The 1,153,433-nt window shown below is 34.9% G+C and overlaps 19 protein-coding genes, 3 long non-coding RNA genes and 1 pseudogene across 78 annotated transcripts; 10 read left to right on the top strand and 13 right to left on the bottom strand.

Annotated features, from left to right (window-relative positions):
• Positions 1-6,726: 6,726 nt before the first annotated feature.
• LOC123535792 (eukaryotic translation initiation factor 4 gamma 2-like) lies at positions 6,727-28,089 on the top strand. Its single transcript, XM_053527791.1, has 20 exons — positions 6,727-6,795; positions 9,788-9,822; positions 11,226-11,345; positions 11,839-11,941; positions 12,859-12,969; positions 13,311-13,377; positions 14,430-14,519; positions 14,979-15,148; positions 16,666-16,776; positions 17,128-17,196; positions 17,667-17,829; positions 18,225-18,497; positions 22,079-22,422; positions 23,361-23,456; positions 24,623-24,705; positions 25,324-25,376; positions 25,824-25,903; positions 26,458-26,716; positions 27,039-27,243; positions 27,927-28,089. Exons 1-20 carry the CDS (start codon positions 6,727-6,729, stop codon positions 28,072-28,074), a joined length of 2,649 nt encoding a protein of 882 aa, XP_053383766.1. The 3' UTR covers positions 28,075-28,089.
• A 22,323-nt stretch (positions 28,090-50,412) lies between these two features.
• On the bottom strand, positions 50,413-117,675 carry LOC123536249 (dynamin-binding protein-like). 3 transcript variants are annotated; one of them, XM_045319246.2, is made up of 20 exons: positions 117,543-117,675; positions 96,200-96,485; positions 85,790-88,189; positions 80,888-80,967; positions 72,178-72,316; positions 71,592-71,833; positions 69,088-69,211; positions 67,773-67,864; positions 67,309-67,458; positions 66,456-66,561; positions 64,647-64,882; positions 64,151-64,282; positions 62,460-62,600; positions 61,425-61,610; positions 60,332-60,508; positions 59,605-59,803; positions 59,054-59,221; positions 57,966-58,162; positions 57,048-57,065; positions 50,413-53,145 (listed from the first exon to the last, which is right to left on the bottom strand). In XM_045319246.2, exons 2-20 carry the CDS (start codon positions 96,483-96,485, stop codon positions 52,948-52,950), a joined length of 5,271 nt encoding a protein of 1,756 aa, XP_045175181.2. In that variant the 5' UTR covers positions 117,543-117,675; the 3' UTR covers positions 50,413-52,947. The 3 variants fall into 3 exon arrangements, with proteins under 3 accessions (XP_045175181.2, XP_053383940.1, XP_045175182.2); XM_053527965.1 differs by lacking the exon at positions 117,543-117,675 and adding an exon at positions 97,861-98,020; XM_045319247.2 differs by lacking the exons at positions 57,048-57,065; positions 117,543-117,675 and adding an exon at positions 97,861-98,020.
• On the top strand, positions 107,673-111,574 carry LOC123536252 (uncharacterized). The gene is made up of 3 exons (XR_006683290.2): positions 107,673-108,032; positions 108,338-108,460; positions 111,390-111,574. It is a non-coding gene; the product is annotated as an uncharacterized LOC123536252 (long non-coding RNA).
• A 107-nt stretch (positions 117,676-117,782) lies between the features above and the next one.
• Positions 117,783-168,829, top strand: LOC123536248 (bridge-like lipid transfer protein family member 3B). Of its 2 annotated transcripts, XM_053527963.1 has the most exons (20): positions 117,783-117,910; positions 122,233-122,395; positions 134,433-134,471; positions 135,836-135,918; positions 136,971-137,079; positions 137,946-138,053; positions 138,587-138,716; positions 139,627-139,790; positions 140,878-141,055; positions 142,029-142,124; positions 143,826-143,849; positions 150,493-150,963; positions 156,513-156,619; positions 158,878-158,949; positions 162,583-163,756; positions 164,478-164,597; positions 165,324-165,591; positions 166,473-166,650; positions 167,317-167,473; positions 168,048-168,829. In XM_053527963.1, exons 1-20 carry the CDS (start codon positions 117,867-117,869, stop codon positions 168,392-168,394), a joined length of 4,032 nt encoding a protein of 1,343 aa, XP_053383938.1. In that variant the 5' UTR covers positions 117,783-117,866; the 3' UTR covers positions 168,395-168,829. The 2 variants fall into 2 exon arrangements, with proteins under 2 accessions (XP_053383938.1, XP_053383939.1); XM_053527964.1 differs by lacking the exon at positions 143,826-143,849 and having other exon boundaries at positions 168,048-168,828.
• A 22,436-nt stretch (positions 168,830-191,265) lies between these two features.
• On the bottom strand, positions 191,266-209,165 carry LOC123537509 (probable splicing factor, arginine/serine-rich 5). Its single transcript, XM_045321248.2, has 7 exons — positions 208,993-209,165; positions 202,322-202,333; positions 200,305-200,345; positions 198,704-198,826; positions 197,836-197,957; positions 196,657-196,800; positions 191,266-194,096 (listed from the first exon to the last, which is right to left on the bottom strand). Exons 1-7 carry the CDS (start codon positions 209,114-209,116, stop codon positions 194,000-194,002), a joined length of 663 nt encoding a protein of 220 aa, XP_045177183.1. The 5' UTR covers positions 209,117-209,165; the 3' UTR covers positions 191,266-193,999.
• A 126-nt stretch (positions 209,166-209,291) lies between these two features.
• On the top strand, positions 209,292-218,330 carry LOC123537510 (ADP-ribosylation factor-like protein 1). 2 transcript variants are annotated; one of them, XM_053527962.1, is made up of 7 exons: positions 209,348-209,417; positions 209,929-210,068; positions 211,708-211,842; positions 212,998-213,079; positions 214,008-214,119; positions 215,131-215,309; positions 216,165-218,330. In XM_053527962.1, exons 2-7 carry the CDS (start codon positions 210,008-210,010, stop codon positions 216,193-216,195), a joined length of 600 nt encoding a protein of 199 aa, XP_053383937.1. In that variant the 5' UTR covers positions 209,348-209,417; positions 209,929-210,007; the 3' UTR covers positions 216,196-218,330. The 2 variants fall into 2 exon arrangements, with proteins under 2 accessions (XP_045177184.1, XP_053383937.1); XM_045321249.2 differs by lacking the exon at positions 209,929-210,068 and having other exon boundaries at positions 209,292-209,417.
• Positions 218,331-262,280: 43,950 nt separating this feature from the next.
• LOC123535794 (uncharacterized) lies at positions 262,281-262,873 on the bottom strand. Its single transcript, XM_053527790.1, has 2 exons — positions 262,390-262,873; positions 262,281-262,345 (listed from the first exon to the last, which is right to left on the bottom strand). Exons 1-2 carry the CDS (start codon positions 262,766-262,768, stop codon positions 262,281-262,283), a joined length of 444 nt encoding a protein of 147 aa, XP_053383765.1. The 5' UTR covers positions 262,769-262,873.
• A 6,552-nt stretch (positions 262,874-269,425) lies between these two features.
• On the bottom strand, positions 269,426-272,009 carry LOC123535795 (uncharacterized; annotated as a pseudogene).
• On the bottom strand, positions 271,784-274,084 carry LOC123537432 (uncharacterized). Its single transcript, XM_045321147.2, has 3 exons — positions 273,769-274,084; positions 272,990-273,080; positions 271,784-272,235 (listed from the first exon to the last, which is right to left on the bottom strand). The coding sequence occupies exons 1-3, from the start codon at positions 273,859-273,861 to the stop codon at positions 272,012-272,014; spliced, it is 408 nt and encodes a 135-aa protein (XP_045177082.2). The 5' UTR covers positions 273,862-274,084; the 3' UTR covers positions 271,784-272,011.
• A 15,254-nt stretch (positions 274,085-289,338) lies between these two features.
• On the top strand, positions 289,339-309,676 carry LOC123536761 (A disintegrin and metalloproteinase with thrombospondin motifs 18-like). The gene is made up of 18 exons (XM_053527961.1): positions 289,339-289,508; positions 290,459-290,688; positions 292,031-292,120; positions 292,706-292,892; positions 293,349-293,396; positions 294,750-294,829; positions 295,226-295,320; positions 295,468-295,561; positions 297,434-297,511; positions 298,275-298,432; positions 298,666-298,818; positions 299,534-299,701; positions 300,137-300,275; positions 301,207-301,320; positions 302,232-302,271; positions 305,086-305,331; positions 307,802-307,990; positions 309,484-309,676. The coding sequence occupies exons 1-18, from the start codon at positions 289,457-289,459 to the stop codon at positions 309,495-309,497; spliced, it is 2,175 nt and encodes a 724-aa protein (XP_053383936.1). The 5' UTR covers positions 289,339-289,456; the 3' UTR covers positions 309,498-309,676.
• A 6,224-nt stretch (positions 309,677-315,900) lies between these two features.
• On the top strand, positions 315,901-374,918 carry LOC123536674 (uncharacterized). Of its 10 annotated transcripts, none has more exons than XM_053527952.1 (33): positions 315,901-316,020; positions 317,602-317,831; positions 320,134-320,223; positions 320,680-320,881; positions 321,683-321,759; positions 322,701-322,761; positions 323,981-324,028; positions 324,745-324,810; positions 325,349-325,396; positions 326,120-326,185; positions 326,728-326,775; positions 327,490-327,555; positions 329,814-329,861; positions 330,575-330,640; positions 331,193-331,240; positions 332,412-332,504; positions 332,898-332,945; positions 333,258-333,332; positions 337,045-337,092; positions 339,276-339,368; positions 340,544-340,572; positions 340,960-341,054; positions 341,977-342,070; positions 361,978-362,055; positions 364,495-364,652; positions 365,500-365,649; positions 366,231-366,398; positions 367,321-367,462; positions 368,401-368,511; positions 370,721-370,754; positions 372,585-372,809; positions 373,485-373,682; positions 374,521-374,918. In XM_053527952.1, exons 1-33 carry the CDS (start codon positions 315,909-315,911, stop codon positions 374,532-374,534), a joined length of 3,129 nt encoding a protein of 1,042 aa, XP_053383927.1. In that variant the 5' UTR covers positions 315,901-315,908; the 3' UTR covers positions 374,535-374,918. The 10 variants fall into 10 exon arrangements, with proteins under 10 accessions (XP_053383927.1, XP_053383926.1, XP_053383928.1 ...); XM_053527951.1 differs by lacking the exon at positions 337,045-337,092 and adding an exon at positions 336,866-336,910 and having other exon boundaries at positions 339,273-339,368; XM_053527953.1 differs by lacking the exons at positions 323,981-324,028; positions 337,045-337,092 and adding an exon at positions 336,866-336,910 and having other exon boundaries at positions 339,273-339,368.
• A 54,999-nt stretch (positions 374,919-429,917) lies between these two features.
• Positions 429,918-783,604, bottom strand: LOC123536539 (cell surface glycoprotein 1-like). Of its 36 annotated transcripts, XM_053527913.1 has the most exons (32): positions 783,469-783,604; positions 777,621-777,850; positions 775,633-775,693; positions 774,185-774,232; positions 773,406-773,471; positions 772,818-772,865; positions 772,055-772,120; positions 771,461-771,508; positions 770,679-770,744; positions 770,086-770,133; positions 769,313-769,378; positions 768,725-768,772; positions 767,948-768,013; positions 767,360-767,407; positions 766,589-766,654; positions 765,996-766,043; positions 765,220-765,285; positions 764,628-764,675; positions 763,852-763,917; positions 761,897-761,944; positions 440,444-440,509; positions 439,852-439,899; positions 439,331-439,396; positions 438,738-438,785; positions 437,530-437,622; positions 436,599-436,673; positions 436,300-436,347; positions 435,753-435,827; positions 435,464-435,511; positions 435,073-435,147; positions 430,818-430,865; positions 429,918-430,316 (listed from the first exon to the last, which is right to left on the bottom strand). In XM_053527913.1, the coding sequence occupies exons 1-32, from the start codon at positions 783,518-783,520 to the stop codon at positions 430,303-430,305; spliced, it is 2,007 nt and encodes a 668-aa protein (XP_053383888.1). In that variant the 5' UTR covers positions 783,521-783,604; the 3' UTR covers positions 429,918-430,302. The 36 variants fall into 36 exon arrangements, with proteins under 36 accessions (XP_053383888.1, XP_053383891.1, XP_053383889.1 ...); XM_053527916.1 differs by lacking the exon at positions 437,530-437,622; XM_053527914.1 differs by lacking the exon at positions 764,628-764,675.
• LOC123535799 (uncharacterized) lies at positions 498,824-900,746 on the top strand. Of its 4 annotated transcripts, XM_053527909.1 has the most exons (25): positions 498,824-498,914; positions 502,422-502,840; positions 503,685-503,774; positions 504,230-504,422; positions 505,976-506,023; positions 507,920-508,140; positions 508,718-508,807; positions 510,227-510,431; positions 511,046-511,093; positions 513,011-513,097; positions 514,826-514,888; positions 519,663-519,709; positions 868,490-868,584; positions 871,119-871,212; positions 872,727-872,804; positions 875,095-875,252; positions 883,351-883,503; positions 885,797-885,961; positions 892,650-892,791; positions 894,191-894,301; positions 895,134-895,167; positions 895,507-895,573; positions 895,679-895,941; positions 896,424-896,618; positions 899,905-900,746. In XM_053527909.1, exons 1-25 carry the CDS (start codon positions 498,857-498,859, stop codon positions 899,916-899,918), a joined length of 3,138 nt encoding a protein of 1,045 aa, XP_053383884.1. In that variant the 5' UTR covers positions 498,824-498,856; the 3' UTR covers positions 899,919-900,746. The 4 variants fall into 4 exon arrangements, with proteins under 4 accessions (XP_053383884.1, XP_053383883.1, XP_053383882.1 ...); XM_053527908.1 differs by lacking the exons at positions 498,824-498,914; positions 502,422-502,840; positions 503,685-503,774; ... (7 more) ...; positions 514,826-514,888; positions 519,663-519,709 and adding exons at positions 837,378-837,474; positions 848,721-849,520; positions 850,065-850,154; ... (6 more) ...; positions 859,793-859,879; positions 868,183-868,229 and having other exon boundaries at positions 895,510-895,573; XM_053527907.1 differs by lacking the exons at positions 498,824-498,914; positions 502,422-502,840; positions 503,685-503,774; ... (7 more) ...; positions 514,826-514,888; positions 519,663-519,709 and adding exons at positions 837,378-837,474; positions 848,721-849,520; positions 850,065-850,154; ... (6 more) ...; positions 859,793-859,879; positions 868,183-868,229.
• On the top strand, positions 578,592-620,798 carry LOC128550043 (uncharacterized). The gene is made up of 5 exons (XM_053527912.1): positions 578,592-578,749; positions 600,715-600,984; positions 601,823-602,080; positions 602,416-602,499; positions 617,782-620,798. The coding sequence occupies exons 2-5, from the start codon at positions 600,738-600,740 to the stop codon at positions 620,451-620,453; spliced, it is 3,261 nt and encodes a 1,086-aa protein (XP_053383887.1). The 5' UTR covers positions 578,592-578,749; positions 600,715-600,737; the 3' UTR covers positions 620,454-620,798.
• Positions 605,403-608,240, bottom strand: LOC128550045 (uncharacterized). Its single transcript, XR_008368003.1, has 2 exons — positions 608,175-608,240; positions 605,403-606,984 (listed from the first exon to the last, which is right to left on the bottom strand). It is a non-coding gene; the product is annotated as an uncharacterized LOC128550045 (long non-coding RNA).
• Positions 744,589-750,781, bottom strand: LOC123537614 (uncharacterized). Its single transcript, XR_008368002.1, has 4 exons — positions 750,536-750,781; positions 747,886-748,009; positions 745,203-745,289; positions 744,589-744,743 (listed from the first exon to the last, which is right to left on the bottom strand). It is a non-coding gene; the product is annotated as an uncharacterized LOC123537614 (long non-coding RNA).
• Positions 900,747-902,084: 1,338 nt separating the features above from the next.
• LOC123536046 (A disintegrin and metalloproteinase with thrombospondin motifs 16-like) lies at positions 902,085-938,913 on the bottom strand. Its single transcript, XM_045318829.2, has 19 exons — positions 938,800-938,913; positions 936,920-937,152; positions 934,771-934,860; positions 933,959-934,106; positions 927,931-927,978; positions 926,508-926,558; positions 926,178-926,257; positions 925,006-925,100; positions 923,429-923,507; positions 921,612-921,689; positions 920,140-920,297; positions 919,365-919,520; positions 917,909-918,073; positions 913,937-914,057; positions 913,358-913,459; positions 911,002-911,041; positions 907,541-907,684; positions 905,822-905,962; positions 902,085-903,021 (listed from the first exon to the last, which is right to left on the bottom strand). The coding sequence occupies exons 1-19, from the start codon at positions 938,852-938,854 to the stop codon at positions 903,008-903,010; spliced, it is 1,998 nt and encodes a 665-aa protein (XP_045174764.1). The 5' UTR covers positions 938,855-938,913; the 3' UTR covers positions 902,085-903,007.
• Positions 938,914-982,896: 43,983 nt separating this feature from the next.
• Positions 982,897-988,719, top strand: LOC123536844 (uncharacterized). The gene is made up of 4 exons (XM_045320321.2): positions 982,897-983,258; positions 986,396-986,540; positions 987,127-987,270; positions 988,015-988,719. Exons 1-4 carry the CDS (start codon positions 983,138-983,140, stop codon positions 988,184-988,186), a joined length of 582 nt encoding a protein of 193 aa, XP_045176256.1. The 5' UTR covers positions 982,897-983,137; the 3' UTR covers positions 988,187-988,719.
• Positions 988,720-995,027: 6,308 nt separating this feature from the next.
• Positions 995,028-1,008,277, top strand: LOC123536158 (DNA damage-regulated autophagy modulator protein 2-like). Of its 3 annotated transcripts, none has more exons than XM_045319060.2 (7): positions 995,028-995,177; positions 995,756-995,908; positions 996,504-996,571; positions 997,574-997,719; positions 999,656-999,833; positions 1,000,454-1,000,530; positions 1,003,987-1,008,277. In XM_045319060.2, the coding sequence occupies exons 2-7, from the start codon at positions 995,784-995,786 to the stop codon at positions 1,004,170-1,004,172; spliced, it is 780 nt and encodes a 259-aa protein (XP_045174995.1). In that variant the 5' UTR covers positions 995,028-995,177; positions 995,756-995,783; the 3' UTR covers positions 1,004,173-1,008,277. The 3 variants fall into 3 exon arrangements, with proteins under 3 accessions (XP_045174995.1, XP_045174998.1, XP_045174996.1); XM_045319063.2 differs by having other exon boundaries at positions 995,063-995,099; XM_045319061.2 differs by lacking the exon at positions 995,028-995,177 and adding an exon at positions 995,370-995,556.
• A 1,932-nt stretch (positions 1,008,278-1,010,209) lies between these two features.
• On the bottom strand, positions 1,010,210-1,035,918 carry LOC123535625 (mucin-19-like). 4 transcript variants are annotated; one of them, XM_053527882.1, is made up of 13 exons: positions 1,032,992-1,035,918; positions 1,031,217-1,031,270; positions 1,030,669-1,030,761; positions 1,029,026-1,029,133; positions 1,028,613-1,028,696; positions 1,028,056-1,028,346; positions 1,027,421-1,027,672; positions 1,026,458-1,026,664; positions 1,025,702-1,025,892; positions 1,025,198-1,025,309; positions 1,024,113-1,024,208; positions 1,022,660-1,023,799; positions 1,010,210-1,013,269 (listed from the first exon to the last, which is right to left on the bottom strand). In XM_053527882.1, exons 3-13 carry the CDS (start codon positions 1,030,739-1,030,741, stop codon positions 1,011,075-1,011,077), a joined length of 4,749 nt encoding a protein of 1,582 aa, XP_053383857.1. In that variant the 5' UTR covers positions 1,030,742-1,030,761; positions 1,031,217-1,031,270; positions 1,032,992-1,035,918; the 3' UTR covers positions 1,010,210-1,011,074. The 4 variants fall into 4 exon arrangements, with proteins under 4 accessions (XP_053383857.1, XP_053383856.1, XP_053383858.1 ...); XM_053527881.1 differs by having other exon boundaries at positions 1,030,669-1,030,758; XM_053527883.1 differs by lacking the exon at positions 1,030,669-1,030,761 and adding an exon at positions 1,030,529-1,030,600.
• A 24,691-nt stretch (positions 1,035,919-1,060,609) lies between these two features.
• LOC123537059 (zinc finger CCHC domain-containing protein 17-like) lies at positions 1,060,610-1,089,673 on the bottom strand. The gene is made up of 10 exons (XM_045320608.2): positions 1,089,543-1,089,673; positions 1,083,074-1,083,181; positions 1,082,876-1,082,933; positions 1,081,351-1,081,451; positions 1,076,046-1,076,131; positions 1,074,537-1,074,640; positions 1,073,065-1,073,189; positions 1,070,491-1,070,601; positions 1,066,964-1,067,050; positions 1,060,610-1,060,790 (listed from the first exon to the last, which is right to left on the bottom strand). Exons 2-10 carry the CDS (start codon positions 1,083,170-1,083,172, stop codon positions 1,060,758-1,060,760), a joined length of 804 nt encoding a protein of 267 aa, XP_045176543.1. The 5' UTR covers positions 1,083,173-1,083,181; positions 1,089,543-1,089,673; the 3' UTR covers positions 1,060,610-1,060,757.
• Positions 1,089,674-1,107,835: 18,162 nt separating this feature from the next.
• On the bottom strand, positions 1,107,836-1,110,484 carry LOC123536851 (uncharacterized). The gene has a single exon (XM_045320329.2). It carries the CDS (start codon positions 1,110,461-1,110,463, stop codon positions 1,107,839-1,107,841), a length of 2,625 nt encoding a protein of 874 aa, XP_045176264.2. The 5' UTR covers positions 1,110,464-1,110,484; the 3' UTR covers positions 1,107,836-1,107,838.
• Positions 1,110,485-1,144,538: 34,054 nt separating this feature from the next.
• Positions 1,144,539-1,149,458, bottom strand: LOC123537609 (amiloride-sensitive amine oxidase [copper-containing]-like). The gene is made up of 3 exons (XM_045321433.2): positions 1,148,320-1,149,458; positions 1,145,567-1,146,807; positions 1,144,539-1,145,233 (listed from the first exon to the last, which is right to left on the bottom strand). The coding sequence occupies exons 1-3, from the start codon at positions 1,149,174-1,149,176 to the stop codon at positions 1,144,818-1,144,820; spliced, it is 2,514 nt and encodes an 837-aa protein (XP_045177368.2). The 5' UTR covers positions 1,149,177-1,149,458; the 3' UTR covers positions 1,144,539-1,144,817.
• Between the last annotated feature and the right edge of the window lie 3,975 nt (positions 1,149,459-1,153,433).

Genomic DNA, 1,153,433 nt, shown 5'->3' with positions numbered 1-1,153,433 from the left:
AGATCATAGGCAGAAATGCAGAAGGGCATGACCGCGAGTGTTTATTTTGAATACACGTGTCTATCGTGGAAATAGTTTTACTGCTGGAAATTAATGATAAGAGAAAGGATTATCAAAGGAAAATGCCCCGGGTCCCGAAGGACGCACAGGCAAGTATTCTGCCGGGTCCTTTGAACGTCTTTTGAAAATCTCCCGGGTCCGGACCCGGGGTCCCGGGTCAAATGGAACCCCTGCAGTTCTTTCCAAAAACCGTTATATCATGATTCAACCAAATAGTTTCCTTTGTCTACCAGAAAGGAACAATTTTTATATCTTAATATTGAGATTTGGTACCTTTATAACAGACAATAAACTAAAACAATAGACATTCATATGTCATTATGTGACGTCGGTGAGCTCAACAAAGCAATTTCAAGCACAAATATTAAAGTGGAATGTAAAGTATGTTACACATTACAATATCCGTCTAAGATACCTTCAAAAACAATGCATTTGCAGAATAGAGAGATAAAAATAATTTTGACAGCTCGTGAAAACTAATGACAAATTTTGACAGGTATATGATGACTCATGACCTAATTAATTTTTTTCTGTTATTTCTAACTTCCAGTTTGATTTTCATAAAATAGGTATTCTTTATTGTAGCTTACAACTCACACATTAAAACAATAAAAGAATATATTGTAACCTCACTGTTGTTTTGTCTATCCATCTCTCATACGAATTCCTATTGTTTCAGTCATTTGTCAGTAATTAGAGCAGCTCACAGTGTTGCAATCATACAAAACACATCCCTTATTTTCACATAGATATTGAGGATTTATCTAATGAGCACATGTATTGGAAACACAATTTCAATACCGGCTGTGTATTGTAATAATGCTAAACTATCTGTAAAGTACTAACAATTTTCATATTTTTGTATTCAAATATCTTTTTAAAATGAATAATCGTTTTGAAAAACATCACTGTTTACAAAAATCACGTACGTTAGGCATCTGCCCACTCGATCCCAGTCTCATCAGTTCTAAAAATAGAAAATACAATGGGTTTGTATACAAACACGATCTCTCCTATAGCTGAAAAGCGTGACAAATGTGTTTCTAGTTTCATCGTAAAAAGTAGTAAAAACAGCAAATTCTCATGTGTTTCCGTAGCATAAAGTTTGTCAGTAATTAAGTTTTAAAGCCTTCTTAAGAAATATAGCATTTATTTCAAGATATCTAAAAACATTATTTTTGTTGTTGTCAAACGATCCAGAGGCCAGTTGCTTTAAGTGATAAGATTTTATCTGAAATTACATATTTTACTGCCACCAGAGTAAATAATTTTGTTAACTTCTATGATCACAAAGCCCAGCAGTCTGGTTACAGGACCTGTAAACAACCAGTATAGGGCTGTGTAGAGGTTTGGTAATAAATATATATGAATATTGAAAATAGTATTTAAAGAGAGGAGACTAGAGATCTTAATTTATCTAAAGATCAAAAGCTGGAGATGATGATGTTGTTGTTTTTTTTACTGTACCGTAGAAGTGGGCAGATATACGTTTGATCTATAGATTCAATCCGTAAAGACTGTAGGAGTGGGCAGATATACTCGTAAGTGGGCAGACTGACGGTACAAGAATAGAAAAGAATCTGCACAGATTTACGGAAGGGTGAAAATATATTAGATAATATTCCATCATTTTTGCTGATCAATCGCCAGCACATCAGGGTGACACATTAAACCGGAATCCACCTAAAAACCGGAATACACCGGAATACACTTTGCATAACCGGAATACACATGTATTTTTTAATTTAAAGGTATTTTTGAAGTGTTTTTGATATAATTCAATCATATTTATCATATATAATTAACATACGAAAGGAAAATAAAATACGTTCACGCAAAATGTTTTTATACGAGATTGAAATTCGGCGACCGCGCCGGAAATTTCCATAACCGAAATACACCCGTATTTTATTAATAAATGGTATTTTGTAGTGGGTTTTTTTTTCAGAAATCATTCATGTTTAATAGTGATGGGCCGATTAGCGGATATAATCGATTGACGGCTAGAAAAGTCCAACCGATTCCGATAATCGATTATGTTTTCTCAGAGTCGATAGCGGGTACGAATCTACACGGGTATGAACGAAGGTTTCCGAAGGGAAATATGGTGCATGAGAATTTATGTTTACCTAGAAATATCCGAAATATGGACTACCTGCATACATAACGGATAAAACAGAAGTATGCCGACAATCAAACGTTAGTATTTCGTTTCAGTTATCCAATGAAAATGGATTTAACATCTTACAGTTAGGCACAGCTGTTAACATGGCGGCGTCCATAGCGTCAATAAAAGTGAGGCAAAATAAATTAGAGAAACTTTGATAAATTTTCGTATTTTACAACGGTATGCCCGAGGGAATTTATCTGTTGAAACTGGACACTAATGCCGTCAAATTTCCGTGTCCATGCAGGGGTCCTGAAATAAGCTGTCCGAGTTGTCCGATTCGTGGATTCCTCGGTCCGGACAAGCAGTTTTTAGAAGCTGGCTTGTCCGGGGACAAGTAAAATTTCCGTGGAAAACATTTTATAGAAACGAAACTAATAGGCGTCATCTGTGATTTCCGCATGCCTAAAGGCAATATCTAATCTGTTTGTGATCATTTATGACCCTTAAATTATCAAAACAAAAATGTATGCAGCCATTTATAGACATGTGGACTGGTTTACTACATTTAATGATCATTATTGGAAAATTGAAGTTGAAAATGAGTGCCAGTCTGGGGATTCGCGTTATCTACTTTCATTTTTGATTTTCAGAAAATCCATTAGCTAGGTTACGCTATGTAAAAAAGTTTAGTAGCCAAAATTTGTGGCTTAATTTTTCAAGTCGATTGTTTTGACATTTAACAACTCGGACAGCTTATTTCAGAACCCCTGAAAGACCAGTGCAGTATTCAGTGAGGGTAGAAGTTCTAGGCATACTGAGATTATTTTTGTCAATGCATGTGTTCAAGTGTTCTTAATTATTCTCTACTCACTAAACTTGCTAGTCATAACATATTTTCAAGTGGATGTTCTAGTCACTAAGCTTGCTAGTTATAACATATTTTCAAAAGGATGGTTCTAGTCATAACATAAAAACTTTATATAAGTTAAAATAGAAGTCAACAGAAGTGTATGTTTGTATTATTTGTTTATTCAGTAATGGTGATGCTGATCCTTACCTTTTTAAACTAAAAAGTACGGACAAGTTCTTCTTTGGTACGGACAAGTGGATTTGTGGGCCCAACTTGTCCGTGGACAAGTAGACTCTGAAAATATTTCAGGACCCCTGTCCATGATGTAATTTCAATGGAAAGAACTTCGGTGTTTTATGCAGTTGCAGTTGTCATCGAGTTGTCATGATTTTTTTCTGCCGAAATTCCGTTTACCCAGTACCGCTGACCAGTGTACATAAAAATAATAATGGAAACAGATTAAACTCTGATTTTTATCTGATCATTTTTTTACCAAGTTTCATGACATTGTTATATGCCATAGCAACAAGTAGCTGGAACATGGTGCTACACAGTAGTGTCAGGCTATGGTAACCATTGTATGAAAATATTTATATTACCGAAAAATAACTGAATTCATTTAATGATTTTCTACAATCACTATTTTTGTCAGCCAGAGAAAGACTGAAATATCTGTACTTCCTTCCTGTATGCTAGATATTTTACAGGTACAGGTATACCAGTCAAAAATGACAGCTATGAGTCTATGATACATGTACACCAGATTGCAATTTATTGTTGTTTCCCTGTCTGCAACTAATTAGTCATTACTAAACAAGTTTCTATTTACCAGGAATCAGCTTTAAAACATCTGATTAATGGTAGTTCTTAATTTTTTAAAAAGAGCATATGAATTTTAAGTAAAACAGTCACTTTAAAGACATGACTATCTGAATAAACAAGTATGAAAATAAATAACATTCAACCGATTATTTTTCCGATACATCGCATCGGTTTGCCAACCGATAATCGGTTGGAGTTTTCCAACCGATGTCCCATCATTAGTGTTCAATATAAATAATATGTTTACAAAAGGAAAATAAAATACTTAACACAAAACGATTTATACGAGATTGAAATTTGGCGACCGCTCGGGAAATTACCATAACCGAAATACACCCGTATTTCTTCAACAAATGGTATTTTTGAAGTGGTTTACGACTGAATTCAAACATATTTATCATAAATAATTAATTTTCGAAAGGATATTAAAATACTTCTGCGCATTACGTCTTGTACACGATTGAAAATCGGCGTGCTCACTGAAAATTTGCGCATTCGTGAATGAATTTCCATGTCCTAAAATTCTGTAATATACACCCGTATTTCTTAAATCAATCGTATTTTTAGGGTTTATGACAGAATTAAATCATATCTAAAATTAATAATTAATTTACAAAAGCAAATTAAAACGCGCAAAACGTTTTTATACGAGGTTGAAAATTTGTTGAGCGCACGGGAAATTTGCGCACTCTTGGATGAACCACAATCGCCATAATTTTGTTAGCTTTCAACTTAGGTAGGTAAATTTCTTTAAAGTTTCAATTTTTTAGTTCAAATTATTTCAAAATATCTTTTTATGCTAAAATGATATTCTTCTGCTCTTTATTTACTGAACTTTAATAATAACCAATATGAAATATACTTTTAAATCTTATTGCTTATCATTCTGTTAAAAGTACCTTATAATTGTTAATAACGAACATGCATGTTATTCGAGTGTCACCTATCAATCAACAAGTTGAGCATGTTGAGTGGACACTGATTGCTATATAGTATCAATCAAAATATTTAAAGAAAGTTAAAGATGTTTTTACGGCTTTTCGTTGTCAAAATAATCTGCCGTCGAGGAAATATGCTTCATTCAATAATATATTAACCATAGACAAAAATATTTGGTGACAGTTACGTTACACGCCTGGAAAATCATACCAAGGGCAATATGCATTAACATATAAATGCGCCTTCTATGGTGTATCTGGAATGTCAACTCGTAAAAAATTAGGCCAATGTATGATTTAATCTGCAATTCATCGCTGTTTTAGTAAAACATTGAATAAGTGTTGGTACGTTTAAGTATATATGTATATGGCTGTATAAGCTTTTCGTGTGCAAAAATAAAAATTATACTGAATGTACCTGTTTTTCTTCAATTTTTCAATTTGCAATAATATCGTCAATTAAATGAAATTAAATAAAAGCTTATCATATTTAACTGCACTTCCCTCGTTAGACATTATTTGTCACATGTCACTTGTGTGTGCTTTCAAATATACTGATTAATTGATTATCAATAGGTGTGATAATCCAATCAAACTCTATCGGGACTAATCAGAGACACATGTTTGTTACGCCGCATATATTTAAAGGATATTAATTGTGCTATGGCAATGAACGCAGTAAACGTTTGTATATTTATATATTAAACATGATATAGTTCTTTTGAAAACTGATTTTTCAAAATATATTTTCTTCTTAAACATGTTAAATTATCAGATTAATTCTAAGGAAATAATTCAATTAGTTCCAATAATAAACATATGGCCGGTCCATTCCAATCAGCGCGGCTTATGCGCTGACATGTGTTTTGTGTATAACCCTTTACTCCATATACATTTAGCCTAATTAGGCTTATCATATCCATACAGCTTTACTGATAATCAGTACACTATCTCCATACAGGATATTGGGGAAAAAATGCAGAATTTATACCTGTGTTATTCAATTCAATATTACTATATTTAATATTGTTTTAAACACTTAGTAACCAACATAAAGTTTTTTCACAATTAAATTTTCTTTCTAATGGTAAATTTTACATAAAAGTGTGATAAATATTTCTTGACATACAAAGCTTTAAACCTGTTAGTTTACTTTTCTATAACAATTTTAGCTACTTTTCTATTGATGGTACTTATTTATTTCTGCATTTTTTCCCTGGTATATTAGTTACATAATGTTTCTATAAGAATAATTGATCAAAAGCAATTTTATCAGCTTATAAAAACACTTATCAGTAAAATTTCTTAATTGGATTAACATCAAAGTTGCCTACAGTTATCCATAGCACACGCCAATTATCCAAAGATCACCCCAATCAACCATACCCCACACTGATAGGTAATATACAGACATATGTCATAAAATTCCTTAGTGCAGCAGGTAATTAGCTGTTAATTTGTCTTCAGGGTAAATCAGACCTATATGTATTTGCAGCAGTTACTTTTTTAATCCATCATAAAGTGTATATTTTTTATATAAATCCATTGAAAAAAAAAGTTCCGCTTTCTAAATCACCTGGGAAATGCAGAAACCTAAAAAAAATTTACAGTACTATTTTTAGCTTGCACAAATTCACAATTTGTACAAATAAGTACTACACAAATTCATAATTTGTAAAGATAAACTTGGGGGTATAATTAGCCTTGATAGGCTAATTTTAGCTCAAGATGAAACTTTCCTCAGAGTAATTTTCCATAAATACACTACCTCATTTCAGGTTTAAATTACCATTAAAAATCAAATATAAACCATATATTTTTTGACAGATATCATTTGTACATGGTTTAAACTTTATATAAATGCTTTTATGGGATTCCTTGATGTTGTACTTTATTCATAATTTGCTTTTAAACTTGAAGGCGTCAAAAAGAGTATCTATCAGGGAATGGATAGAGGTGGTAAAAAGGGTATTTATCAGGGAATGGATAGAGGTGGTAAAAAGCGTATCTATGGAGTAAAGGGATAATTCATATAAAAATCGAATATTGATATTGTTTTCTCAATTTATTTTCTTTTTTATTTGTTGTACAAAGTCTGAAGAAATAATTAAATAATTTCCAATAATAAACACGTGACATGCCCCTTCCGATCATGTTATGTCCTTTCCGATCAGCGCGGTTTATGCCACTCGTATTTTGTATATTATTCATTTTAAAATCGAAAATTGCTATTTTATAATTCCTAATTTATTTTCTCTTTTATTTGTTAAATGAAATATGAAGAAACAATTAATAATTTCAAATGATAAACATATGACAAGCCCTTTCCGATCATGTTAAGCCCTTTCCGATCAGTGCGGTTATGTCATGACCCGTATTTTGTCTATAATTCATTTATAAATTGAATATCGATATTTTTTTATCATAAATTATTTTCTTTGTTTTTTCATTTTTTAAATGAAATGTGAAGAAACTATTAAATAATTTCCAATAATCAACATTCCGGTATCTAGTCAGAGCGACGTAAGCGGCAACATTTCTGTAAGCTCGCCGAATTTCAGTCTCGTATAAAATCGTTTTGCGTTAAAGTATTTCATGTTCCTTTTGTAAACTAATTATTTTATATTATACTTGAATGTTTTCTGCAATAGCCCCTACAAAAATATCATTTATTATTGAAATACGGGTGTATTTCGGTTATGGAAATTTCCGGCGCAGACGCCGAACTTCAATCTCATATAAAATTATTTTGCATGCATATTTTATTTTCCTTTTTGTATATTAATTATTTATGATAAATATGATTGAATTATATCAAAAACACTTCAAAAATACCGTTAAATTAAAAAATACAGGTGTATTCCGGTTATGCAAAGTGTATTCCGGTTTTTAGGTGGATTCCGGTTTAATGTGTGACCGGCACATCAGGGGTGACTTCTGCTGCAATTAACTATTTTGGGCGTTATAAAATATTTGGAAGCCGCAGTCCTTCCGTTTTGATTAACAGTATATATGGCCATGAAGTCTATTGTATAGTATGTATACAAAAATTGTTGTTCATGGGAAACCTGCATAAATCACGTGTGACCTTCATGAACGTACATATTTAAAGATATTTGGGAGTTTATTACTGTTTAATGGTTGTTATTTTTAGAACGAGTAAAGTCCAGCACAATAGAAGTTGTAGTAGTTTTCCTAGTAATTTTCCATGACGTAGCGTTGTGCATAGTTAGGGAAAGAAATGGTGTCTTTGGTTGCAAATTATATGATAAATTTTAATAGTAACCACATGGTGTTTTAGGCAAATACTGATGACGAAATCCCATACTTTGCATTAGTGAACATCAGGAATTCGTTTCTTTAGGACAAGAAAAAAATAAAGCGATTGATTATGAGATACGTGAATATCCGTTTTTGTTCAAATGGCCGATAATCGAGAATATACATGTCGATCTGGTAATCGGTAGACACGGGGCAATAAGTATCTGTTTGGTAATCGATAGTTACGGGGATAAACATGTCGGTGTGGTAAAGGGTTAACAGAAATTAGCAGGGGTGTACCCGTTGTAACATTGAGTTGTCCGCAGTCAAAACTCTCTCTTCCAGATTTTCAACATGAAAATCTGCATGGAACTGCCAATAATTATTTATTTCGGTAGAAACAAAACAAACATAATACAGTGAATTGACGAACTGTGACAAAAAATAAGCTATGAAAAATTTAACACTTTTACCTCTATACAAAGCTGAAGTCGCATCTGTGAGGCTAAAAACATGCAACAGATACAGTATAACAAAATGCTATGCCCATGTGAAGCCAGCTGAATTCAGAAAATCAGGACTACTCTTGACATGTTCTGACTTGTTTTGAATCATACTTTCGACCTCTTTGTGCTTTTGATTTTCATTTTGCCTGACTAATGACTCTAGTTTTTCTTGGTGGCTGAAGTTCTAACAACGAATTTGTCTACGATTTTGCAAGAGTTATTTACTACTGGTTTCTATTTGTTGAGTTACCATGTGCAAAATCACACGAGACCAAGATCAAGAGCCAAACAGAATCCAGAAAAAGAAGCTAAATTTAGATCTATGCATTTGTACGTTTTTTTTTTCCAAAATTGCAGCAATCTAGAAGCCCTGGGCGGGGAAAGCTTTGATTTAGTAACGTAACATTAAATTATTTTATAACCTCTAAAAGCTTGAGGCTGTAGTGTTACTAAATTTTTCTTCCTTTTTCTCAAATTTTACAGGTCTGCAATGTGTTATGAAAAAATGCACTTATCTGTCGGCAAAAAGTTCCGAGTCTGACAAGTCGGACATGTAAAGGAATTCCACACCCCTGATTAGCAATTTGTTTTCTGTAATAGAAGCTTTTATCAAAAATTTTCTTTTTCCCAGGATTGAAATGATAAACTTATGCTTTTCTTTACTATTTTAGACTTGGATTGTGTTCATAAATTGTAAAATTCGTTTTACTGATAGAGTAAACAATGGTGACTTAGGGAAATATTTGATATGTTCCGACCTGGGTGTGAGCTATATGTAAAAAAAAACACAAAAAAATGTTAAGCACAAGATCAGAGATTATGTCACAAATTGAGCTTTGACAGAGTTATATATTTGTTGTCTGGAGTGTAGCTTTAAAACCATTCAAGTTATTGCTTTAAAATTTGGCAGGTACGAAGTTACTGATCAGAAGGTGTGCAGAGTGCATGAACCAGATAGATCTGCAGAGTGCATGAACCAGATAGATATGCAGAGTGCAACAACCAAGGTTACTCTGCTCAGTCAGAGGTACATGTAGTTTATAAATGTCTTTTTTTGTAAATCATTATTGAACAAGTGTATGAATTGTAACATTGCTGCTGTTAATATATTTCAGGTTGTGGCATGAAGTCAGATTGATGTAATCAAACCTGAACCACGGTTTTTGTTGTTTGTTTTTTATTGTACCACAAGTATCCACAGAAGATATAACATACCGGCAACATACTGGACGGAAAGCAGAACCTGGGTGGTACTTCTCCACACGCAGGGGGACGGTACGTGAAATAATCAATATATGATCATGTACTCATAGACTTACTGGGGGTCAAATGTTTTTTCCTTTTTGTAGTGATATAGAAGAAATAATTAAATTTACCTGTCAGCAGAGCAGGAGCACTTGCATGAACTTATCATAAATTTGGTTTTAGGCGTTCAGAATGGTTTATTATAAGATTCTTTCACTGGTTGTAGGTGCAGATGGGAATATCCGGCCTCGAGGGTAACTGTTTAGGCGGTAACGAGGCTCCTTGCCGAGTTACCGCCTAAACAGTTACCTGAGAGCCGGATATTCCCAGCTGCACCTATAACCAGTGACAGAATCTTTTTCTTGCATACCGATTTCAAGAAATAAAAATAAAATCAATCGAACGGCTTTCTTTTAAGGACTATTTCATATGGCAGTGTATTTAAACAAACCGCGGGAAACCAACGTCCGTAAACAGGAAAGACATCATGACGTTTCAAAATAAATAACAATGTTTAGTTCAGGTTTTGTTTTATCAGTTGCAGCGTAACGTTATGAATTTTTGATCAAATAATGTGATTTGAATCGAGAAATATACTATCAGGAACCAATAGGAACTGTCAAGGTATTGACTTTTTATTCCGTTTTTTAAATAGCATATATATTACTACTTAAATCTTCTACATATATGTAGTTCGTAATACGTCATTTACAGCACGAGAGTCATCTTACACCCCGGGGTGTAAGATGGATTTTTCCAGCACCGGTAAAGATACCGGAAATCCCCGTCTGGTATGCAAGAAATTGTATTCTGCGGTGTGACAGAATCTTAAAACTAGCTTATGCTTTGGTCTGGTTTTGGTTTGGTGAAATGTCTTCAATGTTTATAACATATTGTCAATGCGGTGCTTAAAATGAATAACTGCATTGGTATGAAGAAGTTACTCACTTTTTGCACTGGTATGTGACTGTGTCCAGAGCATCATTTATGCTGAAAGATTCAGTAAAGTCATGTAGGCAGTCTTTAAATTTATCCAGCACAATTCACTCTCAAAATTTTATCAGAATGTTGCTGTTATAAACTGCATAAAAAAGGTCTGCCCAAGTAACTCAACAGGTAGAACACTAGGAGTGTAGGTTGTAGGTCGTGGACTTTGAATCACTTGTCCCTGACCTCTGTGGGTTTGAAGCCTTACTTCCGTTGTAAACTTCTTACATTAGAGGAAGCCTTCCAAGTGGCTTATGGAAGGTTAGTGGTTTTACCAACATGCGTGTGCAAGCAAAAAGATGTGTTCTCCCACATAACAAAAGATCAAATATCCATCAAGAATATTCCTCCTTGATTGCTGATACATGTTTGGAAGTTGTCAGTAGGTCTCGGAAAAAAAAACACCAACAACAGAAGTAACGTATAATAATTTTATCATTATACAGGGATGAGAGATCTGTCTCCAGCCCAGCAACAGCACGACGATGGATTCCTCCTAGTAGCGTGAAACGAGATGTTCTCACCCATGATGAAAAACATGATACTGTTTTTAGAAAGGTCAGAGGGTAAGTGTATAGCTGTGTTGTAGTTTAGTCTGCATTAGGTACATTTCTGATTAATCATTTATCACTGCAGTGCCAAAAGCAGATTAGTGCATTGATGTACAGAAGTGCTTTTTGTGTGGCGGCAATATGTTACTGAATTTCGTTGTTTGTTTTTATACTGGAATTATAGAAAATTATGAAATTGTTGAACTAATTCTATAACTCTGGAAAAAAGTGTTACCTGAAATAGATATAAAGTTTTAGGTCAAGTTCATTTATATAATATCACAGTGAGTGCAGAAGTCCCACTTTTTCAACTGTAAGGAAAGTACATGCAGCCTCAGTTGAAAAATGTGCACCACTTCCAACATGATAATTGATATTATCACAAATAGACATAATGGTAGTATAAGCTGTAGTAGCGTCAATTCAAAATATTTAGGGTCTTGAAAGAAATTTTGTTTATTTCATTTTACTGTTGGCGGTGTTTAACACTTCTTTCTTAATATTTCAGAATCCTCAATAAATTGTCACCTGAAAAATTTGATAAGTTAAGCCTAGAACTTCTAAATGTAGGAATTGAATCACAAGTCATTCTTAAAGGGATAATCCTCCTGGTAAGTGTTTGCTTTATAACATGGAATTATTGTATGAAATTCTGACAAATTAGGTAGGTTCATATTCTAAAAAGAGTGCAGTAGAGGACATTGGGGTCATAGTATTGACAGAATGGGTAAGATTACTTGTTTTAAAAATAGATCACTGAGATCAGTGATCAAATGAGGTAATTTAACCCTTATCATGCTGGACACGATTAATTCTGCCTTTGCGACCAGTGTAGATCATGATCAGCCTGCACATCCATGCAGTCTGATCATGATCTACACTGTTTGCCATTCAGTCAGTATCTTTTTGGTAAGCATCCCTTTTAACAGTTAATGGTACTGTCCAGATTGAATGATGGACAAGTTCATTATAGAAATTTAGCAGGATAAGGATTAAATTTGTTGAGTGTAATATGCATAGTAAGCAGGCCCTTTACCAGCTGTGAAATGCAAAATTATAATGCTGAGCTCAGTTAATAATTAGGAAATTCATTGTTATAAGCAATTACATCTCACCACAGGATCTGTGGTATGCAATAAATAATGACGTTAAGTAACAACTTCCCATTGTAGTTAAATGTTGTAAAATGTTAATTGTGTGGTTTTACGTCTGCTTCAGAAAGCATGATTACCAAGATACGATGAAATGAGTAATTTGAATACTACATAAAGTTTTGTGTTTAACCTTTAGCCTGCTAAATTTTTAAAATGGACTGGTCCATTATTCAATGTGGGCAGTACCACTTATTATTCAGAGGGGTGTTCACTGAAAATTTACCGACTGAATAGCAAACAGTGCAGACCATGATCTTGTCTGCACTGGTTGCAAAGGGAGAATCACTTGACGCCAGCAGGCTGAAGGTTAACCTTTAATATTGAGGAAGTGTTTTGTGCATCTTGACATTATGTTTTTTTGTGTTTTTTTTCAGATCTTTGAAAAGGCTCTTGATGAGCCAAAATATAGTTCTGTGTATGCAAAATTATGTCATCAATTATGTGAAGACGCACCAAACTTTGAACCCCCGGACTCGACTATATCGGTAAGAATTCAAAATAAATATGAAATTGTTTATAGTCTGCTGTTAAGGGATTTATTAAAATGTCTTTTTCGAAATGTGGAAGTGATTACATATCTGTAATATCAGACAGTTGTTCCAACAGTATTTTTACACATCATACAAACATTTAAATGTTAATTCTATAAATTGAAAATTTATTGTAGCGTGGAATTTCATTTAGGATATTCAGGCCTTGAGAACTTCTGTATACCGGTACTGGAATTTTTCAGTGTTCTCTGTTAAATTCTGTTGTCTTGTTTCTAAGTCTTGGCATAAGAATGTGATTGTCAGATCATATACATATCAGTATGTTTTATTTTCAGACCTTTCGTAGACTGCTTTTAAACAAGTGCCAGGATGAATTTGAGAACAGGTCAAAGGCCAGTAATGGTAAGAACATCTATATTGTTTGAAATACTAAAAACTACTGGTTAATTTACATGTAGGGCGTACTTTAGTTGTTCTACCATAACTGCTGTCGTTGCATATTGGTACTTGCATATACCTAAGTCAACAATGCAAGTCTTGGTTCCTGAACTTCCTGTTCTTGTTTATGCACAGGTTAAGACCGGGAACAAGCAAATACTGACTTGGTCAACACAGGCACATTGATTTCTACAGTTGTCAAGCATTAACAAGTCACAGCACATCAAAAGTTCACCAGATCATTGTTTTCTACAGTTACACTAGATTTTTGTCAGTTTTCAAAATACAGACATTTTAGCTAATAATTGAAAATAAAGGATATGGGCAGTGATTCAGTGAGTTCTAGGCAATATTGAGTTACACTTGCATAGTAAAAATGTATGTAAAACTTGTAGAAAAAGCTTTCTGAAGTATTTAAGCATGGGAAACTAAAATAGCTGTGAAATAGGAGTTTAGCCACTATGCTAAAAAATATCGACTTCATTGGTCAGTCATGTTGTTATTCAATATGAAATAAATGTTACTGGTTAAATTTTTGTTGAAATATTGATTTTCATCTTGAGGACTGAACCTCAAAAAAGCAGGTTTGTTCTTTGATTATGGCATAATGAATATAATAATTTTTTGTGTAGCTTGTATGGATTTTTTGTATTTTTTGCAGAGTTTCCTATGTGAGTACTAGTTACTCTAATTTGCCATTACAAGTTTCATAGTTTGTGTTTTACTGGATGTAACATAGTTTTTTTTGTACTGGATGTATGTACATGTTGTCAGGGTCCATATCTGATCAATGTATCCTGTATCCAGGCAACAGTAGATTATATAACTATTTTTTTTCTTTCCCAATACGATGTATTGCAGTGTTCGCGGAAACATATAGACCAAATCCATGTCAGAGGATTATTTAAATGATATTTAATTACTTACCAATATGGAATGAATCTGGTTAATAGCATGTTTTGCCTAAACTAGTAGAAATATGGGAAATTAAGATTTATATGTGATGTATATTTCAGCCTTTGACAAAGATGGACAGTTGTCGGAGGAGGAGCTGGAACAATATCACATTGCCAAGAGAAAGATGCTTGGAAATATCAAGTTCATTGGTCAGTATCATTCAAAACATTGTTACTACGTTTGTTCTGTGTGATATGCCATCAGTATTGATTACATTTGAATGAGATGAAATGTTTTTGTTTAAAGGGCAATCTGTCATGGTGATTTTGAAAGAAGTAAGCAAAACTAATTAATGAGATGTTTAAACAAGTTGTGATACTTGTCTTTTTCTCACGATAAATAGTCTTTTACCAGAAGTAGACAAAAGGACATTTTATGGCCTCTGATTTTGAAAAAAAAAAGATTTTGCTGCACCAGACACTTCATTTTCAGAATTTGTAATTTTGTCAGTAACTGAAATTTTTACAAAATAATTCTGTTCATAATAATAATTATCTTGTTCAGCAATAATGGGAATAAAAGTTGAGACATCAGCAACGTAAGGAAACTAGACAAATTGTTTTTGCTATAAAATTCACCATCTAGATTTTTTACTGAACTGATTGTAGGTGAACTTGGTAAGCTGGAAATGCTTCACGAGGGCATCTTGCACCGCTGCATCAAACAGCTACTTGAGAAGAAAAAGAATCTGCCCATCCAGGAGTCGGCGGAAGACTTGGAGTGTCTCTGTCAGATAATGACAACTGTTGGTCGACGCCTTGACACGCCCAAAGCCAAGGTATTCTAATCTAGTGAAATGAATTTTAAGCCTGTACAATTCTTGTTGAAGATGTAGATCATTTATAATTGACATGAATATTTGTGTTTTTTCTTATGTTTTGTATGCTTTCATTATTTTGCTACATTTGTTAATATCGTAATTTCACATTTATTATTTGGAATAAAAAACAGATAAAAAAAAATGTTTGTGTAACTGAAAAGAAGATTTTGCCATTCATAATTATGTCTCCCACCACACAGTGGTGTGGGAGACATATTGATTTACTCCAGTCTGTCTTGTGTGTCCGTGTGTCTGTCTGTCACAAAGCTTGTCCGCACTCTAAGTCGAACATTTCTCATCCGATTTTCACCAAACTTGAACAAAATGTGTTTGACCATAAGACTTCGGCCAAGTTCGATAACTAGCCAAATCGGTCCAGGCGTCTTGGAGTTATGGCCCTTGAATTACCAAAAATCGGTCTTTTTTACTCTTGTCCGCACTCTAATTCGAATATTTCTCATCCAATCTTCACCAAACTTAAACAAAATGTGTTTGACCATGAGATCATGGCCAAATTCCATAACTAGCCAAATCGGTCCAGGCATTTTGGAGTTACGGTCCTTGAATTACCGAAAAATTGGCCTTTTTACTCAAGTCCGCGCTCTTAATCAAACATTTCTCATCCGATCTTCATCAAACTTGAACAAAATGTGTTTGACCATGAAACCTCGGCCAAGTTCGATAACTAGCCAAAGCGGTCTAGGCATTTTGGAGTTACGGCCCTTGAATTATAGAAAACTTGGCCTTTTTACTCATGTCCGCACTCTTAATCAAACATTTCTCATCTGATCTTCACCAAACTTGAACAAAATGTGTTTGACCATGAGACCTCGGCCAAGTTCGATAACTAGTCAAATCGGTCCAGGCATTTTGGAGTTACGGCCCTTGAATTATCGAAAAATCGGCCTTTTTACTCTTGTCCGCACTCTAAGTCGAACATTTCTCATCCAATCTTCACCAGACTTGAACAAAATATGTTTGACCATGAGACCTCGGCCAGGTTTGATAACTAGCCAAATCGGTCCAGGCATTTTAGAGTTACGGCCCTTGAATTACCGAAAAAAATCCGTCTGTTTACTCTTGTCCGCTCTCTAAGTCGAACATTTCTCATCCGATCTTCACCAAACTTGAACAAAATGTGTTTGGCCATAAGACCTTACTCAAGTTCGATAACTAGCCAAATCCGCCCAGGCACTTTTGATTTATGGCCCTTGAATTACAGATTGGATCCACTCATCCAGACCATCTAATTGGATCCACTCGTCTAAAACATCTAGAGAAACTAACATTTTTCATAGAGGCAGTTGTGGGAGACATGCGCTTTTCTCAAAAGCATCTCTAGTTGTTTAAATGAGAGAGAAAAAAACCCAGAAAGACTTAGAGAAGAAAAATGTGCAATACCTGATTTAGAATTTTTGTTTTTAAAGTGATTATGTTTACACACACTGCTATGTTTATGTCGACTCATATTACAGGCATGGATGGATCAATATTTTAGTAGAATAAAACAGTTTTCTGGTATACAAGAGTTGCCGTCAAGAATTAGATTTATGCTTCAGGATGTAATAGAGCTTAGAGATAATAAAGTAAGTGTTCTTTACTTCTGATAGTGATGCAGTCCTAGAATATTTTTACAGTATAGAAGGACTGTTGTTTTTAAAGTTTCTGACACCTATCTTCTATGTATAAGGCTTGAGAGCTGTTTGTCACTCTGGAACAGGATGGTAGTGTGAAATTATATTTTTTGGGAACACATTTTTGTGATTTTTATATTCTTCAAGTCCAGGAAGTATTAAATCCTCATTAAACAAGTGAAATTCCCATGTAGTTGCTTTCTGATTCTACAGCATTTCATTTGTATTTAGGAGATGCGTTATATTGCTGACTTGCAGTAATTACTTTCTGATTCTACAGCATTTGATTTGTATTTATTACAGTGGAAGGCTAGACATATTGGTTGGGAAGGTCCAAAAACAATTACACAGATTAGGCAAGAGGCTGCTGATGTAAGTTAAAACTACAAAAATAAGCTGGCATAGATACTGTTGATGGATATTTCAGCACAGATTTATAAATACACTTCTTTGTGATAAGAATTTGCAAGGTTGTTCTCATTACTTTAAAAGTTTACGCTGGTAAATTGTCATAACTGGTCACGTTAAAATGCCATTTTACTTTAGGGGTAATGAGGCAAGGGCCACCGAATGAAACAATTTTTGAGGCATTTTAAGGACAATGGAAAATTTTGTGTAATGGTCAAGGAAAAGAAAATAATACTAAATATGTTAATGCATTTTGTCTCAAATCAAGGTTTTATGATTTAAAAAAAGAAGAATTTTTTACAAAATCAAGGTGTTATGGGGAGTGTACTCCCTGATGTAGGAATGCCTCAGACTTTAATCGAACCAGGAACAAGTATAAGATGATGCTGTTGATATCATACCCTCTTCATTCATTTTGTGATAAAACATTTCAGGAGACAGGTGTATATATTCCGCAACAGAACAGAATGGGAGGTCCAAGACCCCCTGTGCAGATGAATGGCAGTTTGGGGGCACCCTGGAAGCCTGGTGCAGCTCCAACAGGGCCTCCTGGATCTTTTGGCGACTTTTTTGGCATGCCTCCAACAGGGATGATGGGTAAGATAATTGTTTTAGAGAAACCTTCTGTATTTGATACATTCTTTGGTGTCCTTAGCTGTTATTGATAATAATTGCAAGTTTGATTTCATGTGTGGCTAAAGTTCTCTGTGATGATTTGACAGAAGATTCTGTGTCTGAAATCATTTGTCTTTCAACTCCTTAAGTTTTGAAGAGAAGTTGTTAACTACTTTAATATAGAAAAGAAATCAGTATTGTTACAGAATATAGAAACAATGGTAAGATAAACAGTCTGCTGTTACATACCAGAAATATTGTTGGAAATGCTTTTAAAACCTATCAGTAGAATAAACAGAAGCCACATCATGTGTGCTTTAAATTTGATTTCGTTCTTAACAAGCTATTGTTACTTATAATTGTTATATATATTACAGGGGGATTAGGAACTGGTCCTGGGGTTATACAGATGGATGGGTACATACCCAACTATAGCAATAAACCCAGAGGTAACCAGCACAATCAGGGTTATAACAGTTACCAGAAACGACCGCCACCCACTGATGGTGGTGGCGGGGGCTCTCCTAGAGCCCAGAGACACAACTTTCAGAATCAGCAGCAGCAGGGTGGTCGCCTGTCACCCCAGCAACAAGGTCAATCGCCACAGGGATCTCCAGTGGGACAACAACAGTTTCAGCAGAAAAAACCTAGTAAGCTGCTTGATCATTTGTTGAAAAACCAGAGAAATATTTAAATATACATGTACAGTTCTGTCTTCCTTTTCTTGATGTGTAGAATTGATATATGGAACAACTGAAGATCAAAAATTTCATCTTATTTCCTACATGTAGAAAAGTGATTGTTAGCTCACCTGTCACATAGTGACAAGGTGAGCTTTTGTGATCACGCAGCGTCCGTCGTCCGTGCGTCCGTCCGTCCGTAAACTTTTGCTTGTGACCACTCTAGAGGTCACATTTTTTGTGGGATCTTTATGAAAGTTGGTCAGAATGTTCATCTTGATGATATCTAGGTCAGGTTTGAAACTGGGTCACGTGCCATGAAAAACTAGGTCAGTAGGTCTAAAAATAGAAAAACCTTGTGACCTCTCTAGAGGCCATATATTTCACAAGATCTTCATGAAAATTGGTCAGAATGTTCACCTAGATGATATCTAAATCAAGTTCAAAACTGGGTCACGTGCCTTCAAAAACTAGGTCAGTAGGTCTAAAAATAGAAAAACCTTGTGACCTCTCTAGAGGCCATATATTTCACAAGATCTTCATGAAAGTTGGTCAGAACGTTCAGCTTGATGATATCTAGGTCAAGTTTGAAACTGGGTCACGTGCGATCAAAAACTAGGTCAGTAGGTCAAATAATAGAAAAACCTTGTGACATCTCTAAAGGCCATATTTTTCATGGGATCTGTATGAAAGTTGGTCTGAATGCTCATCTTGATGATATCTAGTTCCAGTTCGAAACTGGGTCACGTGCAGTCAAAAACTAGGTCAGTAGGTCTAAAAAAAGAAAAACCTTGTGACCTCTCTAGAGGCCATATATTTCATGAGATCTTCATGAAAATTGGTCAGAATGTTCACCTTGATGATATCTAGGTCAAGTTCGAAAATGGGTCACATGCCCTTAAAAACTAGGTCAGTAGGTCAAATAATAGAAAAACCTTGTGACCTCTCTAGAGGCCTATTTTTTTCATGGGATCTGTATGAAAGTTGATCTGAATGTTCATCTGGATGATATCTAGGTACAGTTCGAAAGTGGGTCACGTGCCATCAAAAACTAGGTCAGTAGGTCAAATAATAGAAAAACCTTGTGACCTCTCTAAAGGCCATATTTTTCATGGGATCTGTATGAAAATTGGTCTGAATGTTCATCTTGATGATATCTAGGTCAAGTTCGAAACAGGGTCATGTGCGGTCAAAAACTAGGTCAGTAGTTCTAAAAATAGAAAAACCTTGTGACCTCTCTAGAGGCCATACTTGTGAATGGATCTCCATAAAAATTGGTCAGAATGTTCATCTTGATGATATCTAGGTCAAGTTCGAAAGTGGGTCACATGCCAGCAAAAAATAGGTCAGTAGATCAAATAATGAAAAAATGTTCTGACCTCTCTAGAGGCCATATTTTTCATGAGATCTATAGGAAAGTTGGGCTTGTTTATCTTGATGATATATAGGTCAAGTTTGAAACTGGGTAAACTGCGATCAAAATCTAGGTCAGTAGGTCTTGAAATAGAAAAACCTTGTGACCTCTCTAGAGGCCATACCCTTGAATGGATCTTCATGAAAATTGGTCAGAATGTTCTCCTTGATGATATCTAGGTCAAGTTCGAAACTGGGTCACGTGCCTTAAAAAACTAGGTCAGTAGGTCAAATAATAAAAAAAACCTTGTGACCTCTCTAGAGGCCATACTTTTCATGGGATCTGTATGAAAGTTGGTCTGAGTGTTCATCTTGATGATATCTAGGTCAGGTTTGAAACTGGGTAAACTGCGGTCAAAAACTAGGTCAGTAGGTCTAAATTATTAAAATCTTTTGACCCTGTAGAGGCCATATTTTTCAATGGATCTTCATGAAAATTGATCTGAATGTTCACCTTGATGATATCTAGGTCTGTTTTGAAACTGGGTCAGGTGCAGTCAAAAACTAGGCCAGTAGGTATAAAAATAGAAAAACCTTGTGACCTTTCTAGAGGCCATATTTTTCACGAGATCTTCATGAAAATTAGTGAGAATGTTCACCTTGATGATATCTAGGTAAAGTTCGAAACTGGGTCACATACCTTCGAAAACTTGGTCAGTAGGTCAAATAATAGAAAAACCTTGTGACCTCTGTAGAGACCATATTTTTCAATGGATCTTCATGAAAATTAGTCAGAATTTTTATCTTGATAATATCTAGGTCAAGTTCAAAACTGGGTCACATGAGCTGAAAAACTAGGTCACTATGTCAAATAATAGAAAAAACGACGTCATACTCAAAACTGGGTCATGTGGGAAGAGGTGAGCGATTCAGGACCATCATGGTCCTCTTGTTTTTTTTGTTGGTTTTTTTGTTTCAATCTGTTAGAAATTTATAGACATATTTTTGGTAACCTCACTGTTGATTCATAGCTTGAATAATTTTTAGAAGAATTAGTACAAGATTCAGATATAGTTTTCTTGCATACCAGACGGGGATTTCCGGCATTTTTACCAGTGCTGGAAAAATCCATCTTACACCCCGGGGTGTAAGATGACTCTCGTGCTGTAAATGACGTATTACGAACTACAAATATGTAGAAGATTTATGTAGTAATTTATATTTTATTTAAAATACGGAATAAAATTTCAGTACCTTGACAGTTCCTATTGGTTCCTGATAGTATATTTCTCGATTCAAATCACGTTACTTTATCAAAAATTCATAACGTTACGCTGCAACTGATAAAACAAAACCGGAACTAAACATTGTTATTTGTTTTGAAACGTCATGACGTCTTGTTTACGGACGTTGGTTTCCCGCGCTTTGTTTAAATACACTGCTATAAGAAATAGTTCTAAAAAGAAAGCCCTTCAAATGATTTTATTTTTATTATTATTTCTTGAAATGGGTATGCAAGAAAAAGATTCTGTCACTGGTTATAGGTGCAGATGGAAATATCCGTCTCTCGGGTAACTGTTTAGGCTGTAACTCGGCAGGGAGCCTCGTTACCGCCTAAACAGTTACCCTCGAGGCCGGATATTCCCATCTGCACCTACAGCCAGTGAAAGAATCTTATAGTCTGTAATGAGGCAGTGATATGAGTGTTTGGTTGACAAGTACCTGTAGTCTTTGTCCTTAAAATTGCACTGCGTCAAAACTTTATTGAGCCACTTCCAGTGCAAGAGCTACATAAGATTTTACTCAGCATTAGTTATAAAATAGCTTCATTTAAGAGCAGCATGAAAAAAGATGAAACCATGTTCATGAAACTGTAGCCATCGGCTCAAGTGGCCCCTTCATTTAAACAGTTTATATTGCATAACATTGCTATTGATTGTTAATTGATGAACATACTTATGTAGTTTAAGTAAACTTCTGAACATTTGATGATATTTTTGAGGGTTTTATTAAGGCTGATATTCGTGTTGAGAACACCATGCATCTTGAATTGTTTAAAGCATTATCTCCAATAGTATAAATAACTACATGGTGTGAACTCTGTAGTCTATCAAATCGCAAAATAAAAGTGACAGGAATGTTGGTTAATCTACAGTATATATATATTAATATATTATTTTAATGTTTTCTGTGTTTAGGTAATCTACCTCCTCGACTAGCCAAATTACAACAACAGCAATTACAACAACAACAGCAAGCCCCACCTCCACCCTCACAACAACAAGCTATGATGATGATGCAGGACGGACAGATGCCCATACCTCTACCCAACACAGCTGTCCCGCCCCCACCCCTACCTAAACAAGAGGAGATAAGCCTGAGACCCAACAGAAACTTTACAACTGCCCTGCGACCAAGTGTCCCTACAATGTTGCCCAAATCAGCACAGGCTGCCCCTAGCACAGGTTCCCCATTGATGACTGGGAACCCATCTATGATGGATCAGAGAGTTAACAGTCTGAATCCACTGTTGGCTAAACAAGTAAGTGTGACATTATATAGTCAGTGGTCCTTGTAGTCTAGTAATACATTTCAAAGGCTCCTTAGTACAGTAAGGAAGATGATCCCAAATTTTTCTAGCAATATATCATTTCTGGTTTGAGGATGAAATGAGCCGTGCCATGGGAAAACCAACATAGTGGGTGTGTGACCAGCATGGATCCAGACCAGCCTGCGCATCCGCGCAGTCTGGTCAGGCTCCATGCTGTTCGCTTTTAAAGCCTATTGGAATTGGAGAAACTGTTAGCGAACAGCATGGATCCTGACCAGACTGCGCGGATGCGCAGGCTGGTCTGGATCCATGCTGGTCGCACACCCACTATGTTGGTTTTCCCATGGCACGGCTCAAATGAATTTGATGTATGAGGAAACAATTGGGCACCATCCTGTGCCCGATAGAAATACAAGAAAGGAACTATTTTCATATCCTTATCAGTAGATATCAAGGGGACATCCATAGCACAGTAGTTAAGGTCGCTGACTTCAAATCACTTGCTTCTCACAGATGTAAGTTCTAGCCTCACTCGGGGCATTGGAATTCTTCATGTGAGGAAGCTATCCAGCTTGCTTACGGAAGGTCGGTGGTTCTACCCAGGTGCCTGCTCGTGATGAAATAATGCACGGATAGGCACCTGGGGTCTTCCGCCACCATTAAAGCTAGAAAGTAGCCATATGATCTATGTTTGTGTAGGTGTGAGGTTAAACCCAACAGAACAAAAAATAGATTTCAAAAGTTGCCAATTTGTTTGACTTAAACTGAGCAAAATAAACATACTCTATGTTATCTCTAATACTTAACCATTTTGTTGAAAATTGAGACATAGTTTCTTAAAAAGAAAAATACAACAACAAACATGAAATCAGGTCGACACTTAATACCATGTGTTCTTGTACAACTGAGCAGCATGTTGTCTTCTATAGGCTGCTGTGACAATCAAGGAGGTACCAAAGGAGAAATTGAATCCCCCCAAGAAGAAGTCTCAGCAGCCAAATAAGGATGAAATTCAGAAAACAGTGGTAAGAATTTTGAACTGTTTTCATTTTAAAGTTTTGTATCCGTTCATGTGTTAGACTGGTAGAAGACCCATCTCGTCAGCTCAGTAGACAGCCTACTGATGAAGAGGTTTTGTGTTGGATCCGAGGACAAGTGGCATGGGAGAGTCAGTAGCAATTTGACAGATGACAGTTTGTTGGAAGTCTTTTCTTATATGAAACTAAAACTGATTAATTTAATTAAATGCCTATTTCTATACAATGACATATTCAGTGGTGTTGTACATTTAATTTAACAAGCCTTAAAAATATAAATGGTGAAATGTAAAAATTCAACAAAAATTCAAAAACTAACACCTGCAGTTATCGCATTTCAAACAATTATCAAAAATTTAAAAACAGTGCCATAAAGTCTCTAAAATACAGTGTATAAGATTTTGTTTGTATGCATCAAGTGATACACTTTTGGGTAATGCTAATGACAGTTCATACCACAGTTTTGGACCAATAGTACAGAAACTTCTGTCATTGAATGTTTTGCACTAAGTGCAACAAGTCTTGTTGTATGGAACAACAACGACATTCAGAATTTTCTGACAATCTCAAACCTTGTCTACTAGGAACATAGTCATACGATAGATAAGTTAAGGGCAGTATACCCCTGCTGAGAAATTTGCCTGATATTCCACAGAGCTAAAATTATTTCTAAATAAAGTTGATAAACCTTTTCAGGGCTTTTTCAGTGTGTCCCACGGGGCCGAAATTCGGCCCCATTCCCAATGGCAAATTTTTTTTAAGACCTATTTTGTTGCAAATTATAGTGGTGCAACCATTGTATTGTAGATTATATTGAATTTGCAGCTTGAATTTGAATATAAAGCAGTTTCCTTTTATGAATATTAGCAGTAGAAGTCACAGAAATATACATAAGAAAAAAAAAAGACTGATTTTCATGGAAATACTTTCCTAATTTGGATGTTTAACCGATACATATATTTCCCAATATGGCAGTATTCGCGAATCGAAATTCTCAAAAAGCATAGGGGCCTTTTTCCCAAAATGGCCAGAAAAAGCCCTGCTTTTAAAACTTAATCTGCATTATCAAATCATAGAATTGGAGGAAATGCATGTATGGAATCTGGATTGTCATTATACTTTAAATTATTTTTATTTTTCGTCCTCTTTTTCAGAAAAGTACATTGATTGAATATTTGGAAGGTGGTTCAATGCAAGATGCTCTCACAACCATAAAGGACTTGAACCCTCCAAAGAAGTAAGTGCATTTTATCAGGAACACTAGTACATTGGTATTTTTTAAAGTAAATGTGCAGGCCTTACTTGAGATAATGTTCTAATGTAAGAAAAGATGTTACTGTAATAAAACATTTGTAAATGAATGTAGCAAAAAGGCGGTATCTAGGTAAACAGTCAAATAGAAGAAATATAACACATACATTGTTTTACGCTTTCTTTTACCATTACTCTGCACTTGAAAGATAGTTCATAGGTGTTGCCTTTAGCATCCTAAGTGGAGTGGTGAATGTCAGATTTGAAATCATCGCCACTCACCTCTGGGTTCAGCCCCTACATGGGTCAAGGTATGAGAAAGCCATTCAGCTGACTTGCAGAATGTTGGTTATACCAAGGGGGCTGCCTGTACAAAAAATAATGCTAAGAGGAAATCTTCCTTCACCATTAAAAGCTTATAAGTAATAATTTCACAAAATTCGTGTCAATGTGACTGGAAATCCAACAAATAGATGTCATATTTTATTTAATTCTTCAGATGTTGGAAATTTTAAGGTATTTATATAGAGAGAAGCTGAATTGATGTTAATTGCCCAAAGAAGGATAATGGGAATTTATAGTTGATATATGCATGTGTTTTCAGGTATATGCCAGAAATGCTGACTGATATGATGACAAGTACTGTAGATAAATCTGGTATGTTTGAATACTTATCATGATTTTACCAGAAAATACCAAACAATTTCATTCAGTCATAATTTAAGCAACTTAGAGAGATAGTTGAACAAAGCTGTTTATAACTGATAGTAATTTTAGTCTTGTTTATAATATGTTGGATGATTTTGTTTACTCCAGAGATACTGTTTTATAACTGACAATAGTAGAATTGTTAAGTAAGGAACCTAACCGTTACAAGCCCCATTTATTGTGGCTTTTTGTCTGCAAATTTTATTAAGAACCAATGGTAGCTTCTGTAATTGGAGCATCTTCTGTATTTTTCGCTAGCCGCGGAAACTTCAGATGTCAGATATTTTTCTGAAGAAACTGTCATATGGACAATTGCTGGCAACAGTGAATAAACTTGAGATTGCACCAATACAGTCAGACATGTGTAATGTTATGTTAAATAATTTTGTTTTGTAGATACAGACAGGGAGAATGTGATGAAGCTTGTGATGGCATTGAAGTCAGAGAACCTCACCACTTCCTCACATTTTATGGATGTAAGTATACTCCAAAATATTGGTATTGAAATCTGTACATGTATGTAGTAAAATTGTCACATTGCAACATTGTTGACAGCTGTAAGCATCATTTTAAAAGCATTATTGATTTCCAGCCAAACAAAGTACTATTCCAGGCCCACTTCTGGAAGTTTTAAGAAATGCATTGACAGTTGCAAGTTTGTGTAAAATTAATGAAAGATGGTAGCTCTATATGTTGTTTGTTACAAGTCTGTTTGGTGTTACTTTGCCTTGTATTATTAACCCTTACCATGCTCGACATGATGGATTCTGCCTTTCCGACCAGTGTAGATCATGATCAGCCTGCACATCTGTGCAGTCTGATCATGATCTGCACTGTTCGCCATTCAGTCAGTATCTTTTTGTTAAGCACCCCTTTTAACAGTTAATGGTACTGTCCAAATTGAAAGATGGACAATTTCATTATAGAAATTTAGCAGGGTAAGGGTTAAAGATAATCACAATTTGTGATATTAGAATATGTTACTTATATGATTTGCTTTTAGTTAGTTTTTGGATCAAAATGTTTGCAGGGTTACAAGTCGGTACTAGAACAGATGGCAGGTATGGAGACTGATGTTCCGCTGATAAAGACGTATGTGGCAAGGTTTGGAGCATTTGCCGTTACAGAGTGTATAGTCACACTACAAGAGCTTGCTGAACCTATGGAACAGGGGACATACTACCCTCTGTTTCTACTATGTCTTCAACAAATGCTGAAACGGAAAGACAAAGACTGGGTTGTGAATGTATTTAATGAGAGCAAAATGGACCTTCAAAATATGCTTCCTGGTATGTACATCCTTACTTAATTGACACATTGTCAATTTTGCAGGTCTAGACTGCAGGGGGAATCTATTGGTCCTGTGTGTGGTCTGTCAGTTACTTTCAAAAGGATTCCTTTGAGACTTCATACAAATGATTCCCAAAAAATGTTTATTATGTGCATGACACTTTTCAAGGTTGCTCCAAGCATTGCAGAGATAAGGACCTGGACAATTTATGACTTTAATATTTAACATATGGAGTGTTAGATGTTTAAATTTTTATGTTCAGCTGTAGGCACGTCGCCGTAATTCACAGCTTTCACATTTGGTAAAATTTTGTATTGCAGAAGTAGATCGAAGCAAGGAGAGAATGATGGAAATTTTAGAGGAGAGAGGTTTAAGCTTTATGTTCCCGTTGTTACGTGTACAGTCAGAGCTGTGGAAGCAAATACAGGCTGAACCATCGGCCACGGCTGTGTTTAGGTGGATCAAGGAAACAGTGAACACAGACCTTCATCAAACACCAGCTTTCATCAATGTCCTTTCTACCAGGTGAGTAACTGAAACACTTAAACAGTCTTTCATATTCAGGTTTTGTTTTGATGTTGGAAGTAAAATTTAAAAAAATGAATGAAGTTCAGTATTGTGAGGAATAAAATTTGGATGTGTTGCATAATTTACCAAGAATGTGGTTTAGACTTGGAATGGAAAATTATTATATACTTTGTTCTGGTCTCTGTGGCCAAGTGGGTTTCCAGTATGTTGCTGAATTGGAATCACTTAGAAGAATCTTGTGTGGTTTTTATATGAGGAATGCATTTTGTCGGCTTTGAAGTTGTGTGTCCACTCATGTCTGAAATAATGTCTGGATGGGGCATTTTTGGTTTTACTACACCGTAGACAGGGGGCCTAGTGGTTAAGGTAGCAGACAAATTGGGGTGTAGAGTTCTTTTGAGAGAACCATGCTGCTGGTTTAAGGAAGGTCAGTGTTTTGCTTCGCTCATGCCTAGAGGGGCACCATGGGTCATCCTCCAACAAAAGCTGGAAAATTCACCATATGACGTAAATTTTGTAGGAATGACTGTAGAAAGTAAGTTGTCATATGACCTGAACGATGTAGGTTTGAGCAAGCAACAGACATCTTGAAATTTACATTAAATGTTCTATAATGTGAAAATGACAATGTTCTCCACAGTTTTGCAACAGTGGTGGTTAATTATAGTATCATTTTACAGTGTGTTGCGTTATGTGACATCAGAAAGCACTCTAGGTGAAGGATGTGACCCTAAAAGCAACCCTAGCAAGGCATTGCAGGAGAAAGAAAAACAGTTACTCGATAAAATGAAGGTACAGGGTTCATATACATTGATTAGACATGAATGAGATCACTTAAGGCAGGGTTATTTCGTCACCTCAACGCAACAAAGTCGTATCTTATTATAAATTTATAAGAAGATACGACTTTGTTGCGTTAAGGTGACAATTTGTCCTCTTTCATGTGGCAACATTATCTTTCAGTTATAGAGAACATAATGTTCTCTCTGGTTACGTTAACTGACCATAGCATATTATAATTACTATTGAAAAAAGGGTTTTCAGCCCAACTAAACAAACCAACTCAATACAAGTTTCGGTATGTAGATATCCATTCAGTGGAATTGTAAGCACAAAATTTTTATTTAAAAAAAACCTAAATAATGTAAATTTTTGGGATTTGACGAAAGAAATTTTGGGAAAGTTGAATGTAGAATTTTTTTGTCCTTTGTTTTGGATGTTGCGAAGTTTGTAAAAGAAAAACTGGTTTTACAGCATTTTTATACTGCTCAAGTGTTCTGCTCCCAATAATAATTTTCCCAAAAAAAGGTTTTAATTGTGAACATTCAGATTTGACTAAAGAATGTTTAGTCCAGAGTGCTTTTTAGCTGACTATTCGAAGAATAAGTGAGAATCCACTCACCAGGGCGTGGGGCGTCCCCCCTTAAATTTTTCGTACCTCCAAATTTTGACAAATCTTTTGAGATAAAGCTTTGAAATTTTCAACACTTTTTTACCACCATGGCCATTTATAGGCAAGAGACTAACTCCATAAAGGTTTTGGGCTGAAAGGGGCCCCTTTTGACTTAAAATTTTTGGTTAATTTTTTCGTACCGTTCTTTTTTGAAAAAAGTTTTTTGAAAAAAAGCTTTGAAACTTCAAAACTTTTTCCCATCACCTTTCCCATTATGGGAAAGGAAAAACCCCATAAAAGGTTTTTGGCTTTGGGCCCTTTTTGACTTGTTGGGGTTTTTTACCTTATTTTTGAAAAAGCGAGTGCTTTCTTTCCTCTGTTTTCAATGCCCATTTAAGGAAAAGGTAAAAACCCACAGGATTTGCGAAAGGGGGCCCTTTTTTTGAGAAATCTTGGTTTTTTTTTCCCCATTTCTTTTAGCTCACTTAAAAAGGACGGGGAGCTTTTTACCCCCGTTCCCCCGCCCCCGAAAAACCCCTTTTGTTGGAACCCAAAAAGGGCCCCATTTTCCATGGGATCATGAAATTTTCAAAGCACTAATACTAGGCAATTTTCGAAACGGGTCGTGCCCAAAAAACGGGAAAAGTCAAAAAGAAAACCGGACCCCGGGGCTTTTTCACAATTTTCATGAAAAGGGTCAAATTTTTCACCTTAGATATCTGGTAAAGTTCAAACTGGTCCTCCCATCAAAACTGGGTCGTGGGTCTAAAATAGAAAAACCTTGTGACCTCTCTAACCCCTATATTTCACAAGATTTTCATGAAAATTTTTTTTTTTTTTTTTTTTTTTTTTTTTTTTTTTTTTTTTTTTTTTTTTTTTTTTTGGAACCCAAAGTTTAAGGCCTTTATTATCAAAAAATTTAAAATTTATATTTCAATTTTAAACATTAAAACCCAAAAATATTCCATTTTAATAAAAACATAAAAGATTTTCCCCTCTTTTAACATATTAAAACTTAAAAATTTAACATTACATTTTTTTTTTCTAAAAAACGAGTTCAACTTTCTTAAAAAGGAAAAAAGAAACTCTTTAAAAATACTATCGGTTATTAAAACAACAAAGAATCTAAAAAAAAATTTAACTTATTGTTTTCTAAATAATTGAAAAAAAATTTACTAACAAAAGGGCAACTTTAAAATATTAAATGTTAAAAATTATGTGGACGACAAAAAAAAGCTGTACAACTCCCAGTTTCTCTTTCTATTTTTTTTTTTTTTGGTGCTTCTGTATACTTGCCGGCCTTCAAATAACTTTAAAAACCCCCAAAAAAAATTTGGGTAAAATCTCTTTTCTTTTCAAGCGAAAATATATTTTTTTATTTGAAAAAAAAAACTAAATTTTTTAAATTTTTTTTTTTATTTTTCCTATAAAAAAGTCTTCTGCCTTATTTGAATAGTTATTCCATTATTCAATAAAACTTTTTTCACTTCTTGCAATAAATTTTAATACAAGTCGACCAAAACAGATTTTAATTGTTTTTTCCTCTTCTTTACAAAATGCCTACAAAACAGGTCAGTAGGCAAAAAAAAAAACCCCTTGTGACCTCTCTAGGGCCCTATTTTTCAGGGGATCTGTATGAAATTGGTCTGAATTTTCACTTGATGATATCTAGGTCAAGTTAAAAAGGGGGTTTCACGTGCCTCAAAAACTAGTCATATTAAATAAAAAAAAAAACCTTTTGGACCTCTCTAAAACCATATTTTTCATGGGACGTATAAAAAATTGGTCTAAATGTTCATTTGATGATTTCTAGGTCAAGTTCGAAAACAGGTCATTGGGGTCAAAAACTAGGTCGTGGGTCTAAAATAGAAAAACCTTTTTTTGACCTCTCAAAGGGCCAAATTTGAAGGTTCCCCAAAAAAAGGGGTCAAAAGTTCCCCTTTGGGATATCGGGTAAAGTTTGAAACTGGGTGTGTGCCATAAAAAAACTGGGTCAGTAGGCAAATAATAAAAAAAAAAAATGTGACCCCAGGGCCCATACTTTTCAGGGGACTGTTAAAGTTGGTTGAATGTTATCTTGTGAATCTGGGTTTAAAAATTTGAAACGGGTAAAATGCGGTCAAAACTGGTCGTAGGTCAAAAATTTATTAAAATTTTTTTGACTTCTAGAGGCCTTTTTTTAAGGCTCTTCAGAAAATTGATCTGAATGTTCACCTTGATGTTCTAGGTCAGTTTCAAAACGGGGGTCACTGCGGTCAAAAACTGGGCCAGTGTATAAAAATAGAAAAACCTTTGCCTCTCTAAGGATTTTTTTTCAGAGTCTTCAGAAATTAGTGAAATGTTCACCTTGATGTTTTCTAGGTCAGTTCAAAAGGGGTCCGTACCTTCAAAAATTAGGTCAAGGTCAAAAAATAGAAAAAACCTTGTGACCTCTCAGAGACCATTTTTTTTAAATGGATTTTCTAAAAATTTGGTCAAAATTTTTTCTTGATAAATCTGTCAATTTAAAAAACTGGGCCATGGCTCAAACTAGGTCACTAGCAAAAAATAGAAAAAACACGCATACTCAAAACTGGGTCATGGGGGAAGAGGGGCGTTTCAGGCCCATCAGGGCCCCCTTTTTTTTTGTAAAGTTTTGCTATTGGCTTTAAAAACTTTTATCACTTGTTTATTTAAAAATGTCTCTATCTGTGGGAAAGAAAACATAACCTGTCATCTTTTTTGGGGCTGAATTAGGCCCCTTTTTTGGATTTTAAAATTGGTTCTGCTTCCATACAAGTCCATGTTTGTCAAAACTTTGAAATTGGCTTTTAAAACTTGAACCTTTTTTATCATTTGTTTTATCTTTGGAAGAGACATAACATTTTGACTGAATTTTGCCCTTTTTGGACTTGAAAATTGGCTATAATTGCCATTTAGTGAAGATTTATCGAAACAAAGTAATACGGAACATTGTTTGTCTAAATTTTTAATTTCTTTTGTCGAAATCCGTGAAATATTTTGGGCACCATTCTTTAATCAATTCTTCGAAAGTCGACGGCTGTCATCAAAGCTCTTTTTTTCCAAATTAAGCCCTTTCTGGTTTTTATGTATTTAAAACTGGGACCTCTTTTTCCCCTAGGAAGTGGGTTTAAATTTACACACTTGTTCACGTGATAAACGGGCATGCAGGGGTTAAGTTTAAATTTTTGACTTCGTTTTTACAAAATTATGCCTATGTTCATTCAATTGCTGGGTGTTGCTGCCCCGACAGTCTTGTTTTTAAAATTTGCCAACGAAAATTTTTCAGGAAAAAAATTTATGCTTACCGGACAGTGGGTTTGGGCAGTTTGATAGATTGGCATTTAAGGTGTAATATTTTTCTGGGAAGAAAAAACATATATTTTTCAATGCAAAGTTTAAAATCTTATAAACCCCATAAAATTTTCATGTAATAATTGGGGATAAAAGTTGAATTTAAGGCTATGTTAAACTGTAATATCTGCTTTTTGACTTATTATCCAATATTGATTTTTCCCTTTTAAAACAAAAATATGAAAAAAATGAAAAGCGAATGAGATTTTACAGAGATTAGTATGTTTTATATGTTTGATGGGGAAAAAAATGCCCTTGCTTAGTGTGAAGCTTGATTGTTTGTATTTTTTACTGTAGGGATGATGGTTTCGACTGTTTTTTGGGTGTAATTATGGAGGTAGTAGATGAAAAGGTTTCCGAAGTGGAAGGAAAAAGTCAAAGACGGGACCCGGCAAAAGGGGAAAAGAATCTTTCCCGTTTTTTTGTTTTCTTTATCAGTAGTTAAATGAAATTGTCTCTTATGCCAAAAAAAGAACAGTGTGATTATGTCTCTGTTAAAGTTAGAAGTTGGAGAAATAAAGAAAATATATTAAAGTGAATTTTAATAATTTTCACAACTGCTAATAGCACTTTATAAAAAATTACAGAAATTTTCCATGGCTAAAAGTTTCCCAACAGTATGTAAAAAAAAAAATACCTTTATATTAGGGTTTTTACTTTACTTTGGTTTTTTCCTTAAAATAAGGGCCCCGAGGGGGATATGGTAGGCCAGAAGTCCCTGGATGCATTAAAGTTTTGGAGACTTTGAACCCCGCAAAAAAATCAGTTGGAATTTACATAGTGCTTTTACGATGGTTACTGTTGTTGAAAGGTTTTAAAAGGGGTTAATTATTATAATATAATATAATATATATTTTAACTACACCTTAATTCAAACTTTTTTCCTTTTTTAATTTGGTTAAACACTGGCTACCCCTTTGGAACACAGAATCGGTCTGACGAGGAAGCTAAAAACGATTTCCCCCAAAGGGGGATTACGCGTTGCAGAGAATTTGTACTAATTGAAAAATTTTATGTGAAACCTATTGGGTAAAAATTCTGAAATTGCATGCTACGTTTTAAGTTTTAGTTGAAAAAACAAATAACAAAAAATATTTTATGTGACTTTTAGACATAGATCTGTGAAATAATGCTATATATTGACAGTTTTTATATTGAAATTTGCATGTTGTGAACTTATATATACTTTAAACATTGTATTATTTTACATAAACACCAAAAAAAAACAAAAATGGAAAAAAAACAAAACCCATTGAAAAAAACTGTTATTGTAATTTTGAACATTTTAGTTACAAATTTATATTTAAGTGTTAAATTTTTGTTTACATATGGAAAAGGGAAAAAATTGCAAAATGATGGTTTTTAAATGAGATTTTAAAAATCATTCGTATTTTGATGCTCAAAAGGCTCTGAGAAACAAAGGAAAAAAGGAAGAGAAACAAGAGAAAGTGTGAAATGGATTTTTTTGAAACCAAATCTTTAAAATTTGAAGTTTGTTTGGAAAACCCGAAAAAGATCTGATAAAATATTTAAAAAAGAGAGTCTTCAAGACTTCAAAAACGATTAATATATCGTGAAAATAGTACAGTTCAGCAACTTGTTGTTCTGTGAATTTTTAGTTTTTATTATGTTTTCTATTTTGATATTGTAAAACCATCATTTTTATATCGTGTGTAAGTGATTTCATGCTTTTAATACGTCTTACCATTCTCCAATGCTTTAATGGACCTGTAATGGCAATATGGAATTTCCATATGATTATATCTTCTTGTAAATCATATCTATGTATTTTCGAAGTTAATGTGGGTCATAGGAACACTACATCCTCTGCCTGCCAGCATTTAGCAAAACTATACAGAGAAAAATTATCAGAAGGAAATTTCTGGTTGCAATTACACTTCCACTACATAAAAACGGATAAAATATACATGTCATGCTATAAAGTTGTCACTTTAACATTTTTATAACCAGTAGTAAACAACAGTGATTTACGGAAATTATTTGAAATGAGTAACATAATCATGCTTCATCATTTGAGTTGTGCCATGAGAAAACCAACATAGTGGCTTTGCGACCAGCATGGATCCAGACCAGCCTGCGCATCCGCTGGTCGCAAATGAACTATGTTGGTTTTCTCATGGAGCGGCTCATTTACATTCTATAGTGATACTAAGTATTTCATGTTTTGCAAGCTTTACTTCATTTTGATTTCATTTGTAATTATTTTCATGAAATGATTCATCAGATATATTGTTTTACATACTGAGATGATTAGGTTTTATTATCTTGCAAGAATGTGACATTACTCATTATGATGATTCCTGAAGATCAGATATATAAATATATGTTAGTTTGCTGTAAAATATTCCTGGCTTCTAGATGCTTTTATGTTTGTGATGAAATTTTGCTTGAAGTCAGTCGGATTTCAGAAATTTTACTCGGAATTTGGTTCTAGTTTGTTTAATGTATCCTGTCTGACAAATTCTTTTAATAGATTTAAGCATATCTTTGCCATATATGAGACTTTTTAGGGAATTTTACGAGAAACTATGTTTTCAATATACACCAAGCTGCTACTAGGCAATATTGGTTGTTGTTCCTGCCATGCAATCGAGAGGTCAGACTCAGAGATGGAACTTGCTTCTGAAGACTGATAGTCTGATGGCTAGTACTGTGGATCTTTCCAATGTAGCCAGTCAACTGGATGCTAATTCATATTATAAAGTGCTGAGATGCCTGCCAATATTACTTAAGCAAAAACGTTCATAAATGTTAGTTCAGCAAATTCTTTAATTCTTAGATGCTTGTACGTCTTCATTCAATTCAAAGCATATATATATATATTTGTAGTCACCTTGAAAAAAGGTAAGGCTTATTGTGTAGGAATCGTAGTTGTTACATTATTAAATTTAATTACAGGCTCATTTTAGATATTCGTTCAAGGGAGTATTTTGTTGTTTTTAAATTTAGAAATTCATTATCAGCATTGTTGCATATTAAGCAGAAAATAAAACCCAGTAGTTCATATCTAAAACTGCCATTTCATTGGGTATTATGTTTGAGATTTTATTTATTACTTTTGTTTTTCTGTACTTGATTTAACAATGAAATTTATTTGATAAATTGTAGGTGCTTGATTGACTATTGATGTTATATTGAAGTTATTTATTGTTACTTTTTGCAGAATTTGCCAGTAGTTCTTGGAATCAACACTGAAAATTGTTTCTGATTTTGAAAAAAAAATGCATTTAGAAATTGGATATAATTGTTAATAATTTTTTTGATTTCATCAAGTTTGGGGGGAAAATGTAGAAAATACATACAATGTAGCAGTGTTTTCCTGTAAAAGATGGTGAAATAAACACAGAACCCCTGGTGTCAGTTTGTAATGTTTTTATGTAGCAAATTGACAGATTGGTCTCTTTTTGAAGCAGGACAATAGTTTAACAAATTTTGTCTGCCATGGAAAATAGAAATATTACATTATGTCATGGAGGTAGTTGGCTAGTTTCAAGTCTACACATTGAACAACATTTACAAAACACTTGGGGTGATTAAAGCAGAATTTGCCCTCAAATTGTATATTCCAACATCTTTCTTGCTGTTTTACCAGATTTATATAAAAATATTATTCAACTTCATTACAGTAAAACAATAACTGCTTTGTGATATATTATTATATTACCTTGGCTATGTTGTATTTTGTACGAATTGTTTGGTTCGCAGATTGTTTTATATCTTAAAGGGTGATTGGGACATAAATAGTTTCAGCTAAGGCTACACTTTTTGGTAGGAAAGCAGTTCACCGTATGGTATTGCAAATTATAGAAAATGAACTCATTATAACAAATTTATTTCAGGAAAAAATGTGTATGTACAGTGATATAATTATGTTATAGGGAGTCAGGGATAGAGGCTTCTCTCTGGTTAGATCTCATTTGTGAAAGTTTGTCTTGGAATAATTGATATGCATTTCCTATAAAATGATACAATTAATACAATAATTGTTTTTCAAATACAGCCTATTTTGTGTCCATAAAGAAACAAAGAACTATAAATTTCAAAATCCAGTTACTGAATTTTTCTGCTATTAGAATTAAGCACTTTCCATCAATGAAAGTTTTTGTATAAGATTTTAGCTTTACATAAACTAATTCCAAGAACTGTTTAAATAATTTGACATTGTATTCTTACTTATTTCTTGTTCAGTGATTTTTTTTGTGTAGCCGCTCTGTCATGTTGTATGGTTATGGTATATTTTACTTAAGAGAGTTACTTTATTTAAGAGAATCATGACATAAAAATTGTCCAGTTTTTCAAATGTCTGTTTTAGAAGGGGAAACTTACAAACTATTGTAACTACACAATGGTAATGAATCAGTGTAACATTCAAGTTAACCCTTAGCCTGCTGGTGGTGGGTTATTCTGCCTTTGCGACCAGTGCAGACCAAGATTAGCCTGCACATCCGTGCAGGCTAATCATGGTCTGCACTGTTCGCTATTTAGTCAGTAAGTTTTCAGTGAACACCCCTTTGAATCATAAATGGTACTGTCCATATTGAATTATGGACAAGTCCATTTAAGAAACATAGCAGGGTAAGGGTTAAACCATCTTACATACAGTGAATTAGTGATCCAAAGGCTTAAAGCCTTCCCTTATTTAAGATAAGTCTATCTCAGTTTTGCTATGTTTGTGTAAGGAAAAGCTAGTTAGTAACTAAGTTTTTGAGAATACTGAAAGCTAGGGTTGTAGCAAAGTTTCCAAGAATACTGTGTTTTTGTGATCAAGGTAGTAAAGTGTTGTTTGAGAATTGTGTATCTATAGAGCTTCTGGTAAGCATGTTTGTGTATAAATGTCTGCGTGTTGTTTTATATATAAAAATACAGGAGTGTTTGTGACAATAAATATGTAAATATTTTATGTTGTTTTACCTTTTAGTTCTGCTGCCTGAGTTAGACAGGGTTTTACCATCCTTAGGGACAACATATTTTGCCCTGAGGGTTGGGAAAATGCCTGTTATTTATAGGCATACATGTAAGGTCATTTTTCTTGCCCGTCACATTAAAAATAAATCACAATGACATGCAAAGTCTGGTAATTCCAGGATTATATATTACAGTTTATGGCATTGTAATATGCCTAGTACTAAAATGACATCAATGAAAGTGCCATTATTTTGGACATGTTTTTAGCTCACCTGTCACGAAGTGACAAGGTGAGCTTTTGTGATCGCGCGGTGTCCGTCGTCCGTGCGTGCGTCCGTCCATCCGTCCGTCCGTAAACTTTTGCTTGTGACCACTCTAGAGGTCACATTTTTCATGGGATCTTTATGAAAGTTGGTCAGAATGTTCATCTTGATGATATCTAGGTCAAGTTCGAAACTGGGTCACGTGCCGTCAAAAACTAGGTCAGTAGGTCTAAAAATAGAAAAACCTTGTGACCTCTCTAGAGGCCATATATTTCACAAGATCTTCATGAAAGTTGGTCAGAATGTTCATCTTGATGATATCTAGGTCAAGTTCGAAACTGGGTCACGTGCTGTCAAAAACTAGGTCAGTAGGTCTAAAAATAGAAAAAAACCTTGTGACCTTTCTAGAGGCCATATATTTCACAAGATCTTCATGAAAGTTGGTCAGAACATTCATCTTGATGATATCTAGGTCAAGTTCGAAACTGGGTCACATGCCGTCAAAAACTAGGTCAGTAGGTCAAATAATAGAAAAACCTTGTGACCTCTCTAAAGGCCATATTTTTCATGGGATCTGTATGAAAGTTGGTCTGAATGTTCATCTTGATGATATCTAGGTCAAGTTTGAAACTGGGTCACGTGCAGTCAAAAACTAGGTCAGTAGATCTAAAAATAGAAAAACTTTGTGACCTCTCTAGAGGCCATATATTTCATGAGATCTTAATGAAAATTGGTCAGAATGTTCACCTTGATGATATCTAGGTCAAGTTCGAAAGTGGGTCACGTGCCATCAAAAACTAGGTCAGTAGGTCAAATAATAGAAAAACCTTGTGACCTCTCTAGAGGCCATATTTTTCATGGGATCTGTATGAAAGTTGGTCTGAATGTTCATCTTGATGATATCTAGGTCAAGTTAGAAAGTGGGTCACGTGCCATGAAAAACTAGGTCAGTAGGTCAAATAATAGAAAAACCTTGTGACCTCTCTAAAGGCCATATTTTTCATTCAATCTGTATGAAAGTTGGTCTGAATGTTCATCTTGATGATATCTAGGTCAAGTTCGAAACACGGTCATGTGCGGTCTAAAACTAGGTCAGTAGGTCTAAAAATAGAAAAACCTTGTGACCTCTCTAGAGGCCATACTTGTGAATGGATCTCCATAAAAATTGGTCAGAATGTTCACCTTGATGATATCTAGGTCTAAGTTTGAAACTGGGTCACTTGCCTTAAAAAAACTAGGTCAGTAGGTCAAATAATAAAAAACCTTGTGACCTCTCTAGAGGCCATAGTTATCATGGGATCTGTATGAAAGTTGGTCTGAATGTTCAGCTTGATGATATCTAGGTCAAGTTTGAAACTGGGTCAGCTGCGGTCAAAAACTAGGTCAGTAGGTCTAAAATTGTTGAAATCTTTTGACCTCTGTAGAGGCCATATTTTTCAATGGATCTTCATGAAAATTGATCTGAATGTTCACCTTGATGATATCTAGGTCATTTTCGAAACTGGGTCACATGCGGTCAAAAACTAGGCCAGTAGGTATAAAAATAGAAAAACCTTGTGACCTCTCTAGAGGCCATATTTTTCATGAGATCTTCATGAAAATTAGTGAGAATGCTCACCTTGATGATATCTAGGTAAAGTTCAAAATAGGGTCACGTACCTTCGAAAACTAGGTCAATAGGTCAGATAATAGAAAAACCTTGTGACCTCTCTAGAGATCATTTTTTTCAATGGAATTCATAAAAAAGGTCAGAATTTTATCTTGATAATATCTAGGTCAATTTCAAAAACGGGGTCCAAGTAAAAACTAGGTCACTATTCAAAAATAAAAAAACGCGTCATACTCAAAAACTGGGTCATGGGGGAAAGAGGTGAGGATTCAGGCCTCAGGGCCTTTTTTTTGTGATGGAATATGGAATACTTGGCTTTAAGGGGTAAAACGTATACCCACAAAAAAGGACTGAAAAGAATGAACAGGGTCTCATTTTTAAATTAAATAACAGAGAAAATTTCTTTGTTTTTTCCAATTTGGGTTAAATATTTTAAGCAAAAAATCATGTGGATGTTTAGATATGTGAAAAAGGGAACTTGTAAGGTAGTTTGAGGTACTGCCTTTGTTCATTGAATAAAAGTAGTTAGAAAAAAGTTCCTTCCTTTTACCTCTGTCAGAGCACCATGCGACAGCCGAGTACTTCACGAAACTAATGCCTTTTAGCTAACCTGTCCAAGTGACAAGGGAGTTTTTGTGACGCGCGGGTCCGCCCCGGGTCGTTCCGTGCTCCGTAAACTTTTGCTTGTAAACCACTCTAGAGGTCACTTTTTTTAGGGTCTTTTATAAAATTTTGGTCAAAATGTTCATCTTGATGATATCTGGGTCAAGTTCAAAACTGGGTCACGTCCCAAAAAAAAATAGGCAGGGGTCTAAAAATAAAAAAAACCTTTGCCCTCTTAGGGGCCATATATTTCACAAGATTTCATAAAAATTGGTCAGACGTTCACCTTGATGATATTAGGTCAAGTTCGAAACTGGGTCACGTCCCGCAAAAACTAGGTCAGTAGGCTAAAAATAAAAAAACCCTTGTGACCTCTCTAAGGTCTATATTTCACAAGTCTTCATGAAAATTGGTCAAATGTTCACCGAGATATTAGGTCAAGTTCGAAATGGGTCACGTCCCATCAAAAACTAGGTCAGTGGGTCTAAAATAAAAAACCTTGGCCCCTTTCTAGACCCCTAATTTCAAAAAATTTTCATGAAAGGTCAGAACTTTTCCTTGTGATATCTAGGTCAAGTTCAAAACGGGATCCGTCCCTTCAAAAACGGGTCGTAGGTTTAAAAATAGAAAAACTTGTGACCTCTCTAGGGGCCTAATTTCACAAGTCTTCATGAAAATTGGTCGAACTTTCCCCTTGATGTTTTTAGGTAATTTCGAAACGGGGGTCACGGCCTTAAAAAATAGGTCAGTAGGCAAATAATGAAAAACCTGTGCCTCTCTAAAGGCCATTTTTTCAGGGGATCTGTAGAAAGTTGGTCTGAATTTCGTTTGTGAATCTAGGTCAAGTTAAAACGGGTACGTGCGGTCAAAAATGGTCGTGGTTAAAAAATAAAAAACCTTGTGACTCTCTAGAGGCCATATATTTCAGGAATCTTCATAAAAAAAGGTCAAAATGTTCCCCTTGAATATCGGGTCATGTTTAAAGTGGGTCACATCCTTCAAAAACTAGGTCATAGGTCAAATAACAAAAAACCTTTGACTCTCTAAGGCCAATTTTTCATGGGTTCTGTAAAAAGTTGGTCTAATTTATCTTGAGATATCTGGTCAAGTTAAAGGGGGGAGTGCCATCAAAACTGGGTCAGTGGGAAAAATAATAGAAAACCTTGTGACCTCCTAAACCCTATTTTCAGGGTTTTGTTGAAAGTTGGTTGAATGTTATTTGAGATATCTAGGTCAAGTTTGAAACGGGCTGTGGGGTTTAAAAACAGGTCAGTGGGTTTAAAAAATAAAAAAACCTTTGACCCCTAAGGCCTACTTTTGAATGGTCCCCAAAAAAAAAAATTTTGGTCAGATGTTCCCCTTGAGATTTGTCAATTTTTAAACGGGTCACATCCATAAAAAACAGGTCAGTAGGGTCAAAAATAAAAAAACCTTGTGACCTCTTAGGGGCCCCTATTTTTCAGGGGATCTGTATAAAAATTTGGTTGAATTTCATCTTGAGTTTTTAGGTCAGATTTGAACTGGGTCAACTGCGGTAAAAAACTAGGCAGTAGGTCTAAAATTATTAAAATCTTTTGACCCTTAGGGCCATTTTTTTCAAGGGATCTTCATAAAAAATTGATCGAATGTTCCACTTATGATATCTAGGTCAATTTCGAAACGGGGTACGTCGATCAAAAGCTAGGCCAGTGGTAAAAAAATAAAAAAAACCTTGTGCCCTCTCTAGGGGCCCAAATTTTTTTTCATGAGTTTTTCAAAAAAAATTAGTGAGAATGTTCACCTTGAATTCAAAACAGGGTCACGTCCCTTTCAAAAATAGATAAATGGGTCAAATATAGAAAAACCTTGGACCTCTCTAGAGACCAATTTTTAAATGGATTTATAAAAATTTGGTCAGAATTTTTTTCTTGAAATATCTAGGTAAATTTTCAAAACGGGTCCTGGCTCAAAAACTGGCCACATTCGATAATAAAAAAAAACGACGTCATACTAAAAACGGGTCATGGGGGGAAGAGGTGAGCGATTCGGGGCCCATCATGGTCCTTTTGTTCCAAAAATTTCACATTGAGGATTTAAATGTAAGTTTAAAAAAACCAACTAAATTTCCCCTGGGACATTCAAAATATACCCCCTTTGAAATTGGACTTAATTGATTACCTGTGGGGCCAGCAGGTGGCTTTCACAAAAAAAAATAGCTCTTACTTGACAGTAAAACCCCACATTCATTAACTTGTCCACAATTTTTATGGGCATAAAAAGTAAATTTATAACCAGCTGGATCCCCCGGTCTCGCTGGATTATGGCCTAAAATTTAAAAATTGCGAAATTGAGTGTCGCTATGCCCCTACTTTATGTGGGGGCATATACGTTGCGCTTTTTGTACGTCATAAGTCCGTCCCCCGAAATTTTGTGGGGCCCAACTCCTCCCACACCTTTTAGTGCGATAAATTTTCGTTACAGAAAATCCCAAAAATACTTCAAAAATGGAAAAAAGCACCAAAATTTGGACAGATTTATTAAAGCATTAAAAAAAACATTTTTTTATGGGACCCATTTGATATCTGTCGAATGGCCGCCAAAATCAATTTTTCCCTTAGAAGATTCTAAGAAAGGTCTTATATTTCATTCCCCCCAAAATGCACTAAAATAAAGTATATTAAAATAAACCCTAAATTTGCATCAAATGAAAAAAAATAACATTCAAATGATGTTAGTTTCTTTTGTTTCCATGGTAACGGCAAAAATTAAACCCTTTAAAACTTAGTTAAAAATCATTTTTTTTTTCATATTTAAAAAATATTTTTTTTTTATATATGAATTTTAAAATTTTATTTCATTTAATTCCTCCACGCAGCATATTGAAACATTGTTGTTATTCCCTTACCGATTTAGCAGATGGGGCTTAGGGGTTGCCTCTGTATGCATGCAAACGTCGCCTGCAGATGGGATACAAAAATTGAAAAATACAAAAAATTTTTATGATACGTGGTCAGGTAGAGGAATCAGAGAATGCCAAAGTCATTTAAATTTTTTTTATGGAACAAAATTTTTTTGAAAGGAACAAAAAGTGATGAATATGACACAAAGTTCAACCCCAAACCCCCCAAAAAAGGGGAGATTTTTCTTAGGGAAACCCAAGAAAGGGAAAATTAAATTTTTTTTCTTTTTTTTCCTCTTTTAAATTTTTTTTTTTTTTTTGCGGTTCATTTCAAATGGCCAAAATTTTAAAACCAAAATTAAATTAAAAAGAAAAGTTTAAATTGTGAAAATTAAATGGAAATTTTGAAAAGTTTAAAAATTTTTTGTTTTTTCAAGAGAAAACCCCCTTTTTTTGGGACCGAAACAAATTTTAAAAAGCACCTTTAAAAATTGGAAAAATGCCCCATTTCAGATAAAGCTGGAATAAATTGCTCTGGAAACAAAAATAACGAAAAAAAAAATTTTTCATGGAAAAAAAAATAAAATTTTTTTAAAAAAAAAACCAAAAAAAGGGGTGAAACAAATAATTTTAGAAAACCTTTTTGTAAAAAAGACGTTTTCCAAAAGAAATTTATAAAGGGGCAAAGGGTTTAGAGTTTGACAATTCGTTTTTTGACAAAAATTTTTGGGGGTTAAATATAGGGGCTTTTGGGCGGGTTAATTTTAAAAAAAAAATTTTAAAAGGGGGCCCAAACAAAGATTTCCGGGCACCTTTTTTTTTTGTAGGAAATTAGGAAAGGGGGAACACCCAATATTTTTGGCAAAAGGGGAACCTTTTTTGTGTAAAAAGGTACAAAGTTTAAAACCTAATTTTAATCATATTGAAAGAGGATAAAAATTTTCTTTTTGCTTAAAAAACGAAAACCCCATTTTACCCCGTTTTAAAAAAAAAGTTTCTTGGGAAATGAAAAAAATTTTAAAAAGATTCCCAAAAATTTTAAAAGGTTATTTTTTAAAGACGTTTTAAATTTTTTTACCTAATGGGGGGTACAAAGGTTTAAAAATAAAGCTCCCCCCTGATTTAATGGTTTTAAAAATTTTTTTTTAATTCCCCCTTTTTCCTTAAAAACCCAAGAAAAATTAAATTTTTTTTTTTATTAAAACCAGAAAAGATAAAGGCAACTTTTAGAAATGTGATTAGTCTTTAAAATCCCCCGTAATAAAAACCCCCCTTTAAAAAAAAGGGGGGTTTGAATGATTTTTTGGTTTTTTTTTTAAAACCCCGGGATAGCATGAAAAAAATGAGTTAGAACGGGTCTTGGGGGGGAAAAAAAGTTTAAAAAAACCCTTTCATTGGGGGGGGGAAAGGTCATGGGTTGCGCTTCATTTGGGGAAACCCCCCCAAGGGTTCCAAAAATTAAAAAATTTTTTCTTCCATCTCTGATCCCCGTAGTTCCCTTTTAATTTTTTTTCTTTTTGGGCCAAAATTTTTAGTATTACATTTTAAAAAAATTTTTAATTTAAAATTATAAATACTATCCCCCTTCCCAATATTTTTTAAAAAAAGGGGATCAAAACAGCTAGAATAATCATGGGCTGATAAGCATGTGGTTTTTTTTCCCAAAAATTTTAATTTTTTTCTTTTCCAAGATTTCATAGCCCTTTTTTTCATTGGGGGTTAGGGGGGGGGGGTTTTTTGTTTTTGAAATTTTTTTTTAGAGGAAAAAGGGTTTTTTTCATTTTTTTTTTTTTTTTTTGGGGGGGGGGGGGGAAAAAAAATTTTTTTTTTTTTTTTTTAAAAAAAAAAGGGGGGTTTTTTTAAGTTTCTGGAAAAAAAAATAAGCATAGGGGAAAGTTTTAACAAATGAATTGGGGGTTTTTTTGGGGAAAAAAATGGACGGGAAAAAGGGGGGTTTAAAAAATTGTGGAACGGTTTTTAGGGTTGAACCTGGGGGGGTTTTTTTAAAGGGGGTATAAATTTAAAATGCACATTTTTCGATTTATCCCAGTCCCCCCCCTAAATTTTTTAAAAAAATATTTTTTCCCTTTTGAGGTGGTAGGGATTTTTACGAAATTTTGCTTTGGTTAAAAATAAAAATTTTTTGGCAAATTTCCCCAAAAAAAAAAATTTCGGGACTAAAAATAATTTATGTTTTAACCGGGGTGGGTTTTTTCCCCCAAGAAAATTGTGAACGGGAGGGGGGTTTTTTGTGGTTTACAAAAAAATTTTTGATTTTCGTTTTATTTGTTGTTTCTTTGTGTTAAATTTAAATGAATCCAAATTTTTTAAAAAAATTTATCCAAAAAAAAAAAAAAATAAAATTTTATTTATTACTTCCTTGCTAAAACTTTTGTTTTTAAAACTTTTTCGAAAAATCTTAAAACTACCCCCAAAAAATTTTTAAATTTTTTTTCGTTTATCCCTTTTCCGATTAATTTGAAAAAAATTTGCGGTCCCGGGGGGGATTAAAGGGGTTTGAATTTTTAAAAAAAAATTAATTTTAAATTTTTTTAAAGTTTCAAGGGTTTCCAAAAAAATTTTTTAGCCTTCCATTTAACTTAAATTTTATTCAAAACTATTATACTTTACGTTAAAACAATTTTTCCAAAAAAATTTTTTCATTTTTTTTGGGAAAATTTTTTTTAAAAAAAAATTTTGGGTTTATTCAAGGGGTTTTTTTCATTAATGATACAAGTTTGAAATTTTAATTAAAATTTTAAATTTTTTAAAATATACGTTGGGGCCCCTTTTTATTTTTGGCCCTATGGTTTTTCATGGGGAAAGCCCTTTTTATATTTTGCCCAATTTTTGTAAAGTTTTTTTTTAAAGAAGTTTTTAAAAAAATTTTTTTGTACAATTACCGTTTGAAATTTTTAATGAAAATTTGTATGCAGTTTAAAAAAAAGGACAGCAAAATGGGCCCTTTTTTGAGGGCAAAACCCCGGGAAATTAAGCAAAAAGTTTCCGTCCCCAAAGAAAAGGTCCTTTAAAAAAAAAAAAAACTTATTTTTCTTTTTATTTCATTTTAAACTTGGGAAAACTTTGTAATTAAATCTGGATTTTCAAAATACCCCCCCCTAAATTTTTGGTTTAAATCGGGATATTTAAATAAAAAAGGTTTTTTTTTACCGGAAAATTTTTGGCCCAATTCCCTTTTTGGGAGTTCTTTTCTAAATTTTTTAGTTTTTTTAAAAAGGGGTCGTTTTTTTGGGACGGGAATGGGTTTTAATATTAAAATTGGGGGAAAAAAACCCATGGCCACAAATTTCCCCGATGATTGCCGGTAGTCGGTAAATCCCCCCTGTTTTTTTTTATGCAATTACGTAAAGGTTTTTCATAAAAATTACTCCCAAGTCCCAACAGGTAATCATGGGAGGTTGTGTTTTACAAAAGCTCTGTTTTTAATTAAAAAATTTTATTTTACTAACCCAGAAATACTTGGGGGATTATGCTTTTTTTTTTTATGTTCCCGATTAAGGTTGACAGCCTAAATTTTGGGGACTTTGGACAAACATATTCCAAAATTTTCTACTAATTTTTAAGTTGTTCTCCCATCAAGGGCCCCAATTCTTCTAAAAAAAGATTTTTTCCCCAAATTTTTAGTTAAAGCCTCCGGGGGGATCTGTACGGTAAAAAGACCGTACTGCCTTTTTTGTGTAAAAAGGGTTTTTTCTCCCCGAGGGACATTAGAAACATTAATGCTCAGTTTCTTATCTATGCTTTCTTTGAGTGTTGGAAAAAAAAAAGCTGTCTTTCACTATTATTCGTTGAAAACCTGAGTTATTAGATTGGGGTAGATGTTGGTCGGTCGGGCGGGCGGCGGCGTCAAACTGGTGTTTCCGATCAATAACTTTTGTTTCGGTAAAGATATTTGAATAAAACTTGGTATGTATGTAGCTTATATCAAGACAAAGGCTGGGATTGATTTTGGGGTTTCTGGGGTCAAGGTCAAGGTCACTGTTAATTTAAATAGAAAAAGGGTTTCCGGTCAATAACTTTTGTTTGGGTAAAGATAATTTGAATAAAACTTGGTATGTATGTAGCTTATATCAGACAAAGGCTGAGATTGATTTTGGTGGTTCTGGGTCAAGGTCAAGGTCACTGTTACTTAAAATAGAAAAAGGGTTTCCGGTCAATAACTTAACTTAGGATGAGCTATCATAGAAACTTGGTGTATAAAAAAACTTATATAAAGTTGTAGCTTGGGATGTTTTGGGGTTTCTGGGATCAAGGTCAAGGTCATTTTACTAAAAAAGAGTTAGAGTTGGGTTAGGGTTAGGGTTAGCTTTATCTTCTACATGCATGGAGGGATTTTGATGAAAGTTGGCACAATTTTCACCATCATGAGACGGAGTGCCCATGCCCCAAGAACCAGGGTCCTAGGTCTAAGGTCAAGGTCACACTTAGAGGTCAAAGGATACAAGAATGAAAACTTTGCCGGAGCATATCTTCTTCATGCATAGAGGGAATTTGATGTAACTTGGCACAATTATACACCATCATGAGACGAAGTGTCTTGCGCAGTTCTTTTTCTTTTGAATTATTCCCTTTGTTGTTACTATAAATAGCTTATATGTAACTTTTTCATTACTAGACGTAGGGAAAATCGAGACCACTTTTCGTAGTACAACATGCAGTTACATCCAATTTGAGATGTTTTTTTTACCAATCTCTACCTGGTAAGGATTCTGTGTGGACTTAAAAAAATTTTTTCCCCTTAGTTGTTACTATAAATAACTTATATTGTAACTTTTTTTATAATTGACCGTAGGGAAAAACCAAGACCACTTTTCTTTTGGAAACAACATAGTTGTTATTTTCTTTTTTTGGTGTTTTAAAAAGGGAAACTCAACCTGGAAAGGAGTTTTTTTGGACTTAAAAAACAGAAAATTAAAATGATTACAAAACCCCAAAAAATTAAAATAACATCTGCAAATACGGGTTTCTAGGTAAAAAAATTTTGCTGTGAGGGGCCCGTATATTGTGACATTCGGGCACCCCTTGTTTTTTTCTTAAAAAAAAGGTTTGAAAACCTGGTTTCGTGGCTTTGCCCGCGTTTCTTTTTTCTTCTTGAACAGTTTAACCAATGCCCAAGTGGATTTGGGTTTTTTCCGGGATTAATTTTTATAGTTATATGACCTATTAATACCCCTTTTAAAGGTGAACTCTATCTAAAGACAAAGTAGGAATATCTATCCTGGCGCAAAAATTTGGGACCCCTGTATACTTTGGGAAAAATTTTCCCCTAACAAATTTTTTTCCCCCTTGCCCCCATAGAAAAAATAGGACTAACAAATTAAATACAACAGAAATAAAATAAATGATGGGGTTTTTTACCAAATTTAAATGCAAAATATTCAAATACATTTAACATGCAGTCATAAATAAAAATTTTTTTTAATATGGGGAAATATCAATTAATCCCCACTTTAAAGATAAACAGAAAAACAAAAGGGGAGACCAAGAAAAAACCTTTTTTTTTAGTGTAACAAAAAAAAGAAAAGAACCTGGGCAATTTTCCCCTTGCTTTTAATGATAGAGGAAGCCCAAGGTCCCCCCGCCAGAAAATTTTTGGGGGCGGGGGTGGGCCCCTTGGGTAGAATCACTTGTTTTAAAAAGGGAAACCCCTTTTTCACCCAAAATTGAGCTCTTATTTCCCGGCTAGTTTTAAAACCCTTTGAGTGTTGAGGCGTAAGTGATTTGAAGTTAACACACTTTAACCATTTACCTACATAGGCCCCTAGAATAAATAGATGACATTAAGAGGAGACCAAAGTACATGTAAGTGAATATTTAAAGGGAAAAATTTATCATGATCAAAATGACATGAAAACATACAAAAAGGAAAAAAAAAAAGACTTTTTGAAAAATCTCCCTTGACATAAAAGCCGCAAAAAGGTTAAACAAAGCGACTGGGGTTAAAAAAAAACGGGGGGTTTTGGAGCCCAGCCCACGAAAACAGCAACTTTGATTGGTTGTTTTTCAATCAAATTTAAAATAAAACCAATGCCAAAATTTCCCTTCTAAGACGGGTTTTCCAAATTTAGATTTGTAACCTTGGATACACATGTACTAAGAATGAAGAGATGCGTACCCAGTAACAAATACTTATTCATAGACATAAATAGTATTGAAACCCAAAAAATCTAAAATCTAATAAATACTAAAATAAATTTTAAAAAAAAAAAATTTTTTTATAGGGGGGCATAGGTAACAACAAAAAAATCCCCGGGGAAATTCCCAAATGAAATTTTTAAAATTTTTTTTTTCCTGCAACAGAATTTATAGTAAAGGGAGAATGGGGTTTTTTGATAAACCCATTTCTCAATGTTTTTATTTTTTTTGATTTTAAAAAATTCCCTTTTTCAAACTTTGTATGTTTAAAGTTTTATACGCATAAAATTCCAGTTAAGATTACTACTCAATTATACCACAGCTCAATGGCAGCACCTATGGAAATATTCTAAATATTCTGGTGTCAATAAATAACAATATACAATACTAACTAATGGGTTTTAAGGGCAAAACCCAAAGAATAAAGTAAATTTTTCATTTAGTAATTTTTTACAGGCCAAGAGAATTTGCAAATTTACAAAACAAACTAAAGGTTTAAAAAAGGGTTTTTTAATTTAAAAGTGTGTCCCCGGATGAAAGTTTCCACTTGGAAAAACCAGAACAACTTATTCCAGCCAAGCCTACTGCAAAAAACAGTTGCCATCTTTTTCTTCCCCCCGCATGCAACTAGGGCCCATACTGCTGGTAGAAGAAACCCTTTAAAGTCACCCCCCTGCACTGAACACTAATCCCGGATACCAGCAGAACCCGGGAAAACAAAAACTGCTAACCCCGTTGGGCTGAACTTCACTCTGTCAAAAGTAAATATACCTGTAAATTTCACTTAGCACTCTTAGCATTTGGGTAAAACTTTGCATAACTGTATTTCCCTTTAAACCCTTTCCCTGCAAAAATTTTTATAAAAAAAAGCCATCTTTCAAATTTTTAAAAGTACCCATTTACAGTTAAAAGGGTGCTTACCCCCAAAGAAACTGACTGAAAGGGCCCAAAAAGTGCAGACCCCCTGATCAGACTGCACGGGTGTACAGGCGATCTTGGGCTGCACTGGTTCCCAAAAAGGGAGAATCACTTGCCGCCAGCAGGTTTTTTAAACCCTTCCCGTTAGCAAAGAACAAAGTTTAAAGTTTCCACAACAAAAATTTAAAAAAATACGTAATTTACAATTTCAAGAAAAAAAAGGTAGATAGATAGTAGAAAAAAACCCTTTTATTTAAAATTTAAAATTCTGAAAAAAATTTTTACAACCTTTTTGAATCTCACGTTTTTTTTATATATATTTCTTATAAAAAAAAAACCCCTTTTAAAAAAAATAACCAACACGCCCAAAGTGCAAGATTGTAAATTAAAAAGGGACCCCTGGGATTAAATTTTATAACAGGGAAAAAAATGACAATTTTTTTAACATGGGCCCCCTTTTCTTGTTACTGAGCATTATTTCAAAAATAATTTGGGACCCTCCCTCCATTTTGACCAATTTTTAAAAACTTTTAAAAAAATCCCTATCTTTAGATTTTTGGAATATGCATTGCAAAACCAAATTTTTTCAATAAATTTATCTACTGAAATTTTTTCAGGGTATAAAAGCCCTTTGCCATGAGAAAACTAACATAGTGCGTTTGCGACCAGCACAGATCCAGACCAGCCTGCACATCTGCGTAGTCTGGTCAGGATCCATGCTGTTCCTTTCAAAACCAAATTCAATAAGAAAACCTTATGAAAAGCATGGTTTCCCGAAACCCAAAACGGGTTTCGCAGGGGTGGTCGGGTCCATGCGGGTTTCAAAAAACCCTAAAGTTGGTTTTCCTCAAAGGCGTGGGTCATATCATTTTTATTTATTGGTAATTTCCAAATGGGTCGCATGGGCAACATGCAGGAACCCTAGGTTTAAATGAAGTCAGTACCCTGTGTTCTATACAAATCTACTTCCTAAAATATGTTATCCCATTATTTGGGTATGGGATTTTGTTATTTTTCTATTCAATGGTATTAAAACCATTATCATGGGATTTTGTAAATTTTCTCCTCTGTACAATCTGATCTAGCCATAAACAAAATCCCATTTTTCTACCAAAAGGCTTGATATTAAACAGTGATTATTTCTAAGTCCATCAATGGACCATTCCAAACAATGATTTTAAAAGATTAAATTTGTTTAGAAAATGTTCTTTCCCAAACAACCTGTAAGATATACAATATATTAAACCTTTTGATTGATCTATCTTTTCTGATCTCTGATTTCTCTTTAGAAATGTAACAATATCATTGATACTATATATTATTCATTCTTGAGAACTTTGAGTGTGGTTATAGGAACTTTTTAAATTTCCAAAATACAGCTGAAACCTGGTATCTCGAATTACAAAGGACCGAGCATTTTACTTTGAGATAACCAAAATTTGACATAAAATGTTATTTCATGCACATGTTTTGGGGACTTAAAAATGTCTCCATATGCTTTCTTATAGTCAAGCTAATAATTCTGAAGTTGCATTTTTTTAGAACAGGTTTGCTCTTTTATTTCTTCTTTTTTTTTGCCAATCCTGGTTCAATATTTTACTTAATGACCTAATTAAGATTTTCTGATTATATTAGTTAATAAAAAAATCAATTCAAATCCAATGTTTAATAATGCAAAATGTTTCAAACTACCAAAAATGTAGGTTTAGCATTTTGAACAGCTACCATAGTTATGTTGTAACAGATATCACAGTTTAATCATTACAATCTCTTTTTTTTGTAACATATATTGACCTGCTTTACATAACAATGGAATGTACATGTAACAAAAATCATTTACATCATTCTTCACCATTTAGAAAACAATCTTTAAGCTATTCAATCCATTTACAGATACAACATTAATAGATATCTGCCAATGACAAATAGAGGTTTATTAAAATATCAACCAAAAAACAAATTTACACCATTTAATATACTGTTTATGTTTTTATACATTTAAAACAACAAAGAAAAGATCAATCTGAAGCAAAACTGCACAGCCTTTCATTCTATGTTAAATATGGCAAAACATTCACACATCAAAGCTTACTGAATAAGAACTGCAATAACTTCAACTGCTTGATTTTTTTGTGTAAAAAAAAGAAAAAAAAAGAAACAAATATACAAGAAAATCCTCTAAATCAGGAGCATCTCCAAAGAAAAAGTTACATTACTTACAATGCAAGAACATCTTTCTATGTGCAGCAAATACATGATTTTCAGGTATGATTTTTTGTTTATTTTGGGCTTTGCACAGTTTTTCAACAGTATTTCAGTTATGTAACAATGGGCAGTTAACTTAACCGGTGTTCCTGGATTCTTTACCAGTACTGACCTGTTCATCATAAGTAACTTCCAACTTCCCCACATGAATCAGAGGTGGAGGACGAATGATTTCAGACACATCATCTATCAAATCGTCACGGAAAAGATACGCCTCGCCTGGGGATCAAATCCACAACCCTGCAATCTGTAGATCTGCGCTCTCCCTACGGAGGGAAGGGTATTGTAGGGGAAGTCTCCCTTTGTGTGGGGACTTCTGCCAGATTATTTTTTATAACTAAGTTCAATCTATAAGCTTCATAGAGCTAGAGCACCATGCAGTTAAAGCCGTAAATCTGTTGCCAAAGTAACAGACATATGTTGTAAGAGCTGTTTTTAGAACACATATGCACCCCAACATGGCCTGTCTGAGGTAAATGGGTATACAATTTCATATGCTGTGATCTTGGCCTTTGACTAAATGACCTAAAAAAAACCCGGGTAATATACCGATTACAGGTACCCTACGAAGGTTGACAGCCAAAGTATTCTTTAATCATTGAGTGGAAACCGTTTTCAGCCTAGATGTCACTGTGTCTTTGATCTTTGACCTGTTGATGCCAAAATATGCTAAGGTATCATCTACTCACCACAGGTAATCACCTTGTGATGTTTGTCCATTCTGAGACCAAAAATTCTCTACTTATCAATCAGAAACTAAATGGTCAACTAACCAACTGCCAAAGAGCAAAACAATACACCTCCCTACACTTGTCGGGGGAGACATAATAAGCATAAACAAACATAATTATCACAAATATAGATATCATGTAAATGAAAACAAACATTGCACATTGCCTTACTGCTAAACAATACAGTAAAATATTTTACAAAATACACATAAAAACAATAAACCCATATGATACGCTAACTAAAATCATCATAAATACAACTGTTTCAATGACCATAATTAGAATTCATAATTATCAACTAAAGAGAAAAACTGAACAATGAATTTCATAATTTCTTTGTATATGCAATGTAATGAAACACGATTTTGCAACATGAGACAAACTGAAATGTCCAAATCTGCGTAAGTAATGCAAGTGAGTATGTTCTTGTGGTCTTCACTTTTTTCCATTCACTGTATCAATCGAAACCTAGATGCATTTGGAACTTCCACAAAAGACCATTAACATGTCTAGCAGATGGGAAAAGTATTTGATTCTATCGGAAGTATTATTGCTCTGCTGTTGGTAGTCAGAATGACTGATAAAAGGTCAAACCAAGTCAATTCTCAAGTAGGATCACCATGAGCGTCCATTTTACGTAGGTAAGATGAGGGTGCATATCCGTAATGACCGTCTGCTTCTACATACCACCATTCTGGATTTCCCTCCTGATCTTGCATAGCAATCACCGTGACAACCTGATGCTCAAATAACGAAACTTCATTCTCATTGCGTGAACTGAATGCATACTCTGCATAAAACAACTGAAATAAAAAAAGTAAACGGAATAACTCAATTTTTAGAAAATGATAGCCACCTGTCATCTTTAAAAGAACATTTTTATCAAAACTGTAAAGCAGTATTTTAAGAAATTTGGCCAGACTGAGAAATGCAATAATGAAAACAAATTTTCAGTAACTGAAATTCTACATTTATAGAGAGAAAGACAACATAAACACATGCTTGAATATTCATGTTTATTCTAACACGACCCGATGTGTTTTCCTATTAAACAAAGAAGGCTGAAAACTGTGTGTTATTATTCAACAATTTATTTTTCTACGTCACAGCGTTAGACGCCATAGCGGCACACTGAAAAAGAAATCAGCAGAAATCAGACACATATTTGATGGATATCGTCATGGACGTACAAAATAATCCTTGATAACGTGTTAGAATCGAAATAATATATCTCAAAACAGTGATTTGCTCATGAATAAAATCATTGTTTGTCGTTTAGATGCGTATTATTATATCACTTGGGCTGCGCCCTCGTGACATAATTCCTTCGCATCTAAACTCCAAACAATGATTCTATTCAACGACAAATCACTGTTTGGGATATACTATTTTTTAAATATATATTTAGTTAAAAAATAAACAGTCCATGACAAATACAATACACTGACATGCATTAGCCTTCTACAAAAGCTTTGTTATACAAAGTAATACCAGTATCTAGCTGTTCATAACTAAATAAGAGTCCCATTTCAGTAGCTACATTATCAATAACTGATATACTGAGGATGACATGTATCACCTCTAACAATACTAATTATGTCTTGATATACACATATTTCATTTGGCACACCAAGCACAGTACAATGTATTTCAGTTACTTCCTATGATTTCTGACCTAGTTTCTTGATAGTCAAACATTATTTGTTGGGTTTAACAAAACAAAACACATACATCATACACAACTTTCAAACTTTTGATAGTGGAGGAATACCTCAGGTGCCCCTCTGGGCTTTATATCATCAAGGGCAGGCCCCTAGGCAGAACCAGCAACCTCCCTTAAGCCAGTTGGATAGCTTCCTAACATGGAAGAATTCTACACCCTAAGTATTGTTTTGAACCCATAGAGGTAACAAGCAATTGCTTCAAGTCAGTGACCTTAACCACTGAGCCAAAGAGGCCCCTTAGTCATACCAGTAACAGACAAATTTCTCAATTTCTGGCCAGGAGGCATAGTCTAAGCCTTTCTCATATTAAGAGTTGAAGCACCAGTTCAGTGGTAGGACATTAGACTGCAAAACCAGGGATCATGATATCAATTTCCCTCTCCTCAAACTAAAATTATTTTTAAACATTGCTTTGGATAAAGAGTCCTGTGCATGGCTGTTTCATACCTTGCATAGTTAACCTTTAGCCTGTTGGCAGCAATTGGTTTTGCTTTTGTGACCAGTGCAGACCAAGATCAGCCTGCACATCCGTGCAGTCTGATCATGGTCTGCACTGTTCGCTATTCAGTCAGTAAGTTTTCAGTGAACACCCCTTTGAATAACAAGAGCTGTCCGTAAGACAGCCAAGCTCGACTATTGGAAATATTGTCACAGAAGCAGGAAATTATTACCCAAAATGTTAAATATCAAAAGAGTTTTAAGTTCGAAAGGGGACATAATTTGACCAAAATACATATCAGAGTTATGGGACTTGGTGCTATCAACTAGTTTTATAACCCCGAAGAAACATATTAAGTTTCAATTCAATATCTGCATTAGTTTTGGGGATAGTAACTTGCATGTAAAACTTTAACCAGAATTTTCTAAGTCCAAAAGGGGGCATAATTTGCTCAAAATACATGTTAAGAGTTATGGAACTTGACCCAGTGAGGTTGGTAATTGACCTAGAAAAAGAATAAATAAGTTTCAAAGCTATATGCCTTTTGGTAATAGCTGTATGTACTTGCACGCAAAACTTTAACCAGGATTTTCTAAGTCCAAAAGGGGGCATAATTTGCCCAAAATACATGTCAGAGTTATAGGACTTGGTGCTATCAACTAGTTTTATAACCCCGAAGACACATGTGAAGTTTCAATTTAATATCTGTAGTAGTTTTGGAGATAGTAACTTGCATGTAAAACTTTAACCAGGATTTTCTAAGTCCAAAAGGGGGCATAATTTGGCCAAAATACATGTCAGAGTTATGGGACTTGACCCAGTGAGGTAGGTAATTGATCTAGAAAAAGAAAAAATAAGTTTCAAATCTATATGCCTTTTAGTAATAGCTGTATGTACTTGCACGCAAAACTTTAACCAGAATTTTCTAAGTCCAAAAGGAGGCATAATTTGGCCAAAATGAAGGTCAGAGTTATGGGACTTGGTGCTATCAACTAGTTTTATAACCCCGAAGACACAAGTGAAGTTTCAATTCAATATCTGCATTAGTTTTGGAGATAGTAACTTGCATGTAAAACTTTAACCAGAATTTTCTAAGTCCAAAAGGGGGCATAATTTGGCCAAAATACATGTCAGAGTTATGGGACTTGACCCAGTGAGGTAGGTAATTGATCTAGAAAAAGAAAAAATAAGTTTTAAATCTATATGCCTTTTGATAATAGCTGTATGTACTTGCACGCAAAACTTTAACCAGAATTTTCTAAGTCCAAAAGGGGGCATAATTTGGCCAAAATGAAGGTCAGAGTTATGGGACTTGGTGCTATCAACTAGTTTTATAACCCCAAAGACACATGTGAAGTTTCAATTCAATATCTGCATTAGTTTTGGAGATAGTAACTTGCATGTAAAACTTTAACCAGAATTTTCTAAGTCCAAAAAGGGGCATAATTTGCTCAAAATACATGTTAGAGTTATGGAACTTGACCCAGTGAGGTTGGTAATTGACCTAGAAAAAGAATAAATAAGTTTCAAAGCTATATGCCTTTAAATGATAGCTGTATGTACTTGCATGCAAAAACTTAACCAAGGTGTGACGCCGACGCCGACGCCAGGGTGAGTAGAATAGCTAGACTATTCTTCGAATAGTCGAGCTAATAAATGGTACTGCCAAAATTGAATGATGGACCAGTCCATTTTAGAAATTTATCAGGCTAAAGGTTAAAAACCACGGAAGCTTTTACAACTGCAGTTTTGGGTTTTGCACTGTTTTTCAACAGTATTTCAGTTATGCAATAGTGGGCAGATAATGTAAACAGTGTTCCTGGATTCTGTATCAGTACTTAACTGTACTACACAAGTAACACATGAATCAGAGGCGAAGGATGAAATGACTTCAGACATGTCCTTTATGAAATCATCACCAAGAACATACACCTCATGATCCTCAGATCTGGGCCCTCCCTACTGAGCGAAGCAGGCAAGGACAGTATTCTGTATCTTGTACTAGGTATCCTTCCACATTAAATCACTACCATTCTTCCAATACAGTTGATCATATGGGTAACCACTGGTGACCATAAATAAACTTACATACCATACTTTTTTTAATGAGAACCGAGCGTCATCAGCAACCAGATTTTCTTGCTTAAGACACTGTGTTGGATGGAAGAATGGAATATGGGTATGATATAGGAAATGTTCAATAGGAATAAGAGGCAGGAAGCTGAAGCTGTAAATGAGCCCGGACAGCTAAAATAAACTGGCCATCTCTGCTTGGATGTGACAATGTATCTTTGCTTGGATAGGAGTATATCTCTGTTAGGGTATGAGTATACATTTTTGCTTGGATACATCTCTGCTCAGATATCAGTATATCTCTGCTCAGATGTGAGGTTAAATCTCTACTCGGATATAAGCATATCTCTGCTCAGTCATGAGTATGTTTCAACTTGGATGTGAAAGTCATAAGGGTGAAGAGAGACTGGAATACTATAAATACATGGCTGTCACAGTACATATATACATGTATACACTATATACTTACAGCTGGTAACTTCAGCCGCTTTGTAAAATAAAAATCCAATGATGAATTTTTACTTGAAACTGATACAAATATACAAATTGCAGGTAATGTTAAGGCAAAATGCATATACAAAGCATTCATAGTTAAAGAAGTGTTAGACATATTTAATTATGCAGTTTTAGCAGTATTTACTTGAAGTTAATTTATCATCGTGAATTTAGTATGTCTTAGTCACAACTCTGATATATATAGATGAGCAAGCACAAAAGTTAGTAAACATACAAATTACAAACTCATTTTTAAACTCTGTTAAGTTAAAAGTGGAACTCCAAATGTCAATATATATTGATAAGCAAGCACAAAAGTTAGTAAATATTTTTTTTTCATTTTTTAAATTCTGTTAAGATTCAGAAGAACTCCAAATATCAATGTTTTTTCTAATGATGTGCAAATTTATCCAGGTGAGCGATGTCACTTGAGGGTATTATCATATTAAAAACTCGCACTTACATTTCTCTAAGGCTAAAGAGCTCATGTATATACTTTATAAGTATAAATGAGTATCTAACTGAAATATTATTAACTCTGCATTGAGGAATATGTACTTTTTCTCTTACATAGTAATATTGTGCTCCTATGGTTGCTTAATACCTTCATTCCAGGACATGTGCATACTACTCAAAACAAATTTAATAACCAATAAATATCATGAATCACAATCATAAAATTTAGCAATCCGAAACAGTTTGAGTTCCATGCCAACAATACCAGGATTATTCAGTACTGTCATTTAAAATGTACTTTATCTTCACTCATGATGCAACAAAGGCATTTCCTTTTAAACAGTTATCAATCAGTACGCATTCACAAAAAAAAACTGCTAAATTTGTTAGTGAAAAGTGTATAAAAAACCCAATAATCTCAAATAATTCTATTCACCTCAGGTTCCTCATTTATTGGCTGTGAAGCAGTATTCCAGGCTACCACAGGCGGGGAGTTAGCTGTTACATTATCATCTACATATCCCTCATTTACATCACCTATATCTGGAACCATTTCTTCCTCTAGGGCAAAGTCAATGTCGTCTGCTTCCTGTAGACTGTGCAACACTGATCCATTTCCTGTAGACTGGATGCCTGAATAAAGTATAGGAATGTAGTACAGGAATATAATATGAAAATAGACATTGCCTTCCTGATAGGAAAGTCTGGTCATGAGGGCTGCTTCTGGTTCTATCTGAGTAAAAGTCAATACTTCCCACAGTAACGAAGAAGGGAGGTAATCATAGGTAAATCAGGAAATTATTGACAGAGACATCAAATACCTGTCTCCATTTAGAAAAGTGTCAAAAGTGAAACACACAGGTAAAATTACATTCAATGATTCTGAGACATAAGTATGCATTATCTTTAATCCGAACACTTTTCTAATTGAATGCTTTTGGGTTATCCCTTAGTAGTTAGAATTTTTCTTTGCTAATTTCAGGTTTCTGCAAACTTACTGAGCCTACCCAGAATTTGTGTTTATTTATTTACATTGACTATGGCCATTAAATAAAGGCATAATATTTCAGTAAATGAATAGCTTATGCTAGACCTGCTTCTGTAAAATAAGATATTAAATTCTGCCATCTTGAAAATCAGGTGCCCAATGTTATTTTTTTTGTTACATGTATGTATGGTCAATTTTGAATTATTGAGGTGTGTTTATAATTATAATAGCACTTCTACTTCACTTTATTTTCATGTATGTAGAATATGAGCAAATATTGTGCAAATAAGTTCCTAGCGTGGGAAATCATTTAATTTCATTGGCACAAATGATTGTGGTTCCCGCAAAAACAGCTTTTTCATGTGTCCTTCCCTGATTTTGACTTTTAGAGGTAATATGAATGCAAGCTATTTTTTTCTACAGCTGCAGTATAATTTACTTTATGTGCAAAACCATGAAATCTACAAAAATTTGCCCCTTGCCAATGTTTATGTCTTCCCAGTCTACTAGTAAAATTGACATAAATGTATATTTACCTGGGCTATGACCAGCCTGCCATGAATGACTAGCTCCTGGTGACACTGGAGATCGACTACCATCTGATGGTGACGGCTGCAACAACAGGTTACCACCTACTGACTGAGGTCTCGATGGTGAGGACTGGTGTGGTACCAGTAACTTCTTTGATACAAAACCTTTGGAAGCTGAAACGGTAAAACAAGTTAAAATAAAAACAATTTCTTTTCATGTCTTTTCAGTTTTTTTTCATTGAAATATACCAGTTTTAACAACACATCATCTTGCACAATGACCAAAGTCACAAGCAAAATCATGACATCACAGTATTAGTATCAGAAAAAAGTTCACTCTTCAGGATTTTTCAATATCTTTTACATTTTGATATAGTAGAGCACAAAACTTTTTGTTTTTGTACATATTTGTATACTTCTGTATCTTTATTGGTGTGTATTTTGGAAATAATTTCCGATTATTTATAATATGTATTCTTTATAAAATGAACATTAAATTTTGTAAATATAATCTCTCATCACTTGACAATAAACAAAGAAACATAAGGATATCTCACCTCCATTGTCTACAAACCACCTATCTTTGTTTCCCATGGGATCTTTTTCTACAATCACTCCCACCACATCTCCCTCACACAGTGAAATATCTAAAGAATCTATGGCAACATGCGTCTCTGTGACCCGGAACAGTTTGTTGGCAGCATACTGCTGAGTGACATAGATCCTCTGACTATCAATCTGAGGTACAGCATCCGTCTGTAGAACATGGAAAAATATTCTGACTAACTAATACATTTGATTATACAATAAAACCTCAATGTCTAAAACTTTGTGTTTAATATTCATAAAATCAATCAGAAATATAAGGTAGTTCTACGTGTTCTGATAAATTCATTTTTGTAATTTCAATTGTAGAGTTTAAGTTTACCCAGATAATTGTTTGCTGCCATTAATTTGACAACTTCCCATGTAAATCAGAGATGGAGGACATTTATTTCAAACGTTACTTCAAATCATCTTGGAGAACACTGCCTCACCTGGGAATCAAACTTGCGTCCTCCTGATTGTCAAAAGCCATCACTGGGTCGGAAGGTTTTAAAATTGAGATTGGAGACAGGTCTTAAAACTCTAGCATCTGATTGGTTGATTAAACACTCTGTCTTGTAATTGACCAATGACAAAGCTGAATTCTGAAACAGTTCTCTAAATTCAGTTTTATAATTTCAGAGCCAGTGTTTTCATTAAATTTATATTTAACTTATTCTAATTCCAAAATCAACTCACTGATCTTAACATGGTTGGATCTAGTGACATTCTTTTATTTTTCTTGTCCTGTTTTTGATCAGCAACTCTAGGGGAGAAGGTTTTCGGCATGAAACTCAGCATGGCCAGTTTGTCAACTACTGTGGTATGTCTGATATTAAATTCCTCTATTATATTGTCATCATTCAACATTCCCAACTGAAATACAGAAAAAAAGTTTATCATATTTCAGATAATAATGCCAGACTGAGAGCAAATGTTAACCTTGATTTCTGGGAATTTCAACCATCCCTAATGATATCCTGCAATATGTCCAGTTAACTTATGAAGTCCATGAGAGATGGCAGAAATCTTTCAAAAAATTGAATTAAACTTTTGTTCTAAGTCGGCAATTATTAGCTAAGCTTTTAAATATGAATCTAGCTCGAAGAATAAACACAGTTAAATAATTTAGTTGAAGTTTATCAAATATATGAAAATAGACATCTGTGCATAAGGGAGTCTTGTCCAATGCACAAATAGCAAAATGGCTGAATTTTTGGTTTCTGATTTACAAATACACTCTTGTTGTGTAATATATGTGAATGTCTTTAGTCAACAAATATCACAGCTTCGTTTATATGAGCCGCGCCATGAGAAAACCAACATAGTGGGTATGCGACCAGCAAAGATCCAGACCAGCCTGCGTATCCGCGCAGTCTGCTCAGGATCCATGCTGTTCGCTAATGGTTTCTCTAATTGTAATAGGCTTTGAAAGCGAACAGCATGGATCCTGACCAGACTGCGCGGATGCGCAGGCTGGTCTGGATCCTTGCTGGTCGCATACCCACTATGTTGGTTTTCTCATGGCACGGCTCATATATTCTTCAGTCTTCTCAGATGTTTTGACATTTTGTTTCCAAGAATACAAGGCCTGAGTTCATCAAAGTTTTCAGTCTGAAATTTAGACTAATACACTTTAACATGCTTAATATCCTTATTCCTCTGTCATTTGAAACTCAGGCCCTGTATTCCTTGAAACTAAACTTAGAATTTCAAACTGAAAAATTACAAGCAATTGTGAAAACTTTCAAGCTTAAACTTGTCCATGGTTATTTACACTGGTTATACTTACATCTAGCAGTGCATACATCTGCTGCAGCATTTTATCATGGAACTCTCTCTGAGCTCTGACAAAGGACCCGACACAGTCTCGGAACAGCTGGCATGCCAGAGTATACATCCTCGGCAGTTCATCCAGTAACTGAGCATTCAGTGCTTCATAATTCTGTTTTGCTAACTGCATGGGCTTCTCAAACACCTAGAGTTCAAAGGGAACAGGAATATAAAACATGTTAATGACATAAAATACAGACTTCATGTCTATACATCAACATCAGAAGCAGCTCAAACATATGAAACTAACATGGTTAATCCTTACCCTGCTAAATTTCTACAATTGACTGGTCCATCATTCAATTAGGGCAATACCATTTATTATTCAAAGGGGTGTTTACTGAAAATTTACTGACTGAATAATGAACACTGCAGACCATGATGCTCTGCATTGACTGCAAAGGCAGAATCACTTGCCATCAGCAGGCTGAAGGTTAAACATAGCACAACAGCTGGTATCAAAATTTTTCAAGTTTTCTCATAAATAAACAGCCACAAAAAATACTGACAGCTAAATAATGCATAAATGTAATTACACATTTCTATGTATCAGGTCTCAACACTCAATCCCCGTCCTTTAGAAAATTATATATTTTCATATTTGTTGAGATTTAATTTATTTCATAGTCTGCTGCATTCCAGCTTTAACGGAGGAGAAAGGCCAAGTTGCAACTACGGGTATTATTTCAGTCATGGACAGGTACCTGGGTAGAACCACTAACCTAGTACAAATGCCTGCACATGTCTTTATTAACCCTTATTATGCTGAGCACAACTGATTCTGTCTTTGCAACCCGTGTAGATCATAATCAGCATGCAGTCTGATCAAGATCTGCACTGTTCTCCATTCAGTCAGTATCTTTTTGGTAAGCACCCCTTTTAACTGTTAAAGGTACTGTCCTAACTGAAAGATGGAGAAGTTCATTATAGAAATTTAGTAGGGTAAGGGTTAAAATCATTGTGTAACTGACATATCAAAATTGTAATATCAAACCTTGTCACTTTGACATTTCCTCTTTAAGTTATCGTAGTCGAGGAGTTTATCATAGCGTTTCTGTATGACCTTGTTAGGACCTTCAAACATCTGGGTCATCTGACCAAGAGGTAATACCACCAGCTCATCTACCTCAACTTTCTGCAAATAGAAGATTTAATGATAACACACACTTCATACCTACTGTAATTAGAATTTCACATAATGTGAAGAGACTGTCTTTGGTCTCAACTTTTTAGTTTGTTTGCTTTGGGTTTTGCATACCATTTGATATGTAACAGTGACAGTTAATTTACCGGTATACAGCATTCGTGGATCCAGTGTTTCCTTGCCAGGGAATGAACTCACGACCCTAAAATCTGTAGATCTGCCCTCTTTTTTAATGAGCTAAGCTGCCAGACTTCTCACAAATTGTTTTGATAATATTTCACCAATAAAGAAAACAACAGTTTCAAGATTTTAGCCCTGTAACTACAGGTTCTTTTCAAGAAAATGACTGCTTTCAATTTAAAGTTGAAGTGGAGGAGGACTGTCTTTGTCTTTACGAAATTTGTCACAGGAAACTTAAAACGTCTGTCCCGAAGGTGTATAAAATATATTATCAATAGACTGGTAAAGCATACTGTAAAATCATTCAATTTCGTGAGCATGAAATTTCGTGGGGATATGAATTCGTGGATTTCAACTTTGAACATAAAATGAATGGGAATTTTACTTGTTCATTGGGATTAAATTTCGTGGATTGGCCCAACCACGAACTCCACGAAAATAAGCCCCCAAGAATATTAATGATTTCACAGTAACTGGGCTAGACCAACAAGAATATCATTTCTGTGGGCACTTACAACAAGAACAATGAGAAAATTACTATAACCAACTTTTTACATAAAATCTTTGTCTATTTGACTTTATGAGAATTTTTTCTACAAATATTGCAAGAAAACTTTACACCTTATTCATCATCAAGATCATTTTAGTTACAAAAATACTGTGATTAGAAGACTGTAATTTACAAAGATACAGTCAAATGAGCCGCACCATGAGAAAACCAACATAGTGCGTTTGCGACCAGCATGGATCCAGACCAGCCTGCGTATCCGCGCAGTCTAGTCAGGATCCATGCTGTTCGCTTTCAAAGTTTATTGCAATTAGAGAAACCATTAGCGAACAGCATGGATCCTGACCAGACTGCGCTGATGCGCAGCTGGTCTGGACCCATGCTGGACACAAACGCATTATGTTGGTTTTCTCATGGTGTGACTTAAATACATTACAATTAACAAGCTGTAAGTGCTTGCCATTAGAAAATAAGCAAGAAAATAGCTCTGGTTCTGAACCTTTTTTTTTCACCTATGAATCTACAGAAATGTTCAATTTCAAAGCTACAGCTGTTATAGTAGTCTCAAGAAAAGTTGACCTAAAGAAAATATTTAACCAAAGAATACCAATGGTTTAAGTACAAAAAGGGCCATAATTCAGTCAAAATGCCAGAAAAAGTTCTGATTCTCAGTCAAATTACTAATCTAATGATAATAAACAAGTGTACAAACCTACATGTCTTACAATATTCAGGAAAGGTTGACCTAAACAAAAAAAAACATAAGCAGAGCATATGCCAATCATCAAGTGATGACAACACTTTATAGATCTTTTAACAATAACAGACAAACTAGAAAGATACCAGAACTTACAAAGTTTGGTAGAAATGTCATATGTATGTGTTCATAGAAGCTCTGGTATTTCTCTACTTCTGGAAGATCTCTTTTTTCTGCATAGAAATCTTCAATATCTGTTGTAATACTTTCCTGGCAGGTCACAACACTCTGTAATATACAAATATGTTACATCACAACAATATCCTATACAAGCTTCAATCCATTCTCATTAGTAGGTACTAAGTTACCAGCTTACATACAAAAACTTAACCAAAAAATACTTATGTCAAAATAGGTGGATACTTTTGTAAAAAAAGAAGAAAAACAAGAGCTGTCTGTCAATGGCACTCTCAACTATTCGAAGAACTGATAGAAGTATAGGGTCAAAATACTATGTGGGGAGTAGGATAGCTCTACTTATTCTTCGAACAGTCGAGCTAAAGAAAGTTATAGAACTTATCAGCAATTTTTCAAATTTTGTCCTCTATATTTTTATAGGTGATAACTGACCTACTGAGAATGAAAAACTGACCTCAACTTCCTCTAAATATGACTGGACATCCCTAATAAACACTCGGACAGTTTTCTCCAGGTGTCTGTACCTAGTCTCCTCTTTGTCGAAGTTTGGGTCTCGAGTTTGTTCAATGAATCCAAGGTTGGCAGAAAATCGTTCCTTTATCCTTGACGACTTTTTCTTGATTGAATGAAGACTAAGTTTGGATAATTTATCACCTAAAGATGCATCTGTGTCTTTCTTATACTTGTATACTGAAATTCATATTTTAATACTGTAAGAATAGAAAATTTGTGAGGGATATATATTACAAAAACAAATATTCATCAGCTTCTAATTATATATTTGGCCAAATAATCAAGTTCCACTTGATGGCCATGTATTGCCGAATATTCTATTTTGTGAACCAATTCTAATATCAAATGTAACAAACATTTAGCCTTGAGAAAATATAACAAATAAAGTATAACAAATCTTGATATATTTGATAATACAAACTGAGGATGACATCATGGTAATGTACTTGTAGCCACCAAGAAATAGTGTCTACTATTTTACATTTTAGACATATTAGAATCAAAACAATACTAGAGTTGCTTTTGAGAAAAGTGCATGTCTCCAACAACTGACCAATCATCTAAATAGCTAGTCAGTCTTTATATACTGTTTACTCACTACAAATATACCTTTAAGAGCAAAAAGGCCGATTTTGGGTAATTCAAGGGCCATAATTCTGGAGTGCCTCGGGCGATTTGGCTAGTTAATGAACCTGGTCAAGGAGTTATGGTAAAAACATTTGGTTTAGGTTTGGTGAAGATCGGGTGAGAAATGTTGGACTTATAGCGCGGACGAGAATAAAAAAGGACGATTTTCGGTAATTCAAGGGCCATAATTCCAAAGTACCTGGGTCGATTTGGCTATTAATCATACTTGGCCGCGGACCTATGGTCAAACACATTTTGTTAAAGTTTGGTGATGATCGGATGAGAAATGTTCGACTTAGAGCATGGACAAGAGTAAAAAGGCCGATTTTCGGTAATTCAAGGGCCATAACTCCAAAGTGCCGGGACCGATTTGGCTCATTATCGAATTTGCCCTACTAGAGCGCATGCACATTCATCAAGTCAAAAGGACTCCTTTTGACTGCATGCACATTCCTGGAGCCAAAAGGACCCCTGTACTACTCATGCCAGAAGGACCCCTATACTACTCATGAGTAGTATAGGGGTCGTTTTGGCTCCAGGAATGCGCCTAAAATCTGAGCATTTTTCGGTAATTCAAGAGCCATAATTCCAAAGTGCCTAGGCCGATTTGGCTAGTTATTGAACTTGGCTGAGCACTTATTGGCAGACACATTTTATTGAAGTTTGGTGAAGATCGGATGAGAAATGTTCGACTTAGAGTGCGGGCAAGCTTTGTGACAGACACACACAGAGACAGACACACACACACACACAGACTGGAGTAAATCAATATGTCTCCCACACCACTGTGTGGTTGGAGACATAATAATGCAGCTCCATGTAAGCAAGTTTAAATTAATAATTTATTTTTAAACATCAAACGCTATGAACTTACTGTACATTTGTATTCCACAGAATTCAGAATTACTTCACTGTGCGTAAATGTATTGCACTACACTTCTGCTATATATTATTTCTCAAAAATAGTTTTCTGACAAGAAAGTAATACACAGAAATACCTATATAAATTAACGCAGAAAACGTGTTCATTTTAACTCAGAAAACAGTGCTTTTGTACATTAAATGCAATGAAATCTGGCATGGTTTTTACTTAGAAGGAAGTCTAATGTACCACCAGGCTTACCTAGATCTTTCCTACGTTTGTACTCATTGATGGCTGCAGCAACATCTGTCATAGATTTTATAGCTACCATCACTTCCTTCTTGTCTGGGTGATCATCTTCTGTTGTCTGTAATAACATATTCTTCATTCAAATCGCATATTCTTCATTTAACTCAAATATTTTTCATTCAACTCGCAAATTATTCTCAACACAATATTCTTCATTCAACTCAATTATTTTGTATCCAACTTGAATACTCTTCATCACACTCAAACTTTTCTCATTCAACTAACATATTCCAAAATAAACTAACAAAGTCTTCACTGAACACATATATTTGGTAAATTCGAATATCCTCTATTCAAATGACATATCCGTCTCACTGAACTGACATATTCTTCACTCAACTCACTAATTTCACATTACAACTAAAGCTAACACATAAGAAAGACTGTTTCTAATATTTTTATGTCATTTTTGATAAGTTTCCAGTCATATTTTTCAGATATATAAAACTGCCAGCATTTTTTTGATATTTTTGTACATAAAACTTTCCAGGTGACATCCTAAAGAGTATTTAAGCAATGTACATTGTCAATCCATCCCCTTTAGATACATGTATATAAACCAGCTATGCCCGATTCATTCAGCAAATTCTTAACTGTTAAGATATACATTGTAGGAACAGGATATTATCAAACAGAAGAAATAACTGAACCCTACTAAACACAAAATTTTGCGACCAAAGGAAATGTTCAGTATGGTTTTCTGGAATTAGAAAGGTTTCACAGGTTTATGTTAGGTTAATAATTCTATTTGGAAGGGTTTTGAGTATTAAATGACTACACTGTAAGAACTATTGTAACATTTTACCTTAAAGAGTTCATTGAGCAGCAGTGGATACTTGAGAATTCGTTGTACAGGTTTTATCAGCAGGGCTTCCAGGTCAAATACTACATGATTCTCCCGCAGTTTATCCAACAATCTGTCCAGGTATGCCTTGATGTCAGCATTCTGATTATACTGTAACATAACACACAAGATTTGTGAAAAACAAACATATAATTTCTAATGCTGTGTATTTATTCTTTAGCAATGCATGATTATTTCATTAATATGTATTTGAAGAATTAATTCAAAAGTGATATTATGTAATACAATTGTCACAATGACCCATTAACCGATCCTCCATCTTTCGTACCAGCCCTCAGACTGTGGCTCAGTCAATACAATAAACCTAACAGGGCCATTCTGAAGACATATATTAACTTCAGATGCAAACAAGATCAGAGAAGTGAACACTTGCAAGATCTTTGATTTCTTTATAAAGCTCTAACCTTTTCAATGAGTGTAATGACATCATCATGATTTCTGCAATATGGGGCATAAACATTCTTCATATCCTCTGCCAGACTCACAAAACACGTTCCTGTAAGATAATCAACAACATTTTCAATCGATAACGTCATCAGTGATTTAATTATGAAGATAGTGATCCTAGTGGCTCTGCAATCAAAACACAAAGGGCTGCAGAAAGCCGAAATAGCGTATTGTCTCATACCGTTATATTCAATTAAAAAAACAAGAGGAACATGATGGTCCTGAATCACTCACCTGTCTCCACATTACCCAATTCTCATGAAGATCCATTGAAAAATATAGCTTCTAGAGAGGTCACAAGGTTTTTCTATTATTTGACCTAATGACCTAGTTTTTGAAGGCACATGACCCAGTTTTAAACTTGACCTAGATATTATCAAGGTGAACATTCTCACCAATTTTCATGAAGATCTCATGAAGAGTATGGCCTCTAGAGAGGTCACAAGGTTTTTCTATTTTTATACCTACTGACCTAGTTTTGACCACATGTGACCCAGTTTCAAACTTTATCTAGATATCATCCAGGTGAACATTCAGACAAATTTTCATGAAGATCCATTGAAAAATATGGCCTCTAGAGTGGTCAAAAGGTTTTTCTATTTTTAGACCTACTGACCTAGTTTTTGACTGCAGTTGACCCAGTTTCAAACTTGACCTAGATATCATCAAGATGAACATTCAGACCAACTTTCATACAGATCCCATGAAAAATATGGCCTCTAGAGAGGTCACAAGGTTTTTCTATTATTTGACCTACTGATCTAGTTTTTGAAGGCACGTGACCCAGTTTCAAACTTGACCTAGATATCATCAAGGTGAACATTCTGACCAATTTTCATGAAGATCCATTGAAAGGTATGGCCTCTAGAGAGGTCACAAGGTTTTTCTATTATTTGACCTACTGATCTAGTTTTTGAAGGCACGTGACCCAGTTTCGAACTTGACCTAGATATCATCAAGATGAACATTCTGACCAACTTTCATAAGGATCCCATGAAAACTATGACCTCTAGAGTGGTCACAAGCAAAAGTTTACGGACGGACGGACGCAAGGATGGACACACGGACGCCACGTGATCACAAAAGCTCACCTTGTCACTCTGTGACAGGTGAGCTAAAAAAACTGCTGATGAATATCTGAAGAAAAAACAAGTATTTTTTTAGTATAAAGCTAGACTTTTGTAACATTTGGCATATTTTTCATCATACCAGAATTACAACAATAAGTATTATGTTTCAAATGTACAAATATGCAAGAAACATAAGAAGTACCTATAACTTGCTGTGGGAAGTCCTTGCCATTTGTAGCATCTTCTAGTTTTGTCAGCAGTTTCTGAGCCACTTCAGCAACTTCCTCAATGTTACCAAACATCAACACTACATCAACTTCTTTATGCTGAAATATGTCAACAGCTAGTTTGTATGTCGGTGACAAATTTTACATTTGGGAGTATCAACACTGATATGGCTGTTGTATCTGATGTTAGACAAGATGTCTGCCCAACCCTACTGCCACTGTAAGGTCATAATATGTTACTTGTTGACAAAGCAAGTAAACTTTCATATTATCCTGGGTTTGCAATGTGGTTCCTGGGTTGGGGGATGGGAATATGAATACTTGTAAACACAGCACATCCCATCATCACAGGGGAAACAGCTGGGTAAAACCCAAATAATACCCCAGGTGCACAACTCAACCTGCTTCACAACATCCCTCCACAGTTTCATGACTCTAGGTCAAATACTTTTTGGGACACAAATTCAGATGAATAGACAGATATATGGATGGACAGATGGTGTTTCTACAAACTGGTATCTATGTGGCCATTGTTCCTTAAGTCACTTTGGTATGGGCTGCATTTACCTACAGCAATTAACATTTTTACCATGTTTTATTGAAATACGCCTAACAGTCTTTGATATGGCCATAAGTGGAAGGCTGCCTGGTTAGACAAACGGATGGGGGGACAACTACAAAAATATAGCCCTCTGCCTTTGGCGGGGTTGGCTGTAAAAATACATAAATTGTAGTTCTTGCAACTAACTGTCTTCCTAATAATTTTCCCAATACAAGAGGACCATGATGGTCCTGAATCGCTCACCTCTTCCAACATGACCCAGTTTTGAGTATGACGTCGTTTTTTTTATTGACAAGTGACTAGTTTGAACTTGACTAGGTATATAAGATAAAAATTCTACCTAGTTTTCAAGATCCTTGAAAATAGGTCCTAGAGGGAACAACTATTATTCTATTTACCAGTATTTAAAACTGACCTGTTTAACTTACCAATTTCATCAGGGAACATTCCATTAGAAAAATATGGTCTCTAGAGAGGTAACAAGGTTTTTCTATTATCTACCTACTGCCTAGTTTTTGAAACGCACGTGACCCGGGTTTTGAACTTTACCTAGATATCATCAATGAACATTCCACTAAATTTCATACAGATCTCATGAAAAGTATGGCCTCAAGAGAGGTCACAAGGTTTTTTTATTTTTGACCTACTGCCTAGTTTTTTAAGGCACGTGACCCGGTTTCAAATTGACCTAGATATCATCAAGATGAACATTCAGACCAACTTCATAGAAGATCCATTGACAACTATGGCCTCAAGAGAGGTCACAAAGTTTTTTCTTATTTTTAGACCTACTGACCTAGTTTTTTGACGCAGTGACCCAGTTTCGAACCTGACCTAGATATCATCAAGATGAACATTCTGACCAATATTCATACAGATCCCATTGTAAAATATGGCCTTAGAGAGGTCACAAGGTTTTTCTATATTTGACCTACTGACCTAGTTTTTGAAGCCACGTGACCCACTTTCGAACCTGACCTAGATATCATCAAGATGAACATCAGACCAATTTTCATACAGATCCCATGAAAAATATGGCCTTAGAGAGGTCACAAGGTTTTTCTATTATTTGACCTACTGACCTAGTTTTTGAAGGCACGTGACCCACTTTCGAACTTGACCTAGATATCATCAAGATGAACAGTCAGACCAACTTTCATGAAGATCTCATGAAAAATATGGCCTCTAGAGAGGTCACAAGGTTTTTCTATTTTTAGACATACTGACCTAGTTTTTGACCACACGTGACCCAGTTTCAAACTTGACCTAGATATCATCAAGATGAATACTCAGACCAACTTTCATACAGATCCCATGAAAAATATGGCCTTTAGAGAGGTCACAAGGTTTTTCTATTATTTGACCTACTGACCTAGTTTTTGATGGCATGTGACCCAGTTTCGAACTTGACCTAGATATCATCAAGGTGAACGTTCTGACCAATTTTCATGAAGATCTTGTGAAATATATGGCCTCTAGAGAGGTCACAAGGTTTTTCTATTTTTAGACCTACTGACCTAGTTTTGGATGGCATGTGACCCAGTTTCGAACTTGACCTAGATATCATCAAGGTGAACATTCTGACCAATTTTCATGAAGATCTTGTGATATATATGGCCTCTAGAGAGGTCACAAGGTTTTTCTATTTTTAGACCTACTGACCTAGTTTTTGAAGGCACATGACCCAGTTTCGAACTTGACCTAGATATCATCAAGATGAACATTCTGACCAACTTTCATAAAGATCCCATGAAAAATGTGACCTCTAGAGTGGTCACAAGCAAAAGTTTACGGACGCACGCACGCACTGACGGACGACGGACGACGGACACCGCGCGATCACAAAAGCTCACCTTGTCACTTTGTGACAGGTGAGCTAAAAAATAAACCTACTAGCTCTAGTACTCTGAAATTTACCTTCTCTGCCTTTGGCCCCAGGAAAGTCTCCATGATGAGGTTCAAGGATGTAAGAAAATCTTTTTCTGTCTGTATCAGTTCATTTATCACTTTAATTCTCTTCTCTTTCCTTTCTTCTTTCTGTTCTTCTCTCTTCCTTTTCATTTCTTCTTTCATTCTTTCTTCCTGAATTTTCCTTTCAGCAATCCTCTTTTCTTCATCCATTTTGTCTCTTTCTCCTGGACTCTCAATGGCTAATTGTTCTATAATAAAAGTACAAGAATATAGCCATTAAAATACGTTTGTTAAAATTCAACTGAACAAAAAAATTATATTATGGTACATACCAATCTCTGAGCAATTTCAATCAAGACATGGAATCAGTATACTGATAGGATACTTCATCGCAAGTATAAACAATATGAAAATGGTTACCAAGGCTACTTTCTGACATTGTAATCACTTTGAAACCTGTCCTAGTGTTTTGACATATAGTTCTCCAATTATATGGTGTTTAAGCAGTTCAGTGCAATCACTTGAATGACAGCATTCATTAAAACACTAACCTTTCTGAAGATTTTGTTTTATCATATATATTGTTATTTACCTTTTAAAGTTTTCAGCTCCTCTTTAAGACCTTTTATGTTATCTTCATAGAACTCAATGTTATCATGAATTTCTTTGTCTTCGTTGTCTCCAATATTTACTTGCATCTGCAGTAATTCTGCTTTTGACTTTTCAAAATCCTGAAAAAAAATGCAGTATGTTGTATGGCAAAATCCTGATAAAAATGCAATATGCTCCAAATTAAATCCCTAAAAATACAAAATAGGCCAGGTCAGTATCCTTAAGCTGTACTTTGCAGTTTGGAAAACACTATGTACTACAGAACAGGCAATATGCTCAACATTGAAATCCTGAAACAAATGCAATATGCTCCAAGTTGAAATCCTGAAAAAACAAGAGCTGTCACTATTAGTGACAAATGCCCCCAAAGTGTGCCCAAGAATGCTACAGTTATCTGCGCAAAATATGCCAAAATAGTTTAGGTATGAATCATTTTGTGACATTGACCTTGACATGAGAGAGCCGGGTCATAAGCGCAACACACCTTCTCAATATGGTTAACATTTGTGTCAAAATATTTTCAAATCCCTTGACAAATGGCAGAGTTATGGACCGCACAAGAAACAGACCATGTTAACCTTTGACTTCTAAGTGTGACTTTGATCTTGGAGCTAGGGGTCTGGGTCTTGGGCATGAATGTCATCTCATTATAGGGGACATTTAAATTTAAAATCCCTTCGATGGCAGAGTTATGGACCGGACAAGAAACAGACCCTGTTAACTTTTGACCTCTAAGTGTGACCTTGACCTTGGAGCTAGGGGTCTGGATCTTGCGCATGACACATCGTCTCATTATGGTAAACATTTATGCCAAGTTATTTTAAAATCCCTTTATGAATGGCAGAGTTACAGCCAGACAAGAACTTACACGGACGCACACACACACATGGACGAACAATGCGATTTTAATATGCCCACCTTTGGGGGCACAAAAAATCAATATGCTGAAAGTTAATATTCTGAAAAAATGCAATATGCTCAAAGTAAACACAAATGCAGTAAGGTCCAGTCAAAAGTTCTGTAAACTGCACTATGCTTAATGTCAAAATCTTGAAAATTTCCATTTTGCTCAGAAAAGATTCCAAATCATAACCTGAAAATGCAATATGCTCCAAGTAAAAATCCTAAAAATACACTGTCCTGGTGGACAAAATTCTGAATAAGTACAGTCATGCTAAATGTCAAAATCCTGAAAACGGTACGAGTCGAACAGTTATCACTGATCATGTTTTGCCTTTTCTATAAAATTCTTGCACAGCAGCATTTGTCAATGTCATTTCTTTCACACCAACAGTGAGTAATTTTGGTCCAATACATTAATGTTCCTATCTGCCAGCTCAAGAAAAATTCTGTAGTATTGATTAAGACCCTCCATGGTAATTATGCTTTAAATGACAATGAAATTATCACATCTCAGTTCTTGGTTCACAAAGTGAATAACCATAGTTTGAAACAATATCTTTCATTGGTAATATTTAATTAATATTGAACCTTTTTTCAAATGTAAAGTAAATAAATCCCACTCAGGAAAACTTGTACCATTTCCATTATAAGGAAAGAACCACTTTCATAGTATCATGATAAGTTTGTTTGTTTTGTTGTGTATTACTGGTTTGAGTCATAAATTCGGCCACTTTTTGCGGTTTTTCATAAATATTTCTTTCTTCATACAACTGATTTGAACAAAATTTCTACCATTTGTGCTTTAATACAAGCAACATTGGTTGTTATCACTAACGGCTGTTTACAGTATGGCAAACATTAAAATAGCGCTTTAAATAACGGACGGGTTTAGCCTCTATATTTTACCTTCTAGAGGTCGTAAATATTCGGCCACTTTTTAAACATAAAGTTGGTTATATTTTCAACATTGTCTTGGAAAAAAATCATTGCTACAGCCAAAATCGTTCTTTTTCAACAAACTGCAAACAATTTTCAATAGCATTCCTCGTGGGAAATATTTGCCATCAGAAATTAAACAAGAGGACCATGATGGTCCTGAATCGCTCACCTGTCCCCAAAGGACCCGGTTCTGAACTGAGTATGATGTCGTTTTTTCTATTATTTGACATAGTGACCTAGTTTTTGAGCTCATGTGACCCAGTTTTGAACTTGCCCTAGATATCATCAAGATAAAAATTCTGACCAATTTTCATGAAGATCCATTGAAAAATATGGCCTCTAGAGAGGTCACAAGGTTTTTCTATTATTTGACCTAATGACCTAGTTTTTGAAGGCATGTGACCCAGTTTTGAACTTGACCTAGATATCATCAAGGTGAACATTCTCACCAATTTTCATGAAGATCTCATGAAAAATATGGCCTCTAGAGAGGTTGCAAGGTTTTTCTATTTTTATACCTACTGACCTTGTTTTTGACCGCATGTGACCCACTTTAGAATTTTATCTAGTTATCATCAAGGTGAACATTCAGACCAATAATTTTCATGAAGATCCATTGAAAAATATGGCCTCTAGAGAGGTCAAAAGTTTTTTTTATTTTTAGACCTACTGACCTAGTTTTTAACTGCAGCTGACCCAGTTTTGAACTTGACCTAGATATCATCAAGATGAACATTCAGACCAATTTTCATACAGATCCCATGAAAAATATGGCCTCTAGAGAGGTCACAAGGTTTTTTTATTATTTGACCTACTGACCTAGTTTTTATCGGCAGTTGACCCAGTTTCAAACTTGACCTAGATATCATCAAGATGAACATTCAGACCAATTTTCATGAAGATCCATTGAAAAATATGGCCTCTAGAGAGGTCACAAGGTTTTTCTATTATTTGACCTACTGACCCAGTTTTTGTCGGCATGTGACCCAGTTTCGAACTTGACCTAGATATCATCAAGATGAACATTCTGACTAACTTTCATGAAGATCCATTGAAAAATATGGCCTCTAGAGAGGTCACAAGGTTTTTCTATTTTTAGAACTACTGACCTAGTTTTGGACCGGACGTGACCCAGTTTCGAACTTAACCTAGATATCATCAAAATGAACATTCTGACCAACTTTCATAAAGATCCCATGAAAAATGTGACCTCTAGAGTGGTCACAAGCAAAAGTTTAAGGACGCACGGACAAATGACGCCACGTGATCACAAAAGCTCACCTTGTCACTTTGTGACAGGTGAGCTTAAAAGTTCCTGTCATCCTTCTTACAGCAGCAAGGCGTAGTTCAATTTTTATGTCACTTTTTGTCACACATTTTAGCATAAAACTGCTATTCTTGTCACTTTTTGGGGGTGTTTTAACAGGAGAGTAAAGAGATTCTCGCGCTCATGTGCTGTTATAACACCTTTTTATATATCGTGTTCCGTGGCAAAGCATAAACGTATTACGGCCCTGAAATGGATAATTCAAAAGGAAATGATGTCAACGTGAACAAGAGCTGTCCGTAAGACAGCCAAGCTCGACTATTCGAAATATTGTCACAGAAGCAGGAAATTATTACCCAAAATGTTAAATATCAAAAGAGTTTAAGTTCGAAAGGGGACATAATTTGACCAAAATACATATCAGAGTTATGGGACTTGATGCTATCAACTAGTTTTATAACCCCGAAGAAACATGTTAGGTTTAAATTCAATATCTGCATTAGTTTTGGAGATAGTAACTTGCATGTAAACTTTAACCAGAATTTTCTAAGTCCAAAAGGGGGCATATTTGTTCAAAATACATGTTAAGAGTTATGGAACTTGACCTAGTGAGGCTGGTAATTGACCTAGAAAAGGAATAAATAAGATTCAAAGCTATTTATTTATTATGCCTTTTGGTAATAGCTGCACGCAAAACTTTAACCAGAATTTTCTAAGTCCAAAAGGGGGCATAATTTGCCCAAAATACATGTCAGAGTTATGGGACTTGATTGTATCAACTAGTTTTATAACCCCGAAGACACATGTGAAGTTTCAATTTAATATCTATATTAGTTTTGGAGATAGTAACTTGCATGTAAAACTTTAACCAGGATTTTCTAAGTCCAAAAGGGGGCATAATTTGCCCAAAATACATGTCAGAGTTATGGGACTTGTCCCAGTGAGGTAGGTAATTGATCTAGAAAAAGAAAAAATAAGTTTCAAATCTATATGCCTTTTAGTAATAGCTGTATGTACTTGCACGCAAAACTTTAACCAGGATTTTCTAAGTCCAAAAGGGGGCATAATTTGCCCAAAATACATGTCAGAGTTATGGGACTTGTCCCAGTGAGGTAGGTAATTGATCTAGAAAAAGAAAAAATAAGTTTCAAATCTATATGCCTTTTAGTAATAGCTGTATGTACTTGCACGCAAAACTTTAACCAGAATTTTCTAAGTCCAAAAGGGGGCATAATTTGCCCAAAATACATGTCAGAGTTATGGGACTTGTCCCAGTGAGGTAGGTAATTGATCTAGAAAAAGAAAAAATAAGTTTCAAATCTATATGCCTTTTAGTAATAGCTGTATGTACTTGCACGCAAAACTTTAACCAGAATTTTCTAAGTCCAAAAGGGGGCATAATTTGGCAAAAATGAAGGTCAGAGTTATGGGACTTGGTGCTATCAACTAGTTTTATAACCCCGAAGACACATGTGAAGTTTCAATTCAATATCTGCATTAGTTTTGGAGATAGTAACTTGCATGCAAAACTTTAACCAGGATTTTCTACGTCCAAAAGGGGGCATAATTTGCCCAAAATACATGTCAGAGTTATGGGACTTGTCCAAGTGAGGTAGGTAATTGATCTAGAAAAAGAAAAAATAAGTTTCAAATCTATATGCCTTTTAGTAATAGCTGTATGTACTTGCATGCAAAACTTTAACCAGAATTTTCTAAGTCCAAAAGGGGGCATAATTTGGCAAAAATGAAGGTCAGAGTTATGGGACTTGGTGCTATCAACTAGTTTTATAACCCCGAAGACACATGTGAAGTTTCAATTCAATATCTGCATTAGTTTTGGAGATAGTAACTTGCATGTAAAACTTTAACCAGGATTTTCTAAGTCCAAAAGGGGGCATAATTTGCTCAAAATACATGTCAGAGTTATGGGACTTGACCCAGTGAGGTAGGTAATTGATCTAGAAAAAGAAAAAATAAGTTGCATTCTTGAGCATCTGGCTCGAAAAAAAAGCTTTAAAGTGGGTGGCCGAATATTTACGACCTGGCCGAATTTACGACTCGAACCAGTACATAAATTCAACATAAGTTAGGTCATAGAACTACTCTCAAGCTATTATTTGCAGAAGACCCCTGGTGTCACTCTGGGCATAACTTCAGTGACTGCTGGTCATTGAGCTCTCCTAAGCCTGCAAATTCAGTTATACTGGTTGGCGACCCAGAATTTCGGACGACCCAGGAAATCGGACAGTCGCGTAAACGCTTATTTTTGTGTTATTTTGATCATTTGTTGACAAGTACAAAGACGCTTGCATTATGTGCAACATCATCTGCAATAATTGCAAATCGGTAAGTAAAACTTACAAAATTTGAATATTTACGTTTGTTCACGAAATGTTGTGACAGCTCTCGCTGGCGGAAGCTGCATGTGCTTTCAGTGCGCATGCACATACTTGTTTTGAGGCCCGAACATTATTCAAGGGGTACTCATCTACAATCTGCTAAATGCAGACGAGAAAATTGCGTGTTTTAAAACAAGTGTCAGGGATTTCCCGATAATAACACAAGTTCAATGCATTAAAACCAAATTGTTTTACCTTAAATTTTGTGTTGTATATAGGCCAGCTGGATTTTTTTAACTTTTGACAGCCTTATATCAAACATTAATAGTTGAATGTAATCAAGGTAAAAACATGTCTTTTTATCATTAACACCGACCTAAACGTGATTCTGCGAGACAAAATGATGATAATTAGCGTTTTCCTACTGTCCGATTTCTGGGTCCTGCAACACGCTAAAAGAGTTAGATTTAAGTACCCTCTTTCGGGCCTCAGTGATGTGTTCAGTTTATTCTTATATAGAAACAAATTGGCGTTTTGTGTCACCGAAGAACTGAACTTGATTAAGGTAACATTTCATGGATCTTGCATTAAAACTGAAAATATGACAGCTGAAAAGGTTGTAAAATTGTCCGAATCTGGGTCGCCAACCAGTAGATATTTGAAGATGTTTCAAGAGCTGCAGTATAAATAGGTTACTGGCATGAGTATCACACATGGACTATCTATTTGTACAGCATGCATAAAAACATATTCCAAACTAGAAAATGCTTTTGTAAAAAAGCGCATGTCTCCCCCAATGCAAAGTCCTATAGGCAAGAAGTAAATAGGGGTCAGGAGCGAAAGTCAAAGAGACACTGATGGTTGGCTGCAATAGGGATCATCTACTTGGCATGTCCAGTCATCCCGCTAAATTTCAACACTCTTGGCCTAGTGGTTCTCAAGTCACTGTTCAGGCTCCTGTGACCTTGACCTTTGATCAAGTGACCTCAAAATAAATAGGGGTCATCTACTCTGCATGTCCAATCATCCTAGTAAGTTTCAACATTCTGGGTCAAGTGGTTCTCAAGTTATTTCCAAAAAATAATTTTACATGAACAGGCCACTGTGACCTTGACCTTTAATAGACTGACCCCAAAATCAATAGGGGTCATCTACTCTGCATGTTCAATCATCCTATGAAGTTTCAACATTCTGGGTCAAGTGGTTCTCAAGTTATTGATCGGAACTGGTTATCAATGTTCAGGCCTCTGTGACCTTGACCTTTAACGGAGTGACCCCAAAAACAATAGGGGTCATTTACTCTGCATGACCAATCATCCTATGAAGTTTCAACATTCTGGGTCAAGTGGTTCTCAAGTTACTGATTGGAAATGGTTTTCAATGTTCAGGCCCCTGTGACCTTGACCTTTAATGGAGTGACCCCAAAATCAATAGGGGTCATCTACTCTTCATGACCAATCATCCTATGAAGTTTCAACATTCTGGGTCAAGTGGTTCTCTAGTTAGTGATCGAAAATGGTTTTCAATGTTCAGGCCCCTGTGACCTTGACCTTTGACGGAGTGACCCTAAAATCAATAGGGGTCATCTACTCTTCATGGCCAATCATCCTATGAAGTTTCAACATTCTGGGTCAAGTGGTTCTCTAGTTATTGATCGGAAATGGTTTTCAATGTTCAGGCCCCTGTGACCTTGACCTTTGACGGAGTGACCCCAAAATCAATAGTGGTCATCTACTCTTCATGGCCAATCATCCTATGAAGTTTCAACATTCTGGGTCAAGTGGTTCTCTAGTTATTGACCGGAAATGGTTTTCAATGTTCAGGCCCCTGTGACCTTGACTTTTGACGGAGTGACCCCAAAATCAACAGGGGTCATCTACTCTTCATGGCCAATCATCCTATGAAGTTTCAACATTCTGGGTCAAGTGGTTCTCTAGTTATTGATCGAAATGCTTTTCAATGTTCAGGCCCCTTTGACCTTGACCTTTGACGGAGTGACCCCAAAATCAATAGGGGTCATCTACTCTTCATGGCCAATCATCCTATGAAGTTTCAACATTCGGGTCAAGTGGTTCTCTAGTTATTGATCGGAAATGGTTTTCAATGTTCAGGCCCCTGTGACCTTGACCTTTGATGGAGTGACCCCAAAAACAATTGGGGTCGTCTACTCCAGCAACCTACAACCCTATGAAGTTTGAAGGTTCTAGGTCAAATGGTTCTCCAGTTATTGCTCGGAAATGAAGTGTGACGTACGGACGGACGGACGGACGGAAGGACGGACAGGGCAAAAACAATATGTCTCCTGGAGGAGACATAATTAGGAGGCTATGCTATTTTTTAACACTGAATACTATTTCCACAAGTTTAAGGTTTCGATGGAGGCCTTGCGAAACAAAAATCAAACAACACCAAATCATAGAAAGAAAGAGTTGTTTGACATGAAAATTGAACAGCATGTAAAACATGTATATTACTTTACGAAACAAGTGTCAGTATACTGATATAAACATTGAATTCCGGAAAAGGGCTGCCTAAAGGGGCTCCACTTCCGGACAGTTAAACGCCTTTAAAAACTCACCATTTTCAAAGAACAGTTACACATGTTTGTTTTGATGCATTTGCAGTAGCGTGCGAGTGGTGAAATTTCGCATAACAAGGTGGAACACAGTTTTCAGCAATTGTTTATCTTTATTTCTTTACAAATGGCATTCATTTACAAAGGGAGACAACTGTTCCCGATTATTTTAAATACAAATGGCATTCATTTTCAAAGGGAAACAACTTTTTCGGATTATTTTAAGTAATCTTTGAGAAAAAGTTGTCTCCCTTTGAAAATGAACGCCATTTGTAAAGAAAAAATGATAAACAATTGCTGAAAACTATGTTCCACCTTGTTACGTGAAATTTCACCACTCGCACGCTATTGCAAATGCATCAAAACAAACATGTGTAACTGTTCTTTGAAAATGGTGAGTTTTTAAAGGCGTTTAACTGTCCGGAAGTGTAGCCCCTTTAGACAGCCCTTTTCCGGAATTCAATGTTTATATCAGTATACTGACACTTGTTTCGTAAAGTAATATACATGTTTTACATGCTGTTCAATTTTCATGTCAAACAACTCTTTCTTTCTATGATTTGGTGTTGTTTGATTTTTGTTTCTCAAGGCCTCCATCGAAACCTTAAATCAAAGTAAACCTTCCAAACTATGAAAGGATATCATAATTGAAATTCAGACTACGTACTTGTATATCTGTCTCTAGATGTTTGATCCGCGTCCTCAATTCTTGTACAGCCTCGGTGTCCTCCTCCACTTCCCCAACATCTATAAATAAAACAGAGACATCTATGTAAAGAATATATATATCTATGTATCTAAATAAAGAAAATATCTACATGTATGTACAAATAAAAAATAAATACAGCTATATCGAGAACAGATATATGTACATACAGAACACAGAAAAGTAATACATGTATCGATATACAGAACTGTTACATTTATATACAGAACAACTTAGTAAAATAACAGCTTAAAACACATAATATAAACCATTTTAACTTCTAGAAATGAAGCAGAATGGTATTCCCTGTGGAATATTTGTCAAACCAGCTTGGTTAGAATGTAAGAAAAATACACTCCATAACTTAACCTTTAGCCTGCTGGCGGCAAGTGATCCTGCCTTTGCGACCAGTGCAGACCAAGATCAGCCTGCATATCTGTCCGCTTGGCACTGATCACTCCTTTGGTGAAAATCTGCCAAGTAATAAAAGAGAAGTTGCCAAACCATCACAAAATTTAACAAAGCATGAGCCATATTAATTCCACTGAAAATCATTGAGCTGGAACATGCCTGCGAATGATTATGCTGTTATGGGTTTGGCAATGATGATTTTGGTGGTAAATTCTTCTGGTAGTGTCACAGGAATTGCAAACTTTGTGTCAAAATGACAAACAGAATGACAGATAGACAGCATTTAATCAATATGTCTATACCCCCCGCCCCCCACCCCCCACACACACCCCTGCCACACGTGGCAGACATAATTAAAAGAAAAGAAAAAAAGTTTAACTGACCTGATACTCTTCCTAAATTATACCCTTTCTAAACTTCAAGTGCCTAGCTATTTAAACAGATAAAATTCCAACACATGTAATTAGCCTAACCTTGTTTGTTTACAATACCTGCATGCTATCAACATAATTACACTTAGATAATGAAATAAAGTATACATTCCTGCAATTTTATGTAATATATCCTGTTTTGATTTCTTTACCTACCATTGAATATTTTGATAAATAAATGTAAAATGATCAATCAATATATACATTCAATAGACTGTAAACAGGGTAAGTTTTGCATCAGTTTTAAGACTTAGCCTTACATTTTGAGGAAAAAAAAATAACAACACCAAATCATAGAAAGAAAATGTTGTTTCACATGAAAACTGAACAGCATATAAAACATGTATATTATTCTACACAACAACTGTCCGTTTACTAATATATACATTGAATTCCAGAAAAGGGCTGCATAAAGAGGCAACATTTTCGGACAGTTCAGAGCCTTTAAAAACTCACCATTTTCAAAGAACTGTTACATATCTTCTTTTTGATGCATTTGCAATAATTCCAGAGTTGAAATTTCACATAACTAGGTAGTTTTCAGCAATTGTTTATTTTTATTTCATTACAAAATTTAATGGTAGTCATTTTTAAAGGGGGGCAACTTTTTGAGAATATTTTAAGTATCCGTCATATGGGAGAGTACAGCAGAACATGTAATGGTCAGGTAGACTGATGGTAAAGATGTTGTCCATTTATCAAATATTTCTGTGTTTTGAAGATATACTCCTAAACCTTAAAATTTCTCGAATGAATAGACAACAGACTGTGTCAATAAGAATTTAAGCTTTGTAGTTATCATACTTTGGAAATATTATATCTTTACTATTCTGGTGGACTATATTTCATGCTAAAGTCAATCCACAAAAATTCAATCCAAACAAGTAAACTTCCCTCATTTTATGTTCGAAACTTGACATCCAGGAATTCATAGCCACATAAAGTTGCTATTATGACAAAAACCATGGAAGTTGTGGCCCATGGAATTAAATGATTTCACAGTAATGTCACTTAATAACCTCTGGTGTTTTCAATTCTTTTGTCGCTTTGTTAGCAAATGCTAGTGAAAATAAAACTATTGCTAATTACCTACACTACATTGAGGTAAATAACTCTACCCTGTATATAGTAGATCATACCTATTACTTGTATATACCTATCTGTAAATATTATAAATATTATTCTATCTCATTACATTAGGGTAGGAGATTATCAATATATAAATATAATTATACTTCAGTTAAAAAAAGATATCATTTTGCCATACTTGGTATAAATAGATCGTTTATAGGGTTGAAAAAAGAGACTTATAATGATCATCAAGTCAGATACAGGTCAAAAGTTTTGAAAGGTCCGTATTCCCTAAGTCAGGTACAGATCAAAAGTCCTACTTTAAAGATCAGGTCAATATTCCCTGAGTATAGTACAGGTTAATATTCCCTAATACACGACAGAGTAATAATCCCTGATTTGATTAGTATGGGTCAGTATTCCCTGAGTATTGCACAGGTTAATACTCCCTGAGTATAGTACAGTCAACAGTCCCTGGGCATAGTGCAGGTAAATATTTGCCAAGTACTGTAAAATCATTTAATTTCATGGGCATGAAATTATGTGGTTTTGGTCAAAACGGCAATTTCGTGGGGATAGAAATTCGTGGATTTCAACTTCTGAATATAAAATGAATGGGAATTTTACTTGTTTATTGAGATTAAATTTCGTGGATTGACTCAACCATGTAATCCACAAAAATTATGTGTCAGTATTCCTAGAATATCATATGGGTCAATATTCCTAGAATACAGTATAGTCAATATTCCTTTAGTACAGTAAGGGTCAATAATCCTTGAGTATAGTATAGGTCAATATTCCTTTAGGACAGGTCAATATTACTTAAACATATTAGGAGTACATATTTCTTGAGTATACTGCTGGTCAATATGTCTTGAGTAAAGTACAGGTCAATATTCTTCTAGTATAGGTCAATATTCTTCTAATATAGGTCAATGTATCTTGAGTATATTAGGGGTCAATTTTTTATGAATAGTAATGTTCAGTTAATATTCCGTAAGTAGTTTTGGGTCAATACTCCTGGAGTATAGATGAGTCAATATTTCTCGAGTACAGGTCAATATTTCTCCAGTATAGTCAGTCAGGGGTGTAACCATTTCAAGTTATCGCAGTTCATAACCCATTTGAGTTATTGCTTATACTTTCATAACTTGTTTCAGTTATCACAAAATATTACAAAGCAAGAAGACTTTTTTTGAATAACTTACCTGAGTTAACTATATTTTATAACTAATACAGGTTATAAAATGCTTGAAAAAGTAACTGAAATAAGTTATATAACTTAAAACAGTTACACCCATGACTGATAGTTACCTGGTCAAAATATTCCCTAATATAGCAGCAGTCAATATTCCTGTAGTACAGTATTGCTCAATATTCCTTGAATATAGATTTGGACAGGTTGTAAAGGTGATATATTGTGGGCCTGCATTTATTTTTGACTCTGCTCACAGAGCAATCTTTTCTTCTGATTTATACTTTTGTTTTTACATCAATTTTATATAATATACAGTATCATATATATTCTAATTCACTGTAGCTAGCGAGAGTTTTTCCCACATGAGTAACACTGCTGGAAGTGCAGACTTACATAATCCTTGAGTTAATTATTTGAGTTATGCATATTTTTCAGTGACAAAGCAACTTATTTTCTTCAGAAAGTTACACCAGTCACCAGTAATTAGTTTATATCCTTGCATAGATATACATGTATCTTTATTGAATGACTGCATTTATGCATACAAAATGAATCAACTAAATTGGTTGCAAAAAGATCACAAGTTTAACAGCAAGGGTATATCTTAACATAATAATTTTAGCAGTAAAAGTATATGACTTGTTTTGTATACATAAAATACCTTTGAAACACATAGCTATCACAAAAACATGTGATAAAGTCAAGACTGATAAAATATATCTATATTAAAAATGTGATGGTATGAACTTTATGACATGATAATATTACAAGGTTCAATGACAGGAAAACCTAAGGAATGTACTGAAAATATTTGTTTCATTTGATATTGTATAATGTGAAAAAAATAATATAATTAGTTTTCTTAAAAAAGCATAAAGCAGAGAAAAACTGACTGTAAAATTTGGCTATACAAATATTTGAAACTGATAGTCCCGTTATATAGCTAACTAGTTGTTTTAAAGCATATAACAGATACAGTAACAAATGGGGGATGGGGTGGAGGAGAAGGGTGAAATGAGGGAAGGTGGGGTGGACAAGATGGAGACAGGGGGTTTATGGGGAAATCTTAGACAAGATACAGCATGTAATCAAGGTAGGAGAAATAATTTATTTTTGGAGGTGCATGGTGGGTCCTGGCTGCAAGCGGGGACAAAAAGGGGAGCAGAGGTAAGTGGAGGTGAGATTTAAGCTAGTGGGAGTAGAAGATGTGGGGTCAGGTATAAGTGGGATATGAGGGGTAATAGTATTGAGAAACATTTTGAGATATTTACCTTTAGCCTGCTGGCAGCAATTGATTAAGCCTTTGCAACCAGTGCAGAACAAGATCAGCCTGCACAGATGTGCAGGCTGATCATGGTCTGCACTGTTCGCTATTCAGTCAGTAAATGTTCAGTGAACACCCTCTGAATAATTAGTAGTACTGCTAAAATTGAATGATTGACCAGTCCATTCAAGAAATTTAGCAGGGTAAAGGTTAATGGGATGCTAACACAATCAGCGAGTACAACAGCCCTCCCTGTTCTTGGACTAGTTGAGCTTAAATTATAATTTTAGATTTAGTTAAGGTCTTATTGTGGTGAATTTGGTTATTATACAATTAGATTTGTATATTACATGGATGTATGCTATTAGGATGGTCAATTAGACTTGCAACCCAGGTGATTCCTTTATTTACATCTGAATACATGTCTAATTTGTCTAATTTTTGGAAATAACTGCTAAAGACTAATAATATAAATAGGATATACTTACAGAGAGATGAATTTGTAGGACTGAACCCCATCAAGTCTTCACCAGGAGGTTTTGCTGGGGTAGCCCCTGGTCTCGGTGGAGCTGGTCTCCCATGTTTTCTTGGGGCTCCTTGAGGTCTTGCAGGTACTGCACCCATCTGTGCAGGGACTGGACGACTTGGCAGTGTCTTTGCAGGGACTGTTCTGGTTGGCACTATTGGAACCTTTGAGGGAGCAGGCGCAATTCTGGGACCAACAGGTCTAGGTGGGGCTGGTTTCTTCAATGAAGGTTTACGTGCAAAATTACTTTCCTTGATAACACTACTTCTTCCCGGTGGGGGCGGAGGTTTTCTAAGATGTCGGCCTCGTTTTTGTTCATTTGTATCTTCAGATAAAAAAAATGTTGAATTTCCAACAGACAGCCCACCTTCAAAATTATCCCTTGAATAATTCCCTTTCACAGAACTATGGAAAGAGAAAGCCCGATCTGGTTCATCAACAGCTTTCACGTCTGTCTCATGTATACTTTTATGAGAATGCCCAGATGACCCAGAACTACGCAGAGAACTACTTCTTGACTTAATATCTGCTTCATATTTAGCTTTTGTAAATTCATTATGCAATAAAGTATCTAAAGGTTTTGATAAGTCCCAGTCTTCAAAAGTTTTCTTTGACTGTGAGTCTGACTCTGTGGAGTTTCTTCTTTCTGTAGTTGCTGTAGTAAGGGAACCTAAACTTCCTTGATTACTTCCTTCTGATTCTATTAGACTGGTATCTTGGATCAATTTAGAATCTGACTGGTTATTAATTTCAAACATGGACTGAGCTTTAGTCATCGAGCTAGTCTGGGAATCTGCTTCACTATTTTCTACACATTTTGACAGAGATTGCGAAGATGTTGATTTTGGAATACTGAAAGTTGGTTCAAATGCTACAGGTTTATGACTGGAACTAGTAGCCCATGGTTTAGGACTTAAAGACGGTTTTGGTTTAAGAGCAGGTTTTGGTGCTAATACAGGTTTTGGTTTCAACACAGGTTTTATGCTCATATTGGATTTCTTTGAAGAAATACTTTGTGCAATACTAGTGTCTGCCTTCAAAGGCTTTTTCATTAGGCTGGCCTCATTTTCTTCTTCTTTTGAGGAGTTTATTACAGAAGACTTGTCATGGACTTCAAATGAATGTTTTCTAAAATCTCTGTTACCATTTTTCATTTTATCTGGTGAATGTTCCTCCTTAGCAGCTTCACCAGAGGCTGTTTTAATCACATTGTAATTATCATCATGTGACGAAGATGGTAATTCAGGTGGTGCTCCAATTATATCTATAAAAGCACCTGGACACATACCTGTTGTGCCTTCTTCGTTCCTTACCAACAACCAATTATCATCAATTTGTTTTATCACAGTGACTGTTTCACCTTCATTAACTGTTATGTCTTGAGCTGTTTCAGCAACAAAATCATATAATACCAAGCCATAATGCTCTTCTGTTGAACTAGTTTCTTCATTAATCTCCTTTGGTTTATAAGATTCAGCATTAACATTTTCACCTGAACTAACCCCTGTCTTGTTTCCATTATGATTTACATCAATGGGTGCACTTGCAATATTTGATTCATCATTAACACATATATCTTCACTTTTGTATGCATATGGACAATCTACAACAATTTCTACATAGTTAGCAGGAAGCAGTCCAATTTTACCATCAATTTCACCCTCAATCCATTGTTCATCAACATGCTGAATAAGTGTAACAATATCATTAGCATCGAAACTTAACTCATCTGCAAGTTCTCCAACAAATGGATAAAGTGTTCTAGCATATGGGGTTACACCTGTATCAGAATCATTATGAGCTTTGGTATTTTCACTTGTGTAGGATACACCTGTATCTACAGGTTTGTCATGGCAAGTTTGATTAGTACCACTAGTGGCATAATGGTCTGGAACTATTTTATTTGATTCTACATGTACATTTGACTGAGAATTATGACTGGAATAATCACTTTTGATTTGGACTGTGTCACTAATTGCTATATTTTGAGCACCAGAATGATTACCCTCAGCTGGAGGACTAGCGCTACATTCATCCTCGTTAATTAACTGAACACATGTGGCAAGAAACATTCCAGATTTACCACGACACTCTCCCTGATACCAGTCCTCATCTATCACCTCCGTTACAGTAATAATGTCCCCTGCCTGGAAGCTAAGTTCCTCATCCAACTGACCAACCGAATCTACTTGAGCTCGAGCAAACAGAGGTTCTGAAGAATGCACACTTTTTGACCTGCTTTTCAAAAGTTTGGAGACCTCAAGCTCTGTGACATGTGTCAATGGAAATATACCTTTTCTACCCCTGCACTGTCCATTCCACCAAAAGTCATCAATAGGTGCCAACCCTAATATGACATCACCTGCAAGTAATAAATGTCAATTAAATTTAAGAAATAATATACTAGTATCACATGGACTGTTAATATTACATTACTGCTTCCGCTTAGCTCAATAGGGAGAGCGCCGATCTACGGATCGCAGGGTCACAAGTTCGAACCTCGGGCGGATCATATGTTCTCCGTGACGATTTGATAAAAGACATTGTGTCTGAAATCATTCGTCCTCCACCTCTGATTCATGACGTGGGGAAGTTGGCAATTACTTGCGGAGAACAAGTATTACAGTACTGGTACAGAATATAGGAACACCGGTTAGGTTAACTGCCCGCCGTTATACAACTGAATACTGTTGAAAAACAGCGTTAAACCAAAAACAAACAAACAACAAGAGGGCCCTAGATTGCTCACCTGAGAAACACACCATAACACACCATAACAGTGTAAACATGTTTGACCTAATGATTTCATGGAAAAAATATTCTGACCAATTATCATTAAAATTGGAGCAAAAAATCTTGAGTATAAACAAGTATTTTCTTTGATCTGACCTAGTGACCTAGTTTTTGACCCCAGATGACCCATATTCAAACTTAACCTAGAGTTCAACAAGGCTATCATTCTGACCAAATTTCAAGAAGATAAATTGAAAAATACAGCCTCTATCGCATACAGAAGGTTTTTCTTTGATTTGACCTAGTGACCTAGTTTTTGACCCCAGACTACCCATATTCAAACTTGACCTAGATTTCATCAAGGCAACCATTCTGAACAAATATTATGAAATCCAGTGTAAAATGCAGCCCCTATTGCATACACAAGGTTTTTCCATTATTTAACCTAGTGACCTAGTTTTTAAACCCAGCTTGTCCATATTCAAACTTGACCCAAATTTTATCAAGGCTATCATTCTGGCAAAATTTCATGAAGATCAGTTGAAAAATACAGCCTCTATCACATACACAAGGTGTTTCTTTGATTTGACCTAGTGACCTACTTTCTGACCCCAGATGACCCATAATCAAACTCAACGTAGATTTTATCAAGGCAATCATTTTGACCAAATTTCATGAAGATCAGTTGAAAAATACAGCCTCTATAGCGTACACAAGTTTTTTCTTTGATTTAACCTAGTGACCTACTTTTTGATCCAAGATGACCCATATTCAAACTTGACCTAGATTTTATCAAGGCTATTATTCAGACATAATTTCATGAAGATTTATTGAACAAAAGGACCATGATGGTCCTGAATCGCTCACCTCTTCCCACATGACCCAGTTTTTGACATTGTTTTTTCTATTACTTGACATAGTGACCTAGTTTTTGAGCTCATGTGACCCAGTTTTGAACTTGACCCAGATATTATCAAGATAAAAATTCTGACCAATTTTCATGAAGATCCATTGAAAAATATGGTCTCTAGAGAGGTCACAAGGTTTTTCTATTATTTGACCTATTGACCTAGTTTTCGAAGGTATATGACCCTGTTTTGAACTTTACCTAGATATCATCAAGGTGAACATTCTCACTAATTTTCATGAAGATCTCATGAAAAATATGGCCTCTAGAGAGGTCACAAGGTTTTTCTATTTTTATACCTACTGGCCTAGTTTTTGACCGCATGTGACCCAGTTTTAAAACTGACCTAGATATTATCAAGGTGAACATTCAGGTCAATTTTCATGAAGATCCATTGAAAAATATGGCCTCTAGAGAGGTCAAAAGATTTTGATAATTTTAGACCTACTGACCTAGTTTTTGACCGCAGTTGACCCAGTTTCAAAATTGACCTAGATATCATCAAGATGAACATTCAGACCATATTTCATACAGATCCCATGAAAAGTATGGCCTCTAGAGAGGTCACAAGGTTTTTTTATTATTTGACCTACTGACCTAGTTTTTTATGGCATGTGACCCAGTTTCAAACTTGACCTAGATATCATCAAGGTGTACATTCTGACCAATTTTTATGGAGATCCATTCACAAGGATGGCCTCTAGAGAGGTCACAAGGTTTTTCTATTTTTAGACCTACTGACCTAGTTTTTGACCGCACATGACCCTGTTTCAAACTTGACCTAGATATCATCAAGATGAACATTCAGACCAATTTTCATACAGATCCCATGAAAAATATGGCCTTTAGAGAGGTCACAAGGTTTTTCTATTATTTGACCTACTGACCTAGTTTTTGAAGGCACGTGGCCCACTTTCGAACTTGACCTAGATATCATGAAGATGAACATTCAGACCAACTTTCATACAGATCCCATGAAAAATATGGCCTCTAGAGAGGTCACAAGGTTTTTCTATTATTTGACCTACTGACCTAGTTTTTGATGGCAGGTGACCCACTTTCTAACTTGACCTAGATATCATCAAGGTGAACATTCTGACCAATTTTCATGAAGATCTCATGAAACATATGGCCTACAGAGAGGTCACAAGGTTTTTCTATTTTTAGACCTACTGACCTAGTTTTTGACCGCACGTGACCCAGTTTTGAACTTGACCTAGATATCATCAAAATGAACATTCAGACCATCTTTCATACAGATCCCATGAAAAATATGGCCTTTAGAGAGGTCACAAGGTTTTTCTATTATTTGACCTACTGACCTAGTTTTTGATGGCACGTGACCCAGTTTCGAACCTGACCTAGATATCATCAAGGTGAACGTTCTGACCAATTTTCATGAAGATCTTGTGAAATATATGGCCTCTAGAGAGGTCACAAGGTTTTTCTATTTTAAGACCTACTGACCTAGTTTTTGAAGGCACGTGACCCAGTTTCGAACTTGACCTAGATATCATCAAGGTGAACATTCTGACTAATTTTCATGAAGATCTTGTGAAATATATGGCCTCTAGAGAGGTCACAAAGTTTTTCTATTTTTAGACCTACTGACCTAGTTTTTGACAGCACGTGACCCAGTTTCGAACTTGACCTAGATATCATCAAGATGAACATTCTGAACAACTTTCATAAAGATCCCATGAAAAATGTGACCTCTAGAGTGGTCACAAGCAAAAGTTTACGGACGGACGCATGCACGCACGGACGCACGCACGGACGACGGACACCACGCGATCACAGCTTCTATTGCATACACAAAGTTTTTCTTTGATTTGATCTAGTGACCTAATTTTTGACCCCAGATGACCCATATTCAAACTTGACTAATATTTTATCAATGCAATAATTCTGACCAAATTTCATGAAGATCAATTGAAAAATACAGCATCTATCGCATACACAAGGTTTTTCTTTGATTTGACCTGGTGACCTACTTTTTGATCCAAAATGACCCATTTTCAATCTCTGCCTAGATTTCATTAAGGTTACTATTTTGACTTAATTTAGGGAAGATCAATCGAAAAATACAGCCTCTATCGCATATACAAGCATTTTCTTTGATTTGACCTAGTGACCTAGTTTTTGATCCCAGATAACCCATTTTCGAACTCGACCTAGATTTTATCAAGGTTATCATTCTGACCAAAATTCATGAAAATTAATTGAACAAGAGGACCATGATGGTCCTGAATCGCTCACCTGTCCCCAAAGGACCCAGTTTTGAGTATGACGTCGTTTTTTCTATTATTTGACATAGTGACCTAGTTTTTCAGCTCATGTGACCCAGTTTTGAACTTGACCTAGATATTATCAAGATAAAAATTCTGACCAATTTTCATGAAGATCCATTGAAAAATATGGTCTCTAGAGAGGTCACAAGGTTTTTCTATTATTTGACCTATTGACCTAGTTTTCGAAGGTACGTGACCCTGTTTTGACCTTTACCTAGATATCATCAAGGTGAACATTCTCAATAATTTTCATGAAGATCTCATGAAAAACATGGCCTCTAGAGAGGTCACAAGGTTTTTCTATTTTTATACCTACTGGCCTAGTTTTTGACCGCACGTGACCCAGTTTCGAAACCGACCTAGATATCATCAAGGTGAACATTCAGATCAATTTTCATGAAGATCCATTGAAAAATATGGCCTCTAGAGAGGTCAAAAGATTTTAATAATTTTAGACCTACTGACCTAGTTTTTGACCGCAGTTGACCCAGTTTCAAACTTGACCTAGATATCATTGAGATGAACATTCAGACCAACTTTCATACAGATCCCATGAAAAGTATGGCCTCTAGAGAGGTCACAAGGTTTTTTTATTATTTGACCTACTGACCTAGTTTTTTAATGCACGTGACCCAGTTTCAAACTTTATCTAGATATCATCAAGGTGAACATTCTGACCAATTTTTTTGGAGATCCATTCACAAGTATGGCCTCTAGAGGGGTCACAAGGTTTTTCTATTTTTAGACCTACTGACCTAGTTTTTGACCACACATGACCCTGTTTCGAACTTGACCTAGATATCATCAAGATGAACATTCAGACCAATTTTCATACAGATCCCATGAAAAATATGGCCTTTAGAGAGGTCACAAAGTATTTCCATTATCTGACCTACTGACCTAGTTTTTGACGGCACGTGACCCACTTTCGAACTTGACCTAGATATCAACAAGACGAACATTCAGACCAACTTTCATACAGATCCCATGAAAAATATGGCCTCTAGAGAGGTCACAAGGTTTTTCTATTATTTGACCTACTGACCTAGTTTTTGAAGGCACGTGACCCACTTTCGAACTTGACCTAGATATCATCAAGGTGAACATTCTGACCAACTTTCATGAAGATCTCATGAAATATATGGCCTCTAGAGAGGTCACAAAGTTTTTCTATTTTTAGACCTACTGACCTAGTTTTTGACGGGACGTGACCCAGTTTCAAACTTGACCTAGATATCATCAAGATGAACATTCAGACCAACTTTCATACAGATTCCATGAAAAATATGGCCTTTCGAGAGGTCACAATGTTTTTCTGTTATTTGACCTATTGACCTAGTTTTTGACGGCACGTGACCCAGTTTCTAACTTGACCTAGATATCATCAAGGTGAATGTTCTGACCAATTTTCATGAAGATCCCATGAAAAATATGGCCTCTAGAGAGGTCACAAGGTTTTTCTTTTTTTAGACCTACTGACCTAGTTTTTGATGGCACGTGACCCAGTTTCGAACTTGACCTAGATATCATCAAGGTGAATGTTCTGACCAGTTTTCATGAAGATCTTGTGAAATATATGGCCTCTAGAGAGGTCACAAGGTTTTTCTATTTTTAGACCTACTGACCTAGTTTTTTAAGGCACGTGACCCAGTTTCAAACTTGTCCTAGATATCATCAAGGTGAACATTCTGACCAATTTTCATGAAGATCTTGTGAAATATATGGCCTCTAGAGAGGTCACAAGGTTTTTCTATTTTTAGACCTACTGACCTAGTTTTTGATGGCACATGACCCAGTTTCGAACTTGACCTAGATATCATCAAGATGAACATTCTGACCAATTTTCATAAAGATCCCATGAAAAATGTGACCTCTAGAGTGGTCACAAGCAAAAGTTTACGGACGGACGGACGACGGACACCGCGCGATCACAAAAGCTCACCTTGTCACTTTGTGACAGGTGAGCTTAAAATACAGCCTCTATCGCATACACAAGGTTTTTCTTTCATTTGACCTTGTGACCTAGTTTTTGATCCCAGATGACCCATTTTCAAACTCGGCCTAGATTTCATCAAGGTTATCATTCTGACCAAAATCCATGAAGATTAATTGAAAAATACAGCCTCTATTGCATACACAAGGTTTTTCTTTGATTTGACCTAGTGACCTAGTTTTTGACCCCAGATGACCCATTTTCGAACTCAGCCTAGATTTCATCAAGGTAATCATTCTGACCAAATATCATGAAGATCAGTTGAAAAATACAGCCTCTATCGCATACACAAGCCAAATGTTTGACGACAGACAGACAGACGACAGACGCCGGACATCGAGCGATCAGAAAAACTCACCTGAGCATTGCTCAGGTGAGCTAAAAACAAAAAAATACATAACTGTTTTATACATATCACTTTGATTGTAAAACCACATCCGCCAAAAAACTTTCCTTTTTAATGTTCATATCTGTTGAATTCACATTATTTTGAATTTCATTCATAAATTGCCAATAATGATGCAAGGTCAATTCAAAGAAGACTATTTACTTGAAGTAAAATAATCTTATCACATAATAATGTCACAATTCCAGCATTCTTTGCTTCACAGGAAAATGAATCAGGATGTGTTTAAATACCTGTTGTTCTCATGTAAGGACATCACAGAAATTTATAATATATACAGGCAGTTACAAAGTTATAATCATTCTTTAAGCCATTCCGTGGCATCAACTTTGACTGTGACATGTAAACTGAGCAAGTAAGAAATAATTTGAAGAGAAATATTTGTGGTGAATACAAAACATCAACGACAAAATATGATAACGGATGGACAAATATTGCAGTTTCTCATTCATAAAGGGGCAATAACTAAATGTAAAGACTGACCAGATTTTCAATAATGACAATTTTAAAACCTCAATGCTAAACAATCTGCCATTTCAATATTGAAATATTAACAGACTCAACACATTCAATACATAGGTATCTGAGACTTGTTACACAAATAACTGTTTAACTGGATAAATATATAATTTGTAGATGCCCCCTTTATGGGGGCAGATGGTCTGTTGTAAGTTTCATCAGCGAGATCTCGCCTAAGCATGGACTTTTTTAATTCAGTTCCTTATCTTATAAGCATAAAATGGCCTTTGGCTATAGTATAAACCACTGAAAGTTTTGATAAAACTTTTATATTTTTGTTCAACTCAGGTTCCTGGAATAGCGTATTTCAAAGTATTTTCTGAAGTTAAACTTTAGTTAAGGATTACTACCCATAATAGGCCTTAATCTCGCCAAAAGCATACATGTAAGCTTTGAAAATGTCAAACGATAGAAATAAGATGCATACTGACAAGTAATATATTGACAGAAGTTCTCAAAAATTTCCTTTCAATTACCTTCCCTGATAATTTTGGGTTTTCATGAGTTATCTCCTAGACTAGAAATACTAATTTTCTCCTTTTCCCTATGGGGAATCTTAAATTGCTTTTTGATATTTGTATCACAATCATATAATGCAGCTTTCTACCACAAAATTTTCTCGAAACTCAAGTTCAGATTCTCAATTTAATCAAAGAAATTATATATTTCCCATAGGCATCAATCTTAACTTCAATACAGATTATCTTCCCCAAAACTGATAAAATTTGAAAAATCTCTCGGTGTAACGTTTGTAATTTTGAATGTCTTTAAAGTGACAAAATTTCGTTTAAATATTACCATCCAGTTACAAGATATAATATATGGCTATTACACCATGTTATCCTTAAGAGGGCTTTGAGAATGGGCCTCTGTTTTCAAACTAAGCAGTCCCTAAAGGTCATTTTCAAAGACACCGTGATCATATTTTCAATGTTTGTATGGAAAAGACCATTAAATGAAATAAAATTTTGATTAAGCCATCTGTTTTCTAGAGGTATATTACTGTTGGGTGTCAACTGCAAGATCAGAACTATAGATATAGTTTGGTAAGGTATGTCGTAGTTTCTTTTAAAAGAAGGTTGTTTGTAAAATACACAATCATGCCCAAATGGTGCCATTCAAGCGGTATCTGGGTATGTACTTTTTAGCTTGTATAGTATTATAACTTTGACCTTGACCCGCAGACCCCTCTGCCCCTATCCACTCAAATCTCATTCAAAGTTTAAAGCATTTAGGTCCAAATTTTCTGCAGCTATTGAGTGCAAACCCTTGTCAGTCACAAAGTCACTTTGACCATAAAATTTCGCCTAGTAACCTCCAAAATAGTATATCATTACTAAGTACATGTACTTACAACAGGAAATGATCTATTAGAGTCTGAAGGCCATAGTTCCAAGCATTCTTAAGTTATTTATAAACCAACATGTGCAAATATACCCCTCTGCTTTGATGAGGGAGGAGTGGGAAGAGGATGAGTGGGAAAAGTGGACAACAATAAAATTTGGAAAAGAGAGAAATGTCACCTTTAGTGAACTCCAGATCTCCATCTTGTTGAGCAGGAAAATTTTCAGTAGCAGCAAACACTTTCTGGCCTCTCTCGGTAAGTGGCAAGCATAATTTTTCAACAAAGTCTGTCGGAAAATTGCCTTCCTTTTCTTTGTTAATGCCCCGCAGCCAGTTTTTGTCTACAACCTCTGTGACCTTGAAAACATCTCCTTTACGTAGGCTGACCTCGCCCGCAAGGTCAGTATGGAAGTCATGTATGGCCCTCACATAGTTACCTACGAAGCCCTCCACTTTAGGCCTCATCTGTAAAACATTAAAAACAATTAAGTAAATAAAGTATAATAAGTGTACAAATGTAAATGAAGTGAAAAACCTTTTAATACATCACATTCACTAGCTGAAGGACTTCTGATTTTTCTTTTATGGTAGGTGGATAGATTCTGACGATGTGGGCAAAGAACTAATGCCTAAAGGTGGTCTATATATGAGACAGAAATGCCCACATCATTATGGAGACATATTGCCAATTATCCATAATTTAACAACAACAACATAAAATTATCTGACAGACAGAAGTTATTTTACAATGATTTTCTTTTTCAATGACTTTTTTTTTATCAATTTTGCTGTATAATTTGCAGTGATTTTTTTTTTTACTAAATTATTCTGTTGGATAAAATTGACAATTTTTTGTCTCAAATCCTGGGGGGGGGGGGGGGGGGGGCAAAAAATAGTCCTAAACTTACTGACATGCAAATTAATGTATTGCGAAAAAAAAGCTGTGATTAATTTCTTTTTCAGATACATGCAGCATATTGTTTTTTCTTCCTGCTTCACATTCTATGAGAATAAACTTATTATGACCTGAGTAAACAACTGCAGGAAACTCTGTTGTGTCAGACACTTGAAAATCTTTTTGAACATTAAACAATGGCTGGTTTAGTTGTTAAGTATGAGAAAAAAACCTTAACCCTTTATATCATGCTGGACATAATTGATTCCACCTTTGCGATCAGTGTAGATCATGATCAGCCTGCACATCCCTGCAGTCTGATCAAGATCTGCACTTTTCACCATTCATTCAGTATCTTTTTGGTAAGCACTCCTTTTAACAGTTAATGGTACTATCTAAACTGAAGGATGGACAAGTTCATTACAGAAATTTAGCAGAGTAAGGGTTAAAGAATATTAACTAGAGACTGCTTTTGGTAAAAGCTGCACATCTGCCCAATATCCCATCCTTTAAATGCAGAACTGACTGGTACTTAGTATCTGGTTATAGCACAGAGATACATGCTGAGTGAAAAATGGATCTGCTATTGGTAATAAGCAGAAGTATAAAGCAATTCCAGTCAAACTTGATCCAGAACTGATCTTTAAGGGGCCACAACTCCATAAAAATCATTTGACTAGAAAATTTAAGGAAGAAAGCAGTAATAGCAATAATACAAGTCAAGTTATACAGTTACATTCATCATCTTCTGAATAATTAAAGATCTTTGCCATGTTGACTTCATTTTACGTATTTTGACTACAAATTATCTTCATTTAAAAATAAAATTCTGAAGCAACATATACTGACTTGACCAAACTCTCAATACTTCATTATTGCAATAAATGATGAAGACAGACAATTAAGACAAAATTAAAATTAATCTCAATAAAGAATGGTACTTGCCTCATGTAGCATGATTTTACTCATTTTAAAGTCTGTATTTAATATTTTTATATATATTAAGTAAAATAACTATTCCAATCATATGTGAGAATATTTAACCTCCACTATTTTCACTTTATATGTATCTACAGTAGAGTCTAACAATACAATGACCAGTTTACCAGAGATAATGACTCTAATCATCTTGTTAATCAATCAGGTCATGTGATAACTGAATTTTACATACAATCTACTTTCACTGAAAATTAAATAAATCTTTCATTTAACTGTGCAGCTAAAATGTCAAAATACTTCCAGTGATGTTCTTACAAACTGTAAAGAACAGGCAATTTATGAGTTTATGCTTGTAAGAATTTTTTATTTATCTTAAATGCATCAACTGCACAATGTTTTTGTTTTTGTTAGGTTACACAGTACAGGTCACGTGACAATTTTGCAGCTATACATTGTAAAGCAAAGCTGCAGATCCCACTCCGAACATTATATCAGGCAAGGACATGTACCCAGTACAGAGCCAGAACCACCAACTTCAGCATGGCTCTAAAGCACAGAAACGAGGAGCAAGTGATTGGAAGTCAGTGGTCATAATCAATCAGCTATAATTTGCTTTAACTTTTACTTGCTAAATTTCTACAAGAGATCACAGAGTGATCTTGGCGCCCACCAATGTGCCATTTTTGAGTGTTCCAAATTTCAAGACTTACTGACTAGCTCAAGGTCAAATTTCATTTCCGTACACAACACTTTGCATGTGGTCCAAATTCGAAAGTTGTAGCTTGAGAAATGTGAAAGTAGGACACTAGATCAATTTCAAGGACGAAATGTGAAAGTAGGTCACTAGGTCAAAATCAAGGTCAAATTACACTTCAGAACACAAATTTATGCATGTGGTCCAAATTTAAAGCCTGTACCTTCAAAAATGTGAAAGTAGGTCACTAGGTCAATGTCAAGGTCAAAGTTTGTTTCGGTACACAATCCTATGCATGTGGTCTAAATTTGAAGCCTGTAGCTACAGAAATGTGAAAGTAGGTCACTAGGTCAATCTTAAGGTCAAAGTTCATTTCGGTACACAAAACTATGCATGTGGTCCAAATTTGAAGACTGTAGCTCGAGAAATGTGAAAGTAGGTCACTAGGTCAAAATCAAGGTCAAATTTTATTTCGGAACACAGAACTATGCATGTGTTCCAAATTTGAAGCCTGTACCTTCAAAAATGTGAAAGTAGGTCACTAGGTCAATGTAAAGGTCAAAGTCTGTTTCGGTACACAAAACTATGCATGTGGTCCAAATTTGAAGGCTGTAGTTTGAGAAATGTGAAAGTAGGTCAGTAGGTCAAAATCAAGGTCAAATTCCAATTCGGAACACAAAACTATGCATGTGGTCCAAATTTGAAGCCTGTACCTTCAAAAATGTGAAAGTAGGTCACTAGGTCAAAGTCAAGGTCAAAGTTTTTTTCAGTGCACAAAACTATGCAAGTGGTCCAAATTTGAAGGTTGTAGCTACAGAAATGTGAAAGTAGGTCACTAGGTCAAAATCAAGGTCAACTCATGTCAAGGTTCATCTTGCCACTCAAAACCATACATGTGGTCCAAATTTGAATGTTGTAGGTTATTGACAAGAAGATTTTAAAATCTTTTCCCTATATAAGTCTATATGAACCATGTGACCCCCCAGGGCGGGGCCATATTTGACTCTAGGGGGATAATTTGAACAAACTTGGTAGAGAACCACTAGATGATGCTACATTAATAATGCCAAAGCCCTAGGCTTTGTGGTTTGGACAAGAAAATTTTCAACGTTTTTTACCTATGTAAGTCTATGTAAACCATGTGACCCCCGGGCGGAGCCATATTTGACCCTAGGGGGATAATTTGAACAATCTTAGTAGAAGACCACTAGATGATGTCATATACAAAATATCAAAGCCCTAGGCCCTGTGGTTTTGAACAAGAGGTTTTTCAAAGTTTTTCCCTATATAAGTCTATATAAACCATGTGACCCCCGGGGCGGGGCCATATTAGACTCCAAGGAAATATTTTGAATCATCTTGGTAGAGGACCACTAGATGATGCTTCATACCAAATATCAAAGCCCTAGGCTCTGTGGTTTTGGACAAGAAGATTTTCAAAGTTTTTCCCTATAAATATATGTAAATTATAGAAATAAACAAAGGGCCATAACTTACTAAAAAATTGTTGAACCAGTCTGATTTTCAGGGGGACACAACTAGGGTACCAATACATCATTCTGACAAAGTTTGGTCAAAATCCCCCAGGTAGTTTCTGAGGAGATGCGATAACGAGAAATTGTTAACGGACGGAAGGACGGACGGACTGACGGACGGACGGACGGACGGAAGGACGACGGACCACGGACGCAGAGTGATTTGAATAGCCCACCATCTGATGATGGTGGGCTAAAAATGGACTGGTCCATCTTTCAATTTGGGCAGTACCATTTATTATTTGAAAGGATGTTTACTGAAAATTTACTGACTGAATAGCGAACAGTGCAGACCATGATCAGCCTGCACAGATGTGCAGGCTGATCTTGGTCTGCACTGGTCGCAAAAGCAGTTTTACTTGCTGGCAGCAGGGTAAAGGTAAAGGTTTAGGGGTATGTCAACTAAACACAGATATATTTGATAAGCGAACATCTTTACCAACAATCTACCTGACCATTATATGTCCCATACAATGGATACTCATCATACTTAAAATATTATGTAAAAGTTGAAGAGAGAAACACTACATGCAGCCACAGGAAAACACTGCAGCAATTACAAGGCAGAGACTGAAGCACTCATGAAGGCCGTCTCAATGGTTGAAGACTCGGCAGAAGAAAGCTCCTCAGTCGTTTTTCTCACAGATGCACTGTCTGTTATGGAAGCTCTGATCAACAATAAAGCTCCGCAGCTAGCCAGGAGAATGCAGAGCCTGAGTATAACCTGCAAAGTAGCACTTCAGTGGATTCCATCCCATTGTGGACTTGCAGGCAATGAAGAGGCAGACAAACTGGCTAAGCTAGGAGCTCAGTCACAACAACCAACAGAACCTGTGAGTTACAAGGAGAAAGTCACCATCATCAAGGCACTAATGAGACCAAGGATGGAGGAAGATGCTTTTCATCTCCTTGATCAGTCTGAACAAGTGATGATGGTCAGGCTCCGCTCAGGGCACAACAAGCTCAATGCTCACATGTACAAGAAATACAGACTGACATCATCACCAACTTGTCCATGTGGTGAAGAAGATCAGACTGCATGGCATATACTTCAGAGATGTAAAAGGCATGACCAGGAGCGAGTGATAGATACCTCAATTCACCAGAAACTGTATGGAGGCATTGAGGATCTTTGGCAAACCACACGTTTCATCGAGGCTACTGGTCTGACAGTGTAGATGCGAACGACAAGAGAAGAAGATGTAAAAGTTGTCCCCCTTTAAAAATAAATGCCGTTTGTAAAGAAATAAAAATAAACAATTGCTGATACTACCTAGTTAATATGCGAAATTTCAACACTGGGACATTACTGCAAATGCATCAAAATGAACGTAACAGTCCTTTGAAAATCGTGTTTTTAAAGGTGTTTAACTGTCTAGAAGGGTGGCCCCTTTATGCAGTCCTTTTCCGGAATATGCATATATCAGTATACTGACACTTGTTTTGTAGAGTAATATACATGTTTTACATACTGTTAAATTTTCATGTGAAACAACCGTTCCTTTCTATGATTTGGCGTTGTTTGAATTTTTTTCTCAAAATGTAAGGCTAGACATTAATAATTATCAGGTTTTGCTAAATTTCATAAACTGTGTCAAGGTGGAAGCTCTTTTTTTGACAACTTTACAAACACTGAAAGTTAAAAATTATTTTTTTCTCAAAATGTAAGGCTAGGTGTTAATAATTATCAGGTTTTGCTAAATTTCATAAACTGTGTCAAGGTGGAAGCTCTCTTTTTTACAACTTTACAAGCACTGAAAGTTAAAAATTAATTTTTTTCTCAAAATGTAAGGCTAGGCATTAATAATTATCAGGTTTTGCTAAATTTCATAAACTGTGTAAAGGTGGAAGCTGTTATTTTGACAGGGGGCCTCCAATGCCGAGTGGTATATGTCGCTGACTTAAAATCACTTGCCCCTCACCGATGTGGGTTCGAGCCTCACTTGGGGCATTGAATTCTTCATGTGAGGAAGCCATCCAGCTGGCTTACAGAAGGTCGGTGGTTCTACCCAGGTGCCCGCTCGTGATGAAATAATACACGAAGGGGCACCTCGGGTCTTCCTCCACCATCAAAGCTGGAAAGTCGTCATATGACCTATAATTGTGTCGGTGCGACGTTAAACCCAACAAGGTATCTTTTTTTGACAACTTTACAAACACTGAAAGTTAAAAATTATTTTTTTCTCAAAGTGTAAGGCTAGGCATTAATAATTATCAGGTTTTGCTAAATTTCATGAACTGAGTCAATGTGGAAGCTCTTTTTTTTTGACAACTTTACAAACACTGTAAAAATTAATTAGATTGCTTTTGGTAAAAGCACCCCATACGGTTTCACTTTCATTCAAATGGAATGGAAGGGTGGATAGATCTGCCATATTTTGCAATGCTACAAAGATTAATGGTCTTATTATGGTAATTATTTGTGCAAAGTTAGTCTTAGTCCAATCATGCATGACAAAATAATATGCTCTGTGCATGACAATGGTGAAATTATATTGAAATCAAAAGAAATAGTCACATATTTTTTTATATCAAAGGGAGGTTACCATGTTCATGCCTTGTTCTTGAATCAGCTGGTATTAATGAATTCATTTCTAGATACAGCTACTACATGATGGACAACCTTAAAGAACATTATTAGACAAGCTCTAGTTTTTCTTATCTCTAATGATGGCTTATTTAAATTTGTTAATATATCAGAAACTGAGCTTGTATTATGATAGCGATTAGTGACAAATCCAGCAGCCCTTCTCTGAACTTTTTCAATTTGATCGAATATATGATTATAATAATTATGCGGATCCCAAATAGTACATAAATATTCTAACTTTGGTCTAACTATAGCTTCATATGCATGTTCTTTCACCGTAGAAAAGTTAATTTTTAAATTTCTATGCGGAAAACCAAGAGACTGATTTACATTGTTAGTTAATGAGTTTATGTGCTCATTCCATTTCAAGTTGTTTTAAAGTGTTACACCCGATACTTTTATGACTGAACTTATAATAGAGTACGATGATGTATTTTATAATTAAACTGGTTGGAGTTCTTTTTCTGTGTTATGGTAATACTAAGGATGTTACATTTATCAGGATGGAAATGCATCAACCAATCCTGTTCCCATTTAGTCAGACTGAAGAAGTTTAGAGTCATTAAAAGTTTTAATTTCTCTATAAATTATGCTATCATCTGCAAAGAGTCTTTAAGTACTGTGTTTTATATAGTTGGCAAAATCATTGATGTAGATTAAGAAGAGGATAGGACCCAGAACTGTGCCCTGGGGTACACCAGAGCTTGGTTACAGACACCTTCTTCATATGATATTTTGCCTTCCAGGACTACCATCTTGGTTCTGTCTTATAGAATAGTAATCCAGTTTAGAGCATTAAAAGTTATTCTACAGTCATGATAGTATTTTAAGTTTTACAGTATACATTTGTTTTGACTACATTTCTGACAATGAACTTATAATATTATCATAGCATTAAATTGCCCGCTGACCTTTTTTGAATGAATATATTGTGTTTTATTTCTGCATCTTAGTGTCCACTTGTGTACTGAAACTGGTGTCAGGGTAGATATCCCCTCGTACCTGTTCACAAATTTAAGTCTTTTATTTAAAATTACGTGTTTAATTTAACTCATTTAAAGTTTCTAGAAGAATATTAAGGTTTAATTTATTGGAGCAAGTAAGTCTGACCAGCATTTTATGACTTTTTTCCGTTTTTGAGTTTCCTAACAGTAAAATGCACAGACAGGCAAGGCAGCAGCATGCCTCCAGATCGTTCGACAACAAAAAATTTTTCAATTTTTTATAAATCTTGAAATAAACGCTATATTTCTTAAGAAGGCTTTAAAACTTAATTACTGACAAACTTTATGTTATGTAAACACATGAGAATTTGCTCTTTTTACTACTTTTTACGATGAAAATTGAAAAGCGTTTGTCACGCTTTTACTCCAGGTAAACTGTCTCGATTATAAACATCTATATTTTGAAGTCATTATTCACTACTTCAGCTATAGCGCTATTGGTTATGAAACAGAAAAATGTCTTTATTGCCGCAGCGGTCTGGCGTTCGATTCCCGGCGCGGTCATATTTTTTTCTTGATTTGGAACTTTTAAAATATTTTAGAAACAAAAATTCATATTCTAATGTTCATAATATGACCAAACTTCAATTTGAAAGAAAGATTATTTTTTAGCCAAATCTGGAGGCATGCTGCTTTAAAGGGATGGCAACCGTAAAATATCAGATCATAAAATAAGTAATAAGGAAGTGGCTAGGGGTCCCTTAACCAGACCTCTAGACAACCCGTACAGGGCAGGCTAGAGGTCCGGTAATTGAATGAATACTGAGAATTAAAAAGAGCAAACTATATTTTATCCATAAAAATGGGAGATGATTTCAAAAGTTTGTTCTCGTATTTTTTCTCATTGTTTCAAGTTTTAGATATATGAAACAAGGGAAGCTTTTATGTTTTTCTTGTATTTTCTCGGGACTGATGAATAAAAATAATAAACATACTGTTTTCTTCAGTATTTAAGACACGGATTTCGTTTTACTACTTGAGTAAATAAAATAATGGTGACTGACCAGAAATCGCTGCTAAAATTTCATATTCAATATGTATCGAACCCAAGTGAGAGCAGCATTCAGGGATCACTTTTGGCAGATACTTTATGAGATTAATTCCCATTTGCCTTTTAAAAATCAATGAGATTTTGACAAAGTGTTCAATGGGATTTTTCCTTTTTATAATGAGATATTACATCAGACTTTATTACACTGAAAAAAAATTACCTTTGTAAATACACTAAACAGTTCCTTTCAGAGACACTTTTAAAATAACTCAAAATTCTGTGCCTGAATAGGTTGATGAAAGTTGTAACTGAGTGAAAGGTCGTCCACATGCATTTTAGTGCTGTAACGAGTATCAGAGTACTCAGATATACGAATTCGACCAAAAGTTTGAGCACGGATATTCGTCATTGTCGAGATCGTTGGATCGCGATCTTTTCCATTATTACATGCAATATGTAAAATTCTATCAATAAAACTAAATTAAAGCCACATTAAACGTATTCAATACATTTTTTTGCACATCTAAGACGATTACGCGTTGTCAGATTCTAAACCAGATGTAAACAAATGTCTTAGGTAGAGTTAGCATCGGTCTTATTTTCGAACTAAAATTAATACGAAATCTGTCAAAACAGTGAATAAACATTTATCATTTAAAAAGCTAAATACTAAACTCCTTCCAACAAATAAAGTTTCCTTATAAAAAAAAAGCGAAATTAATACCAGATATTGTGATATTAATGCCCGACGTCATATCGTTCATCTGCATGAATGGCCGAACATTACAGTAGTCAACCTGCGAAACCTGACTTTAATTAATGAGCAAAACATTAAACATAAGTCAAAACTGTTAAATTGAGCACTATGAGAACTGAAAAGTTTAGATTCCATAAAGAAAATGGTACTTAATAACAGTCTTGCATTTTTGTATCATAATAAGTTGTGGCTGGTGATCCGTGGTTTGATCTGTGAATCGTCAGCCCCAACTCGCGGATCGGATCGCCACTTGTCTGACGATCCACACCCCTAATGCATTTTTCCTTTCAGTAAGGAATTAAATTTGAGCTTTTACTTCAAAGCTGCTCTGTCCAAGTCAGGGTTCTAGCCAGGATTTTCTGAAGGCATGTTGCAGAAGGATATTTTCTGACGAGCAAAGGGGTGGGTGCAGGGGGTATGGGGATCACCCCAGAAAATTTTGTGTTACTACAACTCTTTTTGGTGCATTCTGGTGCATTTCAGAGTGAAAAACATAGTGGTATTTTCATTGATTAATAAGCATCATTTACATGTACAACAAGAAAAGATATTAGGTCATAAAAATCCTATGGAGTTATTTGCTGAATGACAATTAAAAGTTCATCAATTTTAAGTTGCTAAAAATGTTCATTTACTATTTATTGTACATAAAACAACACAATTTTAGCACTGCACACAGATCTATTTGTATTTTAAAGTTTATGTCTTCTATTTCTGCGGAGTTTATTTGCTGAAAACTTATCCATTTTAAGTTTTTGAAAATGTCAACTGTTTGTTGTACATACCCCGTCCCTAGATTTGCCACCTAATGCCACTTATTTCCATGAAAAAGGGTGGCAGTTGGTGTAAATAGGTGGCATTAGTTGGCGTTTGGTGTAATTCAGCTCTTTTTTCCACCTAAGTGGTAAATTTGCCACCAAAAGCCACTTTATTTTAGTGGCATTTAGGTGGCATTAGGTGTAAATTTGAACATAGTTTTTCTTTATGGTGGCAGAAAGGTGTAAATTGGTGGAAAGTAGAACATAGCTTTTTTTTATGGTGGAAATTGAGTGGCGTTTAGTGGAAAATAGGGACTTAGCAAATTTTCTTGGTGGCGAATAGGTGGAAAAAAAACTTAGAAATTTTTGTGATGTTTGATTTAAAAGAGAACTGTAAGACATTGGATTACCCTGTACATAAATCTTCACATGGACTCAGGTCGGAATCAAGGTATAATGCTAAACTTCAAACTTCAGGCCTAATTGACACAGAACCTGACTTTGCTAAAACTCCACATTGACAACAGCTCATAGAACACAAAATGCTCCCTGCCCCTTGATGCATTCAGTAACTGTACAAGAAACAGAAATCACTTGGTCACTGTGCACTGGACATTTGATGTACTACCTTTAAACCAATAATTATGGGTCATTTACCAGTCATAAGTGACTTCTGTATCAAATGTGATCTTAGACAAAAGCATTCTCTAGTTATTGGGCAAAAAAAGTTCTAGTGTTCTGGGTCAATGTAACCTAGACCTTTGACCATTGTCTGACCTCAAAATCAGTAGGGGTCGTCTGCCGTTCATGATCAACCTCCCTATTTAGTTTCATGATCCTAGGTCAAAGAGTTCTCAAATTAACATCTGGAAACAGCTTAACTGTTCCAGCTCACTGTGACCTTGACCTTTGACCTACTGAACTAAAAATCTTTAGGAGTTATCTGCTAGCTATGTTCAACCTTCCCATTTACTTTCATGATCCTAGGCTCAAGAGTACTAGAGTTATCGTCTGGAAACTGTTTAACTGTTCCAGGTCACTGTGATTTTGACCTTTGACCTACTGGCCTCCAAGTCAATATGGTAACTGCTGGTCATGACCAACCTACATATAAAGTTTCATGATCTTAGGCCCAAGCGTTCTTGAGTCATCATCTGGAAACTGATTGGTCTACATACCAAATGACCGACAGACTGACCAACATCTGCAAAACAGTATACCCAGGCTCCTTCTTCAAAGGGTTTCATTAAAATGAGAATAAGTCTATGCTGACTATAGCTGGACAAAAATAATATTCAGAGTGGTATACAGAAAATTTGAATTTTTGTTATTTTGTGAGACAGAATATTTATTACTTATTATATCTTTGCATTATATTCAATGAAAGACAGAAAAAGGTGGAAAATAGGTGGCAACTAGTGGAAATTGGCTGTACTAGCTGAATCTGAAAAGATCATTTTTAAATGTGTCTGCAGTGTATTATTTCCGCATGAGTGAAAGTTGGTTAAAGATAAGATTAATGATATATCAAGTTACAAGCTCCCACACAAGTGTATAGAAACAATCCCAGGTGGAATTTGGGTCAGTTAAGATTTATATATGCAGGCAAACATCAGGTCAGATGCAAAGAAATAGTTCTTGCCTTTTCTCTTCATTAATTGAAAAAAAAGAAGTGTTTATAAAAAGGATGTTTTTACAATAGCTTTTCAACTAAAGGACTTGACACCTTCTTTAACTGACCAAGAAAGTGTATGTGTGGAATCAATTTATCTGTGTATAGTAATACCAAATTTTGAAATCTGGCATTTGATGAGTCAGCCAGGGAGAAAATGGAAACACATTGTGAGAGGTAACAATATTATACTGTTTATTTTTTTAATTATTACTGTCTTTAACATTGTCTTAATTACTTACTCTTAACAAATACTTGAATTTGAAACATTTACCAAACTGCTTTAAATTAAAATCAACAAATCTCCTTTTATGCCTTAGGAAGTTTGGCAGATGGATAAATCCCAGATATATTTTCTGGAATATAGCTCAATCATGTTTATAACACTGCTTGTAAAATTGTATCATTTTGTAATTACATTTGTATTTACATTATTGATTAGCACTTAGGATACAATATGTACTTTAAACTGTTCATACCAGGTTCCTTCTGTGAAAAAAGTGCAACTTTGTGACATGATATGCCTTCCTGACTGTACTATATACCTGAGCAGCATACAGCTTATTACTGCATAAAAGAAACATATCAAAATAATTTTGAATCAGGTAAATATTATATGTTTTTATAAAAGCTAATGTTTAAATAACCCTTAATTTTTAAAGAAATACACTAATTAATAGAATTTCCTGGCATTTATATGATAAATATTAATTATAAATGTGATGAAAAACCCAAGTGCTACTATTATCTTTTGCCAAAGGCGGAGGGATATTATTTTTGGCATTGTCCGTCAGATTAACTGAAAATGCTTGTAATTGGAAAAATATTTTTATAGCTTTGTCTACAGAATCACTAAACCTCATGTAATTATTATAAGCTCATTAACTGAGGCTGCTTAACACTGCTCAATTATTTACCTAGTAAAAGAAGTATTTCCCCTTGATTTGGTAAACAAGAGGGCCAAGATGGCCCTAGGTCGCTCACCTAAGAAACACTCCATAACAGTGTAAAACATGTTTGACCTAGTGATTTCATGGAAACAAATATTCTGACCAATTTTCATTAAGATTGGACCAAAAAATTGGTCTCTTGCGATAAAACAAGCATTTTCTTAGATATGACCAAGTTTTTGACCCTAGATGACCCATGTTCAAACTCGACCTAGATTTTATCAAAGCAATCATTCTGACCAAAATTCATGAAGATCAACTGAAAAATACAGCCTCTATCACATACAGAAGTTTTTTCTTTGATTTGACCAAGTGACCTAGTTTTTGACCTCAGATGACCCATATTCAAATTTGACCTAGATTTCATTAAGGCAATCAACCTGACCAAATTTCATAAATATCAACTGAAAAAAACAGTCTCTATCGCATACACAAGATTTTTCTTTAATTTGACCTAGTGACCTAGTTTTTGACCTCAGATAACCCATATTCAAAACTGACCTAGTTTTCATCAAGGCAATCACTCTGACCAAATTTCATGAAGATCAATTGAAAAATACATCCTCTATTGCATACACAATGTTTTTCTTCGATTTGACCTAGTGACCTAGTTTTTGACCCCAGATGACCCATTTTCGAAATCAGCCTAGATTTAATCAAGGTAATCATTCTGGCTAAATTTCATGAAGATCAGTTGAAAAATACAGCCTCTATTGCATACACAAGGTTTTTCTTTGATTTGACCTAGTGACCTAGTTTTTGACCCCAGATGACCCATTTTCGAACTTGGTCTAAATTTCATCAAGGCAATCATTCTGACCAAAATTCATGAAGATCAATTGAAAAATACAGCCTCTATCGCATACACAAGGTTTTTACGTGATATGACCTAGTGACCTAGTTTTTGACCCCAGATGACCCATTTTCGAACTCGGCCTAGATTTCATCAAGGTAATCATTCTGACCAAAATTCATGAAGAACAATTGAAAAATACAGCCTCTATCGCATACACAAGGTTTTTCTTTGATTTGACCTAGTGACCTAGTTTTTGACCCGAGATGACCCATTTTCGAGCTCAGCCTAGATTTCATCAAGGCAATCATTCTGACCAAAATTCATGAAGATCAATTGAAAAATACAGCCTCTATCGAATACACAAGGTTTTTCTTTGATTTGACCTAGTGACCTAGTTTTTGACCCGAGATGACCCATTTTCGAACTCGGCCTAAATTTCATCAAGGTTATCATTCTGACCAATATTCATGAAGAAGAATTGAAAAATACAGCCTCTATTGCATACACAAGGTTTTTCTTTGATTTGACCTATTGACCTAGTTTTTGACCCGAGATGACCCATTTTCGAACTCGGCTTAGATTTTATCAAGGTTATCATTCTGACCAATATTCATGAAGATTAATTAAAAAATACCACCTCTATCGCATACACAAGATTTTTCTTTGATTTGACCTAGTGACCTAGTTTTTGACCCGAGATGACCCATTTTCGAACTCAGCCTAGATTTCATCAAAGTTATCATTCTGACCAATATTCATGAAGATTAAATGAAAAATACAGTCTCTATCGCATACAAAAGGTTTTTCTTTGATTTGACCTAGTGACCTAGTTTTTGACCCGAGATGACCCATTTTCGAACTCGGCCTTGATTTCATCAAGGTTATCATTCTGACCAATATTCATGAAGATTAATTGAAAAATACAGCCTCTATCGCATACACAAACTAAATGTTGACAGACGACAGACGACAGACCACGGACGACGGACGCCGGACATCGAGCGATCAGAAAAACTCACCTGAGCATTGCTCAGGTGAGCTAAAAATGGGGATTTTTCCTTTATCTATTGATGGAACTTCATGAAACTTTACAAAAATGTAGATCACTATAGGACAGCATTGCATGTGCAATTTCCATCAGGATCACTTCAGTAACTAGAGTTATTGCCCTTTAATTGTTTTTCAATCCATAAATTCTTACATAAAAAGTAATCCATTGATAAATATTCATGAAATTTGACACAAGTGTAAATCACCTTAGAGCAATGGTGCTTCCACATCTTTCATCAATTCTCAAGTTCTTGTTATTGATTCAAGATGCATATATTTCCACAAAACAATGTAACTGTTTGAGTGAATAGAATTTTTTCTACAATGTAGGTTTTGATGAAACTTCTCACAGTTATAATAAAGATGTTGCATATTACTGTGAAATCATTTTTATTCGTGTAGGACAAATTTTCGCGTATTTCGCGCTAGAACGGATGCGTGAATTTAAGACTGCGCTGTTATTATTTTTCAATTGATTTTTTCATTTATAAATTGAAAATGCGCGAATTAAAGCCCGCATTTTACGTTTGCGTGAAATTTCATGCCAGCGAATTTAAATGATTTCACATATTTTACATAGATTAAGTTTGACAATGTAGAGTTTTTTGTTATGTCAGTGAGTTAGTTTAGTCTTTCGATTTCATATATTTCCTAGAGGAAATTTACAAATTTTCTGCAAAATTATTCAGAATGTTAGAAAAATATATCTATTAATAGATGTATGGTTTGCTGTTACAGATTGTGTGCTGGAAAAATGGCCTTACATCCAAAGGAGTAAAATTTGGAGAGTCATTTGCCATCTACTTAAGCCATCCTGGAATATGAAGAAATAAGACTGCATTGACAACATCCTGATCCTCGTGTTCAGATCTTTTGTGATTTCTTGTGAAGGATCTTTGATTTTTCATAAAAATAAAAAATATATTAATATAATATGATTTTGCTTATTACTGATTTTTTTTCCATTTCAGCAGGTGCAGCCAATTTCCACTAGTTGCCACGTATTTTCCTACTATTGCCAGCTATTTGGTGGCATTTAGTGGAAAATAGGACTGCCACCATAGTGGCGTTTTGGTGAAATTTTGTTCGCTTACTGCCACCTGTTAGGTGGCAATTGGTGGAAGTAAGTGGCGTTTAGTGGAAAATAGATTTTACACCATAATGGTGGCATTTTTGTGGTAATTTGTCTAAATACTCCACTTACTACCACCATGAAAGTGGCTATTGGTGTAATTAAGTGGCAAACAAATTTTCCACCATAATGGTGGCATAATGGTGTAAAACTGTCTAAATACTCCACTTATTGCCACCTAAAGGTGTACACAAGTGGAAAGAGGTGGAATTTAGTGGAAAACGGGTTTACCACTGTCCTGTTCATTTTTTCACCATTTTGGTGGCATTTTAGCTGGCATTTTGGTGGAAAATTGTCTAAATACTCCACCATTGAAAAGGGTGGCATTATAGTGGCAATTCTAGGGACGGGACATGTAAAACAACACAATCTGAGACAGTCATCCAGGGAAACGCTGGTTTCCATTTGGATCAATGGCCATTTGGCGTGACCGGTGCCTCCGTGGCCAAGTGGTTAAGGTCGCTGGCTTCAAATCACTTGCCCCTCATCGATGTGGGTTCGAGCCTCACTCGGGGCGTTGAATTCTTCATGTGAGGTTCTTCATGTGAGGAAGCCATCCAGCTGGCTTACGGAAGGTCGGTGGTTCTACCAAAGTGTCCGTTCGTGTTGAAATAATGCACGAAGGGTATTTCAAACTTTTCTCTACAATGTACAAGTTCTATTTTGAAAGTGACGACAGAAAACATTAATTCTTGCATTGTCTTTTCAATATTCCGCCCGAGAAAACACATTTCATACATGTGAAAAACATTAATATTACGGCGATAATTGTTCAAAAGCATTTAACCGTGTTGCACAATTTTTGACTTAATTCCTTACATTGTCTTTCCTTGATTGCGAAAAACATTCGGACGATAATTGTTGAATCATCATTATATCTAATAACATGTATAATCTTAAAACTTGCAAAAACAGTCACTTTCATGTACACATCACAAGATGCCGCCTGTCAAAGGATTTAAAGGTGGAGCTACGATGAAATTTACGTCACACGTTCCACATATAGGAAGCTGTCATTGGTTTATCGGTTATCTTAACTCGCATCGCTTAACCTAAACTATCGGGTAGCACGTGGAAGCTTTTCGAATACACTATCGAATTAAGCGGGGTGTTTATTGGGATGATTTTATGACATGTCGCTTCGGCAATTAAGGGGTGACGGGGGAAATAAGGGATGTCGAATATACAACTCAAAGTCCGAAGGCATGTTGCACGCGACAGGCGATAATAGCCTGGCGAGAACCCTGCAAGTGGAAGTTCAGTTATATCTTAATCCTTCTGGATCTGATACACTTCCATTTGGCCAGACCAGCTTTGAAGTCAATGACCCTACCCTCACCCTCAATTACAAATATTTCATTTGGAATTTCGGGCGTTCAGCCAGCGTTTCTTTTTTTTCAAGGAGGGACTTCACCAGGGGTTTCTCCACCTTGTTATTCTCAACGCTACTCGTACACGAGAATGGAAGCAAAGTTTGGCCCTCAATTTCTTCTACGGTGGCATTTGGCACTTCGCGAAAACGGGTGATTTTTGCCTGGTAATCATTATCACTGGACGCTCTATGGAGATAAAAGTGAAATTCAAGCGCCTAATAAACGTCATACTATCAGCAAGTAACGGCAAGACCACATTGCAGCGAAAAGTCGCAATTTCGGCAAAAGATACACGGCCGAGCGGATGTGATTTTTAATCGCATTTGAGCAAAATTTATGCAATTTTTGCCAAAAAAAACGTGGGAATAACGCGAAATCGCGGCCAAAAGTGATCCCTGAGGAGCTAATTATACATGAAATATTTACAAAAATAAACGCAATAAAGGCAACTTTATGACAACTAATCATCAACAAATCATGAGCACAATCCATGTCTTAAATACTAAAGAAAAAAATAAGTTTTTAGCTCACCTGAGCACGAAGTGCTCAAAGGTGAGCTTTAGTGATCACCCTGTGTCCGGCGTCCGTCGTCGTCCGTCCGTCCGTCGTCAACAATTTGACTGTTAACACTCTAGAGGTCACATTTTTGGCCCAATCTTAATGAAACTTGGTCAGAATGTTACCCTCCATAAAATCTTGGACGAGTTCGATATTGGGTCATCTGGGTTCAAAAACTAGGTCACCAGGTCAAATCAAAGGAAAAGCTTGTTAACACTCTAGAGGTCACAATTTTGACCCAATCTTAATGAAACTTGGCCAGAATGTTACCCTCCATAAAGTCTTGGACGAGTTCGATATTCGGTCATCTGGGGTCAAAAACTAGGTCACCAGGTCAAATCAAAGGAAAAGCTTTTTAACACTCTAGAGGTCACATTTTTGGCCCATTCTTAATGAAACTTGGTCAGAATGTTACCCTCTATAAAATCTTGGATGAGTTCGATATTGGGTCATCTGGGGTCAAAAACTAGGTCACCAGGTCAAATCAAAGGAAAAGCTTGTTAACACTGTAGAGGCCGCATTTATGACTATATCTTCATGAAACTTGGTCAGAATGTTAATATTGATGATCTTAAGGTCCAGTTTGAATCTGGGTCATGTAGGATTAAAAACTAGGTCACCTGGTCAAATCAAAGGAAAAGCTAGTTAACACTGTAGAGGCCACATTTATGACCATATCTTAAAGAAACTTGGTCAGAATGTTTATCTTGATGCTCTTTAGGTCAAATTTAAACCTGGGTCAGCTTCGGTCAAAAACTAGGTCACTAGGTTAAATCAAAGGAAAAGCTTGTTAACACTGTAGAGGCCACATTTATGACTATATCTTCATGAAACTTAGTCAGAATATTAAACTTGATGATCTTTAGGTCAGGTTTGAATCTGGGTCATGTTGGGTCAAGAATTAGTTCATGGGGGCAAATCAAAGGAAAAGCTTGTTAACACTCTAGAGGCCACATTTATGACTGTAACTTCATGAAACTTAGAATGTTAAACTTGATGATCTTTAGGTCAAGTTCAAATCTGGGTCATGTTGGGTCAAAAACTAGGTCACGGGGTCAAATCAAAAGAAAAGCTAGTTAACACTTTAGAGGCCACATTTATGAACATATCTTGATGAAACTTGGTCAGAATGTTAATCTTGATGATCTTTAGGTCAATAGGTCAGGTGAGCGATACAGGGCCTTCATGGCCCTCTTGTTTATTTTAATTCATCACTTCCGAGAAAAACAATAAAAGCTTCCGATCATAGCGTACAAATTGCCATTAATTATTTGTCGAATTTGCGATCGCATTTTTCCCGGGATCAAAGAATTATAAATACTTCTGTTTCCTGTGACTTGCCATGGATTTAAAACAACGAGAAAAATAAAAAAAAACAGATTTTTGAAATCATCTCCCATTTTTAAAGATAAAATATAGTCTCCTAGCTCTTCGTAAATACCATTTTCAGTATTCATATTGATTACTGGACCTTTAGCCTGCCCTGTACGGGTTGTCTAGAAGTCTGGTAACCGGACCTCCAGACTCCGATTAAGGCTACAGCTTTGCCTATCTCGAGTATTTCTTAAGGTGTTGCATATGAAAATATGGCAGACAGAAATGGTCAGTGCTAAATGAATGTCCTGGTATATCTGCAAAACAGTGTACACCACAAAATGATATAAGCTAAATGTCACAATATTTTATCCAATCAAAGAACTAAAAATACACAGAATGGCAACTTGGGATAATCCTGTGTCATCTCGTTTTAGAGCGTTATCTTATTTCAAAGCGTTTGCCGACTTGATCAATCGTAATCAAATCAACAGACGCTTACTGAAGTATAAAATTGGCGGTACGCCCGGCGCGTAATAAACCAAATAGAGTCCTTTTTTCAAACGAAAACTGTTGATTTCTTAGACTTCCAATCATAAATTCATCCCTTCCCTGTGTAGAAAATACTAATAACATTAAAAAAGCACCATTATCAGGGTTAGACACTAACTTTTTTGAACAAGGTTCCCAAAGGAATCTCTACTTTTTAAATCTGGGGGTCCTCCTCAGGCTTTGGGATCCCTCATAATATGATATATAAAAACAATCACAACAGGTGTCTTATGAGAAGTTACGGTCGTACCCTAGTGGGATTCGAACCCGCAACCTCTGTATTGAGTGGCTGACACCTTAACTACTACAGAAGAATGTATCCAAACTGATATCAATTTACATGTTTGCCTATGTCAAGACAAGGTCTCGACTTTGGAGACACTTGTATCTTATAGATATAATCATTGTCAAGTCTATTGTGACAACCACTAAAAATTATAATATCAAAAAAAAAAATTCTTGAAATTCTTGACTTCTCTTCATATATTTTAAAATATAAAATCTTAATATTACCTGGCATTTATATTTCCGATGATGCAAAATTTATTGTAGTTTCTCTTTGAGGTTTGAAGATATAAAGTGTTAAAGTAAGGGAATTATATCTTTAGGCATAAAATTCTGTTTTGGATTACTTTCACATTGAAATTCATAGACAATTTCATTTTGATGTTTGAAAGCTTGATTTATAGTTAATAGACTTCTCTTCCGAATCGGAATCGGTAAGTATTTATATAAAAAAACAACCATCAAACTGAATAACACTACACTACAAAAATAACGGATCGTAAAATTTCTGAAAGTGCAAAAAGATCGCCGAGATCGAGACTCGTAAACAGTATTCTTGTGCTAAAAATTAAAATATTTTTAGATAATATTACGTAATATTTTGATGATCAAACGTCGGTACATCACGGGTGACTTCCGCTGCAATTAACTCTTAGGGTGTCATAAAATATTTGGAAGCCACGGTCCTTCTGTTTTGATTAACACTTCCCATTATGTAAGGCCATAAATTCCAAGCCATCGTGAACACAAATTGTTGTTCAGGGAAAATCTGCATGTTTCACGCGTGACCTTCATGACCTAACACTTTTAAAAATACTTAGGTTGTTATTTTTTGAACGAGGAAAGTCCCGCGGCGCGAACCGGCCAGCTCAGTAATTTTCCATGACGTACTGGTAGCGTCGTGCACTTGTAGGAAAAAACCCCGGTGACGGTGTCTTTCTTTGCAAAGTACTCGATATATTTAAATAGTAACCACATGATCTTGTACGTAAATAATGATTACGAAATCCCATATTTTGAGTTAGTAAACATCCGGACTTTGTTTCTTTAGGAAAAGAACGATAAAGCGATTGATTATGAGACACGGGATAAAACGATTCTATTCAAATGGCCGATAATCGGTATTATACGTTTCTATCGGGTTGATAGATACGGTGATAAACGTATCGATGTGGGAAAGGGTTAAAATATTTTTCAAACAGGTATTTATCTTTTACTTTTTAGATATCATTGACAAAAAAATAGGTATCCAGCCAGAATCCCAGCTTTTAGAAGTTGGTGTTCCTCCTCAAAATTTGGGATCCTTGGGCCCCCGGGACACCGTTAGTGTCGAACCCTGATTATCATTGTAAACAGTCGATCCGAAATTAACCTTATTTAAAAGCGTTTGCCACTTGATCAATCGTGATCAACAGACGTTTACAACGAGATCTCATTTAGTTGTCACAGGATGTTGGCGAAATTTGCTCAATATGCCTTTCAAGTTGCCGATCTATTTATTTTTATAGCTCTTTGATACAATAACAATGTTTTTGACACCTTTTTTACCTCGTTCAGTTTACACCCCTAAAGCTTCTTTGGTAAAGAGCTTCAGTGTTTTTGTCAAATATATTCTATGAGATAATTTAGTTCTCTATTAATATGAACAAATGTTATTGGTTAGAATTTGCAGGCTACCTCAAAATTTGGAGAAATCCTTTGGGTTGCGAACGTCAACTCTCATCTCCGGAAATGGTTATCACTTACCGTATATATCAATGAAAAAAAGAATATTTACTCTATCTTTTACAACAGGAAGGAAGGAAAAAAGGAATACTTTGGTTGCATCAAATTACGTTTATCGAAATATATTTGTATAAAAACTATCAAAATTAATTATGTTTCTATGTTCATTTTAATAATTTGTCTGCCGCCTAAGCGACTTGAATTAATGAACACCGAAAATGTTGTTACAGAAACTACGGTGTTATATTATTTTTGTCGGTTAATTAAGAAATCAACATGGGGTCTATAATAAAAAATCAAATATTAAAGCATCTATCCAAGTAAGTATATGTGATATTATACAATCAGTAAACGTTAAACTTTTATAAGCGATTGATTTTGGATGCGAATGAGTCAATAAAATTTGACACTGGCAGTTCAACTTCAAGTCTTGCAACTAAACTCCTGTCATATATCTAAACAGTTTCAGTGTCAAAAGGATTAAAAACTGTTGTGTATCACTGCATTTAAATTGAAACAAACTAACAAAGAATTGTGCCAGAAATCTATCACAGTTCAAATTCTACAGACTCCCTTTTCTTTGCAATTTTTAATTCCATAAAATTTTTCTTTTAATCTTATATAAAATAAACCATATGACACAATTCGTAGATGGGTTATCTACAGAAATTTCAAATGGGTATCATGTCTATAATTTTTTATCCCCAAAGCAGTTGTCACAATGATCTAGGTAGAGTTGTCTGAGTTGATTAGTCAGTTTCGGATCATGGGTTTTGGGTCACAGCACTGTTTACATTTATATGATGAAGATAATCATTTAGTTCTTAGCATGAATATTTGCTTCAATGAGGGAAATGACATACAAAAATATAACTTGCAGATCGCTGGAATGTGAAGAAAATTTGCATTTTGTCAATTTATGTGATCTGGAACTCACACAACAGGGACACAACACAATCGAGAAATTATTTTTTAAACAAAAAAATATTTCTATTTTTCAAAGTTGCCAGTTTGTAATGATATGGTGGGATGAGAAATTATTATTTCACAGGACTGGTGTCGTAGTGCATTTTAGTTTTATTCTAAAATGATCAGGGATAGACAACAATGGTCCGTAACTGACCTTTGCAGAGCCATTGAGTCAGATACCTGAAAATGAGTTTCGCGATATCCTGTTCACTTCAGTTTCCCTAGTAGCCAAAGCAATGAAAAGGACTGTGGAAAAACAATTAGTTGACTTTCTCCCTGGCGGTTCATTCCATAAAGCTCCTACTGTCGAGGAAATGAAACGCACTAGTTATGCCCATGTGACCAACCTAGGTTGTGAGCACCATTTCGGTGACTTGGATAGCAGCCAGAAGCGGAGACCTAATGCTTCATTTCACCACCACTCCTCTGTGCAATTACTAAAACGAAATAGGGAGCCTATGATGAATTGGCTCGAGAAAATGCCAGAGGAAAAACTGAAACTGCTAATGAAATCTTCTAGAAAGGGAGGAAAGGAACTGCGTGTGAAACATAGAGAACATGATAACAGTGTTCTTCGAGAAATCCATGATGAAATGACAAAGGAACCTGTCCCCAAAAATAAGAAACGCAAAGTTGCCAGTGAAAATTCCCGTAGTAAGAAACCCAAAATTAATCCCCCAAAACGAAGACAGTGACTTACAAGATATATCCCCTCCTGAAAATATCAAAGAAAATGACTATGTGGCAGTTGCCTACCAGGATGCTTGGTATCCCGGTATTGTGACTGGTGTTAAGTCGGAACAAATGCTAGTTGTTAAATTCATGACTCCAACAAGGAAGACTGGTCATTTCATGTGGCCTTCAAGAGAGAACATACAAACTGTTGATCTGGCTTTTGTTTTAAAGACTGGTTTTATCCCTGACTGTATGAACTCTGGTAGACAATGGAATATTTCAGAAACATCTGAGATTGCAAATTTGTATGATGAATTCAAAAATTTACACTTTTAGAAAGCAGAAACTGCTCGGAATGACTAAATGTGTGTCATAATTAAGAGAAAAATAAGTTTTGTTTGTTTGAGAAAAGCATTGCTCTTCATTCATGTAAATGATTATATTTGTAAATATGTTTCCCTGAAGTCTTAATCTCAAGCAATGTAAAATGAATTGATCAGCTTTCAAAAAAAATAAAATTTCAGAAGTATTTTTTCTGACAGCCTGTACATATTTCTACAACAAATGCCACCAGGCAGAATCAGTTGTTATTTATTGTAAGTTAAACTTAAAACTGTGATGAAATGTATGAAGTTGTATCTTCAAATTAATTTATTGCATGTGTTAGTTCCTTGTATATATGCTGTGTAATGCGATGAAATGATATTCGAAAAAAAAAAGATATTAAATTCAACTGAACATGCATTTTGTGATTATTTCTTTGTTCTTCATTACAGAACTATTTGAATGTTAAATACTTATTAAAATGCAGCACTTCAAGATCTGTGTGTGTTCCAATTTTCATTAAGATATCTCAAATAACAAAAAAGATATGGCATTTTTTCTTAACACTCTGATTCAGTTATTCGGTGCCATCGTCGCGGCGCGAAAGACAGTAATTATATAGTGAAAAAATTCTTAATATTTGCGTAAAATTAGGGTAAACAAATTGCCATAACTTTTTTATTTTTTGAGATATCTAAAAAAGAAAAACAGTTCTGAAAAGCTCTCCAAGAGATCTTTACAATAGAATGATTTCCAACAAAGTTAAAGGAATTTTAAAAATTAAGGTGTGGTTGCTAAACTGACCAAAGTGGTGACACCACTGTTGCTCCTACAGTATAATTATTTTCCTTGCATAAATTTTCAAACCAAATGAGGTGATTTAAAAAGCAAAAGGATTTTCCTTTCTCCCTGTGCAAAAATGTGTTTTAGAAATATATTTTCGAAGCTCAGTAACAAATATAGCCCTTAGTGATCCGGAACTGACTCATCGACTGTACTATATATTAAAAATAAATGGGCGGTGTACTTCTCCTTGGGTGAGTCAGAGTGGTTAAGGTCACTGTCTTCGAATCACTTGCCTCTAATAGATGTGGGTTTGAGTGTCATTCGGGGTGTTGAATTCCTCGTGTGGAGAAGACATCCAGCTGGTTTACGGAGGGTCGGTGGTTCTACCCAGGTGCTTCTCATGATCAAATAAAGCACGATGCAACGTTAACCTGTAAACAAATAGGGTTAAATCATAACTTAAAAGATGGGATCATCAGAAAATAAAAATAGCTTAAGTTATAATAGCTAGAACTAGTCAATTTCAGTTGCAGGTATCAAGTCAACTCGTCCCCTAGTCAACACTTCCCCCAGTCAACTTAATTAATTGTCCCCGATTTGGTCATTTTGTCCCCCAAAGTTGGTCATTTCGTCCCCCTCATGATAAAATTTGGTCAACTCGTCCCCATTTTGGTCATTTCGTCCACCTTTTGGTAATTTTGTCCCTCTAAATATATGAGGCTTTTTTTTCTTTTTTATGGTATATTTGACTTTGAGTTTTGATGGAGTCATATTGGAAATGTTTAACTTTAAAGAATCAACTTCTGGCGAACTGGACAGAAAATGAGACATATCTAGGGGTTTCTAAAAGAAAGTAGAATGAGTATACACCTATATATATAGGAAATGTGTTAAAGGTTTTTAATCACATTAAAAGTCATTGATTGGGCTGATTGGAAGGTGTTAATGGTATTTAATTGCATGAGAAGGTGTTGATTGACTGAATGAAATGTGTTAATAGTTGACTGGATTAGACTGGATTGAGGAAATTATTTGTTATTAAAAAGTTTAATTTTAATTCAAGAGTTTGAAAATAAGCAACAACAAATACGATCAAAAGCAATCATGTTGTAGCAGACTTACAAAAAAAGAAAATCCTCTTTGTTAATTAAATCGATCATTTTTGAAGCAAAAAAAAAGTTCTTAAAACAAACGAAAACTTACGTATATTTTAGCATTAAATATACTTATTTGAAACAATATGACTTAACCTTTAGCCTGCTGGTGGCAATTGATTCTGCCTTTGTGACCAGTGCAGACCAAGATCAGTCTGCACATCCGTGCAGTCTGATTATGGTCTGCACTTTTCGCTATTCAGTCAGTACATTTTCAGTAAACACCCCTTCAAATGATGAATGGTTCTGCCCAAATTGAATGATGGACCAGTCCATTATAGAAATTTAGCAGGGTAAAGGTTAAATTATCATATTTTGAAAATTCTTAAAAAATACATTTAAAAAAGGGTGGCCGAAAAAGGGGGACGAAAAGACCAACCTGAAATCGCCGAGGGGGGACGAAATGACCAAATTGGGGGACGAGTAGGGGACGAGTTGACTAGGGGACGAGTTGATTGTAAATTCAATTGCATCACTGTTAAATTTTTGCTTAGTTAAGAACATTGTTTTCTAAATAAACAAGCTACAGGTAAATGCGAAGTGGGTAAATGTTTGGGGTTCTCCATTAGAAATGTAGCAAACTGCTACCTTAGTAGAAAAATTAATCTTTAAATAAATAGAGATTTTGATATAGTACAATTCAGCTGAGCTGAAACAGAGCAATTTGGACATGAGAGGTAAATTTCTGTCTTACATTTTCACATAATGTAAACTATAATTTCTCTACATTTCAGGTTTACAAAGAATCTTTCCCCGGATAAGATTAACATCAGTACATTGAAGGGGGAAGGAGAGATGACAAACTTGGAGTTAGATGAGCTTGTGCTGATGGATGTGATGGACCTTCCAACATGGATGAAACTGACAAAAGCAGTGTGTAATAAAGTCTCAGCAAAGGTAAACTGCCTTAAATATTTATACCTACAAAGGCATACTGTTTTACTCACTTTAACTCTTGAGTAAATCAATTATTCACTTATCCCTTGTTACTATAACTACAAATACAACAAAATACAGAATAGGATACAGGCAGTTGTATTTGACACCATTTCGATTTACAAAACAATTGAATAGTTTATTTCAATGTACTCTGTATCTTTTCCAGGAGCCAGGGAATCTTTGATTTACCTGAAAAATACTAAAACAGTGTAAAGCAACAGCAAGAAAAAGACACCATAAGGTGCCTATGTTAACAGAGTAGGGAATAAATTTTGCATTCATAATTTTAACATGTCCGAAGCATTGCGGAATGATACTAATATCACTAGGGTAAAGATTACATTTTACTTGGACTTTATCATATACTCCCTGTGTAAAATCTCAAGCTTTAAACTAAAATCAAAATATTTGTAATCCATAAAATATTTCAATAAAACTTCAAAAAGTTGTAGTTCGTAGCATCGTCTGTAGAATGTCCATCCAAAAATCTAATTTAATTTTTGAAATAATGTGATATTTATTTCTAAAGTCACTATATGTTCATTGACAAAATGCTTCATTTTACCCAAGTGGAAACTGGCAGGTAATTGAAAATGCAGCTCTCTGATTGGTCAGTTAGAACTCCTGATGTCATGATAAAGTTGTGAATACCATTGTACAATATTAAAACGGGGGTAACTATAACACTTGTAACGCAAGTTTTAAATACTATACACTGACGCTTAATCACGAAAAAACCGTGCAAAGCAAGATTAAAAATGCATAAACAAAATTATGGTTAAGACTTTGAGGCATGAAAGAAAGCATGAACTGGAATATAGTAACGATGGTAATCGTGAATAATTTATTTATATTGGAGTCATCTAGAGGTTGGTTGTGTAATCGGTCATGATACAAACTATTTCCAAACTTCTAAAAGGATTCCATCATGTCTATTGACCCTTTAAGGGGCCTCTTTGGCTGAGTGGATAAAGTTACTGACTTTGAATCACTTGCTTCTATGGGTTTGAAACAACCAGGTGTTTCGGGTGTAGATTTCAATGAAGAGTTATGCACCTTTGAACTTAGACAAAGTCTTTTCCTTTGAAAAAGTGACATTTTTGGAGTATTTATCACTTTCGGTGATAGGTCTAGTTGGTTTAGAGATATTTTACAACTGTAATACTTTATAATGTAGTCTCTTTAACTCAGTACTTTATAAATTAACTGTAGTCTCTTTAACTGTAATACTTTATGATGTAGTCTCTTTAACTGAATACTTTATAAATTAACTGTAGTCTCTTTAACTGTAATACTTTATAATGTAGTCTCTTTAACTGTAATACTTTTATAATGTAGTCTCTTTAACTGTAATACTTTTATAATGTAGTCTCTTTAACTGTAATACTTTTATAATGTAGTCTCTTTAACTGTAATACTTTATAATGTAGTCTCTTTAACTGTAATACTTAACTGTAATACTTTATCATGTAGTCTCTTTAACTGTAATATTTTATGATGTAGTCTCTTTAACTGTAATCATGTAGTCTCTTTAACTGTAATATTTTAATATTTTATAATGTAGTCTCTTTAACTGTAATATTTTATCAAGACATGTAGTCTCTTTAACTGTAATATTTTATGATGTAGTCTCTTTAACTGTAATACTTAATGATGTAGTCTCTTTAACTGTTATACCATATGATGTAGTCTCTTTAACTGTAATACTTCATGATGTGGTCTCTTTAACTGTAATACTTTATGATGTAATCTCTTTAACTGTAATACTTTATAATGTAGTCTCTTTAACTGTAATACTTTATGATGTAGTCTCTTTAACTGTAATATTTTATGATGTGGTCTCTTTAACTGAAATACTTTATAATGTGGTCTCTTTAACTGTATTACTTTATGATGTGGTCTCTTTAACTGTAATACTTTAAAATGTAGTCTCTTTAACTGTATTGCTTTATAATGTAGTCTCTTTAACTGTATTACTTTATGATGTGGTCTCTTTAACTGAAATACTTTATAATGTAGTTTCTTTAACTGTATTACTTTATGATGTGGTCTCTTTAACGTAATACTTTATAATGTAGTCTCTTTAACTGTAATTAGTTATAATGTAGTCTCTTTAACTGAAATACTTTATGATGTAGTTCTTTAACTATAATACTTTATAATGTAATCTCTTTAACTGTAATATTTTATAATGTAGTCTCTTTAACTGTAATACTTTATAATGTAGTCTCTTTAACTGTATTGCTTTATAATGTAGTCTCTTTAACTGTATTACTTTATGATGTGGTCTCTTTAACTGAAATACTTTATAATGTAGTTTCTTTAACTGTATTACTTTATGATGTGGTCTCTTTAACTGTAATACTTTATAATGTAGTCTCTTTAACTGTAATAGTTTATAATGTAGTCTCTTTAACTGAAATACTTTATGATGTAGTCTCTTTAACTATAATACTTTATAATGTAGTCTCTTTAACTGTAATATTTTAATAATGTAGTCTCTTTAACTGTAATACTTTATAATGTAGTCTCTTTAACTGAAATATTTTATAATGTAGTCTCTTTAACTGTAATACTTTATAATGTGGTCTCTTTAACTGAAATACTTTATGATGTGGTCTCTTTAACTGAAATACTTTATAATGTAGTCTCTTTAAACTGTATTACTTTTGATGTGGTCCCTTAACTGTAATACTTTATAATGTAGTCTCTTTAACTGTAATATTTTATGATGTAGTCTCTTTAACTGAAATACTTCATGATGTAGTCTCTTTAACTGTAATACTTCATGATGTAGTCTCTTTAACTGTGATATTTTATAATGTAGTCTCTTTAACTGAAATATTTTATAATGTAGTCTCTTTTACTGTAATACTTTATAATGTAGTCTCTTTAACTGAAATACTTTATGATGTAGTCTCTTTAACTGAAATACTTTATAATGTAGTCTCTTTAACTGAAATACTTTATGATGTGGTCTCTTTAGCTGTAATACTTTATAATGTAGTCTCTTTAACTGTAATATTTTATGATGTAGTCTCTTTAACTGAAATACTTTATGATGTAGTCTCTTTAACTGTAATATTTGATGATGTAGTCTCTTTAACTGTAATACTTTATGATGTAGTCTCTTTGACTGTATTACTTTATGATGTAGTCTCTTTAACTGTAATACTTTATAATGTAGTCTCTTTAACTGTATTACTTTATGATGTAGTCTCTTTTACTGAAATACTTAATGATGTAGTCTCTTTAACTGTATTACTTTATGATGTAGTCTCTTTTACTGAAATACTTAATGATGTAGTCTCTTTAACTGTAATATTTTATGATGTAGTCTCTTTAACTGTAATACTTAATGATGTAGTCTCTTTAACTGTAATATTTTATGATGTAGTCCCTTTAACTGAAATACTTCATGATGTAGTCTCTTTAACTGTAATACTTCATGATGTAGTCTCTTTAACTGAAATACTTCATGATGTAGTCTCTTTAACTGTAATACTTCATGATATAGTCTCTTTAACTGTAATACTTCATGATGTAGTCTCTTTAACTGTAATACTTCATGATGTAGTCTCTTTAACTGAAATACTTCATGATGTAGTCTCTTTAACTGTAATACTTCATGATGTAGTCTCTTTAACTGAAATACTTCATGATGTAGTCTCTTTAACTGTAATACTTCATGATGTAGTCTCTTTAACTGTAATACTTCATGATGTATTCTCTTTAACTGTAATACTTCATGATGTAGTCTCTTTAACTGTGATATTTGATAATGTAGTCTCTTTAACTGTAATACTTTATAATGTAGTCTCTTTAACTGAAATATTTTATAATGTAATCTCTTTAACTGTAATACTTTATAATGTAGTCTCTTTAACTGAAATACTTTATGATGTAGTCTCTTTAACTGAAATACTTTATAATGTAGTCTCTTTAACTGTATTACTTTATGATGTAGTCTCTTTAACTGTAATACTTTATGATATAGTCTCTTTAACTGTATTACTTTATGATGTAGTCTCTTTAACTGTAATACTTAATGATGTAGTCTCTTTAACTGTAATATTTTATGATGTAGTCTCTTTAACTGTAATACTTCATGATGTAGTCTCTTTAACTGTAATACTTCATGATGTAGTCTCTTTAACTGTAATACTTCATGATGTAGTCTCTTTAACTGTAATACTTCATGATGTAGTCTCTTTAACTGTAATATTTTATGATGTGGTCTCTTTAACTGAAATAATTTATAATGTGGTCTCTTTAACTGTATTACTTTATGATGTGGTCTCTTTAACTGTAATACTTTAAAATGTAGTCTCTTTAACTGTATTGCTTTATAATGTAGTCTCTTTAACTGTATTACTTTATGATGTGGTCTCTTTAACTGAAATACTTTATAATGTAGTTTCTTTAACTGTATTACTTTATGATGTGGTCTCTTTAACTGTAATACTTTATAATGTAGTCTCTTTAACTGTAATAGTTTATAATGTAGTCTCTTTAACTGAAATACTTTATGATGTAGTCTCTTTAACTATAATACTTTATAATGTAATCTCTTTAACTGTAATATTTTATAATGTAGTCTCTTTAACTGTAATACTTTATAATGTAGTCTCTTTAACTGTATTGCTTTATAATGTAGTCTCTTTAACTGTATTACTTTATGATGTGGTCTCTTTAACTGAAATACTTTATAATGTAGTTTCTTTAACTGTATTACTTTATGATGTGGTCTCTTTAACTGAAATACTTTATAATGTAGTCTCTTTAACTGTAATAGTTTATAATGTAGTCTCTTTAACTGAAATACTTTATGATGTAGTCTCTTTAACTATAATACTTTATAATGTAGTCTCTTTAACTGTAATATTTTATAATGTAGTCTCTTTAACTGTAATACTTTATAATGTAGTCTCTTTAACTGAAATATTTTATAATGTAGTCTCTTTAACTGTAATACTTTATAATGTGGTCTCTTTAACTGAAATACTTTATGATGTGGTCTCTTTAACTGAAATACTTTATAATGTAGTCTCTTTAACTGTATTACTTTATGATGTGGTCCCTTAACTGTAATACTTTATAATGTAGTCTCTTTAACTGTAATATTTTATGATGTAGTCTCTTTAACTGAAATACTTCATGATGTAGTCTCTTTAACTGTAATACTTCATGATGTAGTCTCTTTAACTGTGATATTTTATAATGTAGTCTCTTTAACTGAAATATTTTATAATGTAGTCTCTTTTACTGTAATACTTTATAATGTAGTCTCTTTAACTGAAATACTTTATGATGTGGTCTCTTTAACTGAAATACTTTATAATGTAGTCTCTTTAACTGAAATACTTTATGATGTGGTCTCTTTAGCTGTAATACTTTATAATGTGGTCTCTTTAACTGTAATATTTTATGATGTAGTCTCTTTAACTGAAATACTTTATGATGTAGTCTCTTTTACTGTAATATTTGATGATGTAGTCTCTTTAACTGTAATACTTTATGATGTAGTCTCTTTAACTGTATTACTTTATGATGTAGTCTCTTTAACTGTAATACTTTATAATGTAGTCTCTTTAACTGTATTACTTTATGATGTAGTCTCTTTTACTGAAATACTTAATGATGTAGTCTCTTTAACTGTATTACTTTATGATGTAGTCTCTTTTACTGAAATACTTAATGATGTAGTCTCTTTAACTGTAATATTTTATGATGTAGTCTCTTTAACTGTAATACTTAATGATGTAGTCTCTTTAACTGTAATATTTTATGATGTAGTCTCTTTAACTGAAATACTTAATGATGTAGTCTCTTTAACTGTAATACTTCATGATGTAGTCTCTTTAACTGAAATACTTCATGATGTAGTCTCTTTAACTGTAATACTTCACGATGTAGTCTCTTTAACTGTAATACTTCATGATGTAGTCTCTTTAACTGAAATACTTCACGATGTAGTCTCTTTAACTGTAATACTTCATGATGTAGTCTCTTTAACTGAAATACTTCACGATGTAGTCTCTTTAACTGTAATACTTCATGATGTAGTCTCTTTAACTGTAATACTTCATGATGTATTCTCTTTAACTGTAATACTTCATGATGTAGTCTCTTTAACTGTGATATTTGATAATGTATTCTCTTTAACTGTAATACTTCATGATGTAGTCTCTTTAACTGTGATATTTGATAATGTAGTCCCTTTAACTGTAATACTTTATAATGTAGTCTCTTTAACTGAAATATTTTATAATGTAGTCTCTTTAACTGTAATACTTTATAATGTAGTCTCTTTAACTGAAATACTTTATGATGTAGTCTCTTTAACTGAAATACTTTATAATGTAGTCTCTTTAACTGTATTACTTTATGATGTAGTCTCTTTAACTGTAATACTTTATGATATAGTCTCTTTAACTGTATTACTTTATGATGTAGTCTCTTTAACTGTAATACTTAATGATGTAGTCTCTTTAACTGTAATATTTTATGATGTAGTCTCTTTAACTGTAATACTTAATGATGTAGTCTCTTTAACTGTAATACTTCATGATGTAGTCTCTTTAACTGTAATACTTCATGATGTAGTCTCTTTAACTGTAATACTTCATGATGTAGTCTCTTTAACTGTAATACTTCATGATGTAGTCTCTTTAACTGAAATGCTTCATGATATAGTCTCTTTAACTGTAATATTTGATGATGTAGTCTCTTTAACTGAAATACTTCATAATGTAGTCTCTTTAACTGTAATACTTCATGATGTAGTCTCTTTAACTGTAATACTTCATGATGTAGTCTCTTTAACTGTAATACTTGATGATGTAGTCTCTTTAACTGTAATACTTGATGATGTAGTCTCTTTAACTGAAAAACTTCATGATGTAGTCTCTTTAACTGTAATATTTTATGATGTAGTCTCTTTAACTGAAATATTTTATAATGTAGTCTCTTTTACTGTAATACTTTATGATGTAGGCTCTTTTACTGTAATATTTTATGATGTAGTCTCTTTAACAGTATTACTTCATGATGTAGTCTCTTTAACTGTAATATTTTATGATGTAGTCTCTTTAACAGTATTACTTCATGATGTAGTCTCTTTAACTGTAATACTTTATAATGTAGTCTCTTTAACTGTGATATTTTATAATGTAGTCTCTTTAACTGTAATACTTTATAATGTAGTCTCTTTAACTGAAATATTTTATAATGTAGTCTCTTTAACTGTAATACTTTATAATGTAGTCTCTTTAACTGTATTACTTTATGATGTAGTCTCTTTTACTGAAATACTTAATGATGTAGTCTCTTTAACTGTAATATTTTATGATGTAGTCTCTTTAACTGTAATACTTAATGATGTAGGCTCTTTAACTGTAATATTTTATGATGTAGTCTCTTTAACTGAAATACTTCATGATGTAGTCTCTTTAACTGTAATACTTCATGATGTAGTCTCTTTAACTGTAACACTTCATGATGTAGTCTCTTTAACTGTAATACTTCATGATGTAGTCTCTTTAACTGTAACACTTCATGATGTAGTCTCTTTAACTGTAATACTTCATGATGTAGTCTCTTTAACTGAAATACTTCATGATATAGTCTCTTTAACTGTAATATTTTATTATGTAGTCTCTTTAACTGTAATACTTCATGATGTAGTCTCTTTAACTGTAATACTTCATGATGTAGTCTCTTTAACTGTAATACTTCATGATGTAGCCTCTTTAACTGTAATACTTGATGATGTAGTCTCTTTAACTGAAATACTTCATGATGTAGTCTCTTTAACTGAAATATTTTATGATGTAGTCTCTTTTACTGTAATATTTTATGATGTAGTCTCTTTAACAGTATTACTTCATGGTGTAGTCTCTTTAACTGTAATATTTGATGATGTAGTCTCTTTAACAGTATAACTTCATGATGTAGTCTCTTTAACTGTAATACTTTATAATGTAGTCTCTTTAACTGTGATATTTTATAATGTAGTCTCTTTAACTGTAATACTTTATAATGTAGTCTCTTTAACTGTAATACTTTATAATGTAGTCTCTTTAACTGAAATACTTTATGATGTAGTCTCTTTTACTGTAATACTTTATAATGTAGTCTCTTTAACTGAAATACTTTATGATGTAGTCTCTTTTACTGTAATACTTTATGATGTAGTCTCTTTAACTGTATTACTTTATGATGTAGTCTCTTTTACTGAAATACTTTATGATGTAGTCTCTTTAACTGTAATAGTTTATGATGTAGTCTCTTTAACTGTAATACTTCATGATGTAGTCTCTTTAACTGTAATATTTTATGATGTAGTCTCTTTAACTGAAATACTTCATGATGTAGTCTCTTTAACTGTAATACTTCATGATGTAGTCTCTTTAACTGTAATACTTCATGATGTAGTCTCTTTAACTGTAATACTTCATGATGTAGTCTCTTTAACTGTAATACTTCATGATGTAGTCTCTTTAACTGAAATACTTCATGATATAGTCTCTTTAACTGTAATACTTCATGATGTAGTCTCTTTAACTGAAATACTTCATGATGTAGTCTCTTTAACTGTAATACTTCATGATGTAGTTTCTTTAACTGTAATACTTGATGATGTAGTCTCTTTAACTGAAATACTTCATGATGTAGTCTCTTTAACTGAAATACTTGATGATGTAGTCTCTTTAACTGAAATACTTCATCAAGTAGTCTCTTTAACTGTAATACTTCATGATGTAGTCTCTTTAACTGAAATACTTCATGATGTAGTCTCTTTAACTGTAATACTTCATGATGTAGTCTCTTTAACTGTAATACTTTATAATGTGGTCTCTTTAACTGAAATACTTCATGATGTAGTCTCTTTAACTGTAATACTTTATAATGTGGTCTCTTTAACTGTAATATTTTATAATGTGGTCTCTTTAACTGTAATATTTTATGATGTGGTCTCTTTAACTGAATTATTTTATAAAGTGGTCTCTTTAACTGTATTACTTTATGATGTGGTCTCTTTAACTGAAATACTTTACCATGTAGTCTCTTTAACTGTATTACTTTATGATGTGGTCTCTTTAGCTGTAATACTTTATGATGTAGTCTCTTTAACTGTAATATTTTATAATATAGTCTCTTTAACTGAAATATTTTATGATGTAGTCTCTTTAACTGTAATACTTTATAATGTAGTCTCTTTAACTGTAATACTTTATGATGTAGTCTCTTTAACTGAAATACTTCATCATGTAGTCTCTTTAACTGAAATACTTCATGATGTAGTCTCTTTAACTGTAATACTTCATGATGTAGTCTCTTTAACTGTAATATTTTATGATGTAGTCTCTTTAACTGAAATACTTCATGATGTAGTCTCTTTAACTGTAATACTTTATAATGTAGTCTCTTTAACTGAAATACTTTATGATGTGGTCTCTTTTACTGAAATACTTCATGATGTAGTCTCTTTAACTGTATTACTTTATAATGTAGTCTCTTTAACTGTAATACTTTATGATGTGGTCTCTTTAACTGTAATATTTTATGATGAAGTCTCTTTTAACTGTGTTACTTCATGATGTAGTCTCTTTAACTGTAATACTTTATGATGTAGTCTCTTTAACTGTAATATTTTATGATGTAGTCTCTTTAACTGAAATACTTCATGATGTAGTCTCTTTAACTGGAATACTTTATAATGTAGTCTCTTTAACTGTAATATTTTATAATGTAGTCTCTTTAACTGAAATACTTCATGATGTAGTTTCTTTAACTGAAATACTTCATGATGTAGTGTCTTTAACTGTAATACTCCATAATGTGGTCTCTTTAACTGTAATACTTTATAATGTAGTGTCTTTAACTGTAATATTTTATAATGTACATGTAGTCTCTTTAACTGAAATACTTCATGATGTAGTTTTTTTAACTGTAATACTTTATGATGTCTCTTTAACTGTAATACTTTATAATGTAGTCTCTTTAACTGTAATATTTTATAATGTGGTCTCTTTAACTGAAATACTTTATAATGTGGTCTCTTTAACTGTAATATTTTATAATGTAGTCTCTTTAGCTGAAATGCTTCATGATGTAGTCTCTTTAACTGTAATACTTTATGATGTCATGCAGTCTGGTCAGGATCCATGCTGATCGCTTTCAAAGCCTATTGCAATTGGAGAAACCATTAGCGAACAGCATGGATCCTGTCCAGACTGCACAGATTCATGCTGGTGATGGTTTTCTCATAATGAATTTCTTCTGAACAGTTCAGCTTGTTAAGTTGAAAAGTGGGTCATGAGCTTACAATATTGCTAACAAGAAAAATGTGTTTGGTAATCTCTAAGGAGTAGCCATTAACACCTTTGGATGCTAAAGGGCTGTGAAATTGGTTTTATTTTTTTGGTTCATATTTATTGATTGAACTCCAGTATATTCTCCTAGAATGATATTTAGGATTGCTTGTAGTTAACCTCCTGTTACCCTACTGTTTGATCCACATTTTCAGTATTGATAATTTTCTTTGATTTGTCTTAGAGGAGCCTCTCTGGCAAAGTGGAAAAGGTTGCTGCCTTCGTACCACTTGCCCTTTACTCCTGTGGTTTCAAAATCTCACTTAGGTGTAGATCTCTGTCATGTGAAGAAGCCATACAGCTGGCTTATGAAAGATTGATGGTTCCACCGACCAAGGTGCCTGCCCAAGCCTGAAATAATTCCTGGGTTCTTACTCCACCATGAGAATCTGGACAATTGCCATAATACCTGTAATTGTGTTGGTAGGGCTTTAGACCCAACAAAATTAAATCTCTTTCTCTTTGAAAAAGCGGCTATACCATAGATTTATTTTGTATCTTTTTATGACCCCCACCCCCCATTTATACGGAGGGCATATAGTGTTTCTGCTGTCCGTAGGTCCTACCAGAACACCCTACTTCCACTCCTGGAGATCTTTAAAATGATGCATAACTTACATCTAGGTCTTGCCTAATGACTTACAAAAACAAAGTTATAGATTTTATAGATCAAACTATTGTGCAGCAATTTTCTGCATGTGTTTCAAAGTTTTAATTGGTTATTGTCAGCTATTAGTTGGTATATTGATTCTAGTTCTCTTATTGTATTGCCACTGTTTATTCTTTAATATCTTATGAGCAGAAGAAATCTGAGCTATTTTGTTGATAAATAGAACAATAAAATTTGCATGCACTAACCATAAACCATGTTTTATTTAAGTAACTGAGATGGTGGGTGGAAAAGGCAGAGAACTTAAAAAATACAGTTTGTTTATTCAGTTTTCTGGGAATTTGTTTTTTGTCATATGACACTCACAGATTTCAGGCCATTTTCAAATTTATAAAAGAGATTATTTTCCCCCAATTATGAAAGAGTACTTTTCCAGAATTAACAAAAATAATTATGATTTGGGAATTACGTCACAAATGAGAAAACAATGAGTCAATTTTAGATTTGAGAACCACCAGATATGAGCATCTGTTATTGAAAAGGGCCCTGTTTTAGTAAAATGCCTCTTTCCACATCAGGGCATCATTTTCTCAATATGAGAGGCAAAGGCCGTCTTCCCAGCTGCTGGAACCCGCCCGCTTAGCTCAGTAGGGAAAGCGCAGATCTATGGATCCCGGGGTCGCGAGTTCTATCCCTGGGCTGTCAGTGTATTCTCCGTGACGATTTGATAAAAGACATTGTGTCTGAAATCATTCGTCCTCCACCTCTGATTCATGTGGGGAAGTTGGCAGTTACTTGTGGAGAACAGGTTTGTACTGGTACAGAATCCAGGAACACTGATTAGGTTAACTGCCTGGCCTTACATAACTGAAATACTGTTGAAAAATGGTGTTAAACCAAAAAACAAACAAACATATCTTCCCAGCTGCTGGAGGAAAAGCCTTGTATATTGCAGACTTATTGCTTTCCATTAGAGTATTATTAAACTCATTATGATTTCTGTTTTTAGGTACAATGGACAAAACTGAAGTCACAGCCGATTTGTTTGGTATGTATTAAAGTTATGTCAACAAAGAAATCAGTTTTGCAATATGTATGACAAGATTGAGGCCATTTTATCTTTAAGTAGTCCTATCAACTTTATGATAGTGATGAACTATGGTTCCTGCTTGATTTTTGCACACTTATCATGGCTTTATTAGGTTAAATTGTCTAAAATAGCGCACCATTCACAATAAATTTAAAATATTGATAATGCACCAAAATGTACATTGTCAAACACTAAGGTTTCATTGAATACTGCTGGCAGCAACTGATTCTGCCTTTGCGGCCAGTGCAGACCAAGATCAGCCTGCACTGTTTGCTTTTCAGGCAGTAAATTTTCAGTGGACACCCCTTTGATACATAAATGGTACTGACCAAATTGAATGATGGATCAGTCCATTTTAGAAATTAGCAGGGTAAAGGTTAAACCCAGGGCCAGTTGGCTAGCTTTCTATCATTCAACAGAACATAAGTACTAAGGCTCCCACTACTACAATTCATTTATACTACCGATATGTCATTGAAAAATCATATGTACAGTCAAATGTGTTTTTTCAACTGAAGATGACCCCTCAGATATTTGAGGCCTGCATAGAGAAAAATGTTTGTTGCTGTAAATATTTGTATTTTAGAGAAATGTGTTCTACATTTAATGTGAAATAGGCATTTTCCAGCTTAGGCAAAATGTAGTTCAATATTGTCCATTTCCTTAAAACTCTCTCAAGACTGGTGCAGATTTATCCGGCAATGCGATTTATTCAAACTTATACAAAGATAGAGATTTCTTGGGCCTTGATCATTAAAATGAAAGGACCAGTGGAAATTTAATAAGATAAGCAATACAGTTACAGTAACTGTACTTTAATAAGAGAAATAAAAGCTCAAGTAAAGGATCATGCTTATCATGAAATTTCTGATTAAGTAAAGCTTATTATGCAGAAATGATAGGCAAACAATTCTTTTTCTCTATCTTATTTTAACAACATGCTGTTTTCTAGCAAGTTTAACCCTTATCCTGCTAAATTTCTATAATTAATGAACTTGTCCATCTTTCAATTTGGACAGTACCATTAACTGTAAAAAGGGGTGCATATAAAAAAGATACTGACTGAATAGTGTACAGTGTAGATCATGATCAGACTGCACGGATGTGCAGGCTGATCATGATCTACAGTGGTCGCAAAAGCAGAATCAGTCGTGTCCAGCGTGGTAAGGCTGTTAACAACATGCTGTTTTTTAGCAAGTTTAACAAGTAAAATGTGTTCGTTCCAGTCACAGTGGTGAAGAAATAGTGAAAAGTGGGTTAACTAATTTGATCAGTACATTTTGTATATTTGAAGGTTTCAAACTGCAATGATATGCTTTCAGTTCTTGGATGAGGTAGTCCTAGAGGTTGAGACCTGCTCAGAGCCGCGCCCTCCAAACAAACCTAGTCACCAGTCAAGTACCAGGTAAATACTTGAAAAATAATTATTTGAGCCACACCATGAGAAAACCAACATAGTGCATTTGCGACCAGCATGGATCCAGACCAGCCTGTGCATCCATGCAGTCTGGTCAGGATCCATGCTGTTCGCTTTCAAAGCCTATTGCAATTAGAGAAACCGTTAGCGAACAGCATGGATTCTGACCAGACTGCGCAGATGCGCAGGCTGGTCTGGATCCATGCTGGCATCAAATGCACTGTGTTGGTTTTCTCATGGTGCGGCTCATTTGTACATCAACACCACAACAGCTGTAGAGTGTACACCACTGTTAAGACTAATGTGTCTTTAGCGTTCAGAGGTTGTTGTTCTAATGAGGTTGATTTTCTAAGAACATTATGCAGTAGGAAAGAAAAGATCTGTCTTTACTGAAAGAGATGTTTACCGACCAGGGGAATCTTTAAATGTAGGTTAAATTGTATTTGTGGATTTCTGATATTGTCTGTAGGATAGAAAAGTCTGTCCATGTTACATCAGTCAGAAAAAAATTCTTCGAAGTTACAGTGTAAGAGAAAATGTTAAATGTATTATATAACTTTAAATTTTTTAACATTTAAGATAAACCTTAAAGATTACTAAAACCAGTCTTTTTAAATTACACTGAAATATACTTTCTGGAAAATCAGAACTGGTATCACATTTAAAGGCTTGTCCAGAGCCGTAGATTCAAACCACAGACTTGTAATGGGTGGTAGATGCCTTTTCTGCCAGACTACTGTTCCATTCATAGTTATCTTACAGGTTTTATGCCACTCTAGGAATGTTGATTCATTGCATAAGTAGAGGATATTAATTTTGTATGTTTCAGTGTAGAACCAAAATACATTTCACTTGTGAAAATTTAAAATCTGGTGTTCACAAGTTAAAGATATTTCGATCTTTAAGTGTAGTTCTGTTATAGTGAAATTATAAAATGAAAAACCCACTCTTTGAAAAGTGGAAATTATAAATATAATTCATAGTTACATTTCAATGAACTACTTAAAAAATGATACTAATTAATGATTACTTCTTGTCAGGTCTGAGGGTAAATACGGATTTGTGGACAAAGTGATGGATGGGATATATATTCATATCAACTCGGTGTCAGTACAGTTTGTCTCGGATAAATTCCATGCAAGCCTTCAGGTAACTCAAACCTTTACAGGATATTTCATTCCAATTACATCAATAAAAGTTTTGTATGATGTCTGGAAAGGGTAGCACTGCTACTAGGTTTGCAGATGTATAGTATAGTCTTTGATGGATAATACATGCAATTGGCTTTGGAATGGATAGTGGATGATAGATCATGTGTTAATCTTTCAATACTATCTTGGCATGATTGACACTGGCGATGGAGTGTCTGGATTGTGTCACAAGCCCTCTCTGGGATTAACTTCATATGTATGTAGATCACCTTGTTTTTATTTTGCTCTGGTAAATCTAGGACACAAGCAAAGCTCTGTTTCATAGGTAGAACCTGTCCTGGCCTCTTACCTGGTGAAAGAAACTCCAGAAAGTTCCATTGCCTAGAATGGGATTTGAAGTCTGACCCTCAGGATTGGCAGCCAGGTGTGTTACCACTTAACCACTCATAACATGCATGCTATTGTATTAGTTTTCACTAGATATGTTGTTTCATTACATTTGAGTTTACATTTCAAGACAGATGCGCTGAGTCGTTTCCGAACATAATTCAGTTAGTAAAACTTTAAAGCGTTGACCCGAGAATTTCGAAATATAACTGGTCCATCATTGGATGTATGGTCTAATACCGTGGTAATTATTCAAATGGGGGTTAGTTCACTGAAATTTAACTGACTGAATTAGGGCAACATGTTCAAAGCATGATCATGCCATGCACATGTGCAAAGGCAGCCGCATTTGCAACATATTGCCGCCAGCAGGCTAAAGGTTAGGTAATGATATTGAGTTTGTCAGCTGCCATGAAATGAATGTTTTGATATTTAAAAAAACAATGACCAGATATTTTAAAAACTCATTTTTAACAGCTTTCAAGAGTGAAGGTGCAGAGTTTAACACCAACATGGAGTAATCCGACAGACATGCGACAGTCGAGGATACGAAGCGAAGCTACTGATGAGATCATACTTTTCAAGGTTATGTTTCATTCTCTTATATCAGGGTATACTGTAAAATGATTTAATTTTGTGGGCATGAAATTTCGTGGTTTTGGTCAAAACAGCAACTTCGTGGGAATATGAATTCGTGGATTTCAACTTTTGAACATAAAATGAATGGGAATTTTACTTGTTCGTTGGGATTAAATTTCGTGGATTGACTCAACTACGAAATCCACGAAAATTACCCCCCCACGAATATTAATGATTTCACAGTATCAAAGGCTGGGAACGTCAGTCTTTCTGTTGATTATTTGTTCACATAGGCACATTTATAAAACTGAGAACAGGTCAGTACTGTTATCGAATCCAAGAACATTGATTAGTTCACCTGTCTGCCATTACATAACTGAAATTCAGTTTGAAAATGGCTCAAAACCTAAAACAGACAAACCTAATTGGTTTGAGCATCAAGGTATGAGATAGACTGGTTGTTTTTTTTGGGGGGGGACACATAACTTGATAAGATAGCAGCAAAAGCAGATTGGATACTGAAAATTAATATTTTACAGGAAATAGACTGGTCCACAACACGTATTGAAGCTAATGCTCGTGAAGGGGACACAAATATGCCAACTACACCACTTCGATTGATTGCGAACCAGTCTAAAATCAGGATTGTAATGAAGAAAAAACTAAGTGGTATTGTTTTTGTTTACAATCGGTATTCAATTTCTTTTTATATGCCCGTTATAATTCGTGTCTGAAGCATTACTTTATAACTGTTAAAGGAATTGACTTTAAACTTGGCATGTAGGTAGGTGGAGATGAGACAATGCGCAGAGCACATGAACTGGGTCTGTATATCAAAGGTCAAGGTCCTAACTTGATCTTAAAGGTCAAATCTGTCCGTCATATAATAACTCATATTTCGTATCTGGAGCATTTATTATTATTAATTAAATGTATTTACTTCAAACTTGGGATGTAGGCAGGTAGTGATGAGACGATGTGTAGACTTCATGAACTTGGTCTGTACGTTAAAGGTCAAGGTCACAAATGGAGCTCAAAGGTCAAATCTGTCTGTCATATTTAGTGTCCAAGAATAACTTATCAATCATTCAAGGTATTGACTTCAAACTTGGAATGTAGGTAGATGGTGATGAGAGCTTGTGCAGTGCATGATCAAGAGTGATAGGTCAAAGATCAAGGTCACAGCAAGGTAAAATATTCGTATCCAGAGCATAACCTAAAAAAAACATCAAAGCTATTGTTTTGAAACTTGGAATATAGGCAGGTGATGATGAGACAATCTGCAGACTGCAACAGTATACATTCCCCCCCCCCCCCACACACACACCTAAATAAAAAGAAAAGAAAAAAATAGTTTCTTGTCTTTTAATGTATAATAATATTTCTTTAAAATGACTTGCAGTCAAATTCCAGGTTTTCGTGGAATTTCCATGTTTTCATACCTATATTATAGTAGTAAGTAAGTTTCTGGTATTTCTTCTTTCCCTGCAGATTTTAAATATAAAAGGAGATACAAATAAACCAGAAGTATTTCAGGTAGGTATAGTTTGATGTGACTCATGTTTGGTGTATATTTCAGACTGTAGTGTTATAGCTACAAGGATCATATTCTTGCTGGATGATCTACTGTGGGTACTGACAGACACCCAGCTTAAGTCAGCCATGTTGTATGCTAACTCTCTAAGTACCATGATTGAGAAATCTTCAAAACAGAGTAAACAGCTAGCAGCTGAAAAACTTAAGGTAAACATGCAGGCAACTGCTGGACTTTATACTTTATATGTACTAGTATGAATATTAATTGATGTATTGCTGATGATGCTGCCTCTGTGGCTGCATTGTGGTGTTGGCTGATTTTGAAACAGTTTGCTCTGAACCTCACTCAGGCTGTTATTGCCTAGCTTCAGTAGATTTAAGCCCTGCATGGGTAGTTATACCTTGAAGCTACACAGCTGGCCGATCTACACTAACTGCTCATCAATGCTTGAAATGTTGATATGACTTGAAGCTAAAACAGATAAATCAAAGTGAAATCATAAATGTAAATGTGAGGCTTATGTGATTATGCTAATAAAATCTGGTAAAAGACCCTTTTGAAGCAAAGAATTCAACAAGGAAGAATAATAGCAGACTCAGTTTGATTGAGTCTGTTCATGAGAGGTAAAGAAAAGTGCAACACCTCTCACGCCCCCTAGCACCGGCTTAAGCGGAACTCCATTACACATATGTTGAATGCACTCTATGATCCCAAAGGACCAAAAAAATATAACAACACTAAATCTAAGCCTTGAAATGATATCCCAATGAAGAAAGAAAATTTCCATTAATATAATAATCTAGGAGGTTCTGTCCCTACAAAATGACTATATACTCGGAAATATAATTACAGCAAAATTACATTATTTCTGAGCCCGCCCACTTAGCTCAATAGGGAGAGCACAGCTCTAAGGATCATGGGGTCACAAGTTCGATCCAGGGCAGGGCGTATGTTCTCCGTGACAATTTTATAAAAGACATTATGTCTGACATCATTTGTCCTCCACCTATGCTTTATGCGGGGAAGTTGGCAGTTACTTGGGGAGAACAGGTTTGTACTGGTACAAAATCCAGCAACACCGGTTAGGTTATCTGCCAGCCTTTACATAACTGAAATACTGTTGAAAAACAGCGTTAAGCCCAAAATAAACACAAAACATTATTTCTGTCAGTGAGTAGATGCTAAAATTCTTGTTGTATTTCATTTAAATTTGTATGAAAACCATAAGATGTGCAAAAATGTTGCTTAATTTGCTATTTCCATTTCTAGAAGTTTTGATTATATTGTTAACAGAAGCAGGTTAAAAGTGGAGCAGACCAGTTATATATGCAGCAGCAGCAACAATCACGAGCCAGAAGTCAGACAAACGAGGCAAAATACTTTCAGAGATATGATGTACAGACAACCTCCTACCATCTCATAACTAGCAGGGTAGATCTACACCTCTGTGATGACACGCCCACTGAGAAAGGTAAGTAAAGTAACATAGGACCCTTATTCATCAACATATATAAAAGTCTGAGCAGACACTGCCTGTTGATTATACTTACAGATTTTATTTCATTAAGTTTCTTATGAAAAACTTAATGTGCAAGGATTATTCTGTACTAAGCCATGTCAGTTTCTGTATTGTATTTGAAAGAGATATGATACCTTTTAAATGTGGTCTGGTTAAATTTTGGTAAAATAATAGATTTCTTCAGAACTTCCGCATCTGATTATTGTGTTTTCCACACCACTGCGGTGGGAGACATATTGATTTACTCCTGTCTGTGTGTGTGTCAGTCTGTCACAAATCCTGTCCGCACTCTAAGTCGAACATTTATCATCCGATCTTCACCAAACTTGAACAAAATATGTTTGCCAGTAAGTCCTTGGCCAAGTTTAATAACTAGCCAAATCGACCCAGGCACTTTTGAATTATGGCCCTTGAAATACCGAAAATACTGATGGCAGTGTTACAGGTCTTGGTGCATGGTTGACTCAGATACATAATGGAGAAGAAATGCCAATCTAGATGATTAGGCAGTTGTGGGAGACATGCGCTTTTTTCAAAAGCAGCTCTAGTTTGTAGTATAAATTGAAGAAAATGACATGAATATAAGAACAATTTAAGGTTTGCGTTAACAGTTATATGTTTTAAAACTTACCATATTGGTTCATTTTGTTGAACTATCCACATATCTGTCAAATGAAAATGTAAAAAGGAATTATATTGAAATCAAAAGAAGTACTTAGCTTTTTAAGAATTTTCATATGAAAGGGAGATAGCAACAAAATTTTATTAAAGACAGTCACAGGTAAATTTCTTTGGGATATCTTACTCTTGTTATGGACTTTTTCGACCTTAAATGAATGTTGTTATAAAGGAAAAGTGGAAAATTTTGTGTAATGATGTTCGAGATAAATCATCTTTATGTCAGTTTTACTTTGTGCACTTACAGAGTCCAGCCCGAAGCATAATAAGAAGATAAATGGAGGTGCTATGCAGATAACCATACAGAGATTGTCCCTGGATTATTATCCTTTCCACTATGCAGGTAAAATTGTTTATACTAGCCATTGGAATACATTTTTAACACTACCATAAAATCCCATGTATAGTGCGCCCCTTGGACAACCCTCAGATCAGGCATTCATGTTATACAAAGGTTTAAACAATATCTCAGTCTCAGAGAAGTGTATTTGTCTTTTTTGGCTAGGTCTGCTACTACTCTTACTAAATCCATGATAAAAGTGTCCATTTTCAGGTGCTTACTTTTCCAGAAAATTTACTAGACTTCCCCCCCCCCCCCACACACACACACACACACCGAAATATGAGGCAAAATCAGGGGTACGTATTTTACCTGGGGGTGCAATATACACAGATTTTTTACGTTATGCCTTATCGGAATGTGTATAATCAGATTATTAAACCTGATTTGTTTGTATTTAGAGTCCGTCCTTACAACAGTGCAAATGAAATTGTAAAGAACAAAGAAATTTAAACAGTACCTACAATCACTTTAGGACAATTTTTAGCAAGATAATTTTATGTCTTGACTTACTAAACTTGGATCTGCTGAAAAGTTTCTGTTGAGGTATAATTATACAACATGCACACTGAAATACTAAAGTATTTATTGACATAAAAAAAGGGAATATGCCCCTCTATACTAAAGATGCTTGGAGCCCTACTTGCATGGAGCCTTATACATACATGGAGCTGTATATGCATGGTGCCCTGCAGAACCCTACCTGCATGGAGCACTGCATACATGGAGCCATACATGCATTTAGTCCTACCTGCATGGGACATTACATATTAATTTGATTTACTAATCAGAATTGCAAGAATAAAAGAGTGATGAATGACTGTATGGAAAGTTATTTAATAACAACTGTTTTGCATCATGTACTTAATGTTTAAGACTTTGGTTCTGTGAAATCAGTTTTGTTTTGAGGGCAAAAGATTTCATGTTTTCAGCAAAAATTGATATTTCATTGGGACATGAATTTGTTGATATACATGTGTTGGGAATTTTGTTTGTTCACAAGGATTGATGCAACCATGTAAATCCATGTAAGTTAGTCTGCCATGAACTTTTATGTACACGAGACCAGGGGAGGGGGGGGGGGGGGGAGGAGTAAGAGTTGGGGTAGTATTATATAACTTGGGTATGTCAGTTCTTTTCAGCCAAAATAGAACACATGGCATGAAGCTAGTAATACTACTTAGTACAAGTTTGCTACTAGCATCAGAAATGGAGTAAAACGTCAGATCTCCCAGTAAATGAAAGCAATAAATGCAATTTTTTTGTGAAATCATTTAACTTTGTGAGCTTGAACATTTGTGGTTTGGTCAGAAATGGCAGTTTCCTGTGGAATCAATTTGTTGATTTCAAATTTAAAGATAAAATAGAAGGGATTTTTTGTTTGTTTTGGGATTGAGCTCATAGATTGACTAAAACCGTGAAATCCATGATAGTTAATCCACCATGAAAGATAATGATTTTAAAGTAGTTGAAAATACGCATAAATGGCTAGTCAGGGGATTCTTGACAGGTTCTGAAAATAACCTGAAAATTTTAGAATTAAAATGGACATAACATACCTATATAGGGAGGCATACCTCTGAAATTTTTTACCTAGTACTTGAAATGATTGTCATAAAATAAGAAATTACTATATTGAACTCAGTTGTATGAGCATGACTGTTAATGTTATAATTGTGGTACTTTGGTTTATCATTTTATTAGATATGGATTTGATTTTGACCAGTGGTAAGTTCAGTGTGAATATAAACGTCATATGGTATATTATACATAGGAACATAGTATTTGTCTTCATTTTAACATTGTTCATAAAATTGCTTGAACTATGTTGAGCTGTCTTTGGGCTTGAGAGTTGCTTGGTGAGCCCATAGAGCAGAGCTTTAACTTTCTGTTGGTGAGTTCACAGAGCAAAAATTTAACACTTACTTGGTGAGCTCAGAGAATGAAGCTTTAATAATCTCTGGGTCAGTTCATAGTGTACAGTTTTAACATTCTCTTGATGAGCTTACAGAGCAAAGCTTTAGCACTTACTGGGTGAGCTCAGAGGAGAGTTTTATCAGTCTCAGGGGGACCTCAGAATGTAGAGCTTTACCACTCATTGGGTGAGCTCAGCAGAGCTCAGATAAAGCTTCTTTTGTTTCATTATGTTTGTGTTTCTGCATGCATTTTAGAATTGTCCATTCGGGCTAAAATTTGTTCTGTTCCAAGGATGAAAATCCACTTTTTAGGTGATTGACTTCAATATCATTCTAAAAATTATGATAGATAATATCATTGTATATTTTAATAATTCCTGACACATTTATGCACCTTACACCTTACTAGCATAACATCAGAACATCTAACTATTGTTTGATATTTTGTAGCGTTTATATAATATAGGATCAGAATTAATTTTCAGATCTCTGTTCATCACACACTGTGGTCTTCCCATCTTCCATAATATCTTATCCAAAAGTTTTAAAAATACGTTTGGAGACCAGTCTTTAGGGACAGATCCAGGAATTAGGTTAAAGGGAGGTAAGAGTGCAGATTTCCCTAGGGGGACCATGGGCATGCCCACTTGGAATGTATGACATATGGTGCAGTCTAACATATATTTGACATAGTGCCATCTTTTAAATTTGTAAATGTCAGTTTGACCAAGTTGATAGCTTTTTACCTGTTGTCCATTCCAAGCACTTCAGGATTTGTAAGTACTACTATAATATTATGAGATAAAATGGTTTTTGAGCAAAACAAGCCAAACATTTTGACTAACTTGACTGATAGCGCCAGTTTATGCAAAAGTGTATGCTTACCAGATTTTGTGTTATTATGTCTCTCCCCTCCTCCTTTTACTGGTGTGGGGGGTGCATATTGTTTTTGCCCTGTCTTTCCTTCCGTCCATCACACTTTATTTCTGATCAATAACTGGAGAACCATTTGACCTAGGAAAATCTCATATGGAGATATGGCTTACAGAGAAGATGACCCATATTGTTTTTTCGGGTCACTTTGTCAAATCAAATTCACAGGGCCTGAATATGGAAAACAGTTTCTGATCAATTATTTGAGAAACACTTGACCCGGAAGGTTGAAACTTCTTAGGATGATTGGACATATGGAGTAGATGGCCTCTTTAGTTTTTGGGGTCACTCTTTCAAAGGCCAAGGTCACAGGGGCCAGAACATGGAAAACTGTTTCAGATCAATAACTTGAGAACCACTTGACCAAGAATGTTGAAACTTCATAGAATGATTGGACATGCAGATTAGATGACCCCTACTGATTTTGGGATCACTTGATCAAAGGTCAAGGTCACAGAAACCTGAACCTGGAAAAACCGTTTCCTGTCTATATAATTTGAGAACCACTTGACCTAAAATGTTGATACTTCATAGGATGATTGGACATGCAGAGTAGATTAACCCTATTGAGTTTGGAATCACTCGATCAAAGGTCACAGGAGCGATCTGTCTGACCGTCCATCTGTCACACTTCATTTCAGATCAATAACTGAAGAACCATTTGACCTAGAGCCTTCAAACTTTATAAGGTGATAGGGCTTACAGAGTAGAATACACCACTCTATAAAAGGTCAAGGTCACGGTTGCCTAAATATGGAAAACAGTTCCTGATCAATAACTTGAGAACCACTTGACCCAAAATGTTAGAACTTCATAGGGTGATTGAACATGCAGAATATATAACCCCTATTGATTTTGGGGTCACTCAATCAAAGGTCAAGGTCACAGGGGCAAGAACATGGAAAACTATTTCCGAACAATAATTTGGGAACCACTTGACCCAGAAGGTTGAAACTTCATAGGATGATTGGAAAATCCCTATTGCATTTCAGCCACTAAGCCAACCATCAGTGTCTCTTTGACTTTCGCTGCTGTCACTGTTGACTTCTTGCCTATTACTACTATGCTTTGTTGGAGACATGGCCTTTTCTACAAAAGCATCTTCTAGTTCTAATTTGGATCTTCCTTTTGTTTCAGAATGCAACCTTGCCATTGGCCGATTTCAAAAGCAATCTTTGAATTGATTAATTAGATGCTGTAATTTTTGGACTGGTCTCCAAATTCAGTTTGAAAATTATATTCATAGAGACAGGAGCAAAATGATGTTGCACCTCCTAAGGGAAATAATAGTAAAGCAGAGTTTTCAAAACAGGGAGTTGAGGCAATTAGCAGGGACAGAAACCTCACTGAACATCCCGTAACAAAAATCCAGAAAAAAAAACAACAAAAAATCTTCTTCTGGAAGTAACCATCGATTGGTCATAATTATGTCTCCCACCACACAGTGGTGTGGGAGACATAGTGTTTACTCCTGTTTGTCTGTCTGTGTGTCTCTGTCACAAATCTTGTCCGCACTCTAAGTCCAACATTTCTCATCCGATCTTCACCAAACTTGAACAAAATGTGTTTGCCAATAAGTGTTCGGCCAAGTTCAATAACTGTCCAAATCGGCCCAGGCACTTCGGAATTATGGCCCTTGAATTACCAAAAAACGCTCAGATTTCTTGCGCAATGTTGACAGCAAAAGGACCCTTATACTACTTTTATTAGAAGTAGTATAGGGATCATTTTGCTGTCAACAATGCACATGCGCTCTAGTAGTATAGGAGTCCTTTTGGGGTCCATTATGTGCATGTGCTCTAAGTAAACAGTATATAAAGACTGACTTATTATTTAGATGATTAGGCAGTTGTGGGAGACATGCGCTTTTCTCAAAAGCAGCTCTAGTTTGAAATAAATTACTAATCATTGGGTATGGGGTTGTTAATTATATATCATTATAAGACATCCCAACTTCTCAAAGTTACATGGTTGGGACCAGCACAATCATAAAGATCCTCTTATAGGAAAAAATATCACATGTCGAACACATGAATATTTCTTCTTTCTGAATTTAGGAAGTTAATTATTATGCGTAGTTATATAGTGCTAAGTCACTAAATAAGCACCAACTATAACCTTAGTACTTTAAAGCTGATGAATGTAGTGAAACATAATTGAGCCGCACCATGAGAAAACCAACATAGTGCGTTTGCGACCAGCATGGATCCAGACCAGCCTGCACATCTGCGCAGTCTGGTCAGGATCCATGCTGTTTGCAATAGGCTTTGAAAGTGAATAGCATGGATCCTGACCAGACTGCGTGGATGCGTAGGCTGGTCTGGATCCATGCTGGTTGCAAATGCACTATGTTGGTTTTCTCATGTTGTGGCTCAGTTTTTGCTTTATAGTTCAAATAGGCTGTGATCTGCTTAATTAATACAAGAAGAAATAAGTAAAATAATCAAACTTTCAGAATACGCATTGGTAAATTATCTTTCTGTAAATGAATAAGCTTAAAAATTGTAAATGGAGACATGACAGATGTATCTAATAGCACAGCTAACTTTTGCCTGGTTCAGAAATCAGAAATAAATCTGAAGCAGACCTAATCTTGACTTGGTGGCAATAACACTTGATACATACAGAAGCAGTTATGACATTTCTCTCAAGCTGAGCAGTTGAGTTGATTGGAATACAGATGAAAGTATTTGTAATAATAATAATAATAAAAGGTGTTAGCATTTCTGACACTGCTACAGTTTGCCAATAAATGAATACACAGGGACTTGGTGTCATGATGTTGAAGCTTAACCAGACAAGGGTCATTTTATAAAAGGACCAGCGAGCCCGGGTGTTCAAGCAAGCTTTGATTCACTGTACTTCTATTTTTTACAGTTTAACATAGATAATTGAAAAATGAAAATGTTTTGTTTTGGTTTTAATTGGACTGTGTTTATATATTTTTATGTTTTGATTTTCTCAGTGCGTTGATTGTATAAAATTAGCATGTGCGGTTTTCTATAGTGTTGTTAATATTGTTTTCGGTTGATTGTAACTATATTTTGTACAGTTTTGTTTAGATGACAAATTATCCTTAGCACTGTACAAATACTTATATGAATCGTTAAGCTGACATCAAGTGCATGCACCTTACCGCTATGAGTTTGAGCCTTGCTTGTGTGATCATTTTTGAAAGTCATGCAGCTGACTTACTGAAGGTCCTTGATCCTTAACCAAGGTGCCAACTTGTGCCTGAAATAGTGTATAGAGAGCCACCTTGGGTCTTACCCTGCCATCATAGTCGTCATATGACCAGCATTGTGTTGGTGTGACTTTAAAACCTAACAATACAAAACAATAAATTAAACATAGTTTTAGCTTTATGAATACTGAAACAATTTTTTTTTTTAATGTGTTTTGCGGTACCATTGCTTTGATATCATCAATTATCCCAAACAGCATTTTATTGTCCATTAATTGTTCATTAATTTAGTATTTTGTTGTACTAAATGATATGTACAACTTGGTATTATGTTACTATTGAGAGCTTAGCTGTAAAATGCTATATTTACACTGCCTCATCTAGCAGTTTGAATGTACGGATAATGCATGTTTTTTCGTGTTATAACATCAGCAGAATCCAGAGGGATTGATTGGTGCCCAAGCCCGGTATTCCGAGGGATTCTGAAGATGTTATAACACAAAAAACATGCGCTAACACTATTCTAGCATAAAACTTGTAAAAAAACTAATAAATGAATATGTTACACATTTCCCTCGACGACATTTAATTTAAAATTTCCATGAAATGCGCGGGAATGTCTGCGTTGTTTTTTGACGTTGACCTCATTTCCTTTTGAATAATTCTTTTTGGGGCCGTTACACATTTAAGCTTTGACCCAGACCGTGCATAATATTAAAAGGTGTTTTAACAGCACGTGAGTGGGAGAATTTCTCTGTTAACACACGTTTTCTCTCCTGTTAAAACACCCTGAAAAGTGACATGAACAGCAGTTTTATGCTAGAATTAAGGTTAAATGTTACTTTGGCTTGCCACATACCATTATACCCACCATTACATACATTTCCTGGGTCAGAAGTCATAAAACTAAGTTTAGAGACCAGTCTTACATCTTTGTTTTATAACTGTGGACCCGGATAACTGACTGTTTAAAGACAGCTTGTTTTCAACTAGATATATGTTTTTTCTGGGATGGTTTGTTTGTCCTTTTTTCTTTCTTACTGTAAACTGTTTAAGGGTACATCTAGTACTTTGTCTGTCATACATTTGGGTGATTGCATGTTTTGGCTACTAATGTTTGCTATTTGATGATGCCTGTACACTTCTTTCAGGATAACAGGTTGTCATAGCATTTGAACTTTACTGTAATTTTCAAAGATCTTGCTATATCAGGGTGCCCAAATATCTATGAGGGCGAGTAAGTATTCAGAAAATATTGAACATTGGAAGAAATTCAGAAAGAAAAGCTGTCAAACTCAGTACAAACAGTGATTAAAGAAAATAAGAAGTTGCAGATATGAAAGATCATGACAAGAAATGCATATCTTAAATACATATGATGCCATGCATGTTATTTGTGTGTAATAGGCATAGGGAATTCTGAATGGAATGTCTGGTGTATAATTGGAGTGATGGTGTTGTATGATACTCATTTTCTGTTTAATTGACAGTAAAACATGGGTGTTTATTTAAGATGACAGTTAAACATTGTTTTTTAAATGACAGTTTAATATGGGTGTTTAAATGGCAGTAAAACATTGATGTTTAAATAACAGTTAAACATTGATGTTTAAATGACGTCATGAATGATCAATAGAATTACTTGAATGAGCCTGGGTAATCGAGATATCAGTGCCCAAGCAAACAATGTTTCACTGTAGTTAAAGTATAAAGGAGACTTTATGTAGGTTTTTTGTTTTGGAAAAAAATATATAAAAGAGACCTTATTTGAGATGTGTAGGAACATATTGTAATATGGAGACTTTGTAAAAAATTATACTACTTTCGCTTGTTTTATAAATCCATGGTTAATAAATAGCATAATCCAACTGAAAGGCAAATATTTAACATATCAAAATTAGATTACTGTAAAATATACTTGATGATGAATATCACACAAGCGGGATGAGACCATTTAAATTTTTGGTAAAAAAGTCAAAACTGGAATCCAAAGAACTGTATTATTTATTTCTATGCAAATTTGTGTTTTAATATGTCTGATATTGTAACAAAAATGAACTGAAATTGTTTGGATGTAAATTAAATTTAAATGTTTTTTTTTTATCAAATTTTCTATTTTCGAAATAGACACTGTTCATTTTAAAAAAAACCCAAACAAAACAAGGGTGTTAAAAGGGCTTGTCAGTTCTCATTAGATCATTAATGCATTTTAGTTATACCAGTTTCAATAATGTATGTTTCTGTGTCTTTTTATATGTTATTCTGAAAACTAGGTCTTGAAACTTAAGTAATCCTTTAAAATTCTGAAAAAAAAAACATTGATTTGATATAATTGCAGGTGGTGAGAGGAAGAACTGGTACCGTTACACTGACAATCAAGGGTCAAGGAACACCTGGGTTCAGGAACTGTTTAAAGCCTTTCGTGCAGAAGCAACTAAAGCTAGGGAAGTGTGTAAAGTTCTCTCCCCTACACAGTCACCTGCTCACAAAACAGCCAATCAGAAATCCCCGGCCAAATCAGCTCAGCAAATGCAAAATCCTCAAGGGGTCAAAGGTCAGGGTCATGCTAATGGACAATCTCAAGGTCAAGGTCAGACTGGGCAGAGAGTAACTAAATTACTAGAGAGCTGTATGGTTTTGAAGATAGAAGAGTTTATTATCTACAGAGTTTCGACAGCAGATAATAAGAGAAATACTCCGAAAAAGTTCTTCAGTTCTGACAAGAAGGCCCTACATTTACCGTCTGATATGTCAGTTGTACATGTTGAATATACGGACTACTTCTTCACTGATGGAATAGATTATCCAGGTAATCTTTACTCATGATTAAGCTGCCTTAGTTTTCAAGTTGTCTTCAGACCGCTATTCTAGCGCTATCATAAGTTCCTGCGGAAAGTACAACCCAGAAATTATCTAGAAATACCACCTGCAGGTTGTTAATTTGTGGGGGTATACTGCAAATGGTATACGAGTATTGTTTTGTTCTTGTCTTTCAGTCCGCCAGTCTGTAGACAAGTTTGATTTCCGATCAGTAGCTAGAGAAAGCCTTGGTATTACAGTGGTTAAACTTCATAGGATGATTACATGTGGACATTATACTTGCTCTTACCTTTCTTGCAGAGGATGGTGTCACAGTGACCTTGTGACTGAAAACAGTTGTTTGATCAAAACATTTCGAATGAATTGGCATGCAGTGGTCAAACTGCATAGAGTGGTTGTCTTTGGTCAGTTGATGTATTGTTGGTCAAAGGTCAAGGTTACATTGTCTGAAATGGTTTCAGATGAGTTAGTGAAGAATGCTTTGGACTGTCAGACTTAATCCTTTCCATGCTGGACACGATTGGTTTTGCCTTTGCAACCAGTGTAGATCATGATCAGCCTGCACATCCATGCAGTCTGATCATGATCTGCACTGTTCGCTATTCAGCCAGAATCTTTTTGATAAGCACCCATTCTAACAGTTAACGGTACTGTCCAAATTGGAAGATGGACAAGTTCATTATAGAAATATAGCATGGTAAGGGTTATTACTGTTCAGATCATTGCCTTTGGTTAGTATTGTCTATGACTCCTATTGTTTTATAGGTCAGTAGGTCAAATATTAAGGTTAAAATGACTGTGAGACTGAAAATTGTTTCTGACAGTAATTGGAGAACACTTGGGCCTACAGTTGACAAACTTCATACCTGTTGTAACTAGATGACCCCTACTGTTTCAGTGGTCAGCAGTTCAGAAACACAGCAGTAATGAATACTTACAAACTTTGGTATTTGCTGAGGAGCATAATTGCAGTGTCTGTCAGCTGGATATCAAATACAGCTGTAGCTATATTGATCATATGATATAACTCATTAAATTTATATTTATTTCCTCTCATTGGTCTAAAGACTAGTCACATAATATTTGATAAAAAATTGGAGCCAGAAACTCAAATTGCATGACCTCCAACAGTAACATCATAACATTGTGATGTCTTAAGAATGTGATGTTGTACACTATGACAAAAACACTGGAAAAAAACTGCTGCAAAAGTGTTTTGGGTGGGATACTCTTTTCTCAAATAGCTTTCAAGTTGTTTGATTTTATAGTGATGCAGTTGTTGCTATTCAGGTTTGGGAGATATGAGGATTTATTGACCTTGGAATAGCGATATCCACCTTGCACTACTCCCTTGGCTGAAACTTTGATGAATCTTCAAAAGACAATCAATGTATATTATATTTATTTAATAACTCTTGTTTAATTGGACACAGCTGAAAGAGATAATTTGAACTTAATCATTTTATTGCCGCAGGCAGACTATAGTGACTGGAGAGTGTTTTAGTAGGCAGGTACTTTTTGTTTTTAATCATAACCTTTATTACAACTCTGATAATCATGCCCACCAGAAAAAGTTCAGCAAAAACCAACATGATTATGTTTGTTTCATTTTCACAGTAGTTCATATATCCTTAAGCTTTCTCGGCCACCTACAATGAGTTTGTTTGTGTTGATGCAGGTAATACTTCCACCAAATATGTTTTTAAAAACTTGCAGTTTGGTGCAGTCTGCACGCAGCTGATGAATGCAGTGTTTCTCAGTGCTGCACACATATATTTTGCCTTCATTGTCTGTAGTTACACCCCAAGGACCTTTTAGGTCAGTGTCTGTGTAGATGCTTTTAACATGTCCTTCTTTGGTCAAACTAATGATATTGTTCTTTATATAATCAGATATGTAGATAATTTGGTTGTCTGCACTGATTGCTAAACCGTAGGAAGCTCTTAACAGCCTTTCATGCTCAGAATTAGTTTTAAATGTTTCCAGGATGCTGCCTTGCATGTCAATAACTTTTACATGCAAATCTTGAGCTACAATTAGATTTTCATCATTATATACTACATCGAAACATGTTTGCTCAGTGTCAATGTCAGATTCTTTAATGAGTGCAGCTTTTGACACCAATAGAATTTGTAGTTTGGATTCTAGTGCTACTGCAATTTTATCATCTTTGATACTTGTCACATTCCGAACTGCTTCTTCCATGATCATTTCCGATACCACTTTCTTATTCCTTACATCTATCACCTTTACTGATTTATTGTTGTTATCGGCAATAACAATGTAATGTTCATGCATCACTGCAGTGCCTCTTACATAAGGGGTTGTTGTATCATTGCTGGTCCTCACATTTATCTCTGTGTTCAGTCTCAGTGTTTTCAGATTTAAAGCATCAGGTCTTTTAGTTGTCTGTTTTGTGGTGTCTTGTGCTTTTGAGGGTGATGTTGTAATAGGTATTTGTTGTTTACCAGCAGCTTGTGTTGCACTTTTATCAAGCAGCACAGTTTCAGTTTCCAATCTACACAACCCAGTTATGTTTTTCTTCATGTCTTTAATTTTGGATGAAGGAAGAAGTTTGTATTTCAATATTTTACTTTCAGTTTGCATGTTTTGGAATTGTTTCTCAATAGCATCAGCATCTGCAGCTGAACGTTTCATAGCTATAAATGCTTCACAGAGTTGCCCGGCTTTTTGGTTTGTACTGACTCTAGTTTTGAAATCTTCAAGTTCTTTATCCATGGTATCATTATGTTTTTGAAGCTGCTGATACAATGGCTATATTACCAGATTGGATGTGCATTGCATCAATCTAACTATCCATTTCTTTTTCAAGGTCACAGGGCACTAGACAACTTTTGGGGACAGGTACCCATACCCTCAGAAGGGGAATTTTTCGACATTTTAAGAAAAAAGGGGAAGTTTAAGCCATGTATATGTAACTACTTTTCACACTTATTAATACTGTTTTCAGTCATTTCTAACTGATGTGACTATATTGCAACAGTAATCTTCCTTAGAGGCACTATATAATATTAAAAAAGAGTTAATATCTATTTGTGGCAAACAACCTATCATCATGGGGAATTTTCTTCTGAGAAAGAGGAAAAAAACATATTATTTTAGGAGGGGAATGGTACCCATATTCGGCCCCAAAAATGGCCAAACGGGTGCCCTGGGTCATCAGAGAATTTGTTAACTTTAACTCGTTGATTCTTCAGCTCTGTTTTTGCCATCTTTCTCATATTGTCTGTTGTACCAGACATAGATTTTAATCTATTTTTACTTTCTTTCACCTGTGTAGAAATCAGTTTAACATGCTTGATAAATGCTTGAAGTTCTTGATTTACATTTTCTGCTTTAACAATTTTTGGAATATGCTCAACTTTCTTACATTGTCTATGATCCAGTGTGATACATGTGGTGCATCCAAGCGTGTCACATGACCTACAGAAATATTCAATGACCTTGTCTGGATGTAGGTCACATTTTTTAAGGCATGAATCTTTTATCCCAACTCCAGTGACAGTTTGAGGCATGTTTTCCTTGTCCTGAAGTACATGGTTACTAAAAGCTTTAAATAGTTTATGGTCCTCGTAACATTGTCCGCATAAGTATTCAGAACAGTCCACACAGAATCCTTCAGCTTCTGTCTGTCGCTCATCCTGTTCACAAGGTTCACACAAAATATCCTTCACTTTGTCAGAAGCCCCAATAATTGACCTGCTATAATCCTTAGATGTTGCCATTTCATTTAATAAAAGTAGCAAATTTTTCAAATTTTATTGATGTGTGTGTAGCAGTGTGTATATAATGTATATAATAGGTCTATGATATCGATTGTCCGATTAGCTCAGTTGGTAAAGCATCTGACTTGCAAGCAGAAGGTCGCAGGTTCGAGTCCTGTATCGAGCTGCACATTTTTCCGCTCCTGTTACATTGGTGCCATGAGTGTGGTGACTAGCCTTGGAATCCTAGAGCTATGGAGAAGCAATGGCTGGGTTAGTCAAAAGAATCTGAGTTTGTCCTTGAAAAAAGGAGGGAGGAATGTAGCAGTGTGTATATAATGTATATAATTATGTCTCCCACCACACAGTGGTGTGGGAGACATATTGATTTACTCCAGTCTGTGTGTGTGTCTGTCTGTCTGTGTGTGTGTCTGTCTGTCTGTCACAAAGCTTGTCCGCACTCTAAGTCGAACATTTCTCATCGGATCTTCACCAAACTTGAACAAAATGTGTTTGACCATAAGACCTCGGCCAAGTTCGATAACTAGCCAAATCCGCTTAGGCAGTTTTGAATTATGGCCCTTGAATTACTGATTGGATCCATTCATCTAGACCATCCAGAGAAACTAGTCATTTTTCATTGGGCAGCAGTCTGTCACAAAGCTTGTCTGCACTCTTAAGTCGAACATTTCTCATCAGATTTTCACCAAACTTGAACAAAATGTGTTTGACCATAAGACCTCGGCCAAGTTTGATAACTAGCCAAATCCGTTTAGGCACTTTTGAATTATGGCCCTTGAATTACTGATTGGATCCATTCGTCTAGACCATCCAGAGAAACTAGTCATTTTTCATTGGGCAGTTGTGGGAGACATGTGCTTTTCTCAAAAGCATCTCTAGTTAGTCTATAATTTCGATTGTCCGATTAGCTCAGTTGGTAGAGCATCTGACTTGCAAGCAGAAGGTCGCAGGTTCGAGTCCTGTATCGGGCTGCACGTTTTCCTGCTCCTATTACATTGGTGCCGTGAGTGTGGTGACTAGCCTTGGAATCCTAGAGCTAGGGTGAAGCTATGGCTGGGTTAGTTAAAAGAATCTGAGTTTGTCTTTGAAAAAAAGGAGGGAGGAATATAGCAGTGTGTATATAATGTATATAATAGGTCTATGATATCGATTGTCCTATTAGCTCAGTTGGTAGAGCAGCTTCGAGTCCTGTATCGGGCTGCACATTTTTCCGCTCCTATTACATGTGTTAAATTTCTAGTACATATACCTGAGGTAAGGCCATACAGCAGTACAATGTTGATTTAATTAGTTTATAGATAGTACTGGGTGTACTATTAACTGAACCATGTAATTTTTACTGATAATTTGACACTACTATTGATTTTTCAATAGGCCTCCATTGTGCGACATGGGCTTATTCTGCATTCTCTATTATGACAGACCGACAATTAAAAAAACAATCCTGAATCTACATTGATAGAAAATATTTAACAAGATACAATGAGTTACATTTTTTACCATTATATAACCTTTTTAAACAAGGCTTTTAATAGGGGTATGAATAATCTTAGTGACATCTCTAGTTTAAATTTGCTTGTTCATATATGTTAGATATCAAACTGTAGATCTGAGTCAGGCTAAAAATAAGAGTTACCAGTTATTTGTAGTAATGTGACCTTCAGCATGTTCAGGGTGATCCAGCTTTTGATTAAACTGTCAGAATTGTTAAACTCAGGTGACAATCAAGGACCCTCTTGTTATTTACTGTTACAGTAGTGAACACTAATTGATGTTGTCATGTATTTTTCAGTTCCCCATGCGAACATGTATGTGTTAATCAACCCAGTGAGACTGCACATCGACTACCTGACAATGCTCTGGTCCAATTATTTCTCTCTCAATCTTGCTCAGGTGGTGGTATGTATGTTTGTTTTATCCTATATTGATGACATTTTTCATAAATATGGTATATGTGTTCTCTTTTTCAATTCACATGCTTTTAAAGTTGATGATTTTAAATCACTTTCCCCTCACCTCTTTGTGTTGGGTCCTGCTCATGTCATTTCAGGAAGCCATCCAGTTTTTATGGGGGGGATGGGGGGTGCAGAGAGGGGAGGTCAGTGGTTCTGCCTTGGTGCACATCCATTTCTAAAAAAGTGCCTTGAGGGACAAGGTGCCCATCCATGTTTGAAATAATGCCTTGAGGGACAAGGTGCCCATCCATGTTTGAAATAATGCCTTGCGGGACAAGGTGCCTATCCATGTTTGAAATAATGCCTTGAGGGACAAGGTGCCCATCCATGTTTGAATAATGCTTGAGGGGCAAGGGGCCTCCATTTGAAAGCCGTCGGAAGGTGACAGTTTGCCTTGGTGCCATCCATTTAAAATGCTTGAGGACAAGTGCCCATCCATGTTGAAATAATGCCTGAGGACAAGTGCCATCCTTTTGAAATAATGCCTTGGGACAAGGCCTCCAGTTGAAATAATGCTTAGGACAAGGGCATCATGTTAAATAATCTTGGACAGTGCCCATCCATGTTGAAATGCTTGGGCAAGAGATCTTCAATATTAAGCTAATTCGCCATATGACTGATTGTCAGTGTGACTTTTAGAGAAAGAAAAAACAACAAGAACAAAAATAAGGAATCAGTATTAGTCATGGTGCATAGTAAATGGAATTATGACATTGCTTGTCTGATGCAAAAGGTTCAGATATGGCCCAACCTTTCAGTTCCCATGATTAAACTTTACACAAGTAAGACCCACAAAAAGAACAACAGGAAAATGTGATTTTCAATGGAAAGAAATTTGAAAAAAAGATGTTGAATGGCATTAAATGAGATATTAAACCAGGTCTAACGTATGCTTGAACCAATTGAAGTCCTAGTGTGACCCTCTACCAAGAATGTTCAAATTATTGCATTTCAATAAAAAAAAAACATGGCCCCCAGAGGGCGTGGTCTCTTTTCCCCTTTATGTATATATTTGAAACATTAAAAATCTCCAGGTCAGGAACAGCTGGCCCGATTTAAAAATAATTTGATATCTCCTGATTTTAGAATAATTTGATATCTCCTGATTTTAGAATAATTTAATATCTCCTGGTCAAGAACTGCTGGTCTGATTTTAAAATAGTTTCACACATTTAGATGGTCCTTGTGTGACCATCTACCAAGATTGTTCAAATTATTTTGATTTGTCATAAGACATGGCTGTCAGGGGGAGTTGTCACTTTTTTCCCTTGTATGTATATATTGGAAACTTTAAAGATGTTCTTGTCAGAAACAGCAGGCCAAATTTTAAAACAATTTTACACACGTGTCTCTTGGATATTTGTTGTTTGATAACAGGGTTTGACTGTATACCATAATTTTTAAAATTATTGTCCTAGGTTCAAAAATGGCCATGCTTATGTGTGTGAAATTATAATACAGTCAACATCGTACTTGCGACCACCTCTATTTAGCGATTTTTGTATTAAACGACCAGTCAAAATCCCTCCCGAACGTTTTCAGTACATAAATTCATTCTATTAAACAACTTTTTTATTAAACGAATAGCGACCACATTAATGTAGTCCCGACAGGTAAAATATTCAAAAAAAGTATCTATTAAGCGACCAGGTACCAAAATTCTACTGGGCATTTCTTCATCTGTGTAATTAGTAAGTACGTTTTACACGTGACTGAATGCAATTAACCTTTGTATCAGTCGAACTTACAAACAATCTAGCCATAATTTTCACGGTTTGTGTACTTGGAAAAGTGTTCACGATGTAAAAACAGATTTTTGAACCATACATATATGTTCATAGTTAATACTATTACATTAACAGTTAAAAATAACTTTTCTTTTCATCTGACTGAAATTCATTAACAGACCATTCCATTAAGAGACCACTTCTTAGCTGTCCCTTGGGTGGTCTCTTAATACAATGTTGACTGTATAGGCTAATATAAAAGAAACTTTGAATATCTTCTCTGGATCCATAATAGCTAGAGCCTTAATATTTATATAAACCTAACTCTGTACTTGTACCAATACATGATACAAACACACTTGAAGCCTTTTACACAGTTGAGCACTTTAGGGTCAATGACCCTCTTGTTTCAATTTTTTCCTCTGTCTTTGATAATTGATAGAATATCTAGTGAGATGATTATAATTTTTTACAGGAAACCCATGAGAATGAGTTCCAGAAAAAGTTGGAACATGTAGATATCAAGATAGAATCCTTGATGCCAAGGGTAAGTGAAATTAGATATTTCTGAACAAAGTGCAAATACTGAAATATAAATAACATATAATTGTGAATATTGACATCCATGATCAATTTTTATTTGTCTCTGTTTGTCTCCTGATATTATGGAAAACAAGGCAGTCTGAAAGACAGCTAAATCCCCCGCCACTGCTATGGATAGTGAAAGGGTAAAACCTTTGATTTTAGCTGTGACCTTGACCTTGAACTGACACGGCTGACTCATGAATTCTGCACAACGTCTTGATGAGGTGATCATTTGACCAAAGTTTCATGAAAATCCTTCAAGGGGTTTAGGAGATACAGAGCTGAAACCTTCGACCTTCAGTTGTGACCTTGACCTTGAGTTGACATGGCTTACTCATGAGTTCTTGATGAGGTGATCATTTGACCAAAGTTTGATGAAAATCCTTCAAGGGGTTAAGGAGATACAGAGTGGACACCAAATGGAAGGCTCAAACCTTCGACCCTTAGTTGTGACCTTGACCTTGAGCTGGCATGGTTGACTCATAATTTCTGCACATCGTCTTGATGAGGTAATAATTTGACCCAGGTTTTATAAAATTCCTTCAAGGGGTTTAGGAGATAATAGAGTGGACACGAAATGGAAGGCTCAAACCTTTGACCTTCAGTTGTGACCTTGACCTTGAGCTGACATGGCTGACTCATAAGTTCTGCACATCGTCTTGATGAGGTGATCGTTTGACCCAAGTTTGATGAAAATCCTTCAAGGGGTTTAGGAGATATAGAGCGGACACAAAATGGAAGGTTCAAACCTTTGACCCTAAGTTGTGACCTTGACCTTGAGCCGGCATGACTGACTCATGGGTTCTGCACATCGTCTTGATGAGGTGATCATTTGACCCAAGTTTTATAAAATTCCTTCAAGGGGTTTAAGAGATATAGAGCGGACACAAAATAGAAGGCTCAAACCTTTGACCTTGAGTTGTGACCTTGACCTTGAGCCGGCATGGCTGACTCATGGGTTCTGCACATCGTCTTGATGAGGTGATCATTTGACCCAAGTTTTATAAAATTCCTTCAAGGGGTTTAGGAGATATAGAGCGGACACAAAATGGCAGGCTCAAACCTTTGACCTTGAGTTGTGACCTTGACCTTGAACCGACAAGGCTGACTCATGGGTTCTGCACATCGTCTTGATGAGGTGATCATTTGACCCAAGTTTATGAAAATCCTTCAAGGGGTTTAGGAGATATGGACCGGACACGAATTTGTTACGGACGGAAGGACAGACGGAAGGACGGACGCAGACCATTCCTATAATCCCTCCGCCACGGCGGGGGATTAATTAAATGAGCTGTACCATGAGAAAACCAACATAGTGCGTTTGCGACCAGCATGGATCCAGACCAGCCTGCGCATCTGCGCAGTCTGGTTAGGATCCATGCTGTTCGCTTTCAAAGCCTGTTGCAATTAGAGAAACCGTTAGCGAACAGCATGCTTGTCGCAAATGTACTATGTTGGTTTTCTCATGGTGTGACTCAAATGGGCAGCAACTGGTTTCCCTGCCTTTGCAAAGTAGTTTGATATAACATACAAACTTTCAGATCATGCTTTTGGGTCGTTTATTTCTTACATTTGTGAAATTGTCTGCAGTTTTGAATGAGAAATGTTTTGTGTTTATTTCTAGTATTAGTTCGCTTACCATTTTTATATGCCCGTTTGAAAAACGGGACGTATTATGGGAACACCCCTGGCGGGCGGATGGGCGGGCGAGGGCGTCAACAGACTTTGTCCAGAGCATATCTTCTACATGCATGGAGGGATTTTGATGAAACTTGGCACAGATGTTCACCATCATGAGACGGAGTATCATGCGCAAGAACCAGGTCCCTAGGTCTAAGGTCAAGGTCACAGAGGTCAAAGGTCAAATTCAAGAATGACTTTGTCCGGAGCATATCTTCTTCATGCATGGAGGGATTTTGATGAAAGTTGGCGCAATTGTTCATCATCGTGAGACGGAATGTCCTGCGCAAGAACCAGGTCCCTAGGTCTAAGGTCAAGGTCACACTTAGAGGTCAAAGGATACAAGAAAGAAAACTTTGTCCGAAGCATATCTTCTTCATGCATGGAGGGATTTTGATATAGCTTGGCACAAATGTTCACCACCACGAGATGGAGTGTCATGCGCAAGAACCAGGTCCCTAGGTCTAAGGTCAAGGTCACACTTAGAGGTCAAAGGATACAAGAATGAAAACCTTGTCCGAAGCATTTCTTCTTCATGCATAGAGGGATTTTGATATAACTTGGCACAAATGTTCACCACCACAAGACGGAGTGTCATGCGCAAGAACCAGGTCCCTAGGTCTAAGGTCAAGGTCACACTTAGAGGCCAAAGGTCAGATACAAGAATGACTGTCCGAAGCATTTCTTCTTCATGCATGGAGGGATTTTGATGTAACTTGGCACAATTATACACCATCATGAGACGAAGTGTCATGCGCCGTTCCCTTCTTTAGAATTACTTCCCTTTGTTGTTACTATAAATAGCTTATATTGTAACTTTTTCATTACTAGTCGTAGGGAAAAATCGAGACCACTTTTCTGTAGTACAACATGCATGCTACATCCAATTTTGAGGTGTATTTTGACTAATCTCTACCTGGTAAAGATTTTTGTGTGGACTTACAATTTTTTTTTTTTTTTTTTTTTTTTTTTTTTAAAGGTCCAATACTAAGGAAAGTGAACATTTTAATTTCTTTTAAAAAGCACAGAAACTGTTTCATTTTATTGAAAAATGAAAGTTGGTATGTAGAAATTCGAAATAAATCGCAGTATATGTACAATTATTTTTCTATGAAGTATGAAGAAAGTTAAAAAGACCTGGGGGGTCATTCTGTCGATTCATTGGAATTTCAACATAATACACATACATTTCTTTGAGTTCCAAAGACCTTCTGTAAATTTTGACCTGCCAATCTTCATTATTTAGTGTCTTGCAGAAGTCTATGCACTGGCTATGAAAACAATTGCCAACTCACTTTCCCTTAGTAATGGACCATTAAGATTAACTTCCCTTAGTTGTTACTATAAATAACTTATATTGTAACTTTTTTATAATTGACCGTAGGGAAAAAACAAGACCACTTTTCTGTGGTACAACATAGATGTTACTTTCCAATTTTAGGTGTATTTTAAGGTATCTCTACCTGGTAAGGAGTTTTTTTGTAGACTTAGAAAAACAAAAGACTTACAATGATTACTAAACAACCACAAAATTAAAATTCCATTTGCAAATACAGGTGCTAGAGTAAAGAAATTTGCTGTGATGGGCGTATATTGTGACATTTTGGCACTCTTGTTTGATACTAGAATATAATTGCTAAAGTTGTAAATGATTTTTTAAACAAAAATGTAAGAATTTTTGGTGAAAATATAACAAAGAAAAAATAATTTTCTCTTCAATTTATATGATATGTTTGATTAACCCTTATCATGCTGGATATACTGATCTGAACTGTTCGCAATTCAGTCAGTATCTTTTTTGTATGCATCCCTTTTAACAGTTAATGGTACTGTCAGAATTGAAAGATGGACAAGTTCATGATAGAAATTTAGCAGGGTAAGGATTAAAACTATAGCCTGTTTTTAACCATTGCAGTTAGTGATCTCAGCAGAGGAAAATGTTGAAAACCAGCCGGACCGTCCGGATTCGTTACAGATCCAGTTCTCAAAGATAACAGCGTCCAACACGCATATCGAAAACCAATTTACATTCAGTGACCTTCAAGGGCTGCTTAGTCAGTATGTTGACTGTGATATGTTTAAGTGTGCAGCTTTTCCAAATGACACCTGTAAATTGACTTCCATTCCAAAGATCTTCCAGGCATTTGCAGATTCTCGCGTAAATCCTTACCTCTGTGATTATATTTTAGAACTGCTAAATGGAAAGTTGCCAAATGGATTCAGTGAGGCAGACATTGGCACTGATGCTATCAAATCCTTATTGAGAACAAATACCCTTAAACGTGACATGCGCTGTGATATGTGGGGACTCTGTATCGATCAAGTTTGGTTGGAATTCCTTGGAGTGCCAACAAGTCGGACTCGGCCTGTGCCGTTTGTAGAATCTTTTCCATTAACATTATGGATCTGTCGGCCATCATCAATTCCAGATGATGTTATATTACCTAGAAACAGTAGTTCAACTTTGAATGGAAATTTTGCCGAGAATAGTGAAAGTGCAGAAAACCCAGAGGAAAAGCAAAACAGACGAAAAACAAGACAGCTGCTTAAACAGTACTATTCCGAAGATAGTGAAGAAAGTCCTTCAGATCCAAAAACTGATAATAATTTCCAAAGTAATGGTCTCAAAGATTCCAATAACTGTGATACAGATGAGGGAAATGTGCAATATACAGCTCTGAAGGTCGCCGATTTTAACCTCGTTGCCAAAATTGGTGGGAAAATCCGAGCTCAGCTGAACAATCCGCAGTTTTTATTTTTGATGCGTCTTACTGAATCACTTTCAAATTTTCAAGCTCAGCTAAATGCAGATGTTGAGGATTTCCTGAAAGGAAATAATTCTCCATCTCAAACTTTTTCTATGCCTATTGTGATACCAGATTTAGAATTTGCAATGGTTTGTCCTTACATTGCTGAATTACTTCCCTTGAGTAATCCGGCAGACATTTTGTGCTCTCCAAATTCAGAGAGTATTGATGAGAGGGATGGTGATACAGACAGCGATGTTGTAGGAGGTACAGAAGGGGTAAATGGTGTGGAAGTTGTTGAACAACCAGAGCAGATACTTACAGTCATAGAGTCAGATGGAGGTAACTTAATATGATTTATATATTATATAATCCATTCGCATTTTAAAACAGGCTTCTAACACTTCAGAGTGGTCTTCTGAAATTGTTGTCAGTGAAGTAAAACAGAAAACTGTTCTACTATGGTATCCAGCACTGTTGTGAGCATCTTTACTGCATAGAAGCCATAACATGACTTTCTATGATTGTTACCATCATTTTAACTTGTGACTTTTCCGTCTTCATCATTTTGTATTTAAGAACTGTCTGCGACCATTGCAAAGATTTCAGATTACTTTTCTGTTTGAATTCATTGACAACAAAGTGTGCATAGTTCACAGAATTCTCAGTGTAATATGTAGTTGGTTGTTGTGTGATTATGAGTTGACAGTAATTGTGTAGTACTTCAAACAGTATGAAGAAAATCTTGCTCAAGTTGTGTTGCCACAGTATGAACTTCGAAATGTCATGCATGAATGGTAAGTTTTGATCTATTTAGTTGCCATCTCTGTGTAACCATTTATCAAAGATAGCCTTCAAATCTTTAAAAAGTTGTTTAACACACATCAAAATGTGTAAGATATGTGTGTGCAATTCAAAAGTTGAATAGGACATTCAACACATGTAGAGAAGTAGGTTATTAGGAAACTTAGAATTACAGCTGTAGCACAGATTGCTATTTGTAACTGATATTGAATAGTGGCTTTTGACCTTGAGCTGTCAGTTGCAGTGTTTCTATTTTTAGGACCTCGTATAGAACAGACAGAAAATTTGCATGTAGAAAGCCACATGTCTCACTCCCAGAGTGACTCAACCATAGGACGTTATACACATAGTGCTGACGGACTACTTATATCACAGCAAGGTAAACTAGAGAGTATTCACCAACCAGCTAGCTTTGGATGTTACACAAGCTATTGTTTGAGACTTAAGGATCAATTGTATGAACTTGATTTGAAGTAAAGATTGAAGTTTCCAGTAATTTTACATCTACATAATTATTTAATCTGTTTGTTTCACTTTTTTTGACCATTTTATTGAAATGAATAGCGAAACATTGCTTCAGTTATGAAAAAAACCCACTGTAAACGTATGATATATTGAGAGACAAATTTCTATAAAAATTAGCATTTTTTTCCACATATTAAATGTGTCTGTTTTACAAGCGTGACAGAAACAATACCTGCTGACAGCTGATTGCAGAAGATAGGCGATTGCAGTTTCGCAAATTTCAAGTAATTTTTAGAATGAAATTGGTCAGAGGTAATTCAAGTCTGCTTCTTATGACTGGTGGCTGTTTATCAAAGGTGATCGTTTGGGCAGGTGGGTCACTTTGTTGTCATACAATCAGCTGAGTTTTCTCAGGACATCATGCTGCTCTGAAATCCATGGCTATTCATGGAAAAGAAAACTTTGACATGGATATGCAGAACTAAAAAAACCTTTGACACAGATGTGCAGAATTACCTTAATACTTGCATTTTGCACACATTGATGTAAAGCTGAGGTAAAACTTATGGGTTTATAAATTATGTCATGAAGTCTTAATCTTCAGGGTTATTTGTAGTGTTAAGATGATTTTTATTGACAGGTATAAGGTTAGACTCGCACTCCAGTGAAGATGTCTCACAAGCAGAGATACCTGGCTTAAATATCAGCGGCCAAAGTATCCAGTACACGGCCAGTGACTCAGGACTCTCCTCTTTGGGAAGTACATCTGGTCAAAGGTCAAGGTCAGGAAGTAAATTGACCCCGACCTCTATGAAGAAGTCCTTGACAACTGGAGTTTCCAACATATCAAATTTTATGGGTAAAATCAAGAACAAACTGGATCCAGATGATATTGATGATAGTGACAGGTATGTTTTAAGTATACAACATGCTATTAAATTTAAGGAGGTCATCTAGCTGGCATGCAAATGGTAGTTCTACCCAGTTGTCTGCATGTGTGGTTATATTGGGTCCTTGCCTGTAATGCATGAAAGGTTACCGTATGACTTCAGCAAAACATACTGCAAAATCATTTAATTTGATGGTTTTTTCATGGGGATGTAAATTTGTGAACTGCAAGTTTTGAAAATAAAATAAACGGGATTTTATTTAAGTTTTTCTTTTGTTGGGATTCAATATCTTTGATCGACACAACTATGAAATGCAAAAAAAGCTAGTAGCCCAAGGATGTTGTTGATTTCACTGTACTTCATTTATCCAGTTCTGTCTTGTATTGCTGGGTATGTAAGATAGGCTTTGATTTATCAACTCTATGACAATGTGTTTAATGACCTATTTAAAAATTATTATTAGTCTAAGAGATAGTTTTATGTTGTTCTTATGTAATAAATAGTTTGAAATTTTTTCCTAGTTGTGACCAAACACAGCTAAAATTCCCAAAGTCAAGGGTATATTTCATTTTCCCAAAATACTGAAAATACTGTGGTTCCACTTGACTTTGAATAGGGGATGACAGAGCTGAAGAATTTGTAAACAACTTCTTCTCATGAACTTTTCCCCCATACTTAATCTTTTGCACTCTTGGTTTGGCCCGTCTCAAATTTGCTCTAATGGTTATGCATTTTGGGGCCATCAAATAATAGAAAAAGTTCCATGTAGTTATTAATAATCTGATTCTTCACCAAACTGTGTCAGAAGCAAAATGAAAAAGCTCTCCTCAGGTGAGTGACTTGGGTCCTTTTGGGCTTCTTGTTATGGACAAATTTTAAATCACAATCTTTGTTTTTAGCATTTCGATAAGAACGGACATCTCCGATGATGACGATTTTGAATTTTTGGCACTTGATGAAAATGAGGCTCCAGCTTTTGTCCATAGTCACGTCTCGGAGACGTCCTCCACAGCAGATACTGACGATCTGTCAAGTGTGTTTGCTGAGAGCACATCAGCCTCACGTGCTAAAGAAGTGGTATGAATTTCTTGTTTTTTAAGCTTTTTCTGTTCACCTACATGATATGTCACAAGGGTCATATCTCTTCCACCAACTCTATGAATTATGTCCTCTTTTTACTTAGAATTTCAGGTAGAAGTTTTTATGCACTTTCTGTCTATCGCTGATATTAAGAAATGGATTTATGTCAAACTTAAAACAATTTTTCTTCATCATTACTGGCATCATATATGCCAAGGTCAAGAGTATAGATGTGCAAGACATTTTTTTTCTGGGATATAGGAAGATGAATGGCACCCATGCTCCTCAATTCTTAACTATTTGAATTTTTCTTGACATTTCTGAAACTTAAGTTATAAATGTTTTGTTTTCTCTATAGGGGTTATTAATCACTCCAGGATAGCTCAAGTTTCCTAAGGTATTCCCTATTTCACCATCCAAGATTAGAGCACCCTGTGTCCTCTGACAGCTCTTGTTTCAGTATCGAGTAATATGAATTGTTTTAGCCAGAGTCAAGAAAACTGAACTGTCATTGATGCTGTGAAAGTTCTGAGCAATGACAAATCTGAGCATTCTACTAAGTGTGTTACTGCCACAATCTAAACAGTTACTGAGTACATCTATATCTTTATAAGGAATAAAAGAAGGATTTGTATTCTAATATTTGTATAAACATTTGTGCAGGTGTCAGCAGTGGTATTTCGGCTGTCAGGAACGGAGTTGTTGATACAGAGTGTTGGGGAAGACATATTCTTCTGTCTACAGACAAAGGCTGTTGATTGTGAAGAAACTGGAAATATAACCTACGAAGATTTCTATGCAAAACTGTCAGCACAAAATGGTTTGTTCTTCTCAGATATTCCTATAAACCTTTAACAAAGATAACTATGATTCTAATATTTGTTTGTTCCTTTGTTCATTCATTTGTTTGTGTGTTCATTCATTCGTTCATTTGTTTGTTTGTTACCATTTTACCTGAATTGTGTGGGCGTAACTATAATCCATACAGACTATCAAACAAATTATGGGGTTAACACCATGTTTTCATCAGTGTTTCAGTTTTGAATCAGCAGTGTTTGATCTTAACCAGTGTATCTGGGCTGACTGTAAGTAAATTACTACTGCCCCACATGAAACAGAGGTAGCATATTGTCAACCCATCAGGGAGAACAGTTCACTTGATTCATAGTCCTGTATCTTACCTGCTGAGTTAACAGGGTGGGAAAATACTAGTAGTAGAGACTGTTAACCTAAAATATGGCAAAGTCTGGGATAAGTTTATATCAAGAAGGTTTAAAATCTGTGTCTGTTGTTTGTACAATGATAGATTTGATGATCATTTGTAATATCAGGTATGATAAATTTGTACAAGGTAACAAAGAGAAAAACTGTGACTAATAAAGTGATTATTACAGGTGTGGTAAGAACTTCAGCAGACGTAAAGGATGGAACATATCCAATCAAATTTAAGATGACTATGGGACCAAGTGCTGAACTAATGGCCCCTAAGGGGTCAGAATTAGGGGTTATGGATGCAAGGATCAGGGACTATAAGTTTACATTCCGAATGACCAGCATTTTAAATATGACGAGTTTTATCGAAGACGAGAAAGTCGCTGTTCCTACGCCGATGCATGTTTCTGTAGATAATTTCACTCTTACACTTCTGGTTTGTATCAGTCTGTTTTATTGTTATGTCTCTATTGAGACATTTATTATTTGGGAAATAAATTTTAGTTTTGCATGCTTTGTCGGCAAATAAAACACGGTTTTGAGTTCAGCTGCGTAGTAATCTAATCATGAAGACCGAAGGCCTAAGTGATTAATAATGACGCATATGAACGAAAAAAACATGTTTTATTTGCCAACAAAGCATGCAAAACTAAAATCTATTTCCATTCTAACACATTCGAATTACACCAGGAATTCCTGGGATACTAATCTTGAATAAAATGCGGTTTTGAAAACGAGGGAGTAAACTGAAATAGCCAAAAGTAGGCCATTTTGCGAAACATGTTCTAATCGACAAGACAGTACACGGTAAAATCCTTCTTTCTTTATATAAAAGAAAATCTCTTTATATAAAAGAAAAACTTAAAAGTGTTAGAATCAAATTTTAAATATCTTGTGTCTTTGATATTTTCACTCAGAATGAGGAATTTTAGTTTACCTTCATAGACAAAGACAAGTGGTGCTTATGCTCAGTTAAGGTATGTCTGACAGAATTGTGTGACTGTAAAATGAAGATTAAAGATCAAAATTGTTTTTTAAGCCAAAACTGGGACAACAGTTCTTTACAAATACAAAGAGTTACCATTTCACTTATATCTGTGACTGAACATTTCTTGTAGACCTGTCCCCTTCTAACCATAAATCTTAGTCATGCCCCTGAGTGCATGTTCTATGATAGAAGCTTGAGTTTCCGAAAAGTTTTTAGCTCACCTGAGCACAAAATGCTCAAGGTGAGCTTTTGTGATCGCCCTGTGTCCGTTGTCCGTCGTCGTCATCAACAATTTGACTGTTAACACTCTAGAGGTCACAATTTAGGCGTAATCTTAATGAAACTTGGTCAGAATGTTACCCTCAATAAAATCTTGGACGAGTTCGATATTGGGTCATCTGGGAGCAAAAACTAGGTCACCAGGTCAAATCAAAGGAAAAGCTTGTTAACACTCTAGAGGTCACATTTTTGGCTCAATCTTAATGAAACTTGGTCAGAATGTTACCCTTAATAAAATCTTGAACGAGTTTGATATTGGGTCATCTGGGGTCAAAAACTAGGTCACCAGGTCAAATCAAAGGAAAAGCTTGTTAACACTCTAGAGGTCACAATTTTGGCCCAATCTTAATGAAACTTAGTCAGAATGTTACTCTCAATAAAATCTGGGACAAATTCGATATTGGGTCATCTGGGGTCAAAAACTAGGTCACCAGGTCAAATCAAAGGAAAAGCTTGTTAACACCCTAGAGGTCACAATTTTGGCCCAATCTTAATGAAACTTGGTCAGAGTGTTACCCTTAATAAAATCTTGGACAAGTTCGATATTGGGTCATCTGGGGTCAGAAACTAGATCATCAGGTCAAATCAAAGGAAAAGCTTGTTAACACTGTAGAGGCCACATTTATGACTGTATCTTCATGAAACTTGGTCAGAATGTTAATCTTGATGATTTTAAGGTCCAGTTTGAATCTGGGTCATGTAGGATAAAAAACTAGGTCACCAGGTGAAATCAAAGGAAAAGCTAGTTTACACTGTAGAGGCCACATTTATGACCATATCTTAATGAAACTTGGTCAGAATGTTAATCTTGATGATCTATAGGTCAAGTTCAAATCTGGGTCAGGTGGAGTCAAAAACTAGGTCACTAGGTCAAATCAAAGGAAAAGCTTGTTGACACTCTAGAGGCCACATTTATGACTGTGTCTTCATGAAACTTAGTCAGAATGTTAATCTTGATGATCTTTAGGTCAAGTTCGAATCTGGGTCATGTCGGGTCAGAAACTAGGTCACTGGGTCAAATCAAAGGAAAAGCTAGTTAACACTTTAGAGGCCACATTTATGACCATATCTTAAAACTTGGTCAGAATGTTACTCTTGATGATCTTTAAGTCAATAGGTCAGGTGAGCGATACAGGGCCTTCATGTTCCTCTTGTTTTTACATGCATCCAGTTTCTTTATCATTCTACATTTTCTCGTTTTCTGATTTGCTCTGTGCAAAAATTTGATAAAAGATTAAGTAGATATTGAATGAACAGATCATATCAGCAGATAACAGAGCAAGCTAGTACTTTAAGTTGTCACAGATGTATTTGTGTAAATAGGACACTGTTTTAATAATATGTTTTTACAGAGATCGACCCGCCAAAATGCGCCACGCAGGAAGAGGACAATCAACATGAAGATCCTAAGATGTTATTCTAGATGATGATGGCATCTTCATATACCACAGGTACTGAAATGACTGTTGTAGAAACAGATTACTCAATTACGAATTAAACATGTATCAGATGTGCATTCAAAAGTTTCCTTTTTATTAATTTCCATCAGAGTTTTCCAGCAGCTGTCTTATACTGAATATGGATCGCTCAGAATGAATTCCTTTAAAAATATCAAGTAGTATTTTCAGTATTTATATATCTTAGAAGTATTTAGCCATCATGAAACCAAGGGATGTATGTTTTACTGTTGGGTGTCTGATGGCCTCTGTCTGTGTTAGTAACATTTTTTTCTGATAATCTAATAAGTTTGCCACCTGTCAAATTTAATGTGTTTACTGTCAGTAGATATGTCCTATCTTTGTCTAGGCAAACACTGTGACCTGAACTGAATGTTGATTTTTCTGTCAAGCACTGTCAACTTCATATCAAATACTATCTCAGTAGATGACCCAAAGTTTTGGTTATGACTTCAAATTTGCCATGGTGACTTGGAGCTGAAAACCGGTTTCGTTTAATGAGTGACAGATCCTTAAAATAACAAATTATAGGATTTCCTTGATACCATGACCCCATTGTTTTGGGTCATTAGTCATGCTTGTATGAACTTAACTAAATGCATGCTTATTGATTGCAGGAAAACTGTACCCTAACTGTCAATTCATCTCAGCCTCCCTATTTATGTTTTTCTTCAATGCAGTACATGTAATTCATAACAATTTTGTCAATCTAATTATAATTAATAATGATAATCCATAACACTGATTTTGTCACGGATCAAAAAAGTTGCAAAGTCTCTGCACCAGACCCTCTACTCCAGAACAACAGCAGCTGTGGATGACAACATAGATCTCTCTAATTTTCCAGTTGATGTCAAGAACAAATTTCTCACAATGAAAAGCCAAAACGAACAACTGAAAATGCTTTGTGAAAAGTTCGATAACCATTCTCAGAAACAGGAATATGAGTTAGAAAAGTTGAAAGAAGCTAACGAAAAGTTTAAGGACATCCAATAGAAACCAAATTTGCGTAAAGTTAAATCATTTCTCTCAACGAGCGGTATCTTGGATGCTATGGAGAATCAGAGGGTAACTCTGATTTAGAAATGGAAAATAATACATATGGAGAGATCTCCCTTGAAGAAGATGTTTGATGTCAAACAGGAAAAGAATCTTCATTGCAACACACAGCTATCAGAAAGCTGATGCATCAGACAATACAGACACGAAACATTCAGCAATAGTTCAAAATAGAAATAGGAATGATTTCGTATTTTAGCTATGCTGTTTTTTTTATTAAAAGGCCAGTTTTAATGTCACAACTTTAATTTTTAAATGCCCAACCCATTTTTCAGAAGAGAGGTATATTTTTTTGCTCATGTGTGAATTTGGTGCATATTCAATAGACCATTGTGGCCTCTTTATACAATAAATAAGAAACTTGCTTACAGTTTTCAAGCTTTCTTAGAATTATTACCCATTGATTAGTTAATGACCTTTTGTTTTAAGGTCAGTCAAGGTGAGGTCATTGATTTTCTTCGCTGTAAACATTTTCCAGTCAATCTTGAAATTACATAGGGTAATTTGGCATATGGTCAAATTTTTGACCATATGTATTCAGGTCAAGTGAAAGTCACATTTATCTGTAGACTTAAACATTTCTGATCTTACTAAGAAAATGTTAAGTCTCAGCTTTTTTTAGACTGCTGTTGTCAAGATGTGACTCTTAATTTAATGAGGTCTATGGCCATAAGATCATGGTCAAGTGACCTCAAGACTGGAAACAGTTTTCATAATAACTTGAACAATCTGACTTGTACTGAAATGGCCGCACCATGGAGGAAACCAAAACGTTTGCGACAGCATGATCCAGCTCAGCTTCGGCAGTGGTCAGATCCTATAGAATGTTCCTTTAAAGCCCATTGCATAGGAAACCTTGGGGAACAGCATGACTCCTCCGATTGCGCGTTGTGCAGGCGGTCTAGGATCATGCTGGTCACAAGCACTATGATGTTTCAGCACGTTAAATGTCTGTCATTTTAAAGAATGTTAGCTGAAATCATGAGCTCATAGAGATGATTCTAACTTTATAGATGCTTAATATTATGGTTAGTATTTCAAAGGTCTAGGTCATTGTGACCTTCAGACTTGATACCATTTCTGATCAGTAACTGAAAAAAAATTATGACATTCAACTGTAGAACTTCTACACTGTGATGGCCTTTGGTCGACAGATGGTTACTATAGGTCAGGAGGTCAGTAGGTCAAAAGTCAAGGTCAAAGTACATTCAGGAGAATTATCAAATTACCTTTAACAAGTCATCATGGGGAGCATGTGTTTTTTAGATACCTCTTTTTTATTATAGCTTAGTTTTTGTTTTAAGGATAGCAAAGCATAATATAGTCAGGGAATTTTTTTTTTGTCTGTTGAACTGAAATAAACCATTCTGAGTTGATTATTGTGGAGGATTGTTGATATTTCAAAGATATAATAAATGACAGATACGTGTATATGCAAGTATCACTGAAGATGACTCTCGTTGTCGTGTCATGTTGGACCTTAAGCATCATTCATCATAACAGTATTCATTATTTGAGGGTTGATCCAGAAGTAATGTTACTTGAGCTATATAAAAGGAAACTTATTTTATCTATAAATAATAAATAAACTGTTCATTGGTGAAAACAGCTACCTTTCACACTAAACATATATCAAAATCAATGTTTTTAGGTTTTGCCAGTTGTATATAATATAATCGTTGTTTCCTTCATTGAACACTGTAAGAAATACTCATTTTAGTCAAAAGAGAAGACAAACTCTTATTCACAACTTGTTTCTACTTCATTTAATCTTCATCAGATGAGGGTAGTTTATGAGAATTAAAGTAAAAATGTTTAGTTTAATGGTTTCATAAACATGACATTACATTATAGAGAACTATTCATGTTTTGACTTACTGATTATAAATGATAAATATGGAGTTCATTCCTTCTATTTAGTCTTGAAATGCTACGGTCATGTAATAAAACAGTGGTTGACTGTCGGGCCATTAGATATGATGTGATATTCAGTAGAAAAAGAAAATATTGACCTCAGCAAACACCTCTGCCAATATAGCCTTTTTCTGGTAAATGTCACATTATATATCAAAAAAACAAAATTCATATATTTTACATTGCAAAGTACTTTCATCTATATGCAGTATGGTTTGAAAATATAAGAAAATATATTGAATAGTTGTAAAGATATTGACATATAAGGAAAGCATGGTAATGGAGGACACAGCATGTCACTGACATCATTTACTTCAGAAATTAAAATTTTGTTCTCTCGGAAGTAACCAGTGCAGCATCATGTAACAAACTCAACCTGTTTTAGTGTCACTAGGTTTCAGAAAGATGCTACATCATGTCATTATGATTTGCTGACATGGCATCTGTGATATACTTTGAATTTCTGGGAATTTAAAACAAAACAAAAAAAAAAAAAAGAAAATATCATTTATGCTGTTAATCAGCATTGTCTATATGTTAAGGTAAATGGGCCATTGAGATAGTTACATTATTTCTGGATCAACCCTGGTACATTGCCTGTTGGTGTATACATTTTATATGGCAAGGATAAATTTTATGATGCACAGATTAAGTGTTTTGTGTAATTTTGTTATGGTGGAGCTTTTGATTAGAAAAAAAGAGTCTTCCTGTCAAAACATGCAATACAAGATTCAGATTCCTTGAAATCTTTATAACTAGATGTAAAAGTTATTTATATATTACTAGATACCATGATGGGTTTGATATTTACCTCAGATTTTACAGGTTATTATACCGCCACAAACAAATTTTGAGGGGGTATATAGGAGTGAGCATGTTGGTCGGTCGGTTGGTCCGTTGGTTTTAATGGTCTCGGGACAATAACTCATAAAAGGCTTGACAGATTTAAATAATTTTTGGTACACAGATGTAACATCATAAAATACAGGTCAAGTTCGACTTTGAGGTCAGTAGGTCAAAGGTCAAGGTCACAATGACCTGGAACAGTTAAACTGTTTACGGATGATAACTTGAAAACGCTCGGACCAAGGATCATAAATTTTGGTACACAGGTGTAACATCATAAAATACAGGTAAATTTGGCTTTGAGGGTCATTAGGTCAAAGGTCAAGATCACAATGACCCAGAACAGTTAAATGGTTTACGGATGATAACTTGAGAATGCTTGGACCTAGGATCATAAATAATGGTACACAGGTGTAACATCATAAAATACAGGTCAAGATCGACTTTTGAGGTCAGTAGGTCAAGGTCACAATGACCCGGAACAGTTAAACGGTTTCCGGATGATAACTTGAGAACGCTTGGGCCTAGGATCATTAAAGTTGATACGGAGGTAGGTCATTACCAGCAGATGACCCCTATTGATTTTGAGGTCAGTAGGTCAAAGGTCAAGGTCACTGTGACCCGGAACAGTTAAACCATTTCCGGACGATAACTTGAGAACTCTTGGGCCTAGGATCATGAAAGTTGATAGGAAGGTTGATCATGACTAGTAGATGACACCTAATGATTTTGAGGTCGGTAGGTCAAAGGTCATGGTCACAGTGACTCAGAACAGTTATACCATTTCCGGGAGATAACTTGAGAATGCTTGGGCCTATGATCACGAAATTTAATAGGGAGGTTGATCATGACCAACAGATGACCCCTATTGATTTTGAGGTTCGACTTTGACATTGGCTTACTTATGTGACAAGGCCGTATTATGGGGGTATAATTTGTCACTCCTGTGACAGCTCTAGTTAGCTTTGTTTCAAGAAGTATTCACTGGTTCTGCAGTGAAAATATGGAGTATAGTGATTTCAGAAATCTGTAAGAGAAGAAGAAACAAGTGCATATTTCTTGATGCATAGCTAATAATCTTCTTATTACATACTCCTTTACACTTCAGTATCCAGTTGTTCTGTAGATTGAGTCTAGTTGAAAATATAGATGTAAATTAACTTTTTAGGGTGATGTCCTATATGACGTTGCTCACTCAGTATGAAATATACATGTCAAAATGGAAAACGATTGACACTAAATGTTCTAATGTTCCTTAACAGAGTTTAAAGATGAGTATGAAATAAAGTGTTTTATGACATCTTATCTGTGATGCCACTCGTCTTCACTTAGTCATTGACGAGGTCAATTATTTATGGGTGTATATGTCTGTCTGCCTGTCTGTTGTATATTTTGGTCCACTTGTATGATGATAAACATTACCTTGTGGAAGACTGAAATTGTGTCATAAGTGACCTATAGATTTGTAATTGTAACTCAGTTCTGTTAAATATTTCTCTGTTTTCTTTGTGATAGTATTGGTACTAATTTAAGGGCCACAGTACATTTGTACTGATCATCCTGACTTAATAACTACAGTTTTTTTCCTGAGCTTTAATTATAAAACATACAGATTTTTAACACTTCATGATATATTCTGAGAAAATTAAGAGAATCAACACAGTAGTGAAGGGTGCTGGACTTTTTTATGTTTCTTCAGGAGATATGAATGTTTTTCATAATAATAGCCTACAGGAAAAATAAAAATTTTCATGTCTAAAACACGGTTTTAGTTTGCATATTTGAGTTCTTACTTTTACCAGATAATATATCTTTACAGTTTCCCTCATAAATGATTATTTTGATACAGTCCTTTTTGTAAAGAGTTGATTGCGCTCCGTTGGGGAAAAACTGCTTTGTTTGTGCTTATAGTTTGGTACGAGAGGTTTTTCTGCTATTTATTATCTTGCTATACAGTTTGCTTATCCAATACATAGGCTTGCTTTATATCATCTCAGTTTTATAGTTTATGTATGTCTGTCTTTCATACTTATTAATCATATACCCCCATCTTAAGTATTCCTTGAGTTTAATTGTATACCTCACTCTTGACTTCTCCTTCAAGTAAATCATATGAGCCGCGCCATGAGAAAACCAACATAGTGGGTTTGCGACCAGCATGGATCCAGACCAGCCTGCGCATCCGCGCAGTCTGGTCAGGCTCCATGCTGTTCGCTTTTAAAGCCTATTGGAATTGGAGAAACTGTTAGCGAACAGCATGGAGCCTGACCAGACTGCGCGGATGCGCAGGCTGGTCTGGATCCATGCTGGTCGCAAACCCACTATGTTGGTTTTCTCATGGCGCGGCTCATATATCAGACTGAGTATCTTTACTTTAGTATTCCTAGCTTAAACAGCTCCAGGGATGTTTTAATACTGTTTTTGGATCTGAAACAAAACCAGTATTGAAACCTAACCAGGAAACATGCCTGAATTCCTTTGTGCTATAATTTTAGTTCATGTGCTCTGGATTAGCATTTTACTTTAACAAGTTTTTGATCCATTTTTCATTGACCTGATATAAAATAAACCATGCAAAAAACTTTAAAGAAAAGTTCTGCTTTGAAATTTCGGATAAGTACTGCCGTCTGTAATATTTTGCTACCATTCACATAATCAGAACTTTCTACAGAATGTTTTATGAACTTTGTTTACAGTAGTAATAGTTGAACTTAAATGAAATTCATGAATAAATGATATTGACATTCAAAATTAACCATGTGCTATGAACTTATCATTAAATCCTCAGTTTCTCAAAAGATTTTAGATATAGTGGTTGGACCCAGGTTAGATAAATAAACATGGTTAAACCGTAACTTAATAGACAGAGTCATCAAAAAATAAAAATAGCACGAGTTAAGTTATGGTAGCTGGAGCTATGGACGGATCCAAACTGTCAACCATTAAAATAAATGTTTACATAAAACAGACTGTCCAATTGGGACTATCAGATACGATTGACCTAGTTTACACAATAGACCATGTGCATTTTGTTTGTGATACTGCTTGTGAGCACTTGACTTTGGTATGAATAGAATAACAATAGAGGGAGGAGTTAGATGAAATTTATCGACAAGAACTGGAACTGTCCATTCTATGGTGTCTATAATTTACATATATCTTCAGTTATTTTGCGTATTCTTTGAGGTAAACAGTATAATTATATCTTTAGGATTCATTTTTTATGAAAATGGTATATCCTTGCCTTTAGTATTCCTTGAGGATCTGTTGGATTCCTTGAGGTAAATTGCATATCCATATCTTTAGTATACCTTGAGATAAGTAGTATATAATAAGTATTCTTGAGGTATATACTATACCTACTTCTTTAGCAGGCAATATGCTTTCTATGCCTGTTTTCAAATTTCTTTGATTATTTGGGCAATCTGGGTTTTTATTTTATTTGTAGTACATAATGTATGATAATCCTGTTTTCAGTGGAAGTTTCTATGCCCCCGAAGGGAGGCATATTAGTTTTCAACTGTCCGTCCGTTCGTTCGTCACAACGTTAACTTTTTGCATGAAGGCACTTTACTTGTGAACCACTGCACCCAGGACCTTCAAACTACAACTACACATGCTGATAGTACTTACTGAGTACACGACCCCTACTGACATTGGGGTCACCAGGTCAAAGGTCAAGGTCACCAGGTCAAAGGTCAAGGCGCTGCAGGGGCATTTGTCACCATTAGTGACAGCTCTTGTTTTGTAACTGTTATATCTGTATAACTATGTAACCCACTGTACGCAATGCAGATGAAGGTGTAATCCTCTATTTAAAATATGTATTGTGTAAGCAGTATATGTAAAACTTGTGTAAAACACTAATCTCTTTGACCTGTTATTGAGTCTTCCCAAATGTGGGGAGTTATATTAATTTGTTTTATCTGTCGGTCTGGATTGATCAGTGGCAAGCCTAGTTATGCATAATATTCTCTTTTTTTGTCTAATGATTTTTGGTGGTTACACCTATGGGCCTTTGAAATATCATGTATAGTTGAATCTTTGGTTGAATTGCAACTTCTGAAACTATAGGTTGGATCTCCGCCAGACTTTGCAGTGAGGTTCAGTTCTAAGGCCAAACTTCAAGGAAGGCTTAATTATGAGGGATGGTATCACACTACTTAAGCCCTTTCTAGTTGAATTATTTTTATGGAGTTGTAGTCCCTTAATGTCACTATGAGATCAAATTTATCTAGATTCTTTTTCTGCTTATGTTATTTGAATCTTCACAAAATTTGTCAATCCCAAGCCAAGTTGCTACATATGTAAAACTCTCTGAATTATCTCTACCACTTCTCTAAAACTATGTACTAGTTAGTTTTCAATCAAACTTTGCAGGAATGATGTTAAAGCCTACTAATCCTCAGTTATGGATAAAAATTCCACACTAACCCTCTGAAATTGTAGATTGGATTTCAGTAATATTTTGTATAAAGTGTTTAAGTTATCTAGTCTTGTTTTGCATCTTTTCTTGCAGCTGTAGCTGGAGAGATATACTTTCATTGCCCCTATGCAGAAGACTTAAGTCCTGCTCTGTGACTGTATCTGATGTGGTATAATATGGGTACCTATTTCTGTTACTGGTATACTGCTGTCCTTCAGAACGTCAAGCTGTACAACTACCTGGCTGGACAAGGGAGACCGTTGCTTTTGCCAAAAGCAATATCTAGTCTGAAGAAAAATTTATGTTTATCTGTACTGAATGCAAACAAATCAGAAAATCCGGTGAATCTCTATGATAGAATATAGTCCCATTGAGGAGAAGTATTAACTAAATTTTATAAGTTATTAAGTTATATTCATTCAATAGAACATTTATAGGTCATTAGCTTTGTATCTAAACTTTTTATTGCCGTAACAACACAGTGTTGTGTACTTGTGGAGGTAAAATATTGTAATTTTCTGTTGTATCCATCGTTTATCCAGAATACTGTGGTTTATGTTGTTTGCCGTGTAGAAGACAGAAATGCTTCCCATCATAATGCAGCATTTCATAATATGAGCTGTGCCATGGGAAAACCAACATAGTGGCTTTGCGACCAGCATGGATCCAGACCAGCCTGCGCATCCGCGCAGTCTGGTCAGGATCCATGCTGTTCGCTAACAGTTTCTCTAATAGCAATAGGCTTTGAAAGCAAACAGCATGGATCCTGACCAGACTGCGCGGATCCATGCTGGTCGCAAAGCCACTATGTTGGTTTTTCCATGGCATGGCTCATTATGTCTCCAAAGTTTTGTGTTTTAATACATATATATGTATATATAGATTATTGAAAAGGATCATTTCGTACTTGTTATTTATTGGTTATTGAAGACAACTGTTGACTACTAGTATATGAATTCAGGAGGATATAGTGTTAACAGTTCACTTTGTTATTCTTGTTTAAACTGAAGATATGCTGTTGTTTCCAGCAGTTTTATTTTGATAATAGAAGTTCTAAATCTGTGCCATAAATCTTGTTTTGTGTCCTATACATAAAATTGTGGTTTAAATTGTGATATCTGTTTCAGATGAGATATGTTAAAATCTCAAGATGCTGTGACTTGTTTGAATTTTTCAGAAGGATTTGGTCTCAAATTATGCCAGTCTGGTTTGTTGTTCAAGCTGGCTTTTTTTAGTTACTTTCATAGGCGCAAGATTTCAGAAAACTATTTGTATTCAAGTATTCGTCACCAGAGAGTAAACAAGCATGAATTTATTTTAGGCCTTGTCAATGTTTTATCCTGGGGAAATAAAAAATATTCAAAAAAAATTACCATACATTGTATGATTTAAGTCCTGCAGATATCTTTTCTGCCTGTATAAAAATGCAGCTGGCTAATTTTCCAACCTGGCTAAGTTTGTGATACTTTTTTTACTACAAGAATTGGATGGCTAATATTTGAGACCAGCTTACTTTCAAACTCAACTTTTTACTGGGATTTTAGGATAGGTCATAAAGACAGTATCTTACCAGAGATTGAGTTAAGCTTATGTTTGTTGAAACCTGAAAATATTGATACCATAACAGAAGAAAAGTAATTTGTGACCTTTTTCTTGTTTTTTAGCTCGACTTTTTGAAGAAAAAGTAGAGCTATTTTACTCGCCCCAGCATCGCCGTCGCCGTTGGTTAAAGTTTTTGATAAAGTCAAATATCTCTGTTACTATCAAAGCTATTGACTTGAAACTTAAAACAGTTATTTACTGTCAAAGTCTACACCAGGAGAAACAATCCACATAACTCTGATTTGAATTTTGACAGAATTATGCCCCTTTTTAACTTTTTTTGTTAAAGTTTTTGATAAAGTCAAATATCTCTGTTACTATCAAAGCTTTTGACTTGAAACTTAAAATACTTGTTTACCGTCAAAATCTACACCAGGGGAAACAATCCCCATAACTCTGATTTGAATTTTGACAAAATTATGACCCTTTTTGACTTAGAATTTTTTGTTAAAATTTTTGATAAAGTCAAATATCTCTGTTACTATTAAAAGTTTTTGACTTGAAACTCAAAATAGTTATTAACTATCAAAGTCTACACCAGGAGACACAATTCCCATAACTCTGATTTGAATTTTGACAAGAATTATGTCCATTTTTAACTTGGATATGTTTTACTGGCAAAGCTCTAATTCAGAGTCAAGCACTGAGAAAAGTCGAGCGCGCTGTCTTACGGACAGCTCTTGTTATATTAGATAATATAGTGCTATTGAAAGTTATAGTACTATTGAAAGAAAGTTACAAGCGCGAAATCATAATTTTGAGTTGAATTAATTATGGAGAACTCAGACTGATAAGGATCGAGGTGACATGCTTTGGCTAATAAGTAATACAGTAGTGTACAGTTATTTCACAAGTACTAGTGGAAAAGTCAACATTCTTTTCCAGAGGTAGGGGGACAATTGAAGAACTGTTGCTAGATGCCAATAGACTGAGGGCAACATTTTATTTGTTGTCGCCAATACTGAGTGACAGTAGTTTTGACTGTTCCCAAAACACCCGTGAAATAATTGTTTCATTACCTACTCAGTTTCTGAAAAATGCCCATGATGTTGCATTTAGATTCTAAACAGTCTAATTTGTCACAGTTTTTGAGAAAACAGTGTATTAAAAAGCTTTATGCAACAGCAGTTTGTAAAATGCTTGATAAGAGGTGCCGGTAGGGAGAATTTTTACCGGTAGTGCACCTTTGCTGAACATGAAACAGTTCATCATACAGTACTGTGTACACTTAGCAAATCTTCTATAAAAACACCTCTCTACCGAATGACAGCATCTGTGCAAGTATATTTTAGCATTACATGGTGTTTGCTCTTGACAGGTTACACTGTATTTTATTAAAGCTGTCTTTGGTTAATATCTTACATTTTAGAATTATAGTAACTGTTATTCTTACTTTACAGAATGAAATGAGCCGCACCATGAGAAAACCAACATTTGCGACCAGCATAGATCCAGACCAGCCTGGGCATCCGCGCAGTCTGGTCAGGATCCATGCTGTTCGCTTCCGAAGTCTATTGCAATTAGAGAAACCATTAGTGAACAGCATGGATCCTGACCAGACTGCGCAGTCTGGATCTGCAGTAAACCTCACTTATAAGGAACTCGGATATAAGGAACAGTTTTTAGTTCCCCGATCTAATTCCTTCTTTATTCAATGTAAAAATCCTCGGTTATAGGGAACTCGGTTATAAGGAACACTTTTTCCAGTCCCAATGTATGAAAATCAATGGAAAATCCCTCGGTTTTAGTAAACAAACATAAAGAATAAAATTGTTAAAAATCGGAAATAAACAGGAAAATCGCTGATGACTAAAATTAACGTCGGCACTTTTACGCGCATAAACACAAATTATTTCATTTCTATGATCTTTAGTTTGTTAATTCACGGATACGATAAAAAAAAATATATGAAATCATCATTAACATTTACCAACTACTAGACAATTGTGTATTACGCTTCAGTCTTTGAAATATACTCTTGTGTTGTTTAGTTTATATCCCAACATTTATATAGACCCACAAAAAGTATTATAATCAACGTTACCAAATAATATAACACGCTTAATTCTGCGTATTTGGACGCATACTTTTAAAAAAAAAAAGACTGGAAAATCCAAAACGCGATTCCCCGGGACGCATATTTTTGCCATACGCGCGCTAATTAATTGCAATAACGGAAACCAGTTGCACCTGTCAGTCAAAAGGCGGAGTTTACGATGACTCTTTGTGCTCCTGGCCAATCAGAGATGCACGTTTTCCAATAGGTGCATGGTCGATTAAGGTAGTATTGTGTGTTTACGTAATCTAATCAACACGCGACAAACACGTTTGATTTATTGTTCTTGTTTATGTCACAAATAATTTGTTTTTTAACATGTGGCGTACTTAGGAGTTTTGAATTTGCTGTTAGTCGTGATAATTGGATTAAATGATAATTGAAATTAGAATGTTTGCAAGACAGTCACAGGACTCGATTGTGTTGTTTCCAGATCAATTAAACAATAATTTGCTCACATTGTTTTCAGAAATGGGTGCAGTATGAAATATATTCCCTTGGCTGGTATCATTTGGTCATTTTAAGTATAGAATTTTCTTGCGCAAGATAAATATAAACAAGAGCACCGCCTTGCGGGTGCTGACGCTCATCTGATTTTTTTTGTGTAATAGAAATATTGTCCTACCCATGATTTTCTAAGTCTAAAAAGGGCCATCATTCTTGCAAAAAGCAGGATAGAGTTATGTTTCTTCTTGTACAGTGTCCACTTATGATGGTGAAAAACTGTTGCAAGTTTTAAAGCAATAGCTTTGATAGTTTATGAGAAAAGTTGACTTAAACATAATACTCAACCAAGAAAATGATTTTCTAAGTCGAAAAGGGGCAATAATTATTGCAAAAAGCAGGATGGAGTTATGTTGCTTGCTGTACAGGGTCAGCTTATGATGGTGAACAAGTGTTGCAAGTTTCAAAGCAATAGCTTTGATAGTTTAAGAGAAATAGTTGACCTAAACATAAAACTTAACCAAGAAATCTGATATTTTCTAAGTCCAAAAGGGGCCATAAATCTTGCAAAAAGCAGGACGGAGTTATGTTTCTTGCTATACAGGGTCAACTTATGATGGTGAACAAGTGTTGCAAGTTTTAAAGCAATAGCTTTGATAGTTTAGGATAAAAGATGACCTAAACATAAAACTTAACCAAGAAAACTGATTTTCTAAGTCCAAAAGGGGCAATAAATCTTGCAAAAAGCAAGATGGAGTTATGTTTCTTGATGTACAGGGTCTGCTTATGATGGTGAACAAGTATTCCAAGTTTCAAAGCAATAGCTTTGATAGTTTAGGAGAAAAGTTGACCTAAACATAAAACTTAACCAAGAAATCTGATATTTTCTAAGTACAAAAGGGGCCATAAATCTTGCAAAAAGCAAGGTGGAGTTATGTTTCTTGCTATACAGGGTCAGCTTATGATGGTGAACAAGTATTCCAAGTTTCAAAGCAATAGCTTTGATAGTTTAGGAGAAAAGCTGACCTAAACATAAAACTTAACCAGGCAACGCCGACGCCGACGCCGACGCCGACAACCGCTCAAGTGATGACAATAACTCATCATTTTTTTTCAAAAAATCAGATGAGCTAAAAATGAACAGACATACGCAACTTGCTCACATAAAGATTCATGGTCGACCAGGAGTGTGAACACGTATAGCCCTTTTCAAACGGCAGTCAAATAGTGTTCGCTATACAAACCTCGGTTACAAGGAACTAGTTCGCTATACGGATATAACAAACCATGGTTATAAGGAACAATTTTTTGAGGTCCCAAGCTGTTCCTTATAAGCGAGGTTTACTGTATGCTGGTCACAAATGCACTATGTCGGTTTTCTCATGGTGTGGCTCATTAATAAGTTAATTTGTATTTTGATTTGTTTTTTATGTTACATTCATAGTGTCATTTATTTATCTATGCATCACAAGTCATTAGTTATGTTTGCTCAATGAGTTTTAATCTTTATGTAGTGTATTGTAACAAGTTGTTCAATTAACCTTTACCCTGCTAAATTTGTAAAATGAACTGGTCCATCATTCAATAAATGGGCAGTACCATTTATTATTCGAAGGGATGTTTAATGAAAATTTATTCAGTGCAGCACTTGCAGAATCACTTGCCGACAGCAGGCTAAAGCAGATGTTATCAGTTGAATGCTCTACAATAACATCTTGGCAACAAAGAATGATTTTGTTTTTTTGGTGAATGATATCAGATTTTTTTGTGACTAAAATTTTGTGAAATCAAGATACAGTCTATTTTTAAGTGAAGTTTATTCTTTGTAGGACCTCTGGTAGAGTGTTTAAGGTTTTTGACTTTGAATCACTTGCTCCTCACTGATGTTGGTTCAAAACCTCAATTGGGGATAGAATTATTCATGTGGTAATTTATTCTTCACCTCTGCCTTATGAAGAAAAATTGACATTACCAGTATATACTTTTAGGGAAAATCAAGACATACAATTGGCTGAGATTTATTTTTTCAAGTGCTCATTAAGAATTTGCAGGGCTAAAATATCTTCTATCACATCACAAGTTTACCTCAGCTTTAAGGCCAACTGCAAAATATACTTTAATCTGACTAGTCTTTGTTTGAATAAAATTTTTAGTCAGTGATTGATTTTCTATGTATCAATGTCTGTTAGATATTTTCAGGATTTCAATTTTGAACAGACTCTTAATAGAGTAAAGAGAGAGAGCTCTGTATAATCATGCTGAGCAGTTGTTGTTCGATGGTTACAAACATCTGCAGCTCTTACTCTGTAATGGTGTGTATCAGTTGTGGGATCGTAATGTTTGAACATTGTAGAGGGATATATTGCTATATATTAATGTATTGTTGTTAATGTATAATTAAATTGTGATACTTAAACTTGTTTCTTCTTTATCTACAAACTGACTGACATGTAAAGGACCCTTCTGCCCCATAACGAATTGCTGATAAACATAGCAGTGGTAATCTGCTATTAATCCCACTCACATACACACTCCAGGGATGTGTCTTAATAATTGTTGGCAAGGCAAGAGTGACCTCCCTTTAATCAATGAAAAATGCATCACCAAACAGAGGTAACTTTTAATTAAGAAATGATATATAGCAGAACCATGTTGTAACATATGGAAACACTATGATGAGGTTAAACACCTGTGGAATAGTTTCAGGAGGGCATAGCAAGGGTGAACTAGAAGATGCTTTTGTAAAAAAGCGCATGTCTCCCCCAATGCAAAGTCGTATAGCAAGAAGTCAATAGGGGCCAGGAGCGAAAGTCAAAGAGACACTGATGGTTGGCTGCAATAGGGATCATCTACTTGGCATGTCCAGTCATCCCGCTAAGTTTCAACACTCTTGGCCTAGTGGTTCTCAAGTCACTGTTCAGGCTCCTGTGACCTTGACCTTTGATCAAGTGACCCAAAATATATAGGGGTCATCTACTCTGCATGTCCAATCATCCTATTAAGTTTCAACATTCTAGGTCAAGTGGTTCTCAAGTTGTTTCCCGGAAATGATTTTACATGACAAGGCCCCTGTGACCTTGACCTTTAATAAACTGACCAAAAAATCAATAGGGGTCATCTACTCTGCATGTTCAATCATCCTATGAAGTTTCAACATTCTGGGTCAAGTTGTTCTCAAGTTACTGACCGGAAACGGTTTTCCATGTTCAGGCCCCTGTGACCTTGACCTTTAATAGAGTGACCCCAAAATTAATTGGGGTCATTTACTCTGCATGTCCAATTATCCTATGAAGTTTTAACATTCTGGGTCAAGAGGTTTTCAAATTATTGATCGGAAACGGTTTTCCATGTTCATGCCCCTGTGACCTTGATCTTTAAAAGAGTGACCCCAAAATCGATAGGGGTCATCTACTCTGCATGACCAATCATCCTATTAAGTTTCAACATTCTGGGTCAAGTGGTTCTCGAGTTACTGACCTGAAATGGTTTTCAATGTTCAGGCCCCTGTGACCTTGACCTTTAACAGAGTGACCCCAAAATCAATAGGGTTCATCTACTTTGCATGTACAATCATCCTATGAAGTTTCAACATTCTGGGTCAAGTGGTACTCAAGTTATTGATTGGCAATGGTTTTCAATATTCAGGCCCCTGTGACCTTGACTTTAACTGAGTGACCCCAAAAACAATAGGGGTCATCTACTCTACATGACCAATCATCCTATGAAGTTTCAACATTCTGGGTCAAGTGGTTCTCTAGTTATTGATTGGAAATGGTTTTCAATGTTCAGGCCCCTGTGACCTTGACCTTTGATGGAGTGACCCCAAAAACAATAGGGGTTGTCTACTCCAGCAGCCCTACAACCTTATGAAGTTTGAAGGTTCTAGATCAAATGGTTCTCCAGTTATTGATTGGAAATGAAGTGTGATGTACGGACGGACGGACAGGGCAAAAACAATATGTCTCCCCCAGAGGGTGGGGGAGACATAATTATACATGCTGCATATAAGCAATTCATATTGTTGAGATGTGTTAAAACAAGGTTCTGCTATATATTATTTCCCTTCTAATACAGTGTGTCTTTTTTGTGAACAAGTAGATGAAATAGGGAGGCAATATTTTTTGACACATGCATGACGCCAAGTATAGCAGGTCAAAGAGAGCTCAAAGTGTAACTTTTTTAAGTGTTAAAATACGGGAAAATGCGGAATAACTGGATTGCTTAGATGTATAATGAGTCATTTTTCGCACCTAATAACCTATACAGTGTAACTGAATTAAAAGTGTAACACCATTCCATTATATCATTTCAATTCTGAAACATCTTTTATATGGAATAGTAGATGAGATATAGTAGCTCTGTCTCACCACCTGTATAGTAGTGCCAAATAAGGTTAACTTGATGTCAGATTTCCATGTTGTAACTGAAATGTGCATGGATTTTCATATATTAAGCATTAAGAACAACCCTCCTTAAAACTGAAAGTAGCATTTCCTGTACAAATATTGTGTGATAATTGCAAATAAAACCATGCCATCAAAGCAATTAGTTGTAAAACAAGGAAGCAAGTGTGATCTCCATGAATATTGCAAATGGCATCTTGTCACCAAATCAAAATAATTTTCATCAATAATTGTGATATTATGCCAGTAAATTAAGAATATATGGTAAGAAAATTGCAAATGGTGTCCAGCCACTGAAGGGAAATTACCGGTATGCTTAGTGAAAAATGTTCGGTTGTAACATGGTAATATTGGCTTCTCTAGCAATAGTGTACCAGATATTTATTCATTGCTATTGCAACAAATAGTCCGAAGTATGACAAACAAGAGTGCCAGACTATCACAAAATTCGCCCGTCTAAATATTCAGTTACGTAAATTCAAGGGCCAAAATCCAAGAGTGCCTGGAGCGATTTGGGTGGTTATCGAACTTGGCTGAGATATTATGCCCATAAACATTGTCAGCAAGTTTGGTGAAAACTGTTCAACTTAAAACAGCAGACATGCTTTTAGACGCTGACCGAACGCCCGCCCACCCGTCACGGGTGTTCACATAATACGCCCTGCTCTCGGAGACGGGCGTATAAAAAGTTGATTCCGTAATAACTTTAAAAGCACAAGGGAAATTTTCATGATACTTTATGCTAGGACAGATGGCAATATGGAAAACAAGCAAATTCGATGAATTGGAATCCCCCGCCGAAAGGGTCAGAGTTGAGGAACGGCAAAAAATATATCCAGCAAAAAGATAAGAATGTTACCAAGAAGCAAATAATTTCATTAGTCAAAATCAAATTAAAAGAAAATGAATGGTTTGTTTGGGTGGGGGTGGGGTGAGGATACAACAGTTTACATGTTGATTATAAATATTGATAGAAAAAGAAAAATGAAAAAAAAAAAAAATTGGGGGGGGGGGGGGGGGGGTGAGGGGGAGGGGGGGTGACCAAGGTAAAGTGGTGACCAGGTGTAGGTACACAACATCACATGTTTATAATAAATGTTCATGGAAAAGAATGAAAGAAGTTTAATGAAATTCTTCCAATTGGTTGGTTTGTTATGTACAGATCTGTGGATTTTTAAACAATTAAAGGGCAATAACTATATGGAAAATTGACCAATCGAAAAAAACTTGAAGGGCATCGTCGCAGTATCTTGGTTCATGTCTATTTCAAGTTTGATGAAATTCTACCTGCTAGTTACTGAGAAATGGCTGCAGACCGACATTTTTCATTAAATCAAGGGCAATAACTCTGAGGGAAATTGACCTATCAAAAAAAAAACTTGACGGGCATCAGCGCAGTATCTTGGTTCATGTCTATTTCAAATTTGATGAAATTCTACCTGTTAGTTACTGAGAAATGGCTGCAGACGGACATTTTTTATTAAATCAAGGGCAATAATTCTGAGGGAAATTGACCAATCAAAAAAAAAACTTGACGGGCATCATCGCAGTATGTTGGTTCATGTTTATTTCAAGTTTCATGAAATTCTACCAACTAGTTACTGAGAAATGGCTGCGGACGGACGGACTGACAGACTGACGGACGGACAACGCCATTTCAATACCCCCCTCCCGATTTCATCGGCGGGGGATAAAAAATGAAAATAGCTGATTCTGCGCTAACTTTAAAAAGTACATTAGATTCTTTTATGAAATAAGTAGATGACAATGTGGAGAACAAGCTCAATGCTGATAAAACAGAGGTAATGCTTTTTTGAGCATGTACATGTGCATGAAAAGAGTGCTATATAAATGTGGTGTAATAATAATAATATAATAATTATTTTATATTGAAATTCTCTGTCAATTTATCTTTCTTTCTGTTAGTCACAAATTCTGAAGTAGATACTTTCAAGAAACCTGGGATGTATGTAAGAAGCAGTATGTAGAATACAGATGATTTTATTTTGTCCCTTTAAAAGTCTATTCATCTGTCTGTCCATCTGTCAGTGGCAAAAAAATTAGTTGTTTTTTAACCTTCAGATTACAAGAACAAATCCTGACTTACGAATGGTAGGTATTTTGGAGAATATGCAGATGCTCAAGCTAAGTTTTAATATAACAAGAGCTGTCAGTGGACAGCGCGCTCGACTATTCTCAGTGCTTGATAGTATAATATAAGCTTTGAGTAAAACTTTAACATTACAATAAGCATATTCTAAGTGGAAAAGGGGCCATAATTCAGTCAAAATGCTTGATAAGAGTTGCCTCCTCCTTTTTACAGACTGTGGTCATGATGGTAAACAAGTATGGAAAATATGAAAGCAATATCTCAATGGACTTTGAAAATATTTGGGGTGGTACGCAAACTTTAACATTTATTCTAAGTCGAAAAGGGGCCATAATTCAGTCAAAATGCTTGATAGAGTTGTCTGCTCCTGTTTACAGACTGGGGTCATGATGGTAAACAAGTATGCAAAATACGAAAGCAATATCTCAATGGACTTTGAAAATATTTGGGGTGGTACGCAAACTTTAACATTTGTGTGATGCTTACGCTAACGCTCACGCCTACACGAGTAGGATAGCTCCCCTATTCTTCGAATTGTCGAGCTAAAAATGAAATAAAACCTTGGGTCTTTGTGCAAGTTACCAATCTAACAAGTTTGGTATATATCTCAATTACATGAAGTTATTAAGCAAAAATCAATGGTTTTAATTTTGGTGAAAGCAACTTATACCTTGCAACTCTGAAACCATTTTTCTGTTTCAGTAAAAACCTTAACCTAGAAATGAAAACCCTAGTCTAAACAATGGTTAACTGTGTACAAATACTGGTCATAATATCTTATTCTTACTAAAATTAAATAGCAAAATGGACCCATGTCATTTCAAAGAATACCCTACATAGTAAACATATTTTAAAGTACCATAACCCATGAACATGTTCCTCAGTCTCACAGAAACTTGTTTGGCCTAAATAACCTATAGCAGTTCAAATTTCTGTATTTCATTTATTCAACAAGAGTGCCATACTGTCACAAATACGCCTGTCATCGAACTTGGCCTAATTCAAGGGCCATAATCAAACAGTGCCTGGGACGATATGGCAGGTTATAGAACTTGGCCGAGAGATTATCCCCACATACAATGTCAGCAAGTTTGGTGAAGATCGCATGAAAACTGTTTGACTTAAAGAGAGCAGACAAGGATAAATTTGCAGTTTTTCGAGTAATGCAAGAGTGCTTCGAGCAATTTGGGTTGTTATTGAACTAGATCAAGATATTATGCCCATATGCTTTACAAGTTTTAAATGTTTCTGTACAGATGAGATAATAGCACTTCAAAAGTACAACATATATTACTTGGGTACCAAGGACCACAAATATTGTCTTCCCTAGGCAATCTGATGAACTTGCGGAGTTGCATTTCCCTAAAGCCCACATATTGAAATATTCTAAACCAGGTCTTTGATAAGGCTCCAGATAGAGGGAAGTGCATAGTAGTATCTTTTACAGCAATGGCTACTTTTCATTTAACACTACACATAAAACAAGTTTATATCCCAATCGAGGTTTTGCACCCAAAACTGTGAAAGCATTTTGGACAAACATGCAAAGTAATACTCTAAAAATATAGTAAATATTAGGGGCCATTACTCTTGTATTCCACTTGTTAACTGAATGAAACTTGCACATCTGCATTTCCCTATACCTACAGCAATTATCAATATTTCTTCCATGTTTTACTGAAACCCTCCAAAACACGTCTCAGATATGGCTCCGTACAGGACGTCAAAGTATATACCTCCATATTAGCAGGGAATTGTAGTACAGCATTTCAGCTAGTGCTGCTAGGAAGAAACTAATGCCAATGAAAAAAGTAACTTGTATGAAGTAAGATTTTATTTGCCCTAACATATTTCATTTATGGTGGTAACACATTTTCTAAGTGTCCTATGTCAATGACTCATGGAAAACACAAATGGAAAACAAACAAATTACACAGTGAGCAACATAAAACATGAAATTCTTGTCTCAACATTTACCAGTACCTAGGAAATGAAGATTCCGACATTGTCAATATGTCTGAAAAAGTGATGATCTATTTACAATGATAAAAATGAGAAATGTAATAAAATATGATACTTATATGACAAAATGAGAGACATTTTTCTTTCAATTAAGTACCGGGTACTACGTACTTCCATTTGGTGAAATGACACTACTTGCTGAGGAAGCTGTATTTTTTAACAAGAGCACCGCCTTGCGGGTGCTGACGCTCATCTGATTTTTTTTGTGTAATAGAAATATTGTCCTACCCATGATTTTCTAAGTCTAAAAAGGGCCATCATTCTTGCCAAAAGCAGGTTAGAGTTATGTTTCTTGATGTTCAGTGTCCACTTATGATGGTGAAAAACTGTTGCAAGTTTTAAAGCAATAGCTTTGATAGTTTATGAGAAAAGTTGACTTAAACATAATACTCAACCAAGAAAATTATTTTCTAAGTCCAAAAAGGGCAATAATTATTGCAAAAAGCAGGATGGAGTTATGTTGCTTGCTGTACAGGGTCAGCTTATGATGGTCAACAAGTGTTGCAAGTTTCAAAGCAATAGCTTTGATAGTTTAAGAGAAAAAGTTGACATAAACATAAAACTTAACCAAGAAATCTGATATTTTCTAAGTCCAAAAGGGGCCATAAATCTTGCAAAAAGCAGGATGGAGTTATGTTTCTTGCTGTACAGGGTCAACTTATGATGGTGAACAAGTGTTGCAAGTTTTAAAGCAATAGCTTTGATAGTTTAGGATAAAAGCTGACCTAAACATAAAACTTAACCAAGAAAACTGATTTTCTAAGTCCAAAAGGGGCCATAAATCTTGCAAAAAGCAAGATGGAGTTATGTTTCTTGATGTACAGGGTCTGCTTATGATGGTGAACAAGTATTCCAAGTTTCAAAGCAATAGCTTTGATAGTTTAGGAGAAAAGTTGACCTAAACATAAAACTTAACCAAGAAATCTGATATTTTCTAAGTACAAAAGGGGCCATAAATCTTGCAAAAAGCAAGATGGAGTTATGTTTCTTGCTATACAGGGTCAGCTTATGATGGTGAACAACTATTCCAAGTTTCAAAGCAATAGCTTTGATAGTTTAGGAGAAAAGGTGACCTAAACATAAAACTTAACCAGGCAACGCCGACGCCGACGCCGACAACCGCTCAAGTGATGACAATAACTCATCATTTTTTTTCAAAAAATCAGATGAGCTAAAAATGAACTATTTATTTCTCAGTAATTGATATTTGTAGCTGTTTTTTCTATGTAATGAGCACTGATTTATATAGCTATTGCTAAACGTATGATTATGTAAATGGCACCTTTCTTTAATTTGCAATTTTAGATTGGTTAAACAACCAAGAAGAGAAAAATAATGTTATGTGCTTAGTTTTCTAGAAGTTAAAAAACAAATTTCTAAAATTTAAATGACACTATCATATGACCAATAATCTTAATGAACATTCTAAAAATAGCACAGCTTATATTTGGACATAGAGAAAAGCATGTTTTGACTACTTGAAGCTCTTCTACTTAATTCTAGCTCACGTAGGAAAGCTTCAGCAACATTTTCCTAGTTGAAGAGGGGTAAGATTTTACCACAATGTAAGCCAGAGATATAAAACTTGCAATGTAAGGTCATTTTATGATGCCAAAGATAGGGGCAGATAATCTGAAAACATTTTAGTCAAAAGGTTCCTGAGAAACATACACTTACTTACATGCAAAACTACCAATATTACAAATTTCTAATATTAACACACTCAAAGCTAGATTTGTGAAATCCATCCATTGGGGTCATCTTACAATACCTAAAACTGGTGTGAAGTCTGAAAGCATTTAGCCAAGCATCTTTTCAGAAACCTCCGTACATGCAAAACTTAAATCAAAATTTTTAAAGTAAAATAGGGCATATTTTTGACAAAAGCATGTGTAAAGCATTTTGGTAAAGTGGATTTAGATAAATCCGTGTAGATACAAAACTGTTGTGATACAGACATCAACAAAAGGGTGACAACAAAAACTGTACTACTTTAAAAATTCTGAACATTCTAGCAGTCTAAGCAAAACTTACTCTGTCAAAAATGTTTTCAGCCGTAAAGAATAAAAATTTCTAGTGATACCTGAAAACCACTTTTAAAAAAAAGATCATGATGCATTTGTGTTAAGTGCTTTAACCAACTGTCTTTATTTCTTGGCCATTTTAGGATTATAAATTAATGATCCTTACACACTTCCTCAATACCCTAATGACAACAAAAAATTGTGTACAAATTGCTTCATTTCACTATAATTTTTCAATACAATAAAATGATGAACAAGAGCATAAAACTTAACACAGCAGGGACTGGAACTTTAAAATTGTTCGCCATTTTTCCTTGTCACACATAATGTTATTACAAGGGAAACTAAATTTTTGTCTAATTGTTGTCCTAGCTACATTTCGAGCCAATCTCTACTTCGCACAGTAAACACAAATAGGAATAAAAAGTTCAGCAGAAAAATAACACAAAACATTTGGTTAACAGCATCTTTTGTTTTATGAAGGATGAATGTTCAGTGTACGGTTCAAGGAGAGGCCGACTTTTCTTTGTCTATTGATGGACTCCGTGATCTACTTCCCGATTTGTTGTCATCACCATTTACCCCCTGACCATCAACTGACCTGAAAGATATTAATAACGTACATGCTACTATGTTAACATATTTACTTAAGAAAAGATCTTGAGTTTTTACTTTACATTTGAATATGAAATACAAGGCATGGTTAAAAGGTCTGGATTCCAAAGGCATCCGAACATACTTTAAACGAAATAGCATTTCTCATAACTTTATGGAAATTATTAAAAGGCAAATTACATCTCATATTTACAGTGTTATTTTCCACATTTTTCATATCAGTTTTGAATACTTTAAGTTTGGGTATGGTGATGGTTTGGTGCCCAAGTGGATGGGAGGGACAAGGCAGGTTGAAGGTAAGTGAAAAGAGGGGGCGTATAGGGACACTAAGACACAACAAGACACATGAGAAACTCAGACGGAGGATATAAAGAAACTCAGACAAGATATGACAGATTTTTTCAATTTTTGTTTTGTTGAGTTCGACTCACACCAACACAAAAGTCCTATGGACATTTTCCAAGCTGAAGGTCCAAGGTGAAACACTGACCTTTCATAAGCCAGAAACACTGACCTTTCATAAGCCAAATCGATAGCTTCCAAACACAAAGATTTCTACACTGGGTAATTTGAAGTCAGCATCCTTAACCTCTTAACCCCATAATATGACAGAGTTTCAAGTGATAAGGGTAATAATGAAATAAAAAACCTTTTTTAGGGTTAGATGGGGCAGTTATTGCTAGAGACCTTCAGCCTGGCTGGCCCTTTAAAATCTGTTATCCTTCTTACTAAGACCAGTCTCTATGTAAAATTTAAAATTAACAGATGTAGTAATTTTTTGAAACTGAGAACTTTACCACAAAACTTTAACCAACACTGCCATGTTACATAACTTCAAAAACTGTGACCTTTGGGGCATCTTACCCTAGACCAAAATGTGTCTGCAATCCTTTAACTTGTGATTATACAAGCAGAAGTTAAAAAGATATAGTTAAATTGAGAAACATATAGTAAAACTTTAAACTCAAAGTGACAGTGATGCTGAAGCTATGGCGAGTACAATAGTCCTCCATCTCCTCCTTCTTCCAGTAGGTAAGCTTTCAACAGCTATCTGTGAACAGCAATACTCAACTATTCAAAAATCTTGTAACAGGAGGTTTAAATGAATGAATACAAGCACATTAATTTTACTAGTACAAAAATGGCAAAATTTTTCATGTACTGTTAGAAACAGTTTTCAGATTATGAGATACCAACTAACAAACAAAAACTTAACCAAAACAATGTGTAGTCAAAGAACGGGCATAAATTGTAGCAGGCTCGACTATTCTCAGTTCTTGATAGTATAAAATAAGCTATGAGTAAAACTTTAACATTACAATAAGCATACTCTAAGTCGAAAAGGGGCCATATATCAGTCAAAATGCTTGATAGAGTTGCCTCCTCCTTTTTACAGACCGGGGTCATGATGGTAAACAAGTATGCAAAATATCAAAGCAATAACTCAATGGACTTTGAAAATATTTTGGGTGGTACACAAACTTTAACATTTGTGTGACGCTCATGCTAACGCTCAAGCCGATGCCGGGGCGAGTAGAATAGCTCCCCTATTCTTCGAATAGTCAAGCTAAAAACAATCAGAGAATAGATGTGAATCTGTGCACTGCACGTCACAGTGAACAAGCATGTGAAATTTCAATCCATTCTCACAAGTGGTTACTGAGATACCAGCCTACATACAGAAACGACAAAAGGACGAGCTCAAAGTCTCTACCTATTCTTTTAACAGACGAGCTAAAAAATATAATTTTAATGTACTTCTGCATGTCTGATAAACCAGAAGTCATGGGGCGATGTCAATTCTCCTGATTAGATAGAATAAATCCTGAACAGCAAGGGAAAATCATCTTGCATTTAAAGTCATCCCATGCTGGGTTTTCATTATTGTAGGTGGGCCACTGGTCTAGTGGTAACATGCTTGACTGTCAATCCAGAGGTCCGGGGTTCAAATCCCGATCCAGGCACTAGAAATTTCTGAGATGCTCTTGAGTGTCTCCCATCTAACTTAGAGGCCTGTACTGGTTCTTCCCAGGAAAGACGGCTTCGCTTGTATCGGTGCTATACACCTGGCATGTTAAAGAACCAGACTGTCTATTCGCAAAGAGCTAGGCTAACTCAGCCGGACAAGTCTGTATCTAAAAAGGATTTCTCTCTATCTGTTCTGGGGGCTTTATCTCACACTGTCCCTCTGGTCAGATCGCTCTGTGTCTGTACTAGTAGAGGATGAATTTTGCACCCTGTATGGCTGCGTCTGCTATATGTAAAGCACCTTTAAACGTGTTTATCATGAAAAGGGCGCTCTATAAATCTGGTATAATAATAATGATAGAATTGGAGGTAAAAGTTGTGGCCTGGAGGTCCTCTATTTCAAAACTTTATTTGTGGCGGGAAAAATCACAGGGACTTGAAGTTCTCGGATATCTTATCCCCCATAAACCCAGGTACACAACCTTATTTTTTTTTATCTGCCTAATTTCTAAGAATGGTCTAAGTTATGAAAAATCATGGTACATTTATATATAATTTTTCCTGAAAAAAAAACTCACCTTGACCTGCTGCGAGACCTTGACCCTGAAGCTGACTTTTTCTCTTCACTTTTGCTTCTGCTACGAGACCTTGACCTGCGACTGCTCCTCCTCCTATCTCGGCTTCGACTACGTGATCTGCGGTCCTTAGATCGTGACCTTGACCTAAATTGAAGAGAATTTTACTACCTTTGAATAAAACTATTCATATGTTAAGAAGGCATTTGAACAAGAGCTGTCCATAAGACAGCCAAGCTCGACTATTCGAAATATTGTTTTGAAGCTGGAAATTATTACCCAAAATGTTAAATATCAAAAGAGTTTTAAGTTCAAAAGGGGACATATCAGAGTTATGGGACTTGATGCTATCAACTAGTTTTATAACCCCGAAGAAACATGTTAAGTTTCAATTCAATATCTGCATTAGTTTTGGGGATAGTAACTTGCATGTAAAACTTTAACCAGAATTTTCTAAGTCCAAAAGGGGGCATAATTTGCTCAAAATACATGTTAAGAGTTATGGAACTTGACCCGGTGAGGTAGGTAATTGATCTAGAAAAAGAATAAATAAGTTCCAAATCTATATGCCTTTTAGTAATAGCTGTATGTACTTGCACGCAAAACTTTAACCAGAATTTTCTAAGTCCAAAAGGGGGCATAATTTGGCCAAAATACATGCCAGAGTTATGGGACTTGACCCAGTGAGGTAGGTAATTGATCTAGAAAAAGAAAAAATAAGTTTCAAATCTATATGCCTTTTAGTAATAGCTGTATGTACTTGCACGCAAAACTTTAACCAGAATTTTCTAAGTCCAAAAGGGGGCATAATTTGCTCAAAATACATGTTAGAGTTATGGAACTTGACCCAGTGAGGTTGGTAATTGACCTAGAAAAAGAATAAATAAGTTTCAAAGCTATATGCCTTTAAATGATAGCTGTATGTACTTGCATGCAAAAACTTAACCAAGGTGTGACGCCGACGCCGACGCCGACGCCAGGGTGAGTAGAATAGCTAGACTATTCTTCGAATAGTCGAGCTAAAAACATACATCTGCACCAACATGTACATAAATGAATAAAGACATCTGATTAATACATTATCTAAGAGCAAGCACAAACAGAAGTCATAGTTAAATTTATAGCAAGACTAACATGGATTTGCAAAACAAGTTTAATCTTTGAATTTGTAAATGTTTATACCTTCTCCTCCTTGGTGACCTTGATGACCTACGATTGGGCCGTCTAAAACCGTAATGTCTGTCATCTGGACAGTCCCTAGCCCAGTGTCCCGATCTATGACATCTGTAACATTCATCCGCTCCCTACAATATAAATATAGTCCTAAGGTTAGCTCATTCATAAACTCGGCAGAAAAACAGCTTTTCTGTTTATTTTGTTTTATTAGTCATTAGTTCCAAAATCTGCGTTGTTTTACCTGTTAGACATGTATACATTTCTTTACTTTCAAATATAATTATAGAAAAATCTTTGAACATTTTGGTGACTCAAATTTCATATGTTTGACACATGCCAGCTTAACTCACACCGACACAATACAAGTCTGACAGTAACACTCCAGCTTATTTTCCCTGGCTCTTCTACAGCAGTATTTCAGCCATCAACAGGTATCTGTTAGAATCACACACCTTCTACTTGGCAGATGAATGGCTCTCATGAAAAGTCTCTGTCAAACCCAGTCTGTTATTATTTGTTTGGTTTCAATCTATGCTTCCAATAGATCTTCTAATAGATAATAATGAGCCGCGCCATGAGAAAACCAACATAGTGGGTTTTTCGACCAGCATGGATTGGATCCAGACCAGCCTGGGCATCCGCGCAGTCTGGTCAGGATCCATGCTGTTCGCTTTTAAAGCCTATTGGAATTGGAGAAACTGTTAGCGAACAGCATGGATCCTGACCAGACTGCATGGATGCACAGGCTGGTCTGGATCCATGCTGGTCGCAAACCCACTATGTTGATTTTCTCATGGCACGGCTCAATTATTATTTCTCTATAAAATGGAGGACAAGGCAATTCTGCCATGATTGTTCCTAAAGTACTAATTACCCTGCTTCTATTGTCTCTCATATCCCTGCTGTCTCTGCCAGTCCGGCGTGGTGCACCTTTCGCCCACTCCACTATGATGGCAGAACCTGCTACCTCACGACCATTCTCATATCTGATTGCATCCTGTAATTCAAAATCTAGATTAACAATGCAATCCTGGTCATGAAAAATAAAAGTAATAAAAAACAAGGAAGTTTTGCTTTGTGCATTTTACTCATAATATAAAAAGAAAAAGTGTATGTTCTATTGTGCATGCAGATGACATCAAAAGAATTAAACTGCAGATGAAAATGTCAACATGCACAGGATTTTAATTTTGTAAACTAAATTTCCAGATATTCAAAGAACATTTGATAAAACATCACACTTTAAATTAATGTCAATGTTGTCAATTTGATTTTTTTAACTATGTATCTTTTATAAATCATACTTTCACTAAAAATGAATAAACTTTCTACTAAAAAAAAATGTCTACAAAAACTTTTTACTTCAATATTCTTCTTTCTATTTTTAACACTCCTTAATCAATTGTGCCTCTCAAAAAAGAAAAACTTTTTATTAAAAACTTTCAGCGCTTAGTAATATTCTAGATATATCATAAACATAATCTACACTTGACTAAACTTTTCCTTAATCATGTGTTTCTGTGATAAAAAGTGTAAAAGCTTTTATCTACTTTAAAAACTAAATTCATTCCATCTACAAATATCAAAATTTAATACTGTCTCAACATACTTATTTTGGAACTACAAGTCGGCGACACAGGGCTCTACGGTAAAACAAATGGCATAAATGGCACTGGTATTTGGTCTATGGCTACAGGATTGGACTACACTTTTTGGCTAGCTCTCTTCTTCGTGCTGAATGCGTATCAACTCAAGTCAAACTTTGGTATGGTAACTTTAGTTCAAATAGGGAATGTGCTGACTAAACCAAGGGCGTTATTTCGTGACATGGCAACATTCTTGGTACTCAGTGAGAGCTAAGCCGCCTGGTATGCAGGCTGACAGTCCGGTGGAATACTGTCTGAAGCTCGGGCTTGTAGCATTCGGGCTTAGTGGTCTTCACTCATATGGCTCCACAATATGTTAGTCTATGGCATGAAGTAAAGTTTGGCCTGAAGCAAAGTATGGCCCGCTCTAGGGTCAATGGCAAGGGATCGAATTGGTACAACAGGCGTGAGGACTGGTATTGGAGAACCCACTGCAGTTATGATATAAAACATCATTAATATATGCATAAAAACTTTCTTCAGAATGCAGCAAAAGTCAAACTTCACTTTCTTAGTATTTAAAACTTTGAAAATAATTGATCGCTGAAAAGTTGTTCACAATTTACTTTTTTAAACGAGTTTATTATTCCAATCTAAATAGATATATTAAATATTTTATACAAAAACTCTAAAAGCTGATTTTGTAGTTTGACTTTTTGTGCATAATAAAATAAACAATCACTTAAATTACAAATCTACAGCAGAATAATTTTCCTCGCAAAGTATCAAATCAAAAATTTATAATTTCATGCTATGCAAATGTTCAACTTTGTAAGTTAACAGACAATTTTTAGTCTATATATAGATTCTGATGAAGCAATAAATTTACCTCAGCATCTCTTCTGTCTTCATAGTCCACAAAGGCATATGCTGTTTATAGAAGGAAAAACTATTACTTTGCATATTAACACAATAACGAGATCGCTGAGAAATCATTTAATAATTGACAATATAATTTCTTAACTACATAACACTTATAACATAAGTGCAGTCAAACAAGAATAAATGACCAAAAAACTCCGATCATGTAAAGTATTAACAGCTACTTATATATATATAAAGTGTATTGCAATGGTGTTGCAGATGCAGCCAACAATTTGCATTCATAATTAGGACTGGGACGATTACTTGGTTAATCGGATCCGATTCGATTACTAGGTGAAACCGGTTTCAATTTTGCAAAACCGCTAATCGCTCTCAAACAATAAACATCACAATTTGTACATCGTCATTATCTTTATACATTTCTTTGACTAGCACATAGCCCCGCGGTATATTTCCACTAAACCCATTGAACATAGTCAATAGTCGCAGATTTGCCTGTCGTGATATGTGTAAAATAAAAGACAACAAAATAAGACTTATTAATTATCACATTGTTTGCAAAAGATAAAGTTTTTAAGTTCCAAATGTTATCAGCTGCTGGAAGTACCTTGATACCGTCGTCTGGAAAGAAAATAGCATTTTCAATATGGCGGCCGATTAACCAGTTCGATTCGATTTCATACAAAAGATTAACCGGTTTCAAATTTTGAAATCGTCCCAGCCCTATTCATAATTAAATAAATCAAGTTCTTCTTTCCTTCATTTAACCTTACCATGCTGGACACTATTGATTCTGCCTTTGCGACCAGTGTAGATCATGATCAGCCTGCACATCCATGCAGTCTGATCATGATCTGCACTGTTCGCTATTCAGTCAGTATCTTTTTTGGTTAGCACCCCTTTTAACAGTTAATGGTACTGTCCAAATTAGGATAAGCTCATTATAGAAATTTAGCAGGGTAAGGGTTAAAGACATCTATCCAGTCTCTTCAGATTATGTGTATCCCTAGTAATGATAAATGCTTTTCTCATGATTCTAGCAATTTTGCTGATGAACATGGGATAAAACTACTGCACAATTTTGAGACACTGTATTACAATCTTGTTTGTTTGTTTGTTTGTTTTGGGTTTAACGCCGTTTTTCAACAGTATTTCAGTCATGTAACAGCGGGCAGTTAACCTAACCAGTGTTCCTGGATTCTGTACCAGTACAAACCTGTTCTCCGCAAGTAACTGCCAACTTCCCCACATGAATTATCAGAGGTGGAGGACAAACTGTCTTTTATCAAATTGTCAGTGGGCGGGCTATTACAATCTTGACATCCAAAGTATTTTCGTTTATAATTTAATGTTAACGCATTATTTTGTATGAAAAACAGTGATGGCCACAATAAGGAACTGGGTATTTAACTTCTGTTATTATAACTATCATGTCATATCATCCTAAATTAGTTTAGTTTATACTAATTTGAGCCATGCCATGAGAAAACCAACAAAGTGGTCAGGATCCATGCTGGTCGCAAAGCCACTATGTTGGGTTTTCTCATGGCATGGCTTATTTGCTTGATTGTGATGAAGGCTTAAAGCTTATCTGAACCACTCTTGAGACCGCTTCCTAGAAAAACCAGAACTGGTGTCATATGAGAAGTCAAGGTTGTGACCCCAGTAGAGCTCGAACCCAAGACCCAGGGGTTGAGCCGCCTACACCTAAACCACCGCTCCCTTTCAAAATTTTCTTAAACTGATGGTGGAACAAATTCTTTTAACTTATAAATATTTATGGCAAGAAACATTCACCTCTGTGCAGGCCTGAAAAACAGTGTCATTGCAATCAAAAACTGTTTCATTGTATTTAAGTTGAATTGGCATGATTTTCTAGTTGCCTTACATGATAAATGAAGCATGACAGACAGTTTTAATTCATGTATACACTTTTTATGCTAAGTCTGAGCCTTTGCCAGGCTTTTCTGTTTATAACTTTTTATACTTTAATAAAACCAACTATATTTAAAGTGACTTACCCATTTCTGCTCCTGAAAATAAATATGTATATATCTTTTTAATTTTTGTGTTACTAATAAAGAACAATATTTTGGTAAGTAAACTGTTTTAATTATAAGTAAATACCAATTGTACCAAAACGATTTTTATTTTTTCGATACTTACCATTTTCAATATACTGTTTTATAAATACCACATAGCAGGCATTCAAGTTATATATGGGCAACTAGAATTTAGTGTTAAATTTTAACCCTTATGCTGGGTCTGACTGAGTCTGCCTTTGCGACCGGTGTAGATCATGATCAGTCTGCACATCCATGCAGTCTGATCATGATCTACACTTTTTGCCATTCAGTCAGTATCTTTCTGATAAGCACCCCATTTGAAAGTGAATGGCACTGTCCAAATTGAAAGATGGACCAGTTCATTATACAAATTTAGCATGGCAAGGGTTAATTTCAACAAATTTCATACATCCAATCTGTAAATTTATCAACCAAAATGTTCCAAATATCTTTAAATTTGTCTGTATTATAATAAATATTTTTCTAACACTTATATTTCGCTTTTTTTTAAACTCTGGAAAATTTTGAAGATAGAGTTGAATGAAAATGGACACATTGTTTAGGGATTAGGTAAGTTAAATAAAAGGTAACAACAATATTGGGAGTAAATTCATTGAGCATTGACAGTTACAAAAAGGTATCCAAAAACTTAACAAGAGTTGTCGGAGGACAGCAATGCATAACTATTCAACAGCCTTGTTAACTGAATGAATATAAGTAAAAAAAAAAGGGGCATAATTTTGTAAAATTGCAAAACAGGGTTATAGAACCTGTACAATGTATACAAATGTATCAGCTCATGACAATGGACAAATGTGTGAAGTTTCAATCCTTCCTCATTAGTAGGTACTGAGATATCAGCTTACATACAAACACTTTACCAAAACAGCTAAGTCAAAAAAAAGGGGCATAATTCTGTAAAAATGCAAAGTACAGTTATGGAACCTATGCACTGCATGTCAGACCATGACAATTAAACAGTAAGCATAGTTTGAATCCATTCCCATTAGTGGGTACTGAGACACCAATTTACATACAAAAACATAACCAAAAACTGCCAAGTCGAAACAGGGGCACTATTTTGTAAAAATGCAAAGCAGTGTAATATGAAACCTGTGCACTGCATGTCAGATCATCACAGTGAACAAGTGTGTGAAGTTTCAATCCATTCCTATTAGTGGGTACTGAGATACCAGTTTACATATACAACAGCTGTCACAGGAGATGGCGTGCCCGACTATTTCGATGCTGGATAAAGAAACTGGCACATCTGAGGAAACTCCAATGGTGGATGAAGATATTGCCACAAACAATAGCTTAAGTCTGTGTCAAAAATATTAAGTAATAAGAGAGATAAAGATAAAGTGTATCAAAACACTAAATAAGTATAATTCTAAGCAGAAAGGGGACACAATTCATAGAATATAATTATTGGTGCAAGAGTTATGCACCTTGTGTAATAAGATGTGGGTGATGATGTGGAACAACTAAATGTACTTCAAGTATGAATCAAATCCATTTAGTAATAACTGAGATAGAGTGTAAAAGTGCATCAAAACTTTAACCTGAAAATCCAAGTAACAAGAACTCATTGAACACGAAATGTCCCTCTTGATGCATTCAGTAACTGCACAAGGAACAGAAATTATACGCTCACTGAAAACAAAAGTTCTACTGTTCTGGTTCAACCTGATCTTGACCTTTATACTATTGACCTTAAAATCAACAAGGGTCATCTGCTGGTCAGGATCAACCTCCCTATTAAGTTTCTTGATCCTAGGCCCAAGTGTTCTCAAGGTATCATCCGGAAAGGGTTTAACTGTTCCGGATTAATGTGACCTTCACCTTTGGCCCACTGACCTCAAAATATACAGGAGTCATCTACTGATCATGACTAACCTCCCTATCAAGTTTCATGATCCCAGACCCAAGCATGCTCAAGTTATTGTCTGGAAAAGATTTAAATGTTCCGAGTCACTGTAACCTTGACCTCTGACCTACTGACCTCAAAATCTGTACTAGTGTAGGGGTGACGGTCATCTGCTGGTCATGATAAACCTCTCTATCATCTTTCATGACCCTTGGTCTAAGCGTTCTTAAGTTACCATCCAGAAGCCATTTAGCTGTTTCTGGCCAATGTGACCTTGAACTTTGACCTAATGACCTCAAAATCAATAGGGGTCATCTTCTGGTCATGACCAATCTCCCTATCATCTTTCCTGATCCTAGGCCCAAGTGTTCTTGAGTTATCACCTGGAAACCATTTTACTGTTTCTGGTCACTGTGACCTTGACCTTTGACCTACTGATCTCAAAATCAACAGGGGTTATTTGCTGGTGATGACCAATCTCCCTATCAACTTTCACGATCATAGGCCCAAGCAACCTTGAGTTATCATCCGGAAACCATTTAACTGTTCAGGGTCACTGTGACCTTGACCTTTGACATACTGGCCTCAAAATCAATAAGGCTCATCTGCTGGTCATGACCAACCTCCCTATTTACTTTCATGATCCTAGGCCCAAATGTTCTCCAGTTATTATCCGGAAACCATTGAACTAATCAGGGTCACTGTGACCTTAACCTTTGACATACAGATCTCAAAATCAATAGGGGTCATCTGCTGGTTATGACCAACCTCCCTATCAACTTTCATGATCCTTGGCCCAAGCATTCTTGAGTTATCATCCGGAATTGGATTGGTCTACATACCGACCGACAGACATCTGTGTGTGTATGTTACGCGCATATAGCCAATCTGCGCATTTGGTAAATCGCGCAGCGCAAATAACCAATTTGTTATCTGCGCAACGATTTGTAAATCGGGCAACCTTATATATTTCTTATATGCGCAGGGCAACTGTCTTGCGCGTTTGGAAAATGAGTCTGCGCTTTTAACATATGGATGATATCTCCCGATAAAATTGAATATCATTTGAGTGTTAGACTTGTAGGCCTACCTGACGGTGATCAGGCACGCGTAAAGGTGTGAATTTGTAAAGAAAAAGAAAACCATTTTTTAAAGTAAATGAGCGTATTTATGCGGTAATTTCTCACGTCCCTGGTAGTTTATGGCCTATAAATTTCTGTTGACGACAGTATTAAGAGTCATTTGTCATAGGTGTTAAAAAACGTTAAAATGATACAAAATATCCCAAGTATATTTAATAACACAAGTATTTTTTTATTAATTTTTATACTTTTTTTTTAACTTTTAAACGCCGTAGCCTGTGCGGGATGTCGATCCTGCGCTAATAGAAAATCTGGAAATTACTCTGATAATATGCATATCTGCCATAAACCATGCTAACTTTTACACTGTTTAACAATTACAGACTGGTATTGCAAATCTTGGTTTTAAAAATGTGTCATAAATTTATTTCAATATCATTAAATTCATGGGAGTCGGTCACCTGGTTTCAATACCTGCAATATGATACAATATGCAATAAAACTCAAACATGCGTGAAGGTGTGATTTCCTTCGGATAGCCACATCGTCCTCTCTATTCTTTTTATAACTAAAGTATTTTACTTCATTCGATCACACGCAGTCATTTTATACCGAATATAGAAAATAAAGGAGACTTACATAACAGACTGAATTGCCACACACTTACCACATTTCACCATATCGCTTTTCTTTTCATCATATTGAAAAAGCGCAATTCTTTTTACCGACGTGAGCATATCTCTTGACATGACCAAGATTAAAAATAAAACAAAAATAAGCAGAATTAAAAGACGAACTTACAGATCTTTTATACTTATATAATTGTTTAATGTTTTATAGTGAGATAAATAGAATGAATAACTAATAAAATTCCTCAAAATGTGAACGAAATTTTACATTTTGTAGGTGTGCAAGATGTGTGTCCTGCGCTAATAGAAGTCTGAAAATTACTCCAATAACTTGAATATCTTTTATAAACCATTTTAACTTTTACTTCGTTTTTCGATTACAACTAAAAATGTAGCTTTTGAAAATCTGAATATAATGTTTCATCCGTAGCCTGCGCGGGATATTGTTCCTGTGCTAATAGCAATTTCTGAACTGACGTTGATATTTGCAACATATTTCAATTCTAAAAGATACTATTTATGTAACTTCATGAAAATGTTTTCGGAGTAGAAAAAAAATAGAAAGAAGTGTGATTTCCGTCAAAACGAGAACGAAATATTACATTTGTTATCTGTGCAAAATGTGTTTGCCCTGCGCTAATAAAAAATCTGGAAATAATCCTGATAACTATGATATCTTTCATAAACCATGCTAACTTTATCATTGTTTTATGATTACAGGCTGAAATTGTAGCTTTTGCCAAATGAATATTTTGTTACATATGTATCCTGCGCGGGATGTCGGTCCTGCGCTAATAGCAAATCCTGAAATGACGTCGATATTTCAAACATATTTCAATTCTAAAAGATACCATTTATGTAACTTCTTAAAAAATGTTTTCAGAGTAGAAAATAATTAGAAAGAAAAGGGGTTTTCGTCATAACGAGAACGAAATATTACATTTGTTATCTGCGCAAGAGTTTAAGTTAACATAGTTTATGAGAAACATTCAAGTTATCAGAGTAATTTCCAGATTTATTATAAGCGCAGACACACACATCTTGCGCGGATAAAAAATGTAATATTTCGTTCTCGTTATGACAGAAATCACTCTTTTTCTATTCATTTTTCTACAGTATTCATTTGAAAGTTACATAAATGGTATGTTTTATGAATGAAATATATCTGAAATACAGTGTAATTTCAAACTTTGCTATTAGCGCAAGACCGACCTGCCACGCAAGTTACAGGTGTAACATTATAGATCCATTTTGATTTGTAAAAAAACCCTATAGTTTTAGTCTGTAATCGTAAATCAAAGTAAAAGTTAATATGATTTATAAAAGAAATTCAAGTTATCAGAGTAATTTCCAGATTTATTATTAGCGCAGACACACATCTTGCGCGGATAAAAAATTAATATTTCGTTCTCGTTATGACAGAAATCACTCTTTTTCTATTCATTTTTCTACAGTATTCATTTGAAAGTTACATAAATAGTATGTTTTATGAATGAAATATATTTGAAATACAGTGTAATTTCAAACTTTGCTATTAGCGCAGGACCGACCTGCCAAGCAAGTTACAGGGGTAACATTATAGATCCATTTTGATTTGTAAAAAAAACCGTATAGTTTTAGTCTGTAATCGTTAATTAAAGTAAAAGTTAATATGATTTATAAAAGATATTCAAGTTATCAGAGTAATTTCCAGATTTATTATTAGCGCAGACACACATCTTGCGCGGATAAAAAATGTAATATTTCGTTCTCGTTATGACAGAAATCACTCTTTTTCTATTCATTTTCCTACAGTATTCATTTGAAAGTTACATAAATAGTATGTTTTATGAATGAAATATATCTGAAATACAGTGTAATTTCAAACTTTGCTATTAGCGCAGGACCGACCTCCCACTTAAGTTACAGGTGTAACATTATAGATCCATTTAGATTTGTAAAAAAAACTCTATAGTTTTAGTCTGTAATCAAAGGCCTACTCTTTATTCAATCGATTTTGTACTATAAAATAATAATAATAATAATAATAATAATAATATAGATAAGATCTGTAAGAATTTTCTCTTAATTCTGTGACTTTTTTATTTCATCTTTTATCTTAGACATGTTGAGAGATATGCTCCCGTTGGTAGAAAGAATATTATTGGGAAATTTCAAGATATTTCAATATAATAAAAACGATATTTTGCTAAGTGTGTGCTTGGGTGAAGTAGAAAATTATAAAAATAGCCTAAAACATACCAGGGGACGACGTGTGCAAGCTGAAGGAAATCACACCTTCACGCATGTTTGGGTTTTATTGCATCTTGTATAAGATTGGAGGTATTGAAACCTGGTGACCGACTGCCGTGAATTTACTGATGTAGAAACAAATTTATGACACCTAATTTAAGTACCGAGATATTCAGCATTTGACATCTATATTTATTAATAAATTGACCAACTGCATGATTTATCAAACACGAAATGCAAATTTCTGATATATAAAGTTACATTTGTTATTTGCGCTGCGCATTTGGTAAATCGGGCAGGTTAAATTTATCCTGCGCAACGATTGGTAAATCGTTGCGCATATAACCAACGTACAAAAATTTGTTATATGCGCTGTGCGTTTGGTAAATAGCGCAGATTGGTTATTTGCGCTCAACATGTATATAAACCGAAACTGGAAAACATCGAAAAAATTGCCTCAGTATACGCAAACAACAAAGACTAATAACTATATACGGACGTTACCGTCTCTGTGATCTTCATCACCTATTATATACCTCCGGAACTCGAAGACGAGTTTCCAACTTGTGCCAAGTTGTGGGGGTGTATGTCACGGTACGGATTTGGTCATGTTAAGGGAGAAGATGTGTCAGGCAGCTGGCTAGCTCAGTCGGTAGAGCACTCGCCCTGTAAGCGAGGGGTCCTGGGTTCGAGCCCCGGACTGACTGCACATTTTTCTCACCCTGTGACAATAATAAAGTCCCGTCTAATAAATTCATCCGTACCCCACCCACTTGAAAGACGCGAAATAATCTGCACTGCAGCTGAACCTACCATATTTAATTTCACAACGCGACATTCGTCCATACGGTTCAAAAACATCTTCTAGATCTCTAGCTCTGCAGTTTTTACTCAGTCTTCCGATAAAAAGACAGCCCTCTGAGTGTCGTCGTGACATCGTTTTTTTTTTGTTGGGAGATCGAGAATAATATTCTAAGCCGTCGTTTCGAAATCATAAGTTTTGGGATTTATTACATGTATGAGGCATAGCTAGATTTTATAAGTTCAAAATACAGTTAATCGGTGATACAGATATTGTACTGACTATCAAAATGATGTCAAAAACCTTTAATATTTAGTTCGAAACTACTTTCCAAATGTATGCGCAGGCGCATTGCTACAGTACACGTTGGTAATATTTGTCATCACAACAAATAGAATTTCTTCATTCTTTTCTTTGGTGTATCCATTTAATATGGGTAAGTTTGTCTAAATTTTAATGATTTTATGTTTGACAGTCAGATATTTCCTTAAACGAATGAAATCCTCCGCGAAAAATTTGAACAAGATAGAAAAATGGGCTATTCCAGATAATATCTGAACCCTATATGAGAAATTAAGCCACTTCGACCCCTAGTCTGGTGCAAACAGGCCATCTCTCTGACCTGATCTTGGAAAGGGACACCAAAATATTCCAACCGCAATTCCCAGGGAATGTGGTGGAATGCGTAAAAAAGTTGTAGGACGCGTAGCTTACCACAGACACTTGGGGTCTAGAGCAATTCCCTATCCGCTCCAGCCCCAGCTACTACGCACCTGTATATATTTTCATAATCATTATTGTATATCCAGATCCAGACACTAAAAATATTTGTACATATATTCAGGTCAGAGAGATGGCCTTTTTGAACCAGGCTAGTTCAGTTGACCCTTAATAAGACATGTATACATAGGCCATAAATCATGAGGTGCACGGTTTTTTGGTTTTAGAAGAGGACTAACAATCATTGTGTGGATATTCGCATCGAGGATAGGACATTTTATGGTTTACTGAACTTTTACTTATGCAATGCGACTACATTTCAATAAATTTGACACTTACAACAACCTGCGAATCACTTTGCAAACAGGTACGTTATTTTGTACACTTTTGTCACCATAGATTTTACAAAATTCTTGAAATAAAATAATGTAACTGTTGGAAAATCTTTATTTTGTTCATTTGTAAAATCCGAGAGATAAAGGAGGAAAAAAAACATACTGACTTCCATTGATTTGAAATGCAACTTCATAGTCATATCCCTTTGCATCCGTAACTAAAATATGGCAACATTTATCTCCCTTTATACTATTTTAGTAATCTCCCTTCTTCCGCCAGCATCAAATGGCTACTTTCAGTCACATGATCATGATACAGCTAGGAAAATTGCAAAATGGCAGCAAACTGATGAAACGTAGCAAAATAATGTATAAAAGTTGAAAATTACTGTAAATACAATGCAAATATAACTCCTGCTTTACTGACAGTTCCGAATCTGTTCCATATTCTATTTGTTCTGCGGCAAAAATCTAGTCAAGGCAGCTTATATAGTTTGTCTGAGCACGAAGTGCATGCTCAGAAGTAAGCGTTCATGCCAAAACAAGATTACGAATGTGTTTCTAAGCGCATATTTTGATATTTATGACAAATATAGTTCATTAGACCTATGTGTACATGTCTTGCTATGGGTCAGTTGGACCAGCCTGGTTCAAATGAAACAGCCTGGTGCAAACAGGCCATCTCTCTGACCTGATCTTGGAAAAGGACACCAAAATATTCCAACCGCGATTCCCAGGGAATGTGGTGGAATGCGTAAAAAAGTTGTAGGACGCGTAGCTTACCAACAACACATAAGAACTAGCCTGTCAGAAGCTATTTCACCTGATAATCAAAGGCGGAGTTTGCAGTGGCTGCTTTGTGCTCTGGACCAGGCAGAGATCATTGTAATTACTGCATGGACGATTAAATTAGTATTGAGGGGTGGGGGGGGGGGGGCGGATTCCACACCTCAAGTGTCTGTGCCAAGTCCAACCAAAGAGCTATTATGTTATCAGTGTGTGTTTGTGTATTCAACACTCATTTTGACACTGTGCCAATTGTCAACAGTCTGGATAGCAGTAATTAGCAGGAGGGTATCAAAGAAAATCTGGTGACTTGCATTTCGCTTCGAGGTTAGATCTGAGCGAATTGTCTGCCTTGCAGTGGAAAAATTGAGACTATTTGACCACAAGACACTTCGACCCCAAAATTTGGATTTCCTCCAAAAACATTTCAGCCCCAAAACATATCGACCCCTCAGAAATATATTCATGTTTTGATCCAGTATTACTTTGACTTTGTCTCTCAGCCAGAGGACAATTATGACTTTAAAAACACAATTTAGCGAATATTTTGATCAGGTTTGATTACGAGCTTGTTTGTGATTCTTTTGCAATATACTGAGTTAGGCCATTCAGTATTAAAATACCTGTATGTTTATAAAAAATGTGGGTAGTTGAAATAGAACCATTAATTTTGATAAATAGGCACAACTACACAAACAGACACGTATAACATGCAGAAAAGTGTCATATTTATAGGGGAAAGGGCAAAATTACATAAAAAGTCAAGACATTTATTTGTAAACATTGCACCCGGGCGTAAAACCTTGCATAAAAATTGTCTTTTACGTACAGAACTGCCTTGAAGTAAGGTATTACAGTGGTTTTGTACTTTTCCTATTTTTTCAGGAGGACTTTTAAGTTACTTTTCTGGATTGTTTGGCAGCAAAGAAAGGAGAATTTTGATTCTTGGTTTGGATGGGGCCGGCAAAACAACAATTCTGTATAGGCTGCAAGTAGGAGAAGTTGTAACAACCATTCCAAGTAAGTTATTTCAGGGACAAAGATTAATAAAACTAAATTTTGAAACCAGTCTCAGAATTCAGGCTTGCCATTGGTCAATTTCAATTTTGTGTTCAGAAACACCAATCAGATGTTGGAATTTTGAGATGTCCTACACATGTACCTTTGGTTTAAGGATGATCATTTATATACATGAAGTTGAATTATGTCTAACTGAATCTTCATAGTGCTAATAATTAGAGGTAGACTGTTTATGCATAGGTTTATCTCATATTAATCAGCTGAGTGATCCAGGGTCATCATCACCCTCTTGTTATAGTTTATGATGTCATAATAGTGCCAGTACATGTACTATGTGATGTCACTTAAGTGCAGACAAGGTTTTTCCCAAGGGAAAGACAGGAAATTTATCCCTAGCATATGCTCGAACAAATGTATGCTTTTTTTCCCTGCTAGGGAGGCAAGAATACTTAGTCTTGCATGTATTGTCAACAAGACAGTATGATTGTACTGACAGTTAGCAGTTGCACCAGTGTCCTAGTTTTTAACTGTACATAATAGACTTTTATATGTGGACAACAATCATTCGTTAAAAGTGTTTGATTTGGTGCAGTCCTCGGAGTACTGATGTTCTAGTTGTCATTGTGTTCAAAACTATTTTGGTTAATTACTGAATTTGTGGAGGTCATATACTTACATATAAGTTGTCTTTGAAAACTAATAAAGTAGGATTGGTCATATACTTACATATCAGTTGTCATTGAAAACGAATAAAGTAGGATTGGTCATATACTTACATATGTTGTCTTTGAAAACGAATAAAGTAGGATTGGTCATATACTTACATATCAATTGTCTTTGAAAACAAATAAAGTAGGATTGGTCGTATACTTACATATCAGTTGTCTTTGAAAACGAATAAAGTAGGATTGGTCATATACTTACATATCAGTTGTCTTTGAAAACGAATAAAGTAGGATTGGTCATATAATTACATATCAGTTGTCTTTGAAAACGAATAAAGTAGGATTGGTCATATACTTACATATCAGTTGTCATTGAAAACGAATAAAGTAGGATTGGTCATATACTTACATATCAGTTGTCTTTGAAAATGAATAAAGTAGAATTTTCATGATTGGATATACAACAAACTTTTATATTTCATTTTTTCAGCTATTGGATTCAATGTTGAAACAGTGCAGTATAAAAATCTGAAGTTTCAAGTTTGGGATTTGGGTGGTCAGACAAGCATCAGGTAAATATAAATTGCAGTGAAACACTGCTTGATAAAACAACAAAGGTTTACAGCACACAAGCTCACTGTAGCATTTCATGTGTTCCAGGCAGTTCCTTTATATTTTATATCTTCTGAGTGCTGGAATCTCGGCATTCTCAAGCATTTTTCATCCTTCCGCATCCTAGAGTGATCAGTGTTTAACTGTGTTTTATAACTCCCAATCCTAGTTCCTTTGTTTTAACATCTTATTCCTTAGTACTAACATGTTGGATATATGCTATATTGTAGTATAGTCCCATATATAAAAATAAGAAATAGGATTTCTATTGTTGTTGCTTTTGTTATGGGACAGTGCTTCCTTTTTACAACATTGAAAATGTTCTTGTTTCAACAGTTCAGTTTAACCATTGCGAAGTTGAATATATGCATTTATGAATACAGGCTTAAACCTATATATATTTGTTCACTGTGGGGAATCACATGATCAAAATAATCTCTAAACCAAAGTTATATTTTGAAGAACATGAATAGATTTCCTGTCTTGATAAGATATTAAATTTAAACATAGCCTATCATATGACTGATGAAGATTGTTAAATTATCATGGAGTTGACAATAATGATAGATATCCTGTAATTACAAACACTAAGGAAAATAAGAAGTATCAGTTTCTTGAAGTGTTCCAGATAACCAGAAGGTGATTGTGATTGAAATCTATGTAGTTTTAGGATACATGTATGTTGGTGTATGATAGGCTGTATCTTAGATTTACAGCAAAAGTTTCTTCAATATTATCCGACATTTAATATTCATAAATTTATTTTGGTTTAGAGATTATTTTGATCATGTGATTCCCCGCAGTGTTGTTGTTACTGGTTACTATCAGTGTTTCTTACACAAGAAACTGATTTTCAATTTCTCTATGAATAAATGTGTTGTATTACAGACCATACTGGAGATGTTACTACTCCAATACAGATGCTATCATCTATGTAGTTGACAGTATGGACAGAGATAGAATTGGAATTTCTAAACAGGAACTTTTCTCAATGTTGGAGGTAATGTGCTTTATGCTATAATGACTAAACTTACTTACTCTTACTCGTCCCTTGATGAAGTCTTCATCGTAGGTGGGAGTCTGTCGCCGAAGAAGCTGACATTCTTCTCCAAGCTGGTCTGCTTCATGTGTAAGGAGGTCAGGCATCTTCAGTGATGTCCACTCCTTGATGTTGTCTGACCAGCTTTTCCGTTGCCTTCCGCGTCTGCGCCCTCCTTCCACCGTTGCTTGGAGGATTTTTTTGCTGAGGCCATCGTGTCTTGTGATGACTAAACACTTGTTATTAAATATCATATCTCACAGATCGCATGATTCTGCCCTGCACAAATTTTGTTTTGTCAGTAGTTGATCCCTCTTGTTTGGGGAATCCGCAGGTCAAAGGTTGATAGAACAGAGACCTCTAGACTGAAAATGGTTTCCACTTTTTGTCACAAAAGAATGTGTTCACCTTCTGTTGTCAGATTTCATGGTTTCATTAGGATGATTGTCTATGGCAGCTTAGCTCAATAGGGAGATCGCAGATTTACGGATCTCGGGGTTGTGAGTTTTAGCCCTGTGCGAGGCATATGTTCTACCTGACAATTTGATTCTGAAATCAGTCGTCCTCCACCTATGATTCATGTGGGGAAGTTGGCAGTTACTTGCGGGGAACAGGTTTGTATTGATACAGAATCCAGGAACACTGGTTAGGTTAACTCCCTGTCATTACATAACTGAAATTCTGTTGAAAAACTGCAATAAACCCAAAACAAACGAACAGTAGATGAGCTGTATTGCTTTCAGGATAAGGTCAAAGGTCATGGTCATGGTGATAATCAAACTGAAAGACTTCGGCTCAGTAAATTAAAAACACTTTGATTTAGTATATAACCTTATTTTTTCTCTGCTGTTTTGAAGTGGTGCAGTCAAAAAAGGCGTCATTACTTCAGTACTAGGCACATAATTTATATAAACTTTTTGCTAGCACTGAAGTCAGAATAATACGATTCAGTACATTTGACTTCTATTTTAGGAGGATGAATTGAAGAAAGCTGTTTTGTGTGTGTTTGCCAACAAGCAGGATATTGAAGGTGCAATGACAGTGTCTGAGGTTGCTAATGCATTAGGTCTTACCCAAATTAAATCACATCAATATCAAATACACAAGACGTCTGCAATTAAAGGAACTGGATTAGATGAAGCTATGGAATGGTAAGTATTTGTGAAATCATTAATATTTTTTTGGAACAAATTTTCCTGGCTTTCATGGTTAAATCATCGTGAATTAATCTACAGATAATAAATTCCTATCATTTATGTCAACCCTTATCTGCTAGACATGATGATTCTGCCTTGCGACCATATAGATCATGAATTTACAGTTCGCCATTCAGTCAGTATCTTTTTGGTAAGCAACTTTTAAAGTTAATGGACTCACCGATTGAAGGTGACATCAATCGAAATTAAGCAGGGTGAAGTTTAAATCCACAAAATTCGTACAAAAATATCAGTTGTCAAATTTAATCCACTATGTTTGTTGCCCTGAAAACTAATTGATTATAGAGTAATATTGTTTTCCTGTCCAGCTAACTTCTCTATGATGGAAACAAAAATTAAACTGTAGATGGAAGTACATAACATTTTTTTTTTCACAGACAGAGTCATTGAGAATAGTTTAGAATAGCCAAATTCACATGTTCTTTACTTTTGAGTTGGAAACCCTTGTTGACAGTTTGCATTATGAGAAGACAATATTTGCCTGTGTTGATAAACTGTGATCTTCTGGTGTTCTTGATTAATTCCTCATTTCTCTACATTTACATAAAATTCTATTAGACATTTGTTGATATATTGTCTGAAATCGAATACATTTTGTCCATGTTTAATATTTATTGTTAAGCCTATTTGGTTTAGAAAATGGTTAAAATTATTGACTACTTTGTCAGCTACACAAGAATTTGAAGGCACTGAAATCTTCTCCACCATTAAAAGCTGGACAGTTATCATGTGTTAATGTGATCTTAAAGCTCAAGAAACATTCAAAGATTTTTCAATACTTATTTTCAGGTTGTCAAATGCATTGACACAAACAAAGTGAAACTGTGATAATGACTGAGTACAGACTGGATAGAATTATGAGGGACAATCTATAGAGCTGAGTCTCCTGAGGGTTACATGCTGTACCAAACGGCTGGAGCATGTGCATTTACTTTTATGATAAATTTTACAGTTCGGGCCAGAACTTTCAACACAAACCTTGTCTCTGACTTTAATGTTTTGTGGTTTTGATTAAAACCATAAATTTTTGCCATATTTTTCAAGCATCATTTCATTGCCAAACGTACATTCAGCCAGTGATACTGCATGCCTGCATCGGAGTTATTCCACTTGCCAGAGAAAAGTATTATTACATGATTAAATAGGCTCTGTTACAAGCATTCCAGTTCATGTATTGTTATGCCAGCATGCACTTTATTTGACTGGTCAGTCATAACTGGGCATTAGGTTGTTTTCTCGCATTGCTCACAGTACAGCATTATATTTCTCTTGATTTCGCAATGGCCCAGTTACAGATCTTTTATCTATGGTATTGGCCTGAGGCCTTCGGCCAATATGACTGACTATGGATCTGTTGCAGACCTGTTATGAAAACACATGTTTATTGATGCTGTAGTACTGAATATAAAGATTTTTTTGAAGGCTGTTGCTGTTTGGACCAGGAACAAATTTTTCACATAAACATACCTGATGCATAACACAAGTGTGCTAAAATTGAAAATTCCATGTGACCTTGATTGTTTAGTTTATCCCAAAGTATGATTGTGTTTTTATACTGTTAAGAAACTTAACTTCCTTACGTTTTCAGTTTGTTTAGTTGGGATTTGAACTTCATACTTAGTAATATTTTATGTAAGTTTTTTTCTGTCATTACAGTGTGTGAGAACTGAATGTTCTGTTAAATTTGATGTTTTTATGTTTATGCATAGGACCATATGATGCTTTATATGTCCATTTTACTGATAGGATCACAAAATTTGGATAAAAGAAACTTCTTACGGAAGTTTTTCTTAAAAAACAACATTGAAAACCCTTTTAACTTTTTCTTGCAACACAGGGTGGACTAATCATGGACATAAAAATGTACTTGATGTAGAATTTTCACTACTAATGGCTCAAATACCATGCAAAAATATAATAAATATTTCTATCTTTGGGCAGAAAAATGATGAATTTATGTTTTTGATATGATTTTAGTTGCTAGTAAGTTCTTTCGTTTAAAAAATGAGATAAATAAATACCTACTTTTTTTTTTTACTTTTCAAAAATGGGCAGAAATGAAATGATTAGATTTTGTGTGATTTGGGTTCTGATATTTAAAACAATTACCAACATTTATTTCTAAACATATGCCAAATTAAAAAAATTATATTGTCTCTAGCTGTAAAGATATTTGCATTATATCAATTCTTGCGTTAAAGAACATCTGTTAAGTGTATTTTTTGTTGCAAGCAAATTCAGTTGCAACAGACCTCAGTCATCTGTATCGCCATAATAAAAATGTTAAAAAAATTTGATAAAGGTTAAGGTAAATTTTATTTACTGCCACTTTGTGAAACAATTAACATAGCTCTGTAGAGCTTTTGAGCGACCCAGTTTTAAGAACAGTTAAAACCAATTATACCTTACCTCCAGCAATTTGCTGTTACCCATTTACAGCTAGGTCGACTGAGGCAATCATGATAAAGTGCCTTGCCCAAGGACACACTGCAATGGGAGTAGCCAGGATTCGAACCAGGGGCCTTGAACCTCAGTAGGAAAGGGTCTTAGCCCTCTCGACCACTGCGTCCACACTGTATTTACACTGATACACTGTATTTAGTTTTGGTTAGAAATCTGCACACATACTGTTTAATATCTATACAGACTGAGGTACTGAAGAAAAAGGTATTGAATGTTTTCTGTTTCTGTAATCTTTATGGTCAAGTTTTTGATGCGTTAGTGACAGTTCTTGATTTTTTTTGTGAAGTGTGCGCCTAAATGGCATCTGTCTACATGTGAACACTTTTCATCTCATTTTCATGCTCCATTTAATGTTTGCACATGTATTTCATGTTTTTTATATGTTCATTTTACTGGGAAATGTGCAGGTACTGTGCATGTTATTTATTTTCTTGTATTTTAGTGTATTAATGAATGTATTTATTGAATAGAAATATAAATATTTAATGAAAATTGTGTTGTTTTTTAGCTCTACTATACGAAGTATGGAGAGCTATCCTACTTGACCCGGCGTCTGCGTCTTTCCGCTTCCGCACTTTGGTTAAACTTTAACACGAATTATCCCCCTTTTTACTCAGAATTTCAGGTTAAAGTTTTGTGTTCTTTCACTTTATCTCAGTTATTACTAAATCGGATTTGATTCAGAGTTAAAATAGTTGTTCAACATCATCACCTACATCATATGACATAAGGGCCGTTACTCTTGCACCAGTATTTCATGAATTATCCCCCCTTTTTACTTAGAATTTCAGGTTAAAGTTTTGGTGCACTTTCACTTTATCTCAGTTATTATTAAATGTATTTGATTCAAACTTAAAATAGTTGTTCAACATCATCACTCACATCATATGACACAAGGGCCATAACTCTTGCACCATTATTTCATGAATTATCCCCCTTCTTACTTATAATTTCAGGTTAAAGTCTTGATGTACTTTCACTCTTAACTCAGTTATTACTGAATGGATTTGATTCAAACTTAAAATAGTTGTTCCACCTTATCACCCACATCATATGACACAAGGTCCATAACTCTGGCACCAATATTTCATGAAGTATGCCCTTTTACTTGGAATTAAAGGTTAATTTTGATGCATTTTCACTATATCTCAGTTATTACTAAATGGATTTGATTCAACATGACACAAGGTGCATCACTCTTGCACCAATATTTCATGAATTATGCCCCCTTTTTGCTAAGAATTATACATAATATTTAATGTTTTGATACACTTGATCCTTATCTCTCTTATTACTTAATACTTTTGACTCAATCTATAATCCAATATTTCATCCACTTTGGAGTCATTGAATATTCCAGTGACAGCTCCACCTTCTTCAAATGTGCCCAGTTTCACTATCCAGCATCGAAATAGTCCAGCGTGCTGTCTCCTATGACAGCTCTTGTTTTAACAGTCAAGTCAAACTTTTTTATAAAAACCATATTTAGGAAAATCAAAACAGGTTTTTCATGTGCAGGTGATATATATTGAGGTGTTAACTGAATATATGAAACTAGTGGTCGTTACAGACAGGTGACGTCTGTTCACAGTTGGTCTCTGTTTACAGATGGCCTCTGTTTACATGTGGTCATTGTTCACAGGGGGCATCTGTTCACATGTGGTCATTGTTCACAGGTGGTCTTGTTCACATACGGCCTCTGTTTACATGTGGTCATTGTTCACAGATGGCATCTGTTCACAGGCAGTCATAGTTCACAGGTTGCATCTGTTCACAGGTGGTCATTGTTCACAGATGGTCGTTAGCACAGGTTTGACTGTGATTACACTATTAATGATGTATTCCTTTATTTTCCAGGAAATGCAGATCTGTATAATTGCACCCTTACTAATTCTACTTGTCAGGTTTTACATACTAAATATATATATTTGAACAATTGAATACGTGTAAATTAAAAAAAAATCCCAATAACAAATTGCAGAAAAAATGTAAATGAACTTTACAAACAGCTTTTGGTTTTATTAAACCTTTGAACAGCAAGGCAGGTTGGTTATTGTTAAGCTTTACATCGATAATTAGCGATGTCGATACACCGGTGCTTGCCTGTCACTGTGTCTTGCATAGGTAATGTATATGTTATACCTACTACCAAAATAAAAGAAACGAACAAGCAACAAAATCCATTTGCACTGGGTTTTTTTAAGCAAATAAGGAAACTCTTTGCCCTACAATACTGATTAAATTCTGTAAGTCGCAGAACCCACTAACTATTATTTCTGTACGCGGAAAACAATTCTGAGGGGAAACACTAACATCAAACACACTTGAAAGAAATTATATAATCTAGGCATAGGAAATAGAGATCAATATAATTGCATCTTTGCTAATCCTACCAGGTGTTCTGTATTACAAAAAGTGGATCTATTGTGACATTTTGATACAAGCAAAACTGTATTATCTGCTCTAATATTTACCTACTGGTACTTCGTTTTATTATTGGCTTGTTAAAAGTTAATTTTTTACCATATGTAAGTTGACAGAATCATAGGAACCATGTCTTGAGGGGTAAATCAAACACAAATGAATAAATCCTTAATGATTTTGTTGTGCAAAAATGTATGATATTGTGTAGAAAACAGTTTTCATTTTCCACTCAATTGTGTAATTGCAAGGGAAGTAAACTTATAGATCTCAACTTATAAGTACTAGCCTAAGGCAAGAGTTGTCATTCTTTGTGGATCACAACTTTAAATTAAAAATTAAAACTTCTGTTATTGATATTAACAAAACTATCATAAACTCCACATTTGTGAAATCATTTTTGGTTATTTCAAGGACTTGGAAATTATTTTCTAGACTTTATTTAATGTAATATTATCATTGAAAATTTTAGCACCTATCTCTATATAATCTAGTTTAACTGACCGCCATATAAATAAAATCTAGGTATCCTCACCGAAACGATAAAGTTTTGTCGTGGCCATGCCGCGAATAACAAGGTTTAACTTATCGCGAGATTTTCGTTTGGTGTTCACTTTTCACATGTTTATTTATTTTGCTGCTAGCAAAGGTGTGAACTTCCCGCAAACAAATTTGCACAGAATTCCTGCGAGCAAGTTACTGAGAGTTCTCCCAAACATCCCGCACAAAAGTTGTTGCACTCTTCCCGCGGAAAAGTTGCTGCAGCCATTCCGCGGAAAAGGTGCTGCACTCTTCGCGCGAAAAAGTTGCCGCAACCATACTGCGGAAAAGGTGCTGCACTCTTCCCGCGAAATAGTTACTGCAACCATCCCGTGGAAAAGGTGCTGCACTCTTCCTCGCGAAAAAGTTGCTGCAACCATCCCGCGGAATAGTTGCTGCAACCATCCCGCGGAAAAGTTGCTGCACTCGTCCCGCAAAATAGCTGCTGCAACCATCCCGCGGAAAGGGTACTGCACTTTGCTCACGGAAAACTTGCTTTGAACAGTCATCCCGCTAACAAGCTGATGCGAATATCCCGCGAACAAGCCAAGCACAATGATTATCCGACGAAACGCACACAAGCTGATATAAATATGTTAAAAGATGCAGAAAAAATGGATTTAAAGGATTTACGAACATAAATAATATCTCGAAAGCAACATATTCAAATGATTTATGTCACAATTTTTTCATATCACGGTACTTGGTACTTACTGATAGATAAACATGCTCATTTACGCACAAAAACTATCGTTCTTCGACCTAGCTGTCCGTGGTTTACAGACGAACTTCATGAGGCTAAACACTTAAAACGCAAGCGTGAGCGCAAATGGCGTAAATCTAAACTAACAATCGACCATCAACTTTATAGAGACCAACATATTACCGTGAATAAACTCCTAATTCAGACCCGAACCGACTACTTCTCAGATAAGGTGAAGTCGTGTGGCACTGACCACAAAAGTTTGGCCAAGATAACCAAACATCGACTAGGAGACAGCCGTGATGCTTCCCGTCCCTCTAACTCATTATCAAAGGAACATGCGCAGAAGTTTAGTGACTTTTTCATCGAGAAAATTGAAAACATTAGGAATGACATTATTTCGCATAGCCAAACTGATTATGATTCAGTAGACTTGCATTGTTTAGAACACCAGGAAGTAGCAAACTGTCTTATTGAGTTGGCTCCTGCAACGACAGAAGAGGTAAAACAAATCATTTAAAAATCTCCAAACAAATCGTGTGAACTTGACCCTTTACCAACATGGCTTTTGAAGAAATGTCTCGATGAACTCTTGCCATTGATAACAAATATCATAAATACATCAATGGAATTAGGTTAAAAGAGTTTAAAGGTGCTAGGATAAGACCACTGCTTAAGAAACCAGGTCTTGAACCAAACATTCTCAAAAACTACAGGCCTGTGTCTAAACTCCCTTTCATTTAAAAAATCTTAGAAAAAGTAGTAGATGTGCGTCTTAAGCGGCACTTGAGTGAAAATAAGCTACTTGAGGGACTGCAGTCTGCTTACAGAAAGTTTCATTCAACATGGAATGGCATCCTCTCATTTCTCGACCAAAATTCTGTAACAGTCCTCGTGCTACTCGATCTGTCTGCAGCTTTCGACACGATTGACCACCAAACACTGTTACACCGACTCGAACATCATTTTAGAGTCACAGACAAAGCACTTGCATTGATGTCATCATATCTTAGTGACCACTATCAAACTGTGTGCGTTGATGGTGAGTTGTCGACACCTATGTTGATGAAATACAATGTGCCCCAGGGATCAGTGCTTGGTCCAAAGAACTATATCATGTACACTAAACCCGTGGCTGCCATATGCAGACGTCATGGACTTCTTCATCATTTCTTCGCCGATGACTCTTAATTATACCTATCCTTTAAGGCGATAGAGGCTGTGGCTTTAAGTGAGGCCTTGCGCCGCATTGAGAGCTGTCTGGCTGAAATTGTCTCGTGGATGCATTGCAACATGCTGAAGTTCAATGCTGATAAAACGGAGGTAATGCTATTCACATCAAAGCGTAACTCCAAGTACATTGATGACGTCTCTGTGAAGGTCGATGACTCTGTGATAGAGTCCACAAAATGTGTTAGGAATCTTGGCTCAATATTTGTCAACAGTATGGATATGGAACAACAAGTCAACTCTGTGTGCCGGGCTGGATATGCACCACAACTACGCAGAATAGGTCACATCAGACAGTATCTTACCAGTGATACCACAAAGACCCTTATCAACAGCCTGGTAACTTCACGGTTAGACTACTGTAATGCCTTGTTAAGTGGTATCCCAAACAGCACACTTAACAAGTTGCAACATGTCCAGAACACGGCAGCTCGGGTCATCACTAAGACGCCCCGACGCAATCATATAACACCGGTTCTGAAGAAGCCCCATTGGTTGCCAGTGAAATACAGGGTGCAGTACAAGATTCTGACCCACACCTTTAAGGCTTTAAACAATCAGTCCCCTGCCTATATTAGGGATATGATAGAAGTGTATAAACCGGTCAGAAACCTAAGATCACAAGACACGCTGTCACTGGTTATGCCAAAAACTAAAACCATGACGTATGGCAATCGCAGCTTTTCGTGCACTGCTCCAAAGCTTTGGAACTCCCTTCCCGTAAAGATCAGGGAAGCTAGCTGCTTTCAAAAGCCAGCTAAAAACCAACTTCTTTGTTAACTGACCGATACACTGGTGCTTTTTTTTTCTTCATCATAAAACAGCGTAGAACAGTATTTTATCCTAGGGTCACTTAGATACTTTTAAATATGTATGTATGTTTGTCTTGTTTAATCTATACGTTTTACATTCATGATTTTTGTTAATGTGGAATGCATTATTTTTTGTATGCGTATTTGTTAGTATTTTTGCAATTTATTCTGTAAAGCACTTTTGAACGTGTACATGTGCATGAAAAGAGTGCTATGTAAATGTGGTATAATAATAATAATATGCTGTAATGCAACAAGATATATGCTTATGCCAACTAAACATATGCATACAATTAAGTGTGGCAAATCTTCATAAATCAACATTTTGCAGCTTATCAAACGTATATAGCTAAGATTGTCATTTTGCATCTAGTTTTTATCTGGATTTTTAAAGAACTCTTAATTATTCTAAGTCAGCATTTCGAAGTTTGGTAATAAAGCAACTGTTTTGTAAAATGCATAATGTTTATTAAGATATAATTTAGAAATTAGTACAATATGGAATCATTTATTCCTCTACCTCCAAAATAACACCATGTACATAAATGTTTGTAATAAGAAGTTTTGCCTCTAGATAAACACGATAGTTAACTGATTCAAGTGAGGACAATCTTGTAAATTCTTTTAGTGAATATACCACGATCATTGGTTGACAGGAAAAATCTCGTGAAGTAGTATCAAATCCATCGGAGCGTGTTCGCGGCGGCCATCCCGCGAATACTTCCCGGGAATGGGTATCTTTGCGGAATGGAGATAGTTGTTGGGAATATGTGCAACAAATGAAAATACTTGGTCATCATGGACCACTGTGAAACCGGTTGCAAGCAATCACTCTCGGTCCGAAATTTTATTTTAAAAAATACGACCCCACTTGATTTTCATGTATGTTTTCGGTGAAAAAACACAAAAACAACACAACTATACAACCATACGCATATTTAGCGTTTCCGCCCCCCCCCCCCCACACCACCCCCGCCTTAAACGCAACCTTTTCCTTATTTATTGTGACAGGATGATTTAAGAACTTTCAAACTTGAACTTTTTATAAAAAATTGACTGCAAGCATGCATTAATTTTACAATTAAATGTTGTCAGTGTAATTTAGTATGTACCTGTTTTCGGTAAAGAGTTTCTAAAAATTACTCGATCCCTTTCTTTTGTATTATATATTGTAATCAATGCTATTTGTTGAATAAAATATTGTTTAAACCAAGGGTCATTACAACAGTAGCTAGATCTGGGATTTTGTATTCTGCTCTCGTGGATTTTGCAAGTCGGATCACACTTGTGCGCCTCGTAAGATCCAATCTGGCAAAAATCCACTCGAACAGAATCCCAGATCGGGCTCCTGTTATAACAACCCTATTATATATTTAGTAAAGATGAGAATTACAACCACACCTCACCCCAACACACACAAATACACATGGGCCGTTCTATAAGAAAACCTGTATTAGTGACATGATATAAATATTGAACAGTTAGTAGCTTAAAATACTGGAAATCCATCGTTTTTCTTATGTTCATGCAGAAACTAGAAACAAGTATATTACAATACAGTTATATAAGGCAAAACAAATCATACCATATTTTACAAATAAATGAAATTTGTGTTGTCATGGCAATGGAAATTCCAAAGCACCCATGCATCATGAAAATATAGAGGTGTATAGTTGTATAGGTAAATGCTCCTTGATGAAACCAAAAATATATAAATATGTTAATTTTCTTAAAAGTATTGTAACTTTTAAAATAGTGAAGATAATTACATCACATTTTCACATTTGAAAGGTAAAGAATGTTGTTTTTTTATTTGTTTTTGTCACTATTACAGGTTTTCTCATGGAACGGCTCATATACATTTCCCGCACTAACTATATTTTCACCTAAAAATGTGGATACGAGATTTGTGGATACTGTTCCCACTTCATAATATTACATCAGGTGAAACACAGTTTTTTGTTTCCAAACAAGACATGTCTACAGATAGACCCAACAAAATGTTTCACAAGTTCTACATTCATAGGTCTTCTAGAATTCCTACTGAACAAGTGTATTCCATAAATTCCATTCCAGTTACAATTTGTACGAAAAATAGTATGACCAACTTGTGTCCATGGTCGGGAAAGTTTTCCCAATTCCACATGTATAAGGTCCTTATTTTCTCTAGCAATGTGTTTTGGATACACCATAACATTGTATACATAACTTTTACCATTGTACTGATATTTATATCCATCCAACCATTTCTGTAAAAAGGTAGCATTTTGTTCCGCCATTATAAAAGCAGACGATATATATCCGGAAGACTGTAACGACATTGTACAAGGGTACTTCCGGAGTGGTTCTAACGATTTCACAACAACGGTATCGGTGTCCAAGTAAATTTCTCCATAAAGAAGTAAGGCTTCAATTCGCATAAAATCACCTGCATGTTCTTTAAATAAAGTCTCTTGCCCGAATATTTCACTTGGAGGATCTCGTCTGACATGAACAATATTCGGAGAAAGCGTTAATATATAGTTCCAATAGTCTCCTGCAGGCAACTTGTCGCCATGGATCAAAATGGCGCAGGGTCTAACAAACCGAAGAACACTAATAAAACTAACAAATTCATAAAAAGAAAGAATATCTTTCCTATATATAACGTAATGTATAACATTGGGAACACGATTATCTCTGCAACATTTATTAATGTATCTTTGTAAACATTTGTCACCAAACTCTAAACGAATTATATCGTCATTTGTCAATTCTTTGCGTGATATAGCTTTTTCCCCCAATGTAACATTCTTGCCTTCACATGTAATTGAAAATGCAAATTTCGGTTGAATGTTCAAAAGTTGCTCTGAACGAAACCTTGAACAATTCTGGTTTTCTTCGAAGATCCATGACGTCAAGTTGGATTTTACAGGCATTGAAAAATACCGACCGTTCCAGTCACTTCGAACAGTGCAAAATAACACTGCGTTTGATGTATTTAGCTTCGTACTGTCTGTTATTTTCTGAATTGATGCCACTGTTCCAAATTTTATTTTTCCCAAATCATTTTTGTTCTTTGAAATGCCTTTGAAAATGGAACTGTTGTCTCCTGCTGTAGCTCTTTGTTTATCGTAAATACCTGAAAATATTGAAGATAAAAATAGCATTTTCTTCTGAAATTTATACCAAAGTTAATGAAGTCTTATGTGTCTCATTTTCAAAGAGATAGAAATTCTATATAAGGAATCCTTTTACGATAATAATTTTATCGTCATGTAGTCCTTTTGTACTGTCACACATCGCATCGTACCTGTCGCATGTCGTATACCGTTTTAAAATTCTGATAAATGTGTGGTAGCAGAAACGTTGAAAACACAAACGTATCTTTTGTACATCCACTTGTATAACAATTGCAAATGCATGCTTCAGCTTACGGTCCACTTGTCTTCTTTTAGCTTTTAAACTTGTAGTCCGGATGTGATATCATAACAGTTTTAGAACAACAAATTCAGTCAAAGAAATGATTTCAATTAATAAATGTTGTCAAAAATGGGTGAAATTTACACATGTATCAAAATGGATTTTTATATAATAGTAACCAATACGAGTGCATATGGAATCTTCCTTAAGAACGCAGTGGGTATCATTTTGAGTAATTTAGATTGTGTGTAACCATGGTAACATTAATATTTCCATCAATTTTTAAAAAAGAACTTAACGAAAAACCTTTTTTACTGCACTGGTGAATGAAATTTTCATTCCTGAAATCAAAATGGATGAATATCTTAAAGAATAAGTGCTATTCTGTTATTTATTACAATAAGAATTCGTTATTTTAATTAAATTGACATTTATTTTGTTCATTTCATATCATTTATTGGCCATTCGTCAATACAATTGCCTTTGACCATTTACAATGTGCTTTTTTCTTCAATATGGTCAAGACATACATGCACATAATCATCTTGGTGAACACTATTTCTATTTCACCATCTTCCAAGAAGCTGTATTTAGAGGATAATGTACGAGTGTCTTTTCATATTGAATTCATTAAACGAGTTGAATAGGAATAATAAAATGCGAGGTTCTGTCGAGCATTTTATCAGTTTTATTCAACGTTTTTATCAATTTAATGTGGAAAGACACAAGTGTACTGTTTTTATCACTTATATTAGCTTTTTCTACCTCTTCTGTTCTTGCCATTCTGACCAGAGTAACATGTATGGCAAGTAAACGGGGGTAAGTTAAAAAAAATGACGAGTAGTGCTGCCATACCTTCACTGAATTTCATAGAACCGAACCATTTGTTTGAAAAGCATCAAATTAGTACAAATGTTAATGGGTTTTATCCTAGAAAACGAGAGGAAGTTACTGTTGTATCTAAGAGGACCAACTTGTCGGTCAGTTTGAAAATAGCTGCTAAGATCGAAATATCACTTGTCACGACAAAATTCTAAAATTTTAAACTCTGAACCGTGATAAATTAGCCGGCAAACCACTCGAAAGCCTTGATTATTTGTTAAGAAACGAGAGCTATTTCATGCTGCTGCAGAAAAAAAACCCTACTATTTTACGTCTTCTGTAAATAAAATTGAACATTGTGTTAAAAGAGTTGAATACATGTTTGTATAAGTACCTTGCAAATACAAAGAATTATCCAAGACGTCAGTGCATCAAGTTTATCAACCTTTGTCACAATTACCACAACACTGGCAAAGGGCTATACATAGCAGAGACAGCCTTTGCTTTTTTAAAGCATTTGCCAGAATGTAGTTCTCATATAAGTCATACAAGTCACCAACTGACTGAAAATATAAAGGTCATTAACTTCACACAACATCGACCATATACAGAGAAAGCTGTTATCAGGCTTGAAGATATCATTACTTTGAATAAGGCTTTTCAAATAAGATAACGTATACCCTTAGTCATCATAGGTCATAGGATTAACGTACATCAGAGGGATTCATTATAAATGCGTTCCTTAATGCTTAAAAACTAAAGATACTTTTGCTGAAATTATGATACTTAAAAAGTCATTTTTAAATCGTTAATAGAAACAACACGAATATGTGCAAACTACAGCAGCATGTCAAATAAACGCAAAGAGTTGGAGATAGAAAGTTATCTGTATATTTACAATTTTATGCTATTTTGAACGCTTTCATGCTGTCCATTATTATTAAAAGATTGTTAGTTATTGGTGACCTTTGATCTGTCGGAGAAATTAATCGGCTTAAAAACAGCTGCTACGTGATGGAAGTATTCATGGATTTATCAAAAGCACCGTCTAAGATACTATAGTATTGAAAACTTCCCATATGTGACCTTGAATTTTTACGTTCTTCTAGGCCCCTTGGTGGCCATTTTTTGAACATCTTATTAGTGACCACGTACATTATTATTCTGTATAATAATAAGAAATAATATATCGTAAACAGTGATTCTATCTTTTGAATAAAGGAATTATTTCAAAGTTAAGTAAAAAAACACAATCTACAGCTATATGCTACAATAAAGTAATTCGCTTGATTTTGCTTTTTCACTTTACCACTTTTTGTTGAATATGCAAGAAAAAGATTCTATCACTGGTTGTTTGTGCAGATGGGAATATCTGGCTCTTAGATAACTGTTTACGAGGTGACTTAAGTGCACCTACAACCTGTGAAGGAATCCTATAATTTCATTCAAACTTCTTTTATTTATGACAATAATGTTGCGTTATTTTAACTTTATTTGACATGTATATTGACAGGGAGCACAACTTACATAATCATTTCCCAAAAAACGTTGTTTACAAAGAAAATTTAAGCGTTACCTTTACAAGTTTTTATCTTGACTTGCTGCAGATGTACAACTTTCAACGTAAATATGAAAATCCAAACTGTCATAAAAATGAGCATTATTTTATGATAAAATGTTCTCATTATATATTTTCATCCAAATTATTAATCAGCAATGCTACCTCTTCTGCTATCCCATCGTTGTGAAAAGCGAAATATCTGTTGCAAACAATGTAAGCGGAAATAATAAGGGGCTTAGTAACACATTGGGTAAGTCAGGGTCAATACTTGAGGGACTGACGCCTCAAATAACAGAATGGTGGAAACAAGCTGTAGTGGAAGTTTTCTTGTCTTTTCTGATACGATAAACGCATACACAAACCTGTTACAGCATAACATTTTGAATTTAAATATTCAAACACGATGTTGTGCAACCAGAACTTATGTAATCATTATGCCTTACGCTGGATTATGTCTAAACAATTTATGTCGAACTCGAATTGTACTGCAGTAGTGCCAGTTGCCAGAAAGTAACACGACTGCAGTAGGTCTCTTTTGCATTTCCTTTTTCATTATAGCCATTCAGATCAGTCCACTACCTAAAAGATTCCAGACGTAACGAAAAAGAACAGTAACAACTAAGACAAAATTGCAAGATAAAAATATGGCTACCTTAGTCAATATTATGTCGAAAATCTTTTCTTTATTAGTACGAACTAGGATGAATAAATGGTGCAAATCCGATAATGTGTTCATTGAACTGAAGCTCAGTATGGTTTCCGTGATGGTCGTTCTACGTCTGATTCCATATTCTTACTTACTCTATTATTCAAAAAATATTATATAATAATACCAAATTGTGGTGCATACTTATCGACTACGAAAAAGCATTCGATACCATCATCAGAGATGCATTAAGGCTTAAATTAGTGGAATCTGATTAAAGCAATATATAGTAACGTAATAAGGTTCTACCATGACCATGTCACAATTCTTTGACGTAACTCTTGGTGTAAAGCAAGGAGAGCCATTATCTCCCCTGCTATTTATTCTCTTTATTAATGATATTGTTAAAAATATCGACCCAAACTCATTGACTGACAATGACTTACATATGCTTTATATGTATCTAATTTTGTTTGCAGATGATATTTTATTATTCACGCTAGATCCTGTTAGTTTACAGGCACAAATAGATAATCTTTATCAATATTCTTGTAAATGGGGCTTGAAAATTAATATCAATAAGACAAATTTTGTGTATTTGAAAAACGAAAGCAAATTCACAATGTCAATATACTTACCAACGGTCACAAAATTGAAGAAGTTAATTCATGTACATACCAAGGGATTAAATTTCAGTACACCGGCAACATGTCCGGTGCTGTTACGGCCTTATCAGATCAGGCCTTAAAGCGTAGCATAATCTTTTATTGCTACTTGACAGAGTTCCACACGATATCAAAACCAAACTGTACCTTTTAGATTGTATGGTTGTACCCATTTTATTATATGGATCGGAAGTATGGGGAGCGTATACTTTTAAAGAAATTGATAAATTACATATTAGGTTCTGCAAAAGAATCCTAGGCGTGCGTCAACAGACACCAAACCAAGCAGTATATATGGGGAACTAAGAAGATTGCTTTATCTATTTCACGCAAAGAAAGAGCGATTAAGTTTTCGTTAAAAGTAAGAATAAATGTCGGGCCACCTGAAAATATATTATTCAATATAGAATCAGTTAGTCTGAATAGAAAAAACTAGGCCAATTCCGTGAGAACTGAGAACTTTAATTGAAAACATAGGATTTCTTCATTTATTAACTGATTTTGATGTTAGTGTTGACTACTTCTGTATACTAAAAAGAAGTTTACGAGATCAGTATATACAATATTGGACTTCATGTATAATTGAAATGTCTAAATTAGAATATTATGTAAAATATAAAATTCCATTTTGTTATGAGCCTTATTTAGACCTTGTTACGAATGATAGTTTGCGTAAGCAACTTACATATTTTAGGTTAAGTTCACACCATCTTGAAATTGAACTAGGTAGATACAATGGAATTAATAGAGAAAATCGCATTTACAAATTATGTAATCAAAATAATGTTGAATCTGAGTACCACTTCCTGTTATGTTCCCACATTATTCTGAAATTCACCGAAAGTATCTTGGGCCAGTATCATCGCCAAATATGAATAAATTTATATATGTCATGTCAACAAATAGTAAGCGTATGTTGTACACATTATCAAATTATGTGAAAGCTGCTTTTGTAAAAAGATCTTTTAACTTAGACAGCATGACTGTTTTTAAAGGATGCATGTTTGTTTTTCATTTTATTATTGTACTGTCATTTTATTGTATGTCTTGGCCATATTCTCTTTACACTTATTTAGATGGCCAAAGGCAATATTTTTGCCGATTTGCCCAATAAACTGAACTGAACTGTTAAAGTTTCAAACACATCCGTCGCTTGACCAGATATGCAAAAAACGGACATATAAGCTGTTTGCGATGACTTTTCTTTTAACTAAAATCGCGCATAAAAATAATAAAACTGCTTGTATAAATGATATAAAATAGAAAAAATGGAAACTCAACAGCTCGCCCAGCACGACGAAATTGTTGCAGGGTCGGTTTGATTGAACACAAACACTATTGACAGAATGCTGGTTGTCTAAATCGAAACGAAGGGATCTAGACAAACTATATGACAATGCGAGTGTTACTACAGTGCATACAACTGTTACAGTATTAAATTAATACAGTTTTGAGAATATTTGCCTTATAGTGAACAAATCTCAGAGTGTTTTCTCACAGAAATTGAAATATGTGTACCCTGAATTGTTCAATTACGTTTAATTGTATGAACATATTGTAGTCTCTTTTACCCATAATTGCGTGCAGTGTCTTCCATAGTATCATTCTAATTGTCTCATTTGAATCAAAGAACAGTACTAGATAGAGGGATATGTCTTCAACATGGCATTTGCATTTCGGACAAATAATTACATATTTTCTTGAAACATATCTGCTTATGACAGCTGACAAAGTTAAGCAAGATTTCAAGTTATCTCTATAGATTCTTCTGAACACCCACAAATTACTTAGTTTGTATTCATTACGAATCAGTGTAAACAGTTGGAGGCTATAATCTTTGTTAACCTTGGTTAAGGTTTCATGCTTAACTAATTCATGTATGCTGCGCTTAACTAGCGCTTTCCATTGCGATAACTCCGGAAGTTCAGACTTATATACAAACATATGGAAGAACGAGATAGTCCGTATTTCATACAAAAATATGAAATAAACCATGAACAACGCCGTGGGCATCTCTTACAGAGTTCAGTCTATTTTCAAATATGATCTTAATACTCTTCGTATTATCAACTATGCTTAGTTGTCCAAAGAATAATAGTATCTTTTTGTCTTTGTAGGTTTCAGTTGAATACATTCCAATAGATTTTAAGGCAATTAAAGTTCTTGCATGTTTTGGCATACATTGCATATTTTTTATGCACGTTCTATGTGTCTTTTCGAGTTGAAAAATTTGATTGTCAGTCACTGGATTCCATAACAACTCACATTCGAAAAGTACTTTTGGTAGGACAATGGATTCGTATATCCGTTTAATCGAAAGTGGCTGTAAACTGTCTCGATTAAATTCTACATCAATTAAACTGTAAAATGTACGCTTTAGTTTTGTACAACTTTCGTTAATAACAGGATCTTAGTTCATTGACTTGTCACAAAGAATACAAAGATGGACGAAACAATTAGTTTCTTCAGTCTCACGCTGACCCATTTTCCATTTATGTTTTCTTTGTGTGTTATTGTTTTGTTCTTTATAAACAACAAGATTACATTTGTCGGCATTATAACTGTACCGTTCTTTCAATGCATTAGAGTTGCACATGTCCATCATTGACTTTTAACCTTTCGGAGAAAATGATAGCAATACCATGTCATCTGCAGCCGTGTTGTTTATCTTTAAGCTGCACATATTACTACAGAAAGTATTGATCAAATCATTTATTGTAGATTGAGTAGAATAAAGAACTTAAAGCTTGTCCTTATTTTGCACTTTTTTGTATTTGGAAGTACTCTGAGATCTTTTCATTTGAACGGACACAACTCTGTATATTAGAGAGAGAAGATTTTCAATCACCCGTATAAACTCAATACTGATCTTAAGAGAATACAGTTTGTACAGAAATATACTGTATGTAATATTGTCAAAAGCTTTCTGAGTGTCCTGTAACACCCATATAAAACCGATATATTATCTTTTGCATAGTGTATGCATTCTTTGGTCAAATATGAGGTCATTAGACCAAAGAATGCATACAAAAAGGGGATTTGAAGTAACGGAGCCTGCATATCTCAGAAACTGCTAAATGACAAAATTAAAAAGCAGACACAATATCCAAGGGGTGATTATACAATATCCAAAGCTATTGAAATCACCCAAGCCGAAATGTTCAAACTGTAAAACTAAACAATACCAATAAAAACTGTAAAACTAAACAATACCAATAACACAACATAAAGTTCTGAACAATCTGAAAAGATCGAAATATAACGGATCTGATTGAATGTACGGAGAGACTTTTTACAGCCGCCACACAGCACAAAAAATGCTGAAGTGGAAATTCTACAGGTCGCCCAACACAACAAAAATAAAAATATTGCAGGCTCGGTTTGATTGAAAGTCGTACAATTTACCAAATTGACTGTATATAAATATGGGTCCGTCTCAAAATTTAACAGCATAGCGACTTGTCTCATTTTTTCGCATATCCCTATGTTTGCTAAATTATAATCATATTTAAGGGCATATCTTATCTTATTTTTGCAAAAGAAACATGATTAAGCTTTATGGGTTCCTTCAAATGAGTTAAAGTGGTCAATCATTTAAAGACGTCCAATATTTGATATAATGTTTCGATCCTCAGTTCTAACTTAGAATCATAAAGCATTTTAAACAGCAGCAAGCATTATATAACTCGTGTTGCCTGCAACTGATGCAGTCATAATATAAACCAAGTGCATTGATAAAAGGATAAGATCATATTATGTAGGTAAAACATATTTTGATCATTATCAAAAACGATTTACATTTTCCATCAATATTTAAAGTTCCATATGGCATTAAATTTTATGTTAAAATCAGATAAAATAGATGTTCAAGTGGAAAATATGTAAGAAAATTACTACTTTCAATATTACACGTGAAAATATACAGTTTGAACCATAAGGGGTGGGGGTAGGTGGCTTAGGTAATCAAAATAATGGAATCAGTATTAATGGCAATGTTAATAAATTATTCAAATTTATGACAAATATATGAGAAAACATTTGTTAAAAGTAGGATTTACAAAGAATATAATAATTAAATAAAGACATTGTGAGCCTTTAATGTTTGATCAGAAGATTGAATTTGCGCAAAAGACGGGAAACCAGGTTAAAAACTTCTGATGAACTTAAATTCTCAAAACGTTTTCACGTATTTTTAGTATATCTTTTCTATCTAGCATGATATCTATACCAAATTTTGGATTTGAACTATTTCACAATAAATACCGACAATATGGTCATCCTCGATATTTACTGGAAGTACACAGTTCCCATATTTTCTATGGTACATAACAATACCGCCTTTACCAATTCATAATCACAGGCTGCGTGATAACTATAATCACTGATAATACTTTCAAAATTTGTAAAGGTAAAATGGGGAAGCCAATGTTCAGGTAGTACACAATTATCAATATTTCTCTTTCTAATCGAGGTACGTAGCATCAGACATCAGGCAAGATACATTAAATGTCAATACATGCATTGGTAAACGTATGTTTTTAATGAAAATATCGTATTTTTGTCATGTAATTTCTCAAAATGATTCTAAGAAATTCCACGAAAGTAATGAAAGACTATGTGGTACGCGGAGGATGACCTCGTTTCGATTATTCCTTTGAATAAAAACAGAATGTGAATTTTCTGCTAGAGTTGATCTAAATATCGCCCTTCAAGTATTTTTTTTCTACTAGACTTTTAAGGTTATTCCCTCTTAATAACATTTTATCAGTTGAAACAAAGTTCTTTGTTCCCAAACAATACATGTCGACAAATAGATCCAACAGTTGAATTAAAATGTTTCACAAGTTCTACATTCATATATTTTGTAGAACTCCTTCTGAACAAGTGTATTCTGTAGATATCTGCCCAGTTGCAATTTGTACTATAGACCGTGTCACCAATTTGTGATTGCGGTCGCGAGAGCGTTCCATATTCAACATGTATAATATCTTTATATTCTCTAGCAAGCCGTTCTGAGTATATCATAGCATTATATACATAATTACTACCGTTATAATGATATTTATATCCGTCCAGCCATTTCTGTAAAAATGCAGCATTTTGTTCCGCCATTATAAAAGCAGACGACATAAAACCAGAAGACTGTAACGACATTGTACAAGGATACTTCCGGAGTGGTTCTAACGATTTCACAACAACGGTATCGGTGTCCAAGTAAATCCCTCCATACAGACGCAAGGCTTCAATTCGCATGAAATCACTTGCATGTTGTTTAAAGGAGGTCTTCTGCCCGAATATTTCACTTGGAGGATCTCGTCTAACATGAACAATATTTGGAGAAAGTATTGATATATAGTTCCAATAGTCTCCTGCAGGCAACTTGTCGCCATGGATCAAAATGGCACAGGGTCTTACAAACTGAATAACACTGATAAAACTAACAAATTCATAAAAAGTCATTCGGTCCTTTCTGTATATGACGTAATGTATGACATTAGGAACAGGTAGAGCATCTTTGCAACAATTATTAATGTATGCTTGTAAGCAAATGTCGCCAAAATTAACTTGAAATATATCACTATTTGCCAAATTTTTGTTCGCAATAGTTTTTTCTTGGACAGAAACGTTTTTACCTTCACATTTTAATGAAAATGTAAATTTCGGCTGAATATTCAAAATTTGTTTCAAACGAAAACTTGAACAATTTTGTTTTTCTTTGAAAGTCCATAGCCTGAAGTCTGATTTTGCACTTATTGAGGAATAACGAGAGTTCCATTCACTTTGAACAGTGCAAAATAAACCTGCGTTTGATGTATATAGTTTTGAATTTTCAGTTGTTTTATTCCGAATCGACGCTGCTGCTCCAGATTTTATCTTTGCATCGTCTACTCTTTCTTCTTTAGAAATACCTGAAAGTATAAAAGTTAAAAATAACACATTCTTTTAAATTTGTTAAGCATATGTAAATCAGTATTAACATATAAGCCAGCTTCCACCTTGCATGTGGGAGGTAAGGTTTCGATCCTCAGACGGGTCATACTGAAGAATTAATAAAATGGTACTAGTAGCTTCCTAACTTGTCGCTCAGTACTTAAGTGCAAACTCTTGGACTTGTCAGTCCGGTCGCAGTATAATCAAATGTTAACCATAGGACGTCTTATCCCGGTAGCAGTATAATCAAATGCTAGCCATAGGACTTGTCAGCCCGGTAGCGGTATAATTAAACGATAACTATAGCATTTGTCAGTTCGAAAGCGGCATAATTAAATGGTAACCATATCATTTGTCAGTTCAGAAGCGGCTTAAGGTATTAGGTCACTAATAGTAATGTTTACAAAATGGCCTTTGCTTGGTATATTCTGAAAGGTAACCGTGTTTTGCACTATTTTGCAAATTTAAAACAACTTTTACCGTGCCGTTTTTTATAAATTTTGAATAACTTATGGTATCTCCTCAAACTCAAGTAGAGACAAATTTCAAAGTAATAGCCACTATCCAAAACGTTTGCAGAGAACTCATTTTACCATTAATTTCAATAGAAGAAACATCAAACTGTTGGTAAACAATTATAAAACACAAAATAAAAATGTCAAAATCATTTTTTCTATGGTGCCTCAAGTAAACGGATTTAATGAGACAGAATTCATACTTCAACATTGAAAAAATAAGGTCGAATGATGTGTTTCTGTTTTGAATTTTGCTTACTCCATTTAAAAATAACCTTAGATAAGACATAAAACCTACCTAAATTTCTTCCACAATATATAATCTAAGAGTGAACGCAAAAAAGATGAACTTTCACCGTGCGTAACTCAATATTTTTAAAGATGTGTAACTCTACCCCTTCTGTTTAAGTAGTAAATTCTCTTTGAACACCAAAAAATCGCTTATAAGATTCATCTTTTTCCATTTTTGTACAAAACATCAATAATAAGTCTTGAAAGAAGTAAAAACTTACAAGTAAAAAAGGAAAATAAAGAAAAAAAATTTTGATCCCAGTAGGGCTTGAACCTACGCCCCCATAAGAATTGCAGTAAAAATAGGTTTATAGTAGAAATTAAATACTCTTCAAAAAGGAGGTTCTCTATTAGTGACCTAATACCTTAATTAAATGCTAACCATAGCACCTGTCAGTTCGGAAGCGGCATAATAAAATGCTTACCATAGGACTTATCAGTTCGGAAGCGGCATAATAAAATCCTTACCATAGGACTTGTCAGCCAGGTAGCAGTATAATTAAAAGCTAACCAAAGGACTTGTCAGCCTGGTAGCGGTATAATAAAGTGCTAACCTTTGCACGCACCACATGTGGAAATAACGTACTAGGATACAGTATAGGCCTATGGGCCTTAATTTTTTTATGCACTTAAATTTGTTAAATTGATATTGTTTTCTGAGAAGAAAATTGACATTTTCACCACCTTTAACTGTACAATACAATTGTCATTTACCACCTTTAACTGCACAATACATTTTTTCAATCAAGCTGACATGTGTGGGTAAGACAACGAGCTTTCCGGATGCTGAAGCTTAACATTGTCTCGTATCCAACCAGTAACACAAACACGATATGCATACCTTAACTTACCTTTACATTAAGTACTGCTGTATGAATACTATTATGATCACATTCATTGCGTTGATAGACAGAGCAAAACCAAATAAGTGACTCGTGTTCCAGTGCCTGTGGTTTGAAAATTGGATTGGATTCATATAACCTTTTTTGCTATCTGAAATCTTGATACAACTCAGACTTTTTACTGTTTTTACTCATCAAACTGAGCTCAAAATATGTAAAATCATCCGACCAAGTTTACTGCCAAGCCTTATCTCCCTAAAAACGGCTGCGTAAAAGGATGAAAGAACTTCAAAATCATGTGAAGAATTCATGCACATGATACGCTTGAGTAAAGCTATTCTTCAATTTCTTTCTACTGGTTTAATTGATGGGTCGGAAATAATCTATAGAAAAAGCTCTAACTTGTGAAAGGAAACATGCTAATTTGGAATGAGGATATTTGTGTTTGTACTTTATCTCACGATTTCATGGTGCTACCAGATCTTTTACAAGAACGGCTGTGTTTGTTGTGTTTCTTAAGACCAGATGTTGGCACCTCAGAAGCATGAACATCATGAGATTTTTGAGTTTTCGTCATTAGAACTTACAGAATCAGAACCGCTGTCCAAACCTGAGCTGTCCCAGCTGGAATCGCGTGACGGAACTTGTAGTCCAAACACTTTGATTTGCTTTGCAGCCTTTCCCCCTAAAGACTTGGATTTTTATTTTAAAATTTGCTGCAGATAAAGAATCAAACTCACTTTTCTTAAGAGTTATATGTTCTCAATATTACCTGAATCATTGTTTTGATCAGAATTCATGTTTTTCAACAAAATGTTACACACGTTCAAACCTTTTATCGCTTTCACTTCATTTCATTTCCTCACCTCTTTCTAATGCAATTATTTCGGCTTGACTATACGCAGTTTTGTTTTGTCTTTTTCAACAGCTCCAGCTCTTGTTTTGTCGCCTCATTCTTAATCATTAGAATCAACCTCCTCGGAAGATAGTGCGTTTGGTTATGACTCCGTTTCTTATCTCACTGGTGGAAAAACCGAGTGTTTATCGTTAGTTTTCTCGAGCTGCATCATCTTTCAATGAAATCTCTTGCTCGTTCATGGCTTTTGCAGTTGATTTTTAGACGTTTTCGCAAATGTGTAGCCATTTCGAACGCTTGGGCATCAGAGGTCATAAACGGGCTATCAAACTTCAATACTTATTTAGAAGTCATTCCATAAAGTTATTTGTTCTTTCAAATTAAAAATAAATATCCATATTCTAATGTTTAAGATATTGTTATATAAAACTAGGTGGCGCTAAATGAACGGTCCCTAATAACAGATGAGAAAAATACCCAATAAAATACATGTAACAAACAAAAACAAGCACGAGTAAAATATCGGGAAATAAAATGTGGTAACTTGCTAAGAACAAGGAAACAAAGAGCTGGCCAGAAAATGAACATCGTATTAACACGACTGTTGTGTAGAAATGCGTATGATATAATATTACAGTGTTATCACATAGGAGAAAGATCTTGACAAAAACGCTTGAGACGGAACCAGTTTCGATGAAAACGTATTTTCTAAAATTTTTAAAGGTTTGCACCATTCAAAGTTCTAATTACTATAAAAGCGATAATGTTCACTAAAAGAAATCAGCTATTTCTGAACAAACCTTATAGCTGAAGGCAACACTTTACTCCAGACAAGCTTTACTGTATTTTGTACACTTTCAAAAATGTGTAAATATTCATACATTGTAGACATAGTAAAAATATACAAACCCTTTTATATCTGAAGATGTTTGCGAAACAAAAAACATCGAACGTATTACATATTCCATTGTTCATCACAATCTGCCCAAAAGCTATATATATTAGGTAATAAAAGAAAGTCCTAACCTTCCCAGGCCTTCATCTTGACTTTTTGGGGGCGTATATATGTCCAAATAACTACGTAAATACAAACAGTCAGGAAAATAAATATCATTTTAAAATAAAATGTTTTCATGATGATCTCTACTATGCAACTTCTTCTGCATTATGTCGTGCGCAAGAAATACATCTGTTACTAATACCGGTTATATGAACGGAAAATAAGGGAATTAGTAACATAAGGCAAGGAATTTAAAGAATAATAATGTGTATAATCAAAGCCCTGATAGGACTGATAGCCAGTGCTTACTGAGTGATATTTCAACCGATACACCTGAAGAATCATCTTTACAGGTAGAAAACAATAATATTTAAAACAACATCACAGAGAAGATATTAACAAGCTGAAGTTAAAACATTGTCAAGAAAATTCTAGAAGCAAATTTGTATATGTGTTATATACAGAAGCTTAAACATTTCTGAAACGATTGTAAATGCTGCACAAACATGACTTCAGTTTTCACAGACTGCCATGTATTTTACGGAGGAACGATACTTCATGGATAAAGGGTTTCACGATCAATCAATTTGAATGGGTATATAGTGAAGATGTATGAATGTCACAATAACAACAACAACAACGAAAGTAGAAAGTAACTTCTAAATATGAAAGATAAATTAGATATAGTCATACTCTTTTATTCTATGGTTGTGTCCATTTGTGTTAAATAGCAAGACAAGAGATCACCAGAAAGGAAAGAGTTTACTCATTCAGAAAGATACGTGAAATAGTCTAATGTAGGACTACATGTATATTACTATATATTAATGTGTTTTTGGTTTTAAGTTTTTCTGATCTATTATTATTGTATTAAATTATGTAAGATTATTATTATTAGATAATTATCGACTGGTTTCTATACTAACATTTAATTACGATGTAGCATAGAAATTACTTCACCAAAGCTTTTGTTTATTTCACGTCTCTCTAAAGATGTACTGTGCTCACCTTTTACATTAATATTTCATCATTGCATATTGATCTTAATTTAGAAAAATCCTCATTATATATTTGTATTTTGGCCAAAGATATAAACTAACTGTGTATACTGCAATTACGATTTAATGTAACAACATTTGTTTCAAACAAACGTCCAGATGTTTAATGGTGTAATATATTCATACTGTGTTTACTTACACATTAATAAGTATGTAATGTTAAAATCTTTCGCACTACCGTTCATACTCACAAACATGTTTATTTTATCATTCCATAAATACTATGCGATAATTGTTCATATATTCAAATATGAAATTTGGGCATAAACATATCTTTGATATTGTACAAATGATGTCCTTCAATTCAAATTTTTCATCAGGTGAAACAAAGTTCTTTGTTTCCAAACAAGACATGTCTACAGATAGACCCAACAGTTGAATTAAAATGTTTCACAAGTTCTACATTCATAGGTCTTCTAAAACTCCTACTAAACAAGTGTATTCCATAAATTCCATTCCAGTTACAATTTGTACGAAAGATAGTAAAACCAATTTGTTTCCATGGTCGGGAAAGTTTTCCCAATTCTACATGTATAAGGTCCTTGTTTTCTTTAGCAATGTGTTTTGGATACGCCATAGCATTGTATACATAATTTTGACCATTGTAATGATATTTATATCCATCCAACCATTTCTGTAAAAAGGTAGCATTTTGTTCCGCCATTATAAAAGCAGACGATATGTATCCGGAAGACTGTAACGACATTGTACAAGGGTGCTTTCGGAGTGGTTCTAACGATTTCACAACAACGGTATCGGTGTCTAAGTAAATCCCTCCATACAGAAGTAACGCTTCAATTCGCATGAGATCACCTGCATGCTCTTTAAAGGAAGTCTCTTGCCCGAATATTTCACTTGGAGGATCTCGTCTGACATGAACAATATTTGGAGAAAGCGTTAATATATAGTTCCAATAGTCTCCTGCAGGCAACTTGTCGCCATGAATCAAAATGACACAAGGTCTTACAAACCGAATAACACTGATAAAACTAACAAACTCAAAAAAGGAAAGAATATCTTTCCTATATATAACGTAATGTATGACATTGGGAACACGTTGATTATCTTTGCAACATTTATCAATGTATCTTTGTAAACATTTGTCACCAAACTCAAAACGAATTATATCGTCATTTGTCAATTTGTTGTGTGATATTGCTCTTTCATGCACTGTAACTTTTTTGCCTTTGCATGTAATTGAAAATGCAAATTTCGGTTGAATGTTCAAAAATTGCTCTGAATGAAACCTTGAACAGTTCTGGTTTTCTTTGAAGGTCCATGACTTTAAGTTGGATTTTACAGGCATTGAAAAATACCGACCGTTCCAGTCACTTCTAACAGTGCAAAATAACACTGCGTTTGATGTATTTAGCTTCGTATTGTCTGTTATTTTCTGAATTGATGTCACTGTTCCAAATTTTATTTTTCCCAAATCATTTTCGTTCTTTAAAATGCCTGTGAAAATGGAACTGTCGTCTTCTGCTGTAACTCTTTGTTTATCAGAAATACCTGAAAATATTGAAGATAAAAACAGCTCTTTCTCCTGAAATTTATACCAAAATTAACTCATTCTCAAAGAGATAGAGATTTTATATAAAGAATCCTTTTAAGGTAATAATTGTAGCGTCATGTAGTCCTTTTGTACTGTCACACATGACATTGTACTTTTCGCATGTCGTACACTGTTTTGTTTAAAATTCTGACAAATGTGTGGTAGCAGAAACGTTGTAAACACAAACGTATCTTTTGTCCTTCCACTTGAATAACAATTGAAAATACATTCTTCAGCTTCCGGTCCATAAAAATCAAAACGTGTCTCCTTTTAGCTTTTAAACTTGTAGTCCGGGTGTGATATAATAACAGTTCTATATCAACAAATTCAGTCAAAGAAAGTTTAGTTAATGAATGTGGTCAAAAATGGGTGAAATTATACATGTATCAAAATGGACTTTTCATAATAGTAATAACCAATACGAGCGTAGCTGCACTCTGCATTAAGAAAGCGGTGGATATCATTTTATTTATATTTCCATCAAGTTTTAAAAAGAATTTAACGAAAAAGCCTTTTTACTGCACTGGTGAATGAACGTTTACTTCCTGAAACCAAAATGGATAAATATCTTACAGAATAAGTTCAATTCTGTTATTTATTACAATAAAAATTCGTTATTTTAATTAAATTGGCATTTATCTTGCTAATTTCATATCATTTATTGGCAATTCATCATTACAATTGCCTTTGACAATTTACAATGTGTTTTTTTCTTCAATGTGGTCAAGACATACTTGCACATAATCATCTTAGTGAACACGACTTCTATTTCACCATCTTCCAAGAAGCTGTATTTAGAGGATAATACACGAGTGTCTTTTCATATTGAATTCATTACACGAGTTGAATAAAGTAATAAAATGCGAGGTTCTGTCGAACATTTTATCAGTTTTATTCAACATTTTTATTAATTTAATGTGGAAAGACACAAATATACTTCTGTTTTTATCACTTATTATCATACCTATTATGTTCTTGCCAGTCTGAACAAAGTAACATGTGTCGCAATTAAACAGGCATAGTAACATATCTTGTAAGTTTACAAATATGACAAGTAGTGCTGCCATACCTTCACTCTATTTCATAAAACCGAACCATTTATGGGGAAAGCTTCAAATTAGTACAAATGTTTATATGGGTTTAATCATAAGAAAACGAAAGGAAATTACTGTAGTATCTAAGATGACCAACTTCTAGGCTATTTTGAAAATAGCTGCCAAGATCCAAATATTACTTATACTTTGTATAAGTACCTTGCAAATATAAATAATTATCCAGGTAGTCAGCGGATCAAGTTAATCAAGCTTTGTCGCAATTACCACAACACTGGCAAAAAGAGGCAGCCTTTGCTTTTTGAATCTGTAGCCTGCTGGCGGCAAGTGATTCTGCCTTTGCGACCAGTGCAGATCCGTGCAGGCTGATCATGGTCTGCACTGTTTACTATTCAGTCAGTAAATTGTCAGTGGACACCCATTTGAATGATAATGGTACTTCCGAAATCGAATGATAGATCAGTTATTTTTAGGAATTTACCAAGTTAAGGTTAAAGCATTTGTCAAACTGCAGTTCTCATATAAGTCATTTAAGTGACCAATAGACTGAAAATATAAAGGCCATGAACTTCGCACAAACATCTTGAGATTATCGTCACGAGCGTCTAGCCAAACCAATTGTATTCACTATGCAAGCACATTCCGTTACTATAAGCCATGTTAAAACAGGCACTGATATCATGTACTATCAATGCAAATTCATTTAAACAGCACTTTCCTTTCTGCATCTCAGGTACATGTCCAATGCACACTCGGAACTGGAAAAGCTAGTGAGTATATATTTAAAATAACCATGTTCACTAATTAACTCATTCAGGCCTATACCATTATATAACCCATTCCACTACATAATTAATTCAAAATCTTTGAAAAACAAATCATAAAAAGCTCCAAATACCACACATTAGTTTTCACATTTTCTTGTCAAATATTTTGCATTTAAAGCAATTTAAAATTATACATGCATTTCAATTACTGTGCCAAATACAGCAGTATACATATTAAGACATTACTATTTCATTAAAAAGTAAAACCTGTCGGAATCAATATACACCATCCACTTACTTTTCCTTATTTTTTCTAACGCTACTTGGCTCAGAGGAATGTTATTGTGAGAAAAATCGTATAAGTCCTAAACATAAATGTCCCAAAAGTTGTTTCATTGTCATTTAAATCCAATTAATTCCATTCATTGTCATTTAAATCCAATTAATTCCATATCGCCGCTAAATTGCCTAAAACATTCTACATTTACACAAAATTTTGTAACTGCAAGAGGTGCGCTTTCTTGGCAAGGTATAATAAGCAAATCCGCATTATTTTCATTGGTTTATTGTCATATTTATTGCCAAAAATGTATTTTATTTTTATTAACTTGTCAGTGTCATCCGTGCAATCCTAAAATTTAAACAAAGGGGCTACACGCAAGCTTGAGCGCAACCAAAGTCACAATCAATCTTCAAATATACAGAAAAAGCTCTTATCAGGCTCGAATTGATCATTACTTTGAACAGGGCTTTTCAAATAAGATAAATTATACAAACCCCTTAGTCATCGGAGGTTATAGGATAAGCATAAATCAAAAGAATTCATGATAACTATTTTCCTTCATGATTAAAAACTAAAGATACTTTTGCAGAAATCATGATTTTGAAAAGTCAATTTTTTTTAATCGTAATAGAAACAACACGGATCTGTGCCAAATACAGCAGCATGTCAAATAAACGCAAAGGGTTGGAAATCGAAAGTTACCTGTATACTAGTATTTACAATTTAATCCTATTTTGAACGATTTATTGCTGCCCAAAGATTGTTAATTAATGTCTACCTTTGATCTGTCAGAGAAATTAATCAAGCGCACTAAGAAAGCTTACATGTAGGGTTAAAAGCAGCTGCTACGTGATAAAAGTATTCATGGATTTAACAAAAGCACCCGCCAAGTTAGTATCATTAGAAAGTAATATTTACCACTTCCCATATTTGACCTTGAAAGTTTACGTTTTACGCCCCTTGGTGGACTGATTTTGAACATTATTATTCAGTATAAAATTAAGAAGTAATATATCATAAACAGTGATTCTGTTTTTTGAATAAAGTAATTATTTCAAATTTAAGAAAGAAAAACACAATATTTCACTACAGCTATATGCTATTATAAAGTAATTCGCTTTATTTTGCTTTTTCTCTTTACCACTCTTTGTTGAATATGCAAGAAAAAGATTCTATCACTGGTTGTTTGTGCAGATGAGAATATCTGGCTATTAGGTAACTGTTTACGAAGTGACTCGAGTGCACATACAACCGTTGAAGGAATCCTGTAATTGCATTCAAACTTCTTTTATCTATGGCAATAAAGTTTCGATATTTTAACTTTAGGTGACATGTATGTTGACAACTTAACATAATCATCTCCCAAAAAACGTTGTTTACAAAGAAAATTAAGTGTTACCTTTCCAAGTTTTTATCTTGACTTGCTGCAGATGTGTTATTTTCAACGTAAATGTGAAAATCCAAACTGACAGAAAAATGAGCATTATTTTATAATAAAATGTTCTCATAATTTCATCCAAGTTATTAATCGGCAATGCTACCTCTTCTGCGTTACCATCGTTCTGAAAGGAAAAACATGTGTTGCAAACAATTGAAGCGGAGATGACAAGGGGCTTAGTAACATACTGGATAAGTGAGGGTCAATATTTGAGGTACTGAGGTACTGACACCTCAAGGAAACGAGTTGAATCGAATGTTTTCTTGTCTTTTCTATAGTGGCATATTTCTGCCACGAGATAGCTAGGTAGCTATCACGATAATTTGTAAACCTTCCAGAAAATGTGTGCTTTTTTCTGAAATCACTTCAGCAATACATGATATTTTCTAGATATTTTTATTTATATTCTGAAAATGTTTAAGCGTAAAATTTCGCGTTAATGCTTGGAACTGCCACGAGATGCTCGGTAGTTTTTTAAACTTTCCAGCAGAGATGTGGATTTTGCTGAAAATATTATCGCAATAAATTAGTTTTTTCTCGATATGCTTTTTATTTCCAGGATAATTTCGGCTATTGCGATGAACTTTTTAGAAAAGTTCGAAATATCAAGATAATTTCTAAAAGTATCGAGAAAGCTTATCTAGCTAATAAATGGCAGTTGTGGGCACTAACACAAAAGGTATCGAGAAAATGATGTAAATTATTGCAATAATATTTCCAGGAAACCTTCCACTATTGAGAAAATCTTTTCAGAAAACTTTGCTTTATCAAGATAATTGTTTGAAGTATCGCGATAGCTACCTAGCTATCTCGTGGCAGAAATATGCCATCATACTTTTCTGATCACAAATCTGTTACAGCATAACATTTTGAATTTAAATATTCAAACGCGGTGTTGTGCAATCAGAACGTATATAATCATTATGTCTAACGCTGGATTATGGCTAAATCAATCTATGTCGAATTCGAATTGTACTGCAGTAGTGCGTATAGCCAGAAAGTAACACGTTTGCAGTAGGTCTCTTTTGCATTCCCTTTTTCATTATAGCCATTCAGGTGTATGGAATTTCTGTCAGTCCAAGTGCTACCTAAAAGACTCCACACGTAACCTGAAAAAACAAAATTGCAAGATAAAATATGGCTCTAGCAGTCCCGTCCTCACAGGAAGTAACAAGTCAATGTTGCTCTGTTTTTAAAGATTTCCTGCTATTCATAATTATAAAAAAAACGACTGTTCTTTATCTGATCAGGGAAATTAATCGAGCGCACTTAGTATTGTTTCATTTTGGTTGATTAGATCAGTGGGATGTATATACTACATAGTGTAGTGCGCCCAGACATTGAAATTCTATGTAGGATATTATAAAAGCTAAGAGATTGGATGCAGTGCATGAAATTGGAACTCCAAAACAAGGACGATTTCATATAAGGATCATGCCATACCTGCATGTTACACGTGTGACTTTCTATGCATTTTACTTTGATAAAATACTTCTAAAACAATTTCTCTGATCCATGGTCTTGAAATCGGCGGGATAATATCAATGCCTGGAAATAAAAATCATACATTTTTTTATTATTTTGTTTAAATGCTGGATCAGACTGCACATGAATTTGCCGATCCTATTCTGTCGTTCATTTTGCATGAACTCTGAGAAAATACCACATTATTTTCATGACACTATAGATTAGCGTGTTAAAATCGTCACTTTTGTTATCATATTAATTATTATTTAACCCATTCATCAAGAGATATAAGTCAGCTTTTGCATTCTGGTAAAACTGGTAGTTTATTATATTTTCTCCCTTATCTCCTCTATGCATATGAAACCAATTATAATTTTAATTTTCCCTGATCAAACGATTGTGCAACAAGCATATGTGCTCACTGTGGATCCAGGAAAAAGGAAAAAGAGACACATTTTCGCAATACAATATTGATCATGTTTAAATGTCCCAATGAAAATAGATCACTTCAAGTTGGTCAGTCCTATTTAAGCAATATCCTCCCACCCCCACATACAAACATTACAATATGAAATATATTTAGAAAGCTAAATATTTCTTTTTTTTATTAAATACATTTTCTAGTTTTTCATTTGCATTTGATAAATATCGGGATATTTTAACATTATATAAATTGTATAAATGATATAAAATAGCAGAAAAAAAGGAAACTGTACAGGCCGCCCAGCACGACAAAAATGAAAATGTTGCAGGCTCGGTTTGATTGAGCCTGTTCATAAACGGTAGTGGAAATGCATGCTACCGCCCGCGTCCTCTAGCCCCGTGTTGAGCAGAACTCAACATTTACACATATTACAGGTACCCAAAACAATTTAGAGACATCCGCATATGTTTTCTTACGGTGGTGCTCATGGAACCGACTAGTGTGTAATTCCATGAGAAACGGCATATTGTCTTCTTTTGCCCTAAACACTGGAAATTAAAAAAAGGTGGGTGATCTTGCATATCTCAGAAACTGCTGAAAGAAAAAATCAAAATACAGACACCATATTCAAGGGATGATTATACAATACCAACAGCTATTGTAATTACCTAAGTCGAAATGTTCAAACTGAAAAACTAATTAGAACCAATAGCACAACATAAAGTTCTGAATGATCTGAAAAGATATAACAGCTCTGATTGAATGTACGGGGAGACATTTTACAGCAGCCACACGGCACAAATAACGCTGAAGTGGAAATTCTACTTCCATAAGGTATTAAATTTTATGTTAAAATCAGATAAAATAGCTGTCCAAATGAAAATCAAAGCCTTGAGATGTCTGATGGTTGCGGGTTTTGCTAGAGTTATTTTCATTTTAAATGCCAATTTATAAATATATATGTATAAGAAACAAATACTAATGTGCCTCATATCTAAGATAAACTCTGCCTGACCTTACATGAACAGCTGGAAGTCAGTGATGTAACCATGGACTGGAATACCTAATCATTGACAGATCTTATATAATCTAAATGGCCAGTGTGAATGGATAGAGGATGAATAAGAACTGCTTGATCATTGATAATTCATCCGCATTGTTCATGAATGGGACTACTTTGTGTAGCACATGAACAAATTCCTTTTGATGTGATTTGGAATCAAATAAAGATGCTACATGATTGTCAGAAATACACTTAACTTTGGTAGCGGGATAAACCCGCAACCAAAAATGTAAGAAAAACACTACTTTCAATATTACACGCGAAATTATACAATTTGAACCATAAGGGTGGGGTGGAAATCAAAAGAATGGATTCAATAATAATTTTGTCATTGTTAATGAATTATTCAAATTCATGACAAATATATGAGAAAACATCTATTGAAATAGGCTTTACAAAGAATATAATCTAACGTGTGCTGAAAACAAATTATGTGGTAGCCACATTTTAAATAAAGGCAGCATAAGCCTCTAATTTTGGATCAGAAGATTGAATTTGCGCAAAGAATGGGAAACCAGGTTTTGGGACTTCTTATGGACTTAAATTCTCAAAACATTTTCACGCATTTTTGGTATATTTTTTCTATCTAGCACAATACCTATACCAAGTTTTGGATTTAAACTATTTTACCCTAAATACCAACAATATGGTCATCCACAATATTTGTTGGAGGTACACAGTTCTCATATTTTCTATGGTACAAAACTACCGCCTTTACCAATTTTCCTATCATTATATATGTATTACCAAGTCATAATCAGAGTCTGCATGATAGTTATAGTCAATGATAATACTTTCAAATTGTAGAGGTTATGTGGGAAAAGCCAATGTTAAGGTAGTACACAAATATCAATATTTCTCTTTCTCATCGAGGTACGTAGCATCAGATATCAGTCAAGACACATTCCATGTCAATACATTATGTGGAATTATGCACATTTTTCTAGTAAAACTCTAGCTGAAATAGATGTGTGTGTAAAAAGAGTGGAGGAAATAATAGCTTTTAACCTAGTATACCAAACTCTTTCTGTTACCAGTACGAAATAATAACTTTCCAAGTTTTGACTGGGGAAGTCTTTTTTAAGAAAAGTCAAACATCACGCAAGAGTTGCATCCCTTCCACTTCATAAATCTCTACCTGTAGGTAAGGGGGATCACTGCGTAGGAGATTGAAGAAAATAATTATTATTTTATTAATCTGATTTCTTTATTTCAAAAGCATCAAGTTCAAATACGTTATCGTTAATTTCACAACTTTAAATACACAGCAACCGAAAATTGCTTTTATAAAACAGTCAACAAAACTCACTATGTGCAGTAAAATGCGCATAATGCCACTTTTAAAGGGACATACATGCATTGAAAAACGTATGTATGTTATGAAAATATCGTATTTTTGTCATGTAATTTCTCAAAATGAATAAAAACAGAATGTGAATTTTCTGCTAGAGTTGATCTGCATATCGCCCTTCAAACACTTTTTCACTAGATTAGTAATGTTATTCGCACATAATAACATTTTATCACCTGAAACAAAGGTCTTTGTTTCCAAACAATACATGCCGACAAATGGATCCAACAGTTGGATTAAAATATTTCACAAGTTCTATATCTATATATTTTATAGAACTCCTTCTGAACAAGAGTATTCCGTAGATATCTGCACAGTTGCAATTTGTACTATTGACCGTCTCACTAATTCGTGATTGCGGTCGCGAGAGCGTTCCATATTCAACATGATATTATCTACCGTGGTAATGATATCTATATCCGTCCAACCATTTCTGTAAAAATGTAGCAATTTGTTACGCTAGTATAAAAGCAGACGACATAAAACCATATGACTGTAACGATATTGTACAAGAATACTTCCGGAGTGGTTCTAAAGAACTGACAACAACGGTATCGGTGTCCAAGTAAATCCCTCCATACAGAAGTAAGGCTTCAATTCGCATGAAATCGCTTGCATGTTGTTTAAAGGAAGTCTTCTGTCCGAATATTTCACTTGGAGGATCTTGACTGACATGAACAATATTTGGAGAAAACATTAAAATATAGTTCCAGTTGTCTTCTGCAAGTAACTGTCGCCATGAATCAAAATGGCACAGGTCTTACAAATCCAATAACATAGATAAAACTAACAAATTCATAAAAAGTCAGTCGGTCCTTTCTGTGCATCTTTGCAACAATTATTAATGTGTGTTTGTAAGCAAATAAAGCCAAAAGTAACTTAAATATATCGCTATTTGCCAAATTTTTGTTCGCAATAGATTTTTCTTGGACAGAAACGATCTTGTCTTCACATTTTCATAAAAAAAGTAAATTTCGGTTGAATATTCAAAATTTATTTCAAACGAACAATTTTGTTTCTCTTTGAAAGTCCATAGCTTGAAGTCTGATTTTGCATTTATTGAGGAATAACGAAATTTCCATTCACTTTGAACAGTGCAAAGTAAACCTGCGTTTGATGTATTTAGTTCTGAAATATTAGTTGTTATATTCCGAATCAACGCTGCTGCTCCAGATGGTATCTTCTTATCGTCTGTTCTTTCTTCTTTGGAAATACCTGAAAGTATAAAAGTTAAAAATAGCACATTGCATTGAAATTGTTATAATTGTATAATCAAATGCTAACCATTGGACCTGTCAGCCCGGTAGCGGTATAATTAAATGATAACCATAACACCTGTCAGTTAGGAAGCGAAATAGTTAAATGCTAACCATAGGACTTGTCACCCCGGTAGCGGTATAATTAGTGATGACCATAGCACTTGCCAGTTCGGAAGCGGCATAATAAAATGCTAACCATAGCACTTGTCAGTTCGGAAGCGGCATTATAAAATGTTTACCATAAGACTTTTCAGCCCGGTTGCAGCATAATAAAATGCTTACAATAGCACTTGCCAGTTCGAAAAAGGCACATGATACGTTTGAGCAAAGCTATTCTTCAGTTTCATTCTATTGATTTAATTGATGGATCGGAAATAATCTACAAAAAGAGCTCTAAATTGTGAATGGAAACATGCTAATTTGCAAATTTGTATCTCAGCTGGGAATGAGGTTATTTGTGTTTGTACTTTATCTGACGATTTCATGATACTACCAGATCTTTTACAAGAATGGTTGTGTTTGTTGTGTTTCTTAAGACCAAATGTTGACACCTCAGAAGCATGATCATCATGAGATTTTTCAGTTTTCATCATTAGAACTTACAGAGTCATTGTCTGAAGTCCAAACACTTTGATTTGCTTTGCAGCCTTTCCCCCTAAAGATTTGGATTTTTTTTAAAACTTGCTGTAGATAAATAATAAAACTCACTTTTCTTAAGATTTATATGTTCTCAATATTACCTGAATCATTGTTTTGAGCAGAATCCATGTATTTCAACAAAATGTTTCACACGTTCAAACCTTTTACCGCTTTCACTTCATTTCATTTCTTCACCACTTTCTGCCGCAATTATTTCGGCTTGATTATACGCAGTTTTTACACCTCCAACTCTTGTTTTGTCCCTCATTCTTGGTCTTTAGAATCAACATCCTCGGAAGATGGTGCGTTTGGTTATGATTCCGTTTCTTATCTCACTGGTGGAAAAAAGAACGAGTGTTTATCGTTAGACTCACATATTTCTCCAGCTGCATCATCCTTCAATGAAAGCTCTTGCTTGTTCATGGCTTTTGAAGTTGATTTCAGAACTTTTCTTAAAGCTGTAGCCATTTCGAACGCTGCATCATCAGAAGTCATAAATGGCCTATCAAACTTCAATACTTTATATAGAAGTCATTCCATAAAGTTATTGGTTCTTTTAAATTTATATATATATATATATATATATATATATTTTAAATTTATATATATATATATATATATTCTGTTGTTTTAGATCTAGTTATAAAGAACGAGATGACGCTAAATTAATAGTTCCTAATAACAGATGAGAAAAATACCCAATAAAATACATGTAACAAACAAAAACAAGCACCAGTGAAATATCGGGAAATAAAAAGTGGTTACTGGCTAAGAACAAGGAAACAAAGAGCTGGCCAGAAAATGAACATTGTATTAACACGACTGTTGTGTAGAAATGCGTATGATATACTATATCATAATAATATTACAGTGTTATCACATAGGAGAAAGATCTTGACAAAAACACTTAATACGGAACCAGTTTCGATGAAAACTTATTTTCTTAAATTTTAAAGGTTTGCATCATTCAAAGTTCTAATTACTATAAAAACGATACCAGTTCACTGGACATATATCTATGGAATACACTTGTTTAGTAGGAGTTCTGAAGAATATATGAATGTAGAACTTGTGAAACATTTTAATTCAACTGCTGGATCTATTTGCCCGCATGTCTTGTTTGGGAACAAAGAACTTTGTTTCGCCTGATGAAAAATTTTAAAATGGGAATGATGATTGAGGTCTCATGAAAAGAAACTTGAAAGATGAATATTATGCATTATTATATTTTGATAGTTATTGGTGACACATTAAAACTGGTGATAAAATTTAAAGATTGGATTGAAAAGAAAAAATATGACCATCTGAAAATTATTGGAGACTGTGGGCATCACGAAACAGTGCATTTAACTTATATCTAGTTTATAAAACTTTCTGTTTATTAGTTTTATATGGTAAATTATGCACGAGTTCTGCAATCTTCCGGTAAAGAGTGAGTGCATATTTCCCGATGCAAAGATAATAACCTTTTTATTTCATACGTATCTACATGTATGTTGGGTTTCTCATTTTCATTTTGAATATTTTGAAAATCATGCGGCAATACTAGTAAACGATACATAACTTATGGTTAATTTCTTATCGATGATAATAATCATGCCATTTTTGGTTCTATAAAGAAACCTTTTTATTATATACCTACATAAATTCTGTCAAGAAAACAGCTCGTATGTCACAAGTAAATACGAACAGGCAGAAATAAATCCGTATTGTACCTTTTGTATTGTATGTTTCCGGACTCCTTTCATTTAATATGTATGACCTGACGCAGTTCTATAAATAGTGCACCAAAAACTACACTCGTTTACAAACTATAAACACTGAATATTTCATTTGATAAAAAAAAACAACATCCTAAAAGATGGTGATATTTAATAAAAGAATCATTACAACAGTAACTAGATTCGGCTCTCGTGGATTGTGTTGTGCAAGGGCGGATCACAGCCTCATGAAATGAGATCTTGCAAAATCCACTTGAGCCGAATACTGGTACTATTATAATAATCTTATTTTCTATTACATCTTCCTTCGATTCACAATAATGTGTACTAAGTAAATGATTATTTATCTTTTAACTTAATATCATTATCATCATCATCACTATCATCACTATCATCACCATTGTCATCCTGATCAATATTATTATTAATATTATTACGTCAAAGAACAAAAAGGGAGTATTGGCATTGCATTTGACGTTGCATATTTTCATGTTTTTTATCTGACACTGCCGTCGATTGGTTATTTTTTGTTAATTTTGTTTCGATTTTGTAGCCCAGAAATTGGATACAGTTAAAGCCCGGTAATCGCTTTCAATGAATTGTCGACATTTAGATTAATTATTATTATCATTAATATTATTATTATACCAGATTTATATAGCGTTCTTTCCATGATAAACACGTTATAGGGCGCTTTACATATAGCAAAGGTCGCGAAGTTCATCCTCTACTAGTACAGACACAGAGCCATGTGACCGGAGTAGATTAACCTACTGCTTGAAGCCTCTTTCTTTGAAACAACTGACGTTTACATATGTAATCTTACAAGGCTGTTTCAATACCGGCTTTCAAATATTAACTTTTTGACTATTTGCTGTCACAATTTATTCCGAATTTTGACGTTTTTACCTAAATTTAGTGCTTAAATACCACAGCCATGTTACATTTTTGGCAGTTTTAATAACCAACACAATTATAGGATAAATTGACTTGTTTTGTAATAAGATATTATTAAATAATTTTGCTAAGTAAAGAAGATTAATAATGTGATACGCTTTCATGAGATCGTCGTAGTTGTTTGAAGTAGACCACGTGATATAAATGTAACACATATCAACTTCATGCTGATACTTTTTAAAATGGAAGAAGAAATGAAAAAGAAAAACAACAACCCCAACAAAAAATACGGGCGAGTTAATGTTCCAAACAATAAGTCCTTATCAGAAAGGTTTGATGTAACGGTATTTTTCTTTTTTTCTACCAAATATAGTAAGCTAATTTGCATACTTTTTACTTTTAGTGCGTAAAGGTACTATACGTTACTGTCATATATTTCTATCAGCTTGGAGAGGAGACTTAAAAAGATTCGAAATACGCCACCTTGTTTAATATCTCATATATTAATCGTCTTAGATAATATGTAAACCATGCACATCGGCATTACAAAGCACCAAGTGTGTCATTTCCTTCAACATTGCAAAGTTGAAACGAAGGATACATTTCGGAACATACGTTACCAGTTGTTCATAGAAAGTTAAATAACACTAAAATAATGATAGTATATGGTTACATTGTGCGGTGGCGACTCCAAGGCAGTGGCTGTTTATTTTATTTAAGGCCCCAAAGGAAGGTAACCCCGTTTATTTTCAGAAAAATTACATGTGCATATTGATGACATCAATTTTTTGTTATCATATGTAACATATAGCATATTAAGGATAACACATCAATAGTATTGAATCTATTCATCTATTGTCAACAAATAATATATGGGAAATAACGCAGTTTGCTAATAACAATAATACATTAATACCATAGACATGTAGCTGTTTTTAGTTTTCGAATTATGAACAGTATAGATATCACATATATCCTATTCAATGTATTAAAATTATGTAAGAATTTTTTGTTAGAATAAAACAAGTCTTACGAAAACCGAAGGGCCAAAACAAACACAAATAAAAAACAACAACAACAAAATTCGAAATGCAAGACAAAGATGATACTATAGGGTATATAGTTTTTTATTCAATAAAGGTAGAAAACTCTTACATATTCTTACTTATTTTCAAATTCTGGGTATCATTCCTACAGTGAATAATCATTATTTATGATATAAGATACTTTGTATTATAAAAAAGGAATAAAAAGGGATAAAAAATTAAACAAAAGCCTAAATGTCAATATGCAACATCATGCAATATGGAGTTATGTTAATTATAAGTCTTCAAGGTAATATAACAACTAATTTAAATCATCGGCGTGAAGTTGGCAGTACAGCAGTAGCAGCAGTAGTAGCAGTTAACTGCTACTACTGCCAGCAGTTACAGCAGTTAACTGCTGCTACTGCCATTGTTTGAGCAGTCGTTAAAAGAAAGCAAATTGCTATCATTGTTCAAAAAGTCATTCACTAGAATTACTTTTACAAATCTTTAGTAGCAAAAACTAGGGCCACCTATTCTAAACATAGAGTTACTAGTATGCCAAACAGGCAGAGTTCAAAATTCATTCCATGTCTTTGGATGTTGCTTAGTTAGAAATATTATTCCTTGAAAAACATCTTTCCAAAACTGATTTTTAACTGTTTGGATTCTAAAGATTAATAGAAAAGGAAATATCTCCTTTATAACATTGAAGAACTTGGTATTATATGCCATTAATCTCCTTATCCATGCCATTTTAGGGATGTCATAAACAATTATATATTTACTAGTCTAAGACCTCCATAGCCATAACTTTCAGTTACAATTCCTCTCTTTATCTTATCTGGTCCATCAAAAAAAAAATATATATATATATAAAAAGTATTGATTTCAAAATATCTGACTTTGGATTTGGTAAACTCAAAATAAGGTGATTAATTTTTGATAAAGCTAATGTTTTAATTACAACAGTCTTTTTCCAATTAGTGAGATTATTCTTTTTGACCATTGGGTAAATAATCTTCTAATTTATTCCATTTTGGTAAAATAGTTAGCATTAATAATTTTATGTAAATTTATTGTAAAATTAACACCAATCACTTTAAAACATTCCAACTCCCAATGTAGATCAAGTTCTGGACAAATTCTAAGATTACTGCCTTCCATTGAACCTATCCATAATACCTTTGTCCTCTATGTTGAGTTTTAAATCTGAAATTTTCGCATAACCTGCTAAAGTTTGCATGGTTTAGTTTAGATACTACTCAGATCCATTTAGCATTATGGTTGTATCATCAGCATACTGAGACAACAGATATTCTATATTATTAAGCTTTAATCCTTTTATATTGGGATTATTTTTTAAATGTATTCCAAGAACTTATGCACACAGTATAAAGATATAGGGGTATAAGGGATTGCCCTGACGACAACCGCGTTGAACATTGAACTAGTCAGAAAGATGTTCATTTATTGTAACACAAGACTGTATATTTTTATAAAACGATTTTACCCATTTTGTAAAACGTTCCCCAAAATTAACGAAATGTAACACTTTATACATAAAAGACTAAGATAGGGAATCAAAAGCCGTTGCAAAGTCAATCAACAATAGCATTCCTTGGACCTGATGCTCTTCTGTATAATGCATAATATCATAAATTGATCTTGTGTTATCACCTATGTATCTTCCAGATAAGAAGCCGGTTTGATCTACACATATAGGCTTATGTAGAACTGTTTTTCGGCGCTGAGCAATACTAGCTGACTACTAGCTACTTTTAGTAAGAGATATTTAACAAAGAAATAGGCCGTCAATTTTTTATTTACTATCTATCTTTATCTCTTTTTTGGGATGCTTAAGAGTAACTGATGATTCCTCTGTGTCAAAAGCATTATTAATTGACCTGACCAGAAAATGACCAATATTATTCCAAAAGAATTTAAAGAATGCTGCTGTAAAACCACTACTTCATGGAGAAGAATCATTTGACTTTTTTTTTCAAGCTTGTCCGCATTTCATTATAATTCAATAATTGAAATGTCCTTCTAGACTTTGTTTTTCTTCTTCATTCAGTTTGGGTATAACTGTATTATAAAGCCGATTGTTGAGCTCAATATTTTCAGTCTCCATAAAAGAATAAATTTTTTTAATGACTTTCTACTTCTTTCAAAATTTTTTGTTTGACTTATTAATAATAACCAAGCAGAAGAGTATAAAGAGTGCAAAAAAGGCTTTCAAATGCAGTTTCTAGGCCTCTTTTCCGGATTTAAAGGCAGACTATCGGTTGAAAAACGCGGGAAAAAGACGTGACGTTTTAACTGTTCTTAAACGTCCCAATTTTCATAGCACCACAGCGTGAAAAAAAAAATAAAAAAAAACTCTGTTGTCAAGGAATTTTATAATCTTATTTTACTCGAAAATATTTCAGGATCATTTTTTTTTAGAAAATTTTTAAAAGAAATCTACGAAGGAGAGAACGAGCAGTAAAAAGTTTAATAAGAAGTATCATTTTTTTTCATTACGTTTTTGTGTGTGTAACATGCTTTCAGGTGTACAAGTGTGGCAATAAAACGGAAAAGAAATCGGAAATTGCCTTACAAACTTAGAATACGCTTAAGGTATTAGATCACTAATAGAGAATCTCCTTTTTGAAGAGTATTTAGTTCCTACCAAAAACCTACTTTTACTGCAATTCTTAGGGGGGCGTAGGTTCAAACCCTACTGGAACCAATTTTTTTTCCTTTATTTTCCTTTTTTACTAGTAAGTTTTTATTTCTTTCAAGACTTATTATTGATGTTTTGTACAAAAATGGAAAAAGATGAATCTTATAAGCAATTTTTTGGTGTTCAAAGGGAATTTACTTCTTAAACAGAAGGGGTAGAGTTACACATCTTTAAAAATATTGAGTTACGCGCGGTGAAAGTTCTCTATTTTGCTTTCACTCTTAGATTATATATTGTGGAAGAAATTTAGGTAGGTTTTATGTCTTCCCTAAGGTTATTTTAAATGGAGTAAGCAAAATTCAAAACAGAAACACATCATTCGACCTTATTTTTTCAATGTTGAAGTATGAATTCTGTCTCATTAAATCTGTTTACTTGAGACACCATAGAAAAAAACGATATTAACATTTTTGTTTTGTGTTTCATAATTGGTTACCAATAGTTTGATGTTTCTTCTATTGAAATTAATGGTAAAATGAGTTCTCTGCAAAGGTTTTGAATAGTGGCTATCACTTTGAAATCTGTCTCTGCCTGAGCTTGAGGAGATACCGTAAGTTATTCAAAATTTATAAAAAACGGCGCGGTAAAAGTTGTTTAAAATTTGCAAAATAGTGCAAAACACGGTTACCTTTCAGAATATACCAAGCAAAGGCCATTTTGTAAACATTACTATTAGTGACCTAATACCTTAATATGAAATTTAATGTTGTAAACATTTTTGTAATTTACTTATTTTTCCTTAAAATACAAACAGTTCTTTTTCTGAAAATTTGATGCACAAAATCTGCGCGTGAAAAGGGGGATGGGGGGGGGGGGGCGGTGGGGGGGGGGGAACATTTAAGATAATACAGCAAAAACGAAGTCGGAGACCTCCATATTTTTTTTCGCTCATTTTATAGTAAAATAAATTTACATGATAATTTTAATTTAAAAAAAATCTATGGGACAGTTTTTACACACTACTTAGTCATTCCGCTGGAAAACAATAATTTCGTAGAAAGATTTTGGCATAATTTTTGCATAAAGTAAGCATTCCTTCGGCGAATAGCCGGAGTACATATTTGAAAATTAAAATTACATCACCGCATAGCTTTCAACGGGCCTCATATATTAAAATATATTAAATGAAAAATAATTACTTATTGAACTGAATGGACGACCTAACACTATATCAACTAAAAATCAATCGCTGTATGTAAAAACGGCAGCGTCACAACTATTTAGAGCAAGGCTAAAACGTAATTTTCGACGCCATTTGCGTAAAAATGTGCAGCTGACCTTGTTCATAATTGCACATCGGATGAAGATCAACTTTTGCTTTTATTTAAACATGCTATCCTGGATGCAACTTGTTTTTTTTTTTAAATTCCCGCTCATTGCACTTTCTTTACCTAATTCTTGCATAAAAACTACCTTTTCACTGGATCCATCCATGTATTAACGGGAGAAAAATCGTGCGCAAACAAGGCAGTTCACGTACTGTTAATAAATGATTTTTATTTTTAAAATGCTTTCCCAGGGATGTATGTATTTCTCCACAGACTGACATCTGGTATCTGCGTCTTGTTTCTTCCATAATAACCTCCTTTCGTAGCATAAAAGATACAATCTAAACCATATAATGTTTTGTTGTATAATTTACCAACGCCAATTGCACTGTCCCCAACAATGTTCGTACTTCTTCCCTTGTTTACTGCCCTTTTAGAGCTCAGCGTCGTTTCAGTTTTTGTAGATAACCGTGAATGTTTAAGAATCGCATGTAACTTGTGCGATTGCTCGTTTTTATACGCCCGTTTGAAAAACGGGACGTATTATGGGAACGCCCCTGGCGGGCGGGCGGATGAGCGGACGGGCGTCGTCCACAGACTTTGTCCGGAGCATATTTTCTACATGCATGAAGGGATTTTGATGAAACTTGGCACAGTTGTTCACCATCATGAGACGGAGTGTCAAGCGCAAGAATCAGGCCCCTAGGTCTAAGGTCAAGGTCACACTTAGTGGTCAAAGGTCAAATTCAAGAATGACTTTGTCCGGAGCATATCTTCTTCATGCATGGAGGGATTTTGATGAAAGTTAGCACAATTGTTCATCATCATGAGAAGGAGTGTCAGGCGTAAGAACCAGGTCCCTAGGTATAAGGTCAAGGTCACACTTAGAGGTCAAAGGATACAAGAATGAAAACTTTGTCCGGAGCATTTCTTCTTCATGCATAGAGGGATTTTGATATAACTTGGCAAAAAATGTTCACAACTATGAGGCGGAGTGTCATGCGCAAGAACCAGGTCTCTAGGTCTAAGGTCAAGGTCACACTTAGAGGTCAAAGGATACAAGAATGAAAACCTTGTCCGGAGCATTTCTTCTTCATGCATAGAGGGATTTTGATATAACTTGGTACAAACGTTCACCACTACGAGATGTAGTGTCATGCGCAAGAACCAGGTCCCTAGATCTAAGGTCAAGGTCACACTTAGAGGTCAAAGCTCAGATACAAGAATGACTTTGTCCGAAGCGTTTCTTCTGCATGCATGGAGGGATTTTGATGTAACTTGACACAATTATACACCATCATGAGACGAAGTGCCATGCGCAGTTCCCATCTTTAGAATTACTTCCCTTTGTTGTTACTATAAATAGCTTATATTGTAACTTTTTCATTACTTGTCGTAGGAAAAAATCGAGACCACTTTTCTGTAGTACAACATGCATGCTACATCTAATTTTGAGGTGTATTTTGACCAGTCTCTACCTGGTAAAGATTTTTGTGTGGACTTACAATTTTTTTTTTATTATTTTTTTTTTTTTGGGGGGGGGGGGGGGGGGGGGGGGGGGATCGTATTTATGATTTTGGTAAGTATAAGTCGGTATGTTTTTATCTAATTCCTCTAAGAATTTATATAAACAGCTTGAAAGCTTGATAATACGTTCGTACTCATCCGTACTCCACATGTATCCGTACTGAACTGAAGATAACTCGAATGTAAAGTTATTATTCTTGAAATTGTGCTCCGTAGTGTTGTTGATTTCTGAGCCCTGGTTATGAATATTTAAAACATGTTTACCGTGTCCAAGACAGCAGAATGGAAATTAAAAACTGTACTGGAATAGTCAAGTCATAACATATGTTAACAATACATTTAATCGTCGTGCAATTTTATGCAAGAATATTGACCTTCGGTCTCGCTCACAAACAATCCCGCGAGTTTCTGCAGACGTTAATACACAGAAACGTGTATTATCCCTACAACGTCTCGTCTCAAAATGCCTTCGGTGACTTACTTAAAAGCATTGTAACTTTTGAAATAGTGAAGATAATTACTTCAAATTTTTAAATTTAAAGGTAAAAGAATGTTCTTTGATTTCTTGTCACTAATATAGGTTTTCTCATGGAACGGCTCATATACATATACCACACTAACTATATTTTCGCTTAAAGATGTAGTCGCGAGATTTATGGAGACTGTTTCCACTTCATAATGTTTCATCAGGTGAAACAAAGTTCTTTGTTTCCAAACAAGACATGTCTACAGATAGACCCAACAGTTGAATTAAAATGTATCACAAGTTCTTCATTCGTAGGTCTTCCAGAATACCTAGTAAATAAGTGTATTCCATAAATTCCACTCCAGTTACAATTTTTACGAAAGATAGTATGACCAATTTGTGTCCATGGTCGGGACAGTTTTCCCAGTTCCACATGTATAAGGTCCTTGTTTTCTTTGCAATGTGTTTTGGATACACCATAGCATTGTATACATAATTTTTACCATTGTAATGATATCTGTATCCATCTAACCATTTCTGTAAAAAGGTAGCATTTTGTTCCGCCATTATAAAAGCAGACGACACAGTACCGGATGACTGTGACGACATTGTACAAGGGTGCGTCCGGAGTGGTTCTAACGATTTCACAACAACGATATCGGTGTCCAAGTAAATTCCTCCATACAGAAGTAAGGCTTCAATTCGCATAAGATCACCTACATGTTCTTTAAAGAAAGTCTCTTGCCCGAATATTTCACTTGGAGGATCTCGTCTGACATGAACAATATTCGGAGAAAGCGTTAATATATAGTTCCAATAGTCCCCTGCAGGCAACTTATCGCCATGAATCAAAATGGCACAGGGTCTAACAAACCGAATAACACTGATAAAACTAACAAATTCATAAAAAGAAAGAGTATCTTTCCTATATATAACGTAATGTATGACATTGGGAACACGAAGATTATCTTTGCAACAGTTATTAATGTATCTTTGTAAACATTTGTCGACAAACTCTAAACGAATGATATCGTCATTTGTCAATATTTTGTGTGATATAGGTCTTTCATGCAATGTAATTTTCTTGCCTTCACATGAAATTGAAAATGCAAATTTCGGTTGAATGTTCAAAAGTTGCTCTGAACGAAACCTTGAACAATTTTGGTTTTCTTCGAAGGTCCATAACTTTAAGTTGGATTTTATAGGCATTGAAAAATACCGACCGTTCCAGTCACTTCGAACAGTGCAAAATAACCCTGCGTTAACTGTATTTAGCTTCGTATTTTCTGTTATTTTCTGAAATGATGCCACTGTTCCAAATTTTATTTTTCTCAAATCATTTTCGTTCCTTGAAATGCCTTTAAAAATGGAACCGTCGTCTTCTGCTGTAACTCTTTGTTTGTTAGAAATGCCTGAAAATATTGAAGATAGAAATAGCGCTTTCTTCTGAAATTTATACCAAAGTTAACGAAGTCTTGTGTCTCATTCTCAAGGAGATAGAGATTTTATATAAGGAATCCTTTTACGGTAATAATTGTAGCTTCATGTAGTCCTTTTGTACTGCACACATCGCACCGTACCTGTCGCATGTCGTATACTTTTTTGTTTAAAATTCTGACAAATGTTTGGTAGCAGAAACGTTGAAAACGAAAACGTTTCTTTTGTACATCCACTTGAATAACAATTGCAAATACATGTTTCAGCTTCCGGACCATAATTTTTGTTCAAAACTTGTCTTCTTTTTGACAGTTGTACCAGCTTTAAAACTTGTAGGCCGTATGTGATGTCATAACAGTTTTATAACAACAATTCAGCAAAGAAATTATTTCAGCTAATAAATCTTGTCAAAAAAAACGGGTGAAATTACACATGTATGAAAATGGATATTTATATAATTGTAATCAATACGAGGGTATCTGCAATCTTCGGGTATCACTTTGAGTAATTTAGCTTGTGTGTAACCAGAGTAACATTAATATGTCCATCAAGTTTTTAAAAAGAACTTAACGAAAAGCCTTTTTACTGCATTGGTGAATGAACATCTAATTCCTGAAACCAAAATGGATGAATATCTTAAAGAATAAGTTCTATATCGTTTTTTACTACAATAAACATTCGTTATAGTAATCTTATTGTCATTTATCTTGTTCATTTGATATCATTTATTGGCAATATCGGCATTACAAATTTATTTGATCATTTACAGTGTAAATTTTATTTTTCAATATAATCAAGACATACATGCACATAATCATCTTGGTGAACACTATTTCTATTTCACCATCTTCCAAGAAGCTGTATCTAGAGGATTAATACACGAGTGTCTTTTCATATTGAATTTATTAAAAGAGTTGAATAGATAATAAAATGAGAGTTTCTGTCGAGCATTTTATCAATTTTATTCAACGAGTTTTACAAATTTAATGTGGAAAGACACAAATGTACTTCTATTTTGATCACTCATTATCTTTTTCCTACCTAGTGGGTTCTTGCCAGCCTGAGTAACATGTGTCGCAAATAAACGGGCTTGCATACCGGGTAAGTTTACAAATATGTATTGCTGCCATATCTTCACTCAATTTCGTAAAACCGAACCATCTATGGGAAAAGTATCATATTGGACCAACTTGCCAGCCATTTCGAAAATAGCTACCAAGATCCAAATATCACTTCCAATAATCTTCAGTCACGACAAAAATACTCTGAACCGTGATAAATTAGACGACAAACCACTCGAAAGTCTAGATTTTTTGTTAAGCTACAAGAGATATGTCAGGCTGCAGCAGACAAAACATATTATTTTTACGTCTTTTGTAAATAAAAATGAACATTGTGTTAAATGGGTTGAATACATGTTTGTATAATTAACAAAGAATTATCCAAGGCATCAGTGCATCAAGTTAATAAACCTTTGTCACAATTACCACAGCACTGGTAAATGGCTATACATAGCAGAGGCAGCCTTTGTCTTTTTAACCATTTGTCAAACTGCAGTTCTCATATGTCATTTAAGTCACCAATAGACTAAAAATCTTCGCACAACATCTAGATGTATTGTTTTCACTAGGCATGCATATTCCGTTGCTGTTCGCAGTGTTTAAACTTTAAATAGTCACTAATATCAACTATCAGCACTACGCACTATAAACGCAAATAAAGCTGGAAAAGCTAGTGAGTGCATATTTAAATGTACCATGTTCATTAATTAACTCACTCAGGCCTGTACCATTATATAACCCATTCCAATACATAATTTATTCAAGATCTTTGAAAAGCAAATCACAAAAAAGCTCCAAATACCATACATTAGTTTCCACTTTTTCTTGTCAAATATTTTGCATTTAAAGCAATATAAAACTATACATGCATTTCAATTACTGTGCCAAATACAGCAGCATACATATTAAGACATTACTATTTCATTAAAAAGTAAAACCTGTCGGAATCAATATACACCATCCACTTATTTTTCCTTATTTTTTCTAACGCTTCTTTGCTCAGAGGAATGTTATTGTGAGGAAAACATATAAGTCGTAAACATAAATGTCCCAAACATTGTTTCATTGTCATTTAAAACCACTTAATTCCATATCGTAGCTAAAATTGCCTAAAACATTCTACATTTTCATACAATTTTGTAACTGCAGGAAGTGCGCTTTCTTGGCAAGGAATGGTAAGCATTATTTTCATTGATTTATTGACATATTTATTGCCAAAAATGTATTTCATTTTTATCAACTGAAATACATTTCATAGTGTCTCATTAGAAAGGTCTCCAGCCAAACATTCTGTTCATCCAACGTGTCCTCCGTGAAATCCTAAAATTTAGACAAGGGGGCTACACGCAAGCTTGAGCACAACAAGAGTCACAATCAATCTTCAAATACACAGAGAAAGCTCTTATCAGGTTCGAATTGATCATTACTTTAAAGAGGGCTTTTCAAATAAGATAAATTATACCAACCCCTGAGTCATCGGAGGTTATAGGATAAGCATGCATCAAAATTATTCGTTATAACTATTTTCCTTAAAGACACTGATTCTGGTATGCGAGATAAGTCTGACAACAACCCATCCATAGATAATGTTGTCTATTCAGGGCTGAAGTTGTGGGCAAAACATATTCGAAATGTGTCATTTGTAGGGCTAAAGTAGAAGCAGGTCGCTGCATAAAAATTCCACCTGAAACTCGGCTGGACCGTTTAGTTCGTTTTCGCGTCTAGCCGTATTTGTATATGCCATCTGCATGGAAAGCGACTTGACACATCACTTTCGTGGCATCACATTGAATGTGAAACCGTCACTGATATGACCTGCCAAGAAGCTACAGGTCTTGAGCTATGCATCACAGGCATATCAATGCCAAGCATTGTTTCTATTGGATAGACTATAGTCAGGATCAGATTAACTACTGTACACATATTGCCTCTTTTTTCTTATTTAGGCCTAGTCCGCCGCAAAGAACAATCTTCAATTCAGTTTTCACAGAAGAATGAATTCGTGTGACATTTAGTATGTGTCTAAAAGAAATAAATATAAATGCACAGAAGAAGATGAAGAAATAAAGAAATGAAAAATATGTAAAAAAAAAAAAAAATACAAAAAATAATAAAAACAAAATGGAAAACAAATTACATCCTCATCGCTAGTGGCGTGCGCGTCAAGAGGAGGACATGCAGAAGATTACCTGGTGTGTTGCTAGTCTTGTACAGCAAACATTTGCCAATCTACTGCAGCAAACAATCAGGATAAGCCAATGAAAATTGTATTTCAAACATTTGTATAGTATTTGAGTTACAAACAGATGTAATAATATGTGACTATCAAATTATTAAAAATGAATATAAAAAGTATTGCTTACTTTACAATTGGGAACACCCTGTAGTTATATTTTTTGTTAAAAAGTACTGCTCCACCCCTTGCATCAACACAATAGTCACAGAAAATGTGTATAATTAATATCTACATATGCCGGCCAAATATGTTTTTTGATGCACGGGGGGGGGGGGGGGGGGAACAATGTTGTTTAAAGCAAAATAGCTTTTATATGTATATAACAGGGTACGTACTTCTATTTAGAGCAAAAATTACCATTTTATGAAACAAATATTGAAAAATTTGACTTTAAGATGTAATCTCAAAAATGTAGTCAGATGGTATATGTATTTAAATACTTATTTCTTAGTGGTTTATTTTTCACACTTGGAGTAGGCAAATTCATATAGAAAGTGTCCGAAGTCCTTTAAGCAATATCCCCACATGCAAACAAAATAATATAAAAGTATTTAGAAAGCTGAGTATATTTTGTTTTTATTCAATACATTTTCTCGTTTTTCATTTGGATTTGATAGATATCGGAATATTTTAACATTATGAGGTAAAGTGCAACATTTCCAATCAATCTTGGTAGACAAATAGAGGTAATACTATCTTCTCAAACTTGAATTTCTAATGAATTCCATCTAAATATAAAATGGTTAGTGCAAAAATTGTATTAATATAATACAATAGTTCGTATATCTTTCTTTTGAATAGGCAAAGTATGTATTTCAAATTTATACTTTTGGTAAAATAACTCTATCTTGTTGTGATATTGGGCAACCAGGATAGGAAAAATGTTTGCACATATTTTTGTCAAATTTATAAAGATCGTTCGAGTGAAAATGTAACTTTTATCAAGCGCAAAGTGAAGACAAATGAGCCGTGCCAAGGGAAAACCAACATAGTGCGTTTGCGACCAGCATGGGTCCAGACCAGCCTGCGCATCCGCGCAGTCTGGTCAGGATCCATGCTGTTCGCTTTTAAAGCCTATTGGAATTGGAGAAACTGTTAGCGAACAGCATGGATCCTGACTAGACTGCGCGGATGAGCAGGCTGGTCTGGATCCATGCTGGTCGCAAAGCCACTATGTTGGTTTTCTCATGGCGCGGCTCAAATAAGTGTAAATGATCAGATGTTAAAGTTTCAAACACTTCCGTCGCTTGACCAGATATGCAAATAATAGGCTGTTTACGATGACTTTTTTTTACTAAAATCGCGCGTAAAAATAATATGCTTGTATAAATGATGTAAAATAGCAAAAAAAAAAAAAAAAAAAGGAAACTCTACAGGCCGCCCAACACGACAAAAATGAAAATGCTGCAGGTTCGGTTTGATTGAGCCTATTCAGGGACGGTAGTGGGAAATGCATGCTACCGTTCACGTTCTCTAGCCCGGAGGACTCAACATTTACACAAAGTAAAAGTACACCAGTACCCAAAACAATTTAGAGACATCCGCATATGTGTTCATACGGCCATGCACATGGAACCTTCAATGATACACTAGCGTGTATTTCAATGAAAAGCGGCATGCTGCCTCCAATTAAAATAACTGACTTGCCATAAACACTGGAAAAGTGATCTTGCATATCTCAGAAACTGCTGAAAGAATAAATCAAAATGCAGGCACCATATTCAATGGGTGATTATACAATACCCAAAGCTATTGAAACCACCCAAGTCGAAATGTTCAAATTGAAAAACTAAACAGTACCAATAACACAACATAAAATTCTGAACGATCTGAAAAGAGCTCGGATTGAATGTACGCTGAGACATTTTACAAATAACGCTAAAGGTCGCGGTTTGATTGAAAGTCTGACAGTTCACTAAATTGACTGTATCTAAATATAGGTCCGTCACAAGCGACTTGTCTCAATTTTTTGCATATCCCTATGTCAGCTTAATTATAATCACATTTAAGGGCATATCTTATCTTTGCGAAAGAAACATGATTAAGCTTTATGAGCTCCTTCAAATGAGTTAAAGTGGTAAATCATTTAAAGACGTCACAATATCTAATATAATTTTTTGATCCTCAGTTCTAACTTAGTTAGAATCATGAAGCATTTTAAACAGCAGCAAGCATTATATAACTCGTGTTGCTTGTGACAGATGCAGTCTTAATATAAACCAAGTGCACTGATCAAACTTAAGCCGGATAAGAACATATTAAGTAAGCAAATTTAAACATGTTTTGATCTTTAAGAATAATGATCTGCGTTTTCCAACAATATTTAAAGTTCCATATGGCCTACAATTGTATGTTTATATTGGATAAAGTAGTTGTTCAAATGAAAAATATGTAAGAAAATGACTACTTTCAATATTACACATGAAATTATACAGTTTGAAAAATAAGAAGGGGCGGGGACGGGTGGATGGAAATCAAAATAATGGAATCAGTAATAATTGCAATGTTATTAAATTATTCAAATTTATGACAAATATATGAGAAAAAATTTATCAAAAGTAGGATTTACAAAGAATATAATCTTTCATATGCTAAAAACAAATAATATGGCAGCCACATTTTAAACAAAGGCATTATGAGCCTTTAATTATTTTATCAGAAAATTGAATTTGCGCAAAGAACGGGAAACCAGGTTTTGGAACTTCTGCAGGACTTAAATTCTCAAAACGTTTGCATTTTTAGTATATTTTTCCTATCTAGCATAATATCTATACCAAATTATTTTGGATTTAAACCATTTCACACTAAATAGCAATAATATGTTCATCCTCAATATTTATTGGAAGTACACTGTTCTCATATTTCTATGGTACATGATAATACCACCTTTATCAATTTTCCTATCAATATATATGTATTGCCAAGTCATAATCACAGGCTGCATGATAATTATAGTCACTGATAATACTTTCCAAATTGTAAAGGTGATGTGGGAAAAGCCAATGTTCAGGTAGTACACAAATATCAATATTTCTCTTTCTTATCGAGGAACGTAGCATCAGACATCAGTCAAGATATATTCCATGTCAATACATTATGTGGAATTATGCTCATTTTTCTAGTAAAAATCTAGCTGAAATAGATCAGTGTGTAAAAAGGGTGGAGGAAATCGTAGCTTTTAACCCAATATATCAAACTCTTCCTGTTACAAGTACGAACTAATAGCAGAAAGATGTGCATAATGCCACTTTTAAAAGGACATACATGCATTGGAAAACGTAAGTTTAATGAAAATATCGTACTTTTGTCATGTAATTTATCGAAATGATTCTAAGAAATTCCACGAAAGTAATGAAAGATTATGTAGTACGCGGAGGAGGACCTCGTTTCGATTATTTCTTCGAATACAAACAGAATGTGAATTTTCTGCTAGAGTTAATCTACATATTGCCCTTCAAATATTTTTTTCACTAGACTTGTAATGTTATTCCCACTTAATAACATTTTATCACTTGAAACAAAGGTCTTTATTTCCAAACAATACATGTCGACAAACAGATCCAACAGTTGAATTAAAATGTTTCACAAGTCATACATTCCTATATTTTAAAGAACTCCTTCTGAACAAGTGTATTCCGTAGATATCTGCCCAGTTGCAATTTGTACTATAGACCGTCTCACCAATTTGTGATTGCGGTCGCGAGAGCGTTCCATATTCAACATGTATAATGTCGTTACATTCTCTAGCAAGCCGTTATGAGTATACCATAGCATTATATACATAAACTCTACTGTTATAATAGTATTTATATTTGTCCAACCATTTCTGTAAAAATGTAGCATTTTGTTCCGCCATTATAAAATAAAATCTGAAAAGTAGATACCTCGGAAGCACCGAGAACAAGGTAAACAGTGAAAATTGCAGACTCGGTTTGATTGAGACTGTTCATGAGCAGTAATGGAAAATGCAACATTGCCCAGGCCCCCCCCCCCCCCCCTCCTAGCACCTGCTTAAGCAGTATTCAATCTTCAAATCTAAATGAGTTGAAATCAATGATCCCAAAGGACCAGAAAATATAACAACACTGAGATGAAGCAGACGACATAAAACCAGAAGACTGTAACGACATTGTACAAGGATACTTCCGGAGTGGTTCTAACGATTTGACAACAACGGTATCGGTGTCCAAGTAAATCCATCCATACAGACGTAAGGCTTCAATTCGCATGAAATCACTTGCATGTTGTTTGAAGGCACATATGTCAGTTTCCTACATAGGCAAAAATTTTACTACGGTCTAAAATTTCTTTAAACTTTGTGTACTGACTGAGAATCAAGTGTAAAACGAAAATATGTATTAAAAATCATAAGTACCGCAGCTTGTTTTTGAATTATCTGCCCTTGAAAATCAGAAAATACTAAACAATCCAATTTTCAAAGACAGATAATTCAAGATTAAGACAAGGCAACTGTGCATTTTAATTTATATTTCTGTTTTAGTCATCATTTGCATTCCGTATACACAGTTTAAAGAAATTCGGTCCATGGGAAAGACCAGGACTTTGAGGTATCATTTTGTCATGTTCAGTGTCAAGGACAATTGCCACAGTGTCTATATTGACACGTGGCAAAATTTTCTTACGGACAGAAATTATTCATTAAACTCTGGTTTCTGACGGAGAATCAAATCAAAAACAGAAATATGAAATAAAGCAAATCATAGGTACCCAGCTTTGGTCATGAATTGTCTGCCCTTGAATGTAGGAAAATACTGAAAAATCTACTTTCAAAGGCAGATGTGTCTTTAAAGGAAGTCTTCTTCCCGAATATTTCACTTGGAGGATCTCGTCTGACATGTACAATATTTGGAGAAAGCATTAAAATATAGTTCCAATAGTCTCCTGCAGGCAACTTGTCGCCATGAATCAAAATGGCACAGGGTCTTACAAATCAAATAACACTGATAAAACTAACAAATTCATAAAAAGTCAGTCGGTCCTTTCTGTATATAACATAATGTATGACATTAGGAACAGGTAGAGCATCTTTGCAACAATTATTAATGTATGCTTGTAAGCAAATGTCGCCAAAAGTAACTTGAAATATATTGCTATTTGCCAAATTTTTGTTCGCAATAGTTTTTTCTTGGGCAGAAACGTTTTTGCCTTCACATTTTAATGAAAATGTAAATTTCGGTTCAATATTCAAAATTTGTTTCAAACGAAATCTTTAACAATTTTGTTTTTCTTTGAAAGTCCATGCTTTAAGTGTGATTTTGCTCTTATTGAGGAATAACGAGCGTTCCATTCACTTTGAACAGTGTAAAATAAACCTGCGTTTGATGTATATAGTTTTGAATTTTCAGTTGTTATATTCCGAATCGACGCTGCTGCTCCAGATCTTATCTTTGCATCGTCTACTCTTTCTTCTTTAGAAATGCCTAAAAGTATAAAAGTTAAAAATAGCACATTCTTTTGAAATTGGTTGTCATATGTAAATCAGTATTAACATAAGCCGGCTTCCGCCTTGCATGTGGGAGGTAAGGTTAAGATCCCCAAATGGGTCATACTGAAGAATTAATAAAATGGTACTAGCAGCTTTCGACCTTGTCGCTCAGTACTTAAGTGCGAACTCTTAGATTGTCATCCCGGTAGCAGTATAATCAAATGCTAACCATAGGACTTGCAAGCCCGGTAGCAGTATAATCAAATGCTAACCATAGGACTTGTCAGCAGTAACGGTAGCGGTAAAATTAAATGGTAACCATAACACCTATCAGTTCGGAAGCGGTATAATCAAATGCTAACCATAGCACTTGTCAGTTCGGAAGCGGTATAATAAAATGCTTACCATGGCACTTGTCAGTTCGGAAGTGGCATAATTAAATACTAACCATAGGACTTGACACCCCGGTAGCGGAATTATAAAATGCTAACCTTAGCACCACAGGCGGAAGTAACGTACCTAGGATACAGTATAGGTCTATTAGCCATATACACTTAATTTTATTGCATTGATATTGTTTTCTGAGAAGAAAAATGCCAAAATCATTACCCACCATTAACTGTACAATGCAATGTTTTTCAATCAAGCTGACAAGTGTGGGCAAGACAACGCGCCTTCCGGATGCTGAAGCTTAACATTGTCTTGAATCCAACCAGTAACACAAACACGATATGCATACTTTAATTTACCTTTAAGTGCTGCTGTATGACTACTTTTATGATCACATTCATTGCGTTGATAGACAGAGCAAAACCAAACAAGTGACTCATCTACCGGTACCTGTGGTTTGAAAATTGGGATGGATTAATATAACCTTTATTGCTGTCTCTGAAACCTTGATACAACTCAGACTGTTACTGTTTTTATATATCAAACTGAGCTCTAAATATGTAAAATCATCCGACCAATTTTTGTACCAAGTATGAAGAATTTATGCACATGCTACGTTTGAGTAAAGCTATTCGTTAATTTCATTCTATTGATTTAATTGATGGATCGGAAATAATCTATAAAAAAAGCTCTAACTTGTAAATGGAAACATGCTAATTTGGAATGGGGATATTTGTGTTTATACTTTATCTGACGATTTCATGATGCTACCAGATCTTTTACAAGAATGGCTGTGTTTGTTATGTTTCTTAAGACCAAATGTTGACACCCCAGAAGAAGCATGATCATCATGAGAGTTTTGAGTTTGCATCATCAGAACTTACAGTATCAGAGCCACTGTCCAAACTTGAGCTGTCCCACGACTTGAAATCCAAACACTTTGATTTGCTTTGCAGCCTTTACCCCTAAAGATTTAGATCTTTTTTAAAACATGCTGTAGATAAAGAATCAAACTCACTTTTCTTAAGAGTTATATGTTCTCAATATTACCTGAATCATTGTTTTGATCAGAATCCATTATTTCAACAAAATGTTACACACGTTCAAACCTTTTAGCGCTTTCACTTCATTTCATTACCTCATCACTTTCTGACGAAATTATTTCGGCTTGACTATACGCAGTTTTGTTTCGTCTTTTCCGACACCTCCAACTATTGCTGGATTGTCTCATTCTTGGTCATTAGAATCAACCTCCTCGGAAGATGGTGCGTTTGATTATGACTCGTTTCTTATCTCATTGGCGGAAAAACCGAGTGTTTATCGTTAGGCTCACGGATTTGCCCAGCTGCATCATCTTTCAATGAAAGCCCTTGCTCGTTCATGCGTTTTGCAGTTGATTTTCAGCCCTTTTCTCAGAAAACACCTTTTTATATATGCGCGTTCTTTGGCAAAGCGTAAACGTATTACGGCCCCAAAACGGATAACTCAAAAGGAAATGACGCCAACGTGAGAAAAACAACGGAGACGTTCCCGCGCGTTTCATGAAAATTTAATGACGTTGAGGGACAACATAAACATTTATTTGTTTTTTTTTTATGCATTTTTTGCTAGAATAGCGTTGGCGCATGTTCTTTTCGTGTTATAACATATTCAGAATCCCTCAGGAATCGTTGGTACCCGAGACCTACCGGCTGTAAAAACGATAAAGGTCACTAAAAGAAATCAGCTATTTCTGAACAAGGCTTATGGCTGAGGGCAACACTTTACACCAAACAAGCTTTACTACATTTTGTACACTTTTAAAAAATATGTAAATTTTCATATTTTGTAGACATAGTAAAAATATACAAAACCTCTGAAAATTATTGCGAATAAAATTTCATCGAAGGTATTACATTGTTTATCACAATCTGCCCAAAAGATATATATTAGGTAATAAAAGAAAGTCCTTACCTCTCCAAACTTTCAATTTGACTTTTGGGTGGCGTATATATGTCCAAATAACTTCATAAATGCAAACAGACAGAAAAATAAACATCATTTTAAAATAAAACGTTTTCATGATGTTCTCTATAATGCAATTTTTTCTGCATTAATTCGTGTGCAAGAAACGCATCTGTTACTAATAATATGAATAAGGGGATTAGTAACATAAGGCAAGAACATTTAAAGAATAATAATGTGTATAATAATAAAGAGGCAGACGTTTAATTACATAAAGTATCTTATCTATACATGTAAAAGAGCAAACAAGATTCGGTTATTCTTTATTTACCTGTACCTTACCTGTACCTTACCTGAAATTAATCCAAAACTATAATACAGAAGTATTTACAGTTCATTTGTAGTTGAAAATCTTCCCTACTAAAACTGCAATCCAGTTTTTAAACCCATGGTCCTCTTGTGTAGTTTTATGGGTGGCTCACTTCTAAAGTCCGTAATTCTTTATCATTCAATATTACGAGGGGGTTTCAGAAAATGTTGATACTGTCCACACAGAATGTAGAAAAAGTTTTTACACTTGAAAATAACGTGTTTTTCCATTCGGGATATCCATGATCTGAAAGCGCCCGGTAGTCTGTCTTTGGTGCACTATGCAGACACTGACACACTACCAAAGGCGCTTCTGATGTTGTAGCGACGCTCATGCAGCATTTTGGCAAAAAAAAAAAAAAAAAATCATAGGGACTTAGTTCGGGCGGATATGGAGGGCTTAGAAATTGCTTGATCTGTAAATACTGCTGTCAAATATTGCTCTTGTGAGCAGATGCATTGTCATGAATAATGCAGATGCCCTGTAAACTGCAAACCAGTTTGTTTGCGACGTTTAATACAATGTTTTCTTACTGATTTTAGAACCTTGTAATAAATATTCAGAATTTAAAAATTGTTATTATGCAAAACCAATAATGTCAAGATTCAAAGATAACAATATTTCTTCTTTTAAGGATAAAATTTTCACGTGAGCTATTTCTACTCCAGCCGTTACATCGCAAAAGCCTGTTCTTATCTAACGTCCCTTCGATCCCCGAGCACTGCCCCTCCTCTGACTTCCTTGCGGTTGCCATCCCTGATTATTAGCTTCTCTACCACGTCTGCTAATACTTCCTAAGAATGGGTATATTCGTGGCACATTTACAGCATGTTTGCGGCAGGTTCACGTCTTTTTGACCATCTTTTGGCATGCTGATTTCCCTACCAGACAGGCGCCTCTATACATTGAACATCAAAACACAACAATTAAACATACGTTAAATGAACAACTGCGGCTGGTTTATGAAGTTAATACACATAGTTTAAAATAAATAAAAAGTAGAAATTAAAAAGTGACCACAGTTTAAAACACTGGAGAAAACAGGTATTACAAATTCATGTAATGGACGCTTACTCAGTGACCTCCGATGATGCTCTTCTTCTTAAATGCTTTATTTAATCTTACAATTGTGTTAATTGACAAGAAAATGGCTTTTTAAGTATTCATTAGCCCCAAATCACCGCATCGATTATTTCCCCTAGAGTTTGTTTCTATTGTAAGTGGAGTGACCATGGCTAGTCTAGTAAACATATGTTACTAAGCTTCTTGTTAACGCTATTGAAAACACTTGTTATCCTCGGAATCAATATTTGTGTGCAACATATACGTAATTCAGAACAGCGAGAACACAGGAGCGGCTGTTCTGCAATTTGATATCTTGGATGAAATCATGAGAACATTCTTTCGTAAAATAATATTTCTTTTTCTGATGATTTGGATGTACACAGTCATGTGGATATTTACAAATTTCCAACAACTCAAGTTTATAGCCTGGAAAGGTTTCATTTTTCATTCTTTGATTTTCATAGTATACATCATTTGACAGACGATAAAAATATGTTTTAAGCGATCAGACATCATGTTCACAAGCCATTTTCAGTTTCAACTGAGTTTGAAACTGAAACATTAGTTGTCATTTATATCTTAATTGCATGATTAAATCTAATGTTACATTTTTGACTATTCTTAAGTGACCATCAAGTATTGATGGTTAGTCCATCGAGTATTGATTGTCAGTTTAAGTTGGAATTTAGTCTTGAAGTTCTAGCAAATGTATCTTTTTACTAAAGTTTCATTCTCAAACTCAGTCTTGACAGAAATCTGCTGTCGTAGCGTTGTTTGGTCAGAACGATGCGACGCTACTTCCAACGGCACATCGGCAGATTCAACACTCAATATTTTGCATGCGAAAACTCGACGCTGCCATGGCCAAAACAGGATTCCGTAAATATTACTTTGATTTTGAATTCGAAAGTACCTTTAATATTTTCAGGCATTTCTGACAAAAGAAGATCTACAATAGATGATAACAGTCACAATTTCAGAGGCATTTTTGAAAAAGAAGACAACTTCGCAAAAATCAAGATTGATGCAGAAGCAGCAGCAGCAGCAGCAGAAGCATCGGTTCAGAAAATTACCGCTGAAACTATAAAGGTTAATGCATCAAATGACGGATTATTTTGCACTGTTCAAAGTGATTGGAACTCGCGCTATATTTCAAAAACTGTAGAATCAAATTTAAAGCTATGGACCTTTAAGGAAACCCAGAATTGTTCAAGTTTTCGTTTAGGGCCACTTTTGAATATTGAACCGAAATTTACATTTTCATTAAATTGTGAAGGCAAAAACGTCTCTGTCCGAGAAAGAACTATTGCGAACAAAAATTTTGGAAATAGTGATATATTTCAAGTTACTTTTGGCGACATTTGCTTACGAGCATACATTAATAATTGTTGCAAAGGTGCTCTACCTGTTCCCAATGTCATACATTACGTCATATACAGAAAGGACCGACTGACTTTTTATGAATTTGTTAGTTTTATCAGTGTTATTCGGTTTGTAAGACCCTGCGTCATTTTGATCCATGGCGACAAGTTGCCTGCAGGAGACTATTGGAACTATATATTAACGCTTTCTCCAAATATTGTACATGTCAGACGAGACCCTCCTAGAGTAATATCCGGGCAGAAGATTATCTATAAAGAGCATGCAAGTGATGTCATGAGAATTGAAGCCTTAATTCTGTACGGAGGGATTTACTTGGACACCGACACCGTTGTTGTGAAATCGTTAGAACCACTCCGGAAGTACCCTTGTACAATGTCGTTACAGTCGTCCGGTACTTTGTCGTCTGCTTTTATAATGGCGGAACAAAATGCTACCTTTTTACAGAAATGGTTGGATGGATATAAATATCATTACAACGGTAAAAGTTATATACATAATGCTATGGTATACCCAAAACGGATTGCTAGAGAATATAAAGACCTGATACATATGGAATATGGAACGCTCTCCCGACCATGGACGAAACTGAGTAACATGATCTATAGTACAAACCGGAACTGGACATATATCTATGGAATACACTTGTTTAGTAGGAGCTCTGAAGAACATATGAATGTAGAACTTGTGAAACATTTTAATTCAACTGCTGGATCTATTTGCCGGCATGTCTTGTTTGGAAACAAAGAACTTTGTTTCGCCTGATGGAAAATTATAAAGTGGGAATGACGATTCAGGTCTCAAGAAAAGAAACTTGAAAGATGAATATTATGCATTATTATATTTTGATAGTTATTAAATATATCACATTAAAACTGGTGATAAAATTTAAAGATTGGATTACAAACAAAAAACATGGCCATTTGAAAAGTATTGGAGGCTGTGGGCATCACGAAACAGTGCATTTAATTTATATCTAGTTTATAGAACTTTCTGTATATAGCTTTATATGGTGAAATATGCACGAGTTTTGCAGCGATAAAGTCGCGCAACACTCTTCCGCTAAAGAACGAGTGCATATTTCCCGATGCAAAGATAATAACCTTTTTATTTCATACGTATCTACATGTATGTTGGGTTTCTCCCTTTCATGTTGAATATTTTGAAAATCATGCAGCAATACTAGTAAACGACATATTTATGGTTAATTTTTTATCGATGATAATAATCATGCCATCTTTGGTTCTGTAAAGAAACCTTTTTATTATATACCTACATAAATTCTGTCAAAAAAAAAAAAACAGCTCGTACGTCAAAAGTAAATACGAACAGGCAAAAAAATCCGTATTATACCGTTTGTATTGTATGTTGCCGGACTACTTTCGTTTAATATGCATGACCTGACGCAGTTCTATAAATAGTGCACACAAAAACTACTCTCACTTACAAACAATAAACATAGAATATTTCATTCGATAACAAAACAACAACCAAAAAGGTGGAGGTATATAACAAAAGGATCATTACAACAGTAGCTAGATTTTGGATTTTGTATTCGGCTCTCGTGGATTTTGCAAGGACTGATCACAGCCTTGTGAAATCCGATCTGGCAAAATCCATTCGAGTCGAATACTGCTTCCTTTGATTCACAATAGTGTGTACTTAGTAAATGATTATTTATCTCTAAACTTAATATCATCTTCATCTTCATAGTCATCCTGATAATTTTTATTATTGCTATTATTACTTCATAGCGAGTACTGGTATTTGGCGTTGCATATTTCCTGCTTTTTTCCGAACAAGAGGTTATTAAACCGTTAAGTGATAGGTACTCGTTTCCGAACAAGATGTTATTAATAACTAAAATATAATAGATCAATATTTAAAATAAAATATAAGATTATTACACACGTAAAAGGTAACCCCCTTTCTGGCGCATTCATCAAACTGAAAACGAAAGGAATTTTCCACGTGATGTCCGACACAAACTGCTTTCTTTTTTGCTCTTTGATTTCTTTCCTGCTTCTTTTTTTCTAGTCAAACTTATTTTTCTCGTTTGTATTGTTAAGGCTGATGCCATTATTATGGGCCAGATCAGACAATAAAAATAAAAATTTGAAATTTTGCAAATCGAAAGGGATAAAACGGTCATTTACGACAGACACTGCACTGCACTCACAAAAAGCGACCACAAATACTCCGCGCCTGTGGACGCGGAAAATTAGTTCTATTCTAACACGTTACTTAGGATTTTAAAGTACATCACTGACGACATCTATTAAATATTTGCCTGTTTTCTGTTGTTAGAATGTTATATATTTGTTGTACTCTGAAGAATTTATTTAATCATGTTGTTGCATGTACGTAACCTGATTGCAAGTAAAAGTATTTGTTGTTAATCATCAGTCTACGGCCTTGAAAAAATACCCAATGCTTGCTCATATAGAAGTGCGCAACTTTTGTCTGTTACTTTACAAGTTAGTACACTTTGATATCACTGGATACATGACATATAGAAGTGCAATAAAAATATTTGTTTTCAGTCGTAAAATGTAAGTTAAGTTGATGAGTATTTTGCTTTTAGAATTTCACTAGATGGACGTTTGTAATTTTTGCTCGGGATTCGAAGTATGTTTTATTTGATGATAACAGATAAAAATTGTCGTGCTTTGACTCTAGTCCAGCACACATATTGAATAGCTTGCTTGCCAGATAGTAGTCAAAACTATTGCTCGAATTCTGAAATAGATTGCAGATATAATAACAATATTACTTTCTTTAAGCTTTTTTAAATAACATTATTTTCTGATATTGCCTAGATTTTAAACTCTTTTTCATTGTACTGAATGAGCCGCACCATGAGAAAACCAACATAGTGCATTTGCGACCAGCATGGATCCAGACCAGCCTGCGCATCCGCGCAGTCTGGTCAGAATCCATGCTGTTCGCTAACGGTTTCTCTAATTGCAATAGGCTTTGAAAGCGAACAGCATGGATCCTGACCAGACTGCGCGGATGTGCAGGCTGGTCTGGATCCATGCCGGTCGCAAATGCACTATGTTGGTTTTCTCATGGCGCGGCTCAAATACTTCTTATGCCTCTAAGGATTGATTTGTTTACAATACGTTATTTTAATTCATGTCTTTCGCTTCACTGTCTATACTTAGGGTGATTTTTTTACGTTATTAAGTTAGAGGATCATATGTTAGACTGGCTATAGCCAAATATGTTATCCTGTTATTATTACAAGTATTGTTGTTGTTTACGTTAACAAAAGAGTAGAAGAAAAGATGTGAAAAAGACTGAAACAATATCTATCTATCCAAAGTGCCATTTTTAGCTCATCTGATTTTTTGAAAAAAAATGATGAGTTATTGTCATCACTTGAGCGGTTGTCGGCGTCGGCGTCGGCGTCGGCGTCGGCGTCGGCGTCTGCGTCGGCGTTGCCTGGTTAAGTTTTATGTTTAGGTCAGCTTTTCTCCTAAACTATCAAAGCTATTGCTTTGAAACTTGGAATACTTGTTCACCATCATAAGCTGACCCTGTATAGCAAGAAACATAACTCCATCTTGCTTTTTGCAAGATTTATGGCCCCTTTTGTACTTAGAAAATATCAGATTTCTTGGTTAAGTTTTATGTTTAGGTCAACTTTTCTCCTAAACTATCAAAGCTATTGCTTTGAAACTTGGAATACTTGTTCACCATTATAAGCTGACCCTGTACATCAAGAAACATAACTCCATCTTGCTTTTTGCAGGATTTATTCCCCCTTTTGGACTTAGAAAATCAGTTTTCTTGGTTAAGTTTTATGTTTAGGTCAGCTTTTATCCTAAACTATCAAAGCTATTGCTTTAAAACTTGCAACACTTGTTCACCATCATAAGTTGACCCTGTACAGCAAGAAACATAACTCCGTCCTGCTTTTTGCAAGATTTATGGCCCCTTTTGGACATAGAAAATATCAGATTTCTTGGTTAAGTTTTATGTTTAGGTCAACTTTTTCTCTTAAACTATCAAAGCTATTGCTTTGAAACTTGCATCACTTGTTCACCATCATAAGCTGACCCTGTACAGCAAGCAACATAACTCCATCTTGCTTTTTGCAATAATTATTGCCCCTTTTGGACTTAGAAAATCATTTTCTTGGTTGAGTATTATGTTTAAGTCAACTTTTCTCATAAACTATCAAAGCTATTGCTTTAAAACTTGCAACAGTTTTTCACCATCATAAGTGGACACTGTACATCAAGAAACATAACTCTATCCTGCTTTTTGCAAGAATGATGGCCCTTTTTAGACTTAGAAAATCATGGGTAGGACAATATTTCTATTACACAAAAAAAAATCAGATGAGCGTCAGCACCCGCAAGGCGGTGCTCTTGTTTCATGTGGCTATCGGTTATTTCCGAACAGTTAAGTGAAAGCATGTACATTCCGGAGATGCTAATCTAGTATCATACAAAATCAGCACATAAACTTCAAAATTAATGGAAAAATATTAGTCAGTAGAAAAGGCCATGTTCATTATTTACCTAAATTGACACAAATGTATCCGTGTTTCGTCCGCTATAAAATATGGCCTGAGGCTTTTGCGGTTTAATAAATTATTGTTCCCTTTCCCATATCTTACTATCAAACTATTTATCAGTTTATTGATACATTTGTGTTATCAAAACATTTCAAACGTACAAGATTAATGCAGCCTTTGGACAAATTCTGGTTAAAGTGACTGATTTTGGCATTGTTTTCAGTATTAACATCATAAGTTACCGCATTTTGCCATTGGTCAAATTACTATTAATTCAAACGAAGACCATCACCAACCATGGTTGTAAATAAATTGAACTTAATGGTAAGTGTATAGATTAAAGATAAACAGACCATTTGGTCACGGTCACCATGATAAACAAAAACAATTTTCGCACGCAGTATCTATATGTCATGCCATGCCTATGTACTACTTTGCCCTTGTGTTGTATGGTGTAACATTAAAAGAAGGAATTGAATTATTTTCCCGTTCAAGTCATTAGCATTGGCGCAGTTATATGTATGATATGATGGGAAGATTTATTATACTCCAGCCCATGTTAAAGTGGAATTATGCGCATTTTCAAGTAAAAATCCAGCTGAAATAGATGTGTGTGTAAAAAGGGAGGAAATTATAGCTTTTAACCCAATATACCAAACTCTTCCTTTTAAAGCAAAAAATAATAAGTTTCCAAATATGACCCTTTCGTATTTTGACCGGGGGCAGGCTTTTTTAGGAAAAGTCAAACTGCACGCAGGAGTTGCTTCCCTTCCATTTCAGAAATCTCTACCTATAGGTAAGGGAGATCACTCCTAGAAGATTGAAAAGATCTATTATTTTATTAGTCCGACTTCTTTATTTCTAAAATCAACTTCAAATACTTATGCGGCATTATCGTTAATTTAACACATTTAAATGCCCAGTAACCGAAAACTGCTTTTATAAAACATTCACCAAAAGCACACTATGTGCAGTAACATGCGCATATTAAAATTGTCTGTCAATCGATCGGCTTGGAACCCCGCCAATTTCACGATTGTTACATTTTTCTATAACATAAGTATTGTTTCCATGTTAAGAAGACTAAATGTACAAGTTAGATTTCATTAGATCGAGTAAAAGTGTTTAATATATAGTATCGGGAATTCAATTCCTCTCTATCACCAACTTCTACAATTACGATGGGTGGATAGGTACGTGGGTTCTGAATTGGGTAGCTGTATAGAAAAGAAGATAGCTCGCTCTGTCGGTCGATAGAAATGTGGCTGATAACTGGAAAGTTAAAGCTATGATAGATTATGTACTCTACGTCACTTCTCTCGTTTTACTGTCATTTTCTTCCCTCTTTTTTTCTCTTCTCTTCAATATTATAAAAGTTTGCCTCACTGTATGATAAATATACTCTTGTATTTGATTATTGTTAAGGGGAGGGTCTTTAATAATTTTGTGAGAACTTTTTACTCGACCCTTTTGCATATATTATTGTTTGTACTGTATTTATGGTGTAAATTAGTAATGCAGTTATATACATATATACATATATATATGCAAGTAAATTATAAATGGTATGTGTTATTAAATTGTATGCTTGACAATACTTCTTGTATGAACTTGGAAGAGACTGAATTGAAGAAAAATAATCAAAATTCCTTTGGCTTTCGAGCTTAATAGAAAATTTTGCATTGCGAACGATTATGTTTGCTTGTTGGGTTGTTATTACGCAACATTTACCCAATCATAGGTCATGTGACGACTTTCCAACTTTTGATGGTCGAGGAAGACCCAAGGTGTCTCTCAAGGGTGGGTACTTGGGTAGTATCATCTACCTTCCGTAAGCCAGCAGGATGGCTTCCACACATAAAAAAATCATACAACCGAAGCAGAGATTCGAACCCATATCTGTGATGGGCAAGCGATTCGAATTCAGCGACGATATCTTTATTTAAAGAGGATACCATATTTGGCTATAGCCAGTCTAACATACCGTCCTCAAACATAATAACGTAAAAAAATCCTTAGTATGTAACATAGACAGTGAAGTGAAAGACATGTATCAAAATAACGTATTACAAGATTTAGCTTACCAAAAGGTTCCTTCTAGCACATATAAAATATTCTTTTTTAAGGGATATTGTTTTAGCATAATGTTACGAATGTTTAATAATGCAATGAGAAAAATATGTTTTGTCATTTTGGTGCAAACTTAATTAGATCTATTTAAGAACTAATCCAAGTATTAACAGTTTTATCATAGCCCAAAGCTGTTTTTAATATAAGCAAGCGCAGTACATATTATGCTATTGGAAGCATTTGTCTTGCAGTCTGTAGCTTTCTATTTCACTTCCGGATATTTTGATCACGCGACTACACCAGCGAGTACCCGCACACTTAACACAAAGAAATTTCGTACATGATTCGAAAAACAAATCAGGAAGTAAAAAAGTATGCAAAAGAAATGACTTGCAAATTTGAAACGTTAGAAGCTAAATGAATCACGTGACCAGGGATAATTTTATTACGTTTTTTTTGGCGGGAGTCTATTTTTAGATGATGCATATTCATTTAATTAATCTCGATTCTTTACTATGATATATTCAATCGAGGAGTTACATGATTTAAGCTTTATTATTGTGTCTTCTTAATTGTTCAGTTATTTTACGTAGTTGGATTGCACTATTTAAAGACTGGAATAAAGATTGTTTATGCGTAAACACATAATTGGGCTAGAGGCTATCTGTAATGAATATGCATGAGTCCAAGATGGCGGCGCCCTACGGGAAATCTGATTCCTTTGACGATACCCTTGTATCCATTACATGCTCAGTCAAGTGTGACATGTTCACCATAAGTGTTCCTTCTCTTGAGAAGGAACAATGAATAAGATAATCCTTACTGGCATGAACTATATTATGAACAAATTAATCCTTACTGGCATGAACTATATTATGAACAAATTAATCCTAACTGACATGAACTATGTTATGAACAAATTAATCCTAACTGGCATGAACTATGTTATGAACAAATTAATCTTTATGGACATGAACTATATTATGAACAAATTAATCCTTACTTGCATGAACTATATTAAGAACAAATTAAACCTAACTGGCATGAACTATATTAAGAACAAATTAATCCTTACGGACATGAACTTTATTATGAACAAATCAATCCTTACTGGCATGAACTATATTATGAACAAATTAATCCTTACTGGCATGAACTATATTATGAACAAATTAATCCTTACTGGCATGAACTACATTATGAACAAATTAATCCTTACTGGCATGAACTATATTCATGAACAAATTAATCCTTACTGGCATGAACTATATTCATGAACAAATTAACCCTTAGTTTTATGAACTGTGTGTTCTATGAAAAAATATTCTAGGCAATATCAGAAGGTAACATTATGTACAAGTTGTTAAAGAATAACTGTTATGTGTAATCCGCGCACAAAACCCTAAAAATCATTATGCGAGAAAAGTGCGGGAAAGCATTGGATTACATTTAAGCAATGATATTGTTAATATATATTCTAACATGACTAGGTTTGATTTCCAGTTAAACAAAGAAGGAAATCAAGCTCTGTATATTTAACAAATAATCAAGGCCTTCGAGTTGTTTATCGTCTAATTTACCACGGTTCAGAGTTCAGAGGAGTAATGTATCAGACGTCATGCGGTAATTTGACGTCATAATGGACGTCATAATGCTCTCTTATCGGTCCGCGCGCCAACCGTTGTTTATTGCAGAATATACAGAGCTTGATTTCCTTCTTTGTTTAACTGGAAATAAAACCGAGTCATGTTAGAATTAGCAAATAATCAAGGCTTTCGAGTTGTTTATCGTCTGATTTACCACGGTTCAGAGTTCAGATGCGTAGGAATTGAACCACGAGGGCGTTAGCCCGAGTGGTTGAATACTGAAGCATCTGAACGATGAACCGTGGTAAATCAGACGATAAATAACAAGAAAGCCTTGATTGTTTTCATTCTGACATGCTCATTGATATATTTTAATAGATATTATACTGGACTTCCTTTACGCGAGGAGTAATGTATCGAACGTCATGCGGCAATATGACGTCAATTATGACGTCATAATGCTCTCTTACCGGTCCGCGCGTCAACCGTTGTTTATCGCAGAATATATCGAGCTTGATTTTCTTCTTTGTTTCACTGGAAATCAAATCGAGCCATGTTAGAATCTGCGATAAACAACGGTTGACGCGCGAGAGCATTATGACGTCAATTATGACGTCATATTGCCGCATGACGTCTGATACATTACTCCTCGCGTAAATGAAGTCCAGCATAATATTTATAAAAATATATCAATGAGCATGTCAGAATGAAAACAATCTAGGCCTTTTTGTGATTATTCGTCTAATTTACCACGGTTCATCGTTCCTACGCATCTGAACTCTGAACCGTGGTAAATCAGACGATAAACAACTCGAAGGCCTAGATTATTTGTTAAACAACTCATCGTATAAAATGTTAACACAGCAAGACTATTACACTTTATGATAATACATAAAGAGAGAAAAAATATATAAGGAAGAAAAAGTTAAAAAAGAACAAAATAAAAATAATGTAAATAAAATAATTTAAATAAATAATAAGAAAATAACGGATAAAAAAATAAAAATGTTGTGACAGAATCATCATACGAATTATAATATAAACAACTAAATGGATAAGAAGAAAATAAAATGAAAGCAATGTCACTAAGTACAATTCAGTGAGGAGAAAAAATGGAAATAAAACGTGTCCAAAATAATATATTTGATAAAAGATATTTGTTTATAAATGTAGATAAGAATGAAAACATTTCATGCAATAGGAAGAATGAATAGTATGCACCTATGAATGATATTGAAAATGATGGTGGTCAGACAAATGGAATGCACAAAAGTAGGCGGCGTAAAAGTACGCAACAACAATTGAATAACTTCTTTCAAATCACCTTCACCTTGCTGTCCAACAATGCTATTCTTATTCATGTACTATGAAACTGCCTTTAAATTTCGAAAAGGACTTCGGACACTATCATGTGCTTCTAGCCTACATTTTGAAGGCAAAATTCCCATTAAGTATTTAAACAATACCCAAATCGTTTCGAGTCAATGATAAACCAGTGTGTTAGTTAATTTATTATAGCAGAAAGAGGTTTGTATCTGTTCCTATCAAGATGTTTTTCTTATTTTATCTAGGCAGGGTATATTTCTTGAAGAAAAAAACAAAATGTTTAATTTCCGTAAAACTATAATGTCATCACTTTACGCAAGTTTTAAATATATGAATTCCAGTCGAATAAAGTGACAAAATCATTTTATTTAAGGAAAAAATAACATTTTAATATTAAAATCCTATAAATAAATAAAAAATAGAACGATATTTTTGCAAACAACCTGTACTTGATTTATCTATACACTGTTCATAATGTAAAGTTATTGATGCATTTCATGTGTGAATAGGTATACATGTATAAGTGACCGGTCAGTTTTATTACAGTGGTTCAGGAAGTTATTTAAGTACATGTACATGTCTGTATAGTTCTGTTATAAGTGATGGCAGATAGTTGTGTGCTGCATAACATTAATACTAAGAAAAGGCAGTCATCTTATCAAGGCCGTAGGGTTGGTTCTTGTTTGGGATAAGTACCAGTGGCACAGATAACATTTGAGCCGCGCCATGAGAAAACCAACAGATGACATATATAAATACGGCTAGACGCGAAAACGAAATAAAAGGTCCAGCCGAGTTTCAGGTGGATTTATGCAGCGACCTGGATACATTTTATTACATGTTTAAGCCAAATGAGCCGTGCCATAAGAAACCAACATAGTGCAATTGCAACCAGCATGGATCCAGACCAGCCTGCGCAACTGCGCAGACCAATCAGGATCCATGCTGTTCGCTAACGGTTGATCTTATTCCGACAGTCTTGGAAAGCGAACAGCATGGATCCTGACAAGACTGCGCAGATGCGCAGGCTAGTCTGGAACCATGCTGGTCGCAAAGCCACTATGTTGGTTTTCTCATGGCACTGCTCATTTGGCTTAAACATGTAATAAAAATATATTCAGGTCGTTGCATAAAAAATCCACCTGAAACTCGGCTGGACCTTTTATTTCGTTTTCGCGTCTAGCCGTATTTATATATGCCATCTGCATGGAAAGCGACTTGACACATCACTTTCGTGGCATCACACTGAATGTGAAACCGTCACTGATATGACCTGCCATGAAGCTACTGTTCTTGACCTATGCATCACAGGCATATCAATGCCAAGCGTTATTTCTGTTGCATAGACTACAGTCAGGATCAGATTAACTGCTGTGCACAGATTGCCTCTTTTTTGTGGTGATTAGGCCTAGTCTGCCGCAAAGAAAGTCTTCAATTCAGTTTTCACAGAAGGAAGAACATGGAAGTAATGAATGCGTGTGACATTAAGTGTGTCTAAAAAAAATAAACATAAACGCACAGAAGAAGATGAAAAAATAAAGAAATGAAAAATGTATAAGAAGTACAAAAAAATAATAAAAACAAAATGGTAACAAATTACATCCACATCGCTAGTGGCGTGCGCGTCGCGAGGGTTGGTGGGGGTTGGGGGGGGGGGGGGTGCATGCAGAAGATTATCTTGTGTGTTGCAATTATGTTAAAGCACATATTTGTCAATCTACTGCAACAAACAGCCAATGAAAATTTAACTCAACGAATAATAATGAATTCACAGTTTTTGCTTCTTTCACTACTTTACATGTATAACATGCCTATGTGTACCCTTTCAAACATTTGTATAGTATCTGAGTTACAAACAGATGTAAGAATATGTAACTATTAATTTATTAAAAATGAATATAAAAAGTATTGGTTGCATTACATTTGGGAACACCCTGTAGTTATATTTTATGTTTAAAAGTACTGTTCCACCCCTTGCATCAACACAATAGTCACAGAAAATGTGTATAATTAATATCTACATATGCTGGCCAAATATGGTTTTGATGCACGGGTGGGAACAATGTTGTATAAAGCAAAACACTTTTTATATCTATATAACAGGGTACGTAATTCTATTTAGAACAAAAATCACTGTTCTATGAAACAAATATTGAAAATTTGACTTTAAGAAATAATCTCAAATATGTATTTTGATGGAATATCTAATTAAATACTTATTTCTTAGTAGTTTATTTTTCACTCTTGGAGTAGGCAAATTCATATAGAAAGTGTCCGAAGTCCTTAACAACGACCCACAATATCACATTACGTAATGTAAATGATTAAACGGGCCAACCCTTCCCTTTTATAGTAATTCGATAGTTCACCGTAAAAAGCGAAAATCACGATTATATCATGAACAAATCCTGTCATACAGGATATTTTTATAAGTTTCACGAATTAATCGCTACCGGAGCGTATAGTTTTTATGTCCATAACAACTGTATATATATATTAAGTATTTCTATCAAACGGACATTACAATTTTCGAGAACGCTGCACGCAGACGTAAATCATGCTAATTTTGAATCATCTACTTCTGCTGCTGTGTACAGGCTGGATTCAAGGTAACATTTATTTTACATATTTTTATTGAACGAAAATAGAAACGCAATATGCTTTATTGTTCTTTATCAGGTCTAGGATTGCGTAATTTTACAGATATTCTGTAAATATACAGACAATCCATAAATATATATACTGATATACATGTAATAAGTGAAACTTTTCATTTTAACCTGCGGTATTGATTTAAATTGTAATTTTAACAAATTTCATATAACCAGTCGACTGAAAACTTCTTCAATTTATGGATTGTCCATATATTTACAGAATATCTGTAGTATAAAACGACGAATTCCTAGACCTCATAATATAACAGTAGTGCATCCTGAATTTCTTGATGCGATGAAGTGTCTGGTTTTTAAGTTCTGTAACGTGTCTGTTGAAATTAATTCAAATGTTCAAGACGCCTGAAATGAATAATTTTATTATGCTTATATAGTCCAAACTTTTGTCACAGGATTTGTAGTTTACAATTTACTGAATAATCTAACACTTGATCTTATTCCGTTATCCCAGAATAAGATGTCACTTTGAAATCAACATAAGAGAGAAGACATTATGCATGAACGTCCAAAAATAAAAATAAACTGAAACGGACATTTTTGTATTTCTAGTGAGGACATTTGGAAGACTATTATGAGATATTTTTATAACCTAAAATTGTTTAAATTGCATTTTAAGAAATATTTGTAAACAATACCAATATCATACCGTCATTTCATACCTTCTATAAAGGGAGAAAGAGTTCCGAGTCCAAAAAATACACCTACTAGCGCAAAAGCATATTTCAAAATAATCTGGAAAGTTAACGTTTCTGGCCTAATGCTTCTTTATTAAATGCGGAAGCAGAAGCAGAAATACGGAGAGTCTTAAACTGAGTTCTCTTGTCCAAACTTCAAAGATTCGCTAAGTTTAAGGTCATTGTTATTTGAATTGTTATTGTCTTTTGCAGCCATCGAGGAGCTTGTCTGGTTGGAGGATCTTAACACCAACCACGACCTTCGAAATTTAGAAATCGGGTTGCCTGAACACCTTTATTTCAACATTAAACGACAGGGCGGAAACTCTGCGAAATTACATCTTCGAGAGAACAAACGTCTAAATGCTAACGCACCTGTTTATGTAGCAGGGGCGGAGAATGGAATACCCACGGCCACGGAAGCAGACGTCCCACCTATCATTGTAAGTGATATTATAATAATTCAAGGTAATGCACGAATAATAAAGTATTCTCCAGTGTAATTCCGACATTCTGTGATCTTTACTACTTTGTTTTTGAACAATCGGAGGATAACGTGATTCCCGCGCAAACGCGAGGACACTGTGTCATACAGAAAAAAAAGGAATCTAAATTGTTTTTGCAACATTAAAAGAACACGAACTGTCGTCGCTGAGTTTTGAACCCATACGTCAAAAGATCTGTTTAGCACAAACAGTACGCTTTGTAGACTGAACTAGTTTGTAATTGGTACGAAAACTGGAAATATTTAGATTTTTGACAAGTTACAAAAATGTGGAGTTCCCTATACCTTATTTAAATCTATTTATAATTATGTTTGTAAACATCACGTTTATCGTTGGGGCATAGTATTTATTTATTTATTCATTTATTTATTGTCTCATCAATGTACATATTCAGCAAAATATAACAAGGTTAAAATACATTATATACATTACATTGTCATTCAGTTATTGAATTACAAGATACTTTTCAAACATGTATGAACCTTACCATACAAATGGTGTCAGTTACAGTAAAACTCTTCTTAAGATGTCATTTGATGACAGTATTAAACTTTTAAGATTTTTTGTTTTTGTTTAAATTGGGTTTAACGTCGGAGGGGCACAATAACAGGTCATATGGCATATTTCCAGCTTTGTTGGTGGAGGAAAACCGCAGGTGTCCCTGCGTGCTTTATTTCATCACGGGCGGCACCTGGATAGAGCCACCGACCTTCCTTAAGCCAGCAGGTTTACACATGCATGGACACCAGTAAAATAATCTAATCCATATAATTCAAGTAACCATGTTTCCACACAGATTATCTAAAAAATATTTTAATGATTTTACTTTCCGCATCAAAAATTGGAAAATATTTCTTTTTATCAAATTCTGAATCGAACTCAAGGTCCTCAGGTAGGGAATGATTGTCGCTCGAAAATTGAAATAATATTATCGTCATTTTCTTTTTAAAATTTAGCTGAAATATACGCAGAAATACAAAAATGGATGATGTGTGGACGTCTCGGCTAAACCTACCAGCAATGCTTGAAATAATAGATGCTTGAATAATACATTAATATGACTAACGCACGTAGACTAATTAGACTTCAGGTTTTCCGGTTTCTACAGTTCATCAGGGGCAGAGGTCATAACCTTTAGTCGTGTCGTCAGGGAAAAGCTTTCGCTTTGCCATGGGAGGAAACAGTTCCTAACTTAACAAGCAAATTAAGTTAGAGGGAACACCCCATCACCCTGCTACATTCATTATTGAATACCGTAAATAACAAGTTTGTTTTTCAGGGAACCAAGTTTTACCATGACAGGAGTGCCGGGGCAGCTGTAAAATGTACGTGCGCAGACCACCCACATGGTGCTTGTCAGAGGGTTCTAGTAAGACTTTCTTTTACAGAGTTAACGTATACATAATTGAGCCGTGCCATGAGAAAACCAACATAGTGGGTTTGCGACCAGCATGGATCCAGACCAGCCTGCGCATCCGCGTAGTCTGGTCAGGATCCATGCTGTTCGCTTTTAAAGCCTATTGGAATTAGAGAAACTGTTAGCGAACAGCATGGATCCTGACCAGACTGCGCGGATGCGCAGGCTGGTCTGGATCCATGCTGGTCGCAAACCCACTATGTTGGTTTTCTCATGGCGTGGCTCATATAGATACCCTGATGGAAATCAAAACGTCTCTTGCAGCTGAGACTTTTGAGAAACAGTTCAGCTAAACTGATTTTTAAAAGAAGTTTTCAAAAAAGCTTTCATACATTACATTCTTATCTCCTGGTTCCATTTTCGTTAGCATTTATGGCCGACACTCTGAAATTTAAATATATAGTAAGAAAACTTAAAATTTTAAATTGCCGTTACTTTACTTTCAGTTAATTTTGTTTGCATTTTGTTATGAATCCGATATTGAAAAAATATAGATATATCAATACATAACATACTGATATTGAAAATTCTCTTTAGGAAGGAAGTTTGAATATAGACGGGGACAGCTATGAGATCAAACCTTCACCAACTTTACTTTCCGCCCGAGGTATGGGTAACCAGAAGAACTTGCCACATATCATAGTAAAGGTTGCTCCACCGCCAGAACCGCAGCCTGGAGATCGTGTAAGAGGATTATTTGGTGCCGGCTACAAACGCATACCAGGTATACTGTATTAGTTGGTTTAGTCCGGTTGAACGCAGATTAACCCTAAATTTCTATAATGAACTCGTCCATCTTTCAATTTGGACAGAACTATTAACTGTTAAAAGGCGTGCTTACCAAAAAAGTATACGTACTGACTGAATGGCGAACAGTACAGATCATGATCAGACTGCACGGATGTGCAGGCTGATCATAATCTACACTGGTCGCAAAAGCAGAATCAGTCGTGTTCAGCATGATAAGGGTTAAAACAGGATTAAAGTAATTTAAAGGAGTTTATGTAAAGGAATTTATGTAAAGCTGACTGTAACACTAAATCATTCGAAACTAATTCTTAAATAATGTTAGCACAATACCCATTCCGTTTACAGTATAGTTATCATTTAACACCAAAGAGAAGATTCATACACCTGTGGAAAAAAAGCGTGACAAATATTGATATGTTTCTTTTTTCAGATGAGAACAGAGAGGGTGCCTCCGAACATGACCATAAGAAAGTGCCAGGTACCTTGTACAATATTCATGTATATACATTTGAACTCTAATGCACCTTTACAAAATAATGAACTGTATAAATATAGAAACGAAATCACGCAAGTGGTAGTATTTGGATTGAACGCTAAATGCATACAACTTTTCGATAAAGTATTCTTTTTCTAAACGATTAGAAATTTGAGGGTCTTTATCTAGGTTTGATGGTCTGGCAAACAAAGTTAAAGAAGACAAGAAGAAAAAAAGGCGTGTTCTTGCATTCGTTTTGGATCTCACCCCGCCTTATATAAATGGCTTGTGGTCAATAGAAACGAATCTCGGTCTTGCATTGGGATATATGGGGTCTCCCTCCGCCGCTTAATGATTGACGTGATTGCACGGAGGAGCACATGGAATCTCCCTCCGCCGCTTAATGGTTGAAGTATTGCACGGAGATGCACATGGGGTCTCCTTCCGCAATACGGAGTCACGTACAGAGGTGCAAATGGGGTCTCCCTCTGCAGTACGGAGGTGCACAATGGGTCTCACTCCGCTGCTTAAAGTTTGAAGTAACGCACAGCGGTGCACATAGGTCTCCCTCTTCCGCTTAATGGTTGAAGTAATGGACGGAGTTGTACATGGGGTATCCCTCCGCCACTTAATGGTTGAAGTAATGCATTGGGGTGCACGTAGGGTTTCCCTCTACAGCACGTAGGTGCACAAGGGACTCACTCCGCCGCTTAAAGGTCGAAAGTCGCACTCTTACATTGACAAGCCTACAGTAAAATTGACAGCTGTGACAACAAATAAGATTAAGGCTTACTGTGACCGTCAGGGGTTATTTGTGACCGAGTTGTTGCGGTCGCTTACTTTGAATCATCGCTGTGGGTTCGCAGCTGGATAACGGAAGGTCGCTGGTTCTACTCAGGTGATCGCATGTGCCTGAAATAATTCACAGAGTGTTACCTGGTGACTTCCTCCACAATCATAGGCTGGAAAGTCGCCATATGACATATAATAGTATCGAACGATGTTAAACTCAACAAACAACAGTTTCTGCTACTGTCAAATGCTCAATTTCAGGTGAGCAAGATCCTGAACATGATAATACGCCCATCCCAGGTATGTTAATTTTTCTTCATGATGTACCACATAAATACGTCTTCTGAATTTTAAACTTGAGGATGTAAATGGGTATTATTGCATTCTGTTTACGACATTACAGTTATCTTTTCATGTTTTAAAATTTATTTGAAAGTTTAGTTCAAATTTCATGGAAACCTTCGACGTAAACAGTTGTATATTGAACGTCATAGCAAAATTATACGCGTTAAAAAAGTTCCGTTTTAACGTTACGCTTAACAAATATGTTATGACGTTATTCAGATGAGCAAAACGTGCGTGAAGAACTTGTGAATGAACTGCGAGCTTTACTTCGGGAAGAGCAAGTTGAAGACAAGATCCAGGTTTGTCCGTCTGTCTTTTCCTTAAAAATATGTGACCGGTTACCATTTAGTTTTGGCGTTTTATTAAAAAGAAACAACAATAAAGCTCCATTTGATAAATATGTTTTTGATTAACATCAGTTTTGTAGTTTTCTCATTCTGAAAAGTGAAAACGTCAAAATCAAGTAGAATTTCACTCGGAATTGCTGTAGGTACGTTTAAAAAAGTACTGATGTTCGGAATTTAGTAAAAATCTGAAAATCCACGTATTATTCTATGAAATTTTTACCATTGTTAACGGATATCGAATAAAACACAAACTGTGAGTAAATTCTTTGCACTAAATGAGTACCTTGTTTATCAAATGTTTCTAGCGTAGATTTATCCAGGAACTACCTTTTTGTTTATTTTTGACAGGAACTTTTTGTAAAGGAGAACCGTCAGAAACGAGCTGTCGGGGATTTGTACGCTGTTGAGGTGGTTATGGTGGTGGATTCAAGTCTATGGGACAAGTAGGTAGACTCTAGTAAAATAACATATAGTCTAGCTGAACTTAATATTTCGGTAAACAGCTAAAATAGACATTAATTGGGGTAATGTAGACAAATTCTGCGAACGGTCCTTTTAGAGTAGTCATATATTTCTTTCATTCATTTCAGATACTATAGCATAACTGAAGGTAACAGTGAAATGGACAAAGATGATGCTACAATGTATTTTCTGCGAGAGCGTCTGGCCCACATCATGAATGGTGTATGTAAAAATAAACATAAATGTTATATTGTTTGATAACCATATTCCGTTATTTGTTTGATAACCATATTCCGTAATTTGTTTGATAACCATATTCCGTAATTTGTTTTCTATTTAAAGTACTAGTATTTATCACCGGTACCAATATAATAGATATTATATATTATTTTAAAAATCAAAATTGTAAGAAACTACGGAAACTTATGAATTTAGCGTAACAGGTAGGTAGCTGTTTCAAAACGGTGTTCAACCCAGATTAAACAAATTTAACAAATTTGATATGTTCAATCTTTTTTCACTGCTCCAGGTATAATTCAGATTTGATCCTTTTCAAAATTCCTTAAAACTCAGCGAATTTGTAAAAGAGTAAAATGATATCAATGTTTTCGGGTATATGTACATAAGATGATTTCACATTCGACTGAAATTCTCGAACCATTCAATTTGTGCAAAGTGTTATAATACTGGAAAGTTGCTGAGCTGTCTGTGGCTGTAGAAGTTCTTTTCTTACTTAGTTTCATCACAATATTTGCTAATCTATCAATGATGAAAGTTAAAAAGAAGACATTGACGAATACCGATTCAAACCTCGTGATCACGCCTCTTACCTCGGACAGGCACGTCCGCTTAGCTCAGAAGGGAGCGTGCTTATCTCCGGAAGATGCATTTGTCATCGGTAACGATTTGTGTCTGCAGTCGTTTCGTCCTCCACCTCTGATTCATGTGGGGAAGTTGACAGTTACTTGCGGAGAACGTGTAAGTACAGGAACGTCGTCAGATTAATTGTTCGCAGTTACATGACAGAAAAAAAACTTTTTGAAAACTGCACTAAACCAGAACTCTTACTCCAACATCAATACTGTATCTCAGACTTAAAAAAAATAGAAAAATAATATTAAGTGCAAATATTTCTGTCTTACATCTGTATAATCCTGCTTGTTTTTTTCTCTCTCAAATCAGATATTACAAAATGAAACTACAGTAAAGCAGGAATTACAGAGCTTTACATACTATAACGTTTTTTTTCAGTATTCTAAACGTACCAACATTTAGCAGCTTTAAAAAAATATATGAGACGCACCAGGAGAAAACCAACATAGTGCATTTGCGACCAGCATGGATCCAGACCAGCCTGCGCATCCGCAAGGGTCCAACTGATGTCTTCTAGTCGTAAAATATGATTTAATGGTTTAACTTAAATTTCAGCCGCATCATGAGAAAACCAACATACTGCATTTGCGACCAGTATGGATCCAGACCAGCCTGCGCATCCGCGCAGTCTGGTCAGGAACCATGCTGTTCGCTTTCAGTGCCTATTGCCTATCCGTTAGCGAACATCTTGGATCCTGACCAGACTGCGCGGATGCGCAGGCTGGCCTGGATCCATACTGGTCGCAAATGCAGTATGTTGGTTTTCTCATGATGCGGCTGAAATTTAAGTTAAACCATTAAATCATATTTTACGACAAGAGGACATCAGTTGGACCCTTGAACTTCTTTATCAACCGAAGCTTGATGCGATAAACCTTGCTTAAAGTCGCGTGCACGCTCTGCTACGTTGCTCCTCAGGATGTCTCTATTCCACCAGCCCAACTTGCGTTTTTGTAAGACAGTTTTGAGCTAGACTGCAATTCGAAGATGCGAATAAAAACATACGAAGGCGCAATATTGATACGTATTAGATCGGAGTGCGAGAGGGTCCAAACGAAACACTAAAGTTTGCTGCAATTCAGTGTCGACATAACTGGAATATGTTAGGATAAAGTTTCTGCTTTTGTTGTGATAAAGACAAAATGGAACTACTAGTACTGTATGATAAGTCACACATTCTAAGCAGTCACCTGATGAGTATGTTATTGTTTCCTTTTATAGGTTAGTTTAAGGTACGAGGCCATCGAGGACCCTGCCATGGACGTCTATGTGACAATTTCAGAATTTCTCTTTTACAAGGTAAGTTACATTTCTTGCTGTTTTCAGATACGATGTTTGTTTGGTTAAACGTCAATAGTTTCAATATCAGATTGACCAGTGAAGAAAACTTGTATTTATGTAAACCATATTCTAGTAGTGTATGTAATAAATAAATAATTCATAAAACATTTAACGAAATAATAAATGAGCCGTGCCATGAGAAAGCCAACATAGCGGTTTTGCGACCAGCATGGATGCAGATCAGCCTGCGCATCAGCGCAGTCTGGTCAGGATCCATGCTGTTCGCTTTCAAAGTCTACTGGAATTAGAGAAACAGTTAGTGAACAGCATGGATCCTGACCAGACTGCGCGGATGCGCAGGATGGTCTGGATCCATGCTGGTCGCAAAGCCACTATGTTGGTTTTCTCATGGCGCGGCTCAGATGGGTTGCACAGACAGCTTATCAGTCTTGTATCACACAATATGCACTCCTCCTCGAAAGGATATTGCGTTCCTGAAGTCGTGCCCCTTGAAGAACGGAAGAAATATTTCTCGCTGCAAATCTGATAACCTATACATGTGCAGATGAATACCATAATCCCTCGGGAGATATAACAAACTATTTAGTACTAACAAATATTTCTCCTTAACCGCCAGAGGGGATTAAACCAAACGTTTCTAGAATCATCCTTAGTAGATATAAAATGATGTTTACGGCTACATTGCGGTCGAGTTTGGACGTTTTAGTTGCAATAAGTCTTTTTTTAGTTTTTTTTCTGATTATTTATTATATATTTGTAGAATAGAAATACATCTAGCCCACTCCCTTCAAATGTTAAAACACCAAGGAGAAATGATATAGAATATGCCGACAGTGATGTATATATTGACGGGCTAGTTAGCTGGGTACGAACTGCACCGATAACGAAACACAATGATCACGTGATGGTTATAACAGGGTAATGGCGTAAAATAAACATTTTTAGTGCACAGATGCCATGCAGCATTTCTTTCAACAGTTGTTGTCTTTAATTATACAGAAACGTTGTCAAATAAATCTTTATCACTATAATAATATTTTAAACACATTTAAAGTATGTTCAAAATGGAGCAGAATCGTCCGATTTAGTTTTGCCTTTAGTCCCGGATGAACTTTATAATTACTAACGGTAGAAATTATGTATTTTCTTAGATATGAGTTATATTATGGTGGTAACATAAAAAATGATGGCGTTGCTGGTGTTGCCTATGTAGGAGGTGCTTGCGGCAACTATAGAGTGTCGGTACAAGAAGATGGAGATTATTTTGTTCTGACCAGTGTCGCAGCTCATGAACTTGGACATAAGTAAGTATAGGTCGAATTCTTTTACACTTTGTTCATTCTGGAGGTGCAAAATTCAAGAAACAAAAAATCAGGGATCCTTTAATAACTACAGAAGAGTTTTTATTGCTGTAATGGACACTGAATGGAAGCCGGTGAGAAAACCGAGAACATATGAGCCGTGCCATGAGAAAACCAACATAGTGGCTTTGCGACCAGCATGGATCCAGACCAGCCTGCGCATTCGCGCAGTCTGGTCAGGATCCATGCTGTTCGCTTTCAAAGCCTATTGCAATCAGAGAAACTGTAAGCGAACATGTTGGTGTTCCCATGGCACGGCTCATATTTAGTTTCATCATGAGGTTAACGAGTTACGCTTGATATGTTTTTAACGTACTTATTATGTTACATGTTTTCAGAAGTAACACCATGTGATGAAATGTAAAGCTATACTGAATTAGTAGATGTCTGGCTGATTCAAAGTTTGGAATTGAGACTTGTATTCATGTGAAAGATAATTCGAACCATTCGTTTGAATAACGCACGTACCATCAAGCGTTTCAGCAATTTTTGAAAATCATAAAAAATGACAAAATTATTTATTTGTGTGTAAGTTTTGAATATATATATATTGTGTCAATAACCATTTACTGTTTTTCGGTAAGTAGTAAGTCTACGTCAAAAGGTGCAAATTAGGAACAAGTTCTAGAAAAAAAAATACTGTATATACATATTATAGTCTTGGTGCGGACCACGATGGTGATGAATCTTCATCAGCTTGTAAACCAGACGATAAAAATATTATGGCACCATACATAACGAGCTTTAGCAGTGGAGAGACTTACTCTGTCAATCCATGGCGATTCTCTACATGTTCAGTCAAAGCGTTCAAGGACTTCTTTGGCAGGTACGTATTGCGGATGAAGAAAAGAACTTCGGCCTTGATAAATTAAGGGCACGTACATACATTAAGTTAACTCTTAAGTAAGATTGATATGATTTACCTCACCTTCAGCACTTTGTTAACAAATTCTTTACGCCCCATTAAAATCTGTCGAGCATACCTTTTTTGACAGCATAAAATTGAGATATCATTCAAGTTAAAAAAGCTTGGCTTAGTTATTTTGTAAAACGTTATATAGGTAATAGTTATAACTGCTACCTTAGAGGGACCGGCTCTTGTTTGGGTGAAACTGATTTTTTTTAAAATGAAAAGATTTAAATGATGACAATATTCATTTCCAATATATGCCAATTATACATCAGATTACACCATATGAGATATTTACGACAAAGCCTTGCCTAATACACTGAGATTCACTTTTCATGTTAATATTTCCAGGGGTCGTTGTTTCAAGGACCACGGTAATTATTATGACAAAGACGAGTGGAATAAGCACAATGAAAAATTACCCGGAGAACGCTTTACACCGGAACAGCAGTGCAAACTTATCAGTGGAGATAACTCATATGTGTGCTCAGTTAGTGATCATTTTCATTATTTCACCAAGTTTATACGCTTATCTTAAACCAAAGCCTGATGCCTGGTTCAAAAACATTTTCAAAATTCGATGTTGTTTTAAAGAGGAATCCATGTTCACAAATATAAGGGGAAAACATGTATAGAGTTTTGTGTCTCAATTCAGAATGCAACCTTGCCATTGGTCAGTTTCAAATTATAATCAGCTAAGTTTTCATAGTAAGAGTCTATGGGAAAATCACAATTTGATGACTTTTTTCCCGCGAATAGAAATTGTACGTATTAAAGTAACTCATGTTTATGAATAGACATATGGTTTTAAATACGGCGAAGTTATAAGTCTGTCTGTTTATTTTTAAGATATTTGTCCATAGCTAAAGAGATCTACGCATCAAGTATAGGTAAATACATGGGAGAGCGGTGATTTCTGATAAAAAACGGTTATTACGGTCGCCATTGACAGATCCATAATGGCGCGTAATCATAATGGTCCCGAGGTACCGGAAACTCAGCGCGTTCTGATGTTGACGTCATGTGGCAATGTCATTATGGCAGGCGAAAAGGGGCTGAATCGATTTCAAAACGACTGTCAAGTAATGAGGACATTGATTAAAAAAAATCCAATACATATGATGCTTTTATATAACATAATTATGTAAAATGAAAATTCAAAGACACATATGAAGTAAAGGTATATAATTAGAAGATCAAAAGACGGCTGATTGTGCCTTCTAGCCATAATGGCACACCTAGGTTCATAATGGCCATCGGGCTAAAGTCCTCGTGCAATTATGACACTAGTTTAGCCATTATGGCAAAAAGGCACAACGGCGTACTATATTAACCTCTTATTATTATAGACCTTATTATAAATAGTAACAAAAAAGGCCATTAAAAGCGGTCGTAACGTTGAATTCAATTTTTGTATACAGAATGCGAATAATGAGGAGATATGCCGTGTGATGGGGTGCTTTGACAGCCGACGGGGGTGTCTTGAATACGCCGCTGCCAGGGGAACGCCGTGTGGCCGGTCCGGCCGTAATAAGGTAAAATAATACATTTTCACAATTATTTATCATGTCATAAAACTGGCTGAAAGGGTTTGAGAGTCGGACAAAGAAAACAACAACAACAGAACACGTAAAGTCAATATCTTTTAGCATTTCCATTATGTGCGTAGCTCCCACACCTAATTTCGTGGGAGATACGGAGCTGGTATCTACTTTCTAGTCAGAAAATGTTATTTCTTTCGATTTCTCACCATAGCCCGAGTGACATTTTTCAAGACCGTTATCACTTGGAAAAAAGAGACAAATATCCATTGGGATCTAATAGGTAGATGCATTAAAACAATGTGTTATAAAATAAGATACATTTGATACTTTCTCACAAGAGTATAGAGTGAAAGTGTGTTAAATTTCAGAGAAAACGGACAGTTATGTAACACCTTGGTTTGTTTACATTTCAAAAACTGCCATCTTAAGTAAATTATGCTCAAAAATTGTTTTTGTTTACTTCATATGTTTTTGCCATGGGGAGACATACTCCTGACCCAGAACAGCGCACACATTATGAACGTGTATCCATTAAAATGTACACTTTTATTTCGAAAATGGTAAGCTGACATCTTTATGTACAATACAAGACACTTCCACAGACAGGAGAGTTCGGAACGGGTTGATTGATACATGTAGTTTTTTTGATTCTTTAATTTTTAACGTATACTCTACCTGATAGTACCCAAGAATGACTGAATTTCTATAAGCTTAAGCTTTCAATTCATCCACTTGTCTATACTATGTGTAAAACTGTATAATTGTTATGCGATACTATATAGATGGATAAATATGTTTAAACCAAGAATGACTGTACGAATTGTATCATTAATTACGTAATGTGATACAAGATACATATATTAATATATTACCCGATTACATACGCTTCTTTTCTATTTCAGTGGTGTATTGATGGCAAGTGTGTACAGAGAACCAGCGTTGGTAAGTTTGTTGATTTTGTGAAAATATAACTTAGATCTAAAACATGTATAGATGACTCGGTCCATATTGATAAACGATCTGTGTCTTTCTCAAAATCCAAATATTGGTGTAGATCTACCTTAAATGCAGACGTACGACAATGACGCTAATTTCAATATAATTATTTACATCGACTAAAAATGTTAAAACTAAGGAAGACCCTACTTCCTACATTTTTCTTATGTCGTAGCGGAATTTTACTTAAAACACTTATTGTTTACATGACATTTATTTTTACTTATATTTACGAGTTACATCACTCGCAAATTTATAATATTTCGCGAAAAAAAAAAAACAACAAAAAACAATCAGTACCGGTCCGGCCGCGTCTTACCAAAGACGTAAAAAATGGTACTAGCAGCTTCCTCGCTGGATAGTGCTAGGACTGGTCAGCCCGGTGTCAGGATAATGTGACTGGGTGGGGTATCATGCCACGTGTCTACGGCGTGATATTCCAGTGAGGCAGCACTATAAAGTTGGGCATTGTGCTCACAGCTACAAGTAGACACCGTCGTTTATATGACTGAAAAAGTGTTGAAAAAGACATTTAACCCGAATACACACACACAAACAGTACTGGTTCATATCAGTTTATACGCATTTCAATGAAACTTGTGTTCCAATTGGCACAACGTCGCGAAATCAATACTTTGTGAATAAATAGATTATGACAAATCAGGACAGACTCACGAAATAAAGTTTGCTCGAATTTTAAAGGCAAAGAAAATCTATATAAGTGACCCCCCCCACCCTAAAAGCCAGACATTTTAATCCCCAATAAACAGGATCCTGTCTGGTCCAGTCTGATAAGGGCCCATAAAACCCCTGTAGACTTGACATGTAGTCCATGTCAGAGGATCATAAATTTATGATATTATAAAGATAATTGGTTATTTCCAGTGCTTTGCATTTCATTGATTGAAATGCAGCTTTTTTTTCAGAATATACCCGTCATTTATTCATGTATTCATGAAATAAAAGGTTGTTGATTTACACACATTTTTTTGTTGTTGTTGTTGATAATATACTATAAAATTGTAATTGCTCAGTCATGTTGAGTAATATATCCTGAACAATTAAATTATAACTCTTACATTATGACAATTCTCACCCTTTTGGAAAACTCTGATGAAAAACAAAATAATTATTTAAAATTCAATAAGAGAAAGGACAAGTATTTTCTATTCAATTATTATGATCTTTCTATCTAAGTAACAAATAAAAGCAGAAAATTGAACATTAATTAGAAATAAAGAATTGTTCAGTTGCATTTTAATAGATAAAAAAATATGGACATTTAGAATAAAAACCAGCAAAAACAGATATCATTGTTCAAAATACACATGATTTGGTTATACATAAATTATCCATTAAAATAGGTGCCTGAATGCGTTTTCTTTATATAGAAATGAGCAAAAATGAGATATAAATGTTACTGATATTGTTGTATCTTATCACTTTGTTTGTTTAGTCCTAATTTAATCAGGCTTTTAAACTAGTTATAAAGGTGAGAACTGGTTGGCTTCAAAGGTGAAAAATATCAGTTGCAATCTATGTACTGCACAGTAGCTATACAGTAGCTTATTATGATAAACAGAAGCAAGTCTATCAATCGTCCAGTCTTGCATATTGGCTCTTTCCACCAATACGCAGACCATAGGCCACATACCTTGCATACCAGAATCAGTGTCTTTAAGTGTGTTTTGCGGTTATCATGGTGAAATTTCAGTATGTGTTGACAATGAATTGAAACTTCACTGTGATGACTTGGCATACACTACACATGTTTCATAAGAAAAATATGCCTCTTCCAATTTTTAGCTCGACTTAGAAGTTTTTGTATGTAAGCTGGTATATCAGTGACCACAGGTGGATTTAAACTTTACATATTTAGTTACGTCACCATTTTCGACTTGGCATGTTTCGTTTGTATGGATTTCCGATCTTTTTTTTTTGTGATCCATTTTTCTATTGAGCATCATACGTGCTGAAGGCTAATTTTGTACTTGTTTATGGATATTTTAACTTTTTCAAGTGACAAGACTTCTAAATAGTCGAGCGTTGTTGTCTTCTGATAGCTCGTGGTATATTTACTGTTGGAAAGGTTTTCATTCAACGATGTAAATGACAGTGGCCAGTCAAGCAGAAATAAAAAAAGGTTAACCAAGAATGTTCAATTTAATATACAGTATTTTGGTCAAATATACTGAAATCGAAAGAAAAAAATCAAACAGTTCTTATTTAAAAGCCGCATATCGTTTACTTTTAATAATGATACATTGAACTGTTGTTTTATATAAAAAATATACAATGAACAACAGCTTGCCAGACACGGTTCATTTATAACAATGTGACCGCCTTAGTACGTAAACGGAAGCTGTAATGCTGCAAACTATGTATCATGCGTTTCTTTTGTGTAATGATCAATTTCTAATTCAAGTTCTTCGCTTAAAGCTTCAATCCGTGTAAAATTTTGCAGGAATTCATTGCAAATATAAAGCAAATGTCGTTTCTTACAATAAGGAAACTAGTGATAAAAACTTTACTTAACATATTTCAGCTTAGCCTCAGTCTGTGATTCTAGTTTCTTCCTTGAGACTTTTTGACTTGTGCCAGTCTGTGATTCTAGCTTCCTCCCGGACTTCCGCTATAGACACAGTCTGTGATTCTAGTTTCTTACCCAGACTGTCCGGGATCTTAGTGAAATGAAATCAGTTGATATTTATAATTCTGCCATGGGTCGACTCTATGCCGCCTTTTACGTTTAAATTACAGCAACAACAACACAAGCCCCTGCCACAACAACGACAGCAGTAAGAACAACAACAACAACCCAGGGACCACAGTCAACAACAACCACAGAATCACCGCAGACGACATCTGGGTCCTGTATTGATATTGGATGGTATGACTGGAGTTGTCAGAAGGTTTCCGATTATTTCTATACAGAGTCCGGTTATGAACCCAGTTACTGGTGCCCAGATCCCTACTGGGCCGATGCCTGCTGCGCTTTCTGTGAAGGTAACCAGTTCTTGTAGTTTATTCTGGAAGTTCTATATACTTAAATCATCATTGGAAATGGAAATCACTTAAAATGGTATCTTTCATTGACACTTTTTTGTAAATATGGAAGGGAGTGAGAAAAATCTTTTGGAAGCATAGAACGCAACCAAGCAATAAAAATCAGACTGGTTGTTTGAGTCTGTTCATGATAGGTTATGAAATGTGCGAGAGGAATTACATGCCTCTCGCTATATGTATAAGACCGGGTTTTCCCTCCCCGAGAGACGGTTTGGAATGAAAGTCAGAATCTCTGGGTAAAAAAGTGTAGCAGCTTAGCATAAAAAATAAACCTTTCTGAAAATACCCAAACATGGGTGGCAATGACATCTTTAAAGTTTTGCATTGATATTAATGATACAGAAGCGCAGAAGTCGCCTCCAGAGAATGAAATAGGTACATACGATTCATAAACGCAGAGACGAATTTGGAGAATACAACAAACTTCTCCAGGGATTGCCTGAAGATCCTTGATTATTTTCATTAATGAAGAAAAATAAAGACAAACTTGTGAAAAATTGAGACTTTTTACCTTTTCTGATCGACAAGGATTTCAATTCATGCATGCATATTTTCGGTTTACCGTTTTATTCGGTTTCGGGGTATATGTGACATTGCCTATTGATCAAGCATTCTGATTTGTGTCGTTTCACTTTTGCTTCCGGTTCGGTGAATATATGAAATGGCCTTATAATCCTGTCTGCAACTACAACCAGTGATATATTATTTTATCCTACCTTCATGCAAAATAAAGGCAAAAATCAAGGGGTATGATAAATTTTGCTTTATCCCGTCAGTGACTGATAAAGCTTGGCGGACTACTTTTTATTTTTTTTTAAACTACAACATCTTGTTTTTGAGAATAACTGCTAAAAGACATATTTATGCAATTATTTTTATAAACGCGCTTTTATTAGGTACCTGAGACCATGTCACTAATGCATAGCGTATGCATACCGTATTTGCAACTACCACAAAAAGTTTTTATAACGGAAACGCACGGAGAAACGGAAAATGACTCATGTATAGCGTTTGTTCAGAATTTTAGCTTTCTGCACTTAAATCAAGGAATATATTGCATCTGGAATGGAATGGTATTGATTAAATCTTCAAGGAAACGGTTTGCCTATTCTTTCTGTCAAGAGGCGTTATGGTGTGTGTATAAGTCACGTCTAACGTTTGCTTGGTGAGAATGGGTATCCGACTTGCAATTGAACTTCGGATAAAACTTCACTCTGCAGCAAATTAAAATTATTCATTCATGTTCAGCAGAACAGAGAGGTCGGGTACTAAACAAAACAAGGTTAGCCTTTATTTTTATGCCCCCGGCATCTACTGATGCGGGAGGCATATAGTGATTGTCCTGTCCGTTCGTCTATTCGTTCGTTCGTTCGTCCGTCCGTCCATACGAGGTTAACCAAAGGGACCGTTTCGTCTAGCATCAATACCCCTTACTAGAATGACTTGATACTAATGCAGATGTAACCTGTGACCATTCCTCATCTTCAGACATCACCTGACCTCAGTTTGACCTTGACCTTGAACTTGACCTCGTTTTGGACTTAGGTTGCTTTGTATCGACAAGGATGCCACCGGGGGCATCAAGCGTTTATTAAACGCAGCTCCTTGTTCAGCTTTTATTCTATAATATTTAGGATTTTAAAGACCTATTTGTGTAATTTGGAGGGCGTATTAATTTTTAAATTTCTGTGCAAGGCAGACTCAGATCTAGTTGGTGGTAAATTTTTGATTTTAATTAAAAATGATTTTAAATCAGAAGGTAGGATAAATAGAACTTTAGATTACTGTCTTATAAATTTAAATTTATTAAGTTCGTTTACGAAAAAATAGAAGTCTCGGCAAGAGCCTTGACTTTCATTTTTTTTTCGACTCACTTAATAAATCTAAATTTATAAGACAGTAACCTGATATTCTCTATATATGCCAGAGGGAGTGGGGTGGGGGTGACGGTGATCCCATATATGTCCGTGGAGAATCATAGACAAACCTAATAACTGCGATTTGTTTTATCTACAACTTATCTTTAGCCTAACCCGACATAAACATCTACTGACCTTCCAAAGAAATATAGGGTGTCACCACGTGACCACTTTTTAACCAACGAAGATGCGAGAATCTTGCGGGAGGTAAAACAATTTTTATAGGTAACCATTAGCAATCCCAGTATCTGCCAACTTAATGGCACTGCATAACTTGGCATGATATTTTAAAACTAAAAAGTGGGTAAGAAATGAACACTAGAGGGTTGACGGTTACAAGCGATAATGACAAGGGGTCGTTCAACGCTGTAAAACTGAAAATGAAGACCTATCTGTGAATGCTGCTTAGCTACAGTTCAGTTAAAATATATTCAGAAACAGCCAGGTGCTTTGATTTGGTCTCCAAACTTTTTATTTAACGTTTTTTTCAGCGGCTACGAACACACCCACCGCCACTACTGCGGTCCCCGAGACAACAACAGAGAATTGTGTGGATATAGGTTACTATAACTGGAGCTGTAAGCGTATATCACGCTACTTCAAAAAGACATACGGTCTCAAACCAAAGGAATGGTGCAAGGACCCAGAATGGAAATACAACTGCTGTGCTTACTGTCAGAGTAAGTATATTTACCAAAATAATCAGTGCTGCCGGAGTTATTACAGGTTATTGTCTTTGTATCAAGAAATGCACGAGTTCTGAAGTGAAATTTTGCGCGACTTTAGAATCGTATTTTTTCCGTTACAGAATGAGTCTGTTTTTCGATGCTAAGATAACATTTGAGCCGCGCCATGAGAAAACCAACATAGTGCATTTGCGACCAGCATGGATCCAGACCAGCCAGCGCATCCGCGCAGTCTGGTCAGGATCCATGCTGTTCGCTTTCAAAGCCTATTTCAGTTAGAGAAACCGTTAGCGAACAGCATGGATCCTGATCCATGCTGGTCGCAAATGCACTTTGTTGGTTTTCTCATGGCGCGGCTCATTTTTATTACATATGTATCGTTTAGCGGCGCCACAAAGTATGTCTGTGGTTAACTGGAACTGGCCTTGTCTTCTTCACCATCCCACAGGATATAGTGTGCATTTCAATGTTTTGTGCAGGTTTTGTAGCCTACAAGGCTTTGGTCTTCTATCTTCACCACCCCACAGGGTATGGTGTGGATTTCAAAGTTTTGTTCAGGCTTTGTCTTCACCAGCCCATAGGGTATGGTGTGCATTTCAAAGTTTTGTTCAGGCTTTGTATTCTGTCTTCACCACCCCACAGGGTATGGTGTGCATTTCAAAGTTTTGTTCAGCACTGATTGCACCTTCTTTATTTAAATCATATGATTCTTTTAACGACAAAAGTCGCGCAATTTTTCCGCTACAGAACTTGTGCATATTTCTCGATACAGTGTTAATAATATTTTTATTACTCACATGTCCACTCATACTAAAGGGTGGTTACTGTTTGTCTAAATGTTTGACACTAAACGATTTAGCGATAAGATTTGGGAAGTAAATGTGTGCAGGGCAACGTTCTGAAACGGGGAGCTGGGGAGGTTGGTGCGTGCGCAACTATGGTCTAGAGCAAATAAAGTGTGACTATAGATATTTTACAAGCACTTTTAAGCTATCTTGCCTAACAAAATTATTATTATGAAATAGCTATGACAAAATTCGAACAGAGATCAAAGTCTTTGAACACCTATTGGAAGGGTAATGCCTTTCAAACCGTATGAAAATAATATTTTGAATTAAAGGCCCATAATGCTTTAAAATTTTATCTTAAAAACAGACGCTTTCCAAATTGATGTTGTGCGTACTTAACATGGTTAGAAAAGCACTGCTTTTAATATTGCACATACACTTTTATAGTTAGAGCATTAAAGGGAGGTAATAAAAAATAGATTCAATAACATATTCTACAATGTAGTATATTAAGTAATATTTAAACCTCTGACAAATGTTAAAGAAAGTCATTATCAGAAATAGGATTTAACAAGAAATTAATTATAGTATCTTAAGTTCATAACGGAAAATATGGCAGCCACATTTTAAACAAAGGCATTATGAGCTTTTATTTAAAAAAAAAAATAAATGTTTTATTTTAATTTATTTAAATTTCAGAACGTGGTGTGTAATTCCAGTTATGATGAAGGCTTATCTCAAAAGTGACAATCAGCTAAATTTAAGAAAGAGATTGATACATTGTTGTATTTTACATGTTAGAAATATTGTTTTGATCATTTTTGTATTACAATTATTTATGAATTTTTATACAACTTTCACTAATTTGTCTTTTTTTTTTGTCACATGTAACTATCCCACATATTAAAGTTTATCTAGACAATGCGTTGATTTTTAAATACAATAGCTAAAAGTTTTATGTTAGCCAAGTTATTGAGAAAGATAGAAATTTCAGAATTCTGCAATTATCTACACATACTGCTACCTGCTTGAAATATTGTCCAATGATGCACCTTCAACATTTTTATAAGCTGGAAAGTCGCAATATGACCTAAATTGTGTCTGTACAAGTTAAACGAACACATAGGTTTAAACAGTCCTTGAAATGTTCAGCGAAAAACGGGACCAACAAATATTCAATTTCATTTTAAATCTACGAGTTTCCTGTCAAGCAAATATAAAATCCGAATACAAAAAATTGATAATGCTGGGACTGCGAATTTCAGTTTTAACGTCAACTGTGGCGTTTGAAATAGTGCTATGATGGCGTCTTAACGTTCCATGCGTATAAATTACCGTTTCAGGTCATGCTTAACCAATCTCTTTTCAATATGACTACATTGTTAAGTGGATTAAACAGTCATTGAAATGTTCAGTTGATGGCAGAAATATGCCACCATACAATGGATTTAATTACATGGTACATAATTTATCTACTTTCTATGGGGGCATATTTGTTCCAACCACATATCCACTTATCTCGAAATTTTTCGTAAAAATGTCACTTATTCAGTTATTATCTGGCAAGTGACAAAACTGCGTGTTATCCACTTAAATATCTTAACAGGCCAAAACTGCCTGTTAGTGCCCACTACTGCCATCCACATTTTCACTTGCGTTAACTAAGCATCCTGATTTTTGTCAGATTACGATATTTAAAAATAAACCTCCTCGGACCTCCTCGACATCAAAACCATGAAAGCACTGATGGTGGCTGCAATTGCTGCTAATTATTTTGAAAAAATACTAGGAAAAACCTGATATGTTAGGAATTCTTACTTAAAATCAGAATAACAAATACTTTTATTTTGCTAAACATTCAGTGTCTGAAATTTCTTTCAAAATTAATACACTTTCACTGCCTGTCATTGCTTATATAGATACACACTGATTTAGTCTTTAACGTATTATTTGGTCTTTATTTGATTATTTGTGATGAAAACTGCAACAAAACTTACACCCAATGGTATTTTACTATACATAAGAAGGACAAAAAATACGTGTTTTCCAAGTCATCCAGCTTTTGTGACTTCTTTCAAATGCTTTTGAACACTGCCTGCCGTTGACATTATACACAGATTTAGTCCTCACTAGGTAGCTTTGGTTTTCATGAGTTTATTGTGAAAGGAAACACCCGGCACAAACATGCATCACAAATGTACCTCGCAGTCAGTATATGTCAGTAAGATATACAATAAAACAAGTGGAGATGCAAAAATGCAATAAAATTCACCCTATCTGTTACACCCTAAAGTCCGCTATATATAAAAGGAAGCATCATGAAAGTGCTGGACAGACTGTCTTACAACTTTTGTCTGACTGAGAAAAAACTCAGAACAAGAGCACTGCAATGCGGAGAAATTTACGCCCGAAGGTTTGACCTTTGACCCCTCAGTGTGACCTTGACCTCGAAGCAAGTCATCCGAAACATGCGCTCTGCACGTCGTCTAGATGTGGTGAACATTTGTGCCGTGTTTCTCTAAAAGCTTTCAAACAGTTCAAGAGTCTCAGAGCGGACACGAAACAAAGTCACATGATCTTTGACTCCTAAGTGTGACCTTGACCTTGAAGCGAGCCATCCAAAACATGGCTCTGCACGTCGTAACGTAGTCCATGTTCAGACCCCTTGTTTTGTTTACAGGAGATAACTCCTGAGGCTATTCAAATTTTGTATAATTATGTCCCTTTTCTTCTCAAAACACAGGTAATCAGAGCCGATACTGATGAAGTCAGAATATATAACAGAATTATTTTTTTAAAAAAAAAAAAGATCATCTAGTCGGTAGCCAGACTAAAGATGTTGTTGCATATTCGCTGCAGTATCTACCTATTATTTGGCTAGCGCATTTTCTGAAAAAAGTATATTTTGTAAAAGGCTATAAATAAAGCACATACATAATTCCATTATAATGTCAATTCTTAGGTGGCGATCTTTGTGATCGTTTGCTCTGTTTGCATGTTGCGTGCTCAGTGCTTCCAGGAATTCTATAAATATATATATTACGTATACATATTCTATTGAATTCATTTAACAACTAAATATTAAGATAATTCAATTCAAATTTAAACTGATAATTTAAAGCACCGTTTAGCATTCCAAGAATAGTTCACATCGCTGTTTTGTTGGATCAAGATAAACATAATAATTGTGCTGACACTCGAATAACATTTTATGTATCAATGCAAGAGGTAGAAATTATCGTTAAAGAATTTAATGTCGTGTCCAAATTACAAATAGAATCATAATCATTAGCATGACTGAAACTAAAAAAAAAAACATTTAAAGCATAAAAGCAAATTTGAGCCGCACCATGAGAAAACCAACATGGTGCGTTTGCGACCAGCATGGATCCAGACCAGCCTGTGCATCGCTAACGGTTTCTCCAATTGCAATAGGCTTTGGAAGCTAACAGCATGGATCCTGGCCAGACTGCGCGGATGCGCAGGCTGGTCTGGATCCATGCTGGTCGCAAACGCACTATGTTGGTTTTCTCATGGTGCGGCTCAATTGTTTAGTACAAAGTGAACAAAAACATTTTCCTTACCCACAGGGACTTGAAAGTACAATTAAAAAAATCCTTCTGTTCATATAGACTTTGGGTTGTAAGTGACATTTTATTATAATTGTTCTTTGTTATTATTTGGAACAATATACGAAAAATATAATTATAAACACATTTACACATTTATAGGGTCACCCGCCAAAACATCATCACTCAAACTTTTAATAGATGCTTTAAACTGGTTTATCTTTATATGTTTATGCAATGATAAAAAGAAACATATCTTTTTTTTTTCATTTAAAAAATTATAATGAACATCATTATTTATTTTGATATTCAAAGAGATGTAAATGAAAATAACGAAAATATTTGTGCAAATAATAGTTTACCTTCACTCGTTCGTCTATAAAGTTGATATAGTTTTTATATAATTAATGCCAGTTTAAATGCGAGTAAAATGGAAAGTGTACATGGGCTTTAACCTTTAGCCTGCTGGCGGCAAGTGGTTTTGCCTTTGCGACCAGTGCTGACCAAGTGCAGATTATGGTCTGCACTGTTCGCTATTCAGTCTGTAAATTTTCAGTGAATACCCCTGTGAATAATAAATGGTACTGCCCCAATCGAATGACGGACTAGGCCGTTTTTTTTAAAATTTAGCGGGCTAAAGGTCAACAACATTATATATACATCAACCAGGAAAAGAGGATGTGTAAGCAGTATACGTAAAGCTTTCACAGCAGGTCTGCATGACTTTTCCCCATAACTTTCATTTATTACTTTTGTATTGATTTTTAACTTATTTCTTTGGTATAACTTATCATTTGTTACTTGTTATACATGACTTATAATTTTCCAGTTATGGACTGTAACGCCATATGGCGGGAGATGTTTGAGTATAGAGTGTATACATAGAAAATATTCTATTTATTTTCTTGACTATCAACTTTTAACTGGCTATCTTTGATAAGTCTTGTTTAGTCGATGATATGCCGTGTTAACGAACATATGAGTAAACACGGCATATTATCGAGTATCACTGATAGCCAATTAACAGTTGATAGTCAAGAAAATAAATAGAATATTTTTTATATAACATTCTATGTACTCAAACAACTCCCGCCATACAGAATGCATGTAATGGCGCTATAGGCTATAAGGAGAAAATTTTGTTATAAATAGCAAATAATAAATTGTAAGTTATAAATGATAAGTAATAACCATTCTAATATGCTTTTCTCTGTTAAAACACTCTTACGCTAGAATGACGTCACGTTAACGTGCGATGACGTCGATGTTTTTGTTGCGACCACGAAAAAGCGCTACTATATTTTATCTACTGTTTTACTGCATATTAGAATCGAAATAGTTTATACCCAAACCGTATTTTAACACTATTTAACATTCGAGTGGTAATACGTACAAATAATTTCACGAGGGCTGTGCCCTCGTGAAATTATTACGCCCGACGTATAACTGCCCATCGTTCATAAATAAGTGTTAAAACACTCTTTTGCTATAAATTATTTTTTAAGTAAACTATAACTAATAAATCAAAAGTTAAAATTAATAAATAAAAAAAATAAATGCCCCTCCATGGTTTCCGTGTAAGTTCAATTTCCACATTCCTGTTAAAATTATTACTACGCCTAGGTCCAAGTGCTCATTTAGAGCAAGAAATAAAATCAACAACAAACAAACAAAAATGTATTAATGCATTAAGTATCAATATGTCCATTTAAAAGTTGTTTCAGATGACGAAACGGTGCAATTAATGTTTAGACTTGACTTGCAAATTCCGCACATTCACGTAATTATTGCTTAATGCGAATGGAGGCATGAACTTAAACATGAACTGGATGGTTTTTATCTTTGCTTGTCTGTCTGATGAAGACTTTGCAGTATTTTAGTCAGTTAGCAGCAGTGCAGTCTTCCGGTGAAGGGACATGTTTTCACCTGCAATTATAAACCACAGCGTAAACCTAGAATCCGTGGATCGAACTTTAAGCAGCAAATCACATAAAACAGATTTCACGGGAGAGAGGTTTTGTCGGCTTGTTTACGAGAACGACTGATCAGTCTCACATGACCGTCGTTTATATGACTGAAAAAATATTGAAAAAGACGTTAAACCCGAACACACACACACACGCACGCACGCACGCACGAGCACGCACGCACACACAGAGTCTCACATGTAACCTACTTAAGTTATATACAAATGTATTTTGTTTTTATATTGAATATATTGTATATTTTTTAAATATTTTGTTACATATTGTAAATACGCGTGTTCGTAATTGCTACAAGTAAAAGTTTTCACAATGTCCGACTGCCTTTGTCCATTTCACAGCCGCCTGTACTCGAAAACTGAATTTTAGTTTATACTAATTTATTTTAGCTCGATTGTGATGAAAGCTTTAAGCTTATTTTAACCATTCTCAGTCCGCTTCCTGGAAAACCCGGTACTGGTGTCATATGAAAGATATGGTCGTGACCCCAGTGGAGCTCGAACCCTGGATTGAGCGGCCGACACCATAACCACTAGACCACCGCTACCCTGAAACTGAACTTTCATTTAAATAACCGGGTATCTCCACATCTTAAGAAAGACTTGAAGAAAAATGTTATTTCAACATTAAATGTTACAAATCGAGTTGTAAAAGCTGTTCAGACTGCTCATGATCAATCAGAGTTACTAGTTTTTTATCTGGATATCTTTAATTCATAATTTGAATGTTTTCAATTAAAATTCAAATCACATATATAACTGTTGAAAATGAATTTTTAGCGTTTTGTATAATAAAACTGTATAATTAACATGTCAGTAATAACATTGTTACTGTTATTTTTCATGAGGTTGATTATTTATTGTGTTCATATAGTTGATGTGATCATGAAAATATTTTATCCATTAAAATTCTTGCATCCCATTTCGCCCTTCCTATTCTTTTTATAGATGGTAATGACAACTGCTTACTTTATTGAGGATAAGATACATTAAATTACCTAACGGGGTAGATAAGGGGAGAAACTCGCATATCTAATTTGTCTTATCAGCGGTAGATATATGGTACCGGCCCTTGATGAAAGAAGTGGCTTACTGATCAGTCTCATAAGGGAAGTTATATACAAATGTATTTTGTTAAATAAAGGAAATTATATTTTAGAGAAGTTGGCATTTCGTACATGCAGAGGTACAAAAGAAAACTAAGTATTACAGAGCTTTGACTTTCATTCTTGTTGAGGTAAAAAAGGAAATTAGATACTAAAGAGGTTAGAATTTCATACCTGTAGAGTTACACATACATGTAAGATTTCCTTTTATATTACAGTATTAGCGTTTAAGGGGTAATAATAAGGACATTACATACTTTATATTAATAACCTTGTTCGTTTAAAAAAACCTCTTGTTTAACCTTGATCTGATATTTTAAACCTGTAGACTCGCGTGCAGCTGGCAACTCGATTTCATTTTGAATAAGTGTCAGCTTGTTGTAAAGTGTAGGGTTTTATTACACATTTGTCTACGAGGCACAACCATTCCAACTTTCAGACTATGCTTATCGCTACCGGGAGGGAAATATGGATATAATGGTACATGGAGTGCAATGCAAGTATTGCGACACATCTGGCAGATTACAAACCATAGTGATGCTTATTTTGATTCTGTTATATGCCATTCCGTGGATTCAAGGTAAGTTCTAAAGCCTAATTACCTCTTTTTTTTGGAGAATAATTGTTTGCAAACTCAAATATTTTGCCGGTTACATAAATAAATATTTTTCGGCTATAATAAAATTTATTAAATATCCTATGGAAGTAAGGTTTGCGATAATGATTTTGATAGTGTTTAGAAATAGCTTTTGCATTTAAAAAGGCATTTGTCTGAAACTTTACATCTTTTCATTCCCTCAGATAACTTATTTACAAACTAAAAACATCGTTTTAGGTTTATAAATATTTAGCTGTTTACCTAACCTGGCATACTTAATGTAAGGTTAGTGGAATATTGAAAATTGTGCACATGTTTTCGTCAATAGTCTTAGAATTAATATGTCTGTTTTCATTAAGCATGCCAGTAAAATATAAGAAGCATCGCTTCTGCAGTAATTAAATGACCCACTATTACACATCTGTATCCCTTTAATGGTTTAAATTTACCTAAGATATGGACATTATCGAGGCAGCAGTCAATTTCTTTTATCTTGAAAACTTTTTATTCTTGTAAAATTCAGTAGCAATCCCTTTTAGCGTATACTATATGTATACGTTAATGACTGGTGATTTTGAAGTGAATAGAAGTCTATTTTGATTTCTTAGCAGAATTTGACTATTAATTAAGAATTATTTTACACGTCTTTTAAGTTTAAATGCAAAATCGTCTGTAAAGAAGTTTGCAAATTATTATCAGTTTATATAATGATATTTAACCTAAAAAGACAGAAAACTTTGAATGCTTTATTATACCATAAATACTCAACCTCTTTTTTTTTATAAAATGTTGTCGTGCTAAATCACCACTTTGTCTTTATAAAGTTTTAAACTAAACCTAAACAGTGTGATTTAAAGTTTAATATACATGTACTTGAATTGACAAACCAGTCTGCTTATAAATTTTTAACATTTAAATGGTTAAGCAAACTATCTCATGTGAATTATAAAGTTAATATTGTGTAAAATAAAGTATAAAATAATTAATTAGAGAACAATATTTCCAAAAAATATGCGTCGAACACGCTTTACTAGTCGTTAGTATTAAAAATCGAAATAGTAATGTATGACTATTAGTTAGCTTCAGACTTGTATATGATCACCAAGTCAGTGCAAACCTATCACAGCAACTGCTACATTTAATTTAGACTTATTTACATTTCTTTCCCGCTGTAACTACTGGACAAATAACAGCCAATACTCGCGTGACGAGCGTAATGTTCTTTTAATATTTCAAACAAAAAAGATCTTTATTCCTTATTTCAAATGCAAGACAATGTCATTCAGACGTGGAAAAGGTTCTTCTAAAATAATTTCAATACGGTATTAACAATGGTTAAATTTGATTTCATGATTTTTCAAAATCCTATTCAAAATGTCTGTATTGGGGTTTTTGATGCAGCTAATACACATTACGTTCCACAAAGATACTTTTTTCCGATTTTGGACAGAAATAATGCATCATTTATTTATTACAATTTTTAAACTTATCGGTGTAAATTCACTTAAAGAGACTTGCCTTGTAAGGTCATTTTAGCCTGGTTTATTACTTTTTACTTTGTAGCTGACATAGAAATTGTCTCACTGGAGGACATAAATGACGACCATGAGAAGCGTAATTTGTATAGGGGGTTGCCGGCGACCTTGGAATTCAATTTAAAGCGAGACAGCGGTAATAACTTGAAACTACGGCTGGAAGAGAATAAACGTCTAAATAAAAATGCACCGGTTTACAGAACAGTGATAGAGGAGGGGGAACATCGGGTCGTCAAACTTGAAACAAAGCGTATAGTGGTAAGATACTCAGTCAATGTGTATGTGTTATCTAAACGTGTATGTCATTATGCGTTGAATATATTTTTAGGAGGGACCACTCTACACATATGCGATGTTTAATGTTTAATGTATTTTAGAAATAGTACATTCTATACACAAATGCACAATTAATTTTAATTTCCTTTATTGCGACAGACGCCAATGTTGATATTTTGTATAATTTGTGGAAGAGGATACACTCTTGTGAAAACAAACTGACATTATCCATAAACCAATATGATATCTCACAGAAAGGTGTTTTATTTTTCCAGCCTATCCTGTAGTGTAAAGATTTGCAACGGTGGGTATTGTATATAAGGTATATTTACATTGCAATGTAAGTTTAAAACCTTGATGGAAATATGGATATTTAAACGATATCATATCTCTTTTTTTTTGCTTCCCTTTGGTATAAAAAAGACTTATGTATAGAATGCCCAAGAAATTTTGAAAATAACTAGCGTTGTCTTCTTACATAATCTTGAAAATAGGTAAACTTGAAGCAGTAATATATATAGTTTTGACTGTATTATTTCACGGCAAACATAGCATTGCTCTCTCTTTATACATTAATAAAGTGACTCTATGACGCCATTGAGTGAGCCAGAGTTTAGATCTTGTCCAGAGACCAGGTTCTGCCGAGTCTTTGGACATATCTCAAACGGAGGATGGGGTTTCCTTTTAACCATAACTTAACTGACGGGTAGATTTCCTCAGGATACGTATCCCATTATAAGAACATATTACCTGGGAAAATGAAAACCTTCTTCCTTGATATCATGTTCATGAATAGACAATGTCAGTTTTTCAAAGGTCGATTTCTTCTATAATGTAATGTAATGTAATTCAACAGGTGTAGTCCATCTGACTGTTATATTTAGAATATTTTATGCTAGTATGTAAGCATTTCTAATCTTGTTGTTATAACATGGACCTCTCTTCTGTACTAAACTAGTAAAAAACTGTAAATTTGTCATACCTACATGTATAACGTTGTGGTAACTCATTCATTTGAAAGGTATATCACTGTCAAAAGTATTTTTATCTAGTCACATTGTCTTATCACATTGTCTTGTTACCTACACTTGTTACTTTTATCACATTGTATTGTTACCTACTCTTGTTAATTTGTCACATTGCCTGTTACCTTGTCTTGTCAATTTTTCATGTAACCTTTTAATTATTAGCTTGTCTTGTCAGGTTGCCTCGTTACCCTTGTTTTGTAATATTGTCTTATTATCTTGTCTAGTTAACTTTTTTTACGTTGACAGACATAACACGATTAACAATGTAGACCAGCCAGCTTCAAGAATACAATTATTTAGAATGGGACCACATTATGACTACTTCGATAACATTTTAATTAAGAAATAATTTATAGCAAAAGAGTGCTTTAACACTATTTATGCACGATGGGCGGTTATACGTCGGGCGTAATAATTGCACGAGGGCGCAGTCCGAGGGAAATTATTTGTACGACGTATTACCGCCCGAGTGTATAAATAGTGTTAAAACACTCTTTTGCTATCAATTATTTCGATAATAATATGCCCTTAATCTAAAACAGTAGATAAGATATAGAAGCACTCTTTCATGGTCGCAACAAAAGTTTTGACGTCACCGCATGTTAACGTGACGCCATTCTAGCGTAAGAGTGTTTAAACAGAGACAAGCATATTAGAATCTTTGTTAAACATAAAAATGAGTATTTTTACCGTAGTTTGATCTCTGTTGTAGCTGTTTTATTCTCGATAACATTTAACATTTTGTGAAATACATTTTTTTGTCATGTAAAAACTTATTTTTGGAAATAAAATTATATATTTACCAAAGCCTTGAGGTTAAATAAGGCATAAAAAATTCTTTGTTTCTGGTAACATGCTCAAAACATTAGGGTAGGTAGGTCGGATTTTTTTTTTTTTTTTTTAGTTTTTTTTTTATTAAGTGAGACTTTTCGGAAAATATTTTTGTGTCAAAGAATGAATACAAATAAGGGGCTTATGCCTTTAGAGCATCAGTAAGTTGATTTCTAACATCACTGACCATGTTTAAAGCATAAAAAGTGCAGTTTTGCAGCTTTTTGTTAAAAAGTTGAAACAAAATCTTCTCCAAGGTCATAAAAACATTTTGGGTCGGGCCAAAAATTTAGGGTAGGTCGGGATACCGGAAATGAACAATTTTTTACGCCTTACTTGAAGCCAACACCTCCAAATGGTACAAACCATCAGACCATCGTCATACTACGACTTAAAAGAAAGAAAAGCTTTTGATTTTGTTACAGGGTTCCAAGTATTACATAGATAAGAAAACAGGCGTTGCTGTTCAAGTGTCATGCAAAATACAACCCGTAGGACCTTGTCGCAGAATCATGGTGAGTTGTAATGTATATAAAGCGTTAAGAAAAATCAGACACAGTAACGTCATAAAATCACGCTGATGTCACCTATGGCGTAAAAAGTACAAAAAGAACACATATTTTGTCATACTGGGTTGAATTTACACTAAAGGGAAAAGGTTGCATAGAAGCGCACTATACACGCCACAAACAGCTTCAAAATCCAAAAAACAAGTACATTTTACCTCTATAACAAATGGGGATGGGGTAGACAAAGGGGTGATGGATAAAAACTGTAAATCCCTTGGGCTTTTTATTTAGTTTTTGTCACTATTTATATTGAAATAATTTTTGCAGTAGATCTATAAACACAAAGAAGAGAGTGGGATATCACAGGCATGTTATAGGCTGTACACAGAACTTTTACTCGGTGCCAAACTTAAGATCTATCTGACAACCGCAATCAGGTTACAAATTTGTTTGCATTTCTAGGAAGGTATTTTAGAAATTGATGGATATGGTTATGAAATCAGACCGTCATCAGAAATGCTCAAAACTCGCAGTTTGAATTCAAGCACCCATGTTCCTCATGAAATTGAAAGACATGTCCCATCAAAAAAACAACACGATTCGAGACCAGAAGATTCTGACAACGTAAATGATGAACTTGGAACATCATTTTTGCGAAAACCTGGTAATTATCGATTTGATAAATTTTACAGAGCAATTTTGGCTCAGACTAGTGCATGACTGACAGGGAGATAAAAATAAAGGATTTATTTTACAATCTATTTAACATTTGTTCGGCTCTCTATATCAAGCAATAAATCGTATATATAAATTATAATATAATCTACTGTCCGTTCAAGTAACTACCTGTCTGTTTTTTTTTAGTGTAATCATGTATAAATAATCTAAAATAAAAATAAGTTAGTTTATAAATTGTAAATTCAAAAAGAAATCTCGGGCTTTTTTGTTTGGGAACAAGATAAATAAATTTCTCTTGCTCGAGAAAATGCTTTCTTTTCCGTTTTGTTTTTATTCTTTATATAAAAACAAATTTTAGGTAGAAAATATAAATGTTACAGTTTTCTTATCGTGATTAAAATCATGTACATGTACCGTTCGTCGCATGTTTTGTCGGATATCTGACAATGCTATCGATTCTTAAGAAACCCGTGCACTTTTTTATTTCATTTTTTATACCGTGAGCTTTCTTCAAAAGTTTAAGATCTGTAGAATCGTTTATGAAACATCAGATATGAATTTGTAATGAAATGTTTCTTATAAACTCTAGTGTAACTTAGGCACGCTTGCTTTGCTGGGTAATTTAAAATTCATTTTGACAGTAGGAAAGCGAGAGGTAAGAAAAGATGTTTACAATATTGTAATGGCGGGTTTGCAATTCGTACTATTACTTTTTTAGTCGTTTTTTTGTTTTTGACACGTGCTTACGAAAATGTAAGAACATTATCAAATAGTATAATTATTTCAGAGATGCCGAGTATGTTTGAAGAAATTGCAGCCAAAGTTAAGTCTCTTGTCGCTACAGATATGGACAAATCAGATCAGGTATTACAGTATTGCATATTCCATAAAGTTATCCTGATGTGGCAGGTGGGTCAATGTACTTTTTATATACATAACTTAAAATATAGGTATGACGCTTTTAGTCACATGCTTTATTGGCTTAACTTTATTTGCAAACTGAATATTTTTCAACCACCTGTATGTTTGCTTGTATCATGGTATAGTCTTGTGTGTTTTAGTCTTTATTTTATTTCTTTGTTTCCTTTCATATGTGTTTTAATAATGTATAGTTTCGGTTTCTCTTTCATAATGTTTTAATAATGTATGTTTGCAATGGGCCTTTTTCATATGTTTTGCGTAATGTTTGTTCGCGATGGTCTCTCACACAATATGTTTAATAATGTATGTTGTCAATGGTCTCTCACACAATGTGTTTAATGATGTATGTTGTCAATGGTCTCTCACACAATGTGTTTAATGATGTATGTTGTCAATGGTCTCTCACACAATGTGTTTAATAATGTTTGTTGGCGATGGTCTCTCACACAATGTGTTTAATAATGTTTGTTGGAGATGGTCACTTTCATACTGTGTTTTAATAAAGAAAGTTTCCGGTGCTCCCTTTCATGATATGTGTTATTACTGTATGTTTGCGATGGTCCAATTCACAATGCCTTTTTAATAATGTTGTTTTAATTGAACCTTGCTGACAGATGTTTCTAGTACATTTCTTTTTGAGAAAAAGAATGAAAATATCTTATTGCCATCTCGGAAACATTTGAAATAATGAATAACGTTTCTCTAAATCTTGCATAAAAAATTGCAATTTACGAAACATCCTGTATCAGATTTGACGGATCAAACAAAAGGTGATTCTCTACATTGCGATTGTTTATCTTTTATTCGGGGACGAGGGATTATAATGAGGCAATTTTCAATATTCAGAACATAAAATTAGATGTTAATTTGCTGCTTATTTGTAGGGAGTTGGTAATATTGAAGAAACAGCATCACACAACACTAGAAATCTCCAGAATGCACAAGGTAACCATTTATCTTAATACCAGTATAGTATGGTGTCCTTTATAGCGACCCCATATTTATATTATAACTCACCATATTAATTCACATTACAAAATATTAACATGGGGTTATAAATCAAATTATGTCATTCTTCCAAGTGAGGATATTATTTGATATCAATCGCCTCGCTGCTATTTGTATCAAAATACAAACTAATGACAGCACCTCTGTCTTGCGTTGGCTTTTATCCCTTACACATTTTTACACATAGTTTAATGGAGTTTTTCCAAAGTTTTAATACATGTTTATAAATGTGAAGAAGAATGTTTTCAATCGATATCTGATGATATGGATGAACAAAATGAAAGAGTTTATTTTCTACCGCAACCAAAGGTATCACCAGTGCAGGATTTTCTTAAATGGCTTCTTAGTGTTTTCAGCCCATCTAGAAGGGTCGTTGGTACGATAGGAATTTGTTGAAAAAACAATGAAATAGACCTATCCCATGGAGATTGCACACCAGCTATTGCAATATATAATAGAAAAAGTGGAAGCTCCATAGGCCACTCAACACGACAAAAATGAAAGTGTTGTAGGCTCGATTTGATTGAGGCTGTTCATGGACGGCAGTGGAAATGCATGCTACCGTTCACGCCTTCTAGTCCCGGGTTGAGCAGAACTCAACATTTATACATGTTACAAGTAAAAAAAACAAACAATTAAGAGACGTCCGCAAGTGCGTTTATACGGCAGTGCACATGGAACCTTTAATGATAAACTAGTGTTTAATTCCATGAAAAGCGGCTTATGGTCCAAAGTTAGAATAATTAGTTTGCCCTAAGCGAGAAAACAACGGGTAGAGCTAAACAAACTGGAATTTAGAAAGATAATCTGAGTTTGCGGAGCCTGCATGTCGCAGAAACTGCAAAATAAAAAAAAAACAGGCCCCATGTCAAACGAGTATTTATACAATACCCAAAGCTATGAAAGCGTGACTATTAGAATCACTCAAGCCGAAATGTTCAAGCTGGAATACTAAACGGTACCAATAACACAACATAAAACTCGTTGCTGAACAATCTGAAAAGATCGAAACTGAATCTACGAGGAGACTTCTTACGAAACACAAAGAGACTCGCAAAATTAATTCAAAGTTCTTTTTGAAAACAATCTGTTGTTTAAATTATTTTTTGTGAACATAATTGCTAACAAACTTCATTTTTGTGCTTCCTCTTTGCAGGGGCAGGCGACGACGATCCATATCTCAATGACTATTTACTTCCTCCAGGTACAACATAGTTTTCTATTTGTTTGCAGTTTTATAGTTTTTGGTTAGATAATGGGAGACAGCAAACCAGTGTGATGATTGCTGGAGCTGAAGAACACATTCAGCGTTTTACTCCTATCAAAATTATGTTTTTAATATTAATAGCGTTTATTTCTCATTTATAGCCATGATCTAGATTGGAATCCGTACAATAATATTACCTATTCATTCAAAATGATAGTATCTGGAATAAGTAAAATCCCATGTATATATATTAAATTGCTTGTTTAACTTCTAGGAAGGTTATTATTTGCATATACCTTAGCATTGAAAGTATAGCGCATAAACTTTTGAAAATGACATTCCGGTGAACTTCTACCCAGGCATATAAATTTTCATAAGACTGTAATTAAGTTAAGGGGCTTTCAAAGTTCAGCATTTTGATGTAGGAAATTGTTTAGGTCTTACAGCGTACATGTTGAATCCAGAGCAACGCATGTTTCATTTCCGTTATCTCACATTATTTAAAAACGATCAAAATGAGGAAAATACAGTAAATTCTCTTTTCCTATTATCTTCAGATAAATCCAAATTGTCAAAAAGTCATACGGTCCTAATTCTCGACTAAATGGAACTATATCATAATTAAACTGCATGGGGTTTGACTGAAGTAAATGGAGCTACATCATAATAAGATTATACCTTGATTTGAGAAACTTCGAACTGAAATGTTTCAGATAAGCCTCCGTGGGAAAATCAACGATCAGTAGGAACAGGAAAGACCCATCTTAAACGGAATTCAGGTAAGTTGTCAAAAGAATGATGTTAAATAAGAAAGAACTAATATTAGTATCTTCAAGTTTCGTCTTTTTTCGCATTACGTGTTTCACTGAAATTTAAGTCTCTGCATTATATGTGTTACCGATGATTACGCTTTATATTATGATATCGACCGAGTACGAGGTCGTTCTGTTTAAGAAATGCATGCCCATGGGCTACATGTGCGTTTGCATAAGGTGTTACATAAAGCTTGGTTGCAGGTCATTCCAACACAGAAAGGGCGGTGTAGCTGTTCGATGTATTGAACATTTCACAATTTTAAATCATTTGTAAAGAGCACTGGTCTTCTATGATTTACAGAGGCATTATAGTCGTGCTGAACAATCTGAAAAGATCGAAATATAACGGCTCTGACTGAATCTACGAGGAGACTTCTTACGAAACCCGAAGAGACTCGCAAACTTAATTCAAAGCTCTTTTTGAAAACAATTTGCTGTTTAAATTATTTTTTGTGAACATAATTGCTAGCAAACTTGTTTTTTTGCTTCTTCCTCTTTGCAGAGACAGGCGACGACGATCCCTATCTCAATGACTATTTACTTCCTCCAGGTACAACATAGTTTTCTTTTTGTTTGCAGTTTTATAGTTTTTGGTTAGATAATGGGAGACAGCAAACCAGTGTGATGATTTCTGGTGCTGAAGAACACATCCAACGTTTTACTCCTATCAAAATTATGTTTTCACTGTTAATAGAGTTTATTTCTCATTTATTTCTTTAGGTTCTTTGTTTTACGATAATTAAGCCATGATCTAGACTGGAATCCCTAAAATAATATTACCTATTCATTCAAAAAGATAGTATCTAGAATGAATAAAAGCCCATTTAAATATATAAAATTGCTTGTTTAACTTCCACGAAGGTTATTATTTGCATATACCTTAGCACCGAAAGTATAGCGCATAAACTTTTGAAAATGACATTCCGGTGAACTTCTACCCAAGCATATAAACTTTCATAAGACTTTAATAATTTAAAAAAGTTAAGGGACTTTCAAAGTTCAGGATTTTGATATAGGAATTTGTTTAGGTCATTCAGTGTACATGTTGAATCCAGAGCAATGCATATTTCATTTCCGTTAACTCACATTATCTAAACACGATCAAAAATGAGAAAAACACAGTAAATTCTCTTTTCATACGGTCCTATTTCTCGATTAATTGGAACTATATGATACATTGCATAGGATTTGATTGAAGTAAATGGTGCTATATTATAATTAGATTAAAAGAATAATACCTTGATTTGAGACTCTTTGAACTGAAATGTTTCAGACACGACTCCATGGGAAAATCAACGAACAGTAGGAACAGGAAAGACCCATCTTAAACGGAATTTAGGTAAGTTGTCAAATGAATGATGTTAAATCAGAAAGAACTAATATCAATATTATATCAGTATCTTCAAGTTTCTTCTTTTTTCGCATTACGTGTTTCACTGAAATTTAAGTCTCCGCATTATATGTGTTACCAATGATTAGGCTTTATATTATGATATCGACCGAGTACTAGGTCTTTCTGTCTAAGAAAGGCATGTCCACGGGCTACACGTGCGTTTGCACAAGGTGTTACGTAAAGCTCGGTGGCAGGTCATTCCAACACAGAAAGGGCGGTGTAGCTATTCGATGTATTGAACATTTTAAATCATTTGTAAAGAGCACTGGTCTTCTATGTTTGACAGAGGCATAAAAGTCGTGCTAAACAATCAGAAAAGATCCAAGTATAACGGCTCTGACTGAATCTACGAGGATTCTTCTTAAGAAACCTAAAGAGGCTCGCAAAATTAATTCAAAGTTTTCTTCTGAAAACGATCTGTTCTTAAATTATTTTTTGTTAACATAATTGCTAGCAAACTTCACTTTTTTGCTTCTTCCTCTTTGCAGAGACAGGCGACGACGATCCCTACCTCAATGACTATTTACTCCCTCCAGGTACAACATAGTTTTCTTTTTGTTTGCAGTTTTATAGTTTTTTGTTAGATAATGGGAGACAGGAAACCAGTGTGATGATTGCTGGTGCTGAAGAATACAACCAACGTTTTACTCCTATCAAAATTATGTTTTCACTTTTAATAGAGTTTATTTTTTTATTTATTTCTTTAAGTTCTTTGTTTCATCATAATTAAGCCATGATCTAGACTGGAATCCCTAAAATAATTTTACCTATTCATTCCAAAAGAGAGTATCTAGAATGACTAAAATTCCATATAAATATATAAAATTGCTTGTTTAACTTTTACTAACGTTTTTTTAGCATACCTCAGCACCGAAAGTATAGCGCATAAACTTTTGTAAATGGCATTTCGGTGAATTTCTAATCAGTCCGTTAAACTTTGATAATAAGACTTTAATAAAGTTAATTAGGGGCTTTCAAAGTTCAGCATTTGGATGTAGGACTTTATTTAGGTCTTACAGTGTACATGTTGAATCCAGAGCAACACATATTTCATTTCCGTTTTCTCACATTATCTAAACACGATCAAAAATGAGAAAAACACAGTAAATTCTCTTTTCATACGGTCCTCTTTCTCGATTAATTGGAATTTTATCATAATTACATTGCATAGGATTTGACTGAAGTAAATGGTGCTATATTATAATTAGATTATACCTTGATTTGAGAATATTTGAACTGAAATGTTTCAGACACACCTCCATGGGAAAATCAACGAACAGTAGGAACAGGAAAGACCCATCTTAAACGGAATTTAGGTAAGTTGTCAAATGAATGATGTTAAATAAAAAAGAACTAATATCAATATGATATCAGTATCTTCAAGTTTCGTCTTTTTTCGCGCATTACGTGTTTCATTGAAATTTAAGTCTCTGCATTACAGATCAGCTCACGCGGAAAACCCACTTTCCGTTTTTCCTCGAAGGAAAAATCTTGCATAGCGAGGAATTCCTCCGAGTACTGCCTAATTCTGACTCGGAGTACCGACTGTTATAGTTTTATTACTTTAGCGGAATTTCGTCGAGTCACTCCGAGAAATTACTTGACGGAACTCCGAGTCGAAATTATACAGGTAACACTATAATGATTTCCGGTATTTTATGGCCACTCCGCGCGACTCCGAGTCTGTAATAAACAATAAATCGGTCATTTCGAGTGCCGCGAGATGATTTGACGAAACTTCGAGTCAGTATTTACATGGACGGATTGTTTTTTTTATAATTAGCTTGTTCTTTTAATTGCATGTATGAAACTATTGTGAATTTTGATACTGAAATAGTTTCCGACCATGCGAATTAGATTAAGACGTATATTAATGTATAATAAACTAAATTATAAATCATACAAAATTAAACATACTTTCAAATCACCGCCGTTAAAGGCAAGTGATTTGTTAAATTTTTATATTTAAATAATTCCTGACTTTGCGAATTAAATTTAGGAAAACAGTCGTGTAGTAATTTATGCACTTAATTAAGAATACTTTATAAATAGATAGACTTTAAAATAACACCCGCTAAAAGTAATTGTTTAGTATGATATTGAAATACATGCGAATTAGATTTAGAAGTAAATTTATGTAGAACGGACTAAATTATTAATCATATAAATTAAACGAATTTCCAAATGAGAGCCGTTTAAGGAAACTGCTTTGTTAAATTTTGATATAGAAATAATTTCTGACTTTGCGAATTTAATTTAGCAATCAAGTCATGAAAATGCACTAAATTATGAATAATTCATAACTAGATAAATTTTAAAAATACGCCCGCTAGAAATGTAAATTGTTAAGTATTAAGAATAACATAAAACTAAACAAAATTTCAAATAACTGCCGTTCAAAAATAGTGATTTGTTAAATATTATATTGAAATAGTTTCTGACAGTGCAAATTAGATTTAGAAATAAATTGATGTAAAATGGACTAAATTAGAAACTATGTAAGACTAGATAAACGTTAAGATAATGGCTGTGAAAGAAAAGTGACCTTTATTAATTAATGAAAATTATAGGAGAAATGATTAATTTTCATCATGAAAATGGTCTTTCTTTAATTAATTCATTTGGAAGGAATTATCAATACGATAAAAAAATACTACAGCCGTATCCACTCAAAAAGTGATAAAATATCATAAGTAAACAGAAAAAAAATGGTTTATTTTAAAGTAGGAAAAATACTACAGTATTATTTTTATCTAGAAATACTGTGTTATTTCGCCTATCACTATGTAAAATATAATCACCCTACTCCGATTAATCTGAAATCTGTCCTCGAAGTTACTCTAAGGCCCATTTAAATTTGTATAGGTAATTAATTATTCGTCTCGGAGTCACTTGAAGGAATTCCGTCAAGTGACTCGAAACAAAAGAAAGCAATATAGGTGTGTATTCCGCTAATTGGATTTCATCTCGAGTCACTTCGAGGATTTCCTTCGAGTGACTTCGCATAAATCCTCGGAGTCAGATAGCGAAATTCCTTGACGGAAAATGGCTGACTCGAAGAAACTTCGAGTCGGAGCCTTGGTACTCGTTTTGGCCATCCTCCGAGGATCGAGTAGAATGGGTTTTCCGCGTGAGCTGATCTGTATATGTGTTACCGATGATTAGGCTTTATATTATGATATCGACCGAGTACTAGCTCTTTCTATTTAAGAAAGGCATGACCATGGGCTACATGTGCGTTTGCACAAGGTGTTACATAAAAGCTTGGTGGCAGGTCATTCCAACACAGAAAGGGCGGTGTAGCTGTTCGATGTATTAAACAATCACAATTTTAAATCATTTGTAAAGAGCACTGGTCATGTATGTTTGACAGAGGCATAAAAGTCGTGCTAAACTATCTGAAAAGATCGAAATATAACGGCTCTGACTGAATCTACGAGGATTCTTCTTAAGAAACCTAAAGAGGCTCGCAAAACTAATTCAAAGTTTTTTCTGGAAACGATCTGTTGTTTAAATTATATTTTGTGAACATAATTGCTAGCAATTTTGTTTTTTTGCTTCTTCCTCTTTGCAGAGACAGGCGACGACGATCCCTATCTCACTGACTATTTACTTCCTCCAGGTACAACATAGTTTTCTTTTTGTTTGCAGTTTTATAGTTTTTGGTTAGATAATGGGAGACAGCAAACCAGTGTGATGATTTCTGGTGCTGAAGAACACATTCAACGTTTTACTCCTATCAAAATTATTTTTTCACTGTAAATAGAGTTTATTTCTCATTTATTTCTTTAGGTTCTTTGTTTCACCATCATTAAGCCATGATCTAGACTGTAATCCCTAAAATAATATTACCTATTCATTCAAAAAGATAGTATCTAGAATGACTAAAATTCCATGTAAATATATAAAATTGCTTTTTTAACTTTTAGGAACGTTTTTTTTGAGCATACCTTAGCACCGAAAGTATAGCGCATAAACTTTTGTAAATGGCATTTCGGTGAACTTCTAATCACTCATATAAATTTTGATAAGACTTTAATAAAGTTAATAAGGGGCTTTCAAAGTACAGCATTTAGATGTAGAAATTTGTTTAGGTCTTACAGTGTACATGTTGAATCCAGAGCAACACATATTTCATTTCTGTTATCTCACATTATTTAAACACGATCAAAAATGAGAAAAACACAGTAAATTCTCTTTTAATACAGTCCTATTTATCGATTAATTTGGAACTATATCATAATTACATTGCATAGGATTTGACTGAAGTATATGGTGCTATATTATAATTAGATTATACCTTGATTTGAGAATCTTTGAAATGAAATGTTTCAGACACGCCTCCATGGGAAAATCAACGAACAGTAGGAACAGGAAAGACCCATCTTAAACGGAATTTAGGTAAGTTGTCAAATGAATGATGTCAAATAAGAAAGAACTAATATCAATATTTTATCAGTATCTTCAAGTTTCGTCTTTTTTCGCGCATTACGTGTTTCACTGAAATGTAAGTCTCTGCATTATATGTGTTACCGATGATTAGGCTTTATATTATGATAACGACCGAGTACTAGGTCTTTCTGTTTAAGAAAGGCATGCCCACGGGCTACATGTGCGTTTGCACAAGGTGTATATAAAGCTCGGTGGCAGGTCATTCCAACACAGAAAGGGCGGTGTAGCTGTTCGATGTATTGAACATTTCACAATTTTAAATCATTTGTAAAGAGCACTGGTCTTCTATGTTTTACAGAGGCATAAAAGTCGTGCTAAACTATCTGAAAAGATCGAAATATAACGTCTCTGACTGAATGTACGAGGATACTTCTGAAGAAACATACAGGGCCGCAAAACTAATTCAAAGTTTTTTTTTCTGAAAACGATCTGTTGTTTAACTTATTTTTTGTGAACATAATTGCTAGCAAACTTCACTTTTTTGCTTTTTCCTCTTTGCAGAGACAGGCGACGACGATCCCTATCTCACTGACTATTTACTTCCTCCAGGTACAACATAGTTTTCTTTTTGTTTGCAGTTTTATAGTTTTTGGTTAGATAATGGGAGACAGCAAACCAGTGTGATGATTGCTGGAGCTGAAGAACACATCCAACGTTTTACTCCTATCAAAATTATGTTTTCACTATTAATAGACTTTATGTCTCATTTATTTCTTTAAGTTCTTTGTTTCATCATAATTAAGCCATGATCTAGACTGGAATCCCTAAAATAATATTACCTATTCATTCAAAAAGATAGTATCTAGAATGACTAAAATCCCATGTAAATATATAAAATTGCTTGTTTAACTTCTAGGAACGTTTTTTTTGCGCATACCTCAGCATCGAAAGTATAGCGCATAAACTTTTGTAAATGGCATTCCGGTGAACTTCTAATCAGGCATTTGAACTTTGATAAGACTTTAAAAAAGTTAATAAGGGACTTTCAAAGTTCAGCATTTTTGATGTATGAATTCGTTTAGGTCTTACAGTGTACATGTTGAATCCAGAGCAACACATATTTCATTTCCGTTATCTCACATTATCTAAACACGATCAAAAATGAGAAAAATACAGTAAATTATCTTTTCCTATTATCTTATCTGTAGATAAGTCGAAATTGTCAAAAAGTCAAACGGTCCTAATTCTCAACTAAATGGAACTATATCATATTATTAATTACATTGCATCGGGTTTGACTGAAGTAAATGTATCTATATTATATAATTACATTGTATGGGGTTTGACTGAAGTAAATGTAACTATTTCTATAATCATATTGCACGGGGTTTGTTTGAAGTAAATGGAGCTATATTATAATTACATTGCACGGTGTTTGACTGAAGTAAATGGAGCTATATATTAATTACATTGCACGGGGTTTGACTGAAGTAAATGGAGCTATATTATAATAACATTGCACGGGATTTCGAGCTACATTATTATTACATAGCACAGAGCTTGACTGAAGTAAATGGAGTTATATTATAATAGCATTGCACAGGGTTTGACTGAAATAAATGGAGCTATATTATAATTACATTGCACGGGGTTTGACTGAAGTAAATGGAGCTACATGTATATTATAATTACATTGCACGGGGTTTGACTGAAGTAAACGGAGCTATATTATAATTACATTTTACCTTGATTTGAGAAACTTTGAACTGAAATGTTTCAGACACGCCACCGTGGGAAAATCAACGATCTTTTGGAATTTTTCTACCGCAGCTAAAGGTAGGAACAGGAAAGACCCATCTTAAACGGAATTTAGGTAAGTTGTCAAATAACAAAGGACTAATGATCACTTTCGACACTATTCTATTTCGATGAGAAAATTTTCAGACACGGCTCCTTGGGAAAATGAACCACCACTACCACACACAGGGACAGGACGACCGAATATGAAGCGGGATTTGGGTCAGTTATTTAAATTATTATGTTAAGTAATACATGTATAACAATATACCGATTAATTTTACTGCTGTTACTTTTGCTCTAATAATAACATCTATCTGCTGAACTACCTTCAAGCAGAATTACGTGTATTAATGTAGTTATTTTTATCAAAAATAGAGGAAATTGAATATTTCGCATTTCAAGTATCATATTTAATTCAGTTGTAAAGTGCTGATATATACGGGCTCTGACCTTCTATATTTTACAGAAACAGACGAAAAAGATCCTTATCTCTATGACTACTTGCTTCCTCCAGGTGCGAAACTCTTCCCTATCGCTGAATTAATAAGGCAAAGCGATTGTAAATTAAATTCTTGCAAACTTACTTTTTCATTTTGATGTAGGGTTTAAGTCTTATCAATTACTTGTTCAAGTTGTTGTACTCAAGTCAACACAAATTTGCGATAAATTTCGCTTTAAATGTTTGAACTAAAACTTGAGTAAAACACGCCAAAAGATTCGTACCATCTACCCATTATCAGTAGATAATTACAGAATCCAGTTTCCATATTAAATGTTCTATATAATAATCAAACTAGACACTATCTTTTTATTTGAAATGTTTCAGACACTGCTCCTTTGGAAAATGAACCACCAGTACCACAAGTAGGAACAGTACAAACGCATCTGAAACGGAATTTAGGTTAATTATTTAAATTTTCATGTTTAGTAATATAACTGATATATGTTCGTATACGTTGAAATGCACACTTCACATTTTAAAGATATACAGACCTAAATCTACGGTGTACTGCACAACACTCAAATTATGACTTGGAGGCGCTTTTCTGGAACGTATTGTTAAAAGATCAGCAAGCTGCTAAGGTGCAAAATTAAACTTCAGTTACTAATATTGAAAACATTGCTGTAGATAAATGAGCCGCGCAATGAGAAAACCAACATAGTGCGTTTGCGACCAGCATGGATCCAGACCAGCCTGCGCACGCACGCAGGCTGGTCAGGATCCATGCTGTTCGCTTTCAAAGCCTATTGGAATTAGAGAAACTTTTAGCGAACAGCATGGATCCTGACCAGACTGCGCGGATGCGCATGCTGGTCTGGATCCATGCTGGTCGCAAACGCACTATGTTGGTTTTCTCATGGCGCGGCTCAAATATGTTGCAGTTGCTAGCTTCTCAATGAATAGAATCTAACTGTGTTGGACTGTATGTACATGGGGAGACCATTCCATTTGGACTGTATTACAAGGGGAGACCATTCTAGTTGGACTATTTGTACAAGGGGAGACCATTCCAGGAACGTTTTGGTCGTGGAAAATAGGAAGAAGAATGGAATTGTGGCGTAATAGATTATGGGATCAAGCAGTGGTGGTATAAGATAGTTACGACTTCATTTAATTTCAAAACAAGATTTAAGGAAGTACGGCGTTGTCCAGTTGACTCCTTTTAGCATTTTTGTGACACTGCTTGTTCAACCATAATTGTTGAGGACATATCGAGCTGCTGATCATTGTACCCATTTAATTTTGTTTGTGAGGGAATTTTGCCAATGTTACATTAAAAAAGAGCAGAACTTAAGCTATGGACGGACATAAGTTTAATACTAGTATGCTGTTTACTTTCCTTTTTATGATGTTTGTTTTGATATTTCTTAAGATAAATCTTAGTGAGTTATTTGCTTTTGATATTTTGCCATCAATATGTTTTGACCAACTGAGATATAAATTTTGACACTCAGGTATTTTGCAGTTTAATTCTTTTGAGGAATTCTAAATAACTCACAACAATCTAGGTTGTACTCCATTGACCAGTCCTTTAGTCAGGTTTTTAGGGAATGGATATCATTTTTAAGGGTTTGAAAATATGGCGAGGATTTAATCGTCAGATAGAAAGTGGTGTCAACGAGTTACTTTTGATGGACTCTGGGAGAACATTTATTAAAGGGGCCAATGATTAATCTTGTGGAACCCCAAAGATAACATGAGGTTTATCTGAGGTGAAGCCATACACTGCTAATCTTTTGGATAGGTCCTTCTCCACTGGGATGCCAACGGGTGGACTCCCAGGGTATTGAGCTTGTTAATCAAAAAATGGTCAACATTGTCAACAGTTTTACTAACAACCATTACGGTGGCGTGAATTTATTGATTGTTGAATATCTCTTGTGTGAAACTTATGAGTTGTGCATCATTACTATGCTTTGACCTGAAGTCATGTTAGTACAGGTTAAGATTATTTTTGTCAACATGAGCCATGCTGTTTTAGACAAGAATATACTCCATCAATAAGAGGCAATACATGATAGGTATATGAGTCTATAGTTAGTAGCCTCGGATTTGTAACCTTTCTTGCAAACTGGTGCAAGAACTGCTCTTTTCCAGTATTTTAGGACTTGTCCTGTTAGACTATGTTTGCCGTGGTTGGAGCGATGTTTTGATTATGCTATTGTAGCACTCTTTGGAAATTTTCATCAGGATCAGAGGCTTTATTTGGAATTAGCACCATAAGTTACTTGTCCACACCCTAAAATGTTACGAGGATCGTTCATCGCATCTCGGGTGGTGATTCGGGATTTGTTGCTTTCTTATTGAGTTGTTTCAGGCTTAGGGGCTTGGACTTTTAAAAGCTTATTGAGGATGTTTTACCTTTAATACCATGTAAGCATGAATAAGACCCTCATACTTCAATAGAACCACACCACAACGTTTGCTTTGTTGTGTTAATTAAATGAACAAGTAGAACGTTTTTGGAGTCACCAAGTAAGATTACAGATTCCAAAGAAGACAAATAGGCAGTTGAATCTTAGATTTAAAGGGCCTTAGATATTTGTACGATTGTTGATTGATTACCTTTTTCATGTTTAAATACATTTTTGTCCCGTTTACTTATAAATCTTACGATTTTGGGGTAGATTAACCAAGGGATGTCCACACATGACATACTCACTTTTGTTTGTATATGTTTAGCATTCAGCTTGAATATTTCTTTTTTAAAATGGCCTTTCTGAGTTGATAGTCAATTCATGAAAAGCAATGTCATGTTCCGAGGTTACAAGACTTGCTGGGTGGGGGAGGGGGAGGCGAATGTGTTCAATTGGGCAGGGTATTTGGTTAGAAAAGATTTAGTATAATATTCATTCCTAGATGGGATTGTAACAATTTGTTAGAGGTTAAAGTGTCTAAGGTTGTCAAGGAAAGTGTCATATAGATCTCTATGTTTGTTTTTAAATCAGGCTGTTTTCGACTTATCAAGTTTTGGAATACTGTAATAGGTACGCGCCCATCACCACCCGACCTGAGACTCTGCCATTTTTGAAGACCTTGTTATTTAGGCTATATGAGAAAATTTCTGTTGTACTGACCTGTTTAAACCAGTTTTTCCAATGCAGCAGATGTCTGGTGACCTGGTGTAGGTCTTGGATTTTAATTTTCACTGATCTGTAAGTAATGTAGAGGAAAGTAAACCATTACTTTTAATTTCGGCATTTTCATTTTAGTTACATTGATCTTTTGTGTTAAGGAGGGAAACCCCTTCTTGGGGCTTACAGTTTTGAGGAATTGAGAAGCAACCCCATCGATCTATCTTATTGTTCACTTGATTTTGTTGCATTGTCGCTTGATTTCAAGGAAGTCATTTAGAAAATCAAACTATTCGAGTAGTAAAGATTAGTTGTGTTTTTTTTTTTGCCGAGATATTGAAAATGCCAAGCAAACCTTGAATCTGAGAAGGGCTGTAAGTTTTGTCCTTATGTATTGACAATTTGCGTGAAACCACTGATCACTGCCAAATAGTACTCTCTTCTGGTCTCAGATGACCTCTTCATTGCATTTGTCACAGGAAGTAAATATATACAATGTAGTTGCTTAGCGAGATTTTTATATATTGCTTCTTCTAAAGTATGTTCTTTGGAACTATTTTGTAAAGTCTGTACTTGTAAAACATTTGATTTGAACAGTTAAAATTTAGTCTACTGAACCCAGATGTATGTCTGAAGTTAAGGTTTACTATTTAGATATTTGAAATTCGATTTGCTATATCTTCATTTTGTAATTCTTTCTACTTCTGAAAATTTTCTGACCTTTTCGTATTTTTCAGCGCACTTGTGTAAAACTGTAGTTTTTATCTAGAGAGAGTACCTTTAACGTATGTGTCTGAATTTCTGAAGTTATGTTATACGGTTACTGGCCTTTTATATTTCTTAATTTTATCTTTGCAGAGACAGACGACGATGATCCCTATCTCCATGATTATTTACTTCCTCAAGTATTTTTCAGCGCACTTATGTAAAACTGTAGTTTTTATCTAGAGAGAGTACCTTTAACGTATGTGTCTGAATTTCTGAAGTTATGTTATACGGTTACTGGCCTTTTATATTTCTTAATTTTATCTTTGCAGAGACAGACGACGATGATCCCTATCTCCATGATTATTTACTTCCTCAAGGTACAACACAGCTTTTTTTGTTTAGATCAAATATAGTTAAGTTGGTGTTTTTTGGTTAGAGAAATTGTGATGAGTGTTCGTGCCGGAGCATAAACTTGCTTCGTATTGTTACGTCTGCAATTTAATATCTTTATTAATCCCTCACCAAAAGTGGTGGGGGTTATAGGAATGGTCTCCGTTCGTCCGCCAGTAACAATTTTGTCCGCTCCAAATAACTTAAGCCCCTTGAAGGATTTTCATGAAACTTGGGTCAAATGATTGCCAAGACTATGTGAAAAACTTATGCAGTCAAAGGTCACAACTCAAAGTCAAATATTTGAGCCTTCCATTTGGTGTCCGCTCTATATCTCCGAAACCCCTTTAAGGATTTTTATGAAACTTGGGTCAAATGGTCACCTCATCAAGACAATGTGCAGAACTTATGAGTCAACAATGTTGGCTCAAGGTCAAAGTCACAACCCAAGGTCAAAGGTTTGAGCCTTCCATTTTGTGTCCGCTCTGTATCTGCTAAACCCCTTGAAGGATTTAAATATGACTTGGCTGTAATATTCCCATATCAAGATGATGTGCAGAACTCAAAATTCACACATGCCTGCTCAAGATCAAGATCAGTTTCCTGTCCCCTCTTTTTCTGCTTAACCACTTGAAGGATATCTTGAACCTTTGGTCAAGTGTTCACCTTTTTGAGATGGTTTGCAAAACCCACGAGTCAGCAATGCAGGCTCAGGGTCAAGGTCACTATAAAATATACTTAACAAAGTCACCCCTCTTCAATGTGGGTTCGAGCCTCACTCAGGCCGTTGAATTCTTCACGTGAGGAAGCCATTCAGCTGGCTTACGGAAGGTCGGTTGTACTACCAAGGTGCCCGCTCGTGATGAAATAATGCACGGATGGGGCACCTGGGGTCTACCTTCACCATAAAAGCTGAAAAGTCGCCATATGACTTATAATTGCGTCGGTGCGACGTTTAACCCAACACACACACAAAAACAACAACAACCAAAAAAAAAAAAAGTCAGTGCCTCCACCCAGTACCATCAACCATTTCACTATATATAACAGTGATGGGGGATATAGCTGTCTTTCAGACTGCCTAGTTTTGTCATTAATTATGTCTCCCTCATTGGTGGGGGGGGGGCGGTGGGGGTGGGAGACACATTGTTTTTTGCCTTCGCCGTCTGTCCGTCCGTCCGTCCGCATTAAGCTTTTCCGGCTTTCACAGGTCAAACTGCTGGCTGGATTTCGACGAAACTTCATAGGAGTGATCAGTACCAAGCTTAATTGTGTATATCGCCGGCACGTTCCGCTTCACTGCACAAAATGGCCGCCAGAGCTAAAAATAGAAAAATATTGTCCGGCTTTCACAGGTCAAACTGCCGGCCGGATTTCAACGAAACTTCATAGGAGTGATCAGTACTAACCCTAGTTATGCATATCGCTGGAACGTTCCGTTTCGCTGCACAAAATGGCCACCAGAGCTAAAAATAGAAAAATATTGTCCAGGTTTCACAGGTCAAACTGCTGGACAGATATCGACGGAACACCACAGGAGCGATCAGTACCAAGCCAAGTTGTGCATATCGCCGACACGTTCCGCTTCGCTGCACAAAATGGCCGCCACAACTAAAGGTATACATAGTGGGAGACATAATTCTATGTTTATGTGACGAAAACACCTTCAAGTTTTAATGACTAAAATCCTATACAAATGTAAACATTATACAGCCATCCTTTTATTTCTTGTAACTTGCATATTTTCTAGCACCGAAATAATCGTGCATACACTTTTACAGATTTTTTAAAATCAAATAATGTTAATTTTCAGCTTTTGGTATATTGATATAGGAGTCTGTTCAGGAAAGTACAGTTATTTCGCCTCTTTTGAAATGGTTTAACCCTTATCATGCTGGACACGATTGATTCTGCATTTGTGACCAGTGTAGATCATGATCAACCTGCACATCCGTGCAGTCTAATCATGATCTGCACTGTTCGCCATTCAGTCAGTACCTTTTTGGTAAGCACCCCTTTTAACAGTTAAAGATACCGTCCGAATTGGAAGATGGACAAGTTCATTATAAAAATTTAGCAGGGTAAGGGTTAAAGTTCATGTTATTACCAAATGGAACTGGTCCCTAATCACTTTTGACAGGAGTTTTTTGTTAATTTTAAAATATTGCAGACACGCTTCCTTGGCAAAATGAAAGATCACTCGGAAGTTTTCCACCGCCACCAAATGTTAAAACTGGAAATGATAATCTGAAAAGGGATTCAGGTAAGTCATGATAGTAATTATGTTAGGTAACGTAATAAATCACGTTCCTTTCCTCATTAAAATTAAAGGTATAAATGTGATCATACTATTTGAGTCGCACCATGCGAAAACCAACATAGTGGCTTTGCGACCAGCATGGATCCAGACCAGCCTGCGCATCCGCGCAGGCTGGTCAGGATCCATGCTGTTCGCTAACGGTTTCTCTAATTGCAATAGACGTTGAAGCGAACAGCATGGATCTTAACCAGACTGCGCGGATGCGCAGGCTGGTCTGGATCCATGCTGGTCGCAAAGCCACTATGTTGGTTTTTTCATGGCGCGGCTCATTTATTGGTAAATGCCTTTCAATGGTGGATATGTTGCTTATCAAGTCTTCCATCCATTGCTGTACTTTAGAGCAGTTTCTCCAAACAATCAACTGCATGTTTACTTGGATCTCATTCAAATTGCAAGACGAAAATGTCAATCTCTGTGAAATTCCCTCATCCACAACTCAAGGAAGTGCTAGAGTTACTTTCTGTAATAATATTTTGTTCTTACATAAAGCATTGCACGGCATTATACGTCTATCATTGTATAATTTTGTACAATGATGGACCCAGACTCCGATTCAGTGCTACTTTCTCTTACAGTAAACCTTGCCACAACGTATAAATTGTGTAAATGGAATCATTTGAAAGTAACGCGAATACGGTAATATAATTTACCAAATCAATTACATAAAAAGATTAACAGAACGAGTGCTTTCAGTATTTTCTTAAATGTAGTGAAATAACTTTCTTTTCGTCAAACGATAATGACAAGAATTTACTCAGTGTGTCGCAACTTTATGATCACGTGACATTATTTGCTTGGAAGAAAGGATGATTGTTTTACTATGGTATGACTGAACTTTAACCCTCACCCTGCTGAATTTCTAATTTGGGCAGTACCATTATTATTCTAAGGGGTGTTCACTGAAAATTTACAGACTGAATGGCGGACAGTGCAGACCATGATCAGCCTGCATGGGCGTGCAGGCTGATCTAGGTCTGCACTGGTCGCAAAGGCAATATCACTTGCCGCCAGCAGGCTAAAGGTTAAGAAAACACACACAAAAAAAAACAACAAGTATAGTTAACAGTATAGAATTAAACTTACATGTGAACTTACATGTGTATTAATTCATTGAACAGACCGAGGATTGCATCACCAAGGCAACGAGGTATTATATTTGCATGATATCCTACCTGTACATGATTGAAATTTGTAGCGATTTTGAATGTTAGCATGACTGCATGCAGTTTTATACGTTTTTTTATTCAGCTTACAAAAAAATGCAATATCCAAACGAATAGACTTCTTTCCGTTTAAGATACACTTTCTCTCTCATTTGTTACTACCGTATTACACAGAATTATTTCTTTATGTAATGAGATAGATTTATTTTTCAGTTTTATTTGACAGAAAATACATTCATCATATATCAACATTGTTTTCTTTTTTATAAGAAGGATTTTCTCAGTTTTATTTGACAGAGTGTTTTCTCCTTTATATTGAACATTTTATTTCCCTTTATATGCTTACATATTTTTTCTCTTTATTGTACCAGACAGAAGTAAGGGGAAACAACATACAAAAGAGACAGACTCTGAATGAGTATACTGTTGAAACACTTGTAGTAATTGATCCATTTCTTTGGAAAAAGTAAGTTCAATACTTGTAATGCTCAGCGCCATGAGAAAACCAACATAGTGTATTTGCGACCAGCATGGATCCGCGCAGTCTGGTCAGGATCCATACTGTTCGCTAAAGGTTTCTCTAATTGCAATAGGGTTTGAAAGCGAACAGTATGGATCTTGACCAGACGGCGCGGATGCGCAGGCTGGTCTGGATCCATGCTGGTCGCAAATGCACTATGTTGGTTTTCTCATGGTGCGGCTGAATATAATTTTTTTATGTGTAATGTATCAATTTCAGTAGGATGCTTAATACTAAACCTTTGTTCGTTCAGACAAAAAATTAAATCATTAGACATAATTTTCAGTATAGTTGAACTTTTCAACGATATGAAAGCCAGGTATAGCCAGTTGTCATACCGAATATCAAAAGATAGTAAGCTGATAGTAGCTGATTAGACATAATTTTCAGTATAGTAGAACATTTTATTGATACGAAAGCCACGTATACATAGCCAGCTGTCATACCGAATATCAAAAGATAGTGAGCTGATAAGTATGAATATATCTTTGTGTTCATTGGCTCTCTTTGTACTAAAATATCTTCGTGTTCATTGGCTCTCTTTGTACTAAAATATCTTTGTGTTCATTGGCTCTCTTTGTTCTAAAATATCTTTGTGTCATTGGTTTGCTTTGTACTAAAATATCTTCGTGTTCATCATCTCTCTTTGTACTAAAATACCTTCGTGCTCATTAGCTCTCTTTATACTAAAATATTTCGTGTTCACTGGCTTTCTTTGTACTAATGTATCTTCGTGATCATTGGCTCTCTTTTGTACTAAAATATCTGCGTGTTCATTGGCTATCTTTTGTACTAAAATATCTTTGTGTTCATCATCTCTCTTTGTGCTAAAATATCTTTGTGTTCATTGGTTCTCTTTGTACTTCAGATACTTTGATGCTACTATTGAAAACAATGGAATGACTCAGGACGAGGCTACAATGTATCGACTGCGGCAACGTATGGCTATGCTCATTAATTGTGTAAGTAGGCAAGATTCTGAAACATGATACACCAGTGTGCTCAGAAAAACTAATCCAAGCCAATATACTCTAAAGAAAACGCAATATTCAGATACAATAACTCTAGGCCCAGGTGTTTTCGTTTTGTTTTTATAATCAGTTTATTGTTTGCATTATTTTCCTTTTAATTTGCAAATGATATTGACTTAGAATCTCTGTTAACCCACATTTACAATGTGCAATATTGTTAATGCTTTAGCAGCTTTAGCATATTGACAAAATACTTGTTTGAATATAATTATAAATATTTTATGGCCAAATTTGACATAACTGATTGACCTATGAAAGCATGAACAATACAGCATTGGTCAAGGTCCTATGTATCATTTGAATTTCAAAAGAAAGGCTAAACAGGCGTTGTCAGTTGCGTTATTAATTACATTAATACCTCTCTTTTGTATACAATGATAAAATCCCATTAGCCGAGAAAGAGATATTTTGACTATCAAAAACATTTTCAACCTATTTGACACGTGACAAAGCGGAAGTGACTGTCAGGTCATGTGACCGCGCTGATATTTTGAATGTCATATAAGGGCAATTAACTGCTTTAATTGTTTAGCCATATGATTGTCTCCCTTGTACACATATAGCAGTGACGTCACTATTCAATGTGTACCCAGGCGATTACCGCGCTAAAGATGAAACTGTTAAATTAAATGAATTAAAAACATTTTATGTACAAAATTTTGTTCGGTATAATAAAATAAATATCATATGGCAGCGTGTGTGACATTGATATTGTCAGCCCTCGAAACAGAATGCTTTCGCCTCGGGTGACATTCTGCCCTCGGGTTGACAATATCAATGTCACACACGCTGCCATATGTTATTTATCTAGTAACATATGATTTACAGACTACATAGAGAAATACTGAAGAAGCTATTGAACTTTTAAGGTACCGCTTTAGAAATATTTTACTCTAATAAGTTTTGCATTTATTGCGTCCCTTTTTCTGTCAACAGGTTAGTGATAATTTTGCTATTTTACCTATCTGTTCTCTTCCCTCGTTTTTTGAAAATTGCAATTTATTAAAACGTACGAAAGTACTAAAATCTCATATAGTTTTGCAATTGTTCTTACTTCTTATGAACAAATTTTGTTTAGTTGCGTTAGTCATGCTTTCCATGGAACTTTTTATGTATTAACTGTTGATGCATCGGAAACAGAACTTGTATTAATTTTACACAAAAGTTGAAGGTGCATTTTTACGGATGTTTTATACAATTCCTTGCGTAAGTATTTGTTATTTCGTAAACGATTATGTGACCAAGTGGTTAAGGTCGCTGAATTCGAATCACTTGCCCTTTTGCGCCATGTGCTCGAACCCTCGTTTTCGGTGTACGATTCTTTCATGTGAGGAAGCCAAACAGATTGCGTGCATAAGGTCGTACATGAAATAATGTTCAGAGGTGCATCTGGGGCCTTTCTTTACCATCCGCGCATCCGCGCATTTTAGTCAGGAACCTTGCTGTCTGCTTTCAAAGCCTGTTGCAATCAGAGAAACCGTTAGCGAACAGTACGGATGCGCAGGCTGGTCTGGGTCCATGCTGGTCGCAAATGCAACTATGTTGGATTTCTCATTGGTGCGGCTTATTATTAATACTATAAGTGGTATTTCTGATATGAGCAAAATCATGTGGGAAACGTGTAATAGAAAAATGGGATCAATATATAAACAGTTTAAATACTATTTCACACTTTGAACAGAAATCGAGTTTAAGTATCATTCCTTTTTCATCACATTTAGACCTATTTGTTTTTTTTTTAACTCAAATATAAATATTATGTTTAGCAGCAAAAAGGCAAACATTTATGCTATAGAATACCAGTAGATCTAGTAGAACAAGACAGCATAGGTCCACAGTAACAGCCACAATACGTATAAGACAGAAAATGTGCCATGATATTTTTTAGGTTTTTTATGTGCTTCGTTTCCTTACTAACGACTATCTCTGTAGGATAGTCTCTGTTATTTGGGCTACAACTTATCCGCCACCCTGTACATGTGACGTCACTCGTACCCATATACGTCACTTTCTTTCATTGAGAGACGCTAAAGGACAAGCGAAATCCTCTTGACAAAATATCCCAGCGCTAACGGAAACATCTTATGCTGGTTAAGTTATTTCTTGGAAAGCGGCCGGCGAATCGTTTTAACCTGATGCCGGTGATAATGCCCCTGTTTCACAGAGCCTTATCGCATAAAGTATCAGTGTGATTGGAGTTTGCCACAATTTGTGATGAATGACATTTGTTGTCTAGTTGCTTAACACTATTGGTGGATTTTATAATACATTTGTGTTTGTTTATGGGATGTTTTAAATGACATTTTCTTGCTATTTGCTAAACACTATTAATGATTTTATATATATTTGTTTTGCTTAAGGGATGCCCAAACGGGATTTTGAAGTATTGCCCGGTATCCCGATTTAAAATATTAATTGGAGCCGTGCCCATTATAAGCAATTAGTTAATACTTTAATTTAAATGAACAAGACTTTCATAGATATATAAAAAAAAACTGTCATTGTTTTTATTGGTTGTGGTATATTATGTTTTTATTGGTTGTGGTATATTGTGTTTTTATTGGTCTTGGTATATTGAACTTGAAAGTAAAATGGATATAATGTATATTTTGTTTTGTGATTGTAGTCCCAAATATATCATACTTATTCCACGTCAAAAAGTTTACGTTGGAATTAGTTCAGCACCAGAAGTTAAAATGACCTGCCAAAAACAATTCTGATTGACAGCAATCTGGAAGTGCCGTGTGGTGGCTGTAAAAAGTCTCCCCGTACTTGGATTTTTTCTTACTTACTTATTCCTCTTCGCCCATGGGTGGGCATAGGGCCTTCACCACTGTCCTCCAGTCGTCTCTGTTTTCTGCCTTTTTCTTTGCCTCGCCCCATGAAATCCTGACTGTCCAAAGCTCAGCGTCCAGGGTTCTTCTCTAGGTCAGTGCTGGTCGACCTCGTTTTCGTTTGCCCTGTGGGTTCCAGTCAAGAGCTTGGCGGGTGATGTTTGCCTGTTCTCTTTGCAGAATGTGACCCAGCCATCTCCACTTTCTTTCTTTGATGGAATGTATTACTGACTTCTGCTTGGTCTTCCTCCAGAGCTCTTCATTTGAAATCCTCTCGGGCTACCTTATTTTCAGGATTCTGCGGAATCAGTTGTTGATAAAGACTTGGAGATTATGTTCAGTACTCTTGGAGTGCTTCCATGTCTCGGAACCGTACAGCAAAACTGACTTTACATTGGAGTTGAAAACTTTTATCTTCGTTTTCAGCCGAATAACTGTGCTGTTCCAGATCTTGTATAGGGAGTTGAAGGCACCTCTTGCTTTTCCAATCCAGGTCTTAACATCTTCATCAGAGCTCCCTGTCTTGCTCACAGCACTGCCAAGGTAAGTGAAACTCCCCACTTCATCAATCAGCTGATTATCCAGTGTAACCTGAGATTCATTCCTGTTGTTGATTCTCATGCTGTTTGTTTTCCTGATGTTGATGTGGAGCCCTGTCTGCTTGGCTATTAGGTCCAGACTCTGTGTCTTTTCCTGGATGTGTTGGCGAGTGTGGGACAAGAGAGCTATGTCGTCTGCGAAGTCGAGATCTTCCAACTGCTTCGTGAAGGTCCACTGTAACCCCCTAGGCTCTCTGGTCACAGCTTATGATCCAGTCGACCACCAGTGAGAAGATCAGTAGAGACAACAAACAACTCTGACGCACACCTGTTGAGACAGTGAAGGGAGGGGACAGGTCCAAATTGTGTATCACATGGCAGATCGTGCCCAGGTACAGGCTTCGGACTATGTTGATGACCTTTTCTGGAACGCCTAAGTGCTTCATTATCTTCCAAATTGTGGCCCTATCTATCGTATCTAAGGCTTTGCGGAAGTCTATGAAGTTGATGTACAATGGTGATTGCCTTCCAGTGACTGTTCAACAATGATCCTCAGCGTTGCAATTTGATCGGTGCACGATATTCCTTGGCGGAACCCTGCCTATTCGTCCCTCATGATCCTGTCTATTGCTGTTTTGATGCGCCTTAGGATTATTCGTCAGAACTTTGCTTGGCAACGACAACAGCTGGATGCCCCTCCAGTTCTGACAGTCCCCAAGATCTCCTGTCTTTGGAAGTTTGACAATCAGACCTGTCTTCCATTCTGATGGAACCTCTTCTTTATCCCATATATCCTGTAGTAGTCCTATCAGTAGATCTGCAGTTGTTCGCGATCAGCTTTTAGGGCTTCTGGTGGGATCCCGTCGAGGCCTGGGGCTTTACCATTCTTCAGGATCCCAACTGCATCCATGATCTCGTCCTTGGTGATAGGTCCCGTGTCTATGCCTAACTCCTCGCCTTTAGGTATGCCAGGGGGAGTATCAGCTGGTGTGCCGCTGAGGAGTTCACTGAAATGTTCCCTCCACCTTTCCAGTTGCTCGTCTGGCTTCGTCAGTGTCCTACCATCCTTGGATTTGACAGGCTTATCTGCAGCGCCTCTCTTTCCTGCTAGTGTCCGACTGATATTGTACAAGGTCTTCATGCCCCCTCTATCTGCTGCTTACTGGGCCTCTGTGGCCAGCTGGTCTACCCGGTTCCTCTTGTCCATTCTGGTGCTTCTCTTGACCTCCTTCTGCTTAGTTGTATATTCTGCCTGGACGGTTTGCTTCTGTATCCTGGTTTTGGCCTAAAGAAGTCTGTGCCTGATTGCTCTCTTCTCCTCAGTCAGCCTTGTCGAGTCTTCTGACAACCAGTCCTTGTATTGTCTGGTCTTGGAACCAAGAGTTTCCTCAAAGGTGGTCTTCAATGTGTCCTTGACTATGTCCCATTTCTCCTCAACTGAGTCCTGCTCTAGTTTGGCAAGGGCCTGGAATCTGTTTGACACAGTGACTGCAAAATCTTGGCACGTCTCTCCTGATTTGAGCTTCGAGGTGTCAAACCGTGGGTGTCTCTTGAGGTCTGATTTCTTCATTCGGGATATCTTCACTCTGAGTTTGGCCACAATCAGATGGTGATCAGACCCAACGTCGGCTCCTCTACAGGCTCTCACGTCTAACAATGATCTTCTCCATCTGCATGATATAGCAACATGATCTATCTGGTTCTCTGTTACCATGTCAGGAGAAATCCTTGTGGTCTTGTGAATATGTTTGTGCTGGAAGATGGTTCCACCTATCAAAAGATCATTGTTTCCACAAAAGCCCGCATATAGTTCTCCGTTCTCATTCATGGTGCTAAAACCTTCCTTGCCCATAACACTGTCTCTCCCTACGTTATCATGACCTACTTTCGCATTCGTATCACCTATCACTAACACTATGTCCCTCTTTGCCACATTGTCAATTACACCCTGAAGTTGTTGGTAATAATCATCTTTTACTTGCTTATCCGCCTGGTTAGTTGGAGCGTAGCATTGAACTAAAGTCACTTTTTGAAACTTTGACCAGAAACGTGCTGTGATAATCCTATCATTAACTGGTTTCCATTCCATAAGGCATTTACTTGTCCTCTTGCTGATGAGAAGAAAACCAACCCCTTGCTCATGGGCATTTCCCTCTGCTGGACCAGAATATAAAAGGGTCTGACCGGATGCAATGCAAAGTCTCCCTGAACCTGTCCACCGCACTTCACTCATCCCGAGAATATCCAGTTGGTATCTTTCCATTTCCCTAGCCACCTGTGCAGTCCGTCCAGTAACACAGAGCGTTCTCACATTCCAAGTCGCAATCCGTGTAGCATTCTTCGGCGAGAGTAGATTGGTCTGCAGATTACTCCGCGTCATGAGCTCTCGCCAGAGTCGATTCCGTAGATCCGTCCTTTGTTCCTTTGGATTCATTGTTGTTATATTTTCTAGTCCTTTGGGATCAAGGAGTCCATTTAACATTATATGTAATGGTGTTCCGCTTAAACTGGTGTTAGGGGGCGTGTGAGGTATTGCACATTTCATTACCTCCCATGAACAGACTCAATTAAACCGATTCTGCTATTATTCTTCTGTTTCCAAAGAATCTTTTTACAGGTTTTATTATGCATAATACATCCTTCAACAGTGTGCATATGGCGTCACATACAGTACGACACCGTCATCTTCAATTTTCCTAAGTTTCAAACTACCGTTTAAATTTTAGGCCAGCATGTTTTTATTTCCTGTTTTACGGGAGATTTTTCAAAACATTCGGGGTAGGCGGTGGGTGTGTGTGTGTGTGTGTGTGGGGGGGGGGGGGGGGGGGGGGGGGAGGGGGCAAATAAAAATAAAAACAACAATTTTGAGCAGCCGACCAAATAAATATAAAATAAAACGTCGAAAAGGATACAATTTTTATATATGTTTGTACACCATAGAAAACAAAAGCTTGCAACACACTCACAAATGAACTTTTCTGAATTGGTTTATATCTCATCATCTCAGTATATTGTTGTGTAACTTGTATGTATGAAGCCATTTTTAATCCCCCGCCGTGGCGGAGGGATTATAGGAATGGTCTGCGTCCGTCCTTCCGTCCGTCCGTCCGTCCGTCCTTCCGTCTTTCCGTGCCCGCGAAATGATGGTTAAGTGACTGCATAACGGTACTTTCTCTTTGATGTCATTCATTCCGTTCTGTTTATGTGACCTTTTTCTTTTTATGTGACTGTTAGAACAATAGAGAGAACAATGGGGGTGTCACATAAATACCGTTTCGTTAGAACGTCCGTCCTTCCGTCCGTAACAAAATCGTGTCCGGTCCATATCTCCTAAACCCCTTGAAGGATTTTCATGAAGCTTGGGTCAAATGATCACCTCATCAAGACGATGTGCAGAACCCATGAGTCAGCCTTGTTGGTTCAAGGTCAAGGTCACAACTCAAGGTCAAATGTTTGAGCCTGCCATTTTGTGTCCGCTCTATATCTCCTAAACCCCTTGAAGGAATTTTATAAAACTTGGGTCAAATGATCACCTCATCAAGACGATGTGCAGAACCCATGAGTCAGCCATGCCGGCTCAAGGTCAAGGTCACAACTCAAGGTCAAAGGTTTGAGCCTTCCATTTTGTGTCCGCTCTATATCTCTTAAACCCCTCGAAGGAATTTTATAAAACTTGGGTCAAATGATCACCTCATCAAGACGATGTACAGAACCCATGAGTCAGTCATGCCGGCTCAAGGTCAAGGTCACAACTTAGGGTCAAAGATTTGAACCTTCCATTTTGTGTCCGCTCTATATCTCCTAAACCCCTTGAAGGATTTTCATCAAACTTGGGTCAAACGATCACCTCATCAAGGCGATGTGCAGAACTTATGAGTCAGCCATGTCGGCTCAAAGTCAAGGTAACAACTGAAGGTCAAATATTTGAGCCTTCCATTTCGTGTCCGCTCTATATCTCCTAAACCCCTTGAAGGAATTTTATAAAACTTGGGTCAAATGATTACCTCATCAGAACGATGTGTAGAAATTATGAGTCAACCATGCCAGCTCAAGGTCAAGGTCACAACTAAGGGTCGAAGGTTTGAGCCTTCTATTTTGTGGCCACTCTGTATCTCCTTAACCCCTTGAAGGATTTTCATCAAACTTGGGTCAAATGATCACCTCATCAAGAACTCATGAGTCAGCCATGTCAACTCAAGGTCAAGGTCACAACTGAAGGTCAAAGGTTTCAGCTCTGTATCTCCTATACCCCTTGAAGGATTTTCATGAAACTTTGGTCAAATGATCACCTCATCAAGACGTTGTGAAGAATTCATGAGTCAGCCATGTCAGTTCAAGGTCAAGATCACAGCTAAAATCAAAGATTTTACCCTTTCACTATCCATAGCAGTGGCGGGGGATTTAGCTGTCTTTCAGACTGCCTTGTCATTTAATAAAAGAGACTCAACATGTCAGGTATAGATTTACAAAGTCAACAAGGATATGCATTTTTTGAGTTTTTGTATCTATCTATTGTGTAGTAAAAGTAGACTTGTGGAAACATTTTTCAAGATAAACTATACAGATACCACACTTGACATATCATAATAATATTGCACAATGTTTCTAATATAAACATGAATAAAACCGGAGACGCAAAGTATTAAAAGACAGGCATTGTCATACTAGAAAGCAAAAATTACGAATTGATAAATATTATGCACACTGGCTTTTGGAATCTGATTCGCCATATGCAGTAATTGAACCAACAACATCAATATTGTTGTAGCTTAGGTTATGTTTCAGTTGCTTTAATATTGTTTTATATTTTGCCGACTGTCAGTGTCATCTAAAATGTTTAAAAAGTACGACAATCCGAAACAGTCTGAATTTTGGTTCAGTTAACATGTGTACAAAATATCAACATTGTCGGCTGATGTTCATACAATAGTTTCTCAGAAAACTCTTCAATGAGATGGGACTTATAATATTTCTCTTGGACTTAGTAAGTTATGAGTCAAAATAAAAAGTAGTTTCCTGTCACTTACAATGTATTTAAAACGATGAGAAAAATACGAGAGCAAGCATTTGAAATGATCTCCCGGTTATAAAGATAAGATATAGTCTTCTCTTTGTAAATACTGTTCTCGATATTCATATAGATTACCGGACCTCTAGCCAGCCCTGTAGGGGTTGTCTAGAGGTTCGATAACTGGACCTCTATACTCCGGGTCTAGAGGTCCGGTTACCGGACCCCTAGCCACTGCCTATTCTGACATACGGGAAAACCGAAGGTTCTTTTTTCGTCTATAGATAATGTGTACGTGTATATGTCAAAGTAAACCTATATACCGTTCAACTTGGGAATATGTTCTATACCTTCACCGTTTATTGCTGTTGTTGTTTCTACCCATAATTCCCGGAAGTTCGCGCAGTAAATAATTTTCAGGACGACATTTGATAAAATAAAATTGCTTATGAACGACTCGGCCCCGCATTACCGTTATAGATATGTGAAAAAGAAAACAGTTTATTCTTATTCTTACGAGTTGAAAATTCGCGGTATTAATGGAATCGGTGTTATTCGGGTTTCTCCATGCAACGAGTTTTTGGATGATTCAAGCGGCCCGCTTTTTGTTTCCAATATTGAATAATAATGTACATTACAGCAGTGTTTGAATAACAAAATCATTGCCAATTTATTTTTTTTATATAGAAAAGCCAACAATTTTAAAAAATGTCAAAGTAAAACGAATTTAAACACGTTGCCGTAATAAAATTTATTTATATACATAATTTTATCAGCAAACAATGTCACAGTTCCCCGTGATCCAATGGTTTGCGTACTTGCTTCACAAGCGCGAGGTCCGGAGTTCGAACTTCGTCAGATGCTTCTAATTTTTATTTTATTTTTTTTTGCTTTAGGCCCAACTTTATTTTGTTTTATTGATATTTATCACAATTATTGCAAATATTGGAACAGAAATCAATAATGTATATAGTTAACCAATGTTCTGCCTGTAAATTTTGAACAAAATTCAAAGGCATGAAAAATCATATGTTGCTTATCTCCCCTCCTTTCTACAGTCTTTCTTATACATTGCACCTACTTTTTCAAAACATGAATTCATTGACTAGAGTTTTACACTTGGAAAAATGTTGGCTATATAAAACTTGAGAGGCCCCAACTACGATCCCTATCGAGCTAAGAAATAAACCTTAATCATATTCAAAAAAAGGCCACAGACTGTTAGGAGTTAGGTAAATTAAATTGTACTTCTTGAATTTCGACCAAGAGTGTTTGTGTTATGGATACAATTCTGGTCAAGAACTTTTTAGAATGAATTTGAAAAAAGAATTTTACATGTAAATGGTTGTTTGTCATTCTCACATACAAGAGGTTTACAATAGCTGTATTAGTGGGTCAAAATTTGTCCTAAAGGAGTGTCATTTGACATTAATGGTATTTAAAAGAATTGCAATAGTCAGTGTTTAGGATAACAGGATTATGTAAGTTCAAGTATCTATACTACAAAATAATATTAGAAGAAGATGAGGTTGAGCGTGATGTTACGCAGGCTTAATGTGTAAATTGTTGTTTTTTTCTGTCCTTTTTAAAAACTATTTGTAACAAATGAACTGAAAAGAAACTGTGTATTCCCGGATTCAGAAATTTATATTAGAGAAACAAATTGACAGCAAAGGCATGATCGTTAGAGTCAGAGTGTAGGTATGTACCGAAGGGTATACTGAACAGTTTTAAATATTAGTACATATGTAATTGGTGGCCTATGGGTGCATTTTGAGACTAGATTCTGAGCTCCAAAATATAACTATTATCTTTAACTCGTGAAGAAAGAATCCGTATGACTAGGTTTTCCCGTCAGATACGCAGCGCCTATGTTCATATTAATGTTGAGCTTTAGCTACTCTGATTTCTACTCAGATCCAATACTTGTTATCTCTGCCAACTTATTCCAAGGATTATTGTCTGTTAACTTGTATATTTTCCAATTTAATTTCACACATAATTACATTCATACAGGCCGCCATTTTTCATGCGTCTGCTAATCTTGCTCAAACAAAATCCCTCTATATATATACAGTAAAACTTTTATTTTTGGCAGTAGCAATTATGGACAGTCGGCGGGTAAAATGAAAATAAAAGTGCTGAAATTGACTTTTATTTAACAAATAATCAAGGCCTTCGAGTGGTTTATCGTCTAACATACCACGGTTCAGAGTTCAGATGTGAAGGAATTGAACCACGAGAGCGTTAGCCCGAGTGGTTAAATACTGAAGCATCTGAACGATAAACCGTGGTAAATTAGACAATAAATCACAAGAAGGCCTTGATTGTTTTCATTCTGACATGCTCATTGACATATTTTAATAAATATTATAATAGTCTTCATTCATCCGAGGAGTAATTGGACGTCATGAGGCAATTTGACGTCATAATTGACGCCATGATGCTCTCTTACCGGTCCGCGCGTCAACCGTTGTTTATCGCAGAATATACAGAGCTTGATTTCCTTCTTTGAAATCAAATCGAGCCATATTAGAATTTTATTTTGTTTTGTCAAAAAATAGGGGCGGCGATTCCGTAAAACAGAAAATAAAAAAAATCTGGCCTTAGTTAGATTTTGAAAATTTTGTAGGTTATAAATTGTTGAATGAAGACTTTTTATGTGAAGTCTAATTATATTAACGTTTTCATTCTCCTTTGATATAAACACAGGTCAGCAAGTTTAACCATATAATATCAATATATTCATGTTAAAACAAAAGAACTCTCCAATTAATAACATGTCGTATGTTCGTATAACACTTGTATCTTATTAGTATTGTATAAAATAACCTAATGGGCCGTAAAATGCACCATATAATATGAAAATTCCCCCATATAGTACGTCTCGTTTATATACTATTTTCACAGTGTCATCAGCTTTCAGGTATTTGACCAGTTTTTTTTTAAACATGCAGTTGCCGGTGTAACGTTGTAACTGACCCCCATAGAATATTGACCCCCGGTCATTATTTTATATAGAGTAGTGACTCTCCGGTCATAATATTATGACCGAGGGGGGGGGGGGGGGGGGTCATAATATTATGGCTTCCCCACACGTAGAAAAATGACCCTCAGATAGAATAGTTATCCCTATAGAATAACGACCCCTAACCTAAACCCTAACCCTAACCCATCTAAGGTACACTTGCAACATAATTATCCCCCACCGATAGGCATCGGAGGAGAATATGGTAATGGCACCCGTCCGTTCGTGCGTCCGTGCATGCGTCCGTGCAACAGCTTTGTGACCGCAACTCCTCATTCATGATTGGACAGAATTGATTCAAACTTTCAGGGATTACTACTACTGATGCTTAGTTTTGCAGGAAGAAATAATTTTGGATTTGTTCCACCTGTTCGGGAGTTATGGCCCTTTGTTATTTTTTCTTTTATATATATATATAGTGCAAATTGTTGTGACCGCAACTCCTCATTCATTATTCATTCATTACAGGATCGAATCGATTCATATTTTCAGGGATTACTACTATTAATGCTTAGTTGTGGAGGAAGAAACAAATCTTGCATTTCCTTAACCCGTTCTGGAGTTATGGCCCTTTTTTCAAATGACATCGGCGGGATATATGCCTGTCATCGACTGCAGCCCTTGCTTTTTTTCTAAGAAGTGGTCCTGGCTTCCCTGGTTTCTTAAAAACTGTTATAAAGGGGTATAATAATTGCACAATACGTTTTACTTAAAAGCTCTTGAAAAGTGACAAAAATCACCCAAACCTCCAGGGGAATGAATGACTATATTTCAATATTATACTCATACTGAAATTTGAACAACATTTTATTGTCATGCATGGGCGTCACAGGTCATAGAAAATGGGACTTCCCAATAATTGATTTGCATATTCTATGCCTTATATTGATATAATTGTTGTAAAAGAAAATACCTTGTAAGCACAGAAAACAAAACAATAGCAGAGTAGCTCTAATAGTCTGTTCACGAAAGTTATAATGAAATGTTTAAAACACACAAGGATTATAACTGAACATTAAACAAAGGCTATGAAAGCCATGTGCACATCATACAAAGGTCTAAAAATTACAATATGATACAGAAATATGTCATGTTTTAGACTTGTAATTGGGGTCCATTCTATCATTTTATAACCGTTGCATATTTATGCTGAATTTCATCGGCTCCAATTCGTAATCATTCTTCATACATGGAAAGTTTATTAATAAGTATGATATAAAAATCTAGACAATGTTTGAAAACAAAATAACAGCTTAATCTTCCTAATCTTTTTCTACTTAAAAACGCCAGAAAAATAACAAAAATACCCAAACTGCAAAGAAGGATGTTTCTTTAACAATATACTGAAATTTGAATAATTTCTAACGACGAGGAACGTCATAGGTAATAAAACCACTGGGCTACCTCATGCCAGTTTTGCCTATTTTTGGAGATATATATGAGTGATATATAGGTGACATAATGAAGGTTAAGGGTATTTGACATCACTTTCAGGGGTAGCATAGAACATTGTGCTTTTCCACGTATAAAGTGCCTTTTTACAATCTTGCACTAAGGAAAATGAACTAACAGCATATTTTCGTAATGAGCTCGCGTGCCCATGCTATTACGAAATAAATGCAACATGTAGGATGCAATAACAAAATGATGTTTCCTCTAAAATTTCGGACAAAATCACCATTATTGTAGGTGCTGAATGCTTACACTAAATTGTACAGAAGGTAAATTAATACATAATTTATTTTAGGTCGATTGTGAAGGAAGTTGTACAACTTATATTAATCACTCTCGACACCTCATTCCTGATGGAATCGATCGCCATGAGGGTATGAGAGAAGTGGCCAGTTTCCCTTTTTTAATGCTGAGCGCCAAGCAAGGGAGCTACTGGTACCATTTTTCACGTCTTTGGTATGACGCGGCCGGGGATCGAACCCACGACCTCCCGCACTCGAAGCGGACACTCTACCACTAGGCTATCGAGGCGGTAATAACACAATTATACGTTATACCTTACATATAATGCGATGTCACAAAGTTACGAGGCTGTAAAAGGTAATTGATTAAAGGTACTGTTAAAGAATCTTGGAAAAATCTTGGAAAAATAAAACTTAGCCTATTGAAATACTTGAAGCATGCAACTTTTATAGGTAACAAAAAGATTTATATCTAAAACATGTTCTAAACAAAAAGTCGTGCACCTTTTAAAGCAGGAGTTTCGCGATCTATGTTCTAAGTATGTTCTACCGTGTACCTTGAAAGTTGCAGGGGTTCAAAGTTGCAAAAGGATTCCTTTATGTATCCACCTTCCATTAGGTCATCTGTTTCTATTGGCAAAAGGCTTGATACGGCAAAAAATTATCCCTTTGGGGACACCTATCCGCTTTAATAAGCAAGCGCGCTACCATTGCGCCACCGAGGCTCACAGAAGTGGTACCGTATTTTCCGGACAATAGGCCGCTGCACCGTATTGGCCGCAGCTGTACTTCTTTTCTATTTCAGAAATAAAATTTAACGTATAGGCCGCTCCGACATATTGGCCGCGGCCTATACACCAAAATGCGACGAACATGGCCATGTCGTATAAAGAATGTCCTCAATAAATAGTCATTAAAATCGAATGTATTTACAGGTAATCACCCTTGTTAATCCGTCGAATGCAGTGAACTGTTAATGTAATATTTTTGTAAGCTGTTTTGAAAAGCCCTTTCGGCAAAATTGTCCATTCTGTACTTTACGAGAACTTTTGCAAATGGCAGCGACGGCAGTGACATGTTCCCTTAAGTCGGCTTGTAGAAAAAACATCATCCTCACTGTTAGACGATGAAGAACTGCACTTGTTATCCCCCGACGAAAGTCGGAGGGATATAGTTTTGGCGCTGTCCGTCCGTCCGTCCGTCTTCCCGTCCGTCCGGAGCCATATCTAGGAAATGGTTGGGAATATTTATTTAAAACTTCATATACATGTTCACCACTATGAGTTCTTGCGGCCCGTCAGGTTTCAGTCAGATTGCCCAAGTAACAACAGAGTTATGGCCCTTAGAAATTTCTAGTGTCAACTATATAGGGTACTATAAATATGGCTATTTCTGCATCATAATTTTTGATATACTTGACCTAGAACTATGAAACTTAAACAGAATTTAGATCACCGTAATGTGGTTGTGTACACACAATTTCGTTCGGATTTGTATGTAAATTAAGAGGTATTGCCCTTTAATTGTATAAAATCATTCATTCTTTGCCATGAAAATTTATTGTAAACATGTGAAGTTGTGTAACCACACCTGTCACCCCCTTACCTTGATAACATCCCTCCCTATCCCCCACACCCCCCCCCCCCCCCCCCCCCCAAAATAAATTCCTTATTTAAATTTTTTTAAACAAACTTCATATACATGTTCACCACTATGAGGTTATGGGGCCCATCACGTTTCAGACAGATTGCCCAAGTAACGCCAGAGTTACGGCCCTTAGAAGTTTCCAGTGTTAACTATATAGGGTACTATAGATCTATAGATATGGCAATTTCTGCATCATAACTTTTGATATATTTGACCTTGAACTATCAAACTTTAACAGAATTTAGAGCACTATAATGTGGTTGTGCACACACAATTTTGAACGGGTTTCTTTTGTAACTTTAGAGTTATTGCCCTTTAATTTTCTAAAAATCCACATATTTGTACATAAAAAATTTACCATTTGGCAGAATTTTATTAAATTTCTTTCATTCTTTTCTGTGAACATTTATTATAAACATGTGAAGTTGCGCACCCACACCTGGTCACCCCCTTACCTTGATAACATCCCTCCCTATCCCCCGACCCCCCCCCCCCCCCCCCCAAAAAAAAAAAATAAATTCCTTATTTAAATCTTTTTAAACAAACTTCATATACATGTTCACCACTATGAGGTTATGGGGCCCATCACGTTTCAGACAGATTGCCCAAGTAACGCCAGTGTTACGGCCCTTAGAAGTTTACAGTGTTAACTATATAGGGTACTATAGATCTATAGATATGGCAATTTCTGCATCATAACTTTTGATATATTTGACCTTGAACTATCAAACTTTAACAGAATTTAGAGCACTATAATGTGGTTGTGCACACACAATTTTGAACGGGTTTCTTTTGTAACTTTAGAGTTATTGCCCTTTAATTTTCTAAAAATCCACATATTTGTACATAACAAATTTACCATTTGGCAGAATTTTATTAAATTTCTTTCATTCTTTTCTGTGAACATTTATTATAAACATGTGAAGTTGCGCACCCACACCTGGTCACCCACTTGCCTTGGTCACACCCCTCCCCTCCCAACCCCACACCAAAAAATAAAAATTTTCTTTTTCATTTCGTATTTTAGATTTTTTTCAAACCTTCCATGATTATTTATCAACATGCAAGTTGTACCATTCCCCCACCTCACTCCTCCACCCAGTCATGCCCACCACTGATCATGCATCCTCTGCCTCCCCCACCCTCAACTTCACCCTTTTACCCTTTTTTTTACATTTTTAATTTTCCATCAATATTTATAATCAACATGTGAAATGTTGTTTCCTCTCCCGTTCCCCAGCACCCCCACCCCCTAAAAAAATAAATATATTAAGTTGTGACTTCACAAACCTGTATTTAAAAGAGGATGCGTAATTCGGCCTCAGCCGGGACAGCTGGTTTTTAAGATGCGTTGTTATGCCACCGCAATTCGAAGAATAGAGTGAATTAAGGTGGCTTGTCAGTCTTCTTTGACGTCGGTCGACGTAATAATGGTCGAAAAGTAAAGATATCGTATTGCCCTGATATTTGGTATTCATATACAAGGACACCTCTTCTTCATTTTGTACGATTCAGATCTTTTATATTCCTTTTTCTGTTTAGCAAAGGGCTGTTTCGTACAATTAATGAAAAATTGAAGTATCTGGAGTAAAAATGGTTGGTTTTTTTCCGCTGGATTAATTTCAAAATCAATATTCGGATGGTCTTGACAAGGGAAACAGAATGATATAAGTCAGTGGTGTCAATCGAAAATTTCATAAAATGTCACTATGATGGGAATTAAATGTTCTAAAAAATGCGCGATTCTTTTGATGTTAGACTCTAAGAATAGCACCATACGAGCTTCGGTGGACGATTTGGTCGACGGAAAACGATTCAGTTTACTAACGACTTACGCAGTCTTTTTGCTATGAAAATTCCGAACTAGTTTATGAAATAAAAAAGGGTCTTCTTCCGTGAAATATTTCACAAAATGCGGAAGAAGCATATATTTGCATCGCGTGCATCACTGAAGTAGCCTAAACGTCATCCGACGAAACACAAGTTTCAACGTTACAAAATCTTAATGTATTTGCTGTTTGTGAAAAAATTAACGGTAAGACCCCTATTTTCTATTTCATAAATTTGTTCATATCCATATTATTCATATTCAGTTTAACGCCCTCTTTTAGATAGCCAGAATTGGCTAGTTTTCAGGGGGCGAGGATGCCTGGGTTTCAATCCAGTAACGCTGGGTTGCTTACCAGAACTCCTCTAGTTGAGTGGGAAACATGTGTTTCATAATTTACAGCTTCCCCGCACGGGAATCGAACCCGGGCCGCTGGATTAGGAGTCAACGACCTTAACCACTCGGCAACTCCAACCAAATACTTAAGCAAATTCACTGTAAGTGACAAGTGGTTTGAATCATTTTCCGTAGGCCAAATCTCTCAACAAAGTTTGTATGGTGAGGCTTTTGCTTTATTTCTAAAGGATGATCTCAATTGCTATCAATAAAACATGACCAGAATCATTTCAGATGACTAATAAAAGATGATAATAACACTGTTTGTAAACAAAACAAAATTATCCTCCAGCCTAAATATCGGTTCTCTCTATTTCTATAGTAACCTTAAAACGACTTAGGTATATCTTCTATTATTGTAATACTTCTCTTTATGTACAACAATGATAATTCAAATGAAAACCCTTTTAAATTTCATTTTTCATGTAGGTTTATTTCTTAGCGGGGCCTCTAAGATATACTGCTGTTGTGTCAGCTGTAGACTAAGCAGCAGCAACAGAAACAACAAAAACAACAACAAATATAAGCAATAGAATTACGACAGTGACTTGAATTGACAAAGAGTATGTAATAGGTGAGGTGGGGGTCAATATTTTATAGATAAAATCGGGGGGCCATTTTTCATAAGGGGTGTAAGTATTATATAGAAAAGGGGTCATTATTTTATTGGGGTCAGTTTACAACGTTACACCGGCATCATAATTTAGAAAAATAAGACCAAGAACTCCGTTTTTTATGGTTTGTTTGATTTATTTTATCAGTATGACATGAATATAAGAAGCGACAGACTCGCCCGCACTCTGAAAGACATGTTGTTTTAACCATGAAGAGAACTGACCTAGATTTCAACCATATATCAGTAAGAGCGGCCTGTCGCTTCTGACTATTGACAATAAATAACAAATGCTGATTGAATGGGATAAGGCCGTGACTTTTATTATTATAATATCATTACAGAAAATTAATGAAATATTGTATGAGATAGAAGTATCATGAAACGAAGCATGAAATGATAGATTTCTAGCCAAAATGCATAGAAACAAAATAGACAACGCTATGATGCTGAAGCTCTATTTATGATAAGCACACATGTACTAGACAATGCAAGGAGAATGCGTTGTGCTAGCAAATCTAGCTACCGAAAATCGGAGGCCAAGATGCTCAACGAATTCTCAAAATGATGATAATGTATTTAAAGGAAACAAAAATATGAATCCAACGCAAGTGCAAGATAATACATTATTATAACACTGAAGTTGTGTCTGCAAAATTAACATTTGTATTTGATTCATTAATACATTTTTTATCCATCATGGTATAGCATATGTACTGACCTACAAGTACAATGCATTTTTATCAACTTTCGACGGATCTATGATCAATTGGCCGAAGAGTTGTAAACCCTGTTCCAAATAAGTTACAGTCACTTTGAGGAACACTATTGAACGGCCGACCATTTATGTCAAGGCCCCCTCTAACGGTTAAGAATGTACGCCCTTAACACCAATGATAACTGAAGGCCAGTCGAACGTCAAACATTAAATGCTGATCTAGTGGCCAACCTAGGATCTGAGCTTAGATTTTTGCGATACATCCGCTGTATCAAAAGCCATGTAAAGGCAAGCCAATTTTGCGGATCATAAGTTTTATTTATAAGCTCACATGTAACGGGCGGACATCAGTTACAGTTTAAGTTAGAATAAAACTGCCAAGTAGATAAAACTACTCCTGCACTTGTTTACTGGACCATATTTTTTGTCATGTTTATGCAATAATATATCAGCCACGATGGGTACAAAAGTCACGACTATCAATTAAAACTAAAGTCTTTAAAATGATATTTTTAGCTCTTAAGATGATAAGATTTTGCAACAAAATAAACAAGTCCACTGCTGTCCGCGTGTTTATTGTAGAACACATGAAAAGAGGTTGTATTTAATACATACTGGATGTTTCTGATATTCTGTAAATATCAAGTGTCTATTTAACTGTTCAAAATCAACAGAATCCATAATGAAGCCATACTTGGTTGCGAGCTTTTGACTTCTTGCCAGGAATAATTGTCTTTATCCATAAAAGGCACTGTGTGTCGGCGTGGCAGTATGTGGCATAATCTGGTGTACTGGCGCTGAAAATATATAACACGGCAGCAGAAATTCTTTCAAAAAATTGTACACGAAGTGTCGACTTGCCTGCTTAGTTATTTGTGAAGGAATGAACCGGTTTGAATTATAAAATGACCAAAATGACCACACCCGTGAACTGCTCGTGCGTGAAATTGATTAATCAAGGCACGTTATATTAATTAGACTGGATTAGAATAACAGAAGCAGAAATTATAGCTCTTGCATGCCTACTGAAAAATAACATAAATTTATTTCTCAAAAGAACATAAATTCCTTTATTTTAGAAATAGATTTTTTTTCGGTGCGATTCATGTTTAATTTGCCGATCCTATTCTGTCGTTCATTTCGCATGAACACTGAAAAAAATGTTTCATTTCTTATATTTACATTATATTTCCTTTCTATTTGTAAACAAGATTATATTATAAATTGCATACATTTTGCTGCATTTAACATTAAAATCAGCCTCCCGGCCATTCTGTTCATAAGACGGAACAACTGCGACGTAATCTAATATATATATATAAGGAACGTTTTCTCTGACTATACGCGGACGTCGTCAAAACACCGACCCGTTATCACTTACCAGCGTTGACGTATCTTTCGCGCCTTTCTTTTTGCTGTTTATACGGAATAAACGTCATGATTTTCAATGGAAAAGAATAGGGCGAATGTAAATATTCTGACATAATCAACTAAATACCCACGTCATTAATGCGTTTTTTTTTTAAATTTCAGGTAAATTTAAGATACGCCACAATAGACGACCCCGAAATAGCTATTTACTTTACCATATCTGGTTTCGTGTTTTGTAAGGTAAGGAACCAGTATTTTTGCAATGAAGAAATAAGTGTAAAATTATTGGAGCCGCACCATGAGAAAACCAGCATAGTGCATCTGCGACCAGTATGGATCCAGACCAGACTACACATCGCAGTCTGGTCAGGATCCATGGTGTTCGCTTTCAAAACCTATTGCAATTGGAGAAACCGTTAGCGAACATCATGAACCCTGACCAGACTGCGCGTATACGCAGGCTGGTCTGGATCCATGCTGGTCCAAATGCACTATGTTGGTTTTCTCATGGTGCGGCTCAAATTTGAATTTATTGAAACACAGCTGTACATACATACACTGTTGCATAGTTACGGTTAGATAGGGCTTTTTCTTTCAATGTGACTTCTTTTATCCTAGTCCTTGTTTTTAACCAGAATAAAGGACCACTTACTCGTGTAATATGCAGTATAAAAGTATCAGTGATTTGTTCTAGTTAGATGGCATAGCAATGTTTAATTTAGTAACGTTTTTTGAAATAGCTAATTATCCCCAGCCGAAGGCGGAGAGATATAGTTTTGGCGTTGTCCGTCCGTCCGGCCCTCCGAAGCCATATCTAGGAAACGGTTAGGAATATTTAAATAAAACTTCATATACATATTTAACACTATAAAGAAATGCGGCCCGTCAAGTTTCAGTCGTATTGCCCAAGTAACATCAGAGTTATGGTCCTTAGAAGTTACTAGTGTTAACTCTTAGGGTACTATAAATATGGCAATTTCTGCTTCATAACTTGTAACATATTTGACTTAGAACTATGACACTTAGAACAATTCAGATCACCATAATGTGGTAGTGCACACACAATTTCGTCAGGATCTTTGTAGTAACTTCAGAGTCATTGCCCTTTAATTGTTTAAAAATCCACATATTTGTACATAACAAACTAACCAGTTGGTAGAATTATTAAACTTCTTTATTTTTTTTCCATGATCATTTATTATCAACATGTGAAGTTGTGTACCCACACCCGGTAACCCCCACCGCCCTGGCCACACCCCCTGCCCCCTTTTATTTTCCATCAGTATTTATTACCAACATGTGAAGTTTTGTACCCTCACCCGGTCACATCCCTACCCATCCCCACCCCCAAAACAATATTTTTTTTTCGTTCCTTTTTTTTTATTTTGCAAACTTTCCATGAATATTTATCAACATGTGAAGTTGAAACCCCTTCCCTCCCCCATTTTGTTCTAGTTACATTTCAAGGTCACACTTCAAATAACTCCATATAGTTCTAAAAGCTAATCCTATTACAGTAAACATATTCCACTCAAAATAATTTCATTAGTCAGGATCAACTTAACATACATTTATTATGTACACTTCAAAATTTGTTTTCTGATAAATTGATCCTGGCTAATGAAATTATTTGCTTCTTAGTAACATCCTTAACTTTTTGCAGATATATTTCTTTGCCATTCCTCACCACAAACACATTCGGCGGGGGATACCAATTAATCGAATTTGCTTGTTTACATCTATTACCTGCTTCATTTAAATATAAGAGCTTTCAAGTAATCGCGAGTTTCTATACATATTGCTTTTCGGCACCCAATTGTAGAAAAAGACAACCAAAGCCTGGCGTTTATCTAAATGTTATTTACATACGTCGTATATGGCGATGCACATTATTTTTATGCTCCCCGAAGGGCGAGCATATAGTTGCCGCTTTGTCCGTCCTTCCGTCCGTCCGTCTGGACGTCTGTCACACTATTGTCCGGAGTATAACTTGAAAAGTACTAAAGGCATTTGATTAAAACTTCACATAATCATAGAGGCCATTGAGACAAAATGCATTGTCAAAGAATTAGAAGTTACTAGTGGTAACTCTTAGAAGTTACTAGTGTTAACTCTTAGGGTACTATAAATATGGCAATTTCTGCTTCATAACTTGTAACATATTTGACTTAGAACTATGAAACTTAGAACAATTACTGTACCTTACCTAGTTTTTGAATTATCTCCCTTTATTATACAAAATAAGGCTTGTACTGAGCATTACTTTAAAGTATTAATGGCGTTTCATTGAAACTTTACAAAATGATAGAGACCATTGACGGGAAGTGCAGTGTAAAAGAACCATAACTCTACTTTACCGAGTTTTTGAATTATCTCCCTTTATTATAAAAAAATAAGGCTTGTCCAGAGCAATACTTGAAAAGTATTAATGGCATTTCATTGCAACTTCACAAAATGATAGAGGCAAAAATTACACTTAAGGATATTTTCCTTGCTTTTATTATCTCCCTTTATTCAATTTTCTTCTTTTTATTATCTCCATTTTTTTTTTGGTTTCTAATACGTTATTCTCTATATTGGGACAAGCACAAGCATCGGGGAGCACCATTCGGTTTTACCGATTCCTTGTTGTTCATGCCAATAAATCTTTGACTTGTAACTTTCATTTTAATTTTAAAGGAAAACGATGGAAGCGCTCCTCTCCCGTTGACGGTCGATATACCTGTCGCAAATGGAAAACAGTATGTTGAAGGTCCGTCATATATGTATGACATTCCTAAGTGGTTGTGGAAGCAACAAGGTTTACCAAGCAATGATCTGGTCATGGTTATGACCAGGTGAGGCGTATGATTAGCCTAAATATTGAAATTATTGGTTGATAAATGAAATTTACAAACTTGTATTATTCGTGTTCGTATTTTTCCTAAGACACAAGTTTATTTTGGAAGCACAGTTTAATCGACCGAGACTATTATCAAAGCTTTATAAATATATGTGATGCCATTTTGAAATAAGTAATAACATATTGTATGAAAATTCTAACACAGGTGACATTGATTTATGATGCGCATTTTCTGTACTTTGTATTCTTCACGGTAAAACTTTAGAATATAAAAAAGTAATTATCGTATTATAACCTTTGCCCTTTGATCGTTACTCGACAGAAATTATATGTTACATCATAAAATTGACTTTCACATTTGCACAGAATACCTGACAATAAATGTTATTATCTATATATAGCCTTGCATAACGCTTATCGGGCCGCTATTGAAAAAAAATGTTATAGTTCGAAATTTAAGAAAATGGTAGCCATTTGGAGTGTTTATGACGTCATTTACTTACGGCTGGCTTCTGTATTACGCACATAACCATTTAAATAGATCTATACTTCTTTGCTTAAGAAGTAAAACATGGTTATTCTTTCGTTATAGTTGGAACACTTATTAACAAGTATAGGCAAATATAGTTCTAATGGATATCTGGAAATCTAATACATCCGCCTTTTTATTTAATGTTACCATGGAAATAAAATTGCTGCAACTTTATCCCATATATGTTAATAACTTCCTCATTTTAAGCAGAATTTGAAACTTTTTTCTATTCTAAATGGTTACAGAGGTCCTAGCAGTCAAAAGTAACATTAGAACAATGTTCATTTTCCTGATGTTTTTCTTACCACAGCCTTGACCTGTACAAGAATAACATCTCTAGAAATAGCGTTGCTGGAGTGGCATTTACTGGAGTTGTTTGTGACTGGTACCGGGTTTCGTTGCATGAAGACGCTATGTTTTACGACATGATGTCCGTTGTTGCTCACGAACTCGCCCACAAGTAAATGTTTATTTATATATCGGGGAATTGCAACGGGGTAAATGATATGAAACTAATCCTCGCTAGTTTAAACAGAATATCAGCAAGAATCATATTTGAACAACATACAGTTTTTTTTGTTTACTAAAATGTATTCAGTGTCATAAATGAACAATTCAGTTACAACAATTGGATGGTTTCCTAACATGAAAAAAATATTCATTTCGAACACACAGATGTTGAGGGCGAAGGGATTAAAAGTGTGCGAAAACATGCTAACAGAATATTTGTTATTTTACACTTTCCAGCCCTATATATCAGGGTTTATTAATCTTTTGTTAATGTGGATGGTGGTCCAACTTTATTTCAAAATTACTTCGAAGAGAACTCATTGAAACGGTCCCCATGCTATAAAATATGAGGGAGTCTTCGTCTTCCTTAAACTTTCTCTATGATATGTAATAAAACATATTTTTTTTCTCTATATTTGCCCTCGCAATAAAAGTATTTCTGTAGTTATTGTTATTGTTTCCTATACTGATTTGCCATTTTGCATTGCCAAGTTTCAGTATTCTCAGTGCTTTGATTATATCACTGTACAGCTTAGGTTCACCTCATGATGGAAAGAATGAGGCTGCTGATTGTCCACCTTCTGACCATTTCATGATGGATCCATACCTCAAAACGTTCTACGAAAACACCCCGTACACGAGAAACCCGTGGAGATTTTCAGACTGCACTGTAAACATATTTAAGTCAAAGTTGCCATCGTAAGTATATAACAGAGAGTTCATTATTAAATGAGGGAGCTTAAAGGGAGAGTGGTTATTCATTTTACCAGGATCACAGCTGTGACAGATATACGTGCGGCCTTTTAAGCGGTAATCACTTTACTTCACAGGTACTGACATTCGCACTATACCAGAAACATGCTCTAACCATAAATATATAGTAAAGACCATGGCCACATCTAGAGATGTTGGTCACACGAAATAAGTGAGTTCTGAAAGTGGTCCGTAATTGATTTCTGATAAAAGTGACACGAACGAATTTTGTGTTTTTTGCCGTCATTGATGACGAAATTAGGTCGGCTTTTCACAGAACGGAAGCTGTTTAATAATGAAACTTATTGTTGATAATGTAGCGTTCCTTCGCTTCTATTAAGGTACTGTTACTTAACAAATTAGGTGAATAGCAAAATGAACTCAGTTTCCTTTTGTCGAGCCCGCTTGCGAAGAGCGCAAATGGCTGTGTATGTTCGTAAGTGCGTGCGTCCGTCCGGGTTTTTTTGTCGAATGAAAAAAAAGATCGCTCTATGCGTGGCAAAGTTACAGCCCGGAAAGCTCTAAAATGACCTCTGACCTCTAAGTGTGACCTTGACATTTAAGATAGAAACCTTGGGTTTGTGCATGACACTCTGTCTCACTGAGTGCACTATGCATGTCAAAGTCATTGTCCGGACAAAAAACCCCGGACTGTTTTGGGAACGTCAATGTTATCTATTTTTATTGTTTTGCGAAAGACAATGCTATATACTGGTATTTTAGGGCAAGTTGTTTCCATTTTAGAATTATCTGTGTTGGGAACGTTCTTTTATTAAATCTGTATAACATATAACAATGTTATTGAGCTAATTGTTTGGAGAATGACAATTTTACCTTGTTTAAGAAATTTCATTGTTCCTTATTTAAGAGTTACCTGTTTGGGAAGTGACAATGTTGTCTTCTACGACAAAGCGGAATATGATGCTTTCAACGAATTAGCACCAGGGGAAGTGTTTACACCTGATGATCAATGTAAGATGGCTAAAGGAGAAACGTCTTACAGCTGTAAGGTAAGTGAGCCGCGCCATGAGAAATCCAACATAGTGAGTTTGCGACCAGCATGGATCCAGACCAGCCGCGCAGTCTGGTCAGGATCCATGCTGTTCGCTTTCAAAGCCTATTGCAATTAGAGAAACCTTTAGCAAACAGCATGGATCCTGACTAGACTGCGCGAATGTGCAGGCTGGTCTGGATCCATGCTGGTCCCAAAGCCACTATGTTAGTTTTCTCATGGTGTGGCTCAAGTTATGACTGAAGCCCACATGTTTACACAATAATTTCCCGCAAAGTTAGGAAATACTTTACAGGATGACTGTTTATATTAGCAGACTGTTAAAACACGTACATATTCTTACATTTGATATGAATGAAACATTCTGACAATGATCTATAAGTAAAATTTTCTCGATACAATGTAACTGATTGATTGATTCACTTATAGTAAGTGCGTTTAGATTATACTATTTTATCTTAGCTCGACTGGGAGAAAAGCTTCAAGATTATTTGAACCACTTTAGAGTCCTCTCCCTGGAAAACCAGTACTAATGTCATATGAGAAGGCGTGGTTTTGACACCAATGGGGCTCGAACTCACGACCCCCTGGATTGAGCAGCCAACACATTAACCACTAGACCACTGATCACCTGAAATTGATATTCCAAATATTTCATGGGTATTTTTATGCAATAAGATTTTATACAATTTTTGTAATATGTAAATTTAATATCGGACATATGACGTTACTTGTGACGTCATTTAAATGGTTGATGTGGTATGAAATATACTCAGAAATATGGTAAATATCAATTATGATTAGATCTATAAAAATTACGTGATGCATATTGTTGTGTTATATTCCTACTACAGACCCGCACTATTTCCGCTGCGGAAGTGCATATTTCTGTATACTTTCTAGAACATATAATCATCATTTAATGATTTATTGCAGTCAGATGAAGATGAGAGTATATGCCTTAAATTGACCTGTCACTATAACGGCGGCTGCTATTATTATCCAGCTGCCTATGGAACACCTTGCGGTGTGAAGAGCCTTAATAAAGTAAGATACTTTTAAATCTGTTATGTAACATTTGTCACATGACTTGGTTATTAAAACAAAACGAAAAGAAGTTTTGTATATTTAAGAAATAATTTCTAGCAAAAGAGTGCTTTAACACTATTTATGCACGATGGGCGGTTATACGTCGGGCGTAATACCCGAGTGTATAAATAGTGTTTAAACGCAATTTTGCTATAAATTATTTCGATTCTAACATACCCTTAATCTAAAACAGTAGACAAAATATAGACGCGCTCTTTCTTGGTCGCAGCAAAAACTTTGACGCCATAGCACGTAAACGTGACGTCATTCTAACATAAGTGTTTTAACAGAGACAAGCATATTAGAATCTATGATAAACAACTTACGTACGGATCGGTGAAAAAAAAAACCGATATGGTGTCAGTATTGATGTTCGGTTTATCACTACTTGGGTGAAATCATTGTGTTTTAATAAATAAATTGAAACGAAACAAAAGCGAAGTATGCTTGTTGTTATCGTCTGCTTTACCATGGCTCATCGTTTAGACGTCTGAATACTCTTGCACCCTTTTGGTTCAACTCTGCTCATCTGAACCATTGTGAATCAGACGGTCAGTATTGCGAAAGTATGTTTTATTTAATAAACAACAAAAATAAATACGAGAAGTAAAAGATAAAAAAACCCCACAATATACGAATTATTATTAAACATATATTTATAGTCCTTTCCATTGGTCTAGATGTAATCACATGATCAATGATAAAAAGGCGTATTGACTCAAAGGCGCACCCAAAAGCACGTATTGTCCACCAGCTGCGACTTCATCACGGTTTGACGTCAAAACAATGCGACGTCGTACACAATTTGCTACGAAAAATGACCAAAGGCTGCAGATATTTGTATTTAATTTTAATACTTATAAGTAGGCTGGATTTAATAATAAAACAATTGTTGGCTTTTAAGTTAGGTCAATATGTGGATTTATCGCCATCTACCTCGGGCTGCGCCCTTTGTCGATATCGCTTTTATCAGGTCGATAAATCCACATATCGACCTCACCAAAAGGCAATAATTTATAAAATTTGGTATTCTAACACGATCCGATTCATTTTCCTATAAAAAAGAAGGCTGAAAACAGTGAATTATTATACAACAATTAACTGTTCTGACGTCACAATTATTACGTCATAGCGTCAAACGACATAGCGGCGCGCTGGAAAAGAAACCGATTGAAAACGGGCAAATATTTAATGAATGCCGTCAAGGATGTAACTAAAAGTCCTTGGTAACGTGTTAGAATCGAAATAATATATCTCATTTAGTGATTTGCTCTTGAATAAAATCATTTTTTGTCGTTGAGATGCAACTCCATATTAAACTCCAAACAATGATTTATTCAGCGACAAATCACTAAATGAGATATATTATTTCTTAATTCTAACGCGATCGGATTCATCTTCCTATTAAACAAAGAAGGCTGAAAACAGTGAATTATTTTTAACAATTCACTGTTCTGACGTCACAATTATTACGTCATAGCGTCCTCGTGATATAATTCCTTCGCATCTGAACTCCAAACAATGATCTATTCAGCGACAAATCACTAAATGAGATATATTATTTCTTAATTCTAATATGCTTGTTTCTGTTAAAACACGCTTACGCTAAAATGACGTCACGTTAACGTGCGATGACGTCAATTTTTTGTTCGAATCGAAATAATGTGTAGCAAAATCGTGTTTTACATTTGTGAATACACTCAAAATCGGAATAATTCTCTCGGGCCACGCCCTCGTGAACTTATTCCATGAACCTATAACCTCTTTCCGTGTGTTAATAACGTTAAAACACGGGTTTTCTATTCATACTTTCTTTAATACAGTTTGACAATTCCGAAGCCTAATTCAAAAGCGTTGTTGTATTTGTAATAAAGTAGATTAAGAATATCTGTTGCATTACCAATGCTGAAAATCGCCATTAAATAATACGTGAACATTTTTTTTTCTATTTGTAAAATCCTGTTTTTTTCTATAGTCACATATAAGAAACAGGAATAAAATTTATAGGAAACAGGGTAAAATATAAGATTGATAGGAAACTGGATAAAACTTAAAAATTAACAGGAAAGAGAACATGAGAAAACGCTGATTTATAGGAAACTGGACACAAGATATCATTTATTTTAAAGGATAATAAGAAATGATTACAAACGAATGATTTTTTCAGTGGTGTGTTGAAGGCCAATGCGTTCCACGCTCAGGTATTTAACATATTTTCTTCTGTCTGTGTATTCATTGATGCACGACCATGTACCAGGTATTTAACATATTTTCTTCCCTCTGTGTATTCGTTGATGCACGACCAGGTATTTAACATATTTTCTTTTCTCTGTGTATTCGTTGATGCACGACCAGGTATTTAACATATTTTGTTCTCTCTGTGTATTCGTTGATGCACGACCAGGTATTTAACATATTTTGTTCTCTCTGTGTATTCGTTGATGCACGACCAGGTATTTAACATATTTGTTCTCTCTGTGTATTCCTTGATGCACGACCAGGTATTTAACATATTTTGTTCTCTGTGTGTATTCGTTGATGCAGGACTAGGTATTTAACATATTTGTTCTCTCTGTGTATTCATTGATGCACGACCAGGTATGTAACATATGTTGTTCTCTCTGTGTATTCGTTGATGCACGGCTAGGTATTTAACATATTTTGTTCTCTCTGTGTATTCGTTGATGCAGGACTAGGTATTTAACATATTTGTTCTGTCTGTGTATTCATTGATGCACGACCAGGTATGTAACATATGTTGTTCTCTCTCTGTATTCGTTGATGCACGACCAGGTATTTAACATATTTTGTTCTCTCTGTGTATTCGTTGATGCATAACTAGGTATTTAACATATTTTGTTCTCTGTGTATTCGTTGATGCATAACTAGGTATTTAACATATTTTGTTCTCTCTGTGTATTCGTTGATGCATAACCAGGTATTTAACATATGTTGTTCTCTCTCTGTATTCATTGATGCACGACCAGATATTTAACATATTTTGTTCTCTCTGTGTAATTCGTTGATGCATAACTAGGTATTTAACATATTTTGTTCTCTCTGTGTATTCGTTGATGCACGACAATGTATTTAACATATTTTGTTCTCTCTGTGTATTCGTTGATGTTTTCTTCAGGGTGTAAAAAAATTTCGGTCCTTCTGACAAGTAAAATATGGATAGAAAGACATGAACTGTGTTGTGTTTTCAGTAATTAAAATATCGATATGTTGACATATTATGTTGACATATACAGATAGGTACTAGTAGTATACCTTGTTACCAGGGTAAATTCAAATTAGTTGAACCGTAAAAATATTGTAATTCGTGTAATTTAGTGTTTTAGATGCTTTAATCTCGAGCTCGTTTATATCTGTCCCTTCAAGTACAATTACTATCCTGGTTTGAAGTGCATTATCCTCAAAGGTATTTTATATTGAAAGAAGAAGGGATATATGGATATATAACACTTTTCAGTGTAATCCGGTTCACTGTTATCCATAGAAGTCTGCGTAGTTGATTATTGTATTAGTATGCGCCTTAGCTTTCTAATATAAACTTAAAATGTATATGTCACAGACACTTTGGGGTTTGACAAACTTATCTTAGTATTGGTCATTAATTTTCTGCATATTACCATCACACAGACATATCTGACGAACATGAACAAGTTTCCTATGCATCTGGTAGCATTATATACTATCAGGCCTAAATATACTCAAGATTCCAAATTTCTCCTCATTGTTTACATACAGTGACATTGGTCCGGACAATTTTATTTAACTTAATCCGACACAAACACACATGCTATTAGTGTCCGTCGATTCAGACCACGGCGCAAAATCACTGGAATGAGATGAAAATAACGAAGAAATTTGCTGGTATTAGGCAATGACAGGTAATGATATACAAGGGATGGAAAGATTTTTAAGGGCTGAATCGAAATGTGGCTTAATATTTGATACAACTGTAGTAGTTATCAAAGTGACGAATTTCTATGTCATTTGAAAGTGTCTAATTCTCTCAATTTAAGGTATTATAACAACAGCAAAGGCACCCACAACAACAACAACAACAACAACAAAGGGACCCACATCAACAACCCAGAAACAATTATCAAAATCCTGTGTTGATATTGGTTGGAAGTACTGGTCATGTAGAAAAATCTCTAAATACTTCAAGGCTACCTTTGGCTTCTTACCGAGTTACTGGTGTCGGGATCCATACTGGGATCATACGTGCTGTGCTTTATGTGCGGGTAAGCTGAGTCATTATTTTGATGTTTATGCAAAATATCATATTTGTAAATAAGACCGTCAGTCTTAGTGCCTGGCCATGTTTAACAAGATATTCGCCAAACCATGTACATATGGCCAGCATTTTGGCTGTAAACCGTATTACATTAGACACGTTTATGAGTAATTTGTACGCCAAATTTTACTTTGTAAATTATTCTATATTAAGGTAGTTCTGCACGTTCGGGTCACTTTTTTTTCAAAACTTCAGAATGTACATAGAAAATTCGGCAAGGGTCGTGTGCTTGATTTTTCGCTGGACTGATTGAAAAGTTTGAACCTCATAGAAGTTTTTATTATGTGCGTCTATGGGAAAGTCACAATTTTGATGTAAAGAGATCCACACATTTCAAGTTGATTTTAAGATATAATTTTGATTTATTCAACGCATCAAACTTTTTGATATCATGTTTTATCTAGAAGTTTTATTTACAAGAAAGTTTGAAGAACGTTTGAAAGCCGGTTTGATAAATTTACTAACAGATTTCCATTAATTCATTAAATAATTTTCATTTCCGTATGCCGAGTCCAGGCTTTATTCTACGTTATCCGGATAAATGACGTGAAGCCATTACTTCTAGTATATCAAACGTGAAGAACTACCTTAATTTCGACTAACTCTCATATTTCTATCATAGCTCACACTAAATTTCTTGAGGGTGGCACCACAACAACTGAACCTCCGACGACGACGACGACGGAATGTGTAGACAAAGGGTACAAAACTTGGAAATGCAGCACTGTATCTGCGTATTTCAAGAAACGCTATGGCCTTTTGCCACAGAGATGGTGTTCGGATCCGGACTGGAATGAGAATTGTTGTGAATTTTGCGCAAGTAGGTGTTCTTATGTTCTTTAGGTAAAACTTCCTTACTTGTTTTATTAGACATTTTTGAAACATATGCTGACCAAAAACTCAAATATTTACAGTATTTTACTTATCTTTTCATTCTGCTGAATGTACTACACTCAATGCCAACTTATCTATATTATTTCGTTAGCACACAGTTATAATTGGTAACAGACTGACTGACACTTCAGATGTATGGTATATATACTTGCTCGTGAATATATACTATTCGCCCATAGTTTGGGTGAAAATTGTCAATTCCACCAAGCTTGAGGATTTATATATGAAACTGAACCATGATATTAAAAGTGGGTGAAAATAAACGTTAGATATTGGTAAAAAGGCAGGTTCTGCATTATTTCACTAGCGTGATAACGATTTACTTTAATTTTAGAGAATTCCTTTGTATGGGTTTTTGAGAGAATTATATTTTTCGCCTAAAATGTGTGTTGTTAGTCCCGTTAAGCTTTTATCTATCATATCATATTACCTTTTTATTCAGAGGTCAATAACTTTTGACATTCGCATTCAAATAGAATCATAACCACAGCTATCTATTTAACTGTATGTGTGTAAAAGTAGAAAGAACATACGTATGAACTCCTGTTTTATTTCTATATACCGAGACAAACAGAGCAAGAATTCACTTACTTGTCACTACGTTACAGTATCGTAACAAAGTTTAACATTTAACATCCACGCAGTCTGGTCAGGATCCATACTTTTCGATTTCAAACCCTATTGCAATTAGAGAAACCGTTAGCGAACAGTATGGATGCGCAAATCGTCCACCTCATTTTGTGTTGATTTCTATTTTGTTTCAGACAATGGTGGATAAAACAACTTCAGACAGTCAGATTCATTTTACTGAAAAAGACGACTGAACGTGGTCTAGAATACATTGCTGAATACAAAATGTAGAAACAAAATATAATGTGATTGACATAAACAAGTGTATTATCAAAATGGTGATTAAATCATAATGTCGGCGTGGAAGCAACCCAAACCATGTGAGGCGTATCTTATTATAAGCAGTGTATACACGTACTTTTAATGAACATTTATATAAAATGATAGCATTGAGTTGTCCTATCATAAGCTTCTTAAGTAGTGACTGACAGTTTGCGAACATTTGTCATTCTGCATTATGTTTTGTTTAGATATGACATGCACTTAAATAGAAGTACATTGATTTACTGCGATTAAAATATTTGTTCAAAGTGTTTGTATGTTCTTATTTTCATGAATGATAACAGCGTATGTAAGCTAAATTGATGTTTTGCACTACTAAATAAAGTACTAGTATTTAATCAGTCGCAAAGTTTACTGGTTAGTATACATGTCCACTGGCACTAAGACCAGAAAGTAAAAGCCACTGCAAATGCTATACACTACCCCTAGTAAATGGGTACTATGCATATTGGATAAGTGGCGATTTATCTTCCATCGTGTACCGGTCACATTGTCTCAACTTTAATACAGAGACACCCCGGAAAATAAATTGCCACTCGTTCAGTATGCATAGTAGCCGTTTACCGAACTGGGCGTTTTAGGTGAGAAATGGGCGGTACATTTTCCCGTTCTTGACCATGTATAACATGTAAAGTGACATTTTCTTTCTGGTCTTGTGCCAGTGTACATGCAAGTAATTCTTTTACTAAGATAATCAGATATATCTTAATTAATAGTAGAAAGATTGGATTGTAACAAGCAAAAACGTGATGCATATATGGGATTGCTATATGTCTTGCAAAGGCCAGTCTGATAACACGTAGATTAAGCTACACGGATTTAGGATAAAAACAGCGTCTATATCAAGTTTCATAATTATAAGGCTGTGTTTTCATAGGGCTGTCGAAAGTGAAAGAGATTTGAACGAATAACGCTATCTGAACTGCAGAACACTCAAACGACCACACAATATATGGCTTTACTCGTGCATGATCCAGTGAATCACACTGCTAGTTAATATTGTCAGAATAATTTGGGGCCTCCGTTGTCAATTGGTTCAGGTCACTCTTCACTGATACGGGCTTCGAAACCTTGCTCGGACTAGAGAATTATTCATGTCAGAAACAATTCAGCTGGCTTACGCAAAGCTCAGTTGTTGTGTGTGCCAGCCTATGCCTGAAACAAATGTTCGGAGGGTTACCTGGATTAAAAGCTGGAAAAGCTATGTTGATATACCAGCTTTGATGGTGGAGGAAGACCCCAGGTGCACCTCCGTACATTAGAAATGGAAACATATCAAGTATGAACAGTTTGATTGTTTATGAAACCATAAATAGAAATGGAATACCTATGCCACGGTTAACATACACGAAAGAAAGTCGAAAAGTCGATGTTTCTAATATTTCTACGGTAAACCTAACAGTAACTAACAGTATGTCTGCACATGCTAATACAGTTATATATATAATTCTATGTTATTTTACATGGTGAAAATGAGGGTGATCATCAGATAATTTGAGAACTTCTCAAGGGTGGTGTGATCAGAATATTATGACTATATAAACAGTCAAAGGCTGCATATGTCAGACTAAAGTCAGCGACACGTTCCCCATAAAAATTAAAGTCGAATCTGACAAGATTTAACCAATAAATTACCAAATATATTTAGGTCTTCTGCTTACAGAACTTTTGAGATTATAAGAAAATTAATAAAAATGTCGCAAGATTAGCTGACGATTCACTTGAACATTCAAATTCAAAACATAAAAGCTTTGGTTGCCTGCTATTCTATACCGGTATTTTCTCAAAACTGCGAGATTCTATCATTTGGAGCACTATCAGATGGGGTAACTGTCAATGTTCACGTATGACAGCAATGCAGGTTAGAGAGGTGAGACATTTTATAGCAGTTTGGCGTAGCAGTGAATAAAGAAATGTACTGTTAGACCCTGATGAGCAGTCGTGGACGATTGGTATAGGCTCGAAAGAATTCAAAGTTCTTAAGTGGTCTATCTTTAAGTAAAAGAGGGTGTAAGAATTGGAATTGAAGACTTGAGAAGCTGTTTATAGAAGCTTGAATCCCACATGTGTACAGAATTACAAATATAGATTATTTATTTGGGTTTTACGGCGCACCAACACAGTATAGGTTATATGGCGCCAAACAGGACTACAAATTTTGGTTTCGCATCTCATTTACACCGAAATAAAAACATGAGGTATGGAATCAAAATTTGCATACCTGCTGGAATCACAGAGTTACAGCAAAACCAAGTGTTAAGACCCTATTAGTCGCCTCTTACGATCATACAAGGGTAAGGCAGTGGTTCCAATTCTTGTCATACACAGATCGTCCCAGAACCACATGGGGCTACAAATATAGAAAAATCAGGTGAAAATTTAAGTAAAAGCATAAAGATCAGATGAAATTTTAATTAAAAGCAACATGCTAGGTAAAATCAATGGCAATGTTATTTTTGGAAGGTGTTAGGAATTGAAAACAAGCTAAGGAAATGTAGAATGTGTAAGCAAATTTATGAAACAAAAGCTAATGTGAGACAAAAGCTTATGTTAAATATCGCTGCCCAGGATGACGTCACAGTGCACTGGTAAATTTTGTAGCTGATGTAGCCCCTATACGGCTCAAAACCGACCGTTTTCACAACATTCCTCCAGAGCAAATACCTGTTCAAATTGTACTCAATCATTGAAAATGAGAAACATTTTATTACCCTTACTTGTGTATAACGATATATGATATGAAATGTTTCAACTTATTACAATGCACAACAATGCATGGGTGATATGATAATTATCATGTTGAAAAATTGTCTTGTTATGTTAAAGTCAAACAATTTTATGGTGATATAAATATGTGCAAGAATCTGCCATGAAATTCTATCAGAGGAGATTTGTGTACTTCTAAGTTTTAAAAGTAAACAGTTTAACATTCAATACTAAATATGTTACACGTCTTACTATGTTGATATGAAAACTTGTGTTTTAAACTAAAAGAATATGAATAAGTTCCTCATACTTCTTTTATAAGAAAGTAAATATATAATACGTCCAACTATTTTAATGTATTGTGTTTAAACAAAAAAAGGAAATAACAATCTCTCATATTTCCGTAATAAGATAGGATTATTTGATGATATTGATAATTCATGGAAGGCGATACTTTTTTTACAAAAATACTGACAACTATTAAAATTGTTAACGGGTTTGAGAAAAATAGGATTGATAAAACGCTTTCAAAACTGTTAGAATGTATATTCTAGAAAGTCACATACGCTTATCTGAGGCGTATTGTTCATTGTTTACTACGCCAATGGCATTTTTGTGTATATGATTTCCATTAGTAGCGGTGTCCGTCGACAGTTGCGAAGTCGGTAGTGCGTTATAACTTCTCCTGCAGCGTTATGAGTTTGTACAGTATGTGGTGCGTTAGAGTTGTATCTGTTGATGTTTGGTCTATCTGTATTCCTGCATAGCCGATAGACATTGCCGGTTCATGACTGATAGCGAGGTTATTTCATATTTACCTTTAACTGTGCTAGACTTATATTATTGTACTTTGTCAGCCTCAATTTGTAAACAAAACTGTAATAAATAAATGTTATTTCATTTTTAGTAAATAGTGAATAAATGAGTTAAACTGTATCTTTGTTTTAAAATAAAAAAAGTTATTTGATTGTTTATTTATATTTAAAATGCTTTGGTAATTAAATATTCAAAAGATGCCTTTTGAAACTTGAATTCAATCTTATTAAAATAAGCCTGTTAGTTTTATTCAAAATTAGTACTGAATAAAACAGACGGTGAAATAAGGCGCGTTAGATCCAGTCTTCATGTTGATATAACAGGCTCATAAGATATAATTTTCCTCTAAATATCAACGACTGGCCCTCTTTTATGGCAGAAGAAAACCTGAGGTGCAATCTCACGACATGAATAGAATTTTCATGGAAGCTCACAATATGTTTTAGTCATAAAGAAAAATGGCTACGAAGTATATCTTAAAAGGTGGTTGTTTATTTTATGTTTTGTATATTTCACATTCCTTCAGAGCGAACAATTTCAAAATTCAGTTGATAATCTTCTTTCTATTCTTAATTATCTAAGTACATGTGTACTACCTAGGTTATTGTGATGAAAAACAAGATTGTATTAAGACTAAAACGAAAGAACTGCAGTTCATACGTACGTTGCAAAAGTCCTGTATTTGAAATATTTTCTACCTATTATTTTTCCTGCAGGTTAAAAGTATTTTTTTCAATTTCAGTCAGCACGAGTTCTATTGCTCAAAATCGATAACTTATCTTACTGATTATATTCTTTAAACAAAATATTGTACTTTTCGTGCAGTATAGATATGAATTTATACAAACTAATTACAATATACCAGACCAGTTGTGGCAAAGTGCCTAGCAGTAAAAATGAGCGTGCGCATTCCATAACAAGTCCACTAACCAAATAAGATTACTTTCGAGTCTGCTTGATATACACATACAGCAGCTTCATGGAATGCCCTTCCATCTGGCATAAGAGAGTGCAAGACCTTGAAAATTAAAAAAAACCCGCTTAAGGCGCATTATTTCATACAACTCTTGCGAAACTAATTTTACTTATTATCTGGTGAAGTAATTCAGGCACTTGGCTGCCCAATCAAGAACTCTAGTAAGACAGTATATTATAAATTGTGATTCAATATTTTATAATTTGTGTATATTTCACTATTTTGTTGTTGTTGTTGTAATTGGGAGTTTAATCTGTTTACCTTTGATTTATTCTATTTCTATACTATAATGTAATTTTAAATTCACTTTGTAACAGTTCAATTACCATTACCATTTTTGTATGTACATTATATAGATGTTTTATGTACAGCACACTTGAACGTGTTTTATAAGAAAAGTGCTGTATAAAATGTGGTATGTAATGATAATAATGATACACACCCTGAATTGTATATAAGTGCAGGGAAAGAAAGAAAGTGAAGGCGAATCCTAGATTACATATTCGGTTTATTCAGGTTCTGTCCAGTAACAAATATAGAAAAAGTGAACCGGTTTCACTTCTTGTGCAAATCTTCAGGATTGATAGTAGACAATGTGAATGTATAAGCGTGTACTATATTTACGAATGAATTCAGACATCCAAACATTTTAGAAAAGATACTGGACTATCTGCTACCTATTTCATAATCAATATTTATAAACAGTACTACAAAGACACACACAAAATAAAAGTTTAATTAATGTCAATACATCATGTCTGATACTTGATCAAAGAGTTTTCAGTAGTGATGTTCATTGGATGATATACTTCAGGCTGCCATGAAAAGGTACTGCATCATTTTGTCATTATTTTCTATTTAGAAGCAAGTATCTTTTGATCTTTTGCAAGTCATTGTATTTTAAAGCTCTGTCATTTATACTCAAGTTTAGATCTTTATTAGTACATATGTCATGCATAAGATCTACACATTCTTTGGTCAGAAATGATGTATTGATATTTATCGACCTTTGATTTTTTCCGAGTCTTTATAATACTGTTTGTTTACAAATTGTCTCTGTCAGAACAAAAACAACAACATCCGAACAATTCTATTAAAAGTGGTCATTATTGAAATTCAGAAAAATGCACTGCATATTTGCTAAAGTGAAACCAAAATATACTAGTTAGGACTGCTTATCCAAAGAGAGGAAACAAAGAGCGGATGGTTTTGAAGACATGTTAGGATATACAGTTGACGGATACGTTAATGAAATTACTTGTAAATCAAGACGAAGATGTTATCCAAGGTCACGTTATCTCTGAACATGTTTTACAACAATACAGCCATCCACTGAATTTGTTACAGGTAAATTACCAAATTTAGGGATGGACCAAAATATGATATTGACTACAAAAGAACTTGAACTGCAGTTTCTACATCACACACATGTGCACATACTAATAGTTATCAATTCCTTATTATGCTTACCTCCAACTTTAAAGGCTCGGACTCCAAGTGTATCAACAAATATATGAGCCGCGCCATGAGAAAACCAACATTGTGGCTTTGCGACCAGCATGCATCCAGACCAGCCTGCACATCTGCGCAGTCTGGTCAGGATCCATACTTTTCGCTTTCAAAGTCTATTGCAATTAGAGAAACAGTTTGCGAACAGCATGGATCCTGACCAGACTGCGCGGATGCGCAGGCTGGTCTGGATCCATGCTGGTCGCAAAGCCACTATGTTGGTTTTCTCATGGCGAGGCTCATGTGATTGAAAATAAATGCATTTTTAAACACGTGATGTCAAGCCCATATTTGTAAACAAAGTTTTGGGATAATATACGCAACTACATGAATCGAAATTTGTAAATCTCATACAACTGTGTAACATGTTCAAACATCATGAACATTATTAAGTTAATATGCGGTCACAGGGCAAAATTGGTAAAGTAACCTTCAAACAATTTCTATGACGAATGCATAAAGTTAAAAAAGAAAATTATTGTAATAATGGAATACGTGTACAAGCATTTGTTGTCAGACATTTTCTTGTTATATTTTTGTTTGAAAAATTACTAATGCAGTTGTGACCCCCACCCCCTCCCAAAACATAAAAAAAAAAACAGTTTTTGCGAAGTTTACGCTTATTCAATACAGAAATTTGTATATATGTAAAAGATTTATAGACTGAAAAGCTACTTGGATGGTCATTCTGTGTGTAAGTAGGACTGATGATAAATTAATTTTGTTTTCACAAAAACATAAATATTAACTGCGACATTATTGGTTTGCACGAATAATTTAAATACCCAGGTTGCTGCTTAAATTTTCTTTAATGCATAGTGTCTCTGTTTTGTCAAGTGATAATTACTTGCCTTTCTGTGTATTTGATAATTTGAGACAGAAGTTCGGTAAATTTACCTTGATATTCAACAAACAAACATAAATTAAACAGTAACAACACATGCTACAATCTACGAGCATAACATGAATATATCATATATGTAATATCGTGGTATAAGCGAGACTGTAATAAATAGAATGATTTAGTATTTAACCCGCGCAAATACCTAAGCAAATTTCATGAGTAATTCTAATAAATTTACATGTAAGTTCCATAATTTTGCGGAGATATGATTTATTGCTACTCAGTTGAAGTCAATTTCAAAATACTCTTAATTTTATGGCATTATGGCGGCCTCTGTACTCTTTTCTCAGACAAATCATGTTGTTTGCGAAAAAAGTTCCTTAAAAAGTTTTTGAAGCATAAAACGCAACGAAGTAAAAGGGTCTGAGGCTATGACTTTAGATCGTACTTTATAAAAGAAGCGGAAAAATCGACATTCGCGGCATGTTTGTGATAGCAAACCTTACCTATACAGGTTATATTGCCACTATTGAAAATCTAATAATCTTGAGAAAACTGTGAGGAAATTGAACGTGGATAAACATTTTGGTTTTGTACAGGGTAAGAATTTGCATATTGTTATATATTAATAACAACGATGACATCATGATCAATCGAAATAATTAGAAAATCAGGGAAAAAGTAAATCACTTGGGTCTTTAAATCAATCAATTATGTAAGACGATGATTTCGTCTTCAGAAATTCCCTGATAGGCGGGTGCACTTCTATTTTGTACATAACGTGCTTCACAGAGCCTGGTAGATGGATTTTAACTTCAAGCCCAAATCACTTTAATTTGTAGAGCCTCTAATGTCTCATAATGTAGAGCGGTGTCCAAGATGTAATACGGAACTAACAATGGATGATCATTGAAAATACATCAATCACCTTTGTAGCTTCATTAGGGTAGACAGTATATAAATATTGCATTCCTGAGAGGGTGATATGAAAAGTGTTCACCGCGAGATATATCAATATAGACCGAAGCGCCAGCCAAGGTCTATATTCATATTTCGAGGGGTGAACATTTTTCATATCACCCTCTCAGGAATGCAATATTTATTCTATTATACCGAAAATCTATAAAGGTCAAAATTAACATAATTATTCAAATGATTTATTTAAGGTATTGGACCCCTAACAGTAATGTTTAAAGAATTGCATTTGCTTGGTATATTCTTTAAGTTGACCATGTTTCGCACTGTGTTGCATTTTTTGAACAACTTTTACCGTGCCGTTTTTTTGTAGATTTTGTATAATTCACGAAATTTCCTCATGCTCAAGTAGAGACACATTTCAAAGTGATGGCCACTACCCAAAACATCCGCAGAGAATTCATTTTATCATTAATTTTGATAAAAGAAACATCAAACTATTGGTAAACAATTATATAATACAAAATAAAACTGTCAATATAATTCTTTCTAGGGTGCCTAAGTAAACGGATTTAATGAGACAGAATTTTAACTCCAACATTGAAAAATTAAGGTCAAATCCTGCGGGCCTGTTTTGAACATTGCTCATTTCATTCAAAAGTTACCTTGGGGCAGAAGTAAAATTTAACTACATTTCTTTCACAATATGTAATCTAAAGAGTGAATGCAAAATAGAGAACTTTTACCGCATGTAACTCATTATTTTTAAAGATGTCTAACTGTACCCCTTCTGTTCCAGTTTCAGTTTTAGTTTATTTTTGATAGAAGGCCCATAAGGGCATCTGCATGGCATAATACCATAACAATTTCCACAAAACAGTCCCAAGACAGTTCAAACATAATTCAAAATGATAATTCTATCTAAGCGTGACTATACATGTGTAAATATAACTGAATGTAAAGTTACATTTAATGGAAGGTGGTAATATCACCTTACCTTTTGCATAACATTTTTAACAAATATTGCAAGTTTTAATAATACAGTCCTATCCGAGCTTTGAAACAGGTTTAGAAAAGATACAATATTGCGTATTTTTAGTTCTCTTGGAATGTATTTTTTCCTTTCTGAAATAAAGTGTACACAATCAAAAATATAATGGAATTCATCCCCTATAGTGTTATTATTACACAAGTGACAAGTTCTCTGACTAAGATCAATATTATATCTTACACCCTTTTCTACTGGTAATTTATTGTTACGACATCTAAAATGACAAAATGACAAAAAAAAAAAACAAAAACAAAGACAAATATCAAACAGGGAATGCCACGTACCAAAATTGCAGCCATCCCAAAACGAAACCTACAGCACGCAGACGTGAACACCACACACACACACACACACACACACACACACACACAAAGCCAACACACGAGGACAAAACGAACAAACAAATGAACACAGTGGGGCACCGTCTTGGAACGGTCAGTGGCCAAAACACCACTGGGGAGCTTAAACCGGTTTATGGTGCGCACCCAACCTGACTTTTACCCCCACCATGTTCCAAAGACACGGGACAGTGTAAATAAAAGTAATCCCCTCCAGGTGAATCTCTAACACACGTAATGGAAACAAAAAGGCATGGCATGTAAAACACAAAAAATGCTCGTGTATAAATATATAAAAAGCAAACCTTTAGAACCAAAAACGTATGTACTCAATGCCTTTTCAGAAGACAGAGCAACAAGAGAAACACCCTTAAGGGCCCGACGAAACAGGCCAGAAGACAGATATCAAAACAGTTCAGTCCTGGTAGGATTTAAAAACTGCTTATCATAGAGTCCTTCCCCTCTTCCGTCAGACACAATCAAAGAGGGTAGCGTAGTGTCCAACTGTAAACTGGTTGAACACTGAACATGTGGTATGTCTCAAAACAGTTGGATCGTAACTTCTTTTAATAAAACGTTTTATAATTTTACCAAATACATTTGGAAAATTACCATGACCAAAGATCTTACGAAGTTTGTAAACCACATCCCAAGCCAAGTCTCTTGGAAGTAAATCAAAATAATTCTCAAAAGTGAAATCTGTTTTACATATTCTGTAGTTAATACATTTGCTAGATGACTGTAACTGCTCATTCCATTTCTGCATAAACTGATCTTTGATTCTTTGCTTAATAATATTACTAAAATATCTTGGGCTAAGAGCCGACTGATTAATCCAAAAATCTGCAAAACCTAATCGTTCTAATGACGTTTTCACAAACTTTATCCAAGGACATGAATATACATTTTCAAAATCTAGTCTGTATAATAACCTATACATAATAACATTGTTTTTTTCTGTTCTATTGTTCACAATTCTACTCCAGTAATTCAAAACCATACTCTTAACAACTGCATCTAATGGTAAAACACCAAGCTCACCAAGTACCATATTATTAGGCGTAGATTTCTTAACATTTAGTAATAATTTTAGAAATTTCATCTGAAAAGTGCATATAACACTAAGGTCTTCACAGCCCCACACTTCATTTCCGTACAACAAGATGGGACTGACCATTGTTTCAAATAAATGCAAAATCAAATCAATTCCTAACTGCAATTTACGACATTTCTTGAGTAAACTAAACATTGCTTTTCTAGCTTGCTCACATTAATGCTTCTTAGTTTTATGAAAACTACCATTATAATTGAATTTTACTCCTAAGTAACTAAAGTCATCTTCAATTTCCAGCTCATTGTTATTGTAAGTAAAAGATGGCTTATTTCTAATTTTCCCTTGAGAGAATACGACCACTTTAGTTTTATTTGTGTTCACTTTTAGCTTCCACACGTCACAATAATCTGACATTGAATCTAAAGCTAACTGTAGATCAGTTTGTGACTCAGCAAATATAACAGTATCATCTGCATATAGCAACAGATACAGTTTAAAATAAACCTCGATTGTAATATCACTAAGAACAGTCTTTACTGAGTTTGAAAGTAATTCAAGACCCTTGTAGCTGTGTGATATGAATGACACTAAATCATTTAGAAAAACAAAAAACAAAATTGGCGACAAATTTTCACCTTGGCGGACTCCGGTGGAGCTAGTAAAAGAGCTAGAGAGACCTTGATTACTTTTAACGCAGGACTTAGCCTTTTCATAAATAGCATATATGACTTTAAAACTTTTACCATCTATATTATGTTGTAACAATTTGTTCCATAGACAAATACGGTTCACAGAATCAAATGCTTTTCTATAATCAATAAAAGCACAATAAAGTCTAGTTTCTTTACTTATTATAAATAAAACTCTACCAGTAGTTTAAGTGAAAATATGTGATCAACGGTCCCATAATTCTTCCGTAAACCTGCTTGTTCTTCACACAACAGACCAGAGGATTCTAAAAAAGTATTGATTCATGTGTTAAGTATACTAGTAAATAACTTGCCTAGACAACTCAATATTGTTATCCCTCTATAATTATCAGGGTCATTGGTATCACCCTTTCTTTTGTAAATTGGAATAATTATACCCTTACACCAACACTCTGGAATGTATGAAGTATCTAAAACAAGATTGAACAATTTACATAATACAGGCAAATTGAATTCCTTGGAGTGTTTCAAATATTCATTCAAGATATTATCATACACAGAATATGCTTTATTGTTGTGTAGAGAATTTATGGCAGCTAAAATTTTTGCACCAGTAATATTAACATTTAAGCCGATATTGTAAAATCAATAGTATCTAAATTGAAATGTAAGTCTTCATCCTCGGAACTTTCATTCAACTTACTCAAATGCTTATAAAAAGTTTCAGCTGAAATATTAGATATAACATCTGACTTTTCATTACAATGCTTATGCAGAAGTGACCAGTAAGACTTAGGATCCGAATGTTTCAAACTTCTTAATTTTTTGTTCAACTCTTTATGATACTTGTGAAATTTGGAGTTTAATTCATTTTTGTAAGCCTTACTCATCACCTTAAGATTCTTAAGATACTCTTGAATTACAACGTCTATACCTTTTTCTAGCAGTAAAATATTCATCTCTTTTAAATTTACAATCCGAGTCAAACCATGGCTTTTTCAGTTTCTTTTTCTGGTTAACAGTGCTAGTCTTAGCTGAAGGTTTTACATATTTAATTAAGTCGTTACAGTCTGCAGCTTTTAAAAATATATCTGAAACATCAGACACAATAGTATCAATAGAGTTAGGAACATCATTTGGGTTTTGTTCCAAATGTTCTAATTTCTCAAGTACATCTTCAATAGCTGACTGATCAAAGGAGCGAATAAAACCTTCTTTCTTACTGGAATCCCAAATCGTTTAGTTACAACATGGAAAACTTCATTGTCAACATTCTGGCGATGTAGTGTGTTTACATTCATAGGCTGACACACAATATTGAAAGAAATAGACTTGTGGACATCTGACAAAAATGCGTCAAAGTCATTAATTTCAAAAGAATGAACATTTGGAAATAATAATGGTGACATGATAACATAATCTATTAAACTATCGTGTATTGTAGTACAATTACCAATAAGTTTGTCTTTTCCACAATGGCCATTCACAATATGAATGTCTAAAGATTTGCATAGCTCCAATAACCTATAACCAGAATTATTACAATGACTGTCACATTAATATCTATCAACTGGTATACCAAGTAAACCTAGATTTTGTTGGTTAATAGCACACTTTGTATCGAAGTCAAACATGTTATCAATAATAACATCATCATAAACAGTAAAGTCAGACAGTAAGCCACATCTAGCATTGAAGTCACCTAACAAACAAACAGAATAGTCATCTGCTGAATGATCTAAAATAACCTCTTCCAGCTGATCAAACAAATTAATAGAACTGTAAGTAGAACCCTCGAGGGGTATGTAAACTACACCAAATAGTACTTTACGTTTCAAGATGGCTTCATCAATTGTAACCACAAAAAATTCTCACAACTTGATTCCAGTATTTTGACATGTTTAACTAGAAAATCTTTAATCAAAATACCAACACCCCCAGATTTTCTTTTACATTTTTTCCTATTAGATCCAAAATATGTGTAACCTGTGACATATTCATCCAGTTTTGTTTCAACTAACCCTATTACATCAAAGTTATCTACAAAAAGTAGCATATTTTAACAATGAAACATTATTTAGACAGTAATTATGGTCTGTTGTGACTTCAACAGATGATGTTTTCTTTTGACTCTGATGTCTTCCAGCTTGAAAGATCTATTCATTATGTGATACATCTGGCTTTGAAGTATTTACTAAAACAGAAAAGTGTTTAGTTTCTTTGTGTAAATTCATGTCACTGACATTAGCAGTAATGCTGTTTCACTGTATTTCACTACACGATATATAATCATTTTGCGTTACTGCATTTGCTGAAAAAGAAGAATGTTCAGTTTTTTGAGGATTTTTATCTCTATTAACACTAGTTTCGTTGTGAAAATTCAACTCACTGACATTAGCAGCAAAGCTGCTACACTGTATTTCACTTCGCGATATATAATCATTTCGCTTTACTGAATTTGCTGAAAAAGAAAAATGTTCAGTTTTTTTTCAGAAGTTTTAACTTTACTGACACACGGTATGTCAGAATTATTTTTACATTGTGACGCGTCTTGCAATATTTTATTTGCTGAAACAAAAAATGTTCAGTTTCTTCATTCCTTGAAGAATTTTCAGAAACAACACAATTTAAAAAACACGAACTAGTAGCACTTTTAGACGAAACAACACTTCCATCATATCTGGCTGCACCACCACCTTCCGACTTCTCCTATTCGTAGGGTGATAAGCCTAGTGCCTCCATATCTGGAAATATCTCCATCTGAAATAGGTCATCAGGGCTGGAAACTACGTAGCGCTTCCCATTCTTGATGCACACAACATTACCATCACGAGTTTATACATTACTAACATCATTACGATCTTTTAGAAAGTCCTTGAGTTTGACATGCAAGTTAGTCAGATCCTCTGTAATAAATACAGCTTTTCTATCTAGAGTACGATTTGCCTTGTATTAGGCCATGTCTTTCAGATTCTTCTTGTACTTAAAAACAATCCCCACACATTTGCGTGAAACAAATCTAACAATGATTGGTCGCAAGTCATGAAGACCGTTCTCAGGGGGTTTCCCTACCCTGTGACACACACTAATATCTTCTTCACTAAATGTAAACACGTTTCAGAGGTAAATTCACTTTGAACAGCAACAAATTGCGTATAAACTAAACATTTTCAGCTTTTGTATAATAAATCAATAGTTAGTCTTGAAAGAAGTAAAAACGTACTACAAAACATGAAAATAAGGAAAAAAAATGATCCCAGTGGGCTTGAACCTAGAGGTTTAGAGGTTTATCGCAATACGCACATAATTCATTTCAGTAAACGAAGCCGATGAATGATTTATTTGCAGTGGCTGAGGGATAGGTCACCGGACCTCTAGACCCGGAATCTAGAGGGTAACCGTATGTGGCTGTCTAGAGGTCAGGTAATCAACGTGAATACTGAAAATGGTATTGGTATTTGCATACAGGAAACTATGATTTATCTATCAAAAGCAAATTATTATGAAAATTGCCTTTATACTGCGTGTGACAGTTCTATATATAGCGCACACAAATTTTTCACTTAGTTCCATTTTAATATCGATAAACATTGACGGTTTCGTTCAATAACAAAACAACAAACATAAAGGTAGAGGTATATAATAACAATTTTATGACAACTAATCATACCTTTTTCTCAGCAATTACCAAATACACCGGACATTCTGTGCATAATATACGTCATATTTATTGATAACTGGAACTCAAGATTCCAGGTCTAGAGGTGAGGTCTGGTTACCAAAACCCTAGTCACTACCTTATTTATAAGACTGAAAGAACTTGTGAAAATGTAAAAGAAATCTAATCAAAGTAAATATAACAATAAGAAATCAATGCAGTAAACATTTTTTTAATATTTTACACTTGACTTTCTACTCCATGTGTTCATAATGAAAATCTGTTTGATTTATTTTCCAACAAGTCGTCTGATTAAAGGAGGTAAATGCAAGTGGTAAAGCTGTCGGAGGTTTTGGGTTCGAGCCCAGATGAAAGTCATAAACTCGTGTTTTACATGACTAGCTCTAGATGAGGCCGATCAACTGCCATACGTCTTATTACATGGATGCATAACTAAAGTATGTGCAAGGAAAAGCTCTACATATTTTCTTTATTATTTTATTTTAATGCTTGGCATGAAAGTTTCCATCATGACTGGTAATTGATGAAGATATAATATTAAATATTAAATTTGATTTGCTTTGACGTCGGTCGCAAACGTTCAACGTTATGTTAAATTTTGCCAAAAAGGTTCCCGAAAGATGAGAGAACCTTCTGCCAAGCGGTTCAACATAACGGATGACAACCCAGTCATGATATGGACATGTGCAAATTGTATTGATGCCAAAAACGCTAAACTGTAGAACAGTATTTAATCAGTCAATCAATAAATAAGTTAATTTGTCAATTAGCAATTTTGACAGTACGTAAGAATTCAAGTCTTTTTATAGACAGCTTCATTCCTGACGAAACGAATTAATTAGTCACTGCAAAGGAAATACAGGCTGTTTTGTCGTGTGGCAAAAATAAATCGCTCCTGTTATTGTGTTCAGCATGATGTCATAGCCCATTGGTGAAAAATGAGTGTCGTCATTATCTAACATTTGTGGATTATATGTAATGTCTGGATATTTTATGGAATGGCCACCATGATTGATAACATAAGTACTAATAATATTGTTAACTCGTTTCCGTGCTCATTCATCTTGTTTAACCGCAACGTACCTCCAAGTACGTCGAGGGAGGATCTGGGACCATGTGTTTGTTGTTGACATCTTAAAATGCAGTTTGTCCAAAATACACCTTAGCTGGCCAATTATCACGACTGATGTTATATTGCCAATGTCATTGCCTCCGCAATGTGCTATCAAATAGTCAGGTGCTCATTAAACTCTAAAAAGTAGGCTACTGACCGCTCTAGAGGGGGAACTCTCATACCTACCATGAAATCCCACAATAACTTTGCCCGTATAGATTTGTAGAGTCCAAGATTAATACCGCCAGGCCTATAACATAACCTCTGATATGCCCCACGTACAAAAGATGAGCCCAATATCCATACACTAAAGGGACCTGAAAATTAAGAGTTATATGGCCTCCAATGTATATGTAGCATATGGGAAACATGGAGTTCACTTAATTAAGTACATGTATTACGAATTTCCATCAAAAAGTTAAATGTTAAGAAGTCAAATCAATATTTTCTAGACAAGAAAAAATCAACAAATTGGAAACTGCATAGATCATAATGTATTGAAATCCGGGGTCAGTCTCCCTACCCTGAGTTATTATTTACAACTAAATGGATTACCGGTCTAAAACACACGTATATAACATGTAATATGTATATCAGTGTATATTTATCTTATGACTCCATCACGAAAATATATTTATCAAGTTATTATCAGTATATATATGTGTTATTTATATTTACTGGACACTCTCATCTTACACTTCATTACTATATGCATTACAAATCTTCTATGATCACATATCTATGATCACCCAATTCAAATTGTATAGGAATCCGGCGGCGGTCTCCATATATAGGGTAGCAAGTTTACATTATATACGGCATTTGGCAGATCCTTAACATTTTTTATGATTTTGAAATGGGGTAAATGCTACCAATTTGTTTCAAATTATGACACCGCATCCGACATCTTAGATCGATAATTTTTAAACAAGCAACTCAACTCAAACAATATTGTCGCAACGAAATATTAAACGAAATATGAATTATTTACTTTTATAACATTAAAAGTGAAAAAGTAAAACTATTAAACAACAATTAACGAGAATTCAATGACAATGAACAACGGTACATTTTGTAAAGGTTAAATAACACTATAAACTAACTTTGCTAATGAGTGAATGCAGATATCTAAGGTAGTAGACGACAAGTTCTTTAACTCTCGAAACTAATGATAGGGACCTGTCGGCGGAGTTGGAATATGACCCGGCTTCGGATTCCTGGGGTATCAATGGCGAATATATGATTTGTATGCGTTTGACATCCATCTAGCTGCACTTTTTATAGTATCTACAAGACATCATTCCCGATACATCCCAGAAGCACCATCAATCCTAAATGAATGTGATTTTATGTTCTTGTTGTTCAACCCAATAAACTTGAGGGCTTTTTTAAGAACAGCATTAAACTGAAAGGACGTCAAGGGAGTATCGTCAAAAATGACAAAATAATGGACTAGCTTCATCGCGCGAAGATTGATATGTGAAGATAAGATGCAATAACCAATTCCCCATTCTCAATTTGTATTATTTGTTTAGAATCGGTCTCAAATTTATTTTTAGGAAGAAGGCGATGTAATTCTATGTACTTGTTTGCCCATATTTTTTTCTCTCTAATAGCCAAAGGAACATGTGCGGGAAAGAATGTTTGAACCATAACTATAACATATAGGATTTACAGCACCAGATTCTCTTTGTGCTGGCGGTGGTGGATTTACAATACCCGATTCTCCTTGTTCTGGCGGTGGTGGTGACGGCATTTTATGATTTGGGCCTACAGCACCTGATCCCCCTCCCCCTAGTGGTCTGACGGTGGAGATGTTTGCGTGTTGGTTCTGGGCCTCTTTGTTCTGCCCATGTCTGACAATTCCTGCGTCTTTGCACGATTTTGTGGCATCTCGTTATATGGCAGTAACATGTAAATGAAATTTTCGTGAGGTAACTTCAAAACTAATAGACATAATTTATGCAAAGGGTTTTTAAAAAAGGAGCCACGAGTTTCGAAAATAAATTTTATTGATTTATTGATTTATTGATTTATTGATTTATTATTATTATTATTATTGTTGTTGTTATTATTATTATCTATGTAATGTCTTCTATGGCTTTGATTCATCATAAAATTAGTTTAAATTTTGTAGACCGCGAGGATAGATCTATCACGTGGCGGACGAATGGAAATATTTGAACTTGTACTAAAGCTGATTTGAATAAAATTAAAACCTTCCAGGTTAAATTCGCAGTGATAGTTAGATGTCTTATATTTAATCAAATTGAAATATTTTTTAAAAATTATTATTTTATTAAGGAAAAATAATTTTTAAGGATAAGCGTGAAATAATATGTCCTCAACATTTCTCTCTGAGTTCCTAACGTAAAAGGCCCAAGAATTTGTTCTTCTTATTTTGTTGGGTTTAACGTCGCACGGACACAATTATAGGTCATATGGCGACTTTCCAGCTTTGATGGTGGAAGAAGACCCAAGGTGCCTCTCCGTGCATTATTTCATCACGAGCGGGCACCTGGGTAGAACCACCAATCTTCCGTAAGCCAGCTGGATGGCTTCCTCACATAAAGAATTCAAAGCCCCGAGTGAGGCTCGAACAAGAGGCTCGAACAAAGGCCCAAGAATGGAAGAGTGCCTGCTTATATGTATAGTGAGCTAAAAATAGCTCGCAGACTCGAAGACAACTGACTTGATAGTGGTACTAAAATTATACGGTATTATACATTATATCTACTAGTGGCAGAGTATGTGGAAAATAAAGGCTCTTAGTTTCTCTAACGGTTAAACTATTTAATATACTCGTACAGGTATTAACCCTTCCCCTCAAAATAAAGAGATTTTTGCAAAATAATTGTTGTGCTCGACAACGAAAGTAAACTTTGACAGTTGGCGCTTGCCGATACTATACATATTCAATTTCTCGAGTAGAAATTTGCCTTCGGACATGATAGAACAGGTAATTATCTTATCTTTAGTTTAATAATATTTTATTGCTTTCTGTATCAAAGATACACACAATAGTACATACATTTTTAACATTTTTAACAAAAAACAAAAGGGTCGGGCAACGAGTTATTTCAACATCAGCATACAGTCCTTCCTATAGAAAGAATGTCATACTCTGCTAAACAGATTTAATGTGAGCAAGTTACTTTAGAGAGAGAGAAAAAAACAAAACAAATAAAAAAACAAAAACAAAAACAAAAACAACAACAACAAACAAACAAACAAACAAACAAACAAAAAATTACAATAACACCAATAACACGAAAGAAAAAAAGCATATCAAAGAATACATTCTGTAATGGAGCTTCTACAATATTGTTTCTTGAAGCTGCCTCTTCATCCCGATCGTTCCAAAAGAAACCCATACTTGATGTGAATTGATACTTATAAGAACTTATATAAACTTTATAAAGTCATACTTTGTTCAAGTAAACAAGAACATACGTAGACAGTTTAAAATTTATAGGTGCTTACCATAAATTGCGGTCCTTTCTGTTTCGTTCGATCGTACCCGCAGCGATCTGCGGAAAAAATGAAATAGAATTGAGGATTTTCACTTTATTTATTCCAATATTTGAGAATTTAAGATGAAAGATAAAAAAATATCGCCTTATTCATTAAAGTCATTCACTTTGTCTAGTTGTGATGCGCTTATAAAATTGGCTTGGTATACAACTTATTTCGAAATATAACCAGTGTATATTAGTACGTTAACGAAGCCTTATACGTAAAACTCAGAACAGAAAAAAAATGCGTGTCAGCTTCTATCTCAATATAACCAATTCGTCATTAGTAGCGTGACGGTAACTTCTTCAAAGGTGTGTCATCCTTCCATATAGTTGTCTACTTTAGGTTTAAACCTTTTGAGGGAACTCAAAATCATTTTTTTTGCTAAGTGGATATTACTTTAATGGAATCAAAGTATACGTTTACGATAGCAATACTTATTGTGACGATAATGATTACTAAATTATGATGACATTGTTATTTTTTTCTTGTTAATGTTGATGCTGGTTCTGATGAGTATCTATTTGTATTATTGCCATATTGCTGATATCCTTTCGACGACCAGCACATTTTTATACAATCTCGCCAGGCCATACGTATGCGTTTTAAAAAAGCCCGCCCGCTTAGCTGAGTAGGTAGAGCGTCTGTCTACGGATCGCGGGGTCGTGCGTTCGATCCTCGGGCGGGGCGTATATTCTCCGTGACTATTTGGTAAACGACATTGTGTCTGAAATAATTAGTCCTCCGCCTCTGATTCATGTGGGGAAGTTGGCAATTACTTGCGGAGAACAGGTTTGTACTGGTACAGAATCCAGGAACACTGGTTAGGTTAACTGCCCGCCGTTACATGACTGAAATACTGTTGAAAAACGGCGTTAAACCCAAAAGAAACAAAAAAATACAGAAAATGACGTCAGATGACCTTCAGCTTTCCCGGAAGAAAAGAAAATGAAAGTACACAGGCTAAACTTGAATACGAAAGTCGCATTTCCAGGGTTCACGCGCAGGGGTCACTCTGTCAAAATGTATGCGCGTGGACTTTTTTGTTGCTAATGAGGAGTCACTTTTCAGCACTTTCAAAGGTAGGCTTTAGCACGTCATGTCAGCTTTTTATCTTTGAAAAGATATTTGCACTATTAATAAACATAAATCCGACAGGGATTCGTAACGGTATATGGAGATTTTGGAATTTCGTCAAATCGTTCGAAAGATCCTTTTAAATGTTGTCTATAAGTGTCAGTATATGCCTCGGATGTAAAATATTTCCGTATTTGAGAGCTGCAGACCTATATATTTCAGAAATATTTTCAAAATGAATTTCGTGTAATAAATGTTGATTCTACAGAAGTATGAAAGGGCAATCATACGCTAATACGTTTTATTACGTTACGACCGCGGTAAGGATATCTGTTAATGACAATGATAGAAATAATGTTCCAGATGATAATGATGATAATATTTACTGTAAGTCAGAATGCGTAAATATTGATGTTGCTAATATCAACTAACATTTTGCAGATCTGAAATTAAGTGAAAATGCAGCTATTTTGCAATTTCTGATCATGATGGCGATTATGATAAGCAATGTAATGATAAGTACTGGTCGAATACAACATGTATCTTATTTACAGAATGTGAACAAGTGTTGTATAAGGAGATATTAAGGCGTTGAAAATCTTCGTTAAATTTGTTGCCGTCGTTTTGATATAATGATAAATAATGCACATAATAATAAGGTCTGGGTATGACGAATTTTTGAAAAACTCGGGTTTAATGTTGACAATAGCTTTAAAGATAAATTTGCTAGTCTCTGATTTCTGAGCGCAAATGTGTGAAATCTGGATGCCATAAATTTTAGGATAAGCAGCAGCAGCAGCAGCGGCGGCATTAGCAACAGAACAGGCCCGTGTTTAAGCACTGAACAATAATAAGCCTTCAACAGATCTACCTAGTTTAAAAGGTATTCCGGTTCCTATCATTAACGTATGAGTTTTCCACCACGGTGACCACAAAAGGAGTAGCAGACATGACATTGATGAATATTTGATTGCCTGATATTCCGGAATTCCGTGAGGGCCATTGCATTTGAATGTACGATGATGAAAACGCAAAATCCCGAAACTACGATAACAAAAACGCGATACTACGATGATGATAACACAATACTACGATAACGAAAACGCGATAATGCGATATACTTTCATGTTTTCACCATCGTACTTTCGCGTTTTTACCATCGTAATATCATGATATCGCGTTTTCCTTATCGTAGTATCGTGATTTCGTAATGTCATAATCGTACTATCGCGTTATCATCACCGAACTATCGCGTTATCATCATCGTACTGTCACGTTATCACTACGGTATTGTCGCGTTATCACTGTCGTACTATCGCGTTATCACAATCGTACTTTCGCCTTAGCACTTCTGTACTGTCGCGTTATTATCATCGTACTATTTGGTAGCGGATATTGATGAAGATCGACAGACTTTTTCAAAGCGCTCCAGGTAAAAATATGACTAAATACTCGAAATGATAAATGAGGCCAAAATTTTGAAAACCTAAAAAATGTTTTATAAATGAATAAATCTGTAATATAAAATGCATAGATGCGCCAAAAAATACTAGTAGTACCTTTAAAGGCCCAAACTGGCAGATTGAACAAAAAAGGTGATCTGTTATTTGTGAAAAGTATAGGGTGATATGATGATTGGTTAACTTTCAAAGTATAAATACTAACATTATATGAAAATGTTGTGGTGTTTTCAATATATAATCATATGATGATTGGTTAACTTTCAAAGTATAAATACTAACATTATATGAAAATGTTGTGGTGTTTTCAATATAAAATGGTTCAGATTTGCTAATCTTGTAGTTATTATTATTATTATTATTATAACATGGTTAGTAACTGATTACATTTTGGGGTGGAAAAAGTACGAAAACTACAAAATGTCGTTTTATAGGAAACATCTTAATTTTTATCAGCTTAAGGTCAACAGTCAAGGTCAGGATCGAGCCCTTGATTTTATGTCTGCTCCATCATCGTACTATCGTATTATCGCGTTTCGTTATCGTAGTATCGCGTTATCATCATCATGTTGTTGCGTTTTCGGTATCGTAGTTTCTTGATTTTGCGTTTTTGTCATCGCACTATTGAGTATCGCGCTTCAGATCAGATGGCCCTGACGGAATTCCGTATGATATAGTTCAAAACATTAATATGTGATATACTGTTTGTCATAAATATCTTAACTGCGTTGAATAGCAAGAAACAGTTTATTTCAAAGTTGTTATATCAGTATTTTACGCACTCTAGTAACAATAATCCTAGTAAACGTAAATCCTGTATTGACGACTTCCGATGTATTTAATACTAATATCTTTACTTTTGTATCTAACAGCACATAATATTTGCTAAGGTGGTTTATGGCAGATCGGTCGATATTTGTCAAGCATGTCACTTATACAAAATGGGGTGGGGTGGGGGGGGGGGGCGCGAATGGCCTATAAGGCCTTCTATTAATGACATAGTATTATATTTGATACAATAGAAAGGGTCAGATGATACATGATTTTATATAAGTTTCATTATGACACTAAATGCAGGCCCCAAAAATGTATAGTTCGGGGTTGGTCGTACCATACCTGCCGATTATCTGTACGCGTAATATACTCCGGAATTGCAGAAATATTTTGTCATATGAGAATAGGTATTTTGTTAAGAATATTTAGTTTCTGATATTTTTCTTTCCTTTGTAAAATGACTTATTTTATATTTAATCTTCCCATCGAATACATTCCCGTCGGAAACATTTCCCATGGGGAATAACTCCTATAGGAAATACTTCCCATGGGATTAATTTATGTCTTCCCGTCGGAAATATTTTCCATGGGAAATAATTCCCATAGGAAATACCTCCAATGGCCAAAATATGGGAACGTTTTCCCATGGGAAAATCTTTAAAAAATTTAAATGATTACTAACTTTTTCCAAAGTCATGTTATGATGTGCCTGGTGTAGAATAAGGTTAAAAGATAATGATTTATCACTTTTAGAAATATATGTATTTCCATGGGAAATTCACTTTCCCACGGGAAAATTTACAACATTTCCTTCCCATGGGAAAACCAGTGAATTTCCCATGGAAAAGACCGCATTCCTATGGTTAAATAGCCTTTCCAATGGGAAAGTTAAGTTTTCAATGTTGACTGCTGCTTTGTTTGTGGCATCAAATCAAATTGAAAAGTATGGCTTGCATAAGGATTTAAAGTACTTTACTTTCGTGAAAGAATTTTTACGATAGCGTGCACAGAAGTACTTGCTGTTTAGCACAAGGAAAACCGTCCCCTACTGAACATGACCGTGTTTAGGGCATTCTTTCGATGTAGGCTGATATTCATGGTAGTAGGATAAAATTGCAACTTCAGGTTATATGACAAGTACTCCAGTCCCTGGGGACCTCCCGTGTGCAAAAAAGTCTACCAGCTAATTTTTATATCAATGTTTAGATAAATTTCTGAAGTGTCAGAAAATTTTGGGTGAAGTTGCCGCATCATGGTACGTTTTTAGAAATCCAAGATGACGTCCAAGATGGCCGCCAAAATTATGAAAAAGCACTATCTATCATATTTTAGTCATAATTTTATGAAAATTCGAATAGTTTTTAATTTTGATGTTCACAAAATCAAGCAAACACATTTTGCCACCCATGCATGTCAATTTCTCTCAATTATTTGAACATTTATTAAAAAAATTGAAAAATGTTCTTCAAAATAAAGCGAAAAAATGACTTAAAAAGTTAAAAAACTGATGCTGCTGTGTATTTTCACTTCTCGTATTTATAGTTTCGGTGATATTTACACTTTTTTAGTTTAAGGTGTAAATACCATTAGTTTTATGTACATTGATATCATTTTTATAGTATATGGATGCCTGACTCTTGCTCTTTTATCATTTTAGTGGGTGGGGTAAATGGAAGGTAATTCCAGATTTGCTTTAATTACTGATAGTTTTATGATATTTTCCCAATGTTTCTTCAAAATATATGGTACTTATATGATGTTTGCCTTGATCTGATGCAGGGATGCAGGTATAATCTTAACATTTACATCTTTGCTTTGAAATTCGACCATGTATCATCGTTGCCATGGTAACGTCTTGAAGAAAATAAGAGAAAAGTTTCAATATATGTTGTTTTGCTGTTTTTATTTGTTTTGTTTTTTCACAAAATAACCAACCAGTAATCTATATTTTTATCCAATGCCAGTACCTAAATCTTCAAGCTAAGAGAAGTAGAAATTTATATTTAAAAAAATGTGTATTAGTACTCGGGTATTTGAAATTTTAGATAATAGGCCGGGGTTATTGTTATTGTTGTTATTCTGATGAGCTTTGTATTTTGAAAAAAGTTATGTTAAGTCAGTTCTTTATCTTATCAAATTATATTTCAGAACAAAATCTTATAGAATTAGAAAAAAAATCTTCCTCTTCAATAGTGTACAAGTACTCGGATGATCTAAAAGTTTAGATAACATTTAAACATAAAATTACCTCATATTTATTGACTCGAAGTTGATATAAAAACACTTAAATAACAAGGACGTTATTTAGATTTGGGATACCGTAGATTAAAGCGTAAAATGTATTGATAGCTCATGCCAAAAAAGGGAAGGAGTATAATTAAATTGTAAAATATTAATTGTATTTAAAATTCCATTTCTTGAAAATTCTGCTTCACAATAACATAGAATGCAGAATTGCCACAAACTATAAAATATAGAAAATCCTTTTTATAGTACTTTAATGCAATTTGTAATTGCTCGAGAATTTTTAATAATTCACAAAATAAAAATAAAATATTCTATGTGACAATTGTTTGTAACAGTAATACAGAAAAAGTAGAAACGACAGGTCACCCAACGTACACGACTTAAACGAAAATGCTGCAGGCTCAGTTTGATTCAAAAACCATAAATACTTTTTACTTTTAACAATTATTTAATTTCTCTAGAAGGTTCCTATTATGGTCCTTAATAGTCCCTTACTGGTTGAAAACCAGTTTCGGGAACTACAGGAATGTGCTTTTCCGTCCGGCATTCTGTCATTCCGTCCGTCCGTCCGCAATTTCGTGTCATAACTCTGCCATTCATTAAGAGATTTTAATATTACTTGGCACAAACGTTCCCCATGATAAGACGACTTGCCATGTACAAAACCCGCTTGTCCTTAGCTGAAAGGTCAAGATCACACTTGAAAGTCAAAGACCAAAAGGGCTTTTTGTCCTGTCGAGTCTGTAATTCAAGAATCATTGAAGGGATTTTAACCACGAGTGTCATGCGCAAGAGCCAGGTCGCAAGTCTAAGGTCAATGTCACACTTAGAGGCCAATTATTTGTGAGGAAGCCATCCAGCTGGCTTACGGAAGGTCGGTAAATAATGCACGGAGGGGCACCTGGGGTCTTCCTCCACCATTAAAGATGGAAAGTCGCCATATGACCTATCATGTGTCGGTGCGACGTTAAATCAGAAAAAAAAGATGTTCACTACCATGAGGCACCCTTGTTTAAAGAATTACTTCCCTTTGTTTTACTATGAATAGCTTATATTGTAACTTTTTTAATACTGGCCGAAGAGAAAAATCGAGACCACTTTTGTGATAGAGCATGCATGTTATATCCAATTTAAGGTGTTTGTACCTATCTCTACCTGATAAAGTGTGGACCTATATCATATAGATTTTAAGCTCAACTATTCGGAGAATTTCGGGGCTATTCTACTCGCCACAGCGTCGACGTTGGCCGCGGCGTGACCTTTCTTGGTTAAAAATTTTCGGCAACCTTTGTTTTTCTGTCATATCTTAGTTACTTTTGCTTATATCTTACTGTAACATCACATAAACATTGTCAAGTATACAAACAAAGTATTTATAGGGACTGAGCCTATTATACCAAAGGTCAAGGTAACCAAGGAGTTATACTTAGGTTACTTTTAAGGTTAAAGATTTTCGGCAGCCTTTGTTTTTCTGTCATATCTTTGTTACTTATGCTTATATCTTACTGTAACTTCATATAAATATTGTCCAGTATAACAACAAAGTATGTGTAGGGGCTGAGTCCATTATATCCAAGGTCAAGGTCACAAAGTTGTTTTACTGGGAATTATTTTCAATGTTTCCGAAAGCTTCGTTTATATACATTCTTTGGTACTCTAAAAGATAATGACTTGAAATTAAAAATATTTCTTTATGATCATCATCTGCATGTGTGGTTACAAACCCCATAACTCTAACTGTATTTTTGACAGAATTATGTCCCTTTTGTACTTAAAGTTTTTTTTCGCAATCTTCGCTTTCTGGATATAACTTTTATGCATTATAAGATAAAGACTTGAAACTTTATATGTATCTTTATCATCATCATCTGCATATGTGGTAACAATCCCAATAACTCTGATTTGTATTTTTGACCAAATTATGCTTATATCTTACTGTAACTTCATATAAATATTGTCCAGACTGAGTATAAAAACAAAGTATGTGTAGGGGCTGAGCCCATTATATCCAAGGCCAAGGTCACAAAGTTGTTTTACTGGGAATTATTTTCAGGTTAAATGTTTCCGAAAGCTTCGTTTATATACATATTTTTGGTAATCCAAAAGATAATGACTTGAAATTAAATTTTTTTCTTTATGATCATCATCTGCATGTGTGGTTACAAACCCCATAACTCTAACTGTATTTTTGACAGAATTATGCCCCTTTTGTACTTAAAGTTTTTTTTCGCAATCTTCGATTTCTGGATATAACGTTTATGCATTATAAGATAAAGACTTGAAACTTTATATGTATCTTTATCGTCATCATCTGTACATGTGGTAACAATCCCAATAACTCTGGTTTGTATTTTTGACCAAATTATGCCCCTTTCATACATAGATTTTTTAACAAACTTCGTTTTCTGGTCATAACTTTGGTATTATATAAGATAATGACTAAAACTCAAAATATATCTTTACCATCATCATCTGCATGTGTGGTAACAATCCCAATAACTCTAATTTGAGTTCTTGACAGAATTATGCCCCTTGGTGTATCTTTCTTTTAAAGTAGAGGTCTCTTATTGAGACAAATATTCATCTTACTGTTAAATCCCCGAATAGTGGAGCTCTTGTTTTAGGATTTACTTCCATTTGTGTGACCCTACGACAACTTCTTAATGAACAATCGAAATAGATTTACCGTCATCGTTTACATTTTAAAATGATGTATATTTTTTGACTCACAAGTTCCCATTTGATCGTCTAGATTTTTGCACAGAAAGCATGACATACAAAGGAAAACGACTTTCCTACGAAATGTGTTACACTCAGCCAGTATAAAATATGAAATTGAATTTGACCATTGACCTCTAAGTGTGACATTGGCCTTAGACTATGGACCTGGTTCTTGCGCATGACACTCTTGGTGGTTAATATTTGTGCCAAGTAATATCAAAATCCCTTTAAGGATTGTTGAGTTATAAACTGGACAGGAAAAATACCCTTTTGGTCTTTGCCTTTCAAGTGTGATCTTGACATTTCAGCCAAGGGTCCAAGGGTTTTGCACATGAGACGTCGTCTCATAATGGGGAACATTTGTGCCAAGTAGTATTAAAATCCCTTCATGAATGGCAGAGTTATGGACCGGACACGAAATTGCGGACGGACGGACAGATGACAGAATGCCGGAATGACGGATGGAAAAGCACATTTTTGTAGTCCCCGAAACTGGTTTTCAATCAGTAAATGGCTTATAAGGACTAGAATAAATATAACAACACTGAAATGTCTACAATGAAGAACCTTCTACAGAAATTGAATAAATGTTAAAAGGAAAATGTATTTATGGTTTTTTAATCAAATTGAGCCTGCAGCATTTTCGTCTATGTCGTGTCGTGCGACCTGTCGTTTTCTACTTTTTCTGTATTACTGTTACACACAATTCTCACATAAAATATTTTATTTACATATACATGTATTTTGGCATCATTAAAAGTTGTCGAGCAATACAACAGATTAAAAATCGATAATTACAAATTGCAAAAGAGTACTATACAAAAAGGATTTTCTATATTTTAGCAGGATGTTTTGTGTCAATTCTTGATTCTATGTTATTGTGAAGGGGAATTTTCAAGAAATGGAATTTTTAATACAATTAATAGTTTACAGTTTAATTATACTCCTTCCCATTTTTGGCATGAGTTATCAATAAATCTTACGCTTTAATCCATGGTACCACAAATATAAACAATGTACTTGTTATTTAAGTGTTTTTATATCAACTTCGAGTCTCTAAATATGAGGTAATGTTTAAATGTTATCCAAACTTTTTGATCATCCGAGTACTGGTACACTTTTGAAGATTTTTTTCGACTAATTCTATAAGATTTTGTTGTGAAATATAACTTGATAACATATAGAACTTATTTAACATAACTTTTTTTCATAATACAAAGCTCATCAGAATAACAACAATAACAATAACCCCTGTTTTGTACCCCTTTATACCATAACTACTTTAAGCATAATATTTGCCTTAGCATATCTTCCTACACAAAGGTCTTGTAGAAAGCATTTGTATAATTATATTGTGTCATATATACATAATATGATAATTGTTCCTGTTTCAACTCATTCGTTTAGAGGACAATACAGTGACTTATACCCCCACCATACGGTCTTGTCACTGAAGAATGGCAACCATCAACCAAAATTTTCAAAAGAATAATATAAAACGCAAAAAACTTAATACTTAAAAAAATGTTTTACTTGTCTTTGGAGTACTTCATCCTGGGCTTCCGCGGAACATATAAGTAATACTAGTATATGTGCCCAGGATGAGGGATGAGGTAAATATAAAAATCTCTTATATAAGAGATAAACTAAAAATGATTACAGAAACGTGTCTTACTGACACATGTTACCACAGAAAAATGTCTTTTTACATATGACTAATAATAAAAAAGTTAGAAAAATACCTAAAATATTGAAAATCTAAAAATAGAATTTCTAAAAATAGACTAATTCTTGTAATATAAGGGGAAGTAACTCAGTACAAAAGTTAAAAAAAGGTTACTTCCCTTTAGCTCTAAGCCAATCAAAATGATATATAGTGAAAATGCATCAAAATTAACCTTAAATTCTAAGTAAAAGGAGGCATAATTCATAAAAGTTAGTGTCAGAGTTATGCATCTTAAGTCACAAGATGCAGGTGATAAAGTGGAACATCTATTCTAAGTTTGAATCAAATCCATTTAGTAATAACTGAGATATAGTGAAAATGCATCAAACTTTACCTTAAATTCTAAGTAAAAGGGGGCATAATTCATGAAAAGTTAGTGTGAGAGTTATGCACCTTGTGTCACAAGATGCAGGTGATAAGGTGGAACACCTATTTTAAGTTTGAATCAAATCTATTAAGTAATAACAGAGATATAGTGAAAATGCATCAAAATTAACATTAAATTCTAAGTAAAAGGGGGCATAATTCATGAAATATTGGCGTCAGAGTTATGCACCTTGTGTCACATGATGTGGGTGATAAGGTGGAACATCTATTTTAAGTTTGAATCAAATCTATTTAGTTATAACTAAGATATAGTGAAAATGCATGAAAATTAACCTTAAATTCTAAGTAAAAGGGGCATAATTCCTGAAAAGTGACACAATGTGGGTGATAAGGTGATACATGTATTTTAAGTTTGAATCAAATCCATTGAGTAATAACTGAGATAATATATTTCGCGACGGGACGCGACGGGATGTGACGCGACTGGACGCGATGGAACAAAACTGACTCCTATATAGCGCCCCCAAACATGTTTGGTGGGGGTATAAATACATTGGGCTGTGAAAAGTATTTGATATCGTTGGTGTATAATTCATGTGTCCCCTATTTAAGTTTTATTGACAAATTTATTTAGAAGTATATGCAATCTTAATTTCAGGTAAATATGGGGTACACATGGAAATCTGTAAAAAGCCTTATATTACTGATACTGGCGTATTACATAGAGGATAATTGTTGGTTTCGGTGTAATATCACGTTATAATTTCACCGAGTGGGCACCAAAAGTGATATTTTCACGAGTGGCGCAGCCACGAGTGAAAATAACAACTTTTGGTGTTCACGAGTGAAATTACCGTGATATTACATCGATACCAACAATTTTTCTGTTTATTTTATGTCTAAAACTCTACTTTTGTTGTGTTTATTTCAATAAAATGTCGAAATTTGCGGGAAATTTTATCAGGAAGCATCGCAAAGATGACGTCATTTCAACGACGTCATCGTCATATTGTTTCCGGCTTTCAGTACGCTCGGTAAACTTTTTGACGTTAATCCGGGTATCAGATTTGATAATTTTCACTGAGTGGCCAGTGAGTTTATCAGGATATAATTCACCGTTATATTTCGATAAACCACCGAAAAACATAAAATAAATGGCGAATTTGAAGGCAGCAACAAGAAAGAACAATGCAGAAATGGACACAACTCATGTTAGATCATCGACAAGACAGCTTTTAATGGATACACTTGCTACAACCGAAGATCCAGTATCTACAAAGTGTCGTATTAATTTAAACGAGAAGCTACAAAACACTGTTTCTGCTACTGATAACAGCTCTGAAATGTCTGACTGCATGTACTCCGAACATGCATCAGCGGACATTAATTCATCTACCAATGTAACAGAAGCAACTGATAAAGTTTTGACCTTCAGAGATTTTCCAGAGTATGTACATTATAAAAGATTGGAACGCCTTTCGCCTTACATTATGAATATTCCTGGGCTCATCACAAATCCATTAACAATATTTATAGCTGCCAGTATAAAACCGTTTCACACTTCGGAGATATATATGATTGCACTAGGATGTGCAGATCTATTTACAGTTACAGTAAGATTTACCATAAGAATGTTAGAAAATTATGCTGATACTCGATATCCGGCGGACTGTAAAATCCTTAGCTATATGATAACTACGGGCCAGATTTACTCCAACCTTATTCTCGTATCATGGACTATTGAGCGATTTATAGGTGTTATGTATCCAATTAAGTTGACGTCGTTGTGTTCTATCAGAAACACAAAAAGAGTAACTGTATTGCTGTTTTTATTCTCTATTGGAGTAGCAATACCATATATCAAACATAATGACACAATTTATAATAGTAGCAAAATGAAAAACACGTGCTATTTTTCAGAATTTATGTTTGCCGTCTGGTTACACATTGAATCTGTCTACTATATATATCTCCCAATGATGTGTGTATGCATTTGCAATGCAGCAATTCTTTACAAACTAATTTATATGTCAAAAGCTCGGATCAGTATGGCTAGCAGTCCTGATGTAATTGATAGAAAAACAAAAGAAAATAGAAAAATTACCATATTATTGCTAACTATTTCATGTTCATTTTTACTTTTACACATTCCATACGCCTCAGCTTTGGTTTTGGGATATTTTTACTCTGATAGAGCAGCTTTAATGCTGGAGGATCCCCATACATATGCAAGGTTCAATTTGTATTCAGCATGTGGTTATATTATCGCTGAGTTTCAAAACTGCGTCAATTTTTTTCTTTATTGTATATCAGGAACAAAATTTCGATTAACATTTCAAAACATATTCTGCAAAAGCGTTAAAATTAAAAAAGTGACTTCACAGTTACCTACGACTTACGCTACACAATTCCCTAACACTTGCAGGCGCATCCCAGACTACCGTTACTGAAACATTATGTATCTTTAAAGCTGACTATTGACCTAAGCGGGAGGGCTATATTTTCTTAGAATCGGCTGTGCTATTTTTTCTTTAAAATAAATAAATTCAGTTAGAGAAAATGTAATACGTGAAATTATCTTGTGAAAAGCAAGGGGTACCTGTATCTTTTTAAGACGCCAACTTTAGTTGTAGTGGCTCTCAAACTTGTTTACACTACGTATTACACCTGTAAAATCAAATCTGAATATAATGATGTCATAATTACTTTTCGTTGGGGGACACGGCCAGTTTGTTTGAACGTACCGGTAAATAAAATGTACTTTGTACAAATATCAGAGTCGCTGTGACTTCATCATTTTACGTGCACGTTCAAATGCACTTGTGAATATAAAATCTGATTTTTTTAAAGTCATGCTGATTTACTAGCTAAATAAAATTTATAGGACAGACGCAGAGCAATATGCACAAAGCAAAGTAATATATGACCTTTTACTCATAAGTGTGACCTTGACCTTGAAGGGAGCAACATGCGCTCTGCACGTCATCTCAGTGTGGTGAACATATGTGTCAAGTTTTTTGAAATCCTTCAAGAGGTTCAAGAGTAATAGAGCGGACACGAAATTACTAACGGACGGACGGACAGACAGACGGACGTACCTATGGATGAACCTTTATTGGCTATTTCTTTTGTTAAAAAGGTACCCAACAAGCGACAAAAAGTACCCAGTAAACACTACGGAATGAACAGAATTTACCTTTACCTATTCAGGCGTATAAAAAGCAATTATTTTGAACAAAATATAATCATTTATTGTCCACTTGTTGTTAATGTAAACATCATTTTTTATCATATTAAGTAAAGCAAAAAAAAAAAAGGCAATTATTTTGAACAAAATATAATCATTTATTGTCCACTTGGTGTTAATGTAAACATCTGTTTTTATGATAAGTAGAACTAAAAAGCAATTTTTTGGAACAAAATATAGGCATTTATTGTCATTTTTGTGTTAATGTAAACATCAAAATTTATTTATTTTATCTAAAATCAATAAATTGAAAATTGCCATATGTCTGAGAATCCCCTTTTTCATATGTTATAATATGTCTAATATATTAAATTCATTTCTATCATCTTTTTATATTGAAATTTGTCAATTAATGTTTTCTTTTTATTTTCAGTAACTTTTTTTCAGAATTGATTTATTTCAATTTCATATTTTCTCTCAAAATTAATTTTCATCTAACAAATTAATGTTGTAGGTTCATTCTCTGACTTGGGTTAGAGGTCAACTGCTGAATTCCTCATTTTTCTCCCTGTGACATATATACATGTAATTCTAACCTTTATCTTCATAATTCTTCATTATACCGAATTGTTTTGTTTTGATATTCAAATACATTTTTTCCGTTTTATAAGTCTACTTTTATTTCATGAAGGTATCACTTATAAATACATATATAAGAAGTATATATTTTTTAGTTTTCATAATATCACTTTGAAATTATTACTGTTCTACGTGTTTTATTTTTCATAATATAACTTTAAAATTATTACTGTTTTATTAAGTGTACTACTAACTGGATCAAGAGAATTCACAATAATAAAGATAACAATAATAAGAAAATGTTACTGTTGTTTGCTTACAGAATAAGACATTAACCCACTCTTTTACTCTCGACCAGATCAGTATGGCATGAATTCCCAGGAGTATCTTTATTTAATAGAGAACTGTTCGCCTTAAGAAACCTTCGAGAATCTGAGAAAAATTTAGGAGCAAATAAGTTAAGCCCATGTCCTTGAGCCCATCCCATCTCACGAGCCCTTCCCATGAACCCATCCCAGGTTTTCCAGGATCCCAATGGAAATTGCCCATTTGATGTATCAAGTGATTTATTTATCTTTAAGTTACTTGAATGTGGTGATTTTGCTACCGTTTGATATTGTAATTAATTTGTCATTATATTTGAGTACTTCGACAGCTTTTACAGCGTATACGTGTTGGGAGAGAAAATGATCCATGCTACCTGGAGAGCGATCAATTGATTCATTTAAACTGGCTCATCTTTTACTAAAGTAATTTTAAATTAAAATAACCTTTTGAGACACAAGTTGAAACGATGTCATCGAATATTTTATTTAATTGTACGATCATAATTATACACGTTGTAGCGTAGTAAATTGTCAAAAGAAATCATAGTATTTCATACAATACGCGTGTATACAGTCCCGTTTTTCAACAGCATTTAGGCTATGCATCGGTTTGCAGTTAACCTTACAAGGGACGTTCTCTGCAAGTGTCATTTCTTTTTATAATTTATGGTTCATTAATTATATTAACGGGAGGCTGAAAAAATAACGGGGTATTATATGGCGCACGTGCTAGTTTTATGCTCACGTGCATGGAAAATTAACCATAGAGACAGACATCCAATGTTGACAATGTAATGAGTTATGCACAATGGAGGTTTATTACAATTAACTGACATTCCTAGTCCAAGAGATATTTGGTAACTTGAAGTAGGACTATGAAAATGGTTGTTGTTGGGTTATAAAATGTGATCATATTGGTTAAAGACCAGAAACAGATGAAATAAACTGTCTGATATCGTATTTAACTCACTAGCTTATAACGGTATGTAGTAAAGGTGAGACGTGAAAAAAATCGCTCCGATAAAACTGGGATTAGAATTGTGAAAAAATGGACTAATATTGGATATTTTGTCAAAAAAAAAAGCAAATTAAAAGGTGAGAAATGCTGAAAAAGGAAGAGCAAGTACTTCCCCTGGGACAATAGAAAATGACCAATTACCACCTGAGATTCAATCACAAAACTGTAGTCTGAAAAGCAATTTATCGAATTTCTTTTCAAATAGTCAAGACTATGTTCAAGCAGTTATGAATAATATAAACAACTCACCTCCAGTTTTGAATTACAATGGGCTTATGATGCAAGGGTTACGACCGCAATCACAATTGTTTCAAAATGTGCAAAATACTGCACCACCGAGTTGGGCAGTGTCATTAACAGAAGATGTAAAAACGATTAAACAAGCTCTACCAAAAATTGACCAAACTGAGCAATCTGTGAGCATTATAAAAATCACCGTCCAAAATACGCAAACAAAAGTTTCTGACCTTGAAAATAAAGTTGTGAACATGGAAAAGCATGCTACATATTTGAATCAAGACATTGAAGACAGTCAAAAAGATGTGAAAAAATCAAAGAAAGACATTGGTGAGTAACAGAAACTATGTGCGTCTACAGAGAGAGCTCTTAGGGACAGTCATAGAAAAAAAATGATGACATTCAAGACAAATTGTTAGAGCTCGAGTTTCGGTCGATGCTTGAGAAGTTGGTTTTCTATAGACAACCAGAACCACATAAACCCAAGCCAGGAGAAACGGCTCCAGCTGACGTGGGGAGAAAATAAATACATTCATCAAGGACACGCTTGGCATACATGATGAAATAAAAATAGACAGGGTTCACAGACTTGCAGAGAGCAAACCACGACCAATAGTTTTTAAATTTCACGAATACACGTACAGGGTATTAATTCGCATGAAGTCATACGACGAAAATATCAAAAAGAAACTTAAAGAACTTAAGCAAGGGGTCGGTGTTCAGCTTCCGCTGCAGTATAGGGACGCATGCAAAATTCGTATGAAAAATGCCGAGGAGGAAGAGAAAAACGGATATAAAAACGAGAGCTGTCGGAAATAAACTGTTGTTAAATAGTGTGTGTGTGTGTGTGTGTGTGTGTGTGTGTGTGTGTGTGTGTGTGTGTGTGTGTGTGTGTGTGTGTGTGTGTGTGCGTGCGTGTGAGAAAGAGAAAAACGGACATAAAAACGAAAGCTGTCGGAAATAAACTGTTGTTAAATAATGTGTGTGTGTGTGGGGGGGGGGGGTGTGTGTGTGTATGCGCGCGCGCCCGTGTGTGTGTGTGTGTTCGGGTTTAAAGTCTTTTTCAACAATTTTTTCAGTCATATAAACGACGGTGTCTACTTGTAGCAGTGAGCACAATTCCAAACTTTATAGTGCTGCCTCACTGGAATATCACGCCGTAGACACGTGACATAATACCCCACCCAGTCACATCATACTGACAACGGGCTGATCAGTCCTAGCACTACCCTCTTAATGCTGAGCGCCAAGCAAGGAAGCTACTACATGTAGTACCATTTTTTACGTCTTTGGTATGACGCGGCCGGGGATCGAACCCACGACCTCCCGCACTCGAAGCGGACGCTCTACCACTAGGCTACAGAGGCGGTTTGTTAAATAATAAGCCGCATCAAAGATATTTGAACGGGAAAGTACAAACTTGGCACCACAGAGAAGTCGACATTAAGGAGGTCATGAGAATGACATTAAACTATTATTATGGAATATAAATGGATTAAGCCGTAAAATATCAGACCTTGAATTTGTAAATGTATTTCGTGACTATGATATAATATTTTTACAAGAGACATGGATTTCTGATAAAACTCAATTGAATTTAGAAATTGATGGATATAAAAGTAAAATAAATAATATGGCAACATGGACACGAATGCGGAAAAATGTTCAAATACAATGTATGAGTGCGCGTCAAATGCTTTTAGCGCGTAAACGTAATATAAGTAAAAATAACAATAAGATGAAACAACCATGGTTTAATGATACTTGCTATAATGCAAGAAAACAATTTAAAGGGAAAAGAAATAGATTTGTGAAAAAATAGAAACAGTGAAGAGTTAAAAAGAGACTACTTATCAGAAAGAGCGAATTATACAAAAATTAATCGAAATGAAAGGCGGAAATTCATCTCACAACAAAAGCACGATTTAAACGAGTTAAGTAAATCGCAACCTAAAAAAATGGAACAAAATAAAGAAACAATATTCTAGAAATCAATCACCAGCTGAAATTCTGAAAATAGATGATCTTTTTGATCTTTTTAAAAATTTATATAGTACTGACACTGCAAACACAGATATAAATATTAATTATGATTTGCATGATGAAGACCTAGACAAAGAGATACAGATTGATGAAATTAGAAGAGCAGTATTCACAAAAAATAATAACAAAAGTAGCGAAATTGAAACAATAACGGCCGAAATGTATAAGTGTGACCGTTCCAAGGCGGTGTGCCCCACTGTGTTCCTTTGTTTGTTTGTTTTGTCCTTGTGTGTTTGCTTTGTGTGTGTGTGGTGTGCGTGTTTTGATCGTGTGCGCGTTTGGGGAGGCTGCGTTTTTACAACGCGGCTTTCCCTATTGTATATTCTTCCTTGTTTTGATGAAATATCACATATTCTGCAATTAATATTCAATGAAATATATTTCTCAGGCGAATATCCTAAATCTTTGGGCGAAGGTTTAATAGTACCAATATTCAGAAGTGGGAATAAAAACGAAGCAAAAAAACTTCAGGGGAACGGGAATTACATTGATTAATATTATTGCAAAAATATATTCTCAAATTTTATTAAATCGATTAACTGACTGGTCAAAGAAATATTATATGACTGAAATGTTGAAAAAGACGTTAAACCCGAACACACACACACACACACACACACACACACACACACACACACACACGCGAACACACGCGAACACACGCATATGCTCGAGCATTTCTTTTTTAACTTCATGCATTCATCATAGAAATTGTTTAAAGGATACTTTACCAATTTTGCCCCGTGACCGCATATTTACTTCATACTGTTTATGATGTTTGAACATGTTACACAATTGTATGAGATTTGCAAATTTCTATTCATGAAGTTGCGTATATTATCCTAAAACTTTCTTTACAAATATTGGCTTGACATCACGTGCTCAAAAATGCATTTATTTTCAATCATATGAGCCTCGCCATGAGAAAACCAACATAGTGGCTTTGCGACCAGCATGGATCCAGACCAGCCTGCTCATCCGCACAGTCTGGTCAGGATCCATGCTGTTCGCAAACAGTTTCTCTAATTGCAACAGACTTTGAAAGCGAACAGCATGGATCCTGACCAGACTGCGCGGATGCGGTCGCAAAGCCACTATGTTGGTTTTCTCATGGCGCGGCTCATATATTTGTTAATACACAAATGTATGTGCACATGTGTGTGATGTAGAAACTGTAATTCAAGTTCTTTTGTAGTCAATATCATATTTTGGTCCATCCCTAAATTTGGTAATTTACCTGTAACAAATACAGTGAATGGCTGTTGTAAATGTTCTAATTTGAGACTCGTTTCAAATAGTGTGTGTGTGTGTTCGGGTTTAACGTCTTTCTCAACAATTGTTCAGTCATATGAACGACGGTGTCTACTTGTAGCAGTGAGCACAATGCTCAGCTTTATAGTGCTGCCTCACTGGAATATCACGCCGTAGACACATGACATGATACCCCACCCAGTCACATTATACTGACACCGGGCTGACCAGTCCCAGGACTATCCTCTAAATGCTGAGCGCCAAGCGAGGAAGCTACTAGTACCATTTTTTACGTCTTTGGTATGACGCGGCCAGGGATCGAACCCACGACCTCCCGCACTCGAAGCGGACGCTCTACCACTAGGCTACCGAGGCGGTCGTTCGTTTCAAATAGGAAAAGTTAAACGGAGTTCAGTAATTCAAGGGAGAATACTCGTCTGGGCTTGCTACTTTGCCCTCGTGTTAAAACTGATGTATGAGATGACGACATAATACACTGAAGCGCGTGCAACCATTCCTTTCTCTTTGGTATTCGGATAAGAAGGTCGCATTTAAATTATTTGTTTATTTTATGCAGTTTTTAATGTGTTTTGAGTCGTCTCGGAAAAATAATTATTAGATCTATAATTTAATTTTAGTATGGCAGGATTAAATAATTTCACCGTAACCTAACGAAAATCTGTTGTTTTGAACGGCTGTTATTCTCTATTACCTATAACCTGTTTTAATAATTTTATTGTTTGCTTTTCCCTTGCAAGAGAAAGATGTACAATGACTAGACCGTAGACGTCGTTCAAATGTGACGAGGTCGGGCGCCAAGACCAGACGGCTTACTTCCAGATGGAGGATGGAGGTTCAGTCCAACTTGCGTCTACCTTTGTCGGACAATGCCGCCCCGCCAGCTTCAGTATCGTCCGTGTATCATGGAACATTATTTCCACAACCTACGACAGGCGTGCTACCGCAGCATCCGGGTCATTTTCTGGTAACATGTTATATCGATATCTCAATGAAACTGTTTGTCTTTAACTTTTTTCGTTATTCTTGTCTAAATTATCATAATATCATAATATTATACAGCAGGTATAGTTTCTCATTGAATGGATCATTTCAATATATTTAAAGGCACTTTCAAAAAAAAAATAATACCGTCACAATATGAGAAAATCGTGACGGTAGAAGAAAATAGGATTTAGTTATTAAGTCTAAATACCCCTTATCAGTTGATTATACTTGTGATGTATTGTAAATTCATTTTCCAAATATATGTTGTCTTTAATAAGCAGTAAATATTTTGAAACAACTTCGATTCAGTATGTTAGCATTATTGCTGTAGTTCAATGTCCCAGTAAAGGGTTATATAATCACAAAGTAAGTGATAAATATCAAAAATAAAAATTGCGCGCCTTTTTGGCCATTTCCGTTCAAAAAATATGTTTGAAATATGCATCATTGCTTTTGACTCTTAAACTTTGTTAAATATCAATTAAAAAACCCATATAAACTCATGCATCTTGAAGTCCAATTAATATGTTGTCTTTTCCGTCACGAGGTTTAATTGAAAATATTATGCAAATAATCGGTCGATTACGTATGTACTAACTCCATATATGACATATTACATTTCTTCGCGCGTTTCGTTCAATCCCTGGAGGAAAACACAAATTGCAGCCGCCATCAAGAAGGTAAACTTTTCGTTTTAATTTTATATACTTCTGCTTGTCTTTACCACACATAGAATTTATGAAAAGTTACTGAATTATGCCACCGTCTAGTCAGAGGATTTGAAAGTGTTTTAGTCAAGTAAAAAACAAATAACAAAGTCATAGATTTATGTGTGTAGTCTAGTATTGATAACACGTGACTTGTAAAATGTGCCGTTTCCGTCACAGTCTTACTGCTACGTGACGGTAAAGACGATACAGTGACGGTAAAGACAAGGAGTCCAATATGTAAAACATATTCGACTATTCAGTTAAATTATTTATCAAATCTGCATTAAAAAGATAATTAAAGCCTTTGGAATAAAATCGCTATTTATTCTTACATTATGTCATTATTAATAAAGAAGTTTAGTGATGGCAAAATACTTCCCTAAAATTAATGTTTCTATTTGATTTGTTACAGGTTGATTTTGACATATCAATGTTAGCACGAGAGAATGAAATCTTGAAAGAGTATATCCAGATAAATCAACTTCTAATAGATATAACCTTAGAACAAAGAAGGGTGCTAAACGTAATTGAAAATACAAATCTACCTAATTTTCAACACGAACTGTATCAGAGAAATACAGAGTTACTTGTTCAATTGAGTGAAAGAAAAAATCAAATTAAACAAATTATCTCATCTTTTCTGTAATCAAATTAAAATCTGTTACGAAAACATGACTCTTACGGCGGCTGAGAGGTCGAAAAGGTATAGAGATAATAAAAAAAAATCCCGATACACATGCCGCGTATCTTCAAAAGGAACGAGCACGCTATAGGAAGCGTAAGGCAAAGGGTGAATTCATTACAGTTCCAAAAGTTCAAGGGATATGAACTTGCGCAGGAGAAAATTGAAAGTCGAAAAGCGAAACGAGACAGATAGAAAGAAAGCCATCAAAAAAGGAGAAGAGTTCATGAATCAGAATACACCAAACGCATCCCCTGCAAGACTATAAGCCGTAGAAGTACCTCCGGGAGATAAAGATTGAGCAATTAATATCAAAAACACTGAACAAGGTTCTTCTGTCCAGATAAACTCACTTAAGCCGCCACAGTCTCACCAAGCATTGGCTGGCAAGAAAAGAGCCAAACGTAACAGGGCAAAAGTCTGTCGACAGCTAATTACACACAAAATGAGAAAGAGCGCTATAGGAAACTCTGGGAGAACAGCAGAAAAAAGGTGCAACTCCTTAAGAAAAATATGGAAAGAAAGAGAACATACAACCCTGCAAAAAGACAGATAGAACTAAGAAAGATAGCAAGCCAGTTCCTAGAAGAGGACGTAAGTAGTACACAATCTTCTGGAAAGAAAGATACGATAACATTGAGACAAATAAAAAAGCAGAAACGTTATCTTAATGACACACTTCTCAATTCGTTCGAGGCATTTACAGAAAAATATCCTGCAATTAAGATGTCTTATGTAAGCTTCAGTCGTTTACGGCCTTTTTGGATAGTTCCAAAGAGGGTTGAATGCAGAGACACGTGTCTTTGTAAACTCCACGAAAATGTAAAGTTGCGAGTTGAGAAATTGAAAGTCATGAAGGTTATAAAGGACAAGGATCCAGACGAAATAGCAGAACAACTAGTGTGTTCTATGCGTTTCAAAGCAGGTGCGTATGGAGAGTGTAACAATTGCAAAAATAACACTATTGATGTCATAAAAGACAATGAAGAAAGGCTAGGAGAACAGGTAACTTTCCAGCAATGGGGAAACAGAACAGAAGTAATTACCACTAAAGAAGGAAGTAAGAATGTTCAGAAAACAATGAAACTTTCAGAACAATGTACACTTGAAACTCTTCTCGAGGAAACCACACAACTTATTAGGGAAAAGTACCTACGTCATATACCGGTATATATATAATGTTGTGCATCAATACAAGGCCATGAAAGACATAAAAGATAATTTGAAACTTTCAGAGGCAGTAATACATGTTGATTTCTCAGACAACTACAGTTGCAAGTTAAGTGAAGAAATTCAGTCAATGCACTTTGGAGGATCAAGAAATCAGATTTCATTGCATACAGTTATGTTGTATACCCGTACCAGTACAAAATCATTCTGCACATTGTCTGAAAACACTTATCATGGACCAGGAGCAATCTGGGCACACTTGCAACCTATTATGAAATACCTGAAAGATGAATGTAAAGATGTCAATACATTACATTTCGTCAGTGATGGCCCTTGCACTCAGTATCGTTCAAAGAATCATTTCTTTTTATACAACCAAGAAGTTATGCAGGTGTATAAATTTGAATCTACTAAATGGAATTTTACCGAAAGTGGCCACGGGAAGAGTTCCGCAGACGGCATATCCGCTACAGTTAAGCGCAGGGCTGATAGAATAGTTGCTAATGGCAAAGACATACCTGATGCAAAAACATTCTTCCAGCTTCTTGGCGACCAGCTAAAGGACGTACGTCTCTGTATCATTGAATGTGACGACATAGATCGTTTCACGAAAACAATTCCAAATACACTGACTACTGTCAAAGGAACATTAAAATGACACCAGGTTATCCTTGATCAACATCACAAAGGAACAATGTACCTGAAAGTTCTCAGCTGTTTCTGTAAATGGCCGTGCCTCTGTGATTATTATCCGCGAGAGTCAGCAGAGTCAGCAGAGCACAGGATAGCTATTATCTGAAGAATCTGGTAGGTTACATTTTATAATATAATTATATCTGCGCAAACTTATATATATAAGTAAGCTTAAACTAGGTAAAAAACAACAACAATGTTGTGAACTGTTGATTAGTCCATGAGATGCATGTATACAATAAAATATTTATAATCAAAATAACATAAAATATTTATAATCAAAATAATGTAAAGAATCTGAAAACAAGCTTTTGTGTCAACAACCTGAAATGGAACATTATGTTTATTTTCTAATTATTGACATCTTGGTATATTAAAATAATGTCTCAGTGTTATGCACATATACTTGCAATGATTAACTGACATACAAAATGTATTAATTAGCACAGTAATGCATCCTACCTCATTGAAGTTTTTAAGATAAAGCATGGGTTATTTTAACTAATTAAAATTTAACAATGCTTAAGCTGAAGAACTTGGGACCAGGGTGTTCACAAGATATCATCACTGACTGCTGGTTAATGAACAGTCTCAATTATAAAACCAAGACTAAAAGATATCTTAAAGAGTTTGCAGTGTGTTAAATTTATCATGTAGTAATTTTACCAAATTATGATAACTGTAAGCCACTTTTTAAACATAAAGCACTTAAACACTTAAAGAGCTACCTGAACATATCGGTCAATGATCCTCACACATGCGGTACCATGGGATAACCAACGAGTAGCTGCAGCCCGGACAAGAACTAGTTCCTTCATGGCGTAACTAGCTTGAACATCTTTGTTCAAACTTCTGCGGGGAGTTGTCAAACAGCTTGAATATCAATAACATCACTGAATAAACCTCGTCAAACATTTGAAAGTCTTTGATTAGATGTTTAACATAAACTGCTAATCTGTGACTTCTACAATTTATGTAGACAGAGTGTGGAACCTTGTGTCTAAATCTCCTCTGTAGTCCTGCATGTAGAAAGATCAACAAATTCAATGCAAATAAATTCTGAAAAATACCTTTTTCAATAAACAGTTATCATATGAAACTTGTTGCACATACAACCATTGCATGCATCCCATATTGGCAATTTATCAGAATCATGATTCTTCAAAATTATGTTCATGAATTTATCAGTTAAATGAAGTTTACAGGCTTTTGTATTAGTGATTGGTATAAATGTTATATATATGGTAGCATAAAACATTAATTTTTGATATATTACTTATTATTAAGTTGCAAATGTCATATCGTCAAGCTAAATACCTTTATTAACACCACTCATAGTGTTGTAGCCATCAAAACCCACATACATAACTTTTGAGATGTCTATCCCTTTTGCAGTTAGGAACTTTTCGAGCTCCAACATCAGGGTGGCTGCATCAGTCTGTTTAACATTTACGATACCAACGAAGTGATCTTCCACAGTTTCACATTCCAGGAATCGAATGAGGATACAAAATTGGGTCATGGAGTGCTATGTATTTTGACTTGTTTATTTTCTCAAGAAGGTTTGATTCAAAATATTCACTAATGCTAGTAAGCAATTCAGTAATAGATGTTGATGATGTGTAAGTTAAATAACTGGATTTGGAAATATTTACTGCTGCAGGGCACTGTTGTCGGGTCAAAAGGTTTATTAAGTCTGAAACACTGTCCAAGCTCAGTGTTTCTTTACCGTGAAATACAATGTATCAACAAGACATTCCATATATGAGCCGCGCCATGAGAAAACCAACATAGTTAGTTTGCGACCAGCGTGGATCCAGACCAGCCTGCGCATCCGCGCAGTCTGGTCAGGATCCATGCTGTTCGCTTTTAAAGCCTATTGGAATTGGAGAAACTGTTAGCGAACAGCATAGATCATGGGTTTCATTTGGATTTAGGTTACTGTCTGTTTCTGTGTTACATGATGATTCAACTGACATTGGGGTTCGGGTGTCCGATACGTTTGTACTTTCGGTTTTCTATTAAACTTTCAGTTTCATTGGCAGCTGCCATCATGATGACACTTTCATTTCCTTTACCAACCGATGAATCATTTTCTTGGCTTTTTATTGAAGATTGGTCACTAAGCAAACTATCAATTCTTTGGCAACCTTTTGGCATTTCTTTGGACAGTTATTTGGTGTAATACTTGCTGTTCCGTGACATCGTGATCGCTTAACATCAAGACACTTGATTACGAAATATTCGTTCTCACCTGTTTCAGTACGCTTTCCATACGCCCCCTGATATACTGTGTAAATTAATGGGTTGTACGAAACAGTTTGGAACGAAACTATTTCAATGATTCGTATCCGATACGTAGTAAAAGCACGCGTTCAATGGTCGATAAAACGGAGTGTCGAAAATCTTGATCAATCGGACGCTGTTCTTTACGAAAACGAAAACAAACTGCTTTTTAAAGGTTTTGAAATGTTATTTTACGTTTTTGTAATATTTGTTAGAGATTTTCACGCCAATTGTGAATGGGTCCGGTGGCCCCAATCTGAAAATTGTGAAAGACCGTTTGCAATTGTGAACGGGTCCGATATTCGGTACCACCTATATAAGAAAAATTATCGCTGTACCTGTCTCCCACCAGGCGTCTTACCAATCACAGATGTCATCTGTGATTACACCAGAGCAACCGGGTATTTCTGGAGCGATGTCCGATCTTCCGGTGTTGCCGATATCTCACCCGGATATGTTACAGACCCAGATGCCTCCTGGCGCTCATGATACAGCAGACAGCAATCCAGGGCCATGGGGTAATGCATTTAGTTTAACATCTGTTTGTACGGATTTTCACTGCATGTTAGCTCTAGTATAAAAGAAAAGATTTGGAAAGTGAATAAATCGATTTAGCCTGTTTTTTGGAAAAAGATTTAAGTTTTTCCCAAAAGATTACATTAAAAAATAGAGAATTAGTTGTTACCAATGAAACGGGGTCGGCTAAACGCGATATTCAGTCAATCGAAAAATGGACAGACGCTTTTATTATTTTCATGAATAGTTTGATAACTAAACAACTAATGTTAGCTAAAGATTTCATATGGGAAAATTAAACCCATCGTGAAAATCACCACAAAAGCCGATAATAAGTTTGGCCAGGTAAATCTGCTGTCGGGACTGTTGGGTAGTTTTCGACTTACTCCGTCTTTAATGTCTAACCCTTCTTCGCCAATGTACCGTTACATTAATACTTTTGATCATATGGATTTAAGGTAATTTACAGTGATTGCAAAGATAAATTAGAAAATACAAAACCTAAATGGTATTTGGTAGATTATTCAGAATACCATTTATAACGGTATTCTCAACAAACACATTATTATAAAACCGAATAATCACTTTGCAAAAATAATTTCTGCTATCTTACAATCAAATGGAAGCTCGCTTTTATAATACTTTGTTTGATGATCATGATTATGAAATTAAGGTGTTAAATATTTGTGTTGTGTAATCAAATAACTGCACATTTATTATTATGTCCTGAGCGGTGCCCAGCTAGTTAGAATCTTATGCCAGCTCGAAGATCGAAATTCAACTTCATAACTTACCAAATTTTGATCCTAAGCTACACCTGAATATCGAAAAACGTCTGATTTCAAAAAAACTTTTAATTTCGGGCAAGCTCAATAATATAAATTCATAATATTTCAAAAGCCAAACTTCGATGTTGTATTAAAGGAACAGCCTGTTCAAAGATTGATATTGAATGGAAAAAGTCAAATATCGAGCAAGCAATAAGTGTCGAGCTATCTCAAAAAATCGAACTTCAAATTTTGAAAAGCTGAATTTCAGTATAATACTGAAACTGCGATCTGCTCAAGATCATAATTCAAAGATTAAAAATCGTACAAGATCGGATATATCGAAATTCTAAAAAATGTAAATAGATTATTCCCGGTATTATATTTCAAGCCTGCTGAAATTTTCAAAGCAATCGAATCTGAATGTGAAACTAACTTTTGAAACTGCCGGATATCGATCTTGCATTAATTTTATTTGATAGCTCGCTCGACGTTTCGAAAATCTAGCACTGAATGTCGAACCAGTCAATTTCTTTTTCAATCTGAATATTGAGCAGGTATTGAATTAAGAGCCAGTTTAAAGATCGCAATTTGATTTTTTTTATAATGCCGGTTGACTAGAAATTCATGCTAGCTCAAAATATTTAGTTTAGTTTATACTTATTTGTTTTAGCTCGATTGTGATGAAAGCTTCAAGCTTATTGTAATCACACTCGAATCCGCTTCCTGGAAAAGCCAGTACTGGTGTCATTTGAGAAGTCATGGTCGCGACCCCTGAGGGGCTCGAACCCACAACCCCTGGGCTGAGCAGCCGACAAATTATCCACTAGACCCCCGTTCAGCTTAAAATATTTAATTTTCTATCTTCTTGCTGGCTTTAAATTCAATTCTGCCTCGAAAATCGACGATTTCTTCTGATTTTAATTTCGATTTCCGAGTTTGTGTGAAATTCAATGTAAGCGAAATTCAACGTCATAACTTGCCAAAATGTGCCGCCTCAAATGTCAACGTTTAGAAACTTTTAAGTATTTATTTTCTTCTAACACGCTAAAATTCAAGCTCGAAAGATAGACTCGATGTTCAATACTGGCTCTAATAGAACACTGAACTATTCGATTTCGAGCTTCTAACAAGATCCAAACTTGAAATTCTTCTTTTTGAAATTTTGAATTTCGATCCTCAAGCTGTTTAATATTGACTATTGGCTGTAAACAAAATCATATTATGGAGCGTCCACTAGTTTATAAATCCGTACACGTGTGTTGTTTAACGGATGAGAAGGAATCAGCCTTTACCGTTAAGGAGCTTTAAGACGGAACTATACGAGAATATTCGAGTATTTCCGATAAGGAAAAAAACCTATACTGTTCTGAAAAATGCTTAAAAAAAACATTTTCTTCTTCACCTAGAAAATTGAAATTAATATGAAACAATAGCTAAATGAATATAGTTTACTAAGTCGTTTGCAAAGGACTTCAAGGGCAAATAAGAATCTATTTATTCTTTGCTAAACAGAAGAAATTTCAGCTAATTTTCCATATTTTACTATGTTTCTAATTGTAGATAGACAGACATAAAGTATACGCCAAAAAGACCATTTTATTTTAAATTCATTTTAAAAATAAAATGTTCATAAGAAAGACACTGCATTGAATATTATCACATCGTTAGCAAAGCTAAAATACCTTTAATACTTTTTCCATAAATCTAAACAAAGTACATGACTCCTTCTTTGCGCTATATAAAACATTTTCACTCATGCGATGGGTCTAATTTTCCCATATGTTTTCATCTGATCTTTCTACATTTGTAATTTTGAACACATGTTGGATTCCAGCGTCTATGAACAGTTTCTCAAGTATTAAATTCCAATTTTTACACCCGATAGACCACTTAAGTACTTTGAATTTTTTCGAGCCTGTACCAATCGTCCACGACTGCTGATAAGGGTCTAACAGTACATTTCTTTTTATTCACTGCTACGCCAAACTGCTATAAAAAGTCTCAGTTCTCTACTCTGTATTGCTGTCATACCAGAAAATTGACAGTTACCCCATCTCATAGTGGTCCAAATGATAGAATCTCGCAGTTTTGAGAAAATACCGGTATTGAATAGCAGGCAACGGAAGCTTTTATGTTTTGAATTTGAATGTTCAAGTGCATCGTCAGCTAATCTTGCGACATTTTTATTAATTTTCTTATAATCTCAAAAGTTCCGTAAGCAGAAGACCTAAATATATTTGGTAATTTATTGGTTAAATCTTGTCAGATTCAACTTTGATTTTTTATGAGGAACGTGTCACTGACTTTAGTCTGACATATGCAGCCTTTGACTGTTTATATAATCATAATATTCTGATCACACCCCCTTGGAAAGTTCTCAAATTATCTGATGATCGCCCTCATTTTCACCATGTAAAATAACATAGAATTATATATATATATATATATATAACTGTATTAGCTTGTGCAGACTTACTGTTAGTTACTGTTAGATTTACCGTAAAAATATTAGAAACATCGACTTTTCGACTTTCTTTCGGGTATGTTAACCGTGGCATAGGTATTCCATTCTATTTTTGGTTTCATAAACAATCAAAATGTTCATATTTGATATGTTTCCATTTCTAATGTACGGAGGGGCACCTGGGGTCTTCCTCCACCATCAAAGCTGGAATGTCGCCATATGATCTAAAATTATGTCGGTGCGACGTTAACCCGAACAAAAAAAAAATCTGTTTGGCGACATGGCGTTCTGGGGCCGTATTCATAAAGCAACTTAAGTATAAGTATAAGAAATTGACTATTTACTTAAGTAAGAAATTTATTTTACTTAAGTATATTTTTTATTCATAAAACAACTTGATAAGTAATTCTTGGCTTTTATTGTGGACGAAAACAGTAAAAAAACAACAACATTAATTTCAGAAAGATACAACATGCACAATTATGTTTAAAGTGCTTTTATCTGAAAAACAACACTTTAATCGTACCCACGACACCATTTTGTTTTCTGACTTAAGTCATTTCTTACGTATCTTAAGTTTAAGCTGTTTTATGAATAGGACTTAAGTTTTTTACTTAGACTTAAGCTGAAATCACCACAAACTTGAGTAAAATCTTCAACTTAAGTCAAAACTTATACTTAAAATGCTTTATGAATACGGTCCCTGCACTTATTTTGTACTAGAAATGCGATACAATTTGAACAAATAACGGTAAATAATTGTATGTAACGGTTCGAGATCATACACACTTGCAATTTTTTAGAATGCATGTATGTCATCTGGCTCCAAATTGAATTTATTTTATATCAGGTATCCTATGATATATGTTGGTATTTGCAATCATTGTATAATTCCCTATAAGATACACAGAACATGGATTCGCATGGCATGTAATCGAGATGATTGCTTACAAATCAAATGAAAATAATTAAATGAATATTTTTTGCTAACAAGTTCACGTACGTTTCTTTTTTTTTGAAAATAGTTTATATACGACAATTATAATTTAGGGATAGATGCACCCTAATACAAAAGTAAATGTTGCTGAGCGATCCTTATGCTTTTGCGATGTACCTTTTGTATTCAGTCTGTTGCTATAATGTGACATTTCAACATACAACTCTTTCCATGCATAAAATTTATATCGGAAGCAAAGATCAAGATTTTGAAACATACTATATGTGTATATGTACACATTCAGTGCTGTGGAGTTGCGATATCAGGAGGCTGTGTTATTGGAACATAGCTTTTGTTTTATTTGATGTTTATCCTTGTGATGCTTTTTGTTTTATTTTTTTAACACTCTTCCGAAAATTTAGATCGGGTGTTTGTATGCTACCAATTTACTTTTATTCATAGTAAAGATGTAGATGTAAGGCAGTTAAAAGCAGATTAAAACATTCCATTAGGCCACACCAAATTAAAAAGTTGTTCATCGGATTTGCCGCTCGTATATTTTCAAGAACAAAAAACAAATATTTTTGTTTTGTTTTCGGCTTGCCCTCGCCCCATTGAAAAAATTCAAGGTAAAATTTGTCGGTGCGCTACTTTTTACGGACGTAATAGTGTACAAATGCTTATAATTCCAGTCTCAGATTGTTCTAAAATGGACTTTAATCACAATAAAAACATTTCAATCTACATTATTTTGGTAAGTTTAAATACATATTGGTGCATGTCAATTCTCTGTTTTCTGCCAAAATGATCAGCATTTTTATACGAGTGGGTGGGGTATGGAATTTACATTACGAGTTGTTTTCAGACCAATTTAGATCTTAAAATTTTTCAATTATCGAGTAGAATAATGTTAATGCATGTTAATCACCATTTCAGACATTAATTGCGACTTTGTTTCAACATACATGTATTTAATCCGTTAAGAAAATTTAAAGTTAGAACAAGAGCTGTCCTTAGACTAGAGCTGTCCTAAGACAGAAAGCTCGACTTCTCAGTGCTCGACTTTGAATTTGAGCTTTGCCAGTAAAAGTGGCATAATAATCAATAGCTTTGAAAGTAACAGAGATGCTGGATGTTATGTAAAATTTAACCAAGTTAAAAAGTCAAAATTCAAACAGAATTATGGGGATTGTTTCTCCTCGTGTAGACTTTGATAGTAAAGAACTATTTTAGGTTTCAAGTCAAAGGCTTTTATGGTAACAGAAAAATTTGACTTTATCAAAAACTTCGAAAATCGGAAAATGTCCAGCTAAAAATGCTACATTTTCATAGCAGTAAATATTCAAGTCACATATATATCTCATGATTATTGTTTAAGGTTATGCATTGTTGTATATTACTTATTTTCTAACAGAATTCATTATTAGATTATACTGTACTGTATGCCAATTTTATGACCTTTTTCCACAAGTTCGCTTTGTTGTGCATCATTCTGCAGGTAAAGATGTGCCCAAACCAAAATGTACCCATGTTTTACCAATCCCTGGTGAATTATTTCTAATATAAAAGGGCTTTACATTCTATTTTAAGGTTTTTATTTGTGAATTGAGAGCCAAAATGAGACAAATATATTTCTTCACAACTTTTCAATTTGGTGTGGCCTTACATACTCAATAAAATATATTTCAAACGCTCATTACAGGGGTGATTTGCAAATATAAAATGCAAACACATTATATATTGCTGTATCAATTAAAAATGTACTAAATGCCAAAGAATAGGTTTTTAAACATGCCTTGCTAAAAAGGATTTCTCGTTCACTTTGCAACATTTGACATGTTAAAATATTGATAATTAGTTCTTGCGTACAGGAATACATATTGCTCGTAATTGCGCGAAAACTTGAGGAAAAATGTCATATGTTGGTATTATAACAGGACCTTGTACCCTTTCAGACACGATTTGAACCTACTTTGATCTAAGTCTCCGTGATTCGAGTCTTCTCCTTTAACATTGTATCATTTCAAAAGTATGAAGATATTACGTCTCAAACAGAGCTTATAATTTAACAGAGACAAAGTTATGTAACGAAGGCCAATGATTATATAAAGGGTGAATTCATCCACTGATATATTCAGCTCTTCTTTTCAATAAACAATAAACACTTAGCAATAAGTATTTGGCATTTATTGTTTTAACAAATAGCATTTATCATTGCCAATTACCGTTAAAAAGTCAATATTTGTCATTCATGAAATATTTGGTAAATAGCATTTTGCGTTAACAATTTAGCATGTATCATTTGGCAATTATATCATGGCGCATCGGCCTTTCATAGACATATAGCATTTTGTATGTAGCATTTAGAATAAAGTATTTGGCATTTATCACTAAGTTATTGGCATTTAGCATCATTGGGATTTAACATTTTATATTTGCTATTTTGCATTTGAAAATTAGCATGGTGTAGCGACATTCCATTGTTATGTATGTAATTTTGTTTTCAAAACATTTAGCATTATGTGTTTGGCATTTGGCATTTATATTTGATATTTAGCAATTTACAGTTATCGTTGGGCACCGGTTTTCCATAGATACGTGTTTATGAACATTAGCACCACTTTGGTAGAACCACCCTATACACACTGAATGTTTTACTCGCATTATGTCATCGCTAAGAAAAGTCCAGTCATATACAACGCATTATTTGTAGGGCGTATTGTGAATGTAAAGCGGAAATGCTATTATGCGATTTTTTTTCTGCTCTGGCATTGTTGAACAAACACAGAATGCCATGAAACATTGAGGCTGCAATCGACTAAAGAAAAATTCAGTTGTTTTCACTGAGTATAATACATACTCAATATTTGGTATTCTCAAGTCGAATTTATAACATTGACGATATTGACCATACAAATGTACAGACTTGGTAAAATTACATATTCTGACAGTGTTCGGCGTGAATTTGCCAAAAAATATGACCAAAACAAAATTGTACCGATATTCTGTAACTTTAGTCGTAACATGTGACCAGCATGTACCTCATTTATAACAGTATTTTGATAATTTTGTAAGGTTTAATATAATTATATTGAATTATCTGAAACCCTTTTAGCAATCTTTTACGATTTTATCACTTTTCCTTCCTCAACTAGATTTTTGAGGTCCCAAATTTTTTGTGGAAAAGGGTTTATGAATGCGGTTTTTGGTGGATTTAATGGGTACATGTTTGATTCTTATCAACAGTCACCGGATTTTAACGCACGGAATTCCTGTTGGCGGCAATGCTACGCCCTCACCTGATCAAACGGTAACTAGTTTTATTGTAAGTAAGAAAGTTAGTCATATATCAAATTATATTATATTATGTATATTTATCCTCTCTAAAAGAAATCCAATACAAAACCTTTTATAGATTTAATTTAATATTTTAATCATTAAACATTAGGTATTCCTATTATTTGATCGAAATACTTTTTACTGCCATTTCGTGTAAGGTAAACCATTAAGGGATTTTTATATTACTTGGCACACATGTTTCCTATGATGAGACAACGTGTTATGCGCAAAACCCGGACCCCTAGCTCAAAGGTCAAGGTCACAATTTGAGGTCAAATGTCAACAGGTCTTTATTTCCTGTCCGGTCCACAACTCTGCCATCCATAAAGGGATTTTAATATTACTTGGCAGAAATGTACCTCATAATCAGACAATGTGTCATACACAACTTTCAGACCGCTAGCTCGAAGGTCAAGGTCAAACTTGGCAGTCAAATGTTATCAAGGCATGAACAGGGTCTGTTTCGTGTCCGGTCCATAACTCTGTCATTCATTAAGGGATTTTAATATCACTTGGCACAAATGTTCCCCATGATGTGATGACATGTCATGCGCAAATCCCGGACCCCTGGCTCAAAGGTCAAGGTCACAATTTTGGGGTCAAATGTCAACAGGGCTTTTTTCCTGTCCGGTCCATAACTCAGTCATTCATGAAGGGATTTTAATATTACTTTCCACAAATGTTTTCCGCGATGAGATGACGTGTCATGCGCAAAACCCGGACCCCTTAGCTTAAAGGTCAAGGTCACAATTGGAGGTCAATGTCAATAGGGATTTTTTCCTGTCCTGTCCAGAACCCTGCACTCCTTAAAGGGATTTTAATATTACTTGGCACAAATGTTCACCACCATGAGACGGAATTTCATGTGCAAGAACCAGGTCCCTAGTTCTAAGGTCAAGGTCACACTTAGAGGCCAAAGTTCAGATACAAGATGTACTTTGTCTGATGCATTTCTTTTTCATGCATAGAGGGATATTGATGTAACTTGGCACAAATGTTCATCACCATGAGACAGATTATCATACACAAGAACCAGGTCCCTTGGTGTAAGGTCAAGGTCTCACTTAGAGGTCGAAGGTCAAATTCAAGAATGACTTTATTCAGAGCATTTCTTCTTCATGCAGGTAGGGATTTTGATGTAACTTGGTACAAATGTTCACCAGCATGAGGCAGCTTTGTTTTTAGAATTACCTCCCTTTTAGTTACTAAAAATAGATTATATTTTTATTACTGACCTTAAGGAAAAATCGAGACCACTTTTCTGTGGTACAACATGCATGGTACATCCAATTCTTAGGTCTATTTTGACCTATGTTACTATAAATAACTTATATGATTACTTTTTTATAAACGGCCGAAAACAATTCCATATGAAAACAACTGTATGTTTTTATATTTATATATGCAAATTTCAATCCAAGTGTTTTGTTTTAACATATTGTATATATAGTAGAATATTGTTTATACATCATTGACAGATACCAGTTCATTATGTTATATTGCAGTAGAGAAAATTAGGTGCCTTCCAGTAGGGGACTTGATATTGCCTCGGATCCGCTTTACCTGACAGATTTGTTTTGTATTCGCTTGGTTAAGAGTCATATCAACATAGCTTTTTCAGCTTTTAATCCAGGTAACCCTCCGAACATGTGTTTCAGGCATAGGCTGGCACACACAGAAACAACAACTGAGCTTGCGTAAGCCAGCTGAATTGTTTCTGACATGAATAATTCTCTAGTCCGAGCAAGGTTTCGAAGCCCGTATCAGTGAAGAGTGACCTTAACCAATTGACAACGGAGGCCCAAAATTATTCTGACAATATTGACTAGCAGTGTGATTCACTGGATCATGCACGAGTAAAGCCATATATTTTGTGGTCGTTTGAGTGTTCTGCAGTTCGGATAGCGTTATTCGTTCAAATTTCTTTCACTTTCGACAGCACTATGAAAACACAGCGTTATAAATATGAAACTTGATATAGACGCTGTTTTTATCCTTAATCCGTGTAGCTTAATCTACCAAGCCCATATTTGCATCACGTTTTTGCTTGTTACAATCCAATCTTTCTACTATTAATTAAGATATATCTGATTATCTTAGTAAAAGAATTACTTGCATGTACACTGGCACAAGATCAGAAAGAAAATGTCACTGTACATATTATACATGATCAAGAACGGGAAAATGTACCGCCCATTTCTCACCTAAAACGCGCAGTTCGATAAACGGCTATTATGCATACTGAACGAGTGGCAATTTATTTTCCGGGGTGTCTCTGTATTAAAGTTGAGACAATGTGACAGGTACACGATGGAAGATAAATCGCCACTTATCCAATATGCATAGTACCCATTTGCTAGGGGTAGTGTATTGCATTTGCAGTGGCTTTTACTTTCTGGTCTTAGTGCCAGTGGACATGTATACTAACCAGTAAACTTTGCGACTGTTTAAATACTAGTACTTTATTTAGTAGTGCAAAGCACCAACTTGGCTTACATACGCTGTTATCATTCATGAAAATAAGAACATACAAATACTTTGAACAAATATTTTAATCGCAGAAAATCAATGTACTTCTACTTAAGTGCATGTCATATCTAAACAAAACATAATGCAGAATGACAAATGTTCGCAAACTGTCTGTACACTACTTAAAAAGCTTATGATAGGACAACTCAATGCTATTATTTTATATAAATGTTCATTAAAAGTACGTGTATACACTGCTTATAATAAGATACGCTTCACATGGTTTGGGTTGCTTCCACGCCGACATTATGATTTAATCACCATTTTGATAATACACTTGTTTATGTCAATCACATTATATTTTGTTTCTACATTTTGTATTCAGCAATGTATTCTAGACCACGTTCAGTCGTCTTTTTCAGTAAATTGAATCTGACTGTTCTGAAATTGTTTTATCCACCATTGTCTGAAACAAAAAAGAAATCAACACAAAATGAGGTGGACGATTTGAGAAATGAGCCGCACCATGAGAAAACTAACATAGTGCATTTGCGACCGGCATGAATCCAGACCAGCCTCGCATCCCTACTGTTCGCTAACAGTTTCTCTAATTGCAATAGGGTTTGAAATCAAACAGTATGGATCCTGACCAGACTGCGTGGATGTTAAATGTTAGACTTTGTTACGATACTGGAACGTAGTGACAAGTAAGTGAATTCTTGCTCTGTTTGTCTAGGTATATAGAAATAAAACAGTTCATACTTGTTTTTTTTTTTACTTTTACACACATACACTAAAATATATATCTGTGGTTCTGATTCTATTTGAATGTTGATAAAGATATTAAATTGCAGACGTAACAATACGAAACAAGTTTATGCTCCGGCACGAACACTCATCACAATTTCTCTAACCAAAAAACACCAACTTAATTATATTTGATCTAAACAAAAAAGCTGTGTTGTACCCGCAGGAAGTAAATAATCATGGAGATAGGGATCATCGTCGTCTGTCTCTGCAAAAATAAAATTAAGAAATATAAAAGACCAGTAACCGTATAACATAACTTCAGAAATTCAGACACAGACGTTAAAGGTACTCTCTCTAGATAAAAACTATAGTTTTACACAAGTGCAGTGAAAAATACGAAAAGGTCAGAAAATTTTCAGAAGTAGAAAGAATTACAAAATGAAGATACAGCGAATCGAATTTCAAATATCTAAATAGTAAACCTGAACTTCAGACATACATCTGGGTTCAGTAGACTAAATTTAACTGTTCAAAGCAAATGTTTTATAAGTACAGACTTTACAAAATAGTTCCAAAGAACATACTTTAGAAGAAGCAATATATAAAAATCTCTCTAAGCAACTGCATTGTATATATTTACTTCCTGTGACAAATGCATTGAAGAAGTCATCTGAGACCAGAAGAGAGTACTATTAGGCAGTGATCAGTGGTTTCACGCAAATTGTCTATACATAGGGACGAAACTTACAGTCCTTCTCAGATTCAAGGTTTGCTTGGCATTTTCAATATTTCGGCAAAAATAACGCAACTAATCTTTACTTCTCGAATAGTTTGATTTTCTTCCTTGAAATTAAGCGACAATGCAACAAAATCGAGTGAACAATAAGATAGATCGGTGTGATTGCTTCTCAATTCCTCAAAACTGTAAGCCCCAAGAAGGGGTTTCCCTCCTTAACACAAAGGTCAATGTAACTAAAATGAAAATGCCGAAATTAAAAGTAATAGTTTACTTTCCTCTACATTACATACAGATCAGTGAAAATTAAAATCTAAGACCTACACCAGGTCACCAGACATCTGCTGCATTGGAAAAACTGGTTTAAACAGGTCAGTACAACAGAAATCTTCTCATAGGGCCTAAATAACAAGGTCTTCAAAATACTTGATAAGTCGAAAACAGCCTGATTTAAAATCAAACGTAGAGATCTATATGACACTTTTCTGGACAACCTTAGATACTTTAACCTCTAACAAATTGTCCCATCTAGGAATGAATATTATACTAAATCTTTTCTAACCAAATACCCCACCCAGCAAGCCTTGTAACCTCGGAACATGACATTGCTTTTCATGAATTGACTATCAACTCAGAAAGACCAATCCAACCATATGTCAATCAAATTTTACAAGAAAACTAAGTGGTCAAAATGCAAGTTTGGTCTACTTGAGATTGGTACTCAGCTATCCAGTTTAAACCATACTAATCACAAATCCATGCAAAACATTTTAAAAAATAAATATTTAAGCTGAATGCTAAACATATACAAACAAAAGTGAGTATGTCATGTGTGGACATACCTTGGTTAATCTACCCCAAAATCGTAAGAATTATAAATAAACGGGACAAAAATGTATTTAAGAACCTCCTTTTTGAAGAGTATTCAATTCCTACCATTAACCTACTTCTACTGCAATTCTTAGGGGACGTAGGTTCAAGCCCTTCTTTTTTTTCTTATTTTCCTTTTTTTCTAGTAAGTTTTTACCTTTTTCAAGACTTATTTTTGATTTTGTTTTGTATAAAAATGGAAAAAGATGAATCTTATAAGCGATTTCTTGGTGTTCAAAGTGAATTTACTACTTAAACATAAGGGGTAGAGTTACACATCTTTAAAAATATTGAGTTACATGTGGTGAAAGTTCTCTATTTTGCTTTCACTATTAGATTATATATTGTGGAAGAAATTTAGGTAGGTTTTACGTCTGCCCTAAGGTTATTTTTATATGAAGTAAGCAAAATTCAAAACAGAAATACAGCGTTTGACCTTATTGTTTCAATGTTGAAATATGAATTCTGTCTCACTAAATCCGTTTACTTGAGGCATAATATAAAAAATGATATTGACATTTTTATTTTGTGTTTTATAATTGTTTACCAATAGTTTGATGTTTCTTTTATTAAAATTAATGGTAAAATGAGTTCTCTGCAAACGTTTTGGATAGTGGCCATCACTTTGAAATTTGTCTCTACTTGAGCCTGAGGAGATACCGTAAGTTATACAAAATTTATAAAAAACGGCACGGTAAAAGTCGTTTAAAATTGCAAAATAGTACAAAACACGGTTACCTTTCAGAATATACCAATCAAAGGCCATTTTGTAAACATTACTATTAGTGATCTAATACCTTAAACATGAAAAAAGATAACCAATCAACAATCGTATAAATATCTAAGGACGTTAAATCTAAGATTCAACTGCCTATTTGTCTTCTTTGGAATCTGTAATCTTACTTGGTGACTCCAAAAACGTTCTACTTGTTAATTTAACACAGCAAAAGCAAACGTTATGGTGTGGCTCTATCGAAGATTGAGGGTCTTATTCATGCTTACATGGTATTAAAGGTAAAACATCCTCAATAAGCTTTTAAAAGTCCAAGCCCCTAAGTCTGAAACAACTCAATAAGAAATTATTGTGCAAATTATAAATAAAGCCTTTGATCCTGATGAAAATTTCCAAAGAGTGCTACAATACCATAATCAAAACATCGGTCCAACCACGACAAACATAGTCTAACAGGACAAGTCCTAAAATACCGGAAAAGGGCAGTTCTTGCACCAGTTTGCAAGAAAGGTTACAAATCCGAGGCTATTAACTATAGACTCATATCCCTATCATGTATTGCCTCTTATTAATGGAATATATTCTAAAACAGCATGGCTCATGTTGACAAAAATGATCTTCTTAGCCTGTACCAACATGACTTCAGGTCAAAGCATAGTAGTGATGCACACCTCTTAAGTTTCACACAAGAGATATTCAACAATCAATAAACTCACGCCACCGTAATGGTAGTTAGTAAAACTGTTGACAATGTTGACCATTATTTGATTTACAAGCTCAATGTCCTGGGAGTCCCCCGTTGGCATCCCACTGGATAAGGACCTATCCAAAAGATGAGCAGTGTATGGCTTCACCTCAAATAAACCTCATGTTATCTTTGCGGTTCCACAAGATTAATCATTGGCCCCTTTAATAAATGTTCTCCCAGAGTCCATCAAAAGTAACTCGTTGACACCACTTTCTATCTGACGATTAAATCCTTGCCATATTTTCAAACCCTTAAAAAGAATATCCATTCCCTAAAAGCCTGACTAAAGGACTGGTCAAAGGAGTACAACCCAGATTGTTGTGAGTTACTTAGAATTTCTCAAAAGAAATAAACTGCAAAATACCTGAGTGTCACACATGATATCTCAGTTGGTCAAAATATATTGATGGCATAATATCAAAAGCAAATAACTCACATGATTCATCTTAAGAAATATCAAAACAAACATCATAAAAATGAAAGTAAACAGCATACTAGTAGTACACCTATATCCGGCCATAGCTTAAGTTCTGCTCTTTTTTAATGTAACATTTGCAAACTTCCCTCACAAACAAAATTAAATGGGTACAATGATCAGCAGCTCAGTATGTCCTCAACAATTATGGCTAAACAAGCAGTGTCACTAAAATGCTAAAAGGAGCCAACTGGACAACGCCGCACTTCCTTAAATCTTGTTTTGAAATTAAAAGAAGTCGTAATCTTATACCATCACTGCTTGATCCCATCATCTATTACAGCACAATTCCATTCTTCCTCCTATTTTCCAAGACAAAAACGTTTCTGGAATGGTCTCCCCTTGTACATACAGTTCAATTGGAATGGTCTCCCCTTGTACATACAGTCCATCCCAGTTAGATTCTATTTTTTTGAGCAGCTAGCAGCTGCAACATATTTGAGCCGCACCATAAGAAAACCAACATAGTGCGTTTGCGACCAGCATGGAACCAGAACAAGCCTGCGCATCCGCGCAGTCTAGTCAGAATCCATGCTGTTCGCTAACAGACTCTCTAATTCCAATAGGCTTTGAAAGCGAACAGCATGGATCCTGACCAGACTGCGTGGATGCGCAGGCTGGCGTGGATGCGCAGGCTGGTCGCAAACGCACTATATTGGTTTTCTCATGGCGCGGCACATTTATCTATAGCTATGTTTTCAATTTTAGTAACTGAAGTTTAATTTTTCACCTTAGCAACTTGCTGATCTTTTAACAATACGTTCCAGACAAGCGCCTCCAAGTCATATTTTGAGTGTTGTGCAGTACACCGTAGATGTAGGTCTGTATATCTTTAAAATGGAAGTGTGCATTTCACGTATACGAACATATATCAGTTATATTACTAAACATGATAATTTAAACAACTAACCTAAATTCCGTTTCAGATGCGTTTGTACTGTTCCTACTTGTGTTACTGGTGGTTCATTTTCCCAAGGAGCAGTGTCTGAAACATTTAAAATAAAAAGATAGTGTATAGTTTGATTCTTAAATAGAACATTTAATATGGAAACTGATTCTGTAATTATCTACTGATAATGGGTAGATGGTACGAATCTTTTGGCGTGTTTTACTCAAGTTTTAGTTCAAACATTTAAAGCGTAATACAATTCATCGCAAATGTGTGTTGACTTGGGTACAACAACTTAAATAAGTAATTGATAAGACTTAAACCCTACATCAAAATGAAAAAGTAAATTTACAAGAATTTAATTTACAATCGCTTTGCCTTATTAATTCAGTGACAGGGAACAGTTTCGCACCTGGAGGAAGCAAGTAGTCATAGAGATAAGGATCTTCTTCGTCTGTTTCTGTAAAATATAGAAGGTCAGAGCCCGTATATATCAGCACTTTACAACTGAATTAAATATGATACTTCAAAATGCGAAACGTTCAATTTCCTCTATTTTTGATAAAAAAACTACATTGATACACGTAATTCTGCTTGAAGGTAGTTCAGCAGATAGAAGTTATTATTAGAGCAAAAGTAACAGCAGTAAAATTAATTGATATATTATTATATTACTAAACATAATAATTTAAATAACTGACCTAAATCCCGCTTCATATTCGATCCTCCTGTCCCTGTGTGTGGTAGTTGTGGGTCATTTTCCCAAGGAGATGTGTCTGAAAATTTTCTAATCGAAATAGAATAGTGTCGAAAGTAATCATTATACAGTCCATTTAGTAAAGAAATTGAATCTTCAAGAATTTTTAACATTTTATCTTTTGATTATAGGTAGGGATATAGCTTTTTTAGATGTTTAACTTAGAATTCACACATTTTTTCCCATTATTTCAGTGCTAGGAAACGTGCAAATATGTTAGCAAAAAGAAACGATTTTTGAGTTATTTAGAAACACCAACTTTGAACGAGCAGAAATCTAATTATAGATTGTCCAAATGTACGGGGGATTGAGCACTTGATAAAGATGAGAAGTTAAAGTTATTAAACCTCTAACGTAATTTCGACAGCAGATAAAATCATTAAACATTCTGAAGCAAGTTTAGTCTTCAGCACAATCGAACTGTAAAAGAGACCCTACACCAATGGCATTTGACACGAACATGAGCATCCAGAAAATAAACTACTTCACACCTGGAGGAAGCAAATGGTCATGTTGAATTGGATCCTTGTTGTCTGTCTCTGCAAAATATAGAATACAAAAGCCCGTAATATACCAACACTTTACAAGTGAAATTAAATCTGATACTTCAAAAAGCAAAGTGTCCAATATGCTCTAATTTATTAAAAAAAAGAAAACTAGTAATACACCTAATTCTGCTGAAAGTTAGTTGAGCAGGATGAAGTTATTAGTAGTGCAGTAACAGAAGTAACAGCAGTAAAATTAATATATATTTTTTATGTTAATAAACATAATGATTAAAATAACTAACCTAAATCCCGTTTAAGATGCGGTTGTCCTGTTCCTACCTGTGGCATTGGTGGTTCATTTTCCCAAGTAGCTGTGTCTGAAACATTTTACATTGAAATAAATTAGTTTCGATTGTGCTTGATGTACAATCCATTTAGTGAAAAATTCGGATTCTTCAGGAATTTTTGACATTTCATCTACTGAAAACAGGCAGAGGATTTGCATCGTTTTTTCTGTTTGGCTCAATTTCATTTAATGTTATATATCTAAAGTTTGTTTTGGCTTGGATACTATTACTGTAAGACCTATACAAACCCCTTATATTTGAATAGGATTTATTGACTTAGAAGGGGCCGAATAAGTTTCATAAGTTTAATATTGTATTTCTTATAAATAAGGGAAATTGAGCACTTGAAATCAATGTAATGATAAAGTTATAAAAACTCAAACGTAATTGCGACAGTAGTTTAAATCATTGGACATTCTGAAAGAAGTATGTTCTGTTGAAGATGTTTCTGATTATGCTTCCTAAGGTTACTACATCTGATACCAACATAAGAATCTAGAAAAACGGTTTCACACCTGGAGGGAGCAAATAGTCCTGGAGATAAGGTTCTTCGGCATCATAGAAGACCAGTGCTCTTTATAGATGATTTAAAATTGTGAAATGTTCAAGACATCGAACTCCTACACCGCCCATCGTGTGTTGGAATGATCTACCACCGAGCTTAATGTAACACCTTGTGCAAACGCACATGTAGCCCATGGGCATGCCTTTCTTAAACAGAAAGACCTCGTGCTCGCTCGATATCATAATATAAAGCCTAATCATCGGTAACACATATATTGCAGAGACTAAAATTTCAGTGAAACACATAATGCGAAAAAATACGAAACTTGAAGAAACTGATATTAGTTCTTTGTTATTTAACATCATTACTTTGACAACTTACCTAAATTCCATTTAAGATGGGTCTTTCCTGTTCCTACTTTTAGCTGCGGTAGGAAATTTCCGAAAGATCGTTGATTTTCCCACGGAGGCGTGTCTGAAACATTTCAGTTCAAAGTTTCTCAAATCAAGGTAAAATGTAATTATAATATAGCTCCGTTTACTTCAGTCAAACCCCGTGCAATGTAATTATAATATACATGTAGCTCTATTTATTTCAGTCAAACCCTGTGCAATGCTATTAAAATATAACACCATTTACTTCAGTCAAGCTCTGTGCAATGTTATAATAATGTAGCTCCAAACTTCGTGCAATGTTATTATAATATAGCTCCATTTACTTCAGTCAAACCCCGTGCAATGTAATTACAATATAGCTCAATTTACTTCAGTCAAACCCCGTGCAATGTAATTATAATATAGCTCCATTCACTTCAGACACCCCGTGCAATATAATTATGATATAGTTACATTTACTTCAGTCAAACCCCATACAATGTAATTATATAATATAGATACATTTACTTCAGTCAAACCCCATGCAATGTAATTATGATATAGTTCCATTTAGTCGAGAATTAGGACCGTATGACTTTTGACAATTTGGACTTAACTACAAATAAGATAATAGGAAAAGATAATTTACTGTATTTTTCTCATTTTTGATCGTGTTTAGATAATGTGAGATAACGGAAATAAAATATGCGTTGCTCGGGATTCAACATGTACACGGTAAGACCTAAACAAATTCCTACATCAAAATGCTGAACTTTGAAAGCCCCTTATTAACTTTATTAAAGTCTTATCAAAGTTTATATGCTTGGGTAGAAGTTCACCAGTGTGTCATTTACAAAGGTTTATGCGCTATACTTTCGGTGCTAAGATATATGCAAATAATAACCTTTGTGGAAGTTAAACAAGCAATTTTATATATTTACATGGGGTTTTAGTCATTCTAGATACTATCTTTTTGAATGAATAGGTAATATTATTTTAGGGATTCCAATCTAGATCCAGGCTTAATTATGATGAAACAAAGAACTTAAAGAAATAAATGAGAAATAAACTCTATTAACAGTGAAAACATAATTCAGTTAGGAGTAAAACGTTGGATGTGTTCTTCAGCACCAGCAATCATCACACTGGTTTGCTGTTTGCCATTATCTAACCAAAAATTATAAAACTGCAAACAAAAAGAAAACTATGTTGTACCTGGAGGAAGTAAATCGTCATTGAGATAGGGATCGTCGTCGTCTGTCTCTGCAAAGAGGAAGAAGCAAAAAAGTGATATTTGCTAGCAATTATGTTCACAAAAAATAATTTAAACAACACATCGTTATCAGAAAAAACTTAGGTTTGCGAGCCTCTTTAGGTTTCTTAAGAAGTATCCTCGTACATTCAGTCAGAGCCGTTATATTTCGATCTTTTCACGTTGTTTAGCACGGCTTTTATGCCTCTGTAAAACATAGAAGACCAGTGCTCTTTACAAATGATTTAAAATTGTGAAATGTTCAATACATCGAACAGCTACACCGCCCTTTCTGTGTTGGAATGACCTTCCACCAAGCTTTTATGTAACACCTTGTGCAAACGCACATGTAGCCCATGGGCATGCCTTTCTTAAACAAAAAGACTTCGCACTCGGTCGATATCATAATTTTAAGCCAAATCATCAGTAACACGTATAATGCAGAGACTTAAATTTCAGTGAAACACGTAATGCGAAAAAAGACGAAACTTGAAGATACTGATAAAATATTGATATTAGTTCTTTCTTATATAACATCATTCCTTTGACAACTTACCTAAATTCCGTTTAAGATGGGTCTTTCCTGTTACTACTGATCGTTGATTTTCCCACGGAGGCGTGTCTGAAACATTTTAGTTCAAAGATCAAGATATAATCTAATTATAATATAGCCCCATTTACTTCAGTCAAATCCCATGTAATGTAATTATGATATTGTTCCAATTAATCGAGAAGTAGGACCGTATGAACAGAAAATTTACTGTGTTTTCCTCATTTATGATCGTGTTTAAATAATGTGAGGTAACGGAAATGAAATATGCGTTGCTCTGGATTCAACATGTACACTGTAAGACCTAAACAAATTCCTACATCAAAATGCTGAAATGGTGAAACAAAGAACTTAAAGAAATAAATGAGAAATAAACTCTATTAACAGTAAAAGCATAATTTTGGTAAGAGTAAAATGTTGGATGTGTTCTTCAGCACCAGAAATCATTACACTAGTTTGCTGTCTGTCATTATCTAACCAAAAACTATAAAACTGCAAAGAAAAAGAAAAAGAAAACTAGGTTGTACCTGGAGGGAGTAAATAGTCATTGAGATAGGGATCTTCGTCGCCTGTCTCTGCAAAGAGAAAGAAGCAAAAAAGTGAAATTTGCTAGCAATTATGTTCACAAAAAATAATTTAAACAACAAATTGTTTCCAAAAAGTACTTTCATTTAAGCTTGTGAGCCTCTTCGGGTTTCGTAAGAAGTCTCCTCGTACATTCAGTCAGAGCCGTTAAATTTCGATCTTTTCAGATTGTTCAGCACGACTTAAATGCCCCTGTAAAACATAGAAGACTAGTGCTCTTTACAAATCAATGATTTAAAATTGTGAAATGTTCAAAACATCGAATAACTACACCGCCCTTTCTGTGTTGGAATGACCTGCCACCAAGCTTTTATGTAACACCTTGTGCAAACGCACATGTAGCCCATGGGCATGCATTTCTTAAACAGAACGACCTCGTACTCGTTCGATATCATAATATAAAGCTTTATCATTGGTAACACATATAATGCAGAGACTTAAATTTCAGTGTAACACGTAATGCGAAAAAAGACGAAATTTGAAGATACTGATATTAGTTCTTTCTTATTTAAAATCATTCTTTTGACAACTTACCTAAATTCCGTTTAAGATGGGTATTTCTTGTTCCTACTGATCGTTGATTTTCCCACGGAGGCGTATCTGGAACATTTCAGTTCAAAGTTTCTCAAATCAAGGTATAATCTAAATAATATATAGCCTCATTTATTTCAGTCAAATCCCATGCAATGTAATTATGATATTGTTCCAGTTAATCGAGAAATAGGACCGTATGAAAAGAGAATTTACTGTGTTTTTCTCATTTTTGATCGTGTTTAAATAATGTGAGATAACGGAAATGAAATATGCGTTGCTCTGGATTCAGCATGTACACTGTAAGACCTAAACAATTTCATACATCAAAATGCTGAACTTTGAAAGCCCCTTAACTTAATTAAAGTCTTATCAAAGTTAATATGCTTGGGTAGAAGTTCACCAGAATGTCATTTACAAAAATTAATGCGCTATACTTCCGATGCTAAGGTATATGCAAATAATTACCTTCGTGGAATATAAACAAGCAATTTTATATATTTACATGAGATTTTACTCATTCTAGATACTATCTTTTTGAATGAATATGTAATATAATTTTAGGGATTCCGATCTAGATATGGCTTAATTATGGTGAAACAAAGAACTTAAAGAAATAAATGAGAAATAAACTCTATTAACAGTAAAAACATAATTTTCATAAGAGTTAAACATTGGATGTGTTCTTCAGCACCAGCAATCATCACACTGGTTTGCTGTCTGCCATTATCTAACCAAAAAATATAAAAAGGAAAACAAAGGGAAAACAATGTTGTACCTGGAGGGAGTAAATAGTCATTGAGATAGGGATCGTCGCCGCCTGTCTCTGCAAAGAGGAAGAAGCAAAAATGTGAATTTTGCTAGCAATTATGTTCCCAAAAAACAATTTAAACAACAAATTGTTTACAAAAAGAGCTTTGAATTAAGCTTGCGAGCCTCTTCGGGTTCCGTAAGAAGTCTCCTCGTACTTTCAGTCAGAGCCGTTAAATTTCGATCTTTTCAGATTGTTCAGCACGACATTAATGCCTCTGTAAAACATAGAAAACCAGTGCTCTTTACAAATGATTTAAAATTGTGAAATGTTCAAAACATCGAATAGCTACACCGCCCTTTCTGTGTTGGAATAACCTGCCACCAAGCTTTTATGTAACACCTTGTGCAGACGCACGTGTAGCCCATGGGCATGCATTTCTTAATCAGAACGACCTCGTACTAGGTCGATATCATAATATAAAGCGTAATCATCTGTAACACATATAATGCAGAGACTTAAATTGCAGTGTAACACGTAATGCGAAAAAAGACGAAACTTGAAGATAGAGATATTAGTTCTTTCTTATTTAACATCATTCTTTTGACAATGTACCTGGATTCCGTTCGAGATCGGCATTTCCTGTTCCAACTGATCGTTGATTCTCCCACGGAGGCGTATCTGAAACATTTCAGTTCAAAGTTTCTCAAATCAAGGTATAATCTGAATAAAATATAGCCCCATTTACTTCAGTCAAATCCAATGCAATGTAATTATGATATTGTTCCAATTAATCGAGAAATAGGACCGTATGAAAAGAGAATTTACTGTGTTTTCCTCATTTATGATCGTGTTTAAATAATGTGAGATAACGGAAATGAAATATGCGTTGCTCTGGATTCAACATGTCCACTGTAAGACCTAAACAATTTCCTACATCAAAATGCTGAACTTTGAAAGCCCCTTAACTTAATTAAAGTCTTATCAAAGTTTATATGATTCGGTAGAAGTTCTCCAGAATGTCATTTACAAAAGTGTATGCGCTATACTTCCGATGCTTAGGTATATGCAAATAATAACCTTCGTGGCATATAAACGAGCAATTTTATATATTTACATGAGATTTTACACATTCTAGATACTATCTTTTTGGATGAATATGTAATATAATTTTAGGGATTTCCATTTAGATCATGGCTTAATTATGGTGAAACAAAGAACTTAAAGAAATAAATGAGAAATAAACTCTATTAACAGTAGAAACATAATTTTGATAAGAGTAAAACATTGGATGTGTTCTTCAGCACCAGCAATCATCACTCTGATTTGCTGTCTGCCATTATCTAACCAAAAACTATAAAACTGCAAACAAAAAGAAAACTACGTTGTACCTGGAGGGAGTAAATAGTCATTGAGATAGGGATCGTCGTCGCATGTCTCTGCAAAGAGGAAGAAGCAAAAATGTGAAGTTAGCTAGCAATTATGTTCCCAAAAAATAATTTAAACAACAAATTGTTTTCAAAAAGAGCTTTGAATTAAGCTTGCGAGCCTCTTCGGGTTTCGTAAGAAGTCTCCTCGTACATTCAGTCAGAGCCGTTAAATTTCGATCTTTTCAGATTGTTCAGCACGACTTTAATGCCTTTGTTAAACATAGAAGACCAGTACTCTTTACAAATCAAATAATTTAAAATTGTGAAATGTTCAAAACATCGAATAGCTACACCGACCTTTCTGTGTTGGAATAACCTGCCACCAAGCTTTTATGTAACACCTTGTGCAAACGCACATGTAGCCCATGGGCATACATTTTTTAAACAGAACGACCTCGTACTCGTTCGATATCATAATATAGAGCGTAATCATCGTTAAGACATATAATGCAGAGACTTAAATTTCAGTGTAACACGTAATGCGAAAAAACACGAAACTTGAAGATACTGATATTAGTTCTTTCTTATTTAACATCATTCTTTTGACAACATACCTAAATTCCGTTTAAGATGGGTCTTTCCTGTTCCTACTGATCGTTGATTTTCCCACGGAGGCGTATCTGAAACATTTCAGTTCAAAGTTTCTCATATCAAGGTATAATATAATTATAATATAGCCCCATTTACTTCGGTCAAATCCCATGCAATATTAATTACAAACATTTCAGTTCAAAGTTTCTCATATCAAGGTATAATATAATTATAATATAGCCCCATTTACTTCAGTCAAATCCCATGCAATGTAATTATGATATTGTTCCAATTAATCGAGAAATAGGACCGTACGAAAAGAGAATTTACTGTGTTTTTCTCATTTTTGATCGTGTTTGAATAATGTGAGATAACGGAAATGAAATATGCGTTGCTCTGGATTCAACATGTACACTGTAAGACCTAAACAATTTCATACATCAAAATGCTGAACTTTGAAAGCCCCTTAACTTAATTAAAGTCTTATCAAAGTTTATTTGCTTCGGTAGAAGTTCTCCAGAATGTCATGTACAAAAGTTAATGCGCTATACTTCCGGTGCTAAGGTATATGCTAATAATAACCTTCCTAGAAGTTAAACAAGGTATTTTATATATATACATGGGATTTTAATTATTCCAGATACTATCTTTTGAATGAATAGGTAATATTATTTTAGGGATTCCAATCTAGATCATGGCTTGATGATGGTGAAACAAAGAACTTAAAGAAATAAATGAGAAATAAACACTGTTAATAGTAAAAACATAATTTTGATAGGAGTAAAACGTTTGATGTGTTCTTCAGCACCAGCAATCATCACACTGGTTTGCTGTCTGCCAAAAACCAAAAACTATAAAACTGCAAACAAAAAGAAAACTATGTTGTACCTGGAGGAAGTAAATAGTCATTGAGATAGGGATCATCGTCGCCTGTCCCTGGAAAGAGGAAGAAGCAAAAAAAAATGAAGTTTGTTAGCAATTATGTTCACACACACACACACACACACACACACACACACACACACACAAATTAAGCAACACATTGTTTTCAAAAAGAACTTTGAATTAATTTTGCGAGTCTCTTCGGGTTTCTTAAGAAGTCTCCTCGTACATTCAGTTTCGATCTTTTCAGATTGTTCAGCGCGAGTTTTATGTTGTGTTATTGGTACCGTTTAATATTCCAGCTTGAACATTTCGGCTTGAGTGATTCCAATAATCACGCTTTCATAGCTTTGGGTATTGTATAAATACTCGTTTGACATGGTGCCTGTTTCTTTTTTAATTTTGCAGTTTCTGTGATATGCAGGCTCCACAGCCTCAGATTATCTTTCTAAATTCCATTTTGTTTAGCTCTACCCGTTGTTTTCTCGTTTAGGGCAAACTAATTATTCTAACTTGGGACCATAAGCCGCTTTTCATGGAATTAAACACTAGTTTATCATTAAAGGTTCCATGTGCACTGCCGTATGAACGCACTTGCGAACGTCTCTAAATTCTTTTTTTTTTACTTGTAACATGTGTAAATGTTGAGTTCTGCTCAACCCGGGACTAGAGGGCGTGAACGGTAGCATGCATTTCCACTGCCGTCCATGAACAGTCTCAATCAAATCGAGCCTACAACACTTTCATTTTTTGTCGTGCTGAGCGGCCTGTGGAGTTTCCACTTTTTCTATTATATATTGCAATACCATGGGATAGGTCTATTTCATTGTTTAACCCGCCCGCTTAGCTCAGTAGGTAGAGCGTTGGTCTACGGATCATGGGGTCGCGAGTTCGATCCTCGTGCGGGGCGTATGTTCTCCGTGACTATTTGATAAACGACATTGTGTCTGAAATCATTAGTCCGCCACGTCTGATTCATGTGGGGAAATTGGCAGTTACTTGCGGAGAACAGGTTTGTACTGGTACAGAATCCATGAACACTGACTAGGTTAACTACCCGCCGGCACATTACTGAAATACTGTTGAAAAACGGCGTTAAACCCAAAACAAACAGACAAATTTCATTGTTGTTTTTTTAACAAATTCCTGTCGTACCAACGACCCTTCTAGAAGGGCCGCAAACACTAAAAATCCATTTAAGAAAATCCTGCACTGGTGATACCTTTGGTTGCGGTAGAAAATAAACTCTTTCATTTTGTTCATCCAAGCCAACGCAAGACAGAGGTGCTGTCATTAGTGTGTATCTTGATATAAATAGCAGCGAGGCGATTGGTATCAAACAATATCATCACTTGGAAGAATGACATAATTTGATTGATAACCCCATGTAAATATTTTATAATGTGAATTAATGGTGAGTAATAATATAAATATGTGGCCGCTATAAAGGACACCATACTATACTGGTATTAAGATAAATGGTTACCTTGTGCATTCTTGAGATTTCTAGTGGTGTGTGATGCTGTTTCTTCAATATTGCCAACTCCCTACAAATAAGCAACAAATTAACACCTAGTTTTATGTTCTGAATATTGAAAATTGCCTCATTATAATCCCTTGTCCCCGAATAAAAGGTTAACAATCGCAGTGTAGAGAATCAACTTTTGTTTGATCCGTCAAATCTGATACAGGATGTTTCGTAAATTGCAATTTTTTATGCAAGATTTAGAGAATCGTTATTCATTATTTCAAATGTTTCCAAGATGGCAATAAGATATTTTCGTTCTTTTTTTTAAAAAAAAGTACTAGAAACATCTGTCAGCAAGGTTCAATGAAAACAACATTATTAAAAAGGCATTATGAAAGGGACCATCGCAAACATACAGTAATAACACATATTATGAAAGGGAGCACCGGAGACATTCTTTATTAAAACACAGTATGAAAGTGACCATCTCCAACAAACATTATTAAACACATTATATGAGAGACCATCTCCAACAAACATTATTAAACGCATTGTGTGAGAGACCATTGACAACATACATTATTAAACACATTATATGAGTGACCATCTCCAACAAACATTATTAAACACATTATATGAGAGACCATCTCCAACAAACATTATTAAACACATTATATGAGGGACCATCTCCAACAAACATTATTAAACACATTATATGAGAGACCATCTCCAACAAACATTATTAAACACATTATATGAGAGACCATCTCCAACAAACATTATCAAACGCATTATATGGGAGACCATCGCCAACAAACATTATTAAACACATTATGCGAGAGACAATCTCCAACAAACATTAATAAAATAAAGACTAAAACACACAAGACTTTACCATGATACAAGCAAACATACAGGTGGTTGAAAAATATTCAGTTTGCAAATAAAGTTAAGTCAATACAGCATGTGACTATAAGCGTCATACGCTATATTTTAAGTAATGTATATAAAAAGTACATTGACCCACCTGCCACATCAAGATAACTTTATGGAATCTGCAATACTGTAATACCTGATCTGATTTGTCCATATTTGTAGCGAAAAGAGACTTAACTTTGGCAGCAATTTCTTCAAACATACTCGGCATCTCTAACGAGGCAACATGACAAGACAAGCTAATAATACAAGGTTACATGACAAAGTGGCAAGACAAGGTAACAGGCAATGTGACAAGACAAGCTAATAATACAAGGATACATGACAAAGTGGCAAGACAAGGTAACAGGCAATGTGACAAAGTAACAAGAGTAGGTAACAATACAATGTGACAAGACAAGGGAACAATACAAGGTTACATGACAAATTGCCAAGACAAGGTAACAGGCAATGTGACAAATTAACAAGAGTAGACAATGTGGCAAGAATGTAACAATATACAATGCAACATGACAATGTGACAAGACAAGCTATTAATACAAGGTTACATGACAAAGTGGCAAGACAAGGTAGCAGGCGATGTGACAAGACCAGCTAATAATACAAGGTTACATGACAAAGTGGCAAGACAAGGTAACAGGCAATGTGACAAAGTAACAAGAGTAGGTATTAATACAATGTGACAAAACAAGGGAACAATACAAGGTTACATGACCAACTGCCAAGACAAGGTAACAGGCAATGTGACAAATTAACAAGTGTAGGTAACAAGACAATGTGACAAGAATGTAACAATACAATGTAACATGACAATGTGATAAGACAATGTGACTAGACAAAAATACTTTTGACAGTGATATACCTTTAAAGTGAATGAGTTACCACAATGTTATACATGTAGTTATGACAAATTTACACTTTCTTACTAGTTTAGTACAGCAGAGACGTCCGTGTTATAACAAGATTAGAAATGCTTACATACTAGCATAAAACAATCTAAATATAACAGTTAGATGGACTACACCTGTTGAATTACATTATAAAAATCCACCATGCTAGAAACGTACTTGAAAAACTGACATTGTCTATTCATGAACATGATATCAAGGAAGAAGGTTTTCATTTTCCCAGGTAAAACGTTCTTATAATGGGATAATTATACTTTTTTGAAAACATTGAGGAAATAAATCTACCGTCTAAAAAGAAACCCCATCCTCCGTTTGAGATATGTCCAAAAACTCGGTAGAACCTGGTATTGGACAAGATCTAAACACTCAAGTGCGTCATAGCGTCACTGTATTAATGTATAAAGAGAAACCAATGTTATGTTTGCCGTGAAGTGCTACCGTCAAGTACGTAGTCAAGACATAAACATAATACTGCTTCAGGTTTACTTATTTTCAAGATTTTGTAAGAAGACAAGGCTATTTATTTTCAAAATTTCTTCGGCATTCTGTACATGTCTTTTTACTTTTCTACCAAAGGGAAGCAAAAAAAGAGGTATAATATCGTTTAAATATCCATATTCTCATCAAGGTTTTAAACTTACACTGCATTGTAAATACATCTTATATACAATATAACAATTCACTGCAGGATAGGCTGGAAAAATAAAACACCTTTCTATGGGATATCATATTGGTTTATGGATAATGTCAGTTTTCACAAAAGAGTGTATCCTCCTCCACAAATTATACAAAATATCCACATTGGCGTCTGTCGCAATCAAGGAAATTAACATTAATTATGCATTTGTGTATAGAATGCACTATTTCTAAAATACATTAAACAGCCGTCGCATATGTGTAGAGTGGTCCCTCTAAGATGTATTCAACACATAATGACATACACGTTTAGATAACACATACACAATTACTGAGTCTCTTACCACTATACGCTTTGTTTCAAGTTTGACGACCCGATGTTCCCCCTCCTCTATCACTGTTCTGTAAACCGGTGCATTTTTATTTAGACGTTTATTCTCTTCCAGCCGTAATTTCAAGTTATTACCGCTGTCTCGCTTTAAATTGAAGTCCAAGGTCGCCGGCAACCCCCTATACAAATTACGCTTCTCATGGTCGTCACTAATGTCCTCCAGTGAGACAACTTCTATGTCAGCTACAAAGTAAAAAGTAATAAACCAGGCTATAATGACCTTACATGGCAAGTCTCTTTGACACAATTTAAACCGGTAGTTTTAAAAGTTGTAACAAATAAATAATGCATTATTTTTATCCAAAATCAGAAAAAAGTATCTTTGTGGAACGTAATGTGCATACGCTACATCAAAAAGCCAAATACAGATAATTTGAAAAGGATTTCAAAAATCATGAAATCAGAATTAACCATGTTTAATATCGCACTGAAATTAATTTAGAAGAACCTCTAGTTACAGGGGCAAAGTAATGTAAATAAGTCTAATATGCCGGTTCAGTTGCTGTGATACGTATGCGCCGACTTGGTGATAATATACAAACCTGAAGCTTACTAATAGTCATATATTTTCATTTCGATTCATATTTGTAACGACGAGTAAAGTGGGTTCGACGCATATTTCTTGGAAATATTGGTCTATAATTAATTGTTTTATACTTTATTTTACACAATGTTAACTTTATGATTCACATAAGACATTTTGCTTTACCATTTAAATGTTAAAAATTTATAAGCAATCTCACAGGCACCAGAACAGAAAGAAAATGTCTCTTTACATGTTATACCCTACCCCTAGGTATTCTATAAGAACCATGGTCATGAACGGGGAAGTGCACTAACCCATTTCAATCGTATATTTCTCACCTTAAACGCGCAGTTCGGTGAATGGGTACCCAGCATATTGAACAAGCGGTAATTTATCTTACATCGTGTACCAGTCACTTTGTCTCAATATTTCATATTGCACAGATACTCCACATAATTTATGCTTTCGTACACGTTACAGAAAAAAACTTGCGTGAACTTCCCTAATGTACATCCGGTCTCGGTGCACGACAACTCGTCGAAAGACAATTGGTCGAATAAGACAGTTTTCCGATTATGACATTAGGCCTACTGCGACAGTTCGTCGAAGCCTTTAATGCGACAAATGGTCGAAATAAATATTAATTATTAAATACTATGACACTTGGTCAAAAGGTGATAATAGTAGCAATTCGACTAATTGTCTCACGCAGATACAATTACCTACTTATTTTCAGTTCTTTGATTTTGAATTTAAAGTCATACATTTGTATACATCTGTACTGTTTGCTTAATTAATATTGCACATTTATGCGGCATATACACATACAGTTCGATTACTAGGTCATACGTGTTTATACGTTTTCAAAGCAAAATTTCTCTACATACAAAATGACCTTTCTAACTTTTGATTATGTTTTGTTTTTGGCTTGAGCTCACGTTTTTCTTATATTAGAAACACTAAAATATGGAAGCCGGAGTTAAGGTTACAAAACGCAATCTTTAATGTTTACACACATTGTGTTTACAAAAACGAACTGTTTTTGCGTACACGTGTAGTTAAACAACGACTGACATACATTTTCACATCAGCCAATCAGAATGGTTTTGTAATCTAGACCGGAACTTCACTAGAGAAGTTCAACGAGGTTTTGTTTGTGTAACGTTGAAAAACTTTGAACTACACGTTGTTCCTCTCAACATGGTCAGCTTTTAACGAGAATTTGAAAGAATTCTCTCCCTTAATTATTGACTGTTACTGACTTATTATGGAACGTACCTGGAATATATATATAATATATTTATTACAGTACAATGCCTATCAATCTATCTATTAGATAATGGCGGACAACAATAACAAAGGGGTTCACGGGAAGGGTTATGTGACGTTATAGGATTAGTATGGTACGGCATCCGTCAGTAGATTATTGTATTGGGATGTATAGGTCGTAGAGGAGAATGCATCATAAAATATTGGAATATAATATATAAATTGTATTGATACTATAGACCTTTGACAATTCTTATTTTATGACCTATGACATTATTCCCTCCTTTGTGAAAATGTCGTCCTCGACATTGTATTTCAAAATTCAATACGGCACGTCCTGCAAAAGAACATAATTAATTATAACACAATTTCACGTTAAATGAAATCTGATCTGCATATCATATAAGTCCTAAACATAAACATTAGGACAAAATTTTACTGTTTTCAGTAAAATCCAAACAATGATATGAAGATTAAACATTTATTTATAACAACAGAATTCATACTTGATTAAGTATGAATTGATTAAATTGTACAAATGGTATGGAATGGAATGAAATGGAATGGAATAGAATGAATGAATGAGTATATGTAAATGAACTAATGTATTTGACTGCGTATGTAGCATGAACTAAAAACTATTTCCATTACTGCGACAGAAGTATCTTATATAAAGTTACTCGTATACTGGTATATTAGCATGTTATTTCCAATAACATTCATAATAGTCAAGTTCAAGCACAGCTAATTCAATGTCGCGTCGCATCCAAACGATAAACATACATAATATTGTTGTAGGTAGATTGAATAATATCAGATCGGTAAAACACTGAACAAAACACAATAGATATTGTACATTTACAACTGTCTCTCCATTTAAATGTTACAAGCCTTGCCGTTCTACCTGTTTGGTTTCCTCCAGTCGTCTCCTGAATATCGTTCCGGTTTTCGACGAGTACGTTTCGGCCTACGAATAGAATTTTCATCACGACTGCTGTCAAGGTCCCGCTGAACGGTTGAAGATCCATGGCTTTCTTCTCCATGATCTGAGTCGTGAGAAAGATCAACATCATGGAACGTCGATCCTTCTAAATGTTCCGGATCCTCATCTGATGATGACTCAAGCACTGAGGAATCAGGTAAGTATTCTGAAGGTTCAAACGGAACTGGTAAAGACATGAAGGGAAGCAACATGTTTCTATGAAGAAGCTTAACCTTTGCTCTAGGTATACCTTCTGCTTCCACTTCAAAAACAGGGACGTCAGGATTTGGTTGGGACTTAACCAGGTAAGTATTTTCTTCCCATATGTCTGAAAGCTTATGTTTCTCTTGAAAACCAACTTTCTTAACTAACACTCTGTCACCAGGAAGAATTCTGTTATGACGAACATTTTTGTCGTAATGTTGTTTGTAACGGCGGCTATTTTTCTTTGTTTCTTGTTCGGCTTTTTGATAAGCAAATGTGAGTCGTGCTCGTAATGCATCTATATAATCTGCATGACTTTTCGATCCGTCGTCCATAGGAAGACCAAGGAAGGCATCGATGGCTAGACGAGGATGCCTGCCGAACATCAAATAGTATGGTGAACAGTTTGTGGTATTGTGGACTGCAGCATGGTAGGCATGCGTCATTGTGGAGACTTGATCCTTCCAGTTCTGTTTCTTATGCTCAGGCAATGTTCCTAACATGTTTAGTAGTGTTTTATTGTATCTTTCGGTAGTTCCGTTACTCATCGGGTGGTATGGAGTCGTTCTGCTTTTCTTTATTCCTGTTAGTTTACATAATTTAGAGATGATCTTTGACTCGAAGTTTTGACCTCTGTCACTATGGAGGCGGGCTGGAAATCCATAGTGAATGAAGAAATTTTCATAGAGTGCTTTGGCTGTTGTCGTTGCCTTTTGGTTTCTTGTTGGAATTGCCTGAGCGTATTTAGTAAAGTGATCTGTTATCACCAAAATATTCTCATAGCCACCTTTTGATTTTTCTAGGGGGAGGTAATCTATGCACACTAGTTCCATAGGACTTGAAGATGTGATTGGAACCATTTCTGCGGCTTTGGTAGGTAAAGTCTTTCTCCTTATACATCGCCCACAATGCTGTATACTGTTCCTTATGTATTTATCCATGCCTGGCCAAAAGAATCGCTGTTTTATCAAGGATAAAGTGCGGTCACGACCTTGATGGCCTAGATCGTCATGGTAAGCCTGGAAGATGATATGGCGTATTAGTTCAGGTACAACAAGTTGATCGTATTCACAACCATTTATAATCCCTTTGTGGAACAAAATACCATCTTTCACGAGAAGTTTGTGACGCATGGGATAATATCTTCTCAGCTTTATTTTGTCTGCACTTTGAGACTTGTCGCTTTGACAGAATTTAATGGCCGATAACAAATCATCCTCTTTTGATTGAGCTTTGATCCAATCTTGTTGTGTCAAAGCAGTACTTCCCAAAAATGCAGGAGGAATATCTTCACATTGGGATACTTCAATTCTATTTGATGCAGATGGATCTGCGACCACTAAACTGTAAACGACTGGGGATTCGTCAGTAGATGTTTCTATAGCTGATGAAACTGCTTTGAGGATGTCAGGAAATACAAGAACCTGTTCATCTCCTTCGTTGTACATGTATTTCCGTGATAGGCCATCGGCATCAGCATTTAGTTTTCCGCTTCTATAACGAATTTGGCATTTATAGTTTGCTAATTCTGCCATCCATCTATGTCCGGTGGCATCAAGTTTAGCACTGGAGAAGACATACACCAACGGGTTATTGTCGGTAAACACGTCGAATGTAGAGCCATATAAATAATCATGGAATTTGTCCACAACTGCCCATTTAAATGCTAAATATTCCAGTTTATGTGCCGGATAGTTACGTTCCGATGGTTTTAGGCTTCTACTTGCATATGCTATAACGCGATCGTATCCATCTTGCTCTTGGTAAAGGACTGCTCCAAGACCAGTTCCAGAAGCGTCCGTGTGAAGCTTAAACGGCTTACTGTAGTCAGCATATGCTAGTATAGGTGGATCTGTTAATGCGTCAATAAGGTTGTCGAATGCTTGTTGTTGTGTTGGTCCCCAAACAAACGGTATTTTCTTCACTTTATGGCTCTTTGTCTGCTTCTTGCTCTTTTTGGTGGTAGAATTTCCGACTAGAAGATCGTTAAGAGGTCTTGCTTTGCTAGCATAGTTCTTGATGAAGCGTCGATAATAGCCAGTGAAACCAAGGAAGGCTCTAACCTCTTTGACTGATGATGGTATTGGCCACGACTTGACAGCAGTTATCTTTTCAGGATCAGTCTCAATTCCGTTTTCAGACACAACATGACCTAAATATGTGACTTTTGATTGAAAGAATTCACATTTTGATGCCTTTAACTTTAGGCTGTGTTCTTCTAGACGTGTGAAAACAGCATCAAGCCGTCTGAGATGTTCTTCGAAAGTTTTTGAAAATATTATGACGTCATCCAGATATATTAAGCAGTCTCGAAGATTCATTTCACACATGCAACGTTCCATCACACGCTGGAAAGTCGCTGGTGCGTTGCAGAGTCCAAACGGCATCCGGTTGAATTCGTAAAAGCCAAGTGTACCAACTTGAAATGCAGTTTTATGTTTGTCCTTTTCACTTATTTCTATCTGCCAGTATCCGCTTCTAAGATCCAATTTTGTGAAATATTTTGCGACAGACAATAGATGGAGTGTGTCTTCAACGCGAGGAATGCCATAAGCATCTTTTATTGTCAAACTATTGAGCTTCCGGTAATCTAGGCAGAAGCGAATTGTGCCGTCTTTCTTGCGGACTACAACTATATTTGATGAATATGGACTTTCACTATTTCGGATGGCTCCAGCTTCGAGCATTTCTTTCAAATGCTCTCGGATTTCTTGAAACAATGACGGTGATATGCGACGATGGGGTTCTTTAAATGGTTTTTCTGTTTCAAGTTTGATTTCATGTTTTGACAGATTACAAGAGCCTAAATCAGTGACGCTTTTCGAGAAAATATGATCCTATTTACTTAAAAAGGTATTGACTTCTTTAATCTGATCTTCTGATAATTTTGATCCTTCTAACTTTATTCCATCTATTTGTTTAACATATTTCTTATTTTCTTTTTCAGATGCTGCTTGCTGCTGGACTTGTGCCTTTGACGGAGGACTGATGGGAGCTGACCTGAGGACATCAACTTCGTGTAGTTCACAGATATTAGCTTTCTCTGGAATGGTTATAACTTTAGCTGACATATTAAATATTTTAACAGGAACCCTTGATGTTTTTCCTTGTTCGTTCAGCTTGACGACTCTGGGACATACATTGACTTTACTAGAATATCCATTGTCTGATGGTTCTGTAAACAACTGCATCACATGATCTCATATTTCTCACAAACCTGACACTACAGTCGATTCATATGGTTGTAAAGTGACTGATTTTGTAGTTTTCGCAATACATGCTCTAGTTGTACAATTGAAGTAAATGCATTGCTCCATGCTTCTGGTATATCACTTTCATCTTTTAGCTCTAATCTTGCTTGTCTAATAACATTTGTGCCAATTACTAATGGAACTTTTCTGTTGTAATCAGTCATAGCCACTACTAAAGCGGGAACAGAAAATGCAGTGTCTGTTAGGCATGGTATTTTAACATCTATCTCAACATATCCTCTGTATGGAAGTTTCTCTCCGCTAGCACTGGTTATTTCTAAATCAAAGTCTTGTAATGGACGTAGTTGAGGTACAGGGTCTAAGGACTTGTAAAAATCTACTGCTATTGTAGTTACCATTGAGCCGGTATCTATAAGTCCAACTGTTCTATTTCCTTCAACTTCAATTTCGTTTTCATTACAAGATCCTACTATTCTTTCATACAATTCATTCCTAGGGCTTTGTTCATGGGAGTCTCTGGTCTGCCCTGCGACAGAGACATCTACCCGTTTAAAGGTTTGTCCTTCTTGTCGGTCTCTTTGTCTTTCTTATCAGACTTTTCAGATTTCTGTTCAGACTTCTCTGTCGGGGTTCTTTCATTTTCTGATTGAAGTTTGTTTCTATTTCTATTTTGATGCGATGGACTTCGATATCCTCTACCTCTGTACCGTGCACTATAACCAGCATTTCCTCTGAATCTGGCTCTACCTCTTGACTGCGAGAAACCACTATTGTATCTTTTCTCCTCTGAATTCTGGCGTCTTTTCAACTCCTTTACCTCCTCTTCCAATGCTTTCATTTTCTCCAGTATCATGTCTAATTCGAGTCTGTTTCTGAAGTCCTTATCGGTTGGTGTATTTTCGGCTGTGTTGTTTTATCTTCTGTTATTTCACCTGGACTTGCTTCTTTCCTATTTTTTTTCCTGTATCTATTTCAACTTCCTCCAATCTTGCCTTTTTCCTTAACTTCTCGAAAGAATCGCTAGACTCATAAGTCACTCTTGTTGCATTCTTCAATCTTTCTGAAAATAATCCTCTCCAAAATCTCTCTTTTAGTTTGCCATCTTTTCTAGATTCATCAACTTCTCCTTTATCAACGGCTTGATAGAAAAGTGTTTCAATTCTGATTCCCCAATCTGTACAAGATTCATTTGATGACTGTTTGCTGAATAGAAATCATAAATAAAGAATCTCCACTTTTTACATTTCCATATACGGATTCTATTTTTCTTAGAATTTCTCTTGCAGAAGCACCAGGCTGTAAGGTAAGTAAAACTCTTCTAGTCTTTCTTTGAGAGAATTCCGAACTAACTGGGCTATCAGGTAATCTGGGTATAATCCTGATTTCAATAAACAAGATACTTCTAACTTCCATTCCTCGAACTGATTGCCTTCAAATGATGGTAAGTATGGCTTTCCGAGGATAGTCTTCTCAAGCTTTGCGAACACATCTGTTTCACTTGGAATCTTGTTTTCTTTCTCAACACTGGAGGTTTTATCTTTCTCTTCTTTTTCATGTATTCTCTTTTGTATCTCCTCTTCTTCTTTGTTCAGTTCTCTCAATCTTTCCTTCATCCGCTGATCTTCTAATTCTTCACAACTCTTTTTCTGTAATTCTTCTTTTTGCATTTTCTTTCTATCTATATCTTTCTCTCTTATTTTGAGTCTTTCAATACGAGCCATAATTTCTCTTTCTTCTTGTCTCTGTTTCTCTCTTTTCTTCTCTTGTTCTGTCTTTTCTCTTTCTTTCTTTTCTTTATAGTTCTTTAATACTTGTCGTATTTTCTCTTCCCTTTCCGTCTTTTCCTTTAATAACTTTCTATCTCTTTCTAATGTTTCTTCCCTTAACTGTCTATCTATTTCATCTTTTTGTCTCTGTAACTCCTCTAATCTATCAGGTTCTGTTTTTACTTTAGCATTTTGTCTTGTCCGACTGTTCTGTTTCTCTAACATGCCTCTACCTATATCGTTAACATTTCTAAGAACACTTTCATCTGTTCTTTGTTTATATGCTTTATGACTCGATGGCTGTGAAGGTCCTTCGGTATAGTAGTCGCAACTTGACCGCGATGGTTGACCTTAGGCTGATTATTCATATCGATTATTTCATTGTAGAAATCAAGGGTGCTTAGGGTAGCCGTGTATATTTATATGGAATTAGTTTGTATACAGTGCAGTATCAAAGTATATTTACTTACATTTTATCAGTTAAAACTTTCCGATACACTAATTTATATTTAAGCAAATTTTTGTTTCCTTTTTCTCGTGCAGCTCGTGTTTTACGTACACTCCTTTTCAATAATAGGTTGTGCCTTATCATGTGTTATAATACAAAGGTCAACCATCGGGGTCAAGTTGCGTCTTCTATACTTATACCAATCTTTGTTTCTGTCTGAAACCTTTCAACATGTCCTCTACCTTTATTTTCTTCTCCTCTTGTTAACTGTCTATTATTTACTTCCTCTAATTCTTTTCCTAACTCTTTCCATCTCTCTAACAATTCAGCCTGTGTGTAATTCACTTTTGTTGCTTTCGAGTATTGATCTATTTCAACATCTTGTTTCTTTGCAGACATTTCTGTCGCTATTTCTTCTTCTAGATTCGCAATATCTTCTTCTATTCTACTCCTCTGTTGGTTTCTACTGTATCCTGTCTCTACATTGTCGTTAACCATATCTCTATCTATTACAGGATTTTCTGGTTTTTGTGTCATTCTATGACTTATGCTGTTTGATACAGTTTCATTTGGCACTTGATCTTTTTCAATATATTTATTTGTTTCAGCTTCAGTATTCTGATAATGGATTTGTTCAGGGTATACTTTGAAAGTATCTCCAATTTCATTGGTAGATATTTCTTTGTGTACAGTAAAGTCTCTTGAATCAGTATGTTCATCTTTATCATTTACAAAACCATCCTCATGTCTGAATGACTGCAACATTATATCAAGTCTTTCAATTTCGCCTGATAAATTGATTTCTTTCTCTGGATTTTCTACACCTGAAAGACTCTTTGCAATACTTGCTTCTTCGTGTGTTGAATTACAAAGTGCTTCTCCCTCTTCAAAATCTAACTCATCTACAATTGCTAAATCATCCAGGGGTAAACCGTGTTCGCTCAAATACTCATATATACTTTCTTCTTCATTTGAGTTTATATCCTCTTTATCTTCTCTGTCGACTCGCAAGTCTCTCCTTTGTTGTATTAGCAATTCTCTTCGCATTTGAAGGTTTTTCAACCTCTCTTGTTTAAGCATTTTCTCCCTTTCCTTTACTTCTTCCTCCTTTCTAATGGCTTCTTCTAGAAGTGCTTGTTTCCTTCTCCTTTCTAACGTAAGTCTGCGTAAATCATACGGTGAAATATATTCAGCCATCTCTTATATATTCTTAGTTCACAACAACCTTTCACAATGTCACTATCAATTTCACCAAACCAACCGATCACTATACTGTTATACACGTTTTCTTTATTACGCTTGTTTGTGTTCACTTTAGTTGCGACTGATTATGCAAAATATCACATCACATTCACTTTATTTTTATCACTTCACACAATATTCTGTTCAAAACTTGTTCACATAATACCCGGAATTATATGCAAATGTTTTATTGTACCACTAAGTGTCTAACTCATGTACTGAATTATCAATTTTCAGCCTATTCTTAATATTATGTTTTCAACATCTATCTATATAGATTCCGGTATCTCCAACATTTGATATTTCACCTATGTTCCTTTTTCAAAGTGACATATCAAAGTTTTCTCAGAACTTCATATAGCAACACTTATATGCTCACTTTGATCAATTCACTTTCTATCCACTTGTTTTTATTTTCAGCTTGTACTAATTGCTTTATGTTCACTTTTCAATTTCAACTCAATTCAATTTCATTCAGTACTAAGTGATCAATGATCAATCATATTTCCTTTCACTTTGCAAAGCCTATTTATTGTATATTGAGCTTTCACTTTCATTCAGTCTTCAATTTATTCTACTTCTATACACATTTTATTCACTGTATGCACTTTCAGCACTGCACTAATATTTCACATATTAGTTTCCAAGTTTCAGCTGTTTCTTTTCAACCTTTCAAATTTCACCTATAAACGCTTTCAGCACTGTACTAATATTGACCTATCAGTTTCCAAGTTTCACATATAAACGCGATTTATTCATTGTATGTACTTTCAGCACTGCACTAATATTTCACAAATTAGTCTCCAAGTTTCAAATATTCCTTTTCAACTTCTCAAGTTTCACTCATAAATACTTTTTATTTATTGCATGTACACTCAGCACTGCACTAATATTTCACATTGCAAATATTTCTTTTCAACTTCTCAAGTTTACAATTCCTTTCATTCAATGAGATTTATTTTCTTCAAAATAGCAGTTTTCAAGTATTCAACTGAAGTCTATTTCATTTCAAAACCCTTTCAACATTTCATTCACTTTCAGGATTTTCAGTTTCAATGTTGTGGTTTGAGTATGAAATATATATGTGAAAACCTTGTATGTATGTATGTATCAAATGTAAATATCAGAACTTTGATTATTGTTTATATTTGAACTTTGAAATTTTGTATGTTTTATGTGTTTTCTTGAAGTGTACAGATATGTTTGTGAATTAGAGAGAAAACAACTAGGATCCTTACAATATGTCCTATATAACCCTATGAAAATATCAAAAGATATTCTTCATAGAGAAATATAAAAGTTATTAAAATAATTAAAACAGAATATATACTTCTGTATATATTAAGTACACACAAAAAAAAAACAAAAAAAAAAAAACTTCTCCGACTGAGATTCGAACGCGCGATCTCTCGCTTCGTAGTCCGACGCGCTATTCACTGAGCTACGCAGGCTGTCTTATATACACTCGATAAATATTGACCGTATTAACGCGCCCAGATTTATCGAGTGCAATCAAATAACTATCACAAATTTCCAATAATGTGATTATATTAAAGAACAATGTCCCGACTGATATCGAAAGAAATGTTCTAAATTACTTCTCTTCTTATAAGATATTTTTCTCTGAATTCAATCAAAAAATAATATCTTCAGAAAATAATAAACCTGTCTTGTACGAAAACTCCGTGTTCAAAATACCGCTGTGATCACATATTTGTACGCGCCGGTAATGAATTTATTATCATACAATATAATTAAATTATATCGTATGATACTACTGTATTGCTTGAGATAATACCTTGACACACACACAAAAATAAATATTAAAAAATATTGACACAAAAAAAAACTTTTCAAGGCCCGAGCTGGAATCGAACCAACACCTACTGTATCTCAAATCTTTTCTCAACTTTTCTGGACAATGCTCTAACCGACTGCGCTATGGGGGTTTATGGATTATACACCAATAACTATAGGATTTATCGATAATATTGGAAAGGTAGTGTTTTGATAGGCAAGTGTTAGACGTTTTATTGTGCTAGTGTACCTTTGCAAAAATTTATCAGCCGCCAACAAAACTATAACACTTAGCAGATATTCTAACTAAATTTTCAACTATAAGCATCAAATGCTATACTATAGTGTTTATTCACACAGTCACATGAGGGTAGAACCACCTGTCAAATTTGACAGCCTAGTGTCAAAATCAAGTACGTTTGTAAAATTATAAAATCTCAACTAAAACTTCTTACCAGTTACATGTATATCCATCAATATATAATCCATAAAAATATTTCTAATCCAGATTTATACACTACACACCAAATTCAAAAGTTTCAATGTGATTGTTTATGTCACACCTGTCAAAGTATCAAACTTTGAAAATCACAATGTCTCCATGGCACGAATCCATTCTATATCCGTTGACGACGACCGTGATGGCTCCAACGACGATTAAGGCCTTCAAGTACGACGACGGAACGACAAATGCTGCAGCTGCTTACTTCTTAGTTCGGGTACCCAACGATTCCAATCCGTGCGCACGAGTCAATGTTTACAAATATAGAGAATTCCTATTATCCGTATAGAACTATCCAATGGTCTGGTCGGTATATGGTTGTGACGTCACTAGTCTATATATTATCCGGGGAAATCCAGGTAAACACAGGTGTAGGGGAAAACCCAAAACTAACCTGTCCTTTTCCAAGTCTTGAATAGTCCATAATCTTGATAAGTCATAGTATCGTAGACTTTGCTCATACTCCTTTCTTGGGCGCCAAATGTCACGGGGGACTTTTATGTGCGATGGGTTCTTTATGAGGAAGTCTGGAATATATATATAATATATTTATTACAGTACAATGCCTATCAATCTATCTATTAGATAATGGCGGACAACAATAACAAAAGGGTCCACGTAAAACATTACATACGATTTCTCATTAAAAGCATATTACAATCGTAGTATAAAACAATGTATGACTTAACTAAGACATTACATATATAGTGTGTATTAAATATTATATGGAACGTACCTGGAATATATATATAATATATTTATTACAGTACAATGCCTATCAATCTATCTATTAGATAATGGCGGACAACAATAACAAAGGGGTTCACGGGAAGGGTTATGTGACGTTATAGGATTAGTATGGTACGGCATCCGTCAGTAGATTATTGTATTGGGATGTATAGGTCGTAGAGGAGAATGCATCATAAAATATTGGAATATAATATATAAATTGTATTGATACTATAGACCTTTGACAATTCTTATTTTATGACCTATGACATATACATGCTTTGCATGAAGAAAAGGAGAAATAACAAATATCTAGTTACAAATTGACAGTGACATATTTTAGGCCAAGACAATGTGTGTAATGTCTTAATATTTTACTGAATAACTGTAGCAATATGTACAGAAATCAGTGTATTTAGTGAAATTTCAATCACATTTGGCCAGTTTTTCAACTCTAGCACTAAGAAAGGCTCAAACCAGTATTAGTTAAGCCATCGCTCAACCTTGTTTTCTAACGGATTTTTACTAATACTCTGCGGGTATATTTGCGATGTATTAGCTAAGCCTTGGTCACACACTTTGAACATGTAGATACAGTAATCGGGCCGTTTCGCTGTATTTTTACATATATAGAACGTGTTACTTGGTGATTTACTACTTTCGAAAAAGAAATTCTCATAGAAATCATAGAAAAATACAAAGACACATTAAAACATAAAAGCACTAGCGCCAGTCTAATGAATGGAAAAAACATATTTGCTGGGAAAAGGTGAATTTAATTCAAGGTAAGACTATAAGCATTCCTATGTTTGCTCACTGTCTAATTGTTTTCATTATTCCTAAATGTTCCACCTTCCATGTACAAAACACGTGCAATATGCACTTGTAATTAGGAATGCATTTGTAAATTTAAATTAATAGTATAGGTATTCAAACTGCACTGAATTTCAAAATCCACATGTCATTGAAAGGAGACGTATATATGTAGACGTGCGTATCCATATATATATATATGTTCAACTACATATTTTTGCGTTACATGTAATTATAATTTATTACATACACTTATATATTTATGCTTCCACGTATATTTTGAAACGTGTACAAACGCAGCGAATTTAGTAAAGTTAAAATTGAAGAGTTGAATCGGTTACATTTTTAGCTCGGCTTTTCGAATAAAAATAGAGCTTTTGCACTCGCCCCAGCGTCAGCGTCGGCGTCGGCGTCGCCGTTGGTTTAAGTTTTTTTTATAAAGTGAAACATCTCTAATACTAGCTTTACTGAAACGAAATCTACCCAAAAGTCCAAATCGTCGTACATAACGAAAGGGTTTGCTCAGTCCCGCATCATTCCCTCCCTCCTCAACATTTCTGCTTTAACTTCATGCTGGAAATTTAAATCCATGTCTAAATATTCCGCCTCCATCTTTTCTTAAACCACCTATGCCCCAGGTTTAAAATAACAATAGAAAGATAAGCCATTGCTGACACCGCTCAAAGTAGAAAAATCCAATCGAAGGTTTAACTTTTGTCGAGCCCCGTTATAAACGTGCTGACTTAAGCGTTGTAAATATATCCGACACGGCTTAAGTCGGAGCGTAAGTCTTTACTTAATAGTTGAAAAACTGGCCAATTTTGTTTCTACAGTGTAAGAGAGTTATTCATCTATATTTTTGAAATTATGACGAAAAGAGATTGACTGAATAAGTTTGCGAGTGAGTGAAAAAAGTAGGTCACTAGGTCGTGGTGGGTCTTTAAAACATGATAAAATAAAGTAATAAACTAAGCAATACTATATTTGACAGATAATGGCAAAACAAAAATCCCCGAGCAACTTAACAAACTTAAAAAAAGCATACATGGTACTAAAACACGCACACACATGTTTTAATTGCTGGCCTTCATCCTAGGTTTTCCATAGAAATCAAGGAAAGAAATGGCCAGTTTTTCAACTCCAGCACTAAGAAAAGTTTAAACTAGTATTAGTTAAGTCATCGCTCAACCTTGTTTTCTAACGGCTTTTTACTAAAACTCGGCGGGTATATTTGCGGTGTATTAGCTAAGCTGTGGTCGCACACTATGAACAGGTAGATATAGTCAACGGACTGTCTCGCCGTATTTTTACCTATACAAAAACGTGTTACTTTGATGATTAAACACGGTCATGTCAAAACGTACGCAAATTATACAACTTTTGAAAAAGAAGTTCTAACTGAAATCGTCAAAAAATACACAGATACCTTGAATAACAACGGCACTAGTGCTCATCTGATCAATGAGAAAAATATTTGCTGGGAAAAGTTGAAAAGTGAGTTTAATTCAAGGTAAGACTACAATCATGTACAAAACACGTACATTATATTCTTGTAATAAAGAATGCATTTGTAACATAAAAGGTATTGTACATTTGCAGGTACATGCGTACATATAAGTGCATAAAAATAGCCTTGCGTTGACACTTTTTTGTCAAGTGCACCTGTATATATGTAAGGATGTACTTATATATTATCAGCTACAATTGCACTTGCAAATATATATGTTCACGTATTAATTTATAAATACACACGTCATTAAAAGGAGACGTATATATACGTGCACAACCATACACAAGTTCACCTACATATATGTGCGTGCATGTATATAGATATTTGCATGCACTTTAATATTTGTGCGTGCACGTATATTTTGAAACGTGTTCAAACCTAGCAAATCTTGTAAAGTAAAACAGCAAAGAGTTGAATCTGTTACATTTTAATACACAGTTTTGTATTTTGAAATTCGCTTATATATTATATACATTAAAAGATATCGAAATGATCTATAGGGGATTTATCCATAGTGCCGGGGATTAAAATCCCCGAGACGGTAACGTCCGTATATAGTTATTCGTCTTTGTTGTTTTCATATACTGAGGCAATTGTTTCGATGTTTTCCGGTTCCGGTTTATGTACACACCGCAGACTGGTTGTCTGCATGAACATCCGAGCTTCCCGAATCAGTCACAGAAATTCGTAAACTGCGCCAACATGATTCTTTTACTTCTTTTTCGTAATGAAAACTGTATATGCAAGTGAAAAACACTTTTAAAACAGTAAGGAAGTGTAAAGGCCGTCAAGTTTCTGCGCGGAGTGCAAACAAACAAATAAAAATCCTAAAGCCAGTGCGAGAACGCGATGAATGACGTCACCGTTACACCGGCTTTTCGTACTTTTTGCAAAGTATGATATATAGATATGATGACACTAAATGTAAACTGTTTAGAGCGAATTTCACTTTCTTTAGAGTGTTGAATATTTCTTTTTTAGTGAATATATAAAAGATAAGTCCCCATGCTAGGCGGCGCCTTAATTCATATTATCTGTTGCATAATTATTTTTAGATCGAATGTGAACCTCGGAACCTGCAAGCAATTAAAACAAGTCTGGAAGAATGAAAAGTCCAGAGCGAAAACAGATATAGCGGATATATCCAAAAAGTCCAAATCGTCGTACATAACAAAAGGGTTTACTCTGACCCGTATCATTCTCTCCCTCCTCAAAATTTCTCTATTACTCCATGCTGGAAACTAACTATTCCGCCGCCATCTTTTTCTTAAACCACCTATGCCCCAGGTTTAAAATAACAATAAAAAGATAAGCCATTGCTGACATCGCTTAAAGTAGAAAAATCCAATCGAAGGTTTAACTGTTGTCGTGCCCCGTTATTCACGTGCTGGCTTAAGCCTTGTAAATATATCCGACATGGCTTAACTCGGGGGTTAAATCATTACTAAATAGTTGAAAAACTGGCCAAAAGAATCTATTTAATTATGAATCAAGTTTCTGATTTTTCTTATCAGCATTGGTGTACGTGTATCATTGAGATCCAAACCCATTCTTTTCAAAAATAGCTCTGATTCACCCTGTCTACTTATTTATAGTGTCTAATTTACATGTATAATCAATGACATACATCAATCAAATATGCCATTCAGATATGTGTTTGTACATACTATACAATTCAATCATGAAATCAAATTTATCGTGTAAACTAAAGTCTTTAGATGTAAAGGTAGCTATTTTGCATGCTTTCCACGAACAAAACCGTGACAAAAAATGTAGGTCGTACTAAAGAGATAATCCTACCGTGCAAACTCATGGAAAGCATGCTATAATAAATCAGTTTTTTTTTTGTTTTTTTTTCAAGCTTGGATTTCATTTCTAAAATAGACATGATATTGCGCGTCTGTTAATGTCACCCTTTCTATGCACATGCTGTGTCTTTTGTTTAAATAAATGTGCACATTCTCTCCCCCTCTCACCAGCTTTCAATAAGCGCCTAACTTGCAAATTACACTATTTCATAAGAATATAAATATACCATTGTATTGTTTATGAAGTCAAGAACATCTAGATATGTGTTAATAAGTTGTCATGGTTTGGAAAATATAGTTAACTTGCCTCTAAAGTAAAAGAAATTGAAAAGTTTAGTGATTTTCAATATATGTTCAATATAAGCGATGGTGATACTTTTAAAACAAAATTGGAAGCCAGAAGATGTTCAGTTAGAATAAATATTTTCACATGAAATGGAAGAGGAGAAATTGATGTATACTGTCATATGTGTTAAAATATTCACAAACTTAAATATATATTTAAAATTAATCATTAATTATTAATCAAAATAAATCTCCTATATAATCTATTGCTCAAAGTGACATCACTAGGTAAACCGATATTGATCATCGGATAATTTTCAAGGGGGACAACCTACTAGGATATGCCAGTCAAATATAATAAAAGTGGGGATGAATAGGAAATATTAAAAAAACTGTGACCGGTACACAATGAAAAGATAAATTACCTCTTGTTCAATATCATAGTACACATTTACCGAACTGCGCGTTTTAGGTATGAAATGCGAAATTGAAATGGGTTAGTATATTTTCCCGTTCATGATCATGGTTCTTATAGAATACCTAGGGGTAGGGTATAACATGTACAGAGGCATTTTCTTTCTGTTCTGGTGCCAGTGAGCAGATTGGTTTGTCGATACAAGTATATTAAACAAAGGGGTTGAATATTTATGGTATAAAATGCAGTAAAAGTCTTTTTATGCTAAATGTCATCATATAAACTGATAATTTGCAAACTAACTTCTATACATAAGATCTTGCATTTAAACTTAAAAGACGTATAGAATAATTCTTAATAGTCATTTTGCTGAGAAATCAAAACAGACTTCCAGTCACTTTAAAATCATCAGTTATTTACGTATATACATAAAGTAGATGACAATGCCGTTTTTCCATTAGATGTTTAGTTCTTGCTAATGTCTTTACGTTAAAAGGGATTGCTACTGAATTGTACAAGAATAATAAGTTTTCAAGATGAAAGAAATTGACTGCTGCCTCGATAAAGTCCGCATCTTAGATCAATTTAAAGGGATACAGAGGTGTAATAGTGGGTCTTTTAACCCTTACTATGCTGGACACAATTGGTTCTGCCTTTGCGACCAGTGTAGATCATGATCAGCCTGCACATCCGTGCAGTCTGATTATGATCTGCACTTTTCGCTATTCAGTCAGTATCTTTTTGGTAAGCACCCCTTTTATAACAGTTAATGATACTCTCCAAATTGGAAGATGGACAAGTTCATTGTAGAAATTTAGCAGGGTAAGGGTTAATTACTGCAGAATCGATGCTTCTTGTATCTTATATCTTCTTATATTTTACTGGCATGCTTAATGAAAACAGACAGATTAATGCTAAGACTATTGACGAAAACAAGTGCACACTTTTCAATATTCCACTAACCTTACATTAAGTATGCCAGGTTAGGAAAACAGCTAAATATTGATAAACCTAAAACGATGTTTTTAGTTTGTAAATTAGTTATTTGAATGAATGAAAAGATGTAAAGTTTCAGACAAAGTGCCTTTTCAAATGCAAAAGCTATTTCTAAACGCTATTAAAATCATTATCGCAAACCTATTTAATAAATTTTATTATAACCGAAAAATATTTATTTTACATGTGAAACAAAAATATTTGAGTTTGCAAACAATTATTCTGAGGGAAAAGAGCAAGAAGTAAGTATACTTTAAAACTTACCTTGAATCCACGGAATGGCATATAACAGAATCACACCGTTCAAAATTAGCATCACTATGATTTGCAATCTGGCAAGTGTGTCGCAATACTTTGCACTCCATGTACCATTATATATATATATAACTCCCGGTAGCGATAAGCATAGTCTGAAAGTTGGAATGGTTGTGATTTGTAGACAAATGTGTAATAAAAACCCTACACTTTACAACAAGCTGACACTTGTCCATAAAGAAACCGAGCTGCCAGCTACACGTGAGTTAACATGTCTAAAATATAAAATTTAGGTTTAAGTATTTCGAATGTACAAGGTTAATAATATGAAGGATGTAATGTTCAAATTATTACCCCTTAAACGCAAATACTGTAATATAAAATGAAACCTTACATGTACGTGTAACTCTACATGTTTGAAATTCTAACCTCTAATTTCCTTCTGTACCTCAACAAGTATGAAAGTCCAAGCTCTTTAATACTTAATTTTCTTTTGTATATCTGCATGTACGAAATACCAACTTCTCTAAAATATAGTTTCATTTATTTAACAAAATATATATGTACAGTAAGCCACTTCTTTCATCAAGGGGCAATACCACGTATCTACCGCTGATAAGACAAATTAGACATGTTCGTTTCTCCCCATATCTACCCCGTTATTATATACCTATATAGATTCTGTCAAAAATTTGGATTGTTTTTCACAAGTAAATATGACCAACCAGAAAACAATCCGTATTTTACATTTTAAATTCCGTATTGTACCTTCCGTATTGTATGCTGCCGGACTACTTTCATTAATATGCATGGCCTGACACAGTTCTATAAATAGCGCACATAAAAAGTTCACTTAGTTCCATTTTAATATCGATAAACATTGAAGAGTTCATTCAATAACCAAACAACAAACAAAAAGCTAGAGGTATATAATAAAAGGGTTATTATAACAGTAGCTAGATCTGGGATTTTGTATTCGGCTCTCATGGATTTTGCAAGGTCGGATCACACTCGGCGCTTGCGCGCTTCGTAAAATCCGATCTGGCAAAAGTCCACTCGAGCCGAATACAGCATCCCAGATCGAGCTACTGTTATAATAACCCTATTGTATCTTATCCCCAATAAAGTAAGCAGCTGCATTACCATCTATAAAAAGAATAGGAAGGAAGAAATGGGATGCATGAATTTTAATGGATGAAATATTTTCATGATCACATCAAATATATGAGCATAAGGAATAATCAACCTCATGAAAAAGAAGAGTAACGATGTTATTATAGTCATGTAAATTATACTGTTTTATTATACAAAATGATAAAATGTGATTGAAATTTTAATTTAAAACATTCAAATTGTGAATTAAAGATATCCAGATAAGATACTAGTAACTCTGATTGACCATGAGCAGGTTGAACAGCTTTTAAAACTCGATTTGTAACATTTAGTGTTGAAAAAATCTTTGCTTCTTTTCTTTCTTAAGATGCGGAGATACCCAAGTTCAGTTTTCGAGTACAGGCGGCTGTGAAATGGACTAAGGCAGTCTGACATTGTGAGAACTTTTACCTGTAGCAATTACGAACACACGCATTTTCAATATGTAACAAAACATTAAAAAATAAACAATATATTCAACAGTATGTAACTTCCCTTAGAGTGAGTTACATGTGAGACTGATCAGTCGTATTTATATACAAGCCGGCAAAACCTCTTTCCCGTGAAATCTTTTTATGTGATTTGTATTCATGTTAATGCCTGCTTAAAGTTCGATCCCCAGATAAGCGAATATTCTCTATGGAAAATGTGTTCCATATTCTAGGTTTACGTTGTAGCTTACAGTTTGCAGGTGAAAACAAGTCCCGTCAGTGGAAGCCTTCATCAGGCAGGCAAGCAAAGATAAAAATCATCCAGTTTATGTTTAAGTTCATGCCTCCATTCACAGTAAGCAATAATTACGCGACTGTGCGGAATTTGCAAGTCAAGTCTAAACATTAATTGCACTCTGTTTATAAATGGATAGATTGATGCTTAATGCATTAATAGATTTTTTGTTTGTTTGTTGCTGATTTCATATCTTGCTTCAAATGGGCACTTGGACCTAGGCGTAGTAATAATTTTAAGAGGAATGTGGAAATTGCACTTACAAGGGGAATAAGTCCGAGTAGACAAATACACTCAGCCCTTTATCAGGCCGGTACAGAAACCACGGAGGGGCATTTATTTTTATTATTTATAAATTTTAATTTATGATTTATTAGTTATAGTTTATTTAAGAAATAATTTATAGCAAGAGTGTTTTAACACTTATTTATGCACGATGGGCGGTAATACGTCGTTCAAATAACTTCACTCGGGCTGCGCCCTCGTGAAATTATTTTTACGACGTATTACCGCCCGAGTGTATAAATAGAGTTAAAATACGGTTTGGGTATGAATTAGTTCGAGTCTAATATGCCTTTAATAAACACAGTAGATAAAGAAAATTCATGCGGGATCCCAGTGGAATCCCAGTGGAATTCGCTGGGATTCCACCGGGATGTCGAAATCCCGCCGGGAATTCATTCATCCATCGGGATTATTTTGCAAAGAACCGGGATGTAAGTGGGATTCCCGTTTGGCATAGTGGGATCCCGGTGTATGTAGCGGAATTTTCGGTACAGTTCCGGGATAATCACAAAATAAAAACCAAGCTGGGATTTTAATCATGAGACCGGGATATCGGAAATCTGAAATTACGACACATTTATAATAAGGGAAGTAAATGTGACGTTACTATTCTAAATACGAATAAAATCTGAAATATCCATTTCTTAGTGTTGTTTTCGTAAAGTCAAAAACTGATACCGGTATTAGAAAAGTAAATACAGGTAGTTCGATATATTGTGAATTAATAACGAAAAACTTTTAATCATGCAATTAATAGCTGTATTTTACTTTATTCAAATAACAGTAAATTGAAACTTTTGAATATTCGAAATACCAACAAGAGATGTCGAAGGAGACGGTTCGTTCGACTATATCTATTTTCAGTTATAAAATGAGACATATTTGAGGAAACTAGAGCAATAATTGGAATTGTGATTAATACAACAAACTTGGAAAACAGTTTAGGTTTAGGACAAATCCTTTTACTATTAACGTGTTTCAAACCTTTATACCGAAATTCAAAGTAAAAAGGGGACAAAGGGGGGGGGGGGGGGAAGGGGGATAATCCATGAAATATCTGTGCGAGACGTATGCTCCATGTGTCATAAGATGTTGGTGATGATGAGAAATGACAAATTAAAAATGGATATTAAGTGAAAATGCACCAAAACATTCAAAGTACGTAGGCAGACGTCGACGCCTGGGAGAGTGGTAGTTCGTATAATATTATTCTAGCTAAAATACATTTTTTTATGAAATAGTAAGAAAACAAAATGTCCTTTTATTCCGCGTCATGCTTTTCATCTGTTTACAATAATTCTTTTCTATCAAATTCTTGTTGATTAAACGATTACGATAATTCGGTACATGTATTATAAACACATTATCTATAATAAAGGGAACTTTTTATTACACAGATTATTATAATCTTCTCGGTGACTGCGTAAGAGCATTTTGAAAATTGTAACATGTTTAATGAACGAGACTTAAATACACAATAAATATATTGTTTCAATTTCAAGTACAAATGTTGTTAGATATATAAGATAATGGGACAGTGATTGAGTATTTACTTGTATTTGATTAACAGTATTTTTTCCTGAATACAGGTTAATTGTTCGATATTAAAGTATAGATATATAGAACACGTGTTAAAAGTTCGCCTAAGAGTGAAAATATTATAGTATAGAAGTTTTGTGACAACATTGTGAAAAATTGTCGTTTATTAATTTATTAGTTTTTTTCAAAGAAGTATAAAATACATTTTTATTTTTTTTATAGCTCTTTGGTTTATTGTCTCTCCTGAAAATTATTATGTACTTTCTCTGCTCCATATTATATAATGCTTTCATTTACTGTAGGCATTGTATTTATGCAATAAATCGAAATTGAATTGAACTGAATGGCACGCGCTAAAAGTTATGAAAAATCTGTACTCCCCTGTTCATATATAGTAAAAGTATTCGTGATAGTTATTATGAATAACCTTTACACTACATTAGTGTCACTTTATCCTAAATCTTTTCTAAAAGACTTTTTTCTATGGTGTGCTTGTTTTATTCTTAGGTTTTCCACTTTTTATTTTAAAAATCTGACATTTATTAAATCAGTCAGTCAGTCCCTTTTGAGAAGTCATAATTCGCACATACTTTATTACACAATGACTGCTCGGGGACAAATAGGTCACACTTCCAACTAACAGGCTCTGGTGTCATAAAAAGATACCTTTTACATTGTCAAGTATGTTTGCTAGTTTGTTTTTCTCTTCATTTTTGATCAGTGTGTGACAATATGTTTTTCAAATGTTCATTACATAGCAAAATTAATTTTAACAAGTTAAATATGATTAATAATAATAATAAAAAAAACGCATTTCACATCTATTTACAATAACTGAAAATGAAATTGTCAAGTTTGTAAGCACTTTTAAAAAATATATTTTTTTTTCCTGCTTTCTATTTTTTAAGATAATAGTAGTTTCATGTACATGTATGTTATGCTCGCCTAATATACATGATTTTGTGTATTTATATTTGTTTTTATGTCTCAGTTTCTTTAATGTAAAATATAAAGAAGATAATATAGTGTTGATCATATTTTCATATACTATGCCAAAGAAGTATAAAACACTTTTTTTATAGCTCTTTGACTATGCAAAATAAAAGAATAAATAACGTAGTGTCTTCTTTTCTTCGTTCCGTATTTTGCATTATTGAAAAACAGAATTAAGCCAAGTTGATGACTATATTTGCTGTTGTTGTTTTACCGGTACTTTAAATTGGTGTAAAATAAATCACCCTTCCCACTACGTTTTTACAGGAGATCTCTAATCTATAATTCTTGTTTTTTTATGATCGGCACCTCCCGTGATATGATAAGCGGAGATAACCGAACCATAACGATCTAAAAAATATCCGATAGTGATCGATATTTAGCTAGACGGTCGAAGGGAGACAACAAGGTATAGCGTTGATCTCAATAAACAAGGAAAGATAATAGAATCGATTTTTGCCCAATTCTTCAGTATGGTAAATGTGCCGCAACTATTTTAAATATAAATAAAAAGTAATCGATTATCTCCCGTTCTTACCGGCCTCTTTTTCTATTTCAGTCAGAACATTGCGAGAGATGCGTGTTGTTTAATATGTGCCTTCCGAGAATTGGCCAATTTACATGCTTAGTGTTATAGACAAGAACTTAGTAGCATAATTTATGTAAATCAACCAATGTGTATATAAGTAACTAGGGATTCACAATAAATATGCAATTAACTGCCTTTAGATATTTTATACGTGTTTTAGTTGTGCTATAAATATTTTGTGATCTATGAAATAAATTATCATATATTGTATTTCAGAAAATATGACCAGAATGAAATACCATATTACTAGTATTATGTACATGTGAGCTATCATTGATAAAAGTAAACAAGAGATGAAACTAAGTGGAAAGTAACACTTTTGCGTGCATATTTTACAAATAGAAGCCAATGTATGTTACACTTCTTGGTTGTTATTATTTTAAGTTAAAAATGAAATGTTGCAGAAGTAACATAAGAATCTGTCTTTCAGAGAAACATTGAATTTTCATTCTTTTCTTGACAATCAGAGGGCTTCTTTAATGTGGACATCATCTGTTTTAGTTTGTAAAAGATTTATTATTATTATATTAAACATTAAACCAGCATGTGAGCGCAGACATTAACAACTGAGAACGGAAACAGTGCGCCTTAAGACGGAATGCGCACAAGTTGAAGTTATTGTGTTCCGTTTCGACACTTTCTTTAATATAATGTTCAGCATTTTCCTCATTTATTGCATATTTTATACCGATGCTATTTCTATAACAGATTTCATAAATCGTGATTTCACATTCGTCAGACTGTTTTTATAAATTGTTCTTTTCAGTCAATAAGTGTCGATATCATATTTTCACATAACACTCTTTTGGAAGTTGTATCAAACTTATGGAGATCGTTTTAATTAAAAGCCAATATTTAATTAATGTTAATGGGACTTAACTACACATTTTAGGCGTAGAATAATTTTCGTTTAAAATCTATAAAAAATTGAGAGCACTTAAGTATTTAAAATTATTGGTACAAATTTGTTGACAAAAGTATTTGCAGGAAATGCTCATAAATAACCAAAACTATTGTGCAGAAGGTAGTAAACTGTTGCAATATTTTTGAAATAATGCAGAAAATGTACATTCTTCTTGCACTTTTACCAATGTCTAACTTTTATCTCGCCTTATCATTTTCATGTGTCACATATTACAGTTTATGCCAAAAGTTGTGGAAATGTATATCTTGACAAATTTCACCCAAACTGTCCAGGCGGGTAGCTTTAAAGTGACGCTGGAGCGACAAATATGACATTGAGTTTTGAAAAAAAAAGTTTCCTTCTTTGTATTATTTCATGAAAAACCCAAACGTAAGATATTGGCAGAAAACTAACTTGATGATTAAATGTTTTTTTTTTCTGTTAATTAAAGGAATAAAATTATTGTGTCATCGAATTTATTTTCTCGTAAAATTACATTACGCTACCCCTATCCCCAAATTAAACGACAGAACAATTAAGTATTTTTTTTTCTGTATCTCTCCTTTTTGTAATTAATGTATGAACCTCGCCAGGAGAAAACCAACATAGTGGCTTTGCGACCAGCATGGATCCAGACAAGCCTGCGCATCCGCGCATTCTGGTCAGGATCCATGTTGTTCGCTTTCAAAGCCTATTTGTAGAACCACATTCGTAACAGATCACATTTGTAACAGATTTCGTACGTATGCGATCGCATTCGTAACAGGTAAAATGTGTTACGAATGTGTTTGTCCAACATGGGGGTTGACATGAGAAGCACATATGTATCATGTTAAGTTTTATACTGCAAATGTTCAATCCGTCGGTTGTCATCGCAACATCATTAAATGACTGCCATAAGCACCATCACAAGTTCGTCGTCATCGACGTCATAAATTATTTGAGCCGCATCATGAGAAAATGGGCCTTCGGGAATCTTCGAGGCTTTGCAACCATTGTGGGTCCAAATCAGGCCCAGATCAGCCTGCACATCCACGCAGTCTGATCACGGCCCACACCGTTCGCAGTTATTTCAAAGAAGGCTTATTCTACCTGAATATGGATTTTTTTTACCCTAATTCAGATGCATAAATGTACAGGTCAGCCTAAATATAGACTTTCCGGAAATTCACGAAAATGTCCGAATGCCAATTTTGCCGTGACGAGGCTCAATTCTTATTATCATTTCTGCATCCACTGCCACTGCCACTACCACTATAATATGATTACAACTTCAGCTACTTCTACTGTAACCTCTACAGTTGACTAGCTGAAATGTAGACCAACAGGCTCAGGTCACTGGTTCGAACCCGGTGGCGTCAACATTTGTAGCTATCTTTCGTTATCCAGAGCTGTTTCAAGTTGGGTGACAAACAGGAAGTTGCTAGGTTGTGGGACAAATTATATATAACTTGTCATGGACGGAGTCGTTATCCTTAAGTCTAGGGGCCGATCTTAGAGGTAATAGGCCTTCTTTTATTATAATCCCGCCGTGAAATAGCGGAGTTTGTGCGTTCGTGCAGTTATATATAGGTTCTTGTCCTTGGTATAACTTGCCCATGCATAATTAGATTTCAAATTATTTGGTACAAATGATCAGCATGGATAGAAGGTTTGTTGCGATCATGATCCATGCTTCTATATCCAAGATCAAGGTCACAGCTTTGAACTAAGATTTGTTTTGTTATTTTGTTGTTATATATACGTTTGTGTCCAGATCATAACTAGCTTTAGTCAGATTTCCAAATCTTTGGTACAAATGACCACCATTTAGTGACAATCTGTAGTGATCATATTACACCTATTACTGCAAACGTCTCAAAGTTTGGCACCCTGTAGAATGGTTTTGTTGGTTTTGATGAATATTATGTTTGTTTGTTGGATTCAGAGCGCCTGTTTTCAACAGTATTTAGGTAATACAGTTTAGGGCAGTTATAACCTTACCATTGATCCTACAACAGTCCAAGATGATACTGATGATTATGAAGAAGATGATGATGATAATGATAATAAAAATGTCAATAATATTAAAATCAGTACAACAGTATCTTTGTTAGTAACAGACAACTGCCCAGCTTAAAACAGCACCGATAGGCGAAAATCGCAACAGATACGAGTAGTTTTCACCCGGTCTCGAACGTGTGTCCCTCGACACTCTAGTCGATTGTTAGTTCTTCCCATTAATTTCAATTGAAATTATACCCTGGCTCATATACGAGTTTACACTCATACGTTCGTTTACGGGTCTGGTAAAACGCACTGATACACGTAAAATCTTAACTGGGTGGATGAGAAACACAATATCTCTGGAAATTCCGACCTGAATGCCAGGCCTAGCAAGAAAACTCTCTTATTAAATATAATCCAATAGAGTTCACGTCAGGGTTTTAAATGGGACATATTTCATTTGATGTATCAATTGTCGTCCGTATAAGTTTTTTTTATATTTTTGATGTTTAAAGCAATGCGAATTGACAAAGATAAACAAAACGAAAACGAACAAGAAGTATCTTTTAAAAAGATGGTCGGCGAATTGTATTAAGACAATAAGTTTATGAGGTTTTCATATCATTTGTGTTATTCTATCATCTATCTAACATTTTGAAACTTTAGCAAAACTAAACACAACACTTAAAGTTGGTGTTCTACGGAAACAAGCTTTTACAAGACTTCTATGTTAGCTGAGAATGCCTTGATCTTGATTTTAGTGCATTTTATTTGTTGTTGGAGCGATACAACCAGCGATTTGCCGATTATAAAAGTTGAACAGGGATTGCATGTGGTGTGCATCTTCCCCTTTAATCATACATATTCATATGCATTTAGTAAAAATGAAATCTTACAAATTAAAACCGATATGGGAAATTTATAAGTTATATGTACATGTAGTACCATGGCACTATGAACAGACCAGTCATGATAACTGTATTCTTGCCAAGTTTAATTGCCAGATAACAAACCTGTATCAAGATATTAACCTGACCGGAAATATCCCTCTAATCAACAAGAGGGTCGTCATGGCCCACTATCGCTCACATGAGTAATACTACACTATACATGTTATTAAATCTGCGATATTTGCCATTTCAGGGGCCCTAACTCTAAGACAAATAGTGTGATGTGGCTACTCTTCGAGGAAAAAAAGCAAGATTTTAATGATATAATATTTCAATGCAAGTTTGGTCAAAATCAAATAACAAATGTAATCTCTGTCATGTTCACAATGCTGAAGTCAGCAACTGTTGTCATTTTATGGGCCATAACTTCAGGACAAATGGTGCTATATAGCTGGTTTTCGCAAGGAACCGAGATGTTATAGATATATAACTTCTATACAAGTTTGGTCAAAATGAAATAATACATATGGTCTCTATTGTCTTCACAAGATTAAAATAACCAAATTTTGCCATTTCAGCCATAACTCCGAGACGAATGGCGCGATATGGCTGTTATTAAAGGAAGTGAGATCGTTCATAAGTTTAATAAAATTCAAATAACAAATGTAGTCTCCATTGTGTTGACAAGGATAAAAACAGTATTGTTTTGCCAATTCAGGGACCGTATTTCCAAGTCAAATGATGCAATGCGGTTGTTTTTTAAAGGAACCGAGATCTTATAGATACATAAGTTGTGTGCAAGTTTAGTCAAAATAAACAAAAATATGGTCTCTATCGCGTTCACAGGCTAAAATCAGTAATTATTGCCATCTCTGGGACCATAACTCTAAGACGAAGAGGTGATATAGTTGGTTTTTGAAAGGAACCGAGATATCATAGATATATATAAGTTTGTGCAAGTTTTGTCAAAATCAAATAATAAATGTTGTCTCTATTGTATTCACAAGAAAAATGTGAACGGACGGACGGTCGGACAACGGACGACGTACAAAGGATGATCACAACAGCTTACTTTGTCACTTCGTACAAGTGAGTTAAAACATGTTACAAATGTGTTTCAGATGTAAAAATGCACTTTTTTGTTCATTTTTCCGATTGAAAACAAGAAACGCGGCAATGCCACGAAACCAGTTTTTCAACACTTTTCATAAGAATAAACAAGAGTGCCAGAATGTCACAATATACGCCCGTCACAGCAAATTTCTTTACTCTAGCACCTGTATTTGCAGATATAATTTTAATTTTGTGGTTGTTTAGTAATCATTGTATTTCTTTTGTTTTTCTAAGTCCACAAAAAAACTCCTTACCAGGTATAGATACCTTAAAATACACATAAAATTAAATAGTAACAACTATGTTGTACCACAGAAAAGTGGTCTTGGTTTTTCCCTATGGTCAATTATAAAAAAGTTACAATATAAGTTATTTATAGTAACAACTAAGGGAAGTTAATCTTAAAAAAAAAAAAAAAAAAAAAAAAAAAAAAATACAAAAAAAATAAAATTGTAAGTCCACACAGAAATCCTTACCAGGTGGAGATTGGTCAAAATACACCTCAAAATTGGACGTAACATGCATGTTGTACTACAGAAAAGTGGTCTCGATTTTTCCCTACGTCTAGTAATGGAAAAGTTACAATATAAGCTATTTATAGTAACAACAAAGGGAAGTAATTCTAAAGAAGGGAACTGCACAAGACACTTCGTCTCATGATGGTGTATAATTGTGCCAAGTTACATCAAAATCCCTCTATGCATGAAGAAGATATGCTCCGGACAAAGTTTTCATTCTTGTGTCCTTTGACCTCTAAGTGTGACCTTAACCTTAGACTTAGGGACGTGATTCTTGTGCATGACACTCCGTCTCATGATGGTGAACAATTGTGCCAACTTTCATCAAAATCCCTCCATGCATGTAGAAGATATGCTAACCCTAACCCTAACCTAACCCTAACACTATTTTTAGTAACAATGACCTTGACCTTGATCCCAGAAACCCCTAAATAAATCCCAAGCTACAACTATAGCTACAATATAAGTTTTCTATACACCAAGTTTCATCATGATAGCTTATTCCTATGTTAAGTTATTGACCGGAAACCCTTTTTCTATTTTAAGTAACAGTGACCTTGACCTTGACCCCAGAAACCCCAAAATCAAGCCCAGCCTTTGTCTTGATATAAGCTACATACATACCAAGTTTTATTCAAATATCTTTACCGAAACAAAAGTTATTGACCGGAAACACCAGTTTGACGCCGCCGCCGCCGCCCGCCCGCCCGACATCTACCCCGATCTAATAACTCAGGTTTTCGTTGAAAACCTGGTTAATGACATGTGACAAATGTGATCACATGTCACATCAAAAATCGGCATCGATCACATTTGTCTCAAAAATTGTTACAAATGTGCTTGATTTCTGTTACATATGCGATCTCATTCGTAACACCTGTTACATATGCGATCGCATTTGTAACACCTGTTACAAATGCGATCTGTTACGAATGTGGTCCTACAGCCTATTGCAATTAGAGAAACCGTTAGCGAACAGCATGGATCCTGGTCAGATTGCGCAGATGCGCAGGCTGGTCTGGATCCATGCTGGTCGCAAACGCACTATGTTGGTTTTCTCATGGCGCGGCTCATATGACAAGCTCATTTTAATCCGTTTTACGTAGAATTTAACCGAATAGTCCTTTGTTACTGTGTAATGATATTATTCAACGTTAAAATCACGTTGATCAGAACTGAAATTATTTATCTCGCAAGTAAATCATAATACATGTACATGAAAAATGACTATCGATGTTCATGACATAGTAAACATTTACAAATTATTTTTTATTTTAACAAGTACATGTACCTGTATAAAATTCCATCAAAAGTCGCTATTATCTATGCGTTAAGAAAGAACTCAATATTTTATGCATTTGATAGCATTTAGGTAAGCACATTTCAGGCAGACATATATGTCATGAATAGTTTCTTAGGTAATATTCGAGTTCTAACCGATCAGGCTTTAGAAAATAATACCGAGGTATACCGTTATCGGAATTAATGAAAGGTAAAACATAGTTAAAATGAAGAATGTTTATTTTAATATTAGCACATGACGCGGAATTTTAATCGCCGAAGAAAAAATCCTTGTGTAACTATATAACCATGTATTAATTTATCTAATTTATCTAACTTTATTACAAACCCTGATTTCGAATATAGCGCTTAATCTGACAAGCACCACGGGCAAACTGTATTTATTTGTTGAACAGAGGCTGTTGCTGTGACCAGGTTAATTCATTTAGCAAACAACATCCCTTGTAAAAAGGTTTTAGCTCTCAAGAGATGTAACACTTGCATGCATAGACACAAACTAAAATATATTCCATACTGTTTTTTGCTAACATAAGAAACCTGCCAAACATTACAAATATGAGTACAGTATATGCTAGATGCTTAAAATGTTAAATGTTCCGTAAAACGTAAAAAATAATGTTTTTCGTTTGCTTTTTATGGTGTCCCGTTAGAGTCACAGCCGCATAATGTGAGCTCGAAACAACGTTACTACGATGTTGAAAAGTCGAAGTGACGAAACATGTAGTTCCGTGGTTTCGACTTTCCACCACCGTAGTTTAGTGTTTTAATCATCGTGATTTCAACATCGTAGTTTCGTTATCTCGACTTTTGAACATCGCAGTATCGTTGTGTTATAAACTACATGGAACACTTTGGGGAAGACATGTTGTGCTACAAAGGGTTTAATGGATAATTGCAAATATCTTTTGTACGTTTAATGAGTTTGTTTAATAATCATAATTTTTGAATGAGTAAAATCGGGCTCATAATTATATATTATTTTATCTGTTTCATACAAAGGTAACAAAAATGTATATTGGATAGTCTGAGCCAAGAAAGACTGAGCAGAATATGAGTAATGATTGAAAAAAAATATAAAAAAGATTATCTTGTCGGTAGCCAGACTAACCTTAAAGTTTCCAGTTTTCCTTGATTCTGTGTTTTCCACAAGAAACTGTCAGCGTCACGACTAGACTAGCTCCTAGACAATGATACGTTTGTTTTAAGTTTTATTCTTAAAAGCGTGAATGTAGCCAGTCTATATCCTGTGTCCAATATTATATAACATTTAATAAATACAATCCGTTCTCTGACAAAATCTCTAACATAGACTGGCATTTGTCACTACTTCATAAATTTAAGAAAAAAAATCAAAAAAAAAAAAAATCAAATTTTGTGACAAATTCGTTATCATCAATCTAGTGGCTAGTCTACATCATCACATTAACTTTGAACGGGGTATCGCCAGCTCAAACATGCAACTCGTGTCTTCGTATTTACGAGATATTAGGAAATGTACGAGTACGTGTATATATGTAGGCGATTTATTTTCTTATTTTCATTACCATCTGAAGTGTCAAAACTCAGAACGTTACCCAGAATGTCACCTCGCCAAATGTTGTCTTTTCGCCTTCCGGGTTGACATGATAGTGGGGCGACGTTTAGTTAATACATAATTTATTTTAGGTCGATTGTGAATTTATTTATTTATTTTGTTGGGTTTAACGTCGCACCGACACAATTATAGGTCATATGGCGGCTTTCCAGCTTTGATGGTGGAGGAAGACCCCAGGTGCCCCTCCGTGCATTATTTCATCTTGAGCGGGCACCCGGGTAGAACCACCGACCTTCCGTAAGCCAGCTGGATGGCTTCCTCACATGGAGAATCCAACGCCTCGAGTGAGGCTTGAACCCACATAGATGAGGGGCAAGTGGTTTGAAGTCAGCTACTTTAACCACCCGGCCATGGAGGCCCCCATGTCGATTGTGAAGGAAGTTCTACAACTTATATCACTTATTCTCATTCCTGATGGAATCCATCGCCACGAGGGTATGAGAGAAGAGGCCAGTTTCCCTTTTAATGTTGAGCGTCAAGCAAGGTAGCTACTGGTACCATTTTCACGTCTTTGGTATGACGCGGCCAGGGATCGAACCCAGGACCTCCGCACTCGAAGCGGACGCTTTACCACTGGACCTTTAAAACTGAATTTTTTATTGCAAAATGTCACCTGTATTTTCGGTTTTTATATGCTTACTCACTTACCTTGAAATTGAGAACACTCATGATCCAAGTTGTTAAAAAAATTTAATGTTATCAAATGCGTGCATTTTTAATGCAACCATCGCTTTTTTTTAAAATTTATCTAATTTTTTCCCTAAAATACAGTTGTATTATTAAATTTTATTATCTCCCTTTAACTTTCGATGAGACTTTTATATTTTATTTAATATCACCTTTTTCATTAATAACTAATAGGTTCTTTCTTTGAGTAATTCTTTCTTTTTACAGTATCCAATATTGATTTAATTTTAAACTTCTATCACATGAAATTCAATTATCTAAATTTTCATTCCTGAGCCAAAATGTGCTTCGGAAGTTTTGTGCGTGTACACATTTTGCATTTTACATTATCTTTTTGCCGCAAAGTCTTTTTAAGACGTTTCCAATATTTTTACTGCCTGAAGATATGTATAATTAAAAGCGCTTGCAGTGAAAAATTAAAAATTTTGAAAAGAAAAATAAACAAACTCAGAAGTATATGCTATTTTTACCTGGAAATTTAACTTTTTTTAATATTAATATAATAATGCTAACAAAATACTATAATTTCATGTTGTTACTATGTGTAATGACACACGGAGAACTCTTTTGTTTCAATTATCAAAATATGTCGAACATCAAGATTTAACTTTATATTTTGTTTTTAGACTAGCTCCCGTCACTATGTTTATTCTTTTGTACATACATCAGTTTTCTTTATTAAGAGGGAAGTTACTCCAGAAGGTTGTTTCTACATTGACATTTTTATTGCCCCCGGCTCCAAACATAGGTATGGTTCAGCCATCAGATACAATTGTGCTATTTTAGAGGCTTAAAATTTTCTGATAAAATGTTTCCAGTATTTATATAAAAATAACCATGCAGCCAGGGAGCCAGGCTATTTTGTTTTCTGCATCTTTATTTACAACGTTTAAAAATGTTTGATAAAAATCGATCCGGGTTTACCACCTTTGTTTTCTTCTTCATGTATTCTGCTACAGACCCATCTTAACGTCAGTTACGATTGACCAGGTCACTAGTGAGATAACTCATAACTTTGCTTTGTATTAAACAGTCGTTATCGCCAGGAAACGCCAGTAAATTCTTTGAAATTCGGACAAATACTTCAAAGTCTACAAGAAACAAGAGTTGTAATTTAGTGGACTGCGTGAAAATTTGATCCGGCTGTGTATTGTTGCTTACATCTTCGTTTCTTGGTTTTCTCACAGTAGCAGGAACATTGTAGCGTAACAGCAAAAGAGAAAAGAATAGACTAGAAATATTTATCTCTCCAATCTATCAAATGTATATTTGATATCAATCTATTCAGCTGATATAATACATATCATATAAAAGTATTTTAATTTTGTAGATTGCAAAATAAGCTTAGACGAAGATTCGCATGCGCAGTTAATATAACATTTTTATTAAAAATACCATGTTGAAACATATCGAAATAATATTGTTGCGTCAGAAAATCACGAGGCGCGGTGTTTAACTGATTCGTATTTTTAGGCTGGCGATTTATTCGCCAGACTATTATAACCATAAATCGAGATTCCACAAAGTTCAACAGGTGCTGAGACTGACAACACAAAATATAATTTCATGCGCAATTCAAATAGTTCGCCACGTTTTTCAGTTTTGCTATAGAGTTGTATAAAGATTGTTAAACTTACCTGTTTCAATAAATCTATTTGCTCAAACATGTTATAATACTGTTTTGCTTTTCCTTACTATTATTTACTAAATTCGTTTTAGAAACATTCTGACGAATGCGGAAAGATATATTGTAAAAAGTGCTTTGTCACCAATTTGCTTAAAGGGTGGAAGCGTAGATGTAAGCGATTTTTGTTTAAACACACGTTTTCAACTGTATTTCAGGTTATATTAAGATAGTGGACCCGTAATGGTAATGATTAACAATTGCATTAACTTGATACAGTCCTGAAGTTAACATTGTTTCAAACTGTGTTGCATCTTTAAACGACTTTTACCGTGTCGTTTTTTGTTGTTGTTTTTTCAGAAACTTTTGTTTGCATATTTTGGACGGTGATTTTTATAATGCTCACATATTGCTCAGTTTGGTCAATTTTTGGTAGAGCTTGTTTAATCGTTTTTACATCCTCTATTAATGACACTGCCCAACTCGGTGGTGCAGTATTTTGCACATTCGTGCAACGTTCGGAAACAATAGTGATTGCGGTCGTAACCCTTGCATCATAAGCCCATTGTAATTCAAAACTGGAGGTGTGTTGTTCATATTATTCATAACTGCTTGAACATAGTCTTGACTATTTGAAAAGAAATTCGATATATCGCTTTTCAGACTACGGTTTTGTGATTGAATCTCAGGTGGTAATTGGTCATTTTCTATTATCCCAGGGGAAGTCCCAGGGGAAGTACTTGCTCTTCCTTTTTCAGCTTTTTCGCATCTTTTAATTTGCTTTTTTGACAAAATATCCAATATTAGTCCATTTTTTTACAATTCTAATCCCAATTTTATCGGAGAGATTTTTTTCACGTCTCACCTTTACCACATACCGTTATAAGCTGGTGAGTTAAATACTATATCAGACAGTTTATTACATCTGTTTCTGGTCTTTAACCAATATGATCACATTTTATAACCCAACAACAACCATTTTCATAGTCATATTTTAAGTTACCAAATATATCTCTTGGACTATGAATGTCAGTTAATTGTAATAAACCTCCATTGTGCATAACTCATTACATTGTCAACATTGGATGTCTGTCTCTACGGTTAATTTTCCATGCACGTGAGCATAAAACTAGCACGTGCGCCATATAATACCCCGTTATTTTTTCAGACTCCCGTAAATATACATTAATGAACCAAAAATTATACAAAGAAATGACACTTGCGGAGAACGTCTCTTGTAAGGTTAACTGCAAAGAGATGCTTTGATTTCTTTTGACAATTTACTACGCTACAACGTGTATAATTATTTAGTTCATGTAGTTCATGTAGTTGTAGAAACCGTACAGCTCTCAACGAGAGCTGTATAAACAATGTTGTTTCTTTGGTCCTTTTGACATGTGTTTTCCCGCAATGGAATTTGGCACTTCCAGTTCATAATATATATATGTATATATATATATATGTATTTCTTCTTGTAGTTGACAACTTAATATTTTGTTATTATTTTCCATTTATATTATACTTTCTTACTTTTATTACATGTGTATCACGTCATACTATTATGTATCTTTTTCATTTATATTATAGTTATATTTATTATATCTACACAATTCTCAACAGTTAAAAAATATGTGCACTGCTTCATACTGTCTATATTTCTTAAAACAACACTGTTCATATAGTTTAAAACTATTTACACTGTTACACTGTCTTATATTGAGGCTTATAGTACCAGTTAACCCCTTTAACTATAACAGTTAGGCGAAAATTTGTTTGCCACAACCCAAAACTTGTTAAGTCTAGACTTAAAGGAATTTGGAGTGGGTGCATTTACCACTTGGTCTGGTAAGTTGTTCCATGTATCAACCACCCTTAGACTGAAACATTTTAACCGAGTTTCTGTACGAGCCCTTTTTTGTATAATTTCTTATTATGACCTCTAGTATTCCTGGAGACGACTTGAATAAACATTTCATTATTTTCAACATGATCTATTTTATTTAAGATTTTGTACAATTGTATCATATCGGCTCTTTCCCTTCTGTACTCTAGTGTGGGTAAACCTAAGGTAAATAATCTTTCGGTGTAAGTTTGGCCCATTAATGATTTCACAATTCTAGTTGCCCTGCGTTGTATATTTTCCATGCTGATGATATCCTTTTTTAATCTTGGGGACCAGACTGTGGAAGCATACTCTAGATGTGGCCGTATGAGTGCTTTATACAAGTTCATAAACATAACTCGAGACATGTATGTGAAGGATTTCATAATCAAAACTAAATTTCTGTTAGCTATTTTCACTTTGTTATGGATGTGATGATCAAATATCAGATTTTTGTCAAATGTTACACCAAGATCTTTCTCTGTACAGACTAGCTGGATTTTCGTAACTGTACCTTGATTATCTTTCATAAAGAATTCAGTTCTCTGTTCGTTTCCAATTGTTAAGACCTTGCATCTTTTAGTATTAAAGACCATCTGCCATTTCTTAGCCCATTCACATGCATTAAAAATGTTATCTTGCAGCACGTTCTCATCTTCAAGACCATCATCAACTGGGTATAGTTTTGTATCATTAGCAAACAGCTTCACTGTACAAGTCATTGCTTCAGGAAGATCGTTGATGCGGATTAGAAAAAGGACAGGACCAAGCACACTACATTGTGGTACCCCACTTTGTACTGGTTTCCACGGCGAACTTTTACCATTAACTATCACTCTCTGTTGTCGACCACATAAGAAATTTTCAATCCATTTGTATATTTTACCTCTGATACCACAGTTCCAAACTTTTAAAAGAAGTCTTTTGTGAGGCACTTTATCAAACGCAGCTTTAAAATCTAAGTACATTATATTTACATTCCTTTTTTCATCAATGGCTCTACTCCAATCTTCAATGCACTCCAGGAGTTGTGTGGTACATGAATGATTTTTCCTAAAACCATGTTGTTGTTTGGTAAGAATCCCATTGTTTTCCAAGTGCTCCACAACAACGTTTCGAATTATCCTTTCCATAGCCCGACAGCAGATAGAAGTGACGCTAATAGGACGATAGTTTTCTGGTTTGTTTCTTGACCCAGATTTGAATATGGCAGAGACATTGGCTGTCTTCCACGAAGTTGGTAATTTACCTTCCTGTAGTGATGAATTAAATATCATTTTTAGTGGTTTAATTACAGTCATCATACATTCATTTAATATTTTGGGGTGAATTCCATCAGGCCCCTGGGCTTTTGTTGGATTTATTTCCTTTAAGGATTGAGCATCATATCTTCTGTTATAAATATATCAGACAGTGTATTTTCAATAATTTTTTCTTCCATAACTGGCATATCATTTATATTTTCAGTGGTAAAGACACTAACAAAGTGGTTATTAAATTTGCTATTTCTTGGTCGTCTGTTGATAAGTTATTATCTTCCTTTATGATACTATTTACTTGGGCACTGGTTTTGGTGTTGGATCTAACATATTTCCAGAACATCTTAGTGTTATTGCCAACGTTTTGTGCTATGTTTTTCTCATATTCGTACTTAGACCTCCTTAACTCATACACCACTTTATTTCTTGCTAGTTTATAGTCATTATATCTATTTTGGTTTTTACAGTTCATATATTTTGTCCATTTCTGTATTTTTACTTTTATTGCTTCAGCTGCACCTCTGTCTACATATGGGTTGCGATGATCTGAGATTGAAATGCGTCTTGGTATATGTTTTTCAATTAATTGGGATATGTTTTCAGCAAATCTTCCCCACAACATCTCAACCCCAATGTCTCCAGTTGCAGTCCAGTCAATATTCTTTAAATCTTCATTCATGGCGATATAATCCCCTTTGTGATATAGATATCTTGGTAAATTATTTACTTTGGCTTGGTGATAACATACAAAGTTGAAGGAAAGTAGCACGTGATCGCTTTTGCCTAGACCAGGTAAATAATCCACATTTTCAACCATATTTTCTTCATTTGTGAATATGAGATCTAATACGGATGGTTCATTGCCGTCTCTGTATCTTGTTGACTTTATAACATGTTGGAATGAAAACAAGTCCTTGATGTATACCTTCAAGGAAAATACTGTCAATATGATTTTCACTCCTTGAAGACGTTTCCTCTTCCCAGTCAAAACTGTTAAAATTAAAGTCTCCAACTACCAGTAAATGGGAGTGATGTCTTTGTACAGTTTCATTAAGTAATGTTAAGAGTTCAAATAAATTATCTGCACCGCTGTTCGGACTTCTATATACACAACCGAATAATAATCTGTCATTATTCAATAATTGCATTTCGCACCACAGCGATTCATTAAAACTAGATATAATATTTATATTGGTAATTTTTAATTCCTTTTTATAATATATTATTATTCCACGGCCATTTAACTTATGGTAACTATCATATCCTTCTATTTGATATAATTCTTGTAAAATTTTGTCGTAGCCTGTAAATTTCGGCAGCACTTCTGTTATAGCAACTATATGTAGCTTTGATGTTAAAATATGAGATTTCAATTCCATTATTTTTACTTTGCTTAGACAGTCAGCATTAGTATACATTACTAATAATTTGTTGTAGTTATATTCATTTATGCAGCTACCATCCCCATTTACTGGATTTTGGCTCCTGCCATTAAAATTTGCTGTACATTTAAAACAGTTTCCCTTACATGCAGGGTTAAAACACTTATTGGTCACGCTCCATCACCGGAGAGTTTGGTTGATCGTTCAGTCCAACTGGTATATCATGAAGATGTATATGTTGTTGTTGTTGTTGTGTACCTTCTGAGATTGTGGTGTTGAGAAAGATCTATACCTCCCAGTAAAGTTTCATTACCAGCAGGTAGATTTTGAGCATTAGGTAATAAGTGCCTCATTGCGACGTTGTTGTTGTTGTTGTTGTGTACTTCCCGTATTGTTGTTTGTGTGTTGAGTAGGATGTATACCTCTCAGGATAGTTCCATTGCCAGGAGGATGATTTTGAACACTATGTACAGACTGCACTGATGCCTTTACGAGACGTTGTTGTTTCTGGAGTCTACTACCCTCTGTGTAGCTGATGTGTTGAGATGGATGTATTCCACTAAGAATGGTTTCATCACCATTGTGTGATATGTCTAGAATTGTTTCTGAAAAGAAGGGATCTATAATTTCCTGGTTTAGGGCATTTGCTCCACCAGTAACATCCATAGCTTGTTGTTGTTTATCACTGTTAGATGGGATTCTTGTCTGTCTTTTTTTCTTTCTTTCTTCCCTTTGTTTTACTGTTAAGTCCCGAAAAATTACAACATCCTTGTATTTTACACTTACATTTTCTTTCATTTTAAACGACCTTTCAATCAACATTTTCCTTTGTTTCCTATCTTTACACGCAATTTTTAGTACTCTTTTTGTGTTACCTTTTTTACCTAATCTAAAAAGTGTCTCGATTTCAAAGTCAGGGATCCGCAGCATTTCTGTGATTTCCTTTATCATTTTTTCATCTTCTTTTTTGTTATCAATTCCTTTTTCATGTTTATCTTCTTGGAGGTTGAATATCACAAGATTCAGTTCTCTTCTTTTTCTGTCTTCATATTCCTGCATTTTAATATCAACCATTTTATTGACATCCTCATATAGGTCTTCAACTATTTCTGATTTTGCCCCCCTTACTTTTTCTTCTATTTGTTTATTATTGTTAAATTCAAGTTTGTCCATTCTTTGTTCTAACATGGCCATTCTATCCTCTTGTCTATCACTAATTATATTCAGCGTTTCCTTAATGCTGATTATGGTAGGTACCGTCGCCTCACAACTTCTACAGTTCCATTTGTAATTCTGTAACTCCCCATTTACTATTAGACTATATGCATTTTTTGTCAGACCAGAACATCTAATACAGAAGTTTAATTTACAACCTTCACAGTTCATTTTATCTTCAAGCAACTGATCTTCACATTTTGCGCGATATTTCAGTTTGAGCTCTGGACTGCTCACATGCCGTCTTTTATTGTCTTTACTTCTTCCCAGAAGCTCCAACCCTCCAACTTGAGACAGCAACGGACGCTTTGGTGCACTATGACCTTCATATGTAGCCATTGTCTCTAAATGTTCAATCTGTAAATTGCAGTTACCGGATGACAGTACTAGTATTCTCTATGTTTTTTTTGGTATACGTATTTGTAAATTTCATATTACGTTATCCATGAAGTTCACGAGACCGTGCAATGTGGTAATGTCGTTCTCATAGATTTTACTACTCAAAGAATTTGTATCTAATTGTTGTATTGTTGCATTGTTTTTAAATAATTAATTATTTTTTATTTTTTGTTAAGTTTTCCTTCATTAAAGTTTATTTATCATATTACGTGCTAAACAGTAATTGGTAAGGCAGTCCTTCACTCGAGTTACACTTTAGCACATTGGTACTGACTATTATTTTTTATGCATTTAAGAATTTAAATTATTTTATGTATTTCAGTAATTACTTGGCACAGATAATTTATTTAGATATTGTGTTAATAATTCTATGGAGCCATTTCCTTGCTACGATATCCACTGGGTGCACGCCATCCAGTTCCAAGCATATCTTGTATCCTGATTTTAAGACCCTAGCCTTTTTTTCTTTCTTGAGTGTGTAAAATCACATTCGAACCTAGGCGAGTTGTATCCTAGAGACACATTTACATGTCTAATTTTGCAGTTAATTGCCTTAACTTGTTTGCAGACTTGTGTCATCAATAGCTTCCCAATCTAAGGAATCCCTAGCTTGATTCCATTCCCTGGTGAAAATAGGAGGACATTCTAGAATACCAATGTCAATATGCTGTTCACTTTTGTGTATCACTTCTAGAGATTCGAAAGTGGGATTTAAAGCATGAAATAGTTCTGATGAGTTGCGGTGTTTTTGATATATATATGGACCAATCTTGTACGTGAGGTCACAAGTTATATGCCAAAATAACACAATTGTCTTTTTATCGTCTCTTATTTCAGAAATATTATTTTTCAGATAGTCTAGCCCTGCTTTTGAATCACGTACCGACACGCACCACCACTCTATATTAGGTAACTTTGATTTAATGTTATCCTTCTCACACCGCAGATATCTATCTACCTTTACTATTACTTAGTATTACTACTCTCTCATAAGCCGGAGCTTTATCTTCCCCAGGATTTTACTTAAATACTGTTCAATCTTCTTGATTTCAAGGAAATCCATACAATATGTAGCTATTGATACTTGTTGATATTAGGGTAAGAGCCAGCGACTTGTGTAACAAGAAATAAGTAATAATAATAATAATAATTACTATTATTCTTTCTAAGTTACGGTACCTTAAAGCTTTTGTATTTTAGTGTACGTATAATAAATTCAGAAGAGCTGAGCTTGGGTGTGTTTAGATTTCGTGTTATCTGCTAGTCAACACAAGTGAATAATTATTTAATCTTTACCTATCTTCCTTACCATATGCAAATATCATGGAACAACTAATAGGAAAAACTAAGAAAGTGATCTTGAAAAATGGATTAACAGGTGGGTATCTTCATTGTAAGATAAGACAGTCCTTCACACTTGCGTCGAATCTCCCACCTTCCAACACAAAAAAACAACAACAAAAAAACAATAACAAATAGATAGACCTATAAGGTTGTAATGTAGCTAGAAGACATTCAGTTGCAAATGGGAAATTGACAACTAGAAGAGGATATAGGCAAGAATCTATACTGCAAAATATCACAGTCCTTCACATTCGCCTCGTATTACCCCACCCACTCACATCGAGTGTAAGAGGGGAACAAATTATTACTTAAAAAAAAATAAGAATTTTACTCCAACTATAAAACGCACCCTTATATTAAAAGACTAAAGAAATGTCTTGGAATGTCTAGAAAGTTGTAAAAAACTACGAATAAAACATCGCCGCCGAGCTGGCGTTTTCCCGCCCCGAAGACAAGTATGAAATTTTCCCTAAAATAAACCCAAATACAGTATTTGCCGAAAACTTATTTATGCCTCGTAGATATACAACACTTATTTCACGTATTAAACATTAATTTAGATCTAGATTCCTAAAATTGAGCGCATAAAACACAGATTTTTATTAGGTTTTCCTCCTCGTCAGAATTTTCCTATTATCGTACAATTAAATAAAATTGTCGATGACATCGTTTCAACTTGTGTCTTAAATGATTATTTCAATTTAAAATTACTTTAGTGAAAGATGAGCCAGTTTAAATGAATCAATTGATCGCTCTCCAGGCAGCATGGATCATTTTCTCTCCCAACACGTATACGCTGTAAAAGCTGTCAAAGTACATGTATTCAAATATAATGGCAAATTAATTACAATATCAAACGGTACCAAAATCACCACATTCAAGTAACTTAAAGATAGATAAATCACTTGATACATCAAATGGACAATGTCCATTGGGATCCTGGAAAACCTTGGATGGGTTCATGGGATGGGCTCGTGAGATGGGATGGGCTCAAGGACATGGGCTGAACTTATTTGCCCCTAAAATTTTCTCAGATTCTCGAAGGTTTCTTAAGGTGAACAGTTCTCAATTAAATAAAGATACTCCTGGGAATTCATGCCATACTGCCAATAAGATCTGGTCGTGAGTAACAAGATGGGTTAATGTCTTATCCTGTAGGCAAACAACAGTAACTACATTTTCTTATTATTGTTATCTTTATTATCATGAATTCTCTTGATCCAGTTAGTAGTACACAGACGAGATATGAAAACGCAACAAACATATTTTTTTTTATTACAAAAAGCATCACCTTAAAATTTTCAGCACATATATATCTCGATACTCTCTACCCATTATGTTCAAATTCAATCAGCACAATAGACCGTAAAATTACCAATGTTTGTACCGCAACTTTTCCTCGTGCGCTCCGTGCAAATTTACCATGTGGTCAGTTCGTTTTAAATTTCATTTGAGAACGGACATAACACACCTAGAATTTATAAAATCAATATAATTTTGGAAAGTTATAATTAAAGTGATGCCGCGGTTAAATAACGCAGATCGAAATCGGATATTAGGACTGTTAGAAACTGGTATTACGCAAACAGCGGTCGCTAGACGTTTTAACGTCAACAAATTGACAATTTCGCGGTTGATTCAACGACACAATCGTACTGGCTCCGTGTTGGACAGTCCACGACCAGGGACAACGCCAGCAACGACGCCACGTTAGGACGTTTACATTCGTCAACGTCATCTACGTAACCGTAAACTTACAGCGACATCAACTGCAAACATAGTCGTTGGGACAAGAGGTCGACCAATCCATCGAACGAGATACGGTGCCGGCGGCCAGCGAAAGTTCCCGTGCTCACTGTACGTCATCGGCGTCAACGATTCCAATGGGCACGTGTCAACATCAACAACGTGAATTGGAATAGGGTTTTGCAAAGCTATATAAATCAGATTATTACGCCCGTTGTCCAGCCGATATTCCAGCAACGTAACCAACTTACGTTCATGCAAGATAACGCTCCTCCTCACAGAGCCAGAGTGACAATGAACTTACTAAACAATGACAACATTCCTGTGTTGCCGTGGCCGGCTCTATCACCTGACTGTAACCCTATAGAGCATCTGTGGGATGAGTTAAAACGTCGAATACGTCAACGTACTAACCCTCCAACAAACGTACAGGAGTTAACAAGTGTGCTTATTTATGAGTGGGGGCGCATTCCTCGTCGAGTCTACAGGAATCTGTGTCGCTCAAAGCATTCTCGACTTCAGGACGTGATCAGGAGAAATTGGGGACATACCCGGTATTAACGTTCAAGCTTACTGACGTGGAATATAGCGTGATTACGTAATAATGGAGAATGTTATCATCGTTATTTTTTTCAAATGCATTGTTGATAAGTTGCTAATTAAATAAATTCCCAGTTTATGAGTGTTGTTTAATTAGTTTTTAAAAAACCTCTTAACGACCATGTTGTTGCGTTTTCATATCTCGCCAGTGTACACTTAATAAAACAATAATAATTTTAAAGTTATATTATGAAAAATAAAAACACGTAGAACAGTAATAATATTAAAGTGATTTATGAAAACTAAAAAATATATACTTCTTGTATATGTGTTTATAATAGTGATACCTTTATGAAATAAAAGTAGACTTATAAAACGGAAAAAATGTATTTGAATATCAAAACAAAACAATTCGGTATAATGAAGAATTATGAAGATAAAGGCTAGAATTACATGTATATATGTCACAGGGAGAAAAATGATGAATTCAGCAGTTGACCTCTAACCCAAGTCAGAGAACGAACCTACAACATTAATTTGTTAGATGAAAATTAATTTTGAGAGAAAATATGAATTGGAAATAAATCAATTCTGAAAAAGTTACTGAAAATAAAAAGAAAACATTAATTGAAAAATTTCAATGTAAAAAGATGATAGAAATGAATTCAATATATTAGACATATTATAACGTATGAAAAAGGGGATTCTCAGACATATGGCAATTTTCAGTTTATCGATTTTAGATAAAATAAATAAATTTCGATGTTTACATTAACACAAAATTGACAATAAATGCCTATATTTTGTTCCAAAAAATTGCTTTTAGTTCTACTTATCATAAAAAAGATGTTTACATTAACACCAAGTGGACAATAAATGATTATATTTTGTTCAAAATAATTGCTTATTTTTTTTGCTTTATTTATGATAAAAAATGATGTTTACATTAACACCAAGTGGATAATAAATGATTATATTTTGTTCAAAATAATTGCTTTTTATACGCCCGAATAGGTAAACGGTAAATTCTGTTCATTCCGTAGTGTTTATTGGGTACTTTTTGTCGATTGTTTGGTACTTTTTAACAAACGAAATACCCAATAAAGGTCCATCCGTAGGAACGTCAGTCCGTCCGTCCGTTAGCAATTTCGTGTCCGCTTTGTTACTCTTGAACCCCTTGAAGGATTTCAAAGAAACTTGACACAAATGCTCACCACACTGGGACGACGTGCAAAGCGCATGTTGCGGATGACTCGCTTCAAGGTCAAGGTCACACTTAGGGGTCAAAGGTCATATCAGTTTGTTTCGTGTTCGCTTTGTAACTCTTGAACTGCATGAAGGATTTCAAAGAAACTTGGCACAAATGTTCACCACACTGAGACGACGTGCAGAGCGCATGCTGCGGATGACTCGCTTCAAGGTCAAGGTCATACTTAAGGGTCAAAGGTCATATAATACTTTGCTTTGTGTATATTGCTCTGCATTGCAGTGCTCTTGTTTTTATTTGGCAGATCCCTTTTTTGTTCACTTACAAAAATTTTTCTTTGAATTACTTCCCTTTAATATTACTATAAAAAGCTTATTTTGACACTTTTTATTATTGGCCCTAGGGAAAACCAAGACCACTTTTCTGTGGTACAACATGGATGGTACCTTCAATTTCTAGGTGTATTTTGGCATACCTGTACCTGGTAAGGATTTTTTGTAGACAGAATATTTTTTTGTGGACATAGAATTTTTTTTTGAATTTCTTCCCTTTCCTTTGGACTTCAACAGTCAATTTCTTTAAATTTTGCTCCCATCCTCTGATGTAACCCTTCGGGCGTATATTGCCCCTCTTGGCGGAGCTCTTGTTTGCCTTACTTATGATAAAGATTACAGTCCATAAAGTTTTCACTACTTATATTTGAACCAAAGAAGTACATTCTAACAAGTAAGTGGACAAAGTGGTGTTACTTTTATACGCCAGTCTCGGAAAGAGCGGGGCATATTATGCGAACACCTGTGGTGAACCGGCGGCGGGTGTTCGGGCGTCGGCGTCCAAAAACATGTCCGCTCTCAAAGTCGAACAGTTTTCATCAGATCTTCACCAAACTTGGTGAAAATGTTTATGGACATAATATCTAGGCCAAGTTAGATAACCAGCAAAATCGCCACAGGCACTCTCGGATTATGACCCTTGAATTACTCTAAATCTGCAAATTTCTCCTTGGCTGTGATTTGGTAATAGACCGTAAAAACATTTAACCTGATTAAAAGCAAAATCTTTAAGATCGATGTATTCATTAGCATAGATATGCCTATGTACGCGTTCTCCTAAAACGCAGTTCGTCTGCACTTATCGACAGGCATATCACATTATTTGTCTTTTCAAAACAATTCAGCTCAATTTATTGATATAAATCAATGCAAAATTGAGCAACGGTATCAACAAACTTTTATACTTATTATTCAAACATAGAGCCCTTCATTGTTGATAAAAGTATCAATTTTAGACAATTTGAGTTTAAAGTTTTTTCTGCTGATTACGCATTCTTTGGAAATTTCTAAATTTCTTTATAAATTAAGTTAAAACGATTTCGATTCCGTTGGTTATTGTGGTAGATATCAAATTGTATACAAATTAATTGTATCGTTTTTTAACAAAATAAACATTAATTCAAGCACACGCGCCTATTACTGATTATCCATTTCTTTATTAACTAAATAAAAAATCTCAATAAATATTGTTTTGCTAAAATGTCAACAAATTCCTTTAACTACCTATTATAAGGCTGTGAAAATTTTACTTAATTATTTAATAGAAAATGAATTCAGCCATTTAACAAAGACTTGCTTTAGTCATATCTTATAAGACATATTCCAACAATTCACTTTTTAAATAAAGAAATAAGAACATGTGCCCCTACATCTTATCATTTAATTAAATATATGCAGAAGTTCGGTGATCATTAAGCAAATCACGACTCACAGATGAAATCTAGAAACTTATCTACATGTATTATTTCGGAAGTTTAGCGCCGAGATGAAAAGCATTTATTATTGGAGCCATACCAGACACTGACATAGAACAGTGGCACCATATGTGAATGATGTCAATATGTGAAACCGATTGATTTGTCAATGACTGTCTGGCACTGTTATTTGATGTGAACGTTAGCATAAACAAGGTGTATGTAACGCAGTCAAACTAAAAAGACGTATTATTATATACCTTACTATACATAGTAACAAAAAACCGTTAAACACGGTCATTACGACATCTGTTGACGAATCCATAATGGCACAGTGTGCCTCACTCGCCCTGATCAAAATGCTCCCGCGTAACCGGAACGTCAGCGCGTCCTGACGTTGACGTCATGTAGCAACGTAATTATGGCGGATGCCGAATCATTTTCAGATCGATTGTCAAATAATGATGGCACTGTTGTACAAAGGTTCTCATAAAGTTTTTGAAAATATGTAAAATGAAAACAAAAGATACATATGAAGCGAAGGTATATAAGAAAAAGGTCAATAAAGGACTGGTTGTGCCTTCTAGTCATAATGGCACGCCTGGTTTCATAATGGCCCTTGGGCTTAAAGCTCTCAGGCAATTATGACACAAGGTGTGCCATTCTGGCAAAACAGGCGCAACCTAGTCGTAAATTAACCTCTTAAATAAAAAATTTCTGCGACCTATGAATCAATGTGAGATAAGTTTATCTCATACTTGTATACTCTATCACATAATTGAGAAGAAATGCAATCTACCACGCCATTGAGTTGTAGGTAAGGATATCCAAACCAAGGCTTAGATTTTTTCAAAAACCTACATTCTACAACCAGTCAATGTCGTTTTGGCAGTATTGTTAAAAAGGCTATGTGTCTTGAACAATTCTTGAGATACATGTAACCTGACGGAAAATTCTGATGTATGTTCGTTGATCTAACAGTTTGCTAATATACTTTAGATCGTGAAAAAAAGATGTCTTTCACCATTTTATATACCCTCTACTTACTTTTGTTTAGTCGGCTTGGCCTTAATGCTATTGTTTGGATTTCTGTGCACGCAAACAGAAAAATTGACGAACGAAATCATGATTAAACAGCAACGTGTTAAGAATAACAATAGCACAATTTTCTAATATTTACTTGGATTAATTTGGTAAATACTTTCATAAATTCATATCAAAACAATAAAAGAGTTTTGTAATGAATAGTGAATTGCAGTGTTGTTTGGTGCGTATATATAATAATGATGGACCAGGTTTTAATATCAGTCAATTTACAAACCATTTAAAATTTGTAAACAGTGCAATAAATGTTTAGACTTGACTTGTACTCGGGAATCCCATTTATTGAAAATACGACTATTTTTTCTTAATTAATATAAATGGGGCAGCATAATCTAAAGCATGAAGTGGATATTTGTATTTTTTTCATCGTTTGTCTTTAACGCAAGTAATCCAAGGAATCTCTAACTACCACAGCAGACATTTATTGCTTTTTTTGTCGCCGCTCAGTTATATGAGCTGGTCATTTAGGAACATAGTGTCTATTCAGTGTTCATGTTATACCTTTACGATTCCACTCTAACCGATGCTATCAGGCATTATGGGTGTTACACATTTCATTACCTCTCATGATGTGACACAATCAGATCGAAACTGCTTATATTTTAATTCGTTGCAAAAACAAATCTTATAGATCATTTCTAAAAGTATTAAACTATAAAACAATAGTTAGATATGTGTGTTAGGTAAGTTGTTTGCTGTATGTTCATAAAGAAATTGTTGTGGATCGTGTTATCATGTTTATTCAAATATAACTCACCCAGTCTATTATGTGGAAAACTGTTCCCCCTTTCTGAATCATTCTATAGTTGTGTAATACTGTTATAACATTTGTTTTATATTTTTCATGGGTTTCAAGCCGAACAGACACATGTCACATGACCTTCTATACATTAAGGTAGGAGCGGACCTTTGGGTAGAACCACCGATCTTCCACAAGTCAGCTGAATAGCGTCCTCACATGACAGCCTGAGCGAGACAAGAACTCATTGAGGTGAAGGACAAGTTTTTGAAAAGTTTACGGCATTACTTCCTGGTGGAGGTGCATATATTCTTTGACAATATAGACAACATCTGTGGCAAAGAAAGTATATAAAAGTTCAGTTTTGGATATAAGTACATTCATGTTAAATATGGTCTTTATGTTTTTCCGCCATTATAATTCCGACGACATATTTTTAGCGGAAATTTGATACTTGTTATTCTTTTTCATTTTGCTTTTGTTTGTAAGGACGATAATTTCAAGCAAGTGCTTATTTCTGTTAAGCTTTAATTGCTGATATGATAAGTGGTTTACAATAACTAGTTTTGTGGCAGTTTGAATCCATTCCAGCATTTAGAATATGCCTATCTCAATATATAATGGTACACATTATGCAGGTACACACTATGCAGCCCAAGAAATCTTGCAAGTTGCAATTTTCAAAGAATGGTGATGCTTATCGTGAATCGTATACTTCTTTTGTGCGATCATTCCTGACAAGTCAGTGTTGAAACTGCGTTCACGTGACAGCTGAGCAGACATTATAAATCATTGGCTTGGTGAAGGACTAAGTTTTTGATAAAGATTATACGGCATTTTTCTGTGATAGCAATATTCTTTATATTATTCATATAGACAAATTGTTGATCTAAAAAAAAGTTTAAACAAGTTTTCTAGTTATTTATGGATAAATAAGTATTGACAGTGATAAATAATGAGTTTTAAAATATTTTCTCGCATGTATCTTTGACGACAGATTTTCAGCGGAAATGTTGATACTTTTAAGTAGTTTTCTCAAATTACTTGTAATTTATTAAGGACGATAAATTAAGTTAAGGCTTAAATTTTGTTAAGCTTTAATTGCTGATATGATAAGTGGTTTACAATAACTAGTTTTGGTGGCAGTTTGAATCCATTCCAGCATTTAGAATATGCCTATCTCAATATATAATGGTACACATTATGCAGGTACACACTATGCAGCCCAAGAAATCTTGCAAGTTGCAATTTTCAAAGAATGGTGATGCTTATCGTGAATCGTATACTTCTTTTGTGCGTCATTCAGTGGACTCAAGGTAAGTGTTGAAAAACTGACTTTGTTTTCAGCGTTTCGTCTAAGTAAAAAGAACAAATTCATTTCCATTAAATACATACTTTTGGCTTTGGGTTAGAATTCGCGACTTAAAGTATCTACCAAAATCGATAAAGCATTTATACCAGAAGATGTTTTTTGTCTCAGATACAATAATTTTTATATTTATTTCTATATAGCACATAATTTGATTTAGAATTCTAAATCAAACAATGTTTGAGAACAATGTTTTTCTTAGTTACATGTTCATTGTTTGATAAAAATAATTATTTGACAAGGAAAAAATAAACGCCATTAGAAAAGTTTTAAAACCTCATATAGAGTGCTGCATGTATCTTTGAGAACAGGATTAAATCAACGCGGAGTTACACATGTTGTATATACGTTTCTAAGTAGTTTTGCTAAGAACAAAAATACTTTGTAAATTCCTCATTAACGGGTTGCGAGTATAATTAAGTTTTAGGCTTTGAAAATATTTTTCGTAAAATAAATTGTTAAAGATGTTATTTCTTAGGCAAAAAAGAAATGCACAATATTTACTTTCATATTGATTAAAACAGGAATATTCTTTTGTGATAAACTCATTCTTTCCTTTTGCCTTAGTTTCATAGTGAGGAAATGTACACCTGATATATCCCCAAAAGTGATAAATAAACAAATCCGCCGTCAATTTTCACCACCAGAGGTCATGTCTAGTTGTATAAACGCTGGTTTGCCTCTTCCACAAATGAGTTTATTGTTTTAATCATGAATTGAAGAATAAATTTGCCACGTTGTTAACATGTTTGATGCCAATGGAATGTAATACATTGAAATATTTTACTTCACATGCGAAATATCGCAGAGTTTCGGTGATAATCGTTATTTATGAAAACAAATTGATTGAATAAATGAAATCATGTCAGTATGATTTTGCGAGGTGCGGCAGAAAGTGACTTTTGAATTTATCAAGATGTGCCATTAGTAATGTTCACTCTTATTTTCTTTGGATAGCTATATATTGCAGCGTATAATGTTTTCATAAAAAATCGACACGGAAACGGGACAATAGTGGTAAAAGTATCTATCTTACTACGATGTATACCCCTTTCTCATGATTGCTAGCATTCTCATTGACTTGAACCTTGGAAATTACATCAGTCTGTCACGTATGTCCTTCTGGTTCTGATATAAACGACCTTTCAGAGACATTTGAATTGTAATCGTTGTGATTAGTTTATGAAAGTGGTAGCTTTTCTTTGATTTGATTGCTTTGACATTTCGATTCAAATTTAACTTAAATGATTCCTTGTTCAGTATAAGCTGAAGCAGCTGCAACTTAACCAAACAAAGCAATAATCATTGTTCAAACTATGGTACATCTTTGACGACATACATATTGCAGGGGCGAGCCTTAACTTTAACGCATTCCATTCTGACGTTTGACTGTGACTGTTTTGACATTTTTCTATGCATACTTGAGTTTCTATATTCAAAGCATCATAATAGGGTTTCAATTCTAAAAAAATTTTTGAACTATAATGTTCTTGGAAATGTACAGAAAAGTAGAAGTACCCGTGGATGATAAAACGATTTCTTTGACTCAGGAATTTTTTTCAATAGTTTCATATTTATTAAATTTCAAAGACAAATATTTAAGTCAATCCGTATTTCACAGTTTTCTTAATCATCTACATCTGATACTACACTTTCAATTTTTACTTTAAACTTACTTATGAATTTATGTAGACATGTTAAAACATGTTTCAAATATTTCTAATTTTTATTATAAATGTAATTTTTTTTACCAACAAAATGTTATAAAATGGATAAAATTTAGTAAAATGCATTTCCATGATTACATTTGAATTTATTATTAAAATTTATGAGATTTATTCCTTAAATTGTTTCCAGTCTTAGTAAATGATATACAATGAAGACGTCCACACTGAACAAATAATAATAATGAGAATAATAAGAAATAAAAAGTAAAGAATGGCAGATACATAAGTACAGACTTAGAATTATTAACTTTTACCCTGCTAAATTTCTAAAATGGACTGGTCTATCACTCAATGTGGGCAAAACCACTTATTATTTGAAGGATGTTCACTAAAAATTTACTGACTGAATAGCGAACAGTGCAGACCATGATCAGCTTGCACGGATGTGCAGGCTGATCTTGGTCTGCACTGGTCGCAAAGGCAGAACCACTTGCCGCCAGCAGGCTAAAGGTTAATCTCAGTTGTTTCTAGGATTGTTTGCTTGATATCTTTTTCTTAGCATCTTTGAATACATTCGTTTTTACTGTATTAGAATTCCGCTTAAGCCGTAGCTAGGGGACTTGAGAGGTTTTGCACAATTCATTATCTCTCATGAATTAACTCAATCAAACTGAATCTACCAGTATGTTGTTCGGTTGCGTTCTCTATGCATCCAAAGGAACTTATCAAAGATTTTGTTAATTATCACAACGGTAGTCTTTAATTGTCTTGTGGAGGCTGTAAAAAGTCTCCACATGTTTGGATTCAGAGTTATTATATTTGCTTGCCCATGGAATCGTGGGGTACATTCATTTTTACTATATTAAGTATGTTAGGGGCGTGAGGGGTGTTTCACAATTCGTTACCTTCATAACAGACTCAGTCAAACCGAGTCTGCTAATATGTTGCTTTGTTACAGTCTATGCTTCAAAACAATCTTATCACATATTTTAATTCCTAATTTCTTCTTACAGTACTGACATTAGTTACAGTACAAAACTGTGGAGTACTCATCTTATTCTAAGGTATCTTTAAGTTAGTGGTTTGCTGTTATCAAAATGTCTTTAATTCAGTAGTCTGATTTATAAAATATAATTTACTTTCCAATAAAAAGCTAGCGTAATTATCCTTAAGAAAAAGGCATATTTCCAGAATGCAGTCCACACTCATATAATTAGATTTTATAATCAAATTTGCTGTTTCTAAGCACACATCTCAAACGTGCATAATTCGGCTGGTCTTTAAAGCGGCATGCCTCCAGATCGTTCAACATCAAAACAAAAAATACTTTTTTAGATATCTTGAAATAAATGCTATATTTCTTAAGTAGGCTGTAAAACTTAATTACTGACAAACGTTTTGTTGCGGAAACACATAAGAATTTGCTGTTTTTACTACTTTTTACGATGAAAATCGAAAAGCGTTTATCACGCTTTTACTCCAGGTAAACTGTCTCGATTATAAATATCTATATTTTGAAGTCATTATTCACTACTTCAGCTATAGCGCTATTGATTACGACGACGGGAAAAGGTCTTTATTGCCGCGGCGGTCTGGGGTTCGATTCCCGACGCGATCATCTTTTTTTCTTGATTTGGAATTTTTTAAATATTTTAGAAACAAAAATTCATATTCTAATGTTCATAATATAATCAAAACTTCAGTTTGAAAGAAAGATTTTTTTAGCCAAATCTGGAGGCATGCTGCTTTAAACCATAACACTTGACTTATTACTTCAAACATTACAGCTGACGTAGAAATTGTACTGGTGGAAGAAATCAAAAATGGTGACCATGTCAAGGGCAATATTGATGAGGGGTTTCTAGATACTTCAGAGTCTGCAGCTGGCATAGAAATTGTACTGGTGGAAGAAACAAATGGTGCCCACGTCAAGAACAAGACTGGTAAGGGGTTTCCAGATACTGTAGAGTCCGCAGGTGACGTAGAAATTGTGCTAGTAGAAGAAATAAATGGTGACCACGTCAAGAACAATATGGATGTGGGATTGCCTGAACATTTGGAGTTCCATCTGAACCGTGGCACCAGTTCTGACATCAAATTACTGCTACAAGAAATCAAACAATTTAACTCAAATGCTTACATGACATTGGCAGAGGCAGAGAGAGGGACATATCAGCCCTTTAAAGTTTACTTAAAACCTGTAGCTGTAAGTGTCTTAGTAATATTTCTGTTTGTTATATTCGTATATTCCACATATATGCACTTACCCTATAAAAGTCTCTCTCCATTGGTAATGTACAACTAAAGATAAATTCTCTTACCTGCAAATGTTAATGCAACCTTTTTAACAGTCAATTCTTTTTGGGGAGTTTTAATTACGGAGAACCAGAAGCGCAGATGTAACGGTTTAATTTTTCTTTAAATGTATCATCTTAAGGACAAGATTGCCTTTGTGTACAGAACAGCTGGTAAATGTACCTCCCTTACACATAGTATGATTTTGAACATTGTATACTTTGAAAAACTGAGAGAAAGCATTGGTAAGATATTTCAGATATGATATGATATCACTTATAAACGTTTTACAGCTGTGTACTTAAGTATGGATATAAAGATACAGGATGCCATATCAGGCTCCCTCGTCCTATATTAGCCCGCCCGCTTAGCTCAGTAGGTAGAGAGTCGGTCTACGGATCGCGGGGCCGTGAGTTCGATCCTCGGGCGGGGCGTATGTTCTCCGTGACTATTTGATAAACGACATTGTGTCTGAAATCATTAGTCCTCCATCTCTGATTCATGTGGGGAAGTTGGCAGTTACTTGCGGAGAACAGGTTTGTACTGGTACAGAATCCAGGAACACTGCTTAGGTTAACTGCCCGCCGTTACATGACTGAAATACTGTTGAAAAACGGCGTTAAACCCAAAACAAACAAACAAATCGTCCTATATTATATAATTTTGTGCTGGCACTTCAGCGTGATATGAATCCACAGATCAACTTAATATTTCCTATTGCTTTATTAATCAAAAGTTATTGCTTTGGCTTTCAGGGTTCTAAACAGTACAGGGACAAGAAAACAGGAGCTCTTGTTCAAGTGTCTTGCGAAACCCAATCTGATGGTCCTTGTCGTAGAATGATAGTGAGTAATGACCTTGTTAATAAGCTTGTTACTGACATCAATAAATATGCTTCTTATATCAAATTTTACGTAGATAAATACATTTAAAAACATGGTACGTTTTTTTTAAGGGAATCCATAAAGATTTGTAAATTACGAAACTTTAATGTAATAATTAGGAGTATACGAGAGTAACCCTTAATATGTACCTTTATCATTTATATTAAAAACACGATCCAATTTTAATTATTTCCCAACAAGTTCATAATTGTCCTTTAGGCTGAATATTGATTGATAAATTATAAATCCATATTTTGTTTCTAAACATGTATCTTTGTTATATTCAGAAGTTGAAATAATGTCCACTAGTGCGAAAAGACTTGTTGAAAACAAAATACGTTTGGAAGACACATATAACAGTTTATAGTCATGTATGTGTTCTATACACGTTTCAAATATGTCTTTTTCTGTTTTAGGAAGGAATTGTAGAAATTGAAGGATTCGGCTATGAAATAAGGCCGTCACTAGTCCCGTCGTTGCACAGCGGCCTAGCCTCACATCTCAAGGTCCCACATGAAATCAAAAGGTTTGTTCCATCAACGTTAGAGGCAAATAAGTCGGACAACATTATGCGAGGGCAATTTGGAACTTCCTTTGTACGGATACCAGGTGACTGACTGTCAGTGCTCTGTTTCGTTTCTTTATGTGTCTGCTCTGTTGTCATTGCTTTTTTTTACATATAATTTGCATGGGTTTTTGCGGACTGATTTTCCTTAGGATAAAGCATTATTTTTATGATTATTTTTGTCGTACGATATGGAGGCCATTGCCTTTAAGTTAATACTTTTCCATGTTTGAAATACACGACCCTCAAAAAGTATTTTATATTGAAACTAGATTTGTGTCCAGTGGACACAGGTGCCCCGACGTCAGTCATTGTACTTAGTTTCATGACTCTAGGTGAAATGTTTTTCAAGGTACATTTGTAAATGCAACACAAACTTTTAAGCACTGTATGTGTATTTTCACTAAGTGAAGGACCATAACTCTGGCCTCGTTGAGCGAAATCCCAAAGAGAACACCATGTGCACAACTTCATATGCTATGTAACAATCCTCTACTGTTTTATGACTCTAGTTTAAGTACATTTCGAGATACATGTGACACAAACTTTTAATTTTTGACTAAGTCAATGGGTATCACTCTGGTCTTGCAAAATGAAATAAGACAACTAAGATGCACAAATTCACATGCGGGAAAATATTTCTACATGGTGTTATAACTTTATGAAACATTTTGAGATATATGCAGCACAAACTTCTAAGCACTTCATATTTATTTTTCATTAAGTCAAGGACCACAACTCCAATTTGGCTGCGTGAAATCCCAAAACAGACACCAGATGCACAACATATAACAATCCCCTAATATTTTATGACTCTATGTCAAATACTTTTTGATATACATGCGACACAATCTTTTATGCTATTGATGCATAATTTTGACAATCAAGGGCCATAACTCTTGTCTGGCTGATAGAAACCCGGAAAATCCAGATGCACAATAGGACATGCTGAATAATATTTCTGTTAATATGTTTCATGACCCTATGTCTACATTTTGAGATTTTTGCTACACAAACGTTTATGCATATTTTGACTAAATAAAGGGTCATAACTCTTGTCTTTAGTGAATTCTCTAACAAAACCCTAGGTAACTGCACATGCTGAATAATAACACTGTAATGTTTCATACCCCTAGGTTTAATACATTTTGAATTACATATGGCAAAACATTAGGCCCTTTTCCTGCATATTTTTGACTAGGTCATTGGCCATTACTTTAGTCTGGCTGAGTGAGATCTCAATTTAAACACCAGCTGCACAATTTCTCGTGCTGAATAACAAGCCTGTGAGGTTTGATGACTCAGGGTCAAATGCATTTGAGATATGCACGACGCAAATTCGGACGTCTAACAATTCTATAACATATTTATAACACTTTTAAATTTATATACTGCGAAGCAATTGTTCAGATTTTAAAACATAAAATTTAGATATAATAATACTTTAGCAAAAAGGATTTGTTAGATATCAATACTTAGATATTCTAGTAAAAACTGAGTTTATAAATGGAAACATTTCAGATGCCGACATAAAATGTGACATTTAAGTGAATAACACTAAAATATAATTGATTCATGGGATAATATTTTTGTTTAGATGAATACAGACGTGATGCTTCAGAAGAGGACAACGTATCGGAAACGGGTAATTAATTACTAAAATTAATAACATTCCGAACTTCAAATTTTAGTGTTTGTTATATGTTTCTATTGATAATTTGATGTAATTGTACATATTTTCAAAAATAAAATGAAATTTCGATATGATATAAGTAAAGCAAAGATAATTTGATAGAAATCGTCACTCGTATAAATATTTATATGTCTAATAAAAAACGTGTCGTTATAATGTGTCATTGAAGTAAATAACGCTGAAGTATAACTGGTTCATGTTATAATACCTTTTAGATGAAGACAAACTTGATGCTTCAAAAGGGGACAATGTATCGGAACAGAGTCATTAATTAGTAAAATATTATAATATATATATAAGTCTAGCTACGTCATTACTGGGGATTTTATCAGCCTATATACCAAGACAGAGTTGGTCAAAATTTTATCCAACGGATAGGTAGTCCACATAATTGTACTCGAGAGTTGAATATCGTTATATTTTTTGACTTGTCGATATCCGCCTCCGAGTACAAACCAGAAAAGGTAAAGAATGTGATAGCACTGTCCTCTTCTTTGCGTAAATAACACCCAATGGAATCCGTTGGGCGGGAATTATGTTATAATAATGCGACGGATAAAAAAAAAAAGAAATACATACATAGAAAACCTGTAATTTTTCCTTTTCAATGATGTATATATTACCGAGATTTCTTCAGAAAAATTAAAACTATGGCAGATAAAAAAATGCCAAGGTTTAACACGAGTGTACTACATATTGGAAAATGGCCGATCACCGGTAAACACATTACTACACGAAGCGTTTTCATTGGTCACGCCTCCGACCGCCATTACAGGAAGACGATTGAAACGTTAGAGGTTTAAATTTTTTACAACAGAAATTATTGATAAATATGTCCTGTTTTTATGTTTTTTATTTACTATTTATGATTTAAAACAACAGGTAAGCTGTTAGGGCTAAAGAAAAATCGTGACTACTGATAAATCGTAATTTCAATCGACCACAGTTTCCACCGCAGTTTGGTTGTTTCTGGTTGATACCTCTAGGTAGACAACGTAAAATGTCAAAATGTAAAATCGGTTTACCCGAGATCTCATTATTTAGACTACCGGATAGGATAATACTTGACTAAATTTGAAACTCATGTCTTCGTGCATACGTGCGTGCAAGTGTGTGGCGGATGGCGGGCGTAGCGCGGATGGGGTTGCTGGGGTGTGCATTAACATTGCAGTATAAAAGAATTTTGGTTCTGAATGACATGAAATAATTTATGTAAAGTTATTGTAAAATCATACTTTTTACTAGGTACTTACGCGCGATCGTGCCTGCGTTACATGATATTCTAATGGTTTATTATTCTGTGATAGGAGAAACTTGGATTAAAATGTACGTAATTCTGCTTATTCTGGTCAGCTCTCGGATACGGAAAATTCAGTTTACACAAACTGTAGTAGCGCGAACGTATATTTATTTTTTCACTCAAGAACTGAAACAAATACTATTTATGTCGTACCAATGAAATTAACCGTGAGTTCCAAGTGATATTTGGGTTTGAAAATTTTAAATAGTAATACCATTATATATTTCATTCACTAGTAACATAGCCCCTCGCTGTCAAACTGCAATACAACTATTATCATTTAAAGCATCTTATCATCATGTCTTTGATTCTATGGTCTAGGTTATAACATACAATTAACATATGAATAAAGAGCAAAAGTAATTGTACGGTAGAATAAGATACGTTCCATGAACGCAGTCTCAAATCTTATAAGTTCGTTTTAAAATCGACTTTGCTGTTTCTAAGCACATATTTCAAATTCACTGATGGAAGTTTATCTAACATTATCTGACTGACTTTAAACCTCAAAACCTGATTAATTACTTTAAGCCTTACATCTTACGTAGAAATTGTACTGATGGAAGATATAAATGGTGACCATGACAAGAGGAATCTAAATATGGGGTTACCAGAGACTTTGGAGTTCAATCTGAAGCGAGGTACAAGTCCTGACATGAAAATACAGCTGCAAGAAAACAGGCATTTGAACCCAAATGCACCAGTTTACACTACAGATGTAAAGAGAGGGATGCATCAGCCCTTCAAACTTGACGTAAAACCCATAGTGGTAAGTGTCTTTGTAATTTTTGCGTTTGTTATATTCGTATATCCTACGCGTGTATGTGTTTTTGTTCTCTAAATGTCACTCTCCATTGGTAATGTACAACCAAAGATAAACTTTCGCATTTGCTTATGTTGTTGCAACCTTTCGAAACGTCATTTGATTATCCAAAATTAGGAGAACACCAAGTAAAGCGGTAAAGACATATATTATTTGTCTATTGAATGTATCGTTCTACTGACATTATTGCCTTTGTTAGCAAACAGTTTGAGCATGTATCATGTTTACACTATTAGTATGAATTTGAACAGTATACGCTTAAAAAAATGAAAGTGGGCATTGGTTAGAGATTTCAGATAAGACGCGATTATATTGCTGTATATATTTTGCATTTGTATACTAAAATCTGGATTTATACTTCTAATCGCCTTGCAATAAAATAAAGGAAGGTAATTTTTACACAGGCTCATATCACTCTCGTTTGTCGTTTGGTCCTATTTATTTTCTGTCATTATCTCGACGTGATACAATTCCACAAAACAACCTCATATTTCCTATAACTTGTTATTGATTTGACTTTCAGGGTTCTAAGTACTACAGGGACAAGAAAACAGGAGCTGCTGTTCAAGTGTCATGCAAAACCCAAGCCGATGGTCCGTGTCGTAGAATGATTGTGAGTAATTATCTTACTTTTTATCTCATTTTCTGTAGATAAATACAATATGGAAAGCATGACACGGTTGTGAGAAGAGAATCCACAAGGATATGCTTACGCGAACGCATTATACTATAACAGACATCTGCTTGAACCGGTACTAGTGACTGTAAGGGTCTTGTAAACTCTATTACTCTCAGTAAAAGCGAGTCTGCAATTATTTTGCTCGGCTGCATTTTAATGCTTCAAAAGAACCCTCTTAAAGACATTAAGCAGTCTTTAAGTGCCACGTGGCGACTGTACTGTCATCCCGTACTGTGCCTCATTAATTTTGTATTATCATGAAGTACATTCCGTTTTGAGTGGTGTTGCACATTTCAATGCTTCTCATGAATATACTCAAACCAAGTCTGCTACTACTTTGCTTGGTTTCGGTCTATGCTTTCAAAGGTTTCTTTGACGGAATTTCACACATCTGCGGATGTCTCTAAATTGTTTTTTTTGTACTTTTAGCGTGTGTAAATGTTGAGTTCTGCTCAACCCGGGGCTAGAGGGCATGGACGGTAGCATGGATTTCCACTACCGTCCACGAACAGGCTCAATCAAACCGAGTCTGCAACATTTTCGTTTTTGCCGTGTTGAGTGATCTGTGGAGTTTCCACTTTTTCTATTTTATTATTTATAAGAGATTTCTGCTTAAGCTGGTGGTACGGGGAGTGCGGGATGTTGCATATTTAATAACCTCTAATGAATAGACTCGGTCAAACTGAGTTTGTAATGACTTTGCATGGATGCATTCTATGCTTCTAAAGGATCTTCTTATAGAGTTTATTAAATATCACAACTTGAGTCTATAATTGCCGTGTGGTGGTTGTAAAATGTTCTCGGTAATTGGACTCAGTCTTGTTATATTTTCTTTTTCTTTGGGATCATAGAGTACATTCAGTTCTACTATGACAGAATTCTTCTAAGCCGGGGATAGAGGGCATAAGAGGTGTTGCACATATCATAAACAGCTCAATCAAACGTCTGCCATCATTTTGCTTTGTTGCATTCTATGCTATAAAGGGATCTTTTTACAGATTTTATTATTGAATATAAATTATGTAAAGATCACAATCATGTGTACAAAGAAGAGTTACTGTTGTCATATATCATATCAAAAAGACGATCTCTAACAATAATAACCATCCAACAAGGTGAGGTTGACTTTAATAGATAACAGGGTTTTTTCCTTCGGGATTGATACTGACTGAGAAATTATAACTCTGTGTTTGGTTTGATAAAATAATCTTTGTTACATTCATAGGTTATAATAATGTTTCCATTGAAAATACGAGAAAGGGCAGGAAATATGTTTGGAAGACGCTTTAAAAAGTTCGCAGAAATGTCATGTATGTATTCTATTCACGTTTAAAATGTATCTTCCCATTTTAGGAAGGAATTGTAGATATTGAAGGATTTGGTTATGACATAAGACCATCAACAACCTTGTTTTTGCGTCGCAGTACAGATACAAATATCCACGTCCCACACGAAATTAAAAGGTTTGTCCCACCGAATCATCTAGTAACGTCAGAGCCGATAGAGCCGGGTAATATTGTACAAGGACAATTTGGAACTTCCCATGTTCGAACACCAGGTCAGCAGTGCTTAAATTCCTTTCTGTGTCTATTTTTGTCGTCTCTGTTTTACTCTGTTTATGTTTTCCACATATTTGTTGTACGGGGTTTTATAATGAGACTGTGTTGTTTCAGAGTTTCTTTTCCTCGACTTTACATATGATTACATTCAGTATATCCATGATAAGCGTTGTCAGACTTGTACCTATTACCATGTAGATCAGTAGGCAACGTGTAAATTTGCGGCATGATATCTCTCCGTCGAAGTAGTGTAGCATTCTTACTTTTATAAGATACATGATTTATTTTTTTGCTCTCTCAAACGCAATCGGTCGTAATTATATTATCCATACGGATCCATTAAATCCTTTTATTATAAAAATGTTTTTAAGTATGAGTTAAATCTTTGAAAGTCTTACCAAGTATACTGAACAAACTAACTTTTTGTATAAAGTACTTAAATTAAGTATTATATCTAGTAGTTTGTTATATATTTTTTATGTTGTGACTCATATTAATGTTTATATAATAAGTTGTAGAAAATGTAGTTAATATATAGGAATATTTCAGAAGCCGTGATTATAATGAATAGCATTGAAATATAATTCGTTAAAGTAATAAAATTTTCATTTAGTTGAAGACAGACGAAGTGCTTCAGAAGAGGAAAACACGTCGGAAACAAGTAATTTAATTACAACATCGTATCTCATTTCACGTGTTAGTCTAAGCTAACAAAGATAAAAAATTAAGGGTAGATTTCCCAGTAGCACAGAACATCCCAAACACAGTCATAGCAAAGCAAAGAAGGCCCGCAACAAAACATAACAGCTTTTTGTGAAATTTCATCAATGCATTAACCACCTACTAAAAGCAAAACATTCCGTTTGGAAGCACATCAAGTGTGTACAGATTCAGATGACATTTATGTAATGAAGGTAACATTATTGTACAACCATTTATAATCAAATGAGTGATTGAATACTTGATAATGGAACAAAAGCAGACATATCTACAATTTCCTTATATTATCATTTAATTGTCTTTATTTAAAAATCATTATGTACATTCTAATTTAACTAAATGTGTCTGCCAGTTGTGACGTCAAATTGTCGGTTTTCGGTTCAAAACTTCCCGGATAAAAACAGCTCAGCATGATCTTTATCATTATTAATCGTTAGTATGTAAGAATAAAAATAAACAATGCTTTCTTAGACGCAGTTTATCGTCCGATTTATTACGGTTCATCGTTAAAGTGGCATTATATGCGCATCTTACTGCACATAGTGTGTTTTTGGTGAATATTTTATAAGAGCAATTTTCGGTTGCTGTACATTTAAACGTGTTAAATTAACGATAATGCCGCATAAGTATTTGAAGTTGATGCTTTAGAATGAAGAAATCGGACTAAGAAAATAATAGTTCTTTTCTTCAATCTCCCTTACCTATATGTAGAGATTTCTGAAGTTGAAGGGAAGCAACTCCTGCGTGCAGTTTGACTTTTCTTAAAAAGACTGCCCCAGTCAAAATAAGAAAAGTCATATTTGGAAAGTTATTACTTCGTACTAGTAACAGTAAGAGTTTGGTATATTGGGTTAAAAGCTATAATTCCCTCCACCCATTTTACACACATCTATTTCAGCTGGATTTCTACTTGAAAAATGCGCATATTTTCACTTTAAGATCCTTGGATATCTAAAGATTGAAATGGAAATGCAATATGGTTTATATTTATAAATATTGCCTTTTATTATCATTTGCAATTTGGATCATAAAGCCCATTTAATATTAGCATGACGGGGTTTCGCATTTAGCTGTTGAATATGTACATTTTTATATGCGTTAGGAGTTAGCAATTCGTTTCGTTATATGTCTAGCAATGTTCAACGGTATTATGAAAACCATTGAAGATTCTTTATCTTATCATATGACTATGCTTTCTCATATGACATCAGTAGAAGATTTGGGAGTGATTCAAATAAGCTTCATGATTCCATCATAATCGAATTGAAATGAGCCGCATCATGAGAAAACAAACATAGTGCATTTGCGACCGGCATGGATCCAGACCAGCCTGCGCATCCATCTTCTCATTCAAAGCCTGTTTCAATCAGAGAAACCGTTAGCTGACAGCATGTATCCTGGCAGGCTGGTCTGGATCTATGCTGGTCGGAAATGCACTATGTTGGTTTTCACATGGTTCGGCTCAATTATTAGTATAAGATTATTCCAAACAATCTATTTAATGTTCAATTTGGATAGACATAAAACGATCGATAAGTGAACTCTGTTCCCTAGGGGACGCTTGCATCCATTGCGCATTTTCAAATAATTACATACAAAATTGCTGAAACGCTTTTGTAACGATACAGATATCAAATATGGTAATGAAACGAACATACTCAATTCCGCTAGCAATCGCTTACTTCCGACATTGACATTCAGTATAATTGAACGATAACTGTGCAATGCAGGGAGGAAATGTGTCCCTTTTAGTTATACAAATAATTTGATACAGATTGCTTTTTTGTTATGTGTTTATGCAATCAATGATAGTTATAATGTTTCTATAAAATGTTTGCCTTACTATTTATGCCTTTAGATGAGTTTCGCAAAAGAAGAATGGAATACTTCGGATTTTTTCCACCGCGACCGAAAGTTGTAACAGGACATCTTAAACAAGAGTTAGGTAAGTTCACGTGAAATCTTCATATTACCTTTCATGAACAGATTCAGTTAAACCTAAGTTGTTCCTATTTACGTTATATGCTTAACAAAAGTCAGGTTTAAGGTATTTGATATATTTATTTGAACTGTATTTTGAAAAGACAATGTCTCTACTTCTTCCAGCTAGAATAAAAGAAACTGTCATGCTTAACATCTAACACCCAAGAAAATTTAGCAATAAATTCTTTATAAAGGCTATTCACTCAAAAAAATTCCAACAATTGTGTAACTGACGTCATGAATAATAAAATGTCTGAATTAATCATGACCCATTTTTTAATGTAAATTTTCATGAGGTCCGATTAAAAGTCTTCTGACAGACTTACTAATGGTTGAACCACGAATTTCATAAATAATCAGCTTAAAGTCTAGTCTTCTTTTCCTTTCGAAGGATATTGCTTTGAACAATTAACATCACTGCACTTTATAGTATACATATGGTATGACAGCAGTCAAATAGACGCAAAATCAGCCACTATTTAAAACTACATATATACTGAAAACAACAGTTAAACGTTAACAAGGACTGGTCATATGAAGTAATGCGTCTGACTAAATATCTCTGTCACGCCCGTCAGAACTAATTTATCAGTAAAAAAAAATAATTAGTAAGGAAAGGCTGTGACTTAAATTGGTAACAGGCAAGGTGATGAAACGTTTTGAATAAGAACTAAAACTTTATATATACAACTCAATGTATACCTAAAATTACCTAATGTTATTTGCCCCTGCAAAAACTGTCTAGCAATAAAAAAGATAAAATAAAAAATGTATTCAAGCGAAAGAACATTTATCACCTGCAATGGCAGTGTATAAATTTGCCAAGGATACACAAAATAACACAACTACCACGGGGGTTAATTTGACAAAGTTAACTTTAAGAGTTAGGAAAAAGTTCGAACATCATCAAATCATAAAAAAGAAAGAATTGTTTTATATGAAAATTAAAAAGCATATAAACATTTATATTATTATACAAAACCACATATGTGTATTGAATTCCGGAGAGGGACTGCATGAAGGGGCCAAACTTCTGGACAGTTCAACGTCTTTAAAAACTCACCATTTTTAAAAAAGCTGTTACATGTCTTCGTTTTGATGCATTTGCATCAATGTCCCAGTACTTAAACTTTACATATCTACAAATGGCATTCTTTTTAAAGGGTGTTTGTGTGGGGGTGGGAGAGGGGGCAACTTTTTAAAGAATATTTTAAGTATCCAGTTCTACGGAACGGAACAGTAAAACTGTATTGGACAGATAGGTTGTTTGTAAAGATGTTGTTCGTTACTAAAAATATCTGTGGTTTTGTGATATACAGTACTGCTTAACCTTAACTATCAGATTTTTGCAACTTTTTCACATGAATGCCGTAGTAAACTTAATTGGCTTTTAGCTAAAATCGGCATAGAAATTGCAAGCATTGAAGCATGTAAGTACAAGTCTACTAATTCAGACTTTTATGCCGACATGCTATTTTTTAAAATCAAACATCATCACTCAGAATCATAAATATCTTTGCCCAAAAGCAATTGAAAGGGATATTTCATGTATTAAGGAACAACTATATTTGCATTGTTCCTGCACTTTTCTAATTTTTTAAAGAATTATTCAAAACTTCTTATGATGATGTTGATCATTTTCTGTGCCTTTGCAAGTGTTTGCATAGGCAAATTTATTTTGTTGTTTTAGAGCATGAACGAGGCGCAAATATATTTGGGGATTTTCCTCCTACACCAAAGGTGGACATACCAGGTAAGTGATCCTATGATTGTAACATGAATAGTATTGTCTAATATTATTACCGGAAAAGCCAGAATTGAAAAGTATATTTTCTTTTTAAATTAGGAAATCAGGATTACTAATTATCATATGAAGCAGACGTCTAATATACTTTAACGTGACATAGAAAGATTTACTTGCTTATACTTAAATACGATAAATCACAGATTAGAAACAAAAAAATACCGTTAGGTACTTCATCTAGTGTATTAAGCCTTTTGCAACCCTATCTAGATTTAGGTTATTGTTCAACGTTCCATAGGCATCTGGGTGATTCAGAACTTGTAGGCACATTAACTTAACTGTGAATACGTGGATATCTTGTCAATCACCCTGTAAAATTGCACGGATTATATATTGTCTTTTACACTTCCAATATCCTACAATGCGACTGATGATTTTATTGAATATTTGTAGTTTTATATGGAGGCATTTTCTTACTATTGTTGAAATTGTCAAGAGCGTCGATTACACACTCTAACAAATATTCGTTTTTTTTGTATATGCGAAAGAGACAACGTCGATAACTTTTTTGTATTATTAGTTATATTTAAATGTTCCGTGGAATGTTATGTTTTTTTTCCTTCTACCAAATGTTCAACGGTATCATGCAAATTAAACTACATTCTATTGCTAAAATATTGATAATTTATTGCTCATCTTAAAAGTCTCCTTTTGATCTTGTACATTGTTGCATTTTTGATTAATGACACCAGACTTGGGTTCAACTCTCTTTTGATGTATTCAGAAAGAACTTTTACCTTAAAATCTCAGCGAAGGACAGAAAAAATTTAACCTTTAGCCTGCTGGCGGCAATTGATTCTGCCTTTGCGACAAGTGCAGACCAAGATCTGACTCATGTCTACACTGTTCGCTATTCAGTCAGTAAATGTTTAGTGAACACCCCGTTGAATAATATAAGTGGTACTGTCCAAACTGAATGATGAACCAGCCCATTTTAGAAATTTAGCAGGGTAAAGGGTAATTTGGATGGTATGCATATCCTGTGTTATATTCATTTTTGCATGGAAGGAAGCAAATTGGCATATATCTTGATCATAGCAGGCTTACATACATTATTCTTGACTACTTAAAGGTGCCTGTCGTATATAGAAATACCTACTATTAAAACTATGTTTATCAAATAAACTTATTAACAACGATCTATTCTCAGTGTATATGTGTTACTGTAGGGTAACTATGCAACTATGTTCTCCGTGACGATTTGATAAAAGACATTGGGTCTGGAATCATTCGTCCTCCACCTCTAATATTTCATGTGGGGAAGTTATCAGTTACTTGCAGAGAACAGGTTTGTACTGGTACAGAATCCAGGAACACTGGTTAGGTTAACTGCCCGCTGTTACATAACTGAAATACTATTGAAAAACAGCGTTAAAACCAAAACAAAACAAAAAAAAAAAAAAAAAAAAAAAAAAAAAAAAAAGAAAAAGAAAAGAAAAAAGCAAAAAGATTTCCTTGGATGTATTTCATTTTTATTTGTTTCAGGTCATAACGTTTGACTACGGCATAGGACAATTCAGCGACTGTATGAATAACAAAAAATGAATTTCACTTTCATAAGAAACCTACGTGCTGTATTTTTCTTGATAAACTTTTTTCCTGTAAAAGAAGTTATTACAGCTCTAGCTTTGAACTTATACACATTTGTTTTTCATCATGAGATAATGTGTTAAGAACCGTAACTCTCACGTTCATTTTGTTATAGTTATGGCCTTTTTGTTCTTATAAATTCTTGGTTATATTTTATTGGTCCTCATTTTCTTTAGTTATGAGCAAAAGCTTTGAATATTTTCAAACGTTTTTTTTTATCATTATATGCGTGTCCTAGCCAAGAGCCATAACCTGTTGCATGGATGTTGTTAGATTAATGACCTTTTTAAACTAAAATAGACTTTCATGATTAAAATATCTGTTTGGGTTGAGTTTACTTGAATACAACAAGAGCAATAGTTTATTTTTTCAAATTTGAAAACTTCTTTATTTCAAGTACTCAGAAACCAGAACTCTGACATGCATTATTATCAGAATTCTGGCCTATTAGGTTTATAGATTTTTTTTCATCGTCAAGAATTGAGCAAGTAGGCTGAGAAACATAACTCTTTCCTTTGCATTTTGCCTTATGCCAAGTTATAGAATCCACAGGCAGTGTTCTTGTTTGATTTTATCGTAGTTTTCAATAAAATATATTTGTTGGCGTGCGGTATACAATGCAAACATAATTCCTGTCCCTCATTTGATGAAATCATTCAATTTTGTAGGCATGAAATTTCATGATTTATCAAGAACGTATGTTTCTCTTACAAATAAATTCGTAGGTTTCCCTCTTTCACAAAAAAGCAATAAATGGGAATTATTTCGCTTTTTCTTTTGAATTTAATTTCGTGGATTAGGTCAGCCTCGACTTCCTCCAAAATTAGCCCCCTACTCCACACACACCACGAGTTTCACAGAACACTTTCTATGCAAAAATAGGTATTGTAATAAATAAATTTATTTGTTTAGAGATGCTTGAATTTTGACGCTGATAGTAAAACAGTTGTTGAAAATTACTTTACGTTGTTGTCGTTTTATATGTTTTGTTTTATTGGCACAGCCATTCGCCGAAGAATAAAGGATTGAATATAATGATTGTTATATACTAAATTTCAGTTTGTATATGGCTATGTTCGCTTTGATAATGTTATGTAAACAATAAAAATAGTTTCTAGAACGCACTGTAAAAAGAAACCTTGTATCCGAGTGCATACTAATGAGTTTTGATTAAAAATACATAGACTTAGTATATAGAAGTACACAGCGAAGAAAAAACAAAAGCAGTCTGACAGTACGAAGAAAATCCTTTCACTTGTAAATAATTGTAGAAAAAAGCTACTGGATAGCACACTGTACATTTATTTATAGACAACACATTCACGTGCAATATTAACATTATATAGAGGAGCTCTCAAAATCATATGAGCCGCGCCATAGGAAAACCAACATAGTGGCTTTGAAAGCGAACAGCATGGATCCTGACCAGACTGCGCGGATGCGCCACTATGTTGGTTTTCTCATGGCGCGGCTCATATATTATCTACATTTTCTGACCTCCAAAATTATGCATAGATTTGAAACGCTGGAGTATTACTCATTTTCAGCAGTGTCACTTGTCCTTACTAATCTAAAAGGGACCTTTTAGATCGGTGTCGAGTCATCTTAACCATGGGGTTCGGAAGTTCAGCAAAGAAGTAGAATTTATTTCATGTGCGGTAGCTATCCACCTTGACCCAGTTGTTCGGACGTTTAACAGGTGATTAAGCTGTAACGGTCGATTAACTTTTAGAGTTACATTTCGACATGTTAGAAAAATGAGTGAAACAACTTCTTAGTCCAGTGTTTCCCGCCAATACTAACATTTTGAATCAAAATTGAACCGACCGTTAGTTTAACAGCCCGTTAAATTTTCGAAAAACTGGGCCTTGGCGTATGGAATGAATAAAGTATATTAGATTTGTCTAAATGTCTGGATGTATACTGTGTATAGTCAGTCGGATCTTTTAATCGCGGCCAAAGTAGTAACAGGAAATTTAGGTAAGCTATCGTTAGGCGTACGTCAATGCACTTCTCATTACAAAGAAGGAAATTAACATGCATAGCATCTTACACTCAATAAACTACACCAGTTAATCTATTCTATGGCTATTTTCTAAAAATCTAACTAGCAGCATGTAAATGGCATCATAAATAATAAATTGGCTGCATTTCTGGTTAATGATTTTTCTCAATTAAAAACTAATATATTTTCAAAAGTAATGGTCAAATTAAAAAAAGAATCTGACAGCGTATTAAATGACTGGAAAATGGATATGATAAGTAAGCATCTCAAAGTTAGACATTTCAAAAGAAAATTGCTTTGATCAATTTACAACACTGACACTTTACATGCTCCTTGCCACTAGTCTATAAGTGAGCCGCGCCATGAGAAAACCAACATAATGGCTTTGCGACCAGCATGGGTCCAGACAAGCCTGCGAATCCGCGCAGAGTGGTCAGGATCCATGCTGTTCGCTAACAGTTTCTCTAATTCCAAAAAGCTTTGATAGCGAACAGCATGGATCCTGACCAGACTGCGCGGATTCGCAGGCTTGTCTGGACCCATGCTGGTTTTCTCATGTCACGGCTCAGATAGTATTTTAAATAATAAACGGTTGTAATTCTAATTATTATTCACTAACATTATCACTCGAGAATCCGAGATCATCTTAGTCAAAGAATTTGGAAGGAATATTGATCTAAAAATCCTTCATTTATGTAAATATCAATTGTTCAATATTATTTGTATTTACTGAATTGTAAAAAAAACGGCCTTACCTTATCGAGGGCCTTCAAATGTTGAAGGACCTTCACCTAATGTATGACCTTCACAATTCTTAAAACAGTCGTTTTTGATCTTTCCTGAGCTGAAATATGAATAAAGTCATACTGTATTGGAGTTTTTAAGTTAATATACTGCTCCAGATGTTTTTTACTAGTTTACTAGTATTAAATTTTGATCATTGTTTGATTAGGAGGAACTGTACTTACGTATTGAATAATCATTTTTATAGGTGCAGAAAACATGCTATAACTCAGTGTTTGATAGCAGCATATAATTTTGCATTGGTGATACTATATTGAAAACCCCAAAGACATAATAATAGCAATTTTTGAACTTATTAAGATATTTTTATCTTTTACTGAACAGACACAGAACTGGATGAAAACGAAGTAAATAAAGACAATAAAACAGAGGTAATATCATTGTGCTTGGTCAGTTCTGACACATCTGTATGTTTTCTTCCTAAAATAAAATACGCACTCTTATATTTTACATTTTTCTAAACTTAAGAAGCATTTAAATAAAACATATGGTACGTTGGTGCCATTGCAATAACAGAATGATTATTTTGCTTGGCGCATTTTACAAATGAAGTTTAACGTTTATAACTTGTTAGACGTGATTTAAAAAGAATCGTGGTTAATATAGTTTTTTCTTTATTTTAACAGACTATTTACACAGAAAAGTCGACCAAAGAGGCAGACAGAAGAAACGTATACTGTAGAAATAGTTTTAGTAATTGACCCATACATGTGGGAAAAGTAAGTTCAATACTAACAGTTTTAATTAAAAAAGACACGATAATAAAAGCCAGAAATCATTTTATATTTCTCTCTAAGCATGTAGCAAATATATATCGGTAGCAACAAGGAGCATTTTGCGTGATTGTAGTAGGTAAAGACATTTGACGACTTAAAACGTTGATAAGCCATAATCGGAGAAAACTGGGCAAAGTGGGAAACCATAGAAACACACTTGACACCGCCTAGGAACAGTCATTTGTAGAAATATCACTATGGAGTTTAAAGTAAGTTGCTTTAAATGTTTCCCTCTAATATGAAAAAGTGCTGACGTCTTCACGGTATAGAATCTCATTAGTCCGCAATTAAGGGTCTGGAAACTCCTTCAGGGTCTGGAACTCCTTTGTTACTATACCTTCAGAGTCTTTAACCTCCTTTGTTCTAATACCTTCAGAATCTGGGGCTTCCTTTGTTTTATTTCTTTGGGGTCAGGGACTTCATTTGTTCGCATTCCTTTAGAGTCTGGAACTTTCTTTTGATCTTATGTCTTCAGGGTCTTGAACATCCTTTGTTTTCATTCTTTCTGGTTAGTCCTCATTCTTTTAAGTTCACGAATCTCCTTGGTCCGTATTTTTTCAGGGTCCTGAATGAATATAACATTAACTTATTAAGTTTGAAAAAGGAACTGTGGGTTTGCGAAAACGTCTTTGTCAATCTTTCTACGCACTTTGCGTTTCTGGATTTAAAAAGTATGTGATTATCTAACTATAAAATCACACATTTCAATGGTATTTTTACATAATAAAATCATTAGATATTACTTTTAAATTTAAAACAAATGTTATTAAAGGTATATTTAACAGCATTTATGATTATGTCATATAGTAGCAGGCCAGTTAAGCATTTATTAGAAATACTTTAAACCTAACTCAAAAACTGTTTTTACATACAAACATGTATATATCGTGTTAAAATATATTAATTTTTCAATTTTTTTTTTCAAATATGAAATTTCACCCAAAGAATACATTCAATGAAGACTTTATATTAACTATCAATAACTTTCCTTTTCTAAGCTTCTACACAATATGTAGCTTGATATTTCGTGTTTTTTGTAAAGCTAGTTTTTAACAAGTCTATGTAATAAAATACATAGATTGATTTAAAATTATTCTGTATCATTAGCATTTTAGGTAAACACACGATGTAACATCATGAATTATACATTATTTTGTGAATCGTTGTGCTTTATGTTTCGTTACTGTTTCAATTATTTCATAGTTGAGACAGAAAATTGCCGACAACATAATTATTACCGTTTAAATCAAAAAACCTATAAACATAAGAATCGAACCTGGTCGTTTTCCCATTAAATCATTCATTTTTGTGATGAATACCCCAAATGCCTAAGCATCTTAAAATGGGGTCCCATTTGGTAGTCACCGAGATTTCTTTCTATGTTCTTATAAGAATTTCATATATGCTTTGTGTTGTTCAGATTCAGGAATCTTAGCATGCACTTAGAGACAATATACAAGCCATCTTGATCTGTATGCAACGTCCGTTTGGAAACAGGTCTCCTAGTTTAACTGTTTCCTTTTCCAATTCAGATACTTTACTTCTACCACTGCTAGCAATGGAATGACTCAGGATGAGGCTACAATGTATCGTCTGCGACAACGTATGGCTCTTATCATAAATGGCGTAAGTATACAATTCTCTCATTCACAAAAGTTGAGTAATCTATGATAATTAGTACAATCAAGTAAACAAGTTTTATATATACCAAGTGTCTGACTCTATCGCCGTACGAAAACGATGTGCCAAGCACGTAAAGTTAAGCACGCTCATTCTAAAGCTTTCATGGTAAAGGCATATTTTGCACCTGTGCTTCAGTGGATTAGTTCTTAATATTAAAATCATACAACTGAGTTTCTCCCTACATCATCTAATTGTTGGGTCTGAAAACAGTAAGTTCGGCATTTCGTTTTGCTATGAAGTTAGAACGACAATCCCTATAGCTTCTCACAGAATAAACAATGTAATTAAGTCTACATCTAATTGTTTTAATTGGAAAACAGTACTTTCGGCATTGAATCAGAACGACAATCCATGTAGCTTCTCGCAGAATAAACAATGTAATCAGGTCTACATCATCTAATTGTCTGGGTCGGAAAACAATATGTTCGGCATTACGTTTAGCTATTGAGTCAGTTTTGGCATTGAGTCGGAACGACAATCCATATAGCTTCTCGCAGAATAAACAATGTAATCAGGTCTACATCATCTAATTGTTTGGGTCGGAAAACAGTATAACAGTATTTATATGCAAGTTGGTATTTTATTGTTGTTAAGGCAAGCTTGCATTTTATTGTTACTTTTAAGCAAATTTGTATATATTGTTCCTTTTTGGCAACTTTGTATTTTTGTTCTATTCAAACAAGTTTGCATTTTATTTTACCTTTGAGGCAAATCTGTATTGAAATGCTCCTTTTCTAATGCTCCTTACTTATTGTTTCATTAAGACATGTACACAAGTTTGTATTTTATGGTTCTTTTGATTGTTCAATATAGGTTAGTTTAAGATACGCTAGCATTGGTGACCCCGAACTCACTATACATCTAACCATATCAGGCTACTTGTTTTACAAGGTAAGTTGTTCAAGCAAATTTAATAAGGTTCCCTTGTGTAGATTTTTTCATAACAATATGGAGTTTTGGTTCCTGTGTTCGACGTACAATAATCAGTTCAATTGGATTCTTGCTTCTGTGAATCAGGCACATTAAGTAGGCATAGGAAAAAGAGATCAATATAATTGCACCTTTACTAATCCTACCAGGTGTTCTGTATTACAAAAGTGCTTCTATTGTGATATTTTGATATAAGCAAAACTGTATTATCTGCACTATAAAATACTTACTGGTATTTTATTTTATTCTCGGCTAGTTAAAAGTTAATTTTTACCCTAAGTAAGTTGACAAAATCATAGGAACCAGTGGTTCAGGGGTAGATCAAATACATATTAATAAATCCTAAACGACTTTGTTGTGCAAAAATGTATAATATTGTGTCTTAAACCATTTTCGTTTTCTTCTCTATTGTGTAATTGCAAGGGAAGTAAACTAATAAATATCTCTGCTTTAAAGTACTAGCCCAAGGCAAGAGTTGACATTCTTTGTGGATCACAACTTTGAATTAAATATTAAAATTTCTGTTATTGATATTAGCAAAACTATCATACATTGCACATTTGTGAAATCATTTTTATTAATTTCAAGGACTTGGAAATCAATTCCTAGACTTTATTTAATGTATTTCTATCAATGAAAATGTTAGGCTCTATCTCTACATTAAGCTAATTCAATATATTAGTTGTACGTCATCAAACATCCCTAAAGTGATATGGTATGCACTTTATCTCATTATATTCAAACTTCCGACATGATTTTATGTTAGAATAATATACACTCATTGCAACGGTAGATGTTTTCTATATAGGTCGTTTTTGTTGTGCATGTTTAATGTCAAAATTGCATGCCAGAATCACATACACTGATTTATTGCAATGGTGACTGTTTTCCTTAAATGACGTTTTTGTTAAAAAATAAGCCTGTGTTTAATGACATGATTTTACGTTAGAATCATATCAGATGTTTCCATTACATGACGTTTTAGTTAAATAGTTTTAATAGCATGATTATACGAGTTGTATTCACTGCCTAAACGTGTTTGCAATTGCGATATTTCCTTTATATGACGTTTTTGCTAGGCATCTTTAATGGCATGATTTTACATAAAATATAGAGAAGTGAAAACTTCACAGGTCGCTCAACACGACAAAAACGAAAATGTTGCAGGCTCTGTTTGATTGAGCCTGTTCATGGACGGTAGTGGAAATGCATGCTACCGTCCACGCCCTCTAGCCCCGGGTTGAGCAGAACTCAACATTTACACATGCTAAAAGTAGAAAAAAGCAATTTAGAGACATCCACAGAATTACATGAACTGATTTATTGGCAATGGCGTATGTTCTCTATATATGGTGTCTTTTATTGCGCATGTTTAATGGCATCATTTTACATTAGAATTACATGGACTGATTTATTGGCAATGGCGTATGTTCTCTATATATGGTGTCTTTTATTGCGCATGTTTAATGGCATCATTTTACATTAGAATTACATGAACTGATTTAATGGCAATGGCGTATGTTCTCTATATATGGTGTCTTTTATTGCGCATGTTTAATGGCATCATTTTACATTAGAATTACATGAGCTGATTTATTGGCAATGGCGTATGTTCTCTATATATGGTGTCTTTTATTGCGCATGTTTAATGGCATCATTTTACATTAGAATTTTAAACACTGATCAATTGCAGTGACGAATGACATGATTTACACGGCGGTTTTATTATGCATGTTTAATTGCAATACTTATGTTTTCTTCTAAAAGGTGTCAAAAATCATAAATGTTCCCAGAATTTAGATAACTAGAAGTAAATATGATATTCTGTCGAACACCTCTTTTCTTCTATTAAAAAATAAGATAATATAATGTGATAAAAGACAGATTTCATAAAAAACACATTGAAAAGAATCATTCTCTTGCATCCTAATGAGATCTCATTTATTATTTGTCCTTTACTTAATAAGTGTTTCGGCGTTTGATATATATGATCACAGCGATATAAGATTTCATTCGTGAACTATCAGCTTCGATTCTCGACTTATACATTCTATTTTCAAAGAATCTGCATTTCCTTGAAATGTCGCGTAGTGTAATATCATATAAGACAAAATTTGACTCCAGACTTTTCAGCTTTTTAAAACTTATTCTTAATTTCCATATTTGGATTTTACTGCCTCTGTGAGTTTTTCCTCTAAACTCTGTTAAACTCTAATATTCAGGAAGAGAAGGGGCATACATATATAAAATTTGAATATATTTAAGTGTTTTCTCCGATGACCAATACTTAGTGTTTGAATATAGACTGCGCCCATGAAAATGCAAAGATTCTGGAAATATGAAATCAGTTTATTTTCGACCTGTTGATAATTATTATTCTTATTATTATTATTATCATTATTATTACTGTCATTTATTGTCATTATTATCAAAAGGTTGTAGATTGGACTAATCCCCTCCCACCAAATGTGAATAAACCTGTCATAAATGGAAAAACGTATGTTGATGGCAGTACATACTTAGAGGAAAGTACTCATTGGGGCAGGTTCCTAAGGAGTTTACCATCACATGATCATATTATGATCATGACAAGGTGGGAAATTTTAACTGATACAACTTGATTGATACATTTTACTCTATTATCAGTATTAGAAATATATTCTGTTATTACATAAGTATATTTAGTATACACGTTTCTTAGTCTATTTAATTGTATAGTTTATTATCAATTGGTATATAAACACAAAAAGTTGAGACAAATAAATTTTACAAACTTTAAGAGAAAACAACAAATTCATCAAAACAAGAGAGGGCAACCCTAAAATATGCATGTAAAATCAAATCTATATTATACTGTAGAACATAACTTTCAAGAAACAAATATCAAAAGAAAAATAATCTTATTGTCCTTAAAATATCAAAGGTTAGAGGTTAATAAAAGCCCTAAAGGGGCTGAATGTGATGTGTATATTAAGAGACATTTAGTGTCATAATTGCCCTAGGACTTTAGCACGAGGGCCATTGTGAAACTAGGTGTGCAATTATGGCTAGAAGGCACAACCAGCCGTTTATTGACCTTTTTATTATATACATTCGCTTTATATTTATCTTGGTATTTTCATTCCCATATTTTCAAACACTTAAAAGCATTATTTATATTGTTTTAACATTAGCAATGCCATCAATATTTGACAATCGATCTGAAAATGATTCAGCACCATTTCATCCGCCATAATTACGTTGCTACATGGCGTCAGCGTCAGAACGTTCCGGTTATCCGGGGCTATCATTATTATGGCGCGTGAGACGCACTGCGCCATTACTAATTCGTCATTAGAGACCGTAACAAGTCAAAAGTGTTTTCGCCGCCAGAAATGTATATTCAGATCAGTAATAATGAATGTCCTTTTAATGATCTCAAAAATAATTGGGGCCATCTGCAGGTCATGGCAATCCAAATATATTAAATTATATCCTAAAGAATCTAATATCTATAGTTTATGCAAACTAACCACACTTTCCTAACCAGAATCTTAAGAGAAGTAATGTAAACACATTTCCATTTACTTATTTCTATCAAACTAAGATTATCAGCTCACTGAACAGCTGATTATTTGTTTACATGTTATGTACGCGGATATTGATGACGTAATACACAACCTGTTTTTACAATTTAATATTAAGAAAAAGCATAATTCTACAAATCTCCGATAATCGTGGTAATCCTACATCACCACCAAATTATAAAATTCTTGTATCTAAGTCAGATGTACCACATGAAAGGCGAAAATTGTACAAATAAAAATGTAAACAAAAGGATCGTGTGAATTAGGTCACGGTCATCCGAGATGGATGTAACTTACGGTGTGTTACGGAGATGGTCGAAACGTGTCACGTGACCCAAGTTTTTTTTCTTAATTTTTAAAACAATAATAATATATATATAATTTAGATAAAGTATTAGTGTATCACATCTACGAACAAAAATAATCTCTACAGGATCGAAAACCTGTCACGTGACTTGCTCCATGTCCCACACGCGAAATTTTTTAGCATACCAATAAAACCGCCGCCATGACCGTTTATAACGGCTTTTTTGTTACTATTTATAGTAACGTATATAATAATGAACTGTAACATTTAGCACTTTAGGTCTTACTATGGCACCGTTTCGTGTTACAATTGTTTTATGTAATACGTGTCTATTGGACAGGTTTTGAACTCTATTTACAGTTTACAATTATAACGCTTAGTTAGTTTAAGCCACACAATAAAAGGCGTCAAAATTTCGAAAACACCGTTTGGTGCTAACATTCCGCAGTTTTGTGGACACCAACATGTCAGTTAGATCGTATTTGTTCTCTCTGGTGGATTCAATGACCTTGAAGCTGATTCTTATATTGAGTACAACGACATATATGCAATATAAAATTATGGAAAAAAAACCTTGTAAACAAGTAGAGGGAAATAATTCTAATGTAATATAACAAATCAGTTTATCGGAGTTCATGAACGACTAAATAAAAAATAAATCGCTGACACAGTTCATGGCTTTCTAGATTTTCCGCTAATTCAAAACGAAAGAATAATCACACAATCATTCTAACGTATTGTTCGTTTCATTCGGCCTGGCGGGCGGGGCGGGGTTTTGCGACGGTCCACTGCATTATTGTGCAGGATATGCAGTAACCAATGCGACGTTGAATTTTAGACGTTGGTTACCGAAGATAAGGGAATTAAACGATTATATTGCTGTACCTATTTTGCTCGTTCTTTTTTTTGAGGTTACCATTATTTGCATAAGTCAGAGATTAACTCCGCCCCGATGCACAATACCCTTATCAAATGTTTGATATAATCTATATGATTTATCTCCCTTATAGCCGTAGGATAAATCAAGAATACAAAATGAAAAGCTAGAATACATGGATAATTTATGTTTTGTGTATTAACACCCACAGAATTCCGCAATATTTATTTTTCGTATCCCGCAGGCGTTTATGCAAAAATACCGCAATGCTTGCATTATGAAATCGCACAAGATGCATAATCTACTGTTTTATAGGTGATGAGTTTATTTTTCATGTATAATAGTTTTTTTTGAAATTACCAGTCTGGTTGCGTTTGGAAACGAACAACATTTTTAAGGTTTACATAACCGGGGCGCGCAAATCAGGAATACTGCAATAGGAATACATTGATTTTAAGATATTGTCCCCGTGAAGATATGGAATACTTGTTTGATAAGCTATGCATGTGATCGCGGAAGAAAAACATTTTATAAATATCTGGCATTCTTAGCAAATATACTAAAGTGTACATCATTTCTAATAATAACCTATATTCTTGCATAAAAACTACTTTTTTCACTGGATCCGCACATGAATAAACAGGAGAAAAATCGTGTGCAAACAAGGCAATTCACGTGCTGTTAATACATGATTTTTATTTTTGAAATGCTTTGCCAGGGACATATGTATGTATTTTTGCGCACACTGATATTTGGCATCTGCGTCTTGTTTCTTCCATAACAACCTCTTCTTGTAGCATTATAGATACAATGTAATCCATAGTATGTTTAGCTGTATCAGTTTCCAACCCCAAACGTACTGTCCCCATCAATGTACGTACTAGCTTCTCTTAGAGTTCACTCCCTTTACAAAGCGTCTGTTCATTTATTGTAAATAATTGTGAATAAATAAGTATCGCGTGTAACTTGTGCTATTGCTCGTTTTCAGGTATTATATTTATGATTTTTGTTAGTATCAGTCGGTATGTTTTTGCCTGGTTTTTCGCAGAATTCATATAATAAACCTTGAAAGCTAGTCACTACCCTCGTACCGGAATCGTAAAGTCATCACATATGAAAACAATGCATTAAGTCGTCGTGTAATGTTTTTTATGCAAGAATAGCGACAATACACGTTTGTTTTATGTATTAACGTCTGCAGAAGCACTTGGGATATGTTTGTGACCTCGACCTTCGGTCTCGGTCTCGGTCACAAACAATCCCGCGGGCTTCTGCAGACGTTGATTCACAAAACAACGTATATTATCCCTACAGTGGTTGGAATAATGGTGTCTGCATTAACTACCTCGGAGATCTTGTAAAATACAGGGCCAGATAGTAGCTATTTTAGTGACATTTTATAAAAAAATACATTTCCTACTTTTCAAATTATTTCTTCATTTCTTAAGGAAATATCTTTCTAAAAATGTTAAGAATTTAGTTGAATTTATTACAAAAAAGATTCTGCTCCATACAAGTGTTTCTCGTACTTTTTCTCTCTTGATGCAAGAAAAAATGTGACCAAAAGGGAGACCACTACTTCCAACAAAGGGATAAGTTTCAGAATACATAATTAGCAATGTTTTAGTTACTTCCCCTTTAGTGGTAATATTCATAAAATATATTTTAATATATATTAAAAGTGAACTACGAAGGGCGTTCAATATGTAATGTTACTCCGTATGTAGTTCCGTAACCGCTTATCATTTTTAGATGCGGTTTTCGGCACTTTATAAAGCAATTTATTGGAAACAAAATGCTATATAAATTAAAAAAGTCGCCATGTTCAAAGTAAAAATAAAATCATTTTAGTGAGGTGTGCTAAGATATACTGGATCATAGTTATAATTTAGGTTTGTCCTGGGCATCCAGAATATCAGAAAAATAGAATAACTTGTAAAATCACAAAATTCTATTATTTTTCTACGAGATACAGCAATTTGTGATGAGTTTGCTCTTGTTTTAAACTCGTATTTATTGCATTTCTAATTTTACAACACAACTAAAAAATCTAAACTCGAGGTTGATTCTATCCAGAATGGGTGTTGAGAGCGATTAATCAAAGTTGTAAGAACTAGTTTCGCAATCGAGAATTAAGGTACTAGTATCAGCTTAAGATACAAGAATTTTTTAAACGATGATTATCGCGCCTGACAAAATTGCAGAGGCTTATTGTACTCACCTTATCATTTTTCGAGTAAAAATATACACACTCAATTTAAAACTGTTATAAACTTTTTAATTTTAGTTTTCATATGTTTTTGTGAAGATCATGATTTGTTCTATCTGTTTAAACTGAAAAATGAACTAGAGTTCTAGTTGTTGAATAGTAGAATCAAGGAATTGCATACTACAATCTCAATATTTTGAACATAAAATTGACTAGTATACCCGAGTATACCTCACTCAAATGATTATATTTTTACTTTGAATCCACCGATTTTTATTATTTATATAGCATTGTGTTGCCAATAAATTGCTCTATAATATGCCGAAAACCGCATCTAAAATGATAAGCGGTTACGGAACTACATACGGAGTAACATTACATATTGAACGCCCCTCGTATATGCTTCTCCCTAAGAATTTCATTACATCCGTTGCGCATGAGCAGTGAGCACTAATGACTGGAAATCGCTTGTAAATGCGAGTTGTTGATAATTTTATTTCTGCAATAATGAAAGACTTGCGAGGTAATCCATCAACTACAGAAATTTCTTTTTGTTTGCGGCTGTATTTATGAAAATTGACTATCATTTCCAACTTTTTTCGTTACTAAATTAAATCAAAGATTCACCGCCAAATTAGTTTTTAAAGAACATGACTTTTCAACCAAAAAATCACGAGTGTATTTCTGAATTTTCAAACACAAATTTAAAGCTCTTTCTACTTTCAATCGGTGGCCGCCATATTTGTTTACATTAAAGGTCAAGGTCATTGAAATACCTACAGATAGATGCTGAACAGCCATATTTTATCGAAGATTCATGTTTAGGCTATTTGATATATGTTATAGCAATAGCTGCGGATCGTCTTAGAACTATATGCAAAATACAGAAATTGGTAAGGGGTAGATGAAAGGTTTGGGTGTTGGGGTAAGTGGAGAAAAGCAAGGATGAACATTCAACAGGGAAAGCCGCGCTCCAAAAATGCACTCTCCCTGCACTGCAAACCACATCAACGCAAACACCCAAAAGCGAATGTGAAAGCATATGAATATATTTTAAGATTGTGTTTTATTCATATACAATATACATTGTACTATCATATTTATGGCAAAAAAGTATTTGTCACTATGTAAAGCTCTGGCCTATAACAACATTTGAAGGAGAATATCATCCTTATGTAATATAACAAGTTTACTTTGATGAATGCATTTATACTGAGTACATATATTCAAATGATTATGTCTCCCACCACACAGTGGTGTGGGAGACATATTGATTTACTCCTGTCTCTGTGTGCGCGCGCGTGTGTGTGTCACAAATCTTGTCTCTAAGTGGAACATTTCTTGTCCGAACTTCACCAAACTTAATCAAAATGTGTTTGCCTAATAAGTCCTCGGCCAAGTTCGATAACTAGCCAAATCGGCCCAGGCACTTCGGCATTATGGCCCTGGAAACTTGTTGTTTTTGATAATCAAAGCACTGAAAGTCTGATAAGGCAGTTGAGGTATTGGTACATGGTTGACTCATATACTACTAATCAGATGATTAGTCTGTTGTGGGAGACATGCGCTTTTCTAAAAAGCAGCTCTTGTTCACTCTTTGAAATGATAACTTTTTAATTAATTAATCAAGGATAGGAGAAGTGTTATTTAGTGTAATACAACAGTAGTTCTTGAGATACTACACCGGAGCAAATAAACTAAATTTATACTTATGTATTCTCTGACAGTGTATAATTGTATGTAAAATTCTAACTACAAAAACACGTCTTCCGATTAATCATTTTCCAGAATATCATCTTTGCTAATTACAGTTTCTTTTGAGTACAATAAACGTTTAAGAACAAAAGTCTGCATTGTAATGTTTTTTTCTCGGTGATTCGTTTACTGTTAGTTAAAGACAAGTTTTCTGATGTCAGTCTACGAGCAAATTTGACACATGCCCTTTTTACGACAGCCTTGAAATATACAGTGGGAGCACGTCAGCTTCGGGTATCGTTGGAATTGCCTATATCGATGCCGTGTGTTCATTTTACCGCTATTCTTTGAATGAAGAAAGATGGAGCTTTTACGCCCTGTCATCAATTGTTGCGCATGAACTCGGTCACAAGTAAGTCAGTAATCAAACGTAGACAAATAATATTGAAGGCTGGCAAAAGCAAAAAGCTGGCTTGGCTTAAGCAGAATAGATATGTAAACAGAAGGAGTAAAAAGGTTACAAAACGGTTACTGTTCACAATGTGATAGGTTATTAAGTACTTTAAAGGTAGGATGTCTTTAAAGTTTTAAGATATCTTTTATAATGTGTAAATGCTATGGCGAAAACTTATTTTTCACTGGTTAAAAACAACAAAATGGGTGACATTAAGCTGAAAACATAATTATAATAAAAAGAATGTTTGCTTGTTTTACATATAAGATAAAAATATGTATCACTCTGGACACCATATCTACCATTGAGTTACCAGATTTAAAACCCCTAAGGAATTTATGGAAATTACGTATAATTATTGATATTTGCAGAACATGATGAAATTGTTATTAAGTTAAATGATGACTTGTACAGTAGATTTATTAATAAAATAAAATGACACTAAATAGGAAAATGGTGCGAAAAAAATGCGGATTCATATAGTTCTCAGCTGCTTTGCTTTCCTTATTTTCTTTGCAATTTGCTGCTGAAATCACATCACAGATCTATGCTTGACATGTAGGTAGCATTTTAACAATGACAAAACTAGAACTGTCACAGGAGTGACTCATACCCCCACGATACGGTCTTGTCACAGAAGAATGGCAACCATAAGAAATCTTAAAAGTACCTAGTCTTTGGAGTACTTCATCCTGGGCTTCCACATATAAGTAATACTAGTATAATACTAGTATAGTAATACTAGTAAATATAAAAATCTCTAATATTAGAGATATACACTAAAAGCGAATACAAAAAAGTGTCTTACCGACCCATGTTACCACAGAAAAATGCATTTACTTTTTTATATAGGACTTAAAAAAATACCTAAAATATTGAAAATCTAAAAATAGGATTTCTAAAAATAGACTAATTCCTGGAATTCAAGGGGAAGAAATTCAGTACTAAAGTTAAAAAAGGTTACTTCCTTTTGGCTCTAAGCCAATCAGAATGAGATATAGTGAAAATACATCAAAATTAACCTTAAATTCTAGGTAAAAGGGGACACAGTTCAAGAAAAATTGGTGTCAGAGTTATGCACTTTGTGTCACATGATGTGGGTGATGAGGTGGAACATCTGTTTTAAGTTTGAACCAAATCCATTTTGTAATAACTGAGATATAGTAAAAATACATCAAAATCAACCTTAAATTTAAAGTAGAAGGGGACATAATTCATAAAACATTTATGTCAAAGTTAAGCACCTTATGTCACATGATGTGGGTGATGAGGTGGAACAACTATTTTAAATTTAAATCAAATCCATTTAGTAATAACTGAGATATAGTGAAAATACAACAAAATTAACCTTAAATTCTAAGTAAAAGGGGACATAATTCATGAAAACTTGGTGTCAGAGTTATGCACCTTGTGTCACATGATGTAGGCACATGATGTGGGTGATGAAGTGGAACATCTATTTTAAGTTTGAATCAAATCTATTCAGTAGTAACAGAGATATAGTGAAAATACATCAAATTCAACCTTAAATTCTAAGTAAAAAGGGGCATAATTCATAAAAATTGGGTGTCAGAGTAATGCAACTTGTATCACATGATGTGGGTGATGAGATGGAACATCTATTTTAAGTTTGAATCAAATCCATTTAGTAATAACTGAGATATAGTGAAAATACAACAAAATTAACCTTAAATTCTAAGTAAACGGGGACATAATTCATGAAAACTTGGTGTCAGAGTTATGCACCTTGTGTCACATGATGTAGGTGATAGGTGGAACATGTATTTTAAGTTTGAATCAAATCCATTTGGTAATAACTGAGATAATAGATTTCGGGACGCGACGGGACGGGACTGGACGGGACGCGTCAAAACTGACTCCTATATACCCCCCTCAAACATGTTTGGTGGGAGTATAATAACATGACAGAATTTGTCATGGATACCTAGATCATACACCATATTTTAGTTGATTTTGCAATTTGTAATTTGTATGCAGATCAGAGAATAAAACGAAAGATAGGGGAAAACTAGACTACAGTTAGGTTAACCGATTGAAAATTATGTTGCAGCAGCTATTTTTGGGAAAATTTGATGCATTGTCTTACGTTACTGAAAATGTCATCAAACCTTAGAGACTTTTGGTATCAAGCTAAAACCTTTTATTTTTTCATGCATTTAGGTTGCTTGTACATTTCAAATGAAACTGGAACAGTGTTAGAGAAATTGTTTTTCATATAGGCTTACAGACACTAAATAAGAAAATGGGAACAAAAAACGGTAGTCGCATAATGGCGGATGCAAATAGTCCTTAGTTTTTTATTCTGTAGAGCTATTTTCCTTATTTTCTTTGCAATGTTTTGCTAATATCACATGACATATCTATACTTGACATGTAGGTAGCATTTTCATAATGACAAAATAATTTGACAGAATCATACACCAGCACTACAATTTGGGGTCTCACATTTTAACTAATTTAATTTTGTGTGTTTGACTGAAAATGTTTGTCTTGCATTAAACATAACCCCACTTTTTAAAATTTTTACTTCCCACTGACAATATTCCTCAAAATAATATAAATTACAGACATTTAAAATGTGTCCTGTTGTGTGCTGCAGCCACTTGTAATATGTCAATTTTATATAGAATAAAGAAGAACAGCTATTTAGTGTGTTGTTACCATATTAGCGATTTTTAGAAACACGTACTTCCAACATCACGCTAGATTTAATGACCTTTTTTTCAAACCACCTTCTAAAATACATACAAATATTGTTAGAATGATGTTAGAGCATTTACAGGTACTGCGCTTTTTACATTAATGTAGTTCTTGATATTCATCACTTTTTCTGTTTATCAAATGTCTGTCTATTTCTCAAAGTAAAATAAAATACCAAATGACGGGGAAAATTAGAATAAAGTCCGTAAACTACTATCATTTAGTGGTACTTCAATAAGGCATGGATTCAATGTTATATTTTCTGGTTCTTTGGGATGATGTAGTCCATTCAACATATGGGTAGGCATTAAATCTTCCTCATTGAGTGTACACACGCATTGAATGAACACTATTAAACCTATGTTAAGCCTAACCCTAACCTTTAGTCAGTATATAGTACACTCAATACGTGCGTACATCCAATAGGGGTGATTTTTTGTTGACGTCAACATATGTGTAAGAGAGTTCCGCTTAAGATGGTGATATTTCTCATGAACAGACTCAAAATTGTTTAAGAATAGTAAGAATCGATAACACTGGAATAATTTAACTTCTTATTTCAGTCATATTGCTCACATTTTTGTCAAATTTTACAGAATTTATATAAGCAAAATACCAGGTTTAAATTCAATTGTAATTTTCTCCACGATATCATGGATATTGCTTTACGTAAAATAGAAATTATATGCAATGGATATCATGCAAATAAGTAATTATATAGTGAAAAACACCAATTTTGCACATTATCTTGAAATTAATTGAATAAAATACTTGTTTTTCATGCATTTTAAATTTTGACCGCTGTACCAGGTACCTTATATACCAAGTACCAGCAAGTGTCAACGGTGGCATCATTCATAGCCTGCAAGTAAACAGAGAATAAGTTTAGTGTTTGAAAATAGGTGGGGTTTGAAAACAGGTAAATTGACGATACTCTCAGAACACCTTGTGGCTACACCACTCGTGAAAATATTACATCTGGTGTCCAGTCAGTGAAAGATATTCTGATCATGCGCTCAAACATACATTCTTGGAATTCTCAAAAATTACGATAGCATGAATGATTTAATTCTTAATTATTTAAACAGATGTCTCGGAAAAGCCTTATTACGGAGCATGTGGGTTAAACACTAGGCATGTCAAAGCTGCCTTTTGAAAAAAATGTATAGAATTTAATTAAAAAAAAAAAACTAAATCATTTTGTTAACTTGTTCTATAATATGGTAATTACGGTGAGCAGGAAACAATGATATTTCACTGGTTGTAGATGCATTACATTATGTAAGATATTGTCACAGTCAGGACCAATCATTAATCTGTATTGCCGTTTTCTTATAGCTTAGGTGCATCTCACGACGGACAAGGCACATCAGCTGGATGCTCTAGCAACAGCAAGTTTATTATGTCTCCAAGCGTTACGTTATTTGATCCGTTCACTCCGTATACAGTCAATCCATGGAGATTTTCAGTGTGTTCTATACAAGCATTCAAGACTGCACTTGTTAGGTATTTATACAATGTTCACATTTAATTGAATAACTTCTCGAAATAGTTTCTGTGTTTAAAGATGTATCGTTCAGTTTAACTAACAGCTGTGTCTTTCTTAAAAGGGTCAGCCCATGTAAACTCTAACAGCTGTGTCTTTCTATAAAAGGGTCAGCCCATGTTATCAAACTATCGGTGAGGTATGGTTTCGCCATTTAAAGACACACAACATGTTAACGCAACATCAGATTTTAGCTAGTAATGGATTTGGTCGGGAGCTTAATAAATGACCATTTACACTTATTTGTATGCGCTGATTGCTTAATACATGCTAGAAATTCTCCTCTGTAGGTGATTTTAAAATTTGAAATTCCTACTAAAGTTGCCTTAGCAAGAAAGAGTTATTTTAGCATGTGTATGAATTTAATAGATTTTTGCCTAGTAAATCATATGAATATAGGAACTATTTTATTTTATTCTTAAATATTTACCATGACAAAGATACTTTAGCCGAAATTCATTAGCAATGCAAGTTTTTAAAATCTATATTACCCCACTTAACCTATTTTGGTCGTGCAATCAGGATAAATGTAATAAATGAATTCCAATATTACACACTGTTTTGAAAACTTGTCTTTTGGTTCATATTATTGAAATCTGCCAATATCTATCAGATGCAAATGTTAAGTTAAAAATTATATTGAAATCAAACACAATAGCCAACTTGTTTAATACTTACATGATAAAGGGCAGTAACTACAAATTTTGATAAAAAAAATAAAAATAAATAAAACGTACATTTGTAACAGGGATCTAACAGAAGAATTAAAAGAATGAAAATGTAATAACATGTTGCTCAAATGTGATTAACCACATTTGATATTCCCAATAATATCTAGAAAGATCTCATACATTATGAAACAATTTGGTATATTTATTTAAAAAGTAGAAAGGTGGACCATGTATAAAATTCCAAAATGAAAATTAGCTTCATGAAAGGTACCCATGATGAAAGGTTACCAAACAAACTGCATAAACGTTAAATACCATCACAAAAACTTGATTCCTGCATTATTATTACTTGATCTTTGATATAAGATGTAAAAGAGTAAACTTTGATGATCAAGTTAAATAATAATTATGCAAGCAAGGAAAAGAAATCGTTATCAAAACAATTTTGTGATAACCGAGGTAAGAATGACTAAATTAAGATTATGAATGAATTAAATTTTACAAAAATTATTCTAAAAAATTACGGGAACCCTTAATTTTCTTTTAAAGGGACTAACCCATTCATTTTAGGTGAAAAATTCAATTTCTCTCCAAAGTTATAAAACGTGTATGCTCTGAAAGTAACTAGTGGTATAAACTTATTGACATTAGACTTTTGCAGTAAATTCTTATAAATAACCAAAAATATTGTGCAGAAGGTAGTAAACCGTTTCAACGCTTTTAAGATAAAGAAGAAAATTTATATTCATCTTTCATTTTAACCAATATCTAACTTTTATTTTCACCCACTCAATAATTTTGCAGTGTCATATATACACTCTATGCCAATCTATGGACATGAACATATTGAAAATTTTACCCAAACTGTGGGCGAGTAGCTTTAAAATTATTATCATCACAAACTTGTTACTTGATGGGAATAATTACAGCCCACACTATTTGATGCTGGTATGTTAATAACTGATAAATTTCTAGAATAAAATGAAATTTCCTACTATTCATACAATATACACATTTCAAAACATCAGAAAAAGATGTAAAAAGAATTAAGACAGCCTTAGATTGTGCATTTTGACGAGATATAATTGCTCCGAATCCTTAGACTTATATTACCTCTACTGGAGTGCAGACATTTAATATCAGACAAGCTTTTGTAAGTATTTAAAAAGCTTACATAAAAATAGCACAGTTTAGGGAGAAAAAAATGTTTTAAGTATTAATACGAGTACGTAGTGAGATGTATAGATGTATAATAAACAACACATTTAACTCTTAGTTGTTATCTTGTAAAATAATGTGAAAAGGACCACCCTTTTCCGCCCTTGACAAGTGTCAGTAAATATACGTAAAATACATTACTTACACAAAATTCATTCAGGGTATACAGTAGTACCAAAAGAGATCAAACGCAGTTCCTAGGCATTCAAACTGTATTTGAATATTTAGATTTCGTATGAGTTTCACTCCCAAGTTATTTAGTTAAGAACTTCTCACTGGTGTCTTTACTTATTTTGCACTAAGCATCATATCAGTTATTAAGTATGGGTCTTGAAATGAAGATAAGGATTTTACATTCTTCCTTTAAAATTAATGCACATAAGGTAACGTATAATTTGCAGCAATAATAATAATAATAATAATACTTTCTTTATTTTATGTGGAACCAAAATTTGTAATCCTGTTTGGCGCCATATAACCTATACTGTGTTGGTGCGCCGTAAAACCTAAATAAATATAAATTCTTTATTTTACGAAGATTAACTCATTATAATTTATGCAATGACATAAGCAATACAAGTGAACTCCCATATTTACAATGAGGCCTTCAACAAAGTACGAATTATTAAAATACGTATTAAAACATTACATCAACAAAAAAAAAAAGAACAACAACAACAAAAGGTAAAAACGAATTTGATCTGAGCACCTGTAGCATTATGATTATGCAGTGCACACTTCATCAAATAAACGTTTTTTTTGTAACTTTATTTAAAAGAGTTCACATTCGCTGCATTTCTGATAATAACTGGTATAGAATTCCACTTTCATTGATAAAAATTTGAAAGATTATTTCATATAATCTGAACTGAGTCTGAAATGAGTAATTAATACTTGGGAATTAGATCTAAGATTGTTTGACTTGTTGTCGGAAACAGTAATCAACTGAGTAATATTCTCCGGGGTTGAACCATGCAGAGCCTTATACGTCATTATAGCTATATGTAATTACTGAGATATCTATACATTGTTTCAGTAAACGAGAGTGTTTAGGGAACGGTGCACATTTCTACGACAAGGCAGAATATGACACTTTTAATGCGTTAACACCCGGGCAAATATACTCACATCACGATCAGTGTAAGCTAATCGGGGGAGAATCCTCCTACAGCTGTTTCGTAAGTTCTACGTCTCTTTCAATATGGTTGATCATTAGAAACACGTGTTTATGATAAGTACTTATTGTATGGAAAATACTGCAGATATTTCAATATCTCAAATAATGGCAGGTCTGATAATTAATTCCATAATATCGTACGCATTTCTTAAAGAATACCGCACTACCGTACTATAATACCGCAGTTTATTTTATATTTCATTGACCATTTGCACTACATTTGATCTCTAATTATGATATTCCATTCAAAAGTTGTGCTTCAATACCCAAGTCGATCATAAGGTATGCTAGGATAAGATATATATCATGACATTTCATTAATAAACTGTGTTACAATTGTTACAATATCGCAGAGATTTATATTTCACATAAAAGTTATGCTACAATTTTTTGTTTTACTATCAATCTGACTAAAGTACTTGATCTTCTAAACGAAGATCTGAGAACGACCCATTCACATTCGTCTTCTGTATATTTTGGATTTCCAATATTGCTATTTTTATTTTCGCAAATCTATTTTTGTTTGAACCAACCAGACAACTTGTTTCAATGTCAAAGAGTAAGAAAAATTTGCAGTTAATCCAGGGCTCGAACCCGGGACCTCTCATTTACAAAGCAAGTGCCCTACCGACTGAGCTAACCGGCTATCTGACATGTTTCGACATAAAAATTGTTGATATCAAAACCCACGGCTTTTAAAGCTTGAAGGATATTGTAAGGTAGCTTTTGATTGGCTAGCGGAAGGGTTGTCAGAACGAGGCCATGAATAGCTCGTTGTCAGATCCTATGCGTAGCGTAATAGGAGATGTACTTTAGTCAGATTGTTTTACTATGGTCCTTACTTGATAAAAATGTGCTATTACTTGACAAGAGTTGCTATAATGTCACGAAGTTCTTGTCATTTACTTGAACACTTGTTAATAATATCGCAGATATTATAGCATTTACTCTTTAGGTCGCAGCTACTATGAGTTTTATTTGACAAAATGTGCTACCTACGATATCGCAGATAGTGTGGCATTTATTTATTGTGTTACAATGCCGCAGATAGAATGACATGTTTTTGAAATGAAGTGCTAGAGTCTATAATACCGCATATATTTTGACCTTTTCCGAATAAGTTGTGCAATAATAATATTGGAGATATTTCTCTTATATCATGACACTAGATTGATAAGCTGTGCTGTATTATGATATTTCATAGGTTGCGCTCCAGTTTTGACATTTCATTAGTACTGATTAAATACGCTATCCTACACCAACACATAAAGTTTGACATTTTACATAGCCCGCCCGCTTAGCTCAGTAGGTAAGAGCGTTGGTCTATGGATCGCGGGGTCGCGAGTTCGATCCTCGGGCGGGGCGTATGTTCTACGTGACTATTTGATAAACGACATTGTGTCCGAAATCATTAGTCCTCCACCTCTGTTTCATGTGGGGAAGTTGGCTGTTACTTGCGGAGAACAGGTTTGTACTGGTACAGAATCCAGGAACACCGGTTAGGTTTACTGCCCGCCGTTACATGACTGAAATACTGTTGATAAACGGCGTTAAACCAAAAACAAACAAACAAATTGACATTTTACAGAAAAATTGTGCTTGATACATTTTAGAATAGTATGTCATATAACCGAATAATATTATTACATTAGCTAATACATTTGAGCCGCGCCATGAGAAAACCAACATAGTGCCTTTGTAACCAGGATGGATCCTGACCAGACTGCGCACCCCATGCTGTTCGCTTTCAAAGCCTATTGCAATTAGAAAACCGTTAGCGACCAGCATGGATCCTGATCAGACGGCGCGGATGCCCAGGCTGGTCTGTATCCATAGTGGTCGCAAAGGCACTATGTTGGTTTTCTGATGGTGCGGCTCATTTTACTTATTACATGAGTTATTACAGCTTGTGACGGGTGAGAGAATATGCCGTACAATGGGTTGTTATTACCACGGCAAATGTCATCTTCATGTAGCAGCAAGGGGAACACCATGTAGTGCAGACGACCCTGGTAAAGTAAGTTTTGTTCATTTTTTAACAAAACTTTACCTAAACGTCGTATAGGAAATCAATCGATGTCTATGTAGATATAGATAGATATATTATATTGAACAAAAGGTCATAGACCCGTGAGTCCACATTGTATATAAACGGTGCATAGTATATTATGTTCAATTGTTGTACAATCATATAAAGCATATTAAAATTACATAAGTTGATAATAACTATAAAATTTCATTAACAGTGTACACGATGAGGCAAAGTAAGATATAGCCTAAATGTGCCTAAACAAAATATGTCACGATACATAATTTAAAGCAAATTATACTTTCTAATAAAAGATTAATAATTAAGCATGTGTATAAATTTCACATACAATATGACATGTTCGTCTCTATTTTGGTAGACCACAGTTTCTGTAATGAATAATTAAAGTAGAGATCAACTTCAAGAAAGCGAAAATATGTCGTTTCATGATTTTCAAGTACAGTGTAACATATTACGCTGACTTGACCTAAAACTTTCTATAATTTATGAAAGGTTATTAAGGTAAACGGTTAACAGAAATGTGCATGTATGAATATATAAATGCCAATTTGTGATAGTTTTTAATGTAAAAATCAATATGTAGCATAATGCTCTATGTCTTGAGGAGAAAAGTGTTAGTTATAATATATAGATCTACGGAGTTCAAATGCCTTGTGTACAAATATTGACAGATTTTTCTGAATTTGGTAGTTTTCAGATGTTACCAACTCTATAAATTTTGGTATGTTTGGGCGTTTCCAATAATATTTCTTAATATGATTTTGTCTAAGATCTTTATATATCTGACATTCTAACAAGAAGTGGAACTCATCTTCAATAACATTGCATATAATACACTCTCTTTCATTTCTCGGTATTTTGTTTGGTTTATGCCATCTTCCTGTTTCTATAGATAATCGATGTGCTGATAGACGAAGTCTTGTTAATGCGATTCTGAATTTAGTAGTTTTTATTTTATCAAGATAGATTTTAAATTTGAAATCCGAAAAAAGTTTATAAGTTGATGCTCTTGTCGAACTGTCCAAAGATTCATTCCAAAGCTGCATAAAATTGTCTTTTAATCGTTGTCTTAGATGGGATAAAATATACCTTCGTTCCCTACACATTGATTGAGCCAAACATTTTAAAAACCTAATCTTTCTAATGCTGTCTGAACTGATTTCGCCCAACAATTTTTATTCGGTCTAAGTTCCATATCATGTATCATCATATCATAAATATTTCTAATGTGTTTAGTATTGTTTGACCTTAGTATTTTGAACCAAAATTTAATTATCTGGAATATTCTTTGATCTAATAGTGGCACTCTTCCTAGTTCGCCATAGATAAAAGAATTCTGCGTTTGTAACCTTACGCCTAGAACGTTTTTGCAAAAGTGTATGTGCATATTTTCTAGTTTCTTTTACTCATTGAAGCCCCAGACTTCACATCCATAGTTCAGAATTGGAACAATAAGTTTATCAAAAAGTTCTAACGTATGTGAAACGGAAAAAGCAGTAAAATTTTGAATATATTTTTTAAGTTTAAAACCTGCTTTAAGCGCTTGACCCGATAATGTTTCGTAAGTTTGTACAAAGGATCCGCCTGAGGTAAATACGATTCCCAGGTATGTAAACTTCTTAACTATTTCAATTTGGATGTTATCATATGTAAAACTTAAATCACTTCTGTTTCGCCCCCCTTTCTTAAAAATCATAATTTTGGTTTTATCTACATTCACTGTAAGTCTCCACTTGTCATAATATGCTTTTAATATATTCAGTCCCTTTTGTAATTCTTCTGCTGTTTCAGCTAATATAACAATATCATCGGCGTATAATAATAAAAATAATTTGAGCATATCTAGATCAATTCCTTTAAAACCTTTAATGATAAAAGTCTCTTCTAGATCGTTCAAGTACATGGAAAAGAGAAAAGGCGAAATACAATCTCCCTGTCTGACCCCTAACGTGCATATAAAACTGCCACTTAGTGTATTATTTAACTTAATGTTTGACTTAACACTAGCATACATCGACTTTAGAACGTTCGGTAGTTTTCCTCGTACACCTAATTTGATTAGTTTCAACCAAAGATTTTCTCTAATTACAAAATCAAAAGCTTTAGAATAGTCCACAAAAGAGACAAATAATTGCATATCTTCGTTTAACATATGATTAATAACCCCTTGTAAAACAAAGACATTGTCTATTGTTCCCATCTGTGGTCTAAAGCCTGCCTGTGATTCAATATAGACATTATAATATTCAGCCCATTTATTGAGTCGTGTGTTAAGTATTCTTGAAAAAAGTTTACCAAGGGTACTTAATAGCGTTATCCCTCTATAGTTTTCTGGTAATTCTGGATCGCCCTTTTTAAAAATAGGAACTATAAAACCTTGTAGATGATACACTGTTTATCAGAATGCTGTGACTGTTGAATCGAGAATGGTACCACAATAAGACACGTCAATGAATTATACAAGACAAGAATATGATACTTTTGCCTCCCTAGGTAACGTCTCTCCAGGAGACTTAAAGGAACTGATATTGTAATCACACCATGTCACGTTTCATTCTGCTAAGTCACGTTCATGTCTGATAAAGGAAAATTAGATTTTTTTTGTAACTTTTGTCACTGATTTAGGACAAATGTATTGTTATCACACAACATAAAGCCCATGGTTTATTTGGAAATTCAGCTAAGTAGCATGGATACAGGAAAATGATATTTTATCCAACTTAATAACGTCCATGACTGATAAAGGAAAATGAGATTTTTGTCACATTAAGCATTGCTCATGACTGATTCAGAAATCAAAGGATGTTATCCCAGTAAGTAAAATATGCAGGCCAAATATGTTAACAACAGATTCAAATATTTCTAAGGTACGAATCCTAAAATTTGATATTAATTGAACTTTTTTTCTATAGAGCCTTTTAGCTTAATTCATCCCAACACAGATGTAAGATAAACTACATTAATTTTGAAGATGCACAGGCTGGTCTGGATCCATTCTGGTCGCAAATGCACTATGTTGGTTTTCTCATTGTGTGGCTCATTTTGTTTATGTAGACGATGTGTGGTAATCGCACAATATGCAAATGTCTAATCGTATTTCTGATGATCAACAGACGGTTTTAATTCATTATATAGTTTACAACAGTTAAAGAATTTATCTCTATGAAGTATTAATTTCTCTATTTCCAGTTGTGTATTGATGGCCAATGCGTAAATCCTGGTATTTATAATATTTTGTTCTTTTTCTATTCATAATACTTGAACAAAATTACAAACAGATTTTATAATTACTTGATATGTGCTGTTATGCTACTATCATGCGCTACGGAAAGTATATTTTTGTACTTCATTATTGTTCATTAAACATAGACCTTACAAAATATTTTGCAAGATAGGAATTCAACTGGCACAATCTCAGCTTCAATCTTGGATCACATTAATAAATATAAAAATATGAACTTAAAGTTTGATGTCACAGACCAAATCACCATGTTGACTTCTATGCCATATTATAGTATTTATTTTTCAGATGAGGCAACAACAACAACAACAACAACTACAACAACTCAGGCACCGACGACAACAACCCAGAAACAATTATCAGAATCCTGTGTAAATATTGGATGGAAGCGTTGGTCCTGCGGAATGATTTCTAAATACTTCAAGGCTGTTTCTGGCTTCTTACCGAGTTACTGGTGTCAGGATCCATACTGGGATCATGCATGCTGTGCTTTATGTGCGGGTAAGGAGATTCATGTTGATGATAAAGTTGAACTTGACCTTTAAAGATAAACTGTGCTTATCTTCCAATAGCATATTTTATAGTAAGATAGAAAAAAAATGTATTTAAACTGGCTAAATATATAAACTGACTGTAATCTAAGTAAATGTTTTATCTAAAAATATGTACTAAAACAGCTTTACCTATACATTTATCACTGTGTAATATTTTATTGCTATACATCAAGCTCTCTATATAACATACATGATTATTTTATGTTTGTGTAGTAATTTAAATGGTTATATTTTCAAATATGAAATTTGGGCCAGACCCTTGCGGGTAACCCCGTTTATTATTTTCTATACATGATACTTAAACATACAGTTCATATATATACACAATCTTAACAATAATATGGTTAACATAGTCTTGACAATATTATGATTAGCATAGTCTTATTTTCAATTTAGGTTTAAATATCATGTATTTAATAATATGAAATGTAAAGAAAAATAATGATATTTTTGTTGCTATCCCACTTAGTAGAAGAGTTTAGAAATAAAATAACACGAAAAAGGACTACGTCAAAAGGATAAAAAAGACCAAAAAAGATGGGGTATGGGGGGGGGGGGGGGAAGTAATGATTGTATCATCTTTTACACTGTTGTAGATGTTTAAAAGATTGAACAATTGAGAGACAAAAAAGTAATGAGATTTCAAAGGAATCTTTACCATTTTTGTTTGAAGAGGTCTAGTTTTTCCTTTCTAAAAGCTATTTCTTTTTCCAGTAAGATTCTGTTTTCTAAGATTTTAATAAAACTTTCTATTTTTGGGATTGTTTTACCATTTTTCATTTGCAGAAAATAAAACTTGCACAGAATAATTATAAAATTTATAGCGGCATTTGTTAAACCTTGTTCTTGTATACCAAAACAAATTTTCCGAAGATTGAATTTTATATCGACGCTTTTTGTTTTTAAGTAATAAGTTTACTCCACATATTTTATGCAACTGGGCATTCCCAAAAAAAGTGTTCTAATGTTTCATCATGCATATTGCAAAAATCACATAGTCTTGATGATGTAAGTTGACATTTATATAGGTATGTATTGGTTGGAATTTATCTCATATGGAATTTGTATTGGAAGTTTCTCAGTGTAGTATCGATTGTGGACACAAAAGGGGTTGAAAATATTTTCTTCCATTTTTGTTTACTTTCTTTTTCAATAAGTCTTTCCCATTTTCATAGTGGAGGAATTGTTTCTTCTTTCATATTTTTATTTGTATATTATATAAGATTTTATTTGGATATTTCATTTTCTTAACATTTTCCATTAAAGTTTCATCTCTATGTTGTGTTATTATTTCTTCTCTTAACTGTAATGTTTTAAAAGCAGATATGGCATGAATAATCTTATGATAATTCAAGAAACTATGCATAGAAAAATTGTACATTTGCCGTGCCTTTTCAAAAGAAAAAACAAATGTCTGACTTAAAGTCATATAATTGTTTAACATATTTGATCCCTTTATCATACCATTCTTTAAAAAATATTGTTTCGTTACTACATCTTATATTTGAATTGTTCCATATTATATGACGGTTTATGGGAATGCTGTTTTCATAGTTCATATTCTGGATATTGAACCAAGATAAAAGAATGTCTTTTAGGAACAGATTTTTTTGACACATATCGTTTTTATATCTTTCGTTGCTAAATTGCAATCAAAAATAAATTTTCCACCATATTTTTCCAAATACTGATTGTAGAAGAGTTTCCATAAACCTTGATTGTTCATCAATGATTCTTCTAACCCAGCAAGCTTTTAATGAATTTAAAAATGCATAAATATCTGTCAATTTAATCCCTCCATTTTCATAAGATTTTGGAAGTAATTGTCGTTTAATTTTGTCTGGTTTTCTATCCCAAGAAAGTTAAAATGCTTTTATTTATATCACTTAAAATTATTTCTGACGGTTTGGGCAAGACTGCTAGGGGGTATATGAGTTTTGGTAAAGCGAAGGTTTTTAAAACAGTGACGTGGCCTAATAGCGTCAATTTTCTATGCTGCCACTGCTTGATAAAATTTTTTAATTGATCAATTGTAGGCATTAAATTCAATTCCAAATCTTTTAGGTGATTTCCAGTAAATGTAAATTCCAACGTTTTTGCACTTTCTCAGGTCCATAAATAATGTTTATCTACACAAAATTTTAAGTTACTTTCTTTTAAAGTTCCTAGTCTTAATACTACCGATTTCTTTAAATTTAATTGCTATCCTGGTATTTTTCCAAATTCTGTAATTACAGTAACCAGATTTTCAAAAGATTATTTTTCACCATTATTAACATAGGCTGCATCATCGGCGGAGAGAGTTTGTTTTATTTCTGTGCCGTTTACAGTGATTCCATTAATACTATCATTATTACAGATTTTATTTGATAATCTTTCCATACAGAGAATAAATAATGAAGTAGAAAGGGGACATCCTTGTCGTACACCTCTCTTAATACATATTTCTTCAGATAAATATCCATTATTAATTATGACTGCTGTAATATTTTTGTAAAATGTTTCAATCCATCTGACTAAGCTATCTCCAAATTTAAAATGTTTTAGGCATGTTATTATAAAATTATGATTTAATGTATCGAAAGCCTTTTCATAATTAGAAAATAATAATAAACCTTTCAAATTGTTGTTTTCAATGTAATCAAGAACTTCAAAAATTAGCCTAACATTTTCTCCAATGTATCGTCCTTTCATGAAACCAGTTTGATTTGGGTTTATTAGTTTTGCAAGTATTTTCTTTAACCTATTGGCTATAGCCTTTGTTGCAATTTTATAGTCTACATTTAATAGACTTATGGCTCTCCAGTTTGACAAATATGTAGGATCTTTATCTGGTTTTGGTAGAAGAGAAATAATGCTTTGTTTTTGAAGATCAGAAAGTACGACTTTATGATAACAGTTATAAATTGCATTGATAAAAAACATTTTTAAGTGCTCCCAATAATGTTTATAAAATGCGGCTGTTAATCCATCAGAGCCAGGGCTCTTATTATATTTCATTTCAAACAATGCAATTTTCCATTCATATTCGGTTAATAATCCCTCGCATTGATCAGAGTCTTCTTTGCTTAATTTAGTCAGTACTCCATTCTTGTTCACGATGTAAATTTGATTTTTGTCTAAGTGTGATGTTTCTGCCACAGCTCACGCAAACTTTAATAAGGGCGGCACCACAACAACTGAACCTCCGACGACGACGACGGAATGTGTAGACAAAGGGTACAAAAGTTGGAAATGCAGCACTGTGTCCGCGTATTTCAAGAAACGCTATAATCTGATGCCGCAGCGGTGGTGTTTGGATCCAGACTGGAATGAAAACTGCTGTGTACTGTGTGCAAGTAGGTATACTTACGCAATTGTTTACAAAATTGAAGTAAACTAATATGCAAAATCTCAAAATATGGGTAAATGCAAATTGAAGAAGTCTATTGTTTGGTCCACCCTTTCCAAAACAATTGTTTTCCTAGATTTCTTATTAAACGTAAGTCTGCCCATTCATATTGCACATCATTCTAAAAATATGCTAACCTTTACCCTGCTAAATGTCTATAATGGACTATTTCATCATTCAGTTTGGGCAGTACCACTTATCATTCATAGGGGTGTTCAATGAAACTTTACTGACTGAATAGCGAATAGTGCAGACCATGATCAGCCTGCTGATCTTGGTCTGCACGGGTCGTAAAGGCAGAATCACATGCCGGCAGCAGGCTAAAGGTTAAAGGATTAGGAAGATTAAGCAGTTATTTTGTTTTCAAACATTGTCTAGGTTTTATATCACTCTTATTAATAAACTTTCCATGTACATGACTGAAATACTGTTGAGAAACGGTGTTAAACCCAAAACAAAACAAACAAAAAAAATGTACGAAGAATGATTACGAATATTCAACGGTTATACAACAATGGAATGGACCCGAATTACAAGTCTAAAACATAACATATTTCTGTATTATACTGTAGTTTTTAGACCTTTGTATGATGCTTTCATAGCGTTTGTTTTATATTCAGTTATAATCCTTGGGTGTTTTACACATTTCATTATAGCTTTCAAGAACAGACTATTAGACCTACTCTGCTATTGTTTTGTTTTCTATGCTTAAAAAGTATGCTCTTTTACATTTCTTTCATCCTTAATGTTGAGCTTTGAATTTAGTGGTTTGTGTTGTTTCAATTTTTCTTTTTTTACTGTTCAATTTTGATCTCAATACAATCTAAAATAGAGCAAAATTTTGACCTATGTATTGTATCAAACACGACCAGAAATCATGTTATGCTTACAAAGTATTTTCTTTTACATTTCTTTCATCCTTAACGTTAAGCTTTGAATTTAGTGGTTTGTGTTGTTTCATTTTTTCATTTTTGCTGTTCCATTTTGATGTCACTACAATCTAAACAGAGCAAAATTTTGACCTACGTATTGTATTAAACACGGCCAGAAATCATGTTTTGTCTATCTTACTATACCTTCGCCTGATGTCATGTTTGGCCTATCTTAGCATATCCTCGCTTGATGTCACGTTTTAAGAGTAGATAGACACACTTAGATAGAAATACCGTTTGACCTATGTTTACAAACTTTTTGACTATGAAGAAATAGAAAAACTTAGCCAGAATTTATCACTAGCGTATATTTACAGATAACAAATCTTAGACAAGATAAATGACAAGTCTAGAAAAAAAAAACACGTTTGGCTTATGTCTACAGAGATTATAGCAAGTCAAAATCTACTCTTGCTCTACGCTACTATAGACAGTTGTAACCCTAAAACCACTTTTAGTCCAAAGCTTGCCAGAAACTTATTTCAGTACAGAGGCAAAAAGACCCTTCTGATTTATGTGTATAAAAAGAAAGACAGTGCTTGCTAAAAGCCACAAGTCATTTTGCCTATGTATCCAAACCCAATGCTTGCCAAAAAAAAATTTTTTGACCTTAATGTTCAAGACTTGCCGAAGCCCACATTCGATCTATGTTTCCTAAAACAAAGCTTGTAAAAACACATTTAAATTTTGATTTATATATACAATGACCGTTTAATACAATCTAACTATTTCGTCGTTTTGTTTTGTTTTCTTGTTTCAGGCAACGGAGTGTAAAATGTTACCGGAGATGACTTCAGATCGGACCCATTATACTTGAATGGGCTATTGAACTCGGAAAGTAAATTGTCACGAACTGTATTTTTACAGTGTTAAATATCATTATAATGTGGATGGTACAAGAATAATTATTGTCAAATGTAACAAAAATTGTTTTAAAATCCAAAAGGCAAACGGGATCGCTGGGACTTCGTACTAAACGACATTGTTTCCACATCAGTGTTTGGGAAAATGAAACATGAATCATTAGAACATTGAGAAAAAAATCAATATGAAAATGTGTAACTATGTTTTGCATTCTTATATAATTCTATGAAGGAGTACCGAAACAATTACTATTAAACTGATGTTACAACACCCACACTACACTAGCTCTTTATGCCTTGTATTATCATTTCGGCTTTAAACCTTAGCTGATACTACGCTGTCACTACTTACATATTTACATTTATACGATCCTAGTATCGCATTTGGTTCAGGGATAATAACAATGAAATTGTAATAGTCATTTATGTTGTTCACGACCTTGTTGTAGTATTCAAATATTTAGAAAATTGATATTAAACACCGTTGAAATGTCCGGTACAGCTACATGTAACTACATCTTGAAATGATCCTCCAAAGGACTTTTTGACTAACTCTTATCATGCTGGACACGGTTGATTCTGCCTTTGCGACCAGTGTAGATCATAATCAGCCTGCACTACCGTGCAGTCTGATCATGATCTGCACTGTTCGCCATTCAGTCAGTATATTTTTGGTAAGCACCCCTTTTTACAGTTAATGGTACTGTCCAAATTGAAAGATAGACAAGTTCATTATAGAAATTTACGAGGGTAAGGGTAAACAAGCTAAGGAAGCTGTCTTCAGCTCATTTTCTATTATCAGAGTGAAATCACTTTGACTCAAATTATCACGTAAAAGGACACAATTTACCTGACTCGTGTTGTTTCATAAAACGTGCTTATCAAAAAAGATTAGACTAAGGTTCACTTAGCAATAATTAAATTGATTCAGGTTTTATATGCAAACTTTTTATATGCAGCCTTGAGCTTGAAATACATTTGTACAGATAATTGTAACGAAAAGGTTTGAAAAAATAATCAGAATTCAACATCAAAATATGATGCAATTTTACAGAAATCAACAAACAATGTTTTGTTTTCTTTAATTTAATCAAGACAAACAACCTGACATTAAACATGAACACTTAACGAACAGTCAACATACGATGAAGCCGATATGCATCTAAAACTATCGAAAACAAATAAGGTTGCAAAATTTGGCGGACTATTAAATATTTACAATGCTGAAAAAGATTTGTTACCAACTGATAAAATCTTATTAAGAATATAATAATTATCTAGAAACAAAAACAAATTATTCTATTTTACAGAGCATACTGACCATCAGAGTTTCGTTCTACCTTTAGCCAGTAATTCAATCCAGTTGCTCTGAAAAAATCAAAGAAGTATGTGATGATAGCATCGAGTCATTCAACAAAATTCAGATTTGATTTAAAGGGGAATATTCAACATTTGACAATGCATATATTTAGAAATAATTTAATAAATACTATAAATTGGCGAATAAAAAGAAAATCGGACTAAAAACAAAAAACATATGGCAATTTAAATATCATCAATAAATTAAACGGCACAGTGCCGTCATCGTCCTTTCCTTGGAGCTTAAATTTAAGGTATACACTTTTACACACATACTAAGGTTCATATTATCTTATGGCCCACAAAGTACATTTCTCTTAGTTGTTATTCACTGATTTTCTATATATGGTAATGCCCATATAAGGAAAGAATAATGATGTCACTATGCCCAAAATGGCTGCCATTTGATTACATAGATGGTATTCAAATGGCTATATCTTTTTTTCTGTAGTCCGATTGTGATACTTTTTTCTTTAGTGTAAATGTTTCAGCTAGTTCTTTCTAATAAGAAATGTTGCGAAATGTTGCATATTCCCCTTTAAGTTTTTTATCATTCAATAATTATGAGACATTTACATCTGTTTCAAGGAAGTAATCAAACAATATTGTTATATTCGCTCTAAGCCAATTTTGGTTTTCCACTTTTTATTTGTCTACAATATTTCCAAAGTTATGTTGCATTTATGATTTCCACCTATAGCCACGTTTCATACAACTCTATGGGCACTAAATTCACTAATTCACTAATTACCTGATGGAGCAGGTACTTGGCCGGCCAGTCCAGAAATCTAGTGTGACAAAATAATATAAATTCTAATATGCTTTTCTCTGTTAAAACATTCTTACGCTAGAATGACGTCACATTAACGCGTGGTATCGTCAATCTTTTTGTTTCGACCAGGAAAGAGCGCTACTATAATTGATCTACTGTTTTAGATTAAGGGCATATTAGAATCGAAATAATTTATAGCAAACCGTGTTTTAACACTATTTATACATTTTGGCGGTAATACGTCGTACAAATAATTTCACTCGGGCTGCGCCCTCGTGAAATTATTACGCCCGACGTATAACCGCCTATCGTGCATAACTTGTGTTAAAACACTCTTTTGCTATCAATTATTTCTTAAATATTAAATTGTGATTAAATATTTTATACTTTGTGTATATTTCACTATTTTGTTGTTAGTTTTTCATAATTAGGAGTTTAATCCGTTTACCTTTTATTCAAAACGCTATAAATACAGCACAGTATTGTGGCGTTTTTATTTTAAACATCATGTAAATAAACAATCGGTAGCAAATTCTCATTTAAAATAAATTTAAAATAAACTGAGATATGCAAATTTAGATAAAAGTTGGCTTGTTGACACAAGGGATGAGTGGATGGAAAAGCCTTGATTTTGTAGCGATACCTTTGGAGGTTCGAATCTTTCATCCGTCCAAGAATTTTTTTTTATTTGCTTACTTGTGACATTCTTTGAGTAAGTTTATTTTCTCCAGTTTGTAATCCATATTTTTCTTGTTTTCATATAAAATCAGCAGCTTTTTTAGATAATTCAGAATTGAAGTTATAACAATGCTATTTAAAGTGAAGATTGTCAACTAACGTGTTGTGTTTTAAAATATCACAGGAGAGCTTAAAACGCATAAAATTATCTTAACGGCGGAGTGTGAATTTAAACATGATTTGCATGTTAATAATGGCATATAATTATGTCAGTTAATAAAATAGTTGGAACTTGACTAACTACTTCTTTTGTCTTTGTTAAACCTAACTGAAAAGTAAGAAATTAAATACAGTTTTAAAAATAAAATGGAAAAAAAGATATGGGTCTGGGAATCGAACTCCGGATGAAAATGTAAGAAAGGGAGTGTGTAACCACTCGGCCAAGGAGACATTAGTGTTTGCAACGTAAACGTTGTTAATGGACTTAATCTTATATTATTCTTTTTTTTTCAAAACGCCATAATACTGTGCGATACCTATATGTATTTCATTACCATAGTGTAATTTTAAATTATTTTTTAATAGTTTAATTACCATGTTTATGTGTACATTATATGTATTTGCTGTTGTGAAAAGCACTTTTGAAGGTATTTTATATGAAAAGGGTGCTATATAATAATAATAAATAATAATAATAATAATAATAATAATAATAATAATAATAATGATAATTATAATAATAATAATAATAATGATAATAATAATAATAGTTTCTTTCATTACAAGCAAAATGTGTCAGCCATTAAACATACACAAACGTTATGGTTAACAGGAGCTCCCGTACAAAATACTTCATAGATTAATTAGACTGATCATTTTATCATAATGAAATTATATAACTTTTTGAAAATTACGAAAGGAAATAGAATGTAAGCAAGAATGAAGAAAAGTAAGAAGAGATTTCATATTAAATCAGGTGTGACAGTTGTCATTATTGATCTTTGTGCATACTGTACACATTAAAAACCTCAAAAACAATGAATCCTATTGAAAAACAGCAGCCATGGGACGCTTTGATCGTGCGTCAGTGTCCATGTCTACGTTCTGGTTTGCAAAGACGTAACGTATTTTAGTTATTTTGCCTTAGATATTGCCCAACAAGAGTTACGAGAGTATCGAAGCCCTGGAGGGCCATTTAAAATTAATACTTAAAATTGAAACCCTAAAATTAAATGACTAATATTAAATAATTAAAACTTTATATCTAAATATTGCATATTAGGTAGAGGGAGAGAACACGACACATGCATTCGGCAACGGCGTACAAAAGGCAGTTGCATGAATTGGCGCTTTAGGGACAACTGTAAGGGATATTAACGAATTTTTTTATTACGAAGTTGACCATCGACTTGGACCATCCAGTAAAAGAGACTCTCTTATTAGAAGTTGTGCTATCGCCAGTTCAACAAGAGAACGGAAACACAAGACTGGAACTGATCATAGGTTACTTTCATGAATGCTTGAAGTATACAGAAAGAGTTTAACTTCTACTTTGCCTGATTAACATCCGTTAAGATTTTCGTCAGTTAAGCATATACCGAGAGATAACAACTTCAGTCAAAGCTTAGTCACATATACAACATTAGACCATGCGGAAAAAACACAGAGAAAGAATAACAGTTAACCATAGAGAACTTAGGATCGGAAGCATGTGGCAGCGTCTATCAGATTATTATTATTTTAAAGTGAAAAGAAAGATGACTTGAAGTAGCTGAAAAAGCTTGACCCAGAAAGTATCCAATTAAGAAAGGCGTATAAGCTTACATGAAGAAAATATATTTTCTTATCATCTTATTATAATGTTGTTGGTTCTACTATAATAATCTGAAGACGATAGCATGTATAACCAAGTCTCAGGTTTGTCACCAGAGTATGGCGCACAGAAAGCGGAAGAGAAAATGTAAACACATACATTCTACAACAATTTTTCAGGCATAGTCTTGGTTCGGTTTGACAGTTTATTGCATGGAAAAAGTACCATGAAACCAGCGGATATAACGTTGGTGGGGATACTGGATCGGAAGAAACTATCTGGGATGAGTTGGTTGAGAAACGCATGGAAGGACTTGTGTGCTCTAGGACAACGTGAAATACATGCGGTTTGTGTAACAGATATGATTCAATCAGAATTTTACCGCATTGATTTTTCACTAGAACTTACACAATGTACGCACACAGAAATATATAGAAGCTTGTACTTTAATTAAACAGAAATACCTATGTCACAGAATAACTAGGTACTGGTGATAAACACAACCAAGGCCAATTTTCAAGATGTTAACATTTGCAAAGACGTTTACACCATGCCACAACAAATATGCAGACACTTTCAACCATTCTGGCTAAAATTCCAAATGCCGCATACTGCTAAAACATTAGAATTAGACGAAATATTTATGACAGTCTATGAATTAGATCTGTATGTTTGATTTTTGATAAATAACTTGCTCAGTTGATAATCTAGACGGTTAGTTTTGTTATCATTCGCCGAAAATTAAATATTTAGTAGCTAAAGTTAGATTTTTATACGATTCGTATGCTTCTCACGCGCCTAAAGTTACACAAAATCAAACAATAAATAGTATTCGTATGATATATGCAATAACATAATATAATCAATATTAATACAGCGTGTAATCTGACAGACTTAAAAGTTTTTGGATTATGATGTTGTGGTGATAGAAAATTTGGAAAAACACCAAAAATAATGTGAGCAAGAATGTTTGGAAAGTACAAGTTTTAAGGTATTATGTTTTCCTTTTCTGCATATACATATACAAAAAAATATGCAAAGTTAATAGTGTTATTTAAAACGAAAATCACCTATATGCATACTTAAGTTGTCTTTTAGAAGAGAACATGGTTCCGAAATATGCCCATTTTAACAGTTATGACACAATTATTGGTAACATCAAACGTGTTTGATTACATTTTAACCGTTTTCAGTGCTGAAATAACTTTGTTCAGACGTATGTCTTTTTGGTGATATTAAGTCAACTGGAAATAGATCATGTGGTCTTATTTTAAGTGACATTTTATTTTGAACTGAGTATTCTCCTTTAAGCCCTGACGTTAATAAGGATCATCTAATGGTCAGGGCGAACCTTTTCAAACATCAGACTCTAGCATTAATAGTTCTACAGTCACTATGATTGCTGGAATGAAGTTTTGCTGTTCAAGATCAACTTGACTTTGACCTATGATCTTTCAACTATGAAATATTTAGGGGTTAGCTTGAAATGAACTCATGAGGAAATTATCCACGAAGTTTAATGACTCTAAGCTAACTGGCAGGAAATGAGATGGACAAGATCCACAGTGATCTTAACTACTAACCTTATACCCAATCATGTACATCATATGATTAAGACGAACGTCTCTAAAAGTTTGAATGTTCTAAGGCTAACCATGTTTTGTATTTTGTCAGACAATTTGATGTTTCCAGTGACCTTTCTCTTCCAAAATAGATATAGATCCTGTATTGATATTCACCTACATCCGCTAAAAGTTCGAGGACTCTAGGTTAAAGGATTTTTTTTATCTGCAAATTCATAATGACCATTTATCTCCTACCCAAAACTTAAGACGAACGATTTACTAGTCATGAAGAACATCTATATATCCAAACTAAATTTGAGGACTGTGGGCCTAAGGCTTACCCGTTCTCTGGTAAATGTTGAGAAAAGAAAATGTTGTTCAATGTCTATTTAGGAGACTTTGGCCTTTGACCTTCTAAACCAAAAATGAGCATGTACAATCTACTGGTCATGGTCAACCACACACCAAGTCTAAGGAATCTAGCCTAAGTCATGATACTCTAACTAGTAAGAGAAAGTTTTACTGATTGGTCAGTTTTGACAGTGACCTTGACGTTTTAATCCTTTAATTAATACGCGTCATCTATTTGTCATGACCAACTCCATACTAGCTTAAAGAACCTGAGTCTCAATCATTCTCTAGTAATTTTTCGGATACTATTTTGTCTTTCAACCAAATAACCCACTCCAATGGGTAAAGGAAACGCACCACTGTTTCTTTTGCACTTCGATGTTTAATACCCAATCTTCAATCGGGTGCATATGTTGTGAGGGATGGACAGCGGAAAGGGTCATAAATATACTGACGCGACGTGTGTAAAAATGTACTAAAGGGCAAATAATTTTAACTTGTTAACAACGTTGTACTTTTTATTGGTCAGGTTGAATGACTAGATCATTGAAGACGTAAGCACAACAATGTATACATTTCAGATAGAACTTTTTCTTAATACATGTATATGTGAAAAATCTGTTTTGTAAGTTTGCCCTTATTGTCCTTTTTACCCGTCGCGTCACATACTTATATTAATGCAATATAGAATGGACCAAGGACTAACACAAGTATATCAGCTATTATATTTATTGGAAAAAGTATATCAACAATCAAGTTTTGTTTAGAAACAAGATGAGGATAAAAAGGACCATTTTGCTCATCTGTGTAACGTTATTTAAAAAAATGTTTACACAGTCAAACTATGTTAACACGGTCAGTTGAAATATAATGTTGTAGCAGCGTCCAACACAAAAATAGAAGAAATAACTTCCCAAAAGTGGAAATAATCAACATTACAATACAGAAAACAAATCATATCATTACGATTTTCACTCTAAATTACGAATGAAAGAAAAACACATGCAGGCATACTAAACTTAACTAAATATTTTGAAGATTTACAGAAGAAGATGAAGAACAATAGGGCCCATGTTCAGATGGTTTCCTTGGCACTTTATAGATATTAAAACATATAATTTCAGTCTAAAGTCAAGCATATTTCATCTTTACATCCACTGATAATGTTTGTCATCTGGAAACAGTAAGCAATAGTTTGAGTCTTCTGCTCTCCACATTCTAATTACGGAATAATTCCACTTTCTCCTCCATTGCCTTGGTACCTACAAGGTATTTTACTTCTCATCTCTGTAATTCAATCCTTTTTCTGGCCAATTTCTTGTTGCACTGCATTTGTCTGTAATATATTTGCAAAGTCAAATATAAATCATTTATCTCCAATTTACGAAGATCAGACAAGTAATCCTCTGCTCAACATGTACTTCTATATTGATCAATATGTGTTAATACATAATGTTTATAATAAACGTGACAAAGCATTGAGGATAAAAAATGTTCGAAGAAAAAGTTCACGAATAACGACAATCAGTTATTACCCTTAAAACATACCCGGAGGAACTGAAGTGCTCAGTTGAGCTGTAACACAATACAACGGATTTAAAACCATGTTCCTTGTGTTTTTTTCCGAATCAAGAATATACTAGAGTTCTCCGTAATGAATGTATTAACCTTAACAGTAAAAGTCTTTTGAATACATGTAGTCAAATTTAAATATTAAATATCAATATCTAATAATGAACTCTTAAAATTTAGATATGAAATATTAAAATTAAAATCTTAAAATCTAATACTAAAATGTTAAAATCTTAAATTTAATTCTTAAATATTAAAATTTTATTCTTAAATATTAGAAGATGTATTTATTTTTTGTCCGTCTTACGAATGCACACCAATTATATATACATAATTAAATAGTTTTAAGTGCACAAAGACATTCAAAATTGAATTACATAAGACTATTTCTGAAATAAATACCCTATCATGTTTTAAAACATAACTCTTATGTCAATGATATTACCAGAACCACAAATATTTCCTGCTGGAATCTAAAATCTTTATATAAAGTTAAAAAAGAATCCATGTACCCATCTAATATCATATATCTAACTCATCAGATTTTGACCTGAAAACATCACTCAAGCATGTGTAACCTATGTTAAGAATAGATATTTTAAATTTTGAAATTTGTTAGTGAATTCTTAAATCTCCATAAATTTATTTATTTAAAGACTACCGTTTTTAAAAGGACCAGATACAATGCATATCGACTGTTGAACTGAAATTATTTCATAGTCTAATCGATTAATTAACACACTATTTCCGACTGGATTTCATCCAAACATAAAGATTTTATGCAAATCTTAGGCAACACAATCTATCACAGGGCACATTAATTGGCAGTTGTGGTTTATTTTGCACTGTTCTGTAACAAGAGTCATACATCTCCGTCCACTGGACGCACTACATTTTGCAGGAATCGCTGTGACAAAGCATCCATTTCCCAACTTACGAAGTATTGGTGTTATGCAATTTCAGCTACAGATAGCTCTTGTTGACCCGAATCTTGTACACACAATATTAACTGTCATTGTTTATGATCGTATAAAACTGGTGGGATAGTGATGTTAAAAATATATTGATAAAATTATTTGGATAAAGTGCGTTAATGGTTAAGAATATGGTACCTTAACGTGGTTATATTAGTTCTCGTCCTCTTTTCATTTTTAGTTTTGTTAGCTGTGCAAAAGTGTCCTTGAGTAAAGGTGCAAAACCCTAGCTTCAGTGCCAAAACTGTTCGCTCTTAAATCCCTGGCGTTTGTCATAAAACTTTTAGAGAATTTGTGTTGGACAGTGAACTGTATAAACTCCAGACGAATGCACACACGGGCGGACTACACGACTACTATATCTATTCAACTTTGTCAGAGGTGTAAAATTAAAACTTGGCCGTAAGAGTCAAGAGAGCAGATATTATCAATTGTCATCATAACGTTACCGTAGTGTTTCCTACTCAGTTTTGTCTTCTGTTCGGTCCGTATAGCCTTCACAAAACTCCCATTGGTCTTCAAAATCGATGTTCTTTCTGTAATGATGAATTATGACAATATCAAACAGTTATAGATATCAAGCAGGTAGCAGTCGGAGCTCATTACCTACAGGTATTTAAAAAAGGTGGCGATTTGTAACATAAGAAACCACATATAGTAAGAAATTCGTGCGCATTTAAATGTTTGTAATTATAAGGTTTTCAAACAACATATACAGTTTAAAGGGCCACTCTTAGTCAATGACAAACTATATACCGAGAAGTAAATGCTACACACTTAGGATATGTTGGTAATATTATTTCATTCTCATCTATACAACCAATCGTAGCGTTGAAAAACGTTATGTACATATAACAGTATTACAAAATCAATTTACCTGGTCAGAATTATTCTCTTGGCCATGCGCATACCATTTGAAAACTGTCACCAGATGCATGTTCCTGCTTCTTGTCTTCATTTTACTTAGTACGCAATATTAAGTTTTAAGTATTTAATATTAATAATTTACTTTTAAGTTGTAATTTTTAAGTATTAATTTTAAATGGCCCTCCAGGGCTTCCATACGAGAGCGTAGCTATGCGAAAAAAACCACATACCAGCCGCTAAAGCTAGTTTTAAAGTAATATATAGGGCATATACATGTTAATACAGAGTTCTGTTATATTTTCAAATAACATTCATCTATAAGATTTATTTTTTAATGGCTAAATTATGCGTTGGTTCAAGTCTAACAGTAATAAAGCAGCATTAGATTGCAGTAAATAGCATTAACTCTTACAGTGATTAGACTATAACAGGAAATAAATCTGTCAAAACGCACCTCTCACAGTCTTCCATAGGCTTTTATAATCTAGTGCGGGTATCGAAAAATGACAAACTTGTTTCTTATTTGAAATGAAGCATTGAAAACTTCCCAATTATTTAAAACGCACACCCCACCCAAGTGACTAATACAGCATGAGTTAATTTCAGCAGCAGTTATAAACGTAATGAAAATATCTTTTCAAAAATAAAGTTCGATTTTACGAGGTATGCTATGGAAATATATGTTTTACAGAGAAAGACACATTTCAAATTAAGTAGACAAAAATTCCTTTTTTTCGAGACTAAAAGGAATTTAGTTCTAAACTTCTATCTTTGAATGTTTGTACTAAAAACTAGAAGGTCCATGAATAAAATAACGTTATGTCCGAACAATGCTTACATTTTATTCTCTTCTATGCCATGGTATTTTGAAAATGAAATTATCTTTAAAACCACACCTTAAACGGGGCTATAAATAGTAACATACTTTGTCACAACAGACCTAACTCTCATCCCATTTACATTCTATATAAAATTAATAATTTTCACAGAGTTGCCATACATAGCTTGCCCCAGTTTAGAATAAATACCTCATTTTGAAAAATATCATAAAACGTACATGAAATGAAACGAATCTTCTAAGAAATAAAACATGGATGGTATCTCAAACGTTTAGGTGTAATTTGACATATCTGTACCTGGTTAGGACTTTGAATCTTTTTTGCGGACTTATGATTTTTAGCTCGGGTATTCAAAGAATAGGTAGAGCTATTGGACTCACTAATGCGTCGGCGTCGGCGTCGGCATAGGCATCGGCATCGGCGTCCCGATTTGGTTAAGTTTTCAGGCTGGCGAACTCGTTCGCCAGACTATTATTACCACAAATCGAAAGTCACAAAGATCAACCGTGTGCTGAGACTGACAACATAAATCATTTCATGCGCAATTCAAATAGTTCCGTCATGTATATCAGTTTTACCACGGATTTGTTTAAAAATTGTTAAACTTCTCTGTATTAATAAAAACTTTTATTCAACCATTTTATTATCATGTTTATCTTTTAAAGAAAAAAATACTTGAAAATAATTTACAGACGTTTATAAAGGCGTCGCTAATTACATATTCAAACTTAGTATGCGTTTCTTTATTAGGCTGGTGTGACGTCACTCTGCCTGTTCATTCACATTTGTCTAGACTCATTCATTATGTATGGATTTTTAGACTGTGAGATAGTCTATTTTAAGTAGAGGTAATGCGTTAAGTTCTTACACAAACTATCGCACTTAAAATCTTGCAGTTAGAGTTTTGGTAACATTTTTATATCCATTTATGAACCTAAATTATAATACATGTTTAGGGCGATTAGCCCCAGAGTGAACAATACGGTTCAGTTTCTCTTTACACCATATGCCTACAAGCAAAAGTAAACAATCGCCCCCTAACATTTCCGCAAAAGAGTAATAACATGTCTTTGGCAAAGTAAAACTCAATGACATAATACACACACTGTGTAATATGCAGAGATAAAGTTGATTAATCATGCGAAATGTAAGATGTATTTAACAAAAATATACAACACATCGAATTAAAATTTTATCATAACACTTCAATAAGGTTTATGTTGTTTAAATGGAAACGGAATTCCAGCGACCACTTCGTTATAGATCATGACCTCGGTCTATAAATAACTCATTAAACAAATGCTGGTTACGAGCACCGTTTCATTCATAACAAATGTCGATATGAATTATACTGCGCATTATCAATTAAATGTTTAACAACTTTTACTTGGTATGATTGTGTGTATAATGCAATAAATAATGAGCAAAAAATATGTATAATGTAAAAGGGAAGCATAATCTTTAAAAATCAATTCTTCCAGATCACTCGATATAGGTTCTACATGTTCTACGGGACGCAATCACTGCGTGGAATTGCCACAGTAATGTGACAAGTAAAATCTTGATGCAGAGCATCAAATCGCCGGAGAACTGAATATACAGCAAAGCAAAGAGCTATAGAAAATTTAGAATTTATGCTTCTCTGAATAAAGTAAAAAAAATCACGAAATGTAATGATATTCATATACTCCATGTCGACAAAATTCATTAAGTGATCAGAAAAAGGGTAAACAGAGAGTTTCCCAGCCATTGTGTTTATATTTATATACCACATGTACACATTGCAAAGATAAATTAATATTATCTTGAATAAAAATCACACAAAAATTTAATTAAGTTTCAATTGTTTAAATGAAAGTACACAATTTTTCACTAACCCAACAATACAGCTGCATTCGCCGTCAAGAACGTTTGATTCTTTTCTATACATCTCTGCAGATAATACTTCGACAACATTCTGCTTTTAAAATGAATTTATTGTCTGTTTTACAAACAAAAGCACCGTGTACATAACTTTCAATAAAAGAAAATTGTATCCTTTTTCAAAATTATGTAAACAGCAATATTTTTAGACCTTTTTACTCCGTACTAATTCCTTAGCAACGGGAAACAATTTTCGCGCATGCGCAATCTACGTAGGGCAAAAAGACATGACTGCACAATATAAATTACGTAGAGTTATACTTTATTTCAGTATATTCGATCAATAATGAGTTTGTTTTATAGTAAATATCCACTAAAAGACAAAGGAAAATATATGTAGCTCTTTGCAAATTCACAGCTGATATAGTTTAACTAATGCGCATTATCTAGCTTTGATGATTTTGAATTAATAAACATTTTTTCAGCAAGGTTGTTCTCGACAAGTTCAGGTTAAGAAAAATGAAAAAAAAGAATAGTATTTTCCATGAATTAATAAAGTTTTTGTTTTATTTCCTAACGTGATGTCACATAACTTACAACCTGTCGCAATTAGCTTACATGATTCTTAAAATATAATTTAATGCCGCAGTTGAAATAACAAGGTTTAGCCTTTGATCTTTTTATCCAGTCATACTGATCAATTCATTCCGAATTCAAAGAAAATCATAAATATAATAACAAACATTTTAAAACTGTTATTTTTTATTTCTGTTGATTCTTCGAATTTGAAAGTTGTTATATGACACTTTCGAATTGGTTCGGAATCGGTCAGAATAAATAGAGATGGTGCGTGTAGGGGTGTTCTACATTTACATTCTTTATCTGTTCTATTTTTGCGGAATTCAAGTTTATCATAATTATTCTATTGAATTACGAATAATGACTTCTGCTCACGACACATTTTCGATATGAAAACGATCTAGCATGTAAACATAAGAAATTAAATAATTAGAGATTTATATTAGGTGTTTTCCTTCAGTGTGTAGTTATAGTTCTGGATTTGATTCATATCTTACGAATTTAGATTTTTTTGTAACTACACTTTTTTATATAGTTTTATTTGAAAATGTCCATTAAAGTTCCGAAATATATTCTTATAGAACTTAAAATACTTAGTACCTCGTTAAATGTTTATTTTTTGATTCACAAAACGGCTCCGCCACGTGATATCCGAGTGAGTTCTTATATCATGGCATTGATTACCGAATCACATCACATCAAAGCCATCTTATATGCTTCAGTAAATTTTATGATCCGCTCTAATAAGGGGACACCCCTGAAAGGATCTTTATTACCACGATGTCTTATGATTTATCATTTCATGCATAATAGTAACGTAACGATTTCCGGTAGATCACTTAAAACAGCAACATCAGTGACATGGAACCGCGACCCCAAGTATGTAGATATCATTCAGGTCGGAGAAAAATATATACAACAACGATTTGAAGTTGTGGGAAAAATATATATGAGCCGTGCCATGAGAAAATCAACATAGTGGGTTTGCGACCAGCATGGATCCAGACCAGCCTGCGCATCCGCGCAGTCTGGTCAGGCTCCATGCTGTTCGCTAACAGTTTCTCCAATTCCAATAGGCTTTAAAAGCGAACAGCATGGAGCCTGACCAGACTGCGCGGATGCGCAGGCTGGTCTGGATCCACGCTGGTCGCAAACCCACTATGTTGGTTTTCCCATGGCACGGCTCATATAATGAAAAAATATGACATTTTTAAATGTAAGGAACAAGTTTTATATTAGTATGATGTGTGGAAATGGACTGGAAATGCTTGTCCTTTTCTGACGAAAAAATGAATAAAGCAGGCTTTTCAGGTTTTCTTATCGTTGAGAGTTGTTTTTTTTTGCCACACGTAAAGAGCGCATGCGCGATAAAATCAAAACATTTGTGGAATTTGCATAGTTACCGTAGCTTGGGTAAAATGGTCTATAATTCAATTCAATTTTTTACTCCAATGCAAAGACATACAAGAGGCCATTTCTGAAATTTATGTAGAACGTTATTAAGACTGAGATTAAATTAGAATTCTACTCGCCCGCTTAGCTCAGTAGGTAAGAGCGTTGGTCTACGGATCGCGGGGTCGTGAGTTCGATCCTCGGGCGGGGCGTATGTTCTCCGTGACTATTGGATAAACGGCATTGTGTCTGAAATCATTAGTCCTCCACCTCTGATTCATGTGGGGAAGTTGGCAGTTACTTGCGGAGAACAGGTTTGTACTGGTACAGAATCCCGGAACACAGGTTAGGTTAACTGCCCGCCGTTACATGACTGAAATACTGTTGAAAAATGGCCTTTAAACCCAAAACAAACAAACAAACAAAATAAATCAGTATTCTGTGTAGGTTGATGGTCTCATTGTTTATCTATTAGGAAGTGATAAGAAGTAGACTAACTGTGGTTAATCTGACATGGTTGTAAACCCATTGTAAAGGCGTAGAGAGACTGTTTACCTGTTGCAGATAACGTGATAGGGCTATTGATACGGAGTAAAGGGATAAGTTCTTACACATTTTTTCTTATTTTCCTAAAAAGCTATCTTTTGAAGTAATAAAAGTCTTAGGCAAATTTCAGCTCCTAATTACTTTATGTAAGCCGTTCATTAACTGTCTTATATTTCTTTTATTTACAATTTCATTTTTTCATTCTCACATTTTAATAACTTCTCCTACAAGTTACAGACTCCAAATATAGTCGCCGGTTCGGTTTCTACCAGCGACTAATTAGAAACAAATGACCACATTCTACGATTTCTATACCGAAATAGCGTAAAAGTAATATTTTGCTACAGAAATAATGTTTACATTATCAATAGAAACTATAATATTATTTGTTTAACGGCATTTTTTTGCTATAAATTCGTTTGAGAAACATTCTGGCGAATGCTGAAAGTAATATTGTAAAAAGTGCTTTGTCTCTTATTTGCCTAAAGGGGTGGGGCGTAGATGTAAGCGATTTTTGTTTAAACACACGTTTTCAACTGTATTTCAGGTTATATTAAGATAGTCGACCCGTAATGGTAATTTTTAACAATTGCATTAACTTGATACAGTCCTAAAGTTAACATTGTTTCGCACTGTATTGCATCTTTAAACGACTTTTACCGTGTCCTTTTTTTTTTTAATTTTGTATTTTGAATTCATTTTACCAAATATTTTGCTAAAAGAAACCTCAAAGTAATGCGTAACAATTATAAAACACAAAATAATACTGTCGATAACATTTTTTTTCTTGGGAGCTTCAAGTTAAAGGGTTTAATTGGACAGTAATTAAGCTCCAACACTGAAAATAAATATGGCATTGCTCTCTGTATTCAAAAAGAACCATAGGGCAGAAGTAAAACCTACCTATATTTCTTCCAAAATTTGTAAACTAAATAATCATTGCAAATTCAAGAACTTCTACAATATGTAACTAAGTATTTTCAAAGATGTCTGAACCTTCACCCTTCTGTATCAGAGGTTAAATTCACTTAAAACAGCAAGAAATGGCTAATCAAATGAAAAATTTCCGCTTTTGTAGAAAAATGAATGATAATAAGTCTTGAAAAAACAGTTTATCCTACTAGATAAAAGAAATATAATGAAAAAAAAGTTTGGTCCTAGTGGGGCTTGAACCTACGCACTCCTGAAAAATAAGCTAAAGTAGTCTCCTAAACACGGTATATTGAAATGAGATTTTACTTATCTATATACAAATCCCTGCTATATTAAAGTCAATGAATCAACTTATCTTTTTAGTGTTAATTTGGAAACCATGGTACGGGCCAATGATAAGGGTACAAACATAGCATAAACCGGTTTAAATTAACCTGTGGTGTGTTTGCCATTGATATTTACAAGACGGTGCCCGAATGTGTTCCTTTCATAGTTCATTTTGCCCCCGTTTGTCTATAATTTTACTTCATTTATATTTTGAAGATATGTTTATGTGTACAAATCAATACATCCACTGTTACGAGGTTGTGGTTTGATTGGATTGCCTTCTTGGAACCTGACTTTATTGTTAGATATTAATCTTTGCATTTTTCAGATTCCCAAGTGAGAATTATGTGACGTTTGTCTCTCTTATTATGTTATCCCCAGTGGAGCAAACACAATGTATGTTTTCACCATCTATAGTCTCTAATATCCTTACACACCTTACACTACCTTCTCAAGTTAATCAAGATGATTTATCACAACAGTACCCTATGCTCGCCTTAGTTTGATATGGAAAACCCATAATATCTAAAATTTTGCAAACATCTTTCCCGCACAGTTTTCATCCAGTGTGTTGTGGTAGCCAGCCTTTCTGTACTTTCAGTATTTTGATTGTATGTAAGCTGGTATCTCAGTAACCACTTATGGGAATGGATTGAAACTTCACACTCTTAATTACTGTGTTAAACTGACATCCATTGCACAGGTTCCATAACTCTATTTTGATTTTACAAAATTATGCTCCGTTTTCGACTTAGAAATTTTTTGTATTTCAGTACCCACTAATGGGAATGGACTGAAACTTCACATACTTGTTCACTGTTATAACCTGACAAGTAGTGCACAGGTTCCATAACTCTGCTTTGCATTTATATAAATGATGCCCCTTTTTAGACTTAGCAGTTTTGGGTTAAGTTTTATATGTAAGCTGGTATCTCAGTACCAACTAATGGGAATGGATTGAAACTTCACACACTTGCTCACTCGTCATGATCTGACATGTAATGCACACGTTACATAACTCTATTTTGCATTCTTACAAAATTATGCCCCTTTTTTTACTTAGCTGTTTTTTGTTAAGTTTTTGTATGTAAGATAGTATCTCAGTATCCACAAATGGGAATGGATTAAAACTTCACATAATTGTCCATTGTCACGAACTGATATGTATTGTACAGGTTCCATAACCCTGTTTTTCAATTTTACAAAATTATTCCCCTTCTTCGACTTTTATATTCATTCAACAGACAAGGCTGTTGAATAGTCGGGCGTTTCTTGTTTTAATTTGTTTTTGTTCCTATAAATAGCTTATTTTGTAACTTTTTTATTATTGGTCAAATTGAAAAACCAACACCATTTTTTGTGGTACAACATGGATGATACAGAAATTTTTAGGTGTATTTTGACCTATATTTACCTGGTAAAGATTTTTCTGTTGACTTAGAATTATATAATTTTTGTGTTGATTATTGTTTCTGTTAAATAACTTGAGTCTGGATCAAGATATTGAATTGAAACTTGTTTAATTAGCTGAACTGTTACAGCCATTCAGTCATTGTGTCAACAAATAATGGGCTTGTGTTTAAAGAGTTAATCTTAAAATTATACAAGTTAAAGCATACCAAAAGTTCCTTCTAGGGCACATCTATATAAATATAAAATGACCATCTTGTAAAATTTTGGTTGCAATGTCTGTTTTATACTGCCAAAAATATCAGGTAAGTATTTACGCACGTTATTTAACATAAATTGTTAAATCCAACAACAAATTAAATCTGTTACCTCTTTCAGTAGATTAAATACGGCAATAGCACATGGTATCACTAGGTCACACTCAATGCGGTCATCCCTATTATTAGTAACAAACACTCCTGGCAGAGAGATTTTCCATCCAATGCGTAAATTTGTTGCCATAATTAGAGGGTCGCAATGGGGTTGGTTTTCACATATTAACCGTGCATTTGAAGGTAACGATAATATTTGGTTGTTTACATTTAAATTTGCTGATATATGTCTATCTGGTGATTGTACATGTGTTATGTTCAGGAGGAAATAAAAGAATCAATTAATCATCCTCGGGTTAAGTATTGTGTAATGCATGGAGTCGCCTGAATTGAGAAAGAATAGTTTAACGTCAGAGGTTATTTCTAAGGTCACGGAGTTTAACTGGCCAGCTTGTAATTACAACAGCTTTCGGCATCAGTAGCTCAGTCAAGTGTGACTTATTGAATTAAGATATTCCTTCTCAAGAGAAGGAATAATGATTAACAACAAACATCATATATATGAACATAGGTTTACTCAAGCCGCTCGCATACACAAAACTGACTCAACATCGCATGCGCAATATACATGTATTACGTACGACATACAAATCATCATGGAAAGGTTATCAAATACTGTTACATCTTTTCTCTTTTACGAAAAAGAAGATGATACTGAACTGAATAGCTTAGTTGAATAAGTACTTATGATTAAAGTTAAAGTCATTACTTGTTTCTTTGCTAAACAATTTCTAAATTAAAATTGACAAAGTCAGTAACAAATCACACATGCATACGTGTTAATATTAAGAATTCATCGTTTATCAGTTAAATGATAGTCCTTATACTTCAATGGCATTCGTATAATACGACCAGATCTTGTCTGCGTTACCGGTGTTGCAGGTGTTTCTGAATTCACTGACTGACCGATTGTTTGCGGTTTCAATTCCGTTTCAGTTCGAGAATCTGTCTGGGGCAACAACTCTTGGTCGTTTATTTTCGGATCTATGTCTACAGTCTCCTCCCTTTGTTCATTGAAAAGTTCAATTGTCCGTCGGAGATGTTTTTTATTTCGGTTCACTACCGTGCCATTTTCTCTTAGAACGTTGTAAGACCGCGTTTGTGGTTTTTCGCCAACAGTTCCCTTTTCCCAAGTTTTATTTCTTTCATTCGGCTGTATTCTCACAGTATCACCAGCTCGCAAACAGTCTAATGGCGTCGCATTCCTGTTATAATAGTAGGCTTGTCTGTCTTTGCTCTTCTGAAGTTTAGCCTTAACGTTTGACGGTATGCTAGGCTGAAACTGATTTGATCTCTCCGGTAGTAATGTTCGTGTTTTTCTGTTCATCAGCTGCTGAGCTGGACTATAACTTGTAGCCTGTTGAGGTGTATTCCTAAAATTGAAAAGTGCTAGCATCGGGTCTGTATGCGAATGTTTTGCTTTTTTCATAATACGTTTCGCAGTCTTAACTGCATTTTCAGCTTTTCCGTTTGATTGTGGATACTATGCAGATGAAGTCACATGCGTAAAATCCCATTTCCTTAAAGATGATTTAAACTTTTCTGATTTGTAAACACTTGCGTTATCTGAGATCACACGTTCAGGAATTCCATGCCTTGCAAAATGCTGTTTCAACTTGGCGGCTATTTCCTTCGACGTTGTTTCATACAGTCGATCTATTTCAAAGAAATTACTGAAATAACCTACAGTTACCAAATAGTCATTGCCATCAAACGTAAACACGTCTGTTCCGACTTTTGCCCAAGGTCTGTCAGGAATACTGTGACTGATTAACGGTTCTTTACTCTGTTTTCTTTCTAATGATTGACACGTGTCACATTTGCTTATGAAGTCTTTAATTTGAGATGTTATATTTGGCCAATACACACAGCTACGAGCGCGATTTAAACAACCTTCAATTCCGATATGCGAATGGAGTTGATCTAGAATTTCTCTACGCATACTTTTTGGTATGATGCATCTATCACCGCGAAATATAATACCGTTATCTACCGATAGTTCATCCCGGACAGAATAATACGGCTTTACTTCTCTCGGTGCTTTATTCCATCTATTCTTGATACACTCAATTAGCTTTACCAGTGTCTGGTCTTCGAGCGTAGCTTGCTTGATTCTAGTTGGTCTTTCGGACGAAACTGCCAAATAATCTGACAAACATGTAGCTTCTATCTCTTTCTCATAGTCTGTCAACAGTACTTCTTCTAGGTGCGTAGCACATCCATTAGCTATGTAGGCTCTAGAAAGCGTATCAGAAATATACATGTGTTTGCCCTTTTAATAGCAAATTTCATAGTCATAAGTCTGCAATTTCAGTAGCATCCGTTGAAGGCGCTTTGGTGCCCGAAAAAAGCGGTTTCTTACTTATAATTTCAAGCGGTTTGTGGTCACTTTCTACAAAAACTCTCCGACCATATGTGAAATGGTGAAATTTCTCAAATGCAAACACCAGCGCCAGCAGTTCTTTTTTTTCGATTTGCGCATAGTTTTGCTCTGTTTGTGTGAGTGCACGACTTACATATGCAACTGGTTGTCCCTCCTGGAGTAATGTTGCACCGAGTCCACTTTCAGAAGAGTCGCACTGTATTACTGTTTCGAGTTTAGAATCATAGTAGCGTAATACTGGCGCGTTGCACACTGAATGCTCGATTGTGTCAAACGCTTTGTCATGTTCGTGTGTCCAACTGAACACAACATCTTTACGCGTAAGTTGTCTTAACGGTTCGCACATCTCGCTAAGCTTATCGAGAAATTTTGCTAGGTAGTTGACAAGACCTAATAACCGTTGGACAGCTTTTGTGTCTGTTGGCTTAGGCATTTTCGTAATAGCTTCAATTTTCGACGGATCTGCTTGTACCCCTTTATCCGTGAGTAAATGTCCTACAAATTGCATTTCAGTTTTATGAAGCTGAAATGTGGCCCTGTTTAGCTTAATGCCTCGTTCTTGACACCTTTCAAGTAGTTTCTGCATGTTGTTGTCATGATCGCGCAAAGCCTCTTCGTAGGTTTCACCTTTGCCATAAATTATAATGTCATCAGCGATCGCTTTAATACGCGAAAGACCTGTTAAACTTTGTTCAAGAAATTGCTGAAAGTATTCTGGCGCTGGAGATATTCCAAATGGCATTTTCAACCAACGATATCGCGCAAATGGCGTTTCAATTGTTGTGAGATAACTAGATTTCTCATCGAGCATCATGTGCCAAAATGCATTTTTGACATCACACTTGCTGAAATTTTTTGCGTTACTTAACTCTGCTAGCAGATCTTCCACCACAGGTTACAAATAGTGACTTCTCTTTAAGGCTTTATTCAGTGGTTTAGGATCTATGCAGATGCGAAGTTTCCCATTGGCTTTCTTGACAACTACTAAACTCAAAACCAGTCTGTTGGTGTATCGACTTTCGCAATTATTCCCCTGTTTTCAAGTTGATTTAGCTCTCGTTTCAATTTTTCTTTCATAACTAACGGTACTCTGCGTAAGCATTTTACAGGTTTGACTGTATCATCTATTTTCAAATGTAAGTGATTTTCAAACTGACCTTCACCTTCAAATACTGACGCAAATTTTGTTTCAATTTCATCCATGGTTAATTGAGGTGACGTTTTCTCCAAGTCTACGGGACAAATGTTAGGATATTGTATCCTAATTAAATTCATTTTTCTGAATTGCTTGTGGACCTAACAACGGTGTGCTGTCATTCTCAATTACGACAAACTTCACCTTGTAGCGTGTCCTAGTTTTTGGATTTTTAAGCAGTAATACGCACGTTCCGCAGGATTTCATTTTTGATTTATTGTACATAGATAAAGTTGTCTGCGTGTGTTCTAATAGTTCATCCGGTACATACGATCTAGAAATAATATTTGATGTTGCGCCACTGTCTAATTGAAACCTGACAGTTTTCTGTTGATTAACGAGCAGCATGTTTGCAAATATTTTAGCTTGAACTTTTCCGCTGGAATTGACTGTCAAAACTTCATCATCACTTTCAGACTCCGACTGTATGTCAAACTGTTTCACATGCGACCTTTGAAATTTTGTTATTGAACGACACTCCGAAGCGTAGTGATTAAATTTTCCACATTTTTTACATCTGATCCCATAAGCGGGACAATTTCCTGCAGCACAAAATTTCCAACAATATTTACGTTTCGATTTTCTCGCTGAAGATTTCTTACGATCTGCTGTATGTTTCCGTTTAGGTTTCTAGGTTTTTGAATATCTTCCTGAAAAGATGCACCTTTGTTCAATGACTGTATTTTCGTAGACGACCCTTCCGAAGCTCGGCACATGCTTATACATTTTTCCAAAGTTAATTTATCTTCTTGTAAGAGGCGTTTACGCAATCCATTGTCTCGTATACCCAAAACTAATCTGTCCTTGGTCAATTCATTTTCTAACGCTCCGTAATTACAAGTTTTAGACAACTTCCTCACTTTCGTCAAATAGCTGTCAAACGTTTCTGACTCACTTTAAGAAGATGTGTGAAAAACATATCGCTCATATGTCACATTTGTTTTTCCGACACAGAAGGTTTCAAACTTATTCAAAACAATATCGATATCATCCTTTTGTGAGTCGTCTGCAAAATCAAACCCATCAAAGACATCCATTGCGTCTGGTCCTATGGACGTAAGAAATGTAGCTGTTCTTAAGTCCTTCGATTTATATATAAGTCCGGCTGCTTTCTCATAGTTAGTCCAAGAGCGTTTGAACTTTTTCCAATTAGTAGCGACATTACCGTCCATATCCAGTTTCAGTGGAAAGGGTATCAGCGAAGGCACAGACGTAGAGCTATGAGACGGTGCGTCTGCAGCCGCCGGTGCTTCCTCATTAGCGCTCATGGTTAATTACTTAATTCACTGCTGAGATAAGTAATAGTAGTCCTCTGAATTGGATGATTAACTTAGCATTGTCTCATAAGCATGTATTTAGTCCATTTACATCTGACACCATGTTTAAAGAGTTAATCTTTGCATTATATGATTAACAACAAACATCGTATATATGAACATAGGTTTACCCAAGCCGCTCGCATACACTAAACTGACTCAACATCGCATGCGCAATATATATGTATTACGTACGACATACAAAGCATCATGGGAAGGTTATCAAATACTGCTACAGCTTGACATTTTTGCCCTTTGGGGTTCATCATTCCAGATTTTGCTCCAGTTCTCATCTGATATTACCCTTCGGGCGTATATTTCCCCGCTTGGTGAAGCTCTTGTTGTAATATGTGAATTTGAAACAAAAATGACAGCTGGGATAATACTTTTATGCAAGTTTTAAAGGGCCACTAGCAAATACTTATAAGATATTTAAAAAAATGGGTTTATTTTCAAGAACAAAAATAAAACAATATTTTCAAATTAGTTGGACAAAAAGCACATGACCCATCATGTTTATTGGCCGAATTTCATTCCAGTATAATAATGTTTGTTTCAAAGATGCAGAACTTTCTTAATTCTGTAAAATTTCTAAGATAGTAATTTTGATTTTCTGTACATAAAAAGTTCATTTGTTACTTCCTTTAAATTGACGTTGATTATTGATTTTTCATTTCGTCTGACATTGTAACATGAACTAAAACCGTGTCTAAATGAGAAGGAATCTTACTTGATTTCAATCTCCAAGTTTTTAAAACTCATATCTCATCTTTTCTATTCTTTTTTGATAATTTATGTATTAACAGTTATCCTGCTAAATATCTAAAATGGACTGGTCCATCTTTTATTATTTAAAGGGGTGTAAAATGAAAATTTACTGACTGAATAGCAAACAGTGCAGACCACGATCAGCCTTCACGGATCTTGGTCTGCACTGGTCGCAAAGGCATTATCATTTGCCAACAGCAGGCTAAAGGTTAAGGTTCTAGCATTGTTGATTTTGCTGTTAGGGGTGGGGTTGGGGGAGGGGGAGAACAAAAACTGAATAATCTAAGATGTGAAGTTAATTTTTTGCGATATCTATTTGTTATGGAATTGATTGAATTGACCATATTCAATTATTTGCAGATAAGTAAGAAATGTAAATGCACATCCTTATTCATTTAAAAAATGTTGACGTGGTTATATGACCAGTCCTAGTGAATTATTTCTTGCGATCCATTTTAGATGAATTGAAACACGCCGGTGCCGTATATTGTAATATGTCTTACTTGTAAAAACTGATGTTAAATCAAATCTCTTGGTTAGCTTGAAGTCAGTGTGCAAAAGTAAAAGTAAATATGATTTGTCAATATTAGAGATTAGAATGTGTATTTCACATTTGTTATTTTTTTTTAGTTACACATGAAATATAGTTGTTAATATTCATATATTTTTTTTGGTTATTTTGGCTGGTCAGTCTTTCAGTCCATCTGTTGGGGGATACTTTAGTTTCTAATAAATAACTGCAGAATGCTTTGGCTTTGAGTGGTCACACCTGTGACTGACCTCGAGATTGAAACTGTTTCTGATCAAATAACTTGAAAATACTTGAGCCTTCAGCCATTAAACTTCATGAATTTATTGTCTATGGTCCTTAGATGATTCCTATTATGTGTGGGGCAGAAGGGCAAAGATTAAGATCACAGTGGAGTTTTAGTCGGAAGGTCAAAGATCAAGGTAAGGAATATTGAGACTTAGATAGTTTTTTATCAATAGCTGGAAAATGGTAGGGCTTACATGTAACAAACATGACAACATTATCGTCTATGATAAGTAGATGACCTTTACTGTTTTTTGGGCTCATAAGGTCAAAGCATTCTTATGACCGATAATATGCACCCGAGCTACCTTGGGCGGGCTATTGGAGCATGTGCGTTTTACAAAGATCCAATATTCATAAATATGTCACAGGTCAGATCTGAGACACTAAAGTTACTTTAACAAAATTGATAAACGAATAAATTTGTAAGCTTTTAATAGAAATCACGTCTTTTTTAAGATGAGAATACTTTTTAGATGAACAGTTTTGCAGTGAAGCCTTGGCAAGAAATACATAGATCAATCATGTTCACTTTGTTATTTTGGGAACTTGACTAGTTTGCTCACAGTTATCAAGACTTTTAGCCGTACCATGGGAAAACCAGCATAGTGCATTTGCAAACAGCATGGACCCAGACCAGCCTGCGCATCCACGCAGTCTGGTCAGGATCCATGCTATTCGCTAACGGTTTCTCTAATTGCAATAGGTTTTGAAAGCAAACAGCATGGATCCTGATGCGTAGTCTGGTCTTGATTCATGCTGGTCGCAAATGCACTACGTTGGTTTTCTCATGGTGCGGCTCAAGTTAAGTCTGGATATGAAATTTAATACCTGCACGAAATATGGCTGGATTGGGTAAAATTTGGCATACTTATTTTTAGTTAGTATTCGGCAGTATACATAAAAAAGGTTGTGAAAATATCTCTTAACAACTGGGTTACGATGTTTGCTATTTTGTATTATTATTGGTAGGTTAGAATTTTATATATACATGGTATGCTCTTAAGAAATAAACAGGATACAACTCGTAATTGCTTAAACGTGAACAATAATTATTTTATACATGTTTTGAGATATAAACAATCGTCTAAACTGTGTGAACGAGTCACTTAAAAACAGTTCCATACGACGTAAGGGAGGTTATTCAACCTTTTCTCCTTTTTTACCCACTTGCCCTATCTAACTTGTTACTTTCGCTTTCGGACAGGTAAGATGTAAATGGTGATTTTTGATTCTGTTTGTTGACATAATATATATCTTAAACTTTCTTTTATAAAGAATTGTTTACCTGTATTTCCAACACTACTTAAACGTTGTCTAATAACAGAGATTTACATCTTCGAATGAATATGACGAATCTCTATCATTTTTTAGAATCTACACACTGGTCATTATTATAATTTGAGCAAAACATTCATATGAAAAAGAATCTAGCCGATTATTATTTTATTTGATATTAATGATACTACGGAGTAATATGAAATACACGGCTGGAAAATTCTTTAATTATTGACACATTCATTGTACTTATTTCTGTTGAAACACGCTTGCGTTAAAGTGACGTCATGTTAATGAGCGGTTTGTTGTAACCAAGATAGAACGCTACTATATTCTGTTTTAGATTTTAGGCATATCAGAATCGAAATAATCATAAATGAGTTATAGCAAAATCGTGTTTTACTTGAATTAATACACTAAAAATATGTTATAATCACTCGGGCTGCATCCTCATGAAATTATTCCGCGGACACATAACTTCTATTTTCGTGTATTAATAACGTTTAAACAAGAATTTTCTTTTCATTTTTTCTTAATTATGTTTCTTAGACAAGTGAGACGAGCTAAGCGGGCGGGTACTCGTATATGATGATAGTAGAGATTAATTTTTCGTTACTTAATACATGAAATACTTATTTATTGCTTGCATTAAGATATATGATAGACTATATAGATCTTTTTTATTTATTGTAAGTTAGATAGACAGATGCTCGCCAACCCCATTCACACCACTGACGGGGATTATAAATGGGGGTAGCCCCTTAACATGACAACACCACAAAAAAACTCCAACTTATTTTTTTATTCGCTTCCTTATCATATGTTTATTCATATGCATGTCATTAATTATGTCATATTTTGATTGATATGGGGGGGGGGGGGAGGGGGGATTGGGGGAAGGGGAGTGAAATAAAGTGTATAATTCCGGGCCCTTCATGAGTCTTTACTTGAAAAGTACATATATTTTGTAAGCAGATCAAGGAAATGTACCAAATTATAAATTCTTGTTTTTTTTTTAAATTACTTCAGTTTATTTTCATTTTACATTGTCGGTAGAACAAGGTTTCTTACAATTAAATGAAGGCGAAAAATATCTTTCTCTAAGCGGGCCTCAAAACACTGATTTGTCATCTATGTTATTTACAGTTATTTCTATAGGTATTTAGTTACTAAAGCGAGGTGGATAGCAGAAGCTAAAAATAAAAAGGTGTATAGGTCACACTTGCACATTAGAGCTAACGCAGTGGTCCAGTGGTAACACTGACTACGAAACAAAGGGTCGGAGTTCGTGTCCCCAAATTACTAACATTGGGATAAGAGTTCCGTGTATGGATTGTTTATACCTGACACGCTAACGGACAGGGGAAGCATCTGGAGTTGGTTCGTCCTTTGTATCTTGCACTATCCTCTTCTGGAAGTGTCGCCTATATGAGTTACCGGCGACTATAAACACGCACGCACGCACGCACGCATGGACGCAAGCACACATGCACGCACACACACATACACGCCTTATAAAACAACAACCAAACACGCTTCAGTAATCAAGTGAAATGAATAACATAAATTCGATATCTGATGCATTGCATTCACAAGATGTTTTAATGCAAAATAATGCAGTAACATAGAATTAAAATAAAAACAATTCGCAAGTAAAACCTTTCGTGTAGTGCCCCTGTATTGTGCAGTGTAGTTATCCCATGCAAGTCAGTATATCTGTGTACTTGAATCATGAGAAAAAACCCATTTTTATTTAGTAGGGGTACTTTTTGAATTGGCTTGATATATATCTTTAAAGACCACCCACAACCTAGTGACCAACATTTTCCTTCACGTGAACTGCGTGAAAATCATTTTGATGATATCATTATAATACAAGTATACTACAAGATGACAGGTGGACAATTAAGGCCCTCTCTGAATTGATGTGTATTAAGTCAATATTTTTTAAGGTGTAGTTTTAAAAACATAGCTGAATAACTGCCTACCCTATAGAAAACAGTGTGGTCTAAGCTCTTCTAAATACATCAAATACTGTGTATATTGATACATTAATTCAATAAAATGTTTAGACATTAAACACATTGTGTTGGCCTAAAATACGTTACTGTCAAGTTGTAATTAGATACTTGTATTTCTCAATTTGTTCATGCAAATCATGTATAATTAACACCACGGAAAATTACTCTGTGGCGCGTCTTTAAACACGCCAGTTGTGTTTAAATTACCTAAATAGATACTACAAACCGCGATCAGGTCTTCGAAATTTACAATTCCCACACTCAGAAGAAACAAATCAGACACTAATTAATAAATCTCATTTCGTTTGCCAAAAACACTTCAACAAAAATATATCACGACACAGCCGTTTGATATCGATCTTCTGGCCTATGATAATATATTACATATTTTTGTCTATAACGAACAGTGAAGACGTGTTTATTCACAGATTTCATACAAGTTTAAATCCTATATATGTGGATATTACAAACATGTTTTCAAAATATCTTAAACTGAATTAATTTATCAGTTTTTCGTATCTTAAAATAAATTAAAGACTGTTCTTTCGCCGAGCATATATGCAGGTAAGATTAAATGACTTTGATCATTTTAAAGATTTACATGTCAACTAAAACACGCATTTGCACGTATATCACAAAATTTGAATACCTTATTTGTCAAGTTTTCGTGTTGTCGTGTCGGCGGGGCGAAAACACGACAAATTTTATGAGAAAACTCCACGTTTAAAGTACGCCGACACGACAAATTTATCTGTCAAGTTTTCGTGTTGGCGGGTATAAATATGTCGTGTCGGCACCTTTTATTTGTCGTGTTTTCGCCCCGCCGACACAACACGAAAACACGACATATTCTTTTCAGACATCTCTTATAAGATGTAGAGTTATTCTGAAGCCAGTGGCAAAGGGTTTTCGAAGCATTTTTCTTTCTATTCGAACGAACCGTCAATTCAAAATTTATTTATTTTCACTAAACAGTACAGTAATATGTCAGATGTCTGTTATCGTTTTAAGAATACGAAGTGCATGTATAACTGACCCGGTTCCAGAAATATTTCATTTGGGTGCGGGGAGCGGCAACAGTTAAAGAATGAAGGCGGCACCGGCGACCCGAGTGGGGTTAGGTACGGAAAGGGGTAGCCCCTCATGTTAGGTGGGTCAGGGCGTTTCTGCCTTTAAATGTTTCTTCTGTTTAAATGTTAACGGGGGTATTCTAATAAGCCAAACTTCACTGAGGCCCACGCATATACGTAATTATTGTTCTATTTGTACAGGCTCGGGTCCTGGGCCGGGGCCGATGGCCGTGCCATCCCTAACCCCCAACCCCATCCCCTAAAGTGACCTGTACTCGTCAAAGTTGCAGCGAACCAAACTTTTTTAGCAAAGGAATAATAATTCAAAATCCAACAATGCAACAGAGCCATCATTTCATTCCTATATTTCAAAAATGTCCGTGAGGATACCCTCTGACTCCTTAAATAGGAGGGCATGACCTCCTAACGTACCTCAAAGTTTGGACAAAAATGCTACAGGGACCACTATTTGATACCTATATTTCAAAAATGTCGCCCCACCGCCACGACAACACGAAAACTCGACAAATTAAGTTTTTGTCGAGTTTTCGCCCCGCCAACACGAATACACGAAATTAGCCACCATAGATTTTCCATTCCCAAATATGACAGTTTGATTCAAACTACGGTCTCTGCTACAATATTATTCTCATCTTATTACTTCTATTCTTTTTGAAATGAATATAGGGTAACCACAAATAAAGTATCTACATAAGCACGTCATTTATATTCCCACACATTGAATATTTTATGTTAGGTTTAACGTCGCACCGACAGCATTATAGGTCATATGGCGACTTTCCATCTTTGATGGTAACCTCAGGTACCCCTCCGTGCATTATTTCATTACAAGCGGGCACTTTGGTAGAACCACCGAACTTGATCCATGGTTTCCTCACATGAAGAATTTAATGCCCCGAGTGAGACTCGAACCCACGTTAGTGAGGGGCAGTTAATTGATTTAAAGTCAATGACCTTCACATTAAATAAACCCTGTCATTAACTCAATAAAAGAATAAATTGAACGTTATTCTTTATTGAACCCACGTTACGCAGAGTATATTCAAAGAACAACACAGAAGAGATAAGAGAAAATAATTCCTTTTTTTTATTCTGGACCTTGTCAGATAACAATGACATGGGTTTTACTAACATTAGCCCAGGTCCTCGTGTGTCAGTAATTTCCCAGTTAACTAAAGAAAACAAACGTGCTGGCAACATGCTAGTATAAGAAATGTCTGTCTTATGTATAACACATGAATTTTCAATTACAGCCCGGTTTACCAATATTTCTAATTAAGATAAAGATCTGTCATACTGTAGACAGAAATCAGTGACATGGAAAAATGCGTCGTCACGAAATCCGTGACATTTAAGAGACAAAATGACATTGGATTTAGTTTGTTATTTGCATTCTCTGCTGAATGAGAGACACTTTTGGGAGAATTTATGACGCTTTATTATGAAAAAAAAATATAAACATTAAATAGACAAATGCCACCTACTTCTGGTTTCGATATCACTAAATAATATAAACATCGTCTAGAAAGCCGTCACACTTCAGTTCAGTTTTCCGTTTACTATGGCCCGTATGAAACAGTTCTTCATGTGACTGACATCCTTAAGCATGCTAAAAAGCTGGAAGTGTTTGAATAATCGACTGTTACTGCAATACATTCAACTATGAATGCAACCCTATATAAACAATTAAATTGTGTACCTTTAAGTAATATTAAATGAATTTGATGAGGATTTTCAACATCTGAAGGTGAGGTCTAAAGATAAAATATTTAAGTGAAAGTTGGGCACTGGACATCTTTAATATTCAATCTGAAATAATCATTATTGAACGTTCAGCACGTCTGGACATGTATCACATATATTATATAATACCGACGTTGACTGAATGTTAAAACTATGCCCAACTTACCAGTAATCTTAACTTCATGACGAATCAAGTGTGTCAAAATCGTAATTGTAAGCTGTAAATCATGTTAAGATAAAGCAGTTGAGTGTATTTGATATTTATTACAAGTCAGTGGGCTGTAATTATCTTTTCAATCGTAAGGTATGTTTATTTTAGACAGAACATGTTTAGGTATATCAATATGCTGTCTACACTACTTAGGTATTTTATCAGAATCAATCTATAATCCTGTAATCCTATGCATTTATGTATGCACCTGCATGCACCAGTATGATCAATTGTGAAAATGAAATATGAATTTTCAGAAAAGCTTATATACAATGCATAAAATGATCAAATCAAGTCTTTAGTTTTATGCTGGGTCTTAAATGTAATATATAAACACTTAACGTCAAGTGTTTTTTAATAATTCAAAATTTAGCCAGTTCCTAATTCGCTACGCTCGGACGTAACTAAATTATTTATCCCAAAATCAAAGTAAATCATGGAAGGAAAGGAAAACAAATACATAAAATACAAATAGGATTTGTTGTCTTCATTGCCATGTCACTACATTGTTAACACCTTATCTGGCTTTAACACCAAAACATTTTAATACTATTTTTCAAACTAAATGAAAACTGCAAAACCGACGGATTCAACTCAACTTCAGTCATATGAACTATCGAGTCCTTAATTTCTACACGGGAAACATATATTTATGAATACATCTTCCCGGTGTAACAGCCCAGTTTTTCTCCAGTCAGTTCTTTCCCCGGGGAAAATACTGACTTGTCTATTTCTCTCCCCGAGGAAAAACTGACTAGTCAGTTTCTTTTTCTCTCTCTCACCCCCCCCCCCCCCCCCCCCCCCCCCCCAATCACCAGTCAGTTTTCCCTACTTGGAATTAATTTTTCTGATAGGGGAAGAAACTGACTAGTTAGTAAGAATTTTCCCTGGGTAAAAAACAGACTAGTCAGTTCTTTTCCCTAGTCAAGTTTTCCCTTCAAGAACTGGTTTCTTTCGGTATTCTTATTAGGGATACAAGTGTCTATTCATTTTTCCATTTAAATTTAAGATGAAATAGGTATTATTTTTCATTTGAATAAACTTATATGTTTCTTTTTTGTAACTTTAATCAATGTTTATTTTTGTCAAGTCAATTTTTGTAACTTCTGTCTGATTGCCATTACTATTTAATATCTGCCAGGTGCGGGGAAGAAATTGACCGGCCTGTTCTTCTCCTTCTAGCATATACTTGACCTTTTTTCTGACCTGTTAGGTGGGGGAAGAAATTGACTAGTTAGTTCTTTCCCACTAGCATATACTTGACCTATCAGGTGGGGGAAGAAATTGATCAGTCTGTTCTCCCCCCTAGCCAGTACTTGACCTGTCAGGTGGGGGAAAGAAATTGGCCGGTTAGTTCTTTCCCACCTAGCCAATACTTGACCTGTCTGGTAGGGGGAAGAAATTGACCAGTCAGGTCTTTCTCTCTCTCCCCCCCCCCCCAATCTAGCATATACTTGACCTATCAGGTGGGAGAATAAATTAACCAGTCAGTTCTTTCCCCCCTTAGCCAGTACTTGACCTGTCAGGTGGGGGAAGAAATTGACTGGTCAGTTTTCCCCCTAGATAGTATTTGACCTATCAGGTGGGGGAAGAAATTGACCGGTCAGTTCTTTCCCTCCTAGCCAGTTTTGACCTGTCACGTGGGTGAAGAAATTGATCAGTCAGTTCTTTCTCCCTAGCCAGTACTTGACCTGGGGAGAAGAAAATGAGCAGTCAGTTCTCCCCACCCCCCCCATATAGCATATACATGACCTGTCAGGTAGGGGAAGAAATTGACTGGTCAGTTATTTCCCCCCTAGCCTGACTTATTAGGTGAGGAGAAGAAAATGACCGGTCCGTTCTTTCTCCCCTAGGATATACTTGACTTATCAGGTGGGGGAAGAAATTGACCTGTTTGTTCTTCACAACCCCACCCAGCCAGCACTTGACCTGTCAGGTGGGGGAAGAATTTTACCGGTCAGTTCTTTCCCACCTAGATAGTACTTGACCTATCAAGTTGGGGAAGAAATTGACCGGTCAGTTCTTTCCCACCCCCTAGCTAGTACTTGACCTGTCAGGTGAGGAAAGAAATTGACCAGTCAGTTCATTTCCCCATCCAATACTTGACCTGTCGGGTGGGGAGAAGAAAATGAGCAGTCAGTTCTTTCCCCTTAGCCAGTGACCTGTCAGTTGTTTCTCCCCCCCCCCCCCCCCCCCACCAACCCCCACCCCTTAGCCAGTACTTTAGTCGTAGTGCTAGCATGTATAAGTGTATATGTGTCACAATCATGTCTATTCTTTGTATCTTAATCTACTGAAAATGTTTTTAAATAACTTGGTACAGTTGTTTACAATATCAATCCAATGTGCAAACTAAATGCTTTGTATACCTGACTTTAAGAAAAAGTCACTGGTAAGGGAGTCAAATGTCATTTTTATACGCCCTTTTAAAAAACGGGACGTAAAAAATGGGAACGCCCCTGGCGGGTGGGTGGGTGGGATTCGTCCACAGACTTTGTCCGGAGCATATCTTCTTCATGCATGGAGGGATTATGATGAAACTTGGCGCAATTGTTCACCATCATGAGACGGAGTGTCATGCGCAAGAATCAGGTCCCTAGGTCTAAGGTCAAGGTAACACTTAGAGGTCAAATTCAAGAACGACTTTGTCCAGAGCATATCTTCTTCATGCATGAAGGGATTTTGATTTAACTTGACACAATTGTTCACCGTCATGAGACACAAAGTGTCATGCGCAAGAACCAGGTCCCTCGGTCTAAGGTCAAGGGCACACTTAGAGGCCAAAAGTAAGATACAAGAATGACTTTGTCCGGAGCATTTCTTCTTCATGCATGGAGGGATTTTGATATAACTTGGCACATTTGTTAACCATCATGAGGCGGTGTGTTATGCGCAAGAATCAGGTCCCTAGCTCTAAGGTCAAGGTCGCACTTAGAGGTCGTCAGATACAAGAATAAAAACTTTGTCAGGAGCATTTCTTCTTCATGCATGGAGGGATTTTGATATAACTTGGCATAAATGTTCACCATCATGAGACAGAGTGTCTTGAGCATGTCCCTTCTTTAGAATTACTTTCCTTTGTTGTTACTATAAATAGCTTATATTGTAACTTTTTCATTACAAGTCGTAGGGGAAAATCGAGACCACTTTTCTGTAGTACAACATGCATGTTACATCCGATTTTGAGGTGTATTTTGACCTATCTCTACCTGGTAAGGATTTTTGTGTGGACTTAGAATGCTTTTTCTTTTGGATTTCTGTTTTTGTTGTTTTTTTTTTTTTTTTTTGGATTTATTTTTTTTAAGATTAACTTTCCGTAGTTGTTACTATAAATAACGTATATTGTAACTTTTTTTTATAATTGACCGTAGGGAAAATCCAAGACCACTTTTCTGTGGTACAACATTGATGTTACTTTCAAATTTTATGTGTATTTTAAGGTATCTCTGCCTGGTAAGGAGTTTTTTTGTGAACTTAGAAAAACAAAAGATTACATACTACACAACCACAGAATTAAAATTCCAATTGCAAATACAGGTGCTAGTGTAAAGAAGTTTGCTATGACGGGTGTATATTGTGACATTCTGGAACTCTTGTTATATTTTATGAACAGTTAGTATCATGAACAAATCACATTATAGCAAGAACCTCAAAAAGTTCTCGAACTTTTTCATGAATTTTTATACGTCCGTTTAAAAAACGGGACGTATTATGGTAACGCCCCTGGCGGGCGGCCGGGCGATTGGGCGAGCCGCCGGACGGCGTCCACAAACTTTGTCTGGAGCATATCATCTTCATGCATTGGGGGATTTTGATGTAACAATTCTTCACCATCATGAGCGGAGTGTCATACACAAGAACAAGGTCCCTAGGTCTAAGGTCAAGGTCACACTTAAAGGTCAAATGTCAAATTCAAGAATGACTTTGCCCGGAGCATTTCTTCTTCATGCATGAAGGGATTTTAATGTAACTTGGCACAATTGTTCACCATCATAAGACGGAGTGTCATGCGCAAGAACCAGGTTCCTAGGTCTAACGTCAAAATCACACTTAGAGGTCAAAGGTCAAATTCAAGAATGACTTTGTCCGGAGAATATTTTCTTCATGCATGAAAGGATTTTGATGTAACCTGGCACAATTGTTCAACATCATGGGACGGAGTGTCATGCGCAAGAATCAGGTCCCTAGGTCTAAGGTCAAGGGCAAACTTAGAGGTCAAATGTCACACCCAAGAATGACTTTGTCCGGAGCATATCTTGTTCACGCATGGAGGGATTTTGATGTAACTTGGCACATTTGTTCACCATTATAAGACGGAGTATCATGTGCAAGAACCAGGTCTATTGGTCTAAGGTCAAGGTCACAATTAGAGGTCAAACGATACAAGAATGAACACTTTTTCGGGAGCATTTCTTCTTCATGCATGAAAGGATTTTGATATAACTTGGCACAAATGTTCACGAGACGGAGTGTCATGTGCAAGAACCAGGTCCCAAGGTTAAGGTCAAACTTAGAGGCTAAAGGTCAGATACAAGAATGACTTCGTCCGGAGCATTTCTTCTTCATATATTGAGGGATTTTGATATAACTTGGCACAAATATTCATCACTATGAGACGGAGTGTCATGCGCAGGTCCCGTCTTCAGAATTACTTCCCTTTGTTGTTAAGTACTATCAATAGCTTACATTTTAACTTCTTCATTACTATTTGTAGGGAAAAATCGAGACAAGTTTTCTGTAGTACAACATGCATGTTATATCCAATTTTGAGGTGTATTTTGACCAATCTCTGCCTGGTAAGGATTTCTGTGTGGACTTAAGATTTTTTGATTTTTTTTTTTTTTTTGATTTTTTTTTAAGATTAACTTCCCATATTTTTACTATAAATAACTTATATTGTAACTTTTTTATAAATGACCGTATGGAAAAATCAAGACCACTTTTCTGTGGTACAACATAGATGTCACTTTCAAATTTTAGGTGTATTTTAAGGTATCTCTACCTGGTAGTGAGTTTTTTTTGTGGACTTAGAAAAACAAAAGAATTACAATAATTACTACACAACCACAAAATTAAAATTGCATTTGCAAATACAGGTGCTAGTGTAAAGAAATTTGCTATGACGGGCGTATATTGTGACATTCTGGCACTCTTGTTTAAATTCAATTATTTCAAACACAATAAAGGTTTCAAGATTACTTGGCACAAAATTTTGAAGTGATGAGGGGATTACCTTCCTTCAAGGTCATGGTTGCCATTAGGTGTTGAAGGTCAAATTTGGTAGTCAATTCTTTTGTCTGGTATGTATCTTTTAAAACACCCAGAATTATTTTAAAACACTAAGTTGTTCACCATACCAAGGCAATGTGCAGAGCAAATGGTCCAGGCTATGTCACTTTTAGGTTGAAGTCACACAGACTGTATCTTTTCAACCACAGAAGGATTTCAACATTTTCTCTGTGCAAACAAACTCTGAATGTTGACGTAAAGGTAGAGCGCTTGCTTACCAATCTAAGGGTAGTGGGTTCGTGATGTCCTTAGGCAAGGCATCATAACTACCACATGCCTCTCTCTCTTCGAGGTTGGTTCCATAAGTCGTAGGACTTCCGTCGCAATGGAGAATAAATAAATTCTGTATAAAAAATAAATGTGTATACCTATCTCTTACCATGAATATGCAAAATGTATGAAAAATGATGAAGTATAACTACATGGTAGATTAACCATCCTCATTCACATTTTCAATTTTTTGTTTAATATTTATTTTTTGTATTGTTTCAAAAGTCGGACAATGCTATTACAAATAAAAATGAATGCATTTTTATCTAAGTCTATTTTATTAATGAAATATAAAAAAACATAGTATCATATATTGCAGCAACCCCTAAATCATATGCTATTTTATAAACAACTAGAAACTTTGTTTCTTTATAGTTCTTTCCGAAATTATGCTTAGATAAAAACGCAATCATTTCTATTGTTGATGGCATTGTCATCTTTTTGAAACAGATCAACAAACGAAATTTAAACAAAAAAAAAAAAAAAATAAAATAAAATGTGAAAGAGGGGGAGTTCATCACACGTGTAAAAGAATGGTTAAATTTGTTCATTAAAATTAAGGAATGTTGATATCAACACCATTAAAGGTAGATTAAGTCTAATAAATTGAATGTACAAGTTCTTCACAAAAACATTATTTAAGTAATCGTTATTACTTCCCCCACCTGACAGGTCAAGTACTGGCTCGGGGGGAAGAAATAACTGGTTAACTTCTTCCCCACCTGACAGATCAAGTTCTGGATGGGGTAGGTGGTGGGGATGGGGGAAGAAATGACTGGTATTTCGTTTTCTCCCACTCGACAAGTAAGGGCTAGGGGAGAACGAACTGACCGGTAAATTTCTTCCCCGACCTGACATGTCAAGTTCTGGCTAGGGGGGAAACAACTGACTCGTCAGTTTCTTCTCCCAAATACTGGTCTGGGGAAAAGAACTATCCGTTCAATTTCTTCCCCCACCTGACAGGTCAAGAACTGGCTAGGGGTGGGGGGAGACCTGACCGGTCAATTTCTTCTCCCACCTGATAGGTCAAGTACTGGCTTGGGGGAAAAAACTGACCAGTCAATTTCTTCCCCCACCTGACAGGTCAAGTACTGGCTAGGGGGGAAAGAATTGTCCGGTCAATTTCTTCCCCCACCTAACAGGTCAAGTACTGGTCTGGGGAAAAAGAACTGACCGGTCAATTCTTCCCCAACCTGAAAGATCAAGTACTTGCTAGGGGGGAAAGAACTGTCCGGTCAATTTCTACCCCCCCCCCCACCTTACAGGTCAAGTATTGGTCTGGGGGAAAAGAACTGACCGGTCAATTTCTTCCCCGCCTGACAGGTCAAGTACTGGCTAGGGGGGAAAGAACTGTCCGGTCAATTTATTCCCCCACCTAACAGGCCAAGTACTGGCTAGGAGGAAAAGAACAGACCAGTAAATGTCTTCCCCTACATGACAAGTCAAGTACTGGCTATTAGGAAAGAACTGACCGGTCAATTTACTTTCCCATTACTGGTCATGTATTGGCAATGGGGGAGGGGATGGGAAGAACTGACTGGTCAAATTCTCCCCCCACCTGACAGGTCAAGTACCGGCTAGTGGCAAAAGAACTGTCTGGTCAATTTCTTCCCCCAACTAACAGGTCAAGTACTGGTCTTGTGGGAAAGAACTGTCCAGTCAATTTCTTCCCCCACCTAACAGGTCAAGTACTGGCTAGGGGGGAAAGAACAGACCAGTAAATTTCTTCCCCTACATGACAAGTCAAGTACTGGCTATGGAGAAAGAACTGACCGGTCAATTTCATCCCCGTCCAATAAGTCATTTATTGGCAAGAGGGGGTGGGTGGGAGAACTGACCGGTCAGTTTACTTTCCCCACCTGACAGGTCAAGTACTGGCTAGCGGAGAAAGAACTGCCCGGTCAATTTCTTCCCCCACCTAACAGGTCAGGTACTGGCTAGGGGAAAGTACAGGCTAGTAAATTTCTTCCCGTACATGACAAGTCAAGTACTGGGTATTGGGAAAGAACTGACCGGTCAATTTCTTTCCCCGTCCAATAAGTCATGTATTGGCAAGGGGTGAAAGAACTGACCGGTCAATTTCTTCCACCACCTGACAGGTCAAGTACTGACTAGGAGGGAAAAAACTGTCCGTTCAATTTCTTCCCCCACCTAGCAGGTCAAGTACTGGTCTTGTGGGAAAGAACTGTCCAGTCAATTTCTTCCCCCACCTAACAGGTCAAGTACTGGCTAGGGGGGAAAGAACAGACCAGTAAATTTCTTCCACTACATGACAAGTCAAGTACTGGCTATGGAGAAAGAACTGACCGGTCAATTTCTTCCCCCGTCAAATAAGTCATTTATTGGGAAGGTGGGGTTGGGGGGGGGGGGAGGGGGGGGGGGGGGGGAGAACTGACTGGTCAGTTTACTTCCCCACCTAACTGGTCAAGTACTGGCTATGTGAGAAACGAACTGACCAGCAGTAATTGCCTTACCTTAGAAGAAACTGAAAACAGGAAAATGGCCATCAATTAAAAAAATGTAACAGAAATTGGAATAAGTTTATTTAAAAACATTTCTTTAATTTACAAAAAATATGAAATATATTTCTTATTTTATATGAAATTTAAATGAAAACAGACTACCGGAAATTAAAAACAGGCTAGTTAAGAATAACCAAGAATAACCAGTTCCAATTCACTAACAGGGGAAATAACTGACTAGCCAGGAAAATTGACGAGGGCGGGTGCGGGGGAGGGTGGTGGCGAAGAATTGACTAGTCAGCTTTTTCCCCCATAAGAATGATAAAGAGTAACCAGTTGCAATTAGGGGGTGGGGTGGGGTAAATTAACTAGTTTCCTCGAGGAAAAAACTGACTGTTACACCGGTTAGTGTGCTGCGAGGCGACTGCTCAACCCTACTCCGTCGTGGGCGGGGAAAGTAGAAAGATATTAAGCCTCAAGGCCAGATATCATCTTCTGATGGATTGTCAACCCCTCCCCATCATTCATTGCTGAAAAAAATATTACCCTCAGTGAAAATAATATAATCCATTGAAATTTAGTTGTTAACCAAAATATGTGAATTCATTAAATTGTATACCTTCTATCATATCATTTCACTTTGTGTAAATATTGCATTTCTGTCTGTATTTATAGATTAGAAAACGAGGGAAATGTTCAGTGGTACTCCACTCCATTATAAAACATTTCTTTATAGGCGTCAAACTTAAAAAAGTATATCCGTAGAATTCTAGGCGACAATGTGTCCTGAAGAACTTTCATTTCTTGAAATGATCTGTAAAATTTAAATAAATTGAATTATTTCCAACTGTCAACAAGTTAGACACTGAGCGTTTAGCAGTACAAACGAGTGTGCATGTTTCACAAGTCCACTTACCCAATAAGAGTAGTTTCGACGCTGCTTTATATACACACCTGAATCATAGAATACATTCGTACTTTTGCAACATTTGCACATACATGTATATCTCAAATTTCTGTTAAAAATGTCTCCCAAATTAGCAGTGGCATTAAAAAGTCAACTGAAAGTTAACTAGATCTCGAGGATTATTATGAATTTTATACAGATACTGTGCATTAAGGGAAGTAATTAAATTGAGAACAGTCAATTTCCCAATACATGAGAACTGCGAGGATGCAAGTTGTAGAGATGGTACCTAATTTCATCAAAGCATAGGTATGAAGTTAAAAAGCTTTGAAATGTATGCAAATGTCCATATATTTGTCAAAATTAGGTAAATTTATAATATCCTAACCAAAAGTGTATAGTTATGAGCATTAAATAATTTAATGTAAAATAATTTTCATCAAGAAAATGTGAAATGTAACTCTTCTTGGACATGTAGAACAGAACCATCAAAGGAACATAATATACGACCAACCTGCCTACCAAGTTAGAGGTTCCTACGTCAAAGCAATCAATTGTAATCCAAGGGGACCGACTATACGAAGAATCTTTCAAAATATATGCCATACTTAATTTACCCATCATACAAAACTTTTTTACTATGATAAAACAATTAAGTAAAGTAAAAACTGACTTTTAAGATCGGTCGTAGATATCTAGCGGTGTGCCGTAACCATGGAAACGGCTACAGAAGCTGGTAATCGCGGAAACCCAAAAAACTTTCTTTTGTCATATTTCAAAAGGTAGTAGTATTAGAAACTTGATTTTTTCAAATTTTCATTAAGTTATGAATACCTATTGTTTGCAGTGATTACATTCTAAATATCTTATTTAATTTCTTAATTGTCGTCAGCACGTGCAGTTTTAGTAACAAGCACGTGCATTCAATTGTAAACTAACAAAGTGTCCTTTTTAAATCAGAAAATGTTTTCTGGACTTAATTACAACTATTGCTGATTTTTGGCATGAAAATGTTATATAATACGCATGCAATTAAAATTGTAAATAATTTGATACGTCAGTTTAACAGCATTTTAGATAATAATGCAGCGGATTGCATTCCATATAGGCTATTAATTCGCTTCCTTTTTCAATAAATACGGACAATGATGTTAATTAATAATGCGTTAAGTATCGGCTTGGAATATTTATTAGATATTATACGAAAAACAACAATGTTTATTTAATTAATTGTTGGAAAACATGTGGATAAATTGTTTTTGTGACATTGCCTTTTGTTAGCTGTCAGTATTGTATAGATACGCTTAACATATTATAATGCAAGCATAAAATTGTTCCCTTTTTCGTTGATATTTTTACTATTACTGTTACAAAATCAAGTATTTAAGATTTGATTACTTCTATTTCTTTAATAACTAATAATATTACCGGACTTTTCTCCATAATTCAGCGGAACCATTAGGGGAAAGTAAACTAGGCTAGAGTAAAGGCTTCCAGTGTGTGTAGAGCGGTTTTCTACCAAAGTGATGCTAATGTACATATAGAAAGAATGTACGATGAAATTTGCGAAAATATAATAATGTGTTTCGTATTTCTTATTTTCGGGGCGGGTCAGTTATTGTTACTCTGTTGAAATCTCGTATTATGCAATACACTTTCCGGAGATATCAACACCATCGGTATGTTATCAAGTACTATATAAAAAATACGATGTTTTTGAAAGAGTATTGTCTGTATTTCCTTCATGCACATTTGTAGTAGCAATATACATCCTCTTGCATGCGGTTACAAAGAAAAATACATATGTTAAAGTGACAGCTTGCAATGTTATCTTTATACATTTTCCGTATATTTTTCGGCTCCGTTGCTTCAATAAGTCGCATATTTCTAGTTATTTTATATACAAAACACTTTACAGTTCATTGACAAATTGAAAAACAAAATGAAATCCAAAAGATCGTTTTGCTGTGATGACTTACATTCTAAACATTGAAAAACATACACATACCATAATCTCGTTTTAAAAAGTAAACAGAACGTAAGTATAGGACTATGTTTAAGGACGAATTTCAAGTGTTAATGAATAACTGCGGATGGCCAAACCCCTGATCCCCCCACCCACACGCACTACCACTTACTCAAATTGAGCAATTTAAATAAATCCTAGACGTCTCAGTGCTAGGATTTATTCTTTATTGCAATTTTATACGACTGTTCCGGTACTTATCAATATGCACGCTATATTAGAATCAATTTGCTTATAGGGAAAATACAAAAATGGTACAAGGTTACATTCTTCATTTGTTTCATATAAACAATTAAATCTTGAGACCTCATTTTCAGTGCTTTACAGCGTTTCAATGATATAAAAACACATATATAGCCATTAAATATGACATGTCTTCTCACCAAAAATGAAAAATATATATATTGAGATGTTAGGTTACATATATTAAAGAAACATTATCTGTCTGAAAAACATCACCATCTGAAAATACTCCCATGAAAATTGTCATTTAGCGATAACCCGTATACATGTAGACATGGAAATTCACAGTGAAAGTGATCTAGATCTTTTCTCAATACAATAAGCAATACAGCTAAGCCGAAGCTATAACTGTCACATCCTTATCTGACTCATATACAAGATCTCATCAACAACAATGGAACTACATTTTGAATTGCAAAAATAGATCATCTAACATCATCTTACATGCTTGGCGAACCTCTCTTTTCGTAACACTGGGGCTCATTGTCCCTGTGCAGTTAGCGGGGACCGATGTGCTATGCTAACTGCCAAATGCTAAATAAGAAGTTGTTAATGCTAAATGTCAATAGATAATGTTAATGTCACATACTTAATGCTAAATACTACATACAAAATACTTAATGTCGTATACAAAACGCTGAATGTCATAAAAACTCTACAAGCAGTCACAGGAAAACAGTGCAGCAATTACAAGGCAGAGACTGAAGCACTCATAAAGGCCGTCTCAATGGTTTGAAGACTCGGCAGAAGAAAGCTCCTCAGTCGTCTCTCTCACATATGCACTGTCTGTTATGGAAGCTGTGATCAACAATAAAGCTCCACACTAGCCAGGAGAATGCAGAGTCTGAGTATAACCTGCAAAGTAGCACTTAAAAGTGGATTACATCCATTGTGGACTTGCAGGCAATGAAGAGGCAGACCAACTGGCTAAGCTAGAAGCACAGTCAGAACAACCAACAAGACCTGTGAGTTACAAGAAGAAAGTCACCATCATCAAGGCACTAACGAGACCAAGGATAGAAAAAAGATGATTTCATCTCCTTGAACAAGTGATGTTGGTCAGGCTTCACTCGGGCACATCAAGCTCAATGCTCACATTTACAAGAAATACAGACTGGCACCATCCCCCAACTTGTTTTATGTGGTGAGGAGATCAGACTGCGGAGCATATACTTCGGAGATGTAAAAAAGCATGACTATGAACGAGCTGCGACTTGGCCGATAGATACCTCAATGCACCAGAAACTGTATGGGGTGGGGGGGGGGGGGGGGGGGGGGCATTGAGGATCTGTGGCAAACCAGAAGTTTCGTCAAGGCTACTGGTCTGACAGTGTAGTTGCGAACGAGAAAAGAAGATAAAAACAAATTCTTTTTTTCAAAGATAAATGGTAATTCTCAAATTATCATCTTCTTGATCTTTATCTCTTCAACTAATGAATGTAACTTTTACTCATTTGGAAATAAATGTGCTGCCTGTCTAATTTAAAGCAATAACGTTGTAGATGTTACAGGGACATGGAACCGGAACATTTTGCTGTAAAATGTTTATCATATAATAGACTGAGATATGTAACAGAGAAAAAAGTTATGTAACGAAGGGCAGTGATTATATAACTGATATATTCAGCACTTTATTTTAATGGAAACTTAGCAGTGAGCATTTTGACATTTGTTGTTTTATCAAAAAAGCATTTATCATTGACAATTACCGTTCGAAAGCCAATATTTGAAGTTAAGCAGTTCGTAAATAGCATTTTTCATTTTGCATTAACATTTTGCTGTTACCATTGCGCATTGACCTTCAATAGGCATATCGCATTTGGTATGCTGTATTTTATATAAAGTTTTTGGCATTTTGCATTAAGTGATTGGCATTTAGTATTAAGTATTTGGGGTTTAGCATAAAGTTATTGGCATTTTGCATTAAATAATTGTCATTTAACATTTGGCTATATTCATGGCGCACTGGCCTTCAATACATATCAAATGCCATATGCCTTATCCTTTGTTCTAAATGTCTATAATTATTGCCAACTGACAAATACTACTCGTCAAATGCTTTAACTTTGTGAGTTAATAATCTGTATCCCTTACACTAATAAATGTTACTTTTAATCATGTGAAAAGATATGAAGTTCTATCAGCCTGATTTGAAGCAATAACATGTTCTTAGTGTTATGAGATGACATGATCGACACTTTTCACTCTAAAATATTAAGAAATATTTTAATAGAGACAAAGTTATGTTACAAAGGCCAATGACTATTTACAAGATGCATTTATACACTGATATATTCAGCTTATTATCCGAATAAGTACTTAGCAATACGCATTTGGCATTTATTGTTTCGTATTTGCAATTAACAATTAACATTTATTGTTTGACAATTACAAATATACCATTTCATAGGCAATATTTGACATTAGGCATATAGCAAATAGCATTTTGCAATAACAGTTTGTCATTTAGCATTTGGCAATTAGCATGGCATACCGGCTTTCCATAGCCTTCCATAGTACTTAATAAATGTCATTTCGTTTTCAAAACATTTTGCATTAGGTGTTTGGCATTAAACATTGTTATCTGATATTTAGCATTTGACAAATAACATGGCGTACCAGGTTTCCATATAAGCATGTACGTTAGCATCACCTTGGTAGAACCGTTTTACACACACTGGAAGTCTTTACTCTAGGCCTAGTTAACTCCCATTATTGTACTAAATTATGGGGAGAAGTCCGGTTATATGATTAGTTATTTAAGTGATAGAAGTATGAAATCTAAAATACTTGAATTCGTAACAGTAATAATAAAGATATCAACAACAAAAAAAAGAACAATTTTATGCATGCATTATATGTTAACCGTATCTGTTGCAATACTGATAGGTAACAATGTCACAAAAAACAACATAATTTATTCACATGTTTTCCAACAATTAGTTTGATAATCACTTTTTTTTTCATATTATATATGTTAAATATTCCAAGCCGAGATTCAACTTCATTGTCCATGTGTACTGAAAAAGGAAGCGAATGAATAACGTATATGGCATGTAATTGCAATCCGCTGCATTGATATATGAAATGGTGTTAAACTGACGTATCAAAATTTTTAGAATTTTAATTGCATGCGTAATTATATAACATTTTCAAGCCAAAAATCAGCCATAGTTGTAATTAAGTCCAGAAAACATTTTCTGATTAAAAGAGGTACCTTGTTGGTTCACAACTGAATGCACGTGTCAATAACTAAAATTGCACGTGCTGGCAATAATTAAGAAACTTATTAAGATATTTAAAATATAATCACTGCAAACAATAGGTATTCACAACTTAATAAAAATATGAAAAAATCAGGTTTGTAATACCATTGCTTTTTAAAATATGACAAAAGGAAGTTTTTTAGTTTCCGCGATTATCAGCTTCTGTAGCCGTTTCCATGGTTACGGCACACCGCTAGATTTCTACGACCGATCTTAAAACCTCCATTTGTTGCCGAACTGTATTCTTATATAGGTGAAAAAGTTTTGTATGTTGGGTAAATTAAAATCCTTACGGAGAGCCCGTACACACGAAAGCTTCTTCAGATAGACGGAGAGACGAACAGTCTAGTCACTATATGCTACCATATTCCGCGGAGTGACGGCATAACATGTTTCACGGGTAGAAATGTACATGTAATAATTATGATAAAACATAAGGGAAATATCAAATTGTAGGTACATGTTAGATAGTGGTAAGACGCTTCGCTGAATGTATTAACCGGTTTAAGGTGAGTGACGAAGGCTAAGCTAATACTTTGCAAATATACGCGCCGAATTTTAGTAAAAATCAGTTTGAATGCAAGGTTTAGCGACGACTTTTAAAACTATTACTGGTTTAAACCTTCGTTAGTACCAGAGTTGAAAAACTGGCCAAATGACATGTTCGGAGAACCTTGGATTATCAATACATCGACTTTGTTAAGTGGCAATTTTAACAGCACGTGAATGGCGAAGACAGCGAGCTTTGTCTTAATTTCAGCAATATTTTCACGAGTTTCGGGAGGATTTCTATCGATATGAAATTACAGTTACAAACTAAATACCTCCCTGCATCACCCAAAGTCATTAGCATTCGCTGTCAATCAGTATTATGACTAAGATCGACTGTCATTCATTCATTCCATTGTTTCCTAGACACAAAGTCCATTGTTTAAATTTTTACTCGTTATCGGTGCACATATAAATACCATTATCACGGGGGAGGAACTGTTACACAAGACTCGGTTGTGGAGGATATCATGTTACAGATTTAGGATGCTGCTGCTACAGTTTTCCTGGATAACGTTACAGCATATGGAGGATAATAATTACTGGCGATGGTTTGTTTGCCAAAGAAATGGTAAAGATTTATCTCTTTCTTGCAAAAATATAAATTGTATTTCTAGATCAGTGGTATGTACATCATTTGAGACATGGCCTAATATGCGAAACACAGTAATTGAAGTCTGTCTAGCGTTTTATGACAGAATTCGAAATTTTGATATAAAATTATCAAAAAGAAATTAATTAAAAGATATTTTAACCATATTGTATGCTCATTTGCATTGATAAAAACCTATTCAGGCATGCACTTATAATAGGAGGCAGAAAAATTACAGTGGGTCTAATTTTTCGTGGTTTTATAAAATGTTACAGTTTAGCAAGATATGTTACAGTTGTGGGGTGCTACTTCTGGGTGTGTTGCAGATGTAAGATGATACCTTTTGGAATACGTTTAGACAATATACAACACCAGAATAGTAAATAAAATTTAAACATCATTAGTTATGCGTTTATTTTTGTAAGATGTAACAAATATGTTATACCAAGAGCATTTTTACGAATTTCCAAGTTCTAAATCACCATCTGTATTTACTAAAATGATATAAACATTTTCAATGGAAAGCTGGCGTTCTATATCCAATGTATATGATACCATAATCACCATTTCGCATTGAATCGTCGTTTGCACTTTAATCGGCTGATCCTTTATAAACAGTACCTGTTTAGGCTACCATGCAATCGATATGTCCTAGCTTCAGTAGAGCTCTAAAATGTTTCTTTGCGTGTTTTAGCAACGATTTCTGTCGGTAATATGCTGAAAAGAAAATATCCCCTCGGAATCGGTAATGGAGAACTTAAGAAATTAATTGACTTTTCTAAAGAAAATTCGTACATGTGCAATAAAACTTTATTTCAAATAACAAAAACTACTTTTTTGTGTGAAAACATGTATACGCTTTTACTGTTGGAACAACAACCGAATCACCGTCTGTTTGCTAAATAAAACTTGACCTACTTATATCATATTACGTCAGAGCCTCGGTATGTTAAATGGCGCACCTGCAGGATATTCCAAAAACTTGTAAAAATCAAAAGGAATTTATCATGTCCTATCAAAACATATTTATCCCGGACATCAGGTCCACAGACCTAATACTTCTGTCCAGAATACACTAAATGTGGGCAACAAAAGCCAACATAATGTTTTTAAGAGAAATTTTTGCTAAAAAACCTCCTAATGGGCACAAATGTTTACTTAATTGCAATAAATATACCAGAAATGGCATCATGAAGGTACAGTCCTAGAAAACTATTATTGCTCCAAATATTTTAATTACAAAAATCAACAGTCGATTATCTGTTTTTGACTTAATTTCACAATATCGGAAATAAGAAACGACACCTTCTGTGCGTGAGAAAGAAGACAATATCCACCATGTATCCTTGTTTAGGAATTACAAAAATCTAAAAAAATAAATTAACACGTCTTTCTTATAGTTTTTAATTTAGGGGTTTGATGAGATTTTGGAGATTGATTAAAAACAAACTGTATGAAACTTAAAGAATTATATATTGTAGCCAATTATATTAGTAGTTTGGTTAGGGTTACAATTATACTTTTTCCAAAGAGATAACTTCATTATTAGTTATTTTCTATATGTATCAAATACCACATCTAAATCTGTACTGTTTTCAATAACAATAGTTCAAAGTCCTTGATTATATAAAAAATATAAGTTCAAAAGAAGTTCTTGTACAGTCTCTAATGAAGGAAATTGTAAAGTATCATAGATAGAACACCTCACCTCCACAATATACCAGACCAATTACGGCAAAGCTGATAGCAGTACAAACAAGCGTGCATATTTCACAAAAGGCGCTTTGCCGTGGTAAGTGGTCTGGCCATTTTTACGTAACGTAAATCCTGCCGGTTTTAATTCTCTGATAACATAGAAGAACATAGATATACTTCTTATAACTGTATTCTTATGTACGTCACTGTTAAGGTAGTTCTGCACGTTTGATAAATCCGAAGTGATGGCGTAACGTCATTTATCCGGAAAACTTAGGATAAAGCCTGGATTCGGCGTTCGGAAATGAAAATCATTTTATGAATTAATGGCAATATGTGAGTAAATTTATTACAATGGCAGTGTTAAAATCTTTCTAGAGTTAAAATATAATATTAAAACATCTGACACGTTAAGTAATTCAAAATTGGCACGCAATGTGCGGTTCACTTTAATAATGGTCAAATATCTTGAAAATAAGCACACGGACCTATAAATTTTATTTCACCACATTATAGGCGAAATGATTATTTACAACTGTGAGAAGTTCATTAAAATCTACATTGTAGAAAATGTTCTATTCGCGAAAATGTTATGAAAGATATGGTTTTCCCATAGTCCCCCATTATGAAAAATTGCGTGAGGTCCAAATTTTTCAAATCAGTCTAGCAAAAAATCAAGCAAACTACCAATCTGTTTTTATTTGCAGAATTTTCTAAGTATATTCTGAAGTTTTGAAAAATCAGAGTTTACTCAAATTCTACATTGTAGAAAAAACTTCGATCCGAACGTGCATAACTACCTTGAGTGGGAAACAATGCAGATGGAGGGCACATATACATTTGTAATATTAATTTGACGTAATGAAATTGTGACTTCGGCTGTAATGGAATTAATTATTTAAACTGTTGTTTAGCCGTTGATTTTTAAATTAAATATACTCAGAAAACAATTTTTAAACATTGTTGCCAAGATATCAAATAAAATAATTTTATATTTTGTTATGTTAATATGTTTGACCTTATAAAATAGCGAAAAGCCTGGTGACCTTTGGTGATTCTTTACCAACTTTGTTCAAATTATTCTGTTTCTTAAAAAACAAATGTCTATTGGGTGACCCTTTCCGAAGAATGGTAAACTTATTTCAGTTTTAAATTCAATTTTGCCTTTAGGAGTTTTTTGTCTTTTGGGAGTAGACAGTTGCAGGATATTTTAGTTAGCATAACAACAATATTTCCACGCAAACATTTTGTAAAATTTCTAAAAATATTTCTATTTTGAAATTGTGAGTTTGTCTGAATTTTACAGTGACTACACTTAGGGCCATGAAATTAACATAATTTAAGATATTTTAAAAAGATCCTACTACTACCTTTAGACCTTTAGAATAATGCATTGTTTTTATATGGATTTGCAAAGTACTGATAAAGCCGCACTTCACGAAAATCCCTGCTACATATTAGGTGCATCAAATAGTTTTGAATGTATCAAAGCTTTAAATTACAATCGGCATTAACAATTAAGTATTATACTAATAAAAAAATCAAAATTATACCAACTTGTAGGCTGATTCTCAATCATGAGAGGTTCTAAGTCCAGAGCGTCTGGAATCACATTTACTGGCTCGAGATGTAATTAACACAAATCTACTTTCCAGTAAAATATGTACTTTTTCACAGGCTGTTGTCTACACAATATTACACAGTTATTGACTTATCTTGAGGTCAACATGTTTTTACAGACCCGTAAAAACGATATTGCGTCCTCGGTCAATGTCAATTTTACAGGTCTGTAAAACACATATTGACCGAAACATAAGTCTATAATTGTTATATTATATGCCCTTCTCAAAGGCACTCATTTGACTGGCCTATATTTCATACATGTTAGAAAAAGTGATATCACAAGAGTCATTATCACTTTTGCGGGTCATTATCACGTTTTGCGGACCCGCGCATGCGCCCCTCTCGACCAATCAAATAAGCGCATTTGTAAAGGGTATATAATATTGTTTTATATTTCTATAGTACTCAACAAGTTAATGTGCAAAATTCTTGCTCTTGGTATAAGCTTAAAAAAGATACATGGATTCTAGATTCCGAGTGAGCTAAGTTGCACTGCTGACTTACCTAAATATCCAAATGCAACAGGATTCCAGTCCCACTCTTTTTAATCTTTGAATTTCAGTTATCATAAATTGATGAATCAGAATGGGATCTTGTTTGTCACGGATAAGGCGCCATGGAGTAAATGACGAACGGACAACTATATGGTACACTGGTAACACTGGAGAACAAACCGTTCATGCAACAAACCCCGACGGCTCTACAGATGCACGTTATGCTGAACAGGCCCGTCAAACAACGTCAAAAAGCAGTCGCTTCGGACGTTTCCGAAATATTTTTAAGCGTAAACCTTACAAAGAACTTGAGGACAACGGTGAAGAGATGAAAGAAGGCATATGATTTTCAATACTTGGTCAAGCAAATACATGAATTAATGATGAATTGAAATATTATTTACCCATCATGTTTCCACTGACTTGTTATGAAATGGTCATACATACACAATATGCCTTTATCTGTTATATTATAAGGGCCCATTAAAAATAGAATTAACCAAATTGAATTCAATACTTTTTGGCACAAACAAATAACGGTTCATTGCAAATACAATGTACTATAAGGATCTTTCACTGGTTGAAGGTGCAAATTGAAATAGCTGGCTCGAGGGTAACGTTTTAGACCGCAAAATAGTTACCCGAGTGCCACCTGCACCTTCTACCAGTGGCATATTCTTGTTTCTTTGTTTGTTTTGGGATTAACGCCGTTTTTCAACAGTATTTCAGTTATGTAACGGCGGGCAGTTAACCTAACCAGTGTTCCTGGATTCTGTACCAGTACAACCCTGTTCTCCGCAAGTAGCCGCCAACTTCTCCACATGAATTAGAGGTAGAGGACGAATGATTTCAGACACAATGTCTTTTATCAAATCGTCATGGAGAACATACGGCCTGTCCGATGATAACGAATCACGACCCCACGATCCGTAGATCGGCACTCTCCCTATTGATTTAAGCGGATTCTTTTTCTTTCATACTGTATTATTCAAATAATAGAAGAAATAAAATAGAATGAACGCTTTTCTTTTTCAGCAATATCTTATAATAGTAGCGTATGAATTTACGCAATCATTCATACAAGCTTTTCCAGTATCGGCACAAACATGAATAAAAATCTGTTTGGCATGCAATAATTGCATGTTCTTTGTCATAAAAAAAACCTTTTGATTTTAGAAAAAAAACTTGAAGCAAAGGAGCTGTCCTTGATAGCCGAAAATATTGGACAAAACTGGGAAATATTGGGATCACATCTTGGAATAAATCCAGCAACAATAGACCAAATTAAAATGGATCATAGGTCAGCAAGGATGCAGATTTTCTATATGCTATTAATATGGCAACAACAGTATGGACCTGATGCTACACTGCAAACCCTATTGTTTGCTATGAAGGACGCAGAGTCTGTGTATATCAACTGGAATGGCATTAAAGGTAAAATGTGTATCGATGTTATATCAAGTTTTTGTGGGTTTTTTTCCGGTGCGAAGATATTTGCATTTTAGTGACCTCATACATTGCACTTAGATATTGCAGATTGAAAAATAAAATGTTCAAGTCAATTTATCCACTTTCGTCTGGCATGAATAATTTAAAAAATTGTACGTAATAGGTCTAAAATTATCATTATTAAACATTTTACTTAACCTATTTATACAGCTGTATTCAGTGCATTTTTAATGCAAAAATCACTTTCACTTTTCAACAAAGTCAAATAGTTAGTACCAGAAATGTAAAAAAAAAAACATAAATGTTTTTTAATATTGAAGATAACATAGCTATGGCAAGAGATATTGGCGACGTTCCAAGGGAAAAAACAGAAGAAGAACGAACTTACGAAACCCTCAGAAAGCGTAAGTATTAACTATCATGAGAAATCACGAACCATATCCGGAATGATTAAAGTACAGCAATACTGACCTCTCACCGACATATCATTTAGCGCCATACAGGCGCCGAAAGCGTGCTACTATATTTGTTCTCCTACATATATAAAAGACATTTCAGGATCTAAAAGAGAAAACGGCGTAACGCTTAATTTTCACACACTCTGAACTGATTACTATTCCGCCGGACCTATTTGACTATTGTTGACTCGTACGGTTACATGTTAGTTGAGGCTATTCATGCGCCAGGAAATAAAGCTTCACTATTGCATCCACTTGTTTAAATAAAAGTCATAATAGCATCAATATAATACGCAATGTATATAGCCGAACCATTCTTTTTAAATTGTGTAAATCTACAAGCGTATCGATATAATGTCTATGCATGTTTGATTTTTAATTTGGGAAATATATTTTAGTTTTGCATGATTTGTTGGTAAATAAAACACGATTTTGAGCTCAGATGCGTAGTAATCTAATCACGAAGGCCTTCGTGATTAATTACAAAGCATCTGAAAGAAAAAAAACGTGTTTTATTTGCCAATAAATTACGCAAAACTAAAATATATTTCCATTCAAACACATTCAAATTACACCAGGAAGGGAAACGAAATCCTTTTTAGGCGTAAATGGACGTATTACTTCCATTGGTGCTAAAAGTAGGTCATTTTTGTGGAAAGTGTTTAATCGACAAGACAGTACACAGTAAAATCCTTCTTTGCTTATATAAAAGAAAATAATATGAAATAAGGCACTGCCTCAATCGGGAATCGATCAGACTACAACTCATCCCTTTAACATTTAAAAAAAACTGTCTACTAGGGTGTTTAATAACAAGCAAACTGTTGAGAAGCACAATGACAGACTTAAGGTGATCACAACAGCTCACACTGTGCTCAGGTGAGCTAAAAATCATACAAATTGAAACGTTACTAGATTGCAACTCACTGTTAACAAGACTTAACAGACAGACACACATTAACAATCTATTTGCACCACGGCAGGTTAAGAGCTCAGTCTAGGGAGACATATAAGCCTTCTTGTGCAGGCTTGGTTTTTTCTATTTGTGTTAATTGTAATTGTGAAATTACTCGTAAAACAAATCCTAATTTTGTTTTTATAAACACATCAAAAAGACTTGCATTACACTTTATTTATTGAATAAACTGTTCACATGTTTAAGTTTTATCTGTATACACATTAATAATGATCACAGATCACACAACTTGTTTTATCCAATAACAACTTTTAATAACAGTACTGGATGCTTTTGTCAGGCTTTGAAATAAGTATTGTCAAAATAAAGAAAATGTGACTTGCTGTAATCTGTATTCTAAAATGTACAATTTCTCTTACAACAAGAACAAAATAACAAAAGGGGCCATGATGGCCCTGTATCGCTCACCTGACATACTGACATAAAGATCATCAAGATCAACATTCTGACCAAGTTACATTAAGATATGATCATAAATGTAGCCTCTAAAGAGTGAACTAGCTTTTCTTTGATTTGACTTGGTGACCTAGTTTTTGACCCCACATGACCCAGATTCAAACTTGACTGAAAGATCATCAAGATTAACATTTTGGTGAAGTTTCATGAAGATGCAGTCATAAATGTGGCCTCTGGAGTGTTAACGAGCTGTTCCTTTCATTTGACCTAGTGACCTAATTTTTAATCCCACCTGAACTAGATTTAACTTGGCCTATAGATCATCAAGATTAAAATTCTGACAAAGTTTCATTAAGATTAAGACATGGTCATAAATTTGGCTTCTAGAGTGTAAACTAGTTTTTCCTTTGATTTGACCTAGTGACCTAATTTTTGACCCTACATAACCCAGATTCAAACTGGACCTTGAGATCATAAAGACTAACATTCTGACCAAGTTTCACGAAGATATAGCCTTAAATGTGACCTCTACGGTGTTAACAAGCTTTTCCTTTGATTTGACTTGGTGACCTAGTTTTTGATCCAAGATAATCCAATATCAAATGTGTCCAAGATTTTATTGAGGGTAACATTCTGATCATAAAGATTAGGTCAAAATTGTGAACTCTAGAGTGTTAACAGTCAAATTGTTGACGACGGACGGACACAGGGCGATCACAAAAGCTCACCTTGAGCACTTTGTGCTCATGTGAGCTAAACGCTAGAGTTGTCACAGGAGTGACGAATTGTACACTACAATATGGCCTTATCACAGAACTAAGCCAATATCAAAGCAGCATTTTCTTGAGCTATGACCTAATGACCTCAAATTCAATCTCTATAGTTTCATGATCCTCCGCCAAAGTGTTCTCAAGTTGTTGTATGGAAAAGGTTTAAATGTTCCGGGTCATCCTGACCTTTGCAACTCTAAATCAATACAAGTAATCTGCTGGTCAAGACCAACCTTGTACTAAATTTTGTGTTTCTCATCCCAAGCATCCTGAAGTTATTGTTCAAATACCGTTTTAAAGAACCGTTATTTATTTTGTTGAACTTAACATCACACCGACACAGGATAGGTCATATGGCGACTTTCCAGTTTTAATTGTGGAGGAAGACCCAATGTACCCCTCCGTGCATCATTTTAAAGAACCGGGTCAGTGTGACCTTGACCTGTGACCTACTTACCTCAACATCATTAGGGGTCACCTGCTGGTCAAAATCAACCTCCCTAACAATTTTCATGATCCTAGGCTCAAGCATTCTCAAGTTATAATCTGAAAAACATTTCACTGTTTTGCCTTATTGTTACCTTGACCTACTGACCTCAAAATAAAACTTGACCTGTATATCATGATGTGACACCTGTGTACCAAACTTTATTATCCTAGGCTCAAGGTCTCAAGTTATCATTCGGAAACGGCTCAACTGTTCAAGGTCACTGTGACCTTGACCTTTGATCTATTGACCTCAAATTCAAACAACCTGTATTTTATCATGTTACACCTGTGTTACAAAAGCTATGATCCCAGGCCAAAGCGTTTGCAAGTTATCTTGACCTTTGACCTACTGACCCCAAAGTCGAACTTGACCTGTAACTATGTACAAAAAATATTTAAAGCGGTCAAGCTTTTCATGAGTTATCACCTGGAAGCCATGAAAACCTACTGACTGAAAGACAAACAAGCTTACTACATGGGGGTATAACAGAACATTCTCTTTAAAATCTCATGAAAAATATGAAAACTAGATACCCACTGGCAATATGTCAAGCCCGCCAGCTGTCAAAAGGACTGGGAGTTGTGCATGACACTCCTTGTTTCATTGAGGCAAACATTTATGCCAAATAAAAGAGATTGCAAAAAGTTACAATATAAGTTATTTACAGTAACAACAAAGGAACGTAAAATTAAAAAAAAAAATTAAATTTTTTTTTAAAAAAAAAAATATATAAAAAATTCTATGTCCACACAAAAATCCGCATCAGCAGAGATAGGTCAAAATACACCTGAAAATCGGATGTAACATGCATGTTGTACTACAGAAAAGTAGTCTTGATTTTTCCCTACGACCAGTAATTAAAAAGTTACAAATGTAAGCTATTTATAGTAACAACAAAGGGAAGTAATTGTAGGATCTTTTGCATGACATTCCGTCGCATGATGATGAACAATTGTGCCAAGTTACATCAAAATCCCTCTATGCATCAAAAAGAAATGCCCCAGACAAAGTCATTTTTGTATCTGACTTTTGACCTCTAAGTGTGACCTTGACCTTAGACCTAGGGACCTGGTTCTTCCGTATGACACTCCGTCTCATGGTGGTGAACATTTGTGCCAAGTTACATCAAAGTCCATCCATGCATGAAGAAGAAATGCTCCAGACAAAGGTGTCATTCTTGTATCCTTTGACCTCTAAGTGTGACCATGACCTTAGACTAGGGACCTGGTTCTTGCGCATTACACTCCATCTCATGATGGTGAACAATTGTGCCAAGTTACATCAAAATCCCTCCATGCATGAAGAAGAAATGCTCCGGACAGTCATTTTTGAATTTGACCTTTGACCTTAAGTGTGATCTTGACCTTTGAGATAGGAACCTGGGGCTTGCGCATGAGACTCCGTCTCACTGAGGTTAACATATATACCATATATAAACAAGATTGCTCCATGTATGTCCAAATTATGGTCCGGACAAACAAATCCGGACGGACGCACGCACATATGCCGAATAGACATTTGGACAACTATGTCTTCGCTTCCGCAAGCGGGCTCGACAATAACAAAACCAATTTGATAATACATTATCTCTTAAAGTAACAGAGCTTTGTCAAACACTGCTCTTCTCAAAATAAATTTAGTTTCTAAATAAATCCTGAATTCCTATCCTTAAAAGTTTTTTTTTAAGTTCCCTTGTTCTTCTGTCTTTTTATATTTTACTGGTGTTTCTTTCTTGCTTTTCAAGTATACTGGATTTGTTGACCTTCCATTTTGTAGCTGCCTGCTCTCAAGAAGTGAACCTGTAAAACAGAAATCAAATATTCTAAATTGATAAAAAGAGACCCTAACCAACTTTCATAAAGATCCCATGAAAAATGTGACCTATAGAGTGGTCACAAGCAAAAGTTTATCGACGCACGGATGAACGACGGACGCCGCGCTATCACAAAAGCTCACCTTGTCACTTTGTGACAGGTGAGCTAAAAAATCAATATCTGAGAACCGCTTCCTCCGGTCACAAATTAAACCATTTGTTGATGTGATTTTTGGGATGTGATTTTTGGGAAATGTTACCTTGCATTTTGGGATGTTAGGAAAAAAAAGCAATATTTTTGGATTGGGAAGTGGCCGAATACAGGCCTCTGTCATATAAGGATGTAAGCCCTGCCGGCTAACAATTCTGACAAGAAATCATTTTCAAAGTTTTTCTTTCCGGTCAGTTCTATATGGAATTAAATTCTTTGGGTAATTTTGAAAGAGGACCACCCCAAGATCATTCTGTGAAGTTTGGTGTAAATCTGCCCAGTGGTTCTGAAGAAGATTTTTTACAAATTGTTGGCACATGACGGACATCAACTCATGTTGTCACCCTGTGACAGGTGATTGAGCTAATAATTGTTTAAATTTGCATACATGTATTAAATTTTGTGGTTTTGTCCAGAAATGCTTTATCATCAAGAAAATGAAATGGAGTCTTTACTAAGGTCTAAAAAAAATTTGTTTCCGGTAACATGCTAAAATAAATTAGGGTAGGTAGGTCGGAAAAACTTTTTCTTTGGATTTTTTGAAATTATTTTTAGGGAGACTTTTTGGAAATTATTTTTGTGTCAAAAATTGAATACAAATAGGGGGGTTATGCCTCTAGAGCATCAGTAAGTTGATTTATAACGTCACTGTCCATGTTTAAAGCATAAAAAGTGCAGATTTGCAACTTTTTATCAAAAAGTTGAAAAAAATGTTCTCAAAGACAAAGGCGGACGGACCGTCTATTTAGGGTCGGGCCAAAAATTTATGGTAGGTCAGGATACAGGAAACAGACATTTTTTTTACGCCTAATGTTCCTTGGTATTTGATTGTATGCACTGACTCAATCGCAAAAATCTGTTCACACAAATACTAATTTGTATACAATATATCATACTTTTTGAATGATTGAAACTGCTTCCCACAGCTGCAACTATATAATAAAGAAACATAATGATAGAAATACCTTATGAGCTGCAAGCAAGTGGTTTCAGTCTGTGAACAAGCACTTTGGAGCAGTACAACAATACTCCAAGATGCCTGAAAATAGTGAAAAGGGAGCAAATTAAGAAAACATGGACAACCAGCTGTTTTGAAATTTCAAAGGTTTAAGAGCTAATATCCTTTCCGCAGTTTTTCAATTTTCATGCCAATAAGATGACCCCAATGATATCATTGGCATGGCGGGAGAAATTTGTTAAATAAAACTTTTTTTAATGAAAATAATACAGTAGCAAATTTTGTCAAAATGTATAATGAAACGAAGTAAATGCGGTTAAAAATTTCAGTTTTGAAAAAAAAAAGTCACTATATGAGTAGGTTTGTTTACACGACTGACCAGCCAGAACAGCCAAACATTACTTTAACCCAGTGAATTCCAGGTACCTTTTTGACTTGGTGGTCTATGACCTTCACTTTGCTCGGTATCATTAAAAGGCAAAAACAGACTGGTAAAGCAGCTAGAAGAAAATTTTCTGCCTTCCTCAGTTTAGTATGAACACAGGAGCTGACAAAATGCTACAATTGTTTATTGGTATCTGATGGTCATGATTCAGAAACGTATAACTTTAAACGTATTTGAGTATGTGTGCAGTGTACAAAATTCAGATTTCAACTAACCCATGCTGGCAACCAGATAGAAAATTTTCCAAGCCTGACACCAATTTCACATGCCTGAACTTAAAGCTGAATTTTGAACCATAAAACAACTGGTCTAGCTCATACCCTCAAAATACTTTATGATATTGTTGGGGACATGCTCGACTGGGGATTCCTAGGAGAACAGGAACTGAATGCATCGGACCAAAAAGTAATGTGAGCGGCTTCAGTTTAACTTTTTTGACCAACATAAAAATTGTAGCATGTAGCTTTTTTTCTTGTTGCTTAGTCTGCAATCTACTTGCAAATTTAGACTTTCAATTAAGAATGTTAGAATACCCTAAAAAATCATGCTAGAACATCAATATTGTTTGCACGGTTTTCCTTGGCGTACAATTTTGTGCGTTATAACTCAAAATAACCTTCAAAGTAATTCGGAACGCATCATTGATGGCGTAACTTAACTACTGGCTGAAACTACGGCAAGGCAAATTTTCGTACCTAATATTATGAATAGCAGTTCAACTGTATACATGTACGAATTAGTAAGATAGCCTGCATTCTAGATTTAATTATAAGATAGACCTCTACATCTCTTTATAATCAGTAATCCATTCAATAAAAATGGCTAACCAAAAAAAGATGTTGTGTTTTCTGTTATCCTCAAATGAAAGCGAATCTACAAACATTAACAAAAACCGCAACAATTTTGACTAAATTATTTGTATTTACAAAATAAATTGTGTGAAATTTTGATCTTAACTTGCATTCCATGAAATTGACTTGCATTTAGTGAGTCCAAAATTTGAGCCCTGTGATTTGTGAAAGTAATTACATCTTCTGCATGATTATGGTTCTGACTAACTCTTAAACTCTTGCATTTATGGAACAGTTTGAATTCAATTCCTTCATAATTCTGACCAACTAATCGAGCATGCTTCAGAACTCCAGATTAAGGGCTGTATTTTTGTAATTACAAACTTGTTAGGGATCAGATATGACTTTATTTTAAAATGTGGATGTATCAATAAGAATTTATTTTAAATTGCGGTTGTATCAGTAGGACATGTAAACAGTATTACATATATTCCAAAGAAAGATCGAGCCGAATTGCATGTTTGCGCCAAGTTGCGCTTATCAACGCTATCCTGACTGTTGACAATTTGCACGGGGTCAAATGAGTGTGGAATAAACGAAACAAATGCCAATAGCATAATGTAATGCATTAACACATAATTTTTTTGGACTTCAAAAATTATGCGTCATAAAAATCTGAAAAGGGGAAATAATTCTACCAAAACTGAAGGCAACCAAGTTATTTTTTTTTCAATTTGTGTCATATGAACAGATGAACCAAGTTTGAAAGAAATATCTTTACTATTTTTCAAAAAATGTTAGTTTTAATGTCGAAAGCCCGATCGGGCAATGTTACCAGCCTGTTTAAAATCTATATTTTTTTCTATAAGCCGATCTGATTCCCTCTATTAAGGCCGAGCACAGCTTATCGGCAGAATCATAAGCTCAACTTAATCACTGTGTCAGTGTTCGAAATTCGCGGTAGTCCGACAGCCTGTGGCTACCAAATTTCAACTCGGGCTACCGATTTTCCGCAGGTACAAGCCCGACCAGGCTACTAAATTTTCCTATAAATTTGTTTTAAAAATCATGCTAATTAAACGAACTCGTACAGCATCGTGATTTCATATGATCTCCATTAATAAATACTAAGAAGGCATCACGCATCGTCCAGACTGAGGAATGCTTATTGAATTGTTGTGTTTTTTTTTTTTGCACTCTCACGTGTTGACAATCAAACACGAAGTGTCAAAGATATAACCACAGCGCTAATTGGCTGAATACAATCACCTCTCACAAGTACCTGCAGTAGACAGAGCTTAAATTATGCTATCAGTGTGTGTGTAAATGTGTATTCAGCACTCGTTATTATATCTTGAAAATTGTCAAAAGTCCGAGTAGCAGTAATTGGCAAGTGCCGATCCTAAAAAAATCGGGCGTTATAGTTTACAAAATGTTATATGGTGCAAAAATTAAGTATTTTATATTTTAAGGTGTTAAAGTTCGGGGTAGTGAAATTAGTGTCGGGCTAGTCCAAATAATTGTACTCGAGAGTTGAATATCGTTATATTTTTTTGACTTGTCGATATCCGCCTCCTCTAGGTAGACAACGTAAAATATCAAAATGTAATATCAGTCTACCCGAGGTCTCATTATTTAGACCAAAGAGCTATAAAAATAAATAGATTGGCAACTTGAAAGGCATATAGAGCAAATCTCGCCAACCTTCTGTGACAAAAAAACGAGATCTCGTTTACCGGAAGTGGCGCTTTCTCCATGTGCCATTTTGTTTGCGAAAGCAATTTTTCATCGGTAAAATAATTATTACCGTATGACCACGCTTCTTTCGATGGCAAAAAAAAACGTGTACCATTTCACATTAAACTAATTTTGTTTTAGAAGCTAACGTGTATTTTAAATGTAGTTTTAAAGGTACACATTGTAACTCCATGCTCGCTGATGTTTGTTTTTAGTAAGATAACGCCGAATCACACTATGACACGAGCTCACGCGAGATTACAGCCAGTTGCCATCCTGTGTATTTTATACTTCTTTGTTTAGACTAAGTGTCGGGCTTGGAAAATTTCCTATCTGGTAGCCCAAATGGTCTAGTGGATTCAAATCTGAATTTCGCACACTGCTGTGTATACATGCAGTGAGCCTTTGTCACGTAATAAACTCCGGTGACAAGGAATAGTAAACAACACTTTGTAAGTCAATAGCTTTTATTAAAAGTTCAACCCAGGTTCTTAACGGAAAAGTGGGACGCACTGACAGTGATAGCTAACCCATAACTAATAGTCTATTCAATTCGGTTCCCCGTGCTGTTCTTAACGGTTCTCTTTTCTCTCTCGTTAATCAGAGTTATATAGGAAATATACCCAAGAGCATTGTTGGTAATTAGCTATCATGTCCGAGCGTTATTACAAATATGGTGATACAACATTCTGCAGACTGCTGAATCTGCATGAAACTGCAATGTATAATGGAAATATGCCAGCGTCCAGTTGGCTACCTGTATGCCTGGTACAGAGAAGAACTGTACTCTGTTAACCTTAGGATAAGAAATATACAATTATACACATGAATGAAACAGAAAGATCAATATTTCGGAGAGGCAATATTTTAGCATACTGAACTATTTCTATATTATTTTATAACTATGTCCTGAATGGCCATTACATTACAATTTCCTTTCTTTCTTCTCTTGAAAATAAAATAATAATTTAAGTATGAATATGTCATAATAATAAAGTAAAGCTTAACTGGCCATTACATTACACCTTAAGAAATAATAATCTAAAAGGCCAATTTCAAATTGATGAATAAATAAAAATGTAAAAAATAAGGAATTTCTGTGCTATTTATGGGTGGGGTGTTTGTTTACATTATTATTATACAATGGAAAGTTAGTTACTCACGTTTCTAAAAATGTCAACAGGCCAACCATGCACATGCTGTACTGGAGTGCCGTCCATATTCTATATAAAAGTAAAATAATTCCATTAATCAGTCATGCCTGCAAGTAAAATCACGGATTTCTTAATTTTAAAAATTCAATATAGGCTTAGTAACAGAGAAGTTCAAAGAAACTAAAGTACCGGAAAGGAATTAAAATACGATCTGAAAAGCGACACAAAGGTGAATCTATTCTCTCATTCCCCGAGCTGAAGAACTCGTTGGAGAATGTTTTTGTTTCCTCAAATTTTCAAAATGTCGGCGCCAGTGTAACGTGTATCCACTCTCACTCTAAATATAAAAATGTTCAAAATGTCGCCGTTTAAAAATGCTACTCAGTATGGAATAAAGCATGTTTGTATCACAAATTATATCAGTGTAGTCACGTTTTCTGACGCAACAAATTAACAGCTTACTTTATTGTGCGGATATTGCGTTTCGCCTACTGATCTGACGGACGCTTATTACGGGAAAACCGAAGGTTTTTCCGTCTATAGATAATGTGTACGTGTATATATCTCAAAGTAAACCTATATACCGTTCAACTTGGGAATATGTTCTATACCTTCACCGGTTTTGTTGTTGTTGTTCTCCCATAATTCTACCGGACCTACTGTCGTGCTTGCGCAATAAATAATTTTCAGGACGACATTTGATAAAATAAAATTTCTTATGAATGATCGGGCGCCGCATTATTAAAACAAATTATTCTATCCAGTTGAAAATTCGCGGTATCAATAGAAATCGGTGTTATTCGGGTTTCTTCATGAAACGAGTTTATGGATGATTCAAGCGACCCGCTTTTTGTTTCCAATAATGAATTATGATGTAAGCTACATTACTGCACTGTTTGAATAACAAAACCATTGTTTATTTATTTCTTTGAATGTAGAAAAGCCAATAATTTCAAAAATGTCAATATAAAACGAATATAGACACGCTGTCCTAACAAAATTTATTTATATACATAATTTTAATATGAAATAAGGCAAAGCCTCAAAGCGAGCTCAAAGAAATCGGATTTAGCTAAAAATATTATGCATCATTTATTTGTCACAAAGAAACTTTTCACTAGTCACAAGAATTCAGGAGAACCTATTCACTTGAAAAAGTCTACATTTAGTGTCACCATACATGTAACAGTGAATATCATACGTTGCAAAATTTATGGGAAGCCGGTGTCACGGTGACGTCAGTACCGCGTTCCCGTTTCTTCCTGCTTATTAATGACATTTTTTTCCATTTTCTGGCCGATGCTTGATCTTTTAAATGAAAACAATATTTTTTTTCAAACAACTGGAAATCATTCTTTCATTATTGTTGAGTGATGAATATTTTTAGCAATTGAATGAAGATCTGTATTCACTCCGGAAAGACGTACTTCCTGTGAGCACCTATCCGCTATGGTGCGCTTTTTAAAAACTTCCGACGAAACTTTTCAAATCCATCACCAAGTGTGCAAGTATACTTGCGTTACCGTAAAGCTCGATTCTCGAGCAGGCCCTTCGGGCCTGCTCTTCGAGCTCGCTATCACATATTTATGTCACAAGTCACTGCGGTCCAGTGGTTAGCGCACATATTTTCCATGCGCGAGGTCCGAGTTCGAATCTCGTAAGATGCTTGAATTTTTTTTTTTTTGGCAATATCCGGGAATCTTCCCCTCTGTGTACGGAATGAACAAAAATAATAAAGGGAGGTAAAAATACGTTGATTTAGAAACCTTTCTGTATGTCATAATTCAATATCTATAAGTTTAAGACACTCTTAGCGGTGGTGGTCGGGGATTGAGGTGGATATAAAATAATTCATTCCGTAGAGGGGAAGATAACCGGATATTGCCAATCAATAATAAGTATAGTTAACCAATGTTCTGTTTGTAAATTTTGAACAAAATATTCGAAGGCATGGAAAAGCATATATCGATATTACTTATCTCCCCTCCCTTCCACAATCTTTCACATACATTGCAACTACTTTCTAAAAGTCAATTCATTGACTAGAGTTTTAGTAAAATTACACTTGGAAAAAAATGTTGGCTATAAACTTGAGAGGTTCACTACGATCACTATCAAGCTAAGAAATTAACCTTAATCATATTCAAAAAAGGGTCCCAGACTGTTAGCAGTTACGTAAATTAAATTGAATTTCGACCAAGAGTGTTTGTGTTATATATAAAATTCTGGTCAAGAACTTTTTACAATGAATTTGAAATAAGAATTTCACAAGTAAATGGTTGTTTGTCATTCTCACATACACGAGTTTTACCATAGCTGTATTAGTGGAACACAATTTGTCATAAAAGAGTGTCATTTGACAATAATGGTATTTAAAAGAATTAAAATAGTCCGTGTTTAGGATAGCAGGATTATGTAAGTTCCAGTATCTATACTACAAAAGAATATCAGAACAAGATGATATTGAATGTGATGTTACGCAGGCATAATGTGTAAACTGTTGTGTTTTATTTTTTGGATTGTTTTGTCGTTTTTATAAACTATTTGTTTGTAACAAATGAACTGAAATATGTGCATTTCCGGATTCAGAAATTTGTATTAGAAAAACAAATTGATAGCAAAGGCATGATCGTTGTAAACAGAAACAAAATTGGTAATATTATGTATAAATAAATGACTTGCATTTATCTGTATATAATAAAATATTTATCCAAAACTACTGAGGAAGAGTGTGTTTTACGCATGCTCACTGACAACACATAAAGGCCTGATATTGGGTCACTTTTGAATGACTGTTGCACCATATATAATACTATGAAAAAAAAATTGTAAATGACAAAGTGTTCGAATTTATCAATGTTCGTACAGCCCCCATTTTACATCCCCCTTTCCGGCGCTCACTTCGTGTGAGTTAAAATTTGCTTTCTAGATATAAATTTGAATTATGTAAAGTTTTCAGCAAAAGCATTATTTTGATACCAATAAATGATAACAATTTGCAGAAATAAAAAAGTGACAGGTCAAAAATCTCCCGTTATCTGTCCGGGTTTATGCAACAGTTTCGTTTTTGTCGTGTTGAGCGACATGTGAAGTTTCCACTTTTCTCTATTTTATCATCAGTATAACTAATGGTGTATTTTGGGACTAGATTCTGTGCACCCAAATATCACTATTATCTTTAACTCATGAACACTATTTTCCATTGTCTGTCTAGTCTTGATACATCTGAAGAAATGATTAGATCTATGTTCATTTAAACAAAACTTTTTAAAACATTTCCTCTTCTTATTTTTATAACAATAGCAAAACCATCAGGCTTATCAGTATACTGTCAAAACTGAAAGCCAAACAGAAAATATCAGAAAGAACAATTTAATGCAGAAAAAAAGAAAGAATCCGTATCACTATCACCAGGTTTTCCCATCGGAAAGGCAGCGCCTAATTTCATATTAACATTAACGAAGACCGTGATATCCCGAATTTCATCGGGGTCGTCGCACGCCCATGGTCTAAACCGGAACTCCATATTTTTTTATTTGGATAGTATGTGTTGTTTGTATACCCTCGTATGTTACCGTTGTGGGATTCGATCTTTGGTAAGATCGATTCCCTAATATGAAATAAGGCAAAGCCTCAAAGCGAGCTCAAAGAAATCGGATTTATCTAAAAATATTATGCATCATTTATTTGTCACAAAGAAACTATTCACAAGTCACGAGAACTCAGGAGAACATATTCACTGAAAAAGTCTACATTTAGTGTCACCATACCTATAACAGTGAATATCATACGTTGCAAAATTTATGGGAAGCCGGTGTCACGGTGGCGTCATTACAGCGTTCCCGTTTCTTTCTGCTTATTAATGACATTTTTTTCCATTTTCTGGCCGATGCTTGATCTTTTAAATGAAAATAATATTTTTTTCAAACAACTGGAAAGCATTCTTTCATTAATGTTGAGTGATGAATAATTTTTTGCAATTGAATGCAGTTCTGTATTCACTCCGGAAAGAAGTATTTCCTGTGAGCACCTGTCCGCTAGGGTGCGCTTTTTAAGATATTCCGACGAAACTTTTCAAATCCATCACCAAGTGTGGAAGTATACTTGCGTTACCGTAAAGCTCGATTCTCGAGCATTCTTCGAGCTCGCTATTAAAAGTGTTAACGTTTGATACGTTTTACTTGAATAAGCATTTGCATCAGTGGCGTGTATTCTATATTCCCATTTTTGGTGTCGCTCTATTTCCTAGCCACGACTGGTTACATGTAAGCTGAGGAAAATGCTATAATATGGGAATAATTTATCGATTTTCATATAAAATGTAGAGCGATATCTACCATAATTAAATATAAAAAATATTCAAATTTTCAGTTAATGCTGAAAAATATTATTTTTTCCCGACAAGGAGCTTAAAACAGAACACGCATCGATGCTTTTGTATAAGATGAAATCGATTGAATTACTCTTTATGTTCAGTTATGAAGAGTAAAAGCCAAAACCCGAGAGTTAGAGTTCAAGCGATGATTCTTAATTGTTTTTTAACCCTCTTAACATCTGTATGTTTCTTTGCACATTTGCTGGTTAAATGTTGACATTGCGCCAGGTTCACTTACATAGTGTTACTATAATAGTTATTCAAAAATTTGGACTGATATTTCGGTCAGTCAACGGCTTTATGTATAAACTTACGGATTTGTTGTCCCATATATATATGCAATATTTCATCCTTCTTGGATACATATATTCAATATGGACACTACAGGAATTTTCCTGGAACCATTTAATTGCCTTTGCGTTCATAATCCCATATATTCCCGAGACTGAGCCTACCGACACCTTCAAAACACTTCACTAGACTTCTTAGGAAGTGAATTATTGATTTTTTTGTGGAACACAAATTTTTTTTTGTACATTTATTCTGTTTCATGAAATAATGCAACGTTTTGTGTGATTGAAATGGTTTTTTTTTCAGAGATTGATACAGACAAAGTGAGATCTGCATATTACGTTCCTTAAAAGATAGATCAGAAATTAAATCAGAAGCATAAGTATTATTGACACAAATACGGTTAAAGAATAACTATTGAGAAGATGAAAGATTCGGTGATATTAAGGGACTGAAATCACTTCCTAGAACATCTATATCAAACGAGCAGATATTTCAAATTTGAAATCGCAGATAATTCGCTGTATATTAAGCATGTCTAACCCTGACCCGCATGGAAACTGTAAAAAGAAAATTGGAGAATATTTTCCTAATGACCTACTGGGCTGCCTTCTTCATTTCGTTTATTCACCCCAACTGTCTGATATTGCAGTAACACACCACATACATATGCTCTATCACATATGTTTTTATTTGTTTGTAAGTCAGAACAGACATCAAAGATGTCAATCGCCCTGAACTATTTATCACGTCAGCTGGTCGATACTTCGCTTTTATCCTATTCCAAAAAGTGTAACGTTAAACTTTTGCCTTTATTTCAGAACTTGAGGACGATTTGATTATATTTAACAGAATCCAACACAGAACTATTTCACTTTCGCCTCTACTGGAAGAAAAGGACACAGATCTTCTTGACTTTTATGTCGTGCCAGAAATGAATTCTACTGAAGTACATAAGTATGGTATACATGATAATGAAATCCCTAAACCTGTTAGGTCTCTAGAAGACATATTCGATGACAGCGAACGAGGCCGGGAAATATATCTGACTGCTGATGCAGGAATCGGGAAAACAGCTTTTTGCAAACGACTTGCTGTCATTTGGTGTTATGCACATTCACCTGTTGATCATAATTTAGAGCACTTCACCAATGATGATTTGAACGTTATGTTGAGTTTTAGATTTTTATTTTTGGTATCATTAAAAGATTCAAACAATGAATATTTTATAGATGACATGATCTTTCAGCAAGTAGTAAGCCAGTTATCCCATTCATCGAAATACACAAAACAAAATCTACAAGACATCCTCCATCAAGAACGCTGTCTTGTTATACTAGATGGTCTAGACGAATGGTCATATCAGGGATTGCATCATGGAAATGCACGAGTAAATGTACCACGCCGAAACGCACGGGAATGCTGTACTATACTTACCACAACAAGGCCGTGGAAATTAAATTTAGTAGAGCTGAAAGAAAGTCAGATTGACAAAAAGGTAGAACTTAGACATCTTAGCAAAAAAGCAACACGGGAATTGAAAATAAATGCAATTGCAAAGATCAAACGTGTCCGAAAAGATGATGCCAAAGTCGAGTTAGAAAAGTTTGACTCCGAGATAGAAGATAAAGGATTCAAAGGTCTGGATAAAATTCCACTTTTTTTGTTGTATCTTCTATGTTTATGGTGCAAAGGGGAACATTTAGGGCGATCGAAATGTGAATTGTATGCTAACATCGTAAGGCTTCTGCTTTTGCTTAGTGAAGAAAAACATAGAAATATTTTCCCATTTGAGTTGCGACCTGAAACATTACAAGTTTACAAAAGCGATCAGGAAGATATGCCTAAAAGCTACATTTCACAAATCTATTCAGAAAAGTTCTATCCGTTCCTGAAATCACTAGGGCAATTAGCATTTAAAACACTATTTGCTAGGTCTGGAGAAAAAACTTTAGTATGCGATTCTGTACTTCTTAGAATATATATTCCAGAAAAATATTTGAACTTCGCTCTTTCTTCGGGAATATTAACACAGAGTAAAGTATATGATGAACTATTACGACGAGAGTCAAATGTGTCATTCGCGCATGAGATGCTCCATGAATTCTTTGCTGCTGTTTATATGCAGTCTATAAAAGAGCGTGATCTTGTTGATAAAGCAGCTATGTCTTCATGCACATCAATTCAAAATGTACTAGAACTGTCAAATGTATTTGTTTTTCTCAGTGGGATGAATCCTGATACATTAAAAGCTCTTTCGAGCCTTGTCATGGACATTTTGTCCCAAGATGCTACAGTTCTTGATTACAGATGCACGGCATATTACTCTGACTACAACACGACTGTTTTACCGCTGAATGACATACAAGACATGTACATTGCATGTATGAATGAAAACCTGAAAAACAACTGCGGAAGTTTAAATATACTTTTACAAGATGTTATAATTGACAGCGACTGTAATAATGAAAAATATTTGGTCGTTTTAAAAAATCTGATAAAAATGAATGAACTAAACATCAAATCAGTATTTATTGACCTACGGCAGATGCCTGACTTGTATACTGATTTGAAATGCTTCGGATTAGATAAATTAAGTAAACTTGACAAACTTTTCTTTAAAGGGGTGTGGCCCGAAAGTTACACAAGTCGGCTTTTATCAGGATCTTGCCGCTCATTGAAAAGCTTTACAATTATGTCAGATGATACAGATACCCCAAACACGCACAACACATGGACATATACATTATCAAATATGCTTAGTCGTATGTGCGAATTGCAGGCTATAGTCCTGGACTGTTTCAGTATACGTCACATTCACATAGAGACACTTTTAAGATATCTAACAGGTAGAACAAGAATGACAGAGATACTTCTATATAGGCTTAACTGTTCTGACGATAAAACCACGTGTAGTGGCTGCGAACTAGATTTGTCCAGGCATGAGGATATGAAGGTGCTAGCGCTACATGATATACCTTTGTCAAAATTGCATTTAAATGTTTCCTCGTTAACTGTTTGCGAAGTAGGGCAATTTTCAAATGCCGCCATTGCTAAAGAATATTTTAGAAATCTTCGAAAAGTAAGTAAAATTGAAACATTTACTTGCTTTGATTTAGGATCTTCAGACTGCATCAAAGAAATGCTGCAAACACTGCCTTACCTACACAGGGTGAAAGATGTCAGGATCTCGGGCATTAATCTAGGAGAAAAAGATCTGCCGCTGTCTCCACTGATGTCGAATATTGAATCCGTTCTGTTGAATAATGTAAAGTTGTCAAGCTCCTGTTTTCGTGATCTAGTTTTGAAAGTTCAGAAGTATAAACAGATGGTTACAGTGGAACTCAATGACTGCCAAGTAACACCCGAAGTCGAGTATAGAAATGTGATGTCAGATATAGCGACATCAGACACATTTTTATTAAATTCGGATGAAAGAAATGCGTTGAACAAGCATAAAGTATCTTTTGACAAACTTCTATCAGGTGACTAAACAGGGTAGATTTACTTCAATAATCATTTCTAAATGCCTAAAATATGGACTGAAAAAAGGGTAATATAATCAAACTTTCGAATGATAAGTTCAAAATCGAAAAATGACAATGGTCAGTGACAAAAACAAAGTTAGGAGACATGTTCTGAATCAGCGAAATAGTCTTTCAAAGGACCATACAAAGATTACAGAACTAATGGTATATAAAAATTTTTGGGTGTGGACTTAGCTAATCTAAGATGTAAACATGGACGGATATGTTTACAGTCTGCCTTTCGGTGGTTAATGTTTTTGTTTGTTATTTTTTTTTCTATTTTCAGCGAATAAACGAAAAGGATTACCAATTATAGTTGTACACATCTTTAATTTCTGGCAGTATATTTATCAATTGTAAAATAAAACACTTTGATGGATTAAGTGCGTTCGTCAAACAAATGTATATCCTGGTATTTAACCTAGTACCCTTTATCATACGTGTTTTGCAAACATATATTTTAGACGTGCAAATAGGGAAAACCTGTATGAGGTAAAGTCAAAACGGATATTTAGTAACACGATATCGGTTAAGGCTTCAGTGCAGCAATTTACGATTTATATCAAGTTCACCTAGCCTCACACAATGAGGAGAATACTGTAAACCGGGCCCAGCAATATCTACTTACCTCTCAAACTGCCTGTCTTAAAGCCATGTTATATTTATTTTACCAAAACAGTAAACTATATTTCAAAATTTTATCTCCACTTACTTCAGACTCACTAAACAAAAGCAATTAGTATATTCAAAACAATCGATTAACAGACAATACAAAAAATCAAAACATATAACTGCTTCAAACATATATTAATTTATATAACAAATTGCTTCATTTACAAATCTGTCAGTTATGTACGATTTTATAGGAACATGTGACAGTTTCCTTCTAAAAGAGAGATTTTTTCTGAAATTTCGCTCATCTGCCTTCGACGAAAAATTAATATAACCAGTAAATATATAGATCATGGTGTTCCTTTGAAATTTAGTGCATGCTGTTATTCTTTTAAAAACCTGCAAAACTACTATAACTTGCAAAACACACCTCATTTCTTAAATCTCGTTTTTTAATTTAGTTTTTAAGTTAACTTTCTGTAAGTTGCTTACTTGACTTATTTCAATACAAATGCAGATTTTATAAGTATCTGTATCATGAACAGATCACAACAATAAACTAAAAATGATTTGATTCCATATTTTATCTGAAATTGTCCAAGGCCACGGTGCTTCTTAGGAAAACAAAAATGAATTTTGGTTAGAATCTTAGATTAAGTCGCCAACCCCTCCCCTCCCCAGCAAAAAAAGAAAATTAAAAAAAAAAGAAAAGAAAAAACGAAAATAATGGCGGTGCAACGTTACAAAATTTTACAAAACACAGAGGTAAGGCACGGCCCTAATACAAAATGCCTTCAAATATTGACTTTGATGGCAGTCGTGGTCGTATTGCTGAATCTACCGAAGCCTTTTGTGCCAAATGCTGCCGTCTACAAATGTATTGATATTGCTTTTACCACTTGGAAATGTTCCGTTGCTTATATCGTTGATACTCATATTAACTCATATTAAGTTTTATATATTAAATGAACAGCTTCTTCCCCCTAAACGTAGATTTACTTCCCGGCATTTAAGAAAGGGTATCCAGGAATGGAATTACATACAAAATATGTTTTAGTCCCTAATGATAAAGCAGCTAATATTATACTTATCATTTGACGCCTTCAATATGTAAATATTGTTAATTAGGAATGAATTAACTGATACCAAGCTCCATGTTCCCAAAACATTTTCAGACTCAGCTGAGTTTGATAATGAGACTTTAATTGTCATTTATATCTACACTGCATGTTTAAACTAACTGTCTGCACAATATATTTAATATGGATAATACATATTTTGCTTGTACGGTGCCTGATATATATCCTAGAGTGCTTCAGGTAAATACATGTAAAGATATCAATGATGATACCATTGCTTCTTCCTAGTATTACATCTCTCCATTAATAATGGAATTATACGTACAAAGTATACCATAAGAGAGATAACTTTAATTTTGAAATTGTATATTTCCATCACCCTAATGGAGATTTTCCCCGTACCACATCTTATGGGGTTCACAGCTAATAAGATTGCCATAATTTTATCCAGTTGTCATGTTGAAAACTTCAATTTACGTAATATTCCTGTAACCAGAAAGCTACTTCGTAAATCGTTTGCTAAATTTTATCACCGTGATTCGGAATCAGAGATTAAATTCAAAAGTAATGTAAAGACTCTTCTGCAACTAAGTATTTCACAACCTGATTTTTATGGAGATGTGATCCAAGTTCCCGGGCATAGCCATTTCGGACCATTATCTTTAAAAGTAACTAACGTTTAATTGCAAGAGGCTATATGACCGTATTGTTTTGCAAACTGCATCTGTAGTGTTCAGCCCTTTTACAGTTTGTCACTAAGCTTTCCCCTTCCACTATGTGATGAAAGGACAGGCGGGGACTCCGTGGTAGCTAGCTCTTACATCTCCCTCTTGAGACGGACTAGTTGATGTTTGTCCTACCCTTCTACCCTGCTAAGATTAGCCATAGCCTGTAGTCAAACTGAAACTGAAAACTCCAATCTACGTAATATTCATATTACCAGAAAGCTTCTTAAGTAGGGCTTTCGTCAGCATAAACCTCGTAAATTGTTTGCTAAATTTTATCACCGTGATTTGGAATTAGTGAAAATGGTGTTTCCCCTGGTTCTCTGTGTTACATTATAGGCGAGTCCACTAGCGAATTACAACTGTTAGATCTACTGATAAGCACCGCCCACTGACCATTCTCTTACTTGTATGTTTGTTGTACATAGAAAATTCATTCCTATAGATTAAAGCTTAGAAAACAGTTAATAAATATGTCTCCTTTATATCCACCGACATTATAACACCTCCCTTTACCTATCTTGTTTGTGCAACCAGGACAAATGAAATAAATGAATTTCAAAACTACACAATGTTTTAAAACTTTTCTATTGGTTCAGATTGTTGAAATATGCCAATATCTATCAAATGCAAGTGTAAAATTAGAAATTATATTGAAATCAAAAGCAATAGCCAACTTTTTTAATACTTACATGATAAAGGGCAGTAACTACAAAATTTGATAAAGGAAACATAATAAAAGGAAATGAATATAGACATACATATATTTAACAGACATTTAAAAAAAATGAAAATGTAATAAAATGTTGCTCAAATGTGATTGACCACATTTAATATTTCCAATAACATCTAGAAAAATCTCATACATTCTAAAACAATTGGTATATTTAAATATAAAATGTAAATTAGCTTGATGAAAGGTTACCAAACAAATTGCATAAACGTTATAAATAACATCACAAAAACTGGATTGATGCATTACACTATTACTTGTTTGTTTGTTTGTTTTGGGTTTAACGCCGTTTTTCAACAGTATTTCAGTCATGTAACGGCGGGCAGTTATCCTAACCAGTGTTCCTGGATTCTGTACCAGTACAAACCTGTTCTCCGCAAGTAACTGCCAACTACATGAATTATCAGAGGTGGAGGACGAATGATTTCAGACACAATGTCTTTTTTCAAATCGTCACGGAGAACATATTACTTAATCTTTGATATAAGATGTAATAGAGTAAACTTTGATGATCAAGTTACATAATATGCAAGGAAAAGAAATCGTTATAAAACAGTTTTGTGATATCTGACGTTAGATTGACTAAAGACTATGAATGAATTTACTTTTACAAAATTATTTAAAAAATCACAGAATCCTTTATTTTCTTTTAAAGGGACCAGCCCAATCATTTTAGGTGAAAAACAATTTCTCTCCAAATCTATAAAAGAGTGTATACTCTGAAAGTAAATAGTGATACAAACTTATTGACAGAAGAGTTTTGCAAGATTTTCTTATAAATAACCAAAATAGTGTGCAGAAGATAGTAAACCGTTCCAACGCTTTTGAAATAAAGGAACATTTACATTCTTCTTTAATTTTTACCAATATCTAACTTTTTTTCACCCACGTGTCCTATACTAGTATACATTCTATGTCAACCAATGGAAATGAACATGTTGAAAGATTTCACCCAAACTGTGGGCTATGGAACGCTTAGACTGCCTTGACATGATATTTTTTATTTTATTACGTAGTCATTCCAGATTGTGTTGTGTTTTTGCTAGTTTGTGCTGTACAATTGATACTTCGTCATGTGCATTTTCCAATATATTCGGTATAAATTCGGTATAAATTATAATTTGTTATGTAGATAAAACAGTTTGTTATGTACAGTTACTAGTTTGTCCGGTACATTTCTTAGTTTTTGTTGTGCATTTACTAGTTTGTTCTGTACAATTAAGAGTTCGTTATGTGCATTTTTCAATATATTCTATACAAATAACACACCCTATAAACGACTGTAGCCCCCTCTTCCTCTTGCGAGTGATCAAAACAATAAACTGACAGCTAAAAGTTAAAAAATAACATTTTAAAGTGACTGATTTGCTTTGAAGGTATGTATATTTACATTTCATTGGAAGCTGGACATGATTTGTTTCTGTATATAATGTGTTAATCTGATGACAGATAGAATTATAGCAAAAAACTCGACTGATCACTGATTTTGTCCAGAATTGTACAATGTCGGCGTCAAAAGTACTTATTTTCTTGCTTGAAGAATTACCTACATGTAAATTTCACTGTTTCATGGATAAAGAAACAATACTAGTTTGGTAGAATAAAATCAAATCATTGATAAATTCTCCAATTTGTTTATAACCGTCAATGAAATAAGATTTGGTGTTATTTCCTGATTGTATGCATGCTTGCTTAAATACTGTACAAGTCCTTGCGAGTTTCGTAAAAAGACTGTATGCCTGTTTGTGAGTGACTTCTTTATAAAATATCGTCGTTTCCTATGTTCCTGTAGTACTTCTTCATAATTATAACCCGCAAACAAAGTTTGAAGGAGAGTGGAATATAGCAGGCAACATGCGGTTTGTCTGTTCGGTCTGTTTATATATGTGTCCTCATATATTTGATTGTGCAATTACTTCAATGTTATTACACCTACCTCTCTCAAAGATTACGTACAAACATCGGCAATATATACTTAATGTCCATCTTGTTATTTTCCTTTTTCTTTTTAAAGTAACACTTAAAGGTGAAACATGGTCTGCTTTTTTTTGTGTCAGTGCCGTAACTTCTTTATGCATTAAGGGATTTTGAAATAACTTGGCATAAATGTTCACCATCATGAGACCATAATTAGACGATGTGTCGCATACAATTCTATACTTTCTAAACCATTGAAACCAGTATATAATTGCAACTACAATTAATAAGGTGTGAAAATATGAACAGTGAATGGGGTGATTTGGAGTGAAACGGCGCCAGACTGAATCCACTAATCCTTTGTGGATCGCTTTCTTGACAGCGTCGCACAGTAAACAACATTATTTTAGTTTTGTCTTTGTATTTGCCATAAACACACGAACTTTAACATGAAACTTGTCTTATTTTACTGAAAATACATTCTGCGAATGAAATAAGTTCCCATTTTACAAGTAGAAGTGCCATTTAGAGGAAAAAATGAGGGTTTATTACCTCACCCGAGCAAGAAGTGCTCAATGTGAGCTTTTGTGATCACCCTGTGTCCGTCGTCCTTCGTCCTTGTCCGTCGTCTACAATTTGACTGTTAACACTGAGAGGTCACACTTTTGGTCCAATCTTAATGAAACTTGGTCATAATGTTACCATCAATAGAATCTTGGACGAGTTTGATATTGGGTCATCTGGGCTCAAAAACTAGGTCACCAGGTCAAATCCGCAAGGACAGATTCCTGACGTGTTATCACTATCAAATGTAAATTATTTCTAACCTGAGAAATAGTAGTAAATCTTGACAGGTAGTAATCATGACGGCTGTACTACTCGCGCACGGTATTTGTAACGATAACACGTTTATGTTATTATTGAGGAAGGGGGAATCAGGTAGTTCAACCATTAGGCCATTCGTGATAGTTGTACTACTTTTGAATCATGTTGACAGGTTTACCATGAAGTAAACTCTGAATTACTAATAAGGACTTAATCGACTTTTCCAGTAATGTTTTCGTTATCCTTTTTTATTTATACGTTTATTCGCAGGATACTTGCGGGTGAAATAATTTTTTTTTAAATCAGAGGATCATTTTGTTGCAGACGGACAGACAGACGGGGGTCAACCTATAGTCCCCTTCTGTCTCATCTCATATTTATTTTAAAATCGTCAGGTAACCGTGATTTCCGTAGGGAATCGACGGTTAATTTCTTGCATGAAATAGTAGGGACCCTGTTTATACTTTCAGTTTCTAATTCGTATTTTATGATAGTATATGTTGTGACAGGATGGACGTACCGGGGACAATAACTATCAGAACAAATCAACACCCATTACAATATTTAAAAATTTATTTACAGAAAATGATTATTTACAATGAATAAATGAAAAGTGAAAAAGAAAATCTTATTATAAGAAAGAAAGAAAAAAATCTGAGCTCAGTAACTCTTTTATGAAGTGTAAAGTTCTAACACTGACTGTTCGTTGACACAGATGTTTCCGTTAACTTTGAACTTTAAGTAGCACAAAAATACAACATATCTTCAAGTAAAGTCCCTTTAAACCGTGAATACGTTGACTCCGTGTTGGCTCCCTATGATGGTAGGTGATTGCATCCCTGAACTGACTTCACGGCTTTTGGCACAACCATGGGACAAAAGCCCTGCGCTGGGAAAATCACATCCAGGCGAGTGAAGACAAATGAACCTCGGGTATTGTACTTCCGGGTCGGGACAGCATCACCAGGTAAAAGTCGTCTGGTGGAAGAAGCTAAAATACATATATATAACACATGGTAAGCACCATAGCAAAACAAATAAGTAAGGGCATAAAACTGCTCCTTTGGGTACACCATACCTCTATTGGCTCCCATAAATGATACGTGCTACTTATACAAAATATATGTGCTACTAAGTTCATACGTGACGTGATTAAAATACGTCACTTATTACTTAAAAATTACTAACAAGTCTAAAGTTAAAGTATGGAAAAGATATGAAAAGTTTATGATGAAAAATTATAGATAAGGAAATGACAGACTGCAGCTATTATTTACAATCACAAATTAATACGATGCAATGCGAAATAAACGTAATACAAAAGTTAGCATGAATATAATATCAATTTGACGTAAATTCGTCTAATGTCGAAAGTGGTGTGCACTAGGCATAACTAGTCCAGTCTATCTGTATGGTAATGTCCGCCAAATACTAAATTTCATGGGACTCACGGCTTATGCGTGTACTCTGACTATTTGCATTTTCACGGGAATCACGATATAGCCGGAAAATCTGACTACTTTGGCGCGGATTGAAATTTACAATTTAGTGGTTTTGGGGATGAAAACATGAATTATTAAAGTTTATAAAATACCAACTTTCTTGTTATTGACCCGAATTTAATGAAATTTACATGGAAATTTAACTTATGAAATACAGAAAAACATGAGAGGTATTTTATGCGTGAAATCTGACATTTACCTCAATAACACAAAAATTTACGAAAAGATGATGAAATACCTGTATTTACACTACAGACATATGTGTGTAAAACCAACACTGAGTACTTGCATGTAAACGACGCTGAAGCATTCAATTAATTATTTAATCAAGTAGGATAGCGAGCCACAGACACTCCATCCACGCCTCCAATGGATTAGTACAAGCATCACACGAGGGGTTCGACATTAAATGACATTATAAACATGACGACTGATTAAAAGAGACAATTTTGTATGCATTTTTTTAAATTTCATTTTCGCTTTTAAAAGACATAAATCGCCTACTGTACTCGCAAGATGGAATACAGTATCACTCGCAAATACGCGTTCAGATCAAATATCAAAATTGCCAAGTCGGCATACAGTTAATGTTTTTACACAGACTAGATAAAAATCAATTTCATTCAAAAACGCAATAAATACGAAACATTTTATTTACATATATTTATGGTGTATGCATACATATTACAGAAAATATCATGGATGATTGGATTACAAATCAATTTGGCGTGATATTCATCAGTTTCGTGACTTGGTCGAGTGAATTTTCATGCAATGAGTGTGATCAGTCAACATTTTGTAAATATTACCTGTCAGTTTCATCTATTATATCACTATATACATATATTTATGTTAGACTTATCGTTAAACTTTAATACACATACAGTGTAAAGCAAAATAATGAATTTGAAGACTATTCTTACCTTTCACGTGTCTATTTATTGTTTTGATCACTCGCAAGAGGAAGAGGGTGGCTACAGTCGTTTATAGGGTGTGAATAATAATTTGTTATGTAGACAAAACATATTCGGTACAAATCATAATTTTTTATGTAGATAAAACAGTTTGTTATGTACATAGACTAGTTTGACCATAGTGGGCGAGTAGCTCTAAACTTATTATTATCACAAACTTGTTGCTTGATTGGAATATTTACAACTCGTACTATTTGATGTTGGTATCTTAATAGTTTGTTACTGATAAATTTCTAGTATAAATGGAATGTCCAACTATTCATACATGTACACATTTCAAAAGTAAAAAGAATTAAGACAGCCTTAGACTTTGCATTTAGACAGGATATAACTTCTCTGAATCCTTATATTACCTCTACCGGAGTGCAGACATTTAATATAAGACAACCTAAACAACACATCTAACTCTTAATTGTTGTCTTGTAAAATATTGTGAGAAGGACCACCCTCCTCCACCCTTGTCAAGTGTCAGTCACCCTCCAGTGCCATTGACAAATGTCAGTCAATATTAATTATGTAAAATACACTACTTACACAAAATTCATTCAGGGTGTACAGTAGTACCAAAAGAGATGATATGCAGTTCCTAAGCATTCAAACTGTATTTGAATATTCAGATTTCGTATGAAATTCACTCCCAAGTTATTTAGTTAAGAACTTCACACTGATATCTTTACTTATTTTGCACTAAGCATCATATCAGTTATTAAGTATGGGTCTTGAAATGAAAATAAGGTTTTTAATTTCTTCCTTTAGAATTAATGCACATAAGGTAACGTATAATTTGCAGCAATAATAATAACAATATTAATACTTTCTTTATTTTACGAAGATTAACTCATTATGCAATGACATAAGCAAATACAAGTGAAATCCCATATTCAAACTGGCCTGTTTTGGGGCCCTTAAACGAGACAAAACAACTAATTATAAAAAATTCTATAAACGTTTGGCTTTGCATGTTTTCGGGATAGTGCTATACCCAAATAAATCTTGTTCAAGCCCTTTTTTGTTGCAAAGTGTACTTAAAGCAATTTCTGTTGAAATCTTTTTCTGAAAAAAATAGTGCCCAGCTATCAGAGAATGTTTATTGTGCAACACGTGTACATTTCTATCCAGTTTATGGTCGTACATTTTTATAGCATCAAATGGCCGTTTGATATTTTAATATAACTGTTGATAAAAAACCTTATCATGTTTTCATGTAACCTTGTAGGATTAGGGTAAGTGTTCCTACATAATTTTAACATCTTCCCAGTTGATAGATTCAGCTGTCTAGATTGCAAGCAGGAATAAAACTAAACTTTCGGAGACATTGTCTATAGGTACATTTTGTCTTTTGGATCTTGTCCAGCTATACACACTATACAGACAACGACTTTAACATTTGTTGTTTTCTTTCAGATCATTTCAGGTCTAGATGCTATGAACATCAGACGCTATAAATGACTCGAGATCATGAACATGAATCTTCATTAGTTGAACAAACTACGCTAACACGTATATCAGAAATAACCGTTAGGTAAGTGTTACTGGTATCAAATAAAAATTTATAAAAATTTGTAAGCCTATTCCTATTTTCTATTCCTATTCTGAACCACCAATTTCAGCAACCTAAAGTCAGATACATTTTTTGCCTAATATTATAGTACACACAAGCAATGTTGGTTACCAACAAGTAATGAAAAGAAAATTAATTGCAGTACCATAATACAGAAGACATATAAGTATTGCTTAGTACAGAAGTGAATGGCAAGCCTTAGGACAAACATTGAAATGCCGTTTACTTGCAAAATTTATTTTGTCAGAAACAAAACAAAAGCGTCAAGTGCAACAGTGTATAATGTTTTATGTTCAGTTCTTTATATTAATTTTGCATTACATTGCAATATATTACACAAATTACCAGTGTTACTTTTTATTGCAGAGATCACGAGTTTAACCTACGGAAAGGAAGCGTACCAAAGTATGGAACATTAAGAAAATTGAATGATATATCAATTAAGAGGTGTTCAACCAGTTAAGTCACATTACAGAGTTGACAAGTCCACTAAGACTATATTTTGAGCGAACTCACAAATAAAATACAGCGCTACAGTTTCGCTGTATACAGTGGATTGAAATTGATTAACTATAACAAGAAAATGTTCGGCTGCGATTAAATCCGTCTTCTCTGAAAATAAACAAACATAATTATGATGTTTTCTGTTTATTGCCACCACAAATTTAAATGCCAACTCTACTGTTTTCAATTTTGCCTTAATAAAGTTGCTTGTGTCCAAGATTACATCTTTTTGGATACCGTGCAACTTGGGTTTTGCCTTTTCAAAAGTTGTATGTGGTATTTCTTCTTTCTGTTTAAAACCATTAAATTTTCTAATCAGAAACTTTAAACGACGCAATTAAGCACGTGATGAAATGATGGGAACTATACATTCATGTTTCAGCAGATGTTACACTGTAACATGGATGAGTTAAACATTTTATCTCAGTTTTACTCTCATTGTACAGCGTCCATGTGTTTTAGTGTTAGTATGGAATTATTTATTGTTTTGACACACAGTATTATGACTAATAAGATATTCAACGATTTATGTTTCAGAAACAAAATATGAACTATGCCTCATGTCCGTAAAGGGGTATTTTACATGTATCTTATCACCAACACTCAATAGACTTGTTTATGTAGTAGGCATTTTTAGTCTATCCCGATGACGAGTTGTACACCGGATTAAGGACGCATTTACCTGTGTAGGGGGCATCTCAAGGTATTCAAGGTAAAATAATCAGGCCAAATGAAATAAAACCTTTTTAAACGGCGGTCAGAATAATATACTTTATTAGATAAAAATAAGTTGGTTCCACGGCTTTATTTTTATTCATCAATCATTCAGGTCAAAACCATACTCTCTTAACAGTTTTGGAACAGTTCTTTTCATGAAATCATTATAAAGTTCGTTGTTTTCTCTGATCAAGTCAGATAGACGCCGACGACGCTGAGGTGGCTCATCGTTTGCTTCTTCGTCGGAACTAAGCCCAGCCGCTATGTCATCGCGATCGGCTGCTTGGCGTTGGGCTCGTTCAGCCCGTCCGCCTGCCTGCCGCGGTGGTGACCAATGCTGGTCACGTGCAATACGTTGCATAGGTCCAGGCTGATCATTAGGTCTAAGAGGAGGTGCCACTGCCTGGTCAATAGCTCTAGGTGCACGTTCCGCATCTTGATCGAAAGCTATCGGCGGAGGTGAAACAACTTGGTTGGGAGTCCTCGGTGGAGGTGCCACGGGGTCTGGTCTTGCAGGCACATCATTATCTGCAAGTTGCCGTCCAGCCTGGTCTTCCGCCTGTGCTTGCCTAGGTTGAGCATTGTTTACGAGTCTACGCTCCTGAGCACGAATAAGCTCCACTTCTTGCCTGAAACATATCAGTTTAAACAGTATTTATTATAGGTTTGGTTGTACGTTTATTTATAATGTCCCGGTAGGGACATCACGATCACATAATTATAGGCATTACTTGATCATACCAATAAGCAGGGAAATTCATCAGTCGATGTTATATACAATACGGCGCTGAATGATACCGGGAAATTGAACAACCAGATGATTACGTTCTTCAAAAAGAAAAAAAATCGTTAAAGCTGAATATTATACACAATCTAAAAATGGAGTTCATATGTCTATTCAGTGTATAATTTGTGTGTCTTTTTACGTTTTTCTACTGTGCAATAAACTGGAATTATAATCCTCAAGGACAATTTTTCGATACAGATAATAAGCAAAACAAAGGAAATGCATCGTGCATTCCTGCAGCAAAATCATTAAAAATGTATGTTTATCTGCTTAAACCATCGTTATTTTTTCCTTCACCACATTGAATAAAACTACATTGACAAAAACCAAACACCGCGATGATTGAAGTCGAAATATCGTAAGTGTTGAAAACATGAAACCACGATGGTTTAAACAAATTATATAGATCACCATCGTGATTTCGCGATTTCATTTTTCTCTGCTGTCGTTTTGACTTTCATCGTCACTGTTTCGTGTTTTGTACTTTTGATACACCGGAACATGATGGCCCAGACAGAACGCCGTATTGAAGTTTAGTTTGAATAACGTTTTTTTTTCTTTTATACCATATAATGATATGATTTTATCAATGCTTAATTTTAACCTTTTTACCTGATATCTTGATCTTCTATGTTCTCTCTTGTTGCCATCAATTTTGATAATTTTATCGACATCCTGTCCCTAAGTTGTTTAGCTGAGCCCGTCCTATATAACTCTTGAGCCGCAGCAGACAAACGGTCGGTATTTTGCCGAACATCGTCAACAACATCTGTCCATCTGGTCGGGTGTTCCCGGTAGGATCGTAAAATTAACAAAGTTTCCTCCTTGGAGATTCTTACAGACTTCTTTTTTCGTTGTAGAAGGGTTCCTGAAGAACAAAAAGAAATAACATGAAAACCACATTTGTCTGGCCTAATGTACTGGTACATTGCCGCCGAGATAAACGTGTTTAAATATACACATTAATTATTTTGAGTAAGAAAAAATCATCCTGATAAAAAGGTTAGTATTTGCTTGTTTGTATTTACATAAAATAATCTAGAACATGATTATGTTTCATATATTTGTATTACTTACCAGCATTCATTTTTTCCTAAGCCAGGTAAAAAGCTATTGATACACACGTTATGTATTTCAAAGCGCACGTGAAAATCGTTCTATAAACGTATTTTACAGCGGTGTAGCCAAAAGTAACTACGTTATGAAGGCTACTAAAACTGTTGTAGGTGTAGAATCTAATACATGTATATATTCATTTACTTCAGGTTTCATGGACGAACAGCAAAAACGATTGTTGTTGGCGTTGTTGCCAGCTGTTGTGCCATTCCCGCCGGATCATACACAACATGTTAAAGGTCTCATTAATAATTTGATGATCATCGTCAATTTGCCACCTTCTCCAAACACAGATTTGCGTTTTAGACATTTCGCTGAAGATGACAATTCACATGAAGGGAGAGACGTGTTCGTGTTATTTGCAGGACACAGGTATCAATTTTACCAGTTTACTGGCGAAACGCCAGAAACACTACTTCAATTACAAAACCTGATTTCACTTGAGCCTCAACGTGACCATTTACTCTCAGTTAGAAACAGAATGCTTCTGTTTATGATTTGGATAAGAACATATCCAACATACCATTTGTTGGCTACCATGTTTGACATAAGTGTGCCCACTGTGAGTGGTGAAATCAGAAACCTGATCCCAATTTTTCATGACAAGTTACAGCATTATGTTGAATGGCCGACAGTTGCTGAATGGCGGGCTATGCAGGGTGATTGGGTCAAACTTCCTATGGCTGTAGGTGCTATAGATGGAACATCTCATCAGATATGCAGGACGGAAATAGAACCACAGGAACACTTTTATTCAGGGCACCGCTGTTTTCACTGTATTCATACACAGGTTGTTGTTGATGTACATGGCTTTATACGCCATATAGAGAGCGGTTACTCAGGACATCTGAACGATGCTCAGCAGTACGGGCTGATGCAGCAGATAGGTACTGATTTGCCCTTTCCGGAGGAGTTGCTGCTCTTAGGGGACAAAATTTATCCAAATAGGGGCTGTATCATGACGCCGTACACGTCCGCTCAGTTGAGGCGAAAGCATCCTGGAGAAAGACGAAAATGTCGAAAACTGTACAGATATATTAGGAAATATAGAGTGCGTGTTGAGAATGCAATAGGCGAACTAAAAACATACAAAAGTGTTGGAACATTGTGGAGGCATCCTAGAAATATCCTTTCACAAACAGTTAACATATGTGCATCTCTTGTTTGCAGACGCAAACAAATGGAATTAATTCTGTAAAGAAATAAAATGATATATAAGTTCCTATTAAATGAAGTAATAAATCTTTTTATTTTCTTGTAGATTTTGTAGTTTACAGAGTGATTCTCATTGATTGTTAACCTCTTGCTACAGCCCTGCATTTTCATCAGTTTAATATAAACTAATTGTTTGAGAAAACCCCCAGTTTTTATCGTCATATGACATCTAAGTAAGCATCGGGATAGACTAAAAATGCCTATTATGATCATGTTATATAGACACAAGATTACGCAGGTGGATAAACAACTACTGTAACTTCTAATGAGTTCAGAACATTTTACATCATAATCATATCTTAAGACTGGGATATATTTTTTGTACATTTAATCTAACGTATTAACGTATGCATTTATGTTATTATGTTATTACATCACTGTTGTATATAAATGTGTTGTTTTATTCTATCAAAACTTCATGTAGTAATATTTTGCGTAAAACAGTTTTTATGAACAAATCATGTATCCTAGTAGATTGTTGTTTCATGTGACGACAAATGACGTTGAAGCACAAACCGAACCGTGAACGGAATTTCTTTTCGCAGATAACACATTCCAGAGGACAATTCCCGTCGCTGTCTCAGTCTTGCGTTTTTGCCTGAAAAATAAATTGAACAAGGAAATACAATACTGTAGATTTCATATCGACTGAAATTAAAACATGAGTTTGCCATATATTAGTTCGATTATAATGTTTCTTTAATGTAAAATATCTTTTATAATTAACAAATTTTCTGTCAATTATAAATACAGGTCAATGGAGATGGGAACTTAGAATTGGGACAAAGAACTTGTCAGATTACCCGGTTTGCATTAAGTAATTTCTTGGGCAAGATACACACAAGGTTAGTGCACACCACAGTAAAACATCGACCATATTATTTCACTATCTTTCAAAATCACTAAAAGCTAAAACAAGAGGGCCAAGATGGCCCTAGGTCGCTCACCTAAGAAACACACCATAACAGTGTAAAACATGTTTGACCTAGTGATTTCATGGAAACAAATATTCTGACCAATTTTCATTAAGATTGGACCAAAAAATTGGTCTCTTGCGATAAAACAAGCATTTTCTCAGATATGACCTAGTTTTTGACCCTAGATGACCCATGTTCAAACTCGACCTAGATTTTATCAAGGCAGTCATTCTGACCAAAATTCATGAAGATCAATTGAAAAATACAGCCTCTATCACATACACAAGTTTTTTCTTTGATTTGACCAAGTGACCTAGTTTTTGACCTCAGATGACCCATATTCAAATTCGACCTAGATTTCATTAAGGCAATCATCCTGACCAAATTTCATAAAATCAATTGAAAAAAACAGCCTCTATCGCATACACAAGATTTTTCTTTAATTTGACCTAGTGACCTAGTTTTTGATCTCAGATAACCCATATTCAAACTCGACCTAGATTTCATCAAGGCAATCACTCTGACCAAATTTCATGAAGATCAATTGAAAACTACATCCTCTATTGCATACACAATGTTTTTTCTTCGATTTGACCTAGTGACCTAGTTTTTGACCCCAGATGACCCATTTTCAAACTCGGCCTAGATTTTATCAAGGTTATCATTCTGGCTAAATTTCATGAAGATCAGTTGAAAAATACAGCCTCTATCGCATACACAAGGTTTTTCCTTGATTTGACCTAGTGACCTAGTTTTTGAACCCAGATGACCCATTTTCGAACTCGGCCTAGATTTCATCAAGGTTATCATTCTGACCAAAATTCATGTAGATCAATTGAAAAATACCGCCTCTATCGCATACACAAGGTTTTTCTTTGATTTGACCTAGTGACCTAGTTTTTGACCCGAGATGACCCATTTTCGAACTCGGCCTAGATTTCATCAATGCAATCATTCTGACCAAGATTCATGAAGATCAATTGAAAAATACAGCCTCTATCGCATACACAAGGTTTTTCTTTGATTTGACCTAGTGACATAGTTTTTGACCCGAGATGACCCATTTTTGAACTCGGCCTAGATTTCATCAAGGTTATCATTCTGACCAAAATTCATGAAGAATAATTGAAAAATACAGCTTCTATCGCATACACAAGGTTCTTCTTTGATTTGACCTAGTGACCTAGTTTTTGATCCAAGATGACCCATTTTCAAACTCGGCCTAGATTTCATCAAGGCAATCATTCTGACCAAAATTCATGAAGATCAATTGAAAAATACAGCCTCTATCGCATACACAAGGTTTTTCTTTGATTTGACCTAGTGACCTAGTTTTTGATCCGAGATGACCCATTTTCGAACTCGGCCTAGATTTTATCAAGGTTATCATTCTGGCTAAATTTCATGAAGATCAGTTGAAAAATACAGCCTCTATCGCATACACAAGGTTTTTCCTTGATTTGACCTAGTGACCTAGTTTTTGAACCCAGATGACCCATTTTTGAACTCGGCCTAGATTTCATCAAGGTAATCATTCTGACCAAAATTCATGTAGATCAATTGAAAAATACCGCCTCTATCGCATACACAAGGTTTTTCTTTGATCTGACCTAGTGACCTAGTTTTTGACCCGAGATGACCCATTTTCGAACTCGGCCTAGATTTCATCAATGCAATCATTCTGACCAAGATTCATGAAGATCAATTGAAAAATACAGCCTCTATCGCATACACAAGGTTTTTCTTTGATTTGACCTAGTGACCTAGTTTTTGACCCGAGATGACCCATTTTTGAACTCGGCCTAGATTTCATCAAGGTTATCATTCTGACCAACATTCATGAAGAATAATTGAAAAATACAGCCTCTATCGCATACACAAGATTTTTCTTTGATTTGACCTAGTGACCTAGTTTTTGATCCAAGATGACCCATTTTCAAACTCGGCCTAGATTTCATCAAGGCAATCATTCTGACCAAAATTCATGAAGATCAATTGAAAAATACAGCCTCTATCGCATACACAAGGTTTTTCTTTGATTTGACCTAGTGACCTAGTTTTTGACCCGAGATGACCCATTTTCGAACTCGGCCTAGATTTCATCAAGGTTATCATTCTGACCAATATTCATGAAGATTAATTGAAAAATACAGCCTCTATCGCATACACAAGGTTTTTCTTTGATTTGACCTAGTGACCTATTTTTTGACCCGAGATGACCCATTTTCGAACTCGGCCTAGATTTCATAAAGATAATCATTCTGACCAAGATTCATGAAGATCAGTTGAAAAATACAGCCTCTATCGCATACACAAGCTAAATGTTGACGGACGACAGACGACAGACGACGGACGACAGACGACAGACAGACGACGGACGCCGGACATCGAGCGATCAGAAAAACTCACCTGAGCATTGCTCAGGTGAGCTAAAAAAAGGCTCTGTTTTCTGCCCAAACATCGTTATACGTGATTAAAAATAGAATTATGAAATTTCGCGCTATCTGTTGCAACTTTGAGGAAATTTATGATTTGCCTCTTCAACCAGTTGCACAATAAACTTTCTCTGCGGATTTTTCCAGAAGAAGTTTGCAACAGAAATTGCTTGAAGTGCAACTTTGAGGAAATTTATGATTTGCCTCTTCAACCAGTTGCACTATAAACTTTCTCTGAGGATTTTTCCAGAAGAAGTTTGCAACAGAAATTGCTTGAAGTACAAATTTGCAACAAAAAAGAGCTTGAACAAGATTTATTAGGTATAGCACTATCCCGAAAACATGCAGAGTCAAACGTTTACAGAATTCTTCACAATTAGTTGTTTTGTCTCGTTTAAGTGCTCCAAAACAGGCTTGTTTGATCATTAGAATGTTCAAAACGGCAAGGAACGACGCAATTCAAATATCAAAACATGGACATGACCATTTTATAACTTCAATAACTTCGAGAATTCGAAATCTACAACGCTGAAAAGCAAAACCGAATGTGATGTAGACATAGAACTGATGCATGCACATATCCATAGAGTTCAAAATACCATAGAAACCCACTTACCTGATAAAAAATCAAGCGAACACGCGATGATTTCAAAAAATATCCGCCATTTTGTAAGTTTGCAACCATTTCGCTCGCTTGAGCCAAGTATGCAACAACTTCACGTCCTGCCCCTTGATATTACAATGAGGCCTTCAACAAAGTACGAATTATTGAAATACATATTAAAACATTACGACATCAAAAAAAAAAAAGAACAACAACAATAAAAGGTAAAAACGAATTTGATCTGAGCACCTGTAGCATTATGATTATGCAGTGCAGACTTCATCAAATAAACGTTTTTTGTAACTGTATTTAAAAGAGTTCACATTCGCTGCATTTCTGATAATAACTGGTATAGAATTCCACACTTCCATTGATAAAAAATTGAAAGATTATTTCATATAATCTGAACTGAGTCTGAAATGAGTAATTAATCCTTGGGAATTAGATCTGAGGTTGTATGACTTGTTGTCGGAAACAGTAATATACTCCGGGGTTGAACCATGCAGAGCCTTATACGTCATTATTGCTATATGTAATTACTGAGATATCTAAACATTGTTTCAGAAAACAACATTGTTTACGGAACGGTGCACATTTCTACGACAAGGCAGAATATGACACTTTTAATGCGTTAACACCCGGGCAAATATACTCACCTCACGATCAATGTAAGCTAAGCATGGGAGAATCCTCGTTCAGTTGTAACGTAAGTTTCACGTCTCTTTCAATATGGTTGATCATTAGAAACAGGTGTATATGATAAGTACTTATTGTATGGAAAATACTGCAGATATTTCAATATCTCAAATAATGGCAGGTCTTTGATGATTAATTCCATAATACCGCACTACCGTACTACAATACTGCAGTTTGTTTTACATTTCATTGACCATTTGCACTACATTTGATCTCTAATTATGATATTCCATTCAAAAGTTGTGCTTCAATACCCAATTCTATCATAATGTTTGCTAGGATAAGACATATATCATGACATTTCATTAATAAACTGTGTGTGTTACAATTGTTACAATATCGCAGAGATTTATATTTCACATAAAAGTTATGCTACAATATTTTTGTTTTACTATGGTCCTTACTTGAAAAAATGTGCTTTACTTGATAAGAGTTGCTATAATGTAACGAAGTCCTTGTCATTTACTTGAACAGTTGTGCTACAATATCGCAGATATTATGGCATTTACTCATTAGGTCGCAGCTACTATGACATTTATTTGACAAAATGTGCTACCTACGATATCGCAGATAGTGTGGCATTTATTTATTGTGTTACAATGCCGCAGATACAATGACATGTTTTTGAAATGAAGTGCTAGAGTCGATAATACCGCATATATTTTGACGTTTTCCGAATAAGTTGTGCAATAATAATATTGGAGATATTTCTCTTATATCGAGACACTAGATTGATAAGCTGTGCTGTATTATGATATTTCATAGGTTGCGCTCCAGTTTTGACATTTCATTAATACTGATTAAATACGCTATCCTACACCAACACATAAAGTTTGACATTTTACATAGCCCGCCCGCTTAGCTCAGTAGGTAAGAGCGTTGTATAAATTTCACATACAATATGACATGTTCGTCTCTATTTTGGTAGACCACAGTTTCTGTAATGAATAATTAAAGTAGAGATCAACTTTAAGAAAGCGAAAATAAGTCGTTTCATGATTTTCAAGTACAGTGTAACATATTACGCTGACTTGACCTAAAACTTTCTATAATTTATGAAAGGTTATTAAGGTAAACGGTTAACAGAAATGTGCATGTATGAATATATAAATGCCAATTTGTGATAGTTTTTAATGTAAAAATCAATATGTAGCATAATGCTCTATGTCTTGAGGAGAAAAGTGTTAGTTATAATATATAGGTCTACGGAGTTCAAATGCCTTGTGTACAAATATTGACAAATTTTTCTGGATTTGGTAGTTTTCAGATGTTAACAACTCTATAAATTTTGGTATGTTTGGGCGTTTCCAATAATATTTCTTAATATGATTTTGTCTAAGATCTTTATATATCTGACATTCTAACAAGAAGTGGAACTCATCTTCAATAACATTGCAAATAATACACTTTCTTTCATTTCTCGGTATTTTGATTGGTTTATGCCATCTTCCTGTTTCTATAGATAATCGATGTGCTGATAGACGAAGTCTTGTTAATGCAATTCTGAATTTAGTAGTTTTTATTTTATCAAGATAGATTTTAAATTCGAAATCCGAAAAAAGTTTATAAGTTGATGTTCTTGTCGAACTGTCCAAAGATTCATTCCAAAGCTGCATAAAATTGTCTTTTAATCGTTGTCTTAGATGGGATAAAATATACCTTCGTTCCCTACACATTGATTGAGCCAAACATGGTAAAAACCTAATCTTTCTAATACTATCTGAACTGATTTCGCCCAACAATTTTTATTCGGTCTAAGTTCCATATCATGTATCATCATATCATAAATATTTCTAATGTGTTTAGTATTGTTTGACCTTAGTATTTTGAACCAAAATTTAATTATCTGGAATATTCTTTGATTTAATAGTGGCACTCTTCCTAGTTCGCCATAGATAAAAGCATTCTGTGTTTGTAACCTTACGCCTAGAACGTTTTTGCAAAAGTGTATGTGCATATTTTCTAGTTTCTTTGACTCATTGAAGCCCCAGACTTCACATCTATAGTTCAGAATTGGAACAATAAGTTTATCAAAAAGTTCTAACGTATGTGAAACGGAAAAAGCAGTAAAATTTTGAATATATTTTTTAAGTTTAAAACCCGCTTTAAGCGCTTGACCCAATAATGTTTCGTAAGTTTGTACAAAGGATCCGCCTGAGGTAAAAACGATTCCCAGGTATGTAAACTTCTTAACTATTTCAATTTGGATGTTATCATAGGTAAAACTTAAATCACTTCTGTTTCGCCCCCCTTTCTTAAAAATCATAATTTTGGTTTTATCTACATTCACTGTAAGTCTCCACTTGTCACAATATGCTTTTAATATATTCAGTCCCTTTTGTAATTCTTCTGCTGTTTCAGCTAATATAACAATATCATCGGCGTAATAATAAAAATAATTTGAGCATATCTAGATCAATTCCTTTAAAACCTTTAATGATAAAAGTCTCTTCTAGATCGTTCAAGTACATGGAAAAGAGAAAAGGCGAAATACAATCTCCCTGTCTGACCCCTAACGTGCATATAAAACTGCCACTTAGTGTATGATTTAACTTAATTTTTGACTTAACACTAGCATACATCGACTTTAGAACGTTCAGTAGTTTTCCTCGTACACCTAATTTGATTAGTTTCAACCAAAGATTTTCTCTTATTACAAAATCAAAAGCTTTAGAATAGTCCACAAAAGAGACAAATAATTGCTAATCTTCGTTTAACATATGATTAATAATCCCGTGTAAAACAAAGACATTGTCTATTGTTCCCATCTGTGCTCTAAAGCCTGCCTGTGATTCAATATAGACATTATAATATTCAGCCCATTTATTGAGTCGTGTGTTAAGTATTCTTGAAAAAAGTTTACCAAGGGTACTTAATAGCGTTATCCCTCTATAGTTTTCTGGTACTTCTGGATCGCCCTTTTTAAAAATAGGAACTATAAAACCTTGTAGATGATACACTGTTTATCAGAATGCTGTGACTGTTGAATTGAGAATGGTACCACAATAAGACACGTCAATGAATTATACAAGACAAGAATATGAGACTTTTACCTCACTAGGTAACGTCTCTACAGGAGACTTAAAGGAACTGATATTGTAATCACACCATGTCACGTTTCATTCTGCTAAGTCACGTTCATGTTTGATAAAGGAAAATAAGATTCTTTTTTTGTAACTTTTGTCACTGATTTAGGACAAATGTATTGTTATCACACAACATAAAGCCCATGGTTTATTTGGAAATTCAGCTAAGTAGCATGGAAACAGGAAAATGATATTTTATCCAACTTAATAACGTCCATGACTGATAAAGGAAAATGAGATTTTTGTCACATTAAGCATTGCTCATGACTGATTCAGAAATCAAATGATGTTATCCCAGTAAGTAAAATATGCAGGCCAAATATGTTAACAACAGATTCAAATATTTCTAAGGTACGAATCCTAAAATTTGATATTAATTGAACTTTTTTCTATAGAGACTTTTAGCCTAATTCATCCCAACACAGATGAAGATAAACTACATTAATTTTGAAGATGCGCAGGCTGGTAATTCTGGTCACAAATGCACTATGTTGGTTTTCTCATTGTGTGGCTCATTTTGTTTATGTAGACGATGTGTGGTAATCGCACAATATGCAAATGTCTAATCGTATTTCTGATGATCAACAGACGGTTTTAATTCATTATATAGTTTACAACAGTTAAAGAATTTATCTTTATGAAGTTTAATTTCTCTATTTCCAGTTGTATATTGATGGCCAATGCGTAAATCCTGGTATTTATGATATTTTGTTCTTTTTCTATTCATAATACTTGAACAAAATTACAAACAGATTTTATAATTACTTGATATGTGCTGTTATGCTACTATCATGCGCTACGGAAAGTATATTTTTGTACTTCATTATTGTTCATTAAACATAGACCTTACAAAATATTTTGCAAGATAGGAATTCAACTGGCACAATCTCAGCTTCAATCTTGGATCACATTAATAAATATAAAAATATGAACTTAAAGTTTGATGTCACAGACCAAATCACCATGTTGACTTCTATGCCATATTATAGTATTTATTTTTCAGATGAGACAACAACAACAACAACTACAACAACTCAGGCACCGACGACAACAACCCAGAAACAATTATCAGAATCCTGTGTAAATATTGGATGGAAGCGTTGGTCCTGCGGAATGATTTCTAAATACTTCAAGGCTGTTTCTGGCTTCTTACCGAGTTACTGGTGTCAGGATCCATACTGGGATCATGCATGCTGTGCTTTATGTGCGGGTAAGGAGATTCATGTTGATGATAAAGTTGAACTTGACCTTTAAAGAAAAACTGTGCTTATCTTCCAATAGCCTATTTTATAGTAAGATAGAAACAAAAATGTATTTAAACTGGCTAAATATATAAACTGACTGTAATCTAAGTAAATGTTTTATCTAGAAATATGTACTAAAACAGCTTTACCTATACATTTATCACTGTGTAATATTTTATTGCTATACATGAAGCTCTCTATAAAACATACATGATTATTTTATGTTTGTGTAGTAATTTAAATGGTTATATTTTCAAATATGAAATTTTGGCCAGACCCTTGCGGGTAACCCCGTTTATTTCTTTCTATACATGATACTTAAACATACAGTTCATATATATACACAATCTTAACAATAATATGGTTAACATAGTCTTGACAATATTATAATTAGCATAGTCTTATTTTCAATTTAGGTTTAAATATCATGTATTTAATAATATGAAATGTAAAGAAAAATAATGATATTTTTGTTGCTATCCCACTTAGTAGAAGAGTTTTGAAATAAAATAACATGAAAAAGGACTACGTCAAAAGGATAAAAAAGACCAAAAAAGATGGGGTATGGGGGGGGGGGGGGGTAATGATTGTATCATCTTTTACACTGTTGTAGATGTTTAAAAGATTGAACAATTGAGAGACAAAAAAGTAATGAGATTTCAAAGGAATCTTTACCATTTTTGTTTGAAGAGGTCTAGTTTTTCCTTTCTAAAAGATATTTCTTTTTCCAGTAAGATTCTGTTTTCTAAGATTTTAATAAAACTTTCTATTTTTGGGATTGTTTTACCATTTTTCATTTGCAGAAAATAAAACTTGCACAGAATAATTATAAAATTTATAGCGGCATTTGTTAAACCTTGTTCTTGTATACCAAAACAAATTTTCCGAAGATTGAATTTTATATCGACGCTTTTTGTTTTTAAGTAGTCAGTTTACTCCACATATTTTGTGCAACTGGGCATTCCCAAAAAAAGTGTTCTAATGTTTCATCATGCATATTGCAAAAATCACATAGTCTTGATGATGTTAGTTGACATTTATATAGGTATGTATTGGTTGGAATTTATCTCATATGGAATTTGTATTGGAAGTTTCTCAGTGTAGTATCGATTGTGGACACAAAAGGGGTTGAAAATATTTTCTTCCATTTTTGTTTACTTTCTTTTCAATAAGTCTTTCCCATTTTCTTAGTGGAGGAATTGTTTCTTCTTTCATATTTTTATTTGTATATTATATAAGATTTTATTTGGATATTTCATTTTCTTAACATTTTCCATTAAAGTTTCATCTCTATGTTGTGTTATTATTTCTTCTCTTAACTGTAATGTCTTAAAAGCAGATATGGCATGAATAATCTTATGATAATTCAAGAAACTATGCATAGAAAAATTGTACATTTGCCGTGCCTTTTCAAAAGAAAAAACAAATGTCTGACTTAAAGTCATATAATTGTTTAACATATTTGATCCCTTTATCATAGCATTCTTTAAAAAATATTGTTTCGTTACTACATCTTATATTTGAATTGTTCCATATTATATGACGGTTTATGGGAATGCTGTTTTCATAGTTCATATTCTGGATATTGAACCAAGATAAAATAATGTCTTTTAGGAACAGATTTTTGACACATATCGTTTTTATATCTTTCGTTGCTAAATTGCAATCAAAAATAAATTTTCCACCATATTTTTCCAAATACTGATTGTAGAAGAGTTTCCATAAACCTTGATTGTTCATCAATGATTCTTCTAACCCAGCAAGCTTTTAATGAATTTAAAAATGCATAAATGTCTGTCAATTTAATCCCTCCATTTTCATAAGATTTTGGAAGTAATTGTCGTTTAATTTTGTCTGGTTTTCCATCCCAAAGAAAGTTAAAATGCTTTTATTTATATCACTTAAAATTATTTCTGACGGTTTGGACAAGACTGCTAAGGGGTATATGAGTTTTGGTAAAGCGAAGGTTTTTAAAACAGTGACGTTGCCTAATAGCGTCAATTTTCTATGCTGCCACTGCTTGAGACAATTTTTAAATTGATCAACTTATGGCATTTAATTCAAATCTAAATGTTTTAGGTGATTTGCAGTAAATGTAAATCCCAAAGTTTTTGCACTTTCTGAGGTCCATAAAAAATGTTTATCTACACAAAATTTTAAGTTACTTTCTTTTAAAGTTCCTAGTCTTAATACTACCGATTTCTTCAAATTTAATTGCAATCCTGATATTTTTCCAAATTCTGTAATTACATTAACAAGATTTTCAAAAGATTATTTTTCACCATTATTAACATAGGTTGCATCATCGGCGAAGAAAGTTTGTTTTATTTCTGTACCATTTACAGTGATTCCTTTAATACTATCATCATTACAGATTTTATTTGATAATATTTCCATACAGAGAATAAATAATGAAGTAGAAAGGGGACATCCTTGTCGTAAATCTCTCTTAATACATATTTCTTCAGATAAATATCCATTTAATTATTTATGACTGCTGTAACATTTTTGTAAAAAGGTTTCAATCCATCTGACTAAGCTATCTCCAAAATTAAAATGTTTAGGCATGTTATTATAAAATTATGATTTAATGTATCGAAAGCCTTTTCAAAATCAGAAAATAATAATAACCCTTTCAAATTGTTGTTTTTAATGTAATCAATAACTTCAAAAAATAGCCTAACACTTTCTCCAATGTATCGTCCTTTCAGGGCTCTTATTATTTTTTATTTCAAACAATGCAATTTTACATTCATATTCGGTTACTAATCCCTCGCATTGATCAGAGTCTTCTTTGCTTAATTTAGTCAGTACTCCATTCTTGTTTACGATGTAAATTTGATTTTTGTCTAAATGTGATGTTTCTGCCACAGCTCACGCAAACTTTAATAAGGGCGGCACCACAACAACTGAACCTCCGACGGCGACGACGGAATGTGTAGACAAAGGGTACAAAAGTTGGAAATGCAGCACTGTGTCCGCGTATTTCAAGAAACGCTATAATCTGATGCCGCAGCGGTGGTGATTGGATCCAGACTGGAATGAAAACTGCTGTGTACTGTGTGCAAGTACAGTGGCGCTCCCGATAAATTTCCGTGATTTCGGGAAAAGAGACGGTATATGTTAGGTAAGTGTTCGTGAAACGATAACCGTGTGCAACAAACGAGAAACGTGTAAATGAAATACGCATGCGCATCATTAACCGAGAACCGTGAAACGAGAGTTTACTGCGCCTGCGCAGCGAGAAAAGAAACGATAACCGTGAAAAATCTGAATCGTTTCATTCAGTAGAGACATAATCATCTATTACCATAGACGGTTTGTGTCAAGGTTGAATTTTTGTAACAAGTCAATAAAATCAGACTTAAGTGATCTCGTGATTTAAGGAAACCTCAGCGAAACTTTGAATCCCCTCCAGTTCACTTAAAATGTGAACAATAGCTCAAGGAAGCAAATTAACCACAGAAACGTTAAGAATATACTTTTAACAATATAATCAAACGTTTTTCTTTCTGAACATGTAATCCTTCAAATCATTTTGTTTCATCGTTTACATACATTGGTTTTATTCATTAGTTAATAAAAGACGTTCTAATTTATTGTTGTCTGCATATGTCAGTGATATATATTTCTCCGCTGATAGTAAATTTGCATATGAATATGAACCACAGAATATACTTTTAAGGTAAAGTATGTTCGCTATATATAATTTAAGCTAATTACATGTATATGATTTAGGTGACTTTTAGGCACATTTAGCCGGTTGCTGTATTATTTTGTTTTTGTATTTTAATAACTTACTTATTATCAGCGGCATAATTCCACAAATCAATTAATTAAAGCCTAAGAAAATAAGATTTATATTTGTGAATTGCGTTTGCTGACAATTAAAGAGAAGTAGATTTAATCAAATGATCTGCTCACACATACTAAAAAGATATTTTTTGCCAGCAGCGTAAAAAGGCCACAGTGGGGCGTGAATTGAATTTACGGTGTTCAACGGATTCGAAAATAAATAATAGTATAATGTTCAAGCTTTCATAATGACATAAACTGATCAATAATCTGTATTGTAAGACAGTTGTGCCTCACATGTTGATTCAAACAGTAGTCTGTCATGGGCATGAAAAGGATTAAAGTCATAAAATTGTTAACGGATCCGAATGAGGTAATAAATCATTTAAAAAAAAACTTGCGATTGCGAGAATGAAATTAATTTCATATATGCTAGATGTTTTTTTCTTTCTTTTTAAATGATGCATATAATTATTATGTAACAATGATTATAATATTCTTTACCAATCTGACTTAACAGGATTGAAGTTACACTTCAACCGAATTTGCATTCGTTCGTTTCATTTACCTTATACTTTCCATGTAAAATCGCAGTTTTCGATAGAACAATTAAAACATATTGTACTTCTTAAAACAATGTCGTCGCCGCCGCTGGATTCCTTTCCCCATCTCTCACACAACACACATCTCCCCGCCCCTTTATCCGCTCTTTAACATTAAATTCCACTCCCCCCCCACCCCCCTCCCCCCTGATCCCCCTCTCTGCCATTTATTACCGTTTTTTTTTTCAATTTTTTGTTCAAATTATTTTACATTTACATTCAGCCTGTTTGAAAATTGAAAATTGCCTCTCCGAAAAATTATTATTTCATAACTTCGTTCATATTTTTTAAATTTCTTACAGCTAACTGCAAAAGACAAAATAAATTTAAAGAAATAAGTTATGAAAAAAGAAAACTGAAATAAAAAGTAGTGAAAACAGCAATAAGTAAATACCCATATAAAAGAGCATAGCCTTCTTTCGATATGCACAAAATTGTTCAATTCCGAACAGGCGTCATAGAAATTTATTATACCTCACATAAATGTCCAATGCAAATTTCCCATTAGTTTAACTTGAATAATATATCATATTCCCCAGTGATTTTATATCACATGCGCAAAATCGTTATTTTTAATTTCTGCGCAGGTGATATGATCCATAATTTCATATCACATGCGCAACAGCGTTATTTTGTTTTTCTGTACATGTGATATTATTGTTTCATATTACCCGTTGAGAGATTGATACTTTCGCATTGATTATTTTCTTTTTTATGCTACGTGCAAAATATTTCGAAAACAATTTTTCATCAAATATTGAATCGAAACTACAACAATAAGTTTGGAAATGATCTAACTAAGAAAATGAGTACTCACACTTATATATGTTTCATTTAGAAAAAAGAAAGTTATCGCCGTTTTTCGAATGCTACTGTTTGACGCAATGTTGAAATATTAGAATAAATATAGCTAGGGGTCAGCGATATGTAAACGTCTCGACTAAATCTATCAAAAAAGTCTTATTACAGCAAAGTCGCCACAAATTATGAGTCCTAACAAGACTCTTTAATTCTGTCTTCATTATTTGGTTAGTAATTACTTTTTAATGTTAAATAAATTATTATGTTGATTTTCCAGTAAATGCTTTGACCCTTATAAGCTTTCGGTATAATAAAATAAATATTTCATTCCTGAGAGGGTGATATGAAAAATGTTCACCCCTCGAAATATGAATATAGACCTCGGCTTGCGCCTCGGTCAATATTCATATATCTCGCAGTGAACATTTTTCATATCACCCTCTCAGAAATGCAATATTTATATAATATTACACTGATTGACATGTGACCAATATCCGGTCCCAAAAAGTTCAAAGTGCAATACCGCCTTTGCGGTGTTTGTGATATACTTGCAATCAGAATTGAGGGTCCTCTAATTAGGACAGACTTGGTGTAATCTTCCTTACCGGTATCAGTGTTGTAAGAAGGTATTCATTTATGCTTTTTTTAAATGCGATTTCAGTTGATAACTTTTATGCGTAAATGTGAAAATGATAACTATGTTGATGTTTGTGCTTTTTTTTTTTGTTTTCTTTTTGTTCTTTTTTTTCCTTTCTTTTTTTTCAACGTTTGATTTTAAGACTTTGAATATGTTCAAATAATTTTTGAAAATAATTTTAATTAACGGTGTTATTTAAAATAAGGATTTATTGCGGGAAAGAGTTGGGACATCTCTAACTCAAGCCCTACCTATCAAATAAATTCCATGAATCGTTTTTGTTTTGTTTTATTCATTTTTATTTGTTTACGCTACGCTGCGTAGTTATGTCTATTTCCAGCCAAACTTATCAATCGTAGGCCCAGCGAATTTGAATTTTGAGACCTGTAATCAAATACAGGTCGATACCTGAATATGTTCCAGAATGTGATAGATGTATAATTCATGAAAAAAGGGGACCTTAATTCAAGGCCCAGATGTTATTTTAGAACATGTCTGGGTATTAGTGGAGGTGTTTTAATTTGTTTTTGTAATGTTTTGATTTTATTTGCTGTAAATTTGTCTAAATTGCCAAAAGTTATATAAAGTAGTAATAATTTCATATATTTTGTTTAATTAAATCATCTACACGGGCACTTAACAGTGCCTGCGGCACCGCCTGTGCCGATGAGAAATGAAGGCACTTCGCTTCCGGTACCGCAGACATTTCGCCAATGTTGACAATTCTAGCGAGATAGGTGAGTGATTTTTTTCGTGTTTGTCATTTTGCTACAGCAAATAGCATTTTTTCAAAAATCGCGGAATGTAGCGGGGTGTAGAAGTACCTCATGAACATATCCATGCTAAAGTTTGTGGGAAATAATCAATTTCCTAGAAATGTAAGGACAAATAAGTTGGGAATGGAACGTGATTTTTTTCACATCAGTGACAGTTTAGACTCATTTCTTTCCGCTGACCCAAACCATATAGTCTCTGCCTTCGTAAAACATATTTATAAATGATATGTGATCTGCAAAAACATAAAATGTGTCCAGAAAATTCCGAATTTGAACGTTATGCCCATTTTGAAAATGTGCCGCAGGCATTTCGACGGTGCCGCAGGCCCTTAGAGGTGCCGCAGGCACTTCTTAAAATATCGGGGGCACAAATTTGGCCCAAAACTAACCAAATCTCGAATAACTCGCATTCGTGTGATTATATATCATATTCACAAACATTTTCAATACATGCGATGAGTTATCAATATGAAGTTTAGCAACTTATACCTGATAATGTAGTGTCAGCACCCTCAATGATGCTGTGACATTGTGATGACTACTTATAAGTTTATAAGAATATAACGTGTGTGAAGAATGCATCATGTATACGGAAGTTGTTACTGACGAAGAATTTGGAAGAACACAAAGAAAAGGGCCGTCAGAAACGATAAGTTTATATGGATTTATTCATATGTGGCCTCTACAACAGTATGAACAGTATGAACAGCAATTGGTTTATATTCGCAAGTAATCTTAAAATCTACAACATTGCTTTAGTCAGTTGAAGCAAACTGTATTTCCCAAACATTATGCTTCTTATGATGAACATGAATTTCAGAAATGCAGACATCTTTTCTCAAAATAAACCATGAATAACAAGAGACAGGTATAACCCATGTTGTCTTGGCGTGCTGTCTTACTCATAAACTTATTGTCGAAACTTTTATAACAAGAGCCACAAGACAGCAAAACCTCGACTATTCGAGCCCATGTGGTTCTGGGACGATCTGTGTATGAAAAGAATTGGAACCACTGCCTTACCCTTGCATGATCGTAAGAGGCGACTAATAGGGTCTTAACACTTGGTTTTGCAGTAACTCTGTGATTCCAGCAGGTATGCAAATTTTGATTCCATAACTCATGTTTTTTATGTCGATGTAAATGAGATGTGGAATCAAAATCTGTAGTCCTGTTTGGCGTCATATAACCTATACTGTGTTGGTGCGCCGTAAAACCAAAATGAATAAATAAATCGACTATTCGAATTCGGGAATATAACATTTAATATTAAAATATCTATAAAGTTTCAATCGGTATCTGTGGAATTTTATGCTATAACATAGGTTTATAAACCTTGAAAAATGTGGTAGGTTTCAATTCAGTATTTGCAATAGTTTGTAATAGTTACTTGTTTTGCAAAACACAAACAACAAAGAAGTGTTCCCTATGTTTCACACAGAGGACAGACATAATACCAAGCCGGGCTACCCGGATCACGCGACTGGTACACTGAGTTGCGCCTTGATGTTTCGATCGGGCTATTTAACATGTCCTAAAAATGTACCGAATTCATGCGCGTGCAACTAGCCCGACTGAAACGAATGAAAATTGATATTGGGGTACAGGACAAAAAAGGAGTAAATAATCGAGCATAATTATCTTGAAATATACTTACCTTACGTTTCATTTGGTAAGACTACATCTATCTTTTCAACAAAACTTCTTTTCAGTGGAACAACCTAGAAAAACGCAAGGAAAGTAGATAAATGACTTATACTAATGATCGATTGTGCTCCTCTAAAAAAGGAAAACAAGAATACGCACGCACACACACACAGATAGAAATCCAGTTTGCTATCAATATATTGATCTATAACAAACCAATTTTAGCGTGACAAGGTTTTAAAAATATTACATGTTTCCGGAAAAATACAGTTTGTTTAAACTGATCAAAACGGATCTTAAAAAAGAATGTGGAGATAAATTAATATATGTTTTACGAAGGCAGAGACGATATGGTTTTGGTCAGCGGAAAGAAATGAGTCTAAACTGTCACTGATGTGAAAAAATCACGTTTCATTCCCAACTTATTTGTCCTTACATTTCTAGGAAATTGATTATTTCCCACAAACTTTAGCATGGATATGTTCATGAGGTACTTCTACACCCCGCTACATTCCCCGATTTTTGAAAAAATGCTACATGCAGTAACAAAATGACAAAACTGAAAAAAATCACTCACCGATCTCGCTTGATTTGTCAACATTGGCGAAATGCCTGCGGTACCGGAAGCGAAGTGCCTTCATTTCTCATTGGCACAGGCGGTGCCGCAGGCACTGTTTAGTACCCGTGATCTAGGAGGAGCCCCGCGATTACCTTCCTGACTTACACAGAAGCCACACAAGAAAAAGACTGCCACTGCCTATGAACTAAGTCTATGCGCTACTACTTTATTTAATAACTTTAAAAACATTTAAAATATATTAAAACTTAAAAAAAAACACCTGTATAAAAACATTTTATTTACGTTCGGTACACTTTTCCATACACAGGTTTTTTTTAGATTACACGCCATGCCTATATATATATGTCATATCGATATGTACTTCACTATTCGCAATATGGTTAGCAGTTTCGCTTTACTGTATGTTTTTAAATTGATGGCATTTTTTACTGTTAAAGATTTTTCTATTCTGTTTTTTAACTTTTCTAGCCGAAAGTCCAAATTTAATGTTCGCATTAATTTCAATTTATTTATTTATAAGACATATAGCTATTTACGATCGCGCTGCATAAAATTTTACCGGTGATTTAATGGAAAATCGGCTGTTTTTGTGTAATTTTGTTTTGTTTATATCTTAATGAAAATGCCATGATATTCTAGCTACATCTATCTTTTATCGATGTTGAAAGTTTGAAGCAAATCTATTTGATATTAAAAACTCTACACGCGTTTCCTGTGTACGGGACACCTAAATTTCGCGGTATAATGTTTAGCTAAAATTTACCTGTTTACCTATTGCCTGTTTTCGGTTGCCTGTCGTCGTCTGCTTGTTTACTGTACGTCCTCACTACTGGATTTTCCTATGGTGACTTCTTTCTTATACCTATTACCCTGCTCTGTATGTTGTTTATGCCACCATAGGTCCCTAACATCTATCTACAAATGCTGGCCTAACTTTACTTTAAATGATATTTACTGCCTGTGATTACTATTTGATTTCTTATTGAAGTTTTTTTTACCTTTGTTTCTATTCTATGTAAAAAATGTTAAAATTGTGTAAAATTTGGTTAAAACTGTTAAAACTAGCTAAAGTTTGATATACCAGAGTCGGCCTTTGCCGAAAAACGAAAACACAAAGACTCTTATTTCTGATTTTTTTTGCCTAAAGATTTAATAAAATTTAGTTATAAAGATATATTTAAAACTAATTTAGTAAAAACAGGTGACCATCCTTGCCGAAATGTAAAGTGGTTGCAAGGATATGTCTCCTAGTTTTAAAATCATTGTCTAAAATTAGCCTAGTTATGGCTTAAAATATTAATTCCATGTAAAATCGGAACTCATTTATATCGGTATGTCGGTTAAAAATGACACCCTCATATATAACATGACGGATGAAGCGGACAAATCCCTCCCTTAAATCTACTTGTAAGTTAGACATCTATCTTACTTTTTAGCGATTCAAATCTATTTTGTTTTTCAATTTCAGTATAAAGAATGTATTTTTAAGGCACTGACATACAAAGTTTTGCTAAAAATGACCCGATGCGCAGTTTGGTCACAGTATGAACATTGGTGGAATGTGAGATTTTGTTTCAAAACTGATTTGAAAATATCAATTTTTTTTTTGCTGTCATTACCAACACACCAAGAAAGATTAACATAATTTATGCGACTTACCTTAAGTAAAGGGTTACAAACGCTTTTTAATTTAGTGTAAAAATTATTGCAAAAACAAACAATCCTCAAGTGTTTCCATAATAAAAGTCTTCCAGTAATTAAGTTTGAAAAATATAGCATTTCTTTACTGATACATTAAATCTGTACAAACAATAATTTCTCTCTTTTTTGTTGCCTTTCGATCTGGGGGCCGGTGCATTTACATCTCACTGTGCAATTACTGTCAATGAAAGTATCTTAGGATAATAAAAAAAATAAGAAACTATTATGGGAGGGTTTCTTTCAACTTGTTCAAAATTTAGCAAAAGAAATTGTGTCCTTCTCTCTGATACATATTTATGTTAACTGGAGGCCTACATTGTTTATGACAAATATCAATTATGTGACATGGAAAATATGATTAAAACTCAGATGCACGTTTAAGGGAATTTTTTGTCTGCCGATATAGACTTTGTGTGAAAGAGAGATTCATGCGTCACGTGATCAGCATGATAAGATTTGTCAACAAATCACCACTGAAACGCAGATGCATATAGAAAGCGCGACATTTGGGGCGCTTTAGATCTTTATTATTTTATTGACGCTGAACAATCTTGGTATCTTGCGTAAGTCAGCAATAATTTATAACAGAATCAAGCAATAAAGAGACATCATTGTTCAAAATACACATAATTCATTATTTATGAAAGCTAGGTTCCCGATTTTATTTTCCTTCCATTTTTTAATAAAAAAATATCCAGTAATTCTTAATTTATTAAAAAAAAAAAAACAGCAAAGAAAAAAAAACAAAAACACTGGTGTGTCTTATCGCTTTGCCCTGATTTAATCAGGATTTATATATTGTATGTGTTTCATTTAAAATCGAAGATAGAAACTTACGTTCGTCATCTGTTTTCTGTTTTAATTGTTTAATATGAGATATGAAGTAATGATCAAATGAATCGTGAAAAACGAAGAGATCGCAGACGGTTAGATTATTTCATACACTGCCTCAATTCTTTTCATTAAGTATTTGAGACTGATATTTTCCATGATTTATTTCTTTAATTGCTAAATGAAATAAAACGACATAAAAGTTATCTTAATAATACTCAGTTCAAGGATTATATATATAAATGATGTACAAACTTTTATAGAGGGAATGATGAAACATTGATGGGTATGTTTAATATTTTTCACTTTTATTTATCTATCTTTGACCTGCCTACTTAGCTCAACAGGAGGAACGCAGATCAAAATGGCCCAGCGTCGGGAGTTTGATCCTTGTACGAGGCGTATGTTCTCCGCAATGATTTAACATCGTCATGATATCTGATTCATGAGTGAAAGTTGTCATTTACTTTCGGAGAAAAAATGTATTTGTACTTGTACAGAATACAGGAACACTTGTTAAGTTAACTGTCATCCGTTACATAAGTAAAATACTGCTTTGAAGACGGCGATGAAACCAATAAATATCTATCTTTGTTATTTTTATCACAAATTTAACATCAATGTTGGCATATTTTCTGTAATATGTTTTCTATGATTTCGCTTTCAAACTGATGAAATAGGTATCAAATATAGCGTCAAAATCGTACAACGAATCAAGTGCGAAACTATATCTGAACAGAACAGAACAGAACAGAACATTTATTTTATTTCACCCAGACATTTTTCATTGCAACAAGGGCAATGCATGTATAACAAAATGTTGATACAACACAAAATTTGAATAATTCCGGAACAGGAAAAATACAAATGTTACAGTTGTGACACAGCATGTAACAAGAATTTCAAGGTTGAGTAAAATAAATATACAGTAATCAGGGTACATTTTCTATTAGACGCTACGGAAAACCAAAAACAGATAACCTTTTAGTTTACATTTTGACAGAAAGATTTAATATATAGGATGGATTAGCGGCAATGCAAAAGCGTGCATGATACGTACCTACATTAAATCACTTCATTGCGAGAAGTTGTTCATACATTAAAATCGTCGGAACTGTATTATCAATAATAATACAAACGCAATAAAAAGGAAACATTTTAAACACAGAACGTTTTGAAAAAAAATATATTTATACTATCTAGTTTAAATAACGAAATGGGTTTTTATTATAAATATGTTAGAAGAATCGATCGGTACTACATGTAAATATCGAAAATTTCATGTGTAGGAAATTTTACAACTCGAAGGAATGTCATTCATTAATTTGGACAGTATTATAGCTAGCACTCAGTACCGAAACAATAGTAATTACGCACCGTTGTAGAAATTCAACTGTTTAATAACTAAGAACTCTTGCTATGCTCTGTTATCGTTAAGTCCAAGTTCAATTATATTTTTTCATAATTATCTCAAATAAATATCACATACTAGAAATAATGAAAAAGACCATATTAATTGCACTTTCACAAAATATGAAAGAAATATTTCTTTAAAATCCACCACCTAAGCCAGTAGACAAGTTGCCACCATAGTTGCGTGATAATCCAATTAAAGGTGATAACTTGTTCGAAAGAAGCGATAAAAAGGGAAATTAAGACAGAATGGGTACTATAATAACAGTAACATATTGCACATGTATGTATTTTTTATGAATTATACTAGAAAATGATATTTGATTTTTAAATGATAATTGTCATTAATGAACTCTCCAGATCGGGCATAATAGTCCATTTATATTCATTAGTTTATGTCCGATTTTGTATTGCCTAGTAATATAGAGGATATTTGTTTGTTTGCAGTGAGATATCGAAATATATCATCACCGATAAGGGAGACAATTGAATATTTTCACGAAGGCGGAGCCTGAGTGAAAATATCAGAATTGTCTCCCTTATCGGTGATGATATATTTCGATATCTCACTGCAAACAAACAAATTTTCTTTTTATTTTATGCTAGCTTGTGAAGATCAACGAATTTTCTGTTTATTACGTGCATAAATGTTCATATAAATCCAATATTTTATGACGAAATTCGGATTTATTTAAGCTACCGTGTTACATATGATACATCCGCTAAATTACCATGGACACTTAGGCACATTAATATCGAATATTGGTGATTAAGTTCATTAAATCAACACGACGCCATTTTGTTTTTAAAAACAGAAGGCGACAAACAAAAACTGCATTTAAATATTTTGTGTAAAAATACACAGTCCGCGGCTAACAGAGACATTGACAAATGCCGGTAGTTAAGTAGAAGCATAATTAAATCTTTTCGGGCCAATCCGTCAGTTCGTTGTATAACCGGAAGCTTGCTTTGTTTACCAAAACACACGCTGAAGGTCAGATTAAAAAAAAAACACGAAAAATTTGAAAATTTGTTTTCAAATTAGAATTTTATGAGTTAAGTGAACCTACCTAACACTATACAATCAGGATTTGTCCGTTCGGCACGGAATTTAGCCCGCTCTAAACCGGAAATGGAAAAATTACCTTAACACCGGATCCATTTCCGTTTCCCCTCACGTGACATCCACGCCTTCTTCAGTTTTTATACTGCGTGAAGCAGTTGCTTAGGTAACTAATATGAGGGGAGGTGGGAGGGAAATAAATATTGTATAGTGTTAGGTAGGTTCACTTAACTCATAAAATTCTGATTTGAAAACAAATTTTCAAATTTCATTTCGTTAAGTCTCACCTACCTAACACTATACAATCAGGATTAATTAGATTACAAAGTATTATATGGTGGATGGGATATTAGTTACCCAAAAATGAAATTTTTTTACAAATAATTTCATAAAATAATGAGATAACTCACCATAAATGAGTCTTCTTCTGTGTTATTGTTGGATCTATAATCCAAGCTGACATAAATACCATATAATATTAACATCCCTCCTGTACAATCTCCAGTATTATGTACACATTATACACTTATCTATATAATCTTCTTGATATATGAAAAATTCATATTCCAGCAGCCCGCCGGAAGACATAACCCACAATATTATATCAGTTTGAATGTTCATTCTGTAAACATTCAAAATTTACCCTTTAAACTGTCTCATACATATCTTTTGAAATGTTTATTCTTTAAACATTTAAAAACTCTAGATTTAACTGTCTAATATAATGTTTCACAAAAGTGGTCTCGCGGGACCAATCAGCGGACTCCATGATTTGCTCCAAGGGAGCCCCTTTAAACAAAGCCCATGAAGGACCAATACTTCTGGTAGAGTGTGCAGTAACATGTCCTAAAGACTTATTGCACAATTCATAGCACAATTTGATTGTGCTGACTATCCATCTCGAAACTGTTTGCGTCGATACTGGACGATGAGGTTTATTTATTGCAAGAAACAATTTCAATGTAACTGCCTCTGAATCAGATCTGAACTGTTCTGTTTTCCTTAAATAATAAGTCAAAGCCCTTTTTGGATCAAGTCGTTTATCCCCTGTAAATTTTGGAACAAAAATGCCTGTTTTAACATGACTGGGCCTGTCAGTTTTTGATAATCCAGTCCGAAGAAATGAAATACCGTTTCTTTGAACATTTAAAAATTGTTCTCCCAGTTTCAGCTGTTGAATATCACTACATCTTTAAAATGTGGTAATAGCAATCAAAAAACAGGTCTTCCATGTGATGTGTTCCAAAGAAGCATCCCGCATTGGTTCAAATGGAGCCCGTTTCAAGCAACCTAAAACAGAAAGTAAATCCCATTCAGGAACAAGTTTCTTTTTAGGGGGACGTTCATTGAAAATACCTTTCAGTATGCGTATAACAGTTGCATTTTGTCCGACAGGTTTGCCGTCAAAAGGTGGAAGAACAGAACTAAGCATTGACCTGTAGCCATTAATTGTCCTATATTGTAGTCCTTTCTCATAAAAAAGATAGGATAAAAAATCACCACAGTCTATCAAAGATGCCTCATAAGGACGGATTTGTTTTCGATTACACCAACTAGAGAATATTCTAAATTTGCTTCTGTAGTCACTTTGAGTGCCTTCTCGCCAAGATGAGGCAAGTAAGGATCTAGTGTTCTTCGAAAAGCCTTTTGATAACAAATTTTTGTCGATAACTTCCATGCAGTCAGGTCTAGACTCTGAGGGTTTGGATGAAGAACCTTGTTCTGTCCCTGTGATAGTAGATCTGACATGCATGGTAGTTTGACAGGAGGAGCTATCAGTAATTGTAACAACTGTGGGAACCAAAACTGACGGGGCCAACATGGGGCTATTAGAATCAATGTACAGTTCTGTTGATGTTTGAGATGATACAAGATTTTGGGTACTAACTGAATTGGAGGAAAAGCATAGGCAAAAATGTTTTTCCATGATATTGAGAGAGCATCCACTGCAAATGCTTGTGGGTGTGCCATCCATGAGCAGAATATCTCTGTTTGTTTGTTCTGAAAAGTTGCAAACAGATCTATTAGAGGAGTACCCAAAATCTTGAATATCTGCTGTACTACTACCAAATTCAGGGTCCATTCGGTCTCCTGAATCAAATTTCTCGACAGTGCATCCGCTAAAAGATTCTTTTTCCCTACAATGTAAGCGGCTTTCAATTTGATGTTGTTCTGAATCGCTAACATCCACAGTGACCATGTCAAGTGGCACAGCTGTGTAGAACGGGTCCCACCCTGTTTGTTGATGTATTGTATCACAGTTGTATTGTCTGTCCTGATCAATACATTCTGATTCCTGATTTTGTTCAGAAAATGTTTGATTGTGTAATAAACTGCCTTCATTTCTAGACAGTTTATATGCATCATTTTCTCTGAAGGAGACCATGGACCTTGAACTGTTAGATTGTTCATGTGACCACCCCAACCCCATGTCGTACTTGCATCTGTTGTTATTATGACAGGAAAACTGTCTTTCACTAATGATCGCCCCTTCAGAATGTTCTGATCCTGTAACCACCATTTCAAATGAAGTATTAGCTCTGGTGTAACAGGAATGGGTAAGATAAGGACATTCTTGCAGGGCTCCAATGCTGAAGTAAATGGAGCTGGATTGGTCTCATGAACAGACGGGCATATGGTATCAGTTCCAGACAAGATGCTATCATTCCCAACAATACTAAAAACATTTTTGCTGAGTTTGTTCCTTTCATGATTGACAACACTATATTTTTTAAATTTTCTAATCTTTCCAGAGTTGGAAAAACTATGCCTTTGTCCAGATGAAAATTGCACCCTATGTATGTCAAATTTTGCATTGGAACTAAATGGGATTTCTTTTTGTTCACAATGAAGCCCAGTTGAAAAAGAGTGTTGAGAATTAAAGCTCTGTCTTGAAGCAATTTTTCTCGACAATGTTTTAGAGCTAACCAATCGTCTAGGTATGTGGAAAGTCTTACTGCCTGTTTTCTTAGAAAAGCAGCAACCACTGCCACTATTTTGGTAAAAACTCCTGGGGCTGACGTTGGGCCGAAGCATAGAGCCCGGAACTGATACACTACATTCTGAAAAGCAAACCGCAGATATTTTCTGTGACCTTTGAAGATTTTTAGATGGAAATATGCATCTTTCAGATCTAGATTCATGGCATGATCGTCTCTTTCTACCATGTTTAGGACTTTTTGAACAGTTTCCATTTTGAAATGTACTTTTTTTACAAATTTGTTCAATGGCCGAAGATTTATTACTGGTCTTAATTCCTGAGAGTTTTTCTTTGGAACCAGAAAAAGTGTACTGTAGAAACCTTCCTTGATAAATCTTTTCGGAACTTTTTGAATAACATTTTTTTCTAAAAGATTTTCTATTTCTGTTTTTAGTATAGCCTGGTTCGGCGGAACGTTTGTGCTTTTTATACCCAAAAAAGGAGGTTTCTGCAGAAATTCCAACTTGTAGCCTGTTTTGATTGTATCCAGAACCCACTGATCTGACGTTATTTTTGTCCAGGCATGATAGAAAAGAGACAATCGGCCCCCGACAGGAATATGTGGAAGTTTCGCAATTATACATACCTTGTCATTGGTCATTTGATTTTCCCAGTCTCCCCCTGACCGAGGAGCTGTGGACTGATTTCTTTGTACTTGTAGGGAATCTAGATTTACCCTGTTTGTAGTTGAATTTGTTGTCATCTTTTTTCGGGATTCTGTAGTTCCGGAAAGAATCTCTAAAGCCAGTAGATGAACTTTGTCTTTGATAATCATTCGATGACTGATTATCATATCTTGTTTTTTTGACATTTGAACGAGTATCAGAAAGTAACTTCCTTTTGTTGTCCTTTTTCTTAAAATCTGGAATTATCTCATCGATCTGCTTCTTTTTTTCTTTGCGGTCCTTCAAAAAGGTATCAAAATCTGGACCAAATACCCCTTTGCCCGATAACGGAATATTGGCCAGATCAATAGCATCATCTAGTTCATACAACTTCGAGTCTGTCATGGCAGCTGTACGACGTATTATATGATGAAATGCTCCTGTACGTCCAAACTGATCCAACTGCTGTGTAGTCATAGCAAAAACATTCTTTACATGGGTGATAACTTTGTCTTTATCCCAATTATCTTCTACAAGAAGATCCAACAAGGTTGCTAAACTTTGCTGTACATAAGATGTCATAATAATACCCATTCTAGAAGCCTGTTGGCCCTTGTAAGCAATTTGTTCAATTTTCTTACACGGTTGTGTAACAAGAGAACGAGAATTATTCTTTGTGAATGAACCTTTAGCACCATAGTTCTTGATCAAACAAGATTCCAACAACTTATCTAATGGTGGAACTTATAAGAACTCTTCTGTTTCTTCGCTTATTGGAAAAGAGTCCAGATTTTCCTCAGAAAAACATGATAAAAAACGAGGTGTCTTGGAACGTAAACTGTTTTCAATAACTTCTTTCTGAGAGTCATCAAGTTCTAAGCCAATACGTTTCTCAGTTTTCTTAACACTGGCATAAGTCTTTTAAACACTTTTTAGATTCACTAGAAAGAGTGTTATTGTCCTTGGAATTACCAGAATTTTGTTTAGAAGTATTCTGATTAATAGACTGTCCAACTTCCTGCGACTCAGACAAGAAATTTTGTTCTTCTTTGTCTGATAAACTGATATTGTCACTGTCTCTAGAAACACTCGACTCTCTTGACCTAGAAAAATCACTGGATGAACTACTGTTCGATTCAAAACGCCTATCCTTGCATCTACTTCTATAAGATTTCTTCTTGGGTGGAGAAGTATGTCGTCTGTGTGACACAGATCTGTCCCGTCTGTGTGACCGGGCTCGTGAGTGTCTGTGAGATGTACCCGAATGCCTGTGTGGTGATCGGGAACGTCTGGCTGGTGAACGAGAACGCCTGTGTGGCAATCTACTACTGGATATCTCTCGTCTGTGTGACGAAGATCGATTATTTGACCTTTTAAAGTCTGATAATATTTTCTTCAGTTTATCCATGACCTGAAACTGACTACTTACGTGTCCACTATTTCCTAAAGATTCTTCGTCAGATATCTCAATAGTTTTCCGTTTAGAAACAGATTTCTTTTTCTGTAAATCAAAATCCGAATCCGAATTTCTGTTGTCCAAAACTGGAGAACCATTAGTCGCTATGGGCAACTGGCGTTTTACTTCTTCCTCAGCCATAGTAAAACATCAAAACACAAATAAAAATTTCAAAAAAGAACCCAACAATCACTGAGAAGAGCGAATTTTTTTTTGCATCCGACTGCTTCACGCCGAAAGACAAAACTGAAGAAGGCGTGGATGTCACGTGAGGGGAAACGGAAATGGATCCGGTGTTAGGGTAATTTTTCCATTTCCGGTTTAGAGCGGGCTAAATTCCGTGCCGAACGGACAAATCCTGATTGTATAGTGTTAGGTAGGTGAGACTTAACGAAATGAAATCTAAACAACTGTGGAATATGCGTATGTCCATGGAAAATCAAGCTGCAGAATTAAATATCATCATGGATTCAATAGAAATAGCTAGGAAATATTGATCTAGGAGCTGCATAGCATAACAAAATGCATGGAAGTTGGAACACAACTGGCTGGGCTTGGAGTGGGAAAGTAAATGCTGGCATATTACGTAAGGTTGAGTTGATGTCTTGTGATAATTAACTAAGACAACAACCAACTAAATGTGCTGTCGCCAGTAAAATCTACCACACGATAGTGAACCAATGGAAAAAAGTAGAGGAAACACACATATATCTGTAGCTACATGAAATTATGGCAAGGCCTAGCAACCAAGCTGACAAAGGTAACATTATTTCTTTTGCAAATTTAATTATATAGCTAGCCTGTTCTATATAGTATTGTCTAGCAGTTCATGACTCGTGTATGGCTTGAGTATTAGTATAATCCAGTAATTTTAAAGGCAGCAAAGGGAGGTAATTAAAGAATATATAATTCAAGGGAGATAATTTATCTGGAAAAAAAAGAAGTTCGGCACTGTGAGTGATATCGATTTATATCTCACTGCTATTTTCAAGTATTTCACCAATAAGCATAAAATAAAATTAGTTATTTTGTCAGTATTATTACAGTATATTTTAAGTGAGGGAACGTATTGGCACCTTATGGTTAACAGAATGTATGAATGTAAAGTTTCGTTGTTTGATCTTGGCACTTTAAGAAAAGTTATAGGAAATATAAAGTATATAACTTTTTTTTGTGCCAATAAAATTGATAAAAAAACATATTCAGAAATGACAAATAACACGGTGCCTATCCATATCGGCGGACTCTTAGCGAAATTTGCTATTATATCGGCGGTTTCTTTGCGTCGGTACCGGCTTTCCTTTGCTATAAACAATGTCCAGGTCAATAAATGAGTCGAAAAATCGAGCTGTCATCCATGATAATATGTATGCCGCTCAAAAAAAAGTAGAGCACGGAACATTAGAATGTCTTTACTCTGTATTGTAGTGTTTACTTTTTAATTATCAGTCATTTTTCTCGCAAACTCGATGAAATTAGTTGGTTGTGTGCTGACATGGAAAACTAGCCCGACCTTTTCCACAGTCTTTAGCGATTTTTGCTTTGATATCATACGTATCAAGCGCATCATTGTACTCATTGTTCAATATTCTTCCAAAAAATACTGACAAATAGGCCGAAATGTAAATGGAATTCTTCAAAACCCCTTACTTTCGGTTCTGTTGGGGCACCGGCGGTCTCTCTGCACACCAGTTTTTGATGCACAGGCAGGCTCTCTGCATTACGCACAGGCAGCTAATATGATGACTATTTGGACGCGTTATAGCTTAATTCGTTTGGTGTGTAGATCTGACTTTTTATTTCAAAACGTCAAAAACCAAGCTGAAAATGAGTTTACTATCGACCCATAATATTACTATATTGAAATACTTAAAAGATTTACCTTGGTGTGACAATTTTTATATTTAGATGTAAGAGGTTTGTTTTATTAAACCAGGAATCCTGAAGACGTCTGAAAAGTCACAGGGCACATTTAAATTTCGGATATTCAAACCCCTTACATGCACGCTTCGCTTCACAAAAATTCTGTTTGTGTAGTGCTATGAACAGCCGACACCAAAAAAGCTACCGAGTTACTTTCCTCTTAAAATTTCTTTCACCAGTGTCGGTTTCAAAAGTTCTACGGGTGTAAAATGAAAGCTGCTTTTTTATCTTTCCTGTGTGTGTTTTTTTTTCCAGATAACACAGAGTGTGCAGTTTTTTGAAAATGGTAAGTTGTTTTACTGTTAATAGGGTCGATATCAATATTTTCTTACTTGTACAAAATACACGAGGAGAACTCTCGTTTATTTTAAAATCAAGCCACCCGAACCCCGTCGGTACCCACCTTGGCACAATAAATGGGCAGTTTTTATCATGACTGAAAAGACCGGTGCTCGCCCGACCTCATATGCCGCGCGGGGCCCGACAGACCCGTTTGAAAAGTGACTTTAGCATTTACATCTTTGAACTGCATATCATCTTACTTGTGTTCTGAATCCTTTATTTGAATCGTTCCCTTGCTTTTAAACACTATAATGTATAGTACGAATTTGCTTTTTTGACATTCCCATGCGACGTTGCCGTACGGAAAGAGTTCGAATCCTGGTTCTGCCATACAAAATATGTTTTTATATTTACATTTGCTATTCCTATTACACACAACAGCCTGTTTTATCGAAAGAAATGTAGATATGGTGAACCGTTTAGACTATCAATATAAATTTGTGAAGTACGTACAAGTAAGAAAATATTGATATCGACCCTATTAACAATAAAAACAACTTACCATTTTTAAAAACCTGCAGTCTGTGATATCTGAAAAAGAAAACACACAATAAAGATAAAAACATAACTAAACAAAAAAGCAGCTTTAATTTTACACTCGTAGAACAACTAAAACCGACACTGAATTTAAGAGGAGAAACAACTTTTCAAAATAGCCTTTTCTTGGTGTAGATCGGTTGTTCGTAGCAATACACAAACAGATATTTAGTATATTTTGTGAAACGATGCGGGCGTGTAAGGGTTTAAACATCCGAAATCTTAATCTGCCATGTCAGCTTGGTTTTTGACGTTTTGAAATTAGGTGTGATGGTTGACAGTTATAAAAAGTTAGATCTACACACCGAATGAATTAAGCTATAACATGTCCAAATAGACATTAGCATAGAGCCTGCCTGTGCGTAATGCAGAGAGCCTGCCTGTGCATCAAAAACTGGTGTGCAGAGAGACCGCCGGTACCCCGACAGAACCGAAAGTAAGGGGTTTTGAAGAATTCTATTTACATTTCGGCCTATTTGTCAATATTTTTTGGAAGAATATTGAAAAATGAATACAAGTAGTGCGCTTGATACGTATGATATCAAAGCAAATACTCGTTAAAACTGTGGAAAAGGTCGGGTTAGTGTTCCATGTCAGTACACCATCAATTAATTTCATCGAGTTTGCGGGCAAAATGGCTGATAATTATAAAGTAAACGCTACAATACATAGTAAAGACATTCTAATGTTCCGTGCTCTACATATTTTTGAGCAGCATACATATTATCATGGATGGCAGCTCCATTTTTCGCCTCTTCATCCGATCTGGATATTGTTAATAGCAAAGAAAAGCCGGTACCGATGCAAAGAAACCGCCGATATAGCAGATTTTGCTAAGAGTCCGCCGATATGGATAGACACCGTGAATAAGAGCCATGTTTTGTTAATAAAAGAGTTATGAATGACAAAAATTAGAGTCAAAATAGGAGGGAAATGCAGCTTATTTACGCATTCTCAAAGTCATTTGCGTAATTTCCCGCGAGCGCCACTGTACTTGCGCAGTATTCACAACAATTTTCATTCCAGTCCGGATCCGAACACCATCTCTGTGGCAAAAGACCATAGCGTTTCTTGAAATATGCGGATACAGTGCTGCATTTCCAAGTTTTGTACCCTTTGTCTACACATTCCGTCGTCGTCGTCGGAGGCTCAGTTGTTGTGGTGCCTACCTCAAGAAATTTAGTGTGAGCTATGATAGAAATATGAGAGTTAGTCGAAATTAAGGTAGTTCTTCACGTTTGATATACTAGAAGTAATGGCTTCACGTCATTCATCCGGATAATACCCCAGTCACACATACGGCGCGGATAGCTAAGTTTAACCACGGATAGAAACGTAGTAATCCGTATGGATCCGTACCTGAACCGTACCTCAAAGTAGTAATCCGTATCAATCCGTATTAACACTTGGTCGAAACGTATTCAAGACGTACTTCAAACTTGCAAGTTTCTCCAACTTTTGAACATGCACAAAAGTTCGAGTGATCCGTAGCCATTTGAACGTGACTTAGTCCAACTTGTTTGAAACTTATTCATACGTAGTTAAACGTACTAAACGCAATTATCCGTACTGAAACGTACTTTGCCGTAGTTTGACATGATGTCAAAGATAATCGTAATAAAAACGCTGGCTACATGTGGCCTATTTATATGAAACTTACCGACCCGTTACTAAAACTTAATGCGAACGTAGTCATGCGTATTAATCCGTAGCTTAACGTAGTTATCCGAGGCTGTCCGTATTTAAGCGTAGTTCAACGTAGTTTACCGCAGATCCGTCCACGCGCTGGGCAAGTTGTCAGGCGCAGTATAACGTAGTTCAACGTAGTACGCCGTACCTATCCGTACTTATTCGCGTCATGTATCTTTTTGTTCCCCGTTTCTCACCATTTTTCCCGTACTAAGACGTACTGCACCTTACTTATCCGTGTCCACTCCCCAACAGATCATTCCCATCCGCACCGTACCTCAACGCACGGAAATATCCGTATGTGTGACTGTAGCTTAACGTAGAATAAAGCCTGAACTCGGCATACGGAAATGAAAATCATTTAATGAATTAATGGAAATCTGTAAGTAAATTTATCAAACCGGCTTTCAAACTTTCTTCAAACTTTCTTCTAAATAAAACTTCTAGATAAAACATTTTATCAAAAAGTTTGATGCGTTGAATAATTCAAAATTATATCTTAAAATCAACTTGAAATATGTGGATCTCTTTACACATAGGGAAATATCTCAAAAACAAGAACACGAAACCATATGTTTTATTTCACCATATCATAGATCATATGTTAATTTAAGACTGTGAAAACTTTCATTTAAAGCTACAGTGTAGAGGCACTTCTGAAACTGCAGTTCACGTGATGATAAACCACAATTACGAATGCGCGAATTCAGTCTTGCAATAACAATTGAAAGACTCAGTTCTGAAACGGGACCACCAGATGGATCATGACGGAGTAGTTCATTTTCAAATTCAAGAATTGCCCTTTCTTTTACAGGATTCTTATTACCATTTTTTACACAACCAATTTCAAGCAGAGTTCTGAGGGATTTGAGTGTTTCGTCGTCTGGCAAGGCTACAAACCCTTGAGCTGCGTCGAATCGGATAACAGCATATGGACCCTCAAGTGGATGTAACCCGAGCATTAGTTTCAACAAAGCATTTCGGAGTGTATCATGTTTTTGATTTTCAATTATACAAGCTGCGGTTTCACGAAGCACAAGTATCAGTTGTTTATTCCGTTTTAAAACATCAGCCGCGAAAGAAATTCCAACAACCTATGTACTGGTGGAGGTGTCATTGACTGTTCATTCAGGGTAGCTGGATACTTCTGCAATGGTGCACAGGTATGACATGATTCACAGATGCGATCAATTACTTTATTCATGTCCTGAGCATAAAATGCCTTTTCATTACAAGTTGCATTTAATGCTTGGTTGGATGATTAAGCTTTAGATGAAGTGCTGTCACAAGTCCATCAATGACCGAGCGCGGTACAACTATGAGTTCATTGTAGGGTGTAAGCGGATCATTTTTCGGTACCACCAATAGATTATCCTTTGCGACTGAGACCATATTAAGATAACGTTTAACGTCTTTAATATTAGTCAGTTTTTTCAAAGGAAGAGTGCCTTGTTTAAAATGAGCCAGAGTTCTGCGAAGATCCGGGCATTCAGATTGGATATCCGACCATGCAGAATCTTCTGTTTCAATTATAAAAGAGCAGATCTGACAGTGCGGTTCTGTGCAGTCTGGGACATTGCGACTTGCGAAGTCAGATGGTATGTTTGCGAATCCTGCTAAATGCCTAATGTTAAGGCTGTACCGGCTAACTGACAAATACGATGTCAATCTAGAGCTGGCAGAAAACTTTCCACGGCAGAGTTTCTCAACAGCCTGTACGCATGGCTTGCTATCTGTCAAAATACGTGACCTATGTTTAGACTGAACAATATATGGACTGAAATGTTTTATTGCAGCGGGAATCGCAAGCGCTTCAATTTCGCAAGGGAGCCACGTAACTTGGTGCTTTCTTAACCTAGCGCTAAAGAAGGCGGCTAGTGAAAGTTTGTCGTTTCTTGTCGCATAAGGAGTTGCCTCTATGCCACGTCTGACAACAGATCTATCCGTAACAATCCATAATTGGTCTGAAACCCTAGGAAGTATGATAGCCTTATGCGTCATTATAAGTTTTTGAGCGTTCGCAAACTGTACATTTAAGTCATCATTCCACTCAAGCTTTTCCTGCAATTGTGTCAGCAAGTGGGGCAAGTATAGAGGAGCAATTAGGTATAACTCTTGCAAGCACTTTGTTAGCACCAATGAATGACCTAAGGCCACGTACTGTTGTAGGAGGTGGGCAAGAGGACAGTACAGAAATACGGTGGGCATTGGCAGTGATGATACCATTTGACCATGTCCAACCTAGAATTGTTGTTGAAGTAGGAGCGACAACAGTTTTGGAAGGTGAAAATCTCAAATTGGACTTGTGAAGGGCTGCAAGGACACGTTTCCAATTTGTGTACAACTCATCGGGACTGTTACCACCACAATATAGGTCATCAGCCAACTTAGCAACAATGCCATCCTGAAGACATCCTGAAGACAGTCACCCAGAACTCGACACCTAAGTTCTTCTAATGCTGACTCAGACCCTGGCATACCCATAGCAGTGCGAGTATAGACCCTTACACCTTTAAATTGTGTAGCAAAAGTGGAATTTGGTAGAAAGCACTTGTAAGACCAGTTTTAATAATGTACTTCCAAGGAGCAATAATGCGAAGAGTAGAATCTACATCAGGCATAAGGGATGGTTTTGGCTTACTGTAGCGGCCGACATCGGCAAAATCTGTAACTAATCTGTAACCGCCCTGGGGTTTTTAACCAAAAATGATGGGTTAAGATATTCAACAGACATATAAAGATCTTCTGGACGGCAGAAAACGCCTTGACATTCAAGTTCATCAAATGTTTGCTGTAATTGAACTAACTTATCTCGGTTATATTGGGGTACTCTCCCTTTTCGTTGGGGAGGTTGTACAGGACCGATATTGACTTTAGCCTGAAAGGGACCTACAGCACCTTTGTAGCCTTTATTTATGTCAGTACTGAAAACATTATCATACTGGTCATGTAGGGCCTGAAATTCAGAGCGTGACTTGGGTGGGAGGATGTTGGCAGGATCTAGGTTAACCGAATCTGAGTTAGCAGTGAGATTATGATGGGAATTCTTCGAATGAGCTGAAGAAGGGTGTGGAATAGGGAAGTCTAAAGCTGATTGCACGGTTGCAACAGGGGAGGTAAGTCGTGCTTGACAAAAGTGATCATGCTTATGAAGCTGTTGCGGTTCCGTAGAGTCATTAAGTATGCGAATCCTGCCATCGACAGCCTCTATTATCTGAGGAGATGGCCTGTCAGCAACAGTCTTGTCACAATCATAACGCCTCTCAATGGCAAGAGTAGCACCTGGGTGGGCATCACCTAAAATACCTACTTCACTGTATTCACCGGGCCAAACTACCGTAAAGGCGGAGATACGTAAAACAAACGGACGGACATGACGTACATTAGAGCTTTCAGTTTCGGATCTGAAAGCACCATAGTTGATTTTCTCAGAGTCACCTATAGTGATTTCATGTTTTGAAGGTCTGACCGAGATATCATTGTATGCCATAAATGTAACACCGGCTAAAACATCAACATCGAGATTATCAACTACAAGTGCATCAAGTTTAAAGTGATTATTGCCCCGTGAAAGCGTGATATGTGTCTCCCCCGTAATGTTAAGCGGATTTGACCCATCTGCTTGAAGCGCATTTTGACTGGTTGACTGAATAGTTGCTCCAATATGTTTAGCAACAGAACTTTTGATCATGCTAATTTCCGCGCCAGTATCGAGCGTGACAGTTAACGCGTAATGCTTATAAAAAACTTTCATCGTAGGTGATTTCTTAGTACTAACTCTACGTGAAGATAGGGGTGCGAGATAATGTGTCTGCGGGACATCAGTCTCATGCTCATATTGATCATCCTGATCATCGGTTTGGTAACGGTTCTCAACCTAATCGTTATCTTCGGTGGTCTGTCTCACTCTGGAATTTAAGAACTGTTTATCAGAGTCTGGTAAAAAGTTACATTTGCTTAAATAATGTTGGTAACGTGATCTGCCAGCTTGTTTACAGAGTGGGCAGATTGGTGTTCGTTTCAGACTTGAAGGTAACTTGGATTTGAATGCAGTTCTCAGAACCTTGGATTCGTTGAGCGATTGGATTTCGTCCAGTAAGCTGTCTAACGCCTGTGAAATCTCGGGTTTGATTGAAGCTAGAGTCTTCGACCGGAGCTCCGTTCCATAGCACTGTTTGACAAAAGCTGGAAGACCTGGGTGAATTAAGCGAAGCCATGTCAGAATGATGAAATTTTCCATGGATGGGTTAAGATCCTCATCATCAGTTGGAACGTCCCTGTGATGTGTAATATTGCCGCCTGCCTTGAGAAGGTTGACTTCTGCGAAACTAATTTGTCTCTGGTACAAATCCTCAGGGCGCTCGTCGGGTTCCAATTTGATGTCAATAAAATTCAAAAAAGTTTGACCTTGAGCTTTGAAAGCCATAATGTAGACGAATAGCCTGCCATATGTTAACTAAGGATGTTGAATTCTTGACGATCGTATTTCTTGAAATGATAGGACAATGATTCGCAGTTTCTCCCAGCATTAAATAAAGGTGAGTCACTTTCTGTTCCGCTGTACGTCGTTTTGCCTCCGGAACTGTTTCACCATCATCAGTCAGACCACGCAAGGGATTACCAGATTTTTTCAGCCATGTAAACCCGTCAACCAAAAATGGAGCAATCTTTGTGTCCAAAGAGAGAATGTAGTGGAGATTTTGATTCCAAGACTCAAACGAAGTAATTGTCTCATGCTTTGTCAGAGTCCACTGTGGGTGGCCATCTTGAATTTGGAACCGATTTGTAAATTTGGTTAAACTGTCTTTTCCCGGCCGCTTTTGGCTACATTTTTGTAAATTGTCCGTTAATGACGATAGAAATTAAATTGTTCTGGAAGTCTTGGTCGTCATCCATCTGCCACCACGCCAGTAAACAAGAATAGCACATTTTCAGATTACAGGTATCACTACGTCACATTCAATGCGGTCATCCCTATTATTAGTAACAAACACCCATGGCTCAGAGATTTCCGGACAGTAGAATTCTATAGCACATAGAGTTAATTACTGTAAGGATTGCATTTGCACATTCTTATCGCACAGTAAATGATATACCTGGCCAGTGTTGCAAAATTTGTTTATATTTAAAGGCACTAAAATACAATTTAACTGAGATGGTTGAATATTTGGTGCATTTTGTTCATATCTTTTAATATAATCATGAATGGAATATACATGTACTAATTGATCATGTATACATATTTATGAGACTTTTTGCCAATATTCTTAGTAAAAAAAATGCTTATAAAGTGACTTAACAATTGGCGAAATGGGCATTTAAAATAAGAACATATTTTAAGCTACTTAATTAATGTACCTAATGTAGGTGCTGGACAAACTTTTAAACTATTATTTTCCACGATGTTATAGATGATATTTGTTAATGATAATAAATGGATTGTATTTTGTAACAATCTCTGCTTTTGTTTAAGACGGAAAATTAAATTTGAATTTAGTAACTTTTACACATAATAATTATTTATATAATCTTGAATGATAGTAAAAAAAAAGCAGAAAAATATATTGTTTTTAATTTTTGTTACATATATAAATTTGTAACATTTGTTCTGACAGATTCTACTTGTTTTCTTTTCTTTATTGTTTGTTGCAGCAATATTATCATTTTAGTCCTATTTAGGCTATGTATCATGAGTCTCTGAAGTAATGTAAACTGTCATACAACTTCCCCACAAAATTTAGATCGAGAACAAATTATTTCTGATTTACTCTCTCTAGTCAAATTGTCACTAAGATCAAACTCAACATCTGGATTGGTCACACTGAGTTGGCTAAAATACTGATTATGTTTTAGTTTAAACAAAAAAAAATTCTTACAAAGTAAGACAGTTGTTCATGATCTTCCCATCCTGGTTCTCAAAAAAAGGAAAATTGTTTTATACTGACAGATCACATTATGTAACTTTCATATTTATATGTATTTTTTTATTGATATAGATTTCAATCAAAGGCTTCAATAACAGATGGTTTATTTTCCTATTGGTGTCATCTGTTGTTTACATTCACCAATGATAATACGGAACAATGTGTGATTTGATTTTATGATTATCTTAGTTAAAACCAATTTTTAATGTAATTTGTTATTCATCAAGTTTTCCTGAATTATGATTTGTTATACTTAAAGTCATAGCTCTCAGTATAGTCAATCTTATTAAATTTCAACACGAATAAGATATAATCTAATTTGGTGTGAAAACAGTTTATTGCATGTTATAATAACATCAGGTAAAGTAAATGTTTTCTGTAACTCAGTCAACAGAGTTCTAGGACATGTCTGAATCCATTTGAGAAACTAGAATGTGTCTGTAGGACATAGGGTGTGCCCCCACTGGTACATTTGTCACAAATAAGGGGAAATCATTCAAATGTTTGCAGTCTTAATGGGGTACAGCCTCAAAAAAATATTATGAAATGGATTCATTATTCTATACCATATACGTTTTGAGCTATGAGCATCACAAACAAACAATCCACTATTTTGGCTATTTCAAGGGACATAACTGTGTAATAAACACTAAAATTCTCAAGAAGAATACCAAGTGTGCAAGGTCACATTATGATAAAGACTCAAGCAAAGTTTCATGAATTTACATTAAATACTTTTTTGAGTGAGGCACATAATTAGGTGAAAATGTATATTTTTTGACTATTTCAGGGGCCATAACTCTATAAATAGAGGGCGGACCCAGATGAAAAGTAGGAAGTGCGCAAGTTCATATCATGATAAAGATTCATGCAAGGTTTCATCAATTTATATCAACTACTTTTTGAGCTAGGCGTGTCACAAAGTGTGCATTTTTGACTATTTCAGGGGCCATAACTCTAGAAATAGGGGGCGGACCCAGATGAAAAATAGTAGGTGCGCAAGTTCATATCATGATTAAGATTCATGCAAGGTTTCGTGAATCTATATAAAATACTTTTTAAGCTAGGCGTGTCACAAGGTGAAAATGTGCATTTTTGACTATTTCAGGGACCATAACTCTAAAAATAGGCGGCGGAGCCAGACGAAAAATAGATAGGAGGTGCGCAAATTCATATCATGATAAAGACTCATGCAAGGTTTCATCAATTTATATCAAATACTTTTTGATTTTGAGCTAGGCGTGTCAGAAGGTGAAAATGTGCATTTTTGACTATTTCAGGGGCCATAACTCTAGAAATAGGGGCGGACCCTGATGAAAAATAGGAGGTGCACAAGTTCATATCATGATTAAGATTCATGCAAGGTTTCATGAATCTTTGTCAAATACTTTTTGAGCTAGGCATGTCACAAGGTGAAAATGTGCAATTTTGACTATTTCAGGGGCCATAACTCTAAAATTAGGGGGCAGAGCCAGACGAAAAATAGAAGGTGCGCAAGTTCATATCATGATAAAGACTCTTGCAAGGTTTTATTAATTTACACAAAATACTTTTTGAGCTAGGCGTGTCACGAACTTCGGACGGACGCACGGACAAGAGCAAATCTATATGCCCCCACCACTCATGGGGGTAGGGGGGGGGGGGCACAACAATATTCAACCATCCTCTATATAAATAACACACATCTCTAAATGTTTGTCCAAATCCTAATACCATAAACCTCGGTTTTATCAGGTCATTCTAAAAATAGACACAGGGGCTGATTAGAGAATGTGCTATACGGGATCGACTTTATGTTTATTAATTACAACCGATTTCAGGTAGTACAGATGGCGAGCACAAAACAAAGGGGGACAACTCCCACACACACAATGTGTACGACTACTAATTGTTCACATGTCAACGGACACTATACATATAGTGGCGCTTAGATGTCCGATTGACATTACCAGTGTTATCATCTGAACATATATGAGCCGCGCCATGAGAAAACCAACATAGTGCGTTTACGACAAGCATGGATCCAGACATGCTGTTCTCTTTCAAAGCCTTTTGCAATCAGAGAAACCGTTAGCGAACAGCATGGATCTTGACCAGACTGCGCGGATGCGCAGAATTTTTTGTACAATTGATGCGCAGGCTGGTCTAGATCCATGCTGGTCGCAATGCCACTATTTTGGTTTTCTCATGGTGCGGCTCATATTTTTGTTGGGGATTTTCAAAAATCTTTAACCAGTATTCATTTCATGTTCATTTCGGGAACCTTCCGCAACCTCCTATCAAAGATGGATATTTCTAAATACACTGAGTATAGACTGTTGATAGCTGACATATACGTATGTTCTAAACGCAACAGTTTGTACGTGAGCTTCATTGTCACATATCACCAAATTCTCACACTGCTGTTAATTCCAGACCGTCTCAGCGAGTCGGCATTATGCTAGGACTTTTATTTAAAAAAGAAAGAAAAAAAAAAACGAAAAAAAAAAAAACGAAAAAGACCAAAGCTTTTGAATCCAATTGAGGCTATTTTACCTTAATTTCTCTGCGAGCAATTACAAATGCCTTTTAAGCTAAGAACCAGTGTATGCAGTTTATAGATCCAAATAATCTGTTTTTAAATGAAAGTTGTTTCCTAAAGAATTTTAGCGTAAATAGACGATAATATATATTATATGAGTTTATGTACTTTACAAATCTTTCAACCTCATTTATGTTGAGCAATAGCCTAATAAACTGGCCGCTGACCAGCTTCCACGAACAGCTAACCTTGTTTTATCTCATTATTTTGAATTATTTTACATTAAACCCCCTTTTTATCAAAATAAACCTGTAGAAATACAATATAACTGACTGTTTTCACTCAATGTACGGGTTTTAATAGATCCCCGACGAACATTTATTCTCCTCCTATAACAGGTTCCAGATATAATTCAAAGTTTTCCGGATAAATGACAGCATGCCGTCACTTCTAGTTAATCACACCTGCATAACGACCTTTACCAAATATGTCATATGAAAGCATACAGTTACTTTGAAATGTTTTCTTTCAGGGGTACCAGATACAGAAGGTTTTCCTGAAAATGACTACACGCTCTTGCCAGGTATGTTAACATCCGACATTTGTTAGGTTGAGATGCAGTTAAGTACCATATGGATAGATTTTCCAAATTTCAATTTCTTTAGGGCACAACTGTATTCTGTTTAAGACAGACCATTTTTCTTTTCATGTTTAAATTAAGTTGAAATTGCATATGAATTTCGACAGAATGTTATTTTAAATGTCACTGCTAATTCAAACGTGTTCCAAAAAGGACGCTTTACAATCACGCTGTCATTTCTTCGATATTTAGATGAACCAAACGTGTTTGAAGGAGGTGAGAACAACCTACGAGCGTTACTTGAGGATGAAGAAATTGAAAAGACAATCAAGGTTTGTCCGTCTTTTTTATAAATATGTAACCGGCTACCGTACAGTTTAGGATTTTAAACTTCTTGTTATAAGGTGTCAATCAATGAAGATACCTCAACGCGCACTTTACCGTGCATGCACAAAACTTGGAGTAAGGACAAGAGAGCTTTTCAGCAAAACAAACTTCAATCATGGAGTCCAAAGGGAAAGTGATTATATACATGAGTAAAACAACAAATGTACATATATGGTGACGGAGCTTCCGATACATTTATTCCCGTACTTTTATATGCTTTTAATTCAGTGAAGCGCAAGGTAACGGTCGGTATTAAAATGAATTGCACATGTCACAGCACATTATGTAAACGTGACAAATATTTGAAGGAAAGAATGCTAATTGCAATATAGGTAGCTCTAGGTGAAAAAGTTTATTTTAAAAAAAGGTTCTACGCACAGTCAGATACGTCCGGTAAGAAAACTATTCTATAAAACAAGATAAAAGCGTATTTTGAAGTCACCTATATTTTCATAACCGCGGAAGTCCTTTCGGAAGATGCAAAACTGCCAGAAAAAGCTAGAGAGTTTCATTTTATGAGACATAAGAAATATGTCTAGCGGATTCCATGAAGCAACGAGCCCAAGCACTTTTTATGCAATGGTATTTTTTACTAATTATTTCTGTGTTTCTTGTCAAATTACTTTTTACAAGGTTCCGCTGCACTTGGTTCGATGTATTTGGCACGGTAGATTGCGTTACGTGGTATCGTTAATGGATCGACGATAAAAATGTCCCACTGGTTTTTGAACACCAAAGCATTGATATCAAACGACAACTATTTGTTATTCTATTTATCATGAAAATTAAACAACCTGCCTAGAACAACATATGTATTCATCTCTTATTTTGTAAAATTGACTATGGAGCAAAATAAAAAATAAATGAATTCATATTTTACGGAATTGAAACTTCATCCGCTCCTGAAACATCTGAACGAAACAAATTGACAGCTATCTTGAATTCATCTTGGACAATGTTTATAGACTATCTGATATTCTTATAAAAACTATCAATCAGAAAGAATCTTACCTGCGTAAAACACATATTCTTAAATAAATCAGAACATGCTTTATTTTCACCCTTTTAAACGTTTGACATGGGCAACTTCACATGCTCTAAGCACTAAAAAATTCCCATGTGGTTCTGGGACGATCTGTGCATGAAAAGAATTGGAACCACTGCTTTACCCTTGCATGATCGTAAGAGGCGACTAATAGGGTCTTAACACTTGATTTTGCTCTAACTCTGTGATTCCAGCAGGTATACACATTTTGATTCCATATCTCATGTTTTTATTTCGATGTAAATGAGATGTGAAACCAAAATGTGTAGTCCTGTTTGCGCCATATAACCTATACTGTGTTGGTGCGCCGTAAAACCCAAATAAATAAATAACTAAAAATGTTACTTCCAGACTCAGTAAAATCTATAAATAAATTATAATTGAAACAGACACTTTTTTTCTACTTAATAAAAATAGACGCCTTATATGAGGCATAAATCAAGTATAAGTGTATTATTATCTTTCTCGAGAATCGATCCATGTATGGTGATGTAAACATTGTGATGTCGTGATGAACGTTACACAATGAAGGTATTAAGTACTACTGTCTGTGATGAAAGTGGAGACAGGCATAGTTGAAGTACTAGTTGAGATTAAATAAGAAATAAAGCAATGCAAAACTAACACTGGACTCTGTAACTAAACTCATTCTGGAAGAAAACTGATATAAAAAGTAGTTCGTAAATATTTGGAAGCTTACTTTTAATATTGATCAATAGCCTGATATCAAAACAAATTAAGACAAGTGATATCAGGCACTTTGCATAGTAGTTGCTTGACAAAAACCAAATACAGTCAACCCTGTCTGTAAAGACCACACCATGGAAATGAAAAGTGGCCTTTGTTTACTAGTAGTAACTAATCAAAGGTAAAATTACACTACAATTAAACGGGACGAACAGCTTTTATTGCGGTAGCTTTCATGGTCCTTAACACACAAGTTTGACTATATCTGTTTGGTTTTCAATTATTTTAGATACCTCAGATTGCATGGCGGCGATAACACGATTACCCTGCATTACATGCGAAATCGTCTAGCCACTATCGTGAATGGTGTATGTTGAATTTCCATTCGTTTTCTAATGTTTGATTCATATATTTATAACTGTTTTTTTTTTCGTTTTGTTTTCTTTTATACTTTGTTAATGATACCGACATAATACATACTAGAGATCTCAATAGTATAGTATTAGAAACGTTTTAATTTTCATCCGGAAAGTGAACTTTTCATCTAAATTTTAGGCACAGGTTAGCTTTTTAAGACCATATAAACATACTTTACATTATTTATATAGTGTTGTCGTTCTGGCTTGCAATGTGGGTGGTGGGTGGGAGACACAACAGCAGAAACGTCATTGGCTTGGTCTAATATATGCCACTATCAAGTTGTGACAAGATGCTTTTATTTCACATTTTTCATGCAATTCTTGAAAATTTACCATAATAGAAACACACAAGAATACAGTTTCTGTGTGTCTTTAAGTGCACGTTTTGTTTCTCTGTGTTGGGTTAAGCGCCGTTTTTCAACTTAACGACGGGCAGTTGAACTTCCCAGTGTTCCGGTATTCAGTACAAGCACTTTCCTTTCAGAGGCGGAGGACGGGTATTTTCAGACATAGTGTCTTATATGAAATCGTCACAGAGAACATACTCCTTGCACGAGGTGAAAACTTACGACCCTAAGACACTACCCACTGAGTTAGGCGGACAAATTAATTAGGTCAATTTATGTATTAGCTCTAGTGAATATGACCAGGTCAGGCAAAATCAACGAGAGCCGAATACGAAATCCCTGATCTAGCTACTGAGTTATAATGACCATTTAATTATATACCTAAGTAAAGATCTCATTTGGTCAAAACATATTGATAACATCACATCGAAAGCAAATAATTTACTTAGATTCACCAAAAGAAATGTCAAAACAAACAACAGAAAAGTAAAAGAAACAGCTAACAACACGTATGTCCGTCCACAGCTTGAATACTGTTCCTCTATATGGCACCCTTAGCAAAACATTCTCACATGCAAAATGAACGGGTACAACGATCTCCAGCTCGATACGTATGTAACAACTATGGTCAAACAAGCAGTGCCACTCAGATGCTTAAGATTTAAACTGGCAATCCCTTGAACAACGCCGCAACAAAAAATTCCCTTATCATATTTTTTAAAACAGTCTTATTGTAGTTGACTATAACCACCTCACACCTACAAGGAACCTAAATTACTTGATCCCAGAATCTCATACGCAATACAATTCTAACTCCTTTTTCCAAGAACAATTTGTTCCTGGAATGGTCTTCCCCTACACATACAGTCCAGCCCCAGTTTGATTCTATTCACTGAGAGGCTGACAACTGTAACCTTCTAATCTATGTTTTTAATCTTAGTAATTGTAGTTCTTTTTAACGTTATAATCAGAATTGATCTTTTGGCAGTACACCGTAGATGTAGATGCAGATGTACCTCCACTTTGTTTGTCATTTTGTTAACGAATGTTAAGGAAGCGAAAATATAATTGTTTTTGTGTGCGCTATGTATAAAACTGTGATAGGTCATGCATATTTAATAGAAGCAGTCCGGATGCATGCATTACAAAAGGCACAATACGGAATTTTCCCTGCTTGTGAAATAAAAGCCGTATATTTGTCAGAATTTATAAAGGTATATGATAAAACGTATTACATGTACCTGTTACAAAGTTTCAAAGCTGCCGGATGAGTATGTTATTGTTTACTTTTATATGTTAGTCAAAGGTACGAGGACATCGATGATCCTGACATGGACGTCTATGTGACAATTTCAAAATATGTCATTTACAAAGTTAGTTATTTTGCACACTTGCTTTTAAAATGTTGTTTAGTTTAATGGAATGATTGAGTGGTATTACTTTTAATTCAATACATGAAGCCCTGTAAAATCGTAAAATTCAACGGAATCTCTGAGTTTTATTTCTGTGTAATGCAAATTATTGTCCACCTGAACCAAAAGTTGGCTATGAACAAAGTCAGTAGTGAGGATTTGAGCATTATTTAAAACGATGTCCGTGAAGTTTGTGTTGTAAGGAGTCTTTAATTTTTTCTCTCATTAATAGTCCTCTACTGATTGAAAACCAGTTTCGGGGACTATAGGAATGCGCTTTTCCGTCCGTCCGTCCGTCCGTCATTCTGTCATTCCGTCATTCCGTCCGCAATTTCGTGTCTGGTCCATAACTCTGTCATTCATGAAGGGATTTCAACATTACATGGTAAAAATGTTCCCAATGATGAGACGGCGTGTCATGTGCAAAACCCGGACCCCTGGCTCAAAGGTCAAGGTCGCAATTCGAGGTCAAATACCCTTCAACGGTCAGCAGGGCTTTTTGTCCCGTCCGGTCCATAACTCTGCACAATCCATGAAGGGATTTTAATATTACTTGTCATGTACAAGTTTGAGGCCTCTAGCTCAAAGATCAATGTCACACTTGACAGTCAAAATGTTAACATGGCATGAACAGGGTCGGTTTCGTGTCCGGTCCATAACTCTGTCATTAATCAAGGGATTTTAATATTACTTGGCATAAATATTCCCCATGATGAGGCGACGTGTCATGCGCAAAATACGGACCCCTAGCTTAAAGGACAGAGCTTATATTATATAGACATTTTTAGGATTAAATTCCATTTGTTGTTACTATAAATAACTTGTATTATAACTTTTTCATAATTGGCCAAAAAGTACATATGAAAATACAGGTACAAGTGTGACTGTAAAAAAAATTGCTACAACGGGCGTATATTGTGACAATCTGGCACTCTTGTTTCTAGATTTTATGAAAAAATCAACCACTGTAGGTTTTTGTATATGCAAATTTTAATCCAAGTGTTTTTTTATAACATATTGTATATGTAGTACAATATTGTTTATACATCACTGACAGATATCAGTTCATTATGTTACCGGTATACTGCAGTAGAGAAAATTAGGTGCCTTCCAGTAGGGGGCTTTGTTTTTCATGACAACACACATTCACTTGTTTATCGTTGATTTGAAGAACAGAGGTAGATTGTTTATCACATTTTACACGTTTATCTACATATTATATTTAACAAAATATTGTCTTCTAAAATAGGCATGACAGCATTTCTCTACAAGATTAGAGGACATAGTCAAAAGAGTTCCCTCTGGAGCTACATTCTGATGTATTTAACATTAACTATAATATTTCATTTTTTGTAAAATAAAATAGTTGGTTGTAATTATCATGAAAATACTTACTATACCAAATATCAAAGGCGATACTGATTTCTCATCCTAATGTTGTGATTTAATGCACTAACAGTCTACGTTCTCGCACACAACAAACATATGTGGTGGTCATTGATCAAGTAATCTATGGCTGTAATTTAGTAGTATCTGTCCTAAATGCGTGTGACATCCGAGCATGCGATGCGTGACTTTGTTGCACACAATGTGAGGGTCGCAATGGGGTTTGTTTTCACATATTGACCCTGCATTTGAAGGTAACTTTGTGACAAATAAGATGTTTGGCATGTTTCAACAACGACACTATTTCCATCGTCGGATTTAGTTATATGCAACCCGCGGATCGCGTTCAGCCAGAGACATAATCCCGGAATGTAATGTGCAAGTACTAACTGTAGAATTTATTCATTTTCTTAAATATAAGTTATATTATGGAGGTAACGTGGGCAATAATGTTTTTGGGGGTATTGCCTTTAACCGTGCTGCTTGCGGGAATCGCGTTATATGGAATCCCTTAACGGCATTAGGAGGCCAAATGTCAAATGAGTAAAATCAAGAATAAATATGAAATAGTAAAATCTGTAAAAATCCATTGGAAGCAAAGAATGCACCCAAGAAGAATACTCGGTTTGATCGAGTCTTTTCATGAGAGGTAATGAAATGTGCAACACCTCTCACGCCCCCTAGCACCAGCTAAAGTGGAACTCTATTATACATATGTTGAAATGACTGTACATTTTAATCATTGCATTTGATTTAAATATTTTGACTTGTCAAAATGCCTTAAATATTTTCATTAATAAATTTCATACAAACTTATTAAAAAATGTGTGTTTCTCCTTATTGACCTATTTACTTCCGATGGCAGACAGCCAATATAGTCCATGGTGAATTGTAATCCTGTGGATTTTTCCCTGTATTTGAAAAAGTTATGTTTTTCTGAAAGCTTTTGTGATACCTTTATAGAATTCCATTAGTAACATTTTTTCGGTCATTAGTGTGGCAGCCATCTTGAATTTCAAAATGCCAATTGTTATTGTTGGTTGCGGGTTTACCCCGCTACCAAAGTTACAAATGTATTTCTGACAATCATATAGAATCTTTATTTTATTCCAAATCACATCCAAAGGATGTTCATGTGTTACACAAAATAGTCCCATTCATGAACCACGCGAATAAATTATCAATGATCAAGCAGTTCTGATTCAACCTGTATCCATTCACACTGACCATTTAGATTATATAAGATCTATCAACGATACGGTTTTCAAGCCCATGGTTACATCAAACGCTAGGTCAGGCAGAGTTCATCTTAGATATGAGGCACATTTGAATTTGTTCCCATTCATGTATATTTATAGATTGTCATTTAAACAGAAAATAAATCTACCAAAACCCGCAACCACCAGACGTCTCAAGGCTTTGATTTTTCTTTTCGGTTGGTAATCATGTTATTGTCTTTAATTATCAGCGTAGATCTTTACTCTCTAAACTTCCTACTTAATACTTTTAGCCTTGGTGCCGAACATGAAGGCGAGGGAGTTGCAGCACGCTGTGATCCAGAAGATTACAATATCATGGTCCAAGCATGCCAGCCTATTTCAGTTGAAATTCTTACCCTTTCAACCTGGGGCGATTCTCTTCATGTTCTGTCAGTGCGCTCAGGTATTTGTTTGGCAGGTAAGTTTTGCAGAAGAAGGTAATAAGTTCGCCTTTTATAAATGACACGCACAAACATTGAGTGAACAACTTTTTAATTGAGATTGATTTCATTTTCTTAAAACGAAATATCATCTGAAAGCATTGAATGGAACTTGATACAATTTATCTGAATATTTCTTGGATTGTCACTTAAAAATTTCAAAACGTTTCCGCGTAGTTGCTAACAGGAGCCGTCTCAGCTACATCTCCTTCTAAACCGCTTCTCCGATTTTTAAAAAGTTTCATAGAAATGTCTGAAATCGGTCTAATATTTGGTTGCATTTATTCTTTCGTAATTTTTTGTGTGTTTTACTTTAGGATCATTGTTTCAGTTATATAGGAGAATGACATTTTTGTAGGTTTGGAATCATCAGGTGATGTGAAAATAAGTCAAAGTCAACTACCCTAACTTATATGTGTGTATATATAATAGAAAATATTAAAAGTTACTCCTGGACAAGTATATAATAAATGTCTGCCCTGATGATTATGATATGAAACCGGTAGGTAGACAGAAATACAGATAGAGGAAACCCATTGGATGTTTTTCTTTTTTATTTATATATATATATATATATATATCCTTCAGTGAAGTCTTAGGTGACATGTTTTTTATATGAAGTGGCCATGACAAAATCTTACTACTTGTGCTACTCAACAATGTGTTTTGAAAGAATGTGAAAGGAGTATAAATGTTCGGTTCCTAATTTTTCAAGTCTAATTAAACTGTTTTATTATCTGACTAACTGTTAATGTTAACTTTAAAATCGACTGTTAACTTTTGAGAGAAAAGAAGTATCCAACCCGCAGAATATGGCCACATTTCTTTTACATGCTGCATGCTTGTCAACTTTCAATTACTGGTCAGTCGTGCAATAAATTTGTTTTCATTTTTTTCCGTAAATGCGAAAGACTGACTATATTTTTTCTCAAAGATATTTTTTTTAATGATGTCTTTCCGAAGATCTGCAAATCGATTTTGCATGGCCTTGTGGAAGCTTTAAATTATTTTCTTTTAAACTGCATACCGCATTTTAAAATAATTTCAAACAAATATTTCATGCATGATTGACATTTTACCAAGAGTGTTCAAGTTACTAAAATTCATCGAAAACTTGATCGCCAGAGCTTCAAACAGAAAACTCTATGCAGCATTTCCTCATAAACTTGTCAGAATTTGAAAGAATTGTACATAATTGTTCTTTGGGTTGCCATCTACCAAGGGTGTTCATATTATTCCCAAACTATTTTTTTAGCGCTGAAGCCATCTTGTTTCGCGTGAATGGCGGGCATGTTATTGACCATTATTTTTTTTGGTTGGCCATAATGGTCTAAATCAAGGCTAGTTACTGTTCAAATTTCGTTGTGGATTTATATTTTCGACATTTTGATCGAAAAAAAATGAGAGAGGAATGTTGTATTTGGCGAAATAAAACTACATTTTAATATGAGTGAAAATAGCAGATTACAGCAATGTGATTTTGATGTGATTTTACTGTGAGCAAAAATGCCACGAAAAATATTTCTTCCCTACATTTCGTTTCATTTCGTGTAAGTTTTATATTTGTTTTTCAAAATGAGGTCATGATTTGTACTCTAAACTATGTCAAGCTATGTATGGCAGCTCTGTGAACATGGTTCATTGTATATTTAGAATGTAAATGAGATGATAGCAAGGTCTGTTGTAGCTTTGGAGAAGTGACAAAGTATGTTACTATTTATAGACCCGATTCAGGTGTGTTTTTGAAAATATTTTAATATTCAAAATTCTATGGCACAGAAGAGAATAGAATGTGAGCATTGTTCGGACATAACATTATTTTATGTATGGACCTTCTAGGTTTTAGTACAAACATTCAAAGATAAAATTTTGGAACTACACCGGCAGCAAAGGTAAAACACATGTCAGTTTAAAACAAAATGCATTTTCTAGAATTTACAAACCATTAAAAACTAAAATTGTCGTTAATGTATAGAAAATATCGAGCAAATAATGTATCTATTAATTACATTTATAATTAGTAACAAAAAAAACGTGAAAAAGACCATTACGGCCGCAATTGACGGATCCATAATGGCGCAATTTGCCTCACGCACCATAATCATAATGGCCCTGGTAACCGGAACGTCAGCACGTTCTGACATTGACGTCATTAAGAAACGTCATTATGGCGTGTGAAAGGGTGCTGAATCATTTTCTGGTCGAATGTTATATAATGATGGCATTGTTGATAAAAAAAAGCAATATTAATTTGTGGAAAATATGTAAAATTAATATGAAGCGAAGGTATATAATAGAAAGGTCAAAAACGTATATTAACCTGTTATAACATAGTGGCATGACATAGCATTCATGTTGGCAGAAGTTCTGTGCTATTTATAAAATTTGTAAAACATGTTCAGAGATAACATGACCTTGGATAACATCTTCGTCTTGATTTACAAGTAATTTCATTAACGTATCCGTCAACTGTATATCCTAACATGTCTTCTAAACCATCCGCTCTTTGTTTCATCACTTTTGTTAAGCACTCCTAACAAGTATATTTTGGTTTCACTTTAGCAAATATGCAGTGCATTTTTCTGAATTTCAATAATGACCACTTTTAATAGAATTATTCGGATGTTGTTGTTTTTGTTCTGACAGAGACAATTAGTAAACAAACAGTATTATAAAGACACAGAAAAAAAATCAAAGGCCGATAAATATCGATCATTTCTGACCAAAGAATGTGTAGATCTTATGCATGACATATGTACTAATAAAGATCTAAACTTGAGTATAAATGACAGAGCTTTAAAATACAGTCACGAGCAAAAGATCAAAAGATACTTGCTTCTAAATAGAAAATAATGACAAAATGATGCAGTACCTTTTCATGGCAGCCTGAAGTATATCATCCAATGAACATCACTACTGAAAATTCGCATAGGTCATGCATAAGATCTACTCTTTGATCAAGTATCAGACATGATGTATTGACATTAATCAAACTTTTATTTTGTGTGTGTCTTTATAGTACTGTTTATATATATATATTGATTATGAAGTAGGTAGCAGATTGTCCAATATCTTTTCTAAAATGTTTAGATGTTTGAATTTCATCCGTAAACATAGTACACGCTTTTACATTCACATGGTCTAGTAAAGTCTGGTTTTAAGGAGGTTATACACACGCAAGAGGCCTAATTTAACAAAGAGAGTACTGAAAAAGTAATCGATTGACAGAGTGGGAACGGGAGAGGTTATTGTCCAAGGTAATGTGCACTGTTGCTTTTCTCCTACTTTGTTGCCAGTTGAGCGTTCGCTTCGAGTGCGGGAGGTCATGGGTTCGATCCCCGGCCGCGTCATACCAAAGACGTAAAAAATGGTACTAGTAGCTTCCTCGCTTGGCGCTCAGCATTAGGAGGATAGTGCTAGGACTGGTCAGCCCGGTGTCAGTATAATGTCACAAATGTGACCGGGTGGGGTATCATGCCACGTGTCTACGGCATGATATTCCAGTGAGGCAGCACTATAAAGTTCGGCATTGTATTCACTGCTACAAGTAGACACCGTCGTTTATATGACTGAAACATTGTTGAAAAAGACGTTAAACCCAAACACACACACACACACACACACACACACACACACACACACATACTTTGTTGCCACAAGATCAAAAATAGTAATATTTTAGAATATTTTCCATATTATCGAGGTAAAAGCTATTATCTACATTGTATGTATGGTCTACAGAATCTTGGCAGATATTGGTAATGGATTTTTAAAAACATGCAAATACGTGTTAACTATGTGCATTATTTCTTGAAATCTATGTGTTTATTTGATTTTTGCTGAATCTAAGGAAGACAGTCTCCGACTGGCTTGCAAATCGTCCAAACACTGGCATCTGCTAGCGAAAGTAGTAACATGGGTATATTACTTGCTTCCCTCCCCTGTATGAATAGGTAACATATAGGAATGATATATTTTGATATTACATGAGCTCGTGAAAGAACTCCGAGATTTTTTGTTAGCGCAAAACTCTCCAAAAATCATAATAAAATTGGAGTTGATAAAACTTTTAAGGTTACACAAACAGACAACAAGAGAAAGCAGATTGTAATAAAATTTATTTGTAAGCACACAAAACCGTAGCAACTCAGAATTTTACAGTGCAATTAAAAGTAATGTATCCATTCTGTTGACATTCTGCAGACAGATTCGAAAATGACAAGTATTGCACAGTATCACACCATTATCAAAAGTAAACACCAGCCTGCCAATCTGAAGTAAATTTCAACAAAGTCCAAATCAGATGAAAGCGAATCATGTCAAATAATGATAAAATTTGGTAGATCAAACTCTGGATTTGTCAACATCTATTGGAGGCGGCGTTTTTGATGTTACTATCAATCCTGAAGATTTGCACAAGAAGTGAAACCGGTTCAGTTTTTCTACATTTGTTACTGGACAGAACCTGAATAAACCGAATATGTAATCTAGGAATCGCCTTCACTTTCTTTCTTTCCCTGCACTTATATACAATTCAGGGTGTGTATTATTATTATCATTACATACCACATTTATACAGCACCCTTTTCTTATAAAAACACGTTCAGAAGTGTTGTACATAAAACATCTATATAGTTATGATAATGTACACATAAAAATGGTAATTAAACTATTATAAAGTGAATTTAAAATTACATTATAGTATAGAAATAGAATAAATCAAAGTTAAACATATTAAACCCCCAATTACAACAACAACAACAACAAAATTGTGAAATATACACAAATTACAAAACATTGAATCACAATTTAAAATATACTGTCTCACTAGTGTTCTTGATTTGGCAGTCAAGTACCTGCATTACTTCACCAGATAATAAGTAAAATTAGTTTTGCAAAAGTTGTATGAAATTAATGCTCCTTTAGCGCTTTTTTTTTATTTTCAAAGTCTTGTACTCTCTTATGCCAAATGGAAGGGCATTCCATGAAGCTGCTGTATATGTATATCAAGCAGAATCGAAACTAATCTTATTTGGTTAATGGACTTGTTATGGAATGCGCACGCTCATTTTTACTGTTAGGCACTTTGCCACAACTGGTCTGGTATATAATGTAATTAGTTTGTATAAATTCATATTTATACTGCACGAAGTACAATATTTTGTTTAAAGAATATAACCAGTAAAACAAGTTATCGATTATGAGCAACAGAACTCATGTTGACTGAAACTGAAATACTTTTAACCTGCAGGAAAAAGGTAGAAAATATTTCAAATACAGGACTTTTGCAACGTAAGTATGATCGAACTGCAGTTCTTTCTTTTTAGTCTGAATACAATCTTGCTTTTCATCACAATAACCTAAGTAGTAAACATGTACTTAGATAATTAAGAATAGAAAGAAGATTATCAACTGAATTTTGAAATTGTTCGCTCTGAAGAAATGTGAAATATACAAAATATAAGATAAACAACCACCTTTTAAGATATACTTCGTAGCCGTTTTTCTTTATGACTAAAACTAATTGTGAGCTTACATGCAAATTCTATTCATGTCGTAAGATTGCACCTCAGGTTTTCTTCCGCCATTAAAAATGACCAGTCGTTGATTTTTAGAGGAATATTATATCTAATGAACCTGTTATATCAACATGAAGACTGGATCTAACGCGCCTTATTTCACCGTCTGTTTCATTCAGTACTAATTTTGAATAAAACTAACAGGCTTATTTTAATAAGATTGAATTCAAGTTTCAAATATATACCTTTATGACATCTTTTGAATATTTAATTACCAAAGCATATTAAATATAAATAAACATCAAATAACTTTTTTATTTTAAAACTCATTTATTCACTATTTACTAAAAATGGAATAACATTACAGTTTTGTTCACAAATTGAGACAGACATCATAATCAGACAAAGTACAATAATATAAGTCTAGCACGGTTAAAGATAAATATGAAATAACCTCGCTATCAGTCATGAACCGGCAATGTCTATCGGCTATGCAGGAATACAGATAGACCAAACATCAACAGATACAACTCTAACGCACCACATACTGTACAAACTCATAACGCACCAGGAAAACTCATAACGCACTACCGACTTCGCAACTGTCGACGGACACCGCTACTAGTAGTAATCATGGAAATCATACAAACAAAAATGCCATTGGCGTAGTAAACAATGAACAATACGCCTCAGATAAGCGTATGTGACTTTCTAGAATATACATTTTGAAAGCGTTCTATCAATCCTATTTTTCTCAAACCTGTTAACAATTTTAATAGTTGTCAGTATTTTGGTAAAAAGGTATCGCCTTCCATGAATTTCCAATATCATCAAATAATCCTATCTTATTACGGAAATATGAGAGATTGTTATTTCCTTTTTCTGTTTAAACACAATACATTAAAATAGTTGGACGTATTACATATTTACTTTCTTATAAAAGAAGTATGAGGGACTTTTATTTATGTTCTTTCCGTTTAAAACACAAGTTTCCATATCAACATAGTAAGACGTGTAACATATTTAGTATTGAATGTTTAACTGTTTACTTTTTAAACTGAGAAGTATACAAATCTCCTCTGATAAAATTTCATGGCAGATTCTGGCACATATTTATATATATCGCCATAAAATTGTTTGACCCTAACATAACAGACAATTTTTCAATATCATAATAATCATATTATCCATGCATTGTTGTTCGGAATAAGTTGAGACATTTCATATCATATATCGTTATACACAAGTAAGGGTAATAAAAAGTTTCTCATTTTCAATGATTGAGTACAATTTGAACAGGTATTTGCTCTGGATGAATGTTGTGAAAACAGTCGGTTTTGAGCCGTATAGGGGCTACACCAGCTGTAAAATTTACCAGTGCACCGTGACGTCATCCTGGGCAGCGATATTTAAGATAAGCTTTTGTCTCACATTAGCTTTTGTCTCATAAATTTGCTTACACATTCTGCATTTCCTTAGCTTGTTTACAATTCCTCACAATTTCCCATAATAACATTTCCATTTATTTTACCTAGCATGTTGATAGACCACTTAAGTACTTTGTATTTTTTCGAGTACCAATCGTCCACGACTGCTCATAAGGGTCTAACAGTTCATTTATTTTTATTCACTGCTACGCCAAACTGCTATAAAATGTCTCACCTCTCTACTCTGTATTGCTGTCATACCAGAACATTGACAGTTACCCCATCTGATAGTGCTCCAAATGATAGAATCTCGCAGTTTTGAGAAAATAACGGTATTGAATAGCAGGCAACCAAAGCTTTTATGTTTTGAATTTGAATGTTCAAGTGCATCGTCAGCTAATCTTGCGACATTTTTATTAATTATCTTATAATCTCAGAAGTTCCGTAAGCAGAAGACCTAAATATATTTTATAATTTATTGGTTAAATCTTGTCAGATTCGACTTTAATTTTTTATGAGGAACGTGTCACTGACTTTAGTCTGGCATATGTAGCCTTTGACTGTTTATATAGTCATAATATTCTGATCACACCACCCTTGAGAAGTTCTCAAATTATCTGATGTTCACCCTCATTTTCGCTATGTAAAATAACATAGAATTATATTATATAACTGTATTAGCATGTGCAGACTTACTGTTAGTTACTGTTAGATTTACCATAAAAATATTAGAAACATCGACTTTTCGACTTTCTTTCGTGTATGTTAACCGTGGCATAGGTATTCCATTCTATATTTGGTTTCATAATCAATCAAAATGTTCATACTTCTAATGTACGGAGGGGCACCTGGGGTCTTCCTCCACCATCAAAGCTGGAATGTCGCCATATGACCTAAAATTATGTCGGTGCGACGTTAAACCCAACAAAAAAAAATTCTGTTTGGCAGCAAGGTGTTCTGTCAGAAACACAAACAAATTTAGTGCTCTTATTTTGTACTAGAAAATGCGATACAATATGAACAAATAACGGTAAATAATTGTCTGTAACGGTTTGAGATCGTACACATTTGCAATTTTTCAGAATGCATGTATGGCATCTGGCTCCAAATATCAGGTATCCTATGATATAAGTTGGTATTTGCAATCATTGTATAATTCCCTATAAGCTATACCTACACAGAACATGGATTCGAATGGCGTGTAATCGAGATGATTGCGTACAAATCAAATGAAAATAAATAAATGAATATTATTTGCTAACAAGTTCAGGTACGTTTCTATTGTTGAAAACATTTTACATACGACAGTTATGATTTAGGGATAGATGCACCCGAATACAAAACTAAATGTTGCTGAGCGATCCTCATGCTTTTGCGATGTACCTTTTGTATTCAGTCTGTTGCTATAATTTGATGTTTCAACATAAAACTCTTTCCATACATAAAATTTATATCGAAAGCAAAGGTCAAGATTTTGAAACCTATTATATGTGTGTATGTACACATTCAGTGCAGTGGAGTTGCGATTTCAGGAGGCTGTGTTATTGGAACATAGCTTTTGTTTTATTTGATGTTGATCATTGTGAGGCTTTTTGTTTTGTTTTTTAACACTCTTCTGAAAATTTAGATCGATTGTTTGTATGCTACCATTTTACTTTTATTCATAGTAAAGGCGTAGATGTAAGGCAGTTAAAAGCAGAAAATTACATTCCATTAGGCCACACCAAATTAAAAAGTTGTTCATCGGATTCGCCGCTCAGATATTTTCAGAAACACAAAGCAAATATTTTTTGTATTTGTTTTACGCTTGCGCTCGCCCCATTGAAAAATTTCAAGGTAAAATTTGTTGGTGCGCTACTTTTTACGGACGTAATAGTGTACAAATGCTTATAATTCCAGCCTCAGATTGTTCTAAAATGGACTTTAATCACAATCAATACATTTCGTCTATAATATATCCGGACACTTATATTTAGTTGCTTTAAAGTTATTTCACCTTATGCTGTTACACCATTTTCTTGCGATGTTTATCAAATTGAGTAGCTACAAAAATCGAACTTATTTCATTGAAATTTGGATGAAAACACACACTTATTTAATTGATAACATCAATCTACATTATTTTGGTAACTTAAAGTGTAAATACATATTGGTGCATGTCACTTCTCTGTTTTCTGCCAAAATGATCATTTTTATGGGGTATGGAATTTACATTACGAGTTGTTTTCAGACCAATTTAGATCTTCAACTTTTTCAATCATCGAGTAAAATAATGTTAATGCACGTTAATCTCCATTTCAGACCTTAGTTGAGACTTTCTTTCAACATATTTAATCCGTTGAGAAAGTTTAAAGTTAGAGCTGTCCTAAAACAGAAAGCTCGACTTCTCAGTGCTCGACTCTGAATTTGAGCTTTGCCAGTAAAAGTGGCATAATAATCAATAGCTTTGAAAGTAACAGAGATACTGGATGTTATGTAAAATTTAACCAAAATTTTCCAAGTTAAAAAGTGGGATAACTCTGTCAAAATTCAAACAGAATTATGGGGATTGTTTCTCCTGGTGTAGACTTTGAGAGTAAAGAACTATTTTAAGTTTCAAGTCAAAGGCTTTTATGGTAACAGAAAAAATTGACTTTATCAAAAACTTCGAAAATCGGAAAAAGTCCAGCTAAAAATGCTACATTTTCATAGCAGTAAATATTCAAGTCACATATATATTTCATGATTATTGTTTAAGGTTATGCATTGTTGTATATTACATATTTTCTAACAGAATTCATTATTAGATTATACTGTACTGTATGCCAATGTTATGACCTTTTCCCACAAGTTCGCTTTGTTGTGCATCTGCAGGTCAAGATGTACCCAAACCAAAATGTACCCATGTTTTACCAATCCCTGGTGAATTATTTCTAATATAAAATGGCTTTACATTCTATTTTAAGGTTTTTATTTGTTAATTGAGAGCGAAAACGAGACAAATATATTTCTTCGCTCTTCGCTCGCTCCTGATTTACTTAAAAACAAAAACAAATATTTAAATTATTTTTTCGCTCGCCGCTTCAATTTATTTTCAGAAAAAATCCGGTGAACAACTTTTCAGTTTGGTGTGGCCTTACATACTCGATAAAATATATTTCAAACGCTCATTACAGGGGTGATTTGCAAATATAAAATGCAAACACATTATATATTGCTGTATCAATTAAAATGTACTAAATGCCAAAGAACAGTTTTTAAACATGCGTTGCTAAAAAGGGTTCTCGTTTATTTTGCAACATTTGACATGTTAAAATATTGATAATTAGTTCTTGCGTACAGGAATACATATTGCTCGTAATTGCGCGAAAACTTGAGGGAAAATGTCATATGTTGGTGTTATAACAGGACCCTTTCAGACAGGATTTGAACCTACTTTGATCTAAGTCTCCGTGATTCGGGTCTTCTCTTATAACATTGTATCATATCAAAAGTAAGAAGATATTACGTCTCAAACAGAGCTTATTATTTAACAGAGACAAAGTTATGTAACGAAGGCCAATGATTATATAAAGGGTGAATTCATCCACTTATATATTTAGCTCTTCTTTTCAATAAACAATAAACACTTACCAATAAGTATTTGGCATTTATTGTTTTAACAATTAGCATTTATCATTGCCAATTACCGTTAAAAAGTCAATATTTGTCATTCATGAAATATTTGGTAAATAGCATTTTGCGTTAACAATTTAGCATGTATCATTTGGCAATTATATCATGGCGCATCGGCCTTTCATAGACATATAGCATTTTGTATGTAGCATTTAGAATAAAGTATTTGGCAATTATCATTAAGTTATTGGCATTTAGCATTAAGTAATTGGCATTTAACATTTTATATTTGCTATTTTGCATTTAAAAATTAGCATGGTGTCGCGACATTCCATTGTTATGTAAGTAATTTTGTTTTCAAAACATTTAGCATTATGTGTTTGGCATTTGGCATTTATATTTGATATTAAGCAATTTACAGTTAGCGTTGGACACCGGATTTCCATAGATACGTGTTTATGAACATTAGCACCACTTTGGTAGAACCACCCTATACACACTGAATGTTTTACTCCCATTATGGCATCGCTAAGAAAAGTCCAGTCATACACAACGCATTATTTGTTGAGCGTATTGTGAATGTTAAGCGGAAATGCTATTATGCTATTTTTTTCTGCTCTGGCATTGTTGAACAAACACAGAATGCCATGAAACATTGCGGCTGCAATCAACTAAAGAAAAATTCAGTTGTTTTCACTGAGTATTATAATACTCAATATTTGGTATTCTCAAGTCGAATTTATAACATTGACGATTGTAATGTAATACCTAGGTTTATAATTTTCTATTTTGGTATTTCTTTCGGATAATTAAGATTTTAACTGTACATTTCAAAAGTCAGACGATACTTGTCAACTTTGCAGTAGCTTCGGGTTGTAAAACATTCGTTAATATCCAAGTTTAATTACCAGGTGGACAGGAAGTGAAATAATGTGTCTGCTGTGTTTTCCTGTATAACACTTTATAAACTCAATATACTCTGTGATCAGGGAGAGGCTGACCAAGTGGCGGGCTAAGGGTCTTGTTCCCGCTCTCAAGAGCTGAAACTTAATAAGCTTTGTTAAGAGCTAGTTTGAAATATATTTATAATTAAGAAATGTTGTTAAATAGATCAGTAAACAGAACTGTTTTAAAAGACTTATTGAACATTGATTATATTCATGAAATTAGACTGAACATTTATAAGTTACTGTGCATTGCTCTTCGTAGAAAATAAATGTTAGAACTGTTGTAATGTGTTGTGTTCAAGACAACCTTCAGGTACACAGACCAAGTGTTACATTACAAGCACTTTTATGGCGCCGCAGACCAGGATGCCGAATTTACTCCGATTATTACAATGCATTGACGACTAAAATTAACGATTTGTTCCGAGTAATTACGGATCAATACGATCGTTTTACGTGCTATTTACGAGGTATTTACAAGCTGTTGCGAGTGAATTACGGAATATCGTGATTCACCAAAGGCTTTACATGTACATTACGATTTGTTTACGAGTTGTTACGAGTAGTTGCTTGTTAGATACGAGTTCTTACGAATATCATGTTTTTGCAATTTAAATTTGCACGGAGGCGAGCGTGCTCTCCTCTTCTTATTGACTGCCTTCTTTTTAGGTGGCATTGTTGATGATATGATTGAGGTACTCGTAAAGTACTCGTAAAGTGCCCGTAAGTGATCGTAAGAAATTTTTGACATGTCAAAAATATTACCTCTGCGTTCACGATTGCTTGCGATCGTCTGCGAGTAGTGCCGAGCTATTTACGACTACTGACGAGCTATTTACGATTGCGTGCGACTGTCTATGAGTTGGCAAATCGTAAGGAATGGTAAGATAAAATCGTAGATGTAAAGGGGGTATTATACCCCCTTCACATCTACGATTTTTTCTCAGTTGGCAAATCGTTAGGAATCGTAAGAAAAAATCATAGATGTGAAGGGGGTATATATAAAAAAATCGGACAAAGAAAATAATAGCTCTTTTCTTCAATCTTCTACGCAGTGATCTCCCTTACCAAAGGGTAGAGATTTCTGAAGTTGAAGGGAAGCAACTCCTGCGTGCAGTTCGACTTTTCTTAAAAACACTGCCCCAGTCAGAATAAGAAAGGTCATATTTGGAAAGTTATTACTTCGTACTAGTAACAGGAAGAGCTTGGTATATTGGGTTAAAAGCTATAATTCCCTCCACCTTTTTTACACACACACCTATTTCAGCTGGATTCTTACTTGAAAATGCGCATATTTTCACTTTAAATGTTTCATCTATCAAATGAAACTTTAAATTGTTAATACCAACCGTATTTAAACCCTCTCTAACTAATGTAAAATGTAAAAGTGTTTGTAGTCTGTACAGGCGCACGAAATGGTGTCATATATTATGGAACACCCTGAAACTTTGTTGTACGAGTATGACAGCACACCATATCACTAGGCACCATTTACTGTTATTTCAGAGTTTAAATAAAATCACCTTTTTATGTCAAACTAAATGCTCATCCTGGAACAGAAAGTAAAGACGACAAAATACCACTTATGAAATACATAAAACGTGCTCCTGTATTGCCCGTCCGTCAATCGTTAACTTATACTTGTTGAAACGTATTTTTCAGCTGAAATCAAGCAAGTTGTACTGTATATGTTGAACCATAATATCACGGTAATTTTATTGAATAGGCAAGATTCCATATAACCGTCAGAGATATGGCCTTTTATCTTGTTTTTGACAACGCAGCACTTTAATTCTTCAAAAAAAATCAACTATTGTTACACAGTAAATATACAACAAAAGGGCGTGTTCCATTTTGTATTCGCTGAAACACTTAGATTCCTTTGTGGATGGCAGAGCTGTTCAAGGCATAATGGTAAGGTCAAGTGAGAGGCAAAGGAAAGTTACGACCTTCTTGTTTCTGTTTGAAAAAATAAACCAAAAATGATAAAAAACGTGTTCTTCAATCTTTTCCAACTTTTCATTTATTGTTTGTTGTGTAGTTGTATAGCTGACTTGTTTCTTCCTCCAACTGGCGTGTCATCGGTCTTCCTCCGCTGTGTCAACAACCTCCATCCGGTGTGTCACCGGAGGGGACTTGTTTTAAATGATTCTTTTATTTTCACCTTCATTACAGCGGGGTGGACGTGTTTTGTGAGTTGCTGTTTTTAGGCGAGAAAAATGTAAGCTGCGGTTCAAAATGGCGTCATTTGTTTACTTTCTGATATAACAGAGGACACATTTTGCAGTGGTAAGTGTGTTTATTATTTACGAATTTTCAAACGGTAACGCCCAGGCGGTGGCCATATAATTTATCTTCACTCGGCGTTTGGTCTGACTTGTTTATCTTGTTTTTAAAAAAGTTATAGAAGGTATTGTAACAGCTTATTGTGACGAAAAAATCGTAACCGTGCATGAAAATGTGATTGCTGTACAAAACGAGCACTTTACGGGATGTTTATTGATTTTGACGTATACATAAATATATACACTGTAATTGTTTTATGTGGGAGTTTTTAACTGGGCATTACCATTTGAAAATTCGTAAATAATAAACACACTTATCACTGCAAAATGTGCCCTCTGTTATATCAGAAAGTAAACAAATGACGCCATTTTGAACTATCATTTCTTCCAGGTGTGTCGTTAATTGCTGCTCGGCTGTAACACTGCAAAGGGAAGACAAATGGTCACCGTTGCATTTGTGATGATGGAATGCTTGGAATATGTAGGCATTATCTATGCGAGTGTTTGATGGGCGGCCGGAGGAAAAGTTAATATGATTCCTCATTGTCTGGTTGAAGCATGGTATATGGCATGATTTTCTCGTGAACAACATAACATTAATACAAGGTAACATATAATATTTGATACCACTTTGTAAGTGTCTGCTGTCTATAAACATGTTAACATATAATATGTACTTGAAAAGAGTAGTATAATTGTGCACACTTTAGCGTTCGGTTTGATATATAACATAAAATTATACTGTATATGTTTACCGTTTAATATTAAAGATAAATACTATTTCAGAAAATGTGATTTTACACAATAATCTCAGAATGACGACCCTATAATCTCCTTAGGATATTTCCAATTACAGCTGTACCAGTGTCTTTGCATATGTTTGCATTTCTCACCGATAGCAAGATTTCAGCAGTCAACCTTTTGTGGTAGATGTATATTTCTAGACAGAAAGAAAGCTGAAGGGGACATAGTAATGTCAGTGAAAGACGAAATTAGTGCCATTTTGAGCATTTTATGTAAGAAATGACCATAACCCCATGGCCGTTATAAATGAATAGTCATTTTTGCGGAACGCAGCCTCCCAAAGCAATACCCCACGGCAGCGTATTAGACAACAATGACAGAACTAACACATTTAGAACCACATTTCTTTATTTATTTTTTAATAAACATAAAGGTTAATGTGGCATTATGCGCATCTTAATGCACATAGTGTATTTTTGGCGAATGTTTTATAAATGCAATTTTCGGTTGCTGTGCATTTAAATGTGTTAAATTAACGATAATGCCGCATAAGTATTTGAAGTTGATGCCTACTACCCCCTTCACATCTACGATTTTTCTAACGATTTGTGACGGATTGCACAAAATCGTAAAACTTAACCAATTCCCCACATTTACGAGCTATTTAAGAGCTGTTTACGATCAAATTGCGATTTATTCCGAGTTATTACAATGCATTGACGACTAAAATTAACGATTTGTTCCGAGTAATTACGGATCAATACGATCGTTTTACGTGCTATTTACGAGGTATTTACAAGCTGTTGCGAGTGAATTACGGAATATCGTGATTCACCAAAGGCTTTACATGTACATTACGATTTGTTTACGAGTTGTTACGAGTAGTTGCTTGTTAGATACGAGTTCTTACGAATATCATGTTTTTGCAATTTAAATTTGCACGGAGGCGAGCGTGCTCTCCTCTTCTTATTGACTGCCTTCTTTTTAGGTGGCATTGTTGATGATATGATTGAGGTACTCGTAAAGTACTCGTAAAGTGCCCGTAAGTGATCGTAAGAAATTTTTGACATGTCAAAAATATTACCTCTGCGTTCACGATTGCTTGCGATCGTCTGCGAGTAGTGCCGAGCTATTTACGACTACTGACGAGCTATTTACGATTGCGTGCGACTGTCTATGAGTTGGCAAATCGTAAGGAATGGTAAGATAAAATCGTAGATGTAAAGGGGGTATTATACCCCCTTCACATCTACGATTTTTTCTCAGTTGGCAAATCGTTAGGAATCGTAAGAAAAAATCATAGATGTGAAGGGGGTATATATAAAAAAATCGGACAAAGAAAATAATAGCTCTTTTCTTCAATCTTCTACGCAGTGATCTCCCTTACCTAAGGTAGAGATTTCTGAAGTTGAAGGGAAGCAACTCCTGCGTGCAGTTCGACTTTTCTTAAAAACACTGCCCCAGTCAGAATAAGAAAGGTCATATTTGGAAAGTTATTACTTCGTACTAGTAACAGGAAGAGCTTGGTATATTGGGTTAAAAGCTATAATTCCCTCCACCTTTTTTACACACACACCTATTTCAGCTGGATTCTTACTTGAAAAATGCGCATATTTTCACTTTAAATGTTTCATCTATCAAATGAAACTTTAAATTGTTAATACCAACCGTATTTAAACCCTCTCTAACTAATGTAAAATGTAAAAGTGTTTGTAGTCTGTACAGGCGCACGAAATGGTGTCATATATTATGGAACACCCTGAAACTTTGTTGTACGAGTATGACAGCACACCATATCACTAGGCACCATTTACTGTTATTTCAGAGTTTAAATAAAATCACCTTTTTATGTCAAACTAAATGCTCATCCTGGAACAGAAAGTAAAGACGACAAAATACCACTTATGAAATACATAAAACGTGCTCCTGTATTGCCCGTCCGTCAATCGTTAACTTATACTTGTTGAAACGTATTTTTCAGCTGAAATCAAGCAAGTTGTACTGTATATGTTGAACCATAATATCACGGTAATTTTATTGAACAGGCAAGATTCCATATAACCGTCAGAGATATGGCCTTTTAACTTGTTTTCGACAACGCAGCACTTTAATTCTTCAAAAAAAATCAACTATTGTTACACAGTAAATATACAACAAAAGGGCGTGTTCCATTTTGTATTCGCTGAAACACTTAGATTCCTTTGTGGATGGCAGAGCTGTTCAAGGCATAATGGTAAGGTCAAGTGAGAGGCAAAGGAAAGTTACGACCTTCTTGCTTCTATTTGATAAAATATACCAAAAATAATAAAAAAAACGTGTTATAAAAAGGCAGTAAAGCTTTCATAAAAGGAACAAATACAGTCCCTGGTTCGCAGAATGTTCAAGAATTAGTTCCCCATGGCTGGATCCTAGAAGTACATTTTACGAACTGAGGGTTGTCCGTTTCTTGATACATCACCGTAATATATTTTACAGCTTCCACCGCGACCAAATGTAATAGATTGAATGTTGTAGGCCGCGAAGACAAATTGCATTGTATTGGTAATGTGCCGCGGTGGTTTGTGTGAATTTCGGAGTATCGCCGCGATTTTCAAGTAAAGAGAACGACTGGATGAATACTGCGTGAGGGACGTTTCAAATCTGGCAACGCTTAGCAACGCCGTGCTTTCCTTAAAATCAGAGGCGTAACCGCTGTGATATGACTAGTAGTAAAAAATCACTGAAATTTTAAATGTGATACCTCTTCTCATTTTTTTTACTTTAGGAAACGGTTTGGACCATGTAACAGCAACGGGATTGTAGGTACTGTAGTGGGAGTTGCATTAACGGATACTGCTCTTGCAATTGTCCAGTATAACGTATGCTTATTTCTGAACGTAAAAAAAAATCTTCATTTATTGTTTTTATCTATACGTATCGTTTCTATTCCTATTCGGCAATTTCCGTGCAGTTACGTATTCGTCGTATGCTATTTCGGTATCCTTCGGCCATAACAGAAACATATTTGAGCCGCACCATGAGAAAACCAACATAGTGCATTTGCGACCAGCATGGAGACAATCGGCATTTTCCAGTCGATTATGTATTCTCCGAATGCGATTTCGGCTTTCTACGGTTGTCGTAAAAATGAGCCGCACCATGAGAAAACCAACATAGTGCGTTTGCGACCAGCATGGATCCAGACCAGCCTGCGCATCCGCGCAGTTTCTCTAATTGCAATAGGCTTTGAAGGCGAACAGCATTGATCCTGACTAGACTGCGCGGATGCGCAGGCTGGTCTGGATCCATGTTGGTCGCAAACGCACTATGTTGGTTTTCACATGGTGCGGCTCATTTTTACAACAACAGTAGAAAGCCGAAATCGCATTCGAAGAATACATAATCGACCGGAAAATGCTGATTGTCATTTCATGTCCACTTACTTAATTTCAGTTCAAGTTGAAGAAAGCCGAAGGTCCTGTTGCCAATTACCTATAATTATAAAATAAAAAACTATCTGTTGCTGCCTTGATATTAATATAGCAGTTCATATTTTTATGCGTAATATACATATAATCACAGGAGTCTGAAATTCTATCAATAAGACCATAGAAGTCTATATTTATAAAAAAAAAAAATACCCCCCTATATATAAAAAAAACCCACCAGGAATGAAACGTCAAAAACCAGGGGTCGCCTAAAAATACGAACAGAACGCAGTGTGACCGCAATATAGCGAGCGTGCTAAAGAAAGAGCACAAAAATACACCTACCACACTCGACGGTCTTTGGATTCAACACACTTAACGGGAGTAATCAGACATTTTCTGCAGTGTTTGACACATTTTCAGCTGTCGCCGAAGCCATTCGCTGACGTCACAACAATGGCAATAATTAATGCGCCGGGGTAAATATAAAATATTTGTTTTATGCTTTAAAAATTCTATTTCCATAACATTAGTGTTAGAATATTTTTCTGCTTATATCAGTGTATAATATGCAATTCAATTCTTTTGCATTACAAAATAATCAGGTAAATTTACATGGGAAAACTCGCAAGGGGACGTTACTCTCCCATGTGTTTACGTTACAACATAGCGGGAAATTTGAATTTCATTTGTAGTTCAAACTTTCAGTTGTCGTTGAAAAATGGCTTTTCAGATTAATGCAGCAATATGATAATGCTTGTTATGTATTTTTTGTTTAGTAATTATGTATAGAATTCCACAAAGGACTCCCTAAGTTGCTGCCGCTAAGTACCCCGTTCATCTCGGAAGTTCAAGTTGCCGGATCCGGTAGTGCCACTTAAAGTTGAGCTATTCTGCCACGTCCAAAGTTTCGTCATGGCTTTTTGTGAGGAGCCAATTGTCCCATTTTCGGCATCACACGTGCTGCCCTCCATCTAAATAGAATATCGTAAACTGATTTCTACTTTTTGTGAGGTACCAAATGTCTCATTTTCGGCAACACAAGTGTTGCCTTCCACCTAAATAGAATTTTATAAATTGATTTTTAGTTTTTTTAACTGATCAGACCCGGATCTAGAAATATCTGACAGGGGCACCAGTTCAGAACGCAGGCGTCACCCGCGTCGCGAGACGCATAGCGCCGAACGTTGGTAGTGTGCCCGTCACCCCGTGTAAGGGATGTCAGGAGTATTACCCTAGAAATGTTTGAACTATATTTAAAAAATTGTGGTCTCTGGTGCATTTCGCAATGTTTTTTTCTTAAGATTTCGGGCAATGGTGGCGGGGTCCGTACGGTGGGGGAAATAACTACGAAAAAGAGGGAAAAATGCGTCTTGAAATCAATATTTTTATAAAGTTCTACGTTACACATAGAAAATAAAATTTTCTAAAAGCACATTGTCTCATGTTTTAATGGAACAGTTTTCATTATCATGTACATCAAGAAAGGACATCTAAAATATTATGTTATGTTCTGCTCTGTTCTGTTCTAAGGTATATTTGCAGGTTTTTTTTACCAGGAGGGGGCCAGACCTGTGACTTGGAAAAAAAAATCGGTCGGTATTTGGGCATAGGGGAATAAAAACCTAATGTAAAATCAATATTTTGGGGGAACTGCATGACTGAAAAGAAATTCAGCCACCCCCTCTCCCTATACTGACAGTATGCCTACCGTTCATAAGCGGCCCTAAGGCTTTGAAATGCCTCGTGATTTTAAATTTCGATATGGAAGGCAGACGCGATTCTTCATTTCAAGGACAGACGGTATCAAATACAAAGGCAGATGCGATAACTTTTAGGAATGTAAATTTACAGCAAACTTTCATGATGCATGTAACTTATCATTTTACCTGTCACTGTCACGTGTTTAGTAAAAAGAAGACAAGATTATAGAAAGTAAAAACATGACTCTTTGTTCCTAGTGAATAGACAACAAACTACACACTGACTCATTTTTTATGTTTTTAATTGTTTTCATAAACATATTTAACGCATCGTTGTGCAGATACTGATTAAAAATGGCTTATTTATATGAATGTGTAAAAGGGTTTGCTAAGATATTTTAGAAAAAGATATGTACTAAACAATAACACTGTAGACATTTTCAACTGCACGGAGGTGTATTTCCACGGTAAGCTTAAAAAGATTTCATAGAAAAAGTACGACTTCCTTTTGCTGAATATTCTGTGAAAATACTACTGTCACAATAAAAGAGATCGTTACTGAAGAGGCAAGATATTTTTATATAAAATGTGTGCACCTTTCATTAGGTTATGATGTGCTCTAAAAATCTGCGCTGAATTACTTATTGTTTTGTTTTTTTACCTTTGCCCTTACCCTTCTTACTACACGTTGAACAAAACCATGTACTACTAGTTTTTCTTAAAAAAGCCTCATTTCCTGTTAAACCTACACACACATAATGGAACCATTTGTTACATTTATCACAGCCGATACTCGACTGTTCTGGATCAGACGGCTCTTCCTCACAAACTGTGTCACATACAGAACAAATAAAAGCACCTTCGACAACAGTATCCGTTTTTTTTCTTTTACTCTGACGTTCCCCTAAAGCTTGAATTTTCGTTCGTAATGCCTGCTTTTTCTTCCTTGGAATTTGTCGTTTAAACTGTTGCAGTGCATCCACAATTGTAAGCCTAACAAAATGTTCAGTTACAGATTTAAAGAGCTCAGCGACTAAATCTAAAAATAGTTCATCCTCTAAGCTGTCTTCATCGTCAGCATTAAACAGGCCAATCCATTGTGAAAATAAATTATTGTTACTGTCCACGGCTGCTCTGCAATAGTTATGAAGGCTATCTAGATGTAAATGGATATGTTCCGTAGTTAAAAGAGACTGTAATAATTTGTTCATATCTTTGAAAAATACGAATACTTCATCATTCACAATTGTAAGTCCATGTGATTTGTTTTGTTTCGATGCGATTTCTATCATTGACGGATCGTTCGGGTCAACATTGTCTTCTTTTGTTTGAAGTTGTTTCAGCATTTTTTCCTTCTTATAGCTTAATCTGCGCGTTAGTTTACTAGATTTACTTGTACTTCCGAGATTTCGATCAACAGAGGCCCTTAATCTGTGTCTTATCTTATGGACACAAACACCAGATATGTAGCGGAGTTTCGCGTTAGCCGCATCTGATATTTGTTCAGTATTACTTTTTGACGGTAATGACTCTGTCTGTTTTGACAGAACAGATTCCGTTTTCTTTTGTACTTTTTTATCAAATAACCAAAATGAAAGTTTTGAGGAAAACTTGTTCTGAGCCTTTGTTATATTTTTTTCATTAAACAACCCCTTGATAGCTTTTAAGTGTTGTTTGCTGACTAAGAACTCATTTAAAGTTTTATACGTTTGGACCCAGCTCTTGTTTGTGTCTTGACCATCCGAGAAGCAAGTATCCACTTTAAAGTTCAAATACTCCAAATGATATTTAAACTGTTCAGATGCAATCAGTTCTGGTGTCAAAATAGATATAAACTCTGTTGATTGGTTTAAGTCAATAAATTCGTTTATATCAAATGGGCAATTCGAACGTGGTAATTCCTCGGCTGTCTGCTCACTATCATTGTCACTGTCCATAGGTGAACTGCGAGTTCCACTTGATTCAGGCAGCACAGTTGTAACACTTTCATCTATCATGATTTTATTACAGCAAGACAAATCGTCAGTTAATGCTTTAAACGACTTTTTATAAAAGGAATACACAGAATCTGGGTGTTTCATAGTGGCAGCATCTATATTAAAATTATAAATCCTCAATCCTTTTTTACTAACAGCTCTTCCAACTGCCACACCCATTTGCCCTGGTGCGAAAAATGTTGAGCAATCCACTTCAACATTTTCTATAGTTTGTCCCTGTGCACGGTGAACTGTCATCGCAAAACTTAACACAATAGGTATCTGAGTGCGCGATGCTAATGCTTTGTTTAGGCTTGCGTCAAAAATTTCAAATTTTTCAGGTTTTAGTTCGTGTAATTTTCCATCGAAGTTAATCACAGGCGGGGAACCATCTTCAAGTTTGTGCACAAACCCTCGCTGTCCATTAAATAGCCGACCACCTAAGTTTTTAACTAAGATGACAGGAGCACCTTCTTTCAATAACAATGTTTTTGGGACTGCAGCGCCAAAGAGAAGATTTTTATTTCCTGAAAAAGAGTGAAAATTTCATAATAACTAAAGTCACAGCATGCGAGATCATTTTTGGCACATTCTGAATTCATTTTGGTCATGTTTGAGGAAAACACGTGCACGTATTTCGTTCGCTGCAAATTTGCTTACCTCAATTTAACAGCTACAACATTAAAAAAAAAAACAAAATACAACATCTCGAAAAATCGGAAATACTGATTCTGTGTCTAAACTGGGTGTTGACACTTGAATTATGACAGACATATATTCAGGTGAAACTTGATGTTTTTGTAGTTCAGAAGATTTATAACACGTGTGTCTAAAATCCTTTCTTACAGGGAAATTTTCTTCAGCAGACGCTACTTATAAAGAGCGCCCAAAACGAGGCAACAATATTGTACGTCTGAAGTTCTTGATATGAAAGAGGAAATAAATTTAAGAAACTATTTTTCGATGTGTCTTAGCGCGGCTGTAATGTGGCGGTGAATAATGTTTGCGCAGTTTTCTATGACGGCGATGCGGGAATACTAAGGCACTAAAAAAGTGAAATTCATGTTCTCGGGGAGCGCGGTGAGTGGTGGGGAGTAATGTAGACTGATGCACACCTATAAGCGTTTCGTCGCCATCCACCAATATTTTTATAGCCAATACCTTAAATAGTTTTGAAGTTGTGCTGCAGACACAAAATATAAAGGACCTATTTGACTTTTAAGTTCTTGAACTTGACCAATCGTGCGCTTCGCACATTGTCTCGTTGCCAACTACCTATATGCCAAACTTCAATAGTTATTGTGTTATTCGCTTGACACGAAATCTGACGGACGGACAGACGCACGTGCCGCCACATAATACGTCTGTTTTCCAAAACGAACGTATAAAAGGCTGCTCTCTAACTGACAATGTCTCTTTAAAGTTATAAATGTCAAACTGACATTTCTAAAAGACAATAAATATAAAATCACCTTCGTCATTTGCTCTGAAAACATGAACATTTCCCTCCAAAGCGTCAAGCATCTGCTCATTTACAAAACGAACATCAAAGTTAGTTCCATATAGTCTGCTTATTTGATCGTCAGGTGCTTCCAACCTTTCATTCAAACTCCGCAGCAACTGTATTGTTTCTGGTGATGGCGATCCGTCACATAATTCCCGAACGGCTACTGCCAAGTCTTTTTTCTGTCTGTCTTATTACCTGTGGAAAAGCAGTCAGAGACTTTTAAGTTCACAGCACCGTCATACATACTTATAAACAGATAAATATCAAAATTGTATATTATAACATTGCATTGCACTGTGTTGTATATCAAATTATAATGTTAATTAACTGGATTTCCGTCACCACCATAGTACCTCTTAAAGATTGAACAAATAGCCGCATCAATGTCTGCATTATTTTTCACTACTTGGATAAATCTGTGAAAATTGAAGCAAATCACTTCAGACCTCGTGCAAAATAGTGTAAACAATTCAGTAAGTGTATATGTTTACATACAATGTATGTATGTAAGGCCGTAATAAAATATTGTAACGCGACCAAAAGTTTTTTTTGTGTGAGTAGGTAGGTATATAATATTATTACATACTCGTTTCTATTCCCCGTTAAGTTACACTGGTACCGGAAACGTCAATATTTTTTCCATACACAGACGCCTGAATTTCATATCTGGTGCGTGACGTAATTCCGTGTGTGTTGTTGCACTATTTTTTTCTATTTAGTTCAGTATTGTCAGTCTTATTTAAGCTATTGAACATTTTTATGATATTCACATTATGTTTATACGCGTAGATACATATGTAATAAAAAGGTTATTATCTTTGCATCGGGAAATACGCACTCGTTCTTCAGCGGAAGAATATTGCGCTCCTAAAGTCTGATGGCAGCGCTGGACAATTTCAATTACTTCTTGAGTCACAGTTGAGAAATGGTCAAAAATCACTTGATGTCCATCAGAGACGGTGGGACCCAAAAGTTATAAGTATTTGTCTCGGAATACTACTGCGCTCGCCGCAGGCGTACAAGACATTGCAAGATTCTGAACTTCTTATTTTACCGTCAAGAAGGACATTGCAGTATTACAAAAATGTTGTCAAGCAAAAGCCTGGATTCAATCTTGATAATCTTAATTGGATGAAAAAACAAGCCGATTCTAAAAGTATATCACAGTTTGGTTTTCATGGTGGATTGCTTATAGACGAAATGACGATACAGGACGACCTGGTCATTACTAAACATGGTGACAGTTGGAACATAGTTGGTATGGTTGATATGGGGCCAACAAATAACAACATACGGGTTTTGACAGGCGGTAAAAAGAAAGTACAAATGGCAACTCAAGCCTTACAGTATGTCTTTCACGGATTCACTGGATTCAGGTAATAGGATTCAGATGTTATACATCTGCTAAGGGTATAACGATATATCGAAATTTCCTGTATCACGATACATTAGTTGGCGATACTCATATCATTGGCCTGTCTCATGATACAGAAATGATACAGTGAAAAGTAGAAACATTGAAAGCTTTCATACAAAGAGTGTTAAAGAAAGAAACTAAACAAATGTATTATATATAACACTTCCTTTAACTTTTAAAGCAAAATTTCAAGTACTTTCCAAGTGTAGATGCATTCACTTTTTTGGCTTTTTCACACAAACGCATACTTACGGTACTCAGTTTGTATCGCGATATGTACCATATCGTTGCATCTGTATCGCGATATGTGTTTTATCGTGAGGCTAGTGTATCGTTACACTCCTAAAATGTTGAATCCCTTGGGATACGTTGGTGCATCTACCAATCCCTCGGGATTCTGTAAATGTTATTAAATTCCCAAGATGTTATTACAGGAAACAATGTTAGTTTAACCAAAAAAAAACAACAAAAAATGTTACAAGAAAAAAAAATGGGCAACAAACATTTTACTACCTTTGCACTGATAAATATGTTCACGAAATACCTCCTCGTCATAATTCATGCATAATTCTCAAAATAAAGCTGATAATCTACTTTTACAAACTTCGGTCTTGGCAAATGTTATTCAAAGTTTGCCGCAAAACTATTTAATCCCGCAGATGACACATCTTGTCACATATGGGCCAATACTATATGAGCCGCGCCATGGGAAAACCAACATAGTGCATTCGCGACCAGCATGGATCAATCCGCGCAGTCTGGTCAGGATCCATGCTGTTGCTAACGGTTTCTTATTGCAATAGGCTTTGAAAGTGAACAACATGGAACCATGCTGGTCGCAAACACACTATGTTAGTTTTCTCATGACGCGGCTCATTTATTATGTATTTTGTCACTTTATCTTATTCGAGCTGTTACGGCCCTATAAATTTACGTCCGAACTGCTATTTTTTGTTTTAATTTACTTTAACTACTAAATCCGATTTCAGCCATATCAAATGTGGAAGTAGAGAAGTAGTACCGATTATAACTTGACATAACTGCAAATGCAGTACGTTAGTTCAAACATGTATAATAGTATACGCTTGAATGGCTCTATATCTCGGGCTAATAGTTTTGATTAAAAACCGGCAATCCATTTAACAATAGTTGTTTTTGCATGACATTACAAACATTTTTTTTAAGTTTTACTTTTTTCAGTTTTACTTAAAACCAAGCAGACTTGTACTGAACATTAGACCGGTCAATAGCATATAAAACATTAGTGTTTTCAATATGACTGTTAATATTGTTAACTGCCAACCGAGGCAGAGCCAAGGGTGATAAAAATTCTCCGAATGTTTGTAAGATTATTATCCTACAAAAAGCCGAGAGCTTATAAGAATCTTTCACTGGTTGTAGGTAAAGATGGAAATATCCGGCAAAAGGGCAACGGTTTAGGCGGTAACGAGGTTCCTGTCGAGTTACCCCCTAAACAGTTACCCGAGTGCCGGAAATTCCCATCTTTACCCGCTGCTAGTGACTGATTCTATTTCTTGCATGCCTTGTTCTTCAATTTGTAGAAAATATACTTCGTTTTTCTTATTAAGGCTCTTTTTTGTTAGAGTAGCGTATGAATTTACGCATCCATTCATAGATTATAGCACGTGAGTTTTTTTAGGAAAATTCCTGTCCGGCATGCAGGAAATTAGTTTTAGTATACATGCACCCCTCAAAATAAAATATTTTGTAATCACCAGTTTTATTTAAAAATTTAAAAAATATAGAAACAGACAGACTGCAGTATGTTTAAAGAGAATGTAAAAATAACTAAAATTACATTTTGTGATACGAAAGTTTTGTAACGAAAATAAAATTAAGGTATAATGACACAAAATATCATTCGATTCCCTATATAAATCGTCGGTCCATAGTTGTGTTATTGGCAGGTCTATATGACTTATGGATAATATTTCAGGCTCCTTTAATTGAACTTCTTGGATGTAGTCTAAATCATTATTACTATTTACAGGTGGCCTGTAGTATATTTTGGATCATCTACAGCCACTGCCCATGAATTGTATTCAACCTTTTGGGAATGTGTCGACAAACTTGATGAATTTGGCTTTGTCGTTGACTATGTAATGCTTGAAGGTGAATCCACAAATAGAGCTTTCCTTAATATGCTCATGCCATCTTCAAGAGAAAACAAGTTCATTTTCCCTGATGTTTTCTTTCATGAACACTCCATATGCGCCATTAATTCAAGATGTACTGCATCTGCTTAAAAAGATCAGAAATAACTTGGAGTCTAGCTCCTCTGATAACAGTTCAAAGGCTGGAAGATACCTTGTTTTAAACGGTATTCCAGTTCTTTGGGAGCATTGGCAAGAATGTTTCAAGTTTAATTTCCAAGGTGGGTTCTCCATTCATAGAAAGCTTACCGAGGAACACATGGTTTTGACTCCAGCTTCGAACATGAGAAATCATTTAGCGATTCAAGTGCTGGACAAAGACATACTGTTCCTCATGAAAAGTTATCAGAGTACGCTCCAAGACCCGGAGAGAATTTCTTCATCTCTGTCTTTGTTGGAAAAAACCGCTGAAATAACAAATATATTTTGTGATAATAACAGAGCCATATCAAGTGTATCAGATGAGAGATTAAAAACTTTGGAAACAGTTTTAGACTTTTTTAATTCTTGGGAAACAGAAATCAAATTTTCCAAATCTTATATTGTGAAAAAAAACTTGATGACAGAAGAAACCAGAGATGACCTGAATTCCTCTTTATCAGGATTTTTATCTCTTTGTCATTTCCATGTTAAAGGTGGGAATTCCATAAATCCTGGTTATTTGAATTCGGACCTTATCGAAAACTTCTTTTGTCAACAAAGAGGTATTAGGATTGGCTTAAATACGAACCCCACATTATTGCAATATGGTCCGTCAAAGACAGCAATAATATTAGGTCAACACAGTATCAGCAATAAAGCTAACTCTGGTACAAGCACGGCTTTATACACTGCCTATAAACCATGACCATTGAATCCACAGAGAAACAAGAGTGAGAAACGATGTGGCATTCGAATATAATGCTCTGAATAGAAAATATATAGAGTTATCGTAGTGAATTTTGATTTGAAAATGTTGCGGGCTCGGTGTGATTGAGTCTGTTCATGGACGGTAGTGAAAGTGCAAGCCCTGTAGCCCGGGTCGAGCAGAACTCAACATTTACACATGTTACAAGTACTAGAATGTAATTTAAAGACATCAGCAGATGTATTCATACGACGGTGCACATGGAACCTTCAATGATGTACATGAAAAGTGGGTCTGGTATTATCACAAATACAGCGGCGTCTGTTATTATCAGAAATTAAAAGTGGAAAACCACAGGTCGCCCCAACACGACATAAACGAAAATGTTGCAGACTCGGTGTGATTGAGCCTGTTCATGGACGGTAGTGAAAGTGCAAGCAACCGTTCAGTCCTATAGCCCGGGTCGAACAGAACTCAACAATTACACATGTTACAAGTACCAGAATGTTATTTTGAGACATCAGCAGAAGTATTCATACGGCGGTGCACATGAAACTTTCAATGATGTACGGAGTGCAATTTCATGAAAAGCGGGTCTGTTATTATCACAAATACAGCGGCATCTAATATTATCAGAAATTAAAAAGTGGAAAACTACAAGTCGCCAAACACGACATAAACGAAAATGTTGCAGGCTCGGTGGGTTTGAGTCTGTTTATGGACGGTAGTGCAAGTGCAAGTCCTGGTCCTGTAGCCAGGGTCCAGCAGAACTCAACATTTAAACATGTTACAAGTACCAGAATGTAATTTTGAGACATCAGCAGATTGTATTCATACGGTGGTGCACATGGAACCTTCAATGATGTACGGAGTGCAATTTCGTGAAAAGCGTGTTTGTTATTATCAGAAATACAGATAAAACGTGCCCTAAGCGAGAAAACAATGGACAGAAATAAACACACTGGAATTTAGAGAGGGGATCTATGTTAATGGAGCCTGTATATCATAGAATTGACAAAAGAAAAAATTAAAAAGTAGGCACCATAAACACTATGTACACATATTTACTCAGAATTACTGATACTGATACCGGATACGAGTAATTACTCTCGAATGAATACGCACAACTGATTTAATAATATAACAGTTCTAATGAATATCATTAGGTAAAAGACTGTATGCATACCTCAATGTATAAGTTTTACCAGTGCCACAGGAACCAGTCATCACGAAACTGTGACCCTTTATCGCTAGCGAAAGTGCTTCCGATTGCGCCATGACTTTGTGCGTTATGATCTCCTATAACGGTCAAGGTACGACAATACGGGAATTACTACTGTAAATATTTACCCCGGCGCAGTAATTGTTGTTATTGTTGTGACGTCAGCGAATGGCTTCGGCGAAGCTGAAAATGTGTCAAAAACTGCAGAAAATGTCTGATTACTCCCGTTAAGTGTGTTGAATCCCAAAACCGTCGAGTGTGGTAGGTGTATTTTTGTGTTCTTTCTTTAGTACACTCACTATATTGCGGTCACACTGCGTTTCGTTCGTATTTTCAGGCGACCCCTGGTTTTTGACGTTTCATTCCTGGTGTTTTTATATACCATCGAGAGACCACTTTTCGTCCCCCTAAGCGTTTAATACAAGAGAAATATTAATAAAAAGACAGATAATAAAAGTAAACCACTTACTTGATCAATAAATCCTTTTCCCTTTATCCAAAACGAATTTTATCCTGAACACATCACAAATCGCAACAAAAAATGAAAAATTGTTATGTCACTGACAGTTTACATCCGCCATTTTTATGGTCCGTATTACGTCACTAGGCACGTGCCACAAAATGAGGCCAAACTCTTCATATTAGGTTAAACGTCCTAGAAGAAAAATTAACAGGAACCTTGAAAAATGTAACTATGTAAAAACTGGAACAGTTGAACAGTATTTCTTTCACTTTAAACAGTTTTACTCCTCAGACTTACAGTGAGGACAGAAAAACTTGTCACCTAGCCTGATGACTCTGACTTGTGAACAGTAAATGAGGTGTACCCAGTGTTTGCAGGGCATGTTATTTCTGGTGCCATCACACTGAGCCCATTTAGTGAACAACACTGTATCACTTTTAGCAATAGCAGCTGGTGTGAAAAGGTTGCAAACACAACACACATCATCATCATCATCATCAATGTCACTTTCATATGTCTCACTCTCAGAGACAAGATTGATGTGGGATGGCCCAGGTTGTGGATCTAGTTCAACATTTACAGTTTTTGAACAGGACAGACCAGAGTTAAAATTTTCCTTGGTGACCTTACTCTTTTGTTTCTTTTGTACTGATACTTTATGTTTACTTGTGGACTTTTTCTGCTTGATTGTCTTTTCATGTTCTTTAATCTGTTCAATGACCTCTTTGTTTATTTCTTTACCTGCCACAATTTTGCTCATAACTTTTCTTAGTTTCTTTGTTTTTTCAGTTTTTATGACTTTCAGCTGTTTTTCCCTAGATGCAAGTATTTCAAGGGCACTTTCTTCAGTACTTATGACTATGCAACCTTCAACTGTTGACTGAGTGTCCTGGCTCAGAACTGAGTTATCCTCCTGGTACACCTCAGCAGGTAGTAAGTACTCCTTTGGTACTGCAGCAGGATTGAATGGATAAATACCTGTACGTTTAAAAGCTGACTGCATGATTTCTACAGATAAAGCTTTCACATAACACGATAAGCCAGTTCACAAATGTTGTAACGAGTGATTGTCGCTTGGGTCTGCCGCATAAGCTTGTGGCACTCAGCATTGTACATTCGTTCGAATGGCCCATAACAAGATACATCCAATGGTCGAAGAATATGACTTGTATGGGCTGGTAGAATGAAAAGAACAATACCTCTGTCCAAAGCCCATACACAAATACCAACAGAAATATGTGACTTGTGTCCATCAACAATTAAAAGAACTTTCTGACCGTCTCGTCCTGGTATATATTTCAAAAAATGAGATGACAGGTATTCTCTGAAAACTGCTTGGTTAGACCAGCCTGTCTCACTTACAACGCCGGAAGCACCAGCTGATTTTCCCTGTAGTAGGTCAGGATTCATTCGCTTGCCAGGAAAAACAAAGAAGGGAGGCAATGAAACACCCTTAGCGCTACCACAGCCTAAGACAGTGACCGTCTTTCCCTTACCAGATGTTACAGCTTGCGTACAATAAGCGGAACTTCCAACAACATAAGGTGGTGAATGATTAGTTGTAACACCTTTCTCGTTTCTGAAGTCATTTTAGCTCTAGCATACTCTAAACCCCTAGGTTTAAGAACCTTAAGTTCAGGCCAACGTTTCAAAAAGCCTCTCATCCATTTAAGGGTTGATCTTTGGCCCTCTTTCCCAGTTGAATAGCAAAATCTGATGCAAGGTCAACAGATTCCTGGCGCGTATAGCCATAGCATTGCCATAATTTGCCATGGTCTTGAAATGCTCTGTAAGCTTTGCCTTCTCAAACATGGTTAATAGTGGGGCTTTACCACTGGCAACAGTGTCCGGGCCAACCTTACCAAGAACCCTATGTCTGAGGGTTAAAACTGGCACATTGTATGTCCTAGCTGCCCTCTTCACTGGCATTTTATTTTCAATACATTGCTTGTATGCAGTAGTCAAAGCAGTTGCAGAATACTGCCTGTAGTTAGGCCTTACTTGTTGAGGTCTAGCCTACAAAAAACAAAAGTTTCTGATTTTTATGCTAAGGATTCAAAGGACTTAGACTCATTAATTTTTGGTTTGGCCTTAGAACGTGTTCTATTTAATCACGTGACTTTCATTCATAAAATGTAAACAAAGCAGACGGGCAGGCAAAAAAGTTTAAAAACAATTATTTCTTTGTTTCCAAGGAAATTTTTATAACATACTATTTGGATTTAGTGAAAAATGTTTATTTTTTAGAGAAATCAACAATTTTATAAATAAATACCTGCTTAAACATCATATTGCCAAGGTACGTTATAGTAAAAACATTTCCCACGGTATGCGCGCGCATCATCAAAATCTCGCGAGACGGGAGTTAAAACAAAATGGGAAAGAATGCAAGGGCAGGGACGAATATTGGACCTCCAACGATATAGGGGGGTATTTAGTTTTATAAATATAGACCTCTATGGTCTTATTGATAGAATTTCAGACTCCTGTGATCAAGCCCAGTTCCAAGCAAAGTTGCCCCATCACTTTATCCGTCTTACATACGAATTAAAAGAAGATTTAAAAACGTGGCTAATGTTTTTAAATTCTTTCAATGGAACTTCCATAATGCCTGAAGAAAATTGGGTATCCGACCGACTTCTCAATATGTACACAGAGCGGCCTGAAACAGACGTTTAGGCTGTGGTGCATCTTTAAATCGGGAGTGGTTTGTTTTTAAATGGCCTGTCTGCTGGCCTGAAGAAATATATAGAGACATCACGTTGCTAGAAATGGTTTCAATCATGCTCGCGTTTTTAATGTGGGGTGTCAAATGTAAGTGGAAGAAAATAGTGTTGCACTGTGACAATATGGCTTTAGTTCACATTTTCAATAAGAAATCATCAAAAAATAAGAGAGTTCTGATTTTATTAAGGCACTTGGTGTTGGTTTTGCTGCATAATAATATCTAGCTTAAGACTGTTCACATTATTTAAAAAAACAAGAGGACCATGATTCAGTTTTGAGTATGACGCCATTTTTTCTATTATTTGACAAAGTGACCTAGTTTTTGAGCTCACGTAACCCAGTTTTGAACTTGACCTAGATATCATCAAGATAAATATTCTGACCAATTTTCATGAAGATCCATTGAAAAATATGGCCTCTAAAGAGGTCACAAGGTTTTTCTATTATTTGACCTATTGACCTAGTTTTCGAAGGTACGTGACCTTGTTTTGAACTTGACCTAGATATCATCAAGATGAACATTCTCACTAATTTTCATGAAGATCTCATGAAAAATATGGCCTCTAGAGAGGTCACAAGGTTTTTTCTATTTTTATACCTACTGACCTAGTTTTTAACCGCACATGACCTAGTTTAAAAACTAACCTAGATATTATCAAGATGAACATTCTGACCAATTTTCATGAAGATCCATTGAAAAATATGGCCTCTAGAGAGGTCAAAACATTTTTTTTAAATTTTAGACCTACTGACCTAGTTTTTAACCGCAGTTCATCCAGTTCCAAACCTGACCTAGATATCATCAAGATAAACATTCAGACCAATTTTCATACAGATCCCATGAAAATTTGGCCTCTAGAGAGGTCAAAAGGTTTTCTTATTATTTGACCTACTGACCTAGTTTTTAACGGCACGTGACCCAGTTTCAAACCTGACCTAGATATCATCAAGATAAACATTCTGACAGATTTTCATGAAGATCCATTTAAGGGTATGGCCTCTAGAGAGGTCACAAGGTTTTTCTATTTTAAGACCTACTGACCTAGTTTCCGATCGCAGTTAACCCAGTTTCAAACTTGACCTATATATCATCAAGATAAATATTCAAACCAACGTTCATACAGATCCCATGGAAAATATGGCCTCTAGAGAGGTCACAAGGTTTTTCCATTATTTGACCTGCTGACCTACTTTTTGACGACACGAAACCCACTCTCAAACCTGACCTAGATATCATCAAGATAAACATTCTGACAAATTTTTATGAAGATCCATTCACAAGTATGGCCTCTAGAGAGGTCACAAGGTTTTTATATTTTTAGACCTACTGACCTAGTTTTTAATTGCACGTGACCCAGTTTCAAACTTAACCTAGATATTATCAAGATAAACATTCTGACAAATTTTTATGAAGATGTATTCACAGGTATGGCCTCTAGAGAGGTCACAAGGTTTTTCTATTTTTAGACCTACTGACTTAGTTTTTGACTGCACGTGACCACCCAGTTTCGAACTTGACTTAGATATCATCAAGATAAACATTAAGACTAACTTTCATACAGATCCCATGAAAAATATTGCCTTTAGAGAGGTCACAAGGTTTTTCTATTATCTGACCTACTGACCTAGTTTTTGATGGCATGTAACCCAGTTTCGAACTTGACCTAGATATCATTTAGGTGAACATTCTGACCAATTTTCATGAAGATCTTATGAAATATATGGCCTCTAGAGAGGTCACAAGGTTTTTCTATTTTTAGACCTACTGACCTAGTTTTTGACCGCACGTGATCCAGTTTCAAACTTGACCTAGATATCATCAAGATGAACATTCAGACCAATTTTCATAAAGACCCCATGAAAAATGTGACCTCTAGAGTGGTCACAAGCAAAAGTTTACGCACGGACGCACGGGCGGACGACGGACGCTGCGTGATCACAAAAGCTCACCTTGTCACTTTGTGACAGGTGAGCTAATAACGGCATTTGTGATGCAATAAGCCGTTTACAATTTCATTGAGTGCAGACTTATACTTACCAAATTTTGCATGTAAAACCCCTCTCATGATTCCTCTTGAATTTCAGCATCTTCTCAACACGAAATTAGCCGGCTAATACACGGTTCTCTAGCTGATAGTACTTACAATTCAGGATTACGTTCTGTCGAAAAATTTAGAGACATTAAGCAATGGCCTCTAACGGTGCAACAGTTACAAGAGTATATTGCGTGTTTGTCCTAAAGAGGATATGCACATAGAACAATAGGTTGTCATATTGCTGCTACCGCATTTACATGTAATATTAATGGGTTACTCGACACAACCCAACATTTTAAAATAAGAAAAATGTTAGAAGGAATGAAACGATTGCAAAATAGATCAGACGCTCGAAAACCGATCAGTTTCCAATTATTACTAGATCTTTTAAACAGTTTGCGTTTTGTTTGAACTTCTTTCTATGAAACTTTACTTTTCAAAACAGCATTTCAGATAGCATTTTTTGGCTTGTTGAGAGTAAGTGAATTGAGATTCACCAATAAGGAAATTATCATACACCCAAACTTTGTTCAACTCTACTTAGCCTCCTCAAAAACCGATCAATTTAGAAATGGCACAACTATAAAAATATATTATTCAGCAGAATCCGCAATGCTAAAAGCGAATCTTTTACAATATGCAGCTATTAGACCAAGCATACAAGGTCAATATTTATGTCATTCTAATGGCAGTCCTTTGACACAGTACCAATTCAGACAAATTCTGCGTAAAGCATTAGGGTCTCTCGGACATTCGAATGATTACTTTCAAACACATTCCTTTCGGATAGGCAGTGCAACTCATTTATACCGTGCAGGTGTCCCCGAACACGCAATTCAAACTTTTGGACGTTGGAGGTCAAATGCTTATAAAAATTATATCAGATTATAAGGAGTTTGTTAAATACTTTCAGATAATACTCAAGTATGGATAGTTGGGTCTTCGATTGTCCGGGACGCCTTCTATCGTGTTCACAGTGAGAATTTTCAACTGCCAGGTGTAGACATCTTTTGGGATTTTCAACTCGGTATGGGAATGCATCATTTTGGTAGTAAAATTTATGAATTGTTAGCTTTATATAAACCACCTCAATATTAAGTCGTTCATTGTGGAGGAAATGATATAGGTCAAAGTCCATTAAACGGAACAGAACTATTAGCTATCAACACGTTACAAGAAATACAGTCTGCGACTAATACTAGAAAATTTGGTCTCGGATACTGCCCAGATTAGTATATCGCAACGAGATTAATCATTTTAAATTGAATAAGTGTCGGTGTCGTTTCAATACCACACTGGCAAATCATTGTATTCCACGTGGTGGTGCACACATCAGATATCCTCAGATTACTGAGAAAGCATATTTGTTCAGGGACAATGTTCATTTCTCAGAAATAGGGAACGATATTTTTATTAGTAATCTTAGGGACGGATTGTACTCGGTCTTATACAATAATGCAACATGTTTTCCTGAAGAGAGAGTGTAAAACTTCGTGTTTCGTATATAAGTTTATGTGAGTCATAGTACTAAAGATCGTGGAACATTAACATTTAGATAAATATCTATTTGCCAGACACTCCTATTATGTATCTGAAAATCCATTGCTTAGATATTTAAGAATTCTGTACATCAGTATAGATTTTTTGCGAAATTACTAGGATAATTATAAAATTAAATTAAAGTATAATTTGCGGTCTTTCCATCTAACTATCTTAGCAACTTACAAAAGTCCGATATCCGGTCCAGCTCCCGAAATCCGGAGTTACTCTATCCTTTCGAAATCCGAAGTCTTATCTTTTATCTAGTGCTAGTTATCAAATCATTGAATATGAGGCTATAGGTCGGCCATCTCAATAAATTACAGAGTCCGATATCCGGCCCAGCTCCCGACATCCGGAGTTACTCAATCCTTTCGAAATCCGGAGTCTTTTTATCTAATTCTAATAAATAAATAATTGAGGATGAGCTTATTGGTCAGCCATCTAAGTGAATTACGGAGTCCGATATCCGGTCCAGCTCTCGAAATCCGGTGTTACACACTCTTTCGAAATCTGAAGTTCTTTAAAGTTATTTAGCGATATATATGAATTGATTGAAGATGAGCCATAACCTGTTGGTCGGCCATCTTAGCGAACCACGGAGTCCGATATCCGGCCCAGCTCCCGAAATCCGGAGTTAGCTAGCTTTCTGATATCCAGAGGCTAGGCTTTCTGATATCCAGAGGAAAACTTCCGATATCCGGAGGCTTGAATATGTTGCATATCCTTTTCTTCACAAGACTTTTGGGAGGGTCCCTTGATATGTTGGGCGCCATCATATACAAAATTATTAGTAAATTATCGAAAAAAAAATCATACACATTAATTAGGGTGGTTTTTGGGTATTTGATAAAATAGCCCTAGTCCTTTTGGCAGGGCTCGGTCCGCGGTGTCTTTCGAACCTCTGCCTGATCTATGGCATTCTAGTGCTGATTGTATCAAATTGTTTTACATTATATTAACGAATTACGCCATTGTATATAGATATTTGTCATAGTTATAGATATGTCAGTAATTTGCATTTAAAGCATACGTCGTATTTCTCATATATTTAATTAACAGTCAGTCATGGCCAAACCAAATGCCATCCAAATATAATTAAAACAACATAAATAAATAAAAAGTTTTATATCAGATTCTGGCTGTTTCTTTTTGAATGTGTTATTTCGTTATTAAGGTCTACGGATAAGTGCAGATTTCCCCGTTTCTATGACAATATGCACCAATTAACGATTCGGAAGCACCTACAAGACACTTTGTTTCAACAACACAGCCATTTTTGTTTTTATTATGCCATTATTAACTGTTTTATTTAGGCATGCATTCAACATTAATTAATAAGCCGCACCATGAGAAAACCAACATAGTGCATTTGCGACCAGCATAGATCCAGACCAGTATGCGCATCCGCGCAGTCTGGTCAGCATCCATACCGTTCGCTTTCAAACCCTATTGCATTACAGAAACCGTTAGCGATCAGTATGGATCAGGCTGGTCTGGATCCATGCTGGTCGCAAATGCACTATGTTGGTTTTCTCATGGAGCGGGTCATTTCATCTTAATTTATGAAACAACGGTATATTTTCAGCAGACTTATGAATAATATTTGAGACATTATTGTCACTTTTCATTCAGTAATGTGACTGTTAATGTAAAATACAACATGAGAAGAGAACGGAAACAAAATAAATTGATGTGATATTGCAATGTTAAAATTTTTATAACAGTGTCCAGTAGTGTTTAAGTCAGGGGCATCAGGACCAAACAGATGAAGCCGATAAACTTAATTGCTTCCCAACACTAGTGTTCCAAGCCATACAGCCAATTTTGGAAAGGGCTGCGGCTCTAACTATGAGCCCGCCCGTGTGTTAGATAAAACCTAGTGAGGCACCTGAAATCTTCATGTACCATAAAATGCTGAAGACGCAATAAAACCTTCACTCAAAATAAAAAAAAACGAAAACAAACATACATTGTTTAACTCAGAATGTCCTAGTTCTATTCGGTGTTTATTAAAAGGTTGTCGTAATTTTCAACTACAACCAGACGTATTTATTAATCAGGCGATCAAACTTTATACACGCCTGTGTTTGAAATGTGGCTGTGAAATGGTCCGTTATGATTATACAATGTACCAATGTCTAATTAAATCCTATTTCCAGTGATTATTTTTTTCTAATATTTGATTAAAAACAAAATGGCTGTCGCATCGCTAGCGTAATTGAATCAAGTCAGATTATAAGCTCCAGCTATAGATATCGTTTCCGAGATAAAAGATTTAGTGTTTTCTTGTCCTTCTATTTTTTTTCCTATCTAAATTAGGTTCGTCAAGTTGGTGGAAATAGAAGAACAATAACTCTGTATGGGACGGCCGCGATTGCCAGGTTGAAATGTTGTTTTTGTTAAATCATCGTAAAGCAAAGGAATTAACGTATTTTTAAGACAGCAGTTTGTTGAAGGATCATTTAATCTACCCGCAAAATAAAGGAAATTACAGGAAATGGGAAGAAGCCGAAGTTTTAAGACATTTCTGATATCGTGTAATCTGATGATTTTTCGAAAGGATGGAACATAAAAGTTTTTCAAAACCAGTTCATAACCTGTATAAATGAGCTTCTGTGTTTTGTATTTCAGTCAAAATACAGTTCATTTTGCATTTTATGGCTGGTGTTAATCAACTACAATCAAGGCATGATGACCAGAGAAGGTTGAATGATTTCAGTCTGCGCTGTAACTGTAAGTAGCTTTATTAATATCAAAATTATGTCAGTTACAGCGAGGATGTAAAAGGTAGTCGGCAAGACAAAATCGTTACACTGCTTGTTGGTGACAGGATACGGGATAAACGCTGTCTCGGAAATCTCACCTGATATGGAATTCCTCCACAGGGTATATCCCGTATCCTGTCACCAAGAAGCGGTGTAACTAATAATATCACTGACAGTGCCGAACTTCTTTTTTTCCAGATAAAATTATCTCCCATGAAATATATTCTTTAATTACCTCCCTTTGTTGCCTTTAGAATTACTGGTACTCTATGATTATCCTAATACTCAAGTCATACACGAGTCAAATACAGCTACACAATCCTATATAGAACAAGCTGGCTACAATAAAATTTGCAAAAGAAATAATAGTCAATGCTCTAGAAATGTTACCTCGGTTGCCAGGCCTTGTCATTCATGTAGCTATAGAAATATGTGTGTTCCTCTACTTTTCATCGGTTCACTATCGTATGGAAGATTTTACTGGCGACAGCACATTTAGCTTGGTGTTGTCTTAGTTAATTATCACAAGACATCAACTCAACCTTACGTAATATGCCAGCGTTTTCGTCGAAGTACTTTCAAAGCCAGTTGTGATGTTGTGTTCCAATTTCCTATTTGTTATGTTGTGCGGCTCCTAGATCCATATTTCCTAGCTATTTCTATTGAATCCGTGATGATATTTAATTCTGCAAGTTTACCAATGACTTTCGGATATTCCTCAGTTGTTTACATTTATCGTGTTGTTGTTGTTTTTTTTTTCAAATCTGACCTTCAGCGTGTGTTTGTGGTAAACAAAGCAAGATTTCGATTATTAAACGAACTGACGGCATTGACCCTAAAAGTTTTAATTTTGCTTACTTAACTAGTCTGTTAGCTGCGGATTTTGTTTTTGTAAACAAAATATTTAAATGCAGTTTTTGTTTTTAAAAAACAAAATGGCGTCGTGTTGATTTCACGGACCTAATTACCAATGTGCCTAAGTGTCCATGGTAATTTAGCAGACACGGTAGCCTAAATAAATCCGAAGTTGGTCTTGAAGTTGAACATGTAAGAATGTAACAAACAGAAAATTCGTTGATATTCACAAATTAGCATAAAATAAAAAGAAAATTTGTTTGTTTTCAGTTCCGTCTTCGTGAAAATATTCAATTGTCTCCCTTATCGGTGAAGATATATTTTGATATCAAACCGCAGACAAATAAATATCCTCTACAGTATGTATTACGTCTATTTGGACTTTTTATTTTTTTATTTTTTTTTTTTTTTTGCAATATTTTTTTTACATAAAATCGAAAGCATTATGAATCTGTATAGGAAGGATTCGAAAGTTACAAATAAGTTTTAAATGCAATGTAACAATAAATATGCATTAAATTATCACTGACAGTATAAAACTTGACAGACGAAGACAAGAAAGTATCTTCATAACCCACAGCTTAGATCAAATGGCGACTTCTTAGCTTTTGCGGTAGAGAAGAATTACGGATATCTAAGATATAGCGTGGACGCCTCAAACCAAGAAAAAATCGAGACCCTCTGTAGCTGTGAAGTTAAAACTTAGTTACGTAGTCCTAGTCGATCTGAACCACACGGCCACACGGACGGTTAAAATTAAGATTTCTGACAACTTATGAAGCAAGTAATAGTCAAAAAAGGAAAAAAAGAAAGAAAAAAAAATCAAAACAAAAATAATAGAATCATCAAAAAAGAAAAAAAAAAGATAGAAAATGTTTTACATAATGTGAAACACAGGTATCTTATACTCGCGACGACGCAGATTGCCAATACGATCCGCTTATTCATTGCTCATTTTTTTCTACCGATGTAGTAATACAACTGTGCTGATGAAACCGTTTTTAGCTCATCTGATTTTTTGAAAAAAAAATGATGAGTTATTGTCATCACTTGAGCGGTTGTCGGCGTCGGCGTCGGCGTCGGCGTCGGCGTCTACGTCGGCGTTGCCTGGTTAAGTTTTATGTTTAGGTCAGCTTTTCTCCTAAACTATCAAAGCTATTGCTTTGAAACTTGGAAGACTTGTTCACCATCATAAGCTGACCCTGTATAGCAAGAAACATAACTCCATCTTGCTTTTTGCAAGATTTATGGCCCCTTTTGTACTTAGAAAATATCAGATTTCTTGGTTAAGTTTTATGTTTAGGTCAACTTTTCTCCTAAACTATCAAAGCTATTGCTTTGAAACTTGGAATACTTGTTCACCATCATAAGCAGACCCTGTACATGAAGAAACATAACTCCATCTTGCTTTTTGCAAGAATTATTGCCCCTTTTGGACTTAGAAAATCAGTTTTCTTGGTTAAGTTTTATGTTTAGGTCAGCTTTTATCCTAAACTATCAAAGCTATTGCTTTAAAACTTGCAACACTTGTTCACCATCATAAGCTGACCCTGTACAGCAAGAAACATAACTCATCCTGCTTTTTGCAAGATTTATGGCCCCTTTTGGACTTAGAAAATATCAGATTTCTTGGTTAAGTTTTATGTTTAGGTCAACTTTTTCTCTTAAACTATCAAAGCTATTGCTTTGAAACTTGCAACACTTGTTCACCATCATAAGCTGACCCTGTACAGCAAGCAACATAACTCCATCCTGCTTTTTGCAATAATTATTGCCCATTTTGGACTTAGAAAATCATTTTCTTGGTTGAGTATTATGTTTAAGGCAACTTTTCTCATAAACTATCAAAGCTATTGCTTTAAAACTTGCAACTGTTTTTCACAATCATAAGTGGACACTGTACATCAAGAAACATAACTCTATCCTGCTTTTTGCAAGAATGATGGCCCTTTTTAGACTTAGAAAATCATGGGTAGGACAATATTTCTATTATACAAAAAAAATCAGATGAGCGTCAGCACCCGCAAGGCGGTGCTCTTGTTATATATATAGTTTGATTTTCACGTTTGAGAGTTCAAATAGACTCGTCTGCCGATTAGGGAAATCAGAATGATTTACCTTGCCTTATTAAGGTAAGAGCCACTATCGTTCTGAATAACACTACCTAAATAACGGACCGTTCCATTATTAAAAGTACAAAAACATCGCTGACTTCGAAACCGAATTATACAATTAACAACCTTCAGTACATGTCTTGCGAGACGGATCTATTTGTAGTGCGTAGTAAATTAGAGGGAATTACCTTAAACCTTTGTTCTATTTCCTAAGAACATACGAAAAAAATCAAGTTATTGTTTACAAAATACAACAGTACAATTACACAACATCAGTTGAATTCGTCGTGCGTGTAAATCCCGTACAATAAATCAAACGATAGCATGTTTGATAATAATGATTTTTCTTCATTAAAACGTTTCTATACAGAAAATATGTTTGTATAACATTACAGTATGCACTTAACTTCTATCATTGACAGCCTTTTTGAGTTCAACGATGCATTAGAACCATAACAATCAAACAATAATATAAACATGTTGTCGTTCAAATTATCGTGCGGGAGTAGTACTCTCGAGGGAGTTGAGCACAGCAATTATACGGAAATATTCATTACCTCTCGTTATCAGACTCGTTCAAATAGAGTCTGCTATTATTATTATCATTATTAAACTATTGTGATTGCTTGGTTTCGTTCTACACTTCCAAAGGATCTTATGTCACGTTTTATTGAACAGAAAACCCTTAAAAAATTTTGTGATTTTGTATGCGTTTTATATCTGCCTAATTATTTTATCTTGGTAAAAGTTTAGTTATCGACACGCATTATCAAATCTAAGATGGTTGGAGGTCGTGATTTGTACTCGAGCATATGAATGACTGAATTTTTTTAAAAAATACTTAATTAAAGGGAAGTCAACGTCAAACGATATACAAGGAAAAAATAATAACTATTTCACTCCTATGACGTCAATAATTTGATATACATAGTTTTGTGCATAATAAAATTTATGAAGCTATTTAGTATACTTACTTTTGTTACAAGCATCTTTCGTGGAACATACAACAGTCTGATCATAATATTCAATTCAATTGTCAAGAAAAATAAACAAAATGAAGACTATGTTGAATGCCCAGACAAAAAATGCTCAAAGGTACAAGGTAATTTCCCATTTAATTTGCTAAATTACGGAATTGACCCAGGTATAAAAATATCAAAGAGGTCCGTGTCACAAATCATGTAGTTCAGGATGTTAATTTAAGGTGACGGTATACCTATACCAAACATTTGCGTCCGCGTACAATGAAAGTCGGTAGACAATACAAGACATCGACGAACAATACAAGTTATCGGCGGACACTACTAGTACAAAAATAATGCCAAACGGCATCGGCGGACAACAAAAGACATCGGCGTACAATACAAGCCACACGGCATCGGCGGACAACAAAAGACATCGGCGTACAATACAAGCCACACGGCATCGGCGGACAACAAAAGACATCGGCGTACAATACAAGCCAAACGGCATCGGCGGACAACAAAAGACATCGGCGTACAATACAAGCCAAAGGGCATCGGCGGACAACAAAAGACATCGACGTACATTACAAGCCACAAGGCATCCGTGGACAACACAAGACATCAGCGTACAATACAAACCAAACGACATCGGCGGACAACACAAGACATTGGCGTACAATACAAGCTACACAGCATCGGCGGACAACAAAAGACATTGCGTGCAGTACAAACCAAACGGCATCGCCGGACAACAAAAGACATCGGCGTACAATACAAGCCACGCGGCATCGGTGGACAACAAAAGACATCGGCGTACAATACAAGCCAAACGGCATCGGCGGACAAGAAAAGACATCGGCGTACAATACAAGCCAAAGTGCATCGGCGGACAACAAAAGACATCGGCGTACAATACAAGCCACAAGGCATCGGCGGACAACACAAGACATCAGCGTACAATACAAACCAAACGACATCGACGGACAACACAAGACATTGGCGTGCAGTACAAACCAAACGACATCGGCGAACAATACAAGCCACACGGCATCGGCGGACAATACAAGACATCAGCGTACAATACAAACCAAACGACATCGGCGGACAACACAAGACATTGGCGTACAGTACAAACCAAACGACATCGGCGGACAACACAAGACATCGGCGAACAATACAAGCCACACGACAACGGTGGACAACACAAGACATTAGCGTACAATACAAACCAAACGACATCGGCGGACAACACAAAACATCAGCGTACAATACAAGCCACACGACATCGGTGGACAACACAAGACATCGGCATACAATACAAGCCACACGGCATCGGCGGACAACACAAGACATCGGCGTACAGTACAAACCAAACGACATCGGCGGACAACACAAGACATCGGCGTACAGTACAAACCAAACGACATCGACGGACAACACAAGACATAGGCGTACAATACAAGCCACACGACACCGGTGGACAACACAAGACGTACAATACAAACCAAACGACATCGGCGGAAGTCACAAGACATTGGCGTACAATACAAGCCGAACGACATTGGCGGACAACACAAGACAACGGCGGACAATACAAGACGTCGACAAACAATACACAAGCCACACTGCCTCGACGGACAACACAAGACAAACTTGACCCAAACAACAGTGTATGTACAGATGTGTTCTTAAGGTACTTCCGCAAATTGAAATTAGAAATTTATGTGAAAAATCAGAATCCTCGAAACAGCTTTCGAAATGCAATGACATAAAATATATATGATAAAAGTTGAAAAGATATAATATCTGTAGGTAAATTTGCGAGCATGAAAGCTACGCTGAACCCCTATCTCCACAGTGCTTTGGAAGAAAATGAGTGAACATTTTTGGTGCAAAAGTTCTGTATCGTATGCAACCTAAATTGCTATAAAATATTTATTTTCAAATCAAAGAAATGCCAAAATAGTGCACACGAGCGTTACTTTTTCAAGAAAATGTCGTTAAACATTCTAATGCGCAAAACACGTGCACAGGTTTTCTAAAATATTTCGCCGCCATGTTTATTTCAAGGAATAAAATATAAATTATGATTGTTTTTTTACCTCAGATTTCCTTACTGAAATATGTATGTCTCCTTATTCATGGTTAGAGATATCCATTTAGTATAGTTTTTCACTATCCGATGTCCTTAATCTGTTACCGATCCTTCACATTTAAAGAATAAACGCAATGTATAATGATAGTTTTTCGCTTTACACACCTCTCTTGGACAAGAAAGCCGTTTCACTTAAAATTTGTAAGCATCCGCTGGCAAAATATTAATGAAAGATCGGAACTTTTTCTAAAATAAAGATGAATTTCAATCATTTTCAAACTGGAAATATTGCACATTGTGTTGAATTTATAAATAAAACAAAAATCCCAAAAATAAACCATTTTAGAACTTTACCGGGAACTATACGTTTCAGCCGAACAACGCATTTCAAGATGACACAAAACTGATTTCTCTTCGTACACAATGTCAAAGTTCACCTGAGGAACATTGCTGAAAAAGTAAAAGTGCTTATTTATTTCAGTTTTACGTTCTGTAGAAAACAATCAACTTTAAATGCATATATGTTCTATAGTTATTCCAATATAAAAAACCGTCCGATCTTTTCCGTGAGAAATAAAACGAAGCAAATTTAACTATTTGTTTACACTTCAATCATGTGAAATTAAAGGCATGTACTATCACGAGACTCCCGTGCATTTTGAACATCGTGGTGAATAAACTGAATTTACTTTAAAGTATGGTGTCTCAGTTGAGCCAGTTATTTGTTCATTTCAGAGAACATACATTAAAGAAGTGTTTATGAGATTATGCATATGAACGAATATTTACTAGTCTACTTTATATTAACGACGATAGAAAACAAGTGTGCCCTCGGCAAATAGCAAGTCTATTATTTTCAGGTGTATACTGAACACTGATCCCAATGTTCGTTATTTTCAGATAAAGAACTCGTTATCCTTGGTTTCGTAGACAGTCTTAGTACTGGACCGCTGCTTCCGCTGTCAACACCGCAGTAATCACTAATGTAAAGTCAGTGTCCATTTCTATGCAGGAATTTCAATAAACATTTATTATCAGTTTAAATCTATGGAAGTGTGAAAAAATATCATTGTTTAACGAAGAACCAAGATACAGAAAAGTTACTTTTGAGATATTGCTGATTTTAATCATCAGGTTTTCGCGTGAGAAGTTCAACTGATTGCATTTTGTAAAATGTTTCGTAGTTATCTACAATTCTATACAAATTGTATTGCCTCCTAACATATTTGGCTGTACCTTTTTTCTGCGATTTATTCTCACTGTGTTTTGAAAAACATGCTGCATAAATTCTCATGTTGTATAAAAAGTCGATAGATCAAAATTGGTTAGTTTACGACGCATGAAACATCTAATAAGGAATCACATACACATCGAACTTGTCCCGGACCAGTATGTGGAAATATTTGCATATATCGTGATAAAGCAAATATTTCGATTGTTTTTTATAATTTATAAATATACAATCATGTATGTGTGAGAAAGTTACTTTGAGTAATTTCGGTAGTTACCGCAGGAAGTACCGAAAATTCCACCAAACCAAATCTTGTTCACATTAAGTCTGAGACTTCTCTTACAATTTTAGGCAGTTTGGTACACCATACGTAGAAAAAATCATTGTCCGCACATTGCACTACTTTTATGTATGCTGAAAATAGCAATATGTACAGATTTATTTTCGTTTTAATACATGAGGTGGTCAGATTTGAAAACAGATTTTGTACTAAGTTTAGTTCTATTCAGTAAGACAATTCTCCTACGCACTAATTGAAACTTTGAACTAACTTTTGCCATTCATGAATTTTTAATAAAGTATTCTGAAAGGATTTATAAATCTAACCAAAAATTTGGAAAAATACAGGTAAAATATCTTCTTTGTTTATTTCCAAATTTTAGTTTTACTTTTTATACAGCTACTTTTAGTTCAGGTTTTGCAAACTGAGCTGTTTTTGTACTCTGGAACAGCTGCATTTGAAAGCTTTTGTTCACTATATTTTCACACCTCAAATGAAGGTCACCCTAAATTCAAGATGGCGGAAGTACCTTAACGGTATAAAAGAATAAGGTCAGTAATTCGGTCGAAAATGTGTTTCCGTGGTGAAGCGATATCTGGGATTAAAAAGCCAATATTTTGTCTCCAGTATGTCAGGAAAAGCACAAAATGCATCCTTCTGGGTCTTATTCATGACGGAATGAATGATATTCAGAATCCCAGCAAAAAATAATGCAAACAAGTGAAACTTTCACCAAAATATACAATAAAAGGACCATAGGGCCAAAATTTAGCCCAGTTAAATGGGTAGTAATCTTCATATTGAAAGATGGACAAGTTCATTATAGAAATTTAGCAGGGTAAGGGTTAAGAAGATTCTTGGGAGCATAAATCGTGACGGTGACAAGTAAATAGCAGCCTGACATGAATTGACTCAGTCTGTTGAAATATACAAAATCCATTACGTCCATAGCATCGGATATTTAAGCGAAATTCTTATAAAAAGCATTGACACTATAAGTCGGATGGCAATATATAATAACAGCGCTGGGTTCAAGTGTGTAGAAACTATTATTCTTCTTGGTTGCATTCTTTGCTTCCAAAGGACCTTTTTACACATTTTTAACTATCACAACAGCAACCTTTAAGTGCCCTGTGGCGCCTGTAAAATGTCTCCCCGTACTTGGATTCAGTGTTGTTATATTTTCTGTTGCTTTGGAATCATGGAGTCCATTCAACACATGTGTAAACAGAGTTTCTCTTAAGCCGGTGCTAGGGGGCATGAGAGGTGTTGCACATTTCATTACCTCTCATGAACAGACTCAATCAAACCGAGTCTGCAATTATTCTTCTTGGTTGCATTCTTTGCTTCCAAAGGATCTTTCTACAGATTTTATTTTTTTTATCGCTGCAACACGGCACTTAATATAGAATAGAGGAAGATCCTTTGGAAGCACAAAATGCAACCAAACAAAATAATACAAGACCCGGTTTGATTGAGTCTGTTCACGAGAAGCAATGAGTTGTGCAATACCCCTTACACCTCTAGCATGGCTTTAGCGGACCGCTATTAAACTTTAAAGATTAAATGGACGCAATGATCACAAAGAGCCAGATAAAAAAAGCAATACTAAGCTGAAATGTGATAAGGTAACACAGCTAGAGACATCAGACTGCTATTGTTGACATCATAGGAAGATTGAATGAAGCTTGAAAATAAATAAAGATTAGCTTAACAGGATTGACGTTCGTCACAAGACGTAATGAAATGTACAAGTGTGACGACCCTCTGTGGCAAGAGGTTACGCGGGGGTTAAATATTAGTAAGAATAGCTAACCACCTAAATCTAACGCGGTTCTGTTTTAGGAAAGACAGAACGACGGACTTCTTGGACTTGAGGACACAAACTCGACTGACTATTTTATTGTAGTTTGATAACACAACACAAGTATGGTTTACAATCACAATATGTATTATTTCATTTCATTTATTTTCATTCCGCATACATTTCAACATTCATTTCAGAACATATAACATTCATAAATACAATTATTGTATATGATAAATATAGGGAGTATTCTTACTGGTCGGGCCGCGGGAGCCGGTCTGTCACTGTATGCACTTAGGGACGCGTCACTTCCCCAACATTAGTTGATGATCAAGTACTTGTATAAAACAGATAAGCTACGAATCTCACAATATCCAGCAGTAACCTCGAAAGGGGACAGGGCCGAGATGGATAATGACTGCTGACTAAGCTTGTACCTTCTGTGCATAAAATACCTTTATCGCCACGCAGGCCTTTATCATATTAATATACCTTTAATGTACAAACTAATTACTCCTTTATAAGCACTCCGGCTTCTTTTATGAGTAACCCTTTAGGTTAAACAGGAAATTCAAGTTTAGTAAACGCACTTGAGGGCTTTTATTATAACGGAAACGGTAATATTAATATATACAGTGACAGACCGTAAATAATACAAGGAAATTCTACCTGACGAAAAGAGCGGCTGCTATGGTCAAGGGGATGTCCAGAAGTGACTTACTGAGCTAATTTAAATATTTAGGACCAAATGAGTCGAAGTTCGGTGCCTACGGGCTAATTTGATTGGTTAAATTATGCTTAGAACGTTTTGACTCACTATTGCTCGTTTGATTGGCTGAGGGTTGCCGGGTTACGCCAATATGGCAGCCTCCATGACCGGATACAAAATGGCGGACAAGGAGCGAAAATTCTAGGAAATTCGGCACTTATTTGTAAATATTAAGTAAACTACTGGGAGCCATGAATAGTTATTTGGCTGAAATATAAAAGTGAATGAGCATTATCGATTACATGTTTTTTTTTCCAGCATATCTGCAAGGAGAAAGAAATAGGGAAAAACTTTCATGGTAAATTTTTGGACTTAAAAGTTTATGGGCTCGGACAGGGCCGTTTCACTACCCCGTACGCTGTAAAAGTTCGTCCCGAACTTAATAATTTTAAGAACTGCATAATTGACATGTAACATGTATCATATGTAAGCGATCACCAACAAATTAAACAATATTTCAGTTATACCAATGTATCATTCATAGCTAAGAATTATGAACTTGACTGTATAATATCTAACAATACACATCTCTAGAACTTTATGACGTTAGGCAAAAGTAAATTGTACTTAGCAATACAACATTTAGGTACAATCATAGTCGGAATATAGATCATGAACTTAATTGTACATAATAACAATGATAAAGAACGGAATATCATTCATGAATCTGACTGTAGATTTATTTCACCTTACTGAATTAATTGCCAATTAACTTAGGGCCACGCGGCGTGACGTAATAAAGTGATGACAATTAGTGAAAGAAGTTGATAACTACGGCCATTTTCTACAGAAACTTGCGGGACAATTTTGATGAAGTGAAGGTAATTACATCAGACAAATCATATTTAAACAATAGAATGTTAAAATAGCATGTATAGACTGACTGAATTAAATGTGTTAAACTTATACATATATATTGCGCAATATGCCTGTATCGAAGTGTAAACATAAACAACGCCTATATACAGGTTATATCAACAGACCGAATAAAACAACCTTTATCACATACGCCGTAACAAGTATTGTGCGTAATATATAATAAGGTACATGTATACAACATCAACAACTGTAGCAATTAACAATAATAATTGTGCATGTAACTACGGAAACCTATTAGGGACATTTTGTCTTAGTTTTTATGCATTACCTCTTATGTTTGATGTATTATGTGTTACTTATTATTCATTATCTCTTAGATTACACACGTAAGGTAGAGGTGAAGCATGAAGTGAATCCTTTACTGATATGTGGAATGTATAGTTTTCTTTCACAAAGCTCGACCGAATAGCTCTGTTAACTTGAATCTGCATTCCGCATGGTTTAATGTATTTTGTTGCCAAAGTATTTGATCGGTATAATTTTGGCAAGAAAGTACGCTAAGAAGATGTCAATATATGCCGTGAAATGTGTGGTTCCCATAGGAAGATAAATAGCCAAGACTCGGAATGTCTAATAAGACTGCTCAAACCTATAGTGTTCAAATTTCCATACATGTACAAGATGCTATATAGAGAGCTATTAACACTTGTTGAAGAAAATCTTGATTTAATCACTTATTTACATAATGAAAATATCTTTCATTTCATCATATCAGTTTTCTTTGCATCTGTGAAAATAAAGATACTGTAACTATTGGATATGATACAGATTTTGTTAGGGAACACTTCTTTGACGTTTGAACCAATTGCCTTGCCTCAGGGAAGGTTTATGTAAATTTAACTTGGGTTTACGCAGAACATTGATTTGTAGCAAAAATCGCACGTACGCTTTAAGAATATTTTCATCGAAATTCTTAGCTAAAAAAGGACACTAAACTGCCGAAGTGATAAATGTTTTGTTTTTTAACGTTGGTGTAAGGTGTTAAATAGCTTTTAATATTGGTGAAGTTATAAATACGCTGGAAGAAAACTTCAGTCATTTGTGCAGCGCGAACTGCGGATTCCTACTACATGTATTTAAGTCTTATTTATCAGCTCTTGCATATATAAAATGTACATAATTCTGCATAAGGTATTTTATCTTACATCTTATGTCTAAGGAATCATTAGGAAATAAGAAATGGGTTTTATCGAGTCTAATTTTGGGCATTAATGAAATACATAATACTGCATATGCCCATTTGGAACAGTTTAAGCCATTCTCTAATTTTAGGAACACCAAACCCCGACTTCCTTTTACAATGAGTGTATTTTGTTTAAGTCATAGCCATGCTCTGGCTTTGTAAACTCATACCACAACACCAGAAGTACAAAGTAACATGTTTAATAACAATCCTAGGTCTGGTGACTCTAGGTTAAATACTTTTTGAGATATACATGACATATATTCGGACAGACGCACTGACAAGAATAATTTTATGTCTCCCATAAAACAACAAGAAACAAAAGCTGTCGGTTGACAGTGCACTCGACTATTCGAAGAATTGATGGAAGTATGGTTTCAAAATATCTGACAAAAGATAAAAAAATAGATAAGACAAACAATCTACCTGTATATTGTGGATCTAGATATATCTTGCACTATATGGCAATGTGTGGCCATGATGGTAAGCAAGTGTTCACAGTTTCGAAGTTATATATCAAGAATTTTAGACAAAAAATGGATTTGTATGCGAAACGTAACTTGTTTCTATGCCAAAAGAAAACACAATAACTGAGCTAATGACCTTGTCCTAGTTATATAGTCCTGCCTACATATGTATACTATGATGATAAACAAGTGGTCATCAGAAAAAGTTGTTTAAAGGCGCTTGAATTTCCGTCTCTAATGACTTCAGAAAGGGATCAAATGCCCCGTGTTTAAACTACAGTTTAATGGAAATTCAGCAAAGACTTCATGAAAAAATGTTTAAAGGTTTTTCTGTGTTTAGCTCTAGAGAACCCTTCAAGGGGACCATTTCGCGTTGGAACTTTGGAAATGACCTTATATAAATTGGTGGTACAGACCGAGTTTGATCAAGATCTATCATGCTGTTCATGGTATAGGTCGTTTAAAGCTTTTTTTCCCAGTTTTAGCTCTAGTCGTCACCAAAAGGGGTAAAGTGCCACAAGCAGTAATCGTTAACGTCCGTCAATTTTGTTTCCCTATTGAGAACTAGTCAAATCTAACTTTTGATAAGTAACACACAAGATATAACACCCAAGAGGTAATACGTAACATGTAAGAGGTAACTTATAACACGTAACACATAATATGTCATACATAAGAGTTTATGAATAAAAACTAAGACAAAATGTCCCTAATAGGCTTCCGTATGTAACATACATGCGTTTAACAAATGTGTAAAAGTAACACGGCGTTACTATTATGATCAATAACAGTAAAAAAACATCGAATTTACTGTAAGTTATTCTGTGCAAAACGTGACTTTAATATTTAGATCTAGTGTTCTGAAATTAATAGAAACAATTAAGTTTTCAGACACAATTTAGTTTTAAGGTGAAAAAATTTAACTGGAAATAATATTCAGATTTAGACCTATCTGAAATGCTTAACACTTGCAAAAATTTAAGTCAGGTAAGTGAACAGTACAAAATACTTCATACAATGTCTGAACAATGATATTCACATTTTTTTTTTCTTAAAAATACACTTCTTCTGTCTTTCACGCATCTTGAGGATACGTCACGCTGACCAGTGAATATTTAATACCATCCGGCAGAATTACAGTTTCTTCCTTTTTGACGATTGTTATCTTCTGAGTCGTGATATTTACGATCCTACGGCCTGAATTTCTGGCCTCTTCTCTGATTTGAGATATTATGGGATGGTTGGAGGAGAGGGAAGGGGCATCTGTAAAATAGTGGACAGGGTCAGAGCTGGGCTTTGGTCTGATTAGCCTGACAGTGGTTGCCTTGGAAGCTGACGATGACGACGACGACGATGCTGAGGAAGAGGTGGATGATGAAGAGCTAGATACAGAATTAGGATTGTTTTGACTTTTAGCAAACTTTTCTACGGACTGAACAAATTCTTCGGGGTCGAACAGTTCAATGGCGTCAGGCTCAGGAATTTCAAAATTATCAATAACGGACAAAGATTTGTCATGGTGAATGCTTTCAACATGTTTCAGCATATATGACCTCCGTGTACTTGTAGTGGCGTATCTACAATGTGGACAACGCTGTAATTCGACGGGTTGATGCTTTTCGTTCTTATGCCTCAGAAGGCCTCTTCTCGTTTCATATGTTTTTGGACAATCTGAACAACTGAGACGGCTTATTAGGTCTTTTGATGGACGGGGCACCAGCTCCATTAAGGAAGGTAGAGGTCGTGACATGACAGTTTCTGGAAAGATAAAAATACAAATATGAATGACAAAAATAACTGAGTACTGAATCTATCCTACATTTTACAGATTTAGAGGAATTACTGGGCAAACCATTTACTCAACTTCCCTTTGTAAGGTGTTAGGCGATTGTGATGTACTATTTTTGGGGAAGTCTTAGGAGACTTTTGAATCTGAAAAGTGACATCACTGAACTTTTTGATAACTTTATATGGACCATCCCAGCGTAGCATTAGTTTTCTTGTTAACCCTTTACCTTTAGTAAATGTTCTAAGCCAGACAGGTTCATTTTTGTGAAATAAATATTTATGAATGTGCTTGTCGTACAGACGTTTCTGTTTTTCACACGATTGCATGAGATTTGCACGTGCTTTTAGAGTTTCTATCCAACGTGCTAATTGTGCTTCTGGGTGCTTAAATTTCATGAGCCAGGTTAATAAACCGTGGTCAGTGCGTTTAAGGGTTTTGGTTCCTGATATATAATGGTGAAAATGCTTGACACTATCTACAATTGCTAAAAGTTCCCTGCGAGTAACGCAGTAATTTCGCTCCGTTTTACTGAAGGTTTTACTGTAATAAGCAATCACCCTTTCTTTGCCATCTTGTACCTGCGAAAGTACGCTTCCTAAACTTTCTAAACTAGCGTCACAGTCTAGTATAAAGGGTTGACCAAGTATGGGGTATGCTAAAATCGGAGCGGAAGTAAGCAACTCTTTCAGTTTTTCGAAAGATGCTTGACACTGTTGGGACCAGTAAAAAGATGCAGATTTCTCTGTGAGTTTATGCAAGGGTTTCGCGATTTCAGCAAATGACATCACATATTTCCTATAATATGAACAAATTCCAAAGAAGGAACGTATTTGCTTGACATTCTTAGGGACTGGCCAATTTTTAACTGCTTCAATTTTTGCGGGGTCCGTGGCGACGCCAGATTCGGATATGATATGTCCTAATAAACGGACTTCGCGCTTGAAAAAGAAACATTTCTTCGGGGAAATTTTAAGACCGTGTTCATGTATTCTAGTTAATACTTGGTCTAGCCTGTCAACGTGCTCGTCAAATGTTTTAGCAAATATGATACAGTCATCTATATATAGAAGACAAATTTCCCACTGTAATCCGGAAAGGGCATATTCCATTAAACGTTGAAACGTTGCTACGCCATTACAAACACCAAATGGGAGCACTTTAAATTGGAAAAGGCCAAATGGGGACGCAAAGGCTGTTTTCTCTGCATCATCGGGATGCATACCTACTTGCCAAAATCCCTGTTGCATATCTGCAACTGAGAAATAGAAACTTTTTCGCTAGCGAATTTTCAGGGCCTGATTCCACTACCATTCCCGAAAAATGGCATAGCGCATCATTTTTATTTTCAATCTTTGCGGGTATGATCATTTCGGATCCCGGGGAAACAGTAACATTACTGTCTAGTTTTATTCTGTAAATTGCATTTAGCTGCGTTTCTAGCATGCACTGCATGCGCGTGTCACCAATATAAAATGCGCATTCTCTAGCTCTTAAGGAAGTCATGGTCATATGTAAAATCGAAACCAATAATGACTTGGGTTTCAACATCTGCTATAGTTAAACTATGTGTAATTTCTAAATTTCCAATTTTAATTGGGAAATCTGAGACGCCGTGGGTGCGAGATACAACTCCATTGGCCATGAGTAAATTATTTGTCTGGGTCTCTAGCGCAGGTCTGTTGGCCTCTGGGATCTTAGCATACAGTTTTGAACTAATCACAGATAGGGTACTACCTGTATCTTATCAGGGCATGTGTTTTTATTCCGTTTATTTGTATGGGGACAAAAAGACCATTGTTTTTCATTTGATCAGAATTGCACGAATCTGTGGGCGTGTTCTGTGTTTTAGAAATATTAGAATTTGCAGGGGGTCTAATTTCTTGTTCGCTAGCTGAAGCCAGCTAATAGAAGTTTTCCTGGTTCTGAGAACGTGGGGTACTGCGCGTACTTTGATTTCTATTTACATTTCGGTTAAATACCGAACTGTGGTAATTGGATGCGTTTGATTCACGGTGTGAATTTTTATAGTTTGTCTGGTTAGCGACACCGCGCTTAGCGTTATGTTTGTTCCGGGTAAGTGAGGGACAAGCTCTTATTAAATGGCCACGCATGCCACAGTTATAGCAAGCCTTAGATGTAAGTTCAGGGGTTCGATTTTGGACTGGTGACTGTTAATTTACAGCCATTTCACGCAGTAAACCTTCAATATCATTGAGTCGGCGATCAGTCTCGGGACCTTGGGAGATATCTGCGTTTTCCCTGCATGTTTCGTTTACTTGCGTTAGGCCAGAAAATTTCGTTGAATGTGACCGCTTTTTGTAATTTTGTATATTCATCTCGCACTTAATTGCTAAGTTTACCGCTTCATCTATAGTTTTAGGGGCATCCTGGTTTATGAAAAATTCCATTTCGCTATCGTTCAATGACTCTATAAAACATTCTTTCGATAACTGGTCAACTAAATTCAGGGGCGCATCTGGGTAGGCTAAACGAGCGAATCTTTTAATATCTTGTGCAAGGGCTGGGAAGGGTTCATCCTTTTTTCCTTAATCTTTGTTTCATTTGTGCTCTGAAAAGATCTGATTGGTTTTGGGGATCAAACCTGCCTGATAGGGCGGTTACTAAACAATCGAAGTCCAGTCGGATTTCTACGGGCAGGTCACTGAGGAATGCCTGTGCGCTTCCGTTTAGATTACATGCCAGCATATCTGTTTTCATTTGATTATCCCAGCCATTAGTGGTAGCTGCTATTTCAAACTAAACAAGATAGTCTCTAAAGCTAGTTGTACCGTCATACGAGTGTACTTTAACTGAGAATACAGGGGGTAGTTCCTGTTGTCATGGTAACGGAGGTGGTTTAGATTAGTTTCCGGGGGCACTGCTGTCATATTGGTAACTACATGCACTTTGAACGGGAGCGGGTCCTACATTTTGGTGATTTAGTCCATGATAAGGGACATTTGCACTGCTGGGAAGATGTACATTACCGTCATTGTTGCAATTAACGTCTCGAGGTTCAATCTGACTATTTCTAGTTTCTAAATAAGACAATAATTTAGCATTTGATGCTTGTAGACTGTCAATCTGTTTTTGTAAGTCTAAGAGACTATTATTCTGAGAATCATTTGTTACAGAATGTATAACCTTTGGATAAGTATGGTCACCGTCATCTAAGGTACGGTGTCTCGGCACACGGAACTGGACTTCGCCGCTAGGTGTACTGTTAACGTGGACAAATTCGGTTACATTATTTGGTCGGGAGGACAGTAGTTCTGGAGCGTTCTCAGTCAGAGCGGACGCTATAATGGCGATCGTCTTGGCTAGATGAATTACTCGCACTACCCAGATTATCATCAACATAAATTTATAAGGGACATATCAGGGTCATCGTTTGACGCCATTCTCTAAAGTAAATTATAAATGTTGGGAAAGATGGCAGTATTCTATACCAATGAAATTCTTGCGTAACTTTAAGAGAGACGTTTATAAAAGGACTGGATTGAAACAAAAAAATATCCGGTACCGCTGCCACCAAATTTGGGACGACCCTCTGTGGCAAGAGGTTACGCGGGAGTTAAATATTAGTAAGAATAGCTAACCACCTAAATCTAACGCGGTTCTGTTTGAGGAAAGACAGAACGACGGGCTTCTTGGACTTGAGGGCACAAACTCGACTGACTATTTTATTGTAGTTTGATAACACAACACAAGTATGGTTTACAATCACAATATGTATTATTTCATTTAATTTATTTTCATTCCGCATACATTTCAACATTCATTTCAGAACATATAACATTCATAAATACAATTATTGTATATGATAAATATAGGGAGTATTCTTACTGGTCGGGCCGCGGGAGCCGGTCTGTCACTGTATGCACTTAGGAACGCGTCACTTCCACAACATTAGTTGATGATCAAGTACTTGTATAAAACAGATAAGCTACGAATCTCACAATATCCAGCAGTAACCTCGAAAGGGGACAGGGCCGAGATGGATAATGACTGCTGACTAAGCTTGTACCTTCTGTGCATAAAATACCTTTATCGCCACGCAGGCCTTTATCATATTAATATACCTTTAATGTACAAACTAATTACTCCTTTATAAGCACTCCGGCTTCTTTTATGAGTAACCCTTTAGGTTAAACAGGAAATTCAAGTTTAGTAAACGCACTTGAGGGCTTTTATTATAACGGAAACGGTAATATTAATATATACAGTGACAGACCGTAAATAATACAAGGAAATTCTACCTGACGAAAAGAGCGGCTGCTATGGTCAAGGGGATGTCCTACTGGGAGCCATGAATAGTTATTTGGCTGACATATAAAAGTGAATGAGCATTATCGATTACATGTTGTTTTTCTAGCATATCTGCAAGGAGAAAGATATAGGGAAAAACTTTCATGGTAAATTTTTGGACTTAAAAGTTTATGGGCTGGGACAGGGCCGTTTCACTAGATACGTTCTTCCCTCTGTCCAGATGTCTAACACAAAGCTCTAACCGACCCGGTTGCATCTACGTGTTTCAAACTGATAATTATGGTCTTCTTTAAATCACAAAGCACTTTAAAATCCCTTAATTAGTTTAAGAGAAGAAATCTCGTACGATCATTTACACAAACTTTTGTTTGCTGCCATATACGTCTGTATATGAACTTTAAAAGTTAGAGCTACAAAGGGAGGTAATCAAAAACAATATATTTAATAATGCTTTCTGCAATATCCATCAATATTCAAACCTCTGACAGATATACAGAAAACTATCATCGGCAATAGGAATTAACAAGAAATTAATACTCTTAAATCGCTTTTTTTTCAATACATATGGTGAATGAAAATAAGGAATAACTCATTAACTGTCGGCACGGATTATTTATATATATATATAAAACAATGTTTATCAAATAGATTATTAGACAAAATGTGGATAGACTAAGTTTTTTGTTGACACTGCTTTTTGTTAGCTGTCAGTATTGTATATAAACAGACAACACATAATGCACGCATTAGGTTTTCTCTTTTTTTTTTCTTGAAGTTTTTACTGTTTCTCGTTTACGAAGTCAAGTGTTTGAGAACTGATAGTGTGAAATATTAATTACATTGTATGTAACTAGACTTTTCTCTATAGTTCAATATCGTAATGAGTTTAAAGACCTACAGTGTGTAAGGGCGGTTCCATCAAAGTTTTGCAAAATGTTCAATATCTTATGCTCTAAATGTCATTTATATTACATGTACATACTCAACGATTAGCCTTACATTTCAACTTTATTTCTTCTGGAAAAGTATCGTTAAAACTAATGAATGTAATTTTCGACTATTTGAAAACATGCAGTTTTCCACCAATAGCAATTTCTAGTGTCGTGCAAACTTGAGTCCGAAACAACTCTAGAAACTAGTTTTTTTTAAAACTAGACAAAGCTATGCAACGAAGGTTAATGACTGTTTACAAATAATTTCTCTCAATAGTCTATAAAAAGTGAGTAGGCCCTAAAAGTGACCAGTGGTACAAATTTATTAACATAAGATTTTTGCATTTTTTTTTCTTGTAAATAACCAAATATATTGTGCAGAAGGAAGTAAATCGTTGCAACGCTTTTGAAATAATGCAGAAAATATACATTCCTCTGGCACCTTTACCGTTATCTAACTATTTTCACCCATTATAACATTTTTCAGTGTTATATATATATTTCATGCCAAACAGACATGTAATGTTGAAAAAATTCACCCAAACTGTAGCTTTAATGGGTCAGTCACACTACACCGTATAGCGTTAACGGACGTCCAACGTATAAAAAAACTTTTCAGTCCGTTCGTGTCCGTTCGCATGCGTTTCTTTTCTGTTTCTCATACGGCGCCTGCGCTCCTTGTCCGGCGATGCTCGTTCCATCCGGTGGAAGATTTTGAGCATGTTCAAAATTTGGAACGTACACCACCGGACAAAGTTGTCCGTTAGATGAACGGTAGCAATGCGCTGATATGCGTTTTGTTCGTTACTCGTGTGTTCCTTATTCTGTACTTGTTTGGTTCGCATCCGTTGTTGTCCGATTCACAGCCGGACTACTACCGGGCATGCAACGGATGTAACGTATGTTCAGTGGACGATAACTGACAATACATTCGTCAAACGTTCGAAGAACGTTTTGTCAGTTTGCCAGTTTCTCATGTGTTGCGCTTACGTTTTACGCGGTACAGGTCCTTAACTAGTACGGTGGTGTCCGTTAATTGAACGTTCATCGTCCGGTATATCTGCATTGATCTTGCGGTCATAGTGCGTTTTATGCGCCCCATACACCGATCGCGGGAGCACCGAACAGCAGCGGGGCATCCCTTTCTGCCGCATTTTTACTATACGTTGGGCGTCCGTACACGCTTTACGGTCACGTGTTACTGACACTTTAAAGGTACATTGCATTATATATTCATCTCTTTATCTGTTTAAGCAACAATCAGTTTGGAGTTATTGTTCAACCTTTCACAATTAAAAAATAGCATTTATTAGTTGGCATTATGTATATCGCAACAAGTATTTGGGAACTAGCATGGCACACAGGCCTTTAATAAAAGTCTGGTAAGGACAAAATTGAACTTAACACAAGTAAAAAAAAAAAAAAAAATATCATAGCGAAATATCACTTAAAAAAATTGTGAAAGATACCCGTTGGATATTTTTAAAAGACCATATTAAATAAAATTTTGTTACACGTTGTCTTTATCTGAATACGTATTACTATTTCTTTTTAATTCTTTGTGTTTATATTTGTACATACACTGTTTAAGGGTTTCGATTAGAGGTGGGATGCGTCCTTGGAACGGCCTTTGTCCTGTCGGATCTTTGTCTTTGATTTGAAAAAAACCCATACTTTTGCTCAAAAGGTAAAATGCTTAAAATCTTAGTGCTGAATTCATTTTAACACTAAATTATTCTTGACCAAGTTCTGTTTCCATGTGATTTTTTCCGATTTGTTTAACTCTCACAGCGAAAGTCTTTAAGTGCCATATTGTGGTCGTATAGAAAGTCTTTCCATTGTTTGGTTTAAGGTTTAGGAGAATATCACCAAAACACAGAAATATTTTATAAACGAACAACATCGTTACCAATATTTTACCTGACCATTACATGTTCTGCCGTACTGTCCCGTACTGAAAATATTCTGAAAAAGTTGTCCCCCTTTGAAAATGATTGCCATTTGTAAAGAAATAAAAATAAACAATCGCTGAAAACTGTGTTCCACCTAGTTATGTGAAATTTCAACACTCGCACGCTATCACAAATGCATCAAAACAAACATGTGTAACAGTTTCTTGAAAATGGTGAGTTTTTAAAAGCGCTTGACTGTCTGGAAGTGGGGCCTGTTTAAACAGTTCTTTTTTTCGGAATTCAATGCTTATATCAGTATACTGGCACTTGTTTTGTAGAGTAATATAAGTAATATACACGCTATCGTTACAAAAACAACAAAACAAGTGTCAGTATACTAATATAAACATTGAATTCCGAAAAAAAAGACTGCCTAAATGGGATCCACTTCCGGGCAGTCAAACGCCTTCAAAAACTCACCATTTTCAAAGAACTGTTACACGTGTTAGTTTTGATTCATTTGCAATCGCATGCGAGTGTTGAAATTTCACATAATTAAGTGGAACACAGTTTTCAGCAATTGTTTATTTTTATTTTTTTACAAATGGCATTCATTTTCAAAGGGGGACAACTTTTTCAGAATATTTTCAGTACGGGACAGTACGGCAGAACATGTAATGGTTAAGTAAAATATTGGTAACGATGTTATTCGTTTATAAAATATTTCTGTGTTTTGGGGATATACTCCTAAACCTTAAACAATATTTATTTTCCAAATATTTATCATACAAACATTTATTAATGTGATAGGATTGAGGAGTAAACTAAAAGCTTGTATTAAAACCTCATTCCTGTATCAGTGTTTCCTTTCCATAGTTTGACTCAACGTTGCTGTTATTTCGAGTAATTTTTCTGGTCATAAAGCCCATACTACGTTATTTTATAAAACGAATCCCGCTTAAGCCCGTGCTCGGTCGCGGGATGGTAGTTGCACATCTCATTACCTCTAATGAACAGGCTCAATCAAATCGAATATGCTAAATTTTGCTTAGCTGCGTGTTATGCTTCAAGGATTTATAAGATGTTTTTAATACATCGTCAGACATCATATGAAATACAGGTGAAGAAATGAATATGCTGGAGCGTAAACTAAAATCTAATCTATAACACTGAAAAGAAACTAATTTTTCAGGTGTTGTATACTGTAGACTCTATACTAAAACGTATTGTAACGATTCTACAGGGGGAAAATAAGTTTATTTTCAAAAGCAGGTGTATTGGTGTTTCAAAAACTAATTATTTAGTATCCATATCATTTTATTTCGTTCGTCCAGTTTTTTATTGATATTATGCTGCAAAACTCGTCTCATTATTGTTACTGTACAACTGAATCCTGGAAGAAAAAGAAAACAAATTATTTCGAGAGCAGATTGTGAAAGTTATAAAATCATGGTATGTTCAATGTTATATGCAAACTGATTGTGTAAGTGTTGTTATATTTTCTGATCAATTGGGTTTATGGAGTTCATTCAATATCACTGTAATAGAGTTCCGCTTAAGCCGATGCTAGGGGGCGTGAGAGGTGTTGCACATTCCATTACCTTTCATGAACAGACTCAATCAAACCGAGTCTGTATTATTTTGCTTGGTTGCATTCTATGCTTCCAAAGGATTTTCATATAGATTGTATTAAATAATCAATTTACAAAACATTATGCGCAATACAGACTTGACGCTCTTCCAGTTTCCTTGCAATCAAGCTTAATTCAATAAACGAAACCGTTTCCTGTGTGATTTTTATTTGACACTTCCACTGCTGGTGTTCACAAACAGAAGTTTAGAAAAAACATACCTCTAGGCTGGACAAACACAAGACCCGCCCTGACAGTACCCTTGACACCAGCGACAATCGCTGTGACTTGAACATGACGACCGTTTCCTGTAACAAAATAAGATTTCGAATATTGAGATTTATCATTGAAACAGATATATGAGCAACCAGTAGCGTACTAGTTCCTGATTATTTTAGTGTCTTTACTGCCCAAATCAACGATTTTAGTAAATTACCCAGGTGGCAGGTGCACGCCCGATTTGGTAATTTTCGCGTTATTTTTATTTCACAATTTGACAGTCAACAAACACATTCACGAAGTTTGTTTAACCCTTACCCTGCTAAATTTCTAAAATGAACTTGTCCATCTTTCAATTTGGACAGTACCATTAACTGTTAAAAGGTGTGCTTACCAAAAGATATTGACTGAATGAATGGCGGACTGTGCAGACCTTGATCAGACTGCACGGATGTGCAGGCTGATCAAGATATACTCTAATCGCATAGGAAGAATAAATCCTGTCAGCATGATAAAGGTTAACAACCTCGGTAGCCTAGTGGTACAGCGCCTGCGTTGAGCGCGGGCCGGAGGACGTGGTTCACTCCCTGGACGCGTCATACCAAAGATGTGAAAAAATGTTACTAGTAGGAGTTTCCTCGCTTGCGCTTAGCATTTCGAGGGTAGTACTAGGACTGGTCACCCCTGTGTCAGTATAATCAGACTGGGTGGGGTATCATGTCACGTGTCTGCGCCGTGATATTCCAGTGATGCAGCACTATAAAAGTGGGCATTTTGCTCAATGCTACAAGTAGACACCGTCGTTAATATGACTGAAAAATGTTGAAAAAGACGCTAAACTCGAACATACTTGCCGTTTAGGCCTCACGCTTCATAGTTGAGTACACTTTGGGATAAGTTGATTCTTAACGATTAGCCCCACATTTTGAGAAAAAAATCAAACAACATCAAATCATAGAAAGAAAGGGTTGCATAAAACTGAAAAGCATATAAAAGCATATAAAACATGTTTATTTCTCTACAAAATAATTATCAATTTACTGATATACACATTGAATGCAGGAAAAGGATTGCATAAAGAGGCCACATTTTCGGACATTTCAACGCCTTTAAAATCTCACAAATTTCAAAGAACTGTTACATATCTTCGTTTTGATGTTTTCAGCAACTGTTTATTTTTATTTCTATACAAATGACATTCATTTTTAAAGGGGGGCAACTTTTTGAGGGTATTTTAAGTATCAAGTCGTACGACACAGCACGGTAGAGCATGTAATGGACAGGTAGATTGTTGATAAAGACGTTTGTTGTTTACTGAATATTTCTGTGTTTTGATGTTACCTACTCCTTAACCATAATACAAAATCCTACAGCAAAAACTTAGCACATATCTAAATAAATGTCTAAGACTAAAATTGTCTGTGGAAACTCCATTGTAACAGGTAAATTTTATAAGACTTTGTCTCCACCAATTCAGGGTCGGCATTAAATCTCACGCATTGAGTGCACGCACACATTGAGCGTACACTATTAAACCTATGTTAAACCTTTAGTCAGTATATAGTACACTCAATACGTGTGTACATTCAATAGGGGCGATTTAATGTTGGCGCCAATGGAGCCGTTGATTTTCCAAAATGGCGAGAGGAAATGGGTTAAGCTATACCGCGGTCATGCGGCGTGCAAGACTCCAAGCCAGTGTTATTCCCCTTGTAACCCGTTCAAGCATGGAGCGCTTAAACAATATTATATTAAGATTATTTATTAATTCATTTAGTTTGTTCCTTGGCAGTTTTCGCTGGGGAATATGCATTTAAGTAATGTGTTTTCATTTTAAACATTATGTCATCTTGTCATTTGCCATGAGAAACGCGGCCTTTTCCCACTTAATTGTGTTTTAGTTTTCATTTATACTTATGAATTAGTTGTGTCGGGTATGACAGGCGTATTAAGTCGCACGCTTACTCACGTGCCATTGCAATGATATGATTACTCCTAATCAATTTTAACTGTTGCTTTCTCTAAAAAATGGCTGATGATTTTGCGTCTTCCTCATGGCTGCTGTCACACCCGATTATATACGGTCCATTGATAAAATAAATCGCCCGGGCTTCGTAATCCGATAACGTGCACATTACCTTTTTAAAAAAGCATTAAGCAGGACTGCAATGGTATTTTGAGAATATATTTTTGATAGTAGATTGGAAATATGCAAGACTTTACGAGCGCAATATTACTCCGCGAAAGAACGAGTGCATATTTCTCGATGTAAAGCTAGAAATCTTTTGATTACATACACATTTACGCTTAAAATGATATACATTTGTTTATTAGGTTTTTAACGCGACGTCACCTATTGAAATGACGTCACGAATAGCGTCAAACACCCGATACGGAATTTGAACATCAATATTGACGTTTCAAATTCCATTGTCCTTACGGACTTAAAAGTGGGTATGTAATAATTCATAGTTGAAGCATCAAAATATGTATGCGTTGATACAAGCAATGACATATCGACGCATTGACCTTACGTAACGTTAGGATACAGCATTGAATACATTCAATTCATTTAATTACAAACAAGGTAGCCAGATATTTCTCCGCAGATTGACTTGGGACACAACGGACAATTACACCGAGAATATTCAACTAGTTTTTAATATGAACACGTAAAATATTTACCTTCTAACATTCGGACATATACATTGCCCGATTAAACAAACACCTTTCTGTGACCCACCACAGCTGCAAGGGACACCGTTTTCATTTGCACGACATCCAGCCTGTGCACCAGCTAACGAAACACCTGCAAGACAACGACTGTTTCAATAGCGTTCATTTGGAGCACAACAGCTTTTGTTTTGTCATAATTAACTGCTTTTTTGGAAGGTGATTTATCAAAATCATCTTCTTTATGTAACCGCGCAGAATTTAATCAGGAATAGACTGTCTCACAACTATTTCGTATCTTACCGCTGTATAACGTAGTTCAATGCGGAATAATGTACCACCTCTGACGTCAATATCGTTAAAGACCGGAAAATTTAGCCTACTCTATCACCACTTTTGAAGCAGCCGTGGACATGATCAAAAACTTACTCATGCCCAGTAAAAATAGTTCAACATACTTTGAATGTATACAGATGACACAGTAATTTACTACGAATAATCATCGGCATGCCTTTACTTAACATCATTTTACTTTGCTGAGGTTTGAATGCATTACTGTATATATCACCAAATTGCAGTAATCTATATGTATTGCATTTTTAGCTGTTAGCGCTTGTGCCATTTTTGGAATGGATTCTTTTCATACACATACTAACATAAATTACCTTCCATCAGTACTGTACTATCAGTACTTTGATCAAGGTATGCATTTAGTATCCCATATACTTCTACTTTGTCAACGTAAACCTAAGAACTATTGAAGTCACGCAACCGCAATGTATAGCTAGTTTTTACAATAGATAACTAAAACTTGAGGACTACCGACCTTTTTCAGCCGTTCTGTATAGCTAGTTTTAACAATTATATATAACTGTAACATGAGGACTACCGGCCTCTTGCAACCGTGCTGTATAAGTAGCTTTTACAATAGATAACTGAAACTTGAGGACTACCGACCTCTTGCAACCGTGCTGTATAGCTAGCCTTTACAATAGATAACTGAAACTTGAGGGCTACCGACCTCTTGCAACCGTTCTGTATAGCTAGCTTTATTAAGAGAAAACTGAAACATGGTGACTGTCGATCTCTGGATCAGGCTGAGTGAACACAGTTGGTTTGAGTGACTGAGGTATAAATTTGGCATTGGCAATTAGTCTGGCTTATCCAATGCCTGAATAAATTAAAAATGGAGAACCTTCTTCCGATCTTCCATGTCTTGCAGTCACGAGACTTGGCTGAGTGTTGCTCGCCGCATTTCACGCAGCGTATTTCTCAGCTTTATGCGAATGGCCATTTTGACTGCATTTTAGACATTAAGTGAAATCTCCTTTGCAGATTTTCTGATTGTGACCAAACTTAAAACAATTATTGCACTATAGAAGATTTGGTATGTAGAGGCCTTTGTCATGAGATAGCCAAGTCTTATAAATGAAGACAGAAACGGAATGCCAAACTTTTAAGAATGATTATATCAACCTAGTCGTTTGCTTTTGGTGCGTCTTAGAGTCGTGACATGTTGTACAAAAAGGCCTTGCACAACTTCCGCCTCCGATACTCCAGCAAGATCAGCACAACGTATGACCCCATCCCTCTTGAGGACTACAGAGAACTGTGTGCAATGCCGAACATTGACGGTAGAAGAAGGATGTAATTGTAAGTAGATGGCGTGATTTTGTGCTGCTTTTTCAACTTCAACGAGTAGATCCCTGAACGTAATTTTTTGACAGATTTCGGTACACCATCTAATCTCTCAAGTGGTTTGTTCAGTCACAATGAAAGGGGATATTGTCATTTTGAAACTTCCATCAGTAGAAAAGAAATCGTGGAAATGCTTTATTGGATGTGAAATGCAGGTGAGAAGAATTCTCAATTTCCGGCACGCCAGAGTCTATTTCGCTATGCGGTCGCTTATTTCTTTTTTTTTTATTTTGTTTTTTCATACGAAATGATTGAGATTCTTCAGTCGCAACCCAGACCCGCCCGAGTCCAACAAGGGAACATCTAAACAGAGCGGATATCCAACTCGTACATGTTGAGAATACCTAAGTGATATACTTGGACAAGTATTTTGCAGTTGTATTGCAAAAATGCATTAAGGTGATTCAAAGGATTGCAACCTTACCGATTAGCCCTAAAGCCATCGCCTTCTAGGAAATATACATTAAAATACATATTACGATCAAGAATTAAATAATGTTGTTGACCATACAATGAAGTTACTTCGGATTTCCTGTAACCGTCAATTTGCTTAAAAATACATTTAGTTGTACAATGTAAAAAATGAAGTAAAGTGAAATTTCCTATGGATTGATATGACAAGCTGTATGATCGCATCAGACCAATACGACCTCCAATAACGTCTACATAGAATTAGAGACCAAAAATGTGTATCGGAACCACAGCCCTGAAAATTGGATGCACACATGAAAATACACATGCACCACCACTCTAATGTGCTATGGGGCACATCCAAGACCGTTATCTCCGGCTAACGGTCCGCCACCAATGGTGAACGGTTGGCTTCATTTTTGGCCACCCCTCTGCATGGAGATACAGTTAGCATTTTCTACCCCCAGCCCCGCCGGCAAGGGGCCATAAATCAAAGAGAAATATACGGATAAGAACGCTTCAAAAATGTAAAATGTAGATAATGAATACTCACAGACTGCAACACAAATAGCCAGTACGATTAACCTCATATTTGTCTTGTATTGTCCTCCGATGCAGTGTGCCTTGTATTGTCTTCTGATGCAGTATGCCTTGTATTGTCTGCCGACAGAGTGCGTCTTGTGTCCACCAATGCAGTGCGTATAGTATTGTCCGCCGATGCAGTGATACAAGTGTTCGGCGGGGCTGAAACCGCTTTTATACCGTAACTTTACACAAACATCCTGATGTACATGCTCTGCGAAACGGATCTTTTTGGGGGGTTTTCTGTCTGGATCAAGTTAGCAATGAAGTAAATTCAAGGTTATTTCCTTGTACTTTTGAGAACATTCTTTAAGAGCATTCAAAATAATTTTCCATTTATTTTTTTTCTTGACAGTTGAATTCAACATTATAAACAACATCAGTGTTGACTGTTGTATACTCTCGAAAACATTCTGGGCACAGCAATATGTACTTTTAATAATTCCATCATATGCTGCGTTGGTGTGTTTTGTCTTTATTTTTTGATTTACCAAATCATTCAATACAGTGCTGAACGGCAAATTTTCCGTCTCGACTCAAAATACACATCGTTCTTACACGCGACACGTGTTTTTGCGGCTAATTATATAACAATTTCTACAGACTGTTTAAAGACAGCGGCCCACTATGCTTCTTTCAGCATTTTTTTTTTGGTATTTATCTTTACTTTTGTGTATAAATATTTTAGTTTTCTTTTAATAGGGAATCGATTTTACCAATTTTCGTCGCGAAGCAACGAAAATCGGGATCGATCCATCTAAGGTAACATGCGATATATACTATCGAATTAAAAAATGTGGTCTTCCGGCACGTGCATAGAGTCTTGTTTTGGATGTTTTGGAAGAATACGCTTTTACCTTGTGCGTAATAAGCGTCCACATAACCTGTCCGAACCGCAACGTCTTGCACATTAGTACAAATATGAGCAGTATCGTTTTTTATTCCAAAATCTACCTTTAAATTGACAGAAACGAGTAATTCTGGACAAGCTGATTGACTGTAACGATTCCCGATTGAGGCATTGCCTTATTTCATATTATCTGTATGTACAAAGTCATACATACTCTGCTTTAAAGGGATTCTAGGAACGTGGCTATTCCTTTTGGATCTTTGTCCGTGCTTTTTTGTTCAATTAAGAAATAACGTATAGAAATATGGTGTTTTAACGTTATTAATGCATGAAAAAGAAGTTATACGTCCGCAGAATAATTTCACGAGGGCGTAGCCCAAGGGAATTATTCTGACGGCGTATAACCGATTTTGAGTGTATTAATTTAAAAGCAAAACACGATTTTGCTGTACATTATTTTGATTCTAATATATTCTTTATCTAAAACAGGCGATAAAAATAATGTAACGCTCTTTCTTGATCGCAACAAAAGCATTGACGTCATCTCCCGTTAACATGACGTCATTTTAGCATGAGTGTGTTTTAACAGAAACTTTCTTATTAGAAAAAATAAATGAGTATTGTGATGACCTTTATGCTGAAAAACGTAGAAAAGCTATGGCCTAATTTCTTCGTACTTCATAATATGACTTTCTTTATTGCAAGCGAGTGAAGCAACAAATTTCTTTAGATGATTCTATGATCAGGAATTGAGGCAAGATATTTTTTCTCTGAAACTGAAGTCAAAGTATTTGTACCATACAAACATCCATTTCTCATCGTTATAGTAGGTTCACTGAGTGGCAGTCGAACTTACACATACAATGTAATATGATAATAGAAGATCATCGAAATAATTTATAGCAAAAGCATGTTTTAATATATTTTAACACTCCAAATCGAATATAATAAAACACGTTTGAAATGGGACAAGAAGAGTTACAATTAGCTTTGCCTGAAGTATAGACCCAGCATGTTGACATCTGCAGAGTGTAATCATTTAGTAAACAATGTTAATCAAGAAAATTTATGTTTTATCAGAATAATAGATAAATTATTTTTTGGTGACAATACGTGCACCATGTTTTCTAAAATTTAACATGGATTACTTGTCAGATTATGTTCAAAGTAAATCTGTTATACGGATGACATTCGTGTCTGGCTTAACATACATCTATGGTTATACCATGTGACGACACGTCCGGCATAACAATTTTTTAAACGTTAACGTCGAAATATAATACATAAAATGACATTAAAACGACATATTTAAAGTAAATGGAAGAAAATGCATCGGAAATGAAACCTTTTAATTTTCTACACTTTCTGATGCAAAAATGTTGAAAAGAAGTCCAGTAAAAGCTGAGAAATGAGTGATATCTCTATCACGACAGAGTCGGAGCAGCCGAAAGTTAACAGAAGACAATTACTGAAAATGGAATGTTTGATTTAAATGAGGCCAGAACATCACGGAAAATGTTGAAACAAACAGAAAGAGACAACACGAATAAGACAGTGCAATAAAAAAGAAATTTCTCTCCTCAAGTGAATTGACTTTTTCTAGCATAGACGAAATTTCAATATTTCATCGTAAGCAAACATGTGACAAAAATAAAAATCAAATTTCGAACGCTGAACAGAAACTCAAATTACGACGGTTTTACCTTAAACCCTAAATTTGTGTCTTAATGTAGCAGTGCCATTATTTTGATATATATATGTTTTTAATCTGTATAGTACGGAATCCTGTTCGTGCCACTTAAATTGTCGCCTCGCCAACACGCGACAACGCGATAATTATCGCGTTGTCGCCTTGTCCGAAAACATACTTACATGCGAGATTTAACAATCCTCGCGAGGTTAAGAGGGCGACAATTATCGTCTTAATTGTCGCTTGTCTTTTTTAAACCTCGCATCGTGAAATTGAAATCCAATATACATAGTTGCGAGAATTAGTAAAATCTCGCATTGTCGCATTGTCGCTTTGTCGCCCGGTGATAGGGATTATTTCTTACTACAGCACCGTTGGTGAAATTTTCTGCTACACCGTTGACAAAGGGAAACTACGGAATCCGGTTAGTGTCCCATTGAATGCCGACGAAATATTGACTAAAAACGAGTATGAAAACAATTTTCTACACGCCATCGGAAAAATTTGCTGAACTTTGCAATTTTTGCTTAAAATATTAGCCGTACAATAAGGAAAAAGTGCTTATGAAAAATTTATTTGGGGTAAATAACTGCAAATAAAACCCTTTTTTATAGAAAATGACACTATCCGAAAGTCTGTGTAAAAAAGACAATATTATCTGTTCCTTCGTCTGTAGGTAATATAGGATATCAGCTGTATTTCCGTACTTTTCCGTGCGGAAAAAGTCCATGTTTTTCAATAACCTTTAACCTGCTGGACAAGATTGATTCTGCCTTTACGATCAGTGTAGATCATGATCAGCCTGCATATCCGTGCAGTTTGATCATGATCTGTACTGTTCGCCATTCAGTAAGTATCTTTTTGGATAGCACCCTTTGTAACAGTTAATGGTACTGTCCAAATTGAAGGATGGACAAGTTCATTATAGAAATTTAGCAGGGTAAGTGTTAACTTCAAATAATTCTAAAATGTCCAAACACGAGATATTTTTATGAAATAAATTCTATAAATTAAATGTAAATATTGTCTAAACAGACATGTAATTTGTATATTTTGACAAACTACGGTTTCATCGTGGGACAGTCTAAACATGTACCATTTTTCGTGAAAATATGCATACTTCTTCATATATTAAATATAGGGATTGGCCTTGTCAGAGGAGTCATATCTTCATAACCTGATGTCCTATTTTGATAAATAAATGATACCTTAATGCAAAGGGCAAGCCAGTACCTAGAGAAAACAGGCCAAGTTTGGTTCAAATCCGGTCGGCTAGGGGTCAAGGTCATAGGTTAAAGTTCGGTAATATTCTCAAAATATGAACTTTTTAGAGCAGTCAAGGCAGGCACTATCTTCACTGAGTCCAACGACACCATTGGAGCAATTCTCACGGCTCCCCGGTTGGACCAGCTTAGTCTTTGCCAGCACCCTACCGCATATAACAAGTTTGGTCATTTACTGATACCTGTCCTGAGCTCTGATGGCATTATATGGACTTGTAAGTAGCTTAAATGTAAAGCTTAGATACCTATCAACATATTCATATAAGGTATAGGTAGATACCCGGGATTAAGAGTCTCGAACAGCGGTCAAAATCTAACCTAGTGTCATTATAACAATACCGTACCTCCATGTACTACCTCCCCTGACACATATGGCTCGCCCAAGTACTTTAACATGGTCTTAATCAATGGATTAAACTTGATTTCCTGAAAAAAAAAATCGGAGACAATTTTTTTTATATTAAGTGTACCTTGTTGAATATTGTCGAAAAAAATATTTTTTGTCTCCGATTTTTGTTGTTGTTCTTTTTTTCTTGCAAGAAAACGAGTTTAATCTATTTCATCGACGGAACTGCCTTCAAAAATAAAATATCTTACCCTAAACTAATATTCTGGGGAGGCGGGGGATGGTAATGTTTTTTTGGGTGGGTATTTAAAAAAAACTTTGAAAAAATGCGAAAAAATAAAGTTTGGTGTAATAAAAAATATTATTAGTGAGTGCTAGGCACAAACTTTAAAACAAATGAGTGATGAATAAATTTGGACCCTCAACGAAGTGACCTTGACCTGATGAATATATACAAAAATCAATGGGAAAAATCAAATTCTGGTCGGGTTTTATATTTTTTAAGTCCAGTGCTGCAGACATATCATTATAATTACAATATAATGTAGATAAATGTCGTAGCTACAAAATAAGAACATAACACAAAATGAGGTCACAGGAAATAAGTTAGCAGCTTAGCAGCCCGGCGGCATAGCAGCGTGAAGTTGGCGGCCTAGCAGCCTATACATTATTTTGTACACTTATTGAAGTCATTGGCACGTCAGAGATATATAAGCAAACATAGACTTAAATCAGACTGCACGGCTGTTTATCGCACAGCGTTGCTCAACCTGTCATCGAATGAATCGCCATATCCGATGTTTAATGCAGTATTAATGTTCAAATCGGTATAAATGAATAAAACTTTTAAAGCCTAGCGCTCAAGCAATTTGAATTCTGAACCTTAGTAAATCATACAATAAGCCACGCGAATCGCTTACTTAATAAATATGGAATTCCGTTAGGGCCATCGCCTTTGAATGTGTTGATCTGAAAATGCGATACTTGGTAGTACGATGTTGAAAACGCGAAATCACCAAACTACGATAAACGAAAACGCGACAACACGATGATGATAACGCGATAATACGATACTACGATGGTGATATCGCGTTTTCACCATCGTACCGTCGCGTTTTCACCATTTCCGTTATCGTAGTATCGCGTTATCATCATCGTGTTGTCGCGTTTTCGTTATCGTAGTCCGCGTATAGTCAGGGAGAACGTTCCTTAGATGACGTCGCGGTTGTTCCGTCTGGTGAACAGAATGGCCGGGAAGCTGATTTTAATGTTAAATGCCAAAAAATATGTGCAATTTATAACATTATCTTGTCTACAAATGGAAATGAAATATAATGTAAATATAAGAAATGAAACTATTTTTTTCGATGTTCATACGAAATGAACGACAGAATAAGATCGGCAAATTAAACATGGATTTAGTAGATATGTAGTTTTATGCGCCAGGTGTAGGCTGCATTTTTCAGTGCTCTCAAATATTGATAGTTTTCTGACATTTATACTTTGTTCAGAATTCTGAAAATTGGATATATTGGATATCATCTAGTCGTGGTTGGAGTGTTGTAAATTTAAGGTGAATCATAATTGTGATTTTGAAGTTATTTTGATTTTTTAAAAAATCATTATTGCAATTAAATTGCCAAACTTTCATATATCAGCATAGCCTGCAGCAATAATGTGTTTCAGTGAGCGAATGTCACCGAGGATTATTTATAAAAGATCAGAGTTGCACAATATTGGACAATTACCAAGTGCACAAAAGAGACCTAATCCCATGATTATCAAAAGATTGAAAGAGTTTCGATTAATTCAATATAGAGGGACTCGAGGTGGGAAAAACCAGATTAGACGAGCATGGGACACTAACAATGGGGTAAATAATAACAACTTGATACGGATAAAACCTGAAAACTGTACATTAGTTCAGGGGCAGAAAAACATCAAAATTTGCTCCGTCAATACACGATCAGTGAAAAATAAAACACTCTCCATATGTGACTTCATCCTTACAAATGAATTCGACATTTGTGCCATAACTGAAACATGGCTCGGTAGCTCTGTTGACAAAGCGTGCATCGGCGAACTCGTGCCCGACTGTTACAAAATGAAACATGTCCCTCGTAGTGGTAGGCGCGGCGGGGGCGTAGCAATTATTTACAAGAGAGCCATACAAGTGAACATTGTCACATCAAGCAAAGACAACGAATTTTCCCAATTTGAGTATATGGATTGCAATGTAGTTACAGGCGGACACTCCATAGGCCTACGGCTTGCCATTATATACCGGCCACCCCCTTCCAAAGAAAACGGTTTAAACACAAATATTTTCCTGGAGCAAGATATGGCCCAATTTCTTAACTAAATATGCTACAATTGACAAGACCATATCATTGTAGGGGACCTTAACTTCCATCTTGATTTACCGGAAAATAGTGACACAAAAAGTTTACAAGCGTCTAGATGCATGTGGCATGCGTCAACATGTACAAGAACCAACACATGTAGCTGGGCATACGTTGGATGTAGTGATAACCAGAGATAATGATGTCACGGTTTCAAATATCGATGTCATAGATCCTGGACTCTCTGATTCAAATGGAAAGATGTCACGTGATCATTTTGCTGTGATGTTTGACGCTAAAGCTTCCAAACCACCCCCAGTACGAAAAACTGTGTCGTACAGGAAATTACGTTCGATCGACATTGACTCATTTCGAGAAGACATACGAAGAATAGATTTCTTTAACATACAATGCACTCCATCTGATACTGATATCGATGAATTTGTGGAGGAATATTCAAATCAGTTAATTTCTATAGTAGACAAACACGCCCCTTTGACTACCAAGACTATTGTGTTAAGACCTTCATGTCCTTGGTATACCGAGCAACTCCACAAAGCAAAACATCAGAAACGAAAATTGGAACGGAAATGGCGTGAAAGTAAGCTCACAATCGATCACCAAATTTACCGAACACAGTGTGCTGAAGTGAATAAGATGCTAAAACAAGCTCGTGTTGAATACTATACAGGCAAAATTGACTCATGTGGCAGTGATCATAAGAGTTTATCAAAGATTACCAAAAATCTTCTTGGCGATACAAATCAGGTGATTTTACCATCACAATCATCTCCACAGCATCTTGCACAAGATTTCAGTGACTTCTTTATTGGAAAGATCGAAACAATCAGAAACGATATAGCATCGCAAACACAATCTGTATCTGATTTAGATGACATAGAAACTGAATACACAGGTGTCAATTATATGTAGAGTTTACTCAAGCCTCAGAAGACGAAGTGAAATCAATTATCAAAAAGTCAGCGAACAAATCATGCGAACTAGATCCTATCCCAACATGGTTATTAAAAGAATGTCTTGACAAACTAACACCAGTGATAACAACAATTATGAATGCATCTCTAGATGCTGCGTATGTGCCCAAAGCGTTCAAACATTCACGAATAAGACCTCTTCTAAAAAAGCCAAGCCTAGATTCTAATGTCCTAAAAAACTAAAGACCTGTGTCAAACTTGCCGTTTCTGTCTAAAATCTTAGAAAAAGTGGTAGATGTTTCGAATTGAAAATCATCTGAGGAACAACGAACTTCATGAAGTTAATCAATCTGCTTATAAAAAATTCCACTCAACCGAAACCGCCCTATTAAAAGTTCAAAATGACATTCTTCAATCGTTGGATAAGAACAATGTGACTATTCTTGTGATGCTTGATCTCTCTGCAGCATTTGACACTATTGACCACGGGACGTTGATTCATCGCCTTGAACGTCACTTTGGTGTTACAGGCAAGCCACTCGCATGGATGATGTCATACCTTAGTGACCGCTACCAGACCGTATGCATAGATGGCGAGCTATCACAACCAGTGCTAATGAAGTACAGTGTACCCCAAGGGTCTGTCCTGGGGCCAAAGAACTACACAATGTACACAAAACCAGTCGGAGCTATCTGCAGAAAGCACGGACTGAACAATCATTTCTATGCGGACGATTCGCAGTTATATCAATCCTTCAAACCAATAAATAAAATGTCTATTGGAGAGACCATTCATCGCGTTGAAAGTTGTTTAAAGGATATAGTAAGTTGGATGAATACTAACATGTTGAAACTCAATGCTGAAAAAACAGAATTAATCATATTTTCATCTGAACACAAGACACAATCTGTTTCAAACATATCTGTGAAAGTGGACGGCTCTGAAATCAAACAATCAGGCAGTGTCAGGAACCTCGGTGCTTTCCTGGATTCGAACATGAGGATGGAGCAACATGTGAATAGTGTGTGTAGGAATTCCTATGCACAGTTGCGGCAAATTAGTCACATCAGACAATATATAACCGCAAACGCAACCAAATCTCTAATCAACTCTTGTTACATCACGTTTGGATTATTGCAACTCTCTTCTATATGAATTCCAAAACGGTCAATGAACAAACTGCAATATGTCCAAACACGGCAGCTAGAATCGTAACCAGAACATCCAGATACGACCATATAACGCTGTTCTGCGTGAACTCCATTGGCTTCCTGTGCAATGTAGGGTAGAATACAAAAATTATAACACATACATATAAGGCACTCAAAGATCAATCACCAGCTTATGTAGCGAACATGCTAGAAATATATACACATCCAGAAATCTGAGATCGCAGAATAATGCATTAAAACTAGTGGTGCCCAAATGTCGAACAATGCGATTTGGTGACAGGAGCTTTCAGACAGCTGCTGCGAGGTTATGGAATGCCCTCCCATCTGGCATAAGAGAGTGCAAGACCGTGCAAAGTTTCAAAAAAGCGCTAAAGACGCATTATTTCATACAATTCTTTGGCAACTAACATCTCACTGATTACCTGATTTATAATGTAGGTACTTTGCCGGCCAATTAATTACTTTAATTAAGAACTCCAGTGTGACAGAATAATATTGGCGGTGTTTTTTTCTGTGGGATGTATCGTGGATGTTCTCCGGACCGTTTAGGTAGGGATTGGCCCAATCATCCGGGACGGTTTGCATTGCTGTGATGCATGTCGCAGACAATCATACCGTTTAATTCTGTCTGTTCAAAATGTAAGATATCTTCTGTTCTATTCTGCTCTGACCTGTGTCTTTGATAGGTCAGTTAATGTTTTATGATATTGTATTTTGTTTCATGTTTTGATCTGCCTACCTTCCAATTTAAAATGCTTGGTATCTTATTACCGTAATGTAATTTTAATTTCTTCTATAATAGTTCAATTCCCATTTTTTATTGAACATTATATAAATGTTTTTATGTAAAGCACTTTTGAACGTATTTTTATATGAAAAGAGTGCTATATAAATGTGGTATATAATAATAATAATAATAATAATGGATTTGCCGATCCTATTCTGTCGTTCATTTCGCATGAACACCGAAAAAAAATCATTTAATTTCTTAAATAATACAATGATGTAACGTCAAAACAACAAAATACGGAAATGTCGTAAAAGGACGTCGCAGCAAACACATGAACGCGTAAAATGCCTCTCAAGAATATCCCTGTGTACACGCACAAAACTGGAGCAGGCAGAAACAGATACCGTGCCATTTAAAAGCGGGAGATAACATTGTTTTGCTCGACATATAAAAGAAATAAAATTTGGATACTTGAAAGCATGTACTAAGATTTTGAAAATCAATTCTGGATACTGCCAGAAAGACTCAATTAAGATGAAGAAGGTGTAATGAGCGGGATTTTCAAAAACAAGTTGCATCGTTGATAACATACGTAAATAACAGCAAAAGTTGATCTTCACCCGATGTACAGTTATTATTGAAAAGGTCAAATGCACACTTTTTACGCAAATGACGTCGAAACTAATAATATCTTACAAATTTATTTTACTGTAAAATGAGCAAACAAAAATAGGGGGTCACCGACTTCGTTTTTGCAGTATTGTCATAAATTTTCCCCTATCCCCCTTTTTTTCTTGCATTTTTCTGACATAAAAAATCATAAGAAAATCATTTGACAAATCAATGAAATACACTTTTACCAGAAATTTTTTAGCACTGTGTTATATGTCGCAAGGTTGACATTAAATGTCGCAACCACCGCTAAATGTCGCAAAATCGTCTGCCGCTAAATGTCGCACCTTTAACGTTAAATGTCGCAAAAATTTGCCCACCGTTATATGTCGCAACACCAACGCTAAATGTCGCACTATGACACAATTACTATCAATTCCTTGTGTATATTTACCTTTTTTGAGGGAAGAAAAATTAACAGGGTATGTATACAAATAATTACTTAAATTTTAAAGGGTTTTTACTAAGCAACAACGGGGCCCTTTTTTGGCCCCAGACTTGCTTATTTAACATCATTCCTTTGACAACTTACCTAAATTCCGTTTAAGATGGGTCTTTCCTGTTCCTACTGATCGTTGATTTTCCCACGGAGGCGTATCTGAAACATTTCAGTTCAAAGTTTCTCAAATCAAGGTATAATCTAATTATAATATAGCCCCATTTACGTCAGTCAAATCCCATGCCATGTAAATATGATATAGTTCCAATTAATCGAGAAATAGGACCGTATGAACAGAGAATTTACTGTGTTTTTCTCATTTTTGATCGTGTTTAAATAATGTGAGGTAACGGAAATGAAATATGCGTTGATCTGGATTCAACATGTACACTGTAAGACCTAAACAAATTCCTACATTAAAATGCTGAACTTTGAAAGCCCCTTATTAACTTTATTAAAGTCTTATCAAAGTTTATATGCTTGGGTAGAGGTCCACCAGAGTGTCATTTACAAAGGTTTTTGCGCTATACTTTCGGTGCTAAAGTATATGCAAATAATAACCTTCGTGGAAGTTAAACAAGCAATTTTATATATTTACATGGGATTTTAGTCATTCTAGATACTATCTTTTTGGATGAATAGGTAATATTATTTTAGGGATTCCAATCTAGATCATGGCTTAATTATGGTGAAACAAAGAACTTAAAGAAATAAATGAGAAATAAACTCTATTAACAGTAAAAACATAATTTTGATAAGAGTAAAACATTGGATGTGTTATTCAGCACCAGCAATCATCACACTGGTTTGCTGTCTGCCATTATCTAACCAAAAACTATAAAACTGCAAACAAAAAGAAAACTATGTTGTACCTGGAGGGAGTAAATAGTCATTGAGATAGGGATCGTCGTCGCCTGTCTCTGCAAAGAGGAAGAAGCAAAAAAGTGAAATTTGCAAGCAATTATGTTCACAAAAAATAATTTAAACAACAAATTGTTTTCAAAAAGAGCTTTGATTTAAGCTTGCAAGCTACTTCGGGTTTCGTAAGAAGTCTCTTCGTACATTCAGTCAGAGCCGTTAAATTTCGATCTTTTCATATTGTTCAGCACGACCTTAATGCCTCTGTAAAACATAGAAGACCCGTGCTCTTTACAAATGATTTAAAATTGTGAAATGTTCAATACATCGAACAGCTACACCGCCCTTTCTGTGTTGGAATGACCTGCCACCAAGCTTTTATGTAACACCTTGTGCAAACGCACATGTAGCCCATGGGCATGCATTTCTTAAACAGAACGACCTCGTACTCGGTCGATATCATAATATAAAGCGTAATCATCGGTAACACATATAATGCAGAGACTTAAATTTCAGTGAAACACGTAATGCGAAAAAAGACGAAACTTGAAGATACTGATATTAGTTCTTTCTTATTTAACATCATTCTTTTGACAACTTACCTAAATTCCGTTTAAGATGGGTCTTTCCTGTTCCTACTGATCGTTGATTTACCACCGGAGGCGTATCTGAAACATTTCATTTGAAAGTTTCTCAAATCAAGGTATAATCTAATTATAATATAGCCCCATTTACTTCAGTCAAATCCCATGTAATGTCATTAAGATATTATTCCAATTAATCGAGAAATAGGACCGTATGAAAAGAGAATTTATTGTGTTTTTCTCATTTTTGATCGTGTTTAAATAATGTGAGATAACGGAAATGAAATATGCGTTGCTCTGGATTCAACATGTACACTGTTAGCCCAAAACAATTTCCTACATCAAAATGCTGAACTTTGAAAGCCCCTTATTAACTTTATTAAAGTCTTATCAAAGTTTGTATGCTTGGGTAGAAGTTCACCACAGTATCATTTACAAAGGATTATGCGCTATACTTTCGGTGCTAAGGTATATGTAAATAATAACCTTCGTGGAAGTTAAACAAGCAATTTTATATATCTACATGGGATTTTAGTCACTCAAGGTACTATCTTTTTGGATGAATAGGTAATATTATTTTAGGGATTCCAATCTAGATCATGGCTTAATTATGGTGAAACAAAGAACTTAAAGAAATAAATGAGAAATAAAATCTATTAACAGTAAAAACATAATTTTGATAAGAGTGAAATGTTGGATGTGTTCTTCAGCACCAGCAATCATCACACTGGTTTGCTGTCTGCCATTATCTAACCAAAAACTATAAAACTGCAAACAAAAAGAAAACTATGTTGTACCTGGAGGGAGTAAATAGTCATTGAGATAGGGATCGTCGTCGTCTGTCTCTGCAGAGAGAAAGAAGCAAAAAAGGGAAATTTGCTAGCAATTATATTCACAAAAAATAATTTAAACAACAAATTGTTTTCAAAAAGAGCTTTGAATTAAGCTTGCGAGCCTCTAAGGGTTTCGTAAGAAGTCTCCTTGTACATTCAGTCAGAGCCGTTAAATTCCGATATTTTCAGATTGTTCAGTACGACTTTAATGCCTCTGTAAAACAAAGAAGACCAGTGCTCTTTACAATTGATTTAAAATTGTGAAATGTTCAATAAATCAAACAGCTACACCGCCCGTTCTGTGTTGGAATGACCTGGCACCAAGCTTTTATGTAACACCTTGTGCAAAAGCACATGTAGCCCATGGGCATGCATTTCTTAAACAGAACGACCTCGTACTCGGTCGATATCATAATATAAAGCGTAATCATCGGTAGCACATATAATGCAGAGACTTAAATTTCAGTGGAACACGTAATGCGAAAAAAGACGAAACTTGAAGATACTGATATTAGTTCTTTCTTATTTAACATTAATCTTTTGACAACTTACCTAAATTCCGTTTAAGATGGGTCTTTCCTGTTCCTACTGATCGTTGATTTTCCCACGGAGGCGTATCTGAAACATTTCATTTGAAAGTTTCTCAAATCAAGGTATAATCTAATTATAATATAGCCCCATTTACTTCAGTCAAATCCCATGTAATGTCATTAAGATATTGTTCCAATTAATCGAGAAATAGGACCGTATGAAAAGAGAATTTATTGTGTTTTTCTCATTTTTGATCGTGTTTAAATAATGTGAGGTAACGGAAATGAAATATGCGTTGCTCTGGATTCAACATGTACACTGTAAGACCTAAACAATTTCCTACATCAAAAAGCTGAACTTTGATAGCGCCTTAACTTAATTAAATTCTTATCAAGGTTTATATGCTTGGGTAGATGTTCACCAGAATGTCATTTACAAAAGTTTATGCGCTATACTTCCGGTGCTAAAGTATATGCAAATAATAACCTTCGTGGAAGTTAAACAAGCAATTTTATATATTTACATGGTATTTTAGTCATAATAGATACTATCTTTTTGGATGAATAGGTAACATAATTTTAGGGATTCCAATCTAGATCATGGCTTAATTATGGTGAAACAAAGAACATAAAGAAATAAATGAGAAATAAACTCTATTAACAGTAAAAACATAATTTTGATAAGAGTAAAACATTGGATGTGTTCTTCAGCATCAGCAATCATCACACTGGTTTGCTGTCTGCCATTATCTAACCAAAAACTATAAAACTGCAAACAAAAATAAAACTAGGTTGTACCTGGAGGGAGTAAATAGTCATTGAGATAGGGATCGTCGTCGCTTTTCTCTGCAAAGAGGAAGAAGAAAAAAAGTGAAGTTTGCTAGCAAATATGTTCACAAAAAAATTTTAAACAACAAATTGTTTTCAAAAAGAACTTTTAATTTAACTTGCGAGCCTCTAAGGGTTTCGTAAGAAGTCTCCTCGTACATTCAGTCAGAGCCGTTAAATTTCGATCTTTTCAGATTGTTCAGCACGACTTTAATGCCTCTGTAAAACATAGAAGACCAGTGCTCTTTACAAATCAAATGATTTAAAATTGTGAAATGTTCAAAATATCGAATAGCTACACCTCCCTTTCTGTGTTGGAATGACCTGCCACCAAGCTTTTATATAACACCTTGTGTAAACGCACATGTAGCCCATGGGCATGCGTTTCTTAAACAGAACGACCTCGTAGTCGGTCGATATCATGATATAAAGCGTAATTATCGGTAACACATATAATGCAGAGACTTAAATTTCAGTGTAACACGTAATGCGAAAATAGACGAAACTTGAAGATACTGATATTAGTTCTTTCTTATTTAACATCTTTCTTTTGACAACTTACCTAAATTCCGTTCGAGATCGGCCTTTCCTGTTCCTACTGATCGTTGATTTTCCCACGGAGGCGTATCTGAAACATTTCAGTTCAAAGTTTCTCAAATCAAGGTATTATCTAATTATAAAAAAGCCCCATTTACTTCAATCAAATCCCATGCAATGTAATTATGATATTGTTCCAATTAATCGAGAAATAGGACCGTATGAAAAGAGAATTTACTGTGTTTTTCTCATTTTTGATCGTGTTTAAATAATGTGAGATAACGGAAATGAAATATGCGTTGCTCTGGATTCAACATGTACACTGTAAGACCTAAACAATTTCCTACATCAAAATGCTGAACTTTGAAAGCGCCTTAACTTAATTAAATTCTTATCAAGGTCCATATGCTTGTATAGAAGTTCACCAGAAAGTCATTTACAAAGGATTATGCGCTATACTTCCGGTGCTAAGGTATATGCAAATAATAACCTTCGTGGAAGTTAAACAAGCAATTTTATATATTTACATGGGATTTTAGTCATTCTAGATACTATCTTTTTGGATGAATAGGTAATATTATTTTAGGGATTCCAATCTATATCATGGTTTAATCATGGTGAAACAAAGAACTTAAAGAAATAAATGAGAAATAAAATCTATTAACAGTAAAAACATAATTTTGATAAGAGTAAAACATTGGATGTGTTCTTCAGCATCAGCAGTCATCACACTGGTTTGCTGTCTATCATTATCTAACCAAAAACTATAAAAATGCAAACAAAAAGAAAACTATGTTGTACCTGGAGGGAGTAAATAGTCATTCAGATAGGTATCGTCGTCGCCTGTCTCTGCAAAGAGGAAGAAGCAAAAAAGTGAAGTTTGCAAGCAATTATGTTCACAAAAAATAATTAAAACAACAAATTGTTTACAAAAAGAACTTTGAATTAAGCTTGCGAGCCTCTTCGGGTTTCGTAAGAAGTCTCCTCGTACATTCAGTCAGAGCCGTTAAATTGCGATCTTTTCAGATTGTTCAGCACGACTTTAATGCCTCTGTAAAACGTAGAAGACCAGTGCTCTTTACAAATCAAATGATTTAAAATTGTGAAATGTTCAAAACATCGAATAGCTACACCGCCCTTTCTGTGTTGGAATGACCTGCCACCAAGCTTTTATGTAACACCTTGTGCAAACGCACATGTAGCCCATGGGCATGCATTTCTTAAACAGAACGACCTCGTACTCCGTCGATATGATAATATAAAGCGTAATCATCGGTAACACATATAATGCAGAGATTTAAATTTCAGTGTAACACGTAATGCGAAAATAGACGAAACTTGAAGATACTGATATTAGTTCGTTCTTATTTAACATAATTCTTTTGACAACTTACCTAATTTCCGTTTGAGATCGGCCTTTCCTGTTCCTACTGATCGTTGATTTTCCCACGGAGGCGTATCTGAAACATTTCAGTTCAAAGTTTCTCAAATCAAGGTTTTATCTAAATATAAAAAAGCCCCATTTACTTTAATCAAATCCCATGCAATGTTACAATGATATTGCTCCAATGAATCGAGAATTTGGACCGTATGAAAAGATACTCTGTTTTTCAAATTTTTGATCGTGTTTAAATAATGTGAGATAACGGAAATGAAATATGCGTTGCTCTGGATTCAACATGTACACTGTAAGACCTAAACAATTTCCTACATCAAAATGCTGAACTTTGAAAGCACCTTAACTTAATTAAATTCTTATCAAGGTTGTTATGCTTGTGTAGAAGTTCACCAGAATGTCATTTACAAAAGTTTATGCGCTATACTTCCGGTGCTAAGGAATATGCAAATAATAACCTTCGTGAAAGTTAAACAAGCAATTTTATATATTTACATGGGATTTTAGTCATTCTAGATACTATCTTTTTGGATGAATAGGTAATATTATTTTAGGGATTCCAATCTATATCATGGTTTAATCATGGTGAAACAAAGAACTTAAAGAAATAAATGAGAAATAAACTCTATTAACAGTAAAAACATAATTTTGATAAAAGTAAAATGTTGGATGTTTTCTTAAGCACCAGCAATCATCACACTGGTTTGCTGTCTGCCATTATCTAACCAAAAACTATAAAAATGCAAACAAAAAGAAAACTATGTTGTACCTGGAGGGAGTAAATAGTCATTGAGATAGGGATCGTCGTCGCCTGTCTCTGCAAAGAGAAAGAAACAAAAAAAGGAAATTTGCTAGCAATTATATTCACAAAAAATAATTTAAACAACAAATTGTTTTCAAAAAGAGCTTTGAATTAAGCTTGCGAGCCTCTAAGGGTTTCGTAAGAAGTCTCCTTGTATATTCAGTCAGAGCCGTTAAATTTCGATCTTTTCAGATTGTTCAGTACGACTTTAATGCCTCTGTAAAACATAGAAGACCAGTGCTCTTTACAAATGATTTTAAATTGTGAAATGTTCAATACATCGAACAGCTACACCGCCCTTTCTGTGTTGGAATGACCTGCCACCAAGCTTTTATGTAACACCTTGTGCAAACGCACATGTAGCCCATGGGCATGCATTTCTTAAACAGAACGACCTCGTACTAGGTCGATATCATAATATAAAGCGTAATCATCGGTAACACATATAATGCAGAGACTTAAATTTCAGTGAAACACGTAATGCGAAAATAGACGAAACTTGAAGATACTGATATTAGTTTTTTCTTATTTAACATAATTCGTTTGACAACTTACCTAAATTCCGTTTAAGATGGGTACTTCCTGTTCCTACTGACCGTTGATTTTCCCACGGAGGCGTATCTGGAATATTTCAATTCAATGTTTTTCAAATCAAGGTATAATCTAAATATAATATAGCCCCATTTACTTCAGTCAAATCCCATGTAATGTCATGTAATTATGATATTGTTCGAATTAATCGAGAAATAGGACCATATGAAAAGAGAATTCACTGTGTTTTTCTCATTTTTGATCGTGTTTAGATAATGTGAGATAATGGAAATGAAATATGCGTTGCTCTGTCAACATGTACACTGTAAGATTCATACAATTTCCTACATCAAAATGCTGAACTTTGAAAGCGCCTTAACTTAATTAAATTCTTATCAAGGTTTATATGCTTGGGTAGATGTTCACCAGAATGTCATTTACAAAAGTTTATGCGCTATACTTCCGGTGGTAAGGTATATGCAAATAATAACCTTCGTGGAATACAAACAAGCAATTTTATATATTTACATGGATTTTAGTCATTCTAGATACTATCTTTTTGGATGAATAGGTAATATAATTTTAGGGATTGCAATCTAGATCATGGCTTAATTATGGTGAAACAAAGAACATAAAGAAATAAATGGGAAATAAACTCTATTAACAGTAAAAACATAATTTTGATAAGAGTAAAACATTGGATGTGTTCTTCAGCACCAGCAATCATCACACTGGTTTGCTGCCTGCCATTATGTAACAAAAACCTATAAAACTGCAAACAAAAAGAAAACTATGATGTACCTGGAGGGAGTAAATAGTCATTGAGATAGGGATCGTCGTCGCTTGTATCTGCAAAGAGGAAGAAGCAAAAAAGTGAAGTTTGCTAGCAATTATATTCACGAAAAAGAATTTAAACAACAAATTGTTCTCAAAAAGATCATTGAATTAAACTTTCGAGCCTCTTCGGGTTTCGTAAGAAATCTCCTCGTACATTCAGTCAGAGCCGTTAAATTTCGATCTTTTCAGATTGTTCAGCACAACCTTAATGCCTCTGTAAAACATAGAAGACCAGTGCTCTTTACAAATGATTTTAAATTGTGAAATGTTCAATACATCGAACAGCTACACCGCCCTTTCTGTGTTGGAATGACCTGCCACCAAGCTTTTATGTAACACCTTGTGCAAACGCACATGTTGCCCATGGGCATGCATTTCTTAAACAGAACGACCTCGTACTCGGTCGATATCATAATATAAAGCGTAATCATCGGTAACACATATAATGCAGATACTTAAATTTCAGTGAAATACGTAATGCGAAAAAAGACGAAACTTGAAGATACTGATATTAGTTCTTTCTTATTTAACATCATTCTTTTGACAACTTACCTAAATTTCGTTTAAGATGGGTCTTTCCTGTTCCTACTAATCGTTGATTATCCCACGGAGGCGTATCTGAAACATTTCATTTCAAAGTTTCTCAAATCAAGTTATAATCTAAATATAATATAGCCCCATTTACTTCAGTCAAATCCCATACAATGTAATTATGATATTGTTCCAATTAATCGAGAAATAGGAACGTATGAAAAGAGAATTTACTGTGTTTTTCTCATTTTTGATCGTGTTTAGATAATGTGAGATAATGGAAATGAAATATGCGTTGCTCTGTCAACATGTACACTGTAAGATTCATACAATTTCCTACATCAAAATGCTGAACTTTGAAAGCGCCTTAACTTAATTAAATTCTTATCAAGGTTTATATGCTTGGGTAGATGTTCACCAGAATGTCATTTACAAAAGTTTATGCGCTATACTTCCGGTGGTAAGGTATATGCAAATAATAACCTTCGTGGAAGTTAAACAAGCAATTTTATATATTTTCATGGTATTTTAGTCATAATTGATACTATCTTTTTGGATGAATAGGTAACATAATTTTAGGGATTCCAATCTAGATCATGGCTTAATTATGGTGAAACAAAGAACATAAAGAAATAAATGAGAAATAAACTTTATTAACAGTAAAAACATAATTTTGATAAGAGTAAAACATTGGATGTGTTCTTCAGCACCAGCAATCATCACACTGGTTTGCTGTCTGCCATTATCTAACCAAAAACTATAACACTGCAAACAAAAAGAAAACTAGGTTGTACCTGGAGGGAGTAAATAGTCATTGAGATAGGGATCGTCGTCGCTTGTCTCTGCAAAGAGGAAGAAGCAAAAAAGTGATGTTTGCTAGCAATTATGTTCACAAAAAATAATTTAAACAACAAATTGTTTTCAAAAAGAACTTTGAATTAAGCTTGCGAGCCTCTTCGAATTTCATAAGAAGTCTCCTCGTACATTCAGTCAGAGCCGTTAAATTTTGATATTTTCAGATTGTTCAGCACGACTTTAATGCCTCTGTAAAACATAGAAGACCAGTGCTATTTACAAATCAAATGATTTAAAATTGTGAAATGTTCAAAACATCGAATAGCTACACCGCCCTTTCTGTGTTGGAATGACCTGCCACCAAGCTTTTATGTAACACCTTGTGCAAACGCACATGTAGCCCATGGGCATGCATTTCTTAAACAGAACGACCTCGTACTAGGTCGATATCATAATATAAAGCGTAATCATCGGTAACACATATAATGCAGAGACTTAAATTTCAGTGTAACACGTAATGCGAAAATAGACGAAACTTGAAGATACTGACATTAGTTCTTTCTTATTTAACATCATTCTTTTGATATCTTACCTAAATTCCGTTCGAGATCGGCCTTTCCTGTTCCTACTGATCGTTGATTTTCCCACGGAGGCGTATCTGAAACATTTCAGTTCAAAGTTTCTCAAATCAAGGTATTATCTAATTATAAAAAAGCCCCATTTATTTCAATCAAATCCCATGCAATGTAATTATGATATTGTTCCAATTAATCGAGAAATAGGACCGTATGAAAAGAGAATTTACTGTGTTTTTCTCATTTTTGATCGTGTTTAAATAATGTGAGATAACGGAAATGAAATATGCGTTGCTCTGGATTCAACATGTACACTGTAAGACCTAAACAATTTCCTACATCAAAATGCTGAACTTTGAAAGCGCCTTAACGTAATTAATTTCTGATCAAGGTTTATATGCTTGTGTAGAAGTTCACCAGAAAGTCATTTACAAAAGTTTATGCGCTATACTTCCGGTGCTAAGGTATATGCAAATAATAACCTTCGTGGAAGTTAAACAAGCAATTTTATATATTTACATGGGATTTTAGTCATAATAGATACTATCATTTTGGATGAATAGGTAATATATTTTTAGGGATTGCAATCTAGATCATGGCTTTATTATCATAATGGTGAATCAAAGAACATCAAGAAATATATGAGAAATAAACTCTATTAACTGTAAAAACATAATTTTGATAAGAGTAAAACATTGGATGTGTTCTTCAGCACCAGCAATCATCACACTGGTTTGCTGTCTGCCATTATCTAACCAAAAACTATAAAAATGCAAACAAAAAGAAAACTATGTTGTACCTGGAGGGAGTAAATAGTCATTGAGATAGGGATCGTCGTCGCCTGTCTCTGCAAAGAGGAAGAAGAAAAAAAGTGAAGTTTGCTAGCAATTATGTTCACAAAAAAATAATTTAAACAACAAATTGTTTACAAAAAGAACTTTGAATTAAGCTTTCGAGCCTCTTCGGGTTTCGTAAGAAGTTTCCTCGTACATTCAGTCAAAGCCGTTAAATTTCGATCTTTTCAGATTGTTCAGCACGACTTTACTGCCTCTGTAAAACATAGAAGATCAGTGCTCTTTACAAATCAAATGATTTAAAATTGTGAAATGTTCAAAACATCGAATAGCTACACCGCCATTTCTGTGTTGGAATGACCTGCCACCAAGCTTTTATGTAACACCTTGTGCAAACGCACATGTAGCCCATGGGCATGCATTTCTTAATCAGAACGACCTCGTACTCGGTCGGTATCATAATATAAAGCGTAATCATCGGTAACACATATAATGCAGAGACTTAAATTTCTGTGTAACACGTAATGCGAAAAAAGACGAACCTTGAATATACTGATATTAGTTCTTTCTTATTTAACATCATTCTTGTGACAATTTACCAAAATTCCGCTTAAGATGGGTCTTTCCTGTTCCTACTGATCGTTGATTTTCCCACGGAGGCGTATCTGAAAAAATTGAGTTCAAAGTTTCTCAAATCAAGGAATAATATAATTATAATATAGCCCCATTTACTTCGGTCAAATCCCATGCAATGTAATTATGATATTGTTCCAATTAATCGAGAAATAGGACCGTACGAAAAGAGAATTTACTGTGTTTTCTCATTTTTAATCGTGTTTAGATAATGTGAGATAACGGAAATGAAATATGCGTTGCTCTGGATTCAACATGTACACTGTAAGAACTAAACAATTTCCTACATCATAATGCTGAACTTTGAAAGCGCCTTAACCTAATTAAAGTCTTATTAAAGTTTATATGCTTGGGTAGAACTTCACCAGAATGTCATTCACAAAAGTTTATGCGCTATACTTCCGATGCTCAGGTATATGCAAATAATAATCTTCGTGGAAGTTAAACAAGCAATTTTATATATTAACATGGGATTTTAGTTATTCTAGATACTATCTTTTTGTATTAATAGGTAATATAATTTTCTGGATTCCAATCTAGATCATGGCTTAACAAAGAACTTAAAGAAATAAATGAGAAATGAACTCTATTAACAGTAAAAACATAATTTTGATAAGAGTAAAACATTGGATGTGTTCTTCAACACCAGCAATCATACACTGGTTTGCTGTCTGCCATTATCTAACAAAAAACTATAAAACTGCAAACAAAAAGAAAACTATGTTGTACCTGGAGGGAGTAAATAGTCATTGAGATAGGGATCGTCGTCGCTTTTCTCTGCAAAGAGGAAGAAGCAAAAAAGTGAAGTTTGCTAGCAATTATGTTCACAAAAAGTAATTCAAACAACAAATTGTTTACTAAAAGAACTTTGAATTAAGCTTGCGAGCCTCTTCGGGTTTCGTAAGAAGTCTCCTCGTACATTCAGTCAGAGCCGTTAAATTTCGATCTTTTCAGATTGTTCAGCACGACTTTAATGCCTCTGTAAAACATAGAAGACCAGTGCTCTTTATAAATGATTTAAAATTGTGAAATGTTCAATACATCGAACAGCTACACCGCCCTTTCTGTGTTGGAATGACCTGCAACCAAGCTTTTATGTAACACCTTGTGCAAACGCACATGTAGCCCATGGGCATTCATTTCTAAAACAGAACGACCTCGTACTCGGTCGATATCATAATATAAAGCGTAATCATCGGTAACACATATAATGCAGAGACTTAAATTTCAGTGAAACACGTAATGCGAAAAAAGACGAAACTTGAAGATACTGATATTAGTTCTTTCTTATTTAACATCATTCTTTTGACAATTTACCTAAATTCCGTTTAAGATGGGTCTTTCCTGTTCCTACTGATCGTTGATTTTCCCACGGAGGCGTATCTGAAACATTTCAGTTCAAAGTTTCTCAAATCAAGGTATAATATAATTATAATATAGCCCCATTTACTTCGGTCAAATCCCATGCAATGTAATTATGATATTGTTCCAATTAATCGAGAAATAGGACCGTACGAAAAGAGAATTTACTGTGTTTTTTCTCATTTTTGTTCGTGTTTAAATAATGTGAGATAACGGAAATGAAATATGCGTTGCTCTGGATTCAACATGTACACTGTAAGACCTAAACAATTTCCTACATCAAAATGCTGAACTTTGAAAGCCCCTTAACTTAATTAAAGTCTTATCAAAGTTTATATGCTTTGGTAGAAGTTCTCCAGAATGTCATTTACAAAAGTTTATGCGCTATACTTCCGGTGCTAAGGTATATGCAAATAATAACCTTGCTAGAAGTTAAACAAGCTATTTTATATATATATACATGGGATTTTACTTATTCCAGATACTATCATTCGGAATGAATAGGTAATATTATTTTAGGGATTCCAATCTAGATCATGGCTTAATGATGGTGAAACAAAGAACTTAAAGAAATAAATGAGAAATAAACGCTGTTAATAGTAAAAACATAATTTTGATAGGAGTAAAACGTTGGATGTGTTCTTTAGCACCAGCAATCATCACACTGGTTTGCTGTCTGCCATTATCTAACCAAAATCTATAAAACTGCAAACAAAAAGAAAACTATATTGTACCTGGAGGAAGTAAATAGTCATTGAGATAGGGATCTTCGTCGCCTGTCCCTGGAAAGAGGAAGAAGCAAAAAACTGTTTGTTAGCAATTATGTTCACAAAAAAAAATATTAAACAACACATTGTTTTCAAAAAGAACTTTGAATTATTTTTGCGATACTCTTCGGGTTGCTTAAGAATTCTCCTCGTACATTCAGTTTCGATCTTTTCATATTGTTCAGCACGAGTTTTATGTTGTGTTATTGGTACCGTTTAATATTCCAGCTTGAACATTTCGGCTTGAGTGATTCCAATAGTCACGCTTTCATAGTTTTGGGAATTGTATAAATACTCGTTTGACATGGTGCCTGTTTTTTTTTTATTTTGCAGTTTCTGTGATATGCAGGCTCCGCAACCTCAGATTATCTTTCTAAATTCCTGTTTGTTTAGCTCTACCCATTGTTTTCTCGTTTAGGGCAAACTAATTATTCTAACTTGGGACCATAAGCCGCTTTTCATGGAATTAAACACCAGTTTATCATTAAAGGTTCCATGTGCACCGCCGTATGAACGCACTTGCGGACGTCTCTAAATTGTTTTTTTTTTACTTGTAACATGTGTAAATGTTGAGTTCTGCTCAACCCGGGACTAGAGGGCGTGAACGGTAGCATGCATTTCCACTGCCGTCCATGAACAGTCTCATTCAAATCGAGCCTACAACACTTTCATTTTTGTCGTGTTGAGCGGCCTGTGGAGTTTCCATTTTTTCTATTATATATTGCAATACCATGGGATAGGTCTATTTCATTGTTTAACCCGCCCGCTTAGCTCAGTAGGTAGAGCGTTGGTCTACGGATCGTGGGGTCGCGAGTTCGATCCTCGTGCGGGGCGTATGTTCTCCGTGACTATTTGATAAACGACATTGTGTCTGAAATCATTAGTCCTCCACCTTTGATTCATGTGGGGAAGTTGGCAGTTACTTGCGGAGAACAGGTTTGTACTGGTACAGAATCCATGAACACTGGCTAGGTTAACTGCCCGCCGGCACATGACTGAAATACTGTTGAAAAACGGCGTTAAACCCAAAACAAACAAACAAATTTCATTGGGGTTTTTTCCAACAAATTCCTATCGTACCAACGACCCGTCTAGAAGGGCCGAAAACACTAAAAATCCATTTAACAAAATCAATCCTGCACTGGTGATACCTTTGGTTGCGGTAGAAAATAAACTTTTTCATTTTGTTCATCCAAGCCAACGCAAGACAGAGGTGCTGTCATTAGTGTGTATCTTGATATAAATAGCAGCGAGGCGATTGGTATCAAACAATATCCTCACTTGGAAGAATGACATAATTTGATTGATAACCCCATGTAAATATTTTGTAATGTGTTTTAATGGTGAGTAATAATATAAATATGTGGTCGCTATAAAGGACACCATACTATACTGGTATTAAGATAAATGGTTACCTTGTGCATTCTGGAGATTTCTAGTGTTGTGTGATGCTGTTTCTTCAATATTGCCAACTCCCTACAAATAAGCAACAAATTAACATCTAGTTTTATGTTCTGAATATTGAAAATTGCCTCATTATAATCCCTTGTCCCCGAATAAAAGGTTAACAATCGCAGTGTAGAGAATCAACTTTTGTTTGATCCGTCAAATCTGATACAGGATGTTTCGTAAATTGCAATTTTTTATGCAAGATTTAGAGAATCGTTATTCATTATTTCAAATGTTTCCAAGATGGCAATAAGATATTTTCGTTCTTTTTCTAAAAAAAAAATGTACTAGAAACATCTGTCAGCAAGGTTCAATGAAAACAACATTATTAAAAAGGCATTATGAAAGGGACCATCGCAAACATACAGTAATAACACATATTATGAAAGGGAGCACCGGAAACATTCTTTATTAAAACACAGTATGAAAGTGACCATCTCCAACAAACATTATTAAACACATTATATGAGAGACCATCTCCAACAAACATTATTAAACGCATTATATGGGAGACCATCGCCAACAAACATTATTAAACGCATTATATGGGAGACCATCTCCAACAATCATTATTAAACGCATTATATGGGAGACCATCGCCAACAAACATTATTAAACGCATTATATGGGAGACCATCGCCAACAAACATTATTAAACGCATTATATGGGAGACCATCTCCAACAAACATTATTAAACGCATTATATGGGAGACCATCGCCAACAAACATTATTAAACACATTATATGAGTGACCATCTCCAACAAACATTATTAAACACATTATATGAGTGACCATCTCCAACAAACATTATTAAACACATTATATGAGGGACCATCTCCAACAAACATTATTAAACACATTATATGAGGGACCATCTCCAACAAACATTATTAAACACATTATGTTTAAAGACCATCGCCAACAAACATTATTAAACACATTATGTGAGAGACCATCGCCAACAAACATTATTAAACACATTTTGTGAGAGACCATCTCCAACAAACATTATTAAACACATTATATGAGAGACCATCGCCAACAAACATTACGCAAAACATATGAAAAAGGCCCATTGCAAATAAACATCATCAAAACATTATGAAAGAGAAACCGAAACTATACATTATTAAAACACATATGGAAGGAAACAAAGAAATAAAATAAAGACTAAAACACACAAGACTATACCATGATACAAGAAAACATACAGGTGGTTGAAAAATATTCAGTTTGCAAATAAAGTTAAGTCAATAAAGCATGTGACTATAAGCGTCATACGATATATTTTAAGTTATGTATATAAAAAGTACATTGACCCACCTGCCACATCAAGATAACTTTATGGAATATGCAATACTGTAATACCTGATCTGATTTGTCCATATTTGTAGCGAAAAGAGACTTAACTTTGGCAGCAATTTCTTCAAACATACTCGGCATCTCTAACGAGGCAACATGACAAGACAAGCTAATTATACAAGGTTACATGACAAAGTGGCAAGACAAGGTAACTGGCAATGTGACAAGACAAGCTAATAATACAAGGTTACATGACAAAGTGGCAAGACAAGGTAACAGGCAATGTGACAAAGTAACAAGAGTAGGTAACAATACAATGTGACAAGAAAAAGGGAACAATACAAGGTTACATGACAAATTGCCAAGACAAGGTAACAGGCAATGTGACAAATTAACAAGAGTAGGTAACAAGACAATGTGACAAGAATGTAACAATATACAATGCAACATGACAATGTGACAAGACAAGCTATTAATAAAAGGTTACATGACAAAGTGGCAAGACAAGGTAGCAGGCGATGTGACAAGACCAGCTAATAATACAAGGTTAGATGACAAAGCATATGTGTAGAGTGGTCCCTCTAAAATGTATTCAACACATAATGACATACACGTTTAGATAACACATACACAATTACTGAGGCTCTTACCACTATACGCTTTGTTTCAAGTTTGACGACCCGATGTTCCCCCTCCTCTATCACTGTTCTGTAAACCGGTGCATTTTTATTTAGACGTTTATTCTCTTCCAGCCGTAATTTCAAGTTATTACCGCTGTCTCGCTTTAAATTGAATTCCAAGGTCGCCGGCAACCCCCTATACAAATTACGCTTCTCATGGTCGTCATTTATGTCCTCCAGTGAGACAATTTCTATGTCAGCTACAAAGTAAAAAGTAATAAACCAGGCTATAATGACCTTACATGGCAAGTCTCTTTGACATAATTTAAACCGGTAGGTTTAAAAATTGTAACAAATAAATAATGCATTATTCTTATCTAAAATCAGAAAAAAGTATCTTTGTGGAACGTAATGTGCATACGCTACATCAAAAAGCCCAATACAGATAATTTGAAAAGGATTTTAAAAATCATGAAATCAGAATTAACCATGTTTAATATCGCATTGAAATTATTTTAGAAGAACCCCTAGTTACAGTGGCAAAGTAATGTAAATAAGTCTAATATGCCGGTTCAGTTGCTGTGATACGTATGCGCCGACTTGGTGATAATATACAAACCTGAAGCTTACTAACAGTCATATATTTTCATTTCGATTGTTATTTGTAACGACGAGTAAAGTGTGTTCGAGGCATATTTCTTGGAAATATTGGTCTATAATTAATTGTTTTATACTTTATTTTACACAATGTTAACTTTATGATTCACATAAGACATTTTGCTTTATCATTTAAATGTTAAAAATTTATAAGCAATTTCACTGGCACCAGAACAGAAAGAAAATGTCTCTTTACATGTTATACCCTACCCCTAGGTATTCTATAAGAACCATGGTCATGAACGGGAAAGTGCACTAACCCATTTCAATCGTATATTTCTCACCTTAAACGCGCAGTTCGGTGAATGGGTACCCAGCATATTGAACAAGCGGTAATTTATCTTACATCATGTACCAGTCACTTTGTCTCAATATTTCATATTGCATATTTTATGCTTTCGTACACGTTACAGAAAAAAAAACTTGCGTGAACTTACCTAATGTACATCCGGTCTCGGTGCACGACAACTCGTCGAAAGACAATTGGTCGAATAAGACAGTTTTCCGATTATGACATTAGGCCTACTGCGACAGTTCGTCGAAGCCTTTAATGCGACAAATGGTCGAAATAAATATTAATTATTAAATACTATGACACTTGGTCAAAAGGTGATAATAGTAGAAATTCGACTAATTGTCTCACGCAGATACAATTACCTACTTACTTTCAGTTCTTTGATTTTGAATTTAAAGTCATACATTTGTATACATCTGTACTGTTTACTTAATTAATATTGCACATTTATGCGGCATATACACATACAGTTCGATAACTAGGTCATACGTGTTTATACGTTTTCAAAGCAAAATTTCTCTACATACAAAATGACCTTTCTAACGTTTGATTATGTTTTGTTTTGGCTTGAGCTCACGTTTTTCTTATATTATAAACACTAAAATATGGAAGTCGGAGTTTAGGTTACAAAACGCAATCTTTAATGTTTACACACATGATGTTTACAAAAACGAACTGTTTTTGCGTACACGTGTAGTTAAACAACGACTGACATACATTTTCACATCAGCCAATCAGAATGGTTTTGTAATCTAGACCGGAAGTTCACTAGGGAAGTTCAACGAGGTTTTGTTTGTGTAACGTTGAAAAACTTTGAACTACGCGTTGTTCCTCTCAACATGGTCAGCTTTTAACGAGAATTTGAAAGAATTCTCTCCCTTAATTATTGACTGTGTTAAAGCAATTCCCTTCAAATTGGATTGTCTCCATTACATTAGCTAAAGTCGTGTCATTCATTACCCAAGTCAATGATTCTTTGTCATGGATTTTGCATTGATCTAAAATATTATTCTTGTAAAGATATAAAACATTTCTGTAAAAAAAAAATCAACATTATGTTAGCTTATGATATTGCGAAATTCGTGTTGCCATGTAGCAAAGCATGTATAATTACCATCATGGAAACACAAAAGAATAAGCCGTGTCGGATATATTTACAACGCTTAATTCAGCACGTGAAAAACGTGGCTCGTTAAAAGTTAAACCTTCGATTGGATTTTTCTACTTTGAGCGGTGTCAGCAATTTCTATATAAATCTATAAAACAACATAATCTAGATCAAAAACTGGCTACATGTTTTGTTGTTTTCTATGGAGTAACATGCGAGCTTAATTTCCGTGTATTACCTAAAGCAAAAGGAGAAATAACAAATATCTAGTTACAAATACAGTTTTTCAACTATTAAGTAAAGACTTAAGCTCCGATTGTATTCTTTTGTGTTTCCATGATGGTAATTATATATGCTTTGCATGAAAAAAAGGAGAAATAACAAATATCTAGTTACAAATTGACAGTGACATATTTTAGGCCAAGACAATGTGTGTAATGTCTTAATATTTTATTGAATAACTGTAGCAATATGTACAGAAATCAGTGTATTTAGTGAAATTTCAATCACATTTTGTTTCTACAGTGTAAGAGAGTTATTCATCTATATTTTTGAAATTATGCTGAAAAGAGATTGACTGAATAAGTTTGCGAGTGAGTGAAAAAAGTAGGTCACTAGGTCGTGGTGGGTCTTTAAAACATGATAAAATAAAGTAATAAACTAAGCAATACTGTATTTGACAGGCAATGGCAAAACAAAACTCCCCGAGCAACTTAACAAACTTAAAAAAAAGCATACATGGTACTAAAACACGCAAACACATGTTTTAATTGCTGGCCTTCATCCTAGGTTTTCCATAGAAATCAAGGAAAGAATTTAATTATGAATCAAGTTTCTGATTTTTCTTATCAGCATTGGTGTATGTGTATCATTGAGATCCAAACTCATTCTTTTTAAAAATAGCTCTGATTCACCCTGTCTATTTATTTATAGTGTCAAAGTTACTTGTATAATCAATGATATACATAAATCAAATATGCCATTCAGATATGTGTTTGTACATACTATACAATTCAATCATGAAATCAAATTTATCGTGTAAACTAAAGTCTTTAGCTGTAAAGGTGGCTATTTTGCATGCTTTCCACGAACAAAACCGTGACAAAAAATGTAGGTCGTACTAAAGAGTTAATCCTACCGTGCAAACTCATGGAAAGCATGCTATAATAAATGTGTTTTTTTTTGTTGTTGTTTTTTTTCAAGCTTGGATTTCATTTCTAAAATAGACATGATATTACGCGTCTGTTAATGTCACCCTTTCTATGCACATGCTGTGTCTTTTGTTTAAATAAATGTGTACATTCTCTCCCCCTCTCACCAGCATTCAATGAGCGCCTAACTTGCAAATTACACTATTTCATAAGAAAACTATTCTTTCACATAGTTTTTCTCCTATCGTCGAATGTTTCAATATTCCAAAGATATTTAGCTTTCAGTCGGAAATAATGTAATTTATGTTGATTAACATTGTTCTCATAAACGGTTTGGTAAAACAATCAAAGCTCTGTTCTATTCTGTTCTGTTCATTTTTTTTTCTATTTTTTGACTATTATTATTATTATATTATTATACCAGATTTATATAGCGCCCTTTTCATGATCAATTTCACGTTCAAAGGCGCTTTACATAGTTCAAATGCAGCCACTCAGGGCGCATAATTCATCCTCTACTAGTACAGACACAGAGCGATCTGACCAGAGGGACAGAGTGAGACAAAGCCCCCATGACAGAGAGATCAGAAATCAGATACAGGCTTGTCCGGCTAACTTAGCCTAACTCGTTGCGAATTGACAGCCTGGTTCTTTAACGTGCCCAGTGTATAGCACTGACACACGCAAGGACTAATGACAATTATGAACGTTATTATTTCAAAAGACTATTTTGAATCGTACGTCAGTTGTTGGTATATGCAGTTCTATAGATTAGCACGGTTTAAGTTACATCAAAACTTTAAGAAATCCGCAAGCTTTTTATTTCTTGATACACTTTGACGTTAAATGGAAGCAAGAAGCTTTTACCCTATTACAATTATAAATATACCATTGTATTGTTTATAAAGTCAAGAACACCTACATATGTGTTAATAAGTTGTCATGGTTTGGAAAATATAGTTAACTTGCCTCTAAAAAAAAAGAAATTGAAAAGTTTAGTGATTTTCATTATATGTTCAATATAAGCGATGGTGATACTTTTAAAACAAAATTGGAAGCCAGAAGATGTTCAGTTAGAATAAATATTTTCACATGAAATGGAAGAGGAGAAATTGATGTATACTGTCATATGTGTTAAAATATTCACAAACTTAAATATATATTTAAAATTAATCATTAATTATTAATCAAAATAAATCTCCTATATAATCTATTGCTCAAAGTGACATCACTAGGTAAACCGATATTGATCATCGGATAATTTTCAAGGGGGACAACCTACTAGGATATGCCAGTTAAATATAATAAAAGTGGGGATGAATAGGAAATATTAAAAAAAAATGTGACCGGTACACAATGAAAGATAAATTACCTCTTGTTCAACATCATAGTACACATCTACCGAACTGCGCGTTTTAGGTATGAAATGCGAAATTGAAATGGGTTAGTATATTTTCCCGTTCATGACCATGGTTCTTATAGAATACCTAGGGGTAGGGTATAACATGTACAGAGGCATTTTCTTTCTGTTCTGGTGCCAGTGAGCAGATTGGTTTGTCGATACAAGTATATTAAACTTAAAATCACTCTGTTCAGGTTTAGTTCAAAACTTATATAAAAGGGGTTGAATATTTATGGTATAAAAAGCAGTAAAAGTCTTTTTATGCTAAATATCATCATATAAACTGATAGTTTGCAAACTAACTTCTATACATAAGATTTTGCATTTAAACTTAAAAGACGTATAGAATAATTCTTAATAGTCATTTTGCTGAGAAATTAAATTAGACTTCCAGTCACTTTAAAGTCATCAGTTATTTACGTATATACATAAAGTAGATGACAATGCCGTTTTTCCATTAGATGTTTAGTTCTTGCTAATATCTTTACGTTAAAATGGATTGCTACTGAATTTTACAAGAATACAAAGTTTTCAAGATAAAAGAAATTGACTGCTGCCTCGATAAGTACATGTCTTAGATAAATTTAAACCGTTACAGGGATACAGAGGTGTAATAGTGGGTCCTTTAACCTTTACTATGCTGGACACAAATGGTTCTGCCTTTGCGCCCAGTGTAGATCATGATCAGCCTGCACATACGTGCAGTCTGATTATGATCTGCACTTTTCGCTATTCAGTCAGTATCTTTTTGGTAAGCACCCCTTTTATAACAGTTAATGAAACCCTACCAGATTGGAAAATGGACAAGTTCATTGTAGAAATTTAGCAGGGTAAGGGTTAATTACTGCAGAATCGATGCTTTTTTGTATCTTATATCTTCTTATATCTTACTGGCATGCTTAATGAAAACAGACAGAGTAATGCTTAGACTATAAGAAAACAAGTGCACACTTCAATATTCCACTAACCTTACATTAAGTATGCCAGGTTAGGAAAACAGCTAAATATTGATAAACCTAAAACGATGCTTTTAGTTTGTAAATTAGTTATTTGAATGAATGAAAAGATGTAAAGTTTCAGACAAAATGCCTTTTCTAATGCAAAAGCTATTTCTAAACGCTATTAAAATCATTATCGCAAACCTATTTAATAAATTTTATTATAACCGAAAAATATATATTTTACATGTGTAACAAAAATATTTGAGTTTGCAAACAATTATTCTGAGGGAAAAGAGCAAGAAGTAAGTATACTTTAAAACTTACCTTGAATCCACGGAATGGCATATAACAGAATAACACCGTTCAAAATTAGCATCACTATGATTTGTAATCTGCCAAGTGTGTCGCAATACTTTGCACTCCATGTACCATTATATATATATATATAACTCCCGGTAGCGATAAGCATAGTCTGAAAGTTGGAATGGTTGTGATTTGTAGACAAATGTGTAATAAAAACCCTACATTTTACAACAAGCTGACACTTATCCATAAAGAAATCGAGCTGCCAGCTACACGTGAGTCTACATGTCTAAAATATAAAATTTAGGTTTTAGTATTTCGAATGTACAAGGTTAATAATATAAAGGATGTAATGTTCAAATTATTACCCCTTAAACGCAAATACTGTAATTATTATATAAAATGAAACCTTACATGTACGTGTAACTCTACATTTTTGAAATTCTAACCTCTTTAGTATCTAATTTCCTTCTGTACCTCAACAAGTATGAAAGTCCAAGCTCTGTAATACTTAATTTTCTTTTGTATATCTGCATGTACGAAATGCCAACTTCTCTAAAATATAATTTCATTTATTTATCAAAATATATATGTACAGTAAGCCACTTCTTTCATCAAGGGGCAATACCACGTATCTACCGTTCATAAGACAAATTAGACATGTTCGTTTCTCCCCATATCTATCCCGTTATTATATACCTATATACATTCTGTCGAAAATTTGGATTGTATTTCACAAGTAAATATGACCAACCAGAAAAAAATCCGTATTTTACATTTTAAATTCCGTATTGTACCTTCCGTATTGTATGCTGCCGGACTACTTTCATTAATATGCATGGCCTGACACAGTTCTATAAATAGCGCACATAAAAAGTTCACTTAGTTCCATTTTAATATCGATAAACATTGAAGTTCGTTCAATAACCAAACAACAAACAAAAAGCTAGAGGTATATAATAAAAGAGTCATTATAACCGTAGCTAGATCTGGGATTTTGTATTCGGCTCTCATGGATTTTGCAAGGTCGGATCACACTCGGCGCTTGCGCGCCTCGTAAAATCCGATCTGGCAAAAATCCACTCGAGCCGAATACAGCATCCCAGATCGAGCTACTGTTATAATAACCCTATTGTATCTTATCCCCAATAAAGTAAGCATTGTCATTACCATCTATAAAAAGAATAGGATGGAAGAAATGGGATGCATGAATTTTAATGGATGAAATATTTTCATGATCACATCAAATATATGAACACAATGAATAATCAACCTAATAAAAAAGAAGAGTTACGATGGTATTAAAGTCATGTAAATTATACTGTTTTATTATACAAAATGATAAAATTTCATCTCCAACAGTAATATGTGATTGAAATTTTACTTGAAAACATTCAAATTGTGAATTAAAGATATCCAAATAAGATGCTAGTAACTCTGATTGATCATGAGCAGGTTGAACAGCTTTTAAAACTCGATTTGTAACATTTAGTGTTGAAAAAACATTTGCTTCAAGTCTTTTTTAAGATGCGGAGATACTGTAAAATCATTTAATTTCGTGGGCATGAAATTTCGTGGTTTTGGTCAAAACGGCAGTTTCGTGGGGATATAAATTCGTGGATTTCAACTTTTGAACATAAAATGAATGGGAATTTTACTTGTTCGTTGGGATTAAATTTCGTGGATTGACTCAACCACGAAATCCACGAAAATTAGTCCCCCACGAATATTAATGATTTCACAGTACCCAAGTTCAGTTTTCGAGTACAGGCGGCTGTGAAATGGACTAAGGCAGTCTGACATTGTGAGAACTTTTACTTGTAGCAATTACGAACACACGCAATTTCAATATGTAACAAAACATTAAAGAATAAACAATATATTCAACAGTATATAACTTCCCTTAAGAGTGGGTTACATGTGAGACTGACCAGTCGTATTTATATACAAGCCGGCAAAACCTCTTTCCCGTGAAATCTTTTTATGTGATTTGTATTCTTGTTAATGCCCGCTTAAAGTTCGATCCCCGGATAAGCGAATATTCTCTATGGCAAATGTGTTCCATATTCTAGGTTTACGTTGTGGCTTACAGTTTGCAGGTGAAAACAAGTCCCGTCAGAGGAAGCCTTCATCAGGCAGGCAAGCAAAGATAAAAATCATCCAGTTAATGTTTAAGTTCATGCCTCCATTCACATTAAGCAATAATTACGCGAATGTGCGGAATTTGCAAGTCAAGTCTAAACATTAATTGCACCCAGTTTATAAATGGATAGATTGATGCTTAATGCATTAATATATTTTTTGTTTGTTTGTTGCTGATTTTATTTCTTGCTTCGAATGAGCGCTTGGACCTAGGCGTAGTAATAATTTTAAGAGGAATGTGGAAATTGAACTTACAAGGGGAATAAGTGCGAGTAGACAAATACACTCAGCGCTTTATCAGGCCGGTACGGAAACCACGAAGGGGCATTTATTTCTATTATTTATAAATTTTAACTTATGATTAATTAGTTATAGTTTACTTAAGAAATAATTTATAGCAAGAGTGTTTTAACACTTATTTATGCACGGTGGGTGGTTATACGTTGGGCTGATAATTATTTGTACGACGTATTACCACCCGAGTGTATAGTGTTAAAATACGGTTTTGGTATAAATTAGTTCGATTCTAGTATGCCCTTAATCTAAAAGAGTAGATAAATAAAATCCATGCGGGATCCCAGTGGAATTCACTGGGATTCCGCCGGGATGTCGAAATCCCGCCCGGAATTCATTCATTCACCGGGGAGAGGGATAACGACAACAGGCCGCGCATGGTATTGTTATGCGCATGTGCAAATGATGTGTAAAAATAGCCCATCTAAAAATAGCGTACACAGGTTCCCAGAAAAATATCTATTTTTAAGTAACTAGCCAGCTTCCGTTCAAACTCAAAATAAGAAATTTATTTAACTGGTTATGTTATGTAAGAGATAGTTTGGATTCTCTTGGTATATCTAATTATTGGATAGATCAGAAAATTTATGCTCTTAACTCCTTCAAAAATGTTTTAACACCAGAATTAAAGATCAGTTTATATAGAATTGGAACTTTTCTGTTTATAACTCAAGCAAATGTTTAAATTATAAAATATATAAACACTAATTTGTATTTGAAAAATATTTCAAGCTTTTACCCTTAGACCTTAGCATTTCACTTTGTAAATTCAAATGCATGAATCATCTGTTGCCAATAGAAAAATGTAGATTTGAAAACATTGCAAGAGAACAAAGAACTTGCCATCTGTGTAATAGTAACTTATTAGAAGATGAATTTCATTATCTTTTTAATTGCAAATACTTCAATCTTGATAGAAAGAAATATGTAGATGAATATTATTATATAAATATCCAAATGCTCTCAAATTTTCGAACCTTATGAACAGCAGCAATTAGAATACTTTGTTAAAACTGGCTGTCTTCTGTAAGAAAATTACGTCTGTTTTCAGATAAATGGTTAGTTCTCATCCTCCACAATATCAGTTACTTCAGCAACTATTTGTCATGTTTTACATGTCATTCTGATTTTGTTACTATGACTTGTAATTGTTATAATTGTTGTCAGATGCCCTTATGGGCATTGCCATGATTAAAAAATTGTAAACTGTAAAAAAACCATCATGTATACATCATACATTATATATATATCAGTTATATCGATGTCCAAACTTTATAATTGTTCAGTAGCTACAGTTTTGCATAGTATATATCAGTACTATAGTTATCCATGCTCCAACTGTACGAATAGTTCGGTAGCAACAGCTGGAACATGGTATATATAAGTAGCATCTATTGTAGATAGCGATGCTCCAACTGCTGTCATGGTTCGGTAACAACATCGAGAGCATGGAATATATTAGTCCTTAAGTTAATATCATACTATAGTTATCTATGCCCCAACTATAGTAATGGTTAGGTAACAACGTCTAGAGCATGGCAGCAACAGCTTGAGCGTGGTATATACGAGTACTATATATAACCAGGCTCTGACTGTTGTCCTGGTTTGGTTTGAAGCGTGGTATATATCAGTACTATAGTTATCCATGTCCCAACTGTAGTAATGGTTGTGTAGCAACAGCTGGAGCATTATATATATATAAACTATACAAAACCATGATCTGACTGGTGTGTAACAAAAGCTGAGGCCTGGTATATATCAAAACTATAGTTCACTATGCCCCAGCCGTTATTGTATTTCCGAAACACCAAGTGGAGCATGGTACATATCAGTAATATAGTTTACCATGCCCCAGCTGTTGTAATGCTTCAGTAGCAACAGCTGGAACATGGTGTATATGAGTACTGTAGATAACCATGCACCGGCTCTTGCCGTGGTAAGGTTACAACAGCTAGAGCTTTGTATATAGCAGTACATTTACTATAGTTAACATTGTCCCAACTGTTGCTATTGCAACTGGAACATGGTTTATATAGGTACTATATATAACCATGTTCTGACTGTCAAAGTTCCGTAAAACAAGCTGGGGAATGGTATATACCAAAGCAATAGATATCCATTGCCAAACTGTAGTAATGGTTCGGCAACAGCAGCTAGAACATGGTATGTATCAAATTCATAGTCCACCGTGCCCCAGCTGGCACATAGTATAGTATATATGAGTACTTTGGATAACCATGCTCTGATTATTGTCGTGGTTGGGTTCTAACAGCTGGAACATGGTATATAATAGTGCTATAACTATCAATGCATCAACTGTAGTTATCGTGCGGTTTCAACAGCTAGAACATGATATATGAGTACTATAGATAACCATTTTTGACCTGTTGTCGCGGTTCGGTAAGTACAGCTGGAGCATGGTACATATCAGTACTATAGTTAACCATGCACTAACTGTTGTAATGCTTCAGAAGCAACAGCTGGAACATGGTGTATATAAGTATTATAGATAACCATGATCCAACTTTGTCGGGGTTTGGTACAAGTGCTTTAGCATGGTATATATCAATATTTCAGTTCACTGTGCCCCAACGTATAACAGTACAATAGTTATACATTCCCTAACTGAAGTTATGGTACGGTATCAACAGCTGGATCATGGTATATATTGGTACTATAGATAATCATTCTCCGACTGTTGTCGTGGTTCGGTAACAACAGCTGGAGCATAGTATATATCAATACTATTCTTAACCGTGTCCCAAATGTAGTGATGGTTCGGTAGCAATATCTGGCGCATTGTGTATATGAGTACTTTGAATAACCATGTTCTGACTGTTATCGTGGTTTGATACCAACAGCTGGAGCATGGTATACAACAGTCTAATAGTTATACATGCCACAATTGTATTAATGGTGCGGTAGCAACAGCTGGAGCATGGAATATATGAGAACCATTCATAACTTTTTTGTTCCGACTGTTGTACTGATTCGATAACATCAGCTGGGGTATGGTATAAATCAGTACTATAATAAACCATGCAGTAACTGTTGTAATGTTTCAGTAGCAACAACTGGAACATGATATATATGAGTATTATAGATAAACATGTTCCGACTGGTTCGGTAACAACATCTAGAGCATAGAATATATCAGTACTATATTTAACCATGCCCCAACTCTTTTATGGTTCGGTAGGAACAGCTTTTGCATGATATATATGACAACTATACATAACCATGCTTCGACCGTTGTCCTGGTTCGGTAACGACAACCGGGGTATGATATATATTAATACTATAGTTCACCTTGCCCAAACTATTGTTGTGGTTCGGTAACAACATCTGCAGCATTGTATATATCAATACTATATTTCACCGTGTCCCAACTGTTGTCTTTATTCGGTACACTAGCTAGAACATTTTATATATCAGTACTATAGTTATCCATGCACAAACTGTAGTAATGGTTCGGTACCCACAGCTAGAGCATGGCATATATCCGAATTATAGTAAACCATGCCAAACTATTGTTACGGTTCAGTAGCAACAGCTGGAGTATGGTATACATGAAGAACGTTACATAATCATGCTCCGACTGTTGTCCTGGATAGGTAACAACAGCTGGGGCATGGTATATATCATTACGATAGTTCACCAAGCTCCAACCGTTGTCGTGTTTCTGTAACGTCAGCTGGAGCATGGTATATATCAGTACTATAGTTAACCATGCCCCAACATTTGTAATGCTTCAGTAGCAACTGGAACATGGTATACATGAGTAATATAAATAACCATGCACCTACTCCCTTTTGTCGTGGTTTGATAACAACAGCTAGAGCTTTGTATACTGTAGTACCTGTACTCTAGTTAACCATGTCCCAAATGTTGCTATTGTTCAATGCTCCTACTATTGTCATGGCTCGGTAAGAACAGTTACAGCATGGTATATATATGAATTCTATAGATAACCATTCTCTGTCTATTCTTTTGGTCCGTTAACACCAGCTGTAGCATGGTATATATCACTACTATAGTTATTCATGCCCCAACTGTTGTCATGGGTTGGTAGAGCATGGTATATATCAGTATTACAGATAACCATGTTCTGGATGTTGTTGTGGACCATTAACACTAGTTGGAGCATTTCATATATCAGTACTATAGTTATCCATGTCCCAACTGTAGTGAGGGTTCGGTACAAACATCTAGAGCATGGCATATATTCGACTTATAGTAAACCATGCCCAAACTATTGTTACGGTTCAGTAGCAACATCTGGAGCATGGTATACATGACAACAACTTTACATAACCATGCTCCGACTGTTGTCCTGGTTAGGTAACAACAGCTGGGGCATGTTATATATCATTACTATAGTTAACCGTGCCCCAACAGTTGTAATGCTTCAGTAGCAACAGCTGGGACATGGTATAGAGCATTGTATATATCGAGCATCAGTGTTACATATAACCATGTTGTGGCTGTTGTTATGGTTCGGTAACAATAGCTGGAGCATGGTATATATGAGTACTATAGATAACCATGCTCCGTCTTTTGTAATGGTTCGGTAATAACTTCTGCAGCATAGTATATATATAAGTACTTTAGATAACCATGCTCTGACTGTTGTAATGCTTCTGTAGCAACAGCTCAAACTTGGTATACACGAGTAATTTTTATAACCATGCACCGACTCTTGTTGTGGTTTGATAACAACAGCCAGAGCTTTGTATATATCAGTACATGTACTCTAGTTAACCATGTCCCAACTGTTGCTATTGTCCGATAGCAACAGCTCGAGCATAGTCTGTATTAGTACTATACATAACCATGCTCCGACTTTTGCCACGGCTCGACAAGAGCTATTAGCTGTGTACATTATATATTCAGTATGTAGAAATACATTGGCCCGATGTTTTTTTTTTTCTGTTGAGTGCTTTGAAAACCGAATATTATTGCACCGAAGGAAAAGTTCTCCACCAGCCTAGGTCTTCGGCCCTGTGTAAGTGTTAGTTGTTTTTGTAAACTCTGGTAAGAGCGAATATTTTACAGTTATAAATCATTTCAGCATTTTCCTGTGAAAATCTACTGCGGAACTGCTCAGTCTCCACTGTGTTCCTTTGTTTGTTTTGTCCCGTGTTTGTGAGTGGTGTGCACTTCTACATGCTGTGGGTATTGTTTTGTGGAGGGTGCGATTTTGGTACGTGGCATTCCCTGTTGTGAAAACTTGCTGTACAGCAAAACATGTAAAAACAAAGTAGTTCCGCACAGTTACAGTCTGGCATAGAACCTCGTTGTAGGTCATGTTGATGCCTATGCTTAAAATCCAGCTGATGATAAGGCTCAGTGTCCGTTATTAACTCTTCTTGGCCCACTCTGCAGCATCGTCGTGCAAGTGAAACTTTACAAGGTGGATGTGAGGCACAAGTGCAGGTTAGAAACAGTACAACACAAGTTTAAATATCGTGGTTAGTTTCTATGATTTATGTGATGCATACACATATCGTGGGCTGAGCGCGAAACTATTGTAAGTGTATATAGATAAAGAGCAAGATACAATAGTTTCGCGCTCAGCCCTCGATATGTAGACTAGCAGATGGGACGGAGACTGAATTAATGTTTTTTCTTTATTATTTTGCTTGTTTATATGTAGAGCACATAGGAAATCAATGCAAATTACTTGAAAAGGAAATTAACACCGACACGCGATGCTGTGCGGCAGTGTGAGTTAATCATTTGTAAACAGACTAACAATAGCAAAAAATGTGCGTGCCAAAGCTCATTTCAGCTTAATATGCTTAATAATGGACCGCAAACTATCATATTACTGTCCTGTCTGTCACGCTCCTGTGATAAGCAAATAAATTTCATGGTTTTGGTATCAGCTGGGCAATTTTTTATACTCTTTAGTCAACTTACCAATTTAAGGATTGATAGTTTCTTATATTTCAGTAAAATGAACAAAATAAAACATAGTTGAATTGGTGCTACAGGTGGGATTTTAACCTTTGCACTAAAGTATTGCCTATTGATTAGAACTGAAAAAGTGAAGTATTGCTCACCTATATATTTAGGCACCAAATAATAAAAATGAGCCGTGCCATGAGAAAATCAACATAGTGGGTTTGCGACCAGCATGGATCGAGACCAGCCTGCGCACCCGCGCAGTCTGGTCAGAATCCATGCTGTTCGCTTTTAAAGCCTATTGGAATTGGAGAAACTGTTAGCGAACAGCATGGATCCTGGCCAGACTGCGCGGATGCGCAGACTGGTCTGGATCCACGCTGGTCGCAAACCCACTATGTTGGTTTTCCCAAGGCACGGCTCAAATGATGGCCTTCTTACTGGGCACTCTTGTGTAGTCATTTGGATGCATATAATATTAGCAACAAAAGTCAAAATTGTGCGAGGTCTTCTGCTGGCACTTATACCAAGAACCTCAGTGTTTACGTTTTTGATGTAGACTATCTTACTGATGCATTTAGTTTTATTCTTGGCATCAATAGTTTAGTCTAAATAGTATTATTTAGCCTTTATTCCCACTCAATTTGATAGTGTACATAGCTAGAAACTGCACTCAAACTGAAAGGCTTAATCTTTAATGTGATATAATTGTTCTTTGTTTCATGTATCCCATTTCACTAGAACAACTGCATGACTAATCCTTGTATATCAGGTTGTTGGTTGTCAGATTGTTTTTCTCGTAGGGCTTAATTTTGAAATTCTACATAGTAACTATTTGAACACTGATATCTACATAAATGTATGAACTTTAAGAGATTGTGTATCCTTTGAACTTGGAGTTGAACATAATCATGCAGTATTTGAACAAACTTGGAGATGAACAAAATGACTATTTGAACTTGGAGATGAACAAAATTACTATTTGAACTTTGAGATGAACAAAATGACGATTTGAACTTGGAGATGAACAAAAATGTATTTGAACTTTGAGATGAACTAAACAAATATTTAAACTGCATATTAACAAAATAAATATTTGATCTCAGACAGTTACAAAGTATTTATTTGAACTTTGATTTTAAAAAATGAAGACATTTGAGTTTGGGAATTAAATTAAATTAAATATGTATACATATGAGAACTTTGGGAGATAAACTAGATACATAATTGAACTTGAGAGTTGATGAAAAAACAATTTTGATGGTCATGAAATAGAATAGATGTAAAAGCTTGAAGATGAGCTTTTATCTGCGAGCTTTCGCCAGGCAGCAAATTGCTTACCTTCACTTGCTAGAGGGAGACAGTGTGTCCCCAACTGTATCATATTTCTGGTAAGAGTTGAACATTTTGGTATGGTCACAGATATAAAATGGCATGTTTTGGAAGAGATTTACATGAAGGCAGTCAGTTCTATTGTAAACTTTCTTTATGATCATCCCAACATACATGTACTTAATGATTTGACAGGATTAATAGACCCTTCAATGATTTCTGGTTTTATCAAATATAAACGTAAGACTTTCAACATTCAACTGAAGGGTTCTTTTTCTGGAGCAACTGAACCAACTTCTTTAATATATGAGCAAAATTACCTCAGCTTGGAGATGGCATTTATGAGAGGTTGCTTGAAAGTTGTCGATTTCATACTGGTATTTAGTGGATTTTCCATTGTCATTCATTACAATGAAGTCAATTTCTATATTTTTGACAGTCACTCGCGAGATGCAAGTGGAATGAGTCATTCCGTTGGGACCTGCGTTTTAGGAGTTGTCTGTTCCCTTCTCGAATTGTGCTGTTTTATACGAAATCTTGCAAAATCACTTGATCTGCATGCATTTTGCTTTGTAAGATGTCAGCATGCAAGAAACGCAGCCATTGAAATTAAGGACCTTGACAGAAAACGCAAAACAAACAATGACTTCCAGTTTTAATAGCCGCCGGTTTCTTTTTGCCACGCCGGTATTTGGCAAATTCAGCCCATATTTATACGCGCTTTACAAAAATGAAAATTGCCTTAAATTGTTACATTAACCCACCTATTTTAAAGTTAGTATGTTTTGATATGATATCATAACTAGTTTTTTGTTAATCAGTACGAGAAAATTACATTTGCCATGGCAAAAGCGGGTTTGCCATGGCAAATCGGTCTTTTGCCATGGCAAAATAATTTTGCCATGGCACGAAAATTCATGATTTTGCCATGGCAAAATTGCCATGGCAATTTTTTTTTCATTTTTCTTAAAAAGTTATTTTAACTATTTCCAAACGAATGTATTGGTAGAAATATGTTGTTTCATATCGATAACTCAGTTTTTTTTTTTTTGCCATTTTTTTTCAAATATTTTAAAGGAAGTTTGATAAATTTAGTGATTATGAAATACAATACTGGCAGAAACAGAGAAGATTTTAGATTTCTTGGCACATTTAAATCAGGAAGAACAGAATCTTGCTACATATATTGTTTCACCATTACTGGGATAAATGCTGATTGATTTTCAGCGGCAAGAAGTAGTTTTTTACTTCCTTGTTTTAATGAATGAGAATGTATGAAATGTATTTGTAATATTACATAACAGTGACCGTGTGCCATATGTTTTTCTATTTAGAACAATACAAATATTACTTAAATTACAGAACATATCTATTCATCAAATAAGTAAGTTTCTTTCGTTTATGAAATACGATATTAGTTATTATCATAGTATCTTGGTCTTTGATGTTATATATGACTCGAAAATTTTAGCAGGCTTGGATAATCTAAGCGCCGCGCAAAAATAGAAAAAAAATATCCCAACAAAAATGTTTAGCGCTTGTAAGTTTTTTTTTTATATTCTTCATCTGCAATCAGGTACTTAAGCATTCAAGACATAATTGTGAATACAGCGATTTTTATTGACGAATAGGAAAAATATGTATCAGATTTTCCCTTGCACATATATATATAATTGTGTGAGTCTTCAAAATACGAGACAGTGGTTATATCGTACTTTTATTTAAGAAGAAACAGATATAATCTATAATGGATATAACAGACTAGTTTGGCTATATGGAAAGAAACAGATATTATAATTCACAATGTGTAGCAAAGCTGATTGTCAAGTAACTATCTACTTGCAAGGTACACTATATGTTATGAAATATAGCCATTTTTATTTATTAACATAATACGTCAGCAGTGTAATTTTCAAAAAGAAAAGACCGATAAAAAGTTTTCCGTATACAGTAGACACGTATTTTCAATATCTTAGTAATGCTAACTTAAAGTAAATAGCTTGTATTGCGTATATGATTTTTTGAAAAGTAGTACTACAAATATTTTACAACGGAAAATATTTTGTCCAAACGATTCTCAGGCGAAAATAGTAGACTACTAAATAGGCATTTATAGCCAAGTGTTATCTATGACGAATTTAAAGTATCTTTACAAATCCTCGCGCGATATAGTGTAAACTTAATGAATTGGCGAGTCGAATGTTAAAATATTATCCAGAGGTACCTACATTCAATCAAACAAGAAGCTGCGTTTAAGTGGCAGGGGACAGTTTCGCATTTGGCCCGGGTACGTTTTTTAAATAAAATAGACATATGCACTTTACAGGCATATGCATGTATATTTCAACTGGTTATTTATGATGTGTATAGAACTAAGGATTCCTGCGTACGAGTGATTATTGTGTAAAATAAATATGCGCATGTATCGATTTTCCTAGCTCCATGTAGACGGCCGGGTCTAAAACTTTACCTGAGGTAACGGAAGTCAGACGAATTGGAAACAGTCATCCATCCATCCAGCTTCAGCTCAAATTTGCGGAAAAAGTAAACGGTCATCAGTCACTTTTCTTCCCACTATTATTTTTATCTGGCCACATGCTTTAAAAGTATGCATGTGTTTTAGGTCAGTCATTTGCAGATAATACGGTACAGTTCGTGCAAGATGTGCATTTTGGGCCTTTTTTGTGTAAAAAATTAGTGTCCTGAAACCTGCGTTTTACTCGTTTTTATCACAGAAGCAACAGAATCGGCAGACTGAAAATGTCACATAATGAAGTGCTATGTGTATGCAAGACATTCAATAATTGCCTTGAATTTGTCGGAATTGTATTTTTTATGATTTTGTTCGCACTGGTATCAGCGCAGAGTTGTGGAGTTTTCAAATTTACTGTCCCTTGCCCCTATAAAAGATTCGGCCAAAATTAAATTTCGGAAATCTCTTGATTTGGCGCAGTTTTAGGTAGTTTAGAACCTCTAGATTGATATTTTAAACTTTATGGGGACTTAAAACGCTAAATGACGACACACAACTCAAAAATATTACGGCGAGGACACATCAAGGTTTGAAAGTCAATATCTGCACAGACGATTTTTCAAAATTCTACAACTATTAATCGTGTAAAATCACCGTTTTCATTATTCTTAACCAACGTTAACTGTCCAACAATAAAAGTGTACAACAATTATACAACTATAAACCTGTTCTAGCTTACAAACGACCCAAAAACCTACAGGATTATCTTACTCATTCGTCACTAAACAAAAAATCTTTGGATTGTAAAAAGTAGATGTAACAGACGCAGATGTACACATTGTGACAGTATTATTGAAAGTGATACATTTACGAGTACAAATACAGGGAAAACTTTTAAAATATTTTTCGGTGGAAACTGCACGTCTAGTGACGTTATTTATTTAATCACATGTAAAGGTGTAAAGTACAATATGTCGGTCAAACGCATCAACTTGTGTCGAAACGGATGAACAGTCATAAATTTGATATCAGAAGTATATGTGACCCAAGTTTTTCATCAAATGTTGCTCTTCATTTCAATTCTACTCAACATTCTATGGATTTTATTTTATTTATTTTGTTGGGTTTAACGTCGCACCGACACAATTTTAGGTCATATGGCGACTTTCCAGCTTTAATGGTGGAGGAAGACCCCAGGTGCCCCTCCGTGCATAATTTTATCACGAGCGGGCACCTGGGTAGAACCACCGACCTTCCGTAAGCCAGCTGGATGGCTTCCTCACGTGAAGAATTCTACGCCCCAAATGAGGTTTCGAACCCACATCGATGAGGGGCAAATGGTTTGAAGTCAACGACTCTAACCACTCGGCCACGGAGGCCCCTTAACATTCTATGGAAGACTTTTATGCCGATTGACTTAGTGTGTTATAACATGGATAGACTGCTAAGGAGACATATTGGATTCATAAATTAGATACGTTATAGCCGCACGGTATGAATGCAAAGTCACTGTATAAATTCTCAAAGTAACTTTATTAGAACTGAAATGTCTCGTGTTATGTGTATGATGCTGAAGTTAAGTTTTGCACTTTTATATACTCCCTGTTTTATATAGTTACGTAACCTTTCTGTATAATCTTAACACTACCAAAATTATTCAGCTTTAATTTTTAACATGTTTGTATTCTCAATTTATTGTAAATATAAAATTTTTATGACAACCTTTTACGAAAACAACAAAATGCATCTTAATTATTACCTCCCTTTTTAATAAAAATTTTTGGGATAAAGACAGCCCGGGGCCAATTTTTATAGGGAACGAAATTTTGTTTAATTCGGCATCAATTTTTGTTTTGCAAAAAAAAAATTAAGCGCATAATTTAAAACAATTAGATTAATTTTTAAATTTTTAAATTTATCTTGTTAAAATTTAAATTCTTTCCCTTCATATTATATAACAAATGGCCTTTACGTGGCTTTTTGAATTTTAAAAACGAACCGCGGTTTTTACCTTTAAAATTTTTTGTTTTTGAATCTTCAAAAATTTAACTTTATTTCCACTTTTTTAAAATATTATTTAAAGGGGCCGATCTCTGGGGAAATTTCATGTATTTTTTATCCTTTTAATTAATTGATTTTTAATTTGTGTATTATCAAATTTAAAACGTCTACAACTTTACATTGAAAATGAATAATAATTAAAATTTTATTTCTTTCATAGACTTTTATTTTTGATGCATTTTTAAATTTATAAACCATTTATGGGGGAAAAACCCCGGACGTCCTTGGCGCGTCAACATCATTTCCGCATTTCCGATCATTTGTATTTTTTTGCAATTCAATAGCTTGCCTCTTTAAACACCTTACGCTAAATACGTCCATTAAACTGCGGGGACGTAAAAGGGTTTTGTTCGACAAGAAGAGCGCTTTAATTTTATCTACTTTTTAGTTGAAGGCATATAAGAATCGAAAAAATTTTAAAAGCACAAACTTTTTAACACTTTTTATACATCGGTGGGATCGTCGTTAAAATAATTCACTCGGGTCCCCCTCGTATGTTAACCCCGACGTATAACCACCCATCGGCATAAATAGTGAAAAAGCCCTTTTTTGCTAAAAATTTTTTTTTCTTAACTGAAGAAGCTTTTAAAAGCGAAACATTTTTTTGAAAAACGTGTTGGTTATGAATTTTAAACATTATATTTTTTTTTAAACAAAACGGGTTTCAAAGTTTTTGTTTGAAAAGACAAAAAACCACTTTAGAGAGCATATTTCCAAATGCTTGGGGCATTCATACAATGATTTTTTTTTTTTACGATTTTTTTTATTTTTTTGCTGCAATTTTTTTAATCCCTGTTAAAGGAGGGTTTAAACATGTTGTTTTTTTATAAAATATTTAAATATTTTTTTAGAATGAGAAAACACTTTTTGTTCTGTGTAAAAAGTCACAAACCCTTTGGGGGATTTTTTTGTGACCTCGACCTTCGGTCTGGTCACAAAAAAACCCGGGGCTTCTGCAGACTTTTAAAAAACCCACAGAACAAAGGGTTATTGTCGCTACTTGCATAAAAATATATTTCACGACGATTTATTATGTTTTCATACGTGATACTTGACGTTTCCCCGGTACATTTTTTTATTTACCTTCCGTGTTCTTGGAAACGGTAAACTTTTTAAATACCGTATCCAGGGCCCGGAAATAAGAACCATAAAAAAACCATCCTGAAGGGTTTTAAGCGATTTTTTCATCTCTCATTATTACAAAAAAGATTTACCAAAAATTTGGGTCATACATTTCACAATTTGGTGGACCGATCACAATTTCATGAATAAAACTTTACATTTTAGTTACTTTGATAAAACACGCAGTTGAGTAAAAAAGGTACGAACGCGTGTCAATTTTCCAAAGCTTTTTATATAAATTCTTCGAAAATTAATAAAAACATACGATGATCTTAAAAAAAATCAAAAACTGATACCTAAAGACAAAAAATCCAAGGAAACCCCGGGGTTTTTTTTAACTTCAGGGTTGTCTAAAAAATCTAATTGACGAAAGGTTCAAAAGGGGATAAACAAGGGAAGAAACGTAGAACAATGTGGGGGCCAGGCTTTTGGGTTTAGATACTGATACATAAAACATTCTAGGGTTTAGATTGCATCTTTAATGCTTCAAAAAGGGGTTTTTTTAAATAAAGAAAAAAGACCAGATACCAATTCAATCTGCGCAGAATACATAACGCCCCCTTAAAAGCTTTTCAAAAAAAAAAATGGGGTTTTAAACAGCCGTGAATTCCTTGTTTGCCCCGGGTTTTTCTCCCGTTAATACTTGGCGGATCCAAAAAAAAAGTAGTTTTTATCAAAAATTTAAACATTTGAGATGAATAATTAAAATAAAAATTATGCGCGAGAAAACACTGCCCGGGATTACACCGCTTTCAGTTTGGTGTTTTGATAAATTATTCAAAATTTTTAAAGGGGGATAAAATAATTTTTAAAATGGGGACTGGCGTTTTTTTAAAATTAAATATTTTTTTACTTCCTAGACTAAAATCTATCATCGGTCTAAAAAATAAACCCAAAAAGGGAAAGGAAAAAACACATAATTTTATTAAACTTAGGGGCGACATTCGAGTCCGCTAGCTGTAAAAAGGACGGGAAGCGCAAAACATCTAAGTCCAAAAAATCCTAAACAGTAAATAGATCAACTTTGTTATACATCTCATTTTTCTATACTTTTTTACTACCCCAATCCGAACGTTTCATTTTGCAACACTGCCTACAATATATTACAGTATTGGATGCACGTGCGAAAAAAAAAAACCCTGTATTTTCTGTTTTTGGGACGCACGCGCGTACAAAAATCCTGTTTTTTCTGATTTGGGATGGTTCAACAGCCCTTTTTAAAACATCGAAAAAGCCCAAACGCGTGAAAATTTTTCCGAAGCAAATGGGATGAAGAGGGCTCTATGACAATTTGATTATCCCTTTTTAAAATTTTGTTTTAATTTGAGGTTTTTTTTTTTTTTTTTTGTTTAACAACACAAAAATGATTCAAGGGATAACAATGTTATCTGATTAAAATTTTAAAAACGTTGTTAATAACAAAAATTTAAAAGAACATAAAAAGGATCATCAGATGTGGAATATTTGAAAATCGCTAAAAAACCGTTGAAAAACCAAGAAATTTGTATCACCATGATTTAATAGCATTAGAATTTTAATTTTAAGGGAAAAAACCCAAAATGGGAAAATATGAATGAAACGACGGGCGGCAACCAAACAGCTGCCATAACCAGTTCCCGATTTCCCCGATTCAAACAAGTTTGTGGCTTAAAAATTTCGAAACAGTTTACCCGCACTCTTGTTAAATTTCCCTTAATTTTACTCGAAAAAAGGGGTTTGTGTTTGGGTGGTTTTAAGTTTTTTTTAAATGTGGTGGGTAAAAAATTTGTTTTTACCCCCCAAAATCCCAAATGGCGTTTAGGGGGGTTGCACCAATACCTTTTTTAATGAGAACGTAAAAAAAAACACTTTTTCAAAAAAATTACTATATTACTAAAAAGTGAAATAAATAAGAAAAAAAGGTTATTGGGTCAAACATTGTCTGTATAAATAATTTTTCACTCAACCAAGGGGAAAAACTAAAAAGGGCGGGAAAAAAATTTTCAGTGAAATTTTTTTTAAAAAAACATAATATAGTAAGATAAAAAGAAAAATAAAAAGGTTTATTTAACATTGTACTGTACAATACGAGAAATTTGGACTCGACCCACTAGAAAACTAATTAACTCGCCTAGCGGCTCGCCCAAATATGGTTTTCTCAGCTGGTACTCGTCCAAATATGTCTCCGTTTGTACAGAAAAATGTTAAATAACCAAAAATATTGAATGCAAGATAAATTTTGTACTTTTTAAAGTGTGTTAATTTTTTTTTAAAAACGAACAATAAAAAAAAGTTACAATTGCAATCATAACAAAGTCTCTAAAATACCTTAATAAAAAAACAAAAGTTATTACACGGCATCATCATAATAAAGCTAATCACACATCGAAAAAAGCTAAATCCAGGTAGACCAAAAAACTAATGGTACTGTATGACACGAAATCACCTGTCAATCAGAAGATCAAATGCATACCGCCTTTGACGTTTTGTTTTGTTTTATCTAATTAGGTAACGTACATTTGTATCAAATCATATTATTGCTCGAATAGCTTGGGAAAAATATCCTACTAAAATTTTGTAAATTTTTATAAAAAATTAAAATTTGTAAAAAAAATTCGATACCGGGTGTTTAAAACTATCTTCATGCATTTAAATCGAATAAATCTAAAAAAATTAACGAATGTAGACTTAAAATCACTCTTTTGTAATTAACTCTTTATCATTTTTTGGAAAAAAGGAAGTTATTGTTAAAATGAAAAATCGCATAAAGCTGAAAAAAATCTACCACATATTTGCTATACTATTTTTTTTTTAAGGGCCCCTTTTTCTTCACGTGTAAGGAAATCTTATAACACGTCACCTTATTTATGCGCGGCCCCATAGTTTTAGCTATTGAATTGTCTAAATTCAAACATTTTATTTTCCCTGTACTTAACGTAACTTAAGAAACTTTTAATAAAATTTAAACATCTGACCTCATGCAAAAAAAACTTATAGATCTTTGGGCGGTAATAGTGCAAAATATGCCCAAGGGTCCAAAAAATCTTTCAAAATGCTGTATAAAGTTAAACAAAACCCAAAGTATTTGTTTAGTGTTAACTAAAAATTTTACACTATCGAACCGGATTTTCTTACTAAATACAATGTTAAAACGTTAGTAAAACGCCGCGGGGGGGGGGGGGGGGGGGGGGGGGGGGGGGGGTGCGGGGGCTTAATGATTTTCTTCTCAACCTTATGGGATTAAAATCACATTACACAATGAATTAAAAAGTAATGATCGTTATAACCCGATGATTTAAAAAAACATCATTAGGAGCTGACCAGTTTTCTGTGTTAGGGTTTTAGAAAAAGGGAATTTTTCCAGTAATGGGGGTTCAATAAACACTTCATTTTTACCTTCATTTTGTTTTAACAAGTAAACTTAAAGTGTATTGTGACAACAGAATGTCAAATTATAAACAAGTGGGACCCGTTGCACCACTTGAGCTAACTATCTCATCCCAAAGGGGGGCGTCCCCCGGGAACACCTAAAAATCAACTCCCAATTTACCGGGATCATTGTTGGGTTTAACGCCGCACCGGCCCCATTTTACTATAGGGCGACTTTTCACTTTGATGGGGGAAAAAGACCTAAATTTTTACCTCTGCGCTTTATTTCATCTGGGGGGGGTTACCGGGTAAACCACAGCCCTTCCGCTCCGAAAGAAAGCTCGATGTTTTCCGGCTGAGTTATTCAACCCCCCAATGAATTTCAAACCGCTCGGAGGGGCAAACTGTTTCGACGTCAGCGCGTCCCTCTCGACACTCTGGACCCCAAAATGGTAGTTCCTATCTAAAAATCTTAAAACATCTGATGATTTTAACTTAAATACTTTTTGCTTTTTTAAGCATTTTTCATTTTAAGAAAAAATCAAAAACACAAATTCGCTTTTCCCCGATAAAAGGGGATAAAGTACGCAAATTTTAATAATGTTAAATGGGCGATTCTACTAAATCTTCCCGCATTATAAGCACAGAGGGACCCCGGGACGGGAAACGCAAAAAACAAAACCCGATAAAAAGGAACCAAAAACTGAACGAAGAACTCATGCACCCTGTTACAATCACTCAATTCAACTTCCATATTTTTTAAAAAAAAAGAAATGATTTAAAATCTGCAACGAGTTACTGTTTTCTGTTGCCTCTACCCAAAAATTTTGGGGATAAAATTCTTGTCCAATGTTCTTTTTTAAATTTTTTTTTCAAAAATAGCTACTAAATGAAATAATCTAAACTAAACACAAGATTTTTTTTTGTAGATGCATTTCGCTCGCGCTATCTGTGGCATTTTTAATTCAAAAATTCGGGGTACCATTAGGACTTCGTTAGTATGAAAATTTGACTGAATTCAAAAAGATAGACAGAAGCGATTCCAACTTTAAATATTCAGCTTTATTGTAAATAAATAATCAAAATTTTCGTACAGAACACTATAACAATAAAATAAAACCAGGCCTACATTGATATCTTTAAAAAACCATGTGATAAAATCGATGTACCTTAACACCCCCAAAACATTTTAAAAAAAAAAAGAATATTTTTTTTTAAAATCATACCCCTTCCCAAAAAAACCAAATTCTTTAAAGATAGCGTTTTTAGTAGAAGTTTAAAAAAAGGGGTTGTCTTGTGCATTTTATCATCTTCAGTGTATTTTTCTGCGACAAGAAAACCCTTGATTTTTATAAATCCAGCTTTTTTTTTGTTTAGGTCCTCCCGCTTAGACCCAAAAGGGGGAACGCAGATCCCCGGGGGATCGCGGAGCGGGGGTTTAATTTTCGAGCGTGTGCTCTCCTGCGATCTATAAAAAGCACTGTACCTGAATCATTTTCCGCACCTCGGGGTTTTGTGGGGGAATTGGCAAGTACTTTTCGGAATTAGTTTTTAAAAAAATGACACCGGTTAGGTTAACGCGGGCATTACATAACTGAAACATGTTTCTATGGCGCTAAGCTCAAAACAAACCAACGAACAAACTTTTTTAAAAATAAAACTGACATTTTTTATTTATAACCATCGGGAAAATTTTTGAACTTTTAAATACACACAAAAGAACAAGCAAAAACGGGCGACAATAAATTAAAGAAACATCAAAACTTTTTTAATAACTGAATTTTTCCCTTTATTTTTTTTTTTCGTTTTTTTTTTTTTTTTTTAAAGAAAAAGGTTTTATGAAACTACATGTAAAACAGTTTCAAACGGCCCACCGCGACTCGTGGGGATTACAGACATTAACAAAAAGAAAAGGCGCGAAAAAAAAGGGGAAAATAACATATCAAATAGATGCTGTTTTGGGTCTTTTTAAAAAACATCCTTTCTTTTTATGTATTGTTTTGGTTTTAAATTTTTTAAAAGTCTTTTCCCGAAATGTTGGGAGGGTTTTTTTTCGAAAAAATCTTAAATTTCAGGAAAAAAGTCATTCTTTTTGATTTTTTAACTGTACTGACAAAATTCCTCAAGAAAGGGAACTAAGTCAAGCTTTTTTAAATGGGCCACGGTGTTCTTTACTCATGTGCGCTCACCACGGGAAATTCCTCGTTTTTATATAAAAAAAAGAAGACCTACGCTATTTATGTTCAATCCCCAGAAACGTCCCGGGTTTTCCTTCGCGTTGGTACAGCTCAAAGTGATATCAGCGGGATCGTCTCCCAAAAATGAAGCGTCTGCAGTAGTGGGTTTCCCCATGAATTTAAACGAATTTTTAAATTTTAAAAAGCTTAGCATTTTTGAAAACGTTTATGCGCCCTTGTCGATTCAAAGTATAACACTTTTTTTTAACGTTTTCTTTTCTATTTCACAAAATTATTTCCGTTACCATGACGCCCGTCTAGGGCCTTCACTTCAACGAGAGCACGGGGGTTTGGAGCCACGGAAGGAGGACAGATAATAGAGGCCAGTTAACATAGTACTGGTCCCGCGAATTTATTCCTAAAGATAAGATCTTTAAAGACGGCAAAAAATGCAGCGACCAACGCACCAGCTTTTTTTCACGAAACTTTTATCAGTTCTATTTTTTTCCACACGAGTCATAATTCGAGATTTTATTAAATACTAAATATCGTCCCACCAAGGCGACCAAAAACATAAAAAAGGGTACCAACCATAATTTAAAGAGTTTCCTGACAGGGGTTTGGGGACTGCCCAAAAAATTTCATAAAATATCATTTTCCCCGCGTCAAAAGTAGACTTCCTTTCCACCTGCTAATGTCACTCTTTGAGTTAGTGTTTCCTTGAATAGCATCATTTGAATGAACGTAGATATTGATCATCGTTTCCCAAAGGACACAACTGTTTACTCGCCTTTTCCAAACTTCCCCTTTGATTACAAACCCTTTTTATAAAAAATATTCGAGATTTAAGTCTCAAATACCCGTTTAATTCAAAATTTTTATGCTATCCGCATGACCGGGTTTTTTCGTTTAAGACCTGTAAAAAACAATAATGTTTTTAAACATTATGACATACGCCCCCGTAAAATGTAAACAGAAAAATAACTAAAATGCAGACTTACACTATAAAATCTGGTCACAAAAGCGGGACTGTTGGTTTTCTCAGGGAAGCTCATTTAATTAAATTAAAATTTCCCGAATCAAAAAGTCAGTTCAAAAGATAAACAATTTCACACATTTATAAAAATTTCGTAATTGTCGAAATATTTGTACTGAAAACACAAAACACTGTTATCAATTTTTATCTCTAACACGGATTTTTATTGTTGATTCATATGTAGGCGGGGACACTGAAATTAAATTTTTTATGTCATAAAACCCCTTTCGCCTTAATTTAAAATTACGGGGGGTTTGGTTAAATATTTGAAAATTACCCTCGCACGCCAAACTTCAAAAACAATGAAATCGTTTCGTGAAACGATTTTTTTTTCCTTTCATAATTAAATATTTGTGTCATTCATTTTTTCTGTCAAATTCCCTTCGGGGGTCTGATTTTATGGTGGCGAAAAACCCCTTACCAACTTTTTGTACATCCGAAAACCATAAAGCGGAAATCTAAAAATTAAAAACCCAAAAATCCGATACATCGCTACCAGACAATCTTTTATTTTCCCTACTAAAGGTTTTGTTTGTAACACGGGGAATCATTACTGATGCATTTACAGGGGGGAGTTTTCTAAACGATATACAGAATTTTAAAAAAGTTTAGATAATTATTTAAGTGAAAATCGAAAAAGTCGAAATTTAATAATACTTTTTAAAAACAGAAACATCATGCAAAGAAAACTATGTACAGAAAAAAAAATATTTACGCACAAGAAACGTCTGTAAATGAAATAAATTCAAAAAATGAAGTTTTATCTAGAAAATTTTTAAAGCTATACTTCCCTTTTTTTTCACAAATATGGGCATTAAATATAAGTTTGTTTCTAAATATTTTCAAAAATTCTTTAAACATGACTTTTTTTTGTTTTTTATCGAAAGGTGTAAAACACAAAATTTTCCCTGTATTTCCATAACATCAATTTTGCCGTAATTAGTTTTTTAAGCCTAAGATGAAATTAGCTTTTTCAAATTCTAAAAATATCTTTGTTTTCCCACGATCTGGCGCCCCGCTTAAAGAAAAATAAGTTAGAGTTTAATTTAAACCCTTCCATCTAGACACTATTTGGGTTTTTTCCCCTTTTAACATGTTGACATGATCCCTGCACATCCTGTAACTGATCATGATCGTACTGTCTCCATTTAGCATATTTTTTGGGTACACCCCTTTTCATAATTAATTGTACTGTCCAAATTAAAGTGACAAGTTCATTATTGTAATAGCATGGCAAGGGTTAAATTTTTTTTAATCGTGCCTAAAAAAAATAAATATTTTCGTGACTAAAACTAAAATACTACTACCATAGTATACTTGAACTATAAGTTTTGTTTTCAGGGGAAAAAAAAAAAATTTTTCACAATACTTAATTTTAGAATACAACTTATCTAAATAATAACAAGATTTTTCGGAAAAATTTTGGGGCCCGGACTTTTCAACCCTATTAACGTTGAATTTTAAATTTTTACTGATTTTTCCTGTCAACATTCACGAAGTAAGGTAAAAATCGTAAAAAAATCCTGAAAAAGGGGAAAAACATATAAAGAAAAAAAGTGAAGATAAAAATTACAACGCAAAAAAAACCCTAAAACCCCAAAAAATACCATCACTTTTAAATAAGGGGGTAAAAGATTTTTTTGACCCGGCTTGAAAAAAACACTGACCGGATTTTTTACCCCTACAAAAATTTAAAAAAAACCCAAAAAATCAAAGGGAATTTTTAAAATATTTGTTACAATAAAATAAGTTTATGCTAAATGGATTTTTTTCAAACTTGAACAAAAAAATAATCGATACGCAATTTTTAAAACGAAGATTAAAAATTACAAAAAAAAAACCCACAAAAAAACATTAATTTAAAATACAGAAAAAAAAATAAGTAGGTTTGGGAAAAAAGCAGAATTTTTCAGTTCATCAAGCATCTTTTAAATTAAAGTTTGGGCACTCATGAATTTAAAAAAAAACAATTTTTTTTTTGGTTCTAAATTTTTTAAAATTTCCCCCATGAAGAAAAAAAAACACCGCGTAGGAGATCGAACCCGGACCGCCGCGGCAATAAAGAACTCCAATCGATCGGGAAAAAACTAATATATGTATCGGGAAATTAATCACGCTAATTCTAAAAATGCTTTTTAAACACAAAATTTCGACAGACTATATTTTAAGAAATTTTAAAAATATTTTTTGCATGAAAATTAAAGCATTTGTTATCAAAAACAACTGAAACTAAATCACCAACGTTATTTTAAACGACAGCGGATCTAGGTTCGGCGTTTCCCCATTCAACAATAAAATTTTTTTAATCTGTCAATTTCAACCAGATTTTTTTTTAATGTGAAGCTGTCTACAATTCATACACCACAAAATCAGTCAGCAGATACAAAAATTTCCTAACAGCTTCCTACTTACGGATAACGGGGGGAAGAACCGGGAAATTTTTTTAAAAAGTTTTACTGTACACACTAAACAAAAAGGCCAAAAAAACCTTATAAAATTTTAAAATAAATTTCACATAAAAAAATTGAAAACTTTTCTACATTTTTTGGGAATCGTTTTTTTTATTATTTTCGGAAAATTTTTCATTTTTTCTGTTATATTTGAAAAAATCAGTTTTTTTTTCCTTTCCTAAGACTAAAGAACTGAAGGGCTGTTTAAAACAAAAAACCCAAACCCAAAAATTTTTTTTTTTTTTTTAAAAAAATATTCATAAAACCGGAAAAAATTAAACTTTAATTTGTGGTATATGAATTTTTTTATTTCCAAAAAGAACTTTTTATTTTAATTTAATTTTTTTTTTCCCTTTTTTTATTTTACAGCAACTTATATTTTTCCCATAGACCGATGTTACTAAAAGTTGGTATTGTCCGTAAATATTGACCTGGCACTCAGAAATTCCGTTTATTTCCGTAAAATTATTTCTCGGGGTTTCCCAAAATGAATACTAATAAATTAAGATAAATAAAATTTCCTTTTATATCGTAATTCACATGTGCTAGTAGCTGTGCGGGCAAAGCGTTTTCGCCAAACTCAGGGTTTGAGTTCGAGTCCTACGTCTGATCGGATTTTTTTATATGTTTTATCAAACTAACCCTTATCTACAAAAGTGTCGTGATTTTTTTGGTCCCTTCACTGATGTTATCATATTTTACATTGTAGAAAAAGTGGAAATAACAAGCGCTGTCAGTTGACAGCGCGCTCGATATTCTCAGTGCTCGATAGTATTAATATAAGCTATGTGCTACAACCCCTTGCACTTACAATAAGCATTTTCTTAGTCAAAAAGGGGCCATAATTCAGTCAAAATGCTTGATATGTTGCCTCTCTTTTTACAGACTGGGGTCATGATGGTAAACAAGTATGCCAATTATGAAGCAATATCTCAATGTGACTTTGAAAATATTTGGTGGGTGGTACGCAAACTTTAACAATTTGTGTGACGCTAACGTTCTCGTCCGAAGTCGGGCGAGTAGGATAGCTCCACTATTCTTCGGAATAGTCGGGCTAAAAAGATTTAGAGATCTTTATTATATACAAAAATACAAACGTATTGTCACAGGCGTTTCAGATAATAAATATACCAAGCGCAAACAATTAAAATTATAAAAATATGATTTGTTTAAATAAAATCAACAATAAAAACGTGGGCTCTCAGTTGCATTAATTAAACATAAAAAGAATGATTTAATGTGATTCAAACCCGTGGTAATATGCTTGGGAAGTCAGTACCTTACACTCCGCCTTGTGTATCGGTTCCGGAGTATCTGTTACTTTAGTAATCTAGATTTTTTTCAGATATCAAATATGCCGTACGTTAACGAAAAACATCCGAAATTACTGGCGCAAGATTAATGAGTGCAGGTCAATACTTCCGGACAATATTTTAAATGCACTAAGTGGTTTTCTCATGGCGCGACTCATATGTTGTATCGATAAATGGGTCATTCTACATACTATTAGTATTACTTAGCCGCTCTATGTATGTGACTTTTCTTTAAATGATGGCATTTTCTTATTATTTAATATTTTTCTATCTGTTTTCTTGCATATCTGACCGAAAGTCGGAATTTAATGGTCGCAGCGGTTTAAATACATTTTTGATAAAACAAAATATCTATTTCGAATGCACTGTATGAAATTTTACAGGTAATTTATTGCAAATCGACTGTTTTTGTAGATTTTGTGTACTATTTACATTATATCTCATTAAAAATGCTTAAGATTCGAGTTTAAGTCTAATCTCTATCGATTCTGAAAGTTAGCCGCGCAATCTTTATTTAAGGAATGCTCCTTCACGCGTTTTGCGTACGTGACGTGCTATTCCTTTGTAGGAGGCCGCAGATAAGAACATATACACACAAAATTTATTATTAACCTTTTGATTCGAATGACTGAAGGTCAGTGTCACACAATTGTTTGAGGTATGCACGTGTTTAATTGCACGGCATCAGAAAAACTAAACACTAGCACAAATTATTGATGGAATTTTTATAAAGATCATTGTAACATTATTTGCTTACTGAATGGACGTGGCTTGGCGCCGGTAAACTCGTTCACAGGTCAGGCTGAGGTCCGGTAATTATAGGGAATAAGCGAGAGTGCTATATATTTTATCTTTTAATATGCGATCGTACTTTTCCCGGGGTTAAAGAATTATAAATACCTCTGTTTCCTGTGGACTGAACCATTCAAATAATCGAGGGAATTCTGCACCCAAATTTTTTTTTCAATCTCTGTAAACAAGTCTGTCTTTGTAATACTTTGTTTTGTTTATTCATTTTTATTTTGTTTACGCTGCGCTGCGTAGTTATGACTGTTTCCAGTCAAATACTCAATCGTAGGCCCAGCGCAATATGTTGAATTTTGAGACCCCGTTGCCAAGATACAAGGTCGGCGCCTGGATTGATTCCAAAGAATTGATTCATATTCTATATTAAAAGGGGGCGTATTCCAAAGCCCCGGGTGTTAATTTTGGGACATGTCTGGATTTTAGTGTAGTATTATGTTATTGGGTAATGTTTTGAAATGTTAGACCCCGCCCCCCCCCCCCCCCCTCCACCCCTAATTATGTCTAAAATTTTGCAAAATAATACTAACTATGCGATTTATATTTAAAATTTATTAACTTTAGTCATCAGGGTACGAGCGGGATTACCTTACTTACACTCTGATACGCTCAGGAAAACTGCACAGTCAATGAAATACAATTATAATCCACATCTATTCTTTATTTTTATTAAACAGATAAATTTCAAAACTTTAAAAATTTAAAAACTATATAAAATACATAAATTCTATTAGTACGATTGTTGACAGTACACAGGTTATTTATAGATTACAGCTCCGCTACTGATAAAAATTGTGTCATATCGATAATTCGAATAACGTTCTCGTAAATTTGCATGTACTATACCGCTACGATACTCTATTGTTTTTTTAAAATGCTGTCATTTGTTCATTTCTTCAGGTTTTACGCATTAGTTAATTTTGATTTATAGCGAAAGTCTATATTTAATGATTATGCCGTATTAATTACTATCCTTTGTCTAAAACAAGGAAAAGACATTTACGATCGCGCCTTATGGACATTTTGCGATTGTGAATTTAATCAAAATTCGACAGTGTCTCTGTGATTTACTTATTTTAAAGGTATTATTTTTACTAAAATGATCTAGCAACTAGCGAAATGTGTTCTTTAACGATACTGAAATCGTCAAGATAATTAGGTATTATAAATGGTTTACACGCAAAATCCTGTGTAAACGATCGCCTAATTAAGCGTAAAAATTCTTACTTAAATTTACTTTTTACTTTTGTTTGTTTCCCATGTGTGTAGACGTCTGTATGTTTCCGGATCCCATCGCTACGGATTTTCCTATGGTGGCGTTTTCTAGTTGATGCTTCTCGGTCGGGGGTTGTTAATGCCACCATAGGTCCCTACTACATATGCTATTAACTTCTGGGCCTACTTTAATTAAAATTAGAATGTCAATTTGATATTGTACTTATATTGATTTTTATTCTCTTTGTCACCAAGAAGTTCTCCAGTATTATTATATGGATTACTAGACCTCTAGCTGCCATGCCCGGGTTGTCTGGAGGACAAGTAACCGGACTCTAGAATCAGGGGTCTAGAGGTCGGTTACCGGACCCTGGCATACTGATAGAATGGCATGTCGGCTAACAGTTAAACTATTACCCGAGGTCATAGAGCCCAGTGTGCAAATAGTTTTGGACTACTAAATTCAGAACGCGTCTTATTCAGCAGTAGAAAGTAGTTTTTCACATTTACTTCGGTTTTGTCTTTATTTTCGTACAATATATTATTAAAATATAGCATGTCAAAATGCAAAAACAAATTACCGTGGTTTATCGTATTTGGAAGAGTGTAATACGTATTTTATGTTAAGCAATCTGTGAACCAGAAAAAAAAAATAATTGACTAACTTTACGATCATAACCTCGTTTGATGCGCGACAATATTCGAGCACGTCCGTCCGAAACTCTGTAAAGACAAAATTTTAGGTATGAAAGACAAGAAAAGTAAAACTGATGATTTACGCCACATAAATAATTTATACAGTTTCAAAAAACCAAAAAAAAAAAGAAGCAAATTCACACACTTATTCTCCCGTTTTGATAAATATCTAGTATGATTTCAGGATTGTGACTGTGACAATAATCCAGCATATTAAGGCGCCCTCCTCCCTTTTTTAGTCTTTGTAAAAGTGTAAGAAATTCAAGTTAGTGAATAGTTTTTCATATTATTACAGAAACTCAAAAATTGTCTGGTAAATGTCCCGCAAATTCAGTGCATGTTCAGAGAACTTATATATGAGGGACAACAACCTGCATAAATCCCTCTACGTCCTTCTCACTAAATTATTCGTTATAAAGTGACACAAATAACAGTACGCTGTGATCGCGGCGGGGTATTTTTGACCTGAGGGCGCTTGGAATGCGCATGTAAACGCGAGATTCTCTTAGTTGCCATTCTGTGTTTGTTTTAATAGTTAATTGCAGTGTGGTAAAAGATAATGTTGAATAGAATATCTATTATAAACTCATTAAAAACTTGTAGTGATTCGCTTGGCAATCTTGGCTGTCTTCATCACGTGAATAAATTTTATTGTCACAATGATTATGTACACATTCTACGGAACTCTGACCTTTTTGTTCAGGGATAGACAAAATTAATAATAATAATAATTATAATAATAAAGAAAAAACAGAAGTGTGATAGGATCGAAGCATGTCTTCCAGCGTTTTTGTATTGCACATAGCCCCCACAGCAGGCGTGGTGATACTCTAATAAAATGAAGTAAAATCAGATTCCAATCTTTGTTGTATACTGATACTTTATATACATCAAAAGTAAGGGTAATCTTTTTCATCTTTAATGATGCGCTTATAACCATGATGTCACTAATTAGTAACATTTTGAAAACCTGAAATCTGGTTAGAGATCTATAAAATTGTTAAATAATCATTGCATTATATAGACCGATTGGAGCGCACCCTCTATGTTCCTTTTGTAGGTATTTACATCGTCGTCGTTTACGATGTATATTTACTGATTATTTGTACGTTGCTATTTTTTGAGGTTCAAGTTTAATCCGAAGACGTGTAGTTACTGTCTAAGTTTAAAAAACAATAATGATGTAATTTTATCTTCACTACCCGACATCTCCGATGGGATCATTGTTTTACATTTTATTTTATTGTTTTTCTTTTTTCTGTAATCTTAGCTCTCATTAAATCATCACTTTTGAGCCTAATTTAATACTTGACAAATCTTTCATATGACTAATTTTCTGGTACGGCCCTTGCTTTCTTTAGTACAGTTTAATAATTATTTACAAATATCTCCAACAGCATCATTGATAAACTTATTATAACTATTGAGGATAATTTTTTCTTATGTTCTGGGCAAAAAGAGTTTCACCAAAGAATACCATAAAATTTCTTAAGCTTAAAAATAGTTAATATGTTGGTACTTTTGAATGATAGTTGACAGTTAATTAACATATTCATTTCATTTAAGATGATCCATAAATAATTGATTGGTAACTACATTTTAAATAAATAAACTTGCTGAGTCGACATAGAAATACCACAGTTTATTCGTTGACTTCTGCGAACTATAAACGGGTTATTACATGTTATGAATGCCCGTCGTGTGACTTAATTTTTGTTTTTGCACACCTGATGGTGAAATAGACAACCTGATAAGCAGGGGTGGCATGATATATCGGGTCAATCTTAAAGTTTAGCTATTGTGCGTAAAGTATTTAATGGCAGTTCAATGTTTAGCCATTATTTTTCGGCGTTTTTTTTTTATGTTAGGTTAGTAATATTTGTAACCTGTATTACTAAAAACCATCCTAGTATAGTTCGTTAACCGAATGAAGTGGTGAGGGTCAGTTTCCCACGCCTGTTTCTCTCGCGGTTCGAAAACAAATCCAAATACATTTTAAAAGCTGTTAATGTGATGTTAACAATAGTGTTTTACACTTAATTTTTTTATGAACATATGCACCATTTTTAATGTATTTCTCTTGTAGATTTATTTTCTGGGAGTGGTGACAGTAGTTTGTCATGTAAAGACGCTTTTTAATCGATATCTCAAACGGTTTAATGGATAAACAGTAGTGATAACTAAGGTATTTCATCAATAAATGAAGTATATATTAGATCGGAAAATGTGAGTGTTTTCCTGTCTATTACTTTTACAGATAAAGTTGAAAAAAGCAAGATTTAATGCTTGATTTAAAAGTTGCAAATTGTATATGTAATACGTAGAATTAGTAGCAGAGATCGTTATTATGTATATGTTTATATGTGTTTATTGGATATACGGAATATTCAATATTGTCTGAAATTGTATTATATGTGTAATCTTCAATATATATGGAGGATATTATATAAATCATACGGTAAGGACGTAAGTTCGAATTATAATCAAGGCAGGGTACAGGTTTTGACACACAGCTACCTGCAATGCATGTTTTCTATAAGTTCTATCGCTGTATCGGATCGGTAATGCCACATCACCGGGGATGCATTACAATCAACGCGACAACGAAACGACACAGGAATAGCAACGCGACTGACAACAATGTTACAACGGCCACACGACGTTTTAAAATTGAATTTCATTGTCGCGCTAGGGTTTGGCAACAATGTTTACAGTAAAATAGAGTGTTGCGACACCGGAAATGAACTCAACGAACTGGACATTATATTGCGCCAATGTAGCGGAATTGTAGGTGCATGTGAAGTAATTTTTTGAGGGCGACACGACAATCAACGCGGCCCACGACACGACGCATGACATTCAACGTGGCGGTGGACAATGTCCAAGAAACACGATATTTTAACATTTGCATGTGTGTTTGCCCCGAAACGCGACACACGCATTAAACTGCGACACACGACAATGTACAAAGACACACAACTTAAACCGACACAGCCCTTCCAATGCGACACCGACAAGGCGATTCAAGTTGAAGATTCAAAGTTATAAAGTGGAATTATACAAGCTTTTTCCAAGTAAACAATCAAGCTCAAATAGATGTGTATGTAAAAGGGTGGAGGAAATTATGCTTTTAACCAACATTACCAAACTCTTCTTTTACAGTCAAACTATTAAGTTTCGAGATATGACTTTTCTTATTTGGGCTGGGACAGTTTTTTTAAAAACGCCAAACTGCACGCAGGAAGTGTTCCCTTCTACTTCCGAAAATTTCCATTTTAGTAAGGGATGAGATCATTGCGCAGAAGATTGAAAAATATTATTATTTTTATCTGTCCGATTTCATTATTTTTAAGCATATCTTCAAATATAATGCCGGATTATCATTAATTTAACACATTAATTGCACAGCACCGAAATTGCTTTAATGAACATCACCAAACAACACTATGTGCAGTATAGATGGCATAATGCACTTTTAAACGGAAAGGACATCGACAGGATATTGTCACATGTCGAGGTAATTTAGGTAGATGTTGTTTAATATATTCCTTTTTTATTTTCCAAGTATTTAAGGTATTTAATAAAAGTTACTGATTGCATGTGTGAGTGAGAATACTTTGGAATATTTACAAAAGTATTAGCGCCATTCTCAACGCCAAACCTAAGGTGTTTGCGATCGAAAACATGGGTGCCATGATGTAAAAAAAAGAAAAAAATGCCCGAAAATAACACTTATTTTTCCTACAAAAAGGATTTTACATCAAACTAAGGCTTAACAACACGCTTTGGTTAAATATTCAATTATTTCTATGGAAATAATAGCTTCAGGTAGTTTTGTCCGTCTGTACGATCTGCAGATGCTATGGGACTGTATAATGCTAAAGCTGTTTTTCGAAAAAACCACTTAATTTCATTTTATTGTAAAAGCGTTAAAAGTCAGGTATAAACTATACAATTCTTTTAATAAGTAGTTGAAATAATGTCTAATCGACTATGGAAAAACATTGTTCTTCTTCCGACGGACACGCCGTCGGGAACATTTGCTGAACTTTGCCATTTTGGCTTACAAATATTAGCCGTAAAATGAGGAAAAGTGCTTATTAAAATATTTATTTATGGGTAAATAACTGCTAATAAAAATTGTTTGATTAGAAAGTGGAAAAATCTGAAAACACTTATGACAAAAAGAAACAATCTGTTCGTCCGTCTCAGTATGTATTTAGGATCAAAGCTTGTATTTCCGTACTTTTCGCACGGAAAAAGTCCGTGGTTTTCATTTCCTACGTGAATCTCACAAAAACTTACACGTGTGCAGTTACAAAGACATAGGTTACGTTAAATGTCGAACTTCGGAAAATAAAATGTTAGGTTAACAAAGTTAAGCCTATGGTTTATTCCAAAAATACTCAATGGGGCTCAATTCATTCAGTATTTCAAAAATAACACTACTCATTCTTAAAAAAGTTATTTTATTATTTCTGATGTTCTTCGATTTGAAAGTTTTTAATATGCATTACAAAGTGGCGAATGGTCAATGCAACGGTAACATTTGCTGAAGGGAGCGGTAGGGGGAGGGGGTTTTACACTTCATTCTTTAATGGTTTATTTTTGTGGAATCAGTTTCTCACAATTATTCTTTATCGAGATAATGATTCTTTGCGCGGAACATTTCGATTCTGAAAATGATCCAGCATGAAACATAACAAAAAATAGATTTTATATCAGGCATTTTCCTCAGCGTGTAGTTTTAGTCCTTGAGTTGATTCATATCTTACGAATTTAGATTTTTGTACTACACTTAATCCTTTTAAAAGAAATGTCCATTAAAGTTCCAACTATATCGCCTAACATTATTTTATAGATTTTATGATCCTAGATATACGTGAATTGTTTATCTTTTTATTCACAAAAACAGCTCCGCCACGTGATATTTTATCGTGTGCGTTCTTTATTTGGCATTGATGACCGAAAGCCTTAATGTATATCACATCAGTTCAGTATTTTATTCCACCCTACAATTAGGGGCACTCTCGAAAATTAAGTTTCGGTCTTGATTCCACAGGTGAACTTTTTTTATGTATGGCATATATTACTCAATGATTTCCGGTATATTCACGTTAAAAATAGCAACTCTGTGACATGTAGAGCGCGATGTATTCAAGGCGGACAAAAATGATATATACAACTTTTTAATGTTGTGGTAAATATAGATATTCTGAAAAATATGAACTTTTTAAAAAGTCCGGCCACACTGTTTTATATTTGTATGATTGTGTGGCAAAAAACTGGAATTGCTTGTCTTCGTTCTGACGAAACTAAGAATAAAGGCAGACTTTTCAAGTAAAGATATGTGTTAATTAACACACCTGTCTTTAATCAAAGTATATGTATGATAAAATTACTGAATGAAATTATCTTTATAATAACAAAAAATTGTAATATTGATAGATAATTTTTTGTAGGTTTCTTATGGTGAGGGTTCTTTTGGCCACAGTAAAGAGCGATGCCGTAAAATCAAAACATCGCCCGTTAGCATAGTTACCAATTACTTGGGTAAAATCATCTATACCCAATTTTGGTTGATGCAAGACTTCGTGTGAAACTTAAGTGATCGATCTAGGCATTTAACTCTTCCGGTTTAAAAGGAAAACGTATCTAAGCGTTGTACTCATCTACAGCGATGAGATGTGAACTCAAGGGCCACGACATTTTATCTCGAGAGATGGCATTTTACTCGAGCGTGAGACATTTTACTTCGATGGCATCTTATGTCTCATTTCGAGATGTGAACATCTATATTTATACTATTTTTTGTCTACATGATAAAATCCATTACCGAGAAAGAGATTTTTGACTAATCCGAAAACTTTCACCTTTATAACACGTGACTACGCGGAAAGTGACCGTTAGGTCATGTGAACCGCACTGATATTAGAATCTCATTAAGGGCAATTAACTGTCATGGCTATATACCATAAAAGAAATTGCTCTTTGTTACATATAAAATTCGCTACTTCAGAACAATTTTGTTACAGTTTTAGTGTTCACTCTGACGTAGACCTGTTTCCACAATATATCCATAAATTTGCTTCGAGAAAAACGAAAAGAAAAGGGATGTTGAATATCTGTAGTATGCAGTGAAATGCAAGTCAACTGCAGTCAGGTACCCTCATTTCGCCGCATTTCAGAAAGCGGTCCGCAGAATAAGCACTCTACTTTCAAGTAAACAACTCGAAATCATGCAATACTAGCATGAAAAGTGTATATTTTATGTAAAATACATTTCACAATGAATGCCCATTTGGACCCCTGATTTACGCGAAATGTGGAAAAAACGGAAAATCGAGGATCTATTTATCAGGAACTTCTTTCGACTACTTCACGGAAGCACTTATTTGTACGACTAACCTGCTATATACCTCATGTCCGTTTATCCAAACATGATTGCCTCCCTGTACAACTAATTATAGTAGTGACGTCACTATTTAGTGTGTACAAGCAATAACGCGTAAAGATAAAACTGTTAACTTAAATAATTAAAACTTTTACAAATCTTGTATACAAAAGTTTTTTCGATATAATAAAACAAATACTATATGCAGTCGTATGTGACACTGGTATTGTCACCTCGAAAAACTGAATGTCACCAGCGGCATTCGCCTGGTTGGACATTCTGTCTCGGGTTGACAATACAATTTCACGCACGCTGCTGTATGATATTTATATACGAGTTGTCGAAATCTATTCGACAGTATGACCTTATATTTTGAGCGCAGACTCTTAGTTCAATCGCACAACATCCATCATTATTCATTCATTCCTTTCCACCTTTACCCCCTCCCTACCACACGCTCAAATGCACGAATTACATCCGTATCATTAAGTGGAAAACTTTAAATTATCCCTGTCACAAACACTCTCCTATTTCAAATAATTTTCATTTTTTTGGTGACCATACTTAAAACAGCCAACTATAAAGAAGGTGAGCCAAGGTTCTCGTTTGTCAATATGTACAAGAAAGTTAAACTTAAGCTAATTATAATGTTAGACTGCTGGATTTCAGAAAGCCTATACATGTATGAATGTATAACTTCCATTGGGCTTAAAGCTATTACACATTATTATATATTGAAGATCCAAGTATTACATAAATTGATTATAAATATGTCTTAGTTTTCAGTAGCATGTGTCGACATTAAAAGTTCATTATTACGATATATATCTGTGTACAAATTTCTTGCAACATTAATGTCAAAAGTGCAATTCTAGTGCAGATGATTTGCGCCAAAACGTTTGCTAACGGTGGTGCAACATTTAATTTCATCTTGCGGACGTTTAACTTTATTGCGACATTAACTCTAGTGCGAAAGTAATAGTGCTAAAGTAGTTAGCGTATGTTTCTGGGCCGTATGTTATGCAGGATACGTCAGGTCAGTCTCAGTGTGAATAATCATTTAGATGTGGGACCGCTTCTTTGTGGAAAAAAATACATAATTCTATTCTTTAAATTGACGTCATTACAACATGTTCTGATACTTGTAAAATAAATATGGTCATTATACGACTTCACATTCGTTATATAGCACATTCTAACACGCCCCCGCTTTATTTCCATATAAACACACGCAGATGAAACTGTTTATTATTATTCAAACAAACATTAAGTGTACGGTCAGAAACATTCGCCAAAGCGTACGTCCATAACGGTTTTTTTTTTTTTTTTTATAGTTTTTTGGCCATGTTCCTGCCCTCATGAGCATGCACATATTTAGAGAATATCTGAAAAATGTAGACAGAAATTTTCATAATTGTAAACTCGAAAGTATAATATCTCAAATTTCTCGCATGTGTGGCTGCGTTTCTTTAGTGAAGCGCAGTTTGAACGGTTTATCATGATGATGATGATGATAATGATGATGATGATGCTAATCATACTAATAAACTGATGTATAATAATAATAACTTGTCATGCTAAAAAAAAACAATTAAATATAATGATTCCAGCAGAAACGTTATGTAGGACATGCTCGATTTGTCAATTGAGGTTGGGGGGGAGGATTTCCTTGCATTCTAAACAACAATTTAGAGCTCTATCCTCTCGCAAAAATAGTCTCTGTGTTTAACGTATTGTCTTTTAATAATAATTTCATATAAATACAATAAAATTGCACCGATGCACTTAAAATCACTTGCGGACACGTTTAAAACTTCGACCAAATGCTCGATCTCTGCCATCGATGGTATCCCTGAATTAAATATACGACAGTGAGTATAATAATGCGGGGTCACTGACGGCGCAGAACGAATTATAGCGGTGGGTGACTTTCTAGGGTATTGCCACCAATGCTCATTAGTAACATAGCATATGTTACAAAACTATTGATACAAATTTTTTCTTTTCGATATTATAACTTGAAGTATTCCACAATCATTTCCCCGAAAGTTAAGTACTCATGTTCGCAATTAAATTTAGATACCGCAGTGCCGCCCCATTTAAAGCGCTCTAAACCTTTTTATGGGCTTTCTTTATCTTTCTTGCGGCGGACTTAGATTATCCAAAGCCTAAAAAAATCCTCGAGTCACCTATAACATCAAAGATTAAGTACCTGCCTTTATCTGATAATAATTCATATCGTATTTCATATTAAACGAAAGACACTTACTTTATATATGTACTTCGAGACATCTATGTAATAGGTTCTAAACAGCACAATATATGACATATGATCACCGTTATATTGTTATTACTATTACATTTCATCAATTTTTATTCATTAAAAAGCGACGGTAAAAAAACAACTTCTTGCATGGAATCATCATCCGATTCTATCCAGTACAGGTGAAACAACATATGTAGCAAGATTCAGTTTTGTGAATTAAATGTTTCCCCCCTCCCAACAAATCTTCTCTGTTCCTGTCAGTATTGTATTTCAAAATCCCTAAATTCTCCAGAACTTCTTTAAAATATTTGGGAAAATACATTATTGCCATTGCAAAATCAAGCATTGCATGGCAAATTCCCCTGGGTTAAATTATGCATGGCCGAATTTAGCCTAGGCCCCCATCACAAACCCTGAGTAATCGATCTGACACCACATCTTTTCCCCATACCTACGTATGGAAATAGATTAAACTCAAAATTTTAAGAAAAAAATGAAAAAAAAATTTGCCATGGCATTTGCATGGATAATCATGAATTTTCCTTGCCATGGCAAAAAATTATTTTTGCATGGCAAACACATTTTGCCATGGCAAAAGACGATTTGCCATGCAAACGCTTTTGCCATGGCAAATGTAATTTTTCTCGTACTGATTAACAAAAAATAGTAATGATATCATATCAACAACATACTAACTTTAAAATAGGTGGGTTAATGTAACAATTTAAGGGCAATTTCATTTTTGTAAGCGCCCCCGTATAAATATGGGCTGAATTTGCCAAATACCGGCGTGGCAAAAAGAAACCGGCGGCTATTTTTTGTAAACAGCCGAGAATAGATAAACTGTTAAAAGGAAGAGATTGTTCAGTTTTTTAGATGACAGATAAATGAGCAGTTCAGATACTGGGATAGTCTTGCAGTACATGTTCAAATCTTTGACTTCTGTTGGTCCTAATTATGTCTGTTCTTGTTGTACACAGACATTTTTCAAACACTCTGTGCAAGAAACATCTAAACTTAAGATGCAGACCTATTCAAAAGCCAAACAGTTTTTTACTGGTTATCATAGTGTTGGTGGCAAGGAATGGTTATGTCGGTTATGTCTGTATTACAAGACTGCCATTTATGCAGTTATGGGAAATGTCAAGATGTGGCCAGGTAAACCTTAAAGGGAACATAGTTAATGTTCCGGCTGATGTAAATAGCACGATAAAGTATCTCCCTAGAATTATCAGTGATGATGAGACAATTATGTTGAAGCTCAAACGAAAGTTATCGTGCAAACACCATGTTGCATTTGAAAACATAAGACCAAATAGGTTATTTGGTGCCGCTAAATGGTTGGTTATCAACAGTAGGTTGTTTCAAAATGAGGGTATTGAAGTAAATGAAACGTGGCTTCAAAATCCTGGTTGCGAAAGACAGATTTCAGGTGATGAAATGGAATGTCCATCAGACACACATAATGCTATAGATAGTGACAACTGGACTGAAGATGAAATTTTCAATGATAGACCCACTGGTAATCTTGATACCTTGTTGCAGTCTGCTGATATCAGGGAGTTTAACCAAATTTTCTCTGTTGCACCGCCAGAAGAAAATACTTCATTGAGTCTATTCCAGGATTACCACTCTGAAGTGCTTTTATTTTCCTCAATTTATTGTGGCCAGAAGCGAACAGATAATTCAGAACGCCATATTTCATTGCATTACAGTGATGTATGTAAGTGGGAATTGAGAAATGTTGACAGAAGAGTTGCTCTGTCTATTCCAAACATATTCTACAAATTGAAAAGACTTCAAATAAAAGACAAAGTAACACTTGCTATGAGGAAATGGAAAACTAACGGGAAAATGTACACAGCTGGAGAAATTCTATCTCCTGGGTTTGTAGATAAATTGACAATGCAAGATGGTGGTTACCGTGTTTTCAGAACAATACATGGAACTTCACCATATTGGGAGCAAGCAAAACGCGATATGTTTGGAATGATCCGTCAACATGGTATTCCAACGTGGTTTTGCTCCTTCTCCGCAGCAGAAACCAAATGGAACCTTTGCTGTTATCATTATCAAAACTTGTTAATGGTAAGGATCTTACCAGTGACCAAATTGAGCGCTTAAATTGTCAATAAAAATGCTTATAAAGTCTGACCCTGTTACCTGTGCTCGCTATTTTGACTTTCGTGTACAGACATTCATATTAAATGTTTTGTACCATTCATCAAATCCTATTGGTAAACTTCTCGATCAGTTTTACAGAGTAGAATTTCAGCAAAGAGGTTCTCCTCATATTCATATGCTGGCATGGGTAGAAAATGCTCCAAAGCATGGTATTTCAGCAAGTTCAGAGGTAACCGGTTTTGTTGATAAATATGTTACTTGTCAAAAAGATGACTCAGTACCTACACTGATAAATTACCAGACACACAGGCATGCAAAACCCTGTAGAAAGAAAGATAAAGTTGTTTGCCGTTTTCACTTTCCACTACCTCCAATGCCTGAAACGATGACCCTGACCCCACTTGAGAAAAATGAAATTTCTTCTGAGCATTTGGAAAGGTTTCAAAAAATCTCTGAGGCTCTCAATACTGTCAGCAGTGCTGACTGTGAATGGTCATTTCAAGAATTTTTAGAAACACTCGATATGAGGAAAGAAGAGTATATCTTAGCAATACGTGCCAGTTTGCGAAAAACTACTCTCTTTTTAAAAAGGAAATTATCAGAGTGCAGAATCAATAACTATAACAGGACACTGATAACTTGCTGGGAGGCAAATATCGACATTCAGTATATACTTGATCCCTATTCATGTGTTTCCTACAGTGTGTCCTACATTTCAAAAGGTCAGAGAGGACTTTCCAACTTGCTTTTAGATGCATGCTTGGAATCTAAAGAAGTCGACAGTGACATTAGGCAGCAAGTTAGACGTATTGGTAATCAGTTCCTTTCCAGTGTAGAAATTGGTACACAAGAAGCAGTTTACCTTGTTTTACAAATTCCCCTCCGACGTTGTACAAGAGATATTGTTTTTGTAGACACAAACGAGCCTGAAGCAGGAACTGCATTGTTAAAATCTTTTTCTGAGCTGAAAGAGCTACCATCTACTTCAAACAACATCGAAATGGACAACACTTTGAAGCGATACAAACGAAGACCCAAAATCCTAGAGCAGCTTTGTTATGCTGATTTTGCCTGCTGGTACACGCTATACAAAAAAAGTAAGACAAAAATTGTCCATACTACAAATGAAAATGCTGCAGAATTACCAGAAGAAGAGTACGAGCATGATCTTAATGATGAAATAGAGGAAATTGAGGAAACAGATGGAGGCGTTGTCAAATTTCCATGTGGCTTAACCATGAAAAGAAGACTAAAGCAATAGGCTATGTTCTGTCATTTAACAGCTTTGAACAAAGATAAAGAGGAACATTTCCGGGAACAAATCATGCTGTACACTCCATGGCGTGACGAAGAAAGCTATTTGGTAAGTACATACTGTTCTTATGAAGAAAGGTACAGCTCTGACATAAGCTTGATTGAGAAAAATAAAGCCAACTACGTGAGAGTAGTTAGTGATGCTTTTGAAAAAAATGTAGATCAAGCTAGACTTAAAGGGGGAGATGATGTCATCTTTGATGTAAGTGTAGAGACACAACATCAAGAAATGATATATTCCTCAGAAGGCATATCTGTGTCTGAGCAATTTGGTTGCTTTGTGAAGAGTTGGGCATTGCCAGAAAATCTGTAGTGAATGCAATTGAACCTTGTAAAGAGATGGACAATGTTAAATATTTGAAATCTGTTCAACAACTTAACAAGGAGCAAAAGACATTTTTCTATCACATTCTACATTTAATAAAAATTGGCCGGCTCCTATTTCACACGTTCTTATCTGGTGGTGCAGGCAATGGAAAAAGTGTTATTGTAAAGGTTCTCTACCAATCCATCTTGAAATACTTAAATCACAGAAGCAATGCTGATCCTAGCACAGAGAAAGTCCTCGTTTGTGCACCAACTGGTAAGGCAGCCCACAACATTGATGGCAGCACTATACATTCGGCCTTTTGTATACCAGTCAGTCAGGGTTTTCACTTTAAACCGTTAGATATGCAACAATTGAACACAATGAGAGCACGCTTGGATGACTTGAAGGTTGTTATTAGTGATGAAATTTCAATGGTTGGCAGAAACATGTTAAATTTCTTTAATTTGAGACTGCAGGAAGTAATGGGTTTCTCAAAACCATTTGGAAATGAAAGTGTTCTTGCTGTTGCTGATCTCTCTTTCAGTTGAAGCCTGTAATGGATTCTTGGTTGTTTTACCAGTTCTACAAAACTGCTCAAATGCATTGTATTGCAACAAACTTGTGGGTTGATTTGTTTGATTTTTTTAGCTTACTGAGATGATGAGACAGAAAGATGATAAAGAATTTGCACTGTTACTAAACAGACTAAGAGAACGCAAGCAGACGCCCCAAGACATTGAAACTTTGAGAGGAAGGTGCCTTAATAAAACAGACATTGCGTATGAGGAGTGTGTATCCATGCCGCACTTTTTTTTTTGCAAAATAATGATGCTTTAAATCATAATGCTTGCATGGTTTCTAAAATACCCCAGTCTGAGACTGTTGAAATAACAGCTATTGATGCAGTTTTTTGGTAACATGAGTTCTGCATTGCATGAAATAGTCCTATCAAAGTTGCCAACAGATTCAAGCAGAACAATGAATCTTGACAATAAACTTGTACTTGGTGTAGGTGTTCCATGTGATATTTGTTTAAATATTGATGTAGATGATGGACTAACAAATGGTGCTTCTTGTGTCATCAAGAAATGTGATTTCAGAGTTCCTAATTCAAATAGATGTAGTATTGTTTTGGTCTTGTTTGAGGATGGGTCAATTGGTTCATGTTGGCGTACAAAATATAAGCATTTGTATAATGCAGATATAGATTCAACCTGGACACCCTTTTTGAAGCAACTAGGCACTTCACTGTTCAGTATTACAAGACATACATTGTGATTCGCCGCCAATTTCCGCTCAAGTTATCAGCGGGTAAAACTATCCATAAAGCTCAATGTTCAACAATGGCAAAGGCTGTCATGCATATGGGTAACAGAAAGGTTGATTATATTCATTATGTTGGCTTAAGTAGGGTGACTAACATTTCTGATGTGCATATTTTACGTTTGAATAGTGACAAAATTTGTGTATCGCCAGAGGCGGAAGAAGAAATGGCAAGACGTTCTGAGAGGCTGTTGCAATCTTCTATCACTAAGCTAGATTGTTGGCGTGCAAGTATGTGTAACTTCATCATATGCTTCCAGAATTGTAGGTCTTTGGCAAAACACATAGATGATATTAGGCTAGAAAGCAATATCCTGAATGCAGACATGCTTGGATTAGTTGAGACTAGAGCCCATGACCCAAGAAAATGCATGTCTAGCTACAATATAGATGATTTTGAAATTCAAAGTTCCACATCTAAGTTGGCTGCACATGGCATAGCAGTGTATCATAGAGTTGATGTAGGATGCATTTCCTTCAACACTTTGTGTAAAATTGAGTGTGCCTTTGTACGCCTACCTCTGAATGTAGTTATGTGTTCCATATATTGGCCCCCAAGAGAAGCTACTCTTGCAAACTACACAAACTGTATGGAAGATCTGCTTAGATTAGTGAATAGCATTCATAAGAACTGTAAGCTTCTGTTAATTGGAGATTTCAATGTTGACTATGCAAATGATGGGGGTATACCACAACTCTTTCTAAAACAGTATAAGCTCAAACTGCTTGTAACCACGGTAACAACAGACTACGGCTCCTGTTTGGATCATATTTACACAGATTTATGTGATGATCGTCTGGTGGCTTATGGCAGTCTAGAGTCATACTATTCTGATCACAAACCATTGTACTTAGTACTAAGGAGGTAACTCTGCCTACTTGTCAGCTTGTATTGTTTTATAGACCCTGGTGCTATCAAATCTTGGGAGTCTTTTCATCTTTAGTATTATTTTAGTTCAGCTTAAACTAATGCTAGCAGTGTTACATATTTCATTACCTCTCCTAAACTTAGTAATAAATGTTGTATGTTTGTTGATGTTGAAGTTAAGTGTACAGATATAAGTGGGGGTCAAATTGCATAAGATGGCCCAGTAGATACATGTAGAAATATTTGAATCCAGTCCTTTAATAGAAAGGTTTTATGTAGAACAACCTTATCCTACCAAATAATAATCAAATAATTAAAATGGAGACTTCTTTTTAAAAGAGCAGGTCTGATTATTGTACCAAGTCTCAGAAAATCTATGCCATTTTTAGTTCACTTGATCAATGCTCTGGTAAGTTATTGTGATTTCTCAATGTCCGATGTCCATCACCTGTCGGTCTGTTTGTCTGTCGTCAATTTTGTCAGAATTTACCTTGATGAAATCTAGGCCAAGTTCCTAAATGGGTCTTCTGCAGAATGATTGCCGTAAAGAAATCTATGTCAGATTCGAATATGGGTCATATGGGGTCAAAAACTCTGTGGCAAGGTCAAATCAATGAAAACGTTTAGTATGCGGTAAGAGCTGTATTTTATAATTTAGGTTCATTATTTATTTCAGAATGATTGCTTTGATCATATCTAGGTAAAGTTTGAATGTTGGTCATCTTGGTTCAAAAATTAGATCAAATTGAAGACATAGCTTGTTAATATTTATGAGACCGCATTTTTAGTCCAATCTTAATAAAAGTTGGTCAGAATATTTGTTTAAATAAAGTCACTAGGTCAAACATGTTTACACTGTTATGGTGTGTTTCTAAGGTGAGTAACCTAGGTCCATCTTGGCCTTCTTGTTCATAGGATAGATATGTTGGACTTGCTCATGTATCTGCATCTTGCTTACGGTAGTTTAATCTTTTGTATATATGTAGGCCTGTATCATAGTACTTAACCTTTGGTTGGAATGGATTTAAACTTTGTACACGTATTAGCTCACCTGAGCACAAAGTGTTTGTTATGACGTATTGTGATCATGCTGTGTCTGTCGTTGTCACTCATGAACAATTATGTTTAAACAACATTTCCTCCAAAACAACTGAATAGATTTTGATGAAACTTTGCCTTAATGTTCCTTAATTTGTCCTATTGTTTAAGCAGTTCCGCTTGGTTGTACATAGGGGCTGGCCGAGCTAGAAATACAAGAAATCTTCAAAAGACATCTCCTACACGAAAGGCCTGATTTTGAAATAATTTTACACACAAATGGTCCTTCTGTCACCCTCTATCAAGATAGTTCAATAATACTGATTCGCCAAAATAAACAAAATAAACATGGGTGCCAGTGGGCATGGTCACTTCTTTTCTAGAACAATAATAATAGAGCATTGATATTTAACATTTGATATCAGATTTGTAATGTTTACCTTATTTTTTCAGATAATTGCCCTAGATTCAAAACTGTGAGTGCACACTTAAACCCTTTCCAGACAATTACTTGAGAACGCTTGGGCCCAGGATCATAAAACTTGATTGGGAGGTTGGTTATGACCAGTAGATGACCACGACAGATTTTAAGGTCAGTAGGCCAGAGGTCAAGGTCTCATTAACCCGGAACAGTTAAACCCTTGTCAGATGATACCTTGACAACGATTATATATTCATGTAAAACGAACTAAATTATGCTTAATTATGTTGCGAGATGATGTTGAGAAGTGTTGTGACGTTAGAACGAAGAACACGACATAAAGTCGCATTTTATTATATTTCTGACTGTTAAACATTATGAAATTATCAACCTATAATGTTTATCTCTGTTACAACACTTACAAATTGGATACAAAAAAGCCCAGTATTAGAGCAAATTAATTTTAAAACTAATTTAAAACTTTGTGGGGGAAACTGCATGATTTTAAAGAAATATACCTATAGCTGAACAACACCCTATTATATGTGGAAATTCGTAAACAATCACAGTAAAACTTCTGTAGAGCAGCAACATTTGGGAAATACATATAATTATTGACTGTTGCAGAGAGGTTGTTGTTCTTGGGAGGTAAATTTTGTAATATATTCCAGCTTAAGGAAATTTTAATGTTATTACAGAGAGGTTTTTGCTTGAGATGTTGTACTGTAATTGACCAGGTAGTACCAACATTTCAAGATTTCACTAAACATATTTCTTATTTTAATTTCATTACAGCCTGCTGAACCCCTTGGAAGAAAAGGCCGTTATGGTAGAAGGTGTGTGTGTAGAAGATGAAGTTGCAGAACTTCTTAGCTTAGATGGTGAAGCATTTAAGGTGGAACTGTCTGTGATGCACGGCATTATACCAGCTGAAGGAGATGCAGAAACTTACTTATGCCAAAGACTGCCTCAACAGATGAGACTTTATGTAAGAGGAACAACTGTTGACTGAGTTGTCCTCAGTTAGTCATTTTCTTCCTCACTAAAAATTGACTATGTGTCGTGTATCAACATTTCCTTACGAAAAATCTTGAAAACCAATGGGAAAATATACACAAAACTTCACAGGAATGATCATCGGTTGGAGAATGCGTAATGCCTCTTTTTAACCATGTTTTATTCTTTTGGTTCAAGTTTTAACAAAAATTTACTGGAAAAGCTCGAATTCAGAATGAAAAAAGTCCAGTGCACTGTCTTACAGGCAGCTATTGTTATTTAGGATATAACTGCAGTAGCTTTCCTCTGTTGGTTCCGATTATGTGTCAGGTCTGTAACGTTTAGCCTTTAATTATGATCCTTAATTCCTTCTCTTTGTTGTAACTATAATTTGCTTATTTTGTAACTTATTTTAATTGGCCATATGTCAAATCTGAGATCACTTTTCTGTGGTTCAATATGGTTTCTACTTCCTGTTTTAGCTGTATTTTGACTAATCTCTACCTTGTTAGGGTTTTATTTGTAGACTAGACTTCAAAGATTTTTTTTCAGTTCTCAGGACTGAAAATGGGATTGACCAAGGGCATGCATGTTCTGCGTACACATCTTGTTTTCTTTATAAAATGTTGTTCATTAAAATGTCTAGTAATTCATTTTTGTAATTCAATTTTTCAAAATTTGTCAATGTAGGAGTTTTAACTTGATGTATTGAAGCATGCAATGACAGATGTTATGAATATTGGATATACATTGCTGTTCTAGTCAATTTCATCTTTTTGCCAAAATATCTTGTTTTGCTTTTTTTGTTTCTGTTGTATATTTACTATTGTTTGTGCAGTTTCATGAACATGTTTGAAGCAACTTTCTTGTAGTTGAGAAGAAAAGTTCACCTGGTTAAATTCAACCCCCCAAAAAACTGTTTTTGTTTTTTTTTTGAGTACTGTTTCTGTCATAATTGAAGTTACTCTTTGTAATTTTGACAAAAAATGTTCACCTACCTAATTTAAACTATTTGGCATTACATGTATAGACATCGTTGCGGAAGCATATGTTTATCTTAAAAATCTAGGATTAATTTGTTACTAGGTCAATAGCTAGCTATGGATGTAAAGGATCAGCTCATTGAAAACCTTAGTGAACCTGTTCTGTATATAAAATGGTCAGAATGTTTATTTTAATGTGCTCTAGGTGACATAAAATACCGACATCTTGGCAAGGGCTAATATTCATTAATGTTTCAAGTCTTACATTTGAAAAAAATGCCAAAAAAATAATATGATTTGCATTGATTTATGCTATGAAATCCATACTTTTGGGATTTTGCTGAGCAATCAGTATCTGCAAAATGAAGATTCCTGCAGTTTTCTTTCAGTCTATGAATATTTGAAAGTGCCACAGCAAAATGAAAATTTAGCATTTCCGACTTAAAAATATTGATGGATAATGGTCCACATGAATAATACAGGGTCTCTTATTCAATAAAAATGCTATTTATTTTCAAGAATGTTGCACATGGTCGGTTGTATTTGGAAAATACTTATCTTTAATGCCTAACGTAGTAAAACTAATACTATTATCATTTTCTGCCCTTAATGTAAAAATTTGCTTTGTCTAGAAATGTTTGTAAATATGCTTAGTTTATGTTTAAGTATGTTCTTTTTGTTACATTTGTAATGTTGTACTATCAATTTGCATAATATTTTTCTGAGTATAAGATAAAGGCAGATGTGGTTTCTCTACAAAAAAAAATCTATACATGTATAAAATTAAGTACATTAATATTTGTCAAGGTGAGAAATACAGGGTCTTTGTGGAATAAAACTGCTATTTGTTGACATGTTGTCAATCAGTTGCAGATGGAAAATATTTTTCTTCACTTTGTAAACTGATAAATATTACAAGTTGTGTAACTTAACAGTTATATAATTTGCCTTATTTAGTGGTGTCTGTAGATATGCTTAGTTTAATGTTTACCTTGTTTTCTTTGTTTTTGGTAATGTTGTACTATTGATTTGCATAATATTTTTCGGTGTAAATGATATAGGCAGAATATGATATCTTTCTCTTTAAATCGGCATGCCTCCAGGTCAATCTACAACAAGAAGTTTTTTTTAGATATCTTGAAATAAATGCTATATTTTTAAGAAGTCTTTAAAACTTAAATTCTGAGAAACTTCTTGTTATGGAAACACATTAGATTTTGCTGTTTTTACTACAGGTAAGCTGTTTCGATTATAAATAACTGTATTTTAAAATCATTAATTTGTTTTTTAGCCAAGTTTGGAGACAGGCTGCTTTAAAAATCAATATCTATGAATCATGGTGTCAAAAACCATTTGTCTCTTTAATGACAAGACTTTACTACATAGCCTTTCCTTCCCTTTCAATCCAATTTTAAATAGATACATAGATGAAACTTTCTAAGATAAAGTCGCTTTAAGATATCTTGAATAGCTTTAAAAACCACAGTAGGATAAACACAAAATACCGTTATTTTATGGTTTCATTTATGGAATAAGGTCAGTAATTCGGTCGAAAATGTGCTTCCGTGCTGTAGTCGAAAGAAGTCCATAATAAATAGATCCTAATTTTCCCATTTTTGCGCAAATTCGTGTAGAACGAGTGCTTTAATCACTATTTTTCACTACTAGAATACATTCTGCATGAAATGAGACGGTTTTCATGTTTATATACCCCACATGGCAAGTTTTGCAGATCGAAACCGGATGTAGGTGTTTATTGCGCAGACGAGAGCAAATATGAGCCATTTTTAGGGTAGCAGACCACAACTGCATTTCACTAGGAACTACATAACCCCATATTTTCTTTTCATTTTTTCGTTTATTTGTGATAGAACTTTCATGAAAAATAGGTGTAGGAAAAAGTGATGTTCTCTAAAGATACGTAAGGACGACCTGAAGTTGTCGCTTTTTATATGAAACAAAGAAGGATTTGAATTACTGACCTTTAACCTTATTGATTTGTAAGTAAAAATAGTTGTTTTACAATGTCAATGACTTTTATATTATTGCTTAAAAGGATATTGGAGAGTAATTTAGAGAAGTTTATTATTTGTCTTCTTTATACTTGACCATTATGCTTGATCCTATGTTTGTTTTTCAATTTACAAAAACCTGTCTCCGTTAATAATAAACATATTTTTGTCTCTTGATCATTTACAAACTGTAGTAGTGTAGCAGACCATTTGTATACTTGTACAACTAATTTTCTTTTGTCAGAGTTATGTACTTTGAAATTTATGTTTAAGATTGTTGTTGCATAACCTGTGTTTCCATTAAACATTCAGTGAAATTTATTTTCTTAACTTGTATCTGCTCTTTAAAAACAAATTAACTTGATGGTATTTACATATTTAGACCTGTGTGCCTTAAGCAAGGTTACCAGTTATTCCACTTCTTTTGTTGCTAGGACAATTACTTTATCTTCAGTTGTTGTGTGCCAAATAATGCTCATGTTTGATAGCTTTATTTTTGTTTGGTTGTTTAAATATTCAAATTAAAAACTGTTTGATTTATGTGTTGTTTGTCTTTTTGTTTTGTATTCAGTTTAATCAATCGAAATGCATAAGGGATATTAATTAGCAGGAGCACAATAGCCCATAGTTCCTATTTTTGGGTTTGGCTCCTAAACTGTTCCAAGAAAAATACCCATAAATCTAATGATAAACAATTTTTTTCAGCTCACCTGTCACATAGTGACAAGGTGAGCTTTTGTGATCACCCTTTATCATTAGTCCGTCAACAATTTGTTGTCTGCACATAGTGGTTTTATTTATGATTTGATTTTAACCAAACTTTCACACAACTTGTATCACCATAAGATCGTTGTTCCTTTCTTGAACTCGCCAGATCCTGTGATATATTCCAGAGTTATTATCATAAGTTGGACTGAGACAATCAGGGCAGATAATTATCGTCTGATTTTATGTCAAAATACCTTCCTTTATTTCGAATTAAAGTAGGTATATCTCCATAACTAATGAAGATATTGATCTGAAACTTCATTTATGTCAACAGATGGACTTGGACAATCATTGAAGATACATATTGACTGAATTTATGACAAATTACCTCCCTTTAGTATAGCCCCCCCCCCCCCCACCTTCAAAAAGGAGTGGTTTATTGTTTTTCAGATGTCGGTCGGTCCGTCGCCTTCCTAGTCGCCAGCCTTACAGTACTTTCAGTGCTTTGATTATACATATATGGTTGCAATCTGCGGTATGAGTGAAACAGTGCACATTTCTAATGCTAACAAAATACTATAATTGCATAAAGGATTTCAAAGAAACTTGGCACAAATGTTCACCACACTAAGGCGACGTGCAGAGCGCAAGCTGCGGATGACTCGCTTCAAGGTCAAGGTCACACTTAGGGGCCAAAGGTCATATCATACTTTGCTTTGTGTATATTGCTCTGCATTGCAGTGCTCTTGTTTTTATTTGGCAGATCCCTTTTTTGTTCACTTACAATAATTTTTCTTTGAATAACTTCCCTTTAATGCTACTATAAATAGCTTATTTTGAAACGTTTTTATTATTGGCAGTAGGGAAAACCGAGACCACTTTTCTGTGGTACAACATGGATGGTACCTCCAATTTTGCGGTGTATTTTGGCATACCTGTACCTGGTATGGTTTTTCTGTGGACTTAGAATTTTTTGGGGAATTTCTTCCCTTTGTTCTCCCTTTCCTTTGGGCTTCAACAGTCAATTTCTTTAAATTTTGCTCCCGTCCTCTGATGTAACCCTTCGGGCGTATATTGCCCCGCTTGGCGGAGCTCTTGTTTGCTTTACTGATGATAAAGATTACAGTCCATGAATTTTTCATTACTTATATTGGAACCGAAGAAGTACATTCTAACAAGCTAAAGGACTAAGTGTTGTTACTTTTTATAAGCCAGTCTCGGTAAGAGCGGAGCATTTATGCGAACACCCGTGGCGATCCGGCGGCGGGTGTTCGGGCGGTCGGCGTCCAAAAACATGTCCGCTCTCTAAGTCGAACAGTTTTCATCCGATCTTCACCAAACTTGGTGAAAATGTTTATGGGCATAATATCTAGGCCAAGTTTGATAACCAGCAAAATCGCAACAGGCACTCTCGGATTATGACCCTTGAATTACTCTAAATCTGCAAATTTCACCTTGACTGTGGTTTGGTAATAGACCGTAAAAACATTTAACCTGATTAAAAGCAAAATCTTTAAGATCGCTGTATTCATTAGCATAGATATGCCTATGTACGCGTTCTCCTAAAACGCAGTTCGTCTGCACTTATCGACAGGCATATCGCATTATTTGTCTTTTCAAAACAATTCAGCTCAATTTATTGATTAAAATCAATGCAAAACTGAGCAGCGGTATCAACAAATTTTTATTCTTATTATTCAAACATAGAGCTTTACATTGTTGATAAAAGTAATGAAAGAAAAAAACTTTAAATGCAAATTGTCTAAAATGGATAGTATCCATTTTAAACAAATTGCATTTAAAGTTTTTTTTCTGCTGATTACGCATTCTTTGGAAATTTCTAAATTTCTTTATAAATTAAGTTAAAACGATTTCGATTCCGTTGGTTATTGTGGTAGATATCAAATTGTATACAAATTAATCGCATCGCTTTTTTAACAAAATAAACATTAATTCAAGCACACGCGCCTGTTATTGTTTATCATTTTCTTTATTAACTTAATAAGAAATCTCAATAAATATTGTTATGCTAAAATGCCAGGAAATTCCTTTAATTATCTATAAGGCTGTGAAAATTTTACATAATTATTAAATAGAAAATGAAGTCAGTCATTTAACAAATACTTGCTTTAGTCATATCTTATAAGACATATTCCAACATTTCACATTTTTTAATTAAGAAATAATTACATGTGCCCCTACTTTTATCATTTAATCAAGTATATGCACGAGTTCGGGGATCATTAAGCAAATCACGACTCACAGATGAAATCTATTTACATGTGTTATGAAAATCATTTATTATTGGAACCATACCAGACACTGACATAGAACAGTGACACCATATCGTCATGTCAGTGCAATAACTCAATAAGTGCTTATATAATATATATGCACTTATTGAGTTATTGCACTGACATGACGATATGTGAATGATGTCAATATGTGAAACCGATTGATTTGTCAACGACTGCCTGGCACTGTTATTTGAAATATTTAGTGAACGTTAGCATGAAAAAGGTGTATGTAGCGCAGTCAAACTAAAAAAACGTATTATTATAGCGCAGTCAAACTAAAAAGACGTATTATTATATAACTTACTATAAATAGTAACAAAAAACCGTTAAACACGGTCATTACGACATCTGTTGACGAATCCATAACACGCGCCGTTATCATAATGGCCCTGCGTAACCGGAACGTCAGCGCGTCCTGACGTTGACGTCATGTAGCAACGTCATTATGGCGGATGTATGGTGCTGAATCATTTTCGGATCCAATGTCAAATAATGATGGCACTGTTGTACAAATGTTCTCATAAAGTTTTGGAAAATATGTAAAATGAAAAAAGATACATATGAAGCGAAAGTATATAATAAAAAGGTCAATAAACGGCTGGTTGTGCCGTCTAGTCATAATGGTACACCTATAGTTTCATAATAGCCCGTGGAATTATGACACAATGTGTGCGATTATGGCAAAAAAGGCGCAACCTAGTCGTATATTTACTTCTTAAATAAAACAAAACTTTGCGACCTATGAATACATGTGAGATAAGATTATCTCATACTTGTTAACTCTATTACATAATTGAGAAGAAGTGCAATCTACCACGCCATTGAGTTGTAGGTAAGAATATCCAAACCAAGCCTTAGATTTTGTCAAAAACATACATTCTGCAACCAGTCAATGTCGTTTTGGTAGTATTGTTAAAAAGGCTGTGTGTTTTGAACAATTCTTGTGATACATGTAACCTGACGGAAAATTCTGATGCATATGCGTTGATCTAACAGTTTGCTAATATACTTTAGATCATGGATAGGATGTTTACTTTCACCATTGTATATACCCTATACTTACTTTTGTTAAGTCGGTTTGGCCTTAATGCTATTGTTTGCACTTATGTGCACACAAACAGACAAATTAACGAACGAAATCATGATTAAACAGCAACAAGTTAAGAAAAACAATAGCACAATTTTCTAATATTTGCTTCGATTAATTTGGTAAATACTTTCATAAATTCATATCAAAACAATAAAAGAGTTTGTAATGAATATTGAATTGCAGTGATGTTTGGTGCGTATATATAATAATGATGGACCAGGTTTTAACCAGTCAATTTACAAACCATTTAAAATTTGTAAACAGTGCAATAAATGTTTAGACTTGACTCGTACTCGGGAATCCCATTCATTGAAAATACGACTATTTTTTCTTAATTAATATAAATGGGGCAGCATAATCTAAAGCATGAAGTGAATATTTGTATTTTTTCAACGTTTGTCTTTAACGCAAGTAATCCAAGGAATCTCTAACTACCACAGCAGACATTTATTGCTTTTTTGCCGCCTCTCAGTTATATGTGCTGGTCATTTAGTAACATAGTGTCTATTCAGTGTTCATGTTATACCTCTACGATTCCACTCTAACCGATGCTATCAGGCATTATGGGTGCTACACATTTCATTACCTCTCATGATGTGACACAATCAGATCGAAACTGCTTATATTTTAATTCGTTGCAAAAACAAATCTTCTTATAGATCATTTCTAAAAGTATTAAACTATAAAACAATGGTTAGATATGTGTGTTACGTAAGTTGTTTGCTGTATGTTCATAAAGCAATTGTTGTGGATCGTGTTATAATATTTATTCAAATATAACTCACCCAGTCTATTATGTGCAAAACTGTTCCACCTTTCAGAATCATTCTATAGTTGTGTAATACTGTTATAACATTTGTTTTATATTTTTCATGGGTTTCAAGCAGAACGGACACATGTCTTATGACCTTCTATACATTAAGGTAGGAACGGACCCTTGGGTAGAACCACCGATCTTCCACAAGTCAGCTGAATGGCGTCCTCACATGACAGCCTGAACGAGACAAGAACTCATATAGGTAAAGGACAAGTTTTAGAAAAGTTTACGGCATTAACTTCCTGGTGGAGGTGCATATATTCTTTAACAATATAGACAACATCTGTGGCAAAGAAAGTATATAAAAGTTCAGTTTTGGATATAAGTACATTCATGTTAAATATGGTCTTTATGTTTTTCCGCCATTATAATTCTGGCGACATATTTTTAGCGGAAATTTGATACTTGTTATTCTTTTTCATTTTGCTTTTGTTTGTAAGGACGATAATTTTAAGCAAGTGCTTATTTCTGTTAAGCTTTAATTGCTGATATGATAAGTGGTTTACAATAACTAGTTTTGTGGCAGTTTGAATCCATTCCAGCATTTAGAATATGCCTATCTCAATATATAATGGTACACATTATGCAGGTACACACTATGCAGCCCAAGAAATCTTGCAAGTTGCAATTTTCAAAGTATGGTGATGCTTATCGTGAATCGTATACTTCTTTTGTGCGTCATTCAGTGGAGTCAAGGTAAGTGTTGAAAAACTGACTTTGTTTTCAGCGTTTCGTCTAAGTAAATAGAACAAATTCATTTCCATTAAATACATACTTTTGGCTTTGGGTTAGAATTCGCGACTTAAAATATCTACCAAAATCGATAAAGCATTTATACCAGAAGATGTATTTTGTCTCAGATACAATAATTTTTATATTTATTTCTATATAGCACATAATTTGATTTAGAATTCTAAATCAAACAATGTTTGAGAACAATGTTTTTCTTAGTTACATGTTCATTGTTTGATAAAAATAATTATTTGACAAGGAAAAAATAAACGCCATTAGAAAAGTTTTAAAACCTCATATAGAGTGCTGCATGTATCTTTGAGAACAGAATTAAATCAACGCGGAGTTACACATGTTGTATATACGTTTCTAAATAGTTTTGCTAAGAACAAAAATATTTTGTAAATTCCTCATTAACGGGTTGCGAGTATAATTAAGTTTTAGGCTTTGAAAATATTTTTCGTAAAATAAATTGTTAAAGATGTTATTTCTTAGGCAAAAAAGAAATGCACAATATTTACTTTCATATTGATTAAAACAGGAATATTCTTTTATGATAAACTCATTCTTTCCTATTGCCTTAGTTTCATAGTGAGGAAATGTACACCTGATATATCCCCAAAAGTGATAAATAAACAAATCCGCCGTCAATTTTCACCACCAGAGGTCATGTCTAGTTGTATAAACGCTGGTTTGCCTCTTCCACAAATGAGTTTATTGTTTTAATCATGAATTGAAGAATAAATTTGCCACGTTGTTAACATGTTTGATGCCAATGGAATGTAATACATTGAAATATTTTACTTCACATGCGAAATATCGCAGAGTTTCGGTGATAATCGTTATTTATGAAAACAAATTGATTGAATAAATGAAATCATGTCAGTATGATTTTACGAGGTGCGGCAGAAAGTGACTTTTGAATTTATCAAGATGTGCCATTAGTAATGTTCACTCTTATTTTCTTTGGATAGCTATATATTGCAGCGTATAATGTTTTCATAAAAAAACGACACGGAAACGGGACAATAGTGGTAAAAGTATCTATCTTACTACGATGTATACCCCTTTCTCATGATTGCGAGCATTCTCATTGACTTGAACCTTGGAAATTACATCAGTCTGTCACGTATGTCCTTCTGGTTCTTTGTAAGTATTTCATATTGTTGGGACTTAAAGCAAAGAAAAAAGTCAGTGAACGATCATTAATTAAGGACAGATATAAACGACCTTTCAGAGACATTTGAATTGTAATCGTTGTGATTAGTTTATGAAAGTGGTAGCTTTTCTTTGATTTGATTGCTTTGACATTTTGATTCAAATTTAACTTAAATGATTCCTTGTTCAGTATAAGCTGAAGCAGCTGCAACTTAACCAAACAAAGCAATAATCATTGTTCAAACTATGGTACATCTTTGACGACATACATATTGCAGGGGCGAGCCTTAACTTTAACGCATTCCATTCTGACGTTTGACTGTGACTGTTTTGACATTTTTCTATGCATACTTGAGTTTCCATATTCAAAGCATCATAATAGGGTTTGCAGCGCCCTTTTTCAATGATATATAAAAGATTCAGAAATTTGCGATTCTTAAAAAAATTGTTGAACTATAATGTTCTTGGAAATGTACAGAAAAGTAGAAGTACCCGTGGATGATAAACGATTTCTTTGACTCAGGAATTTTTTTCAATAGTTTCATATTTATTAAATTTCAAAGACAAATATTTCAGTCATTCCGTATTTCACAGTTTTCTTAATCATCTACATCTGATACTACACTTTCAATTTTTACTTTAAACTTATTTATGAATTTATGTAGACATGTTAAAACATGTTTCAAATATTTCTAATTTTTATTATAAATGTAATTTTTTTACCAACAAAATGTTATAAAATGGATAAAATTTAGTAAAATGCATTTCCATGATTACATTTGAATTTATTATTAAAATTTATGAGATTTATTCCTTAAATTGTTTCCAGTCTATGTAAATGATATACAATGAAGACGTCCACACTGAACAAATAATAATAATGGGAATAATAAGAAGAAATAAAAAGGAAAGAATGGCAGATACATAAGTACAGACTTAGAATTATTAACTTTTACCCTGCTAAATTTCTAAAATGGACTGGTCTATCACTCAATGTGGGCAAAACCACTTATTATTTGAAGGATGTTCACTAAACATTTACTGACTGAATAGCGAACAGTGCAGACCATGATCAGCTTGCACGGATGTGCAGACTGATCTTGGTCTGCACTGGTCGCAAAGGCAGAACCACTTGCAGCCAGCAGGCTAAAGGTTAATCTCAGTTGTTTCTAGGATTGTTTGCTTGATATCTTTTTCTTAGCATCTTTGAATACATTCGTTTTTACTGTATTAGAATTCCGCTTAAGCCGTAGCTAGGGGACTTGAGAGGTTTTGCACAATTCATTACCTCTCATGAATTAACTCAATCAAACTGAATCTACCAGTATGTTGTTCGGTTGCGTTCTCTATGCATCCAAAGGATCTTATCAAAGATTTTGTTAATTATCACAACGGTAGTCTTTAATTGTCTTGTAGAGGCTGTAAAAAGTCTCCACATGTTTGGATTCAGAGTTATTATATTTGCTTGCCCATGGAATCGTGGGGTACATTCATTTTTACTATATTAAGTATGTTAGGGGCGTGAGGGGTGTTTCACAATTCGTTACCTTCATAACAGACTCAGTCAAACCGAGTCTGCTAATATGTTGCTTTGTTGCAGTCTATGCTTCTAAACAATCTTATCACAGATTTTAATTCCTAATTTCTTCTTACAGTACTGACATTAGTTACAGTACAAAACTGTGCAGACTCATATTATTCTGAGGTATCGTTAAGTGGTTTGCTGTTATCAAAATGTCTTTAATTCAGTAAAATATTTATAAAATATAATTTACTTTCCAATAAAAAGCTAGCGTAATTATCCTTATAGTCTGCCTATATATCCAAAAAAGAGGCCTAGAAATTGCCTTTGATGGCATTTTTTGTTAATGCCCGACAGCCATGTTCATTGTTAACTTTATAAAAATTGGAAAAGTTTCAGTGGGGCTGTCGTCTTCTAAGGGTTTTAGTAAGGTCACAGCACAAAGTCAAAGGTCAATAAGTGCATTTTGTAATAAACTTCAGATATTCGCTATTTTTGCTACTTTTTAATATAAACTTGTAACTTTTCAGTGATAATTATGAATTTGAGAAGTAAAATAAATTACTTCGTATAGATTTATTGCATTTGAGACTGGCAAAATTCAAAACGACTGAAGTTATTTTTATAGAATTAGTTTAATCTTTCGTACGCTCTGATATTTTGTTCATTTATGAAAGCTATCTTTCTCATGTTTCTAAAACTTCCGTTTCAATTTCCAAAAAGGCTAGTTGTTTGTCTGTATGAACAGTATAAGTAGAAAAAATCTATGGCGCGTATTTTATAAAGACTAGTACTGTCAAACTCGAATTCGGATTATTCGCTTACTACTCTCGGCTCGAACTAATCGTCAGGTCTATATAATGTATACTTCCCGTTGGCTTGTACTACGGATATCGTGAACACATTTTGCTTGTCCCGTCGAGCTCTGTCGCACATAGTTTGACTGTACTAACTGTTGACAGATCTAAAGATTCCTATGGAAGCATAGAACTCAAGGACGACAAAAATAGCAAACTCGGTTGGATTGTCTGTGAGGTAGTATGAAATTTGCAAATTCTCTCAAGCATTATCTAAAATGGTCTATGCTGTCAATTAAAACTCTATTTCAGTGGTTTACGCATGTGCTGTAGTAATTTCAGGAATGTGTGGGCATTTAGAGATACTATCTATGTACAAAAATTAAGTGATATCAAAGTTTAAATTTAGATATTAGATAACCGCAAATGTTAAGTTTGTTTTCATTCCATTAGCATGTAAATGGTACTCTTCATATTTTTGAATCAGCTAAAACAATATTTCTTTGCACATTAACATTAGGCCATTATAAAGGCTGGAAACCCCCCATTCAGGTGTTTTCAATATATACAATTTGTAACTATTTGTTTATGTTGGTTCTGTAGATGCTTAACTTCAAACAGGCTTAATAATGGTCAGTTAATTAGAAGTTTATTGAATGTTATTAGTATGGTCTTAATGACTGAGAATATAGGGGTGAAGCATGTTTGTTTTCCTGTTACAATACCTTTAGACTTCCGAGTAACTGGTTGGTGATAGAAACAGGTAGAGCTAATGCTATTGTAGCCTTAAACGTGTAAAAATAAATATATTGTCAATTAAATTCAGTGCGGAATGCTAGAATGTACTACCTGTATATAAAAATAACTTCTTACGCTTATATAAAAAATGAATAAACCCCATAATAGTCCCACTTCACAAGCTATAGACGTCTTAGCCTGACATATTCAATTGGCAGTATTTGTTAATTATAAATACATCGTTTTGAATTTAAAATCTGTTCTTCATGCTCTTCTCGTCATGCAGGAAGATATTTTTACGCATTGTATATCTTAGTTACTGTCGAACCACCATATTTCATCATTTTGATTAGCTGAACCATCATCTGTCAATAATCATGAAAATACGGAATATTTCACTGAATGTGTCTTAATTTTACTATTATAAAATATTCTAAAGCAACCTTTTTGATGTTTTTATATCTTTATTTTCACATTTTCATTTGTAAAACATCTGAATGACTAATGTTTCAGTGTCAAGAAACTAGCTTTGTTTTCACAATGTTATCAAGGACATCCTGTCTGAAACAAAGTGTCAGATGTGTATATTGTGATTCGTTTTCAACTTTTGTTTTGAACAGGATGTGGGAGTGTAGAAACAAAGCCAAAGATAATAAGGATCGAAATAGAAATAGCGTGCTGAATTTTCAGAATAATATAATGCAAATATCGCATTAAGAGCTTCGATGATAGTTTCTGAAATGTGCTACTTAATTACAAATACATAATGTCTGACCGATAGTAAAAAAGGAAGAAATTACAGCAAATCAAAGAAATAATGTATAGATTAAGGGGACGCATATTGCTACATTCACAGTTCATACAGCAATGCGGAAAGGGTGCATATTCAAGAAATCGATGGTGGGAAAATAAAAAACATATTCCTAAACTGATATAATACTGATGGACACCTGTAATATTCAGTATTTTGTGGATAAGGATGTGGTACTATGAATGTAATAGGAAAACAGAGGCGTTTGTGAAAGTACATTCAACACAAAATATTAAGCTTTTGTATAAGGAAAAAACAGGTTTTTTATAATAACAGTGTTCCAAATAATGTTGAAGGGATGAGATTTTCTTTCTAACACACCAGGTTTGCTTAAACATGTAAAAATTTAACGCCACGTCAGTTCATCTCGGGATGGACGCCATATTTCTCACTGATAAAAAATGTAAACAAAAAAATCAGAGTGGGATTAGCATTGCAAGGGCATAACATGACATTCTACACAATGAATACCTTAGAACAGATATCTAAAATGCTACACAGGTCAGGCGGGTTAAATGCATAATGTCGATCACTTGAAATTCATCTTGAAAAGGTGGTTAATTTTAGTTTGTTTACATGGTTTTTAATTTTCCCACGACTTCTCGGCGATTCACTGCAAATGTATTACTGCGCCGGACGAAAGGTAACTCTAATAAACAACGGGAGACAACTTAGGTGTCAGCACGTGTACGATTTTTAAAAAAACATGTCGATGATTATAATTTCTTATCAAATAATGAATCCTATTCAGATATACGTCTTTAATATTAGAAAATTATTAATTTCTGTGGACATTTGTCAAAAAATATTACTTACAGTGGACTACTTTGCGCATCAAACTGGTTTCCGCTTCAGTTGTGAGGCACTTCCGTTATACTTTTGACAACAATAACAAAACACAAGATGAATCAATAAAGTCACTTATAAACCGACTGCTACTTAAATCAGTGTAAGTAAAGTTGTTGTTACAACATTATACATGTTCGTTACGTTATGAGATAAAGTTTATCTTGAACTGCATAATCCATTAATTACGTTTACATGATATTGCATTTACAACTTATTTGACCCCATTTTTTACGTGAATGACGGCATTCTCGTGCAACTCGTGCAAACAGATTTATGAAAAGTATGGTGGAGAATTCAAGGACAAATTATAAATGACATTAAAGTGAGGATAACTGTATATTCGTCCAGTTTTGATCATTGACATTCCTTCTGTGTATTAGTAACTTTTGTGAACAAGATTAGAATGTTGCTTTTGCAGACATACACATTGATTGGACCTCTCAACCAAATTTCATACCTTATTTTAGGGATTTTTAAGACAGTACATTTTCAAAAGTTTGTTGAATGTGTTTTGATATTTAAGTGCATTGTAGTTCATGAATACCAAGTTAAAAATTAATAATGGCAACATTTCTAGGCCTTTATTGTAAGCCACTAGACTTCTGTAACGATAAATGTTTAATGTATTAAGGGGAATATACTCTTTTAGTTTTGTAATGTGGCATTCCTTGACCACCATATCTTTTCTTATGCACTACTTTGTAAACAAACTAAATAATGTGTTTTAGCTCACATATGCCAAATGAAAAGCAAGACAGTGAACTTATTTCACATTCTTTCTTTAAATTAGAATCTGTAGGACATTGATAAATGTTTGGACAAAGTGGAGCACTATTATTTTTGCACCAAAAAGTCTTAATTGTTGACTTTGAATGTACACAAGAAGTCTTATGTAATTCAACAATAACTTTCTTGTTTCAGTTTTTCTCATTTTTATTTTAGTGAGCAATCCTTTGTGTACTTATAACAGTTGAAACAGTATTCATTTCATTTACCAAAACCTTGTACTTTTTTGCAGGTGAATTTTATAATACCCCACCCACTTTTTTCTAATTTCAAAGTATGCGTCCCCTTAACTAGTTAAAATCCTACAGATCTGTTCTGTTTTTTATTACCGTACACACTGGCACCAGATCAGAAAGAAAATGCCTCCGTACGTGTTATACCCTACCCCTTGGTATTCTATTAGAACCATGGTCATGAACGGGAAAGTGCACTAACCCGTTTTGATCGTACATTTCTCAATTTAAACGCGCAGTTCGGTGAATGGGTACCTAGTATATTGAACAAGCGATAATTTATCTTCCATCGTGCACCTGTCACATTGTCTCAGTATTCCATATTGCTGAGATTATCAACATACTTTATGCTTTCGTCAACGTTACAGAAAAAAAACTTGCTTGACCTTCCCTAATGAACATCCAGTCTAGAGGTCATGGCTGTGTGCACATGTTTGGCGAAACGTAAACAAACAAAAACAGAATTAAAGAAAAATAACAATTTTACACTAAAACTCGAAATAATGAATGAAATTCATCTTGTATATGATCTTTAATTTGAAATCGTACATTGGTCTGCAGCTGTTCTGTTTATTTTATTCATTTTGCTCATTAATGCTGCATATTTACATTTTAGCGAACACGTGTAGTAAAATGACGATTAACATACATTTTCACAACAGCCAAATCAGAATGGTTTTGTAATCTAGAACGGAACTTCATTAGGGAAGTTCAAGCAAGTGTTTTGTGTAATGTTGAAATTACTATAAACTACGCGTTGTTTTTCTAAGATAAAATGTATTGAAAAAATGTGACCGGTACACAATGGAAGATAAATTACCACTTGTTTGATATCCATAGTACACATTTACCACATTGCATGTTTTAGGTATGAAATGTGCGATTGAAACGGGGTAGTATATTTTCCCGTTCATGACCATGGTTCTTATAGAATACCTAGGGGTAGGGTATAACACGTACGGAGGCATTTTCTTTCTGATCTGGTGCCAGTGACCGTACATGTACTGTGTACACCTATAATGTGACCAATATTTCAGTTATTCCTCTAAAATGGTCCTATTTAACCATTACCGCGTGGACAAATTAACACAAATATATTTCATACAATGAATCATCACCAGCATTGAAATCATTATTTGTTTAGGACTGCGCTGGAGAAGCATTTCATATATTTAAATGTTACTTTCAACAGTATTTCATTCATGTAACGGCGGTTAATTAGCCTAATCAGTGTTTCTGGAGTCTCTACAAGTAGTAGCATTTCCCCCCGCAAGTAACTGCCAACTTCTCCATGTTATTCAGAAGTGGAGGACGAAATTACCCCTGACAATGTGGATCGAACTCACGACCCCGCGATCCTTAGATCTGCGCTCACCTTATTGAGCTAAAAATACTTGGTTGTATACATGACAGTAAAGTGATTTTAACTGTTTATGTGAGAATTTTTTATATATTTATATGTAATTCATTTTCCGTTGTAGTCTTCTTCCTAAAAACCGACCATATTTTCTCTTTCGAACACATTTCTCAAAAGTTGTGCAATATGTAAATATTCTTTTTTTAGTCAATTCAAAGCTTAAATTCAAATTTTATTGCTGCCTGAAGTGCATTTCCTGAAGTGAATGAAATGCATTTGCAATGTCATTTTATAATCATTTACTCAACAACTCCACTCATGACTTTTGTTGTAATCTCTGCCAAATTTTGACAGATTTGAATGAAAATTTGACACATTGTTTATTGACGAGTTCAATTAAATAAACATAAGAGCGAAATCAATTGTGTGTACATTCGTTGAGCCATGAAAGTTCAAATAAGGTAACCCAAAAATAAAAAGTCACAGAATGAGTGTAACTTGTTGCTGGTCTCCATCCATCTGCGGGATTAAACGATTTTGTCATTAATGTGGTGTCATTAATGACGTCACAAACCTGATAAAAATTAACATGTTAACATTGAAAATATTGACGGATGTTCCATTTCAACTGAACATAGTTGAACATTCAGAATATAATAATTTGAATTTCATTAAATTCATAGGATCAAAGTGTTCTGCTGTGATTTGGAATTTACTAATCTATGTGACTTTTAATTTAAGGGTTAATTCGGTTTGCCAGAGCGTGTAGTCATGTCAAGCATTTCAATGAACGTAATCAATATATTACAAGTAAACTTCTTCAGCAAGGCTACCGTTATTACAAATTGCCTAAATATTTTACTAAATTTTATTATCGTAATTCTGATTTAGTTTTAAAATTCAATAGTAATTTAAAGACACTTCTGCGAGAAGGTATTTCTAAACCCGTTTTTTATGGGGATGTGGTTTACAAACTTCGTAAGATCTTGGGTCATGGTAATTTTCCAAATGTATTTGGAAAGATTATCAAACGTTTTATTAAAAGAGGTTACGACCCAACTGTTTTGAGACATACCGCATGTTTAGTGTTCAACCCGTTTACAGTTGGACACTACGCTTCCCTCTTTGATTGCGTCTGACGGAAGAGGGGGAGGACTCTATGATGAGCAGTTTTTAAATCCTAACAGGACTGAACTGTTTTGATATTTGTCTTCTGGCCTGTTTCGTCGGGCCCTTAAGGGTGTTTCTCTTGTTGCTCTGTCTTCTGAAAAGGCATTGAGTACATACGTTTTTGGTTCTTAAGGTTTGCTTTTTATATATTTATACACGAGCATTTTTGTGTTTTACATGCCATGCCTTTTTGTTTCCATTACGTGTGTTAGAGATTCACCTGGAGGGGATTACTTTTATTTACACTGTCCCATGTCTTTGGAACATGGTGGGGGTAAGAGTGAGGTTGGGTGCGCACCATAAACCGGTTTAAGCTCCCCAGTGGTGTTTTTGCCACTGACCGTTCCAAGGCGGTGCCCCACTGTGTTCCTTTGTTTGTTCGTTTTGTCCTTGTGTGTTGACTTTGTGTGCGCGCGTGTGTGTATGCTTATTGTTCGTCTTGTCCTTATGTGTTGGCTTTGAGTGTGTGTGTGTATGTTTTGTTCGTTTTGTCCTGATGTGTAAGCTTTGAGTGTGTGTGTGGTGCACGCGTTTGCGTGCTGGGGGGTTCGTTTTGAGGAGGCTGCGCTTTTGGTGCGTGGCATTCCCTGTTTGATATTTTTCTTTGTTTTTACATTATTGTTACCCTACGGTTAAATGAATTTAAATCAGGACATGTCTGTGACCTTGAAATTACATTAAAATAACCCTTGGATACGGCAGTACCAAAAATATTTCTGCAGTTGATCCACATATAAAGATTAGCAAACATGTCAAGTATAACACACTTTGCCATCGTATGCCATTTTTCCCAGATATATTTTATTCTATATAATAATATATATTATTCTATATAATAATATATATTATTCTATATAATATAATATATATGATATATATTTTTAATATTATCATCAGTTTTATTTAAAAAAAAAAAACACTAAAGGGCGTTGAGACACATTATTTAAACCAATTAAGATGGCAATATGGAAATAAAACGAGTGCATAGCGGCATAATTTATTTGTAAATGCACTCATTTGACATTCGACCCCATTATACTGTAATGAGGAACACTAGAAGGCGGCAGCCCCTTTTAAATTTCATGTATGATCCTAAGTAACACTTTTATACTAGTATCCGAGCATTAACAAAAAATGCCATCAGAGGTCACATTTTCCTAAGATATTGGTAGACTATTAAGAAAAAGGCACATTTCCAGAATGCAGTCCACATTCATATAATTAAATTTTATAATCAAATTTGCTGTTTCTAAGCACACATCTCAAACGTGCATTATTCGGCTGGTCTTTAAAGCGGCATGCCTCTAGATCGTTCGACATCAATTTTGTTTTCAGATATCTTGAAATAAATGCTATATTTCTTAAGAAGGCTTTAAAACTTAATTACTGACAAACTTTTTGTTACGGAAACACATGAGAATTTGCTGTTTTTACTACTTTTTACAGTGAAAATCGAAAAGTGTTTGTCATGCTTTTACTCCAGGTAAACTGTCTCGATTATAAATATCTATATTTTGAAGTCATTATTCACTATTTCAGTTATAGCGCTGTTGGTTACGACGACGGGAAAATGTCTTTATTGCCGCGGCGGTCCAGGGTTCGATTCCCGACGCGGTCATCTTTTTTTCTTGATTTGGAATTTTTAAAATATTTTAGAAACAAAAATTCATATTCTAATGTTCATAATATAATCAAAACTTCAGTTTGAAAGAAAGATTATTTTTTAGCCAAATCTGGAGGCATGCTGCTTTAAACCATAACACTTGACTTATTTCTTCAAACCTTACAGCTGACGCAGAAATTGTACTGGTGGAAGAAATCAAAAATGGTGACCATGTCAAGAGCAATTTTGATGAGGGGTTTCCAGATACTTCAGAATCTGCAGCTGACTTAGAAATTGTACTGGTGGAAGAATTCAAAAATGGTGACCACGTCAAGAGCAATATAGATGAGGGGTTTCCAGATACTTCAGAATCTGCAGCTGACTTAGAAATTGTACTGGTGGAAGAATTCAAAAATGGTGACCACGTCAAGAGCAATATAGATGAGGGGTTTCCAGATACTTCAGAATCTGCAGGTGACGTAGAAATTGTATTGGTGGAAGAAAACAAAAATGGTGACCACGTCAAGAGCAATATTGATGAGGGGTTTCCAGATACTTCAGAGTCTGCAGCTGACGTAGAAATTGTATTGGTGGAAGAAACAAATGGTGCCCACGTCAAGAGCAATATTGATGAGGGGTTTCTATATACTTCAGAGTCTGCAGCTGGCATAGAAATTGTACTAGTGGAAGAAACAAATGGTGCCCACGTCAAGAACAATATTGGTAAGGGGTTTCCAGATACTGTAGAGTCCGCAGGTGACGTAGAAATTGTGCTAGTAGAAGAAATAAATGGTGCCCACGTCAAGAACAATATGGATGTGGGGTTGCCTGAGACTTTGGAGTTCAATCTGAACCGTGGCACCAGTTCTGACATCAAATTACTGCTACAAGAAATCAAACAATTAAACTCAAATGCTTACATGACATTGGTAGAGGTAGAGGGAGGGACACATCAGCCCTTCAAAGTTTACTTAAAACCTGTAGCGGTAAGTGTCTTAGTAATATTTCTCTTTGTCGTATTCGTATATTCCACACATGTGCACTTACCCTATAAAAGACTCTCTCCATTGGTAATGTACAACTAAAGATAAATTCTCTTACCTACAAATGTTAATGCAAGCTTTTGAACAGTCAATTCATTTTGGGGGTTTTAATTACGGAGAACAAGAAGCGCAGAAGTAACGGTTTAATCTTTCTTTGGATGCATCATCTTAAGGACAATATTGCCTTTGTGTACAGAACAGTTTGTAAATGTACCTTCCTTACACATAGTATGATTTTGAACATTGTATACTTTGAAAAACTGAGAGAAAGCATTGGTAAGATATTTCAGATATGATATGATATCACTTATAAACGTTTTATGGCTGTGTACTTAAGTATGGATATAAAGATACAGGATGCCATATCAGGCTCCCTCGTCCTATATTATATAATTTTGTGCTGGCACTTCAGCGTGATATGAATCCACAGATCAACTTAATATTTCCTATTGCTTTATTAAATAAAAGTTATTGCTTTGGCTTGCAGGGTTCTAAACAGTACAGAGGCGAGAAAACAGGAGCTCTTGTTCAAGTGTCTTGCGAAACCCAATCTGATGGTCCTTGTCATAGAATGATAGTGAGTAATGACCTTGTTAATAAGCAATAAATATGCTTCTTATATCAAAATTTACGTAGATTAATACATTTAAAAAACATGGTATGTTTGTTTTAAGGAAATCCACAAAGATTTGTAAATTACGAAACTTTAATGTAATTCGCGTAAATATTATAATTAGGAGTATACGAGAGTAATCCATAACATGTACCTTTTTCATCTATATTTAAAGCACGATCCAAATTTAATAATTTCCAAACAAGAAAATTTTGTTCATAATGGTCCTTTAGACAATATTGATCAATAAATTATAAATCCATATTTTGTTTCTAAACATGTATCTTTGTTATATTCAGAAGTTGAAATAATGTCCACTAGTGCGAAAGGACTTGTTGAAAACAAAATACGTTTGGAAGACACATATAACAGTTTATAGAACAGTCAAGTATGTGTTCTATACACGTTTCAAATATGTCTTTTCCTATTTTAGGAGGGAATTGTAGAAATTGAAGGATTCGTCTATGAAATAAGGCCGTCACTAGTCCCGTCGTTGCACAGCGGCCTAGACTCACATCTCCAGGTCCCACACGAAATCAAAAGGTTTATTCCATCAACGTTAGAGGCGAATAAGTCGGACAACATTATGCGAGGGCAATTTGGAACTTCCTTTGTACGGATACCAGGTGACTGACTGTCAGTGCTCTGTTTCGTTTCTTTATGTGTCCGCTCTGTTGTCATTGCTCTTTTTTTACATATAATTTGCATGGGTTGTTACGGACTGATTTTCCTTAGGATATACCATTATTTCTATGAAAATATGTTTTTGTCGTACGATCTGGAGGTCAGTGCCTTTAAGTTAATACTTTTCCATGTTTGAAATACACGACCCTCAAAAATATTTTATATTGAAACTAGATGTGTGTCCAGAGGACACAGGTGCCCCGACGCATGTCATTGTACTTAGTTTCATGACTTTAGGTGAAATGTTTTTCAATGTACATTTGTAAATGCAATACAAACTTTTAAGCACTGTATGTGTATTTTTCCCTAAGTGAAATACCATAACTCTGCCTTTGTTGAGTGAAATCCCAAAGAGAACACCAGGTGCACAACTTCATATGCTATGTAACAATCCTCTACTGTTTTATGACTCTAGTTCAAGTACATTTTGAGATACATATGACACAAACTTTTAATTTTTGACTAAGTCAATGGGTATAGCTCTCTTCTTGCAAAATAAAATAAGAAAACTTAGATGCACAAATTCACATGCGGGAAAATATTTCTACATGGTTTTATGACTTTATGAAACATTTTGAGATATATGCAGCACAAACTTCTAAGCACTTCGTGTTTATTTTTCATTAAGTCAAGGACCATAACTCCAATTTGGCTGAGCGGAATCCCAAACAGATACCAGGTGCACAACATTGCTATATAACAATCCCCTAATATTTTATGACTCTAAGTCAAATACCTTTTGATATACATGCGACACAATCTTTTATGCTATTGATGCATAATTTTGACAATCAAGGGCCATACTCTTGCCTGGCTGACAGAAACCCGGAAAAATCTAGATGCACAATTGGACATGCTGAATAATATTCCTATGAATATGTTTCATGACCCTATGTCTACAATTTGAGATTTTTGCGACACAAACGTTTATGCCATTTTATGCATATTTTTGACTAAATAAAGGGTCATAACTCTTATCTTGAGTGAATTTTCTAACAAAACCCTAGGTAACTGCACATGCTGAATAATAACCCATAGGTTTAATACATTTTGAATTACATGTGTCAAAACATTAGGCCCTTTTCGTGCATATTTTTGACTAGGTCAATGGCCATTACTTTAGTCTGGCTGAGTGAGATCTCAATTTAAACACCAGCTGCACAATTTCTCGTGCTGAATACCAAGCCTGTGAGGTTTGATGGCTCAGGGTCAAATACGTTTGAGATATGCACGACGCAAATTCGGACGTCTAACAATTCTATAACATGTTTATAACACTTTTAAATATATATACTGCGAAGCAATTGTTCAGATTTTAAAACATAAAATTTAGATATAATAATACTTTAGCAAAGAGGAGTTGTTAGATATCAATACTTAGATATTCTAGTTAAAACTGAGTTTATAAATGGAAACATTTCAGGTGCCGACATAAAATGTGTCATTTACGTGCATAACACTAAAGTATAATTGATTCATGGGATAATTTTTTTGTTTAGATGAATACAGACGTGATGCTTCAGAAGAGGACAACGTATCGGAACCGGGTAATTAATTACTAAAATTAATAACATTCCGAACTTTTAGTGTTTGTTATATGTTTCTGTTGATAATGTGATGTAATTGTACATATTTTCAAAAAAAAAAATGAAATTTTGATCTGATATAAGTAAAGCAAAGATAATTTGATAGAAGTCATCAATCAATTGTTACTTTATGACTCGTATAAATATTTATATATCAGAATAAAAAAAACACACAGTTTATAAATAAGACTATTTCAGATGTGTCATTGACGTAAATAACACCGAAGTGTAACTGGTTCATGTTATAATACTTTTTAGATTAAGACAAACTTGATGCTTCAAAAGGGGACAATGTATCGGAACCGAGTCATTAATTAGTAAAATATTATCATATTTAAGTCTAGCTACGTCATTACTGGGGATTTTATCAGCCTATATACCAAGACAGAGTTGGCCAAAGTTTTATCCACCGGATAGGATAATAATTGACTAAATTTGAAACTCATGTCTTCGTGCATACGTGCGTGCAAGTGTGTGGCGGATGGCGGGCGTAGCGCGGATGGGGTTGCTGGGGTGTGCATTAACATTGCAGTATAAAAGGATTTTAGTTCTGAATGACATGAAATAATTCATGTAAAGTTATTGTAAAATCATACTTTTTACTAGGTACTTACGCGCGATCGTGCCTGCGTTACATGATATTCTAATGGTTTATTATTCTGTGATAGGAGAAACTTGGATTAAAATGTACGTAGTTCTGCTTATTCTGGTCAGCACTCGTATACGGAAAATTCAGTTTACACAAACTGTAGTAGCGCGAACGTATATTTATTTTTTTTTATATGAGTTCCAAATGATATTTGGCTTTGGAAATTTCAAATAGTAATACCATTATGTATTTCATTCACTAGTAACATAGCCCCTCGCTGTCAAACTGCAATACAGCTATTATCATTTAAAGCCTCTTATTAGTTTGCAATAGAAATATTTGATTTTATCATCATGTCTTTGATTCTATGGTCTAGGTTATAACATACAGTTTACATATGAAAAAAGAGCAAAAGTAATTGTACGGTAGGATAAGTCACGTTCCATGAATGCAGTCTCAAATCGTTTTAAAATCGACTTTGCTGTTTCTAAGCACATATTTCAAAATCACTGATGGAAGATTGCATTATTTGACTGACTTTAAGCCTCCAAATCTGATTAATTACTTTAAACTTTACATCTTACGTAGAAATTGTACTGCTGGAAGATATAAATGGTGACCATGACAAGAGGAATCTAAATATGGGGTTACCAGAGACTTTGGAGTTCAATCTGAAGCGAGGTACAAGTCCTGACATGAAAATACAGCTGCAAGAAAACAGGCATTTGAACCCAAATGCACCAGTTTACACTACAGATGTAGAGGGAGGGAAGCATCAGCCCTTCAAACTTAACGTAAAACCCATAGTGGTAAGTGTCTTTGTAATGTTTGTGTTTGTTATATTCGTATATCCAACGCGTGTGTGTTCTGTTCTCTAAATGTCGCTCTCAACTAGTAATGTACAACCAAAGATGAACTTTCGCATTTGCTTATGTTATTGCAACCTTTCAAAACGTCATTTGATTATCCAAAATCAGGAGAACAGCAAGTAAAGTCGTAAAGACATATTTGTCTATTGAATGTATCATTCTATTAGATAGATAGATAAATAGATTTATTTCGGTAAGGAGTGCACATACATGGACAATTAAAAACAAGATGTATAGTAATTACAACATAATAACATAATGCATACATGAAATTAAAAATAGCCATGACAGGCACACCGTCACCAAGGATTACACAAAAAAGAGAAAACTCTTATTTCCATTGTGGTCCTTTGTGTTGGTGGCATGACATAGAGAGGCATAACAGAGTTTACAGAATTATGTGACTAGATGGAAATTGAAGTATGTGACTAGATGGAAATTACACAGCTATATCAAATAAAGAATTATGTGACTAGATGGAAATTGCAAAACTATATCAAAAAGTAAAATGCGAGCTTAAATTAAAATGTTCATACATCGAAGGCCATAAGAATAGTTATTAAAACACATTAACTAGTTATTAAAACACATTAAAGTAATTATGCTAAACTGTCTAGTAAATAATTCTTTACTAACGTTTTAAAAACAGGTAATTTCTCAGTCTGTGCTATATTAGCAGGCAACTTATTCCATAGGGAAATACCAGAAATGAAAAAGGACTTTAACCCAAAACCTTTGACCTTTGGAACAGCAAAACCACCTTTGTGACTTAACCTTGTCCTATATGAATGAACAGTATCCTGTGGGATAAAATTGTCTCCCATGTTGTCCGGGGCTAACCCATTTTTTATCTTAAAAACATGACACAGGATAATCTGGTCTACACGTTTGTTGACTGGTAACCAGTTGAGAGATTTAAAGTGCTCTGGGTCAATGTGCGACCTAGCATCAAGGTCCAGAACAAACCTCATTAACTTATTCTGTGTGGTTTGGAGCTTGGATTTAAGTAACTGAGTCAGACTATGGTACCATATAGAACAGGCGTAATCAAAATGACATTGGATTAGGGCCATGACAAGAAGTTTCTTGGTGTGTTGAGTAAGATAACTTTTCTTCCGGTATAGATATTTTAACCTTGCGTTAGCCTTTTTTAATATGGAACGAGCCATTGAATCGAAAGATAGGGTCTGATCAAGGGATGACAATATTGCCTTTGTTACCAAACAGTTTGTGCATGTATCATGTTTACACTAATAGTATGAATTTGAACAGTATACGCTTTAAAAATGAAAGTGGGCATTGGTTAGAGATTTCAGATAGGACGCGATGATATTGCTATATAGATTTTGCATTTGTATACTAAAATTTGGATTTATATTTCTAATCGCCTTGCAAAAAAATAATGGAAGGTAATTTTTACACTCATATCACTCTCGTTTGTCGTTTGGTCCTATTTATTTTCTGTCATTATCTTGACATGATACAATTCCACAAAACAACCTAATATTTCCTATGACTTGTTATTGATTTGACTTTCAGGGTTTTAAGTACTACATGGACAAGAAAACAGGAGCTGCTGTTCAAGTGTCATGCAAAACCCAAGCCGATGGTCCGTGTCGTAGAATGATTGTGAGTAATTATCTTACTTTTTATCACATTTTGCGTAGATAAATACAATATGGAAAGCATGTTGTGAGAAGAGAATCCACACAGATATGCTTACGCGAACGCATTATACTATAACAGACATCTGCTTGAACCGGTACTAGTGACCGTAAGGGTCTTGTAAACTCTATTACTCTCAGTAAAAGCGAGTCTGCAATTATTTTGCTCGGTAGCATTTCAATGCTTCCAAAGAACCCTCTTAAAGATATTAAGCAGTCTTTAAGTGTCATGTGGCGACTGTACTGTCATCCCGTACTGTGCCTCATTAATTTTGTATTATCATCATAAAGTACATTCAGTTTTGAATGGTGTTGCACATTTCATTGCTTCTCATGAACATACTCAAACCAAGTCTGCTACTACTTTGCTTGGTTGCGGTCTATGCATTCAAAAGTTTCTTTGACGGATTTTAACACATCTGCGGATGTCTTTAAATTGTTTTCTGTATTTTTAGCATGTGTAAATGTTGAGTTCTGCTCAACCCGGGGTAGAGGGCGCGGACGGTAGCATCGATTTCCACTACCGTCCATGAACAGGCTCAATCAAACCGAGTCTGCAACATTTTTGTTTTTTCGTGTTGAGTGATCTGTGGAGTTTACACTTTTTCTATTTTATTATTTATAATAGAATTCTGCTTAAGCTGGTGGTACGGGGAGTGCGGGATGTTGCATATTTAATAACCTCTAATGAATAGACTCGGTCAAACTGAGTTTGTAATGACTTTGCATGGATGCATTCTATGCTTCCAAAGGATCTTCTTATAGAGTTTATTAAATATCACAACTTGAGTCTATAATTGCCGTGTGGTGCTTGTAAAATTTCTAGGTAATTGTACTCAGTCTTGTTATATTTTCTTTTTCTTTGGGATCATAGAGTATATTCAGTTCTACTGTAACAGAATTCTTCTAAGCCGGGGATAGAGGGCATAAGGGGTGTTGCACATATCATAAACAGCTCAATCAAACGTCTGCCATCATTTTCTTTTGTTGCATTCTATGTTATAAAGGGATCTTTTTACAGATTTTATTATTTAATATAAATTATGTAAAGATCACAATCATGTGTACAAAGAAGAGTTACTGTTATCATATATCATATCAAAAAGACGAACTCTAACAGTAATAACCACCCAGCAAGGTGATGTTGACTTTAATAGATAACTGGGCTTTTTCCTTCGGGATTGATACTGACTGAGAAATTATAACTCTTTGTTTAGTTTGATAAAATAATCCTTGTTACATTCAGAGGTTATAATAATGTTTCCATTGAAAATGCGAGAAAGGGCAGGAAATACGTTTGGAAGACGCTTTAAAAAGTTTGCAGAAATGTCATGTATGTATTCTATTCACGTTTAAAATGTATCTTCCCCATTTTAGGAAGGAATTGTAGATATTGAAGGATTTGGTTATGAAATAAGTCCATCAACAGCCCTGTTTTTGCGTCGCAGTACAGACACAAATATCCACGTCCCACACGAAATTAAAAGGTTTGTCCCACCGAAGCATCTAGTTATGTCAGAGCCGGAAGAGCCGGGTAATATTGTACACGGACAATTTGGAACTTCCCATGTTCGAACACCAGGTCAGCAGTGGTTAAATTCCTTTCTGTGTCTATTTTTGTCGTCTCTGTTTTACTCTGTTTATGTTTTTCACATATCCGTTGTACGGGGTTTTATAATGAGACTGTGTTGTTTCAGAGTTTCTTTTCCTCGACTTTACATATGATTACATTCAGTATAGCCATGACTGTACCTATTACCATGTAGATCAGTAGGCAACGTGTAAATTTGCAGCATGATATCTCTCCTTCGAAGTAGTCTAGCATTCTTACTTTTATAAGATACATGATTTATTTTTTTGCTCTCTCAAACGCAATCGTAATTATGTTATCCATACGCATCCATTAAATCCTTTTATTATAAAAAATGTTTTCAAGTATGAGTTAAATCTTCGAAAGCCTTACCAAGTATATTTAACAAACTAACTATTTGTATAAAGTACTTAAATTAAGTATTATATATTTTTTATGTTGTTACTCATATTAATGTTTATATAATTAAGTAGAAAATGTAGTTAATATAAAGGAAAATTTCAGAAGCCGTGATTATAATGAATAGCATTGAAATATAATTCGTTCATGTAATAAAATTTTCATTTAGATGAAGACAGACGAAGTGCTTCAGAAGAGGAAAATACGTCGGAACCAGGTATCTAATTACAACATCGTATCTCATTTCACGTGTTAGTCTAAGATAAAAAATTAAGGGTAGATTTCCCAGTAGCACAGAACATCCCAAACACAGTCATAGAGCTATGCATAGCAAAGAAGGCCCGCAACAAAACATAACATAGCTTTTTGTGAAATTTCATCAATGCACTAACCACCTACTTAAAGCAAAACATTCCGTTTGGAAGCACATCAAGTGTGTACAGATTCAGATGACATTTATGTAATGTAGATAACATTATTGTACAACCATTTATAAGCAAATGAGTGATTGAATACTTGATAATGGAACAAAAGCAGACATATTTACAATTTCCATATCGAGGGCTTGGCGCAAAACTATTGTATTTTGTTCTTTATTTATATACACTTACAATAGTTTTGCACCAAGCCCTCGATATACTATCACTTAATTGGGTTTATTTAAAAATCATTATGTACATTCCAATTTAACTACATGTGTTTGCCAGTTATGACGTCAAATTGTCAGTTTTCGGTTCAAAACTTCCCTGATGAAAACAGCTCAGCATGATCTTTATCATTATTAATCGTTAGTATGTAAGAATAAAAATAAACAATGCTTTCTTAGACTTGCAGTTTATCGTCCGATTTATTACGGTTCATAAGTGGCATTATGCGCATCTTACTGCACATTGTGTGTTTTTGGTGAATATTTTATAAAAGCAATTTTCGGTTGCTGTACATTTAAACGTGTTAAATTAACGATAGTGCCGCATAAGTATTTGAAGTTGATGCTTTAGAATGAAGAAATCGGACTAAGAAAATAATAGTTCTTTTCTTCAATCTCCCTTACCTATAGGTAGAGATTTCTGAAGTTGAAGGGAAGCAACTCCTGCGTGCAGTTTGAATTTTCTTAAAAAGACTGCCCCAGTCAAAATAAGAAAAGTCATATTTGGAAAGTTATTACTTCGTACTTGTAACAGTAAGAGTTTGGTATATTGGGTTAAAAGCTATAATTCCCTCCACCCATTTTACACACACATCTATTTCAGCTGGATTTTTACTTGAAAATGCGCATATTTTCACTTTAAGATCCTTGGATATCTAAAGATTGAAATGGAAATGCAATATGGTTAATATTTATAAATATTGCCTTTTATTATCATTTGCAATTTGGATCATAAAGCCCATTTAATATTAGCATGACGGGGTTTCGCATTTAGCCGTGGAATATGTACATTTTTATTTGCGTTAGGAGTTAGCAATTTGTTACGTTATATGTTTTATTTTTTTTTTCTAGCAGTGTTCAACGGTATCATGAAAACCATTGAAGATTCTGTATCTTATCATATGACTATGCTTTCTCATATAACATCAGTAGATGATTTGGGAGTGATTCAAATAAGCTTCATGATTCCATCATAATCGAATTGAAATGAGCCGCACCATGAGAAAACAAACATAGTGCATTTGCGACCAGCCTGCGCATCCACGTTCGCATTCAAAGCCTGTTGCAATTAGAGAAACCGTTAGAGGACAGCATGGATCCTGACCAGACTGCGCGGATGCGCAGGCTGGGCTGGATCCATGCTGGTCGCAAATGCACTATATTGGTTTTCACATGGTTCGGCTCAATTATTAGTATAAGATTATTCCAAACAATCTATTTAATGTTCAATTTGGATAGACATAAAACGATCGATAAGTGAACTCTATTCCCTAGGGGACGCTTGCATCCATTGCGCATTTTCAAATAATACAAAATTACTGAAACGCTTTTGTAACGATACAGATATCAAATATGGTAATGAAACGAACACACTCAATTCCGCTAGCAATCGCTTACTTCCGACATTGACATTCAGTATAATTGAATGATAACTGTGCAATGCAAGGAGGAAATGTGTCCCTTTTAGTTATACAAATAATTTGATACAGATTGTACTTTTGTTATGTGTTCATGCAATCAATGATAGTTATAATGTTTCTATAAAATGTTTGCCGTACTATTTATGCCTTTAGATGAGCTTCGCAAAAGAAGAATGGAATACTTCGGATTTTTTCCACCGCGACCGAAAGTTGTAACAGGACATCTTAAACAAGAGTTAGGTAAGTTCACGTGAAACCTTCACATTACCTCTCATGAACAGATTCAGTTAAACCTAAGTTGTTCCTATTTACGTTTTTGCATTATATGCTTAACAAATGTCAGGTTTAAGGTATTTGATATATTTATTTGAACTGTATTTTGAAAAGACAATGTCTCTACTTCTTCCAGCTAGAAAAAAGAAACTATCATGCTTAACATCTAACACCCAAGAAAATTTAGCAATAAATTCTTATGAAGTAATGCGTCTGACTAAATATCTGTCACGCCCGTCAGAACTAATGTATCAGTAAAAATAAATAATTAGTAAGGAAAGGCTGTGACTTAAATTGGCAACAGGCAAGGTGATGAAACGTTTTGAATAAGAACAAAAACGTTATATATACAACTCAATGTATACCTAAAATTACCTAATGTTATTTGCCCCTGCAAAAACTGTCTAGCAATAAACAAAGTAAAAAAGATATAATAAAAAATGTATCCAAGCGAAAAAACATTTATCACCTGCAATGGCAGTGTATAAATTTGCCAAGGATATACAAAATAACACAACTACCGCGGGGGTTAATTTTACAAAGTTAACTTTAAGAGTTAGGAAAAAGTTCGAACATCATCAAATCATAAAAAAGAAAGAATTGTTTTATATGAAAATTAAAAAGCATATAAACATTTATATTATTATACAAAACCACATATGTGTATTGAATTCCGGAGAGGGACTTCATGAAGGGACCACACTTCTGGACGGTTCAACGCCTTTAAAAACTCACCATTTTTAAAAAGCTGTTACATGTCTTCGTTTTGATGCATTTACAACAATGTCCCAGTACTTAAACTTTACATATCTACAAATGGCATTCTTTTTAAAGGGTGTTTGTGTGGGGGTGGGAGAGGGGGCAACTTTTTTAGAATATTTTAAGTATCTACTTCTACGGAACAGAACAGTAAAACTGTATTGGACAGATAGGTTGTTTGTAAAGATGTTGTTCGTTTACTAAAAAAAATCTGTGGTTTTGTGATATACAGTACTGCTTAACCTTAACTATCACATTTTTGCAACTATTTCACATGAATGCCGTAGTAAACTTAATTGGCTTTTAGCTAAAATCGGCATAGAAATTGCAAGCATTGAAGCATGTAAGTGCAAGTCTACTAATTCAGACTTTTATGCCGACATGCTATTTTTTAAAATCAAACATTATCACTCAGAATCATAAATATCTTTGCCCAAAAACAATTGAAAGGGATATTTCGTCAAAACAAAATTCTTTCCTTCACTTAAATGTTAATTATTCACTCTACGAGTTTGTGTTTTACTTGGAAAACAAACTTGAACAATCTACATGTGTTATTGCAGGGTTTAACGTCGCACTGAAACAATTATACGTCATATAAGTAAACGTCTTTCCTGCTTCGATGGTGGAGGAAAACCCAAGGTGCCCCTCTGTACATTATTTCATCACGATGGGCACATGTGTAGAACCACCGACCTTCCGTAAGCAAGCTGGATGGTTTCCTTACATGTATTAAGGAACAACTGTATTTGCATTGTTCCTGCACTTTTCTAATTTTTTAAAGAATTATTCAAAACTTCTTATGATGATGTTGATCATTTTCTGTGCCTGGAGGGGATTACTTTTATTTACACTGTCCCGTGTCTTTGGAACATGGTAGGGGTAAGAGTGAGGTTGGGTGCGCACCATAAACCGGTTTAAGCTCCCCAGTGGTGTTTTTGCCACTGACCGTTCCAAGGCGGTGCCCCACGGTGTTCCTTTGTTTGTTCGTATTGTCCTCTTGTGTGTGTGCGCGTGTTTGTGTGTGAGTTCCTTTATTTGTTCGTTTTGTCCTCGTGTGTTGGCTTTGTGTGTGTGCATGTGTGTGTGTTTGTGGTGTGCACGTCTGCGGGCTGTAGGTTTCGTTTTGGGGAAGCTGCGATTTTGGTACGTGGTATTCCCTGTTTGATATTTGTCTTTGTTTTTATTTTTGCAAGTGTTTGCATAGGCAAATTTTTTTTGTTGTTTTAGAGCATGAACGAGAAGCAAACATATTTGGGGATTTTCCTCCTAGACCAAAGGTGGACATACCAGGTGTCAGGATACTGGTTATATGACCCAGTGCCTACGCCTTTAGTATCTTGAACAATGGTTTGGGTCCAATCGCTAAGGTGACTATGTCTTAGACTAGCTGACAAACGATGTAGAATGTCCTTTGTTAAAACGTAGAGCTGGCGAGACCAAATATCTCATATATAGAATTTTCCTCTGGCTACCTCGCCTAAATGATTTGTGTACCAATGATTCGTAAATGATTTCTTATTATGAGCTAGACAATTTCAGGGATCAGACAAATCACTAAATGTTTCAAACTAACAATCTCCAATTAAAAATGATTAGCTCAAACTCCTATAAGCTGGAGACTCTATACTTGACTGGTCTTTTTGTTGAAGTTCCCGTCAGACAATGTCTTTGAATCAACAACATACGAGTCCTATCGCATAGATGCTCGGCCTCTGTCCTTTCAACTCTATATGATTGCCCTGACTCCTGGACGCTCAGCGCCTATATGCTATTATATGTAGCATTCAACTACCATATAGGTATATCCCCGATGCATTGGCTGTACTTCGCCAATAATGCTGAACCGTCTATAAGCTGGAACTCTCCTACTATCTCAGTAGATTACCAAACACTGGGTCTCTGTCTCAGCCTCCCGATGCTCAGCCTGTATATGCTATCGTTTATAGCATTAAATTACCTTTAAGGTAAAACTCCTATGCGCTGGCCCTATAGTTCGAAACCTTATCGAAATTCTGCTACTCTTCTTTAGTCTAAGAACTTCCAAAGTCTTCTTTTTAATAATTTATCCGCCCTGATAGGGTAACTGCAATAGTCTCCTTCTCAAGGTACTGGGATAAATTATTAGTTGAATCCTCGATGTGTCTTCTTCAACCGCTGGATACCGAATGAGCTCTCTGCAGACGTGCTAATTTTAGAACTTGTTTCTGATCGGTCCAAATTTAAACATAACGTTTTACAACGAGTACTTGCTCTATCAAATATCTGGTTCCCTTTAACTTTTGTATATGACATAATGTCCGAAGCTGGGACCCAGTCATCCACATAATGAACACAAATCAGCCGCAAATGACCCAAATTCTATTATATACAGCAAATTAACAATACTTTTTGCAATGACAACACGAAAAGGGAGTCAATCACTATCTGTGCTTATGTGTTACGTTATTAATATATCAGATATACAAATTATTCTGACACCAGGTAAGTGATCTTATGATTGTAACATGAATAGTATTGTCTAATATTATTACCGAAAAAGCCAGAATTGAAAAGTATATTTTCTTTTTAAATTAGGAAATCGGGATTACCAATTATCATATGAAGCAGACGTCTAATATACTTTAACGTGACATATAAAAGATTTACCTGCTTATACTTAAATACGATAAATCACAGATTAGAAACAAAAAAATACCGTTAGGTACCTCATCTAGTGTATTAAGCCTTTTGCAACCCTATCTAGATTTAGGTTATTGTTCAACGTTCCAGGCATTTGGGTGATTCAGAACTTGTAGGCACATTAACTTAACTGAAAATACGTGAATATCTTGTCAACCACCCTGTAAAATTGCACGGATTATATATTGTCTTTTACACTTCCAATATCCTACAATGCGACTGATGATTTTATGGAATATTTGTAGTTTTATATGGAGGCAGTTTCTTACTATTGTTGAAATTGTCAAGAGCGTCGATTACACACTCTAACAAATATTCGTGTTTTTTTTGTATATACGAAAGAGACAACGTCGATAACTTTTTTTTGTATTATTAGTTATATTTAAATGTTCCGTCGAATGTTATGGTTTTTTTCCTTCTACCAAATGTTCAACGGTATCATGCAAATTAAAGTACATTCTATTGCCAAAATATTGATAATTTATTGCTCTTCTTAAAAGTCTCTTTGTGATCTTGTACATTGTTGCATTTTTGATTAATGACACCAGACTTGGGTTCACCTCTCTTTTGATGTACACAGAAAGAACTTTTACCTTAAATTCTCAGCGAAAGGACAGAAAAATTTTAACCTTTAGTCTGCTGGCGTAAATTGATTCTGCCTTTGCGACAAGTGCAGACCAAGATCTGACTCATGTCTACACTGTTCGCTATTCAGTCAGTAAATGTTTAGTGAACACCCCTTTGAATAATATAAGTGGTACTGTCCAAATTGAATGATGAACCAGTTCATTTCAGAAATTTAGCAGGGTAAAGGTTAATATCCTGTGTTATATTCAATTTTGCATGGAAGGAAGCGAATTGGCACATATCTTGATCATAGCAGGCTTACATACATTATTCTTGACTACTTAAAGGTGCCTGTCGTATATAGAAATACCTACTATTAAAACTATGTTTATCAAATAAACTTATTAACAACGATCTATTCTCAGTGTATATGTGTTAATGTAGGGTAACTATGCAACTATGCAATTTTACAAGGACATAGTGTATCATATGTAGATTTCCTTGGAACCCGCCCGCTTAGCTCAGTAGGGATAGCGTTGGTCTACAAATCGCGGGGTCGCGAGTTCGATCCCCGGGCGGGGCGCATGTTCTCCGTGACGATTTGATAAAAGACATTATGTCTGGAATCATTCGTCCTCCACCTCTGATATTTCATGTAGGGAAGTTGGCAGTTACTTGCGGAGAACAGGTTTGTACTGGTACAGAATCCTGGAACACTGGTTAGGTTAACTGCCCGCCGTTACATAACTGAAATACTGTTGAAAAACAGCGTAAAAACCAAAAAAAAAAAGAAAGAAAAAAAGAAAAAAAATTTCCTTGGATGTATTTCATTTTTATTTGTTTCAGGTCATAACGTTTGACTACGGCATAGCACAATTCAGTGACTGTATGAATAACAAAAAATGAATTTCACTTTCATAAGAAACCTACGTGCTGTATTTTTCTTGATAAACTTTTTTCCTGAAAAAGAAGTTATTACAGCTCTAGCTTTGAACTTATACACATTTGTTTTTCATCATGAGATAATGTGTTAAGAACCGTAACTCTCACGTTCATTTTGTTATAGTTATGGCCTTTTTGTTCTTAGAAATTCTTGGTTATTTTATTGGTCCTCTTTTTCTTTAGTTATGAACAAAAGCTTTGAATCTTTTCAAACGTTTTTTTATCATTATATGCGTGCCCTAGCCAACAGCCATAACCTGTTGCATGGATGTTGTTAGATTAATGACCTTTTTAAACTAAAATAGACTATCATGATTAAGATATTTGTTTAGGTTGAGTTTACTTGAATACAACAAGAGCAATAGTTTTTTTTCAACTTTGAAAACTTCTTTATTTCAAGTACTCAGAAACTAGAACTCTGACATGCATTATTATCAGAATTCTGGCCTATTAGGTTTATAGATTTTTTTCATCGTCAAGAATTGAGCAAGTAGGCTAAGAAACATAACTCTTTCCTTTGCATTTTGCCTTATGTCAAGCTATAGAATCCACAGGCAGTGTTCTTGTTTGATTTTATCGTAGTTTTCAATAAAATACATTTTGTTGGCGTGCGGTATACAATGCAAACATAATTCTTGTCCCTCATTTTATGAAATCATTCAATTTCGTAGGCATGAAATTTCATGATTTATCAAGAACGTATGTTTCTCTTGGATATATATTCGTAGGTTTCCCTATTTCACAAAAAGCAATAAATGGGAATTATTTCGCTTTTTCTTTTGAATTTAATTTCGTGGATTAGGTCAGCCTCGAAATCCTCGAAAATTAGCCCCCTACTCCACACACACCACGAGTTTCACAGAACACTTTCTATGCAAAAATAGGTATTGTAATAAATAAATTTATTTGTTTAGAGTTGCTTGAATTTTGACGTTGATAGTAAAACAGTTGTTGAAAATTACTTTACGTTGTCGTTTTATAATTTTTGTTTTATTGGCACAGCCTTTCGCCGAAGAATAAAGGATTGAATATAATGATTGTTATATACTATATTTCAGTTTGTACATGGCTATGTTCGCCTTGATAATGTTATGTAAACAATAAAAATAGTTTCTAGAACGCAGTGTAAAAAGAAACCTTGTATCCGAGTGCATACTAATGAGTTTTGAATAAAAATACATAGACTTAGTATATAGAAGTAAACAGCGAAGAAAAAACAAAAGCAGTCTGACAGTACGAAGAAAATCCTTTCACTTGTAAGTAATTGTAGAAAAAAGCTACTGGATAGCACACTGTATATTTATTTATAGACAACACAGTCACGTGCAATATTTACACTATATAGAGGAGCTCTCAAAATCATATATTATCTACATTTTCTGACCTCCAAAATTATGCATAGGTTTGAAACGCTGAAGTATTACACATTTTCAGCAGTGTCACTTGTCCTTACTAATCTAAAAGGGACCTTTTAGATCGGTGTTGAGTCTTCTTAACCATGGGGTTTGAAAGGTCAGCAAAGAAATAGAATTTATTTGGGCCGTGCCATGGGAAAACCAACATAGTGGCTTTGCGACCAGCATGAATCCAGACCAGCCTGCGCATCTGCGCAGTCTGGTCAGGATCCATGCTGTTCGCTTTCAAAGCCTATAGCAATTAGAGAAACCGTTAGCGAACAGCATGGATCCTGACCAGACTGCGCATGCTGGTCTGGATCCATGCTTGTCGCAAACACACTATGTTGGTTTTCTCATGGCACGGCTCATTTCATGTGCGGTAGCTATCTACATTGACCAAGTTGTTCGAACGTTTAACAAGTGATTAAGCTGTAACGTTCGACTAACTTTTAGAGTTACATTTCGACATGTTAGAAAAATGAGTGAAACAACTTCTATGGTTAAGGATGTTGACAACTTAAAAGTCTTCACAGTTAAATTAAAACATAATAATTAGTCCAGTGTTTCCCGCCAATACTAACATTTTGAATCAAAATTGAACCGACCGTTAGTTTAACAGTCGGTTAAAGTTTCAAAAAACTGGGCCCTGGCGTATGGAATGAATAAATTATAATTAGAATTGTCTAAATGTCTGGATGTATACTGTGTATAGTCAGCCGGATCTTTTAATCGCGGCCAAAGTAGTAACAGGAAATTTTTTAATAAGCTATCGTTTGGCGTACGTCAATGCACTTCTCATTACAACGAAGGAAATTAACATGCATAGCATCTTACACTCAATAAACTACACCAATTAATCTATTCTATGGCTATTTGCTAAAAAACTAACTCAGCAGTATGTAAATGGCATCATAAATAATAAATTGGCTGCATTTCTGGTTAATGATTTTTCTAAATTGAAAACTAATATATTTTCAAAAATAATGGTCAAATTAAAAAAAGAATCTGACAGCGTATTAAATGACTGGACAATGGATATGATAAGTAAGCAACTCAAAGTTAAACATTTCAAACGAAAATTGCTTTGATCAATTTACAACACTGACTCTTTACATGCTCCTTGCCACTAGCCTATAAGTGAGCGCGCCATGAGAAAACCAACATAATAACTTTGCGACCAGCATGGATCCAGACCAACAGTCTGGTCAGGAGCCATGCTGTTCGCTAACAGTGTCTCTAATTCCAATAGGCTTAGATAGCGAGCAGCATGGATCCTGACCAGACTGCGCGGATGCGCAGGGTGGTCTGGATCCATGCTGGTCACAAACCCACTATGTTGGTTTTCTCATGGAACGGCTCAAATAGTATTTTAAATAATAAACGATTGTAATTCTAATTACTATTTACTAACATTATCACTCGAGAATCCGAGATCATCTTAGTCAAAGAATTTGGAAGGAATATTTCGTCTAAAAATCCTTCATTTATGTAAATATCAATTGTTCAATATTGTTTGTATTTAATGAATTGTAAAAAAATGCGGCCTTACCTTATCGAGGGCCTTCAAATGTTGAAGGACCTTCACCTAATGTATGACCTTCACAATTTTTAAAACAGTCGTTTTTGATCTCTCCTGAGATGAAATATGAATAAAGCCATACTGTATTGGAGTTTTCAAGTTAATATACTGCTCTAGATTTTTTTTTACTAGTTTACTAGTATTAAATTTTAATCATTGTTTGATTAGTAGGAACTATACTTACGTATTCAATAATCAGTTTTATACGTGCCGAAAACATGCTATAACTCTGTGTTTGATAGCAGCATATAATTTTGCATTGGTGATACTATATTGAAAACCCCAAAGACATAATAATAGCAATTTTTGAACTTATTAAAATATTTTAATCTTTTACTGAACAGACACAGAATTGGGTGAAAACGAAGTAAATAAAGACAATGAAACAGAGGTAATATCATTGTGCTTGGTCAGTTCTGACACATCTGTAGGTTTTCGACCTAAAATAAAATACGCACTCTTATATTTTACATTTTAAATTTCTAAACTTAAGAAGCGTTTAAATAAAACATATGATACGTTGGTGCCATTGCATCAACATAATGATCATTTTGCTTGGCGCATTTTACAAATGAAGTTTAACGTTTATAACTTGTTACACGTGATTTAAAAAGAATCGTGGTTAATATATCTTTTTCTTTATTTTAACAGACTGTATTTACACAGAAAAGTCGACCAAAGAGGCAGACAGAAGAAACATATACTATAGAAATAATTCTATTAATTGACCCAGATTGTTGGAAAAAGTAAGTTCAATACTAACAGTTTTAATTAAACAAGAGGGCCAAGATGGCCCTAGGTCGCTCACCTGAGAAACACACCATAACAGTGTAAACATGTTTGGCCTCGTGATTTCATGGAAAAAAATATTCTGGCCAATTTTCATTAGGATTGGACCAAAAATGTTGTCTCTTAAGTTTTAACAAGTATTTTCTTTGATATGACCTAGTGACCTAGATTTTGACTCCAGATGACCCATATTCGAACGTCACCTAGATTTCATCAAGGCAGTCATTCTATCGCATACACAAGGCTTTTCTTTATTTTGACCTAGTGACCTAGTTTTAATCCCAGATGACCCATTTTCAAACTCCACCTAGACTTCATCAAGGCAATCATTCTGACCAAAATTCATGAAGATCAATTGAAAAATACAGCCTCTATCGCATACACAAGGTTTTTCTTTGATTTGACCTAGTGACCTAGTTTTTTACCCCAGATAACCCATTTTCAAACTCGGCCTAGACTTTATCAAGATAATCATTCTGACCAAAATTCATGAAGATCAATTGAAAAATACAGCCTCTACCGCATACACAAGGTATTTTTTATTTGACCTAGTGACCTAGTTTTTGACCCCAGATGACCCAATTTCAAACTCGGCCTAGATTTTATCAAGGTAATCATTCTGACAAAAATTCATGAAGATCAATTGAAAAATACAGCTTCTATCGCATACACAAGGTTTTTCTTTGATTTGACCTAGTGACCTAGTTTTTGATCCCAGATAACCCATTTTTGAATTCGGCCTAGATTTCATCAAGGTTATCATTTTGACAAAAATTCATGAAGATCAGTTGAAAATACAGCCTCTATCGCATACACAAGCTAAATGTTGACGGACGACAGACGGACGCCGGACATCGGGCGATCAGAAAAACTCACCTGAGCATTGCTCAGGTGAGCTAAAAAGACACGACTATAAAAGTCAGAAGTCAATTTATATTTCTCTCTAAACATGTGGCAAATATATATCGGTAGCAACAAGGAGCATTTTGCGTAATTGTAGTAGGTAAATACATCAATTGACGACTTAAAACGTTGTTAAACCATAATCGGAAAAATAGGCAAAGTGGGAAACCATAGAAACACACCTGACACCGCCTTGGAACGGTCATTTGTAGAAATATCACTATGGAGTTTAAAGTAAGTTACTTTAAATGTTTCCTGCTAATATGAAAAAGTGCTGACGTCTTCATGGTATTGAATCTCATTAGTCCGCAATTTAAGGGTCTGGAACCTCATTTGTTACTTTGCCTTCAGAGTCTTTAACCTCCTTTGTTCTAATATCTTCAGAACCTGGAATCTCCTTTGTTTTATTTCTTTGGGGCCAGGGACCTCATTTGTTCGCATTCCTTTAGAGTCTTGAACTTCCTTTTGATCTTATTTCTTCAAAGTCTTTTGTTTTCATTCTTTCTGTTTAGTCCTCATTCTTTTAAGTTCACGAATCTCCTTGGTCCGTATTTTTTCAGGATCCCGAATGAATGTAACATTAACTTATTAAGTTTGAAAAAGGAACTGTTGTTTTGCAAAAACCTCTTTGTCAATCTTTCTTTGCATTTCTGGATTTAAAAAGTATGTGATTATTTAACTATAAAATCAAACATTTCAAAGGTATTTTTACATAATAAAAGCATTAGATATTACTTTTAAATGTAAAATAAATATTATTAAATGTATATTTAACAGCATTTATAATTATGTCATATAGTTGCAGGCCAGTGAAGTATTTATTAGAAATACTTTAAACCTAAATCAAACACTATTTATACATATAAACATGTTTATATCGTGTTAAAGTATATTAATTTTTCAATTTTTTTTTTCAAATATGATATTTGAACTAAAGAATACATTCAATGAAGACTTTATATTTACTACCAATAACTTTCCTTTTTTAAGCTTCTACACAATATGTAGCTTGATATTTTGCTGCTGAATACCGCGAAACGTAATTTCGTGTTTTTGTAAAGCTAATTTTTAACAAGTCTGAGTTTTTAAACTATGTAATAAAATCCATAAATTGATTTAAAACTATTCTGTATCATTAGCATTCTAGGTAAACACACGATGTAACACCATGTATTATACATTGCGCTTTTATGAATAGGGCTTTATTGTGAATCGTTGTGCTTTATATGTTTCGTTACCGTTTCAAAATTATTTCATAGTTGAGACAGAAAATTACCGACAACATAATTATTACCGTTTAAATCAAAGAACCTATAAACGTTAGAATTGAACCTGGTCGTTTCTCATTAAATCATGCATTTTTGTGATCAATACCCCTAATGCCTAAGCATCTTAAAATGGGGTCCCATTTGGTAGTCACCAAGATTTCTTTCTATGTTCTTATAAGAATTTCATATATGCTTTGTGTTGTTCAGATTCAGAAATCTTAGCTTGCATTTAGAGACAATATACAAGCTATCTTGATCTGTATGCAACGTCCGTTTGGAAACAGGTCTCCTAGTTTAACTGTTTCCTTTTTCCAATTCAGATACTTTGATTCTACCACTGCCAGCAATGGAATGACTCAGGATGAGGCTACAATGTATCGTCTGCGACAACGTTGGGCTCTTATCATGAATGGCGTAAGTATACAATTCTCTCATTTATAAAAGTTGAGAATGATAATTAGAACAATCAAGTAAACAAAATTGATATGTACCAAGTGTCTGACTCTATCGCCGTAGGAAAACGATGTGCAAAGCACGTATAGTCAAGCACGCTTATTCTAAAGCTCTCATGGTAAAGGCATATTTTGCACCTGTGCTTCAGTGGATTAGTTCTTAATATTAAAATCATACAACTGAGTTTCTGCCTACATCATCTAATTGTTTGGGTCTGAAAACAGTAAGTTCGGCATTTCGTTTTGCCATGAAATTAGAACGACAATCCCTATAGCTTCTCACAGAATAAACAGTACTTTTGGCATTGAATCAGAACGACAATCCATGTAGCTTCTCGCAGAATAAACAATGTAATCAGGTCTACATCATCTAATTGTTTGGGTCGGAAAACAGTATGTTCGGCATTACGTTTAGCTATTGAGTCAGTTTCGGCATTGAGTCGGAACGACAATCCATATAGCTTCTCGCATAATAAACAATGTAATCAGGTCTACATCATCTAATTATTTGGGTCGGAAAACAGTATGTTCGGCATTACGTTTAGCTATTGAGTCAGTTTCGGCATTGAGTCGGAACGACAATCCATATAGCTTCTCGCATAATAAACAATGTAATCAGGTCTACATCATCTAATTGTTTGGGTCGGAAAACAATATGTTCGGCATTATGGTTAGCTATTAAGTCAGAACGACTATAGCTTCTCACAGAATAAGCAATGTAATCAGATTGTTTGGGTCGTAAAATAATACATTTGGCATTACGTTTAGCTATTAAGTCAGAACGACTATAGCTTCTCACAGAATAAGCAATGTAATCAGATTGTTTGGGTCGTAAAATATAACATTTGGCATTACGTTTAGCTATTAAGTCAGAACGACAAGCTCTCCATAAGCATGTACAATGTTTGGGTCGAAATAATATTGCATTAGTTAGTATTAGTCAGAACGACTTCTCAGAATAGCAATTTCAACGTGTTTTCTTGCATATATGCAGAGTCCTTCATGTAGGCTTTTACATCAATACAAAATTTTCTAGGTTCTGAACATTACAATAATTGGCTGGAATCTTGTAACTATTACTTATAACAAAGAGGATTTTTTTTTCCTAAAAAGTAAAACAAACACTTTATATTGTTAAATTGATAATAAATGTGTATTTGATCGTTCATTTAGACAGGTGTGTATTTTATTGTACTGTTTAGGCAAGTGTATAATTTATTGACTTTATATGCAAGTTGGTATTTTATTGTTGTTTAGGCAAGCTTGCATTTTATTGTTCTTTTTAAGCAAATTTGTATATATTGTTCCTTTTAGGCAACTTTGTATTTTTGTTCTATTCAAACAAGTTCGCATTTTATTTTGCCTTTGAGGCAAATCTGTATTGAAATGCTCCTTTTCTAATGCTCCTTACTTATTGTTTCATTAAGACATGTACACAAGTTTGTATTTTATGGTTCTTTTGATTGTTCAATATAGGTTAGTTTAAGATACGCTAGCATTGATGACCCCGAACTCACTATACATATAACCATATCAGGCTTCGTGTTTAACAAGGTAAGTTGTTTTAATTTAGGTCAACAAAACTTAATAAGGTTCCCTTGTGTAGATTTATTCATAACCATATGGAGTTTTAGTTCCTGTGTTCGACGTACAATAATCAGTTTAATTGGATTCTTGCTTCTGTGAATCAGGCACATTAAGCTAATTCAATATATTAGTTGTACGTCATCAAACATCCCTAAAGTGATATGGTATGCACTTTATCTCATTATATTCAAACTACCGACATGATTTTATGTTAGAATAATATACCCTCATTGCAACGGTAGATGTTTTCTATATAGGTCGTTTTTGTTGTTCGTGTTTAATATCGAAATTGCATGCCAGAATCAAATACACTGATTTATTGCAATGGTGACTGTTTTCCTTAAATGACGTTTTTAAGCCTGTGTTTAATGACATGATTTTACGTTAGAATTATATCAAATGTTTCCATTACATGACGTTTTAGTTAAATAGTTTTAATGGCGTGATTATACGAGTTGTATTCACTGCCTAAACGTGTTTGCAATTGCGATATTTCCTTTATATGACGTTTTTGCTAGGCATCTTTAATGGCATGATTTTACATAAAATATAGAAAAGTGGAAACTTCACAGGTCGCTCAACACGACAAAAACGAAAATGTTGCAGGCTCGATTTGATTGAACCTGTTCATGGATGGTAGTGGAAATGCATGCTACCGTCCACGCCCTCTAGCCCCGGGTTGAGCAGAACTCAACATTTACACATGCTTAAAGTAGAAAAAAGCAATTTAGAGACATCCGCAGAATTACATGAACATTGGCAATGGCGTATGTTCTCTATATATGGTGTCTTTTGTTGTGCATGTTTATGGCATCATTACATTAGAATTACATAATGATTTATTGCAATGGCATATGTTCTCTATATATGGTGTCTTTTATTGCGCATGTTTAATGGCATCATTTTACATTAGAATTACATGAACTGATTTATTGGCAATGGCGTATGTTCTCTATATATGGTGTCTTTTATTGTGCATGTTTAATGGCATCATTTTACATTAGAATTACATGAGCTGATTTATTGGCAATGGCATATGTTCTCTATATATGGTGTCTTTTATTGTGCATGTTTAATGGCATCATTTTACATTAGAATTACATGAGCTGATTTATTGGCAATGGCGTATGTTCTCTATATATGGTGTCTTTTATTGTGCATGTTTAATGGCATCATTTTACATTAGAATTACATAGCTGATTATTGGCATGGCGTATGTCTCTATATATGGTGTCTTTATTGCGCATGTTAATGGCATCATTTACATTAGATTACATGAACTGATTTATTGCAATGGCATATGTCTCTATACATGGTGTCTTTATTGTGCATGTTTAATGGCATCATTTTACATTAGAATTACATGAGCTGATTTATTGGCAATGGCGTATGTTCTCTATATATGGTGTCTTTTATTGTGCATGTTTAATGGCATCATTTTACATTAGAATTTCAAACACTGATCAATTGCAGTGACGAATGACATGATTTACACGGCGTTTTTATTATGCATGTTTAATTGCAATACTTATGTTTTCTTCTAAAAGGTGTCAAAAATCATGAATGTTTCCAGGAATTAGATAACTAGAAGTAAATATGGTATTCTATCGTTCACCTCTTTTCTTCTATTAGAAAATAAGATAATATAATGTGATAAAACACAGATTTCATAAAAAAAGCATTGAAAAGAATAATTCTCTTGGAGCCTAATGAGATCTCATTTATTATTTGTCCTTTACTTAATAAGTGTTTCGGCGTTTGATATATTTGATCACAGCGATATAAGATTTCATTCATGAACTATCAGCTTCGATTCTCGACTTATACATTCTATTTTCAAAGAATCTGCATTTTCCTTGAAGTGTCGCGTAGTGTAATATCATATAAGACAAAATTTGACTCCAGAGTTTTCAGCTTTTTAAAACTTATACTTAATTTCCATATTTGGATTTTACTGTCTCTGTGAGTTTTTTTCCTCTAAACTCTGTTAAACTCTAATATTCAGGAAGAAAAGGGGCATACATATATAAAATTTGAATAGATTTAAGAGTTGTCTCCGATGACCAATACTTAGTGTTTGAATATAGACTGCACCCATGGAAACGCAAAGATTCTGAAAATATGAAATCTGTTTACTTTCGACCTGTTGATAAAATGATCATTTTCACAATAATTATTTTATTTTCATGATTATAGTTAAATTATTATTACTATTATTATTATTATTACTGTCATTTATTGTCATTATTATTAAAAGGTTATAGATAGCAGTATTCCCCTCCCACCATCGGAGAATAAACCTGTCATAAATGGAACCACGTATGGTGATGCCAGTGTATACTTACGCGCGATGATTGATTGGGGCATGGCGCATAGTGATTTACCATCAAATGATCATCTTATGGGCCTGACAAGGTGGGAAATTTTAACTGATAGAACTTGATTGATACAGTTTTGCTCTATTTTCAGTATTAGAAATACATTCTGTTATTACAATACATAAGTATACTTAGTATACACGTTTCTGAGTCTATTTCATTGTATAATTTATTTTCAATTGGTTGACAAACACAAAAAGTTGAGACAAATAAATTTTACAAACTTTAAGAGGAAACAACACATTCATCATAACAAGAGAGGGCAACACTAAAATATGCATGTAAAATCAAATCAATATTATACTGTAGAACATAACTTTCAAGAAACTAATATTAAAAGAAAAATAATCTTATTGTCCTTAATAAAATCAAAGGTTCGAGGTTAATAAAAGCCCTAATGGGGCTGAATGAGGCGTGTATATTAAGAGACATTTAGTGTCATAATTACCCGAGGACTTTAGCCCGAGGGCCATTATGAAACTAGGTGTGCCATCATGTCTAGAAGGCAAAACCAGCTGTTTATTGACCTTTTTATTATATACATTCACTTCATATTTATCTTGGTATTTTCATTTCACATATTTTCAAAAAACTTAAAAGCATTATTTATATTGTTTTTAACATTAGCAATGCCATCAATATTTTACAATCGATCTGAAAATGATTCAGCATCTTTTCATCCGCCATAATTACGTTGCTACATGACGTCAGCGTCAGAACGCGCCGACGTTCCGGTTACCCGGGGCTATTATGATTATGGCGCGTGAGGCGCACTGCGCCATTACTGATTCGTCAACAGAGGCCGCAAAGACAGTTTTTAACGGCTTTTTTGTTACTATTTATAGTAACGTATATTATAATGAACTGTAAAATTCAGCACTTTAGGTCTTACTGTGGCACTGTTTCGTGTTACAATTGTTTTATGTAATACGTGTATAAAGGACAGGTTATGAACTGTTTTATAATTTACAGTTTACAATTATAACGCTTAGTTAGTTTGAGCCACAAAACAAAAGGCGCCAAAACTTCGAAAACACCATTTGGTGCTAACATTCCGCTGTTTAAAGATAAGATAAGATAAAGTCGGCAAGACAAATAACAATACAACATAAGCACTCTAGGTGCTTTTGAACCGACTATATGTTAACAAATTTATAAGGAACAAAAGTAAAACAAGCTGTAAAAGAAGGACATGGTTAAAAAATATATGAACATTAAAATTATTATTGTTGCAAATTAACCTAAAAATTACATCTAGCACAAAGACAGAACATTATAATAACATTGCACAATCTGGGAAATCTAGTAAATAAGACAAAACCGTACAAATTAGCACATGAAAAGAAACATAAAAATGACATGGCAGCATTTTGAATGTGATACTGATAGATTTTAGATTTAACAACCATGTAATGCAGTACATTTAAGACCATGTAATAGATTTAAAAACCATGTAACAGCTGCTGTTCTAGGTCGGTGACCTAAATAACTGCCATAAGAAAAATAAATGTAAAAAAGTGAAGCCATCAAACAAACACAAAAATGCATAATTTAAAAGAAAGCTAAAGGAAGTTATCATCTCAGGATCAGACATGAGGTGAACTGAACAGCAACTACTACATAATAGCAAGAAAATTAAAGAAAGCATAACTGCAGGAAAAGCCAAGCAAATACAACTGCATGCAAGACATAACTAAAAAGACAAGGCAAAAATAAGAAAATAATACTACTGCAAGATGAAAATCAAGTAAGCACAGCTGCAGGAAAAAATAAATAATTTACAACTACATGCAAGCAAAACCAAAAATACAGGGCAAAATTAAATACATAATGTCACACAGAAAAACATGTACATCATCAAGTATGCTGCTAACCTGTTCTATGGGTATATAAAAAAGATGCGACTATTTAGAGAGATTCAAGTTTTACACAAAGAACATTTACAATCATTTTCATTCCAAAAAGAGATCTGATTTTTAAACTGACTGAAATTTACAACATTTCTGTAGCTTTCTGGAAGGGAATTCCACAGAACAGGTGCAGCATACCTGAAAGAGTTCTTACCAAAATTTGAAGTTCTGACTTGTGGTACCTGAAGAATATTTGAATACCTAAAGTTATAGTTAGAATCTTTTTTATTAACAAGGTTGGACAATACTGGAGGTGCCAAATTATTTAATATCTTATATGTTTCAACTGCCATTGTTCTTAAACGTCTTACATGTAATGATGGTAATTTGGCAAAGTTTAACAATTCATCATAGGAACTACTGTAGTCATCATAAACATATCTAAGAGCTCTTTCCTGGATCTTTTCTATTTTTCTGGTATTTTTTACAGAACAAAAATACCAAGACAAAGGACAAAAGTTAAAATTTGATAATATGAAAGTATGAAAAATTGTAAGTCTATTTAATTTACCTAAGTTTTTTCCAATCCTTTTTAATACATTAAGTTTTGCTGTCTTAGCACAAATATGTTTTACATGATTATCAAAATTAAAATCTATGTCAACTCCTAATAATTTTACCTCATCCTCACAATTTATCACAGTACTACCTATGTTGAATTTTGGTAACTTATCTTTAGTTTTTTTGCCAACTGCTATTGCCTGAAATTTGTCTGGATTTGCCTGCATACAATTTATTCTAAACCAATGTATAAGTATTTCACTTTCTGATTGTAATGTTGTCATTAAGAGATCAAAATTTGGTGCACAGAAGGAGAGTGTATTATCGTCAGCATAGTTATAAAGGGTGCTTTTTTTGATAAAGTAAAAAATATTATTAATGAAAATGTTAAAGAGGAGAGGCCGTAATATGGAACCCTGGGGAACTCCTTTCTCTATATTTGCCCATCAGCTGACAATATCATTTATTTTAATTTGTTGTTTACGTGAGGACAGATAGCTTGACAAAAGTTAAACCGAATTTTCTGAGAGACCATAACTCTGAAGTTTTTCTAATAAAATTAGATGTGGTAAACAATCAAAGGCTTTACTCAGGTCCATTAAAATAGCTGCGACATAGTGATTTGAGTCCAGTGCACATTTCCAGTCCTCTAATAACCTTAATAAAGTTGTTTGGCAGCCATGACCCTTTCTGAATGCACATAAAAATAATCAAAAATATTTTCAAAATAAGAGGTAAGTTGATCTGATAATACCTTTTCATAAATTTTAGAAGGGTTTGGCAGGATACTAACTGGCCTGTAGTTTGATTTACTGAAAGGATCAGTTTTTTTTTAAATGGCGTTACCTGGGCCTCTTTTAACCTATCTGGAAAAACATTTTTTGGAAATTGAAATATTTACCAAATCAGTCTAAAAGGGTATAAGAGATCCTTTTCCTAGTTTCAAAATTTTAGCCGATATTTTATCAACGCCTGTAGCCTTTTTTATATTAAATTTGTTTATGATTTTAGTAACTGTTTTATGATCTGTTGGTTGAAAAGAAAAACTGCCTGGAATAAAACCTTTTTCATTTATTTTATGTATACTTTCATGATCTTCAGAATTAAAAATTTCATCTTTGCCTATGTCTTTAGCCACATGAACAAAAAATTCATTAAATATTTCGGACACCTCCTTTTTATCGGATACTGTATTTCCATTTTCATTTAATGTAATTTTTGAATCATTTTTTCCTGACTTTTTGGATAGATAGGGTTTAATTGTTTGCCAGAAGTCTGAGGATTTGCTACCGCTGTTTTGTGGACACCAACATGTCAGTTAGATCGTAGGTGTTCTCTCTGGTGGACTCAATGACCTCGAAGCTGATTCTTATGTTGAGTACAACGAAATATATGCAATATAAAAATATGGAAGAAAACAACTTGTAAACAAGTAGAGGGAAATAATTATAATGTAATATAACAAATCAGTTTATCGGAGTTCAGGAACGAATTGAATAAAAATAAATCGCTGACACAGTTCATAGTTATCTATATTTTCCGCTAATTTAAAGACGCTCGCTACAGTTTCTTCATTTTTTTCCCAATAATAGATTTTGATTATTATGTTCTGTATTAAAAGACCATGTTATGATGCATTGAAAAATGAAATAAAAATACTAGGTCACCAGCTTTGTTTCAATTTTATTTGCCCCTAGATATGGTGCTATTTTTAACATTTTTCAAAATTTCTATACTCCTAAAATACTTTTCAGTAAAGTACAATAACCAGCATAAATTTGATATCTAAGCATTTTTATAACGGAAAACAATATATCTATTTGAAACATGCTCAGAGAAATCAAAAGAAAAAGATTTTGTAAAGAAAGGAATACTTGTGCAAGTGACCCAAGGGCTATTTTTGCATATTTTTGTCAATTTTAAGTTGGTACTTCTGCCATTTTATCGAGTTTCACAGAATAGAAATAAATGAAACTCTGCACATACCTTTGGTTATGTCTACCTAATCTTAAACAAAAAAGAAAATTGATAGGTCACTATATTAGGTTTCGCTTAAATCAAATTACAACGAGGTGTGGCGGGCATTTATACAACGCAGGTTGGTATGAAAAACTTAATCAGTTTTTATTTCAAACAAGGGCATATATTCAGCCAAACTCTTGACAGTATTCTGTATTTGTCCACAGCTTTAAGGCAGAGATATTTAACAAGAGGATCAAATGACCCAAGGTCGCTCACCTTAGGAACATTTGGAATAAACTCGCTGAAAGTGTGATTCTGGATTTCTATAGGAAGATATCATTTCATCATTTCGGCTGCCGCATTCTTTACCTTTAACATAGTGATCTTAAAAGCAATAGATGTTATCCACTCCATTAGCCAATCTTCCCACTAAGTTTGAAGAGTACAGGTTAAAGGCTTCTCGACAAATGCCACGGAAACTCTTTCAGTGTTGAGCAAATGACTTAGAGATATATCAAATTATCAAACAGCAGATTTCTTAATAAGCGGATTTTAACGTGTTTCTGAAGTATTTTGATGTCAAAGAACGATGTAAGTTTCCGCCTTTCTCCTAACAAAACCTATAGTTAACGAATACGGATGTACGGTATGGGTATGGTACGGGGTTAGAAACAGCTGTGACTCGATGCAGTGTTAGAACGCCGGTATAAATTACAGACTCAAGTATGTGCCGGATTGAACCAATTTGAACTAAAAGTACTTTAAATGTATATATTTTGTAACCATGGTGATACTAACCATAACCTCTAGTCAGTATATCATACATTTATACACTAAATGCGTGCCAACATGCAATAATTTGCGCATTTTTGCCGTATGCAACATTAGATAATCACTTCCGGGCATGCGCAGAAGACCGCTCCAACTCTGCAATGAGCTACATCGACTAGAAACAACCAAATTGGCACGGTGTTGGGGTAAATATCGACCCGTCCGAAAAATCTATCGCGAGCGCCTTTAAAACGAAAGAATAATCACACAATCATTCTAACGTATTGTTCGTTTCATTCGGCCTGGCGGGGCGGGGTTTCGCGACGGTCCACTGCATTATTGTGCAGGATATGCAGTACATGTAACCAATGCGGCGTAATTTTAGTCGTTGGTTACCGAAGATAAGGGAATAAACGATTATATTGCTGTACCTATTTTGCTCGTTTTTTGAGATTACCATTTTTTGCATAAGTCAGAGATTAACTCCGCCCCGATGCACAATACTCTTATCGAATGTTTGATATAATCTATATGATGTATCTCCCTTATAGCCGTAGGATAAATCAAGAATACAAAATGAAAAGCTAGAATATATAATTTATGTTTTTTGTATTAACACCCGCAGAATTCCGCAATATTTTTTTTCATATCCCACAGGCGTTTATGCAAAAATACCGCAATGCTTGCATTATGAAATCGCACAAGATGCATAATTTATTGTTTTATAGGTGATGAGTTTATTTTACATGTAAAATAGTTTTTTCAAATTACCAGTCTGTTTGCGTTTGGAAACGAACAACATATTTAAGGTTTACATAACCGGAGCGCGCAAATCAGGAATACTGCAATAGGAATACATTGATTTTAAGATATTGTCCCCGTGAAGATATGGAATACTTGTTTGATAAGGTATGCATGTGATCGCGGAAGAAAAAACATTTTATAAATATCTGGAATTCTTAGCAAATATACTAAAGTGTACATCATTTCTAATAATAACCTATAGTGGTTGGAATAATGGTGTCTGCATTAACTGCCTCGGAGAAATTGTAAAATACAGGGCCAGATAGTAGCTATTTCAGTGACATTTTTATTAAAAAAAAATACATTTCCTATTTTTCAAACATTTACTTCATTTCTTAAGGAAATATCTTTCTAAAAATGTTAAGAACTTAGTTGAATGTATTACAAAAAATGATTCTGGTCCATACAAGAGTTTCTCCTACTTTTTCTATCTTGATGCAAGAAAAAATGTAAACAAAAGGGAGACCTCTACTTCCAACAAAGGGATAAGTTTCAGAATACATAATTAGCAATGTTTTAGTTACTTCCCCTTTAGTGGTGATATTCATAAAATATATCAAAAGTGAATAAGTGTTTCTCCCTAAGAATTTCATTACATCCTTTGCGTTGCGCATGAGCAGTGAGCACTTATGATTGGAAATCGCTTGTAAATGCGAGTTGTTGATAATTTTATTTCTGCAATAATGAAATACTTGCGAGGTAATCCAACAACTATAGAAATTTCTTTTTGTTTGCTGCTGTATTTATGAAAATTGATATCATTTCCAACTTTCTTGGTTACTAAATTAAAGCAAAGATTCACCGCAAAATTAGTTTTTAAAGAACATGACTTTTCAACCAAAAAATCACGAGTGTATTTCTGAATTTTCAAACATAAATTTAAAGCACTTTCTACTTTCAATCGCCCACCGCCATATTTGTTTACATTAAAGGTCAAGGTCATTGAAATACCTAAGATAGATGACACTGATGCTGAACAGCTATATTTTATCGAAGATTCATGTTTAGGCTATTTGATATATGTTATAGCAATAGCTGCGGATCGTGTTAGAACTATATGCAAAATACAGAAATTGGTAAGGGGTAGATGAAAGGTTCGGGTGTTGGGGTAAGTGGAGAAAAGCAAGGATGAACATTCAACAGGGAAAGCCGCGCTCCAAAAATGCACTCTCCCTGCACTGCAAACCACATCAGCGCAAACACCCAAAAGCGAATGTGAAAGCATATGAATATATTTTAAGATTGTGTTTTATTCAGATACAATGTACTATCATATTTTATGGCAAAAAGTATGTGTCACTATGTAAAGCTCTGGCCTATGACAACATTTGAAGGAGAATATCATCCTTATATTGTATAACAAGTTTCCTTTGATGAATGCATTTATACTGAGTACACATTTTCAAATGATTATGTCTCCTACCACACAGTGGTGTGAGAGACATATTGATTTACTCCTGTCTGTTTGCGTGTGCGTGCGTGCGTGCGTGCGTGTGTGTGTGTGTGCGTGCGTGTCTGTCTGCCTGTCTGTCTGTCTGTCTGTCTATCACAAATTTTATCCACACTCTAAGTCGAACATTTCTCATCCGAACTTCATTAAACTTAATCAAAATGTGTTTGCCAATAAGTCCTCGGCCAAGTTCGATAACTAGCCAAATCGGCCCAGACACTTCGGTCCAGGAAACTTGATTTTTTTTTAATAATCAAAGCACTGCAAGTCTGATAAGGCAGTTGAGGTCTTGGTGCATGGTTGACTAATATACTACTAATCAGATGATAAGGCTGTTGTGGGAGACATGCGCTTTTCTAAAAAGCAGCTCTAGTTCACTCTTTGAAATGATAACATTTTAATTAACTAATCAAGGATAGGAGAAGTGTTATTTAGTGTAATACAACAATAGTTCTTGAGATACTACACCTGACCAAACAAACTAAATTTAAACTTATGTATACTCTGACAGTGTATAATTGTATGTAAAATTCTAACTACAAGAACACGTCTTCCGTTTAATCATTTTCCAGAATATCATCTTTGCTAATTACAGTTCCTTTTGTGTACAATAAACGTTTAAGAACAAAAGTCTGCATTGTAATGGTTTTTCTCGGAGATTCGTTTACTGTTAGTTAAAGACAAGTTTTCTAATGTCAGTCTACGAGAAAATTTGACACATGCTCTTTTTAAAACAGCCTTGACTTGTACGCTGGGAGTCCGTCACAATCCTCTATCGTTGGGTATGCCTTTTCTAATGCCTTGTGTTCACATTACCGAGTTTCTGTGGTAGAAGATGGATGGGACTTTTACCTCATAACAATAATTGCTGCGCATGAACTCGGTCACAGGTAAGTCAGTAATCAAATGTAGACAAATATCATTGTAAGCTGGCAAAAGCAAAAAGCTGGTTTGGATTAAGCAGAATAGATAAGTAAACAGTAGGAGTAAAATGGTTACAAAACAGTTACTCTTCACAACGTGATAGGTGATTAAGCACTTTAAAGGTAGGATGTCTTTAAAGTTTTAAGATATATTTTATAATGTGTAAATGCTATGGCGAAAACGTTTTCTTTCACTGGTTAACAACAACAAAATGGGTGACATTAAGCTGAAAACATAATTATAATGAAACGAATGTTTGCTTGTTATACATATAAGATATAAATATCTATCACTCTGGACACCATATCTACCATTGAGTTACCAGTTTTCAAACCCCTAAGGAATTTAGGGAAATTACTTATAATTATTGATATTTGCAGGACATGATAAAATTGTTTTTAAGTCAAATGATGACATGTACAGTAAATTTATTAATAAAATAAAATGTTAAGACATACTGACACTAAATAAAAAAATGGCGCGAAGAGAAAACGGCGGATTCATATATTCCTCAGTTGTTTTGCTTTTCTTATTTTCATTGCAATTTGCTGCTGAAATCACATGACAGATCTATGCTTGACATGTAGGTAGCATTTTCACAATGACAAAAAAACATGACAGAATTTGTCATGGATACCTAGATCATACACCAGCACTACAATTTGGGATCTCATATTTTAGCTAATTTTGCAATTTGTAATTTGTATGCAGATCAGAGAATAAAACGAAAGACAGGAGATACTAGACTACAGTTAGGATAACTGATTGAAAATTATGTTGTTGCAGCTATTTTTGGTAAAATTTGATGCATTGTCTTACGTTACTGAAAATGTCATCAAACCTTAGAAACTGTTGGTATCAAGCTAAAACCTTTTTTTCATGCATTTAGGTTGCTTGTACATTTCAAATGAAACTGGAACAATCTTAGAGAAATTGTTTTTCATATAGGCTTACAAACACTAAATAGGAAAATGGCGGGAACAAAAATTGGTAGTCGCATAATGACGGATGCAAATAGTCCTCAGTTGTTTTATTCTGTAGAGCTATTTTCCTTATTTTCTTTGCAATGATTTGCTGAAATCACATGATATATCTGTGCTTGACATGTAGGTAACATTTTCATAATGACAAAATAATTTGACAGAATCTGTCATATAAACTTACATCATGCACCAGCACTACAACTTGGAGTCTCATATTTTAACTGATTTTACAGTTTGTGTGTTTGACTGAAAATATTTGTTTTGCATTAAACATGACCCCACTTTTTAAAATGTTTACTTAGCACTGACAATATTCTTCAAAATAATATAAGTTACAGACATTTAAAATGGGCCCTGATGTGTGCTGCAGCTACTGGTAATATGTCAATTTTATATAGAATAAAGAAGAACAGCTATTTAGTGTGTTGTTACCATATTAGCGATTTTCAAAAACACATACTTCCAACATGACGCTAGATTTAATGACCTATTTTCCTACCACCTTCTAAAATACATACAAATATTGTTAGAATGATGTTATGTGTAAGAGCAGGTATAAATTTAGTTGTAATTTTCTCCACGACATCATGGATATTGCTTTACGTAAAACAGAAATTATATGCAATGGATATCATGCAAAAAGTAATTGCGAAAAACACCAATTTTGCACATCCTCTTGAAATTAATTGAACAAAATACTTGTTTTTCATGCATTTTAAATTTTGGCCGCTGTAGCAGGTACCTTATATACCAAGTACCAGCAAGTGTCAGTGATGGCATCATTCATGGCCTGCAAGTAAACAGAGAATAAGTTTAGTGTCTGAAAATAGGTGGAGTTTGAAAACAGGTTAACTGGTAAATTGACGATACTCCCACAACAACTTGTGGCTACGCCACTTGTGAAAATATCCAGTCAGTGAAAGATATTCTGATCATGCGCTCAAGCATCCATCCTAGGAATTCTCAAGAATTACGATAGCATGAATGATTTAATTCTTAATTATTTAAACAGAGGTCTCGGAAAAGCCTTATTACGGAGCATGTGGGTTAAACACTAGGCATGTCAAGCTGCCTTTTGCAAAAAACTGATTAGAATTTAATTTAAGAAAAAAAAACTAAATCATTTCGTTAATTTGTTCTATAATATGGTGAATAAGGTGAGCAGGAAACAATAATATTTCACTGGTTGTAGATGAATTCTTTAGCATGATGTACATTATGTAAGATATTGTCACAGTCAGGACAATCATTAATCTTTATTGTCGTTTTCTTATAGCTCAGGTGCTGCTCACGACGGATATGGCAAAGCAGCTAATTGCTCTGCCAACCGCAAGTTTACTATGAGTACCTATCTGGTATTAAACCCGAACTCTCCGTATACTGTCGATCCATGGAGATTTTCAGTGTGTTCTATACAATCATTCAAGGAAATTCTTGCCAGGTATTTATACAATGTTCACATAATTGAATAACTTCTCGAAATAGTTTCTGTGTTTAAAGATGTATCGTTCAGTTTAACTAACAACTGTGTCTTTCTATAAATTGTTCAGCCCATGTAATCTCTAACTAACAGCTGTGTCTTTCTATAAATTGGTCAGCCCATATAAGCTCTAACTAACAGCTATGTCTTTCTATAAATTGGTCAGCCCATATAATCTCTAACTAACAGCTGTGTCTGCCTATAAATTGGTCAGCCCATGTAATCTCTAACTAATAGATGTGTCTTTCTATAAAAGGGTCAGCCCATATAATCTCTAACTAACAGCTATGCCTTTCTATAAATTGGTCAGCCCATGTAATCTCCTACTAGCAGCTGTGTCTTTCTATAAATTGGACAGCCCATGTAATCTCTAACTAACAGCTGTGTCTTTCTATAAATTGATCAGCCCATGTAATCTCTAACTAACCGCTGTGTCTTTCTATAAATTGGTCAGCCCATATAATCTCTATCTAACAGCGATGTCTTTCTATAAATTGGTCAGCCCATGTAATCTCTAACTAACAGCTGTGTCTTTCTATAAAAGGGTCAGCCCATGTAATCTCTAACTAGCAACTGTGTCTTTCTATAAATTGGTCAGCCAATGTAATCTCTAACTAACAGCTGTGTCACGCACTAACATGTTATTATACTGAAAATTTTTTAGTACTGTTCTTGAATAGTCTGTGTTAATTTTTCATTTACTCTAATCCGACATTGCTCATAGTTAAATTTCCCCGATTTCTTAACCTGTTCATGTACCAAAACTTTTTCTTCTACTTTCTGAAATCCTGAGGTTGTTTTAATTTCTCTACAGATTTTACAAGTTTCAGTGTGATTACAAATGTGTAAAGTATTTACTTTTTCGTCCAGAAAATTTTTCTCAACATTTGTATTGTAACAAAGTTTTGGAAGGAAAATATCTTCCACTTTATCTTCTTGGATTATCTCAATGGACCTATACCGTCAGGCTGATGAATAGGGACAAGCTGTTGAACTTTCCGGATGCTCAAGTTTCTTTTGATCTTTTGCCAACATGTAGCACAGATAAGTTTGGCCCATCTTAATTTTCCTTTAACCATTAGTGTGTGACTAGCCTTGTGTATACATTTATTTCTTTGATAGAAAGAGCAGAACCATGTACTCTCCTCTTCTACATTTTCTTGATTGACCTTTGAGTAAGATTTTTTACCTTTACATAGATTGGCATTTGTAGACGAATATATACTCGGGGGATTGACTTTCGTAAGCATAACAATTTCCAATTAATGAAAATCGTCAGACCAAGATTTTTCTCATAATTCAATTTCTCTTAGAACAGCAGCGTAATATGAGTTCAATATTGTAAAACTGTAATTTGAACTTAGATACATCATTCTTTTCAACAAATTTGACCTTCCCTTTTTTTCTACCATACCTGTTCTATCATCAGACATAATTTCTAATTCTCCTGCAACAAGTAAACTTTGATTAAGGTCTTGAAATGTAATATTTTGATTAACAAACTCGTACCTAAGCTGAGAATGTGGATATTTCTGTACATGTTTAACTTTATCTGAAGATTTTGCTTTTATACCAGATATCTTTGACTTTTTATGTTTAGATTTAGATTTTTTTGCTTTCAACAAATCTTTCTTTTTGCTGTCTTCATTTTTAACATTATCTGTTAAATGATTACTACTGCTATCTGTATCTGATAAGGAATCACCAGAAGAATCACGGTCAGTCGATTCGTTATCCGAATCGGACTTATCCGAATCCAAACCAATTTCTTTCAATCGTTTTTGCACTGAAAGTAACAGTTTCTTGTCTTTTCTAAGTGCATTGATATCTACCATCGACTCTGAGGGTAATGAAGATGACTCTGTCTGTTTAGATTAAATAGATTTATTACTAGTACTAGCTATAGCATCTTTTGTTTCCGGTTTTAAAGAAGAAATAGAACATTTACCCTTGAGTTTGACGATGTTGTCTTTCTTCTCTTCCAGGAACCCTCTTAAACGTTCCTTCTCTTGCTGTTTCTTTAGCTTCTTCTCCTCTTTTTCAAGCTGAGCTAGCTTTTCTCGCATTGAAGCAATCTCAACATCATCGTCCGAATCCGACTCACTTTCCGGTCGTAGACCACCAATTTCAATCGGTTCCTTATGCGACTCGCTCGTTGTTGCGGTCCCGCGTGTAGCACCTGTTTCTTCACCTCGAGCAATTTCTGGACTTTGTGGCTCGTATTCTAATTTTACAGCCGATTTCCCTTCATGTAACCGCTTATAATCTATTCGTTCCCTTCTTTCCTTCCTCTTATCTTGATTGCTGTCTGCCATCGTACAACTTACAATTGCCCGTGATAAACAGTTTTATCACTTTTTGTCCGTGATACACACTTTTCACAAAGTTTATTAAAATGTCTTACTTGAAAATTGTTCTCTCTATTCTACACAGGATATTTCCCGACGTTGCGTTGAAGAAGTTTGTCTAAGGCATTTCTTTCTTCTGATTTTTTCAATAATTTAAATTTCTATCTTATGAATAATTGTGGGCACTGTGAAGCCCGCCAAAACTACTCATTATGCTTTAAAATTACGTGTTGACACGAACAAACAAAGAAAAACAGTGACCGGTAAAGTTTGAAATTTCCGATATATATGGTACGATAACCAATGAGATAATCTGATACATATATATTGAGTTAAGCCAATCGATAAATTTGTAATCTATAAACAAGGTAAGAGACCACCAAATCAACTATTACCTGAATGAAGTATAAATTTGTTCGTATAATTAAAGATTTCAATCAGGATTAAAATAGTCCAATTGGTCAGCCAATGTAATCACTAATTAACAGCTGTGTCTTTCTATAAATTGGTCAGCCAAGGTAATCTCTAACTAACAGCTGTGTCTTTCTATAAAAGGGACAGCCGATGTAATCTCTAACTAACAGCTGCGTCTTTCTATAAATTGGTCAGCCGATGTAATCTTTTTTTGTTTTAACTAACAGCTATGTCTTTCTATAAACTGGTCAGCCCATGTAATTTCTAACAAACAACTATGTCTTTCTATAAATTGGTCAGCCGATGTAATTTCTAACTAACAGATGTGTCTTTCTATAAATTGGTCAGCCAATGTAATCTCTAACTAACAGCTGTGTCATTCTATAAAAGGGACAGCCGATGTAATCTCTAACTAACAGCTGCGTCGTTCTATAAATTAGTCAGCCCATGTAATCTTTTTTTTTAACTAACAGCTATGTCTTTCTATAAACTGGTCAGCCCATGTATTTTCTAACAAACAGCTAATTGTTTCTATAAAAGCGTCAGCTCATGTAATCTCTAACTAACAGCTACGTCTTTCTATAAATTGGTCCGCCGATGTAATCTCTAATTAACAGCTGTGTCTTTCTATAGAAGGGTCAGCCGATGTAATCTCTAACTAACAGCTGTGTCTTTCTATAAATTGGTCAGGCCACTAACAGCTATGTCTTTCTATAAAAGAGTCAGCCCTTGTAATCAAGCTATCGGTGAAGTATGGTTTAAAGACATACAACATGTCAACGCAACATCAGATTTTAGCTAGTAATGGATTTGGTCGGAAGCTTGATAAATGATCATTTACATTTATTTGTATGCGCCGATTGCTTAATACATGCTAGAATAACTCCTCTGTAGGTAATTTTAAAATTTGAATTTCCTACCAAAGTTGCCCAAGCAAGAAAGAGTTATTTTAGCACATGTGTATGCATTTAATAGATAGATTTTGCCTTGTAAATCATATGAATATAGGAACTATTTTATTTTATTCTTAAATATTTACCATACTTTAGCCGAAATTCATTAGCAATGCAAGTTTTTAAAATTTATAATACCTCCTTTACCTATTTTGGTCGTGCAATCGGGATAAATGTCATAAATGAATTCCAAAGCTACACACTGTTTTAAAACTTGTCTATCGGTTCATATTATTGAAATCTGCCAATATCTATCAGATGCAAATGTAAAATTAGAAATTATATTGAAATCAAACGCAATAGCCAACTTCTTTAATATTTATATGATAAAGGGCAGTAACTACAAAATTTGATAAAAAATTAAAAGAAATAAAACATACATTTCTAATAGGGATCTAACAGAAGAATAAAAAAAATGAAAATGTAATAACATGTTGCTCAAATGTGATTAACCACATTTAATATTCCCAATAACATCTAGAAAGATCTCATACATTATGAAACAATTTGGTATATTTATTTAAAACTAAAAAGGTGGACCATGTATAAAATTCCAGAATGAAAATTAGCTTGATGAAAGGTTACCAAACAAATTTCATAAACGTTAAATACCATCAGAAAAACTTGATTCCTGCATTACTATTACTTGATCAAGTTACATAATATGCAAGCAAGGAAAAGAAATCGTTATAAAAACAATTTTGTGGTAACTGACGTAAGAATGACTAAATTAAGATTATGAATGAATTTACTTTTACAAAAGTTGTAGTTATTTAAAAAAGTCAAGGGAACACTTCATTTTCTTTTAAAGGGACTAACCCATTCATTTTAGGTGAACAATTCAGTTTCTCTTCAAATCTATAAAAAGTATATAGTATTACTTTGACAGTAACTAGTGGTACAAACTTATTGACATAAGACTTTTGCAAGAAATTTTTACACATAACACTGAACATTGTGCAGAAGCACCTGGAGCACAAAATTGGCGCAATTTCGTGACATACTTTGCATTTGTTACAAGCATAACTTCAAGTAACATAATGTAACATTAAGTAACATGAATATAAATCATGTAATATCTTTTACTGCCCCACTTCTGACTGATTTTAAAAATGGAATGCAAAAAGACACCTATTCTCAAACAAACATAACATACGTAACATCCATGTAACACTCCTGCAACATCCTTGTTACATCTATATAACACTACGTAAGACGTTTTTCGTCCAAATTTAAACAATGGGGTGTAACATGCGTAACAGAGGCGACTATTTGTAGTCAAATTGTTACGCATGCTCCTAAACACTACTAAAACGTCTTTAGTTGTGTTATACAGATGTAACAAGGCTGTTACGTGATGTTACATCTTGTTACTTGATGTTATTCTTGTAACAAATGCAAAGTATGTCACGAAATTTGGCCAATTTTATTCCCTTTTCCGCCCTTGACAAGTGTCAGTAAATATACGTAAAATACATTACTTACACAAAATTCATTCAGGGTGTACAGTAGTACCAAAAGAGATCATATGCAGTTCCTAGGCATTCAAAATGTATTTGAATATTCAGATTTCGTATGAATTTCACCCCCAAGTTACTTAGTTAAGAACTTCTCACTGGTACCTTTACTTATTTTGCACTAAGTATCATATCAGTTATTAAGTATGGGTCTTGAAATGAAGATAAGGTTTTTACTTTCTTCCTTTAAAATTAATGCACATAAGGTAACGTATAATTTTCAGCCATAATAATAATAATAATACTTTCTTTATTTTACGAAGGTTAACTCATTATGCAATGACATAAACAGATACAAATGAAATCACATATTTACAATAAGGCCTTCAACAAGGTAATAACTATTAAAATACATATCAAAACATTACGACATAAAAAAAGAACAACAACAACAAAATATAATAGGACAGAATTCTTACCACTTTTATTTGTAATTAATTTTCTGTCACTTTCAGTATGGACGTCGCCATTTTGGAAACTCTACTTATGTTAAGATAATACGCCTTTTGTCATTGGTCAGAATTTTACTATACTCTATTTTCAATGGTTAACATATTTGATTCGCTTAAGAATTTGTTTATTCCTTAGATTAACCATTCAATTGTTTTTGTTCTACCTCTTACCGTATATATACCGAGACACAATAGTGTATCGGTCAGTCAGATACTGCACCTCTAAGGTCAGTATAACAAAGCTTAGCCTTGACACTTAAACTTGGACTTAGTCCACTGCAAATCAACGCATATCGTTGACCATTAAATACGGCCATACAATTATATTTTCAATTAAATTAATATAAATATAATTCTTTAAATGCATTTAGGACCTACAATATTAGCTAGCTTCTATATTAATATAATTGAATATATACTAAATAAAATATATTAGTCACTACATATTTAGTTCGACTTTAATAACAGTGTCCAACATCCAGTGTCCCACTGTCCACAAGTGTGTTCATGATTATCCGTCCGTCTGTCCGTGTAACGTCATTGTGATCACTTGCTGTCCGTTAGTCCGAGGTTATGCTAAGAATCTGGGGCCACTATTACAAAAAGGTAAAAACGAATTTGATCTGAGCACCTGTAGCATTATGATTATGCAGTGCAGACTTCATCATTCAAATTAAAAGTTTTTTGTAACTGTATTTTAAAGAGTTCACATTCACTGCATTTCTGATAATAACTGGTATAGAATTTCATACTTTCATTGATAAAAAAAATTGAAAGATTGTTTCATATAATCTGAATTGAGTCTGAAACGGGTAATTAAACCTTAGGAATTAGATCTTAGGTTGTATGACCTGTTGTCGGAAACAGTAATCAGCTGAGTAATATACTCCGGGGTTGAACCATGCAGAGCCTTATACGTCATTATAGCTATATGTAATTACTGAGATATCTATACATTGTTTCAGACTCAAACCGTATTTAAGGGACAGTGCACATTTCTACGACAAGGCAGAATATGACACGTTTAATGCGTTAACACCTGGGCAAACATTCTCACCTGACGATCAATGTAAGCTAATCATGGGAGAAACCTCCTACAGTTGTAACGTAAGTTTCACGTCTCTTTCAATATGGTTGATTATTAGAAAAACATGTATATGATAAATACTTATTGTAAAAAAATACTGCAGATGTTTCAATATAAAACATGTATATAGTAAGTACTCATTGTATGAAAAATACTGCAGATATTTCAATATCTCAAATAATGGCAGGTCTTTTGATAATTAATTCCGTAATACCGTACGCATTTCATTAAAGAATACCTCAGTCCTGTACTACAATACCGCAGTTTATTTTACATTTCATTGACCATTTGCACTGCAATAAGATCTATAATTATGACATTTCATTCAAAAGTTGTGCTACAATATCCAATTCTATCATAATGTGTGCTCGGATAAGGTATCATTAATAAATTGTGTTACAATAACGCAGAGATTTACACTTCACATAAAAGTTGTGCTACAATACCCAATTCTATCATAATGTGTGCTAGGATAAGGTATCATTAATAAATTGTGTTACAATAACGCAGAGATTTACACTTCACATAAAAGTTGTGCTACAATATTTTCGTTTTACTATGGTCTTTACTGGATAAAATGTGCCATTACCTGATAAGGTTTGCTATAATGTCGCGAATTCCTTGTCATTTACTTGAACAGTTGTGCCACATGTACAATATCGCAGATATCATGGCATTTCGAGGGCTTAGAGCGAAACTGGTTTATCTGTGTATAGAAATAGAAGCAGATAGACCAGTTTCGCTCTAAGCCCTCGATTTACTCTTTAGGTCGCAGCTACTATGTCATCTATTTGACAAAATGTACTACCTACCATATCGCAGATAGTGTGGCATTTATTTATTGTGTTACAATGTCGCAGATGCAATACATGTTTTTGAAATGAAGTGCTAGATCTACAATACCGCATACATTTTGACATTTTCCAGATAAGTTGTGATATTGGAGATATTTCGCTTATAACATGGCACTAGATGGATAAGTTTTGCTGCATTATTGCAGATATTTAATAGGTTGGGCTCAAGTTTTGACATTTCATTTTTAATTTAGTACTAACATTTTTCAGATCATTAATATGTTATTCTACACCAACACATAAAATTTGACATTTTACAGAAAAAAAAATGCGCTTGATACATTTTAGAATAGTATGTCATTTAACCGAATAGTATTACTACACTATTACAGATAGCTAATACATTTGAGCGGCACCATGAGAAAACATACATAGTGCGTTTGTGACCAGCATGGATCCAGACTTTCGAAGTCTATTGCAATAAGAGAAACCGTTGGCGAATAACATGGATCCTGACCAGACTGTGCGGATTCGCAGGCTGGTCTGGATCCGTGCTGGTCGCAAACGCACTATGTTGGTTTTCTCATGGTGCGGTTCATTTTACTTATTACATGAATTATTACAGTCTGAGGAGGATGAGAGTATATGCCGTCCAATGAAATGTCGTAAAAATCGCAGCTGTTACCTTTTTGTAGCAGCAAGCGGAACACCATGTGGTGTAAAGAGCCTTGGTAAAGTAAGTTTTGTTCAATTTTTTTAACAAGACTTTACACAAACGTCGTAAAGGAAAAAAAAATCGATGTCTATGTAGATGATACACTGTTTATCAGAATGTTGTGACTGTTGAATCGAGAATGGTATCACAATAAGACACGTCAATGAATTATACAGGACAAGAATATGAAACTTTTGTCTCACTAGGTAACGTCTCCCCTGGAGACTTTATTCAGCCAATTATTCACATACGGATTAACCCTTAGCCTGCTGGCGGCAAGTGATTCTGCCTTTGCGACCAGCGCAGACCAAGATCAGCCTGCACATCCGTGCAGTCTGATCATGGTCTGCACTGTTCGCCATTCAGTCAGTATCTTTTTGGTAAGCACCCCTTTTAACAGTTAATAGTGCTGTCCAAATTGAAAGATGGACACGTTCAAATGATTTTATCCCAGTAAATTAAATATGCAGGCCTAATTCAGGATAACAAATATGTTAATAACAAACTCAAATATTTCTAACGTACGAATCCTAAAACTTTTATTAATAGAGACTTTTAGCCTAATTTATTCCAGCACAGATGTAAGATAAACAACATTTGAGCCGCACCATGAGAAAACCAACATAGTGCATTTGCGACCAGCATGGATCCAATCCAGACTGCGCAAATGCACTATGTTGGTTTTTCTCATGGTGCGGCTCATTTTATTTGTTTTTGTAGATAATGTGCGGTAATCGCACTATATGCAAATGTCTCATCGTATTTCTGATGATCAACAGACGGTTTTAATTCATTATATAGTTAAAAACAGTTAAACAATTTATCTATGAAGTCTTAATTTCTCTATTTCCAGTGGTGTTTTGAAGGTCGATGCGTTGTAAATCCTGGTATTTATGTTTTTTTGTTGTTTTTTTTCTATTCATAATGCTTGAACAAAATTACAAACAGAATTTATAATTACTTGATACGTGCTATTATGCTACTATCATGCGCTACGGAAAGTATAATTCTGTACTTCATTATTGTTCATTAAACATTGTGTTAGTTGATCTAAATGTAAAAGAATAACTTTACAAAATATTTTGCAAGATAGGAATTCAATTGGCACAATCTCAGCTTCTATCTTGGATCACATTAATAAAAATAAAAATATGTACTTAAAGTTTGATGTCACAGACCCAATCATCATGTTGACTTCTATGCAATATTATAGTATTTATTTATAGCAGCAACAACAACAACAACAACAACTCAGGCACCTACGACAACAACAACAACTCAGGCACCGACGACGACGACAACAACAACAACTCAGGCACCGACGACAACAACAACAACAACTCAGGCACCGAAGACAACAACAACAACAACGCAGGTACCGAAGACAACAACAACAACAACAACTCAGGCACCGAAGCCAACAACAACAACAACTCAGGCACCGAAGACAACAACAACAACTCAGGCACCGAAGACAACAACAACTCAGGCACCGGCGACAACAACCCAGAAACAATTATCAGAATCCTGTGTAAATATTGGATGGAAGCGTTGGTCTTGTGGAATGATCTCTAAGTATTTCAAGGCTATCTTTGGCTTCTTACCGAGTTACTGGTGTCAAGATCCGCACTGGGACCATGCGTGCTGTGCTTTATGTGCCGGTAAGTTGGGTCGTGTTGATACCTTTAAAGATAAACTTTGCTCATTTTCCTAGAGAATATTTTATTATAAGATAGAAAAAAGTATTTAAACTGGCTAAATATATAAACTGACTGTAATCTAAGTAAATGTTTTATCTGGAAATATACTAGAACTGTTACAGCTATTTGTTTTTAAACATCTTAAAAGATACATATTCATATCGTTTTTACCCATACATTTATCACTATGTAATATTTTATTGCTTTACATGAAGCTCTCTGTATCAAATCATACATGATTATTTTATATTTGTGTAGTAATTTAAATGGTTATATTTTCACATATGAAAGTTGGGCCACACGCAGGTCCGTTTCATGTCTGAACATGGTGTGTTGTTTTATTGTAGTAAATAATACATATAACATGTTAATAAACTATATTACTCCATTCTTTTTCACGATGTAAATTGGATTTTTGTCTAAATGTGATGTTTCTGTCACAGCTCACGCAAACTTTAATAAGGGCGGCACCACAACAAATGAACCTCCGACGACGACGCCGGAATGTGTAGACAAAGGGTACAAAACGTGGAAATGCAGCACTGTGTCCGCGTATTTCAAGAAACGCTACAATCTGATGCCCCAGCGGTGGTGTTTGGATCCATACTGGAATGAAAATTGTTGTGTACTGTGTGCAAGTAGGTATACTTAGTATGCAATTATTTACAAAATTAATATTATGTAAACTAATACGCAGAATCTCAAAATATGGCGTGCATGGAAAACAACATGTGGGTATGCGTACCACATGGATCCAGACAGACTTTGCATCCGCGAAGTCGTCAGACCCATGCGTCGCTAACAGTTTTCTTACGAATTCACAATAGGCTTTAAAAGCGAACAGCATGGAGCCTGACCAGACTGCGCGGATGCGCAGGCTGGTCTGGATCCATGCTGGTCGCATACCCACTATGTTGGTTTTCCCATGGCACGGCTCATATGGGTAAATGCAAATTGAAGAAGGCTATTGTTTGGTCCATCCTTTCCATAACAATTGTTTCCCTAGATTTCTTATTGAACTTTTTTGAACTACGTGAATGACATATCTGCCGCTATGAGAACAAAGTTTTACTTTATGCGTATGATTCAGCAATCCTTGTCTCGGCCAAACAAGTGATACATCGAAAAGATTTTGAGTCATGACTTGGATATTGTCAGTCAGTGGCTTGTTTGTAATAAGCTGTCTTTGCATCTTGGCAGGACAGAATCTATTCTATTTGGGTCCCCAAAACGGTTAATATCCCTGTCCAGTCTTGATATGAACTGCGATGGTCAAACAATCGAATCCAAAAAAGCAGTTAAATATCTGGGTGCCACCCTTGATCAGTGTTTGTCCTTTGATTATATGGCTAGCCAATGCTAGGTTAAAATTTTTGTATCGTAAATGTGAATTTCTCACCCGACACACAAAAAAAACAAAAACATTTAGTCTCTTCCCTTATACAGTGTCATTTTGACTATGCTTCATCTGTTTGGCTCAACAGTTTACCTCAAGAGATAAAACACAAGTTACAGGTCACTAAAAATAAACTCATCAGATTTGTAATAAGTTTACATCCTAGGTCTCATATAGGTGAGGAGCATTTTTTCAAATATTAACTGGTTACCTGTTGCAGATAGAGTGAGCCAAATTACTCTTTGTCATGTTTTCAAAATTAATTCAAACCTTGCTCCCTCATATATGAGTGATAATTTTACCCCTGTCAGTGCTGTCCATTATTACTCTACTATAGGTTCAGTAAAAAAAGGTTGGTTCCAACTCTGACAGTCCTTGTGATATAGTATCAGATAGCAAGAAATATGCTATTCCTCTTGTCATAGGCTTGCCAAAAAGTCTTTTGCCTATATGGGGTGCACCCTGTGGAACAGTTTGCCTCAATTTATCAGGGATTCTAGAACTACCTCTTTTTTTAAATCCAGGGTCAAAGCACATTTTTTAAATTCTATTTAACTTCTACAACATGTGCTATAAACATTTTTTTTATTTTCTTCTAGTAAGTTTTCAACTTGTTCAGATAGATAGTCTAGTCATTTAAATGTTTATTTTTTTCATGTGCTTTAAACATTTTTAGTAAGTTTTCAATATGTTCAGATGGATAGTCTAGTTATAGTCTAGTCATTTTAATGTTTCACGGCAACTCAGAATAATTTTCATTCATTGATATCTTCCTATATCATACAACACTACATCTCAAGGACCACAATGGAAATAAGAGTTTATTTTAACATTTTTTTGTATTATTCTTGACATATGATGTGGATTGACACGGCTATATTAATTCATACATTTTTTATTGTTTGTTGTATGTATTGATGTCATACTTGCCATGTAGTTGGACAGTTTATGTTGACATAAATCTCTGCTTAAGTCAGCTCCATTCATATTGCACATCATTCTAAAAATCGTTAATGAGCCGTGCCGTGAGAAAACCAACGTAGTGGGTTTGCGACCAGCATGGATACAGTCCAGACTGCGCAGTCTGGTCAGAATCCATGCTGTTCGCTAATTATAATAGGCTTTGAAAGTGAACAGCATGGATCCTGACCAGATTGCGCGGATGCGCAGGCTGGTCTGGATCCATGCTGGTCGCAAACCCACTATGTTGGTTTTCTCATGGCACGGCTCGTATAATGATTAGGAAGATTAAGCAGTTATTTTGTTTTCAAACATTGTCTAGATTTTATATCATACTTATTAATAAACTTTCCATGTATGAAGAATGATTACGAATTGGAGCCAATGAAATTCAACATAAATATGCAACGGTTATAAAATGATAGAATGGACCCCAATTACAAGTCTAAAACATGACATATTTCTGTATTACAGTCAAACCTGTGTTAAAGACCACCTCTGAACAGAGGCCACATGGCTCTAAAGACCACATGTTTTGTTTCCCATTTTAACATTTACAGTGTATTTTAACCCGTGAATAAAGACCGCCTTTAAATAACGACCACATTTTGGCTTTCCCAGTGGTGGTCTTTATAGACAGGTTTGACTGTATATTGTAATTTTTAGACCTTTGTATGATGTGCACATGGCTTTAATACTCAGTTATAATCCTTGGGTGTTTTACACATTTCATTATAACTTTCGTGAACAGACTATTAGAGCTACTCTGCTATTGTTTTGTTTTCTGTGCTTACAAGGTATTTTCTTTTACATTTATTTCATCCTTAACGTTGTACTTTGAATTTAGCGGTTTGTGTTGTTTCATGTTTGCAATTTTTGTTTTAAGTTTGACAAGTGACGTTCTATTCCATTTTGATCTCAGTCACAAACTAAAACAGAGCAAAATTTTGACCTACGTATTGAATTAAACAAGACCAGAAATCACGTATGGCCTATCTTAGTATATCATCGCCTGATGTCTCCTGTTAGGGGTAGATAGACACACTTTGCAGGAAATACAGTTGAACCTATGTTAACAAACTTTTTGACCATGAAGTAACAGAAAAACTTAGCCAGAATTTATTACTAGCGTATATTTACAAAAAAAATCTAGATAAATGACAAGTCTAGAAAAAACACTTTTGGCTTATGTATACAGAGATAATAGCAAGTCAAAATCCACTCTTGCTCTCCGCTGCCATAGACAGTTGATACCCCAAAACCACTTTCAGTCTAAGTATTCAATACAAAGCTTGTCAGAAACTTATTTCAGCACAGAAGCAAACAAAAGGTTTGGTCAAACCAACAGATTTATGTGTACAAAACGAAAGACAGAGCTTGCTAAAAGCCACTAGTTATTTTGCCTATGTATATCCAAACACATTGATTGCCAAAAAAAACTTTTGACCTTAATGTTCAAGACTTGCCAAAGCCCACATTCGACCTATTTATCCTAAAATAGAGCTTGTAAAAACACATTTAAATTTTACAGTCCTTGGTATTGTGTCGTTTGTTGTTTCTTGTTTCAGGCCACGGAGTGTAAAATGGTACTGGAGATGACTTCAGATCGGACCCATTATACTTGAATGGGCTATTGAACTCGGAATGTAAATTGTCACGAAACTGTATTTTTACGTTGTTTGATATCATTATAATGTGGATGGTACAAGAATAATTATTGTCAAATGCAACAACAAATTAATTTAAAGTTCAAATAGCAAACGGGATCGCTGGGACTTCGTACAAAACGACATTGTTACCACATCCGTACTTGGGAAAACTGAAACATGTATCATTAGAACATTGAGAAAAAAAATCAATATGAAACTATATGTAACTGTCTTTTGCAAATATGAAAATATATGTAACTATGTTTTGCGAATATGTAAATATATGTAACTATGTTTTGTAATTCTATGAAGGAATGCCGAAACAATTACTATTCAACTGATGATACGACTTGTATTATCATTTGAGCCACACCAAGAGAAAACCAACATAGTGCATTTGCGACCAGCATGAATCCAGACCAGCACCCTGCGCATCCGCGCAGTCTGGACAGGATCCATGCTGTTCCCTTACAGTTTCTATAATTGCAATAGGCTTTTAAAGCGAACGGCATGGATGACCAGACTGTGCGGATGCGCAAGCTGGTCTGGATCCATGCTGGTCGCAAACGCATTATGTTGGTTTTCTCATGGTACGGCTCATTTCGGCTTTAAACCTGTTTACATTTATACGATCCTATAGCTAGTGTTGCAATTGGTTCAAAAATAATAACAAAGGAGTTGTAACAGTCACTTATGTTGTTCACGATTTTGTTGTAGTATCCAAATTATCTAGAAAATTGACATTAAACACAGATGAAATGTCCGGTCTTGAAAATTTAATGATCCTTCCAAGGACTTCATGACTAATAAGCTAGGGAAGCTGACTTCAACTCATTTGCTCTGCACATCATCTCATCCCCATCTACCTATATGCCAAGTTTAAAGTCAATACCTTGAATCGTTATTGGGTTATGCTCGGGACACGAAATATCACGGGTAGACATTGATGGACAGACGCACGCAACATTACATAAGACATCTGGTATATTTAAACGGGCGTATAAAAACGTTTTGTCGTAAGTAAGCACGTTCAAGTCACAGAGGCAAGCAATTGTTGTATCTCTTTCGTCCTTATTCTTTGTTAAACCTTAATTGTTGCTAATCTGTTTTAAGTTAGAACATTCTCTCACGCCTGATCGAGCTCTTACGTCAATTATCACAAACTTTATTTGGAAATATAATAGTCATTATAACAGTACCTTGATCTGCACTTTTGTTTTCGGCTCGACTTGATTTTGAAAAGCATATGAGTTCAGTTGGGCGCTTACGCCGAGTGTCATCCGGCCATGCGAAATCCGCGACAGCATTATTGCAGATCAAGTTACACTTTAATGACCCTTTTATGGTATACTCTTGCAATTTTCTGCTGATATCTAAACCAAAATTTATGATTTTACACAAATAAGACCGAACACACGTTTGAAGATGTGAACGTTCAGACGCATGAAACGTCGATACATCTCACATAATTTCTGACGTCATGACAAAAGCATGTGGTCCAGATATCTATTACTTTTTCGTTTCCAAAAGGTTTTGTATTCACTGAAATACAAACTCTATTGCAAACAGAAAATTAGCAGGTATTTAATAAAAGTAAACATTAATTAAATTAAATCCAGATATTTGCTGGCAGTATTTAATGATATCAGAAAGCATCCTTGTGTTTTCAGTTACACGGACACAGTTTAGGTCATATTGCGGGCGGGGATGGGGGACTTCCGTGGCCGAGTGGTTGAGGTCGCTGGCTTCAAATCACTTGCCCCTCACCGATGTGGGTTCGAGCCTCACTCGGGTGTTGAATTATTTACGTGATGAAGCCATCCAGCTGGCTTACGGAAGGTCGGTAGTTCTACCCAGGTGCCAGCCCGTGATGAAATAATGCACGTAGGGGCACATTGGGTCTTCCTCCACCATCAGTGCTGGAAAGTCGCCATATGACCTACAATCGTGTCAGTGCGACGTTTAACCAAACAAAACAAACAAATAAGGCGACTTTCCTAGATCTGATATTATTACCATGTATAACCGATTTTTGAAATACCCTTTCTGTCTCTATATCTGGGCTAACATAATCTAAGATACTCTGTTTAAAGATCAAGTCATCTTCTAGATAAGATTTATTATGTTGGATAGTAGCATTGATAGAACAAAAGCAAAGTTAGTGAAAACAGTATATGAATTAATAAATACTCGTTCACAGGTTTGGGGCTATTTTTTCAGAAATCTAAAAAATTCCGGTCATGTTAAAGACCCGCCTCAACCTAGTGACCTACTTTTTCCTCCCACATGAACTTCGTGAAAGTCATTCTGATATAACTGGTATAATACAGCTATATTGCATGGTGACAGGTTGATAATTTAGGCCCTCCCTGAATTAATGTGTTTTACAACTTCATCTGCAAACTTATTCAGTCATTTTATTTTCAGTATAGGTTTAAAAGCATAGATGAATAACTCCCTTGTACTGTAGCAAAAATGTGGTCTAAATTCGGCTTAATATATCAAATATTGTGTGCAGTAAACACATTGTCTTGACCTAATAAATATCACAGTCAGTTTGTTAGTAGATACGTGTATTATTCATGTTTTTCTTGCAAATCGTGTATAAATACAAAAGAATGCATTTATTTTGTGGCGCGTCTTTAAGAGGCCTACGGTACAATCTTATTGACATAATACTTGCAAGATAATAAACCAAATAACCAAAAATATTTTGTGCAGAAATTGGTAAACCGTTAGTAACACTTTTGAAATAATGGAGAAAATCAGCAGTCTTCTTGCTTTTTTGCCAATATTAAACAACTTATTTTCACACCCTTCATAATTGTTATCAGTGTCGAATATACATTTCATTGCCAAACTATGTTGAAATAAACATCTTGAAAAAATTCACCCAAACTGTGAGCGAGTACAATCAACATAAAAAAGTTCGAAATGATATTTCTAGCTACAGCAATGTATCATTTGTTTTACTTAAAGTGACTGTCACTTTTGTGGTAGGCGTTCAGCAACAACGCGGGAATTACACACCGTGTTCTGAAACAAACAAACCAAAAAAAAAAGAAATAGAAATTCAAAATAAAAGAGAAAATACTTAAATGTAAACTAATAAAAAAAATTCATATTTGAGAAAAAGAACAATTACTATATATGAAATTAACACATTTATGTGTTGTAATAGTATAACTCCCGCACGGTAATTTAAACGACAGTATGTTTATATTATCGAATGATTGTTATGGTTCTCATGCATCTTTGGACTCAAAAAGGTTGTCAATGGTAGAAGTTAAGTGCATACTGTAATGTTATACAAAAATATTTTCTGTTTTGAAACGTTTTAATGAAGAAAAATTATAATTGTCAAACAAGTTATCGTTTGAGTTATCGTGCGGGATTTATAGTATACATCAGGAGCAAAACAGTAAACTCAAAACATGTATGAGCCGCGCCACGAGAAAACCAACAAAGTGGCTTTGCGACCAGCATGGATCCAGACCAGCCTGCGCATCCGCGCAGTCTGGTCAGGATCCATGCTGTTCGTTAACTGTTTCTATAATCACAATAGGGTTTGAAAGCGAACAGCGTGGATCCTGACCAGACTGCGCGGATGCGCAGGCTGGTCTGGATCCATCCTGGTCGCAAAGCCACTATGTTAGTTTTCTCATGGCACGGCTCATATAACTAACACGATATGAATTTGTATTGTAACTATAGTCTGTAAGTATTGTAACAATCATCTGCTAATGACATTTTATTATGAATATTGCTCTACATGCGCAGCTGAAATATATTAAGAAGTTAATTTATATATATTTCATGATTTTCTACATTTCAATCACCAATAGGTACTTTAAGATTTTTTTGATCAATGTTGAATCTCTATCCACAGCAATTTGATGGTTGTAATATTTCAAACATTCCGCCACCGTCTTAAGAAATTGTAAAATATTACTTTTAGTATATGGTCGCTAGTTTTGAAAGGAGTGTTCCAGAGCACTCTGCCAAAGAATGCATAAAATTAATTTCTGATATTTTACACGTCTAGTTTTTTAATCGTATATATGTACTGTAAATACATGAAATATGATTGTCCAGAATGTCTCTCCACTGCACAAAGTACTACATGACATTTCACAGCCTTTATTTCCAGGCATAAAGTTATTAATTGAACAATTACTATATGTAGCCCGTCTTTATCCCTTATCATGCTGGACACGACTGATTCTGCCTTTGCGACCAGTGTACATCATGATCAGCCTGCACATCCGTGCAGTCTGATCATGATCCGCACTGTTCGCCATTTAGTCAGTATCGTTTTGGTAAACAGCCCTTTTAACATTTAGCGTTATTGTCCAAATTGAAAGATAGACAGGTTCATTATAGAAATTTAGCAGGGTAAGGGTAATATATGATGTTGAACTCATAATGACGTTGAACGTTACTATGACATCTGTGCATTAAATATATGTTATTAGATTTGTATCGAGAAATATGCAGGAGTTCTACAGCGGAATTATTGCGCGACCTTAGGAGCGCAACATCATTCCGCGACAGAATGAGTGCCTATTTCTCGATGTAAATCTAATAATCTGTTTATTATATATGCATTTGAATTTAAAATTATTATAAAAATAATTCAAATTTGTTACATGTGTATTAGGCCTGAGTGGAATTAAACATATCGCCGTTAAAGAACTTTTGAAAGCAACTGCATACATGAAACTGACGTCACACATGACGTCACACATCCGATATGAAATCTGAACGTCAATATGGAAAAATATTGACGTTTCATGTTTCATTTAAACTTAACGGAGGTTTTAAAATAAGTATGTAATAATAAATGATTTCGCCAATGTTTTCAAATAGCCATTCATATTTCTTAGGGACTTATCATCTGTGCAATATGATGTCATCTGCAAAAATAATAAATACTTACCCCGGCGGCCCCACAACACAAAGTCAATAATTGTATAAGAGAAATCTTAGTTTTGAAACTAGTCATATAATTTTAATGACGTAGTACAATCAGAGACTTGCGCAGAACTGGACTACATTTTGTATGCTAGATGATGAATACAAAGCTAGTTCCAGTCAACAACAAGAATTATCCCCGACCACATATACTATCATTACGCAATAATAGTGTATTGCAAAGGATTTTATGATAAGCATAGTTCGAATGTAGTTTCAACTGTGAACAGTTTTTTTAGAAGCCCTTGATCAGACTCGTTTCAAACGTACCGTCTATATCAATTTAGATTCAGTCTTTTTTTTTGAAATGCTAAAAATATGATTCTAACGTGGCTCTATCCGTTTGACAGTTTGAAAAGAAGGTATTTCTAATGTAAACAACTGTTTTGACGCACGTGTCTCTAATAGATCATTACGATGTAAAATGTCTGCTGCATGACGTAAACTTTATACGCACACGGCGCACGTAGTTAAGCATAATCAAGTGCCGATATAGGTATATCAAGGTTTGTCGTTGTGATGCTTGGATATCACTAAACACTCTGGTGGTTAAATTCTGGAAGATCTGGCCCCGTGTTCACAAAACATCTTTCGGTCTCAGCTGAGTTTGAGCTTGAAATTTTAATATCAATTTTACTAAATCTTCAAGACTTAATTCCAACGGAAATTGACCATTAATACTGAAAAGACATTTGAAAATAGTTATTAGCTTAAAATTTAGTTTTAAACATACTATTTGGATATAAATGACAAATAAAGTTTCATTATCAAGCTCAGCCGAGACTGAAAATGTTTAGTGAACACGGGGCCAGTACTCCGAGTCGTGCTTATCATGCGGTAATTGATTATTTAATATACTTACTTTTACAGAATTGACAGCAAGATCCCCTATATATTAGCCTCTTGCACCATTGACTTGGTTCATGCTTAAATATATTGTACATGGCCTGTGACAAAAGCCGACAGCTCCAACTAAAGTATCCACCGTCTGCGCACGGATAATCTGAAAATAAAATCAGACATCCCGTTTAAGAACGACTTGTATACAGCCTCTACGAAACAAAGTTTAAAACCTGAGTTTGGAAAACATTCTAAAAACTCCAGCCTCTGATTTGCTGATTTGCCGTTTCCGAGTTCATTTTGGAAGGACTCCTAGTTATTATCGCCCTTAGCCATCAGCCTTCTAAAGTCAGAAATTTTACACAATGTTTTAAGTTTTATGCTCAAATGTCAAAGATATACAGCTATTGTGAGGTCTTTTTACAAATTTTATAAACTACCACAACAAAACTCTTTATGTGCCGTTTCTCCCCGTATACTTGGATTCAGTGTTGTTACGTCCATTCAACGTATGTGTAATAGAGTTCCGCTTAAGCCGGTGCTAGGGGGCGTGAGAGGTGTTGCACATTTCATTACCTCTCATGAACAGACTCAATCAAACCGAGTCTCTTATTATGCTTTTTGGTTGCATTCTTTGCCTACAAAGGATCTTTTTACAGATTTTATTAATCGGAAGTCTTCAAGGACGGATTAGGAACACCAACCCCGCCACTAATCCCTCGATTTGATTCCGGCGAAAATAGATTTTTACAGTCTAAATTGCTGTATAGTAAGGCCAACACGACAGTCAAAAATAAAAATATTGTAATATTTTTGAAAAATTACAAAATTATAGAATTACATTGTGACAAAAAATCACACATATATGTGACACATATCGACATCATATTGTACCGTTTCAGGTGTATTTGCCAAAAAAACAAAAACAAATATCAAACAGGGAATGCCACGTACCAAAAAAACGCAGCCTCCCCAAAACGAAAAAACGCAGCTTCCCCAAAACGAAACCCACAGCACGCAGACGCGCACACCACAAACACACACACACACATACATACACACGCGCACACACACAAAACCAACACATTAGGACAAAACGAACAAACAAAGGAACACAGTGGGGCACCGCCTTGGAACGGTCAGTGGCAAAAACACCACTGGGGAGCTTAAACCGGTTTACACACTTTTTTCCGCCCTGGATTCGCCCCTGATCTTAGATTCATACAAGAATGGTGATGAACTTATGAGTTCCGACTGCGTAGAAATATAAAAAATAAATAAGATAGAAACCGTCTCTAATTTTATTCAAACCATTATTAATAGTGTAAAGTGGTGTTTGGTCATTCTGTAAAACAATACAAAACTCCAGCTGTTTCAATTTACTTTGGCACCATCTCGGTACGTACTGATTCGTTAACATCAATTGAAAAAAAAGAAACCAGAACATTGGCAGTTATTTCATTAGAAGAGCCTTGCAGTATTATTTACAGTATCCGTTTGTGATCCGTAATGGATTTCCTCGGCACCATGTAAGATAGAATATTGCCGACTACATTAACACACTGAATATGAACAATTTTAAACTATCATATCAGATGGAGGGTCAGCATATTACGCCTTTTGACAACCAGATAGGCATCAAACTTGTACATACCTAACGCTGGATAAGGTATAAATTCATAAGAAAAAGCTTCCATTTCAAATGAGACTAGACATGTACAAAATTCAAAAACCTGGTTACCTTTACAGGTATGGCAGCAGGCTTTTTTCAAGCGCGGATCCTGGCACCAGACTGCTGGAACGTAGTCAAACTTCTTGAATAAAACATCAGAAAGCTCCTTGCAGCTCAAGTAGTCCGTTCCCCGATTTATACATGCATCCGCAGCTGAAATTGCAGGAAAAAACGGTAGGTAAAGCGAGATAACTCTTGAGTTTATACACCTAGCTGCTGCTGTGGTTGTCTTCCCTTCTAGTACCGTACTTAAGGTAGTTCTGCACGTTTGGATCGATTTTTTTTTCTACAATGTAGAATTTGATTAAACTATGATTTTTCAAAACTTCAAAATATACCTAGAAAATTCAGCAAATAAAAAAGATAGGGTCGTGTGCTTGATTTTTTGCTAGACTGATTTGAAAAATTTGGACCTCACGCAATATTTTATAATGGGAGTCTATGGGAAAATCATAACTTTCATAACATTTTCGCGAACAGAAATTTTTCTACAATGTAGATTTTGATGAAACTTATCACAGTTGTAAATACACTTATGGTCTAAAATTTGGTGAAATAAAATGTATAGGTCCGTGTGCTTATTTTTGGTATATTTGACCGTGATTAAAGTAAACCAGCCATTTCACGCTAAATTAACACATTATTTTGACATTTTTAACGTGTCATAAGTTTTAATATCATATTTTGACTTTAGAAATACAGCAACTGTGCCATTGTAATAAATTTACTCACAGGTTTTGATTAATTCAGAAAATGATTTTTATTTCCGTACGCCGAATCCAGGCTTTATTCCACGTTTTCCGGATAAATGACGTTATGCCATCACTTCCGGTTTATCAAACGTGCAGAACTACCCTAACCAACATAAGATGCTCACCAGTGTTTCATTTTCATACTATGTTTCATGCAAAACAATATTACTTTTTCAAAACTACACAGGGGACCTCCGTGACCGATCGGTTAAGGTCGCTGACTTCCAATCACTTGCTCCTCATTGATGTGGGTTCAGGCCCCACTCGGGGCGTTGAATTCTTCTTGTGAGGAAGCCATCCAGCTGGCTTACGGAATGTCGGTGGTTCTACGTGATGAAATAATGAACGGAGGGGCACGAGGGGCACCTGGGGTCTTCCTCCACCATCAAAGCCGCCATATGACCTATAATTGTGTCGGTGCGACGTTAAACCAAACAAAAAAATCTAAACTATTCACTTACCTTAGGGATATATAAACCAAAATCTAAACTATTCACTTACCTTAGGGATCTATATGCATCACCTAAGTCGCCATATATGACCTATAATTGTGTAGGTGCGAAAAAATATGCATGACCTATTTACATATTTGTCTAAATAAACAGTAAACGGTAATGTGTGCACACTGAGGAGTATTTTTTGTTACTTTACTTCTATTAGCATCTTTTTGCTTTTGAGATTCTAGTGGTTAACTTAGTATGAGATGAGTGTTCAGCTGAAAAGTAACGATTTTCCATTAGAAGTTACATGTTTTTTATATTTGTTCAGTTTTGCCAATAGAAATTGTGTATTGTTGTTAAAAGCAGTTGTTAATTTATTTGTTAGCTATCGGGTTTTTTATGCAATACAAAGACTACGTAGGACAAATTGTTAATGCAGGAGATAGGTGTTTCATGAAAATCATTCGGATATTTTCAGAATATACACCAAACAAGATTAAGATAGCTTTGAGCTTAAATTGAATTAAGGACTATTTTTTTAAAAAGGTACAAAACATGAAAAAGTACACTGGAACGAAAACTATGTATATTTGTTTATAAATATCTGCGTTAAGCCAGTTTTTATGGAAAACTGACAAATCTTAAGCCTATCCTAGTCACTATATTATCCCTTGCTTTTTCGTTTCGAGTAAGAGTTAAACAAATGTGACTAACAAAAAGTTATGTTTCTATATATTGTTTTTCAAGTTTGCTGACGTTTTTTTTTTTCTCAGAATTTATAAGAAATAAACGGGGTTAGCTCATTTTGAGCGCCTACAAAACAGATACAAGTTATAGCCAATGAAATAATTTTGTTTTAAAAGTCCATACTTGGGGGGGAACTTGAACTATTGTGAAACAGGCCCCTAGTCAGTTTATCAAATTTAACATTCTTGGTTACCGACTTTAATAGGTCTGGCCTGCACAATCATTTACAATGTACAACTTTGAATAAAAACCTTTTCTAACAGAAATTATAAAGAAGAGCTGTCGGATAACAGCAACACTCGACTATTTAAAAGCACTGACCCTTAAAAATTTTAAATAATGACACAAGACATAAACAAGGGACAACAAATTTGAGTTGTAGAACATTTTGTGGTATAATGGTCTAAAGAATAGTTTTAAGTTTTATTCTTACATTCAGTTTTCGGTCAGCGATAATTCATGCTATTAAAGAATTTCGCATTCCTTTTACGAGTACAGTTAGGTTCAAAATTGAGTAACATGCAAAACTGACAGGTTACATCTTCTCGCCCAGGTAATTTATCCTTTGGCTACGTATATTTGCTTCGTTGTCCAATTACTAAATGTTTTCACTGCTGACTAAGTTGGAATCATGACATGTTTATTATAAACACCCATTAATGTGAACACGATGCTTTTTTCATGTATACTTATCTAATGAAATGTTTCCCTTAAATACCGCTAATTTTGAGATAGAGTTTTAGTATCACTTTTGTTAATTTTATATTTGTGCTCAGATAGGTTGTTAGATATGTATTGCCTGATACTCGCATACTTTAGGATATGGGCATTTAACAATGACGTATCTATGTTAAAGAATAGAGATGTGGTTAAAGAACAGATACTATGCTAGAGAATTGTAGACACTAATGTTCGCTTTCAAAGCCTATTGCAATTAGAGAAACCATTAGCGAACAGCACGGATCCTGACCAGACTGCGCGGATGCGCAGGCTGGTCTGGATCCATGCTGATCGCAAAGCCACTATGTTGGTTTTCTCATGGCGCGGCTCATATTGTTTCGTTATTTATGAACATGTACTAAAATGTCACCGACTATTACTGCAAAACACTTATTAAATTCGCGCATTTTTTTTTATTTTTGGGCAAACCGCCCTAATTTGTCCACAAAACGCGAGTTCGCGACGTAGTGACAATTGGCATGAGATTTTATTGGAATGTACAGACAAGAGCTTGTCATGTTTCTAGCAGAATATTTGAATTCGACAGGGCCGCGAATATTAGCGAAAATAAGATTCGAACTTCACAGTATTATTAAGCACTAAAATATGCAATGTGAAGTTTGGTCTTCAGTTGCTTAAACATTCATAGGAAATTTTTTTGAACGAGTGTTTTGTTATATTTGCTGCCAAAGAAGCTGAAATATTGCGTTTTTTTTAATTGGATGTCAAAAGACACATACCGTCTGGCAAAATAAATTGCGTCATCTATGTATGTTTTCGATCTACTAAATTTTTGTGAAAACAAACTTACGAGCATCAGGTCTTACTACACACCGACCACCAATACACCACTGAAAAATAATAAAATAAAATGCAATCAATAAATATATGTGTATATATAATTTGTATCAAAATACATATTGATCATACGTAAAAGATACCTTACAAGGAAAAGGTCTGCATCCTATTTACAAACACAGAAGGCAATTTGAAAACCGATCGAGCGTAGCGATCGATGTTTTCAAAACAGCCGCCCAGGCTTGGTAACTATGTGCAGACCTATTCTGAATGCGGCAACTATCTTATCTACATATTCTTTATGTGTTTTAAAACAAATAATTTTTTCAACGTGCAAAAAAATATTTTAAATTGCACTTGGTCCAGGTACATGTATACTGATTATGATAACTTTTGTTTGCATTTTGTAATTATATAATGTATTATTTTTAGAACTGAACAATTATTTCAATATAATGTTAAACTTCGTACTTATAGACGTAAGTTATCTCGGATTATTTGAAATATAACAATAGACTCTATTTATACTTCTATATTTAGAAAAAGAAATCCAATTGTTTTACTTGGTCAGTTTTAATGCTGAGGTTATCAAGTACTAGAGTTATGGCACTTGATTGTTTAAAATATCCCACAAGATTGTGTCGCACATATCTCAAAAAGAATTTGACTTAGAGTCATAAAACATTAAGGGATTGTTATATAGTATGTGAAATTGCGCATCTGGTGTTCTGTTTTGGATTTCATTCAATGAGACCAGAGTTCTGGTTCTTGACTAAGCGAAAAATACACATAAAGCACTTAGAAATGTGTGTTGCATATATCTTGAAAAATATATCCCCTAGAGTCATGAAACCATGTAGAAATACTATCCAGCATGTGAGTTTGAGCACTCTGAGTCTTTTATTTCACTTTTCAAGACCAGAGTTATGGCCCTTGACTCAGTCAAAAAATAAAAGCTTGTGTCCAATGTATCTCAAAATGTACTTGACCTAGATTAATAAAATATTAGAGAACTAATATATAGTATGTGAATGTGTACACGTGGTGTTTTCTTTGATAATACACTCAGCTAGGCCAGAGTTATTGTCTTTCACTTAATGAAAAATACACATAAAGTGCTCAAAACTTTGTGTAATGATTTCACGACGGCGGTTATACATCATTCGAAATATTCACTTGGGCTGCGCCCTCGTGAAATCATTACGCCCGACGTACAACCGCCCATGTGCAAAAATAGTGTTAAAACACGGTATTTCGATTCTAATATGTCTTTGTTGTAAAATTTAGATCAAATTGATAGGATTGTTTCTCCGGGTATGCATGGCGCCAAATGGTAGGTCGTCACGCTCCTTTGTTTATACGCAACAGGACCGGAAATGGTCATACGTCTTGCGGAAGAGTTCAATTTGGGCGAACTGAATGATGTGGCAAATTATTCTGCAGAGCGAATAACAAGCTTAGTATGTGTGTAAATTAATCAAGACAGTTGTGCAATGTGTCATTTCGTTTTAAACATGCTATTTATAAATAAAATATTGGATCATTTGAACGTGCTATTTCAAGATGCGCTAAATATCACGTCGACGTGACGTCAACATAATAACGTTGTGATGATTTATGCATTGCTATCCAAATTAGAATTTACTATATTGTACCATCATTTTTCGTAATTATAAGTGTTAGATATTTTATAGAATAAACAACGTGTTATCTATCCATATGCTAATAACATAAGTTAAAATTTATCCAGTTCTTAAGTCTGTCATTGTAACTGCGAATGCACGAATCAACAGACATAGCTGGCGAACTACAGAAACTGCTGACAAGCATTATGAATGGTATTTTGCAGTGAAATGAAATTTACTTAAACTTAAAGATATATTAGATCCAAATTTCATATTCAAAAACATGAACATTTACTTCATATAGTGTATGTAAACATAAAATTAACAAGTCTATGTGTATTAACACTACCATGCATTAGGTTATAAATAATACGCACTGTATACATGTATAGATAAATACAGTAAAAAACGTGTACTACCTATACCACTAAAAAAACTGGCTGCTTTTTAAAGTGTTACTGATACTAAATGACATTTTATTATGAATGTAGCTCTAAATGCAAACTTTATTCATATTTTTATTAAAGTTGTATACATTTGATGAGGAATTTATACATTTGAGTTAAATATCTAAAGATGAAATAATTTAGTAAAAGATGGCAATTGGATATCTTTAAACAATTATAATGACAAAGTAGGGTTATGAAATAAAATTAAAATCATGAATATAAATACAGTTACACCTCGGAAAGTTTAACGCAAAAAGTAGTGTAGATAATGGAGAAAATCATACAGTTAATTTACCATATAGGGATTACATCGTGTTCCTTTAGCTGGGACGTGATAGGAACACTCCCATTTTCCCTGGCACTTCATTACACGGCATATATCTTCGTCATCCGGATCCTGTAACCAAACATTGAATTGAATCACCTTAGATATTCCGGATTGTGCATATTTAAGCTTACTTACGGTCTTCGCCGAGTAGACAACTCCAGAAGAATGTTAGCAGTATTAAGCTCAAGGAATTGAGACTCGAACTCAAGACCCTTGGATTTTTTGTCTGAAAGTGTTAACAATGAACAATGTTGTCCGCTGTTCAGGCATAAAAAACAGCTTTATTTATATACAGTCTTGGGACCAATCTCAAAGCTTTAGCACCGTATTCTCTAATTCTGAAATGCAAAATTGAAAATGACCTGTGGCAAGGGCGAATTCTAAATCTTGACTCCAACTCCAGAACATAATTTTCTTGTTATATTACTAAAAACAACGAATTATAAAAATCTTTTGTACCAGACTCAAAGCTTTAATTAAGAGAGCGAATATCTTTTTCACAAATTCTGTTTTGGGAAATATGAAAATAATTAAATAACCACTAACTGAGCACAAGCTGGAATAATTTCCCACAGCAGATTTACATTGCTGTTCCGGTGACTGAGGTTCTTCGGGTGATATATAGTTCGTCTTATCCTTAGCAAGATTTGTGAAACAGCGACCACCTCTGAAATGAATGTTATATATATATATATATATATATATATATATATATATATATATATAGTAGAGAGAATTTATACGAACTAAATCACCACCACAATAATTAAGTTTAAAAGCTCTCCGACAAAAGAGGTACCTGGTATCAGAAACGTACCTTGGCCAACCCTTTTACACAACATGTAGCTACCATTATTATTTTTATGTATTTGAGATGTCGCGATCAGGGAAGAATATTGTAAAAGCACATATTTTCGCTGGGTCAAAATTTCGCGAATTTGAAATTCTGAGTTTGTTTGCGAGATTTAATATTCGCGAAATTGTAAAATTGGTATCCTACTTGAATTTGAGTTATAATAATGATGAATAATTACGCAAAGATTAATTTACGCGAGATACAGGGATGCGAATATAGCGAAAATTAAACCGTCGCGAAAATTTCTGCTTTTACAGTACCACTTTTTAACTGCAGAGGCAGTAGGATATCATTAGACGTAGAGAATCAAAATGTAACATTCATAGTTTCCAACATTTAAAACAATATAAGATTTCAGAATATTTTTTAATGATTAATTTTATCAAAATATAACGGTAGATTATATCACTGAGATTGTCATAATTCTTACGGAACCATTCCTAAACGCGAAAGAATATAAATAATAAATAACAGGAGTTTCTTTTAAAAAGCATATAAGCCTAAGTGCATGTATGCCATATACATTAAATTCGTGGCCAGCATATAAACATGCAATATGAATTGATAAATACAACAGAACTTCTGAACTTCTGCCAACATGAATGTTATGTCATGCTACTATGTTGTAACAGGTTAATATACGTCGTTATTGTGCCTTCTTGCCATAATGGCATACCTAGTGCCATAATTGCCCGTGAGCTTTAGCCCGAGGGCCGTTATAAAACTAGGCGTGCCATTATGGCTAGAAGGCACACAGTAGCTGTTCATTGACCTTTTTATTATATACCTTCGCTTCATATTAATTTTACATATTTTCCACAAATTAGTATTGCTTTTTTATCAACAATGCCATCATTATATGACATTCGACCAGAAAATGATTCAGCACCCTTTCACACGCCATAATGGCGTTTCTTAATGACGTCAACGTCAGAACGTGCTGACGTTCCGGTTACAAGGACCATTATGATTATGATGCGTGAGGCAAACTGCGCCATTATGGATCCGTCAATTGCGGCCGTAATGGTCGTTTTTCACGTGTTTTGTTACTAATTATAAATGTAATTAATAGATACATTATTTGCTCGATATTTTCTATACATTAATGACAATTTCAGTTTTTAATTAAGAAATAATAAATATGTGCCTATATTTTATCATTTAATAAAATATGGGCAGGAGTTCGGATGCGTAATAATTAAATCACGAGTGCGTAGCACGAGTGATTTAATATTCGCATCCGAACGACTGATAAAATTATTGGAACATATTTATTATTTTGATTCTAACCACGCAAATTCTTCACATTTAACAACACTACATTTTAGCTCGATATGTCATTCGGCTGGCCATATACTACTATAAAAACCTCCCCGCGAATGGAAAGCGTTGCAATAAACGGAATCTTCATATATTCAGCAAATTTTAATTAAAAAGTATTAAGTAGTTACTGCTGTAAAAATGTTATTTTCAATAACATTTAAGGTCGGATATAGAAATCAGAAGTAAATACTTCATTCAAAGTTTATATATGCAGTTTCTAAAAATAGTGCACGTCACCTACATGATGGCACTGAAACATACGCCAGAACATTGCGGCGGCATATAAACACGTAAACACTTGAGTCTGGAAGATTGGAACATGAATTATAATTTATATCCTGTCAAAGTAGAATCTAGTTGACATTTGTGGTGCCTACAACGCAGAAATTGTAAACTACACGCACGACCAGACATAGATGCACTGGTGTTGAAGTTGAAACTTACCGGGCTGAAACATTTTCTTACGGTAAAAATATAAACAAATAAATTCATCAGTTAGTAATTGTTTGTTTCAGAAAATTTGAAGTACTTTTTATTACTACTACATAGCACTGAAAAAGTCGGGCATATAACAGAAGCAGAGTAGAATCTCACAGTCGTGTTACAATCGTAGGGTGGAATGGAAGAGCTATATTTTATCGTAGATTCATATATAGGCGATTTCGCTATATGTTTATATAGCAACTGCTGCGGATCATGTTTGAATGGTTTGTAAATTCTAGAAAATGCATTTTTTTCTTAAATGATATGTGTTTTACCTTTGCTGCCAGTGCAGTTCCAAAATTTTATCTTTGAATGTTTGTACTAAAAACTAGAAGGTCCATACATAAAATAATACTATGTCCGAACAATGCTCACCTTCTATTCTCTTCTATGCCATAGAAATAGTAACATACTTTGTCACTTCTCCAAAGCTACACCAGACCTTGCTATCATCTCATTTTTATTCTATATACAATGAACCATGTTCACAGAGCTGCCATACATAGCTTGACATAGTTTAGAGTACAAATCATGACCTCATTTTGAAAAACAAATATAAAACTTACACGAAATGAAACGAAATGTAGGGAAGAAATATTTTTCGTGGCATATTTGCTCACAGTAAAATCACATCAAAATCACATTGCTGTAATCTGCTATTTTCACTCATATTAAAATGTAGTTTTATTTCGCCAAATACAACATTCCTCTCTCATTTTTTTTATCAAAATGTCGAAAATATAAATCCATAACGGAATTTGAACAGTAACTAACCTTGATTTAGACCATTATGGCCAACCAAAAAAAAATAATGGTTAATAACATGCCCGCCATTCACGCGAAACAAGATGGCTTCAGCGCTAAAAAAATAGTTTGGGAATAATATGAACACCCTTGGTAGATGGCAACCCAAAGAATAATTATGTACAATTCTTTCAAACTCTGACAAGATTAGGAGGAAATGTTGCATAGAATTTTCTGTTTAAACCTCTGGCGATCAAGTTTTCGATGAATTTTAATAACTTGAACACTCTTGGTAAAATGTCAATCATGCATGGAATATTTGTTTGAAATTATTTGTGGTATGCAGTTTAAAAGAAAATAATTCAAAGCCATGCAAAATATATTTGCAGATCTTCGGAAAGAAAAAATATAGTCAGTCTTTCGCATTTACGGAAAAAATGAAAACAAAGTTATTGCACGATTGACCAGTAATTAAAATATGACCAGCATGCAGCATATAAAAGAAATGTGGCCATATTCTGGGGTTTGGGTACTTCTTTTCTCTCAAAAGTTAACAGTCGATTTTAAAGTTAACATTAACAGTTAATCAGATAATAAAGCAGTTCAATTAGACTTGAAAAATTAGGAACCGCACATTTATACTCCGTTCACATTCTTTCAAAACACATTGTTGAGTAGCACAAGTAGTAAGATTTATCATGACCACTTCATATAAAAAACGTGTCACCTAAGACGTATAAGCCGCATACAGTCAGAAAAAAATGACTTCACTGAAGAATATATATATATATATATATATATATATATATGGTTAGGGTAGTTGACTTTGACTTATTTTCACATCACCTGATGACTCCAAACCTACAAAAATGTCATTCTCCTATATAACTGAAACAATGATACTAAAGTAAAACAACTACCCGGAAACGTTTTGAAATTTTTAAGTGACAATCCAAGAAATATTCAGGTAAGTTGTATCAAGTTCCATTCAATGCTTTCAGATGATATTTCGTTTTCAGAAAATGAAATCAGTCTCAATGAAAAAGTTCACTCAATGTTTGTGCGTGTCATTTATAAAAGGCGAACTTATTACCTTCTTCTGCAAAACGTACCTGCCAAAAAAATACTTGAACGCACTGACAGAACATGAAGAGAATCGCCCCAGGTTGACAGGGTAAGAATTTCCACTGAAATAGGCTGGCATGCTTGGCGCCATGATATAGTAATTTGGATGACAGCGTGCTGTAACTCCCATGCCGTCATGTTCGGCACCAAGGCTAAAAGTATTAAGTAGGAAGTTTAGAGAGTAAAGATCTACGCTGATAATTAAAGACAATAACATGATAACCAACCGAAAAGAAAAATCAAAGCCTTGAGACGTCTGGTGGTTGCGGGTTTTGGTAGATTTATTTTCTGTTTAAATGACAATCTATAAATAAACATGAATGGGAACAAATACAAATGTGCCTCATATCTAAGATGAACTCTGCCTGACCTAGCGTGTGATGTAACCATGAGCTTGAAAACCGTATCGTTGATAGATCTTATATAATCTAAATGGTCAGTGTAAATGGATACAGGTTGAATCAGAACTGCTTGATCATTGATAATTTATCCGCGTTGTTCATGAATGGGACAATTTTGTGTAACACATGAACATCCTTTGGATGTGGTTTGGAATAAAATAAAGATTCTATATGATTGTCAGAAATACACGTGTAACTTTGGTAGCGGGGTAAACCCGCAACCAACAATAACAATTGGCATTTTGAAATTCAAGATGGCTGCCACACTAATGACCGAAAAAATGTTACCAATGGAATTCTTTAAGGTATCACAAAAGCTTTCAGAAAAACATAACTTTTTCAAATATAGGGAAAAATCCACAGGATTACAATTCACCATAGACTATATTGGCTGTCTGCCATCGGAAGTAAATAGGTCAATAAGGAGAAACACACATTTTTAATAAGTTTGTATTAAATTTATTAATGAAAATATTTAAGGCATTTTGACAAGTCATAATATTTAAATCAAATGCAATGATTAAAATGTACAGTGATTTCAACATATGTATAATAGAGTTCCACTTAAGCCGGTGCTAGGGGGCGTGAGAGGTGTTGCACATTTCATTACCTCTCATGGACAGACTCGATCAAACCGAGTCTGCTAGTATTCTTCTTGGGTGCATTCTTTACTTCCAATGGATTTTTACAGATTTTACTATTTGATATTTATTCTTGATTTTACTCATTTGACATTTGGCTTCCTAATGCCGTTAAGGGATTTCATATAACGCGAACGCCTCCCCAACCCCTCTCTTAAATTTTATGTTAGAACCTAAGGATTACTTCACTACATCTTATACAAGCATTATTAATACATGTTATACAAGCATTAACAGGGAATGCCAACAGAGGATTGGTAGACTTCTGGCCGGCTTCTCCCCAATGACCATTATTACAATTAAAACTTTTCAGGAATTATTAATCGGCTTCTGTGCATTTTTAGGAATGATGTCCGCTACCAGAATTCACAATGTAAAAGGACAAAGTGTACACTACTTACTTATGTCCCAGTTCATGAGCTGCAAGAGTGGTCTGACCGTAGTAACTACCGTCGTCCTCTAGTAACGACACTCTTAGTTCCCCGCAAGCACCACGGTTATAGGCAACACCCTCAATAACATGATTGCCCACGTTACCTCCATAATATAACTCGTATCTAAGAAAATGAATAATTTCTACAGTTAGTACTTGCACATTACATTCCGGGATTATTTCTCTGGCTGAACGCGATCTATATAACCTGAGGATGAAAATAGTGTCGTTGTTGAAACATGCCAAACATCTTATTTGTCACAAAGTTACCTTCAAATGCAGGGTCAATATGTGAAAACAAACCCCATTGCGACCCTCACATTGTGTGCAACAAAGTCACGCATCGAATGCTCGCATGTCACACGCATTTAGGACAGATACTACTAAATTACAGCCATAATATACTTGATCAATGACCACTACATATGTTTGTTGTGTGCGAGGACGTAGACTGTTAGTGCATTAAATCACTACATTAGGATGAGAAACCAGTATCGCCTTTGATATTTGGTATGTAGACATTACAACCTAATTTTTTCAAGATGATCATTATATTTTATACAGATGTGCTCCAGAAGGAACTTTTGCTATTCTTTAACTTGTAGAGATTCTGCTGCATTTTAAGACAATATTTTGTAATATATATTTAGTTCGTGTAAAATGTAGTAAATGCGATTACAATTTTTCAGTATAAAAAACTACTAAAATATACATGAAAGCAGCACTCCCTATCTATTCATTACCCAGTAAAGACCATCACGTGATCATCGTGTTTCAGTATCGGCATTGTTTTTAACCAGTCAGGAAGCACGTCTATATATACATCACTGTCGACAAATTCATACCGATCTGTCTTGTATGTTTTAACAGTGCCTGGGAGTGGGCCAACTGTGCCTCTATGCTAAAATTAAATAGATAGAAGGAAAATCTTTCGAATCTCTGTTCTATGAAATGTATGCTAAATGATGTTAGATAAACCTCCGTTTAACAAATATGTGATAAACAACATCTACATAAAATCTCTGTTCTTCAAATCAACGATAAACAAGTGAATGTGTATTGCCATGCAAAACAAAGCCCTAATTTTCTCTACTGCAGTATACCGGTAACATAATGAACTGATATCTGTTAGTGATGTATAAACAATATTGTACTACATATACAATATGTTATAACAAAACACTTGGATTAAAATTTGCATAATTTATACAAAAACCTACAGTGGTTTATAAAATCTATAAACAAGAGTGCCGGATTGTCACAATATACGCCCGTCGTAGCAATGTTTCTTTTTATGTTTACTCTTGTACCTGTATTTTTATATGTACTTTTTGGCCAATTCTGAAAAAGTTATAATACAAGTTATTTATAGTAACAACAGATGGAAGCTAATCCTAAAAAAGTCTATATAATATAAGCTCTGTCCTTTAAGCTAGGGGTCCGGGTTTTGCGCATGACACGTCGCCTCATCATGGGGAATATTTATGCCAAGTAATATTAAAATCCCTTGATTAATGACAGAGTTATGGACACGAAACCGACCCTGTTCATGCCATGTTAACATTTGACTGTCAAGTGTGACATTGTCCTTTGAGCTAGAGGTCTCAAACTTGTGCATGACACATAGTCTTATTATGAGGTACATTTGCGCCGAGTAATAAGAAAATCCCTTGATGGGTTACAGAGTTATGGACCGGACAGGAAAAAAACCTTTGGAGGGTCTTTGACCTCCAATTGCGACCTTGACCTTTGAGCCAGGTGTCCGGGTTTTGGGCACGCCGTCTCATCATGGGGAACATTTGTACCATGTAATGTTGAAATCCCTTCATGAATGACAGAGTTATGGACCTAACACAAAATTGCGGATGGAATGACAGAATGACGGACGGACGGAAAAGCACATTCCTATAGTCCCCGAAACTGGTTTTCAACCAGTAGAGGACTGATAATAAGAGAAAAAATTAAAAGACTCCTTACAACACAAACTTCACGGACATCGTTTTAAATAATGCTCAAATCCTCACTACTGACTTTGTTCATAGCCAACTTTTGGTTCAGGTGGACAATAATTTGCATTACAAAGAAATAAAACTCAGAGATTCCGTTGAATTTTACAATTTTACAGGGCTTCGTGTATTAAATTAAAAGAAATATCACTCAATCATTCCATTAAAATAAACACCATTTTAAAAAGCAAGTGTGCAAAATAACTAACTTCGTAAATGACATATTTTGAAATTGTCACATAGACGTCCATGTCAGGATCATCGATCTCCTCGTACCTTTGACTAACCTATAAATGGAAACAATAACATACTCATCCGACAGCTGTCTGAAACTTTGTAACAGGTACATGTAATACGTTTTATCATATACTTTTATAAATTCTGACAAATACATATATATGGCTTCTATTTTACAGGCAGGGAACATTTCGTATTGTGCCTTTTGTAATGCATGTATCCGGACTGCTTCTATTAAATATGCATGGCCTATCACAGTTTTATACATAGCGCACACAAAAACAATTCTATTTTCGCTTCCTTAACATTCGTTAACAAAATGACAAACAAAGTGGAGGTACATTTGCATCTACATCTACGGTGTACTGCAAAAAGATCAATTCTGATTATAATGTTAAAAAGAACTACAATTACTAAGATTAAAAACATAGATTAGAAGGTTACAGTTGCCAGCCTCTCAGTGAATAGAATCAAATTGGGGCTGGACTGTATGTGTAGGGGAAGACCATTCCAGGAACGAATTGTTCTTGGAAAAAAGGAGTTAAAATTATAATGCGTATGAGATTGTGGGATCAAGTAATTTAGGTTCCTTGTAGGTGTGAGGTGGTTATAGTCAACTACAATAAAACTGTTTTAAAAAATGTGATAAGGGAATTTTGATGCGGCGTTGTTCAAGGGATTGCCAGTTGAAATTCTTAAGCATCTGAGTGACACTGCTTGTTTGACCATAATTGTTACATACGTATCAAGCTGCAGATCGTTGTACTCGTTCAATTTTGCATGTGAGAATGTTTTGCTAAGGGTGCCATATAGAGGAACAGTATTCAAGCTGCGGACGGACATACGTGTTGCAAGCTGTTTCTTTTACTTTTCTGTTGTTTGTTTTGACATTTCTTTTGGTGAATCTAAGTGAATTATTTGCTTTCGATGTGATGTTATCAGTATGTTTTGGCCAACTGAGATCTTTACTTAGGTATATAATAAAATGGTCATTATAACTCAGAAGCTAAATCAGTGATTCCGTATTCGGCTCTCGTTGATTTTGCCTGACCTGGTCATATTCACTAGAGCCTAATACATAAATTGACCTAATTAATTTGTCCGCCTAACTCAGTAGGTAGTGTCTTACGGTCGTAAGTTTTCACCTCGTGCAAGGAGTATGTTCTCTGTGACGATTTCATATAAGACACTATGTCTGAAAATACCCGTCCTCCGCCTCTGGTTCAGACGGAGAAGTTGTCGGTTACTTGCTGATAAAGGAAAGTGCTTGTACTGAATACCGGAACACTGGGTAGTTCAACTGCCCGTCGTTAAGTTGAAAAACGGCGCTTAACCAAACACAGAGAAACAAAAAGAGCACTTAAAGACACACAAAAACTGTATTCTTGTGTATTTCTGTTATGGCAAATTTTCAAGATTTGCATGCAAAATGTGAAATAAAAGCATCTTGTTACAACTTGATAGTGGCATATATTAGACCAAGCCAAGGACGTTTCTGCTGTTGTGTCCCCCACCCACCACCCACATTGCAAGCCAGAACGACAACACACGATAAATCATGTAAAGAATGTTAAATATATGGTCTTAAAAAGCTAACCTGTGCCCAAAATTTAGATGAAAAGTTCACTTTCCGGATGAAAATTAAAACGTTTCTAATACTTTACTATTGAGATCTCTAGTGTGTATTATGTCGGTATCATTAACTAAAGTATAAGAGAAAACAAAACAAAAAAAAACAGTTATAAATATATGAACCAAACATTAGAAAACGAATGGAAATTCAACATACACCATTCAAGATAGTGGCTAGACGACTTCGCATGAAATGCAGGGTTTTCATGAAATCGCCGCCATGCAATCTGCTGTACCTGAAATAATTGAAAACCAAAGAAATATAGTCAAACTTGTGTGTTAAGGACCATGAAAGCTACTGCAATAAAAACTGCTGCTCCCGTTTAATTGTAGTGTAATTTTACCTTTGATTAGTTACTACTTGTAAACAAAGGCCACTTTTCATTTCCATAGTGTGGTCTTTACAGATAGGGTTGACTGTATTTAGTTTTCGTCATGCAACTACTATGCAAAGTGCCTGATGTCACTTATCTTAATTTGTTTTGATATCAGGCCATTGATCAATATTAAAATTAAGCTCCTCCCATATTTACAGACTACTTTTTATACCAGTTTCCTTCCAGAATGAGTTTAATTACAGAGTCCAGTGTTAGTTTTACATTGTCTTTTTTTTTCTTATTTAATCTCAACTTCTCAACATAGTACTTCAACTATGCCTGTCTCCACTTTTATAACACACAGTAGTACTTAATACTTTCATTGTGTAACGTTTCCTTCTCGGGAAAGATTATAATACACTTGACATTGTACTTATACATGATTTATGCCTAAAATAAGGCATCTACTTTATTAAGTAGAAAAAATGTGTCTGTTTTAATTATAATTTATTTATAGATTTTAAAATTGGCTGAGTCTGGAAGCGAAATTTTTAGCTATTTATTTATTTGGGTTTTACGGCGCACCAACACAGTATAGGTTATATAGCGCAAACAGGACTACAAATTTTGGTTTCACATCTCATTTACATGGAAATAAAAACATGAGATATGGAATCAAAATGTGTATACCTGCTGGAATCACAGAGTTACAGCAAAACCAAGTGTTAAGACCCTATTAGTCGCCTCTTACAACCATGCAAGGGTAAGGCAATGGTTCCAATTCTTTGCATGCACAGATCGTCCCGATTAGTGCTTAGAGCATGTGAAGTTGCCCATGTCAAACGTTTAAAAGGGTGGAAATAAAGCATGTTCTGATTTATTTATAAGAAAATGTGTTTTACGCAGGTAAGATTCTTTCTGATTGTTAGTTTTTATAAGAATATCAGACAGTCTATAAACATTGTCCAAGATGAATTCAAGATAGCTGCCAATTTGTTTCGTTCAGATGTTTCAGGAGCGGATGAAGTTTCAAATCCGTAAAATATGAATTCATTTATTTGTTTTGCTCCATTGTCAATTTTAAATAAACAAAATAAGAGACGAGTACATATGTTGTTCTAGGCAGGTTGTTTAACTTTCATGATAAATAGAATAACAAATAGTTGTCGTTTGATATCAATGTTATCAGGCTCGGCAGATACGGGCGGAAGAGGTTCGGTTCCCTTACCCATTCCAGCCCATATCAACCTCGACCTGATAACATTGATATCAAAAGTCAGTAGCCTGTCATTCTTTATCTGTATAAATATAATATCTGTTTACTATCTTAATCAAATTATCTCAAAGTTTGCCGAGATTACATGTAGTTTTAAAGTAGATAATAATTTATAACAAAAAAGATTTAACTTCAACCTACTTTTGAAATGCAGAGGAATCCACAACTGCAGCCACCTCGACAGCATATTGTTTTCCAGACTCCCTTTTATGTCGGTACTCTTTCGCAAACATTTTCTGTATGTAATAAAAGAAACGGCAAACACAATATGGATGTATAGGCCTACTTGAAATGGTTATTCACTTTAAAAGATGTATATCACTGTTTTATTCGCTAAAGGACTGTTCTCTAAGGTTAGATCTATATATACTCGGAAAGAAAAGTATGAAATAAACATTATCAGCTGGTGTGCAACTAACAGAAATTATAAACAGATTTACAATTTTCAATAAAAGGATAACCTTTTATGAATCAAAATATTTCAGAACAACTCTAGGAGATTTTCAAACTAGTTGGGGCTGCTTTGGTGTTCAAAAACCAGTGGGACAGTTTTATCGTCGATCCATTAACGATACCACGTAACGCAATTTACCGTGCTAAATACATCGAACCATGTGCAGCGGAACCTTGTAAAAAGTAATTTGACACGAATCACAGAAATAATCAGTAAAAAATAACATTGCGTAAAAAGTGCTTGGGCTCGTTGCTTCATAGAATTCGCTAGACATATTTCTTATGTCTCATACAACGCAACGCACTAGCTTTATCAGGCAGTTTTGCATCTTCCGAAAGGACTTCCGTGGTTATGAAAATATAGGTGACTTCAAAAATACGCTTTTATCTTGTTTTATAGAATAATTTTCTTACCGGACGTATCTGACTGTGCGTAGAACCTTTTCTAAAAAAAATGTTTTTCACTGTATATAGAGCTATATTGCAATTAGCATACTTTCCTTCAAATATTTGTCATGTTTAGGCTTGCATAATGTGCTGTGACATGCGCAGTTCATTTTAATGCCGACCGTTACCTTGCGCTTCACTGAATTAAAAGCATATAAAAGTACGGAAATAAATGTATCGGAAGTTCCGTCACCATATATGTACATTTGTTGTTTTACTCACGTATATAGACACTTTCCCTTTGTACTCCATGATTGAAGTTTGTTTTGAGCTGAAAAGCTCTCTTGTCCTTACTCCAAGTTTTGTTCATGCACGGTAAAGTGCGCGTTGAGGTATCTTCATTGATTGACACATTATAACAAGAAGTTTAAAATCCTAAACTGTACGGTAGCCGCTTACAAAGACGGACAAACCTTGATTGTCTTTTCAATGTCTTCATCCTGAAGTAGCGCTCGAAGGTTGTTCTCACCTCCTTCAAACACGTTTGGTTCTTCTAAATATTGAAGAAATGACAGCGTGATTGTAAAGCGTCCTTTTTAGAACACGTTTGAATTGGCAGTGACATTTAAAATAACATCCTGTCGAAATGTCATATGCAATTTCAACTTAATTTAAACATGAAAAGAAAAATGGTCTGTCTTAAACAGAATACAGTTGTGCCCTAAAGAAATTGAAATTTGGAAAATCTATCGCTATAGTACTTAACTGCATCTCAACCTAATAAATGTCGGATGTTAACATACCTGGCAAGAGCGTGTAGTCATATTCAGGAAGACCTTCTGTATCTGGTACTCCTGAAAGAAAACACTTCAAAGTAACTGTATGTTTTCACATGACATATTTGGTAAAGGTCGTTATGCAGGTGTGATTAACTAGAAGTGACGGCATGATGTCATTTATCCGGAAAACTTTCATATTGAATTATATCTGGAACCTGTTATAGGGGGAGAATAAATGTTGTCGGGGATCTATTAAAACCCGTACATTGAGTGAGTCAGTCACAATTGTATTTCTACAGGTTTATTTTGATAAAAAGGGGGTTTAATGTAAAATAATTCAAAGTAATGAGACAAAACAAGGTTAGCTTTTCGTGGAAGCTGGTCAGTGGCCAGTTTTTTAGGCTATTGCTCAACATAAATGAGGCTGAAGGATTTGTAAAGTAAATAAACTGATATAATGTCATCGCCCATTTACGCCAAAAAATTTTTATGAAACAACTTTCATTTAAAAAGAGTTTATTTGGATTTATAAACAGCATAAACTGGCACTTAGCTTGAAAAGGGAATTGTAATTGCTCGCAAAGAAAGTAAGGTAAAATAGCCTCAATTTCATTCAAAAGCTTTGGTCTTTTTTCGGGTTTTTTTTTTTTTCGTTTTTGTTTTAAATAAATGCCCTAGCATAATGCCGACTCGCTGAGACGGGCTGGAATTAACGGCAATGTGAGAATTTGGTGATATGTGACAATGAAGCACACGGACAAACGTTTGCGTTTAGAACATACGTATATACTCAGTTCCAAAAGAAAGTGTGCACTTTTTAAGTTTAAATATTTCAAAAAATTCCCCAACGTTTTTGTTTCATTTTTTCATACACTAACTCTCAGGTATAACTCAAAATCTAAAATGCACACCAATTTGTTTACGAACTGATTTAAATTTTGGTACCAAACATTATAAGTTTTCATGGAAATAACATAGAAAAAAATAACAGAAAACTAAGTGCGCACTTTCTTTTGGAACTGAGTGTATGTCAGCTATCAACAGTCTACGCTCAGTGTATTTTTAACTATTCATTCTAGATGAATATCTTTTACACACATTTAAGCAAAAGTCATTTAAGTTCAAGCGAGGAGAAGTCCAAAGTCTAATATAAAAATACGTCTTTTTTCCAATTAAATCCTTTAGCTTGGGTTTGTCAGACCATCACACGTAATCAAAATCAAATATATATATGCATCTCTATTTTTGTTTATATTTTGCTGTGAAGAGAAATGGTAATATCAAAGTAGAATTAAATGCCATATCAAATTTTGGCACATTTTGTGATATAATATATCGTAACAGCAACTTTACTTTACAAGGTAAAGCTTGCAATATCTTAAACATCCATTCAAATTGGTGTATGTTCATTATACAGTTAACTGCAGCAAGTGTCCGCACAAAGTACCTGGTATATCCTTGTGGTCATGTTCGGAGGAACCAGCTATGTCCTCAACTGAAAGAAGAGAAACACATCATTCATATTCGTCACGGTTTTCGCGAGTGTAATTTATTGATTTTACCATGTTTGTGTGAATGTTTTCATAAATATTAATAGATGAGATATGGAGGATATTTGTTTGTTTGCAGTGTAATATCGAAATATATCTTCACCGATAAGGGAGGCATTTAGGTATTTTCACGAAGACGAAACCTATCACTTCTTAGTACATATATTTCTAAGAAAAAATTAAACTATTTATAGCCTTTGTAGACATTAAAACTGGACTTGATTCTATTAGATCTATTTTATTTCTTTATTTTGTTGAGTTTAACGTCGCACCGAAGCAATTGTAGGCCATACGGCGACCAATCTGACTAAAGTACATCTCCTGTTACGCTACACATAGGATCTGACAACGAGCTATTGATGGCCTCGTTCTGACAACCCTTCCGCTAGCCAATCAAAAGCTAACTTACAACATTCTGCAAGCTTTAAAAAGCCTTGGTTTTTGATATCAACAATTTTTATGTCGAAAGATGTCAGATAGCCGGTTAGCTCAGTCGGTAGGGCACTTGCTCTGTAAGCGAGAGGTCCCGGGTTCGAGCCCTGGATTAACTGCAAATTTTTCTTACTCTTTGACATTCGAACAAGTTGTCTGATTGGTTCAAACGAAAATAGATTTGCGAAAATAAAAATAGCAATACTGGAAATCCAAAATATACAGAAGACGAATGTGAATGGGTCGTTCTCAGATCTTCGTTTAGAAGATCAAGTACTTTAGTCAGATTGTATGGCAACTTTCCTACTTAGATGGTGGAGGAAGACCCCAGGTGCCCGTCCGTGCATTATTTCATTACGAGCGGGCACCTGGGAAGAACCACCGACCTTCCGTAAGCCAGCTGGATGGCCTCCTCACATGAACAGTTCAACACCCGGAGTGAGGCTCGAACCAACAACGGTAAGGGGCAAGTGATTGGAAGTCAGAGACCTTAACAACTCGGCTATGGAGACCCCTTTGATTCTATTATAAGAGCTTGGGTGAAAGCATGTGCATGTAATTCTAAATTCTTAACTTAATGCTACGACTGCTTGAAACAAAAATGTATGATTTCACCGATCCTCTTTACATTCTATATCAACAAATTGGCCGAAATAACAGACGTCTCCTAACCGTGTCATTGGATCTATTTGTCTTGGTGTAGCCCTTAGGCGATGCAGTGGCATCTGAATTATCAAAATTAATGAAGGGGACAAAAACTACTGTTTACTTCTATACTAACCACTAAGTAACAAAGATGGCAAGATGGCATTATCCATATTCTTCCATTTATTTGACACCAAGATCTTTCTAATTTTACTATTTAGGTTGGAAATATGGTGATTTATACCAAGAGAAATTACCAAAATAGTGCAAAGATAAACCTAGAAAATGATGTATGTGTAAACATCAAAAATCATTTAATGCATCTTTGATAGGAGGTTGCGGAAGGTTCCAGAAATGAACATGTAATGAAATACTGGTTAAATATTTTTATAAAAATCCCCAACAAAAATATGAGAAAACCAACATGGTGGCCTTGCGACCAGCATGGATCTAGACAAGCCTGCGCATCCGCGCAGTCTGGTCAGGATCCATGCTGTTCGCTAACGGTTTCTAAAACTGCAATAGGCTTTGAAAGCCAACAGCATGCTGGTCGCAAACGCACTACGTTGATTTTCTCATGGCGCGGCTCATATTATGTTCAAATGATAACACTGGTAATGTCAATCGGACATCTAAGGTTAAAAACAGCTTATACGAAAATGTTTCCGTTATATTTGGGATCAGCTCAGTGTATCAAATGAAAGTCAGTTTATAAGATTTTTTTATGAACAGACGAATATGTCAATAATTGCAGATCAAGAGAGAAACACTTGACAATTCAACTAAGTTTTTTTTTTACAAACACTACAGGTCATGTATTGAACATGAAACATATCTAGACTGTCCTAACATGCGTAAAGTCCGTCACACACTAGCACAATTGAGAAATGGCATGCATGAACTGAAAATACAGTGGATATATCGATAAACCGGGGGAAGAACGGAAATGCAAATTTTGTTTAGTTTATACTAATTTATTTTAGGTCGATTCTGAAACAAGTTCTACAACTTATATTAATCACTCTCTGCGCCTCATTCCTGATGGAATCCATCGCCACGAGTGTTTAAGAGACGAGACTAGTTTCCCTTTTAATGCAAATTTTGCTTGAGCACAGTGGAAGATGAACTGAGCCGCACCATGAGAAAACCAACATAGTGCATTTGCGACCAGCATGGATCTGGACCAGACTGCGCATGCTGTTCGCTAACGGATTCTCTATCTGCAATAGGCTTTGAAAGCGAACAACATGGATTCTGAATCCATGCTGGTCGCAAATGCACCATGTTGGTTTTCTCATGGCGAAGCACATATATCAACTGGATGTCTTTAACAATGCATTCATATTTGAAACTTTTTTTCAGGAAGTAATATGCAATGTTTGCCTTACTGTGCAAGCAGCTTTAAAATTTCGTTTCGTTTAAGGTTAGTTTAGTATATTGATGTACATAGTATTATGCATTTGTAGTGCTACAATGACTCACTGATAAAAAAAAAATTGTTAAAACCATCAGACTAAAGAGCTTAAGAGTAGATCTAATTATTATTACATGTTTAAATCTTAACAGGAAAAAAATCATATTTGATATGCCATAACCTACACAGCATGACAAGTTATTTCAAGAGATCATTTTTTGTATAACATACTTCAAATGAGCCACCCATGAGAAAACCAACATAGCGGCTTGGCGACCAGCATGGATCCAAACCAGCCTGCGCATCCGCGCAGTCTGGTCAGGAACCATGCAGTTCGCTTTCAAAGCCTTTTGCAATTAGAGAAACTGTTAGCGAACAGTATGGATCCTGGTCTGGATGTATGCTGGTCGCAAAGCCACTATGTTGGTTTTCTCATGGCGTGGCTCATATCATTTAAGTTTTGTAAATGGATCACTAAATGACATTCAAGCAATTGCTGTATGTTATCATTATGTCTTGTGAAGAACAAGTTAAAACTATTTAAGAATTTATCATAATCACTAAAGATAACTGATTTTTTTTCGGCGTTATCTGAATAACATGGATTTTGACCTAGATTCTGTAGTAATCGGGACACGGAACAGGTGTGCGCTGAGGAGATAAACCATTTATTAAGTCTTAAATGGCATTGATTATCAGAAAGCACATATTAAATGGAACATATTTAGTAGTTTTTTTACCCCAAACTAAAAAGATATATTCTAATTTAAAGTTTCCCTATAAACATGAAGTCATTGGGCCAACGACGGAAAACCGTCAAAGGATAATCGTTGTTGGGCCAATGTTGGCCCAACAATGATTAATAAGTATTGTAAATACAGCCGTTGGGCCAACGTTGAACCAACTTTGAATTTCAGTCACAGATATCTCTGCATTGGCCCAATATTGATTTTCAGAGAAAGACTTATACAGAGAAAACATCGTCGGCCCAACGTTGGCCCAACGTTGACCCATTAGAAGTACATGTAATGATATAATAATTATATAGGTATACACGTTGTGTATGTGTAACATGCAATATTTAATTAATAATTAAATACTTTTCTGCACCAATTCATAATCAGTTAAATTTGGGCTAATTAAACTTATCTGCAGCCGTAATGACATTTTGAACTATTTCAAATCTACTACCTTGAAAAAAAAATGTGAAAAAATATTGAAAAAGAACCCACTACTAACTCTATAACAAATATCTAATTTTATACAGTCATAAAATGTTTACAATAAATCTGTTGAGTATTCCAGAACATGAACTCTCGTTAACCCGGGTTATGCAAGAAATCCCAGAAAATGTGGTTAATTTTACTCTCTAGGCCAGATTTCTAGCTGCATATATGTGAAGTAAAGGAAACTATTATACATGTGATAGATCTAGAGTTAACAAAAACCCGGTCTACCAGCTATAAACTGTAAGTAGAAGTTTTTGAATATTTTTTGATAAAGTTGTGGAATCTTACATAGAATTTTTTTTTATTTTATCCTGTATGCAAGTAATGTCCATGTGACTTGAACATATGTTAAATACTTTTATCTAAAGCTGGCGGATGGCACTTGTGTTGAGTATTAAATTCTTTAAATAAAATAACTCATATTCTCGTTAATTCTGACATATTTTTCTCGGTTAAATACAGACAAAAATAAATTTCATACATTTTACGCAAGTTTATGTCCAGAGGTTTATGTGCATTTCTTTAGTTATTTTTATCAATTTGACGTAGATGGTTTAATCAACATTATGATTTTTGTTTTTTACAGGGTGCTGTTCAAGAGAGTAATAATGGAGTGCCTAGCACTGTGGTGCACAAGAAAAAACAAGAAGAAAAAATGAAAGCAGCAACTTCAGTGAGAAAAAGAAAACAATCAAACAAAACTTGGATATATAATGAGTTAATATACAGACAGTAATTCACTTTAGTAGGATTTAATCAGTGACTGAAAAAAGAAAAATATTTAGATTTATAAAAGGCTGGAATCAATATTTGACATGTTGTAGTGATGAAATGTTCTGTTATATTTCTTCAGGAAAATTGCAAACAAACTTTAAATAAATGTTAGATATCTTTTTGTTAAACTTTAACAAAATCTCAACTATAAAATAAAATATGTTCTAAATAATGCTAGTTTTAGTCTTTTTTTTTAGTTTCGTAATCGTTGGGATAGCGTTGGCCCAACGCTGGACCAACCATGATAGACGAAAAAATGCTGTTGGCCCAATGGAGGGCCAACGATAAGTGCAGAATACCAGTTGTTGGCCCAATGGAGGGCCAACGATAAGTGTAGGATTCCAGCCGTTGGGCCAACGGTGTACCAACCGTTGGGCCAACGTTGCGCCAATTAGCAAAATGGCGTTGGGCCAACGTTGGAAATCTTCGTTGGGCCAACGAAGAGTCTGCCGTTGGCCCAACGTTGGGCCAACGCATGTCTGCTATCTGGGTTTTAGTCATTTATCACCGCTAGAGAAATCGAAAGTAAACTTCTTCCCCCGTTGTGTACCTCGCTTATGGGTGAATGAGTTGTGACTGGTTGTAGCTGTGGAGTCAGTGTACCCGGTTTCGGACTGTACGCGGTTTCGCACACACGGCAAATTCATGTTCTTCGTGAAAATAAAGCAGAAAATGTAACAATTCAATTTCACGAAACTGAGTTATTCCCTACATAATTGACACCTGGGTCTTTCCCCACTGGAGCCTCGCTCTGGCAAGTGCAGACAAAAACAATACCAATGGAGGCCAGTAGGTCAGCTGAACCGAAAATTTTTAAATTTCATGAAAATAATGACTATGCGAACAACAACAATGTGCAAATTAAATTTAAAAATCACTATTCCATCATATATTATGTAAGTATTTACCTATTACTTTACCCAAATAAAAAAGATTTCAACATTTATTGAAGGTATCCCAATCGGCAAATGTTTAATTTTTTGCTTTAAGTTTTAAGGGAAAAAAAGCTGAGAACTTAATCAAGTAATTAGAATTATGGGAGTCACTACTAGTGATTTAAAAGCTAGGGTTTTATTTTCATGTCAACTGCTTTAGCCTTTTCCAGTCCAACTAATTGTACGCTGGTCGACATATTGTGCTGGTGGGTTACTTATGGGGGATTCTGACCCAACACGAAATTATTTCAGAATCAGCCCAGGACGTCAAATCATTTCGACCTTCTATCACTGAAAGGATACCTCTTGATCATTTAAATTTGCTGCTTAGTTGAAATATTTGCAAACGAATAAATGTGTTCGTATATGCATATCCAATTTTTTTGTCTGTACATCCTGTTTAATTCTGAAATTTTCATGCGCCAAACATTATTACCTCTGCGCCGTTTGTCTTTTAAAAGACATTTCTTGTTAAATCTGCGTTAAAAAAGTATACCTGTGATGTTTGTCTGTGTGACTTCACCCGGAGCAACTTTTTCTAGGAAATGCTTCACTTTGTCCCCGCTAGCTATACCTCGTCTTGAGTTTGAAGGCAAAACGGGTGCGATCTGATAGCCGACCCCGTCTATGTCCAGAATTCCTTCCTAAAGTATAATTTAGATATAAGAGTGTCTAAGTTTAAAAGTCCTCGTAGTTTTCAAAATCAAATTCATGACATTTTTATTGCATTTGACTTAGTGTAGTTCAGCCGTATCATGTTGTATAAAATGATCACAGGTATTCTAGAAACGCTCAGTTTTAAAATACTTAAGCCGCGCCATGAGATAAACCAATATAGTGGCTTTGCGACCAGCATGGATCCAGACCAGCCTGCGCATCCGCGCAGTTTGGTCAGGATCCATGCTGTTCGCTAACGGTTTCTAAAATTGCAATATGCGGATGCGCAGGCTGGTCTGGATCAATGTTGGTCGCAAAACCACTAAGTCGGTTTTCTCATGGCGCGGCTCACTTAATATTCTTTTATATGACTTATTATTCTGGACAGATATTACGAAACTGCGCATAACTGTGCTTTCATGTGCTATGAGGGAAGAATCACTTGTATAAATTCACTGAAAATACAGTTACAGTAAATTGAGTATTTTAAGCGTTCTTAAGAGTGTCTGGCTTAAATAATTATATACATGGGCTCAGGATTTGATACTAATTATTTCAGTTGCTGTTTCTCCAAACCGTACTGCAAGGGACTACTTGAAAATTCATCAGGGTATTTACTTGTGTAGTACACTCAGTAAATTAAAATCTTACCAGAACCCACTGGCATTCACTATAAGGTAGGTTCGAGCAAGAAATTTTCAATGCTGCTCTGGAAGCCATGTCATGGTAAAACGCGGTTTCCTGGAATAACGAATAAAGAATGACCTGTTGTATTTACAAAAGAAGAAAAAGTTAATTCATTAAATGTACAGGGTGGTTGGGTGTTCGCTCTTACTATATTTTGCATTCAGTTTAATTTAGAACCTTTTACTAAATGTCCGATTTCCAGGCGGAGTCAAAGTTTATCCATGATGGTGTGAAAAAAAGATAATGTTTGCTATCAGCCATCCTGCATCCTTGATGATATAAATTGTGGAAGTGTTTTTATTATTTGTGAAGAATACGACTTTACGAACGACAGTGTTACTTTAGCTTTTCTAACTTAAATACTGTCAATACTATATTGATTCCATAATGATATTCTACAATTTCCGTCTGATTACACATTTCAGCTGTTTCCGGTTGTTGAAAACAACAAAGTGATAACGACTAAGTAATCAGAAGGACATGGAGGGACACATATGGATGTTCAAGTGGGAAAAAATGAGTTTTTATTGATTAATGTTTATAAATACAAGTACGTCTTCACAGTCATTTGAAATTCCTCTCAGGTCATTAGTTTCAATTTCTTTCAAAGTCCGAAATGTCACTGTTATTAACTGAGTTTTGTTTATCAAAAGACCAAACGCAGAATGTGAACAAGGTCTAAGTTACCATAAATGATAAAAGTAAAATTATGAAACAAATGTTACCAGCTACCGATATATTTGTTTACCAAATTGAAAAGCTATTAATATTTCGGTTTCAAGTATGTTTTTGTAGAAAGTACAGATAGATATATAGTGAATTCATAAGAAACCGAACAAAAGAATTGTGTTCAATGTTTTGCTCTACTAAAGAGATCATACAAGTTTAAGTTGAATTATGCTCTCTGGCGATAACTTCAAGCTGATGTAAAATTAACCTACGAATTTTCTTCATTTATACAGAAGTTGTTTCACAGGAAATGTCAAGAAGAAAATATTTGTTCGAGGATGATCATATATATATTTTAATAGAAACTGAAGAAAATATAAATAAGTATCCTGAAATGTAATATTGGTACCATAAAATTGGTATTATAAAATATGCATCATAGCTCCAGTGTGCATGCTAATAGAGAGTTACTAGTATTTTAATCTGATCATAGATTTGGTAGTTAACCAGTGCAAGTCGTAAAGAGCTTGCTAAGAACTTCCAAATTTCCAACAGTCTAAAACAAGTTTTTCAATTACCCAAGTCACTCTCTGCTATACATTTCAATAGTCCAAACGCGAAATTACGAGTGACTTATGTTTTGTTTTAACTGCTTTTTGAATGTCAGCGTTACATAAAATAAAACGTCAAAGTATTTAGTAATACTTTCGATTTGATCTTATCATCAGCAAAATTAATCTCCTTCGTACACCATTTGATCAAGAGGGTTCTACTGCCAAAAGTAGTAAACTCAGTTTTTGAAGTTTTCACTTTAAGTTTGTTCTCATTTAGCCAGCTGCTACTCTGCGGATTTAGTGTTAAGCCAGTCAGCGTTTCTATTTCTTTCTTAGTAATATCTCGAACTCATTGAGTGACTGTCTTTTCTGACAATTGTTTTCATTAAATGGTCGTTAAATAGGATTATCAGATTTGGTTTCTGTCAATTCATGCAGCAGACGGTAGAGAAATAAAACAATAAACATGTTCATCCAGGTCATCAGCTTTTAACTCTACCATTTTTAGATTTCTTACAGTTTATGAATTGTGTTCCGTTAGATCTGAATAGCTTGTACTAAATTATGAAACAAAATAAACAGGTGAAGATAAATAAGTAAGATAAAGTTTTGAAAATACACTAGCCGGTCGCAACATGGTGCGTAAAGTCTGTATCAGTAACATCTCGATGAATTCTCCATATATATTATGCTTAACTAATTTGTTGGAAATGTACCATTCTATTTGTCTGATCTTTCAATTCCATATTGTCCAAAAATACCAGGTTTAAGGCCTTCGAGCACTATATTTATCTCATTCTGTAGATAAATCTTAACGTCCAACCCCATGAAAACCCCAAAATGAGATTTAAATTGCTTGAAATATCTTGAATAATGAATAATTTACTCACAATGAATGGTAGGACTTTAGTAAATTCTTTAGCCGTTGGTACTCCGTTCTCCTCTCCTGCATCGTAAACTGGTGCATTAGCGTTGAGACGTTTGTTTTCATGAAGATATAGTTCGACATTGTCAGCGTTCTCTCGTAAAATGGTTATACGCAAGTAATCTGGCAGCCGGATTCGAAAACTTCGACGGTCATAGTTGTCGTTGAGGTCCTCCAAAGTTACAAGCTCTTTGTCGGCTGAAAATGACAACAAAAATTCAATTGGATATTGTCTCGCAACGAAGATAATTTCTTTTCTGTCTTCATGACTTTGTAAACTATTCAGATACTAATCTATATATACATATCTGGAAAAAAGAACAACTATGAGAATTTCATTTAACAAACGTTTATGTAAGTCTTAGTGGCCTCACATCTGTCACGTGACAGGCTACTTCCGTTGTCTTTAAAAGCCGATTCTGCCTTTCTTACAATTTACGAGATGGGAAATTTTCAGATTTTTCAAATGGTCTGTGGTATAGGTTAATTTAATTCTTGAAAGCTGTAACAATGACACATGACTCCTGAAAATGCTTGCTGTAATTAATTATAAACTTTAAAATAGGCCAGCTCCAAAACTATCTGACTTGAAGGTCATAGTTCATGTTAATGATTTACACTAAGTTTCATTGTACTTGTATGTAAACTGTTCGAGATGCTGAGTACGTATTTGAAACTAATCGGATATGAATGGCTCGACTGTACGTATTCGAATATTCACGGACTGCCGATAATGTATACTAAGTTGCATTTCAGTTAGATGGAAATTGTAGAATATGATTGTACAATATACAGATGCTATATTGATTCCTGCAAAAATGAAACATAAATCATGGAAAATAATCCTGACAGAATGTGCATATCTTCTTCATATATTAAACTTCGTTTGATTTGTATGAAAACTGCAAAATGAGTTGATTATACAAAAATGGTTACCATTTCGATCAAATATTAAAATGCTCACGGCCTTGTCATTTTTTAGAAGATTTTGAAAATTCTTTCACTTCTTTAAATGACTTAAGAAATCCTACCAGAGGGAATTAACATACGAACAACACTGCCTCTGCCTTTCGCGGCAGAATGTAATATATGACAAAGAATTCCTTCTAAATGAAAACGGAGTTTTTATTTTACACATAATGGCGAAAATGACTTCGAAAAAAAAACGTATATCACAATTAACGTCAATGTTTTTAAAGTAAGTTTAACTAACTTGGTGTTCATTTTCTATCGAACCAAGCAATGTTTCATGCAGATTAAAAAGTGATGTAAAATTATTCTTGCATGCTAGACAGGATTTTCCCGCGCTTTTGCTGATGCTAGGAAAACTCGTATTACACCCCCGGGGTGTAAGATGACTCATACGCCACTATAATAAAATAGTGCTCAAAAGAAAAGCATTCGTTTTACTTCATTTCTTCTAGTTATTAAAGAGTACGGCATGCAAGAAAAAGAATCTATCACTAGTTGAAGGTGCGGATAGAAATATCTGGCTCTCGGGTATGTTTTGCGGTAACACGCCAGACCCTCGTTACCGTCTAAACAGTTACACTCGAGCCAAATATTTCCATCCTCACCTTCAACCAGTTGAAGATACTTATAATATGAAAATGGCATTGGTCAATATTTCTCAAAAAAAAAAAAAGAAAAAAAAAGAAAGAACAAACAACATTTTCAAATAGAAGCTACTTCTTCTTTTTATTATAAAAAAAAGAAAAACTGAAGTTAATATCACAACAGCTTGATCAAAAGCTATAACATATTTATACTTAATGAAACTAACAAACTTTATTATTTTTTTCCGTACATAAGTACTCTAAGAAGAACGCGAAGTAGAAGACTTACCTTGAGTCCACTGAATGGCGCACAACAAAAGTATATTCACGATAAGCATTGCCATGGCTTTGTGTGAAGATACTGGCAATGCACTTTGCGCATCTGTATTTATACAAAAAGTAAAAAAAAGTATATAAATCTCCTGAAACCGAAAGGCATAATCTAAAATATGTGTTAGATTGAATATGGTTTTAAAGGGAAAGGCAGTATTGTTTTGATGTTTTAGGATTTCTATAATCATTTAAGGTTTAGAATTACATCTTGAGAAACAAAAATCAAACAACACCAAATCATAGAAAGAAAGAGTTGTTTGACATGAAAATTGAACAGCATGTAAAACATGTATATTACTTTACGAAACAAGTGTCAGTATACTGATATAAACATTGAATTCTGGAAAAGGACTGCCTGAAGTGGCCCCACTTCCGAACAGTCAAACGCCTTTAAAAACTCACCATTTTCAAAGATCTGTTACACATGTTCGTTTTGATGCATTTGCAATAGCGTGCGAATGGTGAAATTTCGCATAACAAGGTGGAACACAGTTTTCAGCAATTGTTTATCTTTTTATTTCTTTACAAATGGTATTCATTTTCAAAGGGAGGCAACTTTTTCCGAATATTTGAAGTACAAATAGCATTTATTTTCGAAGGGAGAAAACTTTTTTCGAATATTTTAAGTATTCGTCAAGAAAAAGTTGTCTGCCTTTGAAAATGAATGTCATTTGTAAAGACATAAATATAAACAATTGCTGAAAACAGTGTTCCACCTTGTTATGTGAAATTTCACCACTAGCACGCTATTGAAAATGCATCAAAAGAACATGACTGTGTAACAGTTCTTTGCAAATGGCGAGTTTTTAAAGGCGTTTGACTGTCCGGAAGTGGTGTCCCTTTAGGCAGTCTTTTCCGGAATTCAATGTTTATATCAGTATACTGACACTTGTTTCGTAAAGTAATATACATGTTTTACATGCTGTTCAATTTCGTGTTAAACAACTCTTTTTTCTATGATTTGGTGTTGTTTGATTTTCGTTTCACAAAGCGTATTTCTAAACCTTAAAGATTTGAAAGAATTTTTAAAATCGACTTAGAAATAGAAAAGTTATGAGCATATAAATACTTGATCAAAATGGCGGCCTATGTTTCCATGGCAACAAGAAACAAAATGGCAGATTTATTTAAGTTCTAGACACATATTTGCACTGCTTCTGTTTTTACTTATTTCTGTAAAATAATTCTCTATTTTTTCCGGCTATAATGAGAGAAATCAGCATGTTTTACATATTACATTCAAGAAACATGTAAAATTAATCTATTTACAAGGTTATTTGCTAAAGAACGAATTCAGCAGTGTGTAAATGACGTCATAAACACACAAAATCTCTGTTTCCATAATCAACAATTTTCTTATATTTCAAACTGCCATATCTTTTTAAACAGTGGTCCGATTTTAAAAATTCTTTCAGCGTTATAAAAGGCTTGATAATGGCTTTCATATTAAATATTGTCAGGCTTTAATTGTCCTTTAATAATACAATACTAATCATTTCAGCCAGTAAAGCATTGTTTAATAAGCATGTGTTTAAAAAATGTTATATTTGCATGTGTAATATGCTTGTTTCCGTAGATGAGATTCAAAATTGCCTGAAGTTCAACAACGGTTTTAAAATTGATAGTTTTAGTTATATATTAATTTGAAATTTTAGCCATACTGTGTATATTATATAACATTTTCACCGCAAGAACTACATGCTTTTGGAAAATTGCGTAAAGCGTAAAACAAATGAAAAAAGTAAATTGCCATCCAGTTCATGTTTAAGTTTATGCCTCCCACTTATATCAAGTCACTTTTGTCAAGTCTAAACTTTTACTGTTCTGTTCTTACAAAATTAAACGGTTTCTAATTGGACTGATTGAAATCAAGATTACATCATGGCACCAAACCAGTGGAACATGCCAGCCAGTACTTAACCCCCTTCACTAAAGACGTTTTTTTTTCCTGTCACAAATTTGGCTAAAACAATTCCAGAGAAAAAGTCTGTAAATTTCGTCTTATATTTCAATCTCTTCAGATCGTTCGCCACGACATTGATGTAGTGTACTGTTTATATTTATGTTTGCTGATAGTTGCCATTTTGTTCTCGCGTGCTGGCGTTCTACAAGAATGCCGCGTGCTGGCGCTCTTCAAGAATGCCGCGTGCTGGCGCTCTTCAAGAACGCCGCTTGCAGGCGCTCCTCAAAAATGCCGCGTGCTGGCGCTTTTGGAGAGCGTCAACTCTCTAACGAATTAGCGCATCAGAACGACAAATACGCTTTTGTCGTATCAGCACACCTTTTTTGTCGTTCTCGCATTTTAGCGACATTCAAGCGTATTTGTTGTATCAACGTGCTCGTTTGTTGTAAGTGTGGCCTCTAAAACTCATCTAAATGCCAGGTTCAAAAGTCAATGTTTAACTGTAGTTCAAAAATAAACTTTGTGAAGTGCCGAAACTGACCAACGCTTATAAAACATTCTTCTCAAATACTAAAATTGCTTTGAAAAGATAATAATTGTACATTTGCTGACATATGAAGCCTGTCCGTTTTTTTTTCAAATCAAGGAGGTGAATATGTTATATTTCCTACTTTTGACAATATGTGTTTACTCATTATATTTAACTGAAATAATGCAAAACTGATGATTTTATAAAAAGGGATTTGACAAAAAAATCCCTGTTTGGGGGTAGTATACGCCGTTTAGAGTGTCTTTATTTTGACCAAATATCGGAGGACTATTTTGGAAATTGTCAACTTTGCAAAAAATCGCGGAATTTGTGACATGGATTAATCCATGCATTGGCAAAACCCCGAATAAAAGAAGCTATAATTTCCATTTTATCATGGTTTATTTCATCTGCGAATTCAGAAATCATTACTGATAATGAATGGATTAATCCATTATTCAGTCCAAATGAATTCCATACTTTGAAGAAATTTTTTTCACTTTATGTTCATTATAAAACATATGTAGAGTCAAAAGCATGGATTAATCCATCCTTTCTTCCTTGATAAAGATAAATTATTTTCTTCAAGTAGTGAAAACCTGTTACACTTTTCTAAAACTTCTACATACGATGCAGATATTGATGAAAAAGATGGATTAATCCATCCCTATCATATGCAATGAGAAAACATTGTAAGACCGTCTAAATTATATAATCAAAGACATGGATTAATCCATGCATTCTTAGTGCATGTTTTCAAAACTTGATAAATTATTTTTTCTTTCATGTAATGAAAACCTGTTCTTCGGCATGGATTAATCCATCTTTTCTTCATGCACTTTTCCAAAACTTCTACACGCGATGCAAGTATTGATAAAAAGATGGATTAATCCATCCCTATTATATATAATAAAAACAAATTGTAAGACCGTCTAAAATATATATGCAAAACATGGATTAATCCATGTATTTTGGTGTGCAAGTTTACAAAACTTGATAAAAGATAAAGTAATCCGTAACAATTTCATGTAGTGAAAACCAGTTCGCGGACATGGATTAATCCATCATTTCTTCTTGCACATTTCACAAACTTCTACATGCGATGCACATATTGATAAAAAGATGAATTAATCCACCCCTATTATATATAATGAAAACAAATTGTAAGACCGTCTAAAATATATATGCAAAACATGGATTAATCCATGTATTTTGGTGTGCAAGTTTACAAAACTTGATAAAAGATAAAGTAATCCGTAACAATTTCATGTAGTGAAAACCAGTTCGCGGACATGGATTAATCCATCATTTCTTCTTGCACATTTCACAAACTTCTACATGCGATGCACATATTGATAAAAAGATGAATTAATCCACCCCTATTATATATAATGAAAACAAAATGTAAGACCATCTAAAATATATATGCAAAACATGGATTAATCCACGTATTTTGGTGTGCAAGTTTACAAAACTTGATAAAAGATAAAATAATCCGTAACAATTTCATGTAGTGAAAACCAGTTCGCGGACATGGATTAATCCATCATTTCTTCTTGCACATTTCACAAACTTCTACATGCGATGCACATATTGATAAAAAGATGAATTAATCCACCCCTATTATGTATAATGAAAACAAATTGTAAGACCGTCTTAAATATATATGCAAAACATGGATTAATCCATGTATTTTGGTGTGCAAGTTTACAAAACTTGATAAAAGATAAAATAATCCGTAACAATTTCATGTAGTGAAAACCAGTTCGCGGACATGGATTAATCCATCATTTCTTCTTGCACATTTCACAAACTTCTACATGCGATGCACATATTGATAAAAAGATGGATTAATCCACCCCTATTATACATAATGAAAACAAACTGTAAGGCCATCTGAAATATATATGCAAAACATGGATTAATCCATGCATTTTGGTGTGCAAGTTTACAAAACTTGATAAAAGATAAAGTAATCCGTAACAATTTCATGTAGTGAAAACCAGTTCGCGGACATGGATTAATCCATCATTTCTTCTTGCACATTTCACAAACTTCTACATGCGATGCGCATATAGATAAAAGAAAGAATTAATCCACCCCTATTATGTATAATGAAAACAAATTTTAAGACCGTCTTAAATATATATGCAAAACATGGATTAATCCATGTATTTGGCGTGCAAGTTTACAAAACTTGATAAAAGATAAAATAATCCGTAACAATTTCATGTAGTGAAAACCAGTTCGCGGACATGGATTAATCCATCATTTCTTCTTGCACATTTCACAAACTTCTACATGCGATGCACATATTGATAAAAAGATGGATTAATCCACCCCTATTATACATAATGAAAACAAACTGTAAGGCCATCTAAAATATATATGCAAAACATGGATTAATCCATGCATTTTGGTGTGCAAGTTTACAAAACTTGATAAAAGATAAAGTAATCCGTAACAATTTCATGTAGTGAAAACCAGTTCGCGGACATGGATTAATCCATCATTTCTTCTTGCACATTTCACAAACTTCTACATGCGATGCACATATAGATAAAAAGATGAATTAATCCACCCCTATTATGTATAATGAAAACAAATTGTAAGACCGTCTTAAATATATATGCAAAACATGGATTAATCCATGTATTTTGGTGTGCAAGTTTACAAAACTTGATAAAAGATAAAATAATCCGTAACAATTTCATGTAGTGAAAACCAGTTCGCGGACATGGATTAATCCATCATTTCTTCTTGCACATTTCACAAACTTCTACATGCGATGCACATATTGATAAAAAGATGGATTAATCCACCCCTATTATACATAATGAAAACAAATTGTAAGGCCATCTAAAATATATATGCAAAACATGGATTAATCTATGCATTTTGGTGTGCAAGTTACAAAACTTGATAAAAGATAAAGTAATCCGTAACTATTTCATGTAGTGAAAACCAGTTCGCGGACATGGATTAATCCATCGTTTCTTCTTGCACATTTCAAAAACTTCTACGTGCGATGCACCTATTGATAAAAAGATGGATTAATCTACCCCTATTGTGATTATATAATAAAAACAAAGTGTAAGACCGTCTAAAATATATATGCAAAACATGGATTAGTCCATGCGTTTTTGGTGTTCAAGTTTTCAAAACTTGATAAAAGATAAAGTAATTCGAAATATTTCATGTAGTGAAAACCAGTTCTTGGACATGGATTAATCCACCATTTCTTCTTGTACATTTCAAAAACTTCTACATGCGATGCACATATTGTATAAAAGGTGGCTTCATTTTACATTTAGTGGAAGCAATTCTAAAACAGTCTCGGTCGTAAAATCAAAGACACGGATTAATCCATCTTTTATTCCAACACGTTTTCCAAATTTTCTGCATACAATGGTAATATTGGTTATTCTATCCATATTTCATGTAGTGAGAAAAACAAACAAACAACATTTGCTGACAATCTCAAATGTTAAATCAAACCACCCTTTCTAACGTTGCGCGTACCTTACATGATTTCTATGCTACAGCAGAGATTAATCCATCCCTCTATAAAAAATTTGAAAACAGTAAAATAGGTTTTCAAGAAAAAAGGATAGATTATTCTATCAACTCATACATGTTTGGTTGGTTTAAATGGAAAATAATCATAATAGTCCAAAAATATTTTCTCATTTTTTCCCAGTTAGAACGAAGGAAATTCGCATTCTTTGTGTCATAAACTCAATGGGCTTTAGAAATTAATCTAGGTTAAAGGCTGGTAAATAAATATTTCATCAGTGATTGAGGTTATACACCCTTTTAATTGCTGCCACCGTGGCTGGCTATTTTGGTTTTAGATTTTACACTGCCGTGTGACCAATATCCTATCGTCCGATTTTCAAAATTCTTTTAAGCGTTAAAGTTGTTTGACGATGGCTCTCATACACAAAGCATTCCTTCCTGTTTGATATAATATCAAACTGTAAAACTTTCTGCATTGTTTCAGCTCGGATTGTTCAGTTTATACAGCTTTTCATACGATAATATATTATTTTCATTTTTAGCCTAAATGAAATCAGCAGAAAATGATCAGTAATATACTACGTCATGCATTTCTTGATGTTTGTTTCTAATTAATAGTAATACACAACATTTCACACATTAAATCCTGCGCCGTTCACGCATCAAATTAATTTAGCATCACTTCTTTCAGATTTTCGATATTCACAGACATGCAAAAATGTCTTTATAAGATCTATAGACTTCTCTATTTGCCGTCTGCTATGAAGAGTAGAGTTATGAACGATAAAACCCATGGAAATATTCAGTTTCATGATCTCCATAAGTGTAATTTAATCTGTTGAGATACGAATATCAGTCTGCCATTCTCGCATACCATGGTTCCCCGGTAGTTCATCTCTGACTTTTGACGAACTTCTGAATGATAAAAAAGGCTGTCTGTCAGTATCTGCTGAATACCCCATAAGCATATTTCCATCGTGTGTCAACCTGAAATAATGTACACGCATTAAAATCTATAATAACAGACGCCGTGATCTTACAGTTCACAGATACCGAGATTGACAAAGGCTATAAAATGATCCGGTGTGAAAATTAATAATTTATTATGAATAAAATCTGGTATGGGGAGGGATGACATAGTTTTAGTATCATTACGCACCATACCCAATTAATGCCAAAAAGAAAATGTTTATTTTCTTTCTCAGGCCCCGCCGCATACGATTTAGACCCGCCGCATTAAAAAATTTTATCAAAGAAAAATTGATGAAATTCGCGAAAAGAGAAAATTCAACAAAAAGATAAGGACGAACGAAAATAAGTGAGTAAGAATAAATCGTCAAGGACGGTCGGCGTTTGGTGTTCTGTTTATTCTATACAGTGTAATAAGCGTACATTATACATTGATGAATCGTGCCAAAACGAAACTAGGAAATGTTGTCAAATTTTAGTTTCCAGATCCAATTTGGACACAAAGTGATTGTTCCCTGGACAATTGTTGGCACATATGGTGTAAAAGATACGTTTTAGACGTTTTTAAAAACATTTTCAACGAAAACAATTTGGAAAAGTGTTGTTTGTCAGACGTAAAACTGGGACTGTCAAATACTGATAGTTTTGACTTTGTGGAAGATTTTTCACAATGGATCATATTTTAATACTTTTATGTACTATTGAAATAATAAAAAGGTTACTAAAAAATTCAAGTTGATATCTTTTTTATTGCATTGAGAATAATTATGTAAAAGAAGTACTTGTTTAATATGGGTCAGTTTCAGTGTTTGATTTTACGCCCGTTTTCAACATTATTTCAGTTATATCAAGCAGTCAGTTCACCTAACCATCACTCCTAGGAAAGACCAGTACTGGACCCTAAAGTCCGTAAGCAAGTGCCTGCTTTCTCACATAAAGAATCCTAGTTGGTAGGACTGGAACCTACAACCCTGTTTCCGACAGAGGTTTCAGAATTTACAAGTCCAGGACTGTATCCCCTACACCACGAATCCGGGTTTAATATGGGCTGCCGGACATGGGCTGAATCTGCCGACATTCCACCATAGTGTTCCTATCAACACAAATTGAAAAACATCATCAAAAATATTATATACAAACTTTCATGGTGCTTTCATTTCAATTTCTTTTAATAGATAATTTGTTTTATTTCAATTTTCACATAGTGACAATGTGAGATTTTGTGATCATGTTTTGTCTGTCGTCAATTTCGTCTGGTGTCCATGCTTCAACAATTTCTTGTTTAATATATATAGTAATTTTCTCAGAATATATTGAATGCCAAATGCAACCTTCAGAACAAGTATTGTTCATATAAATTATTATCTACATAAGATGCAATGTCTTTTAATGTGTCTTTAAATGTGTTAAAAATGGATGTACATCACTGGATTCAATATGAAACGGACAATGTCGTTAATAAAAAAATTGAAAATCAAAAAAATCCGTAGTCTGGTCAGAATCCATGCTGTTCGCTAATGATTTCTCTAATTGCAATAGGCTTTGAAAGCGAACAGCATGGATCCTGACCAGTCTGCGCGGATGCGCAGGCTGGTCTGGATCCATGATGGTCGCAAATGCACTATGTTGGTTTTCTCATGGTGCGGCTCAAATGATAAATCTTACACTGTTATAACTGGATTTGTGTTAAAGTATCATTAAAACTATACATTGTAAAGTAAAACAGTAAAAATTCTGTAACATACTTTGCCATGAGATTTATATTTTCTTATTCAGTAGACACCACACTTTCAAACAATACCAGATTCAATCATATGAGCTTACCAGGCATCAATATTTAATACATTTTTATATCGATGTTCTATAGAACTTGCTTATTTGTGGACCGGATACCTTACCGGATTGCAAGGTTTTTCCAGAATTTGCCCAGTGTGATTAAATTATTGTATTCCTTGAATATTTCTGAAAGCAATAATCCAGCTTTATTAAATGCTCGTTCAGCAAGTTTTCGTTAATATGTCCCATAACTATACTTTTGTAGAGTCCGCTGCGGTGAGCTCGACATACTGTCATCAAAATGAAAGTTCATTGTATTTGCGTTGATTTGCCTGTCCGTACGTTTGAATTTTGTCTGGCTAGTAACTTTGCACTGCATGTAATACTTTTTAATAAGGTCATTATTTCAAAGGTCATTTTTATGTCAGATTTTGTCTGGACAATAGCTTTGATTAGCATGGAGCAAATTTTCAGAAGGAGCTAATATATACAAAGTCAGTCTACAGAATCCTGATGTAGACCTCTCTCAAAGTTACGCAGATGTTCCACTTGACCCATCTAGGGACTGCCAAAGCCAGAAATATAATGATATTTCAACAAAAATATAAAAGGTAAGAGTGGATTTCCCGGAAGCATAGATCACCCCAAATAAACCATACGGCGCAAACATTTCTTCTTCTTCTGATGAACCGCTAGATGGATCATTACAAAACTTGGTCTGTAGCATCCTTGAAACGACCTCTCTAATATGTGATATAAAAACTAAACGACATCTTCTAATGGACTAGACAATGGACCAAACTTGGTCTTTACTATACTTGGTCGCTGTCCTTATAGGCTTGTCCGGTGTACTTGAACACTTTATAGGGCCATCAACACTTAAAAAGAAAAAAAGTGAAAATCTGTAACCAACCTCTTGCGAAACATCACCAAACTTGGTCTATTGATCGGCGCCAAACTTTGAATGGCTTCTTTTTATCAAATAATTGTAAGATCTCCCCACATCGTAGTATATAACTTCCACGAATGTTTAAAATGGATTGCTCCCTCTAGGGTATGCAAGAGATAGTAATTAAAAATTCACCTTTACATGATAACTTTTCTTGGAATGCTTAAGGGAATTTAGTTGGGTCTGTAGCATTCTAGTATTGACCTTCCCAAAGTTTGTTCAAACGGTTTTGCTTGACTTCACTAAGAGTTCACCAAAGCTAAAAGCGAAAAAAACCTTTAACGATAGCTTTTTCGAACCGTAACATGGACATGCATTGACCTGTCTTCCTACCTCACAGAAGCACAACGCGTTCAGGGTAAGGTATTATGATATCTCACCATCCTTAGTCCATCAGTTCATTCTTCAAACAACGTCTCCTGTGAAAGCATTTGGTGGAAGTTAATGGAACCCGCTACAACTGTTTCATTTGTAGTCCTATTCCAGTTATCCAAACAGTTCTGCTTTGCTGCATATTTTCACACCCTTTATTGTTTCGTAAGGCTGATTTTTTTAAACGCTATGAATGTGCTTTGATAAAAATAAAAAGTCAATATATTTACGAAAATATCTTGCGTATTTTTTTGCAGTAAAATGTGACTGAAATGTGTTTGATCTTTTTACATTTAGATTAGTAGAAGTTGGTAAGTTATCGGTAAACAGTTGAATGCCAAAAAATATATCATAGAGGGAAGGTTTATAATGTTAGGAAGACTTACATTTTATTTTGTTATCCCCCGCCGATGAAATCAGGTGGGGGTATTGAAATGGCGTTGTCCGTCCGTGCGCGTGCGTGCGTGCGTGCGTGCGTCCGTCCGTCCGTCCGTCCGTCCGTCCGCAGCCATTTCTCAGTAACTAGAAGGTATAATTTCATAAAACTTGAAATAAACATGAACCAACATACATCGATGATGCCCGTCTATTTCTTTTCATCCCCAACTTTGAGCGTGAAATATACGAGAACCGCAACTCTTGTCGGTATTGATTTTTTGCCTTGTGCGCCGTTGTAGTTGTTTCCCTTTACACTAAATTATCGATAAATCTGCTGTTTGGCATTTATAGGTAAACTCGGCTCTCCATTTTTGAGCAACGCATCTTGGTTAGACAGAATTATTGAAGTATGCAAATTAAAGCAGAATATAACACTTCTTTAAGCTACTGTAATTAATTGTATTTTAACATTTATTTTTTATAACTCTTTGATTTTATGGACTTTGCTAGATACCGACATTGTTCCAGGAGTTATAAATAATTATATTATATTAAACAATAAGTAAAATGTACGATTTTACAGTAAAAATGCTTGTTTATCATGCGTATGTAATGTTGATTTTCTGTCCTGTATATGCTGAGTGAAGTTATAAGTTTCGTTGAATGCATGGACCGAAAATATAAAAATAAAAAATGCCACTTTTCAGTGGTAAAGGATATACATAAAACATCACACAAAACGATTCCTTTTCTTTCAAATCCCTTTTGAAAGCCTTTCCCCTTTTTGCTGTGAAACGTAATGTTGTAAAATTATGTTCTCGAGTTATTTTTTTTTTTTTAATTTATCGCCCTGAAAATTTCGATTTTGACAATTACTGCATATTGACTGTAAGTGTTTTACGCGTGATATTTTATGGACCTTTGCGAATACACCGGATGGAGACAAGATAAACACCCCAGGCTATGCTAATTACCCCCAAAATACGTCTGTAATAAAAATCATCAACTGAGACATAAAGTAGAGATGTTCTGCCATATATATCTTCTTATAGCTTAAACGATAAAACAGATATTTATTTATTAAATTATTTATCGGCAAATTGATCATTGATGTACTTTTTTTACTTATTATACTTTTTTGCATAAAATTTTAGATGGGTGTAGAAAATTATAAAAGAAATTTAGGTGACGGTTAAGCAGTTTGTTCCAGAATAGTTTCGAACAGCTGGACAATACAACCTAAACTGAATTAAACACAGAAGATATAAATTTTGGCAATTTCTAGTGCCATGTGTGTTTTTAAATGCCTAGATCTACTACTATATAAGTTCAACATTTCATTTGAGTCATCTTTGTGTACATTTATAATATACATACATTTGTTAAAAAAAAAAAACAATACACATTTTATAATTGTCTAAAACACATACTATCTTACATTTTACAATTAACCTAAAGTATCTATTTGCTATTAAAAATTATTGTATTACAATAAAACTTCACTGCTTCACAATATTCGCAGTAAGACCATAAAACATTTGTGAAGAGGTGTCCTACACGATAAACCAACCTAAAACCGCCGTCTTATCTGCTGCTTATCAGCGATTATGTAATAGTCGCTAATTGATGGGCAATTTTGCACAACAGGGGTCCCCGTGGACCATGAAGATTTGTAGAGTAGGAATTAATTTTCCTTTATGGAATGTAGAATAATAATATAGTTATAAAAATGTCTTTGTTTTCATAAAAGATTTCTGCCAATATCATGATAATGAAACAGGTCATATACCGGTGAAAGTGATTATTGTATTTGATAAATATATACTTGTTCTTTTTTTTTTCAATTTGAATAATAAGTTTCGTAAAGTGTACCTTTTTTCATCTTCTACTGAATTGCACGCACGGGTAAATAAATCAAATTATCACCACAGTTAATATGACCATCATTCATTAATTTGTACTTTATACTTTTACGTTCACGCAGTGATCAGTGAACGTAAAGAAGCCATGGTTGTATGTAATATTTTAGGCACATACATAACAAAATTTTCGCGAAATGTTTCAATTATTGAACAGTTTATTGTAATATCGTCAAAAATTATACCGGCACACAGCTTGTAAAGCAATTACATAGAATTAATTCTAATTGCCTTTTTAATTTAATGCGGACTTTTTAAGACCAATTTATTTCCAATTAAAGATGCGACTTAAAGTTTGCCAGTTCAAAAAAGTTTTACTTTTAATATATTATATAAATAAATAAATAAATAAAATGCTCAAACAGATATGCAACACATTGATAAGCATTGCCTTGTGCCGTCGTACCGTCAAGTAAATATTTGTGAAAAGCGTGCTCAAGATTGCGATTACTTCATTTTCAAATTAAAATGGAAGCAATTTGTCATAATTCAATTTTAGAATAAAAATTACCCAGACAATGTTCAGACAATGGAGAATACTTCACGAGGTTATAAAATAATGTCATTTTGATATAAAATGTTTTTATAGCCTTTTAAAACCTGACATAACCGACCTTTTCAAAATTTCTATATAGAAATACATAGAAACCATAGTCATCAACTTCAAACAAAAATGGAAGCAATAAGTTTTTGTATCACATCGATAAAAATATATTGAAATAAAGGGCAAAAAATGAAGATTACTTCACAAGGTTATAAAATTTTGTTAAATAACGATAAAATTAAGTTTTTAATGTTTGAAATATATTTTCCTATACAAATCTATAGTAAAACTGTTTATCGATAAACGTTATCGGGTCCGCGATCCGTGTATATTCAAGGGAGACTACTTTTGCCGAAACTACTGGTCAGTGTATTGGAATGTTGGCCATGTTTGGACTGGTCAATTTTTCTTAGAGTTATTGCCCTTTAATTGTTTAAAAATCCACAGATTTGTACATAACAAACCAACCAATTGGTAGAATTTCATTAAACTTCTTTCATTCTTTTCCATGAACATTTATTATAAACATGTGAAGTTGTGAACCCACACCTGGTCACCACCTTGCCCTGCCCCCCCCCCCCCCCACCCCCAGCACAAAAAAAATCATTCCTTTTTTTCAAACCTTCCATGAATATTTATCAGCATGCAAAGTTGTACCGTTCCTCCACCTCACTCCTCCAACCCGTCATGCCCACCACCCCGATCATGCATCCCCCACTCCATTTTTTTTCATCATTTTTTATTTTCCACCAATATATAATCAAATAATCAATATGTGAAGTTTTGTACCCTCACCCGGTCACCCCCCCCTCCCCCCCCCCCCCCCCCCCCCCCCCCCCCAAAAAAAAAACAACAAAAAACATTCATTTTCTATTAAATTGATTTTGACTAATGAAATGATTTACTTCTAAGTAACATTTTTTAATTTTTGCCGGAAATATTTTTTTGCCATTACTCACCACAAACCCTTTCGACGGGGGATACCAATTCATCGAATTCTGTTTGTTTTGTTGGGTTTGGTTTGAAGTCACAACGTACCTGGTAGAAACACATACATCATGTATGCAAGAGAAATGTGTACATCCAAGCGACGAAAATAACTATGTTTTACAGAACCTTTTGACAGTGCAGATAAAAATATAACTTTTTAGAAATGCCATACTTGACTATTGTCTTATATTCAGTGCAGGTATGTATTAATTGATTATGATATTGCCGTTTAAACCACACATTTAAGTGAAAAATATTTTACTCTAAACTCCATAAAAAGTGAGTACACTGAAAGTGGCTAGTGATATAAACTTATTGGTATAGGATTTATACAAGACATTTTTATAATTAACCCAAAATATTGTGCAGAAGGTAAATCATTGCAACGCTTTTCAAATAATGCAGACTTTTTTTTACATTCTTCTTGTATTTTTACCAGTATCTAACTTTTATTTTTACCCACTGTCATAAGTACATTATATGCCAAACTTGGCAGAAATGAACACTAGTGTTAAAAATTCACCGTGAGCGAGTAGATTTAAACACGTAGTCCGTGTCTCAACCCATCAAAAAGTAACCGTATTATTTTACGTTTCAGCGATTGCAATTATTCATAAGTTTCATAAAGAAAAAGAAATACAAGTATATAATAAATTGAAAGAGATATATATTAGACCAAAGCAATGTCTAAACTTTTTATTGAATTATAGTTTATACCTAATTTATTTTAGGTCGATTGTGAAACAAGTTCTACAACTCTCGACACGTCATTCCTAAAGGAATCCATCGCCATGAGGGTATGAGCGAAGAGAAGCCAGTTTCCCTTTTAATGCTGAGCGTCAAGCAAGCGAGCTACTTTTACCATTTTTCACGTCTTTGGGGTCTTATCAAAGAAAGTTATACAGGAAACATTAAACAGTACATATGAAATCATCTCAAAAAGAATAGTGTCTTTCAATAGCCATTTGTTTCTTCTTTTATTATATCGACAAACGGCATTCATGCAACAATACCAAGAGTAATTTTCCGGAATGCGACTTAACTCATGAGTGACAGAAATTCATTTCTTCACATTCTCTTTTTCAAATATTTCTGTGAGTTTGTGTGTGATCGGGTTATCTATTTCAACATTAATATTTCAAGAACATCTTCTATTCTTCGGGAAAATTTCTCTTGTTATAAAAAGGAATTAGCCGACTTACCTGTCTAATTATTGACAGAGTATTCATGTGCAGCATCAAATGTCGCATTTCCCCATTTCACTAACATTTTCAAGTATTTCCTCATATTTATTGTTATGATTAGAACTGTCTCATGTCTTAACCCATACCCTGTTAAATTTCAAAAATGGTCCGGTCCATCTTTCAATTTGGGCAGTACCACTTATCATTCAAATGGGTTTTTACTTGAAAGTTACTGACTGAATAGCAAACAGTGCAGACAATGATCAGTCTGCAGGGATATGCAGGCTGATCTTGGTCTGTACTGGTCGCAAAGAAAGAATCACTTGTTGCCAGCAGGCTAAAAGTCAAAGTGTTTTTTTTTATTTGACAATGAGTAAGTTGTACACTGTTTGAAGTTAATTTCACTTTTTATGACAATTATTGCCAATAAACAAATTCAGCCATGGTCCATGACAATATATTATGGAGCCTGATGTGCTGCTGTAGAACTTGACTTTCATGTTGTACCTGTGTTTACTGGATTCCGAACTATTCCTTTTGGAGAAACACGCTTGGCAAGATATTGTTCTTCTTCCAGTTGTTAGGAGAGGCCCATCTGACATTTTCCGTTTGCAAAATCCCCAACAGCAATGGATAAACAGCGTATGCAGAACTTATCTTAGTGATTATTGAATATATTAAAGATTTCTTTTATTCATAAATTAATCGTTCACTAATAGTTTGCATACATACTTTTCTTAGTTCTAAATGTCTTTCAAGACATGAGAATAAAAGGGTTAATGACAATCCCTGAAAGCATACCATTTCTCACGGATAAAACTGCTTATTTCTAGTCCGACATTTAAGGTATCCGGTCCACAAATAAGCAAGTTCTATAGAACAGTCACTGTGCTATTGAAATATATCAAATATTGATGCCTGGTAAGCTCATATGATTTTGGTATCATCTGAAAGTGTTTTATTTTTACTTTATAGTTTTCAATGATACTCCAACAGAAATCCAGTTTATTACAGTTTAAGATTTATCATTTCTTAATAAAAAAAAAAACATTACTATAGTGATTCGTGCATATTACTAAGGTCACCTTATTTACTAATTCTTGTTGAGCAGACACAAATCTTTCCAATGATACAAAAAAAAACTGGGGTCACCTGGCATCAAAATTTTACCTAATTGTGGATCGGATACCTTAACACTAGCTACACGCCAATGCACCACCACTATTGTATAGCTCCACCACTGATGCGATAGCGCTACAACTTTCAGATAAAGCATCGGCATATTTCTTTTAAGGGAGATTTCATTATTTCTGATGTTTGCATTTATATGTAACATACACATTTAAATGATCAGTGCGTAGGATAATGTTCTTATATTGTGTTTATGCAACGAAATGAAGTTGGAATACATGAGCAAACGTCCGAGTCAGGAGAAAAGCTCTTGACACCTCAACTTACATGTTTTGAGACAATTATAGTCAACTTGTAGTAAAAGTGTTTTTACTCGGCACTACATTCTCCGACTTTTGAAATAATCCGTATCAATAAGAATATAAAACAAAATGTAAATTTTACTTACCTAGCAGTGATAGGCTGCACCAGCTTCTTTCTTTATCACCACTTCTTGGTGGCGGAGCTAGGATATAGTAGCCGTGATCTGGCTGTTTCTATTCTAGTACTTTTGCAACGTTTTATCTGTCATGGATTATGTGTCACAATCAATCCTAATCTTCATCCTCATCATTGCAATCCCGCTACTGTTTCATTTGGATCATTTGGATGTTAGTTCTCCATGTCTTTGGGAAAAAAACTGTATTTACGTTAAGTTTTATGATGGTACCTCACCTGTGTGTGCAAAATACTTTCTGTCTCTACGGGACCCGGAGATAGCATTGCGCATACGCAATAGTCCTAACTTGTCAAGATATCAAGATTTCATGTTTTAATACTTCAAAACTCAAATTTCTTGTGTAACGCTGATCATTCATTCACATATCTCGGTTTTACCTCATTTAAAGTGCATGGAACGCATTTGATCTATCCACTTTAATTTATTATTGTATGCTTCAAGTCACTCGACCAATATCTCAAGCCTCCCGGCTATCGATAATATAAAGTGAAATACCGACGAAACACAAAATCAGCCTTCAAAACTGTTCCTCACAAATGACCTGCGGGGTTCGTTTTGAGGAGGCTGCGCTTTTGGTGCGTGGCACTCCCTGTTTGATATTTTTCTTTGTTTTTTTGAACTCAGGACATCATCTGCACCACAATGTTTCTACAGCTAAAAGCGTCCACATGTTTAGTAAAAATGATATTAAACCGTTTACTCACCATATTCTTCTCGGGCTTCGATTTCCGTCATTTATTTGCGTTTCTAATATTTTGTCATACAATGAAATGATATATCATACGCAACTCACAGACCCCTTAGGTCGAACGTCACTCTAAGAGTTTGAAGGTTAACAAGGTTTGTTCCGTGTCTGCTCAATAACTCTGCCATCTATCAAGAGATTTTAATATTATTTGTGTTTTACTTGAATGTGTAAGTTCATGTGTGATGCATCACACCTAGATCCTTAGCTAAAAGGTCAAAGAACCGATTAAATTAACTTGTTTTTGTATGTCATTATATCTGCCACTTTCTATAAAAACTATTTTGGGATATATCCAAAAAGGATTCTTTTATAGAACAAGTAAATAATAATTCTGTATTGTTTGATAGAATTAATAGCAGATTGTTATCTGGAGAATATGATATTGACAAGTGTATGAGTGAGTTCTCAAATTTGGTTCATGATATCTCTTACAGATGCTTTGCCAGGACAGTTAATATCCGTCCGAAAGCCAAAAAGAAAAAGTCGCCCTGGTTTGATGAAAAATGCAGACGAGCAAAGTGTAATTTTTTGTAGTCAAACGTCAATATATATCAGATAGGTCTGAAGAAAATAAAGTGCAGTGCTTGAATTCAAAACATGTATTCAGTGCAGTTAAACGTAAGGCTAAGTCAGTCTTTTATAAATTATAAAGAGAAAATTAAACTGTCAGATATGAGCAAAAAGACTCCACGTAAATTTTGGAAATATATCAAGAAATGAAAAAAAACCAATAATACTGCTAATAACCTTAAAATCGAGGACTTTGTTTCTCATTTTTCGAGCTTTTCAAATGAATCTCAAGGTCAATTTGATATAAATGATCATAATTTGTCACGTATATATACTTGGTGTGAAACAGCAAACGCCAAACAGTGCTGTTCTTGGTGAATTGGGAAGATTCCTATTATCAGGCATCAGCAGGGAAAGATCAATAAAATATTGGTTAATATCTTTTAAATATATAGATTATTACTAAATGCATAATGACCTATGCCAGCATGTACAAACAAGTTGTGGGGCAACTAGAATTAATTCTGTGATTGATCACTTAGGTTTTGGTAACGTAAAACTTAATTTTGATAGAACTGTAGATTATTTCCCAATTATACAGCGCAGAATCTGTGACCAGTATATTCAAGAATGGAGAGACACCATGTCAAAATTAGACTATTATTGTAAACATCAAAAAGATTTTGCATTTGAAGATTATCTTTGTAATATTAGAAATGATGACTTGAGAATACATTTCTCTAGATTAAGATTGTCGTGTCGTAACTATTTTATCATATTCAACCGAATCATTTTGTGGTATATCCATACAATTATTTAATGCAAATACAGTAGGAGAATTCTGTTATATCAAGAACACAAAAATCTGTTACCTCTTGATAGCCATCGTAGCTCGTGATGACATAATCAACTAAACAAGAAATCGGTTAATTTCTCAAAATAGAATGAAAAGAACATCTACCGTCATCCTTGCGGCCATTAACAATACTCACGTCGTTTTCTTTGCAAATATTTAACAGGTTTAAACCAAAATTGTTTACCTGTTGATCATGATTACGTCTCACATGTAAACAGAACAGAACAGAACAGAAATTTTATTTGGCATTAAATAGCATATGTACATTTATAGCCAATACAAATGCACTAAATATGTGAAAAAAAAGATGAATATGGCATGTCAAATGTTGCTAAATTATATATGTATGTTATTTCTATTGTATATTTGTTATTGTTATTGAGTGTCGTATCTGTAACACCACCACTGGTTGCATAGATTGAGAAAGTCAGCAGTTTTTTTTCACACTCGGTTTTATTTACAAGGTTATACAGACGTCAGCTATACTAACAGTCAATTAAGGTATAAATACATCAGCTTTTTAAATAGTATTTTCCCGCGTCAAACTTTTAATTAATTTTTATTCTTAAGTCCAAAAGTTCTATAACATAATAGTCAGTTCTAAAACTTCCACAGTTATTTTTAACCCGCTCTTAAACCCGAGCCCAAAAATCGAACTTAACCGAGCTGATCTGAACCGATCCGAACTGCCAATTATCCGATCCCATTTTTGTAAAACATTTCTAACTTCCTGATTCTTAACTCAGTCCTCTCTTTTCTAAACTCAGTCCTCCTCTCCCTATTCTCCTCTCTTCTCTTAATATTCTGAGTATTTATACCTTTTTCATGAATTACAACGCAATAACATGTTTACAAGTATTTCAAAATATTCAAAGCAATTTCAAAAACATGTCAATCAAAACGTCCATTAAGTACTCATATAATAGTAAACAACAGATGTAGAGTCAATCACCATTGTGTATTTCCGTAAATAAATGACTGTTACCGAAACAAACAAAATAATTAGGGTCAAATCTAATAGATAAAACATTCAGCGGTGATTCATTTTGTATAAATTGTAAACAACAACAATATGCTGAACAGGTAAACAAAGTAATTAACATTTCTGGCCAATTAATGAAAATTCCATCGAAAACAAAAATAAAGTAATTAAGGCTGACCAAATCAATTTCTTTGAGAATTTCGCAATATCTGATCGGTAATAATAGTAAACAAAGTCATTTAGGCCAAAACGTAATGGATAAAACACTCCGATGTTACGAAATTTTGCTTGAGTAGTAAATACCAACAACGACCTACGCATGTAAACAGAATGCGTATCATTTGAAAGAATTATCAGGATTATCTACCAAAATAAATAACAGATAAAATAAACACAATGATTAATTAACTGAAAACTGACCTGCGAGCTATCATTGTGTTACATCACTATCCTAATCAATCGAGAATATTCATAGTAATGAAGATTCTCAGATGTTATCCAACGTTTGCATTCACCTATTATAGATTATTTTGATAAATATATTATGGAGCATCAGAAGTTAACTATCAAGCTGTTATCTCAGACATTGTTTTCAGTTGTATATAACGCCCACTATTTTTATGAAAACTTTACTTACGCACCTGTATTCAAAGATACTGCCTTTTCAACAATTTTGATAACCAAGCGAAACATATAACCTGTTACTTGTTTACCTCACTCTACATATTTGCAAAGCAAACGTTATGTAGTATTTTTTTTTATACATTTCTTCAAAAACATTTAAAGTACAGACATGACAAAATATTATTCACGGTATCATTTTTTTTTTTTTTGTCCAGTTCCATTTTTCATCCGGCTGCATTTTACAAGTCTCCGTTGCTATCGTTTCATGTCACTGTTGCTATTGACGTTTTCATTTTGCTAAAGCTATAACAATCAAATTCAAACACATAAAATTGAGGATTCACGTCTGTAAAAGGGAACATGTCTATTAGATAAAAAATACACGTCTATTAAAAGGTAGCACGTCAATAAGAATAAAATCACACGTCTATAAGGGAACACTTCTATAAGATAAAAAAACAACACATCTACAAAAAGAAACACGTCTCTAGAATATTCCTTTCAAGATATGAACACAATTCAGCATATTTTTCCCAAGAATTAATCATAGAATATTTCATATTAGTTTCGGATGACGTTTGCACTTCCTGTGATGATTTGCTATTATTGTTTACGCTGGTACAATGTTATCTATCCGTTTTGTATTCATATAAGCTTTCATATGATTTTCTTCAACTTTTTTTTTTTTTTTTTTTTTTTTTGATGGCTTTAAACATGTTTTACCATACATCATCTGCTGCTAAAAGTTGCATCGCCTTTTATTTGTTAGGACTGTTCAGAATCTCTGCAAACCACTGGTAACTGTTCGGAATATTATCTTTAATTAAATTCAAATTTCTTATATGTCCTGCCTTGAAAAATTTAGCTCATGAAATCATCTTCAGAGTCTAAACATAGTTACTCATCTTTTTATTTCTCCCTAAAAAAATAAGGTTTTGTGAACTTAAAACCGTCCCGTTTTAAAATTGCCTCATATCTTAAATGTACATCATATTTATTGTTCTTGTACATTCATCCCTAATAATTCAGGCAAAGTAGCCACTCAATCCCTCTGACTCAAAGAACAAAATCCTCTACATTTATTTTTTTACAACAATCGCATTACTGGCGACTAATTCCCAATAGTTGAGCATTGCACTTGCTCCGAAGACGTTACACACGTCATATTCCCTATAAATTCTATACTGCACGTTATCTACGCTTTAAGACTTCTTACATCTTAAATATGATATATATGCGTTACTCACGCTCTAAGACATTATTTCCGTCTCATATATATCTACAGTATATTAATGCCCTATGCCATGTATGATCCACGTTTTAAGACTCACCAACATCTTAACTATGAATTATACAACATTCTTTGAGCTAAGAGTATACATCTACATTCCTGCCTGAATTAAAAAATAGGCTGCACAATGATAATTTCACAATGATAATTTCATCTATCAACATTTCTTTATTTAATCGGTTATTCGAATTTGTATAAAAAGGATGAGCTGATTTTCAATTTCTAGTATTTCCGAAATAAAAAACAACAACAACAACAAAAAAAAAAAAAACTTTGTGATCTGGTTCCATGTAAAAAAAGTGTATTGTCAATAATCTCTGCTTCTATAACTTTTAAAAACTAAAAGAAAACTTTAACATTCCGAGCCATCCTATTTAATTCAACTTGCACCTGTCAAAAATACTAGATATATTTTACTAATTATACTTTCGTGTCTTAACTTTATTTTGAACAGAAAATTATTTCTACCTTATTTCACAAGAAAAGAGTTTTAATTACTTTTACCGAAACTTAACTTATAACAGTTACGAGAATTTCTACGATTTCGAACAGCTACCGTTATGGTTAAGAGGATAAATTTGAACAGTCACTAACCTCATTTTATTACTGGAGTTCTGCATCTTCTTTCCTTCCTTAGATATTACTTTACATGAATTCCTGGAATCTATATATCTCCCTTCCTCCTTAGAAACATTTACTTGAGTTCCTGCAGTCGCTATTTTCTGTAGCACGGCCCTGTTGCACGTCTTTATAACGATTTGCTTTCTCTGCGCGATTCGTTGTCCAGCTCCGACAGTAGTTCCGTATTTGTCATATAGTTCTTTTCCATTTTTCTTATCAGTTTTTTTTATTATTAGCATTCTGCGCTTCCGAACTTTTAATTCATTGTTGATGCTACAATATTTCGCCATGTAATGAATACCAGATTCGTTTTCCTCAGGTCTTTCGTTGTTTTATCCGGCATTGATGTACTAATAATTTTCCAAGGAAAACAGTTAAATTTTTATTCTTTATTTTTTGTATGAATTTCTGTTCTGTAATTGATGCTTCAATATTTCCAAATGTAGTTTTCAAGCTATATTCTTTTAAGTACTTCCGTTGTGATATCCGCGACAAATGTTTTGTTCGTTCAAAAATGTTCTGTTGAAATCCTGGTCACATGTGCACCAGAAACGATCCATGTAACACCACCACTGGTTGCATAGATTGAGAAAGTCAGCAGTTTTTTTTTCACACTCGGTTTTATTTACAAGGTTATACAGACGTCAGCTATACTAACAGTCAATTAAGGTATAAATACATCAGCTTTTTAAATAGTATTTTCCCGCGTCAAACTTTTAATTAATTTTTATTCTTAAGTCCAAAAGTTCTATAACATAATAGTCAGTTCTAAAACTTCCACAGTTATTTTTAACCCGCTCTTAAACCCGAGCCCAAAAATCGAACTTAACCGAGCTGATCTGAACCGATCCGAACTGCCAATTATCCGATCCCATTTTTGTAAAACATTTCTAACTTCCTGATTCTTAACTCAGTCCTCTCTTTTCTAAACTCAGTCCTCCTCTCCCTATTCTCCTCTCTTCTCTTAATATTCTGAGTATTTATACCTTTTTCATGAATTACAACGCAATAACATGTTTACAAGTATTTCAAAATATTCAAAGCAATTTCAAAAACATGTCAATCAAAACGTCCATTAAGTACTCATATAATAGTAAACAACAGATGTAGAGTCAATCACCATTGTGTATTTCCGTAAATAAATGACTGTTACCGAAACAAACAAAATAATTAGGGTCAAATCTAATAGATAAAACATTCAGCGGTGATTCATTTTGTATAAATTGTAAACAACAACAATATGCTGAACAGGTAAACAAAGTAATTAACATTTCTGGCCAATTAATGAAAATTCCATCGAAAACAAAAATAAAGTAATTAAGGCTGACCAAATCAATTTCTTTGAGAATTTCGCAATATCTGATCGGTAATAATAGTAAACAAAGTCATTTAGGCCAAAACGTAATGGATAAAACACTCCGATGTTACGAAATTTTGCTTGAGTAGTAAATACCAACAACGACCTACGCATGTAAACAGAATGCGTATCATTTGAAAGAATTATCAGGATTATCTACCAAAATAAATAACAGATAAAATAAACACAATGATTAATTAACTGAAAACTGACCTGCGAGCTATCATTGTGTTACATATCATTCATATTCTACAGTCCATAAAATAAACAAACGTGTTTGTAAACATGAACAGATCAAAACGGAAGGGGAAGAAGAATTTTATAGAAATATTTCTATGGCCAAATAAATACATATCCGTAGCACTGACCAACCTATACACCGAGCCAGTCTATTTTTTAGTGCAATAACACGGGACCCATTTAAACGAGCTGTAAGTCTTACCATTGTTATTGTATATGTCGTTATTCTTATTGTATGTTCGATATTCTTATTATAAAAGTCATTATTTTTATTCTATATTTCGATATTGGAATAGTATCTCTGATATTGTTATTCAATGTCGTGTCATTCATATTCAAAGTCTTACCATTATTATTCTATATGTCGTTATTCTTATTGTATGTTCGGCATTCTTATGGTATAAGTCGTTATTGTTATTCTATATTTCGTTATTGATATTGTTTCCGTCATTCCGTCCGTCCGGTCCATAACTCTGTCATTCATCAACGTATTTTAATATTACTTGTCACAAATATTTCCCATAATCAGATGACGTGTCATGCGCAAACTCGGACCCCAATCTCATAGGTCAAGGTCACACTGGTAAAAGGTAAACTGGGCTTTTTTCCGCAATTTCGGGCCCGGTCCATAACACAGTCGTCCATCAAGAGATTTTAATATTACTTGGCACTGATGTTCCCCATAATCAGACAACGTGTCGTGCGCAAAACCCGGACCCTAGCTCAAAGGTCAAGGTCAGGTCACACTTGGAGGTCAAATGTAAACAGGTTTTTTTTATGAAATTTCATGTCCGGTCCATAACTTTGTCATTCGTCAAGGGACTTTTAAATATTATTTAGCACAGATGTTTCCCATAATCAGACGACGTGTCATGCTCAAAACTCGGACCCTTACCTCAAAGGTCAAAGTCATTATTTCTAAAATAGAAGTAATCTACAATTTTTATCTTTTCAATTAACTTTTGAACCGTAAGGGGTATTGGGTTCATACTTTGGGTTCTTACCAAACCCACTGGGGGAATTCTTTTGGCTGGGATCAGGTCAAGGTCACCTAGGTCATTGTTACTAAAATAGAATTAATAGAAATATTGGCTTCTTTTAGGAACCGACATGCATCAAAGAGGCAAGAAAACAAAATCAGCGATGATTAACATTCTTTACAATCTGCTACTGACCAAACCGTAAAAGTAAGAGAATAGGTTCTCTCCATTTCTCAACGGAAACATGGTCTTCTTTCGTTGATGACGAGCCAATGAAAAGCCTTGTTACAAAATATGGGAAATAACTACATCATTCTGAGGGATATATGTAGCACAGCGACGATATACAAATACAATCACAGAACAGAGCATATGAATGACATATTTTGTAAATAGAATCATCAGATATTGAACTACAATAAAGGAATTTATGCTCTCTTGAGAAATAAATTTATGTTATTTTTCAGTAGGCACGCAAGAGCTATAATTTCTGCTTCTGTTACTTCAATCCAGTCCATATATAATATAACGTGCCTCAATTAATCAATTTCACGCAGGAGCAGTCCACGGGTGTGGTCATTTTTGTCATTTTATAATTCAAACCGGTTCATACCTTCACAAATAACTAAGCAGGCAAGGCGACACTTCGTGTACAAAAATTATGTTCATCACATGTTTGAAGAGCTAGCGTTTTCCAGTAACGTTGCCACAGAGAGGAGGCAGGCAAAATGCAGATAAGTGTTTGAATAAACTTTGTCTTTTTACTTTACTGCGTATTTCATTAAATTAAAGATGAATGTATAGATACAATTATTGTTCACTAAAGCTCATGAATAATTTCAAATACTAGTTCATGCGTTATTTATGTCGAACGATCATTGGTTATTTATGATATCAAAGACTAGGTTCTTTTCAAGAGAAACCCCCGTTTTTATTAAACTATAGCAACATTCGCCATTCTTTGTTTGCTACCATGTTGATGAGACATTGTGTTTTTGGATATTGGCTAACGGTTTTACATTTGTCATGTCCTAGATTTGACACGTCGCAAAATTTTAATAATTTAGGATGAAAACACACATTTTCTACAGTAAGACCTGAACGACTACCCTAAGTGAATAAATGAAATGTCTTTGAACATTTGAGTATCGAAGGTCTCAATGCGTGTATATTTTATAACAGCATTATCAACAACATTTTATTTGTTTCACTACTGACTTAGATATACACTCTATTACAAATGAAATGCAAAAATTAAAAAACGATTAAAAAAAGCGAGAGATTATTTTCGACAATGAATGAATGAATGAATCTTTCTATGGTTGTTGCTGCTACTCAGTTGAAGAGATACTTTGAAAGCGTGATAATTTATCGTGCTGTCCATTATGGTCATGTTGCTGTCGTTGCAGATGGTGATAATACAAAGTATATTAGAACGGATTTAGTAGATTTATGTACAGAAAAGGACGATGATGTTGAACACGACTAGTGGTCAAGACGATTCTTATGATGATTTTGGAATGGACGATTTTGGTGATGATCACAATGATTATCATTTTTATTACTGACGTTGTTATTTAAGAAAAATAATATTGTTGTTATTTACTTATTGTTCTATTTTATCATTTTGATGGTATCCTCATGATGATGACGGTGATGACGACGATGAGCTATTAATCATACTTTTAAACGCAAAAGTAAAATATGGTGATGGTGATAATGTTGGTGGTTATGATATTGATGATTAGACTATGCATTTTATTGTACATTGGGTGATAATTACAGCAATACTATGTTGACCTTCCGAAACAGGACATGGGAAATGGTTTAAAAATTGATCAAGCATTAAGTATAAGATTGTGTCACACTTTGTTCAGTATACAGCAGTATAACCTTTTGTTTTGTTTTATTTTTAAGCAGGTATTGAAAGGAAATTTCTTTTGGGCCTTGGGTAAAGAAAAACACACATTTGGACAATATAAATTTATGCTGGTATTGGGTAAAGTAGTTAAAATATGTTATTTGGTAGCAATACCTGAAGGTAAGTAGTCAGGTAAAAACTAAATGTTATTAAACCGTTGTCTTTGGTCCCTTTTGTTTTACAATCAAAATCGATTTGTGGCCAAATTATTTATGTTAAAAAACAAAGACAAATATCAAACAGGGAATGCCACGTACCAAAAACGACGTTTGTTATTAAAACTATTTTGCTGTGGGTGTTGTAAAAGCAGAAGATAAAATTTAAATGTTATTGAAGCGTTGTTTTTGGTCCGTTTTGTTCTACCATATATGATACACACTATACATTGGTTTATGCCCGTAATATCTATGTAAACGCTTTATTAAACTGTTTTCCTGTGGCTTTTGTAAAATCGGATTTTCTACGGAGGTTAAATTGATCGAACCGAATTGAACGGCATATGTCATACAAATTTTGCTTTCGAATTGCGACTCTGACTGTGTTTTGTGTGCTAGATGCTTCCTGTGCATGCATGTATTACGTAAGAAAATATTTCGTATTTTACTGCCCATATTCCGTATTATACTGCCAATGGCTTAGTCGCGCAGGATTTGCAGTAACATTGATTCTTGAGTATTGCATCAGTATAATATCTTAATAGCGCCATCTAGTTAATAATTTTCGTCCACAGTGCCAAAGTTAGGGCTGTGCGCTTTGTGACTTTATCGTAATAACGAAATCATTCATCAATAACTAATAACTGTATAGTATTTCTGTTCTTTAGATATTTGATTGCGCGACGTTAAACCCAACAAAATAAATAAATAAATTTGATATTTTATTTACTTTTATATAGATGCTTGAGTATGCAGCTTTTACATCCTCTTGTCATAGGCGTTGTGCTGTTGATATATGCTTTATACCGGAGCCAAGGAAGAAGCACTGTCGATTCAAACAGTACACTAGGAAAAGAAGGGTGACACGAGAGCAGTGTCGAACCAATTGGCGGTTTGCATGAGAGACTTTGTCAAATCTAAATATACACTGGGAAAGGCAGGGTGGCATGACCTCGGTAGAGTTCTTTCTCCTTAGACTGGTGTAAACAAGCGGAAACTTTGCTAGCAGGGTAAGCAAAAAGCTATTTAATTTAAGTAAAGCTATTGATCTATTCAAATATACGTAATTACATACTTGAATAATGGCTGGATTATAAAGTACGTGACTTATCAAGATTACTGCCTGATCTATTTCGGGTTAGATCCAACAAATTTATTAGGGAAAAAGTAACTGCTGCATAGTGTTGATTAGGTAAAAATCAAGAGAAATAATGGTCAAATACAGCTAGATATAGCTTATATTGTCAACTTTGAAAGTAAATAAGCCGGAAAATCTGATATTATTAAAGAAATGAGTGTTTGCATGTGGCTATTAAGTAATAAGATATGATATTCAATGTACCATTTTATGGCAAATTTTATTTCATAAAATATTTTGTGGCCCTCAACACACTTTGTGCATTTCGGTATAGTATATTGTACTAGGATACATAATCATTATACTTAGGCAATCAAAGCAAAATCCATCATCATTACGTTGAGAATTAGTTGAGCATCTTGGCCTCGGATTTTCGGTAACTGCATTTGCCTAGCACTATGCATTCTCCTTGCATTGTCTAGTACATGTGTGCTTATTTGGCAGCAGTGGACTTGTTTATTTCATAAATAGAGCTTAAGGTAACTTGACATGAACAACCAAGATGGCGACACGAAATTAGGGTTGGTCACATTATTTACTCCTACAGACAAAATGCTGCTACAGAGGTCTAAAGATGCATTTTAATCATTTAATACACACATATACAATTGTAAAAATGCATTTGATTTATAAAATTATAAAATCAAATGTTCTGAAACTCACCATGAAAACTAGTCAATTTTGTGCGCATTTTGCGGACAAGTTATGTATCCAAACTGAAAATAATTTATATCCTCATATCTTTGAATATGTCCTTCAGGTGCTCCACCTATGAACAAAAGAACTTATCCACTAAGTTTTATGCTATTTGCTCTGGAATTTCATCAGTAAATTATAAATTTCAATATTTTGTTGCAAATAAATTCAGTAACAAGGGGCTATGCAATTCCAAAAATATGTTTATCGTAAAACTCACCCAGTCCTATGAACGGAAAGTGAACCCAAACATAGCTGATTCTGGGTATATTACATTATGTTTTATGACCCTTGCATGTTCAAATGCAGAAATCCTCGTCTAAACTGGCTCTATATTTTTTTGGGAGGCAACAGAAAATCAAGAAAATGTACCTTACCAATTACATTAAACATACATTAATTTAGTATGGCCTAAGATCCATGCTTTCCATGAGATTTCCATGCAAGTCAGTAAAGTTTTGACATTGAGGGTTATTCAAACAGTAGCAAACACATTTGAACTAGGACACAGATTGAAAAGATTGTAAACGTTTTATAAAATTAAAATACAAACAATGTAGAATAACTAAGAAATGAATATATCACTCAAAACTCTTAATATGTGAGGATATAAAGTCTCGGAAATAAGGACAAAGTAAACTTACATGTACTTTGAATTTTTTTAATGACCCTCATACTGCAAGCAGGTTTCAACTTTTTAGGGTGTAAAATATAGAAATTTATAATTTACTGATGAAATTCCAGAGCAAATAGCATAAAACTCAGTGGATAAATTCTTTTGTTCATAGGTGGAGCACCTGAAGGACATATTCAAAGATTTGAGGATATAAATTATTTTCAGTTTGGATACATAACTTTTCCGCAAAATGTGCACAAAAATTGACTAGTTTTCATGGTGAGTTTCAGAATATTTGATTTTGTATTTTTATAAATTAAATGCATTTTTATAATTGTATATGTGTGTTTTAAATTATTAAAATGCATCTTTACACCTCTGTAGCAGCATATCGTCTATAAGAGTAAATAATTTGACCAACCCTAATTTTGTGACGTCATCTTGTTTGTCCATGTCAAGTTACCTTAAGCATCATAGCGTTGTCTTTTTGTTTCTATGCATTTTGGCTAGAAATCATTTCATGATACTTCTATCTCATACAATATGCGATGATATTTCATTAATTTTTAGCTCGACTATTTAAAGAATAGTAGAGCTGTTGGACTCACTCATGCGTCGGCGTCGGCGTCCGCGTCCCGATTTGGTTAAAGTTTTGTATGTAAGCTGGTATCTCAGTAACCACTTTTGGGAATGGATTGAAACTTCACACACTTATTCACTGTGATAAACTGACCTACTTTGCACAGGTTCCATAATTCTATTTTGCTTTTTTACAAAATTATGCCCCTTTTTCGACTTAGTAATTCTTGGTTAAGGTTTTGTATGTAAGCTGGTATCTCAGTATCAACTAATGGGAATGGATTGAAACTTCACAAACTTGTTCACTGTCATTATCTGACATGCACTGTATAGGTCCCATAACTCTACTTTACATTTTGTCAAAATTATGCCCTTTTCTTGACTTAGCAGTTTTTGGTTACGTTTTTGTATGTATAAGCTGGTTTTTCAGTATTCACTTATGGGAAAGGATTGAAACTACACATACTTTCCTTTTTTTTTTTACAAAATTATGTACCTTTTTCTACTTTTGTATTCATTCAATTGACAAGGCTGTTGAATAGTCGAGCGTTGCTGTCCTGTGACAGCTCTTGTTTGTAATGCTACTATAATAATAAAAGTCACGGCCTTATCCCATTCAATCAGCATTTGTTATTTATTGTCAATAGTCAGAAGCGACAGGCCGCTCTTACCGATATATGGTTTAAATCTAGGTCACTTCTCACCATTTTTAAAACAACATGCCTTTCAGAATGCGGGCGAGTCTGTTGCTTCTTATATTCATGTCCTATTGATGAAATAATGACTTTTACTATAAGAATATAGAACATACAATAAGAATTAAACGACATATACAATAACAATGGCAAAACTTAAAATATGAATGACACGACATTAAATAACAATAACAATAACGAAATATAGAATAACAATGATGACTTTTACCATAAGAATGTCGAACATACAATAAAAATAACGACATATACAATAACAATGACACGACATTGAATAACAATAACAGACATACAATAATAATAAAATAGATTATATAATTAAGCAACGTTTGACATGCCATAGATGAACACACTATAAAATATCACATATTACAGGTAAACTGGTCGTCTGTATATCGGACAATGGGATATCAACATAACGGTCAAGATATAAGATGACATTGGTAAAAAATGAAATCTGGCAAGATGATGTTGGAAATGGGCTACTTTGATAAGAATTTGATAGAAAATGACAAATTAATTGCCATTTTGTTGAAAATGAGGATAAAACCCAAAAAGATCACATTTTCACTGTTTTGGGTGTATATTTTTTCAAAAACTACATATTTATAGGCTACTGATTGCTATTTTAATTTCTGGCCATCACAGGTAAAAGTGAACATAATTATTTAACAGTTTAAACGTGTAATTTGCATGCAGATCAGAGCAGAAAATGTCAAAACAGGGCAAAACAAGGCTGCATTTAGGGTAACTGCTTCAAAATTATGTCGCGACAGCTATTTTTGACAATCTGACGCTTTGTCTTATGGTACTGAAAATGCCGTAAAACCTTGGAAACTGTTGGTATCAAGCTAAAACCTTGTATTTTTTCATGCATTTGGGTTTCTTGTACATTTCAAATGAAACTGGCATAGTGTCAGAGAAAAAAGTTTTTCATATAGGCATACAGACTCTAAATAGAAAAATGGCGCGAAAACAAATGGTAGTCGCATAATGGCGGATACAAATAGTCCTCAGTTTTTTTGCTCTGTAGAGCTATTTTCTTTATTTTCTTTGCATTTTTTTTTTTTTTTTGCTAAAATCACATGACAGATCTATGCTTGACATGTAGGTAACATTTTCATAATGAAATAACAACATGACAAAATTTTTCATGGAAACCACCAGTGTAATTTGGGGTCTCATTTCTTAGCTGATTTTGCAGTTTGTGTGTTTGACTGAAATTATTTTTCTTGCATCATACATGACGCCCACTTTTCTTTTGATTTTTAATTAGCACTGACAATATTCTTCAAGAAAATGTAAGTTACAGAAATTTAAAATGGGTCCTGATGTGTGCTGCAGTCATTGGAAATAGGTCAATTTTATATAGAATAAAGAACAACAACTATTTAGTGTGTTATAACCTTTAGTTCAATACATAATTAGGCAAGTCGCCTGTCACCGACCCAGTACACAGTACCACGGTTACTATATTTACGAATTTCAATATTAATATGCTCGAAAAAGTTGAACTCGTATAACATGTAATTCTCATTTCTATATATCATTCAGAATTAATTCCTTTCATTAATAATATGATGAGGTATTTCATAAAATTTTATTTCTTGATTTTCAACCAATTAAAGAAAACTGTTATCATTTTATATGTATTTATACATGTTAAAACAATTAACACCTTAAATTATCAGATGTTCAAATTTAAATTCAAATATTTTGCGTTACATAGCACAATATTGTATAAAAGTCATTGACAAATACCTTATTATTGTCTTGCCGTGGATATAATTTTCATCTTCTAGGATGGAACTCTGTTATAAAGAAATACCCCATTGTCGTGTTTTATCAGGTTTAATCAAGTCAATTCTTCCTAGTTTATTTAATAATAACTGCCATGTGGCACAATACCACAGTTATTTGCCCTTGGCTGACCACAATACGGAAGTGGTTACGCGGAAAATAGTTCCTCTGTTTAATGGTGAATATTGGTGAATATTTGAGTGAAAGACCTGCATGGCATGATTTATTAGAGGAGATATGAAATAGTAGGTACATGTACAATTTGACAGAATGAGAATGTCAGAATATGCATAACATGAGTTTTTGATAGGGCCTGTTGGCCATCTAGAGAGTATTCTTCATACGCATGTGATTTGGTTCAAAATGGTGGGGGGGGGGGGGGGGAAGCCGGTCAACCCAATGTTTACTGTGGCTGGAATTTTTTCTCTTGAATAGTTCTGTTCAGTTCAGGTATTTTTATGGGGGTTGGAATTCATGCAAAATTGCTATAGTGTCCAGTGCATATTTAGAACATATAGTAAAAATAACTGTGGTCTTAGGCCATGTTCAGTGATGAAGCAACAAGTTAACATTGCGATAGAGGTTTTTTGTGTGGATATAATTGTAAAATTTTCACATTCAAACGGGAATTATTGCTTCATTCTTAATTAGCTTCTATTATCATATTATTTGATATGCGAAAACAGAATCCTGTACGTCTCCCGCTTGATTAATCAAAATGCGGAAACAGAATCCTGTACGTCTCTGGCTTGATAAATTAAGATGCGGAAACAGAATCCTGTACGTCTCGGGCTTGATTAATTAATTAAGATGCGGAAACAGAATCCTGTACGTCTCCCGCTTGATTAATTAATTAAGATGCGGAAACAGAATCCTGTACGTCTCGGGCTTCATTAATCAAGATTCGGAACAGAATCCTGTACGTCTCTGGCTTGATTAATTAATTAAGATGCGGAAACAGAATCCTGTACGTCTCCGGCTTCATTAATCAAGATGCGGAAACAGAATCCTCTACGTCTCTGGCTTCATTAATCAGGATGCGGAAACAGAACGCTGTACGTCTCTGGCTTGATTAATCAAGATGCGGAAACAGAATCCTCTACGTCTCTAGCTTGGTTAATTAATTAAGATGCGGAAACAGAATCCCGTACGTCTCTGACTTGATTAATTAATTAAGATGCGGAAACAGAATCCTGTACGTCCCTGGCTTGATTAATCTAGATGCGGACACAGAATCATGCATGTTTCTGATTTGATTGTTCGAGATGTGGTTACAGAATCATGGCTGCTTCTGGCTTGATTATTCAACTTCGGATTTAAGTACATTGTAAATAAATGCCCAGTGGAATATACATTTCAAAATTAATTTATTTAATATTACTTAATCAAATCTTTGATGAAATCCATTACATATTCAATGATTATTTCAACTCTAAACCTAAATTGAAAAAAAAAAGAAATAAGTAAAGGCACTTAATGACATTTTGATATCAAAATAATTATTAAGATCGCTTGTTGAATCAAGAATCGCGGAACAATAATCTACGCACAGGTTCCTACTTGAAGCAAATTATGTACTTAGTAAACTTGTATTGCAGTTATTGCTGTCAGGTGCAAATCATGTTGGAATGGATAGTTTCTTTAACAAACAAGATTTAAATCTAAATAAGTTTACATTTTTGTTCTATAGAACTTCGCGTTAATTAAGCTAATTAAAAGTTAATATTCAAATAAAAGAAAAAGTTGATGAAAATACCATTACATCATGAAAGGATAGAAAAGTGATGTTTTTTCCCATGAACTGGCATTTTGATAGATACCGAGAAGTTTGGCTTTGGAAAACATTCAATCACGCATACCCACACATGTAATTGCCTTTGCTGGTTTTATGTACCGGTGCAGTGACCTATAGCTGATGGACTTGCTAACTGTCTATCTTACTATTTCCATCCCTTTTCCATTATCTAAGCAGAACGGCTCTTCTTTTTTTAAATCAGTCATATTACGGAGGATTTTGCTGTTTAATTTTCCGGAATCTGTATACTAGTTCTGTTTCGATTCGAATTCAAGGCAAATTTTCATAAATCGAATAACGTTTGTAGCCGGGGTGTTGATGGGTCAAATTAGCATTAAAATGCCAAATAAACAGATAATTTTGTTGATGAATATTTTATCTTCAGACGAGTTTTTGTAAATAGCATTGTTTAAATTCGTATTTATTGTATTTTAATCACCGTAAAATTTAAAAATGTGTAGAAACATTGAAACATTGTTAGAAAACCAAATAAATACATTGATGTTTGAAAGTATAGTCTATTTCTGAAATTACATAAATTATGTGCAGTCATCGCACGGGGGACTGTGTTGATTAAAAGATTATGGATTATAATGACATAAAGTAAAAGTCAAAAAATAGAATTCTGCACGAGTTTGCTAGTTTGTAGATTATGCACAGAAGTCGCAAAGAGAAGATGTCAAGACTTTAAGATTATGCATGTTTACCAACAAATACAAACATAACAACAAAAGCAATTAGTACATTATATGATATGTGAGTATAACAACTAATTGCCTATTTTTTTAAAAACAAATTATCAATTTACAATATTTATGTCTTCTTCTTTTTCAAGACGTTTTCATTGTTTAAATCTTAAGTATATCTTGTAAGGTGTAGCCTATATTTAAAAAAAAAAGAAGAAAAAACATTCCCTCATGAGGCAATACCGTGTGTCTACCCGTTGTGTGTGTGTGTGTAATACTTTAATGTCTTTAGACATGTCAATAAAAGTTTATTGATACTGAACTTTTTGTTTTAAATATTGTTAAACAGTTCATATAATATAAATTAAAATATAGCAATTTTTCAACCGCTCTTGTTTTTATTCAATCACTTATTTAAGAGGTCGAAAAACATGAAAATGTTCCTCTATTTGTAAATATATCTTGCGGATTGTGCAAGGTACTCAGTGAAGTGGTACAATTTGCCATTGTTTACATTAAAAACAATGTAGATCATAATTATATCAGAATGGTATTTCACACGCCCAAACACATTTTAAAAAAATTTGGTGTTCCATAAGGAAAATGAAGTATTAAATTTCTTTGAAAGAATGGAAGTATGCGTTCCGATATGCAGCAGGGATGCGTAATTTGTTACACACAAACCAATTAGCTCACAATATTAGGTAATGAATTAAAATCAAAACAACCAAATTTCATGAGATTTTGCTCGCACGAAGCAGCAAAAATTTTTGTTGTAGAGCAGCAACTTACAAACAAACACAACATGTACCTTATTCTGTTCTTATGAAATGAAATCTAAAAAAGTGTTGCAAGTAAATTGGCAAAATATGTATATTCAGCAAATTGTAAACGAGAAAATGTTTAAATCATTATAACAGCTTTACAGTGTGTATTTCTTTTTGTACGTTTGAAGATTTTGGGTAAATATATTATGTATTTGACTATGAAGTAACGGAAAGATACTTCAGTGACGGACATCCGCATTTTCAAGTTTTTTACTTACTTCGATAGTTATCACGATTAGTAATCTTACCTTTAGATGAAGAATGCAACTTGCATATAGTTCCGGCACTAATAAATCTCTTCATAGGAATAATATGGCTTAAAACTACCAACACATATTTATGCGACATAACAATACATAGCAATAAACAGCGTATTTTTGACGAGTAACTTTAAAGGCGCTGGCCTCCAGATCGTTCGAAAACAACAAAAGTATCTTTTTAGATATCTGGAAATTAATGCTGTTACAGCATTTCTTAAGAATGCTTTGAAACAAAATAACCGACAGGCTATATGTTACGGAAAAACATGAGAATTAGTTGTTTTTAACTACTTTCTACGATGAAAATCGACAAGCGTTTGTAACGCTTTACTCGAAGTAAATTGCCTCTATTATAAATATCTTTATTATATACCTATATAAATTCTGTAAAAAATCGGCTTGTATTTCACAATTAAATATGAACAGACAGACAAAACTTCCCTATTGTACCTTTTAAATTCCGTATTGTACCTTCCGTATTGTATGCTGCCGGACTATTTTCATTAATATGCATGACCCGACGCATTTCTATAAATAGCGCACATAAAAACTTCAGTAAGTTCCATTTAATATCGATAAACTTTGAGGACGAAAATTTCGTTCAAGAACAAAACAAGAATCAAAATAGTAAAGGTATATAATAAAGGGTCATTATAACAGTAGCTAGATCTGGGACTTTGTATTCGGCTCTCGTGGATTTTGCCAGATCGGATCTCACGAGGCGCGCAATCCACTCGAGCCGAATACTGCATCCCAGATCAAGCTACTGTTATAATAACCCTATTATATTTAATGCGCATTCTAGCATAAAACTGCTATTCTTGTCATATTTCGGAGGTGTTTTAACAGGAGAGAAAACGTGTGTTAACAGAGAGATTCTCGCACTCGCGTGCTGTAATAACACCTTTTTATACATATGTATATGTGCGCGTTCCGTGGCAAAGCGTAAACGTCACCTTTTTAAAAATATTTACCTGTCGACGAAAATCACGTGCTAACTTGTGCTTACAGTATTTCTATAATGAAACTGAAACTATAATGAAATAGAAAATGCGAATGTCCGACAATAAATATGTAAATTGAAACACGTGAATTTAGTGAACTATTATATTATCTAATAACTTCATATAGGAGTTTGACCTTTATCAATATGTTTAAATTATGTGACGATCTTCATAGTATTTTGTCATAGTGCTTAACTTAAACACTGTTATGAATTTCACACTTTTCAGTGTATTAAATTTTTGAAAATTTGTCTTGTAACCGTTGTATTACCAAGTATTATTTAAAGTGCAGAAATAAGTATACTGTATGTTTTCAACAATTATACAATTACTCATTGCATTTAACTTTGTACATTTGTTCATTCCCCTTCCTAATCCTTCTAACGAATTCGTCAAATTAAACGCCTATCATAACATTTTCTTTAGAATAATTGTCCAGAAAGAATTTAACGAACGAAAATGGCCGAACATTTGAAATCAGGTGGTTTAAGAATGATTAAAATTTAAGTCTTTTCTGACAGCTTGACATTTATTTAACTGGTTAAGAAGACTCATAATTATGTTCTATTTGTGATTCCTGGAATTTGACAAAAATTTCGGTTAATAAAGTTGTTAAAATTGTTTCGAATCAAATTACGCGATACGTAAAACATAGGAATTACAAAACCTAATTCGGAAGCAAGTTCTAAAAATATGGAGCGTTTAATGTACACAAGTAGGAGTACTTCGAAGCTTACCTGAGTACGAAGAGCTCATTGTGAGCTTTAAGGATCGTTCGATGTCCGTTGTCTGTCCGTACGTTCGTAGTGTTTCACATACACAGTTGCCACATTGAGAACGGTTGAAATGATAAATATACAGACACTATATCCAGTATTTGATAGTTTTTGAAGACTATCTGGGAGAACATGATACAGCACTGGCAGGCAAGAATGTACTTGGATATTAAAGAATGTTTTGGTTTTGATATATCGTAACTGTAAAATTAACATTAAGCTGAATGCCCCATGCTTTTGAGCGTATTTCATCCGTTTCAGTAATGTTTGATGTGCTTTTGGCTTTGTGATTGTACTATCGCTTAACCATTGCTGTGTATTACAGACACTTTGGGTTAAGAAACTGCTTCTTCCGCCCCTGTCAACTATTGGTCAATACATTTTAGCATTTTTAACACAAAGTGAGCATAAGTGATAGCATAAGTGATGGTCAAAGAACATGTTTTCTTACAATTTTAGTATTGAAATTTAAGGGTCTACAGTTTGATTGTGTTTTTCAAATGTTAAGGGATATGTAACACCACTCACGACTATAGACCCGGCTTAAGCGGAACTAAGTTGCAAATAAACATTTCATGGCCTGCATGAGTCCGAAGGACTTGAACAATTAAGAAAACTTAGAGCACCTGCTTTTTACATAACAACCAAACGCTATAATTGTTTGGATGTGCACGTTTCAGAAAGCATTTGGACATAAACAACAATTAAATGATACTGGCTGAAAATGATGTTTACATATAGTTTCGAGACACGGATATCGGTGCACTGTAATATACTCATTAAAACTTAATTACGTTTAGAATATATATATTTTGTAGAATAATTTGTTTTTAATTCAATCAGACTAAAGCCCCCATACCTCATGCTAAATTACATGACTGTGTTAAATATTAATCTGAAATTTAAAGTTATTATTAAAGGCACTTGCTGACACAATAGTATTTTATTGCTTGTTAAGTTTGCTAATGATAGGCACAGCAAAAATGTCCGCTGGTATCATTAACAAAGCGGGTGGTAAAATATTTTTTTTCAACATCGACTACATTTAGAAACGGAATCGCAATCGTTATAATTTAAGGAACGCTTATACAGAGTGCAAATGTTCATATAATTTAAGAAAATAAAACCGTCTCGTTTTATAGATACCGTCTGCGCCTTTGGGAGGGGAGCGGGGAGGGTGTGTGTGTGGGGGGGGGGGGGGGGGGGGGGGGGGGGGCTCGAACACGCAGCAGTGAATGACGAGTGATTCGAAACAGGCTATCAAAATCTATCGACCACAGTGTTCTACTTAATGTGCCTGAAAATGAACCAGGAAAGAGTTTTGATACCAAATTAAGATTTTTTTTAACCTTTTATTTTGTCTTTAATACATTTTACTGACCGCGATGTTTTTCATTATGACTCCGTTATGATTCTGTTGAAATCTGACATACTTCATAGTTTATTATTAATAACAGCAGTATCGTTAACTTATCTAAACAACCCTTGTAATATTTCGAAATAAATTGCACATCAAGGCCATTTTTATCTTGTGGTAACTTAATCACAGTTAAAAAAATGGATTGTTTCTTTGAAGATGGTGACTGTAATATAAATGTTCTTCATGTTTTGATATGCCATGCTTAGAATAGTTGCTCTTGATGACCTAAGATGTTTACGCCATTGTTTGTAAATGTTTGACAAAAGATGAATGCCTATATTTTGAATTACATAACCTATTGAAACACCAACGGTTTTGATGGTATTGTCAAATATCGCACAAAAATTGTTCATCTTACAATCCGGCTACTTTCACGATTTTATTTGCAATTTTAGTGTTTCATACTTTCGGAGCTATGCGGATTTATATGAACTGATTTGTTAACTAAGTTTAAGCTGCTTGAACCCAGTTTCACATAATGAGATGCTTGGAAGTTTTACAGATTCAGATGACTGTGAATTCCGAAGACATTCGTGGTATACAATCAAAATCTGCTGTACTACCACTCAATTTAGTCATATAGACTGGGAGCTGCTACCGCAATGGCCCAACTTCGTCAGCTTTTTAAAAAGCAAGATATAAACACCATTGTATTTAGATTCTTCAAACACTGCTTCGCACTAAATGTTAAATTTTCTCAAAACGCACCTCTTTAGAGAAAGAAAAACATTCTTCCCACTCCCTTTCACACATGCGAACAAATTTGAAAAACTATTCGAGTGCAGAATATACAATGTCTGTCACAATGACTTTTTGACCAAAATGACACTATGATATACACTCATGTTCAGAATTACAATAATATCTAAATCTTGGAGCTTTTATGCTTGTTGGTCGTCTTTTGCCAATAAAAACCCAACATGATCGACGCAGACGTTTGTGTTATGCTTCATTATTTAAAAAAAAATTAAGTAAACACAAAAATCTGCACTGGTACCGCTTGTGAATGCCGGTTTTCATGAATGTTAGCGAAAACACCCATTCCCTCTATCGAACGACCTTTGCAATGTGTGTTATCTTTTCCCCACCATATGCCATAGGTTTTTTTTTCAACTCTATAACGTCGCTAAAATATTGCAAAGGTTTCTTACCTGACTCCCGCTCACTCCTGAATTTGCCATTAAATTTACCTCTGTTTCGTGCAACGTTTTCCTCACACAAATCGAGAGCACCACGAGTCGGCTTTACCAGGTGAACATGCTGAAGTCTGTGATAAGAAAACGTTAGTTTAAATTATCTGATACTTGTAAGCTTGATATCATGATGTTACAAATAATTTTGTAATATGCAATATTAGAATATTTTTATGTTGATTGAATACAGGAATATATTTCAACGATAATTACGTCTGTATGTATTCTCAACTTTCCCCGCACTGAAGAATACAGACCATACGCATTGCGCATAGCTAATTCATTTCATTTTATTGTCAAATCGGCAAATTACTTCACTTTAGGTCATTTGCAATAAAATACAACAAGAAAAAACAAAACATAAACTAAACGCTTTATAAGCTGGAATAGTACCGCATGGTATACAAGAATCAATAATTAATGAAGTACGTGTTAGCATTCCGTAAGGACTTTCCATCCTGAACTTTTGAATACTAAGTCTTAACATATGGCATCAAATTAATCTGTAAAGCTATGATTATAGCCTCTGAAATGAGCTATGTGTTTCTCCAAACTCAGATAATACACGATCGCAATTTTATGATCTATCATCTCATAGTCTGCATATTAAGGCTTATCATATACCTCACCTGGTCATAACAATGGCAACATTTTCTGCTCGGTAATCCATTTATTCCCACCACCACCACATACCAGTGTGCGAGATACTGTATATACTGTGACCGCTTAGACATCATATTGTTTTCCATTTTCACTTGCGAAGAAGTGAGTGAAGAAGGACACGTCCATCGTTTTTCTTTAAAATTCGCATGCAATATATATTTTTTTTTATTTGTTTCCATATTGCGGTAGGTATATCGACTATATTCCTTTAAGACAAAATTTGCTTAAAAATATACCACGTCGTCATCATATTATTTTCCATTTGCGGTAGGTTTATCGACCTACGGGAGCGCTAAAATTGACGTTTATTAGATTTCATTCACCGCAGTTTTTATGTGTGATCTTCAAAAAAAAGTCAGCCTATTGAAATGTACTGTTGAAAAACGCAGGTTCGGGGGTGAGGGTTTTTACACCATTGATAAAATAACACTTCAATTCCGGTTTTCTACGCTAGTTTATTATGAGATGGACATATAGTCATCAAAATTATAACTCTCTTATTCCTATGGTCTAAAGTCACTTATTTTATTATAATTGTAAAATATTACATTTCTTATTTCTAGATCCAATGATCTGTATTTTCAAAGTCCGAGCCAAAAGTAAAAGTTAACCACCCCAGTTCTGGCCTGGGTTTATATACGAAAGGATGTACCCTTCCATTTTTGGAGAGTACTATAGTAATGAAAGACAAAGATAATCCCCAATATTTATGAGGATAACCGTTGACTGATGGTCATCCCAAATACAGTACTAACCACCTCTTACTCTAACAAACAAGACATGTTTACGATGGTACATGATGACAATGTACCCTGATAAAATGAAACAAAATGATACACACCCCAAGCAATTTATGAGGGTAACTGGTGAATGACAAACCCAGTAGCAGAGGCCAAAGTTTCCCATCAGTAGCATCAATTAATAAATCAGCTTTAATAAGACTGCTAAATTTACAACTGTACCCATATAAACAAAAAAATGTTTTGCTAATGGTATCAGTGAAACTACTGTTTGGCAGCGTATAGGTTTTCATGCCCTGCATGACCGTTTGGTTTTCCTTTTTCCTTGCATAATATATCTGTTATAGTATATTATTACTGCATTATTTTGCAAGAAAATATTGATTGTTAAAACACTGATTTGTCACCTGTGTGATCTTTACATGAAAAAAAATAGTCTAGCTGTACATTTGGTAAACTGATATCTTTTTTTCATTTTCTGTGGTATAACAGGATAACTTAAGTGTAGTGATTAGATGTCTTTACCTTGAATACAAAATGTATATTTATCATATAGTATTCAACATTAACATGACCAAACATGTGCATGGGTTAGTCTCTGAATCCCATTTATTGTACTAAATAATTTAAGGTTTTATTATTTTTTAGCTTTTGCCTTTACAGTCAAACTTCGTTAACTCGAACTCGGATAATTCGTACGCCACCCTTCCCTCGAACACGTCGTCAGGTCCCGGAAAAATCTCTGTATCATGAATTCTATTCGATAACTTGAACAACCGATCACTCGAACAAAATTTGTTGGTCCCGTCGAGATCGAATTATCGAAGTTCGACTATAATATTTTAGTACACTTCTTTAGCCTAGGAGCTTTTTGTATTTCATGTCAATTTATTTTAGTTACAGCAATTGATATCAACCAAAACCCATGCATCATAATAATGTGTATTCTGAGCTGATGGGAGTATTTGATATTAATTTTGCCAGTCATATCCATTAGCTTTTAGGTGATGCGAGAAAAACAAAAGTGTGAATCTGTCAGTTTATTGTCATATCGTTAAGCAATATTGTCATTGACAGGTTTCATTTAACAACAAGGGCACAATTTAGTTTCTCGTTTTAATGCACATTGACAGTTAGTGAATGAAATATACTGGTCAACATTGATCCAATTTGTACACAGCTTACGTAATGATTTCTGGTAGGTTTCTCTGTTTACGGAGAATACAAAGAAAAGTAGTTCCGAGTTCGGGATACGTTCTTCTTTGGGTAAGCATATGGTTTAGTCCTTTATTTTCCGCTATGTTTATTAGCAAAAACATGAGCCAGCTTTTACGTATGTGACTAGCTTCCTAATTTTTACTTTTTTTATGAATCAAGATTTTTCTAATTTACCAATAATGTGTAATCTTTTTTTGGAGATAAAAATATACAATATTAAAAACGGTGCTTTGATTTACTTTTCTATTAAGTAGAATGTTTCAACTGTTTTGAGAGTTTCTCCTTTAAGCTCTCTTTGACCCTATACTTTTGGAGGCGGATGGCAGTATATCATTAATATGATCGTGTCATTTACCACCTGATCTAAAAGAAACTTCTAAGAGTTCATTACAAGAGAAACTTTATTTGATAAACTTATGAAAAAGATAAGGTAAAGATACGGTTTGAGTTTAGCTCCAAAAGATTAACTCTTTTGTTTTGTTAGCAATAAAAGTAACTACAGTATGTTACTTTATTAAGGTCGCCTCTAAGTGTACTTGCCATAAAAGCAATATCAGGGTTGGAAACTGCAAAAGAACTGTCGTCTACAAAATGAAATGTTTTGAAAGTCACGTGTAACAGGTGAGTTGGAAAAGAACAAATGAATTATCCATAATACATTCTTTAGTATGTCAGTGATTATATCAGGAGTACGTACGTACGGTTCACAAAAATACATCAGGCAGCTTCATATGAAGACAACCATACGTTTCCAGTAAAAATAATACTTTTTATACAAACATTAAGGTGTTAATGTATCTCTCGTCATGGTGAATAAAGACCAATATCTGACAGAGATTTATTGAATGTCATCAACCTCATATCTGTTGAAATAAATGTCAATAATCATCGATTAATCTCAGCCGTCCAGGATTCAACTTTTGTTCTATACAGGAAAGCTATTTCCCCTGTCAATACCCACAGTCTTATTGGTTCCCGACAAGTTCAATTGAATGTTTATACCTATTTGAAACAATATCTGAAAACAAACTCACTCTTCCTTTGTTTGTTTCATGATAAAAGCCAGCGACTGGTGTAAATCAATTGTAATATATTCAAACATTTATGGAAAAGTTCAAATTGTAAATATTTGTACGATTATAATGAAAGGAGAGATCGATCGCCTCACGCACGGGAACGTTATTGATTCCAATACTTGACCTTTTTGAAAATAAATCTGATGTATGATCAGAGAACCTGAAGTTGAACGGAACAAAATGGCGCGACAGGATTGCAAATTAGATTACTGGAGTACAAGACTGATTGGTACAGCTGCTGTACTGTGCTGGATTGCCTGTGATTATGGTAGGTACTGTACTGTGCTTGATTACCTGTTATTATGGTAGGTGCTTTACTGTGTTGGATTACGTGTGATTATGTTTGATTGCCTGTGATTATAGTATGTACTGGACTGTGTTGGACTGCCTGAGAATAATGTAGATACTGTACTGCGTTGGACTGCCTTTGACTATGGTAGGTACTGTATTGTGTTGGACTGCCTTTGATTATGGTAGGTACTGTACTGTGCTGGATTACCTGTGATTATTGTAGGTACAGTACTATGTCAGATTGCCTGTGATTGTGCTAGGTACTGTACTATGATACACTGCCTGAGGTTAATGTAGGTATTGTACTGTGCTGGATTGCCTGTGATTATTGTAAGTACTGTACTATCAGATTGCCTGTGATTATGGTAGGTACTGTACTGTGTTGGATAACTGTTATTAGGGTATGTACTGCATTGTGCTGGATTGCCTTAGATTAATGTAGGATCTGTTCTTTGCCATATTGCTTGCGATTGTGATAGATACTGCACTAAGTCAGATTGCCTGTGATTATGGTAGGTACTGTACTATGTCAGATTGCCTGTAATTACGGTAGGTACTGTACTATGTCAGATTGCCTGTGATTATGGTAGGTACTGTACTATGTCAGATTGCCTGCAATTACTGTAGGTACTGTACTATGTCAGATTGCCTGTGATTATGGTAGGTACTGTTATGTGTCAGATTGCCTGCAATTTACGGTAGGTACTGTACTATGTCAGATTGCCTGTGATTATGGTAGGCTCTGTACTGTGTCGGGATACCTGTGATTATGGTAGGTACTGTACTGTGCCGGGATACATGTGATTATAGTAGGTACTGTACTGTGCCGGAATACCTGTGATTATGGTAGGTACTGTACTGTGCCGGGATACCTGTGATTATAATAGGTACTGTACTGTGCCGGAATAGCTGTGATTATGGTAGGTCCTGTACTGTTCCGGGATACCTGTGATTATGGTAGGTGTTTTATAATGGATTACCTGTGATTATAGTAGGTACTATACTGTGATATGAATTACAGCTGACAAGCATCGGGCGATTTGCAGCTTCATTTGTGCCGTGCAGTGAAATTTCCTAGCACGATGTTCTGACATGTTTCCTTATGGACTCTATCTGATACTTTTTTTTTATTTTAAAAGGTAGTTGTCACCAAATGCTTTTACTTCAAAAATGTGTAAAATTGATGTTAAGGATATCTAACATGAAACAGAAAAAAACTTACTAGATGAATAGAGGATATTACATGAGTGTATTTTCATATTGAATTTATTTAACGAGTTGAATAAAGTAATAAAATGCGAGGCTCTGCTGGGCAATTTATCAGTTTTATTCAAAGAGTTTGATACATTCAATATGGAAAGACACAAATGTAGTATATAATCACAAGTAAGCTTTTCCTGCTTAAACATCAAACATTCTTCTTTCTTTGCTATTATAGACCAAGTTAATTCGACCAACGTCCCCTATACTTAAAACATCAACGTCAAAGCTTTATTACATTGGTGTATTACCATCTTATGGCTTTATTACACTTCCACGACGTCCTGGTGATAAACTAAAACTATGATCGTCATTATACTGACGACAACACTTCTAAATGGCTAATACCATTTTACAATGGCATTGTCTATAAGATTTGATCATATTCTTAAAGATATACTATGTGCACCATTCTCTGATATATTTTGGTATTAGTTTTCAATGTATAAACTCGTCATCAGATGAGTATCTTACTGGGTGTGTACGAGGAGCTGTTTTCACAATGTCATTTGTTGAAAACTTACTAGTTTGTTAGTGGTAATATGAAATCATACTTTAGCTAGTTACACATTTATTACGTATACGAGTATACTATTTTCAACTTTACACAAAATATTCACTTATTAAATGGTTTGCCGGTCTATCTACAAACTATTGCCCGAGGTCAGAGGGCCAATAGTTTTGACTACAGAACGGCAAGCCATTCAATAATTGTTACTATCACATGTTTGAAGTCATGCGAGTGAAAAAAGTCATTACATAAATTTTGTATCACACTAGAGTAGTAAAGCTTTGACGTTGACGTCTTTTTAAATAAAGAAAGAAGAAATTTTGGTGTTACAGCAAGAAAAGCTTTCACGTTATAAAGGAATATTACACTTGTGTCTTTCCACATTGAATTAATTAAGCTCGTGTGAGTGAGCCTCGCATTTTATCATTTTATTCGACTTACTTAAAAAATTCAATATGAAAAGACACTCGTGTAATACCCTCTATTCATATATAAAAACTAGTTTATTTCGTGTTTACGTAATGCTTTGAGGTAAGTGTTCATTTTTTTCAAATATGAACTTTTGGCATTGAGATCCTTTCTATATACATCAAGCACACTTTTGTCTCCGAAGCGTTTGCTGTTACAGTAAAGAAATCGCGCCGAATCTTATAACCTTAGGACGGCCAGCACATATTTATGTAATCTCGCCAGGCATATGTATGTTTTTGACAACACAGAAAATGACGTCACTCGACCTTCAGCTATTTCCGGAAGTAAATAAAATGAAAGTAGAAAGGCTAAACTTGAAAACGAAAGCCGCATTTTGATTCGTAGATAGTCAGGGGTCACGCGCAGGGGTCACCCCGTCTAAATGTGTGCGCGTGGACTTCTTTTTTTTTTTTTTTTTTTTGCTATTGGGGAGCCAATTTTCAGCACTTTATTACCTTTATTACGAATTGAAATTACCTGGGCTTTAGTACAGCATGTCAGCTTTTAATCTATGAAAAAATATTTGAGCTCTGGATAAACAGAAATCCCACAGGGGTCCGTAATGGACCAAGGGTACATTGATAATTTTGGAACTTCATCAAATCGCTCAAAATGTCATTTTTAATGTTGTCTGAGAGTGTCAGTATACGCCTCAGATGTAAGATATAACCGTATTTGAAAGCTGCAGACCTAGACATTTCAGAAATATTTTCAAAATAAGTTTCGTGTAATAAATGTTGTTTCTACGAAAGCGTGGAAGGGCCATCAGACGCTAATACGTTTTAGTACGTTAAGGCTGCGGAAAGGATATAATTTTAGCAATTACACATATTACAAAATCTTTCTAGATCTAAGAAGTTGAAATGTTTCAGCTGTGCAGGGCACAAAATGTTTCAAAGAGGAATCACTTGGAGACAGAGAGGGTAACGTGTACTACTGTGAAGATGAGAGTAAAACTGAATGTTGTGAGGAAAACAACGAGTACACATGTTGTGAGTCACAGTCGGAGAAAACTTGGTAAATAGCATACAATTACAAATTGATATTGAGTTAATTTTGTACTTCAAAGTATAAACAATGTCCTAAACATATGTCTACTCTATAGTTATTTTAAACTCATAGAACTGAACACTAAACTAAACACCGATAGTTTCCAGTTGAAATATTGGTACATGACATCATTTGTGACGTCAGTTCAATGCGTCGTCGCAATGAAACGTTAAGTAAATAATTATATAAATACCATTAACTTTCTGAGTTTACATGCGTATATACAAGAAGATTACTAGTATTGCTTTGCCTCAAAGAATATGCACTCGTTCCTCCGCGCAATATTTTCGCTGTAGATCTCTTGCATATTTTTCTATAAATGTAAATACCTACAGCTATAATATTACAGTGTGGCAATCAACATCAACTTTTCGAGTAATTATAGGTTGCAGATTGAAGAAATTTTGAATATCGCGGCTATATCGCTGAACAACGACCTAAAATAGCCATCCCGAGCAAATCAACCAAATAGCTCGTTAAAGTCAATTAGTTACTTATCATCACGAATCTGCTGAATTCAATCTAACCATTACAACATACGCTCGCTTTTCAGGAAAGAGCAACTGATTCTTTGGGGATCAGTTGGAGGCTTGGTCTTGCTGATAAGCCTGCTATGTTGCTATTTCTGGAGAGACAATGTGTGCAGTAAAAGTGACACAAGTTTGACACAGTCTTGCTGCACGTGCTGTAGAAAAAAGTAAGTTCAAATTAGATATGTAAATGTGATAAACTATTAAGCTTGACACACCTCCACACAAAACTTGACACGAAAACACGTTAAGCTTGACACGGCACAACAGGATGGGGGGGGGAGTGGGGAGTTGAGGGGGTGTACCTAGATTGGACCAATCTGTTGCCCCGTGGTAAAGTCTTTAGTTTCTGAGCTTTCAAGAAATGAAATATCTACTTCAACTAATCTTAATTAAACTTTTCATTTTTAAGTACGATTTTAGTGATATTGTCATGAAAGCTAATTGCTAGAGGTTGTAAGTTCTGTCAGATCATGTTATGAAATGTGCATAGAAATGTTCCCATTTCTCTTTTACCTAAATTTGTCCTAATGAGGGACCAATATGGTTGAAGAATATTGCCTGTTCATCATGAATACCTTATTATCAGTTACAATGCGCATTGATCAAAGCAAAGCATTTGTGGATCTGCAAATGATCACATAATCATATTTTTCTTTGTCCTGCACTAGTTATTTATTATAATAGTGACCAAATCAATTGAAATGTGAAATCACTTTAGCGTGATTTACAGTCTTGCCCTACGTAGAGGGCGCATGCGCGATATTTTACTTCGGTAACTACGGAACAGACCAAGTGTAAATTCATCTAAGTATAGTAAATATAAATATTTGCTCATGAATGCATACGATAATTTACATGACTGTACAAAACGTTCAAATAATATGACTGTAATAACATTCACATTACAGAGAAAAAGAAGACCACAAACATCTCTCGTCAGAACCAGAGCCAGGCTCTTCAAACATGTCTCGCTTCTCACCAAGACCATGGAGATTTGCAGGTCAGGGCGTTGCCGACGATGACAGAGATAGTCCGGCACCAGCTTTTCATTTCAAACAACCTACATACAAGAAATATTGAAATAATTCTGTGTCATCAGACCTCTTTGCTGTCTTTTCTGAACAAAGTGCTTCATTGTAATACCTAAAAGGGCGATTTCAGTGTTCCGCATGATTTGAATAAATCTTGATTACATGAATTTCACTGGAGATATAAAATGTAAATATCATATAATATAAACAAGCTGGTGAAGTCAAGAAGATTTAAAATATCTCTCCCACGGTGTATAACATTTTCTTTGATACTACTGATTCTGTGATAAAGACCAAAAACATAGTTACAATATTTGCTTTTCAAGCCGCATATTATTGCATAAGTGCAAATTCTCTGCTGTTAGAAATGTTATTATTGCTGCTACTGCTGCTGTTGTTGTTATTGTTGCTTATGGTGGTGATATTGTTGCTTTATTTGTAGCACAAATCTTCAAAGTCCTCGTGCTAATCTTATGTAAATATATATTTGCCTCTGCGAAAGGATTTCAGTTTGGATAATTGCTAAGCGGGTTGAAATAAATTTTAAGAAAGTTTAAACAATAAAACTCTTACGAACACCTGCATCCATTCCCTTCTTTCTCCACCCTGCTAGATTTAACCAAGGCAAACAAAATTCCACTGCACTTAATTGCTCTCCAAAATTTCAGATACCGTGATTTTAATTGCTTTAATCTGCTGTGTACATACAGTTATTCCGTCACGTCTCAATGGGTCGGTATTTCGATAGGATTAACGAAAAAGACCGACATTTTCGAAACCCCTGTAGGATTTCTTTACCTCGCTTTTTGTGCGAGCAATTGCTAATGTGTAAGCAAATTGAGAACCAGCTATTGCAATATACAAACCCAAACAGACTTTTTCTAAATGAAAGTTGTTTCCAATATGTGTGACTGCTCGATGGTTTAACAGTATAATTATTATTCGCAGATAATTCTGTATCAGTTGTGTTGAACTGTCTTAAACAAGCTAACCTTGTTCCACTTGAAAACAAATACATAAAAATTTGTAACTGAGTGCTACTGTGATGTATAGAATTCTACAATCTATGTGTGCAATTTATGCCTTTTCGCCTATCACCAACTTAAAGACCATTTTATATATTTTATGTTTAAGTCTTTATTCTATTATTTTTTGTGTTCGAGTCTCTAGTATCATATCCATAACACGTACGAATTATATAGATCGGGGAGTCATGAACCTGTTGAGCTTACTATAAAATATCTTGAGGGCGGTTGCATTTCCAGTGCCACAAACTATGGCAACAGTATCGCATCCAGACAGGGTATGAGCTGCTTAGAGTTAGAATGATAATATTTGTCATGTGTTTACGAATTGGATAGAAATATCCGTCCTGAGGGCACCTTCGCATTGGGCGGTAACAAGGCTTGTCGAGAAACCGCGTATGCGCAGGTGGCCAAGGGGCGGTTATCTGTCCAGTTCGTAAACACATAACTGATATATTTTCCTGCATATTGTATACATACAAGCTGTTTATTCTGACAAATTATTTTTCTTGCATAAACCTACTCTATCAATGAAAACTCATTAAGAAGCTTGCAGGTAACCTCATGACCTTGTCTTTGTGGTGCTTGCAAATTATGTCTATCAGTTGAACCTTGTTAATCAAAAACTGAATTTCACGATACAATCGCAGGCAAAACATATGGTCCTGACAAACACAGGCTGCAGAAAGCAGAATATGAATACTGATGAAAGGAAATCGTGGAATCAGTAGACGATAGTGGAATCTGAAGCTACATGTAAGGTACATAAAAAATCAGGTATTATGCCCTAGTTATTTGCTGCTCATGCCCTGGCTGTCTGGACGTGATAATGCTTCCGAGCTGAGTTGCATTGGAAAAACAGCAGTTGCCAACCAGCTGACAATAGAGTTCATTCTGGAAAAAAGTGGATATGTCGATGCAGATATGAACAAGAATTTTATTTCAGACTGATGAACAAGATTTTCATTTCAGACTGTTAGAGTAAAAAATGAACTGGAAGTATATCAGATATGACGTTTGGGTATTAAATATGGGAAAGAAAACCATTCAAAATATGCGCAGACTAAAATCATTCTGACCTACATTACACTCTTTCTATGAGAATGTCAAAGGTGCACATACAGACACGATATGGCCGACTGGTTAAGGTCGCTGACTTCAAATTACTTACCCCTCACCGATGTTGGTTCGAGCTTCAACCGAGGTGTTGAATTCTTCATGTAAGGAAGCCATCCAGCTGGCTTACGGAAAGTCGGTGGTTCTACCACAGGTTCCCGCGCGTGATGAAATAATGCCCGGATGGACACCTGGGACCTTCCTTCGCCATCAAAAGGTGGAAAGACGCCAGGATATTGATTGATGGTATATATTCAGTGTCTGAACTATAATCATATATTCAGTTTTTCGACGAGAATCGACCGATTTTTATCAAATTTAGGAACATTTTTTTTTTATTTTAGCAGTATACTTAAGTGTTATTAATTCTTGTTTCAACTATAACGCATACGATCGAATATTAAGATATCGTACACGATTTTCTTCGAAAACCAACATATAAATAGATTAGTTAAGCAATAAAGATGCAAAATGTCCTCAGTATAGTTATTTTCACCATATGAAACAAGAAATTGTTTCTCCTGTGAATCTAAACCTATTTTATATTCATTGCACATCCTGTTTTGTTGTGCGAGTCCGCAGATTTTGTTACCATCCAGTCCATAATTAGAGAGAACCTCACTGGTGAATGTAATGGGCAGGTGTTAACAAAGAGACGCTGAAACTATCAGGCCATGTTCGAATCCAGGCACAAACCAATTTTCCTGAGATGAAAACAGATCGTTCCGAATCATGATGGATAAATATACACATGAGAAGGGTATATTTAGCGGCCTATTAGTGACAACATACAGTTTTAACATACTCCAGTATGGATCTAAAAAGGGGTAGGGACAAAAAAAGGAAATTACAACCTGGCATACTGTGTTTTCATGGAGTCCTTGGACGACTCGCACAATCTTCTCTGGAACTAGAATAGTGCCAGGGTAAATTCTAAAGCATATTTTAATCTGCCATATCGAAAATCTACAAGATATAAATAGAGAGGTGAACTGCTGTCGCATCACCCTGAGGAAATGAATTGATATGTGCCTTTACATCATCTGTTTTGTTTTTGGGGAGTTTGTTGTGGGGTTAATGATTTCCCTTTAAATCACTTCCTCTAAAATGTCAGTCCTGCACGATCAATATACGCCTTTGAAATGAGTACTGCTGCCATGAAGTAGTTCCTGCAAACAAAATAGGAACAATGGTGATTTGTTTTATATAACAATGTTTACAATAAAAAATATTTATCGTTGTCCGTGTCATTAGGATGAAAAAGTATATCAGCAATTATGTTATCGTCATCACTGTCGTCATCATTGTTATCCTGAAAACCAATTTTCACCCTTGATAGACAAAATCATATAAATGGCCAATAGGTTGTACCATTAACTGCTATCAATATATAATATTCTTTCATAAAAGCTACAGACTGTCCAAAGACAGCGCAACTTGACTATTTGAAACCATCCAATATAATAATACCTAAAACATTTCAAATATAGTCTAGACTAAAACAAAAAAAGTGGTATAACCAGTCAAAATCAGTTATTAAACACCTTGTAGACATGATTAGCTAAAAAGAACTGAAAAGCACCCACCCCCAACAAAAAAATAAGTAAATAAATAACTCCAAATAACGCCCCCCCCCCCCCCCCCCCCCCCCCCCCACCACACACACACACACACACACAAAGACAACCCTATCCAACATGTGTTATTAACTAATTGCAATGTACTCATTATAATGTGTATAAACTTTCAGCGCGCCTTTTGAGAATAAGGGAGCAGGATTTGGCCGTCCGTTTTACCATATCTTGGCTAGAAAATATGTAATCAACTTATTGTCATCTGTTAGGTTCCGAAACTGATCATCGATCGATCATGCTTTATTAAATAAATCCTTCCTTATAGAACCATAGTTATCACAAACTAACAAGACATGTTTTTCATCTTCAACTCCTTCTCCAGACACCGGACATACTCTCTGGCTAACCTTAAGCCTTTCAAATCTGCCTGTTTCCAGTCTTATCGGGGCCACCGACACCTAAATTTCGATAATACAGACCTATGTTTATATGGTAGATTCATTTTAACATACGGCTCTGTTTCAAAGCTGAATTTAAAATAACGGTAAGTTCTTAGTTTGTTACGCCCACTACCACTGCTGTCATTAATAACATGCAAAGACTCGATCCACTGATCTAAATATTCATCCATTGCATTTACTTCTTACATATAGAGCTTTTACTTAATCTAGATTCAACATTCAAAAAGTCTAAACAATCATATTTATAAAACAGTTCTTTAATTCTATTATGCCAGTTTTTACAACCTCTTCCTGCATGTCTTAAGCCATAATTAAACGCAATATTATTCAAACGAGAAGAGTCCATCTCTGAAAATCTACACCATGTTTTAGCAATATATCTTAATTGTTTAATGAAAATTGGCTCCCAACCCATATCACCCGCCAAAGCAGTATAAGGAGTATACCTTTCGCATAGCTCGTTTCTGAATGGCTTCAATGCATGAGAAATTTCTTGTTTCCCAAATAGCCGCCCGTAACCAATAACTGGCCAAACAAGGCTATTATACAGTTTAGTGAAAACTTGAAAAGACATAACATCTAACGACTTAAGTGTAGCTATGAATATTTTTTATTAAAGTCTCATTCTTGCATATACATTCATAAAATCAGCAATATTTATACAATTAAAATTGCAAGACCATTCTAAGATAGAATTATAAGAGACAATTATAACAGTAATTACAACAATATTGCATAATCTATCTAACTAAATTAAAACTTGAGCTGATGGTGCTAATCCTGTCTAACATTTATAAGCCTAAAAACTGCCATAAGAAAAGAAGATAAAATATGATCGGCAATATTGGCACAGAGGTGCACGAGTTAAGAATGGATCTAAAATCGATATCCGATCATCAGCTAATGATTCACACCATCTCAACTATATCATGAATTCATAGCGTATTACAATAGATACACCTACATTCCTCTTAACACATCTAATTAATCTATTTGCTAGTAATTAATATCTGTTATATCAACACAATCTTGATCACAACTAAATACATGTCCTGTGTTGTAACTAACAGTTTCCCTAATTTAATTTATATTATGCGCAGTTATTGGAAATGTATATCCATACAATGAAGCGGTATGGGAAGACACGTGTTTTTATTTCAAAAGGACACCCTAGTTCTTTCTATTTCGACAAAAGGTAACAACAAACAAACACTTGCTGAAACAAATCTGAATCTGCAACGATTGTTACAGGTGTTCCTCATAATCAATCTCGTTCTTAATTTTTGTGAATGATTTTTTCCACATTTATAGAAAACAACTATTGATCTATATTCGAAGCCGCTTCGCCGTATATTTGAGTCGCACCATGAGAAAACTAACATAGTGCGTTTGCGACCAGCATGGATCCAGACCAGCCTGCGCATCCGCGCAGTCTGGTCAGGATCCATGCTGTTCGCTAACGGTTTCTGATGCGCAGGCTGGTCTCGATCCATGCTGGTCGCAAACGCGCTATGTTGGTTTTCTCATGGTGCGGCTCATTTCTATATAATGCTGCTAAGTCACTGAACCATGCTGTGATAAGAAATCAGTCCAAATTGCTATATTATAGAGTACAAATATGAAAATAGAAATGTCTCGTTTTATGCTTTGATCACATAATTATCTGAAAACTGAAAATGGAATATTTTCTGGTGTTGAAAGAAAGTACATGTATGTAAAGTTTGTTAACAAAATGTAGAATCAGAATATCATGTTCTAATATGCTATCCACTTTATAGAAACCTATTCGTCAAAAGTATGGTATTGATCATTCATTTGCGTGTATAAATAAATTTACTAGGATCTTATCTTCAAGCAATAATAAAATTATTATAAATGCATTAACTTACAGATATTGCTGCTTCTTAATATTTTAAATATATTTAGAACTTATAACTTTATATAAATGTTTCTTGTGTGATATCTTGGTCATCCTTTTTATATTTTTAAACTGGCCAAATGTATATTGTATATGTCGATCTGCCAAAAATCTGAAACTGAATCTGAATCTGAAACTGTTAAAAACAGCCTGAGTTTTTCAGTGATAGTACACATTTATACTGTTGTAGCGGTTCTCTTATCGGATGGCCTCGGTAGCTCAATTGGTAGAGCGTTGGCACGGTAAGCCGAAGGTCCGAGGTTCAAGTCCCGGCCGAGGCTGCACATTTTTCCCGAGACTGTTACACTGTGTTATCTATACATGTATTTGTTTCAGGATTCACCTTCAGTTAATTAGTGTAAAAAAATAGTAATTTTGTATAAGAGGATCCGATATACTACTTTTGTGCTGATTATACATGTTAACATGTTAATGGGAGCAAACGATCGATGAGCGTCGGTAAATATTTCTGGTAAAATCAAGCAAATACTCATGTCATAAAATTTCATTTGAACTTTAAAACATGTTAAAGTAACTATTTTACTAAATTAAATCGACAACGGGTCGCATACTAGATTCTTATACAAAGCTAAGCTCGTTTTATATATATGATACAGGCCCACTGGTATTAAAATATATAACATGGTCAAACATGACTAATTTTTAATAAGATTAAAATAATATATTCTTTAGTTTACACAACTATCTCTCTGGAAATGCTTTGATTTTCAAAATCATTAGCAGACAACATTTTTAAGTTAACTATGCGACTGCAAATAAAAATTTATTAATTGTGATTTATACGATATACTTTTTTCACAGTACACCGTCAAAATGTAAACAAAGAAATAAGAATTTCTTATGATAGGTAAAATTTGCTTTTTTACAATAATTGCCGATTTCATGTTGTCTCACAATAGCCATGGATCGATAAACCTATAAATACGTAAGTATATACATTTATTCCATTTGATTTTTTGTACATTTTAAAAAAAAACGCTGTAACTTGTAAATTTCAAACCGAAAGTAGACAAAAACACTGACTGACCTTGTACACTGAATATATTGATCATATGACTGTGAGCAAAATGCAAATCAAAGAAGCTCATGCTCATGTGAGAATGAAAAGATTATATGGCAGAAATACATTTAGACCTATTTCATTGTGAAATTATCAAGATTCTATTTTTATGATCAATGAATTTTGAAATTGATACGATATGTCAAATGAAATGTGCAGTCGTGCAAAACTACGACCTTATTTCTTGACATAGACGTATATATCCTGTTGTGAGTTTAATAACTGTAAACCTAGCTTCAAGCTGGTAAGTGAATAAAATCATATTTATGTACGAGTAGGTGAATATTACTTAGCAAGTCAAAACAATTCTAATATAAAAGGCAATATCATTTAAAGAATTAAGATTTTATCTTGAGTCAGAGTAATATTATAATGTTCCTTTTTGAATTCATTTTGTTTGGGTAAATTGCGAGACTTTACTGTGATTGTTGAACTTGTTCTAGGTTTGGTAAAAAGACGTAGCACTTCATCATGTGTTGTCGTGGTATGAGTTATTTGCCCTTGTTGTTGGTTCTGCTGACAGCAACAACTTTTATAGTGACCTACATCATAGCAATCGCAAAACATGACGTGTCTCCAGACTTTCCATACATTAGGTAGGATTTTTTGTTTCAAAATTTACGTTTATAATGCATTATGACTATAAAAAGATCTATTCCAAGCACTTTTCAGTTGCTAAACAAAACAAAATTGGAATGTATATTTCAGCTGTTGGATGACTGGGATCAGAATTCAATTCGTCAGCATTCTGTAAGCCTGTAATTTAGACTTAGTCTTCAAAATGCTGAAATTTCTTTTTGTTCTGGTTTTGTTAAACAGTTTGAAGTTTTGATTAATCTTTGCGAAGGTTTCACCCCCCCCCCCCCCCCCACCCCCCCAACACACACACACACCTGTACACACAAACACGACCCAACTTCCTCATACCCAGATTATCCGCAAAATGTCAACAGTGCACGAATGCACGAAGTAACAGGGCACTTGTCATTGAGTCTAAAGTTCAGACGAGAACGGACTGTATCGTAAATTATTTTTGTAGCGCAGCCAGTGACCATCATTTTGTACAATGGTTGCAGTCAAGTCGGTGAACATATTTTTTAACAACATCAAAGTGTTTTTGTTTAACACATGTCAGATGTCACGCTCACATATGTTAAAAATGCTTATGAAAGTAAAATATTTAAATTTCAGTGATACGGGAACCAAACCACCAGAAAGTTGCATTTTCAGCCTGTTTTTGAACATGTGCGCTGCATTATGTAAGTATCTTGATTATTGTTTCACATTAGTCACAAAAATCAATTGTCGTCAACCTCTGAGTCACGCGGGGAAGTTATTAGTTGCTTGCGGTGAAAAAGCTAGTGCGGAGTCCCGGAACTGTATGTTAAATTATGACCTATTATTGAAAATGGCCCGATGATAAAAATGATAAATATTGTGAGCAGTGTATATTGACTACTTGTGCAGTCACTTAGTTTTATACTATAGCGATTGTAGCGACAACCCGTGAGATCGAGTCTCTTAAAGCTTTGAACGTAACGAACTGAGTATCAAGAAATCGCAGCATATAGGGATAATGGAAGAAGTATGTGCCTGTGAGAACCATGTGAATGTAATGCTAGCGTCTGCTACTATTTCGACGCTTCATTATATAAGGGAACGAAAGTTAATGATTTTAAAGCGAGGAGGAAACATCTTTGATAAACTTGATAATTATCATAAATTTTGACACGATATGCTGCTATTTAAAGACACTGACATCAAGATTTGGGCTAAACATTATCTTTCTTTTAAAATTGAAATTTTGTCATATTATGAGTATAAGAACACGGGTTTTTGTTTCTAAACTATCTTAAAATCAAGAAAAAGCTCGAGTTGGGAATCGAATCTGGTTCGCCGCGGCAATAAAAATATTTCTGCGGTCTTGACCAAAACACCGAGACATACGTATTCAACGGTCCATATAAAGTTTTATAATTAAGGCAGTTTACCTCCGGTACCCATTTATTAACGCTTTTCAATTTCGAATCGAAACAACTAATTATTACCTGTTTCCATAATATATAATGTCTCAGTAACTCAGTTTCAAAGCCTTTAGAAAAAAGAAAGGTTTTCCTTAAGAAATATAGCAATAATTTTCTGATATCTGAAAAAAATAATTTTCTGTAGTACCATCTGAAGGCCAGTGACTTTAAGTATATCGATTAAGGTAGATTTCAAAGGATTAGGTGAACATCTATGACATGATATTATTATTACAGGTTTGTGCACTATCTACGTTCGCTACAAGTTGGTGGAGGTGTTAGGGGATACCACGGAAGATACCAAGTTAAGAAGGTTGAATAAACTAGGACTTGGACTCGGAATACTTACTGCCCTAGGTCTTAGCCTTGTGGCCAACTTCCAGGTACATGTTCGAAACAACTTTGACATCAGATGTTCGATTTATTCGGACAGTCCTAACAATTTTTTTTTTCTATCAAGATGCCGAGATTCACTGCGAATCTCTATTTCAGACGATTAATGCATACAGTCTAACCTGTACTAACGGTCACCTCCGATCAGCGGTCACCTCCGTTCAGCGGCCATTTTATGACGCCCCCGACGGATTTTCCTATATTTTATCACTTTATTCAGCGGCCACCTGCCGTCCGCGGCCAGCGGCCACCAAAATTGCCTCCCGACCGCCGTATTTGACCCCTTTCAGCGGCCATTTTTCTTCCAAAATCAATTATTTTTAGGCAATAATCGCCGAAGATATCCGATTTTTGAGAAGCACGTGATTGCTAAGTTTCGCGTGACCTCACCACAAGAACGACAAAATGACATGAGCTTCTCAATTAAAACTGATAACCAAAGGTGTAATCCCCTTTTTGTTATGATCAAATGGCCAGTAATTATCGGCAATTAGCGTGTCACCTCGGGTCAATTTTGTTGTTCACAGTTTGACCTCGGTTAAAGATAATACTCGATAACTAACTAGTAGTATAAAATTTGTGATTTTTCATACTTCTGTCATCAAAATACTATTAAATTTATACGAAATTAATTGTGTTTGAAAAAAAAAATATAAACCACTCCATCTTTTACCGAACGTAACGGCAATCGTAGATTTTAGCGTAGACAATAAGCGCGGAGAGTAGCTTCCCTTACCAAAATGGCGAAAATTGTAAACAAACTTGTTTTGAAGTTGGAAAATTGTCTGTAACATTTTTTGTAGTAAAACAATCACGCCGAAGTTTTAGATTGCTAAGAAGACCATTCGTATTGCGAAGGCAAATGCACGTCATTGTATCCTGGTAAAATAATAATGGGAAACCATTAAAAATGGGCCTAAAGGCTAAACTGGCCAGAAGTCTGAAAAATACATATATTGGCTGCACCTCCGATCAGCGGTCACCTGGCTTTAGCGGCCAAATTGTCTGCTTCCCTTGGCTGGCTGCTTAAGACAGGTTAGACTGTATAATGAAATTAAAGTATAATGATTAAATCATCTGGTATTTAGTATTGTTTGCTATTTCTTAAAACCAACAACAATAGAATACTGTGGTTTACATGCGTTAAGGGCACCAATATCATGTGGGTCAGTGCGAACCCTGAAAAAGTTAGACGTTAATCAAAGATAGGCAAGGAATCACAGAAATGCCGCTTAGATGGTCTTTATGTTCACCAAAATAGTCCGCATTATCAATTATGCATGTACGGACAGTTGCACTTGGATATTTTTCTGCCGAGATAAATTGTTCCAGGAATCTTACTATTACTATACAAAAATATATGACGTGGTTTAAAAGTATTTTATTGAATACAAATTTATATAATATTTACATCTCAAATACAAGACTTAACAGCGGTATATGCCAAAGGGTTGGGTAACAAGTTTTCTCAGCATTATTACATATCCTCCCCATGTATAGTAGACGCAACTTGACCGCGATGGTTGACCTTAGGCTGATTATTCATATCAGTTATTTCATTATAGAAATCAAGGGTGCTTAGGGGAGCCGTGTATATTTATATGGAATTAGTTTGATTACAGTGCAGTATCAAAGTATATATACTTACATTTGATCAATTAAAACTTTCCAATACACTAATTTATATTTACACAAAATTATATATCCTTTTTCTCGTGCAGCTCGTGTTTTACGTACACTCCTTTTCAATAATAGGTTGTGCCTCATTATGTATTATAATGCAAAGGTCAACCATCGGGGTCAAGTTGCGTCCACTATATGATGTACAGTTAGTTATTCACTTAAGTTTTACTATTATATGTAGACGTTCAAAGTTAAATGCAACGAATTTGAAATTTTAAGACGTAAAGTATATGTTTATTTTAGGAAACCAATGTTGAAGCAGTGCATTTAACAGGGGCGGCTCTTGTATTCGGTGTGGGTGTGGTCTACGCTCTTATACAGACATCTCTGACATATCACATGGAACCAGAGTTCAACGGAAAATATATATGCCGTGTACGACTGACCCTGACCATCATCTCAGCCCTGGTCATGGTTATGAGTATCCTTAATACATTGTCCATATGTTGTGTTGTCAAAATTACACGAGTTTATTTATTTCAAATGTGATTTGATGAAAGCCCGTTAGAGACCTCCGATTTCTGTAGCAGATTTGTTACGGTAGCTGTCTTTTAATTCCTTTCTTCTTGCTCCTTTCCTCTATTAGTCTGAAACAGCTCTGAATGTTGAATTATTTATTTATGAAAAACGGACGATCGGTGGTTCTACTCCGGTTCAACTAATGTCGAGTCTGCAAAAATGACCGCAGAGAGACCAGGTGTCAGTCATCTAGCATGGAAGCTGGAATGTCGTCATACAAAGTTTGTCAAATTGCACAAAGTAAAAACGATTTTTTTTCTTATTTGACTCACTGTCTAGTTTGCTTCCTGATACACTATCTGGAAATCATGACCCCAGCTGGATACAACCACGCTATTTCCCGGTCGAACCTACAACTGTCCACTTTATTCATCTTTTATTAGTTATAAATGAGGTTTTGAATCTGTTTTTAACCAAACCAAACGAAATACATGTATGTACAAATGAAACATGCTAGGTAACAGCTAGTATGAATTCTCTCTCCATCTGTATAGAAATATAGATGCCCTTAACTTTTTGAAGCGATTGCCAGTGCTACGGTTTCAAGAATGCAGAAAGACTCAAAGACGGACAAGCTGCACTGGAAACCAGATGAACCGGTACGTAATTTAGTTTAAGTACGAACTAAGATATCTTCTGTAAAAATGTGTTTATTGTATTATTGTTATGTGTTACATTTCTATGATTATATGGATTACATGCAAGTTAAATAATTAAGCCACCAGTCGAGTGAGGTTTGTTAACTAAGCTTATTCTCAGCAAGTAACTGACAACGTCCGAGGGAAGATAAATTGCTTTATATACATGTATATGGTTATAAATAGTACAGGATTTTTTAGAATGTCTTGAAAGACCCTGCTAGAACAATCCTTGCATGCTAACCAGGATTTTCTGGTGTTTTCGTTGATGCTGCACTAACCTCGGCGTACAACCAGGTTACATGATGATTGTTGAGCTATGACTGAATGTCATTTGAGCCGCACCATGAAAAAACCAACATAGTGCGTTTGCGACCAGCATGGATCCAGACCAACCTGCGCATCCGCGCAGTCTGGTCAGGATCCATGCTGTTCACTAACGGTACCTGTAATTGCAATAGGCTTTGAAAGCGCGGATGCGCAGGCTGGTCTGGATCAAACGCAGTATGTTGGTTTTCTCATAGCGCGACTCATTTATGAATGAATACGCATCTGTTATGGCGGTAACTCTTCTTACCGACTATACGTTTGCCCTCGAGCCAACCGGATATACCCATCCACATCTACAGTCAGTGAAAAATTCTCAAACTCCTGGGACGTATTAGTTGCTAGTTTTTAACTCGACTTTATGAAGTATACTATGTTTAGAACTATTTTACTCGCCATGGCGTCCGCGTCCGTGTCCACACATGTTATTAATTATGTCCCCCTTTGTACTTGGAATTTCAGGTTAAAATCTGATGTAATTTCACTCTGTCTCTGTAACTACATAATGGATTTGATTTAAACATAGAATACTATAAAAAGTGGGAAAAGTGGAACGAACAATTAACACAGGATGGTTTTAAGGTTTGGTTACTAAAAAATAACGAGTCTTCTTCAGGGTAACATAAAATTTGACGTATACTATTACTAACATCAAATAAAACAGGGTCCATAACTTTGGCTAAACAATTTCATGAATTTTGTTCTCTTTTACCTTCAGGTGAATTTCAAGTTAAACGTTGTAGGCATTTTTATTTCATTTCGGTTATTACTAAGTGAATTTGTTACAAACTTAAAGCAATATGTTTTTCATCATCACTCAGACCATATGACACAAGATGCATTATTCTAGTAGAAGTATGTTATGCAAAATATTCCATAAATTGCCCTTTTTAGCTCACCTGAGCTAAAGGCTCATGGTGAGCTGTTGTGACCGCTCGATGTCCGTCGTCCGTCGTGTCCGTCAACATTTTCTAAAAAAATCTTCTTCTTGAAAACCACTGGGCAGAATTACACCAAACTTCACAGGAATGATCCTTGGGTGGCCCCCTTTCAAAATTGTTCAAAGAATTTAATTCCATGCAGATCTCTGGTTGCCATGGCAACCAAAAGGAAACACTTAAAAAATCTTCTTCTCAAAAACCAGAAGCCCTAGAGCTTAGATATTTGGTTTGAAGCATTGCCTAGAAGACCTCTACCAAATTTGTTCAAATCATGACCCCGGGGTCAAAATTGACCCCGCCCCAGGGTCACTTGATTTTACATAGAAAAATCTTCTTCTCTAAAACCAGAAACCTAGAGCTTAGATATTTGACATGTAGCATTGCCTAGTGGACCTCTACTAAAGTTATTCAAATCATGACCCCGGGAACAAAATTGACCCCGCCCCAGGAGTCAAAATATTTCTAAAAATGAACCAGAAGGCCTAGAGCTTAGATATTTCACATGTAGCATTGCCTAATGGACCTCTACAAAATTTATTCAAATCATGACCCCCAGGTCAAAATTGACCCCGCCCCTGGGGTCACTTGATTTTACATAGGAAAATCTTCAAAAATTTTCTAAAAATAAACCAATAGGCCTAGATCTTAGATATTTCAAATATAGCATTGCCTATTGGACCTCTACAAAATTTGTTCAAATCATGACCCCGCCCCAGGGGTCACTTGATTTTACATAGGAAAATCTTCAAAAATGTTCTAAAAATAAACCAGAAGGCCTAGATCTTAGATGTTTGACCTGTAGCATTGCCTAGTGGACCTCTACAAAATTTGTTCAAATCTTGATCCCCCAGAGTCAAATTGACTCCGCCCCAGGGGTTACTTGATTTTACATAGGGAAATCTTCATAAATTTGCTATAATAAACCAGAAGGTTAGATCTTAGATATTTGATATGTAACATTGCCTAGTAGACTTCTACAAACTTTGTTTAAATCATGACCCCCGGGATAAAATTGGCCCCGCCCCAGGGGTTACTTGATTGTACATCGGAAAATCTTCCAAAACATTTCTAAAAATCATCAGTTTGACATTTGAAACATGTAGCTCATATTACTCAGGTGAGCGATCCAGGGTCATCATGACCCTCTTGTTATACTTAATGTTTCGATGCACTTTCATTCTTTCTCTGTTATTACTAAATGGTTTTGACCCAAACGTACACTGTTGTCCCACATCGACATCCACATCTTGGGCATTAGAATAGTCCCTCTAGCGATAGCTCTGGTTTTCTCAGATATGCCCTATATCACTATCCAGCATCGAAATAGTCGAGTACACTGTCTCCTCTGATAACTCTTGTTTTACTATTTGGCTGTTTTTTATATTTAAGAAATAATGTATAAGAAAGCCGTGTTTTAACGTTTTTAATACACGAAAGTGGTTATACGTCCGCGGAATAATTTAACGAGGGCGTAGTCCGAGTGAATTATTCTGGCGAAGTATAACCGATTTAATCTAAAACAGTAGATAAAATAGAGCAGGTCAGAGACCACAAATTCCAAAAAGTACAGGGAACTTACTGGGAATGAGGTAAGTGTATACCTGGGATTAAGGTAACGTCTGTGCGTTCTGATTGGTCAGTCATGTAAACAAACCCAGGAAGTGATTATTTTTTCAAAATTGATATTTTTTCACTGCATTTACAGTATTTTATTATACATTTTGACAAAATTTGCTACATTTTATGTGTATGAAAAAAAGTTTTATCAAACGAATTTCTCCCGCCATGTATATGATGTAAACAGGGGGCCATCTCATTCACACGAAAATTACTTAAATAAAGTATCACTATTCATATGTTTTTCGTCCGATATTTTGGTAGAACTAAGATAGTTTTTGAAAAACTTGTAATTAGATATACATGTTTCGATGTATGGAAGGCCGTACACGCCATAATGTTACAATGTAAGTCTATGGGAAAACAATTGGTGGTCTCTGACCAGCAGCGCTCTTTCTTGGTCGCAATAAAAACGTCGACATCATCGCATGTTAACATGACGTCATTTTAGCGTAAGCGTGTTTTAACAGAAACAAGCATAATATTTTTTTACCCAATTGAATGTGTGATATTTTTGTATTCTTTCTTACAGGGTTTTGCCGCTCATATTGCAAGTACGGTAGGTGAATGGATAACTGCCCTGGTTTTCCTCTTCTATTTCTTAACATTTGTACGGGACTTCATGAGGCTAAAGATTGATGTCCGGCCCCAGATCTACGTGAGACACCTTGATGAAGAGCCCACATACCCTGGCGAGTATACCAGACTGCTTGCATAGCCTTGTGGCACTTCTTCTAAGAGAACTAGGAGTGTTGAGACGTTTTAAAGTGCCGGTGCGAATTGTCAGTGAAAAACTGTTATTTTATAGGAGGACCATATGTATAATAAATGATTTTGACCAGAAATAAACGTTTAGTTGAAGCATTAAGATTGAAACATCTGTTATTTCAAGGAATGATAACTGTAGGTTTTGAGACTTGGAAGAAAAACAATAGTTTTAAGAATTTTTAAAGGAATGAATTATCAACATTTCTTTAAGCCTTTGGCACATATGTCGCATTTGTTATTACGGAGGACAAAACAGTGGTCATGATTTCCTCGTTGGATTGTTGTTGTTACTCTATAAGAGGTATCCAAGGAGTTCATTTTGACTCTATGTACTTAGCTTTTTATTACAAAATAATGAAAATATGGTCATGGGCCAAGATGGCTGAAGTGTACATATGTTTTCTTTCAGTTTACTTAAGATTTGCTAAGATTGTTTGGTTCACAATGTGATCTCTGACTTTTTTGTATGACGAAGTTTTTTGAAGAGGACCAAATAGCGTTATGCGTAATAAACGTGGAGGAGAAGTTGTTCAGGAGAAGGTGCTCCATATACACGTGGAGAAGAAGTTGCTCCATATGCACATGGTGGAGAAGTTTGGATTTATTGCAATATATTTCTTATTTGGTGCCTCTGCTTTTTATGTTATCTTGTTCATTGTTGTTTCATATTTTGTTGTTATGTTGTTTTTAACATCATTTTTCATGGTGTTATTATTATAGATTAATACTAACATGACTCAATTAGCAAAGGCTAGACTTCAAACAGCGATGAAGAACTTCACAGCATGACTTTCATTACTAATTTTCAGTTGATTCTATTCTGTTCCTAGTATAAATTATAAGTATCCGGAAATACGGAAAAAAGATGAGTCAGTCAACACGCTGGTAATTCCGAATCTAACGGAAGAAAAATGTTATTGTTATATCATCGAAACCATAACATTCATCACATAATTTAGTCATTACAAGAAAGAAGAGTTTGTTTATTTTTATTCAGAAAGATATTGCAGTTGTCATATGAGCCGCGCTATGAGAAAACCAACATAGTGTGTTTGCGAACGCTTTCAAAGCCTATTACAATTAAAGAAACCGTTAGCGAACAGCATGGATCCTGACCAGACTGCGCGGTGCAAATGCAAATGCAAACGCAAACGCAATTGCACTACGTTGGTTTTCTCATGGCGCGGCTCATATACATATACCTTGAAGATCTGCGTGTGAATCTGCCTTTATATATTGTATTGTAAGTCCATATAAGTAATATGACAAGTACAGCTCAACATTTATGAACATGAGCATTTGTTGTATGTATATTTTTGTCTATGCTTTATACATAATGTGGTATAGATTCTATTGTATTTGTTATTTGAAAGATTTATTTTATGTATATCAGCCATGACCCATACGTTTTGGCATTGTCCATTTTTATCGACCTGGCGGGGCGGAGTTTCGCGACGGTCCACCGCATTATTGTGCAGGATATGTCCTGATTTCTTATTCAGTGGCCATCTACTTCACATTATAACCAGTGTAGCGTTGAATACAAGATTAAACAATTATATTGTTCTAACCTATTTTGCTCGTTTTTTGAGATTACTATTATTTGCATAAGTCAGAGATTAACTCCGCCCCGCCAGGTCGATTAAAACGGACAATATATGTAAATGATTCAATCAAAAGAAGAACTCTAATCAGATATACTAATCAGATTGTTGCATATAGTTTGATACAGTATTGCAGCTCGAATTTAATGTTACATTCGGAATATTATCTTAGTGCACTAAACTGGCGTTTATATCGCGTCTAGATGGTTTCTGTAACATTTAGTATCCGAAAGACGAGTCTGGCGCAAAAAGTAACAGAACCACAAAAAGCCCACATAAACATATAAGTGTAATTGCCCCTCATTTCTTGCCTAAATACAAAATAGTACAAACTGACCGACTAGGGTAATACAGACTCAGAAAACACCGAGTCAATGCTGATTCAAATGTATCAACTTGTTTGGTATAACCTTGTTTTTTTTCAAAACATATGCTTTTTAATCATACATTTAGTTTCTTTTTCTCATGAATTGGGAATTTTGATCATGTTGTCATTGATTTATATAAAGTAATCATCATTTAAATGATAAGAGTTGTGATTAATTTAGCCGAGTGTTAATCAGCAAATAGTCTCGTCAGTTTCATATATCTTGTCGATCATTGTTTATTAGTCCCCTACTGGTTGAAAACCAGTTTCGGGGACTATAGGAATGCGCTTTTCCGTCCGTCCGTCCGCAATTTCGTTTCCGGTCCATAACTCTGTCATCCATGAAGGGATTTTAATATTACTTTGCACAAATGTTCCTCATAATGAGACAACGTGTCAGGCGCAAAACCCAGACCCCAAGCTTAAAGGTCAAGGTCACAGTTAGAGGTCAAAGGTCAACAGGACTTCTTTCCTGTCTTGTCCATAACTCTGCCATCCATGAAGAGATTTTAGTATTACTTGGCACAAATGTACCTCATAATAAAACGATGTGTCATGCACAACATTCAGATCCCTAGGTCAAAGGTCAAGGTCACACTTGGCAATCAAATGTAAACATGAACAGGGTCTGTTTCGTGTCCGGTCCATAACTCCGTCATTCATTTAGGGATTTTAATATCACTTGGCGCAAATGTTTCCCATGATAAGACGACGTGTCATGAGCAAATCCCGGACACCTGGCTCAAAGGTCAAGGTCATAATTGGAGGTCAAAGGTCAACAGGGCTTTGTAAACTCTGCCATCTATATAGGGATTTTAATATTACTTGGCACAAATGTTCACCATGATGATACGACGTGTCATGCGCAAAACCAGGCCCCTAGCTCAAAGGTCAAGGTCACAATTGGAGGTCAAAGGTCAATAGGTTTTTTTATCCTCTCTGGTCCAGAACTCTGTCATCCATCCAGGAATTTTAATATTACTTGGCATAAATGTTTCCCATGATGAGATGACGTGTCATGCGCACAACCCAGAACCCTAGATTAAAGTTCAAGGTCATACTTGGAGATCAAAGGGCAATGGGACTTTTTCCTGTCCGGTCTATAACTTTGTCATGCAAAACAGGATTTAAATATCAGTTCGCACAAATATTCCCCTGGATGAGGCAATGTGTCAAGCGCAACACCCGAGCCCTTAGCTGCAAGGTCAAGGTCACACTTGAAAGTCAAAGACCAAAAGGGCTTTTTTCCTGTCCAGTCTGTAACACAATAATCCTTAAAGGGATTTTGATATTACTTGGCACAAATATTCACCACCATGATACGGAGTGTCATGCGCAAGAACCTGGTCCCTAGGTCTAAGGTCAAGGTCACACATAGAGGCCAAATGTCAGATACAAGAATGTCTTCGTCCGGAGCATTTCTTCTTCATGCGTGGAGGGATTTTGATGTAACTTGGCACAAATTTTCACCACCATGAGGCACCCTTGTTTTTAGAATTACGTTCCTTTGTTTTACTATAAATAGATTATATTGTAACTTATTTATTACTGGCTGTAGGAAAAAATTGAGACCAGTTTTCTGTGACACAACATGCATGTTACATCCAATTTTTAGGAGCATTTTGACCTGTCTCTACCTGGTAAAGAGTTTCCTGTGGACGTATATTATATAGATTTTTTAAGGATTAAATTCCCTTTGTTGTTACTATAGATCACTTATATGAAACTTTTTTTGATAATCGGCCAAAAAATGCCATATGTAAACAACTGTAGGTTTATATATATATAAATTTTAATCCAAGTGTTTTATTATAACATATTGTATATATAGTACAATATTGTTTATACATCATTGACAGATATCAGTTCATTATGTTATACTGCAGTAGAGAAAATTAGGTGCCTTCCAGTAGGGGACTTTGTATTGCATGGCAATACTTCATTCACATGTTGTATTGTCAGTTTGTGCATTTTAAACATGTTTTTATCTTTGATAAGCACAGTAAAGGCATGTCTGTCGTAGCATTGTGATATAATATAGTGCCCATTCGCTTTGCATTAATAAAAAATTCTCATTTAAAACACTGAATCTTTGGGTTGTGTTTTCTCCTACATTGTGAAATCAGCACCAACGTAGTAAGATTACAAGACGAGGTGTTTGCAATGGAAAGATCGTAGCTTTGTGATCCATCCCTCGCGATCTTAAACACTTGGGAGTCATATTTCGCATATAGGTAGTTTCATCGTCATGATACAATGATTAATATATGTTGGTCGGCATGCTATAATGTGAAACAGTATGTAGCAATTATGAAGTCTTCATTCCTTCTTTTTTCCGGAGTTCTGTGTTTTTCATCTTTCTTATTATCATTGGCAAACTAGTGGGGGAGGTTGTTCAGAACTGGGCATCAGAAAATCATAAGTAGTTCGTCGTAAAAAAGCTGTATTTCGATAAGCGTGTGTTGTAGGGCCGTTATACCTTGGTGTATCGCTTTTGAACGCATATAAATTATACAAAAACAAGCAACAAAAACAACTGAAAACGACAATAACAGCCATACTGTAATAACTTACCAGACAATGTAGCTTTTATACATCGTGATTGAAGAGTCTTAATGCTGTCCTGATGTATAAGTAAAACTATATGCCAGACGACCACTAGACCATTTGCGGTATTTATCACTCCAAGTCGTACAATTAACTGGTCACTAGTGAACCAGTCCGTATGTTCACCTGTCTAGCTCGAACAATGTTGATTGAGAGAAAACCAGTCCATTAATAGGTTAGTGATATTTAAATTGAAAGACTATTCTTCTGGCGTGGTAACTGAAATTTTGCTAAAGGGGTGTCGGCATCATTAAGATATCTTCTACGCCCTTGCTGGTTCAGTTAAAGCGGGCATCTTTTAAAGTAAAGTTATAAAGTAATTACTATAATTTTTGGAAACTCCTGGGGTGGGTAGAGTGCTAAATGTGCGCTCTGCATTTTTGACATATTGGCTGAATGTGTTACTTTGCTCGAACCTCTTTAACCCTCATCATGCTGGCCACGATTGATACTGCCTTTGTGACCAGTGTAGATCATGTTCACCTGCACATCCGTGAAGTCTGATCATGATCTGCACTGTTCGCCATTCAGTCAGTATCTTTTTGGTAAGCATCCCCTTTAACAGTTAATGGTACTTTCCAAATTGGAAGATGGACAAGTTTATTATAGAAATTTAGAGGGAAAGGGTTAAATATATCAAAGTCCTGGTTTGTCTTATCTTTCCAAGAAACAGATGGCTGCTTATCATAGTTAAAGAGTTATCATTTTCTTACGATATTGCCAATATGGATAACACTGTTGGCAAATACAATTTTGAAGGACTTATTCTAAACATACGTGTGGTAACACGCTTTACTGTCAATCCAGATTCAGAGGTCCGGGGTTCGAGTCCCGGTAGAGGCACTGGAAATTTCTGAGATGCTCTTGAGTGTTTCCCACCTACCTAAGAGGCCAGTACTGGTTCTGTTTGTTCTTTTCAAGGAAAGACAGTTTCGCGTGTATCGGTGCTATACACCGGGTACCTTAAAGAACCAGACTGTCTTATTTTCAAAGAGCTAGCTTAAGTTAGCCGGGCAGGCCTGTATGTAAATGGTGTCTGTACAAGTAGAGGATGAATTGGCCCCTGAGAGGATGCATTTGCGCTACGTAATGTGCCTTTGAACGTATTTATCCTGAAAAGGGCGCTATATATGAATCTGGTACAAATGCATATATTATGACAGTTGTTTTCTGGGCCTTAATTAAATGCACGTTAATGAAATAACTGAATGTTTTTAATTAATTACAATAACTCTATAACTAAATAGTCGTAACAAAATGCGCCCAACCTTTGTATTCTTGAACACCATGAGAATTTACGAGGTTGCTATTCAAAAGACTGGGAGTTCTTCATTACAAACTGACACATTCTGAGGTGGACAATCCTAAATCATATCAACCCGTGCTTAAGTTAAGATACAAGAAGCAAGTTCACAGATATTTTCATTTATTCAAATACATGATGAAGAATTAAGTTACATACAAACACATATCAAGGAATAGGATTCCTGTCGGACATAACAGAAAAAGTTGTAAACTATATAGAAGGAGTGTATGATAAAGTCCGAGTAAAATGTAATCATTAACCAAGTGAACTAATTATCATTCCGCAATGTTTCGGTCATGTTAAAATTATGAATGTGCTAGATAGTCATATGAGTAGAATTCGCTTTTATATGATATATTTATTGCTTACTTCAAGCCTTTATTTCATAATTAGGTCTACACAAATCAAACGATATTATCATTGTTTTCAACAAACATCTTATAACAAATAACAATTCAAAGGACAACTACTAAACACATGAACCAGTATTTTTATATGATAATTCTAAACACGGAGCAATTATGCTAATTAAGACATTCAGTATGTAGAATTAACAAACGTTTTATTGCCGCTATCCGAGCTCGGAAAGTTCTAAGTATACGACTAGCAAAGAAATAACGCATTTTTAATTTCAGTCAACGAGTACTTTCATGTAAATTTAATTCTGATATAGCTATTCAGCATTTGTTGTTTAACGATTTGTGTCGCATAACTATGGACTCTTTCACCCTAGAGAATTGAATGTCTGTTCAAGTATAAGTATTTGCATTTTCATAGGTTTCACAAGACCATTTTAAAACAGATACTTTCCAAAAATCTTTTTTAGAAAATCAATAGAAATCAATAAAGAAATAATAGAAATCAACAGAAAATCAATAGAAATCAAAAGAAAATAAATAGAAATCAATAGAAAATTAATAGAAATCGACAGAAAACCAATAAAAGATCAATACAAAACACAGTTTTATTTATATTGGTAGTGGCGGCGGAAGAGGAATATCAACGCGTGTCTGAAGTCGCCCTGAGCTGGACCCAAAGGATGGTTCATTTACATATTCATTCACTGTTCCAGCAATGCTGAACTGGCTACTGCCTGATACATCGGCGGTCAACTGACTGCTGGAGCTAGCTGCATTGTTCAATGGCGGTATTCTCATGTTTTCGGACTGAGCTATTGGTTGTATATCAATGAGTTGTCTATCATTTGTATTCATTGCCTTGTTCGCTTCACTTTTTATCCCCATAGGTTGCCGCAATTTAGTTTGAGCGTCCACGATCATTTCTTGAGAAGGATTTAAAACATAATTTGCTGATTGAGTGACATCAACATAATTTAGCAAAGGCTGTTCTGTGACACCCGCTGCTTTAGCGTTGTTGCTGTTAGCTGAACTGTTATTTACAGGATCATTTGAATTTGCACTTGCGCCGGCTGGTACGGCTTGCGAAAACATATCCTGAAAGCCGACTTCATTTGTACTTGTAAACTGCACTTTACTGTCGATAGGAAGCTCAATAATAGGTCCAAAATCTGAAAAGTTTACTCCAGGAGGTAAAGAAGTAGGATCAAATATGGCCCAGTTTTCATTATTTTTAAAAGGTGTCATGTCATATTGCATCGCTGGAATGTCGATGCTGCTTGTATTGTTCGAAACTGAGGGTGTCGGAGCTACAGGCTTTGTTTCATTAGTTTGAAGAGATGTAAGGTCGATTGCAGCGGGAGTGGTTGGCAGTACCGTTGTTGACAGTATCGTTGTTGGCGGTGTAGTCGCAAAGTTTGGTTGTGCAGTTGCCTGTGGGGTTTGAGGAGGAATCTGTGTAGTACCAAATGCTGGTGGGAATGTAAATGGTGTTTGTGTGGAAAACTGGTCAAAGGTATTACTTAAGTCTATAGCTGGTGCTTTATCTGTAGGCATTTGTGGAATATTCTGCCTTGGAAGTTGGTTTAAGTTATTATCCATAACCATGTTAGGTTTGATATCAATCGGTGGTGGACCAATATCTACACGGACGTCGGAGATGGTCTGTGGAGGGGCAATTACTGGGTCAAATAAAAATGACATCGGATCTTGCAAGTTTCCGCTTAAGTCAGGTAGTGGGGTCGTAATGACTGGTTCTATGTAAGTATTAAATCCACTGTCAGTTCGCATAAACGGAGGTGGGGTGACTGTTGTGATAATTGCATCTCTTCTACTACCATGGATAGACATATCAGCCCTAATTTGTGATGACGGAGGCGGAGCTACATCAAATATACCGGCACCAGAGAGAGGATCGAACCCAAATACTGGCGCAGTAACAGTTTTCTGTTTGAGGGTTGCAGGACGAAGTGTTGTTTGAGGAACAGAATCAAAACCTGACATCAGCCCAGTGTCTTGTCTAGATGTACTTCTCTGGGTAGGTAATGGTGGAGGAGGGAGGTCCACTCTACCCAGTGAAGGCCCTCTTGTTGGATGCGGTGGAATTGCGAGATCTAAGTTATTCGGCAGCTTAGGCTGCATATCCCAAGCTGATGCTGGGCCAGTAAAGGGCATTCGGCTCGTTCCAAACGAAGGTTTTCTAGTAAATCCAGTTGGCATAGAAACATCAGCTGGTAATGCTAACGGCTGCTGTCGTTTTGATATTTGTTCAGAGACCATAGCTAATAACGATGATTGATCATGGAATTTAGTTCTAGCTGATGATGAAACTATTGGGCTGCCTCCGTCCGAAGGTAATCCTAAAAAAGTACCATCTGTTTGGACCGACGTAATACCTGGATTTGGAAGACCCGTCTTAGGCTGTATTCCTTGTGTATTAGAAGGGACAAATGACATATCAACATTTATTGTTCCAGATGATGGCAAGCGGTTTCTAGAATTTCCACTTGGCGCAACATTCTGTGAAACATCAACCTGACCTGGAGCGCTAAAGAGATTAGTGTTACTAGTCATTAAAGAAGCAGCCTCAGAATTCATTCCAAATCGGGAGTTCATCGTAAACGGTTGCTCTCTAAGTATATTAGTTCTTTTCGCCTTTGCAGATCTTGCCGAAGCTTCTTTAATCTTGTTCACATCAAACAATTTGTTTTCAACAGCTATAGTTTTGAATGCGGGTTCGCTAGATTGACCATTTCCTTGATTTCCTGGGACAATGGAAACACCAGGCAAAGAGGATCCCTTTGAATCTGTAACATATTTAAGTTACTATAATATGACGACATAATTTTGAAATAAGAACTGAAATTTTACTTCGTTATGATTCTCCTTCAGACATCTTAGATCATTGAATTCAACTAATAAATTTTGTTCATTAGATGCCACTTTTAATATTTCTATTTATTAGTAAAGCTGTATCCCAATTTTACCTTTTATTTATACATTGTACTTAACAAACGCTTATATCAAAAGGTTAAATGAGAAGTGTATAATTGCTAAAATCAAACTAAAATTCCATCCAGGATAAATGTTAATTCAAGATATAAGGATATACAAATGTAAATGCAATCGTGACATTCCTTTGCATGAAGAAGTTTATATTTCTATAAATAGCTAATACCTCTTTTGACTTCATCGCCCCCAGTCCGCTATTTACATGAAGCGTTTGTACTGAAACTCATAGTTTACGGTTTGTGTGAAAAAAAGAGATGTCTTCGTTGTCAATGAAACTGTATAAAATCCATATAAGACATATAGGAGGAATAACAAAACAAAGTGTAAAATCTAATCGGCGTAAAACGTTTCTTAAAAGCTCGTGTGGAGTTTTGCTTTGTCTCAAATGCGTTTACATCGAACCTTTTGTGTTCTTCACGGTGTTACTTTGCAACAAGCAAAAAAGGACGCCAATACAAATAGTCGATTTTAAAAACAAAATGTGCAATTTATGGAGAGCTGTCAATTTTTGGCAAGTTTTATTTAATGTTGATTGGGATGAATCTTTTCAAAAATGTATGTAACATTATCTGTTAAAAGGGGAGGATTACTTTTATCTACGAAAGAAAATATTCAAATGAGATATATCTCCATATGATGGTTGTCGGTATATTATATTTCAGCATCTGCTGTTTTAACTAGTATCTCAAAATCAACAAAGGAATGTCACGACAATTCTAAAACATTTACACATACAGTAAGTGTTAAAAGCTGTTTACAGTACTAAAATGCAGTTCTAACATGCACTAACTAGCAGCTATTTGTCATACATATTTGTTAAATATACAACACGTAGAAAGGTTATTTTCGTCTGTCTTGTAAAATACCATTCAAAATAAACGACACTGTCAATGTCTCAGTGCAGACATAAACGGTTTTACATAAACGTGACGGTGTTGCACGACAGTTACAGAATTTAAATAAAGCGTACATGTTAGGGTTTAGCAACGGAATCAAACAAACAAAACTCAATGCACCTTTTTTTATAAATGTGTGTGAAGAAAGAAATTGTGCTTTCTTATATCAGTTAACAAACATTTACAGTACATAAAGCACAGCAAAGACAGGTTTTCCAAAACCATACACCTCCCCACACAACCGCTCTAACCGATGCCGGTTCCGTACCCCTTCACATAAAGACCTATCATACTCACACGAACTATGAACTTTTTTAATTCTACGGCATGGGCAATCATTTTCCGCCAAGGAAATTGTTGGTTGCCGCCAGGTCAGAGACCGTATCTCCAATTTCTGCTGCTTGCTCTGACACGACGCCTTTACTTAAATGCTGATGCAACACTGGTTTAGGAGTTGTACTTAAACTTGCACTATTTATGAAATTAGTAATGGGTGGGTTGAAACTTTTCTGCTGTTGTAAATGAGCCGAGGTAGTTGTCGCAATAAGTTGTGACATTTTGCGAACTTTTGCCACATTTCTAGTCCTAGTTTGATTTCCTTCATTGTTTCTGACAAAATCTCCAGAAGGGTAGCTTTTCGTTTTAGACAGAACTTCAGCCGTGTTAAATATAGGTGGAGGGTGTTCTAGTACCTCACTGGTAGATGCTCTTATAAAACTTTCATCAAATAAATAATGAATGGTTCCTGATCTTGAAATGTTAGGCTCAGATTCATTTTTGCTCTTGGTCCCCCAGTTCCTGTCAGGCGAAGACTGATAAAATATTGGACTTACAGTAGAAGTGATAGGTGTTCTTAAGGTGTCGTTATAAAACACTTCGCTGAAATATGGTGTAGTTGAGTTTTCGTAATAATAATCATAATAATCACTAGTGTTATAGGTAGAATTCCCGTCGAAATAATCATAACTGTCAGCTGCTACATCTCTGACGTTATTCTGCCTTTCATGGGCGGAACTATTGTCAAAACTATAAACTGGTTTATACTGTAAAATTCCTGAAAGATTGCCTAGGCGTGAACCATTAAGTATCTGCTTGTTTTCTTGTGACAGACTTCGACTCAAATCTCCAGATCTTAAATAATTCCTATTTTGGACAACATTACTAAATACACCGTCATTGGCGAAATGTATCTCTGGCATGGACGCATCAAAACTAGATGAAACGGTGTTGCCTGAAAACTGTGCTTGACCAATACTGTCAAAGGTAGACACGAAATTTACATTGCCAATGTCTGCATTGCTGGTGTTAGCATCCACCGTAACCGCCATAAAGTCAGTAAGGAATGAGTCGTTGTTTCCAGTTGAAGTGTCTACGAAGAAACTTGAGAAATCTTCAAAACCTTGAAACCAGATGAGGTAAGATTTAGTGCAAATATTACAAATTATGCAGCTTTCATTTTGCTTGCGATGAGAAGTGCATCGCGCGCTCCACTAGATACGGTCAGGCAGTTTGTTAAAGACTTTTCCGAGGTTAACTTCTTCGCCCAGACTTCATAGCTTTAAGTAATTCGCAGTGCATATGGCAGTGCGTATGTTTACAAGTCCAAGCATCAAGAATTCGCAGTACATATGGCAGTGCGTATGTTTACAAGTCCAAGCATCAAGAATTCTCAGTACATATGGCAGTGCGTATGTTTACAAGTCCAAGCATCAGTAATTCTCAGTACATATGGCAGTGCGTATGTTTACAAGTCCAAGCATCAATAATTCTCAGTACATATGGCAGTGCGTATGTTTACAAGTCCAAGCATCAATAATTCTCAGTACATATGGCAGTGCGTATGTTTACAAGTCCAAGCATCAATAATTCGCAGTACATATGGCAGCGCGTATGTTTTCAACTCCAAACGTGAAAATATTAGCAGAACATACTGAATTTGTAGATATGCTCATGCAGAGCTTCATTTGTCAGTAATTTGCCGGACACATGGCTGTGCATATGCTCACAACTCCAAGTTAGTATTTAGCAGTATTTATAGCAGGTATTGCTTATGTTCAAAGCTCCATTTGTCAGTAATTTGCCGCACGCATGGCAGTGCGTATGTTCACAACCCCAAGCTAGTATTTAGCAGTATTTATGGCAGATGGTGCTTATGTTCACAGCTCAAGTTGTCAGTAATATTACGCTCGCATCACAGTGCATATGTTCGCAAATCTATTTCAATATGTCGCAGTATTTTTTTGACACATTTTGCTTTATTTCACAACTCTATCAGCAATTCGCCACACGCATTTCAGCGCGTATGTTTATAACTGCAACTGGATGTTATTCGCCATACAAATGTCAGTGATTCGCAATATATATATATATAGCAAGTATGTTCACAGTTTTTATCGTCATCAATTTATGTAGTTATGGTAAGTACTCGGGGATAAGTTAAGGCTTCAATTTGGCGCCAACATTAAGTTGCATTGTGTTATTATAAACATATATGCGTTATCATTTCAACAGTTCTCTTGTAAATTGTTTGACAGTTTGTTAGCATACATGCAGCTTTCACTTACAAAATGTGAGCTACTTCGGGTTGTCTTAAAATAAAACAAAGATGTGTTTCTTTCTCGAACGTGCGTTTATTAAAACATAAATATCACTCCTGTTCTGTTCGGGCAAGTTGCTCGCGCGCACGCAATAAGAACAATATGTTATTTTGAATAGAAAACAATATGAAATATATTATTGCCATTTTATCAACAGTAATAAGTAGTGTTTATATTCATAAATAGTGACCGCACTTCAATTAATTGTTTCCTACTGTCGGCAAGTGGTTCTTCCGAGCAGTCTGATCATGGTCTGCACTGCTCGCCATTCAGTCACTATCTCTTTGGTAAGCACCCTTTAACAGTTAAGGGTACTGTACAAATTGAAAGATGGACAGGTTCATTATAGAAATTTAACAGGGAAAGTGTTAATTGTTTCCTACTTAGAAATCACGTTCATAAAATATATGGTTTTACAGAACTTTATTTCAACATTTAGGTGACAAGTAGAAAGCATAGGGTGTTCTTAAAATGTAACTGGAAATAATAGAATGAAAATTAACATGTACAAAATATCATTATCGTTTCCAATAACAGTTTATTGGTCTTTAGAATATAATGAAGACTATGTGAGCTGAATATATGTTAAAGGGTTTGTCACTGTTATATTAAAAATACTTTGTCAACAAATGAAATAATGCAGAAAAAATTAAGCGTGCAATTTCTTATGAAATTCAATATTGTGAGTAATTTTAACACCCATCAAGGTATACTTAATCTATATATAATGGATTGGCAAGAAAAAAAATGATTATGTTTGACGTTTTTAACATGGCATCTTTCAGATCTATTGTGTATTAACCTTTCTCAAACATGTAGCTTTTGAAGCGGCTTGCAAAATTGGTTTAAGAACAGTAAGTTGATGAATAAGAAACGGACTATTCAAATTTTTTTTAAATGCAGTTTGATGATACTGTGTGTAATCGGTGAAATTTAATCCATATCTCTTTATCGTTTTTGTAGTCGTCTTTTCTTGTTTTTGATCAATTAGCATAAAGTTAAAAGAAATGTCATAGCTGTTCTTAAATATGGAATATGTCCCACCTCGAAGTGAGACAATTTTCACATTTTACTGGCGCTAACCGCTTGTGAAAATACTGTCTCAATTCTCAGAGCTCGATATGCTAGCATAAGAAACAAATATCCTCTTTTTATCTGGCGTGTGCCTAATGAAATGCGATGCCGTCTGACTTTCTTCTGATAAACTAATACAAAGTTTCCATGACGTCATTATATTCACGTACTATTGACAGTAGTGTGGATATGCCTTTGGTACTTTTATGAATATTTTCATCACAGTTTTTCCAAGAGTAAATATAACACTATTTTGTTAAGATGTTCTAAAAAATGTACATAAAAAGTTTATTTTGCCACAGGATATATTTTCTGGATGCGCCTGTTCGCAGCGATCTGTAGTTATGGCACGCTTTCCATTGTAGACTCCTGTAATGCGACATAAGCGACAACCTAAACAGCTGCTTCCGCCTCTGCCTCGGCTTCAGCTTCAGCTTCAGCCTCGGCTTCTGCTTCGGCTTCGGCTTCAGCTTCAGCTTCAGCTTCAGCTTCGGCCTCAGCCTCCGCTTCGGCCTCGGCCTCAGCTAAAGCTTCTGGGTCCATTGTCGTTACACTGATTGTTGTCGTGGCATATGTCATACTGGCTGCCGTTGTAGCATTTGAATTGGCGGTCGCACTGGTATTGCCCGCTGAAGCGTTTGTATTGGTTTCATTAGCTGCCAATGTAGTAGTATCTACGCTATGCGCAGCCGTTACATTTGAATTAACCGTGTTAGCGGCAGCAGTGCTGTTCCCATACCCAGGTGCTGAAGTTGCACCGCTCGACGCTGTACTGTTTGTTAACCCTTGTGTAGTACTGGTCTGAGTAGTAGTCATAGAAGCAGCTGCGTTAACATTTGTATTTGAAGGAGCGTATGAGTTACGGTTATTGTTAGAAATCGCCACTGGCATGCTTGGCTTTTTCGCTGGAGCTGCAGGCAATACGCTTTTCACCGGTGCCTTGGCAACTGAAGGGTATCTTTGTTTATTTACATTTTTGGTGCCTATCGTTATTTGTTTTTTAACTTGAGTAGTGCTTGTATCAGGAACATAGCCAGCTTGTAATCTTTGAAGTAATTTGGCCACAATTTGATCCCGTAATATATAATTATATAAAGAGACGGTTGTTGGTTTTGGCGTGGTTGCAGTGGTTGTAGTGGTTGGCGTGGTTGTAGTGGTTGGCGTGGTTGTAGTGGTTGTAGTGGTTGGCGTGGTTGTGGTTGGCGTTGTTGTAGTGGTTGGCGTGGTTGTAGTGGTTGTAGTTTCATGATGAGGATAATGACGAAACAGCTTATGAAATTCCAAAAAGTCTTGGACACTAGCATTAGCGCTAACCATTTGTTTTAGCAGTTTTGACAAAATATTACCTTTTTTAGGTGCAACTACTTTAGCTTTATTTGAAACACCAGTCGGTTTATACTTTTTTAACGTTTTTTGTGTATCAACATAACTAACAATATCGATAGGACTGGCAGTAGCAGCGGGCACAATAGAAGGTGTTTTGTATTCTTGATAAGCTTTACCTTGGGTGGTAGGTGAGCTAGTGGTCATTGCCTTGGTGGTACCCGCCGTTCCGCTGGTACCCGTATCAGTTTGCGTTTTTACTTTATTGACATATTTCCCAGATGGTTGTGCGCTTGGTTGCAGACCGTTTGTTACACTGCTTGTTTTAATTGCATGTGGTGTGGTGTTTTGAGCATATTTAGGTGGTACAGGTGTATCAGGCTTTGTATTTTTTTGAAGTTTGTTGATAATGTATTCGATACCTGATTTTTTGGCAGGCGTTTTTTTAACAGTAGACCCATCTGCAACCAAATGATTCGAAGCTTGTCTTGCTGCAGGTTGGGTAGTCCCTTGGTACAATTTGCCCATCGTTGATACAGTTGGTTTTGTCTTTGGAGCGGATGTTATCGGTGCCTTTGTCACACTTGCAGTCACCTTTGCCGCAGCTGTAGCTGCTTTTGTTGTTTGTTTATTAGCCACGTCTGCAGACACCTTTGCCGCAGCGGTAGCTGCTTTTGTTGTTTGTATATTAACCATGCCTGCAGACACCTTTGCCGATTTGGTAACCCCTTGTGCTGCTTGTTTATTCGCGTACTGGTTTTGTTTTGGTTTTCCTTGAGTTTGCATTTTTGGAGTTGAAGTTGTCGTTAAAGGTTGTACAGGCGTAGGTGCACTCGTTGCTTTCTTAGCAGCAGACGGGTAATTTAATCCTGAAAACAATGTTTCCGATTTAGAAATATATTACTGCAAAGGATATAATTAATGGACTTCAGTTTAAGTGTATACTTTATTGCTTTAATTGGACATTTTGACATTTGTTTTCCAAGAAAGTTGTTGATCATATGACTTTTCGGCTTAAATCATTATTGTGCATAACTAGCACCTTGCAATTTTCTCTGTTATGTTCGTTCAGGAATATGTAATAACTTGAAGGGTATGAAGCGTAGTAAACAAATGTGGAAATAGCTTTGAATAATGAGATGACATCTTTTGTAATTAATACTACACTATTAACTCTATTCAGTAATTATTAATCAATCAATGTATGTTTGGACAGTTTATGAACAATGTGTCGTAAGTTTTAATGGGTGCCATTTGCGTACATCAAAGCAAGATTTGCAAAACAATTGGCATGCACGCAGAAATGAAGACTCATCTCATCCAATATACAAATTGAAGTTACCTTGAGACAGAAGTACGGCTTTCGTGAGTGCACTTATGTCTGGCATAGCGCCATAATTGGCGTTTCTAAACGTCTTTGATAGTACTTGTTGTATCACACCCTCAACGACAGCTTTTAACGCTGCTGTGCTTGGTGCACCACCATGCCCTGAATATATCAATATAATGTTCATGCAAACTTCGTACGTACATGCATAGGTTAAGGAACATACAGATTATCTAAGCGACTTGAAGAGTTATAATATTAATTAAAGTTATATTGGAGTGATCCAGTCTATTTGCTATATACTCCAGCGTAGTAATATAATTATATATAACACTTTAATGAACACCCAGGTTGCTCTGCGACGTTCTGCTTTCACGGCTCTGAACTGCAACTCTTAGCAACCTACTTAACAAGCCCATAAGATACCCAGCAACTTTAATTGTGTATAAATTACTTTTGTCTCTTAGACGATAAAAAAGGCATTAGCGACTGGTTTTGACAGGCTAGTTTATCTAACCTATGCTAAGGGGAGAACGAACACTGATTCAAATATATTCAAATACATAACGTTGTTAATGTAATACTTATACATGTACTATCATATGCACTTAGAAACTTGAAACTGGTTCGTGTTTGCTTTAAGTGAAGGGAACTGTTCTTACATTTGACTAAAAATTGTTTAGAGAAAAACAGATACAATTGCACGTACAGCGCTGTTAACCCAAATATTTGTTAATACGTCTATCATTATAATTCGGAGGGGGATTGCGAAAGATTGGTGCATGAAGTAATGCCGGTAGGGCACCTGATATCTATCTAAAATGAACATATAAAAAGTCACACTATGACCTAATAATTAAAAACTCAACAAAACAAGACTAAACAAACAAAGAAACAAATAAAAGCTAGTAATTTAGAATGCAATAATTACAGCTAGTTGGAATCGGTTGATTTGCATCAGGGCATTAACCAATGTGACTGAGAAAAAAACAACACTTCCCTACACCGAAGAGTGCGGTATGCACTAGGGTATAGTGAAAACCTTACCATCGGTTGAACATGTACAAGAACATTGAGCTATGTCTCTGTTGAACAAACTAATGCTCGAAAGCCAATCATTATACACAGTATTCGACTGTAAACATCTTTCAAGATCTTCTATGGTTAGAAAGAAGAATTCTAGTATCTTAAGCGCGGCGCGATGCAATATTAACGCATCAAACCTGCATCTTGGTGCATTGTAAGCCACAGACCTAACTTCAAATGTGGCAAAAGAAGACAATTAGCTTGCTCTGAATGCGAAATGTCATTAGTTTGTAAATTAACTTTACAGTATTCACTTGTCAAACAGCAAATTAACATATAATTACGACATTTTAATGACGTAAAATACATAGTACAACATCGCAGTTTAAAATTATTCATACCTTCTGTTTTCATTTTGTCTAACTGTTTGAATTATGGCATAAAAAGGTGATCTAATGTAAGCTAGATCAATTTGTGATCCCAACAAACCCTCACAGAAGCGTGCTTCTGTTACAAATGGGCGCAACCTGCGCAGTTAATTCCGCCAAGACATATAAATGCAATAAAGCTGTTGCAAAAGAAAAAGCATCCGATACCCATGATATAAACACATCAATCAAATGCAAGGCATGCGTAAATATGTATTAGTAAGCGCATTAAAGCTACATCTTTGGCAGGGCGTTTTCTCAACAAACGCCTTGCAAATTAAGCGGCTACATATTAATTATATACATGTTGTTAAATAACATTCTGATTATGTTTACTTCTTTCATTCAAATAAGACTATAAATCAACATTGATCAAAATGACAGTAGCAGTTACAAATTTAGTTTTAAAGAATAGTTTGATAAACAGAAAACAGGAAACTAATTTACATTATATGACTGACATATAGATTTAAAGGGGGTAAAATCTGGTATGAATTTAAAAGTAAGTACTTACTAAATGTAATCGGTACATTTGCTGTTTGTCGTCCTGGATCTGATTGACTTACACTGTCAGGAGCTGCTCCAATTACTGTTCTGCTGTCCGTGCCGAACTGTGCAGCATCAATAACTGTCCCAACGTTGGCTGTTCCGAACGATCCTGCTCCCGTATTATCAAAACGTCCTGTTCCTATTCTACTGTCTGCACCGAATTGTGCCCCATCATTAACGGTCCCACTACTGGCTGCCCCAAACGATCCTATTCCAATATTATCAAAGCGCATTGTACCTGCTCTATTGTCTGCACTAAACTGTGCCGCATCATTTAAGTTCCCTCCATTTGTTGGCCCGAATGAACCTATTCCAATATTATCAAAACTTCCAGTTGATGTTCTACTGTTTGCATCAAACTGTGGCACATTTGTAACGCTCCCAGCATTGGCTGTTCCAACGGATCCTGTTCCAATACTATCAAAACTTCCAGTTGATGTTCTACTGTTTGCATCAAACCGTGGCACATTTGTAACGCTCCCAGCATTGGCTGTTCCAATGGATCCTGTTCCAATACTATCAAAACTTCCAGTTGCTATTCTACTATCCGCACCAAACTGTGAAACATCATTAACTATCCCAACATTGGCTGCCCCAAATGATCCTGACCCGGTTCCAGTGTTAGCAAAACTTTCTGGAGCTGGTGGAACTTGACTGTTTCCTGTATCAAGGGCTGTATTTGATGCACTCATTTGTGAACTGAATTGTCCGGTACTTGCACCCAGTCCCCAGTCAACATTAGCAGAATTACCAGCACCTGTGATTGTTTGCTCAACGGCATTATCTATTACTCCAGCAGGCTGCATTTGAAAAGCTGTAGCTTCGTTAGAGAACCCATTACTTGATACAACTCCTGTTGTGAAGGCATTTTCTGTTATGAGGCCAGTGTTTGTTGGACTTATTTCATTGAAAACCGAGATATCTGAAGCAGGTACTAGCGCTGATGAAGACAAACTTTGCAAGCGGATAGCATCTGACGGTCCTGGTACAGCCGCATCATTCATGTTCACAACAGTTTGCACGTTGCTGATTCCACTACTAACTGACAAACTATTTAAATTTCCGTCTATATTTGACCCTGCCTTTCCAAAACCTTGGTTCATACCTGAAATACAATTACAACGAACGTGATAATGAATTATATTTTATATCACTTTAATTACATTGCCTCCAAATCCGGATATATTATGGCTTTGATATTCTTAAATCGTGATTTGATATCATTTACAAACACAATACCATTTTCAAAGATAAATTCATTAAGTGTTCCGTTGGAATCTAATTATATTAAAAAATAGCGTATCCGCCTATAAAAGTGTAAATCGTGAACAATAACCATTTTACACAGCAATACGAAACAATACAGATATATTTAAAAGCTGTATGTATGCAAAGCATGAATGTCGTAAAATACTCACTGGATATACCGATATTCTCAATGCCGCCAACTGCAGATGGCGCCACAGTACCTACTGCACCAGCTGCCGTAAACTCCGGAAGTGTGCTGGTTACATCTGAAACACGATATAGTTAAAAAATAAATTTATTTGTATGTAGAAGTTTTAGTTTGAAAATCTGTCTTTACTAGTGTTCACAGTGTATGTCTGTGAATTATTTGATATATTTTCTTCACAGACTTAAATATTCTTTACACTAAAACAAAGCTGTAAGAGGGAAAGGGTCAATATTGGCCGTTATTTTCACTTTCATACTAAGTATGCTTACATATTTCGAAAGAAAAAACATAAAATAAGTAATATTATAGTTCAAACATCTTTTTTATCCAATGACAAGCGAAGGGTTTTCAAAAAAGTAATCAACTTATTTTCATATTATTTCATAACTGAAAAAATTGGTCCACTTAATCATGAAGTAGTACAAAATTAATCAGTAATCATCGTTCCACCTACTATGGATCTGCGGAGCAACTGCCAAAACAGGGACTGCATACAAGAAATAGTGTGTCTATATAATGAACGGACTAAGTCTATAAATATCAAATAGTGTTTTTTTTTTCTTTTGCTTAAATGCAAGCTGTATTTTCATAGTTCAGCTTTTACCTTTCTGCACCTTTCACTTTTAGTAGGCCTATTACCTCCACGATTTATATACAGCATTGACCGGGAAGTGCACTAATTGTTGCTATTTATATATATCCAAATTTCCTATTGTTCATTAAAGTCAAATGCAATTACCTCTACTGGTCTACCAGAGTGCGCTTACTACATGTATATATAAATGTCGAGCAACAGTCACTGTGGTTATTACTTTGTGTTGTTTTATCTTTAAATAAGTTTTTGAAAGTTACAGTTGCTTAAATAGAACTGTTAAATTATTATGAGTTAAACCTGCATATTATATTTGCATTGAATAAGAATGTAATATTGTGTTCTACAAACTAGTAGTAACTGGACTATCCAGTTTTTACTTTTAATTTATCTAAAATAGTTTATTAACTGACGGACCATCTTATGCGAAATTAAAAAACAGCACAAACATTTACCTGATCTTGAAAGGGGTACAACACCTTCCACTTGTATGCCGGAAGTTCCAGCTGCGCCCATATTTGCCATCAGCATGTCGCCTGATAAAGACGGTTGTACTTCATTCATAACCTGTATAGAAATAGGCAAAATATATGTATTTATTAGCTTTTTGAAAATTCCTATAACAACAAAAGGATTAGAACATTCATTTTTCACAAAAACATCTAATGTATAATTTGATAATCGAAAGAATCCAGCTGCCTTGCGAAAAGACGGTGACTCTATCCAGATATTCGCCTATGCCTGAAATAACACTCGGAGGGATACATTTAGTCTTCTTCCACCTTCGGCAGCTAAAAAGTCGCCATATGATCTATGATTGTGTCGGTGTGACATTAAACACCACGCAACAAAAAGAAACGGAATTTAAAATGTTTATGATGCATGCTACTATCATGTAGAACAGTTATTATACAAAGTAATCCGTATGTAAGAATTTCTTCGTATAATATTAACCTTACCTGAAATGTTGGTCCAGCATCTAATTTCGGGAGTAAAGCATCTACAGCCGATGCCGCGCCCATATTTCTTGAGAGAGGGGACTCAATGCCTGACATAAACTGAATGCCGGATTGGACGCTTGAATCTGCGATCGGCTGCATAACAGGTACATCAGGGATTGCTGCCACTGTTGGTAAGGGACCAAAAGCTCCTAGTAGAAAAAATGCTCAAAATGAATTGCAGAAATTCAGAAAGTCATTTATTTTCAAATCAGTACTGCTTTAGGTTTTTTCATGTTTATGAAAAGCTATCAGAGGGTCTTTTGAAAGCATAGGACCCAACCAAGCAAAATAATGGAATACTTGGTTTGATCAAGTCTGTTCATGAGATGAGGTAACTGAGAAAATGCAATGAAAAGTGCTAGAACCACCTTAAACGGAACTATGACATAAAGGAACTGTGAATAAACCGTATATAAAATAACAGGCAATTTATATATTTACTCTGTATTACTAAGACTTTTTTAAAAGCTTAAGGCATATGACGTTCTATGGACTAAGTAATTGCCAAGAAAATGAAATCAGGTCATGTATAATATAAATTTCAAAGGTAATGGCATGAAGATTGGGTAAGTTAAAATACACTATGATCTACCCCCGTGCCAGTATGACTTGCATATTGTATGTGTCCTGTGTATACCCGATAATACTTTAAAAGTGTTTCCGAATCTATTGTTTTGGAATAATATTCAAAATATATATTTTAAAATCACTGACCTACGGAACTGGTTACAGGTCTTACATCAGCGACAGCTGGTTGAGGTTCAGTCATGACGGTAGGTGATGGTGGTATGACTGGAACTACTTCCACTCCTGGTTTTGCAATGATTGTTTCGGTTCCAGCAGGAACGACTGGGACAGCGGGAATTCCAGTCTCATCGGCTAAGGTCACTGCAGACCCACCTAAACCATTTGTTCTAACACCTAAAAAGGAGACAACATATTCGAGGTTTTAGTGAATCAATCACAGTACAATACTTAAACACAAATCGGAGGCGGAGTGATTATTTTAAGATCAAGAATAAAGGTCCAGTACGAAAAGTCAAGTTCCAAGAACCGGCCCTCCTCAACCCGAAACCCTACAACAGTTTATATATGAATGTGTATATCTTACATAAAACACAATGATACATGAACAAAATAAAACATACAGACAACGAGGCCAAATCAAATTACATTAACCTTTACCTGCTAATTTTTTAAATGGACTGATCTATCATTAAATGGACAGTACCATTTACTATTCGAAGGGGTGTTCACTGAAAATTTACAGACTGAATAGCGAACAATGCAGAATAAGATCAATCAGATCTTGGACTGTACTGGTCGATCTTGGTCTGTACTGGTCGCAAATGTAGAACCACTTGCCGCCAGCAGGCTAAAGATTAAATAAAGGAACGCACTGGGATACTGTGTGTTTGGTATGTAAGCTTATCTATAGCTGCCACAGTTAGCCTATATGACAAACTCCCCCAGAAGACTTTTGGCAATTTTTAGTTGGAGGATCTTGCAATATACAGGAGAATGCTTCCAAAGAAACCCATAGACGGGGTTCTTAAGTGTTAGTAATTTTAGTTGGAGGAGTGGGGACTACGACTTACGATCATATGTTACCACTGGATACTGACTTCGGCGTTATTGTAAATTTAGAAAAACAAATAGTAAAGAAAAAAAACGTACCATTAGATGATGACGACGACATTGAAGAAGATGATGATGCTGATGAAGAGGAAGCGGAACTGGATGATGAACCGGAACTGTCAGTTCTAGTTATACCAGAACCTTCATTTATAACAGAAGATTTGTTATTTGACGCAGCTGCTGAACTAGAACTTGAGGAAGTTGACCCTGACTTACTGACAGAGTTTGCTGTTACAGCTGGTCGTATTCCATTAGTGATTACAGCTGAATCTACACGTGACGGTCCTCCAGCTAAAACAAAGCAAACAAAGTCTTTTAAAATATCAGCTTGCGGTACCAAACAAAAGAGAAATGCACAAGTCTTTACTTTATATCGAGAACTTTTCATGTATGTCTATTTCAGAATATCGATTTTTTTGACACCTTACTAAAGAAACTAAGACTTTATTTCAATAATTTTCGACGTTTCAATTTGAATCTAAATACATTTTAAATCTAAATTGTTTCTTATATTGTTTTAAATCCTTATTCGCAATTACTAAAGTGATCATCAAATTGAATACTGAAGCAAAAACATAATTATGGTTTCCTCACTAACTTGAATGTGGTTATTATCTATCACTACCTTGAATGTGGTTATTATCTACAAAATGAAGGTTATTCCAATTCCTTACCTAAACTTGCTCGGCCTCTTGCAGCGTTAATTCGTCTACGTATCGTAGCAATCAATTCTTCTCGTGTCCGTGGCCTTGTAGTCCTAGAAGTAACATTTCTCGACTGTGATGACGAAGATGATGCTGATGATGAGGATGAGGAAGAGGAGGACGAGCTGCTTGAAATAGATCTACCTCTAGGAGTCGTTGATGAAGCACCTCTAGAAGAACCTCTTGCCGAACCTCTTGTGGAGCCGCGGTTCCGTATGGCCTGACGTATCTGCCGTAAAACGTCTGGTGTTAAACCGGCCGCTGAAATAAATGTAATAAATATTAAATTAGACTGTCTAGTTAAACGTTTTTAAAATGGGGCCAAGAGAAGTTGTCCGATAATTGGTTAATGATATGGAGGAATAACTCTTGGCCTTTGCACTTTATTTGAAAGGCTATTTGTAATACGTCGTAAAAGGTTTTAGTATTGTCTTGATTAATTAGACTAAATTTGACTGTTTCGAGTGATTTGGATAAGTATAATCTTATAAATTTCATCAGAATAACTATTGTATGGTATAACGTACCACTGCTTGAAGTCCTTGATGGAGGTCGAACAAGCATCACATTTGCCCGTCTTCTTCCTTCCCCGTTACTTGTAGACCCGGCTGCTGAAATTCAGAATTATTATCATTATAAGAACAATTCCTATTTCAACATATTTTAAAACCCATTCTCTCATAGACTGTTACAGCACTATGCAATTATAAAAGGAAATTTAAATATCTTCAGACTCCCTTTCCTAAATTACAGTGGTGACTCATTTTGTCATTGAGCTAAACCTTACAGTTTCCAATTGCAACATTTGTAACTCAACAAGTGCCGCTTGTATGAAAAAGCACCGCTTACTTTCAGTTAATATCATTCAAATCCCGAAGCAATAGTCATCAAAAGTGAGCTAGTCGAGCAACGAATAAAAATAGAAAAGGTAATGACCAACCAGTTTCTGAGCCGCCTGGACTCACTCGTCTGACAGCATCGACCACAGACCGGGGATTAAATGGAACTGACCGTAATGAACTTCTTGCTGCCGACGGTAAACCTTCAACTAAAATATAATCGCTGGAATGAATAATTCTGAACAATACCCTTTTTTACATATAGATACACTATGCTCGTCCATATTTTAAAAAAATTCATATTTAGATACTGATATATATATTAATAATGATATATATATATATAGCAAATCATCTGCCTAAATATATAAACTTATTAGAGAGCTGCATTCGCAATGAGGTGTTATACAGTAACGTCAATTTCTTAAAAAAAACTATAAGTTTTTGTAGCATTACATAACCATACTGTGGTTTAAAATTCATTTTGTTTCTTATTAAACTAGATCATATTGTAACGATTTAATGAAGTCTGCTAAAAAGCAAAGAATAAGCTGTCTATAGAATAAGAGGTTACGTTCAGAATACTAGATTTTATTTATTATTATTATTGTCGTTGTTGTTGTTGTTGTTGTTGTTGTTGTTGTTGCTGTTGTACTTATTCTTGTTGTCTTAATAAACTTAAAATTCCAAATTCTATGTTTTATGGATAAATGGAAATTTCCGCTAACATGATATTTGTTAATCTAGTTCTATCTACTTTAACTTAAATGTCAGTTGTCCAGACTATCCTACATACAAAATACAAACACTTTCTTATTTAACAATGAACGTATCTTCCTTACAGATACAAACGAGTGTATCATTATATACTTTTGGTGAACCGCATTCAAGATATCTGCATAGTAAGTTCATTTCCTGCATATATAAATGAGCCGCGCCATGAGAAAACCAACCTGCGGATGCACAGGCTGGTCTGGATCCATGCTGTTCGCTTTCAAAGCCTATTGGTATTAGAGATACTGTTAGCGAACAGCATGGATCCTGACCAGACTGCGCGGATGCGCAGGCTGGTCTGGATCCATGCTGGTCGCAAAGCCACTATGTTGGTTTTCCCATGGCACGGCTCAAATGGTTGTTTACCTGAATATCTCAAAGTAATGTGATACTTTAAAAAATATATATATTACAACGTGTGCGTATTTATATTTATTGCCACGCACTGGAAACCGTTCTCTGAACACCTAAATGATGCCGTTAACTTGTAAGTACTTTGGCCTCCGTGAATCGGAAACACATATTGTCTTCTGGCCTTCATGAGTTTGAAATGCATGTTGAACAAAAGTTTGTAGGACCGAAAAATGCCATACTTTCTGATCATTCAGGGACGGAGAAACACATTCATGTTTACATCACGATTTAAAAATAAAGCAATTCAGCAACTCAATTACTCTCAATTGCGCATAGAGGTTTATTTAAAAAAACAACAACGGTGAAATGTGTAGTTTGTTATCACATTTAGTGCAAACACCTGACCACAAAATAATTCAACTGTTAGTTATCAATTTGTGAAAATCATTTGTTATGTGCGCATGCCGAAATGTTACCTCCTATTTCCCTCAAGCGAGAGAGCGGCGCTGCAGCAATGCGTCGACCTTGTCCAAGAAAGCGCTGCGCACCTGTTAAATAAACAGCCATAAAATTATTGAACATATTTGTTAGGTAAGCGATAATGAAAAAAACTTACACAAAAATGAGGTCCAATGTATCTTATTTGTATCGTGACGCATGTCAGGACTGTACAACAAAGTTGCTCGCATTTTATGCCAACGTCAATCTGCTGTAGAAACTTAAACTTGGAAAACTGCTAAATGCAATACTTTTTTGTTAAGCATTGCATGCAAGAGAAAAAAAAACAAATATGAAAGCTTTTGAAATTGCTGAATTCTAAAAGGGCATCATCAGCAGTTCAAAAACCTTGTTTGTTTGGTAAGATATGTTGTCATTATAATATCCCATCATTATCTCATTATCTTGTATATCAGTTCACACAGCTCATCAAACTAAGGCTGTCCTAGAGGTCGCTGCAAGACATAGTTATCTTATCTCCAGAGTCGAATAAAACCGGAATTGGTCTCCATAAGTTTCTCCGAACTTCTTGCGCGCATGTCCATAACTTTGTAACCATAGGCCAGGAACTAAACTAAAGTCACTAAATACTTTATCACATACTGGGGACTTACACTCTGTCAGAGTGTACATAGCATGTAGGAAATATTTTCAAGGAAATATTACCTGGAATCAGTTGAAGTCGTGGACGAGCACCATTTTCTCCAGGAATAATAAAACCTAAAACATTGCAAAATATATATGTCAGACAACTTTAATAAACCATGCAGTAGAAACCGATTAAAGTAATACAAATGTAATATTTTTGCACTGCACTGCACAAACTTAAAATAGATTTTTTTTTCTAATCTGACTCAATTTTGCTGCTTCAAAAAGCAGGAAGTAAGAAATCATATGCAAATGTCAAATATTTTAATGATTCAAAGCGGCGTATTTCTGTCCTAAAATACTGTTATGGTTCGCGACCAGATTTGCGATAGAGTAAATTATATGGTGAACAAGTTAATGTTTGCGATTTTTCTCCAGTAAGATAAATATCTAATCATAAATAATAACCCAAAAATGCCAAGAAACATCTACCAGGTTCCTTCGAACATTAACTGGATATCTGATTAATATTCGCGTTTTGAGATAATTAATTGGCTGACGCGAAAAGATTTGTGCTAACAGATATACGACAATAGAAATTCTCAGAGCATAATCGTACTTTACGTAACAAGAATGCACATACAAAGGTGTAGCATAGACAAAAACATGTTTAGTTTATTTTTACATAGTTATTGTTAAATAATTATTAATAATCGAAACATATTTCCATAAAAAGTATTTCTTCGTATCCGAACCAAATTATTTAAGGGGAGCGGTGGTCTAGTGGTTAGGGTGTCGGCTGCTCAACCCGGGGTCGCGGGTTCAAGTCCCACTGGGATCACGACCACACCTTCTCATATGACACCAGTATTGGTTTTCCAGGAAGTAGACTCGAGAGTAGTTCAAATAATCTTGGAGCTATCATCACAATCGAGCTATAATAAATCACTATAAACTAAATTAACCAAAACAGTTTTGTTTCAGCATTGATATGACCACAAATGATACTGCTCATACGTGACTTGGTGTCAGTAATATTGGCGATAGGGTAATTAACTGAGGTGAGCAGAATCATTAAAAAATGTTACGAAAGCCACTAATTGCAATGATACAATCAGGTAACCACTGTTGTTTCTGGCAGAAAAAAAAAACTTCAAAAACATTCAATAACTGATGGAAACGGTTTGTTATATGCTGTCCGCGTTATTGCAATTTAGAGATAATGTAAAACGCTTATTTCTTGTTTGTTCTCAGAAATGCTGTGGTAGATTGTAGATTTATCGCCTTGGTAAATAACATGAATTAAGGCACCGCCTAGCATGGGGATTTATCTTTTATATATCCACTGACGAATAAATATTCAACACTCAAAAGAAAGTGAAACTTTACTCATACTTTGCAAAATTTACGGGAAGCCGTGACCATGACGTCATTCACTGCGTTCTCGCAATTGCTTTAGAATTTTTTATTTGTTTGCACTCCACGCAGAAACTTAATGGCCTTTTCACTTATTTACTGTTTTAAAGTGTTAGTCAGTTGCATGTACAGTTTTCATTACGAAAAAGAAGTAAAAGAATCATGTTGGCGCGGTTTACGAATTTCTGAGACTGATTCGGGGTGCTCGGATGTTCATGTAGACAACCAGTCTGCGACGTGTGCATAAACCGGAACCGAAAAACATCGAAAAAAATGCCTCAGTATATGCAAACAACAAAGACGAATAACTATATACGGACGTTACCGTCTCGGGGATTTTTAATCCCCTATTAACAAATACATGTAATTTGATGGGTTAGATATTCTCTTACAATAATTAAAAATTTTAACTGATAGACTTTGAAAAGCAAACTTACCTAATAGTCTTGGTATACCTAAAAGTGAACGTATACAAAAAGCACAGTAAGTTGTGGTACATTATAGATATAGCACATTTAGAAATAGTACATTATACATAGAGCACTGTAATTTATGGTACACGATACACATATCACATTTTGTCATAGTACATTATACATACAGCACAGTTAGTTGTTGTACTAAGCTTGATAGACAAAAGATCCACAATATTTGACCATATCAATGTTATTGCAAACAATGGTCAAAGCATGAACCAATTATGTTCATGACATTCTAATTACAGTTCTTGGATACAAAATTAATGTTAAATTTAAACTTTTCTATATAAAGAAAATTAATGTCATACCGCTGCCACTGAAAATCAAGAGAAATAAACAAAGCTTTTTCTGCAAAACATAAATTTTAAAAAGCTCTTGCTGCGTTTAGATGAAAAGCAGGGAAACATCTGCCAGTAGGCTAAGCAAATAATTATGTAAATCTTGAGGAAAAACTGTGGGCCTCAAAGTCAATAAAATATTGTCATAACAATGTCCATTGGCTTCAAAGACATTTAACTTTCAATGTTTGTTGAGAATATCGTTATCAGGTTTGCCTAGTGTGAATCGTCCATCAAATAATGTTTAGATAAATTTATTTTCGTCTGCAACAGTTCTCACTTATCGATGAAAGCACTTCCTAGAAACTACTTAAATATGTACGTTTGTTTTTAAAATTTGTGCCATATATGTTTTCTAAATACTTTATCAATGAAATAAAATGCTACTTTACTATGCCTGCATTTTACATAATTTGCATATATGTTTCCTTAAATTTAATTAACCAATAAAACAAAATTATCATTTATTATGCACGCGTTTAACGTAAGTTGCATATATGTTTACTAAATACTTTATCTTATTATATACTCGTTTCTATTCCCCATTAAGTTACAATGGTACCGGAAACGTCAATATTTTTCCATACACTGACGCCTGAAGCGTGACGTAATTTATTGCGTGTCGTTGCAATTATTCTTTTACTTAGTTCTTCATTGTCTGTCTTATTCAGGCTATTGAACAAATTCATAATATTTATATTACATTTATACGCGTAGGTACGTATGTAATAAAGAGGTTATTATCTTTGCATCGGGAAATATACACTCGTTCTTTAGATGAAGAATATTGCGCTCCTAAAGTCGCGCAATATTTCCGCGACAGAACTCGTACAAAGCTAAAAACCCATTAAAACAAAATACTGATTTACACTTCACGCCTTTAAACACGTTGCATATGTCTTTACTTAATGACCATTAATCAGATAAAATATTTCTTTAGCTAAATTCACATGTACACACTTTTTATCTCACCAATATAAATCAGTTACGACCTGATAAAAATGGTGGCAAAAATTACTAATTAATGAAGCATTTTGTAATTGTAAACAGTACATTAAATGGAACAGTAACAGTAACTGATGATAAGAATTTTATTACGTCAATAAATGTGTCATTTTCGTACCGTGGACTGTCAACTTTGACACTGGGCTACTGTTTCAGTAAATATGGTCATGTGTTAAATACATGTATACGATCATAACACATATCTATACAAAAGTATGACTAATTTTGTACATTATTTATATATCTAGCGTATGTATTACCAAAATAAATTCATTCGTATAAAATTTCGAGATTCTGATAACCATTTTTGTTTATAGATTTGTGAGTTGTTACAAAATAGGTTACAATCTCCAAAGATCATTTAGATATAATCTGCTATGTTTGAAATTACAATATAGATTAAATATTAATGTTGATTATTCTGTTTTTCTCAAGATAATCGTTTTTAAAACGTTAGAAAATATATATAGCGGCACATTAGCAGACATCATTCCAGTTAAAATTCACAGTGTTTCTAGCGTTTTAGACGTTGTGAATCATTCAGATGAGACGAGACAGTATTCACCAAATATAAATGAAAAGTATATGAGCCGTGCCATGGGAAAACCAACATAGTGGCTTTGCGACCAGCAAGGATCCAGACCAGCCTGCGCATCCACGCAGTCTGGTCAGGATCCATGCTGTTCGCTTTTAAAGCCTACTGTAATTAGAGAAACCATTAGCGAACAGCATGGATCCTGACCAGACTGCGCGGATGGTCGCAAACCCACTATGTTGGTTTTACCATGGCACGGCTCATATCATTTTTTTTACACAGAAGACACAGAAGCTCCGAACTACAAAGCTGGTAATACAATACTAAACAGAGTATCTGCTCCAAACTAGTGCACTAATATTACGAGTAAACGAAACGAATATGATACAAAATAGCCCCATGTGCAAATCTAGGTAATCGTGCATAAGCTTGTTCTTGGGTTTGTTGGGATCCATTTTTTGAAATTAAACAGTTGTTTCTAAATTTAAACTCGTACTGAAACACAAAGTCTGTATTTGTAAACGCCTCCTGACGTTTATATTCCGTTCAGTTATTTTTCACACAGTGCACGCCTGTATCATAAGATTACAATGTAAAAAGTAAACAAATGACTTGTTGTCATCTTTGTTTGAGAATATACTGTATAATACTGGTTATTCATGTATATATTTATTACTCTCATTTTCCGTAAATTTGTACTTTTAAATGTACCGAAAACGACGGATACGCTCGAATTTACTGGAAAGCGCACTTAGATCAAAGGGACACCGCATACTATACATGTCTATACATGCACTTGGTATCAAAATATTTGACTGACATACCAACAACGAATTCGTCCACTTTTATCAGTTGTATTTTATAATCACATTTTATCTTTAAAAAGACGGAGCTATCCTTGTCTGGACACTAAATGCATATGACTATCTTATTAACCAACAAATAGTTACATTTTTCAGTACTACATATAATCATAGCATGTAGAAAAAAGTTTATATAATATTGATGACTTACCAGTTTTATTCAGATCTGCAAATAAAGAACATAAAGTAAATTCGGAGAACACGTTTAAAACGTTCTACAAAACTTTTACCCTACGAATATTAAAACATATTTAAGCCAACAGACCCCTACCAAGTTACTCAGCTGCTGGTGATGTAGCCGCCATACTGACTATATTTGTCCGTTAATTCTCCTATTTGAAATTCTTTACATATATATAGTAACCAAATCACTTGCTTCTTTAAAATATTATGATAATAAAAAAAACATGGTAGTTTTCATGCTATTTTTTCCCCAACGAAATGGACTGAACGAAACGAGAATACATTTTCAACAATGGAAGTTCAGGATTTTTAACGTGATCATTTAGAATCTTTTCGAGTTTTCGCCCCAAAATAATCGAACAAGATTGTCGAAGACTATATCATAGATGAATGCACAATACTTAAGAAATAATAAATCTGTTCCTACATTTTATCAGTTAATAAAATATGGGCAGGAGTTTGGATGCGTAATAATTAAATCACGAGTGCGCAGCACGAGTGATTTAATTATTCGCATCCAAACGACTGCCCATGTTTTATTAATTGATAAAATTATTGGAACATATTTATTATTTCGATTCTAACAACGCAAATAATTCGCACTTAACAGTACTACATTTTCAGCGTAATACGTCATTCGGGTCATATGCTGTTACAATTTACCCCCTATGGTTAGAAAGTGTTCCATAGCCAATGAAACGTATATATATTTGTTTATTTTTTATCAGAATTTTGAGAAGTATATATAATTTAGTAATCTAACAGTTCGCAAACTAATTATGAAGAGAATCATCAAAATAAGCGAGTTGACCCTGTATTACGAGTGACGAGATTAACTTTTATATGACGTCACATCATTATGACGTCATACTTTATGTCATACATTTATGACGTCACCGCTGAATCATAATTCAGCTAATTGAATTCGCTCATAGAGATCAGAGCGTGTTTTACGGACCTACACATAGGTCAGTATGACTTTTTATTATATTTATGTTTTTGAAACGCTGTTTTCAACCGTTTGGCCCTGAAATAATTCGTATGTAATGGAACTGAAGTAGAATCTCTTGTTACAATCATAGGGGGTTGAAATGTAACAGCCAGCCATATTTTATCGTAGATTCATGTATAGGCGATTTCGCTATATGTTTATATAGCAATTGCTGCGGATCGTGTTAGAATATGCCATACATACATGTATGGAAGTGATTTATCAGGTAGAAACAAACAGTTTTCTCCCCTCCTTTTGAAAACATAAAAAATATTATATACAATGTACGTATACAGGAGATATCTACAAAACATGTTAGATAAAGGCAAAAGGGTAGAGAAGTTTTTCTGAGATTTGTGAACCCTCCTCTATATATATTGTACAATAGGGTTATCATAATAGTAGCTCGATCTGGGATGCTGTATTCGGCTGAAGTGGATTTTTGTTAGATCGGATCTCACGAGACGCGCAAGCGCCGAGTGTGATCGTACTTTGCAAAATCCACGAAATCCCAGATCTAGCTACTGTTATAATGACTCTTAAATTATTACATATACCTCCGCATTTTTGTTTGTTGTTTTGTTATTGAACGAAATCTTCAATGTTTATCGATGTTAAAATGGAACTTAGTGAAGTTTTTATGTGCGCTATTTAAGGAACTGTGTCAGGTCATGCATATTAAGGAAAGTAGTCCGGCAACATACAATACAAAAGGTACAATACGGATTTTTTTCTGCCTGTTCATATTTACTTGTGAAATACAAGTCGATTTTTTTTACAGAATTTATATAGGTATATAATAAAAAAAAAAACTATGTAAGACTGGACAGGAAGAGTACTTACGATTTGACGAAACCAAACCTGAAATATACAAAGACAAAAAGTGGTATCAGATCAAGCTTCAAATTACAGATTTTAAGGTTAGATTCTACTTTTTAATTTACTTCAAATGAAGGTGTTTCTTGTTATCTTGATATACTCAAAACATTATCCCACAACACCGATCTGGTCTTTCCATGACTTCATCAACCAATAAATGCGTTTAAACCTGGCACTGACCATTATATATGCCGTGTTGAAGCCTGGTTCTGGCCATTAAATACTAAAAACATTTTTTCAGTCGAAGCCCCGCTCCGACTCTGGCTGTTAGATAACATTTTCGCTCAAAACACATGCGCTAAAACCCGACTTCAGACATTATTTATTTTCAATAAAGGCAACTGTGGAGACTCGGGTCTGACCCAGACCATTATATAACCATTCCAACCAAGGCATAGGCTTTATCACGATTTTAGCCATTTTTATCTATAGTTAAGGCATGTTGAATCCTAAATCTTTTAACTAAGGCATGTACTTAAACCTAGTCCTGGTCGTTACAGTATGTACCGAAACCCGATTCAGGTCATTATAAAACATTTTCAAACCGGGCAGGTGCTGAAACCCGGCTTTTGCACTGGACTTTACCCAAAGCATGCGCTCAAACCAAACTTTGACCATTATACATTTTCAACCAAGGCTGGTGCTGTAACCCGGCTCCGGATCTGGACATTCTATCACATTTTCAACCAGGAGAGGTGCTGAGACCCAACGTAAGTCGGTATATATTTCCCTACGAGGCAGGTGCTGGACCCCCAATCTGGTCCTAACCTTTATAAAACATTTTGAACCAAGGAAGCGGCTAAATCACGTCTCTGGCCATCTTCCAAAACATGCTCTGAAACTCAACTTTGGCCATAGTATATTTTTCAATTAAGGCAAATGCTAAATCCCGTCTCTGGCCATTAAATAACATTTTCTTCCAAAACATGCTCTGAAACTCAACTTTGGCTATACTATATTTTTCAACTAAGGCAAGTGCTAAGCTTCGGCTCTGGTCATTATATAGTGGTAATAGCATTTTTAACAAAAGTAGATGCTGAAACCCGGCTCTGACTCTGGCCATCATAAAACATTTTCCCCAACGACGTGGCTAAATTCCGGCCATGTTTTCTATCTAAAAACTGGCTGTGACGTTTCTCTTTACTACTAAATAAAACCAAACATTTTAGAAGTTTATACATCACCATCACATGGCAAGTTTCTACAATTTCAACTTTGATACGAGAATTGAAATAGTTTCAAGTTAATGATTAATTGTGAATACTAACCTAGTGGTTTAAATTCTATAATTTATTAATGAGTTGAAAATAAAAAAGGAATTAAAGTTATTTCAATGAAATAATTAATGATTAATGCCGACCGAGAGGTTTACATTCTAATCTTTTATCACGAAATTCTCGCCCTCCTTTGAATAAATTATGTTTTTGAAGGAAGCAGAAGTATAAAACAGTGATATCTGTAGTGTTCTTGTCACTGATTAATCAAAATATTTTAAGACAGGGGAATAGTTTAATGGCACCCTGTGAACTATTTATGCTAATTATGCAACGGTAATTGCAAAGTTATAACAAATTGATCCCTAGATGTCAATCATGACAATAAAATCACGTCTGTATACTTTAGATAGACAAAGGATGGGTAAAATTCAGTTAATATGATATGTAATTTTTTTTTAATTACACTGTCACAACGGGAACGATAACATATATTATCTATTGTTCATTGTTCAAAGTTAATCATCTCAACATCGGCATATAGTCAGCATGGAACTACTTTATTCGCAAAGATTCTTCGAATTTCGAAGGATATAAAAAAAAGTTCTGCAACATTATCTGTGTGAGGACCTGGTAATGCGTGGATTTTGAAAGTAAATTACCACATATAAAATGTATTTGTAGCAAGAAATATATGAAGATTCCCTGATTTGTTGCAGTTAAAAAATCGACTTTTAATGTAGTCTTGCTGCCGCCGCGTCCGCGGAATTTCATTCAGATCTTGAAAATGGCTTACATAACAATGTATTGACGTTCGTTTCATTTTTCTGACCAACTTTTCATTAAAAGTAAGTTATGTGGTTAGGTAGATGCCTATATAAGAATATATCTTCCGAATACAAATTGTAGTCGCAAAAACGGAATGGTCGTAAATCGCCTATTTATCATTTCATGCAATGAGCTGCATCACATTATGCTTGGTGCAGGCTTAGAGCGTAGGATTCTTGATCCGGATGCCGTTGGTTCGAATTCCCGTCAACAACGGACTGTTCACACTCATTTAAACTAATGCGCGAGCACATCTTTCTGTGCAATCGATCTAAAAAAGTAGGTTTAAAATAGAAAACTGTAGAGTCTACAAGGAAGTGTTGACTGCACTTTAACAAAACTGTTCACTGGCTCTCCCTTCGAACAAGTCTGACGAGACGCAAAATGCTTAGGATTTAAACATTGTTAATGGTGCACGCCATAAAGGTTCCTAAACTGTTTTTTAAAATACAACGAAGACATTGTAAGACATTTCTTCCTATAGTAATAAATGAAACTTCTTTCTGCGAATGCTCACATATAATGTAGAGGTTGTGCTAAAAAGAACCCCCTTTCAACATGCTAGTTTTATCTTTGCCTTTACTCGACCTAGGTTTTAATTTAACTTATCCAGATACTAGTAACACACATTTAGCCATGATTTTGAGTGTTACAAACACGCATAGTGTTACAAACACGCATACTACCTTAAGTATTTTATTTAAAGCTTCTATTAATGCGTTTTACGAAAACTCTATACGATTTTTCGAAATAGTAGGGCACTCTTGAATGAACAGATAACCATGTTAAATACACAATGGTCCTTTCTTTAAACACAATAATACTGCAATTGTGTCTGAAAACAGTTAATATAAGGCCATACCAAATTGATATGTCGTTCGTCGGAACTACCGCATCAATAATTTCATTCCCGAGAAAAAAAATAAAAATCACCCGCCCGGTGTACATAAAAATCTCCGAAAAACATTTTTTTTTCCGATTACGCGGTCCGGAATAATAACGGCAAAACAGGTTTTATAGCTGTTTTAATGCGTCAAAGTGATATTGATCGGATTTCATACGTCCGTAATACATGTAGCTGATGTCCCAAACTCAAAAAGACAGGAATTATGGTGTTGTTCATCATCTGTTTTAAATCTGGAGTGTCTGTGCTAGTGCCACACATGGCCTTCGATGTGCCGGTAGGTAACGAAGTAGGCACATTCTACTTTTGTTCAATACAGTGAAAAGAACGAAGCCCGACTTGTAAGACGTGCACGGGGATGCAGTTAAAAGTATTTGGAAATATTGTTCAGATATAAAGTTTTCAAACCATTTGTTATCAGTTGTTTAGTTCAGAATGTTATATCTAGAGCCCAAAGCTGAGGCCAACTACTATCTTAAAAAAATACTTTTTGAGGGAAGAAAAATTAGCAAGTTTATGTAATACAAATAATTATCCTAATGATAAGTGCTGTTACGTATAGCAACATGAGGGCTATTGGCCCCAGATCGCTCACCTGAGTTCCACACCTTGCTTGAACAGTCACGCAAGAAAAATATTTGTGAAAATATTTTGTAATAGGGCCAGTATTTTAGGACAGAAATATTCTGAGGTTTCTTCTAACTAAATACGATTTGGTAATAGTGTTGTATGTTTGTGGGGGTTGGGTATGGGTGGGGAACGGGGTGAATAACGACACAGAAATCTAAGACACAAACACACAGCACCAAGACATTTGATAGAAAATATAAATATTTACATGTTTGAAGGGGAGGGGGGAGGGAGAGGGGGTTATGTGTGGGTAGGCGGAAAAGTAGGATAATGAGGGGAATGAGACTAAAGCAAACAATTTTAAGAGACTAAAAGTAAAATATATCAAAATTCCCGCTTTAGCTGAAAGAATGTACAGAGGGCCACATAGGATCTTTCTCCGCCATTGAAGCTTGATAGTCACCTTATGGCTGTAAATGTAACCCTACAAACAAAGAAATAGAACCCATGGCTGATTAATAGAAAAATATTCGTTTTCTACAGCTGGTACAAAACACAGTCTTCGTGTCGCGTAGTTGAACATCCTATTGTGTAACCGGTCTGGATTGTTGCCCGAGCCGATTCCTCCACCCAAACCCCACCTTTGTTGGCTTACTAGTGACTTATACTCATCAAAGTTGCACCCAACTATTTTGGAAATAATATCTTCTCAAAATGTAGACCCAAAACGCCCCGGAGGAGAGCATTTTATACTTATATTTCAAAATTCCCCAGGAGGAAGAACCCTTGACCCCTTAAAATGGGGGGGAGTACCCCTCCAGTACCTTAAAATTAAGAAAATAAAAATGCACCAGAGGCAACCAGTTTATACCTGTTTTTCAAACTTTTCCGGGGAGAGACCCTGAGCCCTCGAAAATGACAGGGATAACCCCTCCCATACACCGAAATTTTGAACAAAAAATGCAATAAAAGTCCAGCATTCCATACCTGTATTTCAAAATTGTCAATGGGAAAAGACCCTAACCACCTAAAATAAGGGGAGTGCCCCACTAGTACGTACCTAAACAATAGACAAAAATGCACCACAGGCCAAAATTTCATACCTGTATATAAAAAACTTTCCCACAGATACGGACAGAGGAACCCCGTACCTACCGCACATCGCCGGTGACGCTTTAGTTTTAAACTTGTGCCCCCCCCCCCTCTCCCTCCCACCCCATCCTCAATCAACAAGTCTGGCCCCCGGCTTGTTGTGGAACGAAATTCAGGTCGACTAAATACATGCGATACATGCGCGACAATACGGAGCGCGAGCGAGCTTAATGTCTCATCAGCAAAACAGGACTCCATAGAATTACATAGTTCAGACCTGAAGTAAATCTAGTACTGTGGCGAGTACCACGTTAGTGTTCAAACCTATAGATATTAAATATATAACGTATGTATGGTGCAGAATCACTGAAAAGCAAACGTGCAGATTAGAGTGAAATGTCAATTCAGCCCCAATCTTATCTCTAAGTTATAAAGACTGTTTAACTGACCTTATTTTGCTGTGCGACATTTAGCGTTGGTGTTGCGACATATAACGGTGGGCAAATTTTTGCAACATTTAACGTTAAAGGTGCGACATTTAGCGGCAGACGATTTTGCGACATTTAGCGGTGGTTGCGACATTTAACGTCAACCTTGCGACATTTTACGGTGGTTGCGACATTTAGCGGCGTTGCGACATTTAACGTTGCCACAATGATGTCAGGGCACAGAAGTGTGAGTACTGTAAGTAATGGCACTTTTGCAATAACACATGCATACTGAAGTTACGGATTGAAAACAATATGACCGTACATATTTATTTCAGCTTTAAATGACTAAATACTACGTCGTCTTGTTAAATGTTAAAATAATTGTACTAGCATTTAAAAGTTATAGACAAAATTGTACTAGTATATAAAGGTTAAAGACCAAATTGTACTAGCATATAAAAGTTATAGACCAAACAAGAAAAAAGACATAAAATATTCGACCGACCCCCCCCCCCCCCCCCCCCACACACACACGTGTTGAACTTGAACTTTGATATATTGTGATAGGTTTTTTGCGGAATATCAAACTGTGTGTACAACAACAAAAAAAAAAAAACAAGAGTTATAGACAGTACACGAAAATTTAATAAGTAAAAAAGAGGTTCTAGACATTAAATTCAACACATCATCTAGTAATGGAGGATGTTTGAGCCAAGTTATATGAATATCAATCCATTCAAACGGACACGAAAAATAATGTTTCTTTACTTCTTAGTGTGACCTTTAAGGTAGGGATATGTTGTGACTGCAACACTTCGTCAAGACATAGTTAAAGACATGTATTTATGCCAAGTTATTTGAATATATATGCATGCATAAAAATTAATATAAGGGACAGGAAACATGAGGGTCATGATGATCCTGGACCGCTCACCTGACTAATATGAGCTACATGTTTCAAATGTCAAACTGATGATAAAATATTAAGAAAGTCAGTAGGTCACATTCATGGTCAATGAAATTCATTTGAAGTTTGGTGTAATTCTGCCCAGCGGTTTTTAAGAAGAAGATATTCTTAGAAATTGTTGACGGACGACGCACGACGGACATCAAGCGGTCACAATAGCTCACCTTGTCACTTCGTGACAGGTGAGCTAAAAAAGACATAAAACCTTTAACCTCAAATTGTGACCTTGACATCTGAGCTAGGGTCTTAATTTGCACGTATCATAACGGTTATTTTGCCAAGTTATTTAAAAATCATATAATTCTTGAAAAGGTTACCAACTGGACAACTATACATGTACACAAATGTAATTAGAAAGATACCAACTGGACAACTATTGTAATAATCCTTGAAAAATAATCGAACACACGAGACACCTTAGGAAAAAAGAAGACACCTGATGGAAATGAATGTCAAGAGACAAAATTTGTTCATATGTTTGGGTTTTGGAAAATAAATGCATATATGTGAAAAAAACTTATACTTTATACAAAAATACGTTTGATTCTAATTATCTCCGCTGACGTCAGAAGCTGGACTAAAGTCAAGTTTTTCTGTGCGTATAAGAATTCTGACCATATAAAATGTCTAAAGGTAAAAACATGTATTAGTTTAATTGTGCAAGAATTCTTGGACTTCATTTTTTTGTGCAAGTAGTATAAAAATAAAGGGCATAATATGATAATACTGATTTCACTTAATTTAGATGCAAGTTTTAAGTGAAACTGCGCTCAGAAAAGAAAAAACAAAAATACAACTATCATTTTTAAAAGAATGAAAATGTTTAAATTTTTTCATTTCTGGACGGGTTCATGCAAAACAAAATAAACATATAAATATCACCGAAAATATACAACTATATTTTTCATTCCCGAACTGGTTCAGGCAAAACAGAAGTCCAAGTAGCATTTAAGAAAAAAAAAGAAAAATATATAGCTACAAATTTTCTTTCCATGTATGGTACTGCAACATTTAATAGTCCATGTTTGAGAATGGAAATTTAGTAAGATAGTGACAAATATCAGATGGCTGACCGTAATATGTATGTGAATGAGACTTAAATAAAGATTGAAACTAATATATTATAGTATATAGTTATATCAAAAATATTATCGTTATATTTATATCAAAAATATCATTAAAATAATTATATCTGAAATATCACTGCAATAATTATATCGAAAATATTATAAAAAGAAAAAAATGGTTTAGTTCCAGAAAATGTAATTAAAATGCAAGGAGCGATTCTGTTCTTTTATATAACAATGTCACTAGTATATTAAAAAATAATTATGAATCAAGACTTACCGAAAAGACAAATAAGAATTCCAAGTCCAACGCTGTATTTACCGACAGCAGCTTTCATTTTTATTTTTATTTTCTTTTATTATTTTCTTTTATTATATGTAACCAGGATTTCAATAAGAGTGACACTTAAGATTTCTTTCGCTTGTTACCTCCTTTTATAACATTTTAAAGAAAAAAAATTGTTCAGAAATTCGTGACGTAATGGTTTTATAAGATTGAATCGCTCTGAAATTAATTTAAGTCCAGAAAAAAATGAAAAGCTACTGATTCTCAGTGCGCTTTTGGACAACAATCATAAAGGAAAGGCCTCAAGATTGTCAGTTTCTTGACGTCACGCTATTGATTTGGTTCCCTGTGATTGGACGTAACGCGTTGACAGCCGTTAACGTGTTTTATTCACGGTACCAGGTCATTAGAATATGACGGGATCGATCATAAATGTCATTTGGCATGAATGTTAAGACAAAGTAGATGTCAATTTTATCATAATATAGTTGTCATCTGTATTTATCATAACTATACAATTATAAATAAATTTCTGCAGTGCTGAATACGTGCAGACTTTCATGGTTACAATATCTGAGCTAAACACAGTACTAAATTAAAAAACAACAACAAAAAACAGCGACTCAAAGAAAGACAAAATAACGATAATAACTGCTAATTTTGTCTTCATAAAAGTGTTTGCAATCATCATTTTTTCATTGAGCATATATTACATCATAATTACATATGTTAATTTAATTGCAAGCATTTACATGAATGCAGATTTATGAACTTTTATTTATGTCAATTTCGTGTGGTTTCCTGGTTGAAGTTTAAATATAAAGCACGTTTAATTTACAGATCAGCATAATTTTACATAAGCACATTATCTCATTTACTTATTAAGAACGTCGTGAAATTCAGCCCATCCCCCACCCAGCAAGTATCAATCAACGATTAATGAGGAACGCTAGCAACTTTTAACATCCCGTTAATATTTTATTCAGCTACATTGAATTTGTTTTTCGCTGGTTCCCCAATTCTTCTAGAGTGAGGTCCCACTATTTTCAATAAGCAGATTGGATTATCATACCAGTATCCAAAAGTCAACTGGGAGTTCGAGTAAACTTAGTTTGAACACCTAATCTGATTTGATATAAACTATATACATCATGCTGAAGGACTCCTTCCATCAGGATTTTTTAAATTTTTTAACTGTTTTTAATAGTATTAATTTAATGGCCAAAAATATATAGCTCCCATTGTAAACATTAGGCAAAATCACAGTTTCGAAAGTAAAAATGAATGAAAACATTTCCTTTAACTGAATATCTTTAAAAGTTTTATAACAATCTACTTGATTTCTATCCTAATTGAAAATATCCCTTTCATTTTTTGTCATTAGTTTCAAAACTAATTAAGATATTTGAAAAGGTAGAAATGGAGTTCTAAAGAATAATTTATAAATAGTATCGTCCTGTATTTATAGAAAAATCAAGCGAAAACCGTGCTACGGAAATAGCGGAGCAGATAGTAAGTACGTATCCGATTTGTGCTGGCGTTCAAGAGGTCTAATCTGGTCTATGACAAGTATCCCAAAAAGCTGGTGTATGAATAGATCGGTTAGCTCAAAAGACTGGCTAAAATTGTATTTACATCATATTCATGGTTTACACGTAAGAGTTTCTCACAATTCTTTACATCAGCCGAACCGAGTCTGCTATTAGCTTTTAGCCTGCTGGCGGCAAGTGATTTTGCCTTTGCGACCAGTTTAGATCATGATCAGCCTGCACATCCGTGCAGTCTGATCATTATCTACACTGTTCGCTATTCAGCCAGTATCTTTTTGGTAATCACCCCTTTTAACAGTTAATGGTACTGTCCAAATTGAAAGATGGGCAAGTTCATTATAGAAATTCAGCAGGGTAAGGGATAATTTGCTCGGCAGTGTTTTATGTTTCGCTTTGATCTTGTTTCACTGGTCAAGTAGTACAAAAGTACGTCCACCTGTGCCATCATTTTTAGAAATGAATAAATGCTTTGCGGATGAACGCGCACACGTATATGATAATGTGATAAAATAAGTATCAACACGAGTACTGTCCATGTAATAATACAATAAAAACATCATCCCGAAGTCCAGCTGCAAGTTTATGACGTGTATACCAAGAACGAGGACGGAACAATAAAATCATTATGTGTAAAATCACGAACCAGGAAACAGCTATAAACAATGTAGGTATTTGATGCGAAGAAAATGAAATCTACGATCATTTTTATGAGGAAATTATATAATGGGAGTGCCTTTCATTCTCAATCACTTGCATATTTGACATACAGCACAGGTGAGATGTACGTATATAATTTAGGTCAGGTGTTTAATCCTATCTTAACCTTGCAAGGTCCATATATTTATATCACAACATACATAGTGCGGAGCGGTGGTCTAGTGGGTAAGGCGCCGGCCGCTCAATCAAGGGGTCGTGGGTTCGAGTTCCACTGGGGTCACGACAATGACTTCTCATATGACAGCAGTACTGGTTTTTCCAGTAATAAGCTTAAAGCTTTCACCGCAATCGAGCTAAAACTAGTAATCATTTTAAATTATTTCAATTCAGTTTTAATGGAAAGTATGACTCTTTTTTGTAAAATTACCGCCAATGAAAATTTCTATTTTTGCTTCTTTAAACCAATGTATGTATGTACCTGTATATTGTTTTCCTAATAAGATATTCTGAAAGTTTATATGGTTCTCTAAAATAACCAAAAACTTAAGCTTTTTAAAAGGTTCTTAAATATCAGATTACCATATAAGCCAAACTCTGTTTTTTAATGAAATACGAATCCAAAAAATGAAAGTGAACATGGCAAAAATACCGAAACTCTGAGAAAAAACAGTTTAATGTACATGCATTTGAAAGACAATTATAGCTGTCCTTTCGTGCAGTTCGTGTCAGCTATCTACGATGAATATGGATGACAGGAAGTGACAATGTTATATAACAATGGAATCAAAGACCTGGGGACATTTGACGTAAACTGCATGAACTTTAAGGTCAATCCTAAGCTATTTTAAGACAACAGTTACAAGAGTGTCAAAGTTATAACCTGAACTGTTCCACAAAGCGTTACTGAGCCGCGCCATGAGAAAACCAACATAGTGCATTTGCGACCAGCATGAATCCAGACCAGCCTGCGCATCCGCGCAATCTGATCAGGATTCATGCTGTTCGCTAACAGTTTCTCTACTTGCAATAGGCTTTGAAAGCGAACAGCATGGATCCTGACCAGACTGCGCGGATGCGCAGGCTGGTCTGGATCCATGCTGGTCGCAAATGCACTATGTTGGTTTTCTCATGGCGCGGCTCAATTATTTATTTGAATGTAGGGGTGTAGAATATATGTTAATTCATTCTAGCATGTTTCCTGCCTGTTTTGTAATGAAATCCGTGTCATTTACAACAAATAGTATACTAGATCACTAATTAAATTTTAAATCAGCTGCAATTGTTTCGCGAATCTCTTAACTAAAATGTGACCTTTTATTTGTATAGCAGTGTTTGTATTCGTTGGTGGAGACCATGATGGATTGGAGACAGAAAATTCATAGGCATATAATAAAAAATATTTTAGACGCTCGTAGGCCTACTTCCTTGAAGGGAACGAAATATTTTCCAAAACGTCCACTTTAGGTAGCCATTACTTCAGATATATCTAGTTTACATTTGTTACTGACAACAATCATTTCTCCAAGGTTGTTCATCATATTTATTGTACAGATGCATTTGCTATTACTGTAAATACAAGTAAAGAAATTAGCACTGGTGTCAAAATTTCAAACTGAAACTGGCAGAACAAGAGACAATACGACATGTGTAAAGATGTTTTGACGTCGCCTCGTAACATGACAATATAATAAGACAATGGAATTAAAAATTATGCCCTTGATTCTGATACTACTTCATTTATTTAGGTTTTACGGCGCACCAACACAGTACAGGTTACTTTCTCAGTTAACAGTACTATTGCCCACCGCGTTTTTTTTCTCGACTGTATGTTCTGTAAACATTATGCTTGGCCATCGTATGGCATTAAAGACTTGCTGTTGCAAGGAGTACTCAAAGTACCAACTATCTCAGAAGAGTCGATGATAAGCTATACAATGAAGTTCTATCAATGTTCGCAAAATGACTTGCAAGCCACTGACATAATGCGAGATAAAATAACTGTTAGAAATGATCATGACACAGTAACATGTTAATAAAATTGATATTATGTGTTGAAAAACTTGATCGATCTTACTTACAAGTCAGACAAAACAAAATCATATATAATTATCTAATGATGAATATGGTAATAAAACTGCCGTATGAAGTGCAATCAAATAGGTAATCACGTTACGAAAACTTCCATACATATTTTTCAGCAATGGTTTTCTTTCCATTACATGAGTAAAACAGTTTAGTTTAAACAAAAAGCTAATGGACATCCTACTATATTTCCTACAACTAAGGACAATATATGACGGCTAGTTGCATTGTATACTTTTATCAAGTAAATTAGGCCATAGTCATGCAGTAAATTATGCCATCCTGTACCGTATAAAACAAGGAAATAATCATCACTCACGTGACAAGTATTTTTATTTCGTAAAAATTGCATTTCGAATTCAAACGCCTGTCACAATTGTAATCAATAAAACACATCGAAGACAGCACTTATCAAATGTATACATGATTTAAAAGGTTTGCTTTGTTCTAAAATAGTCACTGTGAAGACAAGTGAAGGGAGCAATAACATTTTTCTAACTTTTTTATGCTAAAATTATCTTTTTTAAACATTTGTTATGCAGTTTATACTGTCTTACAGCACTTATTTCGTGGGTGCTGCGGACTAATTTACATAAGGTTTTAGTTATTTTGGTATAATACTGATCACGAGAAAAAGCAGTCTCCATGTTCTATCTTGATTTTTATTACTTCATATAAATGTACATGTATTTGTATTCTAAAATATGTCAGTGTGATAAAACACAAAGAATCTGATATCATCAGACGTATTTCAAAAATGGCATCAGTGCTTATATGAGCCGTGCCATGAGAAAACCAACATAGTGGGTTTGCGACCAGCATGGATCCAGACCAGCCTGCGCATCCGCGCAGTCTGGTCAGGCTCCGTGCTGATCACTTTTAAAGCCTATTGGAATTGGAGAAACTGTTAGCGAACAGCATGGATCCTGACCAGACTGCGCGGATGCGCAGGCTGGTCTGGATCCATGCTGGTCGCAAAGCCACTATGTTGGTTTTCTCATGGCACGGCTCATATGTTCCCGGTCCAGGCACTAGAAATTTGAAAAAGAAAAACCTAGGTCAGTACTGGTTCTTTCCAGGAAAGACGACTTCGCGTGTATCCGTGCTACACACCAGGCACGTTCAAGAACCAGACTGTCTGTTCGCAAAAGGGTTAGGCAAAGATTAGTAAGTTAGCTGGACATTCTGGATTTAATGGATTCCTCTCTCTCTGTGGTCTACTCTGTCCCGATAGCTCTGTGTCTGTACTAATAGAGGATGAATTTGGCGCCCTATTTGGCTGCCCTTGTATGTAAAGCGCCTTTGAACGTGATTATCATGAAAAGAGCGCTATAAGTAAGTAATTCTTTTATTACAGTGACCTGTGCATAATGATTTATATGTAACATGACAATACAAAGCATACAATAATCACACCAGCCCAATGGGCATATCAGTCACTTTCAAACATAAAGCTTATTATATTTCACATGATTAAAGTACGGATTAACGACATCATTATATCTCTGACAAACTTTAGCACATATCCAAACACAAAATAACACGAAAATAATCAACAAATGTATGCATTAGAAATGCATTGGTGATAAGATATCAAATAATACAGCAAAATTGGAAATAATAAAAATTCTTCACTCCGTTATATGCAAAATAACTACTAGCATAATGTTTTTTTTTCTTTTTAAATATGCTTTTACAAGATACCTTGCAACTTTTCTTGAACTATTACTTATTAACTCTTAGCCTGCTGGCGGCAAGTGATTCTGCCTTTGCGACCAGTGCAGACCAAGATCAGCCTGCACATCCGTGCAGTCTGATCATGGTCTGCACTGTTCGCTATTCAGTCAGTAAATTTTTAGTAAACACCCCTTCAAATGATAAATGGTACTGCCTAAATTGGAAGATGGACCAGTCCATTATAGAAATATAGCAGGGTAAGGGTTAAATACCTTATATGAAACTGTTAAAGTAATAAGATAATCTATGGCCTGTCCATGAATTGTAACTTATTATGTATTTTTCGGCCTCGGGTAAACAAGGTGTACGTACTGACCACAAGATGTAATTATGAAGTTTGACAGTCAAATTTTCTCCCGTTTTTATCAGAAACCAAATGGCGTACCATTACCAACCGAATTAACAAACAATATAAACCCGGCTTATGTAGACAAGTTGAATGTTCTCAGTGACGGATGATTCGACATGACGCACCTGTGGCGTTCATTTATCATCTCTGATTCAAGTGCAATCATTCATTAAATCATTCAGCAATCCTCATACTGGTTTACCGACAACCGCGCATAAATGGAAAAGTTAAATTTAAATGTCATGAAAAACACAATTCAATTCAAACATTTTATTTAAGTCTCATCCTAGTGTATACATGAACATACATAATGTACAGTACATGTAACACAAAGTCAATCTTCACGAGACTATACATATAAAAACACATTAATAAAACATTTCAGATATGAATCACAATGATGCTATTCTAATTAAAGCGTGATGTAACAGCTAAAATACTGATAAAAGTTGTTAATACCATGTTACTTACACTAATAAAAGGGTAGTGTGTGTGTTCGGGTTTAACGTCTTTTTCAACAATTTTTCAACAAAAGGGTAAAATAATCAACAATAGGAAGTTATGACCTAGAATAAAGACGTTTTCTTCTTTAATTAAGTATATTATGGCAGGTTTTGGCGGCAATAAATACCACATTTACATTGATAAAAGTGTTTATCAATCTTTCATTATTAGACATTTTAGTAAGTACTAAGTCAAATTTGGTAAGTCATCAATTGCAGATATCAAATCTTTCCAGATATCAATGTTTATTATACCTCACTTTTGTCTACAATGGTAAAATCCCATTACCCGAAAAGGAGATATTTTGACTATCAGAAACATTTTCAGTCTTTTTGACACGTGACCAAGCAAAAGTGACTGTCAGGTCATGTGACCGCGCTGATATTTTGAATGTCATATAAGGGCAAATAACTGCTTCAGGTTTTTAGCCATATGATTGCGTCCCTTGTACACAGTGTCATATTGTAATGACGTCGCTATTCAGTGTGTACACAACTGATTACCGCGCTAAAGATGAAACTGTTGAATTAAATGAACCAGAAACATTTTTAAAACTTTTTTATGTGTTTAGTTTTGTTCGGTATAATAAAATAAATACCATATGGCAGCGTGTGTGACATTGATATTGTCAACCCTCGGAACAGAATGTCACCACTCGGCTATCGCCTCGGGTGACATTCTGCCCTCGGGTTGACAATATCAATGTCACACACGCTGCCATATGGTATTTATATAATACTGGACAATGGAATAAAACATGTTTCCCGACAGTTAAAAACAGCAACATCTATTCAATTCTAAGTTCTCATATCTCCCTGTCTCAATTCTCAGGGGTGCAACGCCACATCCAAATTTTGTAAAAGCTGATCGATAACTAAAACTGAACAAGCCTGAGGGCAAGATGACCCTAAGTCGCTCACCTGAGTAACACACAATAACAGATTAAACATGTTTTACCTAGTGATTTCATGGAGACAAATATTCTGACATATTTTCATTAAGACTTGACCAAAAATCGGTGTCTCTCGAGTGTAAACACGCTTATTCTTTGAATTGACCTGGTGACCTAGTTTTTGACCCTACATGACCAAGATAAAAATTCATCCGGTTTTTCATGCACACAAACATTCTGACCAAGTTTCATGCACATCAAATGAACAAGAGTTAACATGCTTTTCCTTTGATTTGACCAGGTGACCTAGTTTTTTGACCCCATATGATCCAGTTTCAAACTTAGCCTAGGAATCATCAACATAAACATTCTGACCAAGTTTTATGAAGATAGGGTCATAAATGTGGCTTCAAGAGTGTTAACAAGCTTTTCCTTCGATTTGACCGGCTGACCTAGTTTTTAACCCCATATGAATCGGTTTCGAATTTGGCCTAGAAATCATCAAGATAAACACTGACCAAGTTTCATGAAGACAGGGTCATAAATGTGGCCTCTAGGTTGTTAACAAGCTTTTCCTTTGATTTGACCTGTTGACCTAGTTTTTGACCCAACATGACCCGGTTTGATTCAGGCCTAGAGATCATCAAGATAATCATTCTATGCAAGTTTGTATCAAATCAAAGAATAAATGAAACCTCTATTTGGCTGAAAAGTTCAAAATAGAAAATTTTGCTGCTTTCAGGGGCAGTGACTCTAGAACCCATGATGGAATCTAGCAAGTTTTCGGAAGGAACCGAGATCTTATTGTGACTTAAGTTGTGTGTAAGTGTGGTGTAAATCAAATACAAGAGGGCCATGGTGGCCCTATATCGCTCACCTGTTATCATTGCACTTGAGCACAAGAAGGTCCTCAGAAAAAATATCTAAGTCCAAAGGATAGGAACAACAAAGAGAAGAAATTTAACCAAAAAGAAGAAAAAATTCTTACAAGGTATAGATATGTCAAAATACACCTAAAAATTGGAGGTACCATCCATGTTGTACCACAGAAAAGTGGTCTCGGTTTTTCCCTATGACCAATAATAAAAAAGTTACTAAAAATAAGCTATTTATAGTAACATAAAAGGAAAGTAATTAAAAAAAATATTGTAAGTGAACAAAAGAAGGATCTGCCAAATAAATCTGTTGACATAAATGAAATTTCAGATCAGGATTTTCATTAGTTATGGAGATACACCTATTTTAATTTGAAATAAAGGGAGGTAATTTGCCATAAAATCAGTTCATAGTTACCTACCCTGATTGTTTCAGTCCAACTAATAATAATAATGAAATCTCAAATAAGTCCTGTAAGTACTTACTGATATAAATCCTTTTTGATTACAATCAAGGGAGGTAATCAGATACAAAATAACTCTGGAACCTACGATAGGATCTGATTTGCCATGGAATCCAGGATTTATTGTTGTTGAAGATATTTTGGAAGTTTGTATCAATAAAAACCATAAATGAAGTCTCTATATGGCTGCAAAAGCTAAAATAGCCAATTTTGGACTTTTAAGGGGCCATAATTCTGGAACCCATGATTGAATCTGGCCAGTTGAAGAAAGGAAGCAAGATCTTGTGGTGATACAAGTTGTGTGCAACTTTGATTAAAATCAAATCATAAATGAAACTGCTATTGTGCAGACAAGGTCAAAATAGCTAATTTTGGCCCTTTCAGGGGCCATAACTCTGGAACCCATTATGGGATCTGGGCGGTTCAAGAAAGGAACTGAGATCTTATGGTGACACAAGTTTTGTGCAAGTTTGATTAAATTCAAATCATAAATGAAGCTGCTATTGTGCAGACAAGGTCAAAATAGCTAATTCTGGCCCTTTCAGGGGCCATCACTATGGAACACATAATGGAATCTGGCCAGTTCAAGAAAAGAACCAAGATCCTATGGTGATACAATTTGTGTGCAAGTTTGGTTAAAATAAAATCATAAATGAAGCTTCTATTGTGCAGACAAGGTCAAAATAGCTAATTCTGGCCTTTTCAGGGGCCATAACTCTAGAACCCATAATGGAATCTGGCCAGTTCAAGAAAGGAACCGAGACCTTATGGTGATACAAGTTGTGTGCCAGTTTGGTAAAAATCAAATCATAAATAAAGCTGCTACTGTGCAGACAAGGTCAAAATAGCTAATTTTGGCCATATCAGGGGCCATAACTCTGGAACCCATAATGAGATATGGCCAGTTCAAGAAAGGAACCGTGATCTTATGGTGATACAAGTTGTGTGCAAGTTTGGTTAAAATAAAATCATAAATGAAACCGCTATCATGCAGACAAGAAATTGTTGACGGACGTACGGACGGACGGACGACTGACGAAGGGTGATCACAAAAGCTCACCTTGTCACTATGTGACGGGTGAGCTAATAAAATGTCACTTCAGTCTATCGTGTTCACAAGGTAAAAATTACCACATTTTGGCTCTTTCAGTGGTCAATCAGGGGACGTAACTCCCGAACCTGTGATTGGATATGACAGATTCATCAGGGAATCCAAAATTTATTGTTGTTGAAGATATTCTGCAAGTTTGTATCAAATCACACCATAAATGAAGTCTCTATATGGCTGCAAAAGCCAAAATAGCAAATGTTGGCCCTTCAAGGGGCCATAACTCTGCAACACGTGACTGGATCTGGCTAGTTTTCGAAAGGAACCGAGATACTTTGGCAATACAAGTTTGATTATAGTCGATTGCAAAATGTTGTCTCTATCGTGTTCCCAAGCCAAAACAAGAGGATGACACATGCCCCCGATGGCACTTTGAATGAATAGTTATGGCCGATGTTAGAGTTTAGGACCTTTGACCTACGGAGCTGGGTCTTGTGCGTGACACATCGTCTTACTGTGTCACATATTCATGCATAGTTATTTTAAAATCCATGCTTGAATGACAAAGATATGGACCGGACATGCCCATCAATGCACTATCATGAAAAATGATCTTTAACGTCTAAGTGTGACCTTGACCTTTGAGCTACGAACCTTGGTCTAGCGTGTGACACGTCATCTTATTGTGGTACACATTCATGCCAAGTTATTTGAAAATCCATCCATCGATGACAAAGATATGGACCGGACACGCCCATCAATGCACTATCCTTTAACATCTAAGTGTGACCTTGACCTTTGAGCTACGAACCTGGGTCTTGCGCAGGACACGTCGTCTTACTGTGGTACACATTAATGCCAAGTTATTTGAAAATCCATCCATCGATGACAAAGATATGGACCGGACACGCACATTAATGCACTATCCTTTAACGTCTAAGTGTGACCTTGACCTTTGAGCTACGGACCTGGGTCTTGCGCACTGCACGTCGTCTTACTGTGGTACACATTCATGCCAAGTTATTTGAAAATCCATCCATCGATGACAAAGATATGGACCGGACACGCCCATCAATGCACTATCCTTTAACGTCTAAGTGTGACCTTGACCTTTGAGCTACGGACCTGGGTCTTGTGCACTGCACGTCGTTTTACTGTGGTACACATTCATGCCAAGTTATTTGAAAATCCATCCATCGATGACAAAGATATGGACCGGACACGCCCATCAATGCACTATCCTTTAACGTCTAAGTGTGACCTTGACCTTTGAGCTACGGACCTGGCTCTTGCGCACTGCACGTCGTCTTACTGTGGTACACATTCATGCCAAGTTATTTGAAAATCCATCCATCGATGACAAAGATATGGACCGGACATGAAAATTGCGGACAGACCGACAGACTGACAGACCGACAGACGGTTCAAAAACTATATGCCTCCCTTCGGGGGCATAAAAAGCATATTTTGGTCCTTTAAGGGGCCATAACTCTGCAACGCATGACAGGATCTGGCCAGTTTTCGAAAGGAACCGAGATATTATGCTAATACAAGTTGTGTGCAAGTTAGATTAAAGTTGATTGTAAAATGTGGTCTCTTTCGTGTTCACAAGCCAAAAATAGCAAATTTTGGCCCTTTAAGGGGCCATAACTCTGGAACCAATGATGGGATCTAGCCAGTTTTTGAAAGGAACCGAGATATTATGCCAATACAAGTTGTGTGCAAGTTTTATTAAAGTTGATTGCAAAATGTGGTCTCTATCGTGTTCACAAGCCAAAAATGACAATTTTTGGCCCTTTAAGAGGCCATAACTCTGGAACCCATGATGGGATCTGGCCAGATTTAGAAAGGAACCGAGATATTATGCCCATACAAGTTGTATGCAAGTTTGATAAAAATCAAATACAAAATGTGGTCTCTATCGTGTTCACAAGGAAATTGAGGACAGATGACGGATGAAGGGCAATCACAAAAGCTCACCTTGTCACTACGCAACAGGTGAGCTAAAACACAATAATATCAACCAATCCAGCCAATGTATGTGTCCAGGACTTGTTCATTGTCACATCCTTAAGGTTCGTGTTATGTGGTTCAATTTAAAGTTCGTTGATCAGTTTTTCAAACTGAAAAGGGACCTATCAAGAGAGGTTTTCTATTATGAAAGTTATTGTTTTTACATCAGTTTTGCCTTTAGTAACATATTTCTTACATAACATTAAACTGTTTTAGTTTAAACATCTTTTCATAAAATTTGTTACAATCAGGTCTATAACATATTTACGTAATATGTTCTTCTGGTAATGAAGATTAACCGATAACTAATTTGAAATTTAAAAGCACTTTGACTTTTCTAGGGACTAATCCACACATATTAGGCGAAAAATAATTATTCTCAAAATCAATAAAAAGTGACTACTTTGAAATAACTAGTGGAACAAACTTATTGACAGTAGGTTTTTGCAAGATGTTCTTATAAATAACTAAAAGTAATTTGCACAGAAGGTTGAAATAATGCAGAAAATTTACATTCTTCTTGCATTTTTACCAATATCTAACTTTTCACCCACTATATCATTATTCAGTGTGATATATATAGTGTATACAACAAGAGCTGTCACTAATGGTGACAAATGCCCCCGCAGCACCTTGACCATTGACCTGGTGACCTTGACCTTTGACCTGGTGACCCCAAAGTCAGTAGCGGTGGTGTACTCAATAAGTACTATCAGCATGTGAAGTTTGAAGGTCCTGGGTCAAGTGTTTCGCGAGTAAAGTGCCTTCATGCAAAAAGTTAACGTTGGCCCCTGTGACTGTGACCTCTGACCTGGTGACCCCAAAGTCAGTAGGGGTGGTGTACTCATTAAGTACTATCAGCATGTGAAGTTTAAAGGTCCTGGGTGAAGTGGTTCGCGAGTAAAGTGCCTTCATGCAAAAAGTTAACGCTGGCCCCTGTGACCTTGACCTTTGACCTGGTGACCCCAAAGTCAGTAGGAGTGGTGTACTCATTAAGTACTATCAGCATGTGAAGTTTAAAGGTCCTGGGTGAAGTGGTTCGCGAGTAAAGTGCCTTCATGCAAAAAGTTAACGTTGGCCCCTGTGACCTTGACCTTTGACCTGGTGACCCCAAGGTCAGTAGGGGTGGTGTACTCATTAAGTACTATCAGCATGTGAAATTTAAAGGTCCTGGGTGAAGTGGTTCGCGAGTAAAGTGCCTTCATGCAAAAAGTTAACGCTGTGACGAACGAACGAACGGACAGTTGAAAACTAATATGCCTCCCTTGGGGGGCATAAAAACAAGGATAAATATCAAACAGGAAATGTCACGTTCCAAAAAACGCAGCCTCTCAAAAACGAAACTCACAGCATGCAGATATGCACACTGCAAACACATACACACTCACATACAAAGCAAACACACAAGGACAAAACGAACAAATATAGGAACACAGTGGGGCACCACCTTGGAACGGTCAGTGCCCCTGGGGAGTTTAAACCAGTTTAGAGTGCGCACCCAGCCTCACTCTTAACCCCACCATGTTCAAAAGTCATGGGACAGTGTAAATAAAGTAGTCCATGCCAGGTGAATCTCAACACACGCAAATGAAACAAAAGGCATGGCATGTAAGACACAAAAATGCTCTTGAATAATTATATAAAAAGCAAACCTTAAGATCCTTACTAGAATGCAAATTTATAACTCTCTCTCTCTCTTTTACATGACAATTCTTTAAAAAGCTGTCATTTCTTTTTATCTTAATAAGATTTCAATTGTTACATTTTCATTTGACTGTCTTAACCCTTACCATGCTGAACACAATTGATTCTGCCATTGCAACCAGTGCAGATCATGATCAGACTGCACATCTGTGCAGTCTGATCATGATCTGCACTGTTCGCCATTCAGTCAGTAACTGTTTGGTATGCATCCCTTTTAAAAGTTAATGGTACTGTCCAAATTGAAAAATGGACAAGTTCATTGTAGAAATTTAGCAGGGTAAGGGTTAATGATAGATATTAGTATAATTGAACTGACTGAACCAAAAGTTCAGTTCTAAAATTGCATGTAGCTTTGGAATCAAATAAATATATTCCAGATGCAACCAAGATAGGCATTTAAAAGAGGAACATGTTATAATAATTTCTGGAACTAAATTGCATTCCTTATGAACTTCTGCTAAACACATAACTGTCCATGCAAGTCTTTACATATGTAATCAAAGTATCCTTATACTCATATCACACCTTATGCAAACTATACTTACCATAGAAATATGATAAAAACTTGTGTATTTGTTGGGCAGGCCAGTCAAGATGGCAAATTCAAATTTAAAAATAACTCAAAATATTAAGAGCTCAGTGAGTATAAGTGAAGCCAATACTTGAATGTAATCAGTATGACAATCTTTAAAAAAAAATGCAATTATTTGAAATCTGAATTTTTAAAATAACTGATTCTTTTAAAGGTAGTCAATCTGATTTTGTTCAAGTAATGGACTCATTTATATCTGATCATGCATACTATTCTATGCTAACTGAGCCCTTAACTCTTACCATGCTGGACACGATTGATTCTACCTTTGCGACCAGTGTAGATCATGATCGGCCATCACATCCGTGCAGTCTGATCTTGATCTGCACTGTTCACTTTTCGGTTAGTATCTTTTTGGTAAGCACCCCTTTGCTTTAAAACTGTATTTATTTCCACAATTATATTTACAAACACGACTAGTACATTTAAGTTAACAAAGTTTGATAAAAACATATTACATCAATCAAATAGTACAAACAAACAAAGAAAATGTTAATTGAATAGGTAATGGTACTGCCAAGATTGAAAGATGGACAAGTTCATTATAGAAATTTAGCAGGGTAAGGGTTAATACATCGTAGTATTATCCAACTTTGTATTTGCCATCCAAGTCTAAGCAAGCATCTTATACTAAGTCTTGTTCCGAACTATTTGAAATGTAATGGTCTACAAAGTATAAAACTTTAAAACGGAAGTTCACTGCTGGGGAGGTAACTGAAAACACATAACAGGACACTTAGCCCTTATCATGCTGGACACGATTGATTCTGCCTTGGTGACCAGTGCAGTCGGATCAAGATTAGCACTGCTCGCCATTCAGTCAGTATCTTTTTGATAAAGACCTCTTTCAACAGCTAATGGTACTGTCCAAATTGAAAGATGGATAAGTTTATTATAGAAATTTAGCAGGGTAAGGGTTAACAGATATCTTGAAAAATATGTTTTCAAAACAACTCTTCAGGATTTTATACTTATTTTATTATACATAACAACATGACAAGAATTAATAAAACTACAGCTGCCATTTTTAATTAATCCCTCATCATTATTATTGTTCTTGCTATTTTTCAAGACTGTTACTCTGTGTCATGAGAACTACTGGAACTAGGTTTTCTGTGGTGTCGCTTCATTTTTTGCCTGCAGGAAAGAAAAATACAAAATGTAGAGTACTATGAGTAACCTTTTTATAGATATCTTCATAACTTTCTTAGCTTACTACAAATACAGTACCCTCTTGAGCAAATACCAAAGATAAGATAATTTATTTATTTATTTTGTTGGGTTTAACGTCACACCGACACAATTATTGGTCATATGGCGACTTTCCAGCTTTGATGGGGGAGGAAGACCCCAGGTGCCCCTCCATGCATTATTTCATCACGAGTGGGCACCTGGGTAGAACCATGGACCTTCCATAAGCCAGCTGGACGGCTTCCTCACATGAAGAATTCAACACCCCGAGTGAGGCTCGAACCCACATCGATGAGGGGCAAGTTATTTGAAGTTAGTGTCCTTAACCACTTGGCAACGGAGGCCCCCCAAAGGGAAGATAAAGAATGTGTTCGATGTAAAGAAATTGTTCCTATTCAGAAGTTAACTTACTACAAAATTTTACCAAATGATACCAGAATATACAGTCAAACCTGTATTTAGCCGCTTGCCAAAGGTCTGACACAATGTGGCTGCTTAAGACAGGTAAAAATTAGAACATTAGAATTGTGTCCATAGGACATGGATGCACCCACATACTGTGCCATCCTCCATATAGCAAAAACTATCAAGGGCCATAACTTCAGTAAAAATATTCAAAGAAAAAATTCATTCCTTCATGGTCATCTGCACATCAAGCTTGTTCATCTATGAGTTTTTTAAAAGCACATCAGGCTAATAGTGTGGGCGGAGTTGGACACAAACGACTTTCTCTATATTCTATATAGCAAAAACTATCAAACTGCAGTAAAAACATTCACAGAAACAATTCCTTCCTTTATGGTCATCTGCACATCAAGCTTGTTCATCTGTGAAAGTTTGAAGCAAATCAGGCTAATAGTGTGGGAGGAGTTGGACACACAAGATTTTGGGACGTACATGTATGTTGTATGTCTGGACAGCAGCAACACTATATGCCCGCCACATAAATGTGCAGGGGGGCATAGAAATGTAAACTCGGGACATAGGCTGACTGACTTTATAAGGCAAGTAAACGCTTAATATAAATGACTGCTAAGGCAAGTTTAACTTATATATTTGTGGAGGTTTTTGCTCTTCTCAGATGTCATTAAAAAGGTACCGTGTACATGTACTTAAAATATGATGACAGAAGGCTTATAACTTAATCAAGAATCATATTCAAACTATGCAGTCAAACTCCCCTTAGGGAAAAAACTGCTCAATTTTGCAGTCTTTTTGCAGTGAAACAGCAGTTTTTCAGAAAAACTGCCTTCCTTGCCAGTTATTAAAACTGTTTCCAGCATGAAATGACTAGTAAAAAGCATTTTTTTAGAAACTGCATATAACTGGAGGATTGAAAAACTGGTGGTGGCCAGTTTTCTGTAGTTATTTTGAAGTTTTTGTAAATGTTTTCACAAAAAGCAGTTTTACAGGCAGTTAAAATGTAGTTATTTTCAAAGAGCAGTATTTTTAGCATCTTTTATGAACAGTAGTTTTAAAAACTGCTAAATACTGCTTCCTGATGTCCCATAATGCAGTGTGAAAGATGGCGGCTCGCAGTTCAAACTAAAGCATGTGAAAGGTAACAAGAGCTCGTCGAACACGAAATGCCCCCCTTGATGCATTCAGTAACTGCCCAAGGAACAGAAATTATAAGCTCACTGTAAACAAAAGTTCTACTGTTCTGGTCAAATCTGACCTTGATCTTTAACCTATTAACCTAACAAGAGATCACAGACTGTTCTTGGCACCGACCACTGAGCCATTTTTTAATGTTCCAAATTACAAGACTAGCTCAAGATCAAAATCAAGGTTAAATTTCATTTCGGTACAAAACACTGTGCATGTGGTCCAAATTTGAAAGCTGTGGCTTGAGAAATGTGAAAATAGGTCACTAGATCAATTTCAAGGTCAAAGTTCATTTCGGTAGACAGAACTATGCATATGCTTCAAATTTGGAGGCTGTAGCTTGAGAAATGTGAAAGTAGATACTAGGTAAAAATCAATGTCAAATTTCAATTCAGAACAAAAATATGCATGCAGTCCAAATTTGAAGCTTGTAGCTTCAGAAATGTCAAAGTTGGTCACTAGGTCAATCTCAAGATCAAAGTTCATTTCGGTACACAAAGCTATGCATGTGGTCCAAATTTGAAGGCTGTAGCTTGAGAAATGTGAAAGTAGGTCACTAGGTCAAAATCAAGGTCAAATATTATTTCGAAACATAAAACTATGCATTTGGTCCAAATTTGAATCCTGTTCCTTCAAAAATGTGAAAGTAGGTCACTAGGTCAATAACAAGGTCAAAGTTTGTTTCTGTACACAAACCATTGCATGTGGTCCAAATTTGAAGGCTGTAGCTACAGAAATGTGAAAGTAGGTCACTAGGTCAAGATCAAGGTCAACTCATGTCAAGGTTCATCTTGCCACTTAAAATAATACATGTGGTCCAAATTTGAATGATGTAGGCTACAGCCATGAAGACTCTAAGTTTTTCCCTATATAAGTCTATATGAACCATGTGACCCCCGGGGTGGGGCCATATTTGACCCTAGAGTGATAATTTGAACGAACTTGGTAGAGAACCACTAGATGATGCTACATTACAAATATCAAAGCCCTAGTCTGTGTGGTTTGGACAAGAAGATTTTCAAAGATTTTCCCTATAAAAGTCTATGTAAACCATGTGACTCCCAGGGCGGGGCCATATTTCCTAGGGGAATAATTTGGACAATCTTAGAAGAGGACCACTAGATGATGTCATATACAAAATATCAAAGCCCTAGGACCTGTGGTTTTGGACAAGAGGTTTTTCAAATTTTTTTCCTATATAAGTCTATATAAACCATGTGACCCTGGGGTGGGGACATATTTGACCCCAGGGAAATAATCTGAACAATCTTGGTAGAGGACCACTAGATTTTGCTACATACCAAATATCAAAGCCCTGTGGTTTTGGACAAGAAGATCAGAAACCGTTTAACTGTTCCTGGCAAATGTGACCTTGACCTTTGATCTAATGACCTCAAAATCAATAGGGGCCATCTACTGGTCATGACCAACCTCACTATCAATTTTCTTGACAATAGGCCTAAGCGTTCTTTAGTTATTGCCCGCAAACCATTTTACTGTTCCTGGTCACTGTGACCTTGACCTTTGACATACTGACCTCAAAAGCAATAGGGGTCATCTGCTGGTCATGACCAACCTCCCTATCAATACTCATGATCCTAGGCCCAAGCATTCTTGAGTTATCATCCGGAAACCGTTTTACTGTTCAGGGTCTATGTGACCTTGACCTTTGACATACTGATCTCAAAATCAATAGGGGTCATCTGCTGGTGATGACCAACCTCCCTATCAACTTCCATGATCCTAGGCCAAGGCATTCTTGAGTTATCATCCGAAACCGTTTTACTAATCAGGGTCACTGTGACCTTGACCTTTGACATACAGATCTCAAAATCAATAGGGGTCATCTGCTGGTGATGACCAACCTCTCTATCAACTTTCATGATTCTAGGCCCAAGCGTTCTTGAGTTATCATCCAGAAACGGATTGGTCTACATACAGACCGACCGACCGACCGGCCGACCGACCGACAGACATCTGCAAAATAATATACCCCTCTTTCTTCGAAGGGGGGCATAAAAATGGATTATAACTGCTCAAAAACAATGTTTAACACAAAATGATGCATAAATAGTTAAATAATTGATAACGGTTTGAATGGAGTTAACTAATAAGGCAGGATTAAAGTGTGAAACTCATGCACAGACTGGTTGGATTTATAGTCATTTGGTGGAAACTGGTGAAAATATGCAAATTCAAAGGGTTTACAAGATTAAGGACAAACCAGTTCATAACTTGTATAAATGAATCTGAGGTTTTGTATTTGAATAGAAAGTCAGCTCACTGTACATTTTATGGCTGGTTAATCATCACAGAGTTTAATATTCAAAAGAAAGTAATTAGAATGAATTACTCCCCTTGACAAGTTGATGCAAGTTCTTCTGCAGTTCTTTTGTGATGTCATTAAAATGGTTAAAGCAAGAATTGTAGTATTTTTGCAGTATTTTGTGATTACATTAAACTGCATAAAACTGATCCTGCAGTTCTGTTGCAGTTTTTTGTGACATCATTATACTTCTTAGCACATTTACATATTTCGGCCAATTTAACTGCTTTTTCACCACATTTTCACTGTTTTCTATTAAATATGTTGATGCAGGCATTTGAAGACAAATAAGAGCTAAAAACTGCATTTTGAATGCTCTGAAATATAATGCTGAAAAACTGCAGTTTTACTGCCTTCCTTTTTCCTAAGGGTCCATTTGCTCGAACTTGACCGAACTGGCAAAATATGTTTGAATTATCAGTAGTTCAAGCCATTAAACAATTTACAATACTAGAAAATGCTTTTGTAAAAAAGCGCATGTCTCCCCCAATGCAAAGTCCTATAGGCAAGAAGTCAATAGGGGTCAGGAGCGAAAGTCAAAGAGACACTGATGGTTGGCTGCAATAGGGATCTACTTGGCATGATTGTCCAGTCATCCTGCTAAATTTCAACACTCTTGGCCTAGTGGTTCTCAAGTCACTGTTCAGGCTCCTGTGACCTTGACCTTTGATCAAGTGACCTCAAAATAAATAGGGGTCATCTACTCTGCATGTCCAATCATCCTATTAAGTTTCAACATTGTAGTTCAAGTGGTTCTCAAGTTATTTCCAAAAAATGATTTTACAAGAACAGGCCACTGTGACCTTGACTTTAATAGACTGACCCCAAAATCAATAGGGGTCATCTACTCTGCATGTTCAATCATCCTATGAAGTTTCAACATTCTGGGTCAAGTGGTTCTCAAGTTATTGATTGGAACTGGTTATCAATGTTCAGGCCCCTGTGACCTTGACCTTTAACGGAGTGACCCCAAAAACAATAGGGGTCATTTACTCTGCATGAACAATCATCCTATAAAGTTTCAACATTCTGGGTCGAGAGGTTCTCAAGTTATTGATTGGAAATGGTTTTCCATGTTCAGGCCCCTGTGGCCTTGACCTTTAACAGAGTGACCCTAAAATCGTTAGGGGTCATCTACTCTGCATGACCCATGATCCTATGAAGTTTCATCATTCTGGGTGGGTCAAGTGGTTCTCAAGTTACTGACCGGAAATGGTTTTCAATGTTCAGGCCCCTGTGACCTTGACCTTTCACAGAGTGACCCCAAAATCGTTAGGGGTCATCTACTCTGCATGACCAATCATCCTATTAAGCTTCAACATTCTGGGTCAAGTGGTTCTCAAGTTACTGACTGGAAATGGTTTTCAATGTTCAGGCCCCTGTGACCTTGACCTTTGACGGAGTGACCCCAAAAACAATAGGGGTTGTCTACTCCAGCAGCCCTACAACCCTATGAAGTTTGATGGTTCTAGGTCAAATGGTTCTCCAGTTATTGCTCGGAAATGAAGTGTGACGTACGGACGGACGGACGGACGGACGGACAGGGCAAAAACAATATGTCTCCTGGGGGAGACATAATTATAGGGATTTTGCCGAGACCACAAGATTAATTTGAGCAAAGAGCAGTGTTCGAATTATCGAGTTTGAGTGATAGAAGTTTGACTCAACTGTAATCCCTTCAAAAATGCCTTTCTATACAGATTACAAATAATCCATAACCATCTGCAAAAACATATATTCTTTACATGAAAACTTTGAAGACAATTTCAGAATAATAGTAAAGCGATATTCCATAGTGACAAAAAAGGACTAGATTACAACTTTCAATATATAACAGCTGCCTTATGTTAATAGCACACTCAGCTACTTGAAGTCCTCCCACCAATAAATACATTCTACCTCAATGTCCACAAATTTCCATGAAATGCTCGGGAATATCTGAGGTTTTTTTTACGTTGATGCATTTCCATTTGAATTATCTGTTTTGGGGCCGTAATACGTTTATGCATTGCCACGGAACGCGCATATATAAGAAGGTGTTATAACAGCATGTGAGCGTGAGAATCACTCTGTTAACCCATGTTTTCTCTCTTGTTAAAACACCCCCAAAAAGTGACAATAACAGCAGTTTTATGCTAGAATAGCTTAGCAAATATGTTCTTCTGTCAGTGCTGACACAATTTACCTTAGATTTCCTATAATGGTGATCACTTTCACTATCTGAACTTTCTGTTGATGATCTGTACTTCTTCTTCTTAGTTTTCTTCTTTTTCTGTCAAAAGTTTTAAAACAATCAGTATTAAGATTGTAGAATACATTACAAGGATATATTTCAAGAAAAGAAACAAGAGCTAAAAATTTTTCTTAAACACATATGCCCCAAATGACTGCCTGTCCCATTTTCAGTCCCAAGATCACTATGACCCTATCACAAATGGGGTCATCTACTGACCACATGCAATAATCCTATGAAGTTTGTTGTCTTTAGGTCAAAGCATTCTAAGTTATAAGAGAGGAAACTGTTTCCAGTCTCTCATGGACATTGTTACCTTGAACTTTGATATACTGACCAAAAATTGGTCATCTATTGACCCCAGGGAGTCATCCTATGAAGTTTGAAGGCAGTAGGCCAAAGATTTTTCAAGTAGAGCAGAAATCATTTTCTGCCTGCCACGATGACCTTAGATCACTAAGGGGGGGAGGTATGGGGCAGGAGGGTTAAGAATCTGGGGGAATAATGACATGCGATATTTAAGAGACAATTACAAATATGAAGATTTTTAGTGTTCCCACTTCATACTGTAGTGAAAAGTGACCACAACCCCTGGTGGCCATGTTATTTTTTCAAAAAGGAATAATTTGTATAATCTGGCGCCCCTATGTGCAACCAAACAACTTTGGAAGAAGATCATCCAAGGAACATCCCGGCCAAGTTCCATCAACTTTCACCTCACAGTTTCAGAGGATATGTCACCTAAAGGAAAGTGTGGACTGACAACAGACAGGCGGACAGACAACAGACAGATGACTGATGGCGAGTGATCACAACAGCTAACTCTGACCACTTTGTGCTCAAGAGCTAAAAACTAGTTACAAACAAAATTTCAACATGCAGCCACATAGAACGCATGTTTTCAAAATAAAAACTTTGCAGTAAGAGCCTACAAAAAGTGAGCCTACAAAAAGTAACTGTCTGTAGAGTGTCTGCAGTTACCTGTCTGCAGAGTGTAATTACCTGTCTGTAGAGTGTCTGCAGTTATCTGTCTGCAGAGTGTAATTACCTGTCTGTAGAGTGTCTGCAGTTACCTGTCTGCAGAGTGTAATTACCTGTCTGTAGAGTGTCTGCAGTTACCTGTCTGCAGAGTGTAATTACCTATATGCAGTTACCTGTCTGCAGAGTGTAATTACCTGTCTGTAGAGTGTCTGCAGTTACCTGTCTGCAGAGTGTAATTACCTGTCTGTAGAGTGTCTGCAGTTACCTGTCTGCAGAGTGTAATTACCTGTCTGTAGAGTGTCTGCAGTTACCTGTCTGCAGAGTGTAATTACCTATATGCAGTTACCTGTCTGCAGAGTGTAATTACCTGTATGCAGTTACCTGTCTGCAGAGTGTTATTACCTGTCTGTATGTCTGCAGTTAGCTGTCTACAGAGTGTAATTACCTGTATGCAGTTACCTGTCTGCAGAGTGTTATTACCTGTCTGTATGTCTGCAGTTAGCTGTCTGCAGAGTGTAATTACCTATATGCAGTTACCTGTCTGCAGAGTGTAATTACCTGTATGCAGTTACCTGTCTGCAGAGTGTTATTACCTGTCTGTATGTCTGCAGTTAGCTGTCTACAGAGTGTAATTACCTATATGCAGTTACCTGTCTGCAGAGTGTAATTATCTATATGCAGTTACCTGTCTGCAGAGTGTATTACCTGTCTGTATGTCTGCAGTTAGCTGTCTGCAGAGTGTAATTACCTATATGCAGTTACCTGTCTGCAGAGTGTTATTACCTGTCTGTATGTCTGCAGTTAGCTGTCTGCAGAGTGTAATTACCTATATGCAGTTACCTGTCTGCAGAGTGTAATTACCTATATGCAGTTACCTGTCTGCAGAGTGTAATTACCTGTATGCAGTTAGCTGTCTGCAGAGTGTAATTACCTATATGCAGTTACCTGTCTGCAGAGTGTAATTACCTGTATGCAGTTAGCTGTCTGCAGAGTGAAATTACCTATATGCAGTTAGCTGTCTGCAGAGTATAATTACCTATATGCAGTTAGCTGTCTGCAGAGTGTAATTACCTATATGCCGTTACATGTCTGCAGAGTGTAATTACCTATATGCAGTTACCTGTCTGCAGAATGTTATTACCTGTCTGTATGTCTGCAGTTAGCTGTCTGCAGAGTGTAATTACCTATATGCAGTTAGCTGTCTGTAGAGTGTAATTACCTGTATGCAGTTACCTGTTTGCAGAGTGTAATTACCTATATGCAGCTACCTGTCTGCAGAGTGTATTACCTGTCTGTATGTCTGCAGTTAGCTGTCTGCAGAGTGTAATTACCTATATGCAGTTACCTGTCTGCAGAGTGTAATTACCTATATGCAGTTACCTGTCTGCAGAGTGTAATTACCTGTCTGTAGAGTGTCTGCAGTTATCTGTCTGCAGAGGGCAATTACCTGTCTGTAGAGTGTCTGCAGTTACCTGTCTGCATAGTGTAATTATCTGTCCGTAGAGTGTCTGCCGTTACCTGTCTGCAGAGTGTAATTACCTGTCCGTAGAGTGTCTGCAGTTACCTGTCTGCAGAGTGTAATTATCTGTCCGTAGAGTGTCTGCCGTTACCTGTCTGCAGAGTGTAATTACCTGTCCGTAGAGTGTCTGCAGTTACCTGTCTGCAGAGTGTAATTACCTGTCCGTAGAGTGTCTGCAGTTACCTGTCTGCAGAGTGTAATTATCTGTCCGTAGAGTGTCTGCCGTTACCTGTCTGCAGAGTGTAATTACCTGTCCGTAGAGTGTCTGCAGTTACCTGTCTGCAGAGTGTAATTACCTGTATGCAGTTACCTGTCTGCAGAGTGTAATTACCTGTCTGTAGAGTATCTGCAGTTACCTGTCTGAAGTGTGTCTGCAGTTACCTGTCTGTAGAGTGTAATTATCTGTCCGTAGAGTGTCTGCCGTTACCTGTCTGCAGAGTGTAATTACCTGTCCGTAGAGTGTCTGCCGTTACCTGTCTGCAGAGTGTAATTACCTGTCCGTAGAGTGTCTGCAGTTACCTGTCTGCAGAGTGTAATTATCTGTCCGTAGAGTGTCTGCCGTTACCTGTCTGCAGAGTGTAATTATCTGTCCGTAGAGTGTCTGCAGTTACCTGTCTGCAGAGTGTAATTACCTGTCCGTAGAGTGTCTGCAGTTACCTGTCTGCAGAGTGTAATTATCTGTCCGTAGAGTGTCTGCCGTTACCTGTCTGCAGAGTGTAATTACCTGTCCGTAGAGTGTCTGCAGTTACCTGTCTGCAGAGTGTAATTACCTGTATGCAGTTACCTGTCTGCAGAGTGTAATTACCTGTCTGTAGAGTGTCTGCAGTTACCTGTCTGAAGTGTGTCTGCAGTTACCTGTCTGTAGATTGTCTGCAGTTACCTGTCTGTAGAGTGTCTGCAGTTACCTGTCTGTAGAGTGTATGCAGTTACCTGTCTGTAGAGTGTCTGCAGTTGTGAAGTTATCTGTCTGTAAAATTACCTGTCTGTGAGCACTGCCAGAATCCTCTGAATCTGTTGAGCTGTACTTTCTTTCTTTCTTCTTCTTTCTTTTTTCTTTCTTCTTACTTTTATCTTTATGTTTCTTCTTTTCCTAATCACAATGGCAACGTATTCATGAGTTCTGCAATTTCTATTTTATTCAATTACTCTACATTGGCTTGCTCAAAAAAGTCATTACATGGACTAATAAATGAAGTGACCAAAAAGACCCATCACAGCATAAAGTACAATACGATATTGCCCATAATGATTTCTTTGTCCTGTTTGTTTGTTTTGGGTTAAGCACATTTTTGTACTTTTATTTCAGTTATATGCAAAGGCTGGCAGTTAACCTCATCAGTATTCCTATATTCAGTATCAGTACTGCATTGTTCTTGGAAAGTGTGCCAACTTCTCTGCATGAATCAGAGATAGAGAACAAAATGAGCCGCACCATGAGAAAACCAACATAGTGCATTTGCGACCAGCATGGATCCAGACCAGCCTGCATATCTATGCAGTCTGGTCAGGATCCATGCTGTTGCAGTCTGGTCAGGATCCATGCTGTTCGCTTTAAAAACCTATTGCAATTAGAGAAACTGCTAGCGAACAGCATGGATCCTGACCAGACTGCAACAGCATGGATCCTGGTCTGGATCTGTGCTGGTCGCAAATGCACTAAGTTGGTTTTCTCATGGCACGGCTCAAATGTGTTCTTTTTAAATAGTCATGGAGAACATATACCTCACCTGGGCTCAAATTCACAACCCTGTGATCTGTAGATCTGCACTCTGCATATAAATGTGAGTTATGTACTACAGATAGAGATGTAAACAAGTGTTCAAAGTTTCAAAGCCACGTCAAACAATTTTGACAAAATGTGGACTTAAGGACGTATGCTAGAATTTGGTGCGAAAATTTTCCCAATAACAGAATTTCTTCCAACTTTGGATATTGAAGGACAATCATCTAAGAAACAAAAAAATGCAATAAAAATCATAGGTCACCGGTATCGAAAAAGAGTTATCTGCCCTTGAAAACGGCATTTCCCCCAAAAATGACGTTTTCAAGGGCAGATGACTCTTTTTCGATTCCGGTGACCTATGATTTTAATTGCATTTTTTTGTTTCTTAGATGATTGTCCTTCAATATCCAAAGTTTAAAGAAATTCTGTTATTGGGAAAATTTTCGCCCATCTCATATACAGGGAATTCTGGCGTACGCCTTTAAACAAAACTGAACCAATTTCCAAGTCTAAAAAGGGCTATAATTCAGCCAAAATTTAAAACAGAGTTATGTACTCCTGCCTACAGATAGAGATTGTTATAATAAACAAGTGCTCAACATTTCAAAGCCACATGTGAAATAGTTTTGACAAAACATGGACTTATACAAAAACTGAACCAATTGCCAAGGCCAAAAAGGGCCATAATTCAGCAAAAAAAACTCGACAGAGTTATGTACTCTTACTTACGGGTAGAGACTGTTATTATAATCAAGTGATAAAAGTTTCAAAGCCATATGTCAAACAGTTTGCACAAAATATTAACTAGATTTGTACTTTAAATGGGACCATAATTCAGACAAACTGCTTGATGGAGTTACTCCTGCCTAAATCTGGACATGGTGATGTAACACAAGCGTTGAAAGTTTCAAAGGAGTGTAGGACAAAATCCCCTGCGGACAAAACCCCCTTCGCTCATTTTAGCATAGGCGGACAAAACCCTCTTCATGATTTTTTACAAGGAGGACAAAACCCCCTTCGCTTAATTTTACAAGGAGGACAAAACCCCCTTCGCACTTTTTTTCAAGGAGGACAAAACCCCCTCCGTGTTTTTTACAAGGAGGACAAAAACCCCTTCATCCTAGAATCAAAAGGGCAAATAATATAATAATATATAACTAATCAAAGTACCTAAGAGTTATTTAACAATTTACTTTAATCAGTTCAATGAGACAAACAAACAATTAACAAATTAACAGCTCAATTAATTAAGAGATATTTAACACTTTTTTATCAACAAACTATAATAATTGTATATGTATAGTCAGACTGATTTCAAATTTACTATGGAACAAACAGTAATAATTGTATATAATAGAGTAAGTACATCAATTATCCATAATTATAATCATTAATTATAATTATCTTCAAGACATCTCTTTCTATTAATAAAATGGAAAATTTTAAAGTGTATTATCATATTGTTTGCCTTTTTGATTCTAGGATGAAGGGGGTTTTGTCCTCCTTGTAAAAAACGTGAAGGGGGTTTTGTCCTCCTTGTAAAAAATGCAAAGGGGGTTTTGTCCTCCTTGTAAAGTTCAGCGAAGGGGGTTTTGTCCTCCTTGTAAAAAACATGAAGGGGGTTTTGTCCGCCTATGCAAAAACGAGCGAAGGGGGTTTTGTCCGCAGGGGATTTTGTCCGGATCCCGTTTCAAAGCCATATGTCTAAAGGTTTTGTCAAAATGTGGACTAGTACAAAAAACTTAACCAAGGTGTGATGCCAACACCATGGTGAGTAGGATAGCTCTACTTGTTCTTTGAATAGTCGAGCTAAAGAACAATTTCACAAACCTTGTTCTTGTGTTTTTTAGAAGACTGTGTTTGTTGTGAGCCAACTGACTGCATATAATCCTCTAAATCTGGTATCAGGTCATAGCTGCTTTCTCCTGTCTTAAAACAGTCCTGTGCAAGATGACCTAGTCAAGAATAAATATTTCTTTCTATTACCCTATGATCTACATTATTGATAATTCAGATTTTGTTTTTGTTTCTCCCTAATTTAATCAATAATGTGTGAGGTATTAATCCTCACTATTGCCCTCTATAAGGAATTGTTTCATGGGCAGCAAAGATCTGTGGAACAATGTTATTCTACATTTTATCAAGTGTTGAAACATGTGATAATTTGAAATATTTCAAGGCACTGTTCGACTAATCAACACAGTTTCTTTCAGACCTAAATCTCGGTAACTATGCCCTTATATTTTATCAAGGGTTGAATCATGTGACCATCTGACTATGGTAATCAACATTAAATTTTGTTAAACAAGTAAATTTCTTCAGGACCTAAATCTTGGTAGCTGGGCCTTTGAATTATGTAATAAACAGTTACTTTGTGGGTGTTTTGGGAACAATGTCCCTTGTTATCAGGAACAACATTTATAACAGTTGCTCTTAAGTCTATTGCCACAGTTCTAACATTAAATTTGGGCTGTACCATTTATTATGTAAATGAATGTTCACTGAAAATTGACTGACTGAGTAGCGAACAGTGCAGACCATGATCAGACTGCAAGGATGTGCAGGCTGGTCTTGGTCTGCACTGGTCGCAAAGGCAAAATTACTTGCTGCTAGCAGGCTAAAGGTTAAAAGGAGAGGTTCTTAAAAGAAACTGTCCATGACAAGTGGAAAACGGAAGAGGACAGATCGATGATGATCACTCAATGATCAAATAAAAACTCAGTATAAGCACTTCTTGCTCAGGTGAACAAAAACCAATTATAAGTAAAGAATAACTTTTTAGTATAAATTACATAATGCCTGTGTGAACACCTTGGGTTTTCCTCCAGTATATAAGCTGGTAAGCTGCCATCTGACTTCAAACCCAACAAACAAAACAAGAACTACTGACATCAATAAATTGAAATATGACCAATCAAACAGAGTATTCCAAACAAAATACTGATATGATATGATATAATCTTATCTCATGTAAGTAGTTCCACACTGGAAAGAGTGCTTTTTGGTACCAAGTCTTTTTAATCTGATTTCATTTTCATGCCGACTGTTTTGCTTTTGTCTTACTTCACACCAAAATAATCATAGATCAAAGGTCATATGACGTCTTTCTGGCTGTTGTTGGTGGAGGAAAACCTCAGGTGCCCCTCCAAGCATTGTTTGCAAACACAGGCAGTGCACAGAACCACTGTCTGACCTTCCATTAGTCAGTTGGATAGAGATGAGAACATTCTATTCCGCAACTGATGTTTCAAGCAGTAGTTAGGGGCAAGTGACTCTTTTTTGAAGGAAAGTATAGCTTGTACCTTTGCCGCCACACTTTTTACAGGTAGTATCTAACACTGCTTCCAGAACAATCTTCTGTTTATGAGAACGGTCACCGAACTGTCGCCGCTTCTTCTCATCCTGACTAAAGAAATTTAAGTTTACTGTAACACAACAACAAGAATCTGTGTAACACCACAACAAGAATTAGTGTAAAAATGTAACATCTTAACAAGAATCACTGTTACACTGTAACACCATAAGATTAATCACTGTAACACCATAACAAGGATCAGTGTATTATTATTATTATTATTATTATTATCATACCAGATTTATATAGCACCCTTTTCATGATCAAGTTCACGTTCAAAGGCGCTTCACATAGTTCAAATGCAGCCACACACGGCGCATAATTCATCCTCTACTAGTACAAACACAGAGCGATCTGACCAGAGGGACAGAGTGAGACAAAGCCCCCGCGACAGAGAGATCAGAAATCAGATACAGGCATGTCCGGCTAACTTAGCCTAGCTCGTTGCGAATAGACAGCCTGGTTCTTTAACGTGCCCAGTGTATAGCACTGATACACGCAAGGATTGCCTGGGTTCCTGACCAGTACACCTCTAGTTGGGTGGGAAACACTGAAAAGCGTTTCTGAAAATTCCCGAGTAGCTGCCGGGTATCGAACCCCCGGCCTCAGGATTGGAAGGCCAGTGTGCAAACCACTGAGCTATCCGTCTCAAGTTGTCGTCCGGAAACAGTTTAACTGTTCTGGGTCACTGTGACCTTGACCTTTGACCTATTGACCTCAAAATAAATAGGGGTCATCTGCTGGTCATGATCAACCTCCCTATCAACTTTCAAGATCCTAGGCCCAAGCATTCTCAAGTTATCATTCGAAAACCTTTTAACTGTTCCGGATCACTGTGACCTTGACCCTTGACCTACTGACCTCAAAGTTAAACATGACCTGTATTTCAGGATGTTACACCTGTGCACCAAAATTTATGATCCTAGGCCCAAGCATTCTCAAGATATCATCCGGAAACCATTTAACTGTTCTGATCATTGTGACCTTGACCTTTGATCTACTGACCTCAAAGTCGAACTTGACCTGTATTTTATGATGTTACACATGTGTACCAAAAATTATTTAAATCTGTCCGGCCTTTCACGAGTTATTGTCCAGAAACCATGAAAACCACAGCCCGACAGAAAGACCGACCAACAAGCTCACTCCTATATACCCCCTCAAACTTCTTTTGTGGGGGTATAATAAAACACTTATAGACTTTCTGGTCAATAGACAAAACTTTTGGCCTTAAGTCCTTGCCGCAGCAAATCATTCAATAACTTGATAACTGAACCTGCATTAGTAGCCATCTGAATTCAACAGCCGTCTGCTTTAAGCAGACGGTCAGTTAATATCTCAAAATTGAATTTTGTTCTAGTTTCAATGTGTCTAAGACAGCCACCTGTCTTAAGCAGCCAGATCATGTTGCTCCAATTGCTGGTTGCTTAATACATGTTTAACTATACTTTCATACCTTAATTCTATGTTATTTGGATCCTGATCTTGTCCTGTTGTTTGATTCACAGTTTTCATTGCCAACCCAATCTTCTCTCCATCCTCCTATTAGAAAATAAGTTAAAGATTTTAAGATTTCATCAGAATCAAAACAGTCATTGTAAATATTCAAAACTAAGAGAAATGCTACTTTAAACACTATTTAAATGTGATGTGAAATGGAGGCAAGCAGTTCAACATTGTACAGAAATACGAACTGTTAAGTCATACTGATATAGTTATGCCTCTATATTTGTGTGCATATCAAATTGTATTTGCCTAACAGCCACTTTGGTCTCACAGACACTTAAAAGTTACCTGTTTTGTTATTATTTTTGTTTGATTTCCAGACAAACTGACACAATTTAGGCCATACTGCAACTTTTCCTGCTTTTGATGGTTGAGGAAGACCCCAGGTGCCCCTAAGAGCATTGTTTCAGACACACGTAGAACCACCAACCTTCCATACCAGATGGCTGCCTTGCATGAAGACTTCAACATCCAAAACAAGGTTTCAAACCAACAATGGTGAGGGGCAATTCAAAGCAATCAACCATAACCATTTGGCCAAAGAGGCACCCTCCCCCTCCCCTCTAATAATCTAATCTGTGTTCAAATTCAAAATTATATCAAAAGATCAATAACCTTTCACTTCTGTTTCATGCAAGAAAGTTGTTAACCCTTACCCTGCTAAATTTCTATAATGAACTTGTCCAACTTCCAATTTGAACAGTACCATTAACTGTTAAAAGGGGTGCTTACCAAAAATATACTGACTGAATGGTGAACAGTGCAGATCATGATCAGACTGCATGGATGTGCAGGCTGATCATGATCTACACTGGTCACAAAGGCAGAACCAATCGTGTCCAGCATAGTAAGGGTTAAACACACGCTAGAACATGAATTAATAACAGCTGGAAAACATGCAGAGAATTCATGCTGACTGATTTGATGTTACAATACTAATAAGGCCTAACAAAAAAAAATGTTTGTTTCCAGTGACATGGCAAAAAAACTAGGGTAGGTAGGTAGGCATTTTTTTTTTTTTTTAAACCTAACACCACCCTAGTTTCAAACAGGGAGATTATAAACCTTATAAACATGCATCCTATTGTTATGTTTGATTTACACCTGAATGTACAATGACTTTGATGATGTTTTAGCAATATAAAATGCCATTTGATTGTGTATTTAATTAAATATTATGAAATAAATATATGCTTTATGTTTGTGTTTTGTTGTTGTTGTTTTTTCATTTCCAGAGTAGCCCATCTGATTAGCTCAATAGGTAGAGCAGTCGATCTACGGATCAAGTGGTCATAGGATCGTTGTGTCCTATATTATTCATTCTCCGCCGCTAATTCATGTGGAGAAGTTGGCAATTACTTGCGGAGAACATGGTTTATATTTGATTAAACATGAAACTTGAATGAAATCTTGCTGTGGATTCTCTCTTTAAATAATAATTTTAATATTGAATATTATTCAACAACCAACATTTATATTTTAAACTAAAACCAAGTAAAAGCACACTGGCCAGGAATATGATTTGCATCTTTGATCTGCATTGAGATTAATACCATCACCCCCATACCCCAGTCTAAAATTCTGGATTAACTGGAAATGCTAGACAATGGAGTTTTGACTGGTATGCCCAAATTGTGAATTAATAAAGCTGCAAGTGGTTGTTCAACGTCTTACTACTATAAATCCAGGGTTTTCCCTAGGAAATTTATTTTGAGGGACATCATGTCCCCCCAAATTTATTTTCTGGAAAAAAGAGACTATTTTGGGGGACATGTTAGGATTTGCTTGAATACTTTGATACTCTTTTGGGCTTTTAATAGTTTAAATTGATTGAAATTAACTTTTAATTAATTTGAAAAATTGTTTTTTTGGGAAAACTCATGCCCCCCTTTGCTAAGAAAAGGGGGACATGGACCTCGAAAAGTGGTAAATTTACCAACTTTTTGGGGGCTAGGGAAAACCCTGTAAATCCCATCTAAAACCTGACTTTTCAAGACTCTGCAGGCCTCGACCTTAACTTTTTTCAGCAGGTCCACCAACTGTTGAAATCTAGGAGAGCTGCTCAGACTTTAGTGGACCTCCAATTCTATCACATAAATTGTGATGTTGTAGACGTCATAACTTCATATGACTCAAAGAAACAGGACTTATTTCTAAAATAATTAAAAATGGAAGACTGTAGCAATCTGTTATCCCGAAAAATAATTATTTTGAAAAGTGTCCCAAAATATGGACACAATAATCATCATCCACCCAACGTCGACCCCTGTTAAAAGTGAAAAAAAAAAAACATCAATAATTATCGGTAATTATTCTGATGATAAACTAAGTAATTAGCCTTGTTTTCATCATCAATTAACACCCCCTCTAAGAGCTAAAAGAAGTGTGTCGGTTATTATGGCATCTGAAGTGGAGATCAAAGCGGTATAGTTGCCCGAGATTGTCATGGCATTACGTCATGTTTTCGCGCCATGTGACACATCACTGTCTGATCGTACTTTCTCGATTCCTTAAATTGTTGAGAAGAAATCAATAAAAAAGTTTTTTCTTTATCTTTTTTTAAAAGCGAATGTGCAATATCCCGAATAAACTGACATGTAAATGTGTCGGGAACGATGATAGTGGATAGCCTACCTCTGTGACCTATTTGCCCTCAAGGAATTTACATTATTGTTTGAAAAGAATATCTAACAAAGTGTTGTGTCAAAAAATACATGTACTATGAATAATTTAAAACTTATTAAAATCCGCAACAACATCATACTGCTTTATTTTAAAACCACATTTCTATTTACGTTCACGAGGTCACGTAACCTATTCTGCCGTGCTAACAGAAATCTGTTTGCCAAAAATCGTTTTACTCCATGTATTTAAATTGCTGCGCTCTTTTCATTATTTAAGATTTTTTAATTGTGTTTTTTGTACATTCTGGTCAAGAGTCTGAATTTTATTACCATAGTATGTACCGTTTATTTACTTTAAGAAAGAAGTAAATAATCAAGATCGCGCTGTTTGAAATTTTACAAAACATTATATGAAAATCTGATCGTTTTTAAAGAATTTTGCCTACATTCCTGTCGATATCTTATTAAAATTGTTATAGAACTCAAACTGTATTAGTTCTTAAGCGGTGTTGAAAATTTGAAGCGATTACATTGAAAAATGAATGCACCACGCGCGTTTATTGTGTCAAAAGTAACCGCGATGTAATAAGATATTACGATAGGGCGCACGTGGTTTGTGGAATGGAAAATTACCAGCATGACGTTTTGATATTTTTACGATTCGCGGGTAAATTCCAGTCAATCCAGGTAATTTTGCCTGATGTATTAATTTCTCAATTTGGTAAAGTTACCACGTAAAAACCACTCGCCCGATCGGTGGAGTAGTCCATTCGTGCAAAGAGCTGTAAAAATAATAATATACTTATTTGCAAAAATATGCGGCCCGATTTTACCGCTAAAAAAGTTTAGGGTCGGCGGTAAAAAAATAGGGTAGGTCGGGCCACCGGAAACAAACAATTATTTTTGTTACGCCTAACTAATGTTATAATAATTACCTCTAGTTTTATGTAAATCATTCCAACCTTATAGAATACAGTAAAACCTGCTTTAGCGGTCACCTCTATTAAGCAGCCAACCTGTCTTAAGCAGCCAGTGTCTCATTTCCCAAAATGGTCATTCATTCTATAAATTACCTGCATTAAGCAGCCACCTGCTGTAAGCAGCCACTTCTTCCCACTCCCTTGGCTGGCTGCTTTAGACAGGTTTTACTGAGTATACAGAGTGGGTACAAAGTTAAGATATTTGAACTTTGACCTCAAAGTGTCTTGGACCCAGTGATCCAAGTCATTCATGATCGTTGTCATATTACCAGGGTGAACTAGTTTGATCTGAATGGATCTCCCAATGTGACCATGGCCTTAGACTCTGTGATCTAGATAGCACATTAAATTCAATCAAGAGATCTAACTTAGTAATGTCAATTTGATGAATGTGAAACATTATGTGAAGTTTAAATCCAATACATATAGTTATTAGAGAGATACAGCTCGAGTCCACTGCACAAGAAACTGTAACTGAAATTTCTAGGTCGAGAAAGGTGAATAATTTAAGTTCATTCAAAAGTTATCTAACTTGGTTATTTCAGTAGGTTTGTTGACGGGAAGATTTAAGTAAATTTCCATTAAATACATGCCATGATTATTGAGATATGATCTTGCATGCAAAACTTTAAGCAAGGTGTGATGTTGAAGACCGCATCAAGGGAAGTAGAATAGCTCTCATTATTTTTCAAATAGTCAAGCTAAAAATAGTTGGAACAGTGCCAAAATAAATACATCACACAACCTGAGTTTAGGTTATATTAAAGGAAGTTTCCTCTTTGGTTTAACCCTTACACTGCTATATTTCTAAAATGAACTTGTCCATCTTTCAATTTGGACAGTACCATTAACTGTTAAAAGGGGTGCTTACCAAAAAGATACTGACTGAATGGCACAGTGCAGATCATGATCAGACTGCACGGATGTGCAGGCTGATCATAATCTACACTGATCGCACAGGCAGAATCAATCGTGTCCAGCATGATAAGGGTTAAGATAAGGCAAAAACTCAACCTTTGGTGGAATTTCCTTTTCCACAACTCAATGACAAGGTTGATTCACTTAATGCCTCTTTCTCATAATTCCGAGCCTTCTCATTGATCTGAGCCTTTGGAAAATTTTCACTTGCAGTGATAGCCTGTTTCTGAATTTTAAGCACATTGTGGCTAACCATATGACAGTTGAAAAGGAGTAAAAAGTAATTTTGTATTATTCACATTAAAATAAAAATATGCACATCTTAAGATTTTGGCACATAATTTGCTTATTTAAAATTACTGGGACAATAAATTAATGTCTTAATTATTGGAAATAGTAATCACATACTGTAAAAAGATTTGATGTGTTGGCACATTTATACATCTTAATTTTGAAAGAGAAATTTTTCAGAAAATGTCTTAGTTTTTGAGAACTAGTACAATTTATCACAAGTCCGGTTCATCGAGAAAGCAGAGGGTCAAAATGTGAAAGCTTTGATTATTCAATTACAACTGTTCTTAGAAATTTTCTTTTTAAGGATTTTTTAAGTTTAATTGTTGGGAGTATTATGATATAGCAAAAAGTCTTTTGCAGCTAACAATGATCTTGGCAAGAGCTGCTATACTAGTTAAGGGGCTCGGAATAATGAGAAAAGGGCATATAATATATTTACTTGTACAGATATGACTTTGCAGTAAACCATTTCACCCTTAGCAAACATCTCTGATGGATCGTCTACCCTGGATCTGGAAATCTGTGACTTGTGCACCAAACCTGTAAAAACACCAGTATTCAATGTTTTCATTATACATAATACATGCAACCAGCACACTATTAGCAACTTCGTTATAGGATCTACTTTATTTCATACTGTTCAGATTTTTGGGGAAAATTTTTAACCCCAGCCCCCACAAAAAAAAAACAGTCCCTCCGAACTAACACCCCATACCATAGTTAAGTTTCCCCAACCCCCTAGTTTTTGTTCATGAACAAAGGAGAAAAAACTGACCTTGTCTTTTTTTTCTCTCTGATTTCTTTAAGCGCTAATTTTTAGGTAAGAAAAGACTGACTGAGAGTGTAAAAGACCATCCAGTTGTTTCTACTGGGGTAAAAAACTTAACAGTTGATTTTTTCTCTGAGGAAAAAAATTGACAGGAATAAAATGGACTGTTACAATGGTACTTTTTTTTAACAAACTGCAGTCTTATGCTAAGACAATTATATAAGTTTGAAGACACTGTCAAGTGTCGGGTCTCATTTTGTTCCTATTTTCATGTTTTCTTTCCAGATCTTGTGATTCTGAAGTACTCTGTGAAACTTCTATAATATCAAATGTGTAATTAATTACACATTTTTCAGAGAATTTGTGAACCGTTAAAGGATAATGTTTGCTATTTCATAAAATACATTTTTCACTTGTATGGTGCTATCAAATGTGTACAAATTAGTTAAAACACTGAAAAGACAAGGAATGAAAATATAATATCTTTGTTTTTGTGCACACCACATCTTAAATATGTGGTTACACCTCATGTTAAAATATTGTCTCTGGAGTTCAATATTAACTGGATAAAAATATTATGACCTTACACTAAAACGATAAATGAGCCGCACCATGAGAAAACCAACATAGTGCATTTGCGACCAGCATGGATCCAGACCTGCCTGCGCATCCGTGCAGTCTGGTCAGGATCCATGCTGTTCGCTAACAGTTTCTCTAATTGCAATGGGCTTTGAAAGCGAACAGCATGGATCCTGCATTCGCGCAGTCTGGTCTGGATCCATGCTGGTCACAAATGCACTATGCTGCGTTTCTCATGGTGCGGCTCAAATATCTTCTACATAGTTTTCAAAATAAAAGGTCCAACTTTGTCCTAAAGGCCTCCTAGGACTAAGAGGCCACAACTATGAAACAGGCTTTATTATAAGACCACAACTTTCTCTCCCAGTTTATCCAGTAATGGTACCCATTTATCAACAAAGACCACCTCTTTCCACTTTTAGAAATAGGTATGACAGTAATACTGATACAACCATACTGCATCTAAATGCCATATTATGCTAACAATATCTGATTAATCCTTAACCCTTACCCTTCTAAATTTCTTTTTCTTACCAAAAAGATACTGACTGAATGGTCGCAAAGGCAGAATCACTTGCCGCCAGCAGGCTAAGGGTTAATTAGTAATTAAACTTACCTTGTCTTGAATTGCCAGGTATTTTTACAAATAATCCATATTCTTTCACTGAGGCAACCTGAAATTTAATGAACATTACAGATTGGAAATACGATTCATGATTCAAATGGTATCAAAAATCCACAGAACAAAACTTATCTAAGTGCATTATACCAGTGTCATTCAGAAACGGAACACATACGTATTTCAGATACTTACTTCTCCCTGGAATACTGTGTACATAGCTGGAGCTGGACCATCGCTCTTCCTTCTCTTGTTTCCCGACCTATCTTCCTCTGTGTGATATCTTTTTGACATTGCTGCAATCTGTCAAGAAATAGTAAAACAAAGAATGTATCAAAATACGAGGAAACCTACATTCTACCCAGTAACAGGATGCCTAGCCCAAAACACTTGGAAGTCAGCACCCCCAAGTGTTCTGGGCTAGGCATCCTGTTACTGGATGGCTAAATACAGTTACAAATTTGCACTGAATCTAAACGTACATGAGCAATATGCGGCTGATTTTAGAGGTGGAGTGCCAGATATCGATAATTGTCACACTTCCGGTGATATCAGGCACACTTCCGGTGATATCAGGCACACTTCTGGGTGCGCAAAACATCCAAATTTTATATTTACACAGACAGGATGACAAATATCTACAAAATTGGCATCTATTTTACAAAAGAAAACATGGTTCATTGTAAATTAACATAATTTATCTAGCGTCCTGTTCTAGCGATTGGTTATCTATAGATGGATGATGTTAAGCGCAAATAGCCAATCAGCGCGATTTACCAAACGCACAGTTCTGCACGATTTACCAAACGCACAGTTCTGCACGATTTACCAAACGCGCAGTGCAAATAATAAATTTCTTACATCTAGTTTCATACATTTGTAAGTAATCTTTTGAAAATATATACATTTAGTTTGTTTCTAACATTTGTCTGAGACCATGGTTTGAGACTAACCAATTTAGAGCTATAAAAAATAAATAGACTGGCAACTTGTAAGGCATATAGAGCAAATCTCGCCAAAAAACGTGACAACTGAATGAGATCTCATTTACTGAAAGGGACGTGTTCTCCACGCGCCATTTTGTATGCAAAAGCAATTATTCATCCGTAAATTGATTATCACCGTATGATCACACTTCTTTTGATGGTAAGAAACGTGTACTTTGTGTCTTAAGACTATTTCACATTAAACTAATGTTGTTTTAGAAGCTTACATGTATTTTAAATGTAGTTTTAAAGGTACAAATTGTAACTCCATACTCGCTGATGTTTGTTTTAACGCTAAGATAACGCCAATTCACGCTCTGACATGAGATCATGCGAGATTACAGCCAGTTGCCATTCTGTGTATTTTATACTTCTTTGGACTAACTATGTTCGTACCAATCTCTCGCTTGGGACCATATTTTTTATTTAAACAACTTCTGTTCAAGTAATTTAATTCTGAATACCAAATCAATAGTATTTCTGCAAAATAAAACTCAGTAAAAACATTATACACGATAAATTTAATTTATTCATTACACTACTAGCTCATAAATATTGAATATTTGATGCCGAGAAAAAATGTAGCTCCCAGTTACCGAATGGCTAGAGTAGAAGGTAGCCAGGCCACAGGTGTGAGATTATTTTTTTCAGCTAAATCATATAATGAAATGAGGGGAAAATATACAGCACCTGACACTTCCTTGCTTTTATCAATTTTTTTTTCTTATTACTGAAATCTAAATATATGATGTACTTATTCATCTTTTGTCAACACTTTGTGTAATAAGAAAGGCAATAAATCAACACGAGTAAGAAGGTTTATGGAACTTTCCCTTCTTAGACTACTGAAGTGCATATATATCTTGGTTATAAACATATAGTCATCAACCTTGAACATACACAATTTGACCTTCACAGAAATTATGTGTGGAAAACATAAATTGGGGTATTCTAGAAAACAATCCCCATGGAAGCTGTTGTTTTTTTTTGCTGACAGGTGGGGCTGGTGGTAATTAACAGATAAAGGGGACTTAGGGGTTAACTCTGAAAAAAGGGGGCTGAGCCAGACAAAAAATAGGAGGTGCGCAGATTCATATCATGACAAAGACTCATACAAGGTTTAATCAATTTATATGAAATACTTTTTGAGCTAGGCACGTCACAAGGTGAAAATGTGCATTTTTGACTATTTCAGGGGCCTTAACTCTAAAAATAGGGGGCGGAGCCAGACAAAAAATAGGAGGTGCACAAGATCATATCATGATAAAGACTCATACAAGGTTTAATCAATTTATATGAAATACTTTTTGAGCTAGGCACGTCACAAGGTGAAAATGGGCATTTCTGCCTATTTCAGGGGCCATAACTCTAAAACTAGGGAGGCAGACCAAAATAAAAAATAGGAGGTGCGCAAGTTCATATTATGATTAAGACTCATGCAAGGTTTCATGAATCTATATCAAATACTTTTTGAGCTAGGTGTGTCACAAGGTGAAAATGTGCATTTTTGACCATTTCAGGGGCCATAACTCTAAAAATAGGGGGCGAAGCCAGACGAAAAATAGGAGGTGCGCAAGTTCATATCATGATAAAGACTCATGCAAGGTTTCATCAATTTATATCAAATACTTTTGAGCTAGGTGCGTCACGAACTTCGGACGGACGCACGGACCAAATCTATATGCCCCCCACCACTCATGGGGGGCACAAAAATTCAATTAGGTCATGAGTCATCATATACCTGTCAAAATTTGTCATTAGTTTTCACGAGCTGTCAAAATTATTTTTATCCCTCTATTCTGCAAATGCATTGTTTTTGTAAGTATCTTGGTCGGATATTGTAGTGTGTTACAACTTACTTTACGTTCCACATTAATATTTGTGCTTGAAATAGCTAAAAAATTGATGAGCTCACCGAAGTCATGTACAAATTTCTATTGTTTTAGTTTATTGTCTGTTATAAAGGTATCAAACCTCAATATTAAGATATAAGAATTATTCCATTCTGGTAGACAAAGGAAACTATTTGATCAAATCATAACAGAACGGTTTTTGGAAAGAACTGAACATTCTTTCTTTTTTTGTTATTCACCAGAAATTCAAAACATGACATCACCTTAAGCTGCCGAAATTCACGTATCATGCATGTTACTATTTTAACAAGAGCACGAACACGAAATGCCCCCCTTGATGCATTTAGTAATTGCACAAGGAACAGAAATTATATGCACACTGTAAATAAGTATATGTAAACCATGTGACCCACAGGGCGGAGCCATATTTGACCCTTGGGGAATAATTTGAATAATCTTAGTAGAGGATCACTAGATGATGTCATATACAAAATATCAAAGACCTAGGCCCTGTGGTTTTGGACAAGAGGTTTTTCAAAGCTTTTTCCTATATAAGGCTATATAAACCATGTGACCCTAGGGGTGGGGCCATATTTGACCCCAGGGAAATAATCTAAACAATCTTGGTAGAGGACCACTAGATTTTGCTACATACCAAATATCAAAGCCCTAGGCCCTATGGTTTTGGACAAGAAGATCAGAAACCATTAACTGTTCCTGGCTAATGTGACCTTGACCTTTGACCTAATGACCTCAAAATCAATAGGGGTCACCTGCTGGTCATGACCAACCAGCCTATCAACTTTCGTGATCCTAGGCCTAAGCGTTCTTGAGTTATCATCCGGAAACTGTTTTACTGTTCAGGGTCACTGTGACCTTGACCTTTAACATACTGACCTCAAAATCAATAGGGGTCATCTGCTGGTCATGGCCAACCTAACTATGAATTTTCCTGACACTAGGCCCAAGCGTTCTTGAGTTATTGCCCGGAAACCATTTTACTGTTCCTGGTCACTGTGACCTTGACCTTTGACATACTGACCTCAAAATCAATAGGGGTCATCTGCTGGTCATGACCAACCTCCCTATCAACTTTCGTAATCCTAGGCCTAAGCGTTCTTGAGTTATCATCCGGAAACTGTTTTACTGTTCAGGATCACTGTGACCTTGACCTTTAACATACTGACCTGAAAATCAATAGGGGTCATCTGCTGGTCATGACCAACCTCCCTATCAGCTTTCATGATCCTAGGCCCAAGTGTTCTTGAGTTATCATCCAGAAACCGTTTTACTATTCAGGGTCACTGTGACCTTGACCTTTGACATACAGACCTCAAAATCAATAGGGGTCATCTACTGGTGATGACCAACCTCCCTATCAACTTTCATGATCCTAGGCCCAAGCGTTCTTGAGTTATCATCCGGAAACGGATAGGTCTACATTCCGACCGACCGACCGACAGACCGACCGACATCTGCAAAACAATATACCCCTCCTTTTTCAAAGGGGGGCATAATTAATTTTACCATTTTAGCAAGCCATGCCCTTGCATTTATGTGCATTTACTGTGTCTCTAAAAGTGTGCTCAACGCATACTGTCCGCCATATTGGAATGAATGCCGAAATCATTGTCGGCATCAGAGCAAGCCGAAATATAGTCAAAATAATTTGACGTTCAGATTGTTTTATATTTGTGACGGGACAATCTAATGTCAAAACTTTGAAGGACCAAAATACTGGAGGATAAATCACAGTAAACAGTCATGGATTTAGTTATTCGCATATTGGCGTGAAGACACAGTAAATGTTAATCGTGTAAAGTACATACATAGGTTTAAATCACCAGAAAGTTCGTAATTTTGGATATCATTTGATAATTTTTATATAAATCAAGGCTGTTATTTTTTTATTCTTCGTTTTACAAACCCTCCTAAGGGAATTTTATTTTTCTGTCGGGGAATTTTTATCAGTTTTTTTTTATTTCCTCCTCTGTCATTATTCTTTATCTTTTACTCTATACTCCTTTCCTACAGTAAAATAAAATTGGGATTTGAAATTTTATTTTTAATTTTATTCCCTCCTCCTACGACACTTGGGCAATTCCACGGTTTGTAAAACGAACAATAAAAAATATAAAGGCCCAATGAGGAACTGAACCCCCTTTCAATACATTTAAGTTTTATTTGAATTTATGGCCAATTCGTGACAAAATCAGCATTTAAACCTATAGCATGCAAAGCGTTGGCAGCGATGAAAATTTCATTGGAAATTGCTTCCACTACAATGTATTTTGGTCTTTCGAGTGTTTGACGCAGGTGGGGATATTGCCCATATGAAAAAATTATCTCAATATTTCCTAGGATCACATCAAATTTGTTGAACTAACATAGCGAACAATATTAAAATTGGTAGAAATGGTTAAGCTGTAACTGTCACATTAGTAATTTTATGATAAGTAATAGCTAGTAATAGTAAAATGTCAATTAGTAATTATTAGCAGAAATAGTATTAACGAAACAAAGAGCGTTCAGTATGACAGGATGAATCTTGATATGAATGGATAAAAAATATTGAGTGATAATGAAACCACAGGGTAATTAAGACAGTGTGAAATGATTCTTTCTGTCATATCCAGGCCACACCATGAGGAGGCGCTCTAAATACCATGGCCCTTCCCCTCTCCCCCTTCCCTCATCCATAAACATTTGATTTAACACAATGACAGTCTTAATATAATTATATATCCCGGATTTTCAATATGCATGATACAGTCAACTCGCCAATAGCAGATCACTGCCAATAGCGGGGCACTTGAAAATAAAATGTGAATCTCTCTTAAACGTAGTAGAGTATAAAATATTTAAGTATCCAGTTATATAGACTTACCACTTAGCAATTCTTAGACAAAAGAAGATGGATCTATATAATGAGTTTGATCCCCATGAGTAGATAACTCTTGCAACCATGTTTCCTGACTTAGATTTTAGCGCTCTTGAATTCTTCAAAGTAGAATATTTTTAAGCATACCACACAAATTTGGTACCATTTTGAAGAGTGAAACACACACTTTCATAGGAATAATGTGATTCTGAATTTTGATTGACTTTGATGAAAAAAGTGCCACCATGCAGAGGCGTCCATTCAACCAATAAAGGATCACCCATTTCAGAGATTATAAATCAAAAGGTAACGTTTATAATCTGCTTAAAAATACGAATAAATGCTCGATTTGATGTTGTAATGGTTTTAACTGGCACATTTAAATGCCGTTTATGTTACGAATTGGCCATAAATTCAAATAAAACTTACATGTATCGAAAGGGAATTCAATTCCTCATTGATTTATGTAAAAATTATCAAATATATATATAATATCCAAAATTACGAATTTTCTGGTGATATATGTACTGTGCACGATTAATTTTACCGTATCTACATGCCAATATGCGCAAGCGATAAAACCAATAGCTTTACATGACTCTGTACTGTGATTTATCCTCCATTATTTTGGTCCTTCAAAGTTTTGACGTTTAGATTGCCCCGTCACAAATATAAAACAATCTGAACGTTGAATTATTTTGACTAACCAGTATATATCATTACTTTTTTTATTTTTTAAGGTCTTCGTTTTCCTAACAGGAAAATGCAGATACGGGTAAGTCTTAGAGGGATGACATCATGACAGCTATAAAATATCAAATTATAAAATAAATCCCTAGTCACTGCCTATAATGAATAATGCCTTCCGTGAAAATATTGATTACAATAGATGTAATTGATGTAGCGTTCAGAGAAATTGTATGAATTGTTATCATAAAACTTACTTCTATATTTCTAAATTAATAAGTTCACAAAGTTATCTAACTGTCAAAATCTTTCGGAACAATGGCGACTTTCTATTAAAGGGAAGTAACCTTGTTAAAAACACAGGGATCCGTCATATGCTATGCCAAAGCGAAAAATCGCTATACAATCGATCACAGGCACCAGTATCGGACCTGGGACAAAAATATGTTTGTTTTCATCCTAAATGAGTTAAAAATGAAAAATATGTAGTGAAATATGAGCCCCCTTCAAAATATACATTTGAAGGGGGCTCATATTTCACTACATATTTTTCATTTTTAACTCATTTAGGATGAAAACAAACATATTTTTGTCCTAGGTCCGATACTGGTGCCTGTGCAATCGATATATATTCCGAGTTTATTTAAATTCTTCTTCTTCTTCTAATTACTACACACCTTCATAGCTTTGAAGATTATGTATAAAATATGTGTTTAAACATGCACTGAATAAAAATTTATGGTGTTTAAACAAAGAAGTATTTTATTTTTATAGCTCTTTGGTTTAAATTACATACAGTATATCGAGTTTGTACATTTTACAGTCTACTCGGGCGAGCCACTCTAAACATTTTACATTTTTTGACAACAAATTTATACTCAAGCAAAAATTAGAAAAAAGTTTATGGTTGCAAACTTTAAGCATCTGTGCGTATTAAACAACCATATATATACTCTTTATTTCCACTTTTCAGTGATTATAACATATATAACAACTATTATAATTCAATGTTATAACTAGGTTATAACATTGAATTATTTTTTAATAATAAACACACTGTCAGTATAAACTTGTATGTCGCATATCGTTCGTTATCATTATCCAACTCTACTCTGCCTCTTAAGACAAACCGCGAGTTTCTGATTTATGGACTGTTAATTCTTTATTCACTAGCAACTTATTATATATCGTAGGCCGTCGCCGTTTTGTGCACTTTAAAGTTCTCTGATTTTTTAACTACGGTTAAGTTATCTATATCATTCTGTGTGTAAATTAAAGAGCAGTCTTCTACATTGAAATTCGATTTTTTCTAATACAAGCAGCCTTGAGTGTTTGATACTGAGTCTTTGACACAGGTGTGTACAATCTATTATAATTTGCACTTATTCTTTCGGTTGAAGTTGATCCCAGAATGTAAAATATATCACTTTCATTTCATGTACTATGTCCAATACAATGGGGTCTCTCATAGGAGAAAGTATTTCACAGCGGAAGATAAAGTGTTCCATTTTTTTTTATTAGTTTCGTCTTCTAGGTTGCACAATTTGCATGTTTTATCTAGCTATCTCATTTTAATTAAACGCGGCTCTTACGGACCGGAGGGTGTACATTCCACACATAAACTTTAGTTTTACAACAAGTCTGTTTGCATCACGAGAAGAAGTTGCATGACTTCATTTGAATCAACGGATGTAGTTCTTTTGGGTTTCACAATTTCAACATTCAGATTTTCAAGAGTTTTTGAATTCATACTGACGAATTGGGCAAAAATCGATTCTATTATCTTTCCTTGTTTATTGAGATCAACGCTATACCTTGTTGTCTCCCTTCGACCGTCTAGCTAAATATCAATCACTATCGGATACTTTTTAGTTCGTTATGGTTCGGCTATCTCCGCTTATCGTATCACGGGAGGTGCCGATCATAAAAATCAAGGATTATAGATTAGAGATCTACTGTAAAAACGTAGTGGGAAGGGTGATTTATTTTACACCAATTTTAAGTACCGGTAAAACAACAACAGCAAATATCGTCATCAACCTATTGGTTTAATTCTGTTTTTCAATAATGTAAAATACGGAACGGAAAAAAGAAGACACTACGTTATTTATTCTTTCATTTTGCGTAGTCAAAGAGCTATAAAAAGTGTTTTATACTTCTTTGGCACAGTATATGAAAAATATGATCAACACTATATTATCTTCTTTATATTTTACATTAAAGAAACTGAGACATAAAAACAAATATAAATACACAAAATCATGTATATTAGGCGAGCATAACATACATGTACATGAAACTACTATTATCTTAAAAAATAGAAAGCAGGAAAAACAATATATTTTTTAACAGTGCTTACAAACTTGACAATTTCATTTTCAGTTATTATAAATAGATGTGAAATGCGTTTTTTATTATTATTATTAATCATATTTAACTTGTCAAAATTAATTTTGCTATGTAATGAACATTTGAAAAACATATTGTCACACACCGATGAAAAATGAACAGAAAAACAAACTAGCAAACATACTTGACAATGTAAAAGGTATCTTTTTATGACACCAGAGCCTGTTAATTGGAAGTGTGACCTATTTGCCCCCGAGCCAGTCATTGTGTAATAAAGTATGTGCGAATTATGACTTCTCAAGTTTTCTCAAAAAGGACTGACTGACTGATTTAATAAATGTCAGATTTTTAAAATAAAAAGTGGAAAACCTAAGAATAAAACAAGCACATCATAGAAAAAAGTCTTTTAGAAAAGATTTAGGATAAAGTGACACTAATGTAGTGTAAAGGTTATTCATAATTACTATCACGAATATTTTTACTATGTGAACAGGGGATTACAGATTTTTCATATCTTTTAGCGCGTGCTATACCTTCTTGAGATTAGCTGTGCATACATTCAGTTCAATTCAATTTCGATTTATTGCATAAATACAATGCCTACAGCAAGTGAAAGCATTATATAATATGGAGCAGAGAAAGTACATATTAATTTTCAGGAGAGACAATAAACCAAAGAGCTATAAAAAATTAAAAAAGAATTTTATACTTCTTTGAATAAACTAATAAATCAATAAACGACAATTTTTCACAATGTTGTCACAAAACTTCTATACTTTAATATTTTCACTCTTAGGCGAACTTTTAGCACGTCTTCTGTATATCTATACTTTAATATCGAACAATTAACCTGTATTCAGGAAAAAATACTGTTAATCAAATACAAGTAAATACTCAACCACTGTCCCATTATCTTATGTATCTAACAACATTTGTACTTGAAAATGAAAAAATATTTTATTGTGTATTTAAGTCTCGTTCATTAAACATGTTACAATTTTCAAAATGCTCTTACGCATTTCACCGAGAAGATTATTATCTGTGTAATAAAAAGTCCTGATCGTCCCTAATCCCCTATTAGACATTTACGGATTAAGTCTACGTGGACTGTGGACACCTAAGGCGATGCATTTTTCAAGGGGACCGTCTCAACATTGTTTAATTATATTATGCCCGATATGAAAAAGAGTTTATAACGGCAATAGGGTTTGAGTTATTATATCATCACTATGCGGTAGGAGATATAAAATTTGGATGTACTTGTTTTTATTGCATTCGCCCCGGCGTCGGCGTCGGCGTCTCCGTTGGTTAAAACTTTTGATAAAGTCAAATATCTCTATTACTGTCAAAGCTATTGACTTGAAACTTAAAGTACTTATTTACTATCAAAGTCTACACAAGGAAGGACAATCCCCATAACTCTGATTGAATTTTTACAGAATTATGCCCCTTCCTAATTTAGTATTTTTGGTTATAGTTTTTGATAAAGTCAAATATCTCTGTTACTATCAAAGCTATTGACTTGAAACTTATAACAGTTATTTACTATAGAAGTCTACACCAGGAAAAATAATCCCCGTATCTCTGATTGAATTTTGATAGAATTATGCCCCTTTTAACTTAGAATTTATGGTTAAAGTTTTTGATAAAGTCAAATATCTCTGTTACTATCAAAGCTATTGACTTGAAACTTAAAATAATTATTTACTATCGAAGTCCACACCAGGAAAAACAGTCTGCGTTACTCTGATTTGAATTTTGGTAGAATTATGCCCCTTTTAACTTAGATTTTTTGTTAACATTTTTGATAAAGTCAAATATCTCTGTTACTATCAAAGCTATTGACTTGAAACTTAAAATACTTATTTACTGTAAACGTCTACACCAGGAGAAATAATCCATATAACTCTGTTTGAATTTTGACAAAATTATGCCCCTTTTTAACTTAGAATTTTCGGTTAAAGTTCTTGATAAAGTCAAATATATCTGTTACTACCAAAGCTATTGACCTGAAACTTATAATACTTATTTACTATCAAAGTCTACACCGGGAGAAACAATCTCTAAAACTCTGATTTAAATTTTGACAGAATAATGCCCCCTTTTAAATCAGAATTTTTGGTTAAAGTTTTTGATAAAGTCAAATGTCTCTGTTACTATCAAAGCTATTGACTTTAAACTTAAAATAGTTATTAACTATCGAAGTCTACACCAGGAAAAACAATCCTCATAACTGTGATTTGAATTTTGACAGAGTTATGTCCCTTTTTAACTTAGAATTTTTGGTAAAAGTTTTTGATATATATATATAATTATTTTATTTTATTTAACGTCGCACCGACACATGATAGGTCATATGGCGCCTTTCAAGTTTTAATGGTGGAGGAAGACCATTATTTCATCACGGGCGGGCACCTGGGTAGAACCACCGACCTTCGTTAAGCCAGCTGGATGGCTTCCTCACATGAAGAATTCAACGCCCCGAGTGAGGCTCGAACCCACATCGATGAGGGGCAAGTGATTTTAAGTCAGCAACCTTAACCACTCGGCCACAGAGGCCCCCAAAGGTTTTGATAAAGTCAAATATCAGAGGATGGGAGCAAAATTTAAAGAACTTTACTGTTGAAGTCCTAAGGAAAATGACAACAACGGGAAGAAATTCCTCGAAAAACTCTTAGTCTACTAAAATTATTAACAGGTACAGATGTGTCAAAATACACCTTAACTTTGCAGGTACCATCCATGTTATACCAAAGAAAAGTGGTCTCGGTTTTTACCTACGGCTAACAATAAAAAAGTTATTAAATAATCTATTTCTAGTAACATAAAAGGGAAGTGATTCAATAAAAACTATTGTAAGTGAACAAAAAAAAGAATCTGCCAAATAAAAACAAGAGCACCGCAATGCAAAGCAACTTAAACACAAAACAAAGTCATGTGACTTTTAACCTCTAAATGTGACCTTTATCTTTAAGCAAGCTATGTGCTCTGCACGTCGTCTCAATGTGGTGAACATTTGTGCCAAGTTTTGTTTTTTAAATCCCTCAAGCAGTTTAGGAGTTACACATCGCACTCGAAACAAAGTTATATGACCTTTGACCCCTAAGACGGACACACGGACCGAGACGGTCAGACGAACACCAAAATACTTTCCTTCGGGCGTATAATAACAACAAAGGAATGGAGACGCAAGATATTACGTTTTCTACAGTTTTCACAATGTTTTACTTGTTGACCTACATTTTGATCCCAGCTAACCCAGTTAAAATTTATTTTCATTTCGGACGACGACGACGATGGAATACGGATACATTGCGAACAGATAAGCTCATCTTTTCAACTTTGTGGCAGATGCGCAACTTATAATATTGAAGAACCTTTCGGGAAAGTGTTATGACGCTAGATCAAATACTTTTTGCGATATACATAACAAAACACCTCTCTGGCGAACAGACAGACGGACAGACAAATCCAAATCTTTTCTTGTGCGGTAACATAATAAGCCAGACCTTACCATCATTATTGGAATGTTTTCCTACCACACATAAATTGAAATTATCATGTTGAGACGGTCCCCTTGAAAAATCGATCGTCTTAGGTGTTCACAGTCCACGTAGACTTAATTCGTAAATGTCTAATAAAAAGGTGTTGATAAGCAATAAACTTGCAAAAAGCTGTTAATTGGTAATAAACAACTATCGAAAAGCGCTTTAATATGGCTGTTTCAGAGGCTCCGAAAACAATTTACTCAAGTGTTGCATTATATAAATTCTTTATAACATATTTATGGTTAAAACTTAAACTAAGGGTTAAGGGGTATAAGTATAATTAAACGAATCTTTAAAATACGAGACAGTGGTTTAGAAAGAAATATATATAGTTGCAACGTGCATCATGTCATATTTTTTTGAACACTATTTTTCTTAATTTCTTTTGCCCAATGTTTGTTAATAGAATCATGAACTGTTTTCTCCCAGAGTTCTTTTGTAACAGGACTATCTAGCAACTCTTCGGGATCCTGCAGGTCATATTTCCAGAATAATCGCTTCACTGCTATGAACCAACTGGCACTGGACGGAGATTTCAGTTAACTGTCGGCGTGTCACTCTCTTTTCTACTGCTTTTTCAGGTTGTAGACAGATGTTATTGTACAGTACGAGCGCTCTTTTATCGATATATGCTTCTACAGGTAGATATTAGGTTATTTTAACATTGTTCTGTACAATACGGAGTTATATTTGGACGAGTACCCAGCTGAGAAAACCATATTGGACGAGCCGGTAGGCGAGTCCAATACTGTACACTATGATGACAAAATGTTGTGACGGTTTGGATTTCATATGCAGTAACATGTTTATGTTAACAATTTAGTAATTTAAGAATAGTTTTGTTCTAAATATAGTATATGATTCTTACACACTTGATGTGTGGCCTGTGTTAGATAACCTTAGGACGGCCAGCACATATTTATGCAATCTCTCCAGGCATATAATATTATATGTTTTTGACAACACAGAAAATGAAAAAACTTGAAACCGAAAGCCGTATTTTGATTCGTGGATTATTAGTTAGGGGTCACGCACAGGGGTCACCCCGTCTAATTGTATGCGCGTGGACTTCTTTTTTTTTTTTAGCTATTGGGGAGTCAATTTTCAGCCCTTTCTTACGAATTGAAATTACTTGGGCTTTAGTACGGCATGTCAGCTTTTCATCAACGAAAAGATATTTGAGCTCGGGATAAACACAAATCCCACAGGGGTCCGTAACGGACCAAGGGTACATTGATAATTTTGGAACTTCATCAAATCGCTCAAAAGATTGTTTTTGATGTTGTCTGAGAGTGTCAGTATATGCCTCGGATGTGAGATATAACCGTATTTGAGAGCTGCAGACCTAGACATTTCAGAAATATTTTCAAAATAAATTTCGTGTAATAAATGTTGAATCTACGGAAGCGTGAAAGGGCCATCAGACGCTAATACGTTTTATTACGTTAAGGCTGCGGAAAAGATATATACATCAGAATATACAATGTCATCTTCTTTCCATTATCCGCTATCAGCTGAAGCTTTTCTATTAGTTCATTTTAGCTGGGTTTAGAGTCACATCGGCACAATTTATGTCGTATGGCGACTTTTCTAGCTTTTGATTATGGTGGAAGACCACAGGTGCCCTTCGGGGCTTTTTTTTTTAGGCAAGAGCGGTCACCTTGGTAAAACCACGACATTCCGTATGCCAGCTGCATGGCTTCGTCACATGAAGTATCCTACACCCCAAGCGAGGTTTTGAATTCAGCAACCTTACCCGCTTGGCAACGAAGACCCACCTCAACCGAGGTTAGTAACAGATTATCTTAAAAGGAGAACTAATATTGGTTCTACTTATTACTAGGAAAAATATTGTCAAAACACGTTTCTACCCATATCAAACATCCTACGTGGGGAAGGGAGAATTAAAAATTAGTTTAAACATATTTTTATTCAGGAAAAAATGAAATATTTACAATATCAAGTTTCAGGAATTGGACAGAAAGCTATATAAGCTTACGGTTGTCCTCTCCTTTTTACATAAAATTACATGTTTTTTTTTCATGGCACAATTATTTACAAATTAAGACAGTATTATATGAAAAACATGGAAATATGACACATTTCAATAAGCAAAAAGTGCTTTTGAAAATTACATTTAAAGCTTAAATAAGAAAACAAAATACAGATGTTAGAACAACAACTTAAAGCAATGTATTGAATAGTAGGATTCGGAATCACTGGATATGAAATGACAGGCAAATGTCAATGAATGAGGTATTTGATACTGTTTTAAATGGTAAGTGTAAAATGTAACAATTAAACACCAAACTAAATTTAGAGTAGTAAATACTAAAACACGTAAAAGAAGATAAGATAAAGGGATGAACGATAAAGATATAGTGTGAAGGAAATAGCTGAATCAGTTAAATAATTATCATGTTTAGATAAGGTCTAAGGTAATATGAAGCGTATGTATTCTTATATTTTATACAACATTACATCTTTTCTATTCTAGAATCGTTTTTTTTTTGAACGGCATTAAAGATTGTTATATTCGAATCGAAAGGAAATGAAATATTACCGTTTAAGATAACATTGATAGAAGGGTTACAATATTGGGAAATGGTGGTAAGTAGTTCAAATCTTAGATTTGTGTATTTCGGACAAATAAGGAAATAGAATTTTCTATTTCCCCCAGTCGCACAAGGGAGAGTCAATAATATTTTTTTCAAATAAATCCGAGGAAAGGGAGCTGCAGTGAGTACGTAATCTTGTGTGTAGGATCTGCAGTTTGCGGTCACCAGAAAAGAAGAAGCTGGGAACATTTGGTAGGTCATTATTTAGCATTCGTTTGAATGATGCAACAGTTGGAGCATGGGAGCGCATTGAAATCTCTGATAACAGAAGGCAAAAAGGATTTGTGATAAAAAACAGTGTGTGTGTGGATGTGTTGTTCATCACTTGCATTCCTAAGTGGATAGCGATGCTCATTGCCAACTGATGAAGGGACAAGATCTGAAAGATACTGTGGAGCAAGATTGTTTTTCATTTTAAAAATGAGAATGAGTTTGTAGGCTGAACACCACTAAATCCAGCTGTTCTTTATTTCATATAAAATCCACTTACTTCGTAACGGTTTTTCGACATTTTCTAGCATATCAGATTTTCAGAGACTTATAATCCCATAAAGAACTAGATCGCTACTTTACAAAAACAAAAAGAAAAGGGGGGTGTTAACTTTTATATAAGAAAACTACAGTTCGTTAAATACAATCCGCTGAATTTACTACTTTTCTCTTCTTTCAATTTCTCTTTTCGAGACATTAAATTCTTACGCCGCCATTTTTACCTAGCATGCGATAGGAACATGCCGATTTCAATAGAATGCAAAGTGATACATACTGAAACGCGGTAGGGTAAAAGTAAGCACGTTCCCTGTAAACATGAAGTCATGGGGCCAACGACGGAAAACCGTCAAAGGATAATCGTTGTTGGACCACTGTTGGCCCAACAATGATTAATAAGTATTTAAATACAGCTGTTGGGCCAACGTTGAACCAACTTTGAATTTCAGTCACAGATATCTCTGCATTGGCCCAATATTGATTTTCAGAGAAAGACTTATACAGAGAAAACATCGTTGACCCAACGTTGGCCCAACGCTGGCCCATTAGAAGTAATAATATAATAATTATATATTTTACAGGTGACTGCTTTATCACAAGCCCCTACAGGTATACACGTTGTGTATGTGTAACATGCAATATTTAATTAATAATTAAATAGTTTTCTGCACCAATTAGTAATCAGTTAAATTTGGGCTAATTAAACCTAAAAGTTATCTGCAGCCGTAATGACATTTTGAACTATTTCAAATCTACTACCTTGAAAAAAAAATGTGAAAAAAAAAAATGAAAAAAAAAAAAACACTACTAACTCTATAACAAATATCTAATTTTATACAGTCATAAAATGTTTACAATAAATCTGTTGAGTATTCCAGAACATGAACTCTCGTTAACCCGGGTTATGTAAGAAATCCCAGAAAATGTGGTTAATTTACTCTCTAGGCCAGATTTCTAGCTGCATATATGTGAAGTAAAGGAAACTATTATACATGTGATAGATCTAGAGTTAACAAAAACCCGGTCTACCAGCTATAAGCTGTAAGTAGAAGTTTTTGAATATTATTGATAAAATTGTGGAATCTTGTAAACAGAGAATTTTTTAGTTTTATCCTGTATGCAAGTAATAACCATGTGACTTGAACATATGTTAAATACTTTTATCTAAAGCTGGCAGATGGCACTTGTATTGAGTATTAAATTCTTTAAATAAAATAACTCATATTCTCGTTAATTCTAGCATATTTTTTCGGTTGTATAAAGACAAAAATAAATTTCATACATTTTATGCAAGTTTATGTCCAGAGGTTTATGTGCATTTCTTTAGTTATATAGTTATCAATTTGACGTAGATGGTTTAATCAACATTATGATTTTTGTTTTTTTACAGGGTGCTGTTCAAGAGAGTAATAATGGAGTGCCTAGCACTGTGGTGCACAAGAAAAAACAAGAAGAAGAAAAAAGAAAGCAGGAACTTCAGTGAGAAAAGAAAACAATCAAACAGAACTTGGATATATAATGAGTTAATATACAGACAGCAATTCACTTTAGTAGGATTTAATCAGTGACTGAAAAAAAAGATAAATATTTAGATTTATAAAAGGCTGGAATCAATATTTGACATGTTGTAGTGATGAAATATTCTGTTATATTTCTTCAGGAAAATTGCAAACAAACTTTAAATAAATGTTAGATTTTTTTGTTAAACTTTAACAAAATTACAACTATTTGAAAATAAAATACATACTAAATAATGCTAGTTTTAGTCTCTTTTCAGTTTCGTAATCGTTGGGATAGCGTTGGCCCAACGCTGGACCAACCATGATAGACGAAAAAATGCTGTTGGCCCAATGGAGGGCCAACGATAAGTGCAGGATACCAGTTGTTGGCCCAATGGAGGGCCAACGATAAGTGTAGGATTCCAGTCGTTGGGCCAACGGTGTACCAACCGTTGGGCCAACGTTGCGCCAATTAGCAAAATGACGTTGGGCCAACGTTGGAAATCTTCGTTGGGCCAACGAAGAGTCTGCCGTTGGCCCAACGTTGGGCCAACGCATGTCTGCTATCTGGGTTGCTGAGATGTTAAAATGTTAAAAATGTTAAAATCAATGACACTGACACGAAAATTTTGATCGATACGGGAAGTTCAATTAACATTATTAGCCAGTCAGTGATTGATAAAATGCCGATTTCAATAGAATGCAAAGTGATACATACTGAAACGCGGTAGGGTAAAAGTAAGCACGTTGCTGTCGAGAAAATGCGCAAGGAAAGGAAAAACTGATTAGTACTATTTATAATTGGACTACTTGTGACTAGACTAGCGGAGGCTTACATTCTATTTGGTAGTGATCAGCCTTGTATCGCCTTTTCTCTAAGGATTCTAAGCCAACCTCTGTCATGAGTTTATCAATGGGTACAAGTTTCGTTGTTCCGGTGATTATTCTTGCCGCTTCCTGTTGAATTTGCTCAAGCTCTCGTTTTTCATTTTGTGTGCAATTATCAAATAATACATCTCCGTACTCTAGAATTGGTCTTATAAAAGATAAATAGATAACATTAAATCCTACCCTTTCGGACAAAAGCAGCCCATTCATGTTGAAGGCAAATATAAATGAACAGTGGAATCTAACAGTAATTTTGTGCTTACTGATTTCAAAATATCAAAGGAAATTCAGAAAACATCATCAGTTATGAAACAGCTGTAGAGAAAAGGTCGACCGTGTCCGACTCCTTGGGTATCAAACCTGGTAATCACTAGCAAGCCTCACGCTCCTGAAGAAATCCGATTATGTGTCGATATGAGACACACAAACAAGGCTATCAAACGTGAACGTCACGTGACACCAACGATTGACGACATTCTGATGGCTCTCAACGGCTCAACCGTTTTCAGTCGCGTAGATCTGGTAAAAGGTTTTTATCAGATACCGTTATCACAAGAATCACGCAATATGACAACATTCGCCACTCATGTTGGTCTACGTCGTTATAAACGTCTGAATTTCGGTGTTAACGCAACTCCGGAAATATTTCAAAACGAAATACGCCAAGCTCTTAGTTGATTAAAAGGTGTCATGAATATCAGTGATGACATAATCATTCATGGTAAAACGCGAGAGGAACATGGCAGAAATCTAGAAGCATTATTTCAACGTTTGACAGAGAAAAATCTCACTTTAAATAAAAACAAGTGCGAATTCGGACAATCAAAAATTGCTTTCTATGGATACGTATTTTCAGACCAGGGAATCTCGCCAGATCCGAAAAAAGTGGAAGCTTTAAAGAAAGCAGAACGACCTAAAAGTGCATCTGAGGTCAAAAGTTTTCTCGGATTTACAAATTACCTGTCCCGATTCATAAACAATTATTCTACGCTAACAGAACCTCTGCGTAAATTAACGCAGCAAGGCGTGAAATTTCAATGGAATGACTCACACGAATCTGCATTCATTCGTCTGAAGTCTGTGTTGCAAAGTGATAAAGTACTCGCGAACTTTGACTCCAAGAAAAAAACAGAACTCTGGGTTGATGGATCCCCAGTAGGCGTGTCAGGCATTTTAACACAAGAGGGCAAAGTAGTCGCATACACTAGTAGATCTTTAACTGAAGTAGAGCAACGCTATTCGCAAGTAGAAATCGAAACATTAGCAGCCGTGCACAGTATCACTCATTTCCATCTTTACCTGTTTGGGAAAAAGTTTATCTTGAAAACAGATCATCGCCCAATTCTTTGAATTTTAAACAGTACCAAGGACATTCAATCAGCACGTCTCGAACGATGGAGATTAAAACTTACGACTTACAATTTCGAAGTTGTCTGGGTACCGGGTCCGTCACAGATAAGTGACTATTTATCCAGACACCCAATCAAACGAGAACCAGTCTATAGCATCGCCGGGGATTATGTGAATTTCATAGTAAACAATGCGCTTTCTAAAGCTGTGACATTAGCGGATATTGCACGTGTAACACAGGACGACTGTCTTACAGTGTACGATAAAAGCAATGAAATCAAATGATTGGAAATTACAAAAGTGTGCAGTTGATGATTCGTTTAATTGCTACTTAATGGTATCTAAAGAACTGTCTGTGACTGACACAGAAAACGGACAGGTACTGCTACGTGGTACAAGACTGTGCGTGCCAACAACATTTCAGCGACAAGTGTGTAAATTAGCACATCAAGGACGTATCAGTCGTCTGAAAACAAAAGCTTTATTACGTGAAACTTGCTGGTTTTCGTACATGGACAGACTAGTTGATCAAGAAATCAGGGGATGCGTATCATGCCAAACAATAACAAAACAAACAGTGCAAGATCCTATCAAAATCTCGGAATTACCAAATTCTGTGTTTTCGGAAGTTTCTGTTGATTTTTGTGGACCATTTTCAGCAGGAATTTATTACATGGTACTGTTGAAAAACGGCGTTAAACCCAAAACAAACAAAAAACAAAATATTACATGGTAATCATTTGCAATTATTCGAGATATCCTATTGTTGAGAAACTGACAAGTCTTACGGCGAACACAGTCATTAACAAATTAGAGTCAATTTTCGCGATGTTCGGGTATTGCAAGTGCTTCGACGCGACAATGGCCCTCCGTTCCAAAGCCATGCATTCAAAGAGTAAGTCACCTATCACATATTATGTATGATGCTGTAACAGAACCATTTATTGTTAATTGTGTTTTCAAATTCATCATTTAGATATTAAATGACAGATTTCAATCAAAGATTATGCTGAGCATGCAGGATTCAAGCATAGGAAAATAACTCCGCTGCACCCGATGGGTAATCCTATAGCAGAATCTTTCATGAAACCGCTCTCCAAAGCAATCAAATCTGCCGCAAATTCTGGATATAGTGTTAAAGATGAAATAACAAGTTTCTTGCTGAACTATAGAAACGCACCTCACAGTACAACACAGTTATCTCCAGCTGAGATAATGTTCGGACGTAAACTAAACACAAAATTACCAAAATTCACTGCGAAAGTCAAAGACAAATATATCAGACAACGAGATATGTCTGTTAAAATGAAAAACAAAAAAGTATGCTGACAAAACACGACATGCTCAGCACCGTGATGTGAAAATTGGAGATAAAGTACTTCTGCGACGTGAAAACTACACGAAAAATCAAACACCGTATCATCCAATCCCGGGGAAGTTGTTAAAAGGAAAGGTTCGGCAATAGCAATTAACTTGAATGGAAAGTTAATTACACGAGACATTTCAAAATTTAAAGAGTTTCATGAACAAATCAAGGATGTTAATAAGGAGGAGTCGTCATCGACGTATACCGGTTTACGACGATCGCAACGTCCACGACGTACAAAAGTGCCTGTGAATGAATGTACAAGAACATGTGTTTATTTTCAATTAGCATGGATTATGTTGAAACAATTGTGTTTAAATGATTAGTGTGAAACTGCATGTAATTACGTATATAAGGTTTCTTCTTTTGAATCATAAAATCATTTAGTTTCATAATTATAGGCTATGTTTCTCATGAAAATTCACTGGAATGCTGGATATATTAATTCAATGGAAATTTAGTGTGAAATTTCATAAAGTGATACGCGTCATTATTCCTTCTCTTGAGAAGTTTAATAATTCACACTTGACTGAGCTACTGGTACCTAAAGCTGTTGTCATTACAAGCCGGCCAATAAAACTCCGTGACCTTAGAAATAACCTGTGACGTTAAACTATTCTTTCTCAATTGGGGAGAATCCATGGGTTACACAATACTAAACCCCGATGATGATTAATTGATTCTTTTATTTCCTCCTGAACATAACATATGTACATTCACCAGACAGACATATATCAGCAAATTTAAATGTAAACAACCAAATATTATCATTACCTTCAAATGCATGGTTTATATATGAAAACAAACCCCATTGCGACCCTCTTATAATTATGTGTAATAAATTCACGCATGAATACTAGGTCAATTGTCTCAGTACCATATTTACTCTATTGAAAGAGGTAACAGATTTAATTTGTTGTTGGATTTAACAATTTATGTTAAATAACTAGCGTAAATACTTACCTGATATTTTTTGCAGTATAAAACAGACATTGCAACCAAAATTTTACAAGATGATCATTTTATATTTATATAGATGAGCCCTAGAAGGAACTTTTGGTATGCTTTAACTTGTAATAATACGCGTTTGAAAAGCATCACAATTATTAGTGTTAGCATTATGCAAGAACAAACTATGGCATATTTTTCCGTTCATTTTTTTTCTCAAGCATTTTATCACAGCGATACTATTCTGTTGAATCATGCAGTTTTTTTACATGCCATAATATTCACGTTGCTGATAGTTTAATGTTTTCGCATAATGTATGTGTAAGGCTTTATCAGTGATTCTCAGGACCTCAACGACGCAAAATAAACATTACTTGATTTTACAGCGTGGGATCATAACACCATTTAACGGACAACCTGTGAAATGAATTGCAGCAACAAAACTGACATTCTAATGTTATCGAAACTGGATTTTATCTTATGTTGCTAGTTTGTATGACATTATAATTTTGTTGAAAGGGAAAAGTGAGCATAGGTAGCAGTTGGTAGTTTCCAGCCACAGATTCGAATTGGCCAGGGAGATTGCTCGAATTCGTTAAAATCGGTAAGTTTGGCAACAACAACAACAACAACAAAAGTACATTGTAAAATATTTATTTAAAGCTATTTTATACTTACTGTATGTAAGGTAATATGAAAAAGTACTTGTAAACAGGGCGGCTTTTTCTGAGCTTGCGGACTTGAAGTACTGTTAGTCTTGGGTAAGTAAGCTGTGCTGCTTTTAACTCTGTTCCTCAAGTATGCAGGGCTGTGCTCAGTGCTAATACAGTACATTTATGGCCATCATGTAATGGTAGGTAAGTCTTTTTTTAATGTCAGAAAGATAGATGCAGTAAGAAATATGTGTGTAAAATGGGGCCAAATCCACAATATTATAGACATTGTTTGGACATGTGCAATTTGCAAGAAGAACAAAGCATTGTTTAAATATTGGTAAGATTTTATTTGTCATAGATCATTTTCTTAGAATCAGGTGCCAGACAGTCCATGGAGATGCATGTCTTGGTCCTTAAGGTAGCAGTTGGTAGTTTCCAGCCACAGATTCGAATTGGCCAGGGTCAAAATCTGTCATTAGAGATAAAACCTTGAAGTGAAGGCTGTTTTGATGTTTGAAATAATTGTTGATGTGAGTTTGTGATTAACAAGTTTAAGAATGGTATGTTGCAGAAATTCTAGCAGATGCGAATGTAAGCTTGATGGCATCATTTTCATATAACTGCTTGAAATGCGTATATACCACTATCAGCATTGAGCGTCTCGTGAACTGTCAAATGTCATATAGGCCTCACACAGTTGAAAATAGTGAAAAAAGTAATCGGTTGACCGGTATTTTTGTCCAGCTCTGCAAGTAATACTTGAAACTGAGTACAGAATGTAAGTGGCCATTTGGCTCTATCATTTCCCCTAACATTTTAAAGCCAGTTGGAGATATGGCTAATTTGGGCTGAAATGTCATGTATTTTCGCGGGCTGAAATTATCTTTCAGGTGGCTTGTGGATTTAAAAATCTATGCTTCATATGAAGTTTACTATGTATTTTATTTCTTCTTCAAGTAAGATGTAAACCGGTATCTTTTTATTTTCAGGTCTGCATCTCGTAAGATATCGGAAGCCGTCTGACTTGGCCACATCGCTCGGAAGTCCGAAGTACTAGAAAAAACCGCCATCTGCTACCATAACAAACAATGTTCGTAAATAGGAATTTAATTAATGCAGTCATCTAATTTCAAACTAAAATACGTGTTTAATGTGTTAAATATACCAGTCTTATTGTTTCAATTACTTAATCAGTATATGTCTACATGTGATATAAAATTTCAGACATTTAATCGCAAGGACAAATCTAAAAGAAGGCAGGGATGTAGTATTTAATGCATTCATGTTTAGCTCCGCCTCTCAGCGAATCAGAGAACAGTATCTCTTATTGCATTGCCTCTGTGTATTATTATACTATTCTGTAATATGGTCAGTGAGAGTGTATGTGCCTGTTTGATAGTAAAGTGTATAAACCATCCCAATCTTGGGTCTAAATACTTATCCCTTAGTATCAAGGGTCTGGATATAAATAACACATAGATAAACACTGCAGTTGCTACAAAAGATCCGCTCGGCCATACCTCTAGCCTTTGCAGACCTTTGATCTTCATGCCCTTTCCATTCATCATACCGTAGTTTTCTCAATATCTGATCTTCTTCCCTTTGCCTACGTGTTATATCAGATTGACAATACGTATGTGCATATTCTCCAGATCTTTGCTTATTAATAGTAGTAGTAAATGCACCCAGAACTTTCTTTGTTAAAACATTATCGAAAAATACTTTGATCGGTCTTGCTTGTAACCTTTTAGAATTAGCACGTTCGTCTTGGGCATTAATGTCTGCAGTATTGCGAGTTTCCTGTTCTTGAATTTCATCCATCACTTTTTGGAGCTACCAATTCTCACAAATCTTACAACTTTAACCCCCCCCCCCCCCCCCCCCCCCCCCCCCCCACCATTATTTCAGATATCATATGATTTATCTTCACTTCATCTTCCTTGCATCTATCATCAAGGTTCTGCCCACGGCTTTCTTCAACCCCGAATATCATCATATTTTCCGTTTTCTCCTCACGTAGATCTATCTCTTTCAAACATTTATATACAGTATCTTCTACTTCTTTCTTTGACAAGGACTTCTTATCATTTACTCTCATATCCTTAGCCTCATTTTTCACTATATCCTTAATTTTCTCTTCCGAGGAGATTTGCTCCTGCTCAATCACATCCATCCTTTGGTATAACTTATTAACTTTAGCTTCTATGGTTGTAATTTTAGACATTACTCTTTTCACTCCTAGAAATGCATGTATACAGTGCTTACAGAACCACATAAGTTTTCTCCTTAAGTATCTTAAATTAATTCTTCTTCAAGTTTGAGAATGAGACACAAAACATTTTTCACAAAAGTCACAAAACATTCCATTTGTATCAACTGTCACTGTTTTTTTTAAACTAAATCATTTTTGGGTGCCTTCAGAGTCACTCTCAGAACTTGAATAATCCTCTTGGGCGTCTTTCTGTGGTACATTTCTGTCCTTTTGGGGGTCCATTTTTGTTTATCAGATATCATGCGAATTAGAGACAATCAGATTAAATTTCCATTTAAAAAAGAAAAATCACTATATATAGTTTCATTTCGCTTAACAGCTAATCATATTTTCCTAATAGACTGTGGATTTAAAGAGATTTAACACTGTCATTTTTTTTTAGATCTGCCATGTTGTTTACACCGGAAGTGATAAACCCGAATGACCGGTAGATTTTTTCAACTTTTCAGAAGTCTGCAGTCTTAACATACATGATACGTGTATAAAAACCATTACCGTACCGTACCTTTCTCTACGACTGCTGAGGTCGGGAGAAAATGGTTCAGGTCGGTCGGGAGACTGGAAACACACCTAAATTTTTGGCCTTAACAAAGCCATCAGTAAGTCTTCGATAATTTTCAACATATGAGCATCATTTTTGAAATCATCCTTGGCTAAGGTTTCCATGTCCATACTGATTGTGGCTGTAGGTCCATAACGGATCATTGAGGGCACGTCTACTCCTGCTAGATCTACTCCTGGTCTTGTTATCACAACAACTGCAATGTCTTGTGGTCTATTGTTGGCAAGCTTTCCTATAATTCTTGCAAAATATTGTGTTTCCTTTTTCATCTCCTTGGTGTCATTTATGATGACAAAATTCTTAGACTTTTCCATCAAGTGCGTTATTCCTTCGTCTTCAGGGGTGCCCGGGAGAATATTGATATTGTCTGCGTTCGAAGTTGTTTGAAGTCCCAACCTATTTAAAAGCGTCATGAGATGTTGTCCATTTGTTTCATCGTCTATGTCACACAGAATGAACAGGTCATATTTTTCTTTGTCATCTTGTCCACAGTCCTTTACATCGTAAGGGTCAACGTTCTCAATTGGACTTTCTATAAAATCAAATGCATTCCTTATTCGAAGTTTAGCTATGTCTTCACGCCCGTTTCCAAAGGCATCTAAGCCGGCTTTAATGTGAACTTCCAAATACAGGTTGGTATCTATTTCATCGCGCCATTCGGGTTTGTGATTCAAGTAGCAATTAAAGGTCATTACCGCGTTGTCATAGTCACACTGACAAAGATATGTCTTTGCCTTATCTTGAAAAATGTCCGCCTTTTTTACTAACTTATCAAGAGCTTGAATTGCCCCCGTATAATCTTGTATTTTGCTATAGTAAAACGCGCAATGATCAAGGTCTTCTTCATTGTTCGATTCAGTATTGAGAACCTTCCCTAGTGTAGGTAAAGAGTTCCAAGAATTGTTCAAAGAAGGAAACTTGGCAATCCAGTTGCTTGATATTTCTATCGAACTGACCAAGTACGTCTTCAATTTGGTTTCCATGTCTGTCTTTGCCTCTTTAGAAATATGGATTTCCGTCTCTAAAAGGTCAAGAATGCACAGGGCTGCTTGTTCATACGCATTTGCCAAGTAAATCAGGGAAACACTATCGTCTTTGTTTTTCGTCATATTTTCAAAAACCTCAAAAGCCTTTTCATACCGTTTAGTCTGTCGATACAACAGTCCCTTATCGTACAAAGCAGCACAGTTTGTAGACAGTTTTATAGCTTCATCAAAGTATTCTATTATTTTGTCAACATTGTCTTTATTGTCTTCATAACTTATAAACCTAGGTCTGAGTGGACTCTTAATGACTGATTTTGATGCATCTTGGCTTGGACTAAAAACAGCGTGATCTGTACTAGACGAAGACAGGGGTTCAAACTTATTATATCTAGGATTTTCCCGGTTGGTATTTGCCAGTTTTATTGTAGATTTGGATCCAGCTCCTGCCATTTGAGTCACCACCTCTTTTGTGTGTTTTGTTTTATTGATGTTTCCCGGGGTTTGCTGACCTTTAGTGTTGATATCGTCTAGATCTGTTTTTTGTTTTGCGATGCCTTTTGCCTTAGATTTCGTAAAAGCTGAATGTCCAATTGCGGATGCCGGAGGGTTCCGTGGCACAGAACCATTACTTCCTATTGAACGTTGTCGAACTAAGTTTTTTTGTTCAAGTTCTTTCAGTAAATTCAAACCAAGATGGTGATATATGAATGATGTCTTTCTTATTTCAAGAGCCTTTTTCAGCAAACGCTCTGATTCTTCATAGTCTCGCATATACCTGTAATATTTTGCGCTTCTTTCTAACACATACACGTCCTGAGGACAAATATTGGAAGCTTTCTCAAAGTAATCTTGTACTTCTAAGTCCAAATCTGAATCTTCTGGTAAGAGACTCTTCATTTCACGCGGATTTGCGCTATGTTTTATGATATAAGCAATAGAACCTATATCAACATATACTCGTGCTTTGACATGTTTTAAACAATCTTCTTCACCTGCCATGTGAATAACACGGCAAAAAATCTCAAGTATGTGTTTGTGCTTGTCGTCTGATAAATCTACTTCTTCATCATGTAAATTGCCGACATGTAATCGCCGCTTTAGTGTTAATGCATAGTCGTACATCCAAATGCAGACGTACTCTGATGGGACTTTAACGCCGTTATCGTATTCTTTTATGACATTTTTGAACAAATTTGAAGCTGTGTGATAAAAGTTAGTGCCTAATCTTGAGTACGTAAAGGCAATTTCTGCTTTTGCGATCAGATGAGAGGAGTTATCTTCTTTCAAGTTTTTGAGTTGGTCACATAAAGACCGACACTTCGTCAAATTTCGTTTGTCCAGTTCAAACCGTGCTTTGTTTGCGATGGCAATCAGATTTGTATTGCCTGTACTATGCTCTAATACCTTTGAATTGAATTCTTCTGCCTTTTCTTTTTCATCTGTGCAGAAATAAAGAAACGATATAAAATTCCAAGTGCATGGTTTTTCAATATCAACACAGGTTTCGAGATAGGTTAAAGAGTTGTTTATTTTGTTATTTTTCTGTTCTAGAGTAAGCTTTTCTAAAGCGTCCTTTGCCTTGAGACTTGAAGGATATTTTTCAAGGATTTTCCTTAACTTCTCCATACTCCAAGGAATGGAATCCATACACGTAGATGTTCATATCAAGTTGCGCCTGAAATAAAACAAAAGCTATAATTTTTAAATGCGATCGGGTCTTTGATATATCTTGCATATAGCGAAGTTGTCAGTTACTTGCGGAGAACAAAGCAGTACTTGTATAGAGTCTAAATGCCGCTGTTACATGAACTACTGTTAAGAAAGTGGCATTAGAGACAAATGGTAAATTTGCAAGAAGAGTATAAAGTAATTCGAACACCCATTAAAGTCATATTGTAATACCATTAACTAATTACAGTTTAAGTTCGCTTTGAAAAGATAAGCGGTGAAAGATCCCTATAGAATTAGTTTAGTTAACGATACCGGACTTCCTATAAAGTATTCAATTGAAGTTTTTTTGTGCTAGCGGGGAAATGAATATTATTAGGTTATTTAACATTGTTCTGTACAATACGGACATATATTTTGACGAGTAACCAGCTTAGAAAACCATATTGGACGAGTCGCTAGTCCAATATGGTTTTCTCAGCTGGTTACTCGTCAAAATGTATCTCGTATTGTAACCTTTTTATTCAATATCTATTCTCTCAGTTTAAATTAAAAATAATTCATTAAATATGTTATATGTGCCTTTTCTGTAGTTTCGGGCTTTATCTTATATTTAACATGGGCCTGTTGAACCGCCCAAATACGGAAAAATACAGGGTTTTTTTTGTACGCACGTGCGTCCAATACGGTAATATATTGTACGGTCATGTGCTGCAAATAAACGTTCACGATTGGATATATAAAATAGAAACAGAATAATATGAAATTATTTAACAGTGTTGAGTACAATAAATTCTATTGTACGAGTACGCGGTAGTAATAATCCATATTTGGACGAGGCTATATATATAGGTTATTATTTTATGCTAACTAAAGAAATACTGTGTATTATCAGTGAGATAAAAATCCATATCACTCACTGCATATCACTCACTGTTAATGCCGATCTACTTATGCACTGTGTATAAATTTTAAATTATTTTAAATTATTTACTTAAAATAAAATGAAAATTGTAGTCGCACTTTGTTCTTTATAGTATATTTCTCGATTCAAATTATTTTACTTAATGAGAATTTCATAACGGTATGCAGCAAAAAAATAAAATAAAATGGAACTTTGTGTCGTGTGCGTCTTTCTTACGTCACATCACGTCTGACGTCATGTCCGTTTACGTGCGTCTGTTTCCCGAGCTGAAATTAAAATTTGTTGCAAAATGCACACCTCAACGTAATTAAGCATAAAATAAAAAGAAAATTTGTTTGTTTATCGTTTATATTTGAGGCTATAACACTGGCACCAGACCAGAAAGAAAATGCCTCTGTACATGTTATACCCTACCCCTAGGTATTCTATAAGAACCATGGTCATGAACGGGAAAATATACTAACCCATTTCAATCGCGCATTTCATACCTAAAACACGCAGATCGGTAAATGTGTACTATGGATATTAAACAAGTGGTAATTTATCTTTCGTTGTGTAACAGTCACATTTCTTCAATACTTCTTGTCTTAGAAAAACAACGTGTAGTTTATAGAGTTTTCAACGTTACACAAAAAACTTGCTTGAACTTCCCTGGTAAAGTTCCGTTCTAGATTACAAAACCATTCTGATTGGCTGATGTGAAAATGTAAGTCAGTCGGCATTTTACTACACGTGTACGCTAAAATGTTTATATGCAACATAAATGTGCAAAATGAATTAAATAAACAGAATAGATGTATACCAGTGTATGATTTCAAATTCAAAATCATATACAAGATGAATTTCATTCATCATTTTGAGTCTTATCGTAAAACTGTGAAAATATTACATTCTGTGCTTGTTTGTTTACATTTCGCTTAACGGGTGCACACTGCCGTGACCTCTAGACCCGATGTTCATTAGGGGAGTTCACGCAAGTTTTTTCTGTAACGTTGACTACAGCATAAAATATGTGGATCATCTCTGCAATATGGAATATTGAGACAATGAGACTGGTGCATGATGGAAGATAAATTATCGCTTGTTCAATATACTAGGCACCCATTCACCGAACTGTGCGTTTTAGGTGAGAAATGTACGATTGAATTTGGTTAGTACACTTTCCCGTTCATGACCATGGTTCTGAATATAGAATACTTAGGGGTAGGGTATAACATGTACAGATGCATTTATTTCTGGTCTGGTGCCAGTGGGCTATAAGATCAAATTTGCATATGATTAGTTATTAATATCATATCCTTAGAATAATTGTCTTTTATATTGAATATGTTTATGTGATGTATGTTTTTTTTTAAATATGATATTATATTCTTATGATCTTATAACCTGAATAAAATTGAATTGAATTGAATTGAATATGGAATATATCTCACCTTGAAGTGAAAAAATTTTCACATTTTCTCTCGCGCTACGCGCTCATGAAAATACTTGAAATTTTCTCACTTCTCAGTGAGACATAATCACTCAAAACAAACAAATATCCTTTATTTACTGCTGTGTACGAGTCCATTTGAATTCAGTATTATACTCAACACTGTTAAATTACATCTTTATTTCACACCATAAAAAGATAGATGTAGAAAACAAAAATTCACATATTTTAATTCGCAAACAACAAAAAACATTAATTTAAAGTACTGACGTGTTTCGTTCAAAAATAAGAAAGTTATCGCATTTCTTAAGAAATTACTGCTGTCACTATATACAAGGGAAGTAATTCCAAATGCCTCCTCTATAAGGAATCCGAAGACTTGTCCCCGCTAATATGAAAAAAGATATGTTTTTGGAACTGGAGTTAAAAATGAAAAACAAAAACAAAAGAAATAGAGTTTTTGCATTGTGGATTTCGGATGTTACTATGTATTCTTAAGAAAATGTGAATGCATTTCAAATCACACAGTACCATTCTTGTTTCTACTGTATTGTCATGTGACAGAAATAAAAGCTTCCAATTGGTTGAAAATAATAATTATTATATAGCTGAGAAATAATCGGTTATATTGTGAGGCTATTACGGTTAATTCAGTACAATACACATTCTATAAATTATGGTGAGACTATACTTATGGCAATATTACAATTAATCTGCTTATTAATATCAATCAGTGTAAATATTGATCTGTATGATATAGGGGTTATCTCCCCATTATCGATTCCTTTTATGCACGTGTTTGGTATTGTCCACTTGATGCAGTAAGTTTAAAATTACTCTGCATTCGGTCCAATGCATTACTTAGAGATAGGCCCTAAAATTTTCAATGATAGAATTACATTAAATAAAGTCTAGAAATTAATTTCCAAGTCCTTGAAATAACCAAAAATGATTTCACAAATGTGAAGTTTATGATAGTTTTGTTAATATCAATAACAGAAGTTTTAATTTTTAATTTAAAGTTGTGATCCACAAAGAATGACAACTCTTGCCTTGGGCTAGTACTTATAAGTAGAGATCTATTAGTTTACTTCCCTTGCAATTACACAATTGAGTGGAAAATGAAAACTGTTTAAGACACAATATCATACTTTTTTGCACAACAAAATCATTAAGGATTTATTCATTTGTGTTTGATTTACCCCTCAAGACATGGTTCCTATGATTCTGTCAACTTACATATGGTAAAAAATTAACTTTTAACAAGCCAATAATAAAATGAAGTACCAGTAGGTAAATAATAGTGCAGATAATACAGTTTTGCTTGTATCAAAATGTCACAATAGATCCACTTTTGTAATACAGAACACCTGGTAGGATTAGTAAAGGTGCAATTATATTGATCTTTATTTCCTATGCCTACATTACTACAAGATCTGACTAAGATTCAGTATGAAGTTTGCCGAGTTATAAAAGAGTTTTCTAAAAAGAAACTGTCATAATAAAAAGAAATAAATCAAAGCAAATGTATTATTATAATCATAATTCCGATAAATATCCAAATTAAAGTAACTTTTACCTTTATATGTCTATCCAATAATCCCCTATGGCCCTATGTTTAATTATTTTGTATTATCGTGATTTGTAACAAATGAAATACAATACTTCGTCTCGTTCTTAATCGATAATCTCCTTTGTTCTATTTTGCTACATAATGATTTTTAAACAAATTAAATGCTTGTTTGACGTCAAATAGATATATCATTCAATGCAATTGGTGGTTACTGCCAATAGGTGTAAACAAAAAATATGCGGCAAAATAGTAGGAGACTTAATGTAAACAAATAATTTCTAGTTTCACCAGTCTTGTCTGAATAAGCATGGTAAGCATGTGATCATGTGACAGGTCAAAAGTTAATCTTAATATGGAATCTGGCTGTAAACAGCTGTGTAAATGATACAGGAAAACAAGTTAAAGCATAGCAAACGTTCCTTCTAGGGCACATGTATATAAATATATAAATGATCATCTTGTAAAAGTTTGGTTGCAAGACTGTTTAAAATATTGGTCATCAGTGTGCGGAACCCCTGGATCGGACACAAGGACGACAAGACCATTCTACCTTATTGACATTCCGTATGCCATCGTTTAATCAGGGAGTCATTGGCGCAGTGGTTAGCAGTTTGGACTACAACGCTAGCGATCCTCGTTCGATTACCGGACCCGGATCGATTCCCGGTTGCGGCTGATATCCCGACTAGTGTTTAGTGCTAGGTGATTTACTTTAATTTGGTACGGTTTCCAACAGTTTCGGTCTAGACCGGATGCAGGGGAGGTAAATGACGCCTGCCGTGAGCTAAGCTGGAAATAAGTTTATCCATCCAATCCAGGACAGGTGGGGACTTTCGTCGACAAGAAACTTTACTTATTTTTAAGCACCCCTGGGGGCGTTTCATTTTGCACCAAGAGTGCGTTTATTTCTGTACCAAAATACAAAATAACTAAAAGCAAATACGTTACAACTTTCAGTGGAGTAAATACGGCAATAAGAATACACTGGCTATATATTTGACCTGTCACCTGGTCAATCCATTTCCACATGTTGCGTGAATTTGTTGTGCATAATTAGAGGGTCACAATGGGGTTTGTTCACAAGCTTATAGTACATTCGTAAGTAAATGTTTCCAATTAATTGTCTCCTGTCTAACCGTTTTACTTTCTTCCATAATATATAACTCTATAAGTCGATGATACATGGTTAGTGGCTACAAAGTTTGCCGCATGGACTTGGTTTGAACAAATTTAGTACCTGACCACTTTTAAGTCAGTGCTACGTACATATGAAAAATGTCTTAGTTTTCCACTCTATCTCCATATCATTATTACGGGAAGCTGATTGATATGTGCATAGGATCGATTCATCGACGTTAAGGATGTACGAGCGTTTTTTTTCAGGATATCCGCCATTTTGAAAAATGTTTCTTCGAATATTGCTTTCTAACAGAAGTTTTGCCAAAAATTAATGCTAATTAATTAAAATATGGCTAAAATGTACCATTTAACCAAACATATTATGCTTTTTGCGAAAAGAATTTTTTTCACCCTTATTTTTGGCTGGCATCTGCCTAAAATTAACGTAAGATTTACAATGGGGTAGGGGTAGGTAATTTCAAATTGCTATTAAAGTAGATCAGGTTTGGTTTTGATATTTTTCTGACTGATACATATAATGTTAAGCTATAAATAAAATAAAAGTTTTCAAGATAGCACTTTATATTATCTAGAAAATATACATTAAAACAAAAAGAACAAAAAATATCAAAATTCACCGCTTTTTAGCAGTTTTTTCTTAATAAATCTTTTAAATGCACGGTGACCCCAACTTTTTTTCTTTCCATTTTGAAGCATTTATGTGTGTCTTTAATGCTGCAAAATATATTGAAAATCTTAACGTCAGAATTTTTTTGTAGATATAAAAGGCTGATCACTACCAAATAGAATGTAAGCCTCCGCAGGTCTATCACAAGTAGTCCAAATATAAATAGTACTAATCTTTTTTCCTTTCCTAGTGCATTTTCTCGGCAGCAACGTGCTTACTTTTACCCTACCGCGTTTCAGTATGTATCACTTTGCATTCTATTGAAATTGGCATGTCCCTATCGCATGCTAGGTAAAAATGGCGGCGTAAGAGTTTAATGTCTCGGAGAAGCAAACAGGAGTAAATTATGCGGGTTGTATTTAACGAACTGTAGTTTTCTTATATAAAAGTTAACACCCCCTTTTCTTTTTGTTTTTCTAAAGTAGCGATGTAGTTCTTTATGGGAATATAAGTCTCTGAAAATCTGATATGCTAGAAAATGTCGAAAACCCGTTATAAAGTATTACTAAGTGGATTTTATATGAAATAAAGAACAGCTGGATTTAGTGGTGTTCAGTCTATAAGGAGCAATACATGGTATTTTCTGAAACTCCTCGAAAATGAATGGAAATGCCATAAATCTATTCTTTATGTTGTAAAACGGTAACAAATGGCTGAAAACTCTTAAATTTCTTGTGTTTTTGGAAATTAGATCGAATTTTTGACCAGGTGGCTCTATTTTGGTTCGTTTTAGGACCTAGTTAATGTCTTTTCTCGCATTTTAGCACTTCAATTGTCTAAATATTATTGAAATTAGCATGTTTCTGAATGAAAATGACAAACATCGTAACGATTAAATGGATCTTAAATGAAAATTCATAGAGTAAGGTAAAATAAATTGAAATATTGCGTGCACAGGGCTAAATTTTGCGTATTTTTGGTGATGGGGATGACCTGTTATGAACTGTCATTTCTCTATATTTTCTCAATATTTTGCACCAAAACTAAGCAGAATCATTGTAAAATAGGTGTACCTTGAGAATGCATGCAAATTCATGGAAAAATCAAACAAAAATTTTCTCTTATAAGGAGCAATACATGGTATTTTCTGAAACTCCTCGAAAATGAATGGAAATGCCATAAATCTATTCTTTATGATGTAAAACGGTAACAAATGGCTGAAAACTCTTAAATTTCTTGTGTTTTTGGAAATTAGATCGAATTTTCGACCAGGTGGCTCTATTTTGGTTCGTTTTAGGACCTAGTTAATGTCTTTTCTCGCATTTTAGCACTTCAATTGTCTAAATATTATTGAAATTAGCATGTTTCTGAATGAAAATGACAATCATCGTAACGATTAAATGGATCTTAAATGAAAATTCCACGAGTAAGGTAAAATAAATTGAAATATTGCGTGCACAGGGCTAAATTTTGCGTATTTTTGGTGATGGGGGTGACCTGTAATGAATTGTCATTTCCCTATATTTTCTCAATATTTTGCACCAAAACTAAGCAGAATCATTGTAAAATAGGTGTACCTTGAGAATGCATGCAAATTCATGGAAAAATCAAACAAAAATTTTCTCTTATAAGGAGTAATACATGGTATTTTCTGAAACTCCTCGAAAATGAATTGAAATGCCATAAATCTATTCTTTATGATGTAAAACGGTAACAAATGGCTGAAAACTCTTAAATTTCTTGTGTTTTTGGAAATTAGATCGAATTTTTGACCAGGTGGCTCTATTTTGGTTCGTTTTAGGACCTAGTTAATGTCTTTTCTCGCATTTTAGCACTTCAATTGTCTAAATATTATTGAAATTAGCATGTTTCTGAATGAAAATTACAAACATCGTAACGATTAAATGGATCTTAAATGAAAATTCCACGAGTAAGGTAAAATAAATTGAAATATTGCGTGCAGGGCTAAATTTTGTGTATTTTTGGTGATGGGGGTGACCTGTAATGAATTGTCATTTCTCTATATTTTCTCAATATTTTGCACCAGAACTAAGCAGAATCATTGTAAAATAGGTGTACCTTGAGAATGCATGCAAATTCATGGAAAAATCAAACAAAAATTTTCTCTTATAAGGAGCAATACATGGTATTTTCTGAAACTCCTCGAAAATGAATGGAAATGCCATCAATCTATTTTTTATGATGTAAAACGGTAACAAATGGCTGAAAACTCTTAAATTTCTTGTGTTTTTGGAAATTAGATCGAATTTTCGACCAGGTGGCTCTATTTTGGTTCGTTTTAGGACCTAGTTAATGTCTTTTCTCGCATTTTAGCACTTCAATTGTCTAAATATTATTGAAATTAGCATGTTTCTGAATGAAAATTACAAACATCGTAACGATTAAATGGATCTTAAATGAAAATTCCACGAGTAAGGTAAAATAAATTGAAATATTGCGTGCACAGGGCTAAATTTTGTGTATTTTTGGTGATGGGGGTGACCTGTAATGAATTGTCATTTCTCTATATTTCCTCAATATTTTGCACCAAAACTAAGCAGAATCATTGTAAAATAGGTGTACCTTGAGAATGCATGCAAATTCATGGAAAAATCAAACAAAAATTTTCTCTTATAATAAGGAGCAATACATGGTATTTTCTGAAACTCCTCGAAAATGAATGGAAATGCCATAAATCTATTCTTTATGATGTAAAACGGTAACAAATGGCTGAAAACTCTTAAATTTCTTGTGTTTTTGGAAATTAGATCGAATTTTCGACCAGGTGGCTCTATTTTGGTTCGTTTTAGGACATAGTTAATGTCTTTTCTCGCATTTTAGCACTTCAATTGTCTAAATATTATTGCAATTAGCATGTTTCTGAGTGAAAATGACAAACATCGTAACGATTAAATGGATCTTAAATGAAAATTCCACGAGTAAGGTAAAATAAATTGAAATATTGCGTGCACAGGGCTAAATTTTGTGTATTTTTGGTGATGGGGGTGACCTGTAATGAATTGTCATTTCTCTATATTTTCTCAATATTTTGCACCAAAACTAAGCAGAATCGTTGTAAAATAGGTGTACCTTGAGAATGCATGCAAATTCATGGAAAAATCAAACAAAAATTTTCTCTTATAGGCTGATCACTACCAAATAGAATGTAAGCCTCCGCAGGTCTATCACAAGTAGTCCAAATATAAATAGTACTAATCTTTTTTTCCTTTCCTAGTGCATTTTCTCGGCAGCAACGTGCTTACTTTTACCCTACCGCGATTCAGTATGTATCACTTTGCATTCTATTGAAATTGGCATTTCCTATCGCATGCTAGGTAAAAATGGCGGCGTAAGAATTTAATGTCTCGAAAAGAGAGATTGAAAGAAGCAAAAAGTAGTAAATTCAGCGGGTTGTATTAAACGAACTGTAGTTTTCTTATATAAAAGTTAACACCCCCTTTTCTTTTTGTTTTTCTAAAGTAGCGATGTAGTTCTTTATGGGAATATAAGTCTCTGAAAATCTGATATGCTAGAAAATGTCGAAAACCCGTTATAAAGTAAGTGGATTTTATATGAAATAAAGAACAGCTGGATTTAGTGGTGTTCAGCCTAAATACGTTTTTTTCCATTGAAAATAATGTGGGTGGGGTACTTTTGTCAACGTGTAAAAATTAAAGAGACTTGTTTGTGACATTTATGCTTATATAATACTGACAACACCATATATTCATATTAACCTGTAAGACCTGAAATCCCTATAAGATTAAGTTGGATATTATATGTTTTATATAGTACCACCATTTTTCTAATTTTACAAAATTTCAGAAATGCTTAAGCAGTGGGTGAACAAAATGCCCTATAAAATTAAAACGAGTTCGGTGACCTATGTTTTTTCTGCTCTTGTTTGTCTTAGAAACTAATGTTCTTCAAGCTCACAGAGTATAAAAAAATTCTTAACGTTAGAAAAAATCGCTCGTACATCCTTAAGTAATTTCGGCATATTTTCATTAAAAAATCAGCTTTTTAATTTATCTCACTGCATAAAAATATGAAATTTGTACAAAGATATAAAACGGTATTTTTTCGAAATTATCAAGATCATGTGACAAGAATAACGTCAATTAATCGTGGAACATCGGCTTTTATCCGAATTCTCTGTCGATTGCATAGCATAAAATCCGACGTATTCCGACTGAACCTCGTGTTTTTTTCTTACGAGCTTGTTATTTCAATCAAACAAACTGTTCCATTGTTCCATGAACGATCAGATAACCAAACTTCATTTAACATGTCCTTTATGATACGACGCAGGTATAGCATGTCAAACGTTGCAATACGGTACAATATATTCAAACCATTCAATTAACCTTTGATAAAGTGATTCACAGCCGATTGATATCTGATTATAAGAAACATTGATGTTTCACCAAAATATAATCATTTGATAAAATACCAAGTATATAACTTAAGTGAACTGTAATGCCATATTTAGAATGTAGAAGACAAAAGAGTCATAATAATGACCAAAAAGACTTTCATCTGACCTTGATCTTTTGACTTTAACATTATGTCATTACACATTTTCATACTGAATACAACAATTTTGTTTAGGGTGAAAAATATTCATCCCGAAATATAATAGATAGGACCATGGCAAGAAAGAGGAAGTGAAGCGTAACTATTTGAACAAACCTTAGTGGATACTTTTGACCAGGTAAAGCGAACTTATATTTAGAGATTCATGAGTGGAAATTGATTTATTTTTTCCGCTTGAAGCTTCAGTGGTGAATCGAGTAGAACCACTTGAAAACAATTTGAGAAACGTTGAGTTAAGGATGCTTCAGACCAATATCTGTCAATAGTATAGGCCAGATAGATTACGAAAAGAGGACTTTTTCTCCATTGGAATTCCGGAGCGTCTTGTTGTTATATTGTACAACCCTGTTGCCAAAACAAAAACAATCACATGTTCGACATAGCAACAATATGAAAGATATAAAAGACCGTGCATATTCTCCAATTTGCCCTATATCCATATACCAAGTTTCATAAAAAAGTGTACATTAAAGTTATTGTGGAAGCAAAACTTAGTCCCGCTGAAATACCGGTACGAGCTAATAAAAATAACATTATTTCGATACTGTCAATACTTGAAGTCTTCATTACTTTCTATTTTAAGCATTATAACTTCTTCGGTTATAATATGGCTGATTTTGTTTGTCACGAACACAAAATATATTAAAAATATATTCTTCTTATAATAATATTTAAAGTAGGTTTTAAGATGATATGGTAATTATGTTTCATCCTGCAAAAGTTTAATGTCAAATTTGTGCTGAAAGCATGACTTTTTAAAACATTTCCACAAACAGTAGATTAAATATGCCAAAACTGAAGGCTATGATATACATAAAAATGTATCTGTTTAGAAAAAAAAGTTAGATATTCTTGTCATAAAACACTATAGCACGAATCACGTCTTATTAGAAAATTGCCGAATATTTAAATAAAGGAATGAAATATTTCAAATGTGCCAATTTTCAAAAATTTCTTTCTTATATTTTATATAATGTATATATATAAAAGGGGACTATGATGTAAATCACGCATGAAATCATAGAACAACCTATCCGTATACATCATTGCTTATTTTATGATCCGACAAAACAAGTCAGAAAACAAATCAAAGCTGCTTAGTCTCAGTGGGTCTTCAGAATTTCCTGTCAAGGAGTCTTCCACCTGTTCCGCCGAACATGACTGAAACAGGGAAATGAATAGTCCGACTGTAACTAGCTTAGACTAAACATTAAACGTGCGCAATGTCTTAAAAAAGTCAAAAATAGTCAGCTCATAACCTCTTTTCATGAAACCTTTTGTAACTTTACCAACAAACAAAACGAAAATTGAATAGCGACTACCTGGCTTTAATGTATGCTGAAGACTTCAAGTGCCCACCGAGACATTTTTTAAATAGAACGATTTGGCTAGAACGATCAACCTTCTGCAAGCAAGCTTGGTTGCTTTTTAACATCTCAACTGCAGTTTTGTATCCTACAACGTTTAGGGGAAACTAATTCGATCATTAGATAATAGATCAAAGATGTCCCATGTAATACTGTATTTTGATAAAGTTATGACAATTAAGTGTTTAGACCAATTCAGTTTTGTTCCAGTTCGAACCCCATTTATAATTTACTGTTGTGGAAGACATTTTGTATTCTTAGGCTGTTTGCGTTTAAAAAAGATATATATATAAAAATGTGTAATTCGTTTCGAAGAAGCCCAGGTGCATCCAACATTAAAGGTCGATCTTTCAAACTTGATTTAGTTTCATCTTAAGTATTTCATAAACAAAATATACATTGTTTAGCAATGAAATATGACTAAACTGAATTAAATTGAATTAATGACAGAATTCTGTGACGGTTTGGAATACTTATGAGGTACTATGTTCATGTTCAATTTTAGAATGGTCTTATGAATAGTTCATTTCTAAATACAGTACCCAGATTATTTCTGATTTTAGATACGTAGTCTGTGTTAGATAAAAACTTCGGAACATACAATACTATCTTCTTTGAAGTGTCCGCTATCAGCTGAAGCTTTTCTATTAGTTCATTTTAGCTGGGTTTAGAGTCACATCGGCACAATTTATGTCGTATGGCGACTTTTCTAGCTTTTGATTATGGTGGAAGACCACAGGTGCCCTTCAGGGCTTTATTTCAGGCAAGAGCGGTCACCTTGGTAAAACCACGACATTCCGTATGCCAGCTGCATGGCTTCGTCACATGAAGTATCCTACACCCCAAGCGAGGTTTTGAATCCACATCGGTGAGGGTTAAGTCGTTCGAAATAAGTGACATTACCCGCTTGCCAAACCAAAATTAGTATCTGATTATCTTGAAATGAGAATTGATATTGGCTCTACTTATTGATCAGAAATATATTGTCAAAAACAGTTGTATATTTGTTACATATTTTTATACTAGTAAACGGTTTCTACCTATATCAAATAACCTACGTGGGGAAGGAAGAATTGAACATTCAAGTAAGCCATCAGTTGTCAAGGATTTAAAACAGGACAAGAAAAACTACATCGAAACTTTATCTATAATGTCTCCTAGATAGTATTTCATATAAGTGTGAACAACAAAGAAAAATTAGAAAGAATGTAGTATGCAGCTGTTTACAATAAGACCAACTTCTAATCTTATGACATACTCATTTGATAACTCCGTTAAGTTTCAATGGAACCTGATACGTCAATATTTTTCCATATTGATGTTCAAATTTCATATCAAGTGTGAGACGTAATTTGTGACATCAGTTTCACGTATGTCGTTGCGTTTAAAATTTCTTTAACGATGATATCATGCAAATAATAATAACAAATCTATATAATTTTTATAAGATTTTTTAAGTGTAGATGCGTATGTAATAAAAATATTAGATTTGCTTTGTGAGATAAGCACTCGTTCTTTCGCCTTTCGCGGAATGATACTGTGCTCCTAGCGCGCAATATATATTTAACGATACAAATCTAATAACTATGGTGGCTGATTTCTGCCATTTCTTGTGTTCGTTGTGGCGAGGCGAAATGTCGAAGTAACGAAAACACGAAAGGTCGAAATAATGCTTATTTGTCGTGTGTTTGCCTTTGGACTTCCGAGGCGAATACACGCAGTAACGAAACATTGAAGGCGAAATAACGAAATTTCAGAGGCGAACACACGAACTTTTGTATTAATCACTTACAGTCGTATCGGCGGATATTAAAATATCGTTATTTCGCCTTCAACGTTTCGTTACTTCGTGTATTCGCCTCGGAAGGCGAAAGGCAAACACACGAAAATTGAGCTGTTTTCGACCTTACAAATGTTTTGTGTAGGGTCTGCCTTAATACACTATAATAATGGCGCAAAATGGGGCGTAATGTATATATGAATTTAATACCAGAACTGAAATACTTGAAGAGTGACATGTTTTATTGCATATGAAACATTTTCTATCATAAATTGAGAATATTTTTTGTATGAATGGTAAACACATTATCTAGATAGCATTCAAAGTTCAGGTCGGCGTAATGATATGCCCCGTAAGACTGACAGAAGCTTAATGTATGTACAAATTTAATACTAGTGATAAAATATCTACACAATGACATCTTTTATGGAATTCATTATCTTGCGTTTTAGGACAAAAATTATTACACATTATTTAGATAGCAAATTCATTTCAGCAGCGTATATGTGCAATTGTTACGCGCACGCCTACCGGAAGGCGAATACACAAAAGGACGAAATTGCACATTTGTCGTGTGTTCGTGTCGGCGGGTCGAAGTAACGAAAGGTCAAAAGGTCGAAAACTGCTTATTTCTCGTGTGTTCGCCTTTCGACTTTCGAGGCGAATACACGAAGACACGACAAAAGAAGGGCGACAACACGAAGTTTTGATACCCGCCGACACGAAAAGTGATTAATACAAAAGTTCGTGTTTTCGCCTCTGAAATGTCGTTATTTCGCCTTCAATGTTTTGTTACTTCGTGTATTCGCATCGAATGTCGAAAAGCAAACACACGACAAATAAGCAGTTTTCGACCTTTCGTGTCTTCGACATTTCGACCCGCCGACACGAACAAATATGCATTATTTCGACGTTTCGTGTTTTCGTTATTTCGACATTTCGCCTCGCCGACACGAACACACGAAATGGCAGAAATCAACCACAATAAATATCCTATAAAGTCAACTATTACTTTTGACTGGTTGATTCTCATAACTTTTCACAAATTCCACTTAACAAAGCTATCAGTAGGTTCTCGATACTTTCCAACATATGACCATCATCTTTAAAATCTTCCACGGCAAAGGTTTCCAAATACTGATTGTTGCCGGACATCCGCTATTTTCTATGAAAAATGCAGTAGAACCTATATTAACAAAAGGTCGCATTCTGGCTCGTTTTAAACTTTATTTAACCACCTTTAATGTGAATAACGCGGTAATAAATCTCAAGTATGAGCTTGTGAGTGTCGTCTAATGAATCTACTTTGCCGCTTTGGAGTTAATGCGTAGACGTACATCCAAATGCAGATGTTGAGATTCTAACGCCATTATCGTTCTTTTTGATGACAATTTTGAACAAATCTGAAGCTGTGTGATAAAAGTTAGTACCTAATCTTGAGCATGTAAAGGCAATTTCTGCTTTTGTGATCAGATGAGAGGATTTATCTTCCTTCAATTGTTTGAGTTGGTCACATAAAGACCGACACTTCGTCAAATATCGTTTCTCCCGTGCAAACCAAGCTTTGTTTTCGATAGCAATCAGACTTATTTTCCCTCAACTTCGCTCTAATACAATATACCTTTGAAATTATTTTTTTCTGCCTTTTCCTTTTCTCCTGTGCAGAAATAAAGAAACGATACAGAATTCAAAGTGATTGGTTTTTCAATAACATCACAGGTCTCGATATAGGACAAAGAACTTTTTATTTTATTATCTTATCTGTTCTAGATATGGAAAAATCTAGCTTTTTAAAGCGTCTTTTGTCTTTAAACTTGAAGGGTATTTTTCATGGGATTTTGCTAACATATCTATGTTAAGAGAATTGACATCTCTACGCGTATGTTCGTAATCATGTGTTCCTGAATATAAAACAAAGGTAGACGCATTTAATTTCAGTCATGTCCTCGGTATATCGGATGTATACACATGGACTTCTAGAGATATAAAATATCACAAGATAACTAATATATTGCCTTTTAAATCCGATTAGCTTGTCTGGTAAACTTGAACATTTTGAACCGAGGGCAAATAGTTTCGATGACGATGTGACAAAATACAATGTGTCTGAAGGAAAATGTCCGCCGTCCCTACTTTTATTATTCATTACGGGGAAATTTAATTTTGATAAACATTTAAACTGATCAACATCTGTAGGCGAGAACGCCACTGTTTGTCACGTGACAACTAATTAGATCCAACATGTGGTTTATTATATGACACGGGTATGGCATATTGACCAACTATAATATTCTATTAATCAATTATTCATTTGATGAAAAAATCTCACAAACCTGGGTGCTCGTTCCATTAATTTAACAAGATTTATCCTACCCTGGGTTGCATAGTTATGGATCGGACAAGAAACAGACCACGTTAATACCATGTTAACATTTGACATCAAATTGACTTTAAGCTAGGGGTCTGAAAGTTGTGCATGATATGATCCAATAATAGGGAATATTTATGCAAATTAATATTCCTTGATGAATTGTTGAGTTACAGATCAAACAAGAAACAAGAGGGCCATGATGCCCCTATACTTCTCACCTGAGTTAAGTTGCTTGCTTGAACAAATTTCCTTGCTAAAGTTTCAAAAACAAGAAAGTAGGTCAGTAGGTCATATTGTTCATGGTCACTAAATGTCAGTTTTAAGATTAGTGTGCAAAACTGTACATGTTATCCAAATTTCAAGGCTGTATCTTAAAAAACAAGAAAGTAGGTCAGTAGGTCAAGGTCACAGTCTGATGACCCTTATCACTTGGGGTCATCAGGAAAATATAATTAAACAGTCTAGGAAATATAACCTGATAATTTTTGAAGCATTTTTCCTATATAACTCATATATCAAGTTACCTCTGGGGCTGGGCCTCTTTTCACCCCAGGGGCATAATTCGAACAATCCTGTTAGAGATCATCTAGGCAATGACAAATACAAAATATCAAAGGCATAGGCCTTGAACATTCACACAAGAAGATTTTTAAAGTTTTTTCCTTTATAAATCTATGTAAAACTTGGGACCCCCAGGGCAGGCCTCTTTCATACCAGAGGCATAATTTGAACAATTGTGGTAGTAGACCACTAGGCAATGCAACACACCAAATATCAAAAACATAGGCCTTGCAGTTTCAGGCAAGAAGGTTTTTAAAGTTTTTTCCTATATATGTCTATGTAAAACTAGGGATTCCCATGGAAGGGTCTCTTTTCACCCCAGGGGAATAATTTGAACAATCTTGGTAGAGGACCACAAGGCAATGCTACATACCAAATATCAAAAGCTAGGTTTTGTGGTTTCAGACAAGAAGATTTTTAAAGTTTTTTTCCTATACAAGCCTATATAAATCATGTGACCCAAGGAGTGGAGCCATATTTGACCCTAGGGGGATAACTTGAACAATCTTGGTAGAGGCCCACTAGATGATGCTACATACCAAATATCAAAGCCCTAGGCCTTGTGGTTTTGGACAAGAAGATTTTTAAAGTTTTTTCCTTTCGGTTGCCATGGCAAACAGAGTTCTGTACAGAATTCAATTCTTTGAATAATTTTTAAAGAAGGCTATCCAAGGATCATCCCTGTGAAGTTTCATCAAAATTGGCTTGGTGGTTTAGGAGGAGATGTTTTTTAAAGGAAGTAAGGACGGACGACGAACGGACGGACGCCGGACGGTGAGCGATCACAATAGCTAATAAAACCTTGTTGACCAATTGACCTCCAAGTGTAACATTCATCTTTGTTCTAAGGATCTAGGACTTGTGCGCGACACGACCTTATTATGGGGAATATTTGTGCCAAGTAATTTTAAAATCCCTTGATAAATCATTGAGATATGGACCGACATAACCTGTCGACATTTGACCTCTAAGTATGGACTTAACTTAGGGGTTTGGTTATCGCACACGACACGTTTTCTCATTTCGGAGAACATTTCCGCGAAGTAATATTATAACCCCTTGATCGATAGCAGAGCTATGAAGCGGACACGAAGTAGACCCCTTTCAGACCATGTTAAACTTGACCTCAAAGTGTGACCTTGACCGTTAAGCTAGGGCACTGGACATTGCGCATCGCACATCATTTCATTATATGAAACATTTGTGCCAAGTATTATTAAACTCCCTTCATAGATGATTGAGTTACAAACCGGACAGGAAAAATACTTGTGAGTTAGGGGTCTAGTTCATGAGACGTTGTCACATTATGGGGCAAAATTGTGCCAATTATTATCAAAATCCCTTAATGGGTGACAGAGTTAAGAACAGCACACGGAAGTGTTACTAAAAAACAGTCCTATAGTCCCCGAAACAGGGTTTTACCCAAAACTGGTTTCAACCAGAAATTAAAGGGACTAACATGTCATTGAATTATTTAAGTTTCCTTGTATATGTACTTTCTATTCTATTCTACATACACTAGATTTTAACATGTATTCAAATTTCAAAAATGATCATTGAGTAATTTAAAAAAAGTCTCGTGGCGTTTGAAGATTTGTGAAATGTATCTACCGGGGATATGTCTGGAACCCTAACCCAAACAATACAAATTAAAATGGAGATGTGAAATAAAGACACAATCAGGAAAACTACATGTTCATTTGTAACAGTAAACGTATAAATCTGATCATATCATCCATGTCACTTTTGCTAAATCCAATATAGCCTTTATGTAAGTTTATTCAAGACGGAGTATTGTTCTTGTTAGAGAGACTGTAACCTACTTGTTACAGAAAGCCAATGCTAAAACATGTGGTCATACCTCGCTTGTTTTCATTTGAAGGTTATCTGCACATACATTGTGAAATGGACTATTCTCATTGATTTTGTTGTCTAAAGTAAACATGATGTAAAGAGCTCTGCAAAAGTAAAATTTAAAAAATTCTTTTCTTTTTTGTGTGTGTATGGGCAGGGAATTTTGTGCGACAGCGGTGACACGATACTAAGGCAAAAGATAGAGACGGGAGTGGGGGCTAGGGGGCGGGGTAGGCACACACACGCACAAACGTACGCAAACACCTATATTCCAAGTTTGATGGCTTGAACAGTTTTTAAGCTGTGCACACCTGACAGATTTGACATTTGAACTCGGTTTGAGGCCTTGACATTTGACATGCTGTCCAAGGGCACGCGCTCTGCATGTTTAAATATGAAGTCATACTTTGAATGGTTATTAAGTATATGTTCTGGACACTAAATATTACGAACAGATTTAAACTTTCTGTGACCTTGATCTTTGATCTAACAATCAGATTTATGCGCTCTGCACATGGTGTTATCACCACTTATTCTCTAAAAATATGACAGACAAATTTGATCTTTGAGCTCAGTTTGTGACATTGACCTCTGACCTACTGACCCAATTCATATGCTCCGCATATTGCCTCATCTCCACCCACCTATATGCAAAATTTTAGGTCAGTATGATGGAAAATTTACCTTTGAGTCTCATTGCCAACCACTTATAAAACAAATTCAAAGTCAGTCAATGATTTTTAAGTTATAGTCCGGACACCATCTATGATGGGGAGTCAGACAGACGGACAGACGCTCACACCATCAAATAAAACATAAAAGGACAGAAGTCCTACTTTTATAAGACGTAAATTTACTATTTGCATTAAAATTGTAAACAAAGGTTTTGAATTATATACTTTATAAAAAAAAACTATTAAAATAAAATTATCGAAAAATATCCATTTTTGTTCAGTTTTACAGATTTTTCTAAAGACAGCAGTCTATATTGGTAATTGCGTAACTGATAGATTTAATGTCACGTGTCATGCAAAAGCGTTCTATTTTTGATAACAACAATCACTATTCTTAGGTTATCTAATTTATTAAGGTGCAATGGAAAAAAATATAAAGAGGCAACACAAACTAAAATATGTTTCTTAAAGATATCCAATGACCATCTTTCATATTTCATGTTTAGATATTCACTTTAGATTTATAAAAATCCTCATAAACATGTGATAAAATGTATTTAACTTTACTATATATTTACGGAGTATTTCAAAACAATGTCAGATATATTGTCATGAAAGTATAGGATTCCTAGGAATAAATTCAAAGAGTTATAGGAATTATGAAGTAAGATACAAATACATTTGTAAAATTGAATGTAACCTTCCTTTTAGACAGGGCATTAATTAGTTAATCCAAAAAATGCGTACTCGGCCTAACAGCCCCGAGTTTCTTCTTTGCTAATACAAGGAACAGTTAGCATTTACCAATTACCAATATACCCTGCTGCCTTTAACAAAATTTGTGAAACATGGATATTCGTCAATAAACTCTGATAAAAAGGAGAACACTTTTGCCTAACCCGTGGCATTAATTCTGTCCGTCATGCTACTACCAATATACCCTGATGCCCATGATAAAATTTGCAAAACTGAACAAACATGCATATGTTTCAATAAAACACAAAATCAGTCAAAATATATTCTAGGCCACAACAAACTGATTTCTTGGTCATCGTTTTTCTCTTACAAAAAGAATTAGAGCGAGCGAGCGAAGAAAAAAGAAAAATAATTATTTTTTGGATTTCACCTATTTAAGGAGTGGTCCAGGATTGAATTGAAGAAAAAAAACACCTTGTCACAAGAATCAACAGCAGAGCCAAAACATATCAAATAGGCTTGAAAATACTTAAAAGAACCAAAGGTCCTTAAATATTGAAAGTTTAATGACAAACGTCCCCAAAAATACATGGCAGCCACCCAACACCTGACTCCAATATATAGTTATGTTTACCGGGACGCGCTACATTGTAATATTTACAAGCATAGAGAGATGTTAACAAGCTGAATACTACGGTGGTATATTTAGGACATATGTTATTTTTTTAAGATTAAATTATCTCGTGCGCACGACATCTTATCTTGAGCGATCAACATCTTATCTCGAGCGATCAACATCTTATTTCGTGCGCACGACATCTTATCTTGAGCGATCAACATATTATTTTGAGCGATCAACATCTTATCTCGAGCGATCAACATCTTATTTTGTGCGCACGACATCTTATCTTAAGCGATCAACATATTATCTTGAGCGATCAACATCTTATCTCGAGCGATCAACATATTATCTCGAGCGATCAACATCTTATCTCGAGCGATCAACATATATCTCGGGCGATCAACATATTATCTCGAGCGATCAACATCTTATCTTTAGCGATCAACATCTTATCTCGAGCGATCAACATATTATCTTGAGCGATCAATATATTATCTCGGGCGATCAACATCTTATCTCGAGCGATCAACATATTATCTTGAGCGATCAACATATTATCTCGAGCGCACGACATCTTATTTATATATATTAAGGCCCTTTGTGTGTGCATTTAGGTCATCAGTAAAACATACGGACAAGTTGTTGATTAGGGTCCCGCCTATTCCGCTGTTATTTAAACTTCCCACGAGTATATGTACAAGTTTATCACATCATTTGGGACAGCAATGCATGTAATTGGTCATCCTTCCTTCAAAATCAAATGAACATAACCAATGATACATACTGCGTGTTAGAAAAGCAACAAATTTCAGTTCGACTGATAAATTCGCGCAGAAATATTGCATGCAGGAATTAAGGGAAAACAAGGAAATTCTTTAATATATGGGCGAAGCCTACATACTAATTTTTTTGTCAAGGACTTAAATTTATTTCTTTGCATCATCACTGATTTTTTGCTGCCTTTTTTTTCAGTTTCCGTATTTAAATTTCTAAACCTGCAAACATGTGAAACGGTTATAAGTATAATCGAAACAAAAACAAAACGGTGGCAGCCGTATGTTTTTACTAATGATCTGAATTCACACAAAGGTCCTTCATACATATTGATAAGATGACCGAGAAAAGATGTTGATCACTCGAGATAATATGTTGATCGCTCAAGATAATATGTTGATCGCTCAAGATAATATGTTGATCGCTCAAGATAAGATGTCGTGCGCACGAAATAAGATGTTGATCGCTCGAAATAAGATGTTGATCGCTCAAGACAATATGTTGACCGCTCAAGATGATATGTTGATCGCTAGAGATAAGATGTTGATCGCTCGAGATAATATGTTGATCGCTCAAGATAATATGTTGATCGCTTGAGATAATATGTTCATCGCTCAAGATGATATGTTGATCGCTCGAGATAAGATGTCGTGCGCACGAGATTAGATGTTGATCGCTCGAGATAAGATGTTGATCGCTCAAGATAAGATGTTGCTCGCTCAAGATAAGATGTCGTGCGCACGAGATAAGATGTTGATCGCTCAAGATAAGATGTTGATCGCTCAAGATAATATGTTGATCGCTCGAGATAAGATGTTGATCGCTCGAGATAAGATGTTGATCGCTCAAGTTAAGGTGTCGTGCGCACGAAATAAGATGTTGATCGCTCGGGATAAGATGTTGATCGCTCAAGATAATATGTTGATCGCTAAAGATAAGATGTCGTGCGCACGAAATAAGATGTTGATCGCTCGAGATAAGATGTTGATCGCTCAAGATAATATGTTGATCGCTCGAGATAATATGTTGATCGCTCGAGATAAGATGTCGATCGCTCAAGATAAGATGTCGTGCGCACGAAATAAGATGTCGATCGCTCGAGATAAGATGTTGATCGCTCAAGATAATATGTTGATCGCTCAAGTTAAGGTGTCGTGCGCACGAAATAAGATGTTGATCGCTCGGGATAAGATGTTGATCGCTCAAGATAATATGTTGATCGCTAAAGATAAGATGTCGTGCGCACGAAATAAGATGTTGATCGCTCGAGATAAGATGTTGATCGCTCAAGATAATATGTTGATCGCTCGAGATAATATGTTGATCGCTCGAGATAAGATGTCGATCGCTCAAGATAAGATGTCGTGCGCACGAAATAAGATGTCGATCGCTCGAGATAAGACGTTGATCGCTCGAGATAATATGTTGATCGCTCAAGATGATATGTTGATCGCTCGAGATAAGATGTTGATCGCTCGAGATAATATGTTGATCGCTCGAAATAAGATGTTGATCGCTCAAGATAAGATGTCGTGCGCACGAGATAAGATGTTGATCGCTCAAGATAATTTAATCCTTAAAAAAAAACAATTGCATGTCCTAAACATACCACCGTAGAATACACAGCAGGCGGATACAAGAAAATCTGGCATTTTAACCATATTTCTTGCGAATAGAGTCAGACTGTATTACACAAATACATGCAACTATGTAGTTCCACTCCCCTTACTATATTTGTCCTAAAAATGCACAGTAGACAACAGCCTTGTTCAATTTTACCCATTTTGGTCAAATAAATTTGATGGGCAGTCTGATCAACATTTTAGAATGGACAGATCATGTGAGGATATTCAGAAACTTTATTTAATACGAGTCATTTTTACGACTAAGAGATTTAGCGAAATTGGCAGTTTGTAACCAATACCTACTTACTTCTGGCTGAAGAGCTAACGGAATAATGTGTAATTAATCACAAGAAATTTTTGATGACAGAATCGTTATTACTATAGCTGCCTGAAAAAATTACTGTTTTATCACAAATACAGAATTAAATTTCTTTGATGTAACACTGGGTGTGTAGTATTTTAAGGATCGCCGCAAAAATGTTTGTTATTATCAACAATTAACATTTAATGAGATGTTGATGTTCATCACGAGCAGAAAATGACTTGCGAAACCCTCCCTGGTTTATTTCACAATTCAACTGTGATATCAGCCGTCATCGTTGTATACTCTTGCAATTGCTGAGACAAATACAGAGGCTGAAACAGGTTCACTTGGTATTTTAATGGACAATTATGATTAAAAGTATTAAATTTTATGAATTTCCTCTCGCTACACATTGAAAAAAAGACCCGCTCTGAAATACTGAATCAGTCTGCTGACACCTTCGACGGAATGAAACATGATAACAAACTTTTTAAAGCGATGAAATATTTGTTTAACTTTGCCGTCACTTGAACCGATTTCGCAACAAGTAGGATACAGACTAGCCTGGCTCCCTGGCTGCATGGTTATTTTTTATATAAATACTGCAAGCAAAATAAGAAAATCTTAAGCCTCTAAAATAGCACATTTTATCTGATGGCTGAACCATACCTATGTTCGAAGCCAGGGGCAGTAAAAATGTCAATGTAGAAACAACCTGCTGGAGTTATAGGGGCGGGAGCCAGCCTATCACAGACCCTCATATTAGATTTTCAAATAAACTGTTATAAAATGTATTTTCGATACTTTTCAAGACAGAGGACAACACAAATATAGAAACTGACATACCCCAACGCCATCTTATTTAATCCAGTGCACATTTCAACAGAGGTTTCAATGTGGATATTAACTATTATAAAATCCTAGAGTTCTGAGAGCCTGAAGTTATAATTAGTAACAAACATTCGTGCTGGCAGGGGAAATTTTATGACTCAGAAATAGTGTCTCTGCCTGTAATGCATTTTCCAATTTAAATTCTGTTTTTAGCTTGGGAAATGTAGGGAAATAGCACGGAAAATGTTTTTTTCTGCAACCTTATGTATTTTTAGAGACAGAGTAATAAGTAAATTTTTACGCAGTAATTATGCTGTAGAGCTAACCGCGGAAAACGATGTGAATATGAAGTACGTACAGCATTTTCCCTTTCAATCACATTATTCCAATGGATCTCAGACCGAGATATAATTGACAATTCCCATACGTTTATTATATGTCGAAGTTAAATTAATTAAATCGCTGTAATGTTCGGATGTTTGTATTTCTATCTCCCACTAAAGCTATTTTAATGTTTTAATGTTTATGAAACTTAAATACAATTTTCCTTGAATATAGCGAGTGTCTAGTACCGTAGATGTGACGTCGTTGATCCCATCTTATTTGTAAATACTCCTGAAAAACACCTTACTTTCGATTTCGTTAATGCACATGATCCCTCTCAGTCGGTGCAATTTTGCCTCACAGGATCTTGACTCTCTGCACCCGGCACGGAAATCCTCTTTGCAAAATTTTCTATCGGCACCGGCACCTTAAACTTCAATAAAAATATTTAACGACTTTATGTAATAAAAAATGCACAAAATGTAAAGATAAAAGCACATGATGAAAATAATATATGGCGTGATATAATATAGAACGGACACAATGCTATAAAATATGGACATACGATAGTAATAAAGAATGTGCGCTGCTTTTAAAAACAAATACCAACTCATAATTCTAACACTGAAGTTAAATTGAGAGGGCGCCGGTGCCGATAGAAATTTAATTGTGTCCGAGAGGGTTCCCGTGCCGGGTGTAGAGTGTCAAGAGGCATTTGCGCCGACTTAGAGGGATCCCGTGCATTAACGAAATCCAAAGTAAGGCGTTTCAAGGAATTTTAAACTTCAAACAAAATGAAAATTACCTCATAGTGTACAAATAAGATGGGATCAACGGCTTTATATTCATGGAAAGTCGTATTTAAGTTTCATAAACACCGCACGATGTTTATCCGAGACAGTACCCTCCGCCTACATTCCATCTTCCTTTGGACTTGTGTCAACTGATAACACAAATGTGACGATAAAAAAACAAATAGCTACGTCTTCCCGTGGTTCTTATGTTCTCATGCACAAACCTGTGTTCAGGATTTTCCGAGCTCCCTGACGTTAGAGTTCATTGTTTACCACGCGCGAACAGAGAGATTTTCCACAGAGGGATCCGATATACATACACGACATGTATCATTATTAAGGTAGTTCTGCACGTTTGATAATCTGGAAGTGATGACGTAACGTCATTTATCCGGAAAACGTAGAATTAACCCTGGATTCGGCGTACGGAAATGAAAATCATTTTATGAATTAATGACAACTTGTGAATAAATTTATTAAAATGGCTCTGTTACTATATTTCTAAAGTCAAAATATGATATTAAAACATATCAAACGTTAAATAATTCAAACAATGTCTTAAAATTAGCGTGAAATATTCGGTTCACTTTAATAATGGTTAAATATCTCAAAAATAAGCACATGGACCTATACATTTTATTTCACCATATTATAGGCCATATTTTTATTTACAACTACATGTATGAGAAGTTTCATCAAAATCTACATTGTAAATTCTATTCGCGAAAATGATTTGAAAGTTATGATTTTCCCATAGACTCCCATTATGAAAAATTGCGTGAGGTCGAAATTTTTCAAATCAGTCTAGCAAAAAATCAAGCACACGACCCTATCCTTTTTATTTGCTGAATCATCTAGGTATATTCTGATGTTTTGAAAAACCAGAGTTTGATCAAATTCTACTTTGTAGAAAAATGTTTGATCAAATCATGCAGAACTACCTTAAAAATCAGTATTTTTAAAATGTTTAGAGCATTTAAAAACCCTTTCAAAAATGTAAAGCTTAATTTAAATGTTTCAGTACATAAACGTACATTTATGGAGTGGGTGGGGGGGGGGGGGGGGGGGGGGGGGGAGTGTTGTGTCGTGGTCGTAAAATGAGTCTGTAACAAAAAAAAAGTGGTTAGTAGATATTTTATATTCTGCACAGAGAAAGTATTACTGATTCGCAATCCTTTTGTTCGATCTTGAGTTTTGTCACTTCTTCATTCGGCAACTGGTTTAAGTTTAGATTATTTTTGTTTCCTGAGGATTGGAGAAACAACACAGAAAATATGTATCTACACTTTCGGGTTCTATGTTTATCAAGTTAGAGTAACATCGATTTTTGTCTCGTCCACTTTTAGTGGAAGTGAGACTGAGGCGACGGCGACGGCGACGGCGTCAACAATTCGGAATATCTCAAAAACCGTTAAATATATTTCTTTAAAACCTTGAAGGATGATTAAGAACCCAATTTTACATCCCCATGGTGAATCCTGGCCCCCTATTGATCTTGACCTTGAAGAAATCAGCATTTCTTTCAGATTTTTACTCCTTTGATAATTTACAAAAAAATGACAATTTCCCAAAGACTTTCACAAATATTCATTTGAAACCTTGTATAATGGTTCAAAAACTCATTTAACACCCCCTTGGTGAGCCCTGGCCCACTAGTGACCTTGACCTTGAAGAAATTAGCATTTGTTAGGTTTTGGACACCTTTGAAAATTCACAAAAATGACAATGTATCAAAAACCGTTAAGTATATTGTTTTGAAACCGTTGCACCTTACATTACCTCTCATGAACAGACTCGGTCAAACCGAGACTGCTGTTATTTTGCTTGGTTGCATTCTATGCTTCCAAAGGATCTCTTTACAGATTTTATTAAATACTCCCTAATTTTAAACCCCCATGGTGAATCCTGGCCCCCTAGTAACATTGATCTTGAAGAAATTAGCATTTTTTAGATTTTTTTAAGCCTCTGAATACTCACAAAAACGACAATGTCTTAAAAACTGTTACATGTATTTCTTTTAAAACTTTTAGGATGGTTAAGAAATTATTTTTACACCCTCATGGTGATGGTGAGTCCTGGCCCCAAGCGACCTTGCGTCTGAGGAAATTAGCAGTTTTCAGATTTTTTAAGCCTTTGAAAACTCATAAAAACGACAATATCTCAAAAACTGTTACATATATTTCTTTTAAACATTGTAGGATTATTTAGAAACTAATTTTACACTCCGATGGCGAGTCATGGCTCTCTATTGACATTGACCTTGAAGACATTAGCATTTTTAGATTTTTTACGCCTTTGAAAAATGACAATTTCTCAAAAGCCGTCACAAATATTCCTTTGAAATCTTGTATAATGGTTCTAAAACTCATTTTACACCCTCATGGAGAGTCCTGCCTCCCTAGTGACATTGACCTTGAAGAAACTAGCATAATTTAGATTTTTGACGCCTTTGAAAATTTACAAAAATGACAATGTCTCAAAAACCGTTAAATTTATTGCTTTGAAACCATGTTGGATGGTTTAAATACTAATTTTAAACCCCAGTGGTGAGTCCTGGTCCCCTAGTGACCTTTCATTACATTTCGTTACCACTCATGAACAGACTCAATTAAACCCAGTCTGCTTTTATGTTTGGTTGCATTCTTTGCTTCCAAAGGATCTTTTTACAGATTTTATTGATCTTGAAGAAATTAGCATTTTAAGATATTTTTTAAGCCTAATGAAAATTCACAAAAATGACTATGTCTCAAAAACCGTTACATATACTGTTTTGAAACCTTGTAGGATGGTTCAAAAATAATTTTACACCCCGATGGTGAGTCATGGCCCCCTAGTGACATTGAACTTGAAGAAATCAGCCTCTGTAACTTAATGACAATTGTTTAAAAAGATGTTACAAATCGTCGGGTTAGAACAAAAACCTAGTATCTCCATTTTTAAAAACTTTTCAGGAAAAGCAAAAAACAGTATCATTTTTATGTACCTTTTATTCGGGGTACAATTTTTTTCACATATACTGGAAATAATATGTTCTATGTCCTGTGATTTGTTAGTAAACTTAGTAATTTTGGAGTTAGAAGCAAAAATTGTTTTTGCACAAACAGTTTGTATTTATTTCAAAGATAATTTTTGTGCAAAATCCACGTATATTCAGAAACAGTGTTTTTGTTGGAACAGTTTCTCAAAAATGCAAAAGAAATCAACGATGCAAAAACATTGCAGTTGCAAATACAGGCTTTTTGCTGGCACATTTATGTTAATTCCAGTCATAATACACCCTGTATAAACACAGCAGATGTAAATACAGCCTTTTTGCTGTCACATTCTGATTATATTATCACTAAATTGTTGCACAAGAACATTGCTTATTAAACTGAGTGGCTTACGCACTGACCATATACCATATCCTCCATACATACCCATAAAAGTACTCGGTAAAAAAACATGCAGAAACATAGTATATTGAGATAAAATATTTTGTCATAACAATTATAGCAAATTTTAAGATAAAGATTATGACAATATATAGCATATACTTATACAACGTCTTTGCTCAATTATGAAAGCATAGAGTAATTAATATCATGCGAGTTATCTGGTATCTTTCCGATCTTTCAAAAATAGTCAGAGGGTAACTTCTTGTTCGCTTCATTCAACAATAGTTTATGCTAGGATCTGTGTCTCCATCGCTTCCCTCAAAGTCTGGTTCTGCAAGCATTGTAAGACCACATTCGTAACAGATCGCATTTGTAACAGATTTCGTACGTGTGCGATCGCATTCGTAACAGGTAAAATGTGTTACGAATGTGTTTTCCAACATGGGGGTTGACATGAGAATCACATATGTGTCATGTTGAGTTTTATATTGTAAATGTTAAATGAGTTGGTTGTCATGGCAACATCATTAAATGACTGCCATAAGCACCATCACAAGTAAGCGTCTTCGTCGTCGAGGTCAATGACATCATAAAATTATTTGAGCCGCATCATGAGAAAATGGGCCTTCGAGAATCTTCGAGGCTTTGCAACCAGTGTGGACCAAGATCAGCCTGCGCATCCGCGCAGTCTGATCATGGCCCATACCGTTCGCTGTTATTTCAAAGAAGGCTTATTCTACCTGAATATGAAATTTTCTGACCCTGATTCAGATGCATAAATGCACAAGTCAGCCTAAATATAGACTTTCCGGAAATTCACGAAAATGTCCGAATGCCAATTTTTCCGTGACGTGGCTCAAGTTTTATTATCATTTCTGCATCCACTGCCACTACCACTTTAATATAATTACAACTTCAGCTACTTCTACTGTTACCTCGACTTGCTGAAATGTAGACCCACATGCTCAGGTCACTGGTTCGAACCCGATGGCAACATACATTTGTAGCTCTCTTTCGCCATCCAGAGCTGTTTCAAGTTGGCTGACAAACAGGAAGCTGCTACGTCACGGGACAAATTATATACAACTTGTCATGGACGGAGTCGTTAGCCTTAAGTCTAGGAGGGCCCGACCTTGTGCTGCGAACTAACGTCTATGAGATTTTAAGAAAATACACCTTATTTTCTAATTACCCTCACCCCACTGAGTCCGTCTGTGAGATACATGTAATAGGCTTTCTTCTATTATAATCCCGCCGTGAAATAGCGGAGTCTGTGCGTTCGTGCAGTTATATAATATAAGTTCCTGTCCTCGGTATAACTTAATTTGCCCATTCATAGTCAGATTTTCAAATTATTTGGTATAAATGATCAGCATGGATAGGTGTGTTGAGATCATGATCCTTGTTGCTACATGCATATATCCAAGATCAAGTTCACAGATTTGTTTTGTTATTTTGTTGTAATATATATGTTTGTGCCCGGATCATAACCCGCTTTAGTCAGATTTCCAAATACTTTGGTACAAATAACCACCATTTATTGACAATCTGTAGTGATCATATTACACCTATTACTGCAAACGTGACCCTGTAGAATGGTTTCGATGAATATTATCTGTGTTTGTTGGATTCAGAGCGCCTGTTTTCAACAATATTTAGGTAATACAGTTTCGGGCAGTTAATCTTACCTTTGATCCTACAACGGACCAGTCCTAGATGATGATGATGATTATTATTATAATGATGATGGTAATGATAATGATGATAAAAATGTCAGTAATATTAAAATCAGTACAACAGTATCTTTATGTTAGTACCCGACAACGTTCCAGCTTGAAACAGCACTGAGTGGCGAAAATAGCAACAGATACGAGTAGTTTTCACCCGGTCTCGAACGTGTGTCCCTCGACACTCTAGTCGATGGTAAGTTCTTCTCATTAATTTCAATTGACATTTTACCCTGGCTCATATGCGAGTTAACACTCATATGTTCGTTTATGGGTCTGGTAAAATGCACCTATACACGTAAGGTATTAACTGGGTGGATGAGATACACAATATCTCTGGAAATTCCGGCCCTGACTAGGAATTCAACAGGATCCGCCGGTTTCGTAATCTGCAAAACTATCCACTGCACAAGCCTCACCGATGGAGTTACTCGTGCCGCTCCTATAGAAATGCAAAATAAGAGTGTTTCCATACGAATGCAGAAGGAAACTCTCATAGTAAACATAATCCAATAAAGTTCACGTCAGAGTTTTAATTTGGACATATTTCATTTGTCGTCAGTTTAAGTTTTTTATGTTTAAAGCAATGCGAATTGAAAAAGTTAAACAAAACGAAAACGAAAAACCTATCTTGCAGCGAACCCGCGGACACCGACGACATCAGGATCAGAACAATAGCCATGAGCAGTCCTCGAATAGTCAAGCCAGTCATTATTTTTAAGTATACATAGATGTATATATACCCAGTGTTCAGCTTTAACAAGACTTTCTATGTTAGTTGAGACTGCCTTGATCTTGATTTTCGAGAGCACTTTATTTGTTGTTGAAGCGATACAACCAGCGAATTGCCGATTATAAAAGTTGAACAGGGATTGCATGTGGTGTATCTTCCCCTATAATCATACATATTCATATACATGTATTCATGCATATAATAAAAATGAAATCTTACATACCAAAACCGATATGGTAAATTTATAAGTGACATGTACCTGATGTACCATGCTACTTTGAACAGACCAGTCATGATAACCGTTCGGTATTCTTGCCAAGTTTAATTGCCAGATAACAAACGAGTACCAAGATACTGTTAAATGTGCGATTTTTGCCATTTTAGGGGTCATAATTTTTAAGACAAATAGCGTGATATGGCTACTCTTCGAGGAAGAAAGCAAGATCTTATTGATTAATAATTTCTATGCATGCTTGGTCAAAATCAAATAATAAATGTGATCTCTGTCATGTTCACAATGCTAAAATCAGCAAATTTGTCATTTAAGGGGCCATAACTCCAGCACAAATGTTGCTATATAGCTGGTTTTCGTAAGGAACCGAGATGTATATATAACTTCTATACAAATTTGGTCAAAATGAAATATTAAATATGGCCTCTATTGTGTTCACAAGACTAAAATAGGCAAATCTTGCCATTTCAGCCATTACTCTGAGATAAGTGGCGCGATATGGCTGTTTTAAAAGGAAATGAGATATTATATAAGTTTAATAAAAATCAAATAACAAAATTAATGTAGTCTCCATTGTGTTGAAAAGCAGCAGTTGTTACCAATTCAGGGGCCATAACTCGAAGTCAAATGGTGCAATACGGTTGTCTTTGAAAGGAACCGAGATCTTATAGATATATAAAGTTAATCGGGTTCACAAGGCTAAAATCAGTAATTATTGCCATTCCAGGGGCCATAACTCCTAGACGAATAAGGTGATACGGCTGGTTTTCGAAAGGAACCGATCTATAGATCTATATTAAGTTCTGTGCAAGTTTTGTCAAAATCAAATGATAAATGTTGTCTCTGTCATATTCGAAAGAAAAACGTGAACGGACTGACGGTCGGACGACGGACGACATACAAATGATGATCACAATAGCTTACTTTGTCACTCCGTACAAGTAAGCTAAAACATGTTACAAATGTGTTTCAGATGTAAAAATGCACTTTTTTGTTCATTTTTCCGATTGAAAATGACATGTGACAAATGTGATCAGAAGTCACATCAAAATCGGCATCGATCACATTCGTCACAAAAATTGTTACATATGTGTTTGATTTCTGTTACATATGCGATCTCATTTGTAACACCTGTTACAAATGCGATAAGCGATCTCATTTGTAATACCTGTTACAAATGCGATCTGTTACGAATGTGGTCCTACATAGCTGAAACATTGTAAAGATATGATCTAGCTTTATAGAATTTTGCAATGCTACAACGTTGTAAAGATATGATCTAGCTTTATAGAATTTTGCAATGCTACAACGTTGTAAAGATATGATCTAGCTTTATAGAATTTTGCAATGCTACAACGTTGTAAATATATGATCGAGTTTTAAATGTTTATACTATAGAATCTTGCATTGCTGCAACATTGTAAAGATATGACCTAGTTTTATAAAATCTTGCATTGCTGCAACATTGTAAAGATATGATCTAGCTTTATAGAATTTTGCATTGCTGCAACATTGTAAAGATATGATCTAGATTAAAATATTTATCCTATAGAATCTTGCATAGCTGCAACATTGTAAAGATATGATCAAGCTTTATTGTATTTTGCATTTTGGTGACAACTAACCTGTTTAAACTACACATTCAATTTGGAGGTTTTGCTATTGACTGCTGTGCTCCTTCTTCATGTATGTTTATTGTTTCTTGCATCTGTTTTCATTGATGTGTACTCAGGCTTGTGTACATCTGTTTTGTTATTATGCATAGTATATTATACGTGTTTCTGCACTGTGCACATCCGTTGTATTATCATTGCATATATGTGTCTGTGTACATTATTAATTATTGGGTTTGTTACTGACCCTCTACGGAAATATGTAGGGTCAGTATGCTTTATAGAGAGCGCAGCGAAGTAACAAACCCAATAATTGATTTGTTTTATCGACCACTTTATTACTTCTTCCGGGCAAGTGCGGTAGGGTGTTATCCTACCCTCATGCAAAATAAAGGCAAAAATCAAAAGGTCAGAAAAATTTTGCTTTATCAGGTCAGTGAACAGGATTTTAGATTTCTGCAGAGCCTCGACTTTTATATATTTTCTCCGATTCACTTAATAAAATTAATTTATAAGACAGTAACATAATGTTCTATTTATCCTTTTATCCTACCTTCTGATCTAAAATCATTCTTTAATTAAATTTAATTTAATTCAGAATTTACAACCAACTTGATCGGAGTCTCCTTTGCATAGAAATCTATGTACCATTACACAAATAGGTCTTTCAAATCAAAAATATTATAAAACAAGAAGCTGCGTTCAATAAACGCTTGATGCCCCCGGTGGCATCCTTGTCGATACAAAGCAACCTACGTCCAAAACGAGGTCCAAAATTAGAATCAAGTCAATCTAGTAAGGGGTATTGATGCTAGACGAAACTGTCCCATTAAGTTAACCAAGAGATGGCCCATATAAAGCAACCCAAGTCCAAAATGAGGTCAAGGTCAAGGTCAAACTGAGGTCAGGTGATGTCTGAAGATGAGGAATGGTCACATGTTACATCTGCATTAGTATCAAGAAAACCATTTTTCTCTCTAGGCTCATCTCAACTCTTAGAGTCAGGGATAAGAGATATTGTAAATGTTTAAAGATAGTGCTATTAAAGAGGATTTTATAGTAGAGATATTTGTCTTGAAGGTTGCCAGTCTAACATATTCTTTTTAAGGAAATGTTTATCCGTTACGGGTAGAGGGACAACATATTTCCATAAAAACAACGTGCAATTTTGCCAGAAAATTCAAACTTTTGGATTTGTACAAAGTTTATCCAGTAAGATTTGTGATTTTGAAAACTTCTATCAACAATACGGCTAAGTTAAATACGTCGTTCACACAAGCTCAAAATATATCCATTTGGAGGAGAATAAAAATATTCATATAAAAAGAATTGCCGTCTGCACTGATCACACTAACGTAACCAGATCCATCAACAAGATATTACATACCAGGAAACAACATATTAGATACCTATCAACAGGATATTATATATACATCATCAGATATCATATATCTATGCTGGATATTATATATACATCAACCAGATATTATATACCGACCAACAAAATCTTATATAAACGCCCATCAACAAAATATTACATATCCATCAATAAGACATTAAATTCCCATCAGCAAATTATCTTTACCCAACACCAAGGTATTATATATCCATCAACAAGATATTACATATGCATCAACAAGATACATTTCAAAAGCAATTTTATTCATGTGAAATGCATTATATTATGTAACCTTATCGTTCCACGGTTTTTAGAGTTTCAGGGAATGCATTTTTCACTATAAGATTAGAATTCAGTCAACATTTAGGCACTTTATAAACATGCAAAGAAATTGTGTGACAATTAACAGAAACGACAGTACTCTGTTTTCGGTTCCGAACATTGTTCAAATGATGGTTCTGATTCCCTTAATATTCCGTCCCTTGTCTCGGCATGTTCCGGCATATCAAAGGAAGATGTTCTATCAAAGAAATTAAATGGTCTCAACATGAAGCCGGTCTCTACTTTCACCGTCATTGGCATGTCTTCTGTTGTAGGAACGTGTAAAAAGCCCACAGTAACCCAATTTACGATGTCATCGTCCACGATGCTTTCTCCGTTGATGTGTTTGTCTAGATATTCTTGAGCGTGCTCCATTCTATTGACGTCATAGATTGACGTCAGTGTTTGCTCCTCCTCCTTGCGCTTCGTGACTGCGCAATGGTACTTAGTAAAAGAAAGAGCCTGTAATAATGGATGCGTCTTCAAAGCCTGGTCGCCTAAAATAAGAAGTACAAATATGTGAAGTCATTGTCGCTTATTCTGATACCTACAAGGTTGCTTTGCACAAACAAGAAACACATTCAGAATTGCTTGAGATCGGCCTCTCTGCGGGGCAATGGTCTTTCTCTAGAACAGTGGACCTTAAGATTCTAGAGTGTTGTTTCATATATCTGAACATAATTGAAATACTTGTAAACATCTTTTAACTCAATGCCAAACTAATGATAAAGATAAAGCAGTGACACTTTTAGTTGACAAACATTGTTACATGATACGTTTAATTGTTTTGTTAGAGTTCGAAATCCAGGTTTAAAACAAAATATACGCACCTGTAGCCAATGGCGCTATCTGGTACCCTCGTTCTACGCCCCATTTGTTCTTCTCTCGTTCATTAACAACCAACCAGAATTGCTGTTCACTTGGATCTTGTATTCCAATTTCCTTTTGAACATTTTCCCATTCGATATAGCGTGTTTCGTTATAAATAAAATATTCTGGTGCTTTAGTGATATTCGGATTTTGTGTTTTAAGCGCTTCAAGGACAGGTCCCGCTTTCCATTTTACAATTTGGAAAGTATTGTTCTTGTCAATGATGTCCATATCGACTTTAAATCCGAACATATGGTCATGAACTGGTCCTGTACCATAGTCTGATAATCTGTAGCCGAAAGCGTCCCTTGTTTTGTCAGGTGAGTTCGGGTTGAACTCGTCCCAGAAACTTGACTGTATATAACCGCTTGCCTTGGCATGTGTATAAACTTTGCCGTCAAGGAAAAAATGGAATTCGAATGTGTAGTCATAGTTACCAACGACGACGGGTGCCCTGACAATAAGATGTCTGTTTCTTAATCCCGCCTCAAACGATATCCCGACATGCCTCCAAAGAGCATCTTGTCCGTCTGCTTCAAATATACAAATCGAACGCATATCGTATGCAGACTGGGTCGGATGCCACCAGAATGTTGTGTTCAAAACTGTCGCGTGTTCCGGACAGTCGACCCCGGACATAATTGTCGTTGGGTAATCTCCGCCCATAATGCCATATGTAGCGTCGGCATATATTATGTTATTTTGAGCATGCGAGTCCATGGCGTAATTGAGTGCAATGTCGTTTACTGCTAGCTCATAAATGATTCTTTCATTCTTAAAATTTATGTTAAACAATGCTGGTCCACGCATTTGGCTTCCGCTAATATCAAAACTCCAGTCCATCCACTTAACATGAGTGCCTTCTATAGTATATCTTGGTCCTGTCGGGTAGTATGCACGTGTTCCCTGGGAATCTGCACGATCACGGAGAGGAAGGCTGCTGTCACGTTTAGGAAAAATACGGTCCCACAACGTATTCCTAAACCCGGGCTCAAGTTTGACTTTTCTAAGCGTGTTGGAATTGTAGGCTGCCATTAATTCTTGGGAGGTGTTGAAGGGACCTTGGTTCAAGTAGTGAAAGTCATAGGTATACCATTTTGATGTATCTGTACCCGGATTATGAACTCTTCCGCTTAGAGGCAGGATATGTATCAGATCGACGTCCTCTTCGTGTCGAAATCCTTTGAACGCGATGTTCCATCTGTAAACATAAAGGGAAATAATTCAGTATTTATATTCGTCACAGAGAATTTCTTTTATTACCAGATACATATAATGCTTTTCTTTTGGAGTGAAATGCTTTATTCAGTCAGACATTTATTTTAGCGAAGCGCTTTTGGGTTGGAGGGAACGTTTACTTTGAATCCTGAGAGGTTGAAAAGACTTTTTTGCTTTGTATCGTGACTGGATGCAAAGAACGCTTTTTTAACCAAGATTGTTTGGAAAAAAACTTTTTGCTTTGAATCCTTAGGGGTTGCAAAGAACCGTTTATTTTGAATTACAAAGTTTTAAAAGTAATTATGATAAGATCGGTTAAGTTAACAAAGGTAATAATTATTGCAAAGTAACTGATTACATTTGAAAAGCAAAGTTATTATTATATAATCAAATTGCAAGGCCTGGTCTGGTTGCGGCAAGCTAGATATATAAGCACATTATTCATATAAATTAAATGATTTTGTGTTTTGCAATGCATTAAATGTTATGAATATGAAATAGTTGTTTGCAAATGTAGATGGGGTAAGATAATGTAGAATATTCCATGTTCCCAAGTAGATGGAAAAGTAAAATATTAATCAAATACATTTTCGTTTATTTGCAAATACACTGACGAGATATGAAAACGCAACAAACATATGCCTGAATATATTTTTTACTACAAAAAGCATAACCTTGAAATGTTCAACACATACACATCTCGATAATTTATACCCATTGTGTTAATTTTACGGTCTATTGTGCTGATTAACTTTCAACACAATGGGTATAGAGTATCGAGAGGTGTATGTGTTGAACATTTCAAGGTGATGCTTTTTGTAGTAAAAAATATATTCAGGCATATGTTTGTTGCGTTTTCATATCTCGTCAGCGTAGGTACTACAAATGCCTCTGACCATTTACAATGTGTTTTAACAGTATAGTGAAGACACTAATAATAATAATAAAAATGATAATGATAATGATAATGATAATAGATCTAATATTAATAATTATTTGATATAAGATATTGTTCAAGGTTACAACACACTAGATAGCTGTTCTTCTTTATTCTATATAAAATTGGTATATTACTATTGGCTGTAGCACACATCAGAACCCATTTTAAAGATACGTCATGTGATTTCAGAAATACAAAGAAAGTAAGGAATATAGCTCTACAGAGAAAAAACATGAGAACTATTTGAATCCACCATTATGCGGCACATTTTGTTCGGGCCATTTTCCTATTTAGTGCCTATATGCCTCAGAGTTAGTTAAGTTTTAATGTAGTGAATCTGTATTGGAAATTGGCAGTTTACCAAAAAAAAAAAAAAAAAAAAAAAAAAAAATTCGGAAAATACGTAATGGAGCGGAAAATGCCGACTGCCATAACGAGGTCTGTGCTTTAAGCCGGTGAACCCATTAATCTGTCGAACAAGCAATTTTACGAAATACATTCATGAAATAATAACTTTTTTTTATTGTACATTATTCTGAAGGGATAATTACGAACCTTGTATCTCGTTCCTTGCCATTTGTGCTTGGTGGACCATTAAAGAAGTTGAAATATATGTCATCAGGGAATCTGGCACCATCGAAACTTTCACTTATAAGTGGTGCTAGTATGTCTAAATCTGGCCGTAATAAGTCTGTCATAGCTGCAACTTCCAACCACTCGTACGGTCGGCTGTTGAAGTGGATATATCCGGGAAATGTCATATTGACAGCGGTCATTGTGGTGCCATCTAGCGGTCCTACTTTATATTCCATTACGTCAGGTGACGGAACATGACCACGTTGTACGGTTACTTTAGCGTAACGTTTAGGTTTATCGCCGCCTTTGTCCAGATATTCGAGAGCTTCTGCTTTATTCGGTGGCTGTAGGGCTTGATAGAGAATAAAACTTTGTGTAAGGCTTGTGGGATCTTCTAAAGTTGAGATGATGCTTTGTTGAAGTAAATATTTAGCCACCTTGTTCATTTCAGTGGATGTAAGCGGCGCGTACACATAGTTTTCATAACGTGTATCTTGTACGGGGTTCGGATTCGGACATACACCAGGTTCCTTCGGTAGTTCTTTGGCCGGTGATTTTGTCGTCTGCAATTTGCTGCCTCCCTGTTCTTGGCTGTTAGTCTGACAGTTGACGTCAATATTGTTGTTCTTGGAATCGCCATGGTAAGCGTAAATTCCAATAAGAATTCCTCCTACTATTCCAAGAGCAAATACAACAACAACAAACAACTGCATGCAACATATTTGTTTGCAGCTTGTTCCTTTTCTTTCTCGTCTGCTTTCAGATACAGAGGTTGTAAGTTTCACGTCTGCAACCGCATTCTCATTGTCTACTATGTATGCACGATTCTGTGACATTTCCTTTTAATATCGTAAATCAATCCTATTGAATTGCACAACCAGTATTATTTTGATTTTATCTCATAATTTGAGATAAGAGCGATTACGAAAAGCTAAAACCTTCAAAAAATTCAAAACATGTATATTGTGATAGATAAAGATAAAAAAAAATGTTACACTTTCAATATTTAAGATGGATGTGCTCTGTCAGAGTTAGAGTTTGGGTTAGACAGAAGTCATCACATCTAATGACTAATTTGATAAGATTAACGCGCACTTGACAGAGTATAAATTCTTTCAATGTCACGTTTTAACATCTACTTTATCCAGGATTTCTTTTGAGTGTGTACGTCTTTTTTCACGAGCTTAGTTTCAGCTGCAAGACATCAAATGGCCTTTGCCATTGTAACTGTAATTAGGTTCGTGCTTACGTGCGCCATACAGGAATTTTAATACATCTAAGTGGGGATATGGTTTTGCAAAGGATTTGCTGAAACTGATAACGAACATGTATCAATATTGTCTCAGGGATGTAGGCATTTCAAAAGATTAATTTGTCCTGTTATACACCGGTTATTTAATCCAGTACACTTATAATTATATTTAAATTCATATTAACATTCTTTTAGGTTTAAGGAAGCGTATCAAGCTTTATGAAATTTTCATCTAGACGTTTTAGATTTTTTCTAAAATTATAAACTGAGCCGTGCCATGAGAAAATCAACATAGTGAGTGTGCGACCAGCATGTATCCACACCAGCCTGCGCCATACCGAAGAATATTCCTCCGGCCACTAATCGATAGCGGTCAGATTTTCTATATAGAAATAAGAAGGACATGTACACATTTTACTTAATAACAAAATTACTAAAAATAAGAAACCTTAGGTGCAAAAATATTACCAAAGTTCAACATTTGATTCATCACAAGGTTTTTTTTAAATTAAATTTTATCTTAATTTTTGATTCGTTCTTCACATGAAGTTTGATGCCATCATTTCGTCATTTTTCCCTTCTTTTTTTCCATATAAAATGTGCAAAAATCTCATACATGCGTTTCTTCAAAGCATTTTTTGTATAAAACCATTGATATGAAAGCTTAGGTGCAAGAAATTTCCTACTCTCATTGAATTTATCTTTTGAATGATATTTATTTCATTTTTGTGAAATAAAAATTTGATTCGTTCTCAGACGGTTTATTTCCACTAATTTCAAAGAAAAATTAACTTCAGCGCGAAGTTGTTGTTGTAGCGTCATAAGCAGACGATATTATAGTATGCCGCGTGAACATGCGGTATTGTGATCAAAAGGTTAAAGTAATGATTTAATCATTTAATGTAATTTTACTTCGCGAGTAATTCATTTTGTGTTAATATCACAAATTAACAATATAAGAAATGCAATTAAATATTGCAATTAATATTTCGGTTCTAAAAAGAAAGAGATGCGCATTTCTTCTTATGTTGTTGTTCTAAATAAATATATATAAAATATATATAGATATAAATCTGGTATAATAATAATAATAATAATAATAATTCTCACCTTATTTCATATACATTTAAATATCAGTGTCAATTATGCCAATTATGTCAATTAAACATTAAAAGAGATAGCTTTCCTATCGACCCTTGGATCACAAATGCAAACTGTCGTAAAAAGGTAAAATATAGAATTTTTTGTATATATTTTACTTAATAATTTTTTAGTAAATAAATTCAAGGTCCGCCTTGTCCAAATTAAAGCTGGAAAATATGTCCGGAGTATTTTTGTGTACAAGAATGTTTTTGCAATGTAAATAATATCTGCATTTAAAGACACTGATTCTGGTATGCCTGGTATGTGGCCTATGGAGATGATAAGGTCTGCGTATTGGCGATAAGGGCCAATACACACGTCAGGACCATTGGTAGACTTGCTTCTGTTTATCATAATAAGCTACTGTATAGCTACTGTGCAGTAAATAAATTGCAGGTGATATTTCTCACCTTTATAGCAAATCAGTTCTCACCTTTATAACGAGTTTAGAAAGTTTGATTGAATTAGGGCTAATTAAACAAAGTGATAAGATACAACAGTTTTTTGTCATATTTTTAATAAAGTAAGTTTTTTAACAATTACATCTCATTATTGCTGTTTTTTTATCAAAAATATAAAAAATGCATTCAGGCACATAGCTTTTAGAAGTAATAAATTATTGTGTATTTTGAACAATGCTATATCTTTATTGCTGGATTTTATTATACATAAAAGAAAGTTAACATTATTTAGACAACACAAGAGGAATTAAGCATTTTTGATATATAACATCCTTCTGTCTATATACCTTCTTTATCTATTAAAAATGCAACTGAACGCTTCTTTAATTTCTAGTGAAATCCAGCAATTATCTTTTTTTTTTTCGTTTTTATTTTGTTACTTTTGATAAAAAGATCATAATCATTGAATAAACTTGTAATTTCTCTTATTAAGTTTTGAATAATTATTTTATAGTGAGAAATGCTTTGCTATAAGAGTTATAATTTAATTGGCCAGGACATTACTCAACATGACTGAGCAATCAAAATTAGTATCTTATCAATTAAAATAATTTTGTGTACATGCTGAAAAAAGACTAAAAAAAACAACAGCATTTCAATTAATAAAATGCAAAACACAGGAAATAACCAATTTACCTTTAGGCAATAAAATTTATGATTCTCTGACTATAAATAGGCTACATGTCAAGTCTACAGGGGTTTTATGGACCCTTATCAGACTGGACCAGACAGGATCTTGTATATTGGGGATTAAAAAGTCTGGTATTTGGGGGGGGGGGGGGGGGGGGGGGGGGGGGGGGGGTCACTTATATAGGAGATTTTCTTTGCCTTTAAAACAGAATTGAATTTTACTTCAGTAACCTAATGATATATTTTTGTTTTCGTGAAAATTTTACCTGGTTTCATGATCTTTTCAGTTATCATAAATGTCGTCGTGATTAACTTACTTTCATAATTAATTGTACATGTTCAATTCAAGATAATTTTACATGAAACTAATTTCTATACTGTAATCCTATTGAATGATAGTTTATAGAAGTAATAAAATATTGTATGCATCACGCATAAATCCTTTTTATTGGACGCTCAGTCTGGTTTTAAGGCAAATTATAGTACGATTGATGCAATATTTTTATTAAATTCGTTCATAGAAAAACAATTGAAAAACAAAAAACGTTTGTACTGCTGCTTTGTAGATCTTAAGAAATGTTTTGATTCCAAATATAGAAATGGTTTGTGGTTGAAACTCATAAAAAGTGGTATTAATGGAAAATTATTTAATGTTATTCGATCGATGTACAATGAAGTCAAATTGTGTGTTAAACATTTAAATGTATTATCTGATTTTTTCGACTGTGGCATTGGCTTATTACAAGGGGAGATAATTTCCCCTCTACTTTTTTCTCTTTTCATAAATGATGTAGAATTATTTATGCAGAAAAACCCCTCTGCAGGTTTAACGCTGGACCAGTTATCTATATATTTATTACTATTTGCCGACGATGCAGTTATTTTCTCAGAATCGGCAGAAGGGCTACAACAATCAATAAATAATTTTGAAACATATTGTAAGAAATGGAAACTCAATGTGAATGCACAAAAAACAAAAATTGTAATATTTAGTAAAGGAGGAAGACCAAGAAACCGTGAGTGAATATTTTAAATACGGGTCTGATGAAATAGAAGTAGTGAATAGTTTTAATTATCTTGGCTTAGTTTTTATAAGTGGGGGATCTTTTATGAATGCTACGAAAACGCTTGCGAGTAAAGCTCTGAGGGCGATGGGTGCTCTGTTTTCGGGTACCAGGACTTTTGAAATACCCATAAACATTATGTTAAGTTTGTTTGACTCTTACGTAGCCTCAATATTAAATTATTCATGTGAAGTGTGGGTTTTTTAAAGGCTGAAAACATAGAGCGTGCTCACAGAAAATACTTGAAATCTTTGCTCAATGTTAAAACCTCCACAAGTAATTCAGCATTATGTGGAGAACTTGGTAGATTCCCGTTATATGTGATAAGGCAACTTAGAATTGTAAAATATTATCTTAGATTACATTTAGACAAAAGTAGTAATTGTTTGCTATCTACTATGTTAAATGATATTAGAATAGAAGCTGAAAATAATTTGCAAGTTATAAATTGGGCCTCAAAAGTTAGGACTCTATTACAAAAGACAGGTTTTTATGATGTATGGTTGTTCCCAAATTCTGTAAATGCTAAGGTATTTTTACCAT

The sequence above is a fragment of the Mercenaria mercenaria genome, chromosome 17 (genome assembly GCF_021730395.1).
Source record: "Mercenaria mercenaria strain notata chromosome 17, MADL_Memer_1, whole genome shotgun sequence".
In the NCBI taxonomy this organism is placed as follows: Eukaryota; Metazoa; Mollusca; class Bivalvia; order Venerida; family Veneridae; genus Mercenaria; species Mercenaria mercenaria.
The sequence above is the reverse complement of the archived record's forward strand: the minus strand, read 5'-3'. Positions and strand labels throughout refer to the sequence as shown.

Bases quoted from the DNA above. Each gene is read 5' to 3' on its own strand.
- LOC123535792 (XM_053527791.1), top strand. From the start codon at position 6,727: ATGGATAGAGGTGGTAAAAAGGGTATTTATCAGGGAATGGATAGAGGT. The intron at 14,520-14,978 runs GTCAGTATCATT...AACTGATTGTAG, and splicing joins TGGAAATATCAAGTTCATTG to GTGAACTTGGTAAGCTGGAA. The intron at 23,457-24,622 runs GTAAGAATTTTG...CCTCTTTTTCAG, and splicing joins ATGAAATTCAGAAAACAGTG to AAAAGTACATTGATTGAATA.
- LOC123536249 (XM_053527965.1), bottom strand. From the start codon at position 97,884: ATGAGTAAAATCATGCTACATGAG. The intron at 71,834-72,177 runs GTAAATAACAAT...CTTTTATTATAG, and splicing joins GGAGCTGAAAACTTTAAAAG to AACAATTAGCCATTGAGAGT. The intron at 64,883-66,455 runs GTAAGCCTGGTG...TATGAATTTCAG, and splicing joins CAAACGTAGGAAAGATCTAG to TATACAAGTATAAGAAAGAC.
- LOC123536248 (XM_053527963.1), top strand. From the start codon at position 117,867: ATGGGGTCTATAATAAAAAATCAAATATTAAAGCATCTATCCAA. The intron at 122,396-134,432 runs GTAAACTGCCTT...TTCTGTTTTTAG, and splicing joins GTAATAAAGTCTCAGCAAAG to GTACAATGGACAAAACTGAA. The intron at 166,651-167,316 runs GTATGAATTTCT...ACATTTGTGCAG, and splicing joins CCTCACGTGCTAAAGAAGTG to GTGTCAGCAGTGGTATTTCG.
- LOC123537509 (XM_045321248.2), bottom strand. From the start codon at position 209,116: ATGTCACGACGACACTCAGAGGGCTGTCTTTTTATCGGAAGACTGAGT. The intron at 196,801-197,835 runs GTATAAACATTT...TCTTCAATTTAG, and splicing joins AGGTCACCAAGGAGGAGAAG to GTCAAGGTCACGATCTAAGG. The intron at 194,097-196,656 runs GTGAGTTTTTTT...AATATCTTTCAG, and splicing joins AGGTCTCGCAGCAGGTCAAG to GTCAGTTGATGGTCAGGGGG.
- LOC123537510 (XM_053527962.1), top strand. From the start codon at position 210,008: ATGCGACTACATTTCAATAAATTTGACACTTACAACAACCTGCGAATC. The intron at 214,120-215,130 runs GTAATGTGCTTT...CTTCTATTTTAG, and splicing joins AACTTTTCTCAATGTTGGAG to GAGGATGAATTGAAGAAAGC. The intron at 215,310-216,164 runs GTAAGTATTTGT...ACTTATTTTCAG, and splicing joins TTAGATGAAGCTATGGAATG to GTTGTCAAATGCATTGACAC.
- LOC123535794 (XM_053527790.1), bottom strand. From the start codon at position 262,768: ATGCGAATTGAAGCCTTACTTCTGTATGGAGGAATTTACTTGGACACC. The intron at 262,346-262,389 runs GTATTCTGGAAG...TGATACATTTTA, and splicing joins GGAATACACTTATTTACTAG to ATTCAACTGTTGGGTCTATC.
- LOC123537432 (XM_045321147.2), bottom strand. From the start codon at position 273,861: ATGAGACAATCCAGCAATAGTTGGAGGTGTCGGAAAAGACGAAACAAA. The intron at 273,081-273,768 runs GTAATGAAATGA...TTCAAACCACAG, and splicing joins TTTCGTCAGAAAGTGATGAG to GTACCGGTAGATGAGTCACT. The intron at 272,236-272,989 runs GTAAATTAAAGT...TTATACTTTTAG, and splicing joins TCATACAGCAGCACTTAAAG to GCATTTCTAAAGAAGAAAGA.
- LOC123536761 (XM_053527961.1), top strand. From the start codon at position 289,457: ATGCTAATTTTGAATCATCTACTTCTGCTGCTGTGTACAGGCTGGATT. The intron at 292,893-293,348 runs GTATACTGTATT...TTCTTTTTTCAG, and splicing joins CGGCTACAAACGCATACCAG to ATGAGAACAGAGAGGGTGCC. The intron at 298,433-298,665 runs GTAATGGCGTAA...GTATTTTCTTAG, and splicing joins CACGTGATGGTTATAACAGG to ATATGAGTTATATTATGGTG.
- LOC123536674 (XM_053527952.1), top strand. From the start codon at position 315,909: ATGGATATAATGGTACATGGAGTGCAATGCAAGTATTGCGACACATCT. The intron at 340,573-340,959 runs GTATTATATTTG...TTATTGTACCAG, and splicing joins TGCATCACCAAGGCAACGAG to ACAGAAGTAAGGGGAAACAA. The intron at 341,055-341,976 runs GTAAGTTCAATA...TTTGTACTTCAG, and splicing joins GATCCATTTCTTTGGAAAAA to ATACTTTGATGCTACTATTG.
- LOC128550043 (XM_053527912.1), top strand. From the start codon at position 600,738: ATGGGATCTTGTTTGTCACGGATAAGGCGCCATGGAGTAAATGACGAA. The intron at 600,985-601,822 runs GCATATGATTTT...TTTTGATTTTAG, and splicing joins CGGTGAAGAGATGAAAGAAG to AAAAAAAACTTGAAGCAAAG. The intron at 602,081-602,415 runs GTAAAATGTGTA...TTAATATTGAAG, and splicing joins CAACTGGAATGGCATTAAAG to ATAACATAGCTATGGCAAGA.
- LOC123536539 (XM_053527913.1), bottom strand. From the start codon at position 783,520: ATGCTAATTTTGAACGGTGTTATTCTGTTATATGCCATTCCGTGGATT. The intron at 436,348-436,598 runs GTTAGTTATTTT...TATATTTTGCAG, and splicing joins GCATCTTAAACGGGATTTAG to AGACAGACAACAAGGATCCA. The intron at 435,828-436,299 runs GTGTGAAGTAGT...GAAAATTTTCAG, and splicing joins TGACCATTTGCTTCCTCCAG to ACACATCTCCTTGGGAAAAT.
- LOC123535799 (XM_053527907.1), top strand. From the start codon at position 837,417: ATGGTGATGCTTATCGTGAATCGTATACTTCTTTTGTGCGTCATTCAG. The intron at 868,230-868,489 runs GTAATATCATTG...TTATTTTAACAG, and splicing joins ATAAAGACAATGAAACAGAG to ACTGTATTTACACAGAAAAG. The intron at 885,962-892,649 runs GTATTTATACAA...ACATTGTTTCAG, and splicing joins TTCAAGGAAATTCTTGCCAG to ACTCAAACCGTATTTAAGGG.
- LOC123536046 (XM_045318829.2), bottom strand. From the start codon at position 938,854: ATGGCAATGCTTATCGTGAATATACTTTTGTTGTGCGCCATTCAGTGG. The intron at 926,559-927,930 runs GTACTTTGTGCG...GTTTTCTTTCAG, and splicing joins TGACCACAAGGATATACCAG to GAGTACCAGATACAGAAGGT. The intron at 911,042-913,357 runs GTAAATTAACTG...ATTATTTTTCAG, and splicing joins CACGATGTAATCCCTATATG to TGGTGTATTGGTGGTCGGTG.
- LOC123536844 (XM_045320321.2), top strand. From the start codon at position 983,138: ATGATCAGAGAACCTGAAGTTGAACGGAACAAAATGGCGCGACAGGAT. The intron at 983,259-986,395 runs GTAGGTACTGTA...GAAATGTTTCAG, and splicing joins CTGGATTGCCTGTGATTATG to CTGTGCAGGGCACAAAATGT. The intron at 986,541-987,126 runs GTAAATAGCATA...CTCGCTTTTCAG, and splicing joins TCACAGTCGGAGAAAACTTG to GAAAGAGCAACTGATTCTTT.
- LOC123536158 (XM_045319060.2), top strand. From the start codon at position 995,784: ATGTGTTGTCGTGGTATGAGTTATTTGCCCTTGTTGTTGGTTCTGCTG. The intron at 995,909-996,503 runs GTAGGATTTTTT...TTTAAATTTCAG, and splicing joins CCAGACTTTCCATACATTAG to TGATACGGGAACCAAACCAC. The intron at 997,720-999,655 runs GTACATGTTCGA...TGTTTATTTTAG, and splicing joins GCCTTGTGGCCAACTTCCAG to GAAACCAATGTTGAAGCAGT.
- LOC123535625 (XM_053527882.1), bottom strand. From the start codon at position 1,030,741: ATGCGAGCAACTTTGTTGTACAGTCCTGACATGCGTCACGATACAAAT. The intron at 1,028,347-1,028,612 runs GTACGTTATACC...CATTTATTTCAG, and splicing joins ATCAAGGACTTCAAGCAGTG to CGGCCGGTTTAACACCAGAC. The intron at 1,026,665-1,027,420 runs GTACGTTTTTTT...TCTCCTTTTTAG, and splicing joins GTCGTCGTCATCATCTAATG to GTGTTAGAACAAATGGTTTA.
- LOC123537059 (XM_045320608.2), bottom strand. From the start codon at position 1,083,172: ATGTCAAAAAGATATCACACAGAGGAAGATAGGTCGGGAAACAAGAGA. The intron at 1,074,641-1,076,045 runs GTATGAAAGTAT...AAATTTCTTTAG, and splicing joins CCAAATAACATAGAATTAAG to TCAGGATGAGAAGAAGCGGC. The intron at 1,067,051-1,070,490 runs GTAATTTTACAG...AACTTTTGACAG, and splicing joins CTGGCAGTGCTCACAGACAG to AAAAAGAAGAAAACTAAGAA.
- LOC123536851 (XM_045320329.2), bottom strand. From the start codon at position 1,110,463: ATGGATTCCATTCCTTGGAGTATGGAGAAGTTAAGGAAAATCCTTGAA.
- LOC123537609 (XM_045321433.2), bottom strand. From the start codon at position 1,149,176: ATGTCACAGAATCGTGCATACATAGTAGACAATGAGAATGCGGTTGCA. The intron at 1,146,808-1,148,319 runs GTTCGTAATTAT...TTATGTTTACAG, and splicing joins GGCAAGGAACGAGATACAAG to ATGGAACATCGCGTTCAAAG. The intron at 1,145,234-1,145,566 runs GTGCGTATATTT...TTCTTATTTTAG, and splicing joins GATAGCGCCATTGGCTACAG to GCGACCAGGCTTTGAAGACG.